This window comes from Lissotriton helveticus, chromosome 3_2 (assembly GCF_964261635.1).
Source record: "Lissotriton helveticus chromosome 3_2, aLisHel1.1, whole genome shotgun sequence".
NCBI lineage: Eukaryota > Metazoa > Chordata > Amphibia > Caudata > Salamandridae > Lissotriton > Lissotriton helveticus.
The window spans coordinates 343,109,285-344,175,992 of record NC_136062.1 but is presented as its reverse complement, the minus strand read 5'-3'; the positions used below and the strand labels follow the sequence as shown (position 1 = coordinate 344,175,992).

At 44.9% G+C, this 1,066,708-nt stretch overlaps 2 protein-coding genes across 2 annotated transcripts in view; one reads left to right on the top strand and one right to left on the bottom strand.

Moving 5' to 3' along the window:
• Positions 1-209,331: 209,331 nt before the first annotated feature.
• GAS2 (growth arrest specific 2) lies at positions 209,332-976,007 on the top strand. The gene is made up of 8 exons (XM_078684661.1): positions 209,332-209,584; positions 345,172-345,336; positions 425,235-425,359; positions 591,887-592,028; positions 632,538-632,601; positions 711,564-711,708; positions 737,427-737,534; positions 975,271-976,007. Exons 2-8 carry the CDS (start codon positions 345,186-345,188, stop codon positions 975,487-975,489), a joined length of 954 nt encoding a protein of 317 aa, XP_078540787.1. The 5' UTR covers positions 209,332-209,584; positions 345,172-345,185; the 3' UTR covers positions 975,490-976,007.
• A 42,969-nt stretch (positions 976,008-1,018,976) lies between these two features.
• The window catches only part of SVIP (small VCP interacting protein), a 79,523-nt gene continuing 31,791 nt past the window's right edge, over positions 1,018,977-1,066,708 (bottom strand). The window contains exons 3-4 of the mRNA XM_078684217.1: positions 1,026,306-1,026,419; positions 1,018,977-1,020,393 (exon numbers count right to left, since the gene is read on the bottom strand). Of these exons, the coding sequence (XP_078540343.1) occupies positions 1,020,379-1,020,393; positions 1,026,306-1,026,419 (129 nt within the window). The 3' untranslated portion in view covers positions 1,018,977-1,020,378. The remainder of the gene's footprint in view (positions 1,020,394-1,026,305; positions 1,026,420-1,066,708) is intronic.

Here is a 1,066,708-nt window from a genome sequence, read left to right as displayed (position 1 = left end):
GGATTCAGACCTAAGCATGGGACAGAGTCTGCCCTCCTTATGGTCGTCGAGGGAGTCCAGGAAAATCATTGAGCAAGGAGATCGGTGGCAGTGGTCCTCCTTGATCTTAGTGCGGCGTTTGACACGGTCAGTCATAACACCTTACTGAACCGTATATCAAACGTCGGCATCGTGGACAAGGCCTGGCTCTGGATAAAATCCTTCCTAAGCAATAGGTCGTTCCAGGTGTTTGACGACAAGCTGTCTCCTCCAGCATACCCCTGAAGTGTGGAGTCCCCCAGGGCTCCTCTCTAAGCCCTGCGCTTTTCAATATCTATATGAGGCCACTGGCTGAGGTAGTTCGTCCGTACGGAGTTAAGATCATTTCCTATGCGGACGACACACAGCTGGTGGTCTCCTTAGCGCAGGAAGCCCAACATCCTCCATCGGGGGGCTAACCAAATGTCTGGAGGAGGTGAAGTCCTGGATGACGCTGTCCTCATTAAAGCTGAATGGGGACAAAACGGAGCTTATGCTGTTAGGCCCGGCCGATCCGTCCCTCTTCAAATCATTATGGCCCACCTGTCTAGGCCCCCCCCCGGTTCCGAAAGATAACATCAAAAGCCTGGGGGTATGGCTGGACAGGAATCTTACTCTTAACACTCAGGCCACAAAGCTCTCTGCCACCTGCTTTGGACTCCTCCGAACACTGAAGAAGGTCCTCCCCTTGCTCCCAATGGAGGCTAAACAAACAGCTATTCAGGGCATAATACAATCACGCCTGGACTCTAATAACGTCCTTTATCTGGGAGCCCCAGAGTACACATTGAATAGATTGCAACTGGTGCAGAACTGTGCGACCCGTACCCTACTGCAAATTCCACGAAGAACCCCAGTTAGAGAGGCACTGACTAGCCTCCACTGGTTACCAGTACCTAAAAGAGTCATCTTCAAAGCAATGTGTATTGCCCATCAGGCCTTTTGGGACGCGGGCCCAAAAATCATGCGCAGCCTAGTTAGCCAATACCACCCAGGCAGAGAACTACGCTCTAGTCAGGCTTTTATGGCAACAGTCCCCAGAATTAAAAGGTCTAGAGCAGGCGGAAGAATGTTCACCTTCAACGCCTCAAAAATCTGGAACTCCCTTCCCCTTCATCTAAGATCTAACCCCAACCTTGCCTCCTTCCGCAAGCAACTTAAAACCCATCTGTTCATATCCCCGTAATCTTTCAGCCCCTTTCCCCTCCTCCTAGTCTCTGTCAGCCTCACTACACCCTCCTCTGGTTCCTTAGCGCTTGGACGCCCCAGGGCAGCAATCGCGCTGTATAAATGCATTTTCATTCATTTTCATTTTCATTCATTCATTTCATTCATTTCATTCATTTCATTCATTTCATTCATTCAGGCTGTAAGAACAGGCCTCTGGTGTCAGTTTGGAAGCCTAACCAGGGGTGGCAGCCCCTGTTAGGCCTAGGGTACACCTATGCCCTGGGCACCTAGAGTACCATATACAGGGGCTCACAAGGGTGACCCAGTAACCAATATGGTATGTACCTAAAGTACATGGCATCAATTTAGAGAGAGTACAGCTAGGCTGTGGGCCTCATTAGCAGGATCACAGCCGTACTAAATTCGAAAAACCAGCGAATCACAACAAATAGTGGGGGTAACCATAGGATGCAGACCCTACTCTCCTACACCCTGGGCCTGACAATTAAATATTACTAGTGGGCTGCAGCACTCATTTTGCCACCCACTAAAGTAGCACTGTAAAACATGTTTCCAGGCCTGCCACTGCACTTTTATACTGCATTTTTGAACTGGCAAAGTAAACCTTTTGTCATGCCTAAAATGTCTTTTAAAACTGAGGGGCATATTATCAAGTAACGATGTTAAAATTATCGCTGGTTTAGCGGCAGAAAACTGCCGCTAAAGCAACGATAAAGGGCTTGATAATATGCTCTGGAGAATTCCAAGAGAAGCCCATGTTCACACCAGAACATGGACTTCTATTGGAATTCTCAAGGGCATATTATCAGGCCGCTTTAGCAGCAGTTTTCTGCCGCTAAGCCAGCGATAATTTTTAACGCTCTTCTTGATAATATACCCCTGAATTTACACAATGACACTTAAGAAGTGCTAACTCCAATTCTGGAGTAGCTATATAAATAGTTCAAGTAGTCATTTCTGCCAGTGTCAAGTGTCCCTCTGACTGCTTACAGTTCCCTTTTGGTGGGATGTGGATTGCTCTTAAACAATAGACACAGAGCTGGGGTGGGGGGAGAGGTTTTGTTTCCTTCAGCAGCATGGTTTCTGGCCTGTGCCCAGCCATTTCCTGGGCTTCAAAGGATGGCTACCCTGTCAGTGGCAAATGTCGATCACATTTAGACCTGCCTCCTTTTGTCTTCCCATCCTCATTTACTTAGCTCTAAACTGAGTGGGTAGGGGAGCTGCCCCAGAACAGGTTTGGAGTCACCCAAGAGTGTATGTTCATTATCCTAGCCACATCTTCGGGTAGGCCCAAGGAGCTCTGCACAGGGGAAGAAGGTTCTGCCATATTGGAATTGGGGCGGAAGAGGATTCGAACAGCTGTGTTTGTCCTGAGAAGAGCCTTGAAGTTTGTACCTGCTTTCCTTCTTTCACCAATGGACTTCAAGAGTCAAAAGGCTGACTTCCTGTTTGGGCTGGAGGGACATACCGAATTTCCAAGAGGCCATTTCCCAGCATTCCCAGCTGACCAGTTACAATTGGACCTGTCCATGACCATTATGCTGACCATCGGTGTAGTGAGTCTTGACCCCAAATTGCAGTCCCCAAGGCCATGTAGCTTTTTCTGGTGTCAAAATTAGTGGCGGCTGGTGATATTTAAAAGTGGTATGCGTAAAAGTTGTAGATGAATACTGCATCACGAGAAATGTTTTCAAAAAGAATGGAGAATTTTAAAATGAGAGAGCAATAATGTTTATAAAGCAATTGTGAATGTGCAGAATTGAAATAGTTAAAATATAACAAAACGCTCCCTATCTTACTGCATTAAATATGTTCAACAGTTTCTATGGTGTACAAACCCGCTTTATTTGCTCTAGTGAACAAGTGAGTTCTGTGAAGCGAGGTTCTGGCACAGACTAGATGGTATGATGCGGCGGGTAAAAGATTGAGTATGCTCTAAGCAGGTTTTACATCAGTCTGTGTGTTGACTCAGGTTCCATTTACGCACTACAGTAATGCTCTAGTGTCCAGTGGCAGGGTTCTAATACGTTGCTCTAGACTAGAATTTAATATCATCCAAATTATTGAATGTGTCCTTGTGTAATGTAACTGGTGCTCATGTAATGCGCTAGAATAGCTGTAGGTGAAGTACACGCTATGTAAAACAAACAACATTTTTTATTAAGAATTAAAAAAATTCAAATAATTTGACCTCCAGTTTTCAACCAACACATGCCTGGTTGACGTGGTGCACAATTACATTGCCATCGGTATCAGAGCGACTGCAATGGAAATAAGAGTCGAACGCCTGATGCAATTGGATCTCCTCTACAAAAGAGACAATTGCCAAATGAAGATAGCGCATTGTGAAAAAACACATAAACGACCTGTTACATCTATGACATCTCTTAATCTTTCCAAAGCTTACTATATCAGCGTTTTAAACAGTAACTGAGCATGAGTAAGTTGCCAATGGCTTTCTCTCCACATTATGTCAAGCGCCGCAGCCCACAACACTACCTGCTATTGCATGTGATGAACCGAGTTCGTATCACGCCCTTGGCTCATCGTCCTGTGTTTCAGGCAAATCCATTTCCCTCTGTTTAATGTAGCCTTCTTTGTTATGTGATTAAGCATTGTGGGGCCAGGAAAGGCTCTGTAAAAATTAAAAAAAACTTAAATGTATGACTGGAGGACGAAATGCGACTGTGTTTTGAGTGGAATGGGGAGTAAGCCACTTTTGGAAACAACATGCCATGAACAAGCTCCAGTCAAGCTGTATTAATAAAACAACCAATATTCTACCAGTAAATGCAGACAGTGTGCAATGATAGCAAAACAGCTCAGCCCATGAGTTTACAAAACTATTTTAGTCATGATAATATCGGTAAACAGACATAATATCGACTACAAAATATCGAATGGACATAATATTGAGTACAAAATATAGGCTGGACAAAATATCGAATGGACAGAATATAGACATCAAAAATATCGTTTTGAAGGTAAGTAATGTAATATCGAATGTTAAAAATATAGAAAGTTAAAATATCGAAGTATATAATATAGGTTATTAAAATTATCGAATTTTTAATAAAATCGAAATTTTTATAGTGTGTGTTATGTTATTATATGTGTGCAAAGTGTGTATTTATTATATAATGAATTTTAATTAATGAATTTTGTTTTTTTAATTTTTGCGTAATTTAATTCTGTAGCGAGTTGTGGGTTTATAGGGGAATAGGGTGGGAAGTAATTTAATTATAATTAATTAAATATGTAAATGTATATATTGGTATTCATTTTTAATTAATTGTTAATTAATTTATATTCGGTAATTAATTACATTTTAATTGGTAATTAATTTTAATTAATTGATTAATTGCTAATTATGTTAATTTTACTAATTTATTTTCTTTAGCGGGATGTGAGTTTATAGGGGAATTGGGTGGGAAGTAATTTATTTATAATAATTAAACATGTAAACATATTTATTGGATTTTTTTAGAATTAATTGTAAATTAATTTTTTATGGGTAAATAATTAAATTTTAATTACCAAATAATTTATTTTAATTGATTAATTGCTAATTATGTTAATTTTACTAATTTATTTTCTGTAGCGGGTTGTGAGTTTATAGGGGAATAGGGTGGGAAGTAATGTATTCATAATTAATTAAATAATTCAATTTATTTAAATGTTTTTTATTTGAATTAATTGTTAATTCATTTTTAATTGTTAATTTGTAATTAATTTGAATAGGTAACTAATAGTAAACATTAATTGCAATTTGTAATTTTAATTGAATAATTATTATATTAGATCAAATTGGTAATTACTTTTAATAAATTTTTTATAGATATTAATTTATACTGTTTTTAAATAATATTAGCAGTATATACTTTCCCTACTGTTGCACTATCTGGAGTGGGAATAGTAATTTTTCCCCCTACGCTATCCAACGCTTTCCCTACTGTTGCACCCACTGGAGTGGGAATAGTAATTTTTACCTCTACGCTATCCAACGCTTTCCCTACTGTTGCACTCTTTGGAGTGGGAATAGTCATTTTTACCCCTACGCTATCCAATGCTTTCCCTACTGTTGCACCCACTGAAGTGGGAATAGTAATTTTTACCCCTACGCTATCCAACGCTTTCCCTACTGTTGCACTCACTGGAGTGGGAATAGTAATTTTTACCCCTACGCTATCCAACGCTTTCCCTACTGTTGCACCCACTGGAGTGGGAATAGTAATTTTTACCCGTACGCTATCCAACGCTTTCCCTACTGTTGCACTCACTGGAGTGGGAATAGTAATTTTAACCCCTACGCTATCCAACGTTTTCCCTACTGTTGCACTCTTTGGAGTGGGAATAGTAATTTTTACCCCTACGCTATCCAACTATTTCCCGACTGTTGCACTCTTTAGAGTGGGAATAGTAATTTTTATCCCTACGCTATCCAACGCTTTCCCTACTGTTGCACCCACTGGAGTGGGAATAGTAATTTTTACCCCTATGCTATCCAACGCTTTCCCTACTGTTGCACCCACTGGAGTGGGAATAGTAATTTTTACCCCTATGCTATCCAACACTTTCCCTACTGTTGCAATCTTTGGAGTGGAAATAGTAGTTTTTACCCCTACGCTATCCAACGCTTTCCCTACTGTTGCACTCTTTGGAGTTTGAATATTAATTTTTACCCCTACGCTATTTAAAGCTTTCCCTACTGTTGCACCCACTGGAGTGGGAATAGTAATTTTTACCCATACGCTATCCAACACTTTCTCTACTGTTGCACTCACTGGAGTGGGAATAGTAATTTTTACCCCTACGCTATCCAATGCTTTCCCTACTGTTGCACTCTCTGGAGTGGGAATAGTAATTTTTACCCCTACGCTATCCAACGCTTTCCCTACTGTTGCACCCACTGGAGTGGGAATAGTAATTTTTACCTCTACGCTATCCAACGCTTTCCCTACTGTTGCACTCTTTGGAGTGGGAATACTAATTTTTACCCCTACGCTATCCAACGCTTTCCCTACTGTTGCACCCACTGAAGTGGGAATAGTAATTTTTACCCCTATGCTATCCAACACTTTCCCTACTGTTGCAATCTTTGGAGTGGAAATAGTAGTTTTTACCCCTACGCTATCCAACGCTTTCCCTACTGTTGCACTCTTTGGAGTTTGAATATTAATTTTTACCCCTACGCTATTTAAAGCTTTCCCTACTGTTGCACCCACTGGAGTGGGAATAGTAATTTTTACCCATACGCTATCCAACACTTTCTCTACTGTTGCACTCACTGGAGTGGGAATAGTAATTTTTACCCCTACGCTATCCAATGCTTTCCCTACTGTTGCACTCTCTGGAGTGGGAATAGTAATTTTTACCCCTACGCTATCCAACGCTTTCCCTACTGTTGCACCCACTGGAGTGGGAATAGTAATTTTTACCTCTACGCTATCCAACGCTTTCCCTACTGTTGCACTCTTTGGAGTGGGAATACTAATTTTTACCCCTACGCTATCCAACGCTTTCCCTACTGTTGCACCCACTGAAGTGGGAATAGTAATTTTTACCCCTACGCTATCCAACGCTTTCCCTACTGTTGCACTCACTGGAGTGGGAATAGTAATTTTTACCCCTACGCTATCCAACGCTTTCCCTACTGTTGCACCCACTGGAGTGGGAATAGTAATTTTTACCCGTACGCTATCCAACGCTTTCCCTACTGTTGCACTCACTGGAGTGGGAATAGTAATTTTAACCCCTACGCTATCCAACGTTTTCCCTACTGTTGCACTCTTTGGAGTGGGAATAGTAATTTTTACCCCTACGCTATCCAACTATTTCCCGACTGTTGCACTCTTTAGAGTGGGAATAGTAATTTTTATCCCTACGCTATCCAACGCTTTCCCTACTGTTGCACCCACTGGAGTGGGAATAGTAATTTTTACCCCTATGCTATCCAACGCTTTCCCTACTGTTGCACCCACTGGAGTGGGAATAGTAATTTTTACCCCTATGCTATCCAACACTTTCCCTACTGTTGCAATCTTTGGAGTGGAAATAGTAGTTTTTACCCCTACGCTATCCAACGCTTTCCCTACTGTTGCACTCTTTGGAGTTTGAATATTAATTTTTACCCCTACGCTATTTAAAGCTTTCCCTACTGTTGCACCCACTGGAGTGGGAATAGTAATTTTTACCCATACGCTATCCAACACTTTCTCTACTGTTGCACTCACTGGAGTGGGAATAGTAATTTTTACCCCTACGCTATCCAATGCTTTCCCTACTGTTGCACTCTCTGGAGTGGGAATAGTAATTTTTACCCCTACGCTATCCAACGCTTTCCCTACTGTTGCACCCACTGGAGTGGGAATAGTAATTTTTACCTCTACGCTATCCAACGCTTTCCCTACTGTTGCACTCTTTGGAGTGGGAATACTAATTTTTACCCCTACGCTATCCAACGCTTTCCCTACTTTTGCACCCACTGGAGTGGGAATAGTAATTTTTACTCCTACGCTATCCAACGCTTTCCCTACTGTTGCACCCACTGGAGTGGGAATAGCAATTTTTACCCCTACGCTATCCAACCCTTTCCCTACTGTTGCACTCTCTGGAGTAGGAATAGTAATTTTTACACTTCGGCTATCCTACGGTAATAATATTGGATATTATTTAATTATATTATGTTACTATATATATATATATGTTTTTACAAATATGATTGTAAAACAATTTTTGTATAACTTTCATTAATTATTTAATTATTATAAGGTAATTTAAGTACTTTTAAGTATATTTTAGTAATTAATTTTTGATATTATTTAATTTAACATTGTATTTAATAAAGTCGATATTTTTATAAACTATATTTTTGTAAACAATATTTTTTACTCGATATTTTTGTACTTACCTGTTTGTAGATACAAAGTCGATATTCTGTCTGTCGATATTTTGTCGCCGATATTTTTGATAGTCGATATTATGTTCCTCGATATTATGTCAGTGATCCGATAATATCGTGCAACCTGCAATTGCTCAATATCACACTATGTTTACCCTGCAATTGCAATTATTTGCCACTGTCTACTACCACAGTTACAGAAAATACACATTTGTCAGTGCCTGCTGCCAAAGCCGCGATCTACCAACACGGTCTTATTGTTATTTACCTCATTTACACAAACGGACTCCATGCCAGTTTGAGTGCTGCCTTTTGGATTTAGTGGAAGGAGAAACAAAGTAAGTATGACGCGTAAAAGTTTTCACAGGAAACTGAGTATTGTGCCTCAGTTTAGAGCAGAGGTCTTCAAACTTTTTGATGCTGGGACCCCCTTGTTAAACCTTTTTAGGCGTAAGGACCCCCTTCTGACAAATGTTTATAGAAACTGGTACTCCTCATCAACAACTATCGACAACCATAAATGCGCCTGTTAAACCCTGCATCTTTTGGCATGTTTCCCCTGTTTTTTTCCTTTCTGACGTCCAAGTTGTTACTCTTTTTTTATGGTTTAGTGTCTTTGTGCTCTTACTCACTGCTGTTCAGTGTTAAAGTGCAAGTGCTCCTATTGTAAATTGTATTAAGGAATGGTGTTTCCATGATCGGCATGTTTGACTTACTAGTAAGTCCCTAGTAAAGTGCACTGAGGGTGCCAGGGCCTGTAAATCAAATGCTGCTGTTGGGCCTGTAGCACTGATTGTGTCATTCATTAAAGGAGCCCTGAAAAGGGTTTCCAGACCTGCTACTGCAGTGTGTGCATGCAGTTTGTAACTGCCATGTTGATCTGGCAAGTGCACCCACTTGCCAGGCCCTATTCTTCACTTTTCTTACATGTAAGTCACCCCTAAGGTAGGCCCAAGGTACCCCTGTGGGCAGGATGCCATGTATATTAAAGGTAGGGCATGAAAACTGGTGCGTGTGACTTGTCTTGGCAGTGAATTACAGTGTGTTTCATGTTTCACTATGGAAAGACTATTTGTCCCATAGGATAGAATGGGAGTTTACTTATAACATCTTACACGCATATCTTCCCATTGGGACAAGATAGAGAAATGTGTTTAGTGTGCCTGAATTCAGAATATAAAAATGAATCTTTTAGTGAAGATGATTTTTATGTTCTGTGTTTGGAAATACCACTTTTAGAAAGTAGGTATTTTGTTGCTTAGCCATCCTGTGTCTCTCTGCTGGGTTTCTGGATTGACTGTCTGGCTTTGGAGTGACAGGGGCTGGGGATATGCATTTTCATCAGACAGCCACTGGGGGGTGACGGTGTGTCCAGCCTTTCCTGGATGAGTCAGGGCTGTGCTAAATAGAACTGGGCTGTATTTATAGTAGCACGAGGATATTTCCTGGCACCTGAATGGGCCTGTTCTGCCTTGGACAATACTGTCACCACCTCCTGCCAGGAAGCTGGGCCAGAGAGGATGGAACTGATTTGGGTTTGGCACAGACACTATTTGCTCAAAAGCACAAAGAGAAACTGAGTATAAATATTGGGGCCCATACCCCAGAACTTTAGAACTCGCTGGAATCAAGGAACCTGCCAAAAAGAAGAGCTGGAAGAACTGCCAAGAGGAGTACTGCCCCTTTGCTGTGTTGTTGCTTTCTTGGGTTGGCCTGCAGTTGCTGCTTCTGCCTTGGGCAGTGAAAGGACTGGACTAAACTTTCTTTACTTGTTGCTGAGTATCTCCAAGGGCTTGAAGTAGAGCCTGCCTCCTGCTCTGAAGTCAAAGGGACTGCAAAGACTTCACCTACCTCTGGAACCGTGGATTCATTTGCCACAGAGGGGTGAAAGCAACCGACTCTGCCACCGACTCTGAGGTTGGCTCTGTCACTGGCTCCGTGTCCTGAAGACACCGCAGAGGGCACTGTTGCATCTCACACTGCAACCCTGGCTTGGGTACACTGCTCGCAAGTCTTTGACACACCGTCCCATACCACACCACAGTCTGCACCGACCAACACCAGCTCCCCACAACTGGCACTATCCCTGCACCATGATCTGTCAGCACAGCAAAGAGCTCCGTCTTCACTCTGCACCTCAGCTCTGGTCTCACCGATGTCACTGGATGACCGTCACTGAGCCGAACAAATCTTTGTCATCACAAAGAGCCAGACTGCTCCCAAGCATCCTTAACGCTTGCAGATCACCTGATAAGGTACATTTGCCTTTTTCATTCAGGCAGGCAGAGCAGCTGATAATGATCTAAATTAGCCTTCCCAGGGTAGGAGGTCTGTCTTTTTTCAGGGACAAGTGAAGCTGGGGAATCTGCGACCTCCTTCCAAGGACTCCACGACCCCCTGGGGGTCGCGCCCCACAGATTGAAGACCTCTGTCTTATGGTAATGCAAGTTGCAAGCTATAGCAAATGGTTTATCAACCTCCTCCACCAAAAGTAGAAGTAACCTACCCTACTATCAAAACGTGTGGGGTTAGAATAGTAATTACACACTTCATTGCATTCAATGGGGGAAGAGTGAGAGACAGAAAATCTGCTTACACGTTTTATGCAATGGTATTTTAATCATGTGTGCTGGTTTTAACAAAACTTTCCAGGGCTTTAAGTGGGATGAAAAAACTGAAGGGGGGTCTCTCAAAGGGGTGTGGCCAATGTAATTAAGGGTGTGGCTTAAAAACACAAGCTAAAAATCTGTGCTTAGCATAGTGTGCCACCCAAAATGTATTTTGCTGTTTCTGTCATTGCATCCAGATATATAATACAACAAGTAACATCATACCTACAACAAGTTAGGACTATTGGCTTTGTCAATGGTTGTTAGTTGCATAAGATAAATAAGCAGCAACTCTGGCTTGTTGTATTTAATATTGAAAAAGCTACCACTTAAAGCCCTGTTAACACCACAACAATGTTGCTGCACCTGAGTCTCGAAAAGAGAAGGGAAATCCAGAGAGAGCATGACTCTCTTTAAAGGATTTCCCTTCCCCTACAACGCTCACCTGGCATGACGTCATGCCGTAACTTCTCCACTAGTGAGAAGTGAGTAGTGTGAGCAGCGCACATCGTGTACTCACCTGGCATGACGTCATGTCGTAACTTCTCCAATAGTGAGAAGTGAACAGTGTGAGCAGCGCACATCGAGGTGCTCACCTGGCATGACGTCATGCCGTAACTTCTCCAATAGTGAGAAGTGAGTAGTGTGAGCAGTGCACATCGATGTGCTCACCTGGCATGACGTCATGCCGTAACTTCTCCAATAGTGAGAAGTGAACAGTGTGAGCAGCGCACAACGATGCACTAGTGAGAAGTGAGCAGTGTGAGCAGAGCACATCATGTGCCTGCTGTCACTGCAGTCTGGAAAAAAACGAACCGCCTGTGCCAGGGCAAAAAACAGAGCCCGATAGAGACCCGTTTCGAGGCCCCCTTTAAAAAACTGCAGGTCCGCAGACCCGGTGAGAACTGACCCACTTAAAGCCCTGCTTATCTTACCAAAACCAGGACTTTAGAGGCTTACAGTCATCAGCTGCTCTCATTCAGCCCAATGATTAGTGGCGGCTCCTCAGCAGAGGCAGGGGAACATAGCCCCACTGAGCAGGACAAAGAGGAAAAAATAAAATGATAACAACTAATTGTTATAATAATTGTATATTTCCCCTTGCTCGGCTGGGTTGGGCCAGGGCTGCTCTGCTCACAGAGCTGGACAAGGGAGGAGTGGTTTGCTCATTCCAAGTACACAGAACGCTCTTGGCTGGCCTCTCAAACCGTCATGATCGCTTTACATGTTCTCCATGCAGACTGCATTACAGCCTGCATGGCCACTCCTCTGAGTCTTCCACAGGTCCAGAGGTGCACTGAAGAGTTGGGTCTGAGGTTCCAATATTTATACCTGGTGACAGCTTAGAAATAGGAGAATGTGTTTGAGGTTTGCACTGCCAGAGGTCTCTGGAATTTCCTGCTTAACTACCCTGATCCCAGCGTATCTGGGGTCACAAAATACAATCTTTTGGTCCTTGAGAAGGAAGGAGTGAGATACACTCCACCGCTCTAGTGCATTACACACATTGGTTTCGCTGCCACGGCAGCCAGAGGGCCATGAAAGGTCCTATAATTGCGCTCTGACTTTTGGGACAAAGGGCATTTGAGCCCCAGAGAAGGCCAGCAGCCTAGGTTCATTTTGAGTAAATGTGCGTACTGGTAGGGCGCAAGGTCCTAAAGGAATGCATAATGCAGTTATGCTGAAGGTGATGTATGCACCTGGGAAGTGTTACTACGGTGCACTCCTAAATGTGATTTATGCATAATGTGTTTATGCCTAATGTGATGCAGACATAATGCGTTTATGTTGCTAGTGATAATGCTGAGTACAGTATTTTACCAGTAGTTACTGGTTGTGTTATTTTTATTACTTGTGCTTTCCAATGGATCTGTTGCTGTCATGTGTGTGTGTTGCTCAAATGCTTATCACATTGCTTCTGGGATAAGCATGACTGCTTGTGCCAAGCTACCAAAGGGGTGAGCAGGGTTTATCTTCAGCATGTAACTCTCTTGCCCTGACTAGAGTGGTGGTTTCTGCCTGGCTTAGGCGCATGCCTCAGCCAACCAGAAATCCCATTTCTAACATTGGTTGTCAGCGGTGAGGATAGGACTTGCATTTGCACAGTACCACAGCGACAACTGGTTGCACTATAAACTCTGCATTTAGATAATCACAGGTTTGGGGATTATTTTTCCTGATTTTGCTTTCTCCTTAAAAGTGTGATTTTTTTAATTGTGTACTCTTGCTTCAGCTCGGACGCCTAGGTCTCTTGTTTTGCACTGTGGGTTATGTATCTTGCCAAGACGGGATTAATCTATAATTAAGATAACCTATTGGAGTATACCCAGGATGAGTTAAAGGAATTCTGCAGAAAGAGTAGTATACCAATAATAGGCAACTTCAGCAAAAAATAATTCCTTTATGAAGCACTTCTTAGGGGAGTAGTCCTAGAGCACCACTGGGACCTGTCTGAGTATCCCTCTGCCTTCCTAAGTGGTGGTTATGAGGGAAGTCCTGAAGAGTCTGAAGAGGAGGAAGACAATGACAGGGCAGGAACACCAGTAGGTTGTGAGGACCCCATAGATAGAGAGTCCCTTGCTGGGTTTAGTGCCATGGGCAGTGCCCCATCCCTTTCCCTGTCCCCAGAGGAGTGGGTAGATCGGAGGGAAGAAAGGGAGCAGTAGCTGGCTTTTGAGAAGCTAGGTTAGAGCATGTCAAGGAGATAGCGCAGCTGACTGTAGAGGAAAAAAGCTAGAGACTGAGAGGGTCTTAGCGCAGGAGAGGATGGCAGAGGCAGAGAGGGCCTTTGCCAGGGAAAAGCTAGCTCATGGGGGTACGTCCCTTGAGTGCAGTTTTAGCTGTCTGGATTCACCAGTGAGGGTGGGGTCCAGTGGTTGCAGCAATATGGAGTCCAGTGCAGGAATTCCCACTCCCAGATCCCAGAGTATGGTGCCTGGTTCCCAGGAAGAAGGGTACAGGTTGAGGTTCAGGGGCAGTAAGAAACTGTCTCACCAGTCTGGGCGGGTTTGTGGATGAATGTTGTGCTGCACTGGAGGATTGGGGGATGGGTAGCAGGGCAAATGATTTTGAAGGACTTTTCAATCTGGTTGTCAGAGAGCACATGTTCAGTAATTGTTTTCCGGGGTTTCGCCAACACCTGTTGGAGTGTGAGTTGGCTGATCCCGCGAAGCTTGCACAGGAGGCAGACCTCCAGGTGATTGCCAGAGGCTCTGAAGAGGCATTGGGGAGTGACCCTCAGAGGAGTAACACAGGTATTTCCCAGCCCAGAGTGGTGGGAGAGGTTCAGAGCAGCCCAGCTAAGTCCCGGTATAGTGGGATGGTTGTAGGGCTTCATGTCCTGTCTCCAAGGAGAAGGAGTGAGACTGGGATGCGTCCAGAAGTGCCCAAAGCTCAGTTTCAGTGCCTGGAGGGTTCCTGAAGAGAACACCAGGTGGGGAGCCTAGGTTGTACTGGTAGGCCATCCGTTGAGGGGGATCTCCTAGTGTAAGGAGAACTAGGAGTGTCCGTAAGCAGACTTCCATCAGTTCTAGTGTCTGGCTGTGCCACTCCTGAGTGGAGGGTGCAGAAGTCCAGCTGAAGGGGCGAGAGGGGGAGAGAGTCCCCAGTGGGAGAACCAGTGGGTCAGAGGCCAGCCAGAAGGGCAGAGTCTCCTAGAAGTGACCCTGGTGAAACCACTTCTGTCATGGGGGGTCTTCACGCACTGTCAGATGGAGAGGGGTCGGGACATCAGCACCAGGCAGACTGTCACACAACACATGAGTTATGTGTTACCGTCGGGGTGCTTGTGTACTCCCCAGGAAGTCCTGGTGTGCCGGGCAGGTGCTAAGCCGCAGGGGTGAGTCCCTGGGATGAGAGGACAGGTTCAGGTTCTGCCTGACCTGGAAGGAAGGACAACTGTAAACAGTGTCCTGACCGATTTAGCTTCATGGGGTACCACTTCAGGTGGGAGGGTGCTGAACTCTAAAAGGGGGTGTAGAGGGAGGGAGTCCTCGTCTCTGACCCCGGTGCGACCTGAGGGTTTAGACCCTAGGTTGGTAGGTCAGTTACAGGGTCAAGGACCTGAACTGGTGGAAGAATTGTGTAGGAGGGTTGGTTCCAGCGTCCTGATGGTTTTTATTTCTGGGGATGCTTCTCCTGGGAGGAGAGTGCGGAACCCAAATAGGAGAGGTAAGGGGAGGAATGCCTTGCCAGAGGACTCTCGTCAACCTGAACAAAGCAAACAGAAATGAATATAGAAACAACACCGCTGTATCAATGTGAATTTCTTCATCTTAAACAATGCTTGCGGACCCTAGGTTGGAGGATCAGTGGCAGTTTAGCATTGCACTGATGAGAGGAAGAGTGGAGAATGGTTACTTTGAGCCTGGGGTAACAGCCCCCCCATTATGTGAGATGGCAAGGACCAGAGATATCTGGATGGCCTAGGGCCTGGCCGTGGACAGCTAGGGAGTACCAGTGGGGTAGCCTAGTTGGTCCTGGGAGCTTAGACAGAGGGAAGCACATGGATTCAGAATCGCGTAGAACTGGAGTGTGCCCCTGCAGTTGTGGGCCTGCATCCATATTACATTGCCCCAAGCAGGGAAGCCCATCAAGGTAATCATTGGTCTACCCAGGCTATTAGCTGGAAGGGGGTTGTGTTGGAATTGGCCCTTTTTGCAGGGTCATCTCTGAACCTTTTTCCTTCCTCCCAGCCTTTTCTGACATGATGTTGGTGTTACACTGCTGTCCAGTGTAAAGTGTGTGTGCTCTCTGTGGTAAACATGGTAAGACTGGTCTACACCTGTTTGGCGTATTTAATTTATCTGACAGTCCCTTTTAAAGTAGTATCTCAGATACTCAGGGCCAGTAAATTAAATGCCACTGGTGGGCTTGCAGCTCTGATTGCGCCACCCACCAAAGTAGCCATTCAAACCCAGCTTAGGCCTCTGCCATTGCAGGGCCTGTGTGCTCAGTGCTACTGCTGCTGTGACGTGACACTTAAAGTGTGTGCCACGTCTGTGACCCCCCTTTTACTGCATGTAAGTCACCCCTAAGGTAGGCCTAGCTAGCCCTATGAGCAGGGTGCATTGTAGGTTAAAGGTAGGACATGTACCTAAAGTCCGTGACATGTCATGGTAGTGACAAACAGCCATTTTTGTTTCTCACTGCTGTGAGGCTGCCCTCCCATATGAATGAATTGGGGATTCCCTGATAAGTGTTTCAGTGGTAATTCCTGATATGAGAGGAGCAGCGTGGTCAAGTTTGGAATGTTTCGAACAGTAATAATAAACGCTGCGCAACGGTGTGAGCAGATTTATTATCACTGTTTTAGAAATGCGACTTTTAGAAGTTGACATGTCTGTGTGCTGTGTGTCTGCCTGCCTGATGTGTATTGCATGTCTGGCTCTGGAGTAATAGGGGCTGGTGAGGTATGTTGCTCCAGGGCTAGCAGGGTGAGTCAGCGCTAGGCTGAATAGGAGATCTGCATTTGGAGTAGTGGGAGGAGTAGTCCCCTGACCCTGAATAGGTCTGTGCCTGCCAAGGTGAATGCTGGCTCCGCTCCCCTGTGGTGTGTCTAAGGACCGAGCCCCATCTGACAAAGGAGGGTGAAAGCCTGGTAAACAGAGTGCTTCAACACCCCCCGAACCAGTTGAGACTGGGTCCCCCAAGCCCTGTGCCAAAGCAGACAAAGAGAAATGCAGTATACATAATAGGGCTGTGACCCCCATGAAAAGTGTGCTTCCTTGTGTTGTCTGGGGTGCTACTGGTGCCTGCTGGGCCCCAGGAGGAACCGCCACGAGGGACTGCCTCTCTGTGGAGGGCCCTGTGAGCTGGCCTGCCTGGGGCCAGCCTTTGCACCAGAACTTTGGAAATCAAGTGCCTTGTGAGCGCTGCTCCGTTTTCCCTGTGCTCCAGGACAGGGAGAATGCTGGAGCTCGCAGAGGGAATCCCAGTGTGGGGACTCCCCCGTGTTGCTGGGGAGCAAAGCGGGAGCCTACCTCGCATTTTGGGTGCATCCCATACGAAGTAGGAGCCTTCCCCGCATTTTGGGTCCTTGAAAACAGGGTGGGAGCCCACCCCGTGTCTCGCATTTCTGAAAAGGGCTGCCGCACCACGGTGGCGACCTAGAAGCCAGGCAAGCTGCATGGTTGTATGCGGGGCCAAGAAGGTGAAGTTGCCGGCCGGACGTCAGGCCCGAGTCAGCCTGATTGTGGGAGTACTAGTAAAATATGTTATTTTGCTACAGAAAATTGGTTGCAAAACAATAATACATACCATCTTGCTGAAACGCATTCTAATGTACCCTTCCAAACATGGTACTACAGGCTAGATGGTGACATAGGTCAAAGTTTCAAACACATGCTTTTGACATCTGTATGACAGGCGTCTTGCAGGCTACTATTCTATCTTAGAGGATGAAAAAGCTGAGTACCATTAAATCGGGTGCTAAGTTAACCTGGCACCAGTAGCACCTAGAACATCCAAATCTACAGTATTAGGCTCTATTTCAAACATTCAACATTAACATTAGTAAATATCGATCATTCTCAAATTTAAAATCTTGCTGATTTAGGTTCAAAATATCTTCAACAATGAAGAAAGTAGTATTTGATGCACTTTTTTTAACGAGCTGCAAGAGTTTAAGGGCCTGATTCACAAAGATAAACTTACACTTTTGTGTAAATTTACATTTGTTTTAGTATTCACAAACAGGGAGTTAGTAGGAAGTTTACGACTCTTATCTTTTTATGTACAGAGTTCTCGGCCCCGACAGCGGAGTCTCCACGTGTTTGCGGAAACTGAAACCAAGGTAAACTTCAACAAAAATGGAAATTTACCTTTGTGAATCAGGCTCATATAGTGCGAATTAATACTTTCTCCTTTCCTGATGCTTCTTAGCTTTTACCAAACTGCAGCAAGAATAAGCCTCTGTTGGAACCAATATTTTCCTCCGAGGATGCCTTGCTCTATGGTAATATTTATTGCTTTAATAACAAATTGAGTTTTCTTTACGAGACAGAATGATCTGGCACAGATAGTTCCAAGTAACTGTGTTTTTTAAAGAAAATCTATTTATTATTTTCTCACTTTTCCCCGTCTAGTTGCTCAGGTATAGATAGCATCTACATTGTATCAGACATGCACCTCCCTTCAGGAAGGCACAAGGAGGCTATTATTCGAGTCCTGAAAAGAACCTTTGGCATTTAACAATAATAAGCATGTTTCAGGCAGTTGTAGGGACTGTTAGCCTTCGGTATGCACTGGGGCCTGAAATTCTCTACACAGCGTTTATTGAAAGTCATTTCAGCAGACCCCAAATGGAGACCACCTGCCCAATTATTTTTTTACTGCCATTTTTAAATACCTATAGACACATGCACGATTCCATTTCCTTTACTGTTATTTCGATTTCTGACCATATGTTGCCCATAAACCTCTGTAGTGATCTTGTGACCAGTGTTTCATTACTAAGTAAAAGGTTTTAAGTATGTGCAGGACTCGAGGGAAGGGAACTGCCGAACTTACACTTGCCGTCAAGTGTAAGGTTGGGTTTGCAATATTAAAATAATAGCTGTGTCCGTTCCATTTCTAACTCGAATTAATGTACCACATGTAGGATGGTACTGGCTATGTATGTGGGTCGCCCTAGCCCACTATTAGGTTTGAAACAACTGAAGACAAATGTCTTTAGATGGAGTCTTATAATTGGAGGAGCATATAGCAGAGAAGCATAGCATTGCAGGCCACATTTATGTTACAATATTTCATAAACATGATGCTCAAAATTAAAATTTTAATGCAAAATATATTTGGAAGGTGTGAGAATGGGGATATTAAATTGGGAGGGATGTACACCTACCAACTTACTAAACCCACTTTGGACAGATCAAAGACCTGTCTGAAAGAATCTCTGCTCAGTCCTGGTAGCAATGACAAAAGTAGGAAGCGAGCCCAAGAAAAGAGCGCATCAAATTCAAGCAGAACCACCTATTCCTATAGTAAGGAACACAAGACAATAACATTTTCAAACTAATTTTCGAAAAATAGACAGAAATGTAAGGATCAAAAACTAACCAGTATCATTAAATAGGTCGAAGGTAAAAGCCATCAAAAAAAAGTAAAGCAACAATCGGAAATCCCTGCTCTTGGTTGATTGGGACGTAGGCATCATTTTGGCAGGCCGCGATGGAGTGGAATTCACAAAAATCAAGTTAGTTGTCCCAGCCTAAGTTTTTATTTTCTGACTTAGGGGCCGATGTATATAATGGCAGATGGCTCGTTGCTCTGCCAGGAAGATCGAGTAAATTATTCTGTCCCTCTGGTGGAGGGACCGCCCAGCAAATTTATAAATGACAGCAAAGTTGGCAGTCATTTATAAAGAATTGGCAGGAAACATTGTCACTTCTGTTTGTGTCAATGCATATTGCTGTTTGGTGCATGGTTGCTTCAGCATGATTCAAACCTGCGCCAAGCAGTTTTACTTTTTTGGGGGGAAATGAAAATCCCAAAACAGGATTTTCTTTTTGAAATACTTAAAACAATGCCCTCCTAGACGACATTGGCAATCAATCCGAGTAGCATTCCAACCCACCATTCTTTTGTCCACCATGCCACCTCAGATTAAACCCAGATGTATGCAAATCAATCTTGACCCTGCTCCAATAGGAACAGTCCAGCCCAAACTGCCATGCCAGGCACTCTTCGAACCGAAACACAAGCAACCAAAGAACAGATCCGCCCTGATTGGGGCTCTTCAGTCAGGTGTAGCTTCGTCCTAGTGGCACAGTGGGCAAGTGACAAACAACTGGGCATGTTCTTGGCCACTTAGAGTGTCACATTGAACACACAAAAGTCAATGGGCGAGGTCTGCAATACATCTAAGTGCTGGAGGAACTGGTCTTGGGTTACTAGTGCTCCAAAGAAGACCTGGCAAATGTAGCTTTAGCATGATGGAGATGTGCAATTAGTCCAAGATTATATAGAATAACCAAAAGAAGCAGGGTTAGCCTGGATTGGTTTTAGTCTGATAAAAGCACCCATTCCGGGAGGTCATCACTCATCTGCATGTATTAGGGCTAGAATTAACACAGTTATCTAAGTAACGGATGGAGTGAAAAAATGAACCATTACTGATTTAATGAGCCATTTTCAGTTTCACTATACTGACACAGGGTTATCTTTGAGGCAAGCATATGCTACTGGCAGGATCACCTTGTGAATGAGAGGAGAAACGCATGGCTGTCCTTGATCAACATTCTCAGCCCTCAGGAGCCTATTTGGCTGTAGGGGGCTGTGTGGGCTAGGCAGTCACACAGGCACCAGTGAGCACAGCCTGCTCCACAACAAATTAGGGGAGAGGTGGACTGAGGTGCAGACAGAGGGTGCCTGTTTTGACTATGGAGGACACACCAGTAAATGGTCATTCTGAGCTGCAGGCTGTTTGACCTTCACTCTGCAAGGTAGGGAGGGCCTCTGTGAACAACTGGCCCTTGAGTCGGATGATCCCAGGTGGGGAGGAAGCTCTTTGCTTGCAACAACAGGGGAGATTGGTGAGTGAAGCAGTCTATCTTTAAATTGACCAAGTGTGCCCGACTGATAAGAGTATGGTGCTGGCTGAACTATTCTAACTAGGCCGCCCTGCCCAGGAATGTCATCTTCACATCCCTGCCTGTTCTCTAGGAGAGCAGGCTCAGAGGAAAGGCCCATCAGGTGGGGATGGAACAACATCCAGGCCCGTGTCAGGCGGCACCCAGAGATAATGTCAGGACAACACAGGGTTCCCTAGAACCTACAAACCCAGAGAAATTATACATGCCATTCTTGTAGTACATGGACATTGAGTTACACAAGGGTCTGAATTCAACCTCCTGGAACTCTGGCTGGGTGCGAGGCTCCAGGGTAGCCCAGCCATCTGGGTGCACCTATCATTCCTCTGGCATGCAACTAGAGACTAGGGGGCAGATGTAGGTGGCCAATTACCGGTCGGTAACGGCCGAATTCGGCCGTTACCAACCGGTAATTGGATTTTGAGATGTAGGGGGAAAAAAACAGGCATTTTCGGTAATTTTACCGAATCGGTAAATATACCGGTCGGTAAAATTACCGAAAATGCATTTTCGGTATGTAGGTGCCAAGTTGCACATTGACACAGGGCTTTGAAAATCGGTATTTTACCATGCAATACAATTGCATGGTAAAATACCGATGCAGGTGTACATGCACATCTGTGCATGTACACCTGTGCCATGTGGCACACATACATGCCCTTAGGGCATGTATGTGTGCCACATGGCACACAAGCCTAAAACAGGGGTGCCAGAGGGTGTCAAAGTGACACCCCCTGCACCCTTGCTAAAATCGGTATTTACTGATTCTGTAATTACAGAATCGGTATTGCCCATTGATTCCTATGGGCTTCACAGCCCATAGGAATCAATAGGAAATACCGATTCGGTATTTCCAGATTCGGTAAATACCGAATCTTAACGATTCGGTATTTCCACATCTGGAAATACCTACATCTCCCCCCTTCATATTTACCACTTCTTAAATACCGAATCGGTAAAATTCGGTATTTAAGAGGTGGTAAATATGATTTACCTACATCTGGCCCTAGATGGCTACACTCAAAAGACAGCCATCTAGCTGCACTGTGTCTTATGAAAAGGATTCTACTTGCACTTGGAGGGGACAGGGACTCTATGGCCCGTGTTCTCGAAGATCGATCTGGGTCTCCGGTAAAGGGATGAGTAGAGGGCCTCACGGAGCTCTGACTCACAGCCCAGATGCACCTTTTCACTCCCACAAAGCAGGAGCGTCCTTAATATGCCTGCAAGACCTCGTCTCAAGCACTTTGCAACATGGCAGGCTAGAAAATGGAATCCAGGGCAATGGGTTTCTAACCCTAAGCTCTGACCCGGGGCCCATTAGAGCTTCGTAACCCAGACAAGGATAGGAGACCTTCTACGACAGTGGGACCCATCCTGGTATTCAATTGAAAACGAGGGACAGAGAACTGAGCCCAGGCCTGAGAGCTTCCAACCCCAAGGTCAGCCAGAGCTCTGACTCGAGGCATGGTCAGAGTTTTCCAACTTGGCCCAGTAAGGGAGATCTCCCTGGTCCTGCTTGACCCCGTATCAGGCACTTTCTGACTCAGTGGGTTGAAAAACAAAGCCCAGGACTAAGAGTTCAAACTTAGAACAGCGAGAGCCCTGGTCAAAGATTCTTTGCCCCGACCAGCAGGGGAGATCTTATGGGCATGTGGGACACCATTTTGGGCACTTTGCAGCACGACAGCCTGAAGAACAAAGCAAAACAATTAGTAGACATATAATCTAGCCACAAATTTACATTAAAAAACCTAGAAACATTGTGGTACCTATGCAAGTACACAAACACAAAAAATGGCACACTAGTAAGGATAGTCATTGGAAAAAAAATGTAATAACAAAATCCTCCAAAAATGTATAGCAGGAGAGAAAACACTAAATAAAATCCATAAATCATGATATCATGTAAAAAAAAAAACAACACTAACACTTAACAGAAATCTTACAAGCAATGCTGTCATCAGTGATTTTTAGGTCTCGCCTGTCGATGCGCATGCGCATCGAGCAAGCGAGACTATAGGGGCTCATCGACTCTTTATCTAACTTGCAAGGAATCGTGGCGATTCCTTGCAGTGCCCGTGACTTTTAAGCTCAATGCGCATGTGCATTGAGCTTAAAAGCGCGTGCACAGCCGCCCGCATTCCTCCGACACCTTTGAAGTGAAGCTTAGCTTCACTTCAAAGGCCCGGCTTCTTCACACCCACATGCCGCTCTGCCCCGCTCCGCCCCCTCCCCTGAGTCATCCTGCCTGCCCCTTCCCGCCGTGTCGCATTTCTCCTCCCCCCTCCCCTCTCTTCCCTCCGTCTTGTCTTTTAGGCCGGCTCGCACAACTTAATTTGCTCTTCCCCTGTGCTTCTCTTCATATGGGAATGAAGCCAGGGAGGGAGATGGCTCTCACAGTGTGCATTAATGCGTGGCAGTATCACCCAGGCAGTGTGCATTAATGCGTGGCAGTTTCGCCCGGGCAGTGTGCATTAATGCGTGGCAGTTTCACCCGGCATGAAGCAGGCGCCTCCTTTCTTTTGTTTTATACGCCGCGGCGTGCTCCTTCAAGCTCCCCTGCCCTTCGCATTGAATCCCCTCTCTTCCCCCACGCTTGGCACACATGCAATCTTTCCCTTAAGGTTGCAACGTTTCTTTAATACACACTTCCCTCTGCAGCATTTGCTGCTCTGCCCAACTTCCTCCCTCCGCTCGCGGGCGCCTCACCGCTCCACCACGCAATAAAAGTACCGGTAAGCCTGGAACATACAGACACCCGCCGGGCAATAGAAGTTGCACAGTTTGTGCCCGACGTACATGCTCGCCTGTGAAGTGAACAAGTTCCTAGCCCCATCCAGCTCTGGCGCGCCCAACTTCCCTCTCTTCTTTTATATCTTGCGTGCAAACAGCACAACAATCAGCCGCACCAGTGAATTATTCACGTCTTTAATTTGCTCACTTAATGACACCGGCGTTCTGTAATCAGAGTGCAGAGCCTGCTACCAAGCATTATGGATGACGGCCGGATTTAAATGCTGGACAATATAAAGCTCTCAGTGGTTCTGTAGTTAGTTTTTCACAAGGCAGTACTTAGATAAACTGCTGTAACGCATATTTCAAACACACTGTATGATGTAGACTAATCATGTTATCCCGTAGACAGCCCTGTTTCAATGGTTTATTTGCTTTTAAAAAAGACTGGTTAAAACTGTGTTACATGAAATAAATTCGTCGCGGAGCTGTTAGTCAGCTGGTTGGTGCTTGCGTAAAACAAATTTAGAAACGGTCGTTTTCAAGCGTCGTAACGGCAGTATGTGTGCGACTATCTTTAATTAAGTATTTGTGTAATTCCAGCAAGCATGGAGCGGTAAAATCACGGCACAGTTTCTTTCTGTGAGAAAATATGTTAATCTGTTTTTCTTCGCACTGGAAGCGCCTTGCCCTCGGATGACAGGCTGTGCCACTGGTGACTCACGTTTTGCTTTAGGCAACCCGTCTATGTTTTAAAATTCAGCAATCGTTTGCAAAAACATCTATGTATTTTTCCGCAGTGGGACCCCTCACCCCTAAAAAACAAAACAAAAAAAACACACTTTGCAGCTTTCCCCGTACTTCTTCTAATATACAAAGCACACCGCTGAATTGCATTGCTTGCCAAATGTGTTTTTCCTCATACATATCTCGCTGTCATTAATTGATTCTTTTCACCCGGAAACTGGTGCTCAAATGCCTTTAAAATCTCGGGTACGTGCTCTGTTTGACTGATGTGGCGTGCCTGTGGTGATTACCGTGAGCTGGGGATGTCATTTGTGTTGGAGAAGCACTGTTTGAGCATTAATGCACATGGAACGAGCTGTCATACATGTGATCAAGGCTACATTGTAGTTTACGCAATCCTGAGTCCAGAGTTTTACAATGTTTTCCAGCGCCATAAAAATTGTGTGATCCTGGGCAAATCGTGTTTCTGTCTTTATTCTACAAACTTCCAATAGTGCGCAGGTATTGGATAGGAAGTATCCGGCGCTAAAAAAACGCAAGGAGTCCATTCCATAGTGCATTTTTAGATGGATAATTGATTTTATTGATGCATATTTTTTCCCAGCGATTTTGACTTACGATTAATCTGTTAAATATAGCTATATAATTTCTTTTTTTTAAAACTCGATAATTGAAGTGAAAAGCGCAAAACTGAATATACGAAGCATGCGCGCGGATTTTGAGTCCTTTTTCTTTCTCAATTACCTACATCTTGTGTTTTTCCTCTCTCCTCTGGACCGACATGATGGCAGCAGCAACGGGAACCCGAGGTTACCTCACCTTTCGGCCATGAGCCAGCACCTGTACAGCCCGGCCCCTCCTCTCTCTCATTCTGGCTCGTCTGACTTTCAGCCTCCGTACTTCCCGCCCCCCTACCAGCCCCTGTCGTATTCCCAGTCGGCAGACCCCTACTCACACCTCGACCCCTTCTCCATCAACTCCCTCCACCAGTCTCACCAGCCCTCCCCCAGCCAGCAGCAGGGCTGGCCCAACAGGAACAACCCCTCACCCTCACTCACCCTCAACCCCTCACCCACCCTCAACCCCTCACCCTCAACCCCTCACCCTCAACCCCTCACCCACCCTCACTCACCCTCACCCTCAGCCACACCCTCACTCACCCTCAACCCCTCACCCTCACCCTCACTCACCCTCACTCACCCTCAACCTCATGCTAAAGATTTACAAAAAAAACCATTAACAATTCTAAAAGCACTAACTCTAATGCTGCGAGACCTATTGCATTTCTAATGCTTGTTAATGTTGATGTCATTAATATCACTTGTGATGTCATCAATGATGTTATGTGTAATGTCATTGACAGTGCAAGGGGGTTGTACAAGTGATGGTTCTGGCTTCTGAACCTGCCTATAAAATGTCATTGGTTTTGCATGTTTGAACCAGAAGCATAACTCAGTTTCTAAATGTAGTTTAGGTGTAATTTGTTATTTATTACTATTGTTGAGTGTGAGGAGAGGCTAGGACTCACGAGAGATGAAGCCTTGAGTGGGTCATGTTGCTCCTCCCTTCCCTCTACCATGGCAATAAATAGCACATTGAATGAATGAATACGCTCTTCTATAGCGCATGGCTACCCTGAGGCATCCCAGTGCTGTGTGACCTGAGAACGTAGAAAAGACACTCAATGAAACAAGAATGTCTTCAATAGCTTCCTGAAGGCCAGATGGTTGGTTTCAAGCCTGATGTTGTCGGGGAGGAGGTTCCAGAATTTGGCCGCAAGGAGAGATAGTTGGCGGCCGCCCATGCGTGCCCTCTTCACCCTCGGTACTACCAGCAGATTACTCTGGTTCGATCTCAATGATCTGAGAGGTTTATGTCGATGAAACAGGGAGCGAAGAATGGTAGGGCCGGATTTCGAAATGGACTTATGAGCCATGCACATGGTTTTAAACAGGATCCTTTCCTGTATCGGTAGCCAGTGGAGGGCCCGCATTGCGGGCTTCGCCGAGCTACGTCTGGGTACATTCATAGTAGCCGGGCTGCACAATTCTGTACAGACTGCAGTGTATGGATGGAACTAACCCTGGGCGTAGCACTACGCTACGCTCGCGTAGTTTGCGAAGTTTGCGCAACTTCGCACTATGCGAGCTGCACGTAGCACAGTGCGAACATGCGTAGCGCAGCATAGCGTAGTGCAGCGGTCATTTTTTACTTGTTCGCAGTCCTCAACGTCATGTTCGCAACCGCGAGCAAGCAAAGTGACATCCCGGTGAGACTCTAAACGCGGGGAGGTCAGGTTTCTCATTGCGAGTGGTCGTGCATGCTCGCGACCGCTCGCGATGAGCAACTACCAGTTCGCGTTGAGAAAGCTGCCGCTCGAGTAAAAATCTACTCGAGCGGCAGAAAACTACAGCTCGCACTGTGCAAGATGCCGTTTTCAATGATTGCACAGTGCCGGATGCTTGTTCGCACTGTGCAATCATTGAAAATGCATCTTGCACAGTGCGAACATGCTACTACGCAGCTCGCGTAGTGCTACGTGAAGTTCGCGAAGAAGAGTCTAGACCTTCCTGTGGACCCGGAGCAGACCATAACAGGTCACAGCAACTTTTTTGGCCTGCACTTGAAATCCCAAAGTGGAGTCAAGCCAAACCCCCAGGCTCTTAATTTCGTTCTTGGGGGGGGGGCAGACACGTTGGCCACCAGGGATCAAGATTGATGGGGGCTTTATATCCCACCAGCATGATGTCAGTTTTGGACCCATTTAACTTGAGGAATGAGGCAGTCATCCAATCTAAGACCTCGGTAAGACAAGGAGTGAGGTAGTTGATGCCCTGGTCTGTGGTGCCCTCCCTTGACAGGGAAACAACCAACTGCGTGTCATCGGCGTAGGTGACCAGCTGAATTCCCCAGGGAAGAACCACCTCAGCAAGTAAATTGATACTTGTATAGCGCACTACTCACCCGCAAGGGTCTCAAGGCGCTTGTACGAATACCGCTGTGGAACCCATCCTGGCTTTCCCTGTGAGATGTCCACTCCTGGGCACCCCCAAGGTGGAGGCCAGGCATCCTTAGCGTTGTGGGGGCCGTTGTGGAGATTAAGCAAGCTATTGCCCAGAGTTGCAGAGTGGGACTCCATGACTGGAATGGGCACCAAGGCGAGAATTATCAGGTCTGTGGAATTTTGAGCCCAAGACCCGCCGAGGCGGGGAATTGAACCATGGTCCCGGGCTAGACCTCTGCATCAGGGTCTGCCGCTCTAACCATTGAGCCACACTTCTCCACAAGTGTAGATGTTAAACATGGTAGGACTAAGAGAGGATCCTTGGGGAACGCCGTGATGCAGTGGATGTTGTTCTGAAGACACCTCATCCTTGAAGACAGAGAAAAATCTCTCTGACAGAAAGGACTGGAGCCATTTGAGGGCCATTCCGGAAACTCCCACCTGACGCAGACGGTGTAGCAGGAGCGGGTGATTTATCGTATCGAAGGCTGCGCTGAGGTCCAATAGGACCACCGCAGTGCAGCCTCCAGCATCTACAATACTCCTAGTTGCTTCAACCACCGCCACCAAAGCAGTTTCCGTACCTTATTTGGCTCTGATTCCCGTCTGGGTGGGGTGGAGGGCTCCTTCAGTCTCTACAAAAGAGGATAGTACCTGGTTAACATGCTTTTCAGCTATTTTACTAAGCCCAGGCAACAGCGAAATGGGCCTATAGTTGGATAGGTCTTCAGGATCCAAGTTGGGTTTTTTAAAAGCCCCTTGACTCTGGCTAGCTTCTAAGCAGGAGGCACCACCCCTGCCACCAGGGATGAGTTTATAACCTGCATTATAGCAGGACAAACAATCCCCGATGCCTGTTTGAGAGCCGCTGGTGGGGCAGCATCCAGTGGGGAGCCCGATTTAAGATTGCCAACCAATCTTTCAACAGTGGCCAGATCGAGCAATGGGAAAGAGTTGAGCGTTCCAGGAAAATCTGGGACGACGGCAAAGGAGACCATGTCATCAGTCTTGGTCGGACCAGGGGCCTGGACACCTGGCAAAAAGTCAGAATAAATGTTGGTCACCTTGGAGGCAAAAAAGGAGGCAAAGTCATCACACCGCTTCTGGGGATCAGAGGCTGAACTGATGGGGTGGGGGGGTGACCAAGGATTGAAATATTTTAAAGATTTCCCTGGGCATGTTGGCTGCGTCAGAGATTTTTTTCTGAAGGTACACAGCTTGCGCAGTTTTTAACTGGTTCTTATAAGTTCTGAGCGCGACTCTGTATTAATTTTTGTTGGTGGTTGAAAAATATTTCCTCCATTTCCGTTCAGCCCGTTTGCAGCATTGTTTAAGAATCCTTAATTCTCCAGAGTACCATGGCTTTTTATTTGGGCCCGTCCTATGGCACACTTCTATCCTGGGCAGGATGGAATCTAAAGTAGTGTCTAGCCACTCATTAAAGGCTGCGTTAGCCCTGACAGGGTTATGCTTTTGTACTGGAGGAGACTTCTTAAGAGGGGCCCCCCCATTCCTCCGAGGATAACTTCGACCAAGTCCGGTTAAACTTCTTGCAAAGACTAACTATATGTTTTTGATCGGATGGGGCCCAGATAAATGACCTCAAAGCATGATCAGACCAAGGAACGAAAATAGACTGATCACATGTAATATTTCCAAGATTAGTGAAGAAATAATCGAATAAATGCTGTGTAAGATGCGTGGATCCAGACACGATTTGTTTAAGTTGGACTACCCCTAGGGTGTCCAATAGATCTTGCGATGAAGAGGCCTCAGGATTATCAAGATGAATATTAAAATCACCTAGGATGGAGAAATTAGGTGTACTGCTAATGGAGAGGGTGATCTTGTCAACGAGATTGTTGCAAAAGCTGTTATATGCTCCCGGTGGCCTGTAGACAAGGATACCCGAAAAGGTACAGGTGGGGGAGAATGAGACGGAGAACCCTAAACTCTCACATTCCGCGAGAGGGCTCGCGAAGAGTCGGCACACAAATAGTTCTTATAGATAATAGCCACCCCTCCTCCCCTACCCGTCTGACAGTCATGCCTACAAATTAAAAAGCCGGGTGGTAAAACCTGAACTATATCAGGCTCAGACGTTTCAGTTAACCACGTCTCGGTCAGAAAAAGGACAAGAGGGTCTCGCTCCTCCAAAAGCAGGTGGATTTGCACTGCATGCTTCGGGAGGGACCGACAATTTATCAAGGCCAATGAGTATGATTTGGTTTTACGGGTCGCTGGCCCACTAGGGTTACAATATGGGCAAAAGATCCATACCTCCTCTAAAGGGGAACAACTGGGTACAATCAGACTGCCTCTCAGTGACCTGAGCTGGTCGCTACTGTAACGTACCCTCTCCGGGACCAGGGATCCCATTTTCCACGTCCTAGCCCGGCCTGGCACGGACGGGCACAGACATACTTTCCTTAGGCTCTCCTTTGGCGCGATAGGGCGCGTAGGAAAGACCGTCTAAATTTATGCACTTTAGCGCGGCGGGTCCAGCGCTTCCTCCCAACCACTAGCGTGGCAACCTAGTCTTCCCCCAAGATGGCCGCTATGGATAATCGGCCCCTCCAAGCTCTGAAAACAAATAGCTCCTAATTGGCTACGGGGTAGAAAGTGAGGTCCCTAGTGCCGGGCAAGGAAGGTGAGCCTACTCGCTCACAAGTGGGGGGGTTTCAGCAAAGTGAGTGGAATGAACAATTTTTATTTAAAAAAACAGTGCGGAGAAATGAACAGTTTTAAAATTATTAGCAAAAAGAAACTAGTTCCGGCTTCCGCCTCAGGAGCAAATAGCATATCCCTAGGTCTTACCAGACCGAACTCACCCGCTCAATTTACGCGCTTTAGCGCGGCGGGTCCAGCGCTTCCTCCCAACCACTAGCGCGGCAACCTAGTCCTCCCCCAAGATGGCCGCTACGGATAATCGCCCCTCTAAGCCCCGAAAACAAATAGCTCCTAATCGGCTACGGGGCAGAAAGTGAGGTACCTAGTGCGGCGCAAGGAAGGTGAGCCTACTCGCTCACAAGTGGGGGGGGTTTCAGCAAAGTGAGTGGAAAGAACAATTTTTATTTTAAAAACAGTGCGGCGAAATAAACAGTTTAAAAATTATTAGCAAAAAGAAACTAGCTCCCGGTATCCGCCTCAGGAGCAAATAGCATATACCTAGATCTTACGCTCTGCTTAACTGCATCTATGGTTTATGCTTTAACATTTTGTATCAGTATATATTATAAAAAAGGTATTTAGTCAAAGTATGTAGACAGTAAAAGTTGTTTATTAGGTTAAAACCAGATCAAAGAGAAGTTATGAAAGACTATTGGAAGAGCTTCTTCCATGTTTAAAGCTGTGGTAATAATATGGTCTATTTGATACACTGTGATTTTCTCATGCCATTACTGCTCTATAATAAATGTGTGTTTGACATTTGCACTATAGGAATAAATGTGTCAATATGTGTTTATTAGTAAAAATGCTCTAAATACCATGTATTATTGGGCCTCATTGATATAACACATTGGAGAAGCATAGCTTTTTCTATATGAGTGCGGCACTGAACATAAATACAAAATAAAAACACATTAGCTTAGAGTACTCAATAAATTATGCAAAATAACAATCAGAAACTGTTATACCTGATACCCTACGGAGGGAGGAAACATTTTGCCATCTCCCCTCCTATTTTGCTGAATTTGTTTTTGTTGGCTTTAAGAATCTTTACAGTCTACCACTGATAACCAGTGCTGCAGAATGTATGTGTGCCCCCTCCTTAAAACAAGGTAACATTGATTTACCCTTAATGTCATTGTAAGTACCTGGTACATGATACAACATGTACAAAGAGCCTCTAAAATTCTTACTCATTCTGACATCCATTAAAGTAGCACTTTAAAATGTGTTTCAGGCCTGCCACTGAAGCCTGTAGTACAATTTTAAACTGCCATTTCGACCTGGAAAAATAAGCTTTCAGTCAGACATAAACCTTTATTTTTAATGCCCATCAGTCACCACTAAGGTAGGCCCTGACAGTTCCTATGGCAAGATGCATGGTATTTCAAAAGTTGGACATGTGTACTTACGTTTTACATGTCTTGGCAGTGATAAACATATAATCTGCCTGTGCCTAACACAAATAAATGTGTCTGTCTGTAATGTAACTGGTGCTCATGTGAAGCGCTCTGATACCTCCGGGTCTAATTTGCGCTATATAAAAAACTCCTTACAATAAGCTGTACCCTGCCGTACTTATACTTCAAAGGGCCTCACCTCCTGCACACACAGTAAGGATTCCGGGTCCAGGCTTTTGGCACCCAGGACAGAGTTGAGCTTTGACAGGGGAAGGAAATAATTTATTACAGAACCCGAGTGGCAATAGGACAGGAGGAACCCCACACACAAATGCTGACACCAGGTATAAGTATTGAACCCCTCAGAAGCACTCTTCAGATCACTACTGGACCTGTTGAAGACTCTAAAGAAGGATTGATGTGCTGCCCTACTGCTTGAAGGACTGTTGCCTAAGGAATGGAGATTGAATTTGTTCCTTCCTTGAACACAGGACCACCAGTGTGACTCCATGATGCACCCGGCTGGCCTCCTGCATCAGCTACAAGGACACAACAAGCTCCAGAGTCCGTGTAACGTACCTACCTGCTGCGCTGATCCCGGCTGGGGGGAATCCTAGCCCCAAGTGTTGTCCCGCCAGGTCTTGGCACTTGGTGTGTTTGTAATGTGTCATCCTCCTACCAAAATATAAAACCTTTGAAACATTTTCAGCAAAAACAGATTTGAGAGGCGACAAGAGACTGAGAGCCACCTGCAAGCCGATCTGACAAAGTTGCATTGTCATGGGACTGACTATGCAATAGCTCCTGCTATATTCTTCTCTTTTGTATTTTGCAGTTACAGCCTGCAGCCTAATGCCGAGGCTCCAGAAAAGCTTCTAAGTCAAAAGGTAAAATCTTTCACCTGGCTCAACAACAACCAGCACCTTATCGATGTTGACAACCTGAGAATTCAGCTGCTCCTAATCAGAGCTTATCCCACCCATTTTGCTGGCTTCACCGAGACCAAGTCCAGTGGCTCCCCGTCATCGACGACTCGTCCTGGAAATCAGCCTGGTGTCTTGCCCTGCTGAGACACTACCTTCTCAAGAACTTTTTTTTCGAAATTTCTTTTAAGTGCAAAGGTAAGCAGAGACTGGGCTCAATCCACCCCTTGTATCTGTAGTGGTTGGCCTTAGCTTTTGACTTTGACCATGTCACGAGTGACTATATACCTGTGGTGGGTGCTTTGGTCTTTTAGGTACTAGTTTTCACTACAAGTTTTAAAAATTCATATCTCCGGTTCTACTGATTGAATGTAATAAATTTTGGTGTCATTGTATTTATTAACATTTACTATAACGTTCTAAAATGATGTGGGAGTTTTCTCGTGTTGTGTTTTACCTTTATTACTGTTTGCCTGCTGTATGAATACATTACACATTGCCTCAATGTTACACCTGACTAATTTTGTGACAAGCTACCAAAGGGTTAAGCATAGGTTAATTTAGTTACTTTTTGTGCTTCACCCTGACAATGATTGTGTTTAATATTTGAGTGGGGCTTCTACCTCTCTCAAAAAAACAAAATCTTACAGGAACACTTTCAGCAGCCAGCTTTTAGGTAGTGAACTCCTTTATATAGAGTGCTTTTGAAACACCTCCAACATTCTAAATTTACCATCTAAAATATCTGTAATGTTAACAGATTTTAGGATAGGATTAGCCCAATGTCATCTACGCCTACCTAGAAAAGCATCAAAAACCTTCAATTTTTCAACGTTTTTAGACATGTAACTAGCATGTGTGATCCATGGCGAGCCTCTTACCTTTTCTGTTCAGCAAAAATTTGAACAGAAAACAAAGATAAAGCAAACACTATCCATCCATCCATCCACCTACCCACCCACCCATCTATCTATCTATCTATCTATCTATCTATCTATCTATCTATCTATCTATCTATCTATCTATCTATCTATCTATCTATCTATCTATCTATCTATCTATCTATCTATCTATCTATCTATCTATCTATCTATCTATCTATCTATCTATCTATCTATCTATCTATCTATCTATCTATCTATCTATCTATTTGTCTGTCTGTCTGTATGTAAATAACATGTTATGTTATGGTAGCCCAATGTGTAAAGCGCAACAGATGCCTCAGCAAAGAGGCATCCCAGCACTGATTGCAGCCAGACTGAAAACTAGAGCCTAAGCCGAAGGGAAGAGATTAGTTTTTATTGCCTTCCTAAACATCAGGTAGTCAAATATGGAGGTGAATGGAATTCCAGATCTTGTCTGCTAGGCTGCGTAAAGATTGTACCTCAGCACATAGATGTTTTACCTGCGGGACAAGAGCCAGGAAGGACCCCATAGAGCGCAGATGGCGCGTGGGTTTGTATGGTACCAATAAATCGGTAAGAATACCAGGGGAAAAAAGTTTCAAAATTTTGAAGGCCAGGCAGATAGCTTTAACTTCTATGCGCTTGGCCAGGAGCAGCCAGTGTAATCGTCGGATCACACCCAAAATGGGGCGCATTTTCGGGAGTCCAAGAAGAACTCTGGTAGCCGCATTTTGGACCCTTTGCAAGTGCAGACCCTCTGCTTTATTAGCCCCTAGAAAAAGCAAACTGGCATAGTCAAGCCTTGACCTTTCAGCCGCCTGGACAATCAATTGTCTGGTGGGTGGGTCAAAATAACCCAGAAGGGGTTGCAATTCCCGGAGTAGGCCAAAACACGCGCCTGCTATTTTCTTGGTGTGGTCCTGAAAACTGAGGGTTGAAACCATCCATACCGCTAGGTTTTTCACCACTGACTTAGGGGTGGGTGTGCTCCCTAGGGTGTTTGGCCGCCAGTTTTCACTCCATAGCTTGGTGTTTTTACCCACCAACAACACATCCGATTTATTAGCATTGAGGTGGAGGCAGTTAGCGGTCATCCACTCTGTGACCTCCACCAGCCCACTCCTAAATTTAGGGGCATCCTGCGTAGAATCATCGGAGAGCACCACCACCAACTGGTCCTTCAGGACATGCTTTGAGCACTGGAAAAAAGAGATGTCAATGCATTGCTTCACTTTAAGCTTCTACTGTCTTCTACTGTCGTAATATAGAAAGATTCTTCTGTCCCACAATCGGAAGCTCACAGAGAAAACAAGAATTTGATCTGAAAATGGCAAAACCAGACCCATTCCAACCTGCTTTATGGGGCTATTTGGGAAAAAGTCCATTTTAATGAGAAAATGCTTCATGGAGATAAAATAGCAAGCTCTAAATGCTGTGGACCCAAAATATGTTTCTGTCCACAAAGAGCTGTGAATGAAGCCCACTACCTACTGAAATTTCGAAGTGAGCAAAATAGCATTTGTGAAGATAGTTGTACTGCCTTTTTCCTGGAAAAAACCCCTTCTAACATGTGAATTGCTGCAAATGACAGTGAACACACACGTGGTAGGGAATGCCCCTCAGCTATTTTTTCGAGAGTTCTTAGAAGCTGACCCAGAACTGTCTGAATATAGCAGCTCCTTACAAAATATTTGGAATGTTTCTAAAATAAAACCAACAGAGGAGATTTGTACATCACATCAAAGCATTTCACTGTGCTCTGCAATTTTGATCCACGTGAAGGATCTATGGTAATTCCCAATTCCAAGAACAATCACTGTTGGACACACTCCAATCTAAAATGTGTCCTAGTATATTTGATAGTTTATTTAAACTTGTGATTGCTTTCGATTGCTTTGACTTTTGCGATCAAATCTTTTTATTAGAAAATACCCACAACAGGCACATTTGCATATAACAAATACAAATTGAAGGGCCTGATTCACAAAGGTGAACTTACACTTTTGTGTAAGTACACGATTGTTTAGTGTTCACAAAGGGATTTGTGAGCAGTATCTTTACAAGTGCAGAGTCTCCACACATAAAAAATAGGGCAGACCTACTATCTTTTATATGTGGAGACTCTGCACTCGCAAAGTTACTACTCGTGAATCCCTTTGTGAATACTAAACAATCAAAAACGTACACAAAAGTGTAAGTATACCTTTTTGATTCAGGCCCGTAATTACTACTCAGCGAGACATACTCAAAATATCCAACTAATGTATTTTTAAAGGCTCTGGGGCAGATTTACAAGCCCCTTGGTGTGCCTGTGCGTCTCTTTTGGGGATGCACTAGCAGCACATTTTTCTGCTCCATATTTACAAGGATAGAAAAAGGTACCCTCGGTGGCTTTTCCTGTCCTTGTAAATACGGCTCCTTTACATGCAGCACATTGCGTGAAAAGGGCGTTCCATGGGTGTTGCTGTGGGTGTTCTCAGATTTACAAGAAATTGTAGAGCTGGAAATGTATCTGAATGCTATGCCTCCCCAGGGGAAGCATAGGGAGGTGCAAAGAGGAGAACTGTAATCAACTTGTTGTTTTCCTCTTTCTATGCGTGCTACATTCTGTAGCACACATAGAACAAGGAAATAACCTCTAATGATTGTATATGTACATAAAGGTTTGACTTCCTGCACATTAACAATCCTTTAAATAAATAATGTTGATGGAGCGTCATGTTGTTTGAAAATTGTAGGGGTGCATAATAATCGCCTGTAGTCAGCACCCGCATATTTAGAGGACCTTACTAATGTCTGGTTTAGAAATGTAGGACTATTGGAGAGTGTTGCAATATATAGAATTATGCTCATATCATTTATTGATTTATGTAGTGCTTCATCGAAAGAATAATGCTTTAAGTAATTTAGAATTAATGGCTCCGTGTATGTAATATGCTTCGAGATTAAACGTGCCATATTAAAGTTGCATGTGTAAGTTTGCTTAATGAGAAATGTAATGTTTTAACATGAGGATAATGTTTGTTAACATAGAGAGTAATGTTAGGATCTATTAATGAAATCTTTATGATGTTGTATTAGAAATGCATTTAAAGGAGTAAAGGCCTGAGAGAAGAAACGCTAGCAAAGGCCTAATTGTGGCTTCCTTAGCATGACTGGAAATGTTGGGATGGGAAATGTGCTTTGAGAAAAGCTTGTGGTTGCAGTTGAATTTCGAATTGTGACTTGGGGCATGCAGAGGGATCGTTCTCATGCATTTCTTTAGCAGGTGCAAGGCCGAGTAGCTCGTTAGATAGAGAAAGTCATTGTTTAGAAGTTAGATTAGTAGGAGTGAAGATGAACTGAATTTGCTGGCAGGTGCGTTTGCAACATTAGGCGGAGAAGGTGCCTGGGATCCAAGGACACAGCAAAGGTTTCTGGAATAAGAAGGTTCAACACTGGAAAAGTATGAGGGGCTGTACCTGCAGAAGGAGGAGTGTCATGGGCATACTCATTGTTTTGGGATTTTGTATTAAAGGAAAGTGCCCCGAGGGTGGAGAGTTAGTTCGGTCTTAGTAAAGCTAGGGTTAGGGTCAGATGGGTTTGGACGAGGTCCTGCCTAAGGGAGTCCAGTTGGATGGGCAGTTAGACATGGGTCTTAGTATGGACTAGGCAGGAGATATTAAGGTGCATCTTAGAACGAGCTCTGTAGTTTAGGCTATTTACCTGGAAAGTGAATGCGCTTCTTAGGGAACCTTCACAACTGACACCTTTTTTCTCTTGCCTGGGAGGTATGTTAAGTAGGGATGTCACTTTAGAATTAGTGTACGGCCAAATTAATATTTTCTTTCCCATCGGAACAGATGGAGTCCAGTTTTCCAGTAGGCACTGTGATTGCATATCTAATGCTTCTAGAATTAACTCTGCTTTTCATTTTGAGTCATCTGAGACTCTTGAGTATGATTATGTTTGTATTAGTGCCAGTTTATTTCTTGAACCTCTTGCTGAGGTGCTTGTATGTTCAGTTAATTTTGGATTTGTAATAAATTCTTAAATTTTCTTTTGGAGTCAGTGGTTCCTTCAGACTAAAATGTATTGATCTGGGAATCTGTCAAAGTATATTGAATTTGAAGAACTTCCGTCACACTTCCATGCAGACTAAAGAGACCCATCGACCTGGGGATTCCTCGGAGTGTAAGGTAAAAATCAGGATGGGAATCCCAGCGTCATCAGTTGGTAGCCAGAGGACGGTTAGTCTCTGGAAGTAAGGAAGTCTTAGAGTAGGATAAAAGTAGCTTCAGCGCTGCCCGGATTTCTCAAATCCGTTGCTGCAATGGGTGTTAGTATCGAATGGTGTGAGAGTATTGTCATGGGTCACCCTTTGATTGTACATGTTCCACATTCCGTTGAACTGTTGATGACCAGGACCAAGACGCAGCACCTGACCAATAATAGGCTCACACGCTACGAGCAGGTTATACTTGCTGCAGAGAATGTGACCCTCAAGAGGTGTTCTGTTTTGAATTATGCTACCTTGATGCCGTTTCCGAACACACTTGATGAAGATTGTGCGGACCATGACTGTCTTGATGTGACTGATCTTTGCACCAAGCCGAGACCTGACATTGTTGATGAACCATTGCTTGACCCTGATGAGATTTTCTTTGTTGATGTTTCATGCTTACGAGATAGTGTTGGTCGTTTGAGCGCAGCTTTGCTGTATGTACCATTACAGGAGTAGTTGAAGCTGCCTGCCTGGAAGGAGTATACTCTGCTCAGGTGGCTGAAATCATTGCTTTGACTTGTGCTTGCATAGCAGCAGACCAAATCTGAATTACCATTTACACTGATAGCCAATATGGGTTTGGTGTGGTTCATGACTTCGGACAGCTCTGGTCCCAGAGAGGTTACATGACCACGTCTGGAATGCCCATCAGAAATGGGGAGTTTGTGAGGTTGCTTCTAGAGGCCTTGCAGCTCCCCAGAGAAATTGCAGTTGTAAAGTGCAGGGCTCATGGAAAGGGAACAGATTTTGTGTCATATGGAAACCACTATGGGGCTGAAGTTGCACGATTCTGTGCTGTACAAGGTTGTTCATTCACTGAGAAACATGTGGATGGGAGTCAAGGAAGAACTGAGTTCAACACAATGTTGGCCATGGCAGACACTTGGGATGAACTCAAGTGCCTGCAGGAGCAGGTTTCTGATCAGGAAAAGAATGGGTGGATCAATGCAGGCTGCGTGAAAGGAGATGAGGATATTTGGGTTTCAAGTGATGGAAGGGCAGTGTTTCGGATGAGTTGTTGAGCCCAATGACAAGACAGATGGTGCAGTACACCTAGGAAGAGATGCTATGATGCAAGTGTTTAGACAAACGTGGTACAATCCACGATTTCGTGCCGTGGCAGAATCTGTGTGTCAGAGATGTGTTACCTGTCAACAAATGAATGCAAGAAAGAAAACTGTGGTCACAATAAGTCACATTGGGAGGTCCGGGGGGCTTGTCAGGATGCAATTTGACTTCATTGAGATGCCTAGGTGTAATGGGTTGAGGTACATTTTGGTTGTGATGTGTGTATTCACAAGGTGGGTATAAAGGCGTACCCTACACGTTGATGTGATACACTCACAGTAGCAAAGCTGTTGTTGAGGGAACTTGTGCCTAGGTTTGGGATTCCGACCTCTTTGGAATCAGACAGAGGAACGCATTTCCATAGTGAAATAATGTAGATGCTTTGTGCCGCATTGCAAATTGATCAAAGACTCCATTGTAGCTATCGCCCAGAGTCTTCTGGGATAGTGGAGCAAGTCAATGGGACACTGAAAGCTCGAATGGGAAAAAGATGCTCATCAACATCTCTGAAGTGGCCTGATGCATTGCCGTTGGTGTTGATGAGTATGCGCAGTACCCCAGACAGAAGAACAGGTCTTTCATCTCATGAGATACTGATGGGGAGGGCTATGAGGTTACCAGCGGTTTCATCGACAGCCTTGAACATGGAGAAGCGTGGCTCAGTGGTTAGAGGCGGCAGACCCGGAAGCTGAGATCGGCCGTGGACCAGGGTTCAATTCCCCGCCTCGGCGGGTCTCAGGCTCAAAAATTCCACGGACTCGACAATTCTCGCTCCGGTGCCTACTCGACTCACGGGGTCACACTCTGCGACTCTGGGCAATAGCTTGCTTAATCTCCACTACGGCCCCTTGCGGCGGGATGCCTGGCTTTCACCTTGTGGATACCCTGCAGGGGTATCTCACAGGGGAATACCAGGACGGGTTCCCTAAGCAAGCGCCTTGATACCTTCGGGTGATACGTGCGCTATATAAGACGCAATACATACAATACATACATACATTAGCATCACCAATGATCTGATCCTTGATTATTGCAAGGGACTAGCTGATGTCATCTGTTCTGTGTCCCATCAGGTGCAGGCTGCTGTAGTCCCAGTTGCAAGCGATCTCAGTCATGACCTGAGTCCTGGGGATTGGGTGCTGGTTCAGAAGCAAGTGAGAAAGTGTTGCTTGGATGTTTGCTGGAGAGGCCCATACTAAGTCATCTTGGTGACGAACACTGCAGTGAAGTGTGGAAGTTTGCCAAACTGGGTGCATGGTTCATGCATACAGTGTAGACATATCACTTTGAACATTATTAATGACAGGTGACACAATATTATCTAAGCTAATAATACGAGATGACAATGTATTAATATTGTTGTCTACTACAGCAAGCAGTTTATCCAAATTATTTTGATAAATTTGGCAATAATGTACTGCAGCTCTCTTTTATGAACACACACAAATATCTTTATTGTTTGATTATTTAAAATCTTACAATATACAATTACCATAATAAATACTTTTAGTATCTAAAACCAATTAAAAAAACAATTTTTTCATAAAATTCATTAAAGATCATTAAGATACTTCATTTAAGACTTAGTCTCCTAATTTTGTTTTTGCTGATAATAAAAACTTTACAAAGGTAGCATTCATACCCATATCATTTGGTTGGAGACAACATTTCAGTGCTTGCCTACATGTCCGTATTCCACATACATTAAAAGGGAATTTAAGTAAAGATTTCCTTTTATTTTGGAGTCCTGGACAAATACATAACAGGTGGACAATGTTCTCTTCTCCACTTTTACATAGTCTACATAATGTACATCTTTCATTGATTTTCCAAGGAGGGAGGAGGCAAGTTCCCGGGAGCATTCCAAATCTTGCTTTGAGAAGGATTTTTTTTTTTCTGACCACGGGGTTTCCAGATAGTCTTGTACCTTTTTTTTTTTAATATCCATTTATTATTGTCCAAGCATGTTTTCTTTTTGTCAGACTATCTTTATCATTTACGAGTGATAGATGGTTTGTAGTTCTATTGATTTTTTTTTGAATGATGCATTAATTATAGTATTATTCCAAATTGAGGTGACCGCAAACTCTTCTATAGCTTTTTTAAGATAGTTCCATGCTGTTGCCTTTGTGTTATTAGTTATCTCTTTCCATAATAACTGCGATATTTAGTTGTCATGATCGTTTTTAATCCTATTCCAGGTTTTAATAAAGTGTCCCTTCCTCGCATAATATTGGTTTCCAGTCTAATTTGGGCTGGCGAAGCATTAATTAGGAGATGAAATAGTAGTTAATATGTTTTAGATACAGCCTTATTTATTGTTTCAGTATCCTTTCCCATTAATGGTTCACTGCCATATGTAATTGTTGGTAATAGTCTGGCCCCTATAATCTTTAAAAGCGGCCCATATGTAAGGTTGCCCAGTGTTTTCTGCAGGATTCTAAATGCAGCAATTAGGGAGTTGGTCTTCCTTTGAATGTCTCTTTTTTGCGGCTGATAATTACCCTTCTCACCAAACAGTACTCCCAAATACTTGTATACATCAACTTGCTCTAGTTGGATGTTTTCCATATACCCATTACATTTTTGTCTTAATTTTTTGTTCTTAGAGACTACCATGATCTTCATTTTAGTTTCATTAATCACATCCCATTTTCCTTTGCGTACGTACATGTTCCATTGATTAGTCGCTGTAGCCCAATTTTTGTGTGGCTTAGAAGGATGGCATCATCGGCATACAGCAAGTTCGAAATATGTCTATCAGCTAGTTTCGGAGGATGTGCGTTTAATTCATCTAAGGTCCCTGTTAAATCTGCCAAGAACAAATTGAAAAGAAGTGGGGTCAGTACGCAACCTTGTTTTAGACCTTCGATGGCCGGGATTTCCTTCGATAGCGTTTGGCCATCCCCCATCCTTACCCTTACCCATGTTTTGCTATACAAGAGCTGGATCATTTTCAGCAGGGCCCTTGGAATATTCATTTCTCTGAGCTTTTTCCACAGCAGATTTCTTTGGACACAATCAAAGGCTGATTTAAAGTCTACAAAGCATAGATACAAGGGCTGCTTGAGTCTATTTGACTTGTCCATTATAAGCGATAATTCGAGGATGTTTGTAGATGTCCCTAAGCCTTTGACGAAGCCAGTTTGGTTCAGTGGCCGAATCTTATTTTCTGTTGCCCATTCGTTCAACTCAGTAAGCAGGATCCTAGCAAACAACTTAGCCTCGGTATCTTGAAGGGTAATGAGCCTATAATTTTCTGCGAGCGCCCAGTTCCCTTTTTTATAAATTGGCGTAATTAATGACCCTCGCCATGACTCCGTGATAACGCCTTTCTGGATAACTTCTTTGAATACCTTTTCTAAGTATACTGCCCATAGATCTGGATTTACTTTAAATAGGGCAAAGGGAATTCCATGTGGTCCTGGCGCCCCATCTTGCTGTTTTTTAATTAATTTTTTTACTTGATCCTTTGTTACTGCGATTGGGGGTTCCATATTACAATCATAGCTGTCTGTAGATTGTGTTTTAATTTTTGCTTTAGTTATACATTTCTGGTTTAAATGTTTTCTGAGAAATGTCACCCATTCTTGCTCAGTTAGAACAGAGGAAACAACCCTTTTGTTTGGTCTTGCCAGACCATTTATAATTTTCCAGAACTCTCTTGTATTTGTCTGATTACTTGCATGGAATAATTTTGCCCAGAATACTTGTTTTGCCTGATTTTTCTCACTCCATATTAGTTTCCTCAAGTTTTGATTTATAGCTTTTAATGTGTCTGATATTTCCTCATTAGCCACAGATTTCTTAATTTGCCTTATCATCCTGTTTCGAGATCTTTTTAATTTCGTAATTGTGTACGGCAGGTTTATGTATGATTTGTTTTCCTTTTGTTCATCATCTTGATTACTTTTATTCCGTCGCTTTTGTTGTTGACATTGGGGTTTAACCAGCATCATAGTACAATTTACCCACTGTTCAATCGAGGTTTCAAGTGTTCTTTCATTGAAGCAAATCTCTAGTATTCTCCTAACTTGTTCGTTCATCACATCCTTATTCTTAGTAGTCCAAATCACTTTTTTATAGTTTATCGTTCCAATATGTCCCAGGACCGTTTGATACCGTAGATTTGCCTTATTCATAATGTTGATTGATATTATCTGCTGGCAATGATCACTGTCCGTAACTTTCTCTAGTTGATATGCGACGATGTTCTGGAAGATATTGAAAGATATCATTGTGTAGTCGATCCTTGTCCTTGACTTGTGCTTAAAGTATGTGTATGCCGGAGGCGTATCTTCTTTAAATCGACCGTTTAGTATTCGCAGACCCATCACTTCCATGTCTTTGACATATGGTATAGCAATTTTATTTCTGTAGGGCTTAGCTTCCTTTCCTATATCCTGTTGAGGGATTGAACATTGATAATCCTGTGATTGACAAATGTCATCCCTTAGAAAGGATGGCATTAGATTAAAGTTAAAGTCCCCCGTCATAATATAATCCGCTAGAGGGTCTGCCAACATTAATTCCAATAGAAGTTTATTGAGTATTCTACAAGTTGACTCCCTACTGGGGTGTGTTGGCTGAATATAAACATTAATCAGATATAAGGACTTTGGTTTCTGATTCGTTGTTCTATACTTCAGATAAATTATTAGAATATTCGCACTTTTTGAATCGAGTCGTTCGTGCTCTACCTGTAAGTCAGTAGAAATAAATGTTGCTAACCCTCCGCTCGGATGACCAACTTTATGGTTTGTATTTGCATATTCAAAATGACCTATGTATCCATGTAGAACAAATGGTTTGATTTCCCATGTTTCTTGTAAGAAAATAATCTGTGACGGGAGCAATATTGAATCTATTTGTGCAATATGAATTTGCTCCCAACCTATTTATGTTCCATGAACACATTCGCACTAGACCAATCTCATCTACTTTTACTGTAGGGCACCTAGCAATATTAAATCATTGTTCCTTATTGCTATGTAATGACTTGGTGATCCATTTTTCATTTATTATAGAGTTTTTACCCATATGCCTTTGAGGCAAAGGTTCTCCCAGTTTCCTTGGTGATCTTCCCCGGGCGTTTTTGAGTACTGGAGCTATTTGCCTGTCTGTTTTAACCTGCTGGGTATTTTCTTCAGTGATAAGCGGTATTGGATAAACCTTTGGGACTTGTTTAGTAATTAGTATACCCCAGGCTTTAAATGCCTGTTGTTCGGTCAGAATCAAATCTGCTATTACCGGGGAATGTACTGTAATTAACGTGGGAGCTTGTAAACTCGTTTTTTCTGTCATAAATTCAATAGAGTTGATATCCTTGCTCACTATATTACATAGGGACGGAATTGACTTGAATAATCTAAGTATATTGCCTCAATTTAGGGTGTCTTTCCTGCCTCTAGACTCAAATTCTGGTTTGAAAATAAGTTGTACTTTATTATTTGGTGGCTGATTATACTGGGGGTCCTTTTCGTTTGCTTGGTTTGTTTTGTAAGTAATTCTTTTTACCCCTTCACTTTCAATAACCAACTGGTCCCATTCTGTCTTTTTTGTGTTACCTTTGTCTTCCTCACTCGTATTACATTTAGTGGATATTTCTGGTTTTTTTAATCGGCGTATTGATATTGATGCTTAGTAGTTTTTATTATTACTTTTATTGGGTTCTTATCCTTCCCTCTTTGAGGACTTTTGGTAAATGGATCAGTATCATCTTTCTCCTCCCCTTGAAGAAGCGCATCCTCTGATTGCGATGAACCATCCAAGGCACTTATGTACTCCTGCTCTTCCATTATTCTCCTTACCTCCAGTTTTATTTTTCTATATTCATCCATTCACCTTTTGTCTCTAGATTCCTCATAGTGCTGTTTACCTCCTGCTTAATTTGATCTTAACCTTTTTGCATTGTTTTAGCGCTTTTCGCTGGATCAATTCCCTAAGATAATTTTTGTTCAAATAATGGGAAGTATTTGTTATTTCCAATCATATTCGGTAATGCAACCTTTTTTACTTCCTTTGTTAATTCTGGTTCCTGCCTGTTCAAATCTAAGGGTTTCTGCTGTTCTTGGTCTGTTTTGATTACAGCACTATCTTTCCCTATCTCGTATCCATTCATGTCTATAATTGTTCTCTGTTCTTCATCTGCTTGTATTATAGCACAGTGTTTGGTTTTTACATTTTTTCTTGCTTTCCATCATTTTTTCCGTTGGTGTTTTAACAGCCTAGTGAAGCCATTAATGTCATCTTCCTTAGCTCTCGTTTATGACAGTTTATGTATTTCATTATAGGCAGCACAAACACATCGTTTGGCACGTGGAGACCTTGGACCCAAAAGAAAGTCAGCCAATTTCATGCCTACAGAAAGGAGAGAAAGATGTTGTTTCACTGCAGACAATGTGGAATGTCCTAACCCTTGTTGGTATAATTTATCCACGGAGTAAGTGGTAACAGTGTCAGGGTGCTTAGATTGTGAATATCGAGGATCAGATCGTGTGAACCCGAATGTGAAATTTAAAAAAAACAAGCATGTCTACTGGCTATAATACCTGCCCACTTGGAACCATGACTGCAGAGTTAAATGTACCATTTTGTATCATACTGTGTAATTGATCTTCAGTGTAATTTGTATAATGCGCCAATTATCGAAAGGGGCAGTGGATGTAATAGTTCGAGTATTCAATTATTTAATTTTAGCCAATCCCAGACAAGTAGTCTGTTGGATCATATTGTAAGAAAAATAATTTGCGTAGGTATCAGACGTGCACGGAATAGAGATTCTGCACCTCGGACTTGCCAAGACTTAGTGCCCCAAATCAATTTTTATGTTGTCCTTCCAATAATCATAGCATTTCAGGGCTAGGTTATCAATGACAGAGACAGAATTTATTAGTCTATTTGAGTAAGCATATATTTTTTTAGTCAGTGGGAACCAATTTGAAATAGTATGATTTTGGTTCCAAAGCATTGTAACTCGTGAAATATGTGTACTTTATCTTTTGTGTTTTGGAGCTACCCTAGGGCAGGATTGGGCAATGTTCTCATTGAGTATAACTATAACGGGGGCGCTGTCCATTTGATCTATGCCGAAAGTGATGTCAATAATGTTAATAACAGAACAATTCAGCATGGTTAGTGGAATTTAAATATTAATTCTCAAACTGAAAGACAGTGTAATATTGCAGGTCAGAAAACATTGAATTCACAGTATCAACAACCCAATCATTCGATTGCAACCCAAGCACCCATGTAAACTCTGAACCATGTTATCTTTAGGGTCTCTGTAGGAGCAATTAAATGGAATGGAATGGTACGTTATCCCAAACATTTCCATCAGTGACTGGGACCGCTGAAATGTTTTACAAGGGACTGAGTCTCTTTTCATTTTGTGCCAGTGTGAATGTGGAGCCAACACCCCGTCTACCAGTTCTGTAGCAGAACGTTCTGGGAGGTAATGGCTGGTGAGTAAATGGAAAAAAATAGTCACAAAATGCAATCCACATGAACACAAATGAAGTGAAAAACATGATCAAGATATATATCCAAGGTGGAACCATATAAGTGCGCTTTAACCAGGAGATGAAAACACAAATCCGCACCGGTGGTGGAGGCAAAACACAGAAGATAATGAAGAAGTGTCAGAAGAATTTGATCGACATAGTAACCAGAAGATCTCAGCTGAAATAAAGGAGGCTATGACTCTGGATGGAGACTTGAAGTGTGCACTTCAGAAGGTGCCTCAACTGGAGTATCAGAATAAATAGTTTCCATTAAGGAAAGTAAAGAAGTTGAAACAGGCACCAGGTCAACGGAAGACTCGATATCCCCCTCTGGCAGCTGGGAAGAATCAGCAAGTGTGGTGCCCACTGGCTGTAAAACAACATGCTGCATCGGTACACCTCTAAGCACATTATTTAGGATTGGCCATATGATGTAAATTGACATGTACAATTAAAACAGAGCGATTGTCTTTGTATCTGGGAACTGGAGGTAAAATCACAGTTCGGGTACCGTGAAGACTAAGCACTTGAACAAGAGCACAATAGGAGGGGCCATATTCTTTTTTCCATTGTGGTAAATAAATAATTAATTACCGGTACTATTTTTCTATGCATTAACCAAAACAGATAGCTCAATAAATAAGAGGCAGGATCCGTGATATCTGAGTCAGAATGGCTTTAATCGGATGGCTCGAGCCTAAAGACCATGAAGTGGCATGCAATGGAATGGAATGGCAGCTGCAACGTCTCATCAACAGTACATAGTATATATAGTAAAACAGTACAATTACATTGCATACAGTAGGCGTAACAAGTGACAAACGTAAGATAAGAACATATGGGCGTACAAAGAAGGCGTGCACAGGGCGTGCACGTAGACATGTGATGAAAACGTCACAGAAGTGCCATAAATGGGTGGATACATGGAGGGGGCTACCTGGGCAGCTGGAACCTTTAACCTACTGGTGCGCGCAAACGGTCCATGACGTGTAACTAGGGAGAGCTGGGGGCTCTGACTTCTGCACTAGAAGAGGAGACTAAAGTCTGGGATGTCAGGACGACATGTGCCTATAGCATATCTGGTATCTGGTGTTTGGAGTACATGTTGATAGAATCTATATGTCATCAGGGCAGAGGGTACTTGACACTAAGGCTGGTGCATGCATATATTCTACATGTATTGCGTGTGCTATGAATCTTCTATGGATATTAATTCAGTAATTCTCTTGCATGGAGACAGGAAGACTAGACTATAGCTGAAGATGTTTATGCGGTTCGTTAGCTTAGGAATGTGAAGCCGGGGAGCTGAACTGATAACTAGAAGCATAACATATTCTTGGCAGACAGGCAGGCAGGCCAGGCCGGGCACCGCGCTGCTTGGCAGAAAGTAAGCGAAGGGTCAGGGATGCGGGAGGGGCTGCATCGCTCCTCGGAGTGGTTTCAGGAGACTGGAGCTTGAATCTGGTGTCCGGGCCCTTTGAGGCCTAGAAACGGGGACAACTCGATGAATTAACGTGCACAATGTAAAACGTTGGCAACATAGGCCTAATACTCGTTGCTTTCACAAGGACTGGAAACTGACATACTAACGTTGGACACAACTATAATCGCGTCTTTATACGGTCAAGGGGGAACATATGCATATCGATCATGCACATATAACATATAATGGGGAACACGTAGCGACACATGACAAGGCAAAATTGAATTTTCCTCATTCCCTCCTTGTGCCCTACGTTTCCTTCAGGAAACATCAATATTCATGATACCATCTATCTGTTCATAGAGCATCATTTGCTCGTCTCGAATCTTCTTGGAACGGGACTTAGGACTAGGAATACAAGAGGTAGCGCACAAGCCGCAAATCGCAGGGCCACATTGTAAACATAGACAACAACTGAATATGATCATTACTACTACTCCTAGGAATGACAATACTTTCCATCCCCAGGCAGATATTATACTCCAGAGCCAACCGGACCATGTCCAGGTGCCTGGATTCTGGTGTAACTGATGAGCAATTTTATGAAGTCTGGTTATAGCTGAATAAACAGACGGTGCGTTATTAGGAATGAAAATGCAACAACTAGATCCGATGACTCTACAAGCTCCGCCCCTATCGGCCAGTATGACGTCAAGGACAAGACGATTTTGAAGGACAACAAATCTCATAGCAGATTGTTCCTCGGTTAAGTTACCTAGAGCGGAAGTAGTCTCATTCACTACTGCTTCAAGGGTTCTGGTTAGCCTACGTATTAGCTTACTATTCTGGACAGGACCTATGAAGAAAAAGAAACCTTTATTGAAGTCTTGATACTGTTCTAAGGCAGTTTCAGTTTGATCGACAATTGGGGACTCAGTCTCCCTTCTATGTCTAACGTGTACTAGATGTGTATTTCTGTGATAATCGGATGGGGCTAGGAAAACTGGTGGCAGTAGGAAGGCAATGTAACATGTTCCATCCCAATCTAGGGGCAGACGAACATATGCGGTCTGACCACACGCAAAATACGAATGACGTGAGGCTTTGAAATTAGATTTCCCACTGTCACTATACTCGACCACAGTAGTACAATCACTATGTCCTAGATGTACTGAACCATTCTTTCTGACACATAATTCGCCTTTCACTGGTAAAACTGTAATACCAAGCAAATCTGGAGTAGTCTCGGACTGAACATTCAAAACCATGAAAATCGAGGAATAATTACCTAGATCATATACTTCATTTTCTAGATCTAACCCTGTTCTATGGGAAAGTCCTTCCTTGTCTGGGAAACATGTTCTATTCAAAAGGGACTTATCGTCTGAGGATGACGTTATCGTAAACCATGCTCCACACGAACCATTGTGTGAAAACGGATAGGGAAAGAGTGGCAGAACTCCCTTCGGTGTCTGGAAAGGGGGGAGTCGACCACACACCCAACAATTAGTGGCATTACTAGTCTGGTGTGAATAGTGTAACATTCGGATAAAAGTATTGTTGCGCATGGCAAGTCTGTAGGATAACTCGTGAGGAGGTAGTTCACTAAAGGTGTGCTCTACTGTATCATTAGAAGACAAATGTACATGTGAATCAATAGGAGGAAAATATACATGTAAAACATAACTTATGCATGTAACCGTAAGACTCAGAAATAACATAAACAATAACGTGATTACGCATCGACTGTGCAAATTTTTACAATAACGTATTTTCTTGGAGTTTCGACTAACTCTCTCACTATGGGGGTCTATCTCATACATGTCAGGAACCTGTCTAACCGCTTCACCCGAGAGGGACTTAAACAATTAAACTGTCTGACTTGCTAGACCTCAGTTTTAGTTTATACTCCTGCTGCGGAGTTTTCTCTAACAGGGGGAGTTTAGAGTCAGTATCTGGGCAGTCCTTGAAAAAAGTCTTTGGACGGAGTCCATGAAAACGTTTAACGTGACTGGAGTGGAGCCAGCCCTTGCGGCCCTCCACTTTGACTGCTGTCCTTGTGGTCATCAAAACAAGCTTCGGCTCTTTCCAGCGGGGCTCCAGCGGGCTTGAACGATCAAAATTCCGGATCAACACCAAATCACCTGGAACGACCTCGTGCGGTTTCACTTGGGTGTTGTCTGGAAAGGCAGCAGCGACCTCTGAACGACAAGAGAGTAGTGCAGACATCAAGGAAGCCAGGTAATCTGTCAGCATATTACTGTCAACGTCAGTTATTTTACGTGGCATTGGTGTACCCCACATGTTCGGGGGACGACCGAAAACAACCTCGAAAGGTGACAGACCTGAACGGGAGTGAGCGACCATTCTCATGTAAAAAAGGGCGACTGGCAGTGCTACCATCCAATCTACGCCTTTTTCTGCGCAAACCTTTGCAATGCGGATTTTCAGAGTCTGATTATGTCTCTCGACGAGGCCAGCTGCCTCGGGGTGTCGTACACAGTGGAACTTCCACTGGTATCCTAACAGAAGAGATACTTGTTTCATGAGTTCGGATGAGAATGGCTGGCCGTTATCTGAATACACGACCCTAGGTAAACCATAGCGGGGAAAAAACTCACGAACCAACTGCCTGGCAGTGGTCGCGGAAGTGTAATCTGGGACTGGATATGCTTCCGTCCATCTGGACAAAGCGCATACAACTACGAGGACATACTTGAAACCTCAGCATCGATCCATCTGGATATAATCCATCTGGAGGACTTCAAAAGGGTGGTCAGGAGGATGGAATCCACCTTGTTCCACCGGAACACCTTTACCTGGATTGAACTGACAACATATCATACAGGTACGTACTTTCTGTTTGGCTGCTGCTCGTAAATGTTTGTTAAACCAAATATTCTGGATGCTGTCTAACAATGCTTTCTCTCCTAAATGTGCTGGACTATGTGCGGTATTAATATTAACTTGAACCATAGAGTCGGGGAAAAACCATGTGGCTTTTCCCTTCGTCAACCATCCCTGATCTGTCTGGACCCCTCCTTGTTCAGACCATTTCTTGATTTCGTCTGGAGTAGCATGTGACTGTATGTCTAGTATATCTCGTGTAGGGTCCTTAACTGTCATACAAGTAGTCTGATCTAGAATATCTGTCTTGGTCGTGTTAACTGGAATGTCTGGAGTCTGGGCTGTAAGCTTGGCTGTTCGATCTGCTAAATCGTTACCTTGAGAAATGGTATCAGTGGCTTTCGTATGTGCTTTGCACTTCATAATGGCAATGGCTTTCGGTAAATGTATTGCTTCTAACAGAGCTTGAATGAGGGGGCCATGCTGAATCTTGGCTCCATGAGAGGTCAGGAAACCTCTTTCTTGCCAGAGTACTCCAAAGTCGTGTACGACTCCGAATGCATAACGTGAATCTGTATATATGTTTACTTTCAGGTTCTTAGCTCGTATGCAGGCTTGGGTCAGAGCGATGAGCTCTGCTGCTTGAGCAGACAGGGTGTCAATACGATGTGTTTCTATAACTTCAGTTTCAGTAGTCACTGCATACGCGGCTACTAGTTCTCCCGTACTTGTTCTCATACATGAACCATCTACATAAAGTGTCAGGTCGGGATCAGGTAATGCAATGTCTGTCAAGTCTTGTCTTGGCTTTGTCATGATGTTAATAACTTCCACGCAGTCATGTGTGGCAGGGTTTGGAACAGTCGAGGGTAACATTGTAGCAGGATTTAAAATATTGCAGCGTCTGATTTCTATGTGTGGCTGAAACAGTGTCAGTTCATAACCTGTTAATCGTGCAATTGTCAAGTGCTGAGTCTGTGTTCGGTTTAAAAGAACTTCCACAGAGTGTGGAACTTGTACTTTCAGGGAGTGTCCTAACACTATGGAATCACTTTGTCTGATAGCTAGAGCTGTGGCTGCAACTGACTTGAGGCACGCAGGCAGAGCCTGGGCTACCGGATCTAATGTGCTAGAAAAATAAGCACAAGGCTTGTGTTGTCCTGCTTGATCTTGAGTGAGAACAGATAATGCTGTACCATCACGTTCAGTACCAAAAAGTGTAAAAGGCTTACTGTAGTTCGGTGTCGCTAACACAGGTGCATTACATAAAGCTTTCTTTAACTCGTTAAAAACAAGTGTATGTTCCTGGGTCCAAGGGAGGACAGTCGATGTCGCTGCCTCCTGTGTCGTTAACTGTATCAGTGGTTTAGCTAGATATGCATACTGAGGAATCCATTGTCTGCAGTAAGAAGTGAGGCCGATAAAAGCTCGTACCTCCTTCTGTGTCTTGGGCTGTGGAAGATGTGCTATTAACTGGATACGGTCAGGTGTCAACTGTCTACCCCTCTTGGACAGTAAGTGTCCAAGGTATACCACTTGCTGGACACAGAATTGCAGTTTCGAAGGGGACACCTTGTGCCCCATCTCGGCCAGAAAATACAGGACTGTAAGTGACGCACGTTCGCAGTCACGTTCTGTACGGGCTGTGATCAATAGATCATCGACATACTGGAGCAGGGCAGTGTCAGTTGGCATGTGAATACTGTCTAGTTGTCTTTTAAGTGCTTGACTGTAAATACTAGGACTTTCTGTGAAACCTTGAGGAGCTCGTGTGAATTTATAGCTTCTTCCATTTAAACAGAATCCGAAAAGAAACTGGCTGTCTGGATGAATGGGGGCACTAAAGAATGCGTTCTTGAGATCAATAACTGTAAAGAACGTAGCTTCAGAATCAATGGCTGTCAATAGGGAAGAGATATCTGGAACCACTGGGTACTGGGGTATGATACATTTATTAAGTTCTCGGAGATCAATCACTAATCGATAAACTGGAGGTGCATTTGGATCAGTACGTTTAAGAATCGGAATGATAGGAGAATTACATACATTGGAGTCAGTTTCTACAACCACTCCTTGAGCAATGAGCTCGTCAATAATTTTCGATAAGGCTGCTACAGCCTCAGGTGGCAATTTGTACTGTCGGATTCGGGGTAATACAACACCTTGTTTCAGAGTGACACGATAGGGTGTAATGTGCATACAACCTACATCAGTTGGACCTTGCGCCCATAAATGCTGTGGTACATTCAATAATCTTGGATCAAAATCTCGTAACACATAATGACCTTTAAAATCACGTAAAAACAATCTCACTCCTTCCGGAGAACAGCATATGACTGCACCTAACTCTTTCAATGTTTTAATACCAAGTAAATTTTCGGGACAGGATTTCGTAAGTAACAAGTCTGTAGTTCGGGACAATGGACCAACTTCTAGGGAAACTGGTTTCGATATTTCATTAACAATAGGCTTTCCTGAAAATCCCAGGGAAACATTTCTTGAGCCTGAGAGTGGAGCCCCTGGAACCTCGTCATGACTGATGGTAGTCCTACTTGCCCCTGTATCAATCAGAAACTTTCTGTCTTTCCCTAATACTTGACTGTGTACATAGGGACCCTCTTGATCTACAGGAACTTCGATGAGAGGCAAGCCAACCTCCCTCTCTAGGCTGTTTCATGAATACTGCTGATATTCTGGATAATCTGACTGTGCGTACTGGTACATCTGTTGTGTAACGTGTTGTGTGGCAGCTATAGGCTGCGGTACTGTAACTGTCTGTTGTGCGTTCTGCGGTAGCTGGGAATTCTGCGGAACATGTTCTTGTCTAGGAGGACGTGGTCTCTCTTTCGTCTTACCTATAGCTATGTTGTGTTTCAGAACTGCACATTCGTTTATATAATGACCTGGCTGTTTACAGTAATTGCATGTTCCTTTAACAGGAGCTGCAGTATGACTAGTCTGATTCGGACCCCTCTTCTGACTATCTGGTTGAACAGACTGTGCAACTAGTACTTTCATTTTCTTGTCTTTCATACGTCTCCTTTCGTGTTCTTGCTCTTCCCTGATTCTGTTCTGGTGATATTGTAGCATCTGGAGCATTTGAGATGGGGTATTAGCTTGCCAAGTACTCTCGACTTTCAATACTCTATTTTTAACTTGCGGTAAAGAATTCTCGACTAGTTTGGTAACAAAAAGATGTGGATACGACTCACTACTTGTTTTCAAACCGCTATTAATAATGAAACATTTCTCAAATCTGGAATAAAAATCACTTGTGTCTTCGTCTTGTTTCTGTTTACAGGCGGAGATGGCATCCCAATCTTCCTTTTTCGTGGCTAGTAATCTTGGCAAGACTTGTATTAACAGTTCGGGCAATTCCTTGGCTTTATCCCCAAGACCTGTACCTGGGACTCGTGCATTGTCTTCGGTTTCTAACGCGGTCCAGTCTATCTTTTTCTCTCCCACCTCCCATTCTTTTTCTTTAATTTTTTCATATATGCCCGCAGGCAACAGGACCTTTAACATTTTGATGATATCAGGATACGTGTATTCTCCCATACGGAGCATGTCTTTCAATTCTCGATGGAACCCTGCTGGATCTTTATCGTGACAGGGTATTAACTTTTTCATTTCTAGTAGTTCTATTTTCGTGATAGGGGTGTAAACAAATACTCGTTCGAGATTACCCCCCGCTCCCTTAACTGGATGCACTTCTCGTAACGGATTCTGTCTGTCTATATAGAACGGAGGTGAAACAGGAACAAAATGCGGAGTCAAGAACGTTCTGTATTTGTGGCGTTGTTCTAAAATGACACTAATTAAATCGGTACCTAGACCTTTCCATCTGTTTAGGAGTAACTCGTTCAATACATTATATAAGGGACCTGGATCAGAATGCTGACTCTCGTACAGTGTGATGAGGTGCTGGATCATGTACATACCCACCAGTCGCTGCTCGGCTGGGGGCAGTTTCAGAAAATTTGGGCCACTACTTCGTCTGGAAACGTGGCAGAATCACTAACCCATCGGACTGCTGATCGGGCTAGTTCTTGTTCATGCATGGTACTAAGTTCATGATAACCTATTCGTAATTTCAGAACCTTATCGATAACCTGGAATACTTGTTCAAGAGAACACTGTTCTGGTACGGGAGGAGGAAAAGCTTTCTTGTAATCTAGGCGTGTGTGTCTATCGGAAAGTCTCGTTCTACCTACATACGCTATTCTGCTGGGATTCTCGGTGTCTACATCTTCGTCTGAAGAATCATTCTCTTTGTCTGCTACTATTCTTGCTTTCTCTCTCTCGTGTATACCTATAATTTCTTTCCGGATCTTTCTGTACTTGGTTTCTATACTATTTTGTGTCTTGTGTTTTCCGTCTGCTATATTGTCACTCCATTTTGTCAGGACTTTCATCTCTTCTGGACTTTTATCAGGACGATCCTGTTCTCTTATTAAACAATTTATTAGAAATTGCAAAATCATGCCTTGAATCTCGACTTTCCTGTGTGCCATAGCTTCGTGAATACTTTCTGAGTTCTCCCCTGTTCGGATAAAATGATATATTTTGTCTAAATGTTCTTTCATATCTGATATAGTGATCAAGAAGTTTGCAACTCGTCGTAAACGTACGGAGTATAATATCATGTGATCTTCGCCTGGCACTGGATCATATCTACAATCAGTAAGGAACTTCTTGAGGGCTTCATACGTAGCCACTTTTGGCGTACGCTGTAATGCTGCATCTCTCAGCGTCAGGCGCTTTGTTTGAGGCGGGGTGGTAGGAGCACCTCCCCCTGCCCCTCCTGAACTGGAATCGTCAATTAATACTGGATGTGCGGCTGCTGGTAACGTGACTGGTACAGTAGGGATACGTAATGTGAGTTGATCCTGGGGGACTGGCGCATGGACAGGACCAACGACTGGAGGCACAGGAATTACATTATTAACAGGGGGCTGGACTTGCTGACTAAGCGAAGGGTCAGGGATGCGGGAGGGGCTGCATCGCTCCTCGGAGTGGTTTCAGGAGACTGGAGCTTGAATCTGGTGTCCGGGCCCTTTGAGGCCTAGAAACGGGGACAACTCGATGAATTAACGTGCACAATGTAAAACGTTGGCAACATAGGCCTAATACTCGTTGCTTTCACAAGGACTGGAAACTGACATACTAACGTTGGACACAACTATAATCGCGTCTTTATACGGTCAAGGGGGAACATATGCATATCGATCATGCACATATAACATATAATGGGGAACACGTAGGGACACATGACAAGGCAAAATTCAATTTTCCTCACCATCACCACCTTCGCACAAACTAGATCACCAACTTTAGGAAGCCAGCCAGAAACAGGAATCTGAACGGCTGAAACCAATGGGAGAGTAGAAGGCAAATGAGTGCTGGCTACAACATTTTTGTAGATTCTGTAAGACAGCACATTTGTTATCTTCATCAAAGGTTGCGGCTGCTGCCACAACGTCAAAATCATCAAGGTCTGTGTAGTATTCTTGCATTATGTTTCATGCCCTATGTTATCTTGTTCCTAGCTGTGCAGCCTGTGTGTGTGTGTGTGTGCTCTGTATGGAATGTACGTAAATGGGCAATGATGGGGAATGTTTGGGTGACCGGATGAGTGATGACAGTTGGTAAATGGGGCTGAGCAGCTAGCAGGCTGCTCCTGGTGGGGCTGCCCTACAGTATATATCGACTTGCTGATGAGAACTTATAGGCTGCTGTACAGGATCTATGCTACTTTTTATCGTCATCCCTGAGTCTGGGCTTTTGACTCTAATGGTACTAGTTTCTACCCATTTTGTGACACGGGTGGTGTTTCCCTCATCTTTGGGTTGTTGGCTATTAACGTTTGCTGTACTTTCATCTTTATAGTTTTACTTTCATGTTTATAGTTCTAATGTTTTGCTTTTGGTATTCTTCTGTTCAATAGGGAAGAGATAATGTAGTATTCTTGCATTATGATTCATGCCCTATTTTATCTTGTTACTAGCTGCTCATCCTGTGTGTGTGTGAGCTCTGTATGGAATGTTGGTGAATGGACCATGAGTCGAATATTTGGGTGACTGAATGAGTGATGACATTTGGTGAATGGGGCTGAGCAGCTAGAAGGCTTCTCCTGGTGGGGGTGCCCTACAGTATATATCTAATTGCTGATGAGAACTTATAGGCTGCTGTACAGGATCTAGCAAAAAACACAGTTGATGGACAGAATGTAGAACAATGTCATACATTCACCCCAGTACAAGGATCTGGGCCTAAATCCATCGTTTTTTTGCACTCCACACCACCCTGGGTTAGACACTGGCTATATGCAAATCAGCTCTGACCCTGTGCCTCATGGGAACAGTCCAGTCCGAACTACCAAGCCATGTCTTTCCCAGACCGGAATCAAGCATCCAAGGACCGGTTTCTGGCTATCAGCCTTCATCAGCCTGGATAGCTTGACTCCAGTGGTGTGGAGCGCCTGGGACTCACGTCTGAGCATACCCAGCCCACTCGGGGTGAAAATTGCAAAAAACACAGCTGATGGACAGAATGTAGAACAATGTCATACATTCACCCCAGTACAAGGATCTGGGCCTAAATCCATCGTTTTTTTGCACTCCACACCACCCTGGGTTAGACACTGGCTATATGCAAATCAGCTCTGACCCTGTGCCTCATGGGAACAGTCCAGTCCGAACTACCAAGCCATGTCTTTCCCAGACCAGTACAGGATCTAAGCTACTTGTTATCTCCCTGAATAAACCTACTAGGATTACAACATACCAGCGTGGACTACATTACTACAGTCTGGAACATACATCTTGATGCTAAAGAGCATTTTATACAGGTCCGCCCAACCAGAGATCTTTTAGGGAGGTTATTAGTCACTAGTTGAACCCTATAAAAATGAGTTAAACAACCATGCTCCGTACCTAATACCCTTGCTGTTAAAGACTGCTTTAAGTCAACATTCATCTGCTCCACATCAGAATTGCCCTAGGGTCTATATGGAGACGAGAAATGCACTTACACCCCCATGGACGTCATTGAATCACTATACGCCTTATAGGTGAAAGCTGGCCCGTGGCCTGAATGGAAAGTTCTACAGGCATAAGTCCCAAAAAAGACGTGCAAATCTTTAATCAAAGTTCGAGCGTCAGCCAAGCACTGTGGCCGGAGCATGAATTGACTGCAACCAAAAGGTCTTTGAATACATTATCCGAAACAAGGGGCCCGCAATAATCAAGATAAATACAGCCAAAAAGCTGATTTCAAATATACAGGGATGTCTGAGGTGACGGGACACAGTTGAATCTTAATTTGTTGACAAACGTCACGACAAAGGAGATATCAGCGAGTCTGCTGGTACAACCAATAGCATTGCTGTGAGACTGAAACAGTGGTTGCAACTCCTGCATGTTCAGCAGCTATACCCACATGAGCGGCCACTATTAAAGACTGCCTGTGGTGAAGTTGGGTATCAGACGATCACCATCCCCTGGAATTGTTACAAAGGGAACTTTATTAGCTGTTAACTGCTATTTAGAAGGAAATCTTTGAGGAAAAAAGTACCATCCGAGATGCAGCGATGGCAGAGAGAATTTCATCATCAATTTTAGTCATGGAAAGCAGTGCTGCTGCTACTCTAGTTGTGGCAATTGCAGATTTGGCTGCTTCATCCGCCATTGAATTTCCAGCAGCTTGCGTAGCCACACGTTGTTGGCCCAATGTATTTGCAACATGTGCAAGTGGTAGGAGATCCTTCAGATCATCCACCTAAACCCAAAGCTTTTAATGCTTTCTTGTGCTACCCTTAGAATCCTGAAAGTAATTTTGTTTCCAGAAATGTAAGTTTTCATTAACCCCTTCCATGCTCATGACGGAACGGTTCCGTCATCAGCGTCGCTGCTCCGGTGCTGATGACGGAACATTTCCGTCATGTGCCAATACGCTTTTAAACCCTTCAGCACTGCAGCAAAATTCGCGCAGCACTGAAGAGGTTAAAGGACTGAACACAATAAAAAAGAATCAGACACAAGAAGAGTGGGTAAGTCAGGATCAGAATGCTCGAGGTCCAAAAGTAAAGCTCTCAACTCAGACAACTGTGCCATACAATCACCAAGGACTGGGTATGAATCAAAGCAGAGTGGAAAACTCCATTGGTCATAGTGCCTACAACGATAGCGCAAGACTCAGAATAAGTCTGCTAAGGACCAATGGCTGGTTGTGTCGATGCATCAGTGTAAATTATACATTTCCACTGATCCAAAGGAAGAATCGTAGAAAACAGAGAATGAACGCGTTCATATTGAAGAAATTCTTGCTTTTTCAAGGAAGGATCAAAAAGCATAACATCAATGGATGTTAAAGACGTTGCCGATTATAGTCAACAAGGGTGAAGGGCTTTAGAGTTTGGAAAGCTAGCCTTTGTGACCACCTACAAGGTAGGTACAGGTGAAATGGTAAAAATGATTTTGCTCTGACCAAGAGGCCGTGCTTTAAGCACAGCCATCTGCATTGCAGTTAAAACATTTGCAGTAGAAGAAAAACGCTTTCCAGCAAGTGTGTATAAATGCGATTTTTAAGCAATGGGCACTGTGTCTCCTTCATTAAATGTTACGTAAGTAAAACTAATTGCACCCAGCAAAATACGGGTGAGTAAATCTAGGGTATTCAGTCTGGTTTGTTAATACTGCTTTGTAAGAAGATCAGACTGCAAAGCACATAAGACAGAAGTATGTTTCAGAAGCCAGGAGGAAGCAGAAAAATGCTGGGTGCATCAAGGCATAAGGAGGTTTAATTCGCTGAGCATAATCAGCAATGCAAATCCTCTCAAAATTTAAAAAAATAGCAGAAACTGTAGAAGGGGGTTGCAATTGTGCACGGTTCTTAATGAGGGCCCTCTAAAACTCTTCAGTTTTGAGATGCCTACTCATATGGCCCAAGATTTTAGGACCCTATGTGGCATCTTCTTTTTCTTTAACTATTTGGATCTGACATTGTATAAGCACTGGGGTACCATTGTAACTGTTGTCTTTGTATTTTAATGCTATGTTCAGAGTATGGCTCTCCTCGCCTGCCCCCCCTCATAATTCTCTCTTCCCCCTTTGCACCTCATTTCTCCACCACTTCCCATTTCCCCCTCCATTTTCCTCATCCTCCTCCTCTCTTCTTTTATTTATCTCTTGGCTCTCTTCTCTTTCCTATGCCTCCCTCCCTTTTTATTATTATTATTGTTCTTTTTACGTTAACTATTGTTCTTGTTTCTATAATTGTCACGCAAATTTGAATAAAACAGATTTGAAAGAAAAAATGGGAAGCCAAACCCCTACCCTCATTGGTTAACGCATAACCAGGAAAAAGGATCAGAAGAAATGCAGAGTGAGACTTTGCAAACCTGAACTTGTAGCCGAGCTCAGTCAATCGCGTGATGATGCTATCTACTGTTACAAACTGGGGATTTAATTAATCATCGGTAAGGTATATATCATCAACATGGGACAAAGCGTCAGTATCAATATTGTGTAAAAGGGACACACTGTATGCCTTAAAGAGACAGAGGCTATTTCTATACCTCATTGGTAAATGGACATATCGCTTTTGGCAGTAGAGGTTGGTAAAAGTAGACCAATCCCGGCTCGCAGGAGCCAGGTTGTGACTGGAAAAAAAACTTTTGAAATATCTAGCGTACTCTTGAATTATTTATAGATGATATTATTAATCAGCTCCTTACTATGGGCTCGATTAGGATCCCGCATCCTCCGGGCCGGCGGAAGCCAGCGCCGGCCCGGAGGATGCGGGAAAACCGCTGCGGAGACACAGAAGACCCACCGCCAAATTAGGATGGCGGTGGGTCTCAAAATCAGTCCGCAGCTTTTCCGCCGCGGTCGCCTTCCGACCGTGGCAGAAAAGCTCTAACATGGCTGGCGGTGTCTATCAGACACCGCCAGCCATATTAGGATGGCGGAAATCATATCCTTTTCCACGGCGGCTTTTCCGCCGTGGAAAAGCATATGGACATTGACTTCGGGGGCCCGTTGTGGGCCCCCTTGGTGAAGGGGGGGTCGGGGGTGCACATGGGGGGTACCTATGGTACCCCCCTGCATTTGCATGCAGAAATCGGCAAGCACCGCACGGTGCCTGCCGCTTTCTGCATACAAATGCAAAGCATGCATTTTTTACCATTGCGGCGGGTGCAGCTTGAAGCTGCACCCGCCGCAATGGTGAAAATAGAGGATGTGACCGCCAGTGTGGCGGTCACATCCTAATTGCACAGGAGGGAAATTCGCAGGCAATGCGGAGGTTTCCTCCTACTCTATGGTGTCAGCCCCTAAGTGTGTTTTGCAATACAAAAGTGCATGTAAGACTGTTCAAATGTCTATAATCCAAAACTATATATTAAGAATTGTCAGGTTTCAAAACCGGTAAAAGAGCGTTATTCATCGGCGAGACACAGGGCTGAATCACACCATGGTACTCTAATTGAGTAAGGAATTCTTTAACAGATGCTTAATTAGATATTGAGATTGAGGCTGAGGTGAGGAACATATCAGAATAATATGTAGCGGAGAATCCTTATCCCAACCAGCCAGTTTGCGGCATAAAGCAGGGGCCAAAGCTCGAGCCCATTTGGAAGCATAAGCATGCTTCATTTAATCTGGGGAAAAAGCAAAAACGAAGGGAGGATCACGCAAACGTCATGAGGACATGCTTGGACAAAGGCAGAAGTCAAATTGTCCCAAATATTAGCCTTAATAGTGCATTTAATATCACCTTCAATCTGAATATCCTAATGATATAGCTGATCAGAGGGTGCAACATGGATATCCCCTGCTGTATTGATGATCAGATGAATCCTGAAAGGAATGAGGAGCAGGAACCTAAACACACTCCAGAGTCTTAATTTTAGTGCAATCATGCAAATCATATTGCCGTTCAGCAGCGTCAGGTGACGGTGATCTGCCACGAGACATAGGCTTTAGTTGTTGTGGTTTAGATTCAACCCAAAACTTTTTAGGAAAGAACGGACCACCATCCTTTTCAGGAGGAGGTTTTCCTAGAGATTGCACAGATGGCCTGGAACCCAAACTGTTATGACCTAAGAATGTATAGACATCAGATACAATAACTAGCAACTCATGACAACGGCCACTGCAGAAAGTTGCTGGTGTATAATTAGGGATACTGCTTCACCTGTAACATTAGAAAGAATAATTTTGGAGACTACTGAACCTTGGAAGAACGCTCATCGAAGGGGTGCCATAACAAAGTGTATACACTGAAGCCAACACCGTCCCCCAGGTGTTGCAGACAGCCAAAGGAGGAAGCAAACCACTCGGCAAGCACATAGTAAGGCTCCTATGTTTTTCTAGAGGACCCATAAGTGGCAAAACTGCATCAAGCTGATCAATTTTCTGAGCAATCCAAACTGGAAAGTCTTCACGGTTAAGAAGATGTTAGCCCCTAACAGAGTTGATAAAAAACGGGCTAATAATTAGCCCCCCACCTTGTAGCACCTGCATCGGAGGCGCAGCCCCCGGTGGAGCTGCTAGAAAGCCATGTGCTGCAAATTAAATCAAGCGTCTATAAGAAAGATTACTTGAGCATACAATAAACATACCTCCGCCACAGTGGCATTGGCATATTAGAAGTACGGGTTAAAAAACGCCAACACAGGCCATGTGGCCCCATCAATACTGCAGTGGCCCATTCGTACAATAGCAATAGGAAGGGGAAGAGCGCCATGAAACCAAGTCTCGTGCTCCTGAGCAATAACATGGAGGAGAATAACTGCATAAGGTCGATAAGTCCCAGGAACAGCAGCCACAGCATAAGAATGAAAAGTATTATCATTTGCATCAACGGCGGGGAATGAAACCCATGAACAAAAAACCTCGTAGAGGTGCACAGGGTCTGCCTCGACCTCAAAAACAACAGGGAGGAGCCTAGCTCGTGAGCGTAATGGTCGCCCTTTAGCTCGGCTCCTGCAGCCCTCCGGCCTGATTGCCTATCCTGTCTTCTATCCTGTCCGGGGACGACACATTTTTGGGGAATTGGAAACAGAACGACTTGTTTGTACTTAACATCTGGCCCCGGGGTCTCGGTGTGCAGCGGCTCCGGAGTTGTGTCCTCTGCGAGATCGGAGCCTCCGTGAAACTTAGATCGGGACCTAGCCGGTGGGATCCGTCGGCTCTCGGCCCCGGCCGAGAGCGTGAACCAGTGATGGGAGCCGTTGTGCGAAGATCCCGGCGATCCTGATCCGGGCCTGCCCTGGTGGCCGCGCGGCCGATGTGGGTGAGAAGCCCCGGGACCTGATTCTGTGAAGGGGTCTCCCCCCGCCGCTGCTTTGTCCGGCGGCCCTGGTCCTCGGTGCCCGGACTCCGCTTGTTTGGGGCGCCGGTGCTGGTGTTGGCAGAGACCCGTCTTGGGCAGACATCCTTTTGGCATCGAGGCCGCCCTTGCTGGGACCCCCGGAGCTTGTAGAGTCCTACATTTTCGAACTGTTCTTTCCGGGGGTCTTGGTGGGCGGCGACTGGGCTGATTTCACGAAATGGCGGCCGACCCTCTGGAACAAGAATCACCCTGTGGCAGCGGGCTCGTGTTGCCTAATTGTGCGGGGATCGGATCTGGTGAGCGTGAGCCTACGGTCGGAGATATCCTGGAAGCCCTGGGATCCCTGCACGCATCCCTGGCCCCGGGCGTCTCGGTGGGTCCGCCACGATCTGCCGCCATTTTGGGCGGCCGTTTCTTCTTGTCGCCCTCTTGTTTCAATGACTCCATTGCCTCGCCCCCCTCGATTGACTTGAGTGTTTCCACCACTGATCGAAGATCGTGTTGTGTGCCGGTGACTTTGGGGCGCCCTGTTTTTCGGGGTTCGGACCCCGGGGACTTGGACACTGTGCCGCGGCCCTGTTCGACATTAATGCCTGGAACTATTGGTGGACTGCCTCCTGTGCCTGCTCCGATGACTTTGCCTGTGTCTATAGTGGAGACCACCTCGCCCGCTCCAGTGGCGAAACTGAACTCCTGTTTTTCATTACTCGTACTGCGATTGTTGATGTATCTACACTTTCTGTTTGGACTTCTGCTCCCTTGCGGATCGATCTACCCCCCATGTAGCTATGCTAGTCACCATTCTACTCGATTATATGCTGGTCTCGTATTTGGTGTTTGGTTTTGCATTGACATGTGGTGGGTGGGATTTGTCGCTCGAAAGGGTTGGGGGTGATTTGTGCAACTCCTGTTTGATTCCTGGTGTACGACTTGGTGGCACAGTTGTTTCTGGCCGTATAAAGGTGGGAGGTCCCCTTCTCAGTATGTTTTGTGGCGCGTGATGGGGTGTCGTCCGGGTCTGTTTTTGGCTGTGCTTGTTTGGTTGGGCGGAGGGCGGCGGCCGACCATTCTGATTATTGTTATTATGCTCCTCCCTCCTGTCTTCTTCTTTCTGCTTCTGTTCCCTTTTTGTCTCGTTCTTCTTTCTTTCTTCTTGCTATATTTCGGGTTCTGGTTTAGGGCGACAGGCACGCTGTTTGAAGGGTAGGCCATAGCCTTCTACAGGGGTGCAGGGTGGGACGGGTGGGTTGGGTTCTACTTGTTGTTTGTCTTCTGGTTCTATGGCCCTTTTGTATCTCTTTTTCGTGAGGCTGCGTCTGTCCCGACCTCCTGTGGGGTGTTTCGGGTGGGGTGTGTGGCGTTGTTAATCCTCCTGCTATGATTAGGCTGCCTTTCTCCTCGATCGCCATACCCTCACTTGTGCTGCTACTCCTGTTGTCTCCTATATTCCCGCCACGGGGGGCCTGTGTCGACGTGTCTTCTTCCTTTCGTTTTTATATTTCCTTCCTTTTTTTCATTGTTTCACCTTGTCCTCCCTTCCCTTTCCTTTCCCCTCCTCTTCCCCCTCCCTTCTTCGTCCCCTCCCCTTTTCCTTCCTGTTTCCTAGAGGTTACTATGACGGGCTGGTTTTGATGCACTGTTTTTCCGATCCCTCTGTTTTGGCTTGGTTGTGTCTTGGGTGGTGGGCATGTTACGAGGATAATGCTCAGGGGCCGATTATGTCTCACATATCCTGATTTTCTTGAGTACATTGTGTTGTCCCCCCTGTATTGCGGCCCCATGCCCCCTTATTGATGCTGAGGTTGGTTACGGGATATCGGATGTCTCCATACTGAAAGTGAGCCTGTCATACGCCTTTTCCCCATATTATAAAATTAATCCCTATTTACTCCTGTGTCCTGGCCCTTTGGTTCCTACGTCTCTTCTCCCCTTTTACGATTGTACAGCCTCTGCTTTGTGCTGACTGATTCTGTAATATTTGCCTTGAGACCTCTGATTGCTTTGCACATTGCGGCCGGCCGGCTTGGTTGTAGGCCTCGACTTGTCTCTCCTTTTGATGCCAATAAAGGTTTAAAAAAAACAAAAAAAAAAAACAACAGCAGATCCCACATTGGGGACCCCATGCTGTAACAATTTTGAGCAATTGATGCATGGCAATAAATCGGAATTGAAATGGGACTAGCCATGAGCCAACAGCAAGGAAAGCAAATGGTAGCACAGAAGTGGGTAAAATCTTTTAAAATTCAAGCTTGAAAAACCTACAAAAATTGGAATACCCTACAAAGTGAGGAGGCGAAGCCCTCACACCACGGACGTCTCCAGGAAATGATGTGAGGGCATCGTGGACGAGCACAAGCGCTACTCAGGGGTCCTGCAAATAAGTTCCAGACCAAACGTTGGTGGCACCGTGTTGCAGGGATTCCAGCGAAATCACGAAACTTTGCTTGGGACCATAGAAACTTAGTAGGCAGGTACTGATTTCTTCTATCACCTTAGTATCCTTGAGCCCTGTACTGACTAGCTATAGGACCCCATTTGACCTCCTACTCATTCACAGAGGAATTAGTGTAAGACACCCCAGAACGCAGCACTACTGACTCTCAGGAATTGAGGTGAGAGGAAACACCCCCTTTCGCTCTCACACTCGTACTTGTCCACAATAGGATCTGACAGAGACACCAGAAATGTTTAAAATATTTATTTTACCTACTGTGCTCTAGTCTTTAGTATAAATGCCACAACAAGCAAGAAGATGTCTAACACAAACACAGTCAGCATAGTAAGTAATCCATAAACAATAAAAGGAGCTGTCATTGTATTAAACAGGGTAAACTACTCCCCCCACTACTACTGAAGCAAAGGGATTATATATGTATATATATCAAAAGATCCCTGGGTGATTGCAGCGGACCCCGTACCTTTAGCATGCACAGATGAAAGTTATACATCTCAGGTGTAGTTGGGATCTCCTCAAAGAAAAATCTCTCTTTAAGTGTGTGTTATTTCATTTCTGTGCATATCTATATGACAAAGAGTATGTGTTCTCAAACAACAGCTGCATATGTGTGTTTTGTCTAGTTGCAAGAGCATGACCAGAACAGAATAACAAGGGGCATTGCTGTTTGACTTTGTCTAAGGTGTTCAGACTAAATCCCAGGAAAGTACAGAACAAAAAAACAGTGCCAGGTTCTGTATCAAAGTACAATGTGGCATAAAGCAAAATACTTTGTATAGTAATGTGTGCAAAGCAGGGTGCAGCCTACATCATGGACAGGCTAACGTAGGGAAAATGAACAAGTGGCTGCACAGAACACATGACAATAGCAAGACGTAAGTCACAGCTACTCAGGGAGGTTGAGTTGGGTTGAATCAAGGTCATGTAAGAAGCTGGGTCTGCATATACTATACCAAAGTAAGGTATAGTGTGCACAGAGTCCAAAGGTAGGCAGAGGTAATAGTAGATAACACCTTACTCTCTATTTGTGGTAGTGTGGGCAAGCAGTAAGGGTTTATCAGAGGGTAGTGTTAAGCATTTATTGTACACACTCAGACAAGAAAAGATGTCACACACTCAAAGACTGAACTTGGACCAATTGATTTGTATAAAAATATTATTTTAGTTACATTTATTTTGTAGAAACAAGCCAGGCCTGGTACAGGTAAGAATAGAAATACTTTGCAAGCATATGCAGTGTAAATACAGTTTGAATGTAGTGAATTAGCTATGGAAGAATTACTTTGTCTTTGCAGATATTCAAAATTACTTTACAATTATTTTTCTTACTAAGCCAAGGATCTCTATATACTAGGCTGATGTTTTTCCTAGGAGAAAGGAAAAATGATAATACATTTTGTAATATAGTTACAGTTTTGCAAGGTTACAGGTTTGTGAGTAGGAGTTGGTAAAAATGGCACAGAGTGAATGGATTACATGTTAGCCAACAGGCTATGCATGGCCGTGGGTTTGGGGACTGCGGGGAAGCAGACCACCAGGTTAGGGAATAAAAAGCTCCTAATGTCCAGGTCAGCACTTTGGGGCCCAATGGCCAACAAGATCTACACCACCAGCAGCGGTGAGGCGGCCGGGTGTAGGATGTGGTCTTGGCTAACCCGGAGTCGGTTAACAGCTGATGAAATTAATGGGAGCTTTGGGAGTCAATGTCCAGTGACCACAAGCATTCAGTGACGGAGTCTGTCGGACGGTCGTGTTTGCTCCTTCTGGACTGCTTCAGTTACAGAGTTGGCCAGAGGGTCGCCTACGGTCACAGTTGAGGGGACCTTCCGGGTCTTAGCTGCAGGTTTAATTTGGGAGCTTATTGAGGGGAAGGGGTCACCATGATTCGGGCTAGGATTGCTGGGGGAACTCCTTAAGGCATTGGCAGGCTCGGTCTTGGGGTGCCGGGAGCAGAGTGTTGGAGACTCACGGAATCGTCCGGTGTCAGATTCGGTTTGTCTGGAGCATGTCCGGTGCACACGGGGGACAAAGTCTTTTGGGAGTGCGAAGGCAGTGCAATATCTCTGGATTTTTTAGGTCTGCTTGCTGCAGGACACACCAAGGTTCTCCTGGAGGGGTCTGAGGTTGAGACAGACACGCCTGTAGGGCTGGGGCCTAGTCAGTGGGTTCCCTCCTCTTCTTTAAACGCTGTTTGGTCCTTCTTCTTCTTGTTTCTTCTTTTCGGCTCTTGTGTGAGCAGGCAAGGTTCAGGGGTGCTTCTAAATACTAAATTTAGGGGAGTTATTGGTAGGTACATGTCGGGTCCAATGGTTCCCTTTCTTGGGGTGAGTACACCACCTGTTATGCCACCCTCCAGTGGGAGGGGAGCATGTGCCTCACTCAGGTTGGTTGGGTTCCCTCATCTGTAAGGTGGCGGGGTCTGAGAGTTGGGCTTCACCTCATCTCTCCCACCTGAGGAGTGAGTGTGGCAAAGGTGGACACATCTCTCTTCCTATGTTTGTTTTTTGCAGATTCTCTGAAGTGGAGGTCAGAACAGGTAGGGTCAGTTGCCAGGGCACTAGAGTAAGTTCGTTTTTTAGGGGACATCTCTAAGACGCCCTCTGAGTGCTTTTTTCATTAAATCCCACACTGGCATCAGTGTCGGTTTAATGTGCTGAGAGGTTTGATAAAGAACTTCCCAGTTTTCAGTAAAGCCATTATGGTGCTGTGGAGTTCTTAATGGCAAACTCCCCTATCATACACTCTTTGACTTAGACACCGTAGGGGTACAGGGCTCATGTACCTGTACCCTCACCACTGGTATAGTGCATCCAGCTAGAGGGGTTGCTTACCTATGCCAGGGCATAGGATTGTAGGCATGGCACACAGTGTGTCATGTCGACTCTTCACTTTGGTTTGCACCAAAACACGCAGCTTGCAATAGCAGGGTGTGTGTGTGTGTGTGTGTGAGTGTGTGAGTGTAAAGGTACAGGGCCTCTAAGGGTGGCACAATAAGCGCTGCAGCCCTCAGAGGTCTACCCTGGTCACAGTGCCCTTGGGACCCATGGTGCCTTTCACAAGGGATTTACATGTGGCCAGACAGTTGCCAAATGGGTGTTGCAACAGGACAGTTTAAGGCAAGAACATAGGTCCCGGGTACCTGTTTGTCAGGAGCCCAGGGCACACTCAGTTGAAGTACATCGACACTTAGGCAAAAAGTGGGAGCAACCATGCAAAAAGAGGGCACTTTCCTACAGGTCAGAACTCAACATTCACCCAGCAGCACAAATATTGATTGTCCAGTCAACTACTTGTCTTTTATGAAATAAAATACACAAAAAAATGAAACTGAAGGTTCATAGTTTGGGCCCTCAGATTTCGTGTTTTAATCCCAGTCTGAAAATCTTATCAATGTGAGTCCTTTTTTTCCTTGCGTCCTTGGTCAGGGCATGTAGCATGAACCTGGTGCGGAAGATGTTGAGCTGCTAGTTTGTTAAAACTCCAGTAGTGTCCATAGAAACAGCAGCTGTTGAGGCCGCTACCTGGACTCTGTCTGGAGGACAGGGTGCAGCATCACTGACAGTCTCCGGTCATTCACACTGTCATTCCACACTCAGGGTGAGTCAGGAGATGTTAAACATTACCGGGCTAAGGAAGGCATTTATTTTGGTAGCTGTGCTGCTCTGGCATAACGTAACAGGTGTATTTGTAAAGCGCACGTTCACCCCAGCAACGGGGCATCTTGGCACTCAAATAACAGATGTATATTCTTACCCAACTCAATGGTACTCATTTTACTAATTTTACCGACCTCAAATGGATGAAAAGCTGAGTGGACCTGCCAGGATTTGAACCTGTGACCATGAGGTCAAACACAGGACCCTGCAGTGGATGCATTAGTCCACTGAGTCACCAGACCCGGAAATCCTCATACTGCGATAGACTGCAGCTTGTGCAAAATGTATTTTCAAACTTGATCACACATGTACTGTTGTTTTGGGAATGAAAAATCCTAGCATGTGTAAAAGTGTTTTTTTCTTGTTCTTGTTAACTAGGCCTCAATTTGGGCCTTGTTGCCATGCTTTCCAAAATGGATGTCACCTATAGTCAAGCAGAATAATATTTGCTTATTTCAATGTCATTGTTTGTGTTGTTTTCAATAAGCTTTCCCTAGCTCATTCATAAAGTGGAACTTCATCCCAAGGTCTGTTCCACTACATCACTTTGCCCTATCAATAGAACACAGTATTGTTTAGGTATCTAGTTTATTCTATCATCTCTGGATGACATTCATAGACAGGATAGAAACATTATTCATGTAGTCAGATAGTGCTTAGGTGCTAAGGCATTATATCATTTTATTTGACTGTACTCTGATTTGCTAAGGAAATTATACATTTGTTCACACCACTGTTATTCTGCAGTTGTGGAAATTTCATATGTGCAAACAATGTATAAAAAGCCTCAATTTCCCAGAATGGCCGGAGACTTTTGTCTTCAAATAAAGATTCTCTCTGTTTCTTTATCGGTTTTGCTGCCAACTTGGGACATAGCCTAATTTTTTATTTTGCATTCCCCTGTAATGACTTATTCACTGACAGCCTTCATGGTTTTGACTCTTTTGCCTTACTTTTGAATTTTGTTCTAAAATCTTTAACTATTCAACTGATCTAGAACTCAGATATTGAGTGGGCCTTTTTACTTCATTGACTGTATTTCTCATATATTGAATATGTGTGAGGTGCTTTAACTCAGGGAGCATATTGCCTCATAAAATTGATGTTTATCACCATCTCTGATTCATCGAATTGTGGACATTCAGATTGAGGAAAATGTTACTGTGGGTGCTCTGCACCTACTTTATCAAAAAGGATTCCTTTCTGTGTATTAGTCTTTCAATAAGTGACCTTGAGGCCTACACATTTAAATCAATTGTTATTACTTTATAGTTATAGTTTTTAGTCAACATTAGTACTCCATACTAGAATGTCATTTTTAGTTACTCTCAAAGTTTTATTTTTTTAAAGAAAGACATTTGCATTTATAAACTTTGTATTGAATTATAGACACTTAAAATTATTAAAAGGGTGCTCTGTTACACTTTTAACCACTATCTAACAATTCCAAATTACGGTTTCTAATTCAGAGTCACACCAGGTTAAAAAGATTTTGTATATTCAAATTAAGTACACAATACAAAACAATTCATATACAGTTAAAAAGTCCCATTGTCGACGCGTTTCGGTGCGTAGGTTACATTTGTGGCATCTTCCTCAGGACAGACGAAATTTTAAAACCAAAGTTTTTTACTTCTTTCTAAAAAAAGGAAAGATGAATATAATCAGTACATTGTTCCTATGGAGAGTCTTTTTTATTCTAGTTGTGGACTAATCTAGTAGTAATTGCTGTTTAATTTGTTAAGTCCCCTTACTTGAAGTATAGGGATTGTGGTCCTTGTGTTAATTTTCAGGACTCTTCTATTTCCGTTTGGCGTTGCACTTTGAATCGTTCACACCAAAGTCTTATTCAATCATTGACTTTCTAAAAAGAAAAGCGGATTATACCGCCTGTACAAACAATTAACCACCATGGGTCTCAAGGTAAAAAGAGTTTGAGACTAGTCAATAGTGATCACAAGACGCTTATGTCTATGGGGCGACCGGTAAAGGTTAAAACGGTACCATGTAAATATGTGTAGGACATATGCAATGTCAACCTTTTGGCCCACGACGTCCCTATTGAACATGATTTATTGATTCTTTAGGTCGGGAGCAGATTGAATTGAAAACATCGCTCCAACCCAATAGTGAAATCTGTAGCGGCACAAGAAAACCAAGAGCTGCACTTCGGGCCAGCATCAAACATTTCACCTTAACTAGGTATGTACATCATACCCTTCGTCCAAAAGCAATTACGATAGGGCAAAAAGATAATCTAGAATCAACGGATATAAAGACATTAAAGCACAATGCTATGTCATTTTCAATACAGGTATCAAGACACCACGTGAGAGGGTGTAAGTAAGAACAGCCTGAGTGTCGGCATTAGGCGACAAAGTGATTGGTAGGTATTGGTATGACCAACTCTACATAGTTAAAGTAATCTAGGACTATGGCTCACAATCCCCAAGTAATCATTGTGTTATTTATAGGCGCAGTAAGATTACCGAATGTACATGGGGCATATTGAAAAACGGCACCTGTTTTGATAGACACCTTTATTTAAAGGGTCAACAAAAACTCTATAAGTAAGTGAGGCATGAGATATGGACGAACTAGCCACCACTATCTCCTAGTATGGTATATAATCCCTCGCTTTTCTTTTTAGAAAGTCAATGATTGAATAAGACTTTGGTGTGAACGATTCAAAGTGCAACGCCAAACGGAAATAGAAGAGTCCTGAAAATTAACACAAGGACCACAATCCCTATACAAAGTAAGGGGACTTAACAAATTAAACAGCAATTACTACTAGATTAGTCCACAACTAGAATAAAAAAGACTCTCCATAGGAACAATGTACTGATTATATTCATCTTTCCTTTTTTTAGAAAGAAGTAAAAAACTTTGGTTTTAAAATTTCGCCTGTCCTGAGGAAGGTGCCACAAATGTAACCTACGCACCGAAACGCGTCGACAATGGGACTTTTTAACTGTATATGAATTGTTTTGTATTGTGTACTTAATTTGAATATACAAAATCTTTTTAACCTGGTGTGACTCTGAATTAGAAACCGTGATTTGGAATTGTTAGATAGTGGTTAAAAGTGTAACAGAGCACCCTTTTAATAATTTTAAATGTCTATAATTCAATACAAAGTTTATAAATGCAAATGTCTTTCTTTAAAAAAATAAAACTTTGAGAGTAACTAAAAATGACATTCTAGTGTGGAGTACTAATGTTGACTAAAAACTATAACCATAAAGTAATAACAATTGATTTAAATGTGTAGGCCTCAAGGTCACTTATTGAAAGATTAATACACAGAAAGGAATCCTTTTTGATAAAGTTCTTGATACCCAGTCCTTTCTGGTCCCTGGGAAACTCTCTTCTTTTGGAGATTGCTCTGCACCTACTACAGGACAATCCTATGATATAGGCCACTTCCAGGGTCAGATGGATAGCAGTGCTGTGTAAAGTCTGTTGGGGCACACATTGGCAGTGCCATGCAGACACTTCAGACTCATTGCAGCATGGTCTGCTTTGGGTACACTTCAGTATAGTGGCACCATGCAGGTTGCTCTCAGGGTGAATGTTGCACAGTCTGCTCAGCCACACTTTGGCAGTTCCACAGTCCAATAACTTGATGAAAGAGAATTAATGCTGTAGTTCAAAAAGACGTCCATTGCTCATTCAACTCGTTCTGTGTGAATACGCATGTCCAAAGTAAGCTGCTTCTGCTTACCAGGATTGTCAGCACTTCTTGCAGGGTTGGTACTCTCCTCTCTTCTTCTCAGTCTGATGAGCGTCCCGGTGAATCAGCTCAGGGAGACTGCTCTTCCTTCCAAGTTATATTCCAGGTGATGTCCCCTCATTTTTGGGAAGCCGGTTATGAGGCAGACACAAGTTCTGGTTGCACAGACGTCCTTGAGGCACTGTGAGGAGCGCCCCTTTCCTTGGTCATAGAGATTTTGGAACTGGACCAGCATTTGGGTCAGCATCTCCCCCTTTCACATAAATAGATGGAAGATGTAGATTTCCTGTCTGCACTTTCAATACCAGTTTGAGTTGGTCCTTCTTTCACGTGCCCTTTCCAGGCTGTCTTCCATATACAGCTTTGTGTGTCGCTTATCATAGCAGTGTTATCTACAGGTTGGCGCACCCACAACTAAGACACAAAGAGGTGCGACCTTCTGCACCTGGCTTTACACTACCACTTTGAACAGTGATCTGGAAAGGAGACAAACTGTTGACCTCCAATTAAGGACCTAGAGCTCTCTGAACAACAGAAAATGCGATCCCAACCTTCACCCCCTCCGTTTACCAAATGTCAGTAATCACAAAGATTAGTCAGCAGCTCCTTTTAGTAAAATGATGTAATCAAATTTCTAAAAGGAACCTGGCTCCTATTTCCCTACTTCAGTGTCTAGGTCTCTGTTGTCTAGCTTCTGGAATATCAGCAAAACACTTCAACAGTCTGGGAAAACAACCTCACCAGCATTTTGTGTTCATGAAGAAGACAAGGGCAGAGGCTTCCAAAATGGAACCCACAGGCCTCCTTTACTCTGGCTCACTCATGCAGACAATGTATCCACCATGAAGGACACACACAGACATACACACTAACATGCACTGTGATGTTAGCACTTTGGCAGTGGAACATTACTTGAGTGGGTCAGTAGGCCTGCACTTAAGTAACTTATAAAAAGTTCTAGTCAGATTATTTATTTATTTATTTAAAACACTTATATAGCGCGGCTGTCACCTTGCTGGTATCCTGGCGCTGGAAATTGCTCCTAAGGTGGAAGGCGGTGGGGAACAACGGAGAGCAGGTAGCCAGAGTAGACAATTAAGGGAAAAGCCAGGTTTTAATCCGCTTTCTGAAAGGAAGAAGTTGCGTTGTTTGGCGAATGTCAAGGGGCAAGCTATTCCACAGTTTTGCAGCTGCAACTCTAAAGGATCTTCCCCCAGTCCTGACCTTGTTAAATCTTGGTACTGTGACAAGGCAGGCTAAGGAGGAGCGGAGAGCTCTGGTTGGGATGTACCAGGTGAACATGGCTTGCAAGGATCTGGGCCCGACTCCGTGCAGTGCTTTAAAAACAAGACAGAGTGGTTTAAAAGCCACTCGCTGCTTCAAAGGGAGCCAGTGCAGCTCGGCCAAGGCCGCTGTGGCCGAAGATCTCCTGGTCCAGCCAAGGGCCAATTTAGCAGCGGCCGTCTGAACTCTTTGGAGTCGGTCTAACAGTACAGCTGGGGCCTCGAGCAGCATAGCGTTGCAATAGTGCAATAGGTGGAGAAGCGTGGCTCAGTGGTTAGAGGCGGCAGACCCGGAAGCTGAGATCGGCCGTGGACCAGGGTTCGATTCCCCGCCTCGGCGGGTCTCGGGCTCAAAATTCCACGATTCCCCGCCTCGGCGGGTCTCAGGCTCAAAATTCCACGGACTCGACAATTCTCGCTCCGGTGCCTACTCGACTCACGGGGTCACACTCTGCGACTCTGGGCAATAGCTTGCTTAATCTCCACTACGGCCCCTCGCGGCGGGATGCCTGGCTTTCACCTTGTGGATACCCTGCCGGGGTATCTCACAGGGGAATACCAGGACGGGTTCCCTAAGCAAGCGCCTTGAGACCCCTGGGTGATTCGTGCGCTATATAAATCGAAATACATTTACAATACATATACATAGTCAAGGCGACTAAGAATAGTACACCTGACTATTAACGCTCGGGCCTGTGAGGGGAGGAGTGGCATGATCTTGCGTAGAGAGCGCAATAAGGCCGAGCAAGTGGACACTGTTTTCGCAACCTGAGTTTCCATGCTAAGCCTATTGTCCATCATGACACCCAGGTTGCGGACAGTGGTGACCGGCTGTGGCTTTTCCAGGGCTTCCGGGGGCCAAAATTCGGCTGGGAACAGACGAGGAATCCGGCTTCCGGCACAAAACAGAACCTCGGTTTTGGAGGAGTTAAATTGCAGGGAGTTTTTGTGCAGCCAACCAGCTGTATCTCTCAGACAGTCATGAAATGATTCCAAAGGGATCGATTCTTCACCCTCCCAAGAGAGGATGAGCTGGGTGTCATCCGCGTAGTTTATAGCTTTTAGCCCATGGGATTTTATTAACGTAACCAAAGGTTTAAGGTAAACGTTAAAAAGAATGGGGCTGATGGACGAGCCTTGAGGCACCCCATGGGGTACTGAGGAGAAGGCAGATTGAAACGGGGGAAGGGACACAGCCTGCTTCCTATCCCGCAGGTAGGACTGAAACCAAAGCAGGGCGGTGCCGTCAACCCCAGCCTCCCCTAGTCTCTTCAGAAGAATCACATGATTGACCGTGTCGAATGCGGCAGACAGGTCCAGTAAGATCAAAGCTACTGCCTGGCCCCTGTCTGCACGCATACGAAGATCCTCCATGGCCGTGGGGACAGCTGTTTCGGTGCCATGGGCTGGACGAAAACCAAATTGAATTTCGTCCAGGATGTGATTCTGCTCCAGATGTTTAGAGAGACAAGAGCTCACCCAGCGCTCAGCAACTTTCGCCGGGAGTGGTAACAGAGAGATAGGCCGATAGTTCAATAAACACTCGGGGTTCAAGGAGGGTTTCTTCAGCAGCGGAGTGATAAGAGCCTGCTTCCAAGGAGTCGGAACAAATCCGCAACGCAGGGATTGATTGCAGATCCTGTAAAGAGTGCAGAAGAGTTCTGTTCCTAAAGCTTTCCAGGTTTTAGGGGGCAAAGGGTCGAGAGGGGAACCCGAAGAGATCCCATGCGCCAGTCTATCGAAGTCCGCTTCCAAGATGGGGGGAGATTCCCGCAAACAATCCATGGATTGGCACCCTGGGTTCACCGAATCAGAGTCAGTAGTGACAACCCCAGGGCCGTTGAGACGGCCCAGTGAGGGGGAGGTGTTCAGGTTATGGATAATGGTCTCAATTTTGTCCTTGAAAAACAGCGCGAGATTATCGCAGAGTGCTTGAGTAGGAGGGATTGTTTTTTTGGCACATTCAGGGTGGGTGAGGTTGTTAAGGATCTGGAAAATGCTTTTGGAGCTGTTGGCGGCAGTAACTATAGTGGAACAGAAGTAGGTAGATTTACATTTAATAATCGCAAATTTGTATTCCAGGAGTTTGTTTTTCCAGAGTAGCTTATTGGTGTCGGAATATCCTTGCCTCCATTTCCTCTCAGCCTGTTTGCAGGTTAATTTGAGGGCTTTCAGAGAGTCATAGAACCAGGGGGCTGATGCTCTGCCCTTAGGCTTACATCTTTTTAAGGGAACATAGGAGTCAGTAGTTGAGGAAATCCTCGTACAAAAGGCCTCGTAGTTGTCCTCTACCGGATTATCGGGGGAGAAACTGTCTTCCACTTGGAACACGGCACCAGTAGTACTTTTCCAGAGCTTTCCGATCTCTGTACATGAATTCCGAAGAGGTGCTGTGTGCCGGCATTCTTGCCCCCTTACTAGTGATATAGAATTTAAGAAGAGCATGATCGGTCCAGCCCATAGGCAGGATATCATTCAGGTGTACTAACTGAGGGGTAGAGAAGATAAGGTCGAGTCGGTGACCTGCTTTATGAGTGGGTTCCTTGACCAGTTGATGGAGTCCCATGCTTTCACAAGAAAGCAAAAGATTGTGCAGTTCAGTATCTAAAATACCGTTTGGCCATAGATTGAAATCACCTAAAATGATTAGCTTGTTGTGGGAGGTCGCCATGTTGCTGAACGAGGTGAGTAGCGATTGTTGTTGTTGGGAGTTAAAAGTCCCCGGAGGACGGTAACAGATAATTGCCGTGAAAGTGGCTCCAGTGTGACTGTTTATAGAGAGGCCGAGGAGCTCGATCCCAGCGACCGGATCCATGTCTAAGGTGGTGACGAGCCACGAGGCTCTGTAGATAATACCTACTCCACCACCGCGGCCTTTGGGTCTCGGGAGATGCAAGATTTTAAAATCCTGTGGACAGGCCCAGTCTAGTTCGATGTCACAGTCGGCGTGGGTCCATGTCTCGGTTAGAAAAAGAACGTCTAGGTGATGGGTGTCAATTAGTAATTGAATTTCATTGGCGTGCTTTGGCAATGATCTGACATTAAGAAGTCCACCCAGGAGCAGACCCCTACTGGCGAAGTCATGCAGTGGGAAGGCAGTGTCAGTAAAAGTAAGATGACCTTCGTGCGCATACTCTCTCAGATTGAGCAAAGTCTCACGAGTATAAAGCGGGGGGGGGACACAAGGCCTTGTGAGAAACTGAGCAGAGTGGTCCGCGCTTGTCGCGTCCTGGTCGCAGACGGGCTTGCCTTAGGAGCGCCATCGGCGCGCAAACGGCGTGCCCGCTGCGCTCGTCCGCTGCGCGTCCTAAAGTTGAGCATTGAAGTAAGGATCTGAGAGGGCGGGAAGGGGGCGTGGCCTAAAAGTGGGCGTGGCCAGCGGCCTGTGCGTCGGCGATAGGAGCCGAGTAGAAGGTGGGTCCCGTGACAGCGATAGCTCCGCTGCACGGCGCCCAAAAGTGCTGATTGCAGGTATTTAAAAACAAGGTTATACACACAATTAAAATACAAAATGCTACTTCTCCCGGCTTTCCGCCTCAGGAGACACAGTCCAAGCAGAGCGCTCGTAGTCAGCGCTTAAGAGTCTGAAAGGGCGGGAAGGGGGCGTGGCCTAAAAGTGGGCGTGGCCAGCGGCCTGTGCGTCGGCGATAGGAGCGGAGTAGAAGGTGGGTCCCGTGACAGCGATAGCTCCGTTGCACGGCGCCCAAAAGTGCTGATTGCAGGTTTTTAAAAACAAGGTTATACACACAATTAAAATGCAAAATGCTACTTCTCCCGGCTTTCCGCCTCAGGAGACACAGATCTACTTATTCTCAACACATGTTAAGCTTCCACCACAGCTGTACAAGCTAAATATAGGGAAACAGTGAGAGAGAAACGTTTTTTTAATAGGGAATACTCCTTGTCCCCTTGGCCAATAATAAACAAACACATGGAGGTATACCCCCAGGAGGCGCCTCAATGCCTCCGTCAGAGATATAGAGGTGCACACAATGCTTAGAAGGACAAATTCATCCTTTTTAGAAGACCCCTCACTCACCAACCCAGTTGGTGACATGTTTCATCATCGGGGTCCCACCCGGATAGCCGAGTGCCATCTGGGCGTGAGGCGACACCTGACTACAGTGGGGCAGGTTCGTTTTTGGGATTTTTTTGTGAGAGTGAAAAATGTGTTAGTGATTTAAAAATTGTCCAGTTAACTACTCACTGTCAAAACTTTATTCTGGAGTGACTGGGCAACAATATTGGACAACATGCCAAATTAGGTAGATTATGTTGTGAGATAAAATTGAGATAAAATTGGTCTACATGTTTCAACCGCTGGTATAATTGTAGGGTTTTCGTCAGGACCAGTGATGGCAGCCCGTGTTGTATACACTCGCTAAGGTGTAAACTGCCCTTGACTACTTGAAAAAAAACACAAAAAACTCTCAGTGGTTGTAAAATGTTCTTCTCCAGGGTTCCTAGAAAAGAAAACCTGCAAAGGAAGAAGAAAACAAGAAGAAAGACAAACACACAGTACAATACATTAGACATAGAGCGTATTTGAAGTGCTCCTCATATTTGACATCCAAAGTGATGATGAAATATGGTGGATGTTAATGCATGACTCACAAGTGGTCATGCCGGGGTGCCATTGAGGTAAAATGCACTAAACTAAACAATTGCCAATACTGTTATCCTCAATTCAATTTATTTATCACAGCACATTGGAGTTGAACCAAACATGAGTCAAAGACTTATGAATCAGTCTGAATAAATCATTATTTTTATTAAATCACTGAAAGTACATTTGTCAGTTATTTTATGTCATTTACACAATTTTTATATCCCTACAATCAACAAATACATACACATGATGCAATCGATGATAACTCCACTATATACAATCCAAAACATTTATTCCCAATCAATCAACACATTACACACTCACACTTTGACTTTCACCCCAGAACAGAAGAATGTATTTACATGAACAAATTCAAAAAAATCATTATATACAAAACCATAGAAAAAACATTCTTTAATACTTGTATTTTAAAACAGTGATGCCTATTTTAGAGATCTTATGGCGTACAAAATAGCGGTCTAAACGTTTCGAACTCCAAACTGGTTAGGAGTTCTCATCCAGCCCTCATGGCTGTGAAAAAGAATAAGAACAGGTATTTGGGTTTTGTAGTCTGCAAATATCATAGGGTGCCCTGGCACTTTGGGCAGATTTATGTCGGACGAGGTAAAATGAGCACCATTGGGCTTCAAAAAGAGCCGGTGAATGTATATTACAACCCACTCAATGCTGTGTCTGTGCACTCATAACCCACTCACTGGTTCAAAACGTGAGTGAAAGAGAGTGCTGTTCCAAGGGAAGGAAAATCGCTCCCCAATCCACAAAAACACATTCTCAATTAGTTCTATTAAAAGTGGGTGTCAATGCTCATGAAGTTCGAGTGTGATTAAAATCGCAAATCGGCATACTGACATACAGTCCAACAGACGGGCAGACAACCAAATGCACACACACGCACAGCGAGAAAACTGTGACGCTTACTTGAAGCGCTATGATAGCATGCCTCATGGGCGTCGGGTTTGCCTGTTATGTGGGGACTTGCGCCTCGTTTACGCCGCCGTTGAGTCACGCAACGGCGGCATAAACGTGGCGCATCCCTGCAACCCATTTACAACGTGACGCATCTAGGCAGATGCGTCACGTTGTAAAACCCTGCGCCACATGTGGGCGTTCCGGCGCAGGGTGGGCGTTCCGGGGCAGGTGCGCCTCGCAAAAGTGCCTGCGTGAAATCTACAAGATTTCACACAGGCACTTTTAGGCCAATGCTGCGTCGAAATCCAGCGCCTGACGCAGCATTGGACAGATAGGACCCCCAAGATCATTGCTGGATCTGCGTCGCACTTGTGACGTAACTCCAGCAATGCGCCGCCTTTACGGCACAGATGCGTCATGCATCTGTTCCATTTTGCCCCATGGTGCGCCGCAAGAAAAGTAGAACTAAAGTGTAGCTGTCAGGTAGAGGACCAGCGAGAGTTGAGAGATATCAAATAGTTGGAAGGCCCCACACCAAAAACTACTTTATGAAAATGTCTGGACTGGTAGCAAGTGCAAGTTAATAAGATGGGAGGAAATGGTAGCACATTTAGGAAGTCATAGTATAGGTCCACCTGCCGTATTCTGAATGTGCTGCCATCTCTGCATCAGATGAGATTATAAACCAAAAAACAATGAATTGCAATATTCAGGTCTAATAGTAATGATTGACTGAACCAATGTCTTCATGGATCAAAGTAGGCACATTAGATTCTATTTTCATGAGTATCTCATCATGCCAAAACAGATAGACATACTTTTATTAATATGAGACTCACATAAGAGTTTAGCTTTGAAGATGACAATATTCTCAGTCACTTCTTCGAATTAGATTCTGGTTCTATATTAGACCTTTTTAGTAGCCTGAGAGGAAAAGGAATTAATGACAATTTAAATCTTAAGGTATAGTGTGATCATTAGGAAAACTGATTTAAAATTCTAAGTTAGTAACTTAAAGTTAAAATAATTATTACAAACTAAAAGCCAGACTAATATAAATCAATCTCAAGAGAATCCTGTAAAATTATAAGATTAATAAAGGAATATCAGAGCGGCGTACACTATTAATCCTCAACAGCAAAGATCCTATAAGGAACTCTGTTGCAGCTATAGAAACAAGCACTGACACAGCAAATATGTCTTGCCGTTGTACCTTATAAGTGTTTAGCCAGAGCTAATGGCTTTGCCAATGTATTTAAGCTGTATCGTAGAGCAAAAGACACACAATTTATGGACCGAATGCAGAACAAATCAACACATTCACTCCCAGTCAAGAGATCTGGGTTAAATCCATCATTCTTTTGTTCACCATGCCACCCCAGTTTAAACCTGGCCATATGCAAATCAGTCTTGAGCCTGTGGCTCATGGGAACAGTCAAGCCCGACCTGCTAAGCCGGGGCCTCTCTGGACTGTAAACAAGCATCCTAGGACCGGTTTCAGGGTTTCACCCCTCACCCCTCTTCAGCCAGGATAGCTTGACTCCAGTGGCATGGAGAGCATGGGACTCACGTCTGAGCATACCCGTCCCACTCAGGGTGACAAATGCAAAAAGAACAATTGATGGACAGAATGCAGAACAATGTCATACATTCACCCCAGTACAGAGATCTGGATCTGCTCGCCATGCCATTCCAGTTTACCACTGACAAACCTCAAGGTCGAATACTCAATAAATATTGCACAAATGGCAGTTATCAAAAGAAGTTTCAAAATGGGGCCCGTAATTCCATTTCCTAAGCTTTCAAACCATCAAGCAAATGAAGCAAACTCATTTCCAATGGCTTCCCAAGCAATTGTCACTTCCAACTCTTTCAAATCCTTTGTAAATCTGGATATATTCCTAATGCATTTCTCCAAACCCTTACTTTCATCTGGAAAAAGTACACATTGCTGAACTTTCAACATCCGACAGACTCCGCCCTCTTTGCTGAGCAAAATGTCCAACGCAAGTCGATTCTGCAATACCATAGACCTCATGACAGTCATCTCAGTATTTACAGGTAATAGGGAATTTGCAGTACTAGAAGCCAATTTGTCCACTATTGTGGACAGCTTTCCAGTTTTAGAATAATTTAGAATTACTCTCACAGACAGAATTATAGCACCTAAAATATCTCCTACTACTTCTGCTGCACTTGCACCTCATTGAGTTCTGGAATTCTCTTCAAATACAGGATCGTTAAAATGTTCCACATGATAAATCTTCGAGAAAATTATGCCAAGATAAAAGGTACCATGCCATCTATGTTGCAATTTGAAGTATGCATGTTGTCCACACATAAAATAGACTGTAGGGATCATAGCATCCTGTCCTTCCAAGAAACAAGAATGTTTTCCTCTCACTTAAAAAGTATGTTTGCATTCACTCTCCTCTAGAAACAATTGATCTATATAAATCTGTTCAACATGCAGACACAAATTTCCTTTGTGATTCAAATCTAAAACTAAGGCGGGCACATTTGGTTTTTGGTTTATCCTAATGTTCAATTTCTTCACTACTATACTTTTTAAGATTCTGATCCATTTCAGTTTGAGACTTTGGGTCTCTTCATCTATCCTCCACCAAATTCAAAAATTTCCTTTCAACATCTGCGAACCAGCGAGTCAATTTATGCCTCTCTGCAGTGTCTAGTGTCTTAAGACATACCTGCAATCTGAGCACCTTTAAAATAGGGATTCTTATTTATATGTTTAATTTGGATAACTTGTGAGAAATCATAATTCAAAAAATAATATTCAAAACAGTCTTCCCCATAGAATATACTTAATAGAAGACTACAAGAAAAACATATGTCAGAGGGAGATGATGTCAGAGGGAGATGATGGGAGAGGGAGATGATGATAGGGCATTCAGAGGTCACAACACTCCTGAGGTGGAAGCCGGGAGCACGCTCGAATTTTAAAAAATTCACTTGTTAAAACTCTGAATTGTTTTACCTGTTCTCCACTTTCCCCAGCACACTCTCCTGCCCTAATCACTCCGAAATCGCCGCGCAGCCGATCTTAACGCTGCCACGGCACAGAGATTTTCGCCACCATTCTTCTCCCTGAGCCCACAGGCCACGCCCACGGCCCTGAGGCCACGCCCCCTCTTGAACCTAGTACTTAAGCCGCGTTGATATCCAAAGCTCGCATTCAGAGGTCACAACACTCCTGAGGCGGAAGCCGGGAGCACGCTCGAATTTTTAAAAATTCACTTGTTAAAACTCTAAATTGTTTTTACCTGTTCTCCACTTTCCCCAGCACACTCTCCCGCCCTAATCACTCCGAAATCGCCGCGCAGACGATCTTAACGCTGCCACGGCACGGAGATTTTCGCCGCCATTCTTCTCCCTGAGCCCACAGGCCACGCCCACAGCCTTGAGGCCCATCCCCCTCTTGAACCTACTACTTAAGCCGCGCTGCTATCCATAGCTCGCATTCAGAGGTCACAACACTCCTGAGGCGGAAGCCGGGAGCACGCTCGAATTTTTAAAAATTCACTTGTTAAACCTCTAAATTGTTTTTACCTGTTCTCCACTTTTCCCAGCACACTCTCCCGCCCTAATCACTCCGAAATCGCCGCGCAGCCGATCTTAACGCTGCCACGGCACGGAGATTTTCGCCGCCATTCTTCTCCCTGAGCCCACAGGCCACGCCCACGGCCCTGAGGCCACGCCCCCTCTTAAACCTACTACTTAAGCCGCGCTGATATCCAGAGCTCGCATTCAGAGGTCACAACACTCCTGAGGCGGTAGCCGGGAGCACGCTCGAATTTTTAAAAATTCACTTGTTAAAACTCTAAATTGTTTTTACCTTTTCTCCACTTTCCCCAGCACACTCTCCCGCCCTAATCACTCCGAAATCGCCGCGCAGCCGATCTTAACGCTGCCACAGCACGGAGATTTTCGCCGCCATTCTTCTCCCTGAGCCCACAGGCCACGCCCACGGCCCTGAGGCCACGCCCCCTCTTGAACCTACTACTGAAGCCGCGCTGATACCCACAGCTCGCATTCAGAGGTCACAACACTCCTGAGGCGGAAGCCAGGAGCACCCTCGAATTTTTAAAAATTCACTTGTTAAAACTCTAAATTGTTTTTACCTGTTCTCCACTTTCCCCAGCACACTCTCCCACCCTAATCACTCCAAAATCGCCGCACAGCCGATCTTAACGCTGCCAGGGCACGGTGATTTTCGCCGCCATTTTTCTCCCTGAGCCCACAGGCCACGCCCACGGCCCTGAGGCCATGCCCCCTCTTGAACCTACTACTTAAGCCGCGCTGATATCCAAAGCTCGCATTCAGAGGGCACAACACTCCTGAGGCGGAAGCCGGGAGCACGCTCGAATTTTAAAAAATTCACTTGTTAAAACTCAATTTTTTTTTTACCTGTTCTCCACTTTCCCCAGCACACTCTCCCGCCCTAATCACTCCAAAATCGCCACGCAGCCGATCTTAACGCTGCCACGGCACGGAGATTTTCGCCACCATTCTTCTCCCTGAGCCCACAGGCCACGCCCACGGCCCGGAGGCCACGCCCCCTCCTCTCATATAAAAACAATGTGCCTTCCCCGAACGCACAGCGGACGCGCGCAACGGGCGCGCAGCCTGCGCTCTGAAGGCGCGCCTAAGGCAAGCCCGTCTGCGCCCGTCCGCGCCGGGCCCAGGGGCCAGCCAAGCCGGCTATTCTATCTCATACTCGGCTGACTCCATCAGGGACCTACAACTCCCTCACTTCTCCCCCTCCCCCTCCACGATTAGACGTATCACCACAGCTGGCATCATCTCCTCTGATCAACCTCCCTCTAGCCAGAGCACTCCCCCCGCCAAACCGGCCGAGAGTGATACTACCATCCGGGTGTTATATCTCAACACCCGTTCCCTAGTAAAACATCAAGCTGACATCTTTATCCTTCTCTCTACCGAGAAGCCTGACGTACTCTTACTCACCGAAACCTGGTTGACTGCAGATTCCCTCCCTGACATCCTGGCGACCCTCCCCCCAGACTACTACATCCTCCTTGCCGACCGTCCGGCTAACCGCCCTGGGGGTGGGGTGGCTGCCACAATTTCATTTCCACTTCCTCCCTCACCCTTCCGGAAGTAGACAATCTAATCTTCAGCTTAAAAACGGACATAGGAGCCTTATCACTCGTCCTTCTCTACCGACCCCCCCACCCTATGCCATCTTTCTCAGCCACCCTGACCGAACAGCTGATTAATCTACTCACCTCTAACCCCAGACTCGCCCTCTTCGGCGACCTTAACTACTGGTTTAACGACGGGCCCCATGCCACAGAGCTCTTCGAGGCTCTCACCAGCCTCAACCTGATCCAACAAATCACCTCGCCTACCCACATTAAAGGCCACATTCTGGACCAGATCTGGACTCAAAATCTTACACTCTCCCTCCCATCCGTCTCCCCCTGCACCTGGTCAGACCACTATCTAATTGAAACCACCCTCACTGTCACTGGCAGAACCTCTGCCCCTTTGATGGCTGGCGGCTTTTAACGCAAATGGAGCTCCTACGACTCTCAAGGTTTCCTCGCGACCCTATCCGACACCCGGCCAGCCCTCAACCCGCTAACCAATATCGACAAGTTGGAAAGCGACATTGGTACCTGGCTTAAATCTGCCAGTGACCAATTTGCCCCCTTAACCAAATTCCCCCCGACCAGACACCACAACTCCCATAGATGGTTCTCGGACGACCTCAAAAAACTCAAACTGAAGGTACGCCAGCTGGAAAGGATATGGAGACGCAACTACTCCGAATCAGATAGACTGCAATACACCTCAGCCTGCAGAGATTACAAAATCGCAATCTCCTCAGCTAAATCGGCCCACTTCTCAAACCGTATCTCGTCCGCGGACAACAAATCTAAGGAAGTTTTTAAAATCATGAATGAACTCACCTCCGACAATAGAACTCTTCCAGGTCAGACCCCCACCCAACAAACTTGCGACGCTCTCAATCTCTTTTTTATTGAGAAAATTATCAAAATCACGGCCTCTATTCCCCCCCGCAGACTACCGCTTCCGACACTCCCCTCATCAACTCATCCATCTTCATCGATTTCCCTACCCTCAACCCTGCCTCCTTAGCGGAGCTCACATCCCGGGTAAAATCGGGCTCTCCAAATGATGGCTGCCCTCCCTCGATCCTATGGAGCGTCTGTCACTCCTTTCCCGAATGCATCTTACCCCTGCTGAACGGCTCGCTCAGCACAGGTATCGTCCCCACCACTTTCAAGGAGGCCATCTTAGTACCTCTCCTGAAGAAACCGGGTGCGGACCCAGCAGAACTTTCCAACTACCGCCCCATATCGCTCCTGCCATACTTCTCCAAACTAATAGAAGCTCATGCCACCCGATGCCTCTCCAACTTTGTCGAGACCTCATGCTACCTGGATCCCAATGAGGCCGGCTTCAGGCCAGCCCACTCCACTAAGGCCGTTATCCTGGCTGTCCTCGACACGCTGAGGAAGAACGCTGACTCTGGGACCCCCCAGGCCCTTGTACTCCTGGATCTGTCGGCCGTGTTCGACACGGTTGATCATAACATCTTGCTTCACCATGTCGAACAGGCTGGCATCCAGGTCCCTGCCCTCAGCTGGATCCAGTCTTTCCTGACTGGCAGAACACAAGCCGTCCGCTGGGGTCCCTACACTGCGCCCAAAACTCCTACGACCTGTGGAGTCCCCCAGGGCTCCTCCCTGTCACCCCTCCTATTCAACCTTTACCTCCAGCCCCTGATCCACTCACTCCGAGACTGGGACGTCACAGTGTATAACTATGCTGACGATCTGCAGATCATTTTCCCACTCAACTCCCCGAACGCTGTGGACAACTGCCATTCCGCCTTGTTACACATTCAGGAGTGGATGAACTGCAACCAACTGAAATTAAACCCTGGAAAAATCGAGCTTCTTCTTCCTGGCTCTAGCCCCTCTTTTTGGGGAGCCCAGTTCTGGCCCACTGAACTGGGCCTCCCGCCGACCCCTGCAAAATCTGTAAAGAGCCTCGGCGTGACCATCGATGCCGACCTCTCCCTCCGATCCCAAGTCGGCACCGTGATATCATCTTGCTCGTTTCAACTCCGAAAAATTCGGAAGGTCAGCCACTTACTACCATCAGCTGCTCTGATCCAGGTAGTCATCTCCTTGGTAGTCTCCCGTCTGGATTTCTCCAATTCCCTCTATCATGGACTCTCTAAATCACTACTCCACCGCCTCCAGGTAGTGCAGAATCAAGAAGCCCGCCTTATTTACAAAACTCCCAAATAGCAGTCGGCCAAACCCCTGCTGCACAAATTGCATTGGTTGCCCATAGAACAAAGGGCGGCCTTTAAACTGGGCTGCCTTACGTTCAAAGCTCTCCACTGCACCAGCCCCGTTTTTCTGACCTCACTCGTCAACCCATACCGCCCAAATCGCAATCTACGTTCAGCTCATCTTCATACGCCTGTCATACCCAAAACCAGAACAAACACATTCGGCGGCCGTAGGTTTGCCCTCCTGGCCCCGAAATTTTGGAATCCTCTTCCCCTGATCATCAAATCCAGCAGCTCCCTCGTCCATTTCAGGAAGCTGCTTAAAACCTTCCTTTTCCCCCCTCCCTGCTAATCCCGCATCTTCTTCCAGCCTGTTGTCTCACCTTTGTTCTATAGCACCAGGAAACCCATGGTGTCAGCGCGCTCTACAAATTTCACATAACATAACATAACATTCTCTTTGAAGCAGCAGGAGGTAACTGACTTGAGACATAAAAACTTCTAGCATTCATTGTATCTATATACTCATAAAACTGTCTAAAATAAACATTTGAGGTATAATCTCCTCTTGACCAAGTGCGGGGTCTCATACTGAGTCTTGAGACCTATTAATTGGCGGGGCAGTCCTGCCATTTAAGATTCAGTCCTCCTTTTTTTCAGATACTGTGGTTTTGAATGAAGTATGAGTATGATTGTGTTGGTATGTTGTGCTTGATTGTATGATACCAGGGTTATAATTATTTGGGTAAATTGTTGTTTTTTTGTGTATATAGCTATTGTGAGATTATGTCTTTTCTATTGTATGAACCATGAAAATATTTATGAAATTAATATGTAGTAAAATGTCTCTTTTATGAAGTATAATGAAAAATATAAAAATATTAAAGCATTGAGAAATTGAAAATAAAAAGCTTTATATATTTCTAAAAAACTAAAAAAGATTGTTGTGTCTCTGTCACCTATATCATATTAAGAATAGGATTTATACTAGTACTGAAATATTGTGCCCACTGTGGGAACACTGTTGTTCTAGTTGTATAATCTCCTCTTGATACATCTATATATACTTTCTTAAGCCCCAACTACTGCTTGTTACTATCAGAAGATTGTGACGTGAAGGGGCAACAGTAGACTTATATTCCACTGTGCTTTCTGTAGCTGAATATAACCCTATAATCAAGGTAACTAATACAACAACTAAGGTCATTAGTGTGCCTACTATGATGTATTAACGCCTACAAGTAATAAGGTTGGCTTCCATTACTTCATTGGAATCTAAACCTTTGGTGAACTGTAGCAGCTGCTGAGACTTCTCTGTCAATTTCTACTAGTGCAAACAGCAAAACCAATTTTCAATCAATATGCAACAAGTTCTACACAGATTCTTACTTAGCCCTACTCCTTGGTCTTCGAAATGATGACCTTATGCTCCTTGGGTTCTATCGGACTATGAACCTCTTCTTTCTGCCCTGCAAAGTCTGCGAAATGCATTTAATAATAAATGCTTCTATTTCCCTCACTAGGAGTCCCATTATGATATCCTTAAGTTCATCATCTTGTACAGGAAACTTGTTTCCATCCATAAAGGGAAATTGAGCCACATCTAAGATAAGATGTCTCAAGGCATTCGGTCTTGTCAACAAAGGAAGTTCAAAGGTAAGATCAAACAGAGATCAAGTTCCTGATGTTTCAATTGAACTTTCAGGGTGATCCCAAAATTGAAGAAGTCATTCTTCCTGTCATTTGGAAGAAAGTATGTCCATTCAGGGGATGAGTACCTCTGGCAGGGTACTCTTACTCGCTTCGGCACTCCTGAGTGTTATCTTTTCTCCTCCTTCCCTCGTGTCTGAATCCTCTATATCCTCTGGGTTATCTGGGAGTTCACTTTATGCTTGCGGAACCAATCTCCATCTCTCCTGCCTTCTCAGCCACCATTCTTCTGCTTCCCCTCTCGGTTCTCTAGCATTAGGCCCTTTGTCAGGGTCTGAGTCTATCTCTGTTAGGACCACTCGATTAGCCTCTCCTTCACCAGTTTCGTTGTTCAACTCTCTAACACCTTCATAAGGCCAATGAAGTGCTATTTCAGTTTCTGACTGTCCCCCTACAGTTTTACTTACCTGCTCCCATGATCTCTTGACTACCAATGGCTTTTTTTGTGGGAGGCCCTGCTATTTTATCAAGGGGACATCGAACTCGGTGAGTATGGGCAACATGGATCCAATTGGGGAGACCTCTGCCCTTTACAGCAGTTGTAGTTACAAGTATGACGTGGTATGGCCCATGTCAACGAGGATCCATGCATGTCTTCCGTACATGCTTCTTCACCATCACCCAGTCTCTGCGATTTAGGTTGTGGCACTGCTCCTGACGTGGCGTGGCTGTGCCTGCTTCAACCTGCTAAGACACAGTACACACCGCTTCAGCCAAGCCTTTGCAGTAATCTCGTATCAGATAATCAGTAATGTTCACAATTGCTATTGCAGATACTGCTAGCAATTGCATTACCCTTCCTATGATGAAGTCATGAAAAGACAGTGCTGTCCTACGAGTAGGAGTGCTGAGCAGACTCATCAACACCAAAGGCAAAGCATCTCAATATTTCAAAGACATAGAAACACACACATTGGTAATTCTTGATTTCAGAGTCCCATTAACTTAATTTTCAACATCTGGCAGATTTCACCCTCCTTTGCAAGCAAAAGGTCTCACACATTTTGATTCTGCAAGACCATTGAACTTGTCGCAATCATCTCAGTATTGACAAGTAATAAGGAAGTTCCGGAACTTGTAGCCGATTTGTCCACTAATATAGACAGTTTTCTAATTTTCATGTAGTTCAGAATTACACCTCCAGACGGGATTATAACGCCAAAAAAATCTCCTACTACTTCTGCTGCGTTAACACCTCCTTTGGTTCTGGATTTCTCTTCCTATATAGGATCTATAAAATGTTCTACATGATAAATCTTTGGGAACACTATGCCAAGATAAAAGGTACCATGCCATTCATTTGGCAATTTTAAATATGTATTTTGTCCACAGATAAAATAGACTCCAGGAATCATAAGATCCTGACGCTCGACGAAACGAGAATTTTCCCTCTGGCTTCACAAGTATGTTTCACAGTCCCCTAAAAACAACAGATCTATATAACACTGATCAACATGTATACACAACTTTCCTTAGTGTTTTCAATCTAAAACTAAGACAAGTAAATTTCCTTTTTTCTGATGTTCAATTTCTTCACTACTCCAATTGTGATTTTTTAGATCCTCATCAGTTTCAGTTTGAGATTGAGATACGCCAAATCCGAAAATGTATTTCAAACATCTGACATCAAACAAGTTAAATTATGTCTGTGTGCATACCCCGTATCTAACGATTTAAATGATGCAAAATATGTGCCTGCAACCTCTGCACCTTTTGAATAAGGAATCTTATTTGAAAGTTTGATAAGGGGAACATGTGGGTAGACTACATCATAATTTAACCAATAATATTGAAAGCTATCTACTCCATAAAATATATTTAATAGGAGACTGGAAGAAATACCATATATCACAGGGAGATAGTGATAGGCAATTCCCTCTGAAGAAGAAGCAGGTAACTGAGTACAAACATAACAACTCCTAGCACTTATCATTTCTATATACTCATTAAGCAATCTAAAATATACATTTGAGGTATTGTCCCTTCTTGATACAGCTATTTGTAATTCAATAACCCCCAAAACTGCATGCCACTATCAGAAGAATGTGGCAACAGTAGGGATAACAGTAGACTAAAATTCCTCTGAGCCATCTGGAGCTGGGTATACACCTACAAGCACTATATAACTAATTTCACAACCAAAACCATTAGTGTGCCTACTAGGATGTATCTACACCTACTAGTATTAGGAGCAGCCATCTTCTTGTCATTGAAGATCAAGGAGCAGCACATAATCTGCCAAATCCTCCATACAGCTGTCTATCCACATGCTCATTGCTTCTCAAGCTTTTCCTGTATGCCTGCTACATAGTGCAGTCATCTTCATAAAAGTTATCCATCTGCGATCCAGGTACGGACTGTCTGCATCCAAGCCCTTCCTCCGCTTTAACTTTTTAATCCTTTAATGTGATCCTTATTATTAGATCTGACAGCCTTAGGGTAGTCTTTCCCCAACTTTTTGCCTACCTTCCTTGATTTTTCTAACCTCGTTTTTACTGGCTTTAAGACTCTGTGAACTTTACCCCTCAACAGTGTGACATTGGCTTAAACTCAATTGGCATATTTCATTGACTTATTAGTCCCTAGTAAAGTATACTACATATGCCTAGGGCCTGTAAATTAAATGCTACTAGTGTGACTGCAGCACTCATTGTGCCATCCACTTTAGTAGCTCTCTAGCCATGGCTCAGGCCTGCCATTTGCGAGTCTGCATGTGCAGTTTATACTGTCACTTCGACCAGGTAATATAAACCTCGTCAACACAAAAAGGAGCACAGGGGGAAGAAAAGGTCAAGCCTCCCCCACTCAAAACATTACCAACAATAAAGTCCTGACTCATTGGACAAATAACTTTAATCCTCGGACTCGAAGGGGATCCGTACTCTTGCACAATGTCTCCTACAATGATACAGACCACTACCGCTCATTCAAGTGTCCATATGTCCAATTTATCCCAATGTCACTATACTGCAGCATAAAAATTCCCAAGAGAAAATATACAGTTGAAAAAATGTAAGAGAAATTGTGGGAAAAAATGTGAGAATGGAAAGAAATTACCTCACTGTAGCAACACCAAAGGGGGTCTGGCTAGTTGGTACTCGCCAGCACACTCACTTCATCATTGGTTGCTTTCTTGCCACAAAACGGAAATGTGTCCCAACATAAATTGTCTCAAAAGTGAAGAAAGAAACAGTGAAAGAAAATAGAATAGGTACTGTAAGTGCAGATGTCACAAAAGTGCTGTGCTGGTCTCCGTGGGAAAGGAAATGGCATTGCAGTTCCCAACATTAAAAATGAGAACCTACTCACTGGCTAATCTTGTTATGTTATGTTATAAAAGTATTTCTAGAGCGCACTATCACCGATTGGTTGCTTGGCGCTATGATCAGTAATAGCATGAACATAAAGGGAAGAGGATTATTGGAATGCTTGTCGGAACAGCCAGGTCTTCAAGGCTTTCCGGAAGGAGAGGAGGTCCTGACAATTCCGGGTCTCCAACGGGAGAGAGTTCCACAGGCGGGGGGCAAGGATGGCAAACCTGCGGCCTCCTGCGCGTTTTAAGTTGAAGGAAGGTGGCTGCAGGAGGTTCTGGTGGAGTGAGCGAAGGTTGCGGGATGGGGTGTATTTGAAGATCAAATTGTTGATGAATAGTGGGCTTTTGTGGTATAAGGACTTGGAGATTATACAACCGGTTTTGAAGGCACATCGCTGGGCCACAGGGAGCCAATGTAGTTTCTTAAGGAGGGGAGTGGCTGCCTGGCGCCTAGGTTGATTCAAAATTAACCTTGCTGCATGATTCTGTGCCATCTGGAGTCGCTTCACTAGGTAGTTGGGAAGACCTAGGTAGATGGAGTTGGCGTAATCCAGGTGGGACAATACAGTAGCGATCACCACTTGGGTGAGTGCCTCGGATGTAAGCAGGCGGCGTACCTTCCGAATTTTCTTCAGTTGGAAGAAACATTTGGAGACCACTTGACCAACTTGGGTTTTGAGGGATAGGTCACGGTCCACAGTGACTCCTAGTGTTTTGGCTGACAAAGTGGGTGTTGGGGCTTGGCCCAGTTCGGGAGGCCAATAATGCGGGCCCCAGAACTTACCACTGTCGCCAGTCAGGACTAGTTCCGTTTTGCCCGGATTTAATTTAAGCTGGTTTTGGTCCATCCAGGTTTTAATGAAATTCATTGTGGACTGGAAGTGCCGTATAGAGTCTTCGGAGTTATCGATGGTGAACAGCAGCTGTAAGTCGTCTGCGTAGTTGAAGACTCTCACCTGATTGTCTCTCAAGGTCTGGATCAGAGGGAGTATGTAAAGGTTAAATAGATGAGGAGATAGGGAGGAGCCCTGTGGCACTCCACAGGTGATATCCTGTTTGGTGCCCATTAAGTCGCCAAGGCGTAGAGTTTGGTTGCGGCCAGTCAAGAAGGATCTCAGCCAACCGGCTGCAAGATCCCTGACGCCGGCTTGTTCGACACGGTCGACCAAGATGTTGTGGTCGACCGTGTCGAATGCGGCCGAGAGGTCTAAGAGCACCAGGGCCTGTGGAGAGCGTCTGTCCGCACAGTCGCGCAGGGCGTCCAGGACTGTCGTGGCTACTGATTCGGTTGAATGGGCCGGCCGAAAGCCTGCCTGATGGGGGTTGAAGCAGGAGGATTCCTCGAGGAAGTTGGACAGACATTTGGCCACATGTGCCTCAAGGACTTTTGCTAGGTAGGGCAACAGTGAGATCGGACGAAAGTTGGCCTTACAGGCTGGGTCAGCCCCCGGTTTTTTTAGAAGTGGAATGACTATGGCTTCTTTGAAGGCTGTCGGAACTAAGCCAAGAGTCAGGGATTTATTCAAAATTGTAAGGGCGGGGGTTGGATGGGCCAGGAAGCACTCTTTTAAAATGTGGGGCGGGCAGCTATCTGAAGGAGCGCCAGATTTTACTCTGGATAAAAGTGATTGAAATTGGTCCTGGGTGATGGGTGGAAAGCTGCTCAGAATATGGTGGCTGGGTTTAATTGACATACCAGAGGTGAGAAGACACACTGGTCGAGGGATACTGGCTTTGATGTCCTGTATTTTATCGACGAAATAGACGTTGAGTGAGTCACATAGCGTCTGGGTCGGGGTGATCTTAGGACGGACTGTGTCAAGGTTTGTAAGATCATTGAGAATGGAAAAGATCTCTTTAGATTTATTTGTAGATTCCAGAATTTTCGAGGAAAAGTAGGACGCTTTCGCCGTCTGGATATCTGTCATGTATTCTTTCCGAGCTTTCGTAAAGATCTCTTTTAAATCAGGGTCGTACTTTTTACGCCATTGGCGTTCAAGTTGTCGTAGGGCCAATTTCTTTACTTTAAGGTCGGTGGAGAACCATCGATTAGCATCAGCGAGTCTTGCCCGTTTGATTTTTTTGAGAGGGACATAAGAGTCCCTGGCTGTGTTTAGCCAGTTGGTAAGCGAGGAGACCAAGGGGTTGATCTCGTCTTGCATAGGTGGGATGGTGTTGGCTAAGGACTCCAAAAAAGCGGATTTATTAGTTGGATTCCAATTCCTGGCTAACCCGCCTCCAACAGAAGTGGCGGTGGTCATAAGAGGGATGCAGAGGTTAAATTGCAAGAGGGCATGGTCCGACCAGATACATGGTGTTATAGTAGGAGCGGTGGTACAGGTGGTATTGGACCACAGCTGGTCGAGGATGTGGCCCTTACAGTGGGTAGCAGAGGAGACTAACTGAGTGAAATTAAGATTAGTAAGAAGGTCCGACAGTTCGGCTGAGTGGGGGCCCTCCAGGGGATCTTTGTACCAGTAGTTTAGGTCTCCAATCAGAAACATTTTAGGGTGCTCGAGTGCTAGGTTAGCAAGTTGGTCGGCCAAGTTCATGGGAAAAGTCGGCATTGAGGTCGGGGGCCTGTACAATAAAACACATGTAATTGTCGAGTTCGAAGTAGTGATTTTTAGCACAAGATTGTCTGATCCCTCCAGCGAGAGGTCAGCGAGGTGGGTGACGGAGAGGTTGGAGCGGATGATAGCCGCTACTCCACCCCCTTTCCCGCTAGTGCGGTCAGCGTGAATGATGTAATAGTTGGGAGGTAGTGCCGCAATGATATCAGGGGCAGAGTCAGGGTTTAGCCATGTCTCCGTGAGTAGGAGGATGTCCGGTTTCTCTATATCTAATAGGATAAATATATCCAACTGGTGCCTGACCAGGGAGCGAGTGTTAAGGTAGAGGATGGTGAGCGGTGGCGGGGGTGCATTTCTCTGCGTATGCTGTAGCGTCGGGGTAGTGAGATGACAGCCCTGGGACAGGATGCCATTGGAGCAGAGGCGACTGAGAGTGTCTCTTGGTAGCAAGCCCTGTCCTTTGTATCTATATCTCAGTAGTGCTGACCTAGAATAGGTGCTGGGACGGGCAGCATGGACTGCCCCTGGTCCCGGCCGGTCGCGGACGAGCGCAGACGGGCTTGTCTTAGGCGCGTCTTCGACGCGCCGTCGACGCGCCCGCTGCGCTCGTCCGCTGCGCTTCCTGGGAGGATGATTCATTAGTAGCCGTAGAGGTGGGAGGGGCCGAGCACAGTGCCGCTCGCCTGCTCCTCACCTGAAGGTAATATCCGCTAGGCTTCCCGGCAGCGCCTGACAGCAGCGGTGGGGCGGGAACAGGGAGTGAGGTGTCGCCCAACAAAGGCGTCAGTATCACAAGGAACAAATAACAAAGATAACACTTCCAAAAATTATTCTTTTAAAAGCGAAGGAGTCCGCATAACACAAAGACAACACTTTTAAAAATTATTCTTTTAAAAGCGAAGGAGTTCGCAGGTTTTAAAACAATTAACCGCAGAGCAACAAGTTTCATCCCAGGTCCCGGCTTTCCGCCTCAAGACCTCCACATTCAATGCACACTATCAATCGGTGTTTGACTGTGGCTGGGGTTTTAAAAGATTAAAGGTGGGAGGGGCCGAGCACAGTGCCGCTCGCCTGCTCCTCACCTGAAGGTAATATCCGCTAGGCTTCCCGGCAGCGCCTGACAGCAGCGGTGGGGCGGGAACAGGTAGTGAGGTGTCGCCCAACAAAGGCGTCAGTATCACAAGGAACAAATAACAAAGATAACACTTCCAAAAATTATTCTTTTAAAAGCGAAGGAGTCCGCATAACACAAAGACAACACTTTTAAAAATTATTCTTTTAAAAGCGAAGGAGTTCGCAGGTTTTAAAACAATTAACCGCAGAGCAACAAGTTTCATCCCAGGTCCCGGCTTTCCGCCTCAAGACCTCCACATTCAATGCACACTATCAATCGGTGTTTGACTGTGGCTGGGGTTTTAAAAGATTAAAGGTGGGAGGGGCCGAGCACAGTGCCGCTCGCCTGCTCCTCACCTGAAGGTAATATCCGCTAGGCTTCCCGGCAGCGCCTGACAGCAGCGGTGGGGCGGGAACAGGGAGTGAGGTGTCGCCCAACAAAGGCGTCAGTATCACAAGGAACAAATAACAAAGATAACACTTCCAAAAATTATTCTTTTAAAAGCGAAGGAGTCCGCATAACACAAAGACAACACTTTTAAAAATTATTCTTTTAAAAGCGAAGGAGTTCGCAGGTTTTAAAACAATTAACCGCAGAGCAACAAGTTTCATCCCAGGTCCCGGCTTTCCGCCTCAAGACCTCCACATTCAATGCACACTATCAATCGGTGTTTGACTGTGGCTGGGGTTTTAAAAGATTAAAGGTGGGAGGGGCCGAGCACAGTGCCGCTCGCCTGCTCCTCACCTGAAGGTAATATCCGCTAGGCTTCCCGGCAGCGCCTGACAGCAGCGGTGGGGCGGGAACAGGGAGTGAGGTGTCGCCCAACAAAGGCGTCAGTATCACAAGGAACAAATAACAAAGATAACACTTCCAAAAATTATTCTTTTAAAAGCGAAGGAGTCCGCATAACACAAAGACAACACTTTTAAAAATTATTCTTTTAAAAGCGAAGGAGTTCGCAGGTTTTAAAACAATTAACCGCAGAGCAACAAGTTTCATCCCAGGTCCCGGCTTTCCGCCTCAAGACCTCCACATTCAATGCACACTATCAATCTTGGCTTTATTCAATGCTGTGAGCGTCCTCTATAAAAAAAACTTAGACCATAATTATTATGTCCAAAGCGCCAACATGTTTCGATGCTACTACTTTGCGCAACTTCATCAGGGCTGAGGGGATGACCAGTCTTCACTTCACTTAGAGAATACTTGGTCGAGTAGTTGCCAGTGTCTCTCGTACCTGCAACTACCTCGTTCTGCGGTACAAGCTAAAAGGTTGCGTTTCCGTGGGGTGACCACACATGGTTATAGAACTGCTACCGGGATAAGTAGGCGTTCACAGGCTCCGTCCTCGCTACGTGTCCGAGGATTAAAGTTATTTGTCCAGTGAGTCAGGCCATTATTGTTAGTAACGATAAACCTCTTTCCAGGCCTAAACATTCCCTTTTTATGCATATAAGTCACCCCTGTACCTTTTTCCTCCACTGCTTTTTGCATTCTGTGTCTTTGCTTCAATGCTGTACAGATATGGCACCACAATAAAAAAAGCATATTTAATAAAAAAAATAATAAGTCACTCCTAGAGTAGACCTTGTTTGACCCACAGAGCAGGATATAATTAAATAAAAAGGCTGAACATGTACTTTTAACTTTTACATGTTTTGGTAGTGAAAAACTCCCAACTTAATTTTTCATTTCTGCAAGACCTATCTCTCCCATAGAATAACATTGGGATTACATTATTATATCAATTAAGTGTAACTCCCAATTCTAAAGGTATAGACTTTTTCAGTTTGATGTCACTAGGCTTACAATTTAAAATCGCAACTTATGGAGAAGTTGACTTTTTAATTACAGTCTAGCAAATTGCCACTTTTAGAAAGTTGGCATTTACTTACTTTAAGATTCTGTGCCTGCTGCCTGTCTCTAAAAACACGCCTGGGGTGGTTGACCACTGCGCTTTGTGCATTCCCTCTAGACACCCACACCTATAGGGAGCTCATGTGTGACTGATGAGCCAATTACATCCTGATGGGCCTGACTTCTACACCTGAATAGGCCGGACTCTTTCACCACAGAAAGGGATGCACACCCCCAGTAGTGAGTAGGGAGCCAGAGCAGGAAGGGAGGACCTCTGTGCACATCAAAGCTTTCTTTGAAGTCAACCCCACTTTAAATGTGCAGCTGGGTATAAGTACTGGACCTCTGACACTATAACTTCAGTACACTTCTGGACTCGTGACTACTCTGACAGGAAGAATAGCTGTGGCACTGCTGAAAGGACTGACACTCTGCTGGACTGTTGATTTGCTGAACTTCTGCCTTGCAGTGCTCTTACCTTGCTGAGTTTCACAGCTGCCTGCTGTCCTCCTGTCTGGTTGAGAAGGACTGGGCCTGTATCATTTGAACTCAGAATGACTTCAAGGACTTGCTGGCTTGCCTCCAGTTCTAAGTCTCTGGGATATCAAAGTCTTCAACTACCTTCAACTAACTCTACATACTGTGAGTCTGCCCTAGCTAGTGGTGCCACCCCAGTACACGACCCTTGGATGTGAGGACTAAGGTCCTTCTACAACCAGAACCCAGGTATCCTCATAGGAACCGGCGCATCTTTGCTTTTTTGTGAGTCGGAACTGGAGCATCTTCGCTTTTTGCATGAAAACAGCACCAGTACATCATTTCAAAGCATGAAACGGAGCCGGCGTATTTCACTTGGAACCAGCGCATTACCTTCCACATCAACGCATCACCTGCTGCGGAACCACTAGTCGTGCATCACCTTCAGAACTGATGCCTCGCACTCTGAACCAATGCATCAAGGCCATTGTGTGGAGAATCTCGACGCATCTCACCCACTGCTTGGCTTGCCACCAATATATTGCTTCGGCTGCACCTCGCATCTTCCACGTTAACGCATGAACCCCGCTCTAACATATTGCTTTGGCTGCACCTCGCATCTTCCACGTTAACGCAAGGCCCGATCTAGGTACATTGCTTCAGCGGTCCCAAGTAGAGGCCCAAGTAGGTCCCTGTAACTGGCCCGAGCTCCATTGTGTTCGGCCTAAACTTTTGACTTTGCCCTGGTCTAGCGTGACCAGATAACCTACTTATGGTCACGTCTGAACTGGGGTGGTGTGGAGGGCAAAAAAACTATGGATTTAGGCCCAGATCTCTGTACTGGGATGAATGTATGACATTGTTCAGCAATCTGTCCATCAACTGTTGTTTTGCATTTGTCACCCCGAGTGGGATGGGTATGCTCAGACGTGAGTCCCATACTCTCCACACCACTGGAGTCAAGCTATCCTGGCTGAAGACGGCTGATAGCCAGAAACCGGTCCTAGGATGCTTGATTCCGGTCCAGGAAAGACATGGCTTGGCAGTTCGGGCTGGACTGTTCCCATGAGGCACAGGGTCAAGGCTGATTTGCATATGGTCATGTCTGAACTGGGGTGGTGTGGAGTGCAAAAAAACGATGGATTTAGGCCCAGATCTCTGTACTGGGGTGAATGTATGACATTGTTCTGCATTCTGTCCATCAACTGTTGTTTTGCATTTGTCACCCCGAGTGGGATGGGTATGCTCAGACGTGAGACCCATGCTCTCCAGACCACTGGAGTCAAGCTATCCTTGCTGAAGACGGCTGATAGCCAGAAACAGCTCCTAGGATGCTTGATTCCGGTCCAGGAAAGACATGGCTTGGCAGTTCGGGCTGGACTGTTCCCATGAGGCACAGGGTCAAGGCTGATTTGCATATGGTCATGTCTGAACTGGGGTGGTGTGGAGTGCAAAAAAACGATGGATTTAAGCCCAGATCTCTGTACTGGGGTGAATGTATGACATTGTTCTGCATTCTGTCCATCAACTGTTGCTTTACAGATAACCTACTTAGGCGCTCTTAGCTTCTAAGTGCTACTTTACATTTATTCTTTAAAAACTCATATCTTGACTTCTATTTGATGGAATTTAGTTGTTTTGGCAATGTTTAATTCATAAAATTATGCTTTAGTGTTCTAATATGTTGTGGAGTCTTTTCACTGTGTACTGTTTGAAGTGTTACTGAAATACTTTACACATTGCCTCTTAGGTTAAACATGACTGCTCTGTGCCAATCTAACAGAGGATGAGGACAGAATAATTTAGGATGTGATGTGACTTACCCTGACAAGGATTGTGGTTTCTGTATGGACAAGGTGCATACTCTGCAAACCAGAAACACAATTTCTAGCATTGGTGGCAGCGTTGGGAATGGATTTGTGTTTGTACAGTGCTATACAGTAACAAGGTGTACACTACCCATCTACATCCAAGACCTTTTGATTTTTTTTATATTTCTCCCTGATTTGCATTTGTTTTTTTTTCTTCTATACATCATGTATGCCTGCTGGTTCTACATCTGGAGCCATGTAATTTGAGCTGGCCAATTCGGACAACTACATAGTGGTCTAGCTTAATGGATTTTGCAATCAAATGGGGGTTCCTGCCAAGGGTGCCACCAAGAAGGTGGAATTTCAAAAGGCACAGAGGGCCTGGGTAGAAGCCTGCTCCAAGGAGAATGATGAATTGGGAGATTCTAGAGATTGGCTCTTCTGATGAATCACCTGCAGTGGCTGTATTTGAGCTCCCTGTAAGAGCAGGAAGAAGTGCCTCTTCTTGTGACCTATCCCCCAAGGAACTTAGGGATAGAAGGGAAGACAGAGAATTCAAGCTGCATATTGCCAAATTAAAAATAGAGGCTAAAAATAAAAAGGCTGAAAGGGAGGCTAAACAGGCTGTGAGGGCCTGGGAGGAAAAGAAGGGGTAAAGAGCTTTGTCCGAAAAATATTTGTTGTTAAGTCATGGGAGGAGCTTAAGAGAGCTGGATATCTAAGCCAGAAAGGTGGAGTCCAGCAGTGATGGTGGCAGCATACATGCAGTGCTTGATAGAGACAAGAATGTCCATATACCCAAGGATTTGATGCCTAGTTATGTGGTGGGAGATGACATGGATAATTATTTTTCTGCTTGTGAGGTTGCACTGAAGGTACACAGAGTTCCTGAGAAGCCCTGTGGGGGAGGACTGTGGAAACACAAGCGAACACTTGGGAGGGACACACTTCTGACATTAGAGGTTGGCAACCAAACAAAGCACACCGCTAATAAGACCATTTTGATTTCCAAAGTGGGGCTGACTCCTGTAAAGTATTGCTGAAGATTCAGGGACAGCCAGAAGCTTCCAACCAATTCTGAGTAGATTTTGTTGATTACGCCAGTAAGGCACTGAAAGGCCAGGTGAGGGGCAGAGCGATTTCAATAGGTTGTACCATTTGGTCATGAGAAAACACATGCTCAGTGTTGGACTTTACCCTTTTTGCAGGGTTATCCCAGATCTTTTTTTGACTTCCTCCTGTATTTATTCTGACCTGTTGTTTGTGGTTTTAGGACTCTAGGCACTTTATCAAGGCTGATCAGTATTAAAGTGCATGTTCTGTCTATGGTAAACTTGGTAAGATTGGTCTACATCTTTTTGGCATATTTAATTTACCTATCAGTCCCTTGTACAGTGGAGTCCCATATACCCAGGGTCAGTTAATTAAATGCTACTGGTGGCCTTGCAGCACTGCTTGCGCCATCCACCGGAGTAGTCTTTAAAACTTATCTCAGGCCTCGGTCACTGCAGGGCCTGCACGCACAGTTTACTGCTGATATGATGTGGCACATAAACATAAAGTGGTTGCCACGTCTGCAAGTACCCTTTTACTACATAGCAGTCACCCCTTAGGTAGGCTCTAGCTAGCACTATGGGCAGGGTGGGTGTAGGTAAAAGGTAGTTCATGTGCCTTAACTGTGCGTCATGTCCTGGTAGTGAAAAACAACATATTTGGTTTCTCACTGCTGTGAGACTGGCCTATCATAGGGATGCATTGGAGATTCCCTGAAATGTGCTTCAGTGGTAATTCCTGACATGAGAGGGGTAGCGTAACCTTGTGTGGTATGTTTGGAATAGTAGTGATAAATCCTGCTTATTGGTAAAAGCAGATTTATTAATACTATTTTAGAATACTATGTGTCTTTGTGCCTGACTGATGTGTATTGACCGTCTGGTTCTGACTCGTAATAAATAGGGGATGTGCATTCACTCCAGCCAGTCCCTGAGGGGGTTGAGGTGTGTCCTGCCCTGCCTGGGTGATTCAGCGCTAGGTAGATTAGACGTTGGCTGAATTTAGAGCAGCGGGAGGGGCTTTCCCTTTCACCTGAATAGGCCTGCTCTGCATTTGGAGTGGTGGGAGTAGTAGTACATGGACCTGAATAGGGCTGTGCCTGTCTCTTACAATGTGGTGCGCCTGGATCCAAGGCTTACACTAAGAATAGAGGGTGCTGTACACTGGTAATTGCATTTTTAAAGTGCCCCCAGAACTGGATTGGAGTGGGCTTAAAGCCCTGTGCCAGGGGAGAAGAAAGATGTTTGGACTATAAATATTGGGGCTGTGACCCCATGGTTGTTGTACTGGGACCTTGAGGAGAAGACACTGTGTGGACTGCTGTGTGCCAGGAGGAACCATCATTTGGGACTGAGCTGCTGCCTAATTAGTGGCTGAAAGGACAGCCACTCTGCTGAGTGACCCTGTGTGCTGGTGGTCTGCATGTCCCTGTTCTGCTTGTGGTGATTTTGGAGACAGTGCATGGGGAGCACAGTTTTTCCCACCCTGTGGCTTCAGAGCGCATGTGTAGCACCTTACAGGGTCTGGAGACGGCCTTCTCCTGCCAACTAACTGGGGCACTTTTCATTTCCCTGATGGGAGGAGTGTTTGGGTGACTCCACTCACAGATACGTGTATGGGGAATGCTGTGTTTGGCAGCCAGTTTTTAAATTGAAGTGCAGGGTGGGGACTGAAATTATTCCCAGAGCTCGAGATGCAGGCCCACTCTCAAGGAGCTGCTTCAAGGAGTGACGGCTCGTTACCACCCAGCAGGAAGCCCTGCGGGTGCCGGAAGCCAGCCAGGAGTAACCAGCCATGTGGCGGAGCCTGGCTATGGGCGGGGTACCACAGCATTAGAGAGGCCGAGAGGAGCAGAATGGACTCGACAGAGACTTCGCTCCATGTCCTACCACAGCAGCACTTCACCAGTGAAGGTGAGGAAGAGGAGAGCGGAAGGGTCGCTGCACCCTGCCTCTTCTGGCCAGTGCTGGCTTTCGCATCTAGGTATTTCCCTAACCCAGCCTGCAGCCACCGCGGTGAAGTGCTCCACATTCCTGACATTGTTGCAGCTGCGCCACCTAATCGCGGGAAGCTGCCCTCTTACATGATGTTGGGGGCACTTTTGAATGGCATTACGCCCCAGTAGGGGCCCCGGATTTGGAAGTTGCCGCCTGTAAGGAGCCACATCGGATCTCAGTGTTAGGTTGCAGCAAGACCTCCATGGAGGACCCCAAGTCCTGATGGAGGAAGGAACCTCCACGACATTTCCGCATTTCTCTTAAGGGGGGTCAAGAGGCCTCTGTGCTTAACGCTGTGTGGAGAATTACAACATCATGGGGCATATGGGTGGGTTGCGCCCTGGTGTAAGGCTGCCCATAAGAGTATCACTAGAAGGTGTGCAGCTTACAATGGTGTACTAAAGGGCACTGCTAATGAAGTGTTGCATAATGCTTTATGCCCGTGTAAGCCTGCCAGTAGTTACTGGTCGGCCTATTGTTTGATGCTCACATGTAGGGGGGGATGCATTGCCAAGGTTGGAACCCTACGCACCACTGTGGTGATCTGCATAGGCCTAAGATAGGCATGATGTATTTATGATGTGTGCCCTGCTGCAAATGCTTACAATGGTGCAATGATAATTATGTTTAATTATGTTGATGCATAATGTGTTATGCTAAGTTCAGTGTCTACCAGTAGTAACTGGTCGCTCTAACTGATGTTTGTGACAGTGGCCTGATAGGACGAGGGATTTATGTAAATCCCTGTGAAGTCATGACAAGTGCCTAGTGGCACACTGATATATATGTGATAGTGTTCTACTGTGTTTTAATGGATAATACAGAGGCTATTTTATATAACCTTGTGTGGAGTTTCTTTTGTGGTGTGTCTAGTGTGTCACTGCTGTGTGAGTGTGTTGCACAAAACGCTTTACATATTGCCTTTGGGATAAGCCTAACTTCTCTGCCAAGCTACCAAGGGGGTGAGCAAGGGTTATCTTTGGTGTGTAACTCCATTGCCCTGACTAGAGTGGTGGGTTCTACTTTGCTTAGGTGCATACACAAGCCAACCAGAAAGCCCATTTCTTACACTCAGTATCTGTTTTCCTGAGTTGTGCCAGCACCTAGTTGACAGTAAGCTGACTAACCACAGGAACCTTGCTGAGAAAGTGGACCTCTGGACTAGCACCAGAGTGTCTAAAAAGGGATATGGGGGGGACACCCACGAAGGTGGTCAGGGCTTTCAACAGAAGAAGGAGGGGGAGAGTGGGTGGGTGTAGCTTGAAGCCAATAGAGTAGGTCATAGCAATCGGAGCTCTGTCTGGCTGGGGCTCATCCAGTGTAATCCTGACCCACTAATTTGCCACAGTGGGTCCTGAAGCACAAAGGACCACAAAAGGTGCCTGGAATGACCGGCATAATGAAAAGCAGAGCCATCTGGGATGTGGTAAGCCATCAAGGATGAGCTGCAGTGAAACTGCAAGGTCTCCGCCCCAAAATGGAGGCTCTCCCAGCCGCTGACAGCCCCTGGATGCAGCCTGCTGGGTCCAGTGGGGGAGGAAGCCAAGAAGATAACAGTAGGCCAGACGGGCAGCTCCCCTGTGGCGCCACAAGTCGAGGGCCAGAAACAGTAGTGTGGAGGGAGGCGCGAGTGCTGCCTTCATGTACTGAGAGCCTGGGAAGGAGTCATGACCGAGGATGGCCTTTGGCAACTGCTTGCAAGACCCAATGAGGGCAGACATGCCACGTGGCTCCCCTGAGACCCAGGAAGTTACAGGTGAGAGACAGAAGAGCGGGGGCAGCGAGGGGGTTATCTTTGTGCCTACCCCGTGTACCAGAATTCACTGATAGAATATCGATGCCCGAAATATTCCCGTACACAAATATTGAGTCATAAATATGGATCTAAAAAATACCGACATCCTATATTTATAATGGTAAGTATAAAAATATTGGAAACAAATATTGATGTAAAAAATATTGATGTCCATAAATCTATTTTTTTATATATGTAAAAAATAATGGTAAATACATTAAATAATGCAATTCACTTAAACAACGTTATTTGGATATAATATACATTGTTAAAAATATAACAAATACATTTAAAAAAAAATGTAAACATACATATATAATATATATATATATATATTTTAATATATACATATGGTTACTTTAAAACAATTAATAAACTATTAATTTTAATCTATTTTTACATTTTATAAATACATAAAAATGTCCAAATAAATATATACATATATATATATACATATACCTTTAACATAACATCTAGTAAAAAAACATTGTATTATAAATTCAAACATTACAATATTTAATAGTCTTTACACCTAAATTGTGCACTCCAGTGAGTGTAATAGTAGGGAAAGTGTTGACTAGTGGAGGAGTAAAAATTACTATTCCCATTCTAGTGAGTGCAACAGTAGGGAAAGTGTTGGATAGCGGAGAGGTAAAACTTACTATTCCCTCTCCAGTGAGTGCAACAGTAGGGAAAGCGTTGGATAGTGGAGGGGTAAAAATTACTATTCCCACTCCAGCGAGTGCAATAGTAGGGAAAGTGTTGGACAGCGGAAGAGTCAAAAATCACTATTCACACGCCAGTGAGTTTAACAGTAGGGAAAGTGTTGTATAACTGGGGGGTATATCTCCAGTGAGTGTAACAATAGGGAAAATGTTGGATAGTGGAGGGGTAACAATTACTATTCCCAATGCAGTGAGTGCAACAGTAGCGAAAGTGTTGTAAAGTGGAGAGGTAAAACTTGCTATTTTCAATCCAGTGAGGGTAACAGCAGGGAAAGTGTTTGATAGCAGAGGGGTGAAACCTACTATTCCCACTCCAGTGAGTGCAACAGTAGGGAAAGTGTTGGATAGCGGAATAGTAAACATTACTATTCCCACACCAGTGAGTGCAACAGTGGGGAAAGTGTTGTATAGAAGAGGGGTAAAAATTAATATTCACATTGGCGTCAGATCAAAATTAAAAACAGACAAAATATCAACTACAACACAAAAGATTTTAGAAAATAAAAAAAGAAAACATAAATAAAAATATTAAACATTTCAAAAAGATAATAACATATTATAATGTTAAAAAGATCTAACAAATACCTAGAAAGATTTTTTTTTATTTAAAAATAATTTACAAACAAATAACTATTTTTAATATAAATTATTTATAATCAAAAACAGTATTCTATAAATGTATTCTTTTTAATTTCCTTCCCTAAACCAAAAAATAATTCATAACACACATCTCAATTTAAAAAAAGAAATGTATCTCTATAATTTACATAATTAATTATCAAATAAAAAAATACAATTAATTAAAAAATACATTAAAACAGATAAATAATAATGTACGCCCCAACGTTACCCCATAAAACTGAAACCGCACACAAAATAAAAATAAACAATTACCATAAATATTTATGAATTGATGAATTAATATTAATGTTCAACTAATTATTAATTAAGTAAACATAAATAGCTTACCACCCTCTACCCCAATAAACACCACAACTCACAATTAAAAATCATTACACAATTTCCATAACTAATTAAACTTTAATAAATTACTATCAATTAACAACAACTTATTCATTATTTTAAAAGATGTTACTTCCCACTCTTTACCACTAAATTATACAGTTGCCATATTTAGATTGTAATTAATTAATTAGCATTAATTAATAAATATGTATTAATTAAATCTAAATAAATTACTTCCTACCCTATTCCCCTATCAACCACACCAATTGCTCCTAAAATAGTAACACCATTAACATAATTAATTACCAATTAATTAATTAATTAATCATAAACAATCAATTAATAAATACTTAGTAATGAAATAATCTCTACAATTAATACTATAAAATATAAATTAAAGAATTATCAATAAATACAAAACATGAATAACTTTATTATAATTAAATTACTTCCCACCCTATTCACCTATAAACCCACAACCCGCTCCTAAAAAAATTACGCAATTAACATAATTACCAATTAATTAGTTAATAATAATTAACAACCCACTAATAAATTAAATACATAAACAATATTAGTACATGTATTATAATTAAATTACTTCCCACCCTATTCCACTCTAAACCCACAACCAGTTCCTACAAATTGACACAATTAACAAATTACCAATTAATGATTTAATCATAATTAACAACCAATTAATAATTAATAATAAATTAATTCCCACAATAAAAAATAATAATTAATTTATTATAATTAAATTACTTCCCACCTATTCCCCTATAAACCCACAACCCACTACAGATCTAAAAAATGCAACATTTAATTAAAATAAAATTAATAACTACTAAAAAATTAACACATATATTAAAAAATAAAAGTAATACTTATACAAAAAATAGTTCCCATACTTGTAAAATAAATATTAAAATACATAACATTAATCAAAACATTGATGTTTTAAACAACTATATTTTTGCAAACGATATTAATGACTTCAATATTTTCAAAAACAATATTTCTTACCTCCTAGTCCATATTCTTGACCGCAATAATCTTGCTGTCGATATTTCTACATCACGATATTTCCATCTCGATATTTGTGTATGTCGACATTCAAAACTCGATAGTCTGACCTAGACATTGGGGGACACAGTCCTGGAAGCACCGGAGGAGTGGAGTGCATGGCCTTAACGGCACAGAGCTGGAGGCACAGGGATCTGCAGCTAGACGTGGATCTCTGTATGGTGTGCAGGCCTGATAGGGAGGCATATTTGAGCATACTAAAGTAGTGTCACGAAAGCTTCTGAGAGAATCGTAGTAAGTCTGCCAGAGTGATTGGGTTGCGAGGGGGTTGCACCCGAGGTGCTATTTCAATGACCTTGCTGCAGCTCTGTATCCCATTCGTGGGGCACCTCCAGTGGGTGCTGCCCTGGGGCCCTGGAGTCTGAAGAAAACTTGGAGAGGCTCACCGATCATGAAGGGCTCTTATTAACCGTAGCCATCTACACTGTACACTTGAACTCCTACCAGAAGATGTCGAGAACAGTTTGCGATGAATTAGTGAAAAGGGTCACCATGAATGAGTCGAAGGAAAGGATATACTGGCCTACCTTGAGAAATGAATCTGAGTCGAGGCAGCACTAGAGAGAATATCCTCATTCTGTGCCCTGAAGAGGGCGTACAGAGTGCCTACTGGGCCGCTACTCCCTGGGGCTCCATCGAGGCTGGTGGTGGCCCGCCTGCTGTTGTACAAGGACCATGACTACAAACTGGTTCAAACTAGATGTAAGGGAGATACAGTAGTTGAAAACAGCAAAGTTAAAATCTTTCCAGATTTCTCCGGAGAAGAGCAAAGACAGCGCTCCACAGCACAAGTAGCTTTAGTGGCTCTTGTATAGCGCTCCACGGGCGGGGAGCCTTCCTTTGGCTTCACCCCCTCATGAGTAGATTTGCCCTTGTGTTGGAAAGTCCTATTACTGCCAGTACAAGTGACCAGAGAAGCCATTTTAAAGCATGTGCTGGACACTGGTAAATACGAGTTCCCCAGCTACATGATGGCTTCACTGAAGATAGGGATGTTTGGTATCAGACATCTTGTATTGATAAGTACACACTGATTCCAGTGATGGATTTACCAATACTTGCTCCGCCAGGGCACTAAGAGGTGTCCCCTGAAAACCTACCTGCCTCTGATGTGCTCACTGAATGGTTTCTGCCAGCCTGCAACCTGAGACACTGATCTGACCTCCTATGGTGAGAGCCTCTGCACTCAGGAGACCCAGAACAAAAGCCTGCCTGGGAAGAGGGTGTACCACCCCCTCCCACGGGATGACCTACTGATTAGCCTTCCTAGGCTGGCAAGCTTCATAGAGCTGCCACAATTGGATTGTGAGTTAGGCTCTCCTCACACGAGAGCTGAAGCTGCCACCTTTGTCCAGGTCCCTCTTGGAACCTGGACAGGAGAGGAGATTAGCTGGGCAGGTAGGTGAGCCAGCTACAGGCTAGTACCACCCCTAAGGTGGACTACACCTAGGTGGACACAATTTTCCAAACATAGGCATCTTTGTGATGGCATGCTTAGGAATTGTGGGACAGGGTTATGCCCACTCCACACAGGGGAGTAGGGACCCCAGGGGTCAGTAGCCCATTAGCTACAACTTTACACTCCCCTAATGCCCCTAATGTCAGTATTTAGGGGAGTCCCTAGCACCTGAGAAGCAGACCATGATGATCTAAGAAAAGAGAGCACACCAGACAGCTGAAAAAGCAGAGATTAGAGAAGAAGCAGCTGACCTCGTGCCAGTCCATTTGGCATGTCTGCATCTCTTGTCTAAAACTGTGCCAAAGTTGACTCGTCCTGCACCTGTTGACTCCAGAAATTTGGGAGGACAACCTGCCTTTGATAAATATCCAAGACCTCCCATGGGACAACAGACCTGCACCCTGCATCTTGCAGCAACTTCAAAAGAAAGGACTGTGAGGTCTACAGAAATGTCAAAACCAGACACCTGAAGCTACCACTGCACTGCACCCGTCACTTCAACCCGAGTCAAAGTGGGCCAACAGTGCCAACAATGTTCCCCATCCCTCCAGAGCCCAAGACCATTGTGGTTTCACCCCTCATGGACACTCTAACATCACTTGCAGCCTCTGCATGCAGGCTCCCTCTACCACAACTGCTCCATTGTGGAAAAACCTGACACCTAAGGACACCTCTTCACCCAGCACCACTAGGCTATGGAGAAGAGCATCCCAGTGTCCCCCATACCCGAGCTTTGTGAGGCCTGAGTCCCCCCTTGTAGTTCAGCCAGACTGATCTCCTATCAATCGATCAATCAATCAATCAATCATAACACTTGTATAGCGCGCTACTCACCCGGAAGGGTCTCAAGGCGCTTGGGGGAAGGGGGCCGCTACTGCTCGAACAGCCTGTTCTTGAGTTGTCTCCTGAAGGCGAGGTGGTCCTGGGTAAGCCAAAGGTGGATGGGGAGGGAGTTCCATGTCTTGGCCGCCAGGTAGGAGAAGGATCTGCCTCCGGCGGTGGCTCTTCGGATGCGTGGTACGGCGGCGAGGGCGAGGCTAGCGGACCGTAGCTGGCGGGTGGGCGTGTGGAAGGTCAGGCGGTCGTTGAGGTACTTGGGGCCCAGGTCGTGGAGAGACTAGCGAGAGCTTGCAGCCTCTTTTCACATAGACCAATCTCCATAGAATAACATTGGGCTCCCCACGCTGTTTTGCACACTGAGCACTCTAAGTCGACATACTATATCTGTTTGCAAAACTTGTTCTTTCTTCCATGGGATAACATTGCAAAACTCAAAAATTGCACTGTTTGCTTTTTGAACTGAAAAGAATTTATATTTAAAAACATACTTACCTGAACAATTTCTCCCTGATGCCTAAACATATATAAAGATACCTGCTATTTTTGCATTTTGGTGTGGATCTCCTTCTTGAGTTGTGTGTGGCATTTATTGATCATTGTGTGTATTTGCAGATGTCTCTCAGTTAAGCCTTAGGCAGTTCAACCACACTACCCATAATAGAGCACCTTTGGATTGCTCTTGTTCACTTATAAGGGAGCCACTGTACTCTTAAGATGGTATATTAGATTATTGTTATTTCACATAAAGAGCCAGCTTCCTACAACTACGCACATGCAGTCCATGTGGGATGAGTGCAGTGTAACGTATAAGTTCACCACACCCTATCACTCCCATACCAACAGTCTTGTGAAGAGATTCAACAAAACTTTGAAGATCATGATTATGGGTCTGCCTGTGCCCGTATGGCATAAGTGGGACGTCCTGTCCTCATGCCTTCTTTTTGCCTAGAGGGAGGTGCCACAGATGGGAGTTGAGTTTAGCCCCTACAAACTCTTCTATGGCCACACGGTGACCAGAGGTCTGAGCCTTGTAAAGGAGTTAGGAGAAAGCTCCCAAGATACTCGCCCAGGACGTGGTGAGCTACTTGATGGCCCTCTGCAATCAGATGCATCTGAAATAAGGGTAGATTCCATAAGTTGTAGGTAATTGTATCTGATTTATTTCTGAGGCTACACTCAAGTGTATTGCCCGAGAGAGGCTCTGCAATGTAACGGAAAAATCTGTATCTGTATCTTCCTCGTCTGGAACAGGTGGAAGCTGCTTAAAAAATGTTCTTCCATCAGTGTAGTGTCCTTGCTCGCATAGATACATGGACACAGGGTATTATGTTGGAGCTCGTTTATTGCACGTACATCTTCATCTTGGTTCATCGGATAACCGCCGTCCCCTGTCTCTGGCTCCTCCCTATCCGCCCGCCCTCGGTCTCCCTCTGGCAGGTCCTAGTGCCCCGTGCGTGCGCGTCCATCATTACATCTCCCCCCTCTGTAAATAAAAAAAAACACAGCAATGTATCAACACCTTTGCTTTCACGTCGCTGAAGATTGCCACTTAAAGTTCTTCAATGAGGCGAGACGGTTTTCTAATAGTCCGTCTGGGGCGCGACTGAGGATCAGTGATTTCTCGCTCGTGTTCCTCAGGAGTCCCCATTAATACCTGGCTGCTGCTGAGTGGTGTCTTACGTTCATTGTTCTCGACTAGTGATTCAGTCAATAGTTCTTTTATGCTAGGGCTGCACTTAAAGTGTGTCACATTCCTGGTGACTCGTCTTCCGTCTGCTTCCGCGGTGATCATAGTTCTGTTCTGTTTCACAACTTTCAACGGAGGCTCATGGTATTTGCAGTCGGTCTTTCTGTGCTGTTATTGCCGCGCCAACACCAAGTCTCCTTCCCGAATTTCAGCTTGAGAGGCATGTCGACGTTCATCCGCATATCCCTTCATTTTTTCTTTCTTCAGCTTGTCCATGGCCGTAATTTCCTCATGGTCAGAATCCGGATATGGTTTACTCACCGGGACATTCATCATGGGCAGTCTGGTCCACACTGACCGGCCCAGCATGAGGGTGGCCGGACATTTTCCCATGGTGGAGTGCGGTGTGTTTCGGTAGGCACATAGTATTTCATTTAGCGCTGTCTGGATACTCTTTCGAGTGAGCTCCGCCTGCTGAATGGCTTTCTTGACCGTGGCCATTAAGCGTTCAACCATTCCATGTGCCTGCGGCCAGAGCAAACTCGGCGAAGTCGTGGCTGTTGAATGGGGGCCCATTATCAGATTTTACCACTTGAGGAATGCCCCACGCAGCGAAGACTTCATCTAGAATTGGTATGGCACTGGAAGCTTTGGTGGATGTGCAGAGTTGTGCAATGGGGAATCTGGAATATTCGTCCATGATGACCAAGACATATTGTCCCGACTTGAACGGCCCAAAGAAATCAATGGCAATGTGTTGTCAGACGCCATCTGGCAGTGGAGACACTTGCAGCGGTGCAGGGGGATCTGGACGGCTCAGTAGCTGACACTGTGGGCTGTTCTTCAACATTGTTTGCCCCATTAGACCCAGTGTTGGAAACCAGACCCGCTCTCGAAGTGCTCTTTTCGTGGCTACTATGCCTCTGTGTCCTTCATGGGCTAGATTGATGACCCCGTGTCTTAGCTGTCTTGGAATCACAATCCGAGTGTCTCTTAGGATGAGACCATTTATCGCTATTGATAGTTCATCATGGACGTGTTTGAACGCGGACATCTCTTGGTCACCTTGTCCCTTGGTTTCAGAATGTCGCCAGCTATTGGTCTGTATGCGGCGTTTCACTTCCTGCAGGGTGACGCCTGACTGTATTGCCTCACAGATGGCTTCCAGCGGAACAGCAGGTGGTCTGGCCTGATCTACCACGAAATGGATGTATTCGTCCGCAATCGACTGTTTGGATTCCTGGTCCGGGTGGGGTGTCTGGACATGTAGTCGGCAGGGTTTGCAGCTTTCCCTGGCTTGTGTACAATGGTGTACGTGTATTCTTGTAACCTGAGGCCCCATCTCTCTATTCGTGCCAGCATTTTGGCTCGAGGGTTTCCAAAAATTGTGATCAGAGCTTGATGGTCAGTGACCAAAGTGAAATGTTTTCCGAAGATAAAAATGTGGAAATGTTCACAGGCCCATACCACAGCTAAACTCTCCTTTTCTGGCTGGGAGTATGCCTTCTCCGCATCTGTGAGACTCCTACTGGCATATGCTACGATGTGACGTTGATCTGTTGATCTTCATCTCTGTCATACTGTGCTAAAAAAGGCCCCTAGCCCCACAGGGCTGGCATCCACGGTTATTTCTGTCTTCTTTTTTGGGTTGAAGTAGGCCATGTTTTCAGCAGATTCCACTGCTTCCTTGATATCTCCGAAAGCACGTTCACATTGAGTGGACCACTGAAATGGCTGCCCCTGTTTGGTGAGAGTTCTCAGGGGGTGACTTATTGTGGCGTAGTCTTGTATGTACCTGGAGCAGTAGCTGGCCATGCCCAGGAACGAGCGCACATCGCCAACGTCACCTGGGGTCGGTGTATCATTTAGCGCCGCTACCTTTTCGGGGTCCGGCTTCATGCCATTTCCGGAGAAAACCTGGCCAAAGAATTTCAGTGTTGGCTTATGAAATTCACACTTGTCCTGATTGAGCGTATCTTGAGTGGTGGCTCCATATACTAGGATGTCATCACTATAGTTCAGTACATGGGGAACATGATGGATTGTTCTCCTGATTGCTTCCTGAAATAATTCCGCGGCTGAGGACACCCCAAAACTGAGTCTTTTGTACCTCAACAGCCCTAGATGTGTTGAGAATGTCGTGATGTATCGGGACCACTCATGCAACTCTAGTTGGTGGTATCCTTTGTTCAAGTCTAATTTTGAAAAAATGTTGGCTCCATTGAGTGACGTGATCATGTCACTGATGTGGGGGCCTGGGCGCCTCTCCCTCTCTATCGTGGTGTTAGGCACTCTCATGTCCACACATAGACGGACTCGGTCTGTCTCTCCTTTCTTTGGAACCACTACAACCGGGGAGACCCAGGGTGTTGGTCCATCAGTTCTCTCTATGATGTCAGCCTCGAGTAAGTCTTGGAGCTCCTTCTCCACGGCTTCTTGTAGATGAAATGGGATTTTCCGGTGGTGTTGTGCCACTGGTGTGACTTGTTTGTTGATGTGGAGTCTAATTTGGCAGTTTCTCATCTTCCCGAGACCTTGGAAAAGCATTGGGAACTTCTTAGTAATGTCTAGTTTGTCATCCACTTTGTATAGTATGTCCACCAGCTTTAGTCGTTCTGCGGTGGGCAGGCTCAGTAGGCAGTCCGCCTCAGGCCCATCAATGACGTGGATGTAGGCTTGGATGGTGCGATCTTGATATGATAGATCGCTCGTGAACTTTCCAAGACAGTGGAGTGGTTTCTTTGACATCCACGTATATACTCGCACGTGGGCATTGATCAATTTGGGAGGTGTCCTCATTCTTTGGTATTCCGCTACAGGTAAATAATTTAGCGATGCCCCACTGTCCAGCACAAACTTGGTGGGGTGGGAACCAATTCTAATGTCTAGCCGTGGATATTCCTTTAGACAATCAGGATCCGCCTCAAAACATATGTATTCATCACAGTCCTGTGAGATGGCTGATAGGGATCTTGACCCTCTTGATGACGACCGTCGAGATCGATGTGTTCGGCAGGAGTGACAGCTGGATTGTGACAACCCAGTGGATGAGTCTCGTCTATCCTGTACTGCTCTGACATGGTGACGGCTGCTTGAGGGACGATATTGCCTGGTACGTTCTCGTTGATCATCCTTGTGGGAAGTCCCACACATGCTTTCGAAATGGTTGTCTCAACCACACTTTCGGCATTGCTGGCCTAGTGCTGGGCATGTGTCTGCATGGGGAAATCATAGCCGCAGTTGTAGCACTTTAGTTGTCGTTCTGATCTTTTCTTGGTGCGACTCGTGCTTCTGCGCTGACGACTTGAAGGGTGGTACTGTTTTTTGGATCTGGAGGAGCGTGCTTGTGGTGGGGATAGTCCGTGCACTTGTTGAGACTGCATCCTGAATGCCTGCTCACGTTTCTCGCTTCTCCCAGCCTACATCTTCTTCGCATGCTCGTTTGCTTAATCATCAACTCTTGTAATTTCCTCAATCTCATCTATGGGGTAGCTTTTCTTGAGCAACTTGCGTCTCAAGGGCTCTGACAGAGAGCCTTCTATAATTCTCAATCGGAGGGCATCCTCCGTGGAAAAATTGTCAAAGTCACAATATCTTGCCAAGCGTCTCAGACGTGTGATGAAAACACTCATTCGCTCACCTTTCTCTTGTGATGCCAGGTAAATGTATATCGCTCGTAATCGACATTCCTTTTGTGCAGGAACTTGCGGTTGAGTGCTTCACAGACATTAGTGTATGAAGCAGCGGACTCAGCAGGTAATTCTTTTATGATCTGTCCAACTTCTTTGCCTACAAGATTCCTGAGAGCTATTAATTGCTGTCCAGCATCAGTTACATGGGACCCTTTCATGAAGTCCATGAAATCTTCTAGCCATTCTTTCCACCGCAAGCCCATACCCCCACCAGATTCAAGAGTGAGGGGCTCCGGAGGGCGCAGGAACGATACTCCCAACACACCCATGGGACCGGAGTCAGGTATCACTTAATCCCGTTCCTCCGACACTTACTGACACATACTTCTTGCACTCACCAGTGTTTGTTTACTTGTTTTCTTACACTCGCCAGTGCTTGTTTACTTTTTCAATGCACACACCAATGCTTGTTGGCTTGTTTTCATCGCAATCGTCAATGCTTGTTGACTTGCTTCTTGCACTCACCAGTGCTTGTTTACTTGTCTCTTACACTCGCCAATGCTTGTTTTCTTTTGGGCACCATGCATTTACCAGTGCTTGTTGGCTTTCAGGCTCTCTGCCTGACCCCAAGATGGCCCCCAAAGATCCCTGACAGGAGATTGGACGAACCGCCTGATTCCAAGATGGTCACCGCGAGAATCTCGTGTACAGCGAGATTTGGCCTTCTTTAGCCAGAGACACGGTGCTTTCACTGCATCTCCCTCTCACCGATCGTCGGTGCCAGTCATTACTCACCCTTTGCAGGATCACCAGGTGAGGCAGCCTTCATTAATAATTAATATATCGCCGCGTGGGCTCCCGGCGAGCACACAGATTTCGCGCTCTAACCCCAGGACGTGCCACACACACGTGCGGTGCAGCGGGGTGAGCTCCGGGCAAGTGAAACACACCTCCGGACAGCTGGGGTGGGCTCCCAGCGCGTGAGGACGCTCGCGCCGTGACTCAGCTACGACGCGGTCACCGTCCCACAATGCTGGATGCTTACACAACGGTTAAACTTCCAGGGACGTGCGCCGACAGAGTTAGCCGTCCTCCTCACGCCACAGGTTCATTGGCCACCTTCGTCGCCAGATGTAGTGTCCTTGCTCGCATAGATACACGGAAACAGGGTGTTATGTGGGAGCTCGTTTATTGCACGTCCATCTTCATCTTGGTTCATCGGCTAACCGCCGTCGCCAGTCCCTGGCTCCTCCCTATCCGTCTGCCCTCGGTCTCCTTCTGGCAGGTCCTAGTGCCCCGTGCGTGCGCGCCCATCATTACAATCAGCACCTAGACAGTGCTTAAGATGTGCTATCTTCCTTGCTGAAGTAAAAATATCAGCCCTTATTCAAACCCTTTTTGCCATTCTTCCCATGGTACCACAGGTTTCCCTGGGTCATGCAAAAATATTACCGGGGCTGATCAACTCTCCATAATACTGGTGTTGGATATTTCCTCTTAAATTCAGTGAAAATTCTTGGGGATTTTGAAACAGTTCCACTAAAGTTTGCCTGTTAACTATTCAAAATAGCTGCTTCAGTACTTATTTCACACACAATGCTAGCAATCGATCATTGCCATGCAGCCTAGATGTTTGAAACATGAGGCACGCACCTGTCACTAATCTTTTTGCGTACGCCCTTTAAAGGAGGAAGAGCTTTCCTCGCTTCACTACGCACTGGTTCCCGATCCAAGATGGCCTCCTTTCTGTCACTGTCCTGACGCTGTGCTTCATGTTCTGATTTGCTCTACCTCACGCTCCCATTTGCAAGTGTCCCCCCAAGTGAGCATCCCTGAGAAGGGACTCTTTCTCATGCATTGGCTCGCGCATGCACAATACATAAGGTATTTCTAAAAAAATCTTGAAAAAAGACTCACAGAAATCTCTGTCTAAATAAACACGCATGTCTCTGGAGACATGGACAGGCCACACAAAACTTGGGATTATAGAGTTCCTTCACCCGGGCAGTAAATGGCTTGAGACTCGTTGAGCCCACTCGTTGCCAGTGCAATAAGGCCATGTCCACAAGTCTAAGCTTGAGTGTACCTCCTAGGAGAGGCTCTGCAATGTAACTGACAAAACAGCTCATCATGGAATTCCATTTGAAAATGCAATTCCTAGAGCTGGTAATAAAGTAAGACACACATTATAACAGCATCTCTTCTGGAAGAAGGCAAAAAGCAATTAAAGGCCAGCCATAAAGTTATAATACTCTGGTGCGGACCAGAAGACCACACTGGTAGAGTTTCAACCTGGCCAGAACGTGTGGGTCCTGAAGGGAGTAGAGCCCTGGGTTCTCCAGGACAACTGGACTGCCCCATACAAATTAGAGGATATTAAGAAGTAGGCCATCTGCTTGGTAGATCTTCATACCCCTCGAAACCTCCTGAAATTGCTCCATGTAAACAGACTAAAGCCTCACTTTGAGAGGTCCAAAGTGAGCACACTCCTTGTGACAGATGAGGGAGTGGAAGAATAGAGTGAACCTCTCCCTGGCCACTTCTCTGCACAAGAACACGATGGACCAGTGGAGGGTGTCAACCTCTCTTGCACCCTGACCCCAGAACAGCTGAAGGACTGTTACCAGTTGCTGGGACAGTTTGCCTCACTGTTCTCACCACACCCCCGGACTCACTTATCTGTGCGTCCATGATGTTGACACTGTACACAGTCCACCTGTAAAGATGTTGGCATTAGGGGTGATCGAGCCCTCTAATAGTCCCTAGAACAGTGGGTCATTACAATATTAAATACACAATTACAAGCACCGGAATAAGATCCTGGAGAAAAGAACTACATCTGGCTGAAAATGGCCATAGGGCTGAGACCTACCAGCTCTCATTTATTTATTTACTTATAATATTGGTAATGTGTGATATTCGCTGCCTTTCAACTACTTACCACAAAAATTTTCTGGCAACTGACCTATGTCAAGAGAGGGGTTGGGAGCCGTGACATCTGTTTTTTTCAGCCAATACTGCTAGTCATCATGCGGTTTTATGTGTCCCATCTTAAGAATGGTTATTCAAGTGCACGTAGGCTTCATACTGTTAGGATGAAAACAGCGATGGTTTAAAATCACTTTTATGACTTTGTGCATTAATTCCATAATATTTACACTGCCACTGTTACTGCTGAATGACAACACTGGTATAAATGGAACAGAAAAAATAATATTGGTTCAAACTCAAAGTGTTGCTAGTAATTAACCTGCAAACCTTTTGTCTCGAATCAGACCTGCTGAATTGCTGTTTCAGGCTTGCTTTTGTTACCAGGCAACATAAACCGTGTCAACAATGCACACCCCATTCTCAGCTCTGACAGTTTTTCACGCAGCATGGACAACCAAACTAACCCAAGGCTATATGACTTTGAAAGGTTTCTGGCTGGAAAGGACTCGGGCTTTTAGTCTGCCAAATGTACTCTGTGAGGAAAACGCTGAAGGGTTATCGACTTGAAATGCAGGAGTAGACTCAAGAAAGGTATGCGCGTGCTTGTATATCGTCGATAATACCTTCGCATTTGTCCATTTGGTCCGATTTTTACTTTCGGTTTCAGTTTCTTCTAGTAAAGAACGTGGATTCACGTGCCACCTCTTGCTCCGCACTGAACTCACAGGGACACGTATTAGCTGTAGGAATCCGATATGGTCACGCGCAATGTAATGCTTGCAGTGGTTAATTTGTAAAAAAAAAATACCGGGGCTTTCGTCAGGAGGCAGCTACCATCAGACAGTTTTTCCTACTAGCGTCGCCTAAAACAGAACAAACTGTGAAAGTCAGAGCCAGAGCTGCCGATTTCGAAGCAGGGGGACCAGGCTCGAGTCTCGGCCTGAGCACAACATCCTGTGATTCTAGGCAAATCTCTTAATCTCTCTTTGCCTCCCATAAATAAATTAGTCCATAACTGGTGCTCATGAAAAGTGCCAGTGCTGAGCACCGGATAACACCAGCTCAAATTAGATTTACAATGAAAGTGACTCTGTGCATTCCGCAATCCATTTGCCTGCGCCGCACTGAGTCACTTTCAAAGCACAGGGATGCAACATATTTACAAGGATATGTTGCATCTCTGTGCTTCACCCTGTGCTGGAGCACAAGCTGCTGCCATGCGCCGGCAAAGGGGAATTTTCCTGCAAAAAAACAATCACTACAGACATTTTCTTCTTATTCAATCTGTGCTGTAGAATGCAGCATGCATTGAAAGAGGAAACAACGAGGAGAAAGGAAATCTCCTCGTTGCTCCTCCCTATGCCTCCCCTGGTGAGGCCTAGCATTCAGACGCATTTCCAGATTTAGGATTCCTTGTAAATCTGGAAATGTGTCTGGTTCCATGAGTGTTGGTTGGAAAGACCCACAGCAACACCCATAGAACGCCCTTTCCATGCAAAGTGCTGCCTGTAAAGGGGCCGTATTTACAAGGACAGGAAAAGTCACGCAGGGTGGCTTTTCCTGTCCTTGTAAATATGGAGCAGGAAAATACGCCACCAGTAGATCACAAAAAGTGACGTACTAGTGGCGCAGTGAGGTGGTAAATCTGCCCCTGAATGCTAGCAACTGCAGAACAGATTTACAAGCCTCTTGCGCCACCAGTACGTCACTATTTGTGACATACTGTTGGCGTATTTTACTGCTCCATATTTACAAAGAGAGGACAAGTTGTGGATCAGGGGTCAATTTAGCCTTAACTACAAGATACCTTCGGTGGAACCCTAGTTAGTCCGATAGTTCTGGAGGAAATCAAGGTGCTGCAACCACCACTGAATGAATTACAATTTATTGTATTGATTACATTTTTCACCAACTTTTCTGAATTACATGGATTGCACTTGTGCAGGTTAAATTTGCTGAAACATTTTTTCCAACATTTGGCGTGAATAACCAATGCAAAATACCTTTAATGCATTGGGCCAGTCGGTGCAAGTGTAATTTTTAGGTCTTGTCTACGCAGCGCACATGCGCTGCTTAGGAGGGCCTTTAGCCGTTGCTCTGCTCATTTTTAAGCACACACTCATGCTTGTGGCGGTATCCACCTTGCGGGAGCGAGAAGGGGCGCGCCACAAGCACAAGTGCAGTGCCTAAAAATGAGCAGACTGCTTTCAAGTGCGTGTGCCTCTCTCCTCGCCCACACGTTTTTTTTACTTGTGCTGCGTTTTAGCTATTTACCTGAGCTTTGTTTATTTGGTTTTGCCATCTGCCAATGGAGCCTGTTCCACACTGATAGATTTTCGAGGTAAACATTTTTTTAAAGACTTGAAATGAGAGCTCCTCATGCGGCAGGACGTGGTGCTCGGCATCTTATGAAATCACAGCGCCTTCTATGCTGCGGCATTTTTAGCACTGCATACTTAACTACTCAGGGTATGATGATAGGATTGGCAGATCTATTCCAGCCATCAAGACCAGCAGATCTCCCCGTAGCTCGTGAGATTTTGCTTAAGGACTGCTTGTGTGGGCTCCAGTTTGTTCTTAATTTCTGCAAAAAGGTGAACCATAAAGCTTTTGGTATGGGTGTCTGTCACCAGGGATGGTCACTCTGGGCTGGTATTGGGCAGGTTATCTCATCTATGCTGAATCATCACTGTGTCTTAGTTGGTGTGCTTGGTTTCTCCTATCTCTTCCTCCACGTTGCGGAAATGGAGGGGTTGTCTTAAGTAATTATGCCTCCCCCTAGTGTGCAGCGCTGCCCCTAGTGCACTGTGGCCTCACACATAAAAAAAATCCGTGAGGACTCGTGCGGGCAGCAGTGCCAGCGTAGACTCAGAGACACAAACAGCCCGCCGCAGAACTGAAGACCCATACCGCTGCAGCCAAACACCCAGCCGATCCTATCGGCCTCAGCATGGACATTCCTGCAGCCTCAGTGACACCCCCTCTAGATCCCGCCTCCTTCAGTTGCCCCTGCCCGACAGCCAGCTACTCCCAGCCAACTAAACTGCCCATCCTAACTGCGAGACACTGACCTGCTATCTCTCTATGCTGGAAACGGCACTCATGTTTTCCAGCCTACCTTCGAGCATTTGTTGGTGTCGGGCTTAACTCTGGGAACATGTAGTGGGGGTATGCCGGCCCCGCCTCTCCTGCATGTGTTCACTGGCCTCTCGTCGTACCCTGTCAGGGGTGGCAGTCACACCCCCCACATCTCCCAGGAGTGCTTATGAGATTTATCCACGCAGCTCTTCCAGCCCTCGTCACCCCTACTGCCCTACCTTCTTAATGAAACACACGTCACTAAGATAGGGTTTGATTGCAGAAAAGCCCTGCTCGATAACACCTCCCACCATATAAATTCCATTCAATCCTGGGAGTGCATTGTGTTGTACACACCACCACAAAGAAAGAAAAGTGTTGTCCGTTGTTCTGCCACTTGCTCCCATACAAAAGAGCGTGTTTAAAATGACACTGGTAAATAAATTGCTGTTCCTCACCTGGCATGTTGCTTGCAGTGAGTGAAAATACCGATGTTCGGATTGACACCAGAAAGGCAAATAAAAGGAAATTACTAATATCCGGAATGCGCCCCTAGTCTTACTTATGTGACAGTTTAGGGGAATCATAATTTAAACAAGCATTAGCATAGGCAATAGGTCTCACTTTCGGAAGTTATTCGACACAACATCACTGGTGCATCAACATTAACTGTTGCATGGTTAAACATTTATAAGGTCCCAAAGGCGAAACCTATTGGCTATGCCAATGCTTGTTATACTTGTCAGGATGTTCAAATGTTGATGTAAAATTGTACCAGTTTCCTACATTTGTTGCAGCCACTAACAAACATACATTCATTCTGCAGTTCACAAGAGGAATATTGTAGTCCAGCTGGCTGTGCAATCTTGGAAACCGTCTCATATATAGACATATCATGTCCATAAAGTGGACGGTTCACCCACATAGAACAATTAGGTTCATGCTCTGTATGGTGGGCAGAACATGAATATGCTCACAATCCGTGATGAAAAAATCTGTCGACAGCAAAACCCGGTAATTGTGATGGCTGTTGTGGCTAGAGTACCAAAGGTGCACATCACACTCTCTCTTATTTTAAGTGGCATGCTTGGGAAGTGGGGTGCGGCACTACACTGCCTCTTTTAACTCCGCTCTATTGGAATGCAGATGGAAATGACAGTACCCTTAGAGTGAATGGGCAAGCAGACTATTGATTTTCTCCGTGTCCGTCAAAATATAGTTGAAAAAACTTAAGAAACACAAATATTGTATTTTAAATATAGCTCCGAATCGTAGAGATAAGTCTATCGTTTCTTTAATGTTTTTTATTCTTTTTGCTAAAATATTGTTGCTTATTATACTGTTGTAATTTATAGCATTTGATTACGCATATCAGTGCATATTTTTGTTTTGATATATATATATATTTATATTTAATAGCTTTTATTTTTTGTATAACATTTTTAGGAGTGGGATATTTGATTTATAGGGGAATAGATTTGGGTAGTAGTTTTTATCTTAAGTTTAATATTTACAATTGTATTTGTTATAATTTGTTAAAAAATTATTTTTTGAGATATACATTCTTTTTCTAGTTCTGTACAATGTATAGTAGTATTAAATGTAACACATGTGTTCATATTGTTTTTTTATAACAAATTCCAAAAGGCTTATTTTTGGCTTATATTTGATCAAATTTGTTTTGTTGCTTAATATTATAATCTTTTTATAGTAATTTAAATAATTGAACTTAACTTTCTTAATGTATTGGCTCTTATTTAAGGTGTTTTTCTCCTTTTGTATATTGGGAGATTTACAGTTATGGTATTTAATTGTATATGTTTTCAAAAAAAGTTTTTTAATTGTAAAGTTTTTCTAAAAGTAAGGATTACACTTATTAATATTTTATTTATTGTAAACCATTTGATAGTTGGCTCATTTAACCTATTTTCATTTTGTCAGGTTTTTGGGGTAATTGAAATGTATTTCTATAAAGTACTTTTTTTAGTATAATGTATATTATACACTTACAGTATCAGTTCATTTTTAATATTAAAAGTGTATCATTTCACTTAAAGTCTTTAAGTTTGGACTGGAAATAGTAAATTCTATGCCCCAATGGTAAAAGGTCTCCCAACCCCAAAGTTTAACACTTTTAACAATGTGGTAAGGTTTGGAGTGAGCATATTAAAGTGGATCCAGCCGTTCCCAAAGTCCAACACTTTCCTCAGCGTCGTTAAGTTTGGAGTTAGAATAGTTATTCTGAACACCCCAAAGCCCAACAATTTACAAAATGTGAATAAAGTTAGAGAGGGAATAGTAAAGTTAGAGTGGGAATAGTTAATTTGAACCTCACTGAGTCCAAAACATTTCCCAATGTGGCTAGGTTTGGAGTGGGAATAGTAAACTCTAACTCCCTGAAGTTTAACACTTTCCCCAACGTGATACAGTTTGCAGTGGGAATAGTATATCTGAACCCTACAAAGCCCATCACTTTTACCATTGTGGATAAATAAGGTGTTAGAAATTTAAATTGGATCTCCCCAATGTCCAACACTTTTTCCTAATGCGGTTAGCTTGGAATGGAAAGAGCAAATCTCAAACCTTCAAAGTTCAACACTTTCCCCAATGTATCCACAATCTCAACGGAGGACTCCTAGCTCTGCACCTCATGCTAGTTCTGACAAATCCTTGTCCTGCGCAATACTTCCCAGTGCCAGCCATTGTGTGATGCATCTGTGCTCCAGATCCAGACAGATTACTATAAATGGGGGAGCGCCAGGCAAGGAAGTCCAGTAGACTTAATGTAGTATCAAAAAAATCCTTTATTCCAAATTGGTATTTTATATGAAAGTTCAATAGTAAGCAATTCTCAGCCAATACGCTTTGTTCCCTCAAGGGGTACTTTATCAGGGCTTATAAAGTCATCAGATGATATCTGAAAGTGTAGTGGCCCATTCACAATTCTCTCCAGTATATTGCACTGGAAACCATTGGAGTTCTCACAGTCATAAGACCTGCAGATTGTGAACCGCAAAACCGCAAGTCCAGCTCACAACCGCACGTCCAGCCAAACTCCAGTTTGGCTGGACGTGCGGTTTTGCAGTTCAGAACATGCAGTTCTTATTATGCCTGTGAGAACTCCAATGGTACCAAGGGGCTGTGACCAGAGAGGACCAGTGTGGACTGCAGCATGTATTATGCCACCCTCGGAGATCCCTCAACTTAACATGCACACACTGCCATTGCAGGTTGAGCGTTTTGGTGCAGACCAAACTGAAGAGTCAACATGGCACACAGCCCTGTGTTGAAAAATAGCTTGTGCATCGTGATGTACCAAGTTCAGGCTGCCTTGCTAAGTAATAATTGCTGAATGTCAACACTCGTAATCTATTTATTAATCAATTTATTTTTCATTTTCCACTGAATCTGTTCTTGTATGATAAACCAGTCAAATTCCTAACTTTGAATGAACTAGAAATGCCCATCTAGGCATCTTTCATTAGCACATGGAATGCCCTGTTCATCATAAGTAATTGTACAGCTGTCCACCCAATGCATTTCGGGCATTAATTCCTTTCATCAGGGGTAACTAAAATAAAGGGAAAGCTCATCAAAAATAGTAAAGGACCCGATCAAACACCTACAAAAGTTATCTGTGATACATGCAATCATGTATCACAGTTTTCTTTTGTAGATGTTTATTGGGTGACATATAGTTGTGCTAATTGGGCACACCACACATCGGGTCGGCACGCACATTTTTGCCTTAGAGCATACTAAAATGTTGTCAAGATTGATTAAACTTGGAGTGCATTCCATCACTACTTTTGGCATGACACATCCCTGTGTGCCATGCCTACCAACACTCACTGTGGCATGGGTAAGTCACCTCTCTCGCAGGCCTCAAAGCCGTAAGGCAGGGCGCACCATCCAGCAGGTGAGGGCATAGCTGCAAAAGCAATATGCCCTTACAGTGTCTGTGCCATTCACAGACATTGTAAGTGCAGTGAAGACATATTAAGCACATTGGCTGGTAGTCTGTCATTACAAACTCCACAGCTCCATGATGGCTTTACTGAAAGCTAGAACGTTGGGTACCAAACTTCTCAGGATAATAAACACACACTGAAGCCAGTGTAGGATTTATTATAAAATGCAATCGGTGGGCTTCTTAGAGATGCCTTCTGACAAAACAAATAACTTCTAGTGCATTGGCTGACTGCCAGCCACCACCAGCCAGATTTCTGACCTCATGGGATGGATGCCTTTGTGCTCTCGGAGGTCAGAAACAAAGCCTGATTTGGGTGGAGGTGCCTATCACTTCCCCCTGCCAGGAACAGCAACACTTGGCGGTGAGCCTCAAAGGCTCTCACCTTGTGATGAGCTTATTTGGGCCACTCCAACTAGTGGAGATACCTACTCTTCTGTCCAAGCCCAACCTTTTGCGTAAAAATTAATAAGCCAAGTAGGAGTCTCCACCTTAGCCTGGTACTAACACTTGGGTCACGAGGAGCTGAGGTGAACCCTTCTCTTAGAAATTATCCATCTTGAATTGGAGAGTTAGGCCCAATAGGAACAGGGATGTGTACCCTGTGAGACGTTGGCCTGGTATATGATGTCCAGTATTCTAGTGGGCACCTTGCACCAGTCCAATCGACCCTTATTGTTGGTAGGTTGTAAAGTCAACCTTATAGAAAGCTATCCTAGTGGTAGTTGTGGAGAGCAGCCTTCAGGCTAAGACTTACAGGCGAGTTAAGCAAACTGTTTTACCATTTATAATCTCTTGAATGATCAAAAGCAAGCACACCACACAAGGTATATATATGTATTTATTCTAAACACAACCCCTCTGGACTCTTTATGAGGTCAGAGGTGAAAGTACAATACAAGGAACTTAATTAGCATGCGATAAGTTGCACAGTATACGCTATGCCCTAGGGGCCTCACAAACCATATACTAAAATAGTGGTATAAGAACCACGTGAGAGTTAGAAAGCAGGAATAGGGCCTGTAGAACCGCTGGGGCTACCTATAACCACCTACGGTTAGAATGCAGGAGGCCCATGGGGAACGCGTGCAGTGTCTAAAAACAGCTGCGGATTACTATTGACTTTCTATGGAGAACGAACAAGTTACAATTTTAAAGATAAAGGACATTTAGAGGTGAACTACGATGGAACGCTTTTAGACTTAGACACTTCGAGAGTCAAGACCCACGGGAGCACAGGAGTACTCGAGTTACCTCATCCACGGAAGCCGGGTGCATAGGTGTCTTTTGGTATCGGGTTTCGTCATCGATTCCAATGGAGAGCTGCGAAGAAATGCTGCAGGTGACCAGAGGAAAAGTGTCTGGGTGGATCCAAGGGTGGAACGGAGATCTGAAGAACCTGAAAGCAGAGGGGACAGAGTCTGGGTCACTAGCCAGTGACCAGGATGGCCAGAAGATGCCAACCGATGTCGGGTGATTTCAGGTGAAAGAGGTGAAGCTTGACTCTTCAGCCACAAGGTCCAGAAGGCGTCGACGACGACCAGGAGCTGGATTCGAGCTGTCCCACGAAGGATCTAGTTGACTGCGGTGTCGGAATCCGGATTGGACCTAACAAGCCTTGGCAACAGCAATCCATGCAAGATGACAAGATTGTCCTTTGGACCCAAGAGGGCTCTTCCCACAACAGGTGCTGTATTGGTTCTAAAGGGGTATAGCTTCTGGGTACCTGGTGGCATGATCCACTACCACCAGGATAAACCTGTGCCCAGAGGCTGTCTGAGGATCCATTGGTCCAAAAATATCAATCCCCACTCTTTCAAAGGGAACCCCCACCACAGGTAGTGGTATAAGGGGGGCCTTTGTAGTGGCACCTGCTTTGCCACTGGCTTGGTAGGTTACACAGGAGCGACAACACTTCTTTGTGTTTTCTGACATGTGGGGCCAGTGAAAGTGAGGGACAAGCCTGTCCCAAGTCTTGTTCTGGCCAAGATGTCCTGCAGGAGAAATATCATGGGATAGTGTTAAAAGGAAGCCCCTGAAAGCCAAAGGTATGACCAACCTCCTGGAAGCACCAGGCCTGGGGTCTCTACCCTCTGAATACAGGAGACCTTCAACCCAATAAACTTTATGGGTGCCACTAGCATTTCCTGCAGCCTCAGCAGCAGCTTGCTGTCTGAGGGGTTCAAGAGAATGGCAGTCCTACTGTGCCTGTCTCAGATCTTCCCTGGAAGGGCCCCCTGTCCAAAGAAACTCAACCTGAGCACGTTCAAGTTCTTCTAGGACAGTTCCTTCTTCAGGCTCACAATCAGCTTCCTCAGAAGACTGATCCTCACTCTGAGGCAGGAGGAAGGCACTGCCTTAACTCTACTGCTCTTTTTCCTGGGAGGCAACTGGTCCAATATTCCAGAATCCAGTGCATGTTCAGTGTTAGACTTTTTTACCTGTGACCTAGTCACTGCAAGGACATATGCTGAGATTCCTAACATTTCTGCATGAGTCCTAAACTCCACTTCAGACCTGACTGAAGTCTCTAGGCCATTGCCAAGCAAACATTCTACAGGGAGGTCTGAACTAACAACAACCTTCTTAAGGCCAGTTACCCCTCCCCAGGAGAAATTAACTGCCATAGTATGTGTGGTAGTGACATTGCTAGCATTGGTCACTTGGTAGGTTTCACCAAGTATGATCTGTCTAGGGTCCCCAAAGTCAGGTATCACCATTGTGACACTGGAACATGTGTCCCCCTAGACCTGAACCTTTTTCTCATTGACTAAAGGAGTTTGTCTGTACTTGCCTAGGTTACTGGGACTCACGGAGGAGGACATATACATGCCTCCATGACAGATCAAAACAGCTTGATTTGGTATTCTGACTAGGCCAGAATCCATCTCAGTTCCCAGAGTAACCCCAACTACACCCTTCTGTGGAGAACCACCACTTGGAGCTGAACTAGGGGGAACAGTTGCCTTAGGGGCAATGGTGGTTGGAGCTGTCTCCTTTTTTTGTGCACTCACTAGTCCAGTGAGTTTTATTCCTACAAAAGTTGTACCATGGTTTCTTTGAACCTTCTTTCTTTTTGGATTGTGGACCCCCACCATTAGAAGCTTTTTGGGGACCTTGTGAAGACTTCTGGTCTTTACCTTTCTCCCCACCCTTTTGGTCTTGCTTCTTCTGGTCATCACCTTGGTTCTGTACCTTATGCTTCACCCTGGTTCTGACCCATTTGTCTGCCTTCTTACCCAATTCTTGGGGAGAGGTCAGATCAGAGTCAACCAAGTGCTGATGCGACAACAGGTTCTGACAATTACTAAGAATCTGTTCTCTCATGATTAGATTATACAATCCTGTATAGTCACACACTTTACTACCCCATAACCAGCCCTCCAGAGCCTTCGTAGCACAATCTACAAAGTCAGTCCAGTCCTGAGTCTGTGTCTTCTGGGTATCGCTGAACTGCAACCTATACTGCTCAGTGGTTAGGCCAAACACATCTATTAGAGCACTCTTCAGGACTTTGTAAACATCAGCATCCTCTACTCTGACGGTGAGGAGCTTGTCTCTACCTTTGTCTGCAAAGAAGAGCCATACGATTGCTGCCCACTGCTCCTGGGGTACCTTCTGTACTTTGTAGGCCCTTTCCAGTGCAGTGATCTATTTGTGGATGTCATCTCCAGTCTGATAGGGAGGGACAATTTTGTTTAGGTTTCTATGGTCATAAGACCTATTCCTACAACTAAGGATATTGCTGCCACCAGAGGATTCTAGCCCCATCTTCTTTTTCTCTTTCTCAAGAGCTAGGGTCTCCTTTTCTAAGGCAATCTCTTGCCTCCTGATCCTGAGCTTGACTTCTCTCATTATAGCTTCATGTTCCCTCTTCTCAGGATAAGTTATTCTCCTATGAGATGAGGCAGAAGACCCTATTGATGAAGTAGAATGGTTAGTTTCCACTGAAGGTGATCGTTGCCTTCTCGGTATACCATCAGGTCTATGTGGGGGGGATGGAGGGAGGCCATTTTGGCCCACTTCATCTCCAGGCAGCCCTGTTTCTCCCAGGTGTGGTGTACACCTACTTACACTACTTGGTATCCTACTAGAACCTCTCTAGAAGTTGTAGTCAGGGTGTGCTAAGCCCTTACCACCTACAACTTCTAAGTTCTGTAGAGATTATGTATTATAAGCTTGATTTATATGTACCTACTGGTACCTTAATGTGATTTTTCAAATGAGATTCTCAAGATTATTTGGTAAAACAATGCAAGCTGTAATCCCACACGCTGCACACCAATGTGAGAAGTTGGCCTGGGATATAATGTCCACTATTCTAGTGGGCACTTTGCACCAGTCCAATCAACCCTTGGACTTCACACCTCTCACATATTTATCCAGTGTTCTCTGCGGACAAGCAGGAAAGCACCTGTGTCCAATGAGGTACAGGGCAGAACCCCAGAGCTTTACAACTTCTTCCAAAGTGTGGCATAGTTTTGTCCCAGAAAACACTATTCTCTCAAAATCCATAAAGCCTGAAATTTCATTAGCTAAGCAAGAGCTAACTAAACCAAACTCAGACTATGGCTTAGTTCCATAAACTCCCCCCACTCACATTCCTTTCTTAAGCCTCCCATCTGTCAGAGAGAGGGTGTGGCCAGACTGACTAGCTTGATTGACCTGTTCTTCCTTTGAAGCTGATGCTTTATGGCCCAACCCCCTGCTATGGCATTCCAGTGCCCCAAAAAGCTCTCCCCATCAGATAGACTCTGCCCGGCCAGGCCACTTATCACTTAGTCAAGGCTGCCTGGCTAATCCCCTCAAGGCTGACCAATCAGGGAAGTATGCTAGAGGCTGGATTTTAGTTTACAGAAAAAAGGTCTTATAACTTCTTTCCTCAATCAATCAAGCAGGGGTTTATATAGCGCAGCAACTCACCCGTAAGGGTCTCAAGGTGCTATGGGGTACTGCTGATCCGTCTGGGCGCATAGGTTCAGTCAAAGAGCCAGGTCTTGAGAACCTTCCTGTATTGGGTTAGCAATGGGGATTGCCTGAGGTGGAGAAGGATCTTCCACCGGCTCTGGTCTTGTGGATCTGTGGGACGGTGGCCTGAGCCTGTTGGGCTGAGCGAAGGTGTCTGGTGGGTACGTTGAATGAGAGGCAGTGGTTCAAATATACTGGTTCTGTGTCATGGAAGGCTTTGTAGGCATGTGTGAGGACAAGCATAAGTTATGATAAATTCAGCCATGCCAAATTGCTGGATTTATTAACACCATTATGTTACGCCTTTTAATTACATTTTTACACTCTTGCAATAGTTATGCATCCGTAACCTATTAGCATGTTGCCTATGAGGCCAACTATCTTCAAGGGGAATAAATAAAATGTACAATTTCTTCCTCACCTTCCTTCTATAAAGCCCCAGCTCATATACACAGGACCCCCACCACTGGAATACTTAGAGGAGACCTGATGGGTTCTTAACATGCAAAAATGATTTTGGGGGATCACTGAAATTATATCGAGCACGAGGCAAGATGGCGGCGTCAGGCTAGACGCCGGTTGCTGCTCTGAACGGGTCAGCCGAGCATGCCATAAATCAACCCAGAGTCTTATACCCGATTATGAGGAAATGAATGGAAAACACTGCGATGAGTGTGCCAATAGCCCCGAGAGATATGGACATCAATTTGCGATCTATGCAGCCAAATGAGCTTGAAGTCGTACCTGTCACGGCTTCACTTTCCACAAGAACGCTTTCACTGCTCTCCTCTGCGATTGGATTTGCCGTCCTCCGCCTGCTGATCGGTAATCACCGATCTGTGTGTACACTGCGCTCCTTGTGCTGGCTCTTCCGGTCAGACTTTGCAGACTCTGCAGATACCCTCAACCTGGCGAGTCCCGCGACCGATACGGAACGCCTGAAACCTGTTACCGGCAGCAGCTCACTAACCCCGTCAGCATCAATGGCCCCGAAGAATGCGGCCGCGGTGGCGGCTAAGACAAGGGCTGCACGTCAGGCGCTGATGCGAGATCAGGAGACAAGCAAGACAAGTAAGCAGCAGCAGCGTGGTGCTACAAGTGGGGGAGTGCAAGGAGTGCAAGGAGTGCAAGGAACAGGAATGCGCACTGAGACAGCTGACACTGCAGTGGTGGCAGAGAAGACAGTGGGAAAAACGCCAGCCCGGAGGGGAAGCCTTTCAATTAAAACACCACTAGCGTCCCTATCAGCAAAAAGTGCTACAATAAGTTCTCCAACAGTTGCTACATTGTTTCGCGCCGCCAGTCAAAGAACAGTGGCAAAAGAGGCACAGCAGATCACTGAGAAGCAACTAGTGACTGCCCCTATGGAGGATGGTGGTGTGTCTATATGCCTCGCAGCTTCAGGCCAGGCTGAGGGGGGTGCAGTACCAGGTCGGATGGGGGCAGAGAATGCCTCAGTAATGCTATCGGTGCAAGTTTTTGAGACAGAGACTGAGACTGCGACTGTGCCCAGCAGCGCGCCCGAAAAATCCGGTAGTGTTAGCGGGCAGGTAAGCCATCTTACCCCTTCTACCCCTTCTATCTCTGCGCCTCCTAAATTCGGCGCTAGCGTTCAGCTGGGCACTGATAATGAGGACGCGCATAACACTGACTCAGTGGATAAAAGTATTCTAGCTAACCAAGAGGGGGGCAGTAATAACATCCGCAATGTCACTATCAAACCTGCACTAAAGACTATTAGCATACATGGTGATCAGCGGGGGGCTACAATTCTCCCCACTTTACACCCCGAGAGCAATCGGAACGACGGGGTTGAGCGGACTAACCAAGGCCCTGCCGCAGACCCTCGAAGTACCACGGGGATGCAAGCAGGCCTCTTGCCTGAGAGTTTAACAGTCGATGCTCAACCAAACTCATTCGCCGACTTAAATCACGAGTCACAAGCTGGGATCAGCAACCCCCCCGAGAGTGGGGCAGGGAGCGAGAACTTACAAATCTCAGAGGCACTACATCCTGACATGGTAGCACCACAATCTAGCTCCAGAATAGATGTACACCCCGCTGATGCTACCGAGGCTCTCGAGACCGATAAGGACATAACTGATTTTTACTCTTTATCCGAGGACATCAGCTGGTCAGGCGATACGGATGAACTAGAGGATGTGCAAGATCCAGAGAATGATTCAGGTTCTAACTCAAGCTCGGATGCTGAACTCAACCTACCAAAGGAGCAACGCGACAAAAAAAGAACTATATTAAAAAAGAAAAAAACTGGGCATCACGGCGCAAATGATTTATCATGGGACTATACTCCAACAGCCCTAGCATTAAACCAGAGCCATACTCTTGATTCAAGACCTCAAAGATCATCCTCGGAGCAAAATCTAAACAAGGAAACTCTCGAGGCTTCAGGAACCACATTAACTCAAGTAATGGAGACAGTCCTGCAGGCCATAGCATCACACCGAGAGGAAACTTCTAAAGACAGTCGCAAAGCCCGAGCAGGCCTACAAAAGGTTCAAGGAGTGGTCCGCAAACTTTCTAAAACCATGGGCGCATTTACAGAGAGGTTAAACGACATTGAGGATCGCATTGTGGTCAATGAGACAGAAGCCACAGCTACAAACGAACGACTTGAAACCACCGAAGCACAGGTTCATGACATCAGATGGAAGCTAGAAGATTACGAAAATAGATTGCGCAGGAACAATCTTCGAGTGCTGGGAATTCCAGAAAAAATGGAAGGTGAGGACTGCCGCACCTTTATAATACAACTATTTCGTGATACTCTTCCTGAACTAAACACCTGGGACTGGGGTTATGAGGTGCAGAGAGCTCATAGGGTACCTTTAACTTTAAAATCCACGGCACCTACGGGTAAATACCCACGTGCAGTCCTAGTCTACTTTGGAAACTTCCTGCTTCGTCAGGCCATTGCGGAGAAAGTCACTCCTGATAAACATCGTAAAAAGGATTTAATATCGTACTTCGTGCGTCCCGATTTCTGCCACTGGACTGTCGAAAGGAGGTGGCGACTCCGGCAACTCATCAAACCCTTCCAAGAGAAGAAAGCTGTAGTATATTTGAACAATCCAGCAAAACTAAAAGTAATATATATGGGGCAGACTACATTTTTTACATCGGAGGTCAGAGCTAAGGAATACTTAGACAGTCTATGAGAAAACAACTGTTCGCACCTGTGAGTAGGGTGGGGAGGTATTTTGATGTAGGCACGAGATAGAAACAGAATTAGGCTACTAGTTACCGGTCTCACAAGTAGCCTGATACATCAGAATACAAACTGCGTAGCTGATAGTAAGAAAAACAAGAATTAAGAATTAAGAAATCGAACAGATGTCATCCAGAATTTTCAATTATTGATCTTTTCACTCTTCTACACTTTTCTTCTATTTTCTGACCCTTATCTGACCCTTATCTTTTCTATTTTTATTATGTTGTGCAAAGTATGTTTTCTCCATTTATAACTTTCTTCCCGTTTTAGGTAATTGTCATTTCCTGTACACTGTAAATGCATGTCACGCTAGTCCTGAACAGAGCAGGCTAATCCATCACCGCAGACTCTGATGGAGTCTCACTGCCAGGTTCGGGAAGGTAAGGGGTGGGGAGGGTGGAGTGGAGAAGGGAGGGTGGAGGGTGGGAATCTGGGTGCACCGGGTGCACTTGGGCTAGGGGGGGGGGGGACAACAAAAAAATATAAAATGAGCAAACTGATACGTATGACAGAACGTTGGCTAATGAACCTCGATGTAAAAATAATACAATTAAATGGGTAGACTAAACATAGGATGTTGGAATGTGGCAGGTTTAAACGACAGAGGAAAGAGGGCCCAATTTTCTCAAATAATGGCTTATAGCTCTTGTGACATCATTTGCATACAAGAAACCCATATACCAATAGGGGAGATTAACAAATTAAAAATACCTGGCTACCATATTTTAATTACAACAACTCAAACTTCAAGAACTAGGGGAGTCACTCTGCTTGCAAGAACAAGATTTGGTAGCCCGCTACGTAAAAAAGCTGACGACCATGGACGATGGGCCATTGTCCAACTAGATGTGGGCATTACAATATGCTCTGTTTATGGCCCTAATCTTGATGACCCCACATTATTTGTTGAATTGGAATCAGAACTGGCATCATGGCCAAGCACCTTGATCGTGTGTGGCGACTTTAATTTAACGGTTAACCAGACCCAGGCCCTTCAGAACCATTATACATACTCCGGACGGAAGCCCAGGGTGTTCAGAGCAGTTCTAAATCTAATTCAGACCCATAATCTTCAGGATTTATGGTTGTTAAAAAAGGGTAAAGACCCAGGTTACACCTTCTTCTCTTATCCACACCGGAAGTATGTTCGCATAGATTATTTCTTTGCAACACCTGATATTGCTCTGAATGCCCTGATCTTTAAAGATCCAAAGACAATTTCTGACCATAATTCGATTTTCATTACAGTGGAAATATCTGGGTACAATCGAGCCCACACACAGTGGTCATTCGATAGGAAACTACTAGCCAACCAAGAGTACATAACTTATATAACCCAATGGACGAAAGAATTTTTTGACGCAAACCGATATAGTGCCTCACGATTCATCGTTTGGGACAGCTATAAGGCCGCATTAAGGGGGGAAACTGCCACATTTGTCGCCACTCGCAAGAAAGAACGGATGAAAATTCATAACCAACTGATAAACGATTTGACACAACTAGAATACAAACATGCAATCCAAACACAACGTGGCGAACAGGCTGAGTATACCCTAAGAAAGATCCTAGTGCTTAAGGCAGAATTAAATAATGAGTTGGCTGTTAAAGCCGCCGAAACTGTCCAAGCTTATCGAAACAAATCATACGAGGTAGGCGAAAATGTCGGGAAACACCTAGCTTTAAAAACACGACAGACTCAATCCTATAATACAATACAAAGTATTGAACATTGTGGGCATAATTACACCACCCAGAAAGAAATCGCTAATTGCTTCAAGGAATATTACCAAAAGCTATATCAGAATGAAGATGAACACACGGCCTATGAGATTAATGAGTTTCTAGTCAACTGGCATAGCGAAACTAATATGTTACAACCCGCTGACGATAACGTAAGGAATGAATTAGAGAAAGAGATCACTAGAACAGAGGTGGAGTTGGCAATAGCAGAACTAGCCGCAGGGAAGGCTGCTGGGCCCGATAGGATACCCCTAGACCTATATAAGATACTAGGTAATATAATAATCCCATTCCTTCATGACTTATTCTTAGGTATCCAATGGCATGGAAAATCCCCAGAGTCATGGAAACAAACAAACATATCAGTCTTCAGGAAAAAGGATAAACCCCCTGAGTTAACAACGTCATACAGACCAATCTCTCTGATCAATTCAGATTCTAAAACCTACGCGAAGATTTTAGCCAACCGACTTAGTAAGCACATAGAACAACTAGTGTCTCCTTGGCAACATGGGTTCATACCAGGCAAAAGCACCACCGATCACATACGCCGAGTACTAACACTGTTTGACATAATGAAGATAGAGAATGGTCAAATGTCCCTGGTCCTATTAGACGCCGAAAAGGCATTTGACCGGGTCTCCTGGCAGTATTTATGGGAGCTTTTAGCCCTTAACAACATAGGCCCAGGGTTTATAAAATCAGTAAAAGCCCTATACTCAGAACCTAAAGCTAAAATCCTGACCGGAGGCTGCGAGTCCGAAAGTATAACTATCCAGAGAGGGACAAGACAAGGGTGTCCGTGTTCTCCACTCTTATTTTCATTATACATCAACCCATTAATTATCAAACTTCTAACATCACCAGCAATAATTCCAGTAAAAACAAGTATATATAATACCAAAATACTCGCCTATGCTGATGACATAGCGATTCTAACCACCAACCCTATCGAGGCTATAGATGAAATAGAAGCAGTCACTCGAACATTCGGTCTGTATTCAGGCTACTCATTAAATCGAGATAAAACGATGGTAGTCTGTACTGATAACACCCCATACACAGGCCAATATAAAGTAGCAAATGCGAAGTACTTAGGGGTCACCATCTCACCTAATACTAATGACATCATTACTCTAAATTATGACCCCCTAGTGGCTAAAATTAAAAAAGATCTCCTTAGAGTAAACAACCTTCATCTATCCATAATCGGTAGAACCAACTATATCAAAATGACAATCTTTCCAAAACTGTTATATCTATTTCGAGCAATCCCTTTTTTAATCGATAATATCTATATGAAGAAGATAGATCAAGCAATAACATCATTTATTTGGAACTATGGGAAGACAAGAAGGGCAATAACCAAATTGGTGTTGCCAACAGCCCGTGGCGGATTAGCAGTGCCAAATCTAACTTATTACATGTGGGCTGCCATCTTACAACAGATGGCCTTTTTAATCACATCTAAAAAATCAGTCCATAACAGATCTTTGCATAATATCCCTTCTATCTACGAACTCACATTGGGAAATACAGCACGAGGATTACTGTTAAGGCAAATCGAGCCGTCATATTATAAAAAGATTAAATTTAAGATAGTCACAGACGCATATAAAATCTGGACCAGAGCTACAAAAATACTCTCAATACCCAAACATACCAATTATACACCCTTATGGCATAGCTTCATAGTCCCTCAGTATCTCAATGATAACATTACTAAGCGATGGGAAAAATTAGGTATTGTCACTATTGGTGATTTTCTAAACTCAGATGGTAGTACAACATTTGACGAATTGCGTCTTAAATATCAGATTCGCCCCGCAGACTACCTTAAATTTATTCAAATTTATACATCATTAAGACAATATATTACAAATACCGAGCTACAGTCGCCATCGCTACTAAATTTGATGCAAAAATTTTCAGTTAGAATTAGCGATATATATGGGATCCTTATAAATAACCATCCGGACGATCTCGATAGAATAGAAGATAGCTGGGCTAACAAATTAAACAATCCTAACGTGGACATAGATATGGTGCTACAATTATCCTCTAAGGTCATTCTGGCCAGTAATCTAAAAGCCCAAATCTATAAAACGGTATGCAATTTATATTACACACCATTTAAATTATTCTCATGGGGTAAGGCTAGCCACGATAAATGCCCTAGATGCGCGCTTGGCCCCGCAAATTTAATACACATGTTCTACGACTGTCCGAAACTTAAACAACTAAAAGAAAGTATAGGTAAATACTGGACCGAGATTTTTGGTCGGGAGATTCAAACTTCACCAACCCTGTTTATACTAGGCTTTGATAGCTCCCTGGAATTTAACAACTCAGAAATCTATACGATCTTTCTATCTACCGCTATATATAGAATTATCTTAGCAGCCCGTTGGAAGGATACAGAGGCCCCCACATTTCAGGGATGGATAAATAGACTCCTGGCTATATACAAACAAGAAATGGCGATATACAAAACCAGAGGGAAAAAATCAAGAGCTAAAGGGGACTTGATCTGGGCCTCCGTAGCTAACTGGTATGAACAACAAAGGGTCTGACTACAAAGCTATTTAAACTAGCCAGAAATATCTTTCACCTCTATTAAGAGGCGTAGGGTTGGAAAATGAGGTTATATATCAGATGTGTATTGCTATTCTGTTTTAGGTTTACCTTTTATGTATTTGTCACATATCTACAACATCCAAATTGTAATGTTCATTCACAATTGTTTTTGTATTTAACGTTTTACGTTCAGCCTTGTCTCTCCTTCTCATTGTTGTATATCTAAAGAATGCTCAATAAAAAATTAAAAAAAAAAAAAGAAATTATATCGAGCACAAAAATATCGAGATACAAAAATATCGAGGAAAAAATATCGAGGGACAAAATATCGACTGGCTATCTTCAAACAGGTAAGTACTAAAATATCGACTCCAAAATATCGAGTTACAAAAATATAGACTGTCAAAATATAGTTTTTTTAAATGTCTTTAAATTAAGTTAAAACTAATATAATAATAAATATATTTAATATAAACATAGTTAAAATTATTAAATAAATGTAATATTGATAAATAATTAATGTTAATTAAAAAAAATATAACTAAAATAATACATATATATATATATAAAATAATATTATTAAATAAACATATATAATATTTTTACCGTAGCATAGCAAAATGGTTAAAATTTATTGTAACAACTCCACTGAGTTCAACAGTAGCAAAAGCGTTGGATAGCGTAGGGGTAAAATTTACTATTCCCACTCCAGTGGGTGCAACAGTAGGGAACGCGTTGGATAGCTTTGGGGTAAAAATTACTATTCCCACTCCAGTGGGTGCAACAGTAGGGAAAGCGCTAGATAGCGTAGGGGTTAAAATTACTATTCCCACTCCAGTGGGTGCAACAGTAGGGAAAGCGTTGGATAGCATAGGGCGTAAATTACTATTCCCACTCCAGTGGGTGCAACAGTAGGGAAAACGTTGGATAGCGTAGGGGTAAAAATTACTATTCCCACTCTAAAGAGTGCAACAGTAGGGAAATTGCTGGATAGCGTAGGGGTTAAAATTACTATTCCCACTCCAGTGGGTGCAACACTAGGGAAAGGGCTGGATAGCGTAGGGGTTAAAATTACTATTCCCACTCCAGTGGGTGCAACAGTAGGGAAAGCGCTGGATAGAGTAGGGGTTAAAATTACTATTCCCACTCCAGTGGGTGCAACAGTAGGGAAAGCGCTGGATAGCGTAGGGGTTAAAATTACTATTCCCACTCCAGTGGGTGCAACATTAGGGAAAACGCTGGATAGCGTAGCGGTAAAAATTACTATTCCCACTCCAGTGGGTGCAACAGTAGGGAAAGCGCTGTATAGCGTATGGGTAAAGATTACTATTCCCACTCCAATTGGTGCAACAGTAGGGAAAGTGTTGGATAGCGTAGGGGTAAAAAAATACTATTCCCACTCCAAAGAGTGCAACAGTAGGGAAAGCGCTGGATAGCGTAGGGGTTAAAATTACTATTCCCACTCCAGTGGGTGCCACAGTAGGGAAAGGGCTGGATAGCGTAGGGGTTAAAATTACTATTCCCACTCCAGTGGGTGCAACAGTAGGGAAAGCGCTGGATAGAATAGGGGTTAAAATTACTATTCCCACTCCAGTGGGTGCAACAGTAGGGAAAGCGCTGGATAGCGTAGGGGTTAAAATTACTATTCCCACTCCAGTGGGTGCAACATTAGGGAAAGCGCTGGATAGCGTAGGGGTAAAAATTACTATTCCCACTCCAGTGGGTGCAACAGTAGGGAAAAAGCTGTATAGCGTATGGGTAAAGATTACTATTCCCACTCCAATGGGTGCACCAGTAGGGAAAGCGTTGGATAGCGTAGGGGTAAAAAATACTATTCCCACTCCAAAGAGTGTAACAGTAGGGAAAGCGCTGGATAGCGTAGGGGTTAAAATTACTATTCCCACTCCAGTGGGTGCCACAGTAGGGAAAGCGCTGGATAGCGTAGGGGTTAAAATGACTATTCCCACTCCAGTGGGTGCAACAGTAGGGAAAGCGCTGGATAGCGTAGGAGTTAAAATTACTATTCCCACTCCAGTGGGTGCCACAGTAGGGAAAGCGCTGGATAGCGTAGGGGTTAAAATTACTATTCCCACTCCAGTGGGTGCAACAGTAGGGAAAGCGCTGGATAGCGTAGGGGTTACAATTACTATTCCCACTCCAGTGGGTGCAACAGTAGGGAAAGCGCTGGATAGCGTAGGGGTAAAGATTACTATTCCCATTCCAGTGGGTGCAACAGTAGGGAAAGCGTTGGATAGCGTAGGGGTTAAAATTACTATTCCCACTCCAGTGGGTGCAACAGTAGGGAAAGCATTGGATAGCGTAGGGGAAAAAATTACTATTCCCACTCCAGTGAGTGCAACAGTAGAAAAAGTAAAAACTTCATAAATAAATATAATTTATAGAAATATTATTACCAAATAAATGTAATTTCCTATACCAATTACTTTTATTTACCAATTAAAATTTAATTAATGGACAATTATTAATTAATTAACAATTATTATTAATTTACATAATTCATTATTTATAATTAAATTGCTTCCCACCCTATTCCCCTATAAACCCACAACCCACTACAGAAAATAATTTACTAAAAATTAATGATTTATCAATTAATCAATTAATATTAATTACCAATTATATTTTAATTAATTACCAATTAATTATTATTAAAAAAGTATTATTAATTTACATAATTATTTAATTATAATTAAATTACTTCCCACCCTATTCCCCTATAAACCCACAACCCGCTACAGAAAATAATTTACTAAAAATTAATTATTTATCAATTAATCAATTATTATTAATTATCAATTATATTTTTATTAATTACCAATTAATAATTAATTAACAAGTCTTATTAATTTACATAATTAATTAATTATATTTAAATTACTTCCCACCCTATTCCCCTATAAACCCACAACCCGCTACAAAAAAGAATTTACTAAAAATTAATTATTTATCAATTAATCAATTATGATTAATTACCAATTATATTTTAATTAATTACTTATTAATAATTAATTAACAATTATTATTAATTTACATAATTAATTAATTATATTTAAATTACTTCCCACCCTATTCCCCTATAAACCCACAACCCGCTACAGATTTATATTACACAATTATTACAAATTATTAAAAATTTACCTTATTTTCGATATTTTTTTAGTCTATATTCTATCTAGTCGATATTATGTCTAGTCTATATTTTTGATTCGATATTTTGGCTATTAATATCGATATAACTCGATATTTTTGTAGTCTATATTATGTCTAGTCGATATTTTGTCTAGTCTATATTTTTTCCTCGATATTATGTCCAGTCGATATTTTGGAATCGATATTATGTCTGTGTACCGATTTTGGGTATTATATCACAGTGCTCACGGAATTAGTAGTTTTCCTACCCTAGGGAAAAATAAAATGGGCTTCTTTCACTCACCAGGGTTTATAAAACCTCTTTCAAAGGGATTCTGCTTGTAGTTCCATGATCCCCCACCCCTGGAACACTTAGGGGAGACTCGGGGTTACCTACAATGTACAAATAAGGTAGATTATCACTTAATACCACCAAAGCTGAGTTTGCAGTGAATGGCACTATAGCAGTGACACAGGGCTGCATTTAAAAGGACCTCAGGGTCTAATCAGTGCACACATTCAAGTGCATTCAAGTGCAACAAAGGCTGCTGCTTCTAAACTGCCATACACTATTGTTAGACCTGGGATCATTGGCCCGGGACTCCCTTCCTCTTCTCGCTTCTTAGGTTTTATGTTGGCTGGATTTAGATGCTCTGGGCGCTCTCCCACTGCTAATCCTTGCCACAGCGTGAATGCTCCCTGTGTAAAGATGACTGTATGAATTAGGATAACCATAATTGGCTCATTTGGTTTACCTGCCAGTCCCTAGTATAAGTGCACTCTGTGTGCCCAGGGATGGTAGACCCAATACTGCTGATGGGCCTGCTGCGCTGATTTGCGCTACCCACAGAAGCAACTTTTAAAGTATGTTTCAGACCTGCCATTAAGGAGTTTACCGGCAGTCTAGAACTGCCTTTGTAACTTTGAGGTGCACCTACGTCCCAGTCCCTGCACCTTCCCTTCGCACCATGTAAGACACCACTATGGCAGGGTGCGTTGTCAGTGACAGGAAGAACATGCCTACGTCTTTGTAGCATGTTCTAATACTGAGTTAACCTCCATTTCACTGTTTACTATTGGGAGGTTATCCGTTCTCAAAGGCCAGAATGGGCAGGCTGAGTAATATATTCTATAATCCTACCTGCCCCCAGGAACCTGATAGGAAATTCGAATTTGATATTTTTAAGCTCAGGACATTAAGATACATCTTTTAGTAAGGATCATTAGCATATCCGGTGTTTGAAAATGCCTCTTCCAGAAATAAGGTATTTTCTTGCCTAAGCTTTCCTGTAAGCTTTGCTAGTATGTGTATTGGCCATCTGGTTTTGGATCTGCAGGGCCAGCTGGGTCAGACCTGGCTGGAGAGAGAGATCGGCATTCAGAGCATGGGGAGGGGTGACTCTTTGATCTCAGCAGGGCCGTGCCTGGCCAGGTGAATGATGGCTCCACCTCCCACTGGCATCTGATAGCAGAGCCCCTGATTCTCAAAGGGCCAGATGTTGGTTCATAAACCAAGGGCTCCCTGACCCCACAGAACTGGTTCCGGCTGGATTCAGTGATTTGTGACTTTAGAGAACAAAGACTTTTTAGGTATATAACGCTGCTCTGAAACCTTTTTCAAGTGTGCTCCTTCTGGATGTCAATACAAAACTCTCTCCGAGTGTACAGAGGAAAGGACTTTGAAACTTTCACCAAGCTTGCTGAAACAACTACCTGAGGGCTTGAATTCAGAGCGCCTCCTGCTGACGTCTCAGGGACATTAGACTTCACCCCGGCAGCCATCTGAATTCCTGTGCAAGGGATTCTACCTGCAGGTGAGGCACCCATCGAGTAATTCGGAGTTCTACTGTGAGGAACGCGGACTGGTAACCCTTGTTAACTCTGTGTGGGCCGCCGCAGCTAAGAGAGAGCTGCTGCCGCTGAGAGCACGCCTTAATTTGAACCTTCGGAACCTTCACTGAATCTGTGTGGGCTGCCGCAGTTAATAGAGAGAGCTGTGGCCGCTGAGTGCCCGCCGTTGTGCCAGCCTGGTCGAGTTCATCTTTTGTCCTGTGAGCCGCTGCAGCTAAGAGAGAGCTGCTGCCACTGAGTGCCTGCACTGGTGTCAGCTGTGCATAATTTGTGATTTGTCCTGTGGGCCGCCACAGCTAAGAGCGAACTGCTGCTGCTGAGAGCCCGCACCTTTGCCAACTGTGCATCATCATGATTTGTCCTGTGGGCCGCCGCAGCTAAGAGAGAGCTGCTGCCGCTGGGTGCCCTCACTTTGCCAACTTTGCATTATCGTGATTTGTCCTGTGGGCTGCCTCAGCTAAGAGAGAGCTGCTGCCACTGTGTGCTCGCACCTTTGCCAACTATGCATCCTCGTGATTTGTCCTGTGAGACGCCGCAGCTAAGAGAGAGCTGCTGCCGCCAAGTGCTCGCACCTTTGTCAACTTTGCATCATCGTGAGTCGTCCTGTGGGCCACCGCAGCTAAGAGAGAGCTGCTACCGCTGTGAGCCCACCACGGAGCTGCACGTCGAGAGTCCTCGCCACCACCACCCTGGGCCGCAGCAGCCGGGTGCTGCTGCCGCTGAGAGCTCGCCTGTCCCCGAGTGCCCGAGTCATTGTGAGTGCATGCTGCGGACCACTGCAGCCAAGAGTTGTGGTCGCTGCGAGTCCGCATGTCACCGTCTCTCTTTGAGAAGCTGCGTGCTGTGTCCCCTTCCAACGGCAGGTATCTGGTGCGCAATGGGTCACTTAGACCCAGGCCTTCTGCTCAGTCAGTGTCACATTCTGGTGAATACGTTATTGCATTTTTAAGTCCATACTGATTTATATGCATTGTGGCTTGCTAAAACGCTTTTAGAGTCTTGTGTTAAACCCTAGATAAAGGTACTATTTTTCTATACCTACTCGAGTTGTGTCCTTTTGTGGTGTAGTTACTGCCTTGTTGTGCATGGTTATAAACGCTTCACACACTGCCTCTGAGATAGAACTAACTGCTCATGCTACGTTACCACAGGGTTGAGCATGGGTTAACAAAGGGGGTAGCCCACTTGCCCTGACTTAGGAAGAAGGGTCCCTATTTGGATATTGGCGCCAGCTATTGCCAACTAGAGACCCCCATTTCTACAGCGGTGAGGATCAGGACTTTCATTTATGATCCACGTACAATAACTGGTAGACGCCACTAGTGAGTGCAGACCAAAGAGCAGTCACACACGTTTCTTTTCTCTCTTCAAATTTTTTCTGGTTTGTTGTTCAAGTATTGCATTGTTGATTGCAGCCATGAGTACTGCTAAAATGGGAAGGCCAACCTCCAATGCTTCGGAGGATCTTACGTTTGAGGAGGAAAGATTAGATACCTATTGTGAGAAGTTGGCCTGGTATATGATGTTCACTATTCTAGTGAACACCTTGCACCAGTCTCAACAACCCTTATGGTGATGGTTGTAAGTCAACCTTATAGACCAGCTATCCTAGTGGTAGCGTGGACAGAACAGTCTTAGGCTATAAGAATCTTGAGGGCGTGTAAAGCCAGCTGTTTTACCATATGTAACCCTTTGAATATCAAATGAAAGGACACCACACAGGATATATATAAAATATATATGTATTTATTTACTAACACACTCCTATGAACTCTTTATGAGGTCAGAGGCAAGAGCACATAACAAGTTACTCTTAGAAATACTTTAAATAGCACAATTTACAGTTAGGCCCTAGGCATGGCTTGGCAGTTCGGGCTGGACTGTTCCCATGAGGCACAGGGTCAGGCTGATTTGCATATAGCCATGTCTGAACTGGGGTGGCAGAGTGGGCTAAAGAACAGTGATGGATCAAACCCAGATCTTTTGACTGGGTGTGAGTGTTTGATTGGGTCAGATGCTCCGTCCATCACCACCCCCTTTTGTACCACCTTTCAGAGGTTGGCTGGAAGACTTCAGTCTACCTGGATGACATTGCGGTGTGTAGCTCCTCTTGGGAGAACCACCTGCGCCACCTCTGGGAGGTATTGATGGCGCTGCGGAAGGCAGGCCTCACAATCAAAGCCAGTAAGTGCTAGATTGGGCAGGGCTCTGTAGTGTATTTGGGGCCCCAGGTGGGGAGCGGCCTGGTGGTGCCCCTTCAGCCCAAAATTTAAACTATCCTGGGGTGGAAATCCCCCAAGACTCAGACGCAGGTGAGAGCCTTCTTAGGACTTACGGGGTACTACAGGAGGTTTGTCAAGGGATATGGCAACATTGTTGCACCCTTGACTGAACTGACTACTAAGAAGCAGGCAAAATTTCCAAGTCAAAGCTGCAGCGTTGAAAAACAAGCGATGCGTCACTACTGAGACCCTGGGGATCTTCTCCTCTTGCAGCCCCTCAATGGGATGGCTCTGCGACGACATTTGCGGCGATGTGATGCGGTCTGCAAGCAAGTGGTGCCGCGATCTCACCCAGCGACGACAGGCTCTGCGACAATTCTAGCAACGTTGGTAATCTTCCCGCACCGGAGCGATGCGTTCCGCAGGCGAAGGATGCGTCGGTTCCTGCAGCGGCAACAGGCGCTGCGATGATCTCGATCTTCGCGGCGGAGGGAATTTCCTTGCACTGTCGGGGATGCACTCCGCAAGCAAGCGATGCGTGAAAATATGCAGATTGTCTTAGTTTCTCCTTGTCCAGCTTCCCAAACAACAGGTACAATTTCCAGAGGTACCACAACTGGACCGAGCATTTTAGGAAGGACTGAACTCTCTCAGTAGAGTTCAGGGGGAAGCTGGGGGTGAAGTCCTTTTGTTCCTGGGACTTTTTGACAGGGAGCTAACTCTGCTCAGGCCCTTGGAGATCTCTTCAAGCAAGGGGACACAGCACAAAGCAAAGTCCTTCCCACTTCTTGGCAGCAAACCAACTGCAGGTCAGCCCACAAACATACAGCAGGACAGTCCTTCCTCTTCAGTCTTCCAGCTTTCTCCTTGGCAGAGGTGCCTTCTTCATTCCAGGATGATCTAGAGTTCAGTGGTGTGGGGTCCTGTACTTATACCCCAGAAAGTCTTTGTTCCCTTTGTGCAGGAGGGCTCTGAGCCTGGCCAAACCAGTTCTGGAGCACTCTGTTTACATGACTCCTTCTTTCCTTTCACAGTGCAGTGCAGAAACATAAGACGCTCCGCAGGAGGAGGAGCCAGCATTGTGGAGGGAAAGCACAGCCCTGGAGCACTTTGTTGACATGATTCTTTCTCTCCTTTCACAGTGCAGGGCAGAGACATCAGACGTACCACAGGGGGTGGAGCCAGCACTGTGGGGGCAGGCACAGTCCTATTCAGGTCCCAGGTGCAACTCCTCCCTCCCATCTAGATTCAGCTCTCTCTATTCACCACTGAGCGGACTCATTCAGTTTCCTGGGATCTCCCAGCCCTGTCACTCACAAACCAGACAGTCAATTCACAAACAGCCAAAGGCACACAGAAAGTTGAAACAAGAAAGCAGCCACTTTCTAAAAGTGCCGCTTTCAAACTCAGGATTTAAAAACCATCCTTCCTAAAAGATGTGTTATTAAATTCTGAGTTCAGGGATACCAGACTTCAATATTCTATCTTGCTCCTATGGGAAGATATGCAGGTAAACATTATACACTGCATTCCTCATTATAGCCTATGGGCAAGATGGCCTTTCAATAGTGAAAAACGGAAATGGCTGTAATTCACTACCAGAACATGTCGCACACACTTGTACATGCTCTACCTTTCACATACATTGCACCCTGCCCAGGGGGGTACTGAGGGCATTCTATATAGGTGTCCAATGTGTACAGAAAGGCAAGGGTTAGGCCTGCCCAGTGTGGACACTGGTCAGGGCAGTATGACAGTTAGCAACTGCACCCAGGCACCGCGGTGGCAGGCCTGAGACACCATTTTAGGGCTACTCATGTGGGTGGCACAATCAGTGCTGCTGGCCCACTAGTAGCATTTGAATCACCTGCCCTGGCACACTCAGTGCACTTTACTAGGGACTTCCTGGTAACACACATATGCCAATTGTGGATAACTGAGCACAATAACAATTTACCTAGAGAGCATATGCACTTTAGCACTGATCAGCAGTGGTAAACTGCTATTGCCAACAACCACAGGTCAGAAAAAACAAGGGAGGAAGAAGCAAAAAGTTTAGGGATAGCCCTGCAAAAAGGGCAATTTCCAACATCCAAACAGACACCTCAGAGCATGGTATAGGGGCTGTTCTGTCACAGATCAATGAGGAGGGACCAGACCAACCGGTAGCCTTCCTAAGCAGGAGGTTACTTCCCCGGCAATAGAGGTGGAGTGCAATTGAGCTTGAGGCATTTACTGTGGTCAGAGCACTGAAGAAGCTGAGACCATACCTGTTTGGGACTCACTTTTGGGTTCAGACAGACCACTGGCCCCTTAGATGGTTGATGCATATGAGGGGTGAGAATCCCAAGTTGTTCAGGTTGTCCATTTCCCTACAGGGTCTGGATTTCACAATGGAACACTGCCCTGGTACAGAACATGCCAATGCTGATGGTCTGTCCAGATTTTTCCTCCTTAGTGATGAGAACTCCAAAGGGGATGGTTAGTTCCTCTCACATTTCAGCTGGTGGGGACGCTTGTTAGACTTGGCATCATTAGCACGGGTCTCCCTTCCTCTTTTCGCTTCCTATCTTTAATATTGTCTGGATTTAGTTGCTCTGGCCGCTGTGCCACTGCTAATCAGTGCCACAGCACTAATGTTCCCAGTGTAAATATGACTGTATGAATTGGGATAACCATAATTGGCTCATTTGGTTTACCTGCCAGTCCCTAGTATAAGTGCACTCTGTGTGCCCAGGGATGGTAGACCCAATACTGCTGATGGGCCTGCTGCGCTGATTTGCGCTACCCACAGAAGCAACTTTTAAAGTATGTTTCAGACCTGCCATTACAGAGTCTACCGACAGTCCAGAACTGCCTTTGTAACTGTGAGGTGCACCCACTTCCCAGTCCCTGCATCTTCCCTTCGCACCATGTAAGACACCCCTATGGCAGGGTGCGTTGTCAGTGACAGGAAGAACATGCCTACGTCTGTGTAGCATGTTCTAATAGCGAGTTACCCTCCATTTCACTATTTACTATTGTGAGGTTAATCGCTCTCATAGGCCAGAATGGGCAGGCTGAGTATCACATTCCATAATCCTACCTGCCCCCAGGAACCTGATAGGAAATTCAAATTTGATATGTTTAAGCTCAGGACATTGAGATATATCTTTTAGTAAGGATCATTTGTATATTCCGTGTTCGAAAATGCCTCTTCCAGAAACTAGGAATTTTCTTGCCTAAGCTGTCCTGTAGACTTTGCTAGTATATGTATTGGCCGTCTGGTTTTGGAGCAACAGGGCCAGCTGGGTCAGACCTGGCTGGAGAGAGAGATTGACATTCAGAGCTTGGGGAGGGTTGACTCTTTGATCTGATCAGGGCCGTGCCTGGCAATGTGAATGATGGCTCCACCTCCCACTGGGCGTCTGATAGCAGACCCCTGATTCTCAAAGGGCAGGATGTCGCCTCGTAAACCAACTGCTCCCCGACCACACCCAACTGGTTCTGGCTGGATTCAGTGATTTGTGACTGTAGAGAACAAAGACTTTTTAGGTATATAACGCTGTTCTTTTTCAAGTGTGTTCCTTCTGGATGTCAAGACGAAACTCTGTCCGAGTGAACAGCGGAAAGGACTTTGAAACTTTCACCAAGCTTGCTGAAGAACCTACCCCAGGGCATAAATTGAGAGTGCCTCCTGCTAAAGTCTCAGGGACATTAGACTTCACGCCGTCAGCCGTCTGAATTCCTGTGCGAGGGATTCTACTTGCAGGTAAGGCCCCTGTCGAGTAATCAGGAGCCTCTAGTTCTACTGCGAGGAACACGGACTGGTAACCCTTGTAAACTCTGTGTGGGCCACCGCAGCTAAGAGAGAGCTGCTGCTGCTGAGTGCCCGCCTTAATTTGAACCTTCAGAACCTTTGCTGAATCTGTGTGGGCCTCCGAAGTTAAAAGAGAGCAGTAGCAGCTGAGTGCCCACTGTTGTGTCAGCCTGGTCGAGATCATCTTTTGTCCTGTGGGCCGCCGCAGCTAAGACAGAGCTGCTGCTGCTGAGTGCCCACACTGGTGTCAGCTGTGCATCATCGTGATTTGTCCTGTGGGCCGCCGCAGCTAAGAGAGAGCTGCTGCCGCTGAGTGCCCACACCTTTGCCAACTTTGCATCCTCGTGATTTGTCTTTTGGGCCGCCGCAGGTAAGAGAGAGCTTCTGCTGCTGAGTGCCCGCACCTTTGTCAACTGTGCATCATCCTGAGTCATCCTGTGGGCCGCCCCAGCTAAGAGAGAGCTGCTACTGCTGTGAGCCCACCACGGAGCTGCACGACGAGAGTCATCACCACCACCAGCCCGGGCCGCTGCAGCCACGTGCTGCTGCCGCTGAGAGCCCGCCTGTCCCCGAGTGCCCGAGTGATTGTGAGTGCACGCTGAGGATCACTGCAGCCAAGAGCTGTGGTCACTGGGGGTCTGACTATCACCATCTCTGCTTCTTCGAGAAGCTGCATGCTGTGTCCCCTTCACATGGCAGGTATCTGGTGTGCAACGGGTCGTGTAGACCAAGGCCTTGAACTCAGTCAGTGCCACGTTCTGGTGTGTACGTTATTGCATTTTTAAGTCATACTGATTTACGTGCATTGTGGCATGCTAAAACGCTTTGAGAGTCTTGTGTTAAACCTTAGATAAAGATACTATTTTTCTATACCTACTTGAGTTGTGTCCTTTTGTAGTGTAGTAATTTCAGCTTGCTCTATGAGCAGGTCAGTGCTGCTCATAAAACCGGCTACCCTCAGTATATTGTTGATTATAGTTGTTAATGCATCGTTTTATTTGTGTTAGCATTTCATTGTAAGTTACACTTCATTGATTAAAAGAAGATACACTAATAGAATGTCTATATTTTGATGCTGACCATGTATTATATATATTTGACTGAATAGCAAAGAGCGTGACTTAAAAATGCCATCCATCCTACATGTGTTACAATGATTTCACAATATTAGGAGGGCAACCTAATTTCCTTGTGCACCTTTGCCTTTCTAATTCGAATTGCACGTATTTGTAATCACTCTTTAGTTTTCAATTACTTTCCATATCTTGATTTTCAATTCATTTCCAGACGGTCGTGTCTTTTTTCCATAAAGTTATTGTTATTCAGGATCCTTTTCTATCACACTTAAAACAAACCAGCCAATGCGTTTCATCAGTTATAGGGACTTCATCAGGGCTTAAACTATTTTTTTGTAAAAAAACATGTAATCAATACTTTTCACATAAAAGTTTCTAAGTTTTTCGATTTCTGTGTGTAATTGTTCATCTAATAAAAAAATACTTCCATTTCAAGGAGTGTATCGATCACAATTTCTGTATCGACTTCTGTCAGGTTTACACACTAATATATACACACCTTCCCAAAAAAATTAATAAATATGTAGATTCCTTTAACTCAAAGACACCAACTTTTTAAAGTGTTGTTGCAGTTACCAAGTGTGGAATTCCAAACTAACACCTCTAGTACTCCTCAAATGCGCATAGAAGAAGATCACTCATTTACTTACAATTTGATCTATCCTCCTCCTCAAAATTCTTTTTTTCTGATTCTGCTGGGGGCTTCAGGTGTGCAGATTTCCACACCCCTTTTCACAATCTCTTCTTGCTTCTCTTAACTTCTCCTAGCCTTCAGAGATTAGTGTATGATATATTATTAGCGGTTGGAGGAATGGGTTATTGGGAAGACTTATTTTCCGTTTAGTTTAGGATCAATTGGCTCTAGGTAAATGTTACACTGGGGTGTGGACAGCAAATTTGAGTAACATATGGCAGAAGGCGCTTGGAGCGCTTTATTCACTGGGCACGCTGAGACCAGTCTTTGGGGTTCCAGCTTACAACCTGAGATGGCCTGCGGTAACCAAGTCACTCAATGGCACTTCTGTTTTGGCAGGCAAGGAAGCTGGCTCCTGCTTCCTTGCCTACCTTGCCTGCTTCCTTGCAAGTACAAGTCACACTGACCTAACACTAGCTGTCCCCTCACACTGCGAGGAGCCCACGCCTAAAGCAATCACTCCACGAACCTTCTGCCTGATTGTCTGCTGCTTTTTGCTAGCTCGTGTTGCCCTCTTCTTCCCAACTCATGGACTCCCAGACTCCGAGGTGGTGATCTGTGGCTGGCCGGTGCCTACTTGCCAACTGTGCCTCATTGCTCCCGTTTCATTAGGTTTGAAGTACCACTTTGCCACAAATGAGCTCCACCAAACTGCTTTTCCAAGATTCACCCTCTGTACTCCATGTATTCCACACTAACCTCAGCACCCAAAACAGCACCGAAGGATGGGATAGGATAGAATCTTTTAGAATGATGATTTGATTGTTTCTATTATCTGGAATTTCACACTGCCTAAGTTGGAACCCGGTACATGGTACATGAGCCGGCCAGATCAGTGAATGTCATCACAAGCACTTGCAAAACACCTTAATAATAAGCAGACAACCATGTTATTGTGTCTCACTCTCCATAAATCAATGACATTGATGGACAGGGAGTAGACTGAACTTGTATTTTTTCTAACAGAATCCAATTCCTATACCATGAAAACCTTCAGGGAATCCCATGTTATTTTATATCAAATTTGCCTTCAAATGTTTCTAAATTGTCACAAGCTATGCAAAATTTTAAAGATTTCTCTCTTTCTGAAGAACTATTTGTCGTTAAAACCTTTGAACAGAAATTATATGATACGCGTGAACATATAAGCAAGTTGTTAGCCTGGATAGCCAAAGCTAATAGTAGCATAATAACACAAATTTTGATCTAGAGGCCAATTTAACTATGCATTGATATGACCTCATACAAATGGTCTTTCTCAATCACTATAAATCTGTATAACAGTTACCAGAAGGAACTACTCAAGAGGAATTCCAAGTATCTGAAAAAAGGAAGATTCCTGAATTATCAGAAGATCAACAAAAGGAATTGGATACGCCCAACTCAGTTTTGGAGATTACGAAGGTTTTAGATGAATTAGCAAAAGCTAACAGCATTGACGGTATTCTTGTTAAGGTTTACAAATAGTTGTTCCCTCAGTTACAAGTTAATCTTAGGCTACTGATTGCTGACTGTTAGCTTTTTACCAAACTAATGGCTAATCGTGTCATGCTGATTGTTGGAAATGGGATCCCTGACTGGCCAGGGCTTTCGCCAAAGTCAGTCAGAGACCACCACTCCCAAGTCAGGGCAAGGGAGTTACACGCCAAGATAACCCCTGCTCACCCTCTAGGTGACGTGGCGCGAGCAGCAAGGCTAAACTTGGAGGCGATGTAAGTTAAGTATTTGCGCACGCACCCCAGCAACAACACCCAGGGCCCACCACAAAGGAAACTCCACACAAGGTTATATAAAAATAGCCTTTGTATTATAAGAAACATACATTAGATAAGACACACATCTTGTTACACTGTGCCAGAGGCACGGGCAGAATTTACAAGGGATAATGTACAGGACAGGGCCACCTGGACCAAGGGTATGCACTTTTAGAACTTAGCACTTGTAGAATGTAAAATCACTGTAGCACACAATAAAAAAATAGAGCACACAACCAGTAATCACTGGTAACAGGACCTCACTAGCACCACCTGTACTAGGGAGAAAACAACCACCTACATATCACAATACCTGTAGGGGTGTAAGAACATAACACATGATGCAATGCATACATTCAGAGGTGTAAAAGCACCACACCTGATGAATAAACTACCCATTCAGAGGTGTAAGAAAAGTACAATTGCAATGGCGCCAAACTCACAAGTCACCACCTGTGACTGTCCCTGTGTCCCAATGTCAGGGCCTAAACGTGGCAGCTGCCCACAAAGTGCTGGGCAGCTGGAGATGAGGATGGGGCCAACGCTGGAGCCGCGCAGGCTCTGGCCAAAAGAATTGCCCCTAGAGCCTCTCTGGGCTCTTAATTAACAATCTGGCACTTCGAGCCTCTCAGGGCTCTACATACAACTGTGGCGCCTTTCTGTGGGAGTCACCCCCTCTGGGGGGACTCGAGAACACTGGCCCGTCGTTGGAGTCCCCCTCCTGGGGACTCAAAGTAAAAATGGGGCGCCTAGAGCCTCTCAGGGCTCGTGAAATAATTGCCCCCTTGAGCCTCTCGGGCTCAACTACCAAATTATGCCCTGAGCCTCGCAGGCTCTATCAACAAAAATGCCCCGGTCGTTGGAGCCCCGGGGCTCTGCACACTGGAGGGGGGGGGGGGCGGGCACCAGCAATGTGCCCCGACGTCCCCCCTCTCTCCCAACTGCCCTGGACTTGGAGCTCCCGCCCAGCCAGTTTCACTTACCGGCACTTCTGCAGGCGGGGGCTCCTTCCGGCGGTTGATGCAGACTTCCTCTGTTGCTCCGGTGCGGAGCGAGCTACACGCTGGGTCTGGAGGAGGCGGGGTAGGCTCTCGTCCTCCTCCTTGATGGCGACGCGTCCTCGGCCGTCGGCGGGGCTCTCCCAGGCCACGGGAGCCCCGCGGGACCAACAGCACTTCCGGGTCGTCCTGTTGTCCCTCTTCCTCCTGGGCAGTACGTGCGGCCGGCGCCCCAGCCGCAATTAGGCCGCCATTTCTCGGACGTCCTCGAGGACGCTCCTTCCGTTGCCGGGCAACCCTCCGGCCAGGCTGATACTCGATAGGCTGGCGGGACAGCCAATGGCAGCACGGCCCTGCAGACGAGCCCCCAGGCTCCGGGTTGCGCTGCTGGGCAGACAGGAACTTCTCGCCGCAATCCGGGGTAGCCTCCCGGGAATTCACAATTAAAAGCAAGGTGGCACTCGCTTGGGCGGCAATGACCCTGGCAGGGTGGGCACCTGCCAGGAGGCTCCCAGATCGGCAAACAACGGGGCAAATGCCGGGTGGGCACCGGCTCTCACCAATAAAGCGCTCCTAGCGCTAGGACGAAATAACGCGCTCTCAAGCGCTAGAGGCCCAAACAAAGCGCTCCCAGGCGCTAGGGGCCAACAAGCCCAGCAAAAGGCCTCCTAGGCAGGCAGGGGGGGCAAGGCTGGGCCCAGAGCCAGCACACTGGGTCTCCAGGCAGGGAGACAGTCCAAGTGGCGGTCCTCTGGCCCAGCAGCAGCAACAGCCCCCTCTGGCAGGATCCAAAAGCAGAACATTTTCTAAGGGGAAACAGCCCCTTCTTATACTAACAAATCCTTTGTTTCAAGGTGCAGGGTGGGGGGAAAACCAGTTGCAGCTGGCTTGGGAGCACTCTTGATGGCCCAACCACCCATTAATTTCACTGGGGAGGCTAGGGTCGTTAGACACACCACAGGGGGGTGGAGCCAGCATTGTGTGGGGAAAACCCAGCCCATCCAGGACACAGGTACACTCCTCCCACACATCACTCATGCTAATCTCACACTCACCACCGGGCAGACCCATCCAGACTTCCTGGAGCCTGGCATGCCAGCCAGCTCCAGCCAATCACGCCCCAGCACCCTCATTGCACACATATCTCAATGTCCAGAAGTAGCACTTCCCTTCTAGACACATACATGCTGCATACACCATCTCGCAGCATTCACTCTCACGAGTTTACACATACTAAACTCGAGCCTGTACTCCCCACGCATCAGGAACTACCAGGGACACACACATTCCCCATGCATTCGTATGGGAGGGCAGGCCAGCCATACTACACGCACGCACTTTCACTCTGGGACCCAGGGGAAAGTGCGCAGAGACCCAAAAATCACTGACACAGGGTCACACATAAAAGCAAAATGTTTAGGGGTGAACCTGCCCTGCGGGCCAAGTCCAACACAACCCCCTTCCAGCCAAAACGCAGGGGAGAACAATCACCACCGTGATGGACTTCCCTGCTTGGGGCGATAGAACACGGACGCAGGCCCGCCACTGACGGGACACCCTCCTGTTCTATGCCACGGTGAACCCCTAGGGTTCCTTCTAAAGCTACTGTAAGGACCAACTGGGCTACCCCATTGGTACTCCTCAGCTGTCCGCGGCCAGGACCAGGCCCTAGGCCACCCAGGTGCCACTGGTTCTTGCCTACTCACGAAGTGGGGTGTAGTAACCCCAGGCCCATAGTAGCCACTCTCCACTCTTCCTGTCTGCAAGACAGGGCCAGACTGCCACTGGTTCTCCAGCCTAGGGTCTAAAACCTCAGGCGGATCAGGAGTCTCAGGGAAGGCTCTCCTCCCCCTACCTCTTCCCTTAGGGTTCCTCCTCCCCGTGCGAGGGGGACACCTAGAACGCCATTCCAACCCAGGGTTTAACCCCTCAGGTTGCACCGGGGTCAGAGGGGGGCTCTCCCACCCTCTGCACCCCCTTCCAGAGGTCTGCCCTCTCCCAACTGGAGAAGTTCCTCTGGAAGAAGAACCGGTCAGGACACTGGTTACAGTCGTCCTACCCTTCAGGTCAGGCTGACCCTGAACCTGGCCTTCCAACCTCTGGTCTAAAACCTTTGGTGGAACAATTGCCTGGCACTCCAGGACTTCCGGGGATTCACACACAATCCCCCTGAGGCTAACAAATGACACATCTGTTGTGTGACTGTCTGTCTGGCGCAGATCTCCTGCCCTCTGTCCACCTGACAGTGCGTGACGATCCCCCAGACCAGAAGTGGCACCACCCGGGTCCCCCCAAGAAGATCTAGCCCAACTGGCAAGTCTCTTGCCCACTGGTGCATCCACTGGGACACTCATCCCCCAATCACTCCTCACGCTGGACTCCTGTACCCTCCCTACCGGAGCGGTACTGCCAGACTCTAGAACCACAGGAGCACTATTTAAAGATACTCCAGGTTCTCTAGACACTAGGAGATCCCCCTCAAGGGGTCTAACAGGACAGCCTAGTCCCCAACCTGGTGTTCCCTCGAGAAACCATCCAGATTCTGAGACTGGGTTTCGGGCACCTGGGAACTCTCAGTCCCCCACTCACTCTTACTCCACTGAGACAAGACGTGAGCCCCTACACCCCTCTCGCTACACTGGGACCTAGCTGGGCTACTCTGAGCCTCTTCCACCACACTGGTCTGGAAGATACCTGACCCACTACTCTCGGGTTCACTCACCCATGACGTGTCAGAACCTCCGGCACCTTCCCAGCGGTCTGCTTCCTCTGCAAGCTTCCAAGGACTAACATAGTCACCTCTTGACAGGTGTTTGCGCAACTCTGGCACAAAACAATTAAACAGCTGCTCTCTGATAACCAGGTTGAGCAGACCCTCAAAATCAGGTTCCCCATGAACCTCTAGCCAATCAAGCAGGGCATCATGACAATCATCCACATAGTCCGCCCAATCCTGGTGAGGCAGTCTCCTACTGCCCCTTAACTTCAATCTGTACCTGTCCTCTCGGGAACAAGGTACCACTCGTTGGAAACGGGGCATGGCACTTCCCGCACCAAACTCTCTATTGCTGCCACCACTGGATCCAACCCTCCCTGGGGAATCAAGAAACCTAGGACTGCGGTCATGGGATAACCTACCCTCTAGGGCTATCTTCTCCCTGGCCAAGGCTCTCTCAGCCTCCGCAATCCGCTCATTCACACCCAGCTGCGCCATCTCTCTGGCATGCTCTAACCTGAGCTTCTCCATAGCCAGCTGGTGCTCCCTCTCTTCTCTCCTATCCAACCACTCCTCTGGGGACAGGGAAAGGGATGGGGTGCTACATCTGACACTGGACCCAGCAAGGGACTCCCTATCTAGGGGGTACTCGCTCTCTGCTGGCGCCCATCCACTGTCAAACTCACTCTCCACATCAGACTCTCCAGGGCTCCCCTCAGACCCACCACCCTCATGGTGTGCGGCCCGGGCCCTCTCTCTCTCACTGTGCTCACACTCCCAGTCATCCTTCTGCCATAGGATCAGGTTATCCCTAAGCTTGGACTGGGTGTCTGACTCACTCACTGGGATGTCTCTCTCCTCACAAAACCGTACCAACTCATGCACACTGTACTTAAACAGGCCACGGAGGTTAAAAGGAGATTCCATCTTGACAGGATGCTCACAGACACGTGCAACACAAGGGACCTAGCAATCTGAAGTAAGAGTACACAATTCCAAAACTTCAACACTCTCCTTATCAAAGAGAACTCACTCATGCGTCCAGGAAAACACACCATTCATCCACACACACCCTCCCCTCGGATCGGTAAGGCAGTTTCTACGACCCCTGACTTCTCAACCTGACCAAAGTGACACAGGTACCAAACTCTGGAAGCAGGGCGGGGGACAAATGTACTGAACACAACTATAAAATGACACTCTTCAGGAGAAGCAATAATGGAATTTCTCCAACAACAATAATCCCCCAAATGTGGTTATCTAAACATGTAGAGCTTTGAAGTGTGGCCAGCCGCTACTGTGGTACAACGCAAACACAAATCCTTATCCCACTCGCTGCCGCCAATGTTGGAAATGGGATCCCTGGCTGGCCAGGGCTTTCGCCAAAGTCAGTCAGAGACCACCACTCCCAAGTCAGGGCAAGGGAGTTACACGCCAAGATAACCCCTGCTCACCCTCTAGGTAACGTGGCGCGAGCAGCAAGGCTAAACTTGGAGGCAATGTAAGTTAAGTATTTGCGCACGCACCCCAGCAACAACACCCAGGGCCCACCACAAAGGAAACTCCACACAAGGTTATATAAAAATAGCCTTTGTATCATAAGAAACATACATTAGATATGACACACATCTTGTTACACTGTGCCAGAGGCACGGGCAGAATTTACAAGGGATAATGTACAGGACAGGGCCACCTGGACCACTGTCAAGGGTATGCACTTTTAGAACTTAGCACTTGTAGAAAGTAAAATCACTGTAGCACACAATAAAAAAAATAGAGCACACAACCAGTAATCACTGGTAACAGGACCTCACTAGCACCACCTGTACTAGGGAGAAAACAACCACCTACATATCACAATACCTGTAGGGGTGTAAGAACATAACACATGATGCAATGCATACATTCAGAGGTGTAAAAGCACCACACCTGATGAATAAACTACCCATTCAGAGGTGTAAGAAAAGTACAATTGCAATGGCGCCAAACTCACAAGTCACCACCTGTGACTGTCCCTGTGTCCCAATGTCAGGGCCTAAACGTGGCAGCTGCCCACAAAGTGCTGGGCAGCTGGAGATGAGGATGGGGCCAACGCTGGAGCCGCGCAGGCTCTGGCCAAAAGAATTGCCCCTAGAGCCTCTCTGGGCTCTTAATTAACAATATGGCACTTCGAGCCTCTCAGGGCTCTACATACAACTGTGGCGCCTTTCTGTGGGAGTCACCCCCTCTGGGGTGACTCGAGAACACTGGCCCGTCGTTGGAGTCCCCCTCCTGGGGACTCGAAGTGAAAATGGGGCGCCTAGAGCCTCTCAGGGCTCGTGAAATAATTGCCCCCTTGAGCCTCTCGGGCTCAACTACCAAATTATGCCCTGAGCCTCGCAGGCTCTATCAACAAAAATGCCCCGGTCGTTGGAGCCCCGGGGCTCTGCACACTGGAGGGGGGGGCGGGCACCAGCAATGTGCCCCGACGTCCCCCCTCCCTCCCAACTGCCCTGGACTTGGAGCTCCCGCCCAGCCGGCTTCACTTACCGGCACTTCTGCAGGCGGGGGCTCCTTCCGGCGGTTGATGCAGACTTCCTCTGTTGCTCCGGTGCGGAGCGAGCTACACGCTGGGTCCGGAGGAGGCGGGGTAGGCTCTCGTCCTCCTCCTTGATGGCGACGCACCCTCGGCCGTCGGCGGGGCTCTCCCAGGCCACGGGAGCCCCGCGGGACCAACAGCACTTCCAGGTCGTCCTGTTGTCCCTCTTCCTCCTGGGCAGTACGTGCGGCCGGCGCCCCAGCCGCAATTAGGCCGCCATTTCTCGGACGTCCTCGAGGACGCTCCTTCCGTTGCCGGGCAACCCTCCGGCCAGGCTGATAGTCGATAGGCTGGCAGGACAGCCAATGGCAGCACGGCCCTGCAGATGAGCCCCCAGGCTCCGGGTTGCGCTGCTGGGCAGACAGGAACTACTCGCCGCAATCCGGGGTAGCCTCCCGGGAATTCACAATTAAAAGCGAGGTGGCACTCGCTTGGGCGGCAATGACCCTGGCAGGGTGGGCACCTGCCAGGAGGCTCCCAGATCGGCAAACAACGGGGCAAATGCCGGGTGGGCACCGGCTCTCACCAATAAAGCGCTCCTAGCGCTAGGACGAAATAACGCGCTCTCAAGCTCTAGAGGCCCAAACAAAGCGCTCCCAGGTGCTAGGGGCCAACAAGCCCAGCAAAAGGCCTCCTAGGCAGGCAGGGGGGGCAAGGCTGGGCCCAGAGCCAGCACACTGGGTCTCCAGGCAGGAAGACAGTCCAAGTGGCGTTCCTCTGGCCCAGCAGCAGCAACAGCCCCCTCTGGCAGGATCCAAAAGCAGAACATTTTCTAAGGGGACACAGCCCCTTCTTATACTAACAAATCCTTTGTTTCAAGGTGCAGGGTGGGGGGAAAACCAGTTGCAGCTGGCTTGGGAGCACTCTTGATGGCCCAACCACCCATTTCTTTCACTGGGGAGGCTAGGGTCGTTAGACACACCACAGGGGGGCGGAGCCAGCATTGTGTGGGGAAAACCCAGCCCATCCAGGACACAGGTACACTCCTCCCACACATCACGCATGCTAATCTCACACTCACCACCGGGCAGACCCATCCAGACTTCCTGGAGCCTGGCATGCCAGCCAGCTCCAGCCAATCACGCCCCAGCACCCTCACTGCACACATATCTCAATGTCCAGAAGTAGCACTTCCCTTCTAGACACATACATGCCGCATACACCATCTCGCAGCATTCACTCTCACGAGTTTACACATACTAAACTCGAGCCTGCACTCCCCACGCATCAGGAACTATCAGGGACACACACATTCCCCATGCATTCCTATGGGAGGGCAGGCCAGCCATACTACACGCACGCACTTTCACTCTGGGACCCAGGGGAAAGTGCGCAGAGACCCAAAAATCACTGACACAGGGTCACACATAAAAGCAAAATGTTTAGGGGTGAACATGCCCTGCGGGCCAAGTCCAACACTGATTGCACAAGAATAGATGCACAATGATCAGAATGGCTTCTTCCAAAGAGATCTATTTCAATTAACACTAAATTTCAGGTTCTGGGAATAGGTGTGTGTTGGGTACAAAACATTTAAATTGCAATCATTATGATAGAAGCAGAGAAACCTTTGAGTTTTTTCTTTTATTTAAGTAGATTGTATGTGATTATTAAACAGCCTTGCTCTATGGGCTGGGTATGGGATAAATCTGCAGAGTATGTGTTGATTATAGTGACCCTTTTGCTGATCAGCAAGCTGCCTCCCCTGCTGTGCGACTGAGCGACAGCTTCTGTATGTGCCCCACTTTCATTTACTTCTATTATAACCTTTAACACCAGGCCGCAGAGTTCTAGCTTGAGTAAGAATATTTCTTATGTAAATACAGAAGAAAAGAACCAGAATCGCTTCTAATCTTATGGCCATTCTAGGGCTGTTATCCAGCGAATGGTTGGATGTGGACAAGGCTGGCTTTCCTTGATTCTAAGCAAAAAGATAACCTTGACATCATTTTTTTCTAAGGTATTTCCTTTCACAGTGAATATCGACAACCTCATGGATGATTTAGCATTCACCAGAACATTCATTACAGAATATTCTTCGACATATGACCAAGTTAACAAGATGGGCTGGTGCCTATGACACTTATTCTGTTCATTCCCTCCTTCATGATGTTCAAGCACTGGCAAAGGAATTACAGCAAGGTGAGGAAGATATATCAAGGTTGGCAGCTATGGAACAACAGGTCACATTCTTATTTGATATCAATTTTGACTCAGTATGTGCAGCAACTACAGCCTCTGGTTCTAAAAGATGCCATATTTAGATGAGGGGCCGGCAGGCTGATAATTCCCAGAAGGCCCTTTAAAGTAATCTCCCCTTCAACAGTGCAGAACTCTTTGACTTCTAACTCAAGAAACTGGTGAAAACATTCACTGGAGTTTTTTGTTTCAGTCAAACTTCCTTCGAGAGTTAGGGGGGTCGGGTTCCAGAAAGAGTTTGTGCCAGGAAGCCTGGTGGATAGATGCAATGAGTTTTAAAAGGCCCAGTGGTCTTCTCCCATCCCTCCCTCACATTAGCAAAGTACTAGTCAGTATCAAGGAGAAACACGCTGAGGTTCTGTTGGTGGTTCCCTCATGGAAACATCAACCATGGTTCCCTTGGCTACTCCGCCTGATAGTGCAGCCTCCATGGGTCTTCCTCTTGTTCCCTCTCCTTAAAACACCCAGTATTATTGGAGAAATCTTTATACCGATTCTCTGTTGGGTCTGGAGATTGAGAGGTGGAGATTAGAGACTCTAGAGTGTTAAACCGACATTTCTGTCTCTATCCAGAATTCTAGAAAAAAAGTACCCTAAAGGTTTGTGAGATATTGATGACAGGTGTTGGAGCTTTTGTATCTTGGGAGCGGAGAGAGAGGGTTACCCTGTAGTCACACTTTTGTCATGGGTCCTACCCTGGCTGTTCACCTAATTGGTTCCATGTGTCCCGGCTTGTGGAAGGCTACCACAAGCAGAAACATGTTAGTATGATATAGGGTTATAGGATCATTAAATCCTATTCGGTTCCACATCTCCCGGCTGGTAGTAGGCTACCACAAACTAAAACATTTTGATATGACATAGGGTCCTAGGACCATCAAATCCTAAAAACCCACATACATTGTAATTTTAACATCCCGGAATGCTCCACCAATAAAGGAATACCTTGGAGCAGCCAAGGCCATTTTTATCTCTAGCTAAGCCCCCAGTCTTTTTCTTGTAGAGCTCCCTGCAAGATGGTTGAGCCAACCTTCACCTTTAGGAGTCACGGTGAACCTGATGATGCAGTATGACACTACTAAATATCTGAGGGTTATTTAAAGAAAAAGAAGTCTTTTCTTCCCCACATTTAGAAGTGCGGATGCCATTGTGAGAACTAGTTTCTTGTTCCACCCCCAAAACAGATCACACCAGACATTTAAGGTGGGTTACTTATAGGTTACACTTGGCTGTAATAGCACCTTGCTTCCTGCAGTTGCATAAAATAAGAAAAATAGGTACATTTCTCACTATCAATGCCCTCATCCAGGTAATCGTATTCATGATCTTTAGGCTAGATTACGCAAACACACTTTACCTGGCCCTCCCTGATGGTCTCAATGCAGGCTACAACTGACACAAAACCAGGCAGCCATGTTGATCGTTCATAAACCTAGGAAATGTCACAGCACCCCATTGATAAGAGGCCTGCACTGGCTACTGGTGGAAGAGTGCACAGTAATAAACACTGACCTGCATAATTTTTAAATCCCTACAAGCAAACAGCTCTGCATTCATCTGGGCTTGTTTCCAAAAATATACCCTCACCTGCAATTTAGGATCTTCTAAACTGAATCTTCTACCATTCTCTCATCCAAAAAGGAGAGACCCAGGGACCTAGGTTTTCCGTAGTCGTCGCCCGCCGAATGTCTGCCATTAGAAATTAGTATAACCCTTTGTTATATCAGATTTAGACAGCTCTTGAAAAATGGCTTTTTAAACAGGCATAAGACTAAAACCGCAGGTGCTTTGTGCTGGCTCTGATATTCCTTCGCCAAGAAATACTCTGGTGGCCACGCGCTCCATAAATGTTAATAACATAACATAACACTGTAGGACAATGCCTCTTTTTGAATGATCACCACCACATTTTAGGATGAATGCTGCTATTTTTATTTTACTCTGTTTACTAGGCCCTTGGGCATGTGCTCTGATCTCTAAAGCATGTTGAAATTAGCTATATTCCTAATTGAATGAAGACTTTGAATGAATGAAGCATTTCTATAGTGCACAGCTTCTTAAAGGAGTGTCCCAGTGCTTTGGGCATGAAAAAGGTGAGTAGCACGCCGAAATCAATGCCCTCCTCAAGAAGCCCAAAGCGGCGCTCAAGGACCTCAAGAACGTCCGGCAGATCTCCTTGCTCCCGTTCCCGGCAAAAGTCATCGAGTAAATCGTCAACATGCAACTGGCCCACCACCTGGAAGACAACAACATCTTGGATCCGTCCCAGTCCGGATTCAGATGAAACCACAGCACCGAGACAGCCCTCATCGCCGCCACAGACGACATTAGGTGCCAACTAGACAACGGCGAAACATTAGCCCTCATCCTCCTGGACCTGTCAGCCGCCTCCGACACGGTCTGCCATCACACTCTAAAGACATGCCTCCTAGAAGCTGGAATCCAAGAGAAGGCTGTTAACTGGACCACGTCCTTCCTCTCCGGCAGAACCCAGAGCATCCGTCTCCCCCTCTTCCGATCCGAAGCCACCGACATCATCTGCAGCGTACCCCAGGGCTCATCCCTCAGCCCAATGCTGTTCAATGTCTACGTGGCCCCCATCGCACAAGTGGCCCGCCATCACGACCTCAACAAAATCTCCTACGCTGACTACACCCAGCTCATCCTCTCCCTCACCAAGGACCCACACACCGCCAAAACCAACCTCCACCAGGGAATGAAGGCCGTCGCCGACTGGATGAGGAGCAACCGTCTGAAGCTGAACTCGGACAAGACGGAGGTACGCATCCTCGGATCCACCCCCTTAGCCTTGGACGACTCCTGGTGGCCTACCACACTGAGAACAGCACCAACACCCACCGACCATGCACGCAATCTAGGATTCATGCTCGACTCCTCCCTCTCCATGTCTAAGCAGGTCAACGCCGTCTCCTCCTCCTGCTACAACACCCTCCGCATGCTCCGCAGGATCTACAAGTGGGTCCTGACCGAAACAAGAACGGTGACACAAGCCCTCGTCTGCAGCACACTGGACTATGGCAACGCACTCTACGCAGGAATCCCAGCCAAACATCTACGACGACTACAACGCATCCAAAATGCCTCCGTCCGACTGATCGTCAATGTCCCCCACCGCAGCCACATCAACCCCACCTGAGAGACCTACACTGGCTCCCCATCAACAAGAGGATCACCTTCATGCTTCTCACCCATGCACACAAAGCACTCCACAACGCCGGACCAGCCTACCAGAACAGCAGACTCAGCTTCCACACCCCCCACCCCCCAGCTCTGCTCCGCCAGCCTCGCCCTCGCCGCTGTCCCCCGCATCCAACGAATGACCTCCGGCGGCAGATCCTTCTCCTACCTCGCCACCAAGACCTGGAACACCCTCCCTACCCACATACGGCAGACCCAAGACCTACTCGCCTTCAGAAGACTGCTCAAGACCTGGCTTTTCGAGCAGTAGCAGCACCCCCCTCTCCCCTCAGCGCCTTGGGACTCTCACGGGTAAGTAGCACGCTTTACAAGTACTCTAATTGATCGATTGATTGAGATCATAGCCCATACTCCCCACTACAGTATAATGTTTTCAACTCCTTTTTGAATGTAGCTTCTTCAGGGCTCCATCTAAGGTCATCCGGCAGTGTATTCCACAAACAAGCTGCTTTAACAGTGAAGGAGGAACCTCCCCTCCGCTGCTTCTGAAAGCTTGGAGTCACAATAAGACCTGCCAAGCAAGTTTGCAACAGCTTCTCAGAGCAGTTTGCCTCGATGCAGTCATTTAGGTATCTAGGTCCCCTACTGTGGAGGGCTTGGTGCGTTAGGGTCTGTGAATTATACCTAATATGCTGATGAACTGGCAGCCAGTGAAGTTTGCCCCGTAAAGATGACACCGAAGTGTACTTCAGAATTTTATATAAAATGCAGATTGTCATATTCTGCATGAACTTTAAACGCTGGATCAGATATTCTGAGAGACCAAGGTACAGGTCATTATCGTAGTCTAACCTGGATAAAATCAGTGATCTGACCACTGTAATTTGGTCCTCATGAGGAAGCAAGTGAAGAAACTTCCTAAACATGCAAAAAATCCCAAAACAGGATTTCACCACTGCTGACACGTGCTCCACATGAAAGCTGGGTATCAAACAACACACCCAGATTTTTGGGTAATGCTGTAAGATGGGGTGCCGGGGGAACACCATTGGGCCAGGCCCCAACCCAGCCAGAAAGGGAATCCTGCCCAAAAAATAAGACTTCACTCTTATCAGGGTTGCAGTGCAGTTTATTGGTCGTCATCCAATCTAGCAGTGTCACCAGACAATTAGCGAAGGCTGCCTTCGCCTTCTCAGGCTCCACATCATACACGAGCAGGAGTTGGGTATTATTATTATTATTATTATTATTATTATGCTATTTTATAATGCGCTCAATTACTGCCGGAGTATCCTGGCGCGAAGAAGAGGAAACAGAATAACAGCCAAAGACTCCAAAACAAAAGACAGCTAAAAGGCCAACCGGAACAAGTGTGTTTTCAACGCTTTTTTAAAAGCATCAAAGTTCAGGGTAGCACGCAAGAATAATGGAAGCTCATTCCAGGCCAAGGCAGCCTTCACCGCCACTGATTGCCCTCCCAGCCGGACACGCCGGAAACGAGGGACCTGCAGTAGATGATGGGCTGCAGAGCCCAGGGGTCTGTTAGGAGAGTAACGACTAAGGGCCAGATGTAGGTAGGCATTTACCGGTCGGTAACGGACGAATTCGGCCGTTACCGACCGGTAAATGGAATTTGAGATGTAGGTGGCATATTTTTCCAGAATCGGTAAATTTACCAATCGGTAAATTTACCGATTCTGTAAAATACCGAATCGGTATTTTTACCGATTCGGTAAATTTGATATGTAGGTGGGACTCTTCTGAGTCCCACAAGCCTTACCGAATCGGTATTTTACCATCAAATTCAATTTGATGGTAAAATACCGATTCCGGTGTGCATGCACATGTGTGCATGCACACCTGTGCCATATGACAGGCAGACCTGCCCTTAAGGCAGGTCTGCCTGCCACATGGCACCCGAACCTGTTTTGGGGGTGCTAGAGGGAGTCAAAGTGACACCCCCTGCACCCTTGTGAAATTCGGTATTTACCGATTCGGTGAATACCGAATCGGTAATGCCCATTCATTCCTATGGGCTTCAAAGCCCATAGGAATGAATGGCATTACCGGTCGGTATTTACCGAATCGGTAAATACCGACTTTTACAGATTCGGTAAATCCACATCTGGATTTACCTACATCTCCCTCCTTATATTTTACCGATTCATAAATACCGAATCGGTAAAATTCGGTATTTATGAGTCGGTAAAATATATTTACCTACATCTGGCCCTAAATCGTTTCCTCAAATATACAGGCCCCTGCCCATTTATGGCTTTATGAGCCAGTGTCAGAATTTTAAAAATAATCCTTTGTGGAACTGGCAGCCAGTGCAAGCTCTGCAAATGATTCCTTACGCTCACCCGGCTGGGGATAATACCCAACAATCTGGCGGTCGCATTTTGAATCACCTGGAGACGCCCCACCAAGTAAGCCAGGGAGCCGCTCAGCAAGGCGTTGGCATAGTCCAGACGCGAGAGAATTAAAGCTCTCGCTACTGACTCTCTTGCTGGGGCGGGAAGATAAGGAAAAAACTTCCGAATCGCTTTAAGGGTCCCAAAGCAACCCCCAGTCAGCTTCTTAATATGCCCCTCGAACCGGAGGTCTTCTCCGAACCAGACCCCCAAGTTCTTAGCGAGAACGTTGACTAAACAGGGCATCGGTAAGCCAGCCGGCCAAAGTAATTCTCTGAAGCTGGGGGGGAAATGACCATACAGTAATATTTCTGTCTTATCCTCATTACACTTCAGTTGTGAGGAAGCTAGCCAATTAAAAACTGAGGATAGACAGGACTGAATCCGCTCTGTATCCAAAACATCACTGGGCCACGTGAATAACAACTGCGTGTCATCCGCATAGGCAATAATTTTGGCCCCCAATTGTTCGGCTAGCTCTATCAGGGGGGTCAAATAAACATTGAAAAGCAAAGGGCTCAATGTGGAGCCCTGAGGGACCCCCGTCGAAAGAGGATTAGCCATAGATGAGAAGGGGGAAGCCAGACCTGCTGGGATCTAGACGAGAGAAAAGAGCGCAGCCAGTCTAAAGCTAAGCCTGTGACACCAATATCAGCAAGCCGAGCGAGAAGGCGTTGGTGAGGCACCGTGTCAAACGCGGCAGAGAGGTCCAATAAAATTAGAGCCGCTCTGCCGCCGCTGTCCAGACACTCCCTAACCGCTTCAGAGATCTCCACCAGTGCGGACTCCGTGCTGTGAGCAGCACGGAACCCCGATTGTGCCGGGTGTAGAGCCCCTGACGCCTCAACAAATTCGTTCAGCTGTCGGAATGCCAATTTTTCGCCAATTTTAGCCATAGCCGGAGGCAGCGAAATTGGCCGATAGTTGGCCAGCACGGCAGCATCCGCACCTGCCTTTTTAAGCAAAGGCAGGAGCTTAGCCTGTTTCCAGTCAACGGGCACTATGGCCGATTTAAATGAGAGGCCAACGATATGCACAACCTCCTGCACCACCACTTCAGCTATACCTGCCAACACCCGCGCCGGACAAGGGTCGGTTGGAGACCCGGATTTCAGGGATTTAATCACGGCCAGAGTGCCAGTAGCTGAACGAGGCACAAACTCCACCATCCTGGGAGATGATGACCCTAAAGGAGGGGAGAGGTAAGGAATGCCATCCAAGATGTTACTGGAGCTGAAACTGGCCTGAATAGCAGCTATTTTTTGCTCAAAGAACACTGAAAGACTCTCACACCACGACCCCGAGGCCGGGACCATCCGTTGCTCAGCACAGGGAGAGAGAAAGCTATTAACAATCGCAAAGATCTCGCAGCTGCTATTATTAGCCCTATCAATCCGGCTAGCGAAGTATTCGCCTTCAGCTGTTTTAATGCAGGCATAGTAGTTCCTCTGAGCCCCACGCAGAGCTGCCTTAGCCAGGGGGCAGTAGGTTTGGCGCCAAACACGTTCTAGCTTTTTACAGGCCAGCTTATGTGTGCGCAACTCGGGGGAAAACCAAGGTTTAGAAGGGGTAGAGCGAACTCTACCATTACTAACCCCTTTGGATGAAGCAGCCACCCCCACTACCACCATTATCAGCTGAAGAGATGATCTTGATATTAAAGGATTCCACCAAATATGCCAAAGGAGACATGTAAATATTGAAGAGTGTTGGACTAAGAGAGGTACCTTGAGGCACCCTCCCACTTCAACTCTTTACCTCCCAAAGCATATGGTTTCATCCATAACACCTGCTCGCCTCCTTTAAAGAAAGAGCCCAGCAAACTCAGCGCAGAGCCCATTACTCCAAGGTGTTTTACCCTGTGCAGCAAGATGGTGTGATGTACAGTATCAAATGCTGCTTACAGATACAACAGCACCAGAGGCACATTGAGGCCCGAGTCCAGACTGAACTTAATGGACTCTGAGACCTCTAATAATGTGGTCACTGTGCTGTGGTGGGTTCTGAACCCTGATTAAGAGAGGTGATGAGTTGTTGGTTTACTGATTTCTCCAGCACCTTTGAAGCTGCTGGTAGCAACAAAGCTGTCCTGAAATGTACTAAGCATTCAGGATCAGTATTCACCTGAGTTAATACTAAGGTGAAAAAAAAGTGAATCACCCTAGCTCTTTTCCAGTCGTCAGGTATATGCCTGTGGGAGGGAGCTAGTAAATTGATTTTGATACACCGGAGCAATAATTTCAGAGATTGACTTTAATATGTGGGGTGTATTGGACCTTTTGGGGACACCGACCTGCAGTTCAAAAAAGAGGAATTCACATCCTCCACAGATGGCACCAGAAAAGGAGCCAGTGACGGGTATTTGATCCGCTGGTTCTTCTAGCTCCAATCCTACTGGAATGTTATTATCCCATGACAAGTTAGTCTGGATTCTGAGGATTTTCCCCTCAAAAAATTAACTCAGATGGGAGCATAGGGAATGACTAGGTTCCAGTGGAGCGGAAGTAACTTTAGGATCAGTAAAATTAACTACAATTTTAAAAATCTCCCTCCCATCATTCTCAGCCTCCTAAATGCAATGAGAATAAAAGGTGCGGTGAGTCTTCTTAAGATTTTTATGATAGGATTTCAAGGCCAATTTATAAGTGGCTTTATCAGAGTCTAGATACATGCGCCGCCACACTCTTTCTAGCTTCTTACAAGCTGCTCTTTCATAAGCTAATTCCTTAGAGAACCAATGAGCTGACAAATTGGCATATTTAACTTACCTATAAATTCCTAGTATATGTTACAAACTGTAACCAGGGCCTGTATGCTAAAGTCACCAGTAGACTGCAGCACCCATTGTACTACCCTTTCACTTGACACTGAAAACTTGACTGTAGACTTATCATCATAGCCTATCTGTACACTTAAAGCTGCAATCTGAACCTGCCAAAATAATCCCTCTTGACAGGCCTAAACCCTCTTTTTAATTATTAATAAGGCAACTCCAAGTAGGCTAGCACCATTTTGAAGTTGTTTAAGAGTAATCTCACGGGCTGGGTGCTAGTACCGACTTTAAAAAAAAAAAAAGTTGACATTGTTCGACAATCTGTCCATCAATTGTTCTTTTTGCATCAAAACACATTAGTACACTTATTACCTTGACATTTTCAAAACTTTTTGAAAGAAGCTAGTTGCAATATTACCCTTAAGGTGTTGTCACATTTCTCAATTTGACTAGACGTTGTTTAGATCTGTCAACTTTAGAAGAATAGAATTTTTCTCAAGATGAATGTTCTATTATACCCCTAAAATTTCAAGTGTATATTTATCAAAAATTCTTTTCTATCTATTTCTAATCAATCTTTTAGATGCCCGATCAATAGAATGGTTGTCCGGCTACACATACTGGCTACCTGTCCCCCTCTTAATTTCTTTTGGAATATGCTGCTCCACTATGTAAACTTAAAGATTTTTTTTAAAATCCCACTAGAATTCATATACTTTTGCTATTAAAAAGAACACACCTCCATAACTATTCCAGAGCAAAAGTTCATCCATATTTATATTTCTATAGCACTTTCTCTAATACTGCAACTTTTAAATTCTGAAGACTTACACTGTTTCACAAAATGGCAGGCAAATGTGTAATGTGTCAGATTCCTGGACTAATGTATGCTAACAGAAACAGTTAGCTATTTAAATGTCATCAAATATGGCAATATGTTCCTTTGGAAAAAACTGTTTATGCTTTTAGAACATTTAGGTACATTTGTATCTTTACGGATCTCTATTTTATTCTTATTAATAAATATTGCTTAGTTATGTATTAAATCATTGGAGATATGCCAACTTCTTGTTCTAATTTAAGATAGCTATTTGTTAACGTATTTACTTGATTCGACCTCATAAAAAAAGATTAAGACCTTCAAGTCTTCTCTTTTTTCTCTAAAATGGGGAGTGCCAAAAACATAGATGTTGCTAACAACCTTGCAAGAATTTTTTTTAACTTTCAATGGCAAACACCTATATCAGCTCATATTATGGGAATTTTTAAATTACACTTATAGTAGCTCAACCTCATGACAACAACTTAAGGTGTGTTGGGTATACCATTATTCTATACTATTTTAAAGGAAGAAATGTTATTATGATAATGTTTTCCTGAATAATATCTTTCCCCTTAGTAAATGCTTGCTCTTTTGGCAGTGAGTTAGTTCCCTGAGATGCCAATTCTTAATTCCACTTTGAATCATCAGACCCCTCTCGCTACCACAGGGCATAGGATGGGTACAGATTGCCTAGCAGGGGAAATGGGAATGGGAAGAGAGAGAGTTTCTTTCTTCTGTGTGTTATTAGCATCTGTGTTGTTTCTTGTCTTTTCATCTCATATAACCTTTCACTCTGATGTGCTCTTTTGTGTTTATTCTCCTGTTTAGAATGTTGAATGACAAAGCTTACTCAAATGCATGTATTTCCTCCCAATAGTTCTCTTCTGTAATACATTTAATTATGCACCTTACCTTATATTCCATCTTTCTTTCTTCATGTGATCTTTTGTGTTCCTTGAACACTCATTCAGTATTTATTTTCTTTTTATAAAAGTTTTATATTCCTTGCAATCAACATCAACATCACATTGGTAATGCTTTAAACTTTCATACTCATTGTCTTCTGTGTGTATTTGTACTGTGATCATCACAATGTTTTTTTATCTGCACTGTATGATAAAAGTTAAAACACACAACATAAAAAGCCCTTGTAGTCTTTGTATACTGTTCACAAATTCTATAAAGACCTAAATCTTATTTTGTACACAGTTTGCAAGTTCCATCACTGACTAAGTAGGCTATTCTTTTCCTTATAGGATACATTTCTTCAATATAACCAAACCTTAACAGGTAAATTATTGCGCATTGAGTTGCAAAGCTGGTCTGTTACTGGTGTCTTTAGTTACTGAGGCACAGCATGTAACCATGTGGCATATTGGTTATATCCTGGGTAACATAAGAATGTGAGTTCTGCTATGGCAAACCTGTCATGAAAGAGATTAGAATGTAGGTGTTTGAAGAAAAATTCAGTTGCCCAGGATTGTTGTTGGGTCTGCATGGGATCCTCATATGGAAGCATAAACTAAGTTTTCCCCTCAGCATGTCTGCTTTCGCATCTGTCTTCTGATGATATAAGTGACCACCCTCCAAAACTGGCATAGTCGGCAGCACATCCTGAAATTAACACAGCAGAAACGGACAACGATAAGAGGATCTCTACAACCACCATTTGGTATTGTTACCTATACATTTATTTAGCGTGTGAGTGCAAATCCAGAGGAACAAGTAGGCGCATTGAGGGCAGCTCAGTGGTTCATTACTTTCTCACTTCTTTACCGCATTAACTTTATTGTTTAACACTCGTGGTAGTGAGATTTGTATTAATGGCACTTACTCTGCCCAATTATTTTTAAATATAATATAACACGCACTGGTTTGGGCTTATTACAAATAGCAAGAGACTTGTGGACGTCTTAACCTCTTCTGTTTTATGTTTCAATAAACACCATCTCTCACACACTAATTTGCTCTTGGACAGCTATGTGTGCAAAGTATTTGATGATACGTTTTTCTCTTACCTCATAGTTCTCAGTTGGGGTTCTGTGTTGAAGGCTGCTTTGTGTCTTCGGAGTTCCTGTTAAAACTGGTTCTCTGTCTATTCTCCCTTGGAGTTTGTATATGTCATCACACTCTGGAGTCATCATGCTCTGGAGTCAGCGCTACTAGACCACGCCCTGAACAATAAAGGAGTTAGTATCAGCTTGCTCAGTGACGGGCACAGTTGGAAAGGTGCATCCACATTCGTGCCACCATAAGCAAGCACGTTTTGTCATCCTTATTCCATCCTCAGTGACAAACACACTAGAGAAATTAGAGTATTTGTCAATTTGGATGTGCTGTGACGGGCACACTAGAAGAATTTCAGTGCTTATCAATTTGATGTACAGTGACGGGCACACTAGAAGAGTCACAGTGCTTGTCAAGTTGTATGGGCTGTGTTGCAGCGGGAAATATTTCTTTCTTTAATTAATTAAAAGATTTAGAAAGAAAAGTTCACTTTATATATAAAGTCTGTGACAGGCACACTTGCAGTGGAGAATATGTGCGCAAAGCCAGTCATGCAAGCCTCAAGTGACAGGCACAATATTAGAATTAGACTTCTTGTTAAGTTATATGTACAATGACTGGCACATTTGAAGGTTTATAGTGCTTGTCAAGTTGTTTGGGCTGTGTTACAGCAGGAAATATGTTTTTTTAAAGAGTTATAAAGGGAAGCTCACTTTATCGATAAAGTCTGCGACAGGCACACTTACAAGAAAACACTAACTGAGTTTATGTTGCTGACATTTAGTGACCTTACCTAATCTATATTAAAAGTGTTCTTTTACCTAATATATACTCATAATGCAAAATGTTCCTGCACCACCTTTGTTTCTTACAAGCCCAGGTAAACCACCTCTTAAGTGGGAAAAAGGTTTTTGAGAGATATGTGAAAGTGTGTGGGGCTACACACAATGCTGAACGAAGGTCTTCACTTCTTCTATATTGCGTGGGCCCTGAAAGGCAAAAAATATTTGATCATTTGCCTGATCTCCATGTTGCTGAGTCTGAGGATTTAAATGAATATGAAATATGTATTAAGAAATTTGTTAAGCATTTTTTGACTAAAGTGAGCACGATTTTGGAGAGATATCACTTTTCAAGAAGGGTTCCAAGAGGAGGCGAAACTGTTGAATGTTACATTACAGGGTTAAGGAAGATTGCCTCTTCTTGCAGGTTAGCTGACCTTCTTGAGGAAAACATCAGAGATCAGTTTATGTTGGGGTGTAATATGGAGAAGGTAAGAGAGGAATTATGGATGAGGGATGAACCATCATTGGAAAAAGTGTTGCAAGTGGCGAAGAGGGTGGAACACTCCATGAAGTGTGTAGCTACCATCATGAAGGAAAAGGAGCAAACTGCGTAAGTAGAAAAGGACAAGCTTTAACCCCTTCGACGCTGATGACGAGCTGGGCTCGTCATGAGGTAGCCTCCTCGCACGCTCATGACGAGCCCAGCTCGTCATGTAAAGTGCGGTTTTAAAAAACTCAGCACAGGAGCGGAATTTCGCTAGCGCGCATGCGGTTAAACAATGGCTAAATGAACTGAGGAGCATGGGGCAAGAAGTAGTGCTACTTCCTTTAAATGTTACAGGTGTTACAAAACAGAGCATTTGGCCAATGACAAAAATTGTCCAGCACAAAAGGCAACCGGTACAAAATGCAAAAAATAGGGTCTTTTGTTGTTGTTTGTAATCTAAGAATTCTTATGTGCAAGTTAAAAGTGTGTATCTTGACAATAAGCAAGAAGATGACGATTTTGAGTGTGGCCAGATTATTTTGAAAGTAGCAGATGGGAGATGTAAAACGAAATCATCCCCTTTTGACACTATATGCTAGGAACGTAAATCCACTACAGTTTTGTTTGATTCCGGAGCGAAGATTACGATTGTCTTCAAACAATTCTTCCTAGACAATTTAAATGATGAAACACGTTTAACAATACTAGATATCAATCCTTTTGCATATGGTGGTGAGCCGATAGGCTTGAAGGGTTACTTCATTGGGTTGATTGAGTATAAGAAATGCTTCACCTTGTAGTGAGGCTTATAGGTCCATTGTCGACAACTGCTAAATTAGCATGAGCTTCGCTGCCATGAACCGGCTTTTGCGCACAACACTGCAAGCATCTTTTTCGCAATACTATTTGTGCTCCTTTTACACATGAGAACTGTCTGCTTTGCAGGTTCTTCGCTGAGCTCTGAGGGTTAGTCTGCACTTGATGGTCAAACAACAATGCCCCTTGTTATTCGGTTCTGATTTGTCCCTCGGACCTAGACATAACAGGCTTCACACAGCTGCACCTCTGGAAATCATGTACTTTAATATTGCAAACACAAGCTGTTTTTACACACACCGAGAGACAACTTTCCAGAGAGAAGACCTATGTTTGACCTGCGATGTGAACATTGCATCTAGGTCGTGAGGTATGGGAGTCTGCTCACAAAGCCCAGAGGTCCTCTGTTTTTATAATAAACTATCTCTTGTCGCGGGGAGGGGGGTTAGGTCATTCCGTCCTTTTCCATTGTTTTCTACAACATGACATCCCTGTTTGTATGCCATGGAATTGTAACAATGCTGACTATATCGTGTTTATGCATTCTGCTTCTAGTATTGGCTTGTGTACTGCACCATAGAGCGCGATAGTTGAAATAAACATTTTAAGCTATATGGCGTCTCTGATTACTCGCATTGTGGACAAGTAAGAGTGACTAAGTGAAAGAGTGTCTTGCTCCCGTGATTCCCAAGATAGAGTACGTGTTCTGGGTTGTCTAATCATTGGTAGCTTTGCTGTAGACGGAGAACGAATGAGACACTATAGCTAGTCGGTAAGGGATTTTGGGTACGGATGTGGTAGGTTGGTACACCACCTTTTCACTGAGGTCCTGTTTTGCTGTGCATAGTCTGTGTATGTGCAGAATCCCCGCAACAACCTCAGGTCAAATTTACGTGTTGGAGAAAGGTGACAGCATTTTAAGCTGGTTGCATCAAAGAGATTTAGGAGTGATGTTGGATCCCAGTGGTGAGTCTGCTATCTTATTGAAAGATAGGGTGAATGCAATCGAAGACTCTGTCAGTAATGGGTTGGAGATTGCTATAAAAAAAATAATTCCCCAAGGCATTCAGGAAAGAGCTGGGATACACGAATGGTGACAATATGAAATTCATTTGAAAGATGGGGCTGATCCATTGTGCTGAAAAGTGAGGAATGTCCCTCTAGCCATCAGGGATGAGAAAGTCCCTGTGTATTGAATTGGAGGGAAAAACTCAATCAAAAAGTGGAAATGTGCAGGTTGACCCCACACTGTGTCACTGGTAAAATGCCTTTTGAGCTATTTCGAGGAAGGCTTCCCGTTACCTTTATCGAGCCTGCTTGGGTGATAAATCCAGCTGGTGCTGGGGTTGAGCAGAGCACTGATGTGTTAGGTTGGAGTGATAGGGGAAAGTAAGAAAGTACAGGTCAGAAAGTTACATTATGATAGTGGAAAAGCTGTTAAAAAAAGGTTGTATCTGTGGGTGATTTGGTGATGATCAGACACTCTGGTTTGTCTGCAAAATCTTCAAAGTTTTTCAAACCCATCTGCGTTGTCAAGGTATTTGACAATGCTGTTAAAACTCAAGATCATTGGATTTGGAACCTTGGCAGAGTCGTGGTCTACAAGGGTCCTTCTGTGAATTATGATGAGGGGAATATGGCTGGCGGAAAAGAGTCAACGTGGGATGCCTGTAATGCAAAAGCATCTGTTGGTCATACCAATGAAGCTGTAAGGAAAGATTTGCCAAGGAAATCTCTGAGGGTTGGGAGCAAACCTTTCTATTTAAGGGACAATGTTCATTGATTATGTCCTCTTCAACCTCATCTCTTGTTTTTAGGTTAATCTCTTAGACGTTTCTTTGTTCTGCATTCTTCAAAGTACATGTATACAGTTTAAGGTGTAATATTATCTTGGTTAAAAGGGGAGGTTATTTCCTGGGTAACATAAGAATGTGAGCTCTGCTATAGCAACCCTGTCATGACAGAGATTATAATGTAGGTGTTTGAAGAAAACTTCAGTTGCCCAGGATTGTTGCTGGGTCTGGATGGGATCCTCTATATGGAAGAATAAACTACATTTTTCCTGTCTTCTGATGATATGAGTGACCACCCTCCTTTAAACCACTACTGTAGTATTCTGTAGATGGTTCTACACTCAATTTTCTTTTTCTATCATAGGTTTTCACATTGATGGGCAGCAAGCAAGGATGCCAGAATAGTCAGGCTGCAAAGATCACTGAAAAATCGGGATGCAACCTGAAGTGCTGCCACTTAGGTAAGTCTCAAGAATATTAGGTTCATGATTCAGCTTCGGCTGGTACTCTCATTAGAGTAACAAATCATACTGTCTTGCCTTCTATCCACCTAACAAATTAAGGAGTGGGGCTGCAGACTTCTTCTACAGATCCCAAATGTAACACCCTATGTCCCAATGTTCAGGAGCATATTTTCCTGACAGTGGTTCTCTCCCGTATTTGGGGCTGCAGTTGCAAAGCAAAATTAAGACTGTTTTCAGATAAAGCTAGGGATGGTGCGAGGGGGGAATACCTTGGTACTACTTCTTAAGGGCCCATAGCTGGCACCTGCAACACCATGAAATCAGAACACAACTCTCTCTTCTTATAAACGTTTCCTGGCTTCCTTTTAACTTATAATTCTCAACATCTCAGTAAACCATATATCATACATTATAGACACTCTGTTCACAATGATTCCATAACACTAATAGTCTTTCCTGCTTGCAGAAATGTGTAGTACCAGAAGATCCAAGACTCTGATACTGACTTTCTCCTACATCATCCCAAACACTTATAAAACAACTCCCATACAATATATGATGGCTCTTTAGGAATTTTCCCTTCCCAGCCCACCTCTTGTCACACAAACCACAATTCTGCTGTTCATGTCTTGGTGTGTAAGTACGAAAGTAGATTATTATGTGGGGAGGGCTGTCAGCCACCTCAACAAATAATTACATTAGCGTGTCAAGGTAACATTCAAATTGAGTAAATGCCAGTAATCTATACTAATATAATAAAGAGAGAGCCCAAACCTTTCAGGCGGGTAATCTCAGGAACCACAGCACCAATCATAACACACAATCCAGCGTTGGAAAGGGCAGTTGCAGCAGGAGGACATAGGCTATGCAGACGCCCACCATATAAATTTAAAAGGTAAAAGGACCGTGCCAGCAAAGTAGTCCCTTGTGGGAGTGTCTGCGTTGTGCTGTGGGCGTGTGCTGGGGGCGTGACAAATGCTGGGGGCGTGTGGTACGTTCCGCCCTTCATGCCAAGTCTCATATCGTGTGCTAATCCCACCCTGCTCCCTTTAAATACCCCTGCACCCCATAATCATAACCCACCCTTACTCCTTAAAATACCCCAACACCCTTAAACACTAACCCATCTTAACCCTATAAATACACCCTGTACCCCAAAACCCAAACCTATCCCTAAACCGTAAAAATACCCCTGTACCCCAAAACCCAAACCTAGCCCTGAACCCTATAAATACCCCTGTACCTCAAAACCCAAACCTACCCCTGAACCCTAAAAATACCCCTGTACCCCAAAACCCAAACCTAGCCCTGAACCCTAAAAAACCCCTGTACCCCAAAACCCAAACCTAGCCCTGAACCCTTAAAATACCCCTGTACCCCAAAACCCAAACCGACCCCTGAACCCTAAAAATACCCCTGTACCCCAAAACCCAAACCTAGCCCTGAACCCTAAAAGTACCCCTGTACCCCAAAACCCAAACCTAGCCCTGAACCCTTAAAATACCCCTGCTCCCCAAAACCCAAACCTACCCCTGAACCCTAAAAATGCCCCTATACCCCAAAACCCAAACCTAACCCTGAACCCCAAAAATACCCCTGTACCCCAAAACCCAAACCTAGCCCTGAACCCTATAAATACCCCTGTACCTCAAAACCCAAACCTACCCCTGAACCCTAAAAATACCCCTGTTCCCTAAAACCCAAACCTACCCCTGAACCCTAAAAAACCCCTGTACCCCAAAACCCAAACCTAGCCCTGAACCCTTAAAATACCCCTGTACCCCAAAACCCAAACCGACCCCTGAACCCTAAAAATACCCCTGTACCCCAAAACCCAAACCTAGCCCTGAACCCTAAAAGTACCCCTGTACCCCAAAACCCAAACCTAGCCCTGAACCCTTAAAATACCCCTGCTCCCCAAAACCCAAACCTACCCCTGAACCCTAAAAATGCCCCTATACCCCAAAACCCAAACCTAACCCTGAACCCCAAAAATACCCCTGTACCCCAAAACCCATACCTATCCCTAAACACTAAAACTACCCCTGTACCCCATAACCCCAAACTATATCTGAACCCTTAAAATACCCAAACACCCCAAAACATATACCTCAGTACCCCAAAACATATACCCCTATACCCATACTTACCTTATCCAAACATTAAAAAAAAAATGCTTTTACCATTCATGCATTTACAACAAATTGTGTTGTGAATGTATGCGTGGTAAAAGCATATAAAATGTAATGCAATGCGTTATAATGGCATTGCGGAGTCATGGTACTTTCAGAATGAAAGTATGCGGAGTGATGGTATGCGGAAAGAAAGTTGCGGAATAATGGGTGTTTACGCTCCCCTGGTAAGTACATTGGTGGCACGGCGGCCCACATCTCCAGCAACATACTCATATGTTTTTCACCACCCATTTGAAAAATGCACAGGTCTCTCTCTTTGATGGCCAGCACCGACATACACTTTTAGACACACCTCCCGCCACAAGTTCTAGAATTGCGAACTTTAGAGCTGGGTAGCTACATTTGAATCTCGGCATCAGCTCAACATCCTGTGATTCCAGGCAAATCGATTTGTCTCCCCGTGCCTACCACAAATGAATGAGTTCTTCTGTAATGTAAATAGTGCTCATGCCCTGTTGTCGAGTTTGCGCTATATAATATTGCAAGGAAAAATAAAGTAGGGAAACTCGAGTTCACACACTACTGTACGCGCACTCTTAAGTGCATCAGCAGTGCACTGTGAATCGGAGCGTTTCACAGGCCTGTCACAGATAAGAAATGCTATCAAAACGAAATCCTACAAAACAATATACTACTGGCCGGCAGCAATTCATACCCGGACAACGTCGGGACGGGCTGCTAGTAGTTTATGAAAGAGATTGATTTCAGGCTGACTCGGATGACGCAGCGTAGGATACACCACAGAGGTCCATCGCGGTAAAAGATTTTGCCTTCTGACTTAGGGACTGAATGTTAGTTAGGGAAAAGGGTTACACTGACATATACATGTCTCCCGTATTTAAAGTATATTGGATATAATGCACCTTCCGCCTCCTCACCCACGCGCACAAAGCCCTACACGACCAAGGCCCGAGCTACCTCAACAACAGGATCAACTTCTACACTCCCACGCGCCCCCTCAGATCAACCAGCCACGCCCTCGCCGCCGTCCCCCGCATCCGAAGAGCGACAACAGGAGGAAGGTCCTTCTCCCACCTGGCTGCAAAGACCTGGAACTCACTCCCGTCCGACCTGCGCCTGACCCAAGACCACCTCTCCTTCAGGAAGAAGCTCAAGACCTGGCTGTTCGAGCAGTAACGGCACCCCCCCCCTCCCAGCGCCTTGAGACCCTACGGGTGAGTAGTGCGCTATACAAATGACTTGATTGATTGATTGATTGATTGTAATAAATCTCCAGACAGTATATAACTCCTAAAGTGGTTTTTCACTCTAACAAGGCTATATCTCAAATAGACTATTACTTGGTTACCTTATTATACTCAATAAGTGATAACTTCAGTTTGGAGACCGATTAATACTTCTTCCACTCAGAATCAGTATTCTCTTTATTCAGCTGTAAACAACCATAAAACATTGATTCTATGACTTGGGTGTTTGTGGGGTCTGGGGTGCTCATAAACCCGTCCCATACAGTTATAAATAAACAGGGTGTTGGCCTGCGGTGCTATCAAATGATAGGTAGATACACCCTACGGGCCCTATTCACAGAACTAACTTAAGACAAAACCCTAAACTTACTACCATTTTGGCATTCACAGAAGGCACTTACTCATTGATGAGTAAGTGCCTACTTTGAATACCAAAATGAGTAACTTACTCATTTTGAGTAACTAACTCATTTTAGTATTCACAGAGGGCACTTACTCATTGATGAGTAGTGCCTTCTGTGAATACCAAAATGAGTAAGTACCTTCTTGAATACCAAAATGGTAGTAAGTTTAGGATTTTTAGGATTTTGTCTTAAGTTAGTTCTGTGAAACGGGCCCTACTCCCCTAATTACATTCCTTAAACACCAATAGTTAATCTCATGAGGCACACACAATTCTTATCATCAAGTTCATTCAGATTACACAGTAAAATGAACAGAGACATCTTCTTGTCTTGTCTATTGGGTTTATTTTCTGGCTTCTCCTTTTTCATTAAATAAATAAATAAATACCAGCAATTGTAAAGCCCACAGCTACCTCCGGAGAGGTGTCCCGGCGCTGGGGGCCATTGGGAAGATTAAGCGAGCTATTGCTCAGAGTCACATGGTACTGGGCTACCCTGCTGCTGATCGAACCGTGAACGCGGTAGTCTAGAGTCAGGCATCTTGGCCGCTGCGCCACATCTCTTCCATTAGACCTCCTTAAGCCATAAAAACATGCAAGACATGTAAAAATAGCAATCGTATACATTCAAGTTAATAAAACATGCAGGTAAAAGACATACAGTCATCAGGTTTGGGATATTAATGACTAACAATCTGGATACAAACAGTGTGGGATGAATAATACTGAAATGAAAACAGAGTCAAGTACTTAATCCACGATACTCTAAAATCATTGACATCTGGAGTGAACTGCGTCTTTAACAAACAGAGTCAGGTGATCACACGTTTCGTCATCTTGAATGCCAATAAAAAATGATATGCTTGCATAGAAAACCATAGATTCCTAAACTTAAAAAAGGTATGAGGAATATTTTGGTATACCCAAAAGAAGAGGAAATGTACCATAGTTTATTTGTGCATGGGCATTCTCTAGAGTCTAGCTGGGGTTGGTGTCCAGCCGGAAAACAAAGTAAATATTTCACAATACTGGCCTAGAAGCTGAACAATACGCGCCTTTCCCAGATCTTATTAGTGTTCTGCAGAAATTTGGTAGAAATAGCCCCGGAGATAAATAATGCATACACTTGATTTTTCTCTTTCAGCCCTTATACACTCTTCTTTGGCTCGCTCTAACAGCAAGACTTGCACATATCAGCCAATCCAATAGCTTCCAGAGATTACTTTACGTACGCTATACAGGGGAGTGAATGACCCTTATCAAAGGCCAAATAGTCTAAAACTATCTCTCTAGTTAATTTAGCTTTTTCTGAGCTCCAGATAGAATGCCAAAAGAGAATTGGTCGGCTGCAAATAAAATCTCTCAGAAAGTCTAAACCTAATTCATTGTGGCAAATAAAGCTGGAGGTTGACACAGGGGTTGAAAATACACTCCAACAGATTAGATTTTTCTCCCTTTGGAGCGTAGTCGAGTCACCCAGGCCCCATACGCCTGCCCCATAAGTTGCTATAGGGACGCATTGAGCTGAATATATTTCAACGAGGGGTGTGAGAACCGTCTCTCCCTTAGATGACGGGAGACTTAGCAGTGAGCCAACAACCCTGGAAAACTTGGTCCTACTTTGTGACTTTGTGCACAGACTATGTCCCAGATGAGCTGAAAGTGACCCTCAGGTAAGAATAGGAGCTGGTGCCTGAAAACACTTCATTACCCACCTTAATAGTCAATGGCTGCATGCGCCTTGGGTCACAAGTCATTATAAAAGACTTAGTAAAATTAGGTGATAAATCCAATTGGCAATGTAATTGACAAAGGAGTGCACTAGATAATGCAAGGATTTTGGATGCAGCAAATATCAGTTAGTCATCCGCGTACATTAATGCTGATAGGGAGGCACCATTCAGCATGGCACATCTGGGGTGCACTTACTAAACTCCCTACTAAGATCGTTAATGTACAAAATAAAAAGAAGCGGGTCTAAGATGCACTCCTGGCGAACCCCCCGACCAATGTTAAATGCACCAGTGACTTTCCCTTTGTTCCCAAACCTGACTTGAGCCTTAGTGTCATAGGCAAGGAGACCAACAAGTGGACTAGCGATAGGTCCATTTACAGATTAATAAGGGCTTGCCACAGCTTAGCCCGATTAACATAATCGAGGCCATTTTCAAATCCATAAAGGCTAAATATAGTACTGACTGCTTGACCACCATATATTTCCCAATTGTCAGGTTTAAGTTGAGGCATTGATCAATTGTCCCTATACCACTACGAAATCGATATCGATGATTATTTAACAAATTATTTTTAGTGATCCAATCTACTACTGTATTACACAGGACTCTGCCTAAGATTTTTCCTGGTATATCTAACAGGGAAATCGGGCAGTAACATTTAGGCTACGCCCTTTTACCCTTTCTAAAGATAGGGACAATGACTGAGGCAGCCAGGGAGCAGGGGATGAATGACCTGTTCAGGCTATTATAAATATTTGTCAATGATGGGGCCCAAAGATCCATGTAACACTTAATAATGTCGTTCAGGACACCATCCGCATTGGGTGCTTTCCCTCCCACACTCTCCTGGATGGCGGCCTTCAATTCTTGTAATAAAATGTATGGGAATGATGGAGCCCCCAGGCTACAGCAGCAAACCGACCAAACTGGCATCAGAATACATTTTTCAAAGTGTGCCTCCCAATCCTCCCCATTTATTTGACAACTAACCACTGATCCACCTTGATCCAGGGAGTGCATACGGGATACAGACTTCCAAAATGACTTGCTATCCTTTGTGCAGGCAGTGTCACTTAGAAAAGAACACTACTGGGAGATTAATGTTTTCCTCCTCCTATTTATAATTAATTTATAGGCTTTGCGCTGAGTGGCCACTAAGCTGCCATCACGGGCCATATGTTTAAAGCCCTTCGAAGGAATCGGTTTGCCCATGAACAGCTGTGATCAAACCATCGAGGGTATCCAGACTGTGATCTGATAGGTTAGGAGAGAAAGAATCTTATTCTCTCACACAGAGCAATGAAGGAGTTTACAATTACTTCACAATGAAAAGTAACTTCCTAGACAATCATATAGATAATAAGCAAATGCTAAATGTGTGTCTTTAGTCGACTGTAACTACACTGAACAATAACAAAGAAAGGTCAAAAAAATAATATAAAAAGCTATATAGATCTTTTATTCATTTATTCATTCATTATATAAAAATTGTGCAAATATCTAATACATAGTATTAATCTATACACATATATAATAAAAAACCATTCAGATCGTAAAAATCAATATTTGGCAAAGAACAAAGTAGACAATGCTGTGACAAGACTGTTTACTTTTCGGCACGCGTTTCGGCATGAGTTACGCCTTTGTCAGGAAAAAACCACAAAGTTGATTTGTGCTAGAACCTGAGAATAAGTGATTATCTCAGATACATTTCCTATTATTATACCTGTACTCCAGGAAATGATTGCCAGAGTTCAGTAGGAAGTTACTTTTCATTGTGTATTACCCTGTCCTAGGAATTGGAACTATCAGGGGGTCCTTGCTATTTTCGAATGTTTACTTCACCAGTATCATTCTCTCGTGGGCAGTCCAAAACCATCTAAAGTTTTGCAGCTACTAGCCCATTGAACAACTTAGATGTATCTGGCAGCAGTTTGCCAGGAGCTACAGTTAAGATTTCTAGAGCTGGCATCTCTTGGTAACTCTCCCTATATGGTGCCTTCCGTGTTATTTTGATCGGATTGTGATCCCCATAGTCAGTTGGAACAATTGAACCATCCAGCAGCATTTCACTCAAAAACGTCTTCCACTCATTTGAACTGCCATTTAATAATGTGGGGTAGGGTGTTTTTATCCTGATCAGGATGGGCTCGGGGTTGTACGCTGAGTTTTAAAGGGTAGCCTGAAGGCCCACTTTCCGGACTTCCACGGCTGCCTGTCCTGCCACTAAAAGATGCAGCTCACACCTAGTCTTGCCTTGCTTTGTCCCCCTTGACAGAGTAAAGTCAAGTCCAGCAAAGGGGTATGGTGAGCAAAGGGAGATATCCCACATCTACAGGCTGGCAATCAGTAGAAGAATGTTACCCTCAGATCATTCATCACAATTGGAAGATTCAGAAGAGGACTGCCTTGCTGACTGCAGAAGGAAGACTGGACCCGTTTACAATAAATCCAGGACCCACAGAAGTAATTCCAAGAGTCAGTTAGCTGACTTCCTGTTTGAGCTACAGGGACACAACAACCTTCCAGAGGTATCCTTTGCAACTACCCAGCTGATCAACACCAACTGGACCTGCCCGAGCCCTAACACTGCCCTCCGTTGATGTGAGACTGGATCCCCAAGAGGTGCCCCCAGATCCTGGTCCCTTGGCTGGTATCAGAGTGCTGCTACAAATTTGAGCTACCTGTGAAAATCCAGATGTTTGGGGCTATTTGTGACTGCAAGTGTGCCCCTTACATCAGCAAAGATCACTGCATCTCTAGCCAATGCAAAGTTCTGACGGCAACCAGCTCTTCACATCAAACAGGGACCACTTGCGCCTTTCTCCATCGTGAAGCTCAGCTGCGACCTGGTCCATGCACCCGACAACGATGTCTGCACGACCCCAGCCAATGCAAAGCTCCAGCTGAGACTTCTCATGTAGACTTGAACTGTGAGAAGGGAAACTCTTCACCGGGATGAGCCTGGTCCTTGTATCTAATGCGCCCTCCTTTGCGGTCTGTATGAACTTGTGACTTTGACCCAGTCCAGCACAATCAGAGAACCGTTACTGGTGCTTTGTCATTTTTGGCAGTATTTTCACCTGAAATTTTATAAACCCATAAATCTGAACAACTTAATGTTCATGTCATTTTGTTCAAAAATATGTACTCTATTTTCTAAATTGATTTGATATTTTCTCATGTTTTCAATGTATTACCAATTGATTGCAGCACAAGTACTTTATACATTGCCTCTTAGTTAAACCTGACTGCTTTCAGATTAAGCTACCAGAGGGTTACGCACAGGTTTAATTAGTGACATTTGTGCTTTACATGACAAGGATTGCATTTATTACAAGAGTGAGGCTTTAGTAATAAGCTAATTTTTTACAACTACCATTGGCGCATTAACTTTTTTCACATTTTTACTCACAACTTTAAAAATTCATATCTCCAGTTCTCCTTTTTGGATTTATAGCATTTTGGTGTAATTTTGTTCATTACATTTTACTCTATATTTATAAATCAGAGTTTAAAGATCATAGTGGGATTTTTTTTTATTACTTTGTTTTTTCAGCTTTTTAACTGATTTGTACTAAGTGCTTTACACGTTTTTCATAAATTAAGCCTACCTGATGTTTGTCACAGCTACGAGGGGTTGCTTTCAGATTTAAATTACTGAATGCCTTGACTGGACTTAGCAAGTTAGTGATTTTATTACTTGTTGTGGACACCAATCGACATCAATAAACCACTTTCTCACTTAACTCATCAAGGGAGTCATTATATTTGTATCACTTGTGCTGGTATCCACGATTTAAACTGATATAATGCAAAAACAATTGATGGACAGAATGCAGAACAATATCTTACATTCACACCAGTACGGAGATCTGGGCCTAAATCCAGAGTTTTTTTGCTCCCCATGCCATTTCAGTTTGAACCGAGCCACATGTAAATCAGTTTTGACACTGCACCCAATGGGAACAGTACAGCCGGTACTGCCAGGCCAGGACCTCCCTGGACTGGAAACAAGCCCTCTGTTCCACTCGTTTTCCCCTCATTTTTTATGCCCTTCTGCCCTCTGTTCCACTTGTTTTTTGTGCCCTTCTGCCCTCTGAGCCACTCGTTTTTCCCTTGTTTTTTGTGCTTTTCTGCCCTTTGTTCCACTCGTTTTTCCCTCTTTTTTTTGGGCCCTTCTGTCCTCTGTTCCACTCGTTCTTTCGTGCACTTCTGCCTTCTGTGCCACTGGTTTTTTCCTTATTTTTGTGCCCCTTTTGCCTTCTGTTCCACTTGTTTCCCCCGCCGCTGTGCCCCCTGCAGTGCCGCCCCCCCCCTGACTGCCCCTGCCCATTCGGTGCCCCCACCTCCCGCCTCCCAGCTGCTCCTCCCTCCCACCTCCCCATATAGGCCGGCCGCTGCGCGGTCAGGAGAGCGACCCTTGACCCCACCAGGTAGGTCGCTCCCCCTCCGCACAGCACCGCATGTGCCTCCCTGCCCCAGCTGCCGCTGCTGAGAAAGCTTGAGGCCCTCCACCACCCACAGGCTACCACCTGCGCCTTATCCCTGGTGGCCAGTAGTAGGCCGTAGGTAAGTTTGTTCATCCTCCGCTTTATTACTTTTATTGTATTGCCTGTATTTTCATTGTTGTGTCTGTGACTGCTGTTGTCTGTCTTCCCCCACTGCCTGTACGTGACCAGTGCCCCTTTTTCTTCCCTCAGTTCCCCTCGCTGTCCCTGTGCTCTCTTTGCCCAGTCTTTCCTTCTGTACTCCTCGCTGCCCCCATGTCTCTGCCCATTTCTCCCTTCTGTTCCCCTCGCAACCCCTGTGCCTCTCTGCCCGTTCTGCCTTCTGTTTCTCTTTAGCTGTCCCTGTATTACTGTATTCTATATTTTACCTCAGTGCCACTTGTTTTTTCAGTATTTCTGTGCCCTTTTTGCCTTCTGTGCCACTTGTTTTTCCCTTGTTTTTGTGCCCCTTTTGCCTTCTGTTCCACTCGTTTTTTGTGCCCTTCTGCCCTCTGTGCCACTCGTTTTTCCTTCCTTTTTGTGCACCTTTTGCCTTCTGTTCCACTCGTTTTTTGTGCCCTTCTGCCCTCTGTTCCACTTGTTTTTTGTGCCCTCCTGCCCTCTGTGCCACTAATTTTTCCCTCGTTTTTGTGCCTCTTTTGCCTTCTGTTACACACGTTTTTTTGCCATTCTGCCCTCCGTTCCACTCGTTTTTTGTGCCCTTCTGCCCTCTGTGCCACTCATTTTTCCCTCGTTTCTGTGCCCCTTTTGCCACTCGTTCCACTAGTTTTTTTGTGCCCTTTTGCCTTCTGTGCCACTCGATTTACCCTCAATTATGTGCAACTTTTACTACTGTTACCTTCGTTGTACCTCGCCTCTGCGACCCCTGCGACCCCGCACCCTGACTGCCCACTGCCCATTCGCTGCCTATGCCTCCCACCTTCCAGCTGCTCCTCCCTCCCACCTCCCCATATATGCCAGTCGATGCGCGGCGGCACCGCTGGCTAGCCCTTCTGCGCCTGGACCGCGCCCAGCGCCAGAACTCCTGGCCCCTGCACCCGCCACGACAACCGCCGCCACTACGACGCCAGCATTCTGCGCGCTCTCAACTTCGGATGGGGCCACACCTGCTTCAAGGCTGCCACGAAACGCATACACGGCCCCTTCACCTGCTGGACCTGCAGCTGCACCAGCGTCAGAGCCGATGATTCACCCACCAAGACAGACCCCAACCACCTCCAATTCATACTACTGAACACCCGCTCCGCACGCAAGCATGCAGTTGAGCTCTGGGACCTGCTCAACACAACATCCCGGGACGTTGTCTTCCTGACTTGGTTTAAAGACTCCTCTGCACCCAACATCGCCATGGCCATCCCAGACGGCTACAAGAATTTCTGCAGAGACCGCACCAACGGAGTTGGAGGAGGAATCACCATCGTCCACTAGAACCGCATCAGGGTCTCGACTAGCACCGACAGCACGCCCAGCACCGCCGAACACATGTATTTTCAGATCAACACGACCCTAATTCCACCCTCAGAGGCACCCTTATCTACCGACCCCCCGGACCCTGCCCCCAGTTCAGCGACTCCATCGCCAACTTGATCAGCATGCACGCCCTGACCTCCACCGACTACATCCTCCTCGGAGACCTGAACTTTCACCTTGACAACAACTCCCCAACCCTGATCGATAACCTCACCAACCTCGGACTGAAGCAACTCGTCACAATGCCCACCCACTCCGCCCGCCACATACTTGACCCAGTCTACTCCTCAAGCCCGTACGTCTCCATCAGCCACACCACCAAACTCCTCTGGACCAACCACTGCTGCACCCACTTCGCCTTCCAGAATCCCACCACACACCACCGCACCCAACAGATCCCCCACCGCTGCTGGAGCAAAATTACCGAAGACCAACTACACGCAAACCTCGCTCTCAGCCCACCCACTGAACCCTCCAACACCGACGACGCTGCCCACAGCCTCAGACGCTGGATCGAGGACTGCGCCAACACCCGTGCCCTGTTGATGACACCCCCCCACAGAGACACCAGCAAGAGGACCAGCTGGTTCACCACAGAACTCCTAGCCTCCAAGCAAGCCTGCCGGAAACTAGACAAGAAATGGCACAGTGACCAAACTCCGGACAGCCACGCAGGACACAAGGACGCCATCCGCCACCACCGCCACCTCATCAGGGCGGCCAAGAGGACCTCCTTCAAAGACCGCCTCAACAACAATGCACACAACGCACACAATAGCAAGAAGCTCTTCAACATCGTGAAGGAACTCTCCAACCCCAGCTCCAACACCTATGACATCCCGCCGTCGCAAGCCCTGTGCTACTCCCTCACCACCTTCTTCCACCGCAAGATAGCAGACCTCCACGACAGCTTCAACACCCACACAGCCCCAACAGACAGCTGTACACAACACAACAGACCCTCTGTACACCATCGACCACGACCCCCTGCTAGCCTAGGCCAGCGTGAGCATCGATGACACCATCAAGACCATGCGCTCAATCCACTCCGGCTCTCCGTCAGACCCATTCCCGCACCACGTCTTCAACAGAGCAAGCAGCTCCATCCTACCCCACCTGCGCAACGTCATCAATCTCTCCCTCGAGGCCGCGACCTTCCCAGAGATCTGGAAACACGCCGAGATCAACACCCTACTCAAAAAACCTAAGGCAGACCCAAGAGACATCAAGAACTTCCGGCCATCTCTCTGCTCTCTTTCCCGGCCAAGGTCATCGAGAAAACAGTCAACTGACAGCTAACCCGATAACTCGAAGAAAACAGAATCTTGGACCCTTCCCAGTCAGGGTTCTGCAGCAACCACAGCACCAAGACTGTCCTCATCGCCGCCACCGATGACATCAGGACCCTGCTGGACAACGGCGAGACCGCAGCACTCATCCTCCTAGACCTCTCTGCCGCCTTCAACACCGCCTGCCACTGCACACTACGCGCACGCCTCCATGCTGCAGTGATCCAAGACAAGACTCTGGATTGGACCACCTCCTTCCTCTCTGGCAGAACCCAGAGCGTCCGCCTCCCCCTATTCTGTTCCAAAGCCTCTGAGATCATCTACGGCGTACCACAGGGATCCTCCCTCAGCCCAGGCTTTCAACATTTACATGGCCCCACTCGCACACGTAGCCCGACTGCACAACCTCAACATAATCTCTTATGCTAACGACACTCAGCTGATCCTCTCCCTCACCAAGGACCCCATAACTGCCAAAGCCAACCTCCAAGAATGAATGAAAGCCGTCGCCGATTGGATGTAGACCAGCCATCTGAAGTTGAACTCAGACAAGACAGAGGTCCTCATCCTCGGCTCCAACCCTTCAGCCCGGGATGACTCCTGGTGGCCAACGGCACTGGGGGCAGCCCCGACACCCACTGACCACACACGGAACCTGGGAATCGTCCTCGACTCAACACTCTCAATGACCAAGCAAGTCAACACCGTCTCCTCCTCCTGCTTCAACACCCCCCGCATGCTCCGCAAGATCTACAGATGGATCCCAACAGATACAAGACAGACAGTCACGCAGGCCCTAGTCAGTAGCAGACTCGATTAAGGAAACACCCTCTACGCGGGAGTCTGGACCAAGCTCATCAAATGACTACAACGCATCCAAAACGCCTCAGCATAACTGATCCTCGATATACCACGCCATGGCCACATCACTCCCTACCTGCAAAACCTGCACTGGCTCCCCGTCAACAAAAGGATATCCTTCAAGCTCCTCACCCACGCACACCAGGCACTCCACAAGACTGGCCCAGTCTACTTCAATAGACGGCTCTCCTACTACATCCCCAACCGCCAGCTACTCTCCGCCGATCTCTCCCTTGCCACCATCCCTAGCATCCAAAAAACAACCACAGATGGGAGGTCCTGCACCTACCTCGCCGCCAAGACATGGAAGCTCCTTCCACTGAGCCTACGACAGAACCAAGACCTTCTGACCTTCAGGAGGATACTCAAGACATGGCTGTTCGATCAGTAGCGATCCCGCCCACCCAGCGCCTTGAGACCCTCACAGGTATGTAGTGCGCTTTACAAATGATTGATTGATTGATTGGTGAGACAAGTGCCTCGAGGTGCAGGAGTCAAGTCTGCATCGGCCTACACTAGTTGGAGGACTGGTACAAGTAAGTCAGGAAGATAGGTCCTGCTGGTGCAATACAGGTAGCTGGTGCATTAAAGGTAGCCCACTCAAAGGGATGAAGAACAGTGGGAAAATATGCTTTTGTCACAAATTCTTTGATACTAGGATTTTTTGAAAAGGTGTGCTGTCTTTTGACAAGTGCAGCCAAACCCAGCATAGGGGCTAGATCAGATTGAGGCTCGGAGGTAGACATTTTGATCCTTGATATGAGTAACTGAGTCAGCATTGGGAGAGAGAGATGAGCAAAGAAGTAAAAAGTGTCTTAATTTTGTCTTTGTCTCTTGAAAGCTACTCTGGGATAGAATTTCCCAAAAAGCACTTCACCATGAATTCAGATTGTGCTGCAAATGTTTGCTGGTGAAATTGTAAGAATGTGTACCTAATTAGATTTAGGGTCGATAGCCACTCAGACACAGTTTTAACCATTTAAAATGTGCTGATAGAAACACTCACAGCATAGACATTAGTGAACCAAAACAAAGTCATGCACGCAAAATAAACAACAAGCATTGGCAATGCAACTGGTCTCGCATTTTTGAAAGTTAGAGCTATTGGCGTTGTAAATGACAATGTTTTTTACTTATGTTTTCCAATGATACCTTTTCTTCTCAAATTAACATGACTCGCGAATCAACACCTCTTCTATCCCTGCGCTATCCTTTTCAATCCAAATTACAGACTAACAGGTCCACTGCTCAAAATAATTTCATATTTCCCTATACTAATTCACCACTAATCCTTTTTGAGTTCCGGAGTAGCATGCTACTCACAGAAAAAGCACTTTGACATGTCATATAAAGGCAATTACAATAACAATTTGGAACAGTGCTCCAGACAGTGCAGTATGGGTAACAGGTGAATAGAGACAGGTGTGTAGTCATGACGAGTTCCTGTAACTATTTCGAAAGAAGCAGGGATCCTTGGAGACAGAGCACCATTGCTGTGACTGGGTCCTCTGTGTGTAAATTCGGAGAAGTCCTGCTGCCAGTACCAGAAGCAACACGGCACCCCGTGACAAGAACAACCCTTTCAGCATCTGTCAGGAGCGCAGTGCTTAATTTGAAATATTAAGTTCCAGGGTTCTGACCAGGAGGCGCCTGCAACTTGCACCACCCATCACCCTTTCCTTGCTGCAAAAACAACTACTAACCATCTCTCTCACATGTAGTTCATATTATTCCAGTACCCCGAAGTTAAAGGAACGGCTGGGGATGCAGATATTAGCAATTTTAATATATATTGTAGTCCTAATTTACCGTTGTGTTGCTCATCTCTAAATTAAATGAGCAGCGCCACCATGTGGTGGACTGTTCTAAGTCTGGTGTTGACAATTAGGTTGTGAGCATGAACACAACAGAGAGGGGAGGGTCCAAGGGGATATTTAACGACCTAGCATAGCTACAACCTCCAATAAAGACAGTATAAGCAAACAGATAGTAACTGTGGGTCAAAAACAATCTTATCGACTAACTATGTATCAAACACAAAAGGAGAAAAAGTAAAAATGTAACTAGGGATATAATACATGGCCAAATGAATACTTTCCAGATGTGAAAAATACCCATCAGTTATTGACCGATACCGCCCTTGTCATCATCTGGGACCCTTCACACCAGGGAGGGTAGACATGGCAACCACTTTTGAGTTTGGTCAAGGTGTGGGTGCTCCAGTGGGCTGTGGGTATATTGGCGTGTACTGATAACTGAAAAAGCAGAGCGTGAATTAAAGTGAGGGTGAAAAAAGTTGCAAACAAAGCTAAAATTGAAGAGATAATAGGAAAAAAAGTTTAATAAATACCTCTCAGCTTCCAAATCAATAAAATCAGTGAGACGGTCAGGTGAGTGAACGCGCTTTTGTGGGGCACAACGCTGTAGGTGCATGAGGAATTGAGCATGAGGGATTGAGGTGATCGGCAGCTGTCGACTAGTAGGGCTGTATGAGTGAAGGTTCGTAATGATAACAAGGGTCACTCGGCTTTGCTGGTGATATACAAACAGGTTGTGCTTAGTGCAGCATGGAGTCAGTGGAAGCCAGTGAATCGATCTGAATGGTGTTTTTCTGCAATGTTTGACTATTTTTAATGATCGGCAGAAACAGATAGCGTGGGGGTACACATACATGGTTCGTGAAAGCCCCTGGCCCTCCATGAATATTACAGAGGCTAGTATCAGAGTCATATTTCATATTTGACCCGATAGAAATAAGCAGAGAACCAGACAAACACTATAGGACTGGTGTTTACATCCCTTTGAATACACGCGGAGGTTGCGTCTAGAGGGACTTAATGTAAGTGCATACCATTAATGTGATTCTTATGGCTTAATTAATCAAGCAAGACTGTTTTTTTTAATGGGCAGTTGAAATAGACAGTTTACAAATGGCAGTACATGTTTTTTGTGATAAAACCATAGCCTTTTATGAAAACTATTAAAACCACAACTAGGGCCAGACTATACACGTGGCCTGATAATAACAATCAGAGGATCAGATGATTAACTCAGGAACATGCTTGCACTCTTTCCCAATGAACTTTGGGGGTGCTCTTTTGATTTAGTAATTGTGTGAAGTCAGTGACTACTGACCTGTTCTGTTGACTCTCTCTTTCTTGTACTCTCTTAACAGAGCGGTGCTCTGTTTACCTGCTCCGCAGCCAGGTGAGGCGGAGCTTTTCTCTCCTACCAAATAGGTAAGCGAGATGTGCAACTCAAAACGAGCTATATGGTGTACATGTGTGTGACACGATGGGTGTTATGAATACTTATCTGACACCTAATATTGGCTATGCTTGACACCTCATTGGTTTAATGCCAATATTTGTTTGTTTGTTTCTTGTCTGTCTCTTAATGTATCTGACACAACTGCTTCCCAATTTTGGACAAACATCAGCAGCTAGGAGAATGATCACACCTAGCATACCCAGGTGATATCTTTTATCATTATATTTTGTTTATTCATCACTTTTTAAGCAGTAGCGATACCCTGTCCTGATGAACGTAGGGGGCACCTACTTGGGTCTAAAAAGACTGCAGAAACATGTCGACCTATTGTTACATATACTATTTGTTGAAACTACTAAACTTTCTCACTGATTTTATTGATTTGGAAGCTGAGAGGTATTCATTAAACTTTTTTTCCTCTTATCTCTCCAATTTTATCTTTGTTTGCACCTTTTTTCACCCTCACTTTAATTCACGCACTGCTTTTTCAGTTATCAGTACACGCATATATACCCACAGCCCACTGGGGCACCCACTTCTTGACCAAACTCAAAAGTGGTTGCCATGTCTACCCTCCCTGGTGTGAAGGGTCCCAGATGATGACAAGGGCGGTATCGGTCGATAACTGATGGGTATTTTTCACATCTGGAAAGTATTCATTTGGCCATGTATTATATCCTTAGTTACATTTTTCCTTTTTCTCCTTTTGTGTTAGATACATAGTTAGTCGATAAGATTTTTTTTGACCCACAGTTACTCTCTGTTTGCTTAGGTTGACAATTAGGTGCCGGTGCCGAGCACTGGAAACCAATTACGTGCCGATGCTGAGCACCGGAAAGGACCGGTACAAATTTAGCACAGCACATGACTTATTTATCCTGGCTTCAAAAATTCCGATTTGACTCCGTATTACAACTTCACTGTTTTGTGAGCTTGCTGCACAACCCACTCTGCAGTTGTGGCATTTTAGGTTATATGTTCCTTGGGCAGTAGAGAGGGTTTAGGATGTGACGAGCATTGCTTGATTATTGCTAACTTGTATAGCGTTGTGTGCACCATTTTGCTACTTCAGGCGCTTTACAAAGAATCTGGACTGCTCGGTTTACACACACCACAAATAATAGCGCCACACTTCCAAAAAGCCTAAACAAGGCTCGGCATAGAAATAAACCAAATTAGCCGTATTGTACTCCGTTGCCTCTTATTATGCAACAGATTAGTTATATGTGGTGGGTTTCCAACAAGTGATAGGAAGGAGATGCCGGATAGGAGTTAATCATTAATTCAGAACGTTGATAAGCACTGTTCAATCTTTACACCTTGCTCTCCTAAATCACTCGTAGGTTTACACAAAGTCTGTATAATAACTGCATCAATGTTTGACGTCACCCCTTCCACCCAGCTGTGCACAGGACGTGCAGACCAGGTTCAGGGCAAGAAGCTAAAAGATGTTCTTAAATACACACGTCCTCAAAAAGCTAAATTTTATTGTAGTTTAAAGCATTTAATGTTGTTATTCCTTCAAGTTTAAAGTTTTCAATTAGATGTGTCGCCAATTCTGTCTGATCATATCAAATAAGGAGAGGCAATGTAGGCGCTGGTGTTCTGGAGGTTGCGGAGCTTTGGGTCATGGGAGAGACACGCAACCAGTCATGGGAGAAGGGGAGAATGCGTAGCAATACGTTTCGGCCATATAGGGGTTCTCTTGTGCTTGAGGAATTTCATGGATCTACATCCTGAGAGCACCTCCTCTTTCAACAGAGCGGTATGGTGCTCTTTTACAAAAAAAAATATGTTTTTTGTAAAAGCGCCCAATGCCACGGTTTCACTTTAATAGCGGCCGTGGGCCTTTCTTTTGTCTAAAGAAAGGGGCACAGCCTCCATTAACATGAAAGCACACCATGGGGTGCTTGAAAGCAAAACAAAACCAGATGGGAGGAGGCAAGAGAGGCCATCACACACTGTCCTGTGTGATGGCCAACCAAAATGCTCTCCAAGTGAAATCGCTGGAAAGAGAGCTAAACACACCAAGGAGGGACGGATTTGTACAGAAATGTACCAATAAAAAGCCAGCATTTCTGAATGCCACAGATAGTAGCTATTGGCAATCGGTGGGTTTGCCAAACCCCATGGAAGAAATACAACAGGTAGATTGAAGCTCGACCAAAAAAAGGACAAAACTCTGTGGCTTATGTAATGTACAGTCCCAGCACTGTATTCAAAATGATTACCACAGCACATACAATTCTTGAAAGGAAACTATGCTGCTTGTGCCATGCTACCAACTGTTTGCTGGGTATTTCCCACAGTATGAAACACACAAAAGGCCTCGGGTCCAGAGTCACACAAGACGGGTGGGTTATGGAACAGACTATGCTAAGAGGGAAAAGGGAGGGAGTCCCTTTTTAGGACGGTTTTCTCACACACCAGAGGTGTCATGCTTCATCATTGGGATACCACCTAGCTTCAGAAACCTAGTTGTGACGCGGGTTACGACCCCCTCGCTACAAGGTAGGAGCTCAGGGATGTTTTTGATATGAGGAGTGGTCATTAAACCCAATGTGAGCTTAGTGTGTTGTGGAGGTGGTGTCATGCTACATGAAAAGTGAATAAAATTAGCTACAAGGTTGGCCTAACACAGTTTAATGTTGCCGCCTGATGCTAGGGTTAAATACAGATAATGAGTAGTGCTACTTCCGGTATTAGAGGTTGTGGCACTAGAAAGTGATCAACATGTTTCAGCCTATTGACCTATTAAATTGTCTTGGCTTTCTTCAGGATCTCTTTGGTAAGCTACTGCTATGTTGATAAAAAAAGTGAGTGAAAGTGAATGCGTCTGTATGTATAAAAGAGATACTCAAACCAGTGATCCAGCAGTTCTGCAGTATCACCAGATAACCTGCAAAAATCAGGTATACTACCGCATCTGTCCCTGGCAGATTGCCATAGGTGCAAAACGACAATCCAACCACTCAGTTCAAGCGTCGGAGCCAGGGCATCAGTCCAGGGGGCAGGGTTTCTCACAGTAACCAGTCACCCTTTTAAGGCCTTATCTTGACTATTTTGGGAGGTAATGCCACACATGGTAGATAACAAAGCCTCCACATTCAGGGCTACACGCTATAGAATGTTTTATGGTATTGTATTCCCCCAGTATGAACATGGAATGTTTTGATATTTCTTCACATTAATTCCACCACATTTTATTTATTTATTTTTATTTTCGAGATTTTTATTGCGCAGACGAATACCCTGGGGTGTCTCGGCGCATGAGGAGCTAATAGAGATCAGTCATCGCTTTACTGGTTGTCAGAACATCAATTTACTGGTTAAACAACCACGTTTTTAAGAGCCTGCGGAAACTCATCAGGTTAGGGGCAGTTTTAATCGCCAGTGGCAAAAGATTCCAAAGTTTCGGAGTAGCCACCAGAAAGCGCCTATCTCCCCAGGTGGCAGTTCTCGTGCGCGGTACTGAAAGGAGACAGGTATTAGCAGATCTAAGTTGCCTCTTGGGGTATACAGCTGAAAGGCTTCTGTGAGAAACCTGGGTCCGACGCCATGCACTGCCTTGTAGGCAATACAGAGGGCCTTAAATTTAATTCGGCTCTCTACTCTCAGCCAGTGAAGATGACGAATGGCGGGAGTAGTGGGCTGGTGGCGGGGGATATCAAGAAGAATCCTTGCAGCCGCATTCTGAATAGACTGTAGCTTCGTTAAGACACGCTTCTGAGTGTTTAAGAAGAGGGCGTTCCCGTAGTCTATTTTTGAGAATACTAAAGTGGAAACCAAAGTCTTCCCAGCTGAAATAGGGAGGTAAGGCAGTAACTTCTTGATTTTTTTTAAAATGAAGAATGCTGATGACACAACCTTGTTGACGTGAAGGCCAAATGATAGTTTACTGTCAAAAATAACTCCCAGGTTTCTGGCCTTTTCTACCGGGACAGGAGGAGGGCCCAGCTGTGCAGGCCACCAGATAGTAGACCATTCCGGGGAAAGCCTGCCGAAGGTCATGATCTCGGTCTTGTCCGAGTTAAGCCTCAGACAATTAGAGGCCATCCAACTACTGACCGCGAGCATGGCTTTTTGGAAGTTGGCTGCCACCACTGGGCCGTCTCTATGGATTGCCAGAACCAGCTGGGTATCATCAGCGTAAGATGTAAGCCGTACCCCATGGGCCTTGATTACCCTCGCTAAGTCCGCTACGTAGATGTTAAATAACGTGGGACTTAGCGAGGAGCCCTGTGGGACTCCACAGGGGAGTGCAGAGATAGGGGAGTAGAAATCACCCAGCCTCACTGTCTGGTGCGGTTTTCCAGGAAAGATGAAATAGGATCCCTGGCCATACCGTTTATCCCCAGGGCTGTGACGCGGTCGACCAAAATGGCATGGTCGACCGTATCAAAGGCTGCAGACAAGTCCAGAAGGATCAGGACGGCCGCACCTCCCTGGTCCATAATAGCTCTGATCTCGTCTGAGGCCTTTATTAAGGCGGTGTCCGTTCCATGCCCTTTCCTGAAACCAAACTGCGTTTCGTCGAGAAGTTGGTGAGTATCGACGAACTCTGAGAGTTGCTTATTCATCAGAGATTCGCATATTTTGGCAGGAAAGGGGAGACACGCAATGGGTCTATAGCTGGCCACAGCTGTGGGATCCAAGGAGGGTTTTTTCAAAAGTGGTTTGATCACAGCCTTCTTCCATGACCTAGGATATTGACCAGTCTGAAATGCAGTATTGCAGATTTCCATGAGTGGCCATGAGATCACTTCTGTAAGATTTGCCATCACAGATGGAGGACAGGGGTCCAAGGGGGAACCAGACTTAGTGATGGAAATGAGTCTGCTAATATGGTCTTGCGTGGTGGGAGCAAAACAGGGAAGGCGATCATGATCATGATCAGAGGTTACTTCTTCCTCAGTGCAAACTCTAAGTCTAGTCCTTGTATCCCCTTCGAAGGATGAGTATATGTCTGCCACCTTGGTAGTAAAAAAGGTGGATAGATCATTACAAAAAGTCTGTGAGGGTTCAACCCCGGGGCCCGTGGAGGGAGTGGACAAAATGGTGACAACAGAGAATAGCTCTCTAGCAGAGTTATTGGCATTCTCTATTTGGGCCGAGAAAAAGACAGTTTTTCGAGCGATGATCGCCTCTTTATATATTATAAGGGCATCTTTATAGGTTTGCTTGGCTATGGGGCAGTAAACTTTCCTCCAACGCCTTTCCAGGTTCCTGCAGTGTTGCCGATGAAGTCTGAGATCTTCAGTGTACCAGGGCGCCGACGGAGACGTTCTATTAGGTCTCATAAACTTCTCGGGGGCCACTTGATCAGCAGCATTCCGAATCCAATCTTGGAAGTCGGAAGCTAGTAATGCAGGATTGCCTCCTCCCTTGGGGCAGGAAGAAGCCAAGAGATCTAGCATCTGAGGGATATCCGCATTCTTCCAGGCACGAATCCCTGTCCTGGTTCGTGGCCTTGGGGGTGGGGGGTTGTAATCCGGGTATGTATCCCAAAGATAATAGCCCTATGATCTGACCTCATGATGGGAAGAGTATCCAATACCAAAATATCGGGATTATTGGTGAACAGACCATCTAGTGTATGTCCCGCCTGGTGTGTGATTCCCTTGACCAATTGATGAAGTCCCAGAGTTGAAAGATTGGCAATAAGTTGACTGGTTTCATAATTATCCTGCTCTTCCAAATGGAAGTTAAAATCTCCCAGTATCATATATTCAGCAGAACTTATAATATGGTTGTCGAAGTCCGAAAGAGTAGAGAGAAAGGGGCTTCGGGGGCCAGGAGGTCGATATAACAAAATTCCTTTAAGGGCTTGTTTCTGATTAATGTTGATAGCAAAGATTGCTGCTTCACAGTTGATGGAGTTTATGTGCTCGAAGGTGGTACGATATTTGTTCTTATAAATAATGGCTAGTCCGTCACGTCTTCCTATGAGTCTATCATGTCTAGCTACACTATAGCCATCTGGGGTAGCAATACAAAAATCCGGTCCTGATCCGGCGTCTCCCCAGGTTTCAGTGGCAAAAAGTAAATCCAGGTCATGGGCGAGGATGAACTCGCTGATCTGGAGGCTGTGGCATGGAAGGGAGCGCGTGTTAATAAGCGCTGCTCGACAGCCATGGAAAGAAGTTTTATCCAAATCGTGAAACAGGGTGTGATTAAGGGCTAAATGAGCTGACAGATGATGTTGTGGTAGTTGGTAGCTACACCCAGGGCAAGGGGGAGGGGGTGACGTCCACTGCAGTGGTAAGAGGTGCAGTATTGCAGCCTTGATGTACAGTACCTGAGTTCAACAGTTTTAGTTGCTGGGATGAGTAGCATAGTCGAGAGCCAGGGGGGGTGGCCCTTGGCCGAGTCCGGTCGCGGACGGGCGCAGACGGGCTTGGCTTTGGCGCGGCTTCGGCGCGCGCCTGCTGCGCCAGCCCGCTGCGCCGTCTGGACATGGTACTGATTTTATAGGGCGTGAGGAGGGTGGGAGGCCGGCGCGACTAGAGCGCAGCCCCAGCCCACACCAAAGATGGCGCCCGCCGCCGCCTACCGCGAAAAACAAAGCGGCTAGGCGAGGCAGAGAAAAGATGTTTGTAGCGTGAGGAGGGGTGTTAGTGTGCCTGCTTTAAATTCCCCTTTAAAATAGTAGAATTAAAAACCCCCAAGAAAAGTCAAGCACATAAATTTAAAAATGCCTAAAAACAATTTTCACAATCACGATAATGCAGCAATTTTAAATGAGTGATCGCAGTTAGCTCGCAGCCCTAGTACTCCCACTAGGGAGAGCTCTGAAAGGCAGCGAGCGTCAGAAAACACCCAGCTAAGTATTCTGGGAGGGCGGGAGGCCGGCGCGACTAGAGCGCAGCCCCAGCCCACACCAAAGATGGCACCCGCCGCCGCCTACCGCGAAAAACAAAGCGGCTAGGCAAGGCAGAGAAAAAAGGTTTGTAGCGTAAGGAGGGGTGTTAGTGTGCCTGCTCTAAATTCCCCTTTAAAATAATAGAATTAAAAACCCCAAGAAAAGTCAAGCACATAAATTTTAAAACGCCTAAAAACAATATTCACAATCACGATAATGCAGCAATTTTAAATGAGTGATCGCAGTTAGCTCGCAGCCCTAGTACTCCCACTAGGGAGAGCTCTGAAAGGCCAGTCAAAATTACGAGGGGAAGATTGTCACACTAATTTTGCTCCAATTAAATTCCCATTGAGAATGTCTTCCCATTCATTCCTATGGGCCGCCAAGCCCATAGGAATGAATTGAAAGGTATTCCTTAATTGGGAATCTCATTTTGTGATTCGCAAATAAGGAATATGTAGTATTGCCAAATTTTTAGCAAATCCTACATTCATTGCATTTTGCGATTCTCTAATTGCGATTCGCTAAAAATCGCAATTTGAGAATCACCAAACTCTTTTTTCATACATATGGCCCTAAGACTTTATTTTGTTGCAGCATAGTGACTGTGGCATCTCTCTACCATAGCAGCACAGTCACAGGCCACATCACGACTGTGGCATCTCTCTGCCATAGCAGCTCAGTCACAGGCCATATCACGACGGTGGCATCTCTCTGCCATAGCAGCACAGTCACAGGCCACATCACGACTGTGGCATCTCTCTGCCATAGCTTTACAAGCTCAATTCCCTACACATTCTTTTAATGAAATGAAATGCACAAATGGAGACAATTACGCAGTCTCAGCCTTAAATTTGATGATCCACTAATCAAAAGAAAAATAGTTATAAATAGACTCGGCAGGTTGTTATTTCTGGCAGTAAAAATACTTTATAAAACTTCAGTACTTTGAAAATGATCTGAAATGGAAGCGGAACAGCTGCAGTGAACTGTGAATGCCCTTTGTTGAATAGATTGTGCACGAAAAGTACAATGGGTTACAATTCAGTTCAAAAGAAACGTTTTCTCAAAAGACTGAGTGGAACATGGATATATGCATGGTTTAATGAGATTTAGATTTTAATGAAACAATTCTGCCTCCTTTTTTTACAGAAGTGCTCAGCTCTCCAGATGTATGAATTGCATGCGTTTATGTCAGGACGTTTTCTGTGTGGGTGGAAACATGGGGCAACAGTCAGACCCAAAAACAGAAAACATGATGCAGTTGTAGAATGAGAACCAAATAAAATGTGCATTTTATTTCTATTTATGAGAGCCCCTCGTGTGTATTTTCTGACTGGCTTTAATTAGATCTTGATAGATCTAAAAAAGAGGAAATGGAAGGAAGAATACAAAAATTGTACAGCACTAGTAAAACGTAAATAAATGATTTGTAATGCAAGAATTTAAATCAGCGCATTATTACAAAGCTATGAAATATGAGAGTAAGATAACGCAAGCAGACAAGAAAGCCAGCAAGGAGGAAACACAAGCATCACAAGTGAATGAGGGCACAACTTAGGGCCACAATCCTCTGAGCCGAATTGCAGAAGATGCTGACCAAAGGAGGCTAGAGTTACTCCTGGAAGAACACTAGGAAGAGGTAGTACAAATTAATGGGATTTTTTTTTATTTCTCCTTATTTTGCCCTTAAATGGTCTCTGACAGATTTCATGTACAACATCCCATATTTGGGTAAGAATTATTGGACTGATTCAGGGGTGTTTAATTAAGGCACCTCACAGCCGGTTGTTCTATTATGGGCACTTAGCATTTACCATCTTACACAGTGTCAACATATCTTCTTCTGATCCCCATAAAATGCTCCCTTCCTGCTGGTGCTTCAGACGTTCTTCAAAGTCACTGATTACTATTTTAAAAGGAATGAATATGACCTCAGCTAGGCATCCTTGACTAATCTGAGGAATTTCGTTTTAGAGGTTAGATCACCACCTGCCGATGATTAATATTTACACTGTGTTTCCCTGTCTGACCTCCAGGACTATAGAATGTTGAGCCTGTTAGATTCTAGTCCCCACCTTATTTAGGATTTTATTTTCTTGATTTTCTCAAAGAGACAAAGAAATGTAGTAAGCTTACTAAACTTGTCCACACATTTGTTTAAGACTGATTTGCATATGAGTTGGTTGAAACTGAGTTGGCATGGTCAGCAAAAGCATCATGGGTTGGAATGCTAACCTTAGCAATGGCCATACTAATTGCAAGCATTCCTCCCATCGACTTTCATGTGCAGATTTCAACAGTTGAAAAAGCAAGGTGTGAGGAGAGGTGTCATGGGAAAGTCATAAAAACAAAACACATGTCAAAGGAGGCACCATTGACCTAATTACTGCCAAGGAGGGACTTTGACACTTGACTTTCTGGTAGTTGAATAGTCAGACCACTTTGGGATCCCTTTCACCTTCCTAAATATTCACACCAAAACTAAATCCAAACCCTTTATAAACTGATGTGGGTTAGCGATTTGCAAGACCTCAGTCTTGATAAATTAAAGGAGATGATCAGTACTCACCCTGATAAGGCTTCCACTGTATCTATCAGGAGCATATGTCTGAACGCAGGTCCTCACTGGTATCTATACAAAGACCTTGCATAGAGAAAAATGAGAAGTTGGAAATAGCTTACATCTGCGGGGCATATTCTCAAGGAACTATTGCCACATTATCAGCACTTTTTCGCATCCAAAGTAGCGATAAATATATCACCCTATTCACAAGCTGGTGCAAGCAGCCTATATCACCAGTTAATCTGCAATAGCAGGCGCAAAAAACATCGCCACAGATGGCCCCTGCAACTATTGCTAATGAGATGCAGAGTAGGAATTCCCGTGCAAAAACCCACTACAACACCACTCTGCAACATTCTCAACGACCAGCCAGATCAGCGATAAGAACCCAAAAGAGGCGATAAGGCGTGTTAGCAGCAGGAAACTAACACCTGCTCTCACCTGGTGTAAAGTCTGAACACAGCTTGCACCACAAAATAGAGCCCAGCCCAGAGCCACACCTGAAGGGTAACTGATGCCATGGAGCCAACGATCATGCAGCTGGGAGCCCCAACAGGGCCACAACACCCACCGCCACCACCCCCAGGGTCCCATCCCGAAGACATGCCACATCAACTACACGAAACATGTACCAAATAATCCAGCTGGTGTCGCACAATCACATTTGGTGACATGCATGTGTTGTCACAAAAATGAGCATCACACATTCACCTTCGAATTAATAATCAAAAATGAATTCAAATAAACACAGAACAGAAATGTAGACACTTGGTGGCTCTCCTCAGGACAATCTGTAGGTCACAGCCTGCAAGACAAAAATCCAGATGAGAAGGTGTGACTTGCACTCATCAAATGGGGAGAGGGAGAAAGACGGACAGAGAGGGGAGAGAGAGAAAGATAGACCGAGGGGGGAGAGAGAGAAAGACGGACAGAGAGGGGGAGAAAGAGAAAGACGAACAGAGAGGGAGAGAGAGAGAGAAAGACGGACAGAGAGGGAGAGAGAGAGAAAGATGGACAGAAAGCGGGAGAGAGAGAGAAAGACAGACAGAGAGGGGGAGAGAGAGAGAAAGACAGACAGAGAGTGGGAGAAAGACACAGATAACAGAAGAGATGGACAGGGAGCGAGAGTGCCAACACTGCGCACCCAGGCCCCTCTGCTCACCTGCTGACACCGGTGTGTCTTCAACCACGTGCCGGTATGTAGTGCAGTTCACCAGGCCCCACATCTGAAACAGAACTCTCATCTGAAACAGAGTCCAGATACATGAATGGAAAAGCACATACAATTGCACACAACATCATCGTCTGTCCACCCCTGTGCACCCAGGCATCTGCACTCCAGCCCCTTCCGCCATCCAGTGGTGCATGCCAGCCCCATGCGCTCCCAGGCCTCACTGCTCACCTTCCGCCACTGGCGTATTGCAATGTGGGCCCACCACGTGCCTGTGCAAGCCCCAAGCCTGGGGCCTGCAAACATGGCACCCTCCACATCATGCAGCCCCACTACGCAGGCCACCAGGTCTCACGTTTGATTCTGGGTCTTCATTTCGTCATGACAGAGAACATACCAGTGCATCATCGCAGGCTGCACACCCGCTCAGCCATTGAGGTGCGACTAACTCTGTGATCCTGGAGGTTACGCCACATAGCAGTAAGCCAGTGCTGCCCGCTGGCTCTGGCCTACAATGTGGTCCAGTAGGGCACACAAATCCTGAGCAGTCAGGACCGCCGGGACAGGGCATCATCGCAGGCTGCACACTCGCTCAGCACTTAAGGTGCCCCTACCCAGTGCACCAAAAGTCACCAATCTGTGGCGGTGTGCCTGTGCCGGCTGCAGTTTATCCGGTGCCACCAAGTCTGTGCCCCGCAAGTCATGGAACCTGTATGATTGGCTATTGTGGTGTGGACACCATCACGTCACCTCCGGGCCGGGGGAATGTGATGTTGCATGGCCCTGGGCCCTAATGCCTACATGAACACCACACGGATACACCCAGAGACAGGTTGGAAATGGCGTTGAGCATGTGCGCCCGGCCCTCTATATTGGCAGGGTCACATGTCCTGTGATGCGTGTTCTGTATGGGTGCGGCGTGGGTGTAAACCAGCCACGAGGGAGTGACAGTGGCATGCGGACAACTAAACCTGTGATCAGCAGATCACTACAGGGTAGACCTGGGACATGTAACGTTGCCGTCCCCACCTGTAAGGGTAAGCAGAGTGAGGTGGCCTGGCGTATGCCAGTCCAGCGTAAGGGTGTGAACAATGACCCCGGGTCTCTGGGCGTGGCTCCGTGCGGTGCTGGATAAGGAAGTTACTAATGCCTGTGTCTCTGTTGTTGTGTCTGCACTACCCAGACCACATTCTGCAATGTGTCACCATGAGACTCTAGTTCAACGACATGAGCCACATGGACGTAAGAGTAATTCACTGAGCCTACATTCATCCATACTTCCACACTTGAAAGACCATACACATGACACATCTGTGTGTTAGGAATCTTTAATGCACATTCAGTGGTGTTTTGCATCTGGAACAGTACAGGGCATTGCAAACCCCACATGAATATGTTGACCCGTGGAGGGCCAGCTTGAGTCCTTCAGGGAATTACAAGTTCAAAGGAAGAGGAAGAGTTCAGTCCGCAGTCTGATTGCTGTGTCATTTTGCATTCATACAGAATATGGCAGTCCATGTCGAGGTCCAAGGTGAGTGTCGCAAAGTGCAACGGAGGACAGTGGAAGGTGGTGATGCAGAGGGAAGAACTAAGCAGAAACCGGCCACATGGCGGAGAAGAATGCTACTGCGTCCTTCGTACCACAAAGGCAGGTTCATCCGCATCTTTGGCCACTGCTGTTGCATGTGCCTCATTTGTGGGTGGTGGTGTTCTGTCTCCTGCACTGTGTGGCAGTGACACCTCAGGGGCCAGAAGTGGAATGTCTGCCACACTGTGTGGCACTAACACTTCAGGGTGCGGAGATGTGGATGTAGTGGTAGCAGCAGCATCCATTAGCGCCAGGCCTTGTGGCAGCAATGCCATGAGGATGGTCTGAGGTCATTGGAGGACCCAGCTACCACTTGCTGGTATGCAGTCGTGGCACATTCCACATTCGCCCACTCCATGGTCTCCATTAACCTCTGCATGTTTCCCAAATCCTGTGTGACATCCCTAGAGCCACTCTTACTAGACAGTTCAATTCTCTGAGTCAGGGCTCCAGCGATGTCAGCCATGGTCCATTGAAGTGCATGAATTGGGCTGTGTGTGTCAGTTAGGGACTGTGAGTGGTCCCTGATGGGACTTAGACATCCACGTATGGCATCTAGTTTGTCTGCCATGCGGTTGAAGCCTACCCGCACCTGTTCAACCAGATTCTCCAGGCACCCCAACACACGGCATTAGAAAGCCAAGTGTTCTTCATGGGGGTCCTGGGAGGCAGCCTTGGTGGTGGGTGCTGCCTGCTGTGTGGTCTGTGCAGGGAGTGGGTTCCCCTCGATGCAGCTGGGCTGCCCAGCTCCTGGAAGTGGGCTACGGAGGCTGTCCACGAGCTGTTGGAGGGTGTTGGAGTCAAAGCTGTGGTGGTTTCTTCATCATCAGAGAAGATAGGTGCGGGCTGCTCTGCAGGAGGTGTTGATTGTCCCTCTGCAATGTGAAGGGGAGATGCAGTTTAACAATGTGTCCACATCTATGTTGTCGCATTGTACATGTTTTCATACAGACTGCATGACTGTGAACAGTGTGGCTGTTTGGGAGGTGCTGCCTATTTGATGGGGGACTGTATTCTGTTGTGGACGTGTTGCGTTTTGTACCACATTGTTGTCAGTGTTGATGTGCTCTGCATGTTATGTGTGTGTGGTGCTGCATTTCGGGGGTGTCGCCCCTGCAGCTCTGATTTTGCAGCCCCTTGTCCTTTCCATGCGGTGTGCCATTGACTTCTGTGCTGATACAGTACTGGCATACTTGGGTACATTGGTCTCTTGGTCGGAGTTGGGGGCTGGGGCATGGTTTGTCCGCAGGTGTGCTCAACTCAGTTGTGCATGTGTGCCATTGTGCCCATCTGCCCCGTCCCACCCAGTCCCTGGTCGTTACTCACCCAGGTGCTGTTGTGTCCGGTCATGTTGACCAGTGTCCGGTCCCCCAACTCTGGCCACTGTCTCCCCACTGATGACTGTGGACACCATTTCCTCCATCTCGTCCAGCTCCTCCTGTGGCGCAGGACTCCCACCTCCAGTCTGCATTGCTGCCTTCTAGTTGTTGGTGAGTTTCAGCTCAGTTTTTCGCTTGACTTCAATCCAGGTCCTTTTGACCTCTTGCATCGTCCTCTTCAGCACTCCCACTGCATTCACCTTGTCCAGGATGGACTGCCATAGTTCATTTTTGGTTGCTAATGACACAGTGGAGGTGACAAACAGTTGTTGATGGTGTTCGACCACCTCCGTTATCAGGATCCTGTTTTCCTGCAGACTGAACCGCTTCTTCCTACTCTTCTTCTCCTTGGCCTTCCCTGACCCGAGGTCCCTGGCTGGTCCTTCGGAGGGCTTGTGGGGTTCTGGTTATCCTCCGTATTTGCTCCGGCAACATCCATTTTGTTTCGCTGTTGTTTGGCATTTGTTTTTTATTTTTTATTTTATGGTGATTTTTCCAGCCTGACATGTGTGAATTGCAGACCTGTTGCTGGTTTTCACTGATTTTTGTATCACGAATGGCCTCATTTGTGTGCTAGTGTTTTGCATTTTTGCGGCATAGCTTTGGTTTTAACGCGGTCCTTTGAAGCGTTATCGTAGGGCTATCGCATGGTACTGCCGTGTTGTGACAATTAGTTAACACAGCATAATTTTCACGCAATAGACTGCGATGCTGAAAGTTACGTTAAGCTAATTTTGCGATAGTTCTCACACGTTCTTGAGAATATTCCCCTGCCAGTCTTAGCAACAAAAAGAGAACCTTCAGAGGTGTTGATAGAATTGAAAAAAAACATCAATTTTCTATAGACATGCTCTAAAAAGGGCAGTCAGCTGACAAGTTGAAAGGTAGATGACAAAGCGCAGTTACAGATGGAGTTTAAACAACAAAAAAGAGCGTGTTTTTCTTTCTTTTGATCTGTTTTTCTAAAACGAACTGTCATCAGCAGAATGGAGACATTTTTGGCAACAATGTTTTTTTTATATGTTATAGGCCATTGCAGGATGGCTAGCATCACTAGTATCACTCTGCATGCTTACACATATTCTGAGCTGTAGCATGTTTTTTAATGTAACTTACATTACTAATATTCATATAGTTTCGCAGAAAATGACTGTATGCTTTCTGATGTGTTTCATTTCTCACTACAGATTCAGCTTTATTTCTTCGTGTCTGCTATCCTACTGTCTCTTTCATATGAAAGAGCCAGACATCAAGGCTTTAGGTTAAGATGTTTGTGGGAAGGATGACCACATATTATAAGTAATAAACTATTATCTGCTATACATTAAAAAGATACAGCAAGCTATCTTGGTGTTCCGTGACTGTATAAACAAAATAACAGTTGACCTGCAATTTCCTTGTAATGTATGTCAGTGGTACATTATTACATACATATTTGGTGCTCTAACAGAGACATATATACTATGCCAATGGAAAATATATTGATCAACTTTCGAAGTGGAAATATGCACGTCTACAATTACTGGTTACAAAATTCCCAGAATTTGCTTTTAATTAAATTATTGAACAATTGGAAAAAATGAAGTGAAATTACATACAATTACATGAAATACAATTTTTTGATTTAGTACTATATTTTAGCATGAAATGTGTCCTGTGTCAATTTTTGACGCCAGGGTGTATTTTGGCAGTAAATAAGTAGTACAATTAAGCTACACACACTCTGTTGCTCCCGTGCGTTCGCTGTAAACTTTTACAGTGAATAGCGCATAATTATGAGGCATGGCATATTGGTTTCATTTCAGGAATTTTGCTTAACAAGTATAACCTGAGTTTCCTAGAAGTATGTAAATTACACTGCTGTTAATTAAATTTTGACCAGGCCTATACACTATATGGAATTATGATGTGATCTAGTAAATACAGCAAACTCATACATGGCTAAAGGAAGAGTCTACACTGCTCAGGTTGCTAGCTGATGTCATGTCACGATGGATGTGGTGCTCTAGCCTTGGACTGTCACTTAAAAACTAGCGGGCTTATTTATGATAGCCCTGCGTCACTTTTGCACCATGTAAAGAGGTACATAAAGGGCTCCCATAAAGATTATGAAGCGAGGCAAAGCCACCCTGCATAGCTTTGAGTGCCCTCATAGATCATGAATTTGGTGATGCAGCACAAACCACGGCGTCACCCTACTCTATGGGTGTTCCAAGAGCATTGCAGTGGGTTTTCTCACGCAACACCCAGTGCTTTAAGTGGGCCAGGTCCTGCTGATGCTCAGCACCCGCAATTCTAAAAAGCAGGTGCTGCTACGGATCCTTATCAGGCTCCCCATTTTTGCCCTCACCTTTGGGATGGAAAAAAAATATGTACTCGCGGCAGTACCACCAATCACTGCCTTTGATGTAACTTCGAAGAGTTGTTGTAGGTCTTTCATAGTTTCATCATTTCAGAACTGAAGCATTTTCAATATATATACAACAAAGCTGTATTTGTTGCTTATTTATCTTATGCAACTAACAACCATTGACAAAGCCAATAGTCTTGGCTTTTTGTAGGTGTAATGTTACTTGATGTATTTGATATCGGGATGCAATGACAGAAGCAACAAAATACCTGTCGGGCTGCACACTATGTTAAGCACAGGTTTTTAGCCTAGGTGTTTTTTAGCCACATCCTTAACTACACAGGCCATGCCCCCTTAAAAGACACCCCCCAGTTTTTTCATCCCACTAAAGCCCTGGCAACACCCATGGATTTTGACGCTGCCCCAGATTTACTTAACACCTTCGCTGCGGCGGCTATTTCGCCGCAGCGCTAAGGGGGGCGGGGGAGGGCGCGGCGTGCCCATGCTCGTTACGGAACCGCTCCGTCATCAGTCTCGGTTGAGCTGTGCTGATGACGGAGCGGTTTCGTCATGGCCCTGCCTCTCAATAGAACGCACCGCGCAGGCGCAAATCAGCGCCGCGCAGGCGCGTCGAGCGGGCCATGACGGAACCGCTCCGTCATCCGCACAGCACCACCACGGCTGATGACGGAGCGGTTCCGTCTTCAGCGCGGAAGAGGTTAATAACATAAACCAGAAGCAGTGCCAAACCCCCAGAGGAGGCGTAACGAGGAGAAATATTTGTATTTCTCCTCGTTTTTTCCTCTTTTTATGTATACTGCAAACTGCCTCACTGGCATGGAGTCATCTGCTAACCTTTTACCGCTGCACATCTGTTTACTCTTCCCTGGGGATGCGTTATAATTAGCACATGGCACCCCTATGAACCAACGTGTTGCATGATGTCTGTCTTCTTCAGAGACAAACACCGAAGCAAGGCTGTTGTATCTTGGCCAGCTGTGTTAAAATTACGAAACTAATGCACCGCCTTTTGCATGATGTTTTAGAAGCTATTATCTTATTTTGTTTCATCTGTTTACAAATGCAGCCCGGGTCCGGCTAGAGGCTGCAGCCCGGGGCGGGTAATATAATATCTGAGCGCCTGAAGCTGAAGGGAAAGCTGCAGTGTCGAGTCCATGCACTATCTGCAGAAGGGAAAGAAATAACAGCTCGACTTCCGTTAGGTCCGAGCAGAGTGATGAAATGTGAGAAACCTGGCTCTCCCCAAAAATCTCAGGTTCCAAAAACAACTGGAATGATCAAGAAAGGAGGCCTGGGGTTGGCAGGGCGTCCGCTGCTTGGCCGGGATAAGAGGCAGGGAAGCTGGACCAGCAGAAGGGGGCTGCAGGCGGCCGGGAGTGGGCGTGAAACCCTGGAGCGAAGCGCACCAAGAGACAGGAGCTACCGCAGCCGAGGGTAGGTGAACGATGCTGTCAAGCCCGTGCGCGCGGAGACTCTGCCCACAGTAGTCCCACGGCAGCGTGTGCGCGCGAGTCTGGCGTACACGCCGGACCAGCTGTGTGATCTGCGCCTTGCAACTCTGTGCATGAAATTGTGAGGAATGTGGCAGAGTGGGTGGCGTTGCTTCTGCCTGAAACTTACAACGAGGGAAAAACATTAGCACAAATTATAGCACGTGTATTTGCACAAACAACTGTTATTTTCTTATTTTGGTGTGCTTTGTGCGGGCAAAGGCAATAAACGTTGCATCAAAAAATTCTCGCTGCAGAGTGATTAATGGCTGCAGCACTGGAAGTGAGGAAAGTGCGGCAAACCCGAAGCAACCAGATCATAATTGAGTTTAGCCATCACAGCTCGCGTGTTATTTATTTCTGTTTATTACTCCCACTGCGCATTGGGGAGCTGCTTTTTATGGGCAGGCGAAGGCTGGAAAATACCCAGGCAGGGAAAATGTAACGTTAATGGTTTGAGAAACCGCCGTTTCCAGTGGCAGCCCGGCATTTTATAGAGACGAGTGACTGCAGATTACTCCGGGTTTGATCAATGTTTTCATTGTTTTTCTCCTCTGCGAGCTTAATGAGCGGGGCAGTTTAAAGGGACAGGCACCAGTGTGCCATGTGTGCAAGGACTATGGGAGACGCGTGACAAAACGTTTCAGACACTGTTTAAATGTGGGGACTATAGGGAGGCACACCAAATACAATGTATACCGTATTTATGCGAAAACAGCCTGCTGGCGGGAGAGCTGTCATTGGAAGGACTCTTCAGCGCGCCACATTCTTTGCTTGTCAGTGGGTGCCAGGTCACATGTCTCTTTGCCCCCTACGTTTCCTGACATCTGTGCTGACATTGTTCAAAGCGTTCACCTCCCCTCTTTTGCTGGCCGCATCTTCAGAAGGTAGATTTCAGGAACACAAAAAGAGACAATCGTTTTACGAAGAGGAAACTTCTTCTGCATCCTGGAAAGGGGTGTCCCATTGTTATGTGCCAGGCCTGCATCCGGACTGCCCTGCCTGCCTAACCACGTCAAATCCAGCGTGCTACGTCACTTCAATAGTGATTATTGATCACGCTCCCACTACAACCTGCGATAGATGCTGGTAGACAAGTACGTGATATGAGTATATCAATAGTGGTAATGCAAAATATCCATCGAGGCCCACTGAATCTCAAACCACTGACCTGCACATAGATGAGAGGAATTTGGCCCATTGATTCTTTTTTAATTTCAAACACATGCCACAAAATAAAAGGAAAAAAAACAGCTACTTAAGCTTAACTGCCGCATGCTTGAAAAAAAAAGAAAACTTTGACTGAAGCAGCTGTTTTATTAGTGATGTTTTTTTGCCTGACAAATCCTTCAGTTGTGCCACAGATTTGATTATTATCATTTGTGAAGGAGACAAGAATACATTAACACATAACAACGACTCAAATTTCAGGCAGCTAGAGTGTTAGATTGTTAATTAAGCACTTTGTGGCCGTAACTAAAAAGTAGACAGGAAATAAATCACCATTTAACAGGGCAAAATAAAATAGCCAGTATTTAAAGTTAATGTAATAAAAATAAAACACACATTTAGCCAAATGTGTCACAGAAGAGAAAGTACATTTTTTATGCAAATGGGAACAACTTGCACAGGCATTGTGCAGCCAGGTAGAGTGAAGGGACCCGATGTATGAAGTGGGGTGACCCATTGTCCCATGCTCTGTGCTGTGTTAGGCAAATACAAAGTGTGAATGGCACTTAAACAGACCAATGGATAAGTAGTAAAAGATGTCTCAAAGGCCAGACCTAAAAAAGAAAACGTTTCCAAGATAAAATGAGGAAGAGTTGCTTATATATAGTTGAATATAAGGCCGTATTATATTTATCTATTTTTTTGTGTCATTTCTATATATTAGGTGGGGGCTGTCATACTGCTGTGTAGATACCTAACTTTACTAGTACTTTGCAAGACAGCAACCAAAGGAAAACTCACATCTAATACGTTTTGAAAATGAATAATGGATATGTTAATGGCGCTAGTGGAACTTATTATATTTAATTTAGTCTAATACATGTCTATTTGTTCAGCGTGTCAGTAATGTAATGATATTTTTGGCTAGTCTCAGATAGCACATGCGGAATCCCCAATGCCAAGCACCTGTGGAGATACAACAAGAGTGTGAGGGTCTATAAGATTCCAGACTTTGAAATTGGTTGAATGCAGAAGGCTGCAAACATCAGGATTAAGTAATGGAGGTTATAGCATGGGTATTTGTAAAGTGCATGTTCATGACAACAGGTATCTTGGCACTGACTAACAGATGTTTATTGTTAACCAACTCAATGGTACTCATTTTTATCAACCTCGACAAGATGAATGGCTGAGTGGACCCGCCGGGATTTGAACCTGGATCATGAGGTTAAACACAGGACACAGGCTCCCAAAGTGGACGCATTAGTCCACTAAGTCATCAGCCAAGGCTTTCCAAAAGCTGTTTCGGCCACCTATAGTTTGCAGTGGTGAGTCTGGGTGAAAGAAATATAATTTAGGAAAGAAAGCACAGATTCAGGCAAGGTGGGAAGGAGAGCTTGTGCACAGAATTATTGCACCCCTTCTGAGACCAGACTTTAATACAATGATTTCCAAAAAGAAGGTCCAGCACTGCATGCATGCTGTGCTCTGCACACGGATTGATATAACAACCTTTAATGTCACATATTTTCATTCCCAAAGAGGACGGTTGTTTTGCATATGAGTGAATATTCCAAAATGCCAATCATATGAGGAGCATGCTGAGGTAATTGTATTTGTGAAATACAGTCGCTCACTGTAAAGATGTGAAGTTCAAATTAAGCATGGAAACAGAATTCTTTGGAAGGCAGGGAGTCTCGTGACCCCCGGCCGTATTTATTAAAATATGAAACCAAATTAAAAATTGAATAAAATAACATTATTTACATAATTATTAAATGCAAAATTCAGACATTAGATTTACAGTAAGTTAGACAGGTATGATGGGCTAACCTTAACAAATGTTTAATACAGCGTGTTTCCTAACCGAATCTAACATCCTCATATCAATTTTGCATTCTAATAATTTCTGGTCCTACGGCAAGGTCGCTAACCGGTGTCAGATCCTTTACCCAGCTACGCTCTCACGTCCGAGATGCGCATGCGCAACAAGTGCCCGGTTACCGGGAGAGTACGTCCCTCTCCTGGTTGCCCTCGTACGCTCCGTGAACTCCATTTAACCAAAAAGGAGGGCCCTTACACTCGCGCCATTTGCTGACGTCATAGTGTATGTGCAGGGTGGCTACCAGCCCGAGGAAAGCGTGACTCCCTCCCCCGCACCGTTCCAAACGGATATCCTGCCCCTGAAGTTCTAGGAGAGACCATTGGCCCCTCCCCCTGGGCAGCCCCATTCGCTAATGGTGCTGCCCCCATAAGGACCTTAAATTGCTGCTCACCGATTATGACCTTACCGCCTGACCCATATAATAAATACGACACTTATAATCTAAGAAAGGAAAAAGCCTAAGGAAAAAACAATTAATGCAGCAGCAACAACACAACCAATTAAGCATCTTAATATTATCATTTCCTGGAAACGGGGAAAAAGGTCTAAGGAAGAAAAACACATCTATTCTTACAGCGTTGAAAAGCGTTTCAGAGGATACCTACCAATGTCCTCGCTTGAATTCTGCTAAAAGGGGATGAAGGGTGGGGAAAATTACAAGGCCCACAGCGGGGCGAGGAGCGAGCCTGGGAAGCGCGGGCACAAAGAGGATGCTTCCCGCGCTCCCCAGGCTCTTAAACCCCCCTTTGCTAGAGGTCCCGCCTCCTAGACCCAGAAGTGAAAACTGCTTCCGGGTCAATGGCGGGACCTACGGACCAATCAGGGCGGGTGAGGGGGGGCCGGGCCCAGCCATGTGTGCGTGGGGGCCGAGCAGCCCCCCCTTTCCTCATGGTCTGGGACTGCCGGCCACCCCCCTCCTTATCACGGAAACTATAGTTATCAAAACGTATCAGTCAAACAACAGAATTCTTAGGAAGGCAGGGGGTCTCGTGACCCCCCGGCCGTATTTATTAAAATATGAAAACAAATAAAAAATTGAATAAAATAACATTATTTACATAATTATTAAATGCAGAATTCAGACATTAGATTTACAGCAAGTTAGACAGGTATGATGGGCTAACTTAACAAATGTCTAATACAGCCTGTTTCCTAACCGAATCTAACATCCTCATATCAATTTTGCATTCTAATAATTTCTGGTCCTACGGCAAGGTCGCTAACCGGTGTCAGATCCTTTCCCAGGTATGCTCTCACGTCCGAGATGCGCATGCGCAACAAGGGCCCGGTTACCGGGAGAGTACGTCCCTCTCCTGGTTGCCCTCGTATTCTCCGTGAACTCCATTTAACCAAAAAGGAGGGCCCTTACACTCGCGCCATTAGCTGACGTCATAGTGTATGTGCGGGGTGGCTACCAGCCCGAGGAAAGCGTGACTCCCTCCCCCGCACCCTTCCAAATGGATATCCTGCCCCTGAAGTTCTAGGAGAGACCATTGGCCCCTCCCCCTGGGCAGCCCCACTCGCTAATGGTGCTGCCCCCATAAGGACCTTAAATTACTGCTCACCGATTATGACCTTACAGGCCAGCATAGTTGACCGACTATCTGCCCCCCCCCCAAAAAGCCTACACTGAAAGGTCATATCCTTCTAGCAAAACCTTCTACCCATGCCAACATGTTCCTTATAAATAGGGCATTCCCTGACTCTGTCAAGTGGACCCCATCCCGCAAGTAGAACTGTTCCCCCCAGATGCAACCATGAGGTATACTCTGTAGGTAAGGAGTTCGAAATAGCTTGTCTATTTTATTGTTGACCCTCTTTACCAAGTGATTCAACGCCCTGACTGATTCACCCCCCTCGACTGCAAACTCGGTATCAACTGTGACCACACTATAGTGCAATCCAGTAACAGTTTTGCCAGCCAACCTGCCGCTGAGATGATTTCTTCCAACAGGACCCTTCTGCCTAAGTCTACTAAATCATTCCCCCCCAGGTGCAAGATGACCACTGAAGGAGTTGAGGTGTGTCTCTCGAGTAGATCTGACATGTAGCCCCTAAACTGACTGAGGCAAAGCCCCCCTCTGCCATGGAAGGAAACATTGAAACCCCCGCACTCTGCCCTCCGTCTACCCGCTCCTGCAAGGAAAATTGGTTTAGCACGTTTCACATAAGAATGACCGACTACCCATACTACATGTGTCCTCCTTTTGTCTTCCTGCCATTGCCGAGATGTTGATTGTTGGTTTTGATGATCCTGTAGTAGTTTCCGCCCTGCGTCACAGGCCCGAGAAACTAGAGATACACAAGAACAAAGCAGGCGTCAGGGGGGCGTTGACTGACCCTTACAACATGTGCAGCCGTACATAATGCTTATATGCATTGGAAGACCATCTCCCAATCCTCTTCACACTATTGACATTCAATCCCCTCGCAGTGGCCTCAGTGGCTGCCCCTATCCGGAAAGAATGTGTCCCAAATTCTTAGGGATTTAAACCTGCTTTGGCAATACTCATGGCTAAGACTCTTTGGAACTGAAACCTGGTCAAAGGGGTCCCATCCGTATGCATTAGCAATGCTCCCCTTGCCTCACCCGCCCGTTGTTTGATTAACGCTTCTACATGTGACACCGGGCAGCACGGGTTATTCGGTGCCCAATGTAGTACTAAACTTTCTCCCCTAGCCTCCTGGTCAGTCTTGGATTTCCGGATGGTAACCTGCATTGTGTCGCCCTGTATATTGGTATCTCGCAGCTGAAGGCCACCTCTCTTATCCAGTTTGTTACTAGCCACTAATTCGCCTACCCGGCCGTAAAAGGCCAGGGAAAAGGCAGCTTTGAATAATATTACCTCTACCGAAGAACTGCATGTGTCCGATGGGGGCGAGGAACACTACTGCCAACCGTTCTAAACCTATCGGCTTTCTGCCATCGGCGGTGGTTGCCTGTAAGCGCAGCCATCCTTTCAAAGCTTTTTGTAATTAGAAACTGTTCGTAGGATACCTGGCTCCCCTTGCTTGTGCGAAAAAGGAAACAGCTGCCTTATGTCTGCTAGCTGTCGCCGCTGAGCGCCCCTCCTTGTGTAATGTGTCCATGTACCCATTAAAACTAGCCTCCTGATCCCACTTGTTCTCCCAATCCTGTCCCAGAAATTTACAGTAAGACCTGAACGCCCCTTCGTAAGCTGTCCTGGTCCTGGGAGCTAAGCTGGCTGCCACGAGGTCGTGTGGTTGGGGGCACCAATCTGCCAAAGTGTCGATGGGAAGTGGGCTGGGGAGGCCTCTGCAGCTGGTAGGTGTTCCCTGAATACCTGCATCTTAAAGCGAGAAAGGGCGTCAGCTGCGTTATTCAAGACCCCTGGAACATGTTTGGCCCTGAAATGTACATTCAATTTCATGCATCTCAGCACAATCTCCGTTAACAGGCGCAGTATGAACTGACACCGTACTGCCTGTTGATTGATGCATTCCACCACGGTCATGTTATCTGACCAGAAAATAACCGAGCGATTAGCCAATTGCTCGGGCCATACATTTAATGCAACCCAGATTGGGAACAGTTCCAGGAGCCCAATGTTTGCTGTCAAACCGCTCTCTTCCCACCAGCTGGGCCATCTTTGTGCCACTCACTTATTGCCAAGTATGGCGCCAAACCCCACACCGCCTGCAGCGTCAGTCCATAGTCCTAACTCCGCTGAGGTCAGCGTGGGGGCACCCCACAGTACTCTGCCATTGAAATCCTCCAGGAATGCAATCCATACCTGCATGTCCTGGCGAATCTCGACTGACAGTCATGTGCGATGATGCTTTTCCCGCAAGTCCTTCATGGCTTGCGCAATTGAGCAGGAAAATGGGCGTGCCATGGGGATGACCCTCAGGGCAAAATTTAGCTGGCCAACTGTCTGCTGCAACAGCTGTAAAGTGACTTTCTTCTTTTGCAAACATAGTTCAAGGGTTGCCCTGAATTTCTCGATTTTCTCTTTGGGTAACCTGAAATAGCCTTCCACGGAATCCAATTCAATTCCCAAGAATTCCAGACATGTCAAGGGCCCTACTGTTTTTCCCTGCGCGAGCGGGACCCCAAAAGCTCGCATGAGCACGCAAAATTCCTGCAATGCCCACGCGCACTCCTGTGAGCCCGCCAGACCCAGGAAAAGAAAATCGTCTAAGTAATGCATGACGTACTGGTGGCCCGTAGATTGTCTCAGAACCCACTCAAGGAAAGAGCAGAATGTTTCAAAGTAAGCACATGAAATAGAGCAACCCATGGGCATGCACATATCCATGTAGTATTTGCCTTCGAAGGAAAAACCTAGCAAGTGTTGGTCTGCTGGATGCACCGGGAGTAGTCTAAAAGCTGACTCAACATCTGATTTAGCCATCAGTGCCCCAGGACCCAAAACTCTCAACATTTCAACTGCCTGGTCAAAAGACGCATACATCACACTACAAATGGACTCATCAATTGCATCATTCAAGGATAAGCCCTTCAGTGCAGACAAATTGTGTATGAGCCTATACTCGCCCTTTTCCTTCAAAATTCTGTACAGGGATGTTAGGGAAAGGCACCGCTACCCTACCTAGGCGCAGTTCCTTCTCTATTTTGTTCGCTACCACCCCGGGATTTTTCTCAACTGACAACTGGTTCCTACACTGTGGTGTCCCGGTATAACCCCCAGCTGGAATCTGGAAACCATGTGTGAAACCCTCTTGGAGCATCCTTACGGAAGTATGGTTAGGGTATCTATTGAGCCAAGGGATCATAGCCGCCACTAAGATAGGTGAATGCGCTATACGGGGGTGTCCTCTGCTATTCTGGTGTCCTCCTCCCTCTGTTACCTGACGCACTACCCTTTAACCGGCATGTCACCTCTCGGTGGGAAGGGTGGCCGCATATGTTACACGCGTGCCTGAATTTGCAAGTGCCCGGTGCTCTGTTGCAAGTTCGCCTATTGAAATCCCAGCAGACTCCTTTCCCACCCGTATTACCTCTGGCCTTATTGGCCATTTCCCCGCCTTGCGCTGGCCGAAAGGGCTGCTGAAAGGGCTGCTGGGGCTCGGGGGAATATCCTTTGTTCCAGTTAGCGCTAGTACCTGCAGGTTGCCCCCTCTCAAACTGAGAATGCCAGGAAATAGCGTCAACTTTGTCCCAGGCTTAGGATCTGTTAAACTCCCTCGATTTCCTGAAAGCTATGTCATATTCTTTCCATGAGTCCCCCCCATGATTCTCATTAAACATTGTAATCCTACTCTGATAGCAAGCCATCTCATCCTGCATACCGGGGAAACGTTCAGCAGTAACTGCACTAAACACAGATAAAGCCCTGATCCAGTTGATGAGCGTCTCGTCTACCCTAAATTTGTACAATTGAGATCGCCATTCACTCGGCAACATCATCTCCTTCTGTGATTTAGCATATTCCCACTCCCTATTGTCAATCAGCAATGAGAAAATATTAATATATTTGTCTGCCCAAATCATTTCCTTCACACTTTGAGATACATGCTGCGCCAAACTCTCCCCCCTGGAGGGAATTGCGCCTTCGCCCAGTACCGGCAGGGCCACCTCCTTACCACTTTCGGCGGGTTGCGTTGGTTCCACGGTCTTGACTGTGTCCCCATTACTCGCTGGACCTGTTTGGGGAGAAATCGGTGCGCCAGGCGTGCTACTTTCGCCCCTAGCCACCAAGATTTGAGCAACCATTTTTTGCGCCTCTGCTGCAGGGTCTGCTGCGGGAGGTAACATTCCCCCAATCCCCAACCATGGAAGCACTGCTGCTATCTGTGCCGCTAGTTCTGGTGGCACCTGACCCGGACTTGCTGGAAGTACCGGTGGCACAATGACCGGGGCTGGGTTAATCGGCGGCGCGACTGGGGGCGGGAGAGTGACGGGGACTGGGTTAACGGGTGGCATAATTGGCGCTAACGGCACGCTTACTGGAAGTTGCGGGGCAGGCGTTGGTGACCTAGGTGCCACAGGCGCTCCAGTTGGTACTGGACTCGGGGACCCCTCTCCCACTATGGGCCTGGGGGGACGACTACCCACTTTCTTAGTTCTGGTATGATTCGGTGGTGTCCGAAATCCCCCCTTGCTTTGGGCGGCACTATGGTCCGTTTAGGCCTTCCCGTCGTTCCTGCCTGTGCATCAACCCTCGCACCCAACTCAGCGACAGTCTTACCCAATTTGTCCACTTTCCCCAATCTCTTGTCCATTGCTGACATTCTGCTCATCATTGTCTGAAACATTAGCTCCACATTCGCACTCCCTGCACCCCATCTGGCGGACATATTGTTCTTACACCTACACTGCTCAGCGTTAGTTATTGGCACAATGTGCCTTGTACCTGTTCAAGTTGGAGGCTCACAGGCTGGCCGTAAGCACCACACAACTGTGACCGCACACACCAGCTAGCCTGGAATGTTTGGGCGAGCAAACTCTAGCCCCGCGGTCCGCCAGAAGCAGTGAAATGCAGGCCTGCCCGTGTCCTCGGATTCCGCCGTCCACCGTGAGCTCCAAAGCTACCCAGTCCGCAGCGGCACTTATCTGGAAGTCTATGATGAGATAAATGTTAAAATCCCAAATCTTGCAATGCAAATAAAAAGGGGGGGGGGTTTGAGGGCGATAGATTGCCACTATTACGTCCCCCTACTACTTCCTTACACCCCAACTGTGCAAAAGTTCCCAAATACTTAGTCTCAAATTGTTAAACTTCACACAGCCTCAATTCAACACCACAATTCCCTTCCTACTGATCACTCTATCAATAGCTGCAGCTGGGCTGTGCTAAAACAGTATGCAAGTGCAAATGAGCTATCTTGTAAGCTTGTACTGAATCAGCTATCAAAGCGCTGTACATAGCCCCAGTTAGGTTACATGAGGATACATTCATTTTGTTTGGCACAGTTAGATTAGGTGATTTGCACAGAGTCACACCGTATTTACAGCTGCCCTGGTTCATAAAATGGGCAAGCCTACTCACAAAATATAACAGAGTCTGGCCCCACCTAAAGACTTAGGGATCGGTGTATTTTAAAAACCCCTAATGGTCTCCCATTCGTCTGCTGCCGAAGCCGACCCTGCTTCGCTCCGTGAAAATTAGTTTACCTAATGTTCATTCACTGATCGCAAACGCTCCGTTGGGCCGCCCCCCGATCCGCGGCCGTACCCATGAGCTCGAAACGTACCTTCCACCAGACAGGCTTTGCCAACCCTGATTTAAAATGAACGCTCGCTCTCTGTTCCAATAGCTCCCTCGCGCCCGTCCACAGAACACCGCTCTGCTGGAATCGGATCCTCAGCATGCAAAATTCCCCGGATGCAGTCGCCGATCGTGCACTCCCGTTCCTTCGGTTCGCCAGGAAATCCGACTGCCCCTGCTTCGCTCCGAGCAAGTTACAAACCTGAAAGACAAGAAAAGAAAATGACAAGTCCCACAGCGGGGCGAGGAGCGAGCCTGGGAAGCGCGGGCACAAAGAGGATGCTTCCCGCGCTCCCTAGGCTCTTAAACCCGCCCTTTGCTAGAGGTCCCGCCTACTTGACCCGGAAGTGAAAACTGCTTCCGGGTCAATGGCGGGACCTACGGACCAATCAGGGCGGGCCGGGCCCAGCCATGTGTGCGCGGGGACCGAGCGGCCCCCCCTCTCCTGAAGCGTGTCACCTCACACATGGCTTCCTTCTCAGAATTGCTTAATATTAAGGTTCGCTTTAGACAGAGTAGGTGCAGCTGCGCTAGTTTTACTAGATTTATCAGCAGCCCTTGATACAGTTGATCACAAGTTCCTGATTAACCGAATGTCCTCTCTGGGCATTACTAACAAGGCCAAATATTTGTTGACATCATTTTTGCCTAACCGGGCATAATCAGTAAAACTGGGTGACTTTGACTGACAAATATTTTCACTTCCCCGTGGAGTACCACAGGGCTCCTCCATCAGCCCCACACTTTTGAACATTTATGTCACCGATCCAGCATGGGTAATCAAATCTTTTGGCCTAACGCTTACATCTTACGCAGACAATACCCAATTTGCGATCTCCATTGATATGAACTGTGAAAACGTCTTGGTTAATTTTCACAATGTCATGCTGGCTATCAGCACTTGGATGTCCAGACATTTCCTCAAACTGAATTCTTTCAAGACTGAGGTAATTGTCTTTGGAAATCTATCCTCTATCTGGTCCACCCAATGGTGGCCAAATGAACTGGGACCGCCCCCTGACACAGTACCTAAGGTCAAACATCATGGTGTCGTTTTAGGCGAAAAGCTGTCCTAATAATGTCATATAAACTCTGTGGTGTCCTCTTGTTTTTATACTCTAAGAATGGCAAAGAAACTGTTCCTTTTCATCCTGGTTGAAGCTAGGAGAATGATTATATCCACCTTGGTAATGTCCAAAGTGGATTATTGCAACAGTTTACTGATCAATACTCAGGAAACTGTTTTAAATAAGCCACAGCTGGTACAGAACGCAGCTGCTGGGATGCTTTCTGGCGCACCTAAATTTAATTCTGTTTCTAAGGTCATCAGACAATTACATTGGTTGCCAACTAGAAGCAGAATAAAATTGAAGGCGTTGTGCATTGCCTATAAAGCGATCCACAAAATATGGCCAGAGTTGCTGAACAACTCATTGAAGATTTATTCACCCAGCAGACCACTGCGCTCTTCTGGCACAAACCTGCTTGCTGTCCCCAGACAGTATAGAACTAAAATGGGTGACAGAAGCTTTGTGGTTGCCCCTGCTATGTTCTGGAACTCTCTTCCTTCTCAGATTAGAGCCCTTCCTACCCTATTGACGTTCAGGAAACAATTATAAACCTGACTTTTTAATAATTAGGCTTTGTTTCAACAAGTAAGATTTTGTCTTGTCTCAGTAGCAGCCAGCACTGAGACATCCATTGGTATTTATGCACTTTATAAGTCATTATGACATAACATAACATAACATAACATTAAGCTCAAGGCTCCCCTGCCCCAATCAGGCATCCAACTATCTGCCCATCGTAATCCTTTTTTACTGGGTATTTCGGTTTGTTTTCTGTCTGATTGCTGGGTAGAAAATGTGTGTACTTTTGTGTGTGAGCATTTGCCTGTTGGTCTGTGCGCATAGGTATCACTGAATATATAGCTATCTGTGCTGTTACAGCTGTATTTCTGATTGTCTGTGTGCATAAGTGAATGTAGGCTTGGTGGACTGTATGCATGTGCACTTCTAGATCTGTTCACACAGGTGCTTGTAGATCTGTTGTTTTGTAGGATGTGATGGCTTTACAACTATTAATCATTTACACATGGGTGCGTGTAGATCTGGTGATGTGTACAGGTCGCCATAGATGAGTTGCTTTATGTGTATTTGTGCGGGTGTCTGCAGATGTTTTGTCTGTTTGCATATGTGTGGGTCCATTAATATGAGAAAGAAAGGTGTGGGTCTCTGACTGCAAGCAACATACAAAAGTCAACTTTTGGTGTTATCTCCCCAGTAAATAGTGCATAAAAAAACCTGGCTTTGTGCATTTGTTATATGTGGCGATTAGGTTGTGCACCCAGAAAATTATGTGTGGCAGTGTATAATTGCAGGAAGTCTGCCCTTTTGGCCTGATCATCATAGATGTTTTGCCTTTTGCGGGAACCTCTTCTTTTTTGCTGGCTTTAGAACTCTGTCTAATTTACCCTCGCTAAACAGCAGTAAAGTGCATCATCTCTCCTCTAAATATGGTCAAATTGGCATATTCCTAATTGATGTATTTAATTTATCAATAAGTCTCAAGTTTATGATACAAGGTGTAATAAGGGCCTAAAGGTTAAATGCCACAAGTGGGTTGTTGCATCTACTGAGGCATCCACTATAGTGGAATCAATCAATCAATCACTCAATCAGTGAACTTGTAAAGCGCGCTACTTACCTGCGAGGGTCTCAAGGCGCTGTGGGGGGGCTTCTACTGGTCGAAGAGCCAGGTCTTGAGGAGCCTTCTGAAGGTGAGCAGGTCTTGGGTCTGCCGCAGATGGGTGGGGAGAGTGTTCCAGGTCTTGACGGCGAGGAAGGAGAAGGATCTGCCACCGGAGGTCGTTCGTTGGATGCGTGGGATGGCGGCAAGGGAGAGGCTGGTGGAGCGAAGCTGGCAGGCGGGGGTGTAGAAGTTGAGTCTGTTGTTCAGGTAAGCTGGACCAGTGTTGTGGAGTGATTTGTGTGCGTGGGTGAAGAGCTTGAAGGTGATCCTCTTGTTGATGAGGAGCCAGTGCAGGTCTTTTGGGTGGGAGGTAATGTGGCTGTGGCGGGGGACGTTGAGGATCAGTCGGGCGGAATCGTTTTGGAAGCGTTGTAGTTGTTGCAGTTGTTTGGCCGGGATTCCTGCTTAGAGTGCATTGCCATAGTCCAGCCTGCTGCTGACGAGGGCTTGGGTCGCTGTTCTTCTTGTTTAGGTCTGGATCCATTTGTAGATCCTGCGAAGCATGCGGAGGGTGTTGTAGCAGGAGGAAGATATGGCGTTGACCTGCTTTGACATGGAGAGGCAGAAGTCGAGGATGAAACCTAGGTCGAGTGCGTGGTCCGTCGGTGTTGGAGCTGCTCCCAGTGTGGTCGGCCACCAGGAGTCGGCCCATGCAGATGGGGTGGGACCTAGGACGAGGACCTCCGTCTTGTCCGAGTTCATTTTCAGACGGCTGCTCAGTATCCACTCGGCGACTGCCTCCATTACCTCGTGGGGGTTGGTTTTGGTGGTGTGCGGGTCCTTGGTGAGGGAGAGGATGAGCTGGGTGTCGTCGGCGTAAGAGATGATGTTCAGGTCGTGCTGGCGGGCCACTTGTGTGAGGGGGGCCATGTAGACGTTGAACAAGATCGGGCTTCGGGATGATCCTTGGGGTACGCCGCAGATGATGTCGGTGGCTTCGGATCGGAAGGGGGGAGGCGGACTCTCTGGGTTCTGCCGGAGAGGAAGGACGTGGTCCAGTCCAGGGCCTACGTCTGGATTCCGGCTTCTTGGAGGCGTGTTCTTAGTGTGCGGTGGCAGACCGTGTCGAAGGTGGCTGACAGGTCCAGGAGGAAGAGGGCTGAAGTTTCGCCGTTGTCTTGCTGGCGCCTGATGTCGTCTGTGGTGGCGATGAGGGCAGTCTCGGTGCTGTGGTTGCGTCTGAATCCGGACTGGGAAGGGTCTAGAATGTTGTGGTCCTCGAGGTGGCGGGTCAGCTGTAAGTTGGTGATTTTCTTGATGACCTACGTCGGGAAGGGGAGTAGGGAGATGGGCCGGAAGTTCTTGAGATCTTTGGGGTCTGCCTTGGATTTCTTGAGGAGGGCGTTGATTTCGGCGTGTTTCTAGCTTTTCGGGAATGTTGATGTGTCGTAGGAGATGTTGATGACCTTCCGTAGTTGGGGTGCGATGGTTGCGTCAGCTTTGTTGAAAACGTGGTGTGGGCAGGGGTTTGATGGAGATCTTGAGTGGATGGAGTTCATGTCCTTGCGTGTCTCTTTATCGTTGACGTGGGACCAGGAGGCCAGCTGGTTGGTGCAGATGGCGTTCGGCATGGGGTCTGTAGCGGTCGGGTCGGATGAGGAGATGAGGCTGTCGTGGATGTCGGCGATCTTGCGATGGAAGAAGGTGGCCAGTGAGTCGCACAGATCTTGCGAGGGTGGGATGTCGTTGGTGTTGGTGCTGGGGTTGGATAGTTCAGGCCGAGAATTGTTACCTGATTGTTGCTGTTTTAAACAATCCTTTATAACAGAAGAAAACATCTCTTTCAAATATTAATAGGTCAACCCTATGTACACCTATTAGCCCACATTTCATCATATTTAAAAGTGGAACATGTAGAAAATTAATTATATCAAGTAGCTAAAATGACAAGGCACAAAAAGTTATTTTTACTGTAGCTGTCTTATTTAAAAAAGCAGAGTGCAAATGAAAAAAAACGAATATTGACTCTTGTGAATTGGAGCAGCTAAAAATAATTTAACAACTATTTTTAATACTTATTAAATATCCAATTGATTGGTGAAGTTGCTCTTTTAATAAATAGTAAGGAAACATAACTTTCAACAAGATATATTTTGCCTGCTTGAAGTTCCTGGAGGCTAATTTGCATTCACTCTCCAGCTTCTCCCAGTAAAGGATTAGCCATGAATAGGTGTAAAAAGAGACATGAAAGGCCTTCCAGCAGCTAACCATAGGCTGCCCTCAATGGGCAGATTTGACTGCTCTGAATCATTGTGGGCATCCTTTTGAACCTGCAGGGTAAAATCCTGCCTGAATAATCTGCTGGGTTCACATATAACACTTGGGGCACACTTGAAAGGGAGAGAACAGGATGACAAAACAATTCTTGTGTATCCCCTGACTGGTTGCTGAAGGACCCTACATTTGTCCTTCCAGACTTCTGTCTCTAGGTTCACGTATACTACTTGGGGCACTCTTGAAAGGGAAAGAACAGGATGATAAGAGAATTCATGTTTATCCACTGTCTGATTGCTGGTGGACCCTGCCTTTTTCCAACCCGATGTCTGTCTTTGGGCATGCTGTGGGTACAGTACCTGTTCCAAACTGGATTTTAGTGTTAGATGTTGGAAGACACTGCAACCCAGGCCTCAGAGCTCAAGTTGATTGTGTCCGAAGACTTTCACCATCTTGAAAATGCCCAAAGTGGGTAGGACACACAGAGACCCACACCTGCCTTGTGCAAAGTGGGTAGCGTAAACAGAAACCACACCTTTCTTGCACATACTGACATGAATCCTGGGTAGATACCTATTCCAAACTGGATTCTTAGTGTTAGATGTTGGAAGATACTACACCCAAATATTGACATAAATCCACACATTTGCAGATAGAACAATACATGTGCAGGGTGCTATTGGTTAGAGCATGCTCAGAAGTCACCCCACCCCACCACAAGCTAGTTCCAGGAATACATGTGGCACCTCCAGGCACCCACTTCAGAACAATCTTTGGATTTGCAGAAGATCAGAAATACTGGACCTGCCATCCGTGACCTAAGAGGAGCCCGGAAGAACTGAACCTGCTCCCTTTTGTATCCCGGACAAAAGAATGGACCTCAAGGGTCAGTTGGCTAATCTCCTGTTGGGAAACAGGTAGACAACAAGCTGTAAGAGGCATATCCCTGGAAGAACCAAGCTGACCAATGTCCACTTAACCTTGGCTAGCCCCTGCTGTGTCCTCTACATGATGCCCTGTAAGTCTATCACTGTATCCCTGAAGTCCTGGTGGTTTTTAGAAGTATACTCCTATGGTGGATCGGGAACAAGAAGACTAAGTCAGAAGGTAAAAGCTATGGCCAAGATGAACCATGTGTATTCGACCCATGCTCCATCACAGTCAAATTCAAATTGTGCTTATGTCCTGACTATCTTTGGCACTTTCTGCATTTTTGGTACAATTTCTACTTAAAACTGAGAAATGAATCATATCTCAGGTTTCAATTATTGGATTGATGTCATATTTTGATTAAATTGTAGTCTAATTTTCTAAATCAGTTTTGGGTACTTGCACCTTATGAGGTGGCCTTACAGTTGCAGAGAGTTCAAGAGGAGAGGGGTTTGAGTAGCGTGTGACATCCCATGCCCATATCTGGGAGGGATATCCTATTCACCCGAGACCCAACCAACTAAGTTACATGTGACTCCATGAAGAAGGCCCTCATCCACAAACTTGGTTTGGATTGCAGGCTGGCGACTCGGTGGCTGGGGGTCCACGCCTGTTGCTGAAGAAACAGCGGAGGATTTTAAATGTGATTTGGACAATTGTACTTTCGCTCTACTCGCGCTCTGCTGAAATAATAGCAGAGGCGAATTTTTAATTTGGGAACATTCTTCTTCGCCCTAACCTACTTCCTGGAACTTTCAAAGCTCAACAGGATACTCACCTGCTTCTCACTCCCAGGGAGCTCCGGCGGCCGGCTGGGTGCTGATCGTTTCGGCGGGCTCTCAGCGAACGGGGGCGCCATCTTGGGATGGGTTGGTCAGGCGAGTGACATCATCGCCACACCCCCGAGATCCTCCCCCATTTAGGAGTGTCCTCCCCGCCTTCCAGTGATTGCAGGCTGGCGACCCGGTGGCAGGGGGTCCGCGCCTGTTGCTGAAGAAACAGCGGAGGATTTTAAATGTGATTTGGACAATTGTTCTTTCGCTCTACTCGCGCTCTGCTGAAATAATAGCAGAGGCGCGATTTTAATTTGGGGACATTCTTCTTCGCCCTAACCTACTTCCTGGAACTTTCAAAGCTCATCAGGATACTCACCTGCTTCTCACTCCCAGGGAGCTCCGGCGGCCGGCTGGGTGCTGATCGTTTCGGCGGGCTCTCAGCAGCCGGGGGCGCCATCTTGGGTTGGGTTGGTCAGGCGAGTGACATCATCGCCACACCCCCCGAGTTCCTCCCCTATTTAGGAGTGTCCTCCCCGCCTTCCAGTGATTGCAGGCTGGCGACCCGGTGGCAGGGGGTCCACGCCTGTTGCTGAAGAAATAGCGGAGGATTTTACATGTGATTTGGACAATTGTACTTTCGCTCTACTCGCGCTCTGCTGAAATAATAGCAGAGGCGCGTTTTTAATTTGGGAACATTCTTCTTCGCCCTAACCTACTTCCTGGAACTTTCAAAGCTCAACAGGATACTCACCTGCTTCTCACTCCCAGGGAGCTCCGGCGGCCGGCTGGGTGCTGATCGTTTCGGCGGGCTCTCAGCGGCCGGGGGCGCCATCTGGGGTTGGGTTGGTCAGGCGAGTGACATCATCGCCACACCCCCCGAGATCCTCCCCTATTTAGGAGTGTCCTCTCCGCCTTCCAGTGATTGCAGGCTGGCGACCCGGTGGCAGGGGGTCCACGCCTGTTGCTGAAGAAACAGCGGAGGATTTTAAATGTGATTTGGACAATTGTACTTTCGCTCTACTCGCGCTCTGCTGAAATAATAGCAGAGGCGCGTTTTTAATTTGGGAACATTCTTCTTCGCCCTAACCTACTTCCTGGAACTTTCAAAGCTCAACAGGATACTCACCTGCTTCTCACTCCCATGGAGCTCCAGCGGCCGGCTGGGTGCTGATCGTTTCGGCGGGCTCTCAGCGGCCGGGGGCGCCATCTTGGGTTGGGTTGGTCAGGCGAGTGACATCATTGCCACACCCCCCGAGATCCTCCCCTATTTAGGAGTGTCCTCCCCGCCTTCCAGTGATTGCAGGCTGGCGACCCGGTGGCAGGGGGTCCACGCCTGTTGCTGAAGAAACAGCGGAGGATTTTAAATGTGATTTGGACAATTGTACTTTCGCTCTACTCGCGCTCTGCTGAAATAATAGCAGAGGCGCGTTTTTAATTTGGGAACATTCTTCTTCGCCCTAACCTACTTCCTGGAACTTTCAAAGCTCAACAGGATACTCACCTGCTTCTCACTCCCAGGGAGCTCCGGCGGCCGGCTGGGTGCTGATCGTTTCGGCGGGCTCTCAGCGGCCGGGGGCGCCATCTTGGGTTGGGTTGGTCAGGGGAGTGACATCATCGCCACACCCCCGAGATCCTCCCCTATTTAAACAGTCCCCATGTGTCAGCGCAGCGGACGAGCGCAGCGGGCGCGACGAAGGCGCGCCGGAGTTGCGCCAGAGTTAAGCCCGTCCGCGGCCGACCGGGGCACGGGGCATGTCATTCTGCCCGTTCACTTACATGTACCCGCTCTGCCCTTATTCATCTCCACGACCTTTTGCTCCCCCCCCCCCCGAGCCCTCATCCAGGCTTGCCTCATTGGGTTTGCTCACGGCTAGAACGGTCTTTCCTGAGATTACTTCTCTCTCGGGCGCTTTTAGACCGGCCGTTCCGGCCCTCAGGCTTAGCTCCCCTCCATCTGTTAGGGCTCGCGAATCCAAATTATCAGTGATTTATTTAAACACTCGCTCTCTGGTCAGCCATCAGCTGGATATTTTCCATCTTCTGGGGTCCGAGCAACCCGATATTTTATTTCTCACCGAGACCTGGCTCACTGAAGACTTTTCCCCCGACATCCTGGCTGCAATCCCGCCGGGCTATTATATTCTTTATGTAAACCGCCCTTCGGGCAAATCAGGCGGTGGTGTTGCAGCCATCATTAGGCACCCGATTCGATTTTCCCCAATGGTCACTACTAGTATTCCTATGACCGACTGCTTGGTGCTTAGGTTGGAGCAGCCAGGCTCGTCCCTTATATGTGTTCTGGTTTATCGTCCTCCCCAGCCTATGCCCTGCTTTTCGGTCCAGTTTGGTGACCTCATCTCCCAACTTGCCATTAATAACACCAACATCTTGGTCCTAGGTGACTTTAACTATTGGCCTTCCGATGCTCATGAAACCCCCTGTTCGTTTGCCTTTTCTGACCTCATGTTAGGCTGAACTGCACCCAGCACATACTCTCACCTACCCACATTAAAGGCCACATCCTGGACCAGGTCTGGACCTCTTGCCTGGACATTTCTACTCCTCTTGTTCTTCCTTGTTTTTGGTCAGACCATTCTATGATCACTTTCACTTTAGCCATGCCCTCCCCTGTTATCCGTGTATTAGAAACCAACTTCTCCGCTCGCAACTGGAACAGGGCTGACCTGAGTAAATTCACCACCCTACTTAGCACATCTGTCCCACCCAGCACTGGACCTATTGATTCACAAGCCCAGGCTTTGACTTGCTGGCTTACTGTGGCCTCCAACTCTGTGGCACCCCTAAAACTGGTCAGAGCCAGGCGCCGCCATGACGCCCAAAGGTGGTTCACTGACGACCTTAGAGCCCTGAAACTCGGGCTCCGACAGGCCGAACGGCGTTGGCCCCGGGGCTATTCTTCAGACACCAAACTGACATTTTCCACTCGGCTCAAAGAGTATAAGTTAGCCATATCCTCAGCCAAGTCTCTTTATTTTTCCCAAAAAATTTTGGATTCAGGTAACAAATCCAAGGACATCTTCTCAATAGTTGAGGAGCTATCCAACCCGGAAAGAGTTACTATTGCACCTCTCCCCTCCCAGTCGCTCTGTGACTCCCTTAACCAATTTTTCATCGATAAAATAGTTAAGATCAAAAACAGTATCCCTGCTCAAGCCTCGCTTGCCCCCTTTCAATCTGTCGCTCCCTGCCCCCTACCAGACTCTCACACTCTAACCCAGATCCCTCTCATCCCGACGGAAGGCTTTCTTGCCCTCCTACACAAAGTCTCCGCTGGTTCACCCAGCGACTGCTGTCCCCCTACCGTTCTCCGTGAAGCCTTCACTGTCTGCCCTGAACTCCCCCTGGCCCTCTTGAACAACTCTCTTGCCATGGGTGAGGTCCCTCGCTCTTTTAAGCAGGCAGAGGTAGTGGCCCTCTTAAAGAAACCCTCGGCAGACCCCTCCATCATGAGCAACGTTCACCCCATATCCCTCCTCCCTTTCCTCAGCAAGGTCTTGGAGTCACATGTTACTCATATCCTTGGCTCTTTTATCAGGGAATCTTGTTTTGTGGACTCCCAGCCAGCCGGGTTCAGACCTGCGCACTCCACAGAGGCAGTTATACTCTCTGTCATGGAGGAACTACGCAGAGGGGCCGACGCTAACATCTGTCAGGCCCTGGTGCTTCTGGATCTGTCGGCCGCCTTTGACACGGTCGACAACGATATCCTGGTCGACCGTTTCGGAGAGGCCGGCATCCAGGGCACCGCTCTGGACTGGATCCGCTCTTTCCTGTCTGACCACCAACAAGCAGTCAGACTGTCCCAGTTCTCAGCAGACCAGGTCGGGCTGACTTGCGGTGTCCCGCAGGGCTCCTCTTTGTCCCCACTCCTTTTTAATTTATATCTGGCCCCCTTGATTCGCTCTCTCCGTAGGTTGAATGTCACCGCGTTCAATTACGCGGATGACATTCAACTGGTATTCACCATCGACACATCGGATGAATCTATTTCCACCTTTCAAACCACCCTTTGTTTCATTAGTGACTGGATGAGCTCTAACCATCTCAAGCTCAACCCCGACAAAACCGAGTTGGTTCTTGTCGGGGGTCCCTCCAACCCTTGGCAACCCTCTTTCTGGCCGGCTAATCTGGGCAGCCCCCGTTGCCCAGTGAACTCAGCTAAAAGTCTGGGGGTTATCATTAGTAGTGATCTCTCAATGAAACCTCAGATCAGCGCGGTAGTGTCCTCTAGTCACTTCCAGCTCAGGAATATACGAAAGATCTCCCGCCTCCTCACTACAGAGGCCCTCACCTTGGTGTTGTTAGCGCTAGTCATTTCGAGACTATGCAAACGCGCTTTACGTAGGCATCCCTGACTACCAAGCCAAGAGACTCCAGCAGATTCAAAATCAGGCCGCCCTTCTCATTTTCCACCAACCCAGATATCAACATGTTCGCCCTCTTTTAAAAAGTCTTCATTGGCTCCCGGTCACCGCACGCTGCAAGTTTAAACTGGGCTGCATAATTTTCAAATCCCTTGCAGGTGGAGGCCCCTCTTTTATTTTTTCCCTCCTTCACCCATATGTCCCTTCACGCAACCTTCGCTCGTCTCAATTGGCTTTACTATCAGTCCCTAGATTCAAGAGGAAGAAACACGGTGGTCTTAGGTTCTCTTTTTTAGCTCCTTCCTTCTGGAACGCCCTCCCCCTCTCTCTAAGGCTGTCCTTCCCTTACACTAGGTTTAGATCCCTCCTCAAAACTTTTCTGTTCACTGAGGCCTACAATTAGTCTTGACCCTCACTTTTTTTTCTTTTCTTTGTTCCCTCAGCACAAGCGCCAAGAAACCTTCAGGTGTTAGCCGCGCTATAATTCTTTTTTTAACATAACATAACATAACAACCCCAGAATAGTATCATATCAAGTTCAGAAATAGCCTGAAGCAAATACACCAATCCTAGGTGGATTTTGTGGATTCATGTCCCAAGTCACTGGATCTTTGGGTGACGAGCAATAAGGTCCAGTGATATAATGGGCTGTATAGTTTGGTTATGCATGAGCATATCTTTAGTAATTACTTTACAGAGCTACAGCAGTGACTGATAGATTTCAGGCTCACTGTACCCAGAGATCTTGGGCAGGAAGCAGATCTCTGGAACAGCACCAGAGTGTCCGAAAAGGTACCCCAAAATTACCAAAGTAAGGGATATTCATGTTACCCTCTGCAGAGATAAGGAGGAGACCAGGATAATACAGTGAAGTTTCCCAAGGGACCCTAAATGTGTTTTGAAGGGAAAGATTTCCATGCCACTTCTGAGCAGAAGAAGCACATTGTGCCATCTCACCCGGCTCAGTGTTATCACTGTCTACGGATAGGACAGAAGAGGTGGGACACTGTATGTACCAGAGGTCACCCACAGTTGGGTGGCCCACGAAGGTGACCAGTGTAGCTCTAGGGGTAAGATTATTCCCTGCAGCAGAAGGTAGAACATGCCCTAGTATCCCTTAGCTGGGAGGTGGACAAAGAATGTAAACATTATCCCAGAGGGTGGTAGAAATCAATTCCATGAGCCTGCAGTGAATGGAGTCCCTGTCAATGCTCTGTGGTATACTTAAGACAGTGAGAGCATGGTGGTGGAAAGGCTGCTTTTTCCAGAACAGTAAATTCTAGGACAGGTCTATAGGGTAACACAGAATTACATCTACCCTACGGCAATCGTAACTTCGGAAAGGGTGAGGGTACTAACCTGGAGGAGGGACATTGTAAGTCTCCAAATGCCCATTGACTGCATCCTTAGCAGTGAGCTCCCACCAGTGAGAAAAGAGCTGGAAGGACGGCTGCTGGGGTATCCCAAAAACACAGCTTTCTGAAACTACTTTCCCTAAACATAAATTAGTGAGACCCAGACACCAAATTCGGATGGGTGGTGGATGCCAGCTACAGTGGGAGGACCACAGGGTCAGGAGTTACCTGCTCAGAGAGAAGAGCACCACAAGATTTACTCTAGTAAGGCCACTTCTGACCTGAGGTGCTGCCTTTGCTGTCTCAGAGACAGAAAAAAGGTGATCTGTGCCAGGCAAATCCCTACATGACCTATCCAGAGTGTGTCAACCTGAAGGGACTGTGTGTCCACCCAGGACTTCCTAGGCTGTCAGCTACATGTAGAGTCCCAGGACACAGAACTTAAGCTGAGTACCCAGTCCCAGGATGTCACTCCAGACACTGTGGAAGATTGGAAGGAAGGTATCTGCACCTTCAAGTTGTAGTCTCCACTCAGAGAAACCTAAAAAGGCTGAAGGGACCTCAGGACATGTGGTGGACTTCTTGCCAGCCCCTCCACCTGACTCGAAAGAGCCTATGCAGGGCCTCAGATTGGAACCATCACTTGAGAGTGGATGGTCAAGGGTCTGTTTATGAAATTGACAGCTGTCAGCAGTTTCTAGTCGTTGCGTGCCTTATGGGCAGAGCTGATCCTCACCTGGGGACAGATGTCTGCATAGGAAGCAGGCTCGGCCACACCACCTTGTTAGCCATGGTGGTACTAATCACCTGCTGGGATGCATCTGTGAGTAAGGTAGGGTTAGTCCTATCCTTGCTTAGGTCCATAGATGAGAATGGTTCCCCATGGAGGTGTTAGTGGCTAGGGCAGGCTTTGGACAGAGAGGTGCAGGGAGGTTCAGAGCAGCATAAAACTGAAAAGGGCTACAGAGGCAGTGGCTTGACCATTTTTTTATCACCTGGGAAGGGTATTTGTAAAGGGGAGTCAGGAAGGGGCTGGACACGGGGTTTGGGCAAAGCGGGTTTTATTTTTATGTACAATTTTTTTCTTTCGTAACGTAAGTCTTTCTCTGGCGAACTCTGCGGGGTCCGTGGTGCCTACGGGTTCAGCCACTTGTCCGATATCCTTCTTGCCCAGGGGTCAGGATAGGCAGCTCTCAGGATGACCGGAAAACAAAAAGAACAAAGAAAGGACTAATTACTTTTCCGTCCTCTTTCTTTTACTCGGGGTCACTGGGGAAGTGAGGGACACCATTAGTGCATAGCCTTGCCTTGCCGTTACAGTGAGGCGTAGTGAGGGTAGGGTAGTTTACAGGGTTCAGGTAGGTGCGGGACCACTAGGAAGCTGAGGGTATCTTAACGCGGGAACAGTCCCCTTCGCCCCACCCAGCTTGTGAACTTGTCCCGTACCTGTTGGAGCCACACTCCTCCCTCGGGAGTGTGGCCGGGCGCAGCGCAGTCCCGTTGGCCTCCTGGCTCGTCTGCTTCTTTCTGTAGCGCGTCTACTTCTTCTTGGGGCTCGTCTGCTTCTCGTCCCGGCACGGCGTCCAGAGCTCCGTATTCTCTCACCAATTCCTCCGTCTTCCTCTCCCTTCCTCCGGTGATGTCACACACGTCTCCCTGGACTTCCGGCATCTTATCCAATGCTGCATAGCTCACGTCATTGTGGGAGGGGCCGTCTTCCGAGACACACGGCCAGTTAAAGGGGCCATACTGATTTCCTTCGGCAAGTTCGTGCCACGAGTGCTGTTCGTCCTGTGAGGAAGGATGAAGGTAATCCTTATCAGTACATGTCCACCAGTCCGTTTCCTCGCTGTCCCCCTGGGTACTGGGCAACTCGGACACCTTGTTACACTCCTCCCCCCCTGGATTCTCCCGTTCGGGGAGAAGAGGCGATCGAGACAGAAAGTCTGCGTTGCCATTGTCACGTCCCTTGCGAGGTTTTACGACAAAGGAAAAGGGCTGGAGGAACAAGAACCATCTGAGGACTCTAGGATTTTGGGAGCAGTTTCTTTGCATCCATTGTAAAGGTGCGTGGTCTGTAAACAGCACAAAAGGACGACCTTCTAAATAATATCGCAGTTTGTCAATAGCCCATCTAATAGCTAGGCATTCTCGCTCTATCGTTGGGTGTTTCCTTTCTCGGGGATGTAGTTTGCGGCTAAGGAATAAAATAGGATGTTCCTTTCCATCCTCTGCCTCCTGTGACAACACGGCCCCTAGACCGATATCAGAGGCATCCGTAGCCAATGAAAATGGTTTTTCAAAATCGGGAGGTATGAGAACCGGACTTGTGGTGATAGCCCTTTTTAGAGATTCAAACGCCTCCTTGGCTTCGATGGACGGCCGGCTCAAGTGGGAAGGTTTTGAGGACTTACTCAGTAGGTCAGTCAAGGGGCTCGCTGTTGCCGCAAAGTTCGCGATAAATCGTCTATAGTATCCTATTAGACCCAAGAATCCCCGTAGTTCTCTTTTGTTGGAGGGGAAAGGGGTTTGGATAATGGCTTTCACTTTGTCTTCCTGCGGAGCTATTACACCCTCCCCTAATAGGAAACCAAGATATTTCACCCAGTAAAAGGCTGCCCTTGATTTTTTTTGCGTTTATATGCAGGCCTGCTTTGTCGAGTTCCTGTATAACGTACCGTACATGGGTTAGGTGCTCTTCCCATGTTCTACTGAAAATGACAATATCATCCAAATAAACAGAACAATATTTGGAGTGTGTGGCAAGTACATTGTTCATTAATCTTTGAAAAGTGGCCGGGGCCCCGTGCAGTCCAAAGGGAAGAACATTGAACTCATAGAGGTCTTCTTCTGTGGCGAACGCTGTCTTTTTCCTATCCTCTTCTCTCAATGGCACCTGCCAATAGCCTTTTGTGAGATCTAGTGTTGTTATGTATTTCGCCTCCCCTATTCTCTCTACTAGCTCGTCCACCCTGGGTATAGGATAAGCGTCAAAGGCTGATATGGAATTCAAGGCCCTGAAATCCATGCAAAAACGGGTGGACCCGTCTGGCTTAGGGATCATAACAATAGGGGAAGACCATTGACTGTGGGAGGGTCGTATTACCCCTAAGTCGAGCATGTCCTGTACTTCCCTTTTCACATCCCCTCTTCTAGCTGCAGGAACCCTGTATGGACGTTGTTTGACTATTTTACCTTCCTCTGTCTGCATTCTGTGTTCGGTCAAATGAGTCTGACCAGGGGTATCAGAAAATACATGAGCAAAAGGTTTGATTGCCTTCATCAGGCCCTCTTTCTCTTGCACCGACAACTCAGGGTTTAAGGGCAACTGCTCTATGGTGCTTGGTTTTCTGTTTATCGGAAGACCGAAGTGTGTTGATTTAGGAGGGGGTCCTATCCACTTTTTTAGCAGATTAATATGAAACGTCTGACATTTGGACGGAGATAGTTGTACTCGGTAGGTGTTGTTGCCTATAGTTTCTACCACAGGATAGGGACCTAACCATTCACTTTAGAATTTTTGGGATGACGAGGGAAGCAAGACCAGTACCCAGTCTCCTTTGTCCAGTCTTCGCCATCTTTTCCCTTTGTCATAATGGAACTTCTGTTTACGTTGGCTCTTTTCTAAGTGGGAATACGCCAGATCTCTTAGTTTTCCCAACTTGGACTTAAGTTGTTGGGTATAGTCCAACAGAGACCGTTGTTCCTCAGACTCCTCCTGTTCCCATGCATCTTTGGTGATCTCCAGGAGTGACCTGGGCTGTCTACCGTACAATAACTCAAACGGAGAACAACCCAGGCTGCTTTGTACCTGGGCACGTAGAACATACAGTGCCAGGGGTAGTACCCTATCCCAATCTTTCCTTTCTACAGTTAGCATTTTCTTCAGTGTTGTTTTTAGCGTGCGATTGTACCTCTCCACGAGGCCATCTGTTTGAGGGTGGTATGCTGATGTTCTAATCTGGTGTAAATCTAACGTCTTACAAACTTCCCTCATTAATTTTGACACAAAAGGAGTACCTTGGTCGGTAAGGATCTCCTTTGGGAACCCTACTCTGGAAAACAACTCGACCATTTTGTCGGCTACATTTTTAGTAGTGGGAGCTTTCAGGGCAAATGCCTCTGGAAACCGGGTGTGATAATCCACTATGACCAGGGCATATGTATGTCCACCAAAGGAACGTGGTAAGGGTCCTATGAGATCCATCTCAACTCTTTCGAAGGGTTTTCCTATGAGTGTCATGGATTGTAGCGGCACAGCTTGGGGACGTGTCATGTTTTTATTTTGACAGATCTCACATGTCTTACAGTACAACTCAGCCTCTTTGTAGATGCCAGGCCAATAAAAATGTCTGGTTATGTTTTGGGTGGTTTTTTTCTGCCCCTGAGTGTCCCGCTGTTATATGAGAATGGGCATAATATAGGATCTGTTCCCTGAAAGCCGAAGGTACTACCAACTGGGGGGAATCTCCTGCCTTACCTTCCCTATAGAGTAGGTCGTTTGTTATCACAAAACTGGGATACGTCGGGGAGGTAGAGGTCTTATCAGCATGGGCAGATTCCCAGGCGTTAAAGAGGGTTGTGTACCCAAGGTTCCTTTGCTAAATAGGCAGAGCCCTGTTTAGAGGGGTTAGGAAATCTGTCTCTGAACAGTGACAAAAAGTCGGGGTTATCCACGCCTATTATGATATCTTCGGGCAATGTCTCTATTACACCTACTTTGACAACTACAGGGGCTCGATTTTGTGGTTGTATGACCATCTGGGCCACTGGATATGGCTTAAAATCACCATGTACGCACCTGATATGTACTTTATTCCTAGATCACAATACAGCTTTAGCAGTGTAGAATTGACATCAGTCCTGAGCATGGTCTCGATAACTTTGATCTAGGAGACCGAAACGTCGACATTTCATCTTATCCCTGCAGTGTTTAAGTCACTTTTTGTTGGGATAGATGTTCTTTTAGGTTTTGCTGTGCCATTCATTAGTTTATTAATATCACTGTACCTGCATTTCCTTTCCTGCTTGTTTGAATTACTGCTGATTTAAGAATCTTTTTATAAAATTCATTTTTTTACATACACCTTTGTGTTTTGTTGTTTATATGTTGTATATATGTCAAGATTCGTTAAATGTTATTTGACAATTTATTCTTTGTTTTAATTACACATGAGGACAATTAATTTCTCCTCCTAATTGAAGTCTAATTAATGTATAGTCTCTAAGTTTGATCATATCCCTTGAAGGCAACTTTACCCCTCCATTTGATTACCGAAGCCCTCAAGGGTTTATTTGGGTTGCTCACTGTTTGTTGATCATCCCTGGACTTCCGGCATCTTATCCAATGCTGCATAGCTCACGTCATTGTGGGAGGGGCCGTCTTCCGAGACACACGGCCAGTTAAAGGGGCCATACTGATTTCCTTCGGCAAGTTCGTGCCACGAGTGCTGTTCGTCCTGTGAGGAAGGATGAAGGTAATCCTTATCAGTACATGTCCACCAGTCCGTTTCCTCGCTGTCCCCCTGGGTACGGGGCAACTCGGACACCTTGTTACAGTATTCCATCTAGGGATTGTTTAGTCTACCAAACTCTTGACTGGGGGAGACCTGTGTCAGAAATCTTCCTGATATTTTGTTGCTTTTAGAACAATGTGCACTTCACCCAAAGTAACCAGTAGTAAAGCACCTATGCTCTGTTCAAAACATGGTGCAATTGGCATATTCCTGATTGATATGTTGCACTTACCTATGATTTAAATATGTCAGTCCATAACATATATAGTAGAAGGTTTACCCATGGCCTAAAAGGTAAATGCCACTAGGGGATCGCAACACCAATTGTGCCATCCAGTGCAGTGGCAGTGAAAACATGGCTTGAGACCTGCAAATGTAGCCTGCCAGCTGCAGTTTTCAACCTGTGACTTTCCCTGTCAGCAGCAAACTAAGTCACCCTCTGTCCACCTTGTAGTCCACAAGGTAGTGTGCATGATATTTAAAAGTGGGACTTTTAATGTCTTGCAGTCTAATTGACATTGGCTCTTCAACATCTCCTAGCTAAAAATTAGTGTAGTTTGGGTATGCAAAGAGGTGTGAAATGCCTCCCAATAGGCTGACCTGAATGGGAAGAGATGACTTCTCTGAACTCCATGGACTATTCAGGGTGGGGGTTGTGGTCATACTGTTGACAGTACAGTGTCAAATCCTTATTGTCAAATACCTGATTGTCAGGTCTGCTGAGTTCACATATAACACTTAGGTTGCATTAGAAAGGAAAAAAATAGGATGTCAAAGCATCTCTTGTTTATACAATGTATTGTAGTGTAGTTCCTATATTCCCAATAGGCTCTGCGCATTGGAATACTATATCCTATAGATTAGACGTAGGACTGGGGGTCGACTAGGTCTCTATCAAATATAATAAACGTAATAGTGAATGCCAGCTAGCTCAGAGGTCACTAGAAACTTTCTCAAATTCACAAGAAAGGATTAGTTTCTGACAACCACATAAACATGACAACTTTGTTTCCCAAGAATAGGAAAAGTATCTCTAGAGTCATGGAAACAATAGATAAGTATTTCACTCAGCCACTCATGCATGCTTTGTTTCTACAGAAGTGCAGAGGAATAGAGAGATGGGCGTTTTCAATAAAAGGTTTTATTGAACAGTCTTCTTTCTCATGCAAGTAAAGTGAATTGCTACAATCCTAATGCAGACTGCAAATTATAATGCGTACAGTGAGAACAATATTATAAAATAATACTGTTAGAGCATTGTATGGTTTCTAAACTATATATAAATACATACATAAATAACAAAGGCTAAAAGTACTCAACTGGTGCTTCTAAAATGCGCCTACCCCAATGTACCTAACCTAAGCCTATTACGCAGGAAGAAGTAATTGTAGTGTAGCATAGGTTTAGTTTTTCTTTGCCAAGAATCTATCCAAGGTTTCTCTAGCTTCAAATCAACTCCATACCTTTAGTTTAGAATGAAGGAGGTCTGGTATCTCAATCTCGGAACTCGATTTCCCAACACCCCACAAGGGGAGCTTAGAAACACTGGAGCTGGATTCTCGCCGAGAGAAATGCAGCCTCTCATCAGTGTGTCATCTGGAGAGTGGACTTCCTCCAGCACTTGATGTAGCGAGCTGCGTCAGGCAAGTAGATAGTCAAAGTGCTCCAAACCACTGTGTCTTGCTAGAGCAAGTGAAGGCATATTTATACCTTGAAGGTGTCTATTTTGACGTAAAGTCGGGTATAATAACGTCAGGAAAGAACCTCAAGGGAATAGTAGTTTTTTGTAAAGTACAAGAGTTCTTGGACAAATCAATATTCAAGCAAGGGAAGGTCCCTGACTGCTTAAGCCGATATTCCAAGAAATCGTTGTGACGTTTTGATACGGGTGGAAGTAGCCATCCCCGTATTTGGTCTGCATGGGCAAAGTCTAAATAAGGGAATTATTTCAATGCCTATACTAAGGCAGTGTGAATCGTACCTATATAAGGGCATGAATCGGGAAAATGTACTCGGATCATAAAACGCCATACAACACCCACTCCACTTTATTATGTACGATATTACTAAGTTCTTAACACATACAACATATCTTAGCATGATGTGTTAAAAAAAACACCCAAAATACATAAAAATGCATTAAAAAATACTTGAAAAGAGTATTTGTGCTGTACGCATTTAAAAGCAATGTTTCATTCAAAGCATATAGTTGACATTTTAAAAAACGCTATCCGAATGAATCATGAAAACACATTTATGAAATGGCTCTTAAATACAGAAGAAAAGGACGAGACCATTTCATGATAGAATATATAATTTGTTTGGTTGTGGACAAGGTCAAATATTGTCTCTTTGGAAGTATTCAAAGAATTCTTGTTCTCCAGGAATATTATTACTTTAAGCAGAGTACTTTGTGCCAAAAAGAAGTTCAATTTTGGAAAAAGCCAAATCATAGAAAAATAGAGTTCCAAAGTTAGAAGTTTGTTTTGGAAAGTGAAGGTCAAATTCAGAGAACTCTGTTTGCTAACTACAAAAGTCAGTGTCATTATTAGGAGAAAACATCAAATCTTCTAAGCTGGTAAAGAATTTGTCTACTACTGTAGGTGAAAGTTGGACTACTTCATTAAACAGATCAATTGCACATAGATGAGAAGCATCGCCGTGAGAATCAGCCGCATTAGCAATGTTCGAAGTGGATGGTACCTGTGTGCCTGTTGCTCCACGTATCTCACCCTCTGCAGTTTGCTTCTGTGAGATCTCAATGAATGCCGTCATCAGGATTGGTAGCCGCTGGGAACAACACAGTGCATGAGCCGTTACTGGTTCAAGCAAAGTATCAACTTCTGTTGGCAGGACTGATGGGAGTGTTAGAGAGATGTCTAGCATGCATTCTTCTCCACATAGCAGGCATCGTAAGATGCAATCTAGCCAGATTGGTCTGAATGATAGAAACCCCAAGGGGTTTAGAAATCTTAAACGAGCCAAACCCAGAATTTGTATCATGCGCTCACGACACTTCATTGCCTGGAGGGTGTTCTCCAAGGTGATCTCGGTGCACAAAGTTTGGAAATATGCCTAGGGCTGCTTCAAAGGGTGTCCTTGTAACCAGCAATCATACATCCCTTTTTTCCGAGGTCAGTGGCACAGTTTTTTGTAAAAGAATGGCTTTCAGTCTGCTTAAAGTATCAATTCAAATAGAAGAGATGTTCAGTGAAGGCCATAATGGCGACTCCCCGTCTGATGTAGTTTTAGGAAACAATACTTGCATACAGCAAGTGATCCTGGCTGACACAGTAACGAGATAGAGGGTTCCTGGCAACATGCCACAACAGCTGTAATCATTCAACATAATGTAACTTCCATTAGAAAGCTGCCTAAAAATTGGATCTATCACTGCAGCTGGAGAACCTTGCAGGTGTCAGGATAAGCTGTTCGAGGAACATTCGCAGGCCCCGTGTTAGTTAATACCCTGACATAAGAGTGAACCGCTTAGTGTGTTTTCACAATTCGTACCACTAAGAAACACTTCTTTTCCCCCACTCCAACATTTGTGTGTATAAGGTAAATAGAAGGATGTCTTGATGTATTCTTTACCCAACCTTTCCTACACGCCTCCTGGTATATGTTTTAAACAATACTGAAAATGGAAAATCGTAACAGGCAGAGTGATTGTACCGAGTATTATCCATTCTGTCACTGGCTTCTCAGAAAGAGTTAATGGTAATCTTTCCAGTTTTTCAATGCTCAACACCATGTAGTCTGCCCATCTCTGTGCCAAAGTGATTTGTTTAGCTGTAAGTTTAAAGGTTAAATTCAGAAAACAATGACGTGGTGTTGATTAGACGCCATGGCACATATCCAGAACGAAGATTTTTCAATGTCCAGCCCAAAAGCATTATAGAGCGCAATTGTGACTGACCATTCTGTACCATGACCAAGTCCTGTTCCATTATGTCAATGGCAGAGGATACTATGCTGTCCAAAGAATATATTCTTGATAACAGAGTCGATAGTCCATTGTCAACTACAGAGAGAGATTTCTCTAAATTAATACAATAAATTTCTCGTATTCTTTCTGCAGTCTGTTGTTGCGTTATTTTCCATGCTTCATTATACATGGCATAGATACCGGCGTATATAAAACGTTTATGACGCGGTTTCGCAGGTCCTTGTAAGAAGTCCCTTAAATCAACACCAAGTAAAGATAATTGTTGTTTTACTTCCTTCAGTGTAGATTTTTGTAGCCACTCATGGCAAAGTTTACCCACACTGTATGCTGTTAATATACCTGGATGTTGTCTCTGGACATATCTTGGATCTAGCCTAATGAATGTGAACCCTTGTGTCTTATTCAGGGATCTAACTTGACAGTTGTTTGTGTCTGTGGGTTAGATTAACAATTTTTTCCAATCAGGATCTGTTCTGTTGTTAAGTAAAATAGTTTTTACGTCAACCACCCCCTCTGAAGTATTACTTCTTTCTGGTGTAGGTGTAGGTACTGACAGTTTGTTTACATCTTTTATCTTAGCTAATCCAAGACAAGATGTCTGTTGAACAGTGTCATTCAAAAACATTATTTGTTCTGGTATAATGCAGGCTCTAAATAAAGCTTCTAAGCCCTGCACCTGCCAGTCTTTTGTGCCCCAGACAGTTTTTGACTCAATGGTGTCTTTCCAAAAGTCAAAACCTAATGTAGGCAACTGAGCATAAAAGGCCGCAGAATACATTTGTTTTGTATTCGTCAACATATTTTTCATTCCAGTTCTATTAACATTCTTACAGTAAAATGATTCCCGATCTGAAACATTACACCCTGAAAAGTATGGAAATTTGGCATAAAATGTTTTAGAGCTACCCTTTGGTGGCATTGGACGATGTTCCCATTGGTTATATTTTAATACATTTCGAGGAGTTGCAGATTTATGCAAGAAATGATGACCATAGTGATTATAACAATACATTTGTTCATAATCTGATGAACCTTCTAAGTATTCACAATTTGTAAACTTTGCAGACATTTCTAAGTCAGACATCATATTATTAACAGTCTCAATGTCCCAATCATCAGAAAATGTGCTGGGTGAAACTAAATCACTCAAGGAAACCTTGAATTGGTGTGGAATCTTCAACAGCTCTGCCAGATCAAGAATGTCATATTCAGTTCTGTCCCAAGCTATACCACCTGGTATAGGAATGGCTGTGATGTTTACTGCGATAAGTCTCTTTGTTCACGATGGGATGATTTGTGTGGTTTGAGGAGTAAGTTGATGTTCTTTCTTACTGTGTCCTTTGTACTATATTTTCCTATGATCAGCATTCCCAAGGTAAATACCAGAGTCAACCAAAGTAGACGAAAAAGTACACCTAAGATAATCCATACTTCAACCCATGGTGAGACCAGATATATTTTTCCCAATTGTTGCAGGAGATCTTTTATACGTTTTTTGAAAGTTTTTTTAGCTGGCGGCGTTTCAGGCTCACTTGGATCCTCGGAAAACGTATCAGAGTTAATGAAATAGCCAGAGGCAGTTCTGTCATTTGTAGGGATTGCTTCAGGATTCGATGAAATCGCTGGAACCACTTGATCACTCGTCATATTAGTATACTCAGATGCTATATCATTGTAGACAGGTGTTTCTTGATGAACTGTTATTTGGGTCTCAAGAGATACAAGTTCCATGGCTTTGTTGCATAGTCTTTTATTCTGTACTGCAGAGTCTTCGAATGTTATCAGTCTCTCAGTTTGAACCTCTTGGATTGTAGCCAGATTCGGGCGTCTGCTACATCTTTGGCCTCGGCCTAATACTTATAATCGGCCACATGATGTGGTTTTACCAGGTCGATGGATACGAACTTGTTCCCCTTTCTTTCTGCAAGGGGCGGCATTAGTACTGTTTTTGATCCGTGAATTGCCAGAATAGGTACTGGTTGTCTATATGAAGGCCCAAATTCCTTCTTGTCTGCAATCATTTCTCTGACTAGATCCCCAATCTTTGGAATTCAGGCAGGCCTTGCTGGGATGGGTGTTTTTTTCTCAGTGGTCATTGGCTTCAGGAATACGTTGCTTTGATTTGTTCTTGTTGCATTTTAAGTCCTGCAAAATAGCCAAACGGACTTTGATATTAAAAGGTTTTTGTTCTACCACTGCAGTGTGACGATCAAAGACCTGGACAATCATTCTAGTTCCAAAAAGGATTTCATATGGAGTGATTGCCCCTAGAGAACTTCTTGGCAGATTGTTAAGACTACGTTAGACACTTATCAGATGTTTGACCCACCCGTCACCCGAGCCTAGCACCCTAGCTGTTATAGATTGCTTTATATCCCAGTTTTTTCTCTCCACAACCGAATTTCCCTCAGGATGGAATGGACTAGAATACCGCAATGCAACACCCAGATTGGCCATGGCCTCCTTGTAAGCCTTTGATCTAAATAAAGGACCTTGGTCAGAATGTAGTGTGCTGACAGCGTATGTGCCGATAAAGACTTGCAAATCTTTTATAACAGTTCGGGCGTCAGCCGAGCACTGTGGCCACATCCAAATGAATCTCGAGCATGAATCTACTGCGACCATGATATCTTTATAGTTACCATCCCTCTGTAAGAGACCGCAGAAGTCCAGGTACATGCAATCTAATGGTTTATCTGAAATTAACAGGGGCGTCTGCGCCGGGCGTTTCACTGTAGAAACTTTCATCTTTTTGCAGATTTCACATTCCAAAACATAGTTTCTGGTCTTTTTCCTCATGCACGGCCACCAGTATCGCTGCTTTAATAATGATAGTGTAGCAGAAACACCTTAATCTGCAGTGGCGAGCCCTTCATGTGCTGCTAAAATTAGTCCTAATCTATGTACCATGTTTGGGATTACCCTTTCCCCCATTCCAGGGATTCGAGCAAATGGAACATTATTTGCATCAGTTATATACGAGTATTTGAGTGGAAAGCCTTTTGGTAATGTTTTACCACTCTCTTTGCTTGAAGCATTGACAACTTGCTTGATTTTGCTGTCTATTTTCGTTTTTGAATGAGTGATTGAAGCTACGGAGGCCATTTGCACAGCTTCATCAGCCAATGAAATCCCTGTAGCACGAACGCCATCACGTTGATGACTCAGTGTATGGATCACGTGAGCTTTTTGTAGTTATTTTCGTAACTGAACTACTGGTTCCCAAAGCATTTCATGCTTGATGGTGCCACCTTTTGCATCTTTGAAACCGTTTTCAATCCAGTTTTGCAAATATTCGTTTTAAGATTGAACGCAATAATATGAGTCGCACACTATGATTGTGGGGAATTTTCAATCTGTATTTTCGAACGCCATATTGAAAGCCTGTAGTTCAGCTCGCTGAGCTGTACAATCTCCGAGTGATTGTGTTTTTGTGACCATAGGTTGGAATTTACCATCGCGCCAGCAACCTTTAATGATCGCACACGCAGCACTATAAGCTTGTTTACCCCCAATTGCGGGTTGTGCCGATCCGTCTGTATAAATTATACATCCGTATTGTTCGAAAAGCAGAATCTCAGTGGGCAGAGGACATTCTTGTTCATATTGTAGAAATTCTCGTGTTTTCAAATAAGGGTCAAAAACGAATTCAACGTCTGTTGCAGCAAGAGAATTAACCCATTGTATCCATTTTGGATGTAAAGCCTTTGCATTCGGAATGCTCGCTTTTGGTACTGCTTCTAAAGCAGGTACAGGAGTAAGGACCATTATGCGTTTTCCCTGTGCGAGGGCTCTCTCTTTTGCTACTGCAGTTTGAACTGCTGTCAGAATTTTTTCTGTAGAAGTGAATTTCATTTCTGCTTGTGTGTACAAGTGTGATTTATAAGCAATTGGTACTTTTTCCCCTTCATTAAAGGTTAAGTACGTGAATCTGCATCTTCCTGGAATTATTCAGATGACTAAATTGCGTATATTTACGCGTGTTTGTAAATGTGTGGTTGCTAACATGTCTGTTTGCACTGAACGCAGAATTTCTGTATGCTTTTGAGTCCAATTGATTTGTTTGAAATCCGGTTTGTAGACACGTTTAACCCTTTCTGCGTAATTTAGAATGTAAGTTCTTCTGAAATTTAGGAAACCTAGAATTGACTGTAAGTTTTTCAGCATTTTTGGAGGTTGGAGCAGCGCACATTTCTCAAGCCGCCAGGCTTTTGCCTTCACTTGATAGTTCATTCCCTAGGAAAAGGACTTTAAGGTTGCAATTATTGATTTCTTGAAATTGAATTTATTCCCTTCAGAGGCGAAACCGAGTATTATGGTGTTCATCGACTGTTAGATAGATGTCATCGACATATGATAATGCTTCATCATCATACGTCTATAGTAACTCTGTTACTCTGGCTGAAAATAACCCTGGACTATTCTTGAATCCCTGGGTAAAATGACAGAATTGATGCTGTGTCCCCATGATTGAGAAAGCGGTCAAATACCTGCTTTCTGGTGCAATATTTTGACAGAAGAAACCGTTAGAAATATCTAATATTGTCTTATATTTTTTACGCACAATGTTATTCATAAGTGCTGCACTGTGTACATTTTGTACTGCAAATGTTTTGCAACAGGAGTTTAAATGTCTGTAATCCAAAACTAGACAATATGTATTGTCTGTTTTGGATACAGGAAATAAAGGATTGTTCATTGATGAGGTGCATGTTTCAATCACCCCTTGGTATTCAAGTTGATCTAAGATCTCTCTGACCTGTTTTTTAGCTTCTTGCTTAACTGGGTCCAGCCTTTGTGCAGTTGGTTGAGTTTTTAACTGGATTTTATGTTGAGGAGAATCCTCATCCCATCCTACATGATTTTTATATAATGATTTTTTATAATGCCTGTGCGACTGGCCATTTTCTGGCATATGTGTATTTTTTTTAAATTGGAATATGGTTGGAGAAGGCTGGCATAATGATGTCTTTGGCATGTGGGCACTCCCTGACAAATTCAGTGTTACTACATATAACTTGTGCGGGACACTAACCCTGGTATCCGCAGGTTCATCTTGGATAGACTCATTGAACTACACTGTCACCAGATGATCCTTCAAGAACTTGCGAGCTATGGTTACTTCTGCTGCGCTGTCTAACATTGTCTGAGCCCAATCCCTGTTCTTGAGTTATGTCCTCAAGATCCTCGGCATGTCTGGTTTTTAGACCTGCTACCTTCTTTTTGGTGAATTGAGTTTTCTTATTATTTGGAACGTGTTGATAGTCTTTGGACTTAACCCGTTCTTCCTCTTGTTTCTTTCCGATTTCTGTGATGAAGTCTGAAAGGTATGAGAGGAACGTGTATCAGTATCTTGATATCTATCAGGTTTTCTCAAATTATCCCTATTCCTGAGGTTATACCTCCTTTCAGAGGGCTCCTTTTGAGGAGACCTACCTCGGGCTTGAGAACGCTTCTCTTTAGAAGTTTGTTTTATGTTCTCCCACTCCTTTTTAGGAGCAGAGACATTGTTTTTAATAAAGACCTTTTCAGATCTTTCAGTCAGCTGGGGTTTTACTGGTTTACCACCCAAACTGTCTTTACCTAGTTCCTCATAGGATTTTTCAATTATTCTGACTAGTTCTTGAGGTTGCTCTGTTACATCAAATTCTCTTAACTTTTGGCGGATCGCCACGGATGCTGCTTCACCTTTAATATTAGCTAATATTATTGTTGAGACCTGTCTGAAATATTTCAGTAATATCATACCTAGATTTATAGCAGGCTCTGCCCCGTATTCATTTTGAATCTGTTTCAGGACATCAGGTATTACTGTCAGTGTGGAGTGGTGTGGCTCACTGGTTAGAGGAGTAAGTATGCACCTACCACTAGCAATAAGGCTACCTAACATAATATAAGGCCGAGTTAAGGTCGCAATAAATGATTCCTTTGTTCAGCTTCTGGTAGTTGGCAATGAACAGGCAAGATTAACTTATGAGACAGGCGTATAAAGCATTTAAAAACATCAGTACATTAAAAAGTAAGACACAACACACAATAAAATCCAACACCAATTTATAAAAATAGGAAAATAAAAGGACACAAATCCAATGTAGGGAACCAGAGATATGAGTTTTTTTTAGAATTAACACTTTCTAGTGCTTAAAAAACAATTGCACCAAATTGGGACATCGGTCAAAATGTTACCTTCGTAATGAGAAACGTTTCCAGTGGCCTTTCACTCAACGTTGAGTGGGCCTCTCCAGCAGCCCAGATTCGCAGAGGCTTCATCGGCTTGGTTCAGCTGGACGAATCTGAAATCGAGGCCAGTTTGTGGTTTGATGTAGTCGGCTTAAGTCTCGACGTCGGGTCGGTCACCTTTTGGAGCTTTTTCACAAAAGTTCTCCTAAGTTCTCCACATTTTGGGAGGTGCTTCCTGAAGTTCCTTTTGGGAGTTCAAAGTGTCCACAAGCAAAATCCAAGGTCCCAGAGTTTCTCAGTTGCTGCTCAAAGATTAAGACTACAGTTCCTGCAGTGCACCTGGCCAAATCCTTTAAAGTCCAGCTCAAGGCGGCCAGCTTGGTTCTTCTTGCTGGAGATGATGTAGGTACAGCTCTATTAGCCTATTGCTTTCAGGGAGTCAACTTCTCTTTTTGACGCAAGGCTAAGTCATGGGACCGTTGACCCTGCCTCCAGGCTAGGTCGCCCCCCTGTGGAAAAGTAAATTTTGCCATGTTCTGTGTCCCTACGTGTCCTCCATATTATGTTATGTGTGCATGATTAATATGCATATGTATTCCCCATGTTCGATTAAAGACGCAATTACAGTTGTGTCCATCTCTAGTATGCTAGTTTCCAGTTTTCGTGAATACTACGAATATCAGGCCTATGTAAAGTTACGTTGCCACGTTTCCCAGTGTGCACGTTATTCCATTGTAAAATCCCCGTTTCTAGGCCTCAAAAGGGCCTGGACACCAGATTCAGCTCCTGTCTCCTGAGCCTCGCTGAGGAGCGATACAGCCCCCACCTGTATCCCTGACCCTTCACTTACTTCCTGCCTCACAGTGCCCGGTTCAGCCTGGCTCTGCCTACGAGTCTGCCAAGAGTATGTTATGATTCTAGTTATCAGTCCAGCCCTCCTTCTCTGCATTCCTAAGTTACTGAATCGCATCAATAGTTTCCGTCATTGTCTAGCCTTTACGTCTCCATGTAAGAGAAATACTGTATTTATGGTCATTTAATATTCTTCATCACGCACTACATGTAGAATAATGCATGCACCAGTCCTAGAGTCTGTTAGCCTTTACCCCGATAACTTTTGGATTCTATCAACATGTTCTCTAAACATCAGATACTAGATATTGTTTAGGCACATGTCGCCCTGACTCTCCAGACTTCAGTCTCTGCTCCTAGCACAGAGTTCATAGCCCCCAGCTTCTCCTAGTAACACGTCATTGTCAGTTTGCGCGCACCATTAGGTTAGAGGTCCCGGCTCCTTAGGTAGCCCCCTCCATGTTTCCGCCCCATTTATGACATATTCTGTTACGTTTACATCACATGTCTATGTATACGCCTCTTGTTACACCCACTTTCACCCTTATCTTTCGCGACTGCTATTGACCACACCCACTGCTCCACCTACTGTATTCATTGTAATGCAACTGTTTTAGTATATATGCTTGTGTACTGTTATTAAAGTTAGCGCGCTCATCCCATATCCAGCCCCGGCAGCTGCCGGGCCCTGCCATCCTATTCCTGTGCAGGTTGTCCTGTTCCTGTCCTTTATGCTGTATTAAAACCTGCAAACTCCTACTACCTCGAATCTTGACTCTTATTTATTAAGCTATCTGTTATTACTATGTCCAGTAAAACCTAGATCCGGTATTATTTATTTATATACCACATAATGGCGCCCGAACAGGGACTTGCCCTTTCCCCACGCGCCGGTGAAGCCACGTATGCCCCCTGACCCTCTGCAGCCGTGACGGAACTCTTCTGCGCACCGGCAGATATTTCTGCTTCCAGTATCCCTCAGGCCCACGGAGGAGACGGAGGTTGCGGTCCAGCATCCAGACGAGGCGGTGGAGGAACGCGGCGAGTCCCGACCAGAGCCCAAGCCGAGAGTCCAAGGTCCGAGGTATCCGGAGGCCCACCCGTAACAGAAGTCCGAAGTTCGTCCGTCCGGCGTCGAAGCAGTCCCGTCCAGTCCGAGGCCTTCCGTTCTTGCTGCCCGGTGAGTACCGTTGCTGGGGTAGTATCTAGATAGGGTCAATCTTATTGTCTCTGGTCCGTGGGGTTTGGTGGTACACATATCCCAAAACGAAGTGTCCACTCCGGTGGATGCGGGTCCTGACGTGTCTCTTTATGAGACCGGTGAGTTTCGTACTGTTTTAGCAGTGCATCTAGTTTCTGTTCTAGTCAGTTCTGTTCTCAAGAGAAAATTCATGTATTCTGTTTTTCCGTATTCCAGGTAGTATTCTGTTCGAACTGTTATTTTAAATGTTTTTCATGTATTGTAATGTCGTGGTATGAATGTGGAGTAATTATCGTGTTCATTGTGTATTGTAATTGCGTATTGTGTCTAGGTTACAGTTCAGTCATGCCCTTATTTTCTAAACTACGTCAGTTAAAAACCAGAAAAGGTCTGCTAGAAGCAGCAGTTCCTGTCCCGCCTAGGGACAGTCCAGGTCATTTTATGTATCAGAAGCATGGCATAGGTGCCATATTGTATCTAGATTTATGGGTAGAGTATACCAAACAGTTAGAAGAAAAGTATAGATGGCCCGTATCAGGTACGTGGGATGCCGAGTGCATCATGCGAGTAGAAGAAGCATTATGGAACAAGAAAGCCAGACAGTCACAGAAAGATGCCATCGAGTTATGGCGCAAAGAATCTCATAAAAGAACCGAAAAAGAAATCAGAAGGTCAGAATTAAGTAGAGAATCCTTAGAACGAGCCCAAGAAAGGGAATTAATCGAGATAGGTGAACGAGTCAAAACCGAACAGTCAGACAGACAGAGGCATGCCCTTATTAAGGGTATGTATCCTCTTCTTGCCGAGGGCTTGCCAAAAGCAACCCCGGAGGCATCCAGTAATTTTCCGCCACCCTTAGTTCCGACCAAGCTACGTCACAAACCGACCGCAGCTGATATTTTCATCTCGTCCTACTTGGACGACACAGTCCCAGAATATGCAAATCCTGTTCCGCCAGTCCCTGTAAATCAGGCAATTCCTGTTCCTCCAGACACCGGAGTACCTGTTACGGTACCCCCGGTCCAGCCTACATTACAATTTCCCGCCGCGCCAATACGAAGAGTGTCCGTCGACGATTCCAGTTTAGGGGCCGCAGGAGGAGGTCCTCCTGGTACCCCGCCACCACACCAACGTAGAACGTTGGCCGAGTTACATGAATGTGCGTTACAGCGTACGCCCAAATATAAGTCCGTTGCAGATATCCGACGAGCTCTTACTGAATGCCGCTATGATCCAGTCGCAGGTGATGATAGTACAGTAATATATTCCATCCGTGTAAGACGGGTGACCGGGTATTTGGACACCCTACCTGACATGAAAGAAGATCTAGACAGAATATATCGTTTCATCCGTACAGGGAATGATCCAGAAAGTATTGGCGAAGCCATGTCTCAAAGGAAAGCTGAGATCCAGCTCATGATATTAAAGTTTCTGATTAATTGTTTAATAAGGGAACAAGATTATCCGACTAAAGATCCAGCTGAAATGAGAATCCTGACAAGGTGGAGTGATAATATAGCCGAGGGTAAGCACAGAACTATCAGTAGTATAGAGAGTATGTACAAGAAAATCCGTAAAGAAATAATAAAGTTACACGAGAAACGCAAAGAAGCACAAGTAAGCGAGAAAGAGAATGACTCTCCTACGGAAGAGGTAGAGGACGAGAATCCCGCCAGAATAGCGTATGTAGGAAAATCTAGATTTCCAGACCGCCATTTACGCCTAGAACACAAGTCAGTTTTTCATCATCCAGCACCAGAACAAGGTTCTCTAGAACAAGTATTTCAAGCTACCGATCATATTTTGAAATCACGAATCGGTTATAGTGAGTTAAGTACTATGCATGAACAAAAACTAGTCCGATCAGCAGTCCGATGGATTACTGATTCTACCACATTTCCAGACGAAATAGTGGCACAAATGTTTCTGAAATTGCCCCCAGCCGAGCAGCGACTGGTGGGTATGTATATGATCCAGCACCTCATTACATTGTATGAGGGTCAACATTCTGATCCAGGTCCGTTACACGATGTCCTGAACGAGTTACTCCAGTATAGATGGAAAGGTTTAGGTACCGATTTAATTAGTGTCATTCTAGAACAGCGTCACAAATATAGTACGTTTTTGAACCCGCATTTTGTTCATGTCTCACCCCCAGAAAGTAAACCGTTTTACATAGATAGACAGAATCCGTTACGAGAAGTACACCCAGTCAGGACAGCAGGTGGTGAAATGCAACGAGTGTTTGTTTACACCCCGATTACAAAGATGGAACTCTTAGAGATGAAGAAATTAATTCCCTGTCACGACAAAGATCCAGCAGGGTTCCACCGAGAATTAAAAGACATGCTCCGTATGGGAGAATATACTTATCCAGATATTATTAAAATGTTAAAGGTCCTGTTGCCCGCAGGGGTATACGAGAAACTCAAGGAAAAAGATTGGGAGGTGGGAGAGAAAAAGATCGATTGGGCAGTTCTAGAAGCTGAAGATAAGATACGAGTACCAGGTACCGGTCTAGGAGAGAAATGCAAAGAATTACCAGAATTGTTAATACAAGTTTTGCCCAGATTATTAGCCACTAAAAAGGATGACTGGGATGCAATCTCAGCCTGTAAACAGAAACAAGACGAAGACACTAGTGATTTTTATTCTAGATTTGAGAAATGCTTTATTATAAACAGTGGCTTGAAGACGAGTAGCGAGTCATACCCTCATCTTTTTGTTACTAAACTAGTCGAGAATTCAAGTCCACAAGTTAAGAATCGAGTTTTGAAAGTCGAAAGTACGTGGCAAGCTAGTACCCCGTCACAGATGTTACAGATGCTCCAGTACCACCAGAATAGAATCAGAGAAGAGCAAGAACACGAGAGAAAACGTATGAAAGACACGAAAATGAAAGTACTAGTTGCACAATCTGTTCCTCAAGACAGTCAGAAGAGGGGTCCGAATCAAGCCAGTCATCCTGCAGCTCCCGTTAAAGGGACATGCAATTATTGTAAACAGCCAGGTCATTTTATAAACGAGTGTGCAGTTCTGAAACATAATATAGCTACTGGTAAGACTAAAGAAAGACCACGTCCGCCTAGACAAGAACAAGTCTCACAGACTTCTCAGCCACAGAATGCACAACAGACAGTTCCAGCACCGCAGCCTATTGCTGCAACACAGCATGTTACACAGCAGATGTACCAGTATGCACAGTCCGAGTATCCAGAGTATCAACCATATTCATGAAACAGCCTAGAGAGGGAGGTAGGCTTGCCTCTCATCGAGATTCCTGTAGATCAAGAAGGTCCCTATGTTCATAGTCAAGTACTAGGGAAAGACAGAAAGTTTCTGATTGATACAGGGGCAAGTAGGACCACCATCAGTCACGCCGAAGTTCCAGGGGCTCCGCTCTCAGGCTCTAGAAATGTTTCCCTTGGATTTTCAGGAAAGCCTATTGTAAACGAGATATCCAAGCCAGTTACTCTAGAAGTAGGTCCATTGTCCCGCACTACTGATTTGTTACTTACAAAGTCATGTCCAGAAAATTTATTAGGCATTAAGACACTGAAAGAATTAGGTGCAGTTATTTGCTGCTCCCCAGAGGGAATACGATTGTTCCTACGTGACTTCAAGGGTCACTATGTGTTACGAGATTTTGATCCGAGATTGTCCAATGTTCCGCAGCATCTATGGGCGCAAGGTCCAACTGATGTTGGTTATATGCAAATCACACCCCATCGTGTGACTCTCAAGCCAGGTGTAGTCCTGCCACGAATCAGACAGTACAGATTACCACCTGAGGCTGTAGCAGCCTTATCCAAAATTATTGACGAGCTCATGGCTCAAGGAGTAGTTGTAGAAACTGACTCCAATGTATGTAATTCTCCGATCATTCCCGTCATGAAACGTACGGATCCAAATGCACCCCCAGTATATCGATTAGTGATTGACCTTCGAGAACTCAATAAATGTATTATTCCCCAGTACCCAGTTGTCCCAGATATTTCTTCCCTATTGACAGCCATTGATTCCGAAGCCTCATTTTTTACAGTCATAGATCTCAAGAACGCGTTTTTCAGTGTCCCCATTCATCCAGACAGCCAGTTTCTTTTCGGATTTTGTTTAAATGGAAGAAGCTATATGTTCACACGAGCTCCTCAAGGTTTCACAGAAAGTCCTAGTATTTACAGTCAAGCACTTAAAAGACAACTAGACAACATTCACATGCCAACTGACACTGCCCTGCTCCAGTATATCGATGATCTACTGATCACAGCCCGTTCTGAACGTGCTTGCGAGCGAGCATCACTTACAGTCTTGTATTTCCTTGCCGAGATGGGGCACAAGGTGTCCCCTTCAAAGCTTCAATTCTGTGTACAGCAAGTGATCTACTTAGGCCACTTACTGTCCAAGTGGGGTAGGCAGTTGACACCAGACCGTATCCAGTTAATAGCGAGTCTTCCTCAGCCCAAGACCCAGAAGGAGGTACGTGCTTTTATCGGCCTTACTTCTTATTGTAGACAATGGATTCCTCAGTATGCATTTCTAGCTAAACCACTGATACAGTTAACGACACAGGAGGCAGCCGTATCGACTGTCCTCCCTTGGTCATCTGAACATACACTTAGTTTCAATGAGTTAAAGAAAGCTTTATGCCAAGCTCCAGTTCTAGCTACACCGAACTACAGTAAGCCTTTTACACTTTTCGTCACAGAACGTGAAGGTACAGCATTATCTGTTCTCACACAAGATCAAGCAGGACAATACAAGCCTTGTGCTTATTTTTCGAGCACATTAGATCCTGTAGCCCAGGCTCTGCCTGCGTGCCTCAAGTCAGTTGCAGCCACAGCACTAGCTATCAGACAAAGTGATTCCATAGTATTAGGACATTCCTTGACAGTACAAGTTCCACACTCCGTGGAAGTTCTTTTGAACCGAACACAAACTCAGCACTTGACAATTGCACGTGTAACAGGTTATGAATTGACACTGTTCCAGCCACACATAGAAATCAGACGCTGCAACGTTCTAAATCCTGCTACACTGTTACCGTCAGTTAATTCAAATCCTGCCACACACGACTGTGTGGAAGTAGTTAACGTTATGACTAAGCCAAGACAAGATCTGACAGATATTCCATTACCAGATCCCGACCTGACACTTTATGTGGATGGTTCATGTATGAGAACGAGTACAGGAGAACTAGTAGCCGCGTATGCAGTGACTACTGACACTGAAGTTATTGAAACACACCGTATTGACACCCTGTCTGCTCAAGCAGCAGAGCTAGTTGCTCTGACACAAGCCTGCATACACGCCAAGAACCTGAAAGTTAATGTTTACACAGATTCACGCTACGCATTTGGAGTTGTACACGACTTCGGAGTGCTCTGGCAGGAGAGAGGTTTCATGACTTCTCATGGAACCAAGATTCAGCATGGTCTCCTTCTTCAGGCTCTGTTAGATGCCATACATTTACCGACATCTATTGCTATCATGAAGTGCAAAGCACATACGAAAGTTACTGACACTATTTCCCAGGGTAATGATCTAGCAGATCGCACAGCCAAGCTTACAGCACAGACTCCAGACACTCCAGTTAATCCGACACAGACACATACTCCAGATCCGACTACATGCATGACAGTTAAGGACCCTACTCAAGATGTCATAGATATCCAGTTACATGCTACTCCCGATGAAATCAAGAAATGGTCCGAACAAGGAGGGGTCCAGACAGATCAGGGATGGGTAACGAAGGGTAGAGCCACATGGTTTCTCCCCGACTCTATGGTTCAAGTCATTATCAATACCGCACATAGTCCAGCACATTTAGGAGAAAAAGCTATGTTAGACAGTATCCAGAACATTTGGTTCAACAAGCATTTACGAGCTGCAGCCAAGCAGAAAGTCCGTACCTGTATGATATGTTGCCAGTTTAATCCAGGTAAAAGTGTCCCGGTGGAACAAGGTGGATTCCAGCCCCCTGACCACCCTTTTGAAGTCCTCCAGATGGATTATATTCAGATGGAGCGATGTCGAGGTTTCAAGTATGTCCTTGTAGTAGTATGCGCTTTGTCCAGGTGGACAGAGGCATATCCAGTCCCAGATTACACAGCCGCGACCACTGCCAAGCAGTTGGTTCGTGAATTCTTCCCCCGTTATGGACTCCCTAGAGTCGTATATTCTGATAACGGCCAGCCATTCTCATCCGAGTTGATGAAACATGTTTCCCTGTTGTTAGGGTACCAGTGGAAGTTCCATTGTGTACGCCATCCTGAAGCAGCTGGTCTCGTAGAGAGACATAATCAGACCCTGAAAATCCGTATTGCCAAGATTTGTAAAGAGAAAGGTGTAGACTGGATAGTAGCTCTGCCAGTCGCTTTATTTTATATGCGCATGGTCGCACATTCCAGATCAGGTCTGTCCCCGTACGAGGTCGTATTCGGCCGCCCCCCTAATGTGTGGGGTACACCTAGACCCCGAAGTATTACAGATGTTTCAAGTAATATGCTGACAGATTACCTAGCTTCCTTGATGTCTACCCTACACTCTTGTCGTTCACAGGTTGCTGCCGCATTTCCAGACAATACCGAGGTGGCACCGCATGAAATCGTTCCCGGATGCATGGTTCTTGTGAGAAACTTTGATCGTTCAAATCCGCTGGAGCCTCGCTGGAAGGAACCCAGACAGGTCCTCCTGGCCACCCGTACTGCCGTCAAGCTGGAAGGCAGGAAAGGCTGGGTCCATTTGTCACATGTGAAGAAGTTTTACGGATTAAAGCCTGTTTCTAAGAACATTTCCGAGGATTCAAAAGACTGCCAAAGTACTATTCTTAAGGACTGTCCCGCAAAAGACAATGATACTAAACCCTCCCTGTTAGAGAAAACTCCGCAACAGGAGGAGTATAAGCTAAAATTAAGGTCTAGTAAAATAAGTCAGCCAGTTTGATTGTCTAAGTCCTCCCCTAGGTGAAACGGTTAGACCGGTTTCTGACATGTATAAAATAGACCCCCATAGCGAGAGAGTTAGTCAAAACTCAATCCGATGTATCGTTTTTCTAAGTTTCATATTGTTTTTCAGCCTTATGACTACCTGCACAGGTTATGCTTTTTATTTGTGTTTTCCAGTCTCTCATGTAAATAAGTCTTCTATTGTTACAGTAGAGCACACGTTTAGTGATCTGCCTCCTCATGAACTATCTTATCGTCTTGCTATGCGTAATAATTCCTTTATCCGCATGTTACATTATTCACACCAGACCAGCAATGCCACTAATTGTTGGGTGTGTGGTCGACTCCCCCCTTTCCAGACACCGAAGGGAGTTCTGCCACTCTTTCCTTATCCATTTTCACATAATGGTTCGTGTGGAGCATGGTCCACGTTAACGTCATCCTCAACAGATATGTCTTTTCTTAACAGTACATGTTTTCCAGACAAGCAAGGTCTTCCCCACAGAATAGGGTTAGATCTAGAAAATGAAGTTTATAACTTAGGTAATTATTCTTCGAATTTCATGGTCCTGAATGTTCAGTCTGATACCACTCCAGATTTACCTGCTATTTCAGTACTACCAGTCAAAGGCGAATTATGTGTCAGAAATAATGGTTCCATACACGTAGGACATAGTGATTGTACTACTATTGTCAAGTATAGTGACAGTAGGAAATCTATTTTCAAAGCTTCACGTCATTCTTATTTTGTTTGTGGTCAAACCGCATATGTTCGTCTGCCCCTCGATTGGGAGGGAACCTGTTACATTGCCTTCCTACTGCCACCAGTTTTCCTAGCCCCGTCCGATTATCATAGAAACACACATCTAGTACACATTAGACATAGAAGGGAGATCGAGTCCCCGATTGTCGATTATACTGAAACTGCTCTAGAACAGTATACAGATTTCAATAAAGGTTTCTTCTTCTTTATAGGACCTGTCCAGAATAGTAAGTTAATACGTAGGTTAACCAGAACCCTCGAAGCAGTAGTGAATGAGACTGCCTCTGCTCTAGGTAACTTAACCGAAGAACAATCTGCTATGAGATTTGTCGTGCTCCAAAATCGTCTCGTCCTTGACGTCATACTGGCCGATAGGGGCGGGGCTTGTAGAGTCATCGGATCTAGTTGCTGCATTTTCATTCCAAATAACGCGCCGTCTGTTTATTCAGCTATAACCAGACTCCATAAAATTGCCCATATGTTACACCAAGATCCAGGCACCTGGACATGGTCCGGTTGGTTCTGGAATATAATTTCCGCCTGGGGATGGAAAGTATTGTCCTTTCTAGGTATTGCAGTAGCGATCATATTCAGTTGCTGCCTCTGTATACAATGTGGCCCTGCGATTTGTGGCATTTGTGCTACCTCTTGTATTCCTAGTCCCAAGTCCCGTTCTAAATCCCGTTCCAAGAAAATTCGAGACGAGCAAATGATACTGTATGAAATGATAGATGGTATCATGAATATTGATGTTTCCTGATGGAAACGTAGTGACAAGGAGGGAATGTGGAAAAGTAAATTTTGCCATGTTCTGTGTCCCTACGTGTCCTCCATCTTATGTTATGTGTGCATGATTAATATGCATATGTATTCCCCATGTTCGATTAAAGACGCAATTACAGTTGTGTCCATCTCTAGTATGCTAGTTTCCAGTTTTCGTGAATACTACGAATATCAGGCCTATGTAAAGTTACGTTGCCACGTTTCCCAGTGTGCACGTTATTCCATTGTAAAATCCCCGTTTCTAGGCCTCAAAAGGGCCTGGACACCAGATTCAGCTCCTGTCTCCTGAGCCTCGCTGAGGAGCGATACAGCCCCCACCTGTATCCCTGACCCTTCACTTACTTCCTGCCTCACAGTGCCCGGTTCAGCCTGGCTCTGCCTACGAGTCTGCCAAGAGTATGTTATGATTCTAGTTATCAGTCCAGCCCTCCTTCTCTGCATTCCTAAGTTACTGAATCGCATCAATAGTTTCCGTCATTGTCTAGCCTTTACGTCTCCATGTAAGAGAAATACTGTATTTATGGTCATTTAATATTCTTCATCACGCACTACATGTAGAATAATGCATGCACCAGTCCTAGAGTCTGTTAGCCTTTACCCCGATAACTTTTGGATTCTATCAACATGTTCTCTAAACATCAGATACTAGATATTGTTTAGGCACATGTCGCCCTGACTCTCCAGACTTCAGTCTCTGCTCCTAGCACAGAGTTCATAGCCCCCAGCTTCTCCTAGTAACACGGCATTGTCAGTTTGCGCGCACCATTAGGTTAGAGGTCCCGGCTCCTTAGGTAGCCCCCTCCATGTTTCCGCCCCATTTATGACATATTCTGTTACGTTTACATCACATGTCTATGTATACGCCTCTTGTTACACCCACTTTCACCCTTATCTTTCGCGACTGCTATTGACCACACCCACTGCTCCACCTACTGTATTCATTGTAATGCAACTGTTTTAGTATATATGCTTGTGTACTGTTATTAAAGTTAGCGCGCTCATCCCATATCCAGCCCCGGCAGCTGCCGGGCCCTGCCATCCTATTCCTGTGCAGGTTGTCCTGTTCCTGTCCTTTATGCTGTATTAAAACCTGCAAACTCCTACTACCTCGAATCTTGACTCTTATTTATTGAGCTATCTGTTATTACTATGTCCAGTAAAACCTAGATCCGGTATTATTTATTTATATACCACACCCCCATGCGCTGCTGCCTTCCAGCCAGCCTCCTCTGCCAGCTGATTTCCACCGCCGCTGCCTGCCTTGGACGACCCAGCCGCCGCTGAGCCGCCCACCTCCAGATTTTCCTCCTTCCCGCCGCTGCCTCCCTGCGGCCCCGCCCCCCGGCAGCCCATTCGCCGCCTCATTCCCGCCACCCAGCTGCTCCTCCCTCCCGGTTACATACTTAAGGGGGCCACGTAGCAGGCGAAGGGAGCGACCGTTGACCCTGCCTCCAGGCTAGGTGGCCCCCCCCCACGTGCTGCTGCCTTCCAGCCAGCCTCCTCTGCCAGCTGATTTTCACCGCCGCTGCCTGCCTTGGACGACCCAGCCGCCGCTGATCCTCCCACCTCCAGATTTATCTCCTTCCTGCCGCTGCCTCCCTGTGGCCCCGCCCCCCACCAGCTCATTCGCCGCCCCGCTCCCGCCACCCAGCTGCTCCTCCCTCCCGGTTACATACTTGTTATGTTATGTTATGTTATGTTATTTAATGGTTTTATATAGCGCTCGGCTACTCCAAAGGAGTGTCCCGGCGCTTTAGCAGAAAAACCAGATGCGGCTGTTGGGAGCAGAGAATGGGCAGGAGACTATTGCACAAAGAGCCAGGATTTTAACTCTTTCCTAAAAGTCAGCAAATTCGAGGCTTACCTCAATTGAGCTGGCAGGGAGTTCCAAAGCCTGGGTGCCAGAAAACGGAAGGAGCGACCCCCGATCCGGGCCCGACGTATGGAAGGAACAAGTGCCAAGGCCAGAGTAGCTGACCTCAGCGTTCTGGCCGGTACATAGAAAGCCAGTCGCTTTCTAATATATTTTGCTCCAGAGTCTTGCAGTGCCTTGAAAGCGAGTGTAAGTGCCTTGAAAGCCACCCGTTTCTTAATAGGTAGCCAATGCAATTTTTCCAATAACTTTTTTGCGCTAGTTCTACGATGGAGGCCATAGATGGCTCTAGCAGCTGAATTCTGCACTACCTGTATGCGCGAAAACAAGTAATCAGGCAGGCCCAGGTAGAGGAAGTTGGAATAATCCAGGCGGGAGCCTATCAAGGCGTGGACAGTGACTTTTCTATGCGCCAGGGAAAGCAAAGGAAGAAATTTCCTAAGCATTTTCAAAATGCCAAAGCACTTTCCAACAAGACCCAGGATCTGAGGTTTAAGAGTAAGACCCTCATCGATCTGCACTCCCAGATTCTTTGCCTTGGTGGAAACAGCCGAAGGAGGAAACATGGCAGGAGGCCACCAAGACTGCCATCTGGGATCGGCGGCACAGCCAAAGAACAGCAGCTCAGATTTATCGGAGTTGCATTTGAGGCTATGATGTTCAAACCACTCAAACACTGCCCCCAGACAGCCTCTGATCTGCACGCTGTCAAAGTCCGAGCCCTTCATGCAGGTGAAGAGAAGCTGGGTATCATCAGCGTAGGAAACGATCTGGGTACCAAAGGACTCCGCCAAGGCCGCCAAGGGTGCCAGATAGATATTAAAGAGGGTGGGGCTCAGGACAGAGCCCTGGGCACCCCGACCTCCAGAGGCGGCATTTCAGCGGAGAAAGGGGGGGCCCAGACCGTTTGGCGGCGGCCTGCTAGGAAGGACTTAAACCAGCTGAACACCGCTCCCCGTAGCCCGATCTCCCAGAGTCTTGAAAGAAGACCGCTATGGGGAACGGTGTCAAAAGCCGCCGACAAGTCCAACATCACCAGCATGGCTTTTCCACCTTCATCCAACACCTCACGAATGGCATCGGTGACTTTAAGGAGAGCTGTCTCCGTGCTCATATTAGCGCGGAAACCCGACTGAGTATCATGAAGGATGTTGTTGCAGTCCAAGAAGTTGGAGAGAGAGATATGGACATGCTTCTCCACCACTTTAGCCATTGACGGGAGGAGGGAGATGGGCCTGTAATTGGCATAGTTCACAGGATCAAGGTTAGGCTTTTTCAACAGCGGCAGAATCAGGGCGTGCTTCCAGGCCTGAGGGACCTCGCCCGTGCTCAAGGAGAGATTAATCACCGGATTGATCAGAGAATTGATCACTGAGGCCAATTTCCCAAGATATTTTGCCGGGAAAGGGTCCAGAGGTTATCCAGATTTGAGTCTAGAAAGAAGCTCCAAAGAAGAAGAAAGAGATAAGAAAGGAAATTCCGACAGGGAAGGACCCTCGCCGGGCAAAGACGTGTCTAGAGAGAGATTAGTGTCAGGGGGTGTAATCAAGTTTGAGGAGGGAAAAGAGTCTTGAATAGTTTTGATTTTGGTGATAAAGAAATTAGCGAGATGCGACACCCATGATTCAGAGTGAGAGTGTGTGGGCAAAACGGAGCTAGGTGAAATAAACTCCTTTACTATAAGAAAAATGTCTTTACTAGTAGCGGCGGCGGCCTCAATTCTTCTGGCATAATAGGCTTTTTTCTCTAGCATGATGTTACTATGGTAGAGTTTGATGGCTTCTCTATATGCAGTTTTGTCCGCTACCTCATAATGCCGGCGCCAGGTGCGTTCTGCTTTCTTGCACCTACGTCGCTGATCGGAGACTGATACTTATGGAGACCTCGAAGCAACCACGCAGTGGACGCGCGCAGCGGGCGCACCGCATGGACCGCGCCCAGCGCCAGGACCCCTAGCCCCCGACGAGACCATCCCATGCAACGAACCTATGATGCCGCCACCCTCAACGCACTCAACGACGGCCGGACCCCACGCTGCTACCGGGCCAACCCAAAACGCACCCACGGACCTTTCACCTGCCAAGCCTGCAAATTCTCCTGCCTCCGAACCGGCACCACACCCGCCAAGCCAGGGACCAACAGCACCCACCTCAAGTGCATCCTGCTCAACACCCGCTCCGTCCACAGACACGCTGTCGAACTCTGGAACCTCCTCGACACAACCTCACCAGACGTCGCCTTCCTGACAGAAACCTGGATGAACGCCTCCTCAGCCCCCGACATCGCCATAGCCATCCCGGAGGACTACAAGATCACCCGGAGGGACCACGTCAACCAAACCGGAGGAGGCATCGCCATCGTCCACAAAAACACCATCCGAATCACGACCAACTCCGACGACACCCTCACCGCCGCCGAGCACCTCCACTTCCAGATACACACCGACCCCAAGACCACCCTCAGAGGCACCCTCATCTACAGACCCCCGGGACCACGCACACAATGCAGCGAAGCCATCGCAGACTTCATCAGCCAGCACGCCCTTTCCTCTTCAGACTACATCCTCCTAGGAGACCTCAACTTCCACCTGGAGAATAACAATGACAGCAACACCCCCGCCCTCCTGGACAACCTCGCCAACCTCGGACTCAAGCAACTGGTGAACACCCCCACCCACTACGCCGGTCATACGCTGGACCCCATCTTCCCCTTCAGCAAGCACGTCCCCTTCAGTCACTCCACCGGACTACACTGGACTATCACAGCTGCGTCCACTTCAACTTCAGGAGAACCATGACCCACCACCACCCGCAAAAGGGTCTCTGCAGAAACTGGAGCAAGATCACCGCCGACCAACTCACCACCTCCCGCAGCCAGAACCTTCCCATCAAAACGAGGGACCCCAACGAAGGAGCCCGCAACCTCACACAGTGGCTCACCAACTGCGCCGATGACCTCACGCCACTGAAGAACCCTCACAACAGACCCAGCAGCAAGAAAGCCTCGTGGTTCACCAACGACCTCAAAAACTCCAAGAAAACCTGCCGCACCCGCGAGAAAGCCTGGCGCCACGACCAGACATCGGAGAACATGACAGCCCTCAAAAACGCCACCCGCAAACACCACCAGCTGATCCGCACCTCCAAAAAGACAACATTCAAAGAACGTCTGGACAACAACACCCACAACAGCAAGGAACTCTTCAACATCGTTAAGGAGCTCTCCAACCCCAGCGCCTGCAACAACGACATCATACACTTGCAAGACCTCTGCGTCTCATTCACCTCGTTCTTTCACCTCAAGATCGCCGACATACACAACAGCTTCAGCGCACAGGCCACGCACCCAACCACCGAACCAGCGCCCCCCACCACCACCCTCTGCAACTGGACCCCGATCAGCACCGAAGACACCACCCGCACGATGAACACCATCCACTCCGGCTCCCCCACCGACCCCTGTCCTCACCACATCTACAACAAAGTTGACGCCATCATCGCACCCCAACTCCGGGACATCATTAACAGCTCCTTCGCATCCGCCACCTTCCCGGAGAGCTGGAAACATGCCGAGCTCAGCGCCCTCTTGAAGAAGCCCACCGCGGACCCCACGGACCTCAAGAACTTCCGCCCCATCTCGCTCCTCCCCTTTCCGGCCAAGGTCATCGGGAAAACAGACAACTCTCCGCCTTCCTCGAGACAAACGGATCCCTCGACCCCTCGCAGTCCGGTTTCCGAGCAATTCACAGAACCGAGACCGCCCTCAACGCAGCTACCGACGACATCAGGGCCCTGCTCGACAACGGGGAAACAGCAGCCCTCATCCTCCTGGACCTCTCAGCAGCCTTCGACACCGTATGCCACCGCACCCTGATACAACGCCTCAGCGACACCGGAATCCAAGGAACGGCCTTGGAGTGGATCGTCTCGATCCTCTCCGGAAGAACACTGACAGTCCGCCTTCCCCCGTTCCGATCCGCGGCCACCGAAGTCATCTGCGGCGTTCCGCAAGGATCCTCGCTCAGCCCCACCCTCTTCAACATCTACATGAGCCCCCTTGCAGCCATCGCACGCCAACACAACCTTAACATCATCTCGTACGCCGACGACACCCAGCTGATCTTCTCCCTCACCAACGACCCCACCACCACCAGAGCCAGCCTCCAGGAAGGAATGAAGGACGTCGCGGAGTGGATGAAGCTCAGCAGTATGAAACAGAACTCAGCCAAGACGGAAGTCCTCATCCTGGGACCATCTCCTCCCTCGGCCTGGGACGACTCCTGGTGGCCCCCTGCCCTGGGCACCGCCCCAAAGCCGATGGACCATGCTCGCAACCTGGGCTTCATCCTGGACTCCTCCCTCACGATGTCCAAACAAGTCAACGCCGTCTCGTCATCCTGTTTTAACACCCTGCGCATGCTCCGAAAAATCTTCCGGTGGATCCCCACCGAAACCAGGAAGACGGTCACCCAGGCCTTCGTCACCAGCCGTCCTGACTACAGGAACACCCTCTACGCTGGAACCCCAGCCAAACTCCAGAAAAGACTCCAGAGCATAAAGAACGCTTCTGCATGACTCATCCTGGACATCCCTCGTCACAGCCACATCTCTGACCATCTGAAGGACCTGCACTGGCTCCCCGTGAACAAGAGGATCACGTTCAGACTCCTCACCCACACACACAAGGCTCTCCACGACATGGGCCCCAAATACCTGAACAGCCGCCTCGCATTCTACACACCCTCTCGCTAGCTCCGATCCACCAGCCTCGCCCTCGCCACCGTCCCACGAATTCGCAGATCCACCGCCGGAGGAAGATCCTTTTCCTACCTGGCGGCCAAGACATGGAACTCCCTCCCCACCCACCTACGGCTGACCAAGGATCATCTCTCCTTCAGGAAACAACTCAAGACCTGGCTGTTCGAGCAGTAGCGACTCTCCCTCCCCCCAGCGCCTTGAGACCCTAGCGGGTGAGTAGCGCGCTCTACAAATGTGCTGATTGATTGATTGATTGATTGACTGTAGTTTCTTAGGGTGCTGCAGGTGCAGTCATTCAGAATGCATTCCTCTTGTTGCAGGCCAGGATTCCAGCATGGCAGTCCATCTTCTTCTTGTAGTTTCAGGTAGCAGATCTGAGTTGCGATGCAGATCTCCTACCTTTATCCCGTGTTCCGGAGCGACAAATGGGGGAGGCGGGGGACGTGAGACAGATGGGGTGAAGCGTGTCTCTCAAAAGTATATCAGCTTCCTCTTAAGTGTGGCATATTGTTGTCCCTCAAAGCACTGCAATGCAAAATTCAAGATGGAGAATCTTTCTCCTTGGCGTTAAGATCTGGCTAAGCTAACCTACCAGTGTGGCTCATTTCCCTTAACACTCCCTTTCCACACCTCCTGTAAATTCCTTTCCTAAGGCTCCCATCTGGCTGTTGGTTACAGTAAGTGTGTTAGGCCTGGCTTGCAGCATTCCTGTTCTGCTCTCTTTGAAGATCAGTTAGTTTACCCAGCTCCCATCGTGGCCTGTTATCTGCAGCTAGAGATTTCCCCTCACCAGACAACCTCTGTCTCTATGCAGGCCACTTATCACCTCATCTGAGCAGTTTGGCTCAGCCTGCCAAGACTGGCCAATCAGGAGAGGGTGCTCAAAGGCTGGATTTTGGCCCACAGAAAAGAGAGTTCTGTAACTTATTTTCTGTACCAAATATGATAAATTCAACAGAGGCAAGTTGTTCAATGTATCATTACCAATCTTTTAAGACCTTGACATATTATTTTAGTTCATTCCTGTCAATAGTTACACCTTATTAAAGTATTCCCATGTTAGCCTATGTAGCTAAAATGCAACAATGGTAAAAAAGGAAATTGGCAGTTTTTCCCTTACCAGGTGTATGAAGCTGGCTCTGTATATACTATAACAAAGTAAGGTATAGAGTGCACAGAGTCCAGGGAGTTCCCAGAGGTATAGCAGAGGCTACATTAGGTAATTATTAACATCTCTCTTTGTGGAATTGAAGGCAATCAGTGGGTGTGTTAAGCATTTATTCCTTTCACTCAATCAAGGTCTGATTACACACACTCTGAGACAGAATCAAGACCAAAAAGCTAAGTATACATATACTTATAGTTTATTTTGTAGAACCACGAAAGAGTTGACACGGGTAAGTAAAAATACTTTCAAATGCAAAGCTGCGCGCAGAACCGAAAGTGTGGGTTGCAGTGGTATAATGTATAGGTTTGTATTAATTTTAAAACAGTTTAAAATACAGTGACATTACATTTCATTACTTTTGAATTACTTTTCAGTTACTTGTAGATCGTGAGGTGCTATACTGAGATATCACACACTGGCTGTTGTTACTTACAGGTAACTACGACAATTCTTGATTTTAAGCACAGTTATTTTCTGTAGGACTTGGCCTTTTTGGCTAAAGTTCCCTACACTTTTTGCCTACCCCCTAGACCCTTTTCCTGACATAGAGTTGCCAATTTAGATGCTTTGGGTACTTTGCCACTGCTGATCTGTGTCAAAGTAGAAATGTTCCCTGTGTAAAGGGTAATGGTAATTGGTTGGCCATGATTGGTATGTTTGCCTTCCTAGTAAAGTCCCTAGTGATGTGCACTGTGTGCTCCAGGGCTAGTAATGCAAAGGTGCACGGAGAAGGGAACTCAGGCCTGTATTGTAGGGCCTGCTGGCAGTTTGCTTAGTTAGTATGTTGTCCTAACAAGTGCAACCACTTGTCAGGCCTTACTTTCCCTTTTGCGTACATGGTGGGTACCCCTGTTGTTGGTCTCGGGTAACCCCTGGGCAGGGTGCAGTGTAAGTAAAAGGCAGGACATATACTGAGGTGTGTGCTATGTCCTGACAGTGAAAATCACTCCATTTAGTTTTTCACTGCTGAAAGGCCATCCTGCCCATAGCAGAATAGGGGAGGCTGGGTGTTGTGTTTGTTAGCCTAGTTTCCCATACGTTTAACGTGGGGAGGGGAAGTCTAGTATGTATAAATTCACAGTGTCATAACACATCTTTCTATAAAAGTATTTTTGTCACTGTGTGTTCAGAAACCACTCTTTTAGAAAGTGGCTGAGTTTTGTGCTGTAAGCATTTCTGTGTGTCTCTGCTAAATGTGGATAGCCTGTCTGGATTTGAGAAGTGAGAGGAGCTGGGGTAGGTCTTGACCAAGGGAGGGGTTGAGATGGCACCAGGCTGACCTGCATCTGGAGAGTAGGTGGAGGAGAAGCCCCGGGAGGTGAAGAGGCCTGAGTTTCTGCTATAAAACGATTGACTCATCTCCTGATGAGTGATTAAGGTTCCAGACCCCCAGTATCAAAGGGAGAAAGGTGACACTGGGAGGGAGACATCCAGAACTGATTTAGGCAGGGGTCAGGGACCCCTGAGCACAACAAACTTCAAAGACATTTAGGGGTATATCACTATGAGAGCTGAGGCCCCTGAACGTTGGAATAGAAATGGATTGAGACTGAAAAGGTTTGGACCCATTTTGTGGTCAAGAGACCCATCTGCTAAGGAAGGAACAACTGAAGAGACTGCTGGGTAGGACCGACCCTTGCTTCGTGATCTGGGCCTGGTCTGCAGTTTGCTGTTTTAACCAAGGAAGAAGCTGTTGGGATTGTGCTTTGTGTGATGGGTCCCCCTGCTTAAAGAAGACTGTACTTTGCGCTGTGTCTTGTTACCCCAAGGGCCTGAGTTTAGTTGGCACCCTGTTTAGAAACACAGGAACATAAAAGTTTCCGGAGAAGTTTCAAGCTACCCGGTGGGCGCGTGTTGTGGCAGCATGAGACCCTTTCAAGGTGTGCCCTGTGATCTTGGACACACGGAGGAGAAGTGAGACTTGGTCACACAAGGTGCGTGTCATGGTGCACTGCAGGCGTTGGTGAAGAGTGCCTGGTCAGCATGTGCATCGGAAGTGGAGCGAGTCTTGGAAGCGCAGGCTGCGTTTCGGGGTGCACTGAGGCGCTGGTGAAGAACCCCTGGTCATCGAGTGCACCGGGGGAGAAGTGAGGCTCTGTCATGGTGAACTTGTTGGGGTGCTGCCGAAGGCATTCGTGAAGAGCGCCTGGATATTGGGGCACCGAAGTTGGAGTTAGTCTCAGTGAATCAGTGTGCGTGCTTTGGTGAAACCTGGGACTGTGGAGATGATCGGCTGATCATCGTCTGCACCGGAAGAAAGTGAGTCTCTGCAGCGCGTTGTGAGAGTTTTGATGCCAACTGACACAACAGGACGGAGTGCCTGGTGAACGTGCACTCGGAGTCGTCGTGAAGTCCCATCAGCGTTGTGTGTGTGGACTCGTGCCAGAGGGGACCCAGAGGGTGCTGTGGTGAACGTGCACCCTGAGTAACGTAATCTCAGAGGCGAGGGGTACGCGTGCCCCACGGCTACCTGAGACCTTCCTAACAGTCATGGCCCGGACCGGCAGCCCCGGTAGAGCTGAGCTGCCATGCTGAGCCGCTGAGGCCCATCGAACAAGTTCTGCACGGCAGGCCCAGTTCGCTGAAGGAGGAGAGGAGAATGGGTTGCACCCCCAGGTAACGTGGATCACTGCCTGGGCGGGGTGTGGGCTCTGAGGGACACTGTCTCAGCCTCTCAGTCCTTCTGGCAACATGACCCTTTGCTTTGGCTCAGACTGAGGCCCGTACTGAAAGGATTGGCAGTACTGTGGCCAAAGTGAAAAGCTGTACTTTATCCAAGCTGCCTAGGTCAGATGAATCATTCCCTTAGATGCGTGCACTTTTGCATGAAACTCAACGTCTCTTCACTAGATATCATCAGAATTTTCAAAAACATTCATAGACTTCTTCTCAGGTTATTCATTAATTTATTCATTCATCAAAGGAACTTCATTAGCCATTAAATTCATTGGTCCATTGTTCTTAACTTCATCAACAACTCTAGTGTAACACATCCAATGCATTTCGGGTTATTTGTCGACCCTTCATCAGGGGTCTATAAGATAAATACAGAAAAACCAAATGAGCGAGTATCTAACAGAATATACGCATCATAATCAATTTAAACATGACATTGACATCAATAGTATGTTCTCCTGTATATTGCACAGCAAACTGCAGAAATAACTAAAAACAAAACGGTATGTGGGCTAGATTTCAGCACGTATGAGGAACAATCCACATTCACATTCATCAGTGACAAAGGAATTATCTGATGGTATGAGCGTTAGTGTTACAGGCGTAATAAGCATTGGCGTATGGATTTTCTGACCGTGAATTTAAATCCACCATAATGGGCATTAGTGTGTAAGTTTGCTAACTGTGAGTTTACCATGACTAACAGAAAGCTTCATACCATACTAACACGCCCTTAAACATGTACATAATGTCGCCTAATGCAATGTTAACAGACATTGTATATTGCTAAATTCAAATGAAGCAACCTCACTAGCGGGATTAAAATCACGTTAATCTCCGTGAACGTCAGGCAACCGAGTACCTGATATTCTATACATGAGCATTACTGACGTATTGGGAATAAGCATACCTGATGTTGTATGTGTGAGCATTACGAGCGATTAAGGCATAAGCACATAAGTTTCGTGACCGGGGAAGTAAATATTGGGAATTTAAAACAAGCCCATAATTCGCTGTCAACTTACTTTCTAAGCGTTTTACCGGCACCACCGCGTAGTGTGTAACTCCGAGAGAGGCAACCTCCTCGCTGCAATCACGTGTGCGAAATCAACCAATTAGTTCAATTTCATAAATATACCCTCAGCACATGATAGGAAGCAGCCTATCCACTATTCCTCCCTCACCATGTGATGAGCTGCTAAGTGCTCCGTCAAATCACCCAGCCTGAAAAGCGAATATCACTGTGATACATCTAAAACAACCTAAACAATAATAATAAACAATACTTCAACGCTACAGTGAAAATCAGAATCAGAATAAAAAATAAATAAAAATGTACACATGACAATGCTAATGTGGTGAGTGTTATGCAGATGCAGAAACCAATAAAGCATATTCAAAAAGTGTTACTTGTTCAAAGGAAACACAAACATTTTATCCTATCGTTCATCCCATGCGGTTGCATGGAGTTCAATTTTGTAATCCAATAATATTCAGTTCTTAGATGTTGCTTATGCGGGTCCATAACGCAACGTGATTCCATCACTTCCAGAATTGTGAATTTGACTTGTGCGATATTATGTGCTGCTTCCAGCCAATACATAGCCACTGTAAATTTTGAATTTTTTTAGATGAATATTGCTTTTATGTTCTGTGATTCTTACCTTCACTTTTCTTTCAGTTTGGCCCACATACATTTTGCTACAAGGGCATTTGATGGCATAAATGACATTCTACGTGTCACATGTACTAGAATGTAACAACTGTATTTTATTACCCTTGGTGGGATGTGTAAACTCCTTACCTTGTTTGACATTATTACAATGTGCACAATTCTCACATCTTTGCACTCCTTTGAACATCTTCTTGGTTTTCTTGACTCTTTGACTAGACAAATGTTCTTTACGATTTTTAGATCTTGTGAAGGCGAAAGTGATTTCTTCAGCAAACAGTGGTTTAAGGTCTGGTTCTTGTTGAATTTATTGACCAATGTTTTTTCATGATGTTAGTGATTTTCATGGCTTGTGTAGAGTATTTAAGTACACACACAGTCAAGTTTTTTTCTAACTTGGTTTTACTTGCAAGTAAAGATTCTCTGTTTAAGTTAGTTACGTTTGTCATGGATTTTTCTAGAATATTCATCGGATAACCTCTCTTGCAATATTTATTGATCTGCCTGTTGATTGTAGTTGGTACATCTTCCGGATCCGAAGTGATGCGTTTTAGTCAAATGAATTGTGATAAGAGTAAATGTCTTTTAAGAGAAGCTTGATGGAAACTTTAAGGAAATGTAAACAGCTGTTGCGATCTGTCTCTTTAGTATACATATTGGTTTTTATGATGTTGTTCTCCACAGTTATTATTAAAACCAAAATTGATAATTGCCATTTATTAATTTGATGGGTGAATTTAATGCGTTCACGGAACAAGTTGAGGCGAGTGATGTCATCTTGTAATGCTTGCTTTTCACCTTTCCATATGATGAATATATCATCAATATAACACTTGAAGAGAATCAGTCCCTTCTTCCAAGCTGGATTCTGCAGAATATGATCTGATTCGAATTTTGCCATGAAAATATTAGCGTAGGATGGCGCCCCCACAAATCACATTGATGGACCATTGCATTGCTCAAAACACATGTCTTAACGGTGAAAATAACTGTGATATAGTGTGAAATGTAAAAGTTCTAACAAAAAGTCCTTGTTGATATCCTCCACATCATTCCTGAGAAGAATCCATTCTATGGCTTCCAAACCTTCATTATGAGGAATTGAAGTGTACAACGAGTTGACATCCTATGTACATAACCATAATTCCAAATGTTGTGGATAGTAGTTTTATTACAGTGCACAGAAAAACTGAACTGTTGATTAAGCTGTACTTTATGTCATCGTTGATATGTGTAGGGGGCAACTGTTATCAAAGAGGCTGATGTAATACACATTGCCAATATTGCTGCTGCTAACGAATTGCCGGGCTGTCTTATGACGCCTGACATTATTTCTGCATAAGGAAGTACACAATTGTAGCGCTACGCATTGCATTATTACTCGATTGCAAAGTACATGATTGTTGCTACGCATTGCATTTTTCCTTTATTGCAAAGTACATGATTGCAGCGTTGCGCATTGTATTATTTCTTCATAGCAAAGTATGTGATTGGAGTGTGACGCATTGCATTATTCCTTCATTGCGCAGTACATGATTGTAGCGGTATGCATTGCATTATTTCTCCCATTGCAAGGTACTGGGGTTTATCGTTACGCATTGTATTATTTCTCCTTTACCCAGCACAGGATTGTATCGTTACGCAGTGCACTATTGTTTGTCCATTGCAACGTGTGTGATTCTAGCATTGCGACCAGCATAGCATTTTGAAAGCGGTGTTTGGGATTCAAACCTACCTGCCAGCTAGAACGAATATTACCGGTTATTATATGTTGGCTTTTGTATCGTGTGGACTGATCGTATATCTTTTCATATAAAGTTTATACTCGTTTTATCAAACTTGTGTGGAGTCCATTTGTGGTGTCACCAGCGGGTCGCTGTGAGTGTGGTTGCATATACTGTACACTTGTGCCTTGGAGATAGGCCTGGCTGCTTGTGTCAAGCTACTAAGGGGATGAGCAGGGCTATCTCAAACAGTGTCCTTACTTGTCCTAACATTGAGTGAGGAGTCTCGTGTCTCGCATTTGGTGACAGTGGTGCGGGACTGGGACTCTGGCTTCTAACACTTTCTTATCATACAAAAGTTCAATTCGACAGAACATTTTTAGGAACAAAACATCATAACACTGGTTCCCAATGAGAAAAGAAGGTTATTGGTTAGAGGGTAGGAAAACGACTTACAAGTATGCTTTTTGAAGTTTAGAACCAAGGTTCCCTGAGGTTCAGGTAGGCACTCAGTTTGCCTAACCAGCGGGACTGGGATGGCCGGGTGCAGAGGGTAGGGGCCCTATGTTAGCCAATACGGTTAATGGGACCTTTGGTCAGGGGCTGCTTATGAGCTAAGAGTAAAGCTCCTGTGGTTAAAGTCAGCAATGCAGTGGCCAACAATCAGCACAGGAGCTGCACTACCGGCATCGGGGCTGATGGATGCAGGGTGCCAATGAGACATTTGAAGCCCCATGGATTTCAATAGTGACCTTCGGTTTGGAAAAGAGGCTGCAGGTGTCCTCTTGAAGCTTGAGGGTTGTTGGGGATCACCAGATCCAAGGTCAGGATCACTTGGGAAACCACCTCATGGTGTTAGGCTACTGGAACTTGGGCGCATCTGGTGCAGAAAAGCGGAGCCCCCTGGGTAGGGGTACTGTGTTGGAAGTCTTTGCTTGAGAAAATCTGGTGCTCATGGGAGGCGGAGTCTTTAAGATGGTTGCAGGGGAGGTTATCTGTGTTATGGGGGACATGATGAGTTCTTCGCTGTGGGCAGGTTGAAGTTGGGACAAGCCGGTAGGGCTGGGGCCAAAGCAGTAGATATCCTCTTCTTTCTGAGTCAGCATGTGTCTACAGTCCTTCTTCTTTCTTCCTCGAATTTGAGGAGGCAAGGTTCGGGGTTGCCCCTAAATACTAGACTTAGGGACGTTACAGTGGTGTGCAGGTCAGGACCAAAGAGTCCCTTCTTGGGGTGAGAGCACCCCCTATTATGCCACCCTGCATTGGGAGGGGGGAATGAGTCTCTTCTTAACTGGCTGGGTCCCCTCATCTCCAAGATGTAGGGGATTGAACTTTATGGGCACACCTCTTCTCAGATCTCTGTTTTAATGATGATTCTCCCAACCAAAGTGGGAGTGAGAACCATTGGAAGCCAGTTGCTGGGGGCTGCAAAAGGCAGGGACAGCTCACAAAGGAGGCAGGCCTTTGAAAATTCCCCTTTCGTTGACCCAATCCATCCTGGGGGAGGAGGTGTAACACCTCTGGCCAGGATGGGCTTTGTTTTTGGACCCAGCAAGAGGACGCTGTCTACCAGGGTTCCAGAAACCTGTCTGCTGGTTGTAAATGGCACCCAGGCGGGGATTCAGGAACCACACCAGGGCTGGTCATTATTCAGGGAGCATCTTCATGTGAAGCTGGGCATTTTAAGTTAGCTATCAGCCCTCAGTTTACTCTGTCAGGTCTTCTGATTTATCGCCCTCCTGGGAATTCCAATGCTTGGACGATGTCCTTCGCAGACACCATTGCTCCTCTATCTTTGAAGACTGCCAATTTTACCATTCTTGGCGACCTGAACCTTCATTTCGATGATGCTCAATGTAGTGTTAGTAAATTGTTTTTATCCGAGCTGGAAGCTCTTAACATCTTGTTATGTAACTCAGGGCCAACACATTCTGCAGGGCATTTATTGGACCCTGTCCTCTCTAACCTCCCATTTGAATGTTTATCCTTCGCCCGTCCCTTGGAATGGTCGGACTACTATGCCGTATATTTTGCCTTGTCCCGGACTAAAATCATGACTAGTGATAATAGCAGGAAGGATGAGTACATACATCGGTGGAGCAAGCTCGACATTACCGATTTCAATAGGCATTTGACGGATACCCTACCAAATGTTGATACGTCTCTATCCTTGTTGCACATCGCAGTATCCAAATGGTTGAGCACTGCTGTTGATGAGTTCCTCGCCTTGACACTTAAGAACTCCTCATTTCATCGACCTCTTGCACCCTGGTATTCTGACGATTTAAAGCACATGAGATCCAACTGTAAGACCTTTGAAAGGAAATGGAGACGTTCTTAATCTGCTTCCCGTAAAGTGGCCTATAAGGAAGTCCTCAGAGACTACCATAACCAATGCAAAATGGCCAGAGCTGCCAATGTTGCTAATACGGTCACGAACGCCCAAAATTGTCCTCGTACTCTTTTCTCTGTTGTGAAAAAACTAACAGGAGCGGACTTTGTACCGGCTCCCCCTGCACTAGACGAGGCCCATTGCAATTCAATTGCAGAATTTTTTATAGCAAAAGTTTAACATATCCACGACTCATTGAGTCCTCCTAAATCTGATGATGCGTTGCTGCCAGAGCCAGTATTGACCTCAGATTATCTGCCTTCTTTGATGGCCAAACTTATAGATTGGTCACCTTTTGACGATGCTTCCTTTTTTTCCTGTCTCAATAGCATCAAATCTGGCTTCCCACACGACCCAGTACCGGCCAAAATTTTAAAACAACTCGATCTTGGTTCGCGCCGCGTGCTAATGCAACTTCTCAATTCCTCATTATCTGAGTCATATGTTCCACAGGAGTGGAAGCATGCCATGATTGTTCCTTTACTGAAAAAGGCTGGAGCTGATGTTGCCAACTTATTGAACTTCAGGCCAATCTCAATACTTCCCGTTCTTTCAAAGATCCTGGAAAGACATATTAATACGCAACTAACCCATCTTGTTGAGAGCTTGGGATTCTTGCATCCGTCTCAGTCAGACTTTAGAGCTCATCATTCCACCGAAACCACACTTCTAGGAGTTACCGAGAGTCTGCGACACAGTGTCGATCGCGGAGAAACATCCGCTCTCATTCTTCTTGATTTGAGCGCGGCGTTCGACACTGTGCCTCATTCCATCCTTCTTGCGACTCTTCGGTCCCTGGGAGTGGAGGGCGCTGCTCTAGCCTGGATATTTAACAACAAGGGGTGGTGATGGACAGAGTTTCTGAATTAAGCAGAATACTCTCACCCAGTCAAGAGATCAGGGCTAGATCCAAAACCTGGGATGGGGCAGTGAGCCAAATAACGGTGATGGGTCAAGCCCTGATCTTTGGACTGGGTAAGAGTGGTCTGCTTAATTCAGACACTCTGTTCATCACCACCCCCTTTTCTGAATCGCTCTAGCCTGGATAGCCTCTTTTTTAAGTGGCCGTACTTTTCAGGTCTTTTCTGCCTCTGCCTCCTCTATAATTTGTCCATCAGCGTACGGCATTCCCCAGGGGTCTATACTTAGTCCCTTACTATTTAATATTTATGTGAGACCCCTGGCCACCATCGTGGAGGAAGCCGGTCTCACTTTATACTCTTACGCCGACGACACACAAATTATCTTTTCTCTCTCTAACAAGGAGTGCAATGAAACGTCTGCTTTGAAAGTAGGTCTGACTGGAGTCTCCGATTGGATGAAGAGCAATTTCTTGAAATTAAACGGAGACAAGACCGAGGTCGTGATACTGGGCAGGGGTAAGGATCTTTGGGGCCCCCACCATTGGCCCAAGGATATGGGATCTTTCCCTCAGCCCGCCACTGTAGTACGCAATCTCGGGTTCCTCATTGATGATAAACTCACAATGAGACAGCAGGCTGTGAAGGTGGCCGCTATTTGTTTTGCCACTTTGAGATGGCATCAAAAAATCCTGTGGATGTTGCCCCTTTCCACACAAAGAACCGTAGTCCAGGCATTGGTTGTTTAACGCCTGGACTACGGCAACGTCCTCTATCTTGGAGCCGATCTGACAACTATAAAGAAACTCCAGGTTGTTCAGAATGCGGCTACCCGGCTCCTTTGCAATGTCCCTAGGAGAACATCCGCCTCTCTGGCACTTCGTGACCTTCACTGGCTCAAAATCCCGAGCCGAATTAAATTCAAAGCCCTCTGTCACGTTTTTAAAATTAAACAAGGCTCAGCCCCCAAATATCTTCAGGGCCAAGTTCAGGCCTATAAGGCAAGTCGAAATCTGCGATCCTCAGGGAATGGTGATTTTTCCGTTCCCAGATTTAGGCTAGTAAAAATGGGAGGCCGCTCTTTTTCCTATCTGGGTCCTAAATTTTGGAATGCTCTTCCAGTGACCCTGAAGACGGAAACCAATCTTTTTCGTTTCCGCAAGGGACTTAAAACTTGGCTTTTTCAGCAGTGATTATAAGCTACTTATCAGTAAAATCAGCATGTTTAGTTCTTCTTCTTTAGTCTGTCCCTGGGCGCCGGGAAACCCACTGCGGGTAGCTGTGCGCATTATAAGTTTAAATAAATAAATAAATAAATCTCCAGATGCCCTCTGTGTGCATTTTTACATTTCACACTGGCATCATTGTGAATTTAGTGTGCTGAGAAGTTTGCTACCAGACTTTCCAGGTTTTAGTGAAGCCATTATGGAACTGTGACGTTCGTAATGACCAACTCCCAGACCATATACTCTTTATGGCCCAGAATGGACTTAGAAACTGTAGGAGTACAGGGCTCATGCCACTGTACCCTCTACTGTAGTCTAGTGAACCCTGCTAGAGGGTGACTTACTTTACTTTAGCCATAGGCAGTGGATTGCAGGCATGGCACACAGGGCTGTGTATCATGTTGATTCTGCACTTTTCTCTGCGCTAAAACATGCAGCCTTCAATGTCAGTGTGTGGGTGTTAAGGTACAGGGTCTTTAAGGGTGGCACAATAGGTGCTACCCATGTTACCTCTTATAAGGGGCTTACCTGTTGCCAAGTATGGCAATGGGGGGTGCAAAAGTACAGATTTTGGAAAGAACCAAGCCCTGGGAACCTGATTGGCAGAACACACCAAGTCAAAGTGCATCGCGTGTCAGGCAAAATGTGGGGAGTAACCATGCAAAAAAGTGCACTTTCCTACACTAGCGCATATAAAACATCTTTTGAAATGCCACTTGTTGGACTTGGCCCTCTCTGCAGGGTCATCCCTGAACTTTCCTCCAATATTCTCTCTGACCTATTTATGTTGGTTTAATGAATCTGGGCACTTTACCACTGCTGACCAGTGCTAAAGTGCATTTGCTCTCCCTAAAGTAAAGTGTACCTGTAATTGATTTCCATGATTGGCTCATTGGATTTACTGTCAGTCCCCAGTAAAGTGTACCAGGAGTGCCAGGGCTTGTAAATACCAATAATGCTAGTGGGCCTGCAGCGCTGGTTGCGCCACCCACAGAAGCAGCCTTTTAAAATGTGTCTAGGGTCTGCCATTGCAAGACCTGCGTGCAGTCTGGTACTGTCATGCTAACTGCGCAAGTACACCTACTTGCCAGTCCCTAAACCTTCCCTTAACTTCATATTAGTCACCCCTATGGTAGGCCAAAGGGCAGGGTGCCTTGTAGCATAAGGTAGGACATGCCCTGATGTGTGTGGCATGTCCTAATAGTGAATTACAGCCATTTTCGTTTTTCACTATTGTAAGGCTACCTACTCTCCATAGGCCAGAATGGGCTGCTGGAATTATTACACTATATAATCCCAACAGACTCAGGGAAAATGGTAGAAAGTCAAGTTTAGTATGCCTGAACTCAGAATAATAAAATACTTCTTTCAGTAAAGTGTTTTTTAATATCCTGTGTTTGCAAATGCTACTTTTAGAAAGTTACTGAGAGGAAGGGATCCCAGTGTATACAGGGAGCAGTTAAATACAATTCAAATGAGTTAATCAAAAACAATTATTTTGATCCGCAAAGTTTTATTCACAGTGGGACCCAGTGTATTGAATATACATAGCATAAAATACAATCAACTGTATTGAAAGTCATACAGTGCCCCGAGGAGGGAAGGGGGAAGTGATAGTGAATAGGTAAGGGAAGTGATGGGATTGTGTGACAGTAAAATCAATCCTTCAAAGACTTGTTCATGCTATAATTAGTATAGCAACAGCTGCCATTAAACATGGCGACATTATTTGAAAAGTGGCATACAACACAAGGTACAGTGTATATACAGAATATTGGCGTGAGGTTTCCGCAATTGAAAAAACAGTCGACGTTTCGACCCTCTGAAGTTGCAGGACAGGTTAACCTTGCTGTGGGGTCTTCTTCAGGACCAGGGGGTGGGGCAGGGGACCTAATAGAAGTATAATAAATTAAAGTTAGAGGGTTGCTACTCCTGCCTCGAATCATCACATAGGTAGAGACGGACAAAATCCAGGATAGAATCTTTTTGATAGTTAATTATAAAGAAATGGAATCTACTATGTTCCGGCGGGTCCAGAACATAGAACAGGGTAAAACCTTATTAATTGCGGAAATTAGGGCACCTGAGTAGGAAAACCAGCATGGTACAAGACGGCCCACCACTCGCAAAAGGCATTCCATAAAAGGAACTACTACTACAAAATAAAGATGGAATCTAGGATTGAGGGCTAACAATTAGCGCGAGTCCAGAGGCTGAAAAAATGAAAAACAGAATGAAAAACATACCACAGGGTCAAAAGTCCACCGTGTGGTCTTGATTAAAGAATGGAAGACAGTGGAGCTGCATCTAAAATGATGAGCGTACATTAATTACATATCTGTATTGAAAGGGGGGCAGAAATTCGAGAAGATTACAACAATGTCCGGTTGGGGACAGTGAAATCGTGCTTACCGATGGTAGCGTCCTGTTTGGTATCAGGATTCGGTAAGTTCAGACATCGTGGGGAATGAATCCGTGGTTAGTCTACTGGGGCAAGAACAGAGGGACCGTAAAGAAACAGACCACTGTAGAATGATTTAAGGCGGGAGGCGGACAAGGAGCGAAGCCATACTCACTCGGTAGGAATGAATCTGAGAGCTCCGTACGAGGGCAGCCGATCAATGCCGCGTTTCCTGGTTTGGGGAAGGAGTCCTGGTAACACGTCACGTGGCGACCGTAGAAATCATGAAATTGGGAGAAAGACTTTCAATGTCGTCTGCCATAGTTAAAAAGACTAAAGGGTGCTGTTGTGGAATAAGGAGTTTAGAGTATCGTTTATCCATTATATTTCATCAAGCAACAATAAATAAATGCGAATGCGATGTTGATATAAAATAGAAATAGAAAACCACTATAGTCTTAAAACGACATGTTGGTGAATTCTGGGCGTACCTCTCAAACATGAGGGTAAAGGCCCAACAAATAGTGAATCAACAATTACAATCATATATAGTTTGAGACAAAGCATTTGGACAGTGGTGTACCTTTCAAACATGAGGGTAAGGCCACATTTTGAATCTCAGAAGCAATTAAATGGAATATGAAACCCTACTTGTGGAAAAAGAAGGGTGGGATACTAATAAATTCAATGAAGAAAAATTTTGAAACTAATATAAGCAAACAGACCCATCATGGTAGTGTAGCCAATTGGGAAAATGAGCTGTCTAGTTCATTGAGACCAGTTTCAATTGAATTAAAAAAGTAAATCCATTTCAGTTCTCGGGTGTTTAGAATGTCCGAGATGTTGCCACCTCGTGGTCCCATCGTTGCTTTTTCAATGACCAACCATTGTAAACTTTCAGGGGGATGGGAATTCAGCTTGAAATGTTCTACTAAAGGTGCGCCTTGAACATCACATCGAATTCGGCTCATGTGTTGTAGTATCCGAGCTTTTATTTCTTGCTGAGTTTGGCCAATGTAGATTTTGTGACATGGGCATACGATGGCGTAAATGATGTTATTGGAAATACAATTGCTGAAGGATTTGAGTTTGACAGTGAGATGGAGATGTACAAACTCCTTAGTCTGAATAGTGGAATCGCAAGCCTTGCATTGGCCACATTTGAAATGACCAATGACTGGTGGTAAGTTCCACAAGGTGTTGATCGTAGGTTGACTGTCAGGGGATAGGAAAGAGCAGACAACATAGTCCTTAATGCTCTTGGCTTTCTTAAATGCATGAAGTGGTGTCTCAGGTTGTTTGATATCATCCGATACCAAATGCCAATGCTTGTTGATGATTCCTTTGATGCTGTTACTTTTGGTATTGAAAGTGGTGACACAGACAATACGACTCTCTTCATGGTTGGTTCTATCTTTGGGTATTAATAGTTCTTCACGGGGATAGAACCAAGCACGTTTGCGGGCTTTTTTGATCAAACGTCTTGGGTAACCACGATTTTGCAAGCGGTTTGAAAGATCCTGTGATTCAGAAAAATAGTCGTCTTTATTTGAACAATTTCTCCGTATCCTCAGAAATTGCCCAAAAGGCAGGTTATCCCGAAGAGCGCGAGGATGATGACTATTATAAGCCAATAGGGAATTTCTCTCAGATGCTTTTCGATATAGTTTGGTGCAGAGTCTTCCAGAGTGGTGATAAATAGTGACATCCAAAAAGTCAATGGTGTTGCTGTCCGATTGGATTGTAAACTTGACATATTGGGATTGTTGGTTGAGCCAAGTAAAGAAACTGTTCAATTGGTCATGACTGCCGTTCCAAATCATTAAAATGTCATCGATGTACCTCATCCAGAGGCCCACTTGGTCTCTGAATGGGTTCGATTGATTGAGAATAGTATCTTCTTCAAATGCTGCCATGTACAGAATGGCTACATCGGGAGCAAAGGGAGCACCCATGGCTACACCAGAAGTTTGAACGTAAAAGTTGTTGTCAAACAGAAAGAAATTGCGGGTCATTGCGATTTTGAGCAAAGCTACAATGAACTCTGAGGGTACTTGAACAGGTGCAGGACGTTTCGGAAGACATCTGGCTATCACTGTAAGTGCTTCCTGTTGGGGAATGCAAGTATAGAGGGAGACTACATCGCAAGTAGCTAATCTTTGGTTTGACGGATCATAGGGTATACTCTCAGTTATGTTGATGGTGTGCATCGTGTCTCGAAGGTATGATGGAGTAGCCTCAGCAAGTGGTTTAATAAAAAAGTCAATGTACTTTCCCAAAGGTTCCCATATGGGACCACAGCCAGAAACAATTGGGCGACCCGGAGGATTTTCCATGCTTTTGTGGAGTTTGGGCAAAGTGTATAGTGTTGCCAGACGAGGATGTTTGTTATTCAAAAAGTGAAATTCATTCTCAGACAGGAAGCCTAAACTCAGACCTTCCTGGGCTACTTCTAGGATCTCTGTAGCGATGGATCTGGTGGGGTCAGACCTCAATAGTTGGTAGCAATTATCGTCCTGTAGTTGACGTAGAATCTCAGATTTATAGGCAGATAGATCCTGTATAACAATGGCACCGCCTTTGTCTGCAGGCTTGATCACGACTTGATGGTTATTGGCCAATGACTGTAGAGCTGTCTTTTGGGGTTTGCTGGTGTTGTATCGAACAAAGGTTTTGTCTTGAAGAACTCGTTGCACATCACGCCAGACAACAGCTTCATAAGCTAGAATCTGATTCGACATACTGTTGGCATATGGAACAAAAGTTGAAGGAGGTCGCAAGCCGGTGACAGATGACTTGAGCTGTGTTTCCGTGTTGCGGAAGAAGTACTTAAGTCGAATCTTTCGGAAAAATTTGTAAAGTTCTGTTCTTATTACGAAATTGTCTGGATTGTACTTAGGGACGTACGATAGTCCTTTGCTAAGTACTTGGAGTTCAGCATCAGTAAGTGGTTGATTGGAAATGTTAACCACAGGATTGAGGGTTTCAACCGGTTCCATCGGTTCTACCAACGGTAAGTCTTGTTGCGAGTCACTCTCTCGCCGTGTTGTTCGGGTTGAAACCGAACTTTTTTCGAAGATTGGCCTCGTCCTCCATCCCAGTTGGTTTGATTCTGCTGGGAGCCACGCTGGTTCTGGCCGCGGGCCATGAGTTGCCTCTTCCTCGTGGAGGTCGCCAAGATCCCCGACCTTGTCAGTGAGTATGGCTTCGCTCCTTGTCCGCCTCCCGCCTTAAATCATTCTACAGTGGTCTGTTTCTTTACGGTCCCTCTGTTCTTGCCCCAGTAGACTAACCATGGATTCATTCCCCACGATGTCTGAACTTACCGAATCCTGATACCAAACAGGACGCTACCATCGGTAAGCACGATTTCACTGTCCCCAACCGGACATTGTTGTAATCTTCTCGAATTTCTGCCCCCCTTTCAATACAGATATGTAATTAATGTACGCTCATCATTGCAGATGCAGCCCCACTGTCTTCCATTCTTTAATAAAGACCACACGGCGGACTTTTGACCCTGTGGTATGTTTTTCATTCTGTTTTTAATTTTTTCAGCCTCTGGACTCGCGCTAATTGTTAGCCCTCAATCCTAGATTCCATCTTTATTTTGTAGTAGTAGTTCCTTTTATTGAATGCCTTTTGCGAGTGGTGGGCCGTCTTGTACCATGCTGGTTTTCCTACTCAGGTGCCCTAATTTCCGCAATTAATAAGGTTTTACCCTGTTCTATGTTCTGGACCCGCCGGAACATAGTAGATTCCATTTCTTTATAATTAACTATCAAAAAGATTCTATCCTTGATTTTGTCCGTCTCTACCTATGTGATAATTCGAGGCAGGAGTAGCAACCCTCTAACTTTAATTTATTATACTTCTATTAGGTCCCCTGCCCCACCCCCTGGTCCTGATGAAGACCCCACAGCAAGGTTAAACTGTCCTGCAACTTCAGAGGATCGAAACGTCGACTGTTTTTTCAATTGCGGCAACCTCACGCCAATATTCTGTATATACACTGTACCTTGTGTTGTATGCCACTTTTCAAATAATGTCGCCATGTTTAATGGCAGCTGTTGCTATACTAATTATAGCATGAACAAGTCTTTGAAGGATTGATTTTACTGTCACACAATCCCATCACTTCCATTACCTATTCACTATCACTTCCCCCTTCCCTCCTCGGGGCACTGTATGACTTTCAATACAGTTGATTGTATTTTATGCTATGTATATTCAATACACTGGATCCCACTTTGAATAAAACTTTGCGGATCAAAATAATTGTGTTTGATTAACTCATTTGAATTGTATTTAATTGCTCCCTGTATACACTGGGATCCCTTCCTCTCAGTACCTATTGAACCCAGGTCCCAGTGACTATGTCTGGGTAAAACCCCCCTTCTATAAACTACTTTTAGAAAGTTAGCATTTGCTTGCCTAACCATTTCATCCCGCCTCTGCTAGAATGTGTATCTGCTGTCTGGGTTTTGTGAGTGACAGGTGGTGAATGGAGGGATTACACCAGAGTAGGTGGTGGGAGTGCCCCTTGACTCTGAATAGGGCTGTGCTCTGCCACCATAATGCTCGCTCCACCTCCTTGGGAGCGACTCATCACTCTGCCCCGCACCTAGCCCAGGAAGAGGGAGGACTGTCAACAGAGTGCTCCTGACTGAACTTGTCATCACAATGCCGGCTCCACCTCCTGCAGAGCGTCTGCTGTCCTTGCCCCTCACACTGAAAGAAGAAAGCCAGGGGCTGCACAACAAAGTGCTCCAGAGCTGAATGGAACTATGCAAAGGCCCCCCTGGCCTGAGAAGACAAAAGAAACTGGGTATAAGAAGAGGAGCCCTGCTCCTAACAAACTAGATCCTGCTTGTGAACCAAGACGACCCCTCTGCCTGAGAAGAAGGAACCAAGGAAGCTGAAGGAGAAAGACTGTCCCTATCTTGGGGGACTGGTCTGCAGTGGGAACCTTGCTGCCAAAGGAGAGGAAGAAATCCTGAAAGACTTTGCTTTTATTTGCAACAAAAACTTGTGCTTCACAGCTCATCTCCAGGGGCCTGGAAGAGAGCTGGCCCCCTGATCTGAGTCCCAGGAACATTGGACTCTGCCCGCCTGCTAAAAGCTGAGAAGAAATTGCTTGGCTCTCCCCCTGCCGCTGGAGCCACTACAAGTGTGTCCTGTTTCCCTGGACCTCCGCGAAGCCGTCCTGTGCCTACCCGCCCCGTGTGACCCGCTCTGCTCTTGAGCCGTCCTCGCACTGTGTCGCTGGGCTGCCCACACCCACTTCGCCCTCCTCTAAAGGACCCCCGCACTGCCTGCCGCATCCCCACTGGGGGATAGATCGTGAGAGACAGCGCTGCAGTGCCGGAGACGCTTCGTGCATCAAAGAGCACCATCTCCTGTGCGCCGCGCCTCCCGAAGAAGAGGCATTTCCCCGCTTTGACCCGGCGCCCCCGGAGTGTTTGTGGCGTACGCCTGAAGCGTACACAATCGCACCAGCCTTTGTTTGTGAGCCCCCTACGAGACGTACCGCCATGCCTTTGTGGCCGTACGCCTCGCACCTGCTGACGCGCATTGATGAGAGGTGTTACCTCGAAACCGGGCCGGTCCTTGGATAATTGATTCCGTTCTGGGAAGGACATGGCTCTTGTAGTTCGGACTGGACTGTTCCCATGGGGCACAGGGTCAGCGCTGATTTGCATATCGCCATTGTCTAACCCAGGGTGGTGTGGAGTGGAAAAACGATGGATTTGGGCCCAGATCTTTGGACTGGGGTGAATGTGTGACATTGATCCACATTCTGTCCATCACTGTTGTGTTTGCAATTACCGCTATAAGTGTACTGGGGATGCTCAGACGTGAGTCCCAGGCACTCCACACCACTGGAGTCAAGCTAGCCGGGCTGATGAGAGGTGTTACCTCGAAACCGGGCCGGTCCTTGGATGCTTGATTCCGTTCTGGGAAGGACATGGCTTTTGTAGTTCGGACTGGACTGTTCCCATGGGGCACAGGGTCAGCGCTGATTTGCATATCGCCATTGTCTAACCCAGGGTGGTGTGGAGTGGAAAAACGATGGATTTGGGCCCAGATCTTTGGACTGGGGTGAATGTGTGACATTGATCCACATTCTGTCCATCACTGTTGTGTTTGCAATTACCGCTCTAAGTGTACTGGGGATGCTCAGACGTGAGTCCCAGGCACTCCACACCACTGGAGTCAAGCTAGCCGGGCTGATGAGAGGTGTTACCTCGAAACCGGGCCGGTCCTTGGATGCTTGATTCCGTTCTGGGAAGGACATGGCTTTTGTAGTTCGGACTGGACTGTTCCAATGGGGCACAGGGTCAGCGCTGATTTGCATATCGCCATTGTCTAACCCAGGGTGGTGTGGAGTGGAAAAACGATGGATTTGGGCCCAGATCTTTGGACTGGGGTGAATGTGTGACATTGATCCACATTCTGTCCATCACTGTTGTGTTTGCAATTACCGCTCTAAGTGTACTGGGGATGCTCAGACGTGAGTCCCAGGCACTCCACACCACTGGAGTCAAGCTAGCCGGGCTGATGAGAGGTGTTACCTCGAAACCGGGCCGGTCCTTGGATGCTTGATTCCGTTCTGGGAAGGACATGGCTTTTGTAGTTCCGACTGGACTGTTCCCATGGGGCACAGGGTCAGAGCTGATTTGCATATCGCCATTGTCTAACCCAGGGTGGTGTGGAGTGGAAAAACGATGGATTTGGGCCCAGATCTTTGGACTGGGGTGAATGTGTGACATTGATCCACATTCTGTCCATCACTGTTGTGTTTGCAATTACCGCTCTAAGTGTACTGGGGATGCTCAGACGTGAGTCCCAGGCACTCCACACCACTGGAGTCAAGCTAGCCGGGCTGATGAGAGGTGTTACCTCGAAACCGGGCCGGTCCTTGGATGCTTGATTCCGTTCTGGGAAGGACATGGCTTTTGTAGTTCGGACTGGACTGTTCCCATGGGGCACAGGGTCAGCGCTGATTTGCATATCGCCATTGTCTAACCCAGGGTGGTGTGGAGTGGAAAAACGATGGATTTGGGCCCAGATCTTTGGACTGGGGTGAATGTGTGACATTGATCCACATTCTGTCCATCACTGTTGTGTTTGCAATTACCGCTCTAAGTGTACTGGGGATGCTCAGACGTGAGTCCCAGGCACTCCACACCACTGGAGTCAAGCTAGCCGGGCTGATGAGAGGTGTTACCTCGAAACCGGGCCGGTCCTTGGATGCTTGATTCCGTTCTGGGAAGGACATGGCTTTTGTAGTTCGGACTGGACTGTTCCCATGGGGCACAGGGTCAGCGCTGATTTGCATATCGCCATTGTCTAACCCAGGGTGGTGTGGAGTGGAAAAACGATGGATTTGGGCCCAGATCTTTGGACTGGGGTGAATGTGTGACATTGATCCACATTCTGTCCATCACTGTTGTGTTTGCAATTACCGCTCTAAGTGTACTGGGGATGCTCAGACGTGAGTCCCAGGCACTCCACACCACTGGAGTCAAGCTAGCCGGGCTGATGAGAGGTGTTACCTCGAAACCGGGCCGGTCCTTGGATGCTTGATTCCGTTCTGGGAAGGACATGGCTTTTGTAGTTCGGACTGGACTGTTCCCATGGGGCACAGGGTCAGCGCTGATTTGCATATCGCCATTGTCTAACCCAGGGTGGTGTGGAGTGGAAAAACGATGGATTTGGGCCCAGATCTTTGGACTGGGGTGAATGTGTGACATTGATCCACATTCTGTCCATCACTGTTGTGTTTGCAATTACCGCTCTAAGTGTACTGGGGATGCTCAGACGTGAGTCCCAGGCACTCCACACCACTGGAGTCAAGCTAGCCGGGCTGATGAGAGGTGTTACCTCGAAACCGGGCCGGTCCTTGGATGCTTGATTCCGTTCTGGGAAGGACATGGCTTTTGTAGTTCGGACTGGACTGTTCCCATGGGGCACAGGGTCAGCGCTGATTTGCATATCGCCATTGTCTAACCCAGGGTGGTGTGGAGTGGAAAAACGATGGATTTGGGCCCAGATCTTTGGACTGGGGTGAATGTGTGACATTGATCCACATTCTGTCCATCACTGTTGTGTTTGCAATTACCGCTCTAAGTGTACTGGGGATGCTCAGACGTGAGTCCCAGGCACTCCACACCACTGGAGTCAAGCTAGCCGGGCTGATGAGAGGTGTTACCTCGAAACCGGGCCGGTCCTTGGATGCTTGATTCCGTTCTGGGAAGGACATGGCTTTTGTAGTTCGGACTGGACTGTTCCCATGGGGCACAGGGTCAGCGCTGATTTGCATATCGCCATTGTCTAACCCAGGGTGGTGTGGATTGGAAAAACGATGGATTTGGGCCCAGATCTTTGGACTGGGGTGAATGTGTGACATTGATTCACATTCTGTCCATCACTGTTGTGTTTGCAATTACCGCTCTAAGTGTACTGGGGATGCTCAGACGTGAGTCCCAGGCACTCCACACCACTGGAGTCAAGCTAGCCGGGCTGATGAGAGGTGTTACCTCGAAACCGGGCCGGTCCTTGGATGCTTGATTCCGTTCTGGGAAGGACATGGCTTTTGTAGTTCGGACTGGACTGTTCCCATGGGGCACAGGGTCAGCGCTGATTTGCATATCGCCATTGTCTAACCCAGGGTGGTGTGGAGTGGAAAAACGATGGATTTGGGCCCAGATCTTTGGACTGGGGTGAATGTGTGACATTGATCCACATTCTGTCCATCACTGTTGTGTTTGCAATTACCGCTCTAAGTGTACTGGGGATGCTCAGACGTGAGTCCCAGGCACTCCACACCACTTGAGTCAAGCTAGCCGGGCTGATGAGAGGTGTTACCTCGAAACCGGGCCGGTCCTTGGATGCTTGATTCCGTTCTGGGAAGGACATGGCTTTTGTAGTTCGGACTGGACTGTTCCCATGGGGCACAGGGTCAGCGCTGATTTGCATATCGCCATTGTCTAACCCAGGGTGGTGTGGAGTGGAAAAACGATGGATTTGGGCCCAGATCTTTGGACTGGGGTGAATGTGTGACATTGATCCACATTCTGTCCATCACTGTTGTGTTTGCAATTACCGCTCTAAGGGGCAGATTTATGTTAACTGGCGCATCCCCAGGGATGCGCCAGTTAATGTGCGCCACAGTGCGCCACAGCTCCGCCACCCATGGTGCGCCGCATTTACAATGCGGCGCACCATGGGGCATAAACGGCACAGATGCGTGACGCATCTGTGCCGTAAAGGCGGCGCATTGCTGGAGTTGCGTTGCAAGCACGACGCAGCTCCAGCAAGGCTCGGAGGTGCCCTATCTGACCAATGCTGCATCAAGACCTACGCCTGCTTCAAGCAGGCGCAGGCTTTTGACGCAGCATTGGCCTGAAAGTGACTGAGTGAAATCTTATAGATTTCACTCAGCCACTTTTGCGAGGCGCACCTGCCCTGGAACGCCCACCCTGCGCCGGAACGCTCACAAGCGGCGCAGGGCTTTACAACGTGACGCATCTGCCTAGATGCGTCACGTTGTAAATCGTTCGTAGGGATGCGCCACGTTTACGCCGCCTTGCGTGACGCAACAGCGGCGTAAACGTGGCGCAAGAGCCTCATAAATCTGCCCCTAAGTGTACTGGGGATGCTCAGACGTGAGTCCCAGGCACTCCACACCACTGGAGTCAAGCTAGCCGGGCTGATGAGAGGTGTTACCTCGAAACCGGGCCGGTCCTTGGATGCTTGATTCCGTTCTGGGAAGGACATGGCTTTTGTAGTTCGGACTGGACTGTTCCAATGGGGCACAGGGTCAGCGCTGATTTGCATATCGCCATTGTCTAACCCAGGGTGGTGTGGAGTGGAAAAACGATGGATTTGGGCCCAGATCTTTGGACTGGGGTGAATGTGTGACATTGATCCACATTCTGTCCATCACTGTTGTGTTTGCAATTACCGCTCTAAGTGTACTGGGGATGCTCAGACGTGAGTCCCAGGCACTCCACACCACTGGAGTCAAGCTAGCCGGGCTGATGAGAGGTGTTACCTCGTAACCGGGCCGGTCCTTGGATGCTTGATTCCGTTCTGGGAAGGACATGGCTTTTGTAGTTCCGACTGGACTGTTCCCATGGGGCACAGGGTCAGAGCTGATTTGCATATCGCCATTGTCTAACCCAGGGTGGTGTGGAGTGGAAAAACGATGGATTTGGGCCCAGATCTTTGGACTGGGGTGAATGTGTGACATTGATCCACATTCTGTCCATCACTGTTGTGTTTGCAATTACCGCTCTAAGTGTACTGGGGATGCTCAGACGTGAGTCCCAGGCACTCCACACCACTGGAGTCAAGCTAGCCGGGCTGATGAGAGGTGTTACCTCGAAACCGGGCCGGTCCTTGGATGCTTGATTCCGTTCTGGGAAGGACATGGCTTTTGTAGTTCGGACTGGACTGTTCCCATGGGGCACAGGGTCAGCGCTGATTTGCATATCGCCATTGTCTAACCCAGGGTGGTGTGGAGTGGAAAAACGATGGATTTGGGCCCAGATCTTTGGACTGGGGTGAATGTGTGACATTGATCCACATTCTGTCCATCACTGTTGTGTTTGCAATTAGCGCATTAAAGAACAGCACCGCCTCTGATCCTGCGAGCCGTACCGGCGTGTGGTTCTCGGGCGGGTACGACTCGCACTAGCCTGCATTTGTTAAAGTTCGCGACGTACGCCTGAAGCGTACCATTTGGCCCCGCACCTGTCCCCGACGCCGCGCCGCACCAGGAGAGCCACCTGTACCTGTGTACAGGCCGCCCCGTGCCGCTGCCGCCTCTGGGGGAAGCTGCCTGCCATGAGAGAATGTCTGCCCCAAGACGGACCGGCTCGACAAAACCAGCGTCCCGAGTCCGTCCCGCACCCCGCGTTTGCCGCGCATAGCAGGTACTGTGCAAACATCGGACTGGAAGGTCCAATTGTCCTCTAAACCAAGGCCAGAACTGTGCGGTTACCCCCTCGGGTCGCCCGGAGCCACTAACTATATTTGGGGAGGCTAAAGCATTTAAAAAGGAATCTTAAGTATTTGACAAGAAAGCCTAATTTTGACATCATTGAAACGTGATAAGAAAGCCTAATTTTGACATCATTGAAACGTGATAAGAAAGCCTAATTTTTGCATCAGTGTAACGTCTAAAGAAGCCTCATCACGCATTATTAAAACGTTCTTCATGGTGAAAAGACACTTATAAAAAGAAAGCACCTATTCCAGCTAAAGAAAGTATTCGTGCATCCCAATTCAAATGTTATTTATGGTCTTGTGATAAATCTACATATCTCCTTATTATTTACATAAAGTATACATATTTTTATATAAAATACAGCCTGGTGTCCATTTATGGGGGCTCAGTATTTTTGCTGTGTATGATCATAAATGCTTAACTAACTTAGCGCTCCGGAGATTAGCCTTGACTGCTCGCGCCACGCAACCTAGAGGGTGAGCAGGAGTTATTCTTAAGGCGTGATTCCCTTGCCCTGACTAGAGGAGAGGGTCCCTGTTTGTCACAAGTGCATACCTGTGCCAACCAGAGACCCCCAAATCTAACAATGGTGGCAACGGGGAGGATTTTCGAATTTGCATTTATGGTTTATGTACAGTAAATTATTGATCACCACATAGTGAGAGCCTACCAGAACGCAACCACATACTATTTTTCCCTCTTTCCCTTTGGAGTTTGGTTTTTGGAACTCTGGTTAGTTGTTGCTCCTGTTGGACCTTGTCAAAATGGAAGTCAACTTTTGGCACCTGTACATCGACAACATGGGGGAGCTAAAAGTATTTTGCAAGGAGAGGGGGCTGCCTGTGGAGAAGGGATCCACAAAGAAGGATCTTGAGGCAGTCCTGTATCACTATAAGGTGCTGCGCTGGGAAGCAACACTAACAGATGACTCTGAGGAGGAATCCGCGGAGGAGGATCCCCACCCTGAGGAGGAAACATTTTGGGAAATGTTGGCTCGTGAAGAAAGGAATCAGATTTGTGCTTGTGACCGGAGGCTGAGGCAGCTAGACCGGGAGTGGAAAGGAAATTGAGCAAGCCTTAGCTGAAAAGGAAAAGTGTGCAGCTCAGGAAGTGAGCTTTACTGAGTTGGAGGTGGAGTCCAGCTCAGATGGTGGCAGCAACATTCAGGTATTTAGTGCTGGGAGAGTAGTACACACACCCAGAGATGTGGCACCTGACTTGGAGGGGGTTAACATACACCAGGAGGTTCAAGGGCATGCGGTAGCTCCAGTAGTGCACAGCGTCCCTGAAGGGAATAGGGTAACTGGTGCAGGGGTTCACAGTCCTAGTGATGGGAGGGATTCCCCATAGTTGAAGTCCTGGAATGTGAGTATGGAACCGCCCAGAAGAGTGTGGGTTGTGGGACAGAGACAGTCAGATACTGTCTTGCCAATCTCAGGATAGTGGTGTGGAGTATGTGTGTGGATGGTGAGGTGAAGGATAGTTTGGTTGACACTTGTAGGGGGCTGTGTGATCCAATTCTGGGAGTGCATATTTTAAGTCCCTGCTTTCCAGGGCTATGCCAACACCTGTTTGAGAGTGAGTCCTCTGAGCCCAGGGAGCTCACATTAGAGGCTGACCCTTTGGTGGATTCCAGAGGGTCTGAAGCAGCATTGGGGAGTGATTCCAACAAGAGTGGCTCAGGTAACTTCCAGTCCTGTGTGATGGAAGAGGTTCAGTGTAGCCCAGCTAGGTCTCAGTGTAGTGGGAGGGGTGTAGGGGCTCGCGTCCTGCCTCAGAGGAGGAGGAGTGAGTGTGGGTTCTGTCCCAAGGTACCCGAACCCCAGTCTCAGGGCCAGGATGGTTTCTTGAGGGAACACTAGGTCGAGGGCCTAGGCTGTACGGGTAGGCTGTAGTGTAGCTCCTATCATCCCAATAGGCTCTGCGCATTGGAATAATACCTACAGCAGTAAAGACCTAGGCCAGACGTTAACTAGGTCTACTACTGTCGATACTAGACTTAAAGTTTTGGGTTTGCCAGCTTAGCTCAGAGTTCACTAGAAACTTTCTCGAATGTTCAAGGAGGACTTAACTTCCCTGATTAGACAAGAAGGGATTTAGTTTCTGACAACCATAGAACATGACAACTTTGCTCTCCCCTAATCAAGAGTAAATCTCGAGAGTCGTGTGAACAAAAGGCAATTTATTTTACTCAGTCAGTACGTGCATTCTTAGTCTCATCAGAATGTAGAGAAAAGGAAGAGACGGGCGTGTTCAATAAAAAGGTGTTATTTATTGATCAGTCTCTTTTCTCATACAAGAGAAATGGATCGATATTATTACAATACTTATAGCTAAGTAAAGTGCATACATTAAAAGCAATAGTATAAAGTAATACTGTAAAAACATTGATATGGTTTCTAAGCCATAAGATGTTTTAAAATGAATAAAATATATTACATACACATATACATTTGACTAAACGTACTCAACTGGTGTTTCTAGATACGCCTACCCCGTGTACCTGACCTAAGTCTAATACGTGGGCGGGAATAGAAAGTTACAGTTTAAGTTAAGTTTGTTTTTGCCAAGTGAATAACTAAAGAATTCTCTGTGAGGGGTTATTCAGTTCTGTACCTGGAAGTTAGGATGAATGAGGGATGGTATCTCTCTCTCTGGTCTCGATATTCCAGGCTGCCTGCGAGGGCTACCCAGAAACGCCGGGGCTGGATTTCTCGGCAGGAGAAAGCAGCGCGTCTCTCAGCGCGTCAGGAAGGCGGGGCTGCTGCCAGCGGGGTCTGCTCTGCTCTTGGCTTCGGCAAGTATGGCTGCTCCGTCTCGTCACCACGCGTGTGTTTGCATAGGGCAAGATCGGTAATATTTATACCTTTAAGGTGCCGAGATTGACGTAAGGATGGACATAGATACGTCAATAAGGATGTCATACGACTTGCTCGTTAGCACATTCTTTTACTAAAGTTCTCGGTGAAATCAAAACAATGGCCGCAGGGTTTTGCCCAGGTTGTCATAGGTTTGATTTGTTATGAGAACTCCGTATGCCTTATCAGGGGCTGGAGGAATATCGCTTGTCTAATTAGATCGCAAGCGTTATGACCTAATCAGATAACACGTTCCTGTGCCGTAGTGTGACTGCGTCAGATAACGGTATCTGCATCATGGGGATTTTCTGCCTCATGGGTTGACTGCTAGTTAACTTGTTAGTTTGTTTAACTAGAACAGGGTCAGGAATAGGGGGATCGATTCAGGACCTATAGGAATACATGACACCCACTCCACGCTAACTATGGACATATTTACTAATCTAGGCATAGTATAACATAGTACAACATACTATAGAGTAGTGTGTATACCTTACCACCCCAAAATACATAAATGCATTTTGAAATTCAAATATACGGAAAATTTTCAGACATATATATGGTATGCACTCAAGCTGTAGAATAATGCTAAAGTAATCACGCATTTGTATACATTATTGCTTATTTGGTATATGAGAATTACACATGAAATGGTTTCTTAAATACAGAAAAAAGTTTCGAGACCATTCCATCACAGAATAAAATATTTATGAACAGCTAATGTCTATAAGCTATCTACATTTTAGAAACCTTAGTTCTTTAAGAATAGTTCTTACTTTAAGCAGAAGATAGTGTCCCGAAAAATATGCAAAAATATTTTGGGGCTGCTGAAAAATTGCTGTCCGTGAACTGGAGGGAAAATTGTTCATGTGACTTTATTTTTAAAGTTGAAGGCCGAATTCAGGGAACGCCGTGTGCGAGCTTGCTCAAAAGTCTCTATTTCTGTTCTGGAGAGAACATCATATCATTTAGGCTTTCGAAAAAACTGTCAACAGCTTCCTGGGAAAGTTCCACTAACTCGGAAATAGGTGTAATCATGCATTCGTGCGCATGATTGTCTCCATTGACATTCTGATTTGCATTACTGACAGAAGGTCGTACCTGTTCGATGCTGCTTTCATCTTGAACTTCACTACCCATCAATCGTAGTGGTGAAGCTTCCACGAATGCCGTCATCAGGATTGGTAGCCTTTGAGGGCAGCACAAAGCATGAACCTTGATCGGGCTCAACAATGTTTCTGCATCCATTGGCGCATCCGATTGTAGCGTCAGACAGGTGTCTAACACGCATTCTTCTCCGCATAGCAGACACCTCAATACAGGTAAAACACATCTTTGCCACATTGGTCGAAATGATAGAAACCAAGTCATGTTCAGGTCTCTAAGCCGGGAGAGTCCCAGGATTTTTGATATCCGGTCCCAGTATCCAATGGCTAGGATTGTTTCTTCCCTTGTCGCAAGAGTTTTGTCTGTGACATGGGTTGCCATAACGAAAAATAAGGACTAAGAATAGGATTCCTGCAATTAGTCCCAAGATCAGGGGAAGTCCGCCAAAAATCGAATGGACGAAATCTGGAAAAATACCCAGTATGGCTTTGAATGGTGTTAATGCCATCGAAAATACTGTCTTAAATACCTTTGAGACCCCATTGGTATCAGAAATATTTAAGATTTCATTCAGGATTTCTGCGAAATGTACGGGGGAATTAGTTGATAATAATGTATGTATCTCTGCAGTCGTCCTTGCGATTTGTAGATCATACGTTTCTTTTGATGACGAGAGCCTAGTAGGCGTCTGAAGAAGGACTGTTTTCATTCTGCTTAAAGTATCTATTCGAATAGAAGTAATTTTCAAATCGGGCCATGCCCTTGCCTCCCTGTCTGGGAAGGAGCTGGGGAACAATGAGCGTCCACAGCACTTGACCTTCGCAGTCGTAGTTACTAGATAAGGAGTCCCGGGCATTAGACTACAACATCTGCGGTCTACAATAAGAATGTAACTCCCATTATAGAGTCTTTGAAAGAATGGTTCTATTTCTGTTGCAGGTGCGCCTTGCTGGTGACATGAAAGGTTGTATGAATTCCCTTCACAGGCTCCATGCAAACTAATTCCGTTACACAGAAGTGTGCCACTTAGTGACATCGCACAATTGTTGCCACTAATAAACACTTTCTGTCCTTTATTACTGACACATGCATGTGAATAGGGCAGGTTCCAAGTTGTTTTAAGGTACCCCTTTCCCAATTTCTCGTACATGCCAGCCTGTATATATTTTTGGCAGTATTGAAACCTGAAGGTTGAGATTGGAATATTTATTATTCCATGTATTATCCATTCACTGACAGGTCGTTCTGACATTGTCATTGGTAATCTTTCTAGTTTTTCAATGCTCAAGATTGTATAATCAGCACCCTTTTGTGTCATACCGATTTGTCTATCAGTAAGGTTAAAGATTTGGAATAGTGACGTTGTGTTGATTAAACGCCAAGGCACATAGCCTGAACGCAGATTTTGTAACGTCCAGCCAAGCTGTACAATAGAACGCAATTGTGACTGACCGTGTTGTAATAACAGTAAGTCTTGCGATAATATATCGATTGCTGACGACACAATGCTGTCCAAAGAAAACATTCTGGAGGACAGAGTCATTAACCCATTGTCCACTACAGAAAGTGATTTTTCCAAATTAATACGGTCAATTTCCCGTATTCTCTCTGCTGTTTAAATTTGAGTAACCTTCCAGGCCTCATTGTATGCTGCATATACAGAGGCTGCTATGAAACGTTTTTGACGCTGTTTGCGTGGTCCCAAAGTGAAATCACGCAAGTCAGCACCATCAGTAAGTAAAGTTAGGTGTTGCTTAATTTCTGCCAGTGTGGAAGTTTGTAGCCACTGAAGGCATAATTTACCCACACTGTAGGTTTTTATTATCCCTGGGTGATGTCTTTGAGGATATCTAGGGTCTGGCCTGGTCATTTTGAACCCCTGTGTTTTGTTCAGGAATCTGTCTTGACAGTTATTTGTATCTGTTGGCCAGATCAACCACTGTTTCCAATCAGGATGTGTTCTGTTTTGGTTTAATATATGGTTTACGTCTATCTCTTCATCTGTATCAGAGTTATTGCTAAACATTGTTGGCTTTAGAATAGACGGTTTAATTAAATCTTTGATTTTGGCTAAGCCAAGACAGGTGGTTTGTTGAACAGTGTCATTTAAAAATATCATTTGTTCTGGGATCATGCAGGCTCTAAACAAAGCTTCTATACCCTGCACTTGCCATTCTTTTGTACCCCAAACACTTTTCAATTCAACATTTTTGTCCCAATAATCAAAACCAAAAGTATTCATTTTTTCAAAGAATAAGTCTGATTATAACAATTTTGTGTTGGTTATCATGGTCTTGGTTCCTGTCTTGTTTGACAATTTAAAATAAAATGTTTCAGCATTACTTGTGTTAAAACCTGAAAAATATGAATATTTGTCGTAAACGGTTCTTGAGCTCCCTTTTGGAGGTGTTGCACAATGTTCCCATTATTTATAATTTAAAACATTTCTAGGTTGTGCAGATCTATGTAAAAAATGGTTACCATAGTGGTTATAGCAATACATACTATCATAATTTGTAGAACCCTGCAAATAATCATGTTTGGTAAATTTAGCAGACATTACTAAGTCAGACATCATATTATTAATGCTTTCGAAGCCCCAATCATCAGCAAATGAGTTTGGTGTTGCAAAGTCACTCAAGGAGATCTTAATTTGGTGTGGATATTTCAGGATCTCGACCGGACCATAAATTTCATAGTCAGTGTTGTCCCAGGCTACCCCACCAGGTATCGGATTGGCTGTGAAGTTGGCTGAAGAAAGTTCTCTTTTCTCGACGTGTGAAGATGTGTGTGGTTTGAGGATCAAGTTGATTTTCTGACTTGCTGTGTCCATTTTAGCATATTTTCCCTCAATGAAGCGTCCCAAAGTTAGTATCATGATGAGCCAAAGTATGAGGATAAATGCACCAAAACCCACCCAAAATTCAATCCATGGAGAAATCAGATATGTTTCTTTCAGTTGTTTCAAAAGTTCCTTAGCTTTATCTTTAAAGGATTTTGATGATGGCTGTGTCTTTGATTCACTGAGGCTTTCAGAGGAATCATCGAAGTTTATGAAGTAGCCGGATGCAGTTCTGTCAATTGTTCCAATCGCTTCAGGATTTCTGATTCTTGCATTTTCACTTGGTACTTCATTATAGATTGGTGTGTCTCTGCTAAATGTTTTTATTTGGGTTTTCAGAGGTCTTAGTTCTATTGCATTGTTGCATAGTCCTTGTTGTTCTTCTGTAGGCGTTTCGAATGTGATGAGCCTCTTTGTTAGGACCTCTGTACTGGTAGCAAACCTTGGTGTTCTGCTACTTATTGGGAGTCCACTTGGCCTACTGTTTGTTATCGGCCACATGATTGTGGTTTTACCAGGTCGATGGACACAACTCCGTTCTCTTTTTTACCAGCAAGTGGCGGTAGTACAACTGATCTTGTCCCGTTGACAGACAAGACAGGAACTGCTTTTCTGTAAGAAGGCCCAAATTCCTTTCTTTACCGCGATCTTTTCCCTGACTAGATCCCCGGCTTTTGGAATCCAGACAGGTCTTGCTGGGACAGGTGGTGGTTCTTCAGTGGTTGTTGGCTGTTGTTTCAACTTTATGTTGCTCAGGTCTTTTCTTGTTTTGTTTAAGTCCTGCAAAATAGCCAAACGGTCTTTGATATCAAAGCTTTTTTCTTTCACCACTGAAGTCTGACTATCAATGTCAGAGATCATCATCCTAGTTCCAAATAATAATTCGTACGCACTGAATCCCTTCAGAGAATTTCTTGGCAAGTTATTGAGACTACGTTGGACACTTATTAGATGTTTGACCCACCCAGCTCCCGAACCTAATACCTTCGCCGTTATAGATTGCTTTATGTCACGGTTTTTTCTTTCAACAATTCCGTTCCCCTCAGGGTGAAATGGACAAGAGTACTGCAATTGCACGCCCATGCTGACCATGGCCTCCTTATAAGCCCGAGAGCTAAAAGCAGGACCGTGGTCTGAATGCAGCATGCCAATTGCGTATGTGCCGATAAAGACTCGCAAATCTTTTATAACAGTTCTGGCGTCAGCCGTTCGCTGGGGCCACATCCATATGAATCTCGTGCATGAATCCACTGCGACCAGGATATATTTATAGTTACCATCCCTTTGTAAGGGACCACAGTGGTCTAGGTAAACACAGGCTAATGGTTTATCCGAGATTAGAAGGGGCGTCTGAGCTGGACGTCTCACAGTTGATACTTTCATTTTTTGACATATCTCACATTCTAGAACATAGTTCCTTGTTTGTCTTCTCATTTGTGGCCACCAGTATCTCTGTTTTAATAATGATAATGTGGCTGAGACGCCAGCATGGATAGAAGCAAGCCCTTCGTGTGCCGCTATTATTAGTCCTAACCTATGTTCCATGTTTGGAATTGCCCTATCCCCCACTCCAGGGATTCGAGCAAAAGGAACATTGTTTGCATCAGTTATGTATGAGTATTTTACTGGAAAGCCTTTCGGGAGTGTTTCTATCGAATCCTTTTCTGAAGCGCTGACAGCTTGTAATATGTCGCTGTCTATTTTTGTTTTTGACCGGGTGATGGCAGCTACGGAAGCCGTTTGCACAGCTGCCTTCGCGGCCTCATCAGCCAATGAATTCCCTGCAACGTGAACGCCATCACGTTGATGACTCAGTGTATGTATCACGTGAGTCTTTGGTAGTTCTTTTTGTAAAAGAACTACTTGTTCCCAGAGCATTTTATGCTTGATTGTGCCACCTTTCGCATCCTTGAAACCATTCTGAAGCCAGATCTGCAAGTATTCATTGTAAGACTGAACGCAATAATACGAATCACACACTATGAGTGTGGGGAATTCTCGATCGGTATTTTCAAGCGCCATCTTGAACGGCAGTAGTTCAGCTCGCTGAGCTGTACAATCTCCTAAAGATTGTGTTTTAGTGATTGCTGGTTTAAATTTTCCTTCGTGCCAGTGACCTTTAACAATCGCGCACGCAGCACTGTAAGCTTGCTTACCCCCCACTGCGGGTTGTGCTGATCCGTCTGTATATATTATACAGCCGTAGTGGTCTAGAGGCAGAATTTCGGTCGGCGGAGGACATTCAAATTCATATTGGAGAAATTCTTGTGTTTTTAAGTAAGGATCAAATTCGTACGCCACGTCTGTTGCAGCAAGAGAATTAGCCCATTGTATCCATCTCGGATGGAGTGCTTTAGCATTTGGAATGCTTGCCTTTGTTACCGCCTCTAGGGCTGGTATTGGTGTCACGATTATTATTCGTTTACCTTGTGCCAGGGCTCTTTCTTTTGCTATAGCTGTCTGTGTTGCCGTAATAATTTTTTCCGTTGGGCTAAATTTCATTTCAGCCTTAGTGTACAAGTGTGATTTGAATGCAATCGGTACCTTTTCTCCCTCATTAGAGGTCAGGTATGTGAATCCGCATCTCCCTGGGATGACTCGAATCACAAGATTGCGTGTGTTATCACGTGTTTCTAATTTTGTTTTAATTAGCATGTCTGTTTGTAAGGATCTCAAAATTTCTGTGTGTATTTGAGTCCAATTGGATCTTTTAAAATCTGGTTTAATTAGATCATAAAGGGGTTTGACCCTTTCTGCATAATTTGCAATGTATGTTCTTCCGAAATTTAGGAAGCCTAGAATTGACTGTAAGTTTTTTAGTGTTCTAGGTGCTTGGAGTACGGCACATTTCTCTAGGAAATTGTCAGCCAGGCTTTTGCCTTCACTTGATAACTCATATCCTAAGAATAGGACTGTCAGATGGGCAATTCTGGATTTTTTAAAGTTGAATTTGTAACCCTCTGCCGCGAACCCAAGTATTATGGTGTTCACTCTTTTCAAGTGAGTCTCCAAGTCATCATCTGTTAAGTATATGTCATCGACATAAGATAATGCTTCATCATCATATAGTTGTAGTAATTCTGTTACTCTCGCTGAGAATACCCCCGGGCTGTTCTTGTACCCCTGGGCTAACCGACAGAATTGTTTTTGAGTGCCATTTACTGAGAATGCAGTTAAATATCTGCTCTCTGGTGCTATGTTTTGACAAAAGAATCCATTAGAAATGTCTAATGTTGTTTTGTATTTTTTGCGCACTATGTTATTCATTAGTGCAGCACTGTGTGAGTTTTGCACTGCAAAAGTTTTGCAACATGTGTTAAGGTGTCGGTAATCCAAAACTAGACGATATGAATTGTCTGGTTTGGAGACCGGAAACAAAGGGTTGTTCATTTGTGAGGTGCAAGTTTCAATCACCCCCTGGTATTCTAGCTGATCTAGTATTTCATTTACCTGTTTTTTAGCTTCTTGCTTAATTGGGTACTGCCTTTGTGCAGTAGGTTGTGATTTTAACTGGATTTTGTGAGGAGGGGAGTCCTCATCCCATCCCACGTGATTTTTATATAAAGCAGGAGCTAGAGCCACTGCCCACTTTCTAGCAAGTGTGTATTTTTTATGAATTGGAATTTGATTTGAGAAGGCAGGCATAATTATTTCTTCGCCATGAGGGCACTCCCTGACAAACTCTGGTGGCCAGTCTTTTTCAGCTAGAAGGATGTCATAGCCCTCGGAGAGGTTATCCCAAAATAGTCCCCTTATTTTCCTAGTCTTATCTCCCTCTATACGTAATGTTATCTCGTATATCTTGTGAGGTTTGCTAACCCTGGTGTCTGCAGTTTCCACTTGAAGATATTCATTCGTGTCCACTGTCTCCAGATGATTCATAAGGACTTTGCGAACTATGCTCACTTCTGCTGCACTGTCTAGCATTGTCTGAGCCCACTCTCCATTTTTCAGTTGTGTCCTCAGTATTCTCGGCATTGTTAACTACCTTGATACTGGCTACCTTCTTTTTTGGAAATTGTAATTTCTTTTTTAGCTGAGCAGGTTCCTTGTCTTTGGACTTGGCGTGCTCTTCTCTTTGTTCTGATCGTCCTCTTCTTTCCGATTTCTGCGAGGAATTCTGAAAAGATTGAGAGGGACGTGCATGGGGCTAGAGCAACTTTGGACATCCCCCTCCACCAGCACTTTTCCATCTAAACTAGCTTTTAAGGAACTGTACTGGGCCACGATCCGTCAGACTAGAGTCAATGCCTCAAGCTCCACCAATCTTACGGGTAGGTTCCTGTCATTTAAGTTGGACTTGTCCCGTGAACCCTATTGGGATTCAATCTCCAAAACTCTGGACAGGAAACTCTACCATCAGTTTCGGGTGGGTGCATTGCCGTTGAATACATTCACTAAAAGTTGGAAAAAGAGTACTATGGACCATTGCAGATGGTGCCCAGGCCACAAGGAAACAATAGGACATTTCTTGTTTGCTTGCCCTAGATATCTAGCACCTAGAGCCAAATGGTTAAAGCCATTGTTCCAGCGCATGCCCATAAGAAAATCCGAAGAGGCTATTCGTGTATTAACAACTAACACCTCTGAGTTCATTTCAGTGTGCCTGGCTAAATACCTGGGTGGGCCTGGATATTAAGGTCGAAACCATAGTATAACTACTGTACTGACCATGCAAATGCTCCCCCATGATGTACCGAGCTCTACCAAAACAGGCTGTCCATTTCTGCCCATGTTATTGAAAACTGCTTGGAACTTAACTGTAAACTCTTCCGTTTTTTATTCATGAGCTTAATCTTAGCAATTTTTTCCTCAGGTTTGTCTTTTTTGTTATTTAATACTAGTTTTATGAATTTAAAGATTATGTATGTTTTTTTTTATTTTTAATTAAGCAATGTTTGTCAAATGTCTGTCTTTTATGATTTTTTATGAATCGAAATAAAGACTTTAAAACCTGAAACCTGAGAGGGACGTGTATCAATGTCTTGATATCTATCAGGTTTTTTTATATTATCCCTATTTCTAAGGTTATATCTTTTCCCAGAGGGGTCACTCTGAGGTGACCTGTGTCTTTGATTCGGAGATTTTTCTCTTCGCCTAGGAGACCTTCCTCGGGACTGGAAATTATTTTCTTTAGGATTGGATTGTTTGTTTCCATCCCAGTTCTTTTTTGGTGAATTATTATTAAAAAATATTTTTTCTGGACTTTCAGTCAGTTGTGGTTTTACTGGTATTCCACCTAAACTATCTCTACCTAGTTCCTCATAGGATTTTTCTATGATTCTGGCAATTTCAGCTGGTTGGTCTGCTATATCTGTCTCTTTTAACCTCTGGCGGATCGCCACGTTTGCTGCTTCACCTTTTATGTTGGGTAATAATATAGCCGAGACCTGCTTGAAGTCTTTTAGTAATTTCATACCAAGAGTTAAAGCAGGTTCTGGACCGTATTCGTCATGAATTTGTTTTAGCACATCTGGTATCACCGAAATGGATGGAACACCGTGCGTTTTTGTGTAGATGGAAGCAAAGACTGTACCCCAAGTCTCACAGTCCTCAATGTGTGGTGCGATTCCCATTGGAAGACATATAGTCAGAATCCTGTGTTTTTCTAGCGGGGTGGTGTCAGGAAACACCGCCTCTATTTGGGTAATTTTCTGTGCCAACCAGAATGGTATTTGTTCCCGTTTAGCCGGTACTTTACCTAGGCAAGACTGGATGTTCTGTGGTGTAATTTTATTTGTGTTCCCCTGGTGAGGGGTCAGCTGTGGAAGTTTAATCGCTGGCTGAATTGTTGAAGTCCGCATCACATACTGTACTAATTGTCTATGAATTTTTATTAATTGTTTTAGCTGTGTTAACAGCTCTGCTACAGACATCCCATTGATGTCTGGATGTGGTGTGTATCCGGCTAGGACCGGCCACGTTGCTCCTGGTCTACCTAAAGGACCGAGCCTGGTGATGTGATTATTGTGTTTTAGGGCGCCATCAAATAAGAGCAAATGCTCTTGGAATTTGAGTGGTACTTCCACCTCCTCGAAAGGAGTGTACTCATTGGGAGGTTCCTCTATTTTGTAATAGTGGAAGTACTTTGTTACAGCATTTGCTGCTGGAAAATGTATCCATGAATAGTATACCTCTGTCTGCCGATATTCGTGTGCCTCAATTACGAATATGACTGTGCCACCTCTAGGTGTCAGTCCATTTTCTATAAGTTTTAGGGTTATAGATCTCCTTTTGATGACCGGGATGAGTATTATATCCCCGTCCGCATCTAGTGCTGCAGCATCAGCCGCTGCGAGTTCAGCTGCTAATCTAACTGCCTCTCCTCTTTCTTCTTCATTGTCTGACATTTTACTGTCCAGAAGGTTATTTTGTTTGTTTGCAGATCAGGTTTCTTATGGAAACAAAGGTTAGATGCACAATATTTTGGAACTGTTTATCCTTCAACGTTGACTATACCAAGAACCATACATAGGAGTTCCCTCCTGCGAGGTTTTGGAGGATATAACCTTTCACCCACTCCAGACGTCTTTGGAGTATTTGGGAAAAGGGGTCTGAGTGAGAAAGCACGACTGAGTTACTCTAAATGTCTTACGTTAGTTTTATCGCCCTTTCCAAACGCGTTGGGCGCCATGTAGTGTAGCTCCTATCATCCCAATAGGCTCTGCGCATTGGAATAATACCTACAGCAGTAAAGACCTAGGCCAGACGTTAACTAGGTCTACTACTGTCGATACTAGACTTAAAGTTTTGGGTTTGCCAGCTTAGCTCAGAGTTCACTAGAAACTTTCTCGAATGTTCAAGGAGGACTTAACTTCCCTGATTAGACAAGAAGGGATTTAGTTTCTGACAACCATAGAACATGACAACTTTGCTCTCCCCTAATCAAGAGTAAATCTCGAGAGTCGTGTGAACAAAAGGCAATTTATTTTACTCAGTCAGTACGTGCATTCTTAGTCTCATCAGAATGTAGAGAAAAGGAAGAGACGGGCGTGTTCAATAAAAAGGTGTTATTTATTGATCAGTCTCTTTTCTCATACAAGAGAAATGGATCGATATTATTGCAATACTTATAGCTAAGTAAAGTACATACATTAAAATCAATAGTATAAAGTAATACTGTAAAAACATTGATATGGTTTCTAAGCCATAAGATGTTTTAAAATGAATAAAATATATTACATACACATATACATTTGACTAAACGTACTCAACTGGTGTTTCTAGATACGCCTACCCCGTGTACCTGACCTAAGTCTAATACGTGGGCGGGAATAGAAAGTTACAGTTTAAGTTAAGTTTGTTTTTGCCAAGTGAATAACTAAAGAATTCTCTGTGAGGGGTTATTCAGTTCTGTACCTGGAAGTTAGGATGAATGAGGGATGGTATCTCTCTCTCTGGTCTCGATATTCCAGGCTGCCTGCGAGGGCTACCCAGAAACGCCGGGGCTGGATTTCTCGGCAGGAGAAAGCAGCGCGTCTCTCAGCGCGTCAGGAAGGCGGGGCTGCTGCCAGCGGGGTCTGCTCTGCTCTTGGCTTTGGCAAGTATGGCTGCTCCGTCTCGTCACCACGCGTTTGTTTGCATAGGGCAAGATCGGTAATATTTATACCTTTAAGGTGCCGAGATTGACGTAAGGATGGACATAGATACGTCAATAAGGATGTCATACGACTTGCTCGTTAGCACATTCTTTTACTAAAGTTCTCGGTGAAATCAAAACAATGGCCGCAGGGTTTTGCCCAGGTTGTCATAGGTTTGATTTGTTATGAGAACTCCGTATGCCTTATCAGGGGCTGGAGGAATATCGCTTGTCTAATTAGATCGCAAGCGTTATGACCTAATCAGATAACACGTTCCTGTGCCGTAGTGTGACTGCGTCAGATAACGGTATCTGCATCATGGGGATTTTCTGCCTCATGGGCTGACTGCTAGTTAACTTGTTAGTTTGTTTAACTAGAATAGGGTCAGGAATAGGGGGATCGATTCAGGACCTATAGGAATACATGACAAGGCCATTTGAGGAGGATCTCCCAGTATCTAGAGAACGTGGTGACTCTGTAAGGAGAGCTCCAGTAGTTCTGGTATCTGGCAGTACCGCTCCAGTTGGGAGGGTGCAGAGGTCCAGATGGAGGGGTGAAAGGGGGAGAGTCCCCAGTGGAAGAACCAGTGGGTCAGAGGCCAGCCAGGAGGGCTGCGTCCCCAGGGAATGACCATGGTGACACCACTTCTGTCCTGGGGGGTCTTCGCACACTGTCAGATGGACAGGGGATGGGAGATCTGCGCCAGGCAGACTGTCACACAACACAGGAAGTATGTGTTACCCTCGGGGGGGGGGGCATGCGTGCACCCAAGGAAGTCCTGGTGCGCCAGGCAGGTGTTCAACCGCATGGGTTGGTCCCAGGGTTGGGAAGCCAGGTTCAGAAGCTGTCTGACCTGGAGGGTAGGACCACTGTAATCAGTGTCCTGACCCATGTCACTTCTAGGGGTACCACTCAAGTTGGGAGTGGGCAGTACTTTGGGAGGGGGTGCAGAGGGAGGGAGTCCTCGCCTCTGACCCTGGTGCAGCTTGAGGGTTTAGACCCTAGGTTAGAGGACCAGGTGCAGGGTGTCTGTCGCCTGTGGGCGAATTGTGCAAATCACCTGCCACAGGTGCCCTGACAATTCTGGAAGGGGGTACCACTGCAAGTGGGAGGGTACAGAGTCCCAAGGAAGAGGACCGGATGTGGGAGAGCTCACCCCAGTCTTTGGTCCAGGCACTGGGTACAGGCCTAGGGCTGGTAGGTCAGTGCCAGGATGTCATACCTGACCTGACAGGAGGGAGAGTGGACAAAGGGTGTCAAGCACCTGGGGCTACTGCCCCCCGGCTCTCTGAGGCCACGGAGGTTTGAGAGCCCTGAGAGGCATAAGGCCTGGGTCTCAGTCCTGACTACCATCAGTGGCAACTGTGACTTACTGTCTGTCGGGACACACCTGTGAGCAAGTTAAGGTTAGATGCTGCACAGGTGGTGTCCACAGAGGAAGAGAAGGGTGCCTCATGGATTGGCTTGGTGGACCCTGAGAGTATGGACAGTGGATTTGACATAGGTTCAGATTGGCGTAGAACTGGAATATGCCCCTGGTGTTGCGGGCCAGGTCCATGTTCTATCGCCCTAAGCAGGGAAGCCCATCACGGTAGTGATTGGTGTACTCTGCATTTTGGCTGGAAGGGGGTTGTGTTCGACTTGGTCCTCTCTGCAGTGTCATCCCTGAACTTTTTGCCTTCCTCCAATATTCTTTCTGACCTGTTTTTGTTGGTTTAATAACTCTGGGCACTTTACCACTGCTGACCAGTGCTAAAGTGCATATGCTCTCCCTAATGTAAAGTGTACCTGTAATTGATTTCCATGATTGGCTCATTGGATTTACTGTCAGTCCCCAGTAAAGTGCACCAGGAGTGCCAGGGCTTGTAAATACCAATACTGCTAGTGGGCCTGTAGCGCTGGTTGCGCCACCCACAGAAGCAGCTTTTTAAAATGTGTCTAGGGTCTGCCATTGCAAGACCTGCGTGCAGTCTGGTACTGTCATGCTAACTGCGCAAGTACACCTACTTGCCAGTCCCTAAACCTTCCCTTACCTTCATATTAGTCTCCCTATGGTAGGCCCAAGGGCAGGGTGACTTGTAGCATAAGGTAGGACATGCCCTGACGTGTGTGGCATGTCCTAATAATGAATTACAGCCAGGTCCATGTTCTATCGTCCTAAGCAGGGAAGCCCATCACGGTAGTGATTGGTGTACTCTGCATTTTGGCTGGAAGGGGGTTGTGTTCGACTTGGCCCTCTCTGCAGGGTCATCCCTGAACTTTTTGCCTTCCTCCAATATTCTTTCTGACCTGTTTTTGTTGGTTTAATGACTCTGGGCACTTTACCACTGCTGACCAGTGCTAAAGTGCATATGCTCTCCCTAATGTAAAGTGTCCTGTAGCGCTGGTTGCGCCACCCACAGAAGCAGCTTTTTAAAATGTGTCTAGGGTCTGCCATTGCAAGACCTGCGTGCAGTCTGGTACTGTCATGCTAACTGCGCAAGTACACCTACTTGCCAGTCCCTAAACCTTCCCTTACCTTCATATTAGTCTCCCTATGGTAGGCCCAAGGGCAGGGTGACTTGTAGCATAAGGTAGGACATGCCCTGATGTGTGTGGCATGTCCTAATAGTGAATTACAGCCAGGTCCATGTTCTATCACCCTAAGCAGGGAAGCCCATCACGGTAGTGATTGGTGTACTCTGCATTTTGGCTGGAAGGGGGTTGTGTTCGACTTGGCCCTCTCTGCAGGGTCATCCCTGAACTTTTTGCCTTCCTCCAATATTCTTTCTGACCTGTTTTTGTTGGTTTAATGATGTGTGTGGCATGTCCTAATAGTGAATTACAGCCATTTTCGTTTTTCACTATTGTAAGGCTACCTACTCTCCATAGGCCAGAATGGGCTGCTGGAAATATTACACTATATAATCCCAACAGACTCAGGGAGCATGGTAGAAAGTCAAGTATAGTATGCCTGCACTCAGAATAATAAAATACATCTTTTAGTAAAGTTTATTTTAATATCCTGTGTTTGCAAATGCTCCTTTTAGAAAGTTAGCATTTGCTTGCCAAACCATTTCAGCCCGCCTCTGCTAGAATGCGTATCTGCTGTCTGGGTTTTGTGAGTGACAAGGCTGGGGATAAAAGGTGGTGAATGGAGGGATTACACCAGAGTGGGTGGTGGGAGTGCCCCTTGACTCTGAATAGGGCTGTGCTCTGCCACCACAATGCTGGCTCCACCTCCTGGGGAGCGACTCATGACTCTGCCCCGCACCTAGCCCAGGAAGAGGGAGGACTGTCAACAGAGTGCTCCTGACTGAACTTGTCATCACAATGCCGGCTCCACCTCCTGCGGAGCGTCTGCTGTCATTGCCCCACACACTGAAAGAAGAAGCCAGGGGCTGCACAATAAAGTGCTCCAGAGCTGAATGGAACTATGCAAAGGCCCCCCTGGCCTGAGAAGGCAAACGAAACTGGGTTAAGAAGAGGTGCCCTGCTCCTAACAAACTAGATCCTGCTTGTGAACCAAGACGACCCCTCTGCCTGAGAAGAAGGTTCCAAGGAAGATGAAGGAGAGAGACTGTCCCTAACCTGGGGGACTGGCCTGCAGTTGGAACATTGCTGACAAAGGGGACGAAGAAATCCTGAAAGACTTTGCTTTTATTAGCTACAAAAACTTGTGCTTCACAGCTCATCTCCAAGGGCCTGGAAGAGAGCTGGCCCCCGGATCTTAGTCCCAGGAACATTGGACTCTGCCCGCCTGCTAAAAGCTGAGAAGAAATTGCTTGGCTCTCCCCCTGGAGCCGCTACAAGTGTGTCCTGTGTCCCTGGACCTCCGCGAAGCCGTCCTGTGCCTGCCCGCCCCGTGTGACCCACTCTGCTCTAGAGCCGTCCTCGCACCCTGTCGCTGGGCTGCCCACACCCACACCCACTTTGCCCTCCTCTAAAGGACCCCCGCACTGCCTGTCGCATCCCCACCGGGGGAGAGATCGTGAGAGACAGCACCGCAGTGCCGGAGACGCTTCGAGCATCGAAGCGCACCATCTCCCGTGCGCTGCGCCTCCCGAAGAAGAGGCATTTCCCCGCTTTGACCCGGCACCCCCGGAGTGTTTGTGGCGTACGCCAAAAGCGTACGCACTCGCACCAGCCCTTGTTTGTGAGCCCCCTATGAGACGTACCGCCTTGCCTTTGTGGCTGTACCCCTCGCACCTGCCTGCGCGCATTAAAGAACAGCACCGTCTCTGATCCTGCGAGCCGTACCGGCGTGTGGTTCTCGGACGAGTACGACTCGCACTAGCCTGCATTTGTTGAAGTTCGCGACGTACGCCTGAATCGTACCATTTGGCCCCGCAGCTGTCCCCGAGGCCGCGCCGCACCAGGAGAGCCGCACTGTACCTGTGTACAGGCCGCCCCGTGCCGCTGCCGCCTCTGGGGGAAGCTGCCTGCCACGAGAGGTCGTCTGCCCCAAGCCGGACCGGCTCGACAAAACCAGCGTCCCGAGTCCGTCCCGCACCCCGCGTGTGCCGCACATAGCAGGTACTGTGCAAACATCGGACTGGAAGGTCCAATTGTCCTCTAAACCAAGGCCAGAACTGTGCGGTTACCGCCTCGGGTCGCCCGGAGCCACAAACTATATTTGGGGAAGCTAAAGCATTTAAAAAGGAATCTTAAGTATTTGATAAGAAAGCCTAATTTTGACATCATTTAAACGTGATAAGAAAGCCTAATTTTTGCATCAGTGAAACGTCTAAAGAAGCCTCATCTAGCATTATTCAAACGTTCTTCATGGTGTAAAGACACTTATAACTATAAGGCACCTATTCCAGCTAAAGAAAGTATTGTGTGCATCCCAATTCAAATGTTATTTATGGTCTTTTGATAAATCTACATATCTCCTTATTTTCTACATAAAGTATATGTATTTTTAGATAAAATACAGCCTGGTGTCCATTTGTGGTGTGTCAGTATTTTTGCTCTGTATGATCATAAATGCTTAACTAACTTAAGGCCCCGATGTAGGTAAAACGCATTTACCGATTTTAAAATACCGATCCGTACCGAATCGGTATTTCAAAATCGGAAAATGATATGTAGAAAAAATTAATCGCAAAAATACCGAATCGGTAGCAATCGGTATCGTGAGTCGAAACGTACCGATTCGCCAAGTACGGAATCGGTATAGGCCGGATCGGACACGTCCGAATCGGTAAATAAAAATGCGAATCCTACCGATTCGGTAAACGCCGATTCGGAAATAGAAATACGCCCCATGGGCCGAAAGGCCAATAGGAACGCATTATACATACCGATTCGGTATTTACCGAACAAATTCGGTATATTCCGAATCGGAAAATACCGATTCGGAGAATGCCGATTCGTCGAGCAGGTTAACTGACACTGAAGACATCAGCCAATGAGCAGGAAGCACCCTCCCCCACAGGGAGTGGCAACCCAGGCAGGTGCAACTCATCAGAACTTTCTGGAAAGCTGCCTGAGCTGAGCAAACACAGTGAGCAGCAGTGTTAGCAGGATCCCTGTGAGACATGGCAACCAGCACTGAGAGCCAGAAGGCAGAGCGCAAGAGGAAGACAAAATTTAGCCCCATGGAGCTGCAAACCTTGGTGGAGGAGGTGGTGAGGGTGCACAGGCAGCTTTATGGAAGGCTGTCCCTCACTGTTCCGGAGAGCACCAAGAGGAATCTCTGGATAGACATCGGGGAAAAAGTAAACGCTGTTGGTGTCACCCACAGGAGCCTAGACGACCTCAAGAAGAGGTTTTACGATATCCGTGGCGTGACAAAGCGAAAACTGGCTGACCTGCACAAGCAGGCTGGACTTACTGGAGGAGGCACAAACCGGGCGCCACCCCTCACTCAGCTGGAGGAACTAGTGGCGACCACTATTGAGAGGGCGAGTGTCGTGGGAATTGGGGACCTGGATAGCTCATCCCGAGCTACAGCTACAGGTAAGAAGCATGCGCAACTTGACACACCATACCAGACACCTCCCCTATAGACCCAATGCACAGCCAAACCCCAGGCCAGTACTGCTAGCAACAGACATGAGCAATGCATCTTGCTAAATGTAGTCAGCAAAAGTACCCAATAATGCCACTGCAGAAGCTTAAGAAAAATAACTGTAATACTGCACCAACGTTTTTGTAATGAGATGTGCAATGCTTTAATAGTAGTGACTGGAAAACATTAGCACTCAGTTGACAAATGCTTCTTTATACCTAGGGGCACCATCAGGAGGGGGAGCAGCACCTGCTCCAGCACCAGCTCCAGCACCAACAGCCAGTGCGGTGGCGGTGGCAAGCACCAGTGTGGCAGCACAGGAGGAGGACAACACCAGTGCCCTGGGCAATGAGGAGGACTCTGGACATTCCCTCACACATCCACACTCCCCCCGACTGTCACTGTCTCAGTCGCCCACATTGGAATTCTCCCCGGAGATCACACCACCACACAGCCACCCTGCACCTGCTACATCCCCTGCCAGGAGGAGAATTGTAGCTCCATTAATCATCATGGAGGGAGCGTTGGGTGAGGCTCCTGCACAAGACCCAGTGACACCAGCGTCACCCCAGCACACACAGCAGGGCAGCAGGATTCCACGGAGGCCACGTGCAACCAGCAGTCCAATACATGCACAGGGAGGCAGCGTCTTTGCAGGGCTGGAGAGCAGTATGGTGAAGATTCAGCGAATGCAGGCAAAATCCATCCTGGCCTGCCATCGCCAGTTGCGCCAGCACAACCTGCAGATGGGGGAAATGGCACAGGGCTTCAAGACTTTTGTAGACAGCAACAAGGAGATAGCAACATCTATTGGCCGAATGACCACTGCCATCACCCAGCTCTGCAACAGGATGGATGACCATGAGCAATGTCGTCGCAGGGATGCACGTATACAGAACAGGTCACTCAACCGCCTTGCAGCTGCGACCGCCCAGCTATGCCAACGTGGGGCAAACATGGAGGCCAGCCTCACACAGAACATGTCAGAGGTCACTAGGGGCATGGGCCGTATTACCACCGCCATGGAGACACTACTGATCTCCAACACTGTTGTGAATCCCGTCCTGGGCGAGGCTGGGGACAGCAGCAGCCGCAGCAGCCCGGCCAGCACAGTGTCAGAGCCGCGCCGGAGCAGCAGGCGCTCAGCTGAGGCTGCTGGGCATACTGAAGGGGGTGAGGCTCATCCTAGTGGGGCTGCTAAGCGCAGCAAAAAATAAGACTGCCAGTGAGGGTGAGGCAACCCGGACAATGGACAGTTCACCACTTCTTCTTTACCTTTTCTTTTGTTGCACATCAGTGCAGTAACGTTGATGCAACATTATTAAATTTCATTTCTTAAAACATACATTGACCTGTTTGTGCATCTGTACTCACTCAGAAATAGTTGTCTGTTATCTCCTGACGCCTGTATCTGCCGTCAGTTGGTGCAGGGAGTCCAGCAGGTTGTGGTAGTGGCACAGCATTGTCATCGTCAGGGTCCTCGTAGTCGGATAACTCAACCTCAGTGCCTTTCCTGACTGCAAGGTTGTGCAACATTGCACAGACAGCAATAATCTTGCAGCAGGTGATGGGGGTATATTGCCTTGCACCTCCGCTCTTGTGCAGACATCTGAACCTGCTCTTCCAGATGCCAAAGGTCCTTTCCACTACATTCCTCGTGCTTTTGTGGGCACGGTTGTACCTCCTTTGGCTGGGTGTTGAGGGGTTGAGGTAGGGGGTGAGAATGAACGAGCGTAGGGCATATTCACTGTCGCCTACAAGGAAAAGGGGTAACATTACTCACATGCATACATGTACTTCACACTGCAATTTTGGTTATGGGGGTCTGACACTGTGTCTTACCTAGGAGGTATCCTTCACCAAAATCCCCTGCCATCAGCCGTGCATAAATTCCGCTACTCTGGAAGATATAGGAGTCGTGGGTACTCCCCGGAAACTTTGCAACCAGGTCAGTGATGACACACTTAGCATTGCATATCACCTGCACATTTATGGTGTGCCGTGACTTCCGATTGCGGTATACGTATTCCGTGTCAGCAGGGGGGCAAATCGGAATGTGTGTGCCATCTATGCAGCCAATGACGTGGGGGAATCTTGCCATCTGATAGAATTCAGCTTTTGTCTGTGCCAGTTCTGCATGGGTGGAAGGGAAGGAAATGTAGTGGTCCATCCTCTGGATCATGGCATCAAGGAACTTGTGGAAGAACCTTGACAGGCTGCTCTGGGTCACCCCTCCTGCCACAGCAACTACACTTTGATAGCTGCCAGACGCCAGCAGGTGTAGGCAGCATAGCACCTGCACCTGCACAGGGATTGCGTGTGCCCTTGGGGTGGGGTGCTGCAACAGGGGTTGGAGGTCCCTAATGAGGTCTCTGATGGTCTCTGCCTCCAGCCTGTACCTCTGTAGGATCTCTGGATCTGTCAGCATGCACAGGGTGATACGCTGTCTATACACCTGCTCCTGTCTCAGCCATTCCCTCTCTCCTTCCTGCTGTAGCCGTAGCCGTCTTGCTATGACATAGAAAGCTGCCATGTTGCAAGTAGAACTGCATTTTGGGTCCTTTTTTATAGGTTGCACCTGGTTACCACCTGATTCCAATCCATGGTAATTTCCGACTCAGAAATACCGAATTTGAAGCAAATTCGGTATTTCAGTGCTTACCTACATCTCATTCTTCAGCTTTTCACATCGAATCGGTTTATCACCGATTCGGTATTAATACCGAATCGGCGATTTTACCGAATCGGAAATTCACCGAGTCGGTAGAATCCCGAATCGGAAAAAAGTAGGAATCGGAAAATTCTCCGATTAGGTATTCTACCGAATCGGAGATTTTTCCGATTCCTACTTTTTTCCGATTCGGGATTCTACCGACTCGGTGAATTTCCGATTCGGTAAAATCGCCGATTTCGCCGGATTTCGGCCTCCTACATCCCGTTGTCTCTATTCCGATCGGTAACGGCCGAAAATACCGATTTTCGGCCGTTACCGACCGACCTACATCGGGCCCCTAGTGCTCTGGACATTAGCCTTGACTGCTCGCACCACGCAACCTAGAGGGTGAGCAGGGGTTATTCTTAAGGGGTGATTTCCTTGCCCTGACTAGAGGAGAGGGTCCCTGTTTGTCACAAGTGCATACCTGTGCCAACCAGAGTCCCCCAAATCTAACACCACTGCTTATGTTTTTAGGGTACCCTACCCTGATAACACCTAGGGTTGACCCTAGTGTGACTTATTTGTAAAAATAAGGTAGTTTCAAACTTTGTAAGTACCTTTATAACCAAAGTCAAATCTGCACATATCTTCAATTTAAAAGCAGCTTGCAAAGTAGGGCTGGCTTTTACAATGACATCGGCAACACAGCAGTGCACACTTAAGTGTCTTAAATCTGCTGGACTTCTAAACCCTCATGCGCCACCATCTACTAGGGACTTGCAAGTAGGTTGTCAGTGCCAATTTTAATTACACGTAATTACCATATACCTATTAATCATAGCACTGGACCTGCTTAGCAGAGGCCATGGCACAGTCAGAGTCAGTTATCACCAGTATGTTAAAAAATTAGGCTGCTCAGGGTAAAAAGGTGACTTTACCTCTTGCAAGGGTAGTAACACGTGGGCTGGGTCTGGCTCCATTGGAACTTGCCCATTTACTTGACACTGCAGGTTTGATTGGCATTACCAATCTCTAGAAGACGAACTCTGCTCTTTCTGTGTCTAAATTGTATACTGAGACAATGGAAGTCTGTTTCACCCCGGATGATACATCAATAGGAGAAACCATGATAACCATGGCCACATGTGAAAGACTAATTTAGAAATTGAAGGATCTGGTACTTCTCTATTTTGCGATCTGGGGTTCATACCTGAGATCATGAAAATGATGCTCAGATTTCGACACATCCTTTGAGCTGGAACGCACTTTCCTCTAGTAGACGGTTGATCTCGAGCATCTTTATCTTCCCTTTTTTTCTCTTCCTTTCAGTTAAATTATTGAATTGTTTCATGTTGGTTGAAACTTTACTATGAATATACTGGTTTTGTTTCTGTCCCCGGTAGACAAGGCCTGAGTTAAATGCCCACAGTGGGATTCATGTCAGATGCCTTGTTCGTGGCCATATGTTCGTCTTCATTTATCATAAACCTCAAAAACATATTTGCCAAAGAATAGGTTTCAATTTTGCAGCCCCTTCAGAAAAAACAACAACCTGGGCATCTGCAAAGATGTATGGGTTTTGCTGAGAGGATTAGACAGGCATACAAATTAGTCTGCATGATGCATATATGTTCACCAGCACCGATTCTCCATTTGCTGAGCCTTGTTGCGCTTTAATCTATTCAAAATTATTTACATTTGTTGACTTGATCCACCGTTCTCAATTTTCAAGGAATAATCATCATCCAGGTACCTTTAAGTCAGGGCCTGCATTATTCAAGGGGCAAGCTTGTCATGAATATCCAGAGTTTGTCATGAATTACCATCATGATGCAGGGACCCGCACTGGATCAGGTGTGAACACCATTGTGCTCAGGATTACCACAATATGCCATTACGCCATGGTTAGGCACCACCGTACCATGGTTGTAAAAAATATATAAAAATAGACCACCTTTCTGTCTGGACCAGCAGTATGCCAATGATAGGTATCAGCATGGGGTGAATACACACAGTTTAGCTGAAATTACCACCATTGAGGAAGGGCCAGCATTCTGCCTAGTTTGACACCATTACACCGTGCCAGGATACTCCGGTAGTAGTTGAGCGCATTATAAAATAGCATATAACATAAGATAATATACCATGTCCAGAACATGCCAATAATTGCCTCCATTTTGAATGGATAAACACAAGATTCTAGGAATTACCTCCATTATGTTAGGATTAGCATTTTACTGTAGGTTGGCATCAAGCAAAAGATTCCAATAAGTTGGGAAGAAATACCACCATTATGCGAGAGCCAGAATTTTGAAAGGGGTGCGCATCATGCCATGGATCCTCACATGTAACCAATAATTACCTCAATTAGTACACTCATACATGCATACACACAGATGCACAAATTGACACATACGGAATTCAAGATATTTGTTATACTTATGTTCCAGCACTACCGCTGGTATCCATGCCGTTGAGTACCTCTTGAGCTATTCCCACTATTGCTGGTCTGCTGCTGCAATTGCAGGATTACTATTCAAGCTTCTGGGAAGCTGAATGGGTGGACAGGTGTAGTGAAGTAAATGACGATCAGGTCTACATAGGTTCTTGTAGTAATAGGTATTTATTGAGTAAGATGGTAAAAGGTGGTAATTCATACATATTAAGATAATTAGTAAAGTAAAGTAAAGTAAAGTAAAAAACCTCAACTTTCAGCTCAGTCCCAAGCTCTCAACTGACTAGAGCTCAGATCCCAACATTCTAATAAGTCATCATGTAATGTAATGTAATGTAGTGCTTATATAGCGCACGAATCACCCCTGAAGGGGTCTCAAGGCGCTGTACACATACCGCCGTGGAACCCTTCCTGGCCTTTCCCTGTGAAGGGCCCACTCCTGGGCACCCCCAAGGTGAAGCCAGGCATCCTAGCGCTGATGGGGCCATTGTGGAGATTAAGCAAGCTATTGCCCAGAGTTGCAGAGTGGGACCCATGATTGGAATAGGCACCGAGGCGAGAATTATCAGGTCCAGGGAAATTGAGCCCAAGACCTGCCGAGACAGGAATTGAACCCTGGTCCCGGGCCAGACCTCTGCCTCAGGGTCTGCCGCTCTAACCATTGAGCCATACTTCTCCACGTCATGAATAAACACATTCCAAATGATGACAGCCGTGAATAAGTTGGGAAGCCAAAACTATAACAGGTTTGCCTCTTTGTTGGCTGTGGAGGTGGCAGATGGCTGTGCCACTCTTGTAGCCATGGGACAGTGTAGATCTGTGATCCTCTGATTGGTGGTTGATGGGTATCTATAATAATGACAATCAGACAATTTAGATTTTACAGGGAACATGTCTGTAGTTGTTTAATGTATTCTGTAGATTCTGCAATGCATTGATTTACTTTATGAGGCTTCATCATTCCCCTCAATATCCCACTGTCTATGGTTGATGTTCGTGGGCTTTTTTCACTTCGAACATTTCTTGATCCAACACATTCCTTGTCTTCTATTTCAGGTCTGCATTTAGGCAAGGTCAGCTCTGTGTTTCTCCTGGAAAGAGAAAATGGTAGAAGTAAGGATCCCTTGCTCATCTTCCAATCTCCTCTCCATAATTTCACTTAATCTCAGTTCTACTCCTATATTACCTTTCTCTTCCTTGATCCTCCCAACACTGGTCTGGGGATAGAAGCACGTAGCAATCAGGATCCTTTGCTCTCCACTCGATCCATTCTGCTTCCAATTCTCTGGGCTGCTTTTAGATAGTGAAGAGAAAGAAGTGTGCCTTATCCTAACCCTAACCCTAACCCAGGTCTTCGGATTGACACTGGGTCTTGATCTTGATAAGGGAATTTGAGGCTATCTCGCTATTGGTCCACATACAATTTTGTGCATGTGGAGGATTACTAAAAACAAAGCCCCACCTTTCCTCCTTTGGGAACCTTGGTGTGTTTGTATTTTCCACCTTATATCTGTTTTGAATTGAAAGAGGTCAACCCCCTGACCTGACCAGCGGGAGCGGACCGTGTACATGATGCTTAGTTATCTATAGACCTCCCCATTTCCATGCTAGGCTACTGTGCTGACACATATGTGTGACTGCTCACTAGAGAAATCTATTGCATTTTCACTAATGTCAGTGTTTCTAATAAGAGGAATGGAAATTGGCTGAGGAAGGAGGGAGCAGATGTATGTGCCTCTCTGGTGGCTTAAGGAAGTGTCAGGTTGGCGTGCTCTGATGGCCAACAAAGGGGTGCATAGGTATGACTATCTGCCAGCTGTATGAGAGGCTGAAAGGGTGTGTCTGGTAGCCAGCAAAGAGCACATAGATGTGCTACTCTTTGGACCATAGTGAAACAAGAGAGGGGTTTCATACATGACTGGTGGCTTAAGGAGGGGAGAATAGGTGTGCCTCTCTAGTAGTTAGGAAGAGGAAGATATATGTGCCTCCGATGGCCAGAGGAGGAGCAAAGAGTTGTGCCTCTCTGAAAATTGCTGAAGAGGGTGAGTTGAGTGTCTCACTGAGGGACATGACAAAAGAGAATTGGGGTATCTTTCTTACTACCAAAAGTTTGGGCATTGAGTGTGCCTTTTTTTTAACTTGGTGAGGAATGGAGACAGGTATGTTATGTTATGTCAACATTTTGAGCATAGCTGCTAACTGAACGGGCTTAGCTGGTTTGATCATAGCTGTTAACTGAACAGGTTAACTGGTTCATACTACACAGCTTGCTTACAAGAAGATTTTCTTTTGAAATGGAAAGTAAGAGTTATCTTCTTTGAGATTGAATGGGAGTGTAATCCACAGTTTAGCTGCTAAATTACCAAAAGCCCAACTGCCATACCTGGCACTCATAACCCAGAGCAATACTAAATTACAAGCTTGGGTTGAGCAAAGTGAGTGGCAGAGGATGTACCCATGGACCTTCTGTTGCAAGTACAAGGGTCCATTCTTATAGAAGACCAAATCACTTTATAGGGAGCCTTAAACCCAATTTTCTTCTCCACTTGTAACCAGTGAAGGCCCTCCGTATATGCTGACACATGTGCACTGTTCCTGAGTCCATTGCTCAGCCTGACTGAAGCATTCTCTAGTAGCCTTCAGAGATGCATGAATAAAGGCTATTACATTAGTGAACCTTGATAGAACTAGGGCCTCAAACACAGTAGTGCTAATATCCAAGTGCTCAGTGAGGTTACCCTAGAGTCACTAGGTGACAGTGAGATGTTTCCAGGTCCCCTCAAATACTGAAAAGTATAGTCAATGGGTTACCATCAATTGGCACTGGGACACAGGTACCAGTATGACTATGGTAAGGAGTCATCTAGTGGCCCAAGAGGAGGTGATACCCACTGTATTCTATCAGGTTGTGGTAGCAGACAACCGGGAGAGTCACTATTGAGTGGCCTTGTTCTATTTGAGTAGGGGAGAGGGGACTATGGTCTTCTGAAAGTTGTGGTGAGCCCTGCCATGCGTGTGGACTGTATGTTTGTTAGGTAATTACATTGAGCACACTACTTGGAAGGAAGTGAAGCTTAAAGCATACCTGGAAATATAAGGGTTGCCTGAATGGATATGTGCTACCACCTGGTCCATGTTTGCCCAGGAAGGGAGTCAAGAAGGACTGGAGCATGGAAGAATGGCACCACCAAAAAAAGGAAGGACAAGCGGCATGGGAAACAAACCTCCGAATGTCTCCCAGATTAGGTGGCTGGGGCACCAACGGTGGTCCCTCTGGAGCCCACTTAGGGGGACATTGCCTCTCTTGGTGACCTGCTAGATCTTGCTGGATGGCAACGGGAAGGAAGACCCACCAAGGAGGAGTTCTGTAAAGCAAAGAGGGAGTCCCCAACCTTGGAGGCCATGAGGCAACAGTCCGAAGCCCAGGCAGCAGGTGATGCCTCTCAGAATCACTACATTTATTGGGAGGGGATCCTCCTGTATAGTGAGCCTAAAGCACCTGTGCATGGGGCAACAAGGGCACTGGTAATTCACCAGTGCTGCAGGGCGTTCCTACTGGAGCTGGCTCAGGAAATATCCCTGGTAGGACATCTGGGGATGGACAAGACCTTTGCCAGGCTTGTCCCCCACTTTTATTGGCTAGGATGAAGACTACCTCAGATACATTCTGTTGGACTTGCTTGCCCTGCCAGGTCAGTGAAAAGATAGGCCAGAGGCTCAGATCCCACTTCCTACCCTTACCTGTCATTGGCATACCATTTGAGCGGGTGCGCATCAACATTGTTGAGCCTCTATGGATTCCCAGACTGCCTATGGCAACAGATTTATCCTGGTGCTGGTGTACCATGCCACAAGATACCCAAAGGCCATAACTCTGAGGACAGCAACTACACCTGCAGTGGCTAAGACCCTAATGGCGCTTTTTACCTGAGCGGTTTTCCCAAAGGAAGAGGTGTCCGAAAGGGGCAGCAACTTTATATCCGATTACATGCAATGTAGAAGGAGTGTGGAGTGACTTACAAGTTCTCCATCCCCTACCATCCACCGACCAATTGGCTTCTTGAAAGTTTCAACAAGATCCTGAAGGACATGATCAAAGGTTTGCCGGGGGCCTTGAGGCCTAAGTGGGACATCCTCTTGCAAGGCCTTCAAATTGCTTACTGAGAGGTACACAGAAAGGGGTTGGGTTTAGCCCCCTTGCTCTTCTGTATCAACACCCTGTAAGAGGACCTCTCAGTTTGGTGAAAGAAGGGTGGGAGCAAGTTCCCAGGAAAACTGCCCAAAATGTAGTTAGCTACATGCTAGCATTAAGGAGCCAAATGTACAATTTGTAGAAACAAGCTTCTGACAACTAGTGATATGGCCAAAATTCTATCCCTGTGGAATTACAACCTGGGCAGAAAGTGTGAGTGATGGAACCTATAAAGCACAGGGCCCTGCAAGACCATTAGTCCGGGCCCTGTAAGATAGTCGAGAGAAAGGGGGAGGTAACCTATTTGGTGGACTTCAAGACCCCTAGGGTTTTCCATAACAGCAGTCTCGTACCACACTTTGAGAGGTCTGAGCTCACCTTTCTGTTGGTGACAGATGGAAGAGAAGAAGAGGAGAGTGAACCTATCCCTGACCTCTTAGCCTCCAAGGGGAAGTTTGGGTCAGTGGAAGATGTAAACTTTTCCCCTACTTTGACTTCTGAAGAGCAGATGGACTGCCACCAGTTGTTGGGGGAGTATTCCTCTCTGTTTTCCTTCATGCCTGGAACAACCCACCTGTGTACCCATAATGTGGACACGAGAATATGCCTCCCTGTCAAGAACGAAAATAACACAAAAATGCCTCCCCACCAATATTTTAACATTAAATTCCAAAAGGTCAAGAAAGCACTTGTCAAGTAATCACGATTACATGATATACGGTCTTGTCTAATCGTTTTGTGTTTTATGTAGGATGCTAGCATTGATGTCTTTTTAAGTGTTTTTGCATTGTCACTTTTTGTTTGTAAATCACATTGTACAAAAAGTGTAAATATATGGATGTATAGTGTCCATATTTGTTAAAAAATGTTTTCATAAAAATTTTAATTTGACACAAATAGTTGGTATTTATAAATACCTGGTCAAACTTGACAAGTGCTTACTTGACCTTTTGGAATTTAATGTTAAAATATTGGTGGGGAGGCATTTTTGTGTTATTTTCATTCGAATAGGGTCCAGCCAACCCACTTGTCTTTATGGGCCTAACCCCTTAGGTTTTCCGTCAAGAACAACACATACAAGCTGTTTGACAAGGTGAGAGACATCATCAAAGATGGGGTATATAAGATGCTGGAATTGGTTTTATTGAATCCTCCAGTAGTCCATGGTCCAGTCCTGTGGTACTAGTACCAAATGCTGTCCCACTGTGCACTGCACCAGCACTCAGGTTCTGTGTGGATTACAGGTGGCTCACTTCAGTCACCACGACTGACGCTCATCCCATCCCCCCAGGCGTATGAGCTGATAGGTTAGGAGATTCCCAGTTCTTAAGTACCTTTGGACTTACATCAAGGTACTGCCAGATTTACCTACCTGTGGAAGCTAAAGAGAGGTCATCCGTCTCCACTCTAGAGGGCCACTAGCAGTTTAGAGTGATGCCCTCTGGACTCAAGAATGCTCCTGCCACCTTCCAAAGGCTGATGAACCAGGTTTTGGCTGGAAGACAGGCCTTCAGCCATGCTTACTTGGATGACATTGCAATCTTCAGTAGCAACTGGAAGGGCCACCTTTTTCACCTGCAGGAAGTGCTTCATCCCTCCAACAGGCAGGCCTGACTGTCAAGGCCAGTTATTGGCAGATAGAGCAGGTGTCTATGGTGTATTTCAGCACCTGGTAGGCAGGGGTACAATGCAGCCCGCCAGGCAAAGATAGAGACTATCATAGCCTGGGAGCTCCCCAAAACCTAAACTGAGGTGAGTGCCTTCTACTGCCTCACCGGGCATTACAGGAGGATTGCCAAAGGATATGGCACCATTCTTGCCTCCTTAACAAAGCTGACTGCAAAGAAGCAGCTCAGGAATGTGATTTGCATAGAGACATGCCAACAAAGCTTTGACTTCCTATAGCAGGATTTTTTGCACAGCCCCTGTGCTCAAGGCCCTTAACTTGTCCAGGGAATTCATTGTACATACAGATGCCTAAGAGCACAGTATGGGGCACTACTTTCACAACTTAATTAAGAGGGTGTAGACTAACCTGTAGCCTTCATCTCCAGAAGGGTACTTCCCAGGGAATAGAGGTGGAATGCTATTGAAAGGGAAGCCTTTTTTGTGGTCCGGGCACTGGGAATGCACTTCAGGGTGCAACACAGACCTGGAGTAGACCACGCCAATGCTAATGGTCTTTCCAGGTTCCCCTGCCTTAGTGATGAGAACTCCCTAGAGGTTGGGTATCTTTCCCCAGCTTGGGGAGGGGGATGTGTTAAATCTGACAGCCTGTAGGTGATCTTCCCCAAACATTTTACCTGCTTACCTCCCTTTTTGCTGTATTCTTTTTGTTGGCCTTAAGACTCTGAGCACCTTACAATGGCTGAACAGTGCTAAAGTATATTTGCTTCTCCCCTAAACATGGTTTCATTGACTTATCCACACCACAATTGGTGTATTTAATTTATCTGTAAGTCCCTAATATGGTGCACTACCTGTGCCCAGAGAATGTAAATTAAATGTTGCTATTGGGCTGCAGCACTGTTTGTGCCACCTCCATAAGTAGCACTTTAAACGTGCCCCAGCCCTGCCACTGAAGAGCCTGTGTGTGCAGTTTACACTGCTATGTCGTTTTAGCATTTCAAACCCCTTGCCGAGCCTTAAACTCCCCTTTTTATACATATAAGTCACCCCTAAAGTAGTTCCTAGATAGCCCATAGGGAAGGGTGCTGTATAGCTAAAAGGTAGGACATGTACTTTGAAGTTTTACATGTCGTGGTGGTGAAAAACACCTAGATTCGTTTTTCACTACTGTGAGGCCTACCCCTCTCATGGGTCAGCATTGGGAATTCCACATTACACTTTTACGCTGTAATTCCTGATTGGAAAGGAGTAGCTCTGTCATGTTTAATGGTAATGATAAACCCTCTTTGCTGGGAAACTTGGATTTAACATTACAATTTAAGCAAATGCCACTTTTAGAAAGATGGCATTTCTGTGCTCTTAACGCTCTCCGTGCCTGCAGCCTGCAGCCTGTCTCCAATATTCATCAGGGGTGGGTGACTGGAAGGCTTTGTGAATTCCCTCTTGACAGCCACACACAAAGGAAGGGTAGCTGTGACTGAGTGCCCATCCCGGTGGCTCATATTAGGCAGAATGGGAAGGAGGAGCTGACACTAACACCTGAATAATCAGTTTCCTGTTATCACACAAAGGTTTGATTACCCCCCTGTAGTGAGTGAGGAGCCATGGCTTAGAAGAGATGACCTCTGTGCACTTCAGGGCCGCTCTCGGAAGTCACCTCCACTTCAAAGACACACCTAGGTATAAGTACTGTGTCTCTGACCCCACCAAATGAGACACTTCTGGATCTGTAAAGAGACTCTTCCTGGAAGAAGGACTGATGTGCTGCTACAAGGACTGACATTCTGCAGGACCCCTGCTCTGGAAGAACTGCTTTTCTGCTATGCTACCCTGCTGCCCTGCTGCCTGCTACTCTTTGCTACAGAAAAGGGAAAACTGGATCGTTTCCTGAACCCAGGGTAATCTTCAATTGCACGCTGGCTTGCCTCAAGTTTTGACATTAAGAAATATCAAAGCCTCACCTCCTGCTCCATTGGAAGTAGATCCAGGTGCATTTTCCAGTGGAACCAACGTATCGCTAGCTGCATGCAGCAGAATTGACACATCTGCGCTGTAGTGGGAACAAACCCAATGCATCGCACTCAAAACCAGCGCATCGCCTCCAGAACCAACATATACAAACCACCACATTGCTGCTGCTGCAGTCTGAGAAGATCGCAGCATCCCCTTCACTGCATGGAAAAACCCACTCATCGGCTTCAGAACCAATGCACCTCGGCTTTGGCGCTTTGGAACTGGCGCATTGCCATTGTTGCATGGAGAAAATCAATACATCACCTCGACTGCAAGGATCGACAGCAACAGATAATTGGCTGCGCCCTGCATCTCACTGTCGTGACCAGAATCAAGGCATTTTGTTCAGTGGGCCTTGCTTTGCTCCTGTATGCGGCCCATGCTTTATCATGGTCCAGCATGACCAGATTACCCCCATAGATCTTACAGCTTTTAAGCACTATTTTTACTTTTAATCCTTCAATTTGGTCTTGTTTTATTTATAATTAGATGATCTATTTTTCTAGACAGTGGAGTATTTTTGTAGTGTTCTCCCAATTTTACTATTGGAAGTGCTGCACAAATACTTTACACATTGTTATGTTATGTTATAGAGTATTTTGTAGCGCGCTCTATTACTCTCGATTATCCTGGCGCGAGGTGAGTGAGTGAGGACAGCGGAAAGGAGGGCAGTAGAAGCATTAAATAGGCAGATTGAACAGATGGGTCTTTAGGCCTTTCTTGAAGTGTACAATGTTCTGCATTATGCGTAGGTGGAGAGGAAGAGCATTCCAAGCTCTAGCTACCATAACCGATATAGATTGGCCGCCTAACCTAGCGAATTTGAATCTAGGAATGATCATCCTACACTGGTTGGCAGATCTGAGGCACCGATTGGGGACATACAGAGCAAAGCGTTTTCTCAGATACACTGGCCCCAGCTCATGCATCGCTCTAAAAGAAAGAACCAGCGCTTTAAAAAGGATTCTCTGTGCCACCGGAAGCCAGTGAAGACTACGTAGGTGAGAGCGGACGCTAGAGCTCCTAGAGATATTAAACAGGAGTCTAGCTACCGCATTATGGACTGGCTGGAGCCGTTTGATCAAATAGGATGGTATGCCAATGAATAAGGCATTCGCATAATCCAGCCTGGATAAAATGAGGGGAAGCAAAACTGTCTCTTTAGCATCTCTAGGGAGCCGGGGAAAAAATCTGCGCAGGGCTTTGAGGGTTCCAAAACAAACACCTGTGAGTTTTTTTATGTGGTCGTCAAACTTCAAATTATCTCCAAACCACACACCCAGGTTCTTGGCTGGACCACCCATAGATTTAGGACAGGGAATATCATGTGGCCATAAAAGATCTCTAAAATTATCGGGGAAGGTTCCATAGAAAAGGACCTCGGATTTGTCCTTGTTGCACTTTAGTTGTGCTAGTGCAAGCCACCGGAAAACAGATGAAAGGCAATCTTGAACAGCCGACGTATCCAAATTGGCACCTGGCCAGGTAAACAGAAGTTAGGTATCGTCGGCGTAGGCCATAATTTTTGCCCCCAAATGTTCCGCCAAATAGATCAAAGGGGTCAGATAGACATTGAACAGCAGGGGGCTAAGAGTAGACCCCTGCGGAACACCCGTGGAGAGTAACCTTGGCTGGGATGTATGTGGTGGAATCCAAACCTGCTGCGTCCTATTGGTCAGGAATGACACCAGCCAGTCAAGAGCTAGACCAGAAATGCCGATAGCAGAGAGTCTGGAGAGGAGAAGTCCGTGGGGCACCGTATCGAAGGCGGCAGAGAGATCTAGCAAAATCAGAACTGCTCTGCCGCCTCCATCCAGGCATTCCCGGATGGCCTCTGACACCTCCACCAAGGCAGTCTCAGTGCTATAGGCTGTCCGGAACCCTGATTGAGCAGGGTGCGAGGCATGAGAAGTCTCCACAAAGTTATCTAGTTGACGAAAGGCCATCTTTTCACAGATTTTCGCCAGGGCCGGCAGTAGTGATATAGGCCAGTAACTAGACGGGGCGGCTGGATCCAGCCCGGATTTTTTTAGAAGCGGCAATAATTTAGCCTGCTTCCAACAAGTTGGGACAGTCTCAGTAGAGAAAGAGAGGTTAACAATCCGAGTGACCTCCTCGCATACTGTTTCGGCCACCCCCCCGAGCACACGAGCCGGGCAAGGGTCCGTTGGAGAACCCAACAGGGACTTTAATAGTGTCAGAATGTCTATGTCAGCAGAGGGGGGAGAAAGCCGCAAACTGATCGGCAGGCTTGGGCAAAGGCAGAGGAGGCAGCATTGGTGGGGACTCATGAGACTCGCATACTGCGATCAGGTCCTCCTGAATCTTTACAATTTTCTCCAAAAAAAAAGAAGAAAGTTCTTCACACCATAGTTCGGAGGAAGACACCAGGGGTTGTGCAGCACAAGGCGATAAGAAACTGTACGATGGAAAAAATTTCTTTACTATTGTTATTCGCCTTGGCAATTCTTCCTGCGTAGTAACTACCCTTTGCTGTCCTAATCGCAGCATAGTAGTCTCTTTGGGCGGCGCGCAGGGTGATTTTTGCCTCGGGCAGATAGCCTTGTCGCCATATGCGTTCGAGTTTTTTGAAGCCAAGTTTCAGTACCCGTAAAGCATGTGAAAACCATGGTTTAGAGGGAGAGAAACGCATTCTGCGGATACAGCCCAGGTTAATGGAGGCAGTCGCACCCTGTTCCACCCAAGTATTAAAATTCCTTACAGCCTCACCCACCTCCGAGGCCGGTAGAGGTCGGTCCCGGGAGAGGGTTTTCACAAAGGTGGCTAGGTTGATTTTCTGGGGGTGGACATTTAAAGAGGTATCCCCGACCCCAGTAGTTTTTTCCATGGGCCAGGTAAACCTGATTAGCTCATGATCCGACCAAGTCACGCTCTCAGGACACGACATCTCAATATTGAAATTGGAGCATACCAAATCCAATATGTGGCCCCCCACGTGAGTTGGAGAGTTAACCCATTGTTTGAGTTGAGCAAGGTTCAAGGTATCGCCTAAGCGTTTGGACTCCATGGAATCAGAAACATCAACATGAATGTTGAAATCTCCTAAGAGGAGAAACTTCGGGAATCTCAGCGCCCGAGGTACGATAACCTCCTCCAAAGCGTCTAGAAACTGACCAACATAACCTGGAGGCCGATACACCAGCGTGCCTCCCAGCGTGAAATGCGGGTTTAACCGAAGGGCAAAATGGAGCATCTCCCCATCTCCCAAATCATCAGAAGCCTCAAAGGAGACGAGCTATTTGTCCCTTTATATCACAGCAGCACCGCCGCCTCTTCCCAATTGGCGGTCTGCCCTCGTGATTTTAAAGCCCCTAGGCACAGCCAGCTCAACCACCGGGGCGCAGGTGTCATTAAGCCATGTCTCAGTGACGAAAAAAAGGTCTAGCTGATTTTCTGCCAGAATCTCAAAGACATCGGCAGCGTGTTTAACCAGGGATCTGGCATTAATAAGACCTGCTCTGATTAGGGAAGAGTTGGTGCTTTCCAGAACAGAATTGCAGGTCATGGGATGGAAATGAAAATTACACACAGGACATTTCCTGGAGGGACAATCAACAACCATCCGTGGGCATTCTACACCACAACTGGATATATTTAATACAAGTAGGTCATTGCGCGAATACCTTGTCCTGGCGGCCCTTTACATCGAGCGCGAATGGGTAGGGGGACTGGCACGGGGCACGTCCGAGGCACGGACGGGCACTCCTTTGGCGCGCAGACGGCGTGCCCGCTGCGCGCCCGAGGTGCCATTACTATTTATGTCCCAAGCCCCTCCCCCAGCTAGACCGCTGCCTACGGTCACGCCGGGATCCGGGACTCAGGTAAGATGGCGCCCGACCCTGCCCTCCACAGCAATCGGCACAGAAAAGCCACGGTGGAACGGGGCAAAGGGATCAATGCACACACGAAGAGGAGCAATTTAAAAGGTACAGTTATTTAAATATTGCAGCAACACTATGTAAAATACACAACACAGTAGTAATTCGATTTTAAAATTTCCAGCTGGGGTACAAAAAGCAGAGAAGGATTCCCTCGCAATCTGCTCGCCTCACAAGCAATATACAGGAGCTGCCACCCCCTGTACTATCGCACCGGCCCCCGAACTCGTGATCTATTTTTGTCCCAAGCCCCTCCCCCAGCTAGACCGCTGCCTACGGTCACGCCGGGATCCGGGACTCAGGTAAGATGGCGCCCGACCCTGCCCTCCACAGCAATCGGCACAGAAAAGCCGCGGTGGAACGGGGCAAAAGGATCAATGCACACACGAAGAGGAGCAATTTAAAAGGTACAGTTATTTAAATATTGCAGCAACACTATGTAAAATACACAACACAGTAGTAATTCTATTTTAAAATTTCCAGCTGGGGTACAAAAAGCAGAGGAGGATTCTGACTTACCCTAACTAAAATTGTGGTTCATGCTTGGACAGGGTGCATAACTCTACCAACCAGAAACCGAATTTCTTGCAGCAAAGTACAGGTCTTGCATTTGTGGTCACAACAGATTTTCATGGTCGGAACAAAGAGCAGGGTTCACCAGAGCTCTGGATTGGCAGTCATTGCAGGCAGCAGAGCCTTGGCACACATACACTAATTTGTGGTTGTGAGGAGCCCAAACTTAAGGATTTTCACCTTTCTCTTTAGGAGGAACGAACTCAGATGCCTGCTAAGAGTTCGGGCCTTAGGAATACTTCTCTTTGCATCAGGGACTCACACCTTCAGAGGTCAGCAGGGCTCAAGCAGTGGCAGTTTCATGTCTAGTCAGAGTCATTTGCAGTAGGTCAGGGAGGCAACTGAAGCTTGGAGTGCCCCTGAGGCTCACACAGGAGGTCAGCCAACTGACCAATGGAGTCACTATGGGTAGCCTGGGATAAAGGTGAGCATGTCCAACCCAGGACACTGGCTGAAGGCACAGAGGGTTGGGACAAGACAATGACAACTTTCTAAATGTGTCATTTTCAGAATTGTGACCTTCACTCTGACTGGATGTATGACGTTACAACGCATACTTTTACTCCGCAGACCGTTACAACGCGACTTTTACACCGCATACCGTTACAACGCATAGCGCTTAGAGGTGCTGGATAGTGGTAAGTATAATTTACTATTCTAACTCCAGTCCCCGTGGACCCTAGGGAAGGTGTTGGATAGTAAATTATACGTATTCCCTATCCTAGAGCGCCCCCCAGCGCAATGCGTTGTAATGGTATGCGGAGTAAAAGTCGCGTTGTAATGGTAGTGCGGAGTAAAAAATGCGTTGTAACAGGTGTATACCCTCTGACTTTACCATCAAAGAGGATTTTAAAATAATATTAATTTGTGTGTAAACAGCATATCTCTATCCGCTCCAAATTCAAAGTTTGCAATTGTTAAATATAATAGTATAACCTAGTGTTAGTCAATGGGAGAGATATGCCTTACAACATAAAAAATTGACATTAGGAGTTCTTCACTGCCAGGACATGTAAAACTTAAATACACATGCACTGCTTTTTAAATGCAGTGCACCCTGTCCTGTAAGCTTTGAGAGTCTACCTTAGAGGTGACATATAAGTATTAAAAAAATAAGTTTAGTCTGGCAAAAGGTTTATTCACTTGATTACTTATGCAGGTTTACACATTCACTTGCCTCTGCCCGCTCTGCTGGGGGTTCAAAGAACTATTTGCTCCAATTTTGTAAAAAACTTTTCCACAGTTTTGCTGATATAAAGATATGAATTATCAAAAAATATTATTTTCACATTGTCTCAATGCATTTTACGTGTTTATTACGGATCCTTTTCAGTAATCATGTCACTGTAGAATGTACAAACCATAACATAAATTCTTTACAGATGTCCTATATACAATGTTCCTACAAAAACAATAATTTCTGTAGACGTTTCTCAATGCATTTTGGGATAACCTTATCCCTTCGTCAGGGTAACTGTAAATAAAACATAAATGCCATTGTTTAGACATACAAGGAGGAAATGAAACTCATTTGATTGCCAAATTTTAACTGCAATAATGAGGCAGAACTGCCGTTGGCATGAGCCTAGTGCCAGAGTGATCATGTAAAGAATAATGCAATGTGATGTTCACTAGTACTGAATAATGGTGATCGTGAATCAACCTTCACCAAAGTGCACAGTCCTAAATGCGTGCTGCGAGAGACACCCACAACCTTGATCAAACCAGAAAATAAAAAAGACGGACAAAACACAGAAAACTTAACGTCAACAATGGTTTAACGCTTAATAGGGTGCCCAAAGCACACCGAACCTCTGTCTGCGCGGCAAAAACCTAAACACATGAAATGAGTGCTTACAAAAATACTGCCTCAATGCGTGATTAAACAGTATACCATAACGATGCTGAAATCAATTATTTACCTGGAAGCATAGACGTTGGCCAAATGTACAATACCGTATTATTACACACGTCATCAGTACCGAGCTCCATGTACTGTGGAAAAGAATATTACACCATGAATCACCTGCTACGCTGCGCCGGTCACAATTCCTTCACACAGACCGTGGTCACAATCTTACCTCGAGATTCAAACAGGGAAAACTGCGTACTCCATGTAAGCCGGAACTGGAAGAGTAACTATCCTGGAACTGGATGCTGTTTCAAACTGTGCAGGAGGTAAACATAGACGACGGTATTACATAAAATGTGCCAAACCTTCTCTGACTACCGTGGTGGCCACCTTGACGAGATCCTGAATCAATATAGTGTGCTATACAATTAATTATTGCCGACTGACAAACTACAGAACAGGGTGTTGGAAATAACTAGCCCTAGCGGAGCGGGCAGGGGCAAGTGAATGTTTACACTTGCATCAGTAATCTAGTTGACAAACAAGGGCTGGCTTCCTCTTTCCCACCCAGCACACTCAAATAATTTAAACAGAGTACATTGGTTACCATTGGTTTACACATAGATAGAAGTGCGTAGTCCTACCCATCATCATTCATAAAAAGGTTTATTGGGGCCCATTGGGGAAAGGGAGGGGGGGGAAAGAAAGCACCGACCCGAGACTCAATGTAGGTGTGATAAAGGCCGCTTTATTGGAAGCAGGTGCATCCTATACAATAACATCCTTGGCCTGCGCCGCACAATCTAAACCTCATAAATATGTAATTTCCTGACTCACCCCCACCCCCTCCCCTAACTGATTCCCACAATCCACAAACAGTAACAATTAGCATAACGTCAATTTGACTCTCCACCGGCTAAATACTTTCTTGTGCTTGACCTACCCCCCGATAATCCAAACAGTTCTCCTACTCTTCCCCCATATTTTAGGAAGAACCGCCACTCGAGGGACGTGCTAACGGGCCTCGACCCCCCCTAGGACTCCCCATCGCTTAAACCCGGGACGTACCGCATGTAACAGCCGGCAGGACCACACCCCGAACCATATGGCGTGCCGCGGACCCCCTTTCGAACACAGTGCTGTCAGGTCAATGCCATCGTACAGCCGGCAGGTCCTCCCCCCTAACCATAGGGCCATGTCCTCCGTCCCAATGTATAGGGCCATGCCCTCCGTCACCACGTATAGGGCCATGCCCTCCGTCACCACGTACAGGGCCATGCCCTCCGTCACCAAGGTATAGGGCCATGCCCTCCGTCACCAATGTATAGGGCCATGCCCTCCGTCACCAGCGTATAGGGCCATGCCCTCCGTCACCAATGTATAGGGCCATGCCCTCTGTCACCAACGTAGAGGGCCATGCCCTCCATTCCTAATTCGTAGGGCTATGCCCTCGTCACCAATGCATAGGGCCATGCCCTGTCACCAATGCATAGGGCCATGCCCTGTCACCAACGCAGAGGGCCATGCCCTCGTCAAGAATGCCTAGGGCCATGCCCTCGTCACCAATGCCTAGGGCCATGCCCTCCGTCACCAATGCCTAGGGCCATGCCCTCCGTCACTAAATGTATAGGGCCATGCCCTCAATCACTAAATGTATAGGGCCATGCCCTCAGTCAACGTCACCCCCGGGGCGTGCTTCCAGGTCGCGGAATCGAGCTCCCTACGAAGTATGACCGCACTGAACCGGGGCCGTGCCCTCTCTCTGGCGCCCAGGGCCCCCCCCTGTCAACACAAGGCCTGGGAAGCCGCCCGGCGCCTGCAGGCAGTCCGCCGAAACCGGCCGTCCCACCAGAGAGAAACCCTCCGGATGGTGCGTCCCACACCGGGGCCCGTCCGCCAGGAAAAAACCCCTGCCGCAGTGCCCCCCAACACCCCCGTCACCATACCCCGCTGCCCCCCACATGGCTGCGTCACCGTTCCGCGTCAGACCCCACCGCGCGTTGCGACCCCCCTGTCCTCCGGCGGGCGTGCTCCCTGACCATGGATTCGAGCTCACTACGGAGAATGACCACACCGACAGGGACCGTGCGTCCTCTCTGGCGCCCAGGGAGAAGTCCTCCACACAGTGCGTCACCCCCCAGAGCCTGTCCACCAGGAAAAAGCCCACTACAAAGAACGTACCTCTCACCTAACGCCCGTACCGTCAGCTCCAACCCCCCAAACCTGCACCTAGGCCGACAACCCAACAGTAGTCAGCACCTAAAAAACGCCCCATGTTCACCATAACGGCAAGAAAGGATCGAGTATGCTCTGACAGAAACCCCCCTACCCTGCGAGCCGGGTAGACTCCACCCTCTTCAGAACCCCAGGTCACAGACAAAGCTGCACCGGAGCCCGAATGAGGCCCGAACGACTCCCCTATAAACGCCCCCCGTGTCCCTACATACGACCCCCGAACCTCCCCAGACCCTCACCCACTTGTGCGAGTGGTGTGGCGTAATGGCTAGCGAGCTACCTACTTTGGAGCTCAGGAAGCAGGTCGGAGTCTCAGCATCAGCGCAAGGTACAGTGTTCCTGAGCAATTCAATTAATCGCCAGAGCCTACCATAATTAAATTAATATGCCTTTGTTGATACCCAGGGAAGGCACTTCGAGTGTCACCCTACATAACTGGAAGCAAATAAAAGTGACGTCTAAACAGCGTACTGCTGCAGGGGTAAGATTTCTTTCCATTCAGAGAGCAAGGCCGAAAGTGCCGAGCCCGACAGGGACCCTTCTCGGTACCCGCTTCGGGCTTGTGCTTGATTTAACTGTGCGTGACCGCGCGAAATGCATAAAGAACAGGGCGCGGCAGAAAAACACAGCCCGCTGTCGGGGCCGAAACATAGACATGGCGTGGCCGCCCCACCTTTGCACCCTTGCAGCCCGCCCATAATGTCAGAGACGATAACCGCGCTGAAAACACTAGCACACTGGCAATGGGGTATAGCGTCCATATGGACCACAATCGACGGATTCAATTCCATAATAACGCGTCCTCAGATTTTTTTTATTTTTTATTTATTCCTTTATTTATTTATTTAAGTTTATTTATTTTGATTTCTCCATCTCCGCCCTAATCCTTCTGCGTGTCGCCATGGATTATACACCGACCTGAAGCCATGGTAAGTGCATTGTGCTTGGGCTGTGCTCAGAAAGGAAGGCGCTCGTCGTTTAGTCTACAGAAGGTGCACAGAAAATGGAATAAAACTGAGTTTTTAATATCCTGAACTGTGCGGTCGTGCTGTACTGCCGCCTGTCTTCCGCCAAGGTAACTCAGATCGTATACGCAACCGTCGACCTGAAATGCGGTCGAGCCGGGTGAAAAGTCTAACAAAAAAGACTATTTCCGTGAAGAAAAGGTTCCTCGAGGCATGTATCAGCACGCCTCAACCACACCTCGCAGGTAATGCATAGCCGGAGTCGTGGGTAGTCTTTCAACGCGCCCCCCGGCAGGCATCGTTAGGACAGTGGCGTGTCCAAGAGCGCGAAAACGTGTGCCCGTGGCAGCGGAGCGCCGCTCTTCCCCCTTTGACACGTGGCCGGCACACCCCGCACCCACAGAGCGGGCTGACAGCCCAGCGGCACTACACGCACTGCCACCTATTTACCCACCATGCGCTGTAGGAATCTGCACATGCGCTGTAGTAACGCACATGTCAGCAAAACCTTCCCACCCCCCCAAGGAGTATTTATTTATGTATTAATTTACCTATGCCTTTCCATAGAGCGCGGACTCCAGCCGAAGGCGCCAGAACGCCCCACAACAGGAACAGAAATGAAACCCACCGAGAAACCTCACAAAAGAACACATTACACAGCACACGTCACGCTACACAAGGCAGCGGCGACAATCGTGGGCAAACAAAACACCTGAGGCAGCAAAGACCGTGAGGAACCAAAACTCCATGAGGGAGGAAAGATAACAGTGACAATTGTGAGCAAACAAAATAAACGAGGTAGTAAAATTTTCGAGCAACCAAAATTACATGAGGTAGTAAGGGTGCCCCAGAGGAAAAGGACAAGCGCGCAGTTACAAGAGAAAACAAGTCCATACCCCCCGCGTACACTCCTAAACTATCCACCCCCCCCCAAGAAGTATTTATTTATGTATTAATTCACCCATGCCTTTCCATATAGCGCGGACTCCACCCGAAGGCGCCAGAGCGCCTCACAACAGGAACAGAACTGAAACATAATGAGAAACCTTACAAAAGAACACATTACACAGCATACGTCACGTTAAGAGTGACAATTGTGAGCAAACAAAATACCTGAGGCAGTAAATATTGTGAGCACCAAAAGTCCATGAGGTAGGAAAGATAACAGTGACAATTGTGAGCAAACAAAATACACGAGGCAGCAAAATTTCCGAGCAACCAAAATTACATGAGGCAGCAAAAGTGACAAAGTATAAATCTAGGTACTATACTGCAATAAGTGCTAGACACCCAGGCACTAGAACAAGCGTCTCTACCCCCTCACAACAGGAACATAAATGAAACATAATGAGAAACATTACAAAAGAACACATTACACAGCATACGTCACGTCACATAAGGTAATAGTGACAATTGTGAGCAAACAAAATACATGAGGCAGTAAATATTGTGAGCAACCAAAAGTCCATGAGGTAGTAAAGAGAGCAGCGACAATTGTGAGCAAACAAAATACACGAGGTAGTAAAAGTTTCGAGCAACCAAAATTACAGGAGGTAGTAAAAAGTGCCCAAGAAGAAAAAGTGACAAGCGTGCAGCTAGACACTCAGGCACCAGAACAAGCGTCTCTACTCCCCTGCCCCCAAAACGAAAACCCCGGTGGCCGTAGTGACCCTTCGGGTAGGGGCAGCTGGGACTCACCTAGTCCCACGTGGGAGCTCGACCGCCCGCACCAGGCAGAGCCGGCCCATCCGCTCGGCCGCGTGGAGCCGCATGCTGCTCTCCCGAGCTCCACCTACATCCCGCGATGGGTCCAGCATACCTCCTGCCTCGGCCAACGTCCCATTGTATCTCCGCACCATCAGTAAGTCCATCCTTCCGCCGTCTATCCACTCGTGCCGTTCGTGACAATGGGTGATTTGAGAAAAAAATTGTCCATCCGAAAAATTGTCCAACCGCCACCCCCGCCCGCCGGCCGAGACACCACGCTTAAAATGGTGTCTCTGCCTCGTGCCCGGCCGGCTAACAAGCCCAGCCCAAAAGGAGCCCAAACAAACCCCGCCCCAGCCCAAAAGCTACTAGAAACCTAAAAACCTATCCCCGGGCGGCGCCAGCTCCACCCCCCCCCCTTTCCCCGGCCCCAAATTCCCCCGGGCGGGGCAGGCCTCCCTTTGGTCGGCCGCCCCCCCCCAGGACCCCCATTCAGCCACGTCGAAATAGCAGTGTAGAACTGCGCTACTGGCTGCAGTGGTAGGCGGTCTGAGACCTGTTGTAGAGTAATACCTTAGTGGCTAGCTCAATGAATGCTAAAAACCCACAAGTAGCATTACATTTATTGACCGTTATTACATGGAATCCCCTTTACTAGGGACCTATAAGTAAATCAAATGTACCAATTTGGTATATGTCAATTTAACCTTGTTTAACCTGGGCTACATTGCTGATCTTGATGCACAGCCCTGGCCATGCAACGCACATAGTAATCAAACAATGCTGCATTTTTTTTTTTTTGTAGTTTTTATTCTAAATTTACAAAAGGCTTTTTGATACCCTATTTTACCAAAAGCACCATTTTCAACTTCAGGGCAGCCTACACGGAAGTGTTTCAACTAGAGGAAGATTAATTAATTTTCCTCGTTGGTTCATTCCTGAAGTCAGCTGTACGGTCACGCAGATCAATGGGTACTCAATGAAGGTCGTCAGAACTGCATATCATCATTGTAATGTTGATAAACGCACCCTATTGATTTTGAAAATATGATATATCCCGTAAATTGTGGTCCATTTTAGTCATTGTTATAAACGAACTGTACCTCTTTGCCTTAATATGTCATTATGTACGGATTGTTTTTCTTCTATTTATTGTAATTTTATGGATATTCTATATTCGAATAAAGATATTTTAAATTGAATTGAACCTTGTTTTAGGGAGAGAGCACAAGCACTTTACCACTGATTAGCAGGGAAAAAGTGCATAGAATCATAATGTCAGCAAAACAGTTTCAGCAATAAAAGGCAACAATTTGGGGGTGACTCTGCAAAAGGGGCCAGGCCCAACAGGTTTATTCATATTGATTACTAACATAATTTAGAAAGGTCAAATATTTATAAATATCCACTTCAAGGCTATCACTGGTGCTGCAGTATTCAAACACCATTAATGCCCTGATTTTCACATTCCAGAGGAAGGCAGTGCTTGCCTGTAGCAAAGTTTCATCAACAGACACCCAGCTACCAATTAATTGAGGTGGAGGCAGGAATAGCACCAATCATATTACAATATATGGAATACAATTAGTGGTAGTGGTCTGCTAGTGGAGTCTGCCAGCTTAGAGATAATGATAGTCATCTGTCGCTCCTTCCAAGGCCTCAGGCACACCTCAGAGATTACCTGGGCATTCCCTGGGATCCAGGGAAGAGTAGAAACCACTATCTTTCAACACCACAAAGCAGAATGGCAAATTTTATGATTACTTTCCCTGAGGTGTGCAAGCACCCTTTTTTGCAAAAGAAAAATTCTATATATATTCTCTTGTCGAATGCACATCACTGCATAGTATGACTAAGGATATTTCTCATTTAAGACTTTTCTGAGGGATGCTTTTGAACCCAATGGAAAGTAAACATAAATTTACCACTATGCTTTGAGACATCCGAACGTGGTAGAATGTGCTTTGACTAAGCTAATATGACACCTCTTCAATTGAGGATTCACAGATATAACTGACATTTCTCGATAATGTATCCTTGTCAAACTATTAAGCAATGTGGCCGTAGCTCATACCTGATTTATAGGTAAGGCCGGGGAGTAACCACAATTAATTCTGAAACTAACATGTTTGTATGAATAAAGACAAACAGGTTCAAACCAGTTCAGAAAAAAAATTATTGTAACAGAATACACGTGAAAATTGAATAAAGAACAATTTGTCAAATTGTTATATGTTAATGGTCTTGAGTATTATCATAGGGGACATTGGGCATCAACGTAAATCAACAGCAAACGGTAGAAAAGACAGAGTTAATATGGTACAAAAGTTAAATTCAAGGAAGTTTGCTTTTGATAACACTTTTCTATCAAATGTTGCAATGCATTTTCGACGGTACAAATGCTTCCTGCTGCAGAGCCTGCTAAGAAGAAGTTTATGTAACATCAAACGGTCTGTTTCAGAAGTAGGTCAGATAAATATAGAGTTAACTGCTACTTTCCAAATCTGTACCTTCTGCAATTGTACAGTGGTCCTGCTCACAGGACCACTTATAACAAATTAGAAATAAAAAAAAATTCATAGCTACCTTCTCAGTCAGTATAATGTGGTATTTGGTAGGTGGTTTACAGTAGTAATTTTAAACATTTCCAAGATGTAATCTAGAAAAATAGATCATCAACCAATCAAATCTATTTTAGGGATTAGAAATCAATGTACTTTTATCTTTCAAATGGGTCAATTTCACCTAATACTAAATCATCATCATTCATTTTCCTGTAAAATGCACCTATTATTGTGCATTACCAGAGTAAACCATGGTGTAGCTGTCCCAGTATAAAATTGGTTTGGGGCCAATGTAGTAGGATTTCACAGTTGTTTTTGCTGACCTACTTAAAACAATGCAAACATTCACATCGCAGTCAACAGATCTGGGTTTAGTCTATCGCTTTTCTGCCAACTTAAAAAAAGCAGATACTGTGGTAGAGGTTTCTTGCCACACGCATGGTGGATTTTCTCTACTATGCTTTTATAACTAAAAATATATATACTCCAGTTAAAGTTGCAGGACTTGTCAGTGCCATGCCATAATAAGTGCGAGCAGTCTGTTAAAAGATATTTCTTACTGAGCAACGTAAAATGAAAGTTGGGACAAAAATACAGGTCACACTCCTAAGCCAATTTCCAAACACCAGTTTATAGTCAAGCATTACATCTTGTATTTTCCTTTTACCATATGTTGTCCAAATGTTTTCAATCTTTGGGTCTGATTTACAGTTTGCCTGGTGGGTTCCTCTGTGACAAACACAACATATATATCCCATCTGCCAAATTGCAAGTGCCATTGGACATAAGCACTTTTTAATACATAAGATGGGATCAGTAACGGCTCGTAGTGGGAGTGTTGTGGGGCAGTGGGGTGGGGCCTGGGAGGGGCAGGGTAGGGGGTAGTAAACTGCGGCATATGGCCGACCGGAGGTAAGTACATTATTAAGTAAATAAAACAAAATTACATTGCGCGTGCTGCAATGTCATTTGCGTTGCAGCAAACGTAATGTAATTTGTTTTATTTATTTACTAGCTTACCCGTCGCGTGTTGCGGTGATATCATAAGTAAGGAAATTCAATGAAACTCGTTATGATTACATTCAATTTACATTGTGTCATTTTTATTGAAATTTATTCATTTTAATATGAAAAACATTTCAAAGTGTTGTTTTAATTCTATTTATTTATTCAAGTGCTGTGTATACACGATATGTTTTATTTTTCCGTCTGGTGCGTACACAAATAAATCAGAAGGTTTTCCTTCGCGTGAGCTGGCCACATTCAGTTGTCCATGTGAGAAGCATGGATTCTCCAAATTTAGTCCACACACTTGCAGCGATTGTCCTTGTGCTTTGTTGATGGTCATTGCAAAAGCGAATTGCACCGGAAACTGTAAACGTTTGAATTCAAAAGGCATATCTGTTGGGATCATTGGAATACGTAGCAACAGTACATCTTCCCCCTTGAATTTCCCATTCAAAATTGTAGCTTCGATGACATTGTTCATCATCTTTTTCACCGAAAGTCTTGTACCGTTGCAAAGTCGTGGTGGATTGATGTTTCGGAGAAGAATGATGAGCACGCCAATTTTCAATGTTAAAATGTGCGGTGGCATACCTGGCAAATCCAGTGAATTCAAGAATTCCATTGGGTAATTGACAACTTCGTCTTGATTCATCACAGTTGGAATACGTGGCAACAGTACATATTCCCCCTTGAATTTCCCATTCAAAATTGTATCTTCGATGACATTGTTCATCATCTTTTTCACCGAAAGTCTTGTACCGTTGCAAAGTCGTGGTGGATTGATGTTTCGGAGAAGAATGATCGCAACACCAATTTTCAATGTTAAAATGTGCGGTGGCATACCTGGCAAATCCAGTGAATTCAAGAATTCCGTTGGGTAATTGACAACTTCATCTTGATTCATCACAGTATAGATGGACTTATACGTTGTCGCTTCGCCTTGTATTCCGTAAATGGAAAAATTCAGTATCCAAAAGATTATGAGGGCCCTGGGGGGCCAATATTTAAAGACAATTTATGTCAGAAACCTTCACGGGAGTGTACTCAACAACTTCCCAAAGTTTCATGGCGATCGGATGAATGGTGTAGTAATGCATAAAGGACAAACAGACAGACAGAGAGACATACATTTGTTTTTATATATATAGATTTATGTACTTACCTCAGTCGGTGGTATGCCGGAGTTTACTACACCTCAACCCTGCCCCTCCCCTGCCCTACCGCCCCACAACACTCCCACTATGAGCCGCTACTGGATGGGATATTCATCACGTTTGTGACAGAGTGACCCATCTGCCAAAGTCTAAACCAGGCTATTAGCACAGAGTAGACTTTTCAATGGGGATAGTTCATGAGGTGATCGATGCATGAGGTTATTCCTCGAGTGTGTCACTCTCTCTCCACGTTATCTCTCCTTCTCTAACATTTGCCTCATACTATTTAATTTTACTGTTCACCAGATGGAACCCTCCTCTTGCAGTCGGCCCATATTTGTGCATGATTGTAGTCCTGGAAAGACACCTGATCATTTTTGGATCATCCTCCTGGAAATGTATTTTGTGTCATTCAAAAGAGGTAGAACATCTATGGTCCTAGTAAGATATCCGATCATGAGTGCGGTGTTGAGGTTAAAGAACGAGAGGTTTACATACACCAAATCAAATTTGTTCACAGTGCACACATATGAAGGGAGAAAGCTTTCTGAACATTTTTTTGTTTTAGTAAAATAAACTCCTGTATTGGGAGTTTGCTTCAGTAAAACAAAAAAAAGTATTCCATATGAGGCTTAGAAATCACGCCAATGGCTGGCCAACTGTTCTTCCTTCAGGACTTCTTCCGCAATCTGGATGCACCCAGGGCGGTGTAGCTCCACCAAGTAGGCACAAATCGTGAGACAGCTCCAAAAACTAACTCAAAATACTGAAAATAACCTTCTTGTCCTCCATAAGAAGGGTGGAAGCTATGCATTAGGATCTTAATAACCTCTCTAGTCTGTTAGGGATGTATGACGTTACAACGCATACTTTTACCACGCATACCATTACAACAAAACTTTTACAACGCAAAAACGTTTACAACGCATACCTTTACAACGCAAGATTTTACAACGCATATACCTTTACAACGCATACCATTACAACGTAAGTATTGGTAAGTATATAATAATTTTTTTAATTTAAATTAATTAAAAATATTGTAATATAATTTAATTGTATTTAATTAATTTAATTTAAATGTAATTTTATTTTATTTATAAAAAATACCCCTGTACCCCAAAATCCCAAAACTGACCCTGAACCCTAAAAATACCCCTTTACCCAAAAACTAAAAACTGACCCTGAACCCTAAAAATACCCCTTTACCCAAAAACTAAAAACTGACCCTGAACCCTAAAAATACCCCTTTACCCAAAAACTAAAAACTGACCCTGGACCCTAAAAATACCCCTTCACCCAAAAACTAAAAACTGACCCTGAACCCTAAAAATACCCCTTTATCCAAAAACTGAAAACTGACCCTGAACCCTAAAAATACCCCTTTACCCAAAAACTGAAAACTGACCTTGAACCCTAAAAATACCCCTTTACCCAAAAACTGAAAACTGACCCTGAACCCTAAAAATACCCCTTTACCCAAAAACTGAAAACTGACCCTGAACCCTAAAAATACCCCTTTACCCAAAAAGCCAAACATATAACATTTTAAAAATAATGATATACTTACCAATACTTACGTTGTAATGGTATGCGTTGTAAAGGTATCTGCGTTGTAAAAACATGCGTTGTAAAGGTATGCGTTGTAAAAGTTTTTGCGTTGTAAAAGTTTTGTTGTAATGGTAGTGCGTTGTAAAAATTGCGTGGTAAACGTTGCATACCGTCTGTTAGACTCTGTATATGGTAGGACAAGCGTAAGCACACACCTGCTAATTTAGTCATCATGGCTGTCTATCCTTAAATAGGAGCAGTGCTTAAATTCTGGGCATCAGGTGCTGAAAAATCTGCTGCCCAATAGAATGTTGTACTTTGTAACCATTAGAAACAAAGGGGCAGATTTACAACCCCCTTGCGCCACTTTTGCGTCACTTTAAACATGGGAAAAGTGACGTAAAAGTGGCGCAAGGGGCTTGTAAATCTGCACCAAAATGGCTAAATGCTGCTTACAGAACCCTGCCAAGATGGCTAAGCCCCCAGAAAGCACAGCTGTGGTCCTTCACACACCTGCGGTTCTGCAAGGACATTGGTAGTCCTTTATTCGAAGAGGGGCTGGGACATATTGACAACGTCCAATGCGTACAATGCACAAAGTTTAAGATCATGCAGAAGATGATGAATAAATGCACAGTGACAACAAAGGCGCAGTGTATAGCATTTGCTGGATGAGACCGTTAAAAGAGGTTCATAAAAGGCGATGTGCCGGTGATATGCACTGTCTATGTGCTTTCAACATTTTACACATGATAGCTGGGTTCAATATTTCCTAATGACCACTATGCAATCAGTGTACATTATTATCAAGCACGTTTTTAAGTAGTAAAAGATAGTACAACTTTTTAACTTTCCTAATGAGGACATTGAGCTACAAGTGCTGATTTTGAGATAGGATCTCATGGCTCATTAGCCTGAAACATCTGGTTCATTTGTCTTTTTGATTACATGTTCACATGTTTGAATGATGGTGAACCACCAAGGCTTTTATGGTTTTCGTATTGATAATGAATACTATTGTTTAGGGTAATGATACAAACCTGCTGTCTCTTACTGGAGCAAACTGAACACTTCCATGATGAGTGTGTGCAGCACAAATGCAAGTTATCTTTCTCAAAATGCTTCTGGCTAACGAATGAGAATTGTAGTACTGGAACAAATTAGCAGAACCTCGCTCGTGACTGCCTACCCACCATGGTAACAGCAGTGTGGTAGTAATTAATTTCGATACTGCAGTAATATATCGGATTTCAAATACACTGTACGTATTTTATCTAAGTTCTCTTGGAAATGTAGATAGCTCATGCAATTACAAGATATTAGATTACAATTGACTTTAAACACTCCTATTTTTTTCCAAGCCTACCTACTATCAAAGATGTGACACATTATACTACCTCTGGCAGCAACAATTGCACCAATCACAGAGACTCTGTAGAGTTACAGAAATGTGCTTGAATCCGTCATTCTGTGTACTGCTTGTGGGCATGGTGGTTTGAATTGCATTGCTGGCAAAACACAACCAATGTGCTATGCTGAGCGGCTGAAAAAATAAATGCGGCCACTGTAGACAGGAATAAAAACCTTACTGTTCTGCTCTGCAAAAGGGGTTGGCATTCCCCCTGCAGTTTGTTGAAACAGTTATATGCCATTAGGTGCAGTGTAAACTATATGCGCAGAGTTCTCTGCTTCCACAATAAGTCTGAGAATCTGAGATGACTTGTCACTTTTAAGAGAGGGAGTTCAAAGAGTTGTACTGTTGAATCGCCAGTATCTGTTTCTGGAATTGTTGCAGAAGTTTAACTTTGTTATATCAGAAGTGAAAAAGACTATTTTTTGGAGAGGAGCAGCGTGGAGGTAAGGTCAGTTAGCTGCACTCGGTGTGTGGCAATATTTCTTAAGCAACTTTCAGTAATGCACGTTGCATGTTTGTGAACACTTTACAAGTGAGCTCAAAGCACCGTTTATCAATACAAATCTGTCATATCTCTACAACTAACATTAATTCGTCAAGTTTGCTCCACGAAGAAATTAATTGCTGTTGCTCATGGAAACGCAGTGAAATCAGGCATTTATTCAGTTATGTTCCTTGATCTCTGTAAGTTAACTGAAAGAAATCGTCGAACTCTTAATTTATGAAATGCAATTTATTTCGATTGTGCATATATCATTTAGCGTTGCAACTACAAATCTCACTCATGACCTCATTGTGATTTTATTGTGTTGATTTGGATGCTGGTAGAGGTGGTTTCTTACGGCAAAATCATTTCTAATTTGTTAACAGCCATGCATGTTTAGCTTCTGGTGAGGAACTTTTTCAAGGCTAAATATTAGAAGAAACATGCAAAGCACAAGGAACAGTGCTTGTATAGTTAATCAAGGTGATCAAATTATGTCTAAGTCACAGTAGTGCAAGTATATTTGATTTCAATCTTGTTGTCTTGGAAAATTTAATGTCAAACGAATAAGTTGAATATTTTTGTATTTTATTGAATCTGTGCAGAAGAATCACATATCACGTCTGATTAAGTTTAGCTAGATGTTCTTCATTAGCACTTACACTTGCACTACAAATAGCTAAGGATTATAACTATAGGTAAATTTACTTAATGCAGATCATGTCATAATATTTGAAAGTAAACATTTCTCCTTATGTCAATGTCGGGGTGTTTGTGTTTACGTGCATGTGTGGGAGTGACTGCACTTATCTAGAACTACTAATAGTGGTTCAAGTGCACATTGTATATTTGATTACCATACATGCACGGGATCCTAAATAACATATGATTATATATATTGTCTGACACTTCCACATATGATTTCTAATTATATATTGTACAGTGGTTGCCATTTTATGCTGCATAGGCAGAATCAGTGTCATTGTGCACTTCAGTGTGAAGACTGAGCATAACTTTTCAATTGATAGAATGTTAATGAAATAGCTACTGAATGGTGGATACAAAACTCTAAGGGCCAGATGTATGACCGGGGCATTTAGTGACTAGCAAATTGCACTCAATTGCGAGTCACAGTTTGTGAGTTGCTAAATGCCAGGTACAACAGTGTCAGAGACACTGTTTGCGATTCCCAATGGGGTCGCAAATTGCATGCCTCATGAATATTCATGAGTCACTCGCAATTTGCGACCCCATTGGGAATGGCTGGCCCTCCCCGGGATGGTGACCTTCTGGGCTCAGCAGACATCCATGTCTGGGTCTGTTTTTAAATAAAGCAGTTTATTTTAAATGCAGCCTGTCTTCCTTAAAGAAAAACAGGATGCATTTCAAAAAAGAAAAATGAAACGTTTTTGTGTCAATTTTTAAGGGCAGGCAGTGGTACCAGGGACCATTGCCTGCTCTTAAAAAATATTTGCACATTCATTCCCAAAGGAAAAAGGGGTCCCCTTCCCGTTTGCGGGTGCTTTTCCACCCTTAAGAGAGTGGTAAACTGTGTGTGTTTTGCGACCGCAGTTGCGGTCGCAAAACATTCTTACATGGCTATGGGGTCGCTATTAGGAAGGGATCACCCCTTCCTAAGAAGCAACCGCAAAACACTATTTTGCAAGTCGCAAATTATTTGCGAGTCGCAAAATACTTTAAGTACATGGCCCACAGGTTTTTTGCATGCACAAACGGGTCATAAATCCGTTTGAGCATGCAATTTTCCGTCGTACATCTGGCCCTAAAAGTCATGTGCTGGTATAATACTTGTGCTGCAATTGCAGAATGGCACACATTTAATATTTTAACTCTAGAATATGTTTCTCCCCCAAAACACTATCTTGTGATTGTAACTACATCTTGCACTAGGACTTATACATTAACCATCCCTCTCTAGCCTGACAATATCTTCTAAATAATGCTGATAATTAGAAATCCATACTCATTAATGTTTTTTTTTAAATTCACATCGACACTGCTGCTTCAGTCAAATGAGTGAGGATTAAACGACAGTGCATTTGTAATGTTTGTAGAGCTGTCATCAGACAATATCCTATGTTTGAAACTGTTGCCTGTGGAAACATTACTGTGTATGATTATGCCTGAAGTAATGAAAACTTTTTTATTTGTTTTATTTTAACAGACACCAACAAGTGCATGATGATGTGCACTCCAGTTAGCCCCACCGTGCGAGGTGGGCCCGGCCTCTCTGACATGAATCAGTACAGCCAATGGCTGGCTTGTAGACATGAAGCTGATCTGTTACCAATGAAGGAGGACCTGGCTCTATGGCTGACAAATCTAATAGGTAGGGATAAAATACATCGATATCCATTGTTTAATCGTTTTCTACTAATAATGAAATATCTAAATTGTTGTGGGAAGGATACCAGATGATTCAGAGCGATTTTCTTTCCAGAAGCACAAGTAAAAATCGGAATGCTGCTCTATTAAATGCATTTCACAATATTGACATTGTTAAGTTACAGCATTCCTGACCAGCAACTGCTGGGATTTCATTGTTTCACTTCAGTTCTTCACTGTTTCAGGATCAGTTGTCAGATTCATTCAGGCCAGTTTTGACTTTACTTGTATGTCTTTGTGTGGAATGTGTTGCCATTACCTGAGAATAGCAGGCCATGAGATTCCTCATTTTGAGTGAGTGAATGAGTAAGTAAATGTATGAATGAATGAGTGCGGGAGGGGGCAGGCAATAAAACTATCAGTGAAGGTGCCTGTAGAAAATGTGTACAAGCTTAGTGAATTTAACAGTTTGACAATCATTTACACTAGAATTGCAATGTGATTTATTCATGTACATGTTTCCAAGCATAAAACAGATCGGCAAAGAAGCACTGTTTGTGCTTCATTATTCCATATGGTGATTCACAGGATCAGAATTCATTATATCTCTAACAGTATAAGTGTGTTAACAGTGAGCTATTGTAATACATTTAGGGACAAAGGAAGACATGGGAATGTTACAGGGTGATGGGGTGGATGGCCATGGAAACGCAGTGAATGCCCACAAACCTGTGTATTAAGGGACTATTAGAGGGTGAGAAATGAAAATGAGCAGAGGGGCATGCCTCCATGTGTGGAAATGCATAGTTCCATTCGATTTACTAATTCAGATTTTCCACCTAGCATAAAATAATTATAACTACATTATGCAAAGTAGGAGTAGTCCAGGAAATCTGTTACTGCTGTCCATTCCCAGGAGTTTCTCTGTCAATTGCTTGTCAGCTGTGCATGCATTATCCTGCAGATGGGTATTGTTAGACCTGGCATCCTTGCCGTGGTGGCCCCAGACTTTTTGCCTCTACCTCCTACGTTTTTGAAACTGTGATGGATTTCGTTTTGCTGGTTGAGATGCTTTGGGCACTTTGTCACTGCTGATCAGTGCCAAAGTGCAAGTGCCCCCTGGTTAAATTAATACTGTGACTGGTTATTCATGATTGGCATATTTGTTTTACCAGTAGGTCTCTAGTAAAGTGCACTATGTGCGCCAGGGCGGGAAAGGCAAATGCTGCTTGTGGGCCTGCAGCACTGATTGTGCCACCCACAAGACTAGCCCTAAAATGGTGTCTCAGGCCTGCCACCGCAGTGCCTGTGTGCAGTCTGTGAACTGCCATGTTGTCCTGGCCAGTGTACACACTGGCCAGGCCTGACACTTTTCTTACACATTGGACACCCCTATAGTAGGCTCAAGTTACCTCCCTGGCCAGGGTGCATTGTATTCGAAAGGTATGACTAGTGTTAGTGTGGGTAACATGTCCTGATAGTTAAATACTGACAATTTAGTTTTTTCACTATTAAAAGGCTATCTTGCCCATAGGATAACATGGGGAATGCTTTGTAACATGTTTACCTGCATATCTCCCCATAACGGCAAGATAGACATATGAAATCTGGTATCCCTGAACTCAGTATTTAATAACAAATCATTTAGTGAAGATGTTTTTTAAATCCTAAGTTTGAAAATAGCACTTTTAGAAAGTGGCTATTTTTCTGTTCAACCTTTCTGTGTGCCGCTTCCTGTTTGTGTATTGACTGTCTGGTTTGTGAGTGACAGGGGCTGGGGGTGACTGCAGCAGGCTGGATGAGTCAGCACTAGGCTGAATAGCCCCATCTGCATGTAGAGTGGTGGGGAGGAGTAGCACCTGGGTCTCAATAGGGCTGTGCCTGCCTGCCAGGTGATGCACCGTTACATCGCAACTTTTACAACGGGAGTCTTTTACAACGGAACTTTTACAACGCAGGATCCATTACATCGGATGCCATTACAACGCATGGCATTACATAGCAGATGCTATTACAACGCATGGCATTACATCGTAAGTATAGGTAAGTATTTAATTTTTTTAAATTTTATTAATATTAATTATAATTAAATATATTTATTTATGTTTTTTAATATTATTAATTTATTATTTATTATATTAATTAAAGTAATTTTTTAAATAAGTACAGGTGTACAGGGGTATTTTTAGGTTTCAGGGTAGGGTTTGGGTTTTGGGGTACAGGGGTGTTTTTAGGTTTCAGGGTAGGGTTTGGGTTTTGGGGTACAGGGGTGTTTTTAGGTTTCAGGGCAGGGTTTGGGTTTTGGGGTACAGGGGTGTTTTTAGGTTTCAGGGCAGGGTTTGGGTTTTGGGGTACAGGGATGTTTTTAGGTTTCAGGGCAGGGTTTGGGTTTTGGGGTACAGGGGTGTTTTTAGGTTTCAGGGCAGGGTTTGGGTTTTGGGGTACAGGGGTGTTTTTAGGTTTCAGGGCAGGGTTTGGGTTTTGGGGTACAGGGGTGTTTTTAGGTTTCAGGGTAGGGTTTGGGTTTTGGGGTACAGGGGTGTTTTTAGGTTAAATTAAATTAATTATATTATATTAATTACATTTCTTAATTAAAATAATTAAATTAAATAAATTATTTTAATTAATTTAATTTAATTACAATTAAAAAAATATTTAAATTACATTAATTTCATTATATTAATTAAATACAATTAATTACAATTTTTATTAAAATTAATTTAAATAAATAGATTTAAATTTATTAAATAAAATTAATTACTATTTTAAAATGTATTTTAATTCAATTAATTAAATTAAATTAATTAAATTAACTTAATTACATTTTTTATACTTACCTATACTTACGATGTAATGCCATGCGTTGTAATAGCATCTGCTATGTAATGCCATGCGTTGTAATGGCATCCGATGTAATGGATCCTGCGTTGTAAAAATTCCGATGTAACGGAATGCGTTGTAAAAAACCGCGATGTAGTGACACCAATCCGCCTGCCACAATGCTGGCTCCACCTTCTGCAGTGCGTCTGATGGCCCTAGCCCACACTCACAAAGTAAGAAGAGTTGTACTGGCAGAGTGCACCCAGAACTGGTTTAGACTGGGTCTAGGACCCCTCACACAAGATCAAAGACTTTTGGGGTATACAAGTAGAACTGGGACCCCAGTAAAATTAGACAGGAAACTTCATGATCAAGAAGGAACTGATGAAAAGTGCTGCCATTGCTGAGTGTCTGGAAGCTGACCTGCAGTTGCTGTTAATATTGGGAAGGACTCGGGGAGGAGCCTAGCTCGCGACCGAGATGGCCGCGCTTTAGCTCGGCTCCGTTCGCCCGCCTGTGTTTTTCACATTTATCCTGCATTTATCCTGCCCCGGGAAGCCCTCCTTGCTGTGTGGTACTATTCCGACGCTCTGCAGGCACTTACCACTTGTTCCAGTTGTCCTGGCTGCTGTGGGTCCGGTGCAGTGCCCCCGACCGTTCCCGGGACTCGAGAGCGGACTGGCCTGGTTCTTCGTCCCGGCTCCTGGGCCGGATGCAGCCTGCGGGCTTCCCCAATCGGGGCGCGCTGGAGGTGATTGGAGGGCCGCTGTTCGTGTGAGCCGGAGGTTCCTGGCTGAGAGACTCCTGTGTGGCAGCAGCCTTGGATGGTGCCGCTGCCCTTCATTATTGGGGTTCCTCGTGTGTTCAGCTTCCTCCCCCTTTGTTCTCCGGTCCGGCCATTTTGTTCTTTGCCGCCCGGACTAGGAGAACGGGACTGGCGACATTGGGGGGCCGGCGAATCCCCTTCTTCTGGTGGCCCCCCTTCCTGTCCGGGGTGTTCTTCTGCCTGTCGGCGGGACTTCTTCTGCTTGACTGCCGCCCCGGCGGAGGTTGTTGGCCGCGCGGCCTGTGCGGGCTCTCAAGATGGCGACCAACCCCAATTGTTTGGGCCGGGCCCGGACGAGCACTGGGGGCCCGCCGCAAGGCCCGGGTGTCGGATACTGTAAATGTTTTCCTGCACTTAAGGGGATCTTGAACATCCTGCTATCCTGGCGGCTCTCGGTGGCCGCGCCACTCCTGGCTCTGGAGACGGTTCCTCACTGCGGGCCTCCCGGGCCCCCGCGACCGGATGAGGCATTGATATCGCGGGGTGTGGCTGGTACTCTCCTGGCGGCCTCTGCCCTGGCTGCCGCCCCGGAGGTGCGCAACCTGACGGCGCCTTCTCCTCCTGTGCTGCCTCCTCTGCCCTTGGCCCGGGAGCTGGATTTTGTTTTGCCGGACTTTCATGATTCTCCTGGTCCCTCTCAATCACCACTGCCCGATGACGTCTCCTGTGCCGGCCCGGATGGGTCGGTTTTTATGGATATATCCTTGAAACTGTGCCTGCATCGTTTGCTACATTCTGTGATTTTCCTGGATCTTCCGTGCTTTTCTTCCTGTGACTTTTTTGGACTGCCGTTGGACTCTCCTGCTGCCTGCCTTCTGTTCTTTCTGGCAGGGTCCTCGTTGGATCGGACCCTTACTGCTTTGGATAAAAAGGGTCAGGGCTGATGAAACCGGGCTCTTATATGCGGTAGCTCATGAACGGTTTGGATGATCTTTGTGTCCTGATATGGTTCTGTGTAACTGGTTAGTGCTCCTGGACTTTGGCCTGATACTCTTTGGCTTCCCGAGGACTTGGACCTTCAACCCGGGCGGGTGGATGGGTGCGTTTACTCCTGTCTTTGGCCCTCCCCCGTGTGTATGTTGGTATGTCTTTACTCCCTTCTTTCCTTCCCTTCCTTCCCCCCCCCCCCTTTTTTTGTCTTTTAATTCTAACTTTCCTTGCTCCACTAAATTTCGGGTTCTACTTAGGGCGACAGGCACGCTGCGGGGGGGTAGGCCGTAGCCTTCTGCAGGGGTGCAGGGTGGGCTTAGGGGTGGGTGGGGGGGGTCTGTTTGTGTCGGGGGGTCTTTTTCCCCCCTTATTTTCCCTTTTTGTTCTATGGCTCTTGTGTATTCACTTTTTCGGGACTCTGTCACCTCGTATCTCCCCCGGGGGTTTTCTGTCCTTCTTCCGGTGTGTGGCTGATTGTGGTTCGCTGCCTATTCTGGTATCGTGTTTCTGTTCCATCGCATGCCGGTTTTATTGTCCTGTTTTCCCCCCTGGGGGTGCATGGTCTGGCGGGTGTTCCTTTTGTTGTCCTTTTCTCCCTCCTTCCCTTCCTCCTTTATGGAGGTGCCCTTTTTCCGTTGGGGTGCGTATTGCATAGTCTTCGTGCTGGGGCTTTTTGAACACGTCTTCTTTGTTCGGGTAGGGGCGGAGGTGGGTGAGCGCGATTGATTGTTGCCACTGTCGCTGTTTGATGATCTGATTCTGTTTTTGTCCTTTGCTAGATTTGATTATATGGCTTCATTTTCTTACGTTGTGTTTATAAAATGGCGGCTTGCCGCGGTCCCTCCCTTGTATTCTCATATACGGCCCGTTATTCCTTTGGTCCCCTCCCCGCGCTAGAAAACGTAACCTTTATTATCCTGCTCTTGCTGAACGCTCGATTGTTTTGTTGCTTCACCAGTGCTCCTGATGTTATATCCTGTGCAGATCTTCTTTTGTATGCTGGTTATTTGACCATTCTGTTTCTGGCCAGCCCGTGGGGTTGTAGGCCAGTATTTGTGAGCTTCCATTGTTCAATAAAGGTTTTCAAAAAAAAAAAAAAAAAAAAAAAAAATATTGGGAAGGACTAAGGGATTTTCCGTTGTGTGCTGTGTCCCCCTACTTGAAGAGGAACTGTGCGGTGTGCTTTGTCCCTCTGAGGTGTACCTGTCTCCAAGGGCCTGAAAAGAGCTGGCCTCCTGTTACAAACACAGGGATACAAAAGTTTTGCCAAGAACTCCAGTGATTCGCCCTGCAGTGTGCTCTGCTGCTGTCTCTGGGGGTAATTGTGTACCCCCTAGGACGTCGCGGGTGCCGCTGTGAAGCCTGCCAGGCTCCCACGCCTTCCCGCTCTCCAAAAGCACCAATAGCGCTGCGTGCCTCACCGCCGGCGGCCCAGAACAGGTGTAGAGCACTGATGGCCGGTATTCTCTCACCACCGGCCCCTGATCTCAAGGATTGCTGTGTGTCCTCTTTGAATCCCCACTGCCGGCCCGGGAGCCTAGAGAGCACTTTGCCCGCATTTACTGCCGACTGCCTGGGGCCGAGTTTGCGGTGCAGAGAAGCCGTGTTGCAGTGCAAGCAAAGCCAGAGGGTTGTACGGTAACTAGGATGCCTGCGCTGACGTCACGATACAGAGAGCAGGAAAGCTGCTGGGAAGAAGTCCCGTCCCAACCAGCGCGTCACCGCCGGATGAGAAGGGCTTCCACCGGAGGATTGACTGGAGAGAACCATCCCTGCGAGAGCAGCCTCAGGTAATACGCTCCCGGCCGTGGTTCTGTCTGTGCGAGCCCAGGAGCGGGTGGGGAACGGGAGGGCTGTTGTGACTGAGCGGACGCGCAGTGTTGGTTATCATACCGCAGAGGCATCCATGATTGAAAGCAAACCTGAGAAGCAGCATACTCTGTGGTTACCAGTACAGCGGGGACCACATTAAAGGACAGCGTCCCTTTGCTTTTATAAAGTGCAGCGGGGCTATCTTATTGAGAAAAATCCACCAAGCGGAGCATACTGACGTCTGTTATGTCACAAAGTACAGCTTTCTGGGTTACCAGTACAGTAGGGCATACGGACATCCGTGAAGGACTGCGTTCTTTCACACCAGTGCCCGGTTGGTAGGAGCACAGTTTTAAAGTGATTTCCCCGCATTGGAAACCAAGTCTATAGCCCTACTGACTCTACAAGTTCCTTTACTGTTGCTGGGACAATTATTGTTACAAGACCATTCCAAAGAACTCCACAAGAGAACCTATGCTTTTAAAACAACTTTTTATAGTGTATGTTGGTGTTATGTAATTTTGATCCTGCCTAAACCGGATAAAGAGATTTACATTTTTATAAATAACTTTTGTAGTGTCCCTTTGTGGTGTTTCACTGTGTTAGTGTGAGTGTTGGTACGAATACTTTACACATTGCCTTGGGGATAAGCCTGTCTGCTCGTGCCAAGCTACCAAGGGGGTGAGCAGGGGATATCAACAGCGTGTATCCCCCTTACCCTGACTAGAGTGGTGGTTTCTGCCTGGCTTTGGCGCAAGCCTCAGCCAACCAGAAATCCCATTTCTAACATTCGTGGTCAGCGGTGAGGATTTGAACTTGTATTTGTACTTGACCCACAGTGATTGGTGTACATCACTAGATTAGTGCAGACCACTATGCCGCCACATACTGTATTTTTCTTTTTGGTTCTATTTTTGATCTGGTCCTAAACGTCATCCAAGCATCCTGTCTCAGAAGGGTGGTGCAGCAAATGAAAAGTCTGAATTAAAGTTCCACATTGAGGATTTGTATTCCTACAAGGTAGACCAGCTTAGACAATTCTGCAAAGATTTGGGATGTCCCACACGGAGGAGCGCTAAAAAGGATGAGCTACAAAAGGCCTTGAAAGCCTGGTGGGAGGCCAAAGGAGCTGCAGGAAGAGAGGATGACGATGAGGTGGTATATGACCAGGGGAATGGGTTTGAGCCACAGGAGTTGTCTTTGCCAAGAGCAACCGGCAGGGCTGCCAGTATCCATTCCGCAGGAAGTCTCTCCCGGGAAGGGAACATGAGCTTGAAGTTTTAAAACTACAGAACCAAAAAGCAGCCATGGAGGAAATGCGATTACTGTTGGAAAGTGAAAAGAGGGCAAAAGAGGGTAAAAGCTCTAGCCCTGGAGGAAAAGAAATTGTTTATGACTCATGAACTGAGCATGAGGGAGCTGGATATTAAGGTCAAGCAATTGGAGTCCAGTTCAAATGGTGGCAGCACACAGCCAGTGCAAGAGGGTAAAGTACACATACCAAAGGATTTAGTGCCAAATATCCAAAAGGGAGAGGATATTTATGCATGGTTTGAATCATATGAGCTTGCTGGTAGAATGAATGAGGTGCCTGAAAATAGCTGGGGGGCGGGCCTGTGGTAATGCTTTGATGCCTCTGGGAGGGCGGTTTTGCCACCTTTAGAGAAGGAGGGTTCCCTGACTTATGCCAAAATGAAGGAGACTTTATGCCTCAAGTATTGGCTCACAGAGTACAGAGTGAGGTTCAGGAACAAGAAGTTTGATTCAGACACTTGGGTTGAATGTGTGAGAGTGTATACCCGCGCACTGGAAGGTTGGGTGAAGAGCAGCAAAGTTACTGATTATGAGGGGTTGTACCATCTAACTAGTTGGGAGCACTTGAGCAGTCTATGTGTTCCAGAGCTGCACCAGCATCTTTTGGATAGTAAGTTAACTGATCCCAGTGAGCTTGCAAAGAAGGCGGAACACTGGACTAGAACTAGGGTACACAAGGGTATTGTGGGTATCACAGCCAAAGGTGGGCAGGGTCCTCAGCAGAAGAGTGGGGGGACAATGTTAATCAAAGGGAGTTCTCTAAAGGTCCCCAAAACAGTTCAGAGGGAAAAGAGTCCCAGCTCCCCCAGCCTAAGATATTGCAGCCCCCTAAGGGCAGGCGTAACTTCCAGGGCCCCCCCCAGGTACTACCATTGTGGTGAGAATGGGCCACATTGCCCCTAGGTGCCCCAATAAATCCAAAGCACCCACTGGTGCTCAGACACCGGGTTTAGTCAGTGTAGCTTTGGGAGAGGAATTTGTTTCCAGTGGGTAGGAGGAGAAAGCAGTGATGGCCCTTGTCTCTTTAGGAGACAAAGAGATAGTCCAGGAAACCTATCTGCCTGAAAACTCTAAGAAATACAGGCAGTGGGTGACCATCAATGGGAGGAGGGTGGAGGCTCTGAGAGACACAGGAGTCAGCCAGTGTCTGAGCAGGTCATTCCCAATGCACTTCACCCTGTAGTTGTAGCAGACAATTCTGTGCGCCTCTGCAAAGTAGCGCAAGTTCCCTTTGAGTGGGGGGATCTCAAGTTTGTTGAAGGTCTTTATTCGTCCATCTATGCCTGAGACTGTCTGCTAGGAAATGACCTGGAGAGTTCCCCATGGAGGGAGGTGGAACACCAGGTTCATTTGGAGATGGGTCTTCCTGAGTGGGTCTGTGGGACCACTTGGTCAATGGCAGCCGGTAATGGTAACCAAGCGGACCTGGAGCCTTAAACAGTGCCCCAGATACCTGCCAGGAAGAGGAAGGACGGGGGCATGGGAAACCAGCCCCCACAATTCCCATGGTCCAGGAGGAAGCTGAACCTGAGGGGAATGCCCTGGAACCTACAAGGGAACAGGTAGCCGAACTGGGAGACCCACCTGAACTGACCCATTGGCAGCAGGAATGAGGTCCTTCCAGGGAGGAGTTCTGCAAGGTGCAGAGAGTATGCCCTTCTCTCATTGGTATGCAGCAACAGGCCGCAGACCAGGCAGCAGGTGGCGATCCCAAGAATCATCTCATTTACTGGGAGGATGGCTTACTCTATAGTGAGCCTAAGGTCGATGAGCCCGGTGCAGCCAGTGTGCTGGTGGTACCCGAGAGCTTCAGGACCTTCCTACTGGTTCTGGCTCATGATGTGCCTCTCGCAGGTCGTCTGGGGCATGACAAGACCTACCAAAGGCTTGTCACCCACTTTTTCTGCCCCCCAGATAAAGTCGCATGTTGGTACCCATTGCAGAACTTGCCAGACTTACAAGGCAAGTGGCAAGAAGGGAGGAAAGTGTAAGGCTCCACTCCAACACGTTCCCGTGGTGAGCACCCCTTTCGAGCGGGTGGGCATCGACATTGTTGGGCCTCTGGAACCCAAGACAGCCTTAGGCAACAAGTTTATCTTGGTCTTGGTGGACCATGCCAGCAGGTACCCGAAAGCTGTCCATCTCTGGACAATCACAGCCCCTGTGGTGGGCCATGCATTGATGGGAATCTTTTCCTGTGTGGGATTCCCCAGAGTGGTGGACTCCCACTGGGGTACCAACTTCATCTCGAAGTACATGAAGTCTTTGTGGGAGGAGTGTGGGGTAACTTACAAGTTTACCACTCCTTACCACCCTCAAGGGAATGGGTCTGTTGAGAAATTCAACTGAACCCTGAAAGGAATGATAATGGGCTTTGCAGACGGAAGTGGGACATCTTCTTACCATGCCTGTTGTTTGCCAACAGGGAGGTACCTCAGAAGTCCCTAGGGTTCAGTCCATTTGAACTCCTGTATGGCCACCCTGTGAGAGGACCCCTCAGTCTGGTGAAGGAGGGTTGGGAGAAATCCTCTGGTAAGACCCCCCTGGATGTGTGCAGCTATGTGCTGGCCTTCCGCAACCACACACAGCGCTTCAGAAAGCTCGCTCAGGTGAACCTGGAAGCTAACCAGGAAGAAATGAAAAGATGGTATGACCAGAATGCCACTCAGGTCAAATTTCAACCTGGGCAAAAGGTGTGGGTAATGGCACCAGTCGAGCCTTGCACGCTCCAAGACAGGTGGACTGGGCCATATGAGGTGGTGGAACGCAAGAGTGATGTAGCCTATCTGGTTGACTTGCAGTCTCCCAGGAACCCTTTGAGGGTCCTACATGTGAACCACCTCAAGCCACACTTTGAGAGGTCTAATGTGACAATGCTCCTTTCTGCATATGATGGGATGGAAGAGAAAAGTGACCCTCTTCCTGACCTCCTGTCATCCAAGGAGCAGGATGGGTCAGTGGATGGGTTAAACCTCTCTCCCACACTGACCCCGGAACAGCAGAGGGTGAGCAGGGGTTTTCAACAGCGTGTAACCCCCTTACCCTGACTAGAGTGGTGGTTTCTGCCTGGCTTTGGCGCAAGCCTCAGCCAACTAGAAATACCATTTCTAACAGGTATTATAGAATCACCCTGCAGCACAGAATAGGCCACAACATCTTTTATAATCCACATAGAAGTTGTTGGAAATTTTCCCTTGTGGCAGGTTAACTATGGATTTTGAGCATTTTTGCTGAAGCCTGATTTTGTTCGGTATGGAACTTTGTGCGCTTTACACCTGCTAGTGAGCGGTAAAGTGCTTGAGTGCCCCCCTTTTAGCATGTAGAAATTGGTATACACATGATTGCCATATTTTACTTACCTATAAGTACCTACTATATGGTAGAGAGTGTATCAAGGACCTGTAGGCTACATGTCCCTAGTAGGCTGTAGCACCCATTGTGACACCCACTGCAGTGACCAGCAAACCTGTCTGCAGGCCTACATTCTAGCCTAATAGTGCAGTCTTAAACTGCAATTTCTACCAGTCAAAATAAACAGTTTTTTACAGGTCAAAGCCTTCCCTTTAGATATTAATTAGTCACTCCTAACTAGGCCCTATTACCCATAAGGAAAGGTGGATTTGATTTTAAAGGTAGAAATTGTAAAAGTTTACTCTTTATTTTGTCCCTAATGTGATAAGGGCACAAAATATATTTTTAGTGCAGTAAGGCTAGCTATTCAATAGAAAAACATTGTGTTACATTATTACATCTAATAACTGTATTTTCAGTTTGGAAGAATCTAGAAAATAATTAATAGAGTTTTTTAACGGTTATTCAAAATCCTATCTAGGGGCCGATTATGATGCGGGCAGGAAGGGCTCTAACCATCGGTTGGAGCCCTCCTACCCGCATTGAATGTGCCATTTGGATGCCTTGTGTGTGGGGATTTGTTGTTGTGCTTTTGACAGGATAGCCTGTGGGATGGGCCCAGGAACTTTGAACTTCAAAAAAGCCTAGCCTGTCATAAGTGATTGTAGGTAACACCCACACCTGTATCCTTCTTATTTCCCTTCCAACCAGGCCGGGCCCAATCACAGTGGGTAGCTTGTTGACATCACAGTATCAAGTCCTGCTGGAGTGTCAAAGCCGGCTTGACAGGTCTGTAGGGTTTTTCATATGACACTTCAAAGAGGCCTCTGGTGTCACAACAAATGTTGGCTGATATTTGTGTAGGGCCCTTCTTTTGTCCCCCAAGCCAGGCATGCTGCAATCTCAGTGAGCATCATGCTGATACCACAGTGCCAGGTCCAGCTGGAGTGTCAAAACCTACTTGATAGGTCTTCTGGGGTTTTTCATATGACACTTGGGTTGCTCTACAAGGAGGGGAGCAGGATGCCAAAGCAATTCTTGTGTATCTACTGTATTGTCATCTTTTGTCATACCAGTACTCGGTCACTGAGTCGTTGTGGGTTCAAATTTGCCTCAATCTGGATTTTAGGGTTAGATGTAGTGGGACACTAGGATTACCATAGTACACCCACCACACACTCAGCTGTCAGAGCCCATGTTCCACGTGGGTGAAGGCTTCCACTATCTAGAAAATCTCCAAACTGGGAAGGGTTAGCCCTCGGGACCTTCATCCCATTAATTAGAGTGTCCCCAGCGGTCATTTCCATCAACTAGCTCATGGCCGGCGCACATATGAAATCTGTAGGCACCCACTTCAGAACACTCCGGTACCTGTGCAAAATCAGACAAGGACTGAACCTATTGTCTGAGACCTGAGAAGAGCCATGAAGATTGGACTTGTTCTCCCTCTTGTACACTGGACTAAGAAGTGGATTCCAAGGGTCATAAAGCTGACTTCCTGTGGAAGTTACATGGACACAAAAAGCTACAAAAGGCTTCATGGAAATAACCAGCTGAGGAGTGGCAACTTGGCCTGGACTATACTCTCCTGTTGGCCTCTGCCTACCACCTTGGCAGTATATACGTGATTTCCCTGAAGTCCGTTTTTTTGTTTTACAAGTGTACTTCTGTTTTGGATTGGGACATAAAGAGCTTAAGGCATAAGGTTAAATCTTTTGCCTAGGCTGCACCTGATTGGTGTATCCGAACCACGCATGATAATGGTCTATATAAAATTCCACCTATGTCCTGTTCTACTGTAACTGTTGACTACAATGGGCACTTTATGAATCTTGGCACTATTCATACTTAGAAAATCATATCCCGAGTTCTCTTCATTCATTTTTTGTTACTTTGTGTCATTTTGTTTAATACATTTTACTCTGTTTTCTAATTTGGTTTTGGATTTTCACTGTTTTGCATTTCAACGTTATTACTATTTTGGTACTGCATACATATTTTACGTGTTGCCTCTAAGGTAAACCTCTCTGCTCTGTGCCTTAGCTACCAGAGGGTTAAGCTTGGGTTAAATAAGGGGCTCTGAGGCTTCACCCTGACAAGGACAGTGGTTATTACTTAAGGTAGGTACTCACTCTTCTCAATTAATACCCCAATTTCATTACTCAGATGATACTAATCCTTCTGATCAAAATCATGACAAGTTCTTCTCTATAAGGCCTAAACTGAAAAATACAGGAATGTGATTTGAATGTTTTCGGTGTTCATAATAGAGGCCATGAGATTTGCGGGCCATTAGGTACCTACAGCATAATAAAGCTTCAGGCCCTTATGGCACATCAGTTGAACTCATTGACATATTTCTCTCAATGAGTTTTTACCTAAATTATTGAAATTATACTAGTCCCTTTTATATGAAGTAATGTTCCTCTTTCATTCATGCTCTAATTACTGTTATCTCAAAGCCAGATAAAATGCTTCTTCTTGTAAGAACTACAAACATATATCTTTAATAATGAACGTCTGTAAAATATAGGCAAAAATGATACTTTTTTATTACTTAAATCTGTAATCCCTTTATAAATTAAAACTGACCAATCTGGTTTTATTCAAAATAGACTTATATCTGATAATGTAAGAGTGTTTGCAAATGCAATTGGATTAGCATTTAATCTAAACATTCCTACTGCTGCCCTTTCATTTGATACCGAGAAGGCTTTTGACAGCATTTTATGTTCAAATCCCTTTAATGGGTTTGGCCCCTGTTTTATTTCTTTGATTAAGCTATTGATATCCTAGGACTAATGTTCATATCCATAGTACTTTTTCTCCTTAATTTAGAATGGAGCAAAGAACAAACCAAAGCTACCCTTTATCCCCTTTGTCATAATCCATTCTTGGAATGTAAAAACTGTACTCCCTTAATCTCTTATATTAAATATAATTAGGGCTCAAAGTTTAATGATTTTATTTAACATTTCCATCTATATTTATCAATATTTATTTTTGGACCAGTTTATCTGTATGTATCCATATTCATTTGTGGTTTGCGTAAAAATTAAGTTGTAAAACTGTAAATTTCCATAGTTATTTGACTGATCGACGTGCACTCATACCTTGAAGGTTGTCGTGTTTTTGCTATTTAGGCTACCAAATATTACATAACAATACATCCACTGCTAAATATTAGCATTATACCACAAATGCATGTTGACATATGCCATTATTTAAATACATTTCATCCTGTTTTTTTCATTTTCCATGCTGTACATCTGCTTAACTGTTGGACAATAAGTCATGGAAGACAGCACAGAGGTTGACTTAAAGAAGCCCAAGTTTCTGTGTTTATCCTCCTTTCAAAATAAATGTTTAAATGTTTTAATATTTTTCTGTACAAATCTGTAAAAACAGAAAACAGGGAGCCTTAAATATATTTCTATTGAAGTCAAATTTCCTGCCTATGCAGACGTGTTAATATATATATATATCTAATCCCTTGACCTCTTTGACCCCCTTTTTAGAAGAGTTTAACACATGTTCCATTCACATATTCAGAATAAAAACTTAACTTTAATAAAACTAAATGATTTCCATTTATTGTTTTTGTACATGCAGAGCCAAATTTGTTAAGAACTTGTGTTGTCCTTGCGTCATGAAAGTGAAGCAAGACAGTACAATCCCTTATTTCAGATTTACAACCCAATTTAAGAGGCAATCTGCATGGCTTTATAAAGAAATGTAATGCATTGCAGCTGCTTGCAATGCTTTATGTTATATTTTGACCTGGAAGGCATTCTATGGATGGAGCATGGGTTTTCCCGTGCATCCACCCATGGATATGACACAATTCCAGATTTACAAAAGTTTGTAAATCTGGGATTGTATCACATTCACATATCCTTCAGAGCATGGCATAACAAGGATAATTCTTTGTTTCTCCTTGTTATTCCTCTTTTTATATGTGATGCATTGTGCATCATGAAAAGAAATAGGTAAATGCTGCTTCGGATTGTTTCTTTACCTCCTATTTGAGGCCTGTTTATTGGTAATAAGGATACACATCATCTTAAGCAAAATTAACACAAATGGAGTTGCACAAGCGCACAAATCAAGATGGTCTCCATCCACTTAATCACTGCAGTGACCAGCCTTTATTGACGATTTAATAACACAATTGAGCTGGTTTTTCTGCTTATTTTCTTTTGCAGGGGCTTGCTAAGACCAGAGCTTTCCAGGTATATAATGTTTGAAGCTTTTTATGCGGTTCTGTAAAGACTCTCCCAGGCGGACATTTCATTGGTGCTTCCATTCATGTACTGACGAGTTTTCCTGTCAGGAGGGCGGAGTCACTTTGTGAAAAGGGCTGGCTGAGGCCTAGACAATCTCACAGTTAGTTTTAGCTGCTGCAGAGCTTCATATTGCAATGTAATTACTTCTACTTGCCTAATTCTACCATTATTATTACGCCTAACTTTAAAATAATGCATTTCTCACTATGAAAGGAAAAAATACTCAGGTGATGCATAGCAAGCGTAAACAGAATGCTTCTCCGCAGGTTAAGTCGAAATGCTCGGAATCTAACGAATCTTCTTTACGATTAAATACTAGCTATTTGCTCTAACACAGATACAATTACGTCAAAAATTTAAAATATACACAAAAACAGGGCTAATTTTTATCTGACAATGCAATAAAAATTCAGCACAATAAAGTGAAAATAGACAGTCTTATGCCAATGAGCAAATTATGACTTGACAAATCAGCTTTTTTAATTTACCTGAAGATGTGGAATGTAATGATTGCAGGTTGTATTTGGACAATGTATTGAAAATTTCCGTCTTTAATGGTCAATGGGAATAACATTTTCATTCATCAAGTTTTTGCCAAGGAAACTGTTAAAATCAGAAAAAAGTTCACTGAACTCGGACTGATCTTGGACTGAGAAGTTATGGCTCAAATAAGACTAGTTTGTTCCCTCCACAATGTGCATAAGTGAAGATAATTTCTCGTAGTCCTTTCAGAATCTTGATGATCTTCTTCTCTTCTTAGATCAACATTCACAGCTCTCCATGTGAACGATTGAGAATGATACTTGAGCACTATGTTTCAATTGTCCTTATAACTCGCACAATTAGCTGAATTTCCTATAAGGGCATTTAAGGTCCAGTCATTCTTGTCACATGTGTGTGCAATTCATGAGTACTATGTCTTTTTTGCGCATGCCTGCATCTCTCCTTTTCTCCTCTCTCTTTGTATTAGAGCTACTTTTCATTCTTTCAGCCTTCCTGATTCTTTCTTCTCTGTCTTCACTCTTTTGTGATGATGTCTAATAATAAATGTGTTTACATTTTTTTAACATTAAAGGTTTATGACACCCTGTAAAACATACTAAGGTTTTAGCTTATTTAACTAGACATAAGGTCGATATAGGATTACTTCAGGAGACCCATATAGATTAAACTGTTTTATCTTACATGAACAAAATATGTGTTGAAAATATTATCTCTTCTCCTGCACTCATTAGGAAAAATGAAGTTGGTATGTTTGCAAAACAACTGCATCTCCAGATATTACACAAATATTCTCATTCTAATGATAATTTTTTTTATAGGTGGATTCAAAATTGATAATACGGTTCTGTACCTGATTATTGTATATGGTCCCATGAATGATGGCCAAGATTTCTGGTCTCTTTTTACATCAGAAGTACTAGAATTGCGTAACAATCCACTTATTATTGGAGGTGACTTTAAGCTTATATATGATCCATTATTCGATAGAACTTCCCAAACCAAATATTGTCCTTCGAATACTTACTTTACTCTCAAATCCTTTTAAGAACTACCAAATTGGTTTAACTTTGCCCTTTGCATCATCCAACGGACAAACAATTTAAAATCTTTTCGTTATCCTCATAATGCCTATTCCCAAAATGTTTTTTATTAATATCCCATCAATGAATACCTTGTATTTCTGACCCTACTGTCCAGAATATTGATAGTTCAGCTTAGGCGCTCATTTCATGTATTGTATGTCCTAACTCGTCTCAACAGTCTCAATAGAGATGGTGCATGCATACCAATGTGGTCCTTAATAGTAAAAAGAAGCCACAAATGTTATTGGCAATACATGGTTATTTTTCTTTATCCTGAAGGTTCTAAATCAATTGTTAATCAATGGGATGCACTTAGGGGATGTGTCTGAGTTGCATCAATATCTATTACTAATAATAATACATTATTTAACACTAAAATAAAAGAATTAGATGAGCAAATAGCTATGCACAAACATCTCTTTATGACATCTAATCACATAAAGTATACAATACAATTGCAAAAACTTTGTTATGAATTAAATTCCATAATAAGTAATAGATCACACATACAAATTTTAAATAACAAAGCTACATTTTGTTTTAATGCTAATAGATCTGGCCAGCTATCTTCGTATATAGAAAGATAAAAATCAATTAATGCTATCCACAATTCTAATGGTCAAAACGCTTTATCCCATAAAAACATAGTAAATGAATTCATGAATTACTAATCAACTTTATATTATAAACCTCCTCCTAATGGTACAATACATGAAGAAACTGGCCTTACCTATATATGTGATATTCTGGCTATGCGCCCATTACTTTTCTGGCTCAAATGTTAGTTAAATGAAAATCTAGACCTAACTCAAAAACTAAAAGAGACTTTGAGTCTGGACCACTCGACTGATATACCGTGGTTAAAGTATTTAAAGGGGTGCTTTAGTGAGCTGGGACGTTCGGACCTGTTTTTAACACCTGATTGTATTACTAGGGCAGATGTGGCTTTTGTGAAACACTCTTTTATCATGCGCAAAAAAATGAAAAGAGAGGAGACGGATCTGTTAAAGAATAGTGTCCGCAAGCACAAGATTCTTAAGTCAACTCAAGAAATTGAGCCATATTTTTTGTGGCCGTTATCTGCCCACGAGCGCTTTCTACTCATCAGGTTTAGAATGGATTATTTTCATATTTTATTAGCTGTTCCAAAGGGGGGTCATAAAGGCTAATTGCTAGCACCCTGTGGCTGCGACAATATGTCTCCACAGGACCTGCTGCACTTTGTGTTCTTTTGTAAATTTTATGAAACCCCAGGGAGGCTCTTTTTAAAATCTCTTTTAAAAAGCTACATTTTAAACAGGTATGCCCCGCTCTCTATTTTTTACAATTATTAAAACCAGAATGTATTCCATTTGTGGTTGGTTTTCTGAAATGTACATTAAGGTACAGAAAATGCTTGGACCCCTAAGAGTCCTGGATGATGCATTTTATGAATTAACTTTTTTAAACAACTGAATTAATATGATGCCTTTCTCCTTTTAATTATTGAATGTCTAATGGAACAACTGTATCGTATGTTTGTGAAAGTATTTTGTGATTTGCATATTTTTATAGATGATTTGTAATTTAATGGTACTATGCGACTTTTATGGTTTTCTATTATGTGAACCGAATAAAGTTTAATGAAATTAAATTATACATTACATATTGATAATTTTAAAGAGGTGTTGTTTGCCTAATATTTCGCTGTCAGTTAGGGGTCATTTGGATTTAACAATCACTTTAGATGAAGTCCATTTAGCTGTTAACTCTTTCAAGTTACTTAAATCTCCAGATCCAGATGCTACACCCACAGAATTTTCTCAAACTATGTCATTACCATTACCCACAATATTTACTCACTTTAGTAGTACATGATCAATTTCTGGTTCGTTTATTGAAGCTTTGATTATAGTCCTCCCAAAACCTAATAAAGATCCCTCTATTGTTTCAAATTATCACCTCATTTCTTTGAGTTGTCAAGACTGTAAACTTTATGCAAAGATCCTTGCAACTATTTTGGCCTCTGTGCATCCTACTATTGTGCATATTGACCAATCTGGTTTTATGAAAAACAGACTGAATAATGTAAGATTATTATTTCATGTGATCCAAACTGGACCATCATTACCTCAACTAGCTGGTGTTCTGGCATCAGATGCAGAAAGGCTTTTGATAAAGTTCATTGGCAGTATCTTTCCTTTACCTTGTATGTATTTAATTTTGCCACCTCATTTATTCGTATGATTTTATCTCTATATTCCGGTCCGTCTGCCAAAAGTTTCATTATTGGTCAAATATCTTATACATTTGTACTTTTTAGAGGTACTAGACAAGGTTGACCCTTATCACATTTGCGTTTTCTTCTTGCTATGAAACCTTTACTAATTGTCATTAAAAGTTGTATGGAAATTGAAGGCAGCATTATAAATAATGTTCCTATTAAAATGTCAACTTATGCTGATGATGTACTTCTACATATCTCTAATCCAGAATCTGACATTCCTCCATTATTAAATGTAATTAACAGATTTCAGCATATACGCTATACACTAATAAAACTGAACTTTTTGCTTTAAATGTTGATTGTACACCGGATATGCTATCAAACAAAGAAATTGTAGTTGAAAGACAAACTCAAATACCTTGATTTATTATTTTCACACACCATAAAACAATCGACTTCCTTAGATTGTGATTGTATCTGGCTTTTATTAAGTTCAATTTCAATTGCGCTACACATATCATGGTGGGAAAAAAAATGTCTATCTTCTTTCTATGATACCTATTCAACTTCCTCTTGCGTTCTATAAACATATCATCACATGTATTTCTACATTTATATGGAATAAAAAATCTCCTTGCTTTTGTTATAAAACAAATAAATTGGCTACGAGCAATGGTTGTTTGGGTTAACAAATGTTTTTAATTATCATAAGGCATTCGTTTTAAAACAAAGTACGTTGTAGTTTCACAATACAGAGCTTATTAAATCACCTTCATGGCTTCGTATTGTACAAAGTTTGAAATCACCATTTCCTTTACCTGCATTGCTCACCATGTCGAACTCTACTGATTTTGACTAAATTTTCCAATTTCCTATGTTGCTTACATTAAATTCCACATTATGGTGTCATCCTATATTTAAACTAGCTCACCATATGACATTTTGGCATTCCTGGAATAAAGTTGGTATTTTAAAAGATTTGTATCATAATAATGCATTTTTAACCTTTGATAAATTACAACAAATATTTAAGTTACCGTTGTCCGATATTTATAATTAGGAACTTATGTAAGTCAATTTGTGACTCATTTCTAAATAACTTTCCTCTGAATGCTACCTCTGATAGAGAATTGGAAATTGAAACTATTTCTTCATCACTCCATGCAGTGTCACTGTTTAAAAAAAATAATTATGCAGGGGACAATATCAACTTTGAATCTTCTTTTTGGAATAAGGAGCTAGATTTGTCGTTATCTCAAAATATATCGGGAACAATTAGTTGAATAGAATCTCTGGATGGCTGCCCATTTCTCTATACCAAACTAATTCCTTTAAACTGTTTAATTGCCTATGGACTTTACGGCTATTTATTGCAAAACTTTTGAATTCACCTAATTATTGGAATTGCACTCTGAATGCAGGCTTGTTACGACATGTGCTTTCTGACTGTCATATTTTTGCTGCTTGAAGGAGAACTTGACTATCTACTTGAACGCAGGACCACAAGAAGTGACTACCAAGGCTAGTTGGCTTGCCTCCTGTGTGAGCTTCAGGGACATCACAAGCTCCTGAAACCTTGAACCCTACACCTGGCCATTGCTAAAATGAGTCCTTACTCCCAAAGTCGTGCCCCCCCCACCCCAGGTCCTGGTCCTGGCAGTCGTGTGGGTGGTGCTGTACCCTGCTTAACACTAAAACTTTGGACTTATAATATTTTCCCCCAAATACTTCCTGGAGAACAGACAGAAGACTGAGCCCTACCAGCCAGACGATCCGCCCAAAGTGCATCGCTGGTCGGCCTGACTTTGCCGTAGCTCCCACAATTATCTTCTCTGCTGCACCAAATTCCTTTTAGAAGGATCTCTCAGTAACGGTATCTGGTCTCATGAAGCCCTCTTGGGCTACAGTTTGCAGCTATGTCCCACAGGAGGTTTTTAACGTCCAAAATGTTGTCCAAGTCCTAAGGTAAAATTCTTTGCTGGGCTAGATGGTAATCAGCTCCCCATTAGCAATGACAATCTCCTTGGACTGAAAATCCGCCTAATCCAACTACAAATTTTTTTCCCACCATCGCCAATGGCTTCACCAAGACTTTGTACAGTGGCTTCCCAGCAACTATGACTCCTCCTTGATTACAGTCGGCTCCCTTGCCACACTGACACTACCTTCTCCTGCAAAATATTCCTAGTCGAAAGGTAAGCCAAGATCAGGTCCAATATACCTTGTATATCTGACCCCCTCTCCATGGCAGTCCCTCTTAACGTCTGACTTTGACATGGTCTCTGGCGACAAGATACCCACTGTTAGTACTTTGATCTTTTACGTGCTATATTTCACTAAAGACTTTAAAAATGCATTACTCCGGTACTACTGATTGCATTTAATTAATTTTAGCGTAATTTTATTTATTTAGAAATTCTCTATTTTTCTAAATTGGTTTTGTATTTTTCTTGTGCTTTGTTTTCACTTACTTTTTGGGTGCTGCATAAATATTTTACACATTGCCTTTAAGTTAAGCCTGACAGCTTCTGTGCCAAGCTAACAGAGGGTCAAAGACTAGTTCACACTGACAAGGATTGTGGTTGCTGCATCAGTAGGGTTTTGATCACCTCAGCCAATAACCCAATTTCTTACAGAGTCCCTCTCAAGTCAAATGCAAAAGCATTGAAATTCTTACATGGTACTGTAGTTCTCCAAGAAGTTGCTAGAGTACCCTCTCTAGTCATAAAAAGGTGCTTTAAATGACCACCACCAAGCGGAGGGATTGTGGTTTTCATATATAAATTTGTGCAAATGCATGTCCTATCTTAATTATTTGTGCCTGTTTTTCATAGAATTAATTAATTGGTCAAAGCTGGTTTGTAATAATGAGTCAAAATTATAGATCACAATTTTTTTGTTGATGACACTGTGCCATCCGTAGGAATTACCATTTACTGGTAAGCACAAGTGCTTTTAAAAAAGTAATTTTGGGGATATATGTTGGTGGCTTTTTCTGATTATGTACTTTGGCTGCTCTTCATACGGCAAAGGCCAGTTGTAGGTACACGGCAATCACTCATGTGTGAGACAGGACTTTGCTGAGGAGATAAATTCCACTGTATGAGTTAATGGGAGGTGGAGAAAACAAGAGAGTTGAATCTGCTCACAGCCACAAGTTAATGAGATGAGGCAGGTACAGGAAACAAGAACCAATACTCATCATAGTGTTAGGACCAAAGAGAGGAGGAGGATTCAGGAGACAAGCCTGATATCCATTAAATGGGAGGGGAGTATAAACTGTGTGCTATTTATATGGAGCTGGAGTAGACAGGCCCCAGTGCAGATGACCAATACAAAGTAGAAAGAATGTTTACTGAAGCTGCAGTCCCATGATTATCTTCTAGAGGTCCCTCTCAAGTCAGATACAAGTGCTTGAAATGTTAATCACAAACCTGAGGGTTGTGGCTTTTACTTAGAAAATTGTATATACACTCTAGCCATTTTAATGATGTGTGCCCATTTTCTTTAGGGTACATACATGGACCAAAGCTGGTTTTTAGTGGGTATTATACGTTGTAATAAATACATGATTAGAGATTTATGGAATTAGTTATTAAAACCCTACCATACATATGGGCTAGCAGTTACTGGGAAGTAATAGTGTCTAAAACGTTGTATTCTTGGGGCACTTTTTAAAAAGGATTTAGGTATGCATGTGCAACGAGTGACTCAAGTAGGCTGGTATATTGATCTGTAGATTGTGCTATGGTGGGAGGGGGCATTATTTGAGTGACATCTCAACAGACTAATGGTGAAAGAGTGTTATGTGGGAGTCTCTACATATGTATGAATTGTTGTATGATATTTTTGGAACACAGGAGACTGGCAATTCTGAGTTCTGAAGGTATTTGTGACTTACAGTACCACTGTGAACAATTGTGGTTTGTATCTTTCCCATATCTCATACTGTGAAATCACTGAACACAATGCATTAGTCTAAGTTTAAACTTGCTCCTGGTACAGACTTTGCTAAGGAATGCTAAAAGTGCTGCAGTAGGGACGAGTCACTCCAAGATTTAGAAATAAGGCACATATTCACTTTGCATGACTGGACTTGATTTACTGCTATATCCATCTCTGGAAAATGCCATAATGTCAGACCCATATGGGATTAAACAATTTAGGGGGAGCTATCCCAAAAGAATCTTTGCAAAAATACATTTATGAAAATACTTTACGTTTTATAGTCAGTTCACAAGAGAATCGTATTACATATTCATATACGCTATGCCTGAAACAGGAGCATTATTTCTCTATCTACAGGAGCAAATTGCATTAGCTCCAAGCTTCATTTCATATGGATGAGTTCAGAATTCCTCTGCCACCTATGACCTAAAAGCCGCCCAATTATTTTCCAGGGCTTTCCTGTGCAAGACAGCAGAGTAATTAATTTTCTATGTAATATATTCCCATATGGAAGATATGCAATCCTATCCAAAAAATCCATAAGAACGCCTTAAAAGTACTAGTAGAGATTTACGCCTCTGCTTGAGTGTCACGTTTCTGTTTTTCCCTATTCACAAACATACTCAGAAGTATGCATAGGTAGCTACACCAGGTGTAGGGTACCAGGTGAAAGATTCCAGGTGTACTCCTGGGAATGTCATTTGACTTTGTTAAAAGATTACTATTCTTCGTGTGTAGAGTTTGTCATCACAGAGAAGTTTACAGAGGAGGAATAGCGCCCTCTGTGCAAACGCATACTTCTTTTTCACTATAGGTAAATAATTCCCCATGGTGAAAGCCCTTCATATGTACCCCTACCAAATGTGTGGTTGATCCATTCTTCTTCCTACCCTTTATGAAAACTTGTAGACTGGAGTAAATATTGTACCATTCCAATGTAGATAGGGGTTGGGTGGAAGTTTGGTGATGCCTACAAATATATGTGTTTGTTCCAAAACATCCAAGGCAAACTATGCAATAGAATATCTTCTTTCCACCCCTTGAGTTGGATTTTTCATACGTGTCGTGGAGAAATCCATATTCATAAAATAAGTTTCCCGAACAGAAATCCCTACGTGGTGTTAAAATTCTTAATTTGATCATAAAGTTTTGCTCACTGCTGCTTGTTATGAGGGGCAGAATATGAACATTATATTTAATAATTTATTTTCGATTTATTTATATTGTGAATCAGTACCTAAGGATCAGTCATTTGAACTCTGTGGATAGGGTGGAAGAGTAAAGTTAGTTTACGAAACTGCAAAGCTACGCATAGTCCATTCGGTTTCTTGTATGTCGTCTGGTTTGTATTTTATTTCATTTTTTATTTTCAGTAATCATCAAATTGGGGTGGCAGAGGCTTTGTGCTCGGAGCATAGAAGGCCTGCAATACTCTACCCATGTATATCAAAGCCATCTCCAATCTTTTGGCTTTTAGGAAAACCGAAGACATGACTTTCCCCCTCTTGCTAACTCTCATTTACGGGGTCTCTTTGCTTTCCTACTATATCAGCCAGTGCTAAGATGCCTTTTTGGTAATTGAGCGCTTTAGAAGAGTACCTAACATAACATATCGTACCATGTCACAGCAGTCATTATAAGTACTCTTATGCGTTTTTCAATATCTTTTTCACAGCATACTTTGGATTTTTTGTATGTAAGACAAAGGATCGAATGAGGCCTTGTTCATCTTCAGGGAGCTTTGATACTAACCGATAGATTTTACTATTAAAAAAAACTTCAAAAAGTTAATTGTTTGTGCGATTTTTTGGTATGAGATCACACGGTATTTACACCATTTCATACAAATATGCCACCTATCTTAATCCCAGCTTGAGGCATCATCCTGTTGTGCCGTCGGTGCAGGAAGCAAGCTATCACATGGTGAAGAGGTCTTGACCTATTGTTGTGCCTTCAATGAATATGATGCCCCCTCTGGAATTCCAAGGAGTACTCCAAGGAGATGCTATGTATGTGTGGTATGAAGTCTGCTAGCAACCCCATCATGTCATTCGTCTTGGATTTCTCTGATGTTCCATAAAACTAGAAGTTATACTGATAGAGATCGCAGGTCACCCGACCAATACATTTCGCCACTCTGGCTTCGGGCCCATATACTCCAATTCACCATATATACATTGATCAGATGACCTTACAATCTACTACCAATAATCATTGAGTCCCTTTCGATTATTTCCAGTGTACCCGACTTACCATCCACCGTTACGGGTACCTATGACCACGATGGGTCAGGGAGCTAGCTGTAAAAGGAAAGGCAGCAAAATACAAAACCCAACTTATTGTACTTTATTTTCATGAAATGACCACGGACAACTGGAAGTTTTAAAAGATTTATCTAAAGTTCATTCTCAGAAATTAGTAGATTTACAAGAAGAAGACAATCAATAATCAAGATAACGAAAAGTACATAGCTATAGAGAAAAATTGTCAGGATAACCATTGAAATTCTGATATGAGATGCAACGGGGATATGCTATGCAGATTTCAGAAGAAAGTTTAAGAATGGACATTCATTAAGGAATAGTCTTATGCATGTACTAGAGATTCCCTATTGGAAAAGTTTTATACTATGGTAAATTCAGAGATCCTATATATCTATAGGAGAGTCAAAACACGCTATGCATTAAGGGAATTACTTTAGTCAGTTTTATACGAGAAAACTATAGACCACATAAGCCAATTGCAAACTGCAATGGAGAAAATGATTTCTAAAAAGGTAGGGTAACATAGGAACATGCTATGGAATGCAAATGTAAATGACTTTAATGAGATGCAATGGTTGCAGAGAAAAGCATGGAAAATTAACATATGCAAAGGGTATGCCTTTATTGAATCAAAGACAGAAATTAGAAAGGTGCAGTTTAGAGTTTTCAGAAAGATATTTACCTGATATTTAGACTGGTGTGAAAACCAACCCTGGCCACGGGTCAGTTAAGGACAGGAAATACCCCCAGGAAGGACAGACATCAACGGGACAGCAGGTGCAGAATGGACACCCCAGGACAGGACAGGAAACCCAGATTAGGATCAGGATAGGACCACCAGGACACGACCAGCACCCGCAGTTTGGAAGCAACGCCTGCGCTCCACCCTCTCTGCAGCTATCAGTCAGGACCCCGATTGGGTCAGCGAACTCCCAGCAAAAGTGCTCCGCCAGCACTTAAGGTTTAGTAAAACCTTGGCCTATGGTCAATTTCGGACAGAGTGCTCTGCAGCGCTCTGTATCTTCAGTCAGCTATTGAGTGCGTTGAGTCAGTGACAGGTCAGCTATTCAGACAAGTCGGACAAATTCCCTAGGTGAACCTAGGGTAGATATACTGTTTTGGGACAGTGTACCACCCCCCAAATGTTGCAAAGTGTCAGAATCCCCATTTTCGATTGGTCCTGAGGTAGGAGTTGGTTAACACACCAATCAGAACAGACTTCTGCAAGTCCTAATTTACATTCTAAGGTACCGCCTAGCAAGATTGGGGTTCTCATGAGACAAGCCAGTGGAATACAATGGAATATTAACAAATGTTTCAATATGGGTACAGACAACTCCGTCCTGCTGGGTCGCAGGTCACTTTCTCAGGAGCATCTTGACCGTGGCTGCCAGCTGGCTGAGTTCCACTGTTCAAGGCTACTTCACCCGGGCGTTTGCGCTCATGCGCAGAAAGGACCTTCAAGATGGCTCTCGACCCATTCGGACCCCCCGTTTACCATGATACATGAAAAGTAAGCGAAAACAAATTAGCACATAGAAATAAATGAATGTATTACATGTCAAGCTATTTACGCATGCGCATCCTTTCCCTCCAAACTACATCTACGTAAAGTCACGTGAGTGTGACTAACGCATGCGCAGAAGCAAACTTAAAAGCGGCGGCCATATTATGGACACGGGTTATTTGTATTAGTAAAACACATAGGCAAGCTTCGCTACTACACACGCATACCCAAAATAAAAGAGATTAGTAAAACGTACAATTGTTATGAGGTTACAACAGATTCGAGGTTCATGAATCGAGCAAGTCGCGATGCGAAATCTTGCTCTATCAATCCCCTCTTTGATGATATTTACTATCATCACAAAATAATGGAACCAGATGCCAACTTTTCCTTTCACACTTTGTACAACTCTATTTCTTCCAACAGCCTATTCAATCTCTCTTTCTCGTTTTTGGTAGGGTGAGAATTTTTCACCCTTTTGTAAATCTTATTATTCATTTCTTCTAATTCAAGTTCATCCGCACTCCGTTTCACTCCTCTTGCATTCACTTGATACCCTTTTGTGTGTTTGCGACATTTGCAACAGATGAATATGAGAAATAGGATAAAACCTATCACTCCAATTGGCATCAGTACCTTAAACAGTAAGCTTCTACCTAAGCTAGCAAACCAATGACCTACATTGGAGAGACCATCAACTAGTCTCTTCCAGGCACTGTCAACCTCGAGTGGTTTGAGTTCCCTTTCCAAATTAGTAATGTTTTTCACATATATTTTGAGCTGCACACTTTCGTCCGGAATATAAGTGCAACAATGTTGCGCCTTCAACATCCGGCAGACTCCGCACTCCTTTGCTAATAAAGTGTCAAGAGCAAGTCTGTTCTGCAAAACCATTGATCTGATCGCAACCATTTCGGTATTGACCAGCAGAAATCCATGAGCCGTGTCAGTAGACAACACATCCACTATTGTGGATAATTTGCAAATTCTGTGAGTATTCAGAACCACTCCCACTCCAGGTATCAGTGCACTAAAAATACTACCCATTATTTCGCCTACGCTTTCTCTTTTGCTACGCACTAAGCCATTAGTGTTTTCACTGCTTCCAGCAAATTTATTCACATGGTATATTTTTGGGAAAACAATGCCAAAGTAGCAGCTTCCATACCAGTGATCCGGCAATGTGAAATAAGCCTTGTTTCCACATAAATAATAAATTCCTGGAAACACAGGTTCTGACCCATTTTTGAAACCCCAACCTCCAATTACCTTGTAATTGTGCTCACATTGACTGGAACCAATGAAAATGTTATTATAATAACTAGTCTTCTCGCGGTGAAGACAGAGTTTCCCTTTCTTCTCGAAATCCAGCAACAAAGCAGGCCCTGCTCTGCCATTTGAGGTGCTTTCCATGTTTTCAGCCCATTTAGGAGTTTTCTGTCTTTTGTCATTTGCCTTTCTTTGGAAACTCTCCCTTGTTTTCTCTGCCATGTTTAAAAATATTTTCTCTTGTTTATGTAATGAACAAGTCAAGTTGTCCCTGTGTGCGTCATTTAGGTCTATGGTACCTATAGTCAGAAAGTATTCTCCCATATAACGTGTAACGACACTTTTAGTATGTACAGGGTTCAGGTTTCCACGTATTGGAAGTTCAGAAAAGATCTCGTCAGTGTTAGAGTAATAGTACTGTAATGGTCCTCTTTTGTAAAACAAGCTTGCTAAAATACTACAGGAAATTCCATATGTCAGGGGCAAGTGATGGTAAGTCATGCCTTCAGCTACAGAAGTAGGTAGCTTCATGCAGACATAGCAATCCTCTATCTCCATAGTCTCTACATAGTGTACTAACAGGTTTGCGAAAACATTTGAATGAGTCTGATTTTTTACTCCATGGTAATGTAGTCCTTCCTCATCTGATGCTTCTAAGTCTCGTTTTGTTTGCCTGAGTGCCTTCTCATGTCTTTCTACACTTCGTGTTGTCAGTTCGTCAGTGTCAGTAGTCTGTGTAGGGTCGATATTAGTATTTTTGCTTACCATAAAGGGAATGAAAACTGTTAGTCCTATCCAAACTAATATAACTATAACTATACTACATATACATACTTTGCAGCATGTTTTGCAACAACTACGACTAAGCCTTCCATTCATTCTTGAATCAGACATTTTGGCTCAGAAGAAGTTTTTCAACCCCTCTTTGGAACTTTACACAGGTAGCTTACTCTGTGCAATTTCAGGTGAGCTCTTCTTCTTCGACAGACAAATCAGTATCCTGATCTTCGTCGCTTTCGTCAGTTATATCAAGGTCCTCAAAATTTTCCAAAATTAAATATGCCCATTCAGGACCCTGATATTTTTCATTCAGTCTTTTTATTCGATCACTTCTTCTTTTGGAGCTATCCCCAGGCTGTTCTGCAATCCGTGGACTTCTCCTTTTGTCTGCAAGTTTCTCTTGTACTGTTTTTATTCTCAGTCTCAGTCTCTTAATATATCTTGGCTCAATGTGTTTCTTTTTCTTTAGTCTTTTGGCTGGCACTGTGATCTGGCTTTCTTCTAATGCTCTTTTGTTTTCACTTGTTTGTGGCACTTCGGTTTCTGCTTCTTCCCTTCCTGTCTGACTAGTCCCAGGTCTTGTATCTATTTCTTCTGCCTGGTTACTAAGCTGGCCTGGTTCAGGTGAAATTTGGTTTTTGCTTTTGAATGTCTCTGTTTCTGCGTCCTGAACACGTTCTTCTAATTCTAACTGATCCTGTTCAAGCACTTCGATCCCTTGATTCTCTTCTGCTCGAACTTTTACACTAGTTCTAATCTGTCCCTTTTCGATTTCAGGAGTTAGTGTCAATCACCTGATCTGTCCCTGTCTGACCTTCTTCTTCGTCCTCGGACTTGATGTGAATCTCAATGATCTGAGGGTCTTCGCCTGTGCCTGACTCAACCTCTCTATTCCACTCTCTATCTTCGTAGATTCGCTCTCTTGTTCTGATTGGGTCTTCAATGAGATCGATTATAGGTATCCAATCATCTTGGCTGGTGCTCGGCTGCTCGTCATCAGCTACTTCCGGACCAACGTCTACAGGACCCTCAAATGGACTGGTGCTCGGCTGTTCGTCATCAGCTATTTCAGGACCAACGTCTGCAGACCCCTCAGCTGGACAACCTTCAGCTCCAAGCTCCTCGTCTGGTATCACCTTCTGGGTATGGCTGGCATGGATCCACTTGGGAACGCCTGCACACTTCACCGCTGTCGTGGTTACCAGGATTACTTGGCGCTTTTTCCCCCACCTTCGTTCAAGGCAACTCGAACGAGTGTGTTTCTTTATTTTAACCCAGTCACCCGGAACCAATTTGTGAACTGGGGTTGTCAGGTTGGCGACGGCGTCTGCCCCAATCTGGTGAGAGATAGAACGCACTTGGTCACCCAGTTGCTTGCAGTATTCAAGTACCAAATCATCAGAAATGCTTAACAGTTTGTATCCTGGTACCCATGCTTGTCTCATCACTCTTCCCATCAATATCTCATGGGGGCTCAGGCCTGTTTTCCGATCTGGAATGCTCCTGAGTCCCATCAGAACAAGAGGTAAGGCATTTACCCAGTTTATGCCAGTAGAGTCACACATCTTTGCCAATCTATTTTTTATGGTGCCATTGATTTGCTCTACCACTCCAGAAGCCTCTGGACGATGTGCACAGTGCAGCTTTTGTGTGATCCCAAATGCTTTGCAGAGTTGAGCCAATATTTCATTCTGAAAATGTCCGCCTCTATCTGATTCAATAAAGACTGGAACCCCGAACCTAGGTATCAACTCTTTCAGTAACAGTTTGGCTACTGTTATGGCATCATTCTGTGTGGCAGGGTAAGCTTCCACCCATTTTGAAAATAGGCAGACAACTACAAGGACATATCTTTTTCCCTCACAACGAGGCATGGTGATGAAGTCAATCTGTATTCTTACAAAGGGACCCCCTGACTTCCCAATTTTCCCTAGTTCAACTACTGTCTTCTTGCCAGCGTTGAACTGCTTCCTGAATTTCTTGTTGTACCAAGTCTGTTGAAACACCAGAACCATGGCATCCCTACCAATGTGTGATCCTTCATGTATCAATCGGGCCACAGGGGCAAGCAGGTGTCTGGGTAACACAGGCATACCATTTGGGCCTACAATGACATCATCCTCACGTCTCGGTCGACAACCTTGCTCCTTCCATTTCTCCTTGCTCTTTCTCATTTCTCCACCCGATCAGCAAAATCATTTCCCAATGACACAGGGTCAAGGCCCTTTTTATGAGCAACACATTTGACCACTGCCAATTCCTTTGGTAATTGAATTGCCTCTAGAAGGTCTTGGATAATTTTCCCATTTCGAATGGGAGTACCTGATGAAGTCAGGAATTCCCTTTGTAGCCATAATTGGCCAAAGTCATGCACAACCCCATAACAGTACTGGCTGTCAGTATACACTGTTATTCTTTTGTCTTTTCCCAATTTACAGGCTCTTATCAGGGCAATCAATTCGGCTACTTGTGCAGACTTTACTCCGAATAAACAGGATGCTTCTTTAATTCTGTCTAAAGCAACCACAGCGTAGGCAGCACTTAGACCCACCTGTTCGTGTCTCATGCATGAACCATCCACAAACCATTCCTCATCATGTACAGGCAAGGGTGTTTCTTTAATGTCTGGACGGGGCTTGGTACTGAACTCTGTCAAATCAATGCAGTCATGCTCGTGGTCTCCCCCATCTTCCAGAATCATGGAATCAGGGAGTAGAGTGGCTGGGTTCAAGACATTACACCGAGTAATGGCTATATTTGCAGCACCCACGAGAATTCTCTCGTATTTAGTCAGCCGACTAGGGGTGAGATACTGAGTCTTAGTTCGGGTCAGTAGGATCACAACTGCATGGGGAACATACACAGTTACAGGATGTCCCATGACAATGGATTCACTCTGCTCTAAACTTGTGCAAGTTGCAGCTACTGCTTTCAAACACCCAGGTAATCCAGCAGCCACTGGATCCAAAGTGGCAGAGAAACATGCCACAGGCCTTCTGGTTAAGTCATGCTCCTGAGTTAGGACTGACAATGCACAATTGTCACGAGTGTCACAGAATAGGGCAAACTCCTTAGAATAGTCAGGCATCCCTAGAGCAGGTGCTGTACACAGGCAATCTCGTAATTTAGTAAATGCTGTTAAGCTTTCATCATCCCATTCCACTGGGTCCTGAGCTTCTTTCTTTGTCATTTTTATCAAAGGCTTTGCCAGGACTGCGAATCCCACAATCCATTGCCTGCAGTATCCTACAACTCCAAGGAACATTCTAATTTCTTTCTGAGTACGGGGTAACTGCATATTTTGAATTATCCTGACTCTCTCTGAGGTGACTTTTCTGATGCCTTTTTCTATCTGGTGTCCCAGATATTTCACTGATTTTGAACAGAACTGCAATTTCTCAGGGGCCACTTTATGTCCCTTTTCACTTAGGTGATTCAGTAGGGCAATGGTGTCAATCACGCAGTCCCTATGACTTTTGGACGCCACCAATAGGTCGTCAATGTACTGCACCAAAACAGATTTTTCAGGTAAGACTAAAGATTCAAGGCATTTTTTCAAGATCTGATTAAAGATAGAGGGGCTTTCTGTGTACCCCTGGGGGACCCTATTCCAGACATACACGTGACTGTTGAAAGCAAATAAGAAAAGAAATTTGCTGTCTGGATGCAATGGAATCGAAAAGAATGCGTGACATAGGTCTATCACTGTGAACCACTCAGCATCCCAGGGAATCTGATACAGAATCATTGCTTGGTTCGGAACAATAGGGCAACAAGGAACCACTATCTTGTTCACTTTTCTCAGGTCCTGCACTACTCTGTACTTGCCATTAGGCTTTTTGATGCCCATAATGGGTGAGTTACAGGGGCTGCTCATTACTTCCTGTATGATGTTTGCTTCTAGTAATTTTTGTATTTCGACGGCAACTCCTGCTCTTACTTCGGCACTCATTCTGTAGGGCTTGGTTTTGGGGTACACTGCGTTTTCTTTCATTGCTATTTGTATGGGGTCTACGTTTTTCATTAGTCCTACATCCTTTCCTGTAAAGTCCCATACTTCTGGTTTCACTGTCTTTTGGAGTTCTTCAGGTAAGTCCTGTATAGCCATTCGTTTGATTTCTGAGTCAGGTCTGATTAACATTAACTTGTAAATACCATCCTCGTCTGGGGTTTGAATTTCGACGCCTTTGGGTGTGCAAAAGATGGTACAGTTCATTTTGCACAACAAATCACGTCCCAGTAAGTTCACTGGACTAGTATCACAGACGACAAATCTGTGCATTTCTTTAAAGTTCCCTATTGAAATCTCCATGGGTTCTGTAACGGGGGTACTAATCAATTGATTAGATACCCCTACTACCTGGATTGCTTCTCCCGAGAGGGGTAGGTTTGGAACGTCCACTGTTCTCACAGTAGAACAGGTAGCACCAGTGTCCAATAGAAAGGTGACATCATTTCCGTCGACCTTTCCTTCAATGTATGGCCCTGACTGGTCTACCGGCAAGGAGTCGCCAAGTACACACTCCTCGTCCTCCCCTCTCAGGCCCCGTCAGTACTGGTCGTCACAGAAGAAAGTGTCATTCAGTAGATACTGCGAAGTTGCTGTATTTCTATTCTCATTGCCTCCCCAGATCTCTATGTCGTCACCCTGCGGTGATTTACCCTTAAAAGTTGGCTTTGGCGCTCGGGGTACTTGAATTGTTTTTACCTGCTGCTGGGTCTTTCTTGGCTTTTCATTCTGCGTCTGTGGATTTAAATCAGGGGTTTCGGGATTATCATGTTGTAAATATGGACACTCGTCTCTCCAGTGTCCAATTTCTCCGCACTGGTGGCAGGGAAATTTCTTTTTCGCTTCCTCTCTGCTCATTTTTTTTTTCACAACAAAATTTTATTGATTGAGCTGAGCAGAGTGAAAGAAGTGGTTCCCCACAGTCAGGAGAGCTCCACCAGGCATAGTAGTACAGTTTACATTGTCATAGCTAAACCAATTTAGAGTAGAATAAACCAAGAAAATTAGCCCCCTCCCCCACCCCTACCCCCACCAACTCCCAACGCCCAACTGCCCCACTACCCGCCCCTTATCCCTCCCTAACCCCATGCACGTGCAATAGAAGCTCGGTTGTACTCGTTCGTAATGTGACAGGCATGACACAGTTACAGGCCCGTATGGCACCCCCACCTATATTTCTTCCTCATGTTCCACAGGGGGACCCAAAGGCAACTCTCTATAGTCTGCCCACCTCTTCCAGATCTTGAAGTGTTTACGGGGGCAGCCTCTCGCCTCAAACACAAGTCGCTCCAGCCCCATATAATAATCCAGGCCGGCTCTCCATGCACACAGGGGGGGAGCTCGGTCTCCCTTCCACGCTCGGGCCAGGTCCCGTTTGGCAACTACCAACCCCAAGAGCAACAGGTGGCGTTTGTATAAGTTCCCACCAACCCCCTCAAGTATGTGGAGTAACCCTAATCTGTGTGTGCGTGGGAGGTCCCATCCCAGAACTTCAGAGAGGCAACTCCATACACCCCTCCAGAATCCAATCAGTCTAGGACATGACCACACCGTATGCAGCAGCGTACCCACAGCAGCGCCGCACCGCAGACATTTCGGCGAACCAATTAGTCCAGCCTTCCAAAGCCGCTCGCGAGTATAATAAGACCTATGCAGGTACTTGAACTGGATCAGTCTAAGCCGCATTGCTATCGCGGTCCCCCGCGGGGACTCTAGGGCCTCTCTCCAGTCATCTTCATCTAGGGGACCGATGTCAGCCTCCCAAGCCGCCTTCAGAGGGAGTAGGGTAGAGGAGCAATGAGTTACCATCGTCTGGTAGATGCGAGAGACCTTCTTATCTCCAAGGTCTCCCATGAATACCTTCGCTTCAACAGGGCTAAATTCAGGGAGCGAGTCCAAATCAGCAATACTGGGAGTAAGTGCATGACGAAATTGTAAGTAACGAAAGAATTGGGTTTGGGGCATACGGAACTCATCACTGAGTTCCTGGAACGATTTAAGAGTAACCCCGGACATGACATGTCCCAACGTCGAAATCCCAATCGCTTCCCAGCCGTCGAATTCCGGCAGCGTGGACAGTTCGGGGAGTCGTCCGTTATGCCACAACGGCGTTTCCGCAGTCAGTCTACCCCACCAACCCATGCGACGCAACGCCTGCCGCCACACGGCAAAGACAGTTTTCGTGACGCACGGCAATGTCCGCCGCAACCGGGCTGAATAAAGGACCGTGTGCAGTGTACTATCTCCCATCAATGAGCGCTCCAGGGCGTACGCCGGGTCTCCCCTGTCACCATACCACCACTCATTGAGTATTAGCAGCTGGGAGGCTTGGTAATAAGACAGCAGATCAGGGGTGGCTAAGCCACCGCAATACGTGGAGAGGAAGCACGTCCTTAGTGCCACCCTGGCCGCGCCCCCAGCCCACAGGAAGCGACCTAATGCAGAGTTAACCTGCCGAAACCACTGGGGAGGGATGGGATGGGGATAGTTCTGCAATTGGTATAACAGACGCGGAAGAGCCACCATCTTGAATATTGCGGATCTGCCGAAAATAGTCAGAGGCATCAGGGACCATGTTTTAATATCTGCCTGAACCTTTTCCCACACGGGCACAACGTTGCGTTCCCACGTGGTGTGGACGGATTCCGAGAGGAACACCCCCAAATATTTCAAGCCTCCGGTTGCCAACTGTAAGCCCATTGCCCAGGGATCTGTCTCCCCTGCACCCCCCAGTACCCAAAGGGTGGATTTGCCTAAATTCAAATAGAGGCCCGAGACCTCTCCAAAGATGCGCATGATTTCTAAGACTCGGGGCCCCGAGCGACCTAAGTCTGTGAGGAAGAAGAGGACGTCGTCCGCATACAAAGCGATTCTATCAACAAGAGTTTCAGTCCATACAAAGTCCCGGATCTGTGCGTCAATGCGCACCCAAGCGGCCAGAGGCTCCATGGCTAGGGCGAATAAGTATGGGGACAATGGGCACCCCTGACGGGTCCCCCGGCCAATGGTGAACGTCGCCGAGATGGCCCCAGCAACCCGCACGGACGCCGTAATATCGGTGTACAGCAGTGAAATATATGACAGGAACACCGGGCCCAGGTTAAGACGAGACAGGAGCGCAAAAAGATACGCCCAGCTGACGGAATCGAAAGCCTTATGAATATCCGCCAGTAGCAAAGCCGCTCGTTCCCCCGTGGCCCCCATGGCATCCACCGCTGCCTGCGCGCGCCGGATGTTGTGCCGTGTCGCCCGATGATATTTACAACAAGGGGTGGTGAGGGACAGAGTCTCTGAATTAAGCAGAATACTCTCACCCTGTCAAGAGATCAGGGCTAGATCCAACACCGTTTTTTAGCTCACTGCACCATCCCAGTTTCAGAACCTGGCTGTATGCAAATTATTCTGTTCCTGTCCCAGTGCATGATGGGAACAGGGCAAACCAAACTACAAAAGCCAATTCTTACACTGGGAAGGAAACAAGCTTCCGGGGACCGGTTTCTGGCATTACAGCCGTCTTCGGCCCGGCTTGCTTGAATCCTGATGGTGCAATGAGCAAGGGACTCATGTCTGAGTATACCCTTCCACGCTTAGGGTGGACAAAAATATTTACAACAAGGGGTGGTGAGGGACAGAGTCTCTGAATTAAGCAGAATACTCTCACCCTGTCAAGAGATCAGGGCTAGATCCAACACTGTTTTTTAGCTCACTGCACCATCCCAGTTTCAGAACCTGGCTGTATGCAAATTAGTCTGTTCCTGTCCCAGTGCACGATGGGAACAGGGCAAACCAAACTACAAAAGCCAATTCTTACACTGGGAAGGAAACAAGCTTCCGGGGACCGGTTTCTGGCATTACAGCCGTCTTCGGCCCGGATTGCTTGAATCCTGATGGTGCAATGAGCAAGGGACTCATGTCTGAGTATACCCTTCCACGCTTAGGGTGGACAAAAATATTTACAATTTGTCGCCCGATGAGGCATAAAGCCTGCCTGGTCAGGATGGACCAGGTCCGTCATATATGGGAGTAAGCGGTTTGCCAGTGCCTTTGCCAGTATTTTAGCCTCTATATTGAGCAGTGAGATAGGGCGATACGAGTCATGTCTGTCAGGGGGCCTACCCGGCTTTTGGAAAACCACAATTTCAGCGTGACGCCAGTCAGGAGGCAACCTACCCCGCTCGCGTGCCACCTCCAGTGCGCACCGATAGTGGGGTCCCAGGAGGAGTTGGAATTTCTTAAAAAATTCACAGGGGTAGCCACTTGGTCCAGGTGCCTTCCCTACATTGAGTTGGCCCAGTGCCTCCCCCAGTTCGTCAGCCGTAAGGGGAGCATCAAGTGCCTTCCTGGCCTCACCGGATACAGCCCGAGGCGGTAAGTCGTCTATGAATTTAGCTACGTCATCTACTGGGAGGCAGTCTCGCGGGGCATATTGTGCCCTGAAATAATCGGCAAAGCTCGCCGCAAGTTCAGCCGGGTCTACAATCGCTACTCCGTCCTCAGCAGTGAGGCCCGGCAGTGTGATCGGTTGAAGACTGTACTGACATAGCCTATGGAGCATGGTACAGGACTTATCTCCCCATTGGTATATTCTGCTCCGCGTGGCCAGCCACGCCTGCTTAGCCTCATCCATCAATATAGAAGCATAGGACTGTTGTGCTTGGAGAAGCAACCGTATCGCTACCTCGTCTCCCCCTCCCCGACTCCGCTGCTCCAGGTCCTCCACTAGTTTGGCAGCCGTAGTGGTTGACTCCCGCTTTCTGCGACGGGCCGCAGCACACCACGCGATGTCTACCCCCCTTATAGTGGGTTTCATAGCTTCCCACACCACCGCTGCGTCCATGCCGTCTATTAAATTTTCCCTCCAGTAATGGGCGATGGCCTCACCCAGGTGTTGGACATAGCCGGGCTGCTGAAGATGCCACGAGGACATCCTCCACCGGAAGGGTTGTCGCTTCCTAAGGAGTCCCACTTTGACTGATACTGGGGAATGATCTGACAGTCCCCTTGGCAATATCGCAGCTTCGCGCACCCTGCTCAGGCAGACACCAGGCACAAACACATAATCTAGTCTCGAGAACGAGCCATGAACTGCAGAAACATACGTGTAGTCGCGCGCTGCAGGGTGCATATGTCGCCATACATCCACCCATCCCAATCCCTCAGCCACAGCTTGCAATCGGCTAGGGGAAACTGGGCAAGAGCCAGCGAGCACCCCCTGTCGCCTCTGACGGTCCATACAAACATCCATCACCTCATTCCAGTCGCCCCCAACCACAGCCAAAGACTCCGGGATATCATTCCACACCGTGAATAGCTTCTCGGACAGGGCCCACTGCAGGGGGGGAGGGGCATAGACACTACCAAAAACCACCGGCTCAGTGCCCACCATACCTTTGACAAATATATAGCGGCCCTGTGGGTCCGCCCACTGCCTCTCATGGACGTAGGCCACTCTGCGGTGTACCAGAATAGCAACACCTCTGGACCCCCTGATGAAACCAGCATGGAAGACCTGATGATAGCCTAACCTCTGCAAGCTAAGTACCTTAGAGCCCATCATGTGTGTTTCTTGGAGCAAGAGCACATCAGCAGACTCCCTCTTCCCCCAACGCAAAACAGCTCCCCGTTTAATCGTATCAAGCATCCCCCTGACATTCCAGGTGATTATCCGTAGGGACTCTCCGGGGAGTCCATGAGTCATGTCAGCCGTAGTCAAGTGAGGTCCAACAAGTAAGTCCCCCGCGCCACCCCCACACACCCGGAACGGTCTTCAGAACATTTATAAGCAGCACGTGCATTTCCCCCCCCGCCCGTCCCAGACCCTCCCAACATCAACAAAAACAACTCCTGTCTGATCTCCCCTCCCAGTCATCCTCATCCCCACAGTTCCCTCCCCTATCTCCTGCCCCCAACACCCTCCACCCCTATACCTCATAGAACACTGAAGTACGTGTCGCGGCATGGGCAGCCCCGGGCCCAAAACAGAGGGCCCAAGACCAACCATACCAATGGATCCCAACCCACTTTAGGAACAGTAAAGCCCGCCCCTCCCCTAGCCAACACCCACAACGTGTGGTGGTTGGAGGCCCCCATCAAGTCACCCCTGAACCTCCATCCGCAACTCCAATTACAGCTAAACCACCCCCAAGAACAAATACTGTGGGTAGCGCCCTCACGTCCCAGGGACGAAGCCCGGCCATGGGCCCTTCGGCAGTCTGAGGCCACTGCAGCAGCCAAGTAGCGTTTCCCTTCCCAGGGTCTCAAGAATTATCCTCGGAATGGTCAGATGCAATAGCTCCGCTATCCTGAGTCGCGCAGGCGGATGCGGACCTCTTCCTCGACCGGGACCTCCGATGTCGTCCGCTCCGGACCGGTTGACCTCTCCGTTCCTGCGACGAACCTCCAGGGTCACCAGGATTCAGACCCGGCTGGGCATGCGGCCTGATCGGCACAGATTCGTCGGTCCACTTGAAGACGTCCTCAGGAGAATCGAAAAAGTGAGTCCGGGACTGATAGACAACCCGCAGGCGGGCCGGGTACAACAGGGAATACTGAATCTTCAGACCTCGCAATTTGCCTTTGGCATCTAAAAAGGAACGGCGCTGCTGCTGCACTAATCTGGTATAGTCGGGAAAGATCATGATCTTCCGATTTTCATACATAATGGAGTCTCTGGCTCTCGCCTCTCGTAGGATAACGTCCCTATCATGATAGTTCAACAGTCTGGCGATTACAGCTCTGGGACGCTCACCCTCCGGCGGTCGCTGCGCCAAGGGGCGATGTGCTCGTTCAATTATGAAGCAATTGGAAAGGGCCCCTGAGGGGAGCCAGCTTTCTAGCCATTGGGTTAGAAACAGTTCCATATTATCCTTCTCACACCTCTCCGGAAAACCAACAAAGCGTAGGTTGTTTCTACGCGCGCCACCTTCAGCGTCCTCCACTCGGGTCGCTAGGTTCTTTTGGATGTGTTCCATCGCCGCCATCTTGCGTTTCAGGGTCCCCACATCGTCTTCTACCACCAAGATCCGCGACTCCGTTTCCGTAATCCGTTCCACGGCGTTTCGCAGATCTTGGCGCAACAGAGTCACATCCGCGCCTACTGCCACAATCTTTGCGTCCAGCATATCCCTGGACTGGGTGATCGCCGCCATGAGCGCCGCATTATCTGGCCCTGTTCCACCACCGCCACCGGGCGCTCCAGACCCCCCGCTGGGCCCTGTAAATTTGTCGATGGGCCCCTGCTTGGGCGGGCCACCACCTCCCCTGGTCATGGCTATGTGTAGCTGTAGGGCCACAGTATGGGAAGGATCTGCAAAGGAGCGTAGGAGGTCTTCCACAGACAATTGGGGACTGTCCGTGGCACCGCGGCCACCGGAGACGAGCTGGACTCCAGCCAAGCCCGGGCAGCATCACTGATCTAATGTAGGCCGGTCCCCAGTCCCTCTCTTCGGCCACTCCGTGGGCCACTCAGTGGACCGCTCCTGGATCCCGCGGCCCACGCGGGTCTCTGGGTGTCTCCACAGCCCCCCTGCCGGCCACGCCAACCACGTATCAGGGAGGATCAAGATAGCTCGTAGGCAGCCCTAAGCAGGACCCGCACTTCAATTTGTAGTATGGCCCAAGGGTTCGCCTCTGAATGCAGCCCAGCAGCGCCACTCACAGCCGGCCGCAGTCTCCACAGTCACCGAGGCACCCGGGCACCTCCTGCAAGCAGCGCCGGCCCTGGCTGCGGCCGGCCCGGGGAGCGCGAAAATCTAGGTCCTGGCCAACCGGCAGCGATGTAGGCCTCTGCGTCCTCCAGGCACTCCAAGCGCCTCCCCTGTGTGCAGCGAGACAGCCCGGCGCCCAGCCACAGTACCTCGGAGCCTCCACCGCCCAGGGCCAGCCCGCCAGCCACACAGTCCGCAGGTCCAGCGACGCTCTCCACAGCTGCTCCAAAATCGAGGCCCCGGTCTCGGTGGCAAAGACCAGGCCGCACGTCTCCGTCAGCAGCGCAGCTCCGCCGGGTCGCCCAGGGAAGCCGCTCGTGAAGCCGGAGGATTCTCAGCGCCACCACCAACACTCGCCCCGCTGAGGAAAGGCGGAATGGGCTCCGGGGTCAGGATAAGCAGACGGATTATGTCCGGGCCGCCCGTCAAGCCACGCCCCCCCCTCTCTGCTAATTTTAGGACGAGGCTTTCCTCCACCCCACCTCCAGGGCCTTGGTTCTGAGTAGTTTTATTTAACTTACTTAATTGCTTTTCTTGTTGTTCTGCGAGCTTTACTTGTGCCCACATCACTTTCTCCTTTAAAGCCTTTTTCTTTTCTGCCATCTCATCCTCACAGTACTTTGCGTACCGTAGGACCTCATCCATCTTTTTGGATTGCCAACAAATTTTGTTATCTTTTATCCACTGACAAGTTTCGGGTCTTAAACCGTTTACAAACCTGTAAATGAAGTGGGTCATGTCCTTCATCTCGATGTTATCTATACCACTGTATGTCTTAAATACCTGCAACAGCCTTTCATAAAAGGAGTGCACAGTCTCGTCCCTTTCCTGCGTTGTTCTATCTATCTTGGTCCAATCAGTTTCCTTTGCGGGCACTTTTAGCTTCAGATGCTGAATTACCTGATCATATTTTCTCATCACTTCTTTAGAGGGTTCTCCTGTTTTAGAATCTCTTGGGTATTCCTCACTAGGCCAAGCTATGGCGATTTTACACTCGGTCCACAGATCTACAGGGACCACTATGTCGAAGAACCCATCCAGGTCCTTCCACAGGCATTTCTGTACTTTTAACAAACCTTTCTACCTGCCTGTACCAATCCACGGGCTTTTCTCGTAATTTTGGGAAATCATTAGTAAAGGACACAATATCCTGTCTGAACCATGGAACGTGTACATATTTTCCACCTGGCACTTCGCGCATAGGGCATAACTGTTCTGGTTTGTCAGCTTCCTTTAGAACAAATTCGGGAGTTGCCTGCGTAGACCTGGCCTCATCTTTTTTCCTAGCCCATCTGGCTTTCCATCTCTCTACATCTCCCCATTTCTGCAATACTGTCAATAGTTCTTTGACCTGTACTTTCTTTCCTGACACATTCAGGTTTTCTAAATCTTTGTCTGAAAAGTCCGCTCTGTAGGGTTTCTGCAAAGGTTTCGATTTTGAAATATCTATTCCCATGCTAGCAGCCGTGTCTGTCAATTTTTCATGGAGCACTCGGGCATTTCGGGTAAGACTTTTGCAAATAAACAGCAGCTCTTCTTCAGAGTAGGTATTTAATCTGTCTAATCCTACATTTCCTGCCATTAGTTCTTCTATTTCTACTCTCAATTTGTAGAGATCTAAAGGTTTCGTCTGTGGAGTTTGTTTCTCTAATTCTTGACTCCATCTTTCGATTTCCTCAGGAGTCACCAACGTGAGACTTTTAGTACCCGAAGTTGATTCCATTTGAATCTCCCTCGTGTTGAAAGGATTATGTCTTTTCTGCATCCTTCTCTCTGTATTTCTAATGGGCAGATACAATAGTGAGACTTCAGATTCGCCCTCACTTGTCTGTTCATCTATAATTAAGGGCTCTGGTCTTGGCTGTGCTATGACGGGAGTAATGACTGGAGTTTTCGGACTCCCTTGACGGTCCCCATACAACGGAACCACCGGTCCGATAGTTACTGGGATTTTCAAGGCTTCAGGACTGGTATTTAACTGAGAGATTTTCTGAATGATCTCAGCTCTCTGTTTTGCTAGAACCTCCCGCTCCTTTTCTTCCAATATTCTCTCTAAGGTTTTGTCATGTAACACCTGCGGGGTCAGAGTGGGAGCATAACTCGGGGCAGTGGGATGTGTTTCACTTGGTCCTTCGCCATAATTAGGTCTTGGGAACAAACTTCCTGTGCCTAGGGATCTTGGTTCCTCCTCATAATGAGGGTGTAGGAACGGCATCCCTGAACCTGAGGGTCTTGCTTCACCTCCGTAGGGAGGTCGAGAGCAAAAATCTTTTTCACGGGAGTATCTTGCCTCCCCACTAACGGGTATCTTTGGATAAATATCCCTCTTCTCTACAGGACCTAGACTTTCGGGGTAGGGAGGTATGAAGCATCCCCCTCCTGCACTGGCAGATCTGGCCTCCTCCGGGGGAGGAGGTCTTCGGAAAATTTCCCCTTCACTAGAATGTCTACGTTCTTCATTATAAGGAGGTGGGCTTCTTGTAAATATGTCATCTAACAATTCATCATCCGATTCCCCAATGGGCACCCAATGTTTACATTTTTCTGTTTTCTTTTCCCCTGTAGGAGGGCCACATGCTGGCATCAGTGGAAACAGCCCTTCTACAATCATATTCTGTCTCCACTGTTTCATCTTTTTGGCTCGGGCTTCCTGCTTCAACTTTGGATAAAATTTAGTTAACCCTTTATCCATCCGTGGCTTATCCCTTTCAAAAGCCTTGATTTCCCATTCCTCTAGTGCTTCGTACTGCGTTAATCTAGGTCTGGGATGTAAATCATTCATTCGGGTTCTCAGATTAAATAGAATCCTGCTGTTGAATGTTCCGTCTAACGGAAAAGCCAATACTCCGTCATCTTTTGTGTATTCCGCCCAATTTTCCAACCATACACATGTGTTGTACCCTTTATCGAACATCATGAAAGATGCGGGAGTATTTGGTGGCGGAATTACAACACCTTCTCTAGTTTTAATCGGCTTGTCTTTTTTGAAAAAATTCTTTACTTTGTTTACAAGGGACAATTTTCTCTTATTTCCGTACATAATGTCGGTTTTAACACCTTTCCACTGATCGTTTTCAAATCCCATATGCCGTGGATCGGGTCGAGTATGCGGTCTATACGAATGCCCCATACGATTCCTACGAGTAACTTTGTTTACAAAATCACTTCCAGTCAAAATGTGTCTTTTATTTTCGTGCGGCCAATGAAATGCACGAGTTCAAATATTTTCCACCAATGGGTGCGCGGCCCTTTCGCGAGACAGTTCTCACGCTTCGGCGCTCACCCCTCCTTTACAATTCCAGCCCCGCTACCCACCCGCTGCTTCTACCAATCCCAGCGCGGCACAGAGCGACGTCAGAGCAGCTTCTTGACTGACCCCCTCCTTCACAAGGTAACGGAAACTTTCTTACTTTCTAAAGTGCTTAGTGCTTGGTTATTTTACAACGAATACACATTCGCCACTGTGCTCAAGTGTCTAGACAGGAAAGAATTGTTCGCTGCAAGTAAACTACTTCCATTTACTTTTCACACACTACGGGTAGATCTCTTCTGCCTACCCTTCACTCAAGCATTGGAGAACCTGCTACTTCCCTAGACTCATCCACTTTTCTGGGATATATCCGAGTCTAAAGTTTCACCAGCGAGCCCCTTTGCTTTCACCCAAGCTTCGATGAACCTTCTACTCTTCCGGTGTGACCCTCACTAGGTTATGCCACAATAGGAATTTTGCCAATGAACCTCGTTACTAACATTTACTCAAACATACATTCAGGAAAAACCCTAGTTAGTGCTTCCAGTTCTGCCTAACCTGCACCAACTTTCCTAAAAGCCAGTGACCTCAAACGAATGGATTCTATTCACCACTCGCTATTCAATTCCCCGGGGATTTCCGACAACATGAAAAACGTTTTACATACGAATGGATTAATACATATAATAATATAATAACAAGAATAACGATTTTAAAACATTTCATAATTTTTCAAAGTAAACACTTCAAGTGAGTGATCAGTCCACCCGAACTGCCTACTTTCGCTAGCAGCATCCCACTTAGCTAGACTAACTAGTCCTACCTAACCTTTAACTATTCCCTAACCATCCTCGATGCTACCAGAAAATTACTGATAGAGATCGCAGGTCACCCGACCAATACATTTCGCCACTCTGGCTTCGGGCCCATATACTCCAATTCACCATATATACATTGATCAGATGACCTTACAATCTACTACCAATAATCATTGAGTCCCTTTCGATTATTTCCAGTGTACCCGACTTACCATCCACCGTTACGGGTACCTATGACCACGATGGGTCAGGGAGCTATCTGTAAAAGGAAAGGCAGCAAAATACAAAACCCAACTTATTGTACTTTATTTTCATGAAATGACCACGGACAACTGGAAGTTTTAAAAGATTTATCTAAAGTTCATTCTCAGAAATTAGTAGATTTACAAGAAGAAGACAATCAATAATCAAGATAACGAAAAGTACATAGCTATAGAGAAAAATTGTCAGGATAACAATTGAAATTCTAATATGAGATGCAACGGGGATATGCTATGCAGATTTCAGAAGAAAGTTTAAGAATGGACATTCATTAAGGAATAGTCTTATGCATGTACTAGAGATTCCCTATTGGAAAAGTTTTATACTATGGTAAATTCAGAGATCCTATATATCTGTAGGAGAGTCAAAACACGCTATGCATTAAGGGAATTACTTTAGTCAGTTTTATACGAGAAAACTATAGACCACATAAGCCAATTGCAAACTGCAATGGAGAAAATGATTTCTAAAAAGGTAGGGTAACATAGGAACATGCTATGGAATGCAAATGTAAATGACTTTAATGAGATGCAATGGTTGCGGAGAAAAGCATGGAAAATTAACATATGCAAAGAGTATGTCTTTATTGAAGCAAAGACAGAAATTAGAAAGGTGCAGTTTAGAGTTTTCAGCAAGATATTTACCTAGACTGGTGTGAAAACCAACCCTGGCCACGGGTCAGTTAAGGACAGGAAATACCCCCAGGAAGGACAGACATCAACGGGACAGCAGATGCAGAATGGACACCCCAGGACAGGACAGGAAACCCAAATTAGGATCAGGACAGGACCACCAGGACACGACCAGCACCCGCAGTTTGGAAGCAACGCCTGCGCTCCACCCTCTCTGCAGCTATCAGTCAGGACCCCGATTGGGTCAGCGAACTCCCAGCAAAAGTGCTCCGCCAGCACTTAAGGTTTAGTAAAACCTTAGTCTATGGTCAATTTCGGACAGAGTGCTCTGCAGCGCTCTGTATCTTCAGTCACCTATTGAGTGCGTTGGGTCAGTGACAGGTCAGCTATTCAGACAAGTCGGACAAATTCCCTAGGTGAACCTAGGGTAGATATACTGTTTTGGGACAGTGTACCACCCCCCAAATGTTGCAAAGTGTCAGAATCCCCATTTTCGATTGGTCCTAAGGTAGGAGTTGGTTAACACACCAATCAGAACAGACTTCTGCAAGTCCTAATTTACATTCTAAGGTACCGCCTAGCAAGATTGGGGTTCTCATGAGACAAGCCAGTGGAATACAATGGAATATTAACAAATGTTTCAATATGGGTACAGACAACTCCGTCCTGCTGGGTCGCAGGTCACTTTCTCAGGAGCATCTTGACCGTGGCTGCCAGCTGGCTGAGTTCCACTGTTCAAGGCTACTTCACCCGGGCGTTTGCGCTCATGCGCAGAAAGGACCTTCAAGATGGCTCTCGACCCATTCGGACCCCCCGTTTACCATGATACATGAAAAGTAAGCGAAAATAAATTAGCACATAGAAATAAATGAATGTATTACATGTCAAGATTTCGTACTTCAGGTTTATCATTATAAAAATATACTATGCAATTAGATATTAGTGCAATATATAACGACACGAGAGCAACAGCACGAGCCTCACCACATGATTACTTTAAGCAGCCATTTTATGGCTATTACGCATGCGCACCCTTTCCCGCCAAACTACATCTACGTAAAGTCACGTGAGTGTGACTAATGCATGCGCAGAAGCAAACTTAAAAGCGGTGGCCATATTATGGACACGAGTTATTTGTATTAGTAAAACACATAGGCAAGCTTCGCTACTACACACGCATACCCAAAATAAAAGAGATTAGTAAAACGTACAATTGTTATGAGGTTACAACAGATTCGAGGTTCATGAATCGAGCAAGTCGCGATGCGAAATCTTGCTCTATCAATACCTGCAGGAGCAGTTTTTCATATCCATGATGTAGCTTTTGCAATGGCACAGTAGTTTCTCTTTCTTCAGGTTAAATTACAAAAGAAAGTTTCACTGCACCCATAGAAGCACTAAATGTGGTCTTGTACAATCACAAAAAAACGGCAGACATTAAAAGCATCCTCCTTTTCATCCTTTCACCAACCATTGACACTATTATCTTTCCACTCTTAGTCCAAAGACTGAGTAGCACATTATTTCAGAGAAAGCGAGTCAAAATCTACCCCTTCTATGCTCACCAACATTCAGCCATTAGCAAAGAGTTACTCAAAGCTCAACAGTCACCCATCAACATTTCTATTTAAACGTAAGTGTCCCAACCTTATAGGAAGTTAGACCTCCACCAATAACTGAGAATGATCATGGGCTCAAATCTCTCACTTTTATCTCAGTTTAACCAAGCAATCAAAAGGGCCTTCTTCTCTATGACAATGCTACACTGGATTTTCCCTCACATGGGATTCTCTCAAAGGGAATTGGCTTTAGAAGTCGAGTCAGCTAGCTAAGATCTGAACATATGCCAACACAACCATATTACTCTTGCCCTCTGAGCTCTGCATTGGTAACCCAGAGCTCGTTCAACTGTACTTGCATGCCACTACCAATGAATTTTGACACATATCCTTAACTTCAAAGTACTGAAGTGCACCCCTTCGAGGCAGGCATAACAAGGTGACATTTTTCATTTCTCTTTGAATGCGGGCTGCATTCCACAGCACTTTTGTAAAGTGGGCAGAGCCTTAAAGCATAGTTTTTGTGCCTAAATGGGGCCCCTTCCTGTACAAAAAATATGCTTTACTCAATGCAGTCTCCCCTGAAATATGACGCAAGTGTATCTGCTATCTGCTTTGGTACATACCAGACAAAAGAGCGCCAGCGTGGTGAGAGAGCAGAATGGCACCAATGCTTAGTAGACATGGTGCTATTCTTTTCTCTCCTATCCATGCAATGCCGCACAGCAACTGTACTTGTTGCGCTATGTTGGGTGATTTGTACGTAATATCTAGGCTTTACCGTATCTTACCAGACACGTAGATGGGAAAGGTACCTAGAAATATTACCTTTGTAGCCGGAATCAATTGTTATTATGTGCATCCCACATAAAGAGCTAATGATAGGGATGTAATTGATAGATGCTGTGTAGCTGGCACAACCTGTCAGCTAGGCTTTACAGCTTCAATGAGAAGTTCTGTGGGTGTTGCTGTAGAGGTGTGGTGAGTCAGGTACACTGTCTCATCTGCTGTGGTGCTGTCAAGCATTAATAAGCTTCTCTGAAGGGGTACTGAAAGATCTCATGGAAATGACGTTTGTCAGTCAGAGTTCAGCCCACCATATGGAGAGTCTTGCTAGGACTCTGTCCCATGGAGGGTTGGGAACGAGTAGGGGAAAACATGAGGTTGAGCAGGCTGCTGATACTCTCAGTGGCAAAGCAGGGAATTTTGAGCAAATGGGTATACATAGCACCCCCTCAAGATTGGATTGGTTCCAGTTGAAGATGGGAAAGATAGCTCACGACTTGATGAAAGCAAGGATTTTAGTAGGAAGTGGGGGTGGAGGCATTATTGGACTGCTACTTGCCTAACTCTGATCATTATCGTACCCCAGGACTAAGGGGCATATTGACAAGGCCCTTTTGCCACCACGACATCACTTTTAAAGACATTGTGTTGGAGATACAGGCTTTGCCCTATTTACAAGGCAACGTTAAGCCACTTAACGTGGCTTAATACTGCCTTGTAAATAAGGCCCTCTTCCACGCTATGCTTTTGTGAAAGGGGAGGGCAATGGGTGTTGCTATAGGCGTTTCTCCGCAACACGCATTGATTTTGACACTGCTCCATATTTACAAGGGTGGTGTAAATATGGGGCATCGTCAACATTAAGGCCAGGTAAAACCTGGTCTTACCCTGACTCAATGAGGAGAAATGTTTAATTTCTTCTCGTTTTAGCTGTGTGCTGCGTTGTGCGACACATATAAAAACAGCAAAACACCTTTGATTGTTTATTTGCAGGAAGGTGTCCATTCCTGCCCATAAACAATCATTAAAAAATGACGTTTTGCAACCTCTAGGTGTGCTGCATGAAGCAGCAAACCTAAAAGTTACACAACACCATTTCAGATTGTTTAGCTGTAGGAAGGGACACCTTCCTGCACTTGAACAATCACTTCCCTCAGCACAGGCACCCTTCCACTATGGTGCAAGGGTGCCTGCGTTGGTGCTAGGCAGATACATTTAGAGGCAGCACAGGGAGAAACGCAGTGCTGCAACTTATTGATGTACATATGGTGCAGCCCTGTGTTTCTAAAGTGACAGAGTGTGGCGTTAGCCTTCTTGGTTTAACGCCACGCTTCGCCACTTTATTTGTAAATAGACCCCCTAGAGCGACTCAGGTTGCCCTATGGGACCCTTGAAAGAAGACTCCTGGTGTCTACTTGTCATCTTGAGTTGGAGAAAATATTGGGGTCTCCCAGGAAATTGAAGGAAAAAGGGTAGAAAATGGGAGGGGACCACATTTTGTTTAAGTGAATTCGGTGTTGTGTTTCTTCAAAACCAAATAAAAGGTATTGAAACATACACGTTTTTATGTAGAACACTGTGGCTAAATCTCAATATATGTAACTAATTAGTATGTGTTAATTTCAGTGTCTAAAGTTTCACATTAACTCGTGATTCGCTAAAATGTTGCACCACTACATTGTTATCAACTATAAATTAGCTATGTATTTTACCATCAACTCCTGTGGTTAGCTAACATTGCACTTTCGCATTAAAATGACCTCTTAAAATATCGGAATATAATTTTACTTTGTTTGACATCCAGAATTGAATGGAAATAGACATTTCCTGAAATTCTTTTGTATGGTACTGTTTTCTCTACATCATAGAATCAATACAGCTGAGCTGTAAAACACGTCAGTTGTTCTGTTTCAGCCAAGAAATACCGCAATTTGAAGCCATAAAATACTATAAATTGAAAGCTGGCACCTCATATATTTTTCATTGAAGCCAGATGTCTGAAGCAAAGCCCATTCTTTGGGTAATTCGCAGAAATATAGCTATGCAGTGCAACACACTCCCTGCCATAGATAATTTTTCTAGTCCTTCAGGAAAATGCTTTTGCCACACTAGCAAGGTTATATAGTAACTGCAAGAGGTTTAACCCCGTAAATCTGATATTAATTTGCACATAAAGTTTTAAGGCAGTGATACTCAAAGTACGGCCTGGGTGCCGAATGCAGTCCGCCTGACCTTCAAATGCTGCCCCCAGGTCAATAGCAGCACCGGGATGCTGACCAACAATAAAAACATGTCAAATAAACTATCAAGCATTTATTTACAATTTAGTTGAAAAAACCAAAAATGGAAGCCGCTAGGGTGTCCAGCAGCGCAAATCTATAGGAATACTGTCATGTTTAAAGATATCTTGCAACAAATGTGTAAAAGTACAGATACATTCTGTTCAAATTCAAAAAGTGTATTTCATTAACATGCAGAACCCCTTTACTTCAGCAAATCACATTAAATATAGAAGTGAACGTTTTATTTAGAAGCATTCATGCTTTCCCTCACCCTGACAACAATGCCAATAATGAACTAAGAGGCAAGTCAGTTGTTATGTGCACCCTACCGGTGGCATGGGTTGCTATTACACATGAACAACATTATAGTTTATTAAATCAAACTCAGTAGAAGGTTTCATACAGTGCACATCTTTAAAATTGTAGCTACTACTTGAACGTAACACACATTTCCCTAGAAATTGCCTGCTGCTTGTGCCATAAATATAAAGGGTCAGGGCCAGGCAGAGTTTCACCAATAATTGTGTTGAGAACTAAGCAGGTTGTGTTATTATATAGGTATGTTTCCAAATTAATAACTCACTTTCTGACACTCATCTTTAAAGTTCTTAATGATGATGAATATGCTCACACCTAATCTGGTCCAGGAGCGTTCCATAGAGTATGTCTGCAACATGCTTCAGGAAAAGACAACTTTTTGCAGAAATACTTCTCTGAGAGATCTGACCAAGAGAAGAGCATTTTATTGACGGGTCACTTCTCTTCTTTTCTCTCTGGCAGCAACATACTCTTTTCCACAAAGCTATATCTTCAAGAGCTCTCATTAGAATGAATCATACACTGGACAAGGCATTTATTTAGAAAGACAGTACTAGACATCTGCTCACCCACAGACCAAAATCCTCATTGCACCAAGAGGCAAAAAACATGATCTTTTTGCTATGAAAAGAGTGAAGTACATTTACACTTTGCCTAGCTTTGTGACATTTCTTACAATAGGCCTGGTTATAGAAACACGACTAGTCCTCACCTGTAACCTATTCTGGTTTGATTTAATTTGACACTATATTTTTTCAAAGTTCAAGGTTGATTGTTCTTAGTGGATAAAGCCTCCACCACACCTTGACATGGCCTTGTTAACTGCCCAACCTGGATGCAACAAAAAAATTGTTACTACAGTGCCTGGACAAGTTATTAACTCTTATAAAAAAATATATTATATAAGCCTAGCTATTGGACCTGGCACCCTTGGCGTGGTTTCCCCTAAATGTTTGCCTTCCCGGTGCCTGTTTTTGCTGACTTGGTTTTTGCTGGTCTTCGACCACTGTGCACTCTACCACTGCTAACTAGCACTAAAGTGTGTGCGCTCACTGCTTTAAACATGGTAAAACTGGCAAGCTGGACATGTACCTTAAAATTTTACATGACCTAGTAGTGAAAAATTCATTAAGTGTTTTTTCACCACTGTGAGGCCTACCTCTTCCACAGGATACAATTGGGTTGCCTTATTACATTTAATATGTGCTAACATTTGATTCCCTTGCTCACTTTGCCACTTGATTCAAGCAAGCCTGGCTGAAGACGGCTTTAATGCCAGAAACCGGTCCTAGGAAGCTTGAATCCGGTCCAGAGAAGGCATGGCTTAGCATTTCGGGCTGGACTGTTCCCATGAGGCACAGGGTCAGCTTGATTTGCATATGCCCATGTCTGAACTGGGGTGGCAGAGTGGGCTAAAGAACGGTGATGGATTAAATCCAGATCTGTTGACTGGGTGTGAGTGTTTGATTGGTTCAGATGCTCCGTCCATCACCACCCCCTTTTGTACCGCTTTGTTTGCCATAAGTTGGCAGGGTATGCTCAGACGTGAGTCCCTTGCTCACTTTGCCACTGGATTCAAGCAAGCCTGGCTGAAGACGTCTGTAATGCCAGAAACCGGTCCTAGGAAGCTTGAATCCGGTCCAGGGAAGGCATGGCTTGGCAGTTCAGGCTGGACTGTTCCCATGATGCACAGGGTCAGACTGATTTGCATATGGCCATGTCTGAACTGGGGTGGCAGAGTGGGCTAAAGAACAGTGATGGATTAAACCCAGATCTGTTGATTAGGTGTGAGTGTTTGATTGGTTCAGATGCTCCGTCCATCACCACCCCCTTTTGTACCACTTTGTTCGCCATAAGTTGCCAGGGTATGCTCAGACGTGAGTCCCTTGCTCACTTTGCCACTGGATTCAAGCAAGCATGGCTGAAGACGGCTGTAATGCCAGAAGCCGGTCCTAGGGAGCTTCAATCCGTTCCAGGGAAGGCATGGCTTGGCATTTCGGGCTGGACTGTTCCCATGAGGCACAGGGTCAGACTGATTTGCATATGGCCATGTCTGAACTGGGGTGGCAGAGTGGGCTAAAGAACGGTGATGGAATAAACCCAGATCTGTTGACTGGGTGTGAGTGTTTGATTGGTTCAGATGCTCTGTTCATCACCATCCCCTTTTGTACCGCTTTGTTCGCCATAAGTTGGCAGGGTATGCTCAGACGTGAGTCCCTTGCTCACTTTGCCACTGGATTCAAGCAAGCCTGGCTGAAGACGGCTGTAATGCCAGAAACCGGTCCTAGGAAGCTTGTATCCGGTCCAGGGAAGGCATGGCTTGGCAGTTCGGGCTGGACTGTTCCCATGAGGCATGGGGTCAGACGGATTTGCATTTAGCCATGTCTGAACTAGGGTGGCAGAGTTGGCTAAAGAACGGTGATTGATTAAACCCAGATCTGTTGACTGGGTGTGAGTGTTTGATTGGTTCAGATGCTACGTCCATCACAACCCCCTTTTGTACCGCTTTGTTTGCCATAAGTTGGCAGGGTATGCTCAGACGTGAGTCCCTTGCTCACTTTGCCACTGGATTCAAGCAAGACTGGCTGAAGACGCCTGTAATGCCAGAAACCGGTCCTAGGAAGCTTGTATCCGGTCCAGGGAAGGCTTGGCTTGGCAGTTCGGGCTGGACTGTTCCCATGAGGCATGGGGTCAGACTGATTTGCATTTAGCCATGTCTGAACTAGGGTGGCAGAGTTGGCTAAAGAACGGTGATTGATTAAACCCAGATCTGTTGACTGGGTGTGAGTGTTTGATTGGTTCAGATGCTCCGTCCATCACCACCCCCTTTTGTACCGCTTTGTTCGCCATAAGTTGGCAGGGTATGCTCAGACGTGAGTCCCTTGCTCACTTTGCCACTGAATTCAAGGAAGCCTGGCTGAAGACGGCTGTAATGCCAGAAACCGGTCCTAGGAAGCTTGAATCCGGTCCAGGGAAGGCATGGCTTGGCAGTTCGGGCTGGACTGTTCCTATGAGGCACGGGGTCAGACTGATTTGCATATGGCCATGTCTGAACTGGGGTGGCAGAGTGGGCTAAAGAACGGTGATGGATTAAGGCCAGATCTGTTGACTGGGCGTGAGTGTTTGATTGGTTCAGATGCTCCGTCCATCACCACCCCCTTTTGTACCGCAACATTTGATTGGGAGCAGGTTAACAAGTTGTCATTGATGCTTGATCAAGTGTTACTAAAGTCCCTCTTTGATGGTAAAGTTACATTTTAAGTTACATTTTAAAAACAATTAGAAAGTGGAATAGCAGAAAGGGGTTGGCCAAATCAAATGCCAACAAGGCTTGGCCACAGTACACTTGTTAGAACGAGTAAGGGCCAGTACTGTGTCTACTTAACCAACACTATAATTTCTGTTTGTGGTCACACACCTCTATAACTGTGATAACCATTTATTTTCAACATTATTTGTGAAACACTTTTCAAATTGCATAAAACTGTAATTGACAGAGGAACAACAGCATGAAGAAATGAATCAATTGATATTCATTACGTGTCCCACATCAAACCAACATCATTACATTTTCATGACACTGTATTACTATATAAAACATCAAAACAAACAATAGAAAACAATGTAACAACAACGGCCCCAGTTCTGATTTTAAAAGCAACCAAAGGGGCACTAAGAGAAATGCCAGTAAAAGGCGCTGAATTTTCTGGCTTACAACCTAGGAGTGTAGGCACATTCTGCCTACACTCCTAGGTTGTAAGAAAGAAACCAGAACCACTGCTGCGAGATGCACCCTCATCCCAGGTTCTGGTAATAATCAGCGGGACTTAAGGTACTTTTTGTTCAGCAGGCCTCACCTGGTCCCTGGATCCAGCCCGTACTCTTGCCTCACTCGTGACTTTGTCTCAGTCCAGCACAACCAGATAACCACAGTTGATGCTTTGTGCTTCTAAGCACCATTTACACTTAGATCTTTAAAATTTGCAAATCTTCAGTTTTAGTGATTGGGTTTTTGTGGTTTTTGTCTCCTCAAATAATGTATTACATTTTATTCTATTTTCCTAAATTGGTGTGGGATTTTTCTTGTGTTGTGTATTTACTTTATTACTGTTGAAGTGCTGCTTAAATACTATACACATTGATTCTACGTAAAGCAAACTTCTTTTGTGCCCAGCCACCAGAAGGTTAAGCACACGTTAATTTTGAGTTTTCTCGTGTTTCTCCCTGACAGATTGTGGTGGCTGCTGGAGTAAAGTTTTGCCCCCTCCACCAGAAACTCAATTTCGTACACTAAATCTGAATCCAAACACTAATGATTATTTATATCAATTCTAATACAGGTTTCTGTTATGTTCCCCACGTCAAAATATTGTGGTATTTACTACTGATTCAGTAGAACTGGTTCCAATTCAGTCTAGAACTTCTGTCTTTCATCTTCATTTTCATTATGCTTGCAAATTCCTGCAGCACCTTTTAAAGCTTTTTTCACCTGGGTTACACTGCCGAAGAAAATGCCAATGGATGTATTAGTGAGCAATTGGCTGAATTCTGTTTGTGTATAGCTAGCTCTAGCGTATACGTCTACGCGTTCCGCTGCTCATTTCGTGTCATTTGCTTTTCCTCTCTTGAAGTACACAGAAACATGTTGCAGCTGCCATAGATGCAAAAATCACACCAAATAAAACTGCATTATGCCATGGACAGAGCACATATATGTTCACATTAGTTTAAGCATACCTTTGCTTAGAAACCTAAAAGGTTTTAAAAAATCTTTTTCTGCTTTAATGAATACCTTTAAAAACGCATGCCAGATGGAAAAACTGAAACTTGAAAAAAATGATTCCATTTAACAATACAAAAACTGAGCCAACTTAGTGGTTAAGATATTTAAGTTCTCTAATGCTGACTCGCGGTATCTTGAGACTGATAATTTAATTCCAGGCTCTAGCTGTGCTGGAAATATTTCCAAAATGATGTCACTGGTGAATAGGTTCCCATTATGGGAAACACTGGCTCGTGTTCAAATTCCACCTGTGCAAGAAATTATTAAGTCATATTGCTTAAAAAATATGCTGGGAGTAGTCTAGCCTTTGAATAATGAAATTGTAATTTCACAATTCACAATGCCAATTGCATGAATGTTTTTTGCTTTAGAAGAATCTAGTTTTTGATGTTGATTTGTTGGATTATTTGCTACAAATTGAGTTAAGAAAATCTCATCAGAACTAAAAAAAATATTTACTTGACTGATCAACCATATATAAGACGTAGAAACAATTATAGACTTTGGGCCTTATTTACAAGATTTTGCTGTAGGGCAGCACTGCAGGCCTTCCTCCTTCATTGCACTACAACGACAAAAGGGAAGGAATGTGCAGTATCTATGAAGTATGTTGCATTCTTGTCCTTTTCCCTTGCGCTGGCTCACAATAGGCTGCCATGCGCCTTTGTGCCATGCTGTCAGGGTACCTGCATTACAGAGATGATTGTTTTTGTGCAGGAAGGGGAAACTTCCTGCACAAACGTGTGTCAATTTCTAAGGGATTGATTAACATCTGTAATCAATCCCTTAAAAATTGACACAAGTTTGGTGTCTAATAGAATATCATTTCGATATACTGTATTTGACCAGCTGTGACTGTGTTTGTTTATCAACTGAAGACATTTGTATCTCTTAGGCATATCATACCGTTTAACAACTTGTGGTTCCCATATATATAGGGAAAGATTTAGGACATACAAGTCTTTTGGAAAAAACTATTGACTATATGTATGTATGTGTTTTATATAATATTTGAAATAATTTATGAGAAAGAAAAAAAGAAGAGAAAGAAAAAAGATATATTTTTTACATCTTTTGAGTTTTTGATTGTATAATTTAATTATGGATCGATTGTTTAACTGCTACACAGTTTAATGTTGAGCACTATGCTCGGTGCAAGTTTGTTTTCCAAATAAGTTGTTTCCTTGTTAGGGTATTATCCTTTTTACAGGGGGCCCCTTGTGCTTTTCCAGATGCACTGCTAAGTACTGCATTATCCCTGTATAATACCCTTCCGAGGCCCACATACACCCAGCGCACATATGCCAACACTGTGCTGTGCCGCACTTCACAACAAACCGATGCATGGCAAGAGTGAGTTAAGCATACAGCAATTTATCTTTAAAAATGAGTGAGCCAGAAGGCCTCACTTCAGTGACTCAAGTTTTAAAGGACTTGTTTGCTCCTACTGATCACGACACGGCATGCTGCCACCACTGCACTTGTGCTGCTTAACTTTTGATGAAGGCAGTAGCCTCCCACTACTGTGAGAGAAGGACTTTGGCACCACTCATAGTCCAACAAGACTGAAATGCGTGAGACAAGCCTATGTCATGGTGTACATGCATGATCCGCGTTTGCCTATGACAACAAAAACCAGCTTTAGGGGTTCAGACATCAGTACAGTTGAGCACTCAGGGCAGGGGTGCACATCCATGTAGAGGACTTTCTATATGAACACATTTTCATTCGTTTTCCTACATAGTTTGGGAATTTTATTGGTTCAATATCTGAATGTAATGCTGTTCTGATACTGCTAAATACATTAGTAGCATTTTTCTGAAACAAAAGATGCAGCCGTGTTCATATTACTGGGGGTAAGCTCAGTATTTCCTGGTTAAACTGTATGTACGTAATAAAACACTCACTTTTTAAGTTTGTGGATATTCATACAGTAGAACGTTGGATTCTGCCCATTTAGTCCCCAAGGATTTTATGCATTTGCCATACCTGATTTTTTGGGCTTCTACTGTGAGTCTCACTACCTGAGTCTCACTCAGAGTAAAGCCATCCTAAGTGGATTGAGCCTGCTAACTGCCAGTTTCTGCCTTTTAAGATAATGATTCTGTAGCACAGCTAGGGTATGAAGCATTGGGTTGGTTTAACGTGAACACATGAGCACACACATGCGCATTGCTTTGGTACTGCACATGTGAGACTTATGTTGGGCTCAGCCCTGTATCTGCATACAGGTAGCCTTTTGGAAAAAGGGCTATGCGAGGATTGGTAATGACCTGAGGTGGGCCTTATAATAAGAGGGGGCACTCATAGAGCAGATCTTTGTTGCTTACTGGACAATCTGTTGTGCTTCACAGTATTATACATTTTAAGAGAAATCTGCCATAAAGTGAAGTTTTGCTCCAGTTAGGACTACAAGGGGCCGTGCATTCTCAATCTGCGATTAAAAATGCAGTCCTAGTTGAATTGGCAGTCCTACATACAGATCTTATGGGACTTCAAGAATTCTCATGTTTTTCTGGCTCCGCTCATGATCAGATTCCAGGCCTTTTTCCTGCCTACTGGGCCAAGTTAATTACTCTGCTCCTCAGCAGAGGGATCAAAGGCTTTCCACACACAAAGTCAGTCAATAGTGCTGGACCCATCCCAAGAGGTGGGGATGATATCTGCATCTGATAATTAGCTTGTCACCCTGCACCAGAATTGGGACAGCCCTGGCCCACTGTGACAAAGGACAAAAAAAGACCTCTGCAAACCACACAGGAGAGTTAGGGACAGAGCTGAGGGTCGTAGAGAAGCTCTTTCCAGAGACAACATGAGGTAGCCATTGTGCTCCAGAATGCTGTACAGTAGGGCTGGGACAAGGATAGAGGGATAATGTGGCATCCTAGAACTCGCCAGGGATGTCTGGTCTTCCAAACTTTCAACCCCAACCTAAAAGACACCTGCATAAGGGAGCGACAGTTGAGCAGATCCTAGACCTGGGAGCAAAAAAAGAAAAAGGAAGCCCAGCTGGAAAGGTGCCACTTGATGCCCTGCAAGGATGGGCTAAGGACTTTGACTCCATCTGACTCAGGACTAGGATTGGTCTCTTCAGGGCCAGTGGTGTAGACCCCATGATGCTCCCTGAGCACCAGTTGTGTGAAAGGACCTGGTGAAGCACTGTGGATGGTACACTTAAGACTTGTGTGGACTGGTCACAGACTCCACTGCTATCTGAGTGCCCTTCAAAAAGCCCTCTACAGGCCTGAAGAAAAGGCTTCTGGCGCCTAGTGCTGCCCATCAGGAACAAAACAAGCAAAGCCTGGGGAAAATCAGTCCAAGGGGTCAGAGATATGCTGTATTCAAGATTTGCCCTTTATGAAGAAAACATACTGTACTTTCTCTTAATTACCCCCGGGTATACCAGGACTTGGCTTTGGAATAATATTCAGTTTTATTTTCCTGGAGAGGAGGTATACTTAAGAGGTAAGCATTAATTCCCCTGAGATCCCCAATCTACACAGGTAACAAAACAAGTATTGTTTTGCCTCAGGACCCCACCCATGAGGTAGTGACCAGTACACTGGGTACATGGCCCCTCATTTTTGTTCCCTGCACGACTGGAGCAGAATACTAAGTTGCTCCCAGAGCAAAAGCAGAAGAAAAATGATTCCAAGGCAGCTAAGACATGAAACAAGATGCCGGGACCTGCATGCTGCAGTGGTGTGCAAGTGGGAAACTAGTGGGGTTGTGGAAACTTGGGGATCCACCTGAGCCCCTAACAACCCCCCAAACATGTGGGCACCCTAAAGGGGACAGGTCTCCCACCAACCAAAAGGAAACTACTCTGGTGGTAGGCTGCTACAAAAACAAATTATTCAGCACTCTTAGATTGGCTTGCTCAATAATGTCCTGTGAGTGGGCCTAGTGTGCATGTCCCTCGGCTTTTGGTATTCCAGCCACGGGCAGGGATGTAATGTGATTTGAGGGTGTCATTGTAGGTATTTGCATCTACCTGACCTTTATTTTTTTGGTGTGCGATGTCTGGTATTTAGTAGTGTGTGTGTGTTGTGGAGTGTGTGTGTGTGTGTGTGTGTGTATTTAAAATATGTTTCCTTTTTAAAAGAAACTACACTGGCTGGACAACAGTTCATTGAGTGTTGTTGTTGCATGCCAGTAAATTGGGATTGTTAGTCCACATTACCTCCCCTGAATAGGCATTGGACTACTCTCGTTTGCTACCCTGAGAGAATCGAGTTCTGCAATGGGGCACCTGATTCCCAGTAAAGATACAATTGTGAACAAATTACTTGTGAAGGACTCACGACCTACGCAGCTAATAACCACATTTGTTAGAATAACTTTCTATGCCCCAGCTATCAACTCAAGATCTTGCAGTCATTTTTGACATTTTAGTACAAGATGGCACACACATTGGAAGCTATGCAGGAATTAGTGTTAAAATATTGTAGCGCTGTCTTCCATATTGTACCTGAACTGTGGGGTGAAGGATCTTGCACTATTGATCACTGAATGTCACCTGTACATTGTATGTGTTCTGTGTGTCTTAACCGCATCAACGCGGTGCAGATTTCCGCGGTGTGCTGAAGATTTCAAAAACCCGCGGTTCATGACGAGCTCAGCTCGTCATGAGCGTACGAGAGGTGTACCTCATGACGAGCTGAGCTCGTCATGAGCGTCGAAGGGGTTAACAAATTATTTGTACTATTAAAATCCCTTTGTGATGTGCAACTCACATGTAAAGAGCTTCCTTCTCTCCTCCTCAGGTGTGCGTCTCATTTGCATCAGTGCACAAAATGTTGAACTCCTGACCCATGCCTGACTTTACTACCTGGGACAAGGGCTGGGTCATACACAATGGAATATATTACAGCCTTACTGACCGCCTAGGTGGGCTATACCTGTAATTAAAGAGTAAAAGCACCAAGCAAAAGTAGAGCGCCTTTAACAAGGTAGAAGGACTTTAATGACGGTATAGCCCAACTATGGAGGGCTATAAGGCTATTAGAGCATTCTGAAACTTGAGGGCAGAATGTTCTAACAAATAAATCAAAGGCCTCATGGAGTACGAGGGGACTGAAATCCCCTTGAGCTCTGTGAGGCCTTTGTTCACAGCAACAGCTTTGAAGGACAACATTGGAATGAGAAGCCCAGAGCACTCCATTATTTTCAATGGAGATCTCAACATTACAATTTTCTAATGCTTATAAGTTAATTAAAAGATTGTAAAGATTACCAAAAAAGGTGCCCTGGAGCTACACTCTTCTATCCTGCAGCCGAATGTATCATGGTCTAGAACAAGGTTGTATAGGACTTGTCATCACTTGCCTATCATATTTTCAATGGATGTTGATTCTACATAAAGGCCTCTAGATAATAAAAAAGAACAGCATTCAAGTAGAACCTTTTTGATTCAATGAAGAGTGTGATCAAGTACTCAGGTAATCCATGTACTTTCAGCAGCAACTTGTCCTGAAAATATATGAGGCCATTATGGTTACTACCCTACTTTACGTGGACATTTTCTGTTCAGTACACCCATGGAAAGACTGACAGTCCTGAAAAGAAACAAGAAATGTCCTTCAAGTCCTGGTGAAAAACTTCCACCAGCGTAATAATTTTATTTGTTTTTCAAACAAACTCCTTCTTTGGGAGGTTGATGTTAAAACAAAATGCTTGTTGCATTGCTGCATGAAATATGGCGGCTGCTCAGCAGACTTGCAGTGCCTTCTTTTTTCAGTTTTTTATAGTTCCAGTTGCGTTACACAAGGACAAATTAATGCTTGTCCTACTTCGGCACGGGGATACTAAGTGATTTGTCCAGAATCACAGGAGATTGCGATGATGCCAGAACCTGGTTCCCTGATTCCAAAGTCAGAAGCTCTGACCGTTATGCCACAATCTCTCTTCTTCATCCTCTCCCCTTCAGAGGAGCCTTCATGGTGGTGGCTCCTTTGAAGGCATAGAGATCAAGGAAGCGCTTCACTTTAATCTGTTCACTAACAAGTTAGAAGTCAAAGTGTAAGACATGCAGCAGCCAGGATAATGTATAATTCAGCTTTGCATGTCATTCAAGGTTCTAATTCATTAGAGCCCAGTGTGAGCTCCAGCAGTATTGGATTCCAATAGGTGAGTGTTGTGTCTTTTCCCGACTATCTTCTTAGAGCTGCAATAGTCACAGTCTCCACTGTCACCCTTCTGAGGTCCCTAAGTCACAATTTTCAGCTTATATGCTGATGGCCAACTAATTTTTCCACCAACAGTAGTGCATAATGTATGTAAGTAGGTTGCAGCAAATTACATTGCTCATTTCTAGAAATGTTGGAGACATGCTGTAAAGCTCTCACCCCTTCTGGGTCCATGTGGTTTTTACCCAAGCTTGAATCCTTCTTAATGACTTCAGATCCACTGGCGTAATTGCCTGTATTCGCAGTTATATTTGTGTTACTGACTTCCACCCACACAATATTATTAAAGAGAGATGAATTATGTTTTTTAGAGGATGGTTGTTCTCTTAACTCCAAGTTAATCAGGCGGCACTCAGTACTGCTACAAGTGCAAGGCATTGTCCTTTCGAAAGAGCCTAATCCTGTCTCAGGTCAAAGAACCCACAAAGTGTACCACCAGTGAACAGTTGAAAAATCTGCGTAACTTTAGCCCCTCCCCAAATATGTTGCTCATCCTTGTCCAATATCACTAAACCCGGTAAGAGATCAGAATGGTCGTTGTGTCAAATATGCTCTCCTTGCATCCATTTTTCTAGAATGCTTTGGCCAACAAACTGATACCACCTGTAATTGTTTGGAGTTTCTGATTTTTTAGTATACCTTGCCGAACAATGTTGCCACTGTACCACCTTGATCTTGTGTTCTCCGCAGGTATCAGATTTCATCAGAGTCTGGAGTTTTAATCCATTTCGCTACCCACTGCAGCTGAGCAGCCAGAAAATACATTTTAAAATATGGGGCCAAAATTCACGCTCAGGAGATGCAGTCTGTGGCATGCTAGTCTGCATCTACAAACTCCTCATATTAAATTAATTAATGTCATATTCAGGTCTCTAAATACAGTGGGTACCAGGACCACAGATGCATTAAAAAAAAGTACCGAAGTCTGGTCAATTAAATAATGTTAATAAAACACCCCTCTACTTGCCCTTCACGTTCCTTCCATAGCCCAAGATACATTTCTATCCACAATATTGCCATTTCTGTGGTACACCTCAATGCAAAAGTATCCAATGGTATGGTCCCTACAGTCTATTGCTTTTGCGCTGTTACACAGCCCAATCGTTTTGAAATGGTCTCCCATCTGGACAATATTTGAACATCCATGAGTTTGGACATCAACCAGTCGAGTCCAACAGAAGCAACCTTCATGCATGCCATCTTTGTATGAGACATGGTTTAGTAATCATGCATTTTGTATTTGGCTCCAACATTTACCAATTGCTCTATTGCCGTGTTAGCCAAACTGTGGGTCACAGCTGATTTTTGGTGAGTCGGGAAAGTCGGAGAAATAAGTAAAGATGCCTTGAAAGTCTGTGATTATCTTGTCACTTTTGCCTTTCACTCAAATTCATAGGTCAAACGTCAGGCTGCTTTGTCCTTTGAATATGTGGACTGGAGTTTAAAGTGAATTATGTTACAATGCCGGGTGTTGTGTTTCGTAACACACAACAACATGTAAATACATGTAAAGGAAGTGTATTCATCCAATAGTTAGAAAAGCAAAAATGAGGCACTTTTTTGTAATTCTGAAGTGTGTTGGAAACAGAGTTTTCGAAACACTTGGTGATGCACAAAAGATATATATTTACAGAAACATGATTTCCACACATTATCATTTATGTGCTATATAGTTGTACTAGCAGCCCGTCCCGACCTTGTCCGGGAGCATTTAGGCTTCCCCTACCCCCGCCTGTCCCGACATTGCCCAGCAGCCCGTGCCCCCACCCGCCCCGCCAGCAGCCCGTGCCCCCGCCCGCCCCGTCCCCCGCCTGACCCCACCCCGATCATTGTTTTAGTAATTTCCTGTCCCCTGCCTGGCCTGACACCCGCCTGCCCCAACATTGTCCCCGGAGCATTACCTGAGCCGCAGGTCCTGATTTCACCGCTCCAATTTCCCGTCCCCTGCCTGGCCCGACACCCGCCTGCCACGACATTGTCCCCGGAGCCTTACCTGAGCCGCAGGTCCTCATTTCACTGCTCCTCGCGCCTCAGCCGCCGGTTCTCATTTCTCCGCTCCGCCGCTCTGCTCCTCACCGCCTGTCCGCCGCCGCTCCTCCCTGCTCCATGTCCGCCTCTCTGCTGCTCCTACCGCTGCTGGCCTCACGTAACCGCTCCTCCCCCGTGCCATGTCCGCCGCTCCTTGGACGCCTCTCCTCCCCGTGCTGACGTGAGCACGCACGTCACGGCCGGCGCTACTTGGGGGGGGGGACTACTTTTTAAAAAAATATAAATATTTTAAATAACGTTTTATTTTGTCAGTTATATAGCCTATAACCATCTACACACCCTGACGATTTCAACGGTGTATCGGGTGTGTAGATTGGCACTGTGGTTCCCGAGTTTACCCGCCTCAAAGCCTGAAAGATCTTACTTTATTATAGTAGTATAGATTAGTAAAATTTTACCTCCATTTCAATGGGAAATGTGCTGCTTGTAAATGACAGTGTGCCTACGCACAATGCTTTAATTATATTCAAAAATTGCCTCATCTCATGTCCATTAAAGGTAGGTGGGCCGCAAATGTTGTTGTTCTAAAAAGGTCTTCCACAGTACACCTTTCCAAATCCAAAAGTCCAGCTGAAAGAGGCCCAAGGGTTTGGTGGTCAAAGCAGGGCTGCATTTAAAATGACAGTAGGCAATACAGTAGTGCACGCTTGAGCAAATAAATCTGCTGGGCCTCTAACTCTCAATGCCCTACCACTAGCGGGATACAGGTAGGTTGTCATACCCATTGTAATTACACCTAATTACCACATACCTTTTACACAGCACACTAGCACTGGGTCTGGTTAGCAGAGCTAAGGGGACAGTCAGAATTAGTTAGCCCCAGAATCAGTTTAGGGGCTATGGGAAAAAGGATGACTTTCTCATATACATTAAAGAAAGTTGAGCTAGAAATTGTCTCCTGTTGGAGGGAAGAAAGGCTTGAAGCTGGGAAATGGCAATATTTTCTAACAATATCACTAATATTACAACCCAGTTTAGAGTAATGCTCACTGTGGCATCATGAGTGATAATGTACTTTAAAAGTGTGTCTGCTTAACCACATCAATGCTGATGGTATTCCCCTCCTGTGCTGAGATTTGTTGATTCCCATTGTTCATGACGAGCTGGGCTCGTCATGAGCGTGCGAGGAGGCTACCTCATGACGAGCCCAGCTCGTCATGAGCGTCGAAGGGGTTAATAGACAATACATTTCAGAAGTGATACTAAATGAGAAACCAAGATCCTAGAAACTAATCATAGAGGTAATAACTAAAGGCTGGAAATATATAGGATAATAGTCAAACATAGAATTTTAAGTGAATCTATGTGTGGCACACTATAGAGTTCATTGGTCATCAGTGTTTCAACTGAAGTAGTCTAAGAGAAAGAAATGGGAAGTGAAGCCATGTGAGTTCATGTCTTCTATGCTGTACTGCTTGACATTTCAGTTAAAATCTCTACTGTGCTCTTCCCACCAAACTCACTGGCACAGCCAGTAAAAGCATGACCCAAAATACCTATAACTGTTTTCTCTAACAATATTAGTAATGCAAATCTGTTTCCATGCATTTATACCTATTTATTCATTCATTATCCACACATAGATCAACTGTTGGAAATGGCCCTTTGCGCAGGGTCATCCACAAACGTTTTGCCTTTCCTCCTCCCATTTTTACTGATTTCGTTTTATTTTACTTTATGACTCTGGGCACTTTACCACCGCTAACCAGGTAAAATGGTAACATTAGCTACTCCATAACTGGCATATTTAATTTACCTACAAGTCCCTAGTAAAGTAAACTACATTAGAACTAGGTCCGCAAATTGAATGCTACTAGTGGGCCTGTATCACTGACTGTGCCACCCTCTTAAGAAGCCCTTTAAAAATATCAGGCCGGTAATTGCAGAGCCTGTGTGTGCAGTTTTGAACTGGCATATCGACCAGGCAAGTTAACCCTCCTCCCGTGCCCAAACCTTCACTTTTAACCGCATGCGTGAAGCCGCTTTTCCCGCGGTATGCGGCAATTTGCGAATTACCGCGTTACATGACGAGCTCAGCTCGTCATCAGCACACGGTAGGTAACGCTGATGACGAGCTGAGCTCGTCATCAGCATGGAAGGGGTTAATGCATATAAGTCATCCCTAAGGTAGGCCCTGGACAGACCAAGGGCAGGGTGCAATGCATTTAAAAAGAAGGACATGTACTTTCAAGTTTTCCATGTCCTGATAGTGAAAAACTCTTAAATTTGTTTTTCACTACTGCATGGCCTATCTCTGCCATTTTCAATTGGTATGGGGTGTGACTCCCAACGTTGGTGCGACTGGAATCAAAATGTGAAATAACAACTTATGGTGAAGTCTGATTTTAAATTATATTCTGAAAATGCCACTAGTATAAAGTTGGCATTTTCTTACTTTAGCTGATTAGTGCCTTTGGGAGGATAGGTGTGGCTGATGGGCCATCCACATCCTGGTGGGCCATTTGACTGATGGGCCATGTGACTGATGGGCCAGCCACATCCTGATGGGTCATTTTCTAGGCCGGATGGGAAGGAGGAGCTTGCACTTACACCTGAATAGGCTGTTTCCTGTTCCCACATAGAGGGATGCATATCCCCCCTGTAGTGAGTCTGAAGGCAGGGCAGGAAGGGCATGGACTCTGTGCACTTTATTTGAAGTCTCCCCACTTCAAAAACACAACTGGGTAAAAGTACTGGACCTTAGACACCCCTACATCGGTACACTTTTTGACCTGGGATGTTCTGACAGAAAGAAGGACTGCTGTGCTGTTAAAAGAACTGCCACTCTGCTGGACTGCTACTGTGCTGAACTCCTGCTCTGCTGTGCTAACTGGCTGCCAGCTGACCTCCTGGCTTGGGATTGAGAAGGGCTGTACCTGCATCTCTTCAACCCAGAAGCAAAGCGACTCCAAGGGCTTGCTGACTTGCCTCCTGTTTTGAAGTCTCAGGGATATCAAAAACTTTCAATTCACCCTGCTACAGCACATGAACTCTGCCATCTGTGGGTCTTGCCCTGCCAAGTGGTTCCAATTCAGTCCTGGGCCCTAAGAAGTGGATATAAAGTGTCAACTGCGCGGCTCATTGCCTCCATCCCAGACACATCTTTGCTTGTGCACAGCTCAGAGCCATTACATCACCTTCATCCTAAGGATCGCCGACGACGCATTGCCTCCTCTGCTCCACTCATCGCTCTCGTCGCAAACAAAGTACTTTGTAGCGGGCCAAGGCTGGTCCCTGTATCAGACCCATACTCCATCGCAGTCGGCCTGAACTTTTGGATTTGACCCCGTCTAGCACAACAAGACCTCCCCTGTTGGCGATTAAGGTTTTTAAGCACTAGATTTCTGTTTATTCATTAAAAATTCATAACTCTTGTTATACTTATTGAATATTTGCCGTTTTGGTCTTGTTTTGTTCATTACATTAAGCTCTAATTATCTAGCCTGGTGTGGAGTCTTCTGTTGTGTTTATATCGTGTTACTGTATTAAGTGTTGCACAAATATTTTACACATTGCTACTTAAGTTAGGCCTTATGGCTCTCTGCCAAGCTACCAGAGGGCGAATGCAGATTCATTTAGGATGTGTTTGAGACTTAATCTGACTAGGATTGTGATTCTTGGTTGGACAGTGTGCATACCACTGCCAACCAGAAACCCCATTTTTAACACCAACATAGGGATCTTGGCATTAAGGAACTAGTCTAGGGGTGTGTCCTGTTTGATCGAAAAAGAGATGCATTTTTAAAGCTCGCCTAAACCTCAGGTGCAAGGAAATACTTTTAATGCAGTAGGGAACATTGTCCTAGAGCTGGTGTCTTAGATATAACAACCCAAGGCCTCCAGCTCTAGAACGTCTAAATCGTGGAAGGTGAACACCCTTTGAGTGTTAAGGCACGCATATCTTCCTGGAGAATAAAAAGAGAAGTAAAATGAAAGCTGGAATTTTATTGAGTTTTATGGCACTGTGCAGCAGAGTGTCTTAAACTGAACAAGCTGTCTTACAGGTAGCCAATTTAGTTTCCTCCCCACCAGATATCAGCATCTTCGTTGAGTAGCATAATTTCCGATAAATAAATGGAGCTTTTGAATAAATGAACGCAATTAATAGATTTTTCCTCTAGAATAAAATTTGCACGCAACTAATTGGCATACTAACTCTAATAATATAGCATCATTTACAAATATTTGTCACACTCAGATCTGCTACTAATAACCCTGAGCTCAAGGTAATATCATGCTACATATCCCGAAAGAGCTTCAACGTCTCATGGGGGGGAGTAAGCGCTATATAAATCTACAATACCATATAACATAATGCAATGTCCTTAAACTAATTCAGAGTCTTTAGCAGGTAAAATGTTGGAGCACTTCTTTGAAATGTTCTTGTTTATCACCCCAAGAATAGGCGAAGAGCATGTCTAAGCTCAAATACTGAAGTGAAACAGTTTCAGCAAAGCCTCATGGCACTGTTCACCCCCTCGCACGATCACCTATTAAATATCTGTGTTCATGAATATATAATTGATTTATTTAACCTAGCTGAAGACTGTAAGACGGACATCAACACGTTTCCCGGGGACTGTATGTGTGTCCAGAAGATCAACACACGGTACTTACTGCATTTTTCAATCTCTTTTTGTTTACCTGTAGACAGAGATGTGTGTGTACAGAGTAGTGTTGTTCAACACACTTGGATGCTCCCAATGTTCTGTGTTTGTATAGTAGATTGTAGACATGACTGAAATGAGGTCTTATTTTTAAAGAATTTAAATTGGAAGCAGGTTGCATGCTTTATTTTCCCCTTGCAAGTATATCTTGCTAATAACATGTTTTCTAATTCAGTGGGGGTGATTGAAGAGAAAATATTTTGAAGTGATTCTCTTTTTCGTTATTTTTGCAGCTTCTATTCTACGCTCTTTGCCTTCAGTCAGGTGGTTCGCCAAAGGACCGCTTGGAAGTCGTGAATATCTTCTGTTCCCGTGTCACCTCGTATTCTGATTTTAAGCAACACCCGCTGTGATTTGGCGCGTAAGACTGCATAGTTTAAATCTGTGTTCTACTTTAAACATGGTCAATGTCAGTAAATCAAGCCTCGTTTGTGATTTCATGTTCAGTAAATCATACGCTCCATCACGTTTATCCTTGTTGTGTTTTCATTTGGTTTGAATGTTGCGTTAACATGAAAAGTCTCAAGTTAAAAGTTGTGATTGGCTGTTTCTTGTTCACGTTGTCTGCCGCTTATTGTCAGCATTGGAATATGATTTGCATGTTTCATATTTCTAAGTGCAAAGATGCATTCCATATTTCTTTTCTTTCTAAGTTAGGAAGCTGTGCTCCTTCTAAGTGTTTTTAGTGTGGAGTAGCTCTGGAATTCTAATGGCTGGAATTGGCCGGAGTTCCATCTTTCCAATATTTGTGTTTCACAGCAACAGCCGTGAACAAAGGTCTTAGGGACCCGAGTGGATTTCCATCCCCTGGGGCTCTCGGAGGCATTTCTTTTACTTATTAGAACACTCATCCCTGAGGGAGTGGAATGTTCTGATGGCCTTATGGCCCACCGTGGCTGGGCTATAACGCCATTAAAAGCCCGCTTCCATGTTAAAGGCCCTTCCCCTCGCCTTTGCCGGGGCCTTAACACTGGAGCAGGCCTTTAAATGCCGGTGACTTTAAAGTTATATAGAATACCCAGCTCACGTCCTTTCCACAAAAGAGCTTGAGCACGGTCTGGTTTATAATTTCAGATACACCTGAGAAATTCACTGCTAACCCCATATTTAAAACGAATACATTTCTAGCTTTTCTGATGCATGCTGTCAGAGAGCTTCACAAATACATTTAAATCCCTGCATAGGTAAGTACAGTTAATGGAATTGCCTTTCTTTCATAGATTACTTGGAGAAATGCATATTTTCATTAATCATAGTAATAAGCACATGTAGGCCTGGATTTACTAACACTTTGTGCCTGGTTTGCGTTGATTCAAAGTGCTGTGGTTGTATTTACTTTCCAATGAAAATCTTGATTTCTGTTAGTAAGTTGGTGATAATACTACTTCACATTACTTTGTGTCCAGGTGCCATTCCCAAGGTGGTTATGGGCATTCCCATGCAACTACTAATGGGTTTTGATGCAAACTCTATCTATTGACAGTGGTAGACACACATCTGCATAAAAGGCAGGTATAATGGTTGAGCACGTTTTAAAACTGTCCACATTTGTCCAACGTTGCACGTTGGTGCACCGTGCAGCATAGATACAAATTGAGAACATTATTAAAGTATAATTTTTGTACTCAAAGAGTTCCCTTCCAGTGCAAAACCTATGCTTTTCAGATGACACGCACCCATCCACCATGGTGCAAGTGTCTTAATGCAGTAACTTTTTTTGTTATGGAATTGTGAGTTAGTGTGATTGATTTTGTGTATGAGGCAATGAATAAATAAATATGTGAGTTACAGTCAACGGATGCGTAAATGAGTGAGCATGTGGAAAAGATGAGCAATTAGTGTACGTGTGTAGCAGTGCAGGGATGTACGGCTGAATTAACAGGTGAGTGGTTGATGAATAAATCAATGAATAAATAGATGAACGAGTGGTGGGAGTTTGTGGAAGGTTAAATTGGTAACTAGTTGTAGTAATGCATGGAGGGGGGAATAAATGTGTAGAATTATTTGCACATTCTGAAGGACTAAAAGTCTAGCACAATACGCAAAATATGTTAAAGGCAGAAATGCGAAAGTATACATACTGGAATGTGGTGGACAACAAAACTATCCATAACCTGTAAACATAAGGACAACAAAAAAGGGAAAACAACCTTTCATATGCAAAAAAAGATGACTACCTCGTCAATGAAATAGACGATAAGTGTTCACCCTTCACCTCTATGAGAGAGCAACACACAACATCCTAGTGTGCAACCACCATGAACCTTCTGCCCCTTGTTTGAGTAATCTACTGTAACCTACTTTGTGGATTTCCTTACCTGATGTGATGCGGAGGGAGAAGCTGTTCCCCAACTTTCGTAAGCAATTAAAAACCTGTTTTTTTTAACAACACTGCTAATTCAGATGTTTTCGAGTTTCTGTTATGGCTTGCGCTGGGAAACCCTTGTTGGGTAGCTGTGCGCATTATAAAATAAATTAACATAACATAACATATGCTTTTCAGTTTTCTGGTCTAGTCACAATTCCTCATTCATGGAAGCTGTTTCTCATCCATTTTGAACATCGGCAAAGTAGAGCATCTCAAGATGTAGTTATACAACAAAGACAAGAAACGAGTAGGAGAGAACATGATTATAATGGATTTCAAGCAACCAGACTACAAGGTGCAACACACATTGGCACTACTTCTCATCTGCAAACTGTATGTTAAGCAACTCAAAATTTATCTGTGTTTTAGTCTGACCACATTTTATTCTTTGGAGCAACCATAACCATCTTGTTCACTGTCAAACATGATGGTGGAAACAGATATTGAAGTCATTATGTGCAAAATATTTGGTGAAGATTTTTCCATACTCTACACATAAGAACTATTACATTATACCTCTTAAGCTGTAAAGCCTCTGTGATCCCACCTTCAATCAGCATCCATACCACAGTTGCTTTTAATATATAGAGAATGAGTGCAAAAGAGTGGGATAGGAGAGATTGACTATATTGTGCCCAATCACGCCGATATCTAAAAATGCAAGAAAATGTCACCTTGAAAGCAGACCCCAAAACCCTCATTGTAGATTTCTAAACTAGCCCAAAATACAAATTGTATCATGACTGACATCTTGCTGCTTCACAACATGCAAGACTGACAATGTGCATTCTAATATAAACATACTCTAAAAAATACATAGGAAATCAAAGGGGGCATGGTCTAGATGTTACATCCTATAAGGTTATTATCATGGTTCGGGCCAATGACATGAACATCCTTTCATTTTAGGGATCTTCCAGCACCTTGTAAAGGGTAGGGGCCATATGTATCAAGCTAAATAGCATTCGCCAAGGCAGAAATTCGGCGAATTTCAGCCTTTGCAATTGCTAATTTGCTAAATGGTATGTATGTAACATTTTTGCTGCAAAATAAAGAATCGCAAGGGTGCAGCAGGGTGTTCTTGAGACACCCCTGCACCCTTGAAAATATTCCTAATTTGCGATTAGCAAATTGCTAATCGCAAATTTCCCCTTCATTCCTATGGGCCTCCTGGCCCATAGAAATGATTGGGTAATTTGCGATTTGCAATTTGCTAATCGCAAATTAGGAATGTTAAGGAATCGCTATAAAAAAGCGATTTTTTACATACATACCGTTTTGCGAATTCTAAATAGCGATTCCTTAAAAATCGCTATTTAGAATTCGCAAAACGGAACTATGATACATATGGCCCCAAATATCGTATCCTTGAAGCCCCTCATCTGACCCTTTTGCTATCTCATCATACCAAGCAACTGTTTTCAATGTGGCTGTCTAACTTACCCATCTTTCTCCTTCAGCAATTCAGACCCATCAGATCCTCTGTCCCTACATCAGCCATCCGCACAACATCTATACCTAAGTATTTGCCTCATTAATACATTATCATTCCTGAAGCACACATAGGACACTAATGGACTCCGGTCAGAAAATGACTATTACCAGAGGGAATTTACCAGATTAGGCAGAGTGATAAATCCATCAAAGGCCACCATGGGCTGCAAGATTTCCCCAAAAGAGAAAGAAAAACAAAAGGGTGCGAAGTTTCTCTAGTCTACACTACCAACCTGACCTCCATAGATATTTATTACACATCTTATCCTTCCTCCGGGCACATTGCCAAAACCTCTGTAATCATATACTGTCCCCTAGACTAAGGGGACAACCCAACCTATCTAGCAGAATTCCTAGATAGGACATTTCACCAACAGGCTACAGCCAACAAAATACTGCTCATATGACACTTCAATCTGTGAATTGCAGGCCTAACTCAAAAACTAACGCTGCTTTCATTGAGAACATGCAGGCCCTCAGCTTAAGTGCAGACATGAGAACCTAACACACTCTGAAAGGTATACACTCAAACTTGTATTTACTCACTACATCAGAGCATCAAATTATGTAATGCATCAAAAAATCTGATAACATTTTCATTTCTGTGAATTCATCGAATTAGGTGTACAAACCCAGTTATCATAATAGTGCAAAAAACACAATCCCAAACAGGCCTGTTAGAAACGTATACAATGATAAGCTTGAGCCATCCCATAATGCGGATAAAATCATCCTCTTTAATTTAACAGAGTCGGAACCCATAAACAGACACTTTTATCAAAACGTATCATCTGCCTTTGTCGATCTTGAAACTGCTAATAACACTAGACTATGCAAAACAGGTATCAAAGCAGTCAATGGTTTTTCCAATTTACAGGATCACTCATCTATTTTCCCGTCCTGACACCATTGTTATAGCAAGCTTGCACCCCATTCTAGCCCATGGAAGCTCATCAGCCGTTGAGTGTGGCTACCTACATGCTTTGAACTCAGGACTCCGGACGTGACTCCAAGGGGCAGTTTACTGGCAACCTGTTTGAGCTACAGAGACACAGAAGAGTTCCAAAGGCCCTTTCCCTGCAACCGTCGAGCTGAGCAGACCAAGTGGATCTGCCCCGTACCCTGCTGGTGGCCTCTGATGTAGTAAGTCCTAATCCTCAACTTGTGCCCTCCACCCCAAGATCTGGGACTTAGAAATATTTGCAAGCATTTTGTTTGGAGAACTGATTGAGGCCATGGTCACCCTGGAAGCCCCCAATGTCAAATTGCTGGTCATCCTAAGCTTGCTGCTTTGCCCCGCTGATGAAGTTCTGACTTTCAGAAAATTTGAAGTTCAAATGTAGAAGGCTACACTGAGATGTTAAGGCTATTCTGAGAAAGGACTGTGGACCTCGCCTGCTTGGAGCTATCCTGCATTTGTCATTGACTGCACTGCTACCCTGCACCACAGCAATCTGCCGTCGTTGAGCCTCGCTTGGCTCTAGGTAGCTTTATGTAGCAATGAGGTAACCCGAAAGACCACTGAATCCGAGTAAAATGTGATACAAAAGGTAATGTCACAGTGGTAACCTATTATAATGCATAAAGAGAACCAGAAAGGTCTAAGTTATCTAATCAAAGTCGGACACCACCATTAGATAAGTTCAAAATTGGATGTGATTTAATTTCATCACAATATTGAAGTAGATCAAAACATACGGTACAATGTATTTCACATTTTATTTAATACTAAATCACTTCTTACAAATCCTTCCCATGGACTCATCATTCCACCCTGTGTGCACCTGTCTTCAAAAAAATGTAAATGTGAAAAAAATCGTACCCTATGTTTTGATCTATTTCAATATTGTGATGAAATTAAATCACATACATTTTTGTACTAATCTAATGGTGGTGTCCGACTTTGATTAGATAACGTAGACCATATATGGTTCTCTTTATGCATTAAAATTGGTTACCACTGTGACATTACCTTTTGTACCACATTGCTCTAGGTAGCAGCTAGTTGACAACCACTTTCAGAAGGAACTTTTCACCAGGACGAACCTAGTTAATGGATCTGAACAGCGATCCATTGCGGTTGGCCTTATCCTTTGAGTTGAACCCAGTCTTGTGTGCTCGAAGAATCCGCGGTTGGCCCTTTGTGTTTTTTACCACTATTTTTTATTTGGATTTTCTAAATTCATATCTATGGTTCTGCTTATTAGATTTTTGTTGTTTTGAGGTTTTGTTATTTATTCAAATTTACTCCATTTCTCTAAACTGTTTTTGTATTTTTCTCATGTTGTATTTTCACCTTATATACTAGTGGTGGATGCATACTTCACAATTTGACTCTAGTTTAAGCCTTACTGCTAATGTGCCGAACTACATGAGGCCTAAGCACAGGCTTATTCGGTGACTTTGGTGGATCACCCTGACAAGGATTGTGATACTCATTTGAGGTAGTCTCTCTACCCCTCGCAACTAATCCCCTACATTTTTGCAAAGCCAATTTATAATTGCTGAATGTTATTGTTAGTTTGTATACTTTACACACTAGGGAACTGCGGTCCAGTGCCCAGTGTATGTGCTCTGACCCCTTAAAGCATGTTGATATTGGTGTACTCCTAATTGGCATATTATCTTACCAGTAAGTCCACAGTGTATGGTGCAAAGCATATCCAGGGCCTGTAGTTTAAAATGTCACTAGTGAACAGCAGCACCTATTGTGCCTTCAACTATAGTTACAATGTAAACATGGCCTCTGGTCTACCAATGTTGACTGAATGTAGCAGTTTAAAAACTGCAAATCAACCTGTCAAAAATATCCTTTTTCGATATATCAGATCCTTTCTTTTAAATATTATTTATGAAACCCATATGTAAGACCTACGGCCCATAGTCATATTACATGATGGTATTTTAAGGTAGGACTTGTAGAAATGTAATGTAACACATGTCCTTTCATTGACTGCCCCCAAAAAGCTTTTTTGACTATAGCAAAGCTGGCTTTTCCTTAGAAAAACACTAGGATATTTTACTAAATGTAATAATGCTGTCTCTGTATAGGAAACATCTACTTCAAAGACTATTTTTAATAAGCTATCAATAACAATAATCATACAATAGATAATATTGTCTCAGGCAGACAAACATTTTGAAATTCTTTTTTAATTGAGAGATTTCCTTTTTCCCAGAGGACAATATCCGCTGTACAAGTGGCCAATAGGTCTTTGCAGGCCCAGGATTTCTGACATTTTGCATTATGCTTGATACATGAAATTCCCAATTAAGACATTATACCATGCCATGTAAATGCAAGACTGCTCTGGCAAAAATCCTATTGTGAAAGCATCGGAACTATGAAGATGAACATAACGTGAACAGCTGTTATTAATGGCACTTGTGTTGTTTACATTTTTTCCGTGTAAAATGCGTTGTTGTGTCCAAAATGGGTTCACTGATAGTATATCGATGGTAAAAACATTGATGCGAAAAAAATAAAGATAGTAAAAATATCAATATCAACTCCCTACACTTAAACAGGTAAGTACAAAAATATTCAATCAAAAATATCAAAGTTAAACACAAAGATATAAAATATATTGATTACAAAATATAAATAAAATAATATATATTAAAACTTAAAAATATTAATATTATCTTCAACAAAATTAATTGAATGTAATATACATTTTACCTAAATATAAAAACCAAATGAATTAACAAAATATAAACACGCAAACATAATAATTTATATATATATATATATATATATATATATATATATATATAGTTTAAAATAATTTATTAACTATTATCTTATTTAATTTTTAAACTTTTAAATTATATAAAAATAATATATATATATATATATATGTATATCAATAATTTAAAAATAAAAAACATGCTATAATTAATTAAAACATTAAACTATTAAAACAAAAATGAAACATACATTTTGCAACACAATAAATACAACAGTAGGGAAAATATTAGATATCGAAACAATTAAATTTATTATTCCAACTGCAATAAGTACAATAGTAGCTTAAGTGTTGGATAGCAGAGGGGTAAAATGTACCATTCCCACTCCATTGAGTGCAAAAGTAGGGTAAATGTTGGATAGTATAAGAATTAAATTTACTATTCCAACTCCAGTGATTGCAACAATAGGGAAAATGTTGCCTAGGAGAGTGTTAAAAATTACTATTCCTACTCCAGTGAGTGCAACAGTAGGGAAAGTATTGGATAGCGAAGAGGTAAAAATTACTATTCCAACTTCAGTGAGTGCAAAAGTAGGGAAAGTGCTGGATAGCGGAATTGTAAAACTTACTATTCCCACTTCAAAGAGTGCAACGGTAGTGAAAATGCTGGATAGCGGAGGGGTAAAAATTACTATTTCCACTACAGTGAGTGCAACAGTAGGGAAAGTATTGTATAGCGGAGGGGTAAAAATTACTATTCCCACTCCAGTGAGTGCAACAGTAGAGAAAGTATCGGATAGCAGAAAATCAAACATTACTACTAACATTAAAACAATAAAAAAAATCTTAAAAATGAACAATATTTTAAGAATATACAATTAAATATATTAAACATATATGTTAATTACATATAACAAAATCCTACAAATATGATATCAAAAAAGATTGATAATACATTCATAAACAATATTTATTTAAAAGAAACACATATTCACCAATAAACAAATTATTAAAAACATTATTTTTTATTTTGTATTTCCTACCCTATAACACCACACCAATAAAAGAAGACATCAACCTTTTTTATTGACATTTAATTCCATAATTAACATAATCATTTAATTTAAAATATAATAATAATAAAGAAAGATAATAAACATTCATTAAGTACACATACTTTCACACTATAATATCCACAACATACACCTAAAATTAATTACACAATTATGAATATTAATTACTAATTAATTAATTTAAATTAATTAACAAATAATTAATAATTCCTCAATAAAAAATAAATTACTTCACACCCTTCACACTATTTATACCTATAAGCATCGCAGCAGACACCTAAAATTAATTACACAATTACCATCAGTAATTACTAATTAATTAATTTAAATTAATTAACAACTAATAAATAATTATTCAATAAAAAAATACATTACTTCCCACCCTTCACACCATTTACACCTTTGAAAACCAGAAAACACACCTAAAACTAATTACACAATTACCATAATTAATTACTAATTTAAATATTAATTAACAACTAGTTATTAAACAATTATTAATACCTTAATTTACACATTTAACACTATAACATCACAAGTAAACCAATATTAATAAATAAAAAATATTCAATAAATGTTATATAATCAAATTACTTCCCTCCCCTATAAACCCACAACCAGCTACGGAACTAAAAACGCAAATGTCAAATAAAAACAAATTAATAACTACTATAAAAAATCAACCAAATTTATATAATTAAATTACTTCCCATGCTATTACCCTATAAACCCACAACCCGCTACAGAACTAAAAATTCAATTAAAAATAATTGATAACTACTAAAATGTTAACACATATTATAAAAATACAAAAAATTCTTATACGAAACAACAAACATCACACACATTAAATATATACTAAAATACATAACATTAATAAAAAAATCAATATTTTTAATAACTATATTTTTACAAATGATATTAAACACTTCGATATTTTAAAAATCGATATAACTTACCTAAAATGTATATTCTTAACCACAAGGATTTTACTGCCGATATTCCTAACCCACAATAGTTTTACCTCAATATTCTTTCTCTGCACCTCCAAAATGGACACAAAGATACAGTTTGCATGAGAATATAGTGCTAAAAGCCAGATTTACATTTCCTTCTGAGGCATACCATCAAGGGCAGAATAGCCGATTTAGCAGCACTTTTTGCCGCTAAAGTGGCGATATTCTTATTGTCCTATTACAAAGAGGCGCTAACATGCATCAGCGCATGTTAGTCGCCGATTTCGTAAAGCATCTCATGGCAGCGATAGATATCGCTATTGAGATGCAAAGTAGGCGTTCCCTCCTAAGACAACATGTGAAATGCTTGCAAAACCGACATCGCTGTATCAACAACGCTGCCCCTGAACAGCGAAGCGATAACAAAACGCTCGCTAAGCCCCCATTATTGCATCATTCTAACGCCTGAAAAAAACCTGACTCAGCAGTATTGCCTATGGGAGGTGAATTGTGTGGTTAGGTACACAGTTCCCTATTAACAAGTATTTCATTAGCGCTGTGAAATCATCGCAGGATTTCACACGCTAATGATGATTATCGCAGTCTATCGCTGGATTGCACTTCACCGGTTAGCAAATCGTTGCTAATACGCCGCTAACACAGCGATGTAATTCAGCAATAGAGGGGGATAATGAAAAACGCGCTGAGAGCGTTTTGCGATATTTATCACAGTTTGTAGATAATGTGCCCCTCAATTTCGAATAATTTCTCAAAAGCTGCTCTATCTCAACTGAATGCATTTAATATTGACCTGCTGTAAGCTTTTTATTGACATTCAATAGTGAATTTAAAAATTGTACCCTACGGTCTACCCTATAGCTGCTGAACATGCAAGGATATGTGTACTACTACATTTGTTTTGCCCAATTCAGCTGATTGTCTACATCATTGTTACTCACCAGAGTTAGTTGGAAACCAGGCACGTAGATATATTTTAATAGTGCAAAGTTTACTTCATAGCATAATTGCTGTACTACAGTGGTATTTTTTGCATATTAAGACTAAAGCGAGTGGTCATCTACTTAGCTTCTGCCTTAAAAGATAGAGATCACTATTAATGTGCATAGACATTTGGGGCCAGATGTAGGAAGCGAATAGCGATCGCAAATGCCAAAATGTGCTGAATTTCAGCCTTTGCGATCGCCATTTGGCTTTAAGCAATGTAGGTAAGATTAATCCTACTTGCAAAATAAGGAATCTCAAAAATTGTGAATCCCTATTTTGTGATTGCATTTAAGGAATCGCAAATTGTGATTCCTTAAATGCAATGAAAGTAGCACTTTAGCCTTAAGTAATCGCTAAATACCACCAACTTCAAGTTGGTGATAATTAGCTTTTTCCTATAAAAAAGCACTTTTATTCTTTTAAAAGTGCCATGTGGCACACATTCATGACCTTAGGGCATGTATGTGTGCCACATGTGCACACATGCACATTTCAGGGGTGCAACAGGGTGTCCTTTTGGAACCCTTGTACCCCTGAAATTGCATCCGCAATGTCCGAGTGCCTCTTAGTTACTCGCAAATTTGCTTGCGCAAATCCTATTTAGGAGGCCCATAGGAATGAATGGGATGGTATTCCTTGATTGCGAATCTCAATTCGCGATTCGCAATTAAAGAATATTAAGGAATCGAAAATATTTTTGCGATTCCTACCTACATTCAATTTAGCGAGTCCTAATAGCGATTTGGTAAAAATCGCTATTAAGGACTCGCCAGATTGAATTAACCTACATCTGGCCCTTGGTGCTCAATTTGCACTTTTGCTCTCACAACTTCACAATCATGTTTTCACCATAAGGTACGTGTTTATGCATTTCACTCCTCTCTCTAATGCAGCTAATATTCTTCGTTGCTTTGTTATCCTGCCATACTGTTTGTCTCCCTCTTGTTCATTGTAGCTTTAAAGGATGCAAAGAACAACGTAATCATGCATGCACTATGCCTTGTACTGCTACATATATTTAAGATTGTTCATTGCCTTTTTGCTACCTTGATTGCCATCTTAAAATTAATTTCAACAAATAACTTCTATTTATTTACCATACCCTTACAGAGAAGGAAATTACGGCGGAAACATTTATGGAGAAGTTGGACAATGGTGCTCTGCTCTGTAAGCTAGCTGAGACATTGCAAGAGAAATTTAAAGAGAACAACATTGAGAACAGCAAATATGACAAGGTAAGGAAAACTTACGTTGTGCTGATATAATAGGTATTGTTGTGCTGTACTGCTTTAGTCTGATATGTACTGAAGCCGGAATACTGCAAACTTCTGTGAACTTAGAAATCCAAATATTTACAAAGAAATGTTGCTTGGCGTTTAATGACACTGGACCTGAACAGTATAATGTCTCACTATGTACATTAAAAATCGTATTCAACTATCATAACAATCTACATTCTCTCATGCTGATCCGACAGTGGCGATTTAGCAATTTACTGATTATACAGAAGTTATCTCCAATTTCTAAGATACTCAGGGGCATATGTACAATGGAAGTGGTGGAGTGAGGCGTCAGCCTTCCTGGTTTAACGCCTCACTCTGCCACATCAGAAACGCAGGGCTGCATTTCCCCCTCTGCTGGCACTACACTTAGCAGCCTAGTGCTAATGCAGGCACCCTTGTACCATAGTGTAAGGGTGTCTCCCTGCAGGGAAAGATTGTTTATGTGCAGGAAGATCCCTTCCTGCACATAAACAATCTTTAAATGCTGCTTTGTAATTTCTGTGTGTCCTGTGTTATCCAGCACACACAAAAGTTCCAAAATGGCATTTTACAAAATTGACTGTTTATGTGCTGAAAGGGAGACCTACCCGTACATAAACAATCACTGGCCTTTTGCTGTTTTTCTTGTGTGCTGCACAATGCAGCACGTATGAAAACAGCAAAAACGAGTAGAAATTAAACATTCCTCTTCGTTGCTCCATGGTAAGACCTGATCTTAATTCATTGCCCCTTTCACGCTAAGTATAGCGTGAAAGCGTGCTTCATTTACAGGCAGCGTTAAGCCACTTTAAGTAAATAGGGCGAGGCCCCTATTGCCATCACGTCACTGAAATCACGTTGTGATGGCGATAGGGGCTTGTTAATATGCCCGTCACTCTTCGAGAGGTCTGATCTCCAAGATAAATCAACAGGTCTGTGCTAACACTGTTTGGAATGTGTCTCCATCCTATTTATATGAAAACATATTGCAAACTGTTTCCAGTGAATACGTTCAGGATGAAGGTCTTTAGGAAGAGAGTGGTCGGCATGCATCTTACATTATGTCTGTCTGCACTTTCTCGTCTCCACCGTGTGTTGCGGAAGAGGCAGAGCTCAAAATCAAGGTGTACATCTGATTGACATTGATGGTAGTTTATTGGAGTGTTATGATTTTTAATCGACTCGTCACTTCCTAAGGCAGGTGGCTAAGAGCAGGGTGGAAAGTTTTCTTGCATCATAGATGGTTACTTGAACAAGCCTAGCATTATGCCTTGTATGGCTGCATACAAAATGGTGCTGCTACACTCCCCTGATCATCTCCAGGGTGAAAAACATACAAGGAGTGACATTGACAAAGATTGTGAGGAAATATTTATCGCGCAAATAGCAACGTTAAAGATAATGCATTGGTTCCTGAGCATTTAGGCTACTGACACTTGCAGATGCGCAGTGACAACTGGAAAGTGGCTTCCGGGAATGAACTTTGCCTAGCACTATTTTTGCTGTCCTAAAGGGGAATAATGGAAACAGGTGTGGATAGCAAGGCATGGCATACAGAAATATGACGTTGCGTGATACTTTAAGAGGGAAATGTGCATATCTTTTCCTTAATGTGGTAGCTGGTCATAATGTTGTCTGACTCCAGAATGCTCGGCAAATATAATGTAAACTGACAATATGTAAGGTTTTATAATGAAAACTGGCTATGATGTAGCAACTTGACTTTGTGGCAACTTGTCATGATGTTTTCACATGATGCAATGACAACTGTATATGGTGTGCTAACTGGCCATAATGAAAACTGACTGATAGCAATTAGTTTTGATGTGATAGGTAGGCAAATTTTAATTTGGCTACAGTATAGTTTGTGGTTATGCCAGTGGTATGCTGATTTATCATTATGGTTTCTGCTCATGCTATGGTGAATCGCATAATGGCGATTGATCATGTGACAACTGGGTTTTGTGGGAAATAGGCCTGATATGCAAGATGGGCATAATTGAAAGTGGCCCTGTGCCTCTGGCTGTCCATAAGTGAAAATAAAGGACATTGGTTTCAATGTGATGTGTTATGTGCGCATAATTGAAACTGTAATTGATATACAAACTGATCCAACAAAAACCGGACTACTGTGTGCAAAATGATTAAAATCACAGCTGGCAATGATGTGCTGGATGGGTATAATGAGAACTGATTGTCCTAGGTGGGGATAATGATAAATATTCTAGAACATTTGTGTCATCACCATGCTTATATTTCATAACTCTGACCAGCTTATATTATGTCAATGACTACATGGTATCATTTAGCTACAAACATTGTCAGAAAGAGGCCCTTCATAACCTAATAAACATGCTCTACTTTTGGTACAACACAGGTCTCAGAAAACTCTGTTCTACCTCTGGTAGCAATGGCACAAGCAGAAGGCAGTTTTCTGGATAAATGCATGCTACATTTAACGACTATCAATAATTTTAAAGTAAAGAGCAAAACTTAATTTTATTAATATTCTCAAACCCATGTAGAACAACAGAGCTGTTATGAGCAAAAAGACTAAAAATCATTAACACTGGATAATCTGAATCAGAGAACTACATTTTTTAAGTTTTGCAGCAGGGGCCTAGTCCTAGGCTCAGAACTATGAAAGACCCTTAAAGTTGGATATGTATTGTTGAGCTCTGCCGAATTATTGGTTTTGGAATCAAAAGCTCCAAGTGAGACGAAGCTGAATTTTGTTGCTACCTAGGTCGCTTCATCCCTGGGATAGATTTGCCGCCTCGCTGTCGTCCAGTTTTTCTACCGTTGTACTTATCCTTTTTACAAACCCTTGAGCAACAGCAAGGCTGGAACGTGTTACCAGGAATTGCTCCACAATGCTGCAGGGTCCTGCTGAACCCGTCGTTTTGAGTGAAATAAAAGGCTCTGATTAGCACTGACCTGGTTTTCTTGCTTGCCTTGGATGCAACATTCCTGGGCAATCCTAAACATCTTATAATAGTTCTCTCGTGGAGGAAAAATAACTAAGTCCCTCTTTTCTCTAACTATTGCAAAAATTCCTACGGGTTACTTCTGGAGATCTCATGTCCATAGGGTAGTTGTCTAGGCACCAGGTCTCTCTCTAAACAGGGCTCCTGCACAGCCTAAGCCTCTGTAAGCAGCTGTGCCTTTAGCAGTACGATTACAGAGCATACATTGTGCGGTCCCATGCGGACAGGGATACGTCCGGGAGCATAATGGCCTGGCACCTCCAGGAGGAGAACAGGGGGCACACAATACTCCAGGTTCTGGACCCCTTTGGATTGGGATGTGTTTTCACAGGTAAAGGTTGATGGGATGTTCACCCAGTATTATCGCAAATTATATATAGTGGGTGCTGTAGTCGTAGAGGCAGACCTATAGCAGTATAAGGCAGATTCCTCCCCCACTACCCTGAATCCCGAGACCACGGAGCGAATATGTGCCGCCAGTACTTTCCTGGAGTTGAGGGGTGCGATTAAGAAGTTGTCAAGGGGCAAGTGTTCTGGGTCGAACGGGTCCCCCATTGAGTTCTTTCCAGTAGCAACCAGTGTTTGCTACCAGTGGCGGGGCAGGCGGTGTCTTAGGGGGGGCATAGGAGTTGCAAAGGGAGGGGGAAATTAAAAAAAAATATATTTTTTTTTAAAATACCTTCATCCGACCATATTCCGCTGCTTGCTCCTCTGCTCCTGCCTCTTCTTCAGGCACAGGCTCCCCGACTGCCCTGCCCAGCTCCAACCCCAGCAATGCAGCTGGGTTTGGAGAGAGCTACACTGCACATGACGGTTTGGTTGGCCTTAGATGGCTGGCCAGACCGTCATGTGCAGTAAAGGGAGTGCACACACCTCTCCCCTCAGTGTTGTCACCGCCAAAGGCCTGCCCCCAAGGTGACAGGAAAGGAGAAATAAAATGAGTGTTGTTTTATTTTTCCTTACCTGACGTTTTTGGGGTGGGGGGAAACAATGCTACTCTGACATAGCGGATGAGCCACCGCTGGTTCTTTCTCACCCATGCAGCAGCACTTGGGCCTAAGTTGACAGACATCTTTAATGGGGTGCTGGTGAAGGGTCTGCTCAAACCTTCCCTGTGTGATGCTGTGATGGTGTCCTTACCAAAGAAAGACATGGATCTGGGACTGATAGACTCCTACTGCCCCCTATCAATGCTCAAAGTAGATTACAAAATCCTGAGCTAGATTCTGTTGAACCAAATTTTATCCGATGTTGGTATGCTGATACCAGACAGGGTTTGTCCCTACTTGTAGGTACTATGCCCAATATACACCAACTGATCCAAGTTTTGGATATGTATGTGCACCTCCTGCAGGACTCCCTAGTGGTGTCAGTAGACAATCCAAAAGGCTTGTGATTCCTTCCACTGGGACTTCCTCTGTGCCACAATGATTGGGATGAGCTTTGGGCCCCAATTTGTTTGGACACAGCTGTTATATACCAAACCGGCGGCGAGGGTCCGGACAGTGTCAGTGACATCGGATTCCTACCCTATCAAGCAGGGCACATGGCAGGGTTGCCCGCTCTCCCCGCTACTGGTTGCTCTGGTTATAGAGCCCTTCACGCTGACTGTACAGCAGGGAAGGCATTATAGGGGGCTGCAGCTTGCAGCGGATAGTCTGTATATCTTTCTGTATGAGGACATTGTGCTTTTGTATATGCGTGTGGAGGACCTCGACCTGGAAGGGGCAGTTGTGGTCTTCTCTACATTTGGGGAGACGTCGGGCCTCTTGGTCAACTGGCATAAACCCACTACCCGAGAAACCATGGACCACTCGGGTCACAGCGATGCTGTGATGGGAGTGGACTACCAATAGATACCTGGGTGTGGTGATGTATGAAACTGTGAATCTGCATTTTAAGCATAATTATGACAGGGCTCTCTCTGTGCTGCAATGCTCAGTTACCTTTTGGAGTACCCTTCCTCTTTCGGTGAGTGGCTGGATAGCGGTCACAAAGATTATGATATTGCAGCACTTTCTTTACTTGTTTGCTGTGCTGTCATTGGAACTGCCTGTGGTTTTCGTTTGGAAACGGGATGGCATCTTCCTGACTCTATATTGGGGCTCATCTAGCTGACGAGTGGCCTTATGAAAGCAGCAGCTTCCTTTGGATGCGAGGGGAATGGCGACCAAGGACTTTGAATTCTACTACCTTGCAGCACAGTTTCAGTGGTTGGCAAGGTGGTTCTCCCATTTATTGGACGTGCTAGGACATGGAGAATGCAGCATGCCCTCTCAGGATCTTTTAACCCAGATATTGCTGAAACCAACGCCCTTGTCAATGGTATATAGTGAGAATATACAGTTTGGAACAGCGAGGCGTGTTTGGGCCAGGACACTGCAAGGGACATACACAAGAGCCCCCCCATTACCTCAGAGCACTCCCCTGGCTGATCGCAAAATATTAGCCTGCACAGGGGAGCTGGGTGGGGCTGCACACGTGGACCGAAGCAGGATTTACCATATTGGGCCATATGTATACAGGGGGGAACTCACCCCCTTCTTGGAACTGCAATAATCTCATGACCTTCCGGTTAGGCCTTGACGGGTAAGGTGCATGCTTGGTGGGGTTCGCGGTCTACGTAACCTCCAGAACACAAATGCCTCTATTACTTCTTCCTCAGGGGAAGATGAGGGAATTACCCTCCTTTATTGGGCGCATTTGGAGGGAGCTTGGGCAGACCTGACTCCACCACATCAGTGATGGGTTGTTGCTTGAACATGAAATACCTTGAAAAAGCAAGAGTCAAGAGGTTTTTGGCAAGACAGGAACTGTTCATTTAATTAAACAATGAGGCCGGGAGCACAGTCACAGGCCTGAGGGCTATATAAATTGGCAATCAGTTTAACAAAGACTTTTATACAGTTCATTTAATGCAATAAAATGTTTCCAGCAATTGTTTTTTGGAGCTATAGATTAAGGTTTTGGATGAGGAATACATGTGGACCTCGAACTTGTATGGACAAAATTTCGGCCAGTAGGTAATGTGTCCAGATGTCCGGCAGGCGGAGTGTGTGATCACTGTGTGTAATGTGTCTTGTTTGTCTAATTGTTTCTAACTTCATGTGGCATGTGACTTTATGGTGTTTTGGAAACGCGTGCACCCCTTCAGCCATGTGTGCGTTACTGGGGCCAATCTCCCTGGACTATTGTGGTGTTGCTGCGCCTATCTATGGGATCGATCTGGGATTTCCTGTTCGCGCATGTATCTGCTGGCTACCTGCCACCCCACCTGTGATTTGTCAATCAGTGACCTCAGACCTAGTTCTCAGGGCCTGCCTAAATATGTATTTCTGAGTCGGGTCGATATGAAGTTCACAACGGGTGAATTTGTCAATAAAAATATGTTTTTTTTAAAAACTTTAATGTATCGTTATTCATACTGACATTGACATGTTCAACATTAACAGAGTGACAGACCTCGGGCCCTCTTTTGATGCTGTAGCCTGGTAGAGGACATTGGCTTTCACCCCTAAAGTATCACGCAATGCCCAGTATAAATGGATTCAGTCTTACTTTCTATATAGAGCATATCTTACCCCACAGTGTTTTCCTGACAAGTTTCCCGAGCATCTTTGAAATGCTCCCGCTGCCCCATAGATTATGACTTCATCGACATGGTGTGGGGCTGTTCTGTGCTTACCCACTATTGGGACATGGTTTTACAGGTTGTCAGTGGAGCTACGGACAGATATTTTGAATGCACCTCATAGTTGGGCCTCCTGGGTCTTCTCAACCGCAGGACTGTTCATAAGGTCACAGATAGACTCACAGATCTGGCACTAATTCCGGGTCATATAATGTCATTAACTGGGTGGACTGCTAGAGTTACGCTATCCAGAGGGAGGAAGATAGATGGGTGCATAGAATACCAATCCTGCAGGCATGGAATACAGTGTTTTCTGGCTTGCACTAACCTAGACCCCCAGGGAAAGATTGTGGTGACCTTACCTCGTCAGCGCCGGTTCGCTCCACCCGCCGCGTGGCCCACCCTGAGTGTGTCCGGTCTCCCCTGCCGCCGCCACTGCCAGTAATTGTATTTTGCTTCTTTGTTGTGCCAGTATCTCTTTTACGCGTCCACTGTTGTGCCCCTGATTCTATTTTTGTGCTTCTACCGCCGTTCTCTCCCGCTGTTCCACCCCGCTCCCTGCTCCCCCGCGGCCCCACCCCCGTTTCGTTCTGTTCACCGCACCGCTCCCCTCCCCACTCGCCACCCCGCTCCCGCCTCCCAGCTGCTCCTCCCTCCCACTGGATACTTAAGGAGGTGTCCGCGAGGCGGAAAGCTGTGACCCGACCTGACATCGTCAGCGCCGGTTCGCTCCACCCGCCGCATGGCCCACCGTGAGTGTGCCCGGTCTCCCCTGCCGCCGCCACTGCCAGTAATTGTATTTTGCTTCTTTGTTGTACCAGTATCTCTTTTGCGCGTCCACTGTTGTGCCCCTGATTTGTTTTCATTGCTTCCACTGTTGTGCCCCTGATGTGTTTGTCGTTGCTTCCACTGTTGTGCCCCTGATTTGTTTTCATTTGCTTCCACTGTTGTGCTCCTGATTTGTTTGTCGTTGCTTCCACTGTTGTGCCCCTGATTCTATTTTTGTGCTTCTACCGCCGTTCTCTCCCGCTGTTCCACCCCGCTCCCCGCTCCCTGCCGCTGCTCCCCCGCGGCCCCACCCCTGTTTCGTTCTGTTCACCGCACCGCTCCCCTCCCCACCCACCACCCCGCTCCCGCCTCCCAGCTGCTCCTCCCTCCCACTGGATACTTGAGGAGGTGTCCGCGAGGCGGAAAGCTGTGACCCGACCTGACCTCGTCAGGGCCGGTTCGCTCCACCCGCCGCGTGGCCCACCCTGAGTGTGCCCGGTCTCCCCTGCCGCCGCAACTGCCAGTAATTGTATTTTGCTTCTTTGTTGTGCCAGTATCTCTTTTGCGCGTCCACTGTTGTGCCCCTGATTTGTTTTCATTTCTTCCACTGTTGTGCCCCTGATGTGTTTGTCGTTGCTTCCACTGTTGTGCCCTGATTTGTTTTCATTGCTTCCACTGTTGTGCCCCTGATTCTATTTTTGTGCTTCTACCGCCGTTCTCTCCCGCTGTTCCACCCGCTCCCCGCTCCCTGCCGCTGCTCCCCCGCGGCCCCACCCCCGTTTCGTTCTGTTCACCGCACCGCTCCCCTCCCCACTCGCCACCCCGCTCCTGCCTCCCAGCTGCTCCTCCCTCCCACTGGATACTTAAGGAGGTGTCCGCGAGGCGGAAAGCTGTGACCCGACCTGACCTCGTCAGCGCCGGTTCGCTCCACCCGCCGCGTGGCCCACCCTGAGTGTGCCCGGTCTCCCCTGCCGCCGCAACTGCCAGTAATTGTATTTTGCTTCTTTGTTGTGCCAGTATCTCTTTTGCGCGTCCACTGTTGTGCCCCTGATTTGTTTTCATTGCTTCCACTGTTGTGCCCCTGATGTGTTTGTCGTTGCTTCCACTGTTGTGCCCCTGATTTGTTTTCATTGCTTCCACTGTTGTGCCCCTGATTTGTTTGTCGTTGCTTCCACTGTTGTGCCCCTGATTCTATTTTTGTGCTTCTACCGCCGTTCTCTCCCGCTGTTCCACCCCATCCCCGCTCCCTGCCGCTGCTCCCCCGCGGCCCCACCCCGTTTCGTTCTGTTCACCGCACCGCTGCCCTCCCCACTCGCCACACCGTTCCCGCCTCCCAGCTGCTCCTCCCTCGCTCCGCCCCCCCACTCTCCATTTATGGCAGAGTCCGCACGTACGTGCAGCGTGCACGCGCAGCGGGCGCGCCGATTGTGCGCCGAAGGCACGCCAAAGGCAAGCCCGTCTACGCCCATCCGCGCCTGGACCGCGCCCAGCGCCAGACCCCCTGGCCCCCGCAGATGCCAGCTCAACCGCCGGACTTACGACGACGCCACCCTCAACGCACTCAACACCGGACGGATCCCCGGCTGCTACCGAGCCACCCCAAGACGCACCCACGGACCCGTCAACTGCCAATCGTACAAGTTTTCCTACATCCGGACCTGTACCGCACCCGCCAAGCCGAGCACCAGCAGCAACCACCTGAAGTGCATCCTGCTCAACACCCGCTCCGTCCACAGACAAGCCGTAGAACTCTGGAACCTGCTCGACACCACATCTCCAGACGTCGCCTTCCTCACGGAAACATGGATGAACACCTCCTCAGCGCCCGACATCGCCATCGCCATCCCGGACGGATACAAGATCACCCGGAGGGACCGCGCCAACCAGACAGCAGGAGGCATCGCCATCGTCCACAAGAACACCATCCGCATCACGACCAACTCTGACGACACCCTCACAACCGCCGAACATCTTCACTTCCAGATACACACCGACCCCAGGACCACTCTCAGAGGCACCCTGATCTACAGACCCCCAGGACCCCGCACACAATTCAGCGAAGACATCGCAGACTTCATCAGCCCGCACGCCCTCCCCTCTGCCGACTACATCCTTCTAGGGGACCTCAACTTCCACCTGGAGAACAACAACGACAACAACACCACCACCCTGCTGGACAACCTCGCCAACCTCGGACTCAAGCAACTGGTGAACACCCCCACCCAGTACGCCGGACACACGCTTGACCCAGTCTTCTCCTCCAGCAAGTACATCTCCTTCAGCCACTCCACCGGACTCCACTGGACAGACCACAGCTGCGTACACTTCAGCTTCAGAAAGACCACGACTCACCACCACCCGCAACAGGTTCCCCGCAGGAGCTGGAACAAGATCACCACCGACCAGCTCACCACATCACTGAGCCAGAACCCCCCCGCCAGCTCAATGGACCCCAACCAAGCAGCAAACAACCTCACACAGTGGATCACCAACTGCGCTGACGACCTCGCACCTATGAAAAACCATCCCAGCAGGCCCGGCAGCAAGAAAGCCTCCTGGTTCAACGACAACCTCAAGAACTCCAAGAACTGCCGCACCCTCGAAAGCCTGGCGAAAAAACCCGACTACAGACAACATGACCACCCTCAAGCACGTCACCCGCAAACACCACCAGCTGATCCACACCACCAAGAAGACAGCATTCAAGGAATGTCTCGACAACAACGCACACAACAGCAAGGAACTCTTCACCATCGTCAAAGAGCTCTCCAACCCCAGCGCCGGAAACAACGACATCACTCCCTCACAAGACCTCTGCGACTCACTCGCCTCGTTCTTCCACAGCAAGATCGCCGACATACACAACAGCTTCGGCACACAGACCACGCACCCAACCACCGAACCGACGCCCTCCACCACCACCCTCCGCGCCTGGATCCTGGTCAGCACTGACGACACCATCCACACGATGAACACCATCCACTCCGGATCACCAACCGACCCATGCCCCCACCACATCTTCAACAAGGCCGACTCCGTCATCGCACCCCAACTCCGGGACATCATCAACCGCTCCTTCAGCACCGCCACCTTCCCAAAGAGCTGGAAGCATGCCGAACTCAGCGCCCTCCTGAAGAAACCATCAGCAGACCCCACTGACCTCAAGAACTACCGCCCCATCTCGCTCCTCCCTTTTCCTGCCAAAGTCATCGAGAAGACCATCAACAGACAGCTCGCCGCCTTCCTCGAGACGAACGGATCCCTCGACCACTCGCAGTCTGGCTTTCGAGCCAACCACAGCACCGAGACCACCCTCATCGCAGCCACTGACGACATCCGAGCCCTGCTCGACAACGGGGAAACAGCGGCCCTCATCCTCCTGGACCTCTCCGTAGCATTCGATACTGTCTGCCACTGCACCCTAGTACAGCGCCTCAGCAACATCGGAATCCAAGAGAAGGCACTAGAGTGGATCATCTCGTTCCTCACCGGAAGAACCCAGAGAGTCCGCCTCCCCCCGTTCAGATCCAAGGCCACCGTAGTCATCTGCGGCGTACCACAAGGATCGTCACTCAGCCCCACCCTCTTCAACGTCTACATGAGCCCCCTCGCAGCCATCGCACGCCAACACAACCTCAACCACATCTCCTACGCTGACGACACCCCGCTCATCCTCTCCCTCACCAACGACCCAGCCACCGCCAGAACGAACCTACACGAAGGGATGAAAGACGTAGCCGAGTGGATGATGAACAGCCGCCTGAAACTGAACTCAGACAAGACGGAAGTCCTCATCCTGGGATCATCACCCTCAGCCTGGGACGACTCCTGGTGGCCCCCTGCCCTGGGCAGCGCACCCAAACCAACGGATCACGCACGCAACCTCGGCTTCATCCTGGACTCCTCTCTCTCGATGAACAGACAATTTAACGCCGTCTCATCATCATGTTTCAACATCCTACGCATGCTCCGAAAGATCTTCCGATGGATCCCCACCGAAACCAGAAAGACGGTCACACAGGCACTCGTCACCAGCCGACTGGACTACGGGAACACCCTCTACACCAGAACCACAGCCGAACTTCAGAAGAGACTCCAACGCATCCAGAACGCCTCCGCACGACTCATTCTAGACATCCCTCGACACAGCCACATCTCCGGACACCTGGGAGACCTGCACTGGCTCCCCGTCAACAAGAGAATCACGTTCCGACTCCCCACCCACGCACACAAGGCCCTCCACAACCTGGGCCCCAGGTACCTCAACAACCGCCTGACCTTCTACACTCCCACCCGACAGCTGCGATCGACCAGCCACGCCCTCGCCGCCGTTCCACGCATTTGAAGAGCCACAATGGGAGGAAGATCCTTCTCCTACCTGGCAGCAAAGACTGGGAACTCCCTCCCCATCCACCTCCGTCTGACCCAAAACCACCTCTCCTTCAGGAAGCAACTCAAGACCTGGCTGTTCGAGCAGTAGCGGACCCCTCTCCCCCTAGCGCCTTGAGACCATCCAGGTGAGTAGCGCGCTATACAAATTTCTTGATTGATTGGTGGAGGAACGATCATCCGGGGAGTCCCTGATGGCCAAGGACACACCTCCAGAGCAGGTTACTGATACAGCAACTCCCTCAACTGGGGAAGTACTAGGCCGATGGACACTGGTGGGCCTATTGAGAGTGTGTATGATGATTTGAATATGCAGGGACATGCATGGCCTAATATCAGTGCTATTGAACATTTTTGCCGGTTCACTGCCCGCGGTGGTCCACACAGTATCAGCTACACACTGCACATTATTTCATTGTGTCTTTGTGGCATTTTTTGGCTGTCTTCATTGCCATGTTACCACACTGTTTGTTTTGTATTTTGATTGAATAACAATAAAAACATTTTTTTTAAAGTATAAGGACTCTTTCAACAGGGTCTTCCTCAAGAGTAGTCTTCCAAGGTTTTTGAAACTTCTAAAAAGTTGGCAGTGAGGTGCTCGCTGTATCCATTGCATTAGCCAGTGTTTTGAGAATTTTCCCTGCACAATCTTGTCTACTTTCTTGCCCTATGCCCACCTCCTTTTGAAGTATTTACTCTTTGATTTACTGAAAACAAATCCTAAAATACCTAAATTCAAGATGGTTAAATCATTAATCCTTCTAGAAGAGCTCCTGGAAGGCTTCAAATCTGCCCCCTATTTAGATGAACACTCCCTTCCTCTGTCATTGTCATAACCTGTTCTTATTCCTAATGAGATAGTACCCAAAGGAGGACTGGAGCTACCCTGGACAGGAAGGTTCTTAGAATGAATGCTGGTCCCATTTGGAATCAGCTAGTCAATCAAATAAGTGTTATGGCTGTACTTTGTTTTGCCAGTTATCCTACATAACTGTCCCTTTGTTAGTCCCTACTAAGTCACCAGTTGTTCGCAACACCTCTACAATATTGGTTCTAAATGCCAGGCTATTCTCTTTTGGTAGACATAGTCCTTATTAACTCCAGTCAGTAATGTGTATTAACCTCCGGAATCATGATGAGTTGCAGAACGTTTTTATTCCAGTTCTGACTCAGGAGGCCCAAACCATATCTTTATACAATTACCTTAATACTAAATTGATCAAAAATCTGTCATCACTAAATCAATGTAGGGAAGTCATCCCTTTTGTCCTAATCACCCCCATGTTTCACTGAAACTGGTGGTTACTAACTCTAAAAGTTCCCTGGGCTCTACTAACCAGGCCCAGGGCCAGTGCTCTGTCCTCTAAAGGTAGACAGTAATTGTTATAATTGTAATTGACTAAAACAACTTTACTGTAAGTCCCTAGTATGTGGCAGGAAATGTAGGTTCACAGACCCCAGTGGACTAAATTCACTTAAGTGCGAACTGCTGTGGTGTCCGGTGTTATTTTAAAGCCAGGCCTGTTTTTAAATTAAAACAGTGTCCAAATTCGTTTTTAGAAGAAAATGTACTTCCGAGTCCAATATGCCCCCTTTTATCACTTATAAGTCACCCCTAACGTCTCTCCTAGGTGTCCCAAGGGTACGGTGCATTGTTATAAAAAGCAGGGACAATAAAAGATGTTTTATATGCCCTGGTAGGGGAAAACAGCAAAGTAGTTGTTCCCCATTGTAGTGCTACTGGCCCCATAGGCTAATATCGGAAAGTTTTATTAAATTTAATAAAGTCTATCTTTGTTTTGGAGCTAGCTAACAATCTTACTGAAAGTATCAAAATAAAAGCTATAAAAAATACAACAACTGCTGATGGTCGTATTCATTTTAGGTAATATAGGAAAGTAATTTTAGAACTTACTATCGTGAAGTTATCCAAATTAGCCCTGTAGCAGCCTCTTTTGATTGGCCAGCATTTGACAGCCTGAGCCGAGCGGTTCCCTGAGAAGGTGAGAAGAGGCCTTGGGTTGAAATAACACAGTCAATTGGTGAGAGGAGATTTGCTCTCTGGAGACGCCAGGGAGAGGGAAGGGGCTGGAAGGTTAGCTGGACTAAAAAGGTAAGAGTACAGTTGTCACAGGACCCAGGCCAGCTCCCACCTATTGATCCTCAGCTAGATGGGAGCCCCCCAAATGAATTAGGAGAGGGGCTGGAAGGGGAGTGTACTGTGTTGCTAGCCACACTTCTGGGTTGTGTTACACAGACACACATACGTCAAGGAGAGATTTTCTCCATTTTGATTTCTGGGCAATAGTGCATTCTGGATAAAAAATATGCCACACCATAGGACGTTTGCCCCTATTTGCCAGGGTGTCCCAGCCCCCTCTTGCCAGCCCAGAAGGGAGAATAAATATGCAAGAGCTGCTGGTGCTCCATAGATCACTGCCTGGAGCATCTGAAGAAAAAGGACAGCACTGCTGGACCTTTGGACTGCTCAACAGAAGGCTTGCACACAGAAGCACTTTCACAAAGAAAGGACTCTGCTGGTTTCCATGTAAAAGGTGTAGACCACCTGAGCATCACAAGTAGCAAAGTGCTAAAAGAAGCTGTCTGATGCAGACAAATAGAGGACTACTCCAGATGACCAGCTACTACTGGATATTCCTAGACTACAGTTGTGTCCGTCCTCTCCATGTCCTTCCTAGTGGCATGCAGCCTGCAGAACCGTTAAAAGGACAGCAATGGACTTCATGACAGGGCTTGTCTGTTTTTATCGGATACTATAGCTTGTAGACTATACTTGATATGGGTTGTGCAGAAACACACAGCAACATTGGTAACCTTTTATTTGAACAGTAACACTGCATCTCAGTAATGTTTTTTGCATTTAAGAAGTATCTAAAACTGAGACAGGGATGCCCTGTAACAACTGTCTAAAACTGAGGACCTTATTTATCAAGGCCGGCAACACTTACCCCACTGTTGCGTCACTTTTTGTAATGCTGCTGCGGCATTAATAATGTGCCACGTTGCGTAATATTTATAAAGTGACGCATCTACCCAGATGCGTCACTTTGTAAAGGCCTGCACTACATTATACCTGTGTCAGGTATAATGTTTACAGGGTGTGTGTTCCCCCACAGTAAAGGGTTGTAGTTGTGGTGCAGTAAAATATATACGATATCCCTGTGACTCTTCTAGGACGCTACTGCGTGAATATCTTACGCCTGCCTCATAGCAGGCGGATGACTGATGCAGGCCCTTTAATATGGGGCTTGCCCCATGTGAAAGGACACATTGTTGTAGTTGCGTCTGTTTTCAGACACAGCCCAGCAATGCATCACTTTTGTACCTTATGTCAGAAATACTGACGTATCTGTAATTCCTTGCGACATGGAGTGTCATACATTAAATACGGCGCATCCATCGTGACATAAGGAGGGCGCAGAAATATCTGTTGCAACGCTGTTTTGTCACAGCGAAGCAACATTCTTCATAAATGAGGCCCTGAATCTGTCATTAGATTAATAATATCCTTATCTTTGCTGGAACAATTTCACAGCTCTGAAGCGTGAATGCTATTTATATTGGGATAGCACGTGAAATTCCCTTCTGACCAATTACCACTACTTCCCTCAGTGCTCTTGTTACTTTAATGGACCATCACAACTTATTTTTTGGCAGGATGCTGTACATTAATGAGGAACAGTTCACCAGGATGATGAACGTTCTATTAAAAAGTACCAGCAAGTCATACTTTTACTGGTATTTTTAAGTAATATGCACCTTATAATTGCTAAATCACCATCTCCTTGCATTATATGAACATGGGTTTCACCACATCTGTACACTGTCTGCAGTGGAGAGAATCACATACATAAATCCTAAAATGGCATAGTAACAGAAGTACATGACATTTCAAATATGCATCACCTATAACAGCTGCTACATATGTAGCTGGGTTAACTCTCATGTGGTTTATTTGGGAGAGAAGTCATCATTTCAGCCTTAATTCTATAGCATGCTACGTTTTCAACACCCCAATTTTTTTTGGGTTGAGCCACGTCTTTATAAATATCTGAAGCGCTCTAGCTACAGAACAAAAACATAAAATATACAAACATAATAGTACCCTACACATGACTTGCTTACGTTTATTGGTAATAACAGACAACATCTTTGAAGCAATTTGAGAAAATCTGCCTTTTCGGCCTGGTCACCCCTGGTTGTTCACTTTTTTTCCGGATCCTATTTTTGCTGGTATTAGGAAATTGCACTCTTTGGGTACCCTTACAGTGACCGTAGACCTAACCCCTAATCCCACTATATAAGACCAGTTGCATGTTCAATATAACAGGCCTGCTTGTGATGAAATATTTATTTCAATGCTGGAAACTTAATTTTCAAAACCTGATTGTAGGAAAGGGGATTATTAGTAGGTAGGGGTATTCACCTCGAGCTAGTAATAATGCCACAATCTCCCACAATGCACCTGGGTAGTCTAGGAAACAGACTGCCCAGGGAACAGACCTCGAGGATCTCTGACATTGATTGTAACCACTGTTATGCTTGCATTGGGGAATCCTGGGAACTGAAATGAGCAGGGCACCGTATTAAACTCTAGGGGCCTAATTCACAAAGCTAAACTTACACTTGTGAGTAAGGCAATGACTGTTTGCAATTCACAAAGGTATTTTATTAGCAGTATCTTTACGACTGCTGAGTTTCAACACATAAAAAGATAGGACTGTCAGGAGAATGTGGGTAAAAACATCATTCTGAAAAGCAGTTCAACATATTAAATAGTGATACTGTATATTGGTTATCTAGAGTGAAGCAAAGGGCAAGCTGCATATTTATCGACACAGGGTGGCCTATGATTTGGATTCTGATATGTCTTCTGTAACATTCGAATTTTGTAGAGCCCCAGGGTACTCAAGTCTGAGTGTCCCTGCACTAAAAATTCCTCACAGACGCCTCATGACTCTGCTCTAGACCTACATTCAGTTTTGCCTAGAGAACCAGAATAAAAATCTTTTGGGGTAACAAAGTCTGGGAAGGCTCCGTTTTGAGATATAAAGGCATGGAGTTCCATAGGTTATCAGCCAAAAGTCTGAAGGAGCTGCCACAGAGACAAATTCTGTTGACCCTAGGGATCACTGTCAGGGCAGTGCCTGAGGATCTGAGATGTCTTTTGGGAAGAAATGGTGTTAGAACTGGGATTTCTGGTTGGCTGAGGCTTGCGCCAAAGCCAGGCAGAAACCACCATTCTAGTCAGGGCAAGGGAGTCACACGCCAAGATAACCCCTGCTCACCCCCTTGGTAGCTTGGCACGAGCAGATGGCTTATCCCAGAGGCAATGTGTCGAGCATTTGCGCACGCACACAACAGCAACAACATCCTAGGCACACCACAAAAGGAACTCCACACAAGGTTATATAAAAATAACTTTTGTATTGGCAAAACACATCAGATAGTAATCACACAATATACATTGGGCCAACTGGCACGGGCAATATTCACAATGGATATGTACAAGACAGGACCACCTGCACCACTGTCAGGGATCACCACTTTTAGAACTAGAAATACTGTTAGAAATAGCACGTTGTAGATCATAGAATAATAATCACTTTAGCACACAACTAGTAACTACTGGTACCAGGTAAGTACCACCTACGCAACCCTAACCACCTTAGGAGAATATTGCGCAGGGAACCTGGGCTTCACTAGCACACCTGTACTAGAAAGAATGACCACCTAAGTATCAGCATACATTTAGGGGTATAGGCAAGAACACAAAACACATGATGCATAAACCTACATTCAGCGGTGTAAGAACAAGGCACATGATGCATCAGAACACATTCAGAGGTGCAGCACAAGAAAACACATGATGCATCAGAACACATTCAGAGGTGCAGCACAAGAAAACACATGATGCATAAAAACATTCAGAGGTGTAGGTAAGACACATAATGCATAAATCACATTCAGAGGTGTCACAGGCATAATGGCATAGCACATTACGCATAACTCACATTTGGGCCTAACCGGTAAAAATACAGTAGGCAATCTCCTCACTAGTCTAAACACATTAGACTCTGCCTCCTAAGAATAAATCATATTTAGGGGCGTAACTCACATAGTGAAAACATCTCACTAGCATAAACCTATATTGGTAAAATAACCTCCTAATCACATTGCGCAAACATCACCTTAGGCAATTACTATCAAAAACATAGTAAAATCACATGCGCAAAAATCACATTAGGGCCTTGCGCCCTACCCACATACCAGCCCCCTGGCCAACTGGCCATCCCAAGAAGGGGACTCAAAAAGCCCTGTGTCCAGAATGTCAGGGCGCGCTGCCACGCAGCGCCAGTCAAGGGTGCGCCACCGGCGCAAACCTAAATGTTGCAGCTGCCCACTACTTGCTGGGCAGCTGGGACAAATCAACAGGGCCTAAACGTTGCAGCTAGCACAAGTGCTGCGCAGCTGTAGCAGGCCTGGCACCACTGTGCCATCTCTGTCCCTCCCAGGGACTCTCTCCATTCCGCCTAAATGGTGCAGCTGCCCACTAATTGCTGGGAAGCTGGGAGACAACATAACTGCGACAGGGCCCTCACTGGCCTGGCCCTTTAGGAGACATCTGCGCCAAAACGTTGGAGCCCTCTAGCTCGGAATGAACAACAGTGCATTGGAGCCCTCTGACTCTAGGCTCAACTATGCCCACTAGAGCACTCTGGCTCCTAACTCCTCATGCCCCCAACAGGTGGGAGCAGCCCGCTGCCAACGGGGCCGCTCTGAACAAGGGCACTGAACACGGTGGGACGGGCCACTGACATCTGGGGCCGCCCTAGATTCCGCCGGGCGCTGTGCCTACACCGGCACCGACCTGCGTCCCCACGGAGGCTGTCGGGGTTCTAAAACAACTATGCCCCTCGTTGGAACTCAGGAATAAATTTGGGCCAACGTTGGAGCCACGTGGCTCTGAAGAACGACCTCTGCCCCTGGCCCACTCTTAAAGCACTGGCTCCCTCGGTGGAGCCGCGTAGGCTCCGACACAATGGCACCCTCACAACTCTGGAGCCATGCGTAGGCTCTTTGACCAATACTGCGGGGGACGGTGGAGCGGCCCGCTGCCAAGTGGGGCCGCTCGGGACACAACTGGGACCACCCCGAGCCCTCTCCTTACCGGGCTCCTGGCGTGGTCCATGGTAGGCGGCGGAGGCTGGCACTGGCCACAGTGAAAAAGTGCGCAGCGACCTAAAATCACCAACACCAGGTTACAAAAACAGCTAGGCAAAAGCAAAAAGTTTCGGGGTGAACCTGCCAAAAAGGGCCAGGTCCAACAAATGGTTTGATCAATGGGCAGAAGTAGCTGGGTCCCTTCTGGTTACGTATTTTGTGACAGAAACAGAGTGCTTTAAAGGATATTCTGCCCTTAATGGGACGCCAGTGGAGATGAGCAAGTGCCGGACCCAGGGGGTAGAATCTCAGGAAGTTCAAAAGCGATGGGCAGCAGCGTTTTGTACTCTTTGGAGCTTTCTCAGTCAGTCTTTTGAAGCCCCTAAATAGAGTATGTTACAGTAGTCCTGGCGAAATACCAACAGAGCCAGGGCAATGGTCTTCTTAGTATCATCTGGAAGGAGACCCAGAATTTTCCGGAGCATTTTTAGGACTCCGAACAAGTGCCAACTCTGGCCAAGATCTGGCTATCAAAGGAGAGGCTGGAGTAAAACCAGTAGCCAAGATTTTTTACATTTGGTTTAGGGACAGGAGGGGGCCCAGCCCTTTGGTTCACCGTGCGGAGGACTGGATTGAGGGTTGTTTCCTTACCACTAGGACCTCTGTTTTACCTGCCTTGAGCTTAGCGCTGAGCCCTGTGGCACTCCCTGCTGTAGGGAGAGGGTTTAAGAGGTACAGGGTACTCGGGAAAGGTATGGCTGTGAAGAAAGTCAGTGAACCAGTCAAGGGCACTTCCCCGGGTGCCCTATCTCCATAACCGATTCAGTAGTAAACCATGAGGCATGATTAGGAAGGATACACATCTAGGTTAAGCAGCACTAAGGCAGCAGTTTTACCCTCATCAGCAGTAAAGTGGAGGTATTCAGAAGCAAGAAGAACAGCAGATTCAGTGCTGAGAGGGTTCCGAATCTGGACTGGGTCTCATGTAGAAGTTTTTCTCCTCTATCAACTTCATCAATTGCTGGTTTACGTGTCTTTCAGTCACCTTTGTGAAAAAAGGTAACGGAGCTATTGGCCTGAGATTTTCGGGCTTTGAGAGATCCATCATGGGATTTTTTAACAGGGGGATCACCATCACATGTTTCCAGTCTGATGTTACACACCCAGTTGCGAAGGATATATTGAGTAGATTGCATAACGCAGGGGCGATTGCCCCGTTCCAGTATTGCTGTAGGAGCAAAGTCCCATAAAGACCCTGATTTGCCTTTGGTACAGAGAGCATGGGTCTCAGCCACTGAAATAGTATCTATACTGATGAGGTCTTCTGGGGGGATAGATGGAGTGAGACCTGAAGTGAGAAACTGATCATTTCTTGCCTTTTCTGGAAAGGAGGCATATGTGGTAGCAATTTTCCCAGAAAAGAAGTGTGCGATCTGAATACATTTATCAGTTGTGGGGACCGTGACAGCAGAGACTCACTCCAGGGAGGTGAGGGACTTCAGAATTCTACAAATCTCATGTGGTGAATTTTTTGCCCATCAATATTTTAAACAAAAAATAAGGTCCGAATGGATCATATTTGTCTGTGGTACTCCTTAAGCGGGTTCAAGTAAGCATTTTCCTCAGGGGTCTGGTAATTCTTATGCCACAGACGTTCAAGGTGCTTGCAAAGCTTTGTCGTGGATAGGAGTACCTCCATAAACCATTAAGCAGTAGGTTTCGAGTGGGAAAAGTTACATGCTTTCATTTGGGCTAGCGAGTCAAGCGCCTCATTTATTTATGCTGTCACTTGGTGGTTGGCTGTGTGAGGACAGGCATCTAAATGAGGGAATCAGAGTGACAGAAAAGACAGGAGGCGTAAGCAGGGACAATGCTTTGATAGTAAGTGCTTCAGAACAGCCAGGGATGGGCGAGATGCAATTAATCTAAAATGTAAAAAGGAAGTGGTCTGACCATGCAGTGGGGATCGGGGTGGCTATACTTACCTGGGCATTATTGGCAAAGTGGGATTGTGGATGTTGCCTAGAATGTGGATTGGGGCCAGCACTAGCTGGTTTAAGCTAAGAAACCCAAGGTCTTCGACAAGGCGAGTGGCGTTGTGGCAGCTCTCCTCTCCACAGTTCAAGCTGAGGTCGCCTAGTACTCAGCCACGGCCGGCAGTGGGAGTACCTGCAGGGCGGTGATGTGGGGAGGGGGAGGGGCAGCGTGGGGGGTAGTAATGTATGGATTACGGAGCTTTACAGGTAAGTAAACATTTTTTTATAAATAAAATGAAATTCGTTCCGCGCACTGCATTGCATTTGGGGATGCAGTGCTCTCAACGAAAAAAAAAAGATCTGGGTGGTGGAGTGTAATACTTCCCCTAAATTCCAGCGAGCAAACAATTAAACTAATTTCTTGTAGAATATTTTAGGGAGAGTAGACTTCTTCCTTAAGAATTTTTCGACATTTTTGGGATTACATTTCTAAAACTCAGCAGATCCTTATAGGGCATTCATGAAATATTCCAGAACTTACATGGTGCGCCATGAAAGCCTGGCCTGTCCTAGGAGTAGATCTCAATTGTATTAAATGTCTTAAGTCAGAAATTACTTCCACTATACCAAGATCATCATTCTTTCATGGGTTAACTCCTTATGCCTAGGAGTACATTCAATATAACACTGCCAGACATTTACCATGGATACTTCAGCCACAATCATGGCTACCTCTAAAAATTTCATCCGGTATACAAGGTTCAGCATGTTGCCTTTGAAAGCATTGATAAAATGAGCACAGGAAATCTTATGACAAGAGTTACCTAAAATATCAGTTCCTACATTTTACTATGGATCCACCCTATATACTAAAAATTACGTGCATCATGTCAGGGCCTTAAGCTAGGTGTGGTGGCACATGTTCTGTGTCACTGCCGCTGGGTATTACTGGATTAGGGACTTTCTCAGTTAGACAGATCTAGTCCCCACAGCCATAGATGGTGTCTTTATAGTAGCATGTCAGGGCCTCCAGTTTCCCATAGGTAATATCTCGCATCCATATGCTATTAGTGCCCTTGTCTATAAAGCAAGAATAACCTCCAATAGGCCAGACCAGCAGCCTACTTGTAGGCATAACACACAAATAATGACACACACATGTTCTCACACACACACATTCTCACTATATCTCTTGCACTCTTTTGTACATTTGTACTCTGTCACACTCACACGCAGACACACTGCCTCTCTCACTTCCATTACTCAATATGGTTTTATTGTGTTAGAAAGGCTTGCCCTGCTGCTTCCGCTATACCTGCCTTGCTTCTTAGTGAAGCTTAATAAAAACATATTCTTTATATGTTATTCAAAAATAATAATATATTATCTTAGCAATGTTTGTTACTACTATGATGTGAGTGGAAAGTGCTCTTCCTTAAAATAGCTGTACGGGGCTTATATTTGGTTTCAAGTGTGTATCAAGCAGTTACAGTAATGGAAATAAACTACTCAGCGTTCTACCATGTATTAAGTATTAGATCATTGGAATGTTGAGTGCTCCATTGAAGGCAATGGAGTGCTCTGGGCTTCTAATATATCCTTATAGCTCGACGTAGCATGCTCTGCTGTCCATTACAGGCCCGATCCAGCGTTAGAGGGTTGAGCCAAAGGCGAGGGTCTTTAACTAGGGAGTTGGCCTTTAATAGCTGGTAGAGCCCGCTACGGAGGGTTCTAAGGTTATTAGAACATTCCGTCCCTAAAGGGGAGAATGTTCTAATTTGCAAAACAAAGGCCTCGCAAAGCCTGAGGGGGTTGACATCCCCTCGGGCTCTGTTAGGTCTTTAGTCACAGCAAAAGCTGTAAATAAACATTGGAATGTTGATACTTCAAGCTTCTACCAGCCATTAGAAGCCCAGAGCACTTCATTGTCTTCAATGGATTGCTCAACATTCCAATGTCGTAATGGCTGTTAGAAGCCCGGAGCATCAACATTCCAATGTTTGTTCACAGCTGTTGCATTGAACAAATGCCTCATGGAGCCCAAAGGGATTTCACCCTCTCTCTGGATCCATGCGGCCTTTGTATTACAAATTAGAACATTCTGCCCTCTAGAGGTGGAATGTTATACTAGACTAAGAGCCCTCCGTTGTAGGCTCTACTGGCCATTAAGGGCCCTCTGCCTTGTTAAAGGCCCCTTTCCTTCAGTTTGGGCATTAAATGCTGGAGCAGGCTTTTGTGACCCATAGAGCCTGCTATGAATTTCATCCAGTAATACTTTCCATTTTTGGTTTTTGGAAACCCAACTTACAATGTAAAACAAAATATGTATCCCAGAATAAAGCAATGTGGTGAATGGAAAGCCAAGAATGGCTAAAGGTGTCACACAATCCTCAATCAAGCACCACACCCCAAAGCATCAGCCCTAGCCCCGCTGTTGAAGATGGAATTAAATAGGCATGTAGTACCATGAAAAGAACAGGTATTCAGTGGGTGCTTTTGTGGAATTATGTGTCTCTTCATGAGAGTTGTGTAATTGTTATATGGGCAGAGTAAGAGATGTGCTCATGTAATGTAAATGTAAATGTAAATGTATTTCGATTTATATAGCGCACGAATCACCCAGGGGTCTCAAGGCGCTTGCTTAGGGAACCCGTCCTGGTATTCCCCTGTGAGATACCCCGGCAGGGTATCCACAAGGTGAAAGCCAGGCATCCCGCCGCGAGGGGCCGTAGTGCTGGGTGATGGTGAATAGTGTGAGTGAGTGCAGCGTGAGTGGTGAAAGTGTAGGGTGAACAATGTACTGATGTGAGTGTCAGGTGAGCTGCATGAATGCAATGTGAGAGGATGGCCCATTTGAGTGTTGGGTGACAGGAGCGTGTGCAGATTGAGAGGAGTGAGTGCAGGGTGGTGTGAGCTGTGTAAATGCAAGGTGAGTGGTGTGCCAGTGTGTGGTGCAGGATGAGCAGTGAGAGTGAAGTGTGATCTGTGAGAGTGACTGGTAAGTGCATGGTGAGAGGAGTTAGTGCAGAGCGAGTGTTGTGTCCTTATGAATTCTGGCAGACTTTTATCCCTGTGGGCAGGTATGATGAATAGAGTGTCTGTATGAATGCAGGCTGAGGGATTTTTCCATGTGAGTGCAGGGTGAAAGGAGGACGTGCAGGGTGAGTGGTGTGACTCCAGGGTGAGTGCTGTGGTTGTTTGTGTAGTGTGAGTGTACAGTGACAGCTTTGTTCATGTGAGTGCAGATGTGCATGAAGATATGAGAGAAGAGTGAGCTGTGTGAGTGACATGAGTGCCTATGTGAGTGCACAGTGAGAGATGTGACACTGTGAGAGTAGGATGAGAGGAGTGACTGCAGGGTGAGTGATGTGACTTACAGGTTTGGTTGCGGGTGAAAGTGCAGAGTGGGAGGAATGAATGAATGCTGAGTGATGTGCTTGTGGGGAGAGATTGCAAGTGAGCAGTGAGAGTGAAAGGTATCCCACGATTGCAGTGTGAGTAGTGTGCTCATGAAAGTGCAGTGTGAAAAGTGTGAGTACATGGTGAGTGGTGTCATCCCTGTGAATGCAGGGTGAGCGGTGTGCTCATGTGACCATATGGTAAGTGGACTGAGAACGGCGTGAGTTCATGGCAAGGTGAAATAGTGTTAAGTGGTCTTTGTAAGCGCTAGGTGTGCGGTCTGCTCATGTGAGCGCAGGGTAAGAGGAGGAAGAAGCGTGTGAGTGTAGGGTAACAGTGTGAATGCAGTGTGATCACTGTGAGTATAGGGAAGAAGGAGGATGAATGGTGTGAATGCATAGGAAGCAGTGTGGGTGCAGTGTGAGCGCTGTGAGAACAGGGTGAACGTGAAAGTGAAAGGTGAGTGATGAGAATGAGTAGTGAGTTTTCTGACTGCAGCATGTAAAAACCCAGACACCTGGAGTAAATCAGCAATGTATTGACATTTGGCGTAGGGATTGATATATGTTAAACTTTTGCTATTATGGCAAGTATCATGAATGGAGGGTGGAGGAAATAAATAATGTGCTGATGCTGCAGCAAACTTCCAGTCTTTTAATTAGGTTTTGAAGTGAGCCTGGGCAGCGCATGCGATGCTCTGTGAGCCATGCTGAATTGGAGTATGGACTTGTAGCCCCACCCACTCTCCGCCCATATGGCTTGTGTCATTGTTCTCCATAAGTGCTGGCTTCTGATTGGTTAATAAGCTTGTTAGTCCCTCCTTAGTACAGCTTTGTCTTCAGTTGTAACCTCCCATGAGGACTGGCCCTTTTACTTCAGTTGTTACATGGCAAAACTTATTTAGTCTGCAAGCACGATTTTCTTTAAGGGTTTCCCCTACTGTATGCACTACATGCTTTCCTGCAACATTCAGCAAATTCACCGTGCCATGCTCACTTTCACAGGGCGCTCTTACAAAAAAAAGCATTCGTTTGTCGACTTGCCAAATAAATACTTTTTTTGGTAAAAGCGCCCCATACCTTGCTTTCACTTTAATAGCAGCCGTGGACCTTTCTTTAGTTGGACCTTTCTTTAGGCACAACTTGTCTAAAGAAAGGGTCGTGGCCTCTATTAACATACAAGCGTCGCATGCGGTGCTTGTAAACAACAAGCATTTTCTAAGCAATAGGTCTTGCAATTTAGAAACTATGACCAATTGGTAACATAAATGGCAATGCTTTTAATATTGCAGGTTTTTTAAACACAAATAAAAGGCATTGTCATATAAAATGCCAATATCTCAAAATCTCGCCATTGCGAGACCTATTGCATTGCAAATGCTTGTTTTTTGGGGAGTTTTATATTGCATGAACTAGACCCGTAAGTATCTGAGTGCTTTACATGAGCACCAGATGCTTTACAGACAGACATGTTCATTTTTTGTTAGGCACAGGTACATTAAGTGATTTGCCCAGAATCACAGGATGTTGAGCGTCCCTGCTTAGATTCGAACCCAATTCCCCAGCTTCGAGGTTGACCGCCTAGCCAATAGGCCACATCCTGTCCCAGCTGATTATCAGCTGATCCGATTTCTACCGGCACCACTGGTATTTTGATGTCCCAGTCCATACAAAAATAAGCAAATTCACCTAGAGGTAGTATTTTTTGCACTTACCTGTGCATACTTCAAAGAGCAAAAACAAATAGAAAGGACTTTTAAATGTGTTCTATAGCTGCATTAATGCCTGTTAGAACCGGGGTCTCTAGTTGGCAGGGGTATGCACCCTAGTCCAAGTAGGGACCACCGCTTCCGACCTGGTAGCTTGGCGCAGAGCAGCAAAGGCGTAACTTCAGAGGCAATGTGTAAAGTATTTGTGCAACACACAATGGCGATGACACAGTAAAAAGACTCACAAGAGGAACACCACACCAGTTTGGTATAAGAATAAGAATGTCTTTATCTAAAAACTATGCGAGAACCAAAAGCAGGTAAATCCAGCTCCAGGCAAGATCAATAATAAAAAGGATTCCAATTTCCAAGCAAGATCAATAATCAATAAAAATGAATCCAGTTCCCAGGCCTGATCAATAATAAAAAGGATTCCAGTTTCCAAGCAAGATCAATAATCAATAAGAATGAATCCAGTTCCCAGGCCTGATCAAATCACCAAAAGCTCATGTGTCCCAAGGGCTCCTGCTGTTAATGTGTTTCTCACAGTGTCCTTGGATGGCAAAAGTTCACTTGAGGTAGGTTCTTATGGTCAAAATTCACTGTGGGAAGGTTCTTAGGCCAAAGTTCCCTTGTAGCGTAATAAGTATGCCTCTCATAGAAATGATGCTCCCAGCGTAGAAAGTGCGGCTGCCCAGGAGCTGCTGGTAATGCATAAAAATGCCCCAATGCTTGCAGAGGCGCTGTCAACCTTACAGGATGTAAAGGTGTTCCCTCTGCGGCCACAAAGCATCCCCCAGTGTCAATTACCAAGCAATTATGCCCCCGTAGGCCGGTCAGTGAAGGACGGTTCCCAGCCAAGCACAAAGCTCACACTCCAGGTACCCGGCCAACCCGCACCCTGCCCCCTCACAGCAGCCTGCTTGCACTGAGGCGTTACCTGGGGTGGTGGTTGCGGGCACGGGTGCGAGGCTCCTCTCCCCCTTGGGCCTCGGGCTCAGCAGGCGCTGCACGGGTGGGGGTCACGGCGACACAGCGCTCCTTTAGCACAGCGCTTAACAGTGCCTCCAAGTCCGGGGCAACGACGGAGCCTCCTGCCACACAGTGCTTTGCTTCTCAGCGCTACACAGCGCGCTCCGGTCCCAGTGGCGGTGACCTCAGGGCCTGTTTCAGTCGGCTTGCACCAGAAGCAGAGGCAATCACAGAGCCCTCGGGAGGATCACGGGGCAAGCAGTGCTGAAGGCAGGCACAGCATTGCAGGGCAAATCTTGAGAGTGTTGTTGCTGTTCTAAAGGGCAGTCTTTAAAACGCTGTGGTCCAGGACAGGTAGTTTCCTTTAGCTTAAAAAGGGTGCAGTCCCAAAAAGGCAATCTTTAAAAGGTTGAAGATTCTTTAAAATGTGGTTCAAAGAAAGTAGTTCCTTTGGGATGTTGTGGAGACACTCTGGTGGTGATGTTGCAGTCTCCCATGCAGGGCAGGATCAGCAGATAGTAGGGCAGCTCAGCAGGTTGTGAGGCAGCAGTTCCTTGGAGCAGTCAGCCTCATTCCCAGTGGCAATCCTCTTGCGCAGCAGTCCTCACTCCAGCAGGAATTCGTCCAGGTCCAGCAGTGTAACAAGAATGTGAGGCCAGGACCCTCCCTTATATATCTTTTTAGTCTAGGGGCTAGAAAGTGGTGGAAGTCTCTGGAAGGGTCTGGGGGCAGAGGCTTCTGGAAGAGTCCAGGGAGTTCTGGTATGTTCCCTGCCTTCCCTGACCTAGCTGTCACAGTGACGAGAGACAGGCCGTTAAGGCTACAGTGGGCAGCCCATTACAGCTCATCCCAGAGAAGAAGGTGTGAATCACCACTCCCACCTCCCAACCCAGGCAGGCTATCAGTATGCAGAAGGGAGGGGGGAGTCTGCAGCCTAATCTAAGTGTAGGCAGGAAAAGGTCCCCTTTATAAAAGTGGGATCTCTAGCGTCGTAATGCCCAAACCCTATATATCATTGGAAAGGGATCCCCGCCCGAGTCCAACAAGACCAAACATGACAGACTTATTAGGTCCCTGTCAGAAGTTATCCCATAAGGAGAGGTTCCCAATATTATCCTATGGAGGATTAGCCTTACTGCAGTAGCAGGGGCTTGTGGCAGATATGCCAGCCTCACAATGTTTTAGGGGAGAGCACCTGCACCTCAGCACCGTTTAGCAGTGGTGAGGCGCCCAGAGTCCTAAGTCCAACAAAATGTAAGGTAAAAATGGGAGGCAAAAAGGGCAAAAATGTAGGGGAGACCACCCTAAGGCTGACAGGTCTAACACGTGTCCCCCCCAGCTGAAATTGGGGAGAACTACCCAACCTCCAGGGAGTTCTCATCACTAAGGCGGAAAAACCGAGAGAGACCGTCAGCATTGGCGTGTTCTACTCCGGGTCTGTGTTCCACCCTGAAGTCCATCCCCTGTAGAGAAATGGACCACCTCAACAATTTGGGATTCTCGCCCCTCATTTGCATGAGCCACCTAAGGGGCCGGTGCTCAGTCTGAATCAGGAAGTGGGAGCCAAAAAAGTATGGCCTCAGCTTCTTCACAGCCCAGACCACCGCGAAGGCTTCTCTCTCTATCGCACTCCACCGCTATTCTCGGGGAAGCAGCCTCCTGGAGATGAAGGCTACTGGTTGGTCCCTTCCCTCCTCATTGAGTTGCAAAAGTACCGCCCCTATGCCATGTGGTAAATAAATAAATAAATACCGGTACTATTTTTCTATACATTAACTGAAAAGGATAGCTCAATAAATAAGACGCAGGATCCGTGGGATCTGAGTCAAACAGGCTTTAATTAGATGGCTCGAGCCAATGGACCATCGGGTTCCATCACCTGCAAAGGTTCAGCAAGGGACAGACACAAGGAAAAGGGGAATGGCATGGAATGGCATGGAATGGCATGGAATGGCAGCTGCAACGTCTCATTAACATCATACAGTATATATAGTAAAACAGTATAATTGCATTGCATACAGTAGGCGTAACAAGTGACAAACGGAAGATAAGAACATATGGGCGTGAAAAGAAGGCGTGCACAGGGCGTGCACGGAGACATGTGATGTAAACGTCACAGAAGTGTCATGAATGGGTGGATACATGGAGGGGGCTACCTGGGCAGCTGGAACCTTTAACCTACTGGTGCGCGCAAACGGGCCATGACGTGTAACTGGGGAGAGCTGGGGGGCTCTGACTTCTGCACTAGAAGAGGAGACTAAAGTCTGGGATGTCAGGACGACATGTACCTATAGCATATCTGGTATCTTGTGTTTGGAGTACATGTTGCTTGAATCTAAAAGTCATCAGGGCAAAGGCTACTTGACACTAAGGCTGGTGCATGCAGATATTCTACATGTATTGCGTGTGCTATGAATCTTTTATGAATATTAATTCAGTAATTCTCTTGCATGGAGACAGAAAGACTAGACTATAGCTGAAGATGTTTATGCGGTTCGTTAGCTTAGGAATGTGAAGCCGGGGAGCTGAACTGATAACTAGAGGCATAACATATTCTTGGCAGACAGGCAGGCAGGCCGGGCACCGCGCTGCTTGGCAGAGAGTAAGTGAAGGGTCAGGGATGCGGTGGGGGCTGCTTCTCTCGGAGCAGTGCTTCAGGAGGCTTGAGCTTGAATCTGGTGTCCGGGCCCTTATGAGGCCTAGAAACGGGGACAACTCGATGAATTAACGTGCACAATGTAAAACGTTGGCAACATAGGCCTAATACTTGTTGCTTTCAGGAGGACTGGATAACTGGCATATTAACGTTGGACACAACTATAATTGCGTCTTTATTCGGGCAAGGAGAACATATGCATATTGATCATGCACATATAACATATAATGGGGAACACGTAGGGACACATGACAGGGCAAAATATAATGTTCCTCATTCCCTCCTTGTTCCCTACGTTTCCTTCAGGAAACATCAATATTCATGATACCATCTATCTGTTCATAGAGCATCATTTGCTCGTCTCTTATCTTCTTGGAATGGGACTTAGGACTTGGAATACAAGAGGTAGCGCACAAGCCGCAAATCGCAGGGCCACATTGTAAACATAGACAACAACTGAATATGATCATTACTACTATACCTAGAAACGACAATACTTTCCATCCCCAGGCAGATATTATACTCCAGACCCAACCGGACCACGTCCAGGTGCCTGGATTCTGGTGCAACTGATGGGCTATTTTATGAAGTCTAGTTATAGCTGAATAAACAGACGGTGCGTTATCAGGAATGAAAATGCAACAACTAGATCCAATGACTCTACAAGCTCCGCCCCTATCGGCCAGTATGACGTCAAGAACAAGGCGGTTTTGAAGAACGACAAATCTGATAGCAGATTGTTCTTCTGTTAAGTTACCTAGAGCGGAAGTAGTCTCATTCACCACTGCTTCAAGGGTTCTGGTAAACCTGCGTATTAGCTTACTATTCTGGACAGGACCTATGAAGAAAAAGAAACCTTTATTGAAATCTGTATACTGTTCTAATGCAGTTTCAGTTTGATCGACAATTGGGGACTCGATCTCCCTTCTATGTCTGACGTGTACTAGATGTGTATTCCTGTGATAATCGGATGGGGCTAGGAAAACTGGTGGCAGTAGGAAGGCAATGTAACATGTTCCATCCCAATCTAGGGGCAGAGGTACATATGCGGTCTGACCACATACAAAATACGAATGACGTGAGGCTTTGAAAGTAGATTTCCCACTGTCACTATACTCGACAACAGTATTACAATCACTGTGTCCTAGATGTACTGAACCATTCTTTCTAACACATAATTCGCCTTTCACTGGTAGAACTGTAATAGCAGGCAAGTCTGGAGTAGTCTCAGACTGAACATTCAAAACCATGAAATTAGAGGAAAAGTTACCTAGATCATATACTTCATTTTCTAGATTTAACCCTGTTCTGTGGGAAAGACCTTCCTTGTCTGGGAAACATGTTCTATTCAAAAGGGACTTATCGTCTGAGGATGATGTTATCGTAAACCATGCTCCACACGAACCATTGTGTGAAAACGGATAGGGAAAGAGTGGCAGAACTCCCTTCGGTATCTGGAAAGGGGGAAGTCGACCACACATCCAACAATTAGTGGCATTGCTAGTCTGGTGTGAGTAGTGTAACATTCGGATAAAAGTATTGTTGCGCATGGCAAGTCGGTAGGATAACTCGTGAGGAGGTAGTTCACTAAAAGTGTGCTCTACTGTATCATTAGAAGACAAATGTACATGTGAATCAATAGGAGGAAGAAATACATGTAAAACATAACTTATGCATGTAACCGTAAGACTCAGAAATAACATAAACAATAAAGTGACAATACATCTGCTGCGCAGATTTTTACAATAACGTATTTTCTTGGAGTTTCGTCTAACTCTCTCACTATGGGGGTCTATCTCATACATGTCAGGAACCTGTCTAACCGCTTCACCCGAGAGGGACTTAAACAATTAAACTGTCTGACTTACTAGACCGGAGCTTGAGTTTATACTCCTGCTGCGGAGTTTTCTCTAACAGGGGAAGTTTAGAGTCAGTATCTGGGCAGTCCTTGAAAAAAGTCTTTGGACGGAGTCCATGGAATCGTTTGATATGGCTGGAGTGAAGCCACCCCTTGCGGCCCTCCAATTTTACTGCTGTCCTTGTGGTCATCAGAACTAGTTTCGGCTCTTTCCAGCGGGGCTCCAGCGGGCTTGAACGATCAAAGTTCCGGATCAAAACCAGATCACCTGGAACGACCTCGTGCGGTTTCACTTGGGTGTTGTCTGGAAAGGCAGCCGCGACCTGTGAACGACAAGAGAGTAGTGCAGACATCAAGGAAGCTAGGTAATCTGTCAGCATATTACTGTCAACATCTGTAATTTTACGTGGCATAGGTGTACCCCACATGTTCGGGGGACGACCGAAAACAACCTCGAAAGGTGACAGACCTGAACGGGAGTGAGCGACCATTCTCATGTAAAAAAGGGCGACTGGCAGTGCTACCATCCAATCTACGCCTTTCTCGGCACAGACCTTTGCAATGCGGATTTTCAGAGTCTGATTATGTCTCTCGACGAGGCCAGCTGCCTCGGGATGTCGTACGCAGTGGAACTTCCACTGGTACCCTAACAGAAGAGATACTTGTTTCATGAGTTCGGATGAGAATGGCTGGCCGTTGTCTGAATACACGACCCTGGGCAAACCATAGCGGGGGAAAAACTCACGAACCAACTGTCTGGCAGTGGTCGCGGCAGTGTAATCTGGGACTGGATATGCTTCTGTCCATCTAGACAAAGCGCATACAACTACAAGGACATACTTGAAACCTCGACATCGATCCATCTGAATATAATCCATCTGGAGGACTTCAAAAGGGTGGTCAGGAGGATGGAATCCACCTTGTTCCACCGGGACACCTTTTACCTGGATTGAACTGACAACATATCATGCAGGTACGCACTTTCTGCTTGGCTGCTGCTCGTAAATGCTTGTTAAACCAGAGGTTCTGGATGCTGTCTAACATGGCTTTTTCTCCTAAATGTGCTGGACTGTGTCCTGTATTAATAATGACTTGAACCATAGAGTCGGGGAGAAACCATGTGGCTTTTCCCTTCGTCAACCATCCCTGATCTGTCTGGACCCCTCCTTGTTCAGACCATTTCTTGATTTCATCGGGAGTAGCATGTGTCTGTATGTCTAGTACGTCTTGTGTAGGATCTTTAACTGTCATACAAGTAGTCTGATCGAGAACATCTGTCTTTGTCGTGTTAACTGGAATGTCTGGAGTCTGAGCTGTAAGTTTGGCTGTTCGATCTGCTAGATCGTTACCTTGGGAAATGGCGTCAGTAGCTTTCGTATGTGCTTTGCACTTCATAATGGCAATGGCTTTCGGTAAATGTATTGCTTCTAACAGAGCTTGAATGAGGGGGCCATGCTGAATCTTGGCTCCATGAGAAGTCATGAAACCTCTTTCTTGCCAGAGCACTCCAAAGTCGTGTACGACTCCGAATGCATAACGTGAATCTGTATATATGTTTACTTTCAGGTTCTTGGCTCGTATGCAGGCTTGGGTCAGAGCAATGAGCTCTGCTGCTTGAGCAGACAGGGTGTCGATACGATGTGTTTCTATAACTTCAGTTTCAGTAGTCACTGCATACGTGGCTACTAACTCTCCTGTACTTGTTCTCATACATGAACCATCCACATAGAGTGTCAGATCGGGATCAGGTAATGCAATGTCTGTCAAGTCTTGTCTTGGCTTGGTCATGGTGTTAATAACTTCCACACAGTCATGTGTGGCAGGATTTGGAACAGTCGAAGGTAACAGTGTAGCAGGATTTAATACGTTGCAGCGTCTGATTTCTATGTGTGGCTGAAACAGTGTCAGTTCATATCCTGTCAAACGTGCAATTGTCAAGTGCTGAGTCTGTGTTCGGTTTAAAAGAACTTCCACGGAGTGTGGAACTTGAACTGTCAGGGAGTGTCCTAACACTATGGAATCACTTTGTCTGATAGCTAGAGCTGTGGCTCCAACTGATTTGAGGCACGCAGGCAGAGCCTGGGCTACCGGATCTAATGTGCTAGAAAAATAAGCACAAGGCTTGTGTTGTCCTGCTTGATCTTGTGTAAGAACAGATAATGCTGTACCATCACGCTCAGTGACAAAAAGTGTAAAAGGCTTATTGTAGTTTGGTGTCGCTAATACAGGTGCTTGGCATAAAGCTTTCTTTAACTCATTCAAAACAAGTGTATGTTCCTGGGTCCAAGGGAGGACAGTCGATGTGGCTGCCTCCTGTGTCGTTAACTGTATCAGTGGTTTGGCTAGATATGCATACTGAGGAATCCATTGTCTGCAGTAAGAAGTGAGGCCGATAAAAGCACGTACCTCCTTCTGTGTCTTGGGCTGTGGAAGATGTGCTATTAACTGGATACGGTCTGGTGTCAACTGTCTACCCCTCTTGGACAGCAAGTGTCCAAGGTATACCACTTGCTGGACACAGAATTGTAGTTTGGAAGGGGACACCTTGTGCCCCATCTCTGCCAGAAAATACAAGACTGTAAGTGACGCACGTTCGCAGTCACGTTCTGTGCGGGCTGTGATTAACAGATCATCGACATACTGGAGCAGGGCAGTGTCAGTTGGCATGTGAATACTGTCTAGTTGTCTTTTAAGTGCTTGACTGTAAATACTAGGACTTTCTGTGAAACCTTGAGGAGCTCGTGTAAATTTATAGCTTCTTCCATTTAAACAGAAACCAAAAAGAAACTGGCTGTCTGGGTGAATGGGAACACTAAAGAATGCGTTCTTGAGATCAATAACTGTAAAGAACGCTGCTTCGGAATCAATGGCAGTCAATAGGGAAGAGATATCTGGAACCACAGGGTACTGGGGTATGATACATTTATTAAGTTCTCGGAGGTCAATCACTAGTCGATAAACTGGGGGTGCATTTGGGTCAGTACGTTTAAGAATCGGAATGATAGGAGAATTACATATATTGGAGTCAGTTTCTACAACCACTCCTTGAGCAATGAGCTCGTCAATGATTTTCGATAAGGCTGCTACAGCCTCAGGTGGCAATTTGTACTGTCTGATTCGTGGTAAAACAACACCTTGTTTCAGAGTGACACGATAGGGTGTAATGTGCATACAACCTACATCAGTTGGACCTTGTGCCCATAAAATGCTGTGGTACATTCAATAATCTTGGATCAAAATCACGTAACACATAATGACCTTTAAAATCACGTAAAAACAATCTCACTCCTTCTGGAGAACAGCAAAAGACTGCTCCTAATTCTTTCAATGTTTTAATACCAAGTAAATTTTCAGGACATGATTTCGTAAGTAACAAGTCTGTAGTTCGGGACAATGGACCAACTTCTAGGGAAACTGGTTTCGATATTTCATTAACAATAGGCTTTCCTGAAAATCCCAGGGAAACATTTCTTGAGCCTGAGAGTGGAGCCCCTGGAACCTCGTCATGACTGATGGTAGTCCTACTTGCCCCTGTATCAATCAGAAACTTTCTGTCTTTCCCTAATACTTTGACTGTGTACATAGGGACCCTCTTGATCTACAGGAATCTCGATGAGAGGCAAGCCAACCTCCCTCTCTAGGCTATTTCATGAATACTGCTGATATTCTGGATAATCTGACTGTGCGTACTGGTACATCTGTTGTGTAACGTGTTGTGTGGCAGCTATAGGCTGCGGTACTGTAACTGTCTGTTGTGCGTTCTGCGGTGGTTGCGTAGTCTGCGGAACATGTTCTTGTCTAGGAGGACGCGGTCTCTCTTTCGTCTTACCAGTAGCTATGTTGTGTTTCAGAACTGCACATTCATTTACAAATGAACAAATGACCTGGCTGTTTACAGTAATTGCATGTCCCTTTAACGGGAGCTGCAGAATGACTGGTTTGATTCGTACCCCTCTTCTGACCATCTGCTGGAACAGACTGGGCAACTAGTACTTTCATTTTTGTGTCTTTCATACGTCTCTTTTCGTGTTCTTGCTCTTCCCTGATTCTGTTCTGGTGATACTGCAACATCTGGAGCATTTGGGACGGAGTATTAGCTTGCCAGGTACTCTCGACTTTCAGTACTCGATTTTTAACCTGCGGTAACGAATTCTCAACTAGTTTGGTAACAAAAAGATGTGGATACGACTCACTACTTGTTTTCAGACCGCTATTAATAATGAAACATTTCTCAAATCTGGAATAAAAATCACTAGTGTCTTCGTCTTGTTTCTGTTTACAGGCTGAGATGGCATCCCAATCTTCCTTTTTCGTGGCTAGTAATCTTGGCAAGACTTGTATTAATAACTCGGGCAATGCTTTAGCTTTTTCCCCAAGACCAGTACCTGGTACTCGTGCATTATCTTCGTTCTCTAACGCGGTCCAGTCAATCTTTTTCTCTCGCACCTCCCATTCTTTTTCTTTCAGTTTTTCATATATGCCCGCAGGCAACAGGACCTTTAACATTTTGATGATATCTGGATACGTGTATTCTCCCATACGGAGCATGTCTTTTAATTCACGGTGGAACCCTGCTGGATCTTTATCGTGACAGGGCACTAACTTTTTCATTTCTAGTAGCTCTATTTTCGTTAAAGGGGTGTAAACAAATACTCGTTCGAGTGTACCTCCCGTTCCCTTAACAGGATGCACTTCTCGCAGCGGATTCTGTCTGTCTATATAGAATGTCTTTCTTACTGGGGGTGGAACAGGAACAAAATGTGGAGTCAGGAACGTTCTGTATTTGTGGCGCTGTTCTAAAATGACACTAATTAAATCGGTACCTAGACCTTTCCATCGGTTTAGGAGTAACTCGTTCAATACATTATATAAGGGACCTGGATCAGAATGCTGACTTTCGTACAGTGTAATGAGGTGTTGGATCATGTACATACCCACCAGTCGCTGCTCGTCTGGGGGCAGTTTCAGAAACATTCGGGCCACTATTTCGTCTGAAAACGTGGTAGAATCACTAGTCCATCGGACTGCTGATCGGGCTAGTTCTTGTTCATGCATGGTACTAAGCTCACTGTAACCTATTCGTAGTTTCAGAACTTTATCGGTAGCCTGGAATAAATGTTCAAGAGAACACTGTTCAGGTACGGGAGGAGGAAAAGCTTTCTTGTAGTCTGGACGTGTGTGTCTATCTGACGGTCTCGCTCTACCTACATACGCTATTCTGGTGGGATTCTCGGTGTCTACATCTTCGTCTGAAGAATTATTCTCTTTCTCTGCTACTATTCTTGCTTTCTCTCTCTCGTGTATACCCATAATTTCTTTACGAATCTTTCTGTACATGGTTTCTATACTATTTTGTGTCTTGTGTTTTCCTTCGGCTATATTGTCGCTCCATCTTGTCAGGACTTTCATCTCGTCTTTGTCTTTATCAGGATGATCTTGTTCTCTTATTAAACAATTTATCAAGAACTGTAAAATCATACTTTGAATCTCGACTTTTCTGTGTGCCATAGCTTCGTGAATACTTTCTGGATTCTCCCCTGTTCGGATAAAATGATATATTCTGTCTAGATGTTCTTTCATATCTGATATAGTAATCAAAAAGTCTGCAACTCATCGTAAACGTACGGAATACAAGATCATGTGATCTTCACCTGGCACTGGATCATATCTACAATCATATTTACTATCAGTAAGGAACTTTTTGAGGGCTTCGTACGTAGCTACCTTTGGCGTGTGCTGTAACGCTGCGTCTCTCAGCGTCAGTCGTTTTGTTTGAGGCGGGGTGATAGGAGTACCTCCCCCTGCTCCTCCTGAACTGGAATCGTCAGTTAATACTGAATGTGCTGATGAAGTGACTGGTAAAGTAGGCATACGTAATGTGGGTTGGTCCTGGGGTACTGGCGGATTAACAGGATTCCCTGGACCAATGGCTGGAGGCACAGTAATTACATTATTAACGGGAGGTGGAAGTTGAACAGGCGGAGTAGGATTCGTATTAGCATATTCTGGGACAGTATCGTCTAAATAGGAAGAAAGGAAAATTTCAGCTGCGGTCGGTTTGTGACGCAGCTTAGTCGGGACCAATGGTGGCGGTAAATTACAGAGTGTTTCCGGGGTCGCCTTCGGCAAACCCTCGGCGAGAAGAGGATACATACCTTTAATAAGGGCATTTCTTTGTCTGACTGCTCTGCTCTAACTCGTTCACCTTCTTCTAGTAATTCCCTTTCTTGGGCTTTTTCGGAGGATTCCCTACTTAATTCTGCTTTTCTGAATTCTTTCTCTGTTCTTTTATGAGATTCTTTATGCCATAATTCTATGGCATCTTTCTGAGATTGTCTGGCTTTCTTTTTCCATAATGCTTCTTCTACTCTCATGATGCACTCGGCATCCCATGTTCCTGAAACAGGCCATCTATATTTCTCTTCGAGATGTTTGGTATAGTCAACCCATAAATCTAGATACAGTATGGCATCTAAGCCATGCTTATGATACATGAAATGTCCAGGACTGTCCCTGGGAGGGACAGGAACTGATTCTTCGAGTAACCCTTTTCTTGTTTTTATCTGACGTAACTTCGAAAACAGAGGCATATTTGAACCGTACTTGAACTTGAACACAATACACAATGAACACAGTAATGAATAGCAAAACAATCATTCATACCACGACATCAAGAACACATTAATAACAGTTCGAACAGATAGGAAGTATCCTTGAAAACATAATACTGGAATTTCTCGAGAAGAACAGACTTACTAGAATTACTGGATGCACTGCTAAAACAGTACAGAACATACCGGTCTCATAAAGAGACACGTCATACCGTACCCACCTAGGTGAACACGTCGGACCGGATCTGTGTACCCAAACACGTCGGACCGGGGACAAATAATGAACCCGTCTAGATACCCCCAGCAACGGTACTCACCGGGAAGCAAACTGAAGGCCTCGGACTGGACTGGACTGCTACAACGTCTGGTTACTACGCACTACGCATGCGCCTCGGGCTTCGGGCTTCGGTTACAGGTGGGCCTCCGGATACCTCGGACCTTGCTCTCTCGGCTTGGGCTCTGGTCGGGACGACCCGCCTTCCTCACCGCCTCGTCTGGATGCCGGACCGCAGTCTCCGTCTCCTCCTTGGGCCTGTGGGAGACTTGAAGCAGAAATATCTGCAGGTGCGCAGTAGGGGTCCGTCACGGCTGTAGAAGGGTCAGGGGGCCTGCGTTACATCGCCGGCGCGTGGGGAAGGGGCTCGTCCCTGTTCGGGCGCCATTTATGTGGTAAATAAATAAATAAATACCGGTACTATTTTTCTATACATTAACTGAAAAGGATAGCTCAATAAATAAGAGGCAGGATCCGTGGAATCTGAGTCAAACAGGCTTTAATTAGATGGCTCGAGCCAATGGACCATCGGGTTCCATCACCTGCAAAGGTTCAGGAAGGGACAGACACAAGGAAAAGAGGAATGGCATGGAATGGCATGGAATGGCAGCTGCAACGTCTCATTAACATCATACAGTATATATAGTAAAACAGTATAATTGCATTGCATACAGTAGGCGTAACAAGTGACAAACGGAAGATAAGAACATATGGGCGTGAAAAGAAGGCGTGCACAGGGCGTGCACGGAGACATGTGATGTAAACGTCACAGAAGTGTCATGAATGGGTGGATACATGGAGGGGGCACCTGGGCAGCTGGAACCTTTAACCTACTGGTGCGCGCAAACGGGCCATGACGTGTAACTGGGGAGAGCTGGGGGGCTCTGACTTCTGCACTAGAAGAGGAGACTAAAGTCTGGGATGTCAGGACAACATGTACCTATAGCATATCTGGTATCTTGTGTTTGGAGTACATGTTGCTTGAATCTAAAAGTCATCAGGGCAAAGGCTACTTGACACTAAGGCTGGTGCATGCAGATATTCTACATGTATTGCGTGTGCTATGAATCTTTTATGAATATTAATTCAGTAATTCTCTTGCATGGAGACAGAAAGACTAGACTATAGCTGAAGATGTTTATGCGGTTCGTTAGCTTAGGAATGTGAAGCCGGGGAGCTGAACTGATAACTAGAGGCATAACATATTCTTGGCAGACAGGCAGGCAGGCCGGGCACCGCGCTGCTTGGCAGAGAGTAAGTGAAGGGTCAGGGATGCGGTGGGGGCTGCTTCTCTCGGAGCAGTGCTTCAGGAGGCTTGAGCTTGAATCTGGTGTCCGGGCCCTTATGAGGCCTAGAAACGGGGACAACTCGATGAATTAACGTGCACAATGTAAAACGTTGGCAACATAGGCCTAATACTTGTTGCTTTCAGGAGGACTGGATAACTGGCATATTAACGTTGGACACAACTATAATTGCGTCTTTATTCGGGCAAGGAGAACATATGCATATCGATCATGCACATATAACATATAATGGGGAACACGTAGGGACACATGACAGGGCAAAATATAATTTTCCTCAAGGCGTCCGTTTGGACAATGAACTCTTTGGAGAAGTCAGGGGCCCTGAGCACAGGAGCGGTGCACATGGCCTGCTTTAGAGAGTCAAAGGCTTTTTGGCAAGCCTCTGTCCAGATCACTTTCCTAGGGTATTTCTTAGAGGTTAGCTCAGTCAAGGGGGCCACAATGGTGCCATAGCCCTTGACAAATCTGCGGTAGTAACCTGTGAGGCCCAGGAATGCCCTGACCTCAGTCTGTGTTTTGGGAGGCTCCCAGGCCAGGATGGTTTCTATCTTGGCCTGTAGAGGCTGCACCTTGCCCCCGCCTACCAAGTGTCCTAGGTAGACTACCGACCCCTGCCCTATCTGGCATTTGCTAGCTTTGATAGTCAGGCCTGCATGCTCCAGAGCCTGAAGCGCTTCCTGGAGGTGACCCAAATGGTCCTCCCAGCTGCTACTGAAGACAGTGATGCCGTCCAGGTAGGCAGCAGAGAAGGCCTCTAAACCGGAGAGGACCCGGTTCACCAGCCGCTGGAAGGTGGCAGGAGCGTTTTTCAATCCAAAGGGCATCACTGTAAACTGGTAGTGGCCCTCTGGGGTGGAAAAGGCGGACCTCTCTTTAGCTCCATCTGTTAGGGCGATCTGCCAGTACCCCGACGTGAGGTCAAAGGTACTCAGGTATCGGGCAGCCCCCAGCCTGTCAATGAGCTCATCCGCCCTCGGAATAGGATGAGCGTCAGTCTTGGTCACAGAGTTCAGTCCCCTGTAATCCACACAGAACCTAAGTTCTGGTGTGGTGCCCGGTGGGGCAGCTTTTGGTACCAGAACCACCGGACTGGACCAAGGGCTGTTGGAGGGCTCTATCACCCCCAACTCCAGCATCTTAGTGACCTCACTCTGGATGCTGGCCTTCACCTTGTCTGACAACCTGTAAGACTTGGACTTGACAGGGGGGCTGTCTCCTGTGTCCACATCATGGGTACACAGGTGGGTAATCCCAGGGATAAGGGAAAACACTGAGGCGAACTGCCCCAGGACCTGGCGACAGTCCCTCTGTTGCTCAGGAGTCAAGGATAGGGAGAGAACCACTCCCTCCACTGACCCATCCTTCTCTTTAGCAGCAAAGAGGTCCGGGAGAGGTTCACTTTCCTCTTCCTCAGCCCCATCAGTTACCATCAGTAAGGTAAGCTCAGACCTCTCATGGTGGGGTTTGAGGCGGTTGGCATGTAGCACCCTGTGGGGCTGCCTGGGGGTCTTTAGGTCCACTAGGTAAGTGGCCTTGCCCTTCTTCTCCAATATCTCATAAGGGCCTGTCCAGCGATCCTGGAGGGCACTAAGCTCTCCAGGCTCCATGGCCCACACCTTCTGTCCAGTTTCTAGCTCCACAGGGTGAGAGTTCTGGTCATACCATTCCTTCATTACCGCCTGGCTGGCCTCTAAGTTGTCAGAAGCTTGTTTCTACAACTTAGCCATTTGGCTACGGAAGGCCAGCATGTAGCTCACTACATCCTGGGGAAGCCTCCTTGGAGTCTTCTCCCACCCATCCTTCACTAAACTGAGAGGTCCCCTAACAGGGTGACCATACAAGAGCTCGAAGGGGCTGAAACCCACCCCCTTCTGCGGTACCTCCCAGTAGGAAAACAGCAAACAGGGCAAGAGGATGTACCACTTTTTCCTCAGGCCCTCAGGCAGACTCCTGATCATGCCCTTTAGGGTCTTGTTAAATCTCTCCACGAGACCATTGGTCTGTGGGTGGTAAGGGGTGGAGAACTTATAAGTAACCCCACACTCCTTCCACATGGCTTGCATGTAGGCAGACATAAAATTGGTACCCCTGTCGGACACCACCTCTTTGGGAAAACCCACTCTGGTAAAAATCCCCATCAGGACCCGTGCCACTGCAGGTGCAGTGATGGTTCTCAGAGGAATAGCCTCTGGGTACCGGGTGGCGTGGTCCACCAGAACCAGGATAAACCTGTGACCAGAAGAAGTCGGTGGATCCATAGGCCCAACAATGTTGATGCCCACCCTCTCAAAGGGGGTGCTAACGACAGGCAGCGGTTCCAGGGGAGCCTTCAGCTTAGTCCCTGTTTTCCCACTAGCTTGGCAGGTCAGACAGGTCCTGCAGAATGTATCTGAGGAGACCCTCATCTGCGGCCAATAAAAATGTGGGACAAGCCTAGCAAAGGTCTTGTCTTGGCCCAAGTGTCCTGCCAAAGGGATCTCATGAGCCAATTCCAAAAGAAAGGCCCTGTAGCACTGGGGGACCACTAAGGCCCTTGATGACCCATGCACAGGAGCCTTGGGCTCACTGTAAAGGAGCCCATCCTCCCAGTAAATATGATACTTCGCGGAGGCATTACCTGCTGCTTGGGCTTCGGCCTGTCGCCTCATGCCCTCAAGGGTAGGACACTCCTTCTGTGCCCGGCAAAACTCCTCCCTGGTGGGCCCTCCTTCCACCTGCCACCCTGCAGGGGTAGGTAGGTCCCCCAAGGGAGCAACGTCCCCCTCCGTGGACTTCGGTGCAACCTCCTCAGGTGCCCCATCCATCTCATGGGGTGACTGCCCCGGGGCGGGCTTCCCACGCCCTCGGGCTCCTCCCTTCTCAGCAGCTGACTGGGCCATTTGTCCAGGCTCCAGCCCTGGTTGACTCCTTTTCCGGGCAGCCATAGACCGTGTGGTAGCACAAATCCACTCCGGTAACCCCAGCATCTCCACATGCGCTTTGAGCTCTACCTCCTTCCAGGCAGTATGCTCTAGGTCATTCCCTAACAGACAGTCCACTGGCATGGCAGGGCTCACAGCAACTCTTAAAAGGCCTGAAACCCCTCCCCACTCAAATGGAACCTGTGCTATGGGATAGTGACCCCCCCGGTTGTCAGCCATCACAACCGGATGGAATGCATCGGGGATTATTTGCTCTGGGGACACCAGCTGACTCCTTACCATAGTCATGCTGGCACCTGTGTCCCTCACGGCCTCCACCCCCCGACCATTGAGGGTGACCCACTGCCTATACTTGGTAGTATTTGAGGGCACATGGACCTTAGGAACCATCTCACTGTCTCTCAGAGACACTAGGACAAGCCCTGCCCCCTCACTCCCATCATCTAGGGACAGCTCCTCCCCAAGCGCTACACTAGCCACCCCGGGGTTTTTACCTCCAGTGGGCTGTGGTGCTCTCTTGCGACACTTGGGATCCCCTTTGTAGTGTCCAAGTTCACCACACTCATAGCACCGGACAATTCTGGGCTGCTGACCTTTGTCAGGATACGTGGGCTTCTGGTGGCCAGATTGGGGCTGGGACCCAGACCCTTTCCCTTGTGAATTATTTTGGGGGCCTTTGGAGAACTCCTTCTTTTTGTCTCCCCCCTCTTTCTTCTGGTGGGAACCCTGACCACCCCTTTGGGAGTCCCCCCTAGAACCCTTGTTGGACACCCTGGTACTGACCCAGGTGTCCGCCTCCTCCGCAAGCTTCCTAGGACTGGTCAACTTGCGGTCAACCAGGTGTTGGCGCAGCTCTGGAAAACATTTCTCTAGAAGGTGCTCTCTTAAAAACAAGTCATACAACCCTTCATAGTCATGCACATTGCTGCCCCGCACCCAGCCATCTAAAGCTTTACTAGCGTAGTCCAGGACGTCTACCCAGTTCTGTGTGGGAAGTTTGTGGCTATTCCTAAACCTCTGCCTATACCTCTCAGGGGTAAGACCGAACCTCTTAAGCAAAGCAGCTTTCATGACAGAATAGTTAGTCTGGTCTTCCTTCTTTAGGTAAAGGAGGGTGTCCCTAACATCTGGAGGTAGGTACTTATACAAACCACCCCCCCAATAACTCTCTGGGACCCCATGGGCTCTTAAAGACACCTCATAGGCGGCTAACCACTTATCAATATTATCCCCCACCTTAAAACTGGCCATCACATCTTTAGGCATAAAGACCCTGGACTCACGTGAAGCTTCCATAGGTACGCTGCCACCATTCTTGTTGCTGTTGGCCCCTACTTCTAGGGCCCGGATTTCCAGTTCCTTCAGACTGAGCTCATGGGCAAGTTCTTTTTCCCGCATAGCCAGTCGCTTGTTCTTGCGATCCTGCTCCATGGCCCATCTTTCTCTTTCCCGCTCTCTCTCCAGCTTGGCAAGCTCCAACTTGAGCTGTCTCTCCTCCCTCCTGTCCTCCAGGTCCTCTACGGACAGGCTCTTCACTGACACACTACTGCCTGCCCTGGAAGGTACCCTTGTACCTGGTAACAAATTACCATTTCCCGCCAAGTGCAGTAGGTCAAGGTTTCCTGTGGCGTCGTGCTCTGGTCCTTGCCCGTCCCCATCTCCTTCTGGGTGGGCTGTTACCCATGCTCTCAAGGCTTTCTGAAGCTCTGCCTTCTTGGCGCTTCGCTTGAAGGGCACCCCTTTCTCCTCGCAGAATTCTTTGAGTTGCGCCACTGTGTAAATTTCCAGATTGGCCAGCTCGAATTCCATCTTGCTAGGTAGAACCTCAGACGTTTGTAGAGAAAACCAAATGGGACTTAGGCAAAAGGATTTTTAAAAAGAGCAGCCAGTTAAGGGAATTTTTTTAAAAAAAACTTCAAAAATGCCAATTGGAGAGGGTAGACAGAAATTCAGTAGAGTCAGGTGTAGGGTTGCGGTGTACACTGCGTCGCTGCGTGGTGTTACACAAGCATAAGTCCTATCCCAACGCTCGATCACCAATGTTAGAACCGGGGTCTCTAGTTGGCAGGGGTATGCCCCCTAGTCCAAGTAGGGACCACCGCTTCCGACCTGGTAGCTTGGCGCAGAGCAGCAAAGGCGTAACTTCAGAGGCAATGTGTAAAGTATTTGAGCAACACACAACGGCGATGACACAGTGAAAAGACTCACAAGAGGAACACCACACCAGTTTGGTATAAGAATAAGAATTTCTTTATCTAAAAACTATGCGAGAACCAAAAGCAGGTAAATCCAGCTCCAGGCAAGATCAATAATAAAAAGGATTCCAATTTCCAAGCAAGATCACTAATCAATAAAAATGAATCCAGTTCCCAGGCCTGATCAATAATAAAAAGGATTCCAGTTTCCAAGCAAGATCAATAATCAATAAGAATGAATCCAGTTCCCAGGCCTGATCAAATCACCAAAAGCTCATGTGTCCCAAGGGCTCCTGCTGGTAATGTCTTTCTCACAGTGTCCTTGGATGGCAAAAGTTCACTTGAGGTAGGTTCTTATGGTCAAAATTCACTGTGGGAAGGTTCTTAGGCCAAAGTTCCCTTGTAGCGTAATAAGTGTGCCTCTCATAGAAATGATGCTCCCAGCGTAGAAAGTGCGGCTGCCCAGGAGCTGCTGGTAATGCAAAAAAATGCCCCAATGCTTGCAGAGGCGCTGTCAACCTTACGGGATGTAAAGGTGTTCCCTCTGCGGCCACGAAGCATCCCCCAGTGTCAATTACCAAGTAATTATGCCCCCGTAGGCCGGTCAGTGAAGGACGGTTCCCAGACAAGCACAAAGCTCACACTCCAGGTACCCGGCCAACCCGCACCCTGCCCCCTCGCAGCAGCCTGCTTGCACTGAGGCGTTACCTGGGGTGGTGGTTGCGGGTGTGGGTGCGAGGCTCCTCTCCCCCTTGGGCCTCGGGCTCAGCAGGCGCTGCACGGGTGGGGGGTCACGGCGACACAGCGCTCCTTTAGCACAGCGCTTAACAGTGCCTCCAAGTCCGGGGCAACAACGGAGCCTCCTGCCACACAGTGCTTTGCTTCTCAGCGCTACACAGCGCGCTCCGGTCCCAGTGGCGGTGACCTTAGGGCCTGTTTCAGTCGGCTTGCACCAGAAGCAGAGGCAATCACAGAGCCCTCGGGAGGATCACGGGGCAAGCAGTGCTGAAGGCAGGCACAGCATTGCAGGGCAAATCTTGAGAGTGTTGTTGCTGTTCCAAAGGGCAGTCTTTAAAACGCTGTGGTCCAGGACAGGTAGTTTCCTTTAGCTTAAAAATGGTGCAGTTCCAAAAAGGCAATCTTTAAAAGGTTGAAGATTCTTTAAAATGTGGTTCAAAGAAAAGTAGTTCCTTTGGGATGTTGTGGAGACACTCTGGTGGTGATGTTGCAGTCTCCCATGCAGGGCAGGATCAGCAGACAGTAGGGCAGCTCAGCAGGTTGTGGGGCAGCAGTTCCTTGGAGCAGTCAGCCTCATTCCCAGTGGCAATCCTCTTGCGCAGCAGTCCTCACTCCAGCAGGGATTCGTCCAGGTCCAGCAGTGTAACAAGAATGTGAGGCCAGAACCCTCCCTTATATATCTTTTTAGTCTAGGGGCTAGAAAGTGGTGGAAGTCTCTGGAAGGGTCTGGGGGCAGGGGCTTCTGGAAGAGTCCAGGGAGTTCTGGTATGTTCCCTGCCTTCCCTGGCCTAGCTGTCACAGTGACGAGAGACAGGCCGTTAAGGCTACAGTGGGCAGCCCATTACAGCTCATCCCAGAGAAGAAGGTGTGAATCACCACTCCCACCTCCCAACCCAGGCAGGCTATCAGTATGCAGAAGGGAGGGGGGAGTCTGCAGCCTAATCTAAGTGTAGGCAGGAAAAGGTCCCCTTTATAAAAGTTGGATCTCTAGCGTCGTAATGCCCAAACCCTATATATCATTGGAAAGGGTTCCCCGCCCCGAGTCCAACAAGACCAAACATGACAGACTTATTAGGTCCCTGTCAGAAGTTATCCCATAAGGAGAGGTTCCCAATATTATCCTATGGAGGATTAGCCTTACTGCAGTAGCAGGGGCTTGTGGCAGATATGCCAGCCTCACAATGTTTTAGGGGAGAGCACCTGCACCTCAGCACTGTTTAGCAGTGGTGAGGCGCCCAGAGTCCTAAGTCCAACAAAATGTAAGGTAAAAATGGGAAGCAAAAAGGGCAAAAATGTAGGGGAGACCACCCTAAGGCTGACAGGTCTAACAATGCCCCTCGGGGGCACCCCCATATTAACTCCGACCCCACGGTCTGGGATGCTGGTGTATACCCAACAAGGGATTAATAGGCTGTTCTTAGAGTACTATAAGGAGTTATACAGGAGCAAACTGAGGGCCACTGAGGGTACCGTAGAGACCTTCCTGGCTGATGTCACGCTACCACGGCTAGATAAGGAACAGGCGGATCTATTTGGGCAAGAGATTACACTAGGAGGGATTAGAAGGTTAAGCACATGGTGCATAATAAGACGCCAGGTATAGACAGGCTACCGATCGAGTTTTATTCGGCCTACATTGATATATTGGCCCCTAGGTTGCTGGCGGTTTTTAAGGAAGCGAGGAACACTGGAAAGTTAGCGGCCTCTGCGCGTGAGGTGATTATTGTCCCGCTGCTGAAACCCGGAAAAGGATGCTTCAGATATGACTGTTTATTGCCCCTTATCCATGCTGACATCTGATTATAACATTTTAAGCAAGATTCTTGCGACTCGGCTCCTACCGTATATGGTGCTGCTGGTTCACCGAGATCTGGCGGGTTTTATACTACCTCGGAACACGGCTACCAGCATGAGGCGCTTACTCAGGCTAATGAGGGAGGAACAGGATGCGACGGTTACAGCAACCGTGTTGTCGGTGGATATTGAGAAAGCGTTTGACAGCCTGGAATGGCCGTACTTATGCAAGATTAGGCAGCGGTTTGGCCTTGGAGATGTGTTTGTGCGGTGGACTGGAATTCTTTATAATTCTGTGACCACCCGGGTTCGCACAGGGAACGTGGATTCTTCCTCCTGTTCAGTGGGGTGAGGGATGCGACAGGGCTGCCCCCTGTCGCCCTTGTTGTTTGCATTAGCGAACGAACCGTTGGTGGCACACGCTAGAACAGGGCGGAATTATACTGGGCTGAACTTCTGTGGAGGGGAGCAGCGTATATCGGTATATGCTGATGACTTGCTCATGTTTTTGGCCAACACAGGGGAGGCACTGGAGGGAGCAAAGTCACTGATCCGCAAATTTGGCAAGGTTTCCAGGCTTGGAGTAAACTGGACAAAGACGTGCCTGTTCCCGGTGACTCCGAGGGTGGTGGGCTACTCACAGGTGCAGGGCATCAGATGGGAGTCAGGTTGCTTGCCATATCTTGGAACTCTTATATACCATTCGCCCCAAGGATATGTTGAAGGGGAACATAGGAAGGGCTGTGAGAGGGCTCAAGGGTAGTTTGGCGTTTTGGAGCACTTTGCCGCTCTCTGTGGCAGGTCGGATAGCCTTATTGAAAATGGTGGCACTCCTCCGGTTGCTGTACTATTTTTGCACGCTACCGATATGGACTGGACAGCTCTGGTGGAGTGGAAGGCGTTGGGAGTGCAAATGCTCGGGAACTTGTATGAGAACGGAGCACTATTACCGTATCAGATCTTGCAGGATAGGTATGGCCTCCCTCGGGGCCATTATCTGTTACATTCCTCCTTGGTGACAGCAGTGCAAAAACATTGGGGAAAGGGCTCTCGCAACCACAGACAAACCTGGTGTGCCAATACGTAGTGATGGCTGCAGGGACCTTCAAAGCGGTAACATGTTTACATCGGCGTAAGGTAGGAGAGAGGATGGAGCCTCTAGGGGACCTGCAAAGGAAGTGGGAGGCAGACCTGGGCAAAGAGATTCCTGAGATGGTATGGGCACACATATAGTTTGGAGGGTGTGGAAGAGCACAGGAAATGCCAAATTTCACTTGGTACACTTTTTTCTATTACACAGGGCTTATCTTACCCCTGCTAAAATTAAGAAGTACTTTAGAGTGGATACGGCCCCATGCCCGCGATGCACGTTGGAGGGGGTGGAGTTCCAGCTCATGATGTGGAGTTGCCCGCAGCTCGGAACATTCTGGGAAGAGGTAGCAGACCTACTATGCGATGTTATCCGCCGAAGAGCAGCTGATATGGACACGTGTTTGCTTCTTTGGTTCCCGCACACTCCTAAAACTAAGGTAACAAGTGAATTCCTAGACCTGGGGTTGCTCCTAGCGAAGAGGGATATTGCAGCACACTGGAAGTCAAAGGGAGGGCCCAGCTATTCGAGGTGGAAGGCTGAACTAGTTAAATGGGCAGCAAAGTACGGTTCGACTCCAGCAGGCTAGACGTACAGATAATGAGGAGGCGCTGAAAGCTGCGAGGGAATGGGAAGCTTGGTTCCGGCCCTGAGAGACCAAGAGGTGGATGTAGAAACTACGCAGCCTTGAAGGGGCAAAAGGGACCGCTCAGAGATATTGGAATAGTGGCAACCCTCAGTACAAACATGGTAGATGACCGTTATGGCAAATTATATACAAGTTAAGGTATGAGATATTGGAGTTATGATGCATAAAGCTGACGCAAAGGGATTACTTCAGATTGTATGGAAACTTGATGATCGAGGCACACCGGGGGCAGTGGGTGAGATGGGAGGAGGGTGGGCAATAAGTAAATTGGTATTGTAGTTAGTTTAGCGAGCAATGGTATATTGCTAAATGTTAAATCTCAGAATCCTGTTTTAGCGTTACAAGCTGTGCAGGAATGGACTCATTGTGAGATAATCCGCCATAGGTGCAGGGAAAATCTATGGACTTAAATGGATAAATGCGTTGTGAGAATTAAGAGTACAAGCACAGCTACAATGTGCGTATTTAAGTACATATGCCATTGTGTTTATTGAATGTGGTGATGTGTGTTGAGCATAAAGCAATAAAAAAAGTTTTTAAAAAATGTCTCCATTAATGGTACATGACTAATAATTACAGTTTAGGTTTAATTAAACAAAAGGAAACAAAGAAAAGCCATGTTACAAATGAATACATACCATTTTATTTACAGCCCTATTTAGTTTCACGGCAAGGCCTTTGCAGACTCTTTAAACAACAACAAATGGCCAGTATTTTTCTTTAGGAAGGTGGCATCCCTACCCAGGAGATGCCTTTCATTAAATGCATTCTTCTACTGTGGCAGTAAAAATAAAATCAAAATGTAAGGAATAGCGAACAGGCAAAGTGGGGACCTAGAGGGTACTGGAACCAATAAACAAAAAAACCAAGGCTTCATTAACCAGTTCAAAAGGAATGAAAAAGGTACTTTAAATAAAATCTAATATGTGGCAGGGATAAGACCTCAGACACTGCCCAGCCGTGCCCCCAGCAGCTCGAGCTGCAGCATCCCGGGCAGAGACACACTACGGGTGGGGGTTTGGGAGCCCTTTTAGCCTTATGGTGCTAGTGTGCTAGGGGAGCTTGCAGACAGTGACAGTAACAGTCATTGGCCTTTACAAACAGCCTCCTTCGCTCCGGCATTCGTGAGATTGGTTGGCCCTTGCAGTAGCCAGCAGAGCTCTGGGTAGCACGGATGTGTATTACCTTGGGTACCAAAGAGAAAACCAGGAGCAGCAGCTGTTACCTCTGGCAACGCGCCATTGACGTCTTTGCACGTGCCCGAGATGCTGTACCTAGAACAAACAATTTGGAGTCAGACAATGGCGCGCCCGGTGATTCCTAGAGCAGCAGGAGCCCTGCTGGTTGTACTGGCAACAAAGGACTCCTTGGCTCTGGGGAGCTGCAGATCCGGCACCGGGTAGTCCTCGAAACCTCGACAGGCAATTAGTTCATTTTCGCTGGATGAACATGCAAGCATTACATTCTGGGAATTAGGACCACCCGGGCCGTGTACCTCTTATATGGCAGAAATAAGCGTTGGGTTATTCACGTTTCAGTATTTAACTAAATGACGTTTTTTAATGGTGCATTGGAAATATATTACAATCAGTATTCATACTTTTGTGGGTGGAAACTTTTATGAGAATTCCTCACTTTAAAGATCTAAAACATATCACCTGAATGAAGGATGTTTTCCCTCCTAACACAGATTTCAATTTTTGTATAAAGTCTTCACCAGTGAAGGCTCCAAGATTATTTAATTATAAAATGAGCTAAAACAATACCCAGCACTACGCCAAAACCGCAAGGTCATAATATCAGTTTTACAACCACCCATGTACCGATATGCATAATTCATCTCTTTCTCTCTCACTTGTCTATGCACAACCATTTTATGGCCTGGAAGCTCATCCTCTTTTGACCCCAAATGCAAATCAGACACAAACTGCTTACTGACCCCGACACAAGATTGTGTGTGGGTAGGTGCAGGGGGGAGAGGGGTGTAAAATGGGGTGGGGGAGATTTTCAGCTTGGGATGGGGGGCAACATCTTCACCCGCTAAGTGCCGAGATCTATGTGGCCTGTGTAAACAGGCGCAGTAGCTTCTTTTAGTGTATGCTCCACTCTAACATGGAAAAGAGTCCTCTTAAGGAGGCCGTCAATGCTTATAACTAGTCAGTTAAGACTAGCATTCAAAGTCACATTAAAAAAGAAGAGTAGCTCTTAACTTACAGGTAATGGTTGTGTAAATTCCGCTGAACATAATGTCACTCAATGGTGCACAATTCCACACAACACAATTTAGCTCCACATACTTCTATTCCACGGCACAAAATTCCACTATACAACACATAATTCCACTGCACATCACATACATCCAATTCACACCACAGGATTCAGCATCATGCCACCTAATTGCACTCAATACCTGCCACTCCATGACACACAATATCATTACAAATAAGTTCACTACACTTATTACCACATAAATACTGTCCACATAATTCCATTGCACACGCATGCACTGATCCAGCATTTCTCATATTGGTTCACTTCAGGTCTTTCAGCACAGTATTATGCCATAACTTTTCGAAATATCCAAACTGCAAACACATAGTCGTCTCTTATTCTTTTGGTGTCTTTTAAAAACAAAAGCACAGCCTCTTTATTCACCTTTAACCTTCTCTCCCCTTCATTCTCTTTCTCTCACACACTCCTTCTACTACTGTCTCTAGAATTCATTCACAAGTTCATACACAAACTACGTATCCCTCTCAATTTTAAGTTCTATCTACTCCTTACAACTCTCGCCCCTACCTACTCACCATTTTGCATAATTCAAAAATAAAAATACACTACACATCACACAATTCCACAACTTATAATTCCAATTCAAACCACATAATTCCACCACAAACATATATCCACCCCACTACAAACATTAAACATAAGTTAAGAAAAAATCATTTACAATACAAATAGCTCTAACTTTCACGAATGCGAGTCCGATTGCATTGCAAATGCTTGTTGGTGAAAGTCAGCAAACGTCTTAAAAAGTTTACACCTGCTGCAAGTTTGCAGCATGGTACAGTACACATACAATGTGTGTCTTCATAGAAACTGTGTAGGCATAGGAATGTGTACTAGTCCAGTATCCTTCCAGTACAAAGGCTATGCTACATATCATGAACATACCTTTGCACAAAGGTAGTGCATGGCATTATGCTGCCTGTTTGTGCACCAGCACAGGAGATAAGAGCATTAGCAAGCCAATGTTAGTAAATATGGCTCCCCATTGTGCTTTCTCTCTCTTGCACACTGCAGTGTGGACGTTTCTGTTACGTTACTGCCTTGTACTAAAATATTTACCCCAATGCTTAAGATAGCTAAAGATTTACATCAGTTAAATTACATGTAATTGATGGCAATTTAAATTTCTCTATCATAGTTTACAAGCACTGTGTGTTTCTTGATGAAGGTTTACTATTGATTTACAAAACAGAAAAGAGGTGATGTAACAAGAATATATTCTGGCTCTAAGAAGGAAGCTGAATTAACTCACTCCCTACTGAAACTTCCCTTAACACTTTCCCCCATTGAGCCCACATCAGTCTAGCAAGAGTTAAATTCTGGAGTTCATTCCTAAATATGGACCCCAGAAGATCGTGGTTCAAAACTACCAATGACAGAATATAGAGGGACAAAGTATTGAAAGGTAAGTGGAGATGATGTGGAGTTAGGGCCAGAGCTGCTGACTTTGGAGCCGGGGAACCAGGATTTAGTCTCGGCTTAGGCTCAAAATACCTTGATTCTGGCAAATCACTTAATCTCCCTGTACCTAAAAAAAAAAAATCAGCTGACCTTATTTAATGTAACTGGTGCGCATGTAAAGTGCTCCAATACCTTCAAGTAAAAAAATAAATAAATACGTATAGGTTTATTATTTCTAAATACAGGTCTAAACCTTGTAGATACAACAATTACAATAGTACATATATGTGGAGTTAAATATAGCAAATCTACACTTAGTGAGCCCCTTAATATTAATTATTTTCTGTTATATATATTTTAAAATAGATATTTTATACAACTATATTAATGACATCGATATTTTTTTTCTCAATATTTTTGTACCTACCAATATGAGTATAGGATGTCGATGTTTATCGAATCGATATTTTGGTCACAATATTTTTGGATGGGAATATTTTGAGTGTCGATAATATGTCAGTGTACCAGGTCTTGCCTACTCAAGAGCTATTGATTTTGGGAATATCTTTTTTCCATGTTGTACGGCAGCATGGCTGCTGCTCAGAATGGCTAAATGTTGGTGGCATAGAGCAGGGTGGTATAGAGGATAATGCAGTAGAGTGGCATGTGGCATAGAGTGGAGTGGCGCGAAACAGAGTGTGCGTAAATTAGACTGGTGTGGAATGAAGTAGAGTGGAGTGGCGTAGTTGTTTCGAGTGAAATAGAGTGGAGTGGAGTAGATTGGTGTGGAGTAGAGTGCAGTGGTGCATAGTGAAGTGGTGTAGAATTGTGTGGAGTAGAGTTTTGTGCAGTGGCTTAGAGTGGCATAGAGTAGAGTGGTGTGATGTAGAATGTAGTGACAAAGTGGAGTGGTGAAGGGTGACAGAGTAGAGTGTAGTGTAGTGAAGTATGTTGCATTGAGTGGAGTGGCATTGTGTGGCATGGAGTGGTATGGAGTGGCATGGAGTGGCATTGTGTGGTGTGGCATTGTGTGGCATGGAAAGTGGTCGAAGTTTCAACTGATTTGCCTTATAGGTCTTCAAAAGCCTGATCAGAGCTAGTAAGTACTATATAAATGCAATTATAATACAATACAAAAATACAGTAGGTTACTAATTATCTCAATCTACGATCTATGTAAGCATTTGATACATTTGATCCAATTCAGCAGCCTGTAATAGGTACAATGCATCTGTGAGAACTGGTGTGTTTAGAAATAAATGTGTTTTAGACTGGAAGAGGCTAGTAGGAAAGGGAGCAACATATATCATGCCGGTTGGGGATAAAAAAGATGGAGCCAAGTGGCAGCAGTAAAAGAAACAGTAATCAAATCAGAGCACTATCAGCGAATGGACACATATTAAGTAGAACTAATCTGTGCCTAGTCCATGGTTCACAGAAAGAAAAGGTAGTGAAGCCTGCTATGTGCTGGAAAACTAGGAGGCAGAATTGAAGAGTGACATTGAAGACAGGGAATGGCAAGAAATGGGTGGGCTTCCAGTACTATATTGTAAAAAATGCCCCTCGCTATTGCAGCGCAGGCAAAACCTAACAACCGCAGTGCATGTGCTGTGTATGTGAGAAGTAAAAAAATCTCCACCTCCACCTCCGTTCAACTGTCAGCAGTCCTGACTTCACCCTCCCAGTAGTCATTGGTTGAGTAATATCAAAATTTCATGAGGGTTAATTGCTTTTCTAAATATACACTGTCACCTGCATTCGTTTAGGTCTACATCTCCTCCTCCTGGTTGTTCTGCGAACCTACCCAACTTTAAATTGTGCAGCAGTAACTGCTGGCCTACAAGTGAGCCTAAGCTTCCTATTTGCAGTTTTGCTGTTGTTCCGTACTCCTAAAAGTTTTAAAAAACAAGCATTTGCAATGCAATAGGTCTCTCATTTGCGAAAGTTGATGCTATTGGCATTGTAAACGGCAATGTTTTTTATTTATCTCTTTTGCTAATTAACACATAAATAAAAGGCATTTTCATTAACAATGCCAGTAGCTCAAACTCTTGTAAATGCGATACCTATTTAAAGAAGCTGCAGCCATTGTCCCTGTGTGCTCGCAAAGTGAAAACCGCATGGTGTACTGAATGTTGCAGAAAAGCATTTTGGAGAAACTCCTTAAAGAAAATAGTGCTTAGAGACAAAAAAAGACATGCCATGTAACAACCAAAGGAAAAGGGCCAGTCCTCGTGGGAAGTTACAAATGAAGACAAGGCGGTACTAAGGAGGGAGTAACAAAGCCTTTTAACACGTTGGCTGCTGCCGCGATTTCGCGGCAGTGCGGCCGTTTTAAAAAGCAGTCGGGGCCGCGTCGGCTATTGGCCGACGGCTGCAACAGCGAGGTAGTGCTGACGTCGGCCAATGGCCGACGGCAGCATGGTAGGGGTTAACAAATCAGAATCCAGCATTTACCAAGTGCAATGACACAATCTAATGACAAATATGGGCAGAGAGTGGGGGAACTTTTGTTCCATACTCCAGTACAGCATGCCGCAGAGCAGCGGATGCTCTCCACAGGTTCGACCTAAAAACAGGGAATACACATTTCTTCCCGCATAAAGGAGAATAAGCAAATAGCATGTTTTGCTTTTTACACAGATCGATGCAGGGGTGCATTATTGTACTGGGCTAGCTATAAAACCTGCTACTAATGCATTTAGTTTAGTCCAGATTCCACATCTCATGTTACAGCAGCTCATGTGACAGGCACGTCACCTTTCTTGTTATTGGATACGAAGACCTGCTGCCTGCTGAAGTTTCAAGTTGTCAAGTGTTCGTAGTGGCTCTAGTCTCGCCTGTAACCTCTTTTTTACTTTGCCTAAATATGATCACCTTCACAGTGGCACAGTTTAAGAGATGATTTAAATGTTAAGACATGCAAGTACTGTCAGTAACCAGGAGCGTGAGTGAAAGAGTGCGGGCATATTATCCAGTGTCAGAGGTAAGAACATCATGCAGCGCACCCCAGAAGTTTGTGTTCAATATACACTCTTTCTTGAGAGCAGGCACTTCTGTTGGACAAGATGGACGTGAGGTGGTTCCAAACTGCTTGCTGTGTATCCTCCATTGAACTTCAAGTGACATCGGCTGCCTGAGACTGCAGTGAGACAGTCTTGGTAATGTTGGTAAACATTTACCGGCACACATGGTGATGCAATAACCGGTAACATCTACCCAGAGCAACGGCTCTCTGCCCTGTGACTACCTTCACCTCCGCCGCAAACCTGTCCATAAAGAGTTACTCCTGTCTAATACCGCCCGCTCGCGGAACTCCACGGATTCTCACAGACTTTTATGGTAACTTTGCGGAATTCCACGGATTGAGAGACTGCGAGCTCCGCCCTTCCCTAGTTATTATGCCATTCTCATTGTCTTCCATTCACTGCAGCTTATAATATAGGCAGGGCAACTAGAATTATGCGAATCTGCGGTTGCAGATTTTTTTGCATGATATTGGATTTGCAACATTTGTAAAATGATGCATCATCTGCTGCTTAATCTGCAAGCTGTAACAATAATACATTTGTTTCTAGCTCAAACGGATCAAAGGTCACTAGAGAAGGTGCAACTTGTTTGTGTGCAGTGAAAGGCCCTTTGTAAAGATTAACTGATTATCTTTCAGTTGCCCATTTCTGAATTTGGTTGTTAAATTGGAACTAATTATTTGAAATCTTTGCCCAGATAGTATTTCTGTCTGCAAAAATGACAAAATAATGATGTAATATTTTCCAAAAAGTGCTGCATTATGCTGAATATTTTGTCTTTTCTTGCTGCATAAATTAGTCCACCATGCAGCATAATTTAGTGCTCCCTGCCACATAATTACAATTCCCCTGAGTATAGAGCAATAGATCATCCCACTTCCGCCATGGCCTGACTTCACTGTGAGTGATTGTGAGCTGCACACAAAGCAGTTTCCTTCAGTCCAAGGAACTTCCATGTCAATGCGTGCAATTTAAGAACAAAAAATGGAGAGGGCTTGGAACTCCCAAAACGATGTTTTGTGACAAAAAAAAACACATGACGAAACAAACCAAGCATTGGCAAAGGCAAAATACTGGCAACCAACACCAGACATATAGGGTTTGCCAATATTTGTTCTCAATGTAGTAGATGTCATAGATGGCTAACTAAGCATAGAGACAAGTATTCTTGTGTACTACTTATATTTATACAGTGCACTAGCACACATCTTATTGGCACTAGCTAAAGTAATGTAACACTCAACAAAAAAAAAACATAACAGATCTGCATAAAACAGACAAAATGGCAGGAGAGGGGGCTTTAGGATGATTAATTACCCAAGTCTGGCCAGCCTTGATTTATTTTGATGTGGTAGTGAGCCAGGATTTGATCTTATGCAGTGCTTAATTTGAGCTACTGATTGCAGGTGAGACCCACAGGCACTGAATTTTAGGGGCCTGAAATTATTTTTCCTGAACAGACTTTGATCCAGAGCAATAGAGAGAAAAACACAACGTGGGGAACGTGGCGAGAGAAGGAAGAAGAGAAAGACGGAAAGACAGCGACAAAGGAAGAAAACAGGGATGAAAAAGTACCTCAAGAGTGACTTAATGGGGCAGAGTGTGTCTGGTAGTGTATTAAAGAGCCATGAGGTAAAATCAAATTGCAGGGACCGCGCCCTTGGTATTCCACTTCCCGATCTTCGATAGCGCCAGCTGCAGACTTCTGAGAAGAAATGTAGGCCCCTGCACCCATTCTTTTACAAATTAAGCACTATTGTGGAGGAAGGCAATGTTATTTGTTTATTGTCTTTAAGGTAGTGCATTCCAGAGCCTAGCTGAGGCGATGAAAAATATCCAATCGCTAAAAATCAGTGTAGAAATCAAAATTTGCATATGGGTGCAGTGCATGGCGGCATAAGGGGTGAGCACCATTGGAAGATATATGCCAGCAATTCCAGAACTAATTTGCAACCATCAGAAAACAGCTTATGTAACACAAATGATACTGAGTGAGAAAGTCCCTTTAATTTCTCTTTAGTGGCTCGTTCATCCTGTTCTTTCTATGTTGGCGGAAATTGTGAATTAAGTAATTCTTTGCCCTAAGGTGGCTGCATATTTGTAGTTCTGATTTTATGTTTCTGACATAGCCTGGTTTTTTATTTTCAAATCCTGTTCACCCTATCAAAGCGTCATCTTCAATAGCAAGTGTGAGCCACAATGTACATGGAAAATGGAACATTTATGTCTAGTTTAAAAAATCAGAATTGGTATGCAATTGGCCTCTTACACATTGGACCCCAGTGCCGCAGTACCTGTTACACCAATGTTAGCTCTGCCCATCCAAGGTCAAAAACTTCTTTAGCAGAGTTCACAATTTGACTTTTTAGCAAAACCTACACACGCCATCCATGTGAGTGAATAGGCGCCCATTCTTGACAACTGTGGGCCCCACCCTGCACCGAAGCCGATTTGTGTGTTAAAAGCACAATCTCTCACCGCCTCCTTTCCAGGTTCTAACGTATGCAATCTCCAGCAATAATGTAACCTTAGCTGGCCCCTTCTGCCCTGCCTGCTTCTTTAGAAACAGAGACTTCTTCAGAAAGGAATTCAGAGAGGACAGGTGTAACCACAGCGGTTGGGGCCCTGTGATGCCTGCAGCAGTTTCTCCCCTCCCCGAGACAGAGAGCTACCTTCTGGATGCAGGTTGGAAACGGGTATTATAGGTACAACCAAAGACGCGGATGTCACCATTATTTCTGATCGCAGGCGCCTCTACCGCCCCTGAGCTGGTTTACAGTCCTCATCTTATCACTTGTCCTGAAGTCAGGTCCCTTCCTGCTGTCGGCAACACTGCACTCGAGCGGTCCGGCCACTTACACGGCTGTGAGAAATAACAGGAAGCTGCAAATCATAAACCCAAGGAAACAAAGCACGCACTAAACCCAGAATTATAAATTACGGTAAAAAAAAAGAACATTAAGGAAAAACATGCGATTTTGAAAAGAAATCGAGAGGATACATCAAAAAAGTGATAGGAGAAAATACAAGGATTGCAATTGCGAGGTTTTAGCCTATTGGCATTGTAAAAGTTTAAAAAAATAAAGAGCGCGGTGTCCCTGAAGCAGGCGCCACGCTCAGTATTAAAGTAAAAATAAATAAATAAATAAATAAAGACAGCGCTCTGTACCTGAAGCAGGCGCTGCGCTCAGCATCAAACTTTTAAAGATAAATTTAATCTGAGCGGGGTGTCCCTAAAGCGGGCACCGCACTCAGCATGCAAATGCAACAACAAAAGCAGCCTCCATTGTCCCCATTAGTGTCAATAAACAAAATAGTGCTCACCCACAGCATAAAGCATACTGTGTAACAAGCCAAATAAAAGTTCCAGTCCTTGTGGGCCGTAACAAATGGCGACAAGGCAGTACCCAGGAGGGACTAACAAGCCTCATAATGAATCAGAAGCCAGCGTTTACGAAAGACAATGACACAAGCCAATTAAAAATATAGGTGGAGAGTGGGCAGGCCTTCCACTGCATACTCTATTACTGCATGTCTCGCAGCGAGCCACGAATGCGCGCTGCCGCTAGGCTTGACCTAATAAGAAGCCTGATAATGAATTGGAAGCCGGTATTTACGAACGACGATGACACAAGCCCATGAAAAAATATGGGACGAGAGTGGGAAGGGCTTCCACTGCATACTCCATTACAGCATGCCTTGCACAGCAAGCAGCGCAGGTGTGCTGCTGCTAGGTGTGGTATCTTAAAGGCTCCCCCAATGATGACGGGACACTCGGTGTCTTCAATCAGGCACTTTTATTTCTATTCTCGTACAGCCTCGTGTGGATGCGTCCTTCCCGTGTCCCCGCTCCCAGTGCTATGCCCCTTGCCCCCTTGACCGGATGTGGTGTCCGGTGTCTTTCCCCAGAATCCGTGACCCGTGGGTCCTAGTGCCCAGCTGTCTGGTCACGACATCAGGCTCGACCTAAAAAGGAAGCAGACACTTCCGAGAGCTCATTTGGTAGAACGGAAGACTGTAGTGGAACAGCTGACATCTTTAGGTGATAGCTGGTGTCCGTAGTTGGCTGGTTCAAATTCGGCTTGATGGACTTTTTTTATGCTCTAACTTTTATTTCTACTACCGTGTTTTTTAGAAGCTGGAAGCATTATCTACATAGGACAGTGTAACATTTCTCATTAATTACCACTGTAACATGTCTGAGAAAGTTTTAATTTCCTTTCAGTGCAGGTTGTGGTTAGCAGGTCGTAAGATAATTTACAAGAGGGGGGTGCGGATGATGGGGCAAAAGAGATAACGTAGATGGATGTACAGGCAGGTAAAGCGACCAGCCGTGTCATGTGCACCAACATCAAGCTGTCGCACACATCAGCCAGAGAGATTTTGCACTTTGAGACTTGTATGTAGTTTTGTCCTTAACTCGGATAGCAAGGTCTCAAACATCCCAACATGAAAAGTGATGATGCCTGTAAAGCCAGGACTGGCAAAGATGTCGAGCATGACATCGAGCCCCTTGGAAATTAGCAAGGGGAAAACATGATGAGCGGAAAACGCTGCTGGGCTTGAGCTCTCAGAGCCTACAGAAAAGTGCTGGAGATCATTAAAAGGAACAATGTAAATATTAATTCAGCATCATGTCAATGTACGCAACCAGGACTACAACTTCTGTTCCTATGTAGCATAAAGATTTAGGCATAGCAGGTGGGGTACATCTTTAAGAGTAGTCTGTTTTTATTTTACATTTGGGGCTCAGAATATATATGTTTTTATTTTACTGTCAATGTGATACAATGGTATCATTTCAGTGATAGAGCCATGCACAGTCGATTAGCAGAACAGACCATGAAATGCTTTAGATACTATTGTTAATTGGTTACTTTTAATGAAATTAAGTGGCTCATGCTAGATTAGAAATGCACAGCTCATGTTTGGTACATGTTTATAAATGTACGTATTTGATTTCTCATGCACCAAAATGCTGCTTTGTGTGGTAGTCTCCGGCTCCTCCGACCTATATTATAATTTAAGATAGGAAGAGGAGCTGTGGAAGGAGGTGATCACAGACTCCTAGTAGAAGTTCCTGTTGACGGAGGAAAGTGTCCTTTGGCAGGACTGTGGTTAATAGGTTTATGGAAGAAATAGTACCTAAATCAGAGCTCGATCAGGGGACGCACACTCAATTAACTGGGATCAATCTGCTAATGAGCGTTGCACCACAAAAGGAAAAGGCAGTGATGCTAGACGAGTGCTGGGCAATTAGGAGGCAGCATAGAAAAGTGACAATGGAGCCAACAAATAGTAAACAATCGGTTGTCTCCAAGCCCTTTATTGTAAACAATATGCCTCGTTAGCACAGTGCAGGGGCTGTGCAGGCAAGACCTAAAAATGGACCCCTCAAGTAAGCACTGGAAGTATACAACTAGTCACGTGGTTGAGTTAGGCCCAGGAGGAAACACTGCCATTTTACATGCACATGTTTCTTAAGTTGCCTGATTTTCTACACAATGACATTTGACACACATTTGCTTGCGTGACAGTGAAGTATTAGTTTCTCTGAATCCAAAATGCTTAAACTTCCAGTTCGTAGGCACACTATCACGATACCTTGAACATTTAGTACAAGGTCTAAAAGTTCATTGTGCAAATATTGTTGTTTGTTGTTGGTCCATGTTAAACCAGGCATCATTGGTGTAGGTTTCCCCTGCATTTTTGCCTTTGCCTCCTGTATTTTATCTGTGTGTTGGACTTCGTTTTGCTGTACTAGACGCTTTGGGCACTTTGCCACTGCTGTTCAGTGCCAAAGTGCAAGTGCTTTCTTTGTAAATTGTTGTTATGGATTAGTGTTTCCATGATTGCTCTATTTTGTTTAGTGTTAAGTCCCTAGTATAGTGTACTGTGTGTGCCCATGACCTGTAAAACAAATGCTGCTAGTGGGCTTGCAGCACTGATTGTGCCACCCACACAAGCAGCCTTGTAACACGGTCTCAGGCCTGCCATTGAAGAGCCTGCGTGCAGTCTTTTACTGCCATGTTGACTTGGCAAGTGCAACCATTTGCCATGCCATAACATTCCCTTTTCTCACATGTTAGTCACGCCTAAGGTAGGCCCAAGGTACCCCAGTGGGCAGGGTGCAGAGCATTTGAAAGTTAGGACAAGCCCTGGTGTGTGTGGCATGTCCTGATAGTGAAATACTGCCAATTTCATTTTTCGCTATTGTAAGGCTATATGTCCCTATAGGATAGAATGGGGAGTTTGCTCATGACATCTTATGAGCATTACTGCCCATGGGAACAAGATAGGAAAATAAAGCTTGATATGCCTAAATTCATAATGTTAAGTTGCATCTTTTAGTGAAGGTGATTTTTACATTCTGGGTTGAAAATACCACTTTTAGAAAGTAAGTATTTTCTTGCCTAACCATCCAGTGTGCCTCTGCTAGTTTGTGTATTGACTGTCTAGATTTGGAGTGACAGGGGCTTGGGATGTGCATTCTGTTCAGAGAACCACTTGGGGTTAAGGTGTGTTCTGCCTTTCCAGGATGAGTCAGGGCTGGATTGAACAGATCTGGGCTGCATTCAGAGTAGGGGGAGGAGATTTCTTTCACACCTGAATGGGCCTGGTCTGCCAAGGACAACGCTGTCTCCACCTCCTGCCAGGAAGCTGTACCAGAGAGGACAGAACTGATTTTGGCTGGGCAAAGAGCTTCTCTGCCTCAGAGAACAAATAGTTTTACTGTATAAAAAGAGGGGTCCAGACCCCAGACTTTTAGATCACTTCTGGGAAACAAGAGGAACCTTTTCCAAGGAGTAGAGCTGGAGAAGCTGAGGAGGAATAGTGCCACTGTGCTGTTTGTTGTCTGGAGTTGGCCTGCAGTGGCTACTTGCTGCCAAGTTTGCTGTGTCCCCTGCTTGAGGAAGATCTCCAAGGGCTTGGATTGAGCTAATCTCCTGTTCTGAAGTCTCAGGGACGCAATGACTTCGCCCCCAGTCCACCCTAAACTCCTTTGCTGTGAGTTCAGACCTGCTAAGAGGTGCATGCCAGTGTTCTGGGTGTCTGGCGCTTATTATGGAACTGGAAATGGCAAGAACTGTTAAAATCGATGCATAGTCTATTTTCGACGCATCACAGCTGTGCGAGAAGACTTTTCCAAAGCATTGCCGCTGTTAAAGAATCAACACAGCGCCTGCTCGTGGCTGATTTGTCTGCGGTGCAATGAATCCTGTGCACCGACGTCTGAGATCACAGCACCGATTCTGACGGAGGCCAGGTTGGAGAAAAACCGACGCATCGTACCCGATCGTCTTGCATCGGAGCGTCAAGTCTTTATCATCGTTGGAGGACGCAGTAAGAAACCGACGCATGTCCAGAATGTGACCAAGAATGGGTCCTGTACACACTCACAGGTAATGGGTAGTTGGATCATCCTGTCAGGGATTTTGGCAGATAACTCTCCCTTGGCTACTAGGTTAGGGAGCGCATAGTAGGAGTACACCATATACTGTACTTATATGTCAGCATATATATATTGTTTTTGCACAATTGCAGAATTGTCTATCCTTTTCATTGTTCTCATATTGCTAATCACTTTCATCTGCTTCTGTCTATTAAACATTGCAACACATATATTTTACACAAGAATCACAATGGTTCAATAAATATTGAAACGTCTCTTTTTGTACTTCTTGTGTATCTCTGTGAGTATGCACGAGTAACTGAGCGAATAGTTTCTAGATCTGTTACCACAATCCCTTTGGGAGTCAGAGTTGTCGTGTTCTGAGGTTTCCCAATCCATTTTTTACCTTCTCAGGGTTAGGGGCACTTATGGAGGCACTGTGAGCTATAGCTAGAAGCACTACAGGCGAACAGATCCTGAGGGGGTGCATATAATCAGTCTGGCATCATCCTATTGTTTATATTGCCCAACAAACGAACAGTTCCTTCTGAGAAAGTGGACACCATACAACAACCAATCTAATTAGAATATTTTTAGGCTTAAATTGTTTTAAGTGGGGCACACAACAATAGGGAGGAAACCAATGAATTGAGAGAAGAAATCTGAGACAAACAACACATCCATCTATTCAAGAGCAAGGGGCCTACCAGGGCCCACTCCATGTATATATTATGTATAGGGGACAATAGATCTGCCAACAGCTATAGAAGTATGTTAACAACACATAGTAAGCCTCCCCAATGCAATCCTGTTGGTAGCACTCTAACCATGTAATGCAAAACTTTCCTCTTTTAACTTTTCAAGTCACCATCTCATAATTCAGGAGACTATTCGTTTAGCATGCCATTTGCAAACAGCTGTCTCTTCCTCTACTGGTAAGGTACATGCAATAGGTCAGTTGTGCATCAGTCTTTCAAGGCACCATGAGATGTCTCCTTCAACCTCTAATCATCCATAGCATAGATTTAGGGTGTTTTTTGCCACCTGCTACTTATTGACATCCTGCTTCTCTACCGTGTCACCCATTTAAACATCTTTCTCCTTGCCAATCCCTTCTGACCTCTCCAGGTGTTTCTTTAGAGTAGATCCATAAATTCATAACTGGGTGGATATCTTGTTCACATGAAGTGGGAATTTATTTGCATACAACTGCCCAACTGGCGTCTACTGGTGTCAGATAACTGAACAAGAAAAAGCCTCTTCCTTGGACATTCAATGCGAAAATGGCAAAAGAAATAAAAGACATTTATCAGAAGGTGTATTGTCCAGTCAAGAGGAGAGAAGTCTGCTGACCACTTAAAGACTTCTTACAATGCCACCACTCATGCGAGAACCTCTAGTCTATCTATTAACTGATTTATTAAACCAAACAAAGGTATGGAGAGAAATTCAACAATGTTCATCAAATGTTATCATTCACTCAGAACAAGTGTAGAGAACTCGTTGCCATCAACCCACAAACCAGGAATCCGTGAAAGTTAAGGGAATCACAAAAAGCATCTGAGATGTAAACAGCAGGTCTGTCAAGCGAGCAGCAAAGCAGGCAATGGGATCATCTCCATACAAGCAGTGTCTCTGCACTGTCAGTGGTAAGCACGAACTCAGAGAGAGGATCATTGAAGTCACGGGAAGAGAAGTACTGAGTGCTCACTTTTACAGACTTGCTTGTGTTCATAGTAGTTCATTCATTCTTGCTGATCATCTATGCTGTATATTAGGAGACATTGTTCAACTTTATATAGACTACAAAATGTGATTTGTTGTTTGACACAACCACATATTCAATTTCCAGGCGTTCCTAAACAATGTGGGCAGAACAACTAATGCGTCTCAGCCACGCTTTCCATTTACAACGCAAGTTGTTACAATGACTTGCCTTAGGGGGTGCTGGACTTGAGAATAGTATAATTTACTATTGCCAAGTCCAGTCACCGTAACAGTAGAGAAAGCTTTTTACCTTTTTACATCCAAATGCTGCTTCACTAAATGCATGTAATTGTACCGAGTTGCATTGTAAATTTAATGCATGATTCAGATACATTTGTTATTCCACCCGCGTTACAAAGGCAACGCATTGTTCGGCAGTCGTTGTATGTTCTGTTTCCCAATGCGATTACCCAGATACCTATCACATACATATTCACGAATACACTGGTAGAGTATGGGTATGCTCTGGTTATTCAGATATTTTGAGTTGTCCAACTAATATAGAACCAGTGTAGCATTTCAAGAAAGTTAGAGTTTGATGCAGAGTTTACCAGACAAGCATTCCATCACACGTGACAGATATCCTGCCTGCCTTATTACAAGTGCATGAGGATGTAATGACTTGTAATAGGACGGACGGGACAGCTGTAAACTTTGTGACGTAGTACAAGGGTTGTAGTGGCCTGTAGGGCAGTCAGGCAGGGCCAGATAGACTGGTCTCACAGATCAGTGTGCGAGCCGGTTTTTACCAGTTTGTGGGCCTGTTTTATATCCAGGTGGGCCTATTTTACTGTTGATTTTTCTGATATTATAGGAAACAGTGCCTGCAGGAAACACAAATGAATGCTTTACAAAATACTCATACACCGTGTCTTTACAAGTTCAAAACTGGCCTGATTTGCAAATGTGGGCCACTTTTGTAGCTGTCTGATTTGCTTACGTGGGCAACTTTTATTTCAGTGCCGGGGCCTATGTTTTTTCCTAGTTCAACCTGTGGAGTATCTATCCCCCAATCTCTAAATCAGGCTCTTAAACATTCTACAATGAATCATCTTCATATGACTACAAAGCAACTATTCATTTGGAAGTCTGGTATTGACAAAAGATTTGTCTCTGCTTAATTTAGATCCTAGAGGGTGCGTGATGCCTCATGTGATGTAGAGGATCAACAACATTGCAGGATACTGGGTACAACAATCACAAGCCCTTACACTAGTTCCATGTGCCTCAAGTTGTATAATCGTTATGAAATGAATGTTCTTCAGGATGTGTTCAAACTGGCATTTTCTACCTACTGGCATAAAAAGCACGGCAATTGCTACGAATAATGCATTTATGAACAAAGTTATGTGTTTAATAAACAATTGATTTGAATTAATAAGAAATTGTAAAGGCTGATAGAAACCTGTTGTTACCTCTAAAACAATAGAGGGATGGCTTTCTAGATAAATCTTTGATCGTTTAGTATGAACAGGTCTTAGCATCACAAATAGTTTGGGTGAATGATGTGCGCGCTACATTTGTAATGACATGAAAGACGTTTGGTCTTTTTTAAGTCAACTGCACCGATGCTGGGTAAATTTCAACAAACATTTGTATCAACCATCCGGTGCGAGTGGGAAAACAATAGGTGTGCAAAGTTGCAAAGTTGTGTCTGTCACAACTTAAATAATTTTTTATTTAGGTTTGTAATATTTGCAAACCTAGGGGTTTATTTATGAGAGCCCTGCGTCACTTTTGCACCATGTAAAGAGGTACATATGTGACGCAGGGCTCTCACAAAGATTTATGAAGCAACGCAGAGCCACCCTGCGTGGCTGTGAGTGGCCTCATAAATCATGAGTAAGGTGACGCAGCCTAAATCGCTGCATTGCCTTACTCTGCGCCCGGGAGGCATTCCATTAGTGTTGCATTGAGTTTTCAAAGGAAACACCCATGAAATTTGATGCTGCCTCAGATTTACAAAAACATGTAAACCTGGGGAAGTGCCAAATCCATACACCTCACGAGGTGAGGCATAGTGAGGAGAACTATGTTTATTTCTCCTCATTGTTTCCTTTTGCAGCACACCTGGAAAGAGGAAAACACATTTAGGAAGGTGCTCCTTCCTGCACAAAAACAATGCAATCTGCAATATAGGCAGCTTTGCATCCTCATGCAAGGGTTCCTGTGTTGGTGCTAGGCTGCCAGCTTGGACAGAAAGGACAGGAATGCATCATATTACTTAAATATGGTGCACTCCTGTCCTTTCACTTTGGTGTAGAGCATTGTGGAAAGGTGCTTTGCTGCACTGTTCTACGCCAAAATGCCATAAATATGGGTGGTATTGCAATATTTAAAAAGAGGGCAGCATCTGCAGTCCACTAGCCCAAAGTGAATGCATTTCGAAGGTCTTAATAAAAGCCACTGCTGTCATGCCAAAATTCCATAGGTCCATTCCGCTAAATTTGATATGCACTTGTGTGTTATGTTCTGGCCTGCGTCATGGAATGTTGGGGTTAGGTGTGACATATGATGGGTTGAGGCTGAGGTTGGGGCTGGAAGCAAGTAGCGTACTGTCAGCTATGTCGGTGGTGACTGCATAGATTAATACCTTAATACACTCACCTCTTTTGATGTTCCACCACATCTACTACATATTTGGCGACGAGGATGGGATGCAGTCACAGTCTCAAATACCCATGTTTTGAAGTGTTAGTTAAGGAAGGGTTCGGTCGTACACTGCCTGTCTCTATTTGCCAGAGGCAAAAGAGTCGTGGTGCTGGCGTGTTGGTTTGCTCTGCCTGATCTCAGGCTGTTTTAGTGAACCTCGGGGGACACTTTCTGGCACTATAAGGAGTTTGAGCACTCCACAGCACTCCCTCAGGTAGGCTGCTTGGGTTCCTGCTTCACCGTGCTGGTTGCGGCCCTACACCTTCACTACATCCTGCCTTGGCTAGTCATGCCCTCTAGTCCTGCTGTGCTCTGTACTCTAAGAGAGCAGGTTCTAACCTATCAATACCCCTACAGTGTTTTGCATGAGCAAATCTCACTAATGGAATCTTACTCACTGTAAGCTGTTAAAAACCTTTTGAGGAATAGCTTCCAGTGCTAACCTTTTAAGATAATGTCTAGTGCTGTGCAGCTGAGTTACAAAGCTTTGCGCTGGTTACATGTGAACACAGGTGCTCATATGTACAGACAGAGCAAGGAATTCTAACTCAGCCTGTTATCTGTGGACATGTAGTCCTGCCATAGATACTAGCCAGAATACAATGGCGATGGCCAGCTAAGGCCTTATAATTCAATTATAAATCCAATATGCTGTTCAGGGCGTTAGCCAGCCTGTGGGCACTCCCCAGTAGGTGATAGAAAACCTCTGCGCAGCCGCTTATAGCAATGGCGCAAGCAGCAGGTCACTTCCCAAATTCATTCATGTTTAGTTGCAGTACTGCCAACAAAGAACAGTCTGGAACTCATAATATAATATATAATTCCCAAAATATGTAAGAAACAATCACGAATGATTTAATAAGCACATCGATTTAATTTTTTACAAAATTAGATAATGCCATCTGGAGATATGGATTTCAGAGCAAAACAACACCAAATCAACTCATGCACCAGTGAACAGTCAAAGTTCGGTGTTGACCGATACCAAGTGGGTCCCACCATCAAAGTATTATGCATTCTGAACGAATGTATAGTATAATGAAGGGAATATTCAGAATAGTCTAACAAAGGTTCTAAGTCATTCCTTTGCGATCCTTGACACGGACAGTAAAACCTCTCATTCCTTTCCTTCTTCTTTCCTTTCGGCTTCCGTTCTGCTGTGAAAAAAGCAAAGGGATGGTTTAAGATTCTAGAAATACTTTTTTAAGATGAATGAAACACTTTAGGGCAGATTTACAATAACTGGCGCATCCCTGCATATCAGCAGGGATGCGCCAGTTGTTGTGTGTCACCGCAGACACCACTTGCGCCACCATGGATGCGCTGCATTTACAATGCGGCACACCATGGGGCAAGAATATACAGATGCATGACGCATCTGCTGTCGTAAAGGTGACGCATTGCTGGAGTTGCATTGCAAGTGCGACGCAGCTCCAGCAAGGCTCGGGGTGCCCCTATGCCTAACCTGCTGCGTCAATCCTTATGCCTGCTTCATGGCCTTAAAAGTGACTGAGTGAAATCTTGTAAATTTCACCACTTTTAGGAGGCATTCCTGCATCGGAACGCCCCTCCCGGCGCTGGAACGTACGCATGTGGCGCTGGGCTTTACAACTTGTTATAAATACCCCGCAGCATGGCGCTGGCTTTGCGCCACCGCTGCGTCACAAAAGTGACGCAACGGTGGCGCAAATGTGGCATACAGAGCTTGTAAATCTTCCCCTGCATTTATACAGAACACTCATACATGTTTGACTAACAAACACGCTAATCGCTATATATGGGTTGTCTAGTTATAACCTCTCTGGCATGTGCCAAATGAAATGCAAGCACAGCCACTGGCTTTTGCAATTGTGGTCATTCCTGCTTACAAGTGTCGTCTTTTCCATGACTTGTCTAAGAATGTCTGATGAAGAGAGGCTGTTAACGGACTTGCAGTAGAGCAAGTATCTGTGGTGTGTTGTGGAAATAATTGCGCGGAAAATGGTGATATTATAATCCTCATATTTAATGTGCCAAATAAAGTTTTGAAACTGAAGCAATTAGCATAGTAATATTGGAATACTTTATTTTATTTCGGGAATCAATGAGCTCAAATTGAGATAGTTATCATGTCTGGGATAAGGCTGCTAGGCTACTAATATAATATCAGAGTTAGAATTTATCATGCGAATAACTGTGATTAACTGTCTGGATACCATGAAAGTCACCAATCTTATATGGCAACACACAGCAATACGTTTAATGAAATGCAAATGCATCCAGTTTATTACCCCTCTCCATTCGTTTTTATTTTCTTTCCAAGCAATAACGCCACTAATTATGGTCTTTCGCCCTTTGGCTTACAGGGTAGGAAGCGCCTAGTTGGCAGCTGTTTTATTTTGAATCGATGTCCTTAGAGACGCTGTTAATGTAAAAAATTTACATTTTATTTACATTTAGAGACGCTGTTGTACACTCAAATGTGCTTCTTTAAATCTGGGGTCCAGGGGTTGGCTGTGTGAGAATGATGTGTGTGTTTCATAAAAACAGGGAGTGATTGCTTTTACTCAACTTTACTTGTGCCTATTACGTATGTCCCTTTGAGAAGTAGGGCATTAAGAAACCTGAAACGTCAAGAACCTGACAGAGCCATGTTTCTCTCTAATTGGCACCTGTAGGCAGAAGGTCCTCTCCCTTTCCTCTCCATCCCAAGATTTTTTCACCAAGGTAGTGGAGAAGTCAGAGTGTAAGAAAACCTACATATGTCGTATCAGCCAATCACTTCTGATTGGATTACTTAAAGCCATCTAACTATAGAGGGTGAGCCTTGGTTACTCTAAGAAGCCATTTGTCTATACCCATCACTGCCTAACGCGCCTGATCCAGAGCCAGGAATGTCTTATGCTGTTCTTCCTCAGAATGAATACCTAATTGAAGCAGAAATGTAGGAAAATAATGTGCAAAATAGGAACAAATACTGAGTGAATGTCTGCATTTTTTTTTTGTTGCAGAAACATAAGGTGTTCCATTAAATGAAAAGAATGAAATATAATGCGGCAGAACTGCGTGGACTATGCCCGCCCATAGCCAGGGACTGCAGGCACAGTGTAATGGTTATCAAAGATGGCGTCTGCAGACACTGTGCGTTTAGGTGGAACTCGGAACAACAGTCAGAGAGCAGGGAACTCTGTGGGGGGTTACTAAACTGTAGATCCCTTAGTAAACACAGAAGTGAAATCTTTGACATGCTCCTGGATAGAAAGTTGGATCTACTGTTTCTTACGGAGACCTAGCTTGACGCTGACTCTGAGCCCGACATCCTTGAGGCACTCCCCCCAGGCTATATGATAGCCTGAATAGACAGAGCCACAGGGAGAGGAGGAGGGATAGCGGTTATTTCTAAAACCCCCCTTGAATGCTCTCTTGAAACTATTACGGTATGTGAAAGTGAGGCGGGCTTTTTTTCGATTAAAATTAACCCTAACCTCACCGTAAAAGGGTTCTTGGTATATAGAGCCCCTGGGCCCCCTACATGTTTTTTATCCAGTCTAGTTGAGGGTATTGCCCCTCTAGCTTTAAGACATGACAAGATATTAGTATTAGGTGACCTTAATCTTCATTTGGAGGATCCCATGGAAATAAAGGCCTCGGAGCTATGCCAGGATCTTAGGGCGTTTCAATTGAGCCTTAAATCAAATGCCCGTACTCACCAGCATGGGCATTTACTCGATCCTGTGTTTGCCAGCTGGGAGAATATTTATTTTATTTTATTTATTTAATTTGTATAGCGCTACAGCTACCCACCAAGGGGTTTCCCAGCGCTAGTAATTCAGAAATGCGTATTTTGCCAGTCAATATCAGATGTTAAAAAGCCACGTTTTTAATGCTTTCCTAAACTTCACATGGCTGACTTCCGAACGTAAGGAATGAGGCATCTTGTTCCAGAGGGATGGGCCTAAGAAGGCAAAGGATCTTCCCCCCATCCGTGATAATTTGATTTTGGGAATAATGAAATTATTAGCGGTTGCTGATCTAAGAACTCTCGAAGGTAAGTAAGGATGCACAAGGTTCCGCAGATATTTAGGAGCAGTTCCAGTTGAAATTTTGTGCATAAAGCATAGGGATTTAAACCTAATCCTATTTTCAATTTTCAACCAATGAAGGTCACGGATGTATTTAGTAGTGGGGCAGGACATAGGGATTTTGAAAAGAAGTCTCGCCGCTGCGTTTTGTACTAATTGCAGCCTTCTGATTGTAGCTTTCTTTGCCCCTAGGTACAGCACATTACTATAATCTAGCCTTGAAGTAATCAAGGCATTGATGACAGTTTTTTTGGTGCCATCAGGGAGCATCCAGCAGATCTTCTTTAGCCATTTTAAGACTGCAAAACATGTAGCAGAAGTTTTAACGGCTTGCTGGTGCATATCTAAAGATTCGTCAATGATGACTCCCAAGTTACGTGCCTGTGAAACAGGTATAGGAGGAGGGCCCATTTCAGATGGCCAGTGTTGTGGTCCCCAGGCCTCTCTATTTTTTCCAAGAATAATTAGCTCCGTTTTCTCGCCGTTAAGCTTAAGAAAATTATCCTGCATCCATCCAGCGATCTTACCTAACCCTAATTTTAGCATGGAAGGATGGTTACTTTCGGCTGAAGAAAGAGAGAAAAGGAGCTGTGAGTCGTCAGCATATGAAAACATATTCAAACCTGTCTCCTCAACTAATCTCGCAAGAGGACTCATATACAAATTAAAAAGCAGTGGACTTAAAATTGAGCCCTGTGGTACTCCATGTTTAAGAAGTAAAGTCTCAGAGCAGGCAGACTGAGAAAAAACTTGAAACGTACGATTGCTTAACAGTGACTCAATCCAATTTATGGCTGCGCCATGAATACCTATGGAGGAGAGTGTTCGTAACAGCACCACATGTGAAACAGTATCGAACGCGGCACTCAGGTCTAATAATATGAGTGCCACAGTTTCTCCTCTGTCTATCATGGCGCGGATGTTTTCTGTCACTCCAAGCAACGTCGTTTCCGTAGAAAAACCTACACGGAATCCAGATTGTTGTAAAGGAAGGAGATCGTGTGTTTTTATGAATTCCGACAGCACCTGATGCACGTGCTTTTCCAAGATTTTTGAAAAGATAGGCAGAAGAGATATTGGTCTAAAGTTGGAGGGCATATTTGGATCTGCTCCAGCCTTCTTCAACAATGGGTGGACCATAGCATGCTTCCATTCTGCTGGAACGTATGCTTCCTGAAGAGAGGCATTAAGTAGATCTGTAATGAACGTCAATACATTTCTATTCAATTGTTTTAGGACAGAGCAGGGTAAGGGATCCTTTGGTGAGCCGGATTTGATCGTATTTAGTAAATTGATAACCATGTCGGCATTTAGCGGTGGCCAACATTCTAAGGTTGCATGTCTTTTATCAATGGCGCAAGAGTCCAACTCTTTGGAAGCATCGCCAACTTCCATAATTGGATCACCAGAAATTATCGTATTAAGCTGGTGTTGATCTTTTTGTGCGAGCTCTATGCCCTTATGAATTTTGTCCACTTTGTTGACAAAGAAGGAAGCTAACTGGTCACACTGTTTTTTGTTTAAATCGGGTGGTTTTTGAACAGTGTTAGATCCTGCAAGCTCTTTTACAACATTAAACAATGTTTTTGATTTGTTTAACGCCTCCGTAATTGTCATACAGACATAATCTGTTTTTGCTCTTCTACATAACATCTGATAGTGCGTCAATTTAGATTTATAAGTTTGTTTTGCTTCCAGGGAATAGGTTTTCCGCCAATTGCGTTCCGCACTTTTGCATTTAGTTTTTTCTTCCTTTAGAGTGTCATTAAACCAAGGGGCAGGAGGATGACGGGTATGGCCTATTAATTTTGTTTTAGGTAGGCAAGAATCAATGGCTGTCATGAGCCAATTCTGTACTGAAAAAGAATATAGAAGTAATCACTCCCATCCCTATCCCTTGGTCTGATCACTTTCTGGTCCCTTTTGTAGTGAGAGTACCAGAGATGGGAATGCAGGAAAAAGCTACCTGCAAACATCAACGCAGGAAATGTAAACAGTTTGTGCGAGAGGACTTTAACAAGGCATTGACTCTGGGAGGGCCCCCAGGGGACTCAGATAGCAAAACCGCCTGCCTTAATCTAGAAAGGCGGATAGCTAATGCTCTTAATAAGGTGGCCCCGCTAGTCCCTAGTAAATCGACGGGGAGGGCTCATAAATCTGCACCCTGGTTTACCTCCGCTCTACATGATGCAAGAGCTGAATGCAAGCGCTTGGAAAGGCAGTGGAGAAAGGAACTCCTATGTCAAGATAGATCAAAGTATAAGTGGCACAGAAAAAAAAAAATACTATGGTCCTATTAGACGGGCTAAAGCCACTTATTACCAGGCAAAAATTGGGACAGCAGAGAACTCTACTAAAGAGCTCTCTCAAGTCTATAAGGAGATTTCCTCCATTTCAACCAGGGCCACCCCAACAGAAGGCTCGGTGGAGTCTTGTAACCGGGTTGCGAGCTATTTCTCAGGAAAAGTGGAGAAAATCTACTCATTCTTTTCTGGGACGGTAAGTAGGGGTTTGGAATTCGTGAAGATAGCAGATGAAGCTGTGAGGGGTCAGACACTGAGCAATTTTACCATCCCTCCTGCGGAGATGCTTAGTAAAATATGTCTCAGCATTAAGTTTGGCTCTCCGAGAAATCCCGCCTCACCTAAATTGTTGTGCGAGAGTATGGAGATACTTGAACCTTACATTAGGCATGTTCTGGAAGTCTCGCTTACATCACATACGGTGCCAGCGAGCTGGAAAAGAGCTGTTGTTTTACCACTCCAGAAAAAGCCTAACATCAGCCAGAACGTACTGGAGAATCTCAGGCCTATCTCGTTTTTGCCATACCTAGCTAAGGTAGCTGAGAAGGTGGTAAACCAACAGCTCATGACTTATATTGAAGACTCTAGTCTCCTACATCTGTCTCAATCGGGCTTTTGTGCTGGTTACTCCACGGAGACCGCACTACTGCTTGCCACGGAGTCCATCAGGAAGGGGGCCGATGCAGGACATACTATAGCCCTGATTATGCTAGATCTGAGTGCCGCCTTCGACACTGTAGCCGCTAACACCTTGCTAAAGTGCCTGAACAAGTGCGGTGTCTCGGGCCTGGCCCTGAAATGGCTGAAGTCCTTCCTGACTGAACGCAGCTTTCAGGTTAGACAGGGAGCACACTACTCCAAGGATTTTAAACTTGAGAAGGGTGTGCCTCAGGGCTCTGCACTGAGCCCTACCCTGTTCAACCTGTACGTAACACCGCTGGCGGAAATAGCGCAGGGTTTTGGTGTGGAGGTAGTCTCTTACGCTAACGACACCCAGCTGGTGATCTCCCTGTCTCGGGCACCTGACGTGGCAGCCTCTAATTTCAGGGCATGCATGCAGGAGCTTGCCTCCTGGATGGCTAAGAACTGCCTGAAACTAAATGGCAACAAGACTGAGGTGCTTGTGGTAGGTGGTGATCCAGCGGGTTGGACGTCGGCGTGGTGGCCTTGTAGTCTGGGCCCGACACCTATACCATGTACCCAGGCGAAAAACCTGGGGGCATGGCTCGACCCCACTCTTACCTATGAAGTGCACACCAGGCGCGTAGTAGGGAAATGTTTTGGAGTCCTAAAAATCCTACGCAAAACAATGGATCTCCTGCCGATAGAGGCACGAAAGACGCTGGTACATGCCCTTATAAAATCTCCTTTGGATTATGGCAACATACTCTATCTGGGTTACCACTGCTAAATGTTTTAGTAGACTGCTGGTTATGCAGAATGCTGCTGCACGACTTGTTCTCATGCAGCCAAGGAGGGCTGCCTCTAAAAGAGCCCTCGACACCCTGCACTGGCTCCCAGTAAGGAAAAGAGTAATGTTTAAAGCACTTTGCACTTGCCATCGCATTGTGGTAAATAAATAAATAATACCTCTCTTTTTGACTAGACATATATCATAACAGATAGCTCAATAAATAAGAGTCAAGATTCGAGGTAGTAGGAGTTTCGCAGGTTTATTACAGCATAAAGGACAGGAACAGGACAACCTGCATAGGAATAGGATGACAGGGCCCAGCAGCTGCTGGGGCTGGATCTGGGATGAGCGCGCTGACTTTTAATAACAATACATGAGCATATATACATAACGCAAACACATAGCATTACATTGCAGTAGGCGTAGCAGTGGGTGGAGCAGAAAGTGTGACGCGTAGCAGTCGCGAAAGATAAGGGCGAAAGTAGGTGTAACTGGGCGTACACATAGACATGTGATGCAAACGTAGCAGAATATGTCATGAATGGGGCGGAAACCATGGAGGGGGCTACCTGAGGAGCCGGGACCTCTAACCTGATGGTGCGCGCAAACTAGCAGTGACGTATCACTAGGAGAAGCTGGGGGCTATGAACTCTGTGCTAGGAGCAGAGACTGAAGTCTGGAGAGTCAGGGCGACATGTACCTAAACAGTATCTAGTATCTGATGTTTAGAGAACATGTTGATATAAACTAGAAGTTAGGAGGGGAAAGGCTAACTTGATTCTAAGACTGGACCATGCATTATTCTACATGTAGTGCGTGATGAAGAATATTAAATGACCATTAAATGCAGTATTTCTCTAACGTGGAGACGTGAAGGCTAGACAATGACGGAAACTATTGATGCAGTTCAGTAGCTTTAGGAATGCAGAGAAGGAGGACTGAACTGATAACTGGAATCATAACATACTTTTGGCAGACTCAGAGGCTGAGCCAGGCTGGGCCGGGCACTGCGAGGCAGGAAGTAAGTGAAGGGTCGAGGATACAGGTGGGGGCTGTATCGCTCCTCAGCGAGGTTTCAGGAGACAGGAGCTGAATCTGGTGTCCAGGCCCTTTTGAGGCCTAGAAACGGGGACTTTATAATGGAATAACGTGCACACTGAGAAACGTGGCAACGTAGCTTTACATAGGCCTGATATTCGTAGTATTCACGAGGACTGGAAACTGGCATACTAGAGGTGGACACAACTGTAATTGCGTCATTAATCGAACATGGGGAATGCATATGCATATTTAATCATGCACACATAACATATGATGGATGACACGTAGGGACACAGAACATGGCAAAATTTACTTTTCCACATTCCCTCCTTGTCACTACGTTTCCATCAGGAAACATCAATTTTCATGATACCGTCTATCATTTCATACAGTATCATTTGCTCGTCTCGAATTATCCTGGAACGGGATTTAGAACGGGGCTTGGGACTAGGAATACAAGAGGTAGCACAAATGCCGCAAATCGCAGGGCCACATTGTATACAGAGGCAGCAGCTAAATATGATCGCTACTGCAATACCTAGAAAGGACAATATTTTCCATCCCCATGCGGAAATTATATTCCAGAACCAACCGGACCATGTCCAGGTGCCTGGATCTTGGTGTATCAGATGGGCAATTTTATGGAGTCTGGTTATAGCTGAATAAACAGACGGCGCGTTATTTGGAATGAAAATGCAGCAACTAGATCCGATGACTCTACAGGCCCCGCCCCTATCGGCCAGTATGACGTCAAGGACGAGACGATTCTGTAAAACGACAAATCTCATAGCAGATTGCTCTTCGGTTAAGTTACCTAGAGCAGAGGCAGTCTCATTTACTACAGCTTCGAGGGTTCTGGTTAACCTACGGATCAGTTTACTATTCTGGATAGGTCCTATAAAGAAGAAGAACCCTCTGTTGAAATCTGTATACTGTTCTAGAGCAGTTTCAGTATAATCGACAATTGGGGACTCCCTTCTATGTCTAATGTGTACTAGATGTGTATTTCTATGATAATCAGGTGGGGCTAGGAAAACTGGTGGCAGTAGGAAGGCAATGTAACAGGTTCCCTCCCAATCGAGGGGCAAACGAACATATGCAGTTTGACCACAAATAAAATAAGAATGACGTGAAGCTTTGAAAATAGATTTCCCACTGTCACTATACTTGACAATAGTAATACAATCACTATGTCCTACGTGTATGGAACCCTTATTTCGGACACATAATTCGCCTCTGACTGGTAGTACTGAAATAGCAGGTAAGTCTGGAGTAGTATCAGACTGAACATTCAGGACCATAAAATTCGACGAATAATTACCTAAATTATACACTTCATTTTCTAGATCTAACCCGGTTCTGTGGGGAAGACCTTGCTTGTCTGGAAAACATGTACTGTTAAGAAAAGACATATCTGTTGAGGATGACGTTAACGTGGACCATGCTCCACACGAACCATTATGTGAGAATGGATAAGGAAAAAGTGGCAGAACTCCCTTCGATGTCTGGAAAGGGGGGAGTCGACCACACACCCAACAATTAGTGGTATTGCTGGACTGATGTGAGTAATGTAACATGCGGATGAATGAGTTATTTCGCATAGCGAGGCGGTAAGAGAGTTCATGAGGAGGCAGATCACTAAACGTGTGCTCTACTGTAGCATTAGCAGACTTATTTACATGAAGAACTGGGAAATACAAGTAAAATGCATAACTGGTGCAGGAAATCATAATGCTGAGAAATAATATGAAACATAGAAAAACGATACATCGGATTGAGTTTTGACTAACTCTCTCACTATGGGGGTCTATTTTATACATGTCAGAAACAGTCTAACCGTTTCACCTAGGGGAGGACTTAGACAATCAAACTGACTGACTTATTTTACTAGACCGGAGTTTTAGTTTATACTCCTGTTGTGGAGTTTTCTCTAACAGGGGAGGGGTTGTAGCAATGTCTTTTGCGGGACAGTCCTTGAGAACAATGCTTTGGCAATCCTTCAAATCCTGGGAAATGTTCTTTAAGACGGGTTTCAGTCCATTGAATTGTTTTACATGAGAAAGGTGCACCCAGCCTTTGCGTCCTTCCAACTTCACGGCTGTACGGGTGGTGAGGAGGACCTGTCGGGGCTCTTTCCAACGAGGCTCCAGCGGACTTGATCTGTCAAAGTTGCGGACCATCACCATGGATCCTGGAACGATTTCATGCGGTGCCACCTCGGTATTGTCTGGAAATGCGGCGGCAACCTGTGAACGACATGAGTTGAGGGCAGACATCAAGGAAGCTAGGTAATCTGTCAGCATATTACTTGAAACATCGGTAATACTTCGGGGTCTAGGAGTACCCCACATGTTAGGGGGGTGGCCGAATACGACCTCGTACGGGGACAGACCTGATCTGGAATGTGCGACCATGCGCATATAAAATAAAGCGACTGGCAGAGCTACTAGCCAGTCCACACCTTTTTCTTTACACACTTTTGCAATACGGATTTTCAGGGTCTGGTTATGTCTCTCTACAAGACCGGCTGCTTCAGGATGGCGTACACAATGAAACTTCCACTGGTACCCTAGCAAAAGGGAAACATGCTTCATGAGTTCAGATGAGAATGGCTGGCCGTTGTCAGAATATACGACTCTAGGGAGTTCATAACGAGGGAAGAACTCACGAACCAACTGCTTGGCAGTGGTCGCGGCTGTGTAATCTGGGACTGGATATGCTTCTGTCCACCTGGACAAAGCGCATACAACTACAAGGACATACTTGAAACCTCGACATCGCTCCATCTGAATATAATCCATCTGGAGGACTTCAAAAGGGTGGTCAGGGGGCTGGAATCCACCTTGTTCCACCGGGACACTTTTACCTGGATTAAACTGACAACATATCATACAGGTACGGACTTTCTGCTTGGCTGCAGCTCGTAAATGCTTGTTGAACCAAATGTTCTGGATACTGTCTAACATAGCTTTTTCTCCTAAATGTGCTGGACTATGTGCGGTATTAATAATGACTTGAACCATAGAGTCGGGGAGAAACCATGTGGCTCTACCCTTCGTTAACCATCCTTGATCTGTCTGGACCCCTCCTTGTTCGGACCATTTCTTGATTTCTTCGGGAGTAGCGTGTAACTGGATATCTATGACATCTTGTGTAGGGTCCTTAACTGTCATGCATGTAATCGGATCTGGAGTGTGTGTCATATTAACTGGAATGTCTAGAGTCTGTGCTGTAAGCTTGGCTGTGCGGTCTGCTAGATCATTACCATGGGAAATAATGTCAGTAACTTTCGTATGCGCTTTGCACTTCATAATAGCGATAGATGTCGGTAAGTGTATGGCATCTAACAGAGCTTGAATAAGGAGACCATGCTGAATCTTGGTTCCATGAGAAGTCATGAAACCTCTCTCCTGCCAGAGCACTCCGAAGTCGTGTACAACTCCAAATGCGTAACGTGAATCTGTGTAAACATTAACTTTCAAGTTCTTGGCGTGTATGCAGGCTTGTGTCAGAGCAACTAGCTCTGCTGCTTGAGCGGACAGGGTATCAATACGGTGTGTTTTAATAACTTCAGTGTCAGTAGTCACTGCATACGCGGCGACTAGTTCTCCTGTACTAGTTCTTAGGCATGAACCATCCACATAAAGTGTCAGGTCGGGGTCTGGTAACGGAATATCTGTCAGATCTTGTCTTGGCTTTGTCGTAATGTTAACTACTTCCACGCAATCATGTGTGGCAGAATTTGAAGTAACTGATGGTAACAATGTAGCAGGATTTAAAATGTTGCAGCGTCTGATTTCTATGTGTGGCTGGAACAGTGTCAATTCATAACCTGTTAAACGTGCAATTGTCAAGTGCTGGGTTTGTGTTCGGTTTAAAAGAACTTCCACGGAATGTGGAACTTGTACTGTCAAGGAGTGTCCTAAGACTATGGAATCACTTTGTCTGATAGCTAGTGCTGTGGCTGCAACTGACTTGAGGCACGCAGGCAGAGCCTGGGCTACAGGATCTAATGTGCTCGAAAAATAAGCACAGGGCTTGTATTGTCCTGCTTGATCTTGTGTGAGAACAGATAATGCTGTACCTTCACGTTCAGTGACGAAAAGTGTAAAAGGCTTACTGTAGTTTGGTGTCGCTAGAACTGGAGCTTGGCATAGGGCTTTCTTTAACTCATTGAAACTAAGTGTATGTTCAGATGTCCAAGGGAGGACAGTCGATACGGCTGCCTCCTGTGTCGTTAACTGTATCAGTGGCTTGGCTAGAAATGCATACTGAGGAATCCATTGTCGGCAGTAAGAAGTAAGGCCGATAAAAGCACGTACCTCCTTCTGGGTCTTGGGCTGAGGAAGACTCGCTATTAACTGGATACGGTCTGGTGTCAACTGCCTACCCCTCTTGGACAGTAAGTGTCCTAAGTATACCACTTGCTGGACACAGAATTGAAGCTTAGAAGGGGACACCTTGTGCCCCATCTCGGCTAGGAAATACAGAACTGTCAGTGATGCTCGCTCGCAGTCACGTTCAGAACGGGCTGTGATCAGTAGATCATCGACATACTGGAGCAGGGCAGTGTCAGTTGGCATGTGAATGTTGTCTAGTTGTCTCTTGAGTGCTTGACTGTAAATACTAGGACTTTCTGTGAAACCTTGAGGAGCTCGTGTAAACATATAGCTCCTTCCATTTAAACAAAATCCGAAAAGGAACTGGCTGTCTGGATGAATAGGGACACTGAAAAATGCGTTCTTGAGGTCTATGACAGTGAAGAACGTGGCTTCGGAATCAATGGCTGTCAATAGGGAAGAGATATCTGGGACAACTGGGTACTGAGGAATAATACACTTATTAAGCTCTCGTAGGTCAATCACTAATCGATATACTGGGGGTGCATTTGGATCAGTACGTTTCATGACTGGAATGATCGGAGAATTACATACATTGGAGTCAGTTTCTACAACCACTCCTTGAGCAATAAGCTCGTCAATAATTTTGGATAAGGCTGCTACAGCCTCTGGTGGCAATCTGTACTGTCTGATTCGTGGTAACACTACACCTGACTTGAGAGTCACACGATAGGGTGTGATTTGCATGTAACCTACATCAGTTGGACCTTGCGCCCATAAGTGCTGCGGAACATTAGACAGTCTTGAATCAAAATCTCGTAATACATAGTGACCCTTGAAGTCACGTAGGAACAATCGTATTCCCTCTGGGGAACAGCATATAACTGCACCTAACTCTTTCAGTGTTTTAATGCCTAATAGGTTTTCTGGACATGACTTAGTAAGTAACAGATCAGTAGTGCGGGACAATGGACCTACTTCTAGAGAAACTGGTTTTGAAATCTCATTTACGATAGGTTTTCCTGAGAATCCAAGGGAAACATTTCTTGAGCCTGAGAGCGGAGCCCCTGGAACTTCGGCGTGACTAATTGTGGTCCTACTTGCCCCTGTATCGATCAAAAACTTTCTGTCTTTCCCTAATACTTGACTGTGAACATAGGGACCTTCTTGATCTACAGGTATCTCGATGAGAGGCAAGCCTACCTCCCTCTCTAGGCTGTTTCATGAATACTGTTGGTACTCTGGATACTCGGACTGTGCATACTGGTACATCTGCGATGTAACATGCTGTGTTGCAGCAATAGGCTGCAGTGCGGTAACTGTCTGTGGTGCATTCTGTGGCTGAGGAATCTGTGAAACTTGTTCTTGTCTAGGCGGACGTGGTCTTTCTTTAGTCTTACCAGTAGCTATGTTGTGTTTCAGAACTGCACACTCATTTATGAAATGACCTGGCTGTTTACAATAATTGCAATTCCCTTTAACGGGAGCTGCAGGATGACTGGCTTGATTCGGACCCCTCTTCTGACTGTCTTGAGGAACAGATTGTGCAACTAGTACTTTCATTTTCGTGTCTTTCATACGTTTTCTTTCGTGTTCTTGTTCTTCTCTGATTCTATTCTGGTGGTATTGAAGCATCTGCAACATCTGGGACGGGGTATTAGCTTGCCAGGTACTTTCGACTTTCAAAACTCGATTTTTAATTTGTGGACTTGAATTCTCGACTAATTTAGTAACAAAAAGGTGAGGGTATGACTCACTACTTGTCTTGAGGCCACTGTTGATGCTAAAACATTTTTCAAATCTAGAATAAAAATCACTAATATCTTCGTCTTGTTTCTGTTTACAGGCTGAGATTGCATCCCAGTCTTCTTTTCTAGTTGTCAATAATCTGGGTAAAACTTGTATTAATAATTCTGGTAATTCTTTACATTTATCTCCAAGACCGGTACCTGGTACTCGTGCCTTATCTTCAGCTTCTAGAACTGCCCAATCGATCTTTTTCTCTCCCACCTCCCATTCTTTTTCCTTGAGCTTTTCATACACCCCTGCGGGCAGCAGAACCTTTAACATTTTAATTATATCTGGATATGTGTATTCTCCCATACGGAGCATGTCTTTTAATTCTCTATGGAACCCTGCTGGATCTTTGTCATGACAGGGAATTAATTTCTTCATCTCGAGGAGTTCCATCTTTGTAATCGGAGTGTAAACAAACACTCGTTCTAGTTCGCCACCCGTTCCTCTGACTGGGTGGACTTCTCGTAACGGATTCTGTCTCTCCATGTAAAATGGTTTACTTTCTGGGGGTGAGACATGAACAAAATGCGGGTTCAAAAACGTTCTATATTTGTGACGCTGTTCTAGAATGACACTAATTAAATCGGTACCTAGACCTTTCCATCTATACTGGAGTAACTCGTTCAGGACATCATGTAACGGGCCTGGATCAGAGTGCTGACCCTCATACAATGTAATGAGGTGCTGAATCATATACATACCCACCAGTCGTTGTTCGGCTGGGGGCATTTTCAGAAACATTTGTGCCACTATTTCGTCTGGAAAAGTGGTAGAATCAGTAATCCATCGGACTGCTGATCGGGCTAGTTCTTGTTCATGCATGGTACTTAACTCACTGTAACCGATTCGTGATTTCAGAATGTGATCGGTAGCTTGGAATACTTGTTCTAGTGAACCTTGTTCTGGTGCTGGATGATGGAAAATAGACTTGTGTTCTAGGCGTAAATGGCGATCTGGAAATCTAGATTTTCCTACATACGCTATTCTGGAGGGATTCTCGTCCTCTACCTCTTCAGTATCAGAGTTACTTTCTTTCTCGCTTACTTGTGCCGCTTTACGTTGTTCGTGTATCTTTATTATTTCTCTACGGATTTTCTTGTACATACTCTCCACAGCACCGACGGTCTTGTGTTTACCCTCGGCTATATTATCACTCCACCTTGTCAGGGTTCTCATTTCGGCCGGATCTTTAGACGGGTAATCTTGTTCTCTTATTAGACAATTGATCAGAAACTTTAATATCATGAGCTGGATCTCGGCTTTCCTTTGAGACATGGCCTCGCTAATACTTTCTGGATCATCCCCTGTACGGATGAAACGATATATTCTGTCTAGATCTTCTTTCATATTCGGTAAGGTGACTAGATACTCGGCCACCTTTCTTACGCGGAATGAATATAAAACCATATTATCCTCGCCTGGGACTGGATCATAGCCGCATTCGGCAAGGGATTTTCTTATTTCTGCTACAGTCTGATGTCTAGGCGTACGCTGTGACGCTTGTGCATGTAATTCGGCTGTCGTTAAACGCTTGTGTGGCGGCGGGGTTTGAGGAGTACCTCCCCCTGCGGCCCCTAAACTGGAGTCGTCTACTGAGGCTCTTCGTCCTGGCAGAGTGGGAAATGGAAATGTAGGCTGGACTTGTATGGCGGGCTGGACCGGGGGTACCGTAACAGGTACTCCGGTGTCTGGAGGAGCGGGAAGTGCCTGATTTACAGGGACTGGCGGAGCGGGATTTGCATATTCCGGGACTGTGTCGTCCAAATAGGACGAAATAAAAATATCAGCTGCGGTCTGTTTGTGACGTAGTTTGGTCGGAACTAATGGTGGCGGGAAATTACTGGATGCCTCTGGGGTCGCTTTTGGCAAGCCCTCGGCAAGGAGAGGATACATACCCCTATTAAGGGCATGCCTCTGTCTGTCTGACTGTTCGACTTTGACTTGTTCACCTATCTCGATTAGTTCTTTTTCTTGTGCTTGTTCTAAGGATTCTCTACTTAATTCTGACTTTCTGATTTCCTTTTCAGTTCTTTTATGAGCTTCTTTGCGCCATAACTCGATGGCATCTTTCTGTGACTGTCTGGCTTTCTTTTTCCATAATGCTTCTTCTACTCGCATGATGCATTCGGCATCCCATGTACCCGATACGGGCCATCTATACTTTTCTTCTAACTGTTTGGTATACTCTACCCATAAATCTAGATACAATATGGCGCTTATGCCATGCTTCTGATACATAAAATGACCTGGACTGTCCCTCGGCGGAACAGGAACTGCTTCTTCTAACAAACCCTTTCTAGTTTTTAGCTGACGTAATCTCGAAAAGAGAGACATTGTAAACTTGAATCGGAACACAATACAATACACGAGGAACAATAACAATTGGGAGAACAATTCAGGCATACCACGACATTGGAAATACATTGAACAACATCATAACATAACAGTTCGGACAGAATATTACCTGGAATACTGAGAACAGAAACACAAGAATTTCTCGAGAACGGAACAGACTAGAGTTACTGGATGCACTGCTGAAACAGTACGGAACATACCGGTCCCATAAAGGGACGCATCAAGACCCGTATCCACCTAGGTGAACACTTCGTTTGTGAGTCTGTGTACCACCAACCCACGGACCAGAGTCAATTTAGATTGACCCTGTCTAGATACTACCCCAGTAATGGTACTCACCGGGCAGCAAGAACGGGAAGCCTCGGACTGGACTGGACTGCTACGACGACGACGGACTTCGGACTTCAGTTACGGGTGGACCTCCGGATACCTCGGACCTTGGACTCTTGGCTTGGGCTCTGGTCGGGACTCGCCGCGTTCCTCCACCGTCTCGTTTGGATGCTGGACCGCCTCCTCCGTCTCCTCCGTGGGCCTGAGGGATACTTGAAGCAGAAATATCTGCCGGTGCGCAGAAGAGTTCCGTCACGACTGCAGAGGGTCAGGGGGTCGGCGTGGCTTCACCGACGCGTGGGGAAAGGGCAAGTCCCTGTTCGGGCGCCATTATGTGGTAAATAAATAAATAATACCTCTCTTTTTGACTAGACATATATCATAACAGATAGCTCAATAAATAAGAGTCAAGATTCGAGGTAGTAGGAGTTTCGCAGGTTTATTACAGCATAAAGGACAGGAACAGGACAACCTGCATAGGAATAGGATGACAGGGCCCAGCAGCTGCTGGGGCTGGATCTGGGATGAGCGCGCTGACTTTTAATAACAATACATGAGCATATATACATAACGCAAACACATAGCATTACATTGCAGTAGGCGTAGCAGTGGGTGGAGCAGAAAGTGTGACGCGTAGCAGTCGCGAAAGATAAGGGCGAAAGTAGGTGTAACTGGGCGTACACATAGACATGTGATGCAAACGTAACAGAATATGTCATGAATGGGGCGGAAACCATGGAGGGGGCTACCTGAGGAGCCGGGACCTCTAACCTGATGGTGCGCGCAAACTAGCAGTGACGTATCACTAGGAGAAGCTGGGGGCTATGAACTCTGTGCTAGGAGCAGAGACTGAAGTCTGGAGAGTCAGGGCGACATGTACCTAAACAGTATCTAGTATCTGATGTTTAGAGAACATGTTGATATAAACTAGAAGTTAGGAGGGGAAAGGCTAACTTGATTCTAAGACTGGACCATGCATTATTCTACATGTAGTGCGTGATGAAGAATATTAAATGACCATTAAATGCAGTATTTCTCTAACGTGGAGACGTGAAGGCTAGACAATGACGGAAACTATTGATGCAGTTCAGTAGCTTTAGGAATGCAGAGAAGGAGGACTGAACTGATAACTGGAATCATAACATACTTTTGGCAGACTCAGAGGCTGAGCCAGGCTGGGCCGGGCACTGCGAGGCAGGAAGTAAGTGAAGGGTCGAGGATACAGGTGGGGGCTGTATCGCTCCTCAGCGAGGTTTCAGGAGACAGGAGCTGAATCTGGTGTCCAGGCCCTTTTGAGGCCTAGAAACGGGGACTTTATAATGGAATAACGTGCACACTGAGAAACGTGGCAACGTAGCTTTACATAGGCCTGATATTCGTAGTATTCACGAGGACTGGAAACTGGCATACTAGAGGTGGACACAACTGTAATTGCGTCATTAATCGAACATGGGGAATGCATATGCATATTTAATCATGCACACATAACATATGATGGATGACACGTAGGGACACAGAACATGGCAAAATTTACTTTTCCACAGCATTACCAAGGGATCTGGTCCCGCCTACCTGAGGGATCTTGTTACTAGCTATGTACCAGGGAGGTCCTTGAGATCAAGTGGGACCAGTCTGTTAACAGTACAGAGGGTAAAGAAAGTCAGAAGGGGGGACAGATCCTTCCGGGTCCTGGCAGCTCAGAACTGGAATAAACTCCCGCTAAAACTCCGGTTGGAGACTTCTGAAGCTAAGTTCAGAAAGGGGCTTAAAACCCATTTATTCGCTAGTTAATCCTGCAGCCGCCGTGTAACGCAAGCTGGGCTGCCCCCTCCTCTCTCACTACAGCGCGGGGACACGCCGAGATGGCGTAACCATGCGCTTTATAAAATTCATTATTATTATTATTATTATTATTATTATTATTATTATTATTATTATTATTAAATCATAAAATATCAATTACCTGAATTTCTTTCAAAATAAATATCATAATCTGAAACATTGGGATCCGTTGTTATTTCCCTATTATATTCTCCGGTATTTTTTTAGACATAAAGTAAAGTGTATTCTGCTGGAAAAACATTCAGAATGCATCATCTTGAATTGGAACATGGAGATCTAATTTTGTTACACCTCAATCAACTATGTTATTTTAAACATAAATAAAGTGCATCGTGCCGGGATTCCCTTTAAAAGCGTCATCGTAAATTAAAACACTTAGGTCACAATAATCAACAATGTTGTTCTAGACATCAAAAACGTGCATTGTGATGGACTTAGATCAAAAATAGCTTGTGTCCATAATACAAATATAATCGAATACTCATAAAGAATGTTTTCTTCAGGGCTTAAATAAAGTTAAATGCTCATTAGCTTTCAAGAAAGTGCATTTGTCCATAAGGTTAGCATATACTTTAAAAAAAATTCATACAAACAATATTATTCTAAACCTTGATAAAGTGCATCATTCCATATTCCACACCAACCAGCAGAAAATAACTCTTATAACAAAGTGCGATTGTGCCTAAGCAATTTAACATAGAAAGTCCTCACTCCACACACATAATGTACGCTGGTATAGTTTACACAATCTTAACATCAACACTTTCTATTCCATCCATATATTGACACGCAGCGGTATACTCTTAATAGCGCCAACCCTTTTTGCAAGCGCTTCTTTAAACTTCTTTGTTCTGATCATTTTAATATGCCACTCTAGGTACGTTGGTACTCCATTTGTCCTTCAGCTCTGCAAGATCAGGGATTATGCAACTAGAGAGGCAATCGCAATCAATGTTTTGCACCCTTTAACCATTTGCGAATTTTGGCTCTGCCTTAACAAGCCAAAAGCGCCACATGAGTCTCAGGTTAAATTCTTTTCTGCAAGCCAACACTTCTCCCAGAACTACACTATCATGGGGCAGGTAAACAAAGTATGCACCCAATCGCCTCCTCCTAGCTGCTGGCAGCGAAAACAACGATCTTCCAGTACTGAATATATTCTATGGAGGGCTTTAGGGTTATATTATGCCATCCAGTGTTACAAAATGACATTTTTTTATAATTCTCAGCCCTTAACGCCTTATTGCCCAATTGCGAGTTTGGCTGCCACTCGACCTCAGAAATAGTGGATTGTGTTGCCTGAGTAATCTTATCTAGAAATCTTCTCCCCAGGTGGCATTCTCCTTGATTCTGTACAAATCTGTACCAATGTCCCACCCCCCTTAGCTTTGTTCTAAAACAAGCAAACATTATTGGGGAGGGGCCTGTACTAGACGGAAGAGAGTATTTTTCAGTAGGTGTGTGGTCTGCTGATACCCAAAAAAGAAAAGCTTGTAGCGATCCCTGCATCTAGCTTGTAGTTCCTGCATTGATTGATTGATTGAAGTTTAACCCTTGAGATCTTCTTGTTCCAAATGAAACATCCAAAAAATGCTACTTATTCTTTCAAATAGGTCATATTAATTTTTTATCAGGACATCAAGAGAAATCAGCAAAGTTAATATAGACATTTTTATCAGAGCTATTTGGCCAATTAGAGTAAGGGGAAGAAATGTCTATCTGTCTAATAAGTCTCCTAATCTTTTTGAACATTGCCCCAAATTCAATTTGTAAAGCTCTACATAACAATTAGTTATATATATATATATACCTAAATATCGAATCGGGTTAGAAGATGAATCTTGCTGCTAAAGATTAAAAGAAAGAATGCTAAAAGAGGTGTTAAATAAAAGCAATTCTGTTTTATTATGATTGATGTTATATTCCCCAGTTGATCGGAACTGCTCAAACGTTGACAATATTGTTTTAATATTTTGTTCTTCGGGCCTGAGCTATACGATTATGTCGTCCAGAAACAATTTTAACTTAGACATCCCAACTTTTGGTGCTTCTAAGTTTGCCCAAATCCTTACAGCCAACGGTTGGATAAAAAAGGTAAACATTACTGGCGACAATGGACAGCCCTGCCGAGTACCCCATTTTATATATCGATCATCCCTGCTAAGTTAGAATAAATAAAGACCTGAGCCTGTGCCCCTTGATATACATTGTGTAACATGATAATGATTTAAGAAGGAAAGCCACATCTCTCAAGGTCATAATAAAAGAGACTCCCAATTTACCAGATCGAATGCTTTCTCAGCATCAACAATCATTACCAGTGCTGGTATCTGATTCGCATAGAAAAATCCGGGTGAGTGAACTAGAAATCCAGTATTAGATGAAAGTACCCTTAGAGGCAAAAAGCTGGTACGATCCTTATGAATCAACAACCAGCCGGAGTAATATGATTTGCCCAAATTTTCATTAATATTTTATAATCAGTATTTGATAACTGATTGGCATATATGAGATGATATCTCTGAGATTCTTTCCCTTCTTAACAAAATTGACGATTGTTGATTCCTTAAAAAGTTACGGAACCTCTCCTCCTTTCTTTACAAAATTAAAAGCTCCATCAAAAATGTATTAGCTCTTCCAGGAATGCTTTATAAAACGTTGTTGGAAGGCCATCATTACCACAAGCCTTCCCACAGGGCATTGAGGGTAAAGCCTGCTGGATTTCTATTGCTGTAATATCAGTAATGTCAGCTACTAACCTGTCTATCTGCGTGCCATGGTAATTTAGTAGCCTGAAAATGCTGATGTATTGCTTCATTTGAAGCCACATATTTGGTAGCATACAAAATATTATAGTGTTTTAAAAAGATTTTGGACACCTTTAGGTTCTTGCAGCTCAGTAAATAATGCAGCATCCTTTTAAACCTGGTGGACCAAGCTAGGAATTTCCCTATCATCTGGCTTTCCTCATACACCCGCTGGTGAAACAGCAGTGAGCTATTGATTCTCTTTATAATAAAAGGTACCCTTAGCTCACGCTTTGCTTCAACCAGCTGCAATCCGCTAAAGCTGATCCCCCGAGGAACTGATCTTCATCTGCAAAGCGGTATTGACTGCGGATTAGAGTACAGTTATGTGTGCCCCCAAATTTCATATTTTGAAGCAATAAATGCCACCATCTGGCTGTGCATTGTTGCCATACAAGCTACTCAGACTAAAAAAAAGTGATGCCATGCCCTTATTCAACTGGAAAAACTCCTTTATACATTTTTTCATATTTATCAACCATTCATGGTCGGAGAGAAGGAGGCGGTCCATAAGTCACCTGGACCTTTCCCTTTTTCATGCCTCTACTTCTAGTTCAACATCAACCAACGAATGATCTGGAAATGAATTAGCCAAAATTTCTGAATCAAGACAATTAAGAGAGCTGGAAATAAGAAAGTAATCTATATGCAACACAGACTGAAATTTCAAGAGTAACAAGTGTATTGTGAAATTCCTGGATGGGCCCTATGCCATGGGTCAATCAATTCATAGTCTTGCTTCATTACATCCAACACCTTTTTAGTGCTCACCTTCAGGTGTTTCTTTGTTTTGTTCAAAGTATCCCTTACGAGATACTGGATACAATTAAAATCCCCCCCCTAGGATTATAAGACCCACCACTCCCATGGCCAAATCATTAATCTGTATGATAGGTTAAGGCTTATCCATTTATTTTCGGGGCATATTAATTCACTAAATTGAATGGATCTCTATTCACACATACTGTAATCCAAATCCATCTGCCATTGGCATCCCTGCATACTTAAGTAATCTTCCACTCTATCCTTTGCCCAAATAAATTGCTACCACCCTTACTGCCAACCCAACAGAAACAAAATATGCCTTCGAATAATATATAGGAATAAAAAGATGTTGGTATATTTGTTTTATGATGAGTCTCCTGGAGAAATAAAACTTGAGGAGTAAAATAAGTTAACCACCCAATTAGACCACCATACTTTTGCTTAATGAACACTCCATTAACATTACGCAATATTATTCATATTTTAAAACCCAATACCCCAGTAACCTTTTTAAATGGAAGCCTCCGCCTCTTAAAAAAAATATTTTCAAAATTGCATTAAACCCTTTTAGAAATGGGGTTTTTGGTTGGCTAGGGCATGCACGTAAGCCAGGCAGACACCACCACTCTAGTCAGGGCAAGGGAGTTACACGCTGAAGATAACCCCTGCTCACCCCCTTGGTAGCATAGCACGAGCAATCAGGCTTGTCTCAGAGGCAATGTGTAAAGCATTTGGTTAACACACACACACAGCAGCAACACACTAGGCACACCACAAAAGAAACGCCATACAAGGTTACATATAAAATAGCCTTTGTATTATCCAAAACACATTAGAATCACAATCACACATACACACTGTGCCAACTGGCACTAGGCAATATTCACGGGGGTTTATATACAGGACCAGGTCAATCGGGCCATGGTCAGAACCATAAGAATGCAGGTAGTAAAAATAAAACACAACCAGTAACTACTGGTATAATAATGACCTCGGCATTATCACGTTAGGCATTAAACACATTAGGCCCACACCTCATTTGCATAAACACATTACGCAAAAGGCCTCACCATCATAAACACATTGTGCAATAATCATGGTGCATAAATCACATTTGTCAACCATCAGCATAAACACATTATGCACCCACTTGGCAGTGCACCATAGTAACACTAATTAGGTGCATACATCACCTCAGGGCCTTGAGTCCTATAAGTACACACATAAAGTGCAAACAGCACCTTAGTGTGATCACCGAACTGACCACAGGCTAACTGGCCTTTTACTGGGACTCAAATGCCTTATGTCCCGCAAAGTCAGAGCGCAAAATAAGGCCTTTTGAATGGCCCTCTGACTGCCTCAGAAGCGAAAATACAGTGCGCAGATGCACTGGGGAGTGGGGTGCAACTCACCCCTTCCTGAATAAAAAAATAGTATTCCTCCGTTGTTGCAGCTGCCCTCAATCAGTGGGTCAGCTGTACCAAATTAGCCTGGGCACCACTGTGCTCTAGGGACAGCTCCTCTCCGGTACTCCTAAATATCAAATTGCCCAAATGTAGCAGCTTCTCACAACTATGGTGCAGCTGGGATAAATAATGCAGGCACTGGAACTAACTGTACTGGGGAGGCCCCACTCCGGGACCTCTGAATGCCAAATGACCCCCACATTGGAGCAGCCCGCTCTCCTGCGTTCACCGCTAAGGGAAACAGGCACTGACAATGTGCCTCTAGGAGCCCCACTCCCCTGGGCTTCCCTGGAGGCTCTTCTGGGCGGCGGCAATGGGGGGCTTCAGCCGGGAAGAGGGCACCGACACTGTGCCTCTCCCGGGCCTCTCGGGATCCCGGCTCTCCCTCTCCTTACTTCACCCGGTCCCTCTCCTGGGACACAGGACTTCGGAATGTAGCCCACGAGGCTCCGCACGGCTACCCCACTGCAGAGGCAGGGGGCAATGGAGCCCGCGAGGCTCCAGACTTCTGACAGCAGGCCCCGCCCACTGTCAGGCGGCGCTTGCCTGACTTCCTGGTCACTGCTTGCTGCGGCAGTGGCAATTTGGGGGGAGGGCTCCCGTCTTGATTCCACAAAGATGAGGGTCGGCTCCCGTTTTAAATATCTCAAATGCGGGGTGGGCTCCGGCAAAAGTGCACCGGAGTGTGGGGTGGGCTCCCACTCTTTTAAATAAGCATGAAAGCGAGGTGGGCACCGGCTTTAGGGAGCATCAAACAATGCAGAGTGGGCTCCCTCTAGAAAAGCACAGATGCGTGGTGAGCCCCCGGTATAAACGTGGGGTAGGCTCTTCCTCTCCCCACCAGCAGCATGGGGGAATGCCTATGCTGGAATTCCCTCTGTAGGCACTGCAGCAGCACGCTGCAAGGCACTAGCGCTCCTCTTCGGAATAAAAGTAAAGCACTCATGAGGTGCTAGATTCCTCAAGGTTCCAGGAGCACAGCTTGTCCAGGCGGGCACAGCTTGGCCAGGCAGGCCAGCACACAGGGCCCTCCAGCAGGGAGGCAGTCCCTTGTGGCGGTTCTTCCTGGGGCCCAACAGCAGCTATCCCCAGGTCAAAAGGAAGCACAGGAACAGCACAGCAACATGGGGTCACAGCCCCAATATTGATATGACAAATTCCATTGTCTGCCGTGGCACAGGGCATGGGGGAACTTGTACTAACTAGTTCTGTGGAGTGTGGAGCACTTTGTTTACAGGGCTCCTCTTCCCCTTTATCAGGTTGGGGCCCTGTCATCAGACACACCACAGGGGGCGGAGCCAGCATTCACATAGGCAGGCACAGAACTATTCAAGGTCAGGGACTACACCACCCACTACTCAAAATGCAGATGCCCTATTCAGCCTAGCGCTGACTCACCCTGCCCCTCCTGGAGCCACACACACCTCACTGGCCCCTGCCACTCTAAACCCAGACATGCAATCCACACCAGGCAGTGGAGAACCGCAGGCTTAAGGTCCGGCGGCGCAGGGTACGCCTAAGATCCCCGGGATTCACCTGCCTTGTCAGAAACAGAGACACGGACTCTTCGTCTGGCGTAGAAGATAGTATTTATTAGCTGCAGCTAGTATAGTGGTGTTAGAAGTCGTCGGTACAACGAGGTTCAAAAGAGACTGCCACTTAACTCCGTGGCGCACAGGTTTATATATGATACAATACAATGCAAAATGCAATCATACAAGAGCATGAGACATAAACAAATGCTATAAACAATGCTTTAAGCCCAAAGTAACTCAAGTTTCCCGGTTGTGTTTATCACTCAACCCCTTAAACAAATTACAAGCGAATCCACACAATTCGTTTTACGAATAGAGAAAACACAGCTGTATGTGTTAGAACGAAAGTCGTGAAACAGGAGAATGCATGAGACATGTAGCGAAGGACAGCAGATAAGATAACCTGGAGAAAAGAATGGTGTGAACCAACAAATAGTCCGGACAGGGATTAATCAGCTCAGACAGGAATTAGTGTACTCGACCAGACCCGAACACTCGTTTGTAAACATAAGCAAAGAAGCCACCTGACACGTGAATGCAGAAACGACAAAAACATCGTGTTCGCCGCGCTGCCTGAGTGAGGGCAACATAAAATGGCGGCGACTACAAAATGGAGGCTGAGCACGAACAAATTCGTAATTTACAGAACCTCAGCCCCTCCTTTTGCCATTACTCAGGCAAAAAAAACAACTCATGCTAATCTGAGTCGGAATCAGCATCGATATTCATGAAATCCTCAAGCTGTTGCTGCACCATCATCCGAATATTCTCCGTCCTCTGAGTTGCAGGTTGTGGAACGCATAAAGTAGCCAACAGGCCACACACTGCAGGACCACATTGAACACACAGACAACAAGAGAATATGATGGCCAAAATTGCTCCCAGGAACGTTAAGATCTTCCATCCCCACGTTGACAATATTCTCCAAAACCATCCCATAAAAGACCAATCCCCTTCGTCCTGATGGATCGACTCGGAGATGGTATGCAGTTTGGAAATGGCTTGGTATACTGCCGGAGCATCGTCTGGAATATAAATGCAGCAGCTAGATCCGATCAATTTACAGACACCTCCTCGATCTGCTAGGATCACATCTAGCGCAATTCGATTTTGCAATGTCATAAGACGATCAGCCTGAAGTTCTGCTGTAATGTTACCTATCGCACCTGCAGTAACATTAATAGTGGTCTCAACCACACGAACCAATTGCCTGATGCTTCTGCTGTTAACCATTGGACCCCAAAAGGGGAGGAATCCTTTAAGGATGTCCCCTCCCTCTTGTGCTGCCGTGTCCTTGGCATCGAATAGACCTCGGCTATATCTAATTCTGTGGTGGTCTGACGGAGCCGTATATGTAGGGGGAAGAAGGAAATCTATATAACAGAATCCAGAAAAGTTGGAAGGGAGCCATGTGTAAGCTCTATCTTTACAAACAAAATAGGTTCCTTGAGACGGAACTAATGGAGGGAAATCAGGGGACGAGAAATTGTAGGTGTACAAACAACTCTGCTTGCTGTCAGTTTTGTTGCTGTTGACTTGGAGACAAAAATTACCTTGATGGGGTACAGTCCATACAGGAGAAGATTCACCCTTCTTAGTTTTGTCACCAAGGCTAGAAACATAATGGGTAACATTCCATCCTTCATAAGCTCTCTTCTCATCTAACGGAATTGTGCCCTTCTCTACAATCTTAGCCATCACCACTATACCTTTTATCAAAGAGCTATGGCTAAAATCCAATCCATTCCCAGAAGTCTTTACAGGGCTTCGAAGTCTGTTGTGGTATGCAGCCGAAAACATAGTCAGGTAAGCCCAAGCTGAACCTTCATATGAGAAGGGGAGAACCAAATATGGCATCCCCTTTTGTGTATTGTGTGGCATAAGACCGCACACCCAACAGTCAGTCATATTAATGGCCAACTGGTGTTGGTGTAACAACTGGATGAACGTATTGTTCATATATTCAGCTCTCCTTATCTGTTCATGAGGAGGTAGAGCTTGCATTTTATGTGAAAAGACAGAAAGAAGAGAGGGCAAATAAGTTGTAGAGTTAGCAACATTTCTCGGGTGTAGAACATGTACAATCCATCCTATGCAGGCTAATAAAACACACAAAAACATAAAAATACACAAAGTTATGCCAAATCGACTACGCAATGATTTACAATATTTCAATCTCATTTCCTGCTTCCTATTTTCCCTACCTATGGTTGTTGTACCATCCATCTTTATCTAAAAAAAAATGTCGCTCACGGCAATCTTCTTCAATCACTCAGCTATATACTTCTGTATATCCTGAGGCACTAGCCACTTACTAAAAGAACAGACAATCAGGTTACAGTCTGAGTCTCCTACCGTGACCCTGCGACGGAGACAGATGGCACATCTAATACTAAAAAAAAGCAAAAAGGGGACAAAACAAAAAAAATGTCTTTGAGTAATAAGGGGAAAAAAATGTTCAAAGTGTTCAGTTCCTCTGGTCAGCTCTCGACCTCAAGTTGTAACGTGTTTTGCTCGGCACGGTCTGGTCCTTAAATAGCGTTTTTGGATTCGTAGTGTCTATTCGAAGGTGCGCAGGCACAGCGTTTTGAAGAATGTCATCATCTGCTTTCTCAGACTGAGTTCCATAAATTTGGGCATCACTGAAAGGCACAAAGCAAGGAACTGCTGCAGTATCCGATTCTCTTATACCACTGCGAATCCACTGGTCAAAGGGTAATGGCAATGGCACCTTTTTGCAGTGCACGCCATGTACCCAGTTCCGCTTGCCGACCACCTTCACTGCTGTGCGAGTGACGAGCAAAACTTGCGTAGGCGCAGACCAACGAGGCTCCAGATACTTAGTCCGTTGAAAATTCTTGATGCAGACACAGTCACCGGGCAGAATGGTGTGACCTGCGTCCGTGGAGGCCTCTGGCAAAGCACTTTGTACCTGTTGCCGAATAATACTTAATTTAGTAGTCAAATCATGTAAATAATCAATTAACAGAGGATATGGTATGTCAGAATATTTTTTGGGACGAGGGACACCTCAAACATTAGCTAGGCGTCCGAATACCACTTCATATGGGCTAAATCCCATACGAGAGTGCACAGTAGTTCTGGTTGACAAAAGGGCTAGGGACAAGGCGTCTGGCCAAGCAAGACCCGTACTGGCTTGAATCTTGGCTAGTTTAAGTATGAGTGTACCATTATAACACTCAACCAAACCCGCTGACTGTGGATGGTTTGCCGCATGGAATTTTTGTCTGACACCAAGACCAGAACACACTTTCTGCATAATTTGACCCACAAATTCACTTTCATTGTCACTCCAGACAATTCGCGGCAAACCAAACCTAGGGAAGAACTCTTTAAGCAACACTTTAGCAGTTGACAGAGCAGTGTTATTTTTCAAGGATAGGCCTCTATCCAGCGGGAAAAGGCACATACCACCACCAGAACATACTTACGGTTGTTGCATCGATCCATATGAATGTAATCGATCTGCAATACTTTGAAAGGATATGACGGGGGAGAAAAGTGACCTGCCGGAGTTGGGGTACCCTTTCCTGGGTTATGCATTAGACAAACAATACAATGCTTAACCACGTTCTCTGCACATTTTGGAATTTCTTCATTCTGCCACACAGGAGCCAAGAATTTACAAATGCCTTTCGCACTAATGTGAGCTGGACCATGAGCCATAGTCACAACCGGCAACACATAAGCGTCCGGTAATAACCATCGCTGATGTTCCGACAATTCCGCCCAACAACCTGCCGAGTCTAACATTCCCGTACTTTCTTTCCACGTTCTCAATTCCTTCTCAGTTGCTTCTCCCTGAATCGTTTTCACACTCTCAATCGTATCTTCACACATTCCAATTTTCCTAACCCAGTTTGCAGGACCTGCCACATACATTCGACTAGCTGTGTCTCTAGCTGTAGTTTTTGCTACTACGTCTGCAAATGCATTTCCACGACCCACATCATCTGTGACTTTCTTATGTGCGCTGCACTTTATGATTGCTATTTGTGCAGGTAAGGTAAGTGACTCAAGAAGATCAGTCACTAATTGGCCATGCTGAATCTTTGTCCCATGGGAGGTAAAGAATCCTCTCTCCCTCCATAACCTACCAAAATTATGTGCAACGCCAAAAGCATACTGGCTATCTGTGTACACATTCACTCTCTTTCCATTTGACAACTCACACGCTCTAGTCAAGGCTATCAATTCAGCTGCTTGAGCTGAATTATGTCCGATACGTGCCGTCTCAACAATTGTGCATAAGGTGGTAACAGCATAAGCAGAAGTAGTCTCCCCATTTGGAAGCTTGAAACAAGAACCGTCCACCCATAGGATCCCATCCGGGTCGTTGAGCGGAGTGTACTTCAAATCAATCCTACCCTTTGTTTCTTCCTCCGTTCGAAGAAAACAATCATGTTTTTCCTGAACGTCTTTCTCACCTGGGAGTGGCAACAGTGTAGCTGGATTTAACGTGTTACATCTTTTGATATGAATATGACTCGCCAGAAGTGTCAGCTCATATCCAGACAAACGAGCACTCGTAAGGTGCTGTGTTCTTGTTCTGTTCAACAAGGTATCCACTGCATGTGGAACCATAACAATGAGTGTATTGTCCAACACTAATCGGGCAGATTGTCTAATAGAAATCGCCGCAGCTGCCGTAGGTCTGAGACAACTGGGCAAGGCTTTAGCTACTGGGTCTAATGTAGCGGAGAAATAGGCACATGGCCTCTGCTTATCTCCAAATTGCTGTGTCAAGACTGACAATGCGCAACCCTCTCTCTCGTGAATGTACAATGTAAAGGATTTGCTATAATCTGGGGTACCCAACACAGGAGCGGAACACAAAGCAGCACGTAGGTCAACAAAGCTTTTCTGACATTCATCCGTCCAAGGGAGCGGATGTGGCGTATCTTTCAACGTTAGTACCAACAGTGGTTTAGCCAAAAGTGAAAAATTGGGAATCCATTGTCTACAGTAGGAAGTGATACCCAAAAAGGCACGCACTTCTCTCTGCGTGGTAAGTACAGACATTTGTGAAATAGCGTGAATAGGTTCTGGGGTCAATCGCCTTCCCTCCTTCGACAAGAGATGACCTAGATAGGTAACCTCTTGGCGGGCATATTGCAACTTGGAGGGCGACACCTTATGATGTAAAGCAGACAAATGATGCAACAACGCAACAGTCACAGTCTTGCACACATCTTCCGTATCAGCAGCCACTAGCAAATCATCCACATACTGAATAAGCGTAGCACCTGGAGGCAAAGAAAAAGCATCAAGTTGTGACTTAAGAGCCTTGCTATAAATAGAGGGACTTTCGCAATAGCCTTGGGGTGCTCTCTTAAATCTAAAACTTCCGCCACCGAGAGAGAAACCAAAGATATCCCTACTTTCTTCAGCAATAGGAATACTAAAGAAAGCATTCTTGAGATCTATAACCGAAAACCAAGCTGCCGAAGCAGGAATCATCGTCAACAAAGCTGTAATGTCCGGAACAACAGGAAACTGTGGCACAACAATTTTATTGACCTCTCTAAGGTCAATAACAAATCGATAAACAGGAGGCTGTGAAGTATCAGTTCTTTTAAGAATCGGAAGAACAGGGCTGTTACAAACATTGCCTCTCGTTTCTTCAACCACTCCATTCTGAATGAAATCATCGACAATAGCCAAAGGTGCTCTCTCTCCATCACTAGAGATACGGTACTGGGGAATGCGTGGCATTCTCACATTCTCTTTAACTGTGACAACATACGGTGGGATCGCAAGACAACCCACGTCATTCAGACCTGTAGCCCAAAGAGTTTCAGGAAGAGAAAGCAATTCAGGTGGGAACTGGTCTCGAAACAAATACACAGAAGACGTCAGTTTCTTCCCCAACGTAAGATGCACACCCGAAGGGTAACAATACAATGTTGCATGCAATCTTTTTAACAAGTCCAGACCCAGCAAGTTCTCACCACAACCTGTTGTCAGAATAAGTGGAGCATTCAAATCATAGGGACCAATCGAAACGGACAAGGGACAAAAAACCGGATTACAAACTGGGGCGCCAGAAAATCCTACAGAAGTATTTATTAAGCCAGACAAAGGTGCCCCAGGGAGTTTAGTATGTATAATAGAACTTCTCATCGCACCAGTATCCAAAAGAAACGGTTCTGAAACACCCATAGTATTGATAGTGACATATGACCCATTTTGATCTACTGGATTCGATACAACTCCCTCACTTCGTCCATGGCTGTCCTATTCGATCTGAAAATCATCAGCCCTTTCTTCACAATAATCGTCATTATAATACTGCGTAGACTGAACTCTCTGTTGATCAAAAGAATTCGTAGTAGATGGAGGAATAGAACGCTGCTCCTGAGAGGACACACCCCGTCCTCTACCTCTAGGTCCCGACTGGAAATACCACGTCCTCGTGGAGCAGACATCCCATTATTACACTGTAATAAAACCGGCCAATTATTCTTGAAATGTCCCTCTTCTCTACAATACGCACATTGATTAGGGACCAACGGTAGACGTGGTGTGAAGCACTCAGGTTTCTGAAACACTTTCTGAAACTGTGGGGGTTGAGAAAACTGAGGCTGTGCAGAACGCGGAGGATAAGCTTGCTGTAAAAGAACCTTCGTTTTCAAATCTTTATTTTTCTTCTTTTGTTTCTCCTTCTCCTCTTTATCTCTATTCTCATAATACTGTGCAGTAGCCAATATTTTAGCAGGAGAAGAGACAGCCCATTCACTTTCAGAACTTTTTAATTTATTTCAATCAATCAATCAATCATACCATTTGTATAGCGCGCTACTCACCCGGAAGGGTCTCAAGGCGCTTAGGAGAGGGGTCCGCTACTGCTCGAACAGCCAGGTCTTGAGTTGTTTCCTGAAGGCGAGATGGTCCTGTGTCAGCCGGAGGTGGATGGGGAGGGAGTTCCATGTCTTGGCTGCCAGGTAGGAGAAGGATCTTCCTCCGGCGGTGGCTCTTCGGATGCGTGGAACGGCGGCGAGGGCGAGGCTTGTAGAACGTAGCTGACGGGTGGGCGTGTAGAAGGTCAGGCGGTCGTTGAGGTACTTGGGGTCCAGGTCATGGAGAGATTTGTGTGCGTGGGTAAGGAGCCTGAACGTTATCCTTTTGCTGATGGGGAGCCAGTGCAGGTCCCGCAGGTGGCCAGAGATGTAGCTGCGTCGGGGGATGTCCAGGATGAGTCGGGCGGAGGCGTTCTGTATGCGCTGGAGTCTTTTCTGTAGTTTGGCTGTGGTTCCCGCGTAGAGGGTGTTCCCGTAGTCCAGTCGGCTGGTGACGAGGGCCTGGGTGACCGTCTTCCTGGTTTCGGTCGGGATCCATCGGAAGATCTTCCGGAGCATACGCAGGGTGTTGAAGCACGATGAGGAGACGGCGTTGACTTGTCTGGTCATCGAGAGGGAAGAGTCCAGGATGAAGCCCAGGTTGCGTGCGTGGTCGGTTGGCTTGGGAGCGGTGCCCAGGGCGGGGGGCCACCAGGAGTCGTCCCAGGCGGAGGGCGATGGTCCCAGGATGAGGACTTCCGTCTTGTCTGAGTTCAGTTTCAGGCGGCTGTTCTTCATCCATTCGGCGACGCTTTTCATCCCTTCGTGCAGGCTTGTTCTGGCGGTGGTGGGGTCTCTGGTGTGGGAGAGGATCAGTTGGGTGTCAATTCAGGAAGCAAGTTATATACAAACTTATCCACAAACAACCGCTGACCACCCTCTACACTCAAATCCTGACCACTATGATCAATAAACGTCTCTTCAAAACGAGTGAAGAAATCCGAAACGCTTTCGTCTTTCTTTTGCTTGCATGCGGCCAGCTTATCCCAATTAACTCGCACCGCGGGCATCATAGTCTTCATCAATTCAATTATTCTGCCTGGTAGGGCCGTAATCAGATCATCGGGTTTTGCACCACCCACTTGACCTGCATCAGCGGATCTAATAGCAGCCCAATCACCACCTAATTCCGCATTATGATTTTTCCTACGAATCCGTGTCCATAATGCTTGTGGAACAACATTTCCAAACAACATATCTATGTCGGCCAAATTCCTTATAATATCCAGCCGGATTTTTACTGGGGTCCGGAAGAGTTTGTTGAAGCGCCAATACTTCAGACCTTTTTCAGTGTTCGTGGACCCATATACGCTGGAAATGAGCAGGGACAGCAGGCGGACCAACTATTGAGTCCCTCCACACGGGAGGAACTTCACGCATCGGATAATTCTTAATGCCTTTGTTTTTGGTAAGATCAGTCTCGGAAAAAGACAAGGACAAAAACATGGTTCCGAACGCAATAAGTTTATTCACCGCGTCTTCAACTCGTGGTCCTACAATAAAACCTTTATCAAAATCAGCCTGTAACTTCAGTAGCGCCGAAGGAACTGTATCTAACTCCATATCTTCCCAACCTTTAATAAGAGTCTGACACATGACATTAAAAACATATCTCTGCGTGGGCTCTACCCATTGATGAAAGGAACTCATAATGTCTTCTGTACTATAGTCTAGTCCATTCTCAATCCATTTACGAGCGAGGGAACCGAAAACCACTTTCTCGTCCGCAAGAGGAAGTTGACAACGGGATTGTCGTCTGGAGAAAGCTAGAGACAAATTCAAAGACCCAAGAAGAAGAGAAAAGAAATTCGAGACAGCATCAGCTAGTCTCCTGTGTGAGGTAGGGGAATCCCTTGAGAGACGAGGAGGCATTACAGATGCAGAAGGTAACGGAGACTGAAATGTGGCCGACTGAGGAGCAGGAATAGGAAATTGTAGAGGAGGTGGGGGCTGAATTACAGGCTGTAAAGACGGAGCAGAAGCAAGCAAGGAAGCATTATTGGGCTGTGCCGGTTGCTGAACAATCGGCAATTGAGCAACCACTGGTTGAGCAATAGGAGGGGGCAACAAAGGTACAATAGGATTTTGGGCATAGGGCGGAGGTGAATTCAATAAACAAGACATTAGGGAATCTTCTTCTAATTCCTTACTTTTATCTGGAGGGGAAGTAGGCAGCATCGGATAGCATCTATCTATCGGCATGCGATGTTGTCTTTCCAGTATCTCATTCGCACCATCTACTTCATTATTTTTAAACTGCTGAGCAGCCTCTATAATTGACATATTTTGTGCTTTCTTATCCTTTTTTGCTTGCTTAATTTCTTTCTGTTTGGCTTCCTTACGCCAAAGGCGAAAAGAGTCAAACATTGCCGGCCGGGCTTTTCTTCTAAACAGAATCGATTCCAGATTATCTAGTATGGCGGAATCAAAACTACCATTTTGGGGCCAACTCAAAACTCCACTATTTTTCGTGTATCGGACCCATGTCTCGTTAAAGGTAATGGGACCAATACCATGTTTAGAATAGAGCTCATAAGTGGGAGTTCCAACTGGAGGGATCAGACATGAATCTTCCAACTGGGAATCCCTCGTACAACCTAAGCAAAAAATTATTTTGAACTTACTCAGTCCAGGCATCGTTACTTCTCTAGACTGCTCACAAACAACAAGGGGTATAAATCAATAAAACAGTACAAACGTACTTACCCCTTGGCTTCGGCTATTGCAATATCCGAATAAAACCCAAGAACAGAACAAAACAAAGGTTTGTGGGAGCGACCCACCAAATACTTAACTAAGGATCGTCCTACACCAACGAAGGTCCGTCTATCGTCTCGCTTTACCAAACATCATCAGAAGGGTCCACGGCAGGGCGACAGGCAGGGCAGCAGTCGTCAGCAGTCATCGGAGAGGAGTAGCCGTGCTGTCAAAGACCTTCGGTCCACTTTCGACATGCAGGGGTCGATCACGTGGTGCGCTTCCTCCGGAATTTTCTTGCGGGGCTCCTCACGACCCTCGGGCTTAACCGCTACCACTGAAGTTGCCCCACATTGGGCGCCAGTTGGAGAACCGCAGCCTTAAGGCCGGGCGGCACAGGGTACGCCTAAGATCCCCGGGATTCACCTGCCTTGTCAGAAACAGAGACACGACTCTTCGTCTGGCGTAGAAGATAGTATTTATTAGCTGCAGCTAGTACAGTGGTCTTAGAAGTTGTCGGTACAGCGAGGTTCAAAAGAGACTGTCACTTAACTCCGTGGCGCACAGGTTTATATATGATACAATACAATGCAAAATGCAATCATACAAGAGCATGAGACATAAACAAATGTTATAAACAATGCTTTAAGCCCAAAGTAACTCAAGTTTCCCGGTTGTGTTTATCACTCAACCCCTTAAACAAATTACAAGCGAATCCACACAATTCAATTTATGAGTAGAGAAAACACAGCTGTATGTGTTAGAAGGACAGTCGTGAAACAGGAGAATGCATGAGACATGTAGCGAAGGGCAGCAGATAAGATAACCTGGAGGAAAGAATGGTGTGAACCAACAAATAGTCCGGACAGGGAGTAATCAGCTCAGACAGGAATTAGTGTACTCGACCAGACCCTGACACTCGTTTGTAAACATAAGCAAAGAAGCCACCTGATACGTGAATGCAGAAACGACCAAAAAATCGCGTTCGCCGCGCTGCCTGAGTGAGGGCAACATAAAATGGCAGCGACTACAAAATGGAGGCTGAGCACGAACGAATTTGTAATTTACAGAACCTCAGCAGGCAGACACGTAGCACACATAAATGCCCAATTCTAAATGTGGCATTTCTAGAATAGTGATAATAAATCTGTGCACATCATTGCACAGCATTTATTAGTACTATTCCAACCATACCAAACTTGCCCACGCTGCTCCTCTCATATCAGAAATTACCACTGAAACACTTATCAGGGAATCCCCAATGCAATCCTATGAGAGAGCAGCCTCACAGGAGTGAAAAACCAAAATGGCTGTTTATCACTACCAGGACATGTCATACACTTAACACCTTCCATGCTCATGATGAGTTGAGCTCGTCATGAGGCACGGTACTCCGGTGCTCATGACGAGCTGAGCTAGTCACGAGCCGTGGAACGCTCACACGCAGGGATAATTCCCCTGCTGTGCTGAGTGTTCCACGGGAACGGGTGCATCTGTGAGGAGCTGAGCTCGTCATGAGCACCGGAGCGCCGTGCCTCATGACGAGCTGAGCTCTTCATGAGCATGGGGGAGCTGTGGGTGCCCCCTGCCCCTCAGCACAGCGAGGGAATTACCCCCCGCAGCGAAGGGGTTAAGGTCCATGTCCTACCTTTTACCTTGAATGTAAGCTAGGCCCTACCTTAGGGGTGACTGACATGCAGTGAAAGGGGGGTCGCAGACATGGCACACACTTTAGGTGCCATGTCACAGAAGCAGTAACACTGCGCACACGGAGACAGGTTTGAAAGGGTACTTTGGTGGGTGGCACAATCAGAGCTGAAAGTCCACCTGTAGCATTTAATTTACCAGCCCCCGGTATATGAGCTACCACTTTACAAGGGACTGACAGGTACATTAAATAAGCCAAACAGGTGTAGACCAATCTCTAACATTTTTATCACAGAGAGCACACGCACTTTACACTGGATAGCTGTGCTAAAGTGACCAGAGTCCCAAAACCACCACCATCATGTCAGAAAAAAGGCTGAGGGGAAGGCAAAAGTTCAGGGATGACCCTGCAAAAAAGGCCAAGTCCAACACCCCCTATGATTCTACTCTTTTTTTACTAACCGTGCTCCCAACACCAAGAACACCCCCACCTCCCAAACAAACCCAATACTGAAAGAGAGGGTAATGGCTCACATTATCCCTCTCCTGGTGAGGCCCTTACTGGGTGCCATGGTGGTGCACCCCAGGTGAACTATCCATCCCCCTTGTTAACACATTATTTATAATCCTCCAGCTCCCTTTTGTCTCAATAATTAATTTTTTTATTTCCCCCTTTTTAACTGGAAATCATTTAAAACAGCTCCGGGGCTATATCCAAATTAGCGAACAGGTGAAATTTCTCTTTCACTAAAACCCTTAATTTAGACTGTTGGGCAATTGCTTCCTGTGCGCCTAGCACTTTAAACAAGTATCAGAGCTTTACAAATTATTGTTGGCGGTGTGCCGCCGCCGGTGACAAATCAGAAAAGATATGACAACAAGGTAATTCATCAATGGAAAATTGTTTTTCCTGGATGGCTGGTCAGTATCTGCTCTTTTATAGGAAAGTATGCAAAGTTTACCAAAATTGTCCATGACGGTTTTGAATTGTGATGTGTCTGGGTCAGTACCTTGTGTGCCTCGGGTGATTGAGTATTCTGGCAAAAAAAAATTCTTGATGAGTTTCTTGACCCTTTGAAGAAACTGTACCCCTTTGCATCCTTCCGGAACTTCCACCAGGAGCAGGTTTGAGCGACGTGAGTGATTTTCCATCTCATCAATCTTATTTTCTAGTGAAGATTTCTCCTTCCTTACTAAGTTGACTCATTGTTGCATGACGTTCATCTTATTGTTCAACTGCGCGATCCTAGATACATCCTCTACATTCTTACGGGAAAACTGCCCATGCTTCCTCAATTTTTAGAAAAGCATTAGTGAAGAGATGCTATCTTGCTTGCTTGTGTTGCTTTTAATTCTTTTATTTCATCCAAGATAATGTTCAGCATAGTCTTTATATCCCACTGCATCATAGCCTCCTCTCCTTCTGTGAGGATCCATCTGGTTCCACATATGCCTGGTCACGCTAGCCCTGATATAGGGGGGTGAGGCTGCAGAGCCATCAGAGTTTTATTCTGTACAACATAAGACTGTTTTCTTTTGACTGGACCAGCTGCTTTGGGCATAGAGCAGAAGACTACACCTAGAGGAATCCTAGATTCAACATATGGGGAGGGACACTTTTGTAAAGAGAAAGTCCTCTTTTAATTTACTCTGCGTAAAGCTGATGCACCCTTCATTGATATCCACCAAGTGTTAATTTTTCTCTTCTTCATTGACCTTTTCGTTTGGCCACTTCTCTTTATCTTCTAATGCCCAGCTATTCTGTTTAGAGAGATTTGGTATGTCACTTAGCATGGGGGACTCTCCCCCAGGCCCTCCTTTTCCTGCCGCCCACCCTTGCGACATACTCTACATAGCCGACCCCGGAATTCTAGCCTCAGCTCTGTGATCCAATGTATCTTCCTCTGAGTTTAGAGGGCTTGACACTATTGCTGATCCTTGGCACAATTCTAAACTGCGCTCTGCTCTTGCTGATCTTCATTTTGGCTGTTCAGGTTTTTGTTTTAAGAGCCACAGCAGTGTCTACATTAGCCATCATGTTAGACATTTCCAAATGCTTCCCCATTGTGTTAAGCTGCAGACGTCCCAAATATCAGCCTTAGGTTAAGATTGGGGAGAGGAAAACCCAGCCAGCGACCCAGAACCAGGACACCCTACAAATGTTGACACCATTCGCTTGGGTATCTCCCCCTGGCGCGAAGCCTCGAGGCTACCCCCTGCGCATTCCCTAATATTACATCCACACTGAAGGGCACACAAGGACACAAGACTGTCAGTCAAAAGCAGCACTATGAAACCTTTTAATCTGCTTACCTCTTAAATACAGGCCAGTGCTCCTCCTCATTAGGCCACAATATTCTCTCTGGAAGCCGGCTGTGTCCTAAACGTTGGTAACCATGCTGCAGCTCCACAGCAAAGGCTAGACTGTTTCAAGGATGTCCGTAATACATCAAATGCCTCAGCTGTATTTTGCTGCGGTGCCTCACTGTGCCCGCTGGGTTGTGCGGCTATGTCTCAGCCATGTTCTCGGCGCTTTACCGTTGTGCTGTGCAGCTGTGTATCAGCCGTATTCCTGGCAGTGCCCCGCTGTGCTGTGTGGCCGCCTCTCGGCTGTGGTCTTGGCGTGTCACCAATTCCTGGCTGTCCATGCCCTGGAAGCAGAAACCGATGCCGCAGTGAGTATGGGACAAGGAGGATGGCCGGTCACCTAGCAGCAGCACATGTGGGATTGCCTGCAGCATCACCAATCTTACTTCCCAAATTTATGCATTATACTGTTGATAGTGGGATATCTTATTACAAAAATACTTGAAAAACAACATACTTTTGTCATCCAACAAAGGTGTGTTGGTGAACGATTTAAAGATAACCAGACATTAATTGGGTGATCAGATATGTTCTGGAGTGACTTTATTGCTTAACACTCAGCAAGAAGGTGACATGTGAAGGATAATTTATAAGATGATGAAATGGGGCAAATAATCAGTTGCTGATATATCACTAAATGAATTGAATATGTTAGGCTAAATCTGATGGCTTCATAATGGAGATTTGCATAAATATGTAAAGCTTGTGAGTTTCAATTATAATATTGGCACTGGACAATTCATATCACATTCTATGAAAACAAATATCACATACTGTGAAAAAAAGTGCTTCAATGACAAAGTGCTTTCTACGTTTTGCAAAATAAACAGAAGTAAACATTCCCAGAAAAACAACATTAACATTACCTCTCTCTCTAATATGAACAATTTTCTTTTAGTGCAAGCTGCCTACATTGCTAATGAGATCATCACCCAACCAGTGAAACATGTGTAACTGACACATGTCAGCTAAATACCACCAGCTGTTCCAACACAGACTGACACTTGTTTTAAAAGTCACAGGAACATTTGCTGATCCTAATTTTGGGGCATGCACTTCTCAACATGACCTAAATGTAGCATGGAAAATGCCAGTAAGAAATAAGTAACTTATTTCATGCATAGTGTATGCTTAAACAAGGAGAATCTTTTGGCTGTTGTGCAAATCTTATGTGTTTTTCTGTACATAATGACATGGCTATTAATCAGGAGTCGAGGCTGAACACACTGGGGCCTATTCACAAGGACAAAATTACACGAGTTAATCTTTCGAGTAACTTTACTACTTTGTGCTATTCACCATTTCAGAGTATAAAGTGTGTCAAAAACGTAGAGTTCCATATACCCAATTCTTAGACATGATGTTGAAATAGTAAAAACACCAAATACAACTGTCATTACTAGTATGGACTTAACAGCCATATTTAACTTTCCCCACACTTGTCATAGACCTGTGCTATCGGGGCAGAGATATCTGCATGGTAAAGTATGCACGGAAATATTAAAAGTTTCTAGGGCATTAACAAAATTAAATTACGTATTTTCCGGTAACAAATGAATATTAATTAATTGTTTATATTCATTTTGAAGATAGAATAATAGAATTATATATTAAAATGTTACATAATTACTAACATCATTTTAAAATCAAGGAAATTATATTGAATGTAACACATTAAAATTGTTTTCCTGGAGTTTAATAAAAAGGTTTACACCTAGTATAAAAAAAAAGCATTTGTTTTGTTATGTATTTAAAATTAGTAAACGTGATGTATTGGACTAACAACATTCATTTAATAATATATTATGTGCATTAATGTTAATACAATATTTTATGGTTTAAATCTGTTACTTGTAATTGTAATACACTTACAGCTACTCCACCTACAATTAAAAGCTGGTGGATATATGTTTATCTCATAATGGGGAACAGGTAAACACCTGAGTACCAACTCCAACCTTTCCATAAGCCCTCCCCCCGGAAATCCATTTTTTAGACCCCTCAATTTGTCCCTCCCACTCAGAGCCCTGGCTGCAATTATGTTCCAAAGAACTAGGCTATGGACATGAAGATGTACCAAAAAGTCTATTGTTTGAGAAGTGAAGAAGCAACCAATCATAGAATCACCCACGGCTCGTGCAGGACGTTACACCGGGCGGTGACGTCAGGCAGAGGAGGGACAGAGTGGGGGGTTATAAAATGCGAGATATGGACGATGTCAGGTGAGTACAGAAAAAAATAAATAAAACGAATTTCGTTACCTGCGCTACATCGCCAAATGTGATGCAGCGCGGGTAACGAAATTTGTTATTTTTTTTTTTCGGTACTTGCCTGACATCGTCCATATCCTGCATTTTACAAACCCCCACCCTGCCCCTCCTCTGCCTGATGTCACCGCCCGGTGTAACGCCCTGCACGAGCCGTGGCTGCATAGAATGTATCTTGTTGAAGAATTTTGAGATATTGTTTATAGGCATATGAATTGTTTTTGTCAGTTTAAAAACACTTAGATCTTAGTGTATTTAGAAAATGTATGTGATGCACTCCTCATTGCTGGTCTTCCTGTTGAAAGACAAACTTTTAATCTAATTCAAACATGTAATGGCATGTATTTAATGGAACATGTTCACAAGCTAGCTGCTGTGGTATGTTTAATAGAACTACAATAGTGCTACTAATGTACTACAAAATCCTATTCACAGATCTACATGCCAAGGTCTATGCCTCTGCCTCTCATATCTTTCCTGTGCAGAGATCGCTGACCTGACTTTGTATAAGCTTTAATAGTAAATGTGGGAGGGACAAACAGGAGTAGCTGGAAAATGAGAAATACTACTGAATGGGAGGGGTTAATGGAGGTGTAGGAAGGATATACATAAGTATAAGGGAGGTGTTTAGGGAGGAACATGCACCCACCCACAAACGAGTAAGCCCATTTCTATTCACAACTCACCGTTCTATGGTTACAACAGCAATAAAGCACCAAAACAGTTTTTAATGTACTTCAATTCAAATCTGGAGCACCACCCATGGTAATTGCAGAGTTTGCAACACCCTCCCTTAGAAAATCATGGAGGTAGAGACATACAATAAAACCCCATAGGAACTAATATTAAAATTAATTCAATTAAACCGTTTAACATACAATTACATTGTATTTATTGTTTTAAAAATCTAAAAATAGTGCATAATTAGTTTATTTTAAATATTTTTTTAATTATGCAGAAACTTGTTGATGGTGTTGTCTGGGAGTTAAAAAGGCATGCTTATCTAAACCTCTCTTCTATGCATCATTGGCGGACGGGAAACTGAGGATCCTCTACTTAAAACATTACTACATTGTGGCACAATATCTGATAAGAATTGAATACCACAGTGCAGCTGAGCTTCCAGACATTGTGTGACATCTTCTAATTGGGGACGGGGGGGGGGGGGGGTAATTCACATTTACACCTGTGGAGGAGCTGCTTCTTACAAGGCCAATGGCCTACAGAAAACAGACTTTCTAGGCTCCATCCCAACTATCCATCGATACCTGGTAGAATAACATTGAGACATGTCTGAAAAGCATCTGTGTTCCATGGACCGGTCAAGTACTGTGATTCATGCCTGGAAAATTCCATGGCTGACCAAGAAACTCAGGCCATTGGGAGCCTATAGCTTTCCTTTGCTCTGAACTACAATGACCAGGTAGGACAAGACGGCTACAGCCTATGGCTTAACTTCCATGCCATCCATGTAGACTCCTTCCATCAGCAATCCTGAGTTTTCCTCAGCATGTGGAGATAATGGCTACTTGGCATGGCAATTAGCGAATTGTTAATGGATAGGCGACTTAGATTACCAGTATGGTGTTCAGCCTTTTAAACGACCAAAGAAGGGTTAGGGTATACAGGAGATAGAGTACATACACTATTTGCAAATACAATATTGGGTGATACACACAACCTTCAAATTATACGCAGACCATCCCTTGACACCCTTCGAAAAATTGATTATTATGAAATCCAATGACTCACATCTTGTCTGAGATATTTATAAAATCCTCCAGAAAACCACCCACTTACCTTGGACCTCAGCATAAGAGTGTTGGGAAGTGCAGTTGGAACGTTTACTCTCAGATGAGGAGTGGGCAGAGGTCCTCTATAAGAACTCTACACCTGCAACAAGCAGTGCTGGTAAATAAGCAATGATCAAAATTAGCCAGTATTGGTGTTATACCCCTCCTGCATACACTCCTGGGCTGTTAAGTCCTCTGTGCACTGGACGAGGTGTGGGTTGACTGGCATACTTACTCATCTTTTATTTAATTTCCTTAAGCTACAAAGCTACTTGAAAGAATTCCTGCATAGCAATAATGAAATATTTGTCAATGATATCCCCAATACCAGTTAATATGGGTGCAATTCATCTCACGCAATCCCATATCATAGTGCACTCGATCGCACACACAGCATACCCCCGATGAGGTGAACTATGGATTTTTTTTTTAGGTACTCCATTATTGAATGTTTACTCAACCATTGTTGTGGTAGGCGTCACTGTTCTATATGTCGGAAGTGGGGAGGGTATGGGGGCTGGGGAAATTGTTACTCGGGTGACTACCCGTTCTGGTTTTTAATTTACAATGAACTCTGCAGCAAGGACAGCAACCCACTGAATTATCTAAACAAGAAGCAATCAGGGTAAAATACAAACATTTCCGAAAAGACCAATTATGGATATTTGTACTTGGCAAACAAAAAGAATAACAAGGTTTGCAGTTATTCATCAACCAATAAGAGTGCGAGGCAGCACTAAACACAGATTCAAACCTACGACCGTCTGTATCTAAATTTTTTTATGTTACACAAAAGAGATCCTTGGATACAAACATTACTTCTACTTAGTGAAAATCCAGATGTCTTAAAGAAAGGTATCTCAATGAACAGTATTACGGCTCAGGGGGACCTCTCGCAAACTGGGGAACACCCTTGACTCAATTTTTTTTAAAGAGTTTAATGCATTTATAAAATAACTAAATTAATTCATTGTGTTTTGGCACTTCTCATTTACTAGGGGCGCTGTGCAAAACATGGATGAATTCAATGTTAACTTAGGCCTCGTGGCCAAAGAAATGCAACTGTACTTAGTAAATGCACGAACAGATTATTCGAATCTGAACGAAACATGTATAATTTAAAATAAGGTTTGATATCATCTATGGAGTTTTCCTTCCTACATGCAGAACATCCAGTTATCCCGATTTTGTATTTAATCCCAAAAGTGCATAAGAGGACAACGCCAGTTACGGGTAGACCAATCATCTCGGAGATCAACAGCGAGTGAACACATCTCCCAGTACATTGATTATTTCTTACAAGACTTGGTAAAAAATACTTCCTAGCTATATAAAAGACACTGGTGACTTTTTAAATAAATTGAGCAATGTGAGGTGGCAAGAGGGTTGGTGTTTAATAACGTTGGACATCGAATCACTGTACACCAGTATTGATCATGAAACAGGGATGAAAGCTATCCAGTATTTTCTAGGTAAAAAATCTTGGAAATACTATAGCCACAGTCAAATGCTATGTGACTTGGTGAGCTGGTGCCTAAACAATAATTTATTTTTGTTTGGGAAAGATATTTGGAGACAAATGAGAGGTGTGGCTATGGGATCCTGTTTCTCCCCCAGCTACGCATGTTTACATGTTGGCTGGTGGGAGGAACAGGTCCTAAGGGCCGCTCCAAATTTCAATCATGTACGTCATTGGTTAAGATTTATTGATGACGTTTTTTGTGTGTGGGAATGGGACGAAAGCAGTGCACTGAGGTTGTGAAAGCACTCAATGTGAACAATTGCAATTAATTTTTTATCCAATATAAGTCAAGTTAAAACAGAATTTTTGGATGTTCAGATAACTGTGACAAACCACACACTAGGAACCACTTTGTTCCGAAAGGCCACTGCTGGCAGTAGTATTTTACATGCCAGTAGTCGGCATCCATAGCACCTGATAGAAAGCTTCCCATATGGGGAACTATTGAGATTAAAAAGAATTTGTAGTTCCTCCATGGAATTTTAACAATGTGCCAAAGATTTGATGGGGCGATTAAAATAAGGAGGGTACAGTCAGAAAACTCTATCTAGGGCCCTCACTAGAGCAGAAGAAAGATCTAGAGAAACCCTGCTAATGCCAAATAACCCCAATGAGACATATGAGGAAGGTATTCCCAGACTCATCACAACATTCAGCAGACAGGAAAGGCAGATTAAGTCAATTATTAAGAAAAATTGGCCAATTGTCCTTACTGATGGGGTATTGGGCAGCAGATTACCAAAAATGCCCATCATTACGTATAGGATGTAATATGTGACATCATCAGCAGTGGATTGCGGGCACGCTAGTTAAAGTTAGTACTACTAACTATAAAAGGGGAATTTCAATGGTTATGTTCGAGTGAAATGTCCAACTAACTATAACACCCTTAAAACCTATGCTTTTTTCAGTGAATTTCTAAGGTTTTTTAAATGCTATTTCCTAACTATAACATGTCTGAAACCAATGGTTTCTCCAGTGAATTTAAAAGTTTTTTAAATGCTAATTCCTAAGTATAACATGTCTGAACCCTATGGTTTTTTCAGTGAATTTCAAATGTTTTGCAATTGACAACTTTTAAATGTATTCATTCTTATATTTCTTTGTTTGATACTGATTTACTAAATTTTTTAAAACTATTTATTTTTAGATATTTTATTTTTTAAATTACATTATAATTACATTATACATTACATTACAAAATATACTTTCTCAGAATGAATTACTTTTGTTTAAATACTTTGCAAATAGGCAATAGACTTTTTAGTACAGTAGTTACAGTTGTAATGCGCAACACAATTTCAGACACAATGCAACATTGAGCTCAATGTGAATTTCTAGTTAAATGCAATTAGTTACTTTTTGGAGTACTTTTCTAACCACAAGACTAGATACTAGATTCAGTCCTGGAATATCTCCTGTAAAGAGTTGAGTAAAAACGTTTTGGTTACAGTAGTGATTTTTAACGAATATTATTGTATTTTAAAAGTTGACAGAATCTTTTTCACATAGAACCACCAATGTTATCCTATGGGAGGAAATTCACTTCTCTTGTAAGTAGTGTTAACGTTTCTTTTTCTTACTCAGTGGTGGATCCTGGATCCAGCACGGGTGCATCTCCTGTAAACAATCGAAATAATGCGTTTAAGTCATACAGGCAATTTATAAGGAATATTTTTAGTTTGTGATTTTAGAGGAATATTTGTAAGTTTCAAAAATCGACTCTTAGAGAAACTTTTCTGCTGAAAACCACACAATGGATCCCTATGTTAGGAAATACAAGTTACCGGTAAGTATGCTTAGAATTACTTTTCAGGGTCAGTGCTGGGCTAAAAGATGCAGTACTCAGTTCTCTCCTCATAATAGGTGAGTAAATCGGAATTCGTAGTTTCGACTGATTTTAGAGGAATATTTGTACAATGGTAAGGGAAGGGGTCAGTGCCTACGGTGACATGTGTGCAAACACGCCCTGTGGCGCGTTCTAAGTTGGGGAATTAATTCCTCTTCAATGCTGCGGTCCCCTGGGGGGCCAACTAGCCCACCAGGTACCTCCAGTAGGCGCCAGGGAGCTGCGTTGCGGTGATGTATTCAGAGGCCATGCCCCTTTTTACAACACTCTTCCACACAGCTCCATGGCGCTTACTGGAGGTACCTGTTAGGCTAGTTGACTCCTAGGGGACCTCTGGATTGAAGAGGAATTAATTTTCCAAATTAAAACACGCCACAGGGCGTGTTTGCACACATATCACCTTAGGCCCCGCCCCCTACTTTCACCACTGTGCAAACGATCCCCGTGGCGTGGTTTAAGTTGGGGTATTAAGTCCCCTTGAATCTTGAGGTCCCCTGGCAGCCAACTAGCCCACCATGTACCTCCATTATGCGCCAGGGAGCTGCGTTGCAGAGAGGTGTTTTGAAGCCACGCCCCTTTTACACCTCTCTGCAATGCAGCTCTGTGGCGCTTATTGGAGGTACCTGGTGGGCTAGTTGGCCGCCAGGGGACCTCAGGATTCAAGGGGACTTAATCCCCTAACTTAAAATGCTCCACGGGGCGCGTTTGCACAGTAGTGAAGGTAGGGGGCGGGGCCTGAGGTGATATGTGTGCAAACACGCCCTGTGGCGCGTTTTAAGTTTGGGAATTAATTCATCTTCAATCCAGAGATCTAGTATGTCTTCTGGCTTTATTGTGCAAGGGAGTGTCTCAATTTATCTCACTTGGTTAGTATATAATGACGTCATTAGGTCCACTGCGTTCTGTGATCCAGACCGTGGCAATGTGGTCCGAACACGGAATGCTGTGCACTTGCCTTTGCATTTTGATTTGATGCCATTAACATTGGAATAAAGCACTTCATCTTGAAAAAGCACGCTGTGGTCTCTTCCTGATTTTCGCCAGTCGTCGGTGTTACAGGATTGTGGTTTATATATATATATCCACTCCACAATTTCTGGTTAGGGGGTGTTGGGCTGTCGCATGCGGTCCGTGTTAGAATACCGGCGATTCATCAAATACTTTCCACCTAGTCCCGTCTTTTCTCAGGATCCACTCTGACACTCTGATTGCTGCAAATAATTTATTTGCAAGTGGAAAACGATGCGTGTCGGTTATTACACCTTGTTCAAGCTACATATATGTATATATATCAAAATCAACTACATTATGGCTTCTGGTACAGCAGCTCCACAGTCTGTTCATCCTAATTACTTTTCATCTAATTAAGATGCAGAACGGGATCCTTGGATTTGAATGTTGTTCTCTAAACTGCTGCTCACCTGAGTCATCCTGCTATGTACATGGATTGCTGTCACCTCGGCATGCACAAACACTTACCCTTCTCAGAGCCTCAAGAGTAAGTCACATGCTATTCTGCAGGCCACCGTACTACGTGTCATATAGTGTCATCGAATTTTCTACATTTTAAACTACAGAGGAACATATTATGATGTAGGGCTGAGTCACTTACGTCTGGCACAACACGGTCATGGGACCGACCGACACCAAATCGTCGGTCCCAACCGCCTCATTAGGATGTGTCCGAACACTGTTTCCTACATTTCACTACGGGAGTAAACTATGCTCTCATAGTGAAATGGTAAGTGCGGTTCATCCCTGTGCCCCGTGCCTACCAAAAGGTGCAGGGATCAACAGGAGGGCACTATGGGTGCCCCCATGGCCTCCTCCTGGAGGCCGTGCACCAAAGAGGGCCCTGCAGGGGGCCCCCAAATATGCTTTCTGACATGGTTTCCATGTTGGACAGCGTTGCCTGGAAACCATGTCGGAAAGCGTGCATTGTAATCTCAAGGGCGGAAAGAGCCACTCTTGAGATTACAGTCCACATTAGTACTGGCGATCGGGCTTTCCGAGACCATCAGAAGCCAACTGGAATGACTGTCCGGTTTCCTTTCCAGCAGCCTCCATCAAAATGAGTTGGTCAGAAAGGAAACCAACCTGGCCATTACAATGCGGCCCTACACTAATTGGCCCCAGAGTATTAGACTCTCAATAAAGTGTGTGAAAGCAGAGTTGGGTGATGCAACCCAGAGCTCCATTCGAGACTAGATACCTGCCTTCTCTGTCCTCCAGGCTCTCTAACATGGACGAAGGTTCAGAATCTTAAAGTGTGCAGGTCTAATTGAGGTCACTCCAGCTCTTGTCCAGCCTGACATATGCACTTTTTAAATTTACGCCACCCTGTCATCTATAGGCATTACAAGAGGAGAGGACCACATGACCTGCACTACACAATAGTAATAATACATCATGGCTCACATAACTGAGGAGAATTAAGTATAGACTAAAACAGTGCAGATGAGCTATCATACATTGTGGGACAGCTCCTAAGTGGAGGGGTAATGCTCACTTGCCCCTGTGGACGAGTCGCCTTTGACAAGGCCAGTGGCCACAAGCAATTTGGTTCCATATATTTCCCATTCCAACCATCCATTATACCCAGCAGTGCAGTTTTGGGTTCTTAGGCGAGTGTCACCCCTGTCACTAATACTAAAGTGCTATATACGTTCTTTTTACCTGATACAATAATGGAACTGTGTTGAAATCCTAGTATTTTTGTAGGTTCAAAACTATGCAGATACCTAGGTATTTATAAATGTCCCATGATATACATATTTGCAATACAAATAAAGGTGCAGATTAGGTACAATATATAATTGAATGTATGCTGACTTCTCTCAACTTAGTCTGAGACCTAATGCTTCACTGTACATCCGAAGACATTCAGAAATATTGGTCATCTGAGTTTATGTCATCAAGTGTGCAGGAGAATGTCATCTGTGTATTACTGCACTCTTTGTACAAATTCACCTTTCCACCTCAGTACACGTTTCTGATCTAATTCAGCGAGTCGTTTCATAGCTATGACAAAAAGGAGGAGCAAGCAAACCTTTATTGTACCATGCTAAACAGGAAAGGATGTAGATAGGAACTGTGCAATGTGTGGTATTCTGGTCTAGGCAAGAAGGAGAGGGCTAAAGTTAATCTTTTCAAGAACCTAAAAGAAAAAGCACAAATTGATTGAATTAGAGGCCTTCATGATGTTGCCCATGGCCAGTGTAGAGGGGCAAGGAAAGCTCATCCCCACTTACCAGTGCTACATGAAGATCCCTGATACAATGTGGGATACTTCATTCATGCATGAAACCAATTTTATTCATTTATTTTTATTTAAGAAGTTTTATATAGCGCTTGCCTGACCCGAGGGTATCGGAGCGCTTTACAACAGTTATGATGCGAGAATCACAAAATACGGAAAGATGTAGGTCAATTAGCGGTGAGTTCCATAATGAGGCTTGTGGGCATAGAGTCGCAGCTGTGAGAGGAGACAGTTTTCCCACTCTGGCTGCTTCTATCGATTCCCTAGGGAGCGGTCAAGGAACAGGGCTTAGAGCTGGCTATTACCTCCTGGAAAGGAGGTAATAGTTCTGATGTGTGGAGGAAAAGAGTTCCAGATTTTGGGTGCGCTCCCAGCAAAGGATCGAGCCGCAGTTTTTGTTTCCGAGTTTTCAGCGGGATGAGTAGAAGAGAGTTCAAGCTTCTGAGGTTCCTGGTCTAAACCGGCTTTTTTGAATTTGGCCGCTAACTATTCGGGTTTGCCGGTGTGTAAGGCTTTGTGTGTGAGGCAGGCTGTTCTGTAGCTAGCCTGCATTTGCACTGGGAGCCATTTAAGTTCTTTGAGTGCCCGAGAAATGTGATCAAATTTCTTGATTCCGGTGACCAATCTGGCTGCCGCGCTGAGCGTTGCTTTGAGGGGGGCAAGATGTGATTTGGGTACTCCAAAGAGGACTGCATTTCCATAGTCTAGTCTTGACAACACCAGTGCTTGGGTGGCCTGTTTGAGATCGTTGGACGGGATGAAAGGTTTTATTTTATATAGTAGTTTTAGGTTGAGGAAGGCGCTCTTGGCTGAGTTCTTGATGTGTGAGGTCATGTCCAGTTTCGGGTCTAGCGTGATACCTAGAGATTTGACAGAGTCTGCCAGGGTGAGGTTCTCATTGAGCGCATCGATGGGTTTTAACCATTCAGCAATTTGGGTGTTCTCCTCATTGTTCAAGATGAGGAGAAATTCGGTTTTATCCAGATTTAGTTTGAGGTGGTTGCTAGACAGCCAATGTTGGACGTCTCTAAGTATGTCGTTGAGTCTATGGATGACTTTGATGGAGGAGGATTCCAGGTAGATCTGCATATCGTCAGCATAAAGATGGAAGCGGATTTTTGCTTTTTTGAGTGGTTCCATGTAGATGTTGAAAGGTTTTGGGGAGAGCATTGAACCTTCCGGGACTCCCTTGTTGACTGGATGCAGATCGGATGCAAAGTTTTTAATTTTTATTCTTTGGGTGCTGTTGTGTAGGAAGGCTGAGAACCATTTGAGGACCACCTCTCCAAGACCGGATCGTTCTTGGAGAGCCTTAATGAGAAGTTTGTGGTCTACAGTGTCGAAAGCTGCTGATAGGTCTAGGAGGATGAGGAGGCAGCAATGGTCTGAGTCTAGTGATTTATGGATATTGTCGATGATGTTGAGGATCGCGGTTACAGTGCTGCATCCTTTTCTAAAGCCAGCTGATGGGAGTTAAGTAGGTCGATGATGTCCAGGTGTTGGGTTAGTTGTTGGAGTACGCATCTTTCTAGGGTTTTGGACAGAAGAGGAAGGTTAGAGACAGGTCTGAAGTTGTTCCAATCCTTTATGTTAAGGCCGGGTTTTTTCAGCAGTGGCGGGACTCGCCCTACTTTAAGGCAATCTGGTACAACTTCATTTTTCAAGGAGCTATTTATGATCGTGCACCAGTGCGGTGCTAGGGAGAGTTTCAGTTTTTTGGTCAGTTGGGGGGGTATAGGGTCTAGGGCGTGAGTAGAGGGTTTGGAGGTGGAGATAAGTATGACTATCTCAGCTTCTTGTATGGGGTGGAATGTTAGCCAGGATTTGATAGGTGGTGTGGGGGCCTTATCAAGCGCCAGCGCCATGTTGCTCTTTGGGGGGGGGTGCTGTTGGTGTCCAGTGAAAGTTCGATCTTGGTGATCTTGTCATTAAGGAAGTTGGCAAAGTTGGCGCAGAGTTCTTTGGACGCCAGTATTGAAGAAGTGTCAGGCTTGGAGGTTTGTTGCCTGATAATGTTATAGAGCTCCTTAGGTCTATTTTTTGCACTGTCCAGCGCAGAGCGAAAAAATATGGATATTTTGATCTTGATATGATTTTTGTATTTCCTGCGGGCTGTTCTGAGTTGATCGCGGAGGGTAATCGAAGGATTATTACTCGAGCGTCTTTCTGTGGCTCTTAGTAGTCTCCTTTCGGAGTTGGTGTCGGTGTTGAACCACGATCTGGAAGGTGTGGCTAGGTTTTTTTTTTGTTTCAAAGGGGCTAGTTGGTCAAGCATGGTCATCATGTTTGCATTATAGAGCGAGGTGAATTTGGTTGTGGTGAGATGGTCGTTGGCACTAGGTAGGAGCGCGCTAATCCTTTCTTCAAGGGCGGCGATGGGGATCTGGGTGAGGTTTCTTGGCCATTTGGGGGTGGTCTTGTATGGGTGGCTGAGAGAGAAGTTTTTGGTTGAAATGGAATAGAATCGTGTGATGGTCCGACCAGTCCATGGGGAGTATGTGGTCAATGGTAATTGCGTCATGCAGAGCGAAAATGGCATCCAGGGTTGCTCCTTTATTGTGCGTTTCTTCTGAGCAGTGCTGAGATAGGTTATTGTCCCTAAGAAGGTTGGATAGCATTTAAATTACTGGGTTATTTGCTTCATTCCATCGAAGGTTTAGGTCACCAAGAATTATGTTGTTAGCATCCCCGAGTGCGCAATGCGCAATCAGGTCAGACAGGTGCTCTTCCTACACCTGTCAGGCTTATCCCAGAACTGGCACCTTGACCTTGTGCCAGAAGTTATCTGCCTACCCTCCCCCTCTCTCACCACCTCAGAACGATGAAGAAAGAGGCCATTGAAAGACCCTGAAAAAATAAGATTTTAAGGAGATGAAAAAAGAAAAAAAGAAGAGAGAAGACAGATATACAGATAACCATAGGGACAGACAGGACTTATGACTTATTGGATATCTGCTGTTGTAACTCCTGTACATCTGGGGCGTTGCAAAAGATGCGAAATCATCCTTTTACAAACACTTTCAGTTTACTTTGCAGTGCAATCATTGCCTGTGCCCCGTGTCCTTTTAACAAATGAAACATTTTAACAAACTCTTTCGAGCTTTTGGCAGCTAAAGCAGACCTGTCTGATAAAATATGGCATAGTAGGACTTCAGGCCTATTAAACTGTTGTTGCCTAACTGCTGTAGTTATAATTTGTCCTTTTACGTGGTAATCTCCACAATTAACCAATATCGTCCAAGGAAATGTTTAATTTGGAGGTAGATGTGCTGGCACCGGATGGGCTCTCATGATAGTCATATCCCTGGTATCAATGGGAGAATTCATTTTTTTAATAAAGGAGTTAACCCATTGGAGTTGACTGTTCCTCTAGCTCCTCCGGATCACCAAGGATGCGAAGATTTGTACGCCTTGAATGATTTCATGGTGGTCTTTTGGTTCTGGAAAGCTGCAACCTTTTCCTTAATAATAGCAACTTGGTCCTCCAGCTGCGATATTCTTGTTTCATCTTCATTTAATCTCTCTAGAATTCGAGGCACAATATCTTCAATTTTTGTGAGCAGGGCATGTATAGCTGCTATCTCTATAGTTTGCAAGCTTTTGGGCTCCCAAATTTACCCCAAAATTAGCTTAAGCATAGTCTTAGCATCACACTGCAAACTAAATGGTGTAGCCACATGGGAGAAACCCTCCTGAGATAGATCAAGCCTGGACTCCTTTTGTTCCGCTGGCTCTTTTGCCATTCTTGAGGCTGCCTGCTCTATAATTCCTGACACAGACAGTTCCTGCGATATCTGTGTGAGGCACGCTGGAGACTGCGGTGGAATATTATAGTCACCATTAGAAGAAGTGTCTTCTGAAGAAGACAGAGACTGTGAGACCGCGGGCTGAACATTCTCCAACTTATCTATGCCAAAGCTGTTATAAGATTTTGCCTTAGTGAATAGAGGGTATTCTGTAAATTCCTTAGACTTTACAACCTCAGCTTCGTGCTTAAAATTGTCCCCATTTATTCGGTCACAGGTATCTGATTGTGAGACGTTTCCCCTCTATTGATTCTCTGGCTGCAGGGTTAAGGCTTGTTTCCAAATCTGTTGATTCCTCCTCCTGACAGTTTTTCTTGGAGAGTTCTGGGGCTGCCCTACTGTGTTCTGGATTTTCTATGGGCATTTACAGGCCTTTCATCAAGGAGGCGGTGCGTTTCTCCCGAGCAGCAGCCTGTCCCACTCGCTTTTTAACCTTCTGAGCCAGAACAGGGCAGACTGTGTGAGTTGCCGCTCCAGCAGCTTTTGAGCAGTTACGCATCTTTGGGACTGATTTCAATAACTTTACTCTCCACCTTCTCTCTCCCCATCTCTCCCCTGTGCTTGAGGGATGGTCACAGTCTCAGGTTTAATGTACAATTATGTGCTGTTTGCCTCAGTTGTAAGAGTTTAGGAATACAAAGAGGCAAGGAGCATATAATAGCTGTGCTTAAGACTCCCCCAGCGACCCTTTACTGGGTAGCCCCTAAAACACTTTGCCAGAACCAAACGTAGAGCACAGCACTTACCTCCCAGTGAGAAACCTGGTGGTCTAAACCATAGAAGGGCTCCACCTCCCTCTTATGTGTCGCTGAGTCACTGTTTAGAGGGGGGGACAACCCAACATGCAGGAACGTGTCTTATTGAGTTGAGTTTTTAGTGCTGACTGACCATCACCAGTAGACCAATCTCCTAATAAAAAAATTAAGAAAAAAAACCCTTGTAAATCCAGAGAGTTCACCATTGGGCCAAAACAAGGAATGATGCAATGGGAAAGAGCCAAAAACTAGGGTGCTATGATACCAAATATTCCGCCTCCACTCCTTCAGCGTCCCCTCCGGAACACCGGTCACAAAGTACTTCAGAATCACTTTTGGGTGGCAATTCCCTAAAAGCTGCTGAGCTTTCCTCATTTTTTCCTCTCTTCCTCTGTCCCCCTCCTTCCCTATGGAAGCACATCTAAAAATGCACAGTCAAGAATCTGCTGAAGTCTCCAAAAAGCCCAATGCAGGGCGCAATGTTACCTGCGGCTATTCTCTGTGCCGATCACGGCCATTACTGCAAACGCGCATCGTGGTTGTTGAAATATTGAATATATCCAATTGTCAGCATTGGTGCTTGGTGTATAATTTTTAACCCTTTTTCTAGAGCCTTCTTGTAATATCGTATATAGGCAGGTGATTTTTGTGCAGTGGAGGCCAATGCCTTCTCTGCCATAATTGCGTATTACCATCTTCTGGCCTCTGCAAAATGGAAATGGTCGCAGTTCCTCCCCGAGGCTAACGAACAGCCTTTGCTCTAGATAATGCAGCTGATGCAGTCCAAGCCATGTAGGCTTGTGATCCTGGCACTAGACCAAGGGCAATACAATCTGTACCTAAGAGATAGCAATCACCTTGCTTTTCTCTCACCTCTGCATCAACCTTGGTTGATTAATCAGTGATTTTTATCTAAACTCTGGCAATCACATACCCTTTCCACTGGTTATTAAGTCTGTGCTATTGACATCAGATAGAATCGCCTCAGCACAGAGGCACTTCTTTCGAACCATAGTTCTATGAGCTGTGGAATGCCTTAGTGCAGAAACCTTTCTCCCACTGATATTAGCCTTCAGCACAAACTCCATTATGTTCAGGTGAAGTACTCTGGCCCATCAGAATCTCTTTCATAGATGACCAAAGCAGCTATGTTATGTGTAAAACAGCTCTCTTGGGTCCCTGCCCCCATAGGTAGTGCCACTGTCGGGTTTCTACCGGCTAATTTCTTATAAGTATGCTTGGTGTCACATATAATATTCTATATTCTATATAAAAACGCAACAGTATTCAACATTTGGAGTCTATTTGCTTCTTGTTCGGTAAAGTATAGACAGCTAAGATACGAATATTGAAAGAATATAGAACATTATATGTGACTCCAAGCGTACTTAAAAGAAATTAGCCTCTAGAAACCCGACAGAACCAATGTTTGTTTACTTATACATACTCAGGTTCTGAGGGACACATGCTTGCCCCAGTTTTGTTCAACTCCGATAGGCAGTGCATCAGGTATGATGTGTGCAGCTGGTACATTGTCTTCCACCTGACTGTCTTTCCTAATAATGTCCCGTCTCATGACATTAATTATTACCCTAAGCTTGTAAGAACGTTCCTGTCCTCCCTTCTCCTTCCTTTGTTTCTGACTAGTAATTGTGTCCCTGTTTCAATATCCCTGTGGAATCTTGGGACCTGCTCTAGCTCTTACTCTCAGGTTTGGAATCAGTGTGTTTAAAATTCGTCTCCCCACTGGCTTAGAGCTTTCTGTCCATCTTTTAAATACCAACTAGTCATACAGAAATATGTCTCCCTGGGTCATTTTTGCCAGATCTGACAGATGTTGCTAAAGTGGGGTAGCACACTCCACTAAGAGTCGTTGTTAACCATTGAACTGGTGGTTCAGGGCATGAACATCACTATCCTTTATCCCTCTCACCAACACATTCCAATCACTCAATACTCCATGAACCCAAGTCTAAGCTGGTGCAATATCTGTTCTTAAAATATTGTAATTATTGAGCTGGCTTGAGTCCCGGCCTCATTCTTCTCTTCTTGCATTGTTTGCTCAGCAATAGGCTTCCTTCTAATGACTGCTGCCTCTACCATAGGCAACTGACTTGTGAGAGTTACTGACACCATTGAGCCCTGACAAGCAATCCCTTATTTCACAAACCAGTATTACATAATACATGCAAGTTTTGCACCAACAAAAACATGTTCTGGCTTTAAAAAACGGGTAATTTCAGAAGAGTGAAGGAGAGAGACGATGAAGTGTATAGAAATTGATACCCATGAAACTTCCACCTTTGTTCCAATGCTGCTTCATGCAATTGAAAAGGTAAAGGTTTGCCATTGTGCAATCATGCTGAGCGCTTTCTGATACTTGGGGGCCTTAAAAAAGAACCACTATTTCTATTTTATATTTTGAAAAGTCTATAACAAACGTTATCTCATTTAGGCTTATGCAAACGGATTTTCTTTCTAGTTCAATCTATCACCCATGACTCAATGGCTATTAAAGCAGAAGAATGGCTTAAAACGATGAGCATTTAAACAAAGCTTCATGAGAATGACGTTTGAGCTTACACGCTAATGATAAAACCATATTTTGTTTCATAATATCAGGAGAGCAGAAGTGTATAGTTGACCATTTCTCTTTATTTATTATTTAGTGTATTTTGTTATAGCGCACAGATACCCCAACGGGGTGTCCCGGCGCTTGTGCAATCTTATTCTGGATTAAGTGTTGTAAAAAAGGTGATGGATAACAGAACAAGTGAGTTTTTAAAGCGTTTCTGAAGGATGGTTCTTCCCGTATCAACCGGATGGAATTTGGTAACTTGTTCCAGAGGGCAGAAGTACATACTTGGAAAGTTTTTCCGCCTGAGCGAGTTTTTTTAAATCTGGGAGTGGTGAGGAAGTTTTTTGAAGAGGAACGAAGAGTCCTGGTGTTGTTGTAGGGGGTGAGACAGGTGGAAAGGTAGCAGAGCCCTTGCCTCTCAATGCACGGTGAGCCAGTACCAGTGCTTTGAATTCTGCCCTTTTTTGTATAGAAAGCCAATCTCTTCCATATAAAATTATCCCTTAATCTGACTATGATGTCCCTGTGTAGTAGTGTAGTAGTCATTCTGATGTTTTCCAAGGGTGTAACATTAACATTCCTTAAAGCTGCTCTTTGGAAAAAAAACTGGGAAACTTCTCGATCTGGGTGGTATGTGGTATTGCCATGCGGAGGGATTTGCTCTGAAAACTAATTATCTCACTTGACCCAAGCGTTAGTCCCCCTTCATATGTCATCCTGTCGGCTTATGAAAAGCTTCATAAAATTGGTATTTTTAGGTTTATTTTTCTAGCAGTAATTAAATTGCCTTCGGTCTTTTTAAATAGTGGAAAGTGTAAAACTTCCCTATCAGGGCATCTCTCTATTTCAAACCAAAAAACAGAACTGAATTTCTATTTTTACTAATTTCATTATGTAAGTTTAAAAAAAATATATTTGTCTTGAACAAAATTAGTAAAACTATTTTAAGTTAAATATTGAAGTAAATTAATTTTATATATCTATTTTAAATATCGAACTAAAGAAAAAACATCTGCCAATTTAATTTTCAATTAAATACTTAATGAATGTACATATACTAAATAATATTTTTTTCTGAAATTTAAACAAAAAAATACATTTTGACAGAGTACTAAAATTAAACTTCTTTATTATGCATTAATAATTATAAAAAATGGTGTACCAAAATAAATAAAAGTAATTTAGTTATATTTTAACTAAAAATGGTGTTACATTAATTTAAAAATATGGTAATAACATTTTGTATAATTAAGTAATAATTATGTACTATGTTTTATATTTTTTAAACATTAAATTATATTTATTTATATTTTCACTATTTAAAATAATGTAATTGTATATATTTTTTATGGGGTTTTATTTTAAGATCCTATCGTCTTTATTTGGTATGGGAGGCTGTTGAGGTACCAGTGATTGGCCATGTGTGATGCTGGACTGTAGAAAGAGGGTTCTTTCGATAAAAGGATGGTTCTTCAGCAAGGCTGTAGACTCCAGTAACTGTAATTGCCTGAGGTGATCTTGAACTTTCACCTTATCAAGTTCAAGATGGAGGGACGTACAGCACGCAGTGCCAGATGGCTCAGGGGACTTTGAATCCTCTAAGCGTCCCTCAGCAGTAACATGAACTGATTCACAGAGGGGCGAAGAAGACAGCATGAGCAAGGTAACGCTGTGTGTGCTGATATGGCTCACGAGATGTGAGACTCGTGAAATGTTTGAAGGTAAACTGTCCAACTGCCAAATAACTTTCCCTGTTACTTCCTTGAGTAAGTTGCTTGAAGATGTTTACAATGAGCGTTAGAGTCGGTCGGTGGGTTATGCTAATGAGTGGGATACCAGGACTTTTGAATGCGCAGCTCAAAGTAAGAAAATGATTACCTTGTGAGTTCTTTAGTTTACGATTTCCTGTGGTAACATAGGTGGCAAGAGAAGGTTCTTTCATCAGTATCGTCGCCAAATGTAGAAAGAGGGTTCTTTCGATAAAATGATGGTTCTTCAGCAAGGTTAGGTTTAAACACCTTTATTTGTTACATGCGTGATGTATAGCATAACAAAACCCACAACCGCTCATCCTGGTATCCCCGCAGTAACTGCCACTTACAGAGCAGCAGAGTTCGAACGAGAACTCCAGGATAAGTGACGTGCCACATGTCACATAACAATAGCGCATGAGGGCAAGGGTGAAGGCATGCTCAACTACAACATGGACCTACTTCACCTCTGAGCTAGAGTAAGTTACTACTGTTGTGGGGGGGGCGTGGCAATGGAGGCGACCAAGATGGCCGCCTCTGCTTGAAGCTCCGCTGAACGGGCGATCGTCCACAGCGTTTTCTATGTGGAAACCGGTCGCTGAGGGGACCAAGACACACCATCCTGCAGCCCATCCTGTCCCGCATCAGCGAGCAAAATTTCAGCTCCCGCGGCCGCTGAGAGCCGAAGACCAGGCGGAGGGGAGTGTGGGCCCGGTGCTTGCGCGGAAGATCTCCCTAACTGCGCCCGGCTGGGGAGTGGCGTCGCACTGGCTGAGCGATTGTGGCCCCCCTTCCCCCGCCGCTGCGGCATTCGGAATGCTCTAACCTGTGCCCCCGGCCGGGCCCCGCCCTCTTTTTTTCCCAGTGCCGCGGCGTGATGGCCCGGGTCCCTGGGACGTGCACCCGGCCCTCGGGTCAGGATCGGCGCGGCGGGCCGGGGCCTGGGGTGGCGGTTGAGACCGCTGGAGCTCGGGCGTGGTGCTGGGCGGGCTGTGCGCTGCGGCGGTGGGCTGGGGGGGACAGGGCTGCTGCGGCTGCCGGCGCTCCACTGCCTGCGGGGCGGCCCCGCCTCGGTACCGGCTGGGCTCTACTGCTGCCAATGGTCCATGTGGCTTATGTCCGGAGGTCAGCACGGTTTACTGCGCTCCACATGGCAACGCTGGAGCCCTGCCTGGCTCGACCTCTGACTCTGCGCTGACCACCTGCTCGGCTGTATGTGGGCGACGCTTTTGTGGATCTGGGCCTTCCCCCTCGCATCCCGCGACTGCTGTGTGTTGGCTTCTCCCTGCTGCCACTGGGTGCTTAAGTCTGGAACTCCTGCTGATTACCCCTGGGAGAGCAGCCTGTGATCATTTTACTAATACCTCACGGAACTTGGGCCCTTACACTACTGCCCGCTGCTTACCCCCACCTGTAGCCTCAGTCCTGTTTTTTTTTTGGATAGCACTCCTACAATTCCCTCGTGCTCCTGACTCACCTGGCCGCCGCAGTTCTCTACTCGCCATCCAGTCGCCAATATGGGGAAATGGGACCCTAACCAACGAAAACTGAGCTTCGATAAGGCATCCCTTTTCTCCGCAGACCCCCCCCTGGGATCCTCCTCAGGCGCGACGGAAATTACGGACCACGGTGACACATCCTTCCTGGTCGCGGCCATGATGGCGGAATTGAGGGCGAGCTTCAAAGCGTTGGAAAGCCGGTTCGACAGTCCCGAAAAGAAAATGGCGGACATGGGCTCCAAGATACAAGCCCACGGCCGTCGGTTGGACGTGGCGGAATCCAGGATCTCGGACACTGAGGATGGCGCGTCAAGGGCACTGAAGAGGCTTGAACGAGTTGAAAAAATCCTTAAGGAGGTGGCAGTGAAGAACGAGGACCTCGAGGCACGTGGCCGAAGAAACAACATACGTATTCTTGGCGTGGCGGAGACGGCATCTACGGGACGAATGGACCTCTTCGTTGAAAAGCTGCTCATCGACCTGTTTGGCAGGGAAGTGTTTACGCAGGGGTTCGTGGTGGAACGTGCTCACAGGTACCTGGGACCGCGACCCCGTCCTGGCCAACCCCCTCGCCCCATCATCGCCCGCCTCATGAACTTCCGAGACCGTGATTCTGCTCTCAGGGCGGATCGAGAGATGGGGACAGTGACATGGCAGAGCGACACCTTGTCATTTTTCCCGGATTTGACTTTACTAGTCCAGGAGGCACGTAAGAAGTACAACGGAGTCAAGGCAACACTTCGAAACTTGAGTTTAAAATACGGTATGTTTTACCCGGCGCGCCTTAAAGTGGACGTTAATGGCAGGTTCCGCATCTTTGACTCTCCCACGGAGGCTCAAGAGTTCTGCCAGCAGTACAAACGTCAGGGGTCCGGCGCGACTGCGGGTGCTGCTTTTGGCTCCCGCTCACTTGCTCCCACGTACTCACAGGACAGTGTTGAGCTCTTTACGGACACGGTACATGGCTGAACCTCTATCAATGTGTGTCCTCTGGGTCTTTCTCTGATGGCTTCTGGTTTATACATCTTCTTTTGCACTACATGTCTACTAATTGACGGTTTGCCCATTTGGCGCGGCGTTGCCCCTCCCCAAGGCGATTGCGGCTATAGTTCTGCTCAGTGGGGTTCTTGTTATTATGCAGTTTCTGTGTAATATGGTTCTGCAACTGAATCTTTTCATCTATACATGGATACAAACGTCTGGGATGTGCCTCTATGGGGTTTCTTCGAGGCTGGGTGGAGGGTGGGGGGTAGGGTTCTTTGTGTTGTTTAATGTTTCCATTCATGTTCACAGTATACATTACGCTTTTGGGCATCACACTACTAGCCTGCTTATTGCCAGGAGAAAGACAGGGTACCACAGATGGCCAAGCTAGTTCTCCAGCCCGGCCCTTCAGGGCTGTCCTTGATGTCCTGAAACGTCAGGGGACTTAACGACACCCGGAAAGGCAGACAGGTTTTCAACTATATCTCCAGGCATGGTGTGGATGTTGCATTCCTGCAGGAGACTCACTTGGCCCCCTCTGACGCTCAGTCTCTTGCCAGGAACTGGGGCCGCATCGGTATTTCTCGAACTACAGCAGGTACTCCAGGGGGGTTGCCATTGTTATTCACAGGAGAGTCCCATTTGCACTGTCATCCTCTAAGGTGGACGGCGACGGCCGATTCCTGATTGTCTCGGGCTCCCTTTTGGGCCATAGGGTCACCTTGGTGGGGATTTATGGTCCCAATGTCGACACCCCCTCCTTTTTTCTAGACCTCCAATTGCAACTCCTAACGATGGATCCCGGCCTGATAATTCTGGGAGGTGACTTTAATCTTTTACTAAACCCCACTAGGGACAGCACCTCCTCTTCCCCTGACATGAAGACCCGATCGCGTCCCATTCTCCTGGACCTTTGCAACCACTTCTCCCTTATTGATATAGAGGCACGGCTACACGCCCATACCCCGGAGTACACACACCACTCCGGATTCCACAACACATGGACACGAATCGACTACTGGCTCATCTCACCTGGGATTGCGGGGTGGGTCAAGAACCTGCTCACCCTTCCACGCACGCTCTCAGATCATTCCCCAGTGATACTTCAGTTAGAGATTCCCCGATTAGGAGGTTATGAGAGACAGTGGCGGTTCCCGGGGAGGGCCTTAGCTGACCCGGTGTTCGCGGAAACGATCCGGCAGGCCATAGATGACTATTTTGAACTTAACACGGGATCTGTGGACTCCTGGGCGTCTCTATGGGAGGGGTTCAAGGCGACGATTCACGGGGTTTGTATCGCGACATGTGGGTGCATTACGAGCCATCAGATCCACTCTAACCCGCATCAAAAATGACATTGCGGCTTTAGATGACTTACTGCTACATAACCCTTCTGCATGTAATGAGGCAAAGAGGCTAGCGCTGATGAATGACTTCAGTGAGGAAGCTGACAGAGAACTGAAGTTTCTTTCCAAACAGCACACGGCGAGGCAGTATGGTGAGGGCGACAGACCCGGTAAATTGTTGGCGCAACTGCTCAGGCCCCCACACCAGACACCATACATCACAGAAATCACAAACCACAATGGGGTCTCACTCCACTCCACACCGGAGATCTGCAACACGTTTCTATCTTACTACAAGTCCCTGTATAAATCCACCTTATCTGGAGACTTGGAGGAGCAGGGCGCGTACTTAAATGAGATTGCAATGGTATATCTCGAAAAACATATGCAAGAATTCTTGGCGATGCCGATCACTCCTGACAGCATTAACAAGGCCATTGACGCATTAAGGGGCTCCTCGGCCCCTGGGCTGGATGGCTTCTCAGCCGATTTTTATAAGGCTTATAAAGAGGAACTTGCCCCACGGCTGGCGGAGGTGCATGCAGAGGCACTGGAGCAGGGACGACTGCCCCCCACACTCAGAGAAGCAGTTATAATTCTGCTCCCCAAACCGGGAAAGACCCCACCTCATGTTGCTCATACAGACCCTTATCACTTCTAAACCTTGACTACAAGATCTTGGCTAAGGTCCTTGCCATCCGACTATCTCTCCTCATGGAATCAATCATATCACCTGCTCAGTCCGGGTTTGTCCCTCACCGCTCCACATCCCTGAATTTGAGGACACTGTTCTCGGTTCTTCACCGAGTCGATCCTGCCACCCCGGCAGCTGCCATACTGCTAGACGCCGAAAAGGCATTTGATTTATTGTAGTGGCCCTTTTTCCTCTCCATCATGAGGCAAATGGGCATGCCGGAATGCTTTGTGACTACAGTAGCCCTGTTATATACCCTCTCCACAGCTAGAATCCGACTGAACGGCACCATTACAGAACAATTCACCTTATCACGCGGCACACGACAGGGATGCCCGTTGTCCCCGTTGCTTTTTATACTAGCAATGGACCCTCTGGTCTGACACTTCCAAGAGAGACACTTGTTTCGTGGCCTGCAATTTCGCACTGGCCCACTGCTGATGTCATTGTATGCTGACGACACTATTCTTTATGTTAGAATGCCCCACGTCAATCCGGAGCCGCTCCTCTTGGAGATTACCAGATTTGGTGTTTTTTCTGGACTCAGAATAAATTGGCACAAGTCCCTCATTTTTCCTTTCACCCCTAGTACCACCAACTGGGACTGCCCATTTCCGTTGGAATGGTGCACTGACTCGGTCAAATACCTGGGGATACATGTGCACCTTGACACTGTAGCCATTGTTAGGCTAAACTACGGTAAAACGTTGGACTACCTGGAGGACCAGATCAACCGTTGGATCCGCCTTCCACTATCCATGGCCAGGTGGATCGCCATTATCAAAATGATTGTGCTCCCCCGGTTCTTGTACCTTTTTATCAACATCCCGATCCCCCTCACTAAGATATTTTTCTCCCAACTCCGTTCCCTGCTTTTGCGGTTAGTTTGGGGTGACAAGAACCCACGAGTTAACTGGAAGGTGCTTACGCTTCAATACGAGAAGGGTGGTCTCGGCGTGCCTGATTTCTATTTGTACTTCCTGGTGGCACAGAGTTCCTTTGCGTACTCCTGGTTCCACCCTGACGCTCGTATACCGTACTTAAAACCCGAAGCAGACCTTGCGCTGCCAACTCCACTACCCGCGGTACTACCTAAGGGGATCCCCCGAGACCCCCAAGACATACAAACAGTTTCATCCACTTGTTGGACCTTGGATAAGATGTGGAGACTATTAGGGCAAGCAGTATTGTATTCACCTTCTCTGCCTCTCCCTAACGCACACTGGCTCCCTATAACTGGGGAGATGGTAGTTAAACACACCATATCCAAATTCAACATCGGTACTATCGGGGACCTCTTCCCTAATGGACATGCTTTTTCCATGACGGAAGACCTCCGCTTCGCGGATCGCACTTTCATGGACTCATTTGTACTGACCAGATTGTTATCCATGATGCGCGCTGCGTTTCCTACATTCCCGCTTGCCCCTGACGAGGCCCCCCTCTATCCTTATCACACCCGCAGGGCACACATTTGGTTGCAAGATTATACAAACTATGCAGCACTACACTCCCTGCACTAGATGCCAGGGTACGCGCGTTGTGGGAGGCGGATCTGGGTGGCCCCATTACAGACGACCAGTGGATCTACTGCTGCAGTGCTATACGAGCGGTTTCGATAAACAGCAGACACAAACTCATTCACTTTAAGTTCCTCCGCAGGTTGTATCATATACCGGCACTGGCCCACAAGACTGACCCCGATCACACCGCTGCACTAAATGCAACGCCCCCCATGCTGACTTTGCCCACCTGCCCTGGACCTGCCCCTTGCTTGGTGAGTACTGGTCCCAGGTTCATCTCACACGCAGTCAAATACTCGGTATTCCCCTGATTCCCACACCCGAAATCGCACTTTTGGGTTACGTTTTGCAGTTCCCACGTCCTGTCCGCAAACTCGCTGCACTGGGCTTTCTGTTAGCTAAGAGAGAGATCGCCCTGCGGTGGTGCGCCAGGCGACCTCCCAGCTTGAACTCCTGGCTACGCAGCATGTCCTGCTGCAATGTCAATAGTGTGAAGTATTCGACTATGGTCCCTGCCTCTTCACGCCCTTTAGACATTTGGGGGCCCTACCGCACTTACATCGACAAGATTACTGCTGAGCGCCAGTCCCAACTGGTGAGTCAGATGGTCCCCACGGGAGTGGGTTGAGAGATGGCGCCTTCCTACCCTTCTATGGGCGAAATTCCATTGTACTATCGGCTCTGGTAACGCTCACCCTGATACTGTGTGAATGCATAGCCGGGATGTGTACTGGCTCACCTCCATGTCTCCAGCTTGGCGCGTCCTCTGGTTCAGTTTCTGCTCCTCCCTGATGCGGGTCTCCCCCCTTGGTTCAAAAAGACCCTGCACTTTCATGCTTACTGGCGATACCCGAGACCATGATGTCTTCTAATGGCTATGTTATATGTGACCCTCTCCTTATATGCTGTGCTAGATATATCTTACTGTGTAACTAGAAACTCATTTGTAATTGCATATATGTTTTGTGTATTATTATTTGAAAAATGAGAAATAAAGAATTTTAAAAAAAAGTTAGTACTGTTGTGGGTCCCTTTTAAGCTGTAGTTACTCTAGAAGTGAAGTTTGTGAAAAGCAATGGGCTTACTCTTTTGAGGGTGGATTAATGTCCCTCACTAAGCCCATCCTCGACCCTCCCTACATGCTTCTCCCTAACCCCCATCTTATTTCTCCATCTTTCCCTCCTCTTTAGTTGTAAGTATTCCTAATTTTCCTGTCACTCCCCTATTTTCTTCTTACATTTAATACTAAAATATATGCCTACTTGTGTGTAGTTGGGGTGGAGATCTCAGCACACAAAAATATAGGAGAGGCAGAGACAGAAACTCGCCAGATGTGTTTAATGAATAACATTCATAGTGCTATTGTGGTACTACCAGAAATACTATAAAATTCAGTTTTTGGATACACACTACTATGTGGAAACCAAGCTCCAGATTCTCAAAGGTTTAGCATTGGGTTAGTGTTACCTTTTTATGCAAACCTGACACTAAAACTGTTTTGGGATTAACAAACCAAAGCAAATTGGTATTTGTGTTGGTTTGTATGAAAAAGTAAAGTAAAGTAGTGTGTAAGGCTGCTTTGCATTACTTTGTGCCACTGGGCCATTACATGAGTGGTACATGGGTGTTCCCTTGCAACCGCCCATGCACTTTGGCGCCAAACCCTAGCTGCTAACATTGACAGGCATGCTTTAGCGCCAAATAATAACGCAGCTGGAAAGTAGGCATTAAAAGGAGAAATATTGTAATTTCTCCTTACTTTTCCAACTTTTGATGCGTGTTGCACTGTGCAGCATGCATACAAAACAGGAAATGCTTTGAAGTGTGTCTATGCATAGTATTTTGTACTGGAAGGGTACCCTTTCTGTACAAAACCTAGGGCAGACTCAGTCATGCACCCTAGCGCTATGGCAGATGCGTCACGTTGTAAAGCCCTGTGCCACATGAAACCTGCGTCAGGTTTCATGTGGGCATTCTGGCGCAGAGTGGGCATTCCCTCGCAGAAAAGCGCCGTAAAACTGATGCAGTGAAATCTACAAGATTTTACTGAGTCAGTTTTACTACGCTGATGCCTCAAATCCTTACGCCTGCTTGAAGCAGGCGGGAGAAGTGACGCACCACGTTAAGTATGGGCGGCCCCTGTGCAATGCAGAAGTTGCGACACGACTCCAGCAATTCACCACCCGTACACCACAAGATGCGTCACGCATCTGCCCCTCCTTTTACCATGGTGTAAATGCGACGCATCTGTGGTGGAATGCAAGGGGGGGATTTGTGACGCATCTGTTCTGGCGCAACCCTGCTGATTTGCAGAGATGCGCCAGAAGTTGTAAATCTGCCCCTCTGTCTCTTTCATTTCTCTCCTCCCGTGGACCATATGTCATTTCTGATAAGCTGAAGTCAGCAGTCAATAAGCATGGCCTTTAGTCCAAGTTACCATTATAGCATTGCACAGTGATTTCCAGTTACAACAGCAAATTAGTGATAACACAAAGAACGAAAGCACCGATAAAAACTCGTGTGTCATTTTCTCTTCTGTGTTTCTGCACTTGCCAGGTGCGGTTTCACAGCAGCAGTGAAGCCACATTTCCCTTGAGTTCCTGTGAGAGAGCCTGACCACATTTTTCCAGGATTGCATCATCGCGTTCAATGCACGTTCACATCCTGTGTATAACCGCAGGCACACACTCCAGCCAGGCTGGGTTGTAAAGCATGTGCGGCAGGGGAACGCTTTCGTGATATTTGAGAACAGTAAATGCGGGCACTGCTGTTTGAGAGTAACTGTGGAAATTCTATACTATGTCAACAAAAGGCAGATTTGCCGTATGGGAAAATAATTATTTTGGAAAGCAATGCTCGAAATAAAACACTTACGAGAAGGGAATGCATTGTATGTGAATCATTAATAATTGCGTGTGCAGGGTTGTGTAGTAAAATTTCAAATACTTTTATTTTATGAGGCCGTGGTTTCAGTATGATTAAATTAAAGTGTGAATTTCATTGTTTGGAAGGCGCTGCAGCTTCAGTCTCAACTGTGTGTGGCGAGTTATGTCGGTGAAGTAAAGCACATAACTATCGTTCATTTATAATGCCACTCCTAAGCAAAATATTACTGCTGTGAACTTGGAGGCAATGTAGAAAAAATGAATCATACAAAGCCCTCTGTGGTGTCTTTTCAGCTAAACAAGTTGCATGTTTAATAGCCAGGATCGTGTCACGGTGACATGCCTAAGATTTTAAAAGACTCTTTGGGGCATATTACCAAGCAATAGCGATAATTATCGCTATTGCTTGGTTAGAGACAATAATTTAACGCTGAGCTGCGGCGATTTTTATCGCAGATAAACCTTGGTATTACCAAGGTTTATCGCAAATGCGATAAAAAACGGCCGCAATGCATGAATATCGCTGAAAAGTCAGCGATATTCATGCATTACCGAGCTAATGCTCTTAGCCATGTTATCCACCTCCCATTGGATAACATGGCTAAAAACTGCTCAGGGCAGGTGTTAGCTTTTGGAGATATTCGCGCTTAGCGCGAATATCTCCAAAAGTTGGTAATAGGAGATAGAGATGTTAGAACATCTTGGCACGCCCAGTTTGCATGTCATTAGTGATAAATATCACTGACATGCAAAGTGGGGCCCAAGATGGTCACTATCTCCTACTAGCTGTCGCTAACTGGTGTTAGCGACAGCTAGGTAATAGGGAGATAATTTTATCTCCGCTTTCTTGGCTTTTAAAGCCAAAAAAGCGGAGATAAACCCCCTTGATAATATGCCCCTCTATTCGATTTCTGAACCACGTTTGGTAACTTTTTGATTTTATGTAGAACTTAAGTTTTCTGCACACTTTTTTAAGAATATCTTTCTATAGTATGTTGTAAATCTCTGGGTATTAATGACTTACGAACAGTCAAATGGGGTAGTTTTGCACTTGTTATACAAATAAGAATACATTCTCAGGATTAGTATGAGCGAGAACTGATATTTACTTTTCTCAGCAGAAGACATATTCTGGCAAGAGATATATATGACTGATGGTGATATGCAGGAGTGAAAATTATGTCTGTTCTAAATAAAGTCAAAATGTAGTCAGCAAAATTAACGCAGGGGTCTCCAAACATTTCTATAGTGAGAGCTACTTTTGATCATTGAAAACCTTCTTGAGCTCTGCCCAACACAAGGGGGTATATTCACAAAAACGTGTGATAACTACCGCAGGAGTAGCATAACCCAACTTCTAACATCGCAGCCTATCGCGGGAAAATAATCCTGTGTCAACGTGGAATTCCAAACATGGCGTTAGCATGCGATAGACACCAGATAACACGTCAAATGTCATTGTCCAAATCAACGCCACGCCGCAAAAATGCGATACGTGAACACTAAAAAACATGCGATGAGACCAACCGCGGTACAAAAAGTAGGGAAAACCAGCCACAGAGCTGCAAATCCCATGCGTCTGACGGGACAATGCACCATAAAAACCACAAAAACAACACACCAGAAACAAGCCAATGCACGTAGCAACATGGTTGCACCCTGACCCAGCGCAGAGACAAAGTCGAACCCCACAACTCCCACAGACCACCAGCAAGGAACAACGGGGTCGTGGAAGGCCAAGGAGAAGTGGGTGAGGAAGACGGGGTGCAGACCACAGAAAAACAAGCGAGGAAATCAAAAGGGAGGGAGAGAAGAGGTGGTGCTGGGTGGCACTGAGGTGGACACGTCCTCCTCTTGCTAAAGTACTGTTAATCAAAAAAGGTCCACCTCAAAGAGGTACTGTGTATATTGAGTTGTTGCTGGAATATACACAATGTGTTAAAATACCCCTCACACACCAAAAGGGCCCTTGGTGTCATGCTTCATCATCGGGGTCTTCCCGCCCGGCTGCCGGACGGGGCAGTGCTGCGACTAGCGACTACGCTGGAGCACCTTTTAAGTGTGGGTGCTATGTGAGTGAAATGGAGTGAGTGTCAGTGGGGTCAGAGGTGAAATGGGAAGGTGATGTTAAAAAATACCTGGCCTAGTGGTAGAAAAAACTATTTAATAAACACTGGCTGGTATCAATAAAAAGGTGGTGTCGGAAAGGGTATGCGGGTTAATGGGCTTACTTTCCTGTGCGGGTCAACATGTTTCGGGGCATACTGCCCCTTCGTCAGGACCGGGGTCAGATCCCCCTGTCACTCACTAATGTTTTACCACAATAAAGGTGTATGTACAAAAAGGTGTGGTGGTGATATTATCTTATCAATGTGTATAGATATATATTTTATATTTATACAATTCCCTAGCTAGTGCTAAAAATACTGATGAAGTATGCTTGGGAAGGTGAGGAATAATGCCCCATGAGCCAACACTGGACAGAAGGGTATTTGAGGGTCCAATCAACCCCTAGCCTCGTTGTGCTTCCTCCTCAGTCCGTGGCTTCCGTGATTGTGACAGAAAAACAAGACCAGCCTCACAGAGGTGACAGAACACTACCAGCAACTGACCCACAAGCAGACCACCTGGAATGCAGTCGGAGTGGTGAGGAGGGCAGTCGAGGAGGCCAATAGGCACCGGCATGACGTGACAACCTAAACCAAACACAAACCCGCGGCCAACAGGAAGGCAGCAATGGCAACAGGAGGTGGCAGTCCAACACTATAGGAAGAGCTGAAGGAAACCCAGGCCACAGTCATCAGTGTGGAGACGGTACAAGAAGTAGGGGGTAAGGACACAGCGCAAGAGGACAAGACATAACATCAACAGGGAGTGCAATGAACAGGGACTGGGGGACGGGAGAGATGGGCACAATGGCACACATGCACAACGAGGTGTAGCACACTGCACACCCACAATTACCTAGGATCATGTCCCAGATCCCCTTGGCACACTGCAGCACACAGACATAGCACAAACAGCATACCCACACTGACGACAACCTGCAAAACAGAGAACACAACTGGCTCTGCACATGCACAGAAACATGTCTATTAGACAGAGCCGGTAACTGTGAAATGGAAATGTACGCATATAACCTCACATCCATCATGTAGTCCAAATGTAGACTGTTCCTCAGAAGCATCCAGCACCTCCCAAACAGTCACAATGTACATTGTCATACAGTCTGCATGCAAACCAGCACAATGCACCAACATACATGTCAACACAATGTCAACATGCATCTCCCCTTCACATTGCAAAGGGACACACAATACCTTCAGCAGAGCACAGAATACAACACATCTGTGATGCCGGAGAGAACCACCACACCGTCGACACCAACGCCCTACAACAGCACATGGATATCTCATGCAACCCCGCAATAGAACCTGGCCAGCCTAGCTACTCAGAGGAGAACACCGAGCCGGCAGCAGACCACACAGCAGGAAGCACCCGCAAGCACAGCGGGCCCACAACACTTCACCCACCCACACATGGCACCCCAATGCCATGTGTCAGCAGGCCAAAAGGAGGTGGTCCAACAGGTGTGAATGGGGGCCGAACCCATGCATAGGTGTCTATCACCCATCAGGAACCACCCACATCCCACTAAGGAGACCCACAGTGCCATAGAGACAAATGCAGATGCACATTCGCAGTACAGAACCACACCCAGGGGCGCTCAAATTGCAGTCACACACCCATGTTGGCTCTTGGTACGACGGCCCTGGCCACTCTCCTTATGAATTGAGTGGGTGACAATAAATCTACATGTCCAAGCTCCAACCCGCTGCCTGCGGTGACATGTCTGCATCCGATGTACACAGCACAGTGTAATGTCGTTTGGCACAGGGCCCTCATGCATATTATTCACACCCCTACACTGGCCTGGCATACGCCAGGCCATCCCACTCCGCTCACATGTATGGCGAGGACGTAACAGGCAACATTTCCGCGAGATCCCCCACTGGCTGGGGTGACATGGTTGCGTCCACTGTCCACTACACTCCATACACCAGAGGTGTATGTCGCTATGAATATGGGTGTGCTCTGCATACTGCAGTCTGTCCAGCAAATCTCCGCCACTCTTGCCAATGTGTACTTTCCCTATCATGGTTCTACTGCCTCCTTCGCACATGCCTGGTTGACACCTCTCCCCACATTCGGCTATTGTGTGGCTGAGGTGCCATGCCGTTGATGGCTCATGTTCACGGCTTGCCCAGGTTACTATTATAAGTTGTTCTGTCGTGTCTGGTGGGTGGGTGGTCATGTGTTGTGCATGTTGGTTGTGATTTTGTGACGTGTGCATTGCCAGAGTTATGAATTGCATGGTTGTGGAGTTGAGGTGAGTGGTGTGTCAATTTGGAACTTGCCAAGGGGCTGTGCATTTCTCTTGGTGCCATCCTGGAAACGCTGGTTGCTGATGGACTGTCGGAGGATGGAGGAATCATGCACACTGGAGGCGAGATTGGTGAAGGTCCCATGGTATTCTGATGTTGCCTGCACATTGATGTGTGACATGTGCTTCCTGTTGTGGTGATTGTGTGCTGTGTCACCAGGGGGCACAGGAAGGACATGTGTGCTGTGGATTGTCCCCAACACGTGCGTGCATCTGGCTATGGTGTATGGTCCTTGCTTGATCTCCAGTGGACTCTGCGCAGTGTGTTGGACGTACGGGGACTGGGGTGCCAGGGTGATGGTGATGTCGAGGACAGGTGTGAGGGACTTGGATGTGGTTGGCTGTGAGACTTCACCTACTCTGGCGGGTGTTGGTTGGGGTGTGCCAGGGCCCAACAGATGCAGCACAGCCAGGAGCTTGGTGTGGGGTGGGATGGTGGTTGTCCGCTGTGTTGGTGCCATTGGCCTGTTAGGCGATGATGGTCAGGATATGTAAGATTGTTGTCCCTTTCAGCCTGTAGTGGACAGTGGCATTGTCAGATGTTGGGTCGGTGAGGCAGCTGCGTTACCTGGGGGGCTGCTGTCTTTGTCTGCTCTGCCTCTCTGGTGGTCCGGGGGGGCAGGGGGGTTACGGGTTGGGGTCCTGGGGTGGTGGTGGTGGGTGTTGTGGTTCTCTTGGGTGTCCGGGCTACATGATGAGTGGCCCCATGGCATCTGTTGCCCTTCCGATAACGCCCTGCGCTGGGCTCCCTTTTGTGGTGCAGGCTGCCGTCTGACTTTACACCAGGTCAGAGCAACTGTTAATTTCCTGCTGCTAACACACCTTATTGCCTGTTTTGGGTTCTTATCACCAATCTGGCTAGTTGTTGTGAATGTTGTGGTGTCCTGTTGTTCAGCTTTTTGCACAGGAACGTCTACTCTGCATCTCATTAGCGATAGTTACGGGGGTCCTCTGTGGCGATGTTTTTTGCGGCTGCTATTGCGGGTAAACTAGTGGTTAGCACCAGCTTGTGAATGTAGAGGTAAATTTATCACGACTTCGGCTGCGATAAAGTGCTGTTAATTCGGCGATAGCTTCTTGTGAATATGTTCTAAGGATTTTAAAAGGGAACAAAACCTGAACACCACACTAGAATGCCCCTGTGAGCATACAGTAATGCCCTAATACCTGTATCAAAAAGGTTTTACCTGTGGGGTCCAAAAGGAACCATTTTACACATTTGTTCTTTTTTATAAATCCCCTCTTGTAGTTTCATTGTCATCGTATAAATGTCATGACTTGCTAACATTCTGAGAGCCAGTGCCTGAAACCCTTTAACTATCTGGCTAGCTGCTGATGTCCACAAATAATAAAATTAAGACATTATTTTTTAACATATAGATTGTATCCTTAACTAGGGCCACTGCATACAATCAAGTTTGAAAGACAAGCACAGACGTGATAGCTATCTATAAGTAAACATATCTCTGAGGTCACTCCTCAGTGTATATCTGTCAGGCAGTCATGCAACACCAATTCATGGATAAAGTAATTTCTCGAAGAAAGCTAAATGTGCTTAAAGAAAAGAAGGAAAGAATAGAAGGTAGATTCAAGTCAAAAAGAAAGAGACAAAGAAATAATGTAAAGGAAGAAAGGAAGAGAAAAAAGAGAAAGAGAAACAAAGAAGGAAAAGCAATTGAGAAAGAAAGAGCAAAATAGATGAGGGAAACAAATGGTAGAAGCAAGGCAAAGCAAAGTATGAAAAGCAAACAAATTGGGAAAAAAGAGGCAGGAGGAAAGAACAGAAGGGAAAGGAAGGGATAAGGGAAAGATGGAAGAAAGGAAAGGAGAAAAATGGAAGGGGAAAGGAAAGGAAGATGGAGAGGAAGAAAGAAAAAAGGAGGTGATAGAAAAAAGGAAAAAGGGGTAAAAAGGAAGGGAGAAAACACATGAATAAAAGGAAAGAAGCACATAAAGAAAGGGGAAATGAGCAGACAAAGTAAGAATTAGGAAGAGGGAACGAAAAGAAAGAAGCATGAACATGAAAGCAAATGCAGAATAAAAAATTAAACAGAGGGAAAAGTAAAACAATTAAGAAGCAGAAAAAGAAAGAAAGGAAGGAAGAATAAAAAAAGTTGAGAAAGAGAATGAAAGGAACATTAGGAAAAAAGGAAAACAGAAAACAATGAAAAGATGCAGAAAAATATAGGAAAGGAGTAAAAAAAGAATAATAAAAAAAGAATGGAATCAATGGGAGGCGGACAAGAAAATGTAGCAGAAGAATGAGCGAGAGAAAAAAAGTAAAAAAGAAATAAGTAAGAAAATAGAATAAAACTGAAACAAGGAAGGTAAACAAGAGGAGAGGAATAAAGGGGGAAGAAGAAAGAAAAAGTGGAGAAAGGAAAACAGCAAAAAGAGAAGAAAAAGAAGAATAAGAAAGCAACTGAGACAAGACAGAAGGAAAGAAGTAGAGAAAGCAGGAAAGACGTGAGAGAAAAGCAAGATACTGGAGGAAAAATTCATCAAGATGGAAAGACGGCCAAAGCTGGAAAAGAGGAAGAAAAGAAAATAGAAGGAAGGCAATATCAATCAATCAATCAATCAGGGATTTATAAAGCACGCTACTCACCCGTGAGGGTCTCAAGGTGCTGGTGAGGGTCTCAAGAACATGTTCAGAAGAGGGGGCCCTGCACTGTGAGCTTTCCTGGCACCACAGAATAGTATATACACTGATTTAAAGTAGTGCCTGAGGAAATGTGCATTTGCTTTTTCTAAATCCAGCTGATAGGCCATGTGAATACCTGTGCAAAAGCATTTGTGCACAAGTGCAGGCTGCATGTAAGATACTATAGTAGTGCACAGCCTGGTAGCTGCATACAGGCTTTAAACTGCAAATTCAACCAGTCAATACCCATTTTGACAGAACTAAACCTTCCTTTTAAATATTGATGTAATTCCCAATGTAGGCCTCATTGCCTTTAAATGCAGGGTGAAGATATTTAAAAGTAGGGAGTTAGAAATGGGGTGTCTGGTTGGCTAGGGTATGCACTTAATCCAGGCAGAACCCACCACTCTAGTCAGGGTAAGGGAGTTAAACATCGAAAAAAAAACCTATAAACCCCCTTGGTAGCTTGGCAGAGCAGTCATGCTTATCCCAGAGGCAATGTGTAAAGCATTTGCGCAACACACACACACACAACAGTAATACACTAGGTACACCTCATAAGAGACTCCACACAATGTTATATAAAAATATCCTTTGTGTTATTCACAAATCACATTAGAACACAATCACATTTTATTGTACCAATAGGCACTTGTCATGACGACCCCTGTGACGACAGGGATTTACATAAATCACTTTGGGCAATCGGGCCACTGTTATAAACATTACAGTTAGGGCAACCAGTGACTACTGCTAGTATCGGCACTTAGCATAACACATTATGCATAACCATAATTAGCGGTGCAACATTGTAAATACTTGCATCAGGGCACACATCATAAACACCTTATGCCCACCTCAGGCATATGCAGATTACCATTACGGTACACGGGATGCCAACCTGGGCAATGTAATACCACAAACATGTATGTGTCAGGCATTAGGCATAAACATAATCACTGTATCTGTGGAGCTAACCCTGGTAATGTAACCCAATGTACCTTTTCACAATAGGCCATTACATGCAGTGCGTGAGGTGGAAACCCATAACCTTTGACAACAAAAAAAGGGGCACCTGCACTCTTAATACAGGTTATGCAGGGGTTCTATTCTTTTACCAGTAGGTTTCGGGGCCTCCTGCCTGCCTACACCAGGAAATGGGTTAATCCCAGAGGGGTCCTTCCCCTTCACGCTCCTCCAATGCTACTCCTGTACCCCAATGAGGAGTGGGTTCCTCCATCGAGGTTTCCCCTTAATGCCTCCTAGAGGTGAGGAGCAACCATCTCCCAGGGCCGGATTGGCCATTGCGGGCACCGAGCATTTCCCTGTGGGCCACCAGGGTGGGGGCCGTTTTTGTTACAGGGACGTTTTTGCAGCATAGCTGCAAAATCAGCACAGTAACAAAAGCGGCTGAAACTGACCCTGGCAAACAGCTCGTCCGCACCCCCAACCCCTGGGGGGGCCGTCAAACACTTTGTCAGGGACGGTTTTGGTTCCCAGTCCGGCCCTGACCACCCCGGACACAGGGCACAGCTACCAATAACATGGGAGAGGGGCCCAACCACTACTGCAGGTCAACGGGGCCAGCGTGTCCCTACTGCCCATATGACAGCAATCTTCAGGCTTCCCTCTGCAGTCTGGCTGGCAACGGTGGGCTCAGAGGCTTACTACATGGGAGAGCTTCAATGCTGTCCACTCACCGCTGACCTGATGACTGGCACGTCCTTCGGGGCTCATCTCCCTAATCCCAGAGGGCCCAGCTGACATGGAGCAAAGTCTCAGTTGGCTCCACTTCTTCCTCTGGCTGTTTTGGAACGCATTCCCTCTTGGCGCCCCCCAAAACCAGGCTCGGCCACGCAGCCCGTCCCCTCTGCCCGGCTTTCTCTTCGTGATGGGAGCCCCTGAGGAAAACTTGCTGTACAGGTACGATGCATGGAAATCCAGGATGCGTCGGCAATAGATGCGATGGCATCGAGCGGTGCTGCGTCCTTTCTTCAGCCACGATCCCTCGATGCATTGGTACTTGCAGCGGCAGGGGGCGCTGCAATGGTTTTGGCAGCAGCCTGACAATGGGTGGATATTCTTCACATGCAGCGGCGCTTCATCAGAAAAACAGCTGCAAGAAGAGCGATGCATCGATTTTCTTGTAGTTGCGCTGCTATTCCAGCTCCCAACAGCAGTAACAACCTCCAGTAGCCCAACACAGTCACAGGCACCTCTTGCCAGGTCAGAACGTCCAGCAAAGAAGTTCAGGGGACCTGGGGGTGAAGTCTTTGTGTTCCTGAGACTTCAGAACGTGAGGCAAGTTCTTCTCAATCACTTGGAGATCTTCCTCAAGAAGGGGGACACAGCACACAGCAAACCCCTTGTCTTTTTCTTGGCAGAAACAGCTACTGCAGACTAATCCCAGACAGCGCACATCAAAGGGGCAGTACTCCTCCTCCAGTTTCGCCAGCTCTTCTACTTGGCAAAGCTTTCTCGTGATTACAGAAGTTGTCTAAAGTTCAGGGGTTTCAGGTCTAAAATGTATACCCCAAAATGTAATTGTTCTCTTATGCAGCCAAGCCCAATTCAGCTCAGCTCTGAGCCATCCAATAAGGGCTAGGGAAACATCAACCCCCCAGTGGCTGTCCAAAGTGAATGCACATCCCCAACCCCTGTCACTCCAAAACCTGACGGTCAATTCACAAACAGGCAGAGGCACACAGAATGGTAAAGAAGAAAATGCCTACTTTCTAATAGTAAATGACAAACAATTGATGGACCGAATGCAGAACAAATCAAAACATACACCTCCAGTCAAGAGATCTGGGTTAAATCCATCATCATTGGCGCACCATGCAACCCCAGTTTAAACCTGGCCATATGCAAATCAGTCTTGACCCTGTGCCTCATGGGAACAGTTCAGCCCGAACTGCTGAGTCAGGTACTCCCTGGACCAGAAACAAGCATCCTAGGACCTAGGACCGGGTTTGGGGTTTCACCCCACATCAGCCAGTATAGCTTGTGGCAAGGAGAGCACGGGACCCACGAAACCGGACCTAGGATGCTTGTTTCCAATCCAGGGAGGATCTGGTCTGGTAGTACGGGTTGGACTGTTCCCATTGGGTGCAGGGTCAAGACTGATTCGCGTATGGCTGGGTACAAACTGGAATAGCATGGTGAGCAAAGAAACAATGGATTTAGGCCTAGATCGCTGTACTGGAGTAAATGTGTGACATTGTACTGCATTCTGTCCATCAATTGTTATTTTTGCATTTGTCACCCCAAGTGGGACGAGTATGCCCAGACATGGATCCCGTGCTCTCCATGCCACTGGAGTCATGCTATCCTTGCTGATGAGGGGTGCAACCCCGAAACCGGTTCTAGGATGCTGGTTTCCAGTCCAGGGAGGACTTGGCCTGGCAGTTTGGGTTGCACTGTTCCTATTGGGCGTGGGGTCAAGACTGATCTGCATACGGCTGGGTTCAAACTGAAATGGCATGGTGAGCAAAAAAACTATGGATTTAGGCACAGATCTCTGTACTGAGGTGAATGTGTGTCATTGTTCTTCATTCTGTCCATCAATTGGTCTTTTTGCATTTGTCACCCCAAGTGGGATGTGTATGCCCAGACGTGGGTCCGTGTTCTCCTTTCCACTAGAGTCAAGCTATCCTTGTTGATGAGGCGTAAAACCCCAAAACTGGTCCACGGATGCTTCTTTCCAGTCCAGGGATGACCTGGCCTGGCAGTTTGGGTTGGACTTTTCCCATTGGGCGCAGTGTCAAGACTGATTTGCAAATGGCTGGGTTCAAACTGGAATGGCATGGTAAGCAAAAAAAGCAATGGATTTAGGCCCATATCTCTGTACTGGGGTGAATGTGTGTCATTGTTCTGCCATCTGTCCATCAATTGTTCTGTTTGCATTTGTCACCCCAAGTGGGATGGGTATGTCCTGACAAGGGTCCTGTGCTCTCCATGCCACTGGAGTCAAGCTATCCTGGCTGATGAGGGTAATACCCCGAAACCAGCCCTAGGACTTGATTCCAGTCCAGGGAAGACCTGGCCTGGCAGTACAAGTTGGACTGTTCCCATTGGGCGCAGGATCCAAGCCTGATTTGACATGGCTGGGTTCAAACTGGAATGGCATGGTGAGCAAAAAAACGATAGATTTACGCCCAGATCCCTGTACTGGGGTGAATGTGTGACATTGTCCTGGATTCTGTCTATCAATTGTTCATTTTGTATATGTCACCCCGAGTGGGATGTGTATGCCCAGACGTGGGCCCGTGCTCTCCTTGCCATTGGAGTCAAGCTATCCTGGCTGATGAGGGGTAATCCCCGAAACTGGTCTTAGGATGCTTGCTTCCAGTCCAGGGAGGACCTGGCCTGACAGTTCAGGTTGGACTGTTCCCATTGGGCGCAGGGTCAAGACTGATTCACATATGGCTGGGGTCAAAGTGAAATGGCCTAGTGAGCAAAAATAAGATGGATTTAGGCCCAGATATCTGTACTGGGGTGAATGTGTGTCATTGTTCTGCATTCTGTCCATCAATTGTTCTTTTTAGTTTCTAAAAGTGGCATTTTCAAACACACAGTTTCAAAACATCTTTACTAAAAGATGTGTTATTAAATTCTAAATTCAGAGATGAGCCTAAACTTTATTTCTCTATACTTGTAAGATGTTACAAAACATTTCCCATCTATCCTATGGGGGCATGACAGCCTTTCAATTGTGAAAAACGAAATTGGCAGTATTTCACTATCTGTACATGTCACACACACCAGTACATGTCCAATCTTTCTCATACACTCCACTCTGCCCAGGAGGGTACTTTGGGCCTACCATTGGGGTGCCTTTCATATAGGAAAAGGGACTTTCAGGGCCTGGTAAATGGGTGCACATGCAAAGTCGACATGGTAATTAACAAGATTCCAAAGACACTGCATGGCAGGTCCGAGATACCTTTTCAGAGCTACTCATGTCGGTGGTACAATCAGTGCTGCCAGCCCACTAGCAGCATTTGATTTACAGGCCCTGGCACACTCCAGTATAATTTGCTAGGGACTCAGCCATAAATCAAATATGCCAATCAGGGAGAACAAGTTGTAAACACAATTTACACAGGAAGCACTTGCACTTTGACACTGATCAGCAGTGACAAAGTGCATATCAAAGGCAACAAAAACGAAATCCAGTACAGCATCAAATCATACAGGAGGTGGAGGTTCATTCATTCAAAATCTTTAATTCGATCTATATAGTTATACAAACAGATCATAGAAGCACAAGTTCATCAAGTAGGCCAGAATAATACAATTAAATAAAACCAGAAAATGTTAAAAAATGTATTAAACTTTTTTGATATCTTATTAAAACCAAGATATCTATACATTTTGATCCTTGAATGACAAAATTCTTAACAGCAAGTCCCTCGTCATTCTATTCCTCCAGCATGCCCACAGAAAAGATGCAACCATAAAACAAACGTGGGGATTAGGAAGAGCTTTTAAAAAGTGCAGTGCCACTCTGCATTGCGTGAAGTTTTGTCGCCTTAAGATTGGGAGGAGGAACCTTTCTCTTTCGGAAAGGTAAACCTTGCAGAACAGTACCAGATGTAAATCACACTGAGATGAACAGTTGTCACAAGGACAGGGGCCCAAGTCAGCTGACTTAAACCTCTTCTCTGGGGTCCCTAACATCAGAGGGATTAGATTCAGGCAAAATCGCAACAGAATAAATATGTGTTGAGTGACAGTGACGGAGGAAAGGTAAAAGTAAACTTCCCCCTGTCTTGGCGTGATTTGGTCGTAAACTGCAAGCTCCTGTTATTTTCCCTATGGTCACAATTAGCCTTCTATAAGTAAAGGTCAGTTATTTTCCATTTAGGGACCTAACTGAAAGATGTAGGGTCCCTAAAAAGTTCTCCCTGCCCCATTGCTTTTAATTCTGCCTCCACATATTTAAGCCAGCCAATCCTGCTATAACCCTCGAGCTGCAAGCAATCACCAATTATGTGTTGCGTTAGGCTAACAGTGACCCTTTGCCAGATTGAGAGCCACAACAAGATGGGTGCCAATCTGATGGAGCCAAGCAGGTATGGGAGGCCCAATTCCAGATGTAGAATATAATTAGATGTTGAGGGTGGTAACAAGAGCCTCGACTTAAAGAAGGTGTCTTCCACTTTCTGAAATTCGTTTATATGGGCCATTCCCTATACTGCGGCCCTGTAAGTTGCAGCCGCCTTTGTTTTAGCTTGGTAGATGTTTTTAATTGTGTCCAAAGGGCTAGCACCTAATTATTTTAGCAAACCCCATTATGGCTCCAAGACCTCTTTCCATGACCAAGGCTCTTGCTGCCATCAGTTTGTTCCAGGATTGCTTGTTATCAAACAAGATCCCCAGGTATGGATAAGAGTCAACAACCTCGAATTTCTTTGAGGCTATATGGAAGTGCTGTGCCTTTGCGCCTCTGGGAGCTCCAGTTATGATGATAAATTATTTAAATTCGTTCACTCTGAGATCTAATTAAGCCATAAATAAAGCATATGAAGATATAAGGCTTTGAAGGGCTACCACTGTCCTTGCATTTAATACCGCATCATCAGCTTATGCCAATATTGGGAGTGAGATGTTATTACATTTTGGCAGTTTAAAGAGAGTCCAGACAGGGCTGCCTCCACCCCGGTAGTATAGATGGAAAACAGAAACGGGCTGAGGACACAAACCTGTCTGACTCCTTTCTCGATCTTAAATGGTTGCGTGCATTCCCTGCTTCTGCCATAATTAACAGAGGCAGTCGAATTGGCATACAGCTGGCGGATAAAGCGGATAATCACAGGGTTCAATCCCCATGCCCTCCATCATCGACCACAATTTAGGATGAGACACACAATCGAAGGCCAATTACAAATCCATGAAGGCCATATATATCCTCCCACCTTTGGCCTTCGTATATTTGTCTATGCAAAAAGACAGGTTCAGGCATTGGTTCACTGTCCCCTTGCCTTTCTGGAATCCGTATTGTGCCTGCATTAAAATATTACGTTCTTGTGCCCACTCCTCCAACCTGGCCAACAACAGCCGACCCATGAGTTTAGCGGTGGTATCCAGGAGGGAGATGGGCCTATAGTTCTTAGGACAGCCCTTATCTCCCTTTTTAAATATTGGAACTATTATACTATGGTTTCCGGATGGTGGGGGACCCTCTACCGCTATGCTATTGAAAATATTTGTTATTAGGGGAGCCCACAAGTCGATTGAGACGCCATCTGGTTCCGGGGCTTTCCCTTGAACGCAGGCATACAATCCTTTTCTCACTTCATGAGGGAGAAGGTCAGGTTTCCTAGGGCATGGGTCAGCTGATTGAGTTGGGAAAGCACTTGGGGTGATTGTAATGAGAGATGGTGTCAAAATGCCCTATCCATGCGGCTTCCTCTACATGTGTGTCCAAAGACGGATCATTTAAATATTTAAAATAGGGGGCATTTATGACTTTTCAGAACTCCCTGCTATTTCGTGAGCTAGCAGCTTGTTCCAAATCGTCCCAGGCCTTCTCCTGTAATTCCTTCACACGTATACTTCTAGTCTGCTTATTATCTTTGTGTAGTGATTTTATCCGTCCCGGAACTCTAGGTTGCATTTTTAGGGCAGTATATAGTGCTCTCTGAGCTGATGAACATGATGAGTCAAACCAACGGCCAGGAGATATGCCATTAGCTGCTTTATGTCGAGTGAGTGCATCTTTAGCTTTTGTTAGTAGGATTTTGAACTGGGAGACTAAAAGGGAGGGAGTGGCATCCTCAACCAAACAATGTAGTATGTCCCCCCTTAGTTGATTTAGTATAACAGAAACCAGGGGGCATATTAGCAAGAACCTCGTTAAAATTATCACCATTTTAGCGGCAGGAAACTGTTGCTAAAACGGCAATAATGGGCTTGCTAATATGCGTTATAGAATTCCAATAGAAGCCCAGGTTAGATGTGAGGGACATCTAACCTGGATTTCTATTGGAATTCTATAACGCATATTAGCAAGCCCATTATCGCAGTTTTAGCTGCAGTTTCCTGCCGCTAAAACGGCGATAATTTTAACGAGGTTCTTGCTAATATGCCCCTAGGTTCTTTTTTCCTACCTGTGCCCACTTCATCTGATATCAAAAGAAAGAAAAACTGGCGCAAGGAGGGACAAATATAAACAAATTTTCACAATAGGTGACGACATATTCTCCTATTGGTCCTGTGACAAACGTCCACTGCGGAATTATTCAAAGGTTTAATATCACCACACTCACGAGAGGATACGATTACGCTTTTTAATTTTTGTAATCTGTTCAAATATATACTTTTTTCATTTCTTTTATATATATGTCACAAAGTACTGACACATAATCTTCTCAAAGATATATACATTAAGAACAACAAATAAACCTACCTATGTACATACTTATATACAACAATTATACACGATAAAGCAACATATACACTTTATACAACACCCATATAACACAAACAATGTATAACATAAAAAAACTTTAAGACATAAAACAAAGGGGGGGGAAAGGGTCTAATTTGAATATATATCTCTATTCAGTACTTCCTATCTAACACCCTATAGATCAGAACTACAAAAAGTGTCCTCCTATGAAATCTAGGTGGTACACTGGGAGGTAGTCGAACACACCGGTTCCAACCGAAAGTCTTGTGGAACCCCACTCCTCATATGTGTCCAGTGAAAATTTTCACAAAATAAATTCAAAATAACAGGACTCCTCCAAAGGGAAGTGTCGACGCGGTCGCGTTTCGGCCTTCCAAAGATTTAGGCCTCCTCAGGACAGGGCGACAGAAAAGGGGAACAAACCTAGGGATACGCATAACTGGGATCTACTGCCTCGTATAACCGAGTACAAAGAGCGCGTGTATAGTAATACTCAGGGCGGAGAAACCAAGAGAATCGGTTTTAATCTATATGAATTAAAAGGAGTATCTGATATGTGCACTAGGCTCCCCTTCTGGCAAGACCACAACAAATGACGACCACTAGAGGTAACCCGCCTGAAACTGAATACGGCAGGACACCTTGTAATCAGGGGAAGAGTATATATGCTGGGGGTCACTAAACTAATCCAAGCCATTACAGAAAACTAAACATCGTGATCAGAAGTATGAGGGGCATATAAATTGTGAAACTCAGTTCCCCACGAGAATAGGCCAATATGGAAGCCCACAAACAGAGGTGACCCACGGTGGGACGGGTGGTGCAGGGCGCAGGGTGGCAGCAGAGCGAAGAATCACCCACAAGCAATAACATTAAAGTATATACATCTATATATATATAGACATTATCACACAGCATTAAACAATAAGACAGCGGAATGAATGACATTAACATAATCATCAACAACAAATAATACCAAAACAATCCATTATATACAATATACACATTAGCCTATAGCCTGAATGTGGAACAGCCGTGGTGCTCAGGTATCCAAAGACACCTCATCATGAACCTAAGATCTTATCAGTGCCCAAATTTCGTCACGGTCATTCAGTCCTCCCCTCGCAGTTTCATACTTTTTTTTTTTTTTATGACACTTATAGAGCGCGCTACAATTACCCGTGGGCGTCTCGGCGCTAATATGCAATGATGTCTCTCCCTGATCAGTATGTTCAGAAGCTTGATTTACTGATTAAATAACCATGTTTTCAGTTTTTTTCTAAACTGAAGCAGTGAGGAACTTGTTTTTATGTGGTTTGGTAGGGTGTTCCAGATTTTAGGGGCCGCAATTGAAAAGCGGCGGTCGCCCCAAGAAACTGTTCTGCTGCGTTGGACCACTAGTTGGTTAAGTGAGGTAGATCGAAGTGTTCTGGACGGATTGTAGGGAATTAGTTGCTCTTTGAGAAAACACGGTCCTTGGTCCTGCAGTGTTTTGTAGACTATGCACAATGATCTGAATTTTGCCCTGTTTTGGATAGTTAACCAGTGGTAACTTTTCAGAGTGTCCGAGATGGGTGCGAATTTAGGTTTTTTGGACAGCACGCGTGCCGCTGCGTTCTGCACGGTCTGTAGTTTTTTGGTAACTCTGTTTTGTGCATTAAGCAGAAGACCATTGCAGTAATCTAACGATGTTAGGACCAGGGAGGTGACTAGCGTCTTGGCTGCTGAATCTGGTAGAAACGGTGTGATTTTTCTTATCATTTTAAGCTTAAAATGGGCGTTAGCTGCCACCTTATTTGCGTGGGCCATGAAGTTGTGCTGGTCATCGAATGTCACTCCTAGGTTTCTGACCTTAACGGTGGGGCAGGGAGGGGTTCCTAGAGCCGATGGCCACCAGGCTGCAGACCAGGCTGGCATAAGGTTACCAAAGATAACCACCTCCGTTTTATCGGAGTTGAGCTTCAGGCAATTTTTTGCCATCCACTCACCGATGGCATTCATCCCGCTTTGGAATCTCTCTGCCACCTCCTGTCCATTACCCTTTATGGCCAACACTAGTTGAGTGTCATCGGCGTATGAGGTTAGGCCCATCCCGTATGCTTTGATGACACTAGCGAGGTCCGACACATATATATTAAATAGTGTCGGACTTAGGGATGAGCCTTGGGGGACCCCACACGGTAATGACCAATCAGCTGATTGAAAAAGGCCCAGTGTAACCGCCTGGGTTCTGTTGGCCAAGAAGGAAGCAAGTAGGTCCCTAGCAGTGAGCTGAATACCCATCCTTTCGACACGATCGACCAAGATCTTGTGGTCGACCGTGTCGAAGGCTGCTGAGAGATCCAGAAGGACAAGCAGAGCTGTTCCTCCTTGAACGCGGATGACTCTTATGTCATCAGCTGCTTTGATGAGAGCGGTTTCCGTACCATGGTGTTTACGGAAACCGAACTGAGTGTCATCCAGCAGGTTATGACTTTCTATATATTCCGACAACTGCTGATTCATAGCCTTTTCGGTAACTTTAGCTAGAAAAGGGAGACTCGCTATGGGGCAGTAGTTTTTTAGTTCACCTTTATCTAGACCGGGCTTTTTAAGCAGGGGTTTGATCAGCGTATTTTTTAATGAGTCAGGGTAGGTTCCAGATGTCAGTATAGTGTTACAGACATGAGTAATGATAGGGATGACTGTGTCTGGCACGGTTGCGATCACAGAAGTTGGATTCATGGATCCAGAGCTGATCCAGCTTTGATCGATTTTACTATGCCCTCAACTTGGTCAGTGGTAAGGGGTTTAAAACTGATCATGGTATTTTTAGGGGTGATCATGGGGGTGATAGCACCACTGATGCCCAGGTCTGATTTAAAGGCTTGGTAAATGTCATTTACCTTAGCGAAGAAGAACTTAGATAAGGCATCACATAATGCTTGTGATGGGGGTGGATTAAGATCCGGGGCATTTCCGGAAAGAGTTTTGGCGATGTTATATAGCTGTTTACTAGAGTTTTTCGCAGTCTCTATATGGAGTGTGAAAAAATGTTTTTTTGCTGCTATTATCATTGCTTTATAAGAAGCAAGAGCTTTTTTATACTTTTCCTTATTTTCGCTGTCGTAGGTTCTTCGCCAGTGCCTTTCCCTGTTCCTAGTTAATTCAATCATCCTTGCCTCCAATTTATTGAGTGTCATTTCTATCTGCATTTTACCCCGTGCCTTCACTATCACTAGTACAGACCAATTGATGTCGTTCTCGTCGTGTCCTGCCTCAACAAAATGTTGTACCAGTGGTGCTCCCATGTTATGGCACCTAATCCTCGACTGATGTTGTATCACCCTCATCTTTACATTCTGAGTCGTTTGCCCTATGTATGTTTTATCACACGGACACGTGATGCAATACACCACGTTCTTGGTGTTACAATTAGAGAAACTTAATTGTACATGCCTCTTGCTGTTAATTGTCACTTGCTTGGTGTTGGCAGTGTATGGACATACTACACACCCATTACACTTGTAGTGTCCCACTACAGGGGGGAGACTCAACATACTCCTCAAGTTCCCTTTCTCTGGTGGAATTCTAGTGGCCTTAACTAGATGCTGCCTGATGTTTTTTGCCTTTCGAAATGCAAACAGTGGTTTGGGGATGTCAAACTGTTCTATTAGTCGCCAATTCCTCAGAATGATTTGCTTGATTTTATTAGCCTTCGGGTTATAAGTGAGGACGCAGGTCATCTTATCAGTATTTTGTTTTACCTTTGGTGTAAGTAGAGAGTCACGCGGTGTGAACCACGCCCGCTTCAGAGCAGTCCTAACCAGTTTTTTGGGGTACCCTCTATTGACAAGCTTAGATTGTAGCTGTTCGGCATTTGTAAAGTAGTCATTTTTATTACTGCAATTCCGCCGGATTCTAAGAAATTGCCCATAGGGCAAATTTTCTTTCAGGGTCCTTCATCTGATAGCCATTGTTTCTGGATAATGCAATGTTATTCACTAACGGTTGGTGTGTCTTCGCTTTCTGATGGATATTTAAGTGGATGAGTAATATTGCGTGATCGCTATGGCAAGTGAATGTATTACTAAAATGATCCACTCTGTCTTGTATTACAGAAGAGGCTAAAATAAAATCAATCGTGGACTCTGAATTACTTCCCCTATTGGCCAGTCTTGCCATTATTAATTACAGTCTAGTGCCTAGTATATACTAGCATATTGAGCGTTTCACCGTATTTGCTATGTTTGCAATGTAAGAGTGGATTGCCTTGCGGATCATCCATCCCACACACACTAACCCCATTGTACTTGTATAAATGAGTATTAAAATCCCCCAGCCATATAATATTAGGAAGTCAACCACTCGTTTCATGTAACCCTCAAAATCAGTGTTATAAAAATGTATTTATTACCAATGGCCCTCATTTGTGATCTCCAATTGGAGAATTTGAAAATAGTTATTCTGGGGGCCCACCTGTTTTCCTTGTACCCATAGTGTGTTAGAAACTAGGGTTAGTAAACCACCCTTAGCCCTGCCTGATGCCGAGGGCACTCCAGGGGTATGAATTGTACGGAACCCCGAGAAGAAAACTGGCTCCTTATTCCAGGTTTCTTGGAAGCATATAATATCCATTGTTAGCCAGTGGTTAAGCCACTCCTCGTTTCCTACTTTTGTAGCAATTCCAGCTACATTCCAAGTAACAGGGCTCATCATATTCTTCTCCCTTGTTTCCTGGGAGAAGACTGGCACTCGTAGAACCAGCTTGGTGGGGTCAGTATTGGGCATTGTTAGGGAAGATGGATTGCTAGGTATTAATGGTCAATCGCATGCTTCTATATCGGAAAGGAGTGCAAATCTATTATAGAGCCCAACCTCCGGTGCAGTATTGGAGTGTTCTAAGTGTCATGACATAGGGGTGGCCTAGTCCGTTTCGTTCAAACTTTGCTCAGGATGAATCTACACCTCTGGTGTTTCCGATTCCCGTAGCTCTTAGTTGTGTACACCCCCTGAATTCCAGGATCAGACAGTGTTTTCGATTTGCGCAGCACGGTGCCATTGTCATCGTCATAACTGTTTCCTTTAACAGAGCTTTCAATTATTCTTAGCATTCAATGGCCCCCAAAGAAGGGAAGGGTGTCCCGAAATGCATCGGGCTATTTCAAAATGCTTTTTTGCTCTATAATTTATGTGAAAACTGGTTAGGCATGATCTACAGAAGAAATATCTGATGTTCCGTTATGTTACATGAATTGTTAATGTACAATAAGGTTATGTACATACATTTGTTGATTGTGCAAATAACAAACTACTGTCAGACTACATCCATTTGGTGTTGACAATTATATTCATGTACAATTATATATCTTATGGCTTAACATTGCTTTAATTGTGAATAGAGTGATTAAGGTGTTGAAAGACTAACAGTAGTGTACACAGTCATTCAAGTCTTGAATTTTTGGTGGCCTAGTCTTAGCCTACTTTCCAGTTCAATTCCAGGAAAGGGCCCTGTTTATAAAAATACTCCAGAGCTAGAGGAACGATCTGGGTATTCCTCGAACCAAATCTTTCGAGGTTTCTATGGAGAAAAGTGCCAGTATGAGGGTTGTTAAAATGTATCACTATACAATCCCCAAAAAATGTTTTAGTAGAGTTACCCACCCACCTCACCCTCCTGGCCATAATGATTTTATTGGCTAAATGTTGTCTCCCCATTCCCCATTCCACAGACTGGTTTGAAAGCCAGTGCCGACATTTATCCATTAGCTGTGTGGTAGATTCCTGCTGGTTGTCCCACAAGATACGAAAGTTGGCCAAGACCAGCACTAGGGGGGGAAGCTGCTGGTGGGAGGTGAAGCCATTGTTGTGAGTTATTATCGGCCATAACTGCAGAGGGATGATCTAATCCTTATGGATAGGGTGCCATTCTTACTTCCCCCGGCCCTCGAGGTGCCTGATGTACCTGAAGTATCAACTCTCCTTTGTACCTGAGTGATGGAGATTGAGCCATTGATTGATGATGGGATTGCTCATAGACTAGAGGTGCCAAACCCTCCATTGTGGATGTGCTTGGGGAATGCTCAAGGTCGGTAAAGTGGGACCATCTCCACCAGCACAGGCGTTAGATTGTAGTTTGTCCATAATTGGGTGAATAGAATCTGCATTCTGGATTAATGATGCTACTGGTACGTTTTGGGGCTCAAGGCCAGCTAATCTCTCTTCAATCTTAGACAACTTCAAAATGATGGGGTCAAGAAGAGTGGTAATTACTTTAGTGACTTTTGCCCAAAAGACATCGTCCAAAAGTAACTCTCAGGACAAGGTGCTTGAGGTTGTTGGCACTGGCGCTGTCACGATGTCCTCGCTAGTTATCGTGGCTTGAGCTGCCCTGGGTTTGATCGCTCTTGAAGGTTAAGGTTGTTCAGATTTTATAGCCCCACGGCCCCTATGTTGCTTTGAAGAGGGGTCATTGACTAAGTTAATAGGGGTGGACATTCATATTCCCTCAAGTTGGAAGTAGCTGGCAAATGAGGGGTTGATGGAAGCTCCCGTTGACCAGGGGGGAGTTCAACAAATAACGACAGTTGGGACCTGGGGTAAAAGGGGCATTCTCAGCGGTGCTTCCTGGGTTTGATCGCTCTTGCAGGTTTCGTTTGTTTAGATTTGATAGCCCCACGGCCCCTATGTTGCTTTGAAGAGGGGTCATTGACTAAGTTCATAGGGGGTGGGCATTCATTATCTCTCAAGTTGGAAGTAGCTGGCAATTGAAGAGTTGATGGTAGCTCCCGTTGACCAGGCGGGAGATCATCAAATAACGACAGTTGGGACCTGGAGGTAAGAGTGGCATTCTCAGCGGTGCTTCCTGAGGATGACCTATTGGCTAGAAGAAGTGGTTCCATGGACAGGTGTCTCTCTGTTAGTTCGATTTTGTGAGAGAGAACGCTCACTGCTCTAGTCAGGAATGCGTCAAGGGTTGCCACACTCCCTCCCCCTGCTTTCTCCACAGCGGCTTTCCGTCTCACCATAGTTAATAGAGGACACTACAAAGAGTATGAAAAACGGATGGAATAAATGTACCTTAGGCTTTGAAGCAGGATGTTAGGGGGTGGCCCAGTCCAGCCTCCTCCATGCTCCGATGGGCATGGACGGGCCCGCTCTTGCCAGGGCTGTGCCCAGGCATGGACCAGGTGGGACCCTGTGCAGCTCCCGCGCGACGGGCCGGGTCCTGTTCTTGAGGCGCGCCCGCGCGCTAAGGCTGTTGGAAGTTGTGGTCCCCCTGGTCCTGTTTGCGGGAGTCCGTGAATGCGAGCAAGCAGCTGGAGACCCAAACACAATGGAGCAGCTACAAGGCGCCGCGGGCCTGCATCCTGTTCTTGTAGAGCGTCTGTGCACTAAGGCTGCTGGAAGTTGTGGTCCCCCTGGTCCTGTTTGGGGGAGTCCGTAAATGCGGGCAAGCAGCAGGAGACTCAAAACCGATGGAGGTGGAAGTAAACAGTCAGGCCAAAGATGGCAATTCTAACCCTCCAGAATTATATTTGCCTATACTTCCAACACTCAACCAGGAGTTGAATATGCTACTTGATTAATTGTGAAATTGCTTCTACAGCTAAGACAAAGTCCTTGGGTGCGAGACTTTCTTTTTCTCTGATAGGATGACCTTCTGTGCTGTACCAAGAATGTAATTACCTTCATGAGGTGTTAGCTAGACAGATGTAGCCAACACCTAGGCCCATCCACACCTTTGCCACTATGGTCAGCCAGGCCCCAATACCAATGAGAGAAGAGCTGCCTCAAGAACCAGTTTTAAGCGAACACAGAGGAGGGGTTGCTCATATCTCTAGCCACACCTCTAGGATGGGTACAGGACTGCTGCAGAGGGGAATAAAGGGTCTGTGGTGTTGGATTTCGGCAGAGAGTCACACTGTGGGATTGTTTTCAGTAGTGCACATTGTAACTACTGCAAAGGTGGGTAGGATTACCCTGGGACAGCATTTCCTATTGGTTAGGGAGGGGCCAGAAGTCAATTACACCCAAGGGTTAGTGTCAGGCATTAATGTGGCACCTGTGGGCGCCCTCATCAGAATACTAATAGACCTGTGGAAGACAGAAGAAGGACTGTACTGGCTGTGAGACCTGTGAGGATACGAGAAAGGCTGAATAAAAAACTGTGCTTCAGGGGTCAGTTGGAGTACCTCCTGTTAAGCTACAGGATTCCACAAGCTACAGGAGGCTCTTCCTACAACTGCCCTTCTGACAAGCTCTAACTGGACTGGCCCTAGATGCTGCTGTTGGTCTCTACTGGAGTGAATCCTGACCCCCACGTACTGTTCTTGAGGTTTTTAGATCATTGGTTGTGTCAAGTGTACTCCTCCTAGCACGCTGGAAAAACTGGGAGCTAACCCAATTTTGTCTTCAAAAACCTCAGGAGGATTGGTACAAACCTGCCAGGTCATTCTCATGAAGGTATGTTGCCACTAGGCTGCAGATTCACCCTGCTCCAACTCAGAGTTTTCAACAGCAACAAATCAGGAGCAGAAGGTATCTGGCTTTGCGGAGCACTGTTCAGCTATATTTTCCAGCCTTGCCCACCTGGAGGAATCAAATTCCAAAAAGTGTCTACATTTAAATGTAAGAACCTCCACTGAGTGAAGGCGCTTACATTATCGAGACCGTCTTTGGTTGCAATATTTTAAAATCTTCCACTCTGAGCTCTCTCTTCAAAAGTCAACGGCTTCACCTGGACTTCATCCAACGGCTATCCACACTCCTAAACCTCTTCTTGGCCATAGCCTGATACCTTGCCCTGCTGGGAATGTTTGAGTTTAATTTCAGAGATTCAGTCAGAAGGTAATTCTTTCAGACTGGGATTGTCCTAATTCCTGTATCCAGCATATTCTCCATTGCAGTCGGCCCTTAACCGGATCTAAGTAGGTAGGTGCTTCATGGTTTTTGGTGCTATTTTCAAATGAGAATCTCAAAATTCATATTCCTGTTCCTCTTATTAGTTTGTTGTTGATGTGGTGTCATTTTATTCTTTAAAATATTCTCTATTTTGTTTTACTTTTTAATAGTTTTCACACTTCTGTTTGCTTTACACAATTTCTTAAGTTAAGCCTCTCTCCTCTATGCCACATCAACCTTGTTCTGACCTCAGGTTTAAATTACTGAAACCTTTTCTGGACCTAACAAGAATAGTGACATTATTACTTGTGGTGGACTACCATCCACCCACCCAATAATCCACTTTCTCACAAGGGTATGATAGCAATATCATTTTATTTTCAACTTACCTACATAGAATTGATCTTATCATGCATGGAAACATGTTTAAATATAATTTAGTTCTGCCATGTAGGTCAGCGCTGTGCCAGAAACTATCTTGTATTGCCCTGTCCTACAGTCTGAATGGATGAACAGATTTCCCTTACACGTCCTAGATTCACAAAGCCAGAAGGCAGTTTACAGAGGCACTTAGGAAAAAGCTGTGCATATTTTATTTGTCAATAGTATTTTTAAATAGTACAGTACCTGAGAAACCACTCTTTTTCACTATGTCTACTCAGGCTGAACTGCATTTGTAAATTTGCTTGACTGGACTTTCAATCTGTGGCACATTGGATTGAGTCTTTCGTCTCCCATGGCTCATTCTAATTTAGATGGAACCCTCCTGCTGTTTTCTACAACAGAGGTATTATTCCATGCTTGATGCACAGTTGCTGTGAAGGCAATTACATGGGAATAGTAGGAGATTCTTAATAACAAACTTAACAACCAACATTTCTAGAGTGGTTTTCAAACATTTTTAAATATTTACTTTGAAGTTAGTAATATATACACCTTTGTTCAATGAACAACACCCAATCCACGCTCAACATCAAATTTTGAAGGCAAACTTTTCTCTTTTAGGTCAAAATACTAGAAAGTGGATGAATGTTCTTGACGGATCCATCGTGCCATGTTGGATAATGTAATTCCTTTATTTCCGTGTCGATCACACAAAAATAACAGCTTTATCCTTAGTCTCACAATTATATATAATGCTTTGGGGAAGTCCCTGAATCCTAGCATTTCTATAGCCACGTGGCGTGCAAGTAAGGACAGTGAAATAATAGTTCCAGTGCCATGATAGACCACAGTAGACTAATAGCTCTTTTATTAACAGCCGGGTTTGGCTTTACTGGTGGCTGTGGACAAGCTGCTGGAAATGGAAGATAGTGAGGTAACTATTTTATGAGACATATATGACTCTTGGAGAGTTGCCACACCAGATTTCAAAATATCATTTGTATCCATAGCCAGTCTTTAATCGCTGGGAGTTATGTTTCTGAACAAAAACACCGGAGTAAATAAAATAGCATATTATATAGCATAATATGTAATAAAATACAAATACAATCTATAAATAAACACACTAAAAAAGAAAAACAGGAGTAAAGCATCTGTGTATTTAGTGCAACTTCCTCCAAAATATCACTGTCATAAAAGACCACACTAATTATTTTTGATACGACAACTCTTAGGCATTTATAGGAAAGTATATATTTTTCAGTGGTCTTCCATTTCTTTATCAAATTCTACTGGTATTTGCATTTGTTGACCTCAGTCGAGGTCTGAATCAAATACAAATTTTGACTTTGATTTTGACCTACTGGTATTTTAGATTGTAGGTACTGAGACACTGCTAGCCAGTCCATCTACCCTAAATGTAGCAAGACTGCATAACCCAATTATCTTGTCTAAGTTTAGGTAAGATTGCAAGTAAAAGATTCAGAAATGGCACCAGTGGTATAAATATTAACTGTCATATGCCGGAGGCAGCTTAACCCCTTGTGTGCTTTGGACGACCCTCGGCCATCCGACGTAATGGTGGCTGTCTGCTGACGACGGCCAGGGACCGTCCGAATCCCGCCAACTCAATAAAACCCCCCCCGCACAGCACGAAAATTCACGCAGCGTGGAAGGGGTTAAATGTCTTTCTTCTTGGTTGCTGCTTCAGTAGGTCCACTGGTAGATTTCTAAAATGTCATGTGGACAAAATATCGTGCCCAAAATATTGAGAAGGTAAGTGCAAATAGGTAAGTATAGATTTACTACTCTTTGCTCCACTTGTAAGTTGCATGAAGATGTATATATAGATATATATATATACATATATATATATATCATCAAGGTACCTATATCTGGAGTTAAGTAAAGTAAACCTTTGCTTACATATTACAACAAAACAATATTTTTGCCCTTGATATTTTTCAGAGGCTATTTTTTTCGACACAATATTTTATTCTTGATATTTTGTCCAAACAAAATATTGGACTGAAGGGCCTTTCTTGTTATTTGGTTAGGACGTCTCAAAAATCATGCTTTATTTACCACTATAAGAAAAGCTTTTTCCTCTAGTTCTTCAGAACACAGTTAGACTTGATAACGACCAGAGGAGGAAAACTGTATATTGCCCTGATGGGTTTACTAAGGGCTACGCTTGCTAGTTACTAATACAATAGAATTCGTAGTGATTCTCAAGGGTAAGGCCTGTGAGCCTTCTTTTAACCCAAAATATCTGGACAAACAAGGGCTTCAATTATGAGGGACCAGCTCAACAGTTGCAGTGGACAATAGCATGTGAAGTTTTCTATTCTTCTTTCTAGAGTGAATGGTAAAATTGTCTCTCTCTGTCACTTGTGTTCTGGTCTTTTGGGAGCGTTCATAGTAATCTGTCAGCTTTAGGAGTAGCCTAGAGAAAGCTACTTCACAAAAGGAACACTCTGAGCCTTAGTCATTTTTTTACTTCTAGAGGAGCAGGACATGTCCCGAGGCTCACTGAGAATGGTGCTAGCTCAGTAGACAAGATTTCCTGGTTTGTCCAGCTTGGATTGTTTTTGATGGGAAGAAAAAAAGGCCCATTAGTGTACTTAATACCATTTCATGCAATGCAGTGCAGTACTCTCCATGCATTCCTGGCCTGGCTGAACAATCAATCGCCAGATATTAAATTCACCATGCAATCTAATAGAGAATCGATTGATTTCCTGGATATCAGTATCAAGGAGAAGGAAGGCCACCTCTACACCACCCTTTACCGCAAGCCATCTGAAAGGAATTCCTTGTTAAGATATACCAGTCACCATACTAGAGGTTTAAGGGATAATCTGCCCTTTGGGCAGTTCCTCCTCCTTCGGAGAAACTGTTCCTTTAAAGAAGATTTCTTCAGGGAATCTGATGACCTGATCACCCGTCTGATTGACAGAGGCTATCCCAAACGCCTAGTGAAAAGATCCAGAAAGAGGGCTTGGTTTCAGGACAGGGCAACCTTACTCGAACCGAGGATCAGAAAAACAACACAAGAGCGAATGATATGTGTAACCACCTTCTGCACCGAAAGCAATGCTATTCGCAAAATTGTGAACCAACACTGGGGTCTGGTAGGAGAAATTTTGCAAGTTCCTGACCCTCCTATGCACGCCTTTAAAAGATCAAGGAACGTAAGGGACTCGGTGGTGCGATCTCTACTAGAAACCCCACCGGCACCGACAATTCGGAACCTATGGAACCTACCAGAACTGGTGGGCCATTTCAAATGCACAAAATGTAAAGCCTGCCCGATGTGTCTGGAGACCAAGCAAATACGGTACAACGACCAGACAGTAGACCTCAAATCTCTGACCAATTGTAACTCAAGCGGAGTGATTTATGCGATTCTGTGCCCATGCGACCTCATGTACATTGGACAGACACAGCAAAAAGCCAAGAACCGCATTTTCCAGCATTGTAGCCGGATTCGCTGCACGACTCCAGGGGCCCCTTTGGTGGAGCATTTCACTGAGAAAAACCATCCACCAGACTCCATCCGCTGGATGATAATTGAAAAAATCACCCTCGGCCCCCGGGGGGGCAATCTAGCTGCCGCTCTTGACACAAGGGAATGCAAATGGATGCAGAAGTTCCAAACAATAAGCAAGGGGTTGAATGAACTGGAAGCTAGTTTCTCGCAGATGGCGGGACTCAATCCCGAATAGACCCTGGGTTACTGTATCTTTACCTCCCCATGTACTCACGCATGTGCAAAGTTACCAGTAAGAATAATGTGACACCCCACATAACACGCTCTGGACATCTATGTGGACCGTGTATCATTTGTATTTTCGAACTCACTGAAATGTATGCTATGTATTTCCAAGTATCCTCACCCATGTGGAATATGTCCGGTCTTATACATGTTAATATTGTGGCTAAAAATGCATTGAGGTGTAACAAACTGTATCTCAACCGTGTGTCCCACTGCTCCTCCTGTTTTGGCCAAAGCATAGACAATGTACTTCCAAGCATTCTCACCCATGGTGACGCTGCCCGGTGCTTTACATGCCAGAAATTCAGATCTGGTTTTAGGATACATCCACCCACAACTCAGCTCTGGCTTATCAGTGTTTAGCCAGCACTGTTTCCCATACTGGGAGACTATCTCTTTAAGGATGCTCCACGGAGCGCGCGAGTCAGGCCCTGATCCCATTGGACCAGCGGGCCGAGCCCCTTTTCTTCTAGCAGTCACTGGCATTGAGCGCCTGCACCGCGAGCTCACTCGGATGCAGGACGCCGACGAAGTGACAGCGCTAATGCGCGTTCCAATTCAAAAGGTATGTCCAGACTCAATCCGCCGATCGGGCGCCCCGCAATTACAATCGGCCACATTTACTCGAGTACAGTGCACCCAGCTGACCGAGGAAACTGAATTTAGTTCCGCTTTGTCTTTTCAGTAGAATAAACCGGCACCGCGATTTCATTTGTGATTCAGCACGCCGTTGGAGCAACAGGGCGACTTTGCACTCACCCCTGTAAGGTAAAAACGTGGGAAAATTGCTCCCTAATTGTAATCGGCCACATTGCTATACCTTATCTACCATAACGGCATAGTATGCTAAATGCAGCCTCCCCTCTCTTTACAGACAAATATACCTTTTGAGGACAGACCTACCTGTGCCCATTGGCTGTGTGACTACCAGCACGCAAAGTAAGTCCCCCTACCCGCCACCCCCGATAATTCTTTGATCTAGCAAAGTTCAGGGCCCTGATGGCACCTATTTCATTGTATTTCAGTTTCCATCGGAGCATTTGGAAGCCCCCCTGCGGACGGTACATATGATGACCGTTTGCTGATGTAGGTAACCATCCACATCACTACCATGAATAACGTTACCACGTCTGCTCACCCTCTACAAAATTCTGAATTGTTTATTCATATTACCTTATAGGCTCTCCATCCTCTTCCTGATGAAGACCCCAACATGAGGCTGTGAATTGCCCTTCTAGCGTATCAGGGGTCGAAACGTAGAAATACGCCTCTTTTTCTTGACACACCATAGGAGCTAAATAAGAGATGTATTCTCACTATCTATGTGTGATGTGAAATTGGGAACCTTTGCTCATTAGTTTGACTGTAGAGGTTTTTCATTTTAATTTGGATGTAAAAATTATGTCACAACACCTTTACTCTGTCCCCTTCACTCATTCACTTACCCTTCCCTTTTCACAGAGAGCACCTATTTCTAATATTGAATGTAATGATGTTACAATTACATGTTTCTACCTTAAATTGCTATTTATAATCTTGGCTATAAATGAATGAAATGCCATAATGAATGAAATGAATAATTTGATATTCTCTTGATTGGTTTCAAATCTAATGGTGACCGTGGCTTTATTTAGAATTGTATATGCAGTGCAGTACAGCAAGGGTAGCAGTTGCTGAATTCTGACTAGTAAATAGAAATTCTCAATGTTATTACATGTAACTATTTCACAAATGCACTCCATACCAACATGCATCAAATTACAAAATTCATATTTTTGACCAATTCTGGTCAAAAGTGAAAGATAAGGTTTTAGTGACATACAACATATTTATGACACTAGTAGCAACATTACCCCGCTTCTGAATTACACACTTGACAATGTAAAATAATGCAGTAATATCATTCCTTCATTGTGAATTGCGGATCCCAGTATAATTGCAATTTAACCTCTGATAATTTTCACCTGTTTTTTACTTTATGAAATTTGTTCAGGTCAAAAACACAGGGATAGTAATTTTGAACGTATTCTAATTACGGTACAAACTCCCATTTGCACCTAAGTCAGCATTCCAGTGGGTATCAGAATAAGGCCATACAATTTCTATATTTCTAATATATAATCCAAACTGCTGGCCATATAAATTCGAACAAAATAATTTTTCTTTTACAGAGCCTTCTAGTCAGAAAGATTCCATGCAAAGCTAATGCAGCTTCTGGGTCATTTTTTGCAAGAGACAACACTGCAAATTTCTTATCCTGGTGCAGATCCGTTGGAGTGGGGGACACCTGCATCTTCGAATCTGAAGGTTTAGGTACGTTTGCATTTCGTACTAATAAAAGTTATGAGCAGTCAAAGGGGCTTGGGATATAAATCATTTTATGAAAAAAATTGACCACATATGTCTTACAAAGAAACATGCTATTTCAAATGGAAATATTAACCCATACCAAAAATTGGTGTACTGAGTTCTTATTCATATGAATACTGCATGCTCATATAGCAAATGAAAGAGGCCACAAACTAAACTTACCCGATTCTCCTTTCTGTGAGAAAGTTTACTTTCAAAGCCCATTGGGTGTTGTTGAACTTGGCACTCTCTTTGCTCCCTGTGACCCTCTCAAACGTGAACAGGACTCTTGGCACAAAACTTGAGAAGGTAAAACTTCAGCCGTAAAGTAAAAGTAAAGTCCACATTTGTAAAGCGCACAATCACCCGTAAGGGTCTCTAGGCGCTGGGGGCCGTCGGGAAGATTAAGCGAGCTATTGCCCAGAGTCACATGGTACTGGGCTAACCTGCCGCCGGAGCCAGGGATCGAACCGTGGTCCCCAGATTCCAGCGTCAGTCGCCCTGGCCGCGGCGCCACACCTCTCCCACCTCTCAGCCGTACTAATCTGGTACTGTATCTGACCCACTCTCCAATGCGGTCAGCCTGAACCTTTGACTTTGAAGTGGTCAAGTGCGATCAGATAACGCGTTAATGCTTTTTGCTTTTAGGCACCATTTTACAGTATATTCTTTAATTCATAACTCTGGTTCTAATTATTGGATTTTAGTTTGTTTTTGTTTTTCTTATTACATTAGGCTCTATGTTTTTACCCCAGCATGGGAATCTTTCAGGTAGTGTTTTCACCATTTTACGCTTTGATGTGTTGCAGAAATACTTTACACATTGCCTTTAAGTTAAGCACTACTGCTCTATGCCAACCCACCAGAGGGTTGAGCACAGGTTAATTTGGGGCTTGGTCGTCCCTTAGGCAGGGAAGGATTGTGGTTGCTGTTTGACCAGGGCTGACACCCCAGTCAATCACCAATCCAATTTCTTACAGGGTGCTCTGTGGGTCACCCATCTGAGAAACTATTGGGAGGTCTTATACTGAACAAATGCCCTCCTCACCATATCACATAGCACTAGAAAAGATAGGCCTTGTGGTTCATATGAATATGGGTATTTAGCTCTGTCGGCGTTGTGGACATCTTCAGATATAGTAGTATACTCAGGAATGGAGCAAATAGTCATCTTGCCTTCAAACAATTCTAAAAAGTCTGTAGTAGACACCTTAGAATGTGAAAGGAGAAGACCACCCCCCTACCTTCCATGCATGAGCTCTTATAGTTAAATCTAAACCCCACCAGAGGTACGTCCTTCTGTAGTAAGAGTGAGATGATTTATTTTATTTTAGACAGGGCAAGGGATAGTATAATGGATAGGACAGACCACTGCTAGCCCAAAGTTAGTGTTAATCCTACTTGTCTCCCTCCCCAGGTCTCACAAAGCCATTGGGATTCCACTGGCTTCCTGGTATGCTGGGGTGCTTGGTAGAACTATGTATTAACATGGTGGTACAAGTGCTAAGGGCTGAAACAGTACCACCAAGGACTCAACTTTTGAACAGAAAGCTTAGTTTAATATACAGTAGTAGTAACACCTGAGGCAAACTCCAATGAGATGCTTTTCCCGAATAAAGAGTAGTGATATGTGCTAGTGATCATGTGAACCATTTTGTTACTGTTTGACCAATATCATACATTCACCTGTGAAGCTAAACCAATTGAGATTATTGTAGCAATAACCGTGCATAGGCTAATTGTTAGAAATGGGATCTCTGGTTGGCAAAGGCTTGCGCCAAAGCCAGGCAGAGACCACCACTCTAGTCAGGGCAAGGGAGTTACACGCCAAAGATAACCCCTGCTCACTCCCTTGGTAGCTTGGCACAAGCAGTCAGGCTTATCCGTGAGGCCATGTGTAAAGAATTTGTTAACGCACACAGCAACAACATCCCAGGCACACTACAAAAGGAACTCCACACAAGGTTATATCAAACGTAGCCTTTGTATTCTCATAACACATTAGAATAGTACTCACATAATATACATGGTGCCACCTGGCACTAGGTCATATCTACAAGGCATTATTTACACCTGGCAGGGCCCACTGGACCCCTGTCAGAACCATAACAAAGCGAACTTAGTAATAGTAAAACATATCATAAACATACAACCAGCAATTACTGGTAACCACTGCACTCAGCATCAGCCTGTAACATAAACTACATCATGCACAGTATCACATTAGGCACGAATCACATTCTGCTCCAACCTCACCAGCATAAGCACATTATGCAATCCTCTCATAACTCTAAACGCATTAGACTCTAACCTACTAAGCACAACTCACATTAGGGGCATAAATCACAGTGGAGGATAACCTCCCAAGTATAAGCCATATTATGCAAATAATCTCATGCATAAAAACCACATTTAGAGGTATAAAACAGGATGCGTAAATCATACTACATGAATCATTCCTTGATACCACCTAAACCATATTAGGGCCTGGCACCCTATAAACCCAACAGTCCCCCTGGCCGACTGGCCTTTTTCTCAGTGGCTCAAATGCCCTGTGTCCAGAATGTCTGGGCTGATACCTAGCAGCTGAATCCAAAGTGCGCCACTGCGCAAACCTAAATGTAGCAGCTGCCCACTAATTGCTGGGCAGATGTGAACTCACTGGCACTCACTGTGCCTCTGGTCCCACTGAGGGACTTTCTCGCCATTGTGCCCAATTCGTTGCAGCTGCCCGCGCTGGTGTGGCGCAGCTGTGGCACTTCGCATAAAGGGGGTCAAGCACCTCTGTGCCCTCTGGAACCCAAATGGCACTAAGACATATGCCACCATTGTTGGGGCAGCCCGCTCTCTGCCCCACGCGTTGGACACTGGCACCACACAGGGCTTTTTAAATCAAATTATCCCCCTCGCTGGATCTGTAGGAAAATGCGGCCATGTCCCCCACCCAGCCCTCACCCACCGGGCTCACTGGCTCGGGATTCTCTCACTCTCCTTCTCCCGGGCAGCGGGCAGTGGCTCTCTCACTCATGCGAGCCTCGCCGGGGGATGTGGCTGCACTACTCTTACAACGGGGGGCAGCCCTTCACTCCTGGGAGCCCTGCGCTGCCGTCACTCTTCACCCTGGACCCCTCCTGGGACTCAGGATTTCTCTTTGGTGCTCTTGGAGGCCGGGTGGGCTCCCGTTCTCCCTCGCTCTGCACACTGGGACTCCTATCGGCTCACGGGAGCCCCATACCTACACAGGCACAACTTCTGGTCCTGCTGCCGGCCCCGCCCACATTGCAACAAGGGTTGCCTGACTTCTGGGTTGGATTTGGCAGCGGCCCGGCGGTTTCTCTCAGCGACTTCTCCGCAATACGGGGTAGGCTCCCGTTTTAAAGATACCGGCCGGATGGGCACCCGCCATGACAACAGATAAGCGGGGTCGACACCCTCAAAGCTCCATAAGAATGCAGGGTGGGCATCCGCCATTCTCCATGCATATAAAGCGGGGTGGGCACCCACTCAATCCCGGCAATTTCAGGGGAATTCTACCCCGTGGATTCCCTCAAGACAAGGTGCAGCTCGACACTGTGAAGCTCCAGGGCTCCTCTAGGAGCCAAATCTCAGTGCTCCCAGGGGGCAAAAGGCCGTCAAAAAGTCCTTTTAGGAATGAAGGGGCAATGCAGGGCCCAGGGAGGCAAGCCCTCCTGGCAGCCTCCTCCTGGGCCCCAGCAGGAGCACGCCATCAGGTTCAGGTACAAATACAGCACACTCAACATTTTCATTGGGGTCACAACCGCTATATTTATACTAACATTTCCTTTGTGTCACAGCACAGGGCTTGGTTTACCGGGGATTTGGAGCACTTTGTTTTACCCAGCTCCTCTCCCCCTTGTTAGGTGGGGGCTCAGTGATCAGACACCACGGGGGCGGAGCCACCATTGTGGAGGGAAGGCACAGCCCTGTTCAGGTACTAGGTGCAACTCCTCCCTCACATCTGCATACAGATCTCTCTATTCTTCACTTGGCTGACTCACTCTGTCTCCTGGAGCCACCCACACCCCTCAGCTCCTGTCACTCACAAGCCAGACATGCAATTCACATCAGGCAGGCAGACACATAGCACACAGAAAAGCCAACTTCTAAAGTGGCATTTCTCCACCAGTCACCATAGATGTGCGCACACCATTGCACAGTATTTATTCTCACGAGTTCATACATACTAAACTCGACCCTGCACTCATCTCATACCAGGAATTACCATGGACACACTTATCCCCATGCATTACTACGGGAGGGCAGGCCAATCTCACCACACACACTTAGAGAGCGCATGCGCTTTACACTGGGCCACAGGGCTAAAGGGCCACATGCATCAATGTAGGATTTTGCATTTCCTAAATTGCGAAAATTAAGGAATCGCAATTTAGGAATTGCAAAATCCTATGCATCAAGAAATCCTAAAAGTTTTTAGGATTTCTTAATTTTCGGTATTTGCGATTCCTTAATTGCGAATCGCAATTAAGGAATGGCATTACATTGATTCCTACGGGCCTAGAGGCCCATAGGAATCAATGCCGTTTTGCACTTTTTTATTTTGCGAATCCCATTTGTTTGATGCATTGCAAGGGTGCAGAGGGGTGTCCAAAGGACCCCCCTGCACCCCTGAAATGTATTTTAAAGTGCATGTTTCACACACACATGTCCTAAGGACATGTGTGTCTGTAACATGAAAGTTTAAAAAATGCATTTTTGAGCATTTTCATAACTTTTCGCAAATTACCACGAGGTTCAACCTCGTGGTAATTTGCACCCCCTAATTGCTAATTCGCAATTTGAAAAACAATCATGCATTGCTTTTAAGGAATCGCAAATTTGCGATTCCTTAAAAGCAATCGCATTTTTGGAAATCACTAAAAATTGCGAATTTCACAAAAATGTATGATGCATCCCAAAAACTTATTTAGGAATCGCAAACGGCCGAATTTACCGATTCGCACCGTTTGCACTTCCTAAATAGGTTGATGCATGTGGCCCAAAGTGCCCAGAGGCCTAAAACCACTACCACTATGTCTGAGCTTCAGGCAAACAGTTCAGGGGTGAACCTGCCAAAAAGGGCCAAGTCCAACACTAATAATGCTGGAATCAATTTTAGTGGCAGTATTAGTCATAGTATCTGCAACATTTAATTTGCAAGTTATTTAATTTAATCCTTCTGGTTGAAAATTGTAGCTTTAATTACATTTAGTTTGAAAAACATTTAATTTGAAAAGGTTTATGTTTTAAAAAAAGTTAAAAAAAATCGAAATCTGACTTTTACAAAAGCTTACCATTTTAGCCTTTGGGTTCTAGAATCCAGGTCGGTTAGGACGAAAGAACAGTAAATCATTCATGTTAAAGCAGAAGTAAAATAGCTGTAGTGCCAAAATCAACATTACAGCCATGCTGAGTTGTTTGATAAAAGCAATTTGAGAGGTCTGCTGTAACACTGTATATATGTGGTATTTATCTAGCACAAATAGTGGCAAAGAGCAGCATTACATTGTACAAGTTTAAAGGCAAAGACACAGTTAATGGTTTGTTGGCTTTTGCTGCATCAGAATGTAATCTTCTTCAACACTAATTTGGAAGCAGGTTGGGGGGAGTTCTGAAGACCAAGGTAATATCGTTACTAACTTCAAGTACAGGAATCCTGTAATAACGGCCTCATACTTTTGGTTGGTGTTCTGCAACCATGGCATTTTGGTTTGAATTACATTTCTATTGGAACATGCTTGAAACATTGGAGCTATGCTTTGCCATCAAAAATATATATTGACAATTGAGCATTTTCACTCAACCATATGGAAAAAGCAAAATGTATTCTAAATTAGACAAGGTACTACTCACCAAGCAAGTCTAAGGGTCCCGCAGATGAACACAGACAGTCTCATCATAATGTCGGGCGTAAAGCCTTTCAACAGCTCGTCGGAAGCCCATTGGAGACTTTCCCCCCAACATAAGAGGTTCACATATGATCACCGTATTACGATACTGGCAGTCAGAGGAAAACCAGCGGGGGAATTCCACTGCGCTTCAGCGGTCAGAAATGTAATCTTCAAATGGCAGTGCAACCAGCCTTGGCTCCATCGTCAGGATTACACTTTTGTTTTCCACCTGCCCTTTCATGGCGGTCTGCCCACCATGAAAAGGCAGGCCGAAAGTGACCTTGAGGTCCCCTGGCAGGGTTCCCTTGCCCCCTGAAAATCCACCATGCAACCTGGCGGGTAACTATGGTGCACCCCTAAACGTCCGTGCACCATACGGTGCCTGCCACACAGTGCAGGGATGTTTACATTCTGCATTTTTCCAATGCAGCTTGTGCTGTAAGTGGCAGCACAAGCTGCAATAGAAAAAATACAGGATCTGACCGCAAATATGGCGGTCAGATCGTAATCTGGGAAGCAGGAACTCTGACTCCCTATTGGGCAGTTCCGCTCCTGCTATGCTGCCCGTCGGATCGTGTCCAACAGCCATCATAATCGGCCTCAAAGTTACAGTGCCCGGCTGAGTGAGGTTCTTGGGGAAAAAGGTTTAGGAAAAATCAGAGGGGGAGAAGTTAGGGACTTGGGGACCAAATTCTTAAACAATAAAAACACAATTGGTAAGTGTATAGATAATGTGTACAACATTGAACACTCATCTCTCCTAGATTATTTATTAGTGTAATGGAATGTGGCAAAAAAAACCTGCCTTGGTTGGATCCCCGTATCACTGGTTAAAAAATGTTTTTTTAATTACTTTGAGAAAATGTTCATATTGCATCCAGTAACAAAAAATGAAACAAAATATCAAAGTACATTTGCTAAGAAAATCAAATGCTTACTACTAAATGTAACTCAATGTTTCATCGTTTAGTTATTTAAAACCAGTAATTGATATCTCCTACTCCTGAATCTTTGATTGTTCATGGTACTAGAGGAAGAATTCATTTATACAATGAGATTATGTTGTCTAGATACCCAACTATGATTCAATAGTTTTTGCTTATTTTTGAGGGCTTCACTGAGTTAATAAAGCAGGATGTGTAGTGATTCTTTTTAATCTTCTTTTGAGTGATACAATTAAATTAGGGGCTGATGAGCTGCCTAAATTGTTGAGGACCACAAAAAGAGAGACAATTAACATTTGATACTTTGGCAAATTCGCTTTTTGTACGAGGAGTAGGTGCCCAGGTGTCTTCTGCTTCAGTGCAAGTTTGACCTCACCGTGTCCTACTGAGTCATGTTTGTGTCTATCTCCTGCAATTTTTCTTGTTTGTTGCTCATTCTGCCCCTGACTTGGTCACTGCTCTTTGTTGTACGTGCCATCTGTTCTGTACACCCCCTGTCTCTGGTTAACTGCTTCTTTTTGTATCTTTTTACTGCTTCATTTTGTATCTTGGTCTCTTCTGTCGGTTTTTGCCCCGACTGCGACAGTCGCATTTACCATCTTGCTGCTCCTGCCAAACTTATCTGCTCTGGATAAGCGCTCTTCCCACACTCCAGGGCACTATTTGATGAAGGCTAGAGCCGGCGCGCGTAGTGGGTGTGCCAAAGGCAAGCCCACCTGTGCCCATCTTCACCCGTACTCGCCCGTCCATGCTCGTTTGTGACCGGACCACACCCAGGACCAGGGACCCTGGTCCAAATGCCTTCCACAGCTACACTTGCAATGAACTCCACCTTCTAAACACCATTCGCTATCACAAATGCTGGTGCTGAGCAGCACCTCAGTCCATGTTGGGCCACTTTGCTTGCTGGCATTGCTACTTCACCTGCCTACACACCCTTCTCCCACTGTAGACACACACAATGCACTCCTCACCAAGTAAGAACACAAGACCTGTACTCACAAAACACCAGACACCCACATCACACAACAAAACTTACTCGCATACATGCACCTCAACACACGCTCAGTCAGCAAATGCTCCACCAAGATTTGGGACCTCATCAACTCCAGAGCACTGGACCTCCTATTTATCACTGAAATCCGGTTCAACCCCACACCCCTACTGGACATTGCCACAGCCATCCCTACTGGATACAAAATCCTGCACCAGGAATGACCCCAGGATTGACCCCAAAAACCTCATACTCCTAGGTCATTTCAAGTTTCATCTTGATGATTCTAAGGTCTCCAACTTTACAGATTTGCTCTAAAGCCTACAGTACATCGGCCTCACAAAGTTTGTGTACGGTTCTGCCCATGCCTTTGGACACACCCTTGACCCCAACTTCACCTCCAGCTGCAAGGTTAAAGTCAGCCACATACTTTACTCACATGGATGGACCACACCATTGTCCACTTTCACATAACAGAGCCACTAACCACCCCTACAGAGTCTAGCAACACGCCAAGCCACTAGTGAAAGAAAGTTATGAAAATGGAATGGCTCAACGCCCTTCAACTAAACTACCTAAACCCCACAAACAACCTCATTACCGACCCAAACAACTTCCCGAAAAGCAACAATACCCAAGTGCTCCTGAAAAACACCAACCCCCAAAGATCCTACAAACAAACTAGCTGGCAAAACACTGACCTCAGGGACTCAAAGTGAGTTTGCAAATAACTTGTAAGGAAATGGAGAACAACCCGAGGAACCACCACAAGAAACACCTACAAGGGCCTGCACTTGGACACTTTCACCATCAAGTAAAAGAGACCAAGAAAAAAAAAATTCTCTCAAAATTGAATCTAGCTCCAACACCTGCAAGGAATTTTTTGCCATCATCAAGGAATTCCCCAACCCAACAGCTGCAACACAAACCATCACCCCTACACAAGAACTCTTCAACAACTTCTCTGAGTTCTTCACCAGAAAATCACCAAGATTTACAGCAATTATGAGCCCCAGCCAGCCCTATTGACTATCAACCTCATCAACAAAACCTCATCAACCAATGACTACCAACTGACAGCATTGAACACTTCATTCATCAAGGACACTGCAGCAATAATGAAGACAATAGACTTAGGGACCCCCACAGACCCCTGCCCCTGCACTCAATTACATCATCAACACCTCCCTCAAAACAGCTACCTTCCCAGATAGCTGGAAACATGCCAAAGTCACTGCCTTCCTCAAAATCCCTCAGCTGACCCCGAAGTACTCAGTAAATACAGACCCATCTTGCTCCTCCCCTTCCCATCTAAAGTCATCATGAAGACCATCAACAGACAGCTCTCAGACCACCTTAAACACCATAATCCCCTGGACATCTCGCAATGAGGATTCAGGAACAACCACAGCACTGAAACAGCCCTCATCATTGCCACAAATGACATAAGCACCATGCTCAAACGTGGACACGCAACCCCTCTCTTCCTCTTAGACCTCCCCACCGCTTTTGACAGTGTCTCCTACCACACATTCATTGCCAGACCACAAAAAGCAGGAATATGAGGACCAGCACTCAAATGGATAGCTCCCTTCCTCTCTGGAAGAACACAACAAATCAGGGTACCACCATTCATGGACCTCATCTGGGGAGTCCCGCAGGGATCAACACTCAGCCCCTTACTTACTTACTTACGTACATGACTAAGCTGTCAAACTTCATCAGATCCCAGGGAATCAACATCAACATCAACTCCTACACCAACGACACCCAGGTTTTGTTCCCCTCTCACACGCCTCCGTCAGCACCAAGACAGACTTCAAACAATACATGACCAGCGTGGCCAGTTGGATGAAGGCAAACTGCCTCAAGCACAACATCAACACACTGTGCTAATCTTTTGAAATAAGAGCTCACCTTGTGACTCCTCCTTTTGGCCCTCCGATCAGGGACCCACATCCACTCCTACTGAAAGTGCTATAAACCTATGCCTCATCCTAGATACTAACCTTACCATGGAGGTTAGTATCTAGCACATCATGGCCTCCTCCTCACTTCTTCAATTCCTCATGAACCTGAATCCCTTGATATTCAAGTAGTTTTCGTGCAGAATCATTAAGACTGTCTATATTTAGGCCCAGCCTTGCGTCACTCCTACACACAGCTATGTGGCGGGATACCATCACAGGTGACAAGCAGCGCTATACAAATCAACCTTACATTTCCGCATGGTCAGCCAGATTTTTTTGCATTTTCGGGACCATACTTTTGCCTGGATTAGGACTCTGCCATTTTAGGATCAATTGTGCTCTGACCCTAAAAAGCCAGGGGTAAAATTGGTTTCACCCAATTGGTCTATATATTTTTCATATAAGGCTATGGTATATAGGTCAGAAGTTATAGAAGTGACGTTAAAGTTTTATGTCATTTGTAGGCTGCAGTGTGTATTTTCCCTACCCACATACGTGATAAAAACCTGTTTTGGGGCACCCTTTTTCTCAGCCCTCTGTTGACAGATCACCATGAAACTTTCCAGGAAGGAGCTGAAGTGGAAGAATATCTGGTTTTTGGGAAGTTTTATGGAGATTTGCAAAACAAATTTACTAGTAAACCAAAAAAATACATTTTTTATGGACACACGATCCCAACTACTTAGTGGCAATTTAAACTTTTTTTTGTGTTTTGCAAAATGTGTTTTTACACTTTGAAGATGATTTAAGTTGCATGTATTATCTTTGTTTTTACAAATCTTCATATAGCATTGAAAATCTGCATCTCCAAAAGAGAGTATATATTATATGATGGGTCCTCTTGAATTGGGAAATGTCTGCTATCTATAATGCGTACAAACTGCAGTAGTGCGGTGTGAGGCACTACTTTTTTCAATTATGTATTTAATTATTATTTTACAATGAGTAAAGTAGCCCAAATAATTTTGATACAGTTCCAGAAGTATTAATGCCATATTGTACCCGCTTGATGTATTATTTTTAATATGAAACATGAGCTGTGTGAAATGAACAGTTGGGTGTCACAGTTTAAAAAAATTACTATTCTAGCTTGGGAACTACATTAAGCAGAAAGGTGAATGAATAATTTTAAACAATTGTTTAAATCACTAACTGACAGATGCATCAACGTAGCCTTTTGCTATTCCTAAATAGCGATTTTTAAGGAATCGCTATTTAGGAATAGCAACAGCCTATGCATGTAGGAATCGCTATTAAAATAGCGATTCCTAAACATTCCTTAATTGCTACTCGCAAATTGCGAGTCGCAATTAAGGAATGCTCTACCATTCATTCCTATGGGCCTACAGGCCCATAGGAATGAATTGGACATTGCATGAGCAATTGCGAGTACCAGTAGGTACTCGCAAATTGCTCATGCAATTTCAAGGGTGTCAAGATGACACCCTGTTGCACCCATGAAATTGATCTCTGCACATATGTTGCACACACACATGCCCTAAGGGCATAAGTGTGCGCAACATGAAACAAATTCCCTATTTTTTTGACTTTCGTGCATTGCATTTAAGGAATCTCAATTTGGGATTCCTTAAATGCAATTGCAATTTAAGAAATCTCAATTTAGAGATTCCTTTAATTGCGATTTTTGCATTTGAGATGATGCATCCCAAATGCAAAAATACCAGTCGCAAAGGGGCAGATTCTGAGAATCTGCTCATTTGCGAACGGTATTTACTTTGATGCATATGCCTGTAAACCCTTAAGAAACTTCACTGTCACATTATAAGCACCAAAAGTCTTTTAAGATATGTTTTTGTATCAAGAATTAAACTAGAACAGATTTAGGAATGCACAGGTCATCTCATAGGTATTCATGGGTAACTGAAGAGTGCTGAAATGCATCGTAAAATGTACAATGCACATGTCTAGGAGGTACTTGGCTTCTGCAAACTCTAAAGGAAATATTAGTCAAATAAATCAGCAAAAAACAACTCACCCCACTTTGTCTTCTTATGACTGGGCGAGTCATGAAAGCTGACAGCATCGAAATTATGAATCACGATTAGTGTATGAGGTGAAAAAAGGACAGAATCTACTTTGATTTGCTAACAGTAGAGTTCTATCAGTGGCGATGATTACCATCCCTCACTCAAATTCCTAAGAGGGTCCCTTCCCTTCCTCTCTAAAATAAGCATTTTTACACCATGAATGCTCACCAATGGGCATATTTCTGAGAGGCTTGCATCACGTTTGCACCAAGCAAAGTGGAACATACGTGATGCAAACCTTTAGGTCAGATTTATGAAGCGACGTTAAGCCACACTGTGTGGCTTTGAATGGTCTCATAAATCTGGAGTAAGGCAACGCAGCGCAAATTGCTGTGTTCCCTTACTCTGCGCAAGGGAGGTGTTCCATGGGCATTGTGGTGTGTGTTTACCCGCAAATCCCATGTTTTTTTTACACACTCCCAGATTTACCAAACCTGGTAAACCAAGGAATGCGTCAAAAAGATACGACTCACTAGTTAATTCGTAACAAATAATTTTCTCTTTCTATGTGTGCTGTGCTCTGTAAAACATATAGAAGGAGGAAAATGCCTCTATAGATTGTTTTCGTGCAGGAAGGTACCCTTTCCTGACCAAAACAATCCTGCCTACCGCACAGGCATGCACAGGGGGAAAGGAAAGGAATGCACCGTATTGAATACATATGGTGCATTCCTGCCCTTCCCTGAGGCACACGCAGCACAGCAAGGTAGCTTGTTGTGATGCCCTGCATCACACTACCCATAAATATGCCCCAAGAGCACAGTTGTCAGAAAGCTTTTAAGCATTTTAAATATCAATCTGTGAATACTCAGTGCAGTGAATGGGTGCCACCATGCAGTTCCAGGATTGCATGTCCACAACTTTAGCTTGAGGCTGATAGCAGTACAGCTTTAATTCTAACAGTGTTTTAAGATAGAGTCTTTGTTGATCTATGTTGATCTACTATGCAATTGCAATACAGCTCTATTAAACATTCTCTTCACTGCAATCAAATCACTTACAAGTGGCTCCTGAAACAGGAGGCATGGAGTGTATCACTGTGTCTTTTATGTGTGCTAGAGGCATCCCTATCAAATGTAAGTGGCCTCCAGTTGGGGGCTGACGTGGCACCTATAGTACCCCGCTGTTGATTCCTGCACCTTTTGGAGGCACCTTGAGGTGGCTGCCTACAGGTGCAGGTATGAACAGCACCTCACATTCCTCAGAGGACGTTGGTCCCAGGACCGAGACAGTGTCACGTCGCCCAATAACATAATCAGACCCTGAACGACAGGCAACACAAAATAAAACCTACTGTTTTCAGAATTCTCAGACAGAGAATATCATTGCAGTGTTGAAAAGAACATTACAGAGAAAGAGTTATTTTTTGCTCCCGAGCATTTACAATATAATTAGATATAAAACTTCCTGACCAAGACTGCACATGCACTTTCGGGGGCAGTAACACTATACCTCATTTTTTGCTTCTTTGTACGAAAACTGCTGGCTCAAGATGGAAATGTATTCGCCCTCTGTTTAATACGTTTGGAATAAGATCTTCTCATGTGGCATTATCAATGTGCTGTAAAACAGATGATATATATATATAGTCTACCTGGCTTACCTTGAGAAGAAACAAACAAAAGGTTAATACATGATACTTCTCGGGTAGGCTGATTTTATTTATATCATTGATTTTTTAAGTGTTATATGTATTACAAACTATAATGAATTTCGTATGTGGTTTTATAGTTCTTATTGTGATATTAACATAGTTGTATTTGGCTGTCATTTCCGAATTTTACGTTCATCCTTCCAATGGTTATACTTTTTATGTCTGATTTCTATATTGTGTTTTTATATTATGCCTATAAGCTGAAACATTTACACTAAACTAAAACAAGTAAAACACATATAAAAACGAATACATTATCCTTTGTTCACAGATTAAAACAAGTTAAAGGCTAGCATATCAACATGTTTGCTATATCTGAATGTGCGTTCTTTGCCTGATACCATGTGTTCAGGTTTTTCCTGGAGGACCTGGAGGCATTTGCTTTATTTACTGCAAAAAGCAGTCTCCAAATTCAGGTGCTAATTGTCATTTCTATCGAATCAAGATTGGTGGCCACCTCAGCAGCTCCTCCGCCTAGGTAGAGGAGCGTCGCCCCACTGCTCTCAGAGCAGTGCAACAAGGAAAAATCAAATAATAATACTGTAATGTAATTATCATTTTATTTTTCCATACTGACTTAGGTGCAGGGCAGGTTGGGGCTGGGCCCGTCCAGAGCAGCCAGGGAGGAGTGGTGGGCATGCTCTAAGTGTGCATGATGGCTAGGCTAGCCATCTTCGTCCGGCCAGACAGTCAAGCACACTTAGCATGTTCTCCACTGGGCTGTAATGCAGAGCCTGGGTTGAGAACATGCAGTGGCTCCCAGTCCCTGTTTGAGCACCGAACCACAGTGCTCAGACCAATCACAACGCTGCTGTGATGCTGATGACAGAAGCCTAATGATTGACAGGGGGAGTCTGGGAGCCTGTGTGCTTCCTGCCTTATCTGCTTTAAGAAGAAGGACAGAGGAGCGGGGGCAGTACCCAGGTAGGTGCATTTTTTGTTTCATTATCCCCCCCACCCCCGCCCCTCTATTCGATAGCAGCCGCCACTGGGAGACTATCTCAAAATGAGTGTTCATTCATTTGCAAACTTCAAAAGATTTTTTGAAAAACAGTAATGGCATGAATACATGATTGTTTTTGGTCGGAACCAAATCATACACCTCTATGGACTGCGTTTCCGACCAACCGATTTCAATGCCAATTTCCAACAGCCTTTCCGAGTAGGCCTGTCCGACACGGAAAGACTGTCGGAAGGTGACTTTGGGACCCCTAGCAGGGCCCCTTTAACCCTGAGGCCTCCGGTTGGGGGCTGACGGGGTACCTAAGTGATCCCCCCTGAAAAACCATGTACTGTTTGGCAGGCACCATAGGGTGCCCGCGATAGGGTGCATTGTTTTACACACACCCCATTTTACCATAGGAGCTTGTGTTGTCGGCTGGAAAACAAGCTCCCATCGGAAACAATGGGACACAGACCGAACAGTGTCCGATCGCATCGTAATCCATCAGGTGGAACCGCCGAGCAAGATTCGGTCTGTCCTGATTCAGAGACAGTGTTGAGCATAAAGTTTCCACCCAACATCGTAATGAGGCCCTCTATCGTTAAGACAAGCACCTCTGCATAGTGGTGCAGAGCTGAGCACATATTTTTTGCTCCTACTGCGTAAATTGATTTAATTTAACTGGATATTTATTTGAATTAGTGGTATATTTTCAGTAAGTAAGAGAAGGCCACTTTACACTGCATGCGCATAAAACAGGCGCTCGACTCTGCGCACCAAAGCACTTTGGGGGATATTCTCAAGAAATAGTGAAAATGATTGCTAACCTCAGTTAGTGATCATTTTGTTGACTCCACATACTGCGGGAAACTATCCCCTTGTTAGCGACGTACTTACAACACAACGCTACATGGAGATAGCTACAGGGACCAGCTGCGAAAATTGCTGCTAACATTAACGTTATGGCGATAGAAATACCAGTGTTAGCGGGCGAAAAGTAACGTTAGACCCATTAGCGATACAAAAATTCATGTTAGTCAGCCTAACATGAGCTTTTTTTGAATCTATTAGAAAAAATAGCCTATCAGTCTACCCCCAATAGAAAATATGCCCCCCCAAAAAACAGGAAAAGCAGAATTAAGCAGCCAGGGCCAAGTGCAGTACACAGCAACAACCCCCTCAAGCCACCCAACATCCAGGATGACCAGGATGAGAGCCTGGATGCCTCACGGGTCCTGCGCCTGGATGCCTCGCTAGACCTGAGCCTGGAGCCTGGTTGCCTTGCTGGACCTACTTCTGGAGCCTGGATGCCTTGCTGGACCTGCGCCTGGAGCCTGGATGCCTTGCTGGGCCTGCGCCTGGAGCCTGGTGGCGAATGCGGAGGAGCTACGGAGTTGATGATCATTGGCTGTAGACATTTATTTATTTATTTACTTTATCATTTATAAAAGTTATATATAGCGCGAACTTGACCCAAGAGGGTATCAGAGCGCTTTACATTTAGGATCATTGCGTTATAAGATGCATCAGCTACAAGAGCATAGAAAGGTACAGTACACATAAGCAATGTATCAATAATTTGTAGGAGGGAGGGGAGGAAGGAGTAAAAGCTGGGAGACGAGGAGGAACAATGCCCAATGTCCGGCTGGGTAGGTGACGGTCAAGGGGGAAAACCAGGGCCAGACTCCTCATTAGCTGTCAAGCAGCTCCACCGGATATCAGCCATGTTGCTCAGGTCTTAGTGTTCAGGAAAAAACTGTTTTAGTTTATTTGAATTTGCGAAGGTGAAGGACTGGGCTATTTAAGGCCCAGCGGTGCCAGGGAACAACACCTAAAACCTTCGTGGGATACCTGTTCTGGCGCACTAAAGACAGAGACACGGGAGACTTCCTTCGGCGTCAAAGATCAGCGTTTATTACTGCAGGGAGGCAAAAGTCACAAGAAGTACAACCGCATGTAGGTTCTGCGAGTCTGCTTCAAATTGCATATGTGGGTCGCTCTCTTTTATACAGGATTTTGTCATTGCACAATATGTAAGCAAAAGGTTACAACTCATTTCCCTCAGTAAAATTCAAAGGATCGCTTTCATGTATTCAGAGCACCGGAACATAATTACATTAACATCACCAGTTCCAACTGTAAAAGCACATCTTCTCACCATTAGGTACATTCCACTTGAGTTGTAAATAAACAAGAGAAAGAGACAAGAACAGCTGCAAGGAAGTCAGACAACAGTTCGAAAAGAGTGTGAGGGCAATATCGGAAGCATGATCACAGGATCAAAAGGATTTGATCCTTGCGTATGCACGGCTGAAACAATAGACCGGCACGGCAGGATCACCTCCGAGCGGAGGCAACTGCTTTAGCAGTGTCCTCCCCCTACTCATAAAAGACGCATGAAAAGGCATATGCTTCTTCCGTGAAGCTTGGGAACAAAAGGTCACGATGCGGACAGTTGCCTGTTCGCTGACTACGTGAGGGCAAGAAACAAAATGGATGCCGTATCTAAAATGGAACCCGAGCGTCCATTGAAGAAACCTGTAAATGTGAGGAGCTCTTCTGAGTAGTATGGCGAAAACGCGTACACTTACACAACTCGACATTTACGGTTCATTGATACCACATTCGTCCATATTCGGCGGTGCCCAAAACGTCGTAACGATTTTTACGGAACCTCAGACGCTCCTTTTGCCCTCATGTAGGCAAGAACCAGTCGAAGTCGGAGTCGATCTCGATATTCATCAGATCATTCAGATGTTGTTGGAACATAATTCTATCCATCAATGTCTCCTTGGAAACGGGTGGCCTTCTTATACACGTTGTAGCACAAAGGCCACATAAAGCAGGACCACACTGTACACAAAGACAACACGTGAACAGAAATGTCACGACAACCCCTATGATCATCAGAATCTTCCAACCCCAAGTCGACATTAGACCCCAAAACCATCCTAGAAGCGTCCAATCTCCCTCGTCCTCGTGTATGGACTCCGAGATTTTGTGCAACTTGGAGATGGCTTGATAAACCGTTGGAGCGTTATCAGGTATGAATATGCAGCAGCTCGAATGGATGACCTTGCGCACACCACCTCTATCCGCTAGAACAACGTCTAGAACCATACGGTTCTGTAACGTCATAAGCCTATCCGCTTGAAGCTCTGCTGTCAAATTACCAAGGGCACTTGCCGTTATGTTAGCAGTTGACTCTACTACACGAGTTAACTGTCTCAGATTTCTGCTATTGACCATGGGGCCCCAAAACGGTAGGAAACCCTTGAAGAAGTCTCCTGCTTCTTGACCGGAAATATCCTCTTTACTAATGACACCTCTCACAACTCTGGTTTTGTGATAGTCGGCAGCAACAGTGAAAGTCGGGGGCAAGAGATTTGCAATATAGCAGGTACCTGAGAAGTCGTGTGGTAACCACGTATATGCTCGGTCATAACATACAAAATAGGTACCCTTGGCAGTCAGAAAGACAGGGGAAGAGAGCATCGGTAGAACGTAAGTATCCACACAAGCACTCTTCCCAAGCTGGGCTTCTGGATTTCGGCCACGACCTTGCAGACAAAAGTGGCCTAGGTGAGGTACCATCCAGATTGGAGACGAGCTTTTAAGCTGCCTATCACCCACTGATATACTATACTCAGCCTCACTAAGGTACTTATAGGTTTGCACCTCCTCTTCTGGGATAAGTGACGTATCGAAGATATCTCTATCTAGATCGGCAATAGCTATCATTAGAGACTTGTGATACGGGCCAGGACCAAAGTTTGCTGAGCGTGGCTCTCGATGGGGGTAGGAATCTAGTGCACTACGAAACATGGTTTGGAATGCCCGAGCTGACCCTTGGGGGCTGTACGGAAGGACCAAATATGGGATACCCCTGTCCATGGTATGTGGCATTAGCCCACACACCCAACAGTTTGTAGTATTTACCACCAACTGATGCTGATGCAAAAGTTGCACAAAGGAATTGTTTCTAAATTCCGCACGTCTGACTTGTTCATGTTGAGGCAGTAGGTGAAAAGAATGAGGAGAAACAGTAGAGACGAAATTTAGATCAGGAGAAGGAGGAGTAGGTGGAATAGAAGGTAATAATAATTGAATCCCAAAATATACTCCACCCACCAGTAGCATTGAAACGGTTAGGAACAACATGAAGATCTGAAATAGAAAACATTTTGTACAAAACACTTTTGATCTTTGCGCCAACATTTTCTCTCTTTCCGACAGCTTCGAGAAGTCCATCCTCTAAAAACCGTCCATGACGTTCTTGACGCACTTCGTTCTGAGTAGCGATTGCCAATTCCCAGGAGTTCCCAGAAATCGACAAAAGAAACCGACCTAGTGTCGATAGCTGCTAAACAGAAGGAAGTACCCGCACGGCCCTACGGCCAACCCAGATGATAGGTTAAATGAATTAGAATCAATTCAATAATAGTCTCTTAGCTGCGTGAAAAGAAAAGGTAAACACAATATATAATGTCCACAATGTTCATGACAACAGTAAGGGGTACTGTAAATTCGAAAAGGAAAAAAAAAAAACTCTTTTATTTGTCCTTAACGCGCGGTCGAAGAAAGTATCGACTTCTCCCGGGTTGAGTCTGCTCTTCAAACAGTGGATTGGATGGCGAAAGAGTGTTCGATTGTCCAGGCAATTGTTCAGTACTTGTATTCCCCAACGTTGAAGGAAGAGAAATTGTTTGAGAGGAATCAACAGGGGTGTCAGATAACACTGAAGTGTTCCCTATGGTCTGAGCTTCGCTAAATGGGACGAAGCGCTGGGGAACGTCAGTTTCAGACGAGGAAAAACCTTTACGTATCCATGTGTCTGCCGGCAGAGGAAGCGGAACCTTCTTGGTGTGGGTGGCATGCACCCAGTGCTTCCGTCCCTCCAGTCGAACCGCCGTCCTCGTTGCTAGTAGCACCTGGAAGGGTCCCACAAATCTCGGCTCAAGATGGCGTTTTCGTCCGAAATTTCTAGTGAGGACCCAGTCCCCTGGTTGGAGCCGATGACCAGGACCCTCTGTTTGTGACGGCAGAGCCTCAAAGACCTGTTGGTGAATCAAACTCAATTTAGCAGTCAGATCATATAGATAATCAATTAACATTGGATATTCAAGTCTGTTCAATTCTTTAGGCCTCGGAACCCCCCAAATGTTCGCAGGGTGGCCGAACACAATCTCATATGCGCTAAGCCCTACTCGAGAGTGTACAGTAGCCCTGGTCGATAAGAGAGCTAGAGGCAAAGCGTCAGGCCATGATAAACCAGTTGTTGCCTGAATTTTAGCAAGTTTTAGTTTCAGGGTGCCATTGTATCCTTCCACCAAACCCGCTGACTGAGGATGATTAGCACTATGAAATTTCTGGGATATTCCTAAACCACGACACACACTCTTCATCACACTTCCCACAAACTCACTTCCGTTGTCCGACCATACAATCCGAGGCATGCCGTATCTGGGGAAATACTCTTTTAGCAGAATTTTAGCTGTGGATAGGGCAATATTATCCTTAAGAGGGTAAGCCTCAATCCATCTGGAGAACGCACAAACCACAACCAACACATACTTTAAATTATTGCATCTCTCCATGTGGATGAAGTCCAATTGGATAACTTCGAAAGGACATGTAGGAGGGGCAAAATGACCAGGTGGAGTGTGGGTGCCCTTACCGGGATTATGCATCAAACATACCATGCAATTCTTAACCACTCTCTCTGCACATTTAGTAATCCCATCATTCTTCCATACGGGAGACAACAACTTGCATATGCCCTTCGAGCTAATATGTGCTGTGCCATGGGCCATTGTAACAACAGCAAGCACATATGCATCCGGTAACATCCATCTCTGTTTCTCTGACAAATCAACCCAACATCCATCCTCATCTAATTTTCCCGTGCTTTCTTTCCACTTAGTCTTCTCCATTTCAGTGGCCCCATTCTGTATTTCCTTCACACTCTCCACTGTGTCCTCACACATACTAGTTTCCGCAGGCCATCTCACTGAACTTGTAACATACATTCGATTTGTCAGATCTTTCGCTGTCTCCTTAGCAGTCTCATCTGCAAACGCATTACCACGACCAACATCATCTGTCACTTTTCGATGCGCACTACATTTAATTATGGCCACCTGTTTAGGCAATGTGAGTGCATCTAAAAGGTCATTCACAAGCTGTCCATGCTGAATCTTTGTGCCATGCGACGTTAAGAATCCTCTTTCTTTCCACAATCGCCCAAAACTATGTGCCACACCAAAGGCATACTGGCTGTCTGTGAACACATTCACCCGCTTTCCTCTGGATAACACACACGCTCTCGTCAAGGCGATCAACTCAGCTGCCTGAGCCGAGTTCTGATCTAATCTCGTAGATTCCACAACCGTTCTCAACGTCACTACAGCATACGCAGTCGTCACATCACCATTCGGTAACTTAAAACAGGAACCATCAACATACAAAGTACCATCGGGATCTACCAATGGAGTGTCTTTTAGGTCAATACGACCTTTCGTTTCCTCTTCGGTTCTCAGATAACAGTCATGTGGGGCTACATCACTCAATTCCGTATTGATCGGCAATAATGTTGCTGGGTTCAATACATTACACCGTTTTATCCGTATGTGACTAGCCAGTAACGTCAGCTCATACCCAGACAACCTTGCGCTCGTCAAATGTTGAGTTTTCGTTCGGTTCAAGAGAGTGTCAACTGCATGCGGAACCATCACCGTAAGCATATTATCCATGACCAGACCTGCGGACTGTGGAATGGACGCCGCAGCTGCCGCTGTTGCTCTTAAACAACTCGGCAAAGCTCTAGCTACTGGGTCTAAGGTCGAAGAAAAATATGCGCATGGACGCTGTTTGTCGCCAAATTGTTGTGCCAGAACACTCAACGCACAACCATCCCTCTCGTGAACGTATAGTGTAAACGGCTTACTGTAATCAGGGGTACCTAACACAGGAGCCGAACACAACGCATCACGTAATTCAGAGAAACTTTTCTGACACTCTTCAGTCCATGGCAAAGGAGTCGGAACATCCTTGCACGTGAGAGCTAACAATGGTTTCGCCAATAGTGAAAAATTTGGGATCCATTGTCTGCAGTATGACGTGATACCTAGAAAGGCACGTACATCTCTCTGAGTTTTTGGCACAGTCATTCGGGTAATCGCTGCAATTCTCTCTGGGGTCAACCTTCTCCCTTCTTTTGACAATAAGTGACCTAAGTAGGTTACTTCTTGGCAACAATATTGCAGCTTGGAAGGTGACACCTTGTGATGTAAGTCACATAAATGCCGCAACAATGATACTGTAGCGGTTCTACAAATATCTTCGGTATCAGCGGCGACCAACAGGTCGTCAACGTACTGAATCAAGGCTGCGCCTGCCGGTAATACAAATGAATCAAGTTGACTTTTAAGGGCTTGACTGTAGATCGACGGACTCTCACAATAGCCCTGTGGTGCGCGTTTCAGTCTAAAACTGCGACCACCTAATGAGAATCCGAATAGATCTCTGCTTTCCTCAGCGATCGGGATACTAAAGAAAGCATTCTTTAGATCGATCACCGTGAACCAGGAGGCAGAAGCTGGAATCAGGGTCAACAAAGCCGTTATATCAGGGACCACGGGAAACTGTGGGATCACGATTTTATTCACTTCTCTCAAATCGATTATGAAACGGTACACAGGAGGTTTAGATGGATCAGTTCGTTTTAAAATTGGTAGCACAGGACTATTACACACATTTCCTCGAGTTTCTTCAACGACATCCTTTTTGATCAGGTCGTGTACAATCGCTAATAGCGCCCGTTCTCCCTCAATGGAGATACGATACTGTGGTATACGTGGCAATCGCACATTTGAATTCAGCTTGATAACATAAGGTGGGATGTCCAAGAGACCCACGTCATTGGGACCTGTGGCCCATAGAGACGCAGGAAGGGAGCTCAATTCCGGTGGGAATTTATCGATCGATAAGTACATAGGAGAGATTACTCTCCGACCTAATGTAAGCTCCACTCCCTCAGGAGAGCAATACAAAGTCGCATATAACCGTTTTAACAAATCCAGACCCAGAAGATTCTCACCACAACCAGTAGATAGAATCAATGGAGCCTCCAGCTCACGAGGACCAATAGTAAGGGGCAAAGGGCTAGAGACAGGATTGCTAACCGGGGCGCCAGAGAATCCAACGGAAACATTTGTTAAGCCGGACAAAGGTGCGCCAGGGAGTTTCGAATGCATGATGGAACTTTTCGTCGCACCAGTGTCTAACAGAAATGGCTCAACTACGCCAGATGTAGCAACTGCGACGTAAGGCCCACTCTGATCAACCGGAACTGATACTACTCCCTCTCTCTGTCGGTGGCTGTCCTAGTAACGATCGTTTACAACAGTCTCATGTTCAACGTAATAGTCGTCCGCATAATACTGCGCTGATTTATCGGACCTTACATTTCGCTGGTCAAAACAATTATTCGCGTCCGAGGACATATTAGGGCGCTCAGTCTGATTTTGAAAGGCACCGCGACCTCTACCTCGAGAGGCTTGTTGAGGGCCACCACGACCCCCTCGTGCCGATACACCATTAAGGCGGTCACGCAAAGCGGGACAATCATATTTTATGTGTCCCTCTCTTCTACAATATGCACACTGGTTATACCCAAGCATAGATCTAAAGTCAGAGGAGTCGGGACGTGACTGTATTCTGGAGGGTTGCGATTGTGGTCTATATTGCTGTTGCAAATCAGTGTGATTTGAACGCGGAGGATACGCTTGCTGCAACAAAACCTTTGTTATGAGCTCCTTCGTTTTTTTATCTACACGATCACTTTCTTCTTTTTCCCTATTCTCGTAATATTGAGCCGTTGCTAATATCTGTGCAGTGGTTGAAACAGCCCATGCACTTTCTGAATTTTTCAATTTGTTGCATAGTTCAGGCAACAAATTCAACACGAATTTGTCAACAAACAACCGTTGGCCTCCCTCAGTGCCCATATCCTGACCACTATGATCGACAAATGCCTCTTCGAATCTAGTAAAGAAATCGGAGACACTCTCGTCCTTCTTTTGCTTACAAGCTGCTAATTTATCCCAGTTTACCCTCATCGCCGGCATAAGCGTTTTCATGAGTGTAATTATTCTCTGTGGCAGATCCGAAATTACCTGCTCAGGCTTAGCCCCACCAACTTGTCGGCCATCAGCCGCTATTATTGCAGCCCAATCACCGCCTAACTCATTCGCATGATTTTCCTGACGAATTTTCGCCCAAACCGGCTGTGGTACAACATTACCGAACAGCATGTCGATGTCGGCAAGGTTCATAATAGTAGCATCTACCAATTGAGACAACTCCTTATAGTAACCCGCCGGATTCTTGCGTGGATCAGGCAAGGACTGTTTGACCTGTAATACTTCTGATCGCTTCCATGGGAGGTGTATCCAAACTCTCTGGAAATGTGGAAGGACCGGAGGAGCAGCACCAGGATCACCTGGCATCCATACTGGCGGAACTTCTCTCATAGGATACTGACCAGGAGCCGCTTTCCAAGTTTCTAAGTCGTCATCATTAACTGACACACGAGAAGGCACTGTGGATCTAAAGGATAACAATCGCTCCAAGGCACGTCGTACATCGCCACCTACAATCAGACCGTTCGAAAATTGACTCTGAAGTTCAATCATATCGGGCGGTACGTTATCTAAATTGTCATTATACCATTGTTCCCTCAAAAAGTTACACATTTCTTCGAACACGAATCTCTGTGTAGGCTCATTAAACTGAGAAAACGTCTCGAAAACCATGCATGGAGGGTAGTTGGCAGGATGTCTTATCCACTTTTGTGCCATTGTCACTAACGTCTCTTTCTCCCTTCCACTAGGGATCTGACTCCGTCTTTGGGGAGTTTCAGAAGTATCGGATGGAAATAACTGACCAGAAAGCGGTGAATAAAGGGTAGCAACAGTGTTAGGGATACGATTACGAACAGAAGGAGAAAGGAGAACAGGAGCCACAACGTTTGAAGCGAAAGCAGACACAGCAGAAGCAGGCAAGATAGTCGGGGTGGCAGGGACAAGAGGCTGAGAAGGCACAGGCAAAGGAGCAGTAGGAATAGAGACAGGTGGTGGGACAAACGTAGGACCAACAACGGTCTGACCCGCAGCCGCCGGATTAACAGGAGGGACAACAGGAGGAATTACAGGCGGAACCACAGGAGGAACGGCAGGGGCTGTAGCACCCTGTGCATAAGGAGGTGGCGATTTCATCAAATATGCTAACAGGGGATCCTCCTTTGAATCCTCTTTCTTCTTATCCAGACTAGTTGGTAAAACCGGGTAACATTTGTCTACCCTCATGTGGTGCAGTCTAGTGGAAACTTCTATTTCTTTTTCTTCTTTATCTCGCTGACATTGTTGTACAACTTGCATTATCGGAACGATACCTTCTCTTCGATCCCTTTTAAGCTGTTTGATTTCTTTCTGCTTGGCCTCTTTACGCCACAACCGAAAGGAATCAAACATAGCTGGCCTAGCTTTCCTTTTAAACAACTTAGCTTCTAGATTATCTAAGATCGTGAGGTCGAAACTTCCATGCGGTGGCCAACTAAGGACACCATCTTTTCTCGTGTAACGGACCCAATATTCATTATATATAATAGGGCCCACACCATGTCGACTATAGAGCTCATATATCGGAGTTCCAACTGGAGGTATCGGACACGAGTCCTCCAACCGGGAATCCTTGTTGCAACATTTAAAGAAACCAAGGAAACCACTATGGCTAGGCATCGTGCACACTAACCTAGTATCAAACTTCAAGGGTTACCGAAGCACTAATTCTTCGTGAAAGACAAAACCCTCGGTTTTTGGCAATTGCAATTGTCAAATAACAACTAAGGACCAACAACTAAGAACCACAAATGCAATGGAACCATGCAATACAACAAAGCTTCAATAAGCTGCAACAACCACTAAGGACTGGGAGCGACCCACAAATACTTAACTGAGGACTTCAATGGCGTCACCAGGAAGGCCCGTCTATCGTCTCGCTTGTACGAAAGGTCTACGCCAGGCGTCGAAAACAGGTCGACAGTCAGGGCATCGGTCCGTCGCAGCCGTCAGGAGGCGGGAATCTTCGCGGGAAAAATCTTCGGACCACTTATTTCGACAACAGGATCGATGAAGCGGGGTGCACCTTTTCCTCGGAGATTTCACACGAAGTTCCTCACAATCGTCAGGCTTTGGACCGGTACCACCGATGTCGCCCCGCGTTGGGCGCCAACTGAAGGACTGGGCTATTTAAGGCCCAGCGGTGCCAGGGAACAACATCTAAAACCTTCGTGGGATACCTGTTCTGGCGCACTAAAGACAGAGACACGGGAGACTTCCTTTGGCGTCAAAGATCAGCGTTTATTACTGCAGGGAGGCAAAAGTCACAAGAAGTACAACCGCATGTAGGTTCTGCGAGTCTGCTTCAAATTGCATATGTGGGTCGCTCTCTTTTATACAGGATTTTGTCATTGCACAATATGTAAGCAAAAGGTTACAACTCATTTCCCTCAGTAAAATTCAAAGGATCGCTTTCATGTATTCAGAGCACCGGAACATAATTACATTAACATCACCAGTTCCAACTGTAAAAGCACATCTTCTCACCATTAGGTACATTCCACTTGAGTTGTAAATAAACAAGAGAAAGAGACAAGAACAGCTGCAAGGAAGTCAGACAACAGTAGAGAAAAGAGTGTGAGGGCAATATCGGAAGCATGATCACAGGATCAAAAGGATTTGATCCTTGCGTATGCACGGCTGAAACAATAGACCGGCACGGCAGGATCCCCTCCGAGCGGAGGCAACTGCTTTAGCAGTGTCCTCCCCCTACTGATAAAAGACGCATGAAAAGGCATATGCTTCTTCCGTGAAGCTTGGGAACAAAAGGTCACGATGCGGACAGTTGCCTGTTCGCTGACTACGTGAGGGCAAGAAACAAAATGGATGCCGTATCTAAAATGGAACCCGAGCGTCCATTGAAGAAACCAGTAAATGTGAGGAGCTCTTTTGAGTAGTATGGCGAAAACGCGTACACTTACACAACTCGACATTCACGGTTCATTGATACCACATTCGTCCATATTCGGCGGTGCCCAAAACGTCGTAATGATTTTTACGGAACCTCAAAGGTTATATACCGCTATCTAGACCCGCAGGTATCAGAGCGCATAACCAGGGGAACATTGCATTAGAAGGTACATCAAAAGGATTATAAAGCGCTGGCAAGACCCGTAGGTATCAGAGCGCTATAGCAAAGCAACATTGCGTTACAAATTACATCAGTTACAATAGCGTAGTAAGGTACATTAAACAAACAACGCGGTAGAGGGAATTTATAGGAAAGGAGGGGAGGAAGGAGCCATAGCAGGGAGACGAGGAAGAACTGTGTCCAATGTCCGGAGAGACAAATAGAGAGGGAAAGGGGAGAGGTGGAATGAAAAGGGAGAGGACGAGGGGGAAGACGGAAAAGAGATGTTTCATGTGCTGCTTGCATTTTTGGTATTCATTTGCTCTTATCATCTAGTTGTACAGCTAGAGGTAGACACTTATTCCCGGTCTCCTCAAGTGTGCTGCACCGTTGCTAGACACTTTGTGAATACTCTTGGTGCAGATTTGACGCCATAGGCCAAGACTTTGAACTGGTAGTGTTCCTTGATCACGATGAAACGGAGGAATCTTTTGCGTCTTGCATGTATGGTTAAGTGAAGGTAGGCATCTTTTAGATATATGGTGGCCATAAAATCCCTTACTTGGATTTGTGGTATTACCTCTTGCAGTGTTGTCATTTTGAACTTTTGTCTCTATATGAACTTATTTAGAAATCGGAGGTCCAGGATTGGTGACCCATCTACCTTTGGAAATAAGAGGTAAGTTGAGTAGACACCCTGGTTCTTTTCTCTGTTTGGAACTAGCTCTATGCTCATTTTGACTTCAACTATTCCACCTCCTTGAGTAGGCGTGTTGTCTCTTGCTGGAAGTGTACTCTTTTCTTTGGGACTCTGCTTGAAGGAACTTCTTCATTCTATGCAATATCCGAATTGTATTAGTTTTAATCTGCCCACTTACTGGTGTTAAGTGTAGGAATTCTTCTTTTCACACCCTTGTTGTTACATTGTTTTGGATCTTCTTTGTGCCCTTTGTGATATGTGTGAAGTTGCTTGTTACTTGGGGGAATCACACCCAGACCATGGTTATACTCCTCAGTGAGGGCGTCTGCAAAATTATTGCTTGCCTTGCTGATAGTGCCAGTTGTGGCCTTGCTGCTGTTGTCCTGATTCATTACCTCCCTGAAAGGATGGCTGGTATGTTTGGTGGGATGTTGCCGACTAAAAAGATCCAGTTCCTGTTGGTCTTCTTGATGGGACTGTGCCCCTTCGCAAGTTTCCTCTGAACTATAGGGCTCCAATTCATTTTGAAGTTTTGTTATTTTATTTCAGTTGGTTCAGGGTGTCATCAGTGAAGTCTGGTAGGTCGCATGGAGACACGATGCTGACCTGTGTGAGAAGACCGCCTTGCGACCCTTGGAGCTGTTAATGGTAGAGGCGCTCCTGTGCACCAACGTAGTGAGGTACATGTTGCATACTATGATCCACCACTACACCAGGGCGCATGGAGGGATTACCAATGGTGTATGCAGTCTCCCTGCATCACACACCGGATGAAGTTGGGCTGGCCGTACTCTGTGGAGGGTGAGGCCCCTGTGCATTGCCGAACTTGTGTGGCGTGAGTGCTGCAAAATCACACCTAATGGGGGGCTGCTGCTTCAACTACATCTGGAAGTCCACCATTGAACTAGGTGGTGATTGCTGTACCCAGCCTAGTGAAATCACACCTGGCTGATGCTCCTGCTGGCTCATTCACAGATTTGGCGAGAGTGCAGTGGATTGCACCACGGTGTCATTGTCCAGGTAAGGAGAATGTCGGATGCATAGCATAGGAGGGCCGGGGGCGAGTCGCTCAGGGCTAACTCACGTTGATGATGCGCCCCCACTGTCAGCTCTTCTACTATAGCGGAAGAGCGTTGCCCTACTAACTCAACCAAGGCAGAAGAGGGACAATAATCACATGATGATAGCTAACTGATGTAATCATGCAAGGTATCCTCAAGGGGAGGAAGGGTGGGTAGGACTACTCCAAACATGGAGCAGGGCATGGGCGCAATGCAGGCTGCATTACAGCCTGCATGGAGAACATGCCCACCCCTCCGGCCCTTGGCTGCATTACTTGTCCCGTTGCCAATTACCAATCCCACCGCTGTATCACAGCATTGTGATTGACTCAGGAGAGGGAGCCTGGCTGCCAACTTCCTTGTCCTGGAAGCAGACACAGGATAGCTACGAAGACACAGGACCCAGCTTCGAGGTAAGACTTCATTCATAAAAACGTTTGCAACACCCGCTCCAAAACACACATCCCCATGTCCACGCCCCATCCTGTGATCTTTCCAGTGTTTACCACCTCACAGCTGTCCAGCCACCCTCCCAAGCCCGTTTGCGTCCGTCTGTCCCTGGAATTCGCTCAGCACCTAGCACCCTTCCACTCGGACACTCCACTGCTATGACGCCAGCACCCTCTTCGTTATCCACCCTGGACGCTACAATGCCTGCCAGGACCAACCTCTGTTCCGGACCGGACATCACCATCGCCATCACTGACGGCTACTAAATCACCCACAAGGATCACCCCTGACCGTAAAGGAGGAGGCATTGCCATCACCTACAGAAGCACACTCCGACTGTCCACACACTTTAATGACCCAACGGTGACCCTGGAACACCTCAACTTCCAGAACCAGACAAACCCCAAGACCATCATTTGGGGCACACTCATCTGCAGGCCCCGCGGGCAATTGACCCCCATTCTCTAATACCATTGCAGACCTCAATGCACACCAAGCTCTCCCATCCACCGACGACATCCTACTCAGTGGACTCAAGTTCCACATGGACAACCCCAGTGACCTGAACAACACCCCCTCCTGTGGAAGCTTAACAACATCAGAGTCAAGCAGCTAGTCACCGCAGCAAGCAACAAAGCAGGACACACAGTCGAGCACGTCTCCTCCGCCAGTTGGACCTTCAACTACAGACATACCACTGGACTCTCCTGGACCGACCATCATTGTATTCATCACGTCTTCACCATGCCCACCGCACACCACCGCCATCGTTGCACATATCTCGGATGGATCAAGGTCATTGTAGTACGTCTCATCAACTCCTTCAGCACCACCACTTTGCCTACGCTTACAGTCGCTGACACCGCAGCGCCCAAACGCAAACTATGGATATCCAACTACTCCGACTCCCGGGCACCCCTCATGGACGGCACTGCATCACCCCCAGTGTCAGCTCTTCCACTATGGTGGAAGAGCGTTACCCTACTGACTCAATCAAGGCAGAAGAGGAATAATAATCACATGATGATAGCTAACTGATGTAATCATGCCATGTATCCTCAAGGGGAGGAAGGGTGAGTAGGACTACTCCAAACATGTAGCAGGGCATGGGCGGATTGGCAGTTCCATTCAATTGCGCTGTGACTGTTTGGTCAGCCTCCTCAGGCCACCCAAAGCAGTCATGCGTACTTCCCTATTCGCAATGCAGGCTGCATTACAGCCTGCATGGAGAACATGCCCACCCCTCCGGCCCTTGGCTGCATGACTTGTCCCATTGCCAATTACCAATCCCACCGCTGCATCACAGCATTGTGATTGACTCAGGGGAGGGAGCCTGGCTGCCCACTTCCTTTTCCTGGAAGCAGACACAGGATAGCAGGAGCTACGAAGACCCAGGACCCAGCTTCGAGGTAAGACTTCATTCATAAAAATGTTTTCAACACCCGCTCAACACACATCCCCATGTGACCACGCCCCATCCTGTGATCTTTGCATTGTTTACCACCTCACAGCTGTCCAGTCACCCCCCCCCCCAGCACTTCTCAATGGCGGCCGCTATGCGCTCATGCACAGCGGGAGTACCACTCATGTGCCAAAGGCACGTACGTATTATCAACACATGCCATAACATCGCATTCTATTCCAATGCATACTAATACTAGACACATTGCAACAGTAGAGTAGGTGTTGCATAGCGGAGACATAAATATCACTATTCCCACTTTAGTGAGTGCAACCCAAAACTAACCTTTGCTGCCCGCACCCAACTGTGAACCCAGGAATACCTTATGGAAGCCCCAAAACACACCCCAATTTTCCTAATTTGCCCCAAAACACCCCAATATTCATAATTTACCAGAAATCACACCCCAATTTTCATAATGTACCCCAAAACACACCCCAATATTCGTAATTTACCCCAATACACACCCCAATTATCATATTTTACCACATAATACACCCCAAATGTCATCTTCAACAACCAGAACCCATACACACCCTAAAACAAAAAAAATCCTGATGGCAGGCTTAAGAGTGATGCAGTTTCACAGGGATAGGCTGGCACCATGCATTGCTGAAGTTGCATCATGGTTGTGACACGACTGCAGCAATGTGTGACTTTAGCGCAGACAGATACGTCAGGATTCCAGACGTATCTGTCAATACTGGCGCCATGGAGCGCTGTTCATTAAATACAGCGCAACTGTGGTGTCGCAAGAATGGGGTAGTGAAAAGTATTGCAACGCTCTCTTGTTGCAGCGCTGCAACACTTTTCATGAGTGAGGTCAAGGAATGCGCACTATCTTATTGATGGTGTGCAGTCCTGCCCTGTAATTCTGTAGCAAGGCAGCGCAGCAACATTGCTTGCAGCACGGTCCAACAAAAAAACCTGCTGGAATGAGGCCCGAATGGTTATCTCCATTTAAGGACCTGATATTTTCAGGTCTTAAAAAACTGCCTCTAGTTGCAGTTAGAGCCATTTTTTTGGGGTCCTCTAGACTTAAGGAAACCCCTTGTGAATATGGAGAGGTTGGGTTAACGGCAGAATTTGCACGGGAACGCCTCCCTTGCATGTCATTAGTAATAATTTTCGCTAACAGAAGCTGTGATCATTTAAATTGATGTTTTCGCAAAAAAACTGTTGCTAACGGCTGTTAGAGACAGCTTGTGACTATGGCCGCATTAGCGACAGAAAAGTGCAGCTAACGCGGCGATAAGTCCTTGAGAATATGCCCCTTCGTGTAATGACCCCTGATGAGCAAAACCAATTGGCACAATGACGTAATGTCATTTTAAAAATCAGGTAGAAGCCTTGCATTTTTCTACTTTCGAAGGACGAGGAAGGCGGTTTTTGCAGCATTTAAATGAGGCATTCACGTGGAAGGCTCCTTCTGCTCATGTCACTTTCTTTGCTTGTGATCTGACGGTCTGATAAACACGAGAAGCTGCTCTAATGAAAGACAACTCTGTTTGTGCGGTGGATAAAATAAATCCCTCCGTGTGTCAAGAGGATTCTATTTCGGGTCTTTGAATAGGCCTTTTGACTGGCAGAGCCCGTATCTCTGCTGCAGCCGACATGCCATCCTTCTGTGCTCTTTGCCCTTTGTGCGAGTATTGTTTGTGGCAGACAACTTGCTACCCTCGTCTCTTGATCTGACCCAATTTTTAAAGAGTGTTCAATAATGGAGCTGTCAAGAGTCCCTTGAAATAGGGTCAGTGGAGAAGACATCATCATTTCCCCCTGTGTCCTCATATTTTATTTATTGCAACGGAGCGGTTCTGTTTTGTGCCTTGAATACTAAAAGATGTTTATTTATAGGTAAATAGCAAACATCCACGTGTTTCTGCTTTCATGTTTGTTATTTATCAATGCACACTGTTCGGTTACATTTTTTGGCGCAGGCAGTACAGATTTCTCCAGGGATCTTTTAGAAAACGATGTCTAAAACGATGAAATAGTCTTTCTGATCCAATGATTCAGGCAGATTGTCAGTTCTTTAAACTGTGATTTATTTGTCAGGGATGGGTAGGACATTCTGGTTCAACAAGTTAGGGGTGCGTCCTTTGTCAAAATAAGAGCGGTTGACAATGAGTCATTATTTATCACACCACTCTACTTAAAAATGTGACCGCCAACCCTTCACAGTAATCTAGATTTTCTTTCGGACAAATCTATTAATAAAGCAGGACTTTGGCAACATACACAAGGCTCTATAGTTTTCAGACATATTTGGATTACTTTCTTTAATACTTCTTTAGAAGTCACCATATGGTGTATAAAAAGTTACATTTAAATGAAAAGCAATACAATTGTAGCAACAAATAGTCACAGGTCTACACTGTTGTCCATGTGGAATGGAAGAATATTTGCATGAAGACGGGATTCAAAGTCGGTTGTGTGACCCGGAAGCGTGTCACAGGAATTGAATCAACGATGTTAAGGCTGCTGAGGTCTTCGCACTATGACATCATTTCCACACTATGAAGCTCGGCGCCACTTCGGCCAAGGAGACGTTTTAGTGCTTTCACTAAGCTATGCAAAGTCGGATACCAATAGAGAGTAAAGGCTTTCTGTGGAATAACCCCTAGACTCTATTTGAAGTATTTCTGCAGCTCTCTGAACCCAGGTCATCAGCTCACGTGACGCCTGTGCAGCCAGTGCGTGGAGAGGCCTGCAGTATTATGGACTCCTGCTTAATAAACACCTCTTGTGGCAACCCTGCTAACATATGAAGCAATGTTATGAATGAATGTTTGTGTATTTATATAGTGCAAGCATTGCTGGGTAATGTCGCAGTGCTATGGGAGATATTCAGTGATGTTCCACAACTCTGAATACCGTGGAATTGCAGAATGACTCTACAATGTTACTGACTTGGTTAGAATCACACAATTTACATTAAATGGCCGTAGTCGAGATTAGAAAGCAGGTCTCCGGTTTAAAATACCAACAGCTTAACCACAAGACTACTTATTCTCCCTTCCGTTACATAATGACTTGTCTTGCAGGACCACGTATGAAGTACCACATTAAATGACATTTTTCTGTTGCAATAATGTTCTTGCTTTAGAATGAGTTCAGGGACTTTTTCTCAAATCTGCTTCTTCATGCAGAAGGACTCTCTCACTGGGTGCTAAAAGATCTACTGAAAGGAACGAAACCTGTATGCATTTTGGGGGGCTACTCCTCAAACACAGGAGAAAATGTCAATTTTTTAGCCCATTTTTAAAAATAGACAAATAGATCTAACATCTTCTGAAGTTTGCCAGTTATGGAAACTGCATGAACCATATTTCACAACACTGTACTAAGAGAATATCTATCTATCTATCTATCTATCTATCTATCTATCTATCTATCTATCTATCTATCTATCTATCTATCTATCTATCTATCTATCTATCTATCTATCTATCTATCTATCTGTCTGTCTGTCTGTCTGTCTGTCTGTCTGTCTGTCTGTCTGTCTGTCTGTCTGTCTGTCTGTCTGTCTATCTATCTATCTATCTATCTATCTATCTATCTATCTATCTATCTATCTATCCATCTATCTAGCTGTATGTCTGTTTATCTATCTATTAAAGCTGTTCTATGTTTATGTCTGTGCAAGTCCCACTCTTTGTTTCAACCCCCTCTACTTATTTGAAATAAATATTTGCAAACCATTTCAAAACATTAGCAAAGGCAAGAGTCTGGGGTTAGTTAAGACCTTTTGAATTTACTAAAATCATGTGTACAACATATTTACTTATAGGGGGGTTTGAGTCATATTACATCTGTTAGTCTGCTGCTGTGTGATTCACATGTTCTTCCACCCACACCAGCAAATATTTATGGAGCATTGGGTCAGCTAACTTTACCAATTGGCTGACTTTCACTGTGAGTTAAAGAATGCTTCCCTTTCACAAGGAATGCATCCCACATAAAGCAGTTCCAGTACCAGGTACTACTCTGTTAATGTGTGATTTTTTTAAGATCAAAAATACTTTTGCCTGGGTTTTTATTCTTTTGATTTGAGGGCCTACCAGCTTCCCCAACAATGAGGTTTTGCCAAAACCATAACATAACAACAGAGCAAAACAAAAATTGCCAAACCGTAAAAGGTGACCTACAATGCCAAATCTATGATTGCTTTTTTATTATAATGTTTTTATTGGATTTCATCAAATGTGACAATCAGATATACAGTTGTACCAGATAAGGGCCGGGTTTCAACATAATCACCATCCCAGTGAGAGTAATCCAAAGGACCAGAGCCGGTCAGAGCTAATCTCAAATGCTCCATCGAGTGATGGAGCTGTAACACTGAAACAACTGAAAAAACTGCGTATTGTCAATATATGGAGAAAAAAATATATATGCCTTAGAGCATCATCTGTGGATAAATCATAGCAAACAATACATGTGATGGACTGCAAGTAGTGTAATAGCTCAATGGTGGACTGAGTAATGGCGAGAGGAGAGAGGCAATCAAGTGCCTGAGCGTTTGAAGGGAGCAGAAGGGGATACGTGCTTGTTCTTGTTTGTACTCACTTTCTGGCATGTATGGAAATCTCCTTTTTAGCTGGCTTTTCTTTTCAAAATGATTGCTGTAGTGTCTGGTGTCATTTTATAGCCAGCCCTACCTTGCAAGATGGTTTAAAAACAAAACTGGGTCCAAATTCAACTTCTGAATTGAAAGTACTTCCAAAGTAAAAAACTACGTTTTTTTTTACTACATATAATCCCCCCTAAGGTCTGCCCTAGGTGCCCCAAGGGTAGGGTGACTTGCCTTAAAAATCAGGGACATTATTAAAGATGTTTTATAAGCCTTTGTGAGGGCAGAACAGCTAATGTCATTTTTCCCCATTGTAGTGCTGCTAGTTCCATAGACTAATATGTGAAGGCCTAATTCAACTTTAATAAAGTCTAACCTTTGACAGGAATGAGCTAGCAACATAATTCAAGGTATCAAAACAATAGTTATAATACATTTAACAACTTACCATGGTTGGATTTATTATGCCTATTGCAGGAAAGGATTTTTAGAACTTACTTTCCTAATGTTATCTTAAGGCATGTATCAGCCTCTTCTGATTGTCCAGTCTTTGACTGACTGAGCGAAGCTGCTTCCTGATTAGGTTTGAAGAGGCCTCGGGCTGAAACAATACAACCATTTGGTGGGAGGAAAATTGGTTTCTGGATAAGCCACGGGCAGTAAGGGGCTGGGGAGATAAACAGGTGTACAAAGGGAGAAGCCCCGATGTCACAGGACCCAGGCCAGCCCCCATGGCCTTTATCCCCAGCCAGATGGGAGCTCCACTAATGTGATCATGAGAGGGACTGGAAGGATAGTGTAGTGGAAACGTAGCCACAGCTGTGGATTGGGTTAGCAATACATAAACTCAAAGGAAAGAGTTTTTCCAGTTTGAATTTTGCTGAGATATGCATTCTAGGACAAAAATATTCCACACTTCCTAGGAAGTTGTCACGGGAGAGGGTGGCAACTTGAACCCCATTGGTTGGGGTGTCCCCTCTCTTGTCAGCCCGCAATGGGGAACAAATTTGAGGGAGGTGCAGGAGCACCTCAGATCACTGCCTGGAAACATCTGGAGAAGGACTGCCCTTTTGGACCCTTGAACTGCACAAGAAAAGACTGCACTCTTAAGGACCAAACATGCTGCACTCTACTTTCAATGGTTTGAAAGATAAGGAGTGGACACCCTGAGCAACAACAGGTATAGAGGTCCTGAGTGATGCAACCTGCAACATCTACTTCAAGGACAACTCCAGCTAAACAGTTTCAACTGGATTTTTGAATGACTTACCAAGTTAATTGAGGGAGCTGGAGTCCCGGAATCCAGGAGGCAAACCGGAGATTCTGAACCCTTTGGCTGGTGCTGTGGATCCTTTCTGACCCTCACAGAACCTTTTAGAAGTAGAACTAAAAGTGTGGGAACTTTTTGCCAACTTTTAAGAAAATGCTCCATGAGAAGACTGGCATCGACAACAAGAGTCAAGCCAATGACGTTGAACCACGAATCAACCTGACCTTGAAGATTTACCCAAAAGAAAGCTCCAGAGCCTCGTCACCATCGTCAATGAAGACAAAGACCTCCAGGACTCACCGAGGCATTGTGCATCATCGAATTAAAATCTGGAACCGAGAAACTGATCGCTTGAGGTCGAAAGAAAAAGTTCCAAAAAAGTGACTAAATCAGAAGGTAAAAACTTGACCACATCTAACCACTCATGGTATCCAACCCACACTCCATCGTGGTCATATACTTTTACTTTGTCCCATTCCAACATTACCTGATAGCCACGGCTGGCGCTTTTTTTATTTAAACTTTTAAAATAAATATCTCTGGTTCCCTACATTAGATGTTTGTCATTTTGGTGCCATTTTAAAGGTAAAAATATTTTCTATGTTTATACATTGAGGTTGGATTTTTATTGTGTTTTGTATTTAATTTATTTCCTGTTTTTGTGCTTTTAAACACTTTAGACACATGTCATCAGCCAGGCTACCAAGGGTTGGGCAAGGATTATTTATTGAGACCTGACATGACCTTATTTGTGCTTGTGGTTTTATTACTAGCTGTAGATACCTACCTGAACCTACTAGTAAACCACCTTCCAACCACCACCACCTTAATGATTTTGAAGGAAATCACCGGACTGTGTTGTTGTGATCTGAATTGATCTAGGAACGCTATACATTATTAGTCCAAAAAATCTATGCCACCTCTTAATGTAGTAGATAGTGATATGGGAGATTGTGGTTGGTGACATCTGGCCAACTCTACTTTTACTCACTAAATGGTACTCAATTTACTGACCTTAAAATGGCAAAAAAGGTAATTCTTCCTTGCTCTTCATTAGTGCATTTTATTAATGGTGAGTGTTCAGTACAGCTATTTTGTCACGTTGGAAAGTGGGTTATTAGTAGTGGTAAATATGCATCTACCACTGGCAATAAGGCCTCTAACACAATTCAGGGCTCAGTCTAGGTCTCAATAAATTACTCCAATGCTCAACTCTGGGTAGCTTGGCTGAGAGCAGACAGGCTTAACTTAGGAGACAGGTATGTAAAGTATTTAAAAACAATTTATATAAATAGGAAATATTTGTATCCTTAAAATGATACCAAAATGACAAAAATCTAATTTAGGGAACTGGATATATGAATCTTTAAAGATTAAACACTTTCTAGCACTTAGAAACTTATAGCGCCATTCTAGGACATCTGGTCGTGCTTGACTAGGACTTGGACTAGGACTAGGACTAGGACAAAGTCACATTTTCAGCCTGACCACCATGGAGCCCTGCGCAGATACACTGCCTGAGGCCCCAGTCAACATTTTACCTTCGGACTTAGAACCGTTTCTGGAGATTTTTCTTCCGAGGGCCCTTGCTGCTCTTCACCCCTACAGATATGGAGCTCCATGTCAAACTCTGGAAGTCAGACCTCTGGAGCTCTTCGGCAAGATGAACCTGGAATAAGGGCTGAGTCGCTGGTGAAGGTGGCTGGCCTGGTCCTCACAGTTGAGGCGGTCACCTTATAGAGCTGTTTTCCAAAGTTCTCCACAATTCCTAATGAAAAACTCCAGTAGAATGAGGCTGAGTGCTGTAGCTGAAGACAGTTCCACAAGGTGGGATACCCATTTTGGCAAAGGACAACTAAAATGTATTTGCAGCTGTGGAGAAGAACATAGTAAGAAAGGCTACAAAGTCAATCCACCTCTGGTAGATAGGCAAGGTGATTGGTCCTGGTGTCTTCCTGCTTCTCAGTGCAGTTGTTTCTAAGTCTTCAGTTTGGGAGTGTGGCCATCTGGGTACCTTTAGAACCACAACCAAGGGTCCAGGACAGGTTGGACACCTCCTGGGGGTTCAGGAACCACTCAGGCTGGGTCCAGGTGCATGTTCAAGATGGTGGGAGCCTTTTATGTCCCTGTGGTTCTGAATTAGAGACCAGAAAAGTATCCCTCAGAGTTACTCTGATTGTCCTGGGAGCAGGTGAAGATGTAGGGCTACACAGCAGGGCTGGATTCTCAATCAATCAATCAATCAATCAATCAATCAATCAATCAATCAATCAATCAGTAGTTTTGTATAGCACTACTCATCACTGAATAGCCAGGTCTTCAGGGACTTTTGGCACTCTGGAAGAGATGGGGAGGTCCATAGATGAAAGGGTAATTCATTCATGTCTTCGCTGCTAGGTATGAGAAGGAGAGACCTCCGCATCTGATACGTCAAAAACGAGGGGTAACGGTTAGAGAAAGGGACATAGAGGTGGTGTCTGGTGGTGGTATCAATTAGAGAGTTGCTTTTAAAATGACCTCAGGCGCTCAGCATGAAAGTGCAAAAAGGGCATGCCCTATTATATACTAGGGACTTGTAGGTAGTTGTGATCCCCGGTGTCCTATTATCTACTACTGACTTATTGGGTAGGTCATGTTAATCATTAGTGTACCCTAATACATAGTGTACCCTCATGCATGTGTGTGCTTTCAACTTAGCAGTGGGTGTTTTCAACATAGCACACTGGCCCTGCGCAGCCCGTGCCCGTGGCATTCTCAGGTTCAGAAAACCAGCATCCAGGGGTCTCAAATTGGGCAAAAAGTGAGGGGACCCTGCAGACAGATCCTGATTTCCAAGAAGTCAGTTCATAACAAAAGTTGTAACAAACATTGACAACTTGCTTGCCTACTATTGGCATTGCCAATGCTTGTTATAAAATATGACTCTGTGCTGCTTTCTTGCCCTGTGAAATGTAGCTCACTAACTTAGTTGGCTGCTGTGTCTTATGCAGAAACATAATAAATCTACTCCAAAGAATTCCAAGTCTTTAGGGAGACCAAAGCAGATTAGAATCCTCCAAAAGGGAAATTGCTTGTATAACATGACATGTGCTCTTGATGATGCTGTAGTTACCAGAAAACATGATTTGGTCAATCCTGCTCCTCTTTGATGTGGTGTTGGTGCAACCTTTGGGCACCCAAGGGAGTGCAGTCACTTTGGGAGAAACCTCAATTGAAACTGCTTGCTTTTAACCCCTTTTGTTATTAACGAAGGCCTTGTTTTGAGCAACTATTTTTTACATTTCATTCATGTCTCAATTTGTTGGAACCAATAATCTTTCAAATCTTCCTTCACAAATGCACAAACGCACAACCACCAACATAGGGCACGAATCCTATGTTTCTCAGGATCTGAATTTAAGGACGTGGGATAATATATGGTGCTAGAGCTGCCTTTTTATCCTTAGAATTCTGGTATTGGGCTTGAGTTCAGTAAAGATGCAGCCACATGTCCCCAAGTTGTGTTTCTTCCATAGAGGTCTAAGTCTTGCTGCTAGATGTTCAGGTAAACTGGAAGAGAGTTTCGAAAGTTCCATCATTGCTGGCCCAGGAAATTACGCTGTTGCCAGCTCCCGCAGCCAATCAAAGAAAGTTCAGCTCTTGTGCAGAGATTCCATTTCCGAGTAAAACTTCACAGAACTATTGTTCTTATTCCAACTGCCTATAATTTTTTATAGGGAAATGGGAACAGGAAAATAAGTGGAATTTTTAAGCTGAAGCAAAACGCTCAGCTTCAAAATACTAGCGTGAACGTACAGACACCGAATAGCCATCAACTCAATAGAATTTAAATGTGTCTTTATGCCTGGGCGCAGCTTTCCAGGCGTATAACTGGGAATGTTTGTGAATTGAAAAAACTTTCAGGCACAGATGTAACTTTCCCCAATTTACTTTTACATTTTCTTTTATTTGTGAATAAGGCCCAACTAAAATGTTTGCTTATATCAAACTTTTCATTTAAAAGCTAATGTGCCTCATATGTACTTTGCAAGATACTGGAGTAGTTCGGTGACATCTGTGAGGAAGATGGAGCGGGAATAGTTATTCACTCATGTAAATCCAGCCAGCCAATCATCAATAAACTAACAGGACTTTGTAATTCATGGCAAAAGCTCTTAGAAGAGTGTGTGCATGGTTCACATTGATATGCGCGTTGTGAAACCACAGATCATAAATGATCACCCTCTTCCTGTTTTATTTTCAGTCCTACACAAGCAGCCACGGGAGGTGTGCCTTTGTTTGTTGGAACTTGGAAGAATTGCTGCCAGGTAGGAAGAAATGTTTAAAGAATTTTGAAATATTTACACTTTCTTCTATAGTAACTGTTCCAAGATCTCTTTACCTTACATGTCTTTGTATTAACATTGAAAAGGTTGAGGGTGAAGTCAACCATAAAGGAATGTTTGAGCATCTTGTGTGCAGGTGTTTAAACAAAACTCCAAGCCTTCCTGGGGTAGCCTCTGCAGAGCAGATGTCAACAAGTACTGCTAAGATATTCTTTGACACAGATAAAAGTTGCAGGTTGGTGATAACCACTGAATATTTATTTTTAGGTTGCCATGAGTGGCCACCCTTTGAAACAGTTCAATCGCTCTCCACACTGCTGCAGGCGCTTTAGTTCTTTTAAAGGCGGTGTGGGAGGGCTGTGGTGAGGACAGGGTATCTCATAATCTACCATGTGAGTCTACTGCCCTGAGAGTTTCACTGTGTGCTTGTTTAAAGAAAAATACTCATATGGCAGTTACTGGAATATTGGGTCTGTAGAACAACAAAGCTGTTCTTTGATGAGTTGTTACACAGGTCATGTTCATGATCGGCAGAGAAGAGCCTGTATTATCGGCTTTTAGAAATAGCTTAAAGTGAACAGTAATTTGAAGGCTTAACTGAGATTTCACAGTGCAGATTTACAAAAAACGTCGGGTTTGTTTATTCGATATGTTTTCATTTATGAGCAATACCTCCTATTTTTGTCATTAATAATTATTTTCAAAATTTACCGAATTTAGAAAGATAGCATAATGTCCATGCTTGTGGTTGTGCACATTTATTTATAAAGTTTTATTTTATTTCATTTATAAAGTTGTATATAGCGTGAACTAGACCCAAGAGTGTATCAGAGCGCTTTACATTTAGGATCATTACGTTAAGAGTGACATCAGATGCAAGAGCATAGTAAGATATAGTACACATAAACAATGATTCACAAATTCGTAGGAGGGAGAGGAGCAGGGCCGGACTGGGAACCACAACCGGCCCTGGCAAAGTGCTCGCCCCCCCTCCCCACACGAGGGGGTTGGAGGTACCGCCGCGCTCTTTGCTGGTGCCGGTTTTCGCCGATATTGTTACAGGGATATTTTGTAGCTATGCTACAAAAACGGCCCTGTAACAAAAACAGCCCCCAGGGGCCCAAAACCGGCCCCCACCCTTGCGGCGCACCAAGGGATTCCCCGGTGCCCGCTATGGCCAGTCCGGCCCTGGAGGGGAGGAAGGAGTAATAGCAGGGAGAATACGAGGAACTGTGCCCAGTGTCCGGCTGGGTAGGTGATGGTCAAGGGGGGAACCACGGCCCATCTTCTCATTAGCTGTCTAGCAGCTCCACCGGGCATCAGCCATGTTGCTCAGGTCTCAGCATTCAGGAAAAACAGATTTTAGTATATTTGATTTGAGAAGGTTACATAGCGCTGGCTAGACCTGGAGGTATCAGAGTGCCAAACCAGAGGATTGTTGCATTACAAGGTATATCTAAAAATGTTTATATAGCGCTGGCTAGACCCGGAGGTATCAGAGCACTATACAAGAGGAACATTGCGTTACAAATTCCATCAGTTACCGTAGCATAGTAAGGTACAGTCAACAAACAACGAGGATGGGAGAATATGTAGGAAAGGAGAGGAGGAAGGAGCCATACCAGGGAGATGAGGAAGAACTGTGTCCGATGCCCGACTTGGTAGGTGACGATAAAGGGGGAAACCAGGGCCAATCTCCTCATTAGCTATCTAGCAGCTCCACCGGGCATCAGCCATGTTGCTCAGGCCTCAGCATTCAGGAAAACGAGATTATAGATTATTTGATTTGAGAAAGGTTATATAGCGCTGGCTAGACCCGGAGGTATCAGACCGCAAAACCAGAGGATTGTTGCATTACAAGGTATATCTAGAAAGCTTTATATAGCGCTGGCTAGACCCGGAGGTATCAGAGCGCTATACCAGAGGGACATTGCGTTTAAAATTACATCAGTTATAATAGCGTAGTAAGGTACAGTCAACAAACAACAAGGATGAGAGAATTTGTAGGAAAGGAGGGGAGGAAGGAGCCATAACAGGGAGACGAGGAAGAACTCTGTCCGATGTCCGGCTTGGTAGGTGACGGCCGAGTGGGAAACCAGGGCCAATCTCCTCATTGGCTGTCTAGATACTCCACTGGGCTTCAGCCATGTTGCTAAGGTCTCAACGTTAAGGAAAAACAGTTTTAAATAGATACATAGGCTACGAGGATAGTGGTAACAGAAGGAGGTGGGGGGGAAGTAAAAACAGCCAGAGAAGGAGCGGGGGCTACCACATAGGCCGATGGAGGATGTGATCAAGGTCTGGTCAGAGTCTGGTGGTAGGGAAAAACTGTGGCAGCCATCTTTGGGTAAGGCCAGGAATCCTGACCTTGGAGATAGAAACAGCTGGTACCCATATTAGTCTTTCGCTAGAGGATTTTCTCAGGAGATTGACATCCCTCATGGGGGGTCGCCACCGCAGTGTTCCACAGTCCAGTCCCAGTACACACAGCTTGCCTTGCCACTATTTATACAGCTATTACACCAAGCCCGATAACATCCGGAAAATAAAGCTATCTACTTTGTCTTAAACGGCCACCATGTTAGGGTCAGGCCTCGCACATCTTGCACGACATCGGGAATCTGCAGTTAGCCCCAGAAACTGATAGCACTGCCTCCTCACGCTTATCTATCGCATCAAGGGCAGAAAGCCTTAATGCAGACTTGCTAGACTTGGGGATGCAGGCAGTAGAGCCCAACGCTGCCCGGGTCAGTAATCTCAGGGCAGGGGAGGCTCCTGCGCTCCACCTGTGTTCAACAGTGATCCCTGTGGGCGGTCCACTGCCTAACCCCAATGCCGACACTTGCCACGGTGTGCGATCATCCAGGACCCTCAGCGGTAACCGGGGTCTCGGGCGGATGCGGCAGCTCACTGCCAAAGCTCAGCTGCGTTACCCGACCCAAAGTACAGGTGATCCTGCGGTGGTGAGGGGGGCATCCCACACCTCCACAGCAACAGGGCCACCCGTCACTCACCTTTCCACAGCTCCAGGGGTCCGCCCCTCACAACAGGATTGCGATCTGCCCAATCATCTGATCACTCTCGGCCAGCCGCCTCAGCAGGTCCGCAGCAACCCGACACAGCCCGGAACCCAAATCTGTACCGGGCTGGTATGGCAGCGCTGCTTCAGGTTAGTAGGGCCCGAGCTCTGGTGCCCACAGGATATGTGCAGCGGCGCCACCATCCCCTGGATATCGCCACTACGTGCATCCCGGACACCACACAAAACGCTCCAGTGCCGCTGCGCATGTCTGCTCCACCAGCTTCAATGTTGTGTTTCTCGGTGCTCACAGGGCCCAGCTCCTCGGGGATAACCGCATACAAGAGTGGGAGGCTTCCCGCAAACGTACAGACAAATTGAGGGGCAGAATTACAATCCTCTTGCAACACTTTTGCGCTGCTGTTGCATCACTTTTGTGACGCATCAGTGGCGTAAACAATGCAGCCAATTTACAACGGGACCCATCCAAGTAGATGCATCACATTGTGAAGCCGTGCGTCACATTGTACCTGCGTCAGGTATAATGTATGCAGGGTGGGCGTTCCCAAGCAGGAAAGCCTCAAAAAAGTGACTCAGTGAAATCTGCAAGACGCCAGTCCGTCAAAACCTTATGCTTGAAGCAGGCATAAAGAGTGACTTAGTACAATAAGTATAGGCCTCAACATGCATTGCTGGAGTTGCGTTGTGCTTGTGACATGACCCCTGCAATAGGATAGGGTGCTTAATGTTTTTTAAGGATACAGGGATGGGTGGAGTTTAGATGCAGAAAGGAGTTCTTAGTGTTCAGGGATGGGTAGAGCATTGGGGTGGTGAGGAGTATTTTAGTGGTCATGGATGGGCAATGATTAAGGGTGGTGATGTTTTTTTAGGGTTTAGCGTTGGGTGGAGTCTTGAAGTGGTGAGGGGTTTTAAAGTTTTAAAGGGTGTTGTGGTATCTGTACATCACCCATGTCACTTGCCAAACCCACATCACCCTCCACCTGAGAGACCTCCACTGGCAGCCCACCTAGTAGAGATGCCAGTTCTAGATACTCATGCACGCTTATTAAGCCCTCAATGACCTAGGACCTGCCTACAGCTACCATAGATGGAACATACACAAACCCTCTAGATGCCTGCATGCCTCTTCACTTGCTCTTGCACAGCGGTAGCCAACCCTTCTTCTATGCGAGACATGAAACAACCTTCCCGCTCACCTCCTCACAGCCCCCTGGCTAGACAGAGATTCATGACCTGGCTCTTCGAATCAGACCCAGCACCAAGATACCCCTAGGAGTGACAGTGTTGTGCTTTACAAATGCTGTTTAATTGATTGATAGGATACCTCAACCAATATATGCACAAGATAAAATTGAAAGATCTGGTGTTAGCTAAAATACGTAATTTTCCCTTAAATGTACAGAATGCAATGATTGAAGAATTATTAAAATTGTGGGAGCTGGATGTAATAGTACCTGTGCAAGCAAAAGAATGGTTGGCACCTATTGCAAGAAAAGCAAATAGCAAGATTCACCTGTGTGTTGAACATAAGGCCCGCAACAAAGATGTACTTGTCGACAAGTTCCCTGTGCCAAACACAACAGAGATGGTCACAACTGTAGCTGGAGTTAAACTTTTCTGAACATTAGATCTTACATCTGCCTATTACCAGATCAGCCTACACCCCAACTATCAAGAGTTCATTGCTTTCATAACGCTCATTGGAGCATACAAATTCAAACGCATGCCATTCTGCCTGGTAATGGTGGTGTTTGTCTTTCAAAGAGCCATGTCTAATATACTGATTGGAATCCCGGAAGTGTTTAGTTGTCAGCACAATGTGCTGATATTTGGGAACTCAGGCACAACATAATGAAAGACTTGCACACGTTTTTGACAGATTCAAAGATTATGGTCCTTTAGTCAGGAAAGACAAATGTAAACGCTAATGTACTGAAATTAACTATCTTGAGCATAAATTCAATTCTGAAAGGGGTAGAGCCCAAAGCAGATTTGGTGAAGCACCCAAAACCAAAGATGAGCTGATATCCTTTTTAGGAAGTATAGAATTTTATAGTGAATTCCTCAGCAACTTTACTGGCTGAACAAGCTATATGCACAAATTGTTGAAAAATAGGGTGACCTTTGAGTTGGATGGGAATGCGAGAGAAACTTTAAAGATGTTATGAATGCCTTGACTACAACAAAAGACTTGAAAGAGTGTGTTCTAGGGATAAAGATCACCATTACATTACAACAGATGCCAGATCTGCAAGAAAGTGGAAAAGGTGAGAAAACTATTGCATTTGCCTCAATAGCAATCTGAGATCAGCTATTCTGAAATCGAAAAAGAAGCATTAGCAGTGTACAGGGCACTCAACAAATTCAAGAACTTTATATGGGGGACTGTGTTCAAGTTAAGGACAGACCACAAGCCACTGAAGGAGGTGAGTACAAAAACGGGCTACTGGCAATTTCTAGTAGAATTAAAATATGGGCCATAATTTCTAAGAATACATATTTTACATAGAATATATCCCTGGTATACATACAGTTGCAGCAAATTGCTTGTCATGATTGGTTGATGCTACAGAAAAGGAAGAGAAGATATGTGACAACTATAATGAGGATATAGAACTACACAAAGAAAATGTGTGAGTGATAACCAAAGGGGGGGGGTCGAGGAAGAAAATTAGAAAAAAAGTTAGAAACAGATCGCATTCTAAGCAAAGTACGAGATTTGTTGATCGTGGAATGGGATGGTGTCGAAAAAAATGACGAGTGTCTGAGGCCATATTGGACGATCAAAGAAGAATTATCAGAAGTAGATGGATGCCTCTACAGGGGTACAGCATTGATACCTCCATAAAACCTCAGTAGACAACTGAATTACATAGCACAGAAAGTCCCTCTGAGGATTATCAAAACCAAGCAACGTTTGTGGTTAGACTTTTGGTGGCCTGTCATGGTTTTACTGGTGGAAAGAGAGAGAGGGAATTGCATATCCGGCTCCACCAGTGATAAGGTAGCAAAATTGCACTTGCCACCCATACAGTGCAGCACCCTATCTGAAGGTTCTTTGATGAATATGCTAATGAATATCATTGAGCCACTGATGGGACAGAGGAATTTCTCATGCATGCTACCTTTAGTTGCATTGTTTTCAAGATGGCCAGAAATCAAATTTGTCTCTGAAGTTAGCTCAGCCTCCCTTAAAAACTTCCTGGTAGGGGTCTTCTAATGAGAGAAACTACCACACACCCTTTTAACTGAAAAATTGTATTCAGTTCTTCTCAAAAGAAATGAGGAAAGTTATGCAATGTAATGGAATAAAACACAAACATAGTGACTTATATCACCTAGAAAACAATAGGGCAGTAGAAAGATTTAACAAAACACTCAAAGAGGGCCTGCAGCTGGAAAGAGCTAATGGGTTGAGCTGGAAAGAGGAGGTATGGAGGCACATAGAGGATTATCGCTTAACGCCTCATCAATCAACAGGTATGGCTCCCTTCTAGTTGTTAAAGCCTAGGAAGCCCAATTCTAGACTGGTACCTGTGTGGATGAAAATGCACACAGGCTGGATGAGAGTTTATGTAGGAAAACAGTGGAGGAAAAAGGAGTTAGAGTTCTAGGCAGCCCACAAGGACATTTTTGACAAACTGCATAAGACCAAGATTATCAAGTTTAAAGTGTCTGATTAGGTTAGAGCGAAAGCTCCAACTGGCAACATACAATGGTCAAAATATACTGACCCCATGAAAGTCATAGAGCACTTTTGCGGTCAAGACACGAGATGGTAGAATATGGATTCTGGGAAGTATGGTGAAACATTATTGGCCTGGACGGACATATTTGGGAGACACTTGAAACCAACAGTGAAACAAAGGACAGAAAGTGGACATACGAATTACAGTCTTGGGATACAAAAGGGGGAAAACACTGTGGTTTGAGAGAGAGCAAGTGTACGAGTGACTCACCATCCAAATTTCCTAAAAGATTACTTAGTCAAATTCTACAGCAATAGTTATTACATTTTTAACTTCCCTTTATCTTTGGAAATAAATTTAATGTTGTACTCATGTCTGACTTTAACCCTGCAAAGCCATAAATGAAATCCCTTTCTTAACCTATTTTTATATTATGCTTGTCTTTTTCAAATTAATTATTCACTGTTATGCGTTTACATGCTTTCTGGGATGGGAATCTGGGGAAAATATATATTGTTAAAAAAGAGAGATGTGTGGTATCTGTACGTCACCCATGTCGCTTGCACTGTAAAAAAACAGTACATAATAGAATAGACAGGGTTGTTTTACCAACGGTTCCAGCGTTCACCGAGCCGCAGCACCAGCAGCAAAGGGCCGGGCTTAGCTCCGCCTGCTCCCCGGCCGGGCTTGGCTCCGTCGGGTCCCTCCCACCACCAGTGACGCCCTGAGCAGCGCCAGGAGGCGCATAAAGGCAGCGCCGGTGCAGAGTCAGTGGGGTTGTTTTACTAATGGTTGCAGCGTTCACCGAGCCGCAGCACCAGCAGCAAAGGGCCGGGCTTAGCTCCGCCTGCTCCCCAGCCGGGCTTGGCTCCGCCGGGTCCCTCCCACCACCAGTGACGCCCTGAGCAGCGCCAGGAGGCGCATAAAGGCAGCGCCGGTTCAGAGTCCAGTGGGGATGTTTTACCAATGGTTCCAGCGTTCACCGAGCCGCAGCACCAGCAGCAAAGGGCCGGGCTTAACTCCGCCTGCTCCCCGGCCGGGCTTGGCTCCGCCGGGTCCCTCCCACCACCAGTGACGCCCTGAGCAGCGCCAGGAGGCGCATAAAGGCAGCGCCGGTGCAGAGTCCAGTGGGATTGTTTTACCAACGGTTCCAGCGTTCACCGAGCCGCAGCACCAGCAGCAAAGGGCCGGGCTTAGCTCCGCCTACTCCCCGGCCGGGCTTGGCTCCGCCGTGTCCCTCCCACCACCAGTGACGCCCTGAGCAGCGCCAGGAGGCGCATAAAGGCAGCGCCGGTCCCTCGTCCCGCGGGACGCTCACGGGCGCGCGCCGGGAGAAGCCCGGGACAAGGGCGGGGCCGTCTGCGGCCATCAGAGGCCAGAAGAGGCCGGGCTGGGTGACGGACTTTGGGTCATCTTTTCGAGATATTCTGTGAACCGTGAGTGTTTATTTCTGGGTGTTTGCGACAGGCTGGTATTTGAGCCAGTCCGACATGGCTAAATGCGTTCCTCAAAAACGTCATCATTGCCTGGGCCGATAGATAATTATATGGTAAAAGTTGTGAGTAAAATTAACACAGCACGCCGCATGTCTTTAGGCCGAATCTGCCCACCTGCTTCACCTACAAGTGGTCTAGTACTACCAGAGATTTTTGACCTAGCTCCAGGGGGTATTCAAGGCACTCAAATAGCAGTGGATATAGACACATCTGCCACCTCAGTACCTACTGTGGCGATATTAGATAACTCCCTGTCTTCTACATTACAACCTTTACCAACATCTTCTCCGGAACCCTCTCCGGTACCCTCGCAGGTACGAAGAAAAGTGAGGGCCTGTAGAGGGTCACAAAGTAAACGGGGAGGGTACAGGAGAGCCAAGAAGGCAGGCACCACACCTGATAAAGTAGGAGCCTTCCCTGATAAACTAAATGAGGCTGACACGACTAAACTGAATAGTGATCAAATTGACTCCCTGGTTAACATGTTTGTGCTGAAAATGGAGACTATGTTTAGACCATTGGCAGACAGGGTGGAAGAGGTTACAAAAGAAGTAGCTAGGTTGGGCACTCTTTTAGCTTCCCACTTAGCCACTTCACAAAATTCCCAAAAATCCAATGTGAACACCAAAGAAATTAAGGGTGCTGCTGTTCCCAGTAAAGGGGTTGGGGACAAAATGGACCAGGTTTCAAAGGAGGTTTCTAGGTTGGGTGTTCTTTTATCTGCACATTTGTCCTCATCTAAAACAGCTAGGAATACTAATATGGGCACTGCTGTAAATGAGGGGGCTGCAAGTTCCTGTAGTGGGGGACACAAGGCAACATACACCGTGCCAGTTGTAACACCTGCTCAGCCCCCTAGCAAACAAATCACTCCCCCACCCATTTTGAGGGCTAACTCGCAACCTAATGTCTCAGGCGACAATTCGGGGCAGAGGGAAGGCAAGCAAAGACCCCTAGTTAATCTTCCACCAGATTGCGCCCCATATATAATAGTGCTAACCAACGTCCCCGGGGTAGACTTGCGGTTAAATGACGCAAGGGGGGAAACGACTGATTCCTTGTACTATAAAGTAGTAGCATGGCTGAGTAAATATTGTGGCTTCCCTGTCGCATTCTGTAATGATATTATATCGACACCTAGAGTGGGCTGGATAGGTAATTCAAGAAAAACGATCAGGGGGGACTGCATCATTGTAAACTTTAAGCACCCACAGTATGTAGCTACTGTTCTGCTAAGGGCTGCTTCTTTACCAACTACAGATGATTCTATATGTGCGCGTCCCCTTGGGTTTTTCTACAATCACCTTAGTAACATCTCCAAACCTCAAGCTGTCCAACAAAATCCATCAACATCTTCATCCATGCAGGGCACTGTGTCATGTGGCCATTCTGGCTATCGAAACTCCATGCCATCGGATTCTTATTGTTATAGTTTGTGCAGGCCAAACTTTCAAGCTGAACAAATTCTCCCATTGTTCAATCGGTGTACGCCCTTAGCCTCCTTGGAGGAAAACGATTGACTGGTAAACAACTCACGGACTAACTCACAATCTTGTAGAATTATGACCTGGAACATTGCCGGGATTAGGGGTAAAGGTGAGAATGAAATATGGATTGACTTTTTGAAATCTTTTGACATTTTGGCATTTCAGGAGACCTGGGACCTATTGAACAGCTTTTCCCTAGACGGATACAGACATGTTTTTATTCCGACCACAAGTAGTGTGGCCAGAATACCAAAAGGAGGTTTAAATAAGTTTGTTCAAACTTGATCTAAAAGGAGTGTTATCCCAGCTTGACTCAGGTTGCCAAAATTGTCTAATTGTTGAATTGAATTCCCCCGATTCACCTAATATTTTGTTTATTAATTTTTATAACGCAAATGCTAATGAAAGTACCAGATATAATTTGTATTACCTTGATAACTTTTTGTCAGTTTATAGAACCAAAGTAAATTGCTTTGAGATAATTCTTTTAGGTGACTACAATATTCATCCCTGTAACCAGTCCTGTGCCAACTCAGTAGAAGAGGGACCACCCTGCTCTACAGTTACGCATTTTGAACATTTAAAAAGAGGGGAGGCCCTTGAAGATTTCTTGGCTGTGTGGAATCTGTATGAATCTGGATGCGGTGAGGGTGAAAATAAGGTCCCTACTTTTAAAGGACCTGGAGATGGTACAATTATTGATTTTATTTTTATGACCGCTTATATATTAGGTACAGTGGTAAGGTATAAAACAGTGGTCTCAGTTTTTAGTGACCACAACCCGGTCCTAGTAGAGGTATTGTCTAGGGACTTTTTCATCTTGAAATCAGCGTTACATAAGGGAGGCCAAAACGTGATTTTCATAGACCAAGGTCGTAGGTTAAAGTGGTCGAATATAAATCCTGAAACTATTGTACAGGACGTCTTGGCTAGGACATAGGATGATGTAGCTATTTGTCTAGACACATGGGCATTAAGTACACAAGTAGTTATTGCATTTGATAACATCTGCAAACAGATCAACCAAAGCTTAACTGGGGCAAAGGGACCCCCTAAACAACATGTAAAGAGATGGTCTGATCATTCATGCTCAAGGGCACATGCTGATCTACTTAAGGCCCTGAAGACTAGTCCAAAAGATCGTGCACTAATAGCTAAGTTAAGAGTATGTTATAAAAATACTATACAAACTAGGAAGAATGAGCTAAAAGAAAAAGCCTGGTTAAAGCTACTTGAACCAGAGACATTAAAAAACAGCAGTCAGTTCTGGGAAGTAGTAAACCAGCCACTTTTCTTAAACGAGGAGAATTGCCCCCTTGAGTCCAATATTCCTGATGATGCATGGATTAAACATTTTGGGAATATATACTCTAATACCGCCCAGCAGGACCCATTAAATGACACCACTTATAGTAAGGAGGGTTCCTGTGTTACATTTGAGGTCTTAGAAGTGGAAAGGGCGATAGACCAGACCCTGTAAAATAAGGCACCTGGCCCCGACGGGGTCCCCGCCGATATTTTTAAATATGCCCCAAAATTGTGGTCAAAGATCCTGTGCAAGGTCTTTAATGCATTAAATCATAATAACATCCCAGCATCTTGGAAAGAATCCATTATCATCCCAGTTTTTAAGAAGGGCGGCAGGGTAGACCCAGCCTATTATCGACCGATTTCTTTAATAGATTCATCGGTTAAAATCTTGGGACGGGTCATTTTGCACAAATTACAGGAGTGGCTTGATGACAAAGAGATACTGTCAAACGTGCAATATGGATTCAGATCCAAAAGAAGCACTTTGGATCAGTGCCTTAACCTACAACTGCTGGTGGATAAATACACCAAGGCCAAGGATGGGTCACTATATCTGGGGTTCATGGACCTGTCCTCGGCCTTTGACCTTGTAAATCGCACAAAACTTTGGCAGATTTTAATTGATTTAGGTCTTGATCACGCCCTGGTAAATTTTTTAGCGGACCTACATTATGGTCTTTTGGCTTCTGTTAGGGTGAACGCAGAGGGGCGCTGTTCTAGCCACTTTAAATCAGAAAGGGGGGTCAGGCAGGGGTGTATTATGGCCCCCCTTCTGTTTACAGTTTATATAAACACCCTTGAACCCGTACTTAGGGAGGCCACGCTTGACATACCGCATATAGGGGAACTTGGTATACCGGTTCTCCTGTATGCGGATGACGCGGTCCTCCTATCACGGACCGGGGTTGGCTTCAACGTTTGCTGGACGCTTTTGGCCTTTTTATGACCTTCCTGCACCTCAAAATAAATGTAAAGAAATCTCAAATCATGATTATGGGAAGGGGTGCAAGAAAGAAAAACTCGAAAACGTTTCTCTGTTGTGAGGAGGAACTTAGCAGAGTCCCTACATTCCCGTACTTGGGGATTATCTTCGAGGAGAAGGGGAACTGGAGACCGCAGATTAAAAATAGAAATGCTGCCTTTGCTAGAACCTCCTCAGCAATCATGGGCTTTAGCAAAAAACTGGGGGCTAGGCCTACAGTAGCTCTGTTGAACATTTATAAAGCCAAATGTTTGACGGTAGCCACATATGGCTGCTCATTATGGGGTCATAGTGCCATAGAAGGTGTACAAGTCACTGAAAATAAATTTATGAGATCGATCTTATCAGTGCCACAGTCCACTCCATCATACACGAACCATTTAGAGCTAGGGGCCGGTTTTATTACAGACATGATAAGAGTGGCCCCCTTAATATCCTGGCTGAAGACCTGGTTGAATGATGAACTTTCCCTGAATCATGTTATTCTTAAAGATTGCCTCTCACTAGACAATGTAAATAAAATTAAGTGGTTATCTTATGTTAAACAGTGGTTTCATAAACTAGGGAGACCGGAGCTCTTTTTCTCACCAGATAAAATAACTCGCAAGGACATAGCATTAACGAAGGGGGCCATGTTACAGATGCTGTCCCTAAATAGAGAGGAAATTGAGCTCAGAAAACCCACTGTAAGAGCTAATCTTATTGTTGCCAATCCCCCAGGACCTGAACTTTACCTTGTTTTAGTTAATCGTTCTTACCACAGGTTTCTTTTAACACGTTTCAGTCTAAATATGATCTATTTGAATTTAGGTCACTTTCCTGAATGGAGCAGTCCTGAACAGGTACCACCGTGTTCTTGCGATAATTTTTCTAAGCAGGACACAATGCATTCTTTGATGTTTTGTGGTTATTACACGGCTGTAAGGACGAAGTTTCTTGTTCCCATCCTTAAGGAGGCAGGGTTTTTTCAAGTTAAACCCGCTCTCTTATATTTACAACTACTAAATAGCCCTAGGGTTATTTTTCATGTTGCCAGTTATTTGGTGGGTGCTGTTAGGGTTAGGAACAAGAGAATGATAAATTGTAATTAATTGCATTTTTATAAAGTTGAATATTTTTTATTGTATATATATTTCTTTTTATGGGCAATGTAAAATGGCAGCTAAACTTTCTGTAAAATGATGTTTTAACATTTATTAGACCATTGGAATGTTGGGAGCCCCATTGCAGACAATGGAGTGCTCCCTGCTTCTACGGGCCGGTAAAGGCCCGCAGAGCAACATTCCAATGTTCTACAAAGGCTTCTCGAAGTTCAAGCTTCGAGAACCCTTTGTTTAATTTGTTAGAACATTCTGCCCTCTAGTGGCAGAATGTTCTAATAGCCTTATAGCCCTTCGTAGCAGGGCTATACCGGCTATTAAAGTCCCGCTGTCTCGTTAAAGTCCCTCGCCTTCGGTTTGGGCCTTTAACGATTCAGCAGGCCTTTAATAGCCGGTATAGCCCGCTACGGCAGGCTATAAGGCTATATGAAATTTGTGGGATATTTTTTAAACATAATAATCGTAATTGCTTTTAAAGTGTATTTGATTGTATAGTATGTATCACCGTCTTTTTATGATATTGAATTATCGAAATAAAGTATTTTGACTGACTGAATAGACTAGAAGACTGGAACCTTGCAGTCATGATGTTCTTGAATGCAGAGAGAGGATCCAGCGCATTCCGGAACTGGCACTTGGTATGCTGGGGCTGAGGTGTATGGAATAAACTTGATCCTTCTCTTCACTCTCTGGCCTGCTTATTAAGTAACCCTCTTATTTCGTATTGGACAGGTGTGGCATGGGTTTAGGCATAGAAACTGTTTTTTAGAATTCAGGAATGGGGGGAGCTTATATGAAGTGAGGGGTTTAGGGTTTAGGGATGGGTGGAGGGTAGGGGTAGAAAGGGTTTTTACGGTTCTGGGAAGGATGTAGTTTAGGGGACAGGGATTGGTGTACTTTAGTTGTAGTGGTTTTTTTTTTAGGTTTCTGGGACGGATGAAGTTTAGGGGTAGAAATGGTTTTAGATTTTAGGGATGGGTGTAGCTTAGGCATGATGATGGTGTTTGAGGAGGAGGGATGTATGGTGTTTTGGGGTTGTGAGGGGTCTTTATGGATGGGGTTTAGGGGTGGAGTGTTCAGCTAATTAAAAGCAGCTAAAGCAATCGTTTGACAATTTAAACATATACACTGAAATATTACCAACGGAAAAGCTGTTTTTGAAAGTAAGACCTACAACCAATGCATTTACATTGTAAAAAGTAAGCAAGTAAAAGCTAATTTTGAAACAAAAAAAATTCTATGAATTCGTTTCTATGAAACGGTAAATGCCATTTGCTATGGAGAGGATTTCCATTAAACTGTTTAGGTGAAATTGTTTGTCAGTAATTATATTCCATTAAATACTTTTTCTACGTAGTCACACACAACCGCGCATAGCATGGTTCGCAGGCCCGGACTGGCCGTTGCGGGCACCGGGCAATCCCCCAGTGCGCCGCAAGGGTGGGGGCCGGTTTCGGGCCCTGGGAGGCGTTTTCGTTACAGGGCCGTTTTTGCGCCCTGTAACAAAATCGGCCGAAAACCGGCCCCGGGAAAGAGCTCAGTCGCACCTCCAGGGGGGCGGCCGAGCACTCTGCCAGGGCCGGTTTTGGTTCTCAGCACGGCCCTGATGGTTCGTCGTGTGGCATGGATTACAGTAACCTCAACTCTGAAACTTGCTCAGCCCGCAAATTGCACACAGCTGCACAGATAGTGAAGTAATTTTCAAAGTATTGGGACCTGAGGAACAATGTCCTTTCTGCCTCCTCTCCTGACGGTAGTACATATGACATTTAAAGTTGAACCTAAAAAGCTGAGTGATTACTAGGTATACTTTATGACTTAAGAAACACAAAACTATTTTTCTCATGTGCTTACCCGATTACAGAGCCTAGGTATACTAGAGAGTTAAACAAAATTTGCTCCTAAAAATAGAATCCAGCTAACAGACAAAAGTCAACCTGGTGGATATCCTGAGGAGAATATAATAGAGAAGGAGTATAGATGCAGTAGCAGTTGGGTTATTACCATATTTTCTTGAAAGCATGAAATATTAGTGCCATTGAAGGAAGGCATCAGTGTTAGGGCACCACCTGGAGGTAGTAACTTAATTATTAGACTAGGTCAGAACTTGGTGTCAGATAGACTAACATTTTGTGGTAGGGTTGTGTCAGTTTTTAGCACAGCATGACACAAAAGAATTCCTGGATTAACTAAACCATGCAAAGCTGGATTTGTGAGGCTTAGTAAAAAAAATAGTAATGCAATGCAGCAAATAGCAGTGGCTTGTGGTACTATTTGTCAGGGAGGTGTTCCTTTTGTGGCGTATGAGCATTTTCATGCATCCACCCATGAATTTAGACGCAATCCAGTTTTACTAGTGGTGGTTTGCACCAAAAGGTACACCTACGTGAGGCTGTTGTAAAGAGGAGAATTATCTTCATTTTTCTGCGCAAAAACCATCCTGCTTGTAATGCAGGCACCTTTGTGCATGGTGCACGGGTACCTCAGTGGGCACTAGGCGGCTTGAAGTGCACAAAGGATATAAAAGAACCGAAGTGTGCCATACTTAATTGATATGGTGCATTTCTGCTTCCTGCCTGTCACACAATGCAGCACAGCAAATCGCCTTGCAGCCTTCTCTGAAAAGTTAATAAAAATTGTAAGAGAAGTTCATGTGTAAGCTAAATAGTTTGACAGGTGCAAGTAATAACCTTTCCAAGGAGAGTCATCTTGCTCAGTTTCTGCTGCATCTATTTTGTTTTGTAACATCGTCCTAACATCTGTCTGCATGGAAAAATGTGCAGCTTGAAAAGGAGACAGAGTGCTTAAACTGACTACTGTGGACAAAAATGACTACTGTGGACAAAAATGGAATTTCTATATGGCTGCTCGCCATTTGGATTTAAGAATTATGCTCCAGATGGCCTTGCTTTGCAGATTTCACTCTATTAGAAATAATTTTAATGGGTGGCTGGTTTTCTACTGACTGCAAAAGAACAATTCTTTCTGAAATGTTGCACTGGGAGACAGTCATACTATAGACACAGTAGACTGGATTCGTTGTAAAAAATGTAAAAGTGCAGGCGGGGATTGACTTATTCTGAGTGGTTATACTTTTATAGTTTCTTTTCAATTTGCAAACATTTGCAGAAGCTCACATGGATAGATGAACCCGGAGCAGGTTTCCAGGTGTAGTAGAGGGAATGTGCTTGACATCTTCTTTTGGTTTCTATTCCAGGAATGTGGAAAACTACATAATGTAGATTTCATCACTGGGGGGTGGAGCTATGGGTGCAAGTGCACATTTCGTTATTTTTTTCCTTGCTAGGATAACCATTTTCTCTGTGGAAGAAGTGCCTTCCCTTCCACTCCAGCAAAAATGGGGGTGTCTATTTCCCTTCCAATATTGTAGAGGAGCTACTACAACCTTTAGTCAGAGTAGCTTTCCAACCACATTCAGCATAGGAAGGGGCAGACTAGAGTATGCGAATGCCCCAAATGTAAGTGCACAGCAACAAAACAACATGTAAAAGTTGCTTGCCAGGAATCCTTTTGTAAATTACTGGCAGGTATAAGTGCGGTATTTTCAGCCGCAATATTACTTTCACAGCCAACAAACACCTATGTGAGTACAGCCCAGTGTCGCTTAGCAAATTGTAACAAGTCATCATTTTTGCTCTATGGCCTATTAATAAAACCATCAGAGCACAAAATGATTCTTGGGTCACAATGTTGCTGTAGAAAAACAGGATTGGCTCATTGACCGAGAATGATATATCGGTCCAGCGTCTTAAAGGTTTAGCATCAGCTTAGCGTTACTTTTTGTACACAAACCAGATGCTAAACTTGTTTTGGGATTAACAAACCTACATAACTTGGTATATGCATTGTTTTGCAATAAAAGGTAACGTAAAGCAGTACCAAAGACTGCTTTACATTACTTTGCATTACAGGGGTGTCACTTAGGTGGTACTTCCATGCAACCACCTTTGCTTTTTGACTCTAAACCCTATCTACTAACATTGGCAGACAGGGAGACGGGAGGAGAGTGCCTTATCTCTGTGAATATGACGCTCTCCTGCTCTCTCCCTGTCATGCAATGCAATGGAGCCTCTTTGGGTGCTGACAGCTATGAGAATCTGGGCCATCAAGCCTTAGAGTTAAGCTTGAAAACCGAGGGCCATATTATCAAGGGCTAGCGATAGAATTATCGCTGCTCTAGCGTCCGTTTTCGGGCGAAGCGCGGCAATAATTTTATCGCGTTATTAACCAGGACACGCTAGAGCTTGTTTCCTTGATTTAGCTCCCGTTTTTGTCACGACTCGCATTGCATCGATAATGAGATGCAAAGTAGGCGTGGCTGTCAAAACAACATGGGAAAATATCGCGAAGGCAGCTTTGCGATATTAACAATGAGGCGTGGCGATAATCATAATCGCGCTAACTCTGCCTTAATGTAGGAATTTAACATCTGCTAAATTCATGACTAAGTCCCTAACATGGGAGGTGGATTATGAGGTTAAGGCCACAGGGCCTCATCAGCAAGCTTATCGCCATTTTTAAAGGGACATCGCTGATTTTTCAGCGATGTTTGGTCAATTTCCCACTATCGCTGAAATATTTATTGCCATAGCGCTAAGCGTTGATAATACAGTGGTAAGTTGGCAATATATTCCAGCGATAACCGTCGATAACAAAAAGCGCGCTGAACGCGCTCAGCGATAATTATCGGTGGGACTTGATAATATGCCCCCAAGTTTTAGAAACAGTGTTGTCACCTGAATGCAACAAGGACTGTCTTCTTAGTACCACTGGTTCACTTGCTTATGAATGTTGTGCAGGTTGTACAGACATACAGCATTTCTTATAAAAGTGCATCTAAACTGGGAACTATGACTTAGGGCATGCTTGTTCAATGAGAACATCTATATGCAGGTGGGTACTCAAACTCTTGTGGGAATATCACATTTTATAGACTGTCAGCTTCTGCAGACAGACTAAACGTAAGTGGGATTGTAAAGAAACGTTTTCCCATTGCTCCAAAAATAATTTAGGGTCTGTTTCTGTCATGGTCCAAAATAAACATACCTTTTATGTTTTTAATACCAAACCAATAAAAAGGTACGACATTCATTCACAGTGATATACTGTGCTATGAGTTTCTTTCGAAGAGCCAGATAGTAGACCATTGGCCCTAAAGAAGTAAGGAAAAAAACAATTTACCTCAATTGATCTTCATTCAAGTTTCTCGTTCATGCAAGTTCATTTAGGGTGTTTCTTGTAAAAAAAAGGTTGGTCAGGTCCTTTACTTTGAATAACGTTTATAACCTGATTTGTCACCTGCTGAATCACAAAATGATTTGTTTTGTGCGCTTTATTTACTATCACAATTAAAAAAAACGCTGGCAAAGCCAATAGGTCTATTGTTTTCTGCCGGTCTTTGGCTTTGCAATGCGTGTTTTGTCATGGTTTTTGGAAAGTATTATTTCGAGAGACTTGCTGGGTCCTTGTCTCATAAAAAAAAGGGGAAAAAGAAAAAAAAACATGTTTGGTCTAAAAAATACTCATTACGTAGTCCTTAGCACTAAAGGGAAATTCTTTGTGTGCAGTAGTACTCCTTATAAAAGAGTAGAATGCTGTCATTGACAGTGTAATTAGCAAATGGCAGATGTGGGCTAACCCTATGCAGCATGATGTAGTGGGTGGAAGAAAAATTTGAATGACACAACAGCGGACCGTTAGACAAAGGAGGCTGGCTGAAAGCCCCTCTAATTATGCATATTACATAAATATTGTGTACGTATAACGGAGGTGTCTTGGTGTAAGCTGTCCTGAGCAAGACAAAATAACTTAGCATTTGCTAAAAAATAACCAGGTCCAAGATCCTTCCTAAAGGCCGTTAACGTCGGCAGGGCCCTTATGTGGCGTGTTGGGCTATTCCAAAGTTTGATGAATCCCAATATGAAACTTCTGCCTCTCCAGTTTGCCATTTGGATTCTGGGAAGCAGCATGAGATTTGACCCTGCCGAGCAAAGGGGTCTGTTAGGGGAGCACCATTTCACGGACTGACTAAGAAACTGTGGGCCTGTGGTGATACGTAAGGCCTTAAATTTGATGCGACTTCTTATGCAAAGCTAGTGCAGATCTTGAATTTCCTTAGCTGCAGATTGTAATTTGGGGATGCCCAGGAGAATGCTAGCTGCTGCATTCTTCACAGTATGAAGCTTATTAAGATGTTTTTCTTGCATATTCAAGTAATGGGCATTGCAATAGTATATAACTGAGATAAGACTTACGTGGTAATTATGGTCTTTTTAGTATGGGCAAGGATGTATGGCAAGATTTTTAAAAATATTTTGAGTAGATAAAAACTAGAGGAGGTAATAACGTTGACCTGCTGGCCAAAGTTTCATCAATTATTACCATTATTTTTTAAACCTTGGTCACCGGGATAGGTAAGGTCCCCAGTTCATGCAGCTACCGGGCTGGAGACCATATAGGGGAGATGTTTCCAAACAGGACTACCTCGGGTATTCCTGAGTTCAGTTTTAGGCAGAGCATATGTATCCAGGAGCTGACAGCCACCATGCAGGCATGGAATTGAGCAGCGATTCTTGTGCCATTTTTGAAAGCTGACAAGATGATTTGAGTGTCGTCAGCATAAGAGGTCTGAGACAGGCCAAAATGTCTGATTAGATTGGTCAGTTCAGTAACATATATATTAAATAGTGTAGAGATGATAGATGACCCTTGTGGTACCCCGCATGAAAGTGTGAAGGTGGAGGATTCATATTAGCCCAAAGCCACTGATTGTTGTCTTCCTGAAGGGAAGGACGTGATTAATGTTTGAGCTTTCTATTTAGTTCCTAAGGAACTCAAGCGACTGATCAGCGACTTGACAGTGTTGAATGCTGCTGACAAATCAAGAACGATGAGTGCTGCCGCTCCCCGGCTATCTAGTATTGCCCTGATTTCGTCAGTGGATTTGATCAAGGCCCTTTTTGTGCCATGCCCTGACCTGAAGCCAAATTGAGTCTCATGAAGAAGATGATTGTCTTGCAGATAGTTAGCTAGCTGACTGTTCATAACTTTCCTCACTATCTTGGTAGGAAGTGGGCGACGCGAGATTAGTCATAAGCTGTTGGGTTCTGCTGGGTCCAGGTTGTGTTTCTTTAGCAGAGGTAACAAAGAGGCCTTTTCCATATGCAAAGGAAAACTCTGGTGTTAAACATGGAATTAAAGATGGATGAGAGACTGATGCCTATGACTTAAGGAACCTGTCTGAGAACCGAATGAGTACAAGGTCCATGGGGGGAGCCAGACTCGCCCAAATTGATCCTACTTGCAATTTGATCTCTAGTAACTAGTGAGAAGTCAGAGAAGGAGGCTAAGATGGAGTTTGACTGGGAGCTAACCGCCCTAGCAGCAGAGCAAGAATATATCTTGAAATCGGAATAGATTTGTTGCACGTTGTCCTGGAAATTGAGTTCTAATGTGTCACCGAAGGCTTAGGAGTGCTTACTCACGGTATTGCTGGAGTGTGTGATAAGGTTAGCTACCTCCTTAAAGAGCTCTTTGGTGGAGTTTTTGGCTCCATCAATTAGCTGAATATAATAATTGCTCTTTTGGTGTATTAGGAGTTTTTTATATTTGGATAAGAGGGTCTTGTAAAGCAAGCCCTACTTCTCATTATATTGTGCCCACCAGTGTCTTTCCTTTATTTTACAGTTTTGTTTTTCAAGTCTTAGAGTCTTAGAAAAGCAAGGGGCTGATGGGATTATCCCATTGTTGGAGGATTTTTTATAAATAGCTAATGTATCAGCTGCAAAGTTCAGCCACTTTTTAAAATGATGAGAGGCTTGTGCAGTGTCTTCTGGCAGGTTAGGTTGAGATTGCATCAGGTGCTGACTAAGCAGGTTGTTATCTATGTTCTTCCAGGTGTGAGATTGAGAGCAATGATAATTCCCTCATCTTTTAGTCTTTAGTCATCTTAGTCAAACCAAACTTCACGGCTAACAGAAAACCTAAAAGGAACACACTTTATTTCTCTGTTTAATGAAGAATTCCCTACATGACAAAGGCTGACAGAATGCCTATTGAATTAAATGTTTAGGTACTGTCATCATAATTAAAACATCATAATACAGAAAATCTAAGTGCAAAAATAGGGTCATTGAAACCCCTACTCAAGCAACAACCACAATCCTTTTCAGGGAGAGCCTCAAAACTCACTGTGTTAACCTGTGCTTAACCCTCTGGCAGCTTAGCACAAACGCAGTCAGGCTTAACATAGAAGCCATGTGTTTATTCTGCACTCAGATAGAAATAAAGTCAAAACACAACACAAGAAAAATACAACTCTATGCTAGAAAAAATAGAATACATTCTAATAAATAAAATGATACCAGAACTACAAAAATATAATGAGGACATATGCAATTTCATAGTTCCAGGTAGGTATAGCACTTAATAGTATAAAGAGCTATGCGCTGTCATATGGTCATACTAAACCGAGTGAAAGTCACAATTTCAGGCAAACTGCCATAGATTACAGACTGAATATAGGGACCAGGTTTGTCCCACTGAAAATGTTGCTTCTCAAAGTCTGGCTCAAAGTTGAGGAGGCGGAGAGAGAGTAGAAGATGGTTGCCGCGGTTGCGAGAATATCTGAGTCTGTGTCACGGACAGTCATTGTTAGACCTTTGGGTTGGCAGTAACCAAGGGCTGTTTTTGCTTTAGCACAAAGTTCATGTCTTGCATTGCCAGTCATTGCAGCCACCACAGTCTCGGTGCGAACTAACCCAATCCTTCAGGAGTACCCCTTTCCTAAAAAAGGGCTGCACTTTGTTTCCAGCCAACGGTCCACAACATGGGGAGCCACCTCTTGGGGATCAAGGACTCACTCTAAAACAAGCCAGCAGGGCTCAGACAGGCCCAGTTGCAGGTTCAGGCAGGTTCAGACGCAGCAGGTCAGCTGCGAAGTTGCAGTGAGGCCTCTGGGGCGTGTTATGTCCCTGTTTCTCAGAAGAAGAGATCAGCCAACTGAGCCTTGGAGTCACTCAGGTTAGTGTAGGATGAAGGGAAATTGTTCAGTCTTCCTTCACAGAGATCAAGTGTTGGGCCTCAAGCAGCAGCAGCATTGCTGTCCTTTAGGATACAAGGCAGGACTCAAGCACTTGGGCAGTCCTCTGGGGAATAAGGCAGCCCATCTTCTGTAGTCAAAGGTCCAGGAGGTGAAAAGATGGTTCTGAAGGTCCAATATTTATAGCTGGTGGCAGCTTATTAGGTGAGGTTGACATCATGACTACCTCCACATCTGGTTTTGGAACATTCTACCCTTCTCCTGCCAAGGTACCAATTAGTCTAGGGTAACAAAAGACTGGTGTCAGATCCCCTTTGTGTGTGTGCTAGAGGCAGCCATTTGAAATGTAGGTGGTTCAGGAAACAGCTCAGCCCCACACATCACCAACATCAAGCCCCCCTCTGAATCACTGTTGGGGAGGTATACACAAATGCCAACTGGCAAGCTGTTCACAGTCATGGTACCCAGGATACAGGCAGCAGGTTCTAGATGGTTAGGACAAGAAAATGGCAACTTCCTAAAAGTGGCTTTTTCAGAATTGCGACTTAAAATCTGACTTTACCATTAAAGAGGGTTCAAAATTACAATTTATGTGAGTCCAAACTTGATATATCTGTTAGATCCCAATCAAGGGTTAGCAATTAACAAATGTAATAAGGTGACCCAATGTTATTCAGTGTTGGCGATAAACCTTGCAGTAGTAGTGAAAACTGAAAGACTGTTTTTCTACCAGGACATGTAAAATATGTGCTCTACTTTTTAAATATAATGTAACCTGCCCTATGGACTGTTTAGGGGTCTTTTAAAGGGTTGACATATATTTTAACAAGCATTAGTAAATGCATTAGGTTTTACCTGATTAATATACATTTTTTGTTGTTGTACGATTTAGCTTGGTGAGCAGTTGTGCTGTGTGATAGTGCGCAGCACTAGAGGCAGGAGTCCAGTGTGTAAGGGAAGCATGCAGTGTGATAGTGAAGTGTGCAGAGCTAGACTCAGGAGTATAGTGTAAGAGGGAACAGTGCAGCATTAGAGGCAAGAGACCAGTATTGGAGGGAGATGTGCAGTGTGTAATAGAGTCCCAGACCTGAGCTCTGTGGTGAGAGGGAAGATTGCAGCAATAGAGTAAGAAGTGCAGTGTCAGTGTGCGGAATGCAGTGTAACAGGGACTTACTTTAGAAACGTTAGCTGAGAGCACTCACCTATGTTTGCTGGTGCTCTGCAGGGTGAGAGTCAGGCATGCATTGTTAGCGGGCAGAGGGGTCTGGGAGTGGAGTGCAGTGCAGCATGAGAGAGACTTCTCACAAACACTGTAGCAGAGATGCCAACCACTGAGCTGCTAAGTTCCCTGCTGCCCGTGCAGGCCACGTCGCCTGAACAGCCAGTGTGCACTGTACTTTGTACTAGTATTCACTGTGACCGGGGCCTGCTCAGATGTTATGATGTGCCCTGCTGACAACAGACGTTAAGTTCAGACAGGGTGGAGAGAGACCTCTGGAGTAGAAGTGGGTTCACAGCAGCTGGTGTATAAAAGCGTTAAACGTTATGAAAACATAATTGCAAACTATGTATCACGCCCTGTTCCAATGCAACATAAAACAGCAGATTCATGGGTGACTATTAAGAAAATAAATTAATATCACAGTGGCTAAATAAGCAATGTATCAAAGTGGTGTGAAGAGAAAGAGGACGCCATGAATCTTACGAGTTCAACGGGTATGTCAGTGTAATCAGGCCCATTTACCGGTGTGTACACAATGGAAATGGTCACCTAATGAAGTAAATCAAAGTATGGAGCGAAAGTTGTTTAAAAAGGTGAATCATTATGAAAACGCGGTCGCATAATAAATAGCGCACCAGCACCGGATGCATAAGAGGCTTTTGGTAGAAACAACTGACAACGCAGATGCTAAATACACTGTATGTCAACATGGTGTGAGCAGGCAGAGGATGCTGTAAATCACACTTAATACTATCAAAAACAACCAACATTCTGACACTGAAATGGCAAAAGTGTAATATTGGCCAAAACATATCAGCACTTTATTACTACTATGGCAAAATATTCTGACAAAAGGAGCCAATTTGTCGAATTCTACAAAGGAACTTTCTTTTTGGCTGTGAAGCAAACCGGCATAAAAAGCAAAAGTTAACTAAAACATGTTACTTATAGGGCAGGAGCTCAAGTCAGATAAACAGGACGCCTGAGAGACGTGCTCTGCCTCCTCCTGTGTTTAAGAGGACGGGGCTTTGTACACCGGTGAAATTTTTTAAAACAAGGCTGCCATCTTTAAACACATGTGGTGAACTAACAAAATTGTGGCCAATGATGTAAAGGCTATACAAAACGTCTGAAGAGTAATCCAGAAAGATCAATAGAATATAATTTATAAAGAAAGCATCATTTTATGCAAAGCTAAAAGTTAAATATAAAGAAAAGGTGAAGTAACACTACATTATTGAAGAGACACAGTCCATAGAAGAGACATATAATATCATAAATAATTAGTGTCCTAATGAAAACTAGAAGAACAGTTTTTTTCTCAAATAAAAACGAAAAAAGATGGCACTACAAAAAAGCCCATTGGTTAGCGTGTGTGTCCCAGAAAATAAGATTTTAAATGGTTAAAAAAAAGACCTGAGTTTTTAACCCAAGTGGTTGACATACAAATAAATCATCATGAGAAAGGAGCTGGGCATACAACGGAATTGAGAGGGGAGGCACTGCAAAGAGGTGCACTCTGATAGAGTTCTAGGAACAAAGTAAAAAGGCAACATCCTGAGAGCCGGCCATAGTAAAGTCAGGCTGCCAGCAAGATGAAGATAATAATAATAAAGGAAGCAACTGATGAGGCACATGCAGTTCGTATGAGAGGGGGGTGCGTTTAGAGCTTGAAATGCTCATAGCCAGATATTGTAAATTAATGCTCTAAATCCATGTTGTGCAGCTAAAAAACATTAAAAAAGTGTTCAAGAAAAGCAGATGGAAACAGTACTTTGGCAATGGGAAACTGATAAGAAAAGCACACGAGAAGAGGAACAAAATGAGGACATGGGAAACAGTGTGCTACGGCCAATAGAAACGGAGGAAAAGAAAGTGGCGAGCACAGGAAGCAATGAAAAGCAATGAAACTAAGAAGGCGGGATGTAAACCCTGATACGAAATATTGAAAACAAAAGATTTCACAAACAAGGCGAAATCTAAAAATGAAGGTTTAGGCCTGGCAAAAGCTTAGTTCAGTGGGAATAAAGTGGCAAACTGCCCCAGCAAGTGGTGACTTCATCTACTGCTCTGGAATCAGGGTAGGGCAGAGCTTGACATCTTTCACTGACCAGTCCTGCTCCTTAGAAGATAGGAGGTCGGGATAGGTACACTCTCCTCTTCCACCACGTCATTTGTCACCAGGAGCATGATCACCTCTGACCTTTCAAGGTGGGGTTGAGAGGATTAACATGGGCACCCTTAAGGTGTTCCTGGGGTCTTGAGGTCCACCAGGTAGATGACCTCCCCCTTTCTCTCCTTCACCTTGTAGGGCCCTGGGTTCAAAAAACATCCATCCTCCACACACTTTTACCAGGCTAAAACCCACCTAGAGTGCCCATCTGGTCATGCCAAAGCATTATTACCTCCTGGCTGGCTTCCAAGTTGATGGAGGGCTTCTCCCAGAAGTACTGCATCTGATCTCTGAGAGCTATCATGTAGCTAACTACATCCTGGGGGACTTTTTGCAAGATTACTCCCACCCCTTCTTTGCAAGACGTAGAGGACTTTTAACAGGGTGGCCATACAGGTCCTCAAAGGGACCAAACTCAGCTAATTTCTGTGGCCCTCCCTTTAGGTAAAATAAAGGCTTGGAAAGAGGATGTCCCACTTCTGCATCTCGGGCTCTGACAGGTTCATAATCATGCTTTTGAGGGGCTTGTTGAAACTCTCAAGAAACCCATTAGACCGAGGGTGATAGGGCATGGAGAACTTATGAGTTACTCCACACTGATCCCTCAATTACTTTATGTAGGCTGACATGACATTTATACTAACTCAGTCAGACACTACTTCTTTAGGGAGACCCCTCGTTTAAATATCCCCATCAGGGCCCTGGCCACTCCAGGAGCAGTCACCATCCACAAAGGTATGGCCTATGAGTATGTAGTGGCATGGTCCACCAAGAACAGGATGAACGTGTTACCTAGGTCAGTCTCAGAGTCCAACCGTTGGAATTTGGTAAATTAGTAGGGTTAAGTAGGTACCGACCACGAGTAATAAGGCCACAATAGCAATATATGTTCCGGTCAAGGTCTCATAAAATTATTCCTTTGCTCAACTCTTGATAACTGTCTGCAAGCAGGCAGGGTTCCCTTAGGAGACAGGTGTGTCAGGCATTTGAAAACACCAGTGCATTACATAAGTAAGACACAACACAGTAAAATTCCAACAGCAATTTATAAATATACGAGAAAGTTCTATGATTAATATGACACCACAACAACAAAAATCTAATGTAGGGAACATGAAATATGATTTTTTAAGAATAAACACTTTCGAGTACCTAAAAGCCAAAAGCTCCACTTGACCAGGACAATGTCAAGGTTTCAGGGCGATGGAGTGGGGATTTGATAAACTTAGCGGTAGGGCCTGGTCACTTTTTCACATTCTGACTTAGCAATTTTTTATTTAGCTTTTTCTCTGGACATTGAGTGAGGGTCCTTGAAAGCCCGGCTTGGCCTAGCGCGATACCTTGGTCAAATACTGGATGTCTTGTTGATGACAAAAAGCTCCGGAGATTCAGCGGAGCAAACCTGAATCTCAGGCAGAGTCGCAGTTCAACATCACCAGCTTGACTCTCGTCGTCGGGTCAGTCTCCTTATGGAGTATTTCTACAAAAATTCTCTAAATTTTATCAACCTTCTGGATCATTTTCTAGAAGGTCCTTTCCGGGTTCCAAAGTGTCCACAACACTAATCCAAGGTTCCAGAAGGTCTGAGTTGATCTTTGGGATGTTGGGACTACATATGCCTTGATGCATCTGGCCAAATCTTTTAAAGTCCAGCTGAAGGTGGTCAGCTGGTTTCCTCCTGCTGGAGATGATGCAGTTGAGCTCTTTTTACCTGTTGCTTTCAGGGAGCCCACTTGTTCAGTTTTCAAAGCAAGGAAAGGTTCTTAGGGCTTTAGTTTCAAAGTGTGCGGCAGGTGTGGTCATTCAGAGTGGGGCAGGCCAGGCTTCCAGCAGGGCAGTCCTTCTTCTTCTTGTAGTTTCAGGCAGGGATTTGAGTTGCTGGGCACCTCTCCCATATTTATCCAGTGATCTTGGGTGATAAGCAGGAGGGCACCCCTGGCCACTGGGGTGCAGGGCGCCCCTCTCAGGTATGACAACATCCTCAAACTGTGTTGTATACTAGTCCAAGAAAGCACTATTAATGGAGAAACTCTCTCATGGCAGTTAAGATCTGGCTAAGGCAACACACTGGCATGGCTAAGTTTCCCTAACACTCCCCTTCCTGTCCCTCTGCTAATTCTATTACTGGGGCTCCTGTCTGGATGGGGGAGCAGAGTGTGAGGTTAAACCTGTGTCCTGTCCTAACTGTTGTTTCCTCTTTAAAGACCAGTTTGGCTACTCAAACCCCATTCTGCCTTTTGCTCTGCAACTGCAAATCTCCTCCAATCAGATGTCCTTTGTTTCTGTGCAGGCCACTTCTCACCTCATCAGAGTGGTTTTGCTCAGTCTGTCAAAGGCTGGCCAATCAGGAAAGGCTGCTGGAAGGGTGGATGTTGTTACATCAGAAAAGTTCTGTGATGTCTTTTCTGTGATTAGTATAATATGACTAACCTTGGCAAGTTGGAAGATTTATCCTAACCATCATTTTAATACTTTGAAGTATATTTCTTAGCTCACTCCTATTAATAGTTATACTTTATTAAATAATTCCCTTGTTAGCCTATGGAAGTAAGGTTGTACAAAGGGGAAACACGAAATTGGCTGTTTTCCCCCACCAAGGCATATAAAACATATTGTATAATGTCTGGCAACTACCCATGGGGCACCAGGGGAGACCTTAGCAGTGACCTATATGTAAAAATAAGATAGATTTGGATTTTGGAAGTACCTATAATTCCACAGTCGAATTTGCATATAATTTGCTATTAAAAGCAACAAACCAGGGCTGGCTTTAAAATGACAGTTTTCAACAAGGCAGTGCACACCCAAGTGCATTAAATATGCTGGGACTCTAAACCTACATATACTACATGCTCAAAGGAAGTGTGTCATACCAATTGTCATCACAACAAATTACTCTGTACCTTTTATACAGAGCACTGGCTCTGGGTCTGGTTAGCAGAACCCAGGGCACAATCATAGTTAGTTACCACCAATATCAGTCGCAAAATGGGGGTGATCAGGGCAAAAAGAACGATTTTCTCAAAACAAGGGTTCAGTAATGTCAATACCCACCCTTTTAAAGGGGTTGCCAACGACACATAAGGGAACAAGGAAAGCCTTTACCTTTCTCCCTGACTACTCCATTGCCTGGCAAGCAGGACATGACCTGCAAAATGCATCTGAGGTCACCTTTATCCAGGGCCAATATAAATGAGTGAAAAGCCTAGAAAAGTTCTTGCCTACCCCAGATGTCCTGCAGGTGTATGTCATGATTCAAACCCACTAGGATGGCACTGTATCAATGGGGACCAACAACACCTGGGTTGCCCCAGGCTCAGGACCCTTAGGCTCACTATACAGGAGGTAATTTTCCCAATAGATCAGGTGATCTCCAGAGATGTCACCAGCTGTCTGGGTTGTGGCGAGTCACCTGAGGCCCTTCAGGGTTGGGAACTCCAATCTGAGCGAAGCAGAATCCTTCCCTGGCAGACCCTCCCTCAGCTTGCCAACCAGCCAACTCAGGTAAGTCCCCCAATAAAGCAATGCCCTTGCCTGTAGGCTCAGGCATCGCCCTCAGGCTCAGGCTTAGCCTCCTCCTGGACCGTGAAAGTGTCAGGGGCAGGTTTTCCATGCCCCTTGCCCGATCTTCTTTTGGCTGCAACCTCAGTCATTTTTCTATGCCCTCTTTCTGCCATTGTAAAAAAAAGGTAGAATTGTTTTTAAATTCATCTTAAAGGCTGACTATATAGATTCCTTTTCATGTATATCCAAATGAGTGAAGGTATGATCAACATGCTCCTCAATCTAAGCCTAGTAAATAGACCATTAGGGAATCCCACAGTTCATTGAGTCCCGCCAGGTCCCTGCATGCAGCACAGCTGACTGGAAGTGGGCTTGAGAGCCAGCCTCCTCTTTCTTCTCCACTGGCAAGGAATGTGACTTTGGGTGTTCCCTGCAAACTATGGACATGGAGAGTGGGAGCGACACCTAACAATGCTCCTATGGCTCTGGCCCACCCTGGGAGGTTTTGGATGTGGAGTGTGGCGGTGTTCTGTGCTACCCACCGGAGCTGGTTTTCCCCAAGGAAATTCACCTTACTTGAGCACAATGGCAGCCTTCACTGCTTCCGGTCCCTGGTTACTGACCCTCCCTAGGGGCATTATATCTGGAAAAGGAGGGAGCTCTATGTGTGTCATCGGGCAGTCTTCTAATGGGGCCATGGAAATTAATTGGGAGAATAAAACAATAAGAGAGACATGTGCTGCACACACGCCCCAGCAACAATCCCCTCAGGGTTCCCATCTTCCCTGTTATGTAGATGTCATGATGTACTGTAAGGATTTTGGGAGTCCATAAGACATAGACATGGACTGGGGTCTTCTGGACAGAATCCCGTACAAGAGGTACCAACAAAGGCTGATTTCTCTCTCCCCATTGGGCTAATTTGCACAGGTTGTTCCTGGTGATGTGCTCCAGTCACCAGGAGGGTTACCTGTAAAACCTAGAATGTTTGTGGAGCTTGATTTTTCACTCCTCTTTTTCTATTGAGAGAGAGCTGAGGGCCTGCTGCCGCCCTCACATCCGTCTGTAAGGCTTATTGGTGGTTCCCATGACTGTCTCCTCTGCCCGTGGCTCTCACTGCAGATTATCCTCCATGCCTGCACTCCCAGATCCCACAGCCACTTGACCATGATTAGGATGCCTGTGTGTCCAGTAGGTGTCAGGGGTCCCCTCCACCAGAATCAGTCCACAGTAGTTTGTAGATTGTGGGAATTGAAGTCCCAAACTTTCAAGCACAACCTTGGATCTTACAGACCCTTGGAGTAAGTTTGGACACTTTGGGACCCTCAAAGGAACTTCTCGAAGAACTTCCAAAAGTTGGAAAAAGTTGGGAGCAACTTTGGAAAAAAGCTCCATAAGTGGACTGACTCGACCAGGCTAGAGTGGTAGCTCAAACAAAAAACAGGAAATGCAATGAGGAGGCAGCCAACACGACCTGGAGAAGCCCAACAAAGGACAAAAAAATCAAGACAATGAGGACTTTATGCGCTGGACCACCAGAAACTGGCCCACAGGAGAGAAGATGCCAACCAGAACCTGAAATAATAAAATTCCAGAAAGCGGATCGGAAAGGATGACCTGGTATAGGTGGAGGGACACAAACCCTTGCACTGGAGGGGCCTGCAACACTAAATCCAAAAGGGAGCTGTGATAAAAGCACAACTGTAAAAGGACCAAGCCCCATGAAACATTCCAAATAAGGTTACTGCCTTCCCCTCAGCGGTGTACACAAAAGACACAGCCCCTTGCGAGCGAGTGCTGCTGGAACTACTCAGGACTTGACCGACCCCCCTGCAGGCTGCAGGAATCGCTCCCCGCACCAGTCAAGCACATGAATGGGGAGTGCGGCTGCGGGGGTGCATAGAGCACACAAAACACTCACCTCAGGGAGTCCAATGTGGCAGAGAAAAGAAACAAACCATGATATATTACATGTAAAACAGAACAGAAACCTAGCACATTCTCTTACCTGTCTCTGGACAGGAAAACAAGCAGGCATGGAGGCGGGTGGGGGGGCTTTATTCTATAACCTGTTAGATAGTGGCTTCTCCTCGGCTGTGGCGGAGGAGTGTCACCTCACTGCTTTGAAGCAGTGCCGAGTAGAAACATAAACTGATAACATAGAGTTATTATCATTTTATGGTTTGTGTCCTGCTCCTTTGCAAGCAGGTGGGTGGGCAGATCTGCTCTGCTCTTGGAGCAGGGGAGGAGTGGATTGCCCACTTCTAAGTGCGCAATGACTTTTTGGTCGGACCTCTCCGGCCGCCCACACCAGTCATCCGCACTTTCCCCATTCTCCATGCAGGGTGTCACGGCACTCAGACCAATCACAAAACTGCATGCACGTGCTGTGATTGGCTTAGGGGAGGGAGCCTGGCTGCCTGCTGCCTGTTCTTGGAGTCTGAGACAGGAGAGTAGGAGCAAAGACGCGAGACCCAGCCTATAGTTAAGTATTTTTTTATTCCCCCCGCGACACCTCCTTCCCGTGCGACACTCCCCCCCCCACAACCCCCATGCCTGTCTCACCACCTACGAGCCATGCTGGCCGCCAATGGTGTTAGAGTGTGTTGTGGGAGATAAGACCACCTCATATTTTAATGTCTGGGATGAGGAGTACTTATGAGGGTGTAATACGCAATGATATTGTGCCCTGAAAAGAAAATGGCAGCAACCAATTGATATAAAGTGAGCGTAACCACTTCCAAAGATCTTCTTTTCATCTGCCTCCCTATCCATTTGACTCTCCGCTTTCCATTTACCCCTGTTCTCCCTCCTGTCACCCAGTCCTTCGAACTCCTCCTTGATCCCACTTGGGTGCTCCAGCTGTTCAACTCTGCTCCCCTTCGACCTGGTCCTTTCCTTTGTTGTTTTTTCTGCTACTCCCGCTGCCTCTCTCTCTCCCCACCTGCATGTACCTCTAATCTCCTTATTTTCCCTGAATGCCTCTTGATCCATAACCTTCTGCTTCCTCTTGTCTTCCTACTGTTTAATGTAATGAATTTGTGCCACTGTTCATGTTATATTGTAAAGCATCCCTATAGCTCACAGACCGCATTTGTATTTGGAATTTGTAAAGCGCTGTAAAGTCAGCCAGACATTACAGTGGGGTTGCTTCATTACTGCCTATTGTGAGAACTAAAACCATTTCGTGGAGGCCCTGGATTCTTGTGCCTCAAAAGGGATTTTTAGAGAATTTAGCAAGGGTTTAGCTGGTGTTTGCGGTGCTATAAATTTGTAACCATCATGTCTTGCTGAAGCTTTCGCAGGCTCGGTAATGAGCCTTCGAAACTCTGGCACCAGAGTAGGAAATCAATCGGCTTCTGGATTTGCAGGCTGCAGCTTCAGGACATTTCTCTTTGCCCAGTAATTTGATTCATTGAAAACAATACAAGAGACGAAGAGACTTTTTTATTGCACCACAATAATGGCCTCATGTTTTACAATGCAATCTCCGAATCGGTTTTTAGTTTCTCTCCTGGGTGTTGACTTTGGCACGTTTACTTGATCGATGGTACTCTGTGGGTTGCTTTACCTCAAACATATTTTAGAATTTCTACTTCTCGGTGAATATTTGTATTTGGAGTGTGGCAACCAGAGGACGATCGTTTACTCCCAGAAAAAGAAGGCATTTCAGTCACTTTATTTTTTAATTCAACTCGTTCACAACTTTTCTGCTTTACGTTGAAGGATGTTTACGCTTTCACAAGGCTTCTACATATGTATTGACCTTCACTGGTACATAATCCAACAATGTGTTCAAACTGTAACTGTTTTGTGTTACTCTTTGCAATCTACATGATTATTTGTGCAGGCTATGTCTAGTTCTTATGTGAGGCATTCGTTACTTCTCGCTCTCTGAAATAATAATAGCGAGCAGAAAAAACGGCAACAAAAGAACCACAGAACACAAAGCATAAAGCGGTACCTAAAGGACAAACTGCGCTACTATTGTCCCCTTCGCATGCTGAGATCCAGCAAGAAGATGCCACTGGCAACTACCCACTTCTGGGCTCATGGACGTCAATTGAATTCACAAAAATGCGAGGGATTTTGGAAGTGACATCACACTTTTCATTTGATGTTTACAATGTTTACACACACACACATTCACACATACACACACTGTCTCATAGAAACACAATATCACCTGCAATCTGGCACACGATATACATTTAAAATCATATTTTGTTTACCTCATCTGACAGGGAGAGTCATTTTCCAGCTAACTGTACATCATTTTTTTTATTAAACTAATAGTGAATAACATTTTTTAATCACTTTTGGTGTAATAAAAAAGGCAGAAAATAAGGGAGGTGGAGGCCCAACCGACGTCCATAAAGACGATCTGCCCCTGTGTTCCAGCTCTGAGGCTAGGGGTCGCAAAGGTAGTGCCAGGGGGCTCAAAGGTCAAGCCAGGCGTCGCAGCTGTGACCCCTGGGGACCCAGAAATGACATCCATATGTGTGTGCTTCGAGATATGGGCCAGAGCATTCTGCTACGCTGCCTCCACAGCATGGAATAAACTTCCGTTCCATCTCTGCTTCAGCTCTGATTTTGCAAAATTCAATAAATTGTTGAAGAACTGTCTGGTTTAGGTGACGGATGCTGGTAATGTGTAGGCCAAGTGCCGAGATACACCTCTGGGTGTGATTCGTTGCTCTTTGCAAAGTGGAAATAACAAGTTCTCCGGAACACCATGGCTGGCCATCAATTCACCAAAATTTCGGAGGTAGCGGAAGTGACATCATATATCCAGCATCTTACAGAAAAGGGTCGACATGTCAGTCATAGATGAGAATGCACATACATTTCTTTTGAACCTGAATCCAAAGATCCCAACGATCTACATGTTACCCACAGTACACAAGAACAGAGCACATCCCCCTTTCCGTCCCATCGTGGCAGGATGTGGATCAATACATGAAAAACTGGGCCATTATCTAGATTATCACCTTCAACCTCTGGTACAATCTTTGGTAACTTATGTCAGAGACACTACAGATTGTTTATTAAAACTAGAAGCTATAAAAGATCACTTCACTGATGAGATTCTTTTATGTACGATCGACGTGGTAGCCCTGTACACGTCCATAGCCCATGATGAGGGGCTGGAAGCAGTTGACTGGAGACTCCTGAATTCAAACATACCGCAAGAAAAAAGTGTGTTTCTTTTAGAATTACTACACTTTCCACTATATCATGGCTATTTCAGTTGGCATAATCAATTCTACGTACAAAATTAATTAATTAATTCTGAAGCTTATAAAGCGCATGGTTACACTTACCAGTGTGTCCCTGCACTGAAAAAACCGCTGAGGAACCCATCCTGGCCTGTTCCTGTGAGGCGCCCAACTCCTGGACACCCCCCTGGTGAAGCCAGGCATCCTTAGCGATTAGGGCCGGTGTGGAGACTAAGCAAGCTATTGCTCAGAGTTGCAGCGTGGAACCCCATGATTAGAGTAGGCACCGTGCCGAGAATTATCAGGTCCGCGGACATTTGAGCTCAAGACCCTGCCGCGACGGGATTTGTACCCTGGTCCCAGGCCAGACCTCTGCATCAGGGTCTGCCGCTCTTACCAGTGAGCCACACTCCTCCACAAAAGACGGGGACGTCCATGGGTTTTCCCGGGGCACCTGCCTATGCCAATACGTTCATGGCTCATTTTGAGAACCAACACATTTTGAAACATCCGGACTGGCAACAATATGCAGTGGCATTCTTACGATACATCAACGACATTCTTGTTGTGTGAAAGGGGCCCAGACACACACTAGAAGCTTGTATAACAGAGTTGAACAGACACGATGATCGCATTCAATTTACTCATGAAATTGGCACAGATTACATTCACTTTCTGGATATTGAGATTCTAAGAACCAAACTGGGACTACAGACTAAAGTATTCAAAAAACCAACTGATGTCAACAATGCTTTGCATTATACTAGTGCTCACCCCTTATCCTTGAAAAGACACTTGCCTGTTTCATAAATAATGAGGATTAAAAGAATAACCCCTGATGAAACCACTTCCAAGGATTCCATCAAAGAACAAGTTGCCAGATACAAACAGAGAGGCTACCCTGATGCCACTTTAGAAGAAGCAGTATGCACTGTATGCAATAAAAAAAGAGAAGATCTTTTACAAACACAAATTAAATCGCCCACCAAAAGAGAGGTATTTGTGCTGAAACATTCGACACAAGCCCCGAAAATCAATGCCATCATACGCAATCGTTGGGAATTGGTGGACAACTAACCAGATTTTAAAGGCATCTTTGAAGGCGCTCCTTTATTTGAACATACTCGTTCTCACAATCTATGTGAATTGTTAAAATCACCCAGAGCAGATCGTAAAATAGTCCATGAGGGTATGAGGAAATGTTACAACTGCGGACAATGTGGAAATGTCATGGTGGGAAATGAATTCAGACACCCACAAACTGGAAAACCTATCACTCTCAGACACACGTCAGATTGCACCACGGAAGGTGTGATTTACGCCATCAAACGCCCATGTGTGCTCATATATACGTTGGCAGAACAAGTAGAAAGATCAAAACTCGAATAGTGGAACATAAAAGTCACATTCGCAACAAACACATGAACTCTTCTCTAGTTACACACTGGATAAATACATCACACACTATTCCACAATTACTTTTCACTATTCTTGAGCACATTACGACACACAGTGGCATGGACCTAAACACAGCGCTAGCATGAAGAGAGACATACTGGATCAAATTGTTAGGGACTGTTATCCCTGGGGGCCCCAATGATCATTATGAACTCTTATATTTCTTATAAGAAACATCATGCAGCTGGCAGACCACTGATCACACAAGGAGACATCGACTCCTTCAGGGAACAACATGCCACTGACAACATGCCAACAGAGGAGACACACGCGTTTCAGGAAATCGGATCGATGAGAGAAGGCTCAACCAGAACTGAAGATCAAGGGAACTGTAGCCGCCGGTGCCTTTCAGAGATCGGAGGACGACGAAGGAATCACAAATTGGAAGATATTTGGAAGTTTCCATGCACATCTGCTGGTAGCGTTAAGGAGACTATAGAAGACGACCCCCATGTGGCAACACATTTTTTTCTTCACTGAGGACAGGTTTCTCATAGTGCAGTAAGATGCAGTGCAGTGTGACAGGTTTCTCATAGTGCAGTAAGATGCAGTGCAGTGTGCATAAATTCACCCTTAAACACATGTAATGACCACAAAAGTTCCCAGGGCTGGAAGGAAAGCCCCTTCACCCTCCCAGAGGTCCACAGGTAGAAGAAGCCAGCTCAGTCGACCCCCTTCAGTGATTTCTCATAGTGGGGTAAGACGAAGTGCAGTGACACCGATTGCTTATAGTGCAGCAAGGTGCAGTGCAGTGTGCACAGATTTCACACAGTGCAGTTAGATACAGTGCAGTGCACTGACATAGACTTGTCATAGTGCATTAAGATACAGTGTACTGCACAGACTCCTCATAATGCAGTTAGATGCAGTGCAGTGTGCAGAGATTTCTCACAGTGCTGTAAATAGCATTGCAGTACTCCGAATTCCTCATAGTGCTGTAAGGTGCACTGTGGTGTGCACAGATTCCTCATAGTGCAGTAAGAGGCAGTGAAGCCTTCACAGGTTTCTCAGAGTGTACTACGTTACAGTGCAGTGTGAACAGATTTCTCAGAGTGGAATAAGACTCAGCACAGTGTGCACAGATTTCTCATAGAACACTAAACTGCAGTGCAGTGTGCCTAGATTACTCATTGCAGTACAATGCAGTGCAGTGTGCACAGATTTCTCTCAGTGCTGTTATTCTCCTCCTGAGGCTTGAGCCGGGAGGTTGATTTTTAATATTGTGTGCTGTACCTTATTTTTCCTCCTTTGTGTCCGCTCCCCCCCTCGCACTGCTTTTAAACTTGAAATCGGACCTCTATCCCTGCATCTCTAGCGCCGCTCCCCTTACAAAGCTAGGACATAGACTATAGTTATTTACACTCCTGCCTGTCCTGGGAAGCGGTCGAATGTTGGACCGGCTCCAGGTGGGACTACAGAGGGGCAAGGAAGTCAGGCAGCGGCCATCTTGGTGAGGGCTCGCGCTGCACGTCGCGCTTCGAGCGCTTAAAAGCAGGAATTTAGCGCAGAAACAGTGATTGCTGTTATTCTCCTCCTGAGGCTTGAGCCGGGAGGTTGATTTTTAATATTGTGTGCTGTACCTTATTTTTCCTCCTTTGTGTCCGCTCCCCCCCTCGCACTGCTTTTAAACTTGAAATCGGACCTCTATCCCTGCATCTCTAGCGCCGCTCCCCTTACAAAGCTAGGACATAGACTATAGTTATTTACACTCCTGCCTGTCCTGGGAAGCGGTCGACTGTTAGACCGGCTCCAGGTGGGACTACAGAGGGGCAAGGAAGTCAGGCAGCGGCCATCTTGGTGAGGGCTCCCGCTGCACGTCGCGCTTCGAGCGCTTAAAAGCAGGAATTTAGCGCAGAAACAGTGATTGCTGTTATTCTCCTCCTGAGGCTTGAGCCGGGAGGTTGATTTTTAATATTGTGTGCTGTACCTTATTTTTCCTCCTTTGTGTCCGCTCCCCCCCTCGCACTGCTTTTAAACTTGAAATCGGACCTCTATCCCTGCATCTCTAGCGCCGCTCCCCTTACAAAGCTAGGACATAGACTATAGTTATTTACACTCCTGCCTGTCCTGGGAAGCGGTCGACTGTTAGACCGGCTCCAGGTGGGACTACAGAGGGGCAAGGAAGTCAGGCAGCGGCCATCTTGGTGAGGGCTCGCGCTGCACGTCGCGCTTCGAGCGCTTAAAACCTCACTTGCATGGCTCCGCGCAGCGGACGCGCATTGCGGGCGCGCCGATCGCGCGCCGGAGTCAAGCCAGAGTCCTACCCGTCTGCGCCCGTCCGCGACCAGACGGGACGCGGGGCAGGAGACTCTGGCCACAATGTCAACACGCAGGCACCCGAGAGAGTGCTCTCTCATAAGCCAATCCGCTATACTCGCGAGATGCTACTTGAAATCGGTAAGACCCCCACTACATTATGTCATCACTTTATAGACCCTAACGCACTGTCTTCTCAATGCAACTCTTGCAACTTTCGCCTGGCTGATGTCCCCAATTTTAATAATCCTGTAACCGGCCTTAAACTGATGCTACTTAACTGTAGATCCATGGTCAAACACAAACAGGAACTTCGCGACCTATTACTACATCACGATTTCGATATATTGTTCTTAACAGAAACCTGGCTAGAAGAATCTTCTTCACCAGAAATACTCGAGGCTGTCCCTCTGAGCTACAGCTTACTGAGAATTGACAGGCCTATACAGCGCGGTGGTGGTCTTGCAATGATCTTTAAAAAAGAACTGGAGTGCACCTTCACTCACAAAGGCATCACTAATAGCGAATGCGGCATTTTCACCATCAAAATGACCCCCCACATGACCATAACTGGGCTTCTCATTTATCGACCCCCTGGCAATGCCACTCCTTTCTGTAATCAACTAATCGAAACGGCGACGCAACTAGCTATCAAATATAACAACTTTATGATACTAGGCGATCTCAATCTTCATTTTGAAGATTCACATGCCAAGGAAGCTCAACTTCTGAAGACAGCCTTGCATGCTCTGGGGATCACTCTGCTCTCTACGGCACCTACACACAAACAGGGCCACCTCCTCGACCCCATTTTTGCGACTTGGGAAGGCATTAACATACTTTCTCCGGTCCCTATCATATGGTCAGATCACCATATGATCATGTTTAACATATCAAAGACCAGGACTAAGAATAATGCCAATAAACCCGTATACGTCAAACGTCGCAATTGGAAAAACTATACCCCAGAACGCCTCACTGAAGAATTAAAAACTCACCCTCCTCCCCAAGGTCAATCCCTTCAAGACTCCTGGAATTCTTATGAACTTTGGTTGAGCAAGGCACTTGATAAAATCGCCCCTTGGACTTGTAAGCCCCCAGCTAGGCGAACAAAATCTGAGCCGTGGTTTTCAGCTAAACTAAAGGCAGCTAAAGCCCGTTGTAAAGTGATTGAAAGAAAATGGAGAAAGAACTACTCCACGGAACTGAAGGAGAACTACAAATCTGAATTAAAGGCTTATCAGAGACTCATAAGAGAGGAAAAAAGTCTCTTTTTCCAAAACAGAATTGAACAGGCCACCAATCCCTCTAAAGAACTGTTTCGGATTTATAAAGAACTTACAGACACATCAAGCCTGGACACGCAAGACACGTACTCGGATGAGTTATGTGAAGAAATTGCTGATTTCTTCGTTAATAAAGTAGATAAAATTCATGCTACATTCTCCGCTCCCCCCACTTCTGGCACGATATCTTCACCTCATCATAAAACCACTCTTACCCACTTTTTCACTCCTGACAAAGCAAAATTGTCCAGCATAATTAATAGCATCCACTCTGGCTCCCCTAATGATGTGTGTCCATTAGACAAATGTAAAGACATCATGGACATCACCCTCATGGATCAAATAAGTCATCTCATTACCCTCTCCTTCAAAGAATGTCACGTTCCGGAGGCTTGGAAAAACGCCCAAGTCATCCCCCTGAAAAAAAAACCGAATATTCCAATCACTTTATTTCAAAATCTTCGGCCAATATCTCTATTGCCCCAATGCGCTAAAATAATAGAAAAAATAGTGAACATCCAACTCATGGCATACCTAGAGGAAGAAAACATCCTCCATTACACCCAATCCGGTTTTAGACCCAAATATTCCACAGAAACTGCTGTTTTGTATTCTACGGAACTTATCCGCAAGATGGTGGACGAGGGTGAAACAGCAGCGTTGGTCATGCTTGACTTAAGCGCCGCTTTTGATACAGTGCTACATGCCACGCTGCTGTCCCGGCTCTCCGACATTGGAGTAAAAAACGATGCATTGGAGTGGATTAAATCTTTCCTCACCAACAGAACCTTCCAGCTTCACTGCCCACCTTTTAAATCATCCTCTCGGACCGTGAGCCATGGGGTTCCACAGGGCTCTAGTTTGAGCCCTACTTTGTTCAACATCTATATGGAACCCCTGGCTCAAATCATAGAGAACTTCGGCGTGGGCATAGTTAGCTACGCCGATGATACGCAGCTCATGTTTAAGCTTACTCCGGATACTGACAAGTTTGCTTTAAACTTCTCGGAGTGCATGACTGCTGTTGCCAGATGGATGGACAGTAATTGCCTCCGGCTAAATGGTGATAAAACAGAGGTATTAGTGATAGGGAACAAAACCTCCCTTTGGTCTCAAGCATGGTGGCCTACATCGCTTGGTGAATGCCCTCAACCTGTCGAGAAAGTTAAGAACCTTGGGATCATGATCGACTCGGATCTTTCAGGCAAATCCCAAGTTCACAAGATCATTGGCAAATGCATCGGAACACTAAGAATCCTTAGAAAAATCATCGACCTAATACCCATTACAGCCAGGAAAACCATCGTGCATGCTCTTATCACGCCGCACCTGGACTACGGGAATGCCCTTCTGTTAGGCATTAACCAAAAACTTCTTCACCAGCTGCAATGTGTACAAAATGCAGCCGCCCGATTGGTATTAGGCCTTCCGAAAAGAACCTCAGCCAAGACAGCACTGTCCAAATTGCACTAGCTCCCCGTAAGGGAAAGAATAAAATTCAAGAGCCTCTGCTATGTTCACAGGATAGCCAACAACAAGGGCCCCATATATCTAAGAAGCCTCATGACCATTCATCGCCCTACTCGTCATCTGAGGTCCTCAGGAATGTCCCTTTTCAAACTTCCCCGAGTTCAAAAAGCTAAAATCGGTGGTCGCTCCTTCTGTTATCTAGGTGTGAAACTCTGGAACGCTCTTCCGATTCATTTAAGAATGGAACCCTCTGAAACTCTTTTCAGAGCGAACCTGAAAACACACCTTTTCCCGCTATAACCCTGGCCCTCTCTTTTCCCCCTGACTCGTTTCTCGGATGAGAGTCTTCAGTAATTAGCGCGGGGATACACAGTTGTGCAGCCATGCGCTCAATAAATGTTTTTATTATTATTATTATTATTATTATAAAGGTATACTTTCGAATTGTACATTAAACTGTAAGGGGCTTGCCTTGTTGCATTCTACCTTTGTTTTTTATTATTGATCACATCTGAGTTTATTAACATTTCATTCACATTTCTATTTTTATTTTAATTTCTCTTTCACTCTGTAGCACTTCATGTCACTATGTTCAAAAGTTCGTTATTTAAGGCTCCATTTGGGATTCAATACGATAAGATCGTCTTAACACATAATACAGGACCGTGTTTGTCTCAGTTTTTAAATAAAGCTCGGGTTGATTTTCTTGAGGATACATTTCTTAGTCCTCTTTTTGTTTCCATGGGAAGATGAGTACAGATTAGTAGGAAACTGTTTTCTATGTTTAGTTGTTGTGGTCTTTACATACGGGGATTGGCCGGGACGCACACACGTGACTCCAGTGTGACGCCCGGCTGGACTAGAACACTTCGTTGGTGAGTTCTAGGTGAGCGTTTATGCGGAAATTAAACTTCGTGCATTTATGATTCTTTTACACATAGTTGGGGCCAAATGCAACACTTGACATCATTCATTTGTTTGCAGATAGAATTTTGTGAGCTGACAGCCCATTCTAAAAGACTTGGGAATATAAGCAGCCAGCATATCCCGAGGTATGAAGTTGGTGAGATCCACGTATATATTCAACCTCATGTTTGGCATAGATTATTGATTATCGGGTATTTGGTCTTTTTTACCGATACAGGACTCATCGTTTCATAAGAATTGAATATTTGTGATACCATAGCAGCTATGAAGCAACCTTATATTTTTCACGAGTGGCAGGTCACCTTTACTATATCTAGTTGAGGTAGTAATCATTCGCTTTTCGTTGTACTTTCAGGGTTATTCCTTGCTGAGCTTTCACTTTAGGTATTCTAAAACCCGTGAGGCATAGTTTTTTTACATTTACTAGAGCACCTTAGATCAGATCTTGAACCGCATCAGTGTTTTTATTAATTAAGGGTGGCGTTGTACTTTTACTAGTCTCCTTTTACTAGTCTCTCTCATCACTCTAATCTCATTCATCTCTGTTCTTTCTTTCATGCACTCTTAGTTTTCGTTTTTAGAGTTCACAAGCCCCTTCCTTTACACCCTAATTCGGTTTCTTTCATAGGCAAGCCTTAAGCACCTTTTGGTGATTGGTACATGGTAATATCAAATTGTATACCAATATAGAATGACCCCTAATCATGTTTTGTGTTGTAGATTCGGATACAATCAACTAAGAAAAATACCATTTAAGACATATGTTATTGTTTCTTCTAAAAATTCCCTGATGAAGGGTTCAGGATGAACCCGAAATGCATTGGGAATCCTTTTTTAAAAAAAAGTATTTTTTCATTTATTAATGCATGAGATTCAACACGGCATTGTTCATTGTTAATGGAAATAAGGAGTGATTTTTGATGTATAGTGAATATAATACTCCTGATACTTTTTGAGGTTGCTTAAATCACTGTGAAAGTAAATCCAGTTGATGCAATATATACAATTGATGATTCATTGAGTATTTATTTGTTATTACATTTTGATTACGTTGTGATAAAGTGAACAGGCATTAGTAGCCATTAGCAGTGCGACACGAAGTCTTTGGGTTCCAAGGACTCTGGTCACATCATATATCCTTTGACATTAATGATACCAAAGGTAGTGCCATTATATGACCTTTGACATTGAACCTTCCTCCTAAAGGATTTCGCAAGAGCACAATCTAATGACATCATAAATTAGTTGAAGCTCCACAATAACAGTATGATTAATATTAACAATAGAACGAAGAACAAATGTATATTTTAGATATCACGTATAATAGGGTGCTGACATGTTGTGCTAAGGGAACATTACTTGGTTCAGTTTGTATTGCACAAAAATGATGTGTTCTCTGAAGATCATATAGTGTGATAAAAAACAGAACTAGGAAGCTCAATTATTTATACTACAGCAGCTGGTTGTGGCAGGCAATAATTGTCTTGATATGTAGCGATACAGCAAAGAAAGTAAGCATGACCTCTTCTCTCAGAAAGGGTTGAAGGTCTTGCCAAGAAACTTTCTTAAAACAATAGATCAGCTAATCCATTTCAAGGCACGACTTTCACATCAGATGCTCAAAAGCCATAGACTCTGATAGCACAATTATTAAGTGTTCAAGTTCTTTCATGGTGCGCCAACTTAATGAGACCTGTGTCTTCTTAGTACTAGACACCCTATTTTTTTCAAATTGTGCTTAGGGTCCCTCCATATGTCAAAATTTCCCTCTATTGTATTAGGCCAGCATTTTGCCATGGGTGGCCTCATTATGCCAAGGCTATCCCCTTAGGTATACAATATGCACGTTCCAGAATTCTGCAGTTAGTGCTGTCCACATACCATGGGTGACCCGTATGTCAAAAATTACCTCTAGTATGTCAAGGCCAGTATTTTGTCATGGTACCCCCTCCCATAATCCACATTTGTCTCCCCTTATGCCAAGAAAAACCTCCAGTGTGCCAGCTATTACCTCAAGTATGTCTTTGACAGTTTTTTGTCACTGGTGCCCATTATGCAAAGAATTGCCTTCAGTGTACCAGCACCTACATTTTGCCAAGGGTGCCTTCATAGGCCAAGAATTACCTTCAGTATGCCACGGTCAATGGCAAACGTGCAAGCATAACACCACCAATCAAATTTGTGTAGTAAAAAACAATGGGAAGTGCCAGGAATTGCAAGGAGTAAGCTCTTCAGGACTTTCTGAAAGACACCCATGAGGAACAAATGTGTGGATGTAATAAAAGCAGTTTCAACTCCAGTCACACTGTGTTGTCCCATTCATATTGACCTGGATTTGGTCATTATGCAGCATTTATTACATGCCCAAATCCATTGGTAAAGTCAGATTTGTAACAAACATTGTGCAAAAGGTACTTTAAAAAACTTACCTTTTACATGTCTAAAGCCTTTAGAAGCCTGCAGGACCTGTTGAGGTGGGGGAACTTTGTGTAGCAGCAGGCAGTGCTTCATTAGTGGAGGGTGGGCCAGGCGTCTTTCTGATTATGGTGGAGAAAGTGATCGCACTCATGCTCAAAGTGAGAAGCCAGCGATTAATGGCTACAAACTGTAGATGAACTTGAAGAGTGATGCTGTTAATGTAAGCCATGGATTCTGTCTATGGTGTTGTCCTTTCTCTTGGCTAACACTTTGAATGCGGTCCCTTTGTGAGTCTCCAAATTGAATACTATTGTCAGATAGCACCTATACTACTCCCAGGCTAGAGACTAAGGTTTAATCCTTCTTTGTTTCCGCCATCCTACCCTTCTTGCTTTCCCTCATCCTACCCTTTTTGAGATAATACTTCTCTGTAGAAACAAAAACATAATATTGCCTTGTGCATTGTGGTATGTTTTAAACTGACATACTAGTAACAAGTTGGTGAAAAGGTTTCTACTTAAGGGTTGCTTTTGGCCTGGGCAAAATTGGCCTCTCTCCTACCCTAAATTGGAACTGTGGTGGTGGGGTACCATAGATTTCTCTGGGTACACTCAAACTACTTACATCTATTATTTGTCATTCCTACTAACCTTCAGCCACTAAGAGGGAGCCCATTAAGACAGTGGCACTTATTAGAATCAAGACATCCAATCCAGATCCTGTGACGAAATGCAAAGAAAATAATCTATTAATTATAATGCAAAAATATATTTTGATATGTAGAAGGCTCTAAAATAGGGGACTACTAAATAATATGAATTTGGTCAACACTTCCAATTTGAAAAAAGGGTCCAATGAAAGATGATGCTGGTTTCCTAAACAGTGGATTTTTTAACTTAAAAATCTTTACAGAAGCATAGGTTTGTCCTGAAAACAAAGAGTGAATGACCTCCACAACCTGGGAGATTTCTCCCAGGTTATAGGGAGTCATTATTGTTTTTTTCTCTCCCGCTCTGCCATTTTTTCCGTGGCAGTGAGGGACAGAAAAAAAGACATATTTTTAGATGTAGCTTCTATAGATTGTATTGTGCGAGCTATTTGACATAACGACTCCTGATGCTGCCAAAGTCAATTGTCTTCGAAGTGACATCACTGCCTCCAATAGTTTTAATTTTTATTTAAAATATCCAAGCAAGTTCCTTGTGCATACATAATTATGGAAAATAAGTTTTCGTCATTAATACTGTCACATTTTCATGCACAAACTAAGAGATGGTAAAAAAAATATAACAAAATCCCACTTGACCTGTATATCTTCTGAATTGGCTCTTAGTGCCTGATGTCTCAACCAACAACTGATGCCATGTACATTAAGGTTTTTATGAAATTAGTATATTTCTATTATAGGGTATAGTCATTTTTTCATCTTAGTTTCAAACTCATTTTGCTGCAAAGTCATCCTGTGCCCTGTGCACTCCCAAACTTTTTGCTGACTGGTACTGGTGGTAACTGACTCTGACTGACCCCGGGCTCTGCCTAACCAGGCCCAGGACCAGTGCTATGCTGAAAGACACACATAGCATAACACCTACATACAAGAGGTTACACTATGGTATGGGGTACCCCTATGATTGGCATGACCGACCCCATAGGGCGCTAGTGCATATTAGGACAGGGGGATTGAAACTACCTATCAGTCCCTAGTGTAAAAAGGGCATAGCAATTTAGAGGCCAGCAGACTTTTCTGCACTTGCGTGTGTGCACTGCTGAAGCCTGAGGTATTTTCAAAAGTGTCTCTGTGTGACACGACTGCTTTTAAAAGTAAATTGTGCCCAAACTCTACTTTTGTGTTGAGGCAATTAAAAATGGATAACCTATAATGTTTTGGATCTGCAATATTTCAACAGATTCAGAGCCCCTAAAGTCTCCCCTAGTTGTCCCATGGGGTGGGGATCCTGTAGATAAAAGAGATGTACTTATAAAATATGTTTTCATAAGCCCTAGTGCTGGAATAATGGCCCAAGTCATTTTTCCCATTGCAAATCCCATGCCACATAGGTTAACAAGGTAAGAAGATAGTAACTAATAACTCCTGATAGGAGAATGATAGAACTTCCATTCAAAGACTTCCCAGAATGGTAGTGATGAATCCAACACTATCATGTTGTTGAATTTCTCCTAAAATGTACAGACAAGAGGTTTTAAGACTTTCTTGTTTGTAAGTCCAGATGCAGCCTTCCAGTGGTCTGTCCTGATTGGTTAGAGTTAAGTGGATTGGCCAGCCTGCCTTAGGGTGGTGATAAAGAGCCCCTGGTGTTAACCAGCTCTGCTGGTAGGGCAGTGTGCTGCTCCACCGGAATGCCAGAGCAGGGGGAGGAGTCTAAAAACATGGTTTCAAAGAGAAGAGGACAGCCTCAGTGTCATTTACAACTTCACTCTTTTGACCCAAAGTGAGAGCTAGGCTTATGGAAGGAATGCACATATGAAGGGGGTATAGGCTATGGAAAGTAGCCATCCTAGGGTTGTGTTTAAGGAGCTCTTACCTCTCTGCTGGAAAATCAGCCATTATGAATTTGGAGGATTTGGTGCACTCTGGGAGAAAATAATGCCACACTCTACAGGATGTGGTCATATCCATGGGGAGTTGTCCTGCTTCCATTGGTCTGGAGTTGACCTCTTGCTTGACCCAGAGAAATTGGAATAAGTATCTGAGAGGGGCAGAGACTCTCAGATCTGCTGCTTGAAGCTTAAGAAAGCAAGATGTTGCCATGCTGATAAATTGGGGTACACAATTCTAAAGCCTGCCCTCTGAGGACTGCACCAGCTGAAACTACAGCCCTGTGGATTACCATGTTGAAAAGGAACAGAAGAGTGGACTCCCTGCAAGCTACAGGTTAACAGAGCTCACCTGGAACATCACCACCAAGGATCCTCAAACCGGAGAACGACCAGTGGATTTGTAAGGGTTTTGTCCAAGTGGATTGTGGGAACTGAAGTCCTCAACTTTCAAGAACGATTAGGAGCTTCCAGATCCTTGGAGTGAGTGTGAGACAATCTGGAATCCATTGGGGAACTTCAGGAAGAAGTTCCAGAAGTTTGGAGAACTTTGGACAACTTTGAAAAAAAGCTCCATAGGGGAACCGACTCAACCTGGACAGCCAGCCAAGCCGCCTGCATTCAACCGCGAGTTGGCCAAGCCATTCAGGTTCGTCCCACTAAAACCCCCGTAGGTCCAGCTTCCAGAGTTTGACCGGGAGCAGAAGACATCTGAGGTCGGCGAACCCTCACCGAATCTGGCCTGGTAAAGACCTATCATGAGTGGTAGCCGCTCAGAGCTCCATCGCGGGCAGCCTGAACCTTTGACTTTGAGCCGGTCTGATAAAGATCAATTTACAATGGTCAGGAGATTTCAGTAGTTGTTTCCTAAGTTAAGTTTGCCCGGCGTAAAAACGCCTCTAATACCATACGAAGTTATTCAATAAAGAGGCAGGCGCTGGAGACTGGAAGACAGGAAACAAGTTTTATTCCGACGGAGTAGAACACGTCAGATCGGACAACAAGGTATGGTCTCGAGGTGCTCTCTCTACCTCTCTGAGACCTGGTCTTTTATACACTGGTTCAAGACATGTTGACGCTCTTTATTACAATAAGGGCATTTATGAAGCATGAGAATGACATCAGAACGATATCTCCGACACCCCCCAGTTCCAGCCCATTCCAACACATGACAACAGTAGAGACTCTTTCCCCTCATATGATTGGGAGGGGGCTATCACGCAGCTGAGTGTTCTGCCGATTCCTTTGGAATGTGTGCGCCTGATCGAATCTCTGGGGGTGGAGGGTCGTGATCAATAGTGGCTCCTTTCAGGAGAGGCGAGTGCATACAGTAGTGGGCAATAAACTGTATCCTCGGGCTAAAGGATGACCAGCGGTCCGTGCTGACGTTCAGGCTCAGAGGAAGGGGTCATCAAAGGAGGGGTATTCATGGACGGAAAGGAGGTGTTGGTCAGGCGCGGGGTGCGATTCCCTGGGACAGAGTCATGCGGGAGGGGAGGGCTCGTGACTTGTGCATGAGAGAGCGGGGGCAGTCAGGGTGCATGGGGGACGCTTGCAGGGTCAGGGAAGTGCGCTGATGAGCGATCGTGAACAGGGAGACCATGGTACCTAAAATGGCTGTCGTGTATGCTCGTACGTGGGTCTGCAAGATGGCGTAGATGATGTTCAATACACGAACTAAAATTCCACAGTCCTCCCTTTAACATGTCTCGCCAGCTTGTCAATTCGGATCGATCCCCATGAGACCACGCACCTCTATTTCGTATAGGGGACTCATGTGCTCAGGTTTAAAGTTCAAAGTCTTCGGGCACATACAGTTGGAAATGAGTGCTCATAAAGATGGTAAACATTGAATACCTAAACAACACCCACATAGTATCATGATTGGTATTAGTAAAAACGTGAACAGTCTCCATCCCCAGTTCTTTAAAGTGTCCCAGAACCAGCCTCCAAGCGATCATCCTTCCTGTTCCTGGTGAACCTCCGAGGACAGTCTGTGGAGGTGTTCGATTGCTTTGTAGACTGAAGGTGAGTTATCTGGCACGTAGGTGCAACAGCTGGAGCCGATGATACGGCATGCACCTCCACGGTCGGCCAGAACCACATCTAGAACAAGACGGTTTTGAAGAGCCACCAGGCGGACTGCCTGAAGCTCAGCCGTGTTGTTAGCGAGGATGCCAGCGGTGATGTTAATTGTTGTTTCTACTGCCTGAGTCAGGTGTCGGATAGCGCGGCTATTTGCCATTGGTCCCCACAGAGGAACAAGTCCCTTTGCTGCATCCAGGAACTGTGCTCCGGTGGAGTCGGCTTGTTCAACATCTCCAGCGTGCTTTTGCCGGTGGTGGTTGGCTGGAGCCACATACGTGGGAGGAAGAATGAAGGCGATGTAGCACGTACCCTTCCAGCCTTTTGGGAGCCACGTGTAAGCTTTGGTGCCACAAACAAAGTACATATTCGGGAAAGCAACAAAGGAGGGGGGGTCAGCTGAGGCCAATGTTTTCGTGATGCGGCAAGAACTGTGACCCACCAGCTGCGTTCCTTGTCCTTCGAGGCACACGAGTCCTGTGACATTGATGACAGACAGGGCCGCAGTCAGGGTGGCAGCCGTTTGTTTCCGCAGGTGGGAGAAGGTGGATCTGGCTGGATTGTGGAGCACCTGCATTTCAACCCTTTCTTTGGCAGGGATGTTCGTAAGGAAGGTTGAACCTGAAATTGCGGGACAAAAGGGCTTTCCTGTGTTGTTCGGCCAGAACCCAAAGTAGAAGTGCGACACTGTCTGTCCTTGTGGCTTTCTTGCATGAGGATCAACCAGGCGAGGCAAGAGCCGTGAACTGAGAAAGGTGAAGGAATAAAGGGGATGGAGTGTCCGGTAGCATGTGGGAGCAACCCACAGATCCAGCAGTTTGTGGCATTTGCAGCAAGGTTGTGCTGGTGCAACAGTTGTACAAAGGAATTGTTCCAGAATTCCCTACGCCTTTCTCGAAGCTGAGGTAAAAGGGTGATCAGGTGGTGCTCTTTCACGGTGGTTGCCTGGACAGTGGTTGGCAACATTTGGTGAGCGGGCGTGCTTTCCTCCAGGATCCAGAAGGAAGTCATGAGGAGGAGGCAGAACAGGAAGACAATGAAGAAGGCGATTGTCTTTGATTTGTGCAAATTGTCAGTTTTTGGATTCCTATAGTGGGTATTTCCTGTTGCTTTCGACGTCTTCTTATCAGGCGCTTCCATCATCTTCTTATCTGGCGCTTCCATCATCTTCATCTTCAAGGTGCTCGGTAGTGGGCAGAACCACAGACTTAGTTTAGCTTCTCTCCAGGTAACCCTTGGTTGCTTTGGGTCACCGTTCTGAGATTTTTAACTTAGTCAGTGGCCTACTTAGCCGAAGCTCCCTCCTTTCGACGCAGGAAATACCCTTCTCGAGATGGCACAGTGGGATCAGAGTGTTTTGCAAGTTCAAGTGCCTCGGTATCAGGATAGCAGTTCAATGATGGTCGGTCTTTGTTCAGGAGCTCTTCCTGGGTGCTGACGTTGTCTGTCGTGGCCAGGGTCGAGGAAATCTTCTTGCAGTGGTGCGCATGCAGCCAGTTCTTTTTCCCCTCCACTCGAAGAGCCGTCCGAGTGGTGATCAGTACTTGCCAGGGGCCCGTCCACCGGGGTTCCAGACTCTTCGCTCGTTGAAAGTTCCAGATCAGGATATAGTCCCCCGGTTGGATATTGTGACCGGGACCCCTGGAAGTATCGGGGATGGCCTGCTGCACCTGTTGATGAATGACAGACAATGTCTTAGTTAACTTGTACAAATAATCTGACAACAGGACGTCAGGGACGTCATGAATGGAGGTTGGTTTGGGGGCAGTCCAGAGGTTCATAGGCCGTCCAAACACAACTTCGTAGGGGGTCAAGTGATGCTTAGTGGGGGTGGAGCGCATCGATAGTAATGCCAGTGGGAGGGCATCTGGCCACTTAAGTCCTGTGGTGGCCACTATTTTCGACAGTTTCAGTTTCAGTGTAGCGTTGTGTCGTTCAACTGGGGATTGGGGGTGGAAGACCGCATGGAACCTTTGTTTGACCCCCAACCCCTTCAGGATAAGTTGGATAACTTCAGCTATGAAGTGGGGGCCATTGTCGCTCCATAAAATTCGACAAAGGCCGTAGCGAGGGAAAAACTCCTTCAGTAGTACTTTGGCAGTAGTCATGGCAGTGTTATCACGGGTCGGATAGGCTTCCACCCATTTGCTGAAGGCACATACAATGACTAATACGTACTTCAAACCTTGGCACCTCTCTAATTGGATGTAATCCATCTGGAGGACCTCAAAGGGGTGGTCGGGGATCCCAAACCCTCCCCGGGGTACCACAGTTCCTTTCCCGGGGTTGTGTTGTAAGCAGATAAGGCACTGTTGGACTAGGCGTTTGGCTGAGTCGGGGATCTTGCCGTTGTGCCAGACTTTGGAAATGAGTTCGATCATGGGGGCAGAACCTATGTGTGCAGGGGAATGTGCCATTGTCAGTATGGGGATCAAGTATGCATCAGGCAGCAACCATTTGTTCGTGTCCTTTGTCCGCCAGCAGCCTTCATCGTCCCTTAGACCCACCCGTGCCCACTCAGTCAGTTCGTGTGGTGTGCTGGTCGATTGGATATCCCTGATCGTTTCCCTAGCGTTGGTCCATTTTTCTGCTTGTGACCTGGTCACATACATGCGTGTCGTGGCCCTATTCTCAGCTGTGGTTCGGGCAGTGATGTCGGCTAGTGCGTTTCCCTGTCCAACTAAATCTGTCACCTTCTTGTGTGCCTGACATTTGATCACTGCTAATCGTGTGGGGAGAAGGACTGCTTCAATCAGGGCGGAGACTAAATCTCCGTGAAGGATGGGTGTACCATGGGACGTCAGGAATCCCCTTTCCCTCCACAGGATCCCAAAATGATGAACTACCCCGAAGGCGTACTGGCTGTACGTGTAAATGTTCGCCGTGGTTCCTGCTGCTATTATACATGCTCGTGTGAGGGCAATTAGTTCTGCTGCCTGTGCGGATCGTTGTGTGATGCAAGCTGTTTCAACTACTGTTCGAGCAGTCGTTACCGCATAGGCAGCAGAAGTGGTGCCGTCTGGGAGTTTGATGCAAGAGCCATCTACCCATAGTTCTCCGTCAGGATCTGTGAAAGCAATGTCTCGGAGGTCAATTCTACTCCTAGTCTGTTCGTCCGTGAGAGTCACACAGTCGTGTATAGGGGGCACATCGGGGTCATTTTCGGGCAAGGGTAACAGTGTAGCAGGATTTAATGTTGTGCATCTTTTCAGAGTGATGTGGGGCGCAAGCAAAGTCAATTCGTATCCTGTCAGTCGTGCACTAGTCAAGTGTTGAGTCTTGGTCTGGTTCAAAAGGGTGTCAACTGCATGGGGTACTAATACCGTGAGAGAGTTCGAAAGTACAATTCCCTCACTCTGTCGGATAGAGACAGCAGCAGCAGCTACTGCTCGAAGGCAGGCTGGTAGAGCTCTGGCGACTGGATCAAGAGTGGCAGAGAAGTAGGCACAAGGGCGTTGTTTGGCGCCGATGGGCTGAGTTAGAACAGACAATGCGCATCCCTCCCTTTCGTGAGTGAAGAGGGAGAAGGGTTTGGAGTAATCTGGTGTTCCTAGAACGGGTGCCGAGCAAAGGGCATCTCGCAACTCCTTAAAGGATGCTTGGCATTCGGGGGTCCACGGGAGTGGGAACGGAACATCTTTGGCCAACAGGGAAAGTAAGGGTTTTATAATGAGACTGAAATTTGGTAGCCATTGTCGGCAGAAAGAAGTAAGGCCTACTAATGAACGGACTTGCTTCTGTGTTTTTGGAATAGGGGTGTCTAGGATGGTTTGGATTCGGTCGGGTGTAAGTTTTCTCCCTTCTTTGGACAGGAGATGACCTAGGTATGTTACTTGGGACTGACAGAACTGCAGTTTCTTTTTGGAGACTTTGTGGCCATTCTCCGCGAGAAAGTGCAAGAGTTGGATAGTGGCTGTGATTGCAAGTGGAGTGGTGTCGGACGCCAAAAGGATATCATCGACATATTGGATCAACACCACTCCATCTGGTAGCTGGACGGCGTCCAGCTGCCTTTTTAGGGCCTGGCTGTAAATGCTGGGACTTTCAGTGTTGCCCTGGGGAGCTCTACAAAATCGGTATGAACGGTTTTTTAAAGTGAAGCCGAAGAGATAACGGCTGTCTGGATGGATGGGGATAGAGAAAAATGCATTTTTAAGATCTATAACAGTGAAGGTGGTGGCAGTGGACGGATGAGGGTCAGAATGGTGGCGATGTCTGAGACTACGGGGTACTGTGGCACCACCACTTTGTTGACTTCTCGCAGGTCGATGATGAAGCGGTACGCTTTCTCATCCCCCTCACCTTGCTTCTTAACAATGGGTAGGATAGGACTATTGCAGACATTACTAACCACTTCCTCTACCACTCCTGCATCTACCAAGGACTGAATAATCGCTACCAATGCCTTCTCGCCTTCGGGCGATATCCGGTACTGTGGGAGTTTCGGGAGTATTGGGAGTATTGGGAGATCCTGAACAGTTATGTGTACAGGATCGATCATCATTCGTCCTACATCCGAGTCGTTTCTGGCCCATAGGTGCAGGGGTAGCGAATCGAGCAAGGATAGGTCAGCATCTGTTAAAGTGTACATATGTCGTGCGGGGTAGGGTCCGGACATGTTCGGGTTGTCGTACAGGATGACTCGGACTCCTTCCGGGGAACACCTAATAGTAGCTCGGAAATGTTTCAGTAAATCAATACCCATAATAGCGTCAGGGGAGTTGGAGGAGAGCAGAAACGTTGTGTCAGTGGGATTGTTTCCTAGGTCAAAGGAGATAGGTACAGACAGGGGATTAGTGGAGGGCGTCCCATCGAAACCTATCGAGGTAATGTGTGAGCCAGACAAGGGTGCCCTTGGAATCAGTCGTTTTGATAACACACTACGTGTCGCTCCAGTGTCCACCAAAAATGGAGACTTTGTACCCAGGACCTTAGCATTGACATAAGGACCTTGCTGGTCAACACAGAGCTCGACTGGATCCCTCCCTTGCCCCTGGCAGTCCTATGCAGAGTGTTGAAAATTAGTACGTTTTGGTGAACATTATCCGCGCCATCTTGCCTCTTCCCCTGATGCCACACTTTTGTCGTGCGCACCCGCCATTTTAAGGCGCCCCGATCAGAACGAACCCTTTTGCATGCCGCTGGCCCCTGACATAGCCCTTCGCCTTCACTAAGCCTGCACGCTGACCACCCCCCCCTGCTTGCACCTGCCTTGAATCATAAACCCCTCTTCGGCGCTGCTCTGCCCCAGGCCCTCATCCTGTTCCCAGCGCGACACCTCCCTTCTTCCCTTTCATGATCCCCGGCCCTTAGATGCAAACCCCCTTTTCCCCGTGTGCCCGTTTGTCTTCCCCGTTCCCAGGCCGACACCCAGCTCTGCCGATACTATCCCTTGCCCCTCCCCGTACAATAGAAAGCTTCCTTCCTCAAAGGACCCCCGAGTTGATCAAAGCCCCCCACCCCATGAGATCCGATCGAACCCCGCATTCCATGAATTGGCGGAATATCCAGCTGCGCGATAGTTATCACCTGCTGTGACCAGGGTGGGGATTTCTACTGTAGATATGTGTGGGAACGGGCCCGAAGGGGGATTCTGAGGATGTCTTTCCGTACATCAAAGTATCGACGAGAATGTGTTACATGCAATAAAGAGATAAACTTGTGTATAAGAGGCCAGGCCTCAGGGATGCAGTTAGAGCACCTCATAACGATACCTGCTGTCCGTTTTGCTGTGTTCTCCTCCGGAGAGAATAAAAACCTTGTTTCCTGCTTTCCAGTCTCCAGCGCCTGCCTCTTCATTGATTAAATAACTAGAGGGTCACAGAGGCAATACCGCCGGGCAAATATCGATTGTCCCCGACCCGACACAAGGTTTCAACAATTGGCGTCCAAGCGTGGGGCCCATCAGCGACTCGTGGATCCAGTGGGAGAGGTCCCGACGACAGAGTGAACGACTGCAACGATCGGGAGAGCTCTTGCCCAATAGACCCTCGTCTGGCAGCCGATCATCCGAACTTCACTAGTTCCGAACAGACCTCTCTCGAGTGATCTACGGTCCTGACTGGGGACCATTAGGAGTGCCGTGAGAATTACGAGAAAAAGAGGACGATCGGGCGCTGGATTCGGAAGACAAGAAACTGTCCACATGGTCCGGGTAAGGTCGTGTAATCACGACAAGGTGCGAAATGATTGCTTGATTGTTTGATTGCTTGATTATTTATAAAATACTAGTATTACTCTTTGTTTGACCTAATTGGAGATTCACTGTCTGCACACGGAGAAACAGTAGGCTCCTTCTCTTTTGCAAACGGTGAAGGATAGGTAACGTAACCGTCGCGCCTATCTTTCTCCCCCACTGACTCTATTATTTCTCAACGGTTTTTGGGAGACTCCCCACTCCCTCACTGATTAACTGGGTTCTTTAACCCCGAACTACTGTTCACAGATTGTCTTCTGGAGATTCTCTGTCTGCAAACCGGAAACAACAGCTTGCTCTTTGCAGTTAGTGAAAGGGTAGAGGACGCAGACTTTTGCGCCCTACTTACTCTCCCCATTGTCCTTTTTCTATCCTATTTATTTATTTATTAATTGCTTGATTGTTCCGCGTTCTTGGTTACTCTTTTTTATTTTTGTTCATGAGGTATTCACTGCCTGCAAACAACGTAGAATAGGAATATTCTGTCTAGTCTTTGCACCTAGTGATAAGATAGGCACTGCTGACTTATTAGTCCCTCGTTACGAGCCGTCATGTCTGTCTTCTCCCCATTGATTGATAATTGGTTCAGCCCGGACCGTGTATTAGAGGTGGACCATATAGCTCCACTAGAAGGCACCCCTAATAAGGACATGTTCATAAACTATGGATTAGTTACCATAGCCTATAATAAATTGTGGCACAGGTATACCAAAGAAAGTCAAGACAAACAGTGGCCACTGGCAGGATCCTTTGACCTTGATAAAATAGAAACGTTAGAAATAGCCCTTCGAAATAATAAGACAACGCCTATTATGCTCGACAGTCTCGGTATGTGGCGCAGAGAGGCTATGCAACGACAGAGAAAAGACGAGGACAAACCAAGTAGAGAAATATACCGACAGGACAACCCCAGGACACCGCTACCCACAACTTATCCCCCGACACTATGCAAAAGACGACCAGACTTAGGGCCAGACCAATGCGCTTTTTGTAGATATGTCGGACACTGGAAAGCCCAATGCCCGACTCTACTGAGCGTGAGTAAAGGCAAAGGGCCGACAGGAACGACAGACCGGCAGTACGACTTACATAGGCAGACCAGATAGAACCACCACGTTTGATTATGCCCGATGGCACAGATTTCGCCAGGACAATTTCAGCGGCATGCTCAAGTTCTCCTAGGTCGGGCAACGTCAAGACGGGAACCCAGCCTCGCTTTAAAATTCACAGACGGAAAGAGATAATCATGACCAATAACTGTTTTATATTCGTCTTGGGTCTTTGTATGTCGTACTTGTACTGTCCCCCGTCTGAGTTTGTGTGTATGTAATGTACGAATCTGCGTCATCCCTCTACACGTGTTTCCGTGTTACTCGACCTCTGTTAGCAGAAACTTAGCATAAAAGCAACCTGGAAAGAAAGAAATGGCAAAACAAAATCCGTAGACCATTGATGAACTTGAACTTTTAATTTAGCACAACAAACAAGGAATAATAACGGTAAAACTGTAGAAAATGAAAGTCAAACAGAACATTCACCCCCCCATTCTGGAACCTTCCAAGGTAGGGCAGGGTTACGGCTACGCCCAACCAGCGACAACCCATATAAGGCGGGCCCCGCTGCCAACTCTTGGTCAGGAAATCTTAACGTATGGGGGAGCCGGAGGAGAGGCAGGAGCCAGCAGCCTGGGCAGTTGTAGGTAGTCCCGCCACATGTCTCCTCAGCCAGCCGCAACGGGCCTGGATAGACTTAAGTAGTCCCGCCACATGTCCAGAGAAGAACGAGGCACCTCTTTCTTTTCCCTTCCGTAACAGCCGCAGCAGCTCTGGACGGCGGGATGTCCTGCACGTACCTCCACAACAATTTGTCCAAGTTGGGCTGGGAGGGAGAGGCGACGCGGACGAGCCTCTCCCACCTCCACCGATAGGAGGTCTCCCAGCCCCCGGCCCGACGCCGAACACCCCCAGTCAGGCGATGGTGCCAATACTTCCACAGCACCGAACACACCATGGTGGCACCCCAGTACTTGCGCAGCACCGAACGTGCAATGGTGGCCATATTTTCGGAACACCGAACCTGCAATGACTGCACTGATACTCGTGCCGAATGCGCGCCACAGGTGGCCATACTCCCACAGCACTGAGCACAAGACTTGGGGAACACCGGATGTGGAGAGACCTTCATGCGGGGCGATGGAAAAAGAACAGCATGGAGTGCACCGGGAGAAGGAGACGGCGCGAACGAGTCTCCCTCGCCCCCCCCCAGGTGGGGGCATCACAGCTGCACCCCAGCTGAACGTCCCGCTTTCACACAACAGGGACCTCTTCCTTTCACTCCGAAGGATCTCTTCCGCTCTTGCAAACTCGACGAGAGTGGCCCCTGTAGGGCCTCAAAATGGCGTCTGGGTCCGCTGGAAGGCGGGCCCCGGCCACTAGAGTAACTTTGACCAGCAATATAACTCGGACATTTGCCCACAGGGGCACGAGCCCCCATCTCCGACAGCATCTCCGCAGCCTTGGAGACCCTACAAAAGTCCCCGGCGGAACCTTCGGCCTCTGCAGGTTTCCGGTAAGGGACGGCTGCCTTGATCGCCAACGAAATAAACGTAACATTGCCACTCCCTCTGTTAGCATGAATTCTAGAACTACCGAAAAGGACTCTGGTCCAACTGCCAGTAATGGGAAACATTTCCCCCTGATGCTGCTTCCGGACTGAGCCGGCCCCGCCCAAGATGGCGCTGGTATCAATCGGAACTTACGAACACCTCGTGGTGTTCCTTCGCACTAATATAAACTTGATGTTCTGAGACTTTATATGATCCTTTGTACACTTGGCTAGAAAAGACAAGGAGAGCTCACTCGACGAACAGTATGAAAGGATCCCGTTACAAAATGTTGATCACAAATGTACAATGTATTATATTTTTATAGCTGATGTATAACCTCATCTACGACGCACACATACGGTATACATATAGGAAATCTGATTGCAACTATTATGATTATGCTTCTAAATTATGAAAATAAATGCCCCCGAACCCCCAGCCAATTAATAGACGTTTTAGTTTCTTACAAATGAATGAATAAAACTTTCCGATGTTTTTTATTGCTGCAAACGACACCCCCCACTGTACGCACTTTAGCCATTACCACGACCGGCCAAATACGACCACACCCTCATAATCCACGTGCTGAAATGATTTTGCAAAATAAATTTTTTTGAAACTATGGACGGGTATTGCATGCTTTATTTAAAAAAAAAATAAAATATGTGGGATCGGTGGGAAAGTTCTTTTCTGTGCACCCTACTCTGCTCTCTCTTTAAGGTTGAAAGAAGATGGTTGCCCAGCCCTGGAGGACGGATCGGATCGACAACACGACACTCTGCCTTCAAAGTACGCGACTGACTCATGAACTCTCGCGTGGAGGAAGACCTTGACTCCCAAGGATGGGTAAAACGAACGGTGTAAACGAGGGAATGCAAAAGAAGGGTGAAATGAAATGATGTAAATGTTATAAAGTACGACGTTCCAAGGTATTAGGGAATGGAGCTGACCCAAGAACCGAAGAACCTTAGAACGCCACAGCGTTGAAGGAGGTTTAAGGATCCCGATAGTGAGATACATCTTTTGACTAGATACCTCGCACTAGGCACCTCTGGTTTCCTTTTTACGTTTTCCCCGTACACGACCTATAAGGGCACACTGCCCCTCTCCCCTCTCGACCCCAGAAACCATACCCCCGGGACCCTGCCCCGAGGAGGAAAGACGAGTAAGAGGTAAGTAAAGGACTTATGAATCCATGTATCTGAATATGCGCGAATGCTGTCTCCCCCACCCCCTTTTTTCCTCCCTCTGCAGGTTACATCAGAGATTACAGCCGAGGTGTGGCGAAGACCTGAAGCCTGGCCGTATCTAATATACGAAGCAGACTAGCGCTGCAAGGTGGTGCCTAAGCACGCCTACTAACTACTCACGTATCGAACATACCAATAAAATTAGTATGACCTGATAAAAAGGGATCACCCTTAAACCAGACCGGACGAATGAACCCATGTCACGTATGATGCGAAACTGAGAGAATGTGTGTGTGTGACCGAGGCGCTGACCCAACTGGTCGAAGGACCGAGAGTGCGAGAAAGTGCGACAAAATGGTACCCCCTTTCTTCTCTCCTTTTCTCAAGGCGCGTCCCCTCTACCCTGTCTAATGCTCAAACTGCATGATTACAAGATTCTAATGCAGACCCGTGAATGTCCTTTACTGTGTAATGCACTAAATAGCCTTTCTTGAATACACTGCCACCCTCTCTGTTGCACGTGTACTATTTAGCCTGCCGTTGCACCCTCTCTCTCTCTCTCTCTCTCTCTCTCTCTCTCTCTCTCTCTCTCTCTCTCTCTCTCTCTCTCTCTCTCTCTCTCTCTCCCTCTCTCTCTCTCGCTCTCTCCCTCTATTTTGCACTCCCACTCTTCCGAGCGATTAGCCCCGAAATTGGCAGACTGCCACCCCTAGCGCACCACCTAATTGGCTTCAAATACCGTCAGTATTTGCACAAAAACTTGTCGTTAATACAATCACCCTGAGACCGTGTCATTACCTCTCCTTTTCCGCTAGAAGTCAATGAACCGAGGTTGGGCCGGAAGGGAAAGGACAGGTAAGACGACAGAGGTTCCCTAATCTGGCCCGTAATAAGGGAACTACATGTCAACGGCTCCTATGGTATAAGAAAGGACCTCAGAATACGCGACCCTCCCCACCCCGACTTGTCGCAATACCCAAACAGGAAAAATGATCACCCCTGTTACCTCCCCTGTATCAGCCGCCCAAAAACGGGAGTTATGAAACTACCCCTCATTTCCGGTTGTGAGAGATGGGTCGATTTACGCCCTTACCACAAGTTTCTATGTCCCTAGTCGTCTCCCACAAAACCCCTGTCTTTTCTGATTAAGTACTCAGGCCGTAGGAAGTTACGTAGGACCCAGAACGATGTTTTACAAGGTTAACTGACTAGTCCAAGGTGAATCATCGAAATGAACCCCGTAGTAGTTGAAAAGCAGGATGCATCGATAGAAAAGAAATGTTTAGCCATGTTCGTCTCTCAGCAAAATGCCTGTGTAGTACCATGTTGACAACTCACAGTACCCTTTGTAAATGTAAAACTCTAGAGAACGGCATATCTTTGCCAGGTTCGTCTCACGAAGGTGGGTCACCATCTGATGAACTGTCGTGACTGTAATAAATAATTGTGAAGGAAAGTCACAGTAGATCCAACAGGCCCGTCACCGGTCATTCATATGCCAGTTGTGAACACTAATATAACGGGCATTTTCATTCTTTGCCTGGAGCTGGGAGAGAAATAGACTTTTTGATTATCTTCATCTGCAAATTCTCTAAAGACTGTCTTTTCAAACTTGTTTAAGGGTACTGCTGTTGGAGGAGAGAAGGACCGGATGTGGGAGCACGAGGCCTGACTGCAGACTAAGGAACACCTGCGACATTAGCCAAGGCGAGACCACGACAGAAAAGAGCTGCAGGACGAGGCACTGTTTTCGACAACATGAGAAGAAAGGGCCGACCTGATACCCCTGCTCGATGTCCAGTGTTCGCCGACAAGTCCCCGCTCTCTGAATTCGGTCACACGCCCGCCTATCTGAAGTCTCTCGTTCCCCTAGTCTGTTCCTAATTTGGCCTTGCTCCATCCCCCTTTTTCTCCGACCTACCCTATGGACTGTTTTGTACGCTCTTCTTCCATCTGAACTTTCTGACAATCACCTCAAAGGACACAGGGCGAAAGGGACCTTTCCGACCAGAAACGCGAGGAAAGGGTCGTGCCCTGCAACGCAGAACTTAGAATAGAGCTGGACCCGTAGCTCCATCGCCGGTGCTCCACAGCGCCAACGAAAGACCACAAAGAATAATGAGAACTCGTTAACTTCGAACATTTGACATCCTCAATCACCGTTTCTGCTGTGCCTCATTTCTCTCCCAGCCGCCATTGTATTGATCCTGCTCCAATCCGAATCTGAGATATGTAATAACCTGCCAGTTCACGTTATGATATGTACTTGCTGCTCTCGCTACAGAACCGTTTTTTGTATTACATTCCTATGACTTTCCTGCTGAACAAGTTTATCAAAGTTTATCCAATAGGTCCAGCTCCTGAAAACTAGAAATCTCAAAATGTATTGTTTACAACTCTTTCATCTAGGGTTCCTACCGTTTTCTTTCTCATGCCCACCGCAATAGAACCAAGTAGAAAATGAACCAGCAAGATGTCTTGAATATGTTAAAGGGAGGACTGTTGAAAATTAGTACGTTTTGGTGAACATTATCCGCGCCATCTTGCCTCTTCCCCTGATGCCACACTTTTGTCGTGCGCACCCGCCATTTTAAGACGCCCCGATCAGAACGAACCCTTTTGCATGCCGCTGGCCCCTGACATAGCCCTTCGCCTTCACTAAGCCTGCACGCTGACCACCCCCCCCTGCTTGCACCTGCCTTGAATCATAAACCCCTCTTCGGCGCTGCTCTGCCCCAGGCCCTCATCCTGTTCCCAGCGCGACACCTCCCTTCTTCCCTTTCATGATCCCCGGCCCTTAGATGCAAACCCCCTTTTCCCCGTGTGCCCGTTTGTCTTCCCCGTTCCCAGGCCGACACCCAGCTCTGCCGATACTATCCCTTGCCCCTCCCCGTACAATAGAAAGCTTCCTTCCTCAAAGGACCCCCGAGTTGATCAAAGCCCCCCACCCCATGAGATCCGATCGAACCCCGCATTCCATGAATTGGCGGAATATCCAGCTGCGCGATAGTTATCACCTGCTGTGACCAGGGTGGGGATTTCTACTGTAGATATGTGTGGGAACGGGCCCGAAGGGGGATTCTGAGGATGTCTTTCCGTACATCAAAGTATCGACGAGAATGTGTTACATGCAATAAAGAGATAAACTTGTGTATAAGAGGCCAGGCCTCAGGGATGCAGTTAGAGCACCTCATAACGATACCTGCTGTCCGTTTTGCTGTGTTCTCCTCCGGAGAGAATAAAAACCTTGTTTCCTGCTTTCCAGTCTCCAGCGCCTGCCTCTTCATTGATTAAATAACTAGAGGGTCACAGAGGCAATACCGCCGGGCAAATATCGATTGTCCCCGACCCGACACAAGGTTTCAACAAGAGTCGTGATCATTATAGCCATCGGACTGTTGGCACTGATTCTGTCGGGGGCGGTCAAATGTGTTTGGTCTACCAGATCGGTCATTGGTGGTGTCGTGGGTCTGTCCTCGTCCCTGCCCTCCAGTTTTGGGGCCATTTGCCATGTCCCTTGTCTCTTTATTTTTAATCAGTTCCCGAAGGGCTAGGCATTGAGACTTCCAATGTCCAAATTCTTTACAAAATGCACATTGGTTCTCATCAAGGTCGGTTCGTGGAGCGCCAGGGGTGGGGTTGCGGTCTCTAGGGGTCGAATTCCTAGGGGCATTTGACTGGTAGTTTCCCCTATACCGTTCCCTCCCTGTGGTCACTCCCTGTAGTTGTGCAATCATTACTCGTTCCTTTAGGTCCTTTTTCTTTTTCTCAGTTGCCCTTTCGTTCTCGTTCTTTTGGTGTTCGTAATACTGAGCCATCTGAAGGATAGCTGCAGGTTTAGAGGCTCCCCAACTACTTTCGCTAGTCTGTAACTTTTGGGAGACCTCTTGCGATAGCCCCTTTACGTAGTTCTGCACAAATAGGTGTTGTCCGGTTGCGGTGGTCATGTCTTGGCCACTGTAGTCGGAGAACACTGTTTCAAATCGTGAGAAGTATTCTGATACGTCCTCCTGAGGTTTCTGGCGGCAGGCCGTGACTATCGACCAGTCTACCTTCTTTTCTGGGATCAATGTTTTTAGCTTCTGCACTATTTTGTCGGGGAGTTCCAATATGTCTTTTACAGGTTTCTTTCCGGGCTCTCGCTGCCTATCTAGTTCATCGAGTTTTGTCCAGGTGTGTCCGAACAGATCTGTGTGGTCGGCTCTCCGGATTTGCTTCCACACATCAGCCGGCAGACACAACCCGAAAAACAAATCCATGTCCTCTAGAGTCATTATAGTTGAGCCTAATTCGGTATAGAATGCTGTAGGGTTCTTTCTTAAATCGGGCAGGGTTTGTCTAAAAGTTAAAATATCTTGCCGATCCCATGGTTGGTAAACCCAGTTGTACACAACCCTCCCTTTGGCATCTGCATGGTTGATATCATCGTTTGTTCCCTGACCTCTTGGGGGAACCCAATAGGGGGTGGCTTCTCTGATAGGCATCATGGTGTTGGCTGCTTCTAATGAGGGCTCAATCGTCTCAGGGACTGTGATCTTGACCTCTGGTTTCTGTTCCGCGAGGTGGCGGAAGACCTCAAGCGTTTGCATGAAGAGGTCCGTCACATCGCTTTCAGCCCCATCTCCGACATCAACCCTTCTATATAGAGTCGTCAGTTTTGCAGGACCCTTATTCTGGTACCTATCCTCATATGCGTTCAGGGTGTGGTAGCTGAACCGTAAAATGAAATGCCGTCTGTGACTACCGGCATGTGAGTTGTGCATATTCATCGTATATTCTTCGCTCTCCTTTCGTTCTACCAGGGTTTTTGCTATCTTGTCGATTCCATCCCGCTCATCTTTGCTCAACCTATTTGGTCTGGCTGTTAGGTGCCTGCTAGTCTCATGTTCATCTGCTGTTGTTACCAATGCGGCTGGTGCGAAGGCCGTAAGAGCCGGGGCACTAGCGCTAGGGTTACTCACACCTGCATTTTGAACTGGTGAGTGTTGTGCTAGAGGTTGGCTGGGAGCATAAGGAGGAGGCATGTAGATAATTGGAGGACCGAGCAGTAACTCGTCATTTGCCCGCTGTTTGGAGGGAATCTCCGGGTAGAGCGCAGCGGTGGTCCTGACAGGGCATTGACCTGTCAGTCCTGATTCTTGCGTTTGTTTAACTTCCTCTCTTCTTCTTATTTCTTCATCTAGTTCTTTTGCGGCCAGATGGGCTGCTTTTCGTAATTCTTTCACTGTTTTTACTTCCTCTCTTTTCCTGCGATGGTCTGCTTCTTTGCGCCACATGCCAATACTAACGAGCATAGTGGGCGTTACCTTATTTATTTTTACAGCTGCTTCTAGTGTTTTTATTTTATTTTCATCAAAAGAACCTATCAGTGGCCACTGGTTTTTAGGATCCCTTTTTGTATATTTATGCCATAACTTACTATAAGCTATAGCGACTAGTCCTTGCTTAGTAAACATGTCCTTATTAGGGGTGCCCTCCAGTGGAGCTGGATGGTTCATCTCTAATAAGCGGTCCGGGTTGACCCAACTATGAGCCAATGGGGAGAAGATAGGCATGACGGATTACAATGGGGGGCAAAAGCCTGCACTACCTATCTTTTCACTATTTGCAAAGACTGGACAGAATAGTCTATTCTACGCTATTTGCAAACAGAGAATACCTCCAGAAAGAACCAATTCCAAACAGTCAATGTTTGGACAAACAATCAATCAATGAGGAACGAAATAGGTACGACGTGTTAAAGGTTTGCGTTACCTACCCTTCACTCTCTGCAAAGGGAGAGAGAATATTCCTATTCTTCCCCGTTTGCAGGCAGAGAAGATCCCTAAGAGAACCAACTTCGAACAATTCAATGCTCGATTCAATCAATCAATCAATGGGGAGAAAAAAAATAGGCACGACGTGTTAAAGTTTTGCGTTGCCTACCCTTCACTATCTGCAAAGACTAAACAGAGTATGGTGATTCTGTGTTTGTTTGCAAATAAAGAATCTCCCAGAAGCAATCAATAGGTAATACTAGTATTTTCAAACAATCAATCAATCAATCAATTTCGCAATTTGTCGTGTGTCACGACCTTACCCGGACCGCATGGACAGTTTCTCGTCTTCCGCTTCCAGCGCCCGATCGTCCTCTATTCTCTGTTGCTATCGCGGCACTCCTGGTGGTTCCCAGTCAGGACCGTAGATCACTCGGGAGAGGTCTGCTCGGAATCAGTGAAGTTCAGATGATCGGCTGTCAGACGAGGGTCTATCGGACAGGAGCTCTTCCGATCGTTGCAGTCGTTCACTCTGTCGTCGGGACCTCTCCCACTGGATCCACGTGTCGCTGATGGGCCCCGCGTTTGGGACGCCAATTGATAAAGATCAATTTACAATGGTCAGGCGATTTCAGTAGTTGTTTCCTAAGTTAAGTTTGCCCGGCGTAAAAACGCCTCTAATACCATACGAAGTTATTCAATAAAGAGGCAGGCGCTGGAGACTGGAAGACAGGAAACAAGTTTTATTCCGATGGAGTAGAACACGTCAGATCGGACAACAAGGTATCGTCTCGAGGTGCTCTCTCTACCTCTCTGAGACCTGGTCTTTTATACACTGGTTCAAGACATGTGGACGCTCTTTATTACAATAAGGGCATTTATGAAGCATGAGAATGACATCAGAACGATATCCCCGACACCCCCCAGTTCCAGCCCATTCCAACACATGACAACAGTAGAGACTCTTTCCCCTCATATGATTGGGAGGGGGCTATCACGCAGCTGAGTGTTCTGCCGATTCCTTTGGAATGTGTGCGCCTGATCGAATCTCTGGGGGTGGAGGGTCGTGATCAATAGTGGCTCCTTTCAGGAGAGGCGAGTGCATACAGTAGTGGGCAATAAACTGTATCCTCGGGCTAAAGGATGACCAGCGGTCCGTGCTGACGTTCAGGCTCAGAGGAAGGGGTCATCAAAGGAGGGGTATTCATGGACGGAAAGGAGGTGTTGGTCAGGCGCGGTGTGCGATTCCCTGGGACAGAGTCATGCGGGAGGGGAGGGCTCGTGACTTGTGCATGAGAGAGCGGGGGCAGTCAGGGTGCATGGGGGACGCTTGCAGGGTCAGGGAAGTGCGCTGATGAGCGATCGTGAACAGGGAGACCATGGTACCTAAAATGGCTGTCGTGTATGCTCGTACGTGGGTCTGCAAGATGGCGTAGATGATGTTCAATACACGAACTAAAATTCTACAGGTCTATCGCGACCAGATGTCCCAATAGGGTGCTAAAAGTCCTATAAAGTCATAAATCTTTAAAAATTCCTATCTCCGGTTCCCTACAATCATTTTAAAGATAACAATATTTCCTATGTGTATGAATTGGTGTTTGATCTGTATTATGTGTTGTGTTTTAATTATTTACTGAATTTGTGTTTTTAAATGCTTTACATACCTGTCTTTGAAGTTAAGCCAGTCTTCTCGCAGCCACGTTACTAATGGTTGAGCATGGGAATAATTTTCTAAGACCTATTCTGAGCCCTATACTGCGTTAGTGGCCTTTTGCCAGTGGCAGACCTACATTTGCCCCTACCAATAATCCACTTTCCAACATTTGGTGCTCAGCAGTGCGGATGAGAACTTGTGTTTAAAAGTACACCTTTCAGTAAAGTGAATTAAGATTATAAAAATCCTCTAAATTGCCTTAGAACAACACTTATGAGTTTGATTTTTGGAATTCGGACTAAACTGTTTAATCCATCGTTTTGATTTTTCCAAATTGTTCTAAGTCTGTTGTGCCTAGTTATTGTGACCCAAAACTAGGGAACCATGGAGCTGGACCTGGCTAAACTGTCCCAGTTGTGGATGGCTGATCTTAGGGTACAGCGTAGGCGTAGGGGTCTACCTGCTTCCAACAAGATTAGGAAGGCAGGGTTGCTTTAGTCCCTACAGACCTGTTCTGGGATAGCTGAGGAGATTCAAGGGGGGGGGGTGTAGGGTGTTCCCCCCAACCTCACCCAACAGGTGGGTGAGGATGGTGCCTCTTCCATTATTTCTAATGTTATCCCTATGATTCCAGATGGTGGGGGTGGGGAAGGAGCCCTTGCTCAGGAACCACCAATGTCCCTTACAGGGAGATAGCTTAAGTCTCCATTAGCTTTGTTGCCTTGGAGAAGGAAAAATTGGAATTGACTAAGAAGAGATGGGAGAGGGAGGAGGCTTTCAAAAGAAATGGTGGCAGTGAAAATGATGAAGTTTGTGAAATATCCAGGGGGTGGTGCATTTGATCCTAAACTTCCCAAGGGTATAGTGCCCAAGTACCCAGAGGGGGATGACATTGACAGGTGGCTAGCAGCTTTTGAGAGGTCCTTTAGAATGAGTAGGGTCCACTCTAGGTATTGGGACGCACTCCTGTGGGAGTTGATTCCAGTAGCTGGGAGGCATAGGCTCCTGGCCCTAAATGGAAAGGATGCAGAATCATATCATCAGATGAAGGCATGCTTAGTCAAAAGATTTGGTCTGACTCCAGTGCAATACAGGGTGAAGTTTAGAGGCACACAGTGGGTAGACTTTGTGGACATTTCAGTGAAGGCACTGGAAGGTTGGATTGTTGGCAACAAATTTGACCCATATGAGGGATTGTATCATTTGGTTTTGAAAGAACATATTTTTACTCATTGTACAGAAGAGAAGTTATGACAGTATCTAGTGGAATCTAAGCTGATTAGACCCCAGAGAGCTGGGGGAAGAAGCTGATGAGTGGGTAAGAAAGAATGGTACGTTCTTTGATCCCTCAAAAGTGGGTAAGTGCTTTGACTGTAACCAGCCAGGACACAAACAAGGAGATGTTGTCTGCGCCAAGAAGCTGCCCACTAAGGGGCCTTCCACAGGGATTGCCAGTGTAGGAGTGGAGAGTGGTGCCCCAGAGAGGGGTAGTCAGGTGGTGGAAGCAACCTTAGTATCCCTGGGTGGGGTGAATATTACAACTCTTGCTTCCTTACCTCCAAACATGGACACGTACAGGCAGAGGCCTACAGTGAATGGGACTGATGTTGAGGCTATCAGAGACACCAGGGCTAGTGTAACTATGGTCCTGGATGAGCTGGTGCCTCCAGGGAGGTTGCTACCTGGTGAGTTTCATCAGGTGACTTACGCAGACAGCACTACCAAACTCCATCCTACGGCTGTGGTGGATTTGGAATGGGGATGTGTGACAGGCCCTATGAAGGTAGCTGTGTCAAAGGTGTTCCATTTCCAGTGTTTACTGGGCAATGATCTTAAAGCCTCTGCTTAGTCAGAGGTGGAGAGAGGACTTAATATGAAAATACTGGAGCTCCCTGAGTGGGTATGTGCTGTCAATAGGTCACAGACTAGCCAGAAGGGAGAGGCTGGAAACTTGGACCCTCGAAAAAAGGGCCAAGAATCCAAATGCACTGGGCCTGGTGAGCCAGCCCAAGGAATGCCAGAGGTGCAGGGAGAATCTAACCCTGATGGGGAGGATCTGACTTCTGAGGGAGGGACTCCATCCCTGCCAGAGCTGTCAGATTTGGCAGAACTGATGGGAGCGTGTGGACCCTCCAGAGAGGAGTTCAGTAAGGGACAGCGAGACTGTCCCACCCTTGAGAGCTTGAGGCGGATTGCTTCTAAGCAAGAAGAGGGGGGTGACAGTGGGTTTCACAAGCTCTACTGGGAAGATGGACTGCTTTATACTGAGGCCAGAAACCTTACGGAGGGGGCCATCAGGAGGTCGGTGGTGCCCCAGAAGGATAAAGAGATCATCCAGACTTGGGTCATGATATTCCCTTGGCAGGACATTTGGGACAGACAAAGGCATGGAACAGGTTGGTCAACCATTTCTACTGGCCCCATATGTCTGAAAAGGTAAATGAGTTTTGCAGCTCATGTGTCACCAGTGGCAAAGCAGGGGCAAGACAAAGGAGCCCTTAATACCACTGCCAGTGGCTGGGGTTCCTTTTTAAAGGGTGGGGATGGACATTGTTGGTCCCCTGGACCCACCTACTTTACCAGGGACTAGGTATTTCTTAGTGGTAATGGACCATGCCACTAGGTACCCTAAGCAATCCCTCTTATAACCATTGATGCTCCTGCAGTGGCTAGAGCACTTGGTGTGTTCTCTAGAGAGAGTTTTCGGTAAGAGGTGGTATCAGATAGGGGCACAAACTTCCTGTCCAGCTATCTGACTGCTATGTGGGATGAGTGTGGTGTCAACTACAAGTCCACCACCCCCTATCACCCACAAGCAAATGGTCTTCTTGCGTACTGCCGTAACCGTTGACGAACCGCCCACATGCCCTACGCTGACGTCGATGACGATATTGACAAGACGAGACGCGGAGGGAGAAGTATGGTCTCTGAAACGTGCGGCTGAAAATTGGATTTTTGGGATATTATACCTTTACGTTACCATTTAAAAGGATTAAGGATGTCGTGGGGAAAAGTTAAACGCGTAAAAGCAGACTCCATGTAGCAGGAGAAATCTTCAAATAGTATCTGCGGTGGAAAATGGTCAGCAGGCAAAGGACACGGGTATGGGCAGTCGGCTTGGAGCACAACAGAGGTAAGTGTCGAAGATACTTAAGATTTGGCTATAGCTCACCCTCCCTCCCCTTCTCCCTATAAAGGCCAGTGAAGTAGAATGTCTCAAGGGGAATAATAAGGTGGAGAATAGCGGGAGGACCAGAGGAACGCCAACCAATAAAAAAAACTGTGATTTTGGAGGGACAGGAGGGCCCACCAAATCGGCTGGGACTTTAATATTAATGCTGGGAGATAATACGGTCCTGCAGCGCGGGTTAGCTTCAATTTTATGATCGTATTTTTCACCTTCGATACTGAGAAGTCTAGTTTTAGATCTTCAACTAACCCACTCCAATTCTGTAACTCACCATCTTCTGTTCCCCAGCCCGGGCTATACAATTCCTGCAGATACTCCTCCCAAGCTGCCTCTTCTACCACGCAATTCATAGCCCCCCCCCGGGTCTTCTGCCGCTGATCGTATCAGCTTCCAAAACTGACGTAAATTCTTTGTTTCAATTGTTTCTAGTAGATTACCCCAGCATCTTTCTTCATAAACTCTTTTCACAGTACAAATTCACATTTTATATTCTCTTCATAGTTTGCTAAGATCAGCCGCTCTATCCTGATCATATTTTACCATGACCCTACGTGCTTCTCTTCTTATCTCCCTCTTCTTTTTTAAACAGTCTGCAGAAAACCATTTTACTTGCCTAACAGGAGCTTTTTGTTGACTCAATGAGTACTTTCCGTCATTTTTAAGTTCGACGCGGAGGCATAGTACCACCTGTTCTATTTTTTCTACATACCAATTCAGACACTGCCCTCTGTCGCTTCCCAAGACTATCTTCTGTTGTAGTATTTCCAGCCTCGCTATGTATTCATCCGTTAGCCTAGTTGTCAACCGCCTAGGGTACTCCACCTGAAGTGGAATTACATTATCACATGAATCCAAATTTACATCTAATAACTCAAACGGCAGGAGGCAGGAGTATATGATCACTCCCTTCTCTATGACAGATCCGAAATCCCTTAATTAAGGCAAAGTTCCAGACAGACGTAAACACATATTCTATTGGACAGTTTTGTGTGCCTACTTTAAATGGTTTCTTGGCTGGACAGTATAATTCTGACCAGCCATTCAAAGAGAATAGGCTGTTTGTCCCCAAGTAATTTTCCAGATTTATATCTTTGGTTGTAAAGGCACAATCTGGGAAAGTCGCAAAATTTATATCGTAAGCCTCCAGAATTTCTGTAAACCAATAGTCTATCTTCTTTGGGTTTAATTTATGGTTAAAATCACTCATCATTAAGATTAAGTCTTTGCCGTACTTTTCACATAAAAGATCTATATCATCTTTAAAATATCTCCTCTCTACACTATATTTCTCAGGACCCCCCCCATTGCATATACACATTTAAAAGCATAACATTTTCATACTTTTCATCATCCACCAGCAAGGATACCCTACAGACGAGCAGCCATTTACATTTTGCGGGGAGTCGATTCACATTCTTCACTATTTTTGTTGATAACAATGTCATGATCCCACCGCGGGATGCCCAAACCTTTTTTTTCTTTGCTCGGCGATGAAGTTGGATAAAACCGTTGAAAATAGGGGTCTTGTCGCATAGCCAAAAATGTCTTGCTTTGTTAGATCACATAGACCATTTATATTCCATGATACAACTTTGATGCTATGCGGCACCCCATTTTCCTATTCAATTCCGTCTAGATATCCCTCTTCTCCAAACTCCTCGTTATACCTGTGGGAGGGGCCTGCAGGGCTACCTATTTGACTCCAATTCCCCCACAAATTCCCAATATCAGAGTTATTCGCAACTATATTGAGATTTCTCTTACCATCTCCCCCTACTTCCTCTATTAGCCTCACCTGTCTTTTCCCTAAACCTGCATGACACATTAAGAAAGCACCACATTGTGGGTCATTCCCTTCTACTTCTCTTTCAGGGACTATCCTCATACCTTCCTTACGTACAGAGGTACCTTTCCAATTGCATTTTTACCAGGTCTGAGTGGACTAGTACCCTGGTAATCTCCGTCCCTTTTTAATTAAGTCTAAATCCTACTTGCCACAGGTCTTTAGTTCCAATATCTTTCAAGCTTGGGCACTGTGAGAAAGAGTGTAGGAGATGTGACCTATTTAGGGGTGAACTCTTCCTTGTTTTTTTCCTCCTTTCACTGTTTGTACAGGTTCAAAGTATAACCACTTATTCCCAACTCCCTCCTAATGCACCATAGGAGTTGTCTTAAGTGGCTGCCAATTATTCTTTCTAGATACTGCTGTGAATTTAGTACGTCCTTCTGTTCTCACTCTTTAAAGGGTGTCATTAACATTTTTTTCCCTCAGTAGGTACTATATAGCTTGCTCTATTCAACTGTGAGATTGGGTCTGTTGCAACTTATTTGCTTTCTCTCTGATACCCTTACATACACCCCTACTAGATCATATTTCTCTTAGGGACTTCTCCTAGGGGCTTAGAATCCAACAGCTTTTGATCAGCTGTTTCAAGGTTTACCTCGCCTACCCCTTTCACTGCCTTACCTTTCCCCTTTTTTTGTTTCTTCCTTCCTACTAGGCTCATATGGTTAGATGGCCTATATCTAGAGAATTCCCCCCTTCTTTTTATCATAGTAAAAGAGCTGCGCAGAGGAAACTGGGCTCAGGTCATTAGGGACACGAGAGGGTCTTCAAATCAGAAAATAGCTATTGGGAATGACCTTAGACAGGGCTGTGTCCTGGCCCCATTGCTTTTTGCTATATTTCTAGCAGATTTACCTATAGCCCTAGAAGTTGAAAGAAGCGCCCACCCCAGAATGAGTGGGCATAAAGTGTCATGCCTATTGTATGCAGATGATCTGGTGATCTTTGATCAGACAGAGCTTGGGCTCCAAAGGAAATTAAATGTGTTTAGAGAGTATTGCGAGGCAAAGTTTTTTAGTACAAATATGGTAAAAACAAAGATTTTACGTTTTGGGAAAAGAGACACAAGATTTAGTTGGTTTTTAGACCCAAGGAAATTGGAGATTGTAAATGAGTACAGATATTTGGGAGTCTGGTTTGATAGTGCCCTGAAATGGAATATGCACCTAGAAGCCCATAAAGCAAAAGCCTTTACATCAATCTGTGGGCTGAAAAATGTAATAAGGAGTATTAAGATATGTCCCACAGACCCTTGTTAAAGGCTTATGATGCAATCATACCCCCACCAGTACTGTATTGCGCTGAAGTCCTTTACCTAAGTGGTAAATGCGGGTGGTACTTAGAAGAAGGGAAGAGCCAAAAAACGTTATTGTTATTGCCGAGCTCAACAAAGATCAAGGCCATAAGAAGAGAGATAGGAACAATAGCATGGTAAGGTTTTGGAAACATCAGGATCCAGACATAGTGCAGATGGTCTCACTGGTGCAGAGAGGAGATTAGGTCTAGCAGTCTAAAATGGGCTGAGGAAACCAGAAAGAAACTCCTCACTGCAGGAGAGACCTTAAAGGTGAGAATAACTCAGCAATCACTGCAAGTAGAATTTTCGAAAAGCGCTCTCAAAGTCCAAGGGCAGGTAGTGTCCAAAAAAGCTGGAGCTTCTGAGAACGGAAAAAAACAGTGCAATGCATGAGAATCTCATGGTTGAATGATGCCTGGTATCCTTACCTGGACACACTGCTGAATCACAGGCTTAGATGTGAAATTGTAAGAGTAAGAATCGGCATTAATCCTTAGCTGATGGAGGTAAAAACAAAAGCAGAAATAATTCAACCTGATGGAAAATCCAAATGTGTGTTGGGAACTTAATGTGATATGTTGTACATACTAGTAGACTGTATTGAAGTTATAGCATTGAGGAAACTGATTTTATGTCCAATTTTTAAAAAATATGATATCAGGTCACGCAATGAGGCAGTAGCCTTACTTACAGAGATGCCAAATTTAGAAATTGCTATTGCTCTGGGAAAGTATACGAAAGCCAGAGACACTCAAGTCTGAGAAAAATTGTTTAGGAGGGGTGGATAGACCCTTTAACAATGCCACAACTTCCATAGCCTGTGATATTGCTGTGTGAGTTTGAAGGTGGTGGACCTTTGTCTTGCCTCTCTTGGGGGCATAGCTTCTGGACTACCACGGAGTCCTGGTCCACAGGAGAGTCTCAAGATAATGGGGAGATGGTGGGTGCTGTACCCTCTCTATATTCTACACAGTACCAGGCCGAATATGGATCTCTAAAGAAATGCAAGAGTTGATCCATTGTGATTTTCAGTCTTGCAGGGAACAGCAATGCGTGTTTATAACTCACGTCGTTCAGCCTATCTTGATTTTCACAAATGAGAAGCGTTTCTGTTGCAGGGCAATCATTTAATACAGGAAGCTCATGACTTTTGACTTATCCACCCTAATCAGGTTTTTCTTGTGAGATGCTGATAGGATCACATCATGGTCTCTGGAGGAAAGCTGATCAACATCCACTGGCCTATCCACTGGCCCCCATGAGCATCCTCCACCATAAAATAAAGTGTGGGCCACTAGCATCCTCAACCAGTTTTCCATGAAAGCTGTGGCATTTCCCCCCTCCGCCCCTTCTGAGAGACCAATCTGTTGAATGCTGTTGTAACAGGAGAATCCCTCTGCATCATCCATCCATCCATCGGTTTAAGCTGCTTTAGGAGGTGTTGCATAGATTAAGTGAGATCCTTAGTGCACGGATTTAAGCTATCAATGACCTTGCTGTTAGAGGTGACTTTCTCCAACAGTTTACACTGGTTTTCTTGCAATAGAGTAAAGTTGACCGTCAATGCATCGACTTTTGCCTTAGGGCTGGCCTGATCAATGATTGCTACCAATATAGTTTCCAATGTGACTGGTGGTGCCTGCGATGAATTTGTAGGAGAAGGCCCGGTTGTAGCCATGCTGCCAGGTCCTTTGGGTTCCCGCTGTATGTGACCAGGTTGTTAAGCACACCTACAGGCGTCTGCACATTTGGGATGTTGCCCCCTCTACCCGGAGGCCCAAGACAGCCAAATAGCACAGTCATCTGCTGTGGGTAAGCCCACTGCAGCACGAGTGGACCTGGTCAACCTCCCCCTGTGGTGACCCTTCAGGGGCCCTCCTGGTGGCATGAGCAAAAAGGAGCACACCAAGTGTGACAGTGGCAATCAGCGTTGTAATTCAGTCTTGTTATGAGGTCATGCACTGTCCACATCCCAGTCAGGCCTCACTTTGCGCCTTCTATGCTGGAAGGAGGTAGGCTGGGTCATACCTTGTAGTGTGGTCGTTTGAGCAGTTGTTTCAGCCCAGGCAGTGGAGAAATCCCTGCCAACAGTCTCTCACTCCGTGGCCTAGCGCCTCCTTGGGCTTACACATGGGAGAGCATGCTAGCAGCCCACAATGGAGGCTGAGTTATGCCGTGTGAAGCAATCGCTAGATCAGTAGGTTTAAGGTAATAAAGCAGAGGGGATCTTGACCACAATGTCCCAATGTTGGAGGCTTCTGCCATAGTGCCCCTGGTCAGGTAGGGGTCTGCCCTCATACCACAAAGTCGGTCGTGGCCCAGCGACAAGGTGGTTTCTAACCGTCTTGCCTGTGTGGTCACATTTGGTTGAGTAGAGCCCCCAGTTGCTTCATGAGGCTGTAGCTGTACCCACCAGCCTGCCTTGAATCGATAGTGGTTGGATGGGTCTTGCCCCTGCCATTATAAAAAAGATGGAGCGGGCCGGTCAGAGATCCACTTATGTGAGGCCGCCATGTTCAGAGGCTTGTCCATGCCCTCCACAGTTTAATCTCATGATTGTGTTGTTAATATGCAGTTTTATCACACTGCAACAGTTACTCTACACGCAGAAATTCCTGCAGTGTTACTACTGCACTCAGAAAGAGAACCTAACTTCGATAGCCCAGAGAAAGGTCGAGACAGTGATAAGAATGATCAAAAATGTCTACAATGCCCAATTTAAAAGATGCAGACAGACCTGTAGTACAAATTGCCCATGAACACACTGTGATAGATGAAAATTGGTAAAAGGATATCATATCTGCCATGCACCAACAAAGGCTTATAACAGTTGCAGTAAATCACCCAATCCTGAAAAACCCAGGGTCGACCCAGACATACTCTCCAAATACAAAGCCATCTTGGTCATATCATGTGTCAATAAGTCACTTAAAACTGTCTGTACCACCCCTGTTTGTCTTCACACCTGAAGATTAACAACCTCTTAAGCCACTATCAGTCGGTGTTAGAAATGGAGTCTCTTGTTGGCAGTGGCGTGCACCCTGTCCAAGTAGTCAGGCGCAGGGGAGTCACACAGCTAAGATAAACCCTGCTCACCACCTTGGTAACTTGGCATGTTCTGTCAGGCTTATGTCATATGCAATGTATGAAGCATTTTTATACACACACACAGTAACACAGTGAAAACAACACAAATTGTCCCCACTATAATTTAGAAAAATAGCTAATATTTTTCTGAATAAAACAAGACCAATACGACAAAAATCCAGCATACAGAAGTAAAGGTATCACTTTTCAAAGGTTAAATACGTTTATCCCATAAACATCAATGGATGGGTTTCTTTTATCACAAAGTACCCTGGATGCGTCTACACTTCAAAGATGAAACAGGCACGGGGGGTCAGACCCGGAGGCTGAGGTCGGCCTGGGACCAGGGTTCAATTCCCCACGCGGCCGGGTGCAGGACCAATTTCAGCGGGCCTGATAATTCTCGCCTCGGTGCCACTCTAACCATGGGGTCCCACGCTGCAACTCTGGGCAATAGCTTGCTTAATCTCCACTCCGGCCCCACCACCGCCGGTGATGCCTGGCTTCACCTTGGGGATGCCCAGTAAAGGGACCATCTCACAGGGAAAGCCAGGACGGGTTCCCCAGTGGTAAGCGCTGGGACGCTCCAGGGTAACCACGCGCTCTATAAATCCAACATTTATTCAAAGTCCAGTCCTTTCACTCACAGGACAAAAGCAGCAACTAGCAGGCCAGCACGACAAAGCAACAGGCAGAGTGGCAGTTCCTCCTAGAGCATCCAGCTCTTCTTCCAGGCAGAATGGCTTAAGTCCAGAAGTGTTCTAATTTCAGAGCTGAGAGGTCAATACCTATTCTCTTTTCTGCCTTTGAAGTAGACAAACCTCAAGTGCACAAGACCCTGCCATTCCCTGACCTGGGGGTTGAGACAGCTTTGTAGGAGGACAGGAACAGCCCCATTCAGGTGTCAGTGACAATTCCTCCCACCACCCCAACTCATTAAGGCCCTTCAAGATATGCAAGGCACACCTCAGCGCCCTTTGGGTGATTGTCTAGAGCAGGGGTCTTCAAAACGGGGGAAGGGCCCCACTAGGGGCGCCTCAAAGGTTCCGAGTGGGTGCCAGGCTCTGGTCAAATGTAGCATTATGCTGATAACAAAGCTTTGTCTTCAGTGAAAAAAAATGAGCAGCAGTAATCGGCTCTGTAATGAGCCATCACTAACATCCTTTGTCATATACATCCTGGCTGGGAGGTGTCAAAATATTCTTCAGAACTCCCACCCCCATTCCTAACAATCACACTGTGGATACTTTTACACGTTTGTAAGGTCTGCCTCACCAGACTAGTATGTTTGGCTATCATGTATTTGATTGCATTTTTAAAATGGTAACAGAACGTAATCATAATGTTTAAATAAATCTAGACATATTTAAAAATTGCGAGTTTAGTAGAATCATTGTGAAAGTTTTTGAAGGGGGGGCAAAATGATTTTTATTTTATATGGGGGGAACACCAATAGAAATTTGGAAGATCACTGGTCTAAGTGAATGTACTAGAGCCCAACTGTCCTCCTAACTCAGACGTGAATTCTACAGACAGAGAGAAAGAAAATGCCCACTTTCTAAAAGTGACATTTTCAAACACAGCATTTATAAAACAACTTCACCAAAAGTTGTACTTTAAATTGAGAGTGCAGAGACCTCAAACTCCAAATCTCTATCTGCTTCTAATAGGAAGTTACTCTTAAAAAATATCTCAAGATTATCCCCATGTTACCCTATGGGAGAGATAGTTCTTGCAATAGTGAGAAATGAAATTGGCAGTATTTCACTATTAGGACATGTAAAAATCCAACAGTACATGTCCTACCTTTTAAATATATTGTACCCTGCCCATGGGACTGCCTTGGGCCTACCTTAAGTGTGAATATATGTAGTAAAAAAAATGGCTTTGGGCTGGCAAAAGGGTGCACTTGCCAGGTCAAAATGGCAGTTTAAAACTGCATACACAAACACTGCATTGGCAGGTCTGAGACATGTTTGCTACTCATAAGGGTGGCTCAATTAGTGCTGCAGGCCCACTTACAGCATTTGATTTATAGGCCCTGGGCACCCCTGGTGCACTTTACTAAGGACTTGATAGTAAATCACATATGCCAATTATGGATAAACAAAGCACCAATACTTTTTTACATAGGGAGCACTTGCACTTTAGCACTGGCCAGCATTGGTAAAGTGCCCAGAGTCCTAAAACCAGCAAACATGAATTCAGAAAATACAGGAGGAAGGGAAAAAGTTTGTAGCTTACCCTACAAAAAGGGCCAGGTCCAACAGTTGGGTTTTAGAGCATGCCTTGTAGCTGAGACCACCCTTTGTAACATTAGAGAAGAACTTCTTGAAGAACATGATGAAGGCCTCCCTGCATGATAAGCATGTGGCTGCCTTTGATACCATACAACAATATATCTTAGTCAAAACTCCACTTTTCCATATAAATGGCTTCACATCAGCCTTGTATGAGTCATTCCTACTAAATTCAGATTATTGAAGTAGCTTTTACACTAGTCTTTGTAAAACAACCATCTATAAGCTCCAAGAAGCCCCAAACTGGGCAGCCGACCTGTTATTTGGTTTGAATAGACGAGAGCATATAACTGTTGCCCTGAAATCCCTCTACTGGCTCCTAGCAAAAAAGAGATAAAGCTTCAAGACCCACTGCAGAGTGCAAAAGGCATTACATGGTTTTGCACCCAATTACTACATAAACCTGTTTACCCCCACCTTTTGCCCATAAACATCAGGACTCCTAACAAAGGACTCCTGTTGATTAGCATGACCAGATACAAGAAATGTGTTAGTCAATGCCTCTCTGTTGAAGAATGACTATGTCAAGTTCAGAAAACAACTGAATGCTCGCATATTTTCCACAGCATTTAGTTAATTTCCCCTCTTCCCAAAACATGTATTTACTACCTGGCCACCTCCCACACTTCACTGAGATTCACAATGATCTGAAGTCACAACTGGGTAGTTGCAACACTACATAAAAAACCCTCAAATAACGAAATATATGAGATGAAGGTGTGGGTCACAGAAGCACAGAAATATAGAACCCAATCTAAAGTGAAAGTGAAAAATTAATCTATAACTAAGCAACAGCCTGTGAGCTTATTTTGGGCAGATTGAGTACAACAAAAATCCAATTTAAATGCATTTAATTGAACTTTTGGTGGAATTATCACACTTTTATCAATGTTGTATTTAAGCCTCAAATCATTGGTTTGTGGTGTAACCAAAACAGTTCATCTGCACATTATATCAATAGTGTGCCATTTATAAAGTGTTGATGCCAAGCAATGCAGTGTTCTGATTTCATGAATATAGCCCTAACACATTAGTATTATATCTGTACTTAAATGTACTGATAATGTTTCTTTTTTAAAGGTATGGTGTGGAACCTCCTGGGTTAATAAAACTGGAGAAGGAGATAGAACAAGAAGAAACACTTTCAGTTCCTCCGCCCTCTCCTTCGCCATCCCCGACAAAGTCTCCAGGAAAAAAGAGCACGGGGAAACTATTGGATGAGGCTGTAAGTATGACACCTATATCAGGAATATATGTACAGCAGATTGGTGAGAGCCATTTCCCAAACAAAGAATCCTATTGCATGTTAGTATATTTAATTATAAAAGATGTATCCAGCAAATCAATTGTAACACTTAACATTTTTTCATAGCTGCCCTTTGCTCCAATTTGTAGTTGACAAGAAACTAAGATTTAATATTGTCCCACTCTACCACAGATGTTTCTCAAAAGAACAACCACATGCAGATTTCTCCAGTCAAAATACATATTTATGCAGTAGTAGAGAAAGTTGCAAGGTGATCAGAAATCTTTGTAAAACTAAAAGTTCTTGCAATAATTCAGTGTGCTTGAATTCTAAAATAATATTTCTCCTGTGACAAAAGAATGTATATATTTAATTGAAAAACTGTACCAAGATTAACAAGCCTTTTCAAAGCCAGGATAGAACCTGTTATGGGCTAACACATGTCAATTAGATGGGCGTCAAACCATATTGGTTAAAGCAATTTTTCCATTAACCCAATGTGATTGCCTGACCCTGCAATCATACCAATATGACTGGCCCTCACAAGGGTTAAACAGAATGGCTAAAACTCCAACATTCTTCTTGGATCTTTGCAATCCAGCAGAAATGAGGAGTGACATTAGTATTCAGTGAGCAGAAAGTTTTTTCCAGACAGCAGATATAAGGAACAAACATAATTTGGTTTCAGTTCCACTGTTCGAATGCATAGCTATTAGTTTTGTATAGCTTATATTCCTTTGGATATATACAATCATACCTACTCCTCAGACTGTACCATTTGGACAAAACTATTAAACTTATTTACAAATATTCATGGACCCCAGTGGCATCTCCCTCAGAACACTAAAGGAGTGTTCTCCTGGTGCCTCCTGCCATTTAGACATCACTGATCCCAACACGAATAACCTCCTCAATGACCTGTCCAACTCAGACTCATCCAGTAAGTGGAAGACCCTACACATGCCGCCGGACACCTAGCGGACCTCAACACCAGCTTCAGCAACATCACAGGAGACAAACCAACACTGATCACCTGGTACGGCTACACCTTCATCAACTTCAGAAAAACTATTCCACATCACCGCAGAAACACCCTCATCAAATCTTCACCGATGGGTCTGGAACAAGATTTCAGAAGCATCCTGATTTTCTGGACTCCAACACTTCCAGCCTCATCCTAACCACAACCTCCCCGAATGCATCACCAACTTCAATGACTTGATTACCGTTTGCGAAGGTACCCTGGTTTGTCTCAAAACCAACACTGCTGTAAGAACCAGACTGCAAATAAGCCAGTACAGGGAGGAGCTCAGGTTCACCAGATGGCACTGCAGCAACTTAAACCCTTTTGGAGAAAAAGTCATAGCAAACCTACAAGTGCACTAGATTTCCTCCCTTAGACACTACGATCAGTAAATCAGAGCCACAATATGATCCATACTCATCTAATGCTTCAAGACCATCACCAGCAGTGCCAAGGAAATCTTTGAATTAAACACGTCACCACTAGCATGCTGCCAGGCTATTTTCCTGCTACTGGATCTTTCCGCAGCCTTTTACACCATCTCCCCCCTATCCTTATCCAACCTCTAAACAAAGCCAGCAGTCATGGCTCTGCGCTTTGCTGAATATGCTCATTTCTGACAAGCCCCCAATTGGTCAGCCTAGCCCCCTTACCACAGATGTCATCAACTTCTATTTTTAGATTTTCACGTGGATCCTCACTCAGCCCCACTCTGTTCTACACCTACATGACCCCACTCACCAGCATTATCCGTGCCCACGGAATCAACATCATATCCTAAGGATGATGACACCCAACTCATTTACTCCCTCTATAACAAGACACTAAACACCAGTTTCTCCTCCTGCATTTCCAAAGTCACCAAATGTATGAAAATCAACTGCCTGAAGGCTCAATTCATACAAGGTGGAAGTATTAATCTTCAGCAAAAACATCACACTCTGGGACTCTACCTACTGAACTTGGCTCCCAGCAACCCACGTAAAGAACCTCTTAATAGTAATCGACAAGCAACTCACTATTATTGATCAAGTGAATGCCGGACTGGGAACCAAAACCGGCCCTGGCAAAGTGCTCGGCTCCTCACCCCCTCTCCCCTGCCCCCAGAGTTGGGGGTGCCGCCGAGCTCTTTGGCAGGGCCGGTTTTTGGCTGATTTTGCAGCTATGATTCAAAAAAGACACTGGCACAAACAAGGCACTGAAACAAAATTGGGCCCCAGGGGACCAAAACCAGCCCCCACCCTTCCGGCTCAGTCCAGCTTTGAGCCTCAATTTCTGGTTGGCACACACTCAAGATGCTCAAGAAGATTTTCAAATGGCTCCCTTCTAACAGTCGCAGAACCATAACCCAAGTTTTCATCACCAGCAAACTGGACTAAGGCAATGCACCTGAAAAACCGCATGAACATCCACAAATCTACCAGAAACCTCTGCTCAGCTTGACTCTTACTCACATGCTCCCCCCACATATGCAGAACCAGATCCGCTGGCCCTGCCTTCTCCTACCTTCCTCCTAATGCCTGGGTTGACACCCAGTACATCTATGCCTCCTACCCAGTTCTTGATTCCACAAGAAGCTGAAGACCTGCCTCTTCACCTAGTTTCACTCATCTCTGCCCATACAGCTCCTCCTTCAGCACAAGGATACTCTCCTAGGTGTGCTGTGAACTACACAAATACATATAACATTTAACATGACATATCATGTTATTTTACGCAAAATACAACCGATTATCATCAATTAGTCCAATCGAGCATAAAAATGCATACAATTAGTTGCGCCTTGTTGGACTTGGCTTTTTTTGTACGGTCAACCCAGAACTTTTTGCCTTCCTCCTGTATTTTTTCCGTCTTGTTTTTGTTGGTTTTCTGACTCTGGGCACTTTACCCCTACTGATCAGTGCTAAAGTGCATGTGCTCTCTCTTGTAAATTTGGCCAGCTTGGTATTCACCTGTTTGTCATATTTAATTTACCCATAAGTATATTGTACAGTGGTATCCCATATACACAGGGCCTGTAAATTAAATGCTACTAGTGGGCTTGCAGCGCTGCTTGCACCACCCACCGTAGTAGCCTTTCACATCTGTTCAGGCCTCTGCCACTGCAGGACCTGTGCTCGCAGTTTACTACTACAGTGACGTGGCATGGCAAGTGGTTGCCACTTCCAAATTACCCTTTTACTACATATAAGTCACCCCAAAGGTAGGCCCTAGCTAGCCCTATGGGCAGGGTGTGGTGTAGGTAAAAGGTAGGACATGTGCCTTAACTGTGTGGCATGTACTGCTAATGATGAACAGAATAGTTGGTTTCTCACTGCTGTGAAGCTACCCTCTCATAGGTTTGCTCTGGGGGTCCCCTGATATGTGCTTCAGTGGTAATTTCTGATCTGAGATGGTTAGTGTGACCATGTTTGGTACATTTGGAGTAATAGTGATACATCCTGCTTATTGGTGAAAGAAGATTTACTATTGCTAATTTAGAAATGCCACTTTTGGAAGTGGACATTTCTGTGTCCTTATGTGTCTTTGTGCCCTGCCTGGATGTGTATTGACCATCTGGTTTTGACTGACAGGAGAGAGGGGATGGGCATTCACTCTAGACAATCACAAGGGGGGTTGAGGTTTGTCCTGCCTTTCCTGGGTGACTCAGTGCTAGGCTGAATTGACATTTGCTAAACTTAGAGTAGCGGGAGGAGTTTCACTTGCACCTGATTAGACCTGCTCTGCATTTGGAGTGGTGAGAGGAGTTGCACCTGAATAGGGCTGTGCCTGCCTTCTACAATGATGTCTCCGCCCCACTGTGGTGTGTCTTGGGCCATGGCTTACAATGTGAATGGGGTGCTGTGTTTGAAGTGCCCCCAGAACAAAGACTTTTGCACCATAAATACAGGGCTGTGACCCCATGAAAATGAGAAGACACTGTGCGGACTGCACCTGGCCAGAGGACTGCCAGGAGGGACTTCCATTGGACTGGACTGCTGGAAGTGCTGACCTTCTCCCTTGGCTATGGGAAGGAATACCACTTTCTCTAGAGAACTCTCTTGCTGGCCTCCCTGTGTACCAAGCTGGTGTGCCCCAGTGATCTCCCCGGAGGGCGGATTAGGCCCCTGGTACATGCCAGTAAAGCGCTGCTGAGCGCTTCATGTTCTCTATATTTGTCTCCAGGGTGGAGACAGGCTGAGCACTTTATTTTGGTTGCTCGGAGCGTATAAGACTGCCGCAACCGGAGGAAGTTCTAAAAGGAAACAAACTCCTTTGAAAGGGGATACATTCCTTGTTCTCTAGTCTGTAAACAGTACTTAAATCAAGGATAACTACATCACACTGGTCCCTGAAATCCATCAGCTTCAAGTGGAGGAGGTTACTCGAGTCAAACGTAAAAGACCCCTTCAAACTGTTCTAACCACGAAGTGCAGAACATGTTGGGTCCCTGATTCCCATCAAGCACCCACTGCCGTTGATTGGAAGAGGGTCACCCCAAAAGTTGGGCTGTCCACCAACCCCCACCCTTGAAGAAGACCCCCCATAACATCTATGAATTAGGCTGTCGATGGGGTCGAAATGTAGGCGTTACATGTTTGCGCAGCCACATCAAGTCTCATGGTTGGGAATGATGAGCAATTTGGCCTTCTACCTGAGACATAGGTAATTTGTTCTGACCTTTCTTCCTTCAACTACCTTTCCCCAACTGTGAATTACATATGTACACACACTTGTATATAATGCGTTCACTTCACCACAGTCACTGAGCACCTATTGCACTGTATTATACGTCACTGTTTACTTGGACAGCTTAAGAATACTAAAATAAATATTATGTTTAAGTTTGACATGGATGATTTAATTGTCTTTTGAATTGTTGTTTGGTTTGTGTTCCTTTGGTATTCAAATTGAAGGATACTATCTAAATTGCTTATGCTCATTTGAAGAAATCATTTTTGCACCCTACGGAACCATTGTAGTTTGTTGCTAAATACCCAGGTTCTGAGAGAAACAGGGTTTTCCCATTGTTGCTGTGCAGTGTTCACATCTGGTCACAGTCCAACCCTGAAACAAAACAAAAGTCTCTCTTCCAATTAAAACATCGCAGAGAGGGTAATGGATGAAAGAGGAGTGATACTAAAGGCAGGAGAAATATGTGAAATGCAGCACACATTGAAAGAGGTAAAACGAGGAGAAACAAAGATACTTCTCCTCATTATGCCTCTTCTGGGGAGGCATTAGGTTTTGACGCATTCCCAAGTTTACAAGTCGTTTTAAATCTGGGAATGTGTCAAAATCCATGCGATGAGAACACCTATCGCAATGCCCATGAAACGCCTTCCTGGCGCAAAGTAGGGCAATGCAGCTCCTACCTACAAGGCCATGAAAAACCAAGCAGGGTGACATTTTGTGGCCTCATAAACATGGGTCTGCACTCTGCTCCTCGACTGCATCAAAAAAGGTGATGCAGCGGTGGCACAAGCTACTTATAAATATGCCCCAGTATGTGCTGGTGTCTTCAAATCCAGTAATTGCAGTCCCAGACTTACATACTCTCTTTCAATGTCTCTCCTTCTGAACACTAGCGGCTTAAAACTCCAGTTTTTGAGCTTTAAAAGTTCAACTGCTAATTTGCTTTACAAAAATAGGCTGTGTTCTGGGACAGCCATATATGTTTCAGTCCATATCTGTGTTTAATGTGCTTATATTGCAATACCTACAAATCCAGGGCGACAAATCAGGGGCTGCTATGCCACTAGCAGCCTGATTCATGAAAAAGGAATTCTGCGATTCTCAAATAGCGATTTACAGCGAATCGCAATTTGAAAATCGCAGATCGGCATTCATCATAGTTAGCGAGAAAATAAAGCGATTCGCACACGGCCGCAAATAGCGTTAGCGATTTAATAAAATCGCAGGAAATTCGCAATTACCCTCAAAATCCGTGTCGATTTAGCGATATCGCAAATAGCGAGATCGCTAATTGCGAGATCGGAAAATGTGATCACGCAAGTAGCGAGATCGCAAAAACGGGAAGTCGCATTTCGAGCACAGTGATGACATCACAACCAGGAAGCAGGCAGTTCCCACCCCCATTCAGAACTGTGAGGCTGATCTCGAGGCTGCAGCTGAACAGAGCTCCTTCCAGGACACCTCCAAACTTGCAAATCCAAACCATTTGTGACTGCAGCAATGCCAGAGGAGCCAGCACCAGGGCCCAGTGACACAGGGCGCAAGAGGAAGCTTAAGTTCTCTGAGCAGGAGTTGGAGCACCTGATTGAGGGAGTGGTTGATAACCACTCCAAACTAATTGGGAAGGACTCCAGGAGGGTGCCGGAGGTAGAGAGACGTCGAATCTGGCTTGGGATAGCTGCTAAAGTGAACGCTGTGGGCGTGACACACAGGTCACAGGAGGAGCTGAAAAAGAGGTGGTACGACCTCCGAGGTCGTGCCAAGGAGAGGGTGGCAGAGAAGCTGGGCCAGACCCAGGCTACTGGGGGGGGGGATCCTACAGTCCCTCCCAACACCCCCATGGAGGACCGCGTGGAGGACACTCTGGAGCCAGAGGCGTGCATAGGGGTCGTCTATCTGGACTCATCCCGACCCAGCAAAGACAGCCAAGGTAAGTGGCATGCGACTGCGACCCTGTCCCCTAACAATGGCCATGGCCCTATAGCCTCCCGTATTCATCCCAAGTCATGCAAACCATGCACATTAGGTCATGCCCAAAAGCATGTGGGACATGTAGTCTGCCCACAATGTACAAGAACCCCAATGCAGCCTCACATGTCCCAAAGTGCGCAATGCCAAAGCCAGGCAGGGAATGTCATCCAGCATGCATGTAGCAACTGCACGTGTGACAGATACATGCAATTAATGTACGTCCAATTCCCCTCACAGGTGGCGCTGACAACAGCAGCGACAGCTACAGGCTGCTTATTGACGAGGCACAAGAGGATGCAGAGGAGGTGCCAACACCGACACTTCCTGCACCATCAGGCGCAGCACCTCTCCCCGCAGCCAGGGCAACACCAACTGGGCCAGCACCATCAGGAGCAGCAGCTATCCCCGCAGCCAGGGCAAGACCAACTGCGCCAGCACCATCAGGCGCAGCACCTATCCCCGCAGCCAGGGCAAGACCAACTGCGCCAGCACCATCCGGCGCTGCACCTTTGACAACCACAACTCCACCACCAGCTGGACCATCTACATCTGGTGCAGCTACTGTGGTGACAGTGCGCACACCCACTGTGGGCCACCAGCAGAGGAGGCATGGCAGGGCTCGCCAGCAGAACACAGCACGCAGCGGCAGGAGGGGGATGGCTGTGCGCGTGCCAGACCTGAGCATTGAGCGCCGGATGCTACGCATACACCAACTGCAGGCACGACGGCAAGGGGCTATTCAACTGCAGCTAAACAACATTGGCCGCAATGTGGCCAATGTGGGCGAGAGGATTGAGCGCACGACGACAGCCATGGAGGCCAACACTGCTGCGCTCATATCGCAGCGCAACTCCGCCCGTCGCCGCCACCGGCAGCTTCTTACGCGGCTGTCAGCCTACACCCGCTCTAACTATGTAATCGGGAATGCCACCTCCCAGCTCTCACGACGGTCCCTGGCGCAGCAGCAGCAGTTGATCCAATGCTTTGAGGATGTTGGACGAGTGTTGGAGCAGGTCACCACTGCCGTGTTGGCACTCCATCCTACTGGGCCAGGCAATGTGGGGGGGACGACACCAGTGAGGGCACCTCCAGTGTCAGCAGCCTGTCAGCCTCACTGGTTGGCGTGTTACGCCGCAGCACCAGGCCCACTGCAGGGACACGTGCCATCCCAGAGGAAGAGCCAGAGAGGCGTTTGGGTGCTGCGCGCCGGAGGCGCAATTGAGTTTCATGCACATTGGCTGGGACATGCTGCTGATACAAGCATGTCCAGTGTTTTGTTAGGAGCAGTATGGCGCAATACTGCTAGCATTTGATGAATGGAGACATAACATTATTATTGTGCATTTAACAATAATATGTATTCCTGCATCATACATCGGTCTCCTGTCATTATTTCCATTGGCATGCAATTGTGATTTGTTGGGTGAGGGGAGTGGGTGCACTAGAAACTGTTCATTGTGATGTGGTTGCGGCATCTGTGTCCTTCAGCTGGGTTCTCCCCGCGTGCATGCGCACATGTGCAGGTGGCCGGTCGTCCCCTTCCGACTCACTGCCAGAGATCTCTACAGGTATCCGGCGCTTGGTAGTTATGTTGTGTAGTATTGCACACACAGCCACAATGCGGCAGCACACATCAGGACTGTAGTACATGGCCCCACCAGTCTTGTGCAGTATGCGGAATCTGCTTTTCAGTAGCCCAAATGTCCGCTCAATGCAATTCAATTCCTTGTGTGTATGTGTGCTACATTGTAACGCCGTTGCTGTGGTGTGGTATGGGGTGAAGAATGGGGTGAGGAGGTATTCACGGAGGGCGTAGCCACTGTCACCTGCATGAGAGGAGCAGAGGGTGAGTGCCTGTGCAGCGCAGATACTACATCACAGTGTGACATTGTGGGGCAAGTGTACTTACCAAGTAGGTGTCCTTCACCAAAGTCTCCCCTGGCCAGTCGTGTGTGGAGGCCGCTGTGCCGGAATATGAAGGAGTCATGTGTACTCTCCGGGTACTGTGCCACAATGTCCGTGATGTATGTCTTAGCATTGCAGACCATCTGGATGTTGAGGGAGTGGTAGGACTTGCGATTGCGGTACATGTACTCCGTTGCAGCTGGTGGGCAGATGTGGATGTGAGTACAGTCAATGCATCCTATCATATGTGGGAACTGCGCAACATTGTAGAATTGCTGCTTGGTCACATCCAAATCCTGTTGGCTGGTGGGAAAATTGATGTGCCGGTGTAGCTGGGTCAGTATTGATTCAAGGAAACTCCGTAGGCAGCGGGACATGGTGGGCTGGGAAATCCCCCCAGCAGCCACAACTATCCCCTGGAAGCTCCCGGAGGCCAGGAGGTGCAGGCTACACAATACCTGGACATGTGTAGGCACGGCATTGGTCCGCCTTGTTGGGTGCTGCATCAGGGGGTCAAGGTCCTGTATTAGCTTGATAATCATTGCCCCATTCAGGCGGTACTTTGCATATATTTGCTCTCTGGTTTGGCCCAGCAGGGTGACCCGCTGGCGGAATATCCTCTCCTGGATTCTGCGTCTCCTCCGTGCTGCTCGCTGTAGCCTTCGCCGCCTGACCACCATGTACAGTCCTGGCATTGTGAGACTCCTAATGCTGCTGCTGCATCTCCTTATGTGTGTTTGGTCAGGCCTGCACCTGTTACTGATTGGGCAACGTTTTTTCGGAAAAAAAATTCCATGGCTTTGATGGTTACCACCTGCTTTGGGTTGTCCTTAATTTGCGCCTCGCAAACAGCGATTTTGTTTTTTTCGCTATTTGCGATTTTTCATGATTACCGATTGCGATTGTATAGCGAGATCGCTATTTTATTCCGATTCGCTAATGCTCTCCTGACGGGATTCTGCGAATCTTTTAGCGAATTCGCTATTCTGTGGTGAATGCCGATTTTGTGAATTGCGCTCGCAATAGCTTTTTCGCAGCTATTGCGAGCGCAATTTCGCTTCATGAATCAGGCTGTAAGACACAGGAGTGTCGCCTCACTGAGCAGGGCACAACGGAAAAAAAATAAAACAATAATAACTTTTTGCTATTACCATTTTATTTTTCCCTTGTTGCTCAGCTGGGTTAGGGTGGGCTGGGCTCTGATTGAGGAGTGGCTCGCATCCTCTTAATTGTACATTATGGTTTGGTCAGCCATCTCGGGCCGACCAAACTGTCATCTGCATTTTGCATGTTCTCCACCCAGACAGCATTACAGCCTGGGTGGAGAACATGCCCAGAAACCACTGTGTTCAGAAAATCACAATGCTGTAATGCAACGTTGTGATTGGCTTAGGGGAGCCTAGAAGCTTGTGTGCTACCTGTTCCTGCTTCCTGTCCTAGACGCAAGGAAGCCCGAGAGACGGCAGGCAGCAGCACAGATGTAAATCAATGTTTATTTCTTTTATTTCATTCGATCCCCCTTCTGTAACCTGCCTCCCAACACCATTAAATAGCAGCCACCACTGCTACAAATGTAATTGCGATAAGGACTGAAGAATAAAGCTGGGCTGTGTGAAAAAGTAAAGGGAGGGTTACATAGGAGTTAGGTTACATAGGATTTAGGTTACATAGTTACATGCACTACTTGAAAGCTCAATTTTTACATTCAAGTGTGATATTTACTTTGCAGGTGTGTTAGAATATGAGACAATTATGACAAAAGATTGACAGTTAAATAAATTTCAAATAGAATTAGAATTTCCTTTTAGCCTGGCAGGGAAAGCACAGAGATGATGGTCGGAAAATCTTTAGGGAATAAGGGCTTAATCAATACCTCTGTAATGCTCACAAAGCAAAGCTGATGGAAATCAAGACATGCCACAGATAGAATGAAGGTGTAAATAGTCCAGCTAAGAATCACGACGAGAGTATGTCAAGAAACATTGGAGAACTGTACAATTGGATGGGGGCTGTGCAGCTAATGCAGGTTAAGCCCAGGAAGGGGTGCAGAAGGTGCCAGCTCCTAGGGTTGAGGTCCAAAGGCACATCTGAGAGTCATTGCAGAGGTGAGAGAGATCATGTTACCACAGAGTCTGTAAATGCTGGAATTAGCCATAGCTTTCACACTGCCTACGCTTTTAGGATGTATCCAGTGAAGAAGCCCTCTAGACTTTGGCCGTAAACAGGAGATGAGGGGGGTAGGCTCAATGGAGCAGATAAGACAATGTATTTGGAATGTTAGCATGCTGCTTGACCAGCTCCACTGTAGTTTATGTGCCAACTTACGTGTGCAGCTACCACTGGGTGCAGTGTGACACTCTGATGTTTTGCATAAAAATCCCCACATGGCCTTCTGCACAGCCAACTCTGAGGTGCGTGTTCACCCTATACTACTCATGTGTGAAGACTGGGAATATCGAATCCCAAATATCGATGGGACAAAATATCTTTACAAAAATATTGAGGGACAAAATATCGAAATATCGAAATATCGAAAGGTAAGGTGCTACATATTTTCTGTACCTAACTCTCCATATATGTACCATAGTGATATATATCTTAAAGTACATAGACACGTTGTTAGGAAAAGTAACTCTGAACCTCTCTCTCTGCACTTTTCTTTTGCTATTTTACCCATCAATGTCATTGTAAATATTCTGTCCCATCGAAATTTGGGAATCAATATTCCCAGCCACAATCCTACACATGTGTGTAGGGTCACTATCAACAAATACACCTCCATGTATTTCTTTATAGGACCAGCTCAGGTGTTCAGACTCAGCATCACATGCACAGGTGACATTGTAAGTTATAATGTGCATATGTTTAAATGGCTTAGGGATGCCTGTGAAATGCAAATGAGCATACTAAGGTGAATTGAAATTCGCATGACAAGTAAGTGGTACCAGCCCTTGAGTAAATAGATTGTTCTTTAGCCTATTTTACTTCATCTATGCAACCAGTAAAAACCTCAGAAGCATAACTGTACACAAACTGTAAAATAACCTCGGTGGAGATATCTGGTGGTGACAACGTCCCGCAGAGTGTCACTCAGTTACCTGTTTGGGGGCACCTGTCCTGTAGCTATAAGAGTGTCAGAGTAAGTAATTTAAGGCACAGAGTTATCACAACTCTTGTGAAGTAATAGTCCTAAAACTGTCCCCTTCCAAAGTGGATGATGCCCCCCCTGCAGAATATAATGACGTCCCCCCCCCCCAGACCTCTATATCTTGACGTGGGTCCTGTGCTCTCCATGCCACTGGAGTCACGCTAATTCTGCTGATGAGGAGTGAAACCCTGAAACCCATCCTAGGATGCTTGTTTTCAATCCAGGGAGGACCTGGCGTGGCTGTTCGGGCTGGACTGTTCCCATAGGGAGTAGGGTCAAGACTGATTTGCATATGGTTAGGTTCAAACTGGAATGAAATGGGGAGCAAAGAAGACATGGATTTAGGACGATATCTCTGTACTGGGGTGAATGTATGACATTTTTCTGCATTCTGTGGATCATTTGCTCTTTTTGCATCTTTCTAAAAGTGTCTTTTTTAAAATGCTATATTCCCAGTTAAGAGGATTTATCATTACCGTTCCAGTGAGATGAAAGATGAGAGAGCTACTCCTTCTCAATCAGGAATTACAGCTTATAAGTGTAATATGGAATTTGCAATGTTAACCTATGAGAATGGTAGGTCTCACAGTAGTAAAAAACGAATGTTGGAGTTTTTCACTACCAGGACATGTAAAACTTAGAAGTACATGTCCTACATTTCAATTACACAGCACTCTGTCCTATGGGCTATCTAGGGCCTACCTTAGCAGTGACATATATGTAAGAAAATTTGGGTTTAAGGCTTAACAAACAGTTTTAAATGCCAAGTCAACATGTGCAGCACAGCTGCACACACAGGCTGTGCAGTGGCAGACCTGAGACATGTTTAAAGTGCTACTTGTGTGGGAGGGACAATCAGTGCTGCAAGCACACTAGCAGCATTTAATTTATGGGACCTGGGCACATGTAGTGCACTCTGCTAGGGACTTACAGATAAATTAAATATGCCAATTGTGGATCAGTTAATCAAAGAAACTTCAGGGGCGAGAGCACAAGCAATGGTTAGCATGCTAAAGTGCCCAGAGTCACAAAAAGTAGGTCAGAAAAAGTAGAAGAGGAAGGCAAAATATTTGGGGAGTGACCCTGCAGAAAGGGCCATTTCCAACACCCAGTGCTGGGGACAATGCTGTTGTGAGGCTGATACATGCCCATCACTGAGAAACCTATCCAATGGGTTCCCCAGGCATACACGTACACCGATGCGCACATCTCCTTGAGAATTGATGCTGTGGCTGTTGAATGCTGTTATAGGAAGATTGGACCGAGTTGAACCTGTGCCAAACAACCATCGCACTGAAATACAAAACATTATACTTTAATAGTTACCACTGCCAGCTCGTGAGGAGTAAGGTGCAAACATTTTAGCTTGAAGATAACTGTGGGGTGGTGGGTTTCTAGTTTTCCACCATGTCTCCAAGATGCTTTATTGTTTTAGTTTTCTACCAAGATAACAGTGCATTGTCTACTCGTTATTAACTTCTAACCAACAAGACAGAATTTATTTTTGTGAAAGGAATGTCAGGATTGGAGGCGTTTAGCTATGCTGAGATTGAGAGTTCTGTTGTTCCAAAGGTGGGGATGACCCAAGTTATGTAAAGAAAGGCGGAGCAAGGAGCGGATTTCCAAGGTTAATATTCCCAACAAAGTAGGGTTGGGAGCTTAGTGTTGGATGGGGGAGGTAAATTTGTACATATAGGGACAGCTGTGGGAAGTCAAATTGCGATTGCAATTTGGCTGTGAGCAATGTAGGTAGACAAATACCCGCACGCAAAATAAGGAATTGCAAAAATTGTGATTCCTTATTTTCCACAAGCATTTAGAGAACCACAATTAGAGATTCCCTAAATGCTATGCTGGTTGGCATCATAAATTGCGATTTTGCCTTAAGGAATCGCAAAATACCACCAACTTCAAGTTGTTGGTATTTTGCGATTTCATTTCAACAAGCACTTTTTGGCTTATTACAAAGTGCCATGTGGCACACATACATGCCCTTAGGGCATATATGTGCATCACATGTGCACACATGCACATTTCAGGGGTGCAACAGGGTGTCCTTTTGGAACCCTAGCACCCTTGAAATTGCGCCCTCAATTTGCGAGTACCTGTTGGTTACTCGCAAAGTGCGAACGCAAATTCTATTCATTCCTAGGGCCTCTTGGCCCTTAGGAATGAATGGGATGGTATTCCTTGATTGCGAATCTCAATTTGCGATTCACAATTAAGGAATATTAAGGAATAGCAAATATTTTTGCGATTCTTACCTACATTCAATTTAGCGAGTCCTTAATAGCGATTCGGTAAAAATCGCTATTAAGTACTCGCTAAATTGAATTTACCTACATCTGGCCCACAGATATGAAGATCCTCAGAATATGGTGCACCTGATGCAGTATACAGCATCCTCATAACACCATATGATGGTACACAGGGAGACAAGCATGAAGGTGCTTCAAACACTCCTAGTAGCCCAGGGAGAGGCGGATAAGGCGCTGCATGCTTTTGGTCGAGCCTAGGTTGAGCCCCTTTGCCTATGAGCTGCTGGACCCGACCAGGTTGTGTGAGTGCACCAGCCTGCTGTCTACTCATTGCAATCTCAGGTGGCTGCAGGTGCCCACCTACCTGTCTGCTCAGGTTTAGATGGAGACGATGTTTGTGAACGTGGCTTTCCAGCATTGCATCTGACCTAACTGATCAATCCCTTTGTGACAGTGGATAGCAGTCTATTTCTCTCAGACCATATTCAGGAGGAAATATCAGACGGTATTCAGATATTGAATAAGGTGCAAGTACTCTAAGTACAGCTGAATATTGTGCTAGGATCAAAACCCAAAATGACATATTCACACAATGTGCAGATTTCAGGACACCCTGTGCTTGTGGAAGATGCCTGACTTCTGGACCAATCAAGGCACCTTCCTCAGAAATCCACCCTGATATCACTGCCAATTCTACTCCCCAAAAGGTTGCCTAAATGTAATCAATGTGTGTGTGCTATTTCACCCTAGTTTTTGAAGAAATTAAACAATTGTTGCAGTATATGTAACCAAGAAAGAGAGACACTACATTTTTACCTTGAGCAAAAGAACAATAGATTAAACCAAGATCTTTGTGACTGGGGGTGAATGTTTGCATTGTTCAGCATCCGGTCCATCAATTGTTCCCTTTGCTTTTGTTGCCCTAAGTGGGAAGGGTGTGCCCAGAGTGGGTCCCATGCTCATTGAGCCACTGGATTCATGCGAGCCTGGCCGATGAATGTTGATGCTCCAAAACCGGTCCCAGGATGCTTGTTTCTGGTCCAGGGAGGGCCTCACTTTGCAGTTCGGCTAGACTGTTTCCTTGAGTTACAGGGTCTGGACTGATTTGCATATGGCGGAGTCCAAACTGGGGTGGCGTGGTGAGGTAAAGAACGATGGATTAAACCCTGAACTTTGTGACTGGCGGTTGAATGTTTGCATTTGTTAGCATTTATTCTATCCATTGTTCCTTTTGCTTGGGCTGGTCTCAAAATGTGTCAGACAATGCTGCGAGCTAATGCCTAAAAGGAGGTCACCCAGTCACAAACAAGTCAATGGCTGAAAAGGGCTTTCTATATGTTATGTTTGTGCTGTTGTGTTTGTTGTATGCGCTGACATGAGCTCTTGCCAGAAAGCTGAATTCGTGAAGAGCTGCACTAAAAAGAGGTCTCTCAAGGTAACAGTGGAAGGAAACAACTAATCCAGTCAGAACACTGTGAGATGCAAATGCTCCTTGGTGGGACAAACACAAGAACAGGGAGGACTACCATTGAACCACAAGTAGATAACTGGGATAGACAGCAAAGTCATCCCATCATGAGCAACAGGAGGACCCTAAAGCCACTGTAAGTATATATGAAAAGGCCACATTAGGACCTGATAATAATAATGATAATAATAATAATAATAATAATAATAATAATAATAATAATAATAATAAGCAAAATGAAGGACAGTATCCTAATTTCTTAGGCCCTCATTTACCCATACCGAATAACTGGCCATGCATGTAGGGACTTTGAAAGTTTCTCCTGTTTAGGCCCCCATTTCTAGGCATCAGAAGCCTTGCTTCAATCAAGGCAGGCATTCCTAGGCCATGTTAGCCAGCATGTCCGCAGCATATAAGTTATATTACCCAATTATATTCCCCAGGAACACAGCACAGCACAGCATAATGATGGGGTGAGAGAGAGTTGGGTGAAAAAGTCTGGCCCAAGAAAAGGGGCAAAAGGGGCAAGGTTAATTTTATTTATAACGTGCACAAATCACCCTAGAAGGGGGACCTCCTCACAGCTTAGAACATAAACAGGTAGTTCAGACTCTTAGGCCGCAAAGAGGTCAGTCTTGAGAAATTTTCTGAATTTAAATGATCTGTACATTGACATAAGTGAAGTGAGAGCTTATTTGAAAAAATGGGGTAATTAGGAAAAGGGTCTTCCACCTGAGCAAGACTTTCTTATCCTGGGTACTGTAAGCAAGGCTTTGTCACTGGACCTTAGCAGTCTACTTGGTCTATTAGAGAAAAGCTTTGAAGAGGTATAGCTTGGGCCTTTGCCACTCAAGAAATTATGTTTCAGTCAGCAAATTAAAAAAATAAATTATTTTGTGGATTGGCATCCAATGAAAAGAGGGCAAAAGAGATGAAGAAGCTGAACTGGATGGAAGATTCGTAATAAAACTGCCTGTGGTGTACCGAACTACCTGCAGTATATTTATCATTGTATAATTGATGGAAGCTAATAAGGCATACAATAATCTGAGCGGCTGATAACCAATGCTTGAACAAAGGTATTCCTCGTATAGTGTGGAAGGAGAGTGAAAACTCTCTGTAACAAGTAAAATATATGATAACAGTCCCTATGGTTTGGCCAACCTGTTCTTTCATATTGAGTGCTTGATCAAGTCATACTCCCAGATTTTTTACAAGCAGTTTCGGATTTGGTGCAGCACCCAAATCCGAGGGCCACCAGTCTGGTGTGCAAAGCTGTTGGGCCTTACCAAAGAGAATAATCCTGGTGTTATCAGCATTGAACTGTAGACAGTTTTCTGTCATCCAAGTGGCAATGGCTGTGTACCAGCAAAAAAGTGAAGTCATGCATTATTCAAGTCTTTACAAAGTGTGAAAATTAACTGCAATGTCGTCAGCATACGATAAAAGTTCAAAGCAAAAGCTCTGGCAATTTTGGCAAGAGGGCTACATAAATGCTGAAGAAAGTAGACCCCCATATCTAATGTTAAGGTTTGTGATTTATAAAGGTCCAAATTAATCACCTGGATATGACCAGTTAGAAAATCCTTGATCCATTTTAATGCTGTGCCGTGGATCTCTACCTCCTACAATCTTTGTAACAATCTGGGAAGGCACACCATATCAAATGCTGCTGAAAGGGGTAACACCATAAGCAGTGATGATGGAGTGCTCATGTCAAGAGAGCATCATATTGAATCAAAAACCACAATTAAAGGTGTTTTGATACTTTGCATCGGTCTAAAATCTGATTGTGACGGATCCCACAACTTATTGGTTTCAAGATACTCCATGAAATGACTATTTATTTGTCCTTCCAGGAGCAGAGAAATAGGTTGATAATTAGAAAGGTCCTTAGATGACAAATTAGCCTTTTTTTAAATGGAATGCCCTGTGCTGCTTTCCAAACTAAAGGGAACTTTCCTGTGCTGATAGACAAGTTGAAAAGTGAGCAAATGGCTGGGGCAAGCTTAGAGGAGAAGGCGGCTGAGGTTCTAGGTGGATAAATGTCCAGCGGAGAGCCTAATTTGGCCACTGCCAATGCTTTCTGGAGTGAATCTGGTGAAAGCGACTAAAACTCATCAAATGATGGAGCATTGTTACAGAGCAGCAGGCAGGATGAAGCTGCCAAATGTTTTTACAGATATTTGAGAAAAGTTTTGGTAAAGTACAGTCATTTCTTCTACAAAGTTATTTACTAATGAATCTCATAAAGACTGTGATGACTGAATCTCATGTAAGCATGCCTGGGGGTTTGTAAATGTAATACAAACTTTCTATAACTATTTAGAGAAGCTACCCGCCTGACTAATTTAATGGGAAATGAATGGCTTTCGGGCTTTTTTTATATTAATCTGGCCATTTTATCAACAGGATTAGTTTAGACAAGCCTCACTGTCTTTCCACTTTTTTACACTGCGCTTTTTCGCATCGTAGTTCTGGTGTATATCAGGGTATGTGCATACCATGAGTAAAATTTGAACAAGTTTTAACAGGTGCTAATTTATTGAATGCTGTATTTAAAGCTATATGATAATCAAATAAGGCTTTATCTCCATTTCTGAAGCACAGGTCCTTGAGGGGGTCCCACCACCTTGGACACCCTAGAACCAGCCCTGATGAGACCCTTATATGGTTTTAAATAAGGCATGGTATATCTTCATGCACGAGACTTGTTCAGTGGTCCGTCTGGACTTCAGCACATTGATAATGTCTGCCCCAGTACCAGTTACCTACTATCTTTTTTTAATGTGTTTGTAGGCTATCATATGTAGTGCTGCAGTGCATTGCCAGGGCTGTATCAACGTTATTCTTCAACTAATCTTATTATTTTAGTCAAAAAGACTGCACAATCCTTTGGCTACTTGCTATACAGCCACCATTGAGCTAAAGCATGCTTACATTAGGAAGTATTGTTCTCCTATGGGGTACAGTCCTCACTCACATTGCTCTCCCCTTCCTCTTCTTCATGTTCAATGAATAAGGATTCTTCATCTCTCATCATTGGTACCAGATCCTGTTCAGCAAAAGAGTTACTTGGGAAACACGGACCTATGAAATACCCATAGGCTTTAATGAGACAATTTGGATAGTGGTAGACCTGTCATTCTTAGGGTGGTCTTTCCCCCAACTGTTTGCCTTGTGCCTCCCATATTATTAATTTTTGTTGTTGGCCTTAGGACTCTGAGCCATTTACCGCTGCTAACTAGTGTGAAAGTGCAAGTCTATTAAAGAAGATGACAATAGTGCATACTTGATTGACATGTTTTTGTACAGGTAAGTGCCTTGTAAAGTGGTATACCATATACCCAGGACGTGTACTTCAAATGCTACTAGTAGGCTGCAGCGCGTATTGTGCCACCCAAAGAAGTAGCCTTTCAATCCCTTCTCAGGCCTGCCACTAACATGGCTGTGTGTGCAATTTAATGTCACTTTGAAATGGCATTTAAAATTACTTGCCAAGCTTTAAACTTCCCTTTTATTATGTATAAGTCACCCCTAAGGTAGGCCCTAAGTAACCCAAATGGCATGGTGCTATGTAAGTAAAAGGTAGAACATGTAACTCTATGTTCTGCATGTCTTGTTAGTGATAAACAGCCAATTTCGTTCTTTGGCTAAGGAATTCAATGGGAATTCATTAATATACTTTTAAGCTGTAATTCCTGATCAGAGAGGAGTAGCTGTGTCATGTTAAATATGTTTGAAAGTGTAAAGATAAATGTTCCTTACTGGTGATGTTGGATTTAACATTATCTCTTTCTAAATGTCACTTTTTGGAAGTGGACATTTCTCTGTACTAACTGCTCTTTGTGCCTGACAGCCTGTCCCCAACTCACATCTGGGATGGGGAAAAGCTACAATTTGCCCATTTCCTTTAGAAAGACACACGGACAGGAATTGCTGGGTGTGACAGAGACTCATCTGCATTCATATAGCCTTCCTGAGAAAAGGGAGAGGTGGCTCACAATTAGATCTGAAAACATGGAGTCCTGTCCTCACACAAACCCCAGGGTTAGCCTGGCAGACAGGACTGGGTAGAAAGGGATCCTTGTGCACTTCACTGAGTTCTTTTGACATCACACCCTACATCAAAGGTACTTTTGGGTTTAAGTAATGGGCCTCCGACACCCTAAAATCAGGCAGTCTGGATTATCTTGAACTGAACCTCTGTCAGAGGACTGATGAGCTGCTTAAAGGACTCAACTGGACTTCTTTTCTGGAAGCACTGCTTTTCTGCTTGTTGCCTTGCTGCTCCCTGACGCTGTTGGAAAGAGAGCTGGACCATGTCTTCCCTCAAAGTGATCTCAAATGGCTCGTTGCCTCCGGTTTTCTGCAGTCTCAGGGACACAGAAGACAATTCTGCGTGTGCTGTTGAACTCTGTCTTCTGTAAGTCCTGTGAGGTTTGCAGCTGTTTTCATGAAACAAGATGCATTGCATCGACTGGTTGAGAAATTCTGCTGCATCAAACATTGACGCCAAGGCCGACTGACAAGAGCAGTTCTACAGACTGCGTGGCACAACAACGACTTCAGCGAAACTCGACGACGACGCAGTGACCCAACTGCATGGAAAAGATAAACACATCAAGCCCTCAGCGTTGATGCTTTGCTCCATCCATGGTACTTTTTTAGCTGGCCCTGCATGGGTCCTGTAGTTGGCCTGCCCTCCATTGCAGTCGGCATGAACTTTTTGTGACTTCCAAGCACTATTTTTGATTTAATCTTTAAAAATTCATGCCTCAACTTCTACTGATTGGATTTCTGTCTTTTGCCTCCTATTTTGCTCAGATAAATATTCTTTCTTTTTTAAAAACTGTGCGGAGTTGTTTGTGTTGTACTCACTGTGTTGTTGTATGTGCGTATTGTACAAATAGTTTACACATTGCCTTTGTAGATAATCCTGAATGCTCTGTGCCAAGCTATCAGATGGTAAGTGCAGGCAATCTTATTGTGTATCTAGCTTATCCTGACTAGAGTGGTGGTACCTGCTGGGCCTAGGTGCATACCTCTGCCAATAAGGAATCGCATTTCTAACATATAGATACTATATGATGTCTAAAGTCACATTGAGCAAACATGCTATGAGGACCTTACTTCACCGTAATCCAGTAGTTAACCGTCATTGGTGCAACAGGTGCACTAGCAGTTGTGCCAATGGCTGCAAAAGGTCAACTGCACTCCAATAATGGAAGTGATTTACCATCCAGTGAATGGGGAATGGGTTTATTTTGCTTGCTTGTATTAAGTTATGTTGTCTCCTTCGATAAGCCACTGCACTGGAATAATTACCTTACATTTTCTTGGCTGAGCTCACTTCTGTATGAGTACACCAATCAAGTAAACCAGCCAAGCAAATAAAAGTAGGTAGTCCTATGTTCAAAAACTTGAACTACATGTAAATTAATAGGTTGCAAGAAATGGAAAATCATTACCTTACCCACCACAGACAATCACAATATATGAGAAGAAAAATAAATGCTATAAATGGCAACAATGCAATGCATCCTTGTGCTTTTCTCTGCACTATTGCACAACAGGCTGCCTAACGCCAACACAGACAGGGATTCATGTGTTTGTGCAGGAGGGGACACCTTCCTGCACAAAAATAATCAGTGATGGTGTTTTCCTCCTTCTACGTGAGCTGCAAGATGCAGCACACATTGAAGGAGGGAAAGCGTCAGATTCTATGGGTGTTATATGGGAACACCAACAGCAACACCCATCGAATGCCCCTTTCAAGCTTAGTAATGTCTGAAAAGGGGACATATTTACAAGACCATGAAAAGCCACACAGAGTGGCTTTGCATGGGTTTGTAAATATGAGCCCGCAAACTGTGTCACCGAAAAGGTGACGTTCCAGCGGTGCAAGGGGCTTGTACATATGCACCCAGATACAAAACACGTGGAGTTTTTGGATCCATTGAATACTGGTGTAGTGGGTCCTAGAGATAATGGTGTTTAGCCTCAAGGAGTCGTGCTCAATTACAATTTGCAGCATTGCCCCACTGGTGGATTTTGCAAACCAAAAAATGTAAGTCTCAAGTAAAACCTTTGATGAGAGCAAGGTGGGAATTTATCCCAGCAGCAGAGTGACATTTGCAGCTATGAAAGCAAGCTTTGTAAACACTTTCACATGGGTTTTCTGGTTGGTGTATCGGACCTCTGCTTCATCACGGTGCTGAGACAGAATATCGAGTTAAAATTGACGTCTTACTCAAATATTGTTGGAAATATCATGATTCAGAAATATTGACTGCAAGAATATTGTAGCCAAGAATATCGAATTTAAGGTGAAAAATATCGTAAAAGAAAATATACAAGTCATTATTATTGTTTGCAAAAATATAGTTGTTTGAAATATCAATTTTTTAATTAGTGTATTTTAGTTTATATTTGAAATCTATGTGACGTTTCTTTTTCTGTATAAGTATTGCTTATGTTTTTTAATATATGTGTTACATTTTTAGTAGTTATGAATTTTATTTCAATGAAATTTTGCATTTCTTAGTTCTGTAGCAGGTTGTGGGTTTATAGGGGAATAGGGTGGGAAGTAATTTAATTATAATACATTAATGATTATTTTTTTATTTATTTAAGTTGATTTTATAGCATTAATTGTGGCAAGTAATTCTCTTGTAATTAATTTTTAATTGGTTGTTAATTAATATTAATTAATTAATACATATTTATGGGAATTGTGTTATTAATTTTTGGTGTGGATTGTGGTGTTTATAGGGGTAAAAGGTGGGAAGTAATTTCTGTTTAATTTATTATTTTTTAGTTGTTCATTTATATTAACTTATTAATTGATCACTATTTATGGTAATTGTGTGATTTCTTTTAGGTGTGGGTTGTGGAGTTTATGGGGTAGAGGGTTGAAAGTAATTTATTTTTAATAATTATTAATTAGTTCTCAATTAATATTAATTAATTGATAGAAAAATATTTACAGAAAGGCCGCAATTACTTTTAGGTGCGGGTTGTGGGGTTTATAGGGGTAAAGGGTGGAAAGTAATTTATGTTTACTTAATAATTCATTTTTAATTAATCTTAACTAGTTAATTGATAATTAATTATGGTAACTGTGTGAATTTTATTTAGGTATGGGTTGTGGACTTTATGGGGTAAAGGGTGGGAAGTAATTTATGTTTAACTAATTATTAATTAATTGTTAATTAATATTAATTAATTAATTGAAAATTACATTCTAGAATTTGTGTAATAAATTTTAGGTGTGAGTTGTGGGGCTGACTGGGGTAAAGGGTGAGTAGTCATTTTTGTGTAATTAATAGAAATTACTTGATAATTAATATGAATTAATTAATTTATATTTAATTAGGGTATTTGTTTAACTAACTTTATAATTAGTTGTTAAATACTATTAGTTTTTTTATTGAGTTTCAGTTTGTTTTTTAATTAAAATGTGTTTAATTGGTAATTATGTTAGTTGAGGAAGTAATTTAAAAACAAATGTAGATGTGGGTTGTGAATTGTGTAATAATTAATGTTTTTGTTTCTAAATAATTTTTATATAAAATATTTATATGTTTCGAAATTGTTTTTTATTTAATTTAATATAATATTTGTAGGTATTTGGTTTATGTATTTAACATTATAATAAGTTTATTTAAGCATGTTAATATTAAATATATTTGTATTAGAATTTTTACCATATTTATATCTTCTTTAATTATTTTTTTTATTTAAATATTTTTATTGTTAAATTGTTCTTTATTTTTAACTTTGTACTGACTTGAGTTAGAATAGTAATTGTTACTCCTCTGCAGACCAACACTTTCCCTACTGTTGCACTCACTGTAGTGGGAATAGTAATATTTACCCCTCCGCTATCCAACACTTTCCCTACTTTTATAATTTGTAGAGTGGGAATAGTACATTTTATCCCGGCACTATCCAACAATTTCCCAACTGTTGCAGTCACTGGAGTGGGAACAGTAATGTTTACCCCTCCGCTATCCAACACTTTCTTTACTGTTGAACTCAGGGGAGTGGGAATAGTAATTTTTAACCGTCTGCTATCCAACACTTTCCCTACTTTTACAATTATTGGAGTGGGAATGGTAAATTTTATCCCGCCACTATCCAACACTTTTGCTACTGTTGCACTCACTGGACAGGGAAAAGTAATTTTTACCCCTCCGCTACCCAACACTTTCCCTACTATTACACTCACTGGAGTGGGAAAAGTAATTCATACTCCTACGCTATACAACACTTTCCCTACAGTTGCACTTACTGGAGTGGGAATTGTAAATATTTTTTACTGATATATTTTAACATTGATATTTTGTCAGGGAAGCCTTCATTACAGTCTGCTTGAAATCGCCCCGGCCAGAAAGAAACAGATATTTTGCATTAGTGCTTCACTTTTGCGCTTGTTACCCTGAAATTTAAAAAATAATATCTCTGGTTCCCGTGTGGCGATTTTGATCATATTGGTGTCTCATCGCTTAATTAATGTTTGTCTATTTTTCTAAAGTTACTTGGGAAGTGTATTGTAATTTTTTCTTAACTTTAAGAAAACTTTAAAATTGTTGCTGCTTGCACTTATCAATATTCTGTGTTGAATTGCCAGCTGCTTGCACTTTGCTACTAGGATTTGAACAGAGATTCTCTAAAAACTGTAATTTTAGTCAGTGGTATAACAAAGGCCCCTGGAGCACTTCTGACACCGTGTTGTATGATGGGCAGTACTGTACTTCTGGCAGTAATGTTTCTTTACACAAAGATGGACAACTTTTTATCTGATACCTCACAGAGGTAGCACAGCTTTCTTTTTCAGCTCTGCTCATAAACATTTTTATGGATCCACTTAATGTCTTTAGAAAAAGATATTGTCAGTTGGTTACCCTACCTACCAAACTGCTCGCTTTATTGCATTTCCCTGAAACTGTAGACCATCTGCATTCACCTTCTAGACAAGCAACCCTTTGAACTAATTTGGTCATCTTGAAATGTTGCCACTATTTTCATCATTCCTCTCCAGCAATGAATACCAAATTTTTTCAATACTTCTCAACCTACTAAAGTTACAAGAAGCTGAACCTGTCTGTAATTGAGATTTCCCTAGCTACGAAGGTCTTGATGCACGGCGGGACTCGGAATAAAAACCGTCCCACAGTAACCAAACTATCCCTCACGGGTAAAAAGCGGGCCAACCCTTCTGGCCCATCGGTAAAAAAACGCCCAGTGCCTGCTACAGCCAGTCCGGCCCTGAGTAGATGCCAGACCTCTTCTGAAATATAAACATTTTTTGTACTCCTACCCATAGCATATTTGCCTTTCCCAGCATCTGTTCTTCAATGCTACCTATCGACCAGCAGTTACTTATTTAAAGAAAGTACTATTTCAGTGTTAAGAACTCGCACACCGTTAGGCCTAGCTTTGCTAGAGAGACTGAAATTCATAAATAAAAATGTTTTGTTATAGTTTCCTTGAGATTTGAATATAAAAGCATCATATTTTGAAAGTGTATAGCACAGAAAAAAGACATAGGGGCATATTTATGAGGGCTGTGCGTCATGCCTGCACCGTGCACGAACCAAACCTCTCACTCATATTTATGAAGCCAAGGAAAGCCACTTTGTGTGGTTTTGAATGGCTACCCAAATATGGAGAAATGCAACACAGTGCAAATCCCTGTGCTGTGTTACTCAGGCCTGGGAAGGCGTTCCAAGGGTGCTGCAGTGGGTATTCCCATGCAACACCCATGATTTTTGACACATTCCTAGTCTTACTAGGTCTTGTAAACCTGGGAAAAAGTCAAATCTTATGCATTTATATTTCTCCTTCTATGTATGCTGCATTCTGCAGCACACATAGAAAGAAGAAAATGCCTCTATGGATGTTTTTGTGAGCAGGATGGTGTTCCTTCCTGCACAAAAAGAATCCTGCCTACAACACAGGCACCCTTGCAGTATTGTGCTAGGCTGCTGAAACGGCATGAGTGCGGGGGCAAGGACATAAATGCACCGATTTAGATACATACGATGCATTCCTGCCCTTTGCCTGTGGCGCAGGGCAGCACAGCCAGTTAAATTGTTGCGCTTGGAAGCTGGGCCCCTGATGTCTGTTACTCATTACAAATAATAAACAATATTAGATGATGGGCTAAATTATTGTGTAATTGTTTTTTCTATCTATATAGGCATTTATTGTATATTATTAAACTGCTTCCTTTTTCTTCAGGTCAAACGTATTTCTGAGGATCCACCTTGTAAATGTCCCAATAGATTTTGTTTAGAACGTCTATCACAAGGAAGATACAAAGTTGGCGAAAAAATTCTTTTCATTCGGGTAAGATATTTATTTTAAATCACAATGCATTCATTTTTAGAATGCCCATGCTAACCAATCTGCAAGGTGGTTCCTTTATTTTCATTTTAAAAATGCTTATGGTTTCCTACATATTTTAAATAACACTAGAAATATGGATGATTATAATCGGGTTTTCCGTTTTTTCATTAAAACATACACATCTTTAGATTTTGCTATATTGCGTAACTATGTGCAAGTTGATCTCCCATCTCTGTGGGTAGAATACTCTCTTCGGTATACACAGGTGAATTAGATATACAATTCTTTATTTTGCATACCTTGAATATATATATATATTATATGTATGTTTGTATGTGTGTATATAGTTATATTTTTACAGGATTCATCAAAGGGGTGCAAATAAAAGGGGTTCCTTAAACAATTTTTTTCACCAATGCATTATCAATAGACTTGTACTCTTGCGTAGCAGGCAAATAGCTGATGGGATTTCCATGACATTTGACAGGATTATACATCATGGTGTGCAGAGGAGCCTTCTGGGTACCAGAGTTAAGTAGAGTATGCGTTTTCAAAGTTAGAAGGTATTTACACCAAGTGATATCTGGGACCACTGTATCTTTGTGGCATTTTGCAAATGTTGCTAAGCTACAGCGGTAACTGGCAATGCCAAGTCATTATGTGAATAGCTAATGACTGCCTTTACAAGACTTAAAGGTTGCCATGTTGTATTTAGGCTGCTATTGTGTTCTGGGTTAGGGGTTTAGATATAGATATTAGGTTTTATAATTTTCCTCTTACTATTGACTTAATCTATGGTTATTCATGTGTTCTTTTGGTACCCTTTTGATTGTGGACATCAGGGAGTTCGTGCTTTCGGTCGTACTCTTTTTTAAAGTATAATTTGGTATCACTAGGGCTTTAACTAACACAATATTGTAATAAATTCAAATGTCTTTCAGACAGGGACCCCCAAAGTATATTTTGCCCAGTTCCCCTAAACCCCTAAAGAGAACATTAGTGGCATCCGGCTGGATTTATCTGCAAAACAAGCTGCCACGTGTGTGACTCAGTGGTCTCAGAGGGTGCCCTGATGAATGCAGACAACAACAATATAAAAAATCACCAGTGGAACCACTCCCAGGTAGCCCACAGGGGGTTGGATCTCCTCATGGAAAAAGAAGCACCGTTACGCTATTCTAGACAATGGCCACAAATTTGATGGGCAAAACAAACAAGATGATGGACGGAATGTTGCACAATGGCAAAACTTTCACCTCCAGTCACAGATCTGGTTTTAATCCATCGGTATTTTGCTCACCAAGCCACCCCAGTTCAGACATGGCCATATGCAAATCAGTCTTGACCCTGTGCCTCATGGGAACAGTCCAGTCTGAACTGCCAAACCATGTCTTCCCTGGTCCGGAATCAAGCATCCTAGGACCGGTTTCTGGCTATCAGCCGTCTTCAGCTAAGGATAGCTTGACTCCAGTGGCGTAGTGAGCAAGGGACCCACGTCTGGGCATACCCTTCCCACATAGAGTGAACAGCAAAACAAACAAGATGATGGACGGAAGGTTGCACAATGGCAAAACATTCCCCCCCAGTCACAGATCTGGGTTTAATCCATCGTTATTTTTCTCACCAGATGGGGGCACCGCTGTACCAACAACCCTGCCCTGAGAGTCCTCAGACCTGAGCACGGTAGCCTTTTGAGAAGGAGCTCTTCTAGGCACAGTGAGAGCCAACTCACAATAAATCGACATTCTGGACCTCTCACAAGTGTTCCTGGGTAGCACAGGAAGGGGCATGGCACCTGCAGTGTTAACCACGCCATTCGGCAGGTACAGCAAACCTGGGCCCAGATTTACTATTATTTTGCATCAGGGTTGTGTCCCTTTTGTGGCGCAGTCCTCGCGCAAAGTCATTTTTGGCATTTACCAAGCCACACAAAGCCACATGCAAATGTGTACATATCTCTAATGTTGTGCTTAGTATTGAGTTTTGTTTATGTTGAAATGCTTCTCTTTTTTAATACCATGGCTGCTGGAGTCATTCATCTGCATTGCTGGGCCCTAATAGAAATGGGTGTGTTCATGACGTCCTCAGCTCGTCATGAGCACACGAGAGGTGTACCTCATGATGAGCTGAGCTCGTCATGAGCATCGAAGGGGTTAAATGAAAAACTATTGACTGGGCATTGATTTGTCTGCGTGTCAATAGGTGTGTTGCTAAGGTATAGGTTTCTATCATACAGAGCCTCTCTGAGTAAGATCAGGCTTTGGTGGGTTAAAGCTTGACTCCAAGAGGGAGATATGTTATAGAGAGCGCACCATCTTTAAACCTCCTCAGAGTGGCAACAAAAGGCAAAGGTTGTATCCATATGAGTGGCACAAATGAGTGGTGGAATAATGTGGCACCAAGAGATTAAATAGTGCTTCACCAATCATAGGAAACTTGTCATCAGTTTTTAAGTTCCCATAGTCACTCTAAAGCTGAGAAGGAGCCTGCAAGACCCGAAGAAGGATCAGTTGGGCAGAAACAGGTATACCAGGAGTCTAGAGCATGGACACTCACAAACATTTTCCTGGGGGCCATAAGTTCGGTCTTATGTGTGACCGAGGGCTGCACCGATGCCAGCAGGGTGGTGGTCGAGGGGGTGGCATAAACTGGATGTAAGGGAAGGGTGTACATCTAGTTGCTGAACTGAATTGCACAATGTGGAACCAGAGAAACTGGGTTGAATACCGGCTTCCCCACTTAACCAAATTGTGTTGTTTTCCCTCCTTTTTCTTCATTATCACATATAAGAGGACCTCGAAATACAGGAGTTCAGGATGTGTGCTGTACAAAACCTTCTTGTGTGTTTGGATTTAATTACTAATGACATTGTTGTCAGGGTTGGCAAGCATTTCGAAATTCATGTTTGAAAACGATCACTTTAAAAAAATGCTTCTGAACGGACTGCTATAATCTGATTTACTAAGGTGAAACAGTTCTGCATGTTAATGAAATACGTATTTTTTACACGTTTGCTGTCTTTAAAAATTAAGGTGTTCCTACAGTTAAGGGGTGCAATATACCTTAGTTACTCGCTTTCTTTAAATGCAATCAACCTTTAAATAAATGCTTGCTGTTTGTTTATTGATACTGTTGCCCAGGGGGCCGCATGTAAAGGTCAGGATGTCGGCATTCGGCGCCTGGGCCGTATTTCAAGTATCACGTATCTAGAGACTCCTGGCTTTCATTCTGGACTTTGTGCACCTGTTAATTGATCTCCAGGGTTGGTCACACCAGTTCCCTGGTTCCTCCTGAGGAACAGTAGAGGGTGACTTTAATGGGGCCCTGAAGGAGGGGATCACCTTGACTTCTGTGGATTGCTTCTTTTGTGGGTTCCCTCGGAGTGGAGTGTGCACTACAGACTCTTTATGTTGCTAACAGACATCCTGCAAGTGGTTGTCATGGGTGACCGGAGGGTCCAGGCAGTTGCAGTTGAGGACTTTGGATGCTGCTGTCAGGAGGATGTGTGGTCGGTAAACAAGGATGGACAGAATGGGCGGTCTAGGTCACTGCAACAAAGATTCCGCTAAAGAGGAGAAACAGTTGTGCTAGAGGGTGTAGAAGGGCTACAGGAACATTTTCAAATCAGTCATGATTAGGAGAACCCTGGAGGATGTCACAGTAGCCTAGTACTCGCCATGAGAAAGCAAATGCAACTGAAATCAGAATAAGAGGCCCACGATATTCAAGGGTTATCTTGCGACTCATGTAAAACATGAAGAAAGCTGCAGCTGGATGTTTGGAGGTGGGTGCATTAACTGCCATCATGAATACCAATTATAACCAGCCTTTTTTTCCTTAGAAGCATGTTTGGCATTGGGTCCCCATGCGGGTGTGGTGTGAGCCCACAAAATGTAACAATTGTCTCCATTAGTGGTTGAGAAATACCCAGCACAGTCATCAGTATTCCAAGGAGCACCTGGTTATGTGTGTAGACACGTGAGGAAGGGGCTTCCCAAGCAGTAGGAGAAGCACGTCATTACCCACTCTGCAATCCACTCTGCACAGATATGCTGGGAGAGCAGGAGGAGAATAGTACAGTCGGTTCCATATCTCAGCAAAAGTGGAAGTGTCCCTGGCAAGGCTAGGAAGCTGGCATCAAAATGTGGTTTGAGGAGCACATGATGAAGCCCATTCCACTGTGAGCATGTGGGTCTCCTAAGGGCATGTGCATCCCCAAGTGATACAGTAGCAGCTGCATCAAGGAATAAAGCCAAACTGTTTTCGTGCACCCCATATTTTCCAGAGGGTGGCCACAAACTTTGAAAATGATGCTTGCTGGCATCAAAGAAAGACCAAGGTAACCACAAAGTGGTGAGAATTGATTCGGGACCATGCCTGAAGATTGTGCACAGGAAGAAAATGGGTTCAACCCTGATTCTTCCAGGAAAAAGCAATGATGCCCAGGCAGTGTAGCTTCTGGGGTTCGGTGGTGGTCCATGGAGATGCTGATCTTTGGTGTTGTGGAGTCATGAAGGATTGCTAGGTAACTAGAGTAAATGAGAAATGTTTATGTAAAAAACAGTAGGTCTTGCTGATTGATAATGAAAGGTTTATGTCAACGCGGATACGTTTGGTTTATGAATGGTGAAAAGCAAATGTCTTTAATATTATATTAAAACCTTTATCCTTAGCGTTTCTGCTGTACCATTTACTAGCTCAAAAGGTACACTGTATTGTTATGATTTGGAGCATGTAAACAAAGCCAGTAGACACATTTTTGATCATGAATAGCTCTATATATTTTTAGTATAGGAAACATAGGCATGGTCCATTTTTTATTGAACGGCTTGCTGATGCGTAAATTGTTTTTAGGTACCTTGAAAATAATGTCAATTGACTAATATAGGGGGTTAGTTGCCATTTTTAGGAGAGATGATCTTGTAAATAGTTTTCATTTTGACGTACTTTTTAGTTTTGTATTAAAGTACTTAAAAAATAAAAAAAGCATTAACTGAACAATGGCTTATCATATGCTATGTTGTGCGTTGATACGTTCAGCGTTTCAAGCCCACAACACTTCGGTGAGTCAAGACTGGACTGCTTTGCTGCGTTATCCTAAGAGATAAATGCTACAAGGGGTGTTTGGACCCTAGTTTAGGGGTCTGCACTATGGCTGCAACAGAGGTAAAAGATCTTAGTTGAAGTCACTGAGGCCTAGTAATGTATGACTGCCCTTGGGATGTGGATTTCTAACTATAGCACCCAACTGTTTAATTTATAATAAAAATCATTGTCTTTACTTTTGATCGTCCCTGCACCTGCAGAGATTATTTTTTTTTAGATTCATTTACATTGTTTGTGCTGCTTCTGTTGGAACTCTTTTTCCAAGAAATATAGTTGTTTCTCTGAACATTACAGAGATGGTGCTCCTAATTGCTTTTTTGCATAATCATATTTCCTCGTTATGATGTAATATAGTGTTACTGTTGCATAATTTCCCTATTCTATTTGATTTACGGCATAATCAATTCTATATTCTAATGGCATATTAATTGTCCCTGATACAGAATCACTTTTTACAAAAGGTAGGTATTTCTACACAACGTTTATGAATACAAATGAATAAAGTATCCCTGTAAAATGCATGGAGGAATATGAGCTTACTATCTCCCTATCCCTGCTTGCAGACTCTACACACAATGTGTATCATAAATACATTTAACACAACTTTAGCAGTGCTCCCTTAACCATGGGTTGTGTTTTCTCTGCAGTTGGTCCCAGGGGTTCCGGCAGTGAATTTGCTTTCAAATTATAAAACGTATTTTGTGTGGTTTGATCAATACAACAACTCTTGAGCAGACGCTAATCAATACTTGATTTACCCCACGCAGGGAGTGAAAGTCATTCATGGTTATTTGTGTTTTATTTATGGGCCCACTTGGATGAATGAACAAGTTGCAAACACTTCCTCCTTCAATAGTCTGTTACTGGTTTGTCAGTTTTAACTGAAGTCAACAGAGAGGCGCCAAATCTTAAATATTCCAAACTCTCCAACAACATCCCTTGAATAATGGGAACTATTATCTGATTTATTTCTTCAGAACCTTCATTTTTCACATCTGCCCATCTCACTTCAGTAAAATAAGTTGATGGGTCAGTCCGGTCCGCGCTGGCGAGGTGTTATAACTCATTCCCACGAGTTGGCAGTCAGTGGGTCGAGTGTATTAACCCCTTGCATGCTCGTGACGGAACCATTCCGTCACGAGCCACGGTGGTGCTGTGCTGGTGACGGAATGGTTCCGTCACGGCCGCCGCGCCTGCGCGGCGCTGATTTCGCGCCTGCACTGAGCGTTCTATTAGGCTGGCAGGGCCGTGAAGGAACCATTCCGTCACAAGCACAGCGCCACCGCGGCTCATGACGGAGTGGTTCCATCACGAGCATGGCGGCACCGCGCGGCCCCCCACTCCGCCGTAGCGCCGCGGCGGAACTACCGCCGCAGCCAAGGGGTTAATGGAAGTGCTTTGTTGTGATCTCAGTGCATACGATTGTGTGGAAGGATGAGAGAATGACTGCAAGAATTAGTCAATGTTGGAAGCCTGGGTGATGAATGGGTGAGGGAGTGCTGACATTGACAGGTGCATGAATAAATGAATGGATGACCGTGCATTCATTGGAGAACGAAGCAGAACATATGTCTGGACCAATTAATAAACCTATTTGCGACCTAGGTCATACCAAACATTTCAACATGACCTGCAGTTACAGCTACCTTGTCCACGCAAGTAGTGGGTACAAGAGTACAGGCTGCCTCTGAAGCAGCTTGCTCCTGACACAGGCTGCCTGTGGAGCAGGCTGCCTGTGGAGCAGTCTGCCTCTGGAGCAGGCTGCCCCTGGAACGGGATGCCCCGGCACATGCTGCTAGTGAAGGAGACTGCGTCTGAAGCAGGCACCCCCTGGAACAGGCTGCCCCTGGTACAGGCAGCCTTGGTAGCAGGCTGCCTCTGAAGCAGCTTGCTCCTGACACAGCCTGCCTGTGGAGCAGGCTGCTTTTGGAGCTGGCTGCCCCTGGAACGGAATGCCCGTCACAAGCTGCTAGTGAAGGAGACTGCGCCTGAAGCAGGCAACCCCTGGAACAAGAAGCCCCTGGTACAGGCAGCCTCTGTAGCAGGCTGCCTTTGGAGCAGGCTGCCTCTGAAGCAGCTTGCTCCTGACACAGCCTGCCTGTGGAGCAGGCTGCCTCTGGAGCAGGCTGCCTCCGGAGCTGGCTGCCCCTGGAACGGGATGCCCCAGCACAAGCTGCTAGTGAAGCAGACTGCCTCTGAAGCAGGCTGTTTCTTGAGCCGGAAGCCCCTGGAACAGGCAACCTTTGGGGCAGGCAGCCTCTGAACCAGACTGCCACTGGAGCCGGTACCCCTGGCACAGGCTGACTCTGAAGCAGGCAGCGCCTGGAACAGGCTTTCCCTGGAGCAAGCAGCCTCTGAAGTAGGCGGCCCCTGCCATAGGCTGCCTCTGGAGCAGGCTGTCCCTGGTGCAGCGTGCCACCTGTAACAGGTTCATGTGGTGCAGGCTGCCTCTGAAGTGGGCTGCCCCTGTCATAGACTGCCTCTGGATCAGGCTGCCTCTGGAGCAGGCTGCTTCTGGAGGCGGAGCAGGCTGTCCCTGGAACTGGCAGGCTCTGGAGCAAGTATCCTCTGGGGCTAGTTGCCCCAGGCACAGGTTGACTGTGGCGCAGCCTGCTTTGAGAGGAGGCTGCCTCTGAAGCAGGCTGACTTTAGAGTAAGCAGTCTCTGCAGCAGGTAACCTCTTCAGCAGGCAACCTCGGTCTTGATCTTGCCTAGCACTGTTAATAGTGCTGAGAACACTTGTGAGAATAAAATGAACATTAGAGTCAGACTGGCAGATAGAAACAGAATCTAGGGACAAAGAGGCACGGATCAGTGGAGGGTGACTGGAAGGGAAGATTGTGTCAGCAGGAGGATAGTAAGGGGCCTAGGTGTGCCAGCATGCTTGAAGGTTCTGGAAGTGCTGGCTGTTTTGTTGCTACATGTGTTACTGGCAGACCTCAAGGTGGTACAATTGCAAACGACTCTGTAACAGGGCAGGTTAGTGCACACAGCACAGACATCCTTAGAGAGGTCACTGCTATACTCTATTGAATGTTGTTTCTGTCACTAGTAAAGGATCGTTTTCCTCCAACACTCTAAAATGTGTACTTCTACCCCCTTGTTCGTTTCACCAGTCCTCCCAGAGACATTGTTGATTGTTGTCTCCCACATTAGCCAATCTGTAAATGTGGCCTGTTTGTTTATTGTGGTTAGGTTTAGATATTCTTTCCTCAGTCACAGTAAGCGTACGGCCCCGGGTGCCCACCCTCATGCATTGTGCTTTATGTACAGACTGCACATGACGAGCTCAACATAACTAAACATATCACTGCTGGACCAAAAATATCAAACACCTGCAGTCTGTGTGCCTCTGCAGCGGGAGAACCAGCTGAGATTGATTTGAGAGTATTCCCACTACACAACACCCTTAATAGGATCCCCCAACCTAAACTTCCACCCATCCCCCCGCCCCCTATGCACAGGCCCCGGCTCTGTCACTCACTTTACAGGCCTCCGATACTATATGGTAACCCCACTGCCCTCTGCTTGGATACAACTTGTCAATGCCCAGGTGCACACCTGCGTCAATGCCGGAGTCCAGTTGCTGTGAAAGTTCGTCCATAAGAAACAAATCGTGCAATCCCTCCTCTGCTTCTGCCAAGCAACCACCACTCTGCAAATTGTAAATCGAATGGTATTTATGAGGGGTTGTTAGAGGAATTATTGGGGTGCTGCTTGATAAAAACTACAGAATGCTTATTTTGGAAACCGCTGAATGAAACACTGATGAATGATTGGCAAAGAAAAGGACACCTACAGTACTCATCGTTGAGTGGAAATTATCTTTGGAAATAAATACATTAGTTCATGACTGTTCATACCTAAGAGACAATTAATCAGAGACACTCAGTAATCATTTGCTGAATATAGGAGGAGGCCAAATTTGAAAATAGTGAAGAAAGCAATGTTCTTACAATTCATTGGGCCAGAGAGCATCAGGTGTTCTGCTGAAAGTTCAGGATAGCCTAAGAGACGGACAGTAGGAAACCTCTGGGAAATCAGCTGCAGGTTAAGTGACTTGCATGATAAATGCTGTTGTATAATAGTAATACATGACACCAACTGCAGAATGAGCACTTTGAAGATGATTCCTCTGCACTTTGCAACTTACTTGCAGTGATAACATTGAAGAGATAGTAATGAAATACAAACTCATTCTACTTAACAGTAAAAAATAGAGAGGCAAGTTTATTCTCTGTAAAAACCTGAACTTTTTATAACAATAGAACAGACTATAAAGTGGTCAAAAGCACGGCCAAAAGGAGTGAAAAGTAAGAATGTATTGTTACTTACCGGTAATCTTCATTACTCCGATTAACATCCTCCTCGTCCCAGTCTTTACATTTATGAGCCAAGTGGGGCATCCGTGCGTCTTCGAGAGGTAACACATGAGCTTGCCACCAGCCATTTCAAGCGTTCAGTTCCACCACCATTTTGACCTTTACTGTCTAGTTGGAACCAACTTATAAGTTTCATGTAATGTATAAAAACACATGCAAAGAAAAACAGTGAAAATAGTGGCTGACCTTATGTGGAAGGAAGGATAACAGGCAGAGGATCTGGCCGCAGACCAGGCCCTCAGCAGGCCACAGCTAAGGTGCAGGGTCTGATTCCAGGCCAGGCCCACAGACGCAACCCCCCACTGACAGGCCCGGACTGGCCATAGCGGGCACCGGGCAATCCCCCAGTGCGCCGCACGGGTGGGGGCCGGTTTTGGGCCCCTGGGGGCCGATTTTGGTACAGGGCCGATTTAGCTGCAAAATCGGCCCTGTACCAAAATAGGCCGAAACCGGCCCGGCAAAGAGCTCGGCGGCACCTCCAACCCGCCCCCCCCACCCAAGTGGGGAGGGGGGCCGGCCGAGCACTTTGCCAGGGCCGGTTGTGGATCCCAGTCCGGCCCTGCCCACTGAGGAAGGACAAACACAGTAGGACTTGGACACCAGGTGGTTTGGGCATAGATCTTAGCCCAACCCCGCTGCGCACAGTCAGCGCCATGTCCCCTTCCATCATCCCACACCTAGTACACACAGCTTTTTGCTATGAGCAGCAGGGGTTGGATGCAAGCCAGGCCTGTGCCAGGCTCTTTGCCTACCCTTTTGCCATCAGAAAAGACCACTGCACATGGCTTTTGGCTGTGCACCATGGAGGTTTGGCACAGGGTTTCACTTGAAGCCTGGGCCTCTGCCATATCCCCTGCTGTCAGTTACCTCAATTGCCATGTGCAGCATGGTTTGGGTGCAAGACCTGTCTCGTGCCTTATCCTCTGCATGTACACTACCTCCACAGTGCACTGCATTTTGAAATGTCCAGGAGAGGTTTTAAGCAAAGACTAGGTTTTTGATTACGGTCAAACTTTTGTTAAAGTGTTTGCCTTTGTTTTGTTTTAATTGATCAACATGGAACTTTCTACTTAGAAGTGATTTTTTAGTCATTACACTCTTGAGTCAACCTTAAATTTTCGATCCCAGCACCTAAAATGCCAGCTGGTGCAACTATTGAATATTTTGTGTCTTGATAGTCACATGGCAATGTTGGGCATTTCTTAAAATTCCCCTGGGTCAGGCATCTCTGAGCGTGACCCACCATTGCTGCACACATGTTTCGCAAGCACATAAATCTCAAATCGCAGTCGACTCATATGCTTCGAGATGGCTGAGAATGTATTAAAACAGCAGAGGTAGACAAAAGTGGTAACCATTTAAAGTCCACTCAGCAATCTTTTTAAATGCTAATATCTCAAAACAATTGAAAAGAATTACACCGCACCTTCTTCAACCTGAATTTCCAACAACCAGCCAGACACCTGGGCTCCACCTCCCTAGCCCTTGCACACCCATCATTCTCCAAAGCCACAGCACAGATCGCTCCTTCTCCTGCCTTGCTGACAAGGCCTGGAACGACCTACCCCTCCACCTACGAACATCACCCTCCCTGGAAGAATTCAGAAGGGGACTCAAGACCAGTCTTTTTCAAAAGTTTAGGCAAATGAAAAAAATCTTTTTTAATGGAAAGTTTGCCTGAGCCATAATTGCAAATTAATATGCATCTGCCACTGGGTAAAGAAAAAAAAAGAAAATGTTATATAGTGGCGGTCACTACTGTGCAGTTATAGTTAGGACCTAGTTACTATAGGGAATGTATGTTTTGGTTGTCTAATAACTTTTGCACTGTTTGACAAACCTTCAAAAAAGTTTTTAAAAAACGTCCATCCAACTTCAGGTTCTTCCCCAAAACAATTTCAGGCGATCTGTCATATGGGGGCCGAGAAAAAAAGGGGGGTCTACAAACGCAATTTCCTCAAGCAAATTTCCATAGGAGAATTGAACTGTGATACCAGAAAAATAGCTGAACAGACTTGCATCAAATTTGGCAGAAAGCTAGATCTTGGCACAGAAAACAGTTTGTGACTTGGTGTATATTCATTCAGTAACTCTTGATAAATTAAGGTTAAAAAACTTTGTGTATCTGTTCCGTTGGGCCGAAATACAAAAATATAAGCCTCCCCACAGAGATCCGACCTGCTCCCACTTGCCAAAAATGTATAGATTTTTACTTATTAAAAATTGTTAGCACACTGATCAGCTGGCCACAACATGAAAAGAAATGCGAAGGCGGACATTACAGGAATCAGGGACTTGGTCCCCTGTCCTGAATTTAAAAAGAAAACAACATAAGAGGGCAGGATAGGTATAACTAGGCCCTTTGTGCTTGTGGGGATTCCTAGAGTGACCGCTCTAAGCTAAATGGTTCTAAACATGATTTTGTCGCAGGGTTTCTGTTCTCACACAGAACTGTGCACAAAGGAGTGGAACCTCGGCAAATTAGGGTGTCCCAAAACTTACCTTAGCAACCAACTCACCCCTTACCGAGCTAGCTACAGTGTCTCATTGGACATATCAAACTCCCAATGTTTAGACAAACCAGAACATGAACTTACAGTACCTCAGGGTACGTGGGACTCATGAACACTCTTTCGTTATATTATCATTACAAACCAGAACATGGAGTAAAGAAGACACATGTGCATTTGAAATGTTTATTTACTAATGCCGTCTTCTCAGGCGCAGTATCTTAGATAATACAAGTATACTTATTATCAGTAGCAAAATTATCAGCATAGTTACTAAGACATAAAAAGCGAATGGTGACAGCATGTTAACATGCTGTAATGAATAAGAGTTAACAACACTTATATCTCACCCTCCCTAACACATATATTATATTATTAGCTAAGAAGGTCTCTTTGGGTTGTTTTAGGGCGGGCCCATACCTTAGTGTCCTAGCATGAAGGAATCACATCAGCATACACCAGCTCTCTCTGCATGTGCACCGCATCAAGTGTGTTAACAAATCTCGTGCAAAGCAATATCAATCCCGCCTCAAGCCCAAGTTGGCAAAGGCTGCACTTGTGTTATGACTATGAAGGCGTGGAGATCAGACCTCATAACAATTCCATATCGTGTTGCTCCTGAAACTTCAGCACTCTCCGTGCAGACATGGTTTATTAAACAAAGCTGATATCAGAGCAATAACATATTATTCTCACATACACCACGGCAAACCACTAGGTTGAAAGCTAAGTCAACAATTAAGGGTCGTGTGCAGAAGTTGCAAGAAAGGAAAAATGGCGTTTAAATCTCAAATGTACCTATGCTAACTTAACACGATATAAGGATATATAGGAGCTATATAACACCCCCCCATGATCCGAGAACGGACTAAATAAGATAACAGAAGTGCCATCACATGAGAGCAGAATCCAACAATAAACGAGCATGAATAAAAATTCAATTATAAAAACTAATGCTAAAAATAGCCCAAAAGTATAACGTGGCTCAAGCCAATAGGCAAGCAAAAAATAAAATGTCTTGACCAAAAGTCAATAAAATCAAGGAAATGCTATTAATCAGCATGTCAATTCGAGGCAGTGTTTATGATAAGACTGTATATGAAAAGTAAGCTGCAACGGCCTCCAGGAGGAAGTCACTGTCCTCATCCGAAAACAGTTCAGCCATCCAATTTAAAAGATGAAAGGAACATACGTGATCTCCCAGCACCGGATCCTCTATAACCATCAGAGGACAGCTCGGTGGGTTTTCAAGAAAACTTCGTTCCAAGAAATTCTGCGCTGCCGACAATACATCCCAGGGACCCATTAGTCCATGCGCCACCGCCAAGGCCATAATCCTCTCGTCAGAACAAACCAACTCGTGAGCAATGATAGGACTCATCAGCTGATTAAAATCGACGTCAGAAGAAATCGGTCCGCAGAGACACAAATCAATGGCCCAAAGGAAATCACAGGTCAGGCAACGAAATACAGGCTGGACACAGGTGAAATAGGAGAACCGAAAAGATAATCCAAACGCCGTGCTTAGAGTCGCCAACGGCAGTGTGCCATAATAATCAAGCATGCGGTTGCGAAACCGCGTCAGTAGCAGTTGCGCGTGGTCTTGCACAGGAAGGGCATCCCTATTTAAAAAGGCAGAAAACCACCAAAGCGCCAGCCGCTAATGCAAGAAAAAACGGGAACCCTCCAAACAAGGATGAAAAAATAGAATGGAAGAAGGCAGGGATGACTCCAAAAATCTTCTCAAACAACTGCTAACAACTTTAAAAAAATGTGCTAGGCCCGTTGTGGAGGATGCGTTAAAGATAGAACGAACCATGGCTCCGAAATGCAAAGGCAAATCAGTATTTAAAAGAGCCTGAACCTCCGTACGGGTGTTAGCAATGTGAAGCACGAAAGTTTCACGGGCTGAGCTCAAGGCCACCTCTTTCTGGGACAAAAGAGCTCTTATTCTAGCCATGCCGCTGAATTCTGCTCCCAAGGTCGGTATCTGTGGCCAAATGGAAGACTCCCTATGTTCACGTGTGGGAGGATAAAGAACATTTCTGCAGCAAATAACTCGCTCACTTACTGTTACTATGAAAGCTATACCTTTAATTAACCCACAACAGTTTTCATTATTGAGCATCAAATAACTACCATTTTCTAACAATTTAAACGTGGGGATGACAGCAGGAACTGGCGTGCCCTGTAAAACGCAAGCCATATTCGGTCGGTCCTTGTTACATGAACCGTGTAACTGTATGTGTCTGCACATTAAAGAATGATCTGGCGTCTCAGTACACTCCTCCCCTGTTAGATAAACCTCCTGTTCATCCTTGAAACATCTGTATGTGTATGGGAGTGACCAGACCTCATGAAGAAAACCGCTACCTAAGGGTTCAAAACGACCTATTGGCACATATTTCATACAATTTGAAAACTTATATAAAGCAAAAGGCAGTGTTATTAAACCGTGGATAAGCCACGTAGCAGCAGTGGCTTCTGCCACAGAAAAAGGTAAAGATTCCAACCTTTCAATATGTAACATAGAAAAGGAAGCATCACGCATTGAAAGCAAGCATTGTTTGTCAGTCAAATTAAACGGTGCAAATAAAGAGGAAACGTTCATGTATCCCCAGGGAACTTTACCCATTTTCAGAGTCTCAAGTGTCCATGCAAACTGCATGATTGACCGTAATTGATTTTGACCATGGTATAATACTGACACTTCATCATGCACAATATCAACAACAGACGACACAATATTATCCAATGTGTAAATTCTAGAGGAAAGCACGTTAATGCTATTGTCAACAACTGCAAGCACTTTCTCAAGATTCGCCTGATCAATAGCCCTAAGGCGTGTAGCAGCCTCAATCTGTGACAGTTTCCAAATTTCATTGTAAACCCCATATAACCACCTTTTCGACCTGCCACTAGCTGGGCCTTTAATGAAATCATTCAAATCCACGTTTGCATTCAGTTTGGAAAGGTGATACTTAACCGCAGGTAAAGTTGAATGTTTCAGCCAAGCTTGACACAACTTGCCCACAGAGTAAGAGGTGACAGTATGACTCAAGTCAAACCGGGGATCAGATCTAACAGTCTTAAAACCGTCAGTTATATTTAAAAATCTTTTTTGGCAAGAATCAGCACTACGGTGCCAAAGCAGCCAACCCTTAGGATTCATACTGGAAATGTTAAAGGAGGAATTAAGAAGCAGAGCCTGTATATCTTTAATGGACAATTGAGTAAAATTACTCCAATCCTCATATTCCTCCAACTCCGGGAAAGACGGGGTGTTTAACCTTTTAGATGTAGCCAATCCAAAGCATGTGGTCTGGGAAATTGTTTCATTTAAAAACAACATATGATTCGGGATGAGACATGCACGGTGCAAAGCCTCAGTGCCTCGTACCTGCCAGGCCCTTGAACCCCAAACCGATTTAAGGTCTATTGTTTCCTTCCATAACTCATAGCCCCCAGTAACTAATTGATCTAGGAAGGCCTTCGAATACAGCAATTTTGTATCGGTAAGTCTAACCTTGGACAGCGGCTGTTTGTGAAATTTAAAATAAAAGGACTCGGGATTGGACTGGTTAAAGTCAGTGAAATAAGTATACTTTTTAAGAAACGTTTCTGAACTCCCTTGTTTAGGTGCTGGGCAATGTTCCCACTGAGTAAAATTAACAGCATCCCTTCGGGAAGATGTTTTGTGTAAGAAGTGATTGCCATAATGTTGGTAACAGAACAATTCACCATAATTAGCAGATTCTAAATATAAATCCTCTGCATCAAAAGCAGCATAGTATTTCAAATCAGAAAACAAACTTTCCACAGCACTAACATCCCAATCATCAGAACGAATGTTTTGTTTCACCACATCCCCCATATTCACTCTAAGTACATTAGGAACATTAACGACTTCCGTGGGGCCATGAATCTGAAACCGAACTGCATCCCACACGATTCCATCAAGGACAGGCCATGCTGTGATGTTAACCAAAGTCAAGTCTCTTTTTAATCTGTGTGTAGAATGTGAAGAGGAAAGAGGGGCCAAAGTTCCATTTAAACGAGTAATGCATGTTCTTTCCTCGACATAATGTCCATTGATGATTCGAAAAAAATAAAACACAAAACCAATTGACATAAAAAGGTAAATCGAAACAAGGACTAGCCAAATGTAAGTCCAAGGCGGTATCAAAAAATGTTTTTTAAACAGGCTTGCATAAACCGCAACACGAGAGGGTTCCTTTGAGGCAAGAGAAACAGAGTCAAAAGAAAATCTGGAGTCTGTGGCTAAACGTGCTTGCAGGTCAGGTATGGACAAATCAGTGGGATAGGCATAGTCTGTCTCATCAATGTTAGTTCCAGGTAAATTATTTAATAACGGACTGGAAAGAGCAGGTAATTCGATGGCCACTTCAGGTTCATTATTAGAAGCAGTAGGCATAACTGAATTTCTCACAATGGAAGGACAGGAAACAGCCGGTGTCATGCTAAGAAGAATCGGCCACTCTGTGTATCTTGACATTGTCAATTGAAATAAACCTGTTTTCCTTACGACCAGGAAGAGGTGGCAAAATGACTGTTCTTGTGCCCTTCACTCCAACGACGGGAACCGGAGCTCGATAGGAAGGACCAAATTCTTTCTTGTTATCGATCTTCTCTCGAACCAGTTCTCCAACTTGGGGTAGCCAGCCAACTACCGGGATCTGCAACGCATCATCCGACGTGGAGGGCAAATGTTCCTTTGCAAGACTGTCTCTGGTCTTTTGTAGATTCTGTAAAACATTGCAATGTTCATCTGCGTCAAAGGAAGTGGCGCGAACCACATAGTCTAGACCGTCAAGGTCAGGGACGTACATCTTGATTCCAAAGAGCATTTCGTATGGGGTCCGCCCACCCAGAGACCTTCTAGGGAGATTATTAAGAGCACGCTGCACGCCATAGAGGTGAGCCAGCCAGTTTCTGCCAGTGCCTATAACTCGGGCTGTCAAAGATTGCTTTAAATCACGGTTCATTCGTTCAACTACACTATTACCCTCAGGTCTGTAGGGTGACGAAAACTTGACTTGGACCCCCATCGAAGTCATGGCATCCTTATACGCCTTAGAGGCGAAAGCCGGACCCTGATCCGAATGGAAGGTACCACAGGCAAAAATCCCTATAAAGACACGTAAATCTCTAATGACAGTCCGTGAATCAGCGCTGCGATGTGGCCAAACCCACACAAAGCGTGTGCATGAGTCAACTGCTACTAAGATGTACTTATACGCAGTATCAGATGAAAAAGGACCGCAGTGATCTAAATAAACACTACCCAGCGGTTTATTAGAAATGTACAACTGAGTCTGTGGCGGACGCGTAGCAGTCGAAGGTTTAATCTGCTGGCATATGTCACAAAGAAGGACATAATCACGCATCTGTTTGTACAGTCCCCGCCACCAGAAACGTTGTTGTAATTGAGTTACAGTGGCCGAGACGCCCGCATGCGCAGACGCCACACCTTCATGAGCCGCTGTAATCAAGTCTGCTCTGCGATCCGAGTTGGGAATCAGCCGTTCCCCAACATCAGGAATTGTCACAAAAGGAACCTTTTCGGGACTTAAGTGGTATTTGTACTTCGAAGGGAATCCCGCAGGATGTTTACTTCCCTTCTCAGAGGCAGCAATCGCTGCCAAGATGTCGCTATCAATCTTGGTTTTAGACCTAGTAACCGCTGCAACTAAGTATGTAGATACTGCTGATTTCGCTGCTTCATCAGCAAGCGAGTTGCCAACAGTGTGAACTCCTACGCGCTGATGACCGAGAGTATGAATAACAAAAACGAGCGGCAACTTAGCCTTAAGCTCTGCCACTCGAACCCAGATCATTTTGTGTTTTATTGTGCTACCCTTGGAATCATGAAAATCATTTTGAATCCAAAAGAACAAGTTTTCATTGTAAGACTGTACACAGTAGTAAGAATCACTTACAATCAGAGTAGTAACACTTGGATCCGCGTACTCTAACGCTAGTAAGAGTGCACGAAGCTCTGCTAATTGCGCGGTGCAGTCACCCAGGGGCAACGTGTGCACTTCCCTGGAAATGAACTCATCATCCAACATAGCACCGACCACAATGGCGCATGCGGAAACGTAGGCATGTTTAGAGCCATGCGCAACCTGCGCCGACCCATCAGTGTAAATGATGCAATGGAAGTCCTCCAAAGGTCGCATAGCCAGAGGAGCAGGATGAACGAATTCATACTGCAAGTACTCTTGCGACCGTAAGGAGGCGTCAAAAATAAACGTGACATCCGTGGATGTCAATGACGCAGCCCACTGAATCCACCGAGGGTGCAAAGCTTTTGAATTTGGTACACTTGCTTTTGTGACTGCCTCCAAATGAGGACAGGGTGTTACCACCAACATGCGTTTCCCCTGCGATAGCGCTCGTTCTTTAAGAATCGCCATCTGTACAGCTGTTAAAACTTTCTCCACAGTGGGAAACCGCAATTCAGCCGAAGTGTACAAGTGTGACTTGTAAGCAATAGGTACTGTGTCACCTTCATTGAAAGTCAGGTACGTGAAACCCACCGCCCCAGGAATTATTCTTATCACCAGGTTGGTTTGGTTATCACGAGTCAGTAAGTATTTAGAAGCGAGCAGATCAGCCTGCAAGGATTGCAAAATGTCTGAATGCTCAGGCAGCCAGCATGATTTTGAGAAAGTTGGTTGTATCAAAGCATACAAAGGCTTGATACGCTGGGCATATTCCGGAACATAAGTTCTGCCGAAATTCAAGAAGCCCAGCAAAGACTGTAATTTTTTCAGTGTTGTAGGAGCGCGCAATTGTGCGCATTTCTCCAAGAAGTGAGGAGCCAAACCTCTACCTTCATTGTTCAGCTCATAGCCGAGGAACAACACCGTGTGTTCTGCAATGTGCGATTTTGCAAAATTAAATTTGTAACCCATATCAGCAAAGGTACAAATGATGGAATTCACTCGACACAGATGCATCCAAATTTCGTCGTCTGTGAGATAAATGTCATCCACATAAGAACATGCATCTGGATCGATACCCTCCAATAGAGTGACTATTCTGGAGGTGAAGACTCCAGGACTATTTTTGTAGCCCATTGGGAGTCGCCGGAAGCATTTTTGCACACCAGCGGACGTAAAACTTGTCCATTGGGAGCTAAAGCCATCCAGTCTGTGGGCATAAAAACCATTGGAAATGTCAAGCGTTGTCTTGAAACGCTTACGCACTAGACTATCCACTAGGGCAGAGCCGTGAGTATTCTGTACTGCACAGTTACGGCAATGCGAGTTCAAATGCCGGTAATCCAATACCAAACGATATGATCCGTCAGGTTTGATCACAGTAAAAAGGGGATTATTCATTGGTGACACACACGTTTCAATAACTCCCTGATATTCCAATTGTTCAAGGATTTCTGCGACGGCTGCTTTAGCTTCACGCCGTATGGGATATTGAGGCTGAGGCTGCGGCTCAGACCGCAAAGGAATTTCGTGGCAAGGGGACAATTTGTCCCAACCACATTGGTTGCGGTAGAGAGCCGGTGCAAGAGCCCGAGCCCACTCTTCTGCAAAATGCTGCGCATGCTCAGTCGAGACAGTGTGCGCGAAACTGGGAAGGATTACCTCCTCCCCTCGCGGCGCTGCGAGCACAAAAGGTGGGGGCCAGTCAGCCTCGGAAAGCAAAATGTCGTACGTAGACGAAAGGTTCTCCCAAAATACCCCCCTGACAGTACGCTGTATGTCACCTTCAATTAACAGGACAATTTCAAAAAGTCTTCCAGGGGGAGCTAATCTCGTATCGGCTGTTTCTATTACAACAAACACTTCAGTCGCTGTCACCCTCAGTAGTGGACGGAGCGCCTCTCTGACTATGGTAATCTCCGCCGCGCTGTCCAGCAAGGTCAGAGCCCACGTCAGATTCCGAAGCCGCGTTCTCACTATCTGTGGCATATCTATGCGCTGTTAAGGCTGCGACTTTCTTTTTCGCAAACTGCGGACGCTTAGGCGTAGAATCCTCCTGCTTCACTGCGCCGTCCGTCTGGCGGGACTGACCACGTCCTTGTTGGCCACCACGTCCACGTCCACCCCCTCCTCCAGTGGTCTTCGGGACCGATGTTTCCTGAAAGGAACGAGGAGAGCGTTGATCAGAACCCTGAAATCGATCAGGTGATTTAATCATCGCGCGATCGCGCAAATCATAAACTTTTTCTGTCGGCGCAGGTGCTTGTACTGCAGGAAAAGAATCCTGAGTCTGTGTATTCTGCTTCCCCTGTGTCTGTTTCTTAGGCCAATTTTGTTTTTTGGACTTGGGCTGGACATCTGTCACTGCAGATTGTCCCTGAGGTTGTTTTTTCTCCTTTACTGGAAAATATTTCAGACCTCTACTTGTGCGGCCAATTGTCTTATAAGCGGCCACCACAATCTTTGCTAACTGGCGGGGTTTGTCGGCATCGGGCAGAGCAGCCAAAGCATTCGACACCTGAAAGTTAACTGCATCTCCTTTAACATTGGAGAGAATGAGATCACATACAATCTCAAAAGAACCACACAGGCGCATACCCAATTCAACCGCTGCCTCTGGACCGTGATCATTCTGAACACGTCTAATGATGTCAGGCAGGGCAGTCATAGACGGGGTGCCGAAGCACCTTGTATAAACTGCCGCAAATGTTTTTCCCCAGCTTTCACAGTCAACAAGTTCAGGAGTTAAATCCTTCGGTAGAGTAATCGTTAACATTCTATGTTTATCAGCAGGAGTAGAATTCGGAAACACCGCCTCCAGTTGATCAAACTTCTCTGCTAACCAGAACGGGAAGTCATCGTTGTCAACCGGACGAGCACCAAAAACCGAATTAACCATCACTGGATTGAGACGCATTCCGCCTCGATCGATGGGAACGGCCGCACCCACCTGGGGACCACCAGGCAGGTGGCGACCGATGTATTGCACTAATGCACGAATCACGGAAATGGAAACAACATGTAGCCTACGAATTTCCTGCAGGGTACAAGCGCCGTGATTCGGGTGCGGGGTAAAGCCACCCAACGCAGGCCAATTTGTACCTGGAATTGAGAGTGGACCTAACCTCGCCGCTGACAAAGAGTGGGGGAGGGCGCCATCAAACCAAACTCGATGCTGCCAATGATCAATAGATATTTCCAATGCCCTGTACGGCGTATACTCAGCCGGGACATCCGAGGCGGTGTAGGAGTGGAACAAACCAGAATTAGCGTCCACAGCCGGAAACGTAACCCAAGAGTAAAACAACTCGTAAGGAAACGCCGGATCTGCACATACCACGAAAATCACAGCCATCCCATCTACTGGGACCTGGTACGTCTGAAGATGGTTGCGCACCGCTACGCGACTATGCTGCGCAATAGCCACCGCCGCCATGACAACACTGGAAACAAGAAAACACAAAGAATACTTTGTAGCACAACTGGGTAGTAATTCAAAGAAACCGTTTAAGAAAATATCAAGCTTGAATAAAACCTATTCCAAAAAATAGGTAGGTTTCACCGACACCCCGCTTTCCGGAAACGTAGGTGAAGGGGTTAAGGCAAGAAAGATAAACTACTCGAGTGTCATGATATAAGACCACCGAAACCGTTGGGCGCCATGTCGCAGGGTTTCTGTTCTCACACAGAACTGTGCACAGAGGAGTGGAACCTCGGCAAATTAGGGTGTCCCAAAACTTACCTTAGCAACCAACTCACCCCTTACCGAGCTAGCTACAGTGTCTCATTGGACATATCAAACTCCCAATGTTTAGACAAACCAGAACATGAACTTACAGTACCTCAGGGTACGTGGGACTCATGAACACTCTTTCGTTATATTATCATTACAAACCAGAACATGGAGTAAAGAAGACACATGTGCATTTGAAATGTTTATTTACTAATGCCGTCTTCTCAGGCGCAGTATCTTAGATAATACAAGTATACTTATTATCAGTAGCAAAATTATCAGCATAGTTACTAAGACATAAAAAGCGAATGGTGACAGCATGTTAACATGCTGTAATGAATAAGAGTTAACAACACTTATATCTCACCCTCCCTAACACATATATTATATTATTAGCTAAGAAGGTCTCTTTGGGTTGTTTTAGGGCGGGCCCATACCTTAGTGTCCTAGCATGAAGGAATCACATCAGCATACACCAGCTCTCTCTGCATGTGCACCGCATCAAGTGTGTTAACAAATCTCGTGCAAAGCAATATCAATCCCGCCTCAAGCCCAAGTTGGCAAAGGCTGCACTTGTGTTATGACTAAGAAGGCGTGGAGATCAGACCTCATAACAATTCCATATCGTGTTGCTCCTGAAACTTCAGCACTCTCCGTGCAGACATGGTTTATTAAACAAAGCTGATATCAGAGCAATAACATATTATTCTCACATACACCACGGCAAACCACTAGGTTGAAAGCTAAGTCAACAATTAAGGGTCGTGTGCAGAAGTTGCAAGAAAGGAAAAATGGCGTTTAAATCTCAAATGTACCTATGCTAACTTAACACGATATAAGGATATATAGGAGCTATATAACAATTTTAAATGTTTTTTTATTGTTTTTAAGACCACTAAATCTAACCCTAGAACTCACCACAAGGGGTACCTGATCTCCAGTTGAAGAGCATGCAGATACAGCTCAGAGTGCTTAAAAAATATCGAAAGCTCCCATGGGTTATGGTTTAGTGACCTAGGAGACTTACAGTATTTATTTTGTTAGGGAGTTGCATGCAAGAATAAAACATACATTTAAAAAAACTCTTTTCTCTGTTCACTAGAGCACGGACAGGGAGAAAATTCCTTGCTCGTGTTTCTGGTGGGCAGGGAGCTAACAATGTCCCAGGGGTTGAGATTCCAAGACAATGTTTTAGGAGGGCTCCAGGTCAAAATAATCTAAGGAAGCACCACCTCCCCCCCCTTCTCTTTGAAACATATGGTGGTCCCAAGGTAGCGAGTTCTGGGGCAGATATTTATTTAGGGAGAGGTGCCACATTCCTACCTCCCCAATGGAAATATGCCCAGCCTCAGGATATGTCGTCCTGGGACCGAAACCAGCTCTCGGAGGGGGCCCTAAGCCTCCTCTCTTTCTCATAAAGCACTGGTCCCAGCAGATGGGGTTTCTGTGACTAAAATTGTCTTGGGGAGCGGATCTCACATCCCTTTTATTCTAATAATTCACCAGGTCCCGGGGATAGGTCCACAGAGCCAAAATCAACTTGAGGAGTGGAACCCCATGCACACCCATCCCCATAAAAGAAAACATTAAATGTTCTTTGAAGCCCTGGCACTGGCCCATCCAGAGTGTCATTTTTATCAAAGTGCAGCCACCATTTTTTTTTACCCCAATCCAGCAGGGGAACTGCGGGATCTTGGCCCCTAAAATTATTTTTACATTTGACCCTGGGGTGGATCCCTCTGGGACCCCTTACAAGGGATAGTGGGGCAAGGTATTACTACCCTGCCCCCTTATATTATCATTTTTTAACATTCTGGACAGGTGACCAAGCCCCTGAGATCTGTAATGGCTGCTGCAGCATTTGTTTCTATGTTGCAGACAGCCAATGGAAGGGCTAGGCCTGATAAAACCTGCTTAGCCAATCAGAAGACTTAAACTTTGAATTTAAAAGAAACAGGTTTTTGCCACTGGTGTCCCTTTGGGAATTACCCTATAGGTTTCATTTTTCTTAAGTGTAGAACAGGGGACTGAGACCCGAAATCCAAAAGTGGATGCCACCACAATTTTGAAGATGTGGTGGCAGCCAACCTTATATTATCTTTCTATCTCTTGAATCCACCGATGCTGTGCGTCTCTCTATATACACAAACTTTTCAAACCTTAACTTCTCAGAAACGATTGAACAGTTTGCACACTTTATTTACCAAGATGTAGCTTTCTGCCAAATTTTTATGTAATTCTGTTGCCCATTTTTGATGTCGCTGTGCCTACCATTCCCATGGAAAAATGCATGGGAAAAATAGGTTTTAGGAACCCCCTTTTTCCCGCCCCTGCCTCACAGATTACCCCAAAACGTTCCCGAAAGGACCTGATGTGGATGATAATTTTTCGGGGTACTTAGGGGAACTTTGCACTGAAAATCCTTGTTTGCATTGGGTAGTAAATGCCACCCCATAACTTTGCACTAGGTTTACAACACTTGTGTGCAGAAAGCATTATGTAAATGTGGGCCTAATTGAGCAATTCTCGATTTACTGGGAAGTTCCCCATTATAGCACTTGACTCTTGCAAGATAGCGAAGCAGAGCATTCCAAGTCCTACTTAAGTGAGGTGGTGTGGGGTAGTTCCCCCAGCTCACAGGCACACAACAACACTCAATAAATCATTGTACTGTATCTTATAAAAAGGAATAGCACTTTATTACACAGACACTCAGCTCAAAGGTATGTATTATTGTACAAATATCTACAAGTAGGCAGTTAGGGATACCTTTGACAACATTTGTAAGCCTGTTGGAACCCCAGCAAGCCAAAACCATAAATTCTGTATTCATATACACAATATCATTGGGTGACATTACAAAACAAAAAGTCAGCCACACTGACTGTAGTTTAGAGGGTGTCAGCAAGAAGGTAAAAATAGAAATATGGAATTTAGATTCATTGTAAACTACAATAATAATATTCTCCAAGTACAGGCATTTGGAGAGCGGTCTGCACACAGCCATCTGGGAAGCTAAACAGCATTCCTGATCAGATACTGCTGTCTCGGGTACATGTGGTCCTCGAAGGACAGTTTTCTTTCAGGTCTGGCCCTAGTAGTTGGGGCAATTTGAAGAAGTGTCAGGGGAGTGCTATGCTCTGGGTTCTCTGGCTTTTTCCCCTGAGGGACCAAGCTTCAGATGATGTTTTATCTTGCCTCATAGAGCAAATTTTCTCAAGAGAGGTATTGTTTTTCCACCAGGATTCGCTTCTTCAGACTTCACAGATGGGTAAACTTAATTTGGTTTCTGGGGCTTGAGTTCCTTCCCTGCTTCAGTTAGTGTCCTCTGTTTGGGCACCTACCCACATGCGGGCAGCCTCCTCTACAGCTCTATAGCAGAATACCTCCCTGCCACACTCCCTGTCCTCATGGGTTTGGCTATCTTACAGGTACCTGTGTGTCAGCAGAGAAGTCAGTAGCCACATCCAGCGGGGTGAACCAATGCAGGACAGGTCCAAAAAGGATCCTAGGGAATCCTCCACGGCCCCTCCAAGCAGGTCCATACTTCTACAGTCTCCCAAAGAGCATTAGGGGCCCAGGACAACTGGTCCAAGAAGAAACATTCCAAGTCCCTGAGTGACAGTTGATGTCAAAATACTTCAGCCCATCCGGGCAGTTGCTTCATGTGGCTATTTCTTAGAAAGGGGCATTCATTCACTGTTGTCACTCTTAGGTTCAGTGCATTCTCAAGTGTCTCTGCTTTGTGCAGTGGTTTTTCAGTGGGGGTGGAATGTTCAAAAAGGTAGGCACCTCTGCTCAATCCTAAGGTGCCACATCTTCACTCTGCCCCTGCCCGCTTGTCCATTCTTCTGGGACCCTTAACGTGGGTGGCTTGAAGTAGTCTGTTGAAAGACCTTTCTCGAGAGCTTCAGCCACACCCCTAACTGACACAGCTTCATCATCCCTACTTCTGAATGCTCCAATGGAAGCCTCTCCTGTAGCTGGTTCTAGAGGTATATCTGTCCTCCTTTGTTGGTATGGGCTTTGGTTTTCCCAGGCCAGCTGCAGTATGAAGAGTTAGTTAGCACATTCAGATTTTTTTCCCACCTCTTCCTTTCTAGGATCTGTACCAAGCATTTGCAAATGATTCTACTGTGTGAAGAGGCCTTTGATCCCCCTGCTGATCAGCAGAGTAATTATCTTGGCTCAGTAGGGGGACAAAGGCCTGGAATGTGGTTCTGTTTGAGCCAGGGAACTATAATCATTTTTGCCAAAAGGAGTACAGATATCTCACAAACATGACAAGTGGATCTGTATGTGGTGTACCCATGTATCCTAAAATGTATACCAGAGCGGTATCTCTAAAACTAAGTAGGGCGGAACCGTGAAGTGAGGCAGATCTTGACCATAAGCTATAAGGCAGTGAGAACACAGCCTCTTTAGTAATCAATTCAGATATACACTAGTAATGCTCACTCAAATTATAAGGCCTACACCTGGTCAGCACCAATCCCTGTAGGTCAGCACTAATTCCTGTAGAGTACCTTTTGCAATATGTTTCATGTGCGCAGGTACCAGGCTGGGCTATATGGGTCTCACACACTCATCTTGCACACATGTGCACATGTGTATGCCTAGGAATACATGTTTAACCAGCCAAGAGCATCTTACCCAGCTGCACAGAAGCTGGTCCTATCTTAAGAGGCACACACTGGCAGTTTGCACTTTCAACCCTTTACATAGTATTTACCATGAATGAGATTCAGTTGGTGAGACTCGCTCACAGCAAATGTCACACAGCAGACGAGACTACAGAGAAGAACTGACTTGGGCCCAGCTCTACTAGGCCATCTGTACTTTCCGGAGATCCTGCGCCAAAAGTCAAATTGTCCTGCAGCCAGCGACCTCTAAAACCTCTGGGAAGACTGACTGCCTTCAACAAAGACTGGTTCTCGTGCGAACAGCAGCTCTGTTCAAAAGAAACTCCAAATGCAGATGCAGAGCCTGCTGAGGAAAAAGAAACTCAATGCTTGGAACCACCACTGCACCGACAGCTACGGCACATATCCAAGAGGCCCACCAGTCCCTGCGAGGTCCCCCAGCATGCCAGAGTCCGAGTCCACCATGGGTTGACCATTCCAGGACCCCCCAACGTCGCCTGCAGCTTCTGTACTGAGACCCCCCCAACCGCGAGTGGCCCAGTAAGGTAAAATCTGACTTAAAAAGGCACCCTTACATCCGGCCGCCCGCATCCTGGAGAAGAGGACCTGAGGTGCTCCTACGTCTTGAGCCTTCCAACTTACCTGCCCTGCCCTGTTGGCTCCTTCCGAGGACATCCTGGACCGAGCCTGCTGCCAAAATCCCAAACCGGCACCCTCAATAGGATTGCACTGGGCTCCTGACCCTTCTAGGAACCCTTGGGACGCCCCCCCCGTGCGCCACTGGTGGTGTGGACTTGGTGGTGACCTGGGATCCCCTTTGCCCTGACTTTAACTCTAGGAGCTTAGCTCCTTAGACTGAGTGGCCTGCTCGTAAGCAGTCCCTAACCGAAGGCCCATTAGCCCCATTTGCTTACGTTGGGCTCCTGCACTCAGCACCCAGCCACCCCCGTGCTGCTGGTTGTGCAACTCGAGTGCCCATATAGATCTTCGGGAACCTTGCTCCTAACTCCAAAATCCGCATACTTTTACTCCCTAAGGAACCCATGATATGAGATTTTGGGCATAAAATGTTCTAAGTGTTGGACTGATGTTTGTAGGCAGAAACGATAACTAAACTCCAAAGTATAAAAAGTCTTACTTACCTTGTATTGTGAGATCCTAAGGTGTAGCATCTAGTCATACCACCCCAAGTACTCAAAATAATCGAAAAATAACTAAACGGTGTTATAAAAGTAATTATTGTATAATGCAAACTACTTTCAGAATCAATACCAACCTGTAACTATTGCAAACTTCAATCAAAACTGTATTTCATTGTGAAATCCTACATTCCAAGTATACTGCAACTACCTGTACCAAGTCCTGCTTGGTCCTAGAAATAAAATACAAGTATACCTTTTTTATACTTACCCAATTAGTCTGGATTCAGTCTCTGGTGTGTGCATCAGCCTTGATTGAGTGAATACAATAAATGCTCTCTAGATAAACCTAACTGCTTGCCCACAAAGAGAGCTGTTAGTATTGACCTAATGTAGCCTCTGCTATAGCTCTGGGGACTCATTGGAACCTACTTTCTAATAATATATACAAAGCCAGCTTCCTACATTGGTGGATCAGCGGTGGAATGTAAAGCCTTGCATTTATTGAACTAACTTAGTCAACCTCTGATCACATGACAAGAATCCAAAAATTGTCTTTAGTAGTACTCATTTGTTAATTGGCTATTGTTCCAAATTTCTAAAAGTCTTGTTAGGCCCTTGTGTAAAGTCCCTGTAGCCTTTTGAGAAAAAGTAAATGTCACTGAAGTTAGGGGGGAAGTATCTAGAACTGTTAGTGTAGGTCTTCTAAAAAGAACCCTACTTTACAAAGATAATGAACAACCCAGGGAATATGGCTGAGGAGCTGGACCTCACCCTTTACTCCAACCTACAGGTGAGAGAGATAAGACTTCTCTGTAAAGCTAAACAAATGAGAACTGGGTCCAACCCAATGAGGATACAACTCCAGGAGTTCCTGGCAGGGCATGCAAGAGACCAACAGCAGAAGAAGGTGTAGACCTTCAGGAGAATGGGGATGGTGATATTTTAGACTAACCACCCCAACTACTTAGGTAGGAAGGGAACTTTGTGACCTACCCTCCACACTCAAGAGGCACAGGGTGTGGTAGAGGTAGGGCCAACTCCATACCAGACAGTGTGGAAAACTTTAAAGAGGGTGGTCTCCTTTTATTAATGATGATCATGAGACTACACCAAGATACTTAGCTCCTAGCTCTAGAGAAAGAGAGGGTAGAGTTGGGCAGAGGACCCATCAATGGTGGCAGCAATTAAAAAAATCTAGAACACGAAGGATCCTATGATCCTAAAATCCCCAAAGGTATTGTTCCTAAATCTGAGAATGGTGATGACATTACTAAGCGGTTTACAGCCTTAGAGAGGGCTCGGAAAGCCAAAAAAGTGAAGAAGTCTCTCCTTTGGGAACTGTTCTGTGGTAAGTGCAGAGACAGACTTCTGACCCTTAGTGGGACAGAAGCAGAGTCCTATGAACTCATGAATGAAACCCGGATTAAGGGATTTGGAATCACTCCTGAGGAGTACAGAATTAAATTCAGAGGACACAGAAATCCCAGAGTCAGTCCTGGGTGGAATTTGTATATTATTCAGTAAAGACACTAGGTAGATGGTTAACTGGAATGTGAAGTGCAGAATTATGAAGGACTTTATAATTTGTTTATAAAGGAACACATTTTAAATAACTACATCAATGAAAAGTTGCATTAGTATCTGGTAGACCCAGTGCCAATTTCTCCCCAAGAATTGGGAAAGAAGGCAGACCACTGGGTCCAGACAAGAGTGACCAAGACCCCAAAAGAAAGGGGTTCAAAACCTCCACAGGGGAAAGAGGATGATCATCCTAAAGAAACAAGTAAGGAGTCCTAGGTAGCCTCCCAAAACCCTGTCCACGAGGGTAGGCCCATAGACACCTCACATTCTTTGGGGATCTGCATTGCAACAGGCATTTACTTCCTGCCCCGACTGACTGCTCTTGCTGTGGGTCTCCCTCGCTGCCGCAAACAGTTTCACTGCGCGGCCGCCGAGGAGGGGACTACAACTCCCAGGTCGCCCGGTAGCTCTGGCGACGCCCACTTCCGCCCACTTCTGCCCGGAGGCGCTGAAAGGAGAGTCACTCCTTTGGTGGAGCGGGGGTCTGCTGGCCAATGTTTGGGGATCTGCATTGCAACAGGCATTTACCTTCCTGCCCCGATTGACTGCTCTTGCTGTGGGTCTCTTTCGCTGCCACGGACAGTTTCACAGCGCGGCCGCCGAGGAGGGGACTACAGCTCCCAGGTCGCCCGGTAGCTCTGGCGACGCCCACTTCTGCCCACTTCCGCCCGGAGTCGCTAAAAGGAGAGACGCTCCTTCTGCGTCGCGGGACGCGCGCGGGCTGCGCCGGGAAAAGCCTGGGACAAGGGCAGGGCCGTCTGTCGCTGTCAGAGGCCAGAAGGGGCCGGGCCAGGCCACCGCCATAACGTCAACAGATGGGTAAGAGAAAACATCTATGTATTGGGAGACAAGGGGGACAGAAGGCAAAACTTCCGTGGAAATCGGACTCTATAATATCATACTTAACCTCAGCTATGGGTGTTATCAGCAAAGAAATCGCAAGCGCAGAAAAAGAACTGGGTCTGAGTCCTTCAGTTATCCTGGAAACTTGGCCGATTTGTAACAAAACGTCCTTGCATGGTCTAAACTCAGAGTCTCCGCTAGTACAAAAAGACGATAGTTGTTTGAACAAGACAGTAGACACCATAGTGGAAGAATCTAACGAGGCTATCACGGCCCCCCAGTCGCATATAGAAGAGGCACCTGGTTTAAGCGCACCACAGCCCAAGGGAAAACAAAGTACAAAGAAATGCGCCAGAAAGACAAAAAATGTAATCAACACGCACAGCTTCAATGAAGTAGCTTTTTTAAATAAAATGAATGGACTTACAGAAGAAATGTTTGCCACACGTTAAGTTTTAGTTGGTATTGCAAAAGACATTGTGGACACACTTAATACTTGTGTTTCAGGACTTCTCAAGAGATGTGATGCTATCGACTCTTTTGTTACAGAATTTCGAGGGCAACATGACACAGCGTTGCACACCCAGATAGCACACACTTCGGTTACAGGGAGGAAGGAAGGCTATCTCTCAAAGGCTAGGCCATGTACTTCCCAGGCTAAAGCCAGTCCAGTTACAGTTAATGAAGAAGTGAATATAATCACCCCGCCAATCGGAACCCCCCTGTCTCAATAGACACATGCAGATAACAAGGGCAAGGGTAAAGGGAAAAAGTTAATTGAAAGCCACCAAAACGTAAATAATAAATCTTTTATACCTTGTCAGACCAAATTGCACCTTCCTCCTGAAGCAGTCCCATTGGTAGCTGTTTTAACAGGAGTACCCTTGTTAGGAACTAATTGCAGAGAGACAACCCAGGAGCTCCTAATAAAATCTCAAAACTGGTGTTCGCAGTATGCAAGTGGGTAGATAGATATATCCTCACATATCAGTATGGCCAGAATGGTAGGGTGGGTTGGTCATCGCCCAAAGACCCTTGCAGGAGACTGCATAGTTGTAAATTTTAATAAACAGAATGTAGCTGACTGCCTGTTCTGGGATGGTTCTGGGTTGCCAAACACTGGCATTAGGCCTTTACCATTAGGTTATTTTTACCCTCCACCTTCTATCCAGAGAAGTATCAGATCCACTCCTGTACTTCCCCCATTCCAGAAAAGGGACCCCGCCCCATTGACTGGAGAAATTCCCGCTTCTTCTCACACAGATGCTCCTCCATCCCGGATGCCCCTTGCGATTGTGAATAGCCATATGGGGAGCGAAAGTTCACAGGGGTTGGGCCTAACTCTGACTAACCGTTTTTCCTCCTTGTCCCAACTGGAGGAGATCGACTGACTAGGTACTTCATCATGTGCGGATGTAATTGCCCAATCCCAAGTGCCCCCCTGAAGAATTATGAGTTGGAACACTGCGGGAATCAGAACAAAAAGCAGGGACGAGATCTGGCTAGGAGTGTTAAAGTTGTATGATATAATAGCACTTCAAGAAACCTGGGATACATCAAACAGTTTCTCTTTAGCCGGTTATAGCCACTTCTATATTCCGGCTAAACCGAGCTTGGCGGGTAGAGCTAAGGGTGGCTTAGCAATGTTCTTTACCCTTAAACTGAATGGTTCCTTAATACAGCTTGAGTCAGGATGTCATAACTGTCTGATAGTAGAGCTGTCAGCGCCACAACTGCCTAAATTGTTATTCTTTTATTTTTGTAACTCAAGTGAGAGTGACCTTCCAAATCAATATCTAGCTTGTCTAGAGGATTTTTTTCAAACATATAGAGCTGAACATCATACTTTTGAGGTCATTCTCATGGGCGACTTTAATATTCACCTGTGTGGTTTATCATGTGTTATGGATGAATCTGAAGGGCCCCCATATTCAGTCCTTACACATTTTGAATACACTAAGCAAGGGGAGGCCCGTGAGAAGCTTTTGGCCACTATGAATCTTTATGAATCCGGGTGTGTCGATGGAGGACCAAGGGCTCCCACATTTAAAGGAAATGACGCGGGTACAGTCATAGACTATATATTTCTATCAGTTTTAGTTCTATACAAGGTTTTAATATATAAGGTTGGGGCCTCTGTTTTAGTGATCATAACCCCGTGATACTAGAGGTAGCCTTAGGGGATCTTTTAGGTTTTAAAGAAACACAGGTTATGGGAGCGAGCGATGTGGTATTAAAAGACCAGGGCAGAATACTAAAATGGGCAAAGGTGGTACCAGAAAGCTTCCTGTCGGAAGTCCTGTCCAAGGTAGGTACCGAGGTGGCTATCTGTATGGATATTTCGGCACCGAGCACAATGATAGTGGGGGCCTTTGACGTTATTTGTAAACAAATAAACAGCAAGCTGATGACCAAAAATAGACCCGGCAGACTCAAAGATAAAAGATGGTTTGATAGCAGCTGTTCTAGGGCACATTCTGTTCTGCTCAAAGCCCTGAAAGCAAGCCCTAGAAATAGGGAACAGATTTCAAGTCTAAGAAAAACCTACAAACAGGCTATCCGGGTCAGGAAGCAGCAGATTAAAGAGGATGCCTGGGCAAACTTTTATCAGCTGAGGTTCTGCGGGACAGTGGGAAATTCTGGTCGACCATCAACCAGCCTTTTTTTTCAGATGAGGAGAACACCCCACTAGAATGTAATATCCCAGATGATCGGTGGATAGCCCATTTTGGGAGCATTTATGGGCTCCAGAAGGGAGAGACCTCCTCAACGACCACCCCTTCCCACATCAAGCTGGCCCCATGGTCTTCCAAGCCATAGATGTGGAAAGAGCAATTGAGGAGACTCGGAAGAATAAGGCACCAGGCCCAGATGGGGTTCCTGCTGATTTGTACAAGAGCGCCCCAAAATTCTGGGCCATGATTCTAAAAAACGTCTTTAATGCATCAGGTCTAAACTCATTCCCTGCCTCATGGGCTACATCTATTATTATTCCGGTTTTTAAAAAGGGTCAAAGGAGAGACCCCTCCTGTTACAGGCCTATCTTCCTGATAGACTCTGCTGTTAAAATCCTGGGAAGAGTCATCCTTCTTAAATTGACAGATTGGATGGAGGGCAGAGGGGTCCTTTCAAATGCCCAATATGGTTTTAGATCAAAAAGAAGCACCCTCGATCAGTGCCTCAAGTTACAGCTTTTAATAAGCAAATACACTAAAGCCAAAGAGGGGTCCCTCTACATGGGATTTGTGGACCTCTCAACAGCTTTTGACCTGGTGAACAGGTCAAAGCTGTGCCAAATTTTGCTGGATTTAGGCATTGATCCTCCCCTAGTCAAATTCCTGGCTGACCTTCATTGTGGCCTTCTAGCCTCGGTTAGGGTTAGCCAGGAAAGAAGATGTACTAGCCATTTTAAATCAGAAAAGGGGGTTAGGCAGGGTTGTATACTGGCGCCTCTCCTCTTTACGTTATATATTAACGCTTTAGAGCCTGCCTTAAGGGAGGCAACTTTGGATGTGCCGCGCACTGGAGATACTGTGATTCCGGTTCTCCTTTACGCGGATGACGCTGTCCTTTTGGCTCGCTCTGGAGTGGGACTGAAAAAATTGCTGGATACCTTTGGGAATTTTACAGAGTCACTGGACCTGAAAATAAACACAAAATAATCTCAGGTTATGATTGTGGGGGTTCAGAGTAGAAAGAAAAAGACAAAAACCTTTTTCTGTCGCGGAGAAAAGGTAAAAAGGGTGCCCGTTTTTACGTACCTAGAGCTCCTCTTCGACGAAAGAGGGTCCTGGGGCCCCCAACAGAAATATAAAAGCAATGCCCTCGTAAGATCCACCTCTGCCCTTATGGGTTTTACAAAACGACTGGAGGCTAGACTGATGGATGCAACTCTAAAGGTGTATAAATCCAAGTGTTTAGCAATTGCGACTTATGGAGCAGCAATCTGGGGTTACACGCCACAAGATCAAATCCAAGTGGTTGAAAATACATTTTTAAGATCTTTACTATCTGTGCCACAGTCTACCCCAACTTTCTCTATCCACACGGAGTTGGGGCTGGGGTATGTTATAGATACATTGAAAATTGCCCCGTTGACTTGTTGGCTTAAGACCTGGCTTAACAAGGAAATCTCGTTAAACCATATCATCCTTAAAGATTGCCTTGTCTTAGATAGAGCCAGTAAGATCCCATGGTTGGCTTACATTAAATCAACATTCTCAAAACTCGGGCGACCAGAGCTCTATTCTTCCCTTGAGTGTATAAAGAAAGAAGATGTAAACCAGATAAAAACTGCTATGGTAAACCTCCTTACATCTGAGAGGGAGGAAATGTAAATGAGAAAGTCTACTGTGAGAGCCAATTATGCCCTAGTATGCTCCTCCGGTCTTGAGGCCTACTTAAAGTTAGTAACTCGTCCCTTCCATCGGTACTTGTTAACTAGATTCCGTTTTAACCTAATTCATTTTTCTTTGGGCGTTTTTCCAAAATGGGGCACCCCTGATAACTTCGAACCCTGTAGATGTGATAATTTGTCCGCACAAGACACTTTACATTTTATTATGTTCTGCGAGTACTACTCAGACCCTAGGAAAAAGTATTTGTTGCCAATTTTAAGGGAGGCGGGATTTATGCAGGTTAGGCCTGCCCTTCTCTATTTACAACTGATGAGTAGTGCGCGCGTTACATTCCATGTCGTAGCTTTTTAGTAGCTGGAGTGCGGATCAACAAGAAGAGGTTAGGTGCCCCGAGTTTTATAGTTTGATCTTGTATGCACCTGAGGGTTAGTCTAAGATGTATTTATATAAATGTATTGTTATACTATTGATATGCCCTAGTCGTATTCTGACGAATTTTTATATTTTTAATTATATAATGTATAATGGACATTGTTTACTTTTGTATGGATTGTACCTGTGTCTTTTAATGATTTTAACTTATGGAATAAAAGAGTGTTGACTGACTGACTGACTGACACCTCACAATCTAAAACTGGGTATCAAGGTAAGAGTTGGAATCCCAACAAGATATGATGCCACAACTGCTTCATACATGCACCCATTATACTATAACTCCATTTACATCAACTTGATAGGTGGCAAGAACCTCCTGTGAAACTTCCTAACAGTTAATACCAAAAGCAAGCCCTAAACCCTGAAACCAACACAATGGTGGGGAGTCATTAAATGGCATAGCTACTGGCATTGTCATGATATCGCTTCAGAAAGAGCAAATGCCAACAACTTCAAAATCTCTCAAGATGGCATCAACTTAAAATCACATCGATTGGCATATGCAAATGAATTGTTTTTTATTGTCTATTAAGGATTACAATATACAATCTGCTTACCCTCTTCTAGACTATGGAACCCACTTAAAATACTCAGAACGTCGCACAAGATATTTAACATTACCTCCTGGGAGACATACAGCGACGTTTTTCTAAAATATTAAAGAAGGGGTCCCCTTGGAGACTGTTGCTATGCAAGCAACCATCAGATGAAGATTGACAACGTTGGTGGTGACCCTACCCTTCGTTTAGCACAACAATTAAAACATGTCAGTTCTCTACCCTGCTGCTAGAATTATGGGAAGAGGTTCTTAGCAGCCCCAAGGCCAAAGTGAAATACCTTTTCTCATTTGTTTTTCTTTTTCTATTTTTGTAAAACGAGCACTCGGCGCATGTTTTCTCTTTTTTCTTCATACATTTACTTCTGGGGTGAACTGCCTGCTCACCCAGTAACTTCGATTAGATTTGTTCAATACTTTGGCCATGGCCTCCATTATGAGCACAAACACCTAAAAGCACAAAGACAACTTGAATGCAGGAGTAGGAATGTGAAAATGTAAATAAAAAAATAAAAAAACTATTATGAGGAGTAGAAATGAATATGAACGTAAGAGCCCATCACAAGGAACAGAAGAAGCAAGTCTGCAAACAGCAGGAATAAAATGAAAGATTTCTCTAGCACCACCTGCATAAATGTGAGAGAAAGCACTTTCATTTAGTTTCTAGGGAAACAGAACTGGAATATTTCTTTTGGGACTTTAGTAGAAAAAAGGCTTTCGAAGTGAAAGATGTTTTTCTCTGTGCTGCTACTGGAAACGGTATTGATCTCTGTTTAATGAGCAGAAAGAACACCTCGAATGGAATCTTCTGCGGCTTTCATCTAAAAAAACAACCTGCATTTGCACATAAAGCTAATTGAATATGATGTATAATATGGTAAACTTCTAACAACATTTTGTATTTTTAAATGCGTCAGGATGTTTTCTCATCATATTAGATAATCGTGAATATATATGCATGGCTTTCGGGGTTTGTATTTAGCACCAGATTATAAGGTACCTTGCTAATTCTCTGCCCTCGACACAAATTGTTTATTACCAGATGTGCTGTACTGGTAGCACATAAACCCATGGTGATGAAAGTGACAGAAAACAGCTCGATTCTTTTGCAGAAAAAGCAATCGGATAATCATAATCATTGAAATGGAGCGATTAGTTGGCGTTATTGCTCAACGAGTCACAGTGTCATTGCTGATATCCTACAGTTGGAGATGGCTGGTTAAAAATGTTAGGGGCATATTAAAAGCCCCTATCGCCTAAGGAACTTCACTTTTAGTGACATTCCTGTGGCAAAATGTGCTCCGCATTATTTACAAGGCAGAATCAAGCCACTTTTTGTGGCTTAACGCTGCCTTGTAAATAAGGGCCTCTTTCACTCTTTAATTGGCGTGAAAGGGGTGGGCAATACGTTTTACTGTCGGTGTTCAACAGCAACACCCATTGATTTCGATGCTGCCCCATATTTACAAAGGTGGCGTAAATATGGGGCAGCGCCAAAATTAAGTTCAGGAAAAACCTGGTCTTAAACGGGCGCAACGAGGAGACATTTTTTATTTCTCCTTGTTATTGCTGTTTCTATGTGTGCTGCATACATAGAAACAGCAAAAGGCCTTAGAATTTTTATGTGAAGGAAGGTGTACCCTCCTTGTAATTTTTGTTGTGTTATTGTTTTAATTCTTGCTTGGCACTTCTTGAACCTATCACTCAATTCTCTGACGGCTGCTGCTAATGCCAGAGCTATTTGGAGTCGAGTGAGTTTTTCAGAGAACTGTGCTGTAGTGTATCATGAGTATGGGTTTTTAAGTGTGTAGCTTTATCCCCTCCAAAATTTATTTTAAAAAGTGCTGAAAGTCATTCCAATGACTCATTTCGGTTTGTCATGAAATTATTTTAGGTAATTATTGTAACTTTTCCTGAGACATTGCAAACTACTCTAAAGAGCTATGTGATGTCTTGATGCTCTCAACAGGCTATGGTGCCTTAGTGGCCAACTCAACTATCTTTGACAACAAGTTTGCATTGATTTCTAATGGCTAATCACCATGAAAATCCATAACTTAAAACGTGTTACCCTAATCTCTCATTCCTTTAACTAGACAACCTAATAATCTCTACCACTACAGTTAAAGAAATTTTCACAAGCTACATGAAAGCTTACCTCATGTCTTGACTAAAATACAGTTATCAGGTTTACCACAAACTAAAACGATTATCAAAATTGTTGTTCCTGCATACCTTTCTGCGCACCATGTGAATATTTAGAATATTAGGACTGGATGTACTTACAGGCAGGTGTGTGCAATTTGTGCACTGACGTTTTGTGACTCGCATGCGATTTAGCTTTGTGGCTTATCTGCTAATAGGTCACAGAAAAAAACTGCCTAATCAATATTCTGTATGAATATTTGCTACCCCGTGCAATTGGCTATGAATATGTGGATAATAGCCTGCAAGGGACAACACACCCTATTTCTTAATTTTGTATTTCCAAACAGGTGTGTCTTAAAAAAAAGACATTGGAACCAGTGGCAGCTCCTCCGCTAAGGCAGAGGAGCGTCGCCCCACTGTTTTTTTTTCAGTTGCATAGGATAAAAATAAAATGATGATAACTCAGTTATTATGATTTTATTTTTTAGTTTTTTCATGCGTGGCAGCTTTGCGAAGTGAGGTGAGTGGGGTTGACAGGAACAGACGAGGAGGGGTTTTCCCCCACTCCTAAGTACACGTGACTGTGGCCCTCACTGCATTACCCTAACAGTCAGGTTCACCATCCCTCTTCTCCACCCAGGCTGTGTTAAAGCCTGGGTGAAGAACATGCTCAGGCCCCATGTGCCCCGTGTGAGCACCGAGCCACAGCGCTCAGACCAATCAAAATGCTGCTTTGCAGCATTTTGACTGTTTCAGGGGAGCCTGGGTCCTTCCAGCCTGCTTCCTGTTCCTCCGGTGGGAGGAGGAGAGACGCGATGAGGAGGCGTGTCAAGGAGGATGGGGCAAGCAGTTAAGTTGAATTAAATTTCCTATTTGACCTCACCCTCAATCCCTTCATCCCCCACCGCCCCTCTAGCCCCGATTGGTGTCGGCCGTCACTGATTGGAACATTGCATGCTCTCCAAGAGCCCACCTCACCCAGTTGTTAAAGGTAAGCAAGCCAACAAGTCTTATGTCTCTTTTATGTGAGACATAATTAATTTAAGTGTACAAAATGGTGGACTAACTAATGTAAACCATGTGTGAAGGAATTTTAGTCACCCTAAATTTCACAGGGTGCATGTAGTAACATTATAATTGTATATTCTTGCTTGTTAGAAAACATGATTTAGTTATTTTTAAAAGTATGAAACACAATATTTAATCAACAGTGTTACACCAGTGGTTAAGTTATGCCACAGGCCATTCAAGCTCACTAAAGGAAGTTTCACATTTTTGAGAACTGCATGCAAATAAAAGCAAATCTGAAGAAAATCGTAATACTAACCCCACTAATTATACGCTCTTAAACTTTTCTTAAGATCTTCTTAAGTTAAGACACTTTACTAAACCACCCCCTTTATTTTTTGTTTAAAAGAATACATATACATTTAAAACATATGTAACTGACTAAAACTAATTTCTTTGGTGCAAATCAACTTCCTGTACATTCATTATCCACTTAGTAATGATTAAGTAGAGATGTATAATATTAGCAATGTATAGTAAAGAATAAAAAACAAGTGACCTAACGACCAGAGCAGTGTACCTCGAAGCTGGGGAACTCTGATAACTTTAGGTTAAGTTCATGCTATAGAAATCTAATAAAAAAACATTATCAACTTTTTTTAAAAGTACAAAGTAATATTTTACATTTATTCAAGCAAGAAATATTTTTGAAATTATAAAAAAAATGACATATTTTTAAAAAGAAAACTCAGTAGAAATGTAATCAGGGCTGGACTGCCTACCGGGCGTTTTGGAATGCTGCCGAGCTGGGGGCTGACTACACTGTGGTGGGGGCTGATTTTGTTGATGGAGACCTGCGTGTGCTTCGAAATAAATAAAGCAAAACGAATTTCATTCAGTACACGCAGGTCCCCATCAACGAAATCAGCCCCCAAATCAGCAGCATTCCAAAATGCCCGGTAGCCAGTCCGGCCCTGAATGTAATTAAAAGAAAAAGAACATTTTAACAGAAATTTAACATTTAAAGTAAATATGTACATTCTTAAAAGAATTCTAAGATACAGAAATATATCGTTAGCTATCTTCAAATCAAAATTATTATAAAAATAAACAAATAAATTATTCAAATACACTATTAAACATACAATCCGATACATATTGGGAAAATGAGTACATACTGTGTGTATATGGGGAGTTAAACTTATTAATCTAATGAACAAACATTGGGGAAAGTGCATAAAATGGTGCAAAAGTAGGTGCCCAGTTTATTCTTCTAGTTCCAGTGTAACAAAAACTGAGGCTACTGCATACATTATGGGTTCTAATGTACTATTCTAATTCCAATTCAACAAAAATTGGACAAAGTGAATATAATGAGGGATTCAAATAAAGCGCACACAAATTGAACTTTAAAAAGTTTTTGGGAAAAATAAAAAGTATAAAGAAATATAAAAAAGATATAACATTTTATAAATTATATATATATATATATTACCTACTGGCGGTCGCCAGTAGGTATATATAGTTAGGATTTTTTCTCTATGGGATTTTTGAAAATTCTATGTCTAATAACTTTGGCGTTTGTGGACGGAATTGGCTGAAATTTTCTGGAAAATGGAACATTTTGTTTCTGAGCAGCCCCTGGAAATTTAGGGGGGGTTCGTCAAGGGGGGGCTGAGAAAAAAGGGGGGGCCCAAAACGTGTTTTTAACATTGAGTTTTCCATAGGGCGGTTGGCCTCACTTTTAGCCCGAACGGCTGAATGGATTTGCACGAAACTTGGCAAAATTGTAGGGACTGGTAGCCCGATGTGCCTTTTGTAGGTCTCAATATATGTGCTTCAGTGGATTTTGAGAAATTAACGTTCAAAAAAAGATATATATCTGTAACAGCGGACCGGGAAGCGCTCCGGTTCGCGGACTTTTCGCGCAACGGAGCTTTGTGAAGCGAAGCTGATTGGTTCTCCGGCGTCTGTAAACATTCCAAACAGTCCGTAGCGGCCGCCATCTTGTCTCTCGGTAGGATCGAGAGACAAGCGGAGGCCAAACCGAAGGGGCAAATGACCATAAGGGGGCATAGTAGATCCTCCCTGACCGTTTAGGTTTGATGTGGAGGTTTTAAAAGGGCCCCGCGGGGCAAAAAAATAATAATAATAATATCGAACGGCTGAATGGATTTGCACGAAACTTGGCAAAATTGTAGGGACTGGTAGCCGATGTGCCTTTGCTAGATCTCAATATATGTGCTCCAGTGGATTTTGAGAAATTAACGTTCAAAAAAAGATATATATCTGTAACAGCGCACCGCTTCGCGTACTTTTCGCGTTACGGAGCTTTGCGAAGCGAAGCTGATTGGCTCTCCGGTGTCTGTAAACATTCCAAACAGTCCGTAGCGGCCGCCATCTTGTCTCTCGGTAGGATCGAGAGACAAGAGGAGGCCAAAGCGAAGGGGCAAATGACCATAAGGGGGCATAGTAGATCCTCCTTGACCTCTTAGGTTTGATGTGGAGGTTTTAAAAGGGCCCCGCGGGGCAAAAAAATAATAATAATAATAATCGAACGGCTGAATGGATTTGCACGAAACTTGGCAAAATTGTAGGGACTGGTAGCTCGATGTGCCTTTGCTAGGTCTCAATATATGTGCTTCAGTGCATTTTGAGAAATTAACGTTCAAAAACAAGATATATATCTGTAACAGCGCTCCGCTTCGCGGAAATAAAATTATATCTGTATTACCTAGCTGTTGCTAACACCAGTTAGCGACGGCTAGTAGGAAATAGCGACCATCTTCGGGCCCACTTTGCATGTGAGTGATATTTATCACTAATGACATGCAAAGTGGGCATGCTAAGATGTTAGCGACTGGAAACAGTCGCTAACATCGCTATCTCCTATTATCAACTTTTGGAAATATTCGAGATAAGCGCGAATATCTCCAAAAGCTAGCACCTGCCCTGAGCAGTTCTTAGCCATGTTATCCAATGGGAGGTGGATAACATGGCTAAGAGCATTAGCTCGGTAATGCATGAATATCGCTGAGTTTTCAGCGATATTAATGCATTGCGGTCGTTTTTTATCGTATTTGGGATAAACCTTGATAATAGCAAGGTTTATCTGCGATAATTTCTGACGATGCTTAGCGGTAAAAAAATCATTGCTAAGCATCGTTAGGGATAAATATCGCTTAACTTTGGTAATATGCCCCAACGTCTGTTAACGTTCGATTCGAAGGAAATCAGGAAGTGTTGAAAAACATTGTCTGCGCCATCTTGTCTTTTTTCAAATGCCACACTTTTGTCGTGCACGGCAGCCATTTTAGATGCCTTGACCAGACCCACTCTGTGCACGCTGTCGATCCTTAGCATGGCTCCCCACCCTCGCAAGCATCTCCCCCAGGCAGTGGTCACCCCCGCTCTCTGTCTTATGCATGGGTAATAAACCTCCCCCCATCTGCGCTGCTCTTCCCTGAGAATCACACCCTGTGCCTGCCCGACACCTCCCTTTCGCCCTATTCACTACCGCACCCTCTGACACTCCTTTTCCTCTGTGTCCGATTGTCCAGGCTGGTCCTAGGGTATCAGCTAGCCCTGCAGATGTAGTTTATGGCCCCAGCTGTAAAGAATCACCCCTCTTCAAAGGAGTTATAGTAGATCAAGGCCCACACTCGATGAGATCCGTCACAGCAGAAGCGTTGCTATTATCTGAAAACCATCCTGTATTGTGATTGGGGAGGGGACCGAGCCTGAAGCGGAAGATTCCAGGGATGACTCTTTGTACATCAAAGTTTTTACAATTATGTGTCACATTAAAAATATATAGCACTCCGACAAAGTAGTAAGATTATAAAACTTTAATAATTTATAAATATATACAAGAAAACAAAAATAGTAATAACATATAAACATTTTTAGGGAAAAACAACGAAGTAGCGGTCGGCTGTGCGAATAGTCCCAACGCAGCACAACGTCCAGATTTCCGGCGTGGGGCGTCGCGGGGGGTGGGTCATCAGTAGCAAACTGTTGTGCGAATAGTTCCAAGGCAGCAGAACGCGCTGAAATCTAGATGACACGAAAGTGATGTCTAGTAAGTTGCCACCCAGCAAATAACGGCGTGGGGCGTCGCGGGGGGTGGGTCATCAGTAGCAAACTGTTGTGCGAATAGTTCCAAGGCAGCAGAACGATGGCACCAAGGTGATGTCCAGTAAGTTGCCGCACTGGTTTTGGTATCCTACAATGCTGCTCCGAATAACGGCGTGGGGCGCCCCGGGGGAGGCGGCGTGAACGGGCCTCTCCAGGTGGAGTGTCATCTGTTGTAGTGGGGCGCCCCTTTACCGTTTCAGTTGCCATTCCGTCCGTTTTTGGTCCACTGTGTCAAAAGCCGCAATTCAGCTGAGTTGCGCCCACTCTTGCGGTGCAGCGATAGGCGGCTGTCACAGGACTCTCAAAAAGGCGGCAGGCTCTTTCCTTTTTGGGCCTGGTCCACTGAAATGGCCCTGGGACACCTTGGAAATCGGACGCTTGTCTGCTAGGTCTTGGACCCGATTCTCGAAAGCGTCTCCTCCGCCTTGAGAATTCATGAAAAGTTTTGGGGGCCCCGACTCCTGCAGGCTTCTGGTGGGGAGCGGCTGCCATGATTGCTCGCGGAATGACCACGACGGAGCTACGAGATGGTGGTGCTCTCATGCTGACGCCAGCTTCAGTCTGAAACATCCAGAAACAAGGTGGGGCTTTCATCGTTTGGGAAAAAAAATAAGTTTTCATCCAATGAAAAGTGTTGTTTTTAGGTCATATGATCAAGCCTTCCATCATTAGGAAACCAAAAGTAAAATGAACCAATGAAAAGTTTTATAAACAAGTCACATGACCTGTTATGCGGCATAGGGTATAAAATGCAGAGAAAATACGTTGGCACGTGAGGCGGCGTCAGTAGCGGACCGATGTGCGAATAGGCCGAAGGCAACACAACGCGCCAAGATCCGGATGGCACCGAGGTGGTGTCCAGCAAGTTGCAGCACTGGTGTGGCCATCCTACAATGCTGAAAGTCGGCGTGGGGCGCCCCGTTGGCCTGTGAGTTTGTGTCAGTAGCGGACCGATGTGCGAATAGGCCGAAGGCAGCACAACGCGCCAAGATCCGGATGGCACCGAGGTGGTGTCTAGTAAGTTGCCGCACTGGTGTGGCCATCCTACAATGCTGAAAGTCGGCGTGGGGCGCCCCGTTGGCCTGTGAGATGGCGTCAGTAGCGGACCGATGTGTGAATGGGGCCGAAGGCAGCGCAACAATATTTTCGGAATAGAAGACACCACTAGGCGCTGAGATGCCAAGATCCGGATGGCACCGAGGTGGTGTGTAGCAAGTTGCCGCACTGGTGTGGCCATCCTACAATGCTGAAAGTCGGCGTGGGGCGCCCCGTTGGCCTGTGAGTTTGCGTCAGTAGCGGACCGATGTGCGAATAGGCCGAAGGTAGCACAACGCGCCAAGATCCGGATGGCACCGAGGTGGTGTCTAGTAAGTTGTCGCACTTCTGTGGCCATCCTACAATGTTGAAAGTCGGCGTGGGGCGCCCCGTTGGCCTGTGAGATGGCGTCAGTAGCGGACCGATGTGCGAATGGGGCCAAAGGCAGCGCAACAATATATTCTGAATTGAAGACACCACAAGGCGCTGAGATGCCAAGTTCCAGATGGCACCGAGGTGATGTCTAAGTTGCGGACTGATGTGCGAATGGGGCCAAAGGCAGCGTAACAATATTTTCTTTATGGAAGATACCACTAGGCGTTGAGATGCCAAGATTCGGATGGCACCGAGGTGATGTCTAGCAAGTTGCTGTACTGGTGTGGTTATCCTACAATGCTGAAACTCGGCGTGGGTCGCCCCATTAGCCTGTGAGATGGCGTCAGTAGCGGACCGATGTGCGAATAGGCCGAAGGCAGCACAACGCGCCAAGATCCGGATGTCACCGTGGTGGTTTCCTAGTTGAGGGGCACTTCATCTGCAGTGGGGCGCCGAGATCCGGATGGCACCGAGGTGATGTCTAGTAAGTTGTCGCACTTCTGTGGCCATCCTACAATGTTGAAAGTCGGCGTGGGGCGCCCCGTTGGCCTGTGAGATGGCGTCAGTAGCGGACCGATGTGCGAATGGGGCCAAAGGCAGCGCAACAATATTTTCTGATTTGAAGACACCACAAGGCGCTGAGATGCCAAGATCCGGATGGCACCGAGGTGGTGTCTAGCAAGTTGTGGCACTGGTGTGGCCATCGTACAATGGTAAAAGTCGGCGTGGGGCGCCCTGTTGGCCTGTGAGATGGTGTCAGTAGCGGACTGATGTGCGAATGGGGCCAAAGGCAGCGCAACAATATTTTCTGACTGACACCACAAGGCGCTGAGATGCCAAGATCCGGATGGCAGCGAGGTGATGTCTAAGTTGCGGACTGATGTGCGAATGGGGCCAAAGGCAGCGTAACAATATTTTCTGTATGGAAGATACCACTAGGCGTTGAGATGCCAAGATTCGGATGGCACCGAGGTGATGTCTAGCAAGTTGCTGTACTGGTGTGGTTATCCTACAATGCTGAAACTCGGCGTGGGTCGCCCCATTAGCCTGTGAGATGGCGTCAGTAGCGGACCGATGTGCGAATAGGCCGAAGGCAGCACAACGCGCCAAGATCCGGATGTCACCGTGGTGGTTTCATAGTTGAGAGGCACTTCATCTGCAGTGGGGCGCCGAGATCCGGATGGCACCGAGGTGATGTCTAGCAAGTTGCTGTACTGGTGTGGTCATCCTACAATGCTGAAACTCGGCGTGGGGCGCCCCATTAGCCTGTGAGATGGCGTCAGTAGCGGACCGATGTGTGAATGGGGCATAGGTAGCGCAAGAATATTTTCTGAAGAGGAGACACCACAAGGCGCTGAGATTCGGTTACCACCGAGGTGATGTCTAGCAAGTTGCCGCACTGGTGTGGCCATCCTACAATACTGCTCCGAATAACGGCGTGGGGTGCCCGAAGGGGGGGGGGGAGGCGGCGTGAACGGGCCTTCCTAGGTGGAGGCTCGTCTGCTGTAGTGGGGCGCCCCTTTACCGTTTCAGTTGCCATTCAGCTGAGTTTCGGCTGCTCTTGATGCTACAGCGACAGGCGGCTGCAACAGGACTCTCAAAATGGCGGCCTGTTCTTTGGATTTGGGCCTGGTGCACTAAAATGGCCCTGGGACACCTTAGAACTCGGACGCTCGATTTTTTTTTCCTTTCCTGTACATGCAAAAAAAGGTAAATGCCCGGTACGTTACACGCTTCATCTGCCACGATGAACTCTCCAGAGGAACCGAAAAAAAATATAGTTGTGGTAACTATACCATGCATCGTCATATGGAGAGGTGGCACCAATTAATTATAGTGCTGCATAAAAGAGAGATTTGGAGGAGAACCCCTGACCTGCTAGTACATTCATCAAAGAAGTGGCACTGAGAGCTTCAGAGGCAAGGGAAACGGTCCCAAATATTTAGAAGAACTTTGGAAAGATTAAAATGACATGTTTAGATTGTGGCAAATTAATTTCATGTGGACAGATGAGTGTTACTCTAATAAATACAGCATATGAACATCATCATAGTCGATGGTTGGTAGAGACATTTTGACTATATCCTGGACCTGCCCGTCCTCGCCCAAAATGGCGCCGGAATAAATGGGACTCGTAACTCCTTGTTGTGTACTGGTTGCAGAACCTTGAAATCACGAGATACGTATGCAGTTTTGAAGCACATGGCGGGCGGGGACGAGAATTGATTGAATATTTTGACATCCCTATTGATATTAAGTTCTGATGTGTTATTGATTACTGTACTGTTGAAAGTTCGAATTAACGTCACCCATGGTACTTGCCCGCAAATGTATATCTAGATAATTTTATTGTAACTGGCCCTGTCATATTTTAATTATAAAATGTACGTCCACCGATTCCGTAACTGTTAGACACCTTAGTTCTTGCAACCTAATGGCCCGCCCGTTACGTTCCTCTACAGTGTAAATGTCTATTCATCATATACGATTACAGTTTGCTCCGTGGCAGGCCCACGTGGTTATAGGCTGGTATTTGTATAATGAAATTTTCACATTAAAGGTTTTTAAAAGAAAACATGGTAGTAGTATATACATTGGTAAAGTTTTTAATAATAGTCACTGTTTTAGAATCATTAAAAGGCAAGTGAAATAAAGCAGACCAATTACATGAAGGGTAAAAGGTATAATACGAAGGAACGCAGTAAAGATAAATGGTCAAGGGCTGTTGTGTTTTCTATTCCTGCAACATAAAGTGATCGATAAGAATCTCATATTCAGGCGTATCGGCGACTAAGACAGCAGGTCGACCCTCTTTTGCTCAACGGCTCCGTCATGGGACGAAGAAACGCTCTTTTTCTCGAAAAAAGAATATATTTTACTTGCAGGACAGTTGTAAATTTTCCGGGAAAGTACATTAGCCTGGAACATTATAACATATATTTAAGAAAAAATAAGGTTCGGAAGTAATAAAAAGCGTAATTTTTAGGTCATATGACCAAGCCTTTCATCACTACAATAAGAAAAGTAAAATGAACCAATGAAAAGTTTTATTAACAAGTCACATGACTTGTTATGCTTACGTTACGCGCTGCGCGCCCCGGATGACTTCCGGATGCGCTAACGCGGCACGTCATATGACGCATTACGCGACAACGCAGGTCCAGAATATAGTCAAAATGTCTCCACCAACCAGCAGTCGGAACACAACCCCTTTCAGCAGGCTAAATAGTTTTGTTAAATGACAACCGAAGGGACAGGCAACAAGAACCATCAGTCAAAGAGGGGAGGGCTAGTTCTTCTCTACCGGGTTACATTGGGGCGCTACCGGAACTGATCGAATTGGTAGTCTACAGTGTTTCTGGATGTTTCAGACTGAAGCTGGGGTTAGAATGAGAGCAGCACCATTTCGTAGCTCCGTCGTGGCCATTCCGCAACCAATCATGGCAGCCGCTCTTTATCGTTATTTTGGGCGGGGTGGGTGGCGGAGCCGAGCTGTTTTGTAGCCATCATTGTGTGGAGTTCAGTTCATATCACTAGTTTTGTATTTGTCATGAGGGGTTGTTCCTAATGTTGCTATTTTAGAGAGGTCAAAAAGAGATCCCATTAGTGGCCTACTGATTTTGCTCGATTCCTTTTCTTTTTTTTTACACGATTTTTCGTTATCTGCAAAGACTAAACAGAGTATTGCGACTCTGTGTTTGTTTGTAAATAGAGAATGAACCAAAGAGAACTAATTATAAAACAGTAAATACTTGGATAACAATCAATCAAATGGAGAGAGAAGCAGGCACGACGGATTACAACGGGGGCAAAGGCCTGCGTTAACTACCTTTCACTATCTGCAAAGAGAGAGTACTCCTAATAGAAATGAGGGGGGGGGGCACCATTCAAAGCAGATCAGTGTGCATAAACACGAAAATGTTTTCACTTACCACGTACTTGACATTCGACAGCTTATGATATTTGCTATTAAAAAACCATTGAAATTCACAGAAAAAAACATAGGTTATAGACCATATATAGTTAGGAATTAGCATTTACAAAACCTTATTTTACTCACACAAAACCATTGAAATTCCATATATAGTTAGTTGCACTAACTATATATCGCGCACCCGCAATCCACTGCTGATGATGTCACATATTACATCATTCATGACATGGTCAGTGACATCACTGATGACATCACTGATGACATCTCAAATGACATCACTGATGACATCACTGATGACATCTCAAATGACATCACTGATGACATCATGACACACCAATACCAGTTACTACATACGCACTCACTGATTCCGACGTCTACACACACATTCACTCATTCACCCATACAATCACTCATACATACAGTCACTCATTATTACAACACTATGATATGCACTCATACACCTATACAGACAGTCACACACTGCCACTCATCCATGGAGTTACTCACACACCAAGTCAGTCCTGGAAAGAATCAATCACACTTCCATTTCTTCATCTATACAGTTAAACACAGAACACCATACTTCAGTGACATCACTGATGACATCACTAATGACATCTGAAATGACATTACTGATGACATCTCAAATGACATCACTGATGACATCATGACACACCAATACCAGTTACTACATACGCACTCACTGATTCGTACGTCTACACACATATTCACTCATTCACCCATACAATTACTTATACATACAGTCAGTTATTATTAGAACACTATCATATGCACTCATACACCTAGTCAGTCCTGTGAAGAATCAATCACACTTCGATTTCCTCATCTATAGTTAAACACAGAACACCATACTTTTCACACATATACTAACACATACTTACTCTCTTATACAATCACTGATACAAGTACACATTGATATGCACAGCGTCACACACCTCCCAGCCAGCCACACACACACTCAGTCTTCCATCCATCCAGTCATTCTTCAATATGTAAAACGTATTTAAACTTTACAAAAACACACAGACACTAGATGATGTCATCAGTGATGTCATCAGTGATGTCACTGACCATGTCATGAATGATGTAATATGTGACATCATCAGCAGTGGATTGCGGGTGCGCGATATATAGTTAGTGCAACTAACTATATATGGAATTTCAATGGTTTTGTGTGAGTAAAATAAGGTTTTGTAAATGCTAATTCCTAACTATATATGGTCTATAACCTATGGTTTTTTCAGTGAAAATATATATATATATATATATATATATATATATATATATATATATATATATATATATATATATATATATATATATATATATTCCAACTCAATTTTAGTGAGATTCCCCAGCCTCTCGCAGTGGCGGGCCAGGACCGGCTCGCAACGCCTTATAATCCAACAGTCCTCGTTTCACGTTAAGTGTGAAAGAAACGAAATCCAGGCCACAATCCTACGTTTAAGCGTGCATTTATTTTGCACGCGTTTTGGAGATCTAGTCTCCTTTGTCACAAGTGTGAGTGTAGGGTTGCATAAAGTTACATATACAAAACATGTGACTCATACTTGTGATGAAAATAAACAACAGACTCCCGCTGGTTCATTGCATAGGAGCTGGAAGACAAATTCATGGCTGGTTTGCACGCAAAATGAAAGTAGGAACAGGTACATCACGAATAAGTACAAAAATGACAGTAACGACATTCAAAGCATTTACAAATTAAGTGAAGCAACAAAAGGTCTAATGCAATAAATCCGATAGAGTGAGACCTTAATGAAATCGGGCAATGTAGTCTTTGTGGCTGTAGTGAAATTAGAGTCATTCCACAACCATTGCAATAATGCCCCAGTGGGCAAATCAAAATGTAAAGTACTGTACCATGTCAGTCAAATGCCTGTGCTTTGCTGCAGCCTTCAATCATCATCTCAGCTAGTGTGGTAGAGCCTTCTATCATCATAACAACTTATATTCATTCAGACAGTTCTTAAGGTCCCGCCCCAGTGAGCCCGTGAATTAACAGTTTCTTCGCGACTTCAACTGTAACACTACATCGATATTACGCCCAAGTGGGCAAAATCATACTGAGGTTGCTAAAAAAGTAAAAGTGCTTGTCGTCATTCGTCCTCATAATTCATTCTGTGCTCCAACAAAACGTGCATGTCACTCCATGCTGTGTCCTAAACTCTCCTATAGAGACTTCACAGGAACCTGTAATAAAGTGAGATAAAATGATGTGAGTGCCAGCTTGATTCATACGTGAACATTCCCCTACCCTATTCCCAGTTAAAACAGATTGCGAAGAAGCAGCTAAATCAGTAATGCATTAAATATCACCATGCCTACAGGGTAAAAAAATATCAATAATGACAACAGTGATTAATTTATCCTAGATGTGTGGAAAAGCATTCATCACAGTTATGACTTTCCGGTTGTAATGTATGGTACTTGATTATCAAATGGGATTCGAGTCTCCATAACTCCTGTAACCTGTCTCCCCCTCTTTCTCTCACTGGGACATGATCAAGTACACAAAAAGATATAAGACAATTGTTGCTCTTATGGTGGCTAGCGAAATGTCTTGCTACTGGGTACTGTTTGTCAAGATTCTTTATTGCCCGCAGATGTTCCAATATTCTTTTCTTAGTGGGATGAATATGTAGAATTTATTGCACGGGCATTTTAGTGCATATACCGCGTACTCTGTAAGGCAAGAGAAATGTTTCATGATCTTAAAGGGTTTGCATTGTTTTGAGAGTTTAACCTCTTTAATGTTGATGCTGTATTTACAGGCTTTACATTTCTCGCACACAAAAAACCCCTGAACAGAATTAGTTCTGCTGGGGGGTGAGATAAGGGTGCTGCAAATCCTGTCTTTAAGGGATCTTGTTTTGCGATAAGCTATTTGGGGATATTCGAGGATGCCTTTAGCCACGTCTTTGTCGGTGCTCAACACATCCCAGAATTTCGAGATTGCTCTTTTGACTTCTCTGGATTGAAGGCTATAGTCAGTAACAAAACTCACTGTCTCCATCCCTTGCACTGTATTAATGTTAGTTTTTTCAGTGTGAAATCCCTACGTTCTCTCTTCTTGACTAGGTCTATCGCTGTTGTGATGCACTTCTTACTATAACCCCTTTGTTTGAACCTCTCACACATTGTTTACAGTAAGCTTACCGTATGCACCTCTAGATATACTTATGATTTTACTTTTTATTTTCTCAGGAACTACTGTACGGATTTACACCATTTAACAAAAAGGCCCATCTGCGAACAGAACTCTACCTTTATGCCAAGTTTAGTGTAGCCCCGGCTAAAGGTCCTATGGGAAATTGCATGGGGAAAACATGTTTTGGGACCCCCTTTTTTCTTGGCCTGCGCTTCAGGAATCACTCCCAAACTTTAAGGGAAGGAGCGGAGCGGAGCAGGCCATCTTCTTGGAGAAATTCGCGAAGATTCGTCCACTGGCGCCAAAGTTATTCCAAATAGAATGTTGCGGATTTCCTATGGAAACTAGGTTTTAACTATAACTACCTACTATATATATATATATATATATATATATATTACCTACTGGCGGTCGCCAGTAGGTATATATAGTTAGGATTTTTTCTCTATGGGATTTTTGAAAATTCTATGTCTAATAACTTTGGCGTTTGTGGACGGAATTGGCTGCCATTTTCAGGAAAATGGAACATTTTGTTTCTGAGCAGCCCCTGAAAATTTGGGGGGGTTTCGTCAAGGGGGGGCCGAGAAAAAATGGGGGTCCCAAAACGTGTTTTTAACATTGAGTTTTCCATAGGGCGGTTGGCCTCACTTTTAGCCCGAACGGCTGAATGGATTTGCACGAAACTTGGCAAAATTGTAGGGACTGGCAGCCCGATGTGCCTTTTGTAGGTCTCAATATATGTGCTTCAGTGGATTTTGAGAAATTAACGTTCAAAAAAAGATATATATCTGTAACAGCGGACCGGGAAGCGCTCCGGTTCGCGGACTTTTCGCGCAACGGAGCTTTGTGAAGCGAAGCTGATTGGTTCTCCGGCGTCTGTAAACATTCCAAACAGTCCGTAGCGGCCGCCATCTTGTCTCTCGGTAGGATCGAGAGACAAGAGGAGGCCAAAGCGAAGGGGCAAATGACCATAAGGGGGCATAGTAGATCCTCGCTGACCCCCTAGGTTTGATGTGGAGGTTTTAAAAGGGCCCAGCGGGGCAAAAAAAAAAAATAATAATAATAATCGAACGGCTGAATGGATTTGCACGAAACTTGGTAAAATATTAGGGACTGGTAGCCCGATGTGCCTTTGCTAGGTCTCAATATATGTGCTCCAGTGGATTTTGAGAAATTAACGTTCAAAAAAAGATATATATCTGTAACAGCGCTCCGCTTCGCGTAACGGAGGTTTGCGAAGCTGATTGGTCATTCTGTCACTGGGCTATAGTTGGGCTACATCTGGCTGATATTCGGGCTACATTTGTTTTTTTTGTCTCTGGCGGCCATCTTTGGGCACCATTGGGCTACATTGGGCTTCATTGGGCTTCATTGGGCTACATTGGGCTACATTTGGGCTCCAACATATATATAGGCCAATGTAGTCCAATATATATTTTTCAAAGTTAATTTTCGTAAAAACCACTGGAGCATATATCTTGAGACATAGCAAAGGCACATCGGGCTACCAGTCCCTACAATTTTGCCAAGTTTCGTGGAAATCCATTCAGCCATTCGAGCTAAAAGTGAGTCCAACCGCCCTATGGAAATGAAGGAAATGAATGGGTAATTTGTTATTAGCAAATAGCTCATCGCAAACTAGGAATGGTAAAGAATCGCTATTTATTCCTTAAAGTTCGCTATTTAGGAAATGCAAAAAACTTTGATGATACATATGGCGGTTCATCTCGAACAAGATAAGAAGCATAGGGATAGATTTATGATGACTGGCGCATCACCAGGGATGTGTTAGTCATTCTGTGCCGCTGTTCCGTCACCTATGGTGTGCTGCATTTACAATGCGGCGCATCATGGGGCAAAAACAGCACTGATGCGTGATGTATCTGTGCCGTAAAGGTGGCGCATTGCTGGAGTTGTATCGCAAGTGTGATGAAGCTCCAGCAAGGGTCGGGGGTGCCCCTGTCGCAGGGTTTCTGTTCTCACACAGAACTGTGGACAGAGGATTGGAACCTCGGCGAATTAGGGTGCCCCAAAACTCACCTTAGTAATCAAAAACCCCTTAGCAAGCTAGGTACAGTGTCACATTGGATATAACAAACTCTCAATGTTTAGACAATCCAGAATATGAACTTATAGTACCTCAGGATACGTGGAACTCATGAACAGTCGGTCGTTATATATTTCTTAGAAACCAGAACATGGAGTTAAGAAGAACACATGTGTATTTGAAATGTTTATTTACTAATGCCGTCTTCTCAGGCGTAGTATCTTAGATAATACAAGTACACATATTATCAGTAGCAAAATTACCAGCATAGTTACTAGTACATAAAAAGCGAATGGTGACAGTATGTTAACATGCTGTAAATGAATAAGAGTTATCAACACTTATAAGCATCCACGGGCCGTGGAGGGAGTTACGGTGGGGCAGGGAGGCGGGGAGGGGGAGGGGCAGGGTGGAGAGGGCTCCACCCTGCCCCTCCCCCTCCCCGCCTCCCTGCCCCACCGTAACTCCCTCCACGGCCCGCGGCTGCTTATATCTCACCCTCCCTAATACACATATTATATTATTTGCTAAGAAGGTCTGTTTGTGTTGGTTTAGGGCGTGGCCATACTTTAGTGTCTTAGATTTGAAGGAATCACATCAGCATACACCAGCTCTCTCTTCATGTGAACCGCATCAACTGTTGTGTATGTGTGTTCGGCAAAGCAATATAAAACCCGCCTCATGCCCAGAATTGGCAGAAGCTGCACTTATGTTATGAGTATGAAGTCGTGCAGATCAGACCTCATAACAATTCTGTATCATGTTGTTCTTGAAACTTCAGCACTCGCTGTACAGATATAGTTTAACAAGCAAAGCAGATAGTAGAGCAATAACATATTATTCTCATGTAAACCACAATGAACTACTAGGTTGAAAGCTAAAGCAACAACTAAGTGTCGTATGCAGAAGTTGCAAAAAAGGAAAAATGGCGTTTGAACCGGTAATGAGCCCATGCTAACTTAACACGGTGTAAAGATATCCAGGACCTAGATGACACCTCCCCATGATCCGGAAACGAACTGAATAAGATAATAGAAGTGCCATCTCATGAGAGCAGATTGCAACTTTATATGTGGACGGTCCGCAAGGTAAAACATTAAAAACTAGGAAAATTTAATGCTAAAGAAAAATAAAACAGCCAAGTACTTTATCGAGTCTTAAGCCAATAGGCAAGCTAAATAATAAAAACTTGACAAATAAGTCAATGAATTGTCAATGAAATGCTAGTACTCAGCATATCAAACATGAAAAAGGTCTATGACATAACTATGTATGCAAAATAAGCTGCAACAGCCTCCAATAGGAAGTCACCGTCTTCATCCGAAAAGAGTTCAGCCATCCAATTTAAAAGCGGAAAAGAACATACGTGCTCTCCCAGCACCGGATCCTCTATCACCATCAGAGGACAGCTCGGTGGGTTTTCAAGAAAGCTCTGTTCCAAGAAAGATTGTGTTGCCGCCAGTAAATTCCAGGGACCAATTAGTCCATGCATCAATGCCACAGCCATAATCCTTTCGCCAGGACAAACCAACTCGTGAGTAATGATAGGAGTCATCAGCTGTTTAAAGTCGACGTCAGGAGAAACCGGTCCGCAGAGACACAAATCAATGGCCCAATCGAAATCACAGGTCAGGCAGTGAAATACAGGCTGGACACATGTGAAGTAGGAGAATCGAAAAGATAATCCATATGCCGTGCTTAATATCGCCAACGGCATTGTGCCATAATATTCTAGCATGCGATTGCGGAACAGTGTCAGCAGCTGCAGGGCGGGAGCTTGCACAGGAGGGACATCCATATTTAAAAATGTAAAAAAGCACAAGAGCGTCCGCTGGTAATGCAAGTAAAAATGGCAATCCACGAAGCACAGTGGAAAAAATAGAATGAAAGAAAGCAGGGATGACTCCAAAGATTTTCTCAAATGAAGTCACGAGACCACTGGTAACAACTTTAAAAAAGTGCGCCAGGGCCTTTGTGGAGGACGCGTTAAAGATAGTCCGAACCATCTTGCTGAAATGGAAAGGCGAATCACTATTGAAAAGGGTCTGCACCTCTGTACGGGTGTTCGCTATGTGAAGCACGAAAGTTTCACGGGCCGAACTCAAGGCCACCTCTCTCTGAGACAAAAGAGCTCTTATTCTTGCCATGCCGTTGAAATCTGCTCCCAAGGTTGGTATTTGTGGCCAGATTGAAAACTCCCTATGTTCATGTGTGGGAGGAAATAGAACATTTCTGCAGCAAATAACCCGTTCACTTACTGTTACGATAAAAGGAATACTTTTAATTAACCCAGAACAATCTTCATTATTGAGCATCAAATAACTACCATTTTCCAACAACTTGAACGTGGGGATGATAGCAGGAACTGGCGTGCCTTGCAACACGCATGCCATATTTGGTCGGTGTTTGTTGCATGAACCGTGTAACTGTATGTGCCTACACATTAGTGAATGATCTGGCGTCTCAGTGCATTCCTCTCCATTCAGATAAACTAGACCTCATGAAGAAAAGCACTACCTAAAGGTTCATGACGACCTATTGGTATATATTTCATACAATTTGAAAACTTATATAAAGCAAAAGGCAGCGTTATTAAACCATGGATAAGGCACGTTGCCAAAAAACCCGCAATCCTCTGCTGATGATGTCACTGAGCATGTCATGAATGATGTAATATGTGACATCATCAGCAGTGGATTACGGGTAATAGTATCTCTAGTTTACTCCCCTATAGCTGTCTTTCTTTTAACATAAGTGTCTGTTTCCTTCCCTTATACTTACTGTTTTTGGTTCGCTTCCGGTTCGCGTACCGGCGAGCGAACTGGGAAGCGTACTACGAGAAATAGAGGTTGGCACAGTTCCAAATATTGTACCAATTTTTTAATAACGGGGAGGTAGTTCTGAAAAGAACTTTTTTTTATTGTTTTTGTTGTTTTATATTTTTTTAATTATTTTTCAGAACATTTTTTTTACTTTTTTTGAATTTTTCTGAACAGTTTTATATTTTTTGGGGTTTTTCTTGCAGGGGGCAATGAAAACGATTCATTGTAAAGGGCTCAACAGGAGCAACAAAACAAAAAAAAAGTATTTATTATTTGGGGCGTTTCGTACAAACTTGCATATGATAGTCAATAGCTCTGTTGATCAGAGTGATGCTTCTTTCTCCGTAGCAAATGAATCCAATGCAATGTACGCAGACGTGTTTTACTTCCCCAAATCTCAGTTGTATATTTGGCACCATCTCCCTGCCCTCTGGTCCCGTTACTTCCGGTACAACAGATCTTCTGGCCATAATAGGGAGATTATCTAGGTCGTTACGAAACTGTGCAGCACTGTAGTTGTTAGGATGCCACCTAGTCATATGGCGATGCATTGTGTAGTTTCCGAAACTGTATTTTTTGTCGGTCCCTCTGGACAGTCTATCTTGACATATAAGGCAAGTTACGTATCTTGCATTTACTTTTTTCTGACCTTTGGGAATTTTAAAAAATTGCCAAATGAAGTGTTCTTTCCGGTGAGACGTCCTGGGCTCCTCAGGCAAAAAGTGCCTCTCTTCGTGCTCGTCGTCCTGTTCCTCTTCTTCCTCTTCTTGTTGAATTATAACTTGAGCAGGTGGTCCACTCTTCCTTGGAGGTGGTGGAGGTGGTGGGGAAGCACCAGCTGAAGCTACTAAAGAAGCCATTGCTCACTGGTAACAAAGGGTCTTTCTCTCACAATGATGAAAGTCAGAGTGAGGAAAGAAGGAGGGATTTTCATCATTTGGGAAAAACAATAGTTCTCAACCAATGAAAAGTGTTCATTTTAGATTATATGACCTAGTCTTACATCATTAGGAAACCAAAAGTGAAATGAACCAATGAAAAGTGTTATTACCAAGTCACATGACCTGCTGTGTTTACGTTAAGCGCTTTGCAGGGCCTCCCGCTTTGCTTCCAGAAACCTGTGCTTTGCGACTCGGTAAGCGTACCAGTTCGCTAACGTAGCACGTCATATGACATATCACGCGACAACGTGAAACGTCATGCGGACGGGAGGCGTCACGATGTTGTTTTCTAACGCGGCAGTTGCGGTAAAGAAACGTTTACCGGCTCGCGGTCTATTTCGCGGCATCAAGGTCAGCTAACGGGAAGCTTCCCGATTCGCGAAGCGGGAACGAAGAAAAAAAAATATTTAAAAAAAACAAATTATTAATAAACATATAAAATATATTTTTGGATTTAAAGAAGAATACATTTTACAGCTACAGATATTAGCTGTTAAAAAACCAATGAAATTCACTGAAAAAACCATAGGTTATAGACCATATATAGTTAGGAATTAGCATTTACAAAACCTTGAAAATTCACTGAAAAAACCATAGGTTATAGACCATATATAGTTAGGAATTAGCATTTAGAAAACCTTATTTTACTCACACAAAACCATTGAAATTCCATATATAGTTAGTTGCACTAACTATATATCGCGCACCTGCAATCCACTGCTGATGATGTCACATATTACATCATTCATGACATGGTCAGTGACATCACTGATGACATCACTGATGACATCTCAAATGACATCACTGATGACATCACTGATGACATCTCAAATGATATCACTGATGACATCATGTCACACCAATACCAGTTACTACATACGCACTCACTGATTCCTACGTCTACACACACATTCACTCATTCACCCATACAATCACTCATACATACAGTCACTCATTATTACAACACTATCATATGCACTCATACACCTATGCAGACAGTCACACACTGCCACTCATCCATGGAGTTACTCACACACCAAGTCAGTCCTGTAAAGAATCAATCACACTTCCATTTCTTCATCTATACAGTTAAACGCAGAACACCATACTTCAGTGACATCACTGATGACATCACTAATGACATCTGAAATGACATCACTGATGACATCTCAAATGACATCACTGATGACATCATGACACACCAATACCAGTTACTACATACGCACTCACTGATTCGTACGTCTACACACATATTCACTCATTCACCCATACAATTACTCATACATACAGTCAGTTATTATTAGAACACTATCATATGCACTCATACACCTAGTCAGTCCTGTGAAGAATCAATCACACTTCGATTTCCTCATCTATAGTTAAACACAGAACACCATACTTTTCACACATATACTAACACATACTTACTCTCTTATACAATCACTGATACAAGTACACATTGATATGCACAGCGTCACACACCTCCCAGCCAGCCACACACACACTCAGTCTTCCATCCATCCAGTCATTCTTCAATATGTAAAACGTATTTAAACTTTACAAAAACACACAGACACTAGATGATGTCATCAGTGATGTCATCAGTGATGTCACTGACCATGTCATGAATGATGTAATATGTGACATCATCAGCAGTGGATTGCGGGTGCGCGATATATAGTTAGTGCAACTAACTATATATGGAATTTCAATGGTTTTGTGTGAGTAAAATAAGGTTTTCTAAATGCTAATTCCTAACTATATATGGTCTATAACCTATGGTTTTTTCAGTGAATTTTCAAGGTTTTGTAAATGCTAATTCCTAACTATATATGGTCTATAACCTATGGTTTTTTCAGTGAATATATATATATATATATATATATATATATATATATATAAAACCTAAGAGAAGAAAACATTTTAAAACATTGAACATATAAACAAACATGACATGAAACAAAATGAGTTAATAAATAGTAATATATATGTTATCATAATATGTAACATAATTAAAATTATATTTCAAAATATCATCAATGACTGAATAAAAGCATGATAAAATACAATAAAGCAGCAAAATAAAAACTTGTTTTATCATCAAGTACATTTTAAATTTCGATATTTTTATACAAACGTGAAAAACTATATTAATACTTTCAATATTTGTATCTTGATATTTTGTAGGCACGATATTTTGAACAGGATATTATGGTCACACCAATTTTTTTGTCTATTTTTGGAATAACACCAGTATCATGCTAGCATGTTGTTGGATGGACAGCTTGTTTCCACAAACTATATATGTGTGGTAACAGAAGCTTTCTATCTTTCAATTAAACATATTTACAATGCTTTATTTTTCTGAGCATGCCCTTTGATCACACCACTCTTCTTTAAGGATACAGGTTACCTCTGCTAATGAAATCTGATTGGTAAAGAGGCCATACTCCCAGCTCCCATATTGTTGGTGCCCAATATGGTATGTCATTGTAGAATTGTCCATGTAGCAGGCCTATTGGCCTTGAGTATTTGAGAGGTTTCTTCATAAATCTTGTACTCATTGATTGAGAATTAATGCATTAAGTATCCTCTTAAACTGTCCCTTAATATTGTTATCAGTCCTCTGCACTAATCACCCGTCTGACTCTTTCTTCTAATTCTTCAAAAGCCAAATAGGTGTTAACTTTCTGTGGCTATTTCTATATTATACTAACGTTTATATTAGAACGCACTCTTTCACGTGCCTTATAAATATTTCAAATTCCTACTGGAAACGCTGCTCTCAGTATTCCTGGACAGGGCATTTTGTAACACAGTTTACAATATCGCCCACTGCCCTGGGATAATGTTGCTTTTTTGTAGACTTCTAGTTTATTTTTATTAAGTGTTCTCTACCATATCGTATCCGTGAAATGTGCATTTGACCTACAGAACCAATGGCATCATTATATGGAAGTAGACACTCATTATAACACCAGTAGCTATGAAATGGTAACCTAGCTGAACATTATCACAGAGCAGAATTCATGCTCTGCTATTAATAGTTCAGATTAATTATCTTTGTGCCTCACTAAGCAATTAGGTAAAAGTATTATGTGATAGCTTTGTTTAAACAAAGGTAATATATCTGAGAAACCACACATTGGAGACTCAGAAATATTTCACCATAAGCAAGATATGTCTTAGACAGGTTAATTGCTCCACCTGTAATGGCGATGTACTTGCATTTTATACTTATCCGTTTCTGCTAATAGTTGTGTGGCTCTAATGTTCTTCCTTACATCCTCTAGAGTGAACAATAGTCATGCCAGAAAGTTTAGTTTAGAAAGAAAGTACTTCTGCCTACTCAAAACGCTGGGACAGAGTCATGAAACTTCGTAAGAAGGGTTTGCAAGAGGCAGCTTTGTAGGCTGCGAGTGTGCAGTGCGGCATTTATGAGGACTACAGGCGTAGAGAAGGCCAAGCTGCTCTTGAATGCCTTGGTTGCCCTGACTCGTAAATTATATCTGCGGGATGACATTCCCTTGTTTGTCTAATATTCTGGAGCATTCAGCTATTCCACTAAGCAAGTGGCCAGAACGAAAAATATAGGTGAAAGCGTGAAAAAGTGTCAAGTGAGACAAAGTATTACAGCGGATCCCCCTACGGGGCATCTTAATCAGATACATACAGGCTCTTAAGCCTGATCTTCTCATGCGAGTTCAGTATTTTTTTGATACATTGTTACTGTCATTGGGATACTGCCTGTAGTAGTCACTTTACTGCAAAGAACAAGAGAGGCAGGAATCTTTGTTAATGATTGTCAATTCTTTGCTTCCGTTTCCAGGATAAAGGAATGCCTCATTCTATGACAGTGTTGTATTTTTTTCCAGGCTTACTGAAATATTTATTAATTAAGGCATATTTATTCATTAATTTATTTATTTAATATATGGCGCAACAGCTACCCGGAGGTTTCCCAGTGCCCAGGACCTGCACTAAGTTAAGGAAGAGTCAAAGAAATTATTGGTTGAACAACCAAGTCTTAATGCCTTTTCAAAATTTTACATAGTTCTGTTCAAGCCGTAGCTGAAGAGGTAGCGAATTCCACAGTACAGGAGCCAGCTGAGCGAAGGAGCGGCCACCTATCCGCACTTGCTTGAATCTAGGCATAACGGAGGATTGTTATAGAATGATCAGTATGTGACCGATCATTAATGGCGAGAATGAAATCCACATACTGCAATCCAATGACTACATAACCTTTGATAGTGAAAGGCCTCAGCAGTAACTCTTTTCTATAACAGGCTAAGCACGAGTTCTAAATGAATCGGTATGAAGCAAAATGCATTGCCTGTTGCTCTTTTCTGAACACTTCCTAAACGAAAAAAGTGAATTCAACACAAACACTTCATACAACAAAATGTGCTATTTTCTATCATGCCGATGACAGCTATGTTTGAAAACATGACTTTGAGAGACCACTGGTTAGACTTATACCGAATGGCAAAGCCGAGAGGGCTCCCCTTTGGGACCTATTGACTTTACCAGTGGTTTCAGCTATGATGTACAGCATCACCGCTGCTGTGCAGGAGAGCTTCTAAAAATTAAAACAAAGTCTTTGTGGCAGACGGCGTCATTTTGTAGGCAGGCCCACCAAGCGAGCTTGCGCCATCAAAATTATGTGTTTGTTTTCTTTTGTATGTTGATCTGAGTTCAATCTGGGATTTGTGTAGCGCACTAATCACCTATTAGGGTCTCAAGGTGGTGGAGGGATTTTGGGCAGCTCCACCTCTTCTGAATAGCAAGGTCTTGAGGCTCTTCCTGAATGCTTGCAGAGTTGGATCAGTAATTGAAAAGAAAAGTAGCACGGGTGAAGGGAGCGACAGGGGATGTGTGCTGAATCACGGACGGCTAGGAAATCAACAGGAGGGCAGGGGGTGAGGCACAATGGGGGTATGAGTTAAGGTAAACAAAACAGATGGTGTGGGTGGGGGAAGAAACACAGAGGGCATAAGTGGGGAGAAACAAGTGAAGAGAGAGGAACATAAGCCGCAAAACCAACAAAAGTGAGTACAACGTGGACCTGGAAGGGGAGACACATGGCTGAAAGAGCAATATGGGGGCGTAAACACACAATGGTGTCATGGAGGAAGGCAGGAGGAAGACCATGGGCAGGAAAAGAGGAACACAAGCACTTAGCAGAGGGTCGGTAGTACACAAGGGGGACAAATAGAAACACATTCAAACACATTTACTCTTGTAGACTGTTTAAACAAACAATATCTCGTGAAAAAAGGCGTAGTGGAAGAACACAAGTAATACATCTATGATACAGGGGAGAGACACACACAAGAAGAGGAAGAAAACCCTATACACCAATGATTAAGAAGTAAGCAAATTAGAGTGACAATGAAGCCAGTAAGCAATGGATGGATCAGATCCCTCTGAAAGTTAACAATACATCTCTCAAAAGCTGTCTAGTAGGCAAAACCTAAAAGGCGACATCTACGTAGAAGAGAATTTTCCTTCATATACTGGTTATGAGAAGAATTTTGAGATTCATGGGATAAGATCTTAAATGTGAGGCAGATAAATTGGAATGCTTCAAAATTTTGAGAGCCCCATAAAATAACTGCTTTTTACAGAGCATTCATATGTCAACAAATATATACATCAGTAGTGAAAGCAGGGCACAGGATGACATATTATGTTCTCATTGTTTGAAGACTATATATATATATATATATATATATATATATATATATATATATATATATATATATATATATATATATATATATATATATATATTCACCATTCCGTCGACTCCACCTCGCTCTGGAATTACACCCAGCCAGGGTAAGTAGCACTCGGACACGGACCAATAAAGTTTGCTTTTTCGTTTATTTAGTGCAGGTAAAGTCCATGACGTTTCGGCTCCACGAGCCTTGTTCACATGACAATGTTACTTAACCGGTTTCAACCTTTTAAAGTGCCAGTGATGATTAAATTGACGTCACGTGTAAGTGCTTGAGCAAGAACATAGAAAACATACTATGTTGAAGTTTCGAATTGCATTATAATAACGGATCACTTTGCTTGATTATAAGAGTATATCAGTGAAAAACCAAAACGGATTTTAGTACATAATATGAAAAAAATATATATATATATACAAATATACATTGTTAATCCCGGGGTGCAGTAACCTCGTTAAATTCATGGTAAAATACATTTTTTACTAGAGGTTGTAAACTTTGATATTATATTCTCCTAATAAAATAAATATATCAGGAGTCCCACTGTTCTAAGCTCAGGATATCTAATCTTTTTAACCAGGTTCCAAACACAACTTTATAGTAGTATCAATAATAAAGTGCAAATGCTTATTATAAAGATGTGCAAAATAGTGCAAATAGTGCCATCAAATGTGCAAATCCCGCAAAAAATGTGCAAAATAGCAATTTATTGTGCATATTCCGCAATATGTGCAAAATAACAAAATCTGGCCACTATCCAGTTGTGTCAACCAGGTATCTACATCACTGATAATCAACATGTATAAGAACCTGAATAGATAAAATGAGCACCCTTCCGAAAAAAACCATTCAGAATTAAATACCCATACGATGCATATCTCCCTATGGCAAATATCGGGGGGAGTGTTAGACTACAGCCTGCCACCTGTAACAAAATGTTAGTACCTCAACCCTCCAACAAACCAGAATACAATGATTTCTATGAACCTGCTTAATAATCAGAGGTGAATAAATACTATAAATAACAATTACAGACTGACTGGGATTAATGTCCCAACACAGTCCGAATATTGTAAGCGTGTACTACAATTTAACAATGAATTCATATAGGTAGCAGCACATTCCGATCAACATATATTTCAACTCAAGTCTCGACCCCACTAGGTTCTCACACAGTATCTCCCGGCCGGGTGATTCCTGTCATTGAGAACTGTTGCGGGGGATCCCTGCATAGTTATAAAACAATCCAGACTCGCCTGCTTAAGGTAGACACGTATACAAGTCCTCCGTTACATTCAAGCCAACTGGTGACTTAGTGTTGAGCAATAAAATATATTTGGTCTCAAGTTTTCTCAGTTTGTCATCCCTATCTACCCCTCTCTTACTGCTCATGATGGAATCAATCACCCAATATTTAAGGTCAGTGTTATCACTTCGTCGGCATTCCCTAAAATGGCGAGCCACCGGGTAGGTGTTGTCACCGTTAGTGACAGCCCGCAGGTGTTGGAGAATGCGTATGTGGACAGCATTTTTTGTGCTACCCACATATTTCAATGAACAGGGGCATTCCAAGATGTACACTGCGAATTCGGTCTTACATGTTAAGACCTGGGTGATAGAGTGTTGAATGTTGGTGAAACCATCCTTGTAGGTTTTCGTATTTTGTCCATGGAGGCAAGCTTTGCAGGTCTTACATCTGTAGAAGCCCTTGTTCTCTTGCCACCAGGTAGATTTTACGTAAGGTTCAGGATTGGTTACCACCAAATGGTCTCGTAACGAGGGTGCCCTGCTAAATGTAAGGGAGACTTGTTTAGGGAGACTGTTGCCTATGATGGTATCATGGGTGACCAAGGGCCAGTGTTTATTGAGGATTTTGCGGATCTGTTGGTGTTGTCTATTATACCCCGTGATTACTCGAAAACAGTTATTGTCCACTGGGGCATCAGCTGCTGTGTTGCCTGACTTATCTTCCTGCCTACTACTATTCTTAGTAAGTAGTTCCTCCCGGGAAAACACCATAGATTTATCCTTGGCCCTCTTTATGAGTTGACTCGAGTAACCTGGCTCCAAAAAGCGGGATGTGCTTTGATCTTGTGCCCTTTTCAAATCAATAGGGTTGCTGCAGACGCGCCTTAAACGTAGCATCTCCCCATAGGGGATGCTAGATATTAAGTGTGGTGGGTGTGCACTAGCTGCGTGTAATATGCTGTTTCCAGCAGTGGCTTTTCGAAAAATCCTAGGTTCCAACTGGCCGTCTCTTATGTACAATTCAGTATCAAGAAAAGTTACACTGTCCTGACTTAATGTTGCTGTAAACTTTAAGTTCAATTCATTGTTATTGATATCTTCAATGAACTTCAATGCACCCTCCTTGCTCCCCCGCCAAATAACCAAAAGGTCGTCAATAAAACAAAACCATGCAACCAGATTGTTGCGGATATTGTGACGGTATTCGTGGCCCAGGACCAGCTCCTCCCAAGCTCCCATGTGCAAACATGCGAAGCTCGGGGAGAAGCTGGCCCCCATTGCATATATATATATAAATAAGAGTTTTTTTTGTGTTATGCTTTTGAACAGAGGTCATCAATCTGTGGGGCGCGACCCCCAGGAGGGTCGTGGAGTCCTTGGAAGGGGGTCGCAGAGTCTGTCAGAGCGTGCAGTTCCTGGTGTTGGGCTGATTGAGGGTGCTCACGGCTGAGGCCTAATTCACACCGAGGGGTGAAAAAAATCAAAGCCTCATTAACAACTAAAAGGTCTATTAAAGACCTGTGAAGTACTCGGGTGTGGCTGTGTGTTTGTCCCTGAAGCTGTTTCAGCCAGGCTCACATACACGAGCTGGGGGGGGGGGGGGCTGGGGAAGGAGGCTGTAGCCCTTTGAGTTCAATGGACGGTGGGCGCCTGGAGCTCTGGGTCGCAACATGTCCCATAAATCATTGGTTCAAGTCCCAGGAGCCCTCATACCTGGCGCCTGTGTGGGAGAAATGTGCCTGAGAGTCTGTTCTTCATGGTGAGATTTTGTTACAGCCTATCTGCCCCTTCCCCCCCTCCCCCCACCCCCAGCAGGGAGGCACAGAGATGCCCTCCCATGAGCCGGAAAGAAGAAGGAAGAAGACACAGAGAGATACTGACCCCCCACCCCAATGAGAGAGGCACAGAAAAGTTGGGTGGAAGAATGATGGGTGAAAGGATGGATGAAAGGGTGGACTGAGCAAGGATGGATGGATGGCTGCAAGGATGAAGGATGGATGGATGGATGGATGTGTGAAAAGGTGGGTGGATGAAAGATGATTGGATGGATGGATGGATGAAAGGATGAAAGGATGGATGGATGAAACGGTGGATGGATGAAGGATGGATGGATAAAGGATGGATGGATGCGAGGATGAAAGGGTAGATGGATGAAGGATGGATGTATGGATGGATTAACGGTTGCATGGATGAATGGTGGATGGATGTGTGAAAAGAGGGGTGGATGAATGATGGGTGAATGGATGGATGAAAGGGTGGATGGATAAAGGATGGATGTATGGATGGAAGGATGAAAGGGTGGATGGATGAAGGATAGATGTATGGATGGGTGGATGAAGGATGGATGGATGAAAGGGTGGATGGATGAAGGATGGATGTATGGATGGATAAACGGTTGCATGGATGAATGATGCATGGATGGATGTGTGAAAAGGTGGGAGGATGAATGATAGGAGGATGGATGTATGAAAGGGTGGGTGGATGGATGGATGTATGGATGAAAGTGTGGATGGATGAAGGATGGATGTATGGATGGAAGGATGAAAGGGTGGATGGATGAAGGATGGATGTATGGATGATAAAAGGTTGAATGGATGAATGATGGATGAATGTGTGAAAAGGTGGGTGGATGAATGATGGGTGGATGGATGGATAGAAGGGTGGATGGGTAAAGGATGGATGTATGGATGTAAGGATAAAAGGGTGGATGGATGAAGGATGTATGTATGATGGAAGGATGAAAGGGTGGATGGATGAAGGATGGATGTATGTGTGAAAGTGTGGGTGGATGAATGACCGATGGATGGATGTGTTGAGGTCTAACAGGCCCATTTATGGCTGTCAAAAGTTGATGATGAGGAGTACCATTTTATAGAAACTTTTGTCGGAAGGGGGTCCTTACGCCTAAAAAGGTTTAACAAGGGGGTCTCGGCATCCAAACGTTTAAAGACCTCTGCTTTAGACAAACGTACTATTGATTATTCACCCTGCGTTAATAGACGAGGAATATCAACAACACTTAAGAGAATTTCTCATCTTTTTAGTGCCTGAATACTGCTATCAACATATAAATGGCGGCCTTTTCCAAAGTGCAAGAACTGCAGTGCATTGTCTTAGCAACACTCATGGAGTCTTTTTTGTAGTTAGAAAGAAATAACATGCTAAAATCAGTAGTGTATGCATCAGAGGTTTGATTGAGTGGGAAATGCAGCACATCGATTCTTAATCAGAATTTATTGAAACTGCAGAATACTCCTTTTAAGACAGTCTGCATGGAATGCATCAGTGTGCACATTCTGTGTATGTTTGTATGTATGATTTGATTTTAATGTTATAAATTGCTTGCTTACCATAGGCGTCTTAGGACTGCTTCTGAAAGTGAGAGTACGAGGTGTTTACAAGAACAGTGTTATTTGCTGCAAGGCCACATTTCTAGTGCTCTCCTGAAGACCATAGATTAGGACTGTCCTTTATGGTGATGGGGTGTGAGTTCCACAATTTACCTGTTCCTGGGATGAAGTTTTGTCCACCCCAGTGAGCACTTTGTATTCTGGGGATCACCAAGCACTTTAGGGCAGCCAAAGTCATGATAAATTTCCCCCACGTTCAAAAGCTGCTGCTAACAGCAGACATCGTCTGAATTCCCACGATAACAATCCCAAAACCTAACACCATGGCAGACACTACCAACTAACGCTAATGAGATGCAGAGTAGGCGTTCCCGTGCACAAACACACGAAAAAACAACAACACCACTTTCTCAACGAAGTGACAGATCCGCGAAGCAAACCAAAAACAGGAGATAAGCCACGGTAGCCACATGTATTTAACACCTGCCTCAAGCAAGTGTAAAGACGGACGCCTACCTGCAATAGGGAACGGAGCCCACACACAGCCACACCCGAAGAACAAACTGCCACCACCCTAAGGACCCGGACCCACAACCCCCCCGGACCACCTCAGAGGCAGCGCAGAGTAAGACAGCGGACCTACCGAAAATGCACCACTGTTACAGACCTGAAGCCCGAGGAATTCATTGCCCACTACAGGCTCAATAGGACAACCATTCACCGCATCATGACCCAAATCGCTCACAGTCTGATGGTCCCAACACAGCGGAGAACCAAAATCCCTTCGCAGACAAAGCTGCTGGCTGTGCTGCACCTGTTGGCCTCTGGTAACTTCCAGCCAGAGTCGGAGGGGTCTCACAGCCAGCCCCACCTAAGTTCATCACACCTGTCCTGGATGCCATCCTCAGCTTCATCATACCCCAGTTCATTCACTTCCCCAACACTGGGCAGGAACAGCTGGGGACAAAGCAAGGCTTGTACGCTATAGCCGGATTCCCGGCCGTGTTGGGGGCAATCGACTGCACACCTGTCCCAATTGTGCTGCCTGCGGATACTGCACACCACTACCACAACAGAAAGCACACGCATTCCATCTATGTGCGGGCAATAGTGGACCACCGGGGACTCTTCACCAATTTTGTCGCTAACTACCCAGGCAGTTTGCATGATTCCTCCATCTTCTGGCAGTCCATCATCAACCAGCGCTTCCAGGATGGCACATATGGAACGGGACTTCTCGTTGGTAAGTACCAAATCACACACCACACATCCCAATGCTTCCACAGCACAATGCACAACTGTGGGGATGCACACGTGACCAAACCACAATCAACATGTCAAACTACACAACCACCTACCAGACACGACCACACCACACCATGGTCATCCTGGCCTTCCCATGCACCCAAAACAGACATTTAATGGCACCACAGTCACACAATATTTGGACGTGTGGAGTTGTGAAATGCAGCCATAATACATTTGAGGCATGCTTTGCCCACATGACTCTACCCCAGTCTCCCACAGGTCAGTGTCCCGTGGTGGTGGGCCCGTTTTGCCCACTGTGCATCCCGGGCCACTTGATTTGTTTGATTTGTGTGAATCGTGTCATCCCCCCTTATAATTCTGACATTGCATTTCTGAGTGCCTGATGACATTCAGTGTGGTTGCCAGCATCAGCTACTCCCTACACTCACCTCACACACAGCCTGCACAGGCGTCATTGGATTGGCGGACCTGCCATCACATCCGGCCGAACCAAGTATTGACTCTTTTCTCCCTGCACTGTCACAGGGGATCAAGGATATGCACTCTGCCCTTGGATAAGGACACCCCTCCGAGATCCGAACACACCTGCCCAAAGGCAGTACAATGTGGCCCACATATGCACCAGGGGCATCGTGGAACGCACATTTGGCGTGTTGAAGTCACGTTTCAGGTGCCTGGATGGCACAAGTCGGAAGCTCCTGTACAGCCCGGACATTGTGTGCAAGCTGATTGTTGCATGTTGTGTGTTGCACAACATCTGTGTTCGCACCAGAGCCCCATGGATCTCAGTCCCAGAGGCACTGGACAATGAAGGTGGTGATGGGGCAGGTGGGCCACATCCCACTGCCGTACCGTCAGGAATGGCCTGTAGGAATACCTTCATTGACACTTACTTCTCATGAGCACGTCACAATGTGGCCGTCCATGGCAATCAAGCAACAGTAGTAAATGTCCATTTGAACTGCATTTGTGAATAATACATATTTGCAGGTTTCAGCTTGTACTTGTACATTTTAATGTTACTTTTCCCTGCAATTTCAGATGTGATTTGCCAGGTCAGTTGTGTCCCGTGCACAAATGTGGTGGGGGTGCTGTTTGTACCGGGATGTTGTCAATGTCGTGGTGCACTCCTGCCTATGTGCGTATGCTGCAGGATGGGTGTGCCGCTCGTGCAGCTCTGATTTGTCTGCCACTGGTCTCTTTCATGCAGTATGCCTGTCGGTTTTGTTCTTCCACTGTGCTAGGTAGTTGTGGTGTACATGTAGTTGGCCAGGGTGCATCCGTGGTATTCCGCTGAGGTTGGATTTTGTTCTGTGGCTTTTTCAGTATGCTGCTCTTGTGCTTTTTCCCGCATTGCGCGTGTGTATTGCTGCCCTTGCGGTTGTTGTCACTGTTTTCTTATCGCGCTTTTGCCCATCGCAGGTTTTTTTGCGTTGAGGTTTGTGTTTTTATCTCTGTCAAGGTGGTTGTGTCGAGGGCAATGGCCGCTCTGTCAGCAGACTATCGCATGCTACCGCTGTGTTGTGAAATCCAAGTTGTCATAGAGTTGTTTCCCCGTGATGGGCTGCGATGTAGAAAGGTGTGTTACGCTACTCGTGCGGTAGTTATCACACGTTCTTGTGAATTTACCCCTTTATCTTCTTAGTTTATTAGTGAACCAGGGTTCAGAAGGTGCTTTTCTTATGTTCAAAAATGATTTTTCTGAGATAACTTCTACGATTGCTGTGCTAGTGTATGCCTGTGCTCTACATGCAATGCATCTGAGTGTTTACCAGACATGCAATAAGATACTCTTAACATTTACTTCCATTTTTATGGTCTCTATCAATTGGCCACTAACATTTCGTATGTTAAAAGCACTTGGCACCCCCTTATATTAAGATATGTATAACGAATAACACACAGTTTTGTCATTTTTTGCCATAAAAAGACTATATTTTTCACTTCACCCGTTGTCAAATTTAATTTTAGGACGTCAGGCTGCAGCTCAATCGAAATCTGATTAGGTTTTTTACTACTGCTTCAGCTGATTCACTCAAATCAATTGCTGTAGGAGAGGGCCTGCTTTATAGATCATTTTTAATTGCTATATGAAAAGAAGTATAAGCTTTTTAAAAAGTGATTATAGATGGAGGCTAGTGTGCAACAATACATGTTGCCTTTTAATAATTAGGATTGGTTAGTCTTGCAGCACACTGTTCTAACTCTGGTCACACCCGGAAGTGCCATATTAATATGTAGTCAAAACAGTGCTTGTCACTTTCTAGTGCAATGCTATTTTGAGTGATCCCAACTTGCTGGGCACTACAGCGGGCAAATGTATAGTAGTCCCTTGGAATAGAGTAGCGGGCACCTAGTGACAGACATGTATGGCTTGTTTCTGCAAATGCGTGTTTCTTGCTAAAGAGTTATGAAAATCTCAAAATGCACATCCGGACTACCAAATTCATCCTGTATACACTATATAGTTTATACAGGACATCTAACCTGTATAAACCTAATAAATGTATGAATGCACAGTTGAATGTTAATATCCTGCTCGTCTTTATTTGCTGCCCATTGTTTATCATTGAACAATTCTTTCCAGAAGAGAAACATGAAACAATGAGGGTGCGTTAGAATTGTTTGAAAGCTACATATATGCAGAACTATAGGTCCAATATACTAAGCACAGATAATAAATTAGTGAGTGACTTTCTTTGCGCGCAAATGGTTTGCCAGATTGGCCTATTTTGGCGATTTGACTGATACACTAATCAGTTTCAAAATCCACAGTTGCAGCTAATTGAAAAATCTCTCATAATCCTGGTCTCATGAATATATATGTTACAGAAGACAATTTGCAACTGCTTGTTAATGCAGTGAAGGATGCTTCTGAGGGTTAGCAGACCTGCATGTGTTTTTTATAACAACTTAATAAACATACATTTACCAGTGCCAGATATGCAGGTAGTTAAGTTGTATTTTCATATGCAGGGCTTTCTGCAGAGGTTTCAGTTTTTTTATGTTTAGGGCATGCAGGAGAAGTATCTCTATTCATTAAATGCTGGGATTTTCTGGCGATTTGTCTCCTTAGTTCACAATGTATAACAGAGTTCCCCAATTATTATTCAGAGGCAGCATTTAAGTCAGATTCCAAGGAGGATTTGTGGCCTAGAAACTCAGAACTGAGCAACACATAAAAATAAAACACAATAGATTAATGTCCAACCAGTGTTGTTTCCTTTAAAAAAGGAAAGTATTCGAATACACACAAATAAAAACTATGTGCAAAATGACAAATACTTACATTATTCCAGTTTGAATTACAAATTGAAACTCCTACTGTAGTGGACTCGTATAGCAAATGGTGTGCCATTAGAAGTAGTTCACTGATGGCAACTAACCTTGTAGATGTAGTCTGCTCCTGTTAGCTGTGTGGTGCACTATTACCCAAAGGTGTCCTGGGGCTGAAAAGAAGCATATAGCAATGAGGAATAAAATTGGATTATAATTGCTAAAAGTTACATTTTCAGATGTTTGCGAAATGAAAATAGATTTGGTTGAGAGAATAAATAAATTGAAAGGAAGGTTGGTCCAGTCTGGGACAGTGATGGCATAAAACAGCACAACCAACTGTTGGGCCTTAAAACAGGTGCAGATAACTTTTAAAAGCCTGCGTTTAGAAATTGGTAGCTGTTAGAAGCCGGAAGTCCAGTGCGCACTGTTGTTGTCAAGTGCGTGACCCGGACTTCCCCGCTCCCACGTTACGCCAAGAAAGGACACCGTCCAAGACAGCCCTGCTCACCCCCTTAGTATCTTGACACGAGCAGCCAGGCTTATCTCCAAGGCGCGAGTGTTCAGTATGTGCAACCATGCCCACAGTAATCCCAATAATCTCACCACAAATGGACTCCTCACAAGTTTGTATAAAACGAGTATACTTCATATAAAAAGATATGCGAAACGACCACACAATACAACTCCCACACATATATACTGGGTAATATTGTTTCCGATGGGTTGGGCAGTCCTAATCCCCAACAACTGCTTCTAACCAACAGTTACGCTGACTTATAACCGTTCTCAACAGGTTAGGTACATTGTATCACAAGATTCACACACTTTGCAAAATACAAGGAATACTGCACTACTTAACGATGGGTTCCTGTACAGTACAACAGTGAAACAATGCAATGCGTAGCGTCAAGATCATGAAGTGAGTCAACACCAGATAATGCAACTTGGTTCGCTACCAGCATGCCCTGTTCAAGGACGGAATACAGCAATGCTTCACGCTGCAATTACGTACAGTGCGATAGGGAAACAATGCAATGCGTATCACCACCAGCATGCCCTGTGCACGGAAGGAATAAGGTAATGCGTCACAGTGCAATTCAGTACAGTGCAATAAACAGTCAATGTAGTGTGCTACGCTATGATCCTGTATGCTGCAAGGGAAACATATCATAGTATGTAGCCCATTAACCCCTGAGTTCGTTTAAGCACCTCTAGTGTCAGACATGGTTCAATAGTTCTATAGTTCGTTAGCAGCAAATATGCAAAGTGGTACAAACTGTTTTCAGAACTTTGCCCCCAACACGGATCAACGATGACACCCAAGTTCCACTCAGGGCCCCTGCCACTGCACTGCCCCGTCCGGGACCAGCACAGACCGAGATCTGGGCCGGAACCACAGGCGCAGAGCTGCCAGCAGCGAGAGCCCGAGAGAGTGTCCCTCCGGGCCCGCACCCAGCCCCAGGCGATGATCCACTTTACCTGGGGGGGCGTGACCCCACTCTCCTCTCCTGCCGAGGCGTGCTCCGGCCAGTAGTTCAGCTCCTGCGAAGCTGCCGGTCTGGGCCGCCAACGTTCAGCACAGACTCCTTCCACAAAGCCTTCCACACAACGCAAGTGCTACCTCAAGTTGCCTTCGAGGGCCTAATCACTTGGCCCTCCTTCCCAGCGCTGCTAGGACTTCTTTGTTCCCTGGTGCTCCCCGCTCCTCAGTACTCCTCACCAGCACCTTCGGTGACACCTTCGGTGACACCTTCGACACGCACTTCCAGCTCGTCCAAGACTCACTCCGTCTCCTGGTGCACCCATTCTTCCAGTGCTCTTCATTAACGCCTGGGTCTCACCATGACACGCACAGTGCGCGTCTAGGTCTCACCTCACCACCACACTCCAATCCGCATGTCGGAGACTCGCTCCTCCTTAGTGCCCACGATGTCCCGGCACTCCACCAGTGCCTGAACTGCACTGTGACACGCACCCCCTGCATGTCCCGAATCTCGGGCTCTCTTCCATGATGCCCACACTCCACTATCACTCTAACACCTCTAGCCGCACCAAGACATGAACCCTGCGTGTCAGAGTCTTGATTCACTCCGGGTGCCCACAATCACCTCAGGCACCCCTTTGGAGGTCTCAGGCTGCCACAACACCGTCCCACCACAGCGCCACTTGATACTTCTTTGAAACTTTTATGTTCCTGTGTCTCCGAATTGGGAGCTAGATCTCCTTGGGCCCTTGGGGTACAGGACGCATCACACAGCAAAGTCCTGCTCAAGAAGAAGGAGGGGCACAACCCACTGCAGTGCCCCTTCAGTCTCTCCTCTGTCAAGAGCTACAAACTGCCCACAATCCCTAGATCACGGAGCAAGGGTCAAGTGTCTCCCGCAACCTAATCAACAACTCTTCTTGAGGGAGAGGTTTTGTTCCCGATCGCGGACAGGTCATAGCTGCCAGAGGCTCGACCAGTCCACTCGTCTTCAAAGTGCTCCCAGCACTTCTGTGAATGATACCGAGACCATTCTCGACGACATCATCCACATGACAAAAACCAAAGTCTTGGGGTTACAGTCCTACCAGTTATACCCCGATTTGTATTTCAAGTTTCCTTGTGCTCAGGAGTCCCCGACCCCTCCCTAAATCAGTCTTGCGTATCTCCCCCTCAGTGTCACTGTCCTCTCTTTGATACTCGGGCCTGGATCTTTAATCATTCAAAGGGAGATGGGTCTATTGTTTTATGGCTCTGAACCAGGTCTATTCACCTCTCAAAGCCTCTCCTGCTCCCTGTTCCAGGTGTAGGGCAGCCTGGCGCCGTCTCCACCCCTCCCCTGGGGCACGACTTCCCTCAGCCTTTCTCACCTCTCCCAGATCCAGGCAGGCAATTCATATTCTGCTGAGACACGCAAAAAGGTCTAAGCACAAACTCTGCTATTTTCTCAAACAGTGGCTTCTGGACACACAGCGACAAAACCATCAACCTAAAAAGATGCGTTATGACGCTGTGAGTTCAGACATACCAAACTTCATTGTTCCATTTCCAATTCTTGGGAAACTAGACTAACAATACTAAACCCAGCCTCCCCCATTCTGTCCTATGGGCAGGATGGCCTTTCACTAGGGAAAATTAAATGGAGCATTTTCCACTGCCAGGGCCTAGCACCCACACTGGCACAGGTCCTCCCTTTTACCTACACTGCACCCTGCCTAAGGGTTACCCACGACATACTACAGGGGTGTCCCAAGTGTATGCAAAGGGAAAGTAAGGCCTGACAAGAGGTAGCACTTGTCAGGACAATATGCTAATTTAGCACAATGCATGCATGTCCTACACTGAAGATCTGTGTTCCCTCTCTGCTCATTTCTTTAGTACTAGCTCTGGCACACACAGTGCACATCACTTAGGGATCTTGCTAGTAAGGCAAACATACCAATCAAAGGCAAACAAACACTACTACAATGTATACGGGGAACATCTGTACTTGCACACTGATTAGCAGTGGCAGGTTCCTACAGCATCTACCTTCACAGCTCTATGTCAAGAAAACGGTCTAGGGGAAAAGCAAAAAGTTGAAGTGAACTCTAGCCAACAAGGCCAAGTCCAACAGTAGCCAATGTAAAGCCTGAAGCAGAAGGGTTACATGTGAAAATGTTGGTGTGTTATACATGTAAGTAGCATCTTGAGAAACGTTTGTGGTATGAAGGAGAGATTACAATTAATCAAAGGAGCAGGGCCATCAACTGGCAGACAATACATCTGGATTTCCAAAAATGTGCAGATCAGTCATTTTGGTGTTTAGTTGTAGTAAGTTGTTTCACATTCAGATGGCTAGTGCTACCAGACAAGTTTGTGCTTGAGCTTAGCATGGAATCCTTTGACCTTGAATATGATCTGCGAAAAATTAGAGCACTATTTCCTTTGATTTAATTGATTGAATCAACATCAAATCAGAGACACATCAATCATTTAAGGAAGATTCAAAGTATACATTGACGTGAACCTTAAATCTTGATCAGAAGATATCAAGCATTGTTTTGTGGAAGGCCAAGAAAAGGGACGTTAAATATAAGGGAGATCACAGTGTAAATCCTTTTCCTATTGTGTTTGTCAGCTAGATAATAATGTAAAGCCCCTTCCTATGTTGTTTGTGCTAAAGTTCACTGTGTAACAACACTTACTATAATCTTTTCTAGAGAGTTCACTATGTAGAACCAATTTCTGTTCCATCTGTCAGAGTTGACAATGTTAAACCTGTTCTATTGCATTTGTCGGAGAGTGGATAATGTTAAAGCCTTTACTACAGTGTTTGTCACAGAGTTTGCAATGTGAAAGCTTTTCCTGTTGAATTTTTGAGATATTTCCCGACGAAAACCCATTCATACTGAAGTTGTCAGAGAGTACATGAAGTACAAATGTTCAGCATTTTTTGCTGTAGGGAAGAGCAAAGATACCTGAGGGAGTGTAAATGGGATACCTGGTTTATCCCCCCAACTCTCACAAAGGTCTTGAATGAAATTGACATGTCGGAATATAGCTGCTTTTACAATTTGTTTTGAAAGTTTTAACAAATATCAACTTCTCAGTGGAAATTGAGACCTATTCATAACTACAAGGTCACTATCACCAATTTTATAATATATATACTTATATATACATATGTATTTTTTTATAATAACCAAATTCTTACATTCTAAGCATACTGCATAAACTATGCAAAGTTCAAGCTAATAACTTTGGGTAGTTCACTGTCTTTGAGTGTAGAGATTCTCCTTTTTAAGCAGTGCATCTAGTCCATCAATCTATCTCTAATCTGTCCACCTCAAATATCTGTTTTTCTAGCACAATTTTCAAGCATTGAATTAGTACAGAGCTAGCCACACTATGCTACAGAAGTGAACATCCTTTCCATTTTTGCAGCAAAGTCTTTAAGCATAGGCGTAGCTGGTGTTAGTCACATGCAGTAGAAAAATGATCAAGACACTTTATCACTTCAGGCTCAGTATTACAGTGTTAGTTTGGATAAATACTAGATAAGCAACCTAGAATTATCAGACGTAGCTCCTGACGTTTGTTGCTCTCATTAGAGTTCATCATAATAGTATAGCTTTATTCAGATATAAGGGTGTGCCTAGTATACACAAAGCCACATGTTCACAAGCTTAGAATACTGCATGAATTATGCAAAGCACCAGTTTGGACTTCTGGGTAGTTTTCTGTATTGAAGTGCAGTGCTGCTTGTTTGTCTGCTTGCAGTTACAATACCTTTGACACTCTAAATACACCCACCTCAAATGTGAGTTTCCAGAATAATTGTAAGCTATGGAGTAGCACAGTGCTATCCACACTGAGCTAGAAAACTGACAAAACCACAGACATTTATGCTACAAAGGGGCGCATACACAAGAAAAGTGACGTAGCATGGGCTAAGCCTTCTTTGGCTTAATGCCACTCTGCCACTTTTAAAATGCAGGGCTGCACCGTATTTATAACAATACGGTGCAGCCCTGTGTTTAACCCTGCGCTGGCGCTAATTACAGCTGCCTAGCGCCAATGCAGGCCCCCTTGCACCATAGTGCAAGGGTGCCTGCTTTGTGCAGCACAAATAGAAGTTGCAGTGTGTCCTTTTCAAAATGGAACAGCAAATGTGAAGAGAAATAAAGCATTTCTCCTCATTGTGCCATGTTAAGACCAGGTTATTTTTGGTCCTAATTTTGGAGCGGCCCAATATTTACGCCACCCTTGTAAATATGGAGCAGAAGCAAAATCAATGTCTGTTGCGGAGTTCCGCCCACCGCAACACCCATTGCCCACCCCTTTCACACTAACTATAGGGTGAAAAAGTGCCTTATTTACAAGACAGTGTTAAGCCATCTTAAATGGCTTAACACTGCGTTGTAACTAAGGCAAAACCTGTATTGCCACAGGAACATCACTGTTTTCTCCAATAGGGGATTTTTAAATATGCCCAAAGCCTTTTAGCATAGCCACGAAACACTACAAAAATTACAAGATATTTTACCATTTCAGATACGTTAACAGTTTTGAAATGCTGAAAGGGCATTTATTGTATTGTTCAAACTTGGCACACCTTCAGTTTGACTGTCTCTGCAGAGGAAATATGCAGATGGATTCTGCCCCTACAAAATAAATGAAAAGTATTTCTTCTGCACAATATTGGGAAAAGTGGATCTTGTTAAAGTAATTGTGACTTGGGGTTCTCTCTATATTTACAAATGATATGGCCTTCAGTTTGGTGGGTTATGATGTCACAAGAGCCCTTTGATGGCAATATTAGGCCATATTTCAATATGTATATCTTCTTTTGACCCTCCAAAATACATATGCAAATAATATTCAAAATGAGTGGCAGGAATCTAGCATATAGATTATAAATTGTACTGCAGCTTCTTATACAGTAATTTTTACACTGTTCAATTGCTCAACACAGCTTAATAATTGTAACTAATAAATATTCTAACTACTTTTAATACATCCTCTAGCCTTAGAATAGATTTGGTCTTAATTTAAGCTTTCATATTCTTTTGTAGCACTCTCGATTGACATTGGTGTCCTGGAAATGATTGATAGGAGTGACTGCACTGTCAAGAAGCCTGAAAATATGTCTGGTGGGGCAACAAAGATCCTCTCATTTCAATGTCACTAGAAAATGTCATTGCAAATGCCATAGTCCTGGCTGTAGCAAAGTCACGGCTCAGGATAAAATGAATTTTCACAACTAAGCCTCATTTTTCAACTACAAAATCCTTTCCTAAACAATCTGCTTGAAGAGTAATATTCTAGATTCGAGTGCCAGTATTCGTGTGGGATTTTTTTTTTCTTTTACAATTGGCAACCTGCCATTTATCATAATGAAACATCAGATGCGAATACGTTGGTGGGAGTCTCTGTAAAATGTGAAAGCAAATTTGAAGGAAGAAGGTGCTACAGGAATAACAATTTTATTTAAATATTCACATTTTGCTTCATGGCAAGAATAAGCTTTTTTACAGTTTCCAAAATTAAAAACTGTTATATAAGGTTGTAAAAAATGTTGCTTTTGATTCCTTTTATATTTTTATTTTAGATTTCCTAAAAGTCACAGATCGTCCTCTTACTAACCCTCGTGTTCTGGTTTGACTCCATATGATTAAATCCGATCCAAAGCTTTAAAGCAAAGGGCTTGCATTTTCTGCACAATAAATGATTTCCCCAAAAGCGTTCACATCCAGAATGTTAAAGAGGGAGGAAGCTTCCCTATGGCAAAAGAAAAGGGCAGTAATGTGCCGTATCTATAAGATACAGCGCATTCCTGTCCTTTTCCCCTGCGCTGGCGCACAATGGGTTGCCTGCGCCAACGCAGGCACCTTTGCACAAAAATAATCATCCCCGCAAAGAAGGGAAACCTTCCTGTACAAAAATAATCACAAGAGGATTTTCCTCTTTCCATGTGTGCTGCGAAAAACTAGGAGAAATAAAGAAATGTCTCCCCGTTGCGCTTCCCTTACGCTTCCCTTGGGAGGTGTAAGCTTTTGGCACTGCCTCAGGAACGCCCCAAGCAACACCCATTGCACGCCCCTTTAACGCAGAACACTGCGTTAACGGTACTGATATTTATCAGGCAGCATTAAGCCCAAAAAAGCGGCTTAGTTCTGCCTGATAAATATCACAAAGGCTTCTGATCCACGAATGTCACAAAAAGTGACGTTCCGATGGCGAAGGGGCCTCATAAATGAGGCCCGAAATATTTACATTCAGTGAGGGTGTTTTTAGAAAAAGCATTCTTATTCTTTGGTTCTGATTTACTCTTTGAGATACGCTATACATAACTCTATTGAGACATGCTGATGCATTCATTGAAGGTGGTGAGGTTTATATAAGTCAGGGTTCTCCAAGGACGGTCCATTCTAGACTTAAAGACAACTACAATTATCTAAATGGGCATATGTTAAAATCTGGCATTGATCCGGCCAACCAGGACCGACTTTAGAGGAACCTGTATAAGATGAGGGCCCCAGACAGCCAGCTTGAAATACAAAGGCTGCAAGAATTTCTGACAGGTGAAGCCAGAAGTTGAACAGGAAGAGATGTGAGGAGAAATGTGGACTTTAAGTAATTCAGACTCCTTGGGCTCAGTATCCAGGACGAAATGTTGAAGTTAACTCTTTACCCTAAGAATATTTTACTGTTGCACTGGAAACTGATTCCTTATCTAGTTAATACATCAGAGTAGTGATGCCTTTTGCCTGTATGTGCCTGAAAGCTGGTTTGAGGTTGAGGCCTGCTCATTAGAGAAGGGCAAGCTCCAGAAACCTGTGAAGCACAGCAGCATCACCTGGGGACATCATTACGCTTGCAGAATGAAGACATTCAGTGTGTGTGAAGATGGGAGTGTAGGTATATCCTAGGATAACCACCATTTGCTTGGTGTTCTAGTCTGTTTTTTGCCAGCTTTGTTGTGTGTGCCATTCTGGCTGAGTTTACCTGCTGGATGTGCCATGTCCACATAGGCACTGGTCCTGCTACCTTGAGGTGTCGTTAGCCTCTGCGCCCACCAATGTGAGCTGCAGCAGCTGCAAGTCAGGTCACCCTTATCAGGTGGTGGGTTGAAGTCTTGATGTTGCTGGCCCCATAATTTTTATTTTGTCCCAGCGATCACTGACGGCCCTCAACATTTTAAACAGGTGCAGCACCAAGCCTGGGATTGGACAGCGCCTGATGAGAGTACGCATTTAAAACATTTCAAAAAGGTTGCTACCTGTATGCATGTCTAGAGTAGCTCTACCAAATAACACTGACCTACTGTTTAACAGCTACTTCGCCATACATCAAATTCCAAAGATTCAACAAAAAGAGCAGGTCAAAATTGACGGCAGCAGGACTTTCATGATGCTGATATGGAATAGCACCTACACAGGAATGGTGATGTATATTCACTAATTTCTCCACTCATACATTCATCTCAGTAATTTCAGCACCCACTTCAGAAATCTGTCTGGAACCTACATGTCACTCATGCCTTATCTGTATATGGTCTATGAGGGAAAGAAGCTTGCTTTGTTATTGCAATACAGTCCCTATTCAGTTAGGAAACAAAGCTTGCTCTACTGTTGCCTGATTTGTCCCTGTACTGAGATGGTAAACGTTTTTGTTGATGCTACCTCTGATGTACCAGTCCTCTTAATTTAGGACGGTTGTGCTGTTTCTGCCCAAGGAACTCCTGTTGAATGGGTAGTGGTGTTCTATTGCTGCTGCTCTAGCTTATAAAAATACAACAGATATTTTGAATGCTCCTGCATAACATGCCCAGGCCCGTCAGAATCTTTTGTTGGACCTAGTGCAAACACACAAGTTGCTGCGTGAAGGCATGCCTGACCCTATCGAATCCCATGATAGTACCCCATGTGCACTGCAGTTCTTCCAGTTAATTCATTGAACCTGAGCAGGGCAGCGGAAGGCGAGAGGAGCACACAGGACATTGATTTGGAAGGAAGAAGCAGGTAAGTCTCCTGTCCAGTCCAGCAGGCCTTACTACACGGGATGGGGGTGGGCGGGGAGTATAGAGGGAGGGGGGTGGGGTTTAGGACAGGCAGGGTTTTGCAGGGTGGGTGCAGGGGGCACAGGGTGTGGGCAATCAGTTACTCAGCCAGCCACAGAGTTTTCTAGTAACTCCATAAAATTCCGCTGAGTACTACTACGCAAGCTTTGCCCAGGGTTAGATGTGAGTGAAATAGTGAACCCTCACAAAATATGCAAGCAGAGTTTTCTTTTGAATTTACACGTTGAACAAGTTTTCTTTTAATGGAGTAGTCAATTTTGTAAACTTTTACACCATAGCTGACGACTTCATTTCATTTTCAATTCATAGTTAACAAGTAGCAAATTGTGGTATTATAGGCAACAACAGTTTGTATGCTGGGGTTTTAAGCCCATGAAGAAACTGTTAAAAGCAAAACTACAAGGCCTACAATGCAACGTGCTGTGCTGTTGGTTGAAGAAAACAAAAATAGATTATGGTCTCCTCTGTCCCACTGCCAAAGTACAGGGTTGTGAAATACAAAATAAAAATTAATTTCTGTTTGTCTTGCTTTTTTCTTGCAGGCAATGAAGGGTTCAACAGCTCAGTGGGTGAGCGGGCAGAGATGCCTGTCAGATCAATTGCTGTTAATCAGCTACCATTAACACTCCATAGAAAGCCTGCAATGGGCTTCATTTAGCAGAACAATGCGAAAAGGTTTTAGCTTGTCATTTTGTTTAATCAGAAATTTAGGGGCAGATTTACAAGCCCCTTGCAGGCCACCGGTGCATCGGGTTGCTTGACGCACTGGTGGCACAGCCTGGTGAGAGATATTTATAAGCACAGGTAAAATTATCCGGCATGACTTAACCTGTGCTTGTAAATATCGCCCCTGTTCATGCAACACTTTGCGTTTTAGGGGCGTGACATGGGTGTTGCTGTGGGTGTTCCCACGCAACACCCATGTCCACTGATGCATTTCCAGATTTACGTGATATTATAAATCTAGAAATGCGTCAGAATGCTACGCCACCCTAGAGGTGGCGTAGCAAGGTGCAACGAGGAGAAATGTTTTCATTTCTCCTCGTTTTTTCCTCTTTCAATGCTTGCTGCATTCTACAGCACACATTGAAAGAGGAAATCACCTCAAGTAATTGTTTTTGTGCAGGGAGGTGCTCCTTCCTGCACAAAAACAATCTCCCCACGACGCAGGCATCCCTGCACCATGGTGCAAGGGTGCCTGTGCCGGTGCATGACTGCAGTTTGTGCGCCAGCACAGGGGGAAGCACAGAGATGCAATATTGTTGTAAATATGTTGTATCCCTGTACTTTGAAACTAACGCAGCATGACGCAGTAAAAATGGCTTGCGGCACCGCGCTGCATTAGCATTAACCCTGGGCGTAGTGTGCGGAGTGGGGCTTCGCGGAGCTACGTGAAGTGGGCGCAAAACTACGCCCACCCACGCACTCCGCGTAGCCCCACTACGCGCCGCCCGCCTCCCTCCCGCCCTCCCTAAATATTTAAATAAAAGGAGTCAAACTGGTTTTAAAAACACTTACCTGTCCGCCGCGTCCCCGGGGCTCCCTCTCCCGTCCCTGGATTCGCGCCGCCTCCATTTCCGATACTAATGCGCATGCGCGGGTGGCCGCGCATGCGCATTTCTCATGAGAATTAGTATCGGAAATGGCGGCGTCGCGAATCCAGGGACGGGAGAGGGAGCCCCGGGGACGCGGCGGACAGGTAAGTGTTTTTAAAACCTTTCAATCTTTTTATTTAAATATTTAGGGAGGGCGGGTGGCGGCCGGCTACGCTCCGTCTGCGGAGCGCGCGTAGTGCCGCCTGGCTACGCCCGCTACGCAAAATGCGTAGAAGACGGCACTACGTGCACTCCGTGCACGGAGCGTAGCTGGCCGCCCACCCCTAATTAGCATTAGTTTCTTGATGATCTGCCCCTTAGTATTGAACCTGTTGCTCGTGGCAACAGAGTATCTAAAACCTTTGGATATATGTACGATTCACACCCCCTGAATCTCACTAACTGAGCTACGCCCCAGCCAACGACGATCAGTGCCAGATCAGCCCTTTATGGTGGGTGTGCTGGGATGTCCAATGACGTAGGGCATAGCCCCCCTTCCCCACACCCACTAGAAAAGAATAAAAAACAAATATCTATAGCTCAGATTAATCAAAAGAGACAATCGTCAAAACTAATTCAACATAATGGGAAACACCAAACAAAACAAAAGGTCGTCGTAGCAGATACGTCAACTTGAATCACTTAGGCTGCACAATTTTGAGAATCACGTTTATTTATTTATTTATTTGGGAGTGTTCAACCATTAATATAAATTATGTTATTTTCTGAATTTCCAGTTGTCAGCCACGATCTTGATTTATGATTAGTAGTCCTCCTTTTTTATTTCATGCGTTTGACCAATATCTAGACATTTGTTACTTTACAATAACTTGTTACGTCACAAAGGCCATTGTGGCTAGCGTTACACAACGTACAGTACTAGACTGGGCAAGACTCGTCGACTCAGCTTCATGTACAATGTGTCAGAACCGGAAGTGTAGTTGTATTCTTCGATGCGTCACAAATGGCTGTAATCACACATGAGCTAAGACATCTGGCATGCTGTTGGATGTGCTCCACAACTTATGTTATATTAAACCACTACTTCTACTGTTTAAAATAAGGATTATGTACTATGATGCCACGTGCGCCTGTGTTTTGAGCGTCATTTGGTTCTTAGTCCGTAGAAACTATAAGTCAAGCTTTCATACCACGACGATGCTGCAAACTGGTGTACTGTTGCAAACAGTAGAGCATTTCTCCATCTATGCACAGCATTTGCGTTAACATGGATTAAAATGAATCCTGGGTTTTTAAGCTCGTCCCTCTCTGATTCACCTGCCTTTGCATTCAGGTGCCAAGTTGTTCCATTCAGCTCGGCGAGCGTACAATTATTAAAGGTCTCGTTCACCCTCTGGTGGCCATGCTGCCACATTGAAGGCGCTAGTTTTTCAGGTGTACTATTATAGTTTAAATAACCAGCACCTTTTCGTGAACCGTATGTCTAGAGGCGACCGCTGCAGGGCCATAGGTAGGCAGGTATGTGTTTTTAACATAACGACATATCAGCTAGAGATGGGCACTAGCTGTACAACGGAAAGCAATTTTTCAAAAACTCTTATGTCAGGTGTTACAAGAACGTTTGTTTTTACTATACTCATGCATATAGTATCCTAACACGGCCATTCAGCGAGGCCACGTCATTCATTGGGCTGTCACTCCTTTTTTCCGCCCACTGCAGCATACAGCATGAGAAAATGAGTCAGCCCATTTCAGACATTTATCTACTTCACCGTGAGCGATTACCTCCCGTTCTTTCACAAGGAGCGCATCCTCACATAAAGTAGTTCCTTTCAGTGCGAGGCACTACTGAGTCAATGTGAACATTTTAATACCCCCAAAATATTTTTGCTTTTAACAATTTTCTTTTTAGGCATGAATTCAGCCAGAAATGTTTGTTTTTGATAAAAATATATATTTATGAGATAGATATTAGACGCAATCATTATACTTATGAGGGCTTTCAGCTCACTTAAGCTAACAGTAGGACTTACCGAGTCACAGAATTGTGCTCTTGCACAATGTAGAAACCAGACCAATTAGTAATTCGCTACTATATATATATATATATATATATATATATATATGACGTACCAGTTACCGCACAAAGAAGAACTCAGAGGCCAGAGGGAGTTCAGGGCAAACAGCTAATTTATTTCGCAGGTTCCCAGTGGCGGCGAATGCATTTCGGCTCATTTAGCCTTCCTCAGCGCCCAATCACTGTGGCATGTCCTCCCAAATGGCTCCTTCCTGCCGAAATACCTTGCAGCGCCTGGGTCTCCTCCCCCTTAAGTCGTCGACACACCCATTGCAGTTCGTATAGAATGTGGAACCACAAGTCCCAGAATGCACTGTGGCGGTCAGTCCGGGCGGGTGGCGTGGAGGAGTGAGTCTAACTGTAGGTTCACGCTGGCAAGCAGGTAGGTGGTGGTAGGCGCGCAGCCATGGAGCCTGGAGAAAGTCCACGGCGGTTTCCCTTTGTCCCTCGTACCGCTACAGCCAGAGGTAACACACTAACAATCCGCTGGGCAGGTGCAGTCAATGCGGACTGGGATCCCAAATAGGTGAAATACCTATGACTCCCCAATGGTGCTGTGTGTGTTCTGGCAGTCTCCGGAACTCTCGATCCCTCGAAAATCGTAATGCTGCACGCAGCGTGATGACCATATTTGCTCCAGGACAACTTAGTGTAGCAGGGTCATCTGTTCTGCGTCGTTGGCAGGCGCAGGATACATAACGTACCAGTTACCTCACAAAGAAGAACTCAGAGGCCAGAGGGAGTTCAGGGCAAACAGCTCATTTATTTCGCAGGTTCCCAGTGGCGGCGAATGCATTTCGGCTCATTTAGCCTTCCTCAGCGCCCAATCACTGTGGCATGTCCTCCCAAATAGCTCCTTCCTGCCGAAATACCTTGCAGCGCCTGGGTCTCCTCCCCCTTAAGTCGTCGACACACCCATTGCAGTTCGTATAGAATGTGGAACCACAAGTCCCATAATGCACTCTGGCGGTCAGTCCGGGCGGGTGGCATGGAGGAGTGAGTCTAACTAAAGGTTCACGCTGGCAAGCAGGTAGGTGGTGGTAGGCGCGCAGCCATGGAGCCTGGAGAAAGTCCACGGCAGTTTCCCTTGGTCCCTCGTACCGCTACAGCCAGAGGTAACACACTAACAATCCGCTGGGCAGGGGCAGTCACTGCGGTCTGGGATCCCAAATAGGTGAAATACCTATGACTCCCCAATGGTGCTGTGTGTGTTCTGGCGGTCTCCGGAGCTCTCGATCCCTCTAAAATCGTAATGCTGCACTCCGCGTGATGACCAACTTTGCTCCAGGACAACTTAGTGTAGCAGGGCCATCTGTTCTGTGTCGTTGGCAGGCGCAGGATACACGACGTACCAGTTACCTCACAAAGAAGAACTCAGAGGCCAGAGGGAGTTCAGGGCAAACAGATCATTTATTTCGCAGGTTGTCAGTGACGCCGAATGCATTTCGGCTCATTTAGCCTTCCTCAGCGCCCAATCACTGTGGCATGTCCTCCCAAATGGCTCCTTCCTGCCGAAATACCTTGCAGCGCCTGGGTCTCCTCCCCCTTAAGTCGTCGACACACCCATTGCAGTTCGTATAGAATGTGGAACCACAAGTCCTAGAATGCACTGTGGCGGTCAGTCCGGGCGGGTGGCGTGGAGGAGTGAGTCTAACTGTAGGTTCACGCTGGCAAGCAGGGAGGTGGTGGTAGGCGCGCAGCCATGGAGCCTGGAGAAAGTCCACGGCCGTTTCCCTTGGTCCCTCGTATCCCTACAGCCAGAGGTAACACACTAACAATCCGCTGGGCAGGTGCAGTCAATGCGGACAGGGATCCCAAATAGGTGAAATACCTATGACTCCCCAATGGTGCTGTGTGTGTTCTGGCGGTCTCCAGAGCTCTCGATCCCTCGAAAATCGTAATGCTGCACGCAGCGTGATGACCAACTTTGCTCCAGGACAACTTAGTGTAGCAGGGCCATCTGTTCTGCGTCGTTGGCAGGCGCAGGATACACGACGTACCAGTTACCTCACAAAGAAGAACTCAGAGGCCAGAGGGAGTTCAGGGCATAGAGCTCATTTATTTCGCAGGTTCCCAGTGGCGGCGAATGCATTTCGGCTCATTTAGCCTTCCTCAGCGCCCAATCACTGTGGCATGTCCTCCCAAATGGCTCCTTCCTGCCGAAATACCTTGCAGCGCCTGGGTCTCCTCCCCCTTAAGTCGTCGACACACCCATTGCAGTTCGTATAGAATGTGGAACCACAAGTCCCAGATTGCACTGTGGCGGTCAGTCCGGGCGGGTGGCGTGGAGGAGTGAGTCTAACTGTAGGTTCACGCTGGCAAGCAGGTAGGTGGTGGTAGGCGCGCAGCCATGGAGCCTGGAAAAAGTCCACGGCCGTTTCCCTTGGTCCCTCGTACCGCTACAGCCAGAGGTAACACACTAACAATCCGCTGGGCAGGGCCAGTCAATGCGGACTGGGATCCCAAATAGGTGAAATACCTATGACTCCCCAATGGTGCTGTGTGTGTTCTGGCGGTCTCCGGAGCTCTCGATCCCTCGAAAATCGTAATGCTGCACGCAGCGTGATGACCAACTTTGCTCCAGGACAACTTAGTGTAGCAGGGCCATCTGTTCTGCGTCGTCGGCAGGCGCAGGATACACGACGTACCTGTTACCTCACAAAGAAGAACTCAGAGGCCAGAGGGAGTTCAGGGCAAACAGCTCATTTATTTCGCAGGTTCCCAGTGACGCCGAATGCATTTCGGCTCATTTAGCCTTCCTCAGCGCCCAATCACTGTGGCATGTCCTCCCAAATAGCTCCTTCCTGCCGAAATACCTTGCAGCGCCTGGGTCTCCTCCCCTTTAAGTCGTCGACACACCCATTGCAGTTCGTATAGAATGTGGAACCACAAGTCCCAGAATGCACTGTGGCGGTCAGTCAGGGCGGGTGGCGTGGAGAAGTGAGTCTAACTGTAGGTTCACGCTGGCAAGCAGGTAGGTGGTAGTAGGCGCGCAGCCAGGGAGCCTGGAGAAAGTCCACGGCCGTTTCCCTTGGTCCCTCGTACCGCTACAGCCAGAGGTAACACACTAACAATCCGCTGGGCAAGGGGCAGTCAATGCGGACTGGGATCCCAAATAGGTGAAATACCTATGACTCCCCAATGGTGCTGTGTGTGTTCTGGCGGTCTCCGGAGCTCTCGATCCCTCGAAAATCGTAATGCTGCACACAGCGTGATGACCAACTTTGCTCCAGGACAACTTAGTGTAGCAGGGCCATCTGTTCTGCGTCGTTGGCAGGCGCAGGATACACGACGTACCAGTTACCTCACAAAGAAGAACTCAGAGGCCAGAGGGAGTTCAGGAGGGCAAACAGCTCATTTATTTCGCAGGTTCGCAGTGGCGGTGAATGCATTTCGGCTCATTTAGCCTTCCTCAGCGCCCAATCACTGTGGCATGTCCTCCCAAATGGCTCCTTCCTGCCGAAATACCTTGCAGCGCCTGGGTCTCCTCCCCCTTAAGTCGTCGACACACCCATTGCAGTTCGTATAGAATGTGGAACCACAAGTCCCAGAATGCACTGTGGCGGTCAGTCCGGGCGGGTGGCGTGGAGGAGTGAGTCTAACTGTAGGTTCACGCTGGCAAGCAGGTAGGTGGTGGTAGGCGTGCAGCCACGGAGCCTGGAGAAAGTCCACGGCCGTTTCCCTTGGTCCCTCGTACCGCTACAGCCAGAGGTAACACACTAACAATCCGCTAGGCAGGGGCAGTCAATGCGGACTGGGATCCCAAATATATAGCGATAGCCAGTAGGTATATATAGTTAGGATTGTTTTCCATAGGGAAATCGCAACATTCTACTCTGTATTTTACAAACAGTGATGAAAAATTGTAATAGTGTATGAAGAGGTGTATGTGATTGTCACGTGGATGATGTCATCAGTGATGTCATCAGTGATGTCATTTGAGATGTCATCAGTGATGTCACTGACCATGTCATGAATGATCTAATATGTGACATCATCAGCAGTGGATTGCGGGTGCGCGAAATATAGTTAGTACAACTAACTATATAGGAGCAATTTCATTGGTTTTGTATGAGTAAAATGTCCAGCTAACAATAACACCACTAAAACTTATAGTTTTTTGAGTGAATATATATATATATATACATATGATCAAGGTCCGTTCTGGACTGAAACGCGCAATAGCCGACACTAAACTGCAACTTTAAGCACTTAATCGTGGGTTCGCGTCTCCTTTGCTTGGGAGTGCATGCGGGAAACAAGAAGCAGCCTTTTCAATATATATATATATATATATATATATATATATATATATATATATGTATATATGTATATAACAACAAAAGTTTTGCCCCCAAGGAAGAGCCACAAAGGTTGGTCGATCTCTCACTTATTTTAATGAAGGCAGCAGTCAGTGTAATGTGAAACCAGTCCTCGTGCTTCACCGCCAGACGCGTTTCGGGCTTTGACCCTTAATCATTGGCGCTTCACTTGAAAAGCAGGGCTCCAATGTGCAACTCTTTTATTCGCCTCAAACCAGCCCCAGTGGGCGTGGCTGCACCCGCAGCCTTGTGGTTCTGGTAGTTTGCACAGCTTATAATCTCCAGTGAGCATTACCATTGAATCGCAAGGCAACACTCACTGGAGATTATATGCTGTGCAAACTACCAGAACCACAAGGCTGCGGGTGCAGCCACGCCCACTGGGGCTGGTTTGAGGCGAATAAAAGAGTTGCACATTGGAGCCCTGCTTTTCGAGTGAAGCGCCAATGATTAAGGGTCAAAGCCCGAAACGCGTCTGGCGGTGAAGCACGAGGACTGGTTTCACATTACACTGACTGCTGCCTTCATTAAAATAAGTGAGAGATCGACCAACCTTTGTGGCTCTTCCTTGGGGGCAAAACTTTTGTTGATGGATATGAGCGGCTGGCCCAGCCGCGGAAGAGCCCCACTGCATGTTTGCGGACCAGTGGTGAGGTTAAACAACTTCGCTAAGAAACGGAAGGTAGCTCCTAATGGACGGCGAAATTAAGCAGCGCTGTTTTTTGTGAACTGAGTACCATCCCACTGGGGATTTTAAAGGACACTTTAATTGTGAATCGCAAGGCAACACTCACTGGAGATTATATGCTGTGCAAACTACCAGAACCACAAGGCTGCGGGTGCAGCCACGCCCACTGGGGCTGGTTTGAGGTGAATAAAAGAGTTGCACATTGGAGCCCTGCTTTTCGAGTGAAGCGCCAATGATTAAGGGTCAAAGCCCGAAACGCGTCTGGCGGTGAAGCACGAGGACTGGTTTCACATTACACTGACTGCTGCCTTCATTAAAATAAGTGAGAGATCGACCAACCTTTGTGGCTCTTCCTTGGGGGCAAAACTTTTGTTGATGGATATATATATATATATATATATATATATATATATATATATATATATATTACCTACTGGCAATAGCCAGTAGGTATATATAGTTAGGATTTTTTCTCTATGGGATTTCTGAAAATTCTATGTCTAATAACTTTGGAGTTTGTGGACGGAATTGGCTGAAATTTTCAGGAAAATGGCACATTTCGTTTCTGAGCAGCCCCTGAAAATTTGGGGGGGTTTCGTTAAGGTGGGGCCGAGAAAAAAGGGGGGTCCCAAAACGTGTTTTTAACATTGAGTTTTCCATAGGGCGGTTGGCCTCACTTTTAGCTCGAACGGCTGAATGGATTTCCACAAAACTTGGCAAAATTGTAGGGACTGGTAGCCCGATGTGCCTTTGCTATGTCTCAAGATATATGCTCCAGTGGTTTTTACGAAAATTAACTTTGAAAAATATATATTGGGCTACATTGGGCTATATATATGTTGGAGCCCAAATGTAGCCCAATGTAGCCCAATGTAGCCCAATGTAGCCCAAAGATGGCCACCAGAGACAAAAGAGCCCAAATGTAGCCCAAATATCAGCCAGATGTAGCCCAACTATAGCCCAGTGACAGAATGTCCCAGAGTGTTCCTAAGAACAACTAGAGCGCTAACAGTCTTACTTATGACAAAAGTTTGGCACACCTGAAGTCATCTTGATTGGAATAAAGTGTTAACACTTAAAACATTTAATTTGCAAAGGAACAAAATGAGGGGGTTCATTTTGCCATAGAAATGTCATATTACCTACTGGCGATAGCCAGTAGGTATATATAGTTAGGATTTTTTCTCTATGGGATTTCTGAAAATTCTATGTCTAATAACTTTGGCGTTTGTGGACGGAATTGGCTGAAATTTTCAGGAAAATGGAACATTTTGTTTCTGAGCAGCCCCTGAAAATTTGGGGGGGGTTCGTTAAGGGGGAGCCGAGAAAAAAGGGGGGTCCCAAAACGTGTTTTTAACATTGAGTTTTCCATAGGGCGGTTGGCCTCACTTTTAGCTCGAACGGCTGAATGGATTTCCACAAAACTTGGCAAAATTGTAGGGACTGGTAGCCCGATGTGCCTTTGCTATGTCTCAAGATATATGCTCCAGTGGTTTTTACGAAAATTAACTTTGAAAAATATATATTGGGCTACATTGGGCTATATATATGTTGGAGCCCAAATGTAGCCCAATGTAGCCCAATGTAGCCCAAAGATGGCCACCAGAGACAAAAGAGCCCAAATGTAGCCCAAATATCAGCCAGATGTAGCCCAAATATAGCCCAGTGACAGAATGTCCCAGAGTGTTCTAAAGAACAACTAGAGCGCTAACAGTCTTACTTATGACAAAAGTATGGCACACCTGAAGTCATCTTGATTGGAATAAAGTTTTAACACTTAAAACATTTAATTTGCAAAGGAACAAAATGAGGGGGTTCATTTTGCCATAGAAATGTTATATATATATTACCTACTGGCGATAGCCAGTAGGTATATATAGTTAGGATTTTTTTTCTATGGGATTTCTGAAAATTCTATGTGTAATAACTTTGGCATTTGTAGACGGAATTGGCTGAAATTGTCAGGAAAATGGCACATTTTGTTTCTGAGCAGCCCCTGAAAATTTGGGGGGGTTTCGTTAAGGGGGGGGCCGAGAAAAAAGGGGGGTCCCAAAACGTGTTTTTAACATTGAGTTTTCCATAGGGCGGTTGGCCTCACTTTTAGCTCGAACGGCTGAATGGATTTCCACAAAACTTGGCAAAATTGTAGGGACTGGTAGCCCGATGTGCCTTTGCTATGTCTCAAGATATATGCTCCAGTGGTTTTTACGAAAATTAACTTTGAAAAATATATATTGGGCTACATTGGGCTATATATATGTTGGAGCCCAAATGTAGCCCAATGTAGCCCAATGTAGCCCAAAGATGGCCACCAGAGACAAAAGAGCCCAAATGTAGCCCAAATATCAGCCAGATGTAGCCCAACTATAGCCCAGTGACAGAATGTCCCAGAGTGTTCTAAAGAACAACTAGAGCGCTAACAGTCTTACTTATGACAAAAGTATGGCACACCTGAAGTCATCTTGATTGGAATAAAGTGTTAACACTTAAAACATTTAATTTGCAAAGGAACAAAATGAGGGGGTTCATTTTGCCATAGAAATGTCATATTACCTACTGGCGATAGCCAGTAGGTATATATAGTTAGGATTTTTTCTCTATGGGATTTCTGAAAATTCTATGTCTAATAACTTTGGCGTTTGTGGACGGAATTGGCTGAAATTTTCAGGAAAATGGCACATTTTGTTTCTGAGCAGCCCCTGAAAATTTGGGGGGGGGGGTTCGTTAAGGGGGAGCCGAGAAAAAAGGGGGGTCCCAAAACGTGTTTTTAACATTGAGTTTTCCATAGGGCGGTTGGCCTCATTTTTAGCTCGAACGGCTGAATGGATTTCCACAAAACTTGGCCAAATTTTAGGGACTGGTAGCCCGATGTGCCTTTGCTATGTCTCAAGATATATGCTCCAGTGGTTTTTACGAAAATTAACTTTGAAAAATATATATTGGGCTACATTGGGCTATATATATGTTGGAGCCCAAATGTAGCCCAATGTAGCCCAATGTAGCCCAATGTAGCCCAAAGATGGCCACCAGAGACAAAAGAGCCCAAATGTAGCCCAAATATCAGCCAGATGTAGCCCAAATATAGCCCAGTGACAGAATGTCCCAGAGTGTTCTAAAGAACAACTAGAGCGCTAACAGTCTTACTTATGACAAAAGTATGGCACACCTGAAGTCATCTTGATTGGAATAAAGTGTTAACACTTAAAACATTTAATTTGCAAAGGAACAAAATGAGGGGGTTCATTTTGCCATAGAAATGTTATATATATATTACCTACTGGCGATAGCCAGTAGGTATATATAGTTAGGATTTTTTTTCTATGGGATTTCTGAAAATTCTATGTCTAATAACTTTGGCATTTGTAGACGGAATTGGCTGAAATTGTCAGGAAAATGGCACATTTTGTTTCTGAGCAGCCCCTGAAAATTTGGGGGGGTTTCGTTAAGGGGGGGGCCGAGAAAAAAGGGGGGTCCCAAAACGTGTTTTTAACATTGAGTTTTCCATAGGGCGGTTGGCCTCACTTTTAGCTCGAACGGCTGAATGGATTTCCACAAAACTTGGCAAAATTGTAGGGACTGGTAGCCCGATGTGCCTTTGCTATGTCTCAAGATATATGCTCCAGTGGTTTTTACGAAAATTAACTTTGAAAAATATATATTGGGCTACATTGGGCTATATATATGTTGGAGCCCAAATGTAGCCCAATGTAGCCCAATGTAGCCCAAAGATGGCCACCAGAGACAAAAGAGCCCAAATGTAGCCCAAATATCAGCCAGATGTAGCCCAACTATAGCCCAGTGACAGAATGTCCCAGAGTGTTCTAAAGAACAACTAGAGCGCTAACAGTCTTACTTATGACAAAAGTATGGCACACCTGAAGTCATCTTGATTGGAATAAAGTGTTAACACTTAAAACATTTAATTTGCAAAGGAACAAAATGAGGGGGTTCATTTTGCCATAGAAATGTTATATATATATTACCTACTGGCGATAGCCAGTAGGTATATATAGTTAGGATTTTTTTTCTATGGGATTTCTGAAAATTCTATGTCTAATAACTTTGGCGTTTGTAGACGGAATTGGCTGAAATTGTCAGGAAAATGGCACATTTTGTTTCTGAGCAGCCCCTGAAAATTTGGGGGGGTTTCGTTAAGGGGGGGCCGAGAAGAAAGGGGGGTCCCAAAACGTGTTTTTAACATTGAGTTTTCCATAGGGCGGTTGGCCTCACTTTTAGCTCGAACGGCTGAATGGATTTCCACAAAACTTGGCAAAATTGTAGGGACTGGTAGCCCGATGTGCCTTTGCTATGTCTCAAGATATATGCTCCAGTGGTTTTTACGAAAATTAACTTTGAAAAATATATATTGGGCTACATTGGGCTATATATATGTTGGAGCCCAAATGTAGCCCAATGTAGCCCAATGTAGCCCAATGTAGCCCAAAGATGGCCACCAGAGACAAAAGAGCCCAAATGTAGCCCAACTATAGCCCAGTGACAGAATGTCCCAGAGTGTTCTAAAGAACAACTAGAGCGCTAACAGTCTTACTTATGACAAAAGTATGGCACACCTGAAGTCATCTTGATTGGAATAAAGTGGGACCCTGCCTGCAAAGAAGCGCTGTTCCTGTGTTGTTGCTGTCTGGCCATTTCGCCACGCCTCGCGGCCCCCGCTTCGCGGGTGCCGCTCGTAGGCTAAGACTCTTTCCAGGGTATTACCTTTTGCTTCCCTTCACGTGCGTTGAGCACCAACGCGCCCCTTGCAAGCTGCCATCTGGTCAACAAGGGTAGAGGCGGGACTGCGAGGACCAGCGTTCCCAGCGGCGTGGATCGGCCGCAGCTGGTCCTCTTCCCGCCCCTCCTCCTCCTCATAAAAATCTGCGCGGAGTGAGAGTGCCTTGGGACCCTGCCTGCAAAGAAGCGCTGTTCCTGTGTTGTTGCTGTCTGGCCATTTCGCCACGCCTCGCGGCCCCCGCTTCGCGGGAGCCGCTCGTAGGCTAAGACTCTTTCCAGGGTATTACCTTTTGCTTCCCTTCACGTGCGTTGAGCACCAACGCGCCCCTTGCAAGCTGCCATCTGGTCAACAAGGGTAGAGGCGGGACTGCGAGGACCAGCGTTCCCAGCGGCGTGGATCGGCCGCAGCTGGTCCTCTTCCCGCCCCTCCTCCTCCTCATAAAAATCTGCGCGGAGTGAGAGTGCCTTGGGACCCTGCCTGCAAAGAAGCGCTGTTCCTGTGTTGTTGCTGTCTGGCCATTTCGCCACGCCTCGCGGCCCCCGCTTCGCGGGAGCCGCTCGTAGGCTAAGACTCTTTCCAGGGTATTACCTTTTGCTTCCCTTCACGTGCGTTGAGCACCAACGCGCCCCTTGCAAGCTGCCATCTGGTCAACAAGGGTAGAGGCGGGACTGCGAGGACCAGCGTTCCCAGCGGCGTGGATCGGCCGCAGCTGGTCCTCTTCCCGCCCCCTCCTCTTGTCTCTCCTTAATAACGTGTGCGGGCAACGCGCACGCGGGACGCGCGCGGGGCAAAGGCCGGGGCGAAGACCGGGCAAAGAGCGGGCCGTTTAAGGCCGTTCAAGGACGGCAGAGGACGGCCCTGGCCCTGAACCCCTGTCTTATTGCCCCCAAATCATCGATAAGGTAGGCGGAACTGTGTTTTCTATTCCTCCCCTAAACACTGGTGGCCGCCCCCAGCTATACATCATCATCTTCTACTGCCCTTGCGTCACAGATGTCAGCCATGCGCAACAGAACTAGAAGTTGTACTAAAAAAGCTACGGTGGTAGCACAGGTGACTGGACCCATAGATCTCTTCATTTCACGGGTGAATGAGACTATCGACAGAAGTATTGTTTTACTGGAAAAAAGAGTCTCCTTGGATCTCGCGAACGCCAAGCGTTCGTCTTTGGGTTCTCTTGCAAATGCTAAATCACCCTCCCAGCAGTTATTGAACAACTGTTCCTTACCCTTATCCTTGCCTACCACCGGCGCATTCACTGTACCGAATGCTGTCGATTTGTCAGTTACCCAATCTGACTCGGATCCGTCTTATGTCGATCTTGAGGCTACCCCAGATCTAGAAGCCTGTCAGTCACCTGGCAAAGCGGAGCCGAGTCTAGATGGGCCAACTGATATGGAAACCGCTCCTGTACTTATAGATTCTGGGGGAAGGGTTATTATCCCTCCAAAGGTTACGTCCAAGAGTAAGAATAAGGAAAAACCTAAAGTTAAAGTTAGGAATCAAAACCTGATATCACCCACCCCGCAATTGGCGCCAGGTATACCCTGCTGGGTTCAAAATATGGTAACAGATCTTAAATTGGACCTTGAGGCCACAATAGCAGCACAAATTAAGCCTTTAATTTCCAAACTTGATAGACTCACGTCTTTAATGCACTCGAAATGGCCTAATAAGACGAACGGACCAGGGCCTGTTCAGCCACAAGGGATCAAAGAAGCAGCCCCTAAATGCTCATCCTGTGTCCAGCTTTCTAAAGATGCATCAAATAATGCACAAGTAACCATAGTTTCCGGGGATCCAGCTACACTACATCTGTCCCAAACAGGGAATAATTCTGTCCAATCCCCAGCTCTACCCACTCCGAAGGTGGTGGGTTCTACTTCGGCTTATCAACACTCTGTTGATGGAAATAAAACCACCACCTCACAAGCAAAAGATGTTGTAGGAAAGTCTATTAACCCTTCAGTTTCTCTCCCTACAAATAAGACCGAAAGTTTTAAGCCAAAGCAGGCACGCTTTAAGTCAATCAGCCTGCCACCAGAAGTCTCCCCTTTTGTGGTCGTGTTGACAGCTGTTCCTCCACTGAAGGAGGGAGTAAAAGAAACCTTTGTTGAGTTAAGAAATAAATGCGCCCAGTGGCTCCACCTACATAAACCTCTACCTAGTAATATGAGTGGTGAAATTCTTACTGTGCGTAGAGGGGACTGGGTGGGCAGAAGTAAGAAAACAATAGTAGGGGACGTAATTACAGTTAACTTTAGGGATATAGGGGCAGCTAGTTACATATGTAATGCACCCAACAGTGGTCCTGCTACTCAAATCAATCCAATCCCTTTGTCCTATTTTCTTCCCATGCCATCAAGACCAAATCCTTCTCGTCCTACTTTTCTAAGTAATAGAGGATCTGTGTATCCCCCGCAACATATCATTAAACCTTGGCAGCAACCACCACACCTTTCATCTTTTTTTCCACATCATGTTAGTTTTCAGCAGCAGCCACCACATCCCTCATCTTTTCCCCCACACCATGTTAATCCTCAGTGGCAACAACCTCCCCATTATCCACCACCTTTATATCAGTCTGCTCATCAGTGGCAGCAACCTTTTCAGCCCTCACAACCCGTTAAACCCCAGTGGCAACAAACATGGCAGGACATGCCTCCTTCTCTTGATCCCTCGTACCCACAATTTGCTCATCCTAACAGATATGGTGTGTTAGACGAGGTAGACTGACTCAGCTTTATCAAAGCTTCAGATTCAAACATCTCTACCACCAAAAAAGATATGGAGAGTGTTTTTCCAGCCATACCTTTCCCTACACTTCCTGAATCCCCAATAGTGGCATCGTCAATACCACCTTCGCATATATTAAATAGGGATAGCCCTGATGCATGTACATCTACCGTTACCCCCAGACTAGGCCCAGATACCAACCTCCTGGAAGATAGTCCTACTCCACCATGTGTAATCCAGCCAGAGTCGGATACTCTTGGCGACACTGGTAAGCCAGCGGGACTCTCTTTTATCTCCTGGAATATTGCTGGCCTTGCCAGTAAAATAGGTTCACCCTTCTGGACCAGATTTATTGGGGAGGGATTAGATTTAATCCTCCTCCAGGAAACGTGGTGTTTGGACCTTATTAATGTTGAAGGGTACACATCTCACTGCCTTAAAGCTACTAAATCCAGCTCGGGCAGGGCCAAGGGGGGCCTTTTGATGCTTTTGTCCAACAAGCTGTGTAATTGTACAGTCAAAAGTAGTACGACAGTTGGGACCCACAGTCAAGTAATAAGGGTGGAGTGCAGTAAGAGTATTGACCTAGTTGTAGTAAATTTCTACAACAACATTTTTGATGCCACCAGAGGAGATATTTTACCACCCCTGGAAAAGGAATTTGCCAAGGCCATGGGCATTTCGAAAAGAAAGGCTGAGGTTGTTTGGGCAGGGGATTTTAATTTACAGCCCTGCCATTTGTCCAATGGGAATATCTGTGGCTTCGGATCGGCTATGAGCAGTCATTGGGTGGGGCCGGGAGTGAGGGAGGATTTTCTCCACTTCCAACACTGCAGTTATGGTTCTACATTAAACAACATGCTAGTTACACTAGATCTGACCCTGTTAAACTGTAACATAAATAACCAGGCAATAACATGCCCCACATTTACAGGTAGGGACGCAGGATCATTTATAGATCATATTCTTTTGTCTAGCAGTGGAGACTTTACTAACTTGTATGTAAATGAAGAAAGTCTCAGCGACCATAATAGCATTCGTGTTACCCTCCTAGGGCATGGTACCCCATCAGTTTTAGGTGAAAAATGCTCTACTGACCTAGTACCCATTAGACCGAAGGGCCTAAGGATTAGATGGACTGGAACTAATTCTAAGGCCAAGCAGAAGGAGGTTCTTACCAGTTGTAAGAACCAAATTAGTTCCTGTCTAGATATCGAAAGTGACCCTGGTTGCTTATTACTTCACTTTGTCTCCATTAATAGTATTATTGATGGTATTTTTACTAAGGCCCCGACATCCAATAGTGGTCCGAAGCAGGGGTGGTTTGACAAGCCCTGTATAGTCGCCCTCCGAGAACTTAAGAACGCTTTAGGTACTAAACCACGCGATAAGGAGGGTATAAAACACCTCAGGTCTAGATATAAAATAGCAATCAATAATAGGAAAAGGGTATTACAGACTGAGGCGTGGGATAAGTTGAAAGAAGCAGCCGAGACCAAAAACTGCAAACTTTATTGGGAAACAATTAATAGTCCTTTTCTCAATAAAGAAGATGCTCCAGAACTAACATCATATGTGGCATGCAGCGATTGGGTCAGTCACTTTTCCAAAATTTTCAATCCAGAAGGGTTACCCATTGAGTCATCGTCTCCTGAGTCTACCCCTTGGCTACCCCTCCCGTTGGGAATAACATTAGAAGAAAGCCATGAAGGAATTTCTATTAGCAAAGGAGGCAAGGCCCCTGGCCCTGATGGGGTCCCGCTGGATTTATACAAAGATGAACCAGATTTGTGGGCTCCCATCCTGGAGAGGATATTCAATTGTGCGGCAGAAACTAATTTCCCTTCTACTTGGGGTCAATCAGTTATTATTCCCTTACATAAGAAAGGTAACAAATCAGAGGCTTCCAATTATCGGCCAATTTCTTTGTTGGACGCCTCTGTAAAGGTAAAGAGTAGGATTATGCTCAAAAGGCTAGAAAATTGGGCAACTGATTCAAATATTTTAACTAGAGTCCAATACGGCTTCCGAAAAGGCATGGGCACATTGGATCAATGTGTAAATTTGGACCTTTTAATTAACAAATATACTGTGGCTAAAAATGGCAACCTCTTTTTATGTTTTGCTGATTTGAGTAGCGCTTTTGATTTGGTTAACCATGCTATTCTTTGGGAGGTTTTGCTTGAAGCAGGGGCACCGAGGGAAATCGTCCATTTCTTAGCTAGACTTTATGAAAAACTCTCCTGTAAGGTCCGCTATGGCACCCTAGGCGAATGCACCCCTTTTTTTAAAGTTTCACGGGGCATACGCCAGGGATGTGTTTTGGCCCCTCTTTTATTCTCCCTTTTTATTAATGGTGTTGACCGTTCTCTGGTTGACATCCCAGCAGACGCTCCTCTGATTGGAGGAAAACCCGTCCCGCTATTACTTTATGCGGATGACGCTGTTCTTTTATCTCGTACACAGATTGGCCTCCAGCGCTTAATTGATAGTTTTATGCAGTTTATCCAAATTAGGAGGCTTCGAGTGAACAAAACCAAGACGTATGTTATGTCATGCGGTCAGGCAGCAAAACAGTCGAAGCACACCTTTTTTCTGGATAAAGAAAAACTGACTCATGTTAAATCCTTTTGTTATTTGGGAATTACATACAACAATAGTGGGACTTGGACCTCTGAATTTGACTCTATTAGATTAAAAATGCTGCGGTCCACCAGCAGCATTTTTCGATTTGCCTCTAAACTTGGCTCAAGAAGCATTTCAGACATGATGAATATATATAATGTTTGTTGTGTCTCCTCTGCACTGTATGGGGCAGGTGTATGGGGCCATAGTGAGGGCACATCCCTACAGAAGGATGAAAACAAGTTTTTAAGGAGGTTGTTATGTGTTCCCCCTTCTGCCTCTGTTCAACTGATCCATGAAGAGGTTGGGGTCGAGTTTATTTCTGACTTAGCAGCAGTTCGGCCACTTTTACTGTGGCGTTCTATTTGGGCTAAGCTAGAGACTCGATTCACTCAAGATATTATTCTTGACTGTATAGGTTTGGACCACTCTTCACGCATACAGTGGCTGAGATACATTCATCGCTGGTATCTTCTTCTTTTTAATATTGATGTGTTCCTTGAGCCAGAAGAGGTTGTTTCTATCCCAAAAAAAGAAATTAAGACAACGTTTCTAAAATTTCATAAGGCAGAGCGAGATAAAATCTCTGTTAATTTAACCACCGTGAAATTTTACAAGGACCTGAATTTAATCTCGGGGTTTCAACCTTACCTTGTGTACGTGACTCGTCCCTCTCATCAATATGTATTAACACGTGTCAGACTGGGTATTGTCCACCATCTGGTTGCATTCCCAAACCCGAAAGCCAGATCAGAGACACTCTGTCCGTGTGACGGTACTTCCCGCCAGAGTAGTTGCCATTTTTTACTTTTTTGTAAATTTTTTCATTTCCTTAGGATAAAATACCTTAAACCGATTTTTATAAAGTATAATATTCGTACCACAAAAACTGCACTGATACTTTTATCCTCACTGGAGAATGAGGATATCTGTTTCTTTTTGGCTACCTTCGTTTTGAAGTGTACAGCTGCCAGGAAAAGTATCGTACTGTAATATCTTTTATACTTACCTGTCTGTACCCACGTTATACAGCTGCCAGGAATTGTATTATGCTGCTATTACCTTTTACACTCCTGTCTGTATATGCAGGTTTCCAAGTTTCATATTAAATCTCTGTAACTAAGGTATAATTTTACTCGTTGATGTCCACAGTATGTAATGTACGGTCCCCCTTTCTTCTTTTTTCCTTTAATCATTCTTATGCTAGTCTAAAAACGTCTAGAATCATTTTATCGGTATTATTTAAATTGAAATGTACAGCTGCCAGGAAATTGTCTATCAAGTAAACCCTATCGATTTCCTGTCTGTTCACTTATGAATGTTTTGTATTATTGTAACAGTCTGTTGATTTTAAAAGGAAAGATTAACTTTTAACTGTTGCACACTAGCCTTTGCACATCTTCCTACTCCTTTTCTTATTTGTGTTCATATGGTGATTTTAATACTTTAACTATGTATCTTATTATGCTTGTATGATTTGTATGTACAAATCGAATAAAAGCTTTTGAAATTGAAATTGGAATAAAGTGTTAACACTTAAAACATTTAATTTGAAAAGGAACAAAATGAGGGGGTTCATTTTGCCATAGAAATGTTATATATATATATATATATTATATATATATATATATATATATATATATATATATATATATATATATATATATATATATATATATATATATATATATATATATATATATATATATATATATATATTACCTACTGGCGGTCGCCAGTAGGTATATATAGTTAGGATTTTTTTGAATAGGGATTTCTGAAAATTCTATGTTGAATAACTTTGGCGTTGATGGACGGAATTGGCTGAAAATTTTAGGAAAATGGCACATTGTGTTTCTGAGCGTCCCCTAAAAGTTTGGGGGGGTTTTGTCAAGCGGGGGCCGAGAAAAAAGGGGGGTCCCAAAACGTGTTTTTAACATTGAGTTTTCCATAGGGCGGTTGGACTCACTTTTAGCTCGAACGGCTGAATGGATTTCTATGAAACTTGGCAAAATTGTAGAGACTGTTTGCCCGATGTGCCTTTGCTAGGTCTCAAGATATGTGCTCCAGTGGATTTTGAGAAATTAACGTTCAAAAAAATATATATATCTGTGACAGCGTCCCGGTTAGCGCCCCGGTTCGCGTACCAGACGCGTAACGGAACTTCGCGAGGAGAAGCGGATTGGCTCTCCGGTGACTCTCAACATTCTAAACAGTCCGGAGCGGCCACCATCTTGTCTCTCGGTAGGATCGAGAGACAATAGGTGGAAATAAACGAAGGGGGAAATGAATGAAAGGGGCAAGGTAGACCCCTCCTGACCCCCTAGGATTGATGTGGGGGCTATTAAAGGGCCCCGCGGGGCAAAAGAATAAAATACATTTTTTTTCCATTTTTCGCGGTGGAAGCGCTACCCAGTACGCGAACCGGGTAGCTCACCGGTAGCGTAACGGGAGTCCGCCATCTTGTGTTTCGGACGAATTTAGTCACAAGATGGAGGATAAACAATGTTGGGAATGGGTATAAGGGGGCACGGGAGACATATCCTGACCCCCTAGGTTTTCTGAGGGTGGCTGAGGAGGCCCATATATGTAAAAAAAAATAAACCTTTTTTTTTCAAATTTTCGCGCGGTTAGCGCCCGGACCGCGCACCGGGTAGGGTTCCGGAAAGCGTAACAAGGGGAAAACCAAGGGAAATAGTAAAATAATATTTTAGAGTGCTTTGAGGTAGGGTAGCTCTGAATAGAGCTGTTGTGTTGTGTGGGTGATGTAAGTACTAACATGTAGGTACCAATGAAGAGTCTAAAATTCAATGTACACCGTCTCCTCTGTAGATATTTTGTATGTTCTAATATGGGTTATTTAAATGTAAATGTGTGGAAAAGCACTTCATGCTTTAAAGCAATTGTATTTTTGAACTGATTGTTCTTTCCTCTTAGTCCTCCTCTTTGTTTTTTTCCCCACACTCTTCTTCAGCATGATAGTTGATAAATTTGTTCCCTCAAAAAATGTATATACATAAAAAAATTAAATTAAATAGATATAAAATATATGTTTCCTTTAAAAGAAGAATACATTTTACAGCTTTTGATATTTGCTATTAAAAAACCATTGAAATTCACTGAAAAAACCATAGGTTATAGACCATATATAGTTAGGAATTAGCATTTACAAAACCTTGAAAATTCACTGAAAAAACCATAGGTTATAGACCATATATAGTTAGGAATTAGCATTTACAAAACCTTATTTTACTCACACAAAACCATTGAAATTCGCATATATAGTTAGTTGCACTAACTATATATCGCGCACCCGCAACCCACTGCTGATCATGTCACATATTACATCATTCATGACATGGTCAGTGACATCACTGATGACATCACTGATGACATCTCAAATGACATCACTGATGACATCACTGATGACAACGTCCAGTGACTGTATGTTTCTGTAAAGTTAAAATATGTCTTACATATTGAAGAATGAGTGGATGTATAAGTGTCTGGATGAAGGATTTAGTAGGTGCATGACTGACTGTATGAGTGAGTGATTAAATGTGTCTCACTGAGTGCATGGGTTAGTGACTAAACTGTTTTAATTTGTGCATCATTATGTCTGTTGTTCTGTAAACTGCTGCATGTGTTGATTAGTAGCTATATGAGTAACTATATGGGTTATTGATTGGTTGCCCAAGTATTTGTATGGGAGACTGAGTGTGTGTGTGGGTGGCTGGGAGGTGTATGACTCTGTGCATAGATGTGTGAGCAGTTGATTCACTAGATGTATGGGTTCAAAAGTGCATGTGGAAACAGCTGTATGGGCGGTTGACTGTGTGCATGAGTGTATTGGTGAGTGAATGGATATCTCAGTGCTACATGTCAAAGTAAGTTCATATGTAAAACACAGTACATGTGAGAGTTGACATATATAAATAACTGTGCATAAGAGCCAGTGAATGTGTGAGTGGCTGTGTGGATCATTGTGAACTTGTATCAGGGATTGTATAAGAGAGTAAATATGTGTTAGTATATGTTTGAATAAGTAAGGTGTGTATAACTGTATAGTTGAGGAAATGGAGGTGTGATTGATTCTTTGCATGACTGACTAGGTGTGTGAGTAACTCCATGGATGAGTGACAGTCTGTGAGTGTCTGTTTACACTGAGTGTATCTAAGGTTATATTAGAGTCTGAAGAGGTTCATCGTATTATCACATGAATGATGTCATCAGTGATGTGATCAGTAATGTCAAATGAGATGTCATCAGTGATGTCACCAGTGATGTCATTTGAGATGTCATCAGTGATGTCATCAGTGATGTCATTTGAGATGTCATCAGTGATGTCATCAGTGATGTCATTTGAGATGTCATCAGTGATGTCATCAGTGATGTCACTGACCATGTCATGAATGATGTAATATGTGACATGATCAGCAGTGGATTGCGGGTGCGCGAAATATATAGTTAGTGCAACTAACTATATATGCGAATTTCAATGGTTTTGTGTGAGTAAAATAAGGTTTTGTAAATGCTAATTCCTAACTATATATGGTCTATAACCTATGGTTTTTTCAGTGAATATATATATATATATATATGTATATATATATATATATATATACATATATATATATGTATATATATGTATATATATATATATATATATATATATATTCACTGAAAAAACCATAGGTTATAGACCATATATAGTTAGGAATTAGCATTTACAAAACCTTGAAAATTCACTGAAAAAACCATAGGTTATAGACCATATATAGTTAGGAATTAGCATTTAGAAAACCTTATTTTACTCACACAAAACCATTGAAATTCCATATATAGTTAGTTGCACTAACTATATATCGCGCATCCGCAATCCACTGCTGATGATGTCACATATTACATCATTCATGACATGGTCAGTGACATCACTGATGACATCACTGATGACATCTCAAATGACATCACTGATGACATCTCATTTGACATCAATGACCACATCACTGATGATATCATTCATGTGACAATACAATGCATCTCCTCACATTTTAATACAACCTCTGTTACAACCAGTGTTAAATACAGAGTATAATTTTTGAAACCATTGACACAGCAATACTAGTTACTACATACGCACTCACTGATTCCTACGTCTACACACACATTCACTCATTCATCCATACAATCGTTCATACATACAATCACTCATCTTTACAACACTATCATATGCACTCATACACCTATACAGACATTTACACTCTGTTGCTCATCCATGGAGTTACTCACACACCTAGTCAGTCATGCAAAGAATCAATCACACCTCCATTTTCTAATCTATACAGTTAAACATAGAGCACCTTACATTTTCAAACATATACTAACACATACTTACTCTCTTATACAATCACTGATACAAGTACACATTGATCTGCACAGAGTCACACACCTCCCAACCAGCCACACACACACTCAGTCTCCCATACAAATACTTGGCCAACCAATCAATAACCCATATAGCCACTCATATAGCTACTGATCAACACATGCAGCAGCTTGCACAACAACAGACATACTGATGCAAACTTTCACACAGTTTAGTCACTAACCTATGCATTCAGTAGGACGCATTTAATCACTCACTCATACAGTCAACCACGCACCTACTAAAACCTTCATTCAGACACTTATACATCTACTCATTCTTCAATATGTAAAACATATTTTAACTTTACAGAAACATACAGTCACTGGATGTTGTCATCAGTGATGTCATTTGAGATGTCATCAGTGATGTCATCAGTGATGTCACTGACCATGTCATGAATGATGTAATATGTGACATCATCAGCAGTGGATTGCGGATGCGCGATATATAGTTAGTGCAACTAACTATATATGGAATTTCAATGGTTTTGTGTGAGTAAAATAAGGTTTTCTAAATGCTAATTCCTAACTATATATGGTCTATAACCTATGGTTTTTTCAGTGAATTTTCAAGGTTTTATAAATGCTAATTCCTAACTATATATGGTCTATAACCTATGGTTTTTTCAGTGAATTTCATTGGTTTTTTAACAGCTAATATCTGTAGCTGTAAAATGTATTCTTCTTTAAATCCAAAAATATATTTTATATGTTTATGAATAATTTTTTTTTAAAATATTTTTTTTTCTTCGTTCCCGCTTCGCGAATCGGGAAGCTTCCCGTTAGCTGACCTTGATGCCGCGAAATAGACCACGAGCCGGTAAACGTTTCTTTACCGCAAGTGCCGCGTTAGAAAACAACATCGTGACGCCTCCCGTCCGCATGACGTTTCACGTTGTCGCGTGATACGTCATATGACGTGCTACGTTAGCGAACTGGTACGCGAAGCGAGTCGCAAAGCGCAGGTTTCTGGAAGCAAACCGGGAGGCCCTGCAAAGCGCTTAACGTAAACACAGCAGGTCATGTGACTTGGTAATAACACTTTTCATTGGTTCATTTCCCTTTTGGTTTCCTAATGATGTAAGACTAGGTCATATAATCTAAAATGAACACTTTTCATTGGTTGAGAACTCTTGTTTTTCCCAAATGATGAAAATCCCTCCTTCTTTCCTCACTCTGACTTTCATCATTGTGAGAGAAAGACCCTTTGTGATCACTGAGCAATGGCTTCTTTAGTAGCTTCAGCTGGTGCTTCCCCACCACCTCCACCACCTCCAAGGAAGAGTGGACCACCTGCTCAAGTTATAATTCAACAAGAAGAGGAAGAAGAGGAACAGAACGACGAGCACGAAGAGAGGCAGTTTTTGCCTGAGGAGCCCAGGACGTCTCACCGGAAAGAAAACTTCATTTGGCAATTTTTTTAAATTCCCAAAGGTCAGAAAAAAGTAAATGCAAGATACGTAACTTGCCTTATATGTCAAGATAGACTGTCCAGAGGAACCGAGAAAAAATACAGTTTCGGAAACTACACAATGCATCGCCATATGACTAGGTGGCATCCTAACAACTACAGTGCTGCACAGTTTCGGAACGACCTAGATAATCTCCCTATTATGGCCAGAAGATCTGTTGTACCGGAAGTAACGGGACCAGAGGGCAGGGAGATGGTGCCAAATATACAAATGAGATTTGGTGAAGTAAAACACATCTGCGTATTTTGCGATGGATTCATTTGCTACGGAGAAAGAAGCATCACTCTGATCAACAGAGCTATTGACTATCATATGCAAGTTTGTACGAAACGCCCAAAATAATAAATACTTTTTTTGTTTTGTTGCTCCTGTTGAGCCCTTTACAATGAATCGTTTTCATTGCCCCCTCCAAGAAAAACCCCAAAAAATATAAAACTGTTCAGAAAAATTCAAAAAAAGTAAAAAAATGTTCAGAAAAAAAAAAATAAAGTTCTTTTCAGAACTACCTCCCCGTTATTAAAAAATTGGTACAATATTTGGAACTGTGCCAACCTCTATTTCTCTTAGTTCGCTTCCCAGTTCGCTCGCCGGTACGCGAACCGGAAGCGAACCAAAAACAGTAAGTATAAGGGAAGGAAACAGACACTTATGTTAAAAGAAAGACAGCTATAGGGGAGTAAACTAGAGATACTATTACCCGTAATCCACTGCTGATGATGTCACATATTACATCATTCATGACCTGCTCAGTGACATCATCAGCAGAGGATTGCGGGTTTTTTGGCAACGTGCCTTAAACACGGTTTAATAACGCTGCCTTTTGCTTTATATAAGTTTTCAAATTGTATGAAATATATACCAATAGGTCGTTATGAACCTTTAGGTAGTGCTTTTCTTCATGAGGTCTGGTCGCTTCCATACACATACAGATGTTTCAAAGATGATCAAGAAGTTTATCTGAATGGAGAGGAATGCACTGAGACGCCAGATCATTCACTAATGTGTAGGCACATACAGTTACACGGTTCATGCAACAAACACCGACCAAATATGGCTTGCGTGTTGCAAGGCACGCCAGTTCCTGCTATCATCCCCACGTTCAAGTTGTTGGAAAATGGTAGTTATTTGATGCTCAATAATGAAGATTGTTCTGAGTTAATTAAAAGTATTCCTTTTATCGTAACAGTAAGTGAACGGGTTATTTGCTGCAGAAATGTTCTATTTCCTCCCACACATGAACATAGGGAGTTTTCAATTTGGCCACAAATACCAACCTTGGGAGAGATTTCAACGGCATGGCAAGAATAAGAGCTCTTTTGTCTCAGAGAGAGGTGGCCTTGAGTTCGGCCCGTGAAACTTTCGTGCTTCACATAGCGAACACCCGTACAGAGGTGCAGACCCTTTTCAATTCACATTTGCCTTTCAATTTCAGCAAGATGGTTCGCACTATCTTTAACGCATCCTCCACAAAGGCCCTGGCGCACTTTTTTAAAGTTGTTACCAGTGGTCTCGTGACTTCATTTGAGAAAATCTTTAGAGTCATCCCTGCTTTCTTTCATTGTATTTTCTCCACTCTGCTTCGTGGATTGGCATTTTTACTTGCATTACCAGCGGACGCTCTTGTGCTTTTTTACATTTTTAAATATGGATGTCCCTCCTATGCAACCTCCCACCCTGCAGCTGCTGACACTGTTCCGCAATCGCATGCTAGAATATTATGGCACAATGCCGTTGGCGATATTAAGCACGGCATATGGATTATCTTTTCGATTCTCCTACTTTATTTATTTATTTATTTATTTATTTATTTATAAGTTTATATAGCGCTAGAATCACTCCTACAGGAGTATCTCTGCGCTTTTGACCAGGGATCAGCAGCATATTAACAGTGAGGGGATGAGTTAGACTTCATTTTTAAAAAGAGCTGTTTTTAAAAGTTTGCGGAAAGTCAGATGTTCTTTACATTGCCTTAAGGCCAAAGGTAACTTGTTCCACAACTTAGGGCCAGTAACAGACAAGGCTCTGCCTCCATGTCTTACTTTTTTTATGTGGGGGACCACCAGAAGGAGATTACTGCTAGATCTAAGAGACCGTACTGGAGCATAAGGAATAAATTTCCGTTCCAGATAGATAGGTCCCTCTGAGTTTAGACATTTGTGGATCAAACAACATATTTTAAATTTGACCCTCTGTCGTATTGGAAGCCAGTGTAGGCGGTTCAGGAGAGGTTTCACCTGTGTCCAGCCTGTATTTCACTGCCTGACCTGTGATTTCGATTGGGCCATTGATTTGTGTCTCTGCGGACCGGTTTCTCCTGACGTCGACTTTAATCAGCTGATGACTCCTATCATTACTCATGAGTTGGTTTGTCCTGGCGAAAGGATTATGGCTGTGGCATTGATGCATGGACTATTTGCTCCCTGGAATTTACTGGCGGCAGCACAGTCTTTCTTGGAACAGAGCTTTCTTGAAAACCCACCGAGCTGTCCTCTGATGGTGATAGAGGATCCGGTGCTGGGAGAGCACGTATGTTCTTTTCCGCTTTTAAATTGGATGGCTGAACTGTTTTCGGATGAAGACGGTGACTTCCTATTGGAGGCTGTTGCAGCTTATTTTGCATACACAGTTATGTCATAGACCTTTTTCATGTTTGATATGCTGAGTACTAGCATTTCATTGACAATTCATTGACTTATTTGTCAAGTTTTTATTATTTACCTTGCCTATTGGCTTAAGACTCGATAAAGTACTTGGCTGTTTTATTTTTCTTTAGCATTAAATTTTCCTAGTTTTTAATGCTTTACCTTGCGGACCGTCCACATATAAACTTGCAATCTGCTCTCATGAGATGGCACTTCTATTATCTTATTCAGTTCGTTTCCGGATCATGGGGAGGTGTCATCTAGGTCCTGGATATCTTTACACCGTGTTAAGTTAGCATGGGCTCATTACCGGTTTAAACGCCATTTTTCCTTTTTTGCAACTTCTGCACACGACACTTAGTTGTTGCTTTAGCTTTCCACCTAGTAGTTCATCGTGGTTTACATGAGAATAATATGTTATTGCTCTACTATCTGCTTTGCTTGTTAAACTATATCTGTACAGCGAGTGCTAAAGTTTCAAGAACAACACGATACAGAATTGTTATGAGGTCTGATCTCCACGACTTCATACTCATAACATAAGTGCAACTTCTGCCAATTCTGGGCATGAGGCGGGTTTTATATTGCTTTGCCGAACACACATACACAACAGTTGATGCGGTTCACATGAAGAGAGAGCTGGTGTATGCTGATGTGATTCCTTCAAATCTAAGACACTAAAGTATGGGCACGCACTAAACCAACACAAAGAGACCTTCTTAGCAAATAATATAATATGTGTATTAGGGAGGGTGAGATATAAGCAGCCGCGGGCCGTGGAGGGAGTTACGGTGAGGCAGGGAGGCGGGGAGGGGGAGAAGCAGGGTGGAGCCCTCTCTACCCTGCCCCTCCCCGCCTCCCTGCCCCACCGTAACTCCCTCCACGGCCCGCGGCTGCTTATAAGTGTTGCTAACTCTTATTCATTTACAGCATGTTAACATACTGTCACCATTCGCTTTTTATGTACTAGTAACTATGCTGGTAATTTTGCTACTGATAATATGTGTACTTGTATTCTCCACCCTGCTTCTCCCCCTCCCCGCCTCCCTGCCTCACCGTAACTCCCTCCACGGCCCGCGGCTGCTTATAAGTGTTGCTAACTCTTATTCATTTACAGCATGTTAACATACTATCACCATTCGCTTTTTATGTACTAGTAACTATGCTGGTAATTTTGCTACTGATAATATGTGTACTTGTATTATCTAAGGTACTACGCCTGAGAAGACGGCATTAGTAAATAAACATTTCAAATACACATGTGTTCTTCTTAACTCCATGTTCTGGTTTCTTAGAAATATATAACGACCGACTGTTCATGAGTTCCACGTATCCTGAGGTACTATAAGTTCATATTCTGGATTGTCTAAACATTGAGAGTTTGTTATATCCAATGTGACACTGTACCTAGCTTGCTAAGGAGTTTTTGATTACTAACGTGAGTTTTGGGACACCCTAATTCGCCGAGGTTCCAATCCTCTGTCCACAGTTCTGTGTGAGAACAGAAACCCTGCGACAGGGGCACCCCCGACCCTTGCTGGAGCTTAATCACACTTGCGATACAACTCCAGCAATGCGCCACCTTTACGGCACAGATACATCACGCATCTGTGCTGTTTTTGCCCCATGATGCGCCGCATTGTAAATGCAGCACACCATAGGTGACGGAACAGCGGCACAGAATGACTAACACATCCCTGGTGATGCGCCAGTCATCATAAATGTATCCCTATGCTTCTTATCTTGTTAGAGATGAACCGCCATATGTATCATCAAAGTTTTTTGCATTTCCTAAATAGCGAACTTTAAGGAATAAATAGCGATTCTTTACCATTCCTAGTTTGCGATTAGCTATTTGCTAATTACAAATTACCCATTTATTTCCTTCATTTCCATAGGGCGGTTGGACTCACTTTTAGCTCGAACGGCTGAATGGATTTCCACGAAACTTGGCAAAATTGTAGGGACTGGTAGCCCGATGTGCCTTTGCTATGTCTCAAGATATATGCTCCAGTGGTTTTTACGAAAATTAACTTTGAAAAATATATATTGGGCTACATTGGCCTATATATATGTTGGAGCCCAAATGTAGCCCAATGTAGCCCAATGAAGCCCAATGTAGCCCAATGTAGCCCAAAGATGGCCGCCAGACACACAAAAAAACAAATGTAGCCCAAATATCAGCCAGATGTAGCCCAACTATAGCCCAGTGACAGAATGACCAATCAGCTTCGCAAACCTCCGTTACGCGAAGCGGAGCGCTGTTACAGATATATATCTTTTTTTGAACGTTAATTTCTCAAAATCCACTGGAGCACATATATTGAGACCTAGCAAAGGCACATCGGGCTACCAGTCCCTAATATTTTACCAAGTTTCGTGCAAATCCATTCAGCCGTTCGATTATTATTATTATTTTTTTTTTTTGCCCCGCGGGGCCCTTTTAAAACCTCCACATCAAACCTAGGGGGTCAGCGAGGATCTACTATTCCCCCTTATGGTCATTTGCCCCTTCGCTTTCGCCTCCTCTTGTCTCTCGATCCTACCGAGAGACAAGATGGCGGCCGCTACGGACTGTTTGGAATGTTGACAGACGCCGGAGAACCAATCAGCTTCGCTTCACAAAGCTCCGTTGCGCGAAAAGTACGCGTCCTGGGACGCTGCCCGGTCCGCTGTTACAGATATATATCTTTTTTTAAACGTTAATTTCTCAAAATCCACTGGAGCACATATATTGAGACCTAAAAAAGGCACATCGGGCTACCAGTCCCTACAATTTTGCCAAGTTTCGTGCAAATCCATTCAGCCGTTCGGGCTAAAAGTGAGGCCAACCGCCCTATGGAAAACTCAATGTTAAAAACACGTTTTGGGACCCCCCTTTTTTCTCGGCCCCCCCTTGACGAACCCCCCCCCCAAATTTTCAAGGGCTGCTCAGAAACAAAATGTGCCATTTTCCTGAAAATTTCAGCCAATTCCGTCCACAAACGCCAAAGTTACTAGACATAGAATTTTCAAAAAACCCATAGAGAAAAAATCCTAACTATATATACCTACTGGCGACCGCCAGTAGGTAATATTTATATAGATATATATGTATATATATATGTACATATATATATATATTTATCTATATATATATATATATATTACCTACTGGCGGTCGCCAGTAGGTAGTTATAGTTAGGACCTAGTTTCCATAGGAAATCCGCAACATTCTATTTGGAATAACTTTTGCGCCGGTCGACGAATACACGCAAAATTCTCCAAGAAAATGACCTGCTCCGCTCCGCTCCTTCCCTGAAAGTCTCAGGGTGATTTGTGAAGCGGGGGCAGAGAAAAAAGGGGGTCCCAAAACGTGTTTTCCCCATGCAATTTTCCCGATATTATCTCCTCCAAGGCTTTTGTCACAGTATTGTGCGCCTGACATCATAAATCTGCATTTGCAGCATTACCATTCCAATCCCAAGGGACAAATGATGTGGTATTTAAACCCATTTTTTGAATCATGTACAGTTTGCTTACATTTGCAAAAAATTTATTTTGTAGTATGTTTTACAACTAGTATCGGACAGTGGAAATGAGTGTTTAAAATGTATTTTATATATTTTTTATATATTTCCGCTGAAATGATGCTGTTACTATATATATAAAAATAAATGTGTAAATGTTCAAGGTTTTAACTTAAGATACAAACCATGTACATACGATATTGCTGCTATCTGTGTTTGATGTGTTACACAACAGGTATTGACCTTTTATTGAAAATATTCTATAGTCTTTCTTCCATGAATTTTAACCTGGAGTTAAAGCATGTGACTCAGTAACAACCAATCATTGTTCAAACCAATCACGCACTTGCACTTTAAATTTTGCCTTCCTCCACTTTTGCGTCATGTGACCAAGGCCTCTGGGTAGGCCGAAACGTTATGTCGAGGTGGGCCCTCCAAACTACTAAATAAAATACTGCTCACCTGCACTTGGGTCTTCCTCTCTTCTTCTGCGCCGATGGAATCCGTGACTGGGCTCTGGTGAGAGAATGCTGAGATCGTAGCTATATATATAGTTATATAGATATATATGTACATATATATATATATATATATATATATATATATATATATATGTACATATATATCTATATATATATATATATATTTATCTATATATATATATATTACCTACTGGCGGTCGCCAGTAGGTAGTTATAGTTAGGACCTAGTTTCCATAGGAAATCCGCAACATTCTATTTGGAATAACTTTTGCGCCGGTCAACGAATACACGCAAAATTCTCCAAGAAAATGACCTGCTCCGCTCCGCTCCTTCCCTGAAAGTCTCAGGGTGATTTGTGAAGCGGGGGCAGAGAAAAAGGGGGTCCCAAAACGTGTTTTCCCCATGCAATTTTCCATAGCGACCTTTAAGTGAGGCTACAGCCTGAACTGCTGAACGGAATTACACCAAATTTGGCAAAAAGGTAGAGTTCGGTTCCCAGATTACGCTTTTTGTTAAATGGTGTAAATCCGTTCAGTAGTTCCAGAGAAAATCAAAAGTAAAATCATAGATATATCTGTAGACAAAGTACGGTACGCGTACCGGCCAAGGATTATACGCGTACCTTCCTGAGCGCGAGCTGCATGCTGATTGGCTCTCAACTGTCTGTCATCACTCCAAACCAGGAAGTGTTGGTAGCCATCTTGTGCCTCGGTGGTACCGAGGCACAAGAAAGCAGTGAAAGAACCGCAAAAAACATGCAAAGGGGCAGAGTAGAAATACCCTGACCCCGTAGGCCTGCTCAGGAAGTCCCACAAGGACCCCCTAGGCAAAAAACATTTATAATTTTTTTTTTAAAGTCACGGTATACACGTAAGGTACGCGTATGCTGTGAAAAAGAAGAAAAAAACCCGAAGCCTGCTTTATTGTTAATTAGCCCCCGGGGGGGGGCAAATCCCGGGGGGAATGTTTTTATTTATAATGGGTGGCCCAGAGGGGGGCCCACTCCTCTGACCAGGCCTTGGTTGAAATCCTCTGTAATGAGATAACCAGTCAAGAGGCACACCCTTCTTGTACATCATGGCCAAGACCAGGAAAGAACTCCCCCTCAGCATCAGATGAACCCCCACACTGAAAGCATTCAGGAAGAGACATAACACCTGCCTTTTCAAATGATGAAAGCTGCACAAATCCCCCCCACATACTCCCCCAGCGCCTGGAAATCCTCACAGGTGAATAGTCTTCTTACAATGCTTCACAACCAATCGAAAAGAGATGTTGAAAGATTCTGTTTTTAACATACGAGCAAATCAGGTTGCATGTACACGCAGCGAGAGGCAATTAATAAAGATGACTTGCTTTCGCAAGACCCCGAAAGGCTTCTTCCAGTACGCACTTCACTGCAAGACCCCATTTAATGATTATCCAGGCTCTGAAGCCTAAACACGTCAGAAATCATCTCTTATCACTTTTTCTTCTTTTTAGAGTATTGTGTGTGGCAGACTGTGTGACCCTATGTCCAGAGCCCTCAAAGGCCCTGGACAAGACCAGCTTCTGCAGTGTCCCAGAGCCGCACGGCCCCCTTCCCAATATTTAAAAGCCCCGGGGGAAGGTGTAAATTAATCGAGACTGAATACGTTTGTACAGCCCACTTTGCTTACACTACCAGGAAAACACAACAACAGTATATGGCCCAGATTTCCATTGTAGTGATTTCTTAGTTCCAGGTCTAGGTGTCAGATCGGCACACACAGTCCCTCATGGCTGGTATACACCCACACCACACCCATCCAGCGCATCCGTCACTACACACGTGACCCTATCTACGCTACCAGGAAAACACAATAACAGTATATGGCCCAGATTTCCAATGTAGTGATTTCTTAGTTCCAGGTCTTGTTGTCAGATCGGCACACACAGTCCCTCATGGCTGCTATACACCCACACCCATCCAGCGCATCCGTCACTACACACGTGATCTACCTATAAAAAATATGCAGCATGCAATGCCCCCACGGTCCTGCCGACTCCTCATGTCCTTCTGGAGCCAGCATTGCTTTTACACATGGGGAGATGCTAAGTTGCATGTGGAAATACAATCTTGTTTGGATTTTGAAAGTGAGAATAGATTTCACTGCTGTCTCTTTCAAAGTACAAACTAAGTTTGCAATGGGAGGGCGGGAGCCGCAAGACTTCCGCCCTCTCATAGCAAACAGCAGTATTCCGGGGGTAGGCACCCTGGGACCCTGCAGGAACCGGCTCTGGGTATGGTGGTCTCCAGTGCTCTCGTGGGCACCAGACAGAGGGTCACCGAACCCCTGTCACACAATACAGAAATCTCCGGCTGGTGGTTGTTCCCGGGGTATGAGGTTCACACACTTTTAATTTTGTAAGGGGGGCATGGATGTGCAAGTGGCGCAAGGGGGTTGTAAATGTGGTACACAGTGTTTTGTTTTAGTTTGCTTTCCTTTCTGTCTTGTAGAGGATTCCAGGGTAAATATAACGGTTTTTGTACAGCCTGTACAACGCTACTCTCAAACGGCTTTCTGCCTGTTGCCATAGTAACAGTTCATGGAACACTTACGTGAGCACAGAGGTTAGAAGTTCACCACAATATGTTGCTAATTGAAATAGTTACTGTTCTGGAGATTTATATTTTTTTAATAGGAACCGTTAGTCGTAGAAGAAATCAGTGGAAAAGTTTTGTAAGCGATTGCTTCCTGTTCGGAGAGTATTAGGGTAACATGCACCAAGCAGGACTTTACGAAGCTTAATGTTCATTGGCTGTGAAGTATTAAAAGTATAAGTTTTGGCAGTCATTCCTTCCTCCTGTGCAGAACAACATGGACTTTTTATTGGCTAAATTGTTCCGAGCACAAGTTTGCTTCTTATTGGGTGGGAACGGTTCAATGTTGTCAGTGATATTGGGATGCGTTGCCTAGAGGGTATGGGAAAAGAAAGTAGTAGAGGGCAGATTACGTACAATACTAACTCTGTACAGTGCCCATAAGGTGGTGGAGAGGGATTATGAGGGAACAAATTGTTCTTATATGTTTCAAGGGCCATTTATATAATTGCTGTGTGGTGTATAAATCACGGAGGAAAAATGACAGTGTCTTGCACTGTTTTTTTTTAATCAAGTTTGTGGGTGGCATACTTTTTAGGAGTACTATTTACTTATAATGTGGTGTTTACTTTCCTGATGGGGAGGTGTGATTGTGCAGCAAAACATTCAGTCTAAGTTTGAAACAGTTTTTATAAAGCAAATACAAATAAACTTTCTTCAGAAACTGTTGCTGTATATATGAATGGGGTGACAATTAAAAACTGGAATTTCATAAAATATCAGTTAAGCATGGCTATATCCTTCTTTTTTCTGCTACAGTTTGTAAAAGTGTTGAACCACATTCTTGATGATGTAAGAGGGCATCAGTTACTTTTTTTTTTTAATTTTATTTTTTGATCCTCATCTCACCTATCAAGCCTCTGCGGGTCTTACGAAGCCGCTCTTACGATCTGTGTTCCTTCCGGCTTACCGCACTCGCTTGGGTCATCCGACCGATCCCTTTTTGTGAGGGAACTTGGTGTAATCATTAGAACAATTATATTAATCTTAAATTATGGCCCCAACTCACAAAAGGATGCCAGATGTTTAATGGCTTGTCTTCCGCGCTCTCATATTCCAGACGAGCCATGGCAATTGAGGCCTTGAGCCAGTCCTCCCTTTTTGGTGGTAGGGGGTCTTTCCACTACTTACAAATTTCCCTCCGAGCCAACAATTCCAAGTAAATTAATAAACCTCTGTTTATCTGAGAGATCGTCTGACAGAATAGGCCGTCATCCCCGAAAAAGACCTGTGACATGTTGATATCAATATTGGTGTTAAAAACATCTTGAATAGAGTCACCCACCTCTTTCCAAAAATTTGCCAATTCTGGACACTCTAACAAAACATGTAGGTTGTTAGCTAGGGCATCAGTTACTTTTTGATAAAGTAGAATAGAAGTGCTACAACAAACACTCCGCACTACATTATCTGATATCAAGAGAACAAGTAAAAAACAGTTAAATACAAGTGACTTCATATTACATAGAAATGTATGCATTAATATTTTTCAAATTTGTATTCTGTACAATTCAGGAACGTGCTGTTGTAGTGCTTAGAGGTTGCAGACTGTTCCACTAACAAATCACATACTCACTAAAGAATATATAGGATGGGACTCTTATAATATATAGTACAGGTCCTATTTATTCTTTGCGGAGAAGGTGAATAGGAACTGCAAATAAGAATAGAAATTAGAAAATAACATTCAGAAATGTAGGGTTTATTAAATATTTAAAGTAACAAAGTATGCATGATAGCTATATTTTTTTGTACTGCAGTTTCTTAAAATATGTTTCTTGAAAAAAATATTTGATCAAGTACTTTTTAATATTTGAAAGTTATATTACAGATGGCGCTGAAAAATCTCTCATTCTTCTTCTGTAGCAATAGGACAATCTATTATAATATAACGATTGATACCATTGTTACAGTAAGAAGAAAAGGAAAATAAAGTTATGTATTTAACAGAACATCCATAATGAAATACTTTTGAGCGGTAATTATTTACTGAACTTCTTTTCTCCGGGAGGTAAAAAAGTTTGATCTTCGTGGCGACGGGTCATAAACTCCTCTGAGATCATGACGGTGTGAATTATAATATGTATATATTCTCACAGCACATGACCACAAGGGGGAAACAGACTGAAAACTGGAAGCCGGTAACGTTGCTCTTGGTGACGACGGATCATGAACTTCGCTGAGATCACCATAACTGTTAATGTTATAATATATATATTAACAATATATGATCTCTAGGGGAAAACACGATAACAACTGGAAGATGGTGACGTTGATTGTAAATGTTTAGGGTTTGCGTCGACGGGTCACCAACACCTCTCAAGCGAAGTACAGTGTCAATATTATAATATAAAAAGTCACAATATATAAGCTGAAAGGAGCCAGAAAAGGAGCAATGTTTGTTGTAATCTATCTGTTTCTAAAAACAAGCTGCTGACGTTAGAGAAATAGCGAAAAACATGCAATAACATTTTTTTCTAGATATAAATGTTTAAATATTGACAAATAGCCACAAATTATAACTAAGTACTATGCCTATGCCATATTGAAACAACTTACAACTCCGGAATATGTTTGTTGACGCAAAAAGAGAATCCGATGCTAGAAAACGGAACCTGCAACAGAAATAACTTGCGAAAACAAAACTAATTGCACAGTTGGTGTGGTTTATATAGTTTTTGGTTGTTTAGTAGTCTACAGGAGGAAGATGTGGCTCCGCCTATTTAGATGGCACGTTTTGCAGTTTACACGTTCTCGCGTTTTAACTGTTTTACTTCTGCACGTGTTGGGAAAAGTTACAAACTGTGAAGCTGTAAAGGTTTTGATTTCGATAGTAACACTTATAAGGTATTATCTACATACGTTTGAGAGTTTAAAAAGTGTTACTTGGTAAACTGTGTTCTTTGCATTTTCATGATTAAAAAAATCTAAATAGAAGATATAAAAAAATATTGTTAGCATTAGAAGAAAAAAAAGGATTAATATTTGTTATTATTATGCTTCCTAATTTAAAAAATGCTAGCATTTGTAAATCGTAAACCTACCCTAGGAAAGATGTGCTGGCGCTTGGGGCATTGGGAAGATTAAGCAAGGTATTACTTACAGTGGGATAGTGGTTGTCTAAGATGCTGATGGACTATTTATTTATTTAATTTATTTAAAGAGTTTTATATAGTGCTGGCTAGACTCGAAGGTATCAGAGCGCTTTACATGAGAATCAACAATGTAACAGAAGAATCTCAACAATTACACAATACATTAAAAAAAATAGGCAAAAAAAAAATAGGCAATACATTGGGAGTGGAGAAAAAGGGGAGAGAAAAGTAGTGGGGGGCAGGGGAGGCGAGAAAGGGAGGATAAGGGAAGAGACAACAAGGAGAGACGAAGGGAAGTCTGTCTAAAGACCGACTGGGTAGGTGACGACCAAGGAGGGAATCCACGACCCATCTCCCCTATAGCTAAACTAGGTAGCTCCATCGGGCATCAGACAAAATAGTTCAGTCTCAGTACATTGAGAGAGGAGAGAAGGAGAGACATAAATAGAGGGAGGATGCTGGAATAGACAACAGGAGAGATGAAAGGAAGTCTGTCTAAAAACCGACTGGGTAGGTGACGTCCAAGGAGGGAATCCCCAGCCTGCCTCCTCTACAGCTAAACCAGGTAGCTCCATCGGGCATCAGACAAAATAGCTAGATCTCAATTGACGTGGGAAAATTCACAGATAAACAGGGTGGGGACTAAGGGCCAGGACAGGTGAGGGCATAGGTCGGTAGCAGGAAAGTGGAGAAGAGGAGAGCGGAGAGGGGGAGGAGGGAGATAAGGTCAGGAGAGATGAAGGAAGGTTTGTTTTGGCCGTCATTTTAGACTTAGTCATGCTTCTTAAGTGCTTCTAATTGCAATTGTTTCTGTCGGAGTTCTTTGCGCAGTGTAGAGCGCAGTAGTTGGCATAGGGTACATTGTTAAGTACATTTGTGTATTGTGCATTGCCATGGAGCAGTAGTGCAGAGTAGCACAAAGTAGAGGGCAGTAAGGCAGAGTGCAGTAGCATAGAGTATCATGCCGATAGCAGTGCTTTAAGCAGTGGGGACATGAGCAGCAGTAAGCCACTCGGTTATGGGCCATCACTAGTGACAGAATTTAGCTGTGTAAAATAAGCAGTCATATTTAAATATTGCCAATTGTATAGAATTGTGAAAAACATGAAGGGGGCCGATGAATTGTAGAGTACATTTGCACAGAGTGGACTGGTGCATGGTTGAAAGAGTGGAGTGGCATAGGGTGTAGTGGCGTACAACGTATTGAGCACTAGGTCTGTTGTTCTAAAAGTAAAAGGGTCAAAACAATAAAATACTTTTAGAGAAGATCCTTAAAGAGCAATATATATCCTCGTGTAATAAAATTTGCACATTTTAATATGAAGATTGTGTATAGTTTATCATGTAAGGGTGTTTACATGAGTGAAAAAGTTCAGGCTTTCAGCCATGAGTGCATATTTATCAGTAAAATAAATGTGGAAATATACTCATTTCAGATTCATTTTTTTACAAAATCCAAAATATATATATGTGTAAATAGATATACAATTATTTAAAAAAAATATGGATAAATATAGATGGAAATGTCTCAAAAATAAATACCATAAAACCTGGAGGTATAATTATAAGTAAAAAAAACATTACTGTTAAAGATTTTTTTTTACTATAAAAAGTATACACGTGTTTTTAAATTTTACTTAAGAAACATTAAATGTTATAGGGATATTGTAGTTAGATATTGACATTTAACAAACCTTTGACATTCACTGAAAAAATCAGAGGTTTCAGTTACGTTACAGTTAGAAATTATCATTTAAAAAACCTTTGTAATTCACTGAAAAAAACATAGGTTTTAGCCACATTATAGTTAGGAATTCGCATTTAAAAAACCTTAGAAATTCACTGAAAAAACCATAGGTTTCACACATGTTATAGTTAGCTGGGCATTTCACTCATACAAAACCATTGAAATTCCCCCGTAATAGTTAGTTCAGCTAACTATAACTCGCGTGCCCGCAATCCACTGCTGATGATGTCACATATTACATTACTTATGACATGGTCAGTGACATCACTCATGACATCACTGATGACATCTCAAATGACATCATCCTTGTGAAAGAGTGATAGACCTCCTCTCACCCTAATATAACCTTTGATAAACACATTGAAAAATATAAACTACAATTTTCAAAACAATGGAGATACCAATACCAGTTAGAAGAACCTATTCAGTAATTAAAAAATCTACATACACATCCATTCATTCACCAACAGTTCTATATAGTCCTTCATACATGTACTCACTCATCATATGTACTTACTCATATGTACTCATACACCTATACATCCTGTTACACACTAATACTCATCCATATAATTACTTTCACACATACTCACACATGGAAAGAAACTATCAAACATCCATTTACTTGCATATACACCTTTACACACACCACTACACTTACTTCTACAGAAAAGTACATATACTTACTCTCTTAAACAATCACTTACAGAAACTGATACTTATTCATACAGGAACTCTTCCAATCTCTCACTCTCACATATACTCACTTATATACATCAACACTCACATATACTAGTTTAAAACATTTGTAGTTACTCATAAAGACACTATTGAGACAGTCATTCACTCACTAACACACCCATACACACACTCATCTACCTATACAGTCCTGCACACATGCTGTCTTCAAAACACATACAAACAGTGAGTCAGTCATTCATGCATCTTTGCGCTAAGTAATATCCCCTACCGAACCATACAGACACTCATACTGATACTCAAAAATCAACTAATAATCCATATACACACTCATGTAGCTACTCACCAACCCATTCAGCCACTTATACACGAAGTGGGACACTAATACAGATATTTAAACATTACTCGCTAATACAGGTATTCACTAAGATACACTTAATAAGTCAGTTATACAGTCAATTTAAAAAAAAAACCATCCATTTAGATACTTATTCATCCATTTATTCTTCCATCGACCTTTAGATATACATATATAAAAAATATTTATTTTTCAGACAGATACACATTCACTGGATGATGTCATCAGTGATGTCATTTGAGATGTCATCAGTGATGTCATGAGTGATGTCACTGACCATGTCATGAGTGATGTAATATGTGACATCATCAGCAGTATATTGTGGGCGCGCAAGTTGTAGTTAGCTGAACTAACTATAATGGGGGAATTCCAATGGTTTTGTATGAGTGAAATGTCCAGCTAACTATAACATGTGTGAAACCTATGGTTTTTTTAGTGAATGAATATATATATATATATATATATGTATATATATATATATTCACTGAAAAAACCATAGGTTATAGACCATATATAGTTAGGAATTAGCATTTACAAAACCTTGAAAATTCACTGAAAAAACCATAGGTTATAGACCATATATAGTTAGGAATTAGCATTTAAAAAACCTTATTTTACTCACACAAAACCATTGAAATTCCATATATAGTTAGTTGTACTAACTATATATCGCGCACCCGCAATCCACTGCTGATGATGTCACATATTACATCATTCATGACATGGTCAGTGACATCACTGATGACATCACTGATGACATCTCAAATGACATCACTGATGACATCACTGATGACATCTCATTTGACATTACTCATGACATCATTCATGTGATGATACGATGAACCTCTTCAGACTCTAATATAACCGTAGATACACTCAGTGTAAACAGACACTCACAGACTGTCACTCATCCATGGAGTTACTCACACACCTAATCAGTCTTGCAAAGAATCAATCACACCTCCATTTGCTCAACTATATCGTTAAACACACCTTACTTATTGAAACATATAATAACACATATTTACTCTGTTATACAATCCCTGATACAAGTTCACAATAATCCATACAGCCACTCACACATTCACTGGCTCTTATGCACAGTTATTTATATATGTCAACTACCACATGTACTGTGTTTTACATATGTACTTACTTTGACATGTAGCACTGAGATATCCATTCACTCACCAATACACTCATGCACACAGTAAACCGCCCATACAGCTGTTTCCACATGCACTTTTGAACCCATACATCTATGCACAGAGTCATACACCTCCCAGCCACCCACACACACTCTCAGTCTCCAATACAAATGCTTGGGCAACCAATCAATAACCCATATAGTTACTCATATAGATAATGATCAACACATGCAGCAGTTTACAGAACAACAGACATAATGATGCACAAATTAAGACAGTTTAGTCACTAACCCATGCGCTCAGTGAGACACATTTAACCACTCACTCATACACCTACTAAATTCATCATCCAGACACTTATACATCCACTCATTCTTCAATATATAAGACATATTTTAACTTTACAGAAACATACAGTCACTGGATGTTGTCATCAGTGATGTCATCAGTGATGTCATTTGAGATGTCATCAGTGATGTCATCAGTGATGTCACTGACCATGTCATGAATGATGTAATATGTGACATCATCAGCAGTGGATTGCGGGTGCGCGATATATAGTTAGTACAACTAACTATATATGGAATTTCAATGGTTTTGTGTGAGTAAAATAAGGTTTTTTAAATGCTAATTCCTAACTATATATGGTCTATAACCTATGGTTTTTTCAGTGAATTTTCAAGGTTTTGTAAATGCTAATTCCTAACTATATATGGTCTATAACCTATGGTTTTTTCAGTGAATTTCATAGGTTTTTTAATAGCAAATCTTTATAAAAATAATACATTTTAAATCTAATTTTATATTTTATAATTTTTTTATTTTTTTTTAATATTATTTTTAGTGCGCTCCCGGGGCGCGGACAGGTGAACGCACGGGTAAGCGCAATCTTGCGGCGCGCCCCAGGGCGCGTACTAATGCGCGTCCCGGAAGCGCTGTTGCCGAGAACGAAAACAACATTGTGACATATCGCGTAGCCGCCACGCCTTGCGTCATAAGACACGTATCGCGTAGCCGCGAGATGCGTCTTATGACGCACCGCGTAAGCGCACCCGGAAGCGCATACGATCGCGCAATGTAAGCGCCCCGATGCGCTTACGATACACGCCCGGGACGCGCCCCGGGGCGCGTAGCGTAAGCGCGTCAAACCATGTGACTTTAAAATAACACTTTTCATTGGTTCAGAACTTTTTTTTTTCCAAATTGTGTGAAACCCACCCATTTCTCTCACTATTGCTTTGTACTTGGAGAGAGCAAGAGCTGTTGTGTCTACTCTATCTCCTACTTTTCTGATCTCCAGCAATGGCTGCAAGAGAGTCATCCAGCAGTGATTCAGAGGGATTTTTAGATGAGGACCCTCCTCAGCAAAAGAAAAAAACCCATTTCATCTGGAAATTTTACGAAATCCCAGAAGGACAGAAAAAAGTCAACGCTCCCAAAGTAACATGCAAAATATGTGGGAGTAGTTTATCCAGAGGCAATCCTCTGAAAAAATATAGTTTTGGGAATGCTAATTTGATCCGGCATGTTAAAAGAAGACACCCTAACAACTTTGCCAGGGAGAGTGTCAGAGAGCTGGCACGGAATGCACCCACAGATGGCGGCAGCACCTCCACTGGTGGAGCAACACCTTCAGGACCACCCCGTGGAAGAATGGTCCCTAACATTCAGCCGGTGTTTGCGGGCATCAAATTTTCGTGCACAGAGTGTGACGAACTGCTCTGCTATGGGGAGCAGAGTGTTGAACTGATTGCCCTAAAGAAACAGCAACACCGCTGCTCTTCCAGTCCCTAAATGTTCAAATTTTTTTGCTCCTGTTGAGCAGTTTTGCAATCCTTGTTTTTGTTTTTTCCCTTGAAAAAAATCCAAAAAAAATATAAAATTGTTTTTAAAAAGTCTAAAAAAATATAAAACAACAAAAACAAAAAAAAATATATAAAACAACAAAATCAAAAAAAAAGTTCTTTTCAGAACTACCTCCAATTTTTAAAAAGAAGCTTTATTTTTTTAAAAGTCTGTCATTTTTAATCTCCATGGTACGCTCCCCCGTACGCTCCCCGGTGCGCGTACCGGGCGCTCACCCCCGCGAAAATCGTTTTTTTTTTAAAAAAAATTTTTCACCCGCGGGAGCCTTTTATGGCCCCCACATGAAACCTAGGGGGTCAGGGGGTGTGTACCCTGCCCCCTCTTGCTCATTTCCCCCTTTGATTTTTGCCACCTCTTGTGTCTCAATCCTACCGAGACACAAGATGGCGGCCGCTGCGGACTGTTTCGAATGTTTACAGACACCCGAGAACCAATCAGCTTGCCGTGCGCAAGTCGCGTTGCGCGCCTGGAGCGCTCCCCGGTACGCGTACGGAGGAGCGCTCCAGGCGCGGCTCTAGATATATATCTTTTTTTGAACGTTAATTTCTCAAAATCCACTGTAGCACATATATTGAGACCTACAAAAGGCACATCGGGCTACCAGTCCCTACAATTTTGCCAAGTTTCATGCAAATCCATTCAGCCGTTCGGGCTAAAAGTGAGGCCAACCGCCCTATGGAAAACTCAATGTTAAAAACACGTTTTGGGACCCCCCTTTTTTCTCGGCCCCCCCTTGACGAACCCCCCCCCAAATTTTCAAGGGCTGCTCAGAAACAAAATGTTCCATTTTCCTGAAAATTTCAGCCAATTCCGTCTACAAACGCCAAAGTTATTAGACATAGAATTTTCAAAAATCCCATAGGGAAAAAATCCTAACTATATATACCTACTGGCTATCGCCAGTAGGTAATACATATATATATATATATATATTTATGTATATATATGTATATATATATATATATATATATATATATATATATATATATATATATATACTGAAAAAACAAAGTTTAAAGTAACGTTATAGTTAGATGAATATGTCAGTGACACCATTAACATTTTGAGCAAAGAAAACACAGAAATTCACCAGTTATAGTTAGCAGAGTTAACTAACACATACACTCTTGCCATGCATTGCTTATGACCTCAGATATTACACGACTCATGACATGTTCGATGACATAATTTCTTAAAACATTGATGAAATTTCAAATGACATCACTCATGACATCATAGAATTAGTGTTTTATAGTTTACATAGTGGTGAGTTGCTACCATATTACATTTCCACCTAATTTTGTACAGCCTGTGCCCAGCTAATGGCTGTGTTTACAAAATGCATGTGTTCCTAATACATCATGGGTGTGTAGAGGTATGGAACTCATTATAAATCTTTGTATTGAAGAGTAACGCAGTATGCAGTTGACAGCTGACACTATGTCCAACATGTTCCACACAGGGTATGTACTACATACTGAGTATTGTGTGCAGCCTAGAGTTATTGGACAGAATCCTCACTGCATGACAATTTCTACCAAACATAGAAGACTTTGTCCTCCAGGTACTTACCTATGCACAAGTGCTTATTTTAGTTCAGATGCCGTGCTATCTGTAAAGTTTTCACTAAAGTATAAGACTGCAGATAGTATAATCTTCAGCACCTTCACCATGGATATTTTAAGTGAGTAGTGTCTCTTTTGGCAAGTGCTGCATTAAGTGTAAATGGTGTTCTTAGTAGATACTATTTAATGCTCTGTGGTATTTTGCAATGGGAGTTTCACTGTCTGCAAACAGTGTGATACAGAGTAAACTCTCTCCATAGACTAAACACTGTTTCCAGAACCCACTTTTCTTCTTATATCAACTACATTTCTCAATGTAGGTTTGGTGACTGTGAAGTGTTTGATACAGATAAAAGCTGTCCACAGTAGGGAATTAATTTTGGAACAGACGTTAAGTGTCTTGAGTAACTTGGCTTTCTCTGAATAGTTGTACACATTTTGAACAGTGTATGCAATGAGGGGTTCTCACAAATCTGTTGTTGAGTGTTAATGTGAACTATGCTACCCATGAAGTGTATGATATAGGGTCAATGTTGCTTATAACACATGCTAGCTACACCTAAAGGAGGTGCTTCTGTGATGGTATTAATGATGCTTCATATTATTCTGAGCGAATTTGTACTTACTTTCAGGCCTCTAATGCCTTACTTGTTTAAAGAGTAGTGAGTATAAAAGCAAATTGGATGATATCATCAGCAATGTTATGAATTATGTAATTTGAGATGTCATCCGTGATGTCATAAATGATGTTACAGAACATGATATGAGTGAAGTAATATGTGAGGTTATAATCAGTGCATGGCTTGGGGCGCAAATTATAGTTAGCTATGCCATGCCCCTTTTCTTCACCACCCTACAAACGCATCTCCTGGCGCTCTCTTGATTGGTAGATGAATTTCCCTTGCCTCCTGAGAGTCCCTGGTTGCCATCTACCCCTTCTGTTATTTCTGGTAAGCACCACACAGTGGGATTGCGGAAAGGTTGCCTGAGGCCATGCCCCTTTTTACACCACTCTGCAAACGCGCCTCTTATTACACTGCTGGTGGGGCGATGAGGTCCTCTTGTGTCCTGAAGACCTCAGGACTAAAGTGGACTTCATCCCCCGAGCAGCAGTGCGCCAGGAGGCGTGTTTACAGAGTGGTGTAAGAAAGAAGGCGTGGCCTCGTACCACTCTCACCCGTCCAACTGTGTGTTATTTTTTTAGGACTAACAGGAGGGCTAGCAGGCCACCAGGGAACCTCAGGAGGCAAGGGGACTTCATCTCCAACCAAGACAGCACCAGGAGTTGTGTTTATAGTGTGATGGAGAAAGGGGGCATGGCCTGTGTCCACCTCTCAGCAATCCCACTGAGTGGGGCTTACCAGAGATAACAGGTAGAATAGTTGGCACCGAAAGACCCCCACAAGCAAAGAGGACTTCATCCTCCAAGCAAGAGCGTGCAAGGAGGCGTGTTTGCAGAGTGATGGGGAAAGGGGGCGTGGCCTGCTATGAGAACTTCCTCCTTTCCATACAAGCTACACTTAGAGCTCAATGAGACATAAAAAGAAGGAATCACTGAGGAGCACTGCTGGATCTAGTTGAGGTATGAGCAGGGCCACTGGAATTATGTGACTGTTTGGCGGCACTGACTTTCGCACAACCATACTGTTTTGGCATTAACCACATAATCCATCATCTCCTGGCTAATCTGCAGATTTGAACAAAAAAAGCCGTGTTTCTAGCTCAAACAGCTCAGACGTTACTAAAAATGCAGCGACAAGTGTTACAGCGTGGAGGGAGGTCCTTTGTAAACCTAGAATGGACACCTGCTAAATGTGGGTGTTAAATTGGTAGTAATTGTGTGCAAGCCACTCTTGCTTCTTTCTGTGCCTCTCTTGCCTCTTTCTCCTTTTTTTCTACACTTCCCTTGCCTCTTTCTGCACATCTCTTCTACTTTCTGCACCTCTTTTGCCTCTTTCTGCACTTCTGTTGTCACTTTCTGAACCTCACTTGTTTCTTTGTGCTCCCTTCTTGCCTCTTTCTGTACCTCTCTTGCCTCTTTCTGCATCCCTATTCCTACCCCCTCCTACCTCTTTCTGAACTTCTGTTCCTTCTTTCTGCTCTTCTTTTGTTTCTTTCTGCACATCTCTTGCTTCCTTCTATACCCCTCCTACCTCTTTCTCCTCCCCTCATTCACCTTTCTGCATGTCTGTTGATTCTTTCTGCACTTTTCTTGCCTTTCTCCACCACGTTTCCCTCTTTGTGCACTCTAGTGCTTCTTTCTGCACTTATCTTCCATCGTTCTGTACCTCTCTTGCTTTTGTTTTGTACCCCTTGTGCCTCTTTCTGCACCCCTCTTCTGTTTCTGCACTCCTCTTGCCTCTTTCTGCATCTCTGTTCCTTCTTTCTTTCTGCATCTCTCTTGCTTCTTTCTGCACCCTCTTGACTCTTTCTCTACCCCTCTTCCCTCTTTCTGCACCTCTGTTGCTTCTTTCTGCATCCCTCGTGCCTTTGACACCCCTCTGCTTGCAACCCTCTTGCCTCTTTCTACACCTGTGTTCCTTCTTTCTGCACTTCTTTTGTTTCTTTCTGCATCCCTTTTGCCTCTTCCTGCACCCCTTTTTCTACACCCCTCGTGCCTCTTTCTACACCTCTGTTCCTTCCTTATGCACTTGTTTTGTTTCTTTCTGCAGCTCTCTTGCTTCTTCTGCACCCCTTGCCTCTTTTTACACCCCTCTTCCATCTTTCTTCACCCCTCTTGCCTCTTTCTGCACATCTGTTCCTTCTGTCTGCACCCCTCTTTCCTCTTTCTGTATCCCTCTTGCCTCCTTCTGCACCTCTGTTCCTTCTTTCTGGTCTTCTTTTGTTTCTTTCTGCACCTCTCTTGCTTCTTTCTGCACCCCTCTTGCCACTTTCTCCACCCGTTACCCCTATTTGCATTTTGGTTGCTTCTTTCTGCACTGCTCATGCCTCTTTCTCCACCCCTCATCCCTCTATATGCACCTCTATTGCTTCTTTCTGCACTTCTCTTGCTTCTTGCTGCACGTCTGCAACCTTTGTACCTCAATCTGCACCCCTCTTCCCTCTTTCTGTTCGCCTCTTGTCTCTTCATGCACCTCTGTTCCTTCTTTCTGCACTTCCTTTGTTTCTTTATGCACCTCTCTTGTGTCTTTCTGCACCCCTCGTGCCTCTTTCTGCACCCCTCTTCCCACTTTTTGCACTCCTCTTGCCTCTTTCTTTACCTGGGTTCCTTCTATCTGCACTTCTTTTGTTTCTTTCAGTACCACTCTTGCTTCTTTCTGTACCCCTCTTGCTTCTTTATGCACCCCTTCTGTATCTTTCACACCCCTCTTTCCTCTATCTGCACCCTTATTGCCTCCTTCTGCACCTCTGTTCCCTCTTTCTGCACCTCTGTTCCTTCTTTCTGCCTTACTTTTATTTCTTTCTGCACCTCGCTTGTTTCTTTCTTTATTTTGTTAGCTTGTGTGGGGGCGCACAGAAAAGAAGTCCAAGAGAGATGTCGAATTTAGTATATGAAAGAGTCCTTTATTTAATATTGTTCATTCTTTTAAAAGCAGTCACAGTGCAATTAGCAAAAAAGTCAGCCAACTCGTTTCGCTCCCTACCAGGGAGTTTCTTCAGGGCGAAATGAAAATAAAACCGTACATGGATGCTCCAAGGTCGCGAAAAAATGGGCTTGAGAGAGTTCCTCTCAATATAATTTGCAAGGATCCCTTAATTACAAACGTCACGCTCCGGCGCCGTGGATTTGGGTGAGGGAAGCCGTGTCAGTTCCTTCTCCCACAGTAAAGTGTTGGTTCAAAAAGTTGTGAACCTCGAAAGTTTCCTCGTCAGCGCCACAGTTACGGCATGGATGGTGCCAAGGCTGAGTTTCTTTCTTTATCCCTCTTACCTCCTTCTACACCCCACTAACCCATTTCTGCATCTCAGTTGCTTCTTTATGCACTTCTCTTGCTTTCAGGACCCCTCGTGCCTCTCTGTGTACCCCTCTCCCCTCTTTCTGCACTCGTCTTGCCTCTTTGTGCACCTCTGTTGCTTCTTTCTGCACTTCTTTTGTTTCTTTCTGCATCCCTCTTGCCTCTTTCTGCACCTCTGTTTCTTCATTCTGCATTTCTTTTGTTTCTTTCTGCACCTCTTGCTTCTTCTTGCACCCCTTTGGCCTCTTTCTGCAACCCTTGACTCTTTCTGCACCTCTGTTCTTTCTTTCTCCACTTCTTTTGTTTGTTTCTGCACCTCTCTTGCTTCTTTCTGCTTCCCTATTGCCTCTTTCTCCACCCCTCTTCTCCCTTTCTGCATCTCTGTTGCCTATCTCTGCACCTCTCTTGTCTCTTTGTCTCTTTGTGCACCTCTAGTGTCTTTTTCTGTACCTTTCTTGCCTCTTTTAGCACTTCGCTTGCCTTTTTCTGCACCTCTATTGCTTCCTTCTGCACTTCTCTTGCCTCTTTTTGCATTTCTGTTCCTTCTTTCAGCACTTCTCTTGCCTCTTTATGCACCCGTTACTTCTTTCAGCACTTCTCTTGCATCTTTCTGTACTCTGTTCCCCCTTACTATACATAGCCTGCCTGTTTCTGCACCTCTTGCTTCTTTCTGCACCGTTATTCCCCCTTTCTGTACCTCTCTTGCCTGTTTCTGCAACTCTCTTGACTCTTTCTGCAGTTCTCTTTACTGTTTCTGCACCTCTCTTGCCTCTTTCTGCTACTCCCTTGCCTCTTTCTGCACCCCTTCTTTTGTCTCTTTGAGCACTTCTCTCGCCTCTTCCTGCACTTCTATTGCCTCTTTCTGAACATGTCTTACTCTTTCTGTACCTCTCTTGTTGGGTTTTTTTGCAATTCTCATGCTTCTTTCTATACTTTTCTCGACTATTTCTATATTGAAATGGGAAGTGCAAGCTATCAAGTTTAAAGGAGTGCATGCTCTTGTGACTAAGGTATATGTCTACTTGTACATGTATTCTCACATGTGTTATGTATCTGAAGATGGTAGCTTAAAAAGCAGGTAGCTTCTCTTATAGGTGGTCAAATCTTCTTAGTTCTGCTCTGTCATTCGGTTGCACAGGCAGACAAGTCTATATATGTGTGTTATAGAGCCCCTCAAATATACTAATGAATACCCATGTGCCCTGTATTGTGAACAGAAAGAAATGCGTACACCTTTTTTATATATATTTAGAGAGTATACAGTTTGAAACACAGGTATTCAAGGGTTTGTTTGATTATTTTAATTTAACATGTCACTAGGTAAAAGCACAGACATGCATGCATACCTTCACAAACTTGGTCAGACTTACAACAGTGATGGGCTTAGGATTGCTGTTTTATATATGGTAGGCCAAACATTCAGAACAGTCGATTAATACTGAACCTTCAAGAGAAAAGTGAGGTTTAAGACATCTTCGGAGAATGATTAGTTATTAGGGCCCTTTGTATGAGTCTGCTGTAAGGTACAGTCAAAGTAGGCCTCTTTCTGCACCTCTGTTGGTTCTTTCTGCACATTCTTGCTTCTTTCTGCACCCTTCAACTTCTTTCTGGACTTCTGTTGCCTCCTTCTGCATTTGTCTTGCTTTTTTCTGCACCTTTCTTCCTCTTTCTGCAACTCTCTTGCCTCTTTCTGCACTTCTTTTGCTTCTTTCTGCGCCTTTCTTTCTCTTTCTGCACATGTCCTACCTATGTAGACATAGTTAGAAATTAGCATTTAAAAACCATAGAAATTCACTGAAAAAAACCATAGGTTTCGGGGACGTTATAGTTAGAAATTACAAAAAACACAGGTTTATATTGGTGTTGTCGGGGTCTGAGTGTGATTTACAGTCTTCTTCCATCAATGACAGCATACTGCATGAGGTATTACTACAGTTCACACCTGTTACTGGCACTCTTTCCCTGGTAGTGACATTTTCTGATCACATGTCCACCTGAAAACAAGTTTTCTAGTCTCAGGGCTGGTCAGCCAGGCCCGTAGTTTTCACTGTTCTTCCTTTATAGTTCCTCTTTAATTTCTTTGTTTTGCCTCTTTTTATTTATTTTTATTTTTCCTAAGAGGATACTACAACTGATCAGGGAGTGCTAATGGGCCACATGCTTGACCTTTGTTCATTTTGCAGTTTCCTGCATTCTTTGCAACTGCTTCTGTTAAACCAGGTGCCCATTATGAAATTGGTGTCATCCATTATTGTTCTACCATTAATAGATGGCCAAAACGCTGGTTCTAAATGTGGGGCAATGCTGGAACTTTAAAACTGAGGGGCAGATACACAAGGAGCTATCACCGAATTAACGGCCTTTTATCGCAGCCAAAGTTGTGATAAATTTACCTCACCATTCACAAGGTGGTGCTAACAGCCCACAGCACCAGTTTTCCCACGATAGCAGCTGCAAAAAATAGCACCACAGAGGACCCCCGCAACTATCACTAATGAGATGCAGAGTAGGCGTTCCCGTGCAAAAAGCCATGACAACACTACACCTCAACATTCACAACGACCAGCCAGATTGGTGATAATAACACAAAACACACAATAAGGCGCGTTAGCAGCAACAAAGTAACACCTGCTCTGGCCTGGTGTAAAGTCAGACCACAGCCTGCACCACAAAAGAGAGCACAGCCCACAGCCACACCTGAAGACAAACAGATGCCATGGAGCAACTGAACATGCAGCACAGACACCCAAGAGGGCCACAACACCCACAAACACCACACCCAGGACCACCCCTCCCTGGCACCCCCTACCAAAGACATGCCACATCAGCTACACTGGAACGTGTACGAAATAATTCACCTGATGTCGCAAAATCACAACGGGTTACATGCATGTGTCGTCACCGATATGAGCATTACACATTCACTTTCGAACCAAACAATGAAACTTTATTGAAATTAACACAGAAATAAATGAAGACCCATGGCGGATCCCCTCGACATAATCTGTCGGTCACAGCCTGCAAGATAAAAAACATGATGAGAAGGTGTGTCCTGCACACATCAAAGGACGGAAAGAGAGCGAAGGAGAGAGAGAGAAGAAGAGGGGGAGAGAGAGAGAGAAGAAGAGAGGGGGAGAGAGAGAGAGAGAGAAAGAGAGAGAGAGGGGGAGAGAGAGAGAGGAGGGAGAGAGAGAGAGAGAATGAGAGATATATATATATATATATATATATATATATATATATATATATATATATATATATATATATATATATATATATATATATAAAACCCTGCACACCAAGGCCACACTGCTCGCCTGCTGCCACTGGTGTGTCTCCAACCACTAGCTGGTATGTAGAGCAGTACACCAGGTCACACATCTGAGACAGAGCCGTCATCGGAAACAGAGTCCAGAGACATGACTGGCACAGTACACACACTTGCACAAGTCAACATCGCCCGCCCGCCCATGCACACCCAGGCACAGGCATCCCAGCCCCTCCCACAGTACATCAGAGCATTCCCGTCCATGCACACCTGGTCCTCACTCCTTATCTTCCTCCACCGGTGTGTAGACTGCAGGTCCCACCACGTGCCGCTGAAAGCCAAAAGCCCAGGGCCCACAGACATGGCACCCTCCACACCATGCATCCACTCTGCGCTGGCCACCTGGTCTCACGTCTGGTGAAGGTAATTGATTACACCATGGCATAGGATAAACCAGGGTACCCAGCAACATCGCAGCCTGCACAGTCACTCAGCCCAATTGGTGCCACTAACTCTGTGATCCCGAAAGCGAGGCCACGCGGCAGTAGGCCCGCACAGTCCACTGGCGTGGCCAACACTGCGGTCTAGCAAGACACACAAATCCTGAGCAGTCTAGACTGCCAGGACGGGGCATCATGGCAGGCTGCGCACCCACTCAGCATCTCAAGGGACCAATGACTCAGTGCACCCAAAGTCGCCGTCCCGTGGCAGGGTGCCTGTGCTGCCCGCAATGCAGCGTGTGCCACAAACCCTGTCCAACCCCAGTCAGCGTCCCGTGGCGGGGTGTCTGTGTGGGCCGCAATGCAGCGTGTGCCACAAACCCTGTTCAACCCCAGTCAGCGCCATGTGGGGATTGGTAGGCTTGTGCAGGCCGCAATGCAGCCTGTGCCACAAACCCTGTCCAACCCCAGCGAGCGTCATGTGGTGGTAGGCCCATGTCGGCCTCAAGTCCTCGGGTCCGTCATCCAGTCACTAGTGGCAGAGGAGTATGTGATGTCGTCGGCCCCTTATATTTGCGGGGTCACATGGCCTGTGATGCCTGTGCCGGGTGGGTGTGGTATGCGTGCAAACCTGCCCTCAGGGAGTGGCTGTGATATGCTGACAACTAGACCAGTGACCTGCACACCACCAGCGAGTACACCTGCACGGGTAGCAATGAGGCCCCCCTGGGAGCGTGAGCAGAGTGGTCTAGCCTGCCGTATGCCAGAACAGCGCAGGACTTGCAAAAATGACTTGTGGGCAATGTGCGTGGTTCAGTCCATGTTCGGACAAGAAAGTGGCTGATGCAGTGTCCCTGTTGTGGTGTCCACAGGACCTGTGACGAAAATTGCTATGTTGCACCTTCAGACTGGCATCCTACAGGATGAGCATCATTGACGCAAGGGAAATCACTGTCCAAACATTCATCCACATATACATACATGAATGATGAAAGACATGACACAGCAGGGCGTCACTGGATGTTTATTGCATATCCAGTGGAGTTCCGCAGCAGGAGCAGTACAGGGCACTGCTGAATACACTACACTATATGGGCCCGTGGAGGGCCAGACAGAGTCCGTCCGTGAAAGACAAGTACTGCGGAAGAGGAGGGGTGCAGTCCGCAGTCTGGTCGCCGTGTCATTGGTCATCAAACAGTATGTGGCGGTCCATGTCGTTGTCCAAGGTGAATGCATCTGAGTGAAACGGGGGTCAGTGGAAGGTCATGAGGCCATGTGCGGGACCAAACCAGGAACAGGTCAGGTGGCGGAAATTAATGCTACAGAGTCCTTCTGACTACATGCCCAACCACGTCCTCATCCCCGGATGTGTGCCCTGCCCCACCTGTGGGTGTTTGTGTACCGGCGGAGGCACTGTGTGCCACTGACACCTAAGGTGCCGGAGGTGGATTGGCAGCTGCACTGTGTGCCACTGACGCCTCAGGTGCCGTAGATGGATTGTCGACCACAATGTGTGCCACTGACACATCAGGTGCAAGAGTGGTTAGGCCTGCCGCACAGAGAGGCATAGACACACCAGGCGGCGGAGATGTGGATGGTGTGGGGGCAGCAGCATTCAACATCGCCACGCCTTGTGGCAGCAATGCCATGATGAGGATCTGCAGGGCATGGTATATCCCAGCTACATTCCGCTGATGTGCAGCAGTGGCTGCCATCCTTTCCGCATCCAACTGCACCATGTCCTCCATGAGCCTCCGCATGTGTGGCAGCTCATGCTGTTATCGCTGGAGCCTGCCAGGTGTGTGTTGCAGGCCTGGCGCTGCTTATAGCTGATTTCCTCATCGCACTTTGGCCCATCACAGGTTTTTTGGTGTTGTGGTTTTGTCTCCATCGAGGTGATTGTATCGCGGACATTCTCCTCGCTTTCGGCAGACTATTGCATGCTACCACCGTGTTGTGAATTCTACTTTGCCACAGGCTCATTTTCCCGCGATAGGCTGCGATGTTGAAAGTTGCGTTACGCTACTCTTGTGGTAGTTGTCACACATTCTTGTGAACATACCCCTGAAACTTTAAAACAGCAACTCACTATATATAGGTCCAGTCAGTGCTTAACTTGTTAACGAATATGCCAGGGCCTAAGGTTTTGTTCAGAAGGCCTCAGTTAGTGCTATCGAAGGTAGGGGTGTCAAATGCCAAGGCTCAGGAGTCCTAATTCTTCAGCATTGCACCTTTTTGATCTACCACTAGACACTCTCTGCCTCTTTATTTTACTCCTGCTGAAATATTTTTAATCTCTGCTTTTTCCCTTTGTCACTGCCTTTGATCTTTCTCTTCCTCCCCCTTTTGTGTTTTCTCTCTCTTTACCTGGATCTAGGTCTGTTGAGGAAGAATAAGTGTTGGTCCCAGTACACACAAAAGGGCCTGAGGAGGTTTAAAGACTGACAGGGGGAGAATCCCCTTGTATCAAATATGGCAACACAAACAAGCACCCCTGGGTCTGAATTTAAGAGGCGGAATGCAGGGGAGTCCCTTTTTAAAGAACAGTTAACCTTTAAAAAGGTACTCCCCCACCCTCGGCCTCTTCAATTCAGACCCAGGGGTGCTTCTTTGTGTTGCCATAATACTTAGTGCCAGTGGGTCCCATCTACAATCACCGGCTCTTGTGAAGCACTGCAAAATTGATACCCACTGCTATATTTAGTTTTGTTATGATAAGCATATTCCAGCAGTGTTTAGATGCCAGCATGCTTTTTTTTTCTTATATTCTTTTAATTTATTGTGCACATGTCTTGAGTTTGTGTGGTTTACTGTGGTCGTGTCAAAGAGTGAATGCAAGAAAATGGCAGTGGATAGATTAATGCATACATGAGTGCAAAGGGGAGGTCACACAATGTTGCTACTTTTGCCAGTACCACACCCTTGCTTTCAATTAAAATGTTTCTCAACAGTGCAAGTCTAACCAGTGGTAGTTGGTGACACATCAAAATAGTGGGGCATTTAACTAAGTTTTTTTCTAATATATCATGATGTACGAACTTGACTCGAAGATATTACAGAGTTTAACATGAGCCCCAGTTAATTTTACATTATTTACATTAAAAACAGTTTATCACTAAAAATTACATTCCTAATTTAACTTAGAGGCCTGTAGCACGTCCCAGGATGTCCTTGATGTTCTCCAGTCCGTGGCTCTAAGTGCAAGGTCCCACAGCCAACTTCCTTAACCAATCTAGACACTGCTCTCATGCTGTTAATTATGTTACCCAGCATGAGCTAACCACCAGGATTGGCTAGAGCAGGCTGGCTCAGTGCTCCTACAGGCACTGGAGGCCTGTGGCTGCTCTCCACCCAGCTGTCTAAGACAGTTCGGGTTGGAGAGGTTTGAGTTGCACATGTCAGGCTGGCCATCGCAAGATAACCGGCCAAACCGACATGCGCCCTACAAACTGAAGTGACCACTCCTCCCTGTTACCAGTCAGCAGCAATGGCATATTGACCCAGCCTCACACGCGGTGTTGCTGGCAGAGGGAAAAAAATAGCAACAAAATCATTTTATTACCATTCTATTTTTCACCCTTTCTGCTCAGCAGTGGGAGTCTGGGGGGGGACTGGTAGGTCGATGCTCCTCCACCCTTATGGAGGAACAACCACTGACTACCCTATTCTTGGAATTAGCGAGCCTTAAGGCACATCAGTAATGATTCTGTTTGATTTTCAATCTAAAGAAGCTAATATCTAGTGAAGTTGGCTTCATTCTGAAGTGCAATTCATACAACACATTGCTAGGCGTTTCTCTGACTTACTTTACTTGATCTATACAGAAAACGATTTTCTGTTTTTTTCATATAAAATTTCATCATGCGCTCTGGTCCTAACATGCTCTGTAAACAGAACTATATTTTTCCTTTCATTGCTGAGGAAGACTGATGTAGTTCATTCTGGTTATCACAAACTGATATCAACTTCTGCTGTATGAAAATGGCTTTTCTCATTAATAGTCAAAAGTTGAGGTCAAAGTTCAGGATTATGAGAGTTTAAACCAAACAAATACTGTGCTCAAACACAGCAATTTAACCGCAATTGATAATGTTGCTTTTGATTTCAGGGTCATCACTGTAGAAAGTTTATAATGTATTTTACTATATCAAATTATAAACTATTCTTGTAGCGTACTTTAGTAGGCAAATCGTCGTTATATAAATTGTTTATCGTGGATAACTGTTTCATTTGTTTTTCTATAACAAGATGTAGACATACAATATTTTTTAATGAACTGTTAGATATTTTATTAATTTTGGACAATGTAATTAGTTACCTTGGGTTTGCATTATTGCTAATGCACTCTTAGGAAACACGTTGGCACTTTATAAAAGCAACAACAACAATGGACGAGTGGGCAGCACAACATTGACAGGTCACAGGAAAACGAGGAGACATTGATCCGCAATTAGGCGGAATAAATGTGTTGAACGCTCACTGTCATAACTCCAGTACCGTTCAGACAGCGTGGCCTATCTTCCTGAATTTCATTTGTTTGTCCTGACCAATGACGAAGTCTTCTTGTTGTCTCGTTTCATGAACTGCATTTTCAAGGCTGACTGAGCGCGCATTGTTTCAGAACAAAGCATTCTTCATTAAGATGCATTTTCAAAAAGGACATAAGACCGTACCCCTTAAAGAGAGGTTGTGCATCAGAGCCGAATGCACTTCCTGGCTTGAAATGCTGATGTCACTTAGCAACCAAGGGCACATGGCTCTGTTCGGTGTGTTTTTTGCAGAGCCTGAAGAGCTTGCATTGTCTGTCACAGGAAGACATTGGATCCAAGGATATGAGGACTGTACTCAAATAATTCCTATTTTCTGATACCTGCTCGTGCCATTTCACCAGGTCAAAGCAGCGCCACAGCTGCGGCTCGGCTTCTCACTGACGTTTTAATTAAAATTTCCAGCCTGCCCAATCTGTCAATTCTCCTTTCAGAATGACTATCCCTTGGAGGAGAGACGTGGGCTGCGCGAGAGGGATAGCGCGTGAGCCTCGTGCTCGTGAAGAACCTCAGGTGCCTCTGGTTACCCTTTTTCTGGTTCTGGCAGTGTTCTGGTTACCCCTCAGGGGAGGCCCACAGGCCATTCGAGTTCCTCCTATTTTTGGCAAACACTTCACACTGTACAAGAAGGAAAGTCTTGTGAGCTAAAATGGGCGCTGACACAGTTTCTGAATCACAGTACAAGGCAGAGTTCAGGAACACTATGTCTCTCTTGAACATTTTTGGCTGTCCAGCGGACCACCAAACTCAGGGTGTAGGTGTGGTGGTGGTCGGGGATCACTGCACCAGCGGCCGTAACCGCCGTATTATGAGTACGTATTACGAGTTGGGGGCAGCAATGTGCATGGCAGTGCCATATGTTGTGCCGCCCTGAATACATGCACCTGTGTTTTTGCACGGCATGGACTGCTACAGGAATGTGCACTGGAGGTTCTGTGCCGGTGTAGATCTAAGGCTCACTTATGAGTCTTTAAACTGAACCACCACAGGACCTCCAAGCCACCTGCCAGACCACAAATTAATTGGTAATCTGGTGGGTGGGAGGTGGTCAGGTTTGGCAGTGTGGGAGCAGGGCAGTGGCACGGTGGCCTGCTCCCACACCGCCAAAGTCGTAATATTCTAGCCCCCTGTTGAGGGCTTAACCATTGTTAAAGACCCTGATTTCGAGTTATAGGACCGAGCTACAGGCAAGGTCATGTAACAAAGGGGAGGGCCTTTAAAACCATCATAGCCAAAAGCAGAGAGGCTCTTATGCTCGTAGAACATTTCATCCACTACAAGTAAAATATGCCGTATCAAACACAGAAAGACAAAAGTGTTAAAGCAGGAGTATAGCAGACATTAATGGCCCTGTGTCACTTCTTTGTCTTTAAAGAAGCTCTCAATATTGAAATATTCTAAGGTAATTTATTGCCTGGTATCATATGGAATTGCCTTTATTCTAGCCTTCCAAAATACATAATAAGCACACTACAAGCGCTGTACAATGAAACATAGGTCTCATCTTAAGTCGATAAGAAAAGAACCCACATCTACAGTGTTCGAACATTTTCCGCTATACTTATTCAGAACATGCTATTTTTATCTGGCATGTGTATAGTCATTAGATACATTTGTCACCTGTGCCTTGCCTTTGGCCTAATATCTAACCTGCATTCATTGGAACCAATGGAGGAACGTTTTTGAACCTACTTACTTACAATTCCTGTTATAAGGTGAATTATTATTTGTGGTGGATGGAAGTAATTAAACCAGTGCTTCCCAAACTTTGTAGAACCTTAACCCAATTTTTAGAATTACAAACATTCACAACCACCTAGCCTTAATGGAGATGAGGCGGGCAATTTTTTAATGTACCTAAAGCATTGTGTAGTAGCGCATTGAAATAGACTCTCAATATGCACATACATAAATTTTTACTGCTAAAACTGTAGTGCACACAAATGATAATGTGTGGAAATTGGGTTGTAGTGAATATTTATCATTTGTGAATCACAAAGACAAGTGACTTGATTTGTTAATATCGCAGTAACATTTTTGTTGTCATCTCACTTCAGAACTACAAAAAGTGCTTCATTTTTACTTTCCTAACTGTTGAATGTGTATAGTTCCTTTACAAGTGTTTACATTTTTGTGTGTGTTAGAGACAAACTACTTCCTACAGCCTTTCTTTTCACATTCGTTGTATCCCAGTAAGATGGTCACATAAGGCACTTTACTTTTGTTCCTTGACTGCAATTTTTCAGAAGACATAGCCTGACCTCTTGACCTCTGTCTTTGTGCAGCAAATGTTACAAGATAAATACAGAACTTAAAGGAATCTTTATTTATTACTTGGACTTTCGTGACCCAATAAAAATAGGCTTGCGACCCACCAATGGGCTGTGGCCCACAGTTTGGGAATTACTACACTGATCTGATAGATCCTGTCAGAGGTTTCAGACATTTAAACCTGTTTTCAACATCGGGTGGCTGTGGCACAGAGCAGTCAGGCTTAAATTACAGAAAATGTGTAAAACATTTAGAAGGACCAAAAGAGTTAAAAAGTCAAAAACACAGCACAAATAGAATAGAGCAAAATCTATGAACAAAATGATGACAAAAAAGGGAATAAGAAGAAACGGCGATATAACTTCTACAGATGTAAGGTACAAAACACCAATTGTAGACTATTCAGGCCGATTGTAACGGAGTATGGGATGGCTACACAAAGCCCGTTTGTCCAGGTCACAGATTTGACCACGTAAATTACTCTGTGAAAAAGAAAGAATTTTTAAATGCAAGATTGTAGACTGTTTGGAAGAAAGTCCTCTTATAGTTGGATAGCTTTTGGGCAAGAACCTGCTGAAGCCATTAGTTTTGGGAGCAAAAGTTCAGAGCTGTAAAAGTCAAATTTCCTGCCCTCTAGTAGGTAGACACTTTTGGCTCCTTTGTCCAGTCAAGATTCCTTCATTCAAACCTACTTTCTTTTTTGGAACTCAAAATTTCCCAGCAGAGCTACTCTACAGCTTGTATCCGATGATGGGTTCTACAAGGCCAGATACCTTTTTGCCAAAGCCCTGAAATGGTGTTACTGCTGAGAAGCTCCAAGAGGGATATCCCTGAGCAGCTTGGTTGATTGGTCCCAGTCCTCTAGCCATACAGGGTTTCAGAGTTTGTGGGAGAAGTTAGACACAGCCAAGGGTACCAAGACCGCAAGGGCAACATGTAGGGTTCATGTCTTACACCCAAAGAGGCCACCAGCAGAGTCCAATTCAGGTGTATTTGCAACTGGTCAGATAGGCACTACAAAGAAAAGTTCTTTTGCAGCTTGCTGTGACCCTGTAGCCACTTAGGAGGTCAGTCAACTGACCCATGAAATCCACTTTATTGTCCAGCATACAAGTTAGAGCATGCCCAGGCCTTCAGGTCTCCTCAAAGGTCTCACACAGCAGGCACAGTCTTTCTTCAGTTTTTAAACAGGTCTAAGTAGTGTTCTGGGAGGGTGTATTGTGTTGTCAGATGTATGTCTGGCACTAGCTAGTGTGTGGGGGTGGCCCCTGGCTCTTTCCTAACCACTGGGTTAAAACTTCACATGCACCACCATACCCACATTTGCATCAGTTCCTGTTTTCCATATTGTAAACCAGCATACTGTACTTACAACATAAAAAACGGGTAAACTGTTGCAGAGCCTGTGTGCCCACCCAAAGGTGTGGCCGGGGGAGTGAACAATCTGTGGTCACTCAAAATAATCAGTTCCGGGGGTACCTTCCCTCCCAATGAGGTAGGAGCCCACCTGGCTGAGGGAACAAGGGTTTGCCTTCTTCATGTCTCATCTTAAATTTACTTGTGAAAAAGCAGCCCCATTGCAAGGTAATGACGTTCCTGGATCCAACCTAACTGGTGTTCCTGCAAGAGAAGAAAAGCACCTCCCCCACCACACACACAGTCAGGCCATTGTCTCTACTATAGAAGCAGTTTATATTTCTCATTAAGGTTAAGCACTGGATATGCAGCGGCTGGAGAACTAATGCAAATTAGGACCTTCAGGTAGGGACAAGTTAACTTTACTTTACCAAAATATTTATAACAAATTCAAATTCACCATTGAATTTGGTGTTTAGTAGATATTAAAAACAGTGGCTGGACTATTTCTCCAGCATGCAGCAAGCATAGATAGCAGAATTAAAATGCTATATTATTTCCTATTCTTTCTCAATGGGCCAGGCAAAGACTTCTGTAGTCAAAATAGCTTTTATATACTAGTCACTGTACGGGCATATTCATCTTATATGTCCCACTTTTAAATACCATACATCCTGTCTTGTGGGAAGCCAGGCCTACATGGGGTGCTGTATTACTATTTAAAATGAAGGTTTTCTCCCCATAAAAAGGGTTAATTTGACAAGGCAGGCTGCAGGAATAAACTGCAGCAGTCAGCAACAGTTGTAGTTCTGAAGCATTGTTTGCTTTGCCATACTGATGGATGGCACTATAAATGTTGCAGTATTTACTGTATTAAACTTCCCATGTCATCGGTGTATTTCTGCATCATATACTATACCTGTACAGGAAACTTAAATAAGTCAATTAGAAAATTTACCCATGCTTGATGGTTAAAAACACTTGCTCTAGGGCCAGGTTAGCAATGCCCTAGTGCAGCGATTCAATAGACCAGCCAAATTAGTCCAAAAGGTGGGGGTGACCACGCAAACAGATGCACTTACTCCTACTTCCATTTAGTTTCAAATGTGGTAAAGGATTTCAAGTGCAGCTGCCCAGATTTGACATTTCTTCCAGAAGAGCATAAGGTGTGTTTTCTGCAATTTGCCCTCCAGGCACCTAGCAAAGTCATTGATGTATCACCTACTGACCAAAAATGGTAACTGTTGGAAATAGCCCTTTTTGCAGGGTTATCCCCAAACTTTTTGCTTCTTCCTCCCTTGTTTTTCCTGACCTGTGGTTGTGGCAATAGGACTCTGGGCACTTTACCACTGCTGATCAGTGCTTAAGTGCATATGCTCTCTGTGTAAATTGTTATTGTAATTGGTTGTCCATGATTGGCATATTTGTATCACCAAGAACCCCTAGTAAAGTGCACTTAGTGTGCCAGGACTGGCAATACAAATGCTACTAGTGGGCCTGCAGCAATGATTGTGCCACCCGCATGAGTAGCCCTAAAATGGTGTCTAAGGCCTGCCATCGCAGTGCCTGTGTGCAGTCTGTGAACTGCCATGTCCTCCTGGTCAGTGTCCCCACTGACCAGGCCTAACCCGTCCCTTTCTGTACACATTGGTCACCCCTATGGAAGGCCCAAGGTACCCCCTTGGACAGGGTGCAGTATATGTGAAAGGGAGAGCATGTACTAGTGCAGGTGACATGCCCTGGTAGTGAATTACAGCCATTTTCGTTTTTCACTGCTGCAAGGCTATCTTGCTCCATAGGCTATCATGGGGAATGCTGGCTACAGTGGTTACCTGCATATCTTCCCATAGAAGCAAGATAGGACATACAAGTTAGGTATCCCTGAACTCAGAATTCAATAACACATATTTTAGGAAAGGTGGTTTTAAAATCCTGTGTTTGAAAGCAGCAATTTTAGAAAGTGGCTGCTTTCTTGTCTGATCTTTCTGTGTGCCTTTGGCTGTTTGTGAATTGACTGTCTGGTTTGTGAGTGAAAGGGCTGGGGAATTCCCGGAGACAGAATGAGTCCGCCCTGTGGGGAATAGAGAGATCTGCATCAAGAAGGGAGGGAGGAGTTGCACCTGGGACCTGAATAGGACTGTGCCTGCCCCCCACAGTGCTGGCTCCACCCCCTGTGGTGCGTCTGATGTCTCTACCCTGCACTGTGAAAGGGCTGTGCTTTACCTCCACAATGCTGACTCCATCTCCTGTGGGGCGTCTGATGTTTCTGTTCTGCACTGTGAAAGGAAAGGAGAGGCCAGGAAAACAAAGTGCTCAGGGAACACCCAGAACTGGTTCAGATTGGGCTCAGAGCCCTCCTGCACAATGGGAACAAAGACTTTTAGGAGTATAAGTACAGGACCCCAGACTACAGAAAATTAGATCATCCTGGAATCAAAAAGGACTCTCTGCCAAGGAGAAAGCTGGAAGACTGAAGAGGAAGGACTCTCCTGCTGTGTGTATGTGGGCTGACCTGCAGTTGCTTTGCTGCCAAGGAGAGGGAAATGACTTTGATGTTGCTGTGTCCCCTTGCTTGAAGAGATCTCCAAGGGCCTAAGGAGTGCTGGGCTCCTGTTAAGAAGTCCCAGGAACAAAAGGACGTCACCCCCAGCTTCCCCCTGAACTCTGCTGAGTGACTTCTGCGCTTCCTAGAGTGCTTGATCCAATTGTGGGGCCTCTGGAAGTTGTTGCCTGCTGTTTGGGGAGCTGGACAAGAAGAAAAGAAGAAGATCTGCAATTTTCACGCACCGCTCGCTTGCGGAGCACATCGTCGACAGTGCGAGAGAATTCCCGTCACCGCGAAGATCGTCGCAGCGCTTGTTGCCGCTGCAAGAACCGACGCATTGTTCGCTTGTGGAGCGCATCGCCCAGTGTGGGAAGATTCCTGTTGCTGCAAGTATCGTCGCAGAGCCGGTCATCGCTGGGTGAGATCAACGCATCGCTAGCTTAAGGACCGCATCATGTCACCGCGGACATAGTCGCAGAGCCAACGCATCGAGGGGACGCAAGAGGAGAAGATCAATGCTGCGCTGCGCATCGCCGCCGCACCAGAGATCGTCGTCGTCCCGAAGATCTTCACATCGTGCCTGTGCAAGACGCTTCCTACTGAACCTGCTCACCAGAATTTATACAAGGTATCGCGTTCCTCCCCATACAGACTGGATTCGTCGCAACACAGCCGCTGCATCCAGCGGGGCTGTCGCATCGCCTCCCCAGGGTCTCAGGAGTGACGCATAGCTTATTTTTCAACGCTGCAGCTTCCACTTAGAACATTTGTTGCATATACAGGTACTTTGGGCTAAATGTGACGCTACTGTGGATTATTTTAACGCAAACCTTAGAACACTTTAAAATCATATTCTTGAACTGTGTATGTTGGATTTGTGTCTTTTGGTCTTGTGTATTTTAGATTAAATAACTTTATTTTTCTAAACTGGTGTGGAGTCTATTTGTGGTGTTTTCACTGTGTTACTGTGAGTGTTGGTACAAATACTTTACACATTGCTTTTGATAAGTCTGTCTGCTCGTGCCAAGCTACCAAGGGGGTGATTAGGGGTTATTTAAAGACTGTATCCCCCTTACCCTGACTAGAAGCAAGGGTCCCTATTTGGACATTGGTACCCACCTCTGCTAACTAGAGACCCCCAGATCTAACATGGTGGCAGCGGTGGGATTAGAACTTGTATTTGTACTAGACCCACAGTGATTGGTGTACATTACAACGCCACCGCATACTACGTTTTTTTTTGGTTGGTTCTATGTTTGATCGTAACCCTGAAAGAATCCAAGCATCATGTCTCTGAATGTTAAACCAGGAAGTGAGGTTGCAGAGCTAGAGTTTGATATTGAAATGTTAAGTGATTACAAAGTAGGTCAACTCAAGCAGTTCTGCAGGAGCTTTGGATGCTCCATAAAGCGCCGATCCAAGGAGGAGGAGCTGCGGAAGGCCTTAAGGGCCTAGTGGGAGACCAAAGAGGCTGGGGAAACAGATGGTGCAGAAAGGGGAGGAGGATACAGAAAGGAATGGTTTCAGGTCACAGGATCTGCCTGTGTCCAGAGCAGCCTCCAGGGCTGGCAGCAACTATTCAGTTGCCAGGTTTTCCCCAGAGGAGTTGGAGGAAAACCAAAGGGCTAGAGATCATAAGTTAGAAATGTTGAGACTTGAATTAAAGCTGAAGCAAATGGAGAAAGAGAGAGAAAGGGTGGCGGAGGAGAGCAAAAAAGCCCATGCCCTGGAGGAATTCTCACACTTTCTCAGTGGAGGAGTGAGTGTGGGACTGCGTGTCCCAAGGTGCCCAAAACCCAGTCTCAGGGCCTGGAGGGTTCCTTAGGGGACACCAGGTTGGGGGCCTAGAGGGTGCTAGTAGGCTATTTGAGGAGGATCTCCTAGTGTCTGGTGAACGGGGAGTGCCGGTAACCAGGCCTCCATCAGTTCTGGTGTCTGGCAGTACCACTCCAGTTGGGAGGGTGCAGAAGTCCAGACTGAGGGGTGAGAGGGGGAAGGAGTCCCTAGTGGGAGAACCAGTGGGTCAGGGGCAAGCCAGAAGGACTGAGTCACCGGTGAGTGACCATGGTGACCTCACTTCTGTCCTGGGGGATCTTCCCGCACTGTCAGATGGACAGGGATTGGGAGATCTGCACCAGGCAGACTGTTACATGACACCTGAGTTGTGTGTCACCCACGGTGGGGCATATGTGCTCCCAATGAAGTCCTGGCGTACCAGGCAAGTGCACAACCGCAGGTCCTAGTCCCTGGGTTGGGAGGCCAGGTTCAGGATCTTCCTGACCTGGAAGGAAGGACATCTGTAACCAGTGTCCTGACCAGTTTGGCTTCCAGGGGTACCCCTCCAGTAGGCGGGGTGCAGCGCTCTGGAAGGGGGTGTAGAGGGAGGGAGTCCTTGCCTCTGACCCCTGTCCAACCCGAGGGTTTAGACCCTAGGATGGGAGACCAGTTGCTGGAGAGCGGTCCCGAACTGGTGGGAGATTTGTGTTCTGAGGGTGACTCTCCTGGGAGGAGAGGGCAGGACCCCAGAAGGAGAGGTAGGGGGAGGAGAGCCTCGCCTGTGACCTCTAGTAAATCTGAGGGTACAGGCCCTGGGCTGGGGGGTCAGTGTCAGGATGCCCTACCTGACTTGGCAAGAGGGAGAGTGGAGGAAATATGCCAGGCACCTGGAGCTACTGCCCCCCACTCTCTGATGCCACACAGGTTAGAGAGGCCTGACAGGCATGAGGCCTGGCTCTCATCACTGACAGCTGTCAGTGGCCCCTATGGCTGGTTGTCCTGGTGGACAGGATTGCCCCTGGAAAGGGGGCAGGAGTCTCACCCTGGGGGTGGACTGGGCCAAACCGTTGTGTTGGCCAGGTGGGTACTAGGTAAGTGCCCAGAAGTCCTGGTGTGCCAGGCAAGTTTTCAACCGCAGGGGTGGGGAAGCCAGGTTCAGGTGTTCTCTTACCTGGAGGCTTTAGAGCCTAGGTTGAAGGGCCAGGTCCGGGGTGTCCCCCCTGACCTGGCATTCCAGTTGCAGAATAGAACCCCTGAACTGGTGGGTGAATGGTGCAGGACACCTGCCACAGGTGCCTTGGCTATTCTAGTAGGGGGTACCACTCCAGGTGGGAGGGTACAGAACCCCAAGGAGGAGGAGGACTAGGTGTGGGGAAGCCTAACCCAGCCTCCTGTCCAGCCGCCGGATACAGGTCCGGGACTGGGGGGTCAGTGCCAGGATGTCAGACCCGACCTGAAAGCAGGTAGAGTGGATTAAGGGTGCCAAGCACCTGGGGCTACTGCCCCCAACCCTCGGAGGCCACAGGGGGTTGAGAGCCCTGAGAGGCATAAGACCTGGGTCTCATCCCTGACCATTGTTGGAGGCCACTGTGGCTTGCTGTCTGTCTGTTGGGATACACCTGAGAGTAAGTTAAGGTTAGGTGCCGCACAGGTGGTGTCCACAGGTGAGGAGAAGGGTTCCACATGGATTGGCATGGTGGACCTTGAGAGTATGGATAGAGTGATCCAACTCGGTTCAGGATGGCATAGAACAGGAATAGTGCCCTCCTGTTTGGGCCAGTTTCCGTGTTCTATCGCCTTAAGCAAGGAATCCCATCGAGGCATCGTTTGGTCTACCCTGGCTTTAGGCTGGAAGGGGGTTGTGTTGGAAATAGCCCTTTTTGTAGGGTCATCCCCAAACTTTTTGCTTCTTCCGCCCTTGTTTTTTCTGCTCTGTGGTTGTTAGCAATATCACCCTGGGCACTTTACCACTGCTGATCAGTGCTAAAGTGCATATGCTCTCTGTGTATATTGTTATTGTAATTGGTTGTCCATGATTTGCATATTTGTATCACCAAGAAGTCCCTAGTAAAGTGCACTGAGTGTGCCAGGGCTGGCGATACAAAAGCTACTAGTAGGTCTGCAGCACTGATTGTGCCACCCGCATGAGTAGCCCCAAAATGGTGTCTCAGGCCTGCCACCGCAGTGCCTGTGTGCAGTCTGTGAACTGCCATGTCCTCCTGGTCAGTGTCCCCACTGACCAGGCCTAACCCTTCCCTTTCTGTACACATTGGTCACCCCTATGGAAGGCCCTAGGTACCCACTTGGGCAGGGCGCAGTGTATGTGAAAGGTAGAGCATGTACTAGCACAGGTGCCATGCTCTGGTAGTGAATTACAGCCATTTTCGTTTTTCACTATTGTAAGGCTATCTTGCCCATAGGATTTCATGGGGAATGCTGGCTACAGTGATGTTACTGCGGCTGCATGAAGAGGCCCATAGAGAGAGCCTGCAAGACATGCCACCACAGTACAGTGCCTTGTGCACTTTGGGTGGACTGTGTAGGAAGCACTATGCCATGCATGCTACACAGTGCACCCACAACAGTGCACATATGGGGGGGCATATCTTGTGCCCGCTGCACACACCCCCATGGGCAGATTTGTCTATGGCCCCTGTTGGGGGCCCATTTATATGCCTTTCTGCCAAGCATTTCAGGATGGGATCCCCACCATGAAATGTTTGGTGGAAATGCAGGTCGTAATCTGCTTAGTGGTTCACAGGCATTGGTAAAGCTATGACTCCCGCCAGCTTGCATCACTGCTGCAGGAACCTGGATCCTGGTGGTAGAGGCCGTCTTGTGGCAGTCCTTCCACCACCACCACCATCGTAAGTAGGCGGCCCAACGCTTTGGTGGGGGTCAGACTATCATCCATAATAGATCCCAATGTATTGCATTTTCAAATGCTTATTGAAAAACTCAAATCTTTGAAAATATAATATGAACTGCAATTATGAAAAGGATGAGACATATCATTGCTTCTTAGGATGAAGGTCGTGGACTACTAAACTGCATTTCAGTCACAGTGACAGCGGCAAAGTGAACGTCTCTGCGAGCCTAGCATTAATGCTGTTTTTATAATAAAACGGAAAACTTTTCACACTGTGTCAGAGGTGCAGAACAATGTGATAATTAGACTGCAGCAGAAAAGTCACTCCTATGAGCACAGAAAATAAAACAATTCCCTGTACTCTAAAGTGTACAATCCTGGAACCAAATGTACAAACTACAAGACGGCAATGTAATGCGTGCAATGCACATTTTGCAACCGGAAAAGCCACGTGTAAACCACCATTAAAAATGGATGCTAAGTAAAAAATGAATGACTACAATGAATGCATAACACCCACCACTTGATCAAACAGGAGATGACTGAATATAAAAAGGGAAACCCATGCATGTAAATAGCCTTACTTTTCAACAAAACGCCATAATCACACAAGCAGTTGCAAAAAGTCATAAAAAATGTCAAACTAAAAAAATCACGCAACTGTCAAAATGTAAATGAATGAAGTTCTAGTAAATTAAAAAGGCTAATTAAAAGCGTCTAGGAGGCATCTGAATCTAAATTCAGCATGTCCAATATGTCCGCCACTTTCATGTAAAAAATGGCATAGGGATCCGGTATTGAACCCTCATCTGCAGACAGCACGTCAACAGAGTCTTGAGTAACAAAATCCAACAGACATGAGAGTCATTTCTGGCCCATTCAACAGAAGTGGAAGGCACAAGTTGTAGAAGTGCAGCCTCCGATGAGGTAAAAGAATTCGAAAGAGCATCTGGCAGAAAAGGTAACAGAATCACAAGACAATACAATTTGTGGATAGTCCATTCAGGTCAGGAGACTGGGACATTTGGATTTCCGGAAACTGGGACAATTGGATAGAAAGGCATGCTTAGTAGCAAACTGGAAAGAGCACCAGAGGCAGTGAAACACAGGCTGCACTTTATGAAATCACACAGCCAAAAAGACAGAGACCAGTTCTCGTTCAGTTTCAAAGGCAAGGGCTCTCCAAAATACTGCAATCTGTGTTCACGACACAAGATGACATGTGGTAGTTCCATTACCATCCGGCCTTGTGAACAGCAATGATAATACTACCAAAATAGCAATCAAAAGAAATAACACAAGAGGCATCCCTCCAAATACGCCAGAAAACAATTAATGTATAACAGACTGGATAACTCCAAGCACTGTCTGGAAAGTAAAACATGTCATTCTGTAAACATGTCATTCTGTAAACAAATGCAGAAGAAACAATACTATTCAACCAATAAATACGTGTGGACAAAATTGTCATCCCACTATCCACAACTGCCAGAGCTTTTTCCAAATTTTCCTTTTCAACTTGTCTTAATTGTTCAGTAGCTTCTAGTTGAGAAATGTTCCAGAGTTCATTATATGTAGCATAAAGAAAACATTTATCATGGGGAGTTCTGGGACCTAATAAACCATCTTGTGAAGCCATATTATCACAAAGCAATGCTGGGTAGTCTTCAACCGCAGACAAGGTAGAATGCTCTAACAATGCTGGCATAACTTTTACAGGTAATAAACATATGGGGGGGCATATCTTGTGCCCGCTGCACACACCCCCATGGGCAGATTTGTCTATGGCCCCTGTTGGAGGCCCATTTATATGCCTTTCTGCCAAGCATTTCAGGATGGGATCCCCACCATGAAATGTTTGGTGGAAATGCAGGTCGTAATCTGCTTAGTGGTTCACAGGCATTGGTAAAGCTATGACTCCCGCCAGCTTGCATCACTGCTGCAGGAACCTGGATCCTGGTGGTAGAGGCCGTCTTGTGGCAGTCCTTCCACCACCACCACCATCGTAAGTAGGCGGCCCAACGCTTTGGTGGGGGTCAGACTATCATCCATAATAGATCCCAATGTATTGCATTTTCAAATGCTTATTGAAAAACTCAAATCTTTGAAAATATAATATGAACTGCAATTATGAAAAGGATGAGACATATCATTGCTTCTTAGGATGAAGGTCGTGGACTACTAAACTGCATTTCAGTCACAGTGACAGCGGCAAAGTGAACGTCTCTGCGAGCCTAGCATTAATGCTGTTTTTATAATAAAACGGAAAACTTTTCACACTGTGTCAGAGGTGCAGAACAATGTGATAATTAGACTGCAGCAGAAAAGTCACTCATATGAGCACAGAAAATAAAACAATTCCCTGTACTCTAAAGTGTACAATCCTGGAACCAAATGTACAAACTACAAGACGGCAATGTAATGCGTGCAATGCACATTTTGCAACCGGAAAAGCCACGTGTAAACCACCATTAAAAATGGATGCTAAGTAAAAAATGAATGACTACAATGAATGCATAACACCCACCACTTGATCAAACAGGAGATAACTGAATATAAAAAGGGAAACCCATGCATGTAAATAGCCTTACTTTTCAACAAAACGCCATAATCACACAAGCAGTTGCAAAAAGTCATAAAAAATGTCAAACTAAAAAAATCACGCAACTGTCAAAATGTAAATGAATGAAGTTCTAGTAAATTAAAAAGGCTAATTAAAAGCGTCTAGGAGGCATCTGAATCTAAATTCAGCATGTCCAATATGTCCGCCACTTTCATGTAAAAAATGGCATAGGGATCCGGTATTGAACCCTCATCTGCAGACAGCACGTCAACAGAGTCTTGAGTAACAAAATCCAACAGACATGAGAGTCATTTCTGGCCCATTCAACAGAAGTGGAAGGCACAAGTTGTAGAAGTGCAGCCTCCGATGAGGTAAAAGAATTCGAAAGAGCATCTGGCAGAAAAGGTAACAGAATCACAAGACAATACAATTTGTGGATAGTCCATTCAGGTCAGGAGACTGGGACATTTGGATTTCCGGAAACTGGGACAATTGGATAGAAAGGCATGCTTAGTAGCAAACTGGAAAGAGCACCAGAGGCAGTGAAACACAGGCTGCACTTTATGAAATCACACAGCCAAAAAGACAGAGACCAGTTCTCGTTCAGTTTCAAAGGCAAGGGCTCTCCAAAATACTGCAATCTGTGTTCACGACACAAGATGACATGTGGTAGTTCCATTACCATCCGGCCTTGTGAACAGCAATGATAATACTACCAAAATAGCAATCAAAAGAAATAACACAAGAGGCATCCCTCCAAATACGCCAGAAAACAATTAATGTATAACAGACTGGATAACTCCAAGCACTGTCTGGAAAGTAAAACCGAAACCAGAACCAATCGCTCTAAAAAGTGCACAATTTCAGCTGTGTTAAAAGCATAAAAAATACGGTGTGTCAGCTCAACCAAAATACAGTGGTCATGGAGTATGCAAAAGCAACCATACTTCAGCTTAGGAACGGGCCACCTGGAGATCAAAAGTTTCTCTGGCGATTTTAAAACTATCTTTTTGAAAAAATAAAGTGTTCTGTCTGCTCAAGGAATACAACTTAATTTGGGAAGGAAGAACAGTTGGCTAAAAATTAACAATGTTTGGTGGGAGGAATTCATACCGCAAGTCACAACCTTGGAAACTGTGACTACATAAGGGACACCTGATTTCAACACTCAACAACTGTGATCATTTAAAATGAAATAGTTGCCATATGAAAGTTAAAAATATTCGGACTTTATCAAAGGCACCAGAACACCATCAAGTAACACTCAACCATGGATGAAATACACACACCATTGAGTATTATCTCTTTGCAAACAAAGGAGTGATTCTAAGATGTCTTGTGGACTAACAAAGACCACTTTGTCATCTTGGAAACATCTGCATTGGAAGGGAAGAAACCAAGCCTCATGTAAAAAACTTACACCCATTTCTTCATATCTGTCCACCGGAAAATGTTAAGACATCAAGAGAACTGAGCCCATGAATGTGTCACGTAGCAGATAGACTTTCAGCTACAGAAAAAGGCAACATTTCCACGTTTTCTACATTTGCATAACGTAGGTCACTACTTTTTATCCATAACGTTTTGCATACGTGCCACATTTTGGGGCAAAAACAAATCAGTTGTATTTAAATATTTCCATGGCACTCAAATTGATTTTAAAACCTGCAATGTCCAACTTAATTGCAGAATCAATCTCAACTGATTCTGGCAATGCTGAAGCATAAACATGTCATTCTGTAAACAAATGCAGAAGAAACAATACTATTCAACCAATAAATACGTGTGGACAAAATTGTCATCCCACTATCCACAACTGCCAGAGCTTTTTCCAAATTTTCCTTTTCAACTTGTCTTAATTGTTCAGTAGCTTCTAGTTGAGAAATGTTCCAGAGTTCATTATATGTAGCATAAAGAAAACATTTATCATGGGGAGTTCTGGGACCTAATAAACCATCTTGTGAAGCCATATTATCACAAAGCAATGCTGGGTAGTCTTCAACCGCAGACAAGGTAGAATGCTCTAACAATGCTGGCATAACTTTTACAGGTAATAACCATTCCCAAGTGTTGTACTTGAATTTAACGCAGGTCTGGTCTGCTTCCTGTAACCCCTTTTGCAGAGTTTTAAAAAAAGGCAATGCAGGCATTGGTATCAATGGCCCATAATAACCACCTACCTGAACTAGAAAATTACCAATTATAAGTCCCATTTTGCACCATACCATGTAATTTAGTTGTTGTTCTGTTAAATTATTAATTGATTACCAATTATCAAATTTTGCAAAAGAGGGAATGCTGAGGGTATTTAAGTTTTATTGCATTTTCCATCCAAGGATTTAGTCTGTTTACTGTTTTATTAAAAATGATAATTTGGGAAAGGATCAGACTAGCCCTAAATAAAGCATCAGTGTACTGACAGTTTCTTGTACTCCAAACAGATTTAAGCACAACATTGTCACTTCAAATATTCAGAACCCTGATAGCAGTATTTATCTGAATAGCCTTCAGGCAAGAGCTTGCCACTAGCCAAAGCAGTGACCGCAGTCATTATGTCTTCATCTATTCTCCTATGTGAACAAGTGATCGCAGCTACAAAAACTGTTTGAGCAGCCACCTTAGCAGCTTTATCAGCCAATGAAATCCTTGCAATGTGTATACTGTGTGCTGCACCCTTTCTCCAAAGCAATTTATGCTTGATAGGTTTTCCTGTAGAATTAGTGAACTAGTTCAAGCGCTACAGAGAAAAATCTCATTAAAGGCGTGGACACAGTAATATGAATCACACACTATGAGTGTGGGGAATTCAGGATCCGTATTCTGTAATGGCCAGAACCAAACCTTTCAATGCAGCCAACTGATTGGTGCAGCCACCCAAATTTTCTGTATATGTTTTTTGGGATTGAAATACACCATCTTTCATGACACTCTTCACCGCAGCATATGCTGCTGAGTATTTGTACTTTGTACTAACCCCGTACTAGGCTGAACCATCAGTATAGATTATAAAATCAAATCATACTGAGCTAGATGCAAAAATTCAAAACACACTTAGCATTCTTGTTCATACATGCAGTATTTGTAAAGTGGGTTCAAAAACGTAATCTACATCAGTTGCTGTCAAGGAAGTGGTCCTCTGTATCCATCTTCGATATAAGCCTTTTGTATTAGGTAGGCTAGCTTTGGTGACAGCCTATAAGGCTGGATTAGGAGATCCCACAATTATGCATTTCCGGAGAGCCAGTGGACTATCCTTTAGAAGCAGTCTGAATAGCAGGTTACATATTTCAGTTCATGTAAAACACATTTCAGATTAGAATATAATTGTGATGTATATGCACTAAACACTCTTTCACCTTCATTTAACTGCACCTATGTTTTTCCACTGGAACAAGCAAATATGCAGATCACTAATTTGGTGGGGTTATCCTGAGTATGTATGTGTTTAGATGTCACCTTGTCGGTTTGTACATTTTTGTCAATAGAAGAATGTTCATCAGTCCAATGTTTATTGGAAAAATCAGGACAAATTAAATTGTTCAATGATTTAACACATTGTCCACAATCTGGTATGTATTTTCTACCAAAATTTTGAAATCCCTAAAGTGATTGAAGCTTTTTCAAGGTATTTGGAAGCTGTTAGAGAGCACATTTCTCTCAGAAATGTGGTGCTAGGCTTTTACCAATATTTGGCAACTCGTGTCCCAGTAACAGGACACTGAGAAAGAAAATTTTAGATTTTTGGAAATTGAATGTGTAACCCACTCTGGCCAAATGTATTTTTAGATCATCGTTTGGGGGTAAATGTTATCAACATATGACAACGATTTTGTGGCAATTTCAAGTAAAATCGAAGTTACATGGCTCCAAACAGACCTGGACTCTTCTTATATCCTTGTGGTAGCCCACCGAATCTTCTTTGGGCCCAAACGCTGTGAAGCCGGTCAAAATGTGGCTTTCAGCTACTATAATTAGACAGAAAAAAATTGAGAATGTGGAAGGTAGTTTTGTATTTTTATGAAGCATGTTGTTTATCAAGCCTGTGCTGAAAGAATGTTGTATTGCAAAGGTGAATGTAAGACTGTTTAATTTTCTATTATCTAAGACTTTGCAATAGGAATAATATTGTTTAAGCACAGGAAACAATTGATTATTCATAGGGGAACCATAGAGTTCAATTACACCTTGATTTTCTAATTGTGCTATGATCTCTATAACAGTGTGTTTAACCTCATGTCTAATAGGACATTGTGCTGGAACCTGCAGGCTGGGAATTATAGGTATAACATGATAAGGTGAGTCTTTATCCCTACCCACCTGGTTGCGATATAATGCTGGGGCTTGAGCAAGAGTCCATTCAGTAGTATAAGATGTTTTAACTTCCTTGTGAACAATAATGGAAAAGGAAGGTATGAATACATTCTCTCCTTGTGGGACCTTTCTAACAAACTTAGGTGGCCACAGCCAGGAGAATCTTGTATGCATTAGCTATATTCTGCCAAATTACTTTAATATTATGTGGTATGTCATCCTAAATTTGTATGTATAGCTCATAGAGTCTATCAGGAGGGCTTAGCCCCTGATCTGGAGTTTCCACTTGTATGTAGTCATTAGCCGGTCTCACCACCAGATACTCATGAAGAGTCTGGTGAACTATGGTGACCTATGCCACCCTGTTGAGCAGGGTCTTCACCCACATATTGTCCCAAAAAAGAGTTCTGAATTTCTGTAGCATGTTTTGCGAAAATTCTGGACACTTTCTTCTTTTTTTTAAACTTTGATTTTTGTTGTGGAAGTTTCTCTTCCTTTTTTATGATGACATCTGAACTGTGATGTGAGTTCTTTCTCGGTTTCCTCAGCCCCCTCTCTCTGACCATTTGTCAGTGGAGTCCTGAAAAAACAAGAAGGACATGTATCAGAACACAGATACCAATCAGGGTATTTAATTGTATCAGTTGTTGTAGTTTGTTGTATCATGGTTACATACTTAGAACCTTTATCTGAAGATTTTGGATGGGATGATCCTGCCCATGTTTTGTTGTTGCTTTTGTTTTATCCTAGAGTTTTTTTTAGAAGACTCAGGTATCTATTTGGTAGTTTCAGCATCAGATTTGCCTTTAAGGACAGGTTTATTATGCCTGGTTCCCAATCTAGCCCGGCCTATAGATGTATAGGTTTAATAAATAATTTTAGAAAGCTTGTGTTCTTGGTCTACTACTGGAACTGTAGCAATCCATTTGTGTATCACCAAGGCAGCTGACCCCCATTAATATTACTTGAAATAATTGAGGGCACTGTGGCAAAGTTGGCAATGAATTTCATCCTCCCATTGAGGGCAGTGGGTGAGAAATGTTTAGCTTGAATATTTTTAAGGACTTCAGTTAAAACAGCAATTGGCGGAGTACTGTGGGAGATGGTATAAATTGCTGTTAAACCAGTACCCCATGTATTATACTCCTCAATATGGGGTACCATACCAAGTGAAAACTTGTAGTGAGATTTCTAAATTTATCATGTGGTCCTGTGAGGGGAAACATTGCCTCAAGTTGATTTGTTTTTTGTGCAATCCAAAACAGAACTTCCTCCCATTTCGTAGGTACTCTACCCATAATGGCATTTATTTAATGGGACTAATTGCAGGCTCAGCTAACTGCACCTGTCCAGATGGAGTGGCCCTCGAAGGCGCAGTTAAAATTATACGCATAACATACTGCATCAGATTTCAAAATAATCTGACTAAATTCTTTAAAAGTTCAGGAATCTCATGCTGTTGTAATGCCTGTGTATTATGATAAAGTGTATATCCTGTTAAGACTGGCTAGGTTGCCCCGTCCTTATTGAGAGGTCCCAATCTAACATTGTGACGGTTCATGTGGGAGGGCACCTTGGAACAAATTCTGGTATTTCTGATAAGTTAGTGGTTTCTCTAAATATTCATAAGGTCTATGTACAGCTGGACCTGCAGTCCCAGTGTATGTTTGAAATGTGCATGTTTGGGCATCGAGTGCTGGAACATCTACCCAGTATTAGAAAGCCTCACATCTGTACGCTTTGTGTACAAAGGTAACTTCTCAACCACAATTGGGGAGTTCATATCCAGTTAAATGTGCTGTCACTGCTTGTCTGAAATTAATATGATTAACAACTACAAACATCATTTTACTGAATGTAATTCAATGAATGGAAAACATTTTAGGGGAACATCCTCTAAATGATCAAGCTTGATTAACCTACAGCCAAAAAATAGGTGCCTCTGATTAAGCTGAAGGAGGATAAAAGCCTCATCACCACGGATGTATCCATATAGATATACTATAGATATAATAAAGGTACTTTGGGCACACACAAGTAAATCATTCAGGAGACCCATTAAATAGGTGCCAAAACCATAACTGTTGGTGGCGCCATGTTTTATGGTTCCTACAAAATCTCTGGTATTACTGATTGGAGTTTTGTCAATTTGGTCTCCAACATTTTACTATTGTTTTGTAACCCAGTTAATACTCATCTAGTAGGGCTGTGTATGTTGAGCAGCGCACCTTCATAATACAGGGACTAAGGCTTACCATATAATCAGTAATTGTTGGCCTGTTTGGCTAGCTCACAGTACTGCATCTAAACTCCTAAACGCACAGAGTTATAGATGGTGTCAGTAACTTAGAACATGACTCTCTGATTTCCAAGGAAATCATGGAAACAAATCTTACTCTCCCATTTGTCACTCAAGCACTCTCAAAGAAAAGATACAGAATTGCATTTTCAAACACTTATTTAGAAGCTCTCATCTTTACAAATAAATAAAATAAAACATGAACTGTGAATATGAAAAGGATGAGACATATCATTGCAATAAACATTATGAGAATTGTGAAAAGCACAAACAACTCAATCATTTTAATTGTTCATAATGTTACTTACATTACTTCTATCCAGTCCTAATATATATATGCTAAAGAGAGGATATAACAAGTCCCCTCTTGCCAGGATGCCTTTTGAAATGACCCAATTCCATACCTAGGTATTGTATGTCAGGAAACTGGACTTAGTGCATTTAAGAAATCAGAGGATGTGACGTAACCGCCAGAGATGGCAACTGTAGAACTAGGGATCAAGGTTCAATTCTCACCTTCGCCTCAAAATCCTGTGATTCAAGGAACATCACATGATCTCCTTATGCCCAAAAAACTAAAATTAAATGTGACCTGTAATGTAAAAAGTGCTCATGTAAAGCACTCCAATATCTTCGCCCTCTATAAAACTGGAAATGCAATGCATTTGAGGAATGCACTCTGTCTCAGGTGTGCAAGCCTGCACCCTTCTTCTGTGCAGCTATCTTCTTTATGAATGTCGAGGACAGCTGATTACATCACATATGACAGCGGCGTTGCATGAAGAGTCAGGTATGAAGTGAACCTCTCAGTGACTCTAGCACTGACACTGTTTTTATAATAAAACAGCAAGATTATCACATGGTGCCAAAGGTGCAGACCAACATGATAATTTGACAGTTCTGAAAGGGAGAAGGTAAGGGGGGCCAGTAAGGAAAATTTGAGCAGTTACCTGGTCACTAAAAAATGGTCTCAAGTGCAGTTCCATACTTTACATCAAGGCCTCCATAGACGTCAATGGAGTGGTCCTGATGCTGGGGATAAAGGAGGCTGGGATGTTGAAGCATGTTCTTGTGCAGTCAACAGGGGTCTTTCTGGGGTTGGTCCATGGTACAGGGGTAGGTGGTTGGCTTTGGCCACAGTGGTCAGAGTCCTTTGAAGTCCTCTTTGAGCCACTAGAAGGTAAGCTGTTGATGGGCTACTACTCTCCAGACACAGCAGATTCAATGGTATCCTTTGGTGAGGGCTACTGCCTTTCTTTGGCAATCAATCCACACTTTGATGACTCTCTCGGGTCCGGCAAACAAAGATGCAATTTTTTGAGTACGGGATAATGGTCTTATTGGCTGTATGTTGGTTATCAGCAGCAAATCCTTACAAGTGGCTAGCGACTTGCCAAGATTGGCAACTACAGCTTTTATGGCCTTGATGCTGGAACAGGGATCATCTGACTGACACTTGCAGTCACAGCTTTGGTATGGGACTCAGGAGCAGTGTTTCCTCAAACCAAACACATGCAGGGTGCATAATCAGTGCTGCAGTCCTGGGTGGACACTCTAACTTACATGCCCTATATGCCCTTAGCACCATATACTAGGGACTTACATGCAAGTCAGCTTTTTGTAATAGCAGGTATCCAATTCAACATATATTTTTTTTTAAAGTTGGAACACAGGGGCTGAGGTCTGGTTAGCAGGCCACGGTGCACTTTCCGGGTCAAAAAACCAGCAGCTAATAGTCCGAATGAGGGCAAAAAGTGGGAGGGGAGGTACCTGCAACAAGCCAGTTTCATCACAAACAAAAATACACATTTTATTCTGGTTTGATTCAGCAATCCCTCTACACTTTCAAAGTCTCAGCCTTGCTGCACTGACCTTTCCCATTATTCAGCAAGTGACACTTACTGTGCACTAAAATTTGTCACTGTCTGGTGTCTCTGTGACTGAATGAATGACAGATTAATAGAGTTCACGACTACTCAGAGAAGTGATCGGACGCAAATTGTGGGCCCAACTGCATCATCCTTTTGGAGTTGCTGCCAGGTGGTTTGATCATATCTTGCTACCTCCTGACTCTGAATACCTGAAGCCCACAGCAAGGACAGTGCAGTAAACAACATCACCCATCAGCACATACCCGAATAGTCTGACAGACTAGCTACAGAGTAACAGCATAGATTGTGAGTAGAAGTCTCAGACCGACCACTAGTCTTTGTGCTTTTCTGGCAGGTAGGCCATGTGTCAATGTGCAGTGGGGCATTATATGTTCGCTCCACGACTGCACAATCCACGTCTAGGCACTGCTGCGTCATTGTGATCACAGCCTACTGTCATGTGTAACAGAGTCCCTGTTCCAAACAGAGTGAGAACTGGAGTTCAGTAAACAAAAATACACGTCCTCTTTATGCACAGGCCCAAAAGGTGAGACACCAGTCCACAGAACCACATTCAGCGAGCTAGTTCAGGCTGCTATTCTTTCCATTTCTCTGGTGCTGGTCTGATATAGAGAAAGTGTTTGCGTCAAGGTTGGGCCTAGATATAGGCTTATCAAGGAAGACGGCTGTCAAGGCGTAAACTAATGATGCCGATAGCGTGAGTGAACCTAAAGTGGATAAAAAAGTCAGAGTTGTTCTGTTCTGAGGAGTGGGTCCCCAAACTATGTTTAGCCCAGGACCTCCAAATTACGTAAGATGTCCCTGAATTCATAAATACCCCCATGAAGACAGGTGCAGTAATTAACTGCACCCATGGAGTGGCCGGGTGCAGAGTGACACTAGAGTGCAGATGATGGTCGGCTCTTGCTACACTGTCCATATCTCTGTACAGGGCCGGCTCTAGGCTCAGGGTGGCCCTGGGCAGGGAGCGTAGGTAGGGGGCCCGGAAGAGGGGGTCCGGGCGGGGCGGAGCGCGCAGGCCAGTAAAGAGGGGAGGGGGTCAGGGTGTTTAGAAGTGGAACAGAGCCGGAGGCCGCCAAATCCCTGCCAGGGGCCACCACGCAAATATGTATCCATCCTCAGAGGATTAATATATTAAGGCTATATATTGGCGTGGTGGCCCCTGGGGTTTGGCGGCCCTGTGCAGGTGCACAGCTTGCACATGCCTAAAGCCGGCCCTGCTCTGTAAAGGAACCTCCACTATTGGTTATTTCTGTATTCAGAACTGGGACTAAGCATGGCCACACTGTGATGCTAGGATGTCATACTCGTCTGACAGTTCTCCCCAAGGGATGGCTTGTGCAGAAGTCCATGTCCAGAGTCTGCTACAGATTTTTTTTTGTTCTTATATATCAACTTACTATGATGAATATGCGTCCCAGGGGCAGTCTCTAAGAGTGTCATGGCAACCAATGTGCTCTTCCTCAATGGCGCACAACTTGCATATCTTTCCTTGGTCTTTTTGTCCCTACATCCTTAGTATGGCACAGATACAAGACATTCTCTCATATGCAAGGAGGCCACATGAGGCAGCATACATATGAGTGGCACAGGGGACTACGTGTATAAAGAAATCTGTTTGCGACTTCTTAGTTGTGAATCTTTGCATTTTGCAACTAAGAAGTCACAAAATGCAATGTACTAATGTGTTTCAGACACATTTAGTGATTCTCATTGGGTCTCAAAGGACCTTCCTCAACAATATTCATGAGGTAGGTCGCAATTTGCAACCAATTTGGAATTGCTAAATCACAGGTATGGTGGCCTGCTAAAGTCAGCAGACCACCCTGTCTGTGTTTTGTTTTATATAAAACAACTTATAAAAAACGTTTTTGCAACCATTCACAAAGGGGAAGGGGTCCCCTGGGGACCCTTTCCCATTTGCGACTGGCTTGTCACCTACTAGAAGTAGGCAGTAAAATGTAAATGTTTTGCGACTTCATTCCGGTCGCAAAATATTCATACATCCCCCTGCGACTCACTATAAAGAAGGGATGCCCATAAAACGCCCCTTTTTAATACTGACTCGCAAATCCTAATATGTAATTAGAAAATAGGTTATCTACCCGCAAAATAGGTTCAGAACATGCCAAAAGACGATTTAGCGGTCTCAAATGTCCAAATTTTCGATTTGTGATGGCTAAAACCTTTAGTACATAGGGCCAAGGTTATGCCGATCGGCTCTGGCGCTAAAACCGGCGTCAGAGTGTAAAATGCCACTCAAGTTTACTTTGCTAATTGTGTCTTAAAGCTAATGCCTCATGCCTCAAAGTAGATATTGAACTCTTCCTTGTCTTGCAAGATGTTAATTATGCCAGATTGGTGGACCTTTATAGGAAGTAGCATTGCAGGCATTATGGAAACAGAACAGGAGATTCCGCTGTTCACTATGGCAGGAGTATTCTCAAGAGATGTTAAAATATCCTTTCTGTGTGTAAACAATTACTGTGGCATTTTCACTGTGTACCTCTCTGATGTCCACAGCTCATGAATGACTGAAAATACAGGCATCTGAAGGGCAGTCCCTGTGGTCCCCACCCGCCCCCACGCATGTTTATTCAACAACATTGGTCACCAGCTTACACTCTTTCTCCCTACTTAACAGCCGCTTCTCTGACATTTACTTTGCCATTTTTCCAGGCCTAATGTATTCACCCCATTATATATTTTGCTGAGCATCGCATAAAACATTCATTAGCGGGCTCTGCTGGAAAGGTTGTAGCAGCCGTGTAATTGGATTTCGGCTGGGCTCTCCTAATTTCTTCAGACCAAGAGCTGTAAACGATACATAATTAAGCAGATCAGAAATGACTGAGGCTAAGCGTGTACGGCTTATGCTAAATAGGTGTACAAGAACCTTTTTCTATGTATATAGTAACACAATTACATAATTTAAGTACATACCGTAATCGCCTTAGAGAGAAAACATAGTTCAAACAAGATTTAGCAAAGGCAATAAGTCTGGCTTGCATTTTCGGTCCTGTTTAAAATATTTTTTAGAAAGGCTGTTGCAGTTTAAAAAAAAAAACGAAAAAACTATTGCTGTCTGTATACAATGTGTTTATGAGATAAACAATTTAATGTGTGATGCGTTAGTGTACTTTTGAGATGAAAAGTAGTCTTACAAGCATTACAAAGTAGGTACTCCATAGGAAGTTGAATGACAAACCAAACATCAAATACCATGGAATGAGAGCTTAATACTCATATGCGGGTGGAATCAAAGACCAATGTATGTATATGTTAAAGAACTGGTAACAATAGGTCAATAAACAGATGCAGGGTCAAGCAAGGGCTAGAAAGGAACCCGGTGCTTGTAGAAACGAACAGTTCTTTAAATCACGGAAGAACCTTGGGGCATATTACCAAGGGCCATATCGCCACTTTAGCGGGAATTTTTTCTGCTAAAGCGGCGATAATTTAATCGCCCTAATACCTAGCTGTCGCTAACACCAGTTAGCGACAGCTAATAGGAGAAATCGAGCTTCTGGGGGCCCACTTTGCATGTCAGCGATATATATCGCTAATGACATGCAAAGTGGGCGTGCCAAGATGTTAGCGACTGGAAACAGTCGCTAACATCGCTAACTCCTATTACCAACTTTTGGAAATAATCGCGCTAAGCGCGATTATCTCTAAAAGCTAACGCCTGCCCATAGCAGTTCTTAGCCATGTTATCCAATGTAAGGTGGATAACATGGCTAAGAGCATTGTCACGATAATGCATGATAATCGCTGATTTTTCTGCGATATTCATGCATTTCCCACGATTTTTACCGCTTTTGAGATAAACCTTGATAATATCAAGGTATCTCAGCGGTAAAAATCGTCGGAGCGCGGCATTATTATTATGCCCGCTAACCAAGCTTAGCTATAATTATCGCTATTGCTTGGTAATATGCCCCTCATTAGGCCAACAGAAGTGGTGTCTATAACTTACATCTTGGTTCACTTTTGCTCTTTTGTGTGGACGACTTTAGCTGACTGTTAGTGCAGGTGATTGACTATGGTGTGACATGACGACCCACACATGCACAGATTTGCAGATATGAACGAAATGAATAACTGTTAGGAAAGCAAACACTTACTCTTGATATATGAATCTTATTATGATGTGTTAGGGATATTGCATAACATTTACATTACTCTCAGACTTCCATCCTTTATAGGAAGCGTTATTGTGGCACGAATAATGACCTAGGAATGCCTGATGTTATTGGGTTGTTGGATGCGATAAGAATCTTAATTCTAATCCCAGCCTCTTTACTAGAGCAAAATGTTTAATCCTTGGCAAATAACCTCATTTGCCCCGAGACTCTGTTTCAATAAATTCTAAAAGCCTACGATAAGCTCTTTAATAAAGAGATCTTAGCTTGCGTGTTAATCAACTATTAGCACCCTCCATTCAGCCAGTGGCGTCACTAGGGGGGTGCGGGGGGTGCGGACCGCACCGGGTGACACCACCCACATGGGGTGACACCAAGGTTATGCTGTCTAACACTGCTCTGCAGCCTCGTACTTTTATTCTTTGATTTGCGTGCTAGACACCTTCGGATGTGGCTTCTGTATTTCAGGGTCCTGGGAAATATAACTGTCAAAGTATTTGTCTTGCCTTCTTGATTGACGCTGGATATATCCAGCTATTAAGTTAACTTAGTTCAAACACATCTTGTGAGCCTGCGTCCTCTACAAAACGATGCTGAGCTTTGAAATGAAGTGCAGTAACTATTTATTTTTAGGCAAGCGGCAAAGACAACCATTTTCCACAAAACTTAGTGATCATGTATATTGAACCTAAACATATAAAGCTGGGGAGCAAGTTGATGCAGTTATGCCTTGCATTTGGTAGACCGTTTTACTAGTTGCCTTTGTTTTAATTTTCACACTACGAAAAAAGTGTTTTGAGGAGAACTTGAGCCTGGGGAGCTTGCTAGATGCCCCCCTCCATTGTCCCAGTCGATGTGTGAAAAAGAAAGGCATCTGCTTGAGATAGAAACACCTATTAATTCACTAAGTAGCGCTTGAACAAGGCCCAAAAAACTACAAGTAATCTGCAGATAAAGGGTTAAGGTACTGCATCCACCACCTGCAAGCAAATCACTTTAAATTGACCAAAAACAAAATGAAATTAGATGTTGATGTGAAAGGGTGGTGTTCATGCTAACCGAGGTCGGATTGGCAATGCCTGAGGGGCCGGTGTCCAGTTCCAGCTGTGGGCTGCTTTTTTGAGCAGTCTGGGGGGCCAATTTGGGTGCTTTCTGCTTTGTTCGGATACCGAAGGTGGCCGCCTGAGTGGCCTTTCTGGAGGCAGATGGGCGCCCATTACCACCCTTTTAATAAACGCCCAGAGGTGTCCTTCTCTTTCTCTTGCTGGGCCCAGTGGCGTCACTAGGGGTGTGCGGGGTGTGTGGACCACATCGGGTGACACCACCCACCAGCCACGGCCCGTGGAGGGAGTTTCGGTGGGGCGGAGGGGTGGGGCGGGGGAGGGGCATGGTGGGGGGTGCTAAAAACTGGAGTATGGATAATTTAAGGTAAGTAAACAATTTAATTAATAAAACGAATTTCGTAGCGCACCCTGCATCACATTTTGCGATACAGGGCGCGCCACGTAATTTGTTTTATTCATTAAATTGTTTACTTACCTTCAATTGTCCATATTCTGGATGGGGTACTTTCACAAGACCCGGTGTGGGTCTTGTGAAAGTACCCCACCCTACAAATGCAGGGTGAGGGTCTCGTAATTAGGGAATTGCCTTGCAGCACACTGAGTACAAGTGCCTGGGGACAACATCGACTGAGTAGATGAGGGCAGACTGACAAGGGTCTTCATGGGCAGTGAGGGGCTCGGGGTTCTAATCGGCGTGTTTTATGGGCTTAGAAGCCTAAGGTTATTTTATGAATCAAGAGAGGAATTGAGGGCTAGCAGAGGTACTTTGGAAATATCTGACTGTCGGCCGAGAGGGACGTAAGGCAAGCTGAGATGATCTTCCTATGTGATAGGCTTCAAACACAGGTGGGGGCCCCTCAGAGGCTTTGGAGACCGGTACAGTGGGGCTAAAGGTCCGTTAAATCTTGTTGAAAGTAGGGGTGGGTTAAATTGGGAGAAGTGTGGCGCAGCGGCCAGAGCGGCTTACTCCAGAGAGAGAGGCTCGTGGCTGGAAACCAAACGCCTGAGGCAGCTCAGCTCAGCATCCTGTGATTGTGGACAATAGCTCACTTAATCTATGTGATGACCCCCAGCACCTGGATACCCTTAAGGGTGATAAGTTTTACAAAGCTGGAATTAAATGTGAGGGCCAGCAAGGGCTTCCGAGAGTTAGTTAGGGGTTGACTGAGGTCCGCTAAGGGTCTCTTTGGGTCGTCTGTTGTCAGTAGAGAGGTAAAAATGATGGTCTGAGACCATGGTGACAGGATCTGTGAGAAAATGGAGACAGAGTAAATGGATCTGTGTAATGAGCTGTGGTAGAGTGGGCGTGAACACTGTCTGAGGATCAACTAAGGGTACTGATAGACACTTGGAAATGTAACAACCAGCTGAGAGTTTGTGATGAGAGTTGAAGGTAGGCTGATGGTGCCTCAGGACAAGCAGAGTGCCTCTTAGGGTGGATGAGTGCTAGCATTTAGTTGGCTGAAGTATAGCTTGTGAACTCTTAGTGTTAGCTGAGTGTTTATGGTGCCCAGTTGAATGTTTGTGAGAACTTGCTGGGGTGCTGCTGATACCAGCTAAGGGCTAGAGCGCCATGACACAATTTGTAATGACAAGTCAGGTACCTTCTTTACAACCAGAAGAAAGGTTCATTAACATGTCCCTGCCGACCAGAGGAGACCAGTATCCCCATGTTTGTCTAGCTTCTTGTTGTGTTCCAACTTCCACCTGTTCGCTCTGTGAGGTTAGCTTGCTTTGCTGCTGCTTTTCCTCTGCCTGTTTTGTGTCTGAGCGCATCATGCACAGCTACTTCTCTGTACCTGCTCTGTGTTGTGTTTTGTGGAAAGGGTGCACTTAAGCTAACATTCTGTACCTGTTCTGTGGGTATGAGGGAAGCTTCCACTGCTTCTGGCTGTGCTTTGTCTTTTCAGTATGTGTAATGTAAGTTCCCACCGCTGCTGTTGTTTAGTGTATGCACTATTGGGCACTCATTACATTTAATGTTTAGTGGGCAGGGTGGAGGTGTGTACCACTGAATATTATATTTATTCTGCTTCTTTGAGTTTAGCCCAATCCCATTTAATATTTCAACAGAGTAAGCCATTTGGTGCGCCCAGACACTATTTCTTTACTCAATGGGAAATCACCATAAAACATTTTAGTACATTCTTAGTATCATTGGGATGTTACATTTAATTGAATCAGAGATAGTGAAACTTATTCAGAATATTGAATTATTAACGAGGATTTTGAATTACTGTTGTAAATTAGGGTGCATACTCTTTCCTAACAAGAGCTTGCAAGGATATTTGATGGTATTTTATGTACAGCATAAAAGGATAGTATGTGATATGCTGACAACTGAGGGCCCTATTTACAAAGGCCTGTGACACTTTTTATGCTGCTGTTGCACCAGTTTGTGACGCTGCAGCGTACAAAATGCGCCACATTTACAAAGTGATGCATCTAAGCAGATGCGTCACTCTGTAAAGGCCTGCACTACATTATACCTGCGTCAGGTATAATGTATGCAGGGTGTATATTCCCCCGAAATAAAGGGTTGTAAAAGTGGTGCTGTGAAATCTATGAATTTTCACTGCAACACTTCTAGGACACTACTGCATCAATATCTTACTCCTGCCTCACAGCAGGCATAAGACTGACACAGGTCCTTTCACATGGGGCTTCCCCCATGTGAAAGGACACATTGCTAGGGTTGTGTCTGTTTTCCTACACACCCCAGCAATGCATCACTTTTGCACCTACAGATGCGACAGTAATACTGACATATTTGTAACTCCTTGCGATGTGGAGCGGTGTACATTTAATATGCCGCATCTACGGTGTTGCAAGGAGGGCACACTGAAAACTGTTGCATCGCTGTTTTCACCCAGCGATGTGACCGTTTTCATAAATGAGGCCCTGAGTATTTATCATCATATAAAAGTGCTTGGCACTGACCTACGCCCTTTATCGAGCACACACTGCTTGACTGTGAGGTGAAGGAAATTCCTATTGGGAAGCAGCCTGTCAAGCACAACCAAACTGGACAAATACCAACTAAGCATGAAACACATGTCCAAGAATATCCAGCACTGGCTACACCAACACTAGGCGACAAACGCTTGCGAGACAGTGAGTATCAACACTATTGAGGACTGCATTTAGCATAATGCCTTGGGAGTTCCGGTGCAGGCAATATGCTTCTCTGCCCAACAGTTTAATTTGTTTTAGTTAATGAACCCTGGGGATGTTCCTGTGTGCTTCAATGCAGTAAGTCGTGAGGGGGTGACACCATGAGGTACCCGCACCGGGTGACACCAACCCTAGTGACGCCATATATTGTTCAGGTTTGGCCTGTTCTGCCTGTTAGCAAGGGTCAGGTGACGATACCTGAAGTTTAGATTTCTAAAATAGAACCCAGGCGATTTTTGTAGAAATAATAAAGGGCCACTTACTAAACCCACTCCTAAATATTGTTAGGTGCTGGTCTATCATTATGAGTTGAGTTTACTTTCTCACGAAGCACAATCAGGAAGATTTTGGGAACATTATTATGATGTGCAGTACCATGGTAATAGAAACCTCTCTGGTTTAAATATAAAGTGCTAAACTCAGACGGGTATCCACATGTGACATTTCTCCCATCATTGGGTCTCTACATAGGAGAACCTAACATGTCCTTCACAAAATAGCAGGATTTTCAATCTGAGACAGTTTTTAAGCCTTTATTACGAGAGGCACGTAAAATTGGCCAATATATACGTACATGCGGCATAACAGATATGGAGGTACCAGTAACTCTTTAATGGAAAAAATCTGGCCCATCAAAAGTTGGACCCTGAAAATCCACTAACAAATGCGCAATTACTGGGGAAAAGGATAATTTGACGTCCAGTTCCCTAGTAAATCCTCATTTTGAACCAGACATTCAAACAGAGATGTTGACACCTTTTGGCTGCTGAAAATAATGCAGGTAAAAATTGATAGACCTCTGGTGTTCCTGGTGATCATATTATTCCATACATGAATAAATTATAGAAGAGGAAAGTGAGAGATTTTAAAAAAAAAACTCATCGGGAGAATGTATTTCTTCTATTGACTTCTATTGAGGTGTAAGTCGGGTACATTGACATATATGGGACTTGCTAGTGTGCTTGTGGAAAAGTAAATTTTGCCATGTTCTGTGTCCCTACGCGTCCTCCATCATATGTTATGTGTGCATGATTAATATGCATATGTATTCCCCATGTTCGATTAAAGACGCAATTATAGTTGTGTCCATCTCTAGTATGCCAGTTTCCAGTTCTCGTGAATACTACGAATATCAGGCCTATGTAAAGCTACGTTGCCACGTTTCTCAGTGTGCACGTTATTTCATTATAAAGTCCCCGTTTCTAGGCCTCAAAAGGGCCCGGACACCAGATTCAGCTCCTGTCTCCTGAGCCCTCGCTGAGGAGCGATACAGCCCCCACCTGTATCCCTGACCCTTCACTTACTTCCTGCCTTGCAGTGCCCGGTTCAGCCTGGCTCTGCCTCTGCCTCTGAGTCTGCCAAGAGTATGTTATGGTTCCAGTTATCAGTTCAGTCCTCCTTCTCTGCATTCCTAAGCTACTGAACCGCATCAATAGTATCCGTCATTGTCTAGCCTTTACGTCTCCATGTAAGAGAAATACTGTATTAATGGTCATTTAATATTCCCCATCACGCACTACATGTAGAATAATGCATGCTCCAGTCTTAGAGTCTGTTAGCCTTTACCCCGATAGCTTTTGGATTCTATCAACATGTTCTCTAAACATCAGATACTAGATACTGCTTAGGTACATGTCGCCCTGACTCTCCAGACTTCAGTCTCTGCTCCTAGCACAGAGTTCATAGCCCCCAGTTTCTTCTAGTAACACGTCATTGTCAGTTTGCGCGCACCATCAGGTCAGAGGTCCCAGCTCCTTAGGTAGCCCCCTCCATGTTTCCGCCCCATTCATGACATATTCTGTTACGTTTGCATCACATGTCTATGTATACGCCCTGTTACACCTACTTTCACCCTTATCTTTCGCGACTGCTACGCGTCACACCCTTTGCTCCACCCACTGCTCCGCCTATCATATGTACTGTAATGCAACTGTTTTACTATATATGCTTGTGTATTGTTATTAAATGCTAGCGCGCTCATCCTAGATCCAGCCCCGGCAGCTGCCGGGCCCTGCCATCCTATTCCTATGCAGGTTGTCCTGTTCCTGTCCTTTATGCTGTAATAAACCTGCAAACTCCTACTACCTCGAATCTTGACTCTTATTTATTGAGCTATCTGTTATTGCTATGCCTAGACAAAAATAGATCCGGTATTATTTATTTATATACCACATAATGGCACCCGAACAGGGACTTGCCCTTTCCCCACGCGCCGGTGAAGCCACGCGTGCCCCCTGACCCTCTGCAGCCGTGACGGAACCATACCGTGCACCGGCAGATATTTCTGCTTCAAGTATCCCTCAGGCCCACGGAGGAGACGGAGGTGGCGGTCCAGCATCCAGACGAGGCGGTGGAGGAACGCGGCGAGTCCCGACCAGAGCCCAAGCCGAGAGTCCAAGGTCCGAGGTATCCGGAGGCCCACCCGTAACAGAAGTCCGAAGTTCGTCCGTCCGGCGTCGAAGCAGTCCAGTCCAGTTCGAGGCCTTCCGTTCTTGCTGCCCGGTGAGTACCGTTGCTGGGGTAGTATCTAGACAGGGTCAATCTAATTGACTCTGGTCCGTGGGTTGGTGGTACACAGACCCACAAACGAAGTGTCCACTTCGGTGGATGCGGGTCCTGACGTGTCTCTTTATGAGACCGGTGAGTTTCGTACTGTTTCAGCAGTGCATCTAGTTTCTGTTCTAGTCAGTTCTGTTCTCGAGAAAATTCATGTATTCTGTGTTCCGTATTCCAGGTAGTATTCTGTTCGAACTGTTATTCTAAATGTTCTTCATGTATTTTAATGTCGTGGTATGAGTGTGAAGTAATTGTCGTGTTTATTGTGTAATTACGTATTGTGTCTCAGTTACAGTTCAGTCATGCCCTTATTTTCGAAATTACGTCAGTTAAAAACTAGAAAAGGTCTGCTAGAAGCAGCAGTTCCTGTCCCGCCTAGGGACAGTCCAGGTCATTTTATGTATCAGAAGCATGGCATAAGCGCCATATTGTATCTAGATTTATGGGTAGAGTATACCAAAGAGTTGGAAGAAAAGTATAGATGGCCCGTATCAGGTACGTGGGATGCCGAGTGCATCATGAGAGTAGAAGAGGCATTATGGAAAAAGAAAGCCAGGCAGTCACAGAAAGATGCCATCGAGTTATGGCGCAAAGAATCCCATAAAAGAACCGAAAAGGAAATCAGAAAGTCAGAATTAAGTAGAGAATCCTTAGAGCGAGCCCAAGAAAAAGAATTAATCGAGATAGGTGAACGAGTTAAAACCGAACAGTCAGACAGACAGAGGAACGCCCTCATTAAGGGTATGTATCCTCTTCTTGCCGAGGGCTTGCCAAAAGCGACCCCGGAGGCATCCAGTAATTTTCTGCCACCCTTAGTTCCGATCAAGCTACGTCACAAACCGACCGCAGCTGATATTTTCATTTCGTCCTATTTGGACGACACAGTCCCGGAATATGCAAATCCCGCTCCGCCAGTCCCTGTAAATCAGGCACTTCCTGCTCCTCCAGACACCGGGGCACCCCTTGCAGTACCTGCTACGGTCCCCCAGGTTCAGCCCGCCATACAAGTTCAGCCCGCATTTCAATTTCCCGCCGCACTAGTACGAAGAGTGTCAGTCGACGGTTCCAGTTTAGGGGCCGCAGGAGGAGGTCCTCCTCAGACCCCGCCGCCAAATAGACGTCCAGGAGCAGTCGAGTTACATGAACGTGCGTTACAGCGTACGCCTAAATATCAGTCCATTGCAGAAATCAGGCGAGCTCTTACTGAATGCTGTTATGATCCAGTTCCAGGCGAGGATGGTATGGTTATATTTTCCGTGCGTGTTAGGCAGGTGTCAGAGTACTTGGTCACTTTACCGAATATGAAGGAAGATCTAGACAGAATATATCGTTTCATCCGTACAGGGGATGATCCAGAAAGTATTAGTGACGTCATGTCTCAAAGGAAAGTTGAGATCCAGCTCATGATATTAAAGTTTCTGATTAATTGTCTAATAAGGGAACAAGATTATCCGACCAAAGATCGAGCCGAAATGAAAGTCCTGACAAAGTGGAGTGAGAATATAGCTGAGGGTAAGCACAAGACTATCAGTAGTATAGAGAGTATGTACAAGAAAATTCGTAAGGAAATAATAAGGTTACATGATCAGCGTAAAGCAGCACAAGTAAGCGAGAAAGAAAATGACTCTGCGGAAGAGGTAGAGGACGAGAATCCCGCCAGAATAGCGTATGTAGGAAAATCTAGATTTCCAGACAGCCATTTACGCCTAGAACACAAGTCTACTTTCCATCGTCCAACACCAGAACAAGGTTCTCTAGAACAAGTATTTCAAGCTACCGATCACATTCTGAAATCACGAATCGGTTATAGCGAGTTAAGTACTATGCATGAACAAGAACTAGTCCGATCAGCAGTCTGATGGATTACTGATTCTACCACTTTTCCAGACGAAATAGTGGCACAAATGTTTCTGAAATTGCCCCCAGCCGAGCAACGACTGGTGGGTATGTATATGATCCAGCACCTCATTACTTTGTATGAGGGTCAACATTCTGATCCAGGTCCGTTACACGATGTCCTGAACGAGTTACTCCAGTATAAATGGAAAGGTTTAGGTACCGATTTAATTAGTGTCATTCTAGAACAGCGCCACAAATATAGTATGTTTTTGAACCCGCATTTTGTTCATGTCTCACCCCCAGAAAGTAAACCCTTTTACATAGACCGACAAAATCCGTTACGAGAAGTGCATCCAGTTAAGACAGAGGGTGGTGAGATGCAACGAGTGTTTGTTTACACCCCGATTACAAAGATGGAACTCTTAGAGATGAAAAAATTAATTCCCTGTCATGATAAAGATCCAGCAGGGTTCCACCGAGAATTGAAAGACATGCTCCGTATGGGAGAATACACGTATCCAGACATAATTAAAATGTTAAAAGTCCTGTTGCCCGCAGGGGTATATGAGAAACTCAAAGAAAAAGATTGGGAGGTGGGAGAGAAAAAGATCGATTGGGCAGTTCTAGAAGCTGAAGACAAGGCACGAGTACCAGGTACCGGTCTTGGAGATAAATGTAAAGAATTACCAGAATTATTAATACAAGTTTTGCCTAGATTATTAACAACTAAAAAGGAAGACTGGGATGCAATCTCAGCCTGTAAACAGAAACAAGACGAAGACACTAGTGATTTTTATTCTAGATTTGAGAAATGTTTTAGCATCAACAGTGGCCTCAAGACAAGTAGCGAGTCATACCCTCATCTTTTTGTTACTAAATTAGTCGAGAATTCAAGTCCACCAATTAAAAACCGAGTTTTGAAAGTCGAAAGTACCTGGCAAGCTAATACCCCGTCCCAGATGTTACAGATGCTTCAATACCACCAGAATAGAATCAGAGAAGAGCAAGAACACGAGAGAAAGCGTATGAAAGACACGAAAATGAAAGTACTAGTTGCACAATCTGTTCCTCAAGACAGTCAGAAGAGGGGTCCGAATCAAGCCAGTCATCCTGCAGCTCCCGTTAAAGGAAACTGCAATTATTGTAAACAGCCAGGTCATTTTATAAACGAGTGTGCAGTTCTGAAACACAACATAGCTACCGGTAAGACTAAAGAAAGACCACGTCCGCCTAGACAAGAACAAGTTTCACAGACTCCTCAGCCACAGAATGCACAACAGACAGTTACTGTACCGCAGCCCATCGCTGCAACACAGCATGTTACACAGCAGATGTACCAGTATGCACAGTCCGAGTATCCGGAGAATCAGTCATATTCATGAAACAGCCTAGAGAGGGAGGTAGGCTTGCCTCTCATCGAGATACCTGTAGATCAAGAAGGTCCCTATGTTCACAGTCAAGTACTAGGGAAAGACAGAAAGTTTCTGATTGATACAGGGGCAAGTAGGACCACTATAAGTCATGCCGAAGTTCCAGGGGCTCCGCTCTCAGGCTCTAGAAATGTTTCCCTTGGATTTTCAGGAAAACCTATCGTAAATGAAATTTCAAAGCCAGTTACTCTAGAAGTAGGTCCATTGTCCCGCACTACTGATCTGTTACTTACTAAGTCATGTCCAGAAAATCTATTAGGCATTAAAACACTGAAAGAGTTAGGTGCAGTTATATGCTGTTCCCCAGAGGGAATACGATTGTTTCTTCGTGACTTCAAGGGTCACTATGTGTTACGAGATTTTGATCCCAGATTGTCTAATGTTCCGCAGCATCTATGGGCGCAAGGCCCAACTGATGTTGGCTTTATGCAAATCACACCCCATCGTGCGACTCTCAAGCCAGGTGTAGTCCTGCCACGAATCAGACAGTACAGATTGCCGCCTGAGGCTGTAGCAGCCTTATCCAAAATTATTGACGAGCTCATGGCTCAAGGAGTAGTGGTAGAAACTGACTCCAATGTATGTAATTCTCCGATCATTCCAGTCATGAAACGTACTGATCCAAATGCACCTCCAGTATATCGTTTAGTGATTGACCTTCGAGAACTTAATAAATGTATTATTCCCCAGTACCCAGTTGTCCCAGATATCTCTTCCCTATTGACAGCTATTGATTTCGAAGCCACATTTTTTACTGTCATAGACCTCAAGAACGCGTTTTTCAGTGTCCCCATTCATCCAGACAGCCAGTTTCTTTTCGGATTTTGTTTAAATGGAAGGAGCTATATGTTCACATGAGCTCCTCAAGGTTTCACAGAAAGTCCTAGTATTTACAGTCAAGCACTCAAGAGACAACTAGACAACATTCACATGCCAACTGACACTGCCCTGCTCCAATATGTCGATGATCTACTGATCACAGCCCGTTCTGAACGTGTTTGCGAGCAAGCATCCCTTACAGTCTTGTATTTCCTAGCCGAGATGGGGCACAAGGTGTCCCCTTCTAAGCTTCAATTCTGTGTCCAGCAAGTGGTCTACTTAGGACACTTACTGTCCAAGAGGGGTAGGCAGTTGACACCAGATCGTATTCAGTTAATAGCGAGTCTTCCTCAGCCCAAGACCCAGAAGGAGGTACGTGCTTTTATCTGCCTTACTTCTTATTGCAGACAATGGATTCCTCAGTATGCATTTCTAGCTAAACCACTGATACAGTTAACGACACAGGAGGCAGCCGTATCGACTGTCCTCCCTTGGACATCTGAACATACACTTAGTTTCAATGAGTTAAAGAAAGCCCTATGCCAAGCTCCAGTTCTAGCTACACCGAACTACAGTAAGCCTTTTACACTTTTCGTAACTGAACGCGAAGGTACAGCATTATCTGTTCTCACACAAGATCAAGCAGGACAATACAAGCCCTGTGCTTATTTTTCGAGCACATTAGATCCTGTAGCCCAGGCTCTGCCTGCGTGCCTCAAGTCAGTTGCAGCCACAGCACTAGCTATCAGACAAAGTGATTCCATAGTCTTAGGACACTCCCTGACAGTACAAGTTCCACACTCCGTGGAAGTTCTTTTAAACCGAACACAAACTCAGCACTTGACAATTGCACGTTTAACAGGTTATGAATTGACACTGTTCCAGCCACACATAGAAATCAGACGCTGCAACGTCCTAAATCCTGCTACACTGTTACCATCAGCTAATCCAAATCCTGCCACACACGATTGTGTGGAAGTAGTTAACATTATGACTAAGCCAAGACAAGATCTGACAGACATTCCATTACCAGATCCCGACCTGACACTTTATGTGGATGGTTCATGCATGAGAACAAGTACAGGAGAACTAGTAGCCGCGTATGCAGTAACTACTGACACTGAAGTTATTGAAACACACCGTATTGACACCCTGTCTGCTCAAGCAGCAGAGCTAGTTGCTCTGACTCAAGCCTGCATACATGCCAAGAACCTGAAAGTTAATATTTATACAGATTCACGCTACGCATTCGGAGTTGTACACGACTTCGGAGTGCTCTGGCAGGAGAGAGGTTTCATGACTTCTCATGGAACCAAGATTCAGCATGGTCTCCTTATTCAAGCTCTGTTAGATGCAATACATTTACCGACATCCATTGCTATCATGAAATGCAAAGCACATACGAAAGTTACTGACACTATTTCTCAAGGTAATGATCTAGCAGATCGCACAGCCAAGCTTACAGCACAGACTCCAGACATATCAGTTAAGCCAACACAGACACTTACTCCAGATCCGACTACATGTATGACAGTTAAGGACCCTACACAAGATGTCATAGACATACAGTTACATGCTACTCCTGAAGAAATCAAGAAATGGTCCGAACAAGGAGGGGTCCAGACAGATCAGGGATGGTTAACGAAGGGTAGAGCCACATGGTTTCTCCCCGACTCTATGGTTCAAGTCATTATTAATACCGCACATAGTCCAGCACATTTAGGGGAAAAAGCAATGTTAGACAGTATCCAGAACATTTGGTTCAACAAGCATTTACGAGCTGCAGCCAAGCAGAAAGTCCGTACCTGTATGATATGTTGTCAGTTTAATCCAGGTAAAAGTGTCCCGGTGGAACAAGGTGGATTCCAGCCTCCTGACCACCCTTTTGAAGTCCTCCAAATGGATTACATTCAGATGGAGCGATGTCGAGGTTTCAAGTATGTCCTTGTAGTTGTATGTGCTTTGTCCAGGTGGACAGAAGCATATCCAGTCCCAGATTACACAGCCGCGACCACTGCCAAGCAGTTGGTTCGTGAGTTCTTCCCCCGTTATGGACTCCCTAGAGTCGTATATTCTGATAACGGCCAGCCATTCTCATCTGAGTTGATGAAACACGTTTCCCTGTTGTTAGGGTACCAGTGGAAGTTCCATTGTGTACGCCATCCTGAAGCAGCCGGTCTCGTAGAGAGACATAATCAGACCCTGAAAATTCGCATCGCCAAAGTATGTCAAGAGAAAGGTGTGGACTGGCTCATAGCTCTGCCAGTTGCCCTGTTCTATATGCGCATGGTCGCACATTCCAGATCAGGTCTGTCCCCGTATGAGGTCGTTTTCGGCCGCCCCCCTAACATGTGGGGTACTCCTAGACCTCGAAGTATTACAGATGTTTCAAGTAATATGCTGACAGATTACCTAGCTTCCTTGATGTCTGCCCTCAACTCTTGTCGTTCACAGGTTGCTGCCGCATTTCCAGACAATACCGAGGTGGCACCGCATGAAATCGTTCCCGGATCCATGGTCCTAGTGCGTAATTTCGATCGTTCAAGTCCGCTGGAGCCTCGCTGGAAGGAGCCCCGACAGGTCCTCCTGGCCACCCGCACAGCCGTGAAGTTGGAGGGACGCAAAGGCTGGGTACATCTTTCGCACATCAAAAAGTTTTATGGATTGAAACCAGTTTCAAAGAACATTTCCGAGGATTTAAAGGACTGCCAAAGTACTATTCTTAAGGACTGTCCCGCAAAAGACAATGATATTGCACCCTCCCTGTTAGAGACAACTCCGCAACAGGAGTATAAGAAAAAGTTAAGGTCTAGTAAAATAAGTCAGCCACTTTGATTGTCTAAGTCCTCCCCTAGGTGAAACGGTTAGACCGGTTTCTGACATGTATAAAATAGACCCCCATAGTGAGAGAGTTAGTCAAAACTCAATCCGATGTATCGTTTTTCTAAGTTTCGTTTTGTTTCTCAGCATTATGATTTCCTGCACCAGTTATGCATTTTACCTGTATTTTCCAGTCTCACATGTAAATAAGTCTTCTAATGTTACAGTAGAGCACACGTTTAGTGATCTGCCTCCTCATGAACTCTCTTATCGCCTCGCTATGCGCAACAATTCTTTTATCCACATGTTACATTATTCACACCAGACCAGCAATGCCACTAATTGTTGGGTGTGTGGTCGACTCCCCCCTTTCCAGACACCGAAGGGAGTTCTGCCACTCTTTCCTTATCCGTTTTCACATAATGGTTCGTGTGGAGCATGGTCCACGTTAACGTCATCCTCAACAGATATGTCTTTTCTTAACAGTACATGTTTCCCAGACAAGCAAGGTCTCCCCCACAGAACAGGTTTAGATCTAGAAAATGAAGTTTACAACTTAGGTAATTATTCTTCGAATTTCATGGTCCTGAATGTCCAGTCTGATTCCACTCCAGACTTACCTGCTATTTCCGTATTACCAGTCAAAGGCGAATTATGTGTCCGAAATAATGGTTCCGTACATGTAGGACATAGCGATTGTACTACTATTGTCAAGTATAGTGACAGTGGGAAATCTATTTTCAAAGCTTCACGTCATTCTTATTTTATTTGTGGTCAAACCGCATATGTTCGTCTGCCCCTCGATTGGGAGGGAACCTGTTACATTGCCTTCCTATTGCCACCTGTTTTCCTAGCCCCATCTGATTATCACAGAAACACACATCTAGTACACATTAGACATAGAAGGGAGATTGAGTCCCCAATTGTCGATTATACTGAAACTGCTCTAGAACAGTATACAGATTTCAATAGAGGTTTCTTCTTCTTTATAGGACCTATCCAGAATAGTAAGCTAATCCGTAGGTTAACAAGAACCCTTGAAGCAGTAGTGAATGAGACTGCCTCTGCTCTAGGTAACTTAACCGAAGAGCAATCTGCTATGAGATTTGTCGTTTTGCAAAATCGTCTCGTCCTTGACGTCATACTGGCCGATAGGGGCGGGGCATGTAGAGTCATCGGATCTAGTTGCTGCATTTTCATTCCAAATAACGCGCCGTCTGTTTATTCAGCTATAACCAGACTCCATAAAATTGCCCATCTGTTACACCAAGATCCAGGCACCTGGACATGGTCCGGTTGGTTCTGGAATATAATTTCCGCCTGGGGATGGAAAGTCTTGTCCTTTCTAGGTATTGCAGTAGCGATCATATTCAGTTGCTGCCTCTGTATACAATGTGGCCCTGCGATTTGCGGCATTTGTGCTACCTCTTGTATTCCTAGTCCCAAGCCCCGTTCTAAATCCCGTTCCAAGAAAATTCGAGACGAGCAAATGATACTGTATGAAATGATAGATGGTATCATGAATATTGATGTTTCCTGATGGAAACGTAGTGACAAGGAGGGAATGTGGAAAAGTAAATTTTGCCATGTTCTGTGTCCCTACGCGTCCTCCATCATATGTTATGTGTGCATGATTAATATGCATATGTATTCCCCATGTTCGATTAAAGACGCAATTATAGTTGTGTCCATCTCTAGTATGCCAGTTTCCAGTTCTCGTGAATACTACGAATATCAGGCCTATGTAAAGCTACGTTGCCACGTTTCTCAGTGTGCACGTTATTTCATTATAAAGTCCCCGTTTCTAGGCCTCAAAAGGGCCCGGACACCAGATTCAGCTCCTGTCTCCTGAGCCCTCGCTGAGGAGCGATACAGCCCCCACCTGTATCCCTGACCCTTCACTTACTTCCTGCCTTGCAGTGCCCGGTTCAGCCTGGCTCTGCCTCTGAGTCTGCCAAGAGTATGTTATGGTTCCAGTTATCAGTTCAGTCCTCCTTCTCTGCATTCCTAAGCTACTGAACCGCATCAATAGTATCCGTCATTGTCTAGCCTTTACGTCTCCATGTAAGAGAAATACTGTATTAATGGTCATTTAATATTCCCCATCACGCACTACATGTAGAATAATGCATGCTCCAGTCTTAGAGTCTGTTAGCCTTTACCCCGATAGCTTTTGGATTCTATCAACATGTTCTCTAAACATCAGATACTAGATACTGCTTAGGTACATGTCGCCCTGACTCTCCAGACTTCAGTCTCTGCTCCTAGCACAGAGTTCATAGCCCCCAGTTTCTTCTAGTAACACGTCATTGTCAGTTTGCGCGCACCATCAGGTCAGAGGTCCCAGCTCCTTAGGTAGCCCCCTCCATGTTTCCGCCCCATTCATGACATATTCTGTTACGTTTGCATCACATGTCTATGTATACGCCCTGTTACACCTACTTTCACCCTTATCTTTCGCGACTGCTACGCGTTACACCCTTTGCTCCACCCACTGCTCCGCCTATCATATGTACTGTAATGCAACTGTTTTACTATATATGCTTGTGTATTGTTATTAAATGCTAGCGCGCTCATCCTAGATCCAGCCCCGGCAGCTGCCGGGCCCTGCCATCCTATTCCTATGCAGGTTGTCCTGTTCCTGTCCTTTATGCTGTAATAAACCTGCAAACTCCTACTACCTCGAATCTTGACTCTTATTTATTGAGCTATCTGTTATTGCTATGCCTAGACAAAAATAGATCCGGTATTATTTATTTATATACCACATGCTGCTAGGTTTATAAATCAGAAATGCAAATATACGTTTTTCCTTACATGTCAGGAATACGAAGAAATCGCTATGGCAGGCAGACTGGGCGTGACAAACATGTTGTGCACTGGCCTGAGGAATCAGGTTTTTGCATGCAGGAATCAGGAGGCTGGAGACAAGCCTTCAAATCAGTAGTATCCCGCCTGAATCAATAGAGTTGGCATGTATGTTATTCTGGTGCGGCCGGTAACTGCTTATACCTGTTTTTAACTAGCAGGAACTATTGTCTTTATTTTGCCCATATTAACAAATATAAAAAATGATTTTGCAGCCCCAAAATAGTACTCACTACTTCAATGAAACCAAGGAAAATGGCACATCTTCACAGTATGTAACAGCAGCAACTCCTCCGCTGTGGTGGAGGAGCGTCGCCCCACCGCCAGTTGCCTCAAAACGTCAGGAAAATAAAAATAAAACGATAATAAACACCTTTTGTTAACATTATATTTTTACTTTTCTGTTGAGTCTTTGGGGACGGGGACATAGGGATGCCAGACTGCAGGGGGAGTGGTTGTGCCCTGTGATAAGTGCCTTTGACGGCTTGGCCGGCCGTCACAGTCTGGCCAAACTATCATGCGCACTGGAGCTGTCTCCAACCCGAGCTGCGTTGCCAGTTTGCTACTTTATTCTTTAGCTGTGGGTACCTTCATGAGTGTTTGGTTTAAGTGGGGCACATCCGCTAAAATCGCCACATAGGGTGTGCAATCAGGTGGAACATCTTGGTAGTAATCCCTAGAAGGGAATCCCTCGGGACCGGCCCTAGGCAGTGGTTTGATATAGGCCCTAGTGTAAGCCCTGATACTAAAGAATGAGTGGAAGAGGCTCAGTTGTGACCGGCCACCTTGGAATTATCAGAACAAATGTTCTTTACCTTATCAACACACCCTGTATTATAGCTTTGGAAATTAGGACAGGCATATGGAGGTCATCTGAAATGGATGTGATGGGGGAGGGGGGCATAGGATTCCCATTAGTATAAGCAACCTGTGAAGAAGCCCCAGAGCTACCTGGGCTATTATTAGGGTTAACATTTGCACAGATTTGATTATTGCAAGACTTTCTAGCCAAAAGCTTTTCCATTAGTCTATTATTAGTTGCAACGAGATCCATCTCCCTCATGTTTGGAGAAAGATCTACATCTTCAACAGTGCTCAAATCAGTTCTAAACAGTTCTTGACATGTGAACCGACCTTCCATTGATCCTTGGGTCTGTTTATTTCAATAAGTATGAGAGCTAAGTGTGACAGAGTAACACAAGATTCATGAACAAGTGGTACCACTTTTGATGACGGGCAATCAGGAGGTAAATGAGAAGTGGGCAAGATGACGGAACGCAAATGCCTCACCTCCTTCTCTAAGTTGGTATCAACAGTAGGTAAATCTTTATCATTTGGGCAACACTCTGTAGCTTTCCTTTCCTTTTATAATATAAAACTGGGTTATCTTGATTTTGACTCTTCTGGGTGCAAACGTAGCTGGAAAAGTTCTACCACTGCTGAACATATCCTCAACCTCGATAATTCAGTTGTCTATTACTTGTAAATTATCTGCCGCATGGCACCTTGCTGATGTAGGTTCCTTCGCTGCACCCAAAGAGTTATTAGTTGCTTTCCGTTTACCCATCTTACATTAAAAAAATGAAGGAGGTGAAGAAGCCCCACCAGTAGTAAACAAGTGATGACAGGTAACAGCAGTCAGTCAGTCAGACGGGCAAGCCAAAATCGCAGTGTTAAAGGTAAACCCTAAGTAGGGCAGCAATGTCACAAAAGCAGGCTTACTGGTAAATATCACGCCGGCGGTACATGTAGTACTAAGAGGGGGTAGCCCTGCCCTGCCTCTTCCTAGCACTGATGGGTGCAGGACGGGCCGCCCTTGGCCTGGGTTTTTACAGTTGTGACTCGTACAGTGGGAAATTAGCCGCACTAGAAAGCGGTTACAAGGGGTTGGGATACCTTCAACCCTTCCCACTCATCTCCGCCTCCGGGCGCGTCAGCCTGGGACTGGTAGTCCCTGTGTTGCAGAGTTCCTGTGCAACGGGAAGCGAGTTGTACTAAATAGCGGTTACAAGGGGTGTGGCCACCTCCCATTCACTCTCGTTGGCGCCACAAGGCGCGTGTCAGTCTGGAACTGGGAGTCTATGTGTTGCAGAGTTCCCACACAGTGGGAAGCGAGCCATACTAAATAGCGGATACAAGGGGTGTGATCACCTTCTCCCTTTCACTCTCATTGGTGCCTCCAGGCGTGTAGCAGCCTGGGACTGGTAGTCTCTGTGATGTAGAGTCCCCGGTATATCCGAGTTCTCCGGTATAGTTTAAGGTGCTCTTTTGCGAGCTTCTAGTCAAGTTCTACAATTTTCTGATTGGGGGTTGCAAGGAGTAACAACAGACAAGATAATTTGCCACATGTCAATATCATGGAATCAGAAAGCTAAAGAGGGAGATAATTTAGAATAAATACATTACGAAATAGTAAAAATCGAAGGAAAGATAGTTCTAAATGCATTGTCTCTAGAGGTATTTTTGCTTTAATTCTGGTAACTTGCTCTCAGCAGCAACACACACTTCCACAGAAATGTCTGAGAGGTCTGTGGTTTAACAAAAGCAATGAAACGCATTTGAAGTCAAAGATTACATAAACGTCCACCTCAAGGTATATAGAGATTAGAAACGTTAAAGTTACAAAAATGCTCCAAAAAGTAAGAAAGGCTAATAGAAAAAATAGTCATACATTTTCATTAACATGTTTCGCTGCAAATACGTTGGATATATAACATCAATGTTCTAAAACAATAAAATAGAGTCTTTCATAGTAAACATCTCTGCACCATTTTGAATATATATACAATTAGAACCAAAGAATAGCATCATCAAAGTCTGTACTGAAAACAAGCAGGCCCCAATAACCCTCAACATAGGCTCTCATCACACTGTGGGTATTCAAGATAGTTCCCATAGTTGATGAAAGCTAATTCTTAGTGTTGATGGTGCCAACTTGTCAGTTGATTTGTTCCATTAACCCCTTGCCTGCGGGGTTACATTTTCCACGGTCTGAGAGGGGGTGTGTGGTCGCGGTGCCGTGGTGCTCAGGGCGGCTCCCCGTCATCATGAGTCACAGTAGACGTGTGCTCATGATGGCTGGAAGTCGTCCGAACTCTGCCCACTGACTATGTCGCCCACACAGGCGGGGAATTAATGGGCGGAGCGGCGACGTCCGGACGGCTCCCGGCCGCCATGAGCACATGACTACCGTGACTCATGACGGCCGGGAGAGTCCTGAGCACGGAACGAGTTAACCTAGATCACATCAGACTAGCTCTACAGGCTGTCCCCACAAGCAACTTAACAGGACCCGAAGAGTATTTATTACTCCACCAGACAACTGGGAGTCCTTCCAGGGGGCATAAAGCGTTCTTGTTTGTGGGATCATATTCATCCAGGTGCTAACGCGGGATTACTGGTTACTAGTTACCTTACCAGCTCCCAAACCAAGTCGACTGAATCGTTGGTACCTGTCATTGAGTAAAAGGCAATCTAACAATAGGTCAATCAATTAAGAACTTACACCACTCTAAATGACCACTGACCAAATTTAAGTTTCAAAGATTTAATATAAAGTCAAAGATAACTGAAGATACAAACTTCTCAAGATGAGATTAAGAAGATAAACTGGTATCACTATGAACATGAACTCTTTGAATAGTCTGAGTCTGCAAAACAGAATAATGAGTACAATTTCGAATATCATGAGCGTTGCCAAAATGGATACAAGTTGCAACCTCAAAGTCATTACAGAAAAGAAAATTCAGGTTAGTCTGTCCCTACACTATACTAAGTGACATCCCTACTTAACAAGATCTTTACCCCTCTAGGTGTCAGCCGTGGTGACTTCCTAAGAAGATCACGCACTTCTCTTTGCCTCTTCTCTGATAATGGGTCTCTCCTGATCAGCCTATCTGCCTACCCATCCGCTTCCTTAGGCTCCCAAAATCATCTGCTCTGCTCTCCTCCCGGGTCGCTTTCCCTAATACCAAATCACATTTCTGATAGGAACGCCCCTTGGGACGCCCCTCACGTGGTACATCTTTGCGCGGTAAACTCCATGATGGTACTCTTCAAGACCCTCGTTAAAGTTGACCTTGGTTCCCAGGCTTCTTCTCCAGTGCGCCGATACCCCCTGAAATTCCTGAAAACTCCTACAGGCCTGCGCCAAGCGCCACTGAACAAAGCCCCTTTCATTCTAGCTGATTAGGACCCTCGCACCTGCATACAGTCCGTCCTGCAGTGGGCCTCAAATTCCAGATTCCACCATATCTATAGGTCGTAAAGCAGACGCGAAGCTCTGCACTGGACGCCTCTCGACTTCTCTTCTAACGAGCACATGGCACATCAAAGGAGATGACATTATCAGTTCAGGCCTACTTGATTTACATGAAGCGGGTCCCTGCACTCTAAAACATTAACTTGATTTAAACAGCATTCTTAACTAGCATACGTTTCTAAAACAACACATCTATAAAGCATATATTCCCGTACTAAGTTTTGATAATACAATTTTGGAAGAACCACGTTAACCCCATCTCACATTATTTTAGCAGCACGTTTAGATTTGCTGTGAATTGCCCTAAGGCCTACACAATGTAACTGGTTTTCAGAGTTCCATTCAACTCTTACATGATTCCTTTAACATGAGAACGTGAGGTTTTCACATTCATCCCAAACATTTCTACATTAATCTCACACAGTTATGATTATTATTATTCTACTTAAGCATTCTATACATTTCACTACTGAATATAAGGCACTCTGTGTATTTCACTTCTAGATATAAAACACTCGTGTGCAAAGCATGTTTAAACTAACTACGTGCTTGTAAATATGGTGCACTTATACATTTTTCAGACTTGTGCTCTCTCAATCCCCCCTTTGATGACCTTCAGGGGTCATCACCATCAAGACACCATAACAAAAATGTAGAACCCTTCAAAGTGAAGTCGTGGCAGTGCCACCTCTTTTCATTGTCTCCAATGCTTTCAGACTCCTGTATTGAGTGTCCTGCATCACTGTCAACTTTTTCTCCTGTTTCCTCATAGATCTCTGCAACCTATTTGCTCTATACCACTGATACAAACGCACCAGTCCCCATAAAGTGATTACACAAATCACAATTATGATGATGGGTTTCAGTATGTACCAAACGATACCCTTTCCTAGGTTGGCAAACCAACCTCCAACTTTACCCATTCCATGACCTACTTTTTCCCACACATTGACTTTTGCCAGATCCTCAATCTCATGGTGAATTGCAGTGATGTTTCGTATATACTTCTCTAGAGGTTTTGAATTGTCCGGAATGTAAGTGCAGCACTCCTGGACCTTCAAAGCCTTACAGACTCCTCCCTCTTTAGCTAACAGAACGTCTAAAGCAAGTCGGTTCTGAAGAACCATTGCCCTAATCGATTGCATCTCACCTTCCACCAGCATCAATGATCTAGCAGTACTGGCAGATAGCCTATCTACGACTGTAGCTAACCTCCTAATCTTAATGTCATTCAATATTAATCCCAAAAATGGAAATACCACCCCAAATACATCTCCAACCACTTCTTCAGCAGCAAGGTCTCTTCTCCCCCTAGATTGTTTTCCTCTCTTTGTTGTCTCTAAATCCTCAGCATGGTATATTTTGGGAAAGACAATTGCTAAATAGCATGAACCGTACCAATCATCTGGTAACCTCACATAGGCATTTCTTCCACACACAAAATATACATTTGGTATGGCTTGCATTTCTTTCAAAAAATCCTTGGAGTAGTACTCCAACTGGAAAGCATGTTCACAACTAACTTCCCCTACAAACAAATTTTCATAATAGGAAGAACTTCTGTGAATACATAGTTTCCCCCTTTTCTCTTTGTCTAGAGCAATTGGACCCTTACTACCCTTCCTTTGGTGTTCCCTTTCCTCTTTGGTCCAATCTGTCTCCCAATGTCCTGAAGCTTTCTGAATATTCTGCCTTCTATATCGAGTATCCACCTGCCCTGTAAACTTCTTCTCAATTTCTGATACTTGACAAGTCAGATTATTTCTTCGGGCATGTGATGTATCTATCGTTCTCCATGGAAGAAACCATTTCTGTAATCTGTCTTCGCTCTTGTAATAGTCCCACTTGTTTAAATGCTTGTAATTTGGGACCTCTGGCAATGTCGAGTCGAAATTCGAGAAATAATACTCAAATCCTTCTCGTCCATAAAATATGCTCAACAACAAACTGCATGTGATTCCATATGTCAATGGAAGATGATGGTATCTGATACCCTCATCTACAGAAGCTGGTAACTGCATACAAACGTAGCAATTCTTCGCCTCCATGACATCAATGTACTCATAAAGTAATTTAGCATAAGCATTTGACCTGAAATTTCCCTGTGACTCATCTGTGTGTAACCTTTTTATTTCTGCATCTAACAACGCTTTGTCTTTATCATTGATGTTTCCCTTATCATTAACAGTAGTAGTTCTCGGTGTTGACACTCCCTTGACTTCTTTGACTGCCGTTACATCCCTCTCGTGTCCCACTATGTATGAGACAGTAACCACTAAAACTATCAGGGAAATCACCACTCCTAACAGTGTGCCGACTATACATTTTGCCCTGCGATTCGGGTTGCCAGCCTCCATGTTTTCAAACAGTGTAGCTCTGGAGGTTCTTCCAGCATCAACTTCTTCCTCTTTTCGAACAAAGTCTTTCTTTCTCGTAATGTCTCTCTTTTGAACACTTGGAAGCTGACAATTTTTCTCCGCAAAACTGTTCAAAGTCCGGTAAAATATAGACAACCTTAGCCCTTCTCCATCCTCTAAAAGGGATACCCTATCATTTTCTTCTTCCACTCGGCGCTAGGTTATCTTGCAGCAATTTTACGAATTCTTTTCAAGAGTCTTATATCCGTCTGAAGTTATGTATAGCTCAAGGAGGGATACCACATCCTCATAAATGTCCATACGAAGAAGTATTCCCTCAAATTCTGGGCAGTTCTTGCAACAACATGGAAAGTCAACTGTCTCTAGGATTATTCTCCTTATTTCACTCTGAACAAGTGGACGGACGAAATTGAGAGTTAACGTTTTTTCAATTTCTACTCCTGGTACTATCAGTTCTACATCCACTGTTACAAAGGGGTCCGTTCTAACCAGGATCACTTTCTTCACCTTTCCAGTTCTGCGCCCTTTTGATGACATTCGCAATATGGTGTTAGTCCAACACAATGCGCTCTCCAAGAACTTCTACTACTCGCTCAAGCATTTCTAGACGAAGAAGAGTTCCCTCTAATATTGGATATCGTGAACAGCAAACTGGAAAATCAACTGTCTCTAAAATCAATTTTCTTATCCCACTCAGGAGAGGAGGGTAGACGATGTTAAGTGTCAGCAACCTTTCGGCCTCCACTCCTGGTAGCAGGAACAGTATTTGTACTGTGATGATCGGGTCAGTTCTGATCAGGTTCACTTCCCTGACCCTCCCGGTTCTGTGCCCCACCGACATCTGCAACGAGGTAGGTCCAATCAGGAGTAGAGTATTTTCTACTAGGCACTCGCACCCTCCTTGACCTTCTAGGACCCTCCTCAGCTTGATCCTGGGTATCTTCTTCCTGATCCGAGTCTTCGGATATAGGAGCAAGCGTTTCTTCCTGGGCCGACCTCAAACTTAGCCTCCTGTTTCTTCCCGGCCAAGTGGCAGCCTCACACCTTGTTCTCCTATGTCTCGTCCTCACACTCGGTTCTTGATCACTCTGGTACTGATCTGTGTCTGAATCGTATTCACTGCTGCTCTCTCCTTCAGTTGCGTCTTCAGTCTCACTGCCGTCCTGTCTTCGCTCTTCGTCTGGATCCGATGCGTTCCCAACTTCTTCCGACACCCCCTCAGCTGCTTCGATCCCTTCTTGCGACTCTTCTTCCACTTCTGGGCTTTCGTCTGGGATAGGAGCTGTTTCCTCTAGAGGTGCTGGAACTCTTCGAGTATGGGATGCATGGATCCAATTTGGCAGCCCCCCGCACTTCACCGCGGTGTTCGTGATCAGGATTACCTGAAAGGGCCCACGCCAACGGACATCTAGGCAGTTCTTCCGGACGTGCTTCTTGACCAACACCCAATCTCCTGGGTTCAGGTCATGACACAGGTTCCTCGATGCTGGAACTTCAGCCGCATGCACCTGAAGGGACACAGAATGGATGGCGTCAGACAGTCCTTTACAATAATCCAAGATCAGATCATCTGTAATATTCAATAGGGCAGCAGTTGGAACCGTGGGAAGTCTCATGGCCCTCCCCATCAGAATCTCGTGTGGGGAGAGACCTGTCCTCCTGTCAGGTATGCTGCGCATGCTCAGGAGCACTAAAGGAAGAGCATCTGGCCAACTCAAAGATGTGGATGCCACTACTTTAGCCAACCTATTCTTCAAAGTGCCATTCACTTGTTCCACAATTCCTGAAGCTTCTGGTCGATAACTACAATGCAGTTTCTGATCAATCTTTAGTGTGGAGAACAACATCTTCACTATTTCGCTGGTAAAATGTTTTCCTCTGTCCGATTCCAGAGAGGCAGGCACCCCGAAGCGCGGTATCAACTCCCTGAGCAACAATTTAGCCACTGTGAGTGTATCGCACCTACGTGTAGGGTACGCTTCAACCCATCTGGAAAATACGCATACAATCACCAACACATACCGAAGGCGATTAACTCTTGGCATTTCGATGAAATCTAGTTGCATTCTATTGAAAGGCCCCCCCGACCTCCCAATGTGACTCAGTGTGACTGGTGTTCGTTTGCCTACGTTCAGTTGTTGGCAGGTAACACATCGCTTACATACTGATTCTGCTGCTATTCTAAATTTAGGGCAATACAAAGTTTGCCTAAACACTCTCATCATAGCATCCCTTCCTAGATGTACTGGACCATGTATTTCTCTCGCCATGGGATTAGCTAATTCTTCAGGTAACACAGCCCTCCCATCTGCTGAAACCCAAAAATCCATTTCACTTCGCACACAACCTGCTGTTTCCCATGCCTTTTTCTCAGTTTCTGGTGCGTTCTCCTGCATTACCCTCAAATCTTCCCAGGTATCCACGGTCTCTAACATCATGCTTAATTCTGTCCTTTCTTCTGCACCTTCTATTTCCACCTTTGAGAAAGAATAATTTTGTTCCGCACAATAACGTGCGACTTCATCAGCGTATCTGTTGCCTTGTGACACAAAATCTGTATTCTTAGTATGAGCTACACACTTTACTATTGCAATGTCAACTGGACCTTGTAATGCTTCTAACAACAGTCGCACAAATTCTCCATTTCGAATGGGCGAACCAGAGGAGGTCATGTAACCTCTCTGAGACCATAACTGCCCGAAATCATGAACCACACCGAACCCATATTGGCTGTCCGTGTATATGGTGACTCTCTTTCTGTTTCCTGCTATGCAGGCACGAGTTAGGGCAATAATTTCTGCTACCTGTGCGGAATGTACTCCTTCCAGGCAAGCGGCTTCCACAACTCCAGTAATGGTACAAACAGCATAAGCTGCTCTCAACCGACCAGTATCGTCTCTTAAACATGAGCCATCAACAAAATAAATTTCATCGGGGTCAGACAATGGCTCATCCACAATATCTGGTCTGGGTTTCGTGCATAGTTCAGTCACATCAAGGCAATCGTGGTCTTCACATCCTTCGCCTTCTATTACAGTAGGTAATGGCATCAAAGTAGCAGGATTCAAGACAGAGCATCTCCTGAGTGTCACGTTCTCAATTCAACTGAATGCGGTACATACACCACCACTGGATGTCCCATCACAATACTCTCGCTCCTTTCAATGCTGACACCCGTTGCAGCAACGGATTTGAGACATCCGGGCAACGCTGCGGCTACTGGATCTAATGTAGCCGAAAAATATGCAACTGGTCTACGGGCATTTCCGTGGATCTGTGCCAAGACTGACAAAGCACATCCCTCTCTCTCACAACAATAGAGTGAAAATGATTTCTCGTAATCAGGCATTCCCAGAGCCGGAGCACGACACAAATCGTCTCTCAGCTGCAAGAACGCCACCAGGCATTCTTCGTCCCAAGGTACCGGATCACTCACCTCCTTGTGCGTCAGTTTCTGTAAGGGCTTTGCTTTCAGTGAAAAGTTAACTATCCACTGTCGGCAGTAACCCACCATTCCTAGGAACATTCTAACTTCCCTCTGTGTTGTAGGCGCATTCATCTTCATTATCGCCTCAATCCTCTCTGGGGACACCTTGCGTTTTCCTTTTTCTAACCGGTGTCCCAAATACTGCACTTCAGTCAGACAATACTGTAACTTGCTCGGAGATACCTTATGTCCATTTTCAGCTAAATGGTTCAGTAAGGCAATTGAGTCTGCTTTAAAGGCTTCCTCTGTCTCTGACGCAACAAGTAGGTCATCTATGTACTGGACCAGAACCGAGTTCTGGGGCAGTACTAGATTTTCGAGATTCTTTTTCAACAACTGATTGAAGATGGATGGGCTGTCTGTGAATCCTTGTGGGATTCGACACCATGTTAAAACGCGATCTTCCATTTTAAAAGCGAAAAGATATCTGCTCTCTTCATCCAATGGGATTGAAAAGAAGGCCTGGCAAAGATCTATCACTGTGAACCATTCTGCTTGACATGGTATTTGAAACAGTATCACTGAAGGATTCGGTACCACGGGACAACATGAAACGACTATGTTGTTAATTTTTCGTAGATCCTGCACTATCCTGAATTTCCCACTAGGTTTCTGCAAACCCATAATCGGGGAGTTACAAGGACTACCCACGATTTCTTTCAGTATTCCCTGTTGAATCATTGACTCAATCATAGGTTTTATTCCTGCAATCGTTTCCTGGGACAATTTATATTGAGGCGTTCTTGGAAACTCGGCATTTGGTTTTACCAGTATTTTTACCGGTTCTACCCCTTTAATCAATCCTATTTCTTCTCCTGTGAAATCCCATACCTCTGACGCCACTGCATCTCTTAAGTCTTGGGGAATATCTTCTACTGTCAGAGTAGGATATAATTCTACACAGGATTTTGAACTGGCCACCTGGAAAGTAGCATCATCGTCCGTAGTCTGTACCTCCACTCCTTGCGGGGTGCAGTATATTGTGCAGTTCAATTTGCACAACAAATCCCTTCCTAACAGACATACCGGACTCGAGTCACAAACCACAAACTGATGTTCGTTCATGTGGTTTCCTATCTTCACAGACACTGGTTCTGTCAAGGGACTAGTCATTCTTTTATTTGCGACTCCTACCACCTGAATTGTTTCCCCTGACATCGGCAAGTCTGGAACCACCGCCGATCTCAGAGTTGATCGAGTAGCTCCAGTATCCACTAGGAACGTTGTAGGACACCCTGCCACTTCTGCCTCAACAAACGGCCCTCTTTGATCCACTTCTAAGACTGCCCCGAGGGTGCAGTCCTCCTCACTACTCACACGCTGTCCTGTCAATGGATCAATGTAATAACACTTTTCTTCCTCGATAAAGAGAGGCATTTGTTTGAAAACCTTTCCCCCTGTCGATATTTTCGGTGGCTGAGGGAACTGAATTCGCGGAGCCGAAGTCCCCCCTTTGGCCCCTTTGCTTCCTGTAACTGTCCCCTTTGGAGCTGGAACTTCCTGAACCTGTTCTTCAACTTCTAACTCTCCATTTTCAGGGTTAAAGGGACACTCGCGTCGCCAATGTCCCACCTGGTGACACTGGTGGCACTTTGTCGTTTTCTTTAACGTGGCAAAGTCTACCCTAGGTCTCTGCCCTTCCTCATTATCCTTATTCTGACCGTTTGGCTTTCGTCCCATCCCCTGCTTCTGCTGGCCACCCTTCCCAGCGGACTGCATTTGAACCACCATCAATTTCTCCTTTAGATTCTTGGCTTTAGAATCTATCTCGTCACTACAGTATCTTGCATAACGTAAGATCTCATCGAGTGGTTTGTTTTGCCAACAGATTAAATGTTGCTGAATCATCAAACAAATATCAGGTCTCAACCCCAAAACAAACTTAGACACAAATTGTCCTATATCTTTGGGATCCATTACATCGAGTCCACTGTATTGCTTGAATGTTTTCAACAACCTCTCATAAAACTCATGCACGGTCTCCTTCGGTTCTTGCCTCGTTCGATCTATCTTCACCCAATCTATATCCTGTGGTGGTACCTTATCTTTCAGCCAAGCTATTACCCTTTCATACTTTCGCATGACAATCTCGGATGGTCCATTAGTTCGAACATCCCTCACTGGTTCAGTATTTGGCCATTCAACACTAGTCTTGCACGGGGTCCACAAATCAGATGGGACCACGATGTCAAACAACGTGTTCAAATCAATCCACAATACTTTCGAGATCTTTACAAACCTTTCTACCTGCTTATACCACTCAACTGGATTGTCCCTTAACTTCGGAAATGAGTTGGTAAATGCAGCTAAGTCTCCTCTACTCCAGGGCACATGTACATAATTTCCGTTTGATATTTCTCGCAAAGGGAATGCCTCCATATGCATTACCCTTCCCTCAGGGGTCATCACATTTGTACTTCGTCTAACTGTGCCCTTTTTCGACCACCTTTCTTCCCATTTGTCCAGTTCTCTCCACACTCTTATTCCAGATACCAACTCTCTTATGTGTGTTTTCAATCCAGTAGTCCTCTTCTCATCTAGGTCTTGGTCTGAGTATTGTAGTCTATGGTTACTCTGTAATGCCCTCGTCCTAGATAAATCTACAGCATACCTGTCTGCCAAATTAGTCAGTTTCTCATGAAACGCTCTAGCTCTCCTAGTAGTATCCTTCGCTATGAACAGCAGCTCATCTTGTTCGTACAAATCGATCCTTTCTAAAGGCACCGTCCCTTCTATAATCTCGTCTAGATCGGATTTTAGACTGGAGACATCAAGCCTTTTAACCTTTATCGCAGCTTTCAGCACCTCTGGTCCGGATGTACCTTCCACATCCCTCCCGTCCCAGCTCCTAGCCCTGCGCCTAGGCACTGGTGAGTTAAAGGGAGTCCTCCCCTGTTCCCAACTCTCTAGGTCCCATGCCTTTCCATCCTCTCGGGGTGGATGGTGAAATACTTCCTTGTTTCTCATTTTCCCGCCTTCCCCGTTCTGCCTGTTTTCTCTGGGTACATAGTAAGGCATTCCACTGCTCCCCCTTTCCTCACTATTTCCCTGTGATTCTTGATTACTCGAAGCATGGCGGGACCTATCACTGGTCTCTTTCCTCCAATGTTGGACGTCTTCCCCGAGTACATGATGAAGGCACCTAAACCTATTCTGAAAAGCCTGTACCATCTGATCTCCCCCTTTTTCCCAGAGACGGGACATTTCCTCACACTCTACACTCCTACTATTTTGCTCCTGCTGTTCCCTCTCATCCGTAGGACGTGTAACCCCTCTATTCTCCTGACTTTGGCCTTCCCGCCCCTGACTGCTTTCGCTGGCCCCACAATGAGATACAGTCCCGTTACCTCTGCTTTCCCACTCTGGTTCTGTTCTTGACCTGTTACTCGGGGTTACTGCGGACCCATCCCATTCCCTCAAATCAGCTCTTAATTCTGTATAGGACTTTGGCCGCGGTCCCCTTAGATCCATTGGTCCTCTCGGACCTCCCTGTCCTGAATTGGGACCTACAGTTGTGTCTAATGGGGTATTCCACGTTACCGATCCTGGCAATTGTTTCCATGCATTTGTCACATTATTCCTCCTTTCCATCTCAATCCTTTCTCTATCCAATTGCCTCTGTTCTTCCTCTCTATCTCTCTCAGGGTTATAGATCGATACTATGGGTCCTATGGTAACAGGCACTTGAAGAGCATCTGGCAATCCAACAGACTCAACCCTTTCGGTGGTTGGCGTTTTCTGCACCACAAACCTTCCCACTACACTCTGTACAGTGTTGTTTTGAGGTATTTCTCCGCCTTTGATAGGTGTCCATACCGATATAGGGAGTGGTGTATACCCCTCTATGGCATTCCCATCTTCCCTTGCGAGCCCCCTATCTTCTATCACCCCCACTCTCGGAGGTGGTCTATCCATTAACAATCTGTTTATCAGATTGTCTTCCGACTCGCTTTCCTCGTCTTCCTCCATGAGGTTTCCTCCTCCTGCCACCTCCCTCATCGGATACATTTTTTCCACCTCAATAGCCTGTACCCTCCACCGCTTTGCTTCCTCATCCCATTTAGAATCTCGCACTGCTCTTACCGATCGCGTCAGTCTTTGTTGACGCCTGTTCAAATTTCTGTTGTGTGCCGCCCTAATCCATGCATTAAGGGCCTCAAACTGTGTAGGTCTAGGTGAGGGTTTCAATGAGGACATAGTTGCTTTTAGCCGATGTAACACCTCTAACTTAAACGTCCCGTACCTCGGGAACTGCATTTCCTCATTCCCTTCCGTAAGCTTATTCCAAGCCCCAATCCATAATATGGTATGCAGCCCAACATTCGTTGCCATATAATGAGCTGGTGTACCCTCCGGCGGAGCCTCTTCCCCGTAATAATGTTCACTTCGTTTTCTTTTAAAAATCCCTTTCAAACACTTAAAACACTTCATGATTTCTCTCTTTCTCCGCGTTTGTTTACTTCCTGATGACACTCCACCAATCTCAGCGCAGTTCTCACTAACTGGCCTATCCGTACGCGACTTTCCTCCGACGTCACTCTAGCCGCCCAACCAGAGCGCGGCTCTAGCTAACGTCACACCAACCGCTCAATCACAGCGCGGCTCTAGCCGACGTCACCGGTCCCCCTTCGCAGCAGTTCCCCTCCTTTCTCAGCTCGTCTCCTCGGTCCTGCACGCGTCCCATTCATACTCTGAAAAAAATGATTACTTCCTTCCAAGCAAGCGATCACCTTTCTTGACTGTACGCCCACAGTCTTTTCTGTAGTTGTCACCTTAACTTGACGAAATGTCTTTCCGTTTATTTCCAGACAATCGCCTTCTCCGATAGGTTACTCACACGCAGTAACTTTCGACCAGCGTCCGTTACTCATACACTCACCCTTACACTCCCCCTATCTCGGATCCACGGCGGTCAATGGTACCTCGTGACCTCCGTACTATGGTCGACAACTACCCTGGATGTTCGATACACCCAAAACCACTTAAGCTCTGGCCTGCACTTAAGATTTCACCAGTTCACCCGTTTACCAGGTAACCAGTTTACCAGGTTGCGCGCGCTCACAACCTTCTCTCATTCACACTACAGGCATTCAACTCCGCAAGACATTACAATACAAATACAACACAAAACACCGCAATCGGTTCACGCATGACCCTTGTTATACTCACTCTCCTCCGATACTGCTGCTTTTCTCGCACCGTCTGCACCTTTCGGCGCACGATTCTTCCGCTGCTCGTCTCTCGACGTCTAGGGGCCTTGGGGTAAACTAACCTCTCTAGATTACCTTCCTCAAGAAGATAACCATCCTACTCTGCTACCAACTGCTAACGCGGGATTACTGGTTACTAGTTACCTTACCAGCTCCCAAACCAAGTCGACTGAATCGTTGGTACCTGTCATTGAGTAAAAGGCAATCTAACAATAGGTCAATCAATTAAGAACTTACACCACTCTAAATGACCACTGACCAAATTTAAGTTTCAAAGATTTAATATAAAGTCAAAGATAACTGAAGATACAAACTTCTCAAGATGAGATTAAGAAGATAAACTGGTATCACTATGAACATGAACTCTTTGAATAGTCTGAGTCTGCAAAACAGAATAATGAGTACAATTTCGAATATCATGAGCGTTGCCAAAATGGATACAAGTTGCAACCTCAAAGTCATTACAGAAAAGAAAATTCAGGTTAGTCTGTCCCTACACTATACTAAGTGACATCCCTACTTAACAAGATCTTTACCCCTCTAGGTGTCAGCCGTGGTGACTTCCTAAGAAGATCACGCACTTCTCTTTGCCTCTTCTCTGATAATGGGTCTCTCCTGATCAGCCTATCTGCCTACCCATCCGCTTCCTTAGGTTCCCAAAATCATCTGCTCTGCTCTCCTCCCGGGTCGCTTTCCCTAATACCAAATCACATTTCTGATAGGAACGCCCCTTGGGACGCCCCTCACGTGGTACATCTTTGCGCGGTAAACTCCATGATGGTACTCTTCAAGACCCTCGTTAAAGTTGACCTTGGTTCCCAGGCTTCTTCTCCAGTGCGCCGATACCCCCTGAAATTCCTGAAAACTCCTACAGGCCTCCGCCAAGCGCCACTGAACAAAGCCCCTTTCATTCTAGCTGATTAGGACCCTCGCACCTGCATACAGTCCGTCCTGCAGTGGGCCTCAAATTCCAGATTCCACCATATCTATAGGTCGTAAAGCACACGCGAAGCTCTGCACTGGACGCCTCTCGACTTCTCTTCTAACGAGCACATGGCACATCAAAGGAGATGACATTATCAGTTCAGGCCTACTTGATTTACATGAAGCGGGTCCCTGCACTCTAAAACATTAACTTGATTTAAACAGCATTCTTAACTAGCATACGTTTCTAAAACAACACATCTATAAAGCATATATTCCCGTACTAAGTTTTGATAATACAATTTTGGAAGAACCACGTTAACCCCATCTCACATTATTTTAGCAGCACGTTTAGATTTGCTGTGAATTGCCCTAAGGCCTACACAATGTAACTGGTTTTCAGAGTTCCATTCAACTCTTACATGATTCCTTTAACATGAGAACGTGAGGTTTTCACATTCATCCCAAACATTTCTACATTAATCTCACACAGTTATGATTATTATTATTCTACTTAAGCATTCTATACATTTCACTACTGAATATAAGGCACTCTGTGTATTTCACTTCTAGATATAAAACACTTGTGTGCAAAGCATGTTTAAACTAACTACGTGCTTGTAAATATGGTGCACTTATACATTTTTCAGACTTGTGCTCTCTCACAGGGACCTTCAGTCTGTAGACGCAATATGATTCTAGTACCTCTGGGAGTCTGTTTAGTGGACTGTCTTTCACAGGCCAGAAGAAGGTCCTTTCGCGCAGAAGTTTAAGCTGATAGTTAGGATATTGCTTCAGGTATTTTATCCAACAAGTAAAGGAGGCATTTTCTTTCTTCAGTCAAAGCGGTGATAATACTTGCGTCATCTTCTTTTCTTTCCATATCTGAACTAAGTGTCAGTGGCCCAGACAGTATGGCAGTGGTAGGCAGACACAGTTTCTTAAAGATGAGAGTCAAAACTACTGTCGAAACCTACATGACAGTTCCAGGCATTTCCCAGGTTACCCTGCTTCATTGCTCCATTGGATAGGAATAGATTGTGGTTTGGAAAACATGGGGCACTGGAAGAAGCATCTGCATATTTTAACTGCATTGTCATCTAAAATAGGGTCCGTATCAAGGCCTTCACCATCTGTGACTGGATAAAACATTCCCTTAACATTCCATAAGTTAGGTATTAAATCACAGTTAAAGATTCAAACTCCCGATCTGGGAGCTATGTCCAAAATTGCATAGTCTATTTTAATGCATAGGTTTTGTTGGAAATGGCCCTCTCTGCAGGATCACCCCACAGTCTTTTGCCTTCCTCCTCCCCTTTTTGCTGAATTCGTTTTTATTTGCTTTAGGACTCTGTGCACTTGACCACTGCTAACCAGTGCTAAAGTGCTTGTGCTCTCGCCTTAAAACGTGGTAGAATTAGCCTATTCCCAATTGCCATATTTAATTTACTTATAAGTCTTACAGTAAGGCCAGATTTTAAATTACCGTTCTGAAACTGCCACTTTTAGAAAGTTGTCACTTTCTTGCATTAACCATTTGGTGCCTGTCTCAGGTCACATGACTGGGTGTAGTTGGGCTTTGTGTATTCCTGGGGGTAGCTCCAATTTCCGCCACCGGTTAACACCTTGGCTGCTATTGTTATTCCTCCCCTGTGCTGGGCCATAATAGAAATGGGTGTGGCCATGACGAGCTCAGCTCGTCATGAGCACACAAGTACCGTGCATCATGATGAGCTGAGCTCGTCATGAGCACCGAAGGGGTTAAGCAATGGTAGTGGCAACATAATACACAGCTTTTGTTGTGCACAGTTGCTGCCCACTACTCCCCATTTGTAAACTAAAGCATGCCTCTTTGTGAATATTAAAAGCAATGAGTGAAAGTAAAAGGCTTTGTGAACATTACCAGTGCATACTTTTATGAACACTAGTAATTGATGATGAACATTTAAGTTTTTTTAAGAATAGAGTTTGTAAAATGAAGGATATATACTATACATAGAGGATAATATAATTCACCACTTCTTTTCTCCTTTCTATCTTTTTTATAAGGCTTACTGGAGAGAATTTTCATAGTGTCCCACAGGAACAGCCCCCAGTGGTTGGCATAGGTAGTCAGAAAAGATTACTACATATGGTATGATGCCCTTTGTGATGGGACAGGACACAGCCTATCCAGATGTAAGTGAGGCTGGGTCCGGCACCTCCCTCCCATCCTGCCAGGGATTTTATTCCTGATGAAAAGCAGTCTTGTTCCATGCATTGCTTTGTGGTTGATACAAAGCAGCTTGAAGGTGGATCTTATGACAACTGGTAACCAATGTAGGGCCCTCAAAGCTGGGGAGACGTGGGCTTGTGACTTTACAAATATGAGTAGTCTGGTAGCAGAGTTCCACATCCATCGTAGTCTTTTCATGGGTGATAAAGATGACCCGTGATAAAGATGATCGGTGGTAGAGGCCATTGGTTTAATCAAGTTTAGACAGTACAAGAGAGATAGTTGCCTGGACCTTCGGTGAAAATCCTAGGTCAGGTAGACGCGTCGTAGAGTTTTCATAGTAATAAAGCTTGATCTTGCAAATTTTTCCACTTGGACGTTCATTGAAAACTTGGAGTCTATGTCAATTCCAAGGTTTCTTACTTCTTTAGATACTTTAGGAGGTGGTCTCGGATTTTCAGGCCAGGTGCAGAGTTGGTCATCATTTTTCTAATTACCCCATGTGATTATTTCAGTTTTGAAAGTGTAGAAGCCTAAATATAATAAACCATAAGTTCAAGTTCAAGTTCGGGCATTTATATAGCGCACTACTCACCCAGAGGGTCTCAAGGCGCTAGAGGGAGGGGTTCACTATTTGTCGAATAGCCAGGTTTTCTCAGTTCTTTTCTGAAGGAGATGTGGTTCTGAGTAAGGCGGAGGTGGGTGGGGACTGAGTTCTAGGTCTTGGCAGCCAGGAAGGAGAATGATCTGCCACCCATGGTGGTTTTTCGGATGCGCGGGACTGCAGCGAGGGCTTGATTGGATGATCTTAGTTGGCGGGTGGGAATGTAGAAGGACAGTCGGGTGTTGAGGCATTCGGGTCCCAGATTATAAAGGGCCTTGTGTGCGTGGGTAAGAAGGCGGAAAGTAATTCTCTTGTTGACGGGAAGCCAGTGGAGGTTTTTTAGGTGTTCGGTGATGTGCTCTTGGCGCGGGATGTCTAATATGAGTCTCGCCGACGCGTTTTGGATACGCTGGAGCTTTTCCTCAATTTTGTTGTAATTCCGGCGTAAAGTGTGTTGCCATAGTCTAGTCGACTCGTGACCAGTGCATGGGTGACAGTCTTTCTTGTCTCGAGGGGGATCCAGCGGAAGATCTTTTTGAGAATGCGAAGGACGTTGAAGCAGGAGGACGATACGGCGTTGACTTGTCTGGACATTGAGAGAGAGGAGTCTAGAATGAAGCCAAGGTTACGTGCATGGTCTGTGGGTGTGGGTGCTGATCCCAAAGCGGAAGGCCACCAAGAGTCGTCCCAAGCTGAGGGGGAGGATCCTAGGATGAGCACCTCCGTTTTGTCTGAGTTGAGTTTTAGGCGGCTCTGTTTCATCCATTCGGCTACTTCTTTCATACCTTCATGAAGATTGGTTTTGGCGGTGTTGGGGTCTTTGGTGAGGGAAAGGATTAGCTGGGTGTCGTCGGCGTAGGAGATGATGTTGAGGTTGTGTTGACGTGCGATGGAGGCGAGAGGACTCATGTAGACGTTGAAGAGGGTGGGACTGAGTGAGGAACCTTGAGGTACGCCGCAGATGACTTCGGTGGGCTCTGAGTAGAATGGGGGGAGTCGGACTCTCTGGGTTCTCCCAGCTAGGAAAGAGATGATCCAGTCCAAGGCTTTTCCTTGTATGCCGATGTTGTTGAGGCATTGTATGAGGGTGCTGTGACAGACAGTGTCGAAGGCGGCGGAGAGGTCGAGTAGAATGAGGGCCACTGTTTCTCCGTTGTCTAGGAGTGCTCGGATGTCGTCGGTCGCCGCAATGAGGGCGGTTTCGGTGCTGTGTATGGCTCGAAAGCCGTTCTGTGAGGGATCCAGGGAGTTGTTGGATTCAAGGAAGGCGGCGAGTTGGCTGTTGACGGCTTTCTCGATGACTTTGGCCGGGAAAGGGAGGAGGGATATGGGTCGGTAGTTTTTCAGTTCTGAGGGGTCTGCTGTGGGTTTTTTCAGACGGGCGCTGAGTTCGGCGTGTTTCCAGATTTCTGGAAAGGTGGCAGAGTTGAAAGAGCAGTTGATGACATCGCGGAGTTGGGGAGCGATGATGGAGTCAGCTTTGTTGATGATGTAGTGGGGACAGGGGTCAGAAGGCGAGCCAGAGTGGATTGAGTTCATGAGGCGAATGGTGTCTTCACTGGTGATTGGGTTCCAGGAGCTGAGGTTGTTAGTTGGAGGGGTGGGGTCTGAAGGGGGTGGGGCGGGTTGGTCACTGGGATTATTCTTGAAGCTGTTGTGGATGTTGGCAATTTTGTTGTAGATGAAGGAGGATAGCGCATCGCAGAGGTCTTGGGAGTTAGTGATGTCGTTGGATGCTGCGGAAGGGTTGGTGAATTCTTTGACGATATTGAAGAGGTCCTTGCTGTTATGAGAATTGTTGTCGAGACGGTCCTTGAATGCTGATTTCTTGGCGGATCGAATCAGTTGGTGGTGTTTGCGGGTGGCTGTCTTGAGGGAGGCCATGTTGTCTGGGGTTGGTTCTTTTCTCCAATTCTTCTCCAGGGTGCGGCATGTCTTCTTGGATTTTTTAAGGTCATCATTGAACCAGGGAGCCTGTTTGCTGGATGATTTCAACTGGTGTTTTTTCAGGGGTGCTAGTTCGTCCGCACTGTGGGTAATCCATTGCCTGAGGTTGGTGGCCGCTTGGTCTGGGTCCATTGCTAGGGTGGGAGGGTTTTGGTTGAGTGATGTGAGGAGTTGGTCCGTGGTGATATTATTCCATTTTCTCTGGGGAATGGGTTGTGGACGGTTGTGGGATAGGGTAGTTTTGTAGTTGAAGTGAACACAGCTGTGATCCGTCCAGTGGAGAGCTGTAGTGCGATCGAAGGAGATTTGCTTGCTGGAGGTGAAGATAGGGTCGAGCGTGTGTCCGGCTGTGTGGGTGGGGGTGTCAACAAGTTGTTTGAGTCCGAGATTGGACAGGTTGTCCAGAAGGGTGGTGGTGTTGTTGTCGAGTATGTTTTCAAGGTGGTAGTTGAGGTCTCCTAGAAGAATGTAGTTCTCGGAGGCGAGGGCGTGCGGGCTGACGAAGTCTGTGATGTCGTCGCTGAATTGAGATCGGGTGCCTGGAGGCCTGTAAATGAGGGTGCCTCTAAGGGTGGTCCTGGGGTCGGTGTGGATCTGAAAATGGAGATGTTCGGCGGTTGCAAGATTGTCGTCAGAGCTGGTTGTGATTTTGATGGTGTTTCTATGGACGATGGCGATGCCTCCTCCAGTTTGATTGGTGCGGTCTTTTCGAATGATCTAGTAAGAGTCCGGTATGGCTATGGCGATGTCGGGGGCAGAAGTTGCGTTCATCCATGTTTCAGTGAGGAAGGCGATGTCAGGTGACGCAGTGTCGATTAGGTCCCAGAGTTCTGTAGCATGTCTGTGGACCGAGCGGGTGTTCAGTAGGATGCATTTTAGGCTGTTGAGTTCGGAGCTGTGTGTGGAGGAAGTGGGTTTGGTGAGGGTCCTGAAGCAGTTGAACTTGCAGGAGAGGCAGGCGAATGGGCCGTGGGTACGTCCTGGGGAAGCTTCGCAGCATAGTAGGGTGCGTCCGGGGTTGAGGGCGAGGAGAGTAGCGGCACCATAAAGCCTTCAGATCATTCACATAGATATAGGTTTATTAACATGACACAGAGACAGTTGACCACCGAAAAATGTTCAGTTAAGTGCCCAAAAACAGAAGTTAATCACAATACTTTATTTGCCCAAACCACAAAAGGGCATAACTGGGTATTTCATTATTTTTCCCAAAATATATTGAGTACATCACCATTTCTTGGAAAATCTAGACTAGTACATCACATTTCTAGCAACAGTTAATCATGATTGCACAAAATATATATATACAGTGCAAATAAAAATGTGTTAATAGTGCATGATAAGCAATTCCACAATGGTAGCCCATGTGCTGAGGCAACTGAAGATTTTTGAGTTTCCAGTATCTTTGGGGTTTCTGGTGTAAGGAGTATTTGTGAGTCATCTGCAGTTTTATGAGTGTAATTTGCAATTGGGAAAAGATGGGACCCCCAAATTTGGTGTCTCTGTAATCACAATTTAAAAACACAATTAATGGTGAGATTAGATTTTAAATTGCAATTCTGAAAGGGCCATTTTCTAGAAAGTTGACATTTTCTTATTTTAACCATTTGGTGCTTTCTGCCTGCCTCTGAATACACATCTGGGCTTGGTGACAGATGTCTTTGTGCATTCACTCTAGAGAGCCACACACAAAACACATAAAGGGAACTTAGGTGTGACTGATGAGCCATCCACATCCTGATGGGCCATCCTGGGCAGGATGGAAGGGAGGAGCTCACACATACACTTGAAAGGGCTGTGTCCTGTCCCCACATAAAGGGCTGAGTACCCCCCATCTAGTCACTGGAGCCAGGGCAAGAAAGGCAGGGATGTGTATGCTTTTAAGGCATGTCTTTGAAGTATACCCCACTTCAAAGGACTAATTGGGTATAAGTACTGTAGTTCTGACACCGCTAAGTCAGAAAACGTCTGTGGTGCTTGTAATTTGACACAATCGAACACACCTGGACTCTGCACTCCCAAGAAGAGGCAAATGCACTACTGCACCTTTAAACAACAAACGTTAAACAGCACTTCCAAAAGACGAGGCGATAGACCAAAACCCAGCACTCTCTTAAGGTGAGGCAAGAAGACAAATTCAGGTGCATTTAAAGTGACACACACACGTTTTATTAATTCAATATTTTAGAAAGGAAGGCAAAATATATCAGTTAATGCAGACTCCCAAATATCAAGTAACTCAAGTGCAAGACCAGAATAAAATGTAGCATATATACATGTAGCAAATAAACGTAGAAATTATGTACATTAAGTAAGGAACACCTCACCGATCGATCATGCAACATCCTTGCCAACTCAAGCTGGAGAAGCCCTTCGACAGCCCTGGAAGGAGTTCGATCGGGACCCAAGTGTCGTGTGTTTCACAGCAGTACGTCTATTCTGCGAATGAGCTCCTACTCACCCTTCTGAAGACTTCCAGCTTTAATAACTTTACTCAAAGTGAGGCGAAGGTTCTAGAAACCTTTCTCCCTTTCTTCTGTTGGAAAAAAACGAGCTGACCGTACTGGTCTGTGTCAAGGTCAAGACAGAAGCTGGCCAGGCTCCTGTATTTTGACTCTGAGACAGAGCTGTACATTCTGCACATTCCCTGAAAGGTACCAAGCACGCATCCCACACAACATGTTTCAGTTCACTCTGATCGGTGAGGAGTGAAAAACAAGTGAAAAGCGAAAACATGCCCTCCCCACTTTGCAGCTACGTGCGAGCACAGAAAATGGAGTCTGTTGCACAAGATGGAATCAGCAAAGAAAATTGAGTCAATTATCCAAATTGAGCCAATGGTCAATATATCATTCTTAATATCAGTACATACGTCTCAAACTGAGGACATTCTACCAGGACTGCTGTGCTGCTGGGGGTACTGCCAATCTGCTGGACTGCATTGTTGTGCTTTCCTACTGCTAGCTGCCCTCTTGTCTGGGAGTGAGAAGGACTGGAGCTGCACCTCTACATTCAACCCAGTAATGAGCCCTTGTAAGTGAGTGTAAAGTGCTGCACCTGCCAGCACTCATGCATCATCACCGTTGCGCTGATCAGAACTTACGCATCACCACCATTGCAGGAACGCCTCGCACTTGGAACCACCTCCGGGACTGCCGCTTTGGAGCCAATGTGTATGCATTACCGTCACTGTGTGAAGGAGTTTGACACATCGCCTCTGCAGCTTGGAGAAACCCAGCATATCACATTCAAAACTGGCTAACCTCAGAACTAGCACATCCCTCACGGAACCAATGCATCACTGCTGTTGCGTGGAGAAATCTGGTGCATAACCTCAACTGCGGGGGATCACTGATGCATCGCTTAGATGCACCTCACATCTCGTTGTTCGTGACGAGGATCAAGGTACTTTTCCTGTATCTGGCCCATGCTCCATCATGGTTGGCCTGAACTCTTGACTTTGCCCGGGTACAGTGCAACCAAATAACTCTTTAAGAGCATTCTGCTTCTAAGTGCTACCTCTGCATGTAATCTATAAAAATTCATATCACAACTTCTACTGATTGGAGTTTTGTGTTTTTGGTCTTGTTTTAATTATAATTTATGTTTCTAAAAGAGGTGTGGCGCCGCGGCCAGGGCGACTGACTCCGGAATCTGGGGATCACGGTTCGATCCCCGGCTCCGGCAGCAGATTAGCCCAGCACCATGTGACTCTGGGCAATAGCTTGCTTAATCTTCCCGACGGCCCCCAGCGCCTAGAGACCCTTACGGGTGATTGTGCGCTTTACAAATGTGGATGAATGTGGATGATTAAACTGGTATGGAGTTTTTTGGGGTGTTTTCACTGTGTTACTGTTTGATGTGTTTACACTTTGCCTCTTAAGTTAACCCTGACTGCTCTGTGCCAAGCTACCAGACGGTGAGCGCTGGATAATTTAGGGTATGTTGTGACTTATAGTGACTAGGTTTGTGGTTCCTGCTTGAACAGGGCGCATACGGTTCCAACCCGAAACCCAATTTCTAATAATGGTAGAATTGGATTACATCTAATTGGCCTATTTAGTTTACTTGTAAGTCACTACTAAAGTGGTACTACATGTACCCTGTAAATTAAATGCTGCCAATGGGCCTGCAGCACTCATAGCCTTTTGAATATGTCTTAGGCCTGCCATTTTAGTCTCTGTATGCAGTTATAAACTAATATTTCGACCTGGCAAAATAAAACTTTTGCCAGGCCCAAACTTTCCTTTTTAATACATATAAGTCGCCCTTAGGGTAGGCCTTAGACAGCCCAGAAGGCAGGGTTAAGTGGATTTACAAAGTTGAACATGTACTTTTAAATCTTACATGTCCTGGTAGTGAAAAAACTCTTACCTTTTTTCACTACTGCACGGCTCACCTCTCCCATGCTATAGCAGTGAAATTACCTTATTACATTTAATAAGCTGTGATTTCCAAATGGGAGCAGATAATTGGTTCATATTTGGTATCTTTGGAATTGTAATGAAAAGTTCTAATTTATGGTTGAGTCAGATTTTACATTTTAATTTTGAAAATGTCACTTTTGGAAAATAGGCATATTCCTGCCTTAGCCATTTGTTGCCTGCAGCCTGTCTCTGGGTCACATGACTAGCTGTAGTTGACAGTGGGCTGTGTGTATTCCTCCTACCCTGCCATACACAATAGGGAGCTTAGAAGTGCCTGAATGGGCCATAATTGGCAGGATGGGAGACCAAAGCTGGGCACAGACGTCGCGGAATGGATGAAGATCAGCCGTCTGAAACTGAACTCAGACAAGACGGAAGTCCTCATCCTTGGACCATCCCCTTCCGCCTGGGACGACTCCTGGTGGCCCCCTGCACTGGGCACCGCACCCAAGCCAACGGACCATGCACGTAACCTGGGCTTCATCCTGGACTCATCCCTCACGAAGACCAAGCAAGTCAACGCCGTCTCGTCTTCCTGCTTCAACACCTTCCGCATGCTCCGAAAGATCTTCCGGTGGATCCCCACCGAAACCAGGAAGACGGTTACCCAGGCCCTCGTCACCAGCCGTCTGGACTACGGGAACACCCTCTACGCCGGAACCACAGCCAAACTCCAGAAAAGACTCCAGCGCATACAGAAAGCTTCTGCACGACTCATCCTGGACATCCCTCGCCACAGCCACATCTCTGCCCATCTGAAAGACCTGCACTGGCTCCCCGTCACCAAGAAGATCACGTTCAGACTCATCTCCCACGCACACAAGGCTCTCCACGACATGGGCCCGAAATACCTCAACAGCCGCCTCACATTCTACACACCCACCTGCCAGCTCCGATCCGCCAGCCTCGCCCTCGCCTCCGTCCCACGAATCCGCAAATCCACCGCTGGAGGAAGATCCTTCTCCTACCTGGCGGCCAAGACATGGAACTCCCTCCCCACCCACCTTCGGATGACCCAGTACCATCTCTCCTTCAGAAAGCAACTCAAGACCTGGCTGTTCGGGCAGTAGCGATCCCCCCCCCCCCCCTCCAAGCGCCTTGAGACCCTAGCGTGTGAGTAGCGTGCTCTACAAATTTGCTGATTGATTGATTGATTGATTGATTGATTGATTGACTTATAGCACCTGTGCTCTTTTTGAAGGCATGCTCCTAGAAGATTCTCCCAACTTCAAAGGTGCAACTGGGTATAGATATTGGACATCAGACACAAACTCTTCAGTACACTTCTGGAACTGTAGATACTCTCCAAAGTAGATGGACTGATGTGCTGATAAAAGGAATGCCAATCTGTTGAACTGTTGCCCAGCTGTGATGAGATGCTGCCTGCTGTCCTCTTGCCTGAGTGAGAAGGATTGGACCAGCATTTGTTGAACCAAGGACCTAAAAATGACTCAAATGAGTAGTTGGCTGGCCTTCTGACTAGAGGCTTTAATCTAGCATCTAGACTCTATCATCTGTGAATCTGTCCCCCAGTCCTGGACCCTCAGCAGTGGGCCTAAGGTGCTCTGCCAGCCTCTGTGGATCCAACAGAACTGACAAATCTCTGCTACGCGGTTCACCTCCCGAGCAGAACTGCTGCAGCACTGCTGATACATGAATTAGATCTGTTTCACAGACCCCCACTGCATCGCAGCCCATTGCCTCATTGAGACTGTCGTATTACAGATGGTGCCCTGGGGGTGCAACAGGCGTTTGTAACCACTTTGCACCCCCCTGGGACACTTTGGTACTATAGAAGGGGAAGCAGACACTTGTGCGTCCCGTTCTATAATACTGATAGCACTGGTGCACTTAAAGTGGCAGCGCTTCAACAGAGGGTGTTCCCTCATTTGCATAAGGACATGCCCTATGCAAATGAGGGAATTCCTTTGACTCTGCGCCCGCGCAATATACAGACCCGGGCGCTGAGTCAAAGAAGCCCTCAGGAGGCACCCTGAGAGTGCGCCATTAAAAAGGTGGCGTAACATCAGTGCACCTCCTGACAGCAGCCCTTTGCGGGTGGTGAAGGGGGTTACATGGACCCCCAGACATCCCCTGGCAGGCAGGTGCAGTCACTGAATGTACCCACCTACAAGGGGATCTCAGAACCCCTTTGACAGTTCAGGCGGGTGCCGCCTGCACTGTAAAAACAGGGAGCGGCTGCTTCAAGCCGATTAATTTTTCACTTGAATGCACTGCCATGGGGCAGCGCGAGTTTGTGGATGCCCTGGGGGCAGTACATACACCATAATGGGGCGCATTATCAATGTTTGCGTCCGATTAACCTTTTGAAAGGGCGCAAACAGTGATAATGTGTAATACGGCTCCAGATGTTTAGATTTGGTCCTTTCTGCTTTAAAACCTACGTATCTCCAGTTCTACTTATTGGATTTGTTTAATTTGGTCTTATTTTATTTCAGTCAAACAAAAACTCCAATTCTTACAGTGCTGCATAAATACTTTACACATTGCCTCTAAGTTAACCGCTTCCGCGCTACCGCGTTTTCCGGCTGTGCGCTGGAATTTCAAAAATGCGCTGTTTATGACAAAGCCAGCTCGTCATCCGCGTAGCGCAGGTAACGCCCATGACGAGCTGGCTTTGTCATTAGCGCGGAAGGGGTTAAACTTGACTGCAGTGTCTGCCAAGCTATTCAGGGTTAAGCACCGGTCAATTTAGTGACTTTTTCTGTTTCACTCTGCGTGGATTGTGGTTGTTGATTGGCCAGGGCTCACAACCCAGTCAACCAATTTCTCACACTAGCTTTTATGAAAAAAGTTGTATTTATATATATTAGACCTTTCAGCCTTAGAGTGGTATTCCCCAAACGGTGTGTATTCCTCTCCCATTTATGTTGTTCTCATTTTTGCTGGCCCTGGGACTCTGCACACTTAACCACCGCTGACCAGTGCTAAAATAGAAATGCTCACTACTTAAAACATGGTAACATTGGATTATGCCCAATTGGCATTGTTAGACATGGCATGCTTGGAGTGGGTTTCCCCTGTATTTTCTGCAATTGCCTTCTGTGTTTTAGTGTGTGTTGGACTCTGTTTTTAGTAAGGATGATTTTTGGAAAGTAGATATTTTCGTGCTTAGCCATCCAGTATGCCTCTGCTACGTCTGTGTATTGACTGTCTGGCTTTGGAGTCACAGGGTCTGGGGATGTGCATTCTGTTCAGACAGCCATTTGGGTGAATGAGGTGTGTCCTGCCTTCCCAGGGTGAGTCAGGGATGGGCTAAAAGGACCTAGGCTGCATTCAGAGTAGAGGGAGGAGATTTCTTTCACACCTGAATAGGCCTGGTCTGCCTTGGGCAATGCCGTCTCCACCTCTTGCCAGGTAGTTGGGCCAGAGAGGAGAGAATTGGTTTTGTTTGACACTTTCTGCCTCTAGAGAACAAAGGATGGTGTACTATAAAAAGTGGGGCCCAGACCCCTGAACGTTAGATTACGTCTGGAATTCAAGAGGAACCTCTTCCAAGGAGAAGTGCTGGTTACACCGTAGGAGAAGTACTGCCCCTTTGAGGTATGCTGTCTGGGGTTGGCCTGCAGAGGCTTTTTCTGCCAGGGAGAGAATAAAGACTTTGCTGTGTGCTGTGTCTCCTGCTTGAGGAAAATCGTCAAGGGCTTGAAGTAGAACTTGCCTCCTGTTTTGAAGTTTTGGGGATACAAAGACTTCAACCCCATCTCCCATGAACTTCCAGGCTGGGAGTTCTAACCTGCCAAGATGTGCCTGTGACTGTGTTGGGCCTCTGGAGGTTGTTCTTGCTGTTGGGAGCCTGAAAAGTAATGCAACTACAAGCAGCAGAGCGCATCCACACCTCTTTTTGATTCATCGCCGAAGAAACTGATGCAGCGCCTGCCCGCAGCTCAAGAAATCACTGCAAGCCGCATCGAGTGCACTGATCTACGAAGTCCAAGATCACAGCACTGATTGCAACGCAGTACCTGCTGTACAGGTGCAAAAATCAACGCATCCTGGGACAGCGGCTGAAGGCACCAACCAGCGCGGTTGCCGCCACCGCATCAAAAACCGACATGTCCACGATCCACTTGCATCACACCGGGGCGGTAAGTCTACAAGAACGCCAGGACTGCAGTCAGAAACCAACGCATCACCTTCCCACACAGTAAGAAATCAATGTATCCCCTCCCCTTCAGTAAGGAACCAACGCATTACCTCCCCTGAAGTAAGGAACCAACGGATCACATTCCCTGGGCGTAAGGAACCAATGCATCACCTCCCCTGGAGCTGTTTTTGTTCGTGATTGTGACGCATCGAAGGTACTTTGTGTTGAAAGTGTCACAAATATAGTTTGCTATAGACAGAACTGTTCCTACCTTTTGAAAGTCATATTGAAAGTCATATTTTGATTAATGTATTGTGGATTTTTGCCATTTTGGTCTTGTTTAGTTTAGATAAAGATTACTTATTTTTCTAAACTGGTGTGGTGTCCATTTGTAGTGTTTTCACTGTATTACTGTAGGTGTACACAAATGATTTACACACTGCCTCTGAGATAAGCCGTTTGCTCGTGCCAAGCTACCAAGGCGGTGAGCAGTGGTTATTTTAGAAGTGTATCCCCCTTACCCTGACTAGGAAGAATGGTCCCTACTTGGACAAAGGTGCAAGCCGTTGCCAACTAGAGACCCCCATTTCTAACAGGCATATTTAATTTACTTATAAGTCCCAAGAAAAGTGATACTATATGTACCCAGAGACTGGAAAATAAATGTTACTAGTGGGCCTGCAGCAATGATTGTGCGACCCACATAAGTAGCCCTTTTAAAGAGGTCTCAGGCCTGCCATTGCAGTCTTTGTGTGCAGTTTTTAAACTGCCACTTTGGCCTGGCAAAATAAACCTTTTGCCAGGCTCATGCCTTCCTTTTCAATACACAAAAGTCAGCACAAGGGTATGCCCTGTACATCTGATAGAGCGGGTGTGGTGTATTTAAATTGTGGGATATGTAATTTTAAGTTTTACAAGTCCTGGAAGCGAAAATTTCTTTAATTCGTTTTTCACTACTGCAAGGCCTACCTCTCCCATAGGACAACATTGAAGTTGCCTTATTACATTTAATAAGCAGTAATTTCCAAATGGCAGCAGGCAGTCAGTTCATGTTTGGTGTCTTTGGAATTGTAATGAAAAGTCAGATTTTAAACTGCAATTTTGTGCCTGTAGTCCGACCATGGGTTAAATGATTGGTTGTAGCTGACAGTTGGGCTCCTTGTATTCCTCCTAGACGAAACAAAAAGATGATGGACTGAGTGCTGAATATTGTCCAACATTCACCCCCAGTTTCAGATCTTGGTTAAATCCATTTATTTTATCACCACGCCACCCCAGTTTGGACCCAGCAATATGCCAATCAGTTGTGACCTTGCTCCCCATGGGAACAGTCCAGCCCGAACTGCCAAGCCAGGTCCTCCCTGGAACTGAAATATGCATCCTGGGACTGGTTTCAGGGTATAACCCTTCATCAGCCTTGCTAGCTTGAATCCAGTGGCAGTGAACAGGGGACCCACATCTGGGGATACCCTTCCCAGTAAGAGAAACTATAGGAACACTAACAGATGATGGGCGGAATGCTGAACATTGTCAAACATTCATTCCAGTCACAGATCTGGGTTCAATCCATCATTTTGTCTCACACTATGCCACCCCAGTTTGGACCAGGCCATGTGCAAATCCGTCTTGACCTTCTCCCAATGGGAACAGTCCAGACCAAACTGTCAAAGTATGTCCTCCCTGGACAGAAAACAAGCAACCTGGTACCGGTTTTGGGGTATCACTCCTTATCTACCAGGCTAGCTTGAATCCAGTGGCACAGGGAGCACAGAACCTATATCTGGACATACCCTTCCCACTTAGGGCAACTATAGTAACACAAAAAGATAATAGACGGATTGCTGGACTTTGTCAAACATTCGCCCCCAATCACAGATATGGGTTAATCTATCATTGTTTTTCCTACCACCCCAGTTTGGACCCAACCATATGCAAATTAGTCTTGACCCAACTCCTCATGGGAACAGTCTAGCCAGAACTGTCAAGCCTGGTCCTCCCTGGACCACAAGCAAGCATCCTGTGACCGGTTTAGGGGTATCACCCTCCATTAGCCAGACTAGCTTGAATCCAGTATCAAAGTGAGCATGTGACCCACGTCTGGGCATACACTCGCCAATTAGGGAAACTATAGCAACACAAAAATATGATGGGCGGAATGCTTAACATTGTCAAATATTCACTACCCAGTCACAAATCTGAGTTAAATCCATTGCTTTTTTGCGCAACATGCAATTCCACTTTGGGCCCATCCAAATGCAAATCAGTCTTGACCCTACCCTCCAATGGGAACAGTCCAGCCCGAACTACCAAACCAGGATCTCACTGGAGCGGAAACAAGCATCCTGGGTCCGGTTTGAGGGTATCACCCCTCATCAGCCAGACTAGCTTGAATTCAGTGGAACAGTGAGCACTTGGCCCACATCAGTGCACACCTTTCACACTTAGGGCAACTATAGCAACTCAAAACAGATGATTGACGGAATGCTGAACATTGTCAAACATTTACCACCAATCACAGATCTGGGTTAATCCATCATTTATTTGCTCATCATGCAACCCTAGTTTGGACCCAGCTATATGCAAATCAGTCTTGACCCCACCCCCGTGGTAACAGTCCACCCTGAGCTGCCAAGCCAGATACTTGCTGAACCATAAACAAGCATCCTGGGGCCTGTTTTAAAGAATCACCCCTCATCAGCCCGGCAAGCTTGAATCCAGTGGCACAGTGAACACGGGAGCCACGCCTGGGCATACTTTCCCACTTAGGGAAACTATAGCAACACCAAAATATGATGGACGGAATGCTGAACATTATCGAATATTCACCGCCAAGTCACAAATCTAGGCTAAATCCATGGTTTTTTGCTCATCATGCCACCCCAGTTTGGACCCAGCCATATGCAAACCAGTCTTGATTCTGCTACCCATGGGAACAGTCCAGCCCTGTAAAATGTTAGTACAATAACTTTAAAAGGTAGAACAATGTTTATAGGTTCCCTTTTTCTTATTTTGTGTAGTTGTCACCCAATAAAAACCCTGAATGCATCATTGACCTTCTTTAAAAGTGTCTCAGAAATCCTCATTCCATTGCTAATTCCATATTTTTCAAGGGATTCTCAGAGTTCAACCCAAGGCAGGACAGGGATCCAAAGGCAGTCCTGAAAAAAATGGTCCATGAGTCCCACTGAATTCCCACACCACACACTGTTTTCATCTATCCATTCACTACTCTTTTTTCCCTCCTCTTTGTCTCCTTTCCTACTCTCTTTTCCCTCTCTGATCTCTCTCTGTTCTTGCTGTACTGCTCTCTTTCTCCCACTTCTACCGCTCTTTCTCTCCTCTCACTAACTCTCCCTCTTTGCTTATGACTCCTAGGTTGTGGAGTGGGAGGAGGTAGGGGGCGGAGCTTGTGAGATTGACAGAGTGTCAGAGATGCCAGATGCGGCTTTGGGCCTTAGGACATTGGCCCCAGGGAAATGCCCAATGAAATAAATGGCTAGTCCAGTTTTGATTTAATACATTATTCCCAATAATTCTGCACCAGCAGAATAACAAGGATGCTATCAATACCGTTAAATCAAACAACTACACGGTTAAACAGTGAGTACATTACCAACACAACAGACTAATCCGTAGCACAACTACATTTTCAGAGAACACAAACCAGTCTTCTATTCTGGAGGACTTGATGTGCTTTAAGATTTTTTTTTCAAAAACTGCTACAAAAAGAAACAAATCTAAATGAAAGATGACCTTGAGGAAGACATTGGTCGCCTGCACAGTGCAATTCAGCTGTTATTGCTGACAGCGCTATTCTTGAGTCTTGCATAGTTTGCAAGCTACGCCAGCCTTTCTACGGTCCACACAGATATTGCTTTCTGCCATACAAGCTCGTGCGTCACTTCGGCAAAAAATAATTACTTGCCCTCCGGTTAGAAATCTTTTAATGCTTTGACTTTAACTACTGCAGCACCCTGGTGTCCTTCGAGGCCTCTGTTTCTATAAATGTGAGAGTGGCATGAAAGAAAAAAATCCCCTCGCCACAAAACAATTATGTCATAATTCCAGAGCCTCGGTGCCTGGTCCCCCGGTGGGATGCTGACCCGCCACGGCCTCTCCTGATTGATCTACGCTCATATCTTATGAATCTTTCATTGTGCCCTGACTTGGCAGCAGAGAAATCGCTTTCCTTTAGGGAGCAGCCCTTCCCCAGGCTAGGATGCCTCTTCTATTGTGTGAATTCATAAACTAATTGAGGGAAATAGTTAAGGGCTCATTAGTGGCCATTTTAATGGCGGATTGGCGCGCACACAGAGACGGCCTCATTTATGAAAACACTTGCGTGTTTGTGATCAATAGCTGCAGATGAGGTTGGCTACAAAAGTGTATATTTAAATTATGAATCAGCGAGGACAGTAATGTCTAGAAATGTAATTTCACGTTATTTAATTGAGCCTCAACTTTTGTTTTACATTTCTCCAAACACAATGGCTTCAAAATAAAAAGTCCAAGCGTCGTCTTCTGCCTCATATAGGTTTAAAGGTTTACATTCTTAAACGTCATTTTTTTCCTCAAGAATGACACACTTGATGGTGTTGGAAATCACTGCTATATGTTCATAAGTACAAAAGAATGTTAGAAGGAAAAGGGTTTTACTGGATTTGCTTAAGCAGAAGTAGAACGATCTGGGATCCTGTTCCCTTTTACATAGGGTGGAACGTGCAGTAGGAGTCACGAAAAATAAAAATTAATTACTTTATGCTTGTGACTTCAGTTGTCTTCATAAATGGAAATGTGTCTGTGAAAAGTGTGTGAATACCCACAAACTTGAAGTTTGTGGGTGTGCACTGTGCACTTACTTTGACTGGCCTGCATCCTGGCACGCCAACCCTTGTGCTCATGCGTAATACTAAAACACAGTGGTGAAATTTGTCCGAACAGATTTATTATGAGCCGGTGTTGATATTGAGAAAGTCGATGTCAATATGAATAACAATACATTCCTGTATAAAAACGAAATTGCATCTTTCTTGACGTATTCGCCCGTTGTGAACTGCACATCAACCCCGAATCAGAGATTAGTGGTTTGGTAGGTTCTGAGACCCAGGCCCATGGTTACTGATTGATAGATCACAGGTGGGGTAGCACTTAACCAGCATACAAATGTGCAAACTGGAAATCCCAGCTCGATCCCACACACAGTTGCAGCAACACTACAGTGGTCCGGCGAGATTAGCCCAATGAAGCACACATGACCGGAGGGGTATGCGCGTTCCCAAAACACCATAAAGTCAGATGGCTCATGGACCTAGGAACACTTTGCCAATCAAGACAGAGCACACACAGTCCACCCAGTGATCACCCTCTTTCCTTGCCAGACATCTGGACACATTACCCACTGGCCGCATTGTTTCAACGCAATGCTGAGACCGACCTGGATTCATTGTCGAACACCCTAATTTATGACTCCAAAGACAGAGGTACACAATTCTTACCAAAAATGGATATCCAGAAACATTTTATTAGTTTCTATGAACTGTATAAAAGTCTGTGTTAGACTGATTGTAAATTGAGACAGTCCTCAGTCCTTATGCCTGTGCTCCAGGATGCATTGTTTATTTGAACAAACTGTTCCTGTTTTTCCAAACACCTCGTCTCTTGTTTTTTCAAGGAATTTCATGTTTGAACAACAGTTTGGCAAACCAGTCAGGAGCGAATTGGTACCTCGCATTTGCGCAACAAGGAAGGTGTACAGATACTGAAATTGGTTAGAAGTTCCGCTGAGTCCGTGGGGTGTATGTCCACCCTGAAGCAGCCATCACAAAGGGAGAGAGACTACAACAGAACTTTAGCAAATCATGTGGCGTATGATAAACTATAGAGAAACATAAACTGATAACCTGAGTTCCTTGCCACTGACAGAATCTGGCATATTACCAATTATATATATGTCCTAGCAGAGAAGTCGCAAGGTGGCCTTGGAGGCAATCCAGTGTAAGTCACCTTTTTTCGAAAGTCAGCACGCTAGAAAATGTAAATATTTATTGCTAGAGTGGACACCATCATCTTATTTTTTAGTCTAAAAGGGTTTCTCAGTGCCACCGGTTTTCCAACACCATTGGTATCTAAAAGAAGTGACAGGTGGTGATCGCTTGGCCCGCTGGGCGTAAAACATATGGTATGCTTTTCCACTGGGCATGATACAGTGGTATGCTAGGACCACTGGGCCTGATACAGATGGTACGCCTACCTTCTGGGTGTGATATAGAGTGTAATTCGGACATTTGGAGAAAAGATTTGGACCTCTGTGATTAGGTTTAACTTGTATGGCCAAAAGGGGCCTGTGGTTCTCGAGTTATTTCTTTTCTTCTGTGAACTATTGTTATTGGCTTTGTCCAGGAGCTGATATTGACAGACTATCTGGCACACTTAATCCCATGTACCGCGCATAGATTCCCCTGGTCACAGGATAGCATGCACTAGGAGCGGGCTAAGGAGTTTCTTTTGACAAGGTCATCATTTTTTCTCTGTCGGATTTTTAGGTGTTGGTCACTTGTACCGCTGGGCGTGATATAGATAGCATGCTTAGCCCCTTAGTGTGATACAGAGTGCAATTGTTGCTGTGAGATCTATGTGTGATTTTGTGGTTGCTGTTAAATTACTGCATATTGCATTTTTTTTTAAAGTAGTGTGTTTTTGTCACTGACCCAATGTTTCATATGAAGATGCTGCTATTTTTCACCAACCGTAATTGATGCCAGGAGTCAATATCATTCAGATACTGTTTTTATTTGTACCGATTTATGGACAAATTGCACTTTTATGTTGCAGCTCTTCATATGCATTGCTATTTGTGTTTATGAAATGTTCATTTGTTGATGCATCTGTACATAGCACTGAGATCATAGTTACATAATTAGAAAGAGTAATCCCTGTGTATATTTTCCCAGCGATTCAGAGCGAAAGCAGAAAGTCCCTAAAACAAACAAGCTTAGGTATCTTGTCGTCTAAAACTACCAAAAGTATTATGGAGACACCATTAAAACATATGCAAACCTGGTTTTCCACACAGGCTAAAAAAACGTAATAAGGTTTGTCAAGAATAGCATGCACACATGAAGGCACATTCATTTCCCTGGTTAAAGGAGCTAACTTTCAACATTAATATACTTGAACACATGTGAACGTACATAGAAACCAAATACACAGGTAAAAAGAACGGTAAGAGAGAGGCCTTATTAAAACTATGGGCCATCTTCAAGGAAGCCCGGATTGACAGTCCTGCCCTACAGATACCAAACAAGTCGACAACACCTCCCCCACCATATGCAAGCATGAAGGAGATTAAGCACGTTTAGTCCTTGGCAATCAAGGGATGAGTTCATTTTAGCACAAAGTACCCTGGATGCATCAAAAATCAAAGACGGTGCAAGGCGCAGGGGAGGTGAGACATCAGAAAAGCAAAGCGATGCATTGGTTCCTTACTACACAGAGGAGGTGATGCCTTGGTTCCTTGTTGGCAAGGGATGTGATGCTTCAGTTCCTTACTGGTAGGGAAGGTGATGCATCATTTCCTTACTGGCAGGGTAGGTGATGCGTCAGTTCCTTACTGGCAAAGGAGGCAATGCGTCAGTTCCTTACTGGCAGGAGAGGTGATGCGTTGGTTTCCGGACACACAGCCTTGTTTCCTTACTGCGGTGTCAATGAAGAGTCAGCATCGAAGGACGATAAGATGAAAATCCAGACAAGCTGCGTCAATGCAACAGCGGTGATACAGGCGCTGCGTTGAGTTCACAGCAGCGAGGCATGTGTTGCATCAATTCTTCAGCCACGAATAGGTGCTGTGTCGGAGTTGGAGTGGGTGCCATGGACGTTGGTTGCACGGTGCTCAGGACTCACGCTGCTGTGATTCTTCTGACGAGCTGCGATAGTGAGCTGGGAACTGCGGTGAAAGCTGTGGTCGATGCTTCCAGTGGGAACCACCAGCAGGGGCAATGCATCAATCTTTTGCAGCGGTGCGTAAAACAAAACTGGTATTAGGAATAGATACGTAGATTTTCTCCTAACGATCACTAAGTTACACTTCAAAGGGCCCAGGAACTGGATATGACACCACTTGCCAAATCATGACTCTGAGCAGAAGACCCCAGGCACTAATTGATGGCCCGGAGACTTCTAAACAGGAGGCAAGCACGCACAGGCCCTTGGAAAACCTGTCCTGGGAGTCTTTTCACTCCCAGGACAGAAGCAGAGAGCAGCAGGCCAGCACAACAAAGCAACGGGCAGAGTGGCAATCCCTCCTACAGCATCCAGTTATTTGTCCTGGCAGAATATCCTCAGTGCAGAAGTATTATGATTTTTGGGTGTCAGAGGTCCAATACATATATCTCTTTCTGCCTTTGAAGTAGGCAAACATCAAAGGAAAGCCTTTGTAATGCACAAGACCCTGCCTCTCCCTGACATGGGTTCAGACATACTACAAGGTGTGGAGACAGCTTTGTATGAGGACAGGCACAGCACTATTCAGATGCCAGTGACAACTACTCCCACCACTCTAGTTCCGGAAGGCCTATCAGCCTGGTGATGGCCCATCAGGATATGCAAGGCACGGATGTATGACGTTACAACGCATGCTTTTACCACGCATGCTGTTACAACACAGTTTTTACAACGCAAACCTTTTCAACGCATAGCGCTTTGGGGTGCTGGATAGTGAATAGTTTAATTTACTATTCCAACTCCAGTCCCCGTGGACACTAGGGAAGGTGTTGGATAGTAAATTAAATCTGTTCCCTATCCTAGAGCGCCCCCCAGCGCAATGCGTTGTAAAAGTTGCGATGTAAAAGCACTGCGTGGTAAAAGTTGCGTTGCAAAGGATGTTTCCCGCAAGGCACATCTCAGCTCCTTTTGTGTGATTGATTAGTCTGAATACACAAGACCCCAACTGCCAGCCAACCCAGACGTGTATTCTACAGATAGGCAGAGGCACAGAATGGCTAAGCAAAACAATCATACTTTCTAAAAGTGCCATCTTCAAACACACAATGTAAAAACTAACTACAGCAAAAGATGTCTTTTTAAATTTTGAGCTCAGAGACCCCAAATTCCAAATCTCCAACTGCTCCCAATAGGAAATTACACTTAAAAGATATTTCAAAGCATTCCCCATGTTACCCTATGGGAGAGATAGTTCTTGTAATAGTTAAAAACAAAATGTGCAGTATTTCACTATTAGGACATGCAAAACACACCAGTACATGTCCTACCTTTTAAATACACTGCTCCCTGCCCATGGGGACATCTGGTACTACCTTTGGGATGACTTATATGTAGTAAAAGGGTAGTTTGGGTCTGGCAAGTAGGTGCACTTGCCAGCCCAAATTACAGTGGCAGGTCTGAGACATGTTTGCAGGCTCACTACTAGCATTTGATTTAGAGGCTCCGGGCAGCCCTGTGGCACTGTATTAGGGAGTTACTGATAAATAAAATATGGCAAGCATGGATAAACCAATCACCAATACATTTTAGGGAAGGAGCACATGCACTGTAGCACTGATCAGTAGTAGTAAATATCCCAGAGTCCTAATACCTGAAAAATGAAATGCAGCATACAGTCAAAAACAGGAGGTCAGAAGAAAGAAGACAGGGGAAATCATGCCAAAAAATTCATGTGTCCAGCTGAGTGGGTCTTAGCAATCACTAGATGCTTGAGTCTGATGTTGGTGAGGTTCTCTAAAAGGGATTCAGTGTTCTGGTCACTGAGCTTATCCATGTAAAAGTTGAGGTCACCAGGCAGGATGTAATTTGTGGATGCCTGATCCTGGGGTCCGATGAGGTCGACAATGGCATCGGTTAAGGGCAGATGGGGGTTGGGAGGCCTGTAGACAAGGGTGCCACAGAGGGTGGTGTTGAGGTAGGTCTGGATGTGGAGGTGTTCCATGGCTTGTCGCTGGGTTGTACGAGTGAGTGGTCGGTTGGGGCGGTCCTTGCCGGGGATTTTGTAGCCGTTGGATATGGCAGTGGTGAAGTCCGGGCCATTGCTAGGGTTAGTACAGGTTTTCATATTCAATATGATGTTGGGAGAGGTGGCATCATAGAGATCTTAGATTTCTATGGCATGTTTGTGGAGTGAGCGCATGTTGAGGAGGCTGCAGCTGAACAAGTCAGGTTCACTAGTGGTCAGTTGGGCGGCAAGAGGAGCTGCCGTGTGGAGGTCGGCAAGGGTGTAGCTGCAGTTTTTGCAGGAGAAAGGTCCTGAGGTGTTTTTTGGTGACACGAGGTGGCAGGTGGCACTGAGGTGGAAGAACCTGGACAGACCATCAGCATTGGCATGTTCTGTCCCATGGCAGTGTTCCACCATAAAGTCCATTCCCTGTAGAGAGATGGACCACCTCAACAGTTTTGTGTTCTCCCCCCTCATCGTCATCAATCATCTGAGGGGCCTATAGTCTGTATGTACCTTGTAGTGAGTCCCAAACAAGTAGGATCCTAGTTTCTTCCCCACCCAGACCACAGCAAAAGCTTCCCCTTCCATTGTGCTCAACCTTTGTTCCCAGGGAAGGAACCTCCTACTAATGAAGGTTATGGGTTGATCTAGCCCCTCTTCTTTCAGCTGTGAAAGCACAGCGCCCACACCATGCACTGAGGCAACAATTTGCACCGCAAACTCCTTGGAGAAGTCAGTAGCCTTGAGCATGGGCGCTGTGCACATGGCCTTCTTCAGGGTGTCCAAAGCGGTTTGGTATTCCTCAGGCCATATCACCTGACATGGCTGTTTCCTTGAAGTCAGCCCTGTCTAGGGGGCAGCAATGGTGCCATACCCCTTGAGGTAAGGCCTAAGAAGGCTCTCATCTCTGGTGCCCATTCCAGAATGGTGTCAATCTTGGGCTGTAAGGGCACAACCAGACCGCTTTGTACCTGATATCCCAAGCACACCACAGACTCTTGCCCTATATGTCACTTACTGGCCATGAGAGTGAGGCCTGCGCTCTGCAGAGACTTTAGCACATCCTGAAGATGGTACAAATGGTCCTCGCAAGTGGAGCTGAAGACTACAATGTTGTCAAGAAAGGCGGCACTGAAGTTCTCCAACCCAGCCAGGACCTGATTGACTAATCTCTGGAAAGAGGCAGGGGCGGTTTTCAACCCAAAAGGCATAACCCGGAACTGGTAGGGCACTCCTGACCTCCGCAGTACCCACTTGGTAAAGGCAATCTGCCAGTAACCAGTTGTTAAATCAAACATACTGAGGAACTTGGCAGCTCCGAGCCGATCAATGAGCTTATCAGTTCAGGAAATGGGGTGCACATCAGTCTTGGTGATGGCATTGAGCCCATGGTCCCATGCAGAGCCATAGTTCAGGACTGACACCACACCGGGAAGCCTTTAGAACTAAGACCACTGGGCTAGACCATGGATAGCTGGAGGGCTCAATAACCCCTATGTTTAGAATCATGGAAACCTCTTCCTTAATGCTAGCCTCCACTCTGTCAGTCAGCTTGTAAATCTTGTGTTTCACAGGTGAACTATCCGCAGTATTGATGTCATGAGTGCACCATTGCGTGACTCCTGGGGTGAGTAAAGCATAGTTACAAACTTTCCCAGCAACTGCCATAGTCACTCTGTTGCTCTAGGGTCAGTGTAGGGGAGAGGATCACACCATCCACTGACCCATCCTGCTCCTGGGCAGACAGGAGCTCAGGGAGAGGTTCATTCTCTTCTTCCAACCCAACATCAGTTGCCAAGAGCATGGTTAACTCAGACCGTCAAAGTGGGGTTTGAGGTGGTTCACATGCAGGACCCTCAAGGGATTCCTAGGAGTCTGAAAGTGCATCAGGTAGATGATGTCACTCTTGCACCCCATCTCAAACAGGCCAGAACTCGTGTATTGTAGAGCTTGGGGCTCTACTGGGTTCATCACCCACACCTTTTACCAGACTGATATTCAACCAGAGTGGTATTCTGTCATACCAACGTCCTCTTGGCTAAGTTCTCATGGGTGAGTTTCCTAAAGCGCGCTGTTGGTTCCAGAAGGCCAGTGTTGCTCAGTTATTAGTTTACCTTAAATAAATGAAAAGACAAGAGGCTTTTGGCAAAACAGAAACAAGTTGGTTTAATTAAACAATGTGGCCAGGAGAGCCTCTACAGAGTGGATCTGCTCAAAGTCTGTCTGTGTATAAGATTTTTGGCTGCTGTTATATACAGTTCATGAGGTACAATAAAGCAATTTTCTACATTCTAAAAAAGCGTCCAAGTCATAGATCAACAAATACTGGAATTTGATAAGGACACAGATGGCTCTCAACCTCAGGGACAGCTAGTGTGGGCCAGTATGTATGTGCCCAGATGTCCAGCATGAGGAGCACATGATTGCTACATGTTGTGTACATGTTGTGTCCTGATTGGTTGAGTGTTTCTATCTGCGTGTGGTATCTAGTTTGTGGTATTTTGGGGGACGTGAGCCCTTGGCCAATTGTGTTTTATTGGGGCCAAATTCCTTGGTTCTGTTGGTGGTGCAACTATCTATCTGTGGGATCGATCTGGGTTTTCCCTGGGTGTACATAGGCATGGGAGTGGGTTGTAGAACTTGTTTAACCGCATGCGTGCGGGCGGAATTCCGCTCGTACGCTGAGATTTTTAAAAGCGCACTTTACGTGACGAGCTGGGCTCGTCATCAGCGTGCGAGGAGGCTACCTCATGACGAGCCCAGCTCGTCATCAGCGTGGAAGGGGTTAACCACGTGTCTCTGACTTGGGATTGATGGGAAGGTCACCTTGTGTGAATCCGACAGCAACGATACAAGTCTTTTGGAACTTCTGAAAATCATATAGCAGTCACTGGTATCATTTTATCAACATCTTTGACATTGTGCATATGTTTGTCATAGCATACATTGACATTGTTCTTACTGGTATTTACACTGTTAAGTTTGATTAAGTCATAACATACATCAGCATTGTTATTACTAGTAACAGTATTGTCGGTGTGCCACTGTGCAGGTACCTGTTATGGCATAAATTGATAATGCATTTATTGGTATTACCATTTCCGGGCCTGAACACTTCACGGTAATCATTGAAACCATATTAACTCATTCCAACACCAGTATGTAACTGAGAAAATCCTGGGGTGGCTTCCTAGGAGCTTGCTCCCAACCCTCCTTTGCCAAACTGAGAGGTCCTCTCACAGGGTGCCCATACAGAACCTCAAAAGGGCTAATGCCAATATTCTTCTGTGGTACCTTCCTGTAGGAAGTCATGGTAAGAAGATGTTCACTTACCCCTCATGGGCTCAGACAGACCCCCAATCATGCCTTTTAGGGTGTGGTTGAACCTTTAAACCAACCATTGATCTGGGGGTTGTAAGTGGGAGTGTATTTGTAGTTCACTCCACACTCGTTCCACATGACCTTCATGTACATCGACATGATGCTGGTACCCCTATCAGATGCCACCACCTTGGGGGAAACCCATGTGGGTAAAGATCCCCATTAGTGCCCGGGCCACAACGGGTTCCATCACTGTCCTGAGAGGCATAGCTACCAGGTACCAGCTGCCATGGTCTGCCAAGAGCAGGATGAACGTATTGCCTATGACCCCACAATGTCAATGACCACCCACTCGAAGGGGGTGCTCATGACAGGGAATGGTTGCAGGGGAACCTTACATCTCCCCCACTTCTTGCCTCTCAGTTGGCAAGTATGGAAAGACCTACAGAATGCATCTGGGGTTTCTCTAATTTGGGGCCAGTAAACGTGGGTGACATGCCTGTCAGAGGTCTTGCTGTGTCCCAAATGACCTGCCAGAGGCACATTATGAGCCAAACTCAGTAGCAAGGCTCTGAAGTGCTGGGATACCACCAGCACACAGGCTTCCCCAGGCTTAGGAGCCTTTGGCTAGCTACATAGGAGACCATTCTCCTAATAGATTAGGTGAGAGCCAGACTCTTTGCCAGCTGCCTGGTCCTCGGCCTGCTGTTGAAGTCCCACAAGAGTAGGGCACTCTTTCTGCGCTATGTTGTCCATTGTAACTAATTGGTAAAGCACTCCAGGCACCATTTGCTCTTCAGTCACCAGTTGACACCGGACCGTAGTCACACTGGCTCCTGTGTCTCTCAGAGCCTCTACCCTTTGTCCATTAATGGTCACCCACTGTGTGTATTTCTTAGTGTTATCAGGCATGCGGTTTCTCTGGACCATATCACAGACCCCCTAGTGAGACCAGGGTCCTCTCAGCTGGTTCCTCACACCCACCTGGGACTAACTCCTCCCCAAGAGCTGCACTTGTCATCCCTGTTGACTGCCCACTGGTGAGGGCATGTACCCACTTAGTACCCTTCCTGGCTACAATCAAAGCAACTCAGGGGGTCCCTTCCCTCCAGGGTGCTGTGAATCCTTACCATGGGAACTATTTTGGGGCCCTTTAGAGAACTCCCTGTTTTTATCATTATCCCTCCCCCCTCCTTCTTTTTCTGGCGACCCTGACCACCTTTGGCTAAGTCTCACTCATACAACCTCTTCTAGACCCTTGTACTCATCCAGCAGTCCCCCTCCTGAGAAAGCTTCTTAGGGTCAGTAAGCCTGCTGTCCATTAAGCGTTGGTGCAGCTTTGAAAAAACACACTAGACAAGTGCTACATAAACAATCAATTTGTAGGGGCATGGCTACGGAGCCGATGCGAATGGCAGTGTGAGCTGAGAGCTCCGCCCCAACCCCATCACTTATCCTGGTTGGGGGCCATGGTTTTCGGCCATGGGGGTCCCGGTGCCGCTTACTGGAGGGCGCGACTTCGCTGTCCAAAACCGGAGACAGAAAGGAGGCGGGACCCTGCTCGCACAAAATGGCGCCGGGTCCGGCCGTAGTGAGAGGAGCTGTGACAAGAGAGGCGGAGGTTCAGTGCGGCAGAGAAGTGAGTGCACTGATGACAGCTGCCGCTTGTTAAGTGCTTGGGACTCCTGGAGTGTTTCGAGGCCGGTGCAGTGGAGATGGGCTGGAGCGGCAGCCGCAGGAAGAAGCACAGCCTCCCCACCCCCCCTCTGCTCTCAGTACCCGACTGCTGTGCGGAGTGCCCGAGGGGATGTCAGCGCTGTGGTGAGTGTTCTTGTGGGGGCTCCGGCGTGCCACAGGACTTAATTGGGGGCTTATCAGAGAGGAGCTCCCTTGCCTGGTACCATGGGTGGAACTGAGCACACAGTGCTTGAGGTCCCCACGTGGCAGCTGTTTTGAGCCTCAGAGGAGCAGAGCAGCAGGTCAGCTGACTGCCGCGAGAGGCTGTGACTGTTCCTATGTTTGGATAGCTGGGGGGGAAGACCCCTGCAACATTGGAGTCTATAAGGCGGGGCAGTGCACCGGAGCAGCACGCAGGGGCCCCAGTTAAAGGCCCAGGGCTTGAGGAAGTGCTCAGATCATTGCTGTATTGGGAAGAGAAGCCCATGAGACAGCAGGAGCACCTACACTGGGATCTGAGGCGAGCTGGCTGGTGCCAATACCGGGTCTGCCCACCGACGGTGTAGAGGTGTGGGCAGTCTCTATCGCCGGAGACTCAGGAAGATGACATCTGCCTGGCTGTGGGGCCCACTTCCAATGCGGCGAAAAGAAGGGAGCGGAGGCTACTGTTTGAGGGTTCCGACCAGAACTTGGGGATTGAGGGCTCTGGAACACCATAGGTCGCCAGGCGAGGTAGCGGACACGTTGTGCATACTGCGCCAGGAGCTTGGCGCATGTGGCAGGGATCGTTGCAGCCATTGCCATCACACCAGGCATTGAGAGGTGCTCATGGAGGTGGGCTTGCTCGGGGGACCAGGAGTCTAACTGAGCACCGCGCCGGGTGGAGTCGAAGCTGGCAGAGGGAGCCCGGAGAGTGCTCTGAGAGCCTGGTTGACCGTGGGATGTCCGGCTAACACTGAAGGTGGGAGGAAGTTGCCTCGTAGTGAGGAATGTTGGGCATTATCACCGGCAGGAGTTGGGCACTGATGGATATCTGGTGGTGAGCTGCCATACTCACCAGACCAGCAAAATGGGTGATAATGGGGAAAACGCGGGGCAAGCAAGGGGGGGCACCCCCAGAACAGGAAGAGGAGACTACGGATAATCGGAGGACAGAGGTGTCTGAGTCGGAGTTGCGACCTGAGGGGATGGCGCAGCAGCAAGTAGAAATGATACTCAAGGCCATAGCGGACACCAGGGATTCCCTACAGCAGGACATAGTGCAGGTGTCAGTGGGCCTTCTCTGGGCGGACCATGCGAAATTGGCTGACCGAGTGAAGCAAAGCAAGGCCACTGTGGGTGCATTGGATCCAACAAGCAAGGCGCTCGAGACACAGATGGGGGACGAACATCGACGCTTGCACGCCCTAGAAAAGAGAGTGAGGTCAGAAGTAGCCCCGGAGGGACTATATCCTTTTTTCACCTTGTAAAGAGCTCAGTTGAATCCTGGGAGGCCACCCAGGCATGTGGTTGCACGCCTGCTTCATTACAAGGACAGAGATCTGCTATTGAATAGTGCGCGCAATAATAGTAGTGTGACGCTGTTCCCCGACTATACCTTCGATGTGCAGCGGCAGTGATCCTCCTTCTTGGAGGTTATGAAGGCATTCAGAGCGGAAAGTTTGCAATACTCTCTGATGTTACCAGCGCACTTGCGAGTGGCCATGGACGGTAAAACCTTTTTCTTCAGCATCCCTCAGGAAGCATGGGACTGGCTGGAGGCCTACAAGGCGGATCAAGGAGAGGCAGGATGAGGCCGGGGGCCACCGAGGGGATGCCACATACCTCTCAGCTGCGGCGATCAGAGAGATGGTGGCTCCGTTCCCGGAGACCAACGGCATCTCAGACGGTGCAAGAAAGAACGGCTGCGCTCAAGGCAGTGACGGAGATATCTCAGGAGCAAGGTCTGGACTGGAGGGGAGCAACTGACTCTGGGAAGGGGTCAGCTGGGACAGCATCGGAGGAATCGGATTCGGTGAGCATCGGTCTTCCTCAGGTCATGCCAGGAACTGGGGATGAGTTGATTGATGCATGGCAGAGTAAGACATTCTCCAGAACTGGGCAGCGCTTTGGTGTATTGACATTCCCCTTTGTTTTGTTTTTTCTACTCTCCTTCTTTTTTCCCCTCTTTTTGATGGTGTGAGATGGGTGTGGTGGTGGGGGGCGGGTGGAGGGGGCCTTTGGGTGAGAGCCCCCCACTAATTCTGGTTACCGCGGCAGGTGCTGGATGTTCCGGAGAATGGGGTACGGTGTCAGACAAATGCATAGTTTTGTTTCAGCGGTGTCTGGCCTCTGGGCATCCCCCTGTTATTCCGTTAGAGTTCCCCGGTAGCAACCAAGGACATTGTTTAGTGGAGAATTTGGATGGGTGCTGTCTTGTTAGGACCTGTTCTGGGGAGGGGTAGTTGGGGAAGGTTGTGTGAGTTGTTTGGGGTTAAAGGGGCAGGCGCTGTGTCCATGGTGAAGAAGCCAAGATGCCAGAATGTGGAAGACCACTATGGGGACCCTACTTGATGTTAAGTGCCTAACATAGAATGTGAGAGGGATGCATACAATGCGGAAGCGACACAAGGTGCATGCCTATCTGGCGCGGAGGGGGGTACACATAGCCTTCCTGCAGGAGACCCACATAAATAAAGCAGAGAGCTGTGCTTTGCAACGGAGGTGGCGGGGGCAGGTCTACGGTACTACGTACTCAGTGTTTGCTAGGGGCGCACGGATATGGGTACGAGCAGGGGTGCCCTTCACAATGACTCGTCAATTTGCTGATCCAGAAGGGAGGTGTGTAGTGGTGGGGGGACGACTAAATGATTTAGATGTCACACTTTGTAGTGTAGAAGCCCCTAATGTTGACCAGATGGCCTTTTTTGCCCACCTATCTGGGAGGTTGGCGCCTTACAAGACTGGCCCTGTGATATTGGGTGGAGATTTCAACTCCATAGTCGATGTTGTTATGGATAGGTCACATCCCTGATTGCCGGAGGCCCCTGTACATAGAATATCTGTTGGTTCCCACACACCCCTAAGACAAAAATCACAAGCAAGTTTTTGGACCTGGGATTACTGCTCGCTAAGAGAGAGATTACGGCCCAATGGAAGTCGCAACGCGGGCCTGCGATAGGGAGGTGGAAATCGGAGTTACTTAAATGGAACACAAGTGAGAGCGCAGTTAGATTGCAGCAGGCTAAGCGTACTAATAATGAGAAGGCGCTGGAGGCGGCCAGAGCGTGGGAAGCGTTAGAGGTAGCACTTCGGATACCTGAAACTGCCTCGCAGGTGGGCCCTGCTGAGGAGACTCTGGAGGGTTCACCTTGTTCGAACCTGGAGTAGGGAAGGGGGTGGGGGCCTGGTCCGATCATGGGTGAATGGGAAATTGAGAGCGAAGGGCGGGTTTGGTCCCAAAGACATACTGAAACGAGATGTGGAGTATTTGCTACGCATACTGGAGCCTGAGATTGGAAGACTGGGTGCACCAGAGGCAGAGGGAGGGGGCGGGGAGTTTGATTGGATTGGGTGGGTCTATTGTTCATTTATAGACTCACATTATGAGAAGGCAGACGTAAGAATGTCGATATTGTGCCCCTGTTGGGATAGGTAGAAGTACGATGGAATGAGTATCGAGACTTACCTTATATTGTATCAGTCTTGGAAGGAGAAATAGCTCATCTTGTGGGCCTTCGGGGACACAGCCATTGATGATATGATGTGTGGTGTAATGTTATTTGCAGCTGTGTGAAGACCTTGTGTGGTTTTATAAAACAATAAAAACAGAAGGGAAAAAAACAATCAAATTGTATAGCTCCTGGTAATCTGCTACCTCACTGCCCTCCACCCAACCATTCAGTGCTATGCAAAAGGAATCTACACATTCAAACCCTGTCTGGTAATCTAGTTTCTTGCTCTACTTAAACTTGACTCTGTAGCTATCTGGGGTAAGAGTGTCCATCATGGCAGTGGTGAGGGTGTCCTTCATGGCAGTGTAGGTCAGTTCAAGTGCTTTCCCTAAGGCTAGCAATGTGTCCCTCCCCTCCGATGTGAAGTAGTTCCACATTTCTGCCCCCAATCTCTCTCAGAGACCCTATTCAGCTTGTGAGCTGCCTCAAAGCCCTGAGACCACCTCTGGATCTCATACTCTTTCCCTACAGCCTTAGGAATGTACATCTTTCTCTCCGACTGCACTGCAGAAATGATGCCACCATCTGTGCTGGACTTGGCCTTCAAATCTGTCTCATTTAAGATCAGAATTTGAGCCAGCATCATCTTCCTTTCCTCTATAGCCAATTTATCCTATTCTGCCTCTCTGTTGAGTTTGACTGGTTCCAGCTGGAGTCCCTTCACATGCTCCATCATGAGCCTTTCCAGCTCCAACTGATGCCTTCTAGCTCCTCTGAGGACAGACATCTTGTAGAAACACAGTTGCTTGCCCTAGAAAGTACCTTCCCCCAGGCGGATCCTGATTCACGAAATCCCCATGAACCTCTGCCCCGCCATATTCACATTATCATTCCCATCCTCTGAGCACCAACCAGCCTCTTTTGCTGTCAACCAGGCCCTCAGTCCCTTTTGCAGCGCCTCCTTCTTAGAGATGCCACTCATAGGACATTTTAATTCATTGCAGAACTTTTGAAATGAGGTACTGTATAGGCCTTCAACCTCTCTAGCTTAAACGCCAAATCTGCAGCTTCAACTGATGGCTCACCAGCCTGAGACAAGATTGTGGATCAAACTCAAGAGTTGATTATTTGATAATCCTAAATGAATAGGTACACACAGAAATGTGATGTGCCATTTGTCATCTAAGATTGTAGACACACAAGGGCATGAGGTCTAATTGTGTCGTTCTTATCCATGAAAAAAGCGTGTTTTTTAATGAAATTGTATTGTGTTTTTAACATTGTGGAGAACATAACAATAAATATGTCAGAAACATCTTTCAATAAATTAGGAGATGTTTTTATATTACTGGCATGGCAATTCATTTATTCTATATTTTCTTATTCTATTTGTCTACATATTGGGGAACAAATGATTAAATGAATGTGCATGAATAGGTACGTTGTATGAACAGCTGCAGTCCATGCCGTGCAGGTACTTGTGTGCATGCACACAGGGGTCACATTTTGTGCACCGCTGTGTGCAACCACATGGTGTGAGGCACAAGGCGGCCCTGCAGGACCCCCTTTGTTTCCTCACCACTACACTTTTCATGGTGGTCGCACTGCAATGAAAAGTGTGGTGATGAGTAAACTCGAAATATGCTTGGCAGTGCTTTTTCTGGGAACGCCCCCACGATCTGGAACTCTCTCCCCAAAGATCTTCGATACAACCCCTCCTACCCTCTCTTCAAAAAGAGACAAAAAATACTCCTTCACAACAAATACTGGGGTACGTAACCTCACTGGTGTCTGATTCTCACCGCCTCCTCAACCCCTTCCCCGCCTCTCTTTCTTCCTCTCCCCTTTTCTACACTCTCTTCTCCCTCTGAACTTCGACACTACCCCCCTATTGATCTCCATCCCCCCCACACCCCCCAACTCATTCAATTACCCTATTTTATGTAACTCATGTTTTTAATGCACATTGTCTTATTCGGTTGTAATTGTTTACCTAACATGTAAAGCGCTCTGATACCCCCAGGTCCAGTAGCGCTATATAAAACCTTGGAAATAAAGAAATAAAATAAATACAGGGCCACAGCTGCCTTGCCGAGCATTCTGCAGCCTCAATACCACCATGCTACCACCAGGGATCTCTGATTCCCGGCAGTTGCAGTGGTCGCAGAGCAGCCCAACCCCACCTGTCGTACTAGGGCAGGCCGAAGACCACCACCACTACGCCCCGCAAGCAGACTCATAATTAAGCCCTTATGTATTCCATTCTTTGAAGATTGTAATTGTATTTATATAGCCCTTATGACCCCTGACGAGGAACTGAATTCCTAGGATGCTCCTATGTTATATGCCAGACCTCTCTTTTTTTAGATTGTTAACAATTTTTATGCATCTGGAAATTAATTTTAAAAATAAATCACTTGTTATAGTTTGTTAAGTGCAATTTTATTTTTCAAATTGACCTTAGAATTCTAACGAAGATCAGACATAGAGCTTTAATGACATAGGACTTTCTTAGTCTTGTGTGGGGCTCACACAATGCTTTTTTTTTATTGTTATTATTTTTCCAAAACAGATGTACACATATACATTTAACATTTAGGACATTTTGCTGTTACATTTGGTATCTGTGAATTACATAAAAAGCATTTGGTGGATTGTTCTTGGGTGTCATTGGACAGAATATAGATATACACATCACATATCTATAGGCATTTTGGTCGCTGGTTACATCTCTTATCCGACATCTGCCTGACATAACCTAAGCATATAAACATATGAGCGTTCTGCCACTTGTTGTTGGTCGATCATTAACGCACATTTAGGATAATTCGCTGTATCATTTGGCAAGAGCGTGTTACATAAAAAGCGTTTGGTAGAAGGTTCTTGGGTGTCAGCTTGGCACACAATGCTTTATATATGCACTTTCTGGTACTTATATTTTGACAGTGGGCCGCAACATGTATTTCACAAATAGAATATGTGTATACGTATTCCTTTGATTGGATTTCATTTTGAATTAAACTTTATAGAACGTTTTTGTCGGAAAGAGCACGCCAAATTAATATTACTTAATATTATGAACTGGACTGTAAATCCTTTTGAAACAAATCAATTGTGGTTAAAAAAGAGAAAATATATATATACATTTCTAGCCAAGCTCTAATGAAACTCACACTTTTATGGAAAGCGCGAACATTAATGCATTTGGCAGTGGCTTCATATATATTACAAGCATGGCTGCTTACTAGAAATGATTAAGATCATTAAGTTCTATTTTAGGAATAATTATGTTGCATTATAATAATTGTCCTTTTATATATATATTTTCACTTTATAACGGCTGATTTGTGAAAAATTGTGTGATAAAGTGATAGTGTTTTTATATCTAGAATATAGTAAAATACATTGCATCTGCCAAATGTTATATCTATTTTTTAAAGAAAGTGGGCTGATTGATGTAAATTATTTTGACTACACTACGTTTTTTAAATGTATTATTATTATTACTGTACTGAAAACAATTAAGTCTACTATGACTGATAGCTAGTACTAGTCAGCCTATATAACACAATATAACCAAGATGCTTCCCTGTATATTCATGTACAGTACAGTATTGTAACAAATTACTGTATATAATTACACAGAAAATATTCAATTTTTTCAAAAAGTCATTTTATTGCAATTACACAATTTCTAGAGAAAGCCTCCCTATTGCAATCCACGTTCAGTGGGAATCTGAAAGCATTTGTGAAATTAATTTTTGGTAAGACAGAATTTATTAAGAAGGAGGTACTGAAGGGGACTATGAGTCCTAGAACTGATCACACAGTGAGGAGGCAGGGGAGGTGGCCCCTCCTTCTTGGATACAGTGATACAAAAGCGTCTCCACTCTCCGGCAACGCGGGACATGCATCGACTGAAACGCAGGCCCATCTTCACCAGGACTTAATATTGTGAGCACACAGTTTATTCAGTGAGCTAAATGATTTTTCACTAAGTACTCCTTCAGTGTCATTATAATGTGTTCTGGTTTGCTGTGTAAGTAAATGGGGAAAAGGAAAACAGCAGATAAACTCAAATAGCAGCAAAAGCTAAAAAAACAAAATGGCCAAACGCCTCCCTGAGGATTGTACTCTGGACGAAACCGATGTATTGCTGGGGGAGGGAGAATGAATCCTCAGCCCTAAGAAGGCTTCCAGAAAATGTTACCCAAAAAAGCATGTGACAAACGCTAAAATGTTCACGATAAGGGCGGTGGAATTATTGTCTGTTGGCATCAACTCAAAGACTATAATACCGCAGAAGCATCACATGAATTAGAGCAGCTTGAAGGAGAGAAAGAACACTTGTTGCCTGAGGACACCCATGGTCCCTTTGATGTAAATGTTGTCTGCCAAAGTAATGGCTGTATACATGGTGTGATAGAGTCCCAACTGGAACCGGAAGTCTGACTTTGGGGGCTCCATTTCTCAATTTAATAAAGAAGTTGAAGGACGAAATCAGGGAGTTCAAATCCTTAATGAAAACATTGGTCAATAATAGCACAGTGCCCAGCAAAGAGGTAATAATTATTAATACCAGTAGCAATAAATCTTGTTAAGCCTGAACATCCAAAACAACGTCCATTTGAAAACATGCCATGCAATTGACTGTGTTTGGATAAAGATTGCGGGGAGGTAGAGAGCGAGTGAATGAATAGTCCTACAGACAACAGGTGTCTAAGAGAAGTGAGGTAATGTAATGTAATGTCAATATGCATTTTTAGAGTGGATTAAACAATAAGCATCAAAGCGCTATAACCAGCAAGAGCATATAGGGCAGACCATCAAGCAATTATGACTGGGAACAAAGCCAGGTTTTCACATTCTTGCGCAATTCACCGTATGAAATAATATGTACCAGGACAGTGTTCCATAGCCTAGCAGCTGCCAATGAGAATGCAAGCTCGCCCCATCTCACCTTCCTAAAGCAGAGGACCGTAACTTTCCACTGATTGAAGTTTGGGAACTCCCAAAACCAGTTGTGCCGCTGCATTCTGAACAACCTGAATTTTATTTAGGGAATACTGGTTGGCCTTCAAATACAGAGCATTACAGTAGTCAAGGCGAGATGTTATAAGCGCAATGACCACTGATACTCTTATTTTTGCGGGGAGAAAGAGAAAGATATTTTTTAGGCACTTGATGATCCAAAAACAAGAGCTCACTGTCCTCTTGACCTGGAGATCAAATGTCAAAGTGTTATCGAAAAGCACACCCAGGTTTTTAGCAGAGGTTCTAGGAGTTAGTTCATGTTGGGAGCCTGTTTAACCTGCAAGGCCTCAAAAAAGAGGTTGAACTTACTGTGTGTGCGCTCTCATGCAGGGCTACTTTTTCTTCTCAAATACAGCGGCCGGCTCAGCCGCGAGAGCGCACTGCCACGAAGGAACAGCAGATCTGTGGCGACTATGTAGTGAGGAAGCCAACAGAGGGGTGAGGTCACCTTGTTGTTGTACTATTATGGGCAGTGTACTTAGTACTTCTAGCCACGAATCAAATCAATACTGGTGAATTATTTTTAATTTATATTTTTGGATAACAGCCACACCCACTTGGGTTTGAGACTTTCGCAGAACTTCAACTACCAGCAGGCACTGTGGCACACGCCAACTGGGGCGGGATGTTGGTCAATCTAAATAACTGCTCTGCAATGCTGTGGCTGCTCCATTTGTGATTGGCCTATGAATAAGAAAGAGGATGTTTGAAACGCGTCAGGCGCCACAGAGAGGGTTCATGTTGGGAGCCTGTTTAATCGGCAAGGCATCAATAAAGTGGTTGAACTTACTGTATGTGTGCTCTCATGCAGGGTAACCTTATATATACTCTGTGGAGTGGCTCCAAGGACGCCACTCCACAGAGGACGGTTTACCCAAACCCTTTATTTAAAACCGATGCTGACATTTCCAATTTTTCTCCATTCCCTGACGCGTTTCGGAGCAAACGTGCTCCTTCTTCATAGGGGGAAGACTGGCAAAGACTGTTTTTTCCCTACCCGGCTTTACAACACACCTGGGTGGAGAAATGCTTAGTGTGCATGAAGGTTTGGTTGGACTAAAACTGCTGGCCAAAACAACATGCACACTTAGTAGTGCCCACAACTCCTCCTCCTGAAGATCAGGAGGATGGCCCAGTCCTGCCGCACGACCCAGATACCCAGCAGTGGCAACGGTGAAAAATAAAATGATCATAAAATTATTTTATTGTAATTTTCTTTTTCACTGTTGCCTCTGCTGGGTAGCAGCAGTGGGGCAACGCTCCTCCTCCATAGCGAAGGATCGGCCCCTGCTCCTATCCCTATATTTGGAAGTGAAACCAATCGTGCTTAAAATGAACCTCTGAACATTGTTATACGGGTGTCGAATTTGGTAAACAGACAAACCAATTCCTTATAGTACAGTCTTTGAAAAGGTAATTAGCTCAGATAGGCAATGTAGAGTTTTCTGGCTAAAACACATTGGATCATGGCTGCATCTACTTGGCTTGCAAGAGCTGTGCAACAGTGTGAGAGGTGTCCACTGATTACCAAAGAACATCTAAAAGAAAGGTATTGGTGGTTGCACATAGCCATAGGGTACTTGCCAACTCTAGGCATGGACACCTTACTGACCTCCTCTTAGAGTCTAAATGTTCTTTCAGATTCATATTAATTTTGGACGGCATTACACCACATAATGCCAAACAAATATATTTATGTCCTGATATGGGAGCATGTCGACAAACAGCTTGCTAACGAATGGGCCTTTAGCACCACCTTCCACAATGGATGTCTAGCTTGTACGATTGAAAGGGAAACCCTTGCACATCTGCTCTTTTTCTGCAAAGCTTATGTTTTTCCTCGCAGGAACTGGATAGTTCTGCCGATGGTCAGAGGAACTCCAATAGGAACTGACCCTTCGAATACGAAGAACAGATACAAGAGTAATGGGTTTGTGGCCTTGCTAGTTTCCTAACATCTTTGCGGCACCTGAGAAACAAGTACTGTACTATGTGAAGTACATAGGATTTTACTTAATTTTAACCAATTTTAATTGCATTTTAATTATTCTTGTAAATTTCTGACTTTCTATAGTTCTAACAAGTGTATAGACATCCATTACTGAAATTTGTTACGAAGACAAAGTGTTTGTGTATGTAATGTGTGTGTTTTTCTCTAATGGGGTTAATCCCTGAAGTAACTAATAACTCTCTAGGGGGATATTTACAATACCGAGCACGGTGTTACGCCAAATTTGGGAACGCTGCACTCCAACACAGGGATGCGCCGTATTAACCAAAATACTGTGCACTCCTGCATATTAACTAGCCTGGAACTAAAAAGGCTGCCTAGTGACAGTGCAGGCACCTTTGCATCATGTTGCAAGGGTGCCTGCGCTGTATGGGTGATTGTTTATGGCAATTTTGCAAAGGCAATTTACTGTTTCTATGCATGCTGAAGAATGCAGCACACACAGAAGGAGCAAATATGAACAGAAATTATTAATAATTTCTCCTCGTATCACCAGTCTAAGACCAGATATTCCCTGGTTTGCGTTTATTGGAGCTGGCCGAGCCTTGTAAATATGGGGCAGCGTCAAAACGCAATGGGTGTTGCGGCGGAACGCCCACAGCAACACCCATTGCACACCCTTTTCTCGCTAAGTGAAGCATGAAAAGGCGCCTTATTTCCAAGGCGGAGTTAAGCCACGTTAAGGGGCTTAAAGTCCGCTTGATAGAAGGAGATATCGCCACCTGTACGTTGCTAAAAGTGACGCTGTGGTGGCGATAGGGGCTTTTAAATATATTTGAAGCAAACAAGCCTCTATAATAATTGATTTTGACTACTGCTGATGTACACCGGAGATAATGATCTGGGAATTTGCATCCTTGAATTCCATTAGGGACCTTCTTTCTCCAAGCATTTTTCAGGTTGCACTGAGAAGGCTGTGGTGCCCATGCTTTTATCATGCTGCATGTGAACTTTGTAAAGAGGAGCGCGGAAAGTATTCTTTCTATTGTCTTTGTTGTTAGTCTTGTACCAACATCAGTGAACCTATCACCAAACACGTTTTCTCTTGCATTTCAGATGCTGCATAACAAGCACGTCATGGTCCGCGTGGGCGGAGGATGGGAGACCTTTGCAGGATACCTGCTGAAGCACGACCCTTGCCGAATACTGCAAATCTCCCGCGCCGATGGGAAAATCTCCCCCATGCAGAATAAGTCTCCAAACATCAAGGACTTGAATTCAGACAATTATTTAGTCGTGTCCGCCAACTACAAAACCAAGAAGGAAGTGAAGTAAAAGTGTGATTAGCTTATCCCTGATTGAGGACCTTATTGCAAAGGGATCTGATTTAGAAATGCAGCATAGCACATGCCTTCTACTTCTTAGACAAAAACCTAACGAAAAAAAGCAGAACTGGTCAACAGAAACAGCACTATTTATTTCTAGAACATTCGATGCAAGTTGATCTTCGCAGGTTCCTAACTAAAGGCAGAAATAAAAAAAAACGTATATGTATATATCTTTTGTAGCCAATTATTCAGGCAAATGATTAAGGAATGCCTAGAAAGACTAAAACTGTGATTTCATATAGTTTGAAAATGCTTATTAAATCAGACCTTTGTTTTTATAAGTGAGAAGCTGGACTCCTAGGTAACTACATCTCGTAATTAAAGAAGCATACACTATATATGTGCACAAGCAATGAAGATTCTATCGGATAAAAAAGTGTATATCTACAATGTGTACATACTTTCGACTGTGATTTTAAAAAAAATGTACTGGAAACTACTTTAACGGGTTTTCTACGTAATAAAATGAAGTAAAAATAAATGAGTATTAATTGATGTACTTCTGTCATTAGTTATGGTACGTCATTCCAAATAATGTCACACATTCCACTTGTTAACATGCTCACTGGTAAAAATGCCTGCCTACAGCCATTGGGGGCTGGAGCTCCTTTGGTCACTTATTAAGAGCCTTGATTTGCTCCATGGGGGGAGGCGTGGCAAGTAGGACTGGGGTCCAGGCTCAATAGCTTGCGCACTGTATTCCTCGCTGTGACTGTCGGTGGAATAATTGGATTTGCTGTCTAGCGCTTACTGGTAGGTGGGGCTATACAGAAATTTAACACTAGGTGTCAGAGCGAAAGGTGCTCTTGCCATGTCCAAAAAGGGACTGAATGCGTGTCCCATGTAAAGTTGGTCCATTGCAAAATTTGACACGCTAGCCAGTTCAGTTCTGTGTGTTATAATCTCAGTCTGCCAGTGAGGTATCTGTGGACAGTTTAGTTTCGAGATAGGTAAAATTCCAAAAACATGTTTACATCTGGGGCTGCGTAATTCTGACAATTTTTATGTGACCCCAAAGAGAAAGTGTAAATGTGACTATCACTTGAGGTCAAGTGTGGATTTAGTAATAAGCGAAAGGTAGTTATCCTCAATCATGACCTTTACTAATCAATACACCTAAAAGGAGTGAAGGTGGGATGTCCTGGAGGGTCCCTTTCTCTTTATAGAATGCATCTCATAGGAATCCTCTACAGCTAACTTTGCCTCTTCATGGGTCTATAGGAAATATACATTAACTATAAAATCTTGCCCAGACACATGCACTCCAAAGGTCCTGAATGTATAGCCCCAGTAGAGTCGATTGAAGACTTTCTCCAAATCAAGTGAGAAGCAGATAACACTATCTTTTGAACCAAAGCAGATTAGAGAGAGTTTGTGGATGATTTCTGTATGACCAAAGTACAGCTGTATCTCATGGACCATGCTTGGAATCACCTTTCACGGTCTATTGGTGAGGATCTTGTCCAGCATCTGTAATAATGAGTTACATAGGTAAAGGCTCTTTCACTGGTTAGGAATCAGAGATATCAGTGCATTGTTGCAGGATGCTGCAAGTGTCACCTTTGAGACTGCATCTTTATAGACAGCTTGCAGCATTTGCAATATAGATATTGCAGAAGTCCTGTAGAATTATGTTGGGATTCCACCTTCAATGGGAGATATGTTATAAGGGAATCCCTTTTATGACATCCACAATTTCCAAGGGTTTAGAGCTCTCCTTAAGCAGGAGTCTACCTTCATCAGGGTGTTTTGGTAAGTGTAAGGTGAAAAGGAAGCATTCCACTTCCTCTATGGAGCTAGATTGGCCACGTTTATACAAGTTCATGACAAAAACATAGAAAGGCTCTACAAGGTCTCCCAGGTGCACTACAGTGCAAAGATGAGTGCATGGCACAAACCATCACACTGTGAGCCAGTGCTAGGGAGGACAGGAGCACATTACTTAGTAGATATGGTGCTGTTCAGCTCTCTGCCACTATTGCAATGCAGCACAACACATTTGGTTGCTGTGCTGTGAGGCGTGTCATTATTAAATCAGCCCCAGTGTGTCAAGCGGATTCGTCTTGATAATAAGCTGAATCTGCTCAAATCACTGTCCACACAGTTACAGCTAGACCTGTCAACAAGCAACTGAAGGTGCATGGACTGGCACCAAAGAAGTAGTTGCCATAGAGTCAGAATGACACTGGCCCCTCTGAAGAGACATAGTAGAATGAGAATCAGAACAAAATTCACATTTTAAGGTCTGACAACAAACATCATGGCACCACAACACACAACATACACACACACAACATACACACACACATCCTTCACTTACATATACAGAAAGTTTCTTTGGAACAGGCCCCTTCTGCCTTAGGGTTATTTTGCTGATCTTCAGTTTTGGTTCCAGGGCACATGATTTTATGGATATTTAGACAATGACATCACATGTTCCATTCGTCACTCGACTCTAAATAATCTTTGTCAAGTTATGTTGAAAACTCAACCACATTACTGGGATAAGGCATGATGCTGGGTCAAGTCTAGCTGCAAAAGGTCCATATCCTCTCCTTTGTCTCTCACATATCCTCTGCTTTGTCTCCAACATATCCTCTGTTTTATCTCCTACATAATAACTCCGTGCACACATAGATTGTGAGTGCATCCCTGATTTAGGGCACACCTTAGGTTCTTCAAAGACTCCTTGAGAGTAAATTAATGGTATCATTTATTTCATTTACCAAATATTCATTTGTATATTTCACGTCATATCATATAAGCATTTTTTAAACAGTCTTATTGCGTTGCAAAATCCATGATATTCATTAAACGCTCCGATGCATTTCGGGCTCATCAGCCCTTTTTCCAGGAGCTCTACAAATCAAAATGAGATATAGTCTATTACTATGGCCATCCAGTAAACATGTCAATAAACAGATAAAAACAAGACCATCAGCACATAGTGGGGTGAACGCAGGTTCGCGTTACGGGTGAACGAGGTGAAAAAAACGGGGTGAGTAAAGTGATCGGTGAGCGGGTGTGGCTTAGTGAGTAGTAAGTGAAACTATTACACTTACATGTCCAGATATCAGGGACGTTCGTCAACTGCTAAAGGGAAGATGGAACGCCGAAAGTTAATGCTATGTTCATCCCAAAATAATATCTCACGGGCGTGAGATCAAACGATAACATGGCGGTATAAAAACCGAATTACTTTGTTAGTAGAATGGGTCCGGGACCGAGAATCGACGTGAGAACTTCAAATGGGTACAAAACCTTGTTCAGAGGTATGGGATTCACCTGGGTGCTCCCGAAAATAAATCATGTGATAGGGTGAAGGGTCAACTAATGTGGTGGACTTACGCGAGTTGTAAGAATAAAAAACGGACTCAAAATAAAACGGCGGCCATCTTAGGGCAGAAACAAAGTGTGCGAGGTTATGAGAACTTTATGTTTGAACTCAAATTGAAAACCTACAGCTGTGCACCTTACCCATTACCCACATTCTAGTATTATCTCCCACATAGCCACTCCTTTGTATCCCACAAATCCACTCCTTTGTCTCCCACATATCCTCTCTTTTATATACCACATATCCTCTCCTTTGTCTCCCACATATCCTCTCCTTTGTCTCCCACATATCCCCTCCTTTGTCTCCCACATATCCTCTCCTTTGTCTCCCACATATCCTCTTTTATCGCCCACATATCTTCTCCATTGTCTCCCACATATCCCCTCCTTTGTCTCCCACATATACCCTCCTTTGTCTCCCACATATCCTCTCCTTTGTCTCCCACATACCCTCTCCATTGTCTCCCACATACCCTCTCTATTGTCTCCCACATATCCTCTCCTTTGTCTCCCACACATTCTCTCCTTTGTCTCCCACATATCATCTATTTTATCACCAACATATCCTCTCCTTTGTCTCCCACACTAGCAGCCCCGACATTGTCCGGGTATGAAATAGAATGTGTGTAATGTGTGTATTTGGCAAGGGCTATTTATTTTAAAATCTCGCGGTAGACAACATTTTTTGTTTCATTAGAATAGGGACGGAGAAGGGCCAGCTGCAGCCCTGGTTGAAGTTAGCAGGCTCACAGCACAACGCAGACACGCCCACAAGGGACTAATTTGCTGGCATGGTTCTTTTACCTTTTAAATGTATACGTGTCCTACGGTACACTTGTATGTCTTCCACTGTATGATTGTGATGAACACCACTGTTTCTTGAAAAGTGAATAAAAACAATTTTAAAAAAAATGTATATGGTGGCCGTCTGCATAGCCTATGTCCTTCTGCTGCAACTGCCCTTTCCAACGCTGTATTGGGTGTTGTGATTGGTGCTGTGGTTACTGAGATTACCCGCCTCAAAGGTTTGGGCTCTCTCTTTATAATATTAGTATGGATATGAATATCCTCTCCTTTGTCTCCCACATATCCTCTCCATTGTCTCCCACATATCCTCTCCATTGTCTCCCACATATCCTCTTTTTACTCCCGCATATCCTCTCCTTTGCCTCCCACAAATCCTCTCCATTGTCTCCCACATATTCCCTCTATTATCTCCCACATATCCTCTTTTGACTCCCACATATCCTCTCCTTTGCCTCCCACATATCCTCTCCTTTGTCTCCCACATATCCTCTCCATTGTCTCCCACATATCCTCTTTTGACTCCCACATATCCTCTCCTTTGCCTCCCACAAATCCTCTCCATTGTCTCCCACATATTCCCTCTATTATCTCCCACATATCCCTTCCTTTGTCTCCCACATTTCCTCTCATTTGTCTCCCACATATTCTCTCCTTTGTCTCCCACATATCCTCTCCTTTGCCTCCCACATTTCCTATTCTTTGCCTCCCACATATCTCCTCCTTTGTCTCTCACATATCCTTTCTTTTGTCTCTAGCATATCCTCTCCTTTGTCTCCCACATATCCTCTTCTTTGCCTCCCACATATCTTCTCCTATGCCTCCCACATATCCTTTCCTTTGTCTCCCACATATCCTCACCTTTGTCTTCCACATATCCTCTTTTGTCTCCCGCATATCCTCATGTATCTCACCTATCCCCTCCTTTCTCTCTAACATATCCTCTCTTTTATCTCTAACATATGCTCTCGTTTGTCTCCCACATATCCTTTTTTGTCTCTCAAAAATCTCCTCCTTGGTCTCTCATATATCCTCCTTTGTCTCTCACATATCCTCTCCTTTTTCTCCCACATATACCCTCCATTGTCTCCTGCATATCCTCTCTGTTGTCTCCCACATATCCTCTCCTTTGTCTCCCACATACCCTCTCCAATGTCTCCCACATACCCTCTCCATTGTCTCCCACATACCCTCTCCTTTGGTCACCACATATCCTCTCCTCTGTCTCCCACATATCCTCTCCTCTGTCTCCCACATATCCTCTCCTTTGTCTCTCACACACTCACTCCATGGTCTCCCACATATCCTGTTCATTGTCTCCCACATATTCTCTCCATTGTCTCCCACATATTCTCTCCATTCTCTCCCACATACCCTCTCCATTGTCTCCCACATATCCTCTCCATTGTCTCCCACACATCCTTTCCTTTGCTCCCACATATCCTCTACTTGTCTCCCACATATCCTCTCCTTTGTCTCCCACATATCCTTTCCTTTGTCTCCCACAGCATCTTGCACTCAAGCCCAGAAGAACTCTTTCTCTAGTTCACACTGAGGGCACAGATCGCCTGGTGACAGTGTTTCAGCACAGGAATCTAGTCAGGCACCACAGCACTCACTCATGGTTTGTATCTAATGAATTGAATCACCTCTTTGGATTTATAGAATAAACATGGTGCATTTAATTAACCAGGGGCGGTATACTTCAAACTGATTTGTTTCAGCAGTGGGACATGGGCAGAATAGTCCACTCTTTGGTGTTGCTCACTATGAAGTGATTGCTTTTACAGATGGTCTGTATCGCTCTGGGTTATTGTGACTTGTTGCGCTTACTCATGCCTCGGGGTTTGTTTTGTAATCTCTGAATGCCTTGCTCCCTTGGTCTGTATCACACACGATGACTTAAATGATCTCATGAGGTGCCCATGCTGCAAACTCAATTCTCTCAGTGTTGAGACAGGTTTTACTATATAAATGCCATTGGAAGTAGTTGTTTCCAGTGGTGCCCTGCATGTCCCTTGATATGTGCAATAAAAAGTGTAAGAACTAAGCTCTACTTAACTGCATGATTTGGGGATGTGAGAGCAGCTGAGGGGTAAGTCTAAAACACGCCTTACATGCCACACTGTGTCACCAGTCAGATGGCTCCATGTCTTAACTAGGCCTCTCTACAGATACCTGCATGTCACAGCTTCATATGGTTTGGCACACGGAGGGGACATTGGATGGCAGAGGACATTGTCCTTGCTATCCCAAGGGACCTCGTCCTGCCAAATCTAGAGCCTAGCAGACAACTCAACATTGACAGGAACTGGCATCACGGTGATTTCGGTCAATGTTGTAAATGTTTGACGGATAGCTCCGTCAAACATGATGTCCCCATTCGAAAGTTTACAGAGTATTACATTTTTCTAAGACAAACCCCCAAAGTAGGCGTTATTAAAAATTTTTAAATGATTGGCCCCCAAACAAATGGAGTTTTACTGGAGGTGACAGACAGCAAAAAAAAAAAAGTCAGCCAACGGTCCATTTTAAATAGGGCGGGTGGGTTGAATAGCCAACCTGTGACAACCGGTACTCCGTCTGGCCGTAGGAGGAATATGTCAGTGATTGAGCGGGAGTAGGCTTTCACTAACATACTTTTGGCTTACCCACCTGTAAATGAGGCAGACCGACCAACAGTTTGACAGATAGGGTTCTCCATTGCCAAACTCTAAACCAGGGCCTTACTGTTTTGCAAGGATTTAGAATTTTAAAACTTTTAAATTGATGTAGTCATCAGTAATTGGGGCAATGCATCATTATTCTCAATAAAGAGGAAGGATGCTAGGGTGAAGCGCTAACCCTTTTCAAAATGGTCTCCCTAGAAAAAGTTCTGTAAATGATTATAAATGATTACAATTGGAAATGTTTCAAATATGTATCTATGTTATTCATTTTTAAATCCATCTTTGTAAACAGAAACAAAGAGCAATATCAATTCATCAGATCAACCAATGGTTGAATGAAGGTTTTCGGTACATACTTAGAGGGAGGAAATAGGCCCATACAACACTGCACAGCTATCTATACTACTATAATAAAGGAAGAACTTTGAAGCTTTGAGGCGTGTAAACTCGGGAACCACAACGCCAATCCACACACCCGATACATCGTTGGAATTGTCAGGGTGTGCAGATGGACATAGGCTATATAAAGTAAAAATTAAACGTTATTTAAAAAATTTAACATAAAAAAATAGTCCCCTGGAAGTAGCGCCGGCCGCGATGTAGCGCTGGCCGCGACGTGCGTGCTGACGAGGAGGAGCGGCGGACATTAGCGCAGGATGGAGCGGCGGACAGGCGGGGAGGAGAGGAGGACAGGCGGGGAGAAGCGGTGACAGGCGGGGAGAAGCGGCGACGAGCGGCGAGGAGCGGCGGTGAAGTCAGGAGCACGGGGAGGAGCGGCGACAGACAATGTCGGGGCGGGAGGGGGCCGGGGCGGGCGGTTGGCCCTGAAGAACGGCGGCTGAGGTAAGGCTCCGGCTCCGAGACACGGACAATGTTGGGGCGGGCGGGGGGTGGCGCGGGGGGTTTTCCCTAAAGCCTCATTACCCCCGGACGACGTCGGGCGGGCTGCTAGTATATATATATATATATGCTGAAAACATTCGCCATCTTTTTTCTTTTCTTAAAATTAATTGCAAAAATAAATTCCAGTGGAACCGGCTAGCTTTGAATCTGAAGGCGTGACTTTTCGCACTATTTTGGTTATCAATACCTCTAAATGCATTGGAACTGCCACCATTTAATATTTCTCTCATTCATTAACGTATGCGATTGGATCCTCATCATACGACACGGTATGTTCAAGCCAGATTATTCAGAAATGAGAATTTGATCTCATAAATGGACTATGCATAGTTTAAAGTTCTACCCGAAAGACAGAAATAAAAACTACAACAGACCTTGGGTATTAGCGCCTGAGAGAAACCCCATAGGCTCAAATTTCAAATAACACGACCCTTTATAGAAATAAATGCAACTTTAGAAAACAACTTTTAGGTCCCACGGTACTCTCTCGACAAAAAAAATGGCAGAAAAGGCTTCAGGAAGTAATGTGACATCAGTCAGTGTCTCTATAGGTCCTGTAGGAGTACTGCAGCACCTATGAGGATCAAAACAAATATATAAATAGAAAAAACCATCCGAAAGGCTACTCGGGGAACACAAGTAAAAAATAAAAGCACACACTAATTAGAAACCAGCTGAAGTGATTCTCCTCACCACCTTTACCGGACTTGTGTTTTGGAGAAGATTTGTAAAAAATACCATCACAATCAATCATCCCCTCAAAGAGAACTGGACACCAGGAGACACCAAACCCACCATTCACCAGGCCTAGAACAGGTGCAGCTTCACAAGACGACAATACTATTGTCATTCAGTGACATCTGCAGCAGCACAACAACCAATGTCTGAGAATAAAAATCAGTGGTGCAGCAGTTTTTCCGACTTCCAGCTGACCAAAAAAAAGCAAGTACATGAATTTATCAGCACTTTGGCAGCCAGGTGCTCCATAGGAATAAAGGTGGTCAGTCTATGGAAATGAGTAGAATGTGGCCCGAGAGCCTGAGGGATAGGGATCCCAACACCATAGCTGGTGCTGCAGTGGAATGGAGTAAAGCAGCAGAAAAACAGACTGCGCCAGTGGAAGTACTACTAAACACAGAAAGGAAAGCGTTGACCAGATGCAGCATTTTGTAGTCACTGCCTGAAAGTTGTAGCCTCTGTAGAAAAGAACAAATGTAATGGATATTTTTTTAAGACTGTGAAAGATCACCTTAACGAAGGACACAACGAAAATACAACGAAAATACAAAAGAAATAATAAAATTATGTTAAAAAATAAATTAAAATGTTTTAAAAAATACATACAAAAATAATGTGGAAATAGTTAAAAGTGAGTAACAAAAAATTATCCAGAAGTAAAACTCTGAAGCAAATCTCCTCTATACACAACCACAGGTTGGATGCTTGCACGGGGTTGGTGCACAGACTAAACCTATGCCCTTTGCTCCCCATCTAAAGGAGTTATACATGCTACATGTAGAATATGATTTCTAAAAACAAAAAAATCCACTGAAAAAACAAAGGTTAAAGTAATGGTATATAGCTAACTGACAACGTCATACAAAAAATAACTTTTAAAAGCCATAAAAATGAATTTACATGATTATGATATCACAGATGACATCTAACATTACATTATTGATGGCATCACTGATGACATCGTCCACAACTGCGCTATTCATATCATTCCTTAATTTTCATAGTATTTTAAACAGCTAAGTTGACAGTAAAGAGCCTCCCATCATATACAGCATAGAAGTACTGTGTGAGTCTGTGTCTGGGTGAAAAATGGCAGTACCAGCCTTCAATCAAACATAAGCCTATCATAGCAAAGAAGGTTGTAAAAAACAGTACTGAACGGAGTTTTCCCACAAATGTAAATAATCTAATAGTGGATGATGTATCAGAAAGAGCAGACAAATGATAATTAATGCTTTCTCTCCATTATCAAAATCCAAACTGAGCAGCGGCAGCTCCTCTGCTAAGGCGGAGGAGGGTCGTCCTAAAGGAAAAATAAAATGAGAACACCATGTTATTATCATTAAATCTTTCCAAACTGGCTCTGATTAGGTGCAGGTTGAGTGGGCTAGGCTGCCACAGAGCAGGGGGACAAGTAGTGGGCACTTTTTAAGTGTGCATAATGAATTGACTGTCTGTCTTGATCTGGCCAAACAGTGATGCGCACTTAATATGTTCTCCACCCAGCTGTATTGCACAGCCTGTGTGGAGAACATGCACAGGCTCCCAGTCCCTATCTGAGCGCTGAACCATGGCGCTCAGACCAATCATGAAGCTGCTGTCATGCTGGTGTCGTGATTAGCCTAGGAGAGACTAGGAGCCTGAGCTCTTCCAGTGTCGGAATCAGGAGAGAGTGGGTGGCTGACAGGTAAATGGATTTTTCGTTTTTTGCTTTTGTTTTAAACCCCACCATGTTATGTTATGTTATGTTATGTTAGCTGCATTTATTTTGCGCAGAGCTGCTCCAGCGAAGGAGCGTCCTGGCGCATGGAAAAGGTGAACATAACACAACGCGGAAAAAATAGGTGAGAAGTCAACATAAGAAAATTAAAACAAGTGGGTTTTCACGGCCCTGCGAAATGCTAGAAGATCCTCTAAAAGGCGGATTTCCAAAGGAAGCGAATTCCAGAGAGCCGCAGCTCTCACACGGAAGGAGCGGCCGCCCATCCGGCTAAGCCTGAAACGCGGGGTAACCGCAAGGGATTGCCCTAGGGATCTGAGGGAGCGAGTCGGGACATAGGGGGATATAAGGTTATTGAGGATCTCAGGTGCCGATCCTTTTAAAATTTTAAAAGCAAGGCTGAGTGCCTTAAAATGGATTCGGCTTTTCACTGGTAACCAGTGTAAGGACCTCAGAGTGTTGGACGTGGGACATGACCTCGGCAGGCCCACCACTGCTCTCGCAGACGCGTTCTGGACGCGCTGCAGGCGGACGATCTCAGCTTGGTTAGCTCCCAGCAGGAGCGAGCTGGCATAGTCCAGCCGGGAGATGATCGTCGCTTGGATGACCAACTGTCTCGTCGGGGCATCAAAAAATTTAAGCACCGGCCTCAGTCCGCGCAGAACACCAAAGCAGCATGCTGCCACTCTCTTAGTATGGGTGGTGAAACATAAGGTGTGGTCGAGCCATACTCCCATTCCATGACAGCCCCGTAGCAGCCGAAGGGCAAAGAACAGAGAGAAAGTAGTCTTTAGTACAGAAAAATGAATTTCAAGAAATAATCAGTGGACAGTGACATAGAACAGCTTGTCTGACAAACACTCGCATTTGGAAAAGACGTCCGACATTGTTCCCATATTCTAGCTATACGGTTTTTTACCAGAAAGGAGATATGGCGTAGTGGCGAGATCACATTGCATGAGATTTTTTTTTAATAGACTTTGCATTTATTAATGCCTTATTCTAAATTGAAATAAAGCCTCAATGTAAAGGATATTCATGACATCTTGAATCAAGGTCAGTCACTAGATGATTCGCTATTACGAGTGAGATAGAGTATGGCCTATACATTATGAAGGAGTTATTAGTCAAGCAAGACATTGCTCTTCGGGGGAAAAACAATTATAACTGGGTGAAAAGGATGCCTTGAGCGTGCTAATAAATCAACGCAGGATTGCAAAAACTTTGGCTTTATGGGACATTTATTTGTGCACATTATAATATTTAGTTCACCCAGAGTTCATGCGTTTATTGGTATTACCAATACACATAGATTGTTATTGTATAAGTTATAGGTACATTTTTGCATTGCTGGTAAGATTAGTTCTATTTGGAAAGCTAGTACGATATTGGATCCATTCCACCTCACCCAATACAGAGGTGGCAATGCAGACCTCATTTAGAAAACAGGTGGAAGTTTGGAAAAGTGAATGTAGTAACAAAAGAACAATAGCTTTATTAGAATTATGTGTAAAGTTTCAATGAGGACAAATTGATGACTGAAAAGAGGAAAATATCTAGAAATCTTTCCTGCAAGTTAGACTTTTTATTGGTTGATTAATTTCCCTTTCTATCGTCACTCACGTGTGCGGTCTCGCGTACATTCTCAAGCCCTCTCTTTCTCTATACTTGTCTTTTTCATTCTAGCAACGGCACATCTGTAGCATTAAAACATTTCTGTGTGGTCCATGCTAGTGGTTGTGGTATCTGGGTTAGCCTGATACCACGGGCAACAGTTACCGTGGAAGTGAGGATTCCAGAACTCTGGGTAACAGCAGTTGCATGTGTCTTTGGTGAAGAGCAGACGTTCCTGCTTGCTCTCCTCGCATACATAGTTTGAATTTGCCTCTGGCTCTTGTCGATGATGGAAAGGATACAACATATTTGGCGATGAGCAATCCAAAGTGCAATATCCAGACTTTGTTTTGTGCCAAGGAAGATGCTGGAAGGCTGATGAGGTAGTTTACTGACAGTGACAAACATTTTGGTATTATTAGAAGTAAGATGGGGCTACAAACTGCAAGAAAATGTTGAGAGGCTGTTATAGAGAACCAGAAGGGCAGGCAGCAGTGCAACAGCCGCATGGTAATCGTATTCCACAATATGCTCAAGTTGTGTGCGCGAGCGTAGGCACGTGCGAACGCCATCTCTTCTGAGCTGTGATCCATTTAGTGTTTTTCGTAGCGCCTGAGGAAATGAGAGACAGAAGCTCAGTTGCGCAGCGCGGTGCGGTACGGTCTGCTATCTGCCTTGTCTGCCGCGCCTTTCCGTTACGAGGAGAGAGAGAGGCAAAGGCAGAGGCAGAGAGGTGGCGAGGCGAGCTGCTAGACCAGTCAGGAGGTGATGCGACCGCCGCTGCGCCATCACCACCACAGCTGCTCAGCGGCTACTTGCTACTGCCTCCTTGCTGGCACCATCACCGCGAGCGACTGGTGAGAGCTTGGGGAGTGGAGTGGAGAGCTACTACAATCAGGAACAACAGCTGCACAACCGAAGCCACGCTACCACACCACGACACCACGACCCCTGCCACAGAGCTGTAGCTGCGAGGTGAGCACCAGGAAAAAGCCGGAAAAAGCAAGTAGCACATCTGTCCTGATCTAGGATCACGCCACATCCTACACCCCTCGTGTATTGTAAATGGCCATGAGAGCACTGGGGACGCAGGTGGGCTGTGTGCCTTGTGTGCCCTACAGGTGGTAGAAGTGGCTTGAGTGAGGAGACCCAGGAGATACGCAACTTCCGCCCAGTACCACTCAGCGTGACTTGGGGCAGCTGACCGCGCCTTGGCAGGAGGCTGGCTTGATACCCAGCTGTGCCTGAGCGAACCTAGCTGAGCCAGTGCAGGTGCGGTGTGGCGCTGGGTTTGTGCTGCGCTTGTTGGGTCTGTTTGTCAGGGTCTGGTGCCCACACTTGGGGAAACTGGGTCTTGCTATACTCAGACGACGATCTGAATCAGTTAGAACACTGTGCGGCTCACCTTCATTCAGTCAACTCGCTTGGACCCTGTCCCGTCACGTCGAGCTAGACCCTACTCGGACCCCGCTCGGACCCTGCTTTCTCCTTGCTGACTCTCTATCAACCATTTGTTAGCCCTACTACTTGAAGTTATTGAATTCATCTGAAGTGGTGAAGTGGAGTAAGGAGCTGCAGAATTCCTAAAAAGTGGCGCGCAGGCTTATACGCTTGCTTGTTGAGTTGACTTCTTAGCTCAACCTACACTAACAAAAATTCAGGAATGCGATGAGGCAGGGTGAGGAAGGCTCTGGAAGAGAGAGCAGTCATACAAAAAGGCCTCGCCAAAGGGAAAAAAGGGCAACAAACCAGCAACAGCAAAAGGGGAACATCTACAATAAAGAGCCCGCTAATCTCTCCTATTGCATCTATGTTTGAAAAATCATTACTAAATAAAAACACAATGCAAAACTCAAGACTTCAATACTTAAAGGATCCTGTTTCATCTCTCTGCGCTAAACCAGGAGAAACATTAGGTCTAATGACCCCTTTGGCTCTGCAAAAAATATTGCAATGGGTAAATCAGGGTTCAAATCAAAAATCCACGTTAACAAAATTAACAGAAATTCCAAATCAAAATCTCATTGAGACATTAGACTTAAGCAAACAATTAAAGGAAGTAGAACTTTGAGACAAAAAAAATCCGATGGAATTCACCCTTCAAGTAACATCATTTTAACAACAGTAACAGTGCTGTTAATGTTAATGCTAATGTCAAAATTAACTTTATTTGGTTTGTCATTTTTTTTTTACAGAAAGTTGTAAATATTTTAAACGGACTTGAAACACACTTCGCTTTTAATCGTTTTATGTAATAAATTGTGATTTATATGCTTTATGGTTATGACAAACCAAATAAAGTTAATTTTGACATTGACAGTAACAGTGCACGCAAATGAAAGTGATACTAGCATTAATTTGAAACATCTACATTGCGATCCACTACCAGCCTCAATTACAATCTACGGCGAAAACACTCCATATAACACAGCTACAAAGACAAGCAATGATCTTACATAGAAGCTAAGCATGGACAAGAAGCAAGCCAATATGAATTGCACTTAAACGCAGATGAATTAGCACATCAATGGTCAAGACATGAACAAGCGCTAACCAACCTGGAGGACTCACGTGTGAGTATATGCGTGGAAACTACACAGGAGACAAAACTGGAAGTAGACGGGAATGGAAACGACGATGAGGTGTTGTCCACCTCATGGGAGAGTAAACCTGTGGAAGACTTACATGTGGAACCCGGTGAGGGACAGGGGCGGGAAGAAAGAAATGAACAGATGCCAAGTCCAAACGATACGGAAGGAAAAGGCAAAACATCAGACCAAGGAACTACAACAAAACCAATTACAGTGGATAAACCGGGAGAAATACCAGAAACAGGGACAAGAAACATCAAAAATAACAAAAATGGACAAACTGAATTAATTTAATCAATACTACAGGCACTGCAAATGTCAACTGCAACACTGATAATGCAGTCAGACAAACTGGATATACAGATACACCTAATGAATATCAGTGTATCATACATAGCTGGAATAAATACAAAACTTGAAGACTTAACAAAGTTAATAAAAAGAGTACAATCAGTTTACTCACCACAGGAATCAAGTTGTACATGTGGACCTGTAATAGATAAATTAGGTTTCTCACCAAAAATAATGGAACAGATACTCTGTTAAAACAAGCGCTTGGTCTTACCGGCAGAGAACTTGGAGCCGACGATTATTTCAATAATTGAGGAAAATACAATTGAAAATAACGCACAGGGACCAGCAAGAATAAACCATGATCAAAAGAACGAACCTCAAATTTCCACTATTGAGAAGGAGGAAGCACAGCAAATTAATCAGAGCGTCATCATTGAGCAACCAGAAAAACTGAGGCCACAATCTAGAGGGCAAAAAAAGAAAGAAAGAAAGAAAGGCAAGAAACAGGACAAACGAATTTAACACCCATGAAGTTAAAAAAGTACATCCCATCTTTGTCACTACAACAGCAGATGAACCAAGTAAGACTAGGAATGGATGGTGATGTATTCAACATGCAATAGAGGACTGAAACAATTACTATCAACTAGCTGTGTGTGCAGCTATTGACAGATGTATTTCTTTTCAAAGGAAGCAAGGAAAGAGTGAACCAACTGAAGACTATGTAACCGATCTTAAAAAATTGCCAGCATCATTTAGGTTTGGCTCACTACATGATGAATTTATACGTGATCAGTTAATAATGGATACTGACAATCATCTGTAGGAAAGGTTGTAAGTGACAGGAAATTTCTCTTTAAAAGATGTGGTAGCCATAGTAAAAAAAGGGGAACATTCAAAGTGGTGCGCTATGGCAGGCAGATCTTCTGCTAATAAAGATAAAGAAACTGTATTTAAGGTCATTAATGGCAAAACAAAAAAATAAGGAAACAAAACATTTACAAGGTCCTATGAAATTTGAAAGTAGGGATAAAATCCTTAATTGCTTTTGATGTGGCACCAAAGAACACTTAACAAGGAATAAGTCACGTCCTGTAATTAAAGCGGAGTTTTCCTATTGTGGGGTGATTAGCTACTTCGGCAAAATTTGCAGGAAAAAGAACTAAAAAACCGAGTCAATCTATAAAGTATGGTACTAAGAAATCTGATCGGGACCAATAAGAAAATAGAGAATTGAGGGAGACTGAAGGCGTGTTATGTTTAGAATTTCCTATGTTGAATTTCGAAAGTGCATCAGAAAACAAACCCAAATGTGAAATGTTAATAGGTGGAGTTGACATGTCAATAATGATAGATTTGGGGTCTCCGTTTACTATTTTGAACAAAGAGGCGTGGTAGGATATGTTTGCAAGAATGTGGGGTAATGAATTGGTTGGAATGGACATTTATCCGGTGACCTTTACAGGTCAAATGATTCCTATGTTAGGATACAAAGTGTTAATAATTTGAGATTAAAGAACGAAATGCAATGGGTAAGCTCAATGTGGCACAAGTAGGACTCTCAGTTCTTGGATGGAAAGATCAGAAGAAGTTGGGCATTACATTAGATACCAACAGCAGGTGTTAATGTTAGAACAACCAGAATAAGATGAAAATAAATATGGGAGAAGGAACTCCTAGATGTTTTTGGGAAGTATTGGAAAACTGAAGGGATTTGTACATAAGATTGTACTTAAGGAAGGAGCTACCCCGGTAAGTCACTACATGAGAAATATTAACTCTCTTAATGCTCGATTCAGCCTTAATGGTCTGGTACTCAAATGGTTCTCCTCTTACCTCTAACATAGAACACAACAAATCAAAATCCATGACTGCCTCTCAAACCCTAAACCAGTCTTGCTAGGTGTCCCTCAGGGCTCTATTCTCTCCTCATCTCTCTTTACCTCTTTATGGCACCCCTTACCCTTATTCTGAAACAAGCAGGAATCAATTACCACCTCTATGCCAATGACACCCAACTTTACTACAAGATTAGATCCCACTCGGATGTTCTCCACCTTAACAATTCCTTAAAGCAGATACCATCCTGGTTCTTCTCCAATCACCTCAAACTAAACCCTAAAAAAATAGAAATCATTATCTTCTCCCCTAAAAAACAACCAGCTCCCCATCCAAAGCTGGCTGACCTTAATGCCCTAAACTGCTCGATCTCCTTATCAAACTCAGTGAAATCATTTGGTTTCACTATTGAAAATAAACTTACTCTTAATGACCACGTAAAAAACTTGGCTAAAGGAGCTCTCTTCACTCTCCGACATCTTTAAAAAAAATCAATCCCTTCATTCTTGCTGATGACTTCAAATGGGTTGACCAATCACTAGTTCTCTCCACAATGGACTATTGTAATGCTATCCTCTCTGGGCACCCCCAAAGTATACCTTGCCCCCCTTAGATTGGTTCGAACCTAGCTGCCAGGCTAATCACGGACTGTAAACGTTTAGACCACATCTCCCCAGCCCTCGGAGCCCTCAACTGGCTACCCATTGAAGGACGATCCGCCTATAAGACTGCATGCATAACACACAAAGCCCTTCACCAACAAACCCCGTTTTACCTTACGAACAAACTCATAAAAGCTGGCAAAACGGACCGATGAAAAGCACTAATGCTCTACTCCTTGTCCCCCCTGCTAAAAAGGAAATCCACACAATTTTGTTCCTTCTCCGGGAATGCTCCGATTATCAGAAATGCTCTCCCTAGAGACTTGCACTGTAACCCCTCCTACCGCAGCATTAAAAAAGGCCTAAAATCTCACCTGCTCAAAAAATATTGGGGTCTTTAAACCTCGCTCAGGACTCCTCATTCTATCCTCTACCAATCAAAGTCCACTCCTCTGTTCCTCCTGACTCTCTCCCCCCCCTCCTTTCCTTCGAATATGCACCCTCTAATCCCATAAACCCCCATATATGACCACTACCCCAGCCCCTCCTTGAACCACCATCTGACGTTACTTCCTTTCTCCCCTTACTGTTCTCCCCCACCTATATTTATCAATTCCTCTTTCTGACCCCGAGCCCCGAATTCTGGTTCCCTCCTGCACCTAACTATGAGCTATATATTGTTTTCTTGTACTAATAAACCTTCTCTTTGATATCCTCTACTCATGTAAATTGCCTTTTTTGCTAGGTTAATATTGTTTTTATGCAAAATAATCCTTCTTGATAATCCCCTCCTCATGTAAATAGCTTTTTTTGTTTATTTGGTAACTTTATTATGTTTTTATCCTGCCGTCTATTTTTGTATCCTATGGAACAATCTCCAGGAGAAAACCTTTATTTGGGTATAAAATATCCATAAAAGTACACATCAAAAGTGCCAGAGACAGTACAAATTGTTATAAAAGAGCTGGACATAAAAACAGTGAATAGATAAAAACTTCAAAAGTGCATTAAAGGACTTCAATAGCATACATATGTTAAAAAAAAGGCAGGATATGCAAAACAACAGTGTCAACAATGGCGTTTAGACAAAAAATGTTTGTAGGCATGACGATAGTAATGTTATGGTAATGGATACAGTCAAGTGTTCAACGACTAGCAGCAATTTATGGTAAAGTGCAGTCAGATGTAAACAATATTAGCAGCATAAAAATGAGGTGCAGTTTAGTATAGACTGTATTCCTTAGAGATAAAAACATTGACAGGCCCTTCCGGTTATAGAGCGAAATTGCGGTATGCATTGCATATAAAAATTGTAAAGCCTATGTTTAAAACTGTATTTTCTGGATTCAGAGCTGCAATAATTGCCTGCCTACAGGTCTGGATTCCCAGCCTGTTCCACTCTATTTTCAATTTCTGTCTGCGCTGTGGCATAAGAGCGGGGCAAAGACAGACTACATGCTCTAAGGTTTCGGCCATCTTACCACACCCTCTGCACAGTACATCCTCTGACGTTCGACGCCAAGAGGGTAGATCCTTTAAAAATTGCCAGTCACCCAGTCTAAGAGCGATGAAGCTAAGTTTTAAGTGCAAGGGATAAGTGAGGGGAGTGGCCAACCCATAAGAATTCATTATTGCCCATGCATGTTTACGTATAGCGAAATGAGCTTTCTCAGCGATTAGGGACCTCATTCGAGTACATTTCTTAATGCGGATTTTAAAAACTGCCTTACTGGGATTGAGATCCCATAGTTCGCCCACGGACATTTGCTGGACTGCGTCCTTAAAAAACACAGCCATAAGAGCCACCTGGGTTTTTCTGTAAAATATCTAACCAGAGTAGTGACTCCAGTGTGCCTGGGTCTGCTTGTCTTAGTTTGTGGCACAGATTCAGATACGAGCCAGTGTTTGAAAATACGTAATTTAATAGGCCCAGTTCTAATCTGATTTGTACTGCAGAGGCGGTTTTAGGCATGTGGAGGTTTTTTTTGTAATTTTTGGTCACATGTTTGTATGAAACAATCTGTTTTTACTGCAACAAATGCTCATGCAAAGCGCTATGATACCCCTGGGTCCAGCCAGCGCTTCTCTGTGGAGAAGTGTGGCTCAATGGTTAGAGCAGGCAGACCTCGATGCAGAGCTCTGGCCAGGGATCAGGGTTTGATTCCCGCCTCGGCAGGTCTCTGGCTCATTAATTCCCCTGACCGGATATTCTCGCCTCAGTGCCTATTCTAATCATGGGTCCCACGCTGCAACTCTGGGCAATAGCTTGCTTAGTCTCCACAACGGCCCCCACAACGCGAGGGATGCCTGGTCTGCACCCATGGGGGTGCCCAGGAGTGGACACTTCAAAGGGAAATCCAGGAACGGTTCCCTTGTGGTATTCGTACAAGCGCCGGGAAACCCACTGCGGGTAGCTGTGCGCTATACAAGTACAAAAACATTAACATTTACATATAAAACCTTTCAAATAAATAAATTCCCTTAAGAGTGAAACATAAGGTAGCCAATGAGATGAGTAAATGAGAACAAAATGGAATAATTCAACTAAATGAATGTGCTGAGTGGATGTTCCTCTTGGTAGTACGAGAAAACCGAATGTGTCAATAAGATTATGCTTAGATCTATTTGACCTAAACAAAAATATAGTAGTAGAGAAGGTCCCTCTACCAAAGATAATTGAGTTATTAGCTAAAATTAAGGGAGTGAAGTGGTTTTCTACCGTAGATCTATCCTCAGCTTACCATCTAATAGCCCTTCATCATCCCAGTAGGAATCTGACAGTATTGATCACACGCTTTGGATGTTACTCAAATGCTGTTTGGGCTAGCCTCGGTGGCTGCAGTAATTCATAGACTCTTTTAAGGGCTTAAAAAGAGTGATGTACTACTAGTAGGACATTCTTTTAAGGGGTAGGAGTAAGGTAGAGCATGATGGAAAGCTACGGGAAATTCTAGGAATACTGAAGAAAACTTACTTACAGCAGAGCTGAAGAAATGTAAATTCTGCATGAAATCAGTTACTTACTTTGAGCAAGAGGTCAGGGATTTGGAAATGTATCACTAAAAAGTAAATTAGAGATGCAAATAGAAATGCATCTGCTCTGACATTTTGTTCTAAATTTCTTAAACACTTTGCGAAAAAGACCTTTGAGTTGAGGCAAGAACTTAAAAAATGCAAGGCATTTAAATGGAAATTGGATTTAGAAAATGAACTCCGGAGTATAAAGGATAACATATTCGCAGATTTATCCTTACAAGGTTTTTATCAAGATGCTGGAACTATTCTCACCACTGATGCCAGTGGTAAAGGATTGGGGGCGGTTTTAACACAAGTGTTAAGAAAAGGAGGAAGATGTGTGATGGATACCTTATCGTTTGCTTCCTGATCCTTATTGCCAATAGAAGAAAAATGATCGGCAATCGAAAAGGAAAGGTTAGCTTGCATCTGGGTGATAGGTAAGTTCAGACAGCATTTATGGGGCTTGGAATTCTCTGTGCATACAGATCACAAAGCCTTTTGGTGAAGGTATTAATAGAAGGATCTGCTAAGGCTAATCCATGCTTGGCTAGAAAAAATAAGGTCAGTAAAATAAAGTGGCTGACTATTTGAGTAGGTCTCCTTTGGAGAAACAGGTTCAGATACATAATGAGTAGGATGACTAGAGTGTGGCGATGGCTGATTTAGAATCATATGCTATTTTGGAGTGTGACTGTGTAAAAATTTATGAGGAAATAGCAGTGATAACAAAATTTGTTTTGGAAGGGTGGCCAACTAAGAGCAAACTGAGTGAAGAAGGAAAGAAATTTTGGGAGCTCAAATATGAGTTATCTATAGCGGAAAATGGATTTTTATTGAGAGGGCACATAGGTGCTCCCCAGCAGTTGAGGAAAAAATCCTTGAAATAATGAATGAGGGGCATTTAGGCATTGTCAAGTCAAAAAGGAGAGTGATGAATTCATATTGGTGCCCTGGTGTGGATTCAGACATTGATAAATGTGTACAAAAATGTGGGAATTGTATGAGCATGGAAAAGTCACATAAAGTTTTTAGACCTCCCTAAGATCTAAGCGAAATAACATAAAGTCCTTGGATCGTGTTCTATGTGGATGTTTGAGGTCCTATTCTGGATAGTGAAGGGGGCCAAAATATATTACAGTACTCATGGATTTATACTCAAATGGCCGGAAGTGGGCATTCATACTAAAGTAAATGCAACTGGGATCATTTCGTTTTTGGAAAGGATTTTCCTCAGGAAAGGCATTCCTAAAACACTGACTGAGAATGGACCACAATTTATGAAAGTAAAGGTAAAGGTTTTCCTTTCCAGAAATGGAGGCAAGGCAGTACACAAGGCAGTGTACCAAACCTGGAGGAAATGGTAGTGTTGAAAGATTCAACAGAGTAATCATGGGAAGTGGGCAGGCTGCAATTAATGAACGCAGGAGTTGGTAAAATGAATTAAGTAAGTTGATCTGGGTTGACAGAATTACACCCTCAGTGACTGGTTATAGTCTATTTAAAGTTCTGAGGGGACGTAAACAGTTTACCAAGGACAACAAGGCTTGGATGTCTTGTGAGCTGCAAAAGAAATAGTCACCGAAGGGTGTTAAGGAGAATTTGGTAATGGCTCAAAAGATGTACAAAGAATACTATGATACAAACAATGGAGTAAGGGTTGTTTATTTGCAAAAGGATAAATGGGTGTGTGTAAAGTCAAGAAGGACAGTAGTACGTTTTCCCAACTACTTCTAGTAATAGAAGTGTATGCCTGTTCTGCCAAGCTGTCGGATTGGATGATCTGACATTTCAGTAAATTGCCTTGATATAATAAAGTATTGGCTTGGAATAAAGAGATGAGAAGGAAGAGAGGAGAAGATGGAAAAAATGGTTGGTGGAGAAAGGATCTGTATTATGTTAAGGTGAGGTGTGCGGGGTTGATGGAGAGTGAGAATGAGGATGTTTTGGATGGAAGGAGTATGGAATTGGAAATGAGGGAGACTTTAATCAGGATACCAGCAGCAAAAATGATTGTGAAAGGTTAAATTCTAACAAACGTGTGAGTGATAACAGTCTTATGAGAGACAAGTTAACTTTTCAGAGTGGTAAGAAGACTCCTATACAGAAGGGGGGCTTCGAACACTTCTAATAGAGTATAGTCTCCCTGTCTACTAAGTTAAAAGATTTTTAGTGGGGGCAAAAAGGAGTCACTTGACATATTAGTCAGACCTTTTTGGGAAGTGGGGTCAGAATTGACAGTTAACGAAGTAACCCTGTCTAGAAGAAACAGGATCCTTCCTCTGGAAGGTTTACATGGGATGATTGTGGAATTACGCCAGGATGGGGATTCCGGCATCCTCAGAACTAAATCTGTTCTTAAAGGAAATTATTTTGGTGGTGTAGGATGGATATGGCTGCAGAAAGAGTTGTGAGAGTGCTGTGCATGCACCACTTCGGATAAATCATCGCACACCTTGTGTCCTCCTAAGAGTGAAGGATTACTTCCAAAGGAACCATGGGAGACCATGGAGATTGACAGCAAGTGTCCAGTGGCTGAGCAACAGAAGTATCCAATTTTGTTAATTGATATATTTTTACGATGGCCAGTGGTGAAAGAAGTCAAAAAGGGTGATACTGATTTCGTTCTAGAATTTTTGGATGACACTTTCATGTATGAGGGTATTTCTGCTCCCACTGTGAGTGACAATGATTTTCAATTTCTTTCCAACAAAGCCAAAACGTACTTTGAAAGACTTGGTATAAAACATAGGACTACATCATTATACAATTCAAGAGGCAATGGAATGGTTGAGAAATTTTACAGCGTATTGAAAGGCACCATTCAGTTAGGGGGCAAAATGGTGATTGGATTAAACAAGTTGCTGAGACAGTTTGGGCTCATCAGGTCACATGCAATGATGCAACCAGGTTGCCACCATTTGTAATTATGCGCAGACGAAAGCCAAGATCGAAATATAATCCTGTATAGTTGTTTGCTACAGGGGTGTAGTTGTGGTCTACAGAAGAGATACGGAACAGGATGGAAATTATGCACAACAAAAGTTAGATGTATTTTGATGCTTAGCATGGGGTGAGACCTGGTAGGATAGAAGTGGGTGACTGGGTGCATGAAAAGAAGCCGGGATTGGTGTTTAGGGGAGAGAGTCAGTTTAATGACTCTGAAGAGGTTGTGGAGGTGGCGGAGAATGTGGTGTGACTAAGGAATGGGAAGGTGTGGAATTTGAACCGGATTGCCACGAGCAGGAAGACTGATTGCAGTACAGGAGGTAAATTTGACTGGCTTCAGGATGAATTCATTGTTAAGGAATCAGGGAATATTTCTGGAACGAGTAAGCTAACTGTGTGTGAAAATTCGACACAAGGGGTTGTTTACAATGACTATATGGTGGATAAGAGCGGGGAGTTGATTATTATACCAGAGGAGTCGGCCAGGGTAAGCACTCCATGTGTTTAAGATGATGCAAGTGCTAAATTGGCGAAGCCATTCAGTGTAAGCACGCCAGCTGCTTTGGACGCTGAAGGGGCAAATTTAGGACAGATAGCGGACCTCAAATTCAACCGAAGTTTGGTGAGAAAAAGGAAGGTTCGGGGTTGGTTGAAAGAATATATGGTTGCTCATGTTGCAATCTGGCTCTGCCAACATTGAGATATGCATCTGCTATGTATTCTTAAGATTCAAGTTCGGTGATGTAATTGTCACAAATTCGTGTGTAACCTCTTCAACTTTTTCTGAACTTTAATTATTTCTATTTTGTATTATGGTGGGAAGGGGGGAGTTTTATGTAGCTTAGTTACACGGAATGTTTAGACAAACTGGCATTAATGAAATGTTTGTACTTAATTCTTTAGCCTGTTGTAGAGTCAGTTGGAGGTAGGACACCATATTGGAAGCTGTGTTAGTCCATGCCCCACAGCCAGATCCGTACTGGCCGTAGCAGGCACCAGGTGTTTCCCCGATGGGCTGCCAGCCTGGGGGCCGGTTGTGGACCCCTGGGGGTCCCTTTTTGTTACCGGGGGCCGGCAATATCGGCCTGGTAACAAAATCGGCCGCAATCGGCCCTTGCAAACACTTCGGGCGCACCCACTTAGCCCCCGCCAAACAGTTTGCCAGGTCTGGTTTCGGTTCCCAGTCCGGCCCTGCCCACAGCTAAAATAAATATATTACAAGTAAGTGCTCTACGAGCATTTCTTCATAACACAAACGTTATGTTAAGTGTACTCCAGACATATCATTTTTTTTTAGAGTGGATACGGCTTCTAACCAGTCACTTTATCAATAAGTCACACTGACACTGCTAAGAACAACAGCCTTTACCAATCACAATTCTTGAGTAGGTTTGGGTACCAGGTGACAGTAACTCTGAAGATAATACTCCAATTCTCAACCTCAGAAGATAATTTACATGGAAAGAGTGTGAATCACTGTTGTAATTCAATATCCCAGAGGAAAATTGGAACTGGGGTAGAGGGAAGGTAAGAGAAACACAAGAGTCTTAGCTTTTTTCTCACAGGCCTCATACTTCGACTACATACTATGCCTTTTTGTATGGTGGTTTGTGAAGAATACACAAAGCAGGCCTTTGTGAATATGTACCTTGTCCATATATATACCTTAATCCATTCCCCAAGTGTAAAGTCTTACCTTATGTTCCAATGGCAATAGCCCTTAATGACCTCAGGCGGCACAGGAAGAAACAACAAGGCTCGGGAGCACCAGGACACCAAAGAGGAACTGACAGGAGTCTGGAGTTGCTGAATTCTGGTAAAAAGATTTGTTAGGCAAACACATTTAGCAATTCTGATGATACAGGTTCGGGTAAAGAGAAGGAAAACACAAGCGAGAAGGGCAGGGGAAAAACAACAAAGGTTGGATGTAAAACAGAGAAATAACTAATGCCAGCGGATACTATACAACCATGATAGTTCCATGGTGAAATGGTTCAGGTACTGACCATTCCATTGCTACCCTGGAAATATTGTCTGCTGGCTTAATTCTGCATGTGCCCCTTAACACCCTTCTCTTACTCAGCCTCCAAAGACCAGAATACCACAATGCAGCAAATGGGTTAGACTAATTTAATACTCAAGGATGTTTCGTTTTTGACTACATGTTTTTTTTACTTTTACTGTGAGTGAATCTCACTCATGGTAAATTATGTGGAAATGGACGAAGAGTGCAAACCGACCGAGTCTTCCTTTTAAGATAAGGCCCGCTGCTAAGCAGCTGGGTGAGAGGCTCTGGGCTGGTTACACTCAAATACATGAACATACATGAGCACCTATGCGCGGGCTGAGAATGTGAATCTACTAATTCGCTCAGTCTGATATCTGCACCCAGATATCCTGTTGGGATCCTTCAGGGATTGGTGCCGACCTGCTACAGGCCTTTTAAAGTGAGTGGGCATTCATATTGTGCATATGTAATGATTACTGAAAAGTCTGTGTGCTTTATTGATTTATCATTATGTGTGAAATCCAGGGGCAGCTCCTCCACTAGGGCAGAGGAGTTCACCCCACTGCTTTCTCGCAGTGCGAGAAGCATAAACATAAAATGGAAATAACTTCCTGTTATTACCATTTTAGGTTTAGTTGCGGTGGGTGGGCAGGGCTGCTCTGCGAGCAGGGGAGGATTGGTGTACCTTCTCCTGAGGGCGTATTGCCTTGACTATTTGGTTGGTCCTCTGGGGCTGCCCAAACCAGTCATGCGTAATCTGCCCTTTCTCCATGCAGCCTGCATGGAGAACATGGCTTCCCCGTAAGCCCCTGGCTGGGCGGTGTCCCCACCAATCACAACGCTGCCATTGCAGCGTTGTGATTGGCTTAGGTGAGGGGAGGAAAGCTGCCTTCTTCCTGTTCCTGCCGGAGGCAGGAGAGCAGAAGCAGGAGCACAGAAGACATGAGACACGGCTGGCAGAAAGGTACGTTTTTTTAATTATTAAATTAAAACTCCCCTCTCCCAGCTCGATCCCCCACCTGTGAACTGTGCTGGCCACAACTGGTGAAATCTGTGCCACAACACAGTTTTGCTCTACGTAGGCCTAGAAATACCAGGCAAGTATCAATCCTAGGGTAAACATGCACCCTAAGTGCAGACCCAAATCCCTTTTGTGATAACTGTATTCCTTATGGCACTTTGAGAATTGTTTAATTATCCTGGCTCAAGCTTATAATTGGATTTCAGGACTTTGTCCCATCCTACTGTGTCAAGTTAATTATCCTGCTGGCCAGCAGGAATATCAAAGGTCACTGCACACAATCGAGTCAAGTGACAGTTCTTGGGCAGGTTCCTGGAGAATGGAGAGGTGGGGCGGACACGGCATGCTACCTTTCACACAGTAACTGGTCTGAGAAGACGCAGCCCCTCAGAAATTAAGGAAACAGCCAGACCTCTGGCGCCAAACACTGGAGGGTGTCTCCTTTGATGTTTTGGTCGAAAGGGATCAGCCTGCTGTGACAGTTAGAGGCGGGGCTGTGGCTCTTATGCAAGATCTTTTAATGGATCCCTTCAAGTTTCCATGTTGAAATTTCCCAGAATGGTGTGCAGGTGGGTTGAAATGATGATGTATCACCCTATATTTCGGCAGATGTGCCTACCTTCCAGAACTTTCCACCCCCACTTAAAAACTCCTGCACATGGGCAAGCTATTGACAACTCACTGGAAAGGGGAGTGATGAAGATGGCAGAATACCCAGCTGGAATGGAAAGCCACTTGATTCCACTGCAAAGATTGGATTAAGGACTATGACTCCAAATAGCACACTGGAACTGCCTGGGTTTATCTACAGCCAGTGGGACTGGCCCCTTTATGTTCTCTGATGAATACTATAGGGATCGACCTGCTTGGGGTAACCCTGGAGGGATCCCCTGGATCTTCTGTGGACTGGCAAAACAAATGGGTGACAACCACCAAGAGATTGACCATGGACTCCACTGCTGACCCACAATACCTTGTAAGGTGTCCAAAGTCATGGGGCCTGGGGAATGCGGCAGGTAGGGTACTCTGGTGGCAGACGGTAGGGGACAAGGACAGGTGCGAGGAACCCAGACAGAGGACAGGTGCAGTAGCTAGATGAGAAACCCAAGCTTCAGGAATTAAAGCGAAATTTAGAGGGCAGGAAGACTGAAGAAAATGCTCCTGGTGGCTACAGCTAGCCACCGGGCATAAAACGATTCCAAGATCATGTAAATGGCCCCTAAGGGGCCAGAGAAATCAGTCGGAGAAGTTTGGACTCCTGGGGGAACTCCACAGGAAATGGAACTTGTAGCACTCTGTCACAGCTTCCAAAAATACTGCCGGGGATCAGTGGTACTTCATTGTTTAAGTATTTCTATTGTAGAACCTGTATTTTGTTATCACATAAAGGTTCCGGAGTAAGTTGACCCAGGTCCCACGAATGTTACATCTTTCTTGCATGCTTTTAAATAGATATCATGTTTCTGCTACACAGGCCTGGTCATCTGCAATGCTGCACTTATCTCTATGGACACTCTCAAAATGTGTTGCATGTCTACAGAGCTGCTGCTTATCAGACTATTCAACAATAGATCTCTTTAAATTAGTGTCCCCTATACCGACAATCACAGTAGCTGCAGAGCAGACAAAGTCACTTTCTTATATTGCAGCTGTGCAGCTCCAACCTTAAGCCTGCTATACTGCCATACACTATTCTCTAGTGTCGTGGTGTTGCTCAGGAAGTGGTTCCAAAGGATTGAATATGGATAGCTGCCTACTAACCTTCCAAAGATCAACTTAACTTTATGGGATGGAAGATGAAGATTTTCCTGCTACACAGACCAGGAAAGGAGAAGGACTGGCAGAGGTACACATAATTGATCATATAGGTATTTGAGGAGTTGCTATAGAATCAGGTCATTCCTAGATTAAGTATGTGTCCAGAGGAGATGACGCGAGTTGATTAGCTCACTATTGAGGCGGATATGGCGCCCTTCAATCACTGTAAGTAAAGTCCGCAAGCATGCAACATGAACCCAGGCACTCACCAATCACAGCCTCCAGTTCAATGAGGACATCAGCTGCCTTATGGGAAAATGTGGTTACTGCCAAAGCACAGCTTTGCCTTCCTGTATGGGACAGTGTTAAACATCGGGCATAATGCAATGTTGTCTGAAGAAGGCATCCAGTGGGCTGCGCCTTATAGAAAACGCCCAGGGCCCCAACCCAGATGATCATATGTAAGGGGCATTTTGATCCACATTCATTGTCTTAATGCCTCTTGCAAATATGTGGGATAACAAGAGATAAAGGCTGATCCGGTCCTGCCCTTCCAGAGTAAATGTGCTTCTTCGGATCTTTCATCAAGTGAAATTTTAATTTTTCATGAACGTTTTGAAGTCTTTAATTCCAAATAAAGTAAGTAGAGTAACACCCTAAGCATTGCCTGTCAGTGCATTCAGTTGGTGTGCCATGGTTTGTCACCCCAGGCACCCGATTTGCCACTCAATGGCCTCGAAGAGGGGGAGCTGAGAATGAACCCTCTACTGGTGATCTGGCTGTTCTGCTCTTGGCAGGGAGGATGAGTCTTCACTGCTGATCACCTGCCCATGTTCACTCAAGACCATGTGTTGTGGGTCAACGAGGAAACTAGTTTGTATTAACCGCTATGCCTCACCGGTTATGTTTATGAAACGTCTCACCCAACGTTTCCTGTCGCAAGACTGCACCTCAGAGATGTCATAATCAGGCACCAAAAATGCCACTGAAAAAATGTTGCATAAGCTCTCCTGAAAAAGCAGTTTGTGAGATCATGTCTGCATTTACTGAGGCTCTTAATATATGTCAGATTTGCAGAGTGTACAAAAATAACTTCGACCAGCAATCCTGGTTTTCACAAATTTGGGAACGCTTAGAAGATTTGCTGAAATAGAACAGACTGACGTACAGTAAGCGTGTATGCACATAAGTCAGTTGTTGGATCCACGTCCTTGCCATCACCACATGTCTAACAACATCCTAACCCACATGCTCTGATTTCACTCACAATCCTACACTGGCTCCTGGTGTGATCTTTTTGCTCCAATATATCCATATATCCACCGGTCTCGACCAATGTACGTGTTGCTTAATTATGCGGTAAATTGCAATGTAATTATTTTTGTGTGGTTTGAAGTAGATCCACACAAGTGATTTACAGTGAGCTGATCTGTGTGTGCGTGAGTGTGTGGCAGTGCCAGATCTGCAGAGGTTTTGTGTCCACAGTGCCTTTTGCGCCTCTTTCACGTATCTCATGAACGTTGCTAGTTGTGACGGAAGTGATTGGTAGGAGTGTGGCGATGGTGGACCAGGTAGCAGGAGTACACCAGTGTCCCTCAAGTTACTGATCACTTCTGTTGCTGGTGCCAAAGGTCTATTGTTGCTTCTAATGCTGTGGGGGAGATTCTTACAGCTACCCAAGTGGGCATCTCCTCACTCTTCTGCCGGTTTGCTTTTCATAATGGTGCTTGGAACACGTTTGTCAAAAATGAATGGATTTTGTTTTACTTAAATCAGGTTTATCAGAACAATCCAAGTAAGTATTTACAATACACATACTAATAATACAGCCTATCATATGTAAATGCAAATTATTTCACAAAAATGAAACATATTCTTTCGTATATCACGTATCACAGCATTTTGATATTCTTTAACCCCTTCCAGGCTGATGACGAGCTCAGCTTGTCATGAGCGTAACCTGCCGTGCGCTCATGACGAGATGAGCTCGTCATGTAACGCGGTAATTTTAAAATTGCCCGTACAGCGGGAAAAGCCGCCGCAGCGATGCGGTTAAAAATGAAGAGCGGGCAAGTGCTGCTCGAGAACATTTAAAAGGTAAAAAGAAAAAAAAGATAATTCATTTCTGCTAATGTTTGTGCAGAAACGCAGGTGATGCTGAACAATATTGCAATATTGTGCTTCACCCAATGGGCCTTTTTATGATTCATCTGTTTTTATTGAGTTTCACTGTAGTGATAGACATAGAACTTTTAAAGAATAAGTACATCTACCCCAACCAGTCCACAGGGTCCATCCAGGTTTCAGTCCACAGCAGGGCCTGAAGTTCCAAGGAGATGGTGCGAGTTCCTGGGTCTGCATTATAGGTCCTCACAGAGAGAGATGCAGTCTGGGGCGCCATCAAGGGCACTGGGCATCTCCGCAGCTTTACGTCTTCTGAGGAGATTGATAACAATGGATCCCATTGCTTGCTGTATTGTGATGCGTATTATAGTATAATTGGTATCGTCCAATGTGTGACCTGCTGTAGCATTGTTGGCATGTTCTACCTGGAATGGTGATGGTGGTAGGGCTTGAGGAGGAGCAGAGAAGGCAGTTGCAAGGATACCTGCTGGGACTGCACAGATGTGGATGGCGGTTCTCTTAATATTAATATAGAAAGCGTTCTACCTAGATCTCCTCCTGGATGTATCTACATCTCTACTTGCATTTCACAGTTCCCTCTTGATCCACTCTACTCCATGGGAGATCTTCTCCAGTCCCAAGACCCTCTACAGTCCATGACTCCAGTCCAGCATTAAGCGCCTTCCCAGTTCGGTCTCCTTGGCCATGAGCAGCTGTGGTATGAATAATAAGCTAATGAATGAAATGAAATGAAAATGGATTTTGTATAGCGCAGATAGCAGCCCGGGGGCGTCCCAGCGCTGAATACTAACAAGTGTTCTCAGTAGGGCTAAAATGCAAAAAAGAACACACTATTTATTGAACAGAAAAGTTTTCAGATGTTTCCTAAAAGAGGTAAGGTCCGAGTTGGACCTTAGGTGAAAAGGTAAACTGTTCCACAATTTGGCCGCATTCAGGGAGAAGGAACGGCCTCCTGATCTAGACCGTTTGACCTTTGGCACAACAGCAAGTAAAGCGTTAGTAGACCGAAGCTGTCTGCTGGGGAGATAGGGAGTAATTAAAGGGCGACTAATCAATGGACCGGTTTCCCAAAAGGATTGGTGGGCAACACAGAGAGATTTAAAGCTGACCCTGTCCTTCACCGGGAGCCAGTGTAGTCTTGTCAGTCCAGCTTTCACAGAGGTCCTACGGGGGATTTGGAGCAAAGTCCGAGCCGCACAATTTGAATTACTTGTAGATTTTTTAATGTAAAATCTGGGGCCCCAAGGTAAAGCGCATTTCCGAAGTCCAACCTTGAGAGAATCAGTCCTTGGACCACAATTTGTCTTGCCTCAAAAGGTAACAACGGAAGAATCTTCTTCAACATTCTAATGAGGCCAAAACAGGTGGCAGATAGTACGACGGCCTGATGGTCATACGTCAGGGACTTGTCCAACCAGACACCCAGGCTCTTGATGGCATCCCTGGGGACTGGGGGAGTGCCCAGGCAAGCTGGCCAGATCTGATCGATCGTAGATGGAGCTAGATGTCCCAACATCATGACCTCTGTCTTGTCCCCATTAAGTTTGAGACAAGACAGGGTCATCCATCTACTGACCTCGCTCAGGCATCCCACCAGGTCCACTGTACCCACAGGGTCTCCAGCCCGCGTGAGAGAGACCACCAGCTGGGTGTCGTCCGCGTAGGTCACGATCTTAATACCATACGGACGGACGACCCCAGCCAGCGGTCTCATGTAGACGTTAAACAACGTCGGGCTTAGTGAAGAACCCTGCGGGACTCCACAGTCCAGGGGCCTGCTTGTAGAGATGGTCGCTCCCTCAAAGACCTGAAATTTTCTACTGGATAGGAATGAACAGATCCACTCTAGCGCTCCTCCTTGAATCCCAATCTCCCGGAGGCGCTGCAACAAGATAGTGTGATTTACAGTATCAAAAGCGGCACTCAGATCGAGGAGGATGACTGCCACCGATCCTCCCCGATCCAAGATGCCCCTTGTTTCCTCCAGGACCGCCAACAGAGCCGACTCCGTCCCATGTTTGGGGCGGAAGCCAGTCTGCGAGGGATCAAGGAGACTGTTTTCCTCCAGAAAAGTGGTCAGGAGGCTGTTGATATATTTTTGCAGTAGCTTACTGGCCCAGGGGAGCAGGGAGATTGGACGATAATTGCTGAAATTGTTGACGCTCATATTAGGCTTCTTAACAAATGCCTTCACCCTGGCTTCTTTCCACTTAGAAGGAACTATGTTGGTGGAGATTGAGGCATTGAGTACCTTCAGCATAACCGGGAGGATGGTCTCACTGACGGTTCTTAAAAAACTAGGAGGGGCCGAATCACTGGGGTGCTAAGACCTATGAACAATCCCCGTGTAACCTCAGGCCGCCTTCCCAACATTGTGCTACAGGCCATCGCGGGGACTGGATACCTGCGACAGAGTTTGACTTTGAGTCCTCCCTGCCAAGGGTTTGGCGTTTTGGAGTACAGCCACATGATCACATTGACGCTGCTGATCTACTGGGGTTACATTCCAGCCGAGCTACACATCTTTCCACGACTTCAGACGGGTCCCAGCTCGAGTCGGTGAAAAGACAAAAGTGCAGCCATCCAGATGCTCGTCCATCTACGCGAGGGGCTACCTTGGCTGTGTTATGAATGTATTACCCTCACTGAGTCCACGTCACCCATCTATATGCCCAACTAATGTTCCTATGCATCCTGGAACTTACGCCAGCACGTGCTGGCCCTCGGGTTCAGAGGTCTATCCGAGTATGAGGACTGAAGAATCTTCTCGAGAGTAGAAAGTGGTCAGGGCGCCCCCTCTCGGACTATGCACTGCGGCGCCCATTGCCATAATTGTCTCTACAACTCTTGGTTCTTCAGTGCTGATTTCCAAACACGCTGTGCATTTTCCCAGCAGCTTAATTTATATTTATAAAATAAAAAAATCAGGGCTCATGTAATCAAAGAAGTTACAAAACAAGGGTTAACCCGGAATCACTGGGACCTGGGTACTAGACTGTATATATTAGAGTGGTCCCAGTGTTTTACTGGCTTTCACATGGAGGGGAGAAAAAATGTAAAACATAAATCTTGAAACTGGGAATTCAATAGTATGAGAGAGGAAACAGTAATGTTTGGCCAATGTTATTTAATCACATTGGGAATGCATTTTTATGAACAATCGTAGAGACAAACCTAACAATGTATCACATTCATATGGGTGGTGCCCAAGGGGAAGGGGGGAAGGGGGTGTTAGATAGTAAGTGATGGGAGAGAGAGTCCCTAGCTGGAAGAATACAGAGGGTCCGCCTCCCCCGTTTCGTTCCGAGGCCACCGAAGTCATCTGCGGCGTCCCGCAAGGATCATCACTCAGCCCCACCCTCTTCAACGTCTACATGAGACCCCTCGCAGCCATCGCACGCTGACACAACCTCAACATCATCTCCTACGCCGACGACACCCAGCTGATCCTCTCCCTCACCAGAGACCCCGACACCGCCAGAACCAGCCTCCACGAAGGGATGAAAGACGTCGCCGAGTGGATGAAGAACAGCCGCTTGAAACTGAACTCAGACAAGACGGAAGTCCTCATCCTTGAACCATCACCCTCCACCTGGGACGACTCCTGGTGGCCCCCTGCCCTGGGCACCGCCCCCAAGCCGACAGACCACGCACGCAACCTGGGCTTCATCCTGGACTCCTCTCTCTCCATGACCAGACAAGTCAACGCCGTCTCCTCTTCATGCTTTCACACCCTCCGCATGCTCCGCAAGACCTTCTGATGGATCCCGATTGAAACCAGGAAGACGGTCACCCAGGCCCTCGTCACCAGCCAGCTGGACTACGGAAACACCCTCTACGCCGGAACCACAGCCAAGCTACAGAAAAGACTACAACGCATCCAGAACGCCTCCGCCCGACTCATCCTAGACATCCCTCGATGCAGCCACATCTCCGGCCACCTGAGGAACCTGCACTGGCTCCCCGTCAACAAGAGGATCACGTTCAGGCTCCTCACCCACGCACACAAGTCTCTCCACAACCTGGGCCCCAAGTACCTCAACGACCGCCTGACCTTCCACACGCCCACCCGCCAGCTACGATCCGCTAGCCTCGCCCTTGCCGCCGTACCACGCATCCGAAGAGCCACCGCCGGAGGCAGATCCTTCTCCTACCTGGCGGCCAAGACATGGAACTCCCTCCCCATCCACCTTCGGCTGACCCAGGACCACCTCGCCTTCAGGAGACAACCCAAGACCTGGCTGTTCGAGCAGTAGCGGCCCCCTTCCCCCAAGCGCCTTGAGACCCTTCCGGGTGAGTAGCGCGCTATACAAGTGATATGATTGATTGATTGATTGAGAGTTTGGTGAAGGTGACAAATATATCACAAACAGTTTTGGTATATATTGGTCATATACGAGATAGTCAAAGTCCACATCCAATATACATATTTGCCATGTAACATATGAGATCACAGTTAATTCATCACTGTGTATAACCGTAGGTATCTTGAACCTTACTACCGGGGTCTTCCTCAGGACAAGTGTTAAGTGAGAAGGGCTGGGAACACCTAAAAAACAGGGACAGTGTATAAGTACCTGACTTGATACTACAAAACTAAAACAAAGTCCCAAAAGTTTCGGCAGAGTTACATAAAGTTACCATGAGTGTTGCAGCGGGAGGGGAAGGATTCTCTCACAGTTAAATTGTTGAGAAAAAACGGGGCTGTGTGGCTTTCGAAGGTAAAATATGTTGGTAGGAGTGAGGTGTGACCTGGGTAATAAAGGTGACCATTAGCCAAAATGAAGTAGGCATAAAATTCATTCAAGAATAAAACAAACACCCTGCGCACTTACTGCATATGCATATGCGTGTGCAGTGCGCCGAGTTCCAAACTGTCAAGGGATCCCCTTCTCTAATGAACAGTGTAATCCCAAAATTTGGTAGTGAATCCAAAGAAACCTGAATCAATCAAAGGCAGTAAACGAAATGAATCTGGGGAGGCCAAGAAGTGGGGGCTCCACGGCGGAGGAAGCGCGGCGGCATCAAAGGGCTGGGAGAGGGCCCCCCGCGCGCGTTCCTCGGCAGAAGGGAGCTGGTACCAGATCGCTGCGATCAGCTCACACCTCGGTCCTCAGACGCGGCACACTAACGGGACCAGGAGGGAACAGGAGGGTCGTCTGAGGAGTGGAGCCTGCCATCGGAGGCTGGAGAGACAGAGACATTGGAGGGCTGTGGGAGAGACCCCTCTCCACTCTGTATTCAATTTGATTAAGCATTGCAACAGCAACCTGACAATCTATGCTGGCAAAATCAACATGCACTCGTTGCAGCCGGCCTATAAGGTATTTATTTCGCCCCACCCGCCTGCTCACATCTTAAACTATCTCCTTTGTGCAAAATGGCTGGGGCCATAAAACTGTAGCTATAAATCTCACTGATCCCCCTGATGTCCACGAGGCTCTTCAGCTCAACTCCTCCACACAAGTCCACTAGAAGTAGAGATAAGCTCCCCTCCTCAGCATACTACGAGCAGGGCTTGCTCTAATTGAAAGTGAACCTGCCCTCCCTGATGCACAAAGTAATAGCAACAGACAGAGGACTATTTTCTCGATCTCCCCTAGTGGTTCGGCCATCTTAGACTGCCTATCCCTGGCGACCATCATGGACTAGTCATTCCTCTCGAGTAAAAGTTTGCCCTACTACAGTGGTACTTTATGTATATGCCTAGTTGTATCTTGCACATCTCACTTTTTCTTCAAATGTAACACATCAACGCTACCTCATATATTTACATCATATATTTACACATCCCACTTTTTCTTCACCCTATGCACCAATTGCTACCTCATATATTTGGGTTGCTCACTAGGGTCACTTTAGGTCTCATATAATTTTTGGTTGTAATTGTATTTTGCTGTTGACTCATATACCTCATTTATTTTTGATTACACACTATTGTTAGATAGCATATAACTTGGGGTGCAACTTTATATTGCTAATGATTCATGCACCTCATCTATTTGGAAACACCCATTTTTGCCTTTTACGGTGGTATTATATGTCTATAATCCCAATGGTATACTGCACATCCCACTTTTCCTTCACCCTATGCACCAATTGCTACCTCATGTATTTGGGTTGCTCACTAGTGTCACTTTAGGTCTCATATAATTTTTTGGTTGTTATTAGATTTTGCTACTGACTCATTTATTTTTGACTACTCACTATTATGTTATATAGCATATAATTTTTGGTGCAACTCTAACTTGCTACTGATTCTTGCACCTCAGTTATTTGGAAACACCCATTTTTTGACTATTCACTATTGTCACTTTTGTTCTCAGGTATTTTATTATCTGCATGGATATTTCAGTCTAGTATATCATCAGTATTAAACCTATAGTCCATGCTGTACATGTTTGTTATCCACTACGACCTCATTGTAATGCACTGATTAATTGTTCATATTGACCTGTTACACTTAGGTAACCTGCTCCCATTTCAAGTTTCATTCCCCTATACACCATTTACTACCTCACATACTCGTGCTGTTCATTAATGCCACTGTTCTTACATGCAATTGGGTATTAGTGTATGTGTTTGTATTCTGCACCAGTTTATCATTATTGTGCACCCTACTTCTGTGCATCTGTTGTCACATGCAATTGGGTTTTAATGTATGTGTTTGTATTCTGCACCAGTTTATCATTATTGTGCACTCTACATCTGTGCATCTGTTGTTGCATGCATTGGGGGTATTAGTGTATGTGTTTGTATTCTGCACCAGTTTATCATTACTGTGCACCCTACATCGGTGCAATACGCACCCACTACAGATCTTATCCCTGGTTGCATTGACTACTACCGCATACACATTGGCTGCCCACTAGTGTCACTTTCACTCCATGCAACCAGCGATTACTGAGCACCCTCCCACACCTACTGACTCTGTCACCCCATCATGGAGCTCATCGGCAAGCACACATACAGAATCAACTACCCACCCACACTCACCAAAAAAGCAGCTAAACGCTTTAAACACAACCTTTTGAGGTCCCACCCGGAAATACCCTTTGCAGACACCTACTACTCACCGGTTAATGGTGCCGTAAACAATGATATCATCTTCCACACCGCACGCGGAGCCCAATGGAGAAAAACGTTCCCCTCTTTACTCACCGTATCCAATTCCAGGAAATCCGCTCATGGCCACACGCTCTCCATCACACCATCCCAACTCTTCCCAGGCAGAACCTCCATCACTATCTACAACAACGGGATTGTCCTAATCCAATCCACAGACAGGAACCTGGAACTACTAGACAACCTGTTCCATACTTTCTTACAGCACCTTTCCAATCCGCGGACCCCACTCAGTCCGATCACCCTTGACTCCACAGCCCCCAACCATAACGATGCTAACATAGCTCAGCCCCTAAACGACACGCACCTCCCCTCCACCACCGGCACCGTCGTCATCCACCCACCTACTGTAACCTCCTCACACTCCTCAATCACAGACTTGGATCTCTCCCCGACATACACCAGCAGCACCCCCTCCAGGCCCACCAACACCATGACACCCATTCATACTAACTCCTCAATCGCAGACTTAGATCTCTCCCCGACATACACCAGCCGCACACCCTCCCGTCTCACCAACACCCTGACTTCCATTCATACCACTCACACTCCTCTCTCCCCTGACACCACAACCCCCAACTACTACGCCTCTAGCATACCTCAGCCCCAATTGGACATGCACCTCTCCTCTACCATCAGCACCTTAGACATACACCCACCTACGGTAGATACCTCACACCCCTCAATCACAGACATAGACCTGTCACCCATATACACCAACCGTACCCCCCCCTGTCACCAGCCCACATTCCCATTCTTTTCACTCATGACAACACAGCTTCCACCCACAATCTGCCCAACCGAGTTCAGCACCAGACCGACACGCACACAGACAATCCCCACCCTTTATCCCCCCAACTCGAAGCCCCCACTTCCACACATTAACTAATCACTCTGAGCACGCCACTATCAATTCAACTCCGCCTCCGCAAAAAAGAACCACATACAATGACACTCCCCCCCCCCCGATTCTCACCCCCCATTACCCTACATGCGCCCCCACAACAACTAACTTACGCCCATCCTCCACTATGCACTCTCCACCTACCACCAATACCCTCCTCCATTCTATGTCATCCTCCCCCAACCCTCCAATACCCATCACCAACACAAATCCCACACCAGACCATGTTATGGCCTCCCTCCTCCAGCTCAAAGAAGACATTCACATCAAACAACTACTCCGCTCGCATTCCAGTCACTCCTCACCCACCACCCTCCTCAAGCTCAAACAAGACATTCACATCAAACAATTACTCTGCACACATCCCGGACACCCCTCACCCGCCTTCACCAGCACCACCCTTCCTAACAGGACCTCCACTCGGGCGGCTGACTCTCGCACTCAACGCCCCCCGCACTGGATCTCCATCCCTGTTCGCAATCGGGAAAACCGCCCCATCGTACCCGCAACACACTATCGGACCTCAACACAGTCACCCTCCTCCGCTCCTACGACCCAGCTCCCCTTAACAACATACCCTCCACCCTCCGCGCCATTCCAACGATTCATCCAAATCCCCTTAGACCCCCCACGCAAAACAACAGAATCTCTATCCTTAGTAACCTGAGAAAAGTCCCCCTCTCTCTAGAACCCTATTCCACCCTCGACACACCCCGTCTCAAATGCACCCTCCTCAACTGCAGATCGGCCTCTAGGCACTCCTCTGCAATCGCTGATCTCATCTTATCACTGGACATAGACCTCATCATCATGACTGAAACCTGGCTAACTGAATCTTCTACACCCATACTGGACATACTGGTTCCCCCCAACTACCACATCACCAGATTAGACAGGGTTGGTCAAAAAGGTGGGGGAATCGCATGTATACACAGGAGTAACCTCTCTGTCAAGAAAGTAACCTCTCCCTCCCTACCCTCCCCAACCTCCTGTGAATACATTTGCCTTGATATTATCAGTGAGGGCAAACCGATATGCTCTCTCCACGGCATTTATCATCCACCAGGGGACAACTTTACCTTCGCGCAAGAAATTATGGATTTGATCACCACCAATTCGGGGCGACAACTCACACAAATATACCTTGGTGACTTTAACCTCCACTGGAACGATCATAATGACGCGGTGGTGAATAGTCTTAAAAACTTCCTCGACGCCCTTGACCTCACCCAAATATGCAACAGCCCGACCCACGAGAAAGGCTCTATCATCGACCTTATCATCGCCAAAGAAGACTCTATCCAGCTCGAATCTATCGAACCCTGTGACTGGTCAGATCATCACATTGTCACGTTCTTCATCAACGAAAAAGTCAAATTTAACCCGGTTCAATCCTTCAAACCCAAAGTCTGGAAAAGAGACTTGAAAAAACTCAACCCAAACTCTCTACCCCCCAACAGCTGCAATATATTACTCCCTCCCACTGGCGTTGCGGATGTCCAAGCCTTGACGGATCACTATCTCAACGCTATGACCTCTTTAGTTAATGAAGCTGCACCTATGCAGCTAAAAAGAGCATCCACAAAAATGTCCAATCCTTGGTACAACGGGAGTCTCAACGACGATAGACGGGCCATGCGAATGGTAGAGCGCACCTGGAGATCAGCTCCCTCCGCACTGCACCTAAAAACGCTGAAGAAAAAGAGAAATGCCTACTTCAGGAAAATAAAACGCACCGAATCAGATTTCTTCAGCCGTCAGCTTGACCAAGCCAAAAATCGTCCGAGAAAGCTGTTTGAGCTAATCAGAACACAATCCAAGGATCAACCCCAACCACTCAGTACTCTGGGCGAAGCACCTTCCTGTGAAGACTTCGCCTCTTTCTTTATCCAAACAACAGACAACATAAAGATCGATCTCCTCATTGACGCAAGTCTCTATCACAAACCGCTCTGCACAGCACCCGCTGAACCAAAAAACAATGCTACATGGTCATCCTTTGCCACCTACTCGGAAGAAGAAATTGGTAGACTGCTCAGCACTGTGAAACCAGCCAATCACCTCTCGGACCCCCTTCCTGCCAACGCTGTCAAAGACCTTACCCCGTCGCTCCTCCCACTTTGGACTAAAATCATCAAAAGCTCTCTTCAACAAGGGACCATTCCCGACTCCCTCAAAGTTGGAGAAGTCACACCTCTACTAAAGAAACCTACAGCCGACCCCACTGATCTAAATAATTACCGTCCCATTACCAATATTCCGACTCTTGCCAAACTACTGGAAAAATGCGCACAAACCCAATTGACTAATCACATTAATCAGTTTGATCTACTCAACACTCATCAATCAGGCTTCAGAGCGGACCACAGCACAGAAACTGCTATGATACACATAATTGACGACGCCCTCCAAATCCTAGATCAAAACGATACCTGCCTCCTTATCCTTCTGGATCTCTCCTCTGCATTCGACACCGTCAAACATGAGAACCTACTCGATCTATTAAACACAAGAATGGGTATATCTGGAACTGTGCTCAAGTGGTTCACGTCCTTTCTACACAACAGAACGCAGAAATTCAAGAGTAACAACTTGATGTCTTCTCCAATACCGGTATCGCTAGGCGTCCCACAAGGATCCTCCCTATCCCCAACTTTGTTTAACCTAGTCATGGAACCTCTCACCACCTTGCTACAAGCATCCAATGTTCAATTCCACATGTATGCCGATGACACCCAACTTTATCTCAAAGTACAATCACCCAAAGACATTATGCTCTTGAATTCAACGATCAGAAACACCCAAGCATGGTTGGCCGCTAATCATCTCAAGCTCAATGCTCTTAAAGCAGAGTTCCTCTTGATCTCACCTCCTGCGAAGATCACTACCACTCAAATCTGGCTTAAACACCTAACCGCACTCAATGTTCATCCCACCATTGTAGACTCAGCAAAATCCCTAGGCATAACACTTGACACCAACCTCAACATGCAGGAACACATCAACAAAGCAACTAAAGGGGCAAACTACCAGATCAATACCTTAAGGAAACTCAAACCCTTCCTTCCAGCCAAAGATTTCCAAACTGCGGTACAAGCTCTAGTCATCCCTCGAATAGATTACGGCAGCATCGCCCTCTGCGGTCTCCCCCTAACTACCACGGCACCCATAAGAGCTTCTCTAAACGCTGCAGCGAGACTCATCACCGGATCAAGAAAACACTCACACATTTCCCGTGACCTGAGAGCACTGAACTGGCTACATTTTGAAGCCAGAATTCATCTGAAAATCGCCTGCATCACGCACAAGGCTGTCCACCTGAGCTCACCCGGATACCTCGCCCAAAAGCTGTTGATTTCCGGAGGCTCTAGAATCACTAGAGGCACAAACAATCTCCTGCTAAGGCCCCAAAGATTCCGTAAGGAAAAAATGTATAAAACGCTCCTTCTCTGGAATGGCACCCAGGATCTGGAACTCACTCCCCCCTGAAATCAGGCTCATCTCCTCTACCATACTTTTTAAGAAAGAAGTAAAAGCTATCCTCATGGCGAAATACACTTGAATTATTACTGGGGATGTTATTTACAGACGCTGCATCATTCAGTTTTACTGACCTTTTTTGTATTTTTGCATGACTCGTGTTGATGACCTGCCTGAGTGTTTACGCTATCAATTATTTGTACTTGTATTTGTACTTGTATCATCATGGATGTATCTGGTGGTCTATGCTCCCACATGTACCTTCCCCACCCCAATACTATTTGCTCACACATTGTTCTTTTCGTCTGTAAAGCGCTCTGATATCTGCAAAGATCTTGTTCGCGCTATATAAAACTTTCAAAATAAATAAAGGAGTGAGGTGTGACCTGGGTAATAAAGGTGACCATTAGCCATAATGAAGTAGGTATAAAATTCATTCAAGAATGAAACAAACACCCTGCGCACTTACTGCATATGCATATGCGTGTGCGGTGCGCCGAGTTCCAAACTGTCAAGGGATCCCCTTCTCTAATGAACAGTGTAATCCCAAAATTTGGTAGTGAATCCAAAGAAACCTGAATCAATCAAAGGCAGTAAACGAAATGAATCTGGCGAGGATAAAAAAGACCAGAAACCAAGTCAAGGAAGAACTATGATAAGTGTTTGAGAAAAGACATGGATAGAGTGCAATACTCGTATTGTTGCAAACAGCAGGGACATGGCGTTGGTGAAATCTAAAAGTGAAATGGGAATGCCAAATTAAATGGCCTGCAGACGCAATGTGGTCTACCAATGCCAAGGTATACAGTGTGATCTGGTTATATATTCGGTTTATGTCGTTAGACAAACTGTTTTTCACTTCTAATGCAACCGCCAGTATTTTTACCAACCGATTTTCCAATTTACGGCAAACCAACTTATGTGTAGTGCTTTAGTGCACTTGCCTGAATCTACTGCATTAGTGGCCTTAACCGTCTATAAATCTCTCTTTTTGAGCAAACGACCACCACGATGGGCACAAGAACGAGGTGTCGCCTCACTTCTACAAACATATTCTACCTTCGAGAGCCACAGAGCCCCGTTTTTCTCAACAATTGATCTGTGAGAGAATCCTTCCCCTCCCGCTGCAATACTCATGGTAACTTTATGTAACTCTGTCCAAACTTTTGAGACTATGTTTTAGTTTTGTAGTATCAAGTCAGGTACTTATACACCGTCCCTGTTTTTTAGGTGTTCCTAGCCCTTCTCACTTCACACTTGTCCTGAGGAAGACCCCGGTAGTAAGGTTCAAGATACCTACGGTTATAGGGGTCGAAAAGTTGACTTCACAGCATCTGCCAATACCTATTCGACAGTGATGAATTAACTGTGTTCTCATATGTTATATGGTAAATATGTATATTGGATGTGGACTTTGACTATCTGGTATATGACCCATATATACCAAAACTGTTTGTGATATATTTGTCACCTTCACCAAACTCTCTCTCCCATCACTTACTATCTAACACCCCCTTCCACCTGCGCACCACCCATATGAATGTGATACCTTGTTAGGTTTGTCTCTACGATTGTTCATAAAAATGCATTCCCAATGTGATTAAATAACAGTTTCAAGATTCATGTTTTTAATTTTTCTTCCCTCCATGTGAAAGCCAGTTAAACACTGGGACCACTCCAATATATACCATGTAATCAAAGAAGGCAAAATAAATAACATGTTTAACACTTACCCCTTCCAGATTTCTGTTGTTCAAAAATTCATTGAAAACATCAGGTTTCAATCCCAATTCAGGGTATTCGAGGGTCATCAGAGTCAAACACGTAATCGCTGTATAATTAACTTCACACAACTCACTTCCAAGGATAACTGCATCTCTCATCCACAGTGTCAAGTTAGCACCCAACAGACTACCAGCTGATATTTATACAGCACTTTATTTCATCTAAATTGACTGAGGCACCAGCGATTAAAGACCATTGAAATTCATCACACTTTCTATAGCTGTACAACAATACTTTCTGAGGTTTATGGTGTATTACAATACTTGTTTGCAGGTGTAACAGTTTGTTTCAGACTACAACAGAGTGTTTTTACTTTTAGTTTTAACTATACTATACTGGATCACAAAACTTTGCAAACACTTGAGCACTATTACGTGTAGCTCTTTTTAATAACATAACTACGTTTTTGCACCAAATATCAAATAAAGATCATTGGTAATGTTGAAACAGACATTTTTGCTTTCACAATGGAGAACTGTGACTACAGACACGGGACACGTTTTAAACTAATCATAGACTTAAAGAGAAGAGTACGTTTTAAGATTATAAAAGAAAAAGGTCAATGAAAAATCCTTCATAACAGTGCCAGTCGTATTGCAATTATGTGAAAGGAGTGCTTGTGTAGACTGAAGTAGAGGTGACAATAAATGTCTGTTCAGCGAGTAAATACACTCCTGCAGGGTAATACTGCCCTCTTGTGGTTCAGATGAGAACTGATCAATCGTGGGCGAGCATCAGCACCACATTTATTCTAGGTATGTCAAACATAAGGCTCAAATCTGTGTGACATCATATACTGTCCTCCGTGTCAAGTTAAGGCCTACGTAAGATAAATTCAGCACCCACGCATACTACACATTTTACTTGTAAAATTACCAAAAGTAGTCAAAAAGTACTAAACCGTCTTTGCTAAAAATCCATTAACAAAATTGGCAAAAACATTTGACTGCAGTTCCTTGACTTTTTAAAGGCACTAGCCTTCCAGTGTATACCTCTACAAGAAAACCAAAATCGTGCCGCAATTATGTAAAATACCAGCAATTAAGTAATCACAAGCAGCGGAGACTTGTTGCAACATTAACAAAACTGTTTTAAAAAGATGCATACTTGTAGATAATTTAGTTCACTTTACAGAAAAAAGCTGAATGATTTTTACAGCAAAATATGTAATTGGTTTAAATATATATATATACTATTTATTTTTATTTTTTCTTCACCTAGACAACTGCACACAATGGAACATGGGCCTATTCCCGCCGTGCGGGTATCGGTGTTGGCTGCGCTGTAATGAACGGAGCTTGCCACTTTCCGACAGGTAAGCACGGGTTCCTCTTGAACGCTCGTGGCTTCACGGCACATAGTAGCTGCAATCACCCATCGGTTGTAGTCGCAATGGCAAAGCACCTCAGAGCACAACAACACGAGCCACAGGCAGGAGAGGCGTCCATCTGCTGCAGCGGAACTGGCATGTTGCGGAGACCATATCCAAGAATCGTCTATTCCAGTGCGACGGACGTGTACGCCGGGCGTGCTGCGTTATCCCACCTGCCACTGAAAGACAAAGAAACATATGTATGACATGCATCAAATGGAAAAGCAAAACGTGCATTTTTCATTTGTTGAGTGCTACAACTTATTGAGCAATTAGAGGCTATTGGCGAGTTCAGAAATGGACCACCCGAGCAATGCATACACCGGAAAATAATACCCGTCTCCGGCCTTCCCTGATGCTGCTAACGGAGTACAGTAATACTGTCCCTCCCATTCGCCTCCGGCTCCTCATCATTAATTAAATGTCAGATTTCCTTTGCAATAGTTTGGAAAATCTCATTAGAATACTCTCACTAACACAAGGGGAGGGAGGGCCGAGAAACGGTCTCCTGGTTAACAAAGACATCTCCTGTCCAGCAGGGGACTCTGTCATCGAAAACTACAAATAAAACTACCCCAACGACAGGGTCTCCAGGGCAGAGGAGGTGCAGAGGAAGAAGGGTTTTGCCAGTTTGCACTTTACTGCATATTTTAGGAGGCGGCCAGAATTGTGCTGAGATGCTGCACTGTTGTATACATGATGAGCATCTGGACACAACTGCAACACTAGACACTCAGGATGCATCAACCTACTACACAGGAAGGAAGGAAGGAAATACAAGCAACCTGTAACTATCACTGGCCAGTTAGGGACCGCTCCACTGATTTACTAGCATAGACGAGGAATTACTGCAAGCAAATTAGTCTGGGTAGGATCCCCTTGTGGAGAACAGAGGAGGACCCTTGTACCCTAGAAACTGCAATCACGCAAAGGAGTCTGGGAAGGATCCCCCTGTGGAGAGCAGGGGAGGGCCCCTTGTACCCTAGAAACTGCATCCACGCAAAGGAGTCTGGGAAGGATCCCCCTGTGGAGAACAGGAGAGGCACCCTTGTACCCTAGAAACTGCAACCACGCAAAGGAGTCTGGGAAGGATCCCCCTGTGGAGAACAGAGGAGGACCCTTGTACCCTAGAAACTGCAATCACGCAAAGGAGTCTGGAAAGGATCCCCTGTGGAGTACAGGGGAGTGCCCCTTGTACCCTAGAAACTGCAACCACGCAAAGGAGTCTGGGAAGGATCCCCTTGTAGAGAACAGGGGAGGACCACTTGTACCCTAGAAACTGCAACCACGCAAAGGAGTCTGGGAAGGATCCCCTTGTGGAGAACAGGGGAGGCCCACTTGTGCCCTAGAAACTGCAACCACGCAGAGGAGTCTGGGAAGGATCCCCCTGTGGAGAACAGGGGAGGGCCCCTTGTGCCTTAGAAACTGCAACCACGCAAAGGAGTCTGGGAAGGATCCCCTGTGGAGAACAGGGGAGGCCCACTTGTGCCCTAGAAACTGCAACCACGCAGAGGAGTCTGGGAAGGATCCCCCTGTGGAGAACAGGGGAGGGCCCCTTGTGCCTTAGAAACTGCAACCACGCAAAGGAGTCTGGGAAGGGTCCCCTTGTGGCGAACAGGGGAGGCCCACTTGTACCCTAGCAACTGCAACCACGCAAAGGAGTCTGGGAAGGATCCCCTTGTGGAGAACAGGGGAGGACCACTTGTGCCCTAGAAACTGCAACCACTCAAAGGAGTCTGGGAAGGATCCTCCTGTGGAGAACAGGGGAGGCCCACTTATGCCTTAGAAACTGCAACCACGCAAAGGAGTCTCGGAAGGATCCTCCTGTGGAGAACAGGGGAGGCCCACTTGTGCCTTAGAAACTGCAACCACACAAAGGAGTCTCGGAAGGATCCCCTTGTAGAGAACAGGGGAGGACCACTTGTACCCTAGAAACTGCAACTACGCAAAGGAGTCTGGGCAGGATCCCCTTGTGGAGAACAGGGGAGGCCCACTTGTGCCCTAGAAACTGCAACCACGCAAAGGAGTCTGGGAAGGATCCTCCTGTGGAGAACAGGGGAGGCCCACTTGTGCCTTAGAAACTGCAACCACGCAAAGGAGTCTGGGAAGGATCCCCTTGTGGAGAACAGGGGAGGCCCACTTGTACCCTAGAAACTACAACCACACAAAGGAGTCTCCGAAGGATCCCCCTGTGGAGAACAGGGGAGGCCCTCTTGTGCCCTAGAAACTGCAACCACGCAAAGGAGTCTGGGAAGGATACTCCTGTGGAGAACAGGGGAGGCCCACTTGTATCCTAGAAACCGCAACCACGCAAAGGAGTCAGGAATGGATCCCCTTGTGGAGAAAAGGGGAGGCCCACTGGTACCCTAGAAACTGGAACCGCACAAAGGAGTCTGGTAAGGATCCTCTTGTGGAGAACAGGGGAGGCCCACTGGTACCCTAGAAACTGCAACCACGCAAAGGAGTCTGGGAAGGATCCCCCTGTGGCGATCAAGTGAGGCCCACTGATACCCTAGAAACTGGAACCCTCTTGTGTATGGGATAGCTAGGACACATAGAAAAGCTACACAAGAGAAGGCAATAAGGATCCATAACCAGTAATCACTAAGATTATTCTGGAGAATCATGAAATCTACAGAAGGAACAAATTTGATGGCAGATCTGCATAACGCTGAGCCACCACGAGATCTGCATAACGCTGGGCCACCACGAGATCTTCATAACGCTGAGCCACCACGAGATCTGCATAACGCGGAGCCACCATGAGATCTGCATAACGTTGAGCCACCATGAGATCTGCATAACGTTGAGCCACCACGCCATATACTCCAGGATATTCGTGGCACGAGCCCTGTCCAGGAACAAATAAAGAACGTTGTAACCCCCCACACTGTATAAACAGACAGCAAAGACCACCACAACTAACCTACCACAGCACACATGGCATCAGGGGAGTCCGATTACCGGCGTGAGAGCAATAGTACTTGGATCACAATCACTAAATATCAAAGACAGAGACCGAGCATGCCAACCACATTACCGATGAGGACCCGCACACAAACTGAGCTCAAACGCCTGGTGATCAATAGAAGATGAGAGGTGATATGCACTCACTGCAGACAGGCCTCACCAGCAACTCACTAGTGATCATAGGCCGCATTTACTTAAAGAGAGGGTGGGGATTGTGCTTGTGGTAGGGAGGAGGCCGTAGGAGCAGTAGGCAAAAGCAAACTTTTTCCAAAGGAAACGTGACCGCCTCGGGTTCAGAGAGAGACAAAGCATATTACAATGCAGAGGATAAATCTGGTGAATGAGACCGGAAATACCACACTTATGAGTTAATTAAAGCATGATAAAACGGGACTGGTCCCGTTCAAAGAGTCAATCAATCAATCAGTCAATCAATACATTTATAGAGCGCACTACTCACCCGTAGGGTCTCAAGGCGCTAGGAGGGGGGGGTGCCTTTACTGCTCGAACAACCAGGTCTTAAGCCTCTTCCTGAAGGAGAGGTGGTCCTGGGTCAGGCGTAGGTCGGTTGGGAGGGAGTTCCAGGTCTTGGCGGCCAGGTAGGAGAAGGACCTTCCTCCTGTTGTCGCTCTTCGGATGCGGGGGACGGCGGCAAGGGCGTGGCTGGTTGATCTGAGGTGGCGCTTGGGAGCGTAGAAGTTGATTCGGTTGTTGAGGTAGCTCGGGCCTTGGTCGTGTAGGGCTTTGTGTGCGTGGGTGAGGAGGCGGAAGGTGATTCTTTTGTTGATGGGGAGCCAGTGCAGGTCTCTCAGGTGCCCGGAGATGTGGCTGTTTCGTGGGATGTCGAGGATGAGTCTGGCTGAGGCGTTCTGGATCCGCTGGAGTCTCTTCTGGAGCTTGGCAGTGGTTCCGGCGTAGAGGGCGTTGCCGTAGTCCAGTCGGCTGGTGACGAGGGCCTGGGTGACCGTCTTCCTGGTCTCGGTGGGGATCCACCAGAAGATCTTCCGTAGCATGCGCAGGATGTTGAAGCATGACGATAAGACGGCGTTGACTTGTCTGGTCATGGAGAGGGAGGAGTCCAGGATGAAGCCCAGGTTGCGTGCGTGGTCCGTCGGTTTGGGTGCGGTGCCCAGGGCGGGCGGCCACCAGGAGTCGTCCCAGGCGGAGGGCGAGGAGCCCAGGATGAGGCAGCTCTATTTGCAGGTAGAGTGAAAGTAGGGGTGGGGGTGAAGACACCATGCAACAGTACAAAGCAGGGCACGAGTCGGGGGTACGCCTTTATTTTCACAGGGTGGATGCCGTCCCACCTGCCAAGAAGTTGGGCCCCACTGAAAAATAGGCAGAATTCGTCCCGGTGTAATTTGCAAACACCGGGACACATTCAGTAGCGCCTGCACGTTGTTATCTGCTTTCAATCCACAACAACGTGCAGGCGGGTGTTCTTAGTTCGGACTCCTGCTGGCCCGAATCTGAGGGGTCATCAGGCCTCCTGTTGTTCGAGTCTCCTTGCTGGCAGTAGTCAGAAGCCTCACACTTAGATGCCAATGAAGCAGAGGGAAAACAAATGCTCACACCTTGTTAGTACTTCACACATACTTAAGAGAGGGAGCCTTTCACTTTGTCAGTCCCTGTTTAGGAGATATGCATGCACTGTAAGAATGTCAGATGCGTTGGTCTTTCCCTGTATTTTACACAAAATAAATGTAATTTATATAGTGCTTACTACTCCTGAGGCGGCATTGAAATAATTTCTTTTCCTTGGAGAGCACTATGGGTAGAGGACGTTTACGCTGACAAAAGGCAACATTGTTTTATGTGTAGCTTTCAAAAGTGTGAATCTTCTGCCTAAGTTAGGAGGGTTTCCCTGTGTACTTGAAATGTACTCATGATAGACCTGCTAAACATACAAGTGAGGTCTTAGGATCTGATGTCACTTCTTATGATGCCACTTCCTGTGATGTCACGCACCGTGATGTCACACACGGTGATGTCCCGCGCCATGATGTCACGTGCCATGATGTCACACACGGTGATGCGACTCGCCGTGATGCCACTTGCATTCTGATTAACAAGGTTAGTCCCCCCCACTTCTTTTTTTTCAGGACTTGTGCCCTAGTACAAGGCCACAGAAGTCAAAGGCCTGATCTATTCCCGAGGTTTGGTTTGATTTAAGGCAGATCTATTGCAGCACACAACATCTGGTAGGCAGCAGCACTTACTGAGAACGGGAGGTTTAACCACCCCTTATTGTGCAAAGAGTTTCTTAATTTACCAAAGTGGGCTCATTCACAATTTGGTGCCCAAACATCACTATTGCACCCTAGGGAATGCCTACAGAAAACAACTGCATCCCTGGCAGTGTAACAGTAGTTGCGGGACTTGGGGGCATATGTATGAAGCATTTTTCCCCATTCGCAAACGGGCTGATTCTCAGAATCCACTATGTACACAGAGACAGAAAGGTTTCTGTGCTATCCATTACCTTACTTTCCCTGCACCACTGCGGACCGGACACTTGATTTATGTAATTATACACATTGAATTTATCAGCAAATGACTGTTTGATGTTCCATTTTCAAGTTTCAGAAGTAGCCATCATCATCATGAACTTTATTCGGTCGTTAAGACCATCAAAGTGCATAGGCGTACAAAAGTTGGTAAATAAAACAAAATTTGACATGATAAAATTGTAAGCCAGAGTAGATGATTTCATTCATACAACAACCAGCGTTTTAAAACCTGAGCCATTAAGGAATATAAACAAATTAAAAAAACTGGCTTCCAAGGTATTAAAACGATACAAGCTAAAAACACATAGAAAATACAAAAAGTGCTGGTGCATAATTGTTGGAAGTTCAGAGTAGCTCAGTTCTCTGTACATTGTACATACGTCATAAAATGCCATGATCATAAGACATCAAGAACAAACTAAACACTTTATCGGAAGTAGCAGAAAAGTCTCTTGCTTCTGATACATTGTTCATATTGATTAGCCTCATGGTTTACCCATAAACTTATGTCTGGGGTTACATTTAACAAACTGAAAATTATATAGACAAGGATACAGCAAAAGACTTTGTGAATGCTGCAAAGTAAGCTGCAAGTAAATCACTCCACCTACCCGAAGTCCTCCACCCGCTGGTGGAACAGAATTGGAAGCCTGGTTCTCTATTTCCTCCTGCCTTTTCTTTTTCTGTTCAACAGACTGTGGGTTCTTAATCCCACGTGCATTTGCCTACAAAGTACAATACCAGTTATCACCTAGTTGACGAAGTATCAATACATCATATGAAAATAAATCAAAACTGGATATCAAAATCTACACAACCATGAGCTTTGCTTAACAAGAATGAAATAGAATCACACTAGTATGATCAATCAACAGCTAGTACAGTTTGATGGAAGGAAATTCTCAATTTTCTGTTGCAACAGTCCTTATGACATACTGTGGTTAGACAAAATTGTCCACTATTAAACTAAGTTACAAGGAATGTGTAAGTTTCTCTGCGTATGATAGTACTAAAAAACAAGTCTTTTTTTTAAATGCAAAAGAACCGTACTTTAGTCTATGAATGTGCAGAAACGAGATTCCCTCGGCTGATTTCTATTAACAAAGCAATTTAGCATCGTTCGTTGTACTGCTAGACCGACAGTCTGCATTTCATAAAATACATGACGAAGAGAGAAGATAAGAGTTCCGATCTTTAATACTCCATGACATGTGACTATTTAGTAAATTGATCCTGGTCAGCCGATAGAGCCCTTCCTGTTAAATAGCAGCAGCAGGGCTTTAAGTGGGATGAAAAAACTGGTGGGTCTCAGAGAGCTGTGGCCAATGCAATTTCTGCTGAGAATAGTGTGGCTTCCGACTTGTATTTTGCGGTTTCCGACATTGCATCCAGATATATGATACAACAAGTGACATCATACCTACAACAAGTCATGACTATTTACTTTGTCAATGATTGCTAGTTGCATAAGATAAATAAGCAGCAAGTATGGCTTGTATATAATATTGAAAACGCTTTCACTTAAAGCCCTGGTGACACCACGACAATGTTGCTGCTCCTAAATTTCAAAAAGAGAAGAAAAATCCAGAGAGAAAATGACTCTCTTTAAGGATTTCACATCCCCTCCAACACTCACCTGGCATGACGTCATGCCGTAACCAGTGGTCGACGTGGGGGGGAAAAAAAGTAGGGGAACTGTGGGTGGAGAATCAGGGGGCGGGAATAACCGAATATTGTACCAGTGGGCGGAGTCAGGGGTGTGGCTAGAAGTAGCAAAACATACCAATTTTTTGTACATTTAGCATTTCACTGACCAGTTACAGCTTATAACGTCATTTAATTCAAACAATGGATAAACATGTGTATTTGAGGTTTAATTAAGGAAAAAAGCAAACACTCATAGGGAATACAGGTTTATGTAAAGCGTGCAAAATATAAGCAGGAACAACATGTTACCTTAATGCCTTTACTCTCATTGTTCAGAAATCCATGACTATTTTTTGTTTCAAACATTGAGGACATGAATACAGGGCTCCTCCTGCACACATGTATTAAGGAGAGCTCAGAGAAGAAAGGGACTCTTCAGGAGAATCTAGACTCAAGGAAACCCACAAAGGCTCCTTCATATTCATGTCATCCAGCCAGCTGCTCAATCATAATATAGCAAAAAGAACAACTGGTGGATAGAATGCAGAATAATGTCATACATTTACCCCAGTACAGAGATCTGGGCCTAAATCCATAGCTTTTTGCTCACCATGCCATTCCAGTTTGGACCCAGCCATATGCAAATCAGTCTTGATGCTGCGCCCAATGGGAACAGTCCAGCCCGAACTGCCAAGCCAGGTCCTCCCTGGACGGGAAACAAGCATCCTAGGACCCGTTTTGGGCTTTCAGCCCTCATCAGCCAGGATAGCTTGATTCCAGTGGCATGGAGAGCACAGGACCCGCGTCTGGGCATACCAGTCCCACTCAGCGTGACAAAAGCAAAAAGAACAACTGATGGGCAGAATGTAGAACAATATCATACATTCACCCCAGTACAGAGATCTGTGCCTAAATCCATTGTTTTTTTGCTCACCATGCCAATCCAGTTTCCTCTTCTGCCCCATCACTTCTCCTGCCCCGTCCCTCCTCCTGCCCCGTCCCTTCTCCTGCCCCATCCCTTCTCCTACCCCGTCCCTTCTCCTGCCCCGTCCCTTCTCCTGCCCCGTCCCTTCTCCTGCCCAGTCCCTTCTCCTGCCCCGTCCCTTCTCCTGCCCCGTCCCTTCTCCTGCCCTGTCCCTTCTCCTGCACCCTCAACACTCCTGCCCGGTCACCACTCCTGCCCGGTCACCACTCCTGCTCGGTCACCACTCCTGCCCGGTCACCTCTCCTGCCCGGTCACCTCTCCTGCCCGGTCACCTCTCCTGCCCGGTCACCTATCCTTTCCTGTTGCCTCTTCTGGCCCGTCACTGCTCCTGGCCAGTCACTGCTCCTGTCCCGTCACTGCCCCTACCCCATCACTATTCCTGCCCCATCACCGCTCCTGCCCGTTCACCACTCCTGCCCGATCACTGCTCCTGCCCGATCACCGCTCCTGCCCCTTCACTTCTCCTGCCCTGTTCACTACTCCTGCCCTGTTCACTACTCCTGCCCTGTTCACTACTCCCATCTGTTCACTGCCCCTGTCCGTTCACTGCTCCTGCCCGGTTACCGCTCCTGCTCATGACTAATCACCGCTCCTGCCCCGTCACTACTCCTGCCCCGTAACCTCTCCTTTCCTGTCGTCTCTCCTGTCCCGTCACTGCTCTTGCCCAGTCACCGCTCCTGCCCAGTCAATTCTCCTGCCCCTTAACTTCTCCTGCCCCGTCACATTCTCCTGCCCCGTCACATTCTCCTGCCCCGTCACATTCTCCTGCCCCGTCACATTCTCCTGCTCAGTCACATTCTCCTGCCCTGTCACTTCTCCTGCCCTGTCACTTCTCCTGCCCTGTCACTTCTCCTGCCCTGTCACTTCTCCTGCCCTGTCACTTCTCCTGCCCGGTCACCTCTCTTGCCCCATCACCTCTCCTTTCCTGTCACCTCTTCGGTCCCGTCACTGCTCCTGCCCAGTTCACTCTGTGTAGAATATTGACAAATTACACAAGGGGGCAAGTTCCCCACAGTACTCTGTCTGGGGAAAGCTCCTCTGTTATGCCCTCCTCTTTCTTGAGCTCGCCCATGTGCTTTTCCCCATTGCTTCCGCACAAGCGGCCTCCGTGTTGCTTTCCACCAATCCTTGAATTGCTTTTTCTCCTTCCTTTCCACTCTTGCTTTTGTGTCCACTTCAGCTCTCTCCATCTGTTGCTCCTGCGTCCCTACTGTCTTGCTGCGGTGGCCCCCACCCTCCCATTCACTTACAAAAAAACACACCTTTGTACATTCATTTTTTTAGTTACCTGGTTCAACTTGGATCAGTATTAAAAAGGTTTTTAAAGCAACACGTAATTTTGTAGGGGCTTACATGTATGGTGCGTGCGCCTATAAATATACACAGGTGGCCATGTCGAAGGCTTTCGTATTATTATTTTTTTACTTTAGCAACCCTGCATTGAATCACTGACGCTGTGAAGCGTTGCTGAAAACCATTGCCATTTATAATGGCTCACACAGGCGAGACCAAACGGCTTTGTCTGGCACATGATATGCAAAAAGGCAGGCAGCGGGCGGGCTCATTGTCATTCCAAAGGGGATAATCAGCCTCAATCGGAATGACATTGGGCCTGCCCACAGTCTGTGAGAGCTCAGGGAGGGGCTGCTGCAGCCTCTGGAGCTCAACAGAGAAGTGCGAGCCACCCCTGGGTCACCACACAAGCTGAATGAAAAAGTTATTGTTTTATTAAAGTACAACCATTCTTGCCATCCCGGGATGCTTCTTTGAAAGAAAGAAGTAGGGGAACGGACTGAAATATTTTTTTAGTAGGGGCACCACGTGCCCTTCCATCCCCGCCCACTTCTACCAGTGGCCGGAACTCCTCTATTCCTGAGAAGTGAGCAGTGTGAGCACATCACATCTATATGCAGTGTGTCACAGTAGTCCGGAAAAAACGGACCACCTGTGCCAGGGCACAAAACAGAGCCCGATAGAGACCCGTTTCGAGGCCCCTTTAAAAAACTGCCGGTGCTCAGCACCGGTGAGAGCCGGCCTACTTAAAGCCCTGGGCAGCAGCATGGATGCTCTTCCCTTACAGTATTGTGCAGCATTCCTGGTCTTTATTTTAACAAAACATTTAATGTAATTTCTCAATTACTTCTGTTTGATATACTAGTATATATAGAGTATGGATCTTGTGACACAAGATACAATCCAACCTTGCACTCCTTTCTTTTTAATCGGTGATTAATCCACATATTCAAATTAATTCATGGTTTCATTTTTCATTTATTGGTAACGGAGATTTTTCAATTTCTTCAAATCTTTCACATGAATATTTTACTTCATATTCAACAATTCATTATTTGCCCAATGCATTTCAAGCATATAGCCCTTAATCAGGGGACTTCTTTATATCTAAAAACAGTATAATATGTCATAATTGGTACCAAACAATATCAAATCAAACATAGGTGCTGTTGATGTTACGTGCTTACTATTAGTTCTGGTGCATACATGTAGACAAGTAGATCATGTTTCGTTTCCACCTTATGACCCATGTGGTTGTCTGTCACATAATTCTAGTTGTACCTGCCTATATCAAGCGTTATCTAATATGTCCTGCTTGATACTTTCGTGTAAACGGGTTCACCTTATACCCCGTGTGATGCTAGTCTCGTATTTCTCGACATTTAATGCCCGCGGGTGTGTTACCGCCGTAATGTAAATACTAACCTTTAATCTTTGTCAGCGTTCTCTTTGTGCTGCAAAGTGAATAGACCATTATATTAGGATTTTTTTTAAAAGCGGGTGTAGCAATGCTAATTTTATATAGGAAAATGTTCGATACGCATTCTTACCTAGGGTTTGCCAGAATTCGCCCTTTCCTCGCTACCGTAGGCGTGCAACGCTCTATGTCTTACGACTCTATGATCCCTACTTTATATCCACGGTTCCGATCACGTGGGTAACAATGCAGTAAACATCGAAAACGTCTGAACTACCGTGTAGGTATAAGGGATGGACGATGTCTGTTCTTCTTTTAAAAATCAAGTGTTCAAGTTACTTTATAAGGTGAGCCCGTTTACACGAAAGTATCGAGCAGGACATATTAGATAACGCTTGGTATAGGCTGGTACAACTAGAATGATGTGACAGACAACCACATGGGTCATAAAGTGGAAACGAAACATGATCTACTTGTCTACATGTATGCACTAGAACTAATAGTAAGCACGTAACATCAACAGCACCTATGTTTGATTTGATATTGTTTGGTACAAATTATGACATATTATACTGTTTTCAGATATAAAGAAGTCCCCTGATGAAGGGCTATATGCTTGAAATGCATTGGGCAAATAATGAATTGTTGAATATGAAGTAAAATATTCATGTGAAAGATTTGAAGAAATTGAAAAATCTTCGTTACCAATAAATGAAAAATAAAACCATGAATTAATTTGAATATGTGGATTAATCACCGATGAAAAAGAAAGGAGTGCAAGGTTGGATTGTATCTTGTGTCACAGGATCCATACTCGATATTTACTATTTCATCAATCCAGCAGCTCAGTAGGATTGCCTTCCTATGCACCACCGAAGTAGAGGAAAACTTATATAATCAAAACTAACTGACTATACACTTTGAGTGCGGAACCAAACTCCAATTGGTTAGAATGATATACTAGTATAACATGGGTTCAATGGATGCGGGACTCATTGAAATTATCATGATAATGCAAACTGATAATATGTCAAAACTGAATTAAAAAGGTTTGATTTGGTCAGGACCATGAGCTAAAGTACTGTTCTGGCATCAACGCTCCTTAATATACTCGTGAGCGCTAGAAGTGAGATCATGGCAAGGTGAATAATCTCACCGTGTCCAGTCAGGCTTAACGCTAATGATTCGGGCTTAAATGCATGTGGCTGTAAAGGTTTTGAGATGCCTCTTGGCAGCCCTCACACCATGCTACCCAATAAAATAACCAATCATAAATCAGATGAAATGAAAGGTGATAGGAAAATTTCACAGACTAATTTCCACAACTACCAATACAAGTAGAGAATGTTGTTACCTTACATTATATAAGTCTCAATGTACGAACCCATCAGGGAAAATTAAAGTACTGTTACTTTGTAGCTAATTATATATTTCCACCCTTCTATACATCAAGCACTCTGTTTCCCCAAACTGAATGTTTTGCTATGCATATTGTTATAGATGTCTTTTGAATCTAACTAAATATGTTTGATCAAGAACTGGTTAGTAAACCTTCAAGTGAACATTATGTGTCTTGGTTGCTTTCCCTAAAATATGTGTAATCAGTGAGCCAATTAAGGAACACGTCCATTGTTCATCTACATTAAAACCATGTACCCAGCAGTCAATTGCCATTTACAGAGTTATTTGCTGGAAAAATCTAAAAGTTTTGTAGATATAAACTTTCGAGGGAGTTTGGAGTTGATTAACTTTGTTTTTGCAGAAAATAAGAGTTCAATATTATTGTCTATTTCAAGCCCAATTTCTTGTTTAATTTGATATTTATAATCATTGACATGAAGTGCGTCGAGAAACTTGAACGTCTCCGAAATCTAATATTTATATGTTATTAATAAAATCAAAGAACATTTAATAGCTCAACATAAACTCTCATTATACCATTTGTTTAGCGTAATCTACTGTTTTAGCATTTTAGATCATCTAACTCAACTATTTTTGCCTTATATTGAAATCACTCTCACCTTCCAAATCCTTTCCTATGGCACTATGTCTTGATAAATGGGGGTCTGTGGTTTTAGTATGCGACCCTTTAATTTCAGTGAAATATTGTAATTTGTTTAGAGTGAATTAATGATTTAGATTTAAACTCAATTATTCCTTCAATAATTTGCTGCACACAATGGCGTTTCAAAAATAAGGCCCGCTACACAGCGACCTCAAGCAACAGTATCAATGTGGTTTCACACTGCCATCACGACCACCAAATATTAACCCATTGGCAGGTTCAGTGGGAGCAGAAGTTTACTTTTATCTACAGTGTTAAAAAGCCTTTCACTTTTCTAGCATACCTCCCTGTTCCATGCACATAACTGGAAAGTCTGGGGTCACTGGTCTTCAATGAATCCATTCGAAAAGAAAATTATCATCGTTTAAAGTATATATACACTCGCAAGTGTCAAATCATCCCTCAGTGAGCCATGATGCCCTCCCGCAAGAAATTTAAAAAAAACATTGCTATCTGTGGAGCTGCACACATAGACATATATGACTCACGCCAAGCTGCTTTTTGTGTGTAATTGTTTTAAATCCTCTTTATTGGTTTACAATACATTGGTTAAAAAAACGAATAATCCTGTTTAAAACAGATTAGATGATGTAATGAAAAAACAAGCATTATGTTTGAGTAGAATGCATAATTTCGATCTCCTGCTATATGGACTTTTCTTCTTCTTTAAAGTTTACATATATGCCCATGGTTTTCTATCTGCTATACTAGAAACATTTAGATACCACCAGTGTATATGCCATTCTTGTATCCAATTACATGAAACAAACAACAACAAAACTAAGCAGTAGTGAACTTTGGTCCATGCTATAAATCATGCACTGCAGTATGTAGAAGGAGTTAGTGATTCAGTGCCTACCTGTGGTAATTGCTACACTGGTTGAGGTCGCTGGTCTATGTTAAGTCTATATTCACACTTGATCTTGTGAGCTTTTCACGGTTTTGTCCAAACTGGAGAAAAGACTGCCACTCTCACAAAACAACTCTTCCACCACAGATTTCATGCTAGAATACATTATAGAATTGTCCCCAATTATCACAGACTGCTACCTGACTGCTCATTGCAACTGAGCTACCAAGCAATATAGGTCAAATAAATTCGAGTGCAACAACCCTGGTCTGCATCGTCAGGACTTTCAACCTAGCCATTAATACCTGTGGTCTACCTCGCACACAGACTGGGACCCTAAGGATATTAACCAGTTCTCTGAATATTTTCTTATGCATCAATAGTGGGAGATAAGCAAAGTAATAGAGGACACAGGGAAGCATCATTATCTTATGGCAATGTACACGATTACTGACCGGCAACGTTTACCATAGAGAGCACCAAATTGGTCTACTAGGAAGTATGAATTTGGGTGGTAGAGTTTGTATCCCTACCAGAATGTATCCAGCTCCTAATTACCCAAGTCAATTTCTTCCTCGAGTAGTTGATGGCTGGTGGGCAATAAGCTACTCTTTGTCCAGTTAACACATCTAGCCCACGCACCATTTCAAATTCCTTCAGGGTCCTAGATATTTTCCCCAGGTCTGTTCCTTTGTCCCAAATAAATAACATCATATCATCCGCATAAAGCAATACCGACAGCTATATGCTTCCTAGTAAAATCCCCCCTAGTCTTCCTACTGCCATCAACATAGCCACAGTGGGCTCTACTGCCAGGGAAAACAACTGTGGGGACAAACAGCATCGAAGCCAGATCTCACTGTATATCATGTAGGAGGCTGAGATAATCCGGTCTATGTGTACCAAAGCGGCAAGTCTAGAATATATCACGGCAATCCACTTGGTCGAAACCTTCCCAATGCAAAATGTCAGGTACAAAGCCATGACCGCAGAGCCCAACCATTTGATACCCCCTCCCCCTAAAAATACTTCACACAGTCGTCTTATGTTTAAGAAGTAGGAACAGCCTGAAAAAAGCCATCTTGGTATATAAGCACCACAGCAGGCAAGTGCAACAATAACCGTTTGACTAGCATCTTTATCAGAATTTTTGAGGGATATATATAAATATTCCAACCAAGTTCTGGCGAGAAATCAATGCCGCTTACAATGGCGGGCCGCAGCGGGGTCTCCGACCCCAATAAATCCACGCACAACAGATGTCGTCTCATCAATATACAGACAACACGCCTTTGCCCATTTGTTGCTTCAAAGTGATGTCTTATTTCATGGAAAAGTCAGGGGTCTGGAGGAATCTCCTGAAGGTTAGGAGGTCTTCGGTCTGCCGCAGGTGGGTGGGGAGGGTGTTCCATGTCTTGGCGGCGAGGTGGGAGTATGATCTGCCGCTGACGGTCACTCTTCGGATGCGGTGGCGAGAGCGTGGTCTACGGAGCAGAGCTGGCGGGTGGGCGTGTAGAGGCTGAGTCGGCTGTTGAGGTACGCTGGTCCGGTGTCGTGGAGTGCCTTGTGTGCGTGGGTGAGGAATTTGAAGGTTATCCTTTTGTTGATGGGGAGCCTGTGCAGGTCTCTCAGGTGGGGTTTGATGTGGCTGCGGCGAGGGATGTCGAGGATCAGGCGTGCGGAGGTGTTCTGGATGCGTTGGAGCAGTTTCAGGAGTTTGGCCGGGGCTCCTGCGTAGAGTGCGTTGCCGTAGTCCAGTCTACTGCTGACGAGGGGATGGGTGACCGTCCTTCTGGTTTCGGTGGGGTTCCACTTGAAGATCCTGCGGAGCATCCGGAGGGTGTTGAAGCAGGAGTAGGAGGAGACGGCGTTGACCTGCTTCATCATGGAGAGGGTGGAGTCGAGGATGACCCCTAGGTTGCGTGCGTGGTAGGTGGGTGTAGTGGGTGCTCCTAGTGCAGTCGGCCACCAGGAGTCGTCCCAGGCCGAGGGGGTGGGTCCAAGGATGAGGACCTCCGTCTTGTCTGAGTTTAGCTTCAGTCGGCTGTTTCTCATCCAGTCGGCGACGGCCTTCATTCCTTCGTGGAGGTTGGTTTTGGCAGTGTGGGGGTCTTTGGTGAGGGAGAGGATCAGCTGGATGTCGTCGGCATAGGAGATGATGTTGAGGTCGTGCCGTCGTGCGATGTGGGCGAGTGGTGCCATGTAGACGTTGAACAATGTTGCGCTCAGGGATGAGCCTTGGGGTATGCAGCAGATGATCTCGGTGGCTTCGGAGCGGAAGGGAGGGAGGCGGATGCTCTGAGTTCTGCCGGAGAAGAAGGAGGTGGTCCATTCCAGGGCCTTCTCTTGGATTCCGGCGTCGTGGAGGCGTGTTCTTAGTGTGTGGTGGCAGACCATGTCGAAGGCGGCTCACAGGTCCAGGAGGATGAGGGCCGCAGTTTCTCCGTTGTCCAGCAGGGTCCTGATGTAATCGGTGGCGGCGATGAGGGCAGTTTCGGTGCTGTGGTTTCTGTGGAACCCGGACTGGGACGGGTCCAGGATGCTGTTCTCCTCGAGGAAGCTGGTCAGTTGTGTGTTGTCAGCTTTTACGATGACCTTCACCGGGAACGGGAGCAGGGAGATGGGTCGGAAGTTCTTGAGGTCCTTGGGGTCTGCCTTGGGTTTCTTGAGTAAGGCGTTGATCTCTGCGTGCTTCCAGCTGTCCGGGAACGTCGCTGTCTCGTAGGAGAGGTTGCTGGTTTTCCGGAGATAGGGTGCGATGGTGCTTCTGGCTTTGTTGAAGGTGTGGTGTGGGCAGGGGTCTTCCGGGGATCCGGAGTGGATGATGCTCATAAACTTGATGGTGTCGTCGTCGATGTTGGTCCAGGTGGACAGGCGGTTGTTGGTTGTGGGGGAGGGGGTCTCTGCGGTTGCCGGGGTGGTGACGGCGTCGAAGCTGTTGTGTATGTCTGCGATCTTGCGATGGAAGAAGGTGGCCAGCGAGTCGGCCAGGTCTTGTGACAGTGGGATGTTGTTGGTGAACCAGCTGGCTCTCTTGCTGGTGTGGTGGTGGTGGGCTTCTGAAGAGGGGCGAGGATGTTGGCGCAGTCATCGATCTATTGCCTGAGGCTGCGGGCAACGGCGTTGGTTGGGTCTGCGGGTGGGCTCGGGCGATGGTTAGCTGGTCCTCAGTGAACTTGCTCCAGCGGCGGCAAGGCATCTGCTGGGTGCGGTGGTGTGTTGTGGGTTTCCAGAAGGTAAAGTGGATGCAGCGGTGGTCAGTCCAGTGGAGTTTGGTGGTGCGTTGAAGAAGACGTGGGGGCTTGCTGAGAAGATGTGGTAGAGCGCTTGGCTGGCGAAATGGGTGGGTGTTGTGACGAGTTGTCTGAGTGCGAGGTTGGCGATCAGGATGGTGGAATTGGTGTCGTCGTTGTTCTCGAGGTGGAAGTTCAGGTCCCCGAGGAGGATGTAGTCTGTAGAGGCGAAGGCGTGTGTGCTGATGAAGTCGGCTAAGGAGTCGCTGAACTGCGGTCGGGGTCCGAGGGGTCTGTACACAAGGGTACCCCTGAGGGTGGTGTTGGGTCGGTGTAGATCTGGAAGTGCAGGTATTCGGCAGTGCCGAGGGTGACGTCGTCTGTCGAGATTTTGAGAGTGTTTCTATGGACGATGGCAATTCCTCCTCCTACTCCTACTTTGAAGCAACGAATGGGCCAAGGCGTGTTGTCTGTATATTGATGAGACCACATTTGTTGTGCGTGGAGATATATATATATATATATATATATATATATATATTCATACAACAAAGGTTGCCCTTGAGGAGCTGCCGCTTACAGAGAGGTTACAGCGCAAATCGCCACAGGTGGCTCCGTTGACAGCATGCCCCACAGCTCTTCATAGTGCCATACGCGTTTCGAGCGTGTTAGCCGCTCTTGATCACTGGCTGGCAATGACGAAGGAAGCAGGCTCATTGAAACCATTTAATTTATTTGAATATCGAGTCCTGCCCATGTGGGCGTGGTTACAGGCATTCTGGTCGTGGTAGTCCCAAATTAATGCCATGACTCCCGGTTTCTTGTAAAACAAGTGTGCTGCTGTCTTGCGTCATTAAAATATAATTGTCCTTGTTAGGTGAGGAGCGATGATTGCACCACTGTCCGCAGCTCCAATATCAACCTGTGGCTGAGGCCCCCTCTGTTCCAAAAAGAGTCCGTGAATCACAGCTCTCGCGATCCGCATGCAGCGGCAGGACAGCTCCGCGACCGAGCCAGCCGCTCATAAATTCATACAACAAAGGTTGCCCTTGAGGAGCTGCCGCTTACAGAGAGGTTACAGCGCAAATCGCCACAGGTGGCTCCGTTGACAGCATGCCCCACAGCTCTTCATAGTGCCATACGCGTTTCGAGCGTGTTAGCCGCTCTTGATCACTGGCTGGCAATGACGAAGGAAGCAGGCTCATTGAAACCATTTAATTTATTTGAATATCGAGTCCTGCCCATGTGGGCGTGGTTACAGGCATTCTGGCCGTGGTAGTCCCAGTGGTGCAATCATCGCTCCTCACCTAACAAGGACAATTATATTTTAATGACGCAAGACAGCAGCACACTTGTTTTACAAGAAACCGGGAGTCATGGCATTAATTTGGGACTACCACGACCAGAATGCCTGTAACCACGCCCACATGGGCAGGACTCGATATTCAAATAAATTAAATGGTTTCAATGAGCCTGCTTCCTTCGTCATTCCCAGCCAGTGATCAAGAGCGGCTAACACGCTCGAAACGCGTATGGCACTATGAAGAGCTGTGGGGCATGCTGTCAACGGAGCCACCTGTGGCGATTTGCGCTGTAACCTCTCTGTAAGCGGCAGCTCCTCAAGGGCAACCTTTGTTGTATGAATTTATGAGCGGCTGGCTCGGTCACGGAGCTGTCCTGCCGCTGCATGCGGATCCCGAGAGCTGTGATTCACGGACTCTTTTTGGAACAGAGGGGGCCTCAGCCACAGGTAGATATTGGAGCTGCGGACAGTGGTGCAATCATCGCTCCTCACCTAACAAGGACAATTATATTTTAATGACGCAAGACAGCAGCACACTTGTTTTACAAGAAACCGGGAGTCATGGCATTAATTTGGGACTACCACGACCAGAATGCCTGTAACCACGCCCACATGGGCAGGACTCGATATTCAAATAAATTAAATGGTTTCAATGAGCCTGCTTCCTTCGTCATTGCCAGCCAGTGATCAAGAGCGGCTAACACGCTCGAAACGCGTATGGCACTATGAAGAGCTGTGGGGCATGCTGTCAACGGAGCCACCTGTGGCGATTTGCGCTGTAACCTCTCTGTAAGCGGCAGCTCCTCAAGGGCAACCTTTGTTGTATGAATTTATGAGCGGCTGGCTCGGTCGCGGAGCTGTCCTGCCGCTGCATGCGGATCCCGAGAGCTGTGATTCACGGACTCTTTTTGGAACAGAGGGGGCCTCAGCCACAGGTAGATATTGGAGCTGCGGACAGTGGTGCAATCATCGCTCCTCACCTAACAAGGACAATTATATTTTAATGACGCAAGACAGCAGCACACTTGTTTTACAAGAAACCGGGAGTCATGGCATTAATTTGGGACTACCACGACCAGAATGCCTGTAACCACGCCCACATGGGCAGGACTCGATATTCAAATAAATTAAATGGTTTCAATGAGCCTGCTTCCTTCGTCATTGCCAGCCAGTGATCAAGAGCGGCTAACACGCTCGAAACGCGTATGGCACTATGAAGAGCTGTGGGGCATGCTGTCAACGGAGCCACCTGTGGCGATTTGCGCTGTAACCTCTCTGTAAGCGGCAGCTCCTCAAGGGCAACCTTTGTTGTATGAATTTATGAGCGGCTGGCTCGGTCGCGGAGCTGTCCTGCCGCTGCATGCGGATCCCGAGAGCTGTGATTCACGGACTCTTTTTGGAACAGAGGGGGCCTCAGCCACAGGTAGATATTGGAGCTGCGGACAGTGGTGCAATCATCACTCCTCACCTAACAAGGACAATTATATTTTAATGACGCAAGACAGCAGCACACTTGTTTTACAAGAAACCGGGAGTCATGGCATTAATTTGGGACTACCACGACCAGAATGCCTGTAACCACGCCCACATGGGCAGGACTCGATATTCAAATAAATGAAATGGTTTCAATGAGCCTGCTTCCTTCGTCATTGCCAGCCAGTGATCAAGAGCGGCTAACACGCTCGAAACGCGTATGGCACTATGAAGAGCTGTGGGGCATGCTGTCAACGGAGCCACCTGTGGCGATTTGCGCTGTAACCTCTCTGTAAGCGGCAGCTCCTCAAGGGCAACCTTTGTTGTATGAATTTATGAGCGGCTGGCTCGGTCGCGGAGCTGTCCTGCCGCTGCATGCGGATCCCGAGAGCTGTAATTCACGGACTCTTTTTGGAACAGAGGGGGCCTCAGCCACAGGTAGATATTGGAGCTGCGGACAGTGGTGCAATCATCGCTCCTCACCTAACAAGGACAATTATATTTTAATGACGCAAGACAGCAGCACACTTGTTTTACAAGAAACCGGGAGTCATGGCATTAATTTGGGACTACCACGACCAGAATGCCTGTAACCACGCCCACATGGGCAGGACTCGATATTCAAATAAATTAAATGGTTTCAATGAGCCTGCTTCCTTCGTCATTGCCAGCCAGTGATCAAGAGCGGCTAACACGCTCGAAACGCGTATGGCACTATGAAGAGCTGTGGGGCATGCTGTCAACGGAGCCACCTGTGGCGATTTGCGCTGTAACCTCTCTGTAAGCGGCAGCTCCTCAAGGGCAACCTTTGTTGTATGAATATATATATATATATATATATATATATATATATATATATATATATATATATATATATATATATATATATATATATACATATATATATATACACACACACACACACACACACACGCACACGCACACAGCAACACAATACATCTAAGGGGAGCACTTTCGCTCCAAGCATAGCATGCCTGTACATTGAGGAAGATCAAATATGGACCAACAACCCATATTGTGAACAAATATGACTGTATAGTGATGCTTTATTGAAAATGTATTTCTAATATGACAGGGCTCAAAAGATACAGCCCAGGAGTTTCTCGTTTGGATAAACACAACAAAAAAAATTGTTCCATTTGCCGACATAATGAGCAATCAGAAACTCTGTTTCCTTGAAAGAGGTACCTTCACAACAAAGATAAATACAAAGACAACTTACAGAAACAGCTTACTACACTTCACCAGCGCACACCCATGTAAATTAAAAGAAATCTGCCAGTTGTGCAGTTTTTGTGCATTAGGCAGTACTGCTCAGATCTAAGGGTCAGATGTACGATCGTTTATTGTGGTCGCAAAGGGGCATCTGGTCCGTTTGTGACCGCAATAAACTGTGGCACAATGTACTAACCCTATTTTGCGAGTCACTAATCTATTAGTGACTCGCAAAATAGGTTAAGCAACTCGCTATTAGGAAGGGGGCATGCCAAGGGCGCCCCTTCCTAATAGCGAGTGCTATTGCCATGTATGAATGTTTTGCAACCACATTTGCGGTCGCAAAACACTTGCAGTTATGCAAACGGGAAGGGGTCTCCAGGGAACCTCTTCCCCTTTGTGAATGGGTGTGCAGACATTTTTTAAGACCAGGCAGTGGGAATCGCGAACGTTGTCTGAGATACTGTTGTACATCGGATTTTGCGACTCGCATATTGCGACTCGCAATTTGCAAGTCCCAAAATCCACTGGTCGTACTTCTGGCCCAAAGTGATTATGTATCAGAAGCAGCAACTTTGATCAGTAAATTAATATAGGGAAACTACCCCAGACACTTAGGGGAAAAAGCAGATAAAAAGAAAATATAGCTGTGGGAAAATACTACTGACAAACTGAAAAAAACAGGACCCTAACAAATTATCTGTGTGAGTACTTACACAAATGAGGTGAAATAGATCATTAACTCACCCCTTCCATGTATCACGCATCAGGTGTGATGCTAACACATTTCAGTGAGGTGGTCCGCATCACCGCATAGAAATACGAAGTCACGCATATAAGAGCCTGTGCCTATCAAGCACTGTTATTATAAAATACGAGTGTCCGTTGCGCAGGCAGCCCGTGCTGCACAGGAGAGTTATTGGGGGCTGGGCTTTGAGTGGCCCACTTGATACAATGTAAACTGTATTGAATCCCCGGCCGCGCAGTAGCGCGGCATACCTTCACCTTCGTGAGTCCATGATGGGCAGGAGATGAACTCAGAATGGCTCCAGGCTAGTCTTGATGAGCTCACAGCCGGCGCGATAATGAATCCCGCGGTCTGCTACATCATGGCGCGCTCAAACCAGCCTGTCCAACCACGGCCCGGGTGGCGGCAGGGTCACTTAAAACACCCAGGCAGACAGCGGCGGCCGGATTGAATAGTTCGTGGCCCCAGAGCACCAGGAACTGTTCAGTTGAGCCGGCCCGAGCGAGCGTGATGCGGGCGGCCGGTCACAACAGGTAGAGGCGAGCTAAGCGGCCAGCATCATGTGAAATGCAGCTGCTCTCAAACTGGCCGCAGTTGTAATTTCTTTTCAAGTAAGTGTGTGCCTGGGCCGGAGTTAGAGAGGGGCGTAAAATAAGAGTACTTGCTGGCAATAAACAGTTCCAAATTATCTGTGCTTCCGGCTTTGTATTCCAACCTCTTCCAAAAGTTAAACGTGCAGGGCTCGTTTATGAATTGTTTGTTGTGCCATCAGGCCCTGGAGATCAGAAGTGTTTGTGAATTGTTTCAAGGTGTTGTCTGTGGCGGAAGAAAGCCATCATTCTATACAAAACATAAATCGCACTTGAAATGTCTGATTTTTCCACCAAAAAGTCATGCGGTGCTGATGGCTCAGAGGATAATATTTGTCACAGAAGCGCGAGCCACGTTTTGTATGACCAGACAAATGGAAATCATGAAACCCACCACCACACGTATGGAGAGGTGAATAATGGAGTAAAATCTACGAGGATGTGTGTGTTTTTTTTAAAATAGATGTGCGCAGTTATACACTCCTCTCTCTGTTAGGTACCATTTCAATATTCAACTTTTTAATTTTTCTTTAATTTCAATTTTTTTAATAAGTTGCTGTATTAAGGTTGATCACATTTTTTTTTTACTTTCGCTCTGACTAACCCTAGCAGGACTGCCTAGGAAATGCTGTTTATTACTCACTCTGACACTTAAAGGACGATAACAATGATGCCACCCACATAAAGGTAACTTCTATGGCAGGCCAGGTACTAGAGGCCAGGTTCTGACGCTCCTGGACCGCAGCTCGCGCCGGTCTCCAGCTCCTCGAGGTAACAGCAGCTCGCGCAGCAGGGGCTTTTGGAGAAAGAGGGAAAGAGAGGGAGAGAGCTGAGAGCTGAGAGGGAAAACAGATCAAAGTGAGAGGGAGGAAGCGTGAGTGTGTGGCTAGAGACAGACATAAGCGATCAGAGGCAGAAGAGGGAGGAAAGAGACAGATAATGGATCGATGGAAAGATGGAGAGCAAAAGAAGGGTAGGAGCAGGGTTGGCTTGGACATTTTTGCCAGCCCTGCTCTGAGTGAGCTTCCAGCTCTATGCGGAGGTTCTGAAGTTTTGAAATCCATTAGGGATTTCTCAGGCTCCCCAGAGCACACAAAGAGCGACTTCAAAAACCTTTTATGGTTTGACCAAAGTAGGAGTGTCCCACCCAAAGTTCATCCATGGCTGCTCAGGCAGTGATCGAGTGAACACCGTTCCCATCTCTAGCCCTGCCCCATCGGAGTCCACGCCTCATTTCTTGGGCCGGCAAACCGAATTGCTGCGTCCAACTGTGGCTTGCAGCCTGAGCCTTCCTGCCGACAGCCAGTCTTGCACACCAAAGTCGCTGCCTGCAATGGAAAACCCAAAAGCGCAAGGCCAGAACTAGTTAGTTATGGGAGCCCAGTCTACTGCCTCTGAAGATGTCCAGGGTTTCATCAGCAGGCAATTTACATGCATGCCTGGATGATGGTAAGACAATAAGTTTATAATAAGTTGATAATAATTTGATGATCATGTGACGTGGATACATCCAGGTAGAGTCATGATGGGTCATTGACATATTGAAGGAGAGCCACTGATGAATAGGACATTAGCACACTTTGTAGCATGCTGAGTGCAGGCTCCAGGCAGAGACTCAAACTCTAAACGCTACGCTATTTTCATGTTGTGCACAGTGCAAGCTAATGCACAGACAGGTTGTAAATGCACTCCACACCGGGATTGGATACAGTTAACTCCTGGTTAATTGCAGCATCTATTCAGTCTAGGTAAACTTAGTGGCGAGTGTCACTCAAAGTCGTTGAAATGTCACTCATATTTACACAGAATTTATGAAAATGTCACACATAGCAATCTGAAACCTTGGCAGCTATGTTAACTGGAACACACTGAATAATCGTAGATATTACCTTGGAAAACCATTGTTCATCTTTAAGTGCAACACGAGTCTAAGTGACTTAAATGTCCGCATAAGACAAAAAAAGACAAATTTACATAAGGCCAGCATTCTTTGGAGTTTAGCGTAATTTAAGGGTCAATTCCCTTGTAGACAGTGTTCTGTGTGTGCCTATGACTCACACACAAATACCTTCGATCAGTATATAGCTCAGTACAAAAAAAAGTATCGAAAAAGATATGAAGTATCTTTTCATCACAATGTTGCTTCATTATTTACATTGAGAAGAAAGTGTATAAATATAGCACCGTAATGTATGGATTTTACCATTAGATGCTCCCACTGACCTGAGAGGAAAGGTAAGGTCTGTTGAAATGGCTTTTCGCTCCTAACCTTTTATTTGTGCGCTTGCTAGCTATTTTACATTAAACGTGTTAGACTTCTATAAGCGCTAGCAAACGATTTGTTTGACAGACTTTATATAGAGTGGAGAGGTGTGGCGCCGCGGCCAGGGCGACTGACGCTGGAATCTGGGGATCACGGTTCGATCCCCGGCTCCGGCGGCAGGTTAGCCCAGCACCATGTGACTCTGGGCAATAGCTTGCTTAATCTTCCCGACGGCCCCCAGCGCCTAGAGACCCTTACGGGTGATTGTGCGCTTTACAAATGTGGATTATTTATTTATTTATTATTATTTAGAGTAGCTTTGATATTACTTATGCCATTCAGAATTATGGTCCATGTACTATGGCATGGCAGAAATAAACCCTTTTGGAAAAAAAGGTTACATACATTTGGCAATTAGCGAACTAAGCAGGAAACATTAATAGGGTAATATGTTGGAGTGGTATTATTTAATGGAAACGTTGGGTGCGCTATGCAGATAGTAACTTGGTAATCCCGTGTTAGCAATCCTTAATAAACAACACTTTTTAAGCAACCTCTATCTGTTGCCCGAATGCATAGCTGCCAAGGTTTCAGATTGCCATGTGTGACATTTTCATATTTTTTATGAAATTAGGAGTGACATTTCAACAACTATGAGTGACACTTTCTCGCGAGCAAAAAACATGCAGTGAAGACTAGGGAAAATTTTAAATATCAGAAATTACAGCCATTTGAGCAACAAGAAACACCAAGAAGTTCTAGAAACTGCTGCAGAGCACCAGCAATGGAATGGCACTAACCCTAGTACGCCCCATGACCAGCTTCTGCCTAAAAAATCTGGAGAGGATGATGAAAGGATGAGAATGTCTCAAATGTGGGAGTCAGTCAGTGCCGTGCGTGCAGCGGAGGCTGAGCTCTGTGTGACATTAAGAGTAGAGACACCCGTCACACGACACCATAACAAGTTAGCCCGGCCGCCGATGTAAATACTGCATAATACACTACACACATAGACTGTCAGAGTCTCCGACTGGCAGACAGCACTGTTTGAGCACTGCAGGCTGCCTCAGACAGATGAGCGTTACTATAGATACTGTGTTGTCTTCTAAGTTCCTCAACTTCTCTACTCTCTCAGTTTGCCACGGGTGACGTGGCGGTGAGCCTGCCACCAGGAGCTCGCTGCTGAGCCGCACGGTAGGCGGGCGGGGCAGACCTCTGAGTGCTGCTGTGCAGTTTCCGGGCCTGTCACGCGCACACCACAATCTCTTGCGTGCACGACAGGCACGGAGGTTTCCAAGGACGGTAAGAAACTTATCATTAGCAAAGAAAATTATAAGAAACCATTAAAATTATGTAAGCATGAAAAGCGCTCCACTTATCTGCTGGCCAAACAATGGCGGGAGATAGGCGCAAATTAAAAAAAGTAATAAAACATAAAAATCTGAAACAGAGGCTAAAGGGCGCGGGGTGGGGGAGCTGCGCCGCAGGCCGAGGGGCGCTCTCTAGAGGGGAGTGGGCTACCGATTCCTAATTATTCCTCTGAATCGACTTCTCTCTGATACGCATGCCTCTGAAAGGTGGCCGCTAATGAAGCAGGGAGGCCTGCTTGACTTTGCAGCGCTTTCCATTGCATGGCCTCCTACCGCCGACCCCGGCTCACTCTGCGTAGGACGTGGCTGCCGGGCTGTCCAGAGCGCTCTTGGTGTGTGTGTGGTGTGAGCGTGTGTGTGTTTGGGCTGCTGGGATTTGTGTAGCAGGGACTGGGGTGAGAGAGGTGCCGGGTAATCTTACTTGTTCAAGTTTCCAAGCCTGGACTTCAGTTAAAGACGAGGCTTGGAAGGGCAAGTAACTGGACATGTTAGCACAGCTGATGGAGGCGCTCTCCCGCGGCCCGATCATGCTGCAGCCAGAGGCGAGGCATCATGCCCGCCGCGCTGCCTGGCCCTGGCATTGGTTTGAGACTCTACGTAGCGAATCTGAGTACCCCGCAGCGCCTTCTTCACGAGCCTCACTGACTTGCTTCCTGTTAACTAACAGGACGTGAGGTTTGTGCGCCAGGCACCGCACACAGCTAGTTAAAATGCAGACTTCACTTGAGAGGGCAGGCCCGGATCGTTAATTGGGCAGCAGCAGGTGTCTGAGACGTCATGATTGATGACTCTCACTAATCAGGATGGACGACGCGACAGTGCCGCGGCGGGAATCAAGAGCCAGCACTCTGCCTACACAGTTTTAGTTTTACAACAGTGTAGCACAAGCATGAAGCATTTCCATTATTTCAATTTGGGCACGCGGCACGGGCTCCGATGTCAATTACTCCTGGAGTCTGCGGGACGGGAGCGAGAGCAGTGCACTCAGCAGAGCAGCTTTGAGCCCCCCCTCACCAGCGCGCACAGATCAGAGGCACCACCACCTGAGCCAGGCAGCGCACCGTGCACTAGCACCCTGGCGTTAAGCCAGTTTCAGCGTGTCACAGAGCAGAGTGGGCAAAATGCGTGGCAATGCATTTCAGTGCGGTGACGCGGGAACACCACACTGAAATGAGTTAGCGTCACGCCTGGTGCGTTGCCAGGACTGCTAATATTGCTCTCTCAGAGGAAATCCAGATTCGAAACGGTCTTAAAGACACTCTACACCAGCAGTTCTAACCTTTTAACTTTAGTAGACACCCAAGGAATCACTAATGGAAGCCGGGGACCCCCAGCTAAGCAACTTCTTTGATTTGAAGCTCAAAACAATACAAAAAAATAGAGAAACAATGAAGTATCCAAGAAATACACAAATTGTGAAATACTTGGTATAGATTGCAAACAAAAATATGTAAAAATCAACATATTAATTTTAAAAGGAGGCGTGTAACTTTTCAAAATGCAGTTTAATTTAAAAAACAAAGCAATATGCTTTGAGTTGAGTTGAGTTGGGTTTTGTAAAGCGCGTAGCTACCCTAGGGCGTCCCAGCGCTGTCTTGACCTAAATTCCAGAGGGGAGAACAGAAGAGTTTACAGATTTATAGATTTATAGTTGTCTTCGAAAGGCCAGGTGGTTATGTTCTCTCCGCAAGACGAGTGAAGGGCGTTCCACAGTTTTGGGGCGTTGTAGGAGAACAAGCGTCCCCCGGAACAGGACCTTCTTATTCTGGGAACGCTGGCAGGGGAGAGGGAGTCTGACCTAAGTTGCTTGTTAGAGTGGTGGGGTTTGACGAGGGGTAACAGGATCGGCGGGCCTCTGCCTTGCATTATTTTGTGCGAGATGCATAAGGTCTTAAAGGTAATCCTTTCTTTGACTGGGAGCCAGTGTAGGCTTTTAAGTGCTGGTTTAGCCGAACATCTCGCTTTGGTTCCAGTTAGGAGTCTGGCCGCAGCATTCTGGGTGCATTGTAGTCTATAAATGACTGATGTCGGTGCCTCCAGGTACAGGACGTTGCCATAGTCCAGTCTGGAGTTCACCAGTCCTTGCATCAGCAGTTTCCTTGATTGGAAGGGGATTAGATGGAGGATTTTTCGCGCCATTCGAATGAGGCCAAGGCAGGTGCCCGAGGTTTTTCTGGCCTGAGTTTTGAAATTGAGGTCCTGATCCAACCAAATGCCAAGACTTTTGACTTCAGATTTGGGGATAGGAGGTAATCCCATGCAAGGCGGCCAGGAGAGGGACGGAGGGAGTTTGCGAGGGTTTCCCAGGAGAAGTATCTCGGATTTTTCACCGTTCAGTTTTAATCGAGATTCGCACATCCAGTGGAAAACGCTCTCAAGACAGTTTACCAGATTGTCTAGGCTATTGCCCGGCTGGTTGATAGAGACCACCAGCTGGGTGTCGTCGGCATACATGACTGTTTTTATTCCGAATGGGGCGGTAATGTCCTCAAGCGGGGACATGTAAACGTTAAAAAGTGTAGGGCTGAGGGAGGATCCCTGAGGAACCCCACACTGAAGAGGCAGGGCTATTGACACGGCGGTGCCATCCGACACTTGGAAGGATCTTTCTTCCAGAAAGGATTTGATCCAGGAGAGGGCGGAGTCAGCTACTCCTATCAGGCTTAGCCGGTGGATGAGGATGGCATGATCCACCGTGTCGAAGGCTGCGCTCAGGTCGAGGAGGATCACTGCCACTGATCCTCGTGCGTCCATGATGGTTCTTGCCTCTTCGACTACGGATAGCAGAGCGGTGTCAGTTCCCTGTCCCGGTCTAAACCCTGTCTGGGATTGGCGCAGGAGTTTATTAGTTTCAAGGAAATTAGAAAGTTGCTGGTTGACGATACGTTCAGCCACTTTGCTGATAGCAGGAAGAAGAGAGATGGGTCTGAAATTGGTTGGGTCCATAGGGTCAAGGTGTGGTTTCTTTAAGAGAGCCCTGACAGTGGCTTTCTTCCAATTGGCAGGGACAGAGCCCAGTCTCAAGGATGCGTTAATGAGGAGGGTGAAAGGAAGGGCGACCGTGGAGGCGACTAATTTTAGTTTGCTCATAGGAACTGGGTCTGAAGGAGCACCACTTTTTACAGATTGTAGGGTGGACAGAAATATCTCTGTGGTGATTTCGGGAAAGGTACGGAGGCGAGGCGCCTCGGGGCAGGGAGGGGGGATAACTGGGATTTGAAAGGAATTGGGGCCCGGAAGAGAGGTGAGAATTGTGTCGATTTTCAACAAGAAGAACTCTGCAAGCTGGTAGCATCTGTTGCCCGATGGGTCGGGTGTGGGTGGGGGGTCAGGAATTTTGGTAAGTAAGCGTAGGATGCAATAAGTTTCTTTCGCAGAATTGGCTGCCGCTGATATCTTTTCCTCGAAGAAGGTTGCCTGTGTTTTTTTATGCAGTTTTTATAGTGCTTGATGGCAGCTCAGTACGCGTTTTTGCTTTCCGTCGTCCAGTTTCTTCTCCAAAGGCGCTCAAGTTTTTTGCAAGTCTTCCTGAGATTTCGTAGTTCTTGTGTAAACCACGGGGATTTGGCATTTTTCTTTATACTGGGGAGGGATTTGGTTGGCAGGATTACGTCGAGGGATTGGTTGATCCACTCATGTAATTGGACATCTGCTCTGGAAGGGTCTGGGTCCAGTACTGGTATGGTGGAGGAGAGTGCTTGTGCCCAGGAGTTTATGTCCAGAGTTTTCCACGGACGGGAGGGTGCTTGGGGGGGGGGGGGGTTCTCAGGAGCCTCAGCCGAGAGTTTTAGGCTAAAGGGGACTAAGAAGGGATCTGACCAAGGGACAGGGGTGGGGGGATTTACTACTAATCTCGTTAGATTGGAAAATATGGGGTCCAGCAGATGGCCTTTGTTGTGGGTAGGTTGGTTATTTTGTAGCTGAAGATTTATAGAGGCTAAATCTGCTTTGAGGTCGGCAGCTGTATTGTTAGAGGGGTCGTTGAAGTGGAGATTCAGGTCTCCCAAGAACGTAAAGTTCGGGGTTAAACATGCGAGGGAAGAGATGGTGTCCATTAGGGAATCACAGAAACGTCATTGCGGTCCTGGTGGGCGGTACACTAGTATCCCTGAAATGGTGGCAGAAGGGGGCCAGTAGATAGAGAAAAGTACGTTTTCGCAGTCCGAGATGGGGCTTTCTTTGAATTGACAGGACAGGTGGTCTCTATATATAATCGCTAACCCACCTCCGCTGCCGGATGGTCTATTCTGGTGCTTTATAAGGTAGCCAGGTGGGAGCGATTGGATGATATCTGGCTCTGAGTCTGGGGTGAGCCAAGTTTCTGTGAGAAAGAGTACCTCGATTTGCGAGTCCTGCAGGAGTAGGTTGATTTCTGTCTGGTGCTTCGAGAGGGATCTGCAATTAAGCAGAGCCATCCCGAGACAGGATGGTTTAGAGGGGAAGTGAGGAGTGAGCCTGTATGTACAATTTGGACAGCGGGAGTGTCCTTCTTCTACGGCAATAGTACATCGACAGGAGGAGACTGCGATGTCCCTTAAATTGTGCAGTGTTTCCTGGGTGTATCTTAGGGGAAATGGAGAGGGTGGAGCAGAAGTTATGGGCTCTGGGCTCGGTCTGACGCGGACGGGCGCAGACGGGCTTGCCTTAGGCGCTCCCGCTGCGCTCGTCCGCTGCGCTTCCGGCCGAGGCACATGATATAGGCGGTTGCTGAGGAAGTCGCAAGGGGGCGTGGCCTGAGAAAGGGGGCGTGGCCTGAGTCCTCGCGCTGCTGGCGTCGTGAGGTTTTTGTCAGGTTTAAGGCTACGCGGCAGCGTTAGGATCCGCTACCCGTGCCGGTTCTGTTGCTCAAGTGCCCTGCAAGTGGTGAGTTACAAATTTAAAATATTTACACAAACAACAGGAACAAGTGACAAGAGTGATTAAAAATGCCCTGTACGCTCTCCCGGCTTTCCGCCTCAGGAGTGTTGGTCAATGCTAGTATAGGCGCTTGTATTTCAGCGTCTTATACTCGTCGCAAGGGGGCGTGGCCTGAGAAAGGGGGCGTGGCCCGAGTCCTCGCGCTGCTGGCATCGTGAGGTTTTAGTCAGGTTTAAGGCTACGCGGCAGCGTTAGGATCCGCTACCCGTGCCGGTTCTTTACTTTAGTGTATCACTGTGTTTTTTGCTCCTGATGCATACTCTCTTTTTGTCGATGCATACCAGGGTTGCTTCAGTTGGAGGCACAAATAGACAATACTAGATTTGGTTTGCTGTTCTTGCGCTTCCCCCAAGAATAAAGATAATGATACCAACTCAATGTTTATCATGCAGTAAACATCAATATAAAAAGTTAATAAACTGTAATAATAAACAAAAACAACTTTTTAATACAACGCAGAATTTAAAAAGGTATATTGGGAGCAAAATAACAATTACAAACAAAAGGAATTTCCTTCTGAGTTTCCACGTTGTCAATTTGCATTTACTAATAAAAAGTTGTATCTAGCTTCACAAATAGGTCTTCAGAGTGTTAGGCGGTAGACAAATATTTAAAACGAAGAATATAAATTAAGCGAGTCAGAGACCAAACTTGTGTAAGAGAGGATCCTAAAACTGGAAGTCAAGAAAGAACGGCTTTAGTTTGTGTTGGTCGAGCTAGTTAAATACTGATTGGACATGCTAATTTTTTACAAGTTTCATAAAGGAAGACAGTTACATTCAGCTTGGAGATGAGTGATGAGATAGTTCTAGCGTATTGGGTACTGGTGGAAGAAACAGCTAAGTTAGGTTATGTCATATCTGATGTTTTGTTAGAGCTTTGTTTATTAACCAAGTTTTCCAGCGCTTTAGAAAGGGAGTGAGGTCAGTTTGTGTGCGCAGATGGTGAGGAAAGGCATTCTAAAGTAAGGCCACGAATGCCAAAAAGGTAATCTGGCCAAAGAAAATCTGAGAGTCCTGCAAGGGTTGTAGGGAACACATTTTTGGGGGAAATAGCTAGGTTCCAGGCCGTGAATTGCCTTAAACACTAGACAATATGTTTTGGAAATTATTATTTTTTTAATCGGAAGCCAATGTAGAGAATTCAGGGCTTCTGATGCTGAGGAACGTTTGTGCAGGGATAGGGGCAGTATGGCAGATGTGATGTCACTGGAGAAGTAGGGAGACGCATTCGAGGGACCCTAGGAAAAGGGAATTGCTGCAGTCCAATCTGCTAAATATGGTTGACAGATGGGAGGAATATTTCACAATAATCTGAATAATAGGAAGCAGGTGGATGCCATTTGTTCACCTGAGTGGTGAGTGATATCATGATCCATAACAACTCTTAGGTTACACACTGAGTTAATAGGTGTGGGAGTTGGGCTCAGGTGCGGCACAAAATATATAACATGAAAAGTTTGGGGAAACCCCAAGTTGGGACTTAGCAGGATTCCTGTCTTGTCTGCATTGATTTTATGGGAGTTATTGGACATCCACATAGTGATTTCTACGACCGCATAGCTGCGATTTGAACAAACAAGGAACTTAGCTGTGAACGCCTACCAGACGGATAACAACACAGAGCAAGTCACCTCCTCACAAAACATTTAATTGGATAGCTTAAGTATTGCTTCAAACTTTATTCAGCATCCTCATTTGTGTAGGCCAGCACCTGAGAACTCAATGGATTCATCAGACGCAGCAACTTCAAAACCCAAGCGGCAGGAGTGCTTAATATCAGGTTCAGATTTGTCAGATCCTCAGCATCCTCATGAGACCCCTTCTGCAGCAGTGACAATTCCAATCGAGGAAGTTCAAACTCCCTCACAACAAATACTCAGAACATAGACCAAAGGAGCACAGACCACACTTAACCCTCCCCCCTTCAACTTTCTGCAACTATTAGCCTGGACGCAGCAGTGCTAGGGTCTCAGTCAGGCCTGTCACCAATGGACAAACCCTATGGAAAAATCGCAAATAGGCAATAGACAACCGCTCCCCAATGAAGATCTGCCCCCTTCCAACGGAGACATGTCCTTTTTAGCTTCCCAAGAATGGGAGGACCTAGTTGCCTCTTATAGTCAGGACTCCAATAACCTTTCAAAACAGTAAAGACAGATAGAAACAACATTAACTACAGTAACAAAAACCTAATATGGGAATCATTATTTACTATGCAATATTCAACTGCGGCTTTACAATACCAATCTCACAAGCTGGATCTCCAGCTCACAGTTCTCCAAACACTAGCTGACTTCACCTCTGGGACTGACAGGAAGTTAGCCGATTTGAATGGCTTAATAAGGAGAGGGCAAGAAGCGGCCTTCAACACACTGCCCGTACAACAAGAATGTTCATGCGCCCCAATTGTGGACAAACTACTAATGCTCCCGACAATTTTGGGAGACGTATTAATTGCCCTGAAACCAAAAGCTATAACCTTGAATACTGCTAGCAAGGATAAAATGACAGGAGATAATACAACACTGGGCCCAAAATTGACAGGGTCATCACCGTTAAGTAGCAATTAACCAACAGGAGGCAGTGCTCCCTTGCAAGGCTTTAATACCCGATTACAAAGTGGAAATGATTTCTCATTAAAAACTGGCCGCGAGCAATAAAGGAAAGGCAGGAAAAAGACACCAACTACACAGGTTCGGTATCCGACCATCCATCTCCAGCTGGCTCTGGCCTTAACGTACCAAATAAGAGAGGACATTTCAGATTCAGCAGGTGCAGTGCCGGCGACTGGGACAAAGGACCAAGTGAATGAAAGAACCGACCTCACAAAAACACAGTATAGGTCTTCCTGCCCCCCAGTTAGTGCCAGCCCAATCTTGAAATCGACTATGATTCAACCGGTAAATTATGTGGCAGCATCTCCTTTCTTAGCCCTTCTACTTAAGGCACCAATCCGACAAGCACCAATTCAAGCCAAAAGTAATTCACAACGACTTTAGACAGAAAGGCACCTGCTGAGGATTCACAAGAAACAGATTTGAAAGGCCTAGTCCTGCAGGACAGTCGTGTTGAGCCTCCATCATTCTTAAGTCAAAATCGTGAGCAAGACGTCAGTATGCAAGACAAAGCTCGGTCTTCTTCTGGTCAACCCACATCTTCCCACAACAGTTACAACCAAGGAAGAGATAACGTTAATCCTCGTATATACATTACACAACAGCACTGCCTCACAGCGCCACCATCATGAAACATCTGTTTATACAGCAATTAACAGTGAAGGCACCATGCTTCAAGATCAGGACTCAATAAAGGAAGAAAAGGCTGACACCATTATATTCATCCCTCAATATAAATCATGGGGGCGTGAGAATACGGTAAACCTAGGGAACGTTCTACGGCTCTTACATTCCATCACATCTTTAGCCAACATTGATACCTCGGACTTACTGTCAGTTGAAATTATGCCATCTAACAACAGCCAGAGCTCCGAAGCGGCCAAAACAAGATGGCAAACTCCGGAGGTTGCAGGTAGAATCTTGCAGGAAAGACATAGATTTCAAAATTGGGGAATAATTTTGAAATCAATTCCAAAGCCATTACATCCAACTCCTTTACTTAAGATCGATGCCAGCAATGTACAACAGACTACCTTTTCAGTTCCGAAAGGAGCAGAACACCAGGTACTACGACTGCAGCAAATTTAACTATTGCAGTAGTACCAACTCAAGGTCAACCTGCCCCAATTCATCCTATAACAACTGACAACTGGACAGGAACCCAACGACTAATAACATCAGCACGACTAAATTGACAACAGAAGGCTGCAGCACAGCCAATTCATACAGCACAACATGGCACCTCAATTTGCATCTGGAACATTAATGGTTTGGCTTCTTAAACGAGTGACCAAGAGGTTCTAGACTACCTGAAATCTTTTGATACAATTTTGCTCCAGAAACCTGGGAAGATAAGCCTTACGATCTGCAAGGCTATACCTCTCACTCACTACCTGCAACCAAGGGATCCGACTTTGGCCGTCGCTCCCGGGGGGAGGGAGGGGGGGTTACTGTTCCTAGTTTCAATAACTGAAATAGGGGACCTTCTTCCTATCACAATTCACTTAACACCTCCAAGCTGTATTCAAGCTGTAAAAGTAACACTCAAGATTAACCAGCTCAACCAGGTCATAATAATAATGAACGTTTATGCGCACCAAAACAAATATCAAAAGCAGCAAAAGAGTTGACAATCGAGCTGAAGAGAATAATGGATGAGGAGACAACAGACCTCTTTATCCTGGCCGGAGATTTCAACTTGCAACTTCTAGGGTCCACCCAGACTGATGATAAAACATAGGCCCTTTCGGATGCTTGGGAAATTCCAACAAAAGGTCAATTAGAGACCAGCAAGGCCTCAAGAACAGCGAAGAACTTGCTCCAGGAATTGGAGCACTTAAATAAGAGAGCTTTAAATGGCCGGTTTAAGGAGGATAACACCCCAGTTGCAACGTATCATTCGACCATCGCATCATCTCATCAAGATTATACCTTCAGGACTCTGTTTAACAAAATTGCAACTTTCAAGATCAGAAACAACAAATTCAGCGACCATCTCCCACAAGAGCTGTGTCTCCAAACAAAATCATGCAATCCACCAGAAATTAGTCGATCAATTGTGCAGGACGAGAGCAGTAATCTTAAAAGAATAAGGTGTAACTCCAGTAACAGACGAAATAACAACAACAGCTAAATCCCTATATAACCAGGTAGAAGCAAATTTAGAACAGCCCATGGGAAGTTGGGTAACATTTGTCACATCCTTAGGAGGTAAACTCGCATCGAGGCAAGGCCCGAATCAGAGGAAAGCCACAGCAACCACTATTAAAGCGGTAAAGAGCCCTGCTTCTAAAAACTTAAAGCAATCTATAAATCGAACTTTCAAGCAACAACGCACATTTCCAAACATCCTTAGCCTGCAAGGCACTCTCTGGGAATTAAGGACATCGCTTAAACGACAGAGATGGGTGAACAAAAGAGGAAAGGAAAACGAACTATTTGTGATATTTGTGGGGGTATTTCTAAAGCGCAGCGTTCGCTCCGGAGGGAGCATCATGGCGCTGAATTTCCTGATAGAGGGTCGAAAACCAATCAGGGAGGCAGTGTGAGTTTAGATGGCTGCCTTGGTGTAGTCATCCGGAAGGTTAAAAATCCAAGTTTTTAGCAGTTTTCTGAAGGGCTTTTCGTGAGTTTGTTGTCTCAGATTTTTGGGCATAAGGTTCCAGGTTTTAGTGGCCAGGAAGCTTAAGGTTTTTCCACCCTTAGTCTTCAAGTTGTACCTAGCGGGGAGGATGAGGTTGTCCTGGGAAGAGCGGAGGGATCGACTCGGGTTGTAGTGGGGGTAGCGTCTGGTGAGGTATTTTGGACCGTATTTGTTAAAAGCCCGAAAGGCAGCAATCAACATTTTGAAAAATATTCTTTTATGAAGAGGGAGCCAATGCAGGGATCTTAGAGCTGCGGAAATAGATGAATTTCTGGGCAGCTTTAGGACCAGTCGGGCAGCAGTGTGAAGAACACTTTGAAGCTTGGTCAGAGTAGTCTTTTTTGCTCCCGCAAGGAGACCGTTACAGTAGTCCAAGCGTGAGATTATAAGAGCCACTGTTACTGTTTTCCTAGAATCCAGTGGAAGAAAGTCGAAGAACTTTTTTAGAGATTTTATAATTCCGAAGCATCGGCCCGCTACAGTCCTGACGTGATGGTCGAATGATAAGTCTGAGTCGAATTGGACACCAAGATTCCTTGCTGTTGTTACGGTCTGGGGTGGGGCGGCAGAGTCATCCGGCCACCAGAGGGCTGGGCAGAAGATGGTGCTTTTTCCAATGGGGAGGATCTCCGTTTTGCTGGAGTTGCATTTGAGATGGTTAGTATCCATCCATTGGAAGACCGCCGTCAAACAGTTTTTGAGGTTGAGTTATCCTCTAGGGGTACGATGAGTTGTGTGTCATCGGCATACGATGTTACTGGTATGCCGAATGATACGATCAGGGATAAGAGTGGGATGAGGTAGATATTAAAAAGGAGGGGACTATGGGCACAACTTCTTCATGACGCAAAACAGGGAAATAGTGCCAAATTTTGGCGATCAGTAAACAAACTGCAGCGGCCTTACCACCTTGGCATAGACTCCAATATTACAGAGACAACTTGGGCTGATTTTCTTTCCAAACACTTTAATGACCTGGAACCAGTCCCAGTCACCCCTCTGGTAAATCCTGGAAATGTCAGTGCTGATAACTCAACAGGGGCAGTAGCAATCCATCAGCACTTAAGTAATGGCTATAGCGTACAATTAGGGCCCACGCAGCAGGAGATGGCATTGCCATCAAATCCACACTACCAATTCAGCGCAGCAGACAAGCAAAATGGCCCCCTGGCTTTAGCAATAAGGAAACAAATAGCCAGAGGTAGAAGGGCAGGTGCACTTGGCCCTAACGGCATACCTCCAATGCCGTACAAACAGGACCCTGAATTTTGGAGCAATGCACTAGTTCCAGTGATAGGACATGCTTCAAGAACCTCAGCATTTTCAGAGTCATGGAGAGGCTCAATCATACATAAGCAGGGGACAAGGACTGCTCCAAATAATTACCAACTGATAGCCCTCATAGACACGGAGGCCAAATACTATGCAGGCATCATCTTAAACAATCTGGCTGGCTGGTCCTCTGCGAACAACATCATACCCATAACTCAAACAGGTTTCGGCCAAGGGCACGGCATTACCACTAACATTATGGCCTTAACAATGCTTATGGATGATGCAAATCAGGGCAAATATCCTCTATAACCCTGCTTCATAGACTACTCAGCGGCCTTTGACCACGTTGACCGTACCAAGCTCTGGCATAAGCTGGACAGATGGGGGATACCAGCACCCCTTTTAGACCAGCTCATTAAACTGCACACCAATACGTGGGTAAGAATTAAGTTAGGCACCGGGACGCACCTTTGAATCAGAATTACAACAACAAAGGGCCTAAAGCAAGGATGCGTTTTGCCCCCCATTTATTTAGTCTTTTCCTGGCTGATCTACCTGGCGAGCTCAACAGCTGCTCTTCACATGCACCGAAATTAGACGGCATAACATTGACAAATTTCTTATATGCTCATAAACTAGTCTTGATCAGCCGGACCCCCATCAGACTTCAGCGCCTCCTAGATGCGTCTCACAAATTCTCGCAACAGAATGGCCTAAAAATACATTTCCAAAAAAACAAAACCATGGCAGTAAACAATCATAAGAAAGCAAATCCTAGCTGGTATCTGGCCGGCAAACGTCTAGACCAAGTAACAAGCTACAAGTATCTGCGCGTGTTGTTAGACCACAACAACTCATTTAAGCCGCAGCTGGAATCCTTGCGAAGGAAGGGAGTCACGATCTATCTAGCGCTGAAACCCCTGAAGAAGATGCTCCCGGTCTAACTCTCGACCCTTTTTTAAAAGTCCTCTGAGCCAAACTGCAACCTATAATCACCTACGGAAGTGAATCTTTGACCAGTAGAGACACTGCAACTTTCAATAGCATAATGGCATCCTCCTACAGAGCAATTTTCCACCTTCCCAATTATACTTCACTGGCTCAAATTAGGCTGGAATTTGGCCTTCAAAAACAGGCGGTAGAAAGAAAGGGAGCCTTCATAAAAAAGCTGGCATAAAATTAGAGCTGCTGAAATAGGGTTCTTAAATAACCATCTCTGGGTAGAGCTGCACCGCACCGGAAAATTGCCAGCCAACGTGTACCTCCAAGAATCCATTAAAACCCTAGGCTTGACAGACACCTAGAACATCTCAATGGGTCACTCGGAGTTTAAAAAACTAGTAACAAAGACAACAAGAATAATATCATCAATAGAGGACAAGAATGCATTGTCCAAACGTGCTCACAGCTGGGCTGTGCTTAATAATTACGATGTCCTTAAACCCCAACCCTACCTTACACCAAATACAAAGATTGCCACCAAGGAAGAGTTCTTAAGACTTCCGTTGGGAGATGGCCTGATTAACCCATTCTTACCGCCTTGGGAAAGAAAAGGAGGTGACCAGCTTTGCCATCTGTGCACCTGCGGCACGGAGAGTCTTATTCACATCATATGTATCTGCAAGAACTTAAAGGACATACGGATTTCCTTGTTGAAACCATTCTTTAATCTGCATGGGGTTAGGTCTTGTAGTCAGGCGGTGATGCTATGCTTTAATCCAACTTTAGTACAGCTAAATTGCCGTCTTTCAAAATTCTTCTAATTAACTGGAAAAAGGCTGAAAAATCTACCTTCAGTTGTCACGGACTAGATCTGTTTAATGGCCCTGGCTCCTCAAGATCTTGGCCAGTAATGCTACATTATGGTTTCCCAATTTGGCATTGTGAAACTCCAAGCAGGGACACCAGGCAGTCATCTTATGCTGCGCAGAAGCATCCCATCAGTTCAAACTGATAACCCTTATCAAACTGACTTTTTACAGACTGAGCATTAATTGCATCAGGGATTTTATCACGTATAATTCAATTAGTAATGTAATTTTAAAACAAATGTTTCATGGATAACACAATGTAGTTATTTTAACCTTGTAAATTCTTCATTTACTGTAATCTTGATTTTATTGTTAATGTATTATAAGCAATGTTTTAATTAATCAAGCATAATAAAATTTAAAATTTTAAAATGTACAGCACAGAAGGAAAAGATAACATCAATGTAATTGTCTGCTGAATGTTTGCAGCTAGAAACAAGCTGATTTAGGCCTATGTCCTTAAGAGATTAAAAAAGGTTTTGGCTAGGTTTCATCAGGGTTGTGAGCCTATATATTGAAATCACCCTAAGAAAGAAATGCCTTGCCGAAATGGCTGCATATAGGTGCTGCTCTGCAACATAGAACACTGAGACTGTTGCAGAGTTGCTAATGTTATAATGAAGCCAAGGAGCTCTGCATAACAGAAAGGCAAAGTGGTAATATTTATGAAGCTACGGATAATAACTGCCAAGCTGCCTGTTGTGCAATTTAGGTCAGGAACGTGAAAGGCAGTGCAGTGATAGGAAGAGGCCATATGGCAGTCTGGAAAGGATACATTTGAAATCCATGACTCAGTGATGAATAGTAAGTAGAGTTTGTGGGTATGAAGAGGTCAGAGATCTCAACAGTGTGTTTTGGGAAGGATCCTGCATTAAACAATGTGCAAGCTGTTATGATGGGTGAGTTACCTGGAGTATGCATTGTCAAAAGGTGGGATTAAACCCCTCAAGCTGGGCCAGGGGAAGTCAGGGGAGTGTAAGGAATGGAAAGAGATTGACGGAGTGGGCGAGAGCAAGGTTAAGGGCTATCAGAGGTATTCTGGAGTATGCACTGTGTTTTTCTACCACTTATCTCAGGATCTATTGGAGGAAAAGATGCAGCGTGTTTAGATCTGGTGGCAGTCAGGCAACAGAAAGGTGTAGAAGGGCTTGGCTTAGGTAAGCCTTGGACGTACCAATAGCACACCCACTGCGCATGTCTACTGCATATCCAAGGGCCCAGTGGCTTTAAAAGGCCAATGCCTTGCATCAGGCTGGGGAACATAGCCCAATGTTACTAAGAAATACATCACATTATAGAAGAAGGGGGAGAAGAACAATAAGGAAGGCAAGCAACTCTCTGGTGTTGGGGGTCTTGCTCCCTTGGCACCACACCTACTGACAGAAAAATGTAAATACAAATTAATATGGGTACTAATCATTGAGAGAATGGTTAAAACGTGAAATCAGTATTTTAAAACGAGCAAGCTTGCTCTGCACTAGCAAAGCATCCAGCTTAGTACATGGAAAATAACAGGTGCTACTAGCAATTATAGACTTCTTGGTGGAGCCTCACTTCTACAATATCTACAGAGTCAGCGTTGCCAGAGGCTCTAAAATGGCCAATTTGTCCCATCGAGCTGGAATGGGTGTGGGTCAAAGTAATTAGGAACTCCAACCCGTTGCAGAACAAGTGGGGAAAGAACAATAATGGAGCTCAACAACTCCTGGTGTAGGTGCCTAGCTTCCTAAGCACCTCGCCTACTGGCATATCAATGTAAAATTACAATAAATAAGACCACTATATCAGGATAAAAGGTTACAACAAAATTAGTATTACAAATGAGCAAGCATGCTCTGTATGAGCCAAGCATCCTGCTTAGTAAAGTAAAAGAGCAATTACAAGAATTCTCTCTAATCTCCAGAGAGTGCAAGCCTAGTGCTTTAAATGGCCGCTGCCTTGCATCAGGCTGGGACAGGCACTGCCCGGAGGAACTAAGCAATGCAACTTGTTGCAGAACAAGTGGGAAAAACAAAAATAACTGAGCCTAGCAACTCCTGGGTCCCTAGATACAGGACTGCTTTACAGTGCACCTAAGTAAGGGTAATAGTATTTCTTCCAGATGATACAAAAGAGTAGATAAAACAAATAAAAACTAATCATAGTTTTTAAGGTGAATTTATCACAAGAGCAAACTTCATTGACTTGACAAGGTTCAAGGCGTACCACCTAAATTTGTGTTTTTTTTAAACAATGACTTGTTGAACATGTATTTATACTGTGGAGTTATGTGAGAAGCCAGGACCTGTTTGCAATATCACCCCACTTTTGCCCCTATTTGTAATACTAGAAGCGGGTTTTCTTACTCGGATTGTGTCCTGGGCTCTGCTATCCAGACCCTTGGCCTTTGCTCTGATTAAAAGTACATGATAATTAATTGTAATTAGAATTGGTGGCTGTAAGTCTCTATATATTGTAGGGCACGTAGGTTTAGAACTTCCACTTCGAGAACAACAACGCCAACTCCACCACCCTGATCGACAACCTCGCCAACCTCGGCCTCAGACAACTCGTCACCGCACCCACCCACGCCGCCGGCCACACGCTGGACCCAGTCTTCTCCACAGGCACCCACGTCGCCTTCGACCACACCGCTGCATTCATTTCACCTTCAAGAAACCAACCACGCACCACCGCACCCAATAGCTGCCTCCCGCTGCTGGAGCAAAGACCAGCTGATCACCACCCTCGCCCAGATCCCACCCACCGAACCCACCAACCCAGACACCGCAGCCCGCAACCTCAGACAGTGGATCGACGACTGCGCCATCACCCTCACTCCGCTCAAGAGACCCTCCAACAGCCACACCAGCAAGAGAGCCACCTGGTTCACCGACGAACTCCAGACCTCCAAACGCGCATGCCAGAAACTGGAGAAGATATGGCTCCACAAATGTAAACCGGACAACCACGCAACTCACAAGGACGCCACTCGCAGACATCACCACCTCATCTGATTAACCAAGAGATCCTCCTTCAAAGAACGCCTGGATAACAACACAAACGACAGCAAAGAGCTTTTCAGCATCGTAAAGGAACTCTCTAACCCCAGCGCCAACACCAATGACATCCCGCCCTCACAAGAATTGTGCGACTCACTAGCCATCTTCTTTCACCGCAAGATCGCTGACAACCACAACAGCTTCAACACCATGACCGCCCCGACTACGCCAGATTCCACCTCCCCTGTGAACACCACCAGGGCCAACCGCCTGACCTCCTTGTCCAACGTTGACGACGAAGAGACACGCAAGGTCATGAACTCCATCCACTCAGGATCTCCAGAGCCGTGCCCACACCACATATTCAACAAAGCAGACGCAGCCATCGCACCCCAACTACGGAAGGTCATCAACATCTCCTTTGAAACAGGGACATTCCCGGACAGCTGGAAGCAAGCCGAAATCAACGCCCTCCTCAAGAAGCCCAAGGCGGACCCCAAGAACTTCCGGCCCATCTCCCTGCTCCCGTTCCCGGCGAAGGTCATCGAGAAAATCGTCAATTTGCAATTTCGAAGACATCAACATCTTGGACCCGTCCCAGTCCGGATTCAGACGAAACCACAGCACCGAGACAGCCCTCATCGCCGCCACAGACGACATCAGGCGCCAACTAGACAACGGCGAAACATCAGCCCTCATCCTCCTAGACCTATCAGCCGCCTTCGACACGGTCTGCCACCACACTCTAAAAACACACCTCCTAGATGCCGGAATCCAAGAGAAAGACCTTGACTGGACCACGTCCTTCCTCTCCAGCAGAAACCAGAGCGTCCGCCTCCCACCCTTCTGATCCGAAGCCACCGACATCATCTGCGGTGTCCCCCAGGGCTCATCCCTCAGCCCGACGCTATTCAACATCTACATGGCCCCCCTCGCACAAGTGTCCCGCCATCACGACCTCAACATCATCTCCTACGCCGACCACACCCAGCTCATTCTCTCCCTCACCAAGGACCCACACACCGCCAAAACCAACCTCCATGAGGGAATGAAGGCCGTCGCCGACTGGAAGAGGAGCAGCCGTCTGAAGTTGAACTCGGACAAGACGGAGGTCCTCATCCTCGGACCCACCACCTCAGCCTGGGACGACTCCTGGTGGCCGACCACACTGGGAACAGCACCGACACCCACCGTCCATGCACGCAACCTAGGAATCATCCGAGACTCCTCCCTCTCCATGTCTAACCAGGTCAATGCCATCTCCTCCTCCTGGTACTACACCCTCTGCATGCTCCGCAGGATCTACAAGTGGATCCCTACCGAAACAAGAAGAACGGTGACACAGGCCCTTGTCAGCAGCAGACTGGACTACGGCAACACACTCTACGCAGGCAACCCAGCCAAACACCTACAACGACTACAATGCATCCAAAACGCCTCCGCTCGACTGATAGTCAACGTCCCCCTCTGCAGCCACATCACCCCCCATCTGAGAGACCTACACTGGCTCCCCGTCGACAAGAGGATCACCGTCAAGCTCCTCACCCGCGCACACAAAGCACTCCACAACGCAGGACAAGCCTACCTAAACAGCAGACTCAGCTTCTACACCCCCACCCGCCAGCTCCGCTCGGCCAGCCTCGGCCTCACCGCTGTCCCCCGCATCCAACGAACGACCTCCAGCGGCAGATCCTTCTCCTACCTCGCCGCCAAAGTCAATGTCAATGTCAAAGGTTCTTACATAGCGCCTTATCACCGCAATGTCTCAAGGCGCTTGCTTTGGGAACCCGTCCTGGCTTTTTCCCTGTGAGATAACCCCTACTGGGCATCCCGCCGCGGGGGGATTAGGCTAACTATTGCCCAGAGTTGCAGAGTGTGAACCCGTGATTAGAGTAGGCACTGAAGCGAGAATTATCGAGTCCGTGGACATTTGGGCTCAGGACCCTGCCGCGTCGGGAATTGAACCCTGGTCCCGGGTCTGACCTCTGCTTCAGGGTCTGCCTCCTCTAACCAGTGAGCCACACTTCTCCACTAAGACCTGGAACTCCCTCCCTACCCACCTACGGCAGATCCAAGACCTACTCACCTTCAGAAGACTCCTCAAGACCTGGCACATTGAGCAGTAGCGGCATCCCCCCTTCCCCCCTCCCCCTCCCCTCAGCACCTTGAGACCCTCACGGGTAAGTAGCGCGCTTTACAAGTACTCTGATTGATTGATTAATTTAGGGGCCCAGTAGAATTCATGTACTTAAGTGTGCACTATTATGGAGCCTGCTGTCATTTTAAAAGTCAGCCCTGTTCTGCAGGCTGATTTTAAAATAAAATGATATGCACATTTAAATTTGGAATTAAAGATACTCCCAAAGTCTCAAACTACATACAAGTCACCCCCAAGGTCTTCCCTGTGTGCCCCAGGAAAGTGTGCCTTGTAACTATAAGCAAGGACATTATAAAATATGTTTTATTTGCCTTGGTGAGGGAAAAACTGCCAATTTCGGTTTTCCTCATAGTAGCACAATGGCTCCATGGGCTAACATGGGAATCCTTTGTTAAAGTGTAACTATTGAAATAAAGAGCTAAAAATATACTTCAAATGATTAAAATGACAGTTAGAATGCACCCAACAACTTGCCACTATTACATTTATTATAACTATCACAGACATTCTGCTGAAAGTTCCAGAGCTCAGGATTTCATTGAGGGCATGCACTGGATCAAGCTGAACCAAGTGACACAAATCCAGCTTGAAGTGCTTTACTCGACATCGAGAACAAAGGCTCAGAAAAAGTTTCTAAGTGCGAAGGTAACAATTTGACAAAGGTCAGTCTCAAACTGTGACTTTGTCCCGGTCAATCGTGACCAGACGTTCCCAACGTGACAATTTGGGCTTTTAAGTGCTAGAAAGTGGTTATTCCTTAACAATTCATATCTCTGGTTCTCTACATTGGAGGTTTGTCATTTTGGTATCTATTTGTTCATACAAACATAACCTATTTTTATAAATTGGTGTTGAATTTTTGTGTTTTGTGTATTACTTATTTAATGTATTGGTGTTTTTGAATGCTTTACATACCTTTCTCGTACTTTAAGCCTGCCTGCTCACTGCCAGTTCCCAAGGGTTGAGAATGGGGATACTTTATTGAGACCTTTACTGAACTTTTCTATTCTATTTGTGGCCTTATTACTAGTTGTAAGTCCCTACTTACCACTACTAATAAACCACTTGCCAACATTTGGTGTTCTATGGTGAGGATCCTCTAAATTGACATAGAACAAAAAGTGATTTTTGACATTTGGATAGCATGTTTCTAAATTGTTCTATCTCTGTGTTGCCAACTAGGGATACCATGGAGCTAGATCTGGCAAACCTGTTTAAACTCACAGTAGCTGTGCTTAAGGTACAGTGTAGTGGTAGGGGTCTAACAGCTGATCATCGGATTACAAAGGCATAGCTGGTTAGGTCCCTTAAGGCCTGGGCAGTGACCGCTTCAGAGGATGAAGGGGAGGGGTGATGGCCCCTCCAACAACCTCCAGGTGAAGGATGATAACAACTCATCCATTTCTTCTAACACCAGTTTCATACCTTAGAGCAGATACTGTATCCAGGCTAACTCTACTTTTATATGCTGTGGACAAACAAGTGTCCATAAAGAAGGCTAAATATTTTCAGGTATCAGTTCGTTTTGTGAGTAGTAATAAAGAATGTAGAAGCAAATGTTGTTCTCCTTTAAATGACTAATTGCACAGTGAGTCTCAGTCTGGATTATGACGGAAAATACACTCTGAATCTCTGTCTCACTTAGACTAAAGAAGCTGTTGTCAAGCCTCAATCAGTTTTACACTAGTGGTGCTCTCTTCAAAGGAATTATATAATGTCTTAAATACTTTTATTAGAAAGTACTAACCTCTAATTAAAAGACAATTAAATTGACATATTATATCTGGATGTACTATTGTGGTCAAGAATTGCCTACAAATGTGGGGCTTGGAAGCCCAAGATTGCGGGCGCAATGATCTGAGGACTGGAAACCAGTCACTTATATTCTGCCGGAATCCCGTGTCTGAAGGGCTAATCTGGAGCCTCTGCCTGCTGTCGCTCTCCCCGTGGTGCCTAGGAGCCGGGCCACTTACCAGGAGGAGCTGACAATCTCCTCTATGAACTGGTGGAGTGGAGTCAGGGCCTGGGCATGAGTTGACGAGCTTGCGGAGACCACTGATGGAACCAGAGTGCCATGCAGACCTCCCTCCAGGCTCCTCAGATGGTGCAGGGGATAGGGCTGATGGAAGAATTGGCCT

Bases quoted from the DNA above. Each gene is read 5' to 3' on its own strand.
- GAS2 (XM_078684661.1), top strand. From the start codon at position 345,186: ATGATGATGTGCACTCCAGTTAGCCCCACCGTGCGAGGTGGGCCCGGC. The intron at 425,360-591,886 runs GTAAGGAAAACT...TTTCTTTTACAG, and splicing joins AGAACAGCAAATATGACAAG to AGCCTTCTAGTCAGAAAGAT. The intron at 737,535-975,270 runs GTAAGATATTTA...CTTGCATTTCAG, and splicing joins AAAAAATTCTTTTCATTCGG to ATGCTGCATAACAAGCACGT.